Source organism: Ictidomys tridecemlineatus, chromosome 7 (genome assembly GCF_052094955.1).
Source record: "Ictidomys tridecemlineatus isolate mIctTri1 chromosome 7, mIctTri1.hap1, whole genome shotgun sequence".
In the NCBI taxonomy this organism is placed as follows: domain Eukaryota; kingdom Metazoa; phylum Chordata; class Mammalia; order Rodentia; family Sciuridae; genus Ictidomys; species Ictidomys tridecemlineatus.
This window is the reverse complement of record NC_135483.1, coordinates 35,679,244-36,726,038: the sequence shown is the minus strand read 5'-3', so window position 1 is coordinate 36,726,038 and position 1,046,795 is coordinate 35,679,244. Positions and strand designations below refer to the sequence as shown.

Below are 1,046,795 nucleotides of genomic sequence, written 5' to 3'. Positions count from 1 at the left end.
ATGCCTTGAAAAGTTTCCAGGTACCCCTATAGGTTCCAAAATCACACTCTAAGAATCACTCATCTGCCAGGCATGGTGGTGCATGCTTGTAATCCAGTGACTCAGGGTGCTGAGGCAGGAATATGGCAAGTTTGAGGCCAGCCTGGGTCACTCAACAAGATCCTGTCTCAAAATAAATAAATTAATTAATAAATAATAATAATAATAAAGGCTGGGGATTTAGCTCAGTGGTAGAAAGCCCTGAGTTCAATCCCCAGCACTGAAAAGAAAAGACAGAAAAGAGAGAGAGAGAATCACTGATGTACACTAACTTTCTATAAATATCATAACTAAGATCCATGGATGAAAACATGGCCCTTGCCCTCTAAGAATTCTGCTTATTTGAAAATAAAGAATATCCATAAAGAGTAAAAAAAATGATTCAATCTGTATATAATAAATGAGCAACTAGTTCTATCTTCAGAAAATTTCTATAAGAGTGCAACAAAACAAAAATGCCTTCCATTTTATAAAATCTACCCTCTTATACATCAGTTTTAAGAAGGTAAAAAGTTTCTGTTATATACAAAGTTCCAGAACAAGCTGAAGAGGTCTCAAAACACAGCAATGACTGGTTAAAATACTGACTGTGAGGACAGAGAAAACAAAAAGAATAAATACTAAAAATCTGGTAAATTCCATCCGTTGAAGCCCTTTCCTCACTAAGCTTTAGTTACATTAATAGAAGGAACTTTACAAACTACTCTGTGCTTTCATAATTTCTTTTTATATTTTTGCTTTTCCAATTTTGTTTTATTCCTGTCTTTATCCTCTATGAATAATTTCTAATTTGTCTTGTCTGAACTAAGCAAAGAAAAAAAGAAGACAAGAAAAAGAAAGCCAGGGAAATAAGAATATTCTCGATATATAGGTAATGGTGGCAGCCATTAGTGTTCCTGGGAGACAGGGCAATGAGACCTAGAGCAGAAGGAAGAAAAAAATAATAAATTAAAGAGATATCATGTTCTTAAGTGAGAAGATTCAATTTTTTAATGTTTCAAATTATCTTTAATTTAATCTACAAATTTAGTGTAAAGCAATTTTTTGAAAATCTCAAAAGGACTTTATAGGGAATTTAACAAATTAATTCTCAAGTTCAATAAAGAGAATATACATTAAAAGAGCCAATAAGTTTTTTAAAAAAAGAATAATGAGGAGAGACTTGTCTGGGAAGATAACAAAATATAAAACTATGCAAATTAAAATACTAGAGCATTAATTTAAAAATAGATACAATTATATGTATATGTGTGTAGTCATATATATATATATGACTACACACATATACATATATATATCATAATCATGAGCCAGAACTAGAACTATTTTTATATGAAAATGTTGTTTATGATAAAGTGACATTTTACATCACAGAGGAAATAATAGATTGCTCAATAAATTGTGATGAGACAATTGACCATCTATTTGGAAAAAAATAAAATAAAGCTAGATCTCTATTTCTATGTTTCTGCATTGGTTACTTTCTTTGTCTTGCAAGCAGTTGCAGACCTAGCACACATGGTCTTTCTCAGTGAAGGACACATTTAACTAGAAGACCTGAGAGACCCAGAATAAGCTCAGCACTTTTTTTTTCTTTTTTCCTGTCTCTGTTCTGACCTTCAGAATCAATACCATCCTAATTCAACTTACTCAACCTAAATGGCTGCTGAAGTTCCAAGCTTTAAATCTGTCCATCACACTGTCCTAATAGTGAAAGCTCTATCTTTCAATAGCTCCCAGAAAAGAATGAAGAACCTGCTCTTCCTCAGCCCCTAAAAATTCCCTTTTTTTTTTTTTTTTTGAACTAGGGATCAACACAGGGCTTCGTATATGCAAGACTAACAACCTCCCTCATTGTCATTGGCTAAACAGTGCAATGATTTGTTTTAGATCTGAACCAACGATTGGCACATCTGAATAAATCAATGTGAAAAGACAGATGGGAAGCCCCATTTGGTCTAGAAGAGCAGAACCCTCCCTTAGATGTATGGTTGTTGTCAATTTCCATTATGATACCCGAAAAGAGAGAAATGCCAGTTACACAAAAGAAAGAAGAAACAGTCCCGATGTACCCTATATCGTGTATCATGCATAAGAATAAATTCCAGATGCATTACAGATTTGAACAATTAGTAACAGACAAAGGTCTCCACCTTCGTAATCACTAACACCCTAAGTGTGGGCTGCACATAATAACTTCCTTCTAAAGAGTGTGGTATTAAAGGAAGTGAGAGGAGAGTGACTACCACAAACTCACCTGCCTCAGTCAGGTAATCAAGGTTAACAGGAACTGAGAGAAGTCATATTGATATTATTTGCCTGTAATATGATGAGAGAGGGGATACTTCACCTCTGTGGTCTTCCTCCCACAGACTCAAAACTCCAATTCATTATGAGAAAACTCATAATTAGGGATATGCTACAAAACATCAGACCAATACTCCTCAAAGCTGTCAAGATAATTATAAAAAAAAAAAAAAAAAAAAAACAAGAAAACCTTGAGAAAGGTAAGATACAAGAGACCAGAGAGGGTAAGGTAACATGAGGACTAAATGCAGTGGGGTGTCCCAAATATATCAGGAGTCCAGGAACAGGACATTATGTAAGAACGAAGGTAACTAGGGTAAAGTAGGTGTTTAGCTAATAACAATGTCAATATTGGTTCATTAATTTTGACAAATGTATAGTGATAGTGTAAAATGTTAATAATGAGATTAGGTTTGGAGTATTTTGTAACTTTATTATCTTTGCAACTTTTTTTGATCCAAAACTGTTCTAAAATTGAGTTTATTTTAAAAATATTTTAACAAGTTAACAAGATCTCATATATAAAAGTTTTATTGGAAAAAAATGTTTTATTAGAAAGGATAGCAGAATATCCTTATAATCATGAGACAGAACACCTGGTAAGCAAAAAATAAAACTCAGAAAGTAGAAAGGAAAAGAAAACAGGAAAAAAGGAAAGGAAAAAAATTTCATAAGAATTGAAAATTTCTGTAGGAGAAAAGATAATAACCTAAGTTAATAGATAATCAACAGAATGAAGTAAAAGTATTTTAAACATATATAATAAATTAAGGATATATATCTAGAATACATAAAGACATAAACTAGAAAAAAAGTCTCAACAAATGGACACTAATCTAAATTAACAAATGCACATAAGAAATACAAATGAACACTAAACATGAAAAGATGCTCAGTGCCACCAATAGTCAGGAAAATACAAATGAAGGATACAACGTTGTTTTCAAATCACCATAATCATCATGAGGAGGAAGTAGGGGGGAGAAGAAGAGAAGTAGAGGGAGTATATCATTGAAAATGAGAGTGACTTCAGTTTATTTATTTGAAAAATCAAGACTGAAAAATATATAACTGCTGCAAGACTTTAGAAAGCCCATGAAAGACTAGTTGTAAAATATGCTGCAAATCTTAATACAGAATTTAGTGAAGTAGAATAAAAACTATTGTTACCTTTATCTAAGAAAATACCTTAAACAAGCTTCTTTTTTAAAAAAAAATTAGTTGTAGTTGGACACAATACCTTAATTTTATTTATTTAGTTTTATGTGGTGCTGAGGATCGAACCCAGCACCTCACACGTGCTAGGCAAGTGCTTCACTGCTAAGCCACAATCCCCAGCCCCTTGAACAAGCTTCTTTGATTGAGAAGGTGGCACCTAGAGGTTTGCTCTATAGTGAGGTCATATGTGAACAGACAAAGAGAGCTGGAGTCAGCTGTACTATATATAAGTTCCAAATGTCTTTAGACCCTAGGAAGAGATTTAACAAAGCACTAAAATAGAAAGAGTAGAATTAACTGGCATCCTATTGAAATGTATTCAAGGAGACACTAAATGACCTTATGGCTAAACATATTTTTAGACTTGTGTTATATTTTATCTTTTCTTAAAAAGTAAGTGCTGATAATCAAGAGCTAGTTTGTATTTATTCTAAGTTTGGAAAATGGTTATTTTTACAGGAAAATAAAAACAGTATTCCAGGAAGGTATAGGCTATAAGCCTTAGTTGGAAAAAGCCTTTCTTTTGGCGTACAGCCATATCCAAGCTCAGCCATTTACCTGGGGGCACCAAATTCTAGGCACTGTGCCTGGGAGGAAATAAATAGCCTCATATGTTTCAGCTTATAAAGCCATGGTGAGCATCAAATAAGGATAGGGTTAATTTAAACTCATCCCACAAATATAAGAATATTAGCAGAAAAGAATATTCCTTCAAGCTTCACTGAGGCAATATAAACATTACTAAAATAAAATACTAATACTTGTAGGGAAATCACTTCAAGGCATAGGTATAGGCAATGATTTTCTGAACAGGACTCCAGCAGCGCAGGAAATAATAGCAAGAATTGACAACTAGGATCATATTGAATTTAAAACCTTTTATATAACAAAGGAAATCATTAACAGAGTGAAGAGACAGCCTACAGAATGGGAGATAATCTTTGCCATCTATTCATCTCACAGAGGATGTCCTCTGAACATTTAAAGAACCCAAGCAAGGTGCAGTGGAGCACACCTCTCGTCCCAACTGCTCAGAAGGCTGAGGCAGGAGGATTATAAAGTCAAGACTAATCCCCGGGCAACTCAGCAAAACCCTATCTCAAAATTTAAAAGATAAAATAAAATAAAGGGCTGGGGTAAAGTTTAGTGGTAGAGAATCCAAAGTACCAAAAGAAAGAAAAAAAGAATTAATTGTGATTAAAGTAGGTATTGTAGCACGCTTGTAATTCCAGTGGCTTAGGAGGCTAAGGCAGGAGGATGGTGAGTTCAAAGCCAGCCTCAACAACTTAGTGAGGCCCTAAGCAACTCAATGAGACCCTGTGTCTAAATGAAATACAGAAAAAGGCATGGGGGTATGGCTCCATGGTTAAGCACCCCTGGATTCAATCCCCAGTTAAAAAAAAAAAAAAAGTAAGTATTATACAGAATAACCTAGAATATTTTTTAAATGATTTGTGTTGAGACACAATTTATACATAATAATAAAGTTTACCTTAATTTTCCTATATAATTTTGAAAATGTATGCAGTTACACAACCATCACCACAAGCATGTTATATAATGTGATCCAAAAGTTTTCTTGTCTGCTTTGCAGTCAAGCAACCCATCCCCATTTCTGGCCTCATTCAAACCTTGATCTGCTTTTTGTCACCACAGATTAGCTATTCCTATTCTAGTATTTCAAATAAATGAAGTCATGGAATAAAATTAAAAAACAACAAAAATATAAGTAATCCAATTAACAATCGGGCAAAAGAGTTGAACAGACACAGACACTTTTCAAAAGAAATACAAATAGCCAATAAATATATTAAAAAATGTTCAAAATCTTTAGCACAGATAATTAGATTAAAAAGAAAGTTCTGATGTTTATAATAGGAATTCACTAATACATGAAATCATATTCCTTGAAACTAGACATAATTTTTAAAAATTTGAGTATTTTGCGGGGGCTGGGGTTGTAGCTCAGCAGTAGAGTGTTCACCTAGCACATGCGAGATTCTGGGTTCCATCCTCAGCACCACAAAAATAAATAAATAAATAAAATATTGTGTCCAACTACAACTAAAAAAAATGTTTTTTTTTTAAATTGAGTATTTTACTATAATTATCTCTAGTATTATTACAAATTATGTATACATTGGGAGGTTTTTTCCCTTAAGAAGGAAATTCCAGGCATACTCTGGCCAAAAAGCAAAAGGGGTCAATCAATCATGGACTAACCTTAAAACTGTGAACCAAAATAAACTTTTTCTCTTTATAAGTTGAGTATCTCAAGTATTTGTTATGGTGATGAAGAGCTGACTAACACAATTTTCTAAGAGCTATCATAAAATGTCTACTTGTTTTTTATTAGAAAAGTATGGTCTTCTGTTGTGGTCTGAATATTTATGTCCACTCAAAATTCAAAAGTTGAAATCTTAGACAAACTCTAGATAGAGCAGAGGGGTGGAGGGGAAGGGAGGGGGCAGGGGGTTAGAAATGATGATGGAATATGATGGACATCATTATCCAAAGTACACGTGTGAAGACACAAATTGGTGTGAATATACTTTGTATACAACCAGAGATATTTGCTCTATATGTGTAATATGAATTGTCATGCATTCTGCTGTCATATATAAATTAAGATAAAGATAAAAGATAAAAGAAGATAGCATTAGGGGCTGGGGTTGTGGTCCAGTAGCAGAGTACTTGCCTAACATGTATGAGGCACTGGGTTCAATTCTCAGCACCACATATAAATAAATAAAAATAAAATAACGTTCCTTCAACAACTAAAAAAAAAGAAGATAGCATTAACAAGTATACATTCAAAACACAATTGTTTTAAACACTTGATTGAACTTTGAACTTTTAATTAAATCTTGGCATTTTAAAATGTTATATGCAATTTTTTGTTACTAAAGTCTTTGTAATCATCATTTTAATTGTTGTGCAGTGCTTTGTAATAATGCATCTGTTCTGTTTTAAAAATTTATTTTGTATCTAATTTTTCACTGTTGTATATAAAGTTATAATGTATGATATGTTCAGAATTCATTTTGTTTTTCATATTATTTTCTGGGATAAATGCCCATAAACAAAATTACTGGGTCAAATAGCATGGTAGTTTAAAGTTTTTGATATATTACCATCAAGAATTGATTTCCAAGAGATGTTTTTATATACTCATTTAGAAATATAAACTATTAAAGTAATTTTATAGAATCTTTTGAAACAATGCATATAGGATTTGAACTAGCAATCCCATTCCTAAGAATCTTTGTTTTTTCCTTCTAGGAATCTTTCCAACAAAAATAATTACACATAGACATAAGTATGGATGTGCAAAAGTTTTGTTTTAGCCCTGTTGGAACTGGGAAAAAATTGGAAATAATTTCAAGGAAAATGGACAAATAAATTGTTATTGCTATGTAAAGCTATAGAAAATATAAAGCTGTTAAGAATGAAATGGCCTTTTATTGACATGGAAAGTCTTTTAAAGAGGTAATTGAAGGGAAAAAAGATCATAGATGAACAATCAGAATGATTTCATTTATAAAAAGTGGGGCTGGGGATGTAGATCAGTGATGAAGTGTGTCCTTAGTGTGAGCAACACCCTAGGTAAAAGTAAATAAATGTCTGAAGATGCATTTTAAAATCAATAGGCATTATTCTCTAGTGGCTGGGACTACTAGATGCCCCACAAAATCCATTTTTTCCTTTTGAGTTTTAGCTAGCCACATTTCCCAGCCTCCCTTTCAGTTAGAATTGGCCATGTGACTGAATTTTGGCCAATAAAGTACAAGCCAAAGTGTTGGGGGCAATTCCTGGGAATCTTCTGTAAGAAACAGCTGGTACGTTTTGTTGGCTGGTTCTCAGTAGTTTAAAACAGCAATTGTTTATTTCATGGATCTGTGGGGCAGCTGGGGCAGCTGTGTTCTGTGTGTTCACCCTGAAGCCTAGGCTGACCGGGCAGCTGCTGCTCTCTGGGAATCTTTAATGGTGACAGCAGAGGGCCAGGAGGACAAACAGAACTGTGGAAGTTTCTGAAGGCCAAACTTTCTGAAGCCAGAGCACTGAAGCACTGTTGGAACTGAAACACTGTTACTTCTGCCTGCAGCTGCTGACCAAGCCAAGTCACACCACCAAGCCCAAGGGCCAAAGACGGGGAAGTATATTCTGTTCACGAGACCATGGCCAGGATGTGAACTTGGGGGTGTGGACGGGGAGTAGAACAATTAGGGTCTATAATACACACTTTATCTAAAGATATTGAGTTAATTGTCCAAGATCCTGAAATTCAAGACCTAAATCTATTGGCTCCAAGGCCCATGTTGTTTTATTCTTACTGCTATATATGTTTGTATTTTATTCTATTTTAATTTCTGGCACAGTAGGATAAATTATTCATCGTTATTGAACATTTTCATTTCTTTCTTTGGTATTATGGTATGTCTATTATTGCAATGGACTTTAGGATCATTTTTGTCAAATTCCCCAAAATAAATCGTGTAAGAAAACGAACTTATACAAAAATTATGAAAACAAACTGAAAGAAAACAAGTTAATCTGGGAAGTGATGACATCTTTATAATGGCTACTTTTCCCTAAAAGGAATATGATGTGTCTATCACTATCAATTTGATCTGTGTAAGCCTATCCTGCTAAAATTATTCACCATCTTTTTTAACCTTCTCAGTACTGAATCATTTTTTCTATAAAAATTAATAATGTCACTTTCAACATTTATAATTCTTATTTCTGTTTTCTGCCTTTTTATGTCAGACTAAATCTCCAGAAGAAAGTTATTGAAGGTTTTCTTGCCAAAAGATTTTGAGATGACAGTTTAAAAGAGTTTTTTAAGCTAGGTGTGCTAGTGAATGTCTGTAATCCCAGCCACCCGGGGGAAGCTGAGGCAGGGGGATTTCAAGTTCAAGACCACTCTAGACAATATAGTGAGACCACCACCATCCATCTTAAATAAAGAACAGGTAAAAAAGATTTTGTCCTTCTTTCATACTTTTAAACTTTTTTTGGGTGGTGTTTGGATTTGAACCCAGGGCCACCTGCATGCTAGGCAATCATTTTATCATTAAGAGTGTACACACCTAACTCCCTTCTTTTATTGAACCCAGGGTGCTTTACTACTGAGCTGTACCTCCAGAGATTTTTACAATCAGTTTTCTTTTCTTTTGTTTTTCTTTTTTCAGCTGTGCTGGGATTGAATGCAGGACCAGGACTTTACCCATGCCAGGCAAGTGCTCCACCACTAAGTCACATCCCCAGCCCCTCCCCAACCCTTTTTATTTTTATTGTGAGACAGGGTCTCAGTAAGTTTACTGGCCTTGAACTTGTGATCCTCCTGCCTCAGCCTCCTGTGTCACTAGGATTACAAGCATGCATTACTACACTCAGATTACACTTTTTAATGAGTTTTTTTCCATAGGTATATTAATATTGAATTTACCAGATATCAATCAGCCATCATTAGGTAGTCATTAAGGGATTTTTCTTATTATTATCCTTAATCTATCCTTATAACTTTCCTAATATTGAAACACTTTTATAATACTGGGACATATATACTTAGTTTAGATTATTGTTTTAGTTGTAGTTAGAATTGATCTAACATTTGTTTAAGATTTTCAAATCTGTATTCCTAGATATCAGTTGGTATATTCCAAAGCTTTAACATATAGAAAAGATTGTTTTGAATGCTAACTACACGGCTTGTGAAAATAAAGTCCTCCTTATAATTTTCACAAATTCCCAGGGAGATTTACATTCCCAAGGTCTCTTCAAACATCAAGTTCATGCTTGTGTTCAACTGTAGCAACTGATGAATGAAACCAATATACTGTTTCTTGCTCCTTCTTTTCAGGACAGTTAACCCAAGAGCAGAACTCAAAGCTTTTCATAGATTTCCACAAAAATGCATTCATATATGGTATGTGTATGTAGTAGAAATTAACTAAAATGGAAATAATATAAAATTCCAAATTAGATTTATCTGTCCTAAAAGTTCTTTAACAATTTTTGGATCATTCATCTCCTGTCTCATTGCTTAGACCTTGTATTTCTTTTATTTCCTTGGTCAATTCCTCCTCAACCAGATAGAACAAAAATTTCCTACTTTCTTATGCAAAGTAATTTAGTTCTCTCCAGTTCATACACTAAACTCAGGCTTTGGTGTTTAAATACCTAGCATCAAGGTGCTCAGAGAAAAAAGAAAAAAAACTTTTGATGTGTGTTGGTCAGATTTGCTGCAGTAGCAAACAACTCTACATCTCTACAGCATCTATAAACAAGTGTTTGTTTCTCACAGTGCTTGTCAGTGCTGCATCTCTGTCATATGTTTCTTTCTGGGAACCAGGCTGAAAGAACATGCCATTCTGGTTGCAGAAGGAATAGCAAAGGAGTGGGCAGTAACACAAACTGCTTCTCAAAACCTCTGTGCAGAACTGACACATTGTCACTTTCTCTCATCTTCCCTTGATCCAAGTCACAGGGCTAAACCCCCAAATGAGGCAGGAGTAAATACATCATCTACCCTTTTTTAGGCTTGCTGTAAGGTATCAAACCAGGGCCTTGTTCTGGACTGAACTAGCTGGAACCCATCAATTCTTTTATAGAGAAGGAAAGAGCTGGAAACATGGACACAATTTGTTTTGACATAATAAGAGTTCCTCTCCTTATAATTAATTGTAAACAGCAACTCTACTGCCTCCCTTTTACTATGTTCATGATTAAGATGGGTGCATAGTAGGGTTTGGGGGATAATGAGTTTTAGTGTGGGAGGGTGCCTATCTATAGAGAAATTCTATATAGAGAATTCTAGCTCTGTAGAGAAATTCTCCAATATGCACCTCTACCCTACCTCTCTACCCTAACCTCCACCATTCTGACATATCCCTGAGAGGTAGGACAGGTCTATACATTTTGCAAAGGATCATCAAGTGACTTTTTAAAAATATTTTTTATTAATTGTTGATGAAATTTTTTATTTTTATTTATTTATTTGTATGTGGTGCTGAGAACCAAACCCAGTGCCTCAAACATGCCAAGCAAGTGCACTATCAAGATCCACAGCCACAGCACCCCATCAAGTGATTTTGATATGACCCACTCTTAATCCTTTTGAGAACCCCCTGGATAATGACTTCTGGAGGGGTGCTCTTATTAGATTTTGCTCACACCATTCCTGGCACTTTAAACACAACTAGTACTTCAATTCATCAGGCTGTTACAGGCACATAAAGGACAATGATAGGCAATAACATCTCAGATATTTGGTCAGGACTGTCTATTTGCAAACAGAATGGGTTTTTTCATACTGCAAAGGTTGCAGAGATTTGCTGCTTTAAGTAAACAAATTGTTGGTGGAATTTTTCTGGGAATATATATTTAAAGCACTCAATATAGATGCACTCAAGTTCTGCATTGAAAGTGTTGGCTCAAGCAGTTGGGTGTCTAACTGGGTTGGATAAGGCAAATCAGAATCCAATACAGGGCCTCGTTAGGGAAGTGGAGATGCCAAAAATCCCTTGGCATGCATACAAGAGGGAAATTAAAGACTCCCTGAGATAGGAATGCTGGAATAGATCCATTGCAAGTGTCCTGCTTACACACCCGTAACTGTTGCCCCAAGAAGGATTGGAATGATTCTTCCTTCTCCAAGGCTTGGAGATCTGCTATGCTAAGAGAAATTCCAATGCGGGGGTGGGGGGAGGAAGGAAGGAAAGAGAGAGAAAGGTTGGCCAGACTCAGGATATAGCTCATTGGTCTAACACTTGCTTAGCAAGGCCCTGGGTCCAATCCCTTCGCTGCAAACTTCACTATTTTCTGAATGTTGGAAATTGCTGATAGACGGATCTTCAAATGTGCTTCCTAGTTTCAATTTGTATAGGGAAATCTTGGAGTTCTCAACGTTAGATAATCTGTCTCATCAATCAGAGGCAAGTGTATAATAAAAGGCTGGAAGAATAGATAATCAGAGTAATCTTACTCTCAGAGATCTCTGGCTGTGCTATTTGAACAAAGGCTTTCCTCTAAAGCCTTACTTGATTTGTGGTACCAAAATATCGTAGGTAGTTTGAATAAAGTTCTGACTTAAGGCCAAACTATTGTTTATTCATCCAATTTTTTAGAGCTGTATGCACAAATATAGAGTATCTTGTCTAAACAGGAGAATAGGTACCATGTTATAACAGCAAAAGTTCACTCTCTATTATTCTTCAATATTTCTAAAGGCAATTTAATAGGAAAACTGTGTCCTAGGATGAGATAAATAATTAAGGCTTTTTGGAAATTTTAGATACTGGCTCTGAGCTAATAGTAATTCCTGGCACAGGTAAATCCACCAAGATCTGTCATTCAGAGTAAGGATTTACATGAGTCAGGTAAAATAAATAGTTTAATTCATTTGAATTTTAAATCCATTCATTCTTGGACTTTTTTTTCCCAAGTTTTGTGTTGAATAAATTGTTCTTAACAACTGAGAAAAGTCCCCCGAATTTAAGTAAGGACTATTGTGCTAGGGAAAAGATCCTTCTCCCCAGTAAAAGAGTAAATCAAAGGCAAAGCTGTGTCCCTGAATTTCAGATTTTGATGCCATTATTAGTGACCTACCAAACAGATGTTTTTACTTGCTAAATAAAATACTTTTTTCAATTTTAAAATGATAAAGCAACCATGGGCTTCTATGGGCTTCAAGAAGACTAAACTCTTCCCTAGTACATGCAAGTGAATATTAGGCTAAATCTAAATTTAAATAAGTAAGTCCATCTCCTTGCACTCATTGGTTAGGAATGGAGGTATGAGGCCATTCTAGCCAATGAGATGAGAAGATGGCCCATTAAGGAGCAGGAAATATCCTGACAGTACTGAAGGATGACAGGGTGACTATTGCTTTTGTGATCAGATGGGGATTCTAATTGCAGCTGCACAGTAGTCCCCCTCTATTTGCAGTTTTGGTGACCCATGGTCAACAATACAATAACATATTTTGAGAGAAAGACCACATTCACATGACTTACAGTATATTGTTACAGTTATTCTGTATTTTATTATCATTATTAACTCTTACTATACCTAATTTATAAACCAAAATTTATCATAGGAAAAAAAGTGAGTTTACCATTTACAGCAAACAATACTGTCCACAATTTTAGGCATCCACTGAAGGGGTCTTGAGACATATTCCCCATGGATGAGGGGAGTCTACTGTATTGGGACAAAATATAGCAGCCTTAATTGTTATTTACAGCTACGGAGTTAGGATACTTTTTTTTTCTTTTGTACTCTTTAGTAGTTGTTTTCTTTAACATAGGGTCTCACTAGTGGCCTCAAATGACTGGGTTCAAGTGATCCTTCTGCCTTTTGTTGTTTTGTTCACAGTGCTTGGGACTGAGCGACACTACCAGGCCCCCTTTCTACTTTGTAATAAGCAGAGTACACTAGAAGCACTTTGCTTTCACAGGACAAAAACAGATAATGGTTGGAGCCAAGCATCCCAGTGGCTGGAGATGTCAGTTTGTTTCTTCTGCATTCCTGGACTTTCTCAGTTCTTATTCTTTTTTTTTCTTTTTTTAAAAATTCTAATTTGTTATATATGACAGCAGAATGCATCACAATTCATATTACACACATAGAGCACAATTTTTCATATCTCTGGTTGTATACAAAGTATATTCACACCATTCATGTCTTCATACATGTACTTTGGATAATGATGTCCATCTCATTCCACCATCATTTCTAACCCCATGCCCCCTCCCTTCTCCTTCTACCCCTTTACCTTATCTAGAGTTCATCTATTCTTCCCATGTTCTCTCTCCCTCTCTCACCATGAATCAGCCTCCTTATATCAAAGAAAATATTCAGCATTTGGTTTTGGGGATTGGCTAACTTCACTTAGCATTATCTTCTCCAATGCCATCCATTTACCGACAAATACCATGATTTTATTCCCTTTCATTGCTGAGTCATATTCCACTGTATATATTTACCACATTTTCTTTATCCATTCATCTACTGAAAGGCATTTAGGTTGCATTTAGACATTTAGACAATTTAGCTATTGTGAATTGTGCTGCAATAGACATTGATGTGGCTGTGCCCTGTAGTATGCTGTTTTTTAAGTCCTTTGGGTATAGACCGAGGAGAAGGATAGCTAGGTCAACTGGTGGTTTCATTCCCAGTTTTCCAAGGAATCTCCATACTGCTTTCCATATTGGCTGCACCATTTTGCAGTCCCATTAGCAATGTATGAGTATGCCTTTTCCCCCACATTCTCGCCAACACTTAATTGTTGTTTGTATGCCTAATAGCTGCCATTCTGACAGGAGTGAGATGAAACCTTAGAGTGGTTTTGATTTGCATTTCTCTAATTGCTAGAGGTAAAGAACATTTTTTCATGTATTTGTTGATTGATTGTATATCATCTTCTGAGAAGTATCTGATCAGGTCCTTGGCCCATTTATTTATTAGGTTATTTGTTATTTATTTATTTTTTGATGTTTAGCATTTTGAGTTCTTTATATACCCTAAAGATTAATGCTCTATCTGATGTGTGAGAGGTAAAAATTTGCTCCCAAGATGTAGGCTCTCTATTCACCTCACTGATTGTTTCTTTTGCTGAGAAAAAACTTTTTAGATTGAATCCATCCCATTTATTTATTCTTGATTTTAATTCTTGCAATATAGAAGTCTTATTAAGGAACTTGGGGCCTAATCTGACCAGATGGAGATTACTGCCTACTTTTTTCTCAATTGGATGCAGGGTTTCTGGTCTAATTCCTAGGTCCTTGATCCAGTTTGAGTTGAGTTTTGTGCATGGTGAGAGATAGGGGCTTAATTTTATTTTGTTGCATATGGATTTCCAGTTTTCCCAGCACCATTTTTTGAAGAGGCTATCTTTTTTCCAATGTGTGTTTTTGGCACTTTGTCTAATATAAGATAATTATAATTTTGTGGGTTAGTCTCCAAAACACTAGAAAAATCAGGGATAACAGGAACATATCTCAAATCATAAACACTATCTATGCTAAGCCCCTGGCCAATATCTTTCTAAATGGAGAAAAACTGAAGGCATTCCCTCTGAAAACTGGAACAAAACAGGGATGCCCTCTTTTACAATTTCAATTTAACATAGTTCTTGAAACACTGGCCAGAGCAATTAGACAGATGAAAGAAATTAAAAGGATACGGATAGGAAAAGAAGAACTCAAATTAGCATTATTTGCTGACATTATAATTCTATACCTAGAAGACCCAAAAAGTTCCACCAGAAAACTTCTAGAACTAGCAAATGAATTCAACTAAGTATCAGGATATAAAATCAACACCCATAAATCAAAGGCATTTCTGTATATCAGTGACAATTCCTCTGAAAGGGAAATGAGGAAACGCATTTCCCTTTCAGAGGAATTGAAACTAAAACACTCAGGGTCACTCCAGGCGAACTGGGCTGCACAAAATAATTACCCAAGAGACAGAGATACCTTTTTCTTTGGATCCTCTGAACTTAGGGGTCTGCACGTGCTGAACCCTTTTACTGAGGAAAAGCCATTCAAATGAGGCAAGGGTCAGTTTTCAGGGGGTTGATTCTAGCTTTGTGATATCTGCTAACAGCAGGTTGACTGACAGCTAGGAAGGCCACACCCAAAGGCAGAGCAAAAGAAGGGGACACACAAAGGGAGTTTCCATGGAACATTCTATCCCAAACAGGGCAAGGGGTAGGATTACAAAAGAATAGGTGAGTGTACCTCAACCCCAGGGGTATGACTACTCAGAAGACTCGCCTTGCTATCAGAGTGGAAAAGACCAAGTCACGAGTCATGGCACTACCATGTCAGACTACAGTGATCATTCAGATCCCTGTGGTGTATCAGGGCTGGAAGGCATGGTGACTCAATGTGGCTCCCAACAGAAAACTACTCCATTTACAAAAGCCTCAAAAAAAAAAAAAAAGAAATACTTGGAATCAACAAAAGAGGTGAAAGACCTATACAATGAAAACTACAGAATCCTAAGGAAAAAAATCAAAGAAGACCTTAGAAGATGGAGAGATTTACCTTGCTCTTAGATAGGCAGAATTAATATTATCAAAATGACCATACTACCAAAAGCACTATACAGATTTAATGCAATTCCAATCAAAATCCCAATGGCATTCCACATAAAAATAGAAAAAGCAGTCATAAAATTCATCTGGAAAAAATAAAAGGCCCAGAATAGCTAAAGTAATGCTTAGCAAGAAGAGTGAAGAGGTGGCATCGCTATACCAGACCTTAAACTATACTACAGAGCAATAGTAACAAAAACAGCATGATATTGGCATCAGTTCCTATTCTTTGTGAGATCCAATTCTTTAGTTTCTGTTTTACTTCTGTGGCTAAGACCCCTGGTAAGTTTCCTTTTTTGTGTAAGCTACTTAGAATTCATTTCCATTACTTTTAAGAACCCTAATAGATATTCTTTCCTATACAAAAAAAAAAAAGTTTTTCTTTCACAGGGGTTTTGTTTTGCCTCCAGATTTGTAATATGTTTATGAATTTGATTTTTATGTGCTTACTTCATGTTGCTACATGTCAATACTCTTTTCTACCACAACTTCCCAATCGTTAATACTTTTTCTACTACAACTTCCTAATCTCTTAGAGTCACAGGCCATCTTCAAGATATTTTTTAGACAGGACACAAAGATGATCTGATTCTGAGATTTTTTAATATCTGATGATGTCAGTCTTTGACATCACACATAAGTGCAGCATTCTCACCCTCAGGTTTCTGTGGATATTGGTATTGTACAGAAGCCCAAGGGCAGTCTGATATATTTCCACTGAAAACAGACATTTTTCAGTGTTGACATACTTGGAATTTTTCTCATGTATTTTGTTATTTTCTCTCCTCCAATTTTTTTTTTTTTTTACCCTCAAAGTTCTACAACATTAGCCTGGACTCTTGTAGTTGCTGTTGAGAGAAAATCAACTTAAATTCGTAATATTGGTCAAAGTACAATTGTAGTCAAAAGAATTTACTCAAGCCTGTTTAATCCTACAAATACTTACTGAAGAGTATTAACTTAATAACAGATGATTGGAAGACGTGTGGTGGGAGGCTGGACTTTCAGGAATAACTCCTGGAGCCACATCTAAATCTGCCCTAACAAAGATGCTACTGCCACCAGTACTGTACTAACTTAGAGACCATGGTGCCTCTGTCATCGGCAAGAAAGCTGCTCAATGAGAAGTGGCTGCTATCATTGAGGGTTGCACAGAGCTAGGGACTGACTAGTTAGTCATCAGAGCTTCTGACTTAGCTGCTGCAAAAGTACCAAAATGCCTTTGAGGCTCTGCTGCCAGGTAGCCACCCTGTATAGCCCATAAATCCCTTCCAAATCTTATTCAGATGCATCTATTTGGTGGATGCTACCTCACACGTAGAAATCCTCACTGAAGGCATATGGGTATCATAGACTTTAGTTTTCCAGTCTCTGGTGCAAAGGAAGTCATGTTAAGAAGAACTGGAGTGATACTGAATAAGCCAACTTGCAATATCTGTTGTTCTAATTAAGAGAGTAAAAGGAATTTACTGACTCCAGTACCTGGGAAGTCCAAGGAATAAAACTGGCTCTAGACATAAGTGAAACCAGAAGTTTAGACCCCATCACCAGCATTCTTTCTTTCTTCTTATTTCTCAGTTCTGATTTTATTTATTCAACTAACATTTATTGAGCACGTGCTGTGTGCCAGACACTGTTTTAAATGCCAGGATTCTACCATGAACAAAACATACATAAATCTTTGCCCCCTTGGTGCTTACTTTCCTCTGCATTAGCTTTGTTCTCTGATAGATTCACTGAAAATAGTAGCAAAAATAGCTCCCAGGAGCTGCAGGCTTATAGGCTATTTATTGCTTGAGCTATCATAAGGCGAACTAACTTTCCTCCCCCAGAATCCATAAAAATTCCACACAATAAAAAGATTCTAATTGGTTTTATTATGAGATGCACCCAAGACCAATCAGTATTGAAGTGCATATGCCATATGCCCACCAGATGTTTAAGAGATGGCTCTCAAACAGAAGAAGGGGTGCTGAAATCACAAAGACAGAGTTGATGTCTATTACATTCCATTCTGTTCCAAACTACACACACACACACACACACACACACACACACACACACACACACACACACACAACTCATCCATATTGTCATACATTCATTTTTAAAAAGTGTTTGTTCCTATTACAATATAAACTTCTCTTTCACAAACAAAAACACCATCTCTTCCTCCCCAGAAGAATAAAGTCTAGGGGTTGGGGATGTGGCTCAAGTGGTAGCACACTTGTCTAGCATACATGAGGCACTGGGTTCATCACATAAAAGTAAAATAAAGATATTGTGTCCACCTAAAACTAAAAAATAAATATTTTAAAAAAGAAAAAAGCCCAAAACTTTCCCAGCCACCATTTTATGTCCTAAAATCCAGAATATTAGGTCCGGATATTACTTCTTATCAGCTAACAACTAATGGAGAAATAAGAAACATAACTATGTCAAACGTGTTATGTATTTCAATATATGAAATAAAACAGAAAACTACAGCAAAAACCCATGCTTAAAAATGAGAAACCAACTGCTAGTGGCCACCACTCTATAGCATGTTATGTATGTTGATAAAAGGAAGATCAAGGACCCTGTCCTCACAGCAGAGTTCTTTTGTACTGTCAGCTCTATGCTAGTAGCCAAAGGGAGATCTGGCCAGCCCTAATTTTTTAGCCTAAATCCCCATCTCAGTGGATCTTTTCTCTTTGCCATGGTCTTTGATGCTCTGTCAAATCTCCCAGCCCTTATTTTAACTGTCTTTCTCTCAGCTTCCGACCCTGATGTGACCCAACACCCAAGAACCAATAATCTTTCTCTAGTTTGCCTTTAACAGTGGAATCATTCTTAACTATGTATTTCAGAAAAGTGACAGCTGGAGATATGTGGGTGAAGCCCAAGGCCCAAGCTTTTAACCTTCTGCCATCTTATTGCTTGTCCCAGACTTTACTCTCATTAACTTTAGCTTCAGGATCAAGTAGAGAACACTCTTCTTAGACTTCTCCAAATGCGCATGATTAGCTGACTCTCAGGTATTTTAGATTGGTGATTAGAGGCAGACACAGCTCCCTGGCAGTTATATGCCATTCCCTTTCTGCTTACTATTTAGGAAAAATAAAGCCTTCACTTAAAAAAAAAAGTGTTTCATACTATACAAATTTATTCGCTTAGTGTATACAGTTCACTGTCTTTTTAGTGTATTCATATAGGTGTGTATCCATCACCATAATCAATTTTAAAATACTTTCATTACTTCAAAGAAACCTGTTCCCATCAGTACTCATCTTTCTTCTCATCCCTTCCAGACCCTGGCAATTCCTCATCTATTTTCTGTCTCAATAGATTTGTCTATTCTGGACATTTAATACAAATGAAATTATATAGTGTGGGGACCTTTGAGATTGATTTCTTGCAATTAGCTTAGTGTTTTCAAGGTTCATCTATGTTGTAGGATGTATAAGAATTTCATCACATTTTATTGCTAAATAATATGCCATTTTAGGCTATACTACAATTTCTTTATCCATTTATCAGTTAAAGGACAGATATTTGGTTGTTTTTTGTTCTTAACTATTATGAGTAATTTTGCTATAAACATTCATGTACAATTATTTATGTGGACATATGTTTTCACTTCTTTAGGAGTACTTAGGTGTGAAATTGCTGAAATATATGCTAAACTATGTTTAACTGTTTAGTGATGGCTGTGTTTTTCTTGACATTATTAAAAATATAAAAAAGTCATTAACTTACTCCAATATCCTGATATATTCTTCAAGCCATTAAAGCACTTGATCATAGGAGGCATATGATCATATTTCCAAAATACAAGCAACTTTAATTTTTAAATTTAATTTGTGGTTAAATTTTATGATTTACCCCATAACCTTTAATGTTCAATTCTCAGGTGGGAACAGAGGAATCCTTATTACCACTTACCATACCTCAACTCAGCCAATCCTTCCTGTCAAGGCCTGACATTTACTACATTCCATTTCAAGTTACTAATATTTTATTAGTAGCAAATGAACCAAAGGTCAGGCTTCATACAATGTGTCAAATGATCCACACCAATACTAGGCATGACACAAGAAGTTACTGAAAGAAAAAAAATACATCTATTAAATGAAAAAGAAACAACTGTCCAATACAGCATTATATTCAATCTCAAAATATTCATCTATCTCTTTATCAATTTTCTATGTCCTTTAAAATGTTTCTTGAGTTTGCCTTATACATCATTTATTCAGTTTTCTGAAAGATTGAGAATATAATCTGCCTCTACTTTGGGGTTCTATGTAGTTTTTACAAAATGACTTATGTATTTAAAATGTTTCTCATAAGTCTATTTTGCCTTATATTATGCTAGGATAAGGATCCTGACTTCAGAGATATCATTGTCTAGTAGAAGTGGAAGCAAACAGAAAATGACTATCAATTGATGTGATTAAAGTCAACTCAGGTGCTTGAAGTGCACATCACAGGCATCCAACCAAGGAGTGGAGGATTCAGAGTTTTCCTAAAGGCGACTTCCTTATTGTTCTAGAGGTTACTGTAGCCACAGTGGTACAGATGGAGAGGAACTCAATTATGCAAGTGTGGCAGGGTGTGTGACCTTTACATGCCTAACTTCTTCTTGTGATTGAGGTAGAAGTTCAGCGGGAACTTCTTGGAGATTTTTCTCTGCCTAGAAAGTGATGTCCATGTGGCTAAAGATGCCTTATCCCTAACAGTGGTTCAGATGTCACATTGTCAAAGAGTCTTTCCTTGGACTTTATCCAAGGAAGCAACACCCCAGGGCTGAGGATATAGCTCAGTGGTAGAGCACTTACCTAGCATATAAGAAGCCTGAGTTCAATCCCCAGAATTGCAAAAACAAACAAATGATTAGCAAACAACACACACACACACACACACACACACTCACATACCTCTCTTTCCCCTCCACCTCTAATGTAATTCCCATGAAAGCAAGGACTTCATCTATCTTGTTGATCTCCATATTGCAGACATCACACACAAGAGATAACAACTCCTAACAGTTTAGTGGATAACTGTTGCATTAAAACCATTCTTGGGCTGGGGTTGTGGCTCAGTGGTAGATCCCTTGCCTAGCATGTATGAGTCACTGGGTTTGATTCTCAGCACTGCATATAAATAAGTAAAATAAAGGTCCATTGACAACTAAAAAAATAAATAAAAATAAGGGGCTGGGGTGGTGACTCAGCTGTAGAGCACTCGCCTAGCATGTGTGAAGTGCTGGGTTTGATCCTCAGCACCACATAAAAATAAATAAATAAGGGGCTGGGGTTGTGGCTCAGTGACAGAGTGCTTGCCTCATGCATGTGAGGCACTGGGTTCGATCCTCAACACCACATAAAAATAAATAAACAAAATAAAGATATTATGTCCAAGTATAACTGAAAAATATTTTTAAAATAAATAAATAAATAAATGTAATAAAGGTATTGTGTCCAACTACAACTAAAAAAAAGATATATTAAAAATAAATGAATACCAAAAAAACCCCAAATAGTCCCATCTTCAAGTAACGTGCAGAAGTGCACCAGGTCCAGGCAGCTGGGGAGAAAGGCTCTTTTGATGAGGTCATAGTTGAAGGGACTGAAGACACAGAATCAGAGGGCTCCTCAGACATGGCCTTTATCTGGGCCCCTTGTCTTCTGTGTTACTATTACTCTACTGGTCTGAAGTGTGTTCATTCCTTCTTTAATTAAATCAGCAATTAACACCGGGGAGTATGAAATTCGATTTTAGTCAGAGGCTGTCTTCTCAAGTCCCATGGAAGAAGCCATCAGCAGAACAAAGCAACATGGGATAAAAGATGAGGAAGGGGAAAGGGAAGGGAGGAGGAAGATGAGAAGAGACCAAGAAGGACAAGGGGAGGAGGAGCAGGAGGAACAGGAGGAGGATAAGCAGGAAGAAGGCAGAGCCAAGAGATGGAAAGACAAAAGAATCATGGGTAGCATCCAGCTAAAGTCTTCGACTTTGTGACCATGTAAACCAAGGAGTTGCCTTTGGAGCTAAGCTAATTTATGTTGTTTTTTCTGGACTTTCAACTGGAAGTGTCCTGAAACAGTTAATGACATATCTACTAATCAATCCATCTCTACACCAACCTAATAATATGTTCTTTAGGGACACAGTTCACAAATTCACTTTTCTAATTTTTTTATCCTCATTTTTAGAAGTTCTCATCCTTTCCTTGAGATTTTATAAGAGCCAGAGGGTGGAAAAAACTCTGCAGGGGTAATTCTCACAGTTTATTTTTGTTGTGTTTCTGTCCAATCTCTTTGCATGTTTATGTTAGATACTACTGTGGGTCTCATGTTATCCACAGCATCTTAAAAGGGATTATTAGCATAGCTGTGGCTTTCTCCCTTTAAAATAAACCCCATCTTACTTGGAATTTGTATTCCTCAAGGGACTGTCTTTTTCCAGATACACATAATACTAAATATTTTAATCAACTATGTGATCAAAAATATTTTCCATTTTACTTCTTTTATTTGTTTAATGGATTCATGTTACCCATTCTTTTTAGCAGAGAATTAGTTTGGGATAAAGGTTCAGCTTTTATATTCCAGAATATGAGAAAATAATTTCTTGTTTCTGGGACATATAAAATGCTCGTCTGTGCATTGTTTGGTGTAATCATGTATAGCTCAAGAAGAGATTCTAAATTGTTCAAGAATAGATTTTAAATTACACACATGAATATTAAATTAAATTAATTGTTCTTGGGTTGTCTCTGTCACAGTTAAGGGGTTCAGTTTAGGGTTCATCTTGAGCAAGTTATATAGATCATTTCAGGATTCTTACATGATTTCAATTCTTTTTTCTCATTCTCCAATGTGGTGTCTGTGTCTTTGAATCCCCATGGCATCAAGCTAGGGGAGTGGTTCCTGCCTTCACCACAAACTCTGAGAAGCAGACACTGGTTCACAAGAACCAGGCATTAAGCTCTTCCTGCTGGTCTCTGGCTAAAACTTGGTTTGTTTTTTCTTCTATTGCTCATTTCCCTTCCCAGGTTTGCACACCTTCTGGTTCTTACCCTCTTTCTGGGGTCCCATCTCCAACTGTCTCTATTTCATACCTAATCCTAACTTCCTTGCTAATGCACATTCTGGCTTATTATTTCACAGATCCCTGACTTGTTTTTATTCCTTCTGAGTCTTGCATCCAGCCATTTTCACAGTTCTGTGCTGATTCATCAAATCTTCTTAGAGATAGTCAAGTGGGAAAGCTTAGAGAATCAGAAACCAAGAGTGAGACACAAACTACCAAAACCACTTCGAGAAGAAAAGAAAATCTGAACAGAAGTATGACAAGTGAAGAGACTGAATTAATGATTTTTAAAACATCCACAAAGAGAAATGTAGGTCCAGATGTCTTCACCATCAAATTCTACCAAATATTCAATGAAGAATTAGTGTTAATTTTTCACAAAATCTCCGCAAAAAAAATAAGAGGAGGGAATACTTCCCAATGCATTCTATGAGGTCTGATTTACCTTGATAGCAAGACGAGAAAAATACATCCCAATGAAACAAAAATATAAACAATACCTTTTATTGTGTTTGTGGTCCTGAGGATTGAACCCAGGGCCTTGTGCATGCAAGGCAAACACTCTACCAGCTGAGCTATATTCCCAGCCCTAAACAATACCTCTTATGAATATGGTTGTAAATGGACAAGAAAAAGGAAATAAAGGCACCCATATTGAAAAGGAAGAAGCAAAACTAATTTGAAGATGACATGATCTTGTATATAGAAAAATCCTTAGGAATTCATATAAAAACTACTATAACCAGGGAATGAATTCAGCAAGGCTGCAGGATAACAGATTAATATACAAAAAATACAAAAATAAAAAATATATTTGCAAAATTATATATATTTCATGTTCATGAATCAGATGATTTAACACTATTAATATTTTAATACTCTCCAAAATGATCTGTGAATTCAATGTGATTTCAATGTCCATCTCAGGTACCTTGTTGTAAAAATTGACAAGCTGATTCTAAAATTCATATGGAATTGTAAGGGACCCAGAATAGACAAAATAATTTTTAAAAAGGAGAAAAATTTCAAACTTACTACAAAGCAACAGTAATCAAGACAATGTGGTACTGGCACAGAGATAGGCATACAATTCAGTGGAATAAAATTGAGAACCAAAAAATAAACACATATATCTATAGTCAACTGATTTTCAACAAGGTGTGAAGACCATTAAATGGGGAAAGAGTCAATTTTTCAACAAATGGTGCTGGGATAACTGGAAAGCCAAATGCAAAAAATAACCCTCACCTTATATCAGATAAAAATTAAATCAAAATTGGCCAAAGACATAAAAAATAATAACAAAAACTATAAAATCTTGGAAAAAAAACAGAGCTATATCTTCATTACTTGATTTTATTTTTAAATTGTTTTTGAGGTGGTAGGGATCAAACCCAGGGCCTTGCATGTACTAGGCAAGTGCTCTACCCTTGAACTGCACCCCAGCTACTCTTCATTGCTTTAGATTCAGCCATAGTCTCTTATATATGACATAGATTTGATATAGATATGATAAGGATATTTAGATATCCTTAAAGTTTAAAATGAGGGCTGGAGTTGTGGCTCAGTGGTGGAGTACTTGCTGGGCATGTGAGGCCCTGGGTTTGATCCTTAGCACAATCAATCAATAAAGTCCTATGTAAAGAACTCTTACAAAATAAAGACAGTTCAATTTTAAAATAAGCACATGACTGAATAAACACTGATTCAAAAAAGAGATTCTAACAAAAAGGAAAGTAAACACATGGAAAGATGCTCAACATCACTAATCATAAGGGAGAAGAAAATCAAAGCCACAATGAGATCCACTTCATACTTACAAGAATGGTTAGAATCAAAAAGTCAGATAACAGTAAGTGTTCAGGGTATAAAAAATTATAACTCTGAACACTATTAGTGGGAATGTGAAATGGTGTCACCACTTTGGAAAACTGTCTTGGAGTGCCCCAAATTATGAAACTTAAAATTACCATATGACCCAGAAATTCCTCTCCTAGGTATATACTCAAAAGAAATGAAGACATAGACACTATACTCAAGTGTTTATAGCAGCATTACTCATAAAAGCCAAAAGATGGAAACAACCGAAATGTCTATCAACTAATGAATGGATCAACACAATGCAGTATATCCAAGAAATAGAATATTATTGGACCAGAAAAAAGGAACAAATACTGATAACAGTGTTACAACATAGATAAAACTTGAAAACATTATGCTAAGTGAAAGAAACCAGTCACAAAAGACCACATACTATGTTATTCTATTTATATGAATGTTCAGAAGAGAGAATCTCTTTGTGCATGTATATATGTATAAATATTTAATATATACATACATATTTAAAAGTATAATAGTCATTGTTTAGGGCAAGGTAGAAGGAGTATCTAAGGTAAGAGAGAGAATAGCTAAAGAATAGGGAACTTCTTGGGGTGATGAAAATGTTTAATGAGGGGCAGAGTTGTGGCTCAGCGGTAGCACACTTGCCTGGCATGTGTGAGGCACTGGGTTCGATTCTCAGCACTACATATAAATAAATAAAATAAAGTCTATCAACAACTAAAAATATATTTTAAAAAAAGAAAATGTTTTAATGATGATGGTGGAAATGATTACACATACTTGTAAATGTACTGAACACCACTCAATTATATACTTTAAAAGGTGAATTGTATGTCATATGAATTATATTTCAATAAAGCTGTTATTGCTTGCAATAATCAAATCCACCCAAGGACTGTATTTGATAACTTCTCAAAACATTAAAAAGCTTTGTACGTCTAGTACTGATTTCTGAAGGTTGAGCTTCGTGGATCTGTTTATTTTGCAATTAATGAAGGTTAAAGGAACATTCTCAAAAATTGTTACCTGGGAGCTCAGAATTTCTAATTATGACTCTAAACACAAGTACAGCACCTGTCATGTCTTTCAAAGGAAGATTTATTTGCCTTATTAACAAATCAAGAGTACTAAGTTTCTATCAAGGAGAGCAGAATAAAGAAAAAAGATTTAATGTTTTATTTGCTCATTGTTTAAAGAAGTATGCTAGTGAATAATAGATAGGTTTAAACTTCTTGAAGAGTAAGTAGCTTTTGAAGTTCTTAAAAAAGGAATGATGCATTAAAGTCTATTTAAAAATTCTAAGAGTGACATTAATGACCACAAGTAGAAGCCAAAAGAGTATCTCAAGTTAAAATTAATTATGAGGCCAACTACTGGCTGTAAGCAATGAAAATATATACAGAGTTATTGAGTTAGGGATAAAAGGAAAAGACAAATATAAATCCTGAGGATGGAGCTGTAACAATACCTGGACAGGAGGATGATGACAGAATCAATTAAAAGGCAAAACTAGAGGAAAAGGAAGGAGAGGAAAAGTATGTCTGAAATGTTTAACTGGGTGCTGGAAAATAGAACAATTTTTATGAAGTCTTTTTTAAAATTAATTTTCCTACATATTTATCAATGACTGAGTGTGTACATAAACAACACATTTTTTCATCATGTAATGAGAAAAATAACTATAACAACTTTAAATAATAATTTAAAGTAATAAAGTAGGTCTGATGGTTTTTAAAAATGTTTCCTTGTATCTGTTTTCTATGTTTAGCAAAGAAAGATTGAAAATTGGGATCCTAGACTCAACCATGATTTGCTCAATCTGAAGGAATAGTGGAGAGGGTAGAGTATCTAACAGGGAGCTCTCTACACATTAATGGAAACACAAATGAAAAACAGGATTACTGGATCTTCTCATTTAGAGGAAAGCCAACTTGGTCTCTGGAAGAAGAAGTAAAGCTTGACTAATCTATAAAAGTTCTTTCAGAAGGAAAATACATTTCTGGAGAAAGAGGAAATCATGAATGCATTTTATTCTTGAATAAGTCTTTGACAATTTTTCACACCAATAACTATTTCTTAATTAAGTTACCCTACAAATCAGGCAGAGAGTTTTATTATGGATAAAGAATTAATGTCCAAGTAGTAGGGCAGGCATATTATTAAGTGTAGAAGTGCAAATTGTGTTATTTCTCAACAAATCAATCCTAGGTCAATCTAATTTAATGGTTTATTGTGTTTTGGAAAAGAGAGAGCACAGTAAAATCTCTAAATTTGAAAACAATACTAAATTTTTACAAGAAGTGCTATGCCAAAATGACAGGGATAAACTATGCAAAGCAAAAATGGCAGAAGAATTTTGGCCTAAGTTAACAAACACATTAGTGGGAAAGCTATCCAAGTTCTAGTTTTAAATGGATCTGATTGCTAAGTCACAGCGGAGCATAGAAATCTAGGCGTCATTGAGGCTGTTCTCAAAAAAGAAAAAATATTCTGGTATGATGTCAAAGTTCAAAAGGTCAGAACAAGGTTATTAGAGATAAAACCATTGACATTGTTGGTTGTTCTATCCATCAGCAGCACTGCTGCCATGACTACTCTCAGAACATTCGGTTCTGAGACCCAGAGCATAATTAGAAGGAGCTGGCCGTTCAGGGCATGCTTGTCTACCTTATGCATCAGAGTCATGCAAAATGAACATGCTTATCCATACAGGCAGAACGTGGGTTGACTGCATCATACAGACAGAATGTGGGTTGACTGTATCATTGTTAAGAACACAAATGATATTTGTTGGGCTCTGCTAGGCACCAAAAAAAAAAAAAAAAATGGAATTCCTGACTCAGAGATTTCCTGAGAAGCTACACTGGGAAAGGCACTCTAAAGGATGCCAGGGGGGATACACAGATAAGTAGGGCAGGGTCCCTGCCTGCAGGCACTATAAGTCTACACAGGGAAATAAGACAATTGCGGTATGTGGGAGAAGACATACTACATGAAAGGTATGACCATGTGTGTTCAGAGGAAAGGGACACTGACTCTATCATTCATTCATATGCATATGTATGTATACATAACATTAATTTTATTTTTAATATGAAATAGGAGTGAGAGATGGTAGGTTACAAAATATTTTCAGAAAGAAATATGCTCATGAAGCTGAGAAAGAGGAACTAAGGACAAGGAAACTACAAACACAGAAATCTGGATACCAGGCTAAGAACAAGCTCTCTGGTGGGAGCAGAAACAGCAGCAAGAAAGGGCAGAGAAGATGCTGACCAGGGAATGGGAGTCTGGGCTCCTGACAATGCAGAAATTGAAGGACCCTGAAGATCCACCAAGTCCACTTTCTTTTCTAGAGGAACCAGGAAGCAGTACTCACTGAAGTCTGAGTTTCATTCTTTTCACTTAAGTTTTGGTCCAATTGAAACACAAATCACCCAGGGAGAAGAAACACTATGTTTAATTATCTCACAATGACTTACATTTCTTGGGATATTATATCTTCCAGAGGTCTCCTTCAAGAGAGAAAGGCACTTCTGTGGATCACCTTGCAAACCAGACTCCACTCACCCACACACCTTGCTCAGTTTCCTGCCAATCATATCTGACAAATTGGTTGGCTGAGATAGAGAAATTCAAAAGGACCAAACTGAAGAAGTCAGAAACGCAAGGGAAAAGTCCACTGCTTTCAAAAGGAGCGGCCAGACAGGAGAAGCAACAGGTAATCATACCAAGGCACGCATCACGGACTGTGCACTCCACAAACATGGCCTTCTTACTGTGTTTCTTTTAGTTGTTTAACTTTTAAGATGCGAAGAGTTTGGACCAAGTTTAATGACTGCGCGGTCCCTTTCACATCAAAGACTCAAGAACCGCCAACAATGAAGGTCACACCTACCTCTCCCATTTGCCTGTCTGGCTGGCAGGAAAAGAAAAGAACTTAAGGAAGCTGATTGAAGGACGGTAAAATCAGAGTAAAATCCAGGCTGGTCCAAGGTGTCCTGCAGGCTGTAAAATGGGATGTAAAATGCAGTTTAATCAGAGTGCCATTTTGTTGTTTTTATTCAAATGATTTCAATTATAGGAATATACAATTATTTATATGCAAATAATGTTTTAAAACCTGGAAGGGGGCCAGACAGACAGACAGACACAGAGAGAATGGCAACACCTTGATATAAGTTTGTATATATCATTATAGCTCTTTCTGCTTTATAAATAAAGAAATAGTGATGATGAACTTGAAACTTTTGAACAGAGCAGAATTAAAGAGATGATTTTAAGGAGGTAACAGAGAGGATTTTGTGAACCAGGTTCAAAGTCCATGGACTTACTTCACTGTGTGACTTAACTAATTATTTTAAATGCTGGTTTCATCATCTGAAAGAATGATGAAACAAGAGATTTGCCCAAGAGATTTGTTGCAGAGATTGAACTGGATAGTTTAAATGAAAGTTCCTGCCTGTCTCAGTAAGGTTCACTGGTCTTTCTTTCCACTCAGCCTTGTGGTCATACTCAGCGCCATGGCTGGGTGTTCCATTAGTCCTAGTCTGACTGGGGAATGGGCAATCCACAGACCCTGAAGACAAAGGAAGGTCATTAGGAGAAGCAAGTACAGCTTGCTAGGGAACAAACAGAGGGAAGATGTATAAAAAATAAAATTTAGTTTAATGCCAAAAAGGGAAACTGTGGGACTCGGGGGTGCTGTATTTTTTTTTTCCTTTCTTAATAAAGGAAACTAACAAACACTGGTTTCAAGGGTGTTTAGGTATAACAGGGCTAAATCACTTATTGCCAGGATTTTAATAATAAAATCCAAACACAAGGACTATCAAGTCCATTTTCCAACATTTAAACCAAGTTAGATTCAAAACCATCCGTGGTTCAGCCAATGAGGGAAAACATTTTTACACTGTCTGACCTGGGATTCTAGCAAATAATCTTCTGCTATGTAAATTCATAGGCCTCTTTAATACCTTTGTAGTCTAGGTTTGCACCAATTGTTTCTTGCCAGGAAAAAAAATGGGTTTTTCATTTGAAGATGGCTCAATGCCAGACTGAATAGGGCTTTTTAGAGGCATTGGAACTCTCAGATGTCACCAGCCACAGCCAATGCAATTTCAGCTTATGCGATTTTAGTTAATGCAATCATTTAAAGAAATGAAAGCAGAAATGAGAATGCTGCTCTCAGAGGGGCTGCAAAATCCATTGAAATGTCATCTACTGAAGAAGGAGTCAGGTGACCTATGTTAAGACTCTTGGCTCTATTAATAAACTAAAGTGGGATGTAATTGGATGAAGTGACAGATGTCTAACATTTTTTATTCTTATGTACACAAAACAGGTTCAGACCAGCCTAGGAGAGATGCAGGCACTCACCACCCTATGGATTGGCCAATTTAGTCTGAGGCAAGGAGACACTCCCAAACATACCAGACTCCTTGGAAGTATGTTAAGTGGTATTGATGATGGCCAGCACTGCCAGGGATGTCAGATGTATTTAAAGTGAGCAGAACCCAATCCCACCACCTTCTGGGTGGGAACGCAGTTGATTTCAAGATAGGATTCTTTTTTCATAGTGTGTGCAGAAGGTCCCCAGTTGAAGATTTCATCTGACATAGAGGACATCCAGATAATAAGGATGCTGGAATTGCAGTTCTTTCTTCATGAAAATAGTGAGAATGGGATTGTTACTAAAGTTAGCAACATTTGGCTTCTTTCCTTTATTTTCTTGTTTAATTTTTTTGGGGGGGCGGGGAGTACAACCTTGAAATGAGGGCAGACTCACAGCTAGGTTCCCTGGGTCTGAACACTGGCTCTCCCATTTGCCACATGGATGAAGATGAGCAAGTTGCTTAAACTCCCCGTGCCTATGTGTGTGTGTGCATATGTGTGTGCACATTCATATACATGCAGGCACTCACCACCCTGTAATCTAAAACTATATATATATAATTATTGCCAGGAATTTGTTAACAAAATCCAAACACAAGGGCTACCAAGTCCACTTGCCAACATTTAAACATATATATATGAATGGGTTTTTGTGTACATACACACACACACATATATAAACACTACATAAATATAAACAGAAGCACCTACCTCAAATATTTACTATGAGAAATTCATATTCATATATATATATATATATATATATATATATATATATATACACACACACACTCTTTAGAGCCGGATTTGTATGTGGTAAGTAATAAAAAAGTTAGCTATTATATTTATTTGTGGATAATTAGAGCAAGAATACATATCTGCTATAAAACAATCAGCATACAAACTTTTTTTTTTTTGGTATTTGGGAAGGAACCCAGGGGTACTTAATGGTACTTAAGTACTTAACCACTGAGCCACATCCCATGGCCTTATTTTTAGTTTTATTTTATTGGAGACAGAGCCTCCAGTAAAACCTCAAGTTGCTGAAGTTGGCCTTGAGCTTCCAATCCTCTTGTCTCAGCCTCCTGAGCCACTGAGATTATAGGTGTGCTTCACCATACCTGGCTCATACTGTTTTTTTTTTTTTTTTGTACCAGGTATTGACCCAGAGGTGCTTAACCACTGGGCCACATCTTCAGCTTTTTTAAAAAATATTTTATTTTGAGGCAGGGTCTCACTGAATTGCTGAAGCTGGCTTTGAACTTGCAATCCTCCTGCCTTAGCCTCCTAAGCTGCTGGGATGGCTCAAACATTTTTAAAGCAAAATCAATCCATCACCATGCAGAATCCCACTACCTAAGGCAACAGAAACATTGCGAGAAGAAGTACAAGATGGTAGTGATAGAAATAATCATTTTCTTATGTAACATTTAGTCTTTCTTTTCTTATTAATTTTGTTGTGGGTGACAAAAGAAGGCTGTTTCCCAGCCTCCTTTTTCAAATAAGAAGGGTCCTGTGACTAATTTATGGCAATAAGATGAAAATGCAAGATTTGGTTGGAGCTTTTAGGAGAGCTTCTTATAAAGAAGACCGAGTTAACTTAATTTTATACCATCTCATCACCAACCATTTCTCTTTCCTGTTATCTAAAACATAGAAGTGATGTCTGAAGTTCCAGTGACCATCCTGTAAAACTGAGGATAACAGGCGTACCATGAGGATGGTGGAAAAGAAACTAGAAAGAGACTGGGTGCTTGAGGACATTATGGAGCATCCATACTAGCCATGAACTGCTGTCTTCTAGACCTCTCATTTAGTGTGAGAAAAATCCTCCTAGTTAAAGCTATATAATAGCTATTTAGAACTTCTATTTCATATAGCTAAATCCCTGAGTGCTTCCATAGTCTCTGACTTGTACTGAATCTTCTGTTTCTTGAATCTCATGGTTTCCTCTTCCTTAGTGGATTCTCTTGATAGAGTATGTCATAAGTAACTTCATAAGAGAAGTACATAACAGGCAAACTTTTGGAGATTTGTGATTTTAGGTAAAATACTGGCTTAGCTACTACATCAAATTAATAGGGGTTTAAATAAGACAGAAATTTATATCTGTCACGTAACACTCAGCATAAGCACTCAAGGCTTATATGGTGAACTTCGTCTTGTTCTCTTATTACTACTTCCATCCTCAATAAGCAGCTTTTTGTGGTCCGTGTTGGCTGCTTTGATTCCTTCTATGACACCTATATTTCAGTCAGAAGGAAGGAAAGAGGAGCAAGTCCCTTTCTATGGGGCATGTCCCAAAGGTTGCTTATATCACTTTGGCTTTTGTGTCATCTGTCAAAACCTAATTAGGAGGGCACACCAGGCTTCAAGGAATAAAGAGAAACATAGTCTATTTTCTTATTTGAATGGTGATGTTTCTGGTTTTAATATCTAGGTGGAATATAATTTCCCCTCTGAATTTGAAAACATTGTTCCACCGGTGTCTGCCTTGTAGCGCCATCCCTGTTCCCTTCATAACTTCAAACAAGAAGGTCTTATATTTAAAAATGTGGCTTTTTCACCAAGGTGGTATCAAAGTAAATAAGGAAGCTCCTACCACTCCCAAAGTTGAAGTCAAAGCCCCAGGCTCTGAAGGCCAAGAAGGCAGTGTCCACAGCCGTAAAGATAAGATCTGTATGTCACTCACCTTCAGGTGGCCCAAGACACTGTGTTGCTCTTGATATAGTGCAGATAGCTTTATAAGAGCACCCCCAAGAGAAACAAGCTTGACCATTCTGCCATCATTAAGTTTCCCTTGACCATTGCATTGCTATGAAGAAGACAGAAGACAACACATGTGTGTTCATTGTGGATGTCAAGGCAAACAAGCATCAGATCAAACAGGTTCAGAAGAAGCTTTATGACACTGGTGTGGCCAAGGTCAACACCCTGAGTCAGGTCTCATAGATAGAAGAAGACACATGTTCAACTGGCTACTAGTTATGATGCTTTGGATGTGGCCTACAAAATTGTGATCATCTAAACTGAGTCTAGCTGGTTAACTCTAAATATATATTTTTTTCACCATTAAAAAAAAATATGTGGAACATTTTGGAAATTTTTGAGTAGTATCTATTAAGGCTGAATAAATGTATACTTTATAACACAAAAATCCCTCTCTTAGCTATATATGCAACAGACAGGCATAAATATGTCCCATTCAAAGTTAAGTTCATAGCAAAACTATTCAGAGCAGAGTCAAAATGAAAATGCCTAAATGCCCATTAACAATAGAGTGGCATGTGTAGATGCCAAGTAGAACTGGCCTGGGAGTAGGCAATGGAACATCCACATGGGAGTATCTGAAACACAGAAGACTACTGGGGAGTATCTGAAACACAAAAGACTACTGGGGTTGTGGCTCAGTGGTAGAGTGCTTGCCTACTATGTGTGAGGCACTGGGTTCGATTCTAAGCAATGCATATAAATAAACAAAATAAAGTCCATTGACAACTTAAAAAATATTTTTAAAAATACTCTGGGGAGAAAAATGCCAATAGAGTAGATAAATAAATAGCAAAATGGAATCACACTGGGATTACAGGCATTCTCCACCATGCCTTCTATACAGGGTCTCTAAAATTTCTGACTCCCCATGTCTTGGATAAGCCTGCCCCATATGGAAAACAAGTTCTCCAGCGTCCCTAGCTTTACATCCTACTAAGCAGAAATCTAGCAAAAATAAATAAATAAAATAAAAAGAGAGATAGCCTTTGCCAATAGCTCTGATAGAAAAGTCTGGAAAAGACTCTGGTTGACCCAGGTTGAGTCAAAGTTAGTTTCATCCTTTAACCAACTGATGCAGCCAGGGAGGACAATTATGTTCTCACTCCTTGAGGCTAGAGGAGATGAGCGCATTGCCACACAAGTCACATGAAATGAACTTGCCACAGGTAAGAGGGCTCTAGTATCCAAACTAGAGAGGTCCTCTATAACACATAAGGAACGTTTCTTGAGAATCCAAACATTTTTGGACAGTGATTATTTAAACATCACTACTGCCATGCCATATACTTATATCTTTCATTTGGGTAGCATTTCACATCAAAGAGTTTTGAAATGAATGTCCTTATTTGATCCTTACAACAAAAAATGTGAAAAAAATTCTTTTCATAGATGAATAATCAGACCTGTGAGGTGAATAACTTGCTCAAGGTGTCATAGCTACCAAGTGGGCTATTTTGAAGCTGGTTGATCTTGCATCAGAGCTTGTTTTCTTTCTCCCATACTGCTCAGTTTCCCAACATAAGCAATCCAAATAAGTCTTTCTGTGCCATATTAGTTTTGTTAATTTTTAATCACTAGCCATTGCTCAGGGGTACTTCTCAATAAAAGTAAACCACAGTGGCTTTAAATTTTTAACAAGCCAGTGCCATTGGCTGTAGAGTATCATTCTAAACATCAAAGTCCATCTTCATGTTACTTTAGATGACAGTGGAGTATCAGAGCCCACTGTACCTCTGTTACTGCTCTGCAGTGACCATCACTTGGATTTCCAGCTAGCTTTTCTAAAAGGTCTGGAGCCTCCCACAGGACAACACATAGCGCTGCCCCAGACAGTTTCTCCCTCCTAGCCACACAGTCCTCTAGCCTGGAATGCCCAGAGCCTCTGCAAACTATGTGCAGGTCCCTGTGCCTACGGGCTGTGTCGCTGCCTGCCCTCCGTGGCTGCTGCTCCCTGCTCTATCTATATCCTAAAGATTTTAGACCATGGTGCTCAGATTTCTCAGGCATGATGCTAATGGTGCAGAAATTCCAAAATTTGTGAAGTTCTCAAAGCGCCTACTGTTGAAAGAGTGTCTATGTGTAGTTTCTGAATTCCATCTACTTGGAATCTGAAAACTAAGCATTCATTATTTGGGGTCAGAAGCAGCCTTACATCATCAACAACAAACACTCACTGTGAGCCTGTTATGTCTAGAGCTGTGGGCAGCTACCTACATGGTATAATTGGGTCTTCTCTAGAATTTTGTCTCACCCTGTGGCTGTTTAATGCATTCTAAACGGTTATGTGCCCACCCCATCCAGGTGAAAATGAGTCAATAAAAATTGACCCATTTTTTTCCCCCAGAACTGGGGACTGAACCCAGGAGCACTTTTCTACTGAACGACATCCCTAGATGTTTTTATTGTTGTTTTCAGAGACAAGGTCTTGTTAAGTTGCCCAGACTGGTCTCCAACTTGTGATCCTCCTACCTCAACCTCCTGAGTTGCTGAGATAACAGCTTTTGACAAGGTGCTTCCCCTCATGGTAGTGAAACATGGGATTGCCAAATTCGGTGGGGGGGGGGATTGCTAAATTTTGCAGAGAGAGAGGTAGCTGGAGTCACAAGGATTCCTCAGGAGGGTGAAGTGTTACAGTAGGAAGACTATGAGGGGGCCAGGAATATTGGAAAAAAAATTATAGAGTGTGTACTATGTGTCAGACTTTGTACACACATTAACTGTGGCAGGTCAGGTTCCCCGGGAAACAGACTGAATGTAGGAGGTTTATTGGGAAGTGATCTCAGCCAACACCTGAGAGGAATGAAGGAAGCAGAATTGGGCCAAGGAAGCAGTGAGAATGCAGTTCAATCTGGGGCCTCGACCAATCCTTGTACATAGGTGGGAAGGTCCTTCAGAGTTGTCCTAATTAGAAGCAAGGGGTGGCCTTTTTGCCCTGCCCACACAGTTGGAGTCCAACTGCCACTGGGAAAGGGGCATAATTTGGGTGACTGACTTTCTTCAGCTGAAGGCGATTTCTGGAAGACGCTGAGCTGTGGACTGTCAGTGTTCACATTTCTCCATAGCAATGTTCCTGGTAGTCAGGGAGGGAGAAGAAGAGGGGATTGTTTCTGAAAGGGTGATCTGGGCAGCCCACCACAGCGTCGATGATATTGTTATTTATTCATGTTATTCACATGAAGAGCCTATGAAGTAATCACTACAATTGCCATAATCACCACTTTAAAATGAGGAAACTGAGATTCAAAGAGGTGTCTAACCTGTCTACGTTCACCCATCCAGTATCTGAACTCAGGTCAGACTGACTAAAAAATCCATACGCTTACTACTATACCACACTGCCTCATAAAGGAAGCAAAAGGAGAAGTAGGAAAGGGATGGAGAAATACTAGGCAAAGCCTCACCTCCTTCACAATTTTGTCAGAAATGGATTAGCAGATGCTCACAGCAAACTGGTGAGACAGTCTCTGGAGTCACCCTGACTGGCATCAACTCTCAGCTTTGCTGCTTACCCACCCTCAGGCAAGTATTTAACTTCTCTGTACCTCAGTTTCCTCTTTTGTAAAATAGAGATAATAGTTGTATGTGCCCCTGATTATTATAAAGTTTAAATGAAAGAACAGAGCTGAAAATGTAACTCTGTGGTAAAGTGCTTCCATATCACATGCAGGGTCCTGGGTTCGATGCTCAGCCCCAGGAGGAAAACAAGGAAAGGAAGAAGGGAAGGATAAACACAGAGTGTGCTCCTGCTAGGGCCCAGTGCTATGCCAGGCCTGTAAATAAATACATGGTAGATGTTAGCTATGATTGTTATATGCTCACTCGTAGTAACTCTTTTGGCAGTGCAGTGCAGGATATACTATCTCCAAAGTTCTGTTGAGCCTTGCCTACTATTTTCATAGAACGATGCCTCTCTCTGGGCACCATACACAATCTCATCACCAGAGGTGACTCTATGGACCTGGTGAATTCAGCTTTTAGATGGTCATGGTAACTCCAGAAATCCACCAAGTGCCAACTACAACTAAGCCTTCAATGCATAATCCCCCGAGGCACAATAAATAGAACTGTTAGAACAGCTTATTGTTTGCCAAACAAAATGCCTTTTATCAAAGTTTGCTTTTGAGAAAGTTTTGAATGGAGGATGGAGGATAAGTCTCAAAGCTTCAGTCCAGTTTTGTAATCCAAATCCCAGCCCCTGGGGAGAGGAATCATTAACTTTATTGCTGCCATTTCACCACCACTTCCTCCGGATAGTAAGCTCAGGGAGCTAAGCCCTCAGCATATTTCTTAGGTATGTGGCCTGTGTTACATTATCACGTACTGCCCCTGGAGCTGCTAAGTGATTCAAAGTAAATTTTGTCTTCAGCACAGTTCTGCCCACATGTAGCCAAATGAGAGTAGGACCCAGGAATTGAAATCAACCAGCCTTTTAAATAATATTTTTAAGAAGAAAACTATTTAACCAAGGGTAATGGGTTAAATAGCACCCTCTCCAAAGGTATAATCACCTGTAATGCGACCTTATGTGGAAACAGTCTTTGTAGATGTAATTACATTAGGGATCTCAAGAGGAGATCATCCTGAACAATCAGTAAGGGCCTTAAATCCAATGGCAGGTATCCTTGTAAGAGAAAGGCAGAGGAAGAATTGAGACATGCTGAGAAGAAGGCCTTGTGAAAACAGAGGGAGAGATTGGAATTGTGTAGCCACAACTAAGAAATGCCTGGAGCCGTCAGAAGCTGGAAGTTCCAAGGGAGGATTCTCTCATAGGGAATTCAAAATTAGTGTGGCTCAGCTGATACATTTATTTCAGATTTCTGGCTCCAGAACTATAAAAGAATAAAATTCTCTTGTTTTAATCTATCACCTTTGCTACATATTTGTTATAATAGCCACAAGAAACACAAGCATTGTCCAACCGAAATGTATCATCCTATTTACTGTTTCCTCTGTTAGCCACAAGTATATCTATACTGTCCATCAAGATGTTTTGGGCTGTGGTTGTGGGTCAGTGGTAGAGTGCTTGCCTAGTATGTGGGAGGCATTGGGTTCAATTCTCAGCACCACATTAAAATAAAGGTATTGTGTCCATCTACAACTAAAACATTTTTTAAATGGTTTATTTTTTAATATATCCAGTAAATTAAAAATGCAAGTTGTAAATAATCTGATACAATTTTGGCTGGTCAGGGGTACCAGGGATTAAAGTCAGGGGCACTTGACCACTGAGCCATATCCCCAGCCCTATTTTGTATCTTATTTAGAGACAGGATCTCACTGAGTTGCTTCTGCTGAGGCTGGCTTTAAACTTATGATCCTCCTGTCTCAGACTCCTGAGCTGCTGGGATAACAATTTCATGCCACTGCACTTCGCAATAATTTAATTTTTGTTTTAGAATAATATATGACAAACATTCACTGTTCAATAGCATGTGCTTGACATATTTTTCTGAATAAAAAATTAGAAGTCTTTATAAAGTCTTTATAGCCAAACATATACCAGTAGATAGGCCCTGGAGGCTATCCTCTTACGTAGACGTGAATTGGCCACATCTGGAATTGGGCCATCTCCCTCAATGACGTAGAAATATTCAACTCTTTTCTCATCAATAGACCCTGAACAGAGATCAAAAACTGAAATGAAGCCAAGCAGAAATATTCTTCTATCATTGAAGATATTCAGATGTGTTGGGTTCTGTGGCAAGCCAGGAAGAGTATCCTTGTCTCAAGTTGGAGCTCCAACTCTGCTCCAACTGCTTGTCACAGAGGATTCAGGCTGAATGATACCAAATCTCCTGATTTTTCAAGAAACTGGAAATTTAGAGTTTTATATGAAATCACCTGTTTTTTTTTTCTTCGATGCAAACATCTAATTCAAGTTTTCAGGCCAAATAAAAGACAGAAGATTTCCATGTGTGAATTAGACCTTAAAAAATAGAGGCTTTTCATTCTTTTCAAAGGTTAAAATACATCTAGGCTTCAGAACATAATGCTTGGGCTCTTCAGTTGAAAGAGATATGGAAAAATTCCTCTCATTCTTTGCTGATGAGCCTACAGCCTTGAAAACAAGATACAGCTACTTTTGTAATCAAGTTATTCTGCCACATGAAGTCTGTAAAATAAATTGTCCTGCTAAGCAAGCACTGTTGCAAGCATACAGTTAAATGCTCAACGAATGGCAGCTGTCATCATAGTTATGATGGGTATGGATTTCCTCCTCCTCTTTTGGATACTCTTACAGTAGGAGTGGGGGTCAGATAATGTGGTACCCAGAAACAAGGAAAGCCTTCAATCCTCAGGTCAGCACAGTAGCAGCTGCTCATTGACCAAGCCTTCAGGGCCTGCTTAAAGGTGAAGAGCCTGTTCTCTCCATTACCCTCAGAGCCAAGCACAGTCATAGGGGACTTCTACTCTTGTACCAGAGGTAATAGTTCTTAGTGTTGAGTTTGCAGCCCCCCCTCCCAGCATTGCTGCTCCCATCCCCGTCAAATGTCCAGTCCATTCTGGTACACATCAGGAGAGCAATCGGTAGTCCACTTATCCCCATTCAGCCTCCCCCACCATTTGGACCTCAAGGAGCCCAAGCTTTGGAGGGTTAGGTGAGGAAAAGTCTTTTAATTCTTCCTGGGTATGAAACCAGGACCGTCACCAAGGCTCATCTGGCTACTTGGAGAAGTGGGTCAAAGACCAAGATGATTCTAGATATTTCTCTCATTGTTTTCATGTTTTCTTATTTTAAGAAATAAAAATTAATCTCTCAATGCTTCTAGATATAACAGTATCCTTGTCAGGAGAAATGCCCTTAGATTCAGACTTTGGAGTCTGCATGAATCTGAATCAGTGGTCTCTGGCTGCCATTAACAAAGCTAGCAAGCCAGGTCACGCCCAGGACTGCCAACAGTAGACCACAGCCTCAGGGACAGACAAAGAGGCTTCCTATTGAGAATGAAACCACAACCCTCTCACCACACTGGGGCTCCAAAAAGCCTCAGCCTCCTGGATTTTAGGCCAGGATGTATATGGCTTTGGGCAGGGACAATGACTTGCTCCTACTAGGAGTCAGTAAAGTTTGTCACTTAATCTTAAGCTGTATAACTATAAAAAAGCCTCAGTCTTCCAGTTCAGCTGTTTCAAAATGTGACCAACGGCACCCCTGTCTGTTGCAGGGCACTCTGCAGGTCAAAAGAGAACCATCTGTATTTTTAAATGTGGGTAATAAGCTTGTAAATTTGCATTTTGGAAAGATAGAAATGCCCTTGAATAAACTCCTCACAGAGTAGATAAGGGAATTTTTATTCTGCCTGGAACAAAAAGATCCTGGATATTCTGTTAAAACTAACATAGCCTTGTACTGTTATCTAAGAATTTGTTACACATTTCATAAACTTTGTTAGATAGAATGACTCTGACTAGATAGATAACTATGATTTGAAATTTTGACATTTATTTCAAAAGGTTTTAAAACAACATGAACTGCAATGTATTACAAGTAGAAGTTCAAAGTCAACAGATCTTTTAAGGTTTATATTGCAGGGATGTAGCTCAGTGGCAGAGCATTTGCCTATCATGCAGGAAGTTTGATCCCTAGCACTGAAAAAAAAGGGGGTTTGTATAGGCTATGTACTGCCCATGCTGTTCATAATTAAACACAACAGGGCATTTTAATAACAGTATTAGGTCAACATTTAAGTACAATTATAATTTTATCAACCATGAGTCTGGAATGCAAAGTAACAGGCAGGTTGACTTTCTCCCTATTGTCTTTGTTCTACCTCAGGAGACTAGGTAGACAATTTGTCTACTTTCAAATTCTAGAGCTTAAGATGTTAGAACATTGCCTTCAACTGATGGTTTAGATTTTCATTCTTCAGCTCACCTTTTAAAATTATACTATTCTGTTAATGAACTCAGTCATCCAATGTTTATAAAAGGTTTTTAGGTAACAAAACCTAAAATTTTTCATCACATATTCATGTAGTCAAATGGATGCAATTTGGGTCATTCCATAAATATAAACACTCTAAAATAAAATGGTTGCATCAAATTTAAATGTGTCTAAAATAACATCAGTGTCACAATGAGCCAGGGACAATGTCACCCACCTGTAATCCCAGCAACTGGAGAGGCTGAAGCAGGAAGATCATAAGTTCAAAGCCAGCCTCAGCAACTTAGACCCCAAGCAACTCAGTGAGACCCTGCTTCAAAATAAAATATATTTAAAAAGACTATGGATATGGCTCAGTGGGTAAGCACCCCTGGATTCAATCCCTGGCACTGCCCCCCCCAAAAAAACCCACAATTGGTTGTCATTATATATCATGCACTAAGAACAAAAACCCAAACCTGAACAATCTTTATTGTTATTTGAAATTTTACTTTTTTATTTTTTATTGTGATATTTTCACAGAATTTTGTACTATTAAGGTCTTTCATTTCTTATTTAAAATCATTTATTAATCACTCTGTCATACTTCTCTACAACAGAAATATTGATATAAATTGAATTGATAAATTTTGTCTTAATTTCTGTGACTACAATTCTCTTGGTATTAAAATTATTCTGATTTGACTTATCATTATAATTATTATTAGAACATAATAATAATTGCAATATTTGATTAAAGATCACTAAACATAAAAAGTTACTTTTCATAGAAATGTGCCTCAATGACACTCACCAGAGACTGCCCCTTCTGACCAGTGGACTACTGCAGGAAATGATATCCAACCCGGACCACCCATACCAGCCCACTCCAGATCCAGGCTTTCAGTAGGCCTGGCAGATACCACCAGAGCCTAGCCTTTGGCCCCTTCCTACCAGCAGCCTACCACGGGAGAAGTCAAGCCCAGCAGCCCAGATCCACCCACTCTAATTTATGCAGATCCCAGATCCAGGAAGCAGTAGCATTCACTGAGGGACACCAGCAGGGTCTGGAAGCCCAACATCAAGGTGAGGTACAGACAATCTGCATGGATACTACAAGAATTTGGGTGGAAACTGTAATATCTCAGATCCACACTGCAAGAAAGGAAGACATATAGACAACATGAAAATACAAGGGAGGAAAGTGCCCCAAACAAACCAGGACACTACAATAACAGAACCCATGGACAGCAAAGTTGATGAAATGTCAGAGAAGGAGTTCAGAAGGTTCATAATTAAAATGATCTGTGAATTAAAGAATGACCTAAATGAGCAAATACAAGCAAAAATTGATCATTCCAACAATGATGTCATATGGTTGGAATCATAGATTGAAGGCTTTTTCAATGGACTTCTTTCACTTAGCAGTATTCATTTAAAGTTTTTGTCTTTTTTGTTGTTCTAGCACTAATCAAGATCCCCTGGTCTGGGTGTGCCACAATTTATTTATCCACTCACATTTGCTCTAAGAGAGCAAAGACAGCAGTAAAAGATTAATTCAAGAGAGAGATAGAGACTCTGAAAAAAAAGTCAAAAATCCTTGAAATGAAGGATACAATAAATCAAATAAAAAACTCAATAGAAAGCATAACCAACAGACTAGATCACTTGGAAGAAAGAAGGTCAGATAATGAAGACAAAGTATACAATCTGGAAAATAAAGTTGATCACACAGTGAAGAAAGTTAGAAACCATGAACAGAACATCCAAGAATTATGGGACAGCATCAAAAGACCAAATCTAAGAGTCATTGGGATAGAGGAAGGCACAGAGTTTCAAACCAAAGGAATGCAGAATCTCTTCAATGAGATAATATCAAGAAAATTTCCCAAGCATGAAGAACAAATTGGAAAGCCAAAACAAGAGAACACCAAATGTACAAAATTACAACAGATCTCCACCAAGGCACATTATACTGAAAATACTAGCATACAGAATAAGGATAGAATCTTAAAAGCTGCAACAGAGAGGAATCCAGACATATATAGGGGGAGAACAATTCGTATCTCAGCAGATTTTTCAACCTAGACCCTCAAAGCGTGGGACAACATACACCAAGCTCTGAAAGAAAATGGATGTCAACCAAGAATCTTATACCCAGCAAAACTAAGCTTTAGATTTGATGATGAAATTAAAACCTTCCATGATAAACAAAAGTTAAAAGAATTTACAGCTAGAAAACCTGCACTACAGAACATCCTCAGCAAAATATCCCAAGAAGAGGAAATGAAAAACAATGATGAAAATCAGCAGAAGGAGGGAATACACTAAAGAAAAATTTAATCAGAGAGGAAACCAAGTCACATTAAACACCAAAAAGAAGCAAAATACCAAAAAAATAAATAAAATAAACAAAAATGGCTGGGAATACAAATAATGTCTCAATAATAACCTGAATGTTAATGGCTGAAACTCATCAATCAAAAGACATAGACTAGCAGACTGGATTTTAAAAAAAGACCCAACAATATCCTGCCTCCAAGAGACTCATCTCATAGAAAAAAAACATTCACAGACTGAAAATGAAGGGTTGGGAAAAATCATACCACTCACATGGACTGCGGAAGCAAACAGGGGTTTCCACTCTCATATCAAATAAAGTAGACTTCAAACTGAAGTCAATCAAAAAGGATAAAGACAGACACTACACTACATAATGTGCAAGGGAACCATACACCAACAAAACTTAACAATTATACATATATACATCCCAAACAATGGCGCAGCTATGTTCATCTTCTCAAGTTCAAGAGTCAAATAGACCACAGCACAATAATTCTGGGTGACTTTAAGACACCTCTTTCATCACTAGATAGATCCTCCAAACAAAAGCTGAACAAAGAAACTATAGAAGTCAATAACACAATCAATAACTTAGACTTAACTGACATATATAGAATATTTCATCCTTCAATGAGAGAATATACTTTCTTCTCAGCAGCACATGGATCCTTCTCTAAAATAGACCATATACTATGCCACAAACCAACTCTTAGCAAATGTAAAAAAGTAAAGATAAAGACACTACCCTGCATTCTATCAGACCATATTGGAATGAAATTAGAAATCAATGATAAAATAAAAAATAAAATCCACTCCAACACCTGGAGACTAAATACTATGCTACTGAATGAACAATGGGTTACAGAAGACATCAAGGGGGAGATTAAAAAAATGTTTCGAGGTGAATGAGAACACAGATACAACATATCGAAATCTCTCCAACACTATGAAAGCAGTTTTAAGAGGAAAGTTCATTGCATGGAGTTCATTCCTTAAAAGAAGAAAAAGTCAACAAATAAATAACTTAACACTACATCTCAAAGCCCTAGAAAAAGAAGAACAAATCAACACCCAAAGCAGCAGAAGACAGGAAATAATTAAAGCCGAAATCAATGAAACTGCAACAAAAGAAACAATTTTAAAAATTGACAGAACAAAAAGTTGCTTCTTTGAAAAAAAAAATAAAATTGACAAACTCTTAGCCATGCTAGTGAACAGAAGGAGAGAAAAAACTCAAATCACTAACATACATGATGAAAAAGGAAATATCACAACATACAGAAATAAAGAAGATAATCAGAAATTATTTTTAAAACTTGTACTCCAATAAAATAGAAAATATCAAAGGCTTCAACAAATTTCTAGAGTCATATGATTTGCCCAAATTAAATCAGGGTGATATACACAATTTAAACAGATCAATTTCAAGAGAAAAAAATAGCAGATGCCATCAAAAATCTACCAACCAAGAAAAGCCCAGGACCAGATGGATACACAGCCCAGTTCTACGAGACCTTTAAAGAAGAACTAATACTAATACTCTCCAATTTATTTCAGAAAATAGAAAAAGAGGCAGCACTTCCAAACTCATTCTATGAGGCCAATATCACCCAGATTCCAAAATCAGGCAAAGACACATTGAAAAAAAACAAACAAACAACAACAACAACAAAAAAAAAACGAAAAACAACAACAAAAAAACCAACTTCAGACCAATCCAAAAAAAAAAAACAATGCCAAATGTTTTCTTTGATATATGGAGGCTAATTCATAGTGGGATAGGGAGTAGGAGCATGGGAGGAATAGATGAACTCTAGATAGGGCAGAGGCGTTGGAGGAGAAGGGAGGGGGCATGGAGTTATTAATGATGGTGAAATATGATGATCATTATTATCCAAAGTACAGGTATGAAGACATGAATTGGTATGAATATACTATATATACTAAACCAGAGATATGAAAAATTGTGCTCTATATGTGTAATAAGAATTGTAATACATTCCACTGTCATATATAAATATATATAGAATTTTAAAAGTGTCTCAATGAAATTAGTAAAATTTTTCTTCAATTAGTTCATGTATCCATGAATTAATATGATTTATATTTAGAGTAAGACAGCATTTTATATCACCTCTCTTTCTTGCCTGTTTAATAAATGTAAACACTAAAAAATCACATTATAAATCAGATAGGGACAGAAGTAATTTTGTTATTGCAATGTTAATTAGGTCTACAATTCCTTCTAAATTTGAAAAATCATATGTCATCAAAAATGATGTTTAATGATATAGCAGATCCTAACTGGATTAGACTTTCCTCAGATGTGTGAAAGTGTAGAATTGGAAATTTCCTACTTTACAAAATAGTTTGTTAGTCACAAGAATCAATTTCTCCATTTCTGAATTATCTACCAAAAAGACTTTACCAAGGTTCATTAAATTACCATTTGTTATACTTGTTACCCTTTCACTTACAGGCATCGTATTTTGTCCTTTGCATTTTAAACAAGATTAGGAAAACTCTGTCAATATTAACTTCATTACACTTCAGACAATTCATTTTTTCAGTAAAATAGTCTTAATCAACATATGATCTAAATATACTTCTGTCAAACTTGGTGCTAAATATAATGCATATCAAGTTATGTCAAATATCTGCCAAATAAATTAAGGAGTTAATCCTCTTTGTCAATCCAATCAGCCATTTTTACTTTCACAAAAAGCCTGATTCTGTTTTCCACTTTAAATTAGCAAATTAATTCATGTTTCAAAAACATTATGAAAAACCACTGTAAATTGTCTTCAGGAAAGTACCACATGTGATTTCCTCCTAAAGATCAAATTGATATGATTTAATTAATACAGCATTTAATTAATTATAGCATGTTATTCAAACATGATAATCAAAACAATAAACCAACTTGCTGTCTTTTATTACTTAACTTGTAAAAATGTAACATGATGTGTTACTTTATTTTTAGATTATTTGTGAAGTGTGTAATTCCATAAAAGGCATAGTATTACTTTGGTAAATTTGTTTAAACTCTGGTATTCATTTTCTGGGAAAAAAATATGCATCAAAAATAAAAGTCAAACTCCATTAAGAGAATAAAAAAAGAGAGAGAAAATTGTATCTGAAAAAGGACTTGCATCCAAAATATAAAAAAGAACTCTAAAACTCAATAATAAGAAAACAAACAATCCTATTTAAAAGAGGACTAGATTTGAAAAGATCTCACTTCACCAAAGAAATAAATGAAAATATACTCAACATCATGTGTCATTAGGGAACTGCAATTTAAAACAACAGTGGGAAACCAATACACCCTTATTTGAATGGCTAAAATGCAAGACACCAAAAACCGTGGTACAGGTGCTATGAGGATGTGGCTCTTGAGGAACTGAAGCTCATTGCTGGAAGGAATGCAAAATGGTACCACTAGTCTAGAAGTCAATTTGGCAGTTTCTTACAAAAGCAAACATACTCTTAAGCATACAATTGAGCAGATTTGTTCCTTGGTATTTACAGTAATGGCTTGAAAAATTATGTATTACATATAAATATTCATAGCAGCTTCACTCATAATTACTAAAACTTGGACATGATGAAGATGTCATTCGATAGGTGAGTGGATAAATAAATTATGGCACACCCAGACCAGGGGATCTTGATTAATGCTAAAAAGAACAACAAAAGACAAAAACCTTAAATGCATACTGCTAAATGAAAGAAGTCTATTGCAAAAGGCTTCAAGCTATGATTCCAATTATATGATATTTTGGTAAAGGTAACTATGGAGACAGTAAAAATATAAATTGTTGCAGCCTTACCTGGGAAAAGTGAAGGATGAGTAGATGGAGTGAAAAGAATTTTTAAGGCAGTGAAATTATCATTAATTATTAAATTTTATGTGATGATATACATCCACTGGTATGGTGGATACACATCATCATACATTTGTCAAAACCTAAAACATGTACAATGAAAGAAGCAAATTCCAATGTAAACTGTGGGTTTCAGTTAATAATAACATGTCAATATTGGCTTGTCAGTTTTAACAAATGTATAATATGAATGAATGAAAAAAAACTGAGGGGGAGTGTGTATGGAAACTTTTTTTTTTTTGGTCTTTCTGGGGGTTGAACCCAGGTCCTCATGCATGCTCAGCAAGCATTCTACCACTGAGCCACATCCCCAACCTTGAGATCCATTTTTTACTCAAATTTTCTATGAACACAAAATTGCTCTAAAATAGTCTATTACAAAACTATAGATGTCTTAGTAGGAACTATTTGGTTAAAGCTGTATATTGTTTGCATTGGTTGCTGTTGGAGGCTCTTTATGAATTATGGGCTTGTTTGAGCCACCATAAGGCAGGGGGGTTGCTTTTCTGAGAACTCTTGGTATGTGAATCCACCAGTAGCAGATTGCTCAGTTAAAAGCTTACACACTACCTTAGATCATAGCCCTAGTTCAAACATAGCCCCTGGAGGTGGGTATTACCTCCCTAGCCACAAACAACTTGTTTTTCCCATCTTTATCCTGTTTTCCTCAAGAAGCCAGCCATAATGAAAACTTTTGATGTTATTTCCCTTCAAATACAGAATTGGGGCCTTTTTCCTTGTTCAGTTCCAATTCCCATTGGGGTTGGAAGACCGACCAGGCCCCTGTTTGTAAAACTATTTTCAGCCTATTGTCTTTTATTCTTTATTGATTATTTTCAGACCTTTTATTTTCCCAGCCAGTTCACACCTCCAAGCAGGAATTAGCTCTCAGGGTGCTGATAATCCTGGCAGATTGCTGTTATTATTTGTCTCCCCTTTAACAGTGAGGTACTGGAAACCTTCAGGTCTACAGGGTTGAAACTGTACTGCTTCATATTTATCTGCTAGATGGGTAGACACAATAACAACATGAAAAAAAAAAACAAGAGAAAAATTGCCCCAAACAAACCAAGATGCTCCAATAATAGAATCCATTGACACCACAGTGGAAAAACTGTCAGAGAAGGAGTTTAGAATGTACCTAGTTAAACTGATCTGCAAGGTAAAGGATGATATAAGGAGTAAAATCTGAGAGAAAATTCAGGAGATGAAAGATCACTTCAAAAAGAGAGAGAGATCAATGGAAGTGTAACTGATGTGATTCTGCAGTCTGTATATGGGGTAAAAATGGGAGTTCATAACCCACTTGAATCAAAGTGTGAAATATGATATAACAAGAACTATGTAATGTTATGAACAACCAACAATAAAAAAAAATAAAAAAAATTTTTTAAAAAGAAATAATAATGAAATTCATAGAAAAAAAGAGAGAGAGATTATGAACAGAAATCCTCAAAATAAAGTAATTTATAAACCAAATTAAAAATGCAATAGGAAGCATGACCAACAGACTAGATCACTTGGAAGACAGAGTTTTAGGCAATGAAGACAAAATACATAATCTTGAAAATAAATTGACTGTGGAGAAAAGATGTTAAAAGACCATGAACAGAACTTCCATGAAATATGGGATAACATGTAAAGACCAATTTAAGATTTATCAGGATAGATGAAGGCACAGAGATACAAACCAAAGGAGTGCATAATCTTTTCAATGAAATAATATCAGAACATTTCCCAAACCTAAAGAATGAAATGGAAAAATCAAACACAGGAGGCTTATAGGACCCCAAATATACAAAATTACAATAGACCCACACCAACGCACATTATTATGAAAATGCCTAGCATACAGAATAAGGATAAATTTTCAAAAGCTGCCAGAGAAAAATGTTAGATTACATTTAGAAGGAAACCAACTCAGATCTCAGCTGATTTCTAAACTCAGGCCCTCAAAGCTGGGAGGTCTTGGAATAATATATACCAAGCTCTGAAAGAAAATGGATGCCAACCAAGAATACTATACCCAGCAAAATTAAGCTTCAGATTTGAAGATGAAATAAAAACCTTTCATGATAAACAAAAGTTAAAAGATTGATATCTAGAAAGCCTGCACTACATTTAATCTTCTGCAAAATATTCCATGAAGATTAAATGAAGGGGCTGGGGTTGTGGCTCAGTGGTAGAGTGCTCACCTAGCACGTTTGAAGCACTGGGTTTGATCCTTAGCACCACATAAAAATAAACTAAAGGTATTGTGTTCACCTACAAATATATATATTCAAATACAGAATTTGGGCCTTTTTTGGTCTTACTGGGGGTTGAACCCAGGTCCTCATGCATGCTCAGCAAGCATTCTACCACTGAGCCACATCCCCAACCTTGGGATCCATTTTAAAGATTAAATGAAAGCTAACAGTGAAAACCAGCAAAGGGAGAACTACACTAAAGGAATAGTCTATCAAAGGAGAAACTAATTTATCTAATTTATCACAAGGCTGCCAGTACCTCACCAGGGTAATTTTCCTGTTCAGGAGGAGATAAGCCACTGAGAAAATAAAGTCTGAAATAATTGGTGAAGAAATAAAAGACAAAGTCAGAAAAAATAGTTTTAAATGCAGAGCACCTCATAGGTCCAGTCCACACAGAAATCGGAGCTGAACAACTAGAAAATGGCTCTGGTGGTTTTATTTAAGGAAGTACATCAAAGGCAGGGATAAGGTTTCAGGAATGAAGTCTTGCTTCATGAAGTCTTGCAGTCAACAGGTTGAGTGGCATCTTGATAGACTATGCCCTTCTCTGAGAGGCTGTGTGGCTACAGTAGGTCACCCATCTCTGGTGTTCTGTGGGACCTGTTAGAAATGAATAGGACTCACATGGATCTGGGTGATCTTACTAGTGGGATTGCCACTGAAAATTCCAAAATGCCAGATTTCCCTATTCAATGAGCTTCCATGCTTATTTCCACATATAGTCCACAGATGGCTCTGACACTAATTCAAGTTAAAAACCAGAAATAAACCAAAAAGATTGGCAATACAAATCAGACCTCAATAATAACTTTGCATGTAAATGCCTAAACTCATCAGTCAAAAAACATAGATAGGCAGATTGGTTTAAAAAACAAGACCCAACAATGTGCTGTTTCCAAGAGACTCACCTCATAGGCAAAGACATCCACATACTGAAGGTGTAAGGATGGGAAAATACATATCACTCACATGAATCTCGTAAACAAGCAGGGGTTTCTATCTTCATATCTGAAAAAAATAAACTTTAAGCCCAAGTTAATCAGAAGGGACAAAGAAAGATATTTCATAATACTTATGGAAATTATACACCAACAAGACATAACAATCATAAATATTTATGCCTCAAACAATGGAACATCCATATTCATCAAACTCTTCCCAACTTCAAGAATCAAGTAGACCACAATACAATAATACTGGGTGAGTTTAACACACCTCTTTCACCAATGGACAGATACTCCAAACCAAAACCAAAAAAAAAAAAAAAACTATAGAACTAAATAATACAGGGGCCGGGGTTGTGGCTCAGTGGGCAGAGTGCTTGCCTAGCATGCATGAGGCACTGAATTCGATCCCCAGCACCACATAAAAAATACACAAATAAAATAAAGGTATTGGTCCATCTACAACTAAAATATAAAGAATAAAAAAAGAACTAAATAATACAATCAATAATTTAGACTTAACAGACATATATGGAGTATTTCATCCATCAATGATGAATACACTTTCTTCTTAGCAGAACATGGATCCTTCTCTAAAATAGACCATATGTTATGTCCCAAAGCAATCTTAGCAAATGAAAAAACAAAGAGATAATACCTTGCATTCTATCAGACCATAATAGAATGAAATTAGAAATCAACAATAAAAGAACAGAAGTTACACTAACACTTGGAGACTAAATAATGTGCTGTCGAATGACCAATGGATAGCAGAAGAAATCAGGGATGATATAAAAAATATGTAAAAGTAAATGAGCATATTGACACAGCATATCAAAATCTCTGGAATACTATGAAGGGAGTTTAAGAGGAAAGTTCATTGCATTGAGCTCATTCATTAAAAGGATAAAAAAATCACCAAATATCTCTACTTTGCATCTCAAAGTCCTACAAAAAGAAGAATAAATCAACATCAAAATCAGTAGAAGACAGGAAACAATTAAAATCAGAGCTGAAATTGGAACAAAAGTAACACTTCAAAAAATTGACAAAACAAAGACTGGATTTGTGGTTCTGTGGTAGAGCACTCACTGAGCATGTGTGAGGCCCTGGGTTTGATCCTCAGCAACACATAAAAATAAATATTAAAATAAAGGTATTGTGTACAACTAAAAAAGTAAATATTTCTTTTAATTTGACAAAAAGTTAGTTCTTTGAAAAAATAAATAAAATTGATAAACTCTTAGCCAAGCTAACAAAAAGAAAGAAAGAGAAAATTCACATTAGTAAAATTCATGATGAAAAAGGAAATATCATTGGGCATGGTGACGCATGCTTATAATCCCAGAGGCTCTGGAGCCTAAGGCACAAGGATCATGAGTTCAAAGCAAGCCTCAACAACTTATTGAGGTCCTAAGCAACTTGGTGAGACTCTGTCTCTAAACAAAATATTTTTAAAAAGGCTAGCGATGTGGCTCAGCAATTAAGCACCTCAGGGTTCAATCCTCAGTACCAAAAGAAGAAGAAGAAGAAGGAGGAGGAGGAGGAGGAGGAAGAGGAGGAGACATCAAAATTGGCACTACTGAAATACACTGAAATACAGATGATGATCAGAAACTATTTCGAAAGTTTATACTCCAATAAAATGGAAAATTTTGAAAACATCAACAAATTTCTAGACATACGACCTACCCAAACTGAATCATGAGGACATACACCATTCACACATAGCAATTTCAAGCAATGAAATAGAAGATTCCATCAAGTCTACCAATCAAGAAAAGCCCAGGACCAGACAGATTGTCTGCTGAGTTCTACAAGACCTTCAAAGAAGAATTAACACCAATATTCCTCAAATTATTCCATTAAATAGAAAAAGAGGGTCCCCTTCCAAACTCATTCTATGAAGCTACTATCATCCTGATGCCAAAACCAGACAAAGACATATCAAGGAAAAAATTTTAGACCAATATCGTTGATGAACACAGATGCAAAACCTCTCAATAAAATTCTGGCAAATAGCATACAAAAACATCGTAAAAATACAGTGCACCACAATCAAATGGGGTTCATCCTAGGGATGCAAGGTTGGTTCAATATACAGAAACCAATAAACATAATTCATCACATCAATTGACTTAAAAGACAAGAATAATATAATTATCTCAATAGATGTAGAAAAAGCATTTGAAAAAATACAGCACCCCTTTATGTCCAAAACACTAGAAAAACTAGGGATAGTAGAAACATTTCTCAACATTGTAAAAGCTATTTATTCTAAACCCAAGACCAACATCATTCTAAACTAAAGCATTGCCTCTAAAAATTGGAACAAGACAAGAATGTCCTCTTTCACCACTTTTTTATTTTTGCATTACAATTCTTAATCACCACTTTTATTCAACATTCTTCTTGGAACTCTAGCCATAGCAATTAGACAAAAGAAAGAAATTAAAGGGATATGAATAGGAAAAGAAGAATTCAAACTGTCCCTGTTTGCCAATGACATGATTCTATATTTAGAAGACCCAAAAAATTCTACCAGAAAACTTCTAGAACTCATAAATGAACTCAGCAAAGTAGCAGGATATAAAATGAACACCCACAAATCAAATGCATTCCTATACATCAGTAATGAATCTACTGAAAAATAAATTAGAAAAACTACCCCATTCATAATAGCTTCCCAAAAAATGGGGGGGGGGAATCCAAGATGGCAGGCCAGAGGGAGGCAGCATTCGGTGGCACTAGGTGACCTGTGATTCAAGTAGTGGGAATACGGCTTCTCTGCCAATGATATTCTTGTCCCCTGGGCAGGAAGCACCATGCCCATCCAGGGCTCCAGGCCTCAGAATTAGAGTAAGTCTCTCAACTTCTTGCCCCCGCAGGACTACCAAATGCCAGAGCAGGACCATCAACCCCTGGGCAGAATTTCGGCCACCCACCCGAGCAGAAATCCCTGATGCCACTTCCACAAGAAACACCTGGCAGCCTCCCAGATGCAGGAATTCCAGCCACCTCTCCCATGTGGACCCCCATCTACCAATGTGGGCCTCCCCCAGTCACCACCATCTTGGGACTCAGCAGCAGCAGAGATAATCCCCTACTGAAGTAGCCCACCTGTACTCAAGAACTTCACACAGGCTCTGAAGCCAGCCAACAGCCACACACTGCATGCCACAGAGCTCATCTCTGAACTCATTGTCCAACAATAGCTCAACTCCCCCCACCCAACCCAACACCCCACCACTAAATGCAGGTGCCTCCATCTTGGGTCACCTTCATCGCCATCTTCAGTGAGGAGCAACTTTAAGCTTGGAACTCTGGCTGGCTGGGTAACAAGTTTCTAACTCCCCCTCACCCCAGCAGCTGCTACCATGGCATAGTGATACCCTGGTTACCTTCACCCCATTCTAAGGGGGGAGATACCAGCTAACAACAGATGACTCCACCTATTGGATGAGAAGCAGGAAAGATACGGATCTCCAACCAAAACAATCCCTGTGTCTTCCTTCAAGATTTTTTTTCCCCTCTCCCTCTCTATTCTTTCTCCAGCCCTCACATCCTCAATATATGTGAAACCCAGTACTTTGCATGAATTAGGAATTTTTGGGTTGTCTGAATACTATATTAAAGCTATGTTGTATATTCTTTTTATTTTTTTCCTCTTTTTCCCCACCAATTTCTACTATTTTAACAGTTTTTATATTTTTCTTAATATATATGTGTGTGTTTGTTTTATGTCCTCTACTGTCTTCCCACTTACTTGTCTAACCAAAATTACTTCCTCTCCCATCTCCTGCCACTAACCTTCCTCTTTAGATTTCTCTTTACACTTTCTAAGATATAACAACTCTATATCCTCACCCTACTTTCTTCAGCATATCATCCTAGTCCTCAGCCCCAGTTCTTTGTCCACCATCACAAACTGTAAGAGCAATATTCTGTGAGCGATATTCTGTGAGCGATATTCCTGCTCCCACACAGGAAGCACCATGCCCGTCCAGGGCTCCAGGCCTCAGTGTCAGAGTAGGTCTCCCAACGACTTGCCCACGCAGGACTACCAGGTGCCCAAGCGGGACCATCAACCCCTGCGCAGAACTTTCAACCACCCACCCAAGCAGAAATCACTGATGCCACTCCCACACAGGACACCTTGCAGCTTCCCTATGAAAACTACGGAAAGCTAAAGAAAGAAATTAAAGAAGACCTTAGAAGATGGAAAGATCTCCCTTGCTCTTGGATAGGCAGAATTAATATTGTCAAAATGACCATACTACCAAAGGCACTATACAGATTTAATGCAATTTCAATCAAACATCCAATGACATTCCTCATAGAAATAGAAAAGCTGTCATAAAATTCATCCAGAAAAATAAGAGACCCAGAATACTAAAATAATCCTTAGCAAGAAGAGTGAAGCAGGTGGCATAACAATAACAGAACTTGAACTTAAACTTATTACTACAGAGCAATAGTAACAAAAACAGCATGGAACTGGCACCAAAATAGTCTTGTAGACCAGTGGTACAGAATAGAGGACACAGAGACTAACCCACATAATTACAGTTATCTTATATGAGACAAAGGTGCCAAAAACATACATTGGAGAAAAGATAACCTCATCAACAAATGGTGCTGGGAAAACTGAAAATCCATAGGCAACAAAATGAAATTAAATCCCTCTCACCATGCATAAAACTCAACTCAAAGTGGATCAATGTCCTAGGAATTAAACCAGAGACCCTGCGTCTAATAGAAGAAAAAGTAGACCCAAATCTCCATCATGTTGAATTAGGCCCCTACTTCCTTAATAAGAATCCTATAGCACAAGAATTAAAATAAAAAAATAATAAATGGGATGGATTCAAAATAAAATGCTTCTTCTCAGCAAAAGAAACAATCAGTGAGGTGAATAGAGGGCCTACAGCTTGGGACCAAATTTTTACCACTTGCATATCAGATAGAGGGTATATAAAGAACTCAAAAAACTAAACACCAAAAAAACAAATAACCCAACCAATAAGTGAGCCAAGGAACTGAATAGACACTTCTCAGAAGATGATATGCAGTCAATCAACAAATATATGAAAAAACGTTCAACATTTCTAGCAAATAGAGAAATGCAAATAAAAACTACTCTAAGATTTTATCTCACTCCAGTCAAAATGGCAGCTATTAAGAATACAAACAACAATAAGTGTTGGTGAGGATGTGGGGAAAAAGGCACACTCATACATTGCTGGTGGGACTGCAAAATGGCGCAACCAATCTGGAAATCAGAATGGAGTTTCCTTTAAAAACTGGGAATGGAACCACAATTTAACCCAGCTATCCCACTCCTCAGTCTATACCCAAAGGACTTAAAAACAGCACACTACAGGGATACAGCCACATCAATGTTTATAGCAGCACATTTCACAATAGCTAGACTATGGAACCAACTTAGATGCCCTTTAGGTGAATGAATTTTTTAAAAAGTGGCATATATACACAATGGAATATTACTCAGCAATGAAAGGGATAAAAATCATAGCATTTGCAGCTAAATGTATGGAATTGGAGAAGATAATGCTAAGTAAAGTTAGCCAATCCCAAAAAACCAAACGCTGAACGTTTTCTCTGATATAAGAAGGCTGATTCATAGTGGGGGTGGGGGTATGGGAGGAATAGATAAAGTAAAAGGGTAGGAGGGGAATGGAGGAAGCATGGGGTTAGAAATGATGGTGGAATGAGATGGACATCTTTACCCAAAGTACATTATGAAGACACGAATGGTGTGACTATACTATGTATACAACCAGAGAGATGAAAAATTGTGTTCTATATATGTAATATGAATTGTGATGCATCTGCTGTCACATGTAACAAATTAGAATGAAAAATTTAAAAACAAATTGGGAATCAATCTAACAAAAGAGGTGAAAGACCTCTACAATGAAAACTACAGAACACCAAAGAAAGAAATTGAAGAAGACCTTAGAAGATGGAAAGACCTCCCATGTTCTTGGATAGGCAGAATTAACATTGTCAAAATGGCCATACTATCAAAAGTGCTACTAATCAGATTTAATGCAATTCCTATTAAAACCCCAATGACATTCTTCATAGAAATAGAAAAAGAAAGCATAAAATTCATTTGGAAAAATAAGAGACCCAGAATAGCCAAAGCAATCCTTAGCAAGAAAAATTAGACAAATCAGGATGCTACAGTGATGCAGTCACATCCATGTTTACAGCAGCTCAATTCACAATAGCTAAACTGGGGAACCAACCTAGATGCCCTTCAACAGATGAATGGATAAATAAAATGTGATCTATATACACAAATGGATTATTATTCAGTCTTAAATTAAGAAATGAAATTATGGTATTTGCAGGTAAATGGATGAAGTTGGAGAATACTATGCTAAAAGAAATAAGCCAATCTCCAAAAACCAAAGGTCAAATGTTTTCTCTGATATGTGGATGCTGATCCATAATGCAGGGGTGGGGGTGGGAGTAGGGGGAAGAATGGAGGAATTAGGATTAGACAAAGGGAATGAAGGGAAGGGAGGGGGAATGGGAATAGAAAATATAGTGGAATGAATCTGATATTATTATTGTATATGGATATAATTACACAACCAATGAAATTGTATATCATGTAAAACCAGAAGAATGAGAAGTTATACTCCATATATGTATTATATGTTAAATACATTTTACTGGGGCTGGGGTTGTAGCTCAGCGGTAGAGTGCTCACCTCACACATGTGAGGTACTAGGTTCAATCCTTAGAACCACATAAAAATAAATAAATAAAATAAAGGTATTGTGTCCAACTACAACTAAAAAAGTTACTAAAAAGAACATTTTAAAAATACATTTTACTATTATGTATAATTAATAAGAACAAATAAAAATATTTAATAAATTAAATTTATTTTCTTTGGACTTTAATTTACAAGAGGGTTTACCCCTTGCATTTAAATTTCTCCACAAGAATTTGATGATAAAAAAGGATTTTTTAAAAGTCTATTAATTTATAAATGTCAAACTTCACTAATTTTGTTTAAACACATGATCTAAAATTTCCTGTAAATTAATGGAAGAAAAATATATGAATTACTAAAAATTCATGAATCCAAGGACTAGCACATTATTACTATTTCCTTTTTTTTTCTTTTTCTTTTTTAGTACTGGGGATTGATCCCAGGCCTTGGTATATTCTAGAAAGTGCTCTGCCACTGAGCTATATCCCCACCTCCTTTTTAAAAATATTTTTAGTTGCAGATGCACACAATACCTTAATTTTATATATTTATTTTTATGCGGTGCTGAGGATCAAACCCAGTGCCTCACACGCACGTGCTAGGCAAGCACTCTACCACTGAGCCATAGCCACAGCCCTATCCTCACCCCTTTTTCAATTTTATTTTGAGACAGAGTCTTACCGTGTTTGCTAAGGCTAGCCTTGAACTTGTGATCCTCCTGTCTCAGCCTCTCAGGTATCTGGGATTGTAGGCAAGCATCACCACACTGGGCTGCATGTTATTTTTTATTAATTGGAAAAAGAAAAAATGTCACATTTGATAAATAAAGATGAATTTGAGCTGAGGGTGGTGAATCATATCTGTAATCCTAGCAATTTGAAAGATTGAGGCAGGAGAATAGCAAGTTTTACCCCAGCCTCAACAACATAGCAAGATCGTGTCTCAAAATTTTAAAATGTTTTAAAAATTTTAAAGGGCTTTGGATGTAGCTTAGTGGTCCAGTGTTGTGGTCTAAATATGAGGTATCCCCCAAAGGCTCATGTATGAGACACTGCAAGAGGGTTTAGAGGTGAAATGATTGAGTTATAAGAACCTTAACTGAATCAGTGAATTAATCCCCTGCTGGGAACTAAGTGAGTGGTAACTAAAAGCAGGTTGGCTAGAGGAGGTCGGAGTTTATATTTTATTATGGTGAAGAGAGCTCTCTCTGCTTCCTAGTTCCACATCCTCAGCTGCTTTCCTCTGCCTCTTCTGCCACAATGTTCTGCCTTACTTCACACCCCAAGGAATGGAGTCAGCCATATATGGAGTGAGAACTCTAAAACTATGAGTCCCCAAATAAACTTTTCCTCTAATTTCTCTTGTCAGGTCTTTTGGTCACAGCAACAACAAAAAAAAAACTGACTACAACATACAGCATGCCTGGGTTCAATGCCCAGTACTACAATAAATAAATAAATAGGCACTATTTCATACCAATGCCCTCTTTGTTTATTCACACTATTTAATATTTTTTAATTTTTATATTTAAAATCTGGAATGCTTCACAAATATACCTGTCATTCTTGTGCAGAGGTTATGCTAATCCTCTCTGTATCATTTCAGTCTTACAGTATGTGCTGCTAACATGAATACTAATACATGTTTAATAGCAACCTTATCTAGAGGAATAATGAGGAGAGAGAGTGCTCAAAAAGGAAAGGGAAGGGAAGGTGTTAAGTAAAAACTGCCATTACTTCTACCACCACACTCTACCAAATATACCAATACTTACCAAGATACTTATTTCTAATGCTGGTTTCATGCTCAGAACTAAAGGTTTGTAGGCACTTGTAGGTATCCATCATTACAGGAACCTTCCCTGTGGCATCCTGGAGGATTTCATACCCAAGGCCAATATGATTTGGAATGGCTGACGCAGTCTACCCTTACACAAAACTCCAGTTGGAAGACCACTGGCATAGAAAACTTTTTAAAAATACATATTTATGTCCCTCTTATCCTCCACTGTTCTCCTTCCATAGCTAGAGGGGAGAAGGCAATCCAGATCCATATTTTTTAAAAGTCCTCCAAGACGGGTACAATGTTATTTGCCTCTAGTCCTAAATACTCTGAAAGCTAAAGCAGGAGGATCATTTGAGTCCAGGAGTTTGAGGATAGTCTGGGGACAAAGAGACCCGTGTCTAAAACAAACAAAAGTCTCCAGGTGATTCTGAGGATTAACCATTCAGTTTGAAAATCACCAAACAATTCACATTCATTGAGTTTTGATGGGGGTTCAGACTTTAATACCCGCTACATTACTTATGGATTAAATTGGTACTTCAGAACACAACATCTTATAAAAATGGCACACCTAAACTCTTTAAATCACTCTCTTGCAATAAAACATTTGCAAGGAAATCCTAAAAATCTTCTCTATTATTAATGTCTAAATATCAATTTAAGATTGATAAAGAAGAGAATTTATCTGAATACACTGAAACATCTAAAGAAACCCAATGTCAGGAATGAATACTGCCTGGTCTTAGAAGGTACTGGATCCAAGCCTTTCTCTGTCTTGGTTTGGCTTTCTCCTTGGGCCCACTCTATTCTTTCTATAAAGATAATGGAGCTGCTCAATTCTTGAGGCAAAACATGGCAATTCCCCTGACCATGAGTGGTAACATTTCTTCCACTTGAGAGTCTAGCTCAGTGCTGGGCATGGTGGTCTAGGCCTGTAATCCCAGCAACTCGGGAGGCGGAAGTAGAAGGATCTCAAGTTAAAAACCAGCCTTAGCAACTTAGTGAGGCCCTAAGCAATTCAGCAAGACTCTGTCTCAAAATAGAAAATTAAAAAGGCTGGAGATATGGTTCAGTGATTAAGCACCCCTGGGTTCAGTCCCCAGTACAAAAAAAAAAAAAAAAAAGTCATTTTCTTTTTTTTAAATTTTGATTTGTTCTTTTTAGTTATACATGAGAGTAGAATCTATTTTTTAGATATATATACAAACATGGAGTATATCTTATTCTAATTAGGATCCCAGTCTTGAGGATGTGCATGATGTTGAGAGTCATTGTGGTGTAGTCCTCAGAGAAATGTCCTAGTCCTTTACTCAGATTCCTAAAGAAGGAACACTGAATGGCCCATTTGGAGTTAAAACTCATGCCCTAGTTTTATCAACTGAAGTCACAAGGGAAGAGTCACAAATAAATAAGGTAGCCAAGGACAACTTCTGCATATAGGGAGGTGGATGGGGAAGGAGTCAAGGAAGCAGTTTAAGGGGGTCTTTCTGAACAGAGCAGGAGTTATGCTGAGGAGACAATTTCAGACTTTTTAAGAAATTGCAAATATAAAGAATTCACAGATCCCCCAAGTGTTAGTGTGTTACATGATCACAGCTTTATTTATTGAAATTAGGGAAGTAATATTCATATAATCACATTATCATTACAGACTTTATTCAAAGTTTGCCAACTGTCCCACCATTTCTCTTTTCTGGTCCAAATTGCAATGGACTAAATGCTCATGTCCCTCACAAAATTCATATGTTGAAATACTAATCCCTGAGGCCATGGGCCTTTGGGAGGTGATCAAGTCACTGTATGATTCCACAGCTCCATGTCTCTCCTACACTAAACTTATCCCAGTTGCACCTTCCCATCTATCTGTGTAGTTATTTGGTTAATTTTCTACCCCATTAAAACATAAGCTTCACCAGAGCAATAACTACTTCAGTTTGGTCACCTCACTTTAAAAATGATGATGCCTGGGCTGAGGTTGTGGCTCAGTGGTAGAGTGCTTGACTAGCACTTATGAGGCACTGGGTTCGATCCTCAGCACCACACAAAAATAAATGAATAAATAAAAGGTATTGTGTCTGTCTACAACTAAAAATACATATATTAAAAAAAGTGATGCCTGTCACATATTATGTGTTCAATGAACATTTATTGATTAAACAAATTAATTCTTTCAAAAAATTTGTGATGCTTGGAACCATTGTTTAAAAAATTACTTGTAAAAGTATGAAGAAGGGGGCTGGGGTTGTGGCTCAGTGGTAGAGTGCTCGCCTAGCACATGTGAGGCCCTGGGTTTGATCCTCAGCACCACATAAAAAAATAAATAATAAAAAAGTATTTTTAAAAAAGTGTGAATAATACTGCAATACGATCTGTGTGGTTGGGTATGGCTTTGTAAAAAACATTAAATAAATCTCAGTTGAAGTACCCTATTAACAATTAGCCATGTGTTAGACAAATCACCTATAACTCAGTTGGAACTAGTCACATTATTATGAAGAATGGCCTTAGGGACTTTAACAAACTTCTCTTAATATACCAGAGTGTGGCCTTACTAAGGTTATAAAACTCATTGGGTAATTAACTGAACCAAGATGAGGCCTGCTCCCCTGCTCCCCCACAGATGTGCACTGATTTCAAGAGGGCACAGTTCATGTTAAAAGGTGAGTAAAAGAGGCTTTAGAGCAAGAACTTACCAGTAGCCAGTAATGCTGAAGCCAAGTTTTTTCCCTCTTTCAAAAGAGTGAAGATGGCATGCTCTTGTGGAGCACATGCTTAGTATGCATAAAGTTCTGGATGTGATACCCAACACCACCACTTCCCCAAAAGAGAAGGTGACATCTTCAACATTTGCAGTGCTTCTTTGGATTTTATGTTTTATACTTTTATTTATTACAAATGTAATGAATTTATTTGTGACAATCAAAAAATGGAAGAAAAATTAAAATTTTCTTCCTTTGGGAAAATGGTTCAACAGACTATATGCATCTACACCATAAAATACCACTCAGAAATCAAATGAAACAAACTATTGAAACATACAACTCAGATGGATTTCAAGGTAAATATACTGAGCGAAGAAAAAGACTGAGGCAAGAGGATTGAGAGTTTAAAGCCAGCCTCAGCAAAAGTGAGGAGCTAAGCAACTCAGTGAGACCCTGTCTCTAAATAAAATGCAAAATAGGGCTGGGGATGTGGCTCGGTGGCCAAGTGCCCCTGAGTTCAATCCCTGGTACAAAAAAAAAAAAGACAATATCAAAAGGTTACATTTTGTATGATTCTATTTATATAACTTTGGACAAAATTATGAAGATGGAGAACAGATTAGCAATTTCCAGAGGTTGGTAGTGAGGAGGGGGAGGGCCTGGAAGGCCTGACCCTGAAGAGGTAGTGTAAGGGTTCTTTGTGGTAGAATAGTTCTGTGTCTTACTTGTGGTGGTCATGTGAATCCATATGTGATAAAATTGTATGGAACTGTACACACATACACACACACACACACAACTAGATATAAACCTGGAAAAATCTGAATAAGATCTGTGAATTGTACCAGTGTCAATTTCCTAATTTTCACATTGGCCTATAGTTAAGTAAGATTTTACTGTTAAGGGAAGCTGAGTGAAGTGTACATGAAAACTCTCTGCTACTTTTGCAATTTCCTGTGAATCTATAATTACTTCAATATAAAGTTTTTTAAAAAGCAATACAGGGGATTTCTAGTAAAATGATAGATTCAATGTACATGATTACTTTCCTTTCTTTTGAAATCTCAATAAAAGGAGTAGAGAAATAAAAGTATTACGAACCTAGAAGAACACACTTATTTATAACTGGTTTCTCTGAACTACAGTAGAGATGACTTCAGGGCAAGGAACAGTCAGCAGGAAGAGTCTTGTTCTGAACAAGGACACTAAGAACACCATAGTATGTAAGCCTGAATGAATTACCACAAAGACAAGCTGCTAGGGGGATCATGGCTCAGGAGGCTTCTGCTGCCTCCTGACGGCAGATACAGCCTTTAATGGGGCAGGAGAATTGAGTGCCTGGGGAGAACCAGAGTGAAGTCTGAGCTATTGGGAAAAAGCAAGCAGACAGCACAGGAGCGGATGAAGCCAGGTCCCCAGCGCCTTCAGTGTTTGAGGCTTACTCTGTGAACTAGCAGGTAAAGTTCCCTGATTTATAGGGTAAAGGTTAGGCTACCCAGCCCTAGTCTAACACAGTGGTTTTCAAATTTTTTTGAAGCAGGAACATTTCCTCTTAAGTGAAAGTGTAAAGAACCAAAACAAAGTGGAGTTGCTCTGGTAGAAGAAGCAAGAGGTGGGTATTCAAGACCCAAGCTGGGTCTCAATGCCGCTAGGCCTCCTTAGGGCCCCCACCCATAAAAGCAAAAAAGGAATTCACAAATGCAGTGACAATTTTCTCTAGTTTTGAGAAGTTAGGTTTGAGCCCCAATTTTTTTAAAAGCATATATATATAAAATATACTTTTTTAAGAAATTGTCAATCGACCTTTATTTTATTTACCTATATGCGGTGCTGAGAATCAAACCCAGTGCCTCACACATGCTAGGCAATTGCTCTACCACTGAGACACAATCCCAGCTCTGGACCCCAGTTTTTAAGTATGCAAATTAACTGGAATGTCTCAAGAATCCACTAGATGGAATCTGAAAAAGGAAACTTTGAATTAGTACACCAGTAATAGTTTTCCTTCTGCTTCCTAGGCAGTCCCCCACGGCCCCTGTAATTGAGCTAGTTAAACCTTTTCCTCAGGCCAAACAGTCAAACTTGAGCCAGGTGGGCTTAACCATATGAACTAATTTTAAGTTTACTGTCCAAGATGAAAGAGTACACCAGCATCTTCTGCTCATCCAAAGTTCTAGAATTCAGCCCTCATCCCCTCCTGCTTACAAACACAGAGACTAGGCCAGCTCAGTATAACTTAAAACAGAGCGACCCTGCAGCCCTCGCTGACAAATTACATCAAAACAAGCCAAAGCGAATGCAACTGTCTTTACCAGTTTCATAAAGGAATTGCCTGGGAACCATTCCTTTTCAGACCTAATTATAAAGTCAGTTTTGAATTACAGAACAAGATGGTATGAAAGCCAGTGTTCAAAAGCAGAACAAACAAACACGCAAAGATAAAATGCAGAGGACTTTTGCCCGACAGTTGCTGCCAGCGACAGCAGAAATGGCTCTCTTTCAGCCAACTCTGGGGTGCCCTGGAAAACTTCATACCTCTCTGGGGAGACAGTTCCCAGAACACCTTCTCCTCCTCTCCTTTACAAAGTTCTCCTATAATAAATAAATAAACTACATTTCCCAGAATCCTCTTTACTTGGGCCTTAGGATATATTTTAAACTACTCTATAATTGTCAAAAAAAAATGTAGAAATGTTTAAATGTGACAACTGTTGACATAGAGTTGACTCAGCTCATTTCAAATCTCCTCTTATCACCAGTGCCATTGGGCATGTTTTTAAAGATAAAAATACCAAACTGTTAGGATCAGCAAAGCATAACAGAACAAGAGTGTAAGGCTTTTTACACTTAACTGTTATGTATCATACTTCATTTAGATCAGTAGCCCTTAAACCTTAGCATGTGTCAGAATCATCTGAAAATCATGTTAGAACACAGACTACAGGATTCCACCTCCACATTCTCTGATTCAGCAGGTGTGGAGGGAGTCCCAAGAATGTGTGTTTAATAGGTTCCCCGATGTCCACGCTGCTGGTCCCTGGATCACACTTGAAGAGCCACCCAGGGAGTAAGGGTACAGCTCAGTGGTCGAGCAGATGCTTAGTGTTCATGAGGCCCTGGGTTCAATCCCCACACCAATCAACCAACCAACCAAAAATTACTGCAGGAGATGATATGTGTGGCCTATTCCAAACCTGGGGCGTGGGGTGGGGAATCCAGCACACAGTGATTTCTATAAGCTTTGTACTAACAGTAAGTGGAGAAATAAAGACCCTAGCTTTTCTAGTGTTAGGAAGGGTAAAAAGAAAAGCAATGAGTTCAGGAAAACTAGAAACTGGCATTGTCTGGTCCAACACTTTCATTTTTCCAGTGAGAAAATTTAAGGCTTAGAGAGAATCAATTTGTGCAAAGCTCTCAGTGAGTCCATGACTTTTCAGGGCCAACTACTCAGATGTCACAACTGCCACACCAGTGCTCTTGCCACAACTGGAGTAAAATGGGACTTGGGTTTGGCAAGGCAGGAGGAAGCTCCCATGATACTAATTCATTCATATTTCTCCACTGGCTGCTACCTTTTTGTTTTCACTGCATTGTTTGGGTTTAATTCTTCTTCCCAAATCCCCAGTCCAGGAATTTCTCCTCTCTCCTTTTAAGCATCTTCATAGCCTAAGAAAGGGAGTCAAAATCGGGCAGCCTAATAGCCACACCAGCCTTTAGTTACGATTTTTAGGGATAAAATAATGAATGTAGTACCATTTATTTACTCTTCTCTCTACCTTGTCTATGTGACATCAAGTAACAATAGAAACTTAGGAAATACCAACCAGACCCTATGTGTCAATCTGCTTCTCTGTTATTATAAGGACACTGGACTTAAGAAAAATTGTTTAGGCATACCAGTCACTCCCACCAGCCACCAGGAGTCACATAAATATGAGTTTCCACTGGAATTTTCTAATTCACAAACCTACCCTCTTCTACCACAGGCCTTGGTACAACACATAATTCAACAACTAGAGTCCTCAAAGAAGAAAAGAAAACACCTATAAAACTAGTCTTTTTGTAATTCCAGAGAAGAAAACCCTTTTAGGAGGTTAGGCCGGGGTTCACAACCATTCATTATCTGAAAGCATAGACATACAGATAAAACATTATTTTGGTAAAGATACATCTTCTGAACACCACGAAGCTTGGCATTGTGTTTGCCCTTGAATTGAAGAATGATTCCATTTTATTGTCTCAGCCTTGAGCAGGGTTATCAATGCCAGCAACTAAGATACCTAATTTGAAAGATAGCCATGCTGTCTGACTCACAAATGCCTTTGATTCAATTTAAAGACTCTGTTGAAAGCACACAGGTTTATACACTGTTGCACAAGTGAAAAAAAATCTGACTTCCTAACAGTTCTTAAATGTGCCAACTAGGGCACTGGGGATGTAACTCCATGGGAGAGGCCACCATGAACATATATGTCTGGATTTGATCCCCAGCACCAAAGGAAAAAAAAAAAAGTGCCAGTTAAGAACTCCTGCAGGTCAGTCTGCCAGGGTTGGGGCAGCAACCACAGCCACAAGAGGAGCCTTTTACAGCTGGGCACCATCACATAGTGCAGCTGTTGGCCAAAGAAAGTGCTGGCAGCCCTGGGAGAAACAGAGACTTAATTCACTTACAGGAACTTTCCTGAAAGAGTCTTTTAAAAAGCGTTTAAGGCAGACCAGGTGCACTTATTTTCTTTTTAACTCTTATTGCTTTGTCAAATATTCCCATTTATGACTCTTATGTTCTTTATGTGCAACATTAACCATCCTTTGTTGCCCTATAAATTATAATGAGAACTATAAAACATAATTAATTGATAGGGTAGATTCCTTTAGATGGATAGCATCCAAATATCTATACTATAGCACTCTCAACATATACAGAGCAAGGTTTGAGATGCAGGTTGCTTGGAATTTTGTTAAAAGTTTTGTAAGTTATGCAGACTTTTTTTTTTTTTTTGAGACAGGGTCTCAGTATGTTGTCCAAGCTGGCCTTGAATTTCTGGACTCTCACCTTCTGCTTCAGCCTGCCTAGTAGCTGGGATGACAGTTATGCACCACTCTGTCCAACTTAACATTTTAAAAAAAATAAAGCCTTCTCTCTCTCTCTGTGTGTGTGTGTGTGTGTGTGTGTGTGTGTGTGTGTGAGAGAGAGAGAGAGAGAGAGAGAGAGAGAGAGAGAGAGAGAGCGCTGAGATACGAACAGTAGTAAAAGAAGGTCTATTTGATTCAGTCTGTCATGCTGTTAAAAGACTCTCAGCTGTGGACTGGGGCTGTAACTCAGTGGTAAAGCACTTGCCTTGCATGTGTGAAGCACTAGGCTCTATCCCGAGCACCACATAAAAATAAATAGAGTTGTGTTCATCTACAACTAAAAAAAATAAAAAGGCTCTCAGCCGTCAACTCCTTCTATTATAAATAAACAGGAGGTGGGAAGAATGGGATCCAGAGGAAAAAGAGACTGCATAAAGGTGAAACTTCACAATGTGAAAGACTGGGGATTGGACTCAAGTTATCATTTACGTGAAAATAGCCAACAGCCTGAAGAATTGTTGAAAATACTCTGTGGGCTTCCACAAGAGTTTGAAAGTACTCAGGCCCCAAACACTTCTAGTCCTAGCATAACAAAGGACCTGCCTATACTAGTAAAAATTAGTGTGGGCCAGCACATCCTGAAAGGTAAATATTTGGATCAGGCAGCTGTTTGCATAATGGGATTTTAAGTGTGACAAACGCCCACTCCATCCCCTCAAAATGGCTATGCTACAGAACTGGGACCCAGATGCCAGCAATTCAATAATTAGGAAACATTTCCACCCCAGTCAGAAATTTGAGCATAATCCTTGACTCCTCTTGCCTTCTCTGACCCCATTCTACCAATCACACATTCCTCCTACAGAGCTCATTTTATCTTCATTCCCTCTGACAGGACAATAGTTCAGATCACCATGGATTCCTGCCAGGATGACTGCAGTGGCCCCCTGATTTATCTCTGGGTTTCCAGTCTGTTTGTCACAGTGCAACTTTGACAAACTTGATCTTTCTTAGATGTAAGCCTGATTATGGCAGTCTTAGTTTAAAACAATTAGCTGAAGATGGGCATGATGATGGGCACCCATAGTAGTCCCTGCACTGGGTAGGCCGAGGTGGGAGCATCTCTTGAGCCCAGGAGTTAGAAACCAGCCTGGGAAACATAGCCCAAAATCCTGCCTCAAAAAATATGTATATAAATAAAACCATCAGCCAACTCTTCCTGGCCTCTGGATGAGGCTGAGATTCCTTAATGGGTTGACAAGGCCCTCATGGTCTGGTCATTTCTCACAATTCCAGGTCCCTCTCTTGCTCTGTTTCCCCATGGGCACACATCTTTTCTGTGTTAGACAGTTTTGCACTACTGTAACAAATTCCTATCATAAATCAACTTAAAAAGAGGAAAGGTTTATTTGGAATCATGGATTTAAAGGTTTTATTCAATGGTTGGTTGATCCTGTTGTTTCGGGACTGTGGGTAAGGCAGCACACCATGGCAGCAAACATGAGGAAGAACAAGCTGCTCACCTCAGGGCAGCTGGGAAGCAAAAGAGAGAGAAAGAGAAGAAACTAGGATCTCCATATCCCCTTAACGTTATGTCCCCATATGACCAGAAGACTTTCACCACCTCAAGTAGTATCAAGTTGAGGACCAAGGCTTCAACACATGGCTTTAATATCTAGGGTATATTACAGATCCAAACTATAGCTGTCCCTCATTCTTTTTTAAATAATTTTTTAAATTTATTTTTTTAGTCGTAGTTGGACACAATACCTTTATTTTATTTATTTATTTTTATGTGGTGCTGAGGATGGAACCCAGGGCCTTGGACATGCTAGGCAAGAGCTCTCCTGCTGAGCCACAACCCCAGCCCCTGTCCCTCATCCTTGCTTCCAGACCTTTGTACCCATTATTTCCTCTGCTTAGAACACTCCCTCTTCTTTTCCTTAAAGACTGAAAAACCCCCTTTTCTTCCCTGGTACCAAGAATCAAACCCAGGGGCATTTACCACTGAGACACAGCCTTTTCTTTTGAGACAGAGTCTCACTAAGTTCCTAAGGCTGTCCTCAAATTTGTGATCTTCCTTCCTCAGTCTCCTGAGCCACTGGGATTATAGGTGTATACCACCATACCTGGCTCATTTATTTTTATTTCAGCACTTTCTTACTATGTAAATTTTATTCATTTGAATATTATACTATGTATTTCATGACTGCCAGAACTATTCACTTGTTCTCTACTATATTTCTAAGACCTAGTACAATGCCTATCACATAACAGTCACTCAATAAATATCTCTTGACTAAATGAGCAAATAATTTCCAGGAAATGTTTTATCTTCTATTACCATACCAGTGTTGGTAATTCACAGTTAAGTGTGATTTTTCTCACTAAAGCAGTCTGAGAATATGTTTGAGACAATTCAAGAAAATAGCTACCAAAACTTAGTTTCATCCCTGAGGCTAGCACAATGGAAGGTTTGTTCCATTGCATGGATAGCACCATGAGGTACCAGCACTTGGCCCAGTGGCTTTACTCAGGGCTGGCCCAATGGTGGTGCTTTGTCCCCAGGCCTGTACCATGGAGAAGCTGAAAGGTCAAGGCAAGGGATGTTGGACAGACTTTTCCCCCTGGCCAATCTGACAGAACTTATCTAGACACACATATCTATGACCTGTTTCTTACTTATCACAGACTTTCCTATGAATTCCTCTCCAAGAAGAACATATATTTCCCTTTTTGAATATAATCAGTATAAAGAAAGGATAATAAGTAAAATTAGCTTGTTTAACTACTGCCCCCACTCAAACACTCAGTGATGTTTCTGGGCAAGGCAAAAAAATCATCTTCTTTCAATTCCACGGTCAGAGGCAATCTGCAAGGCCGTGCCATGAACTCTCGAGGTTTGTCCTCCGGATTCTTTCTTTGGTGAACCAGTTCTATATCATGGCTCTTACTTTTAGGTTCGAGCAGCATGCAAATCAATACTAAATCAATATAACTGCTCTGACCTCATAAACAAGGCCCACATTTTTCAATCTATAGTATATTTTCCTTTGAATATCTCACCAAAAGCTCCGACTCAACAAATCCAAATTGACTTTTAATCTTGCCTCCATTCAAAAAAAAAAAAAAAACTGAATCACATCTGTGATATCCTTACTTTTGCCAGCTGCAAAACTATATTCCTCCTGGTGATATACTAGGACATATACTGTCACCTCCTCAATGTGGCCCACTAGAACTGTTCAATTCAAAATTGCAACTCCATCTGGTGCTGGAGCTCAGTGGTACAGTGCTTAGCTAGCATGTACAAGGCCCTGGGTCCAACACCTACCACCAAAAATAAATAAATAAGAATTTTTGACCAGCACTGTGGATATGTGCCTATATCCCTAACTACTTTGGAGGCCAAGAGGCTGAGGCAGGAAAGTCAGAAGTTCAAGGCCAGCCTGGACAACATAGTGAGACTGTCTCCAAAACAACGAAAACTGCAATGGCTTCAGCATTCTTGATTTCCCCCCTTCGACTGCCCTGCTTTCTAACATGCTACATACTTTATTTATCTATTTATTATTTATCAGACTCTCCTCGACTCCTATTAGAAAGTAAGCACCGAGGAAAACAGGAATTTGTGTCTGTTTTGATCCACTGGTGTTATCCTGGTGCCCAGAATAGTGCCTGACATACATAGTAGGCACTCAATAAATATCTGTTGAATGAATTCATTCACTCCACAAGTATATAGAATACATAATATAATTTCAAATACCTCACTCCTCTAACTAGAACTTAAGCTCCCTGAAGTGGTCAGCTTGGTCTGCTCTGTTCACTGATGTATCCCCAGAATCTAGAATGGTATCAGGTATCATAGACGTTCTGCAAAAGTCTGTTGAATAAATGGATCAAAATGTGACTATTTTTTTTCACTGTAGATGGACACAATACCTTTATTTTATTGATTTATTTTTATGTGGTGCTGAGGTTGAACCTAGGGCCTCACATGTACTAGGCAAGTGCTATACCACTGAGCTACAACCCCAGCCCAAATGTGAGTATCTTTTAGTACCAAGTTCTAAGGTAGGTGCTTAAGGATTCTAGGATAATTTAAATATCTAGATATAATGCAATGGGATGAAATACCTATACAGGTAGGAATGCCATAGTAACCCAGGGTGGCATGTACTAAAGTCAATCTTTCACACCTGGGTCTTGAAGACAAAGTGAATACTCATCTGCTCTATATGTCTGGCAAAGGGTCTCAAAGGGATAAGGGCAATGTTTCTCAAAAATTATTTGCCTATGATCCCCCCAAAGAATCTTGCTAAATTAGATTGTGATTTGCTGGGCTTGAGGTGAGCCCTAATATTTTACATTTCTAACAAGGTCCCAGTTGACACTGAGCCTGCTAATCCTCAAACCATACATCAAATAACGTCACTCAGTTCAGCACCCATTCTTTTTACTAATTTCAAAAAAAATTTTTTTAGTTGTAGGTGGATACAATACCTTTTTATTTTATTTACATGGTGCTGAGGATCGAACTCAGGGCCTCACACATGTAAGATAAGTGCTCTTCCACTGAGCCCCAGCCCCAGCCCCCAGCACCCATTCTTTCTTAGTTCTTTTACTAGACTCCAGTCTTTTCCATGTATCTGACACTCCCTCCCTGAGTACTCAGAGAAAAGTAATCCCATCCCCAGCTCCAAAGCCAATTCGTACAAGCTGTTCTTCTGACTGATGCAAAACGGGAATAGGAACTACCGACTATGTCTATGTTTCAAGGCAAGTTTTCTTTTTCCTTTCTGGTGTCCTTGAACAAAGAAGCATGTGGCTTGGCCACTAGAGGCAACCATTCTAGAACATGAGGAGCATCAATCTCAGGAGGAAACCAATGCCAAGGGCGTCGAGGGGCAAGAAGGAGAGAATGTGGCTTGATGACAGCACTCAGCCGCTGATTGTGCTGAATCTGGAACCTACTCTACCCCGGTCTCTTAGGGAGGTGAAATAATAAACATCCTTGCTGTTAAAGCAGATTTGAGATCAAGACTTCTCTTATTTGCAGCAGAAATCGTCCTAATGTGACACTTGGCTGTGGAACAAATATTTATTGAATATCTTCCATGTTCCATGCACTAATCTAAGTAAACAAGACAGACCTAATTCCCTAACCTCACAAAATTTATAGCCTAGAAGATAAATTAATTGGACAGAGTCCAAATTTCTGAAATGAACAAAACTTTATTTTTTTATTATTTATTTCCTGGGTTAGGGGCTACTTCCCCCTTTCTGGGTTCGCCCTGAAATGGTTCCTATGAATCCTCTCTGGCCTGGTATAACCACCTTCATCCTAAGTCAGAGCTTTGTCTCCTCACACTTGAAAAGTGCAGCAGGACTCAACAGTACTCTCTTGAACCCAATCTACTGTCGATGTACTAGTACCCTATCAAGCTTTCTAAAGCATTGAATTCAAGAGACAAAAGTCTCCAGGCATCTCCATTGCATACTGCAGTGGTTTTCAAACTTGTCTTATTAAAACATAAAACCATTACTTCCGAGGCTAAACAATGATTTTGTACAACATTATGATATATAAAATAGATAAAGTAGTGTGCCACAGAGTAGGGAGAGTCAGTCAGCATCTTCCCTGCCCTCCCTGTCCCACCTCCACTTCACTCCTCCGAATCATACCATCCCTAGTGAGTCACGGAGTCAATTGGCATCTTTATTTCACACGGTTGCACATCACTGGCTTTGTCAGAGAATAGAATCAAATCCTTCTTCTTGTCATCTATTACCTATTTAATTATCTGCCTTCATTTTTTTTTTTTTGTACCAGAGATTGAACTCGGGACCACTTGACCACTGAGCTACATCCCTAGACCTATTTTGTATTTTATTTAGAGACAGGGTCTCACTGAGTTGCTTAGTGCCTTGCTGTTGCTGAGGCTGGCTTTGAACCTGTGATCCTCTTGCCTCAGCCTCCCAAGCCACTGGGATTACAGGCATGTGCCACCGTGCCCAGCTGTGCTCCTATTCTTGATCAGTCTCCCAACCGTGTCCAAACATACACATTCACCCTAAAGGCTTTACTCTCTTTGTTGCATCAGGTATGTTGTGTGTAAACCTGCAAAACTGACTCACCTTTCCCAGAAATCTGACAATGCAAGCCACATGTTCCTAGCACCCACGGATCAGAAATTATCAATGGCTCCCAGTCCATGGTGCTTTTCTCCTGTGACTGGTAGCTCCATACTCCCTATCCATGCATCACATCAACTACTGCCATTCCAGTGGTGCTCAAAAAGAAATGTCTTCTGATCCCCAGTACAGCCCACATCCCAGCATTCTAACAATTCACATTATTACTTAATTATAAAACAGACTGGTGTCTGTATACTCAGAGCATAAATAAGGGTAAGGTCTATATTTTCTCTTTCTTTCCCTCTCACTTCCTAGCTCAGTTCTAGATATTTAGCAGGTTTTAAATAAGTGCTTACAACATGAATGAATGTTAAGATAAATATTGATTTGTTTCTTCTAAAGCATGCTTATTATGAGTCAAGGCAGCATATCAAAACATGAGGCAGCATTGTAGTCTAAAGAACTGCATCAGGAATCAAGAAACCTGGACTCCTCTGCTCAGGATCACTGCTAATTAACCATAAGGCTATTTTTTCCTCTGTGCTTCAGTTGTCCTCATTTATAAGAAGGAACTTGATAATATTATTCCTAAGGGTCAGTTTTAGGGTTATTCTTTGAGATTGTTGGAGGAAGAAGCATTCAGATTACCAGGTTGCCTATGGGAGTGGATTCTTCTTCCATGTTCTTGGCTGTACTCCGGGTGCCTGAGCTTCCAACTATGGCCACATGCCCGTCCCGTGGAGAATTGGAAGAGCATCTCCTGATATGGAGCGAGACTGTCTGTGTGAACTCATGTCACTTTACCCCTATTCAACAGACTCTGTCCATGGGGCAGTGTTTCATGGCAAACTCTGTCAGGAAAGAAAGATAAGGTGCTAGCCCTTGAGTCCAAGGCCTTTGACTGTGGACACTTTTTTAAAAATGGAAAAAGGGAGAAAAAAAAAAAAAAAAAGCCCTTGCTTTGTTTTACAAGTCTCCTTTGAGCAAAGCTGATGATGTTAGAATTATAAACTGTTAGACCTGGAAGACAGGATGGAAAATGCTGTGGGGTTGTTTAGGAGCACCTCATGGGTCAAGGTGCCAAGACTCTGTTGTCATGCAGCCCTAAGACTGAATTCCTAATTTGCCTTGTCCCAGTTCACAAAACTTCTTTGCAAGGTACTTAAATTAATAATAGTTACTGTCCATCGACTACTTTATTCTGTGCCAAGGGCATGATATGTTGATTAGTCTCCCACCCGTGTCCAAACATCCATATTAACCCTCAAGGCTTTATTCACATTTACTCTTCACAAGAACCCTGGAAGGTAGAAGTTACTGAGATTCTAAGACAGTAACTTTTCCATAGCCATTCAACTTGTAAGAGGGAAACCGAGCTGCAAAGCCAGGGCTGAGGCTCTCTACTGCCTCTCCTATTCAACCTCTCTTGAATCTTTGTGTCCTCCTCAGTACAATGGCCAAAATATCTTCCTTAGAATATGGTAGGGAAATTTAAATTTTTCTATCTGTAAACTTACCTAGAACATAGCAATTGCTCAATAAATATTAGATAGTAATTAAGTTTACACATGGAAAACTAAAGTCCACAGAGCTAGGTCAAAAGGAGACCTGTTAGACAAAAGCTGATTTTCTAATCAGGTGTGTACTTTTATATATATATATAACAAATAAATATATTAGTCATATATGCCCATTATGCTTTATTATATTTGTTTATTTTTATGTGGTGCTAAAGATCAAACCCAGTAACTCATACATGCTGGGCAAGTGCTCTGCCGCTGAGCTATAGCCCCAGACCACTTTTTTTGTATTTTTTAATTGTAAAATTTTTAATTACCAAAAGTACAAAATGTAGAGGGAAAATACAAAATTACCCAAATCCCATCTCTCTCTCTCTCTCTCTCACACACACACACACACACACACACACACACTCACACACACACACACACACACACACACACACACACACATACACACACACATTCCCACCCCCACTTCAGCTATATTTTGTTATAATCAACAAATACAAATCATGTAATGGGGTAGGGTATACTCAACGGTACAACGTTTGCCTTGCACGCATAAGGTCTTGGGTTCAATCCCCAACACCACACCCACAAGAACTATGTTTAAAGTATACAGCACAATGTTTTGATATATGTATACATTGCACATGTTTTTGCTGTATTTTCTTATGCTGTTTTCCCATTTGCTTTTTACATTATTATTGTTTTATATTCTGTTTTTCTTTCTTTTCTTCAGTTGTAGATAGACAAAATACCTTTATTTATTTATTTTTTTATTGTGGTACTGAGGATCAAACCCACTGCCTCACATGTCCTAGGCAAGTGCTGTACCACTGAGCTACAACTCCAGCCCCTATTCTGTTTTTCTAACTTAATATTATCGTACATATTTTGAATGGCATGAGTAATAAGAATGCTATCTTACATACTATTCAGGACTGTCATCTTTTATTACAAATAGATGAGCCATTCTGGAATATTTTTCTCTTGACCACAGTGATGAAAAGTTTGGGCCCCATGTGAGACAGAACAAAAATAGAATCTTCAGCTCCACTGTTTTATTACCAGGTGACTTTAGGAAAGTCTCTTGACTCTGTAAGCCTTTGTTTATTTATTTTTTAAAATGAGGATAATGATTCCTACATCGTGGGATTATTGTGAGGATTAAGTGAGATAATACATATAAAGCCCTTATGTTTTTCTTATTTGCTGTAAGCTTTTATTAATAGCTGTTCTCAACTACAAACTTCTCCCTCCCATCCAAATAGCATTACTTCACATTTTCAGTTAATCAATGGCTTCACAGAAATGTGCTCAGGGATTACATTGGTTTAAGAGAGTGAGAGGAGAAAGGGGAGAGATGAAGAGAAACAGCTCAGGAGCAGGAGGCCCTGCCAGGCTCTCTGGCTGCATGGCATGCCTGTCTCAGCCCTGGTCTGGCAAATGCAGGACCAGCAGGGCTTCCCAGGCTGAAATTCCATTCCCAGGTAGCTCACAGGGCAGATCTGCTCACTGCTGGGATGTGTGGGCCGTGCCCACCTGCTTCCTGGGGCAGCCTCATTCCAAGGCTAGCTCCCTTGGGATGAGAGAAGCCACTGCGGCCGGCTGCAGCTGGGGAGGGCAGGGCAGTTTTCTGTGTCCTGGGAGAGCTTCTCAGTTGTCTGAAATCCTCCGCCTTTCAAAGAGGGCTGATCCCTACAGAAATGTGAAACTGCTGTGAGTCAAATAAATCATTAATAGGCAAGCTGGGAAAGAATGGGCAGTAGAGAGGACAAAGGGTCAACCCCAGCCCTTCTCAAAAGCATTGACTTCACATGTACTCTCTGTTGCCTTTCTGCATTCGCCCAGCAACTCCCGAGGTGCCTTTTGTTGTCCCAGGAAGGCTCAGTAGCATTCCACACAGTTGAGTGCTCCCTGGTTCTGGATAACACTATTCTCTGCTTCCATGACACCATTACCTCCTGGGCCTTTTCCTACTCCTCTGGATATTCCATCTCACTCTCCTAGGCCTGCCATTTCTCCTCGACTTGACCTCTAAACATCAAAGTTCCTTAGGGACCAGCTTTAAGTCTTGCCCTCTCTTTGAACTCTCCTTCTCCCTAGGCAACCTCATCCATTTCCATGATTTGAAATATCATCTATTCTTACTTTTTATCTCCAACTGAGACTTTTCTTCTGAACACCAGAATATCATGGATTTAAAATCTCTGCTTAGTTGTCTCAAAAATCTTTTGTAATTTAACATGCCAAAATTCTAGATCTTGCTGGGCATAGTGGTATATACCTATAATCCCAGTAACTTGGGAGGCTGAGGCAGGAGGATCGAAAGTTCAAAGTAATCAATTTACTAAGCAACTCAGCAAGACTCTGTCTCTAGATAAAATATAAAAAAGGGGTGGGGATGTAGCTCAGGGGTTAAGTGTCCCTGAGTTCAATCCTCAGTACCAAACCAAACAAAAAAACCCTCTAGATCTTTACACCCCAATACATACTCCCCCAAATCATTCCTATCAGTGAATCACAGTGACTCCCATCTGCGCAGGGATTTGTGCATATCTGAGGCCAGGAGTCATCTTTGATTCCTTCTCCTCCATCCCCACCCAACTGACCACACCTCCCCTCTAAATGTTACATCCCCCGTAATATTGCTCGCATCTTCCCACTGTCACCAGCCTGGTGACATCTAAGCCCCCTTTGGATGGTTAGTGAGCTGATCTCCCTGAGCTCTCCTCATGGAAATCAGAGATATTTTAAAACACTGTAAATGGGATCATGTCATTATCCTACACAAAAACACTTGAATGGCTCCCCATTGCATTTAATAACAGCTAATGTTAAACTCTGCAAAGAACCCCAGGAATTGTCTCAAATATATCCTTAAAACTCTGCAATTACCATCCTATTTTATCGATAAGGAAACTAAGGCTTGGAGAGATTAAACAATTTGCCCAAATTGACAGAACCAGGATAGGTAAAGTTATAATTTGAACTCATTCTTACCCTAAAACCCAGAGCTCTTCAATCTCTCCTATCCTGCCTTTTCCCGTAAGATGAAATCCAAGCAGCCTTAAAGACTCCGGGTGACCTGGCCTCCACCTCACCATCTCCTTTGTCATCTCTGTTGTTCATTGTGTCCCAGACATGCTGATCTTCTTTCTGTGACTCCAATACTCCTTCCTGTTCCAGAGCCTTTGCATATAAGTTTCCCTCTAACACTTTTCCTAAGTGTGTGGCCCAAGTCCTCCCTTAAGACTCAGCTTAAATGTCAATTTGTCACCAAGAAAATTTTTTATAACTCCTTATGTAAATTTTTTAATGATATTATGCTTTCTCAATTCATCCTGTTCTTTACTTTCTAGCACTTACCAAAATTAATTATACATATATAATTATTTAATGTTTCCTTCTCCTATAAATATAAGGTCCATGAGAGTAGAGACCATAACTACTTTATTTATTACTATACTCCTGAGCTTAGCATAGTAGTAGATGCTTAATTAATAATAGCTAAGTGGTAGTAAGATGTCTGCTTAGCATATTTAATCCCTGCCAGCACCAAAGTTCAAACCAACAAGCAAATCCACTAGCTAAATAAATAAGTATAACAGAGAAAAACAAGGTAAATCAAATATCTAATAACTCACTCTGGTATACCCTCTGTTTTCCATAGCTATTAAAATTATGTTTACTACGACTTTATATTAACCTGGAATGACTAGGCTATGACATTAGATGCATAATTGCTTTAATTATATATGCCTGAATATAAAGCAATTTTAACTATTATGCAATCCCAAATAATCCTAATAATTTTTTTTTTTTTTTTTTTTTTTTTTTTTTAGTTTGCAGTGCTGGTGATTGAACCCAGGGCTTTGCACATGCTAGGCAAGTGCCCTACCACTGAGCCACATACCTGGCCCTTTTTATTTAATTATCTATGTATCTATCTATCTATTTATTTATTTATTTATTTTGGTGGTACTAGGGATTGCATCTAGGGCCTCTTGCATGCCAGGCAAGCACCTTACTATTGAGCTATATCTCCAGCCCTTTTTCTTAATTTTGTTTTGAGATAGGGTCTCACTAAGCTGCAGAAGTTGGTCTTCAACTTTTCATCCTCCTCCCTCATCCTCCTGACTAGCTAGGATTACAGGCATGTTGTGCCTTGGTGTCCAGCTTTAGTGAAAATTTTAAATCAATTGGATTTTTAGGGGCAGGTGACAGAAAACTAGAATATATAATCTTTTATCAACTAAAAGGAAATGTTTAACTACCTTCTTGTAACACTTAATCTATTTATTTAGTTTTAAATACTAGACAAAAATCTTATGTAGAGAAAAGGTGTTTTTTAATTGCTTTTTTCTACTCTCACATTTCATGAAAATTGCACATTTTGATATCAGTGTCTTCCCTCATCTTTAAGGATATGTAATCTACTAATTTTGTAAGCCACCTCATCTTCATTTCAGTTTAAAGTAGCTGAGGTATAGTACCTTTTTTCTTAAAATAGTTTTTGGTACAGAATATTTAAAACATAAGTAGAAGTACATGTAAGTCTCAATTATTATCAATTATTCATTCTCCTCTTTAGCAAATCCCAGACATCATATTATTTTGTCCAAAATTATTTCAGTATATCCCTAAAACAAAGGTCCTTTTTAACTATCATACCATTATAGCATCCCCAAAATGAACAATTCCTTCACATTATCAAATGTTCGAAGTGTTCAAATTTTTCCAATTATTTCATAAAGGTGCTTAAGTTAGGATCTAGACAAGGTTCATACTTTGCTTTTGGTTGATAATTTTTTAAATTCTATTTTAATATTTGTACCCTTTCCTCTGGCTCTTTTTTTTTTTTCTCATCCATGCAATTCATTTGTTGAGTGACCCTTTGGGTTTCCCATATCTGGAATTTTGTTGATTGCATTCATTAGTGTCATGTCACATAACAGGTTTCTCAGGTTCCCTTCATCTCCTGGGAACTAATAGCTAGTTCTAGAGGCGTTAATCTCATTCACATCCTATTTGTTGGACAGCAAGAATATTTCATAGGTAATTTGAGGACTTTCCTCAAGGGGCAGGCAATAGTTGGTTGTTTTCCCTCTTGTGACATTATGGCTATCAGTCATCATTACCTAGAGTCATTATTTCAAGAGAAGTGCAAAATTGTGATTCTTTCTTTCTTTCTTTCTTTCTTTCTTTCTTTCTTTCTTTCTTTCTTTCTTTCTTCCCTCCCTCCCTCCCTCCCCCCCTCCTTTCTTTCTTTCTTTCTCTCTCTCTCTCTCTCTCTCTCTCTCTCTCTCTCTCTCTCTCTCTCTTTCTTTCTTTCTTTCTTTCTTCTGGAGATTGAAGCCAGGACCTTGTACATGCTAAGTACATGCTCTATCACTGAGCACCACCTACAGCCCCATTTATTACCTGGAATACTTGGAGAAACTTTAAGTCATTATTTTTTTATTGGGGTCTGAACCAAGGGGGTACTTTGCCACTGAGCTACATTCCAGTATTTTTTTGAGACAGGGCCTCACTAAGTTGCCAAGGCTGGTCTTGAACTTGCAAACCTCCTGCCTCAACTGCCTGAGCCTCTGGTATTATAGGAGTGCACCACAATGCCTAGCTGTCGGCAACTTTTGATTTACCCCAAAGGTACAATCTTCTGGAAAGACAGGATAAACGTTTGATACTTTATCTCTATTTAATAGTTGTCAGAATAGTTTGTTCCCTAATATCTACCAACAGTGACCTTGTGTGTGTGTGTGTGTGTGTGTGTGTGTGTGTGTGAGAGAGAGAGAGAGAGAGAGAGAGAGAGAGAGAGAGAGAGAGAGAGAAAGAGAGAAAGAGAGAGAAACTTATTTTTGTTTTTGTTTTATTTTATTTGTGACATGGTACTTTCTTATTTTATATGGGCTCCTATCCCTGAAATTTTTTTTTTAAATTACTGTATAACTATTTTTTTAATAGTGTTGATCTTTGGGTTTTTTTAAATTTTAATATTTATTTTTTAGTTATTGGTAGACACAACATCTTTGTTTGTATGTGGTGCTGAGAATTGAACCCGGGCCGCACGCAGGCCAGACGAGCGCGCTATCGCTTGAGCCACATCCCCAGCCCCCTGTCCCTGAAATTTTATTGTAAACTACAAACAATAAATAGTAAACTACTAGGACAGCTAACCTTTCTTGTCAATAGATAACTATATTTATTGATAAATGTTGAATTTTAGATAGAATTCACATACCATACAATTTGCCAATTTGAAGTTTACAATTCAATGTTTTCAATATATTCACAGACGTGTGCAACATTACCAGTCCATTTTAGAACTTTTTTTATCATTTCATAAAGAAATCCCTGTATCTTTCAACTATCACCTCTCTGTCTTTGTATTCCCTTCCTCAGCCCTAAACAACAAACTAATCTGCTTTTCCTGCTCTAAACTGTTATACAAATGTAATCATTATTAGTGATCCTTGTGATTGGCCGGTTTCTTTTTCTTTTCTTTTTTTTTTCTTTCTTTCTTTTTTTTTTTTTTTTGGTACCAGAGATTGAACTCAGGGGCACTTAATCACTGAGCCACATCCCTAGCCCTTTTTATATTTTATTTAGAGACAGGGTCTCACTGAGTTGCTGGGACTGGCTTTGAACTTGCAATCCTCCTGCCTCAGCCTCCCAAGCCACTGGGATTACAGGCATGTGCCATTTAGTATATTTTCAAGGTTCATCCATGCTATAGTATGGGTATAAGTACTTCTTTCCTTTCTGTGGCCAAATAATATCCCACTGTATGGAATATGCAGCATGTTGTTCATTCATTCACTAGTTGGATGGGCATTTGGGTTGTTTCTGCTTTGGGGCTACTATGAATAAAGCAACTATAAATTTTCATGTGCAAGTTTCTAGGTGGATATATGCTTATATTCTGCTTGGGTATATACCTATATTTAACAACTTGAGGAACTCTCAGGCTGTTTTCCAAAGCAGGTACACCATTTAATTTTCCCATTAGCAGTATATGAGGTTTCACATCTTCACCAACACTTGTTTTCTGACTTTTGATTCTAGCCATTCTAGTGGGTGGGAAGTGGTATCTCACTGTAGTTTTGATTTATTAGTACTATCCTGACTAATGATTCTAAGCACATTTTATGTACTTATTGGTCATTTGTATATTTCCTTTGCTCATTTTTAGTTATTTGTCTTTCTGTTATTGACTTATAGGATACTTGACTTTTAACCATTGCCATTGTATTTGGAATATTCATTAATATAGCCATTTATGCTTTTATAAGTCATCTTTTATAAACGTAAATATAAACAGCACTTAAAATTGTGTAGTCATAGGGTCAGGAAAGAATTATTGACTCCATAGTAAGTTTTTCACTAACTTTTGAAGATTCTAGCAGATGATCTTAATAAACATGGAAAACTAACATTGACTGAAGTTTTTGCGAAGCTAACATGTCTTTCCCAAGCAATATATTGTTATTCAAAAGAAAGTAAGGAGAAAGAGCCTTCTATAGTATGTTTAAACACGGTAGACTTTGTAAGGACTTGAAATTATAGTGACTCTGACTTTTCTGAGAAACACTTTAGGAAAACCCTATTTTTTATTGAATATGTGTAGTTCATAATTGACTTCTATGATTTAAAAGAAAGCTCTATACTTACTCATGTAGCCCACATCATGGGCTGATTAATTGTTAGTCTCTCTGAGTTGCTTCCAGGTGGTGTGAAATTGCAGTATTAAATGATACCACACTAGAAGTGTTTAGCACTATCTGTGAGAGTATCCTTCAATGTCGACTCCAGAAACAAGTCTTTCTACCAAAAGCCATTTCAGATGTCTCTCCCATGTTCCAGATCCCAAGAGAAAACTGCCTGGGCAGAGAGATTGCAACTACAGGACAGCATGTGTATACAGTCCACTGGAAGGGACACAATGGCCAGCCTTTATACTCAGCAAGAAGAAAGAGCTGAAATATCACAGAGCTCCTGGTAAGGCCCGCATGCATCCAGGTAGGTCAGTCAGCAGTGTTTCGGAGGAAGCACTCACTGGAAAAGATTATCACTGGTCTTTTTTGAGGAAGAACTAGCGACTGCAGTCAGATGTCAATTTATTGATTGATTGATTAGTTGGTTGGTTGCCTATAATCTTGTAACCTAGCCCTCTTTACAAAGAGTGGGTTTGGTCATTGTTATCTTTTTGTCTTCCTGAAGTTCAAAGTTTAAACAGCTTTTTAGATATAGGTAAATCACAACTAATTGTTAAGTCAAGATTCTGCTCTTGGAATGATCAATAAAACATCAGTAGCCTCCCTTACAGAATTCCTAAGGCAGCTACAGGGGTGTGTTATTCATAGAAAAAAAAACGGGGGTGGGGAGGGTACTAGGGGTTGAACTCAGGGGCACTCAACCACTGAGCCACATCCCCAGCTCTATTTTTGTATTTTTATTTAGAGACAGGGTCTCACTGAGTTGCTAAGTGCCTCATCATTGCCGAGGCTGGCTTTGAACTCATGATCCTCCTGACTCAGCCTTCCCAAGCTTCTGGGATTACAGGCATGCACCGCCATGCCTGGCTAGAAAATATTCTTAAATGAAATATACCAAAACAGTAATTTCAGCATATTTGGAGTAATGGTCTTATAAGAGTTTTTCTTTTTTTTTTTTTTTTTGAAGGAAAAGATAATTTTTTATTGGTTTCATTTTTAATTTTAAAATCAGGTAACACTTCATTCCATAAAACAGATTTAGTTTTCCTATGAGCCAAGCACTCATCAAAAATAATTTGATGAGTTAACATCAGAGTATTTATTTTGCTTACACAAAATAAGGACAAGGGAACTTCACTATTTCACCAGTTGAGAATGGCTGTTCTCCCTCCAATCCAGATTTCTCTTGGAGAACCAAATGTGTCAGCTTGGTTTGATTGACTCCATGTTGTTGTTGTTGTTGTTGTTGTTATTGATTTTCCCCTGGAATATTGTCTCTGTTGAAAAACTGGCTTCACAAAGAAGGTGGAGGCAGGAAAATTTCAGAATCCAAAGCTTAAAAGTAAGTCTTGGGCCTGGGGTTATTTTCTGTCTCTGGGAGGGATCACCGGGTGTCCGAGGCCTGGGGACAGAGGCAAAGTCCCCAGCTGCTCATCCAGGAGATGTCACTCTCAGTAGTGCCTGGTGTCCTGACCTATGCTCACCCAGGATGATGGTGGGTAAGGAGCAGCAGGTCACAGGGGCCCCCTGACCCTCTGGGAGACAGAGCTCTCCCTGGGCAGACCCTGGGGCTGAGGATTAGGGGCCAGGGGAGAATCAACCACTGTCCCCACCTGTGGTCCCTGAGGTCCTGGGGCAGGGATGCAGGAGGCAGCCAGTGTCACAAGACGTCCCTGTCCCCAGCCAGGTCGGGTGCCTGGCTAAGCGAGGAGAAAGATGGTGTCGCTCCTCAGGGCCTGGCCCCTGAGTCTGGTCTCACTTCCTCCCCAGCACCGACTGGAAGGGGAGGAAGTGACACCCAGGGGAAGGCTGGGAAGTGAGGCCACCGTCACATTCAAGTTCGGGGTGCAACAGCCCAGTCTGTCCCCCAACAGGCCCCATACTCAGCTCCCCTTCATGGGCCATGTCCCTCTGAGAGTCACACCCTGCCCTTTATAGGCACAAGGACCCAGAAGTTTCAGGGACACATCCATGTTTAGGCCATTAGATCCGGAAGTGCCTAAGCGTCCATGTTTAGGCCCCCAGATCTGGAAGTTCCTCAGACATCCAAGTTTAGGCCCCGGATCCAGAACTGGAAGTTCCAAAGGTGCACATCCATGTTTAGGTGCCCGGAACCGGAAGTTCCTCGGGCACACATCCATATTTAGGCCGTAGCATCCGGAAGTGCCTCAGGTGCAAGTCCATGTTTAGGCTCTAGGATCCGGAAGTTCCTCGGGTGTCCATGTTCAGGCCCCCGGATCCGGAAGTTCCTCGGGTACTCGTCCATGTTTAAGCCCCCGGGTCCGGAAGTTTCTCAGGCGTCCATGTTTAGGCCCCAGGATCCAGAAGTTCCTCGGGTGCACATCCATATTTAGGCCCCCAGATCTGGAAGTTCCTTAGGTGCACGTTCATCTTTGGGCCCTTGGTTCCAGAAGTTCCTCGGTCCTCCATGTTTAGGCCATAGCATCTAGAAGTTCCTAAGGTGCATGTCCATGTTTAGGCCCCCGGATCCGGAAATTCCTTAGTTGCACGTCCATGTTGAGACTCTAGGATCCGGAAGTTCTTCAGACATTCATGTTTAGGGCCCCGGATCCGGAAGTTCTTCAGGTGCGTGTCCATCTTTGGGCCCTCAGATCCGGAAGTGCCTAAGCATCCATGTTTAGGCCGCTGCATCCTGAAGTTCCTCAGGCCCACGTCCATGTTTAAGCCCCTGGATCCGGAAGTGCTTCAGGTGTCCATGTTTAGGCCCCCCGGATCCGGAAGTTCCTCAGGCATCCATGTTTAGGCTCTAAGATCCAGAATTTCCTCAGGCACATGTCCATGTTTAAGCTCCCAGATCTGGAAGTCTTTAGGCATCCATGTTTAGACTCCCAGATCCGGAAGTTTCTCAGGTGCAGGCCCATGTTTAAGCCCCAGAATCCGGAATTTCCTTAGGCATCCATGTTTAGGACCCAGGATCCAGAATGCCTCAGGCATCCATGTTTAGGCCCTCAGATCCTTATAAGAGTTTTATCCTACTTTTTCCTATTTCCAAACTGTATTTAATGAGCATATATTTTTAACTGAAAACTAATAAGCAAAAAATAAATAACAAAGCTTGATCCTAAATGATTCATATTTATTACAGCTTATAGTAATGTTTTTTGTTCTTGAAAGATTGATTTAAAAATTGTTCCCCGACTAAAAAGATGGCTTAGAGGAAAACATTAACAAAGAATTTGCCCAACTTTATATTCGTTGAGGTTTTAGAAAGTTGAGCCCTTTTTTTGCCCCTCCTGAGTTACAAAGAAACTGAAAGATAGACATTAAGGGTCAGACAAATGGAAACCAATGGTAAGGCCTGCATGCATCAAGGCAAGGCCAGCCAGCAGTGTTTCAGAGGGAACACTCAAAACTTTAATTTGATTACTAAAAGGGCTGGATTGGAGAATGTGGCTTCAGATCTGGCACCATGGTGGACTTACACTTTGCCCCTAAACTAAACTTACTTGCCTAGTCACAGAAAATGGTGAAAAACCAAAGTCTTTCCTCACAAAAAGGAATGTGTCCCACTAGAATTACGATTTGGAGAACAGATCAGAAAATGTGCTCTCTGAAGGTAGAGCCTAAAGGGAAGTGAAGTCTCAAAGAGCTGAGCCAAGCATGCCCAGTTCTTATTCCCAAACACAAATCTGAAACAGAGAGGTCAGGAATGTTCCCTTAAGGAAAGTCTTTTCAGATTAATGAGACCAGGTGAAAAGGAGAATCCTAACTCACTTGTAACAATAATATATGGTTAAAAACTCCAGTCAGATAGTCAGGACTATGCAATCCTAAAAAAATTAGTTTCAACTTTTTTTTTTTAAAACAAAATTGATTTAAAATTTTGGGTGTCAAATAACTTTGCCAAAATAATCATGAAACTGAGGCATCTCTTACATTGTGAAAAAACAAACAAGAGCAAGCTCTCTTTTTTAAATGCACAATAATATATTCATTTGATGTGTGCTTCTTTCATATTCAACATATATTAAAAATGCCTTGTAAATCAAATTTAAAAATCAGAAAAACAGTGTCATGCCCCATAGCATTCTCTATCCTGTCCCTAAATACAACTTAGCTAGAAACAGAAAAATAAAAATCTCTCTCAAAGAGAGTAGGGAAGCTGTTGTTTGTTTTTAAAAGTTAATCCAGTGTGTAAAGCTGGTAAGGAAAGCCCATCCTCTTAGCTGGAGTTGCGTAATCTTCAAAGAAGAGTCCCTGGAGAGCCATAACCAGAAATGTTGATCCAACACCCACACTTGCTGTGCAAGGTTCTTGGCCTTCTTCCAGACTCCTTGGGACAAAGTATCCACATGCGCCTGAGTGCCGCCAGGAGATGCCAGGTACAGAGATTTTTCACATAGGTACTTTAGGGTTCAAGCCTCTTGCACCGCATTTGCCTACTCAGGCATTAAACTAAATGCCTCTCCACACCACATGTGACTGAACCTGAGGGAAGGAATCTTCCACATCACACATAAATGAATATCTCTGCTCAGGAGCAAACAGAAATCCAGGATTGAGAACACAGTCTTCAAGGCAATGAGTGCCAGCAGCCGCGGCTGAGAGACCTGGGTCTCTCTTTACTCTCAGTTCTTGAGCCTCCAAATTATTATCTCAGAAATGAAGAGGCTGGATGTATCAGACTGGAACTACTTTGAAATTCTGTTTCTTCAGTTTCTTTCTAGCCAAACATTCTTATGGTAATTAAGGTGAAAAATACTTCTGTGAGGATTACTCAGTTAAAGACAATTTTTTTAAAAAAAACTACAAGTTAGGCTGGTGTGCAACACACACACACACACACACACACGCATGCACACACACACTCACATACACCATTCACAAAGGGGCTTGGAATTATTTCAGTTGTTCCTACAGGCCCAAATTGCTCAACTTTGGGTTTCACGTTGCTGCTATTGACATGTTAATTGTACCAGGTTATTTTTTGTCCTTTCAAACTGTCCTCATCTCTCTTTAAGCAGAATGGATTTCTAAACATGGGTCCTCCAAACAGGATGGTGGAGCCAGCACCATATGCTTGGGGGCATTTAGGAGCTGAATGAGCTGATTCGCTGAATATGTGCCTGAAAGATGGATGTGACACAAGGACAATAGATAGTGGTTGATTGAAGGAAACATTCCTGAAAAATTGAAGACAAATACATCTTTCATTAAGTAGAATCACATTTTGTGTGTTATAGGACGATCCCTTATTTAGGGCTACATTTTAAAAAGAACACTGGATTTAAGTCCGAATTTATTTTTGCCGCTTACTGTGTAACTTTGGACAAAGTCTTTAAACCTTCTCTTTGAGCTTTAGTTTCCCCTCTGAAAACTGGAGGAAAAAACCACCCACCTCAAAGGGAAGTGTGGTTGTGAGAACCAACTGAGAGACTGCAGAAGTGACTGCCTACTACCAAGTACACTCCATGTTGCTGCAGTATTATTTTATCATTTGAGCCATCTCTTCAAAATGCAAATAACACTGTGTGTTTTAAAAATCCGAGCCTTTGTAAGTTGTCCTTAGGTAGGACATATTTGTCACCCTCACTTACAAGGCAAACCTGCAAGAACATCTCCATTTCCCACGGACCATGGACACATCCAGTTGTCTCTCCATGTGGTTCTCCTCTGCCCCCCCCCCAGATATGGTTATCTAATAATTCCTTTTCTAGTGTGAGAAATCAGGAATCGAAGGGTCATTTTCCATACACTCCTACTTTTGGAGAAGTTTTCCAGAAACCATGAAAGGTAGAAGAAAACTATTCCTGCTTTGAAGACCTCCACCAGCAGAGTCCCCACGTTCTTATGCTGCGGACGCTGAAGAAGCCTTGCCCGGCTGTCTCAGCTGCACTCTTGCTGTGGCAGCAGCCTGCCAAAGCTGGAGAAGGCCAGCTTCCTCCAGATGAAGGCAGTTCTCAAACCCCCAGCTGCTGTCTTCAAGCTGGACATGCAGTGCAGGATGCAAAAATATAAAAAGGAAAATGGGAAGCAAGCACCATGTCCAGAGTCAGTCTCCACGACAGAGACTCGGTTTCCCTTTTGGTAACTTAAGTACAATTGTTCCCTCTGTCTCCCCTGGTTATTAGGAGAACCATCTGACTATGAGTGGCAATGAAGCATGATCCAAATATTTTTTTTAACTATTGTGCATTCAGCAAATATTGAGATTACTGTTCTAGGCTCTGGGGACATAACATAAAACCATCAGACTAAGATCTCTGCCCTTTGTGCAGCCTCCTAGGTAATTGTAATAATAAATTCAATTTAGAATTAGTAATAGGTGGGAAATAAACAGGACACTATAACTTTAATACACAACAGATGGAGAGAGGAGTGGTTCTAGGTTAGCTGGGCCTCTCTGAGGATAGGGATTTCCTCAGCAATTGGAAAGAGCCAGCCATAAGCAGACCTGGGAGAGGAGCGTTTGGGGCTGAGAAAGGACCCACAGTGCAGGCCCTGAGATGGGCATGAGCTCGATGCAACCGTGGACTAGCTGGATGTCCATTGCGGCTGGAACATGGTAAGCAAATGGAAGAGAGAGAGAAATGAAAACAGAAAATTGATGAAAGCCAGGGCACCAAAGCCATAGTAAGGATTATTCCAAAGACATTCTGAAATGCACACATTCCTGTTTAATTTCCTCAACATACAATAGGCATTTAATAAATATTTGGTCTATAAATTTCTTACAGACATAACACCTTAGATAAATCTATTTAACAGTCATCTATTTGACCAGGGCTCTGAGCCACTGGCAGATGGACCAGCATAGTCTTTGGTGTTCCTGTTGTTCTAATTAGTTATACATGATGGTAGAATGCACTTTGACACATCATACATAAATGGAGTTTAACTTCTCATTCTTCTGGTTGTATATGATATAGAATTATCTTGGTCATGTAATCATATATGCACATAGTGTAATAATGTCTGATTTATTTACACCACAATTTCTTTATCCATTCATCTGGTGAAGGGCACCTAGGTTGGTTCCATAGTTTAGCTATTGTGAATTGAGCTGGTATAAAAATTGATATGGCTACATCATAGTAGTATGTTGATTTTAAGTCCTTTGGGTATAAAACAAGGAGTAGGATAACTAGGTCAAATGGTGGTTCCATTCCAAGTTTTCTGAGAAATCTCCATACTGCTTTCCAGAGTGGTTGTACCAATTTGCAGTCCCACCAGCAATATAGGAGTGTAACTTTTTCCCACATCCTCTCCGACATTTTTTGTTGCTTGTATTCTTGATGATTGTCATTCTGACTGGAGTGAGATGAACTCTCAGTGTAATTTTAGCTTGCATTTCTCTAATTGCTAGAGATGTTGAACATTTTGTCCTGTACTTGTTGACCAATCATATTTCTTCCTCTGTAAAGTATCCGTTCAGTTCCTTAGCCTATTTATTGATTGGGTTATTTGTTTTGGGGGTGTTAAGTTTTTTGAGTTCTTTATAAGTCCTGGAGTTTAATGCTCTATCTGAAGTGCAGGTGATAAATATTTTCTCCCATTCTGTAGGCTCTCTCTTCACGTTCTAGTTTGTTTCCCTTTCAGTAAAGAAGCTTTTTTAATATTTATTTTTTAGTTGAACACAATATCTTTTTTATTTATTTTTATGTGGTGCTGAGGATCGAACCCAGGGCCTCACACATGCTAGGCGAGCACTCTACCGCTGAGCCACAACCCCAGCCCTAAAGAAGCTTTTTAGTTTGAATCCATCCCATTTACTTATTACTGATTTTACTTCTTGTGCTTTAGGAATCTTAATAAGGAAGTTCCTGAGCTGACATGGTGGAGATTTGGGCCTACATTTTCTTCTACTAGGCACAGAGTCTCTGATATAATTCCTAAGTCCTTGATCCACTTTGAGCTGAGTTGATAGGGTGAGAGATAGGGCTTTAATTTCATTTTGCTGCATATGGATTTCCAGTTTCCCCAGCACCATTTGTTGAAGAGGCTACCTTTTCCAATGTATGCTTTTGGCACTTTTTTCTATTATTAGATAACTGAATTTATGTGGGTTTGTCTCTGTGTCTTCTAATCTGTACTGTTGGTCTATGTGTACTATGGTCTATGTGTCTGTGTTTTGATGCCAATACCATGCCATTTTTGTTACTATAGCTCTGTAGTATAATTTAAGGTCTGTTATTGTGATGCCTCCTGATCCACTTTTCTTGCTAAGGATTACTTTGGCCTATTCTGGCTCTCCTTATTTTTCCAGATGAATTTCATGACTGCTCTATTTCTATGAGGAATGTCATTGGGACTTTAGTAGGAACTGCATTAAATCTGTATAGTGCTTTCGGTGGTATGGCCATTTTGACAATGCTGATTCAGTCTTTTTAAAAGGACAAGAATACAGATTGCATTCCAGACAACAGAATCCACAGGGAGGCTTCTCATCTGTTATGGACTGAATTTTTGTATCCTCTCAAAATTTGTATCTTGAAATCTTTACCCTCAAAGTGATGGTAGTAGGAGGTAGAGCCCTTGAGAGGTGATTAGGTCCTGAGCGTAGGGCCCTTATGAATGGGATTAGTGCCCTTTCATGAGGGATCCAAGAGCACTCCTTTGTCCCTTTTATCATGTGAGGACATATCAGGAAGTAAGCTCCCTCGAGACACTGAAGAGGCCAGTCCCTTAATCTTGCTTCCAGGCTCCCACAACTGTGAGAAAGTAAATTTCTATTGTTTAAATGCTATCTAGTCTATGGTATTCTCTCAGAAACTTCTCCTATCCTGTTATAGATTACAGACCCCACCAAACCCCTGCCAAGCACCAGGTAGTGCCCTTTTTTTCTGGTTTTAAGTATTTAGAAAGTGTTCCTGGGGAGTGTGGTGAGGGAAGAATAGCAACTCAAAGCCCATGCCCGCTTCTTTCTAGCTAAACAACCTCAAGCAAGTGAATTACCTACTAATAACTAAAGTAAATGTTTACTTAGTGTTCTCAAGAATTCAGATATATTAACTCCTTTACTCTTCCAGAGGGGATATGAATAGTGCCTACTTCATAACCAATACACAAAAAATGTTTGTTTCCTCCCCCTTTTTCTCTGAAGACTAAAATACCTGCCTTCAAAAGTACTAGAATAGATCAAATATATAAAGTTGCTTAGTCAATAGTAAATGACCAACATATGAAAGCTATAATGATAACGATGTTAGGAAGTTTCCCCCGGGGAAGCCAAGCCCTAGTGTATCTGAAGGGTAAAAACTTACTTGTGATACCAAAGCCAACTAGTTGGGGTACATTTTGCTGCTTACACCCTAGAAGCTAATTAAGAATCTGGCATATAATTTGTATAATAAGAATGCACATATTTCCTGTCGGCTGAGAGAGACCCAGAGCTGCATTAAAAGGTAGCTATTCTACCTCAGGACAGCTTCATATTCACAATACTTATGCTAACAGAAGAAAAAATACTAATTTAATACTTAATACGAACAATAGAAGAAAAAAGTCTGAATCCTTGTTTTAGGTGGCATTCTCTAGTGTTCAAATCTGTGGCTCAGCAGGGATGCTAAGAATCATAATGTGAAGAGAAGTGACACGGCCCCTCTGTCAGCCATGTCTAGATCAGCTGCAGAGGAGGAGGCCATAGCAAGGTCCCAGCCAAGCAGAAGAAAGGGTCAGGGGAACTGGCTCATACAGATGGGCCCATAACATGACAATAAGCTATAGTAATGAGGCAAGGAAACAGAGAGTGTTCCTAAGCCAAGATTTCTCAAGCAAATCTGCCATTGCATCTGTGTAAGAACCCTATATTTTCCCTTGACAGGTACAATATACAACAGGCCCAGAGGGCAGAGTTGAAGAATCTCAAACATCTCCCCTACTATCACTGGTCCCTTGGAAGAGGGATCTTTTGAGTTTAATAGCTATATCTCTAAAGACCTCTGGGAAATAATGCCACGATTTGACTTTAGAGGGGTAACACATCCATCCATTAGCACCTACTAATAGATGAGGGTGCATTGCCTCAGCAGATAAGCCAGCTCTTCCCTTAGGAAACTGAGAGTAGAGTTCAGAGATAGGACACAGAAAAATCTTTGTCAGTTCTTATATAGTCCCCCACCCACCACCAAAAATCTGAGGGATAAAAAAAAATAAAATTAGAACAATGGTTGCCTGTGGGTATTGACTGGGAAGGCACATGAGGAAATTCCCCCAGTGGTAGAAATGTATTATTGTAATGGGTGAAAGTTACATGGGTGACATATCCATTTATGAAACTTGTACAGCTGAGAGCTGTGCATGCCAGTGTATGTAAATTTCACCCTTAAAAACTATAAGAAGGACTGGGGTTGTGGCTCAGTGGTAGAGTGCTTGTGAGACACTCGGTTCAATCCTCAGCACCACATAAAGAAAGTAAACTAATAAAATAAAGTTTAAAAAAAAACTGTAAGATAAATAATGGAATTGGGGGGTTGGAGAATAGAGGTGGCAATAATAAAGAAATGGCAGTTACTTTGTATATGTTTAGAGTTTTCAGTAATAAAAAGCTGTGAAAATCTTTGTTAGGAACATTCTCTGCTATTTCTTTCTCAGGTAGGATGAGGCACCAGGAAGGTGCCTTGTGGAATGAGTCCCACACAGTCAAGGGCAGAGTGTGGAACAGACTAAAATGCCTAAGGGAGGGGAGGCCTGAGTCTCCTGCACATTTCTTGTCCAATTTAATGCTGTGTGTTACTTTTTTTTTTCTTCTATATTGAATCATTTCCCACTGAATTTTCTAACTGTAAAAGCAAGCTAATGCTTTTGTGTATTTACACAGACCACTATCTTAATACTTACAAGCATTCTAAGAGGAGGAGAATTAGAAGGTAAAAACTTTGTTTAAATGTATCCCAGGCCAGTCCTACCCATACCCAGTGAGAGACTTCAGAGGAGAGAGACCCACAAACCCAAACTAAAATTGCTTAAGAAACTTCCACATGAAGATTGTTGTATTCCCAGAAATGATTCTCATCAAACAAAAAAAAAAAATTGGGGGTGGGGGTAGGTTAGTGAATAGCCTTCATATGTAGATAGATTTCTCCACCAGGGGCTGGGGTTGTCAGAACAAGGCCTGCAAACTCATGGAAATTAGCAGTAATGAGACATAAACAGTCAAACCTCAAAATAACATCTCTGGCCTTTAGAATCAACACAGCTCTCCTGTCAGCCTGCACCTGGCCCGTCCGGCTGAGTCTGGGAGCCAGTGGGGTTTTAGGCCCCTTTTAACAGCTGCCAAGAGCACATTACTCATGGCCGGGATGTTGGCCTTTTATGTTGCCACAAGTGGCCCAGCCGTTGTTTGGGCCTGGTGGAGTCCATTGATGGTTTTTTTCTCAGGCCTGGGGCTTTGCTCTCTGATTTTTCCAGAAGCTTCAGTTTGTCCAAATGTTACCCATGTTCACTGAGAAAGCCCCCCAGGCTCCTGTGCTGGCCTATAGCCATGCTCACTGCCTGGCCACATCCTCTGGTCCCCAGAGAGGCAGGGCAAGAGGCTGAAGTTAGAACAGCAGAGGGTTACAACTTCACCCTGGGAAACAGTGATCTGCCTCGTCAGTGCCTGGCTGCCCAACATAATAGACTAGCTGGGAGGCGCCAGTTGAACATGAAAATTGCCCATTTAGGTCAACTTGTGAAACTGCAAAAAAAAAAAAAAAAAAAAGCCTAATTGTAACAGCTGCGTTTGAAATACACACTGGAAATAGTTTGGTGGGTTCTTTGGTTGATTGGTTGGTTAGTCAAGCAAGTGAATGGGAGGGTGTATCAAGTTTTATAACTCCCTGTATCTGTTTGATAAGGTCCTTTCTGAGTTCCCAAGCTGTAGTTGGATTCGGGATTAAATTCTACTGGGGTCATTAGAATCTCATGAAAACATCATATTTTACTGTAATTATTTGGTTGCCCTCTATTTTCCCTTTTGGACTTTAAGTTCTTTAAGGGCTTGTTCACTGATTGTCTTGAGGACCTAGCCCCCCAAAAAAGCCCTCAAATAAATTTTTCCTGAATGAATGAATACATTGAAACTTTTTTTTTTTTTTGGTACGGAGGATTGAACTACGGGGCGCTCAACCACTGAGCCACATACCCAGTCCTATTTTGTATTTTATTTAGAGACACCTCACCATTGCTGAGGCTAGCTTTGAACTTGCGATCCTCCTGCCTCAGGATCCCAAGCCGTTGGGATTAATCTTCAAGTAGCTACAGCCTATGAGCTGGAGGCTTTTCATACTGTGCTGAATGCTGCCATCTGGGTATCCAGAGCCTGTTCCCAACTGCCCTTCCTTTCCCTTTCTCCTTCTCACTAGGGAGGCTAGAAAGCTCCCTTGCAGCTAGGTATACAGATGACATTATTCTGGTCAATAAGGTATAAAAGGGAGCCTGGGGTACTTCTGGAAAAGATTTTTTGTTTGTTTGATTTTTGTTTCTTGATTTTTTTTTAAAAAAATTATTTTCAGACAAAATAACTTCTGGTTGTTACCCTTTCTCCTTTCTAAATGTAGACTGTAATGTCCTCTTGCAACCAATGCTGACAAGTAGAAGGGGGAAAATGTAATGCCTAAGACTTGTAGATCAGAAACACAAAAATAGCCCGATTCCTGCTTCTCTGAGTCACTGAATTTCTCCTGGAGCCAATTACCTCTAGCCTTCTTCTTAAGTAGGATAATATAAATATCTGCAATCTTTCAGTCACAATAAGTGTCTTGTTCTATCTTCTATTACCTGCATTCAAATACTTTATAACTGGTTCTTTTCTTACATCCACATTAGATAGTACAGAGACTGTGTTTATTCAACTTGTTATTCCCAAGCACCTAACTCAGAACCTGGGTACATAGTAAGAACTCAATAATTGTTGAATGAATGAACAAACAAATCAGCAAATGAATAAAAAGGGATTCAGAAGTTCATTTATTAAGCTTTTATTATATGCAAGGCACTGCTTATTGCTGACCGAGGGCTGTTGTTAGAGTTTATTATTTAGTTGAATATTTTAGAACTATTGTATGTATAAGGCATTGGTTACAAACTACTATAATTCTTGGTTCTTGCTCTTTGATTTATATAAATTATGGTTTATCAAAGTGAATGCTATTTGCTTATTTTCTTAATATACACATATTCATTCTTGAAGATTGAAGAAAAATAACTGTTCTATGTTCCTTTATTATGTTTATTAGCGGAACCCTTTCTATGAAATATGGAAACTATTTTTCTTCTTTGAAATTAGCTAAAATTGGTTCCACTGAGGATTGTCAAACTCTGGCTGCTTGCTGACATCATTTCATTTGGAGTACTAGGATATATACCATCCATGGGTTTTCAAAATGTTTGATGTTTGGAACTTTTAAATTAGAAAAAAATGTGGAGCCTTGATCAAATGGAAAAGTTTTAAATATATCTAATGCAAATTGTAATGAAGCAAAATTTATACTAGCTTACAGTCAATGACCCATGTTAAAAGAAGGTCTGAAATAACAAAAAGAACAGCAATAATGCAAATATTATGTTAATAAGTCTGGGGATCAAGTTTGTGGGAATTATAATAAAATTTCTTTTTTCCTTTCGTGCTGTTCTTCATCAAGGCCCAAGTGAAACAAGAGTAATAAATTTTCCATCAACAGGTGGCAACACTTGTATTTTTTTTTTTTTTAGAATGAAGCTTGATTGCATTTCAGAACAAATGCACTGATAGCTGGCAAAGATGAATATGATATATTTTTAAAGAAACCAGATCTAGAAATAACGTTCTCATACAAACGTAAAAGAGAACTATGACAGAGAGATCATAAAAACAAACAACCAAACAGACCTAAAACCTAGCAGTACTTGTAAAAATGGCCTGAGAAGTCCCTGGGCATGTCCTTAAGCACAAATAAATGGTTCTGCCTAGGCTGGAACAAGCAGACGCTCACAGAGGAACATGCATGGTTCTACAGCCTGAGGTCTGTGCCCAAGGTAGAATATTCTATAGCTATTAATAAGTTTTGAAGCCTGGGATACCAGCCCAGTCATGGAAATATGTACATGGAATAAAGTTAAAAAAGCAAACATAAAACTATGTGTACACACAGATTATAGCTTTGCAAAAACGTGTGAGTGTGCGTGTGTGTTTGTGTATGTGTGTGTTTATATGTTGACAGTGATGGGAGAGATTTGGAAGCATGTCAATTGTTTTATGTTGAGCCAGACAGGTTTTTTTTCCTCTTGTGGAAGTTGTTTACATTCATGATACAAGAAAAAAGAAACACGTTAGCACCAGAACCATCCCTGGTACTCTGAAATAGGTGTCAGATCTTCTTAAGGAGACTCATAAAGGTCTGAAGGCCCAGACAGTCCATATCAAAAAAGCAAGGGGGCTGGGGATGTGGCTCAAGCGGTAGCGCGCTCGCCTGGCATGCGTGCGGCCTGGGTTCGATCCTCAGCAACACATACCAACAAAGATGTTGTGTCCGCCGAGAACTAAAAAATAAATATTAAAAAATTCTCTCTCTTTCTCCTCTCTCACTCTCTCTTTAAAAAAAAAAAAAAAAAAGCAAGGAAGAGCTGGGGTTGTGGCTCAGTGGTAGAGCACTTACCTCAGACATGTGGGCACTGGGTTCCATCCTCAGCACCACATAAAATAAATAAAGGTATTGTGTCCGGTAAAAAAAAAAGTATTAAAATTAAAAAGTAGGGCTCTTCACCTTTTTTCGGCCATTGTGGTGCGAGCACCGAATCCGGTCCCTCACCATGTCTTCTCACAAGACTTTCAGGATCAAGCGATTTTTGGCCAAGAAACAAAAGCAAAATCGTCCCATTCCCCAGTGGATTCGAATGAAAACTGGTAATAAAATCAGGTACAATTCCAAGAGGAGACACTGGAGGAGAACCAAGCTGGGTCTATAAGGAATGACGTGAAATGGCGCACATATTTATCAAAGCTATGATCATTTTGTCCCATCCACCTGAAAATGTCTGCCCTATCTGGATAGTGTCACAGAAGCTGTAGTACTGGTTTGAGTTGGTTTGCTAATAAATATGTGAAACATTTGAAAAAATAAAAAAATAAAAAAAAAAATAAAAATAAAAAGTAGGGAAGGAGTCAGACATGGTGGCACACTTCAGTAATCCCAGTGACTCGGGAGGCTGAGACAGGAGGATCTCAAGTTCGAGGATAGCCTCAGCCATTCAGCAAGGCCCTAAACAACTTAGCAAGACACTGTCTCAAAATAAAATATAATAAAAAGGACCATGGATAAGGCTTAGTGGTAAAGTGCCCCCTGGGTTTAATCCCCAGTACTGGAGAAAAAAAAAATGGCAGAAAAGCCTGAGGACAAGGATTCCATTTTGCTTCTGAAGACTTTGTGGAAACTATCCTTTCCCCCAACAGGCCTCCTGCTCTTAATTCTTCAGATTGCAGTTTGGGCAGCAGAGAGAACCCTTGTCTGTTTAATAAGTTTGTGAACAAAGGCTGATTGCTTCCCTTGTAAATAAACAAACATTATCTGCTTCTGTTTCTCTGCTAAATTGAGTTTCTGCTTACCCCAACTGTTATATAAAGACTTTATATACACAGGAAAAAGAAATGACAAGGTTGTGTAAGCAGGCCGCCCTGGGTAGAGTGGTGAAGTCAGAACAGTTTCTTTCTGGAAGATCTTTTCTTCTCCTTTATGCAAACTTCTCCCTTATTAAGAGACCCAGATGCCTTGTTAAGCTATTACTTTCATCTTGCAACCTATTAAAGGACCAACAGATTTCTTTACAGTATCCTTTAAATTGAGAGAGAGAGAGAGAGAGAGAGAGAGAGAGAGAGAGAGAGAGAGAGAGATAAGGGGTATAAACCAAGGAATGAAATGAATCACTGTAGACCCACGTTTGGGCATGGAAGTAAGGTTTATACCTGGGAATGACAATGCTAAGTCATACCACGTAGGCAACAAAATTTGTAAAAAAGCCAGAACTGAGAAAAAATAGTTGAATTTCTTGACTTAAGGATAGATAAAACTAAAAGGGAGAATGTCAGGATTAGAAGTTAAGTCTGCAGAGAGCAGTAGATGCAAGGAGAGGTTGGGGAGTTCAGAGGATCATGGATAAACCCAGCTCTCTTTTCCCACCCGAGAGTGAAGTCTGGGCACTGTGCCCATGAGATGCCTCAGGATTGTTGCTGGTTTGTGACGCAGTTTGGCACCAATCAGAAGGAAAAGGACAAAATCCTCTGATTTTAACATGATGGAGGACAAAGGAGGAAAGTAGGAGAGAAACTATCATTCAAAGCTACGTTGCCCCTGGGAAGATGTCCTGCCATACAAATGGTGTACCTTCTCCAGGTTACCCACAACAAGGTTCAGTTGCCTGGACAGAGCAGATACAGTGCCCACCTATTCTCTAAAGCCACCCATCAGTCTCTAGGTGACTGTGCTGTCTCTATGCAGTGGATGGTCATAACTCTGCTGACAATCAATCCCTAAGACAAGTTTTTATTTTTCTTTGGGATCAATAATCCTAATTTTTCTGCCAGGCTTAGTAATAAGAGACATTTTTCTTTCAATTAAAACTATAAAATAAGGCATCCAGACTTGAGAGCATCACAAGGCAGGAAAAGGCAGTTACTGAAAATCTAACGAGAATTACATGGATTTGCATGAATTACATGCAAAAAAATATATTTTTTTCATTAGATTATGGTGCAGATTGGCTGCAGAACTGCGGTGAAACTGTTTTATGTACTGTACGCCTTGCTCACTCATTTTACTGAGGGACTCAAGTTTGAGGAACTAATGATACAAAATCCTTTGCACTTTATGGTATAGAAGGGCAGCCCCATAGGCTCCAATGTCAAAAATATAAACTCATCCAAATGCCTCTAATTTTAAAGATGTTTTTCAGCCCCTCTTTCCATCTGAAATTTGTATTGTTATTGGCCCAAATACTACTTTTTGATTGCCCTTGCAGCTTGCGGAAATGCAGTCACTGAAGCACTCTGTTTAATCTTTGAATCAGCTCAGTAAAATGGAATTACCATCCCTGGAAAACTGCAGTTTAGTTTCAAGGGAACTTGCTGCAGCTGCAACAATAAGATGGAAATGTGACTGGTTTAGAGGAGGCAAGGATTAAAGGTATGGTATTAAAAGAGCCTTGCCTGTCCCAGTGAGTAGAATGATCACATAAATCACTGGCTAACCCTGGCTCTGCTTAGCTTGTATTAAAGCATGTAGCGTCATAGCCTCCCCTAATCAGCATTTGTCATCTCAAGCATCAGGATGGAAGACACAGATGCCAAAGAAAGGCCAGAAGAAGAACAGAGGATGAGGAGGAAGTGAATACTTTTGGTGACAGTGACTACTATTTTGATAGGAACCAGAATGTCTGCAATATTCCAAGAACCATGTATAAGGGTGAGAGCTGTTGGAAAAGTGCCTTCCAACTTCAAAATGTGCCTGACCATGTTGATAAGTGGAGGGAGAGCAGCTGGAGCTTTGCAGGCTGCTTGTGTTTCCTTTCTTGATATTTATTCCTAGATCACATTTGCAGCTGCTTTTATCTGCTCTTTAGAAGTTCTTGTATTTGAGGAATCATTTATTGTAATATAAAAACCCACTTGCTGACATGGAAATGTAATTTATTAGCCAGCTAGAGAACCGGTTGTCTGTTAAGGCATACATATGGAATCTGGAACTTTTCACTCTACCCAAGATGCCATTTAGAGAGACTCAAGTTTATCACATCCTATGTTGCCCTGGCCTAAGATGTTGAAAATTATGCTGTCTTCAAGAGAAAGCAAATTGTGTGTGTGTGTGTGTGTGTGTGTGTGTGTGTGTGTGTGTGTGTACATCCCAGTAATATAGATGGGAAAATTTTTTCAATAAGAATCAAAACTCTGAAAGAATGACCAGCAGAGCAGACACAGTGGCATATGCCTATAATCCCAGCAACTCCAGAGGCTGAGGCAAGAGGATTGCAAGTTCAAAGCCAGCCTCAGAAATTTAGTGAGACTGTCTCAAAATAAAAAATAAAAAGGACTAGGGATGTGGCTCAGTGTTTAAGAACCCTGGGTTCAATCCCTGGAGCCAAAAGGAGGAGGGGGGGGGAGAGGAGGAAAAAAACAATATACAAATAGAGTTGTAAGAATAAGACTGTAGAGAAATAAAGCATAGCCCCTTCTTATTAAGGTGGGGCCAACATTCTGAAATTTGGGGCAATAAAGGAGGAAGTTAGGGAAAGGCAGAGGTGAATCCATGAGGAAACTAACTCCAGAATACTCAAGGGAGGTGTCTTAGGACACAGCAAGCCTAGGTATAGTTCAGTACCACCGGTCTAAACCAGCAGGCAAGGCAAGGTGCCCAGAGGTTCAGGCAGCAGTGGTGAGTGGTATGTGTGTGACTCCCAGAGAAGTCAGGGAACTAGAATATAGACCAGGATATGTAAAGGCCACAGGCAAACAATGAAGTTCATGGTGTGTCCCACAATATCCAGAGCCAGGACTCTAGACTGAGTAAGAGGATATTGAGCTGGAATTAAGAATGTAGATTGGCCCAAATCTGAGAGAACAAGAGTGAGGATGCTTCCATTTAGAGCTACATTAGGCTCATGCTCAAACTGTGAATATACTACCATACAGGCAATGTAGCTTCATTCCAAATTACACTGAAGGCCAGGGCAGAGGTCACCTGTCTCTTTCCTGTCATGGTTGAGATTGGATCAGGTGTGTGTCATTTAGTGGACATGTTATTTCTCTATGCAACAGCTCTTCCTCTGGGAATGACTTCTCTGTGATTCACTGTGGTTTGGGTATAGCCCAACCAGAGCACAAGGGTTAAAAATGTGACAGTCTGGACAATCAGATTACTTTGTTCCCCCACTGTCACAGTGATTTAACCACAGACAGCATATTGTTCAAGCTGAACTAATGCTTCTATGGAAGGTCTTCTTCTAAATAAACTGGAATTTATTTAGTGTTTTCAACTAACTTCTGTTATGGTTTAGATATCCCCAAAAGCTCATGCATGAGACAATGCAAGAAGGCTTAGAAATGAAATGATGGGGTTATGAGAGCCTTAACCCAATCAGTGAGTAAATCCACTGTTAGGGGTTAACTGAGTGCTAACTGAAGGCAGCTAGGGTGCGGCTGGAGGAGGTGGGTTCTTGGAGGTATGCCTTTGGAGTTTATATTTTGTCCTTGTTGAGCAGAGTTCTGTCTCTGCTTCCTGATAATGTCCTGAGCTGCTTTCCTCCGATATACCCTTCTGCCATGATGTTCTCACACCCAGAGGAATGGAGCTGGCCATCTATAGACTGAGACCTCTGAAACCATGGGTCCCCAAATTTCCTCCTTTATGTTGTTCTTGTCAGGTCTTTTGGTCACAGCGAAAAAGTTGACTAAAACAACTTCTCTACACACCTAAGATACATTATTCATTTAATCCTTATGTAATTTGATAATGTAATCCTATTATCATCTTCCCTTTATAGAAAATGGAACTGAAACAAAGACACAGTAACTCGTCCACAATCACAAGGCTAAGTGATAGAAACAGACTGTATAACTAGTCTGGTCCCATGGCCCCTGCGACTTGCCTGCAAGGAAAGACACACTAGTCTGCTCTGGGATTATAAGGCTATAAAGAAAACATCAACTGAAAATACAAGTGGCCATAGCCCCAGGCCATGGGGTGGGAGTTGTCTGCTGTAAAAGAGAATGAGGTTACGTGTTATGAAAAGAGAGAAAGAGACCTCACAGTATGGTTTGAGATCCTGAATCTATGTGTGCCTGAAGCTATTTGACCATGGACTTTAATTTGCATGGACCATTATCTCCCTTTATTGCTTAAATTAGTTAGAGTTGGGTTTTCTCACCTGAAAAAAATAAAATCCTGACTCATACAGGCTTGTCTGTAAGATACTTCAGTATGTACTGGGGGAACGGGGGAAGATGAGAGCAAAAGAAATTACTCAGAGTGTGGTAAGCACAGGTTGGCGTCCGATGACATCCATGTGATTGCTGTGGCATTCCATGGCTCCAATTGTCCTTAAGTTGCCATTGTGCCTTGCATCAGTGAGGGTCTGTAAACATACTGACTGTCTCTCCACAGATACACTCCACCAGCCCTTGGAGGGAAGCCTAAAGTTAAAGCAATACAGGGCTATCATTTCACCGGGAGAAAATATTTGATCTGCCTTATCAATGCCCAGGTTTATAGCACACTGCAAATAACTCACGGAATACTGGTTGAACAGCAGAAGGCCACACCTGTGAAAATCAAGATAACTGCAATACTCACACTTTGAAATACCCCTCATGCCTCCTCTTAAAGGTTGGGGGATTGGTTAATTAGCTTGACCTCAAGAATAGCAGGATAGAGTTAACACTTGTTCTATCTTTGACAAGCTTAAAGTGTCCTTTTTGGGTTCCTGGGATGAAGAGTAGAGGACTTTGGTGTGGGCTGGCCTTGGGATTAATACTAGCAAAGATTTTAGGACAATCTCTGGCACTTAGTAAATGTGCATTAACTAAATACCATTCTGCAGTTATTTTTTCTGTTTTCCAAAGATTCTGCAATACTGGTATTACTTTCCTAATTTAAAAAATTATATTCATGACCTTCCCAAGAGGAAGCACAAACTCTTTACTTGTAAATAGACCTCCACAACACTACTTTATGGACCAGAAGGCAGTTTCTAAACTAAGTGATAGATTCTGTGGTGAAATGAATGAGGAAGTATGAGATTAATGAGGCAGTTTCTAAACTGAGTGATAGATTCTGCGGTGAAGTGAATGAGGAAGTGAGGAACACTGAGAGAAACTCCTGGAAAAAGAAAATCTAGTCAATATTGTCACACATACTCAAGTGCTATAGCCGGAAAAGATTTTTAATTCAAAGGTCAAAAGTTGGAACTGGGTGTGGTGAGGCAGGAGGATCACTTGAGCCCACAACTTCCCCAGCCTGGGCAACAGAGTGAGACACCTGTCTCAAAAAAAAAAATCAAATATCAAAATTTGAGAAACTGAAGCAAATGGATGGATACTCAGTGTCAATACTGCTGATAAATAATAGTGGTGTAATTAAAAGATCAAGTTGGTACAATGAAATTGTGCCAGCCTCTTCCAGTGTGTTATAAACCAATTTGAATTACTTATCACCATTTTCTTCCTAATTGATTGAAATAGCTCAAAGAGCAGCAAGTGCTTGGTCAGGGAGATCCTTTAGAGATTTGTAGCCAAAGGGAAAGTGAGAAATCTAATAGGGGACAGAAAGACTGGAATAAATGGATATCTCAACTATAGGACTTTTCAAAGCCTGGGATGATTAAGGTACACTTTGGTTCTCCATAAAGGACCTATTACATAACCTTTCTCAAACTTCTTTGACAATGAAAATTTTTTCCCCCTGAAAAGTTATTAAAATCTTGACATGTTCTCAATACTATCTAGGAAATAGTGTCGTAGATCCCTAGCATCCCTGCCAGGGCTCACATTTTATTCTGTAAATTCTAATAATATTCCTGCTAGCTGAGACCTAGAGTGACAATCCTTCACCCAACTCTCTCAACTCCCAGGGTTCTGCTGCTGGAACCTCCAGGTTCCTGTACCCTCAGCCTGTGAGGGAGAAATCAGAAGCTGTAGCTGCCACCCAGGCTCCCAATCTCCATTCCCTGCACTGCCGATTTGAATCTCTCCCCCAACCGCCCCGTGTGTAGCTAAAAAGTATGTGTTCAGCTGTTTACTTTCCCTGTTCCATGCAGTGTGTTACTGAATAATACAGTTCACAAGTAAACCCAGCTTTTCTGCTGCAAGGTCTGAATTAAAAAGATTACAACCCTCTATCATTCCAGTTTAAACAGAAACCACCACTTATGTAGCTTTAAAAAAAAAATGGAAACAATGATTCTCTGTCCTCTCAGAAATGCAAGCAAAATTGTAGAATTAAGACGTTTACATGGATTTTGCTGTTTCTGACGGCCCTAAATTGCCTCATTTAGAAAGGTAGAAAATAAAATGCCTGTGTTTCTTAAATTTCCAGGAACTGAACCTGGCAGCTGGTATTCACTGTTGTCTTCTAGAATTTGTAGCAGAAAAATTACAACCAAAGTGGTGTCAATTTGCTCTATTTATCTTGGGAATTAACTTTAAAGCTTAATTGTCAGGGACAGTGACCTCTATACTCATGAAAATCCCCAGGGAATTAGAATAGCAGACTACTTGAGTGGAATGTGAATGTCATCCGGGGGTGAACAGGCCTGCACAGAGCCCGAAGGAAAACGCTTGGCCCAAGAAGGATGCAGCTGACCCTACAAGCTTCTGTACTTCATTTCTCAACACTCAGATCAAGTTCTTAACCCACTGCTTCTGTCTGACCCATGTTTCTACCCCTGAGTTGGTCCCAGAATTGCCTACTGATGTGTCTGGAGACAAGGTGTCCTTGAAATAAGCTGAGCTGGGTTCTAACTATTGACCCCATTCAGCTCTCAAAGGCCTCTGAGAATATATGGCGTGGCTGGGAGATGGATTGAAGAAGTTCTGCTTGTTTAGGAAGGCCCCTAGGCAAGGTTTTGTCTGAAAACTTCCCTTTAATCTGGCAGAATTTGGAACAAATGTTTGGCTGAAACCATATACTATCAAATTAATAGAACAATTGTAGGATAGAGAACAATAAGTCAGGAAACAAAAATGCAAGCATACAGCTCATAAAGTCTACTTTATGGAAGTAGTACAATGCTGAAAAAGTACACGTTGTACTCCATGGAACAACTACCCCTATCCCCACCCTGCCTGCCCCAACTTAATTCATTTTGCACGTATTTAACTTTTAAAAAGGAGGAGGAAGAGGAGGAGGAAGAAGAAAAAGTCATTGAGCAAATAATGTCCAGGCCTCTGCTGTGGTCAGTGGTAAACCCAGACACTCAAGAGATAACATCATTGTTGTAATGAGGTAACTGAACAGCCACTGGAAAGCTCTGGCTTTTCATAACAGCCTATTATAAGGACAAAAACTTTGCTGACTGGCCCCGCCCTAAATCATTGCCTTGTAGGAGAGGAGCCCTGTCAGAATAAAAACAATCAAGCTGAACTAGATTGCTCTCTTGTATGCACAACAATGTTTTCCTGGATCTGTTTGTGCAAGTTAACAGCCAGGAAACTTAAGTATTCTTTCTTTCTGCTCTAAAAAATGGAGGTCATTAATTGATTTGGTCTTGACTAACAAATGATCCCTCTTGCTCTGGGAATGTTGTTCTTTTTGATCAAAACAAAATTTCTGGAGGGACTTTAATGGAAAGATGAGGGAGGTGGAGACTTGCACTTAGAAAAGCAGTTTATTTAAGTCAATCCTGGAGAGCAGATGGATTGTCAGGTATTAAAACCAAATCAAACCAATGAGGGATTCTTGATTTGATCTAAACAGGCCTCTGGGGTAGTTCACTTGTGTTAGTGATAACGATTAACAGGGGTAGTAGAAGAATTATTTGGGGAATTATGTGGAGTTTATCCTCTCAAATTGGGAACAAGTGAAAGCCAATGAAGGGAAAAATCAGAGAGAAAATATAATCAGTAGGAAAACTTTTGTGTTTTGGCATGTGAGAAAAAGAACAAAGCAGGGGATAGTGCTTGCTGTTTCCCAAGATTGGCCTATTAATTTTTCCTGAGCAATATTTTGAGTTAATAGTCCTTAAACAGCCAATTGAAGGATCCACAAAGACTAATTATCCAGGAAATTCTTTTACAATAGCTGGATTTACAATACAATAGGAGGGATTGATACTGAACTTTTAAAGCAGTTGGATAGAAACAGATAAACCATGGGTTTTTTTTTTTTAATATATCAGAGGAAGATGGTTTAAAAGGTGTATAAGAAAATAATCTGGCAGTAAAGGCACTTGGCCTGCAGTGGTTCTCCCCAAATTTAATCTATAAGCAAATCTCTAAGGGACCTATCTTGTTAAAGTACAGATTCTCATTCAGTAGAACTGAGTGCACTTCTAACCAGCTGCAATGTGCTAGTCTGAAAGGGTAAGCCCTGGAGGACAACGGAGACTGGAGTTCCAGTACTCAGAGGTTCTTGATATAGAATAATACTTTGCAGATCAAGTCAACATCTTTTCCTGGAGCCAAATGTCACCTTCAATCTAGATGAGATTGTGAGTCATAATAGAAAACCCTCACCTAAAATTAGGAGTACCAGGTTTTTGCTGTGGAACAATCAGCCAGCTTGATAAAATTACTTTCCTCCTAGAGCTGGGTTTGTGGCTCAGTGGTAGAGCACTTGCCTAGCATTGTGAGGCACTGTATATAAATAAATAAAATAAGGGTCCATTGACAACTTAAAAAAAATTTTTTTAAACTACTTTCCTCCTGAGCCTCTGTGGCCAAAGAAAATGAGAGAACTGGATGTATTTCTAAAATACTTTCACATTCCATGATCCTAAATCCTCTAACCCCGGCACATTGAATAAAGTTGGACTAACTTAGGAGGCCTTTTCTAATTCTGAAGGTTACTAGGCACTGTATTGTAAAGAATCAGCATGTGCATTTTACATCCTTTGGTGTGTTTGCCATAAAACATACATGTCTTTCCTATATTTCAATTGTATACATTATTATTTAGACATGTAATTACACCCTAAAAGGGGGAAATACATTTGTATGTGAGAGGTTGATAAAAGAAAATGCTATTGTATACAGACTGAAAAACATTATACTTTATTTTTAAAATATTGTAAGCACTGGTATAAACAAGTCATAGCTTACAGATGTGTGTATATTGCATAAACTGTGCACATTTACTATTCGGAGAGGAAAAAAACTGGGTTTTAAAAATTGTTTGGACGGTATGTTCTTTTCCTTTTTAGTGGGGTGGGGAGCCAAAAGAATTGAATTACAGGGTAGAATATAAAATACCTCCTTTAAGGAAATAAATGTGTAATAAGAACTATCTAGCCAGTTCTCTCAGGCATGAGAATCCCCTGAGGTTCATGTAAATGTGTACAAGTATGTCCTCAGTGTCACTCCAGATGTTTTTGCAGAGAAAGAATCCTTTTCTCCACACACTGGCATCAACACCCTGTATGGAACCTCTGTATTAAGACTTGCCCCCAAGCCAACAGCATCCTGAAGATGATTCCAGGTGAGACTGGGGAGCAACAGGTCCTTCCCACCTGCTCTGTCTACACCTGGAAGATCATGTTACTAAGTATCCTCCTAAGCTTGGAGGGGAGAACAGAGCCTGCAAGTATTAACACAGGATAAGGCTCAAAAGCAAAGTTAACCCAACAAGCAGAGAGGTCAGGCCAGAATAACTTTAAATGGTAATTAAGTCTCTCCACACTTATCTTTGGAGATTGTCCTTGGGCTCTAGCTGAGCAGGGCCTTCCCCTCTGTGTGTGAGGTCTACTTGCAGTTTTAACTCTGCCGCTCCAGGGAACCTGAGCTGCACAATTTTTTTTTTCCTACAGTTTTTGGCTACAGAGCCTGTAAAAAAGCTATTCTTGGCTTTTGCAGTTGCCCCCATGTAAAGTCTCCTTCACATGGCAACAGTGCCAAGAAGAATCCAGAGCTTTATTATAGGAGCTTTTCCACTAGTGATGTACTATTTCTTTTCTTACCCCATCTTCTAAGGAAAAAATGAAGTGCTCCTGCAAAAGACCCAATCACTCAATCCACCTGACACCCAGGACACATCCCACAAAAAGAATGCTGCTTTGTGGTACATGTGGCCTTTCCCAACAATCCACAGCAACATCTTTCCAGCCCAGGCTCTTAATACCTCTTCTCTACAAAACTGACCTATCTTCTTTGTTCATGCCTCCCCACTCTAACCAGAGGTTGCATAAGTACAGCGAAGAGTAAACCAGAAAGGAGCAACTGCTCAGTTGTTCCAAAATAGAATCCACTGATGCATATAAATGCTTGAAGCTCATAAAAGCAGCAAATAGTGCAGTCAAAACTATCTAGAACCAATGGCAGTGATTATAATGCCAACACATATATGAAGAACCAAGCACAGGGTTAGGCACAGAGGTGCACACTTATAATCCTAGCGACTTTAGAGGCTGAAGCAGGAGGATCACACTTTGAAGCCAGACTCAGAAACTTAGCAAAAGCCATCTTAAAATAAAAAACAAAGAGGGCTGGAGATGCAGCTCCATGGTAAAGTGTCACAGGACTCAATCCCCAGTAAAACAAAACAAAACAAAACAAATCTGAGCCCCAGGCCTAGACAACCTATAGCCAAGACTACTGGTTGTCCCCCAGTATTCATTCTCCTCTTCTTTAGTAATAGAAGTGTGATTGTGGGGTGGGGGGAGGGTTGGGTACCAGGAATTGAACTCAGGAGCATTTGACCACTGAGCCCCATCCTCAGCCCTATTTCATATTTTATTTTAGGGTTTCAATAAGTTCTTTGCACCTCACCATTGCTGAGACTAGCCTTGAACTCACAATCCTCCTGTCTCAGCCTCCTGAGCCGCTCGGATTACAGGCGTGAGCAACCCCACCAGGCCAGAAGTATGAATTTTAATTGGGCATATGCCTGCAAAAGACTACATTTCCCATTCTCCCTTGCAGCTGGATATGCTTAGTGACTAGGTTCTGTCTGGTTTCTGGAAAGTCTTTGGAAACAGTGGAGGTTTGCCCTTTCACATTGGTGCTGACCAGGGTGCAGCCACATTGGACCATAAGGTAGAAGCCATGTCTTGAGCTTGGTAAAATGACATGATAGAAGAAGCCCAAGGACCTGGTAATAAAGAAGTTATCCACCATGTGGTCTAAATTTATATGAGAGAGAAATCAACTTCTCTGTTGTTTAAAATCATGATTTGTTTTAGATTTTTATAATACAGTTCAATTGTTTTCTGATATACTTTCTTCCTTAAGGTCTCATATGTCAATGACATCTCAAAATTCATTGCATTATTCTTTCATTAGAGAGTTAACAGCTACAAAATAATGGCTGTGAAGCCTTAAAAAAATCTATTCCAGGGCTGGGGATGTGGCTCAAGAGGTAGCGCGCTCGCCTGGCATGCGTGCGGCCCGGGTTCGATCCTCAGCACCACATACCAACAAAGATGTTGTGTCCGCCGATAACTAAAAAAAAAATAAATATTAAAAATAAAAAAAAATCTATTCCATCTAGATTTGCTCTGTGTATTCTCTAATTGCAATAAAAAGTACAATAAAACAATTCACAATAGAGTATACTCCTACTTTCCAGTAAACAATGCACATATAGACATTTTCCCTCGACAAAAGTCATCATCAAAGCAGATGACTTTTTCTTTAATATTTTTTGCAGTCACTTAATTTGTATACTCTTGATAACTAGATACTAAGTGCTAGGTCAAATTTTGTTCCCTTTCTTCTCTTCAAGTCCTTGCCAGGGTGGAAGAAATAGTTTTGGGCTGACAAGGTCAGTTCATGTTAATGGGTAAGAAAGAATCATAACTACTAAGAGCATAGGTATGTATCCATGTCATTAATACTCAGAATATCCATAATTTGCAATTTGCAGATTCAGAAACAGAGATTTCAACAAATTGCATGACTTGCCTAAATTAAGCTATTAACAAAGGACCTTGGACCCAGATTTTCTGATTTTTTTTTTTTTTGAACCAGGGATTGAACCCAGGAGTACTTAATCACATCCCATCCCTTTTTGTTTTTTGAGACAGGATCTCACTAGGTTACTTAGGACCTTGCTAAGTTCTGAGGCTGGCTTTGAACTTATGATCCTTTTGCCTCAGCCTCCTGAGTCACTGGGATTAGAGGTGTGTGCCAACTGCACCCAGCTGGTTTTCTGATTTATACTGTATTATAATTACCTACTTACTTGTACATCTCCCTACTAAACAGTTAACTCCTTATTCACTGTTATATTCCTAGCACTTACCACAGGGCCTACCATACCAAATCCTCAATAAATACATGTCAAATGAACTAACAAGACTAAAATTCCACTCTGCCATTGCTTCCTTACTCTGAAAATGCTCCTAATATATTCCAGGTCACTCCCAGGCCATATGGGCCTGTCGAGATAATGTGGTCAAGGATGAGACAGAGGGGACTAGTGAACACACCCATATGACACAGTCCTGTACTCCTCTGTGCTCTCCTGGGCCTGGGTGGGCCCACCACATAGGGCATTTGGATGTGTGCCTCATGGCCTGGGAAAGAACTTGCACTTTGTGTACTTTTCCAAGGAAAGGAAAAGGCAACCATAGCCTAACACATGTTAGAAACACTGCAGGCCCATATTCTGACATCATAGCATCCGCCCAGTCAAATTCCTGGAGTTGAGCCTGTTTGCCAAGCCTGGATTAGGAAGGTTATAAGGAGAAAGGATGTGGACAGAGGAGTTAGGTGACTATAAAGAGGGGTACCTGGCTAACAGGCACAATGTGAGCAGGCATTATGATACAGTGCATGGGGTAAGAGAGGAGTGAGCCTCTCAACCTCCATGTCCCCAGATCTACGGAAATTATCTGTGTCTGGGGCTCAATTGACAGAGCTCATCCCTTCTTATAAGATCTGGATTCTCTGAACATTGAATTTAGCTGGTCCTGTTCCACATTCTACCAAGGAACTATAAGAATGGAGCCAATCTAGCCGTCCTCACTTCCTTGACTCCTCTCTCCATCAGGGTGCCAGAGGGAGAAGTGTTTGTTTTTTCCCTATTGCTCCTTACTGAGTCAGGAGGTGAGAACAGGCTTGATTGAACTATGGTCACCAATCAGAAGGAATCTAAGCTAAATTATCACCTGGCATAATGTGAAATAACATTATTATAACACGCTGCCTTCCAATTGGAAAGCCAAAAGTTAAGCCTGAGCTGGCATTCCCTTTCCAATAAATGAGCTGGCTTAAACACTGACTTTCTCTCCTTGACTTGTAAAAATGACCTAAAAATGTAAGAAAGAGTTCAATAAATGTTTTAAAGATTAATGTTAAGTACAAATACTTTAACAGTTTAACAAAACCAAGGGGAAACCAACCTTAAAATCCCATCTTCCTTGCTCTCACCCCATCCCAATTTCAAGATTTAAGTTCAGGGTTTCAAATAATAATACAATTGCCCAGTACATGGTACATAGTAGACACTCAAAAATATTTGTTAAAAAGGAATTACATGTACCTTATGAGTTGGCACCTCACAGACCTTTTAAGAGTTTGCTGACTTGGACTGAATTCAAGAATAGCGTATAATCCTCTCGGGGAATATTCACAGGAAAATAGCTACAAGGATATACATTTCCCTTTGTTAAAACTTGTATCTGAATTCAAATATTAGCCTTGGCATTTCCTAAGTGCTGGTTGCTTTGAATGTTACTATGTCAAACCATCTGCACTGGGAAGCAAAAGACTTGAGAAATATGAGCACCAGTTGTAAAGAGATTATCATGTTCCTGACCATTATACATTTTATATTTTGAAAATCCCCTAAGAAAATGTCATTTTAAAATAGCAAGTCTTTGTCAAAGTGGAGATGACTACTTGTGTACAATTTATGACTGTGGTCAGTATGTGCATTTTCAATGGCTTCCCTGAACTGACTCACTAAAATAAAACATTTTAAAATATGAAAATAGACTGATTATCAAAAACTTCTAGTTAAACTCATTTTTGAGGGACTGGATAGTCTGTGAAGTGAAGTGCTTTCTACTACTCTTGCTGCTCACAACCAAAAAAAATCTCTGAGGAATTAAATAGTCTAGTGGAAGTGGTTCTTTGACTGGTGCCAACAGAAGTTTAAGTCAAGGTTCTAGAGAGAAAGTGCAAAGTGAAATCTTAAGGGAGGTTGATTTGGTGGTATTTGTAGTTGCGGGGGCAGTAATACTGTTTTGTACTGCCTAGAGAAAGGTAAAGGACTTGATTCAACCTTTTTCTATATTCTAATTTGTTATATATAACAGGAGAATGCATTACAATTCATATTACACATATAGAGGCACAATTTTTCCTATCTCCGGTTGTATGCAAAGTTATTTACACCATTCGTGTCTTCAATAGATGTACTTAAGGTAATGATGTCCATCTCATTCCACCATCTTTTCTACCCCCATTCCCCCTCCTTTCCCTTCCCACCCCTTTGCCCTACCTAGAGGTCATTTAATCCTCCCATGATCCCCCTCCCAAACTCTACTATGAATCAACCTCCTTATATCAGAGAAAATATTGGCCTTTGGTTTGGGGGGATTGGCTAACTTCACTTAGTATTATATTCTCCAACTCCATCCATTTACCTGCAAATGCCATGATTTTACTATCTTTTTATTACTGAGTAATATTCCATTTTTGTGTGTGTGTGTGTGAGTGTGTGTGTGTGTATCACATTTTCTTTATACATTCATCTACTGAAGGGCATCTAGGTTGATTCAATCTTAAGGTGAGAAATTGGCAGATGGAGGATCACCTGACTGCTGGGAGCTAGGCAGTTTGAGGCAGCAAAATGCAGGATGAAGCTGGTGGAAGCCAGTGTGTGCAGAGTAGGAGAGTGCAGTGTTTGTATCATTTTCAGAAGTCCCATGCCCAGCCTTAGGGTAACTCAGGGCACAGAGGCTCCCAGTCCTGGTGAATACACCATGCTGAGGGTGATGACAGTCCTTCACTCCCTCCACAGTGCTACACACTCTGACCCAATGCTGGAAGAGTAGGCAGGCTGTGGGCAGTGTGAGTCAAGGTGTGTATGGATGTGAATGCAGCCAACACCGAGAATCCCTAGAATGTGATGAAAATGAGAGAATAAAATCAACTTGGAGAAGGAGGGGAGGTGAATATTCCTAAAGCTTAGATACTGTAAAATGAAATGGATGCTCCTGTTTGTTCAGTCTGTGACAAGGATACTTCATAAAATCAGACCAAATCTGGTATTAGATTACAATAATAATTTAAAACAACAACTGGCTGTGAAAAGGAAGACACACTGCTTTGTCTCTGGTGTTTTTTTGCCCTACACTATCAATCCAGACTTTTTGTGGGAAGGGTTGCCCAGTTCCCCTGGGTATCCTCAGTAGGTTTCCCAGGACTAGGGAGGTGCCTCTGGAACCTCAGATGAAAGGGTGAATGAATGGGGCTGAGGCTGTAGCTCAGTGGCAGAGCACTTGCCTAGCATGTGTGAGGCATTGGGTTCCATCCTTAGCACCGCATAAAAATAAACAAAGGCATTCTGTTCATCTACAAGTATAAAAATTTTAGTTTAAAAAATTTTAAAAATTGAAGGAATGAGTGTATAGGTGAATGAATGAATGAATGAATGAACGACCTGCCCTAGGCGAAAAGTTTTAGCTTTCATTCTCCTCAGGAAAGGAAAAAGAGAAGCAGAGGCAGAGGCAGAAGCAGGACAGGGAGAACCTGAAAGATGAATGGGGTGACCTTGATTATTCCCAATGTCAATTTAATCTAGGTCAATATTCTCAAACTTTATCGTGCATCAGAATCACCTGGAAGGCTTGTTCAAACAGCTTGCTGGGGCCACTCCCAGTTTCTGACTCAGTAGGTGGGGCCAGATGATTTGCATTTCTAACAAGTTCCAGCCGGTGCTGCTGGACCACACTTTGAGAACCGCAGTTCTACAGGGTAACTCTCAAGGGATTCTCATATCCCAGAGAAAAGGAATTTTGTAGCGAGAATTGGAAACTTCATGACGATTCTTCAGCTCTGCATTCTTAAAACAACTCCGAGACAAGAGCAAAGTGGCACATTCGAGCCAGCTCACTGCCGCATAAGGATTGCAGCTTGATGGAAATCAAGATTTCCGTTCTAATTTTCCCATCGTTAAAGCGTTAGCAAGCACGTTTTTACACACACGTACGCACGAAAACTTGATTTTAAAAAACCTCAAGTTTACAGATTCTAGTTTTTTCTGAGGATGACCTTTTCAGAACATGAAAACCCAGCCAATCCCTCTGAGCAGGTGGGGAAGCCCCGGAGGAACTCTCTCGGCAGAGTCTCTTCTTGGGATGCACCTGAATTTTGCCTTTCGCTGCCTGATATTCTTCCTCGTGGACTCTGACCAGTTTGGTTAGAAAAGTACCATGAACTCAAGCAGCTGTCCTTTGACGCCAGGGCATAGGAGTTGACTTTGTTCTTTGGCGAGGAAAACAGCAGATCTGTCTCCATGCGGGCAATGGAAGGCGAAAAGTGCACCACGCTGCCATTTACCCTTAGATCGAGCGCCTGCAGCCTCTGTGTAGCGCGGGCCTTGAAAGTGAAGCGGACCCACCCCAGCACGTGCAAGAGCCAGTCTGCTATTCCGCAATCTCCAGCCCCAGAGGCCTGTCTGGACTCTGGCGGCTGGGAGGCGCTGACCCGCTCTCACCCTCTAGGACCGCGGCAGCACCTCAATTCTAGCGAGAAACTGGCAGGTCACCAAGTGGTCTTGAGTCTGCTCTGGGCTTTGCTGCTGCCCTAGTCAAAGGCCCCACTTAGAAAACCCAAACCTGGACTGGACACCGGTCCCAGGCAGGACCCCAGGCTTGGCCACGTAACTTTGCTTGCAAACCTGTGTTCTCCCTCCCCACGGAAAGTTCCCATTCCCAGGTCACTTGGTGTTCCGCAAGCTGGTAGCCAGAAGGGCACCCGCTGTGGTCTCCAGTGGAGTGAGGCTGAGCGAGGCACCTGGAGAGCGCCCCTGGGCCCAACGCGCTCTCTTCCACTCTCCCTAGTGCCAAGAATCTATGGATAAGGCCCAACCTTGGGCGCCGGGGGCTGGCCAGCTGGATCAGATTCTGGGAGTGGCTGGGCCGGGGGACTGGACTGGAGTGAGGTGCTGTACTCGGGTCCCCCAGCCGCCATAAGACGCACCGCACCGCGCACACTCTCCTACACCTCGAGACACGCCTCTTCCAGCTCTCAGACTTCAGGAGAACAGATACCCAGGAATCCAGGCCCCACCAAGTTTCAAATGCTTGGGTAAATTTTGAGGGGTAGGTCACAGTGAGTGAGACAACCTTTCTCAATGAGGTCCCTGAAAACCCCATTTGCATCTCCTGCTGGTTACAAAGTCCGTGACCTTGGCATTTGAGCTGAGGAGCATCCCACCATCTTGAGAAATCTTGGTGTTGGGATTAGAACGAGTGTCTTTTCTCTGCCCTAGGGAATTCAGGGTCATTGGTCCTAAAACCCATCTTAGAAACCCTCTAGAAGAAATGTCGTTGGGGGAGGAGGGACACTGAGTAGGGTCCCACAAAGGGTCCAGAGGTGGGGGTAAAATGGCTTATTGGCTCTGACGACAGATCCAGACCCTCTTCCCAAAACGTCTGCTACTGCACACTGCTCCTCTGCAGCAAAGGGGCTCAGGTCAGGTGATAAGAATCAAGTAGGGCTGGCCTCCACGCACTTACATCCAGTAGTCCACGCCGCGAAGTGCTCGGCCTGCGCCTCCAGGGGGCGCTGCGGCCCTTCCCGCTAGCTGCTGGAGCAGCCAGGAACTGCGCTTTCTCATTTCTCTCTAGAGCGCGGACTCCGACCAGCGTAGGATGAAATTAGTAGTCTTTTTGTCCCCACCTCCTCACCTTCAATTCTGAATCGAATGCAAATAATCCTCTCCTGAACACCCCGAGCCTCTCACTACTCCAGGACTGAAGTGCACCTCCTCGCAGCAAGGCTTGGGTTCCCAACTCCTCCAGTCCCCCTCCCCGCCAAAAAATGTAAGCAGTGCGGGAAGTTCAAATGCAAAAGGTCCCGGTCTCGTAGAGACTGAGGGAGGCTGGGGAAAAAGGAAGCAGTCCTCCGAGGTAGTGGAAGCTAGGATCCCAGAGGGGAAAAAGGTAAATGTTTCATCATTGTTTTTTTCGTGAGTGTAAAAGTTTTAGGATGTCCACAGCGCGCGTCAAGGAGAAGGCTCCGAAGGGAAGTTTGTCTGACACCTGCTCGCCGCACAACTGGTAGAGCCTCCTGGGTGGGCCGTGGGGGAAGGGGCCTGAGCAGCTTGCCGCCTCCTCCTCCTTCTCCTCCTCCTCCTCCACCATCTCCTCCTCCGCATTTCCTCTCCCAGATCTTCGTCGCTGCCTCCGGGGACGTAAACCTGCTACTTTTGGGGTTCGGGCAGCCATTGCTCGAGCGCCCCTTGTCAGTTTGTTGGCCATTTCTCTGGATGCGTCCTTGGTGTCGAAAGCCCAGAGCCGTGAGGACAGCAGATGACCAAGTCGGAGGAAATTTCAGAGTGAACCGGCAGCTCAACTCCGGAGGGCTCAGGGAGAGTAGGACAGCTCCGGAGAGGCTCAAACCTGAGGGCGCAGCTGGGCCGCTGCAGACACCGGAATTTTCCTCTCTGCACACTCAGCCCCCACAACTCGCTCGTGGGCCGGGTGGCCTAGTTTCCGCGCCAGGCGCTGTTGCCAGGGGAACCTGGTGGGTGAGCTGCATGTAGTTGGGCCCCCCGCAGTGCGTGCAGCGTAAACGCCGGCTTGGCCAAGGGGTTTGCAGGGTGAGAACACGGAGAAACTTAAGGGCCAGTCCCGGGTGCGCGCGGAGATGGCCTGGGGAAACCAGAGTACGGCCTCGAGCGGCAGTCGGCCTCCGGGTCTCTCCCCGCTCCCGGTGCGCACCTGCCCATCGCGGCAACGAAGCCTGGAGGCTGCTGAGACGCTGCCCGGGCCACGCGGCTTGCCCCCCAAAAGTCGGATCTCGCCAATTCTTCTCTACTTTTCCAGAGATCTACAGCGCGCAGGCCAACTTGCCCAGATTCCATTTTGGAACTTTGGAGGCTGGGGTGGGCGAGGTAAACACATTTATGAGGGGGGAAAAACAGAAAAACATGCTCAGGAGGTTTGTGGAAAGTAGTCGCAGCTCGTGGGTGGTGGGAAATTCTGTCTACCTCGAGGTTCCGCACCCAACGTACACACACACAGGGCAGGAAAGGTGTGAAGCCCGCTGCTGGGGATTTGCCTCCACTTTGGTGAAAAGGAAATACGAAGCGTAGTAACGCTCTTCAGGTCACCACCCCATGAGTGTATGTCCTGGGGGGGTCTGAAAGTAGAGAAAGTTCCTTCCAAATCTCCCAAATTGAGAAAAGCTGCGGAAGGAATGAGGCGGTTGGAGAAAGGGGACCGCAGGCTTCCCCGCAGCTGAGGCTCAGGATTGAACACTGAAATGAAAGCACTCCTATGGAACTCTAGGGAAAACATTTTTTTAAACCCCCTGAACTCTCAGTCATTCGGCTATTTCCATGTTGTTCCTCAAATTTACTTTGAAGCATTTAAGGATATTAAGCACTCGGGTCTTCATTCCAGGCTCACTTTTTAATCTTTGGGAATCTAAAACTGGAAAGAAACGGGGGAAAGATCTGTTATTCCTAAATTATGTTTTACCAAAGGAACGAAAAATTCAATCTACCTTGGCGTAAATGAAATAGAGTTTTATCTTAATAAAATAATGTAGCTTCTGCCTGGCTGCCCGGTCACTGTTTAAACCTTTTGACTTTTTCAGCCCTATGTTTATATTTGTCCACTTCCCCCTTGCGTTTGAGATTATTTTAAATGAGTTTTGGGGAAACTCCTCCAAAACTGTCTTTTGGCGGAACACTTGAATTATACATCCTCTTAGAAGATCTACGCTCCTTAAAGCGCCGGCTTGCCTGGGCTAACGCAAATCCCCTCTGGCGACTCGTCTGGGACGAAGGACGATTCATTTAGTGTTGCTCAGGCATATCTCATCTGAAAAGAAGCTGCTTAAAATGGGTGTGTGTCATTTCCCTTCTGTCACTCGGTCACCCTATTCCATTGTGGCTGAAGTGTGTTCTACATTTACACTCAACGCAAAACTGAACTTTTAGAAGAACTTGAAAAATGTATCACAGCACTTCAAATTCGATTAATTTTCCTGGTGACTGAACAATGAACTAAATTTTTTGCTGAGGATGAAGCTAGTATATGTTTTGAGACGCTAGGACAGTATTTCCTTAATTTAAAAAAAGTGAGTGTTCTTCACCCATTTCAGATGAATTCTTTTTATTGTTTGCCAGTGGGTTGCAGATGCCCAACCCTTTAACTAAGTTGGTGAACTACTTATAAAATGTACATTAGTTGATTAAAGCTTAGATATTAGAAATTTCTCCTGGAACGTTCCACATGTCTTTGCAGTAATTACGAAATATGTCACCTCTATAAACAAACTTCGTTTTGAAAAGAGCAGGCGAAAGTATACTACACGTATAGGCATAATCAACCAAAAGTATGTACGAAACCATTTTAAATTGGGAGAAGAGTGATATGTACTGGAGAGTATAATCTAGAACTGACTTTATCCTTTGAAGAGGATGGCTGTGTTAAATGTGTTAAGAAGTGAAAATTAGCCAAAGTAAAACTACAAAAGTCTTCTGCGCACAATCTTTGAAAAGCAGAGAACCAGTTGTTCAGTTTCTAACACTATGGGGAAAAGTGGCAGCAAGAAGGAAGGGGGTGGGCGTTGTCTTTGCGTGTGAGTTTTGAATTGAGTCACCTTGGGCTGTCTCTATAACAGTGAAACCTCAAGCAAACCTGTGCCTTTAAGACTCAGTTGCTATCCAAACACAAGTAAACAGAGTGGACCATTAGCGGGCGCCGGGCGCGGAGGCGGAGCCAGGGTGTAGTGGGCCCGGCTCGGCGGCGGCGGCGGTGGCGGCGGGACGCCCGCCTGAAGGGGAGGCGGGGCCGCTACTAAAGCCCACGACTCGCGGCCCCAGGCAGCCTGGGGAGGGACGCGGGCGGGGACGGAGCTCCGCGCGCTCGCTGCTGGACGGTGATGGCCCTGCGAGGCTGCGGGCTCCGACTTCACCCGGAGTCGGCGGCGAGAGGCTCGCGGAGGCGCGTGGCTCTGGGTGAACGCTGAGCGTCTGCCCCAGTACTCCCAGTCTTTACACGTTCCGCGTCCACACACTGACGAAAACAAGGATCCGCTCTCGCTTTCGCTCCTCGCGAAGCTCCAGATCATGTCGGCTGCCTCGGGGACTCTGCACCGAAGAAGTTTGCCCGGCGTGGACCCAATGACCTTTCCAAGCTGTGCGCCTAGTTGCCTGGACGTGGTCTGAGCAGCGCTGCCCAGGCAGACCTTTCTGCCAGAGGTGAGTGTCCACTCTGGGAACGAGCTGTAGCCTCCCTAAGGAAAGAAAACTTAGGGGAGAGGGGGCGCTCACATTCTTGGTCTGGCGAGCTATAAATTCAGATATGTGAAAGGAACTGGTAAGAATGCAATCACAGGGCATTGTGTTTCTCACTTCCTTGGATCCCCAGCACGAGCAGCCCAGCTAACACCCAACCGTACACACATTGTACTATTTTTAAGTTTTCTTTTTTTGGGGGGGAGCATTTAACCCAATAATTCAGCAAGATTTTTTATAAAAGTTGATAGACATAGACTGAGATCAAGCCCATGATGTTTGTGCCCCTGTCCTAGAAAGCCCGGGACGACCTGTCGTAGGGTGGCTTCAGCAACTCAGCGCGGAAGGGCCAGAACACACGGTGCCAGCCCAGCTACTGACACTGAAGGCGCGTTTCAACAGGGGAATAGTTCAGCCCTAGGAAATTCTCCACCCTTGTATTGGCCTTCTGGTCCACCCCACTCCACCCCCCCCCCCCCGCCGCCCCAACACACACCCTCCTGTCGTGGCCGAGAGGGCAGAGAGCAAACTCCCGAGGGCTCTAAGTGCTTGGATTTGCTAGAACTGAAAAAGGAGTTGGGGTTTGTAGGAAGGAGGAGGGAGAAAAAGGTGTTTGTGGAGCGAGCGAAGGATCTGTATCCCTACCTGTTAGCAGAGAACAAAAGAAGGCTGGCGTTTTCCCGAAATGAAACGACGGCGCAGAAAGCTACTTTCTCTACTAAACAAACTGCAGTCCTGAGCAGAACAAGAAAATTACGCAGGGGGAGCGAGGGAGCAGAGAGAAACAGAACCCAGATTATGCGGAAGGCATCTTAATTTAATTAACTCCTTTGGAAGGCAGAGGCGCTGTGAAGGGGCAGGAACTTCGCAGCCGTTTTTCCCCCTCTCTTTTATTCACCTGATCCAGTCTGGCTTTTTCTTTCTTTCTTTCTTTTTCAACGATCTTAGATTGCTTTAGACTACAGATCTCTGATTTATATATAATTCTATTGTGATTTGGACTGAAAATCAGTGAAACTATCCATCCTCAGTCTTTTCTCTCAGATAACAACACACAAGTTTTAGCAGATGATTCTTGATATTATTTTTAGATAACTGGTGTAGTAAAACCTTTACCAAAGAATGAGACTCCTTATCAAATTACCAATGTCAGTTTTTTTTGCAATATTTGGAAAGTTTCACTGAACTGAAATTAGTATGTATACATCTCCCTTGTTGACAGCTAGTAAACTATATTTTATAAAACTCCTATACATGCCTGGAAATTCCTATGAAGAAGACGTAAAAGAAAAGTAGCCTACGCTCCACTGGTCTATGTATGCCTTTTCATGGTTTAACTTTCTCTCCTTGCAAAATGAAAAGTAATCAATAGTCCAAAAGGGGATGGTGGTAAAATGACAGCAAAGAAGGATGATCACGGTTGTTGCCTGAAACTGAATGTGGGATCTACATGGCTGAGCTCTAGACAAATCGAAAGTACATTAGACCTCTGCATTGGCTTAAAATATCATTTGACATACATTTCCAGCAACTCAACAGGAGTGTGCAAATCTAAACTCCCTGATTATTTATGGTAACAGTGTTTAGTGGATACTTAGGGTTGTTGTTTGTAAAACGATTTCATAGAAGGCATCAATGGTTTGCTCTTCCTCTGTGAAGAAACTATCTGCCCTACAAATTAAAACCAAGGTACACTGTGAAGTAGCACTTTTGTGCCAACACAAAGCTGAATTTTAATAATGTCATTGATTTCTGTATTACAAACTGTTGAGAAAAGGAAAGGAAGATGGCACTCCTTTTTTTCTGTCAGCAGAATTAACAGTGTAACCTTTATGGCAAAGTTTACTTTGTGTACTTAGAATTTAAAAAAAAAAAATCACAGATCCTAATAGTCCTTCAGTTAACAACATCCCCCTTCTGCCCCCACATCACAGTAGTAGGAGTTGTGCTCTGCCTCCTCTATTTATTTCTAAGAAATCTAGTCTGGGAATACACCCAAATAATAATTTTGGTTTCCTCTCCATAGGGGAGAGACTGCTATTCAACACTAGGGGGAAAGTATTTTGAATCTCTGGAAAATCCTCATTACCCAGGGAGAAGGAAATAAAGGTGAAATTTATTTTTAATGGAAAGGAAAATTATCAGATAGATTACCAGAGATGCTAGTAGAATCCCTTTTTCCTAATTCCCTGGGAGAAGATTTGAGGTTTGCTCCTGATCAAAAGTGAATAGTGATTTGTGGTGGGAAAGTTTATTACTAATGGGGGTTTACGGTTTCGGTTGAATGGTTCGACTGAGACCCTCTGACTGTTATACACCTCTCATTAACTTTTAGCCTGAACTCCCAGACCACATACCACCAGGCAGAAGCCATTCATTAATAAATCTCTGTCTCTGAGCTGTTCCAAACAGAGGAGGAAGGTGTGGGCCCCACGAGGGCAGCCAGATTCAGCTTTTGCCAGAGCGCTGTGTCTTTAGCACAGCTCCCAAAGTCTGCCCTCAGATGGAATCACAGGCACCACTTCACCACACATTGCAGAAAAAAATTCAGGCGCAGAAAGGAGTGGATGGGCAGGGAGTGCAGGACATGCTCTCCCACCTTCCTGCTGGGTTCAAACTCCCAGAGCGGCAGTTGTTGGTAGACCGGTCAGCCTAGCCCTCCCGGGGAAGCCCTTAGCCCTAAGTCCCGCATCTGGTAGGCCGCCCTCCAAAGGAAGGCCCAGATCCACGGGCCTGGGAGAACCGACTTTTTAAAGGGGGTTGGCACTGGGAGACGGTGGGCCCGCCGCGAAAGCGGTGAGGTGTTCCAGGATGCCCGAGTCTGAAATTAGAGCCCGAGGACACAGAGCTGGGACCTCCTTGCTTAGGCCCAGGCGCAGACCCCGATCTGGCCTTCCTGGTGTCAGGAGCGCCGCCGCACACACCTCCTGGCCCGCAGGGCCGCTCAGTACTCAGCCTACTGCGGTTCCCCTGCAGCTCCTTCCCTTTGCCTCCTTAGGGAGCCCTCTCCTTTCCTCCGCTCTCTAGAGGCCTCCCCGGTGTAGGGGCTGCTCCTCGTGCCAGACCAGGAAGCGGCTCGGGCCTCCCGAGAGCTTGGTGCTCTGTCTGGGAAAAGGGGTTCCGGCCTCGGGGACGTCCTCCGCCCCACCCCACCCCCGGGAGGCTGCACCATCTGGAAGGGATCTTGGTGGGGGGTGGGAGGGGAAGCAACCCCTGGGAAGGAGGAGGGGGTGATTCCAGGCCGAACCAGCCCCTGAGGTGTCACTTTTCTTTCCTGCTGCCCGTCACTACTGATAAATGGGACTGAGGCAGAGAAGGAAAAAGAAAACCTCCGAGGTCAGCGCGGGGCGAAGCCGAGCCCTTCGAGGGCCCTCTGGTTCAGGAGGACTGCGCGCGCCCCCTCTGCCCTCTCACACGCCCGGCGTGGTCAGGGGAAGCGGGAAAGGCGCCGGGCGCCGGGCGCTGCAAAAGGAGTAGTTTTCACCGGGGCTGAACCAGGCCCTCGAGCCCGGGGTCGGACCTACAACCCGTCGTTCCCCAGGGACCTTGGAGGCGCCTCGGCGACAACGGCTCTGTCCCGGCCGCAGACGTCGGCGTCTCAGCGGTCGCGGTTGACTGAGCTTCGCCTGACTGGGTGAGGGTGGGTGGGCAAGCCTAGGGACCTACCTTTCTTTCTCCACGGACCGAGTCTTCTGCTCTGTGCGTGCCAGGAATTCGTTCTTCCCGCGGGCGCCCCGCTGACCCGAGGAACACTTACTATCCCGGAGTCCAGGACTCTGTGCACTCGCTGGCAAGGCGATATGCTGTCCCTTCACGGCTCCTTTTGGGGGGGGGGTGGTCTTAGACGTGGGAAAGGAACTTGGAAAATGTGGTAACCCGCTCGGGAACCAAAGGGTCCAGGGAACTGGCTTGGATGATAGTCACGATCTCTTCCTCTCTCCCCTTGCCATTTTTAGGGCTTTCTCCGCGAGCTCTGGTTTCCCTGCGTTTTCCCCGAGCCCCACGCCCACCCATCTCTGAGTCCTGGAAGAAAGGGGCGGCTCCCTCCGCCCCCCAGCATCCAGGAAAATGGGGAGCAAGGCCCTGCCGGCGCCCATCCCGCTCCACCCATCGCTGCAGCTCACCAATTACTCCTTCCTGCAGGCCGTGAACACCTTCCCTGCCGCGGTGGACCACCTGCAGGGCCTGTATGGTCTCAGCGCTGTGCAAACCATGCACATGAACCACTGGACCCTGGGGTACCCCAACGTTCATGAGATCACCCGCTCAACCATCACCGAGATGGCGGCGGCGCAGGGTCTGGTGGATGCTCGCTTCCCCTTCCCGGCTCTGCCCTTTACCACTCACCTATTCCACCCCAAGCAGGGGGCCATTGCCCACGTCCTCCCAGCCCTGCACAAGGACCGGCCGCGTTTTGACTTTGCCAACTTGGCTGTGGCCGCCACACAGGAGGATCCCCCTAAAATAGGAGATCTAACCAAGCTGAGCCCGGGGCTGGGTAGCCCTATCTCGGGCCTCAGTAAATTGACTCCGGACAGAAAGCCCTCTCGAGGGAGGTTGCCCTCCAAAACGAAAAAAGAGTTTATCTGCAAGTTTTGTGGCAGACACTTTACCAAATCCTACAATTTGCTCATCCACGAGAGGACCCACACGGATGAGAGGCCATACACGTGTGACATCTGCCACAAGGCCTTCCGGAGGCAAGATCACCTGCGGGATCATAGGTGAGGTGGAGAAAGAGGTTGGCTGGGAGAGGGAAGGTGAATTTGTCCAGGATATAGAGTCCTAATAGACATTCCAAATGTCACTAAAGTACCCTCTGATCTAGATTATACTCTTAAAGACCCTCCCTAACTGGCTTCAGCTGATCCCCAAGGGTTACCGTTTCACCCAGCAGTTCCCTGCTGCATTCTGATTTGGGTTAATGGCCTTTCCCAATCCTTGGTCAGGAAAAATCTGGTGGGTTGGCCTTAGAATCTTATTTCCATCTCAGTCAGTTTCCGTGGGGAGTAGGGGGCCTCAGAGTCTTCCCACGATGGTGCCTGTGCGGTTACGAGAAATGTGTTCTGGCCATCTCTACCGGGTCCCCTTCCTCCCTTTTTCTCTCTCCTCCCCAGAACCTGCAATGAGGACCCTTCTAAGTTGCATTTACCAGGGTCATGAGGTCATGGACCTTAGAACTTAGAAACAGCTCCCAATCCCCGCCTTAAACTCGGCATTAACAAATAACAATTGAAGAAATACCTGTAACCTGTAACAGTGTTTTCACTGGTTAAAAACATTCCGGGTGGTGTGGGTGGAAGTATCTTCTTCGGAATCTACCTGCTATTTGCAGAGGTGAGACTTCTGTACCCATCCTCTGAAGCTGTTAAGGGATTCGCTGAGATCAGTTCTCCACAATTCGGCCTTGCCTTAAATCCTGATTTGGCCAATTTAAATCCCACAGAAAACCGTGAAGGCCAAGAAGGGTTGGTTCCTCCCGTTTTAAGCTCCAGAATACGCCACTCTGGCGATCAAATGTAGATAAAGCCTGAAGGCCCGGTGAATGTTTTGAAGAGTCTGTTAGTTGAGGTTAACCATAAACAGAATTACACAGAAAAAAAATCTAAAAACATAAATAACAAAAATTCTGTTTCTTTGGTCCTTCCACAACTTCCTTTGAGTAATTTTCAAAAGAAACTCCCTCCTCATGGGGGTAATCCATTTCAATGAAACCTTATATTGATTTTCAGGTATATCCATTCCAAAGAAAAGCCCTTCAAATGTCAGGAGTGTGGGAAAGGATTTTGTCAGTCTAGAACTCTAGCAGTTCACAAAACCTTACATATGCAGGTAAGTTTGTTTTCTTGCTTAAAAACAGTGACTGGTTCGTTTTACCATTATTGCTTTACAAAACGTGTTCAATGTCAGGTTCTGTCTCTTAAAGACCCCTCTTTAGATTAGTTCTCTAGGTGAGGAAAGCAGCACTTTTTATTTATTTCTTTATTTTAGTTATAGATGGACACAATATCTTTATTTTGTTGGTTTATTTTTATGTGGTGCTGAGGATCGAACCCAGTGCCTCACATGTGCAAGGCAAGTGCTCGGGCACTGAGCCACAACCTCAGTCCCAGCACTTTTTATTTTTAAATGCATAAATTAATCTTACTTAACATAAAGCATTTTTTCCTGTTTTTCTTAATGAACAGGCTGCTCTGTTTATAGTAAATCCTAATTTTAGAATTATTTTTTTTCATCCGATATGCCCTGTGTTTAAAGCTTTCGTGTTTGGGAGGAAATAAAGGTAATTTTGATAATGGAGGCATGGTGAAATCCCATACGCTCTCTTTCCCAGGGGCCTCATAATTTGTAGCTTTCAGAACATTGAGGAATAGTTTAATTTTCCAGCAAAGAGGAGCCTTATTACCCGGGAGAATGTCGTTCCTTAAGAAAGGATTAGGGTTTTTCCTTCCCCCTTTTCCTGCCTGTGACATGGTGGTGAAATGTGAAGAGCTGGAAATCGCAAAGCCCACCGCAGTGGCTGTGGCCCGGGGTCTGCCTCCGCAGTTATCAGTGTAATCTGCCTCCGTGTGTGCCTGCACGTGTGTTTTCATGATTGGAGGATTAGGAGAGCAGATTTGTTCCTGCAAGTCCCTTCTTTTGTTGTTGTGCGCTTGTTATGTTAAGGCTTGTGATACCGATAAGACAGAAACTATTGAGAAGGGTGCAGTGGTGGTGTGAAGGATTAATCCTTTGCTTGCTTCACATCTGAACAGGAATCTCCACACAAATGTCCCACATGTGGAAGAACCTTTAATCAGAGAAGTAATCTGAAAACTCACCTTCTCACCCATACAGACATCAAGCCCTACAGCTGCGAGCAGTGCGGCAAAGTGTTCAGGCGAAACTGTGATCTGCGGCGGCACAGCCTGACTCACACCCCGCGGCAGGACTTCTAGAGAAGCCCAGGATCTGTCCCGTGCCGCCGCTGCTCCCATCCCCAGACACCTCTCCACGCCTCCCACCCGAGGGTCCCACCCCCAACCCTTCACTGACCCCAGCTCTTCCCTTGCCGCAGCCGCACCTGCAGCTCCAGGGAGTTAACTGTGCTTCGGGAGGACTGAGAACTATAGAAAGCCACACACTACACCCTTTCACAAAGAGCATACGCTAGTTTCTTGTAGATATTCACAGCTCATTTTAGAGCTCTGTACATAATGTCGTGGGTCTTTGTTTTGTTGTTTTGTTTGTTTTTGTATCTTGTTGGATGAACTTAGATGTGGAAAATGGAGGCCAAAATTATCTTTAAAGACTTTGTATTTTCAAAATAAAAAATTTTCTTGTTTGTTTCAACACTCCTGCGAAAGTGTCCTGGTATTCAACTTGTTTTTCCTCTAGATTACATTGTAATATGGAAAGGTATTCTTTATTCCCAGGTTTTAAAACTAGGGCTTCTCACAATTTTCTTACTGAAACTTCAGCCCTTCTCTTTTTGTACAGTGACATTTTAAAATTGGACAATTGTGTTCTCTTTGTTTTTCAAAAATATTAAAATGGATATCTCTGAGGTTTTACTCCCTTTTGTTTATTCCAATTCCTTATGTACCACCCTTTCAGATTTGAGCAATGTATCAATCTTACTAATAACATGACCTTCAGTAGCTGTCCTGTTTGAAAGCCCAGATTGGGGAGAAGCATAGCAAGAGAAGAGGGAGCTTCTTACCACTTTATTTTCTGGAGTCCTTGACCTGTTGTCAGAGTTTATGATGGGCAACTTCTCTTACCATTAGACTTTGAACGCTATGATTTATCACTCTAAACAGAGACTTTATCCTGCCATCAGGGTAGAAGTCTGCAGGAAGAAACAGCCTCAAGAGGACAGGGAAGAGCAGGAGGAAGGAGAAACTACTGAGCTGTGTTTGCACATAATATTTCTGTCCAAGGGTGGAGATCATTTCTGCTAGGAGGTTAGGATTTCTTCACAAAGCAAAGTGAGTTAGGTCATTAATGAGGTTTCCATCACTGGTTGGCTTTCTGTCCCTGGGAAAATCTCAGAAGTGCAGGTCAAACCATGTAGAGAGCTTGTGATGAATATGTTATCACTTTCTGAGGCATCTCAACCTTTCCAGAATGTTTCCTAGAGAAAAATGACATTAGTATAATGACAACTTTGAAGTATAGTGTAGGATTTGGGTGGAAGGCTTGAAAAGGAGATAAATACTAGTGTGCAAAAAATGGAAGAAGGAAAATGACTGAATTTAAAGAGGGTAGGTACATCAGAAGAACCTGTGGCCCAGTAGATTCTCATGAACTGTTGTTAATCCTGAACAATGGGGTGATTATCAATTCTCAGATTTTTTAAAAAAATTATATATTTGTATGGAGATGGCATGTTTCACCTTAGGGTAATACCAGGCAACATTTCCTGTGTTTGTATCTTAGAATCCTCTGGAAAGGTAGGCAGGGTTTTTTTTTTTTTTTTTTTTTTTTTTTTTTTTTAGGACTAGATTCAAAATTTCTCACCAGTGCCTTGTTCAATACAACTTGCTAGCAGGTTTCAAAAAATATTTCAGTCTGACTATTTACCCTGTTTTCAGAGGAGCTAGATAGAAGTCACTTCTCCACCTTGCCAGAGAGCAATTCTTTCCAGCAAAATGTCTACTTATCTAATTCACACACAAATGCATTCCCCACCATAAGATGAGGCCAAAGCCTTTACTAAGGAGAAAGGGCAGGGATAGAACATGGAGGGCATGTGTCATTTGTTTTCTTTTGTTTGTATAGAATTAACTCAGTGACCTCCCTATCCCTACTCTCTCAAGATCCTGCATGTCTTGGCACAGAAGATTTGAATACTTCAGGGCAGGGTTACACATTGACTGTCCCTAGAGTCCCCCTAATCCTGCAGGCTTTTTCTATGTAGTCTTGTAGCCCCACTCACCCCTACTGACTACAAGAGTCACGGTTCCACTGCACTGGGTTCAGTCGAATTATCACAGAATGACCCTTGCTCACTATCAAATCTCAAGCATAATCTTGAGGTCCCAGCCATTGGGATACAAGAGAGGATGACCAGAATACCGTCCCTCTCCATTTGTTTTACTTGAAAAAAATGCAGAATTGAAAGAGGATGGGCAGAGGAGAAAGTGAAAAAAGTAGTTCTTCCCACACACATACTGTTTCAAAAGTTATATTTAATTTACTTAGAATTAGTCCTTTATTAATTTCATACATGATTTTTGTGGACTTTTCATGTGCCAGATTCCACTGATTCTCATTATGAGTTTCTGGCTTGCCACATCTAGTGATACATTTTTAGGATCTTGACTTCTTGGACAATTTAAAAATTACTCTAGGGCTTAATTTAACATCACTTTTCAACCTTAACACTTAAATTCAGTATCCATCTAGGTTTAGAAAGGATCTAGCATCTGTCTGAGTAGACTCCACACATTCTTTATGGATTCCTCTCAGAATTCTAAGTTTTATTTTATTCTTCTTTAGGATGTCCAAATATATGGGAAATTAATCTTGTGTGAGACAAACTCATGAGACTAATAGGGAAAAGTGATCTGCTAGAGCTTTTTGGTTCAGAGGAGTCCTTATTTAAGTTTTAGATTAGCCTGTGCTTTCCTTACACCCTCTACCAAAATCAACTTAAGAATCAATACTCCTAGCAAGAAACCAGAAGCAGGAAGTATCACAAGTCATAACCACAGTGCTAAAAAACTTCATGAACAATAGTTAAGAATTGCTCTTTAGGGGCTGGGGTTGTAGACCAGGGATCAAGTGCCTGCCTAGCATGTGTGAGGCACTGGATTCGATCCTTAGCATCACATAAAAATCAACAAACAAAATAAAGGTATTGTGTCCCATCTACAACTAAAAAAACAAAAAGAATTGCCCTTAAGCTGCAACTGTAATCTCATCATCTGTGTGTGAGCCTTTGGAACTGATTTCTAAAATTGAATTACATTATAATAAATTGTTAATACAAAATTATGGATGTGGGAGATGCTCTTGAATGCTTTGCTGCTGATCTTGACATATAGGTCATTGTAGTACTAGTGCTTTATAATTATAGTAATTAAAATTGCTATGTTGCGCAGGTAACACCTCTTACAGGAGGAAACCTTTCTAAAATTTGACTCTGGAGTAACTAAATATTTTTAAAAAATAAAGAAAGCTAAAATTATAAAGAGGCCCAACTAGAACTAGTGATGAAATCCAGAGAGAGTTACTGGGAATGTCTTCTGTTCGCTTTTCAGATGTTAGCATAGACATTTGGACCTCTTCACTTACTATGTTCAATTAGATACCCATTCCCCAACTTTGATTTTCGAGGGGGAGCCTTTAGGAAACATTATTTATTAAAGATTGTTGATTTGACAAACTAGACTAATTTAGATTAAACACTGTGTAGCATATTTTAGTATGAGAAACAATGTGTAGCATATTTTAGTATGAGAAAAGCATTGGCATAATGGACTGGCTTTCTTTTTACCAAAATAACTTTAATGTTATTACTATAAGGAATGAGAAAATATTGATGAGACCTAACAGGTCTCTGCAAAAACAGGAATGGCTTTTGTATTTTGGTGGATTATCTGGGTTAACCCTTATCAATGTGTTATATTGAGACTGTATTTCCCCGATTTTTCCTCCTAAAATGTAACTTGCCACTGATAATCACCTCTGCTGACAGCAATGAGCAAAAAAAGGGAGTGGAGATTCAGAGTAACTTAACTTTGATGATCCAAGATATTTCAAGTTCATTCCTGTTTCCTTCTTTCTTTTTTAGCTTATTGTTTCTCCCCCTACACAAATTACTTTATTACTAAGCCATGTAACTTCTTTTCTTGAAGAAGAGGAGAGATGGGAACCAGACAAAAACTGATGGTGAAATATTGTAAATAATCTATGTAGTACACAAGAGGAAAATTGTTCAATAAATTGTAATGATATATTTGTTAGGATGCTTCCTACTGTAAGAAACAGAAAACTCACCTACAATAGACTTAAACAACCAGGGGGTTATCTTGTCATATAACAAGAAGCCCCAAGGTAGGGTCTAGGGACTGGAAATTTAATGGAGTAACAAGATCATCTGGGGCCGTGTTCTTTCCACTTCCCTGTTTTTCCATTTTCAGTGCACAGGCCAGCCTCCCTTCATGGCCACAAGATGGCTACACCAGCTCCACTGTTTCCTCCTCACTCACATTCCATGGGTGGTGGGGGTGGATGATTTCAATCAAGAGCGAAGAATCTCTTCCACAAATCCAACCTGTACACTCGTCCTTTTATCTTATTGGCCAGAAGTAAGCCATTTGCCTTTCTTTGGCCAATCACCGATGAGGGGAATGAATTATACCACTATTGGCTAAGACTAAATAAACATCACCTTCCAAGTGCAGAAATGGAGTCAGCCTTCCCTGAGGTCCATGACTACCTGAAAAAGCCTGAGTTGTACTAATAGGAAAGATAGGACAATAAACTGTGGGTTTTTTGTTTTTGTTTTTTAGGGGTGTGGTGGGGGTGGGCCAGGGATAGCAACAGGGACTGAACCCTGAAGCACTTAACCCCTGAACCACATCTCCAGCCCTATTTTGGATTTTATTAGAGATAGGGTCTCACTGAGTTTCGTAGCACCTTGCTCCTGCTGAGGCTGGCGTTGAATTTGTGAGTCTCCTGCCTCAGCCTCCCCATCTGTTGGGATTACAGCTTGATTATTGTTAATACTAGGCAGATGTTAAAATATTGTTTCTGTTAAAAACATTATATTAGGAGATGCTAATGTTAGATTGGGATATTTAATGACATATACAGAATTATTTCAACTATATAAAACAAACAGAACCTTCCAAACACTAAGCAAAAACAAAGGCTAACAGAAAATATGTCAAAGTTTTAACAGCAGCCATTCCGTATTTGACAAACTAAGGATACACTTCCCTTTTCCTTTTCTTATTTTTTAACTTTCCACAACTAGCACTTATGCTCTTTTTTAAAGGAAAAATGCAATACTTATTATTTTAAAAATCCAAAATGAAGCCTTAATTTGATCAATATATTTACTTTTTCATCTTGATTTATTATCTCCAGCAGTCTTTGCTAGTCTTTTTTCATAGACCTACTTAAATCCTAACCAGGCTTCTGAACCATTCCTTAATCCAGTTACATCTTTACTTTCTAGGTTCCCTTTCTTTCTTCCTGGATTTACATTGAGAACTCTGGTTCCCATCTCTCCTCTTCTCTAGATTTCTTTACCCTGGTTCCTTTTCTTTCCCTTAAGAGCTTCAGTAATTCTGGCCTCTTGGTGCTCAAGGTGTCAGCATTAGAATTACCCAAGTTCTCATTTCTGGGCCTCCCTACCTAATCCAGTGGGTGAATTGGAATTTCTTGTGATAAAGACTAAAGACTCTATTTTAAACAAACACTTCAGGTAGTTCTTATGTATATTAAGGGAGAACTTCTGAGTTAGCCTTTGACACCATCCTTCCCTTTATCTTATCCATCAGCCATTTATGACCTGCTTACCATAATAAAAATAAAGCAAATCTCAACCTACTTTACTTATTTACTCACTGTCCTTGAAGTTGTCAACTTTTCCTCTGCTTTGATTCTTACAGCTTTTCCAGAGTCTCTCCCATCTATCTACGTGTCTATTGTTGCTGTCCAAATTTCAATTTTTCTTCATAGACATTTTGGCTTTGATATTTTAATTTTTAGTTCTTCTTCACTCTCTTAGTTCATTCACTAACTTAGAGGTAGAAGAGGAAACACAATGTAATAGTTGGTTAAAAATTTGGAGAAAAATCAAAGGGTAAATACAATTTTCAATTAGTTAATTGAACTATTGTTGGGGCTGGGGTTGTCTCTCCGTGTTGAGCACTTGCCTGGAACACGTGAGGCCCTGGGTTTGATCCTCAGCAGCACATAAAAATAAATAAATAAAAAATAAAGATATTGTGTCTATCTACAACTGAAAAAAAATAAAAATAAAAAATATAGTTACCAAATTGTTTCTTAATCAGCTTCCATATAAAAACATTCATTTGCTGTGATAATGCTTTATGTATTGAGGTGTGAGGATATGTTGGGTATAAGATCAGAGTTAATCTGAAGTGCTTTTTAGATTTTTAAAATATTAATATCACTCTAAAATTTCGGAGCAGGAGGCCATTTTATGATACAGCCAGGGACATGAAGTCAGAAGATGGATTTAATTTGTTTTAAGCTCTGGAACTGTTTATGGACAAGACGTTTAACCTCTCTAAGACTCAGTTTCTCATCTATAAAATAAGAATTTATACTACACAGTTTATAATGCCCTCTCTGACTTGGAAGACTTATGGTTATCATTAAGGAACACTAAGTACATTCTGTTGTTGCTATTGTTGTTTTCAGTGCTGGGGATTGAACCTAGGGCCCTTTGCATGCTAGGCAAGTACTCTCTCACAGAGCTACATCCCCAGCCTACATAAGAACATTTTTAGAAAATTACTATTGACTTCACAAAATCTAGAAAATAACAAGAAATCATATCACTTCTGTCCCATAAAATTGTTTAGTTCAATAAAAGCAAATATGATCTCTAATTGAAACTGTCATATCATTTGTTTTCTCAAAACCATTGAGTTTTTAGAGACTCTACAGAAGACTGTTGATTGAAAGTAATATTTTTACACTGAAAAGTAAATGTATATATTTTTCCAGTTATGGAAACAATCATGTTTATTGTAAAAAAAAAAAAAGTTAAATGGCACAGAAGTGTATAAAATAAGCCTCCTATCTTCCCTTTCCATTAATCCTCCCAATTTTTCATTCCCCAGAAGTAGCCACTATGAACATTTTGGTGTATCTTCCCAGATGTTTTGCTGTGTATATGCAAGTGTATGTACTTACACACACACACACATACACACACACACACACACACACACACACACACACACACACACGGGATCATACTGTTTTGCAACTTCCTTCTCTCTCTTCCTATCAGTATACACAGAACTGCCTCTAATGTAATGGGAGGAAAATAATAAACCTAAAGATTAATTAGAATTTAATGTGGAGAAATAGTAAAATCATTCTGTTATTAAAATTATTTACAAAACGCCATCCTTAACTGACAACTTTTAGTCCTTATCTTCAAGAAGGCAGCTGAGAAAGTGCCAGAGGGGTTTTGAGCATTCTTCAAGGTGTGTCATATTATGGTTCACATCAGTGCACATTGATATACCTCCCTGGCAAGTACTGAAAGATACAGTTCTTAAATCCTCTGGTGACCCATTATCCATGGATCATTGACAAGATAGAATGTAATAGCTCCTGTCTTTTTACCAAGATAAACTTCACAGTGAAACTGGACTGATCATGCCCTGCATCTTTTATCCAAATAAGAAAATTAATCTAGAAAAAAGAAACTACTTTAAGTAGATAAGAAAAATACTCTTATATACTTTATTGTATTTTAATTTTTAAAATTGTATTTTAATTTTTATTGAATAAGGAACCAGTAGTAATTGCAGAGACTAAGAAAGTTTCCCATAACCTACCTTCCAAACAGATCATCTAAAATACAGGGCTAAACAGATTGCACAAGATCTAGTATTTGGATCATAATGTAAAACTAATACACATGTTGCCTACTTAAGGACAGAACTAAAGCAGTAGTTTAATTGGTATTATGATCAGAACTTAACTTTTACCATTATCTTACGTTAAAAAGTCAGTGCTTCTAAGTTCTAAAAATTATTTCATTTGGGAACTGGGTCATAAAGAGAAGGGCTCTCAAAGGGATTTATTAAAAGGTCTCTGCAATATTTACCACGTGGCATTATGTTTTTGCAACACCACATATTGACAGTGCTATGTTGTAAATATTATAATGTGATGACAAGACATTGTCATGCTTTTATGTGGTTCTGATTTAGGTCCATCTGAAATATCCTTATTTTTGTTAATCTTCTTGACTTCCAAAAATATTTTGCTTCGTTTCTGTATAGAGAGAGAAAAAGTGAGAAATAGAAAGATTGACACTCTTGTCAGTTAGATTAACACTTCATTTCCTAACCCTATCAAAAGAAAAAAAGAATTAATTTGACCCGTCTTTTATAGGCAAGTGAATTAGACATTGTGAAGTTGAAGACACATATCCCTCCAACTCATTGAGTCCACTAGAAAAACTCAAATACATCTGAAGAAAGAGACATAGATAAGAATGTTTTTTGAAATACTGTTTTTTTGCATTATAATTCTTTCTTTCTTCCTTCCTTTCTTTCTTCCTTCCTTCCTTTCTTTCTTTCTTTCTTTCTTTCTTTTTCCATGAGCTCTCTTATTATTATTAATGGAGCAAACCTCAAAGAATATAGAGTACCACTAACAGGGCAGTGGGTAAATAAATCATGAATATTCACATAGTGGAATATCCTATAGTAGTTAAATGATTAGATGAATACTACATGTATTAAGCATATAATGTATGAGGAAAAAAGCAAGTTGTGGAACGACAAGTCTTTATCATTCATGTACTTTGAAACATGCAGTTTATGTAAACACAGTGAACATATAAAATATTCTTGGAAATAATAAACACCAAAGTCTGGATAGTAGTTATCTTTGTGGAGAAAGAGGGAAGGTATTAGCAACTAGCAGTGAAGGGTTTACAATTGTATTTATGATGTTTTATTTCTTAAAAAGATATTTGAAACAAATACAGAAATTAAGATGATGAAACAGAATGATGAATGTATGGGGGCTTATTATATTAATCTCTGTACTTTACTATGTGCTTGAAATTTTTCAAAATAAACATTTTCCCCCAGTGCTGGGGATTGAGCCCAGAGCCTCACACATGCTAGGCAAGTGCTCTACCACTAAACTATATATCCCCAGCCCATAAACATTTTTTATCCCAAAATATTACATTAGAACTGAAAGGGACTTTCGGAAATGTCTAGAATTGGACATTAAGGGAGCAGCTTACTGAGTATTGTGCTCGGGATGCACTGTTGCATCAGACAAAAGATCTCTATATCTTTGGAACTTACATTCTACTGTTCTACGGAAAGAGACCAAATACAAGTAAAAGAGTATCACTAAGAGATATACAGAGGATTTCATTTCACTTGAGTTTGAGAAAACTGAGGAGCAAAAAAGTTAAGTGATTTCCCTGAGATCCAAGCTAGTTCTAGAACGTTCCCTTTCCTCTCTGCCTTTCCATATTTTTCCTTGGTCACTCTCTAACTTAATGTTATTCTAATTACTGAAGTATTAGGCAAAAGCATTGATACTGTCACACTTATTTTGTTGCCATCTCTATTTACATTATAGGCACAAGATACACATTTAGCAAATGCCAAAAACATATCCAAATAGTCTAAAAATTATTGGAATATTGTGAACATGACATTACATTTACACAACCTTTTTATTAGGTAGGTCAGCATTATTGTCATTTCATGAGTGAAGAAAGAGGTGAATGGGGGAGTAGCTGTAGGGTGGAGTAAATTGCCTAAAGCTTTGTAGGTAAGAAGAGTGACAGGTTCTGGATCAGAATTCAGAACTCTGATTAATCTAATGCAAAATCTTAAGTATCTTTCTTTTTGATCTTCCCTTTCGGGTTAGCATGTCTCACTTCCACACAATCCTGTAAAGCCAACACCATTCTTTTGAAAATTATAATGGCTCTTAACACTAATGTCTTGTCAAATAAACTGAGTATTTTTTCACTTCCAAGGTTGTAAATTCATTGGTAAAAATATTTAATCTAAACATATTTAAATGTGCAAACTCTTCTGTCCAGATGATCTCAGGGTGTGTTCTGGGAAATCATTTCCTGGACTGTAACTGTTCTATTCAGAGCTTTGAAGACAGATTTCAGGTGAGCTTTTACCCACAGTTGGCAAATAAAAGGAGTAGAAGAACAAAATTATTATGGTGGCCTAGTCAACTTAGATGGTGTTATGACATCCATTCTCCTTAAAAAAAAAAAAAAGCAACATACAGAGGCTGGGGTTGTGGCTAAGTGGGAGAAAGCTCACCTAGCACGTGTGAAGCCCTGGGTTCCATCCTCAGCACCACATAAAAATAAATAAATAAAATAAAGGTATTGTGTCCAATTAGAAATAAAAAATAAAATATTTTTTTAAAATTGTAAGATTCATAAAGTTTCTATCAAAGTAATTATCTTCATCTCTATTAAAGTAATTGTTTTAATAATATTATAACTTATGGTGATTGTTACAGCTTCTTCTTTCTGAGTTCATTAAAAAAGAATTGGTCACTTATAGAAATGAAGTCCTTATGGGGACAACTTACTCTTGGCAGAATATATCCAACATCAGAAGGTAGTGTGGTCTAACACTATCTCTACCCAGGAATCCATCAGCAGGGTTTACCCTTATGTACCCACAAACTACCCTACAAAGCTAATTATAGGTTTATGTTGTAAGGACTCAGCATTGACGGGTACAAGAACACTCTAGAATTGCTTATTATCTTCATTTTCCAATGAATTCCTTCTTTCCTTGGCTGATGTGTGAAGCTAGCCTTCTAAGGACTTCTTCAGTGTCCTTATTAAGAACATCTGTAAAGAGCATCAGAATGAAGTGTTGAATTTCACCCATTTGGATTTCATTAAAGTGTCTATAGTTGTCAAGCATTTAGAAAGTCAAGACTCTAAGAGTTCGAGGTTTGACCCAAAGGAAATTGGTCCTCATTTTAAGGCTAAGCAGGAGGCATAACTGAGCCAAAGATTTTTAGAGAATAGATTTAAAAAATTATTCCTTTCTGATATATGCTCCTAAAAAATGAAAGCTTAGTCATAGTTTCTAATAGTTTTCCTTCTTGCTGAAACAAAGGATGGGTTTATTGCAGAGGTTCTTAACCCAGAGTTCATGGACCTTCGTGGGTCCATAGGCTGACTTTAGAGAGTCCATAAACTCTGTAAAACTGTAAGCAAACTGTCACATGCATATATACATGTGGATTTTTTCCTGTTGGGGAGACGAAGCTGTAGTTTTTCTCAGATTTTTCAGAGACATCTTGATCCAAAAAAGATTAAAGATGCGTTGTTTTATTTAATTATTTATATTATTATATATTTAAAAGTTTTCAAATATCTGAATAAGCAGAGTTTTAAATCTCTCTTTTTATTGAGAGTACACAATATACACAAATGTATATATAAAATGTTAAATGCCAGTAAGCTATACTTATTTTTAAACATTAACAAGTGATCACAATTTTGGTAATTTGTGTAATCTCAATTATGGCTAAATTTACATACAAACATTCTAATCTAATCTAATAAGGCTTAACAAAAAGCATAGCTGCTTATTGGTAATAAATAACATAAACAGATTAATTTGGTTGAAAAGTGAAAATATGCTGTTTTGGTGGTACAAAGTAGTAAAAAACAAAGGAGCTTAAAATTTTCCATTACATTTAGTAATAATAATAAGTTTTCTATTTGTTTGGTTAATGAATTATACTCTAATTAGCAGTGGCATGAATTAATTTATACTGTGACTATAATCCACTGAGTAAAAACAGTAGTTTCATTTGGGAAAGAACAATAAGTGAAACAAATTTTGATGTGAAAAAGTCATTAGATATTTTTAAGTTTGTAACATTCAAAATGAATACCAAATAAGCTGATCATCATTACACTAATTCTAGTTGCATTTATAACTTGGGACATTTGGTAAGATTTAAGAAGTCATATTTTAAATTCAAATCCAAAATTTCTTCTCTGTGTGATTTTTTAAAAAATTTATTTTTTAGTTGTAGTTGGACACAAGGTATTGTACCTTTTTTTTTTAATGTATTTTTATGTGCTGAGGATGGAACCCAGGGCCTCACACGTGGTAGGCAAGCACTCTACCACTGAGCACAACCCTAGTCCCTCTATTTGTGATTTTTTTAAAATTATTTTTTAGTTGTAATTGGACCCAAGACTTTTTATTTATTTATTTATATATATATATATATATTTATTTATTTATTTATTTGTGGTGCTGAGGATTGAACCCAGGGCTTCGCACATGCTAGGCAAGTGCTCTATCAGTGAGCCACAACCCCAGCCCCTCTGTGTGAGTTTTTAGAAAGTGTTTTTTACTGGATCCTATAATTACATTTCTTTCTAAAAATAGATTATTTAGTATACATTGAACTAATGATGTAACATTTTTTTTTAGTGTGGTTTTCCTGGTGATTCATTCAGTTTAGACTGGAATCAAAACAATGCCGAAGCACAACATTAATCTTTGATTAATAGGCTATGGGCTGCTTGTCTTTGTTTTGTAGCCCAGTCTTATATACAGGTTATTTTTCCCCTTGAGCTAAACTTCAGACATCAGTCTACTTGTTTTATCTTTACTTCATGTGCAGCAAGCCTTCCTTGGCCACCTTCTTGAATTACCTATCCTCTCAGAGAGTTCTTTAGCTTATTATATGTGAACCTGGCTTGTTTCCAAATTAACTTGGCTGGTCTCTTAATCTTTCCCATCCTCTCTCAAAAGCCCTGATCCATCCTGTTGATATTCACCAAATTCAGTTTCCAGACTTCACACTACCCCCACATACACATACATACTCTATGTTACTAACTTTTATTCTTTTATGTTCTTTTTCAGGTGCCTTTATTATCCTGAAACTGCCTTTTTTTCTTTAAAATTTTTTTTCTTTCCAATATTTCTAAATATCATATTTAAATTTAAACATTAGTGAAACATGGACTCTTGAAGAGTTGCTAATTATTTTTACAATTAAGGCTTTTTCTGTTCTTTGGCATTGAGTTCCTCTGACTATTTACATAGGTGTTAAGAGTCAGTAAAAGTCTTGGTATATAAATTATATCTCAATGAAGCTACTATTAAAAAACAGGAAAGAAAACAGTGAAACAGAAAAAAAAATAATACAGTAAAGGAATTTACATGAAAGAATTTGTCCCTATTTACTTATCATTATTATTATTGTTCTTACATGCATCATTCAGATTTACAAATTCTCTGAAGCCTTCCAATAAACTAGTAATTTAACTCTGTTGCTCATGATTCTAGAATTATTTATCCAAATAAAATGATGTGAAAGCGTTTAGCACAATGGTTGGCATATAATAGCTGTGCAACCAACGTTAAAAAACAAAAATAAAGGGACTGGAGTCATGGCTCAGCGGTAGAGCGCTCGCCTAGCACATCCGAGGCCCTGGGTGCGATCCTCAGCACCACAGGAAAATAAAATAAATAAAATAAAGGTTTTGTGTTCAACTACTACTAAAAAATAATAAAATATTTTAAAAAAACAAGAATAAAGTAGATTGATGGAATCAAGTGATATATATGGCTTAAAAACATAAATAATTCAGACTTTGCCTAAAATACGAGCTAATAGAAGTTCTTAAAATGTCTTATATTTTGATGTTAGAAATAATATATGATGTTACACAAATAAAAAGCTTGGAAAACGTCAGATTAAAATTCAATTTAGTTCTTTTTAGTTCTTTTCGGGGGAATAAATTGGTTTTGTGGAGTAGTATGATTCCTGATCATCTTTCTTCTTTTAATGGGGTTCTCACAATTCAGGTGACCAAGGAGCTTTTTATTTTTAAGATTTTTTAAAACTTTTTGGTGGTGCTGGGGATTCAACCCAGGGCCTGTGCATGTAGGTCAAGCATTCTATCAACTGACCTATATTCCCAGCCCACTAAGGAGCTTTTAATCCCACATGATTCTTCCTTTTGGAAATAGAAACTCTTAAATTTTCTACTAAAGATATGCAATAGTGAATATGTAGTGTTTCATTGCTCAGGAGGTGTTTTGTTTTTTTCTCCATTTCCATCTCACCTCCCTCTCAGGTCTTTGCAACCGATGATTAAGGAAACATTACTTACCAAAGAAAGTGAGGTACAGAGCTGATGGTCATTAGCTTGCTAGTCATGACAGCTGGCATATTTTTAAAGTTGTGATCTTAATTATGCTTCAAGAATAGCAATGTCTCTTGATTGGAAAGAACTTCAGAAATGTCTTTGTCCATCCTTCACACAGCATTATCAGCAAGGAAGGCATTTAACTATTTTGAGGAACTCAAGGTACCACTATATGTTAGAAAAGTCTTGCAAGACTCAAAAACGCATCTCATTGAAACTTCCAATTATCCAATTATCAGTTCCAAGTCTGCTTCCTGCTTTTTTTAGGCCATAAATTTACAGGAAGGGAAGGAGAATTCCTTTCCTATAAACAGATGATATATTTGCATTGAACTTTGTAAAATGTTTAGAATTGTTAGAGAATGGTGTCTCCATAAGATCAGGTCCTAGGGGGGGGGACTGCTCCTTCTGTCTTAGATTCTAAACTAGGAAGCTTTCATCTTCCACTGAATTTATCAAATTTTCAGTCTTCCTGGGAGATCTGCCAGAAATTACCAACACATCAACATAAGCACACCTTATGGGAGGAGAGGGAAGGAATTAGAAGCTTATAATTTTATTTCCTCCTTTGGTGGTGTGTTAGGAAGGAGGATTAACTGGTTTGAGCTGAAGGCTTACTGTGTATCAATCTCTTAAATCCCTGGCCTAGATTAACTGAATGATCTTAGTGTTGAGCACACAGGTTGTCAAGAGGACTTGTATCACACTGATTTACCTAATAATTAATCTGATTGCAACCTCCTCCACCTCTAATGAGGAGGTTCCATTGTCCTCCTCTTGCAAGTTCTGACATGCTATGTTCCCATCTTGACACAAAAGGGCCTAAATTACCTGATAGTATCTCAACCTGCCAAAGGCCACAGCTTCTCTGTTAAAAAAAAAAAAAAATGAGTACAGATCACGCAGCAGGACTCTTAGCATCTACACCTGGCTGGCTGGCTGGCCCTGGTTTGGCACATTCTCATCTATTTATTCATCCAAATAATAACTTCAAAAAAAGTAAGAAAAAAAATGAGTCACCCTGGTACCAAGCCTGAGATAATGTATATCAGCTTTGATCACATGTTCTGAGGTTGGGAAAATGAATTATTATAAATTGAGTGTCATCCTCAGCTCTTCCCTGGAAACACTTTTCTTAAATGTTGCTTTTGATCATATTTTAAAGATGTAATTAAGGATTCCTTTTTCCTAGTCATGTTTTCTCTCTTGAGCTAAACCTTATGGAAACAATCCAATGGAATTACCAGCTATGGTTGCACTCACAGGAGCTCTTGGTAATGATTAAGGATGCCTGGACAAAAGAATAAGGAATAGGTGTTTGTCCAGTGCATGTGTCAACAGCGGGGAGGTGTACTTTTTATCTTCCTACACACTGGCGTCCTATGAGGAACCCAGGGCATATCTTCAACCAAGAAATTCTTCTGATTTATAGCAATTTTTCCAAAACTTCTCATTCATTTAATATTGCATATTACCATGTGTTAGATACCATATGAACCTGAGAGACAAATGAGGAAAAGGAAAACATGAAAACAGGAATAAATAAATAAATATGTCATGATCCAGGTATGTGTATGTTTCCAAGGAAATATATAGAGGGTTCTCTTGTCAGTGAGGGAGGAAGGAAAAGACTAAGGAGACTTTGCTGGAGGAGGTGACTGTTATATCAGTAGTAAGAGAGCATTCAAATGACTTTCTCCAGTGGGAGCATGCTATCCTTATAATGAGCAGATAGTAATGGCAAATAGCAGGTTTTTTTAAAAAAAAAATTCATAAGTCTTCTTAGCTACTTTGAGAAAAAAATATTTTGTCATTGAATACATCTGAAACTTCACAATGTACATTAATTAATGACTAACATCATTAGTCTGGTAGTAAAGAAATCTAATTAACAAAGAATAGCCCAGAATTTCTCATACTTCTTTGATCACAACTCATTTCTATTATTGAGAGGAGACCCACTGCCATACTGACAGGTGATATTAAAATCCTTAACCTAAAGAGGGCAATTCCCCATTTAAAAAAAAAAAAAAAAAAACAGATGCTGGAGCTAATGAAATAAATTTTACATAAATTCTAATACATTTTAGATTTTCCATGTTTCACAGGTAGCGATCACCATTAAAACGGCTAATGGAAATGGCTTTTATTTAATTAATTTATTTACAGTTCTAGGTATCAAACCCAAAGCCTTGTGCATGCGCAGGCAAGCACCTATCACTGAGTCACACATGCAGCCTTCTTTTTAATATTTATTTTTTAGTTGTAGTTGGACACAATACCTTTATTTTATTTATTTATTTTTATATGGTGCCGAGGATGGAACCCAGGGCCTCGAACATGCTAGGCAAGCGCTCTATCACTAAGCCACAACCCCAGCCCCACATGCAGCCTTTTTGAATGGGCAAAATAGGTCAGGACTTGAAGTCTGTTGCTTAATAAATTTCTGTACCTAGTTTTCAAAAAACCTGCATAGGATCCTCACCTTAGAGGTGAAAGGATTGAAGCCCCAGGGCAGAATATGTCTCTGCATTCCTTGAAACAAATGTGAAGAAAAAAAAATTAAAGAACTGCCATTATGAATTGTACTAAAGCCATGATCAAAAGTCTCTATACTTTGAAATACCTAATCATATTAGAGGATTAAAAACACATGAGTGAACACAACCAATAATTTATTCATTTCTATATGTACTTACAGCTTTTGATTTTCCTAGTAAATATCATGGGCTTTTTTCTTGATTATACTAACAAAGTCTTTCTTTTACCTTCAGTTTGGTAGATTCCTTTTGCTATAATGTCTTGTTGTACTTAGACTATTGTCAGTTTTTGGCTTTTCCAAACCCCCAGTTTTTACAGTGACTTTTGCATAGAAGACCTAAGGGTCATAAAAGAGTAAGAGTTCATATAAAGTATATTATCTTTTCTAGGAATACTGAAGTGTATAACTCATATATGAATGTTGGGTTCATTCTGGGTTTTAATAAGTCTCTCCTGTTGAGGCTATAGAATGACTCTCTCTGAAGAAAGTATAGAGAGAAGGGCAGGAAGGGACAAGTTCTCAGGTAATAGAATCTTGGAAGGTAGGTCTTGGACTTGAGAAGCAATCCTGACTTCCTCTGGGATGCTCTTTGATTAGACTTTCAGGTAGGTAGATTCTTTGAGGGTGCTCCCATGTGGTATGGGAAAGATGGCTTCTCCCAGTGATAGGTAGGAAGACGCTACCACTATAGGAGGTCCCAAACTAAAATGACGAGCTTTCAAGTTATCTGTCTTTATGTTGCTCTATGTGTTCATTCTTATTTGCCTATGTCCAAACCTTCAATTATTGATTATCATTATACTTTACCTTGACTTTGGTTTCAGTTGTGTGCTACAAACTTCAGGTGATAATTTGGGGTCCATGTTTGGGTCAAAGAAGAGATAGTGACACTCAAGTTGAATGTAATATGTGAAGCTAGCAATCTGTCTTTAGGTTATATACCCAAAGGAAGAGAAAGCACTTCCTGATAAAGATATCTGCATGCCCATGTTCATTATAGCATTATTCACAATGGCTAAGATATGGAAGCAACCTAGATTTCCATCAATGGGCTAATGGATATAATATGGAATATGTATTCCATTGCTATCACATTATATGTGTGTGTGCCTGTGTGTATTTAGGTGTGTAAATATATATAAAACTTCAAAACGGGAGGAGATTCTGCCATTTGCCACAATATTGATAGACTTAAAATAAGCCAGACACAAAAATAAAATATTGCAAATATCGCATGAATCTTAAAAAAACCCCAAAATCAGAAGGTCAAATATATAGAGGTAAAGAACAACATTGGGGTTATCAAATTTGGGGAGAAATGAAATGAGAAAATTTAGTTCAAAGGAAAGAAAGTAACATGTATAGAGTATACAAGTTGAAAGATCTAATTTATAACATGGGAACTATAGTTAATAATAGTGTTTTACATTCAGGATTTTTGCTAAATGAATAAACTATAGCTATTCATGCAACATAGGGAAAAATAGTTAACTGAGATGATGAGTATGTTAATGGTTACTATAGTAACCAAGTATCTGACAACATGTTGTATAATGTTAAATATACACAAAAACCTATTTTTTAAATAGTCATATGGAGTTAAGGATAATAACCAATTATGTATGCTATGAAAGGAATTTTACATGTTATCTCATCTAATTTTCAGAGTTAGGTTCAATTAATTTTGTTTTGCAGATGAGGAAACTGAGACTCAGAGAAATCAAATATCTGCATATTTTCCATAGTTATTGGGAGATGGAATTTTAACCTAGGTTTTCTCTGACTCCAGAGGCTGAACATACTATAGTCAAGTTATTTTACTTTTCAGAACTTAAGTTTTTCTATTTGAAAACATCTATCTCCTGAAGTTACTGGATTCTAGGGATAGGAAGATACAAGGAAATAATGTATATAAAGTCCCTGGGATGCTAAAGGTATAACTTAGTGGTAGAGGTGTGCTTAACATGCTTGGGGTTCTGGGTTCAATCTCCAGCATGAGGAGAAGCAGAACCCTGGGCCATTGACTAGAAGATAATAGCTATCCCCCAAATGGTGCTGGTATTTAAGTTTTCCTTCTGCCTTTATGGCCCTTCCTCCTTAATGCTATTCAAAGGTTCTGCTTTCTGTGATGATTTGTTAAATTGGTATTTCCTAAATTTGTTCTTTAACTCACCTTGACTTCATCTAAACCCAGGATTTTGACAGCAGTTTTACATTTGTGACTTCAAAATCTCAACGTTCAGTCCAGATCACTGCTGAACTCCAGAGCTAGCTCTCTATTCATCTGTATGTCCACTTGGATATTTCACACACCACCCTCAACACACCAAACTCAACATGTTCAAAATGAATAATGTTCCAACTCTAGCTTCTCTCTCAGTAAGTAGTTCATTGAATCCCCAGAGACCTAAGCCAGAAGCCTGGGAATCTCTTCTCTGTCATTCATCCCTCACACTCAATTAGTCATCAAATTCTCTAAGTCTTCCCTTTTATTATCTCTTGTATCAGTTCCTCCCTTTCTCCCTGTCCTCTCTCAATTTCATTTCTACAGCCACTATCTCTACCCAAATTCAAATTCTCATCACTTCTCTCAGGCATTTCAGCAATAGTCTCCCAACTGGTTTTCCTACAATCTACTTAACCCTCTCACCTGTTCTCAATATTACTGTCAAAGTGATATTGGTAAAAAGCAAATCATATCAGGATAGGGTTGTGGCTCAACGGTACATCGTGCACCTAGCACGCGCAAGGCCCTGGGTTCGATCCTCAGCACCACATAAAATAAATAAATAAACAAAGGTATTGTGTACAACTAAAAAATAAATATTAAAAAAGCAAATCATATCATGCATTTCCCACTTAAAATCTTGTATGAATTTTCCATAGCTTTTAGGATAGCTTTCAAATTTAGAATCCAAAGCCCTTCAAGACTTAGTTCCCTTCTGGCTTTTTTAAGCTGTATTTACCACTACTTAACTTTTTCATGTCTTTGCTTTAAAGGATTACTTGAATTTCTCCTAAGAAAGCTATTTCTAGCCTTGGACCTTTCTGCATGTCCTTCCGTGCCTACACACATTGCCCAAATACCCTTTTTAGCTCTTTCCTTAAAGCTCAGTTCAAGGGCCATTCCTCTGGACAGCTTCTTCCTGATCCTGACTCTAGTGTTTCTCCTTAATGTTCCCATGATACCCACATATTGCTATGTAACTTTTCATACTATTCATTTCTCTCACTACTTTGTGAAATGGACACCAAAATTTATTCTATATAGTGTCCCCAGTACCTAATGCCTAGCTCATAATAGATGCTGACTGCTGGTTAAATCAAGAAGTGTATTCAGGAATAGTGTTACTCTACCCTCTTGGCTATGCCATGTGTCAACCTAAGATGCTAAAGGAAAAACAGGGCTTTGAGTTAAGATGGCACCATTCATTGCTGGAGACTCCTCTTCCCGGGTCTTTTCTTCTCCACTTAGGGCCAAGTGCCACCACTTATCCTTGGAGCATTAGCACAATCACTTAAGACACTCTTCATGGAACTAACAACTAAGGTTTAGAGTACTCCATATGGCACCTGGAGATATAAGTGTATTGGGGCCTACCAAGTGAATACACATCCTGCCCTCTACAGACCTGAACTTCAGTGTTCTATCATAAACTGAACTAAGGCTAAGGTCTAAAGGGCTCCTTTTTTATTATTAATTTTTACCAATGTAATAATTCTATTACATTAATGGATCTCTTCACTTTAGTTCTCATTACTCGTTTTTTTTGCAGACTTCTTTGAATGTTTTCTCCTATTTAAGCTATTTCCCCTCTTTCTCCAAAGAGAGGTAACAAAGGTTAAAAGGAAGAAAAGCAAAACAATGATCCAAAAGTGAATTGAAAATTTTAAGAAAACTTCTTTGTTAGGGGGAGAGTATTAACTGGAAAAGACCTTAAGAATCATAAAGAATATTCAATAATTTTATTGTAGAAAAGGGAAAGAAAAGGTTTGTGACTTGTCTAAAACCACTTAAATAAATTGAGAGTAAGAGTTGTATTTTGGTCCTAATTCCCCCAAGTTTCAGTCCTTGCAATCTCTTTTTCTTTGTAGACACTCTCATGGTCCATGCAAGCTCTGGTAATCAGTAAAAGTTTCATTATTGTATCTAAAGTATATTATATACAACATTTAAAAAACACAAATGTTAACAAACTATCCAGAGCAGAAAGAGGCCACATAGGTTGACACTCTGAGCTCTGATGTGGCTCGCTATATTTCGATCCTGGGAGAGTATCAATGGTTGCCCAAGGATCCTAGGCTCCTGGACACCACAATTCTCAGGCTGGACAGCGCTACCGTTCCTTTAGGGCTTTTCTACAGGGAACGAATTGATGCCTAGAGAGAGCTGGCCGCCTGGGTTTTTGCCGGAGTCCAGCGACCTTTACGGGGGCAGGACAGATGGACTGAGCCCACAGCCTGATGCACAGTTCCAGGAGATTTTCACCAGCTCTGACCCCTGCCCTCAGGTGCTGGAAGCGCCTAGCACGACTTTTTTAAGAGGCAGCCTCGCTCTGTCTTTGAACTTGCAGGCCAATGGAAGGTCTTGTTTTACAACCAATGTAACAGAGGTCCTTCGATTTGACCAACGCTGGGAAACTTCTTGTGAGGATTCTTTTGAAAACGTGTTCTACATTTATTCAGCCTCTCTTGTACACCAGAAAGTGTGTTTTGGTTAAAAAAAAAAAGTAGGTAAAAAGGTGAAATTAGCCCTTGTATTGGGGAGAACTTATTTCCATATAAACTAAGAAGAAATAATTAGGTTAGAAGCACTCAAATAGATCAAAGGCAAACAGATGAGAGGGAAGAGAGTACAAGCCGGTTAAGAGGGAGAGGATTGGAGAAGGTAGAGGCATAAAAGAGAGGGGAGGAGGTTGGAGAAAATAAAGGGATAGGGAGAAGACCTAGTGGCAATGGGGAGAGAAGAAGAGAGATCCAAGGCGGTAGCTGGAAGATGGACAAAGAGAGATGGAAGAGACCTGGGTGCGGGGCGGTGGCCAGGGATATCGAAAGACGAGGGAGAGGCCTCTTGTGCTCTTAAGACTTTTCCTCATCTGCCAGTGTCCACTGAAAGTTTCACAAGCCCCCAAACACTCCAGGAAAGCCCCTCAGTCTCGTCTTGTGTAGGCCAGCCTCATGACTACCCCAGTCTCCACAGCCCCGGAGACCCGTCGGCGCGCACATTTCCCGCTCCCCAGCCCTTGCCCAGTCCCGAGACCCCACGGACTTAGCGCCAGAGCCTGACGCAGTCGGCCTTCCTTCAAAGCTTCGCAGGTGCTTGGCTTGCTTCCTTCAAGCAAAGCGGGAGCGTCCCTCCGAACGCCCACGCGAGTATCTGGCGTCCGCCACGCGTGTGTCCTGCCCTAGACTCCGTGGAGAAAACGAGGCACCTGCGACGACAGTGGGCAGGCCCCAGATCTTGGAGAGACGCTGCAAGCCTGCGGACTTGCCAGGCGGGAGAGAGGACCCAGGAACAGGTTTTCTTCACAGTCGGTTAACATTTATTTGAGCTCCTTCTGTTCTACTCATTGTAAGCACTCTGGGGGATTCAGTGCGCTCACAGTGACCCCGGGGAGACCGCGGAGAGTAGAGATAAGACGAAGTCAATACTAGGGGCTGCTCGTGCAGTCTACGGGAAGCCCGCGGCCGGGCGGGAGCCGTGCGCCCAGCTCGGCCCTAGCGGCAGGCTCGGGACAGTGGACGCGCTTAGCCCAGGACAGGGTCACTGAACTGGGGCCAGCCCGATGGCCAGCACCAGCGGACACACCGCGGAGCCACCTTGGTGAAGGCAGAAGCGACCCTGGCGACGGGCTTGACACTGGTGGAACAATTGAGGCCATTCCGAAGCTACTTCATCCTGAACCCAGGGCCACGACGCCGGGAGGAGTGGTGGGATAATTGGGGCGCCGGCGTGACTTTAGGGTCCCTGAACGCCCTCCACGTGAAATCGGGCCGCTGGGCGCGTCGTTGGGCGCTTGCTTGCTGCCCTGAAGGGACGGTGCCGTGGCTGCTCGCGTTCGCGCAGCCCTGGGGCCCGAGACAGTGGCCACCAGGTTTCTGGGAGGCCAGGAGGGCAGCGTCTCCGCTCATAGTGGAGTACTGGGCGAGCGCTCTTCCGGGAGCCCCCGGGACTGGCGCCGTCTGGGCCCAGCCAGGAATGGCGCCATCGAACCGGCAGGAGGCGCTGCGTGGACGAATTAAGAAAGAAGAAAAAGGCTGGGGTAGGTACGTAGCTCAGTGGGAGAGTACTTGCCTTAAATGCATGGGACTCTGGGTTGAATTCCCAGTTCCCAAATTAATTAATTAAGTCGTTTAGGGGAGGTGGTTTCGTATCCTGTCATAAGACATTTACTACTCCTAGCCCAGTGACCGGATTCAGACCTTAAGGCCATTGGTGTCTTCTCTACCCCCTTTCTCCTCTTAAAAACAGGGGAGTGAGTTGGAATGAAATATTAGCAAAAGATTGAAAAGTAGAAAATCTGAAAAGTTCAGACTTGCTGGCCTAGTGTTTAAAAAGGAAGTTGTAAGGCATAAATTTTAATTCTTGACCGTCTGTGTAGGACTCTCCTATTAATGTCATTTGTTAAGGAACCTAAGGCTATTCATCAATACTGTTTTATAAGAGACTCATTCGTAAGAATTGGTTCTAATCATTTTATTGAAATAAAGGTTTATTCTTATAGGAAGTAGGTTTATTATTATAGGAAGGAGGCAAGTAATCCAAATGTTAATTAAAATTCCAAGCCAAGTGAGGTGGCATTTGCCTGTAATCCCAGTTACTTGGAAGGCCAAGGCAAGTGGATGACAAGTTAGAGGCCAACCTGGGCAATTTAGCAAGAACTATCTCAATTTATTTTTATTTTTTTTTTAAATCTGGGAAGGTGGCTCAGTGGTAGAGCACTTGTTCATGCCAAAGGCCCAGGGTTCAATCCCCAGTACTCCTCCCACCCAAACACACACAGAAATTCCAATATATTTATTATAATACTGTGTTTATGATGACCTTTATCAGATCATACTACCAAAATTATGGTTTGTAGATCCAAAGTCATATATGTAATTAATGAATCCACCATCATTAGAGCAATCATGCAAAAATAAAATATGAATATATTGTTACTACTTGATGTAGCTTCTTGAAAAGTCGCAGGAAATCCCTGAACCCATTGTTCATATGGCCAATTTAAACTCTTGAAAACTGTATAAATGGTGTGGCTATGAGGGGAATAAATGGAGCAGCCTCAGTCTTATGTGGTTTCAGCCTGAGAAAGATGGGCCTACTGGTAGAAGTTGGCACTCCTGGACTTTGGTTTTGGAAAGTAACTTATGTCATATTGAAAAATTATTTAGCAATGATTATAAATGACTCAAATTTATGGAATATAAAGATCTTTTATTCTCAGTTAATATTTAGTTAAATATATATAATAGATTGTGTATATATGTCTCTATATATACATATATGTGTGTATGTATGTAGCTGTATGTGTATATGTATATATATTTAAAAGCTAATTTCCCAACATAGCTTCTATTTCAAAGATTTTCTTTTGTTTTATGAAACACTATTTTAGGATCTTAGGACATTAAACTTAAAATCTGCATAAAGTTTTTGGGAAATGAATAGTTTATATGTTTTGTATGCATATTAATACTTACTTGGCTAGGCAGACCTTCCTAGTTTTGCTAAAATACAGTGCTTTAACCAGATTTGCAAGTTTCTGATAGTGGACTTCTACCTCTTTGAACTGTTTAATCCCAAAAAGTATAAAGTAAAACCTGGTTAAACAGTTCTTTTTATTTGGTAAGGATTGTTAGGTAGGTAATTTAGATTGCCTGTTTTATTGAGTAAAATTCAACAGGAAGCTAAAGATACCAATCACATTACATTTGTGTGGCAGTATCCATGTATTTTATGGATTTCTCACAGGAAACCTTCTGAAATGTGTACTTTTAGGTTTGTGTTATAGGCAGGGAAAATGAGGCTTAAAGTAGTGGCCTCAAGTTAATATAGCCAGTTTGTGACAGAGTGAGGACTCAAACTCCAAATAGGGGTGGACATTTCTTTCATATGTTTTTACCTTTTAAGTGGCACACTTTAAACATGTGTTTTAAACTTCCTACTCAACTTTTTAAAATATTACTCATTGTAGGTTATTAGATGTCAATTTTACTTTAGTAAAGACAAAATGAAGATATGAGTAAAATGTAGCAAAAATTTGGATTAAAATAATTGAGTTAATCAACGTTTAAATTCCCTCTACATTAAGTAGGCATAATTTTGCAATATCCCTTTTTATTTTTATGTTTTGTTGGCTTTATAAAATTAGAGTACTTAGGGCTGGGGCTGGGGCTGGGGCTCAGTGGCAGAACTCTTGCCTAGCACCTGTGAGGTACTAGATTCAATCCTTAGCCCCATATAAAATAGACAAAATAAAGGCATGCTGTCCATCTACAACTACAAATTTTTTAAAAAATTAAGAGTACTATTTTTTGTTTAGTATTTGAATACATATCTCAATGTGCTGCCAATTCCATGATTACAGAGAATGTTTATAGATCTCATTAATAGATACAGTATCAATACCTTACATGTGCTTACTTACTGGATATAATAATTATGTGATAATAAATTATGCTAGGGGCTGGAGATGTGGCTCAAGCGGTAGTGCGCTCGCCTGGCATGCGTGAGGCCCGGGTTCGATCCTCAGCACCACATACAAACAACCATGTTGTGTCCGCCAAAAACTAAAAAATAAACATTAAAAATAAATAAATAAATAAATAATGCTTAATTATCATGTATATTTATCACTCCTCTCTTTGGAAATTCTACTCGTTCCTCAAAACCTGATTCCAAAGCCATATCCTCTGTGAGGTTCTTTTCTAATCTCTTCCACCACTACATTTTCATGATGCATTTTGTATTTCTCATTTAGAGCACTTACTATATTCCAATCGTGTAACCGTTGTTTGTGCACATATTTTATGTTGCCTTCCAGACTGTAAGCTTCTTGTGGGCAGAGGCACCTTATCTAATGCAATGTCTTACATTGTATATTCCTTTAATGTTAACTAAATGAATAAAACTCAAACTGGATAAAATTAAAACATGTCCTGTCCAATATGAATTCATATAAGATAAAGCTTATATGAAAGTTTATAAGCAGATATAATTTTACCCCATTAAAATACACACTCAATATTGGTCAGAATAATTTTATCTTGGGTTAGACTAAAATTTTTTTGCTCCATGATATAAAATCAAATTTAGTATTATACTTACTGCAATTTTTAACATGAACCATTTATCTAGAGCAAAAGTTACAGGGCTTTTCAATATAACCCATCATGACTAATAGACATCATTTACAAATTACACACTACTTCTTTAGACTATAAAAGCAAAAATGTATGCTATAACAAGACCATTAGTATATATTTTTGGAGATCAAGAATTGATTAGTAGTTGGTGTTAATACATTAATTTTTTTCTTGATGTCTAGAAAAATTAGCATTTAATGGCAGTATTTTAAAAATTCAAGTCAGAAGCAACTTCTTTTCACCCCAGAAAACAATTTGAAGCAAAATGAAAAACTTAGCCTCATTTATTCTGCTTCCAAAGTTTACCAACTTTGGTAATGATTTGGTCTCAGTGGAATATTCTTACTTTTCTTACCATAATTTTTATCTACTACCAGAAGTATACCAGTGATAGATAGATTTTATTAGCTGAAATAAATTCCACATTCCTGTGGAATGATCACTATACATGGGCTCCTATAATATTTAATAATATGTTTGGGGATCTTTAATTCTTACATTTAATTCACTTAATTCTGCTATGCAATTTGAGTAAGCACCAACTAGTAATGTCTTTATTTTCAAATTGTACAGAAGGCTGGGCATGATAATACTCGCCGGTAATTCCAACGAATTGGGAGTCTGAGGCAAGAGGATTGCCAGTTGAAGTTCAGCGTCAGCAATTTAGCAAGACCCTGTCTCAAAATAAAAAATAAAAAGGGCTGGAGATGTTGCTCATTGGTTAAGCACCCCTGGCGTCAATCACCATTACTGCCTCCCCCCACCCCCCACAAAAAATTCTGTTTTCTTTAAAAGGGAAATAAATCGGCACAGCTCAAAATTTAAAGTATATTTAAAAGGCAATCCTAGAATGTCTTTTTTGGTTAATTTAACTAAATGAAAGCAAATTTACAAGTTTTACTTAAACTCTAAAATGCAATATATTTTGGCCAGGTGACTTGAAGTAAATACTATGCAAAGGTGACTTACTGGGTACTGAAATACCAGTCAAAAACAGACAGCTTTCTTTTTTTACCCTGTTCATTTCGTCTGGACAGCTGCTTATGTTTAACCTTCATTTACTGCTTCAAGAGTCATATTTACACTTCTTCAGCAACACTTTATCCATATGTTCCTTGGCCTTATACATTATATAAGCTCTTTTAGGGCATTTTCCTAATCTTCTCATTAAGAAAATGTCACACTCACCCCAAATAACCCTATAGAAGATGTCAGATGATATCACCACTAAAATAACCCTGTAGAAAATGTCATCTGATATCACTTATGGGCTTCCTTTCATTTTTACCAGTAATGGTCTTTGCCAAGTTGTTTTTCCAATTTAAAAGCTAGGATGTTTCCTTTCTTTAATTAATAGAAAAGAATTTCTTCTAAAAATACTTCACATTTTACTTGATATCAGACCAAGAATTTAGCTTCCTGAAGAGAATAAAAATGTAAAGAATTTTTCTTTCTGATAATAAATGATCTTATCTAAAACAAATGATCATTAATATGGTTAATAAATTCATATGGGAATGTTATGCTCTAAGACTAGGTAGAAAATATCATGATGTTGGTACGTGGCTTACACATCTACCATCCCAGCTACTTGGGAGGCTGAGGCAGATGTATCCAATAACCTATTCAGGGACACCTAGGCTGGTTCCATAACTTGCCTTTTGTACATTGTGCTTCTATAAATATTGGTATGCATGTATTGCCATACTATGCTGATTTTACTTCTTTTTTTATTTTTAGGATTTTTTTATTGGTTATTCAAAACATTACAAGGATTGCAGAATCACATCAGTTACACATCCACATTTTTACATAATGCCATAATAGTAACTGTTGTATTCTGCTAACTTTCCTATCCTCTACTATCCCCTCTCCCCTCCCCTCCCATCTTCTCTCTCTACCCCATCTACTGTAATTTATTTCTTTCCTTATTTTTTCCCATTCCCCTCACAACCTCTTATATGTAATTTTGTATAACAATGAGGGTCTCCTTCCATTTCCATGCAATTTCCCTTTTCTCTCCCTTTCCCTCCCACCTCATGACTCTGTTTAATGTTAATCTTTTCCTCCTGCTCTTCCTCCCTGCTCTGTTCTTAGTTGCTCTCATTATATCAAAGAAGACATTTGGCATTTGTTTTTTAGGGATTGGCTAGCTTCACTTACCATAATCTGCTCTAATGCCATCCATTTCCCTGCAAATTCCATGATTTTGTCATTTCTTAGTGCTGCGTAGTACTCCATTGTGTATAAATGCCACATTTTTTAATCCATTCATCTATTGAGGGGCATCGGGGTTGGTTCCACAGTCTAGCTATTGTGAATTGTGCTGCTGTGAACATCAATGTGGCAGTATCCCTGTAGTACGCTCTTTTAAGGTCTTCAGGGAATAGTCCGAGAAGGGCAATAGCTGGGTCAAATGGTGGTTCCATTCCCAGCTTTCCCAGGAATCTTCATACTGCTTTCCATATTGGCTGAACCAATTTGCAGTCCTACCAGCAATGTACAAGAGTACCCTTTTCCCCACATCCTCACCAGCACTTGTTGTTGTTTGACTTCATAATGGCTGCCAATCTTACTGGAGTGAGATGGTATCTTAGGGTGGTTTTGATTTGCATTTCTCTAACTGCTAGAGATGGTGAGCATTTTTTCATGTACTTGTTGATTGATTGTATGTCCTCCTCTGAGAAGTGTCTGTTCAGGTCTTTGGCCCATTTGTTGATTGGGTTATTTGTTTTCTTATTGTTTAATTTTTTGAGTTCTTTGTATACTCTGGATATTAGGGCTCTATCTGAAGTGTGAGGAGTAAAAATTTGTTCCCATGATGTAGGCTCCCTGTTTACCTCTCTTATTGTTTCTCTTGCTGAGAAAAAACTTTTTAGTTTAAGTAAGTCCCATTTGTTGATTCTTGTTATTAACTCTTGTGCTATGGGTGTCCTATTAAGGAATTTGGAGCCCGACCCCACAATATGGAGATCGGAGCCAACTTTTTCTTCTATCAGACGCATAGTCTCTGATTTGATATCAAGGTCCTTGATCCATTTTGAGTTGACTTTTGTGCATGGCGAGAGGAGGGGATTCAGTTTCATTTTGTTGCATATGGATTTCCAGTTTTCCCAGCACCATTTGTTGAAGATGCTATCCTTCCTCCATTGCATGCTTTTAGCCACTTTATGGAATATAAGATAGTTGTAATTTTGTGGATTGGTTTCTGTGTCCTCTGTTCTATACCATTGGTCTACCCGCCTGTTTTGGTACCAGTACCATGCTGTTTTTGTTACTATTGCTTTGTAGTACAGTTTGAAATCTGGTATTGCTACACCTCCTGATTCACACTTCCTGCTTAGAATTGCTTTTGCTATTCTGGGTCTTTTATTTTTCCATATGAATTTCATGATTGCTTTATCTATTTCTACAAGAAATGCTGTTAGGATTTTGATTGGCATTGCATTGAACCTATAGAGAACTTTTGGTAATATCGCCATTTTGATGATGTTAGTTCTGCCTATCCATGAACAGGGTATATTTTTCCATCTTCTAAGATCTTCTTCTATTTCTCTCTTTAGGGTTCTGTAGTTTTCATTGTATAAATCTTCCACCTCTTTTGTTAGGTTGATTCCAAGTATTTTATTTTTTTTGAGGATATTGTGAATGGGGTGGTTTTCCTCATTTCCAGTCCAGAAGATTTGTCACTGATATACAGGAATGCCTTAGATTTATGTGTGTTGATTTTATATCCTGCCACTTTGCTGAATTCATTTATTAGCTCTAGTAGTTTCTTTGTAGACCCTTTTGTGTCTTCTAGGTATAGGATCATATCATCCGCAAATAGTGATAATTTAAGTTCTTCTTTTCCTATCTTAATGCCTTTAATTTCTTTTGTCTGTCTAATTGCTCTGGCCAGTATTTCGAGAACTATATTGAACAGAAGCGGTGAGAGAGGGCATCCCTGTCTTGTTCCAGATTTTAGAGGGAATGCCTTCAGTTTTTTTCCATTTAGAATGATGCTAGCCTGAGGCTTTGCATATATAGCTTTTACAATTTTGAGGTAAATTCCTGTTATCCCCAGTTTTTCTAACGTTTTGAACATAAAGGGATGCTGTACTTTGTCGAATGCTTTTTCTGTGTCTATCGAGGTGATCATATGGTTCTTATCTTTAAGTCTATTGATGTGGTGAATAATGTTTATTGATTTCCATATATTGAACCAGACTTGCATCCCAGGGATGAAGCCTACTTGATCATGGTGCACGATCTTTTTGATATGTTTTTGTATACGATTTGCCAGAATTTTATTGAGGATTTTTGCATCTAAATTCATTAGGGATATTGGTCTGTAGGTTTCTTTCTTTGAGGTGTCCTTATCTAGTTTGGGAATCAGGGTGATATTGGCCTCATAGAATGAATTTGGAAGTTCTCCCTCTTTTTCTATCTCCTGAACTAGATTATGGAGTATTGGTATTAGTTCTTCTTTAAAGTTCTTGTAAAACTCTGCTGTATATCCATCCGGTCCTGGGCTTTTCTTGGTTGGTAGTCTTTTGATGGCTTCTTCTATTTCCTCACTTGATATTGGTCTGTTTAGGTTGTTTATATCTTCCTGACTCAATCTGGGTAGTTCATATGTCTCAAGGAATTTATCGATGCCATCACTATCTTCTATTTTGTTAGAGTATAGGGTTTCAAAATAATTTCTAATTATCTTCTGTATTTCTGAATTGTCTGTTGTGATATTGCCTTTTTCATCCCGTAAGCTAGTAATTTGGGTTCTTTCTCTTCTTCTCTTTGTTAGTGTGGCTAGTGGTCTATCAATCTTATTTATTTTTTCAAAGAACCAACTTTTAGTTTTGTCAATTTTTTTGATTGTTTCTTTTGTTTCAATTTCATTGATTTCAGCTCTAATTTTAATTATTTCTTGCCTTCTACTGTATTTGCTGCTGATTTGTTCTTTTTTTTTTTCTAAGGCTTCGAGGTGTAGTATGAGGTCATTTATTTGTTGGCTTTTCCTTCTTTTAAGGAATGAACTCCATGAAATGAATTTTCCTCTTAGTACTGCTTTCATAGTGTCCCAAAGATTTCAATATGTTGTGTCTGAGTTTTCAATTACCTCTAAGAATTTTTTAATTTCCTCTTTGATGTCTTCTGTAACCCTTTGTTCATTCAGTAGCATATTGTTTAATCTCCACGTGATGTCGGATTTTTCCTTTCTCATTTTATTATTGATTTCCAATTTCATTCCATTATGATCAGATAAAATGCATAGTAGTATCTCAACTCCTTTGTAATTGCTAAGATTTGCCCTGTGACATAATATATGGTCTATTTTTGAGAAGGATCCATGTGCTGTTGAGAAGAAAGTGTATCCGCTTGATGTTGGGTGGTATATTCTGTATATATCGATTAAGTCTAAATTATTAATTGTATTATTGAGCTCTGTGGTTTCTTTATTCAACTTTTGTTTGGAAGATCTGTCCAGTGGTGAGAGAGGTGTGTTAAAATCTCCCATGATTATTGTATTGTGGTCTATTAGACTCTTGAACTTGAGAAGAGTTTGTTTGATGAACTTAGCTGCACCACTGTTTGGGGCATATATATTAATGATCTTCAAGTCTTGTCAGTGTATGGTTCCCTTGAGCAGTATGTAGTGTCCTTGTTTATCCCTTTTGATTAACTTTGGCTTGAAGTCTATTTTATTTGATACAAATATGGACACCCCTGCTTGCTTCCGGAGTCCATATGAGTGATATGATTTTTCCCAACCTTTCACCTTCAGTCTGTGTATGTCTTTTCCTATCAGATGAGTCTCCTGTAGGCAGCATATTGTTGGATCTTTTTTTTAATCCATTCTACTAGCCTATGTCTTTTGATTGGTGCATTTAAGCCATTAACATTTAGGGTTACTATTGAGATATGGTTTGTATTTCCAGCCATATTTGGTTATGTATGTTACTTAACATGATTTGTTTTTCCTCTGTGCTTAGTTTTTCCTTTACTGTACTACCTCTGGCTGTTGGTTTTCATTGTTATTTTCCATTTCCACTTCCTGTAGTGTTTTGCCAAGGATGTTTTGAAGAGCTGGTCTTCTAACTGAAAATTCTTTTTTAACTTTTGTTTATCATGGAAGATTTTTATTTCATCTTCAATCCTGAAGCTTAATTTCGCTGGATACATGATTCTTGGTTTGAACCCTTTTTCTTTCAGCATTTGAAATATGTTGTTCCAGGATCTTCTAGCTTTCAGAGTCTGTGTTGAAAGATCAGCAGTTATCCTGATTGGTTTACCCCTAAATGTAATCTGCTTCCTCTGTCTTGTGGCTTTTAAGATTCTCTCCTTATTCTGTATGTTGGGCATCTTCATTATTATGTGTCTTGGTGTGGATCTCTTATGATTTTGTACATTCGGTGTCCTGTAGGCTTCTAGTATTTGGATTTCTTTTTCATTCTTTAAGTCTGGGAAGTTTTCTAGTATTATTTCATTGAATAGATTGCTCATTCCCTTAGTTTGGACCTCTGTACCCTCTTGTATCCCAATAACTCTTAGGTTTGGTTTCTTGATGTTATCCCATAATTCTTGGATGTTCTGCTCATGATTTCTTAACATTCTCGCTGAGCTGTCTATGTTCTTTTCAAGTTGAAAAACTTTGTCTTCGTTGTCTGAAGTTCTATCTTCTAAGTGTTTTACTCTGCTGGTAATACTCTCATTTGAGTTTTTAATTTGGTTTATTGTTTCCTGCATTTCCAGGATTTCTGTTTGTTTGTTTTTTATATCCTCTATCTCCCTATAGAGTTGACCTTTTGCTTCTTGGATTTGTTTATGTAATTCATTGTCAAAGTGATTTTTCATTGTCTGAATTTGCTGTATAATGTCTTCCTTGAGACTCCAGATCATCTGAAGCATGTATATCCTGAACTCTTTGTCTGACATTCCATCAGCTGCAGATATTACCTCTTCTAATGTTGAATTGACCTGTATTGTTTGTAGTCCTTTCTTTCGTTGTCTTTTCATACTGCTCATGATTCTTTCTAGCTTTGTGAAACTGTTGTGCTAATGTTTTTCCCCTTATATATTAGTATTGTTCTTGTATAGCTCCAAAATCCCTCTTTTGCGGAGAAAGACAATGTTAACAGTTCCCAATATCAACAGTACATTATCTAAGCACAAGTTTTCATTATTAATACATTTATAGTTGGATTCTAAGACTATAGATATTGGTTTTAATTATTACTTAAGAATATATTCATTAGTTTCATAAAAGGCATACCATATCTGGTGGCATATAGAAAACTTAATTTCAGATGAAGGATGTTATACTTAGAGGGAAAGGAGTGAGGGAATGAGGTTAAACTAACTTAGCACCTTTGGAGAACTCTAACCACTAGACTAGTAATTTATGGAAGAATGTATAGACTCAACCTCCTATCTATTTAGATAGTTACCCTATGTATAGATAGCAAAAGTTAGGAGATTGAAAGTGGGATCGAGAGACTACGAATGAAAAAAGAAAAGAAAAATAAATAATAAGCAAGAAAAGAGAAATAAGAGAAGGAAAAGGAAAGTAAGATAGAAATCAAGAAAAAAATGGGGGGAAGGTGGGGTATATGCAATTCCTCTATATTATATTACTTTGGTAATTTGGTTGTTCATGCACAGTTCTTGGTTTCACATACGCTGACGTTGTGGAAGAGAGAGAAGAAAAGAGAGAAAGAGAGGAAAAAAAAAAGTCTCTCAGAACACTGTTTTCCTTGCTTCCAGTAGGTGGCGTTGTCTATTCCTAGCTTGAGCCTCTGTATTCAGGGTAGTGGGTATAGCCAGTGTGAAAGGAAATGAGCTTCCACCTTTATCTTCCCTAATCTAGTCTCTGAGGTAGAAACCAGGTGTCTGTACATTTGTTGTTTTGCGTTGATAGCTACAACCCCCAAAAGCTTGTGGGAAATATTTTGAGTTATGGCAGCTAAGGGTGGGGGAGTTGGACACCGGGTACCTGGATCAGCAGAACCGTGCTGGTAGCCACACCCCTTTTGATGGGTTTTAAGGGTTGATGGGCTTCCTCCGGACTAGCACTTTGGGCGGGGCGGACTTCCTCCTCTGGTCTGGCTGGGCGCCTGGCGTCTTTCCTCCTCCCGATTTTACTTCTTTTGATATATACCAAGGAATGGGAATTTTCAGTCCCATCACAACATGTTAAGTCTACTTTTTCTCCCACATCCTTGTTCTAACTGGAGTGCATTTCCTTAATTGTTAAGGATGTTCAACTTTTTTTTTCAGATATTTGATGATCATTTGCATTTCTTCTTTTGAGAAATGTCTGTTCAGTTCATTTGCCTATTTATTTATTTATTTACTGTGTGTGTGTGTGTGTGTGTGTGTGTGTGTGTGTGTGTGTGTGGTGGTGGGGATTGAACCCATGGCCTTGTGCATGCAAGTCAGGCGCTCTACCAACTAAGTTAAATCCCTAGCCCTTGTTTTTAGTTTTTGAGTTCTTTATACATTCTGGACATTAATCTCCTATAGGAAGAGTTTCAGGCAGAAGATTTTCCCCTATTCTGTAGGCTCTCTCTTAATGTTCATAACTATTTTCTTTGCTGTGCAGAGGATTGTTAATTTGAAGCCATCCCACTTACTGATTCTTGGTTTTATTTCTTGGACTTTAGGAAGCTTATGAAAGAAGTCAGTACCTGCACCAATATATTGGAGTGTTGACCCTATGTTTCTTTTAGAAGTTGTAGTGTTTCTTCTAATTTTTAGGTCTTTGATCCACCTTAAGTTGATTTTTGTGCACAGTGAGGGATAGGAATCTAGTTTCATTTCTCTACATATGGATATCCAATTTTCCCAGCACCATTTGTTGAAAAGGATATTTTTTCTCTAGTGTATGTTTTTGGTACCTTTGGCAAGGACCACATAGATAGTTGTATTTATGTGGCTTTGTCTCTGTGTCTTAATGTCTGTTTGGATTCCAATACCAAGCAGTTTTATAACTGGAGCTTTGAAGTATAATCTGACATAAGATATTGTGATGACTGCAGCATCAGTCTTATTGCACAGAATTGCTTGGCTATTCTGGTTATGCCATTTGTTGGTAAATAGATGGAACTAGAGAACATCATGCTGAGTAAAATAAGTCAAGACTCGGGAAGTTAAGAGCTGAATCTTTCTTTTACATGTAGAAGCTAGAGAGAAATGAGGTATTTAAAAAGCAGGGAGGAATCTTATGAAAATAGAAAACAGTGGAGTAGAAGAAGGGGAATGACGGGAAAGATGAGGAATGAAAAAGAGGAAGATTAGTAGAATTAAATTAACCAAATTACATCCAGTGCATGTATGAACATATCACAATGAATTCCACTTTTATATATAACTATAATGCATCAATTAAAAAATAAGTAAATACAAGCAAAACCCAAACCAAACCAAGCCAAAAAACAACACCACAAAAACAAAACAAAAACATAAGAAAGAACAGAATGGACTTTACCTCTTTTGTGATAATTTGCTTATTACTGGTTTTCTGTTTCAGAAATTTAAGGGATTGACAAGGCTTAGAAAATGATTTTATGGACAAAGCAACGTGTTATTTTTGACTTCTTGATTCCTGAAGGTACTTGAATATACTTACTGGGGAAAAGCATTGTCAGTAAGTTTTCAAATTGCTTTGTCTAGACTTGGTTACTGGTAGGTAGTGGTTAATTAGTGAAGTTGGAGTTAGCACTTTTGCATTGAAAACTAATTAGAATGTACTAATGCTCTAATTCCCTTTCAACCATTCAGTATCAAAACAGGATCAAGGTTTTCATCTGTAAAACAGGCATAAACCTATTTAGCACCTTTGAGGAATATTTAAAATTTTAAGAGACAACAGATAAATTCTATTATAAAAACTTAAATGTATTACAACTGTATATATTATTAGATCACTTATATCTTTAAAGTTACTTAGTGATTTACAAATGTATGATCTGAATGGATCTCATTCTTCTCTGATTTGTTTGTGGCTCAAGAAGTGCTAAATTTTACCAGAATTCATTACTCCTTTCAATGTAGGTCTAATTGACAACAAGAAAAAAAGTCCATCAAAAACAATTTCCTCTTTGCACAAAATGAGATTGTTTCATCTAGGGCTGTTTTACCCAGTGGCATAGCCCTATGGTCTTATGTTCTGACATTTTTGTGTCTGAAAAGTCATTTTCAGTTAGTTTACACTTCCGGAAACAGTGTAAATGAAACATTGCCTGAAAAACCATATATCCAGTGCAAGGGTTAAAGGAGTTTTCAGTATAACTTCTTATGACTAATAGCATTCTCTTACCAAATTACACACCACCTCCTGTCCAGACTACAACTCATTATGCCAACTTTGATAGCTGTGAGATATTGACAGCTCCATGTTAAACTAAATTACAGTTTTCACATTTCAACTTACAACTCCTACTTTGGACACCCTTATTGCCTAAATTACTAATTTTGGCACTTAACCACAGACATGTATTTTTAACATTTGTTTTATACTTTGATCCTATTGAGACTGTAATGCTCTTGAGGTCAGGTTCTATGTATCATTTTTTTTATTGCCTTATAACTCCTGAGTATAGTTTTGGCACATGCTATACACTTAGTGAAGGATTCTTCAAATAAACATCACATATTTTTGTCAAGTGTTTAGCGAGTCACTTTTCTAGAAATTTGAAGAATTGAAATACATGGTTTCTGCCCCCTGTGATATATGCAGTCTAGTCAGAAGACAATTATACCAAAGTCCACATCATTTACTAGATTCATAATCCCTTAGTGTAATTCTGAGATCCAATAATTGCCTGAAAACATCATCATCATCATTATTATTATTTAGGTAATGTATTTGGCAGTAAAATCTAACCCGAGATTAACTAGTATGACAGAAAACTTGACTTGAGCTGGTATGAAGCTATTTATATTTTTTATTATTCCACTTAAAAAAGAATGTTCATATGTTTCACTGAAAAATGTTTCTTTTGATTATGTTTTTCTGTTTTACATAGTATATGTGTTATATTATCTTTTTTAAAAAACATTTATTTTTAGTTGTAGGTAGACACAATACCTTTATTTCATTTTTTATGTGGTGCTGAGGATTAAATCCTATGCCTCAAGCATGCCAAGAGAGGGCTCTACCACTGAGCCACAATCTCAGCCCCCTATAAAAGCCAAAAAAAAATCTGAATTCCAAAATACATCTGATATCAAGGATTAGCATAACATATCAGAAGTTAAACGATAACAATTTAACTAGCAACCAATATAGCAATAGTAGAAATATCTAAAATATGTACTTTGAAAATTGCCAAATTTGGGGTCATGATATCTCTGTTGGATGTCCCTGAATGTACCCAGTCTTAGATCCTAAGACCAGAGGTAGATGAGGTGGGAGTATTTTCCTGACTGAACAGGCACAAGAAGAGCCAGAGTGTCAGTACAAAACAAGTCCTTTAGAGAGCAGTAGGTGTCAAAATCAGGGAAACCAAGTTGAGACATCAAGAGGTTAGAGATGACTCAAAAAGGAACCAGAGAGAAACTGAATAAGAAAAAGGAATTAATGATAAGGTCCTGGATGGTTGCCCCAAACAAACTTGCCTTGGTGGGTACGGTCAATGGCTCTGATTTAAAGTCTAAAGTTGGAATGGACTGGTATGGACAGTTGGTACTAGAACCTTAGATCTGGAAGGGACCTTTAAAAGATCACTTACTGCTTATCCCCCTCCCTGTTTTACAAATGAGTAACTTGAAATTCAATAATCATTTTTCCAACCTGTAATTAGTGATAGAAACATCACAAATTAAGGTTCCATGTTGCCTCTTGTTGCCTATCTGTTGTTCTTTCTACTACTGCAAGAAAATAATATTTTAGCTTGCCATGGTCAGGAATGACTTTTCAGAGAATATGAGATTTGAATTGAATGACTGTAGTAATTTGCAAAAATGTAGTGCCCCATCAATGTTTGAATACATTTGTTCTGTATATTTCCTCATTTTTAAAGTAGCTTGATGCCAAGGACAGTCTTGTTATAATCCCCAGATCACCCAGGCAGTATTTTGCACATAGTCTGACTGTACAAATTACTAAATCTCTCTCAGATCTTATTTCTGTTTTTAAAGAGGGTAGGGTCAGGTGACCTTTAAACTTTATTATTCTGTGGCTTAGATTCATTTCTCTATTTTCCAGGACAAAATAATTGTCATGAACACTCACTGATTTTAATTATTTAACTATTAGAAAAGTATGGGGTCATATGAATTTAAATTTTCCATAGAATGTATCTCTTTCGGTAGAGATATATGACTCTATATCAAATATAGATACATATATTTTCATAAGATGAAAATACAAAATAAATTAATAGCAATAGTACATTCAACATTAATAATTTAACACTTACTGTTTGAATGCAAAACATTGAATGTGTCCTCTGCCTTTAGGTTGTTTAGGAGTTAGTACAAGTTTAAATAGTTAAAAAAGTAAGTAAACACAATAACCTGTGGAGCTCAGATATGTTTAGCTGGATTGTATCAGCTTCTAAAATGTGTATGATTGGATGGATTTTCAGTCTTTTGTCGGGATGTTTAAATTACTTAGTATTTCATGATCTAAATTTTTTAAGATTCTTTTTAGATGGACACAATATCTTTATTTATTTATCTATCTATCTATCTATCTATCTATCTATCTATTTATTTATTCATTTAATGTTGTGCTGAGGATCAAACCCAGTACATCATGTGTGCGAGGAAAGTACTGTACTCCTGAGCTATAACCAACCTCAGCTTCTCATAATCTAAATATTTTGATACCATGCATTCCTTGATTCATATGTAAGTAGCTTACCATTATTTTTTTATTTTTTTATTTAGTTGTAGATGGACACAATACCTTTGTTTTCTTTATTTTATGTGATGCTGAGGATCAAACCCAGTGCTTCACATGTGCTAGGCAAGCACTCTACCACTGAGCCACAACCCTAGCCCTGATAGCTTACCATTATTGAAGAAAACTTTTAACCTTAAAATTGATTCAGAGTATAATGTTTCTGATTAACATTCACTAGGGATAATATAACTATACCCTAATCCCCATCTTCTGAGTCCCAACCATGTCAGAACAAAATCATATTAATCTTACTTTATGTTGTCTTAACTAATGCTAAAAATATTTGGTTGCAACTACATAGCCTTTTGATTGACTGGTGAACATTTTAATATAGAAGATCTAAATGAAGATAACATTTTTGGAAAGAAAGACATTGCTGGTGCTTGACTACTTGTTCTGTAAGATATTTATTTAGTCTTGTCAGTTAACTTAAATTAGAATGTTTGAAGTTGCCAGTCTGTGACAGTTTTGTAAAATGTTTGGTTAAAAAAAATGTTTTGTGAAAATTTCTTGTAGGTACTTTCCTAAACAAGGAGACTTTTTCAGACTTTTGACTGTAACCCATAATCTGAAATAAATTGTACATTATGACCCAATACACATATACAGGTAACTGAGACAAAACTTTCATGAAACAATATTGACCTTACTATGTGTGATGCACATGGGTTTTAAAATTCTGTTTTAATTTATTTTAGTCTTTTAAGATCATTGGTCAGAAACCACTAAACTGATTCATAACTCTCAAAAGGGTCATAACCTGAAGTTTGAAAAGCTTGAGCTAAACTCTGTTTTGAGGGCTTTGCTATGTGTTATTTACCTTCTATTCCCCAGTTCCTAGATCTGTGCTCGGCTCCCATATGGTATTCAAATATTTGTTGAATGTTTTAATTGTCCTTAAGCTAGCTTCAGAAATGTTTTATAAGTGAGGTTTATCTATAAAGGCTGCATGAAACTACTGAAAGAGACTGGAAGAAAATTAGTAGTAATTAGAAGGTGAAACATATGAGAAATAATAGTCACCACACACTAAATCATAGTAACAGTGTGTTTCCCCATGAGTTACAGAATTGAATGCTGACATATCTTTTCTTGGAGGCTACTGTCTTTTTTTTTAGTTAGATTTTTTAAATTTTTTATTTTTAGGTGGACACAATATCTTTATTTTATTTTTATGTGGTGCTAAGGATCAAACCCAGTGCCCCACGCATGCCAGGCAAGCGTGTTACCACTTGAGCCACATCTCCAGCCCCAGAGGCTACTGTCTTAAAGTCAGAAGGAATATACTGACTTTACAGAATGAATTTATTCTTTTAATATTTTTATCTTGCAACCCTCACAACACAACTATATAGTGACTTTTGCCTAACTGCTTTTAAATGTCCATAGTGTGTGAAGATTTCCTTTGATTAGTCATTATATTTTCTAAAAAATAGTATCTACATCTTGTATACTTTGATTTATTCTTTAAACAATATTCTGAGCCAAATACTATCTGTGTATAAGTTATATTTTCTTTTTTGTTTTTAAATAACATGTTTTTTCTCATATTGTTTGCTTCATTTATAGCTTAAGTATGGTAATTAATAATCTAAACTTTCCATTCAAACCTCTTAATAGCTTTTTGTGGAGATATTGATGAATATTTTGACATCTTATAAAAATCTATTAGAATGGGAATTTCTGGAAAGATTGTCAGGCATTCTTCTCTAGTTATTTAGCTGTTAACCTTATTTATTTATTTATTTTGATAACAGTTATTTGTATAATAAGATTTCTCTTTAGCCAGAAAAATGAGGTTAATTCAATAAAATTTGTGGGGATTTGATTCTTTCAAATAAAAAATGCATAATTTATTATCATGAGAGTTGAGCAGAGTTAAATATTTAAAATAATTCTCACAGCTATTACTTTGCACTCAATGACATATACTATTTTACATTTTTTTTTTTAGAGAGAGATGAGAGAGAGAGAGAGAGAGAGAATTTTTAAATATTTATTTATTTTAATTCTCGGCGGACACAACATCTTTGTTGGTATGTGGTGCTGAGGATCGAACCTGGGCCGCACGCATGCCAGGCGAGCGCGCTACCGCTTGAGCCACATCCCCAGCCCACTATTTTACATTTCTAATATTTGTTTTCTTCTCATATACTAAGTTCTTCAATGGAATCTTTTCTTCCTTTACATTTCCAATTTTTCCTTTCTTATTTTTGCTTTTTTAAAATTTTTATATCACACACATAATTTTTAAAAAATGTTTTAAAAGTTTTCAATAGACTTTTATATTATTTATTTATTTATATGCAGTGCTGAGAATTGAACCCATTGCCTCACACATGCTAGGCAAGTGCTCTGCAACTGAGCCACAGCCCCCACACACATGATTCTTACGCTTCATAAAATATAGAAACTCATTGAATCTTTGCTAATTAAATTTTTAAGCTATTTCCTAGGATCACTGTCATCTAGTAGATAAGGAATTGGAGTTGGAAGATATAAAACTAAGTCTATAACTGTCCTCCTCTTTTTTTTTTACTGTCAGTGATTTTAATTTCTCCTTCCATTTTTAATCTCTAATTTACATTGGGCTAACATTTTCTTTTGTTTTTGTCTAGTTTATGGCATAATGTGAAAATATAATTGGAAGAATTATATTTTCTGAAAATTTAAAAGAACTCTACATATTGAAATGTCTAGTGAGGCTCTTCATGTAAGGTTGTGGTGATTAAATGAGATGATATATATATGTACAAAATGCCCAGTGTAGTGCTTGACAGATTGAGTATGTAGCAATGGTGACTAGTATTATTTAATTTGCATATGTGTTTATAAATTTCATTCATTTTATATTTCACATTTTAAAGTTTAATATAGTTTTATAAGAATAATTATTTTGTAAATCTATTTTTCATACTTCTTAGTTTCTGTGGTTCTCTCTCTCTTCTTCCTTTTTTTTTTTTTTTTACAGTCTGGGGATTAAACCCAGGGTTTTCCACTGTGGTTCTTTTAAATAGAAATGTCTTCTCCCAAAATCTGGTCTACTATTTTATTTCTTATACCTATTTTCTATTTTATAAGTTTTTGCATATAAAATTGTTAAGATTTATAACTGAAAAGTTGAAAATATATAAAAATTTCAGAGTAATATAATTTAACAGTTATTATTATGTTATTGAATATTTTGAATTCCATATTTTTAGTTATGACAATTTGGGTCATTCAGCATTTAATCATGTAACAAAAGGGTATTTAGTTTTTTGAATACTATCAGTTGCTTTGAATTGTACAATTTTGACTAAATTCTCCTATTTCAGATAAATAAAATTTACATTGCCTTTTTTATAAGTAACAAATACTGCATACACAGGGGAAATTTTACCCTGTTGAAGACAAAAAAAATACAACAATAGTGTAACAGTTTGTAACCCATAAAAGAAATTATGTTTGTGCTTATTTATAATATTAACAGGGTTTCCTTCAATTTTTTTCCTCAAACTATTATTTGTTTTGTTGTTTTTCCCACCAAATCACCATTATAGTGATTGGAGTCTTCTTACTTTAAACATTAACAATAATGCATAGTTTTGTAATTCAGAATTATATAAATGGAAGTTAGTATTCAAATAGTTTAATTATTCCTCAAGAGGAGAAATTGTGGGCTGGGGTTGTAGTGCAGTGGTAAAGAGCACTTGCCTAGCAAGTGGGTGAGGCACTGGGTTCAATTCTTAGCACTGCATATAAATAAATAACATAAAGCTCCATTGCCAACTAAAAAAAATACTAAAAAAAAAAAAGAGGAGAAATTGTGTTAATATGTGTATATGATTTAACTAACATTCTTTTTTCCCCTTTTTAGGCACTTTTATCAAAATGTTAGCAGAGGAATAGAAAAATATTTGCAGTTTTTATTTCACTTAGTGAATGAATCAGGAACTGTTTGTGCACAATAATCCAACGTCAGCTCAGCTTTTTTGGCTGTGTTTTCATATGGGCAAGAAATTTTGCTTCCAATTCTTGCACATTATTTTTTTTATTGGTTGTTGGATTTCCTAGTCAGCACCACTTTAGCTTAATTCTTTTTGGTCATTAATCTGTTCGTTTGGGAGGGCTTAAGTAATTAAAGAGAGTTTTGGAAAGGTGTGTGTGTGAGAGAGAGAAAGTGGGGGCAAGGGAGATACTTTGTTGGAACATCTACAAAAGTCATAAAAATGCTTGTCCTAACCCTCCATATGCAGATGGTGTCAGAAAATATACAATCCTATTTTAAGATATTCTATTGATTTTTAAGTCAAATAAAATTCCTTATTCTCTATAGTACCTGACTTGTAGGAGGTTTTATGGAATCCATTTACAGAAAGAAAAAAAAAAGTTTTCTGGTAGATTGAAGCTTGCAGGCTACAATTCTTGGAGGCCTAGAAATCTGGGGCTTAATTTGGAGTTAACTTGTGTTTTCACCTACATATTTGCTGACTTCTTTAAAATGTGCTAATTTTTCATCTGCTTTTTAAATTTCCTTTGGTATAATTACATCATCTTTTTAGCTAGGAGAATTTCTGTTTACTCCTGAAGTCTATCACTAATGAAGATCTTTACTGAGTGTGTTTGTTTCCTTGATACAGGTTAGCACTTGGTTTTTAGTTTGCTCTGATTCATTATCAGAATTTTACTGACTGTACTACATTAGTCCTTTATTTTTTGTGTGACAATGTCCTAAAAGTTCCCATTCATCTAGGTACTGCTAAAAACTATAAGACTCACCAAACCAAACCAACCTCTTCCTGGTTCCTGAGAATCTGTTTTTTTCCCCATGACTTTATTTCATCTATTTTATTATTATTTTTTTGTATGTTTGTGATGCTGAGGATTGAAACCAGTGCCCCACATATGCTAAGTAAATGCTCTACCACTGAGCCACAACTCCAGCCCTTGGTTCCTGAAAATCTTGACTCTTCACATTTAGTTTCCCTTTTATTTCATTCCTCCACTATTACTATATTCAAAAATTACTTGGAAAAACAATTATTTGAAGTCTGATAGTTTTTTCCTCTAGAGATTTTTGCCTATTAATTCCTGTGTTCAAAAAACCTTTGGTATAGAGAGGTAAAGTTCCAAAAGGAAATGAAAACTTGAAATATCCAATGAATCAAAACTGTTTTGGCAGCCAAGCAATAGGTTAAAAAATAAAATTCACTTTGGGACTACAGTAATTTCTTTGGCATTCTCTTAAATTGACTACCAAGAAATCTTCTTCCATTTTTTTGATTATATGTTAACCTAATTTAACCCTGCTTTTCTCTACAAAGTTTTGTTTCTCCTGTAAAAAGAAGTCACATACCATATGTTACCATGTATATGAATAATTGAATCTGATTCTCCCTTTCAGCATAAATTAATGTTGGCCTCTTGAATGTGGAAGAAAGGAATTCCAAGTCCATTGTTGAAGAGGCTTGGGCTGGCTAGATGAAGCATCCAGGAAGGGCATAGGGCTACAAGAAGAATGATGGGTTATAGTTTGTTGTTATACTTCTTTGCTCTTTGAATTCCTTCAAAAAGCTCATTTTTCTAAGAACAATGGACTTTACTCTATTTTATTCTGGATCTCCTTTCTCTCCATTTTTTTTCCACTGGATCCATTTCTGCTGTAATTTTCCTTTGAGGTTGGCATTCTCAGGTTTTTATCCTTCATTCTCTTCTTACCCTGCATTCTCTCAATTTCCCATCATTTCCATTCTTGCTATGTAGATCTTTTCTATTTTCATGTCTTTAAACATCGCCTTGAAGTATATCTGGGCCCAACCTTTGCTCTAAATCAAGGGGTACATATCAAGTTGCCAGTGGAGGTATCCAGCAGCACCACATAATTTGTATCAATACTAAACCTAAACCAACTTCCTCCCAAACCTATATTTCCTCCTATATTCCTCATTTCAATATGTGGCACTTGGTTAACAAGCTGGAAATGTTGGAATCACCTCAGTTCTTCTTTTTGGATTCCACTAGGTAATGATGGAATCCAAAAATGGAAAAAGGTCATGTTTTTCCTAACATTTCTCAAACCTGCCCCTTCCACATCAATAGAAGTATGGTTTCCAGAGTTCAACAAAGTAATCCATCTAAAACACAAACAGGAATATGAACAAATGACAACATGAACAGATCATGCCCAATTTAAAAAGATTTAGTAATTCCCTCATCATCTACAGGATAAAAACTAGAAGAATCCATGATCTAGACCCTGACTACCTTTCCAACACTTATTTTTTCTGAACAGTAATTTTGGCAATATGGGCTACTTGTAATTCCCAGAATTTACTGTGCTGTTTTCTCACTTACACATGCCTTCACTCATGTTCTTCCTTGCCTACAATTTATTCTTTTACTGCCTCTTTCTTGCTTGGCTAACTACTGTTCATCTTTCAAGACTCTACGTGGATAACCTTACTTCTAGGGAATCTTTCTGTGATTTTGTCTCCTTTGATTTTCCATCGCAGGCTTTGCGTAACTATCATAGCACTTCTTTGTTATCTATGGCAAATGTTCAGTAGAAAAAAAGCTCTTTGAGGGCAGGAGCCAAATTATATTTGGCTTTGTGACAAAAAGTATTGTAAAAATATCTGTTGAACTGAACTTTTCTCAGCTTTGTATTAAAAAAAAAGTCCTTTGTGCTATGAAGAATATGACAAAAGGGAAAACTATACTAAATACAAAAACACATTATGGGTTTTTTCCTTTTTTTTTCTTTTTTGAACCAAGGATTGAACCCAGGAGCACTGAGCCACATCCCAACCCCTTTTTTAATTTTTAATTTTCTTATAGTTGGACACAATACCTGTATTTTATTTGTTTATTTTTATGTGGTGCTGGGGATGTTACCCAGTGCTTTGCACGTGCTAGGCAAGTGCTCTACCACTGAGCCACAACCCCAGCACCCCACCCCCCCAGCCCTTTTTTATTTTTATTTTGAGACTAAGTTGCTTAGGGCCTTGCTAAATTGCTGAGGCTGGCTAGAACTTGTGACCCTCTTTTCTTAGCCTCCTGAGCTGCTGGGATTATAAGCATGTACTAGCATACCCTGCTACATTATAAGTTTCTGATAGCTTTATTAATAGAAGTCAACTGATCCAATAATTTGAAATTTTAACTTTTTTCCTATCCTGAATCCCTTCATGATGAGGGAATGAGCCATGGCATTACATCCTGAGAAGTCTGGATCAAGGGAATTTTTTTTCCTTTGTGTAACTGTCTGACTTGGACAGTTTTTGACATTACTTATAAATTCTCAGATCATTTTAGAAATGATAAGCTCTATGAAGCAGTTGTATTTTCCTGTGTATGCTGACAAAAGAAAAAAAATACAGCTGATTCCAGCTCCAGAACAATCTCAGTGTGTAGACATTTCCCAAAAGCCTTTGTCAGGAGATATGTTGGAATGCTCTGATGGTCCCTGTTCTTGGGAAGATAGAAATAGAAAAAGTTGTTGGCATCCAGCCAGTTATTACATTTCTACAGTCCATGATGTTTAATGTCTAAGAGAATTTTTAAAAGACAACAGATTTTTTTTTCAGCACTGGAGATTTAACCCAGGGGCACTCTTTCACTGAGCTACACTCCTAGCCCTTTTAATTTTTTTAAATTTTGAGACAGGATCTTGCTAAATTGCTGAGCTGCACTTGAACTTGCTATCCTCCTGCATTAGCCTCTCCAGTAGCTGGGATTACAGGGATGCACCACAGTGCCCAGCTAAAACACAACAGAATTCAGACACACTTAAGGAGGCATATTAATGTTAATATCTACTTTCATCCATCCTCATAGAACTTGACTCAGTTTTCATTTATTTCTGGGGGAAGAATTTCCCTAGAATTTATGGGAAGTAAGCATGTTAAAATAGTCACGAGTTCACATACATTTTGAAGGGTACACATGCACTTGGCAATTTATTTACAAAAAGGGCATTATTGTATAGCTTATGTGAGTTAAAACATTTCTGCATTGCTAACTTCTGCTTAATTGTTGACTTAATGCTCTTTTTTCAGCTCAAAGGAACATAGTAAAGTCATCTATCTCATCAATTTATCATAATAGATGGAGAAATAATAACCTTTTAATATATGGTTATAATTCATTTATGACAGGCTAATGATTACATTGGTTATTATCTAATGCCATATTTAACTAATCTAAACTAATGCTATCCAATACAACTTTGTGATGAAGTTAATGTTCTATGTCTGTGTTATCCAGTACGGTAGCTAATTGTTACATGTGGCTGTTGGCTAATAGCTACAAATAATTAGTGTGCCTGAGGAACCAAAATAGTAATTTTATTTCTTTTTAATTAGTTAAAATAAAATCTAAATAGCCATAGGTGGCTATTGATGACTGTGTTGGGCAGTGTAGATCTAGCCTATCCAATTTCATCATTAAATTTTAAAAATCTGTTATGTAAAGCACTGGAGTATATGTAAATATTATCCATAATCATCTGACCCATAATCCATAATGATGTTTATATGTCTTGCTGTTAGGGAGATGCAAATTTTTGTATGAAAAACATCTTTATGGTCTGAAAAGTTCAATATCCTTGATATTTTTAAGAGAACTGGGCCTTTTAAAAAAATATGCCACAGGGGTTGGGGCACAGTGCTTGCCTAGCATGTGCAAGTCCTTGGTTCAACTCTTAGTACTGTAAAAAAAAAAATTGTTCTCAGGAATCTATAAGTTAGGTACAAAAAAGACAATGCATGGTGCTAATCCTGCGTTAATAATTTTAATATAAATTAACTGAAACCTTTTGTAGGATGCTTTTATTATCTTTGCTGAGAACTCTAAGACTTAATGTTTCTTGAAAACTGAGAACCAGAAATTTTACATAGTATTTGACATTATAAGGAAGTAATCAAACAATTTTTATTAAATCAAAGTCTGTGTACTAGGGTTAAGAATGGAGGGAATTACTAAAAAGAAGTTAAAACAAAAAGGTACATGAAAGAATGAAGTACACTTAACTAATTTGATTCCTTGCACATGCCAGGCAAGCACTCTACTCCTGAATCATGCCTCTAGAACATGTGCACATGTTTTTAACTAGAGATCGATATTAATAAAGTGAGGAGAAGAGAAATAAAATTTGGAAGATAATGCTATCTGAAGTGGGGGAGATGAAATTAATGGATAACTCAAAGAGTCCAAAATAAATTGAAAGTGTGGTCTGGTCTAACAGCACTTACTGCTACTGTTAAAATGGAATTAAAATTGCCTTCATCAACCATTCTTTATTTCACCTGGTTCTTCATCATCCTATTTTGTTTCCAACTAAGTATATTATATGTTTGCTGTGTTTCTTGTTGTGCCTAAAAAGAAATTTTTGTGTGAAAAACCACTATCATCCTTATTTGTAGAATCCTCCAAAAGAATTAACAGTAGTTAATAAAGAGCATAATTAAAGAGAATTTTTCACCACCCATAGGGATGGTTCCATCAGTCTGAAACTAAGTTAGCTATTAAAATTTTAATCATATTAAAATTGTAGTGGTGGACAGGCAGGTCTGATTTAGATTTTCAAGAGGATCAGTCAAATAAAATGTACAAAGACATTCTTGGCATAGCTAGAAGCATGAAATGCCAAAAAATTTCATGAGAAAAAGACAACCTGTTTTCTCAGGGTTTCTAGTCCAGCTGGGGGAAATTCAAGAAAGGAGATTCTTAACTTTGAATATTATTCTTAGTTCATAGAAGAGAAACAAAGACCAGAGGTTAGGTAACAGAAAGCAGAGGGGTAAATGGGGAATTGCTACCTGTTTTTCTTTGTTTGATAGAAGAGAAAGATAAAGCGAGTGCTTTAGTGGGCGCATGCACTCACTCAGGTGTACCATGTGAGCCTCTGGGTTCGGGTCAAAGAAATAAGTTCTGAAGGCTGATTTGTTCTCCTACCAATTTTTAAAAAGTTTAATGAAAAGAGAAGTTCTGTAACTTGCTTAAGTCACACAGATAATTCATGGATGAGTTGTATTTTAAATCCACATCTGCCTGATTCTAAAACCTTTCTTTGGTTTTTATGATCTCCCTTTCTATTCTTCAGCTCTACTAATCCTTTCTATTCTTCTTATCTTCTTTCCTTTGGTAGCAGCCCCACCACCACCACCTTTTTGTAGTCATAGACATACAGTATGTCTTTATTTTATTTGTTTATTTTTATGTGTTGCTAGGGATGGAACCCAGTTCCTCACATGGGCTAGGCAAGCAGCACTCTGCTACAGAGCTACAGCCCCAGCTCTGGTTTTCCCTTAGTTTTAATTCTTCCATGTCTTTACCACTTTTCTTTACTACCTCTTGAAATATTTTTTTCTATTAAATCACAGTCTTGTTTTTCTTCTATTTAAAAACTATAAGTGCCATCAAAAGATGATTGTACTTTTAGATTAAAGGTTTACTTGTGTATAATCCCCCTTTAAGAATTTAATCTAAAGAAATCATCAGAAATGTATGCAAAATATATACATGAGGAATAAAATCCAAGTATGATTGGTAGTATTAAAAAATCAGACAAATTTAAATTCCAAAACGGTATGGTGAAAACATAGATTAAATAATCCTAAATAGATATTACAAAGTTAAGATAATGAACACTTAATGATATAGAAAAAATTTTATTATTAATTAATTTAAAAACATATTTATTACAAAATTATTCATATAAAAAATTAAAGTGGAAATAGTTAATTGAAAGAAAAATAAATGAAAAGAACATCGCTGCCAGGTACAGTGGCCCACGCCTGTAATCCCAGAAGCTCGGGAAGCTGAGGCAAGAGGATCTGCCCCAGCTTTAGCAACCTAACAAGGCCCTAAGCAACTTAGTGAGACTCTGTCTCTAAATAAAATATAAAAATGGGATAGGGGCTGCTCAGTGGTTAAGCACCTCTGCATTCAATCCCCAGTATAAATAAATAGATAAACAAATAAATAAAATCACCAATTTCTTCAAATCCCTCTGGACACTATATGACAGTAAGTGAAATAAACAAAAAAGCATCTTAACAAAATAGTATATAAATAATTTAATAGTACGTTCAATATAACTTAAGTTTATTAAAAATATATATTTAGGCAAAGACTGGAAATACATATACTAAAATATTAGTAGTTGTTACCTTAGGACAATGGGTGAATTTAACTTTTTGATTTCTAACTTTTTGTTTCATCCTTTCTCAATGAACATTTATCAGGTTTAAAATAAAAATCAAACCAAATATTTTGTGTATTTTATTAAACTTTATTATAATTTTCTAGGAAAAAGTATCAATCAAAAAGTCAAGAAAAAAATTTTTTTTGCCCTTTAATCTGGAAAGACTATAATCAGAGAGTGGAAAGTATAGGGATTATTTATGATTCAGTACCAGACATTAATTATGATTCTTAATCAGTATAACCATATTAATTATTTTTTTGGCATGATCTCGGTCCTAGGTGAATGGTATAAAAGAATCACAAATGTGTAAATGTCCTGGCATTTAGAGTACACAGGAGAATGTAGAAAACATTAAACAAACTGAATGAATAAAATAACCAATGCATCTCCAAAACGGAGATCCTTTCTAGTTGCACTGGCCAAAGAACTTGCCAAGGAGGAAGGCTTTCATTTGGACTTCAAAAGATACAGATGATTTAAATCAGCATTGTCAAACTCGTTGGTCTTAAAATCTTTTATAACACTCTTCAATTATTGAGATCACCAAAGAGCTTTTGCTTATATGGGTTGTATCCACCTGTATTTACCTATTAGAAATTAAAGCTGAGAAAAATTTTAAATATTTAGTTTACTTAAAATAAACCGCATGTTAATATGGGGTAGGGAGTATATCTCAGTGGTAGAGTGTTTACTCAGAATGTGCAAGGCCCTGGATTTGATCATTTAAAAAGAAAAGGAAATAAATATGTTAAGTAATCAATGTTATTTTATAGTTTATATTTATTATTATAATATATAAGTTGTATAAATAAACATATAATGTATGTGTTTTTACATTTAAAAAAAATATATATTTTTTTAGTTGTTGATGGATCTTTGTTTCATTTATTTGTATGTGTTGCTGAGAATCGAACCCAGTGCCTCACAGGGCAAGTGCGCAACCACTGAGCCACAACCGCAGCCCTACATTTACATTTTTGTAGGTGTTCCACTTCTGGGGCCACAGGACAAAATGGGTTAATATGTGGTTTGTTGAAGTCAGCTAGATTCCTATATCTGCATCTGTTGTATCATAAGTCACATGGCCTTTAGAAAACACCACAGACACTTGTAAGAGAATGAGAGTAAAAACAGGATGGTTGTAGTACCATGAACATAGTGTTGATATTGTGGGCCCCTTGAGAACCATTTTGAGAACCACTGAGTAACAACAGTCTGAGTGCAAAAATAGGAGCCTGGCATAATCTCAGAAGTGGGAGAGCAGAGGGATCAAAGTGAGAATAGACTGGTAGGTGTGAACGATTTTTGTGTAGGGAGGTGGAAGAGAGATGATAGAAATGTAGGTGAGGGAATCATATTATGCCATTTAAAGAAATACTGTATTCTTATTTATGACTATCTTCTCTGATCTCTGCTTGGGGCTTCAGAAAGCTTCAGGGCAGGAAAGATAGAAGAGAAACTCCTACTTTGTCCCAGGTTTGGTCGGTAGCTGTAAGTATTCTTACTAATTTGTTGATTATTTTATTAACTCAATTTATTAGTATTTAGTACATTCCAAGAGTATGAACTAGTGATACAAAGATGATAAAGATATAATCTCTACCTTACAGGAAACTTCAAGTAAGTGGGAGATTTGGATATTTAAAACATAATATGTTCCTTAATCTGGAAGAACAGAGGAGAGGGTTATTGATTATGACTGTGGGTGTGTTGGACCATTTGTGGTTTGGACAAAGAATCTTTAAATGAAGCCCCAAAAGCCAGCAATCAGTGACAACTGACCCTGGTGAGAAATCCTTTATGTAAATAAACAGATATGGTACTAGAAAAGCCTATGTTGAATATGGTATATCTGAGGAGATGGCCAGCTAGTACCATGGAATAGTTTCTTGAGTAAATGTTCTATTTGAAACTAAAAATATAGCTTCTTTCCCTCAAAGTTGTATAACATCTTTCCACTGCTGGGCCTGGAGTTAGCATCAGTTATGTTAATTAGACCTATTTTCATTACTTGAATCACTTTTTTAGGTCTTTGTTTTCCTCTGGGGACTCAGTAACTAATGAAGGAGAAGAGGTAATTTAGATAATTACAAGAGTTCTAAATTAAGTACTGAGAACATCTTTACTGGCCCAAATATTTATGATTAAGTAAGTAAAAAGAGAACCTGTCTGCCAGCACCACCTGCAGGGGAGGAGGAAGTCTGCAACAGGATTCAACACCTCTGTCAGAATAGCTTTAACATTCTTTTATTGAGCATCTACTAAGCAAAGAGCTTATTTTAGCAGCTGAGGAGAAAACAAAGATCAACAAGAGACTAATTACCCATGTTTTAAGGACAGTATTAGAACTTGGAGACATTTGTGATGATTAAAGTAGCTTGGAGGGAACTACTTCAGTTTAAGAGAATCTAGCTGCTTCTGTGCAAAATCACCACTTTGTTGCCTTTTTATACCCTCCACAGACAGAAGCTAAGGGCAAAGGGATTTCACAGTTTTAAGTAAGAAATAATGACGTCTGTTTCTGAGGCTTCAAGTCTGTTGAGTTTGTAACTCATGAGAAAAGCCTGTGTTGAACGCTGTTTTACGTGGACCACTTAGGGATATTCTTTCCTAACTTAAGGCTATAAAGACGACTGCCTTATGAATTGGCATTCTGCTGGTCATAAGAGAGATCATATGAAGGAAGACACATGGATTATTATAAGTCTAAAGCTCTTATTTGAAATAAAGGATATACTAGTAAGATCTTTTTTCCTTTCCTTATTAAATCATGATCCAAAAAACAGGAAGAATGAGATTTCCCTTAGTTCCTACGCTTTTACAGTTTTGCAAACAAGTATGAAATATTCCATTGATTTCTAGAATTTAAAAGTAAAGCAGCATGAATCAGATGTACAAGAAGCAAGATAAAGAAAATGAGCATTTATTACAATACCCTCAGAGTGAAGAAAGACACCTGCTGGGTGAGTGATCAAGAACATGAATAAAATTGATCTGCTGGATGGATTTCAGTGTTTTTCTTTATCTAAATTTGGAGTCTTGCTATATATATTGGCAGGATTTTGAGGGGGAGAAGCCCAGTCAGCTATCACCCCTATCATCCTTCTCATAATCCCAGAAAAATACTCACATGAATTTGGATGGTCATATTTTGCTGTTCTCAATCTTTTTCACTAGACATTTAGACTGCCTATTGCAGATTATACCATGAATCAACACTCCCAATTATGCTGCTTTCCCAAATCACACAAGTTACAAAAACAATGATAAAGTCTGGTAAGTAAAATAAGGCACTACTAGAGGTAAAGGAATCTTAGATATCAGGTAGTCCATTATTCCTCAAAATGTGATCCCAAATCTGCGAAATAATAATTTGCTCATTATAAATGTATACTATTGGGATCTATATCAAAACCAGTCAACTTCAAACTCTAAGGGTGAAATTCAAAAATCTGCATTTTTAGCAAGCTCCTTAAATCGATATGTGCATTAAGTTTTGGAAACCATTCATCTAATCAAATTCTTTAATATGACAGGTGAGGAAATAATATGAGAGAAGTCTAGTGGTTTGATCAAAGTGGCATAACTTGTTAGAAACTGGACTCAGATGCAAATGTTGACCACCAGGCAAAGTTTTTCAACTACAAATAGTTTATTTTATGTGTAAATTCCCAATAGTCCTCAATGAAAGGGAATTTATTTGTGTTCTTTGTTCCTTGACATTCCCTAAAAATTTAATACTAATAATTTATCATTAATTGGTTCCCAGTACTTTGCTAAGTGAGCAATGGCTTTCAAATTTAGGGACTATTAACTATAGGAGTTTTTGGACAAAGGTATTTTGTTATCTTGTTACCATATCACTCCTCTACACAATATGACATTTAATAAGAACATATACTCATTTTTTCTCAAATCACAAGAGACAATAATAAAAAGCAAATTGAAAACCCCGCTACTAGTGTTAAACAAGAATACCCCACCCTCTATAACAACATACCATATGGTATTTCACTACCTTGTTCAGTATTTAACCTAACAATTTATTGCTAGGCGTCTTGGCAGCAAGCTGTGCAAGATGAAGTGGAATCTGATTGAGGTGAGTTAATTAATGTGGTGGCAGCTTGGAATGTTGTCCAGCTGCCAGTGAGAATTATGTTTGTTTGCCTTTGGCCCAAGTGTGAAATGGCTGGCTGTTGATTTCAGAAGTGTGAGTGTACATTTTTATATCTCACACGAATGAATACATTTTTTGTATCCTACACATTTGGGGAAATGCTAAAATTTATTGGGTAATGTTATTTACCACTTGTGTGGCAGAAGGAGAAAGGTGGAATTTTGCCCCAGAGGTTGACTTTGCATATGTAGAAAAAGCAAAAGCAGGTGGCATATAAATCCATGAGCAGGTAAATAAGCCATCTGAAATTAGCTCATCTAGTTCAATGTTTTAAAGAATAACTTTAAAAAAGAGGGAAGTAAAATTTTTGACCCAGGAAAAAAAATAAATCATAATGATGAAAGGATTCTGAAAGTAAGAAACACGGTTTTAAACAGCTCTTGAAAGGAATGATTTTAGATTTATTATTGACTTAATTTTACAATTTTTATTTTTTCCACCAAACACAAACTCCTACTGAAGACATCATCTCACTGTGCAATCTTCTTATTCTATCCAAAACTGAGGACAGCAAGTGCTGTGATGTGTTTTTGATGTTAAAGGTACTATGTGATTTTGACAGGTTTTTAGTAATACATGCAGGGAGTTCTCCAATGCAAGCAATCAGTAACTGACACTAAATTAACCAAGTCAAAGTACCATTTGAAGGATGTCAGACATTGTTTTAATATTTTTTTTGTATGTAGTATTCTAGTCATATAAAATACCTTGATAAATGTTTACTTTAGTTGATTAAGAAAATGGGTATTTAGATAATATAATGTGTGAATACATTTCTTTTAGTCTATTGCTTTGAAAAAATTTAAATACTCTAAAACAAAAAGAAATCATGTCAGTAGCATAAGAGGTCCTTTTGTTTTTCTTCTTTTTTATGTAAATTTTAAAATTTATATATGACAGCAGAATGCATTACAATTCTTATTACACATATAGAGCACAATTTTTCATATCTCTGGTTGTATACATAGTATAGTCACACGAATTTGTGTCTTCATATATGTATTTTGGATAGTAATGATCATCACATTCCACCATAATTAATTATCCCATGCCTCCTCCCCTCCCCTCCAATCCCTCTGCCCTATCTAGAGTTTGTCTATTCCTCCCATGCTCCCAATCCCTATCCCATTATGAATTAGCCTCCTTATATCAAAGAAAACATTCAGCATTTGGTTTTGGGGGGTTGGCTAACTTCACTTAGCATTATCTTTTCTAACTCCGTCCATTTACCTGCAAATGCCATGATTTTATTCTCTTTTATTGCTGAGTAATATTCACTTGTGTATATATGCCACATTTTTTTTATTCATTCATCTATTGAAGGGCATCTAGGTTGGTTCCACAGTTTAGCTATTGTGAATTGTGCTGCTATAAACATTGATGTGGCTGTGTCCCTGTAGTATGCAATTTTTAAGTCCTTTGGATATAGACTGAGGAGAGGGTCAGTTGGGTCAAATGGTGGTTCCATTTCCAATTTTCCAAGAAATCTCCATACTGCTTTCCATATAGGCTGCACCAATTTGCAGTCCCATCAGCAGTGTATGAGTGTACCTTTCCCCCCACATCCTCGCCAACACTTATTGTTGTTTGTATGCATAATAGCTGCCATTCTGACTGGAGTGAGATGAAATCTTAGAGTGTTTTTTTTTTAGAGAGAGAGAGAGAGAGAATTTTTAATATTTATTTTTTAGTTTTTGGCAGACACACCATCTTTGTATGTGGTACTGAGGATTGAACCCCGGGCCACATGCATGCCAGGCGAGCGCGATACCGCTTGAGCCACATCCCCAGCCCTTCGAGTGGTTTTAATTTGCATTTCTCTAATTGCTAGTGATGATGAATTTTTTTTATGTATTTGTTAATTGATTGTACATCATCTTCTGAGAAGTGTCTATTCAGGTCCTTGGCCCATTTATTGATTGGGTTATTTGGTTTTTTTTTTTTTTTTTGGTGTTCAGCTTTTTGAGTTCTCTATATATCCTAGTGATTAGTGCTCTACCTGATGAGTGAGGAGTAAAGATTTGATCCCAAGATGTAGGCTCTCTATTTACCTCACAGATTATTTTTTTTGCTGAGAAGAAACTTTTTAGTTTGAGTCCATCCTATTTATTGATCCTTGATTTTAATTCTTGTACCATAGGAGTCTTATTAAGGAAGTTGGGGCCTAATCCCACATGATGGAGATTTGGGCCTACTTTTTCTTCTAATTGACACAGTGTTTCTGGTTTAATTCCTAGATCCTTGATCCATTTTGAGTTGAGTTTTGTGCAAGGTGAGAGAGAAAGGATTAATTTCATTTTGTTGCATATGATTTCCAGTTTTCCCAGTACCATTTGTTGAAGAGGCTATATTTTCTCCAATGCATGTTCTTGGCACCTTTGTCTAATATAGATAATTGTAGTTTTGTGGGTTAGTCTCTGTGTCCTCTATTCTGTACCACTGGTCTACCAGTCTATTTTGGTGCCAGTACATACTGTTTTTGTTACTATTGCTCTGTAGCATAGTTTAAGATCTGGTATAATGATGCCACCTGCTTCACTCTTCCTAAGAGCTCCATTTTTGATGTTATAAAATTTCCTTAAATTTTGATTCAAATATAATTATTCAAAACTATACAAACAATAATACATTTTGGAAAGGATGTGAAGAAAAAAGAACACTTTTATACTATTGGTGGGAGTGTAAACCACTGTGGAAATTAATATGGAGGTTTCTCAAAAGACTAAACATGGAACTACCATATGACTCAACTATATCACTCCTTGGGATTTATCCTAAAGAACTGAAGTCAATACTATATAGTGATTTATGCATATGCATGTTTATAGCAGCACAATTCATCATAGCCAAACCATGGTACCAGCCCATGTATCTATCAGCAGATGAATGGATAAAGAAAATGTGTATCATGGTGTTTTATTCAGCTATAAATAAAAATAAAATTATGTCATTTGCAGGAAAATGGACCATTAATTATGTTAAGCAAAATAAGCCAAACTCAAGAATTGAGAAGTTGTTTTTCCTCAGATATGGAAGCTAGAGAGGAAAAAGGAAAAGAAAGGTGGGGTGTGATTACATGAAAAGCAAAAGGAGATCAGTAGAATAGAGGAAATTAACCAGTGGGTGGGAGAAGGGCAGAAAGTGCTGTGGAGGGATATTGGCCACATTATATTGTTATATTGTGTGCATGTGTGAATATGTTTCAACAAATCCCACCATTATGTACAACTATATTGTACCAATAAAAATGTGGAGAAAAGATGACTTATTTAAAAAAATCTTTTACTCAAATATGTGAGAGGCACTTTGAGGTCTGGACTTCATTTTGTTGAAAGATGAAAAAAGGTAATGTTTTGGTCACAGGCTAAGTGATAGAAAATAATGTCTTCTAATATCTCAAGGCATCTGATATATTATTATTTATAATGCATTTTCTGTTAAACATTATTAGTAATAAGTTAATATTGTATACAAAGCTTACAATTAGCCCTGATTATTTTATTATTTTCCTATGACAATTTCACATAAGACTAAGACATTTAGTGCCTACCTTTCTCATATACAACAAAAAGAGAAAAAAACCCTGGTAAATATTATTGTACTCTGCACGTTGCAGTGTTGACCTTTCAGACCAAAGTAAGCCCCGGGGTTGTTTAAGATTATATTACTGTCAGAGAGAAGAATAAAACAAACACTTTAATCTGATGTACACCTTATGAGTATCTCATAAGGTCAGATTTATCACAGAAAGCTGCATGAGGGTGAACTTCTATAACATTGTAATGGTAAAATATTTTTAATTTAATTTGACATTATTAGGTTTCCCTTAAAATTTTCTGATGTTTATAGTTTGCTTATAAGAATGTAATGACTATGAAAGATACTCTTAAAATGAAGTTACCCTAAATTTGATTACTGCTGTCACATAAACTTTATAAGAATAATGAGTTAGATACTTTTGATAAAATGCTAAGCTTAAAAATGTTTTATTTTGTTTTAGAAAAATCATTACCATTTAATGAACACTAATATTAATGAGTGGGTCCTCAATCTTTCATCCTAATTCCAACATTAGGAGATTAAAATGACATTGCATTATAAGTTTTCAAAATATATGGAAACTGTGCACCTTCCACATACCTTCCCTGGACAATTTACATTAATGTAAGTTGGTACAAGTTTAAATAAAATGAATTCTATGGCATAATAAGTTTTTTTTTTTAATTTCTTTTTTTTAGGGGTAGGTGGACACAACACAATGCCTTTTTATTTTTTTATGTGGTGCTGAGGATGGAACCCAGGTTAAACCCGTGCTAGGCGAGCGCTCTACCGCTGAGCTACAATCCCAGCCCCATAATTTTTTAAATGGTAGTGGGAATTGAACCCAGGGGCACTTTACCTTACCACTGAGATATTTTGAGACAAGGCTGAGGCTGGACTTAAAATTTGAGATCCCCCTGCTTCAGGCTCCTGAGTTGCTGGAATTATAGGATTGCACCACTGTGCCTGGCCATAAAAAAAGTATTTCATAAGAAGCTTTTATAACTATTGTTCTGCCTTCACTTTGCACAGGCTCAAAAATTCTGTAATTAGTAATATTTGAGTTATCATTAATGAAATGATGTATTTTAAAAAATTCTTATAGTGATATTATTTTAGATCTTATTTTAGTAAGCATTAATGATTTGAATGCTGCTTCATTTTCCCATATGCGTTTTTGTCAGATATAATTGGATTAATGCAGAAATAAAATCATGGATTTATAGAACTTTGGACCTTAAAGAGAGTTAACATTTCCCAGTCTGGAAAATTCAAGGTGAGTAAACAAAAAGTCTAGAGATTCTAAATGACTTGCTGAGATCATGAAACAAATCAAGGTTAAAGTCAAGCTTGGGATCCAGATTTGTATGTCCAGTGAGATTCTGATCTGTATTACATAATGTTAAACAATTATAACACTCTTCATCTTAATATGGTAACATGTGAAAAATTGCATTGTATTGTATATACACTTTATTTTTTAAAACTACATGTTATCTTTTAAGACTATAGGAAAATCGTGAAGAGGGTTCTCATATACTCATTCCCAATCTCCTGTATATTATTATTATTATTATTATTATTATTATTGCAGTAATAGGGATTGACCCAGGAGCATGCTACCACTGAGCTATTTCCTTGGTTCTTTCTATTTTGAGACAGGGTTTGCTAAACTGCTGAGGTGGGTCTTGAACTTGCAATCCTCCTGCTTCCACCTCCTGAGTTGTTGGGATTGGAAGCATGTGTCATTGTGCCCTGCTCCCCTATTATTAACATCATCCATGAATATGGTCTATTTATACCGATCAATGAATCAATATTGAGTTATCATGAAGTTTGTGCTTTGTTGATTCTCTTGCTTTGTGCTTATTTTCCTTTTTCTGTTCCAGGATCCCATCCAATAGAGTATATTACATCTAGTTTTCCTGTTTCCTTATGCTTCTGATGGCTTTGTAGGGGTGCGGGCAGTGTCAGGGATTAAACTCAGGGGCACTCAACACTGAGCCACATCCCCAGACCTGTTTTGTATTCTGTTTAGAGTCAGGGTCTCACTGAGTTGCTTAGTGCCTCACTGTTGCTGAGGCTGGCTTTGAAGTTGTTATCCTGCCTCGGCCTCTAGAGCCACTGGGATTACAGGTGTGTGCCATGACGCCCGGCCTCTTGGCTCCTTTCTCAGTTTTTATTTTTACTGACCTGTTCAGCTGTTCTATAGAATGTATATCACTGGGGGTTGTCTGATGTTTTTCTCATGATTTAGATTGGTTATGAGGAAGTTTCTAGAGGAAGACCACGAATGTAAATTGCCATTTTTATAATATCACATCATATCAAAAGTACATACTATCAAAGTGACTTACCACTGTTAATGTTGACCTTCATTCCTGAGAATGTCAGGTTTTGCCACTGTAAAGTCACTCCCTCCCCTTTTTACTTTTTCATACTCTTTAGAAGAAGTAAGGAGGGAGGAGTTGTGCTTCAACTCTTTGAGGGTGGAATATGTACATAAATTATTTGAAGTTATGTGTGGTTACTGGGGGTTAAACTCAGGAGCAATTGACCACTGAGCCACATCCCCGTCCTATTTTGTATTTTATTTAGAGACAGGGTTTCACAGAGTTGCTTATACCTCGCTTTTGCTGAGGCTGGCTTTTGAACTTGCCATCCTTCTGCCTCAGCCTACTGGACTGCTGGAATTACAGGAATGCACCACCCTGCCTGGCGGCTTCCTTTTTTATACCACATTTTCTTTGAAAATTTTTTTCTTTTCACATTTTAAAAAATGGGTGCATTATAGTTATATATACTGATGGGATTTGTTGTTACATATTTTTATATGCATACAAATAGAAAATATAATTTGGCAAACATTATTCCCTAGCATATAGGTCAGCTTTTAAATTTATATCTTCAATCCATTTTTTATACCTTTATTTTATTTATTTATTTTTATGAGGTGCTGAGGATTGAACCCAGGACCTCATATGTGCTAGGCAAGTGCTCTACCGCTGAACCACAACTTCAGCTTCAATCCATTTTTAAACTAATTTTTGTATATGGTGTGAGATAGGGTTTGATTTTTTTTGCATATGGATATCCAATTTCTTCAGTAATATTTATTGAAGAGATTGTTCTTTTCCCTTTTAGTGGTCTTGACATGCTTGTTAAAAATCAACTGGAGGCTGGGGTTGTAGTTCAGTGGTACAGCACTTGCTTAGCAGGTGTGAGGCACTGGGTTCAAACCTCAGCACCACATACAAATAAATAAATAAAAAAAAATCAGTTGACCATAGGGTTGTGTTTTTTCTCATATGTGGAAACTAGAGAAGAAAAAGGAAAAGAATGGGGGGTGGATGGAGGGGTCATATCATGAAAATCAAAGGGAGATTAGTAGAACAGAGGAAAGGACGGGGGAGGAGGGGTAGGTAAGTGCTGGGGAATAATACCTCCCAAACTATTTTTCTTTTGTGCATATATAAATATGTAACAACAAATCTCATCATTATGAACAACTGTAATGCACCAATAAAAAAAGTCAATTGACTACAGATGTGAGGTTTTATTTATGGGCTCTCTCAATTTTATTCCATTGGACTACAAGTCTATCCTTATGCCAATATCACATTGTTTTTATTACAACAGCTCTATATAAGTTTTGAAAACAGGAAGTGAGAAACTTCTAACCTCTTTCTTTTTCAAAATTGTTTTGGTCATATGGGATATCTTGAGACTTCACAGGAATTTTAGGATGTGTTTTTCCATTTCTCCAAAAATTACCTTTGGGATTTTGATAAATATTATATTTAATCTGTGTATAGTTTTGGGTTGTATTGTCATCTTAACATCTTACAGAGATGCAGTTGTTGTATTTTCTTGATAAGTTGGTCTTTATATCACTATATAATATCCTTTTTTTGACTCTCGAAACTGTTGTTGACTTAAGATCTATTTTGTCTTAGTACAGGCAACCAGCTTTCCTATGGTTACAATTTTCATAAATGTCTTTTTCCATCTTTTCACTCTCAACCTATCTGTGCCTATGGAACTTTAAAGTGAGTTTCTTGTATATATATTTTTAAAAATTCATTCTGACCATTTCTGTCTTTTGTGAATTTCATCCACTTACATTTAAGGTAGTTACTGATATATATGAACTTACTTCACCAACTTGCTGTTTGATTACTATGTTTTAGATTTTTTCATTCCTTAATTATTTTAATACTTCGTTATTTGTGTTATTTATTATACCTTTGATACCTTTTCATTTCTTTTGTGTATACTTTTTATTTTATTGTCTTAGTGTTTACTCTGGGGAATTACAATTAACATCTCATATCTATAACATTCTAATTTGAATTGATACCATCTTAGCTTCAATAGCACAAAACTACTTTCATACAGTTGTTTCCCCAATTCATATTGTTGCAAATTATATCTTTATATATTATTGTCCCTTAACAGAGTTATAATTACCGTCTTATGAATTTGTCTTTTTAAAACATACAAAACCAAAAGTTTCCAAACTTAAAACACACAAATACACAACAACATGATCTACCTTTACTTCTGCTGACATTCTTTATTTCTTCATATGGCTTTGAGTTATTTTCTGGTTTTCTTTCACTGCAGGTTGAAGGGGTCCCCTTTGGCATTTCTTATAGGGTTGGTCTTCTAGCATTGAACTCCCTCAGCTTTCATATATCTGGGAATGTTTTAATGTCTCCTTCATTTTTGAAGGATAGTTTTGCTAAAAAATGTTAGTTGATCCCTTCCCTTTTTAAAAAAATTGATTTTTTTATTTTGGAAAAAATTTATATCATCTTTCTGGCTTCTAGGTTTTCTGATGAGAAATATACTGTTAGTCTTATTGAAGGATCATGTATTGATCACTTCCCCCTTGCTGCTTTCCAGAATCTCTTTGCTTTTCAATAGTTTTATTATAATGTGTTCTGATGTGAATCTCTTATGAGTATATTCTACTTATAGTTTGTTGAGCTTTTTTTTTAACACATAGATTCATGTCTTTCATTATATTTGGGGACTTGTCAACCATTGATTTCTTCAAATATTCTTTCTGCCTCTTCCTCTCTTTATCTGTTCCTCCATAATTATGATAGACTTAATGGTGTCCCAAAGATCCCTTTGGCTGTTATTTTTCCATTCTATCTTCTTTCTGATCCCAGACTGGACAATTTCAATTGTCTTATCTTCAAGTGCTGATCTTTCTTCTGCTTACTAAAATCTGTTCCCTATAGTGAAAATTTAATTTCAGCTATTGTACACTTCAGCTCCAGAATATTTTTAAAAGGATTTTTGTCTTTATTGATATCCTCTATTTGATCATACATTGTTCTGCTTTTCTTTAGTTATTTGCCTAGGTTTTCTTTTGCTGAGTATATTTAAGATAGTTGACTTAAGCCTGGGCTTACATGGCCATGGTTTCTGTCACTTTTTTTCCTCCCTGAAAATGGGCCATACTTGTGATTTTTTTCTTTTTGTCAAAACTGGAATATTTTGAATATTATAAATTAGTGCTGGAAATTGGAATCACCCCTTCCACACAGGATTTACTACTATTGCTGAGGGTTACTCTTATCTTTCTAGCAATGTTCTCAAATTGTTTTCTCAAGGATTATATTCTTTGTGCATATGGTTATATAAGGCTCTGTTGTATTATCTCAGTGATCAGCCAGTGACCTGACAGAGATCTCCTTAAATGCTTGTAGCTAAAAGGGTGGAGGGAGAGCCCACCAAAAAATTCTCCTTGTTTTTTTCAGATTGGCTCTGAACTGAGGCATTTTTTTTTTTTAAATGCTTAGACTGGTCACCTACAGTTCTGCCTTATACTATATCTCCTGTTTGTACTAACACTAAAGATCATTCAGAGATGTAAGCTTAGGGTCCTTTTCTGAGCATGCAAAGATCTTGGACATATGTGTTTTATGTATCAGCAACTATCTTTTATTGCTAAATAATATTCCATTAGATATACCAAATTTTATTTATCCATTCATGAATTGATGGACACTTGAACTATTTCTATGTTTGGGTTCTTATGAATTATGCTGCTATGATATTGTGAACTCTTTCTAGGCTAGTGTGTATATTATATGTATTTATACATACATCTAATGCTGTATGTATTTCAATCCCATTATATAAACAGGTTTATGGAAATATAGCTGATGTACAATTGTACATATTTAAAGTTTATAATTTTTTTAAAATTAAATTTAATTTTATTAGCTACACATGACATTACAATGATCTTGGCAATTCATACATTTGAATCATTGGGGTATAATTTCTCATTTTTCTAATTGTACAGATTGCAGAATCACACTGGTCATAGGCACCTATATACATATAGCAATCATAATGTCTATTCTATTCTGCTGCCCTTCCTATCCCCCTTACTCCTCCCCTCCCCTCCCTTCTCTCTATCCAATCTAATGTGACACACTTTTTTCTTTTTTTCATCACAACATCATACATGTATTCTGTATAACGATGAGGTTCTCCATCCATCTTCCGTGCAACTCCCCTTCTCCCTCTTTTGCCCTCTCACCTCTCTTCCTTATTTAGTGGTAATCATCTTCTCATGCTCTTCCTCCCTATCCCATTTTGAGTCACCCCCCCTTATATCAGAGAAGACATTCAGCATTTGTTTTTTAGGGATTGGCTAACTTCACTTAGCATAATCTGCTCTAATGCCATCTATTTTCCTGCAAATGCCATGATCTTGTTATTTTCTAGTGCTGAGTAATGTTCTATTATGTATAAATGCCACTTTTTTAATCCATTCATCTATTGAAGGGCATCTAGGTTGGTTTCACATTCTAGCTATTGTTAAAGTTTATAATTTGATATCACCATTAATATGTTTTTTTCATAATCCTCAAGTTTCCTTCTGCACCTTTGTAATTCTATGCAATCCTACAACCTAGCTTCTACTCATAATATAATATGAGGCATGGTACTCAAAGGCTAAGTTCTTTCATTGATAAAATTCACAGTACATATTAAGTACTAAATGAATGGTATTATTAAAACTTGTTAGGAGAGAATAGTGGTATCAAGATTATTTATGACATGACAATGTTTAGTGATTCATAGGATGCCTAGAATATTTGTTATGGTAAAGTTTTCTGAACATGATGCTGTATCTGGGAGGTGCATCAGTATATTAGTTACCTACTCACGTAAGAAATCAACCCATAGTCCACTAGGTTAAGACAATATTTAGTATCTTATAGTTTCTGCTGAGATTTAGGAATTTAGGGGCATTGTTCCTGGGGGTGGGAAAGGAGGTTCTGGCTCAGAGTCTTTCATGAGGTTGTGGTCCAGATGTCAGCAAGAGATGTAGCCATCTTAAGGTTGACTGTGGACAGAAAGCCCAAGTTCATTCCTTACTATTGGCAAGAAGCCTCAGTTTTGTCATGATGGGGACTTTTCCATGGCATTTAGCTTCACCAAGAGTGAATAATCCAAGTGAAAAAACAAAATTGAAGCCACAATACCTTTTATGTTCTAATTTCAGAAGTCACATTTTATCATTTTTGCCACACTGTACTTTTTAGAAGTGAGTCTGTAAATACAACCCACCATCAAAGGGAGGAAGAATTTGGCTCCATCTTCTGAAGGGGTTACTATTAATGAATTTGTGGACACATTTTAAAACCATTATAACCAACAAGGCAACTCATGCAGAAAAAGGTTATGAAGATGTTTCTGTCAGGCATGGTGACCCATACGTGTTATCCCAGCGGCTCGGGAGGCTGAGGCAGGAGGATGAGAATTCGAAAGCCAGCCTCACAAAAGCAAGGTGCTAAGCAACTCAGTGAGAACCTGCCTCTAAATACAATACAAAATAGGGATGGGGATGTGGTTCAGTGACTGAGTGCCCCTAAATTCAATCCCTTACCAAAACAAACAAACCCCCCAGATGTTTCTATTGTTGCTGCCTTAGGAAAGAAAAGTATTCAGCCCTTGTCTCCTTGAGCAGGTGGTTGGATCCAGGTTTCCCATAATTTATATATTTGGGGGTGGGTACCAGGGATGAATTTAGGGGCATTCAACCACTGAGCCACATCTCTAGTCCTATTTTGTATATTAGAAACAGGGTCTCACTGAGTTGCTTGGTGCCTCGCAGTTGCTGGGGCTGTCTTTGAACTACTGCCTCAAGTTCAAGCCGCTGGGATTACAGGCGTGCACCAGGACACCTGGCCCAGATTTCCCATATTTTATCACAGTAAATTTATTTCTCCATTTCCTTCCTAATATACTGGGTCCATCCTAAGTAAAGAAATGTTTGGGGCTGGGGTTGTGGCTCAGTGGTAGATCGCTTGCCTAGCACGTGTGAGGCACTGGGTTTGATCTCCAGCACCATATAAAAAAACTAAATAAACAAAAATAAAGGTATTGTGCCCATCTACAACTAAAAGTTAAAAAAAAATGGTTCAAGGGCTAGGGATGTAGTTCAGTGTTTGAGCACTTGACTAGCATGTGTGAAGCTCTGGTCTTACAGAAAACAAAACACCACAAAAAAGAAAAATATTTCAACTAATTTTCAAATCCTGATCTCATGGAGATATATGTTGAATTTCCATGTAAAAGAGTTCTCATTGGGTTTCTGTCATAAGTCTTGGTCAATCAAGATAGCATCTTAACACATCTTCTTATGCTTAGGCTTAATATTCATGCTATATGCAGACTATCTCTCCTGCCAATCTGACTTAGTGTATTAGTTTCCTATGGCTGCTGTAACAAATTACTACTAACTAGACAGGTTAAACAAAATAAGTTTATTCTTGTACAATTCTGTAGGTCAGATGTTCAAAGTTAAGGTGTCAGCAGTGTTGTAATCCCTCTAGGCTCTAGAAGAGAATTTATTTTTGCCTATTCCAGCTTCTGATGGCTCTTAGCATTCCCTGACTTTTTTTAACTGTATCACTACGGTCTCCACCTCCATGGTTCCAGTGTTACCTCATTTGTCCTTATTACCTGCCTTTACTTCATCTTATAAGGACACTTGTCATTGGATTTAGGGTTTACCTGGAAAGTCCAAGCAATATGTTCATATCAGTTATATATTTTTATATAATTTGCAAAAGTAAAATATTCTAGATTTATTTTTCTTAAATGGGGATTCACAGATTATAAGTTTCAGGCCCCCCAAAACTTGGACTTCACTCCTATATCTGAAGTAGGAATCTAATTTTAGTATTTTCCTAAATAGACAATAATTGGTTCAATAAGAGTTATTCAATTATGGAAACCCTCTCCCATTGATTTGTAAGGCTATTTCTGTCCTTGTGGCACAAGGCTGGGGAGGTGGTGAAGCAGGAGGATCTAAGCTACCTCAACAACTTAAGGAGGCCCTGCTGCAAATAAAAAAATAAAGAAGGGCTAGGGATATGGCTCAATGGTTGAGCATCCCTGGGTTTAATCCCTGGTATTAAAAAAAAAAGTCATAAATGGGAGGTTTACTTCTGTTTTTTTTTTAATTCTTTTTTTGAGGGAGAGTACGAGGGATTGCACTCAAGGGTACTCAACAATTGAGCCACATCCCTATTTTGTATTTTTAAATTTTGTACAGGATCTTGCTAAGTTGCTTAGGGCTTTGCTAAATTGCTGAGGCTGACTTTGAACTCTTAATCCTCCTGTGTCAGCCTCAGCTCTTTACTCAGTCCCTTTGGTGTATTTATCTATCCTCCAATTAATTTTGGTCTAATGGAAGTTTGTAGGACTGTGTTTGTCCTCTGATAGAGTCTTAAATTAGACCATTCCACTGGTGATATCATCAACTCTATTATAATGAGACTTACAAACAGGAAGTTAACTACTTTTTCTTGAAAAGCTTAAGTCAGTGGGAAAAATACCTTGATTTTTTGTTGGGCAGAAGTTGGACTCTACCTACCTTTTCCAGTCTCTGTTCCTGGAGAATCAAACTACTTCTTTAATAGAAGGTAATAGTAAAATATTATCTGTAGCTAACAATTCCTCTCTTACATCCTATTTCTCTTACAGTTCTACATGATTTTTTCAATGCCTCACAGCACTTTGTACATTTTCACTTAATCATAATATTTTAATTAGTTATTTATATCTGTGATTTCAATTAAGATGAACTCCTTCCATGTTGGCATGCCTAAGTGCCTAGCATGGTATATGCCACATGGTTGGCATCCAAAGAATGCCTGAGGTTGGGGATGTACCAAGATGGTAAAACACTTCCCCAGCATGTGTAAAGATCTGGGTTCAATCCCTAGTACCACTACCACCACCATCACACACACACACACACACACACACACACACACACACACACACAAAGGCTTTGAGTTAATGAGTAAATTCAGAACATCAAACTAACACTTAAATAACTTCAACCAATTATGATTATTAATTTCCTACCAAATGTACTTCACTGTACCAAATTTTCATAGTGAAAAATGCCTATATAACATGACCAGATACTTGTATCCTAAGAATGTTTATATGCTTTAACTGTTTAGGAAGCTAATTATTAAGTGTTTTGTGGCTACTTAATGTATATGACCGAATCTAGACAACCTTGTTGAGGTATTGATGCTAGTAATTAATTTCTTTTTTCCATCTCAAAGGAGGGAAATGCTGTAATCTCAGGGGCTTGGGAGGCTAAGGCAGGAGAATTTCAAGTTCAAAGCCAGTCTTGGCAACTTAGGCCCTAAGCAACTTAGTGAGATCCTATCTCCAAATTAAAAAAAAAAAAAAAAAAAAAAAGGTGGGGTGGGAAGTGGGGGAAATGTTACTTGAAATCAGAAAACTTGGGTTGATTGGCTGTGGCCACTGATAATGCAAAATTACCATTTTGCATCTGAGTTTCATGTTCTCATGTTTTGTTATAAATGTAACAAAGAATAACATGTAAAAAGTATTCAATAAGTAATTCAATGACTGTCTAGGTAAGTGTATTTTAAAGTTTAATCAAACTTCAATCATTTCATGAGTAAATCAAGTTATAATTTTAGTGTTCCTAAAATAACAAAGTTGAATTAAGTTCAGTTCATCTCTATTATTTAAAATAATTCCTTCTGCTATGAAATGTCTCAATAACTTAAACAGTAGCTGATTTCTCAATTATGTAAAATCCTCCAGATATTACCAATTATCAGTTTGTATTCCACTAGAAAATGATTCGTAGACTAACTCCTTGTTTTTGTCATTGGTATTTCCTCAGTCCTGGAGTTCTCTGCATCCTATTAATTCAGCTTGGTGATAAAGGAAAGAGGCTATCATATGGAAGGCTTTTTATGAGCCAGGCCTGTGCTTATATCACTTCTGTCCACATTTAGATGGTCAGGATGCAGTTACTTAATAACACCTATAAGAAAGGCTGAAGAATAATCTAGCCATCTACATAGGAGGAAATGGAAACAGATTTATGAATAATTGTTAAAGTCAATCATGGCCATGATCTTTTAATTACCACGTAATATGCAAGGTGCCCATATCCCATACATGTACTACTCATAGAAGAAAACTGAAGGAGTCTTTCTCTACCTGTTCCACTCACCGTTTAAGTATTTAAAAACTTCACCTAAAGATTTCCAGTTTCTGGTCTGGCATATAAGGAGTTTAGAAATTGTCTCTTCATCCTAATGTAAGAGATGGCAGGAATGTTGGAATTATCAGACCAGGAATTTAAGAAAACCTATTAATATGCTAAATGCTTTAATGGAAAGGTGAACAACACGTAAAATCAGCTGGATAATATAAGCAGAGAAATGGACATTGTATGAAAGAAGAAAAAAGAAATGCGAAAACACTGTAGCAGAAATGAAGAAACTGAGTTAATAATAACTCTCCAAAACAGAAAACATTAGGTCCAGAAGGGCTCAGTGGATAATAATACCACACATTTAAGGAATAAATTATATTGATTCTCTACAATCTCTTACAGAAGTTAGAAGATCTTACTGAATCAATCTCTTACTGAACTTTCTAACTCATCCTATGAAGCCAGCATAACTGTTAATACCAAAACCAGATAAAGACAGTATAAGAAAACTACAAACCAATATCTCTCAGGAGAATAGATTCAAGAGTCCTCAATAAAATATTAACAAATTAAATTAAGTAATGTAAAAAAAATTATACACGAAGGCCTGTTATGCTCTGGGTTGTACATGTCCCCTGAAGGCCATGTGTTGAAGGTTTGGTCACTAGTCTGTAGGAGGTGGTGGAATCTTTAAAAGGTGGAGCCTAGTGAAAAGAAGTTAGGTCACTGGAGATGTACCTTTGATGGGGATATTAGTCCCTTCCTTTTTCTCTTTTTTTTGCTTCCCTGTTCCTAATAGATAAACAGCTTTGATTGACCACATGCACCCAGACATGATGTTCTACCTTGCCCCAACCCAGAACAACAGATCCAAGTGACCATGGACTGAAACTATTAGCCAAAATAAATCTTTCCTCCTTTTGATTATTTTAGGCATCTTGTCAGTGACAACTAAGATAGGACTGAGATTTAACCCAGGTATGCAAATCTAGTTCATTGTACAAAAATCAAATAATGTACTCCATCACATCAACATGCTAGAGAAGAAAAATTACAGATCATATTGATAGATGCGGAAAAAGCATGTTACAAAATCAAACTGACATTCATGAAAAGGTCTTAGTAAGCTAGCAATAGTTTGGAATGTCCTCAATTTGCTAAAGTTATGTCTAAAAATCCTACAACTGATAATGTATTTAATGGTGAGAAACTTCACAGTTTTCTCCTAAGATCAAAGCCTGCCTCTGTAGAACTATTCGTTAATCAACTTCCCTCAAAGTCTTCTAGAGGAGACTTAAAAATATTTGTGGGGACAAAAGTTGTATAATAAAAAGACAACTGTGGGACATTTGGAAAAGATTGCCCACTTGACTATTAAAAAAAATAACAAGCAGTGAAACATGCTAGTAAGGAATTATATTTATCTTTACTGTTCACAGAAAAAGATGCAGGCTGAAACTACTTTTTTTTTTTGTGGTGCTGGGGCTTGAACCCTGAAATTACTAAATTTTGATACTTAAGAGCAAACAAACAGCACCCAGATGATTTTCCTAAGCCAGTAATTTGGCAATATTTTGTTAGCTCCAAGAGAAAAAATGGCATACTAGAACAAAAAATGTCTAACATTCTATTATTTAGTTTAAAAATGTCAAGTCTTGTATCTCCTGCTATGTATCTTAATTATCTGGTTAATTTATCCTAATACAGTGTTTTTATTTATTAGACTACCACAAAATAAAAGTAGGTCCTTTTCTGTTTCTCTAGAAAAATGACAAGACGCGGATATCCTAGTGTAGACTACCCAGAGCTCCACAATTAGAGGGAGGAGTCATTTTCTTTATATTAAAACCTCTTAGTCATGGCTTCAACCTGTTTGCTTTTCAAGTGAAGCAGATAACTAAGAAATTACTTTATTTGCCTAATTTACCAAATTTTTATAATACTCAAATTGTTGGAGTTATTCATCGAGGTTTTTATGAGGAAGCAGCTGCTCTGAATTAGCAATCGGCTGCTATTCCTTTTCTTTTTGCATGAAACTTATTTTCCTTAATAAAAGTCGAAACACCTTGGCATTCTTATTTATGCCTTTTTGCTCCTGAAGTCACTAAAATTCTTTCAAGAAATCAATTTTTGAATTTCAGTAAAGTGCTTTAGGCAAGGGTAGGTATTAAATAACTTTACAAGAAATGTCTATTTTCAAAGTTCAGTGGTAGGTGTTTTCTTCAGAGGTTGCTAAAAATAAGCTGATAAAAAAATTATTATTCCTATAAGGTCCTATTATTCCTATAAGGTCAGTGTTCCTTGACTTTGATAGCTTGCAAGCTGCTACAAGGAACGGTCTATTTCATACATTCATAATAGCCTAGCAAAAACCAATACTGATCTTCAAATTTCAGAATTCATTCCCAACAACTATTTTCACGTTGTCTCTAGCATTCTGCCTTCCTTCATTTTGATATTCCAGCAGCTTTTTTGAAGTTTCATATCAGATTGTAATCTTACGGTTCCCCCAAATCGTGCACCTGCTTCGTGAAAGTAAAACAACAAAACAAAAAAACAAAACACTCGAGCCTGTTTAATCTTAATGCTCCTTCCAAAAGTGTACATCCTAATCCTTTCAATTTTTTTCTACATCCATCCTCTTTCCGTCAACTAAACTTCGGGCCTCAATTTAAATTTTTCCCGCTACCTCGCTCCTCCTACCTGCGGCCTGGCTCACTGCGTCGGTTTCCCCAGAGAAACAATTATATATATATTTTCCGGGTCTGAAGTACTAGGACCATCTCCCCGCAGTCACGGACCTATGGACCCTAGCGTTGGCCCATCTAAGATTGACCTCCACTTCGGGAACAGCCCTGGGTGTAGCGATCCCACACCCTCAACCACCAACTCTCGGGAGCGCCACTTCCGGATCTCGGGTGTCTCCACTTTACCGGTCCGCCCCTTGCCCTAGGCACTTCCTAGAGCTTTGTCCTGACAACTATTAGGGTTGGTGCCGAGGTGCAAGCTAGCCGTTTTTAAGAGTTCTTCAAGAAGACCCATTAGCTTCAAAGACCTGAGAAATCTAGAGGGGCTGCTGAGTGGGAGAAGAGGCGGCAGAGACGTACTGTTTTGAGCACGGAGTGAGGCACACCCGGAAGTGGCGCTGTACCAGAGCCGCGACGCCGCCGGGGGCGCATGCCAGGTACCGCGGGGTAGAGGAGACGCCACAGCACTCTGGCGTGATTTTCTCCAGAGGGTGGGGTGCTGTGGCCGCGGTGGTGGGAGTGGGAGCGGGCCTGGCTCTCGTTCTGGTTCAATGTTGGAAGATCCGGCTGGGTTCCGGGAGGCGAGGGCCTTGCGGGGTGGCGGGGCTGGTGAAGGGCTGCAGCAGCTTAAGGGAGCTTACTTCTCCTCCTCTCACTCCAGGGGACTCACTGTCTTCTCTCCCACTCCTCACCAGGCCAGGTGAGGCGAATTGTAGTAGTGGAGAAGTAGTGGTCGTAGCTGGGAGTCCGCTTGAATATTCTCTGCTGTGGTAGTTGGCGAGCTGCTGCTTTTCGGCCTTTCCAGTCCTTCCTGAGAAATGCTTCTGGAGAAACCTCGCTGCACCGCTGATTCAGTTCTAACGTTTCTGTGTTAACCCTTTTCAGAGTCTGACTTTGACCCTAACCTTAAAAGATGTTGGAGTCATATGTAACTCCAATTTTAATGAGCTATGTGAATCGCTATATCAAGAATTTAAAACCTTCGGATTTACAGCTTTCACTATGGGGTGGAGACGTGGTTCTCAGCAAGCTCGAGTTAAAGTTAGATGTGCTAGAACAGGTAAGCTGTGTAGCTGTCATTGACTATAAACATTTTCAACTTTTTTTTTTTTTTGGCATAATCTGTTTTCTGTGCTTTGCCTTTATGCTGTAAAAAAATGTACTTTTCCTGCTAACGTATTTTGGGCTTCCCTGAAACTAGATACTTTATTTTACATATATATTTTAATGGTTTCTTTTAGTAAGGGTTTATAACAGTAGTATTCCCCAAAGTTGTTTCAATTGATAGGAAAATGTTTTCGTTGTTCTTGTCAGAATTGTTCAAACTGTTAATTCTTAAGTGTTAGGACACTGGAGATGTACCCTCGATGGGGAGGGGATAATGTACATTTCAAAATTATGTCTGAAGCTGCAAAATATTACTTTCTTGTTTTCCTTTTTGGACAGTGGAAGAGTGAAAGACAGTAAGATTAGATCTTGAGAAAGGTTCTTTCAGTAGGAAATGTGACATTACCCATGGTATCCTCACAGAACTCAGTAGACACAGATTGAGAATGGCAGTAAAATTGAAAGTCTCTTTACTAAGCCATTTCTTTTTAGTTTCTTTTAATGTGAGAATGATCTGAAGTAAACGACATAGTTCACATTTATTAGTTCATTTAGTACACTTAATAGTAACGTATTCCAAGCAGTTGTTACTTTTGAGGATACAAAGTATCTGTGGAAGCTAAAGAATCAGAGACCTGCTGCCTTTTAGGTGATGAGGGAATACTTAATCTGATGGTGATGATTATCAATTTTTCTCTTCCTCCACCTGCTCCATTATTGAATAATCTAGAATTAACACTAAGAAACTCTTGGCTTCTTTTTTTCCCTCAGATTAATTGGGTGTCTTAATTTTTTTGTTTTATTTTTCTTAATAAGCACAAATCTCAGTTTTTATTATATACACCTGTATGGCAAAAGCTTTTTTGCGTTCCTTTGTATTCAGTATTCATACTCCTAAAAGAGATGACTGATAATCTGATATCTGTCAAATAGATGTTTCATTCATTCTTTATGTATATGTGTGTATATGTATATATACAGATATATATCTATTTTTTAGTTGTAGATGGACACAATACCTTTCTTTTGTTTTATTTGTTTTTATGTGGTGCTGAGGATTGAACCCAGTGCTTCACCATGTGCCAGGCAAGCACTCTACCATGGAGCTACAATCCCAGCCCTTGTTCATTATTATTAAGTGTCAAATATATTGGAATCATTTGTGTCTGGCTTTTTTTTTTTCATTGAACATTATAGGTGAGATTAATTTATATTGTTGGATGAACAGTAGTTCTTCATATTGCCCTATTGTATTACTTTAAAAAAAATTCTTTTTTGTAGTTGTAAATGGACAGAATGCCTTTATTTTATTTATTTATTTCTGTGTGGTACTGAGGATCAAACCCAGAGCCTCACACAACCTAGGTAAGCACTCTGCCACTGAGCTATAGCTCAACCCTGTATTCTTTTTTTTTTCTATATATTTTTAAATTGTAGATGGACGAAATACCTTTATTTTATTTACTTATTTTTTATGTGGTGCTGAGGATTGAACCTAGTGCCTCACATGTGCTAGGCAAGCACTCTACCACCGAGCTACAGCCCCAGTTCTGACCTATAGTATTCTGTTGCATAAAGAGTCCATGGTTTACTTTCCTATTCAGAGAACATCCTTGTACATGTATTTTGATGGATGCAAGTATTAATTTTCTGTAGATGTATACTTAAGAAGTAAGCATGTGTTTAATATATACTGCCAAATAATTTTGCAAAGTGGTTTTTATCAATTTACAGTCTCACAGTGTATGAAAATTCCAGTTATTTTACATTTGTTATTTTAATTTTAGCCTTCCTGATGGGTATGTAGTGATATCTCATGTAATTTTTATTTGTATTTCCTTAATGACTAATGATGAGAATGGTTTCTTTTCACATACTTACTGGTCATTTGGATATCCTCTTTTGTAAATTCTCTTTAAGTTTTTTTGCAGTACTGGGGATTGAATCTAGGGTTGCTCTGCCACTGAGCTATATCTGTAGCTTTTTTTTTTTTTTTTTTTGAGACAGGGTCTTGCTAAATTCTGAGGATGGCCTGGAACTTGTAGATCTCCTGCCTCAGCCTCCTGGATAGATGGGATTATGGGTGTGCGCTACTGTGCTTAGCAAGATTTTTGCCTCTTTTTTTTTTTTTTTAAACGGGTTTTCTGTCTTTGCATCTCTCCAGGAGTTACTTTTGTGGGGTGGGTGAATGGTAGAGGTAGGGGGATGAAACCATGGCCTTAACCATGGAGCTATACCTAAATCTCTAGGAATTTTTCTAATATTTGGAAGATGAGTTCTTTGCCAGATACATATTTTCATGCTTTTCAGTATCTTCTCTTGGTTTGTGGCTTATCTTTTTACTCTCTTACAGTTATCTTGATGAATAGAAGTTCATAATTTTATTGAAATCCACTATCTTTTTCTATATAGTTAGGATCTTTCATGTCTTATGAAATTTTTGTCTTTCTAATTTGTCTAACACTTTTTAAATTTGTTCTTCTTAGATATATGTGACAGTAAAGTGTATTTTGATATATGTTCATAGAGTATAACATTATAATTAGGATCCCATTTTTGTGGTTGTACATAATGTGGAGTTTCACTAGTAGTGTATTCATATATAAACATAGAAAAGTTATGTTTGATTCATTTTACTGTCTTTCCTATTCCCATCCTCCCTTCCTTTCCTTCATTCCCCTTTGTCTAATCCACTTAACTTCTGTTCCCTCCCTCCCCCAACTTAGTGTGTGTTAGCGTCTGCATATCAGAGAGAACATTTAGTCTTTGTTTTTTTTTGGGGGGATTGGCTTGTTTCACTTAGCATGATAGTCTCCAGATCCATCCATTTACCCCAAGAAGTTATAGTCATTCTTTTTTATGGCTGGTAATACTCCAATGTGACCTGCTTTTTATTAGATTCTTTGGGAATGACAATCATGTTATCTGAAGATAATGACAGTTTTATTTCATTATAAAATAAAATAACATTTTATTTATTTACCTTGTACCTTTTTTTTTTTTCATTATTGAATTGGCTAGGGCCTCTTACAATGTAGAGTAGACATAGTGAGAATAGGTTTTTTTTTTTTTGTTCCCAACTTTAATGGGAACTAAATATTATGTCATTGTATTAGTTGTGAACACCCTTTATTGGGATAAGGAAATTCTCTTCTGTTTCTACTTTCCAATAAATTTTTAGAATGTTTAATGAATGTTGAATTATGTAAAATATTATATTTAATGATTTCATATTTGATTTTTATTTTGTTAATGTTATAAATTACATTGAGTTTTTAATTAAACTAATCTTGCATTCCTAGAATAAACCTTAGTTGTTATGGTCCCCTTTTTCCATATTGTTGGATTTTGTTTAGTTTCATTGCATCTGTGTTTGTGATAATGGCTTAACATTTTTCTTTTTTGTGATGTGGTTACCACATTTTGATTATCAGATAGTTTGGCTTCATTAGATTATTTATGAAGCATTTCTTATTCTCATAATCTCTAGAAAATAAGATTGGTATCGTTAGTTTTTTCCTTTTGTTTATTTTTACATTATATATAACAAAACTTACCATCTTAACCATTTTAAGTGTACAGTTCTGTGTCATTAATTACATTCAGATTTTTGTGAAACCATAACTGCCATCCAAATCTAGAACTTTCTCATTTTCTTAAACTTGAAATTCTGTACCCATTAAGCAATTAACTTCTATCTTTATATCTTCCCAGCCTGTTGGAACCACCATTCCATTTGTCTCTATGAATGTGACTACTCTGGATACTTTATATAAGTGGAATTGTTCAATATTTGTCCTTTTGTGAATGGCTTATTTTACTCACATTGTCTTCAAAACTCATCTGTACTATAGAAATATGTCAGCATTTCCTTCATTATTAAGGCTAGATAATATTTATGTGTGTATGTATGCATATAACACATTTTGTTCATCTATTTATCCATCCATGAATACTTGGATTGTTTCTACTTTTTGGCTATTATGATAATGCTGCTATAAGTGTAAAAACACCTTGTGAAAATACCTTTTAAACATAAGTGTAAAAATACCTCGTTGAGATCCTACTTTCAAGTCATTTGGGTATGTACCAAGAAGTGGAATTACTAGATTGTATAGTAATTCTTTTTTTTAATTTTAATTTTTTATTTATATACGACAGCGGAATGCATTATGATACTTATTATGTATATACAGTACAATTTTTCATATCTCTGGTTGTATACATAGTATATTCACATCAATTCATGTCTTCTTATCAGTACTTTGGATAATAATGATCATCACATTCCACCATCATTAATAACCCCATGCCCCCTCCCTTCCCCTCCAACCCCTCTGCCTATAGTTATTCTACATTTAATTTTTTTGAGGAACTGCAATATTGTTTTCCACAGTGATTGCACCATTATAAATCCCTCTGAGGAATGTGTAGGATTCCAGTTGCTCCATATCCTTGTCAACACTTTTTTCTTTTTTTTTAATTATAGCTATTCTAATGGGTGCAAAATGGTATATAGTTTTAATTTGTATTTCGTTTATGAACAGTGTTGCTGAGAGCACCTGCTCATATACTTAGTATTTATTTCTTCTTCTTCATCTTTTTTTTTTTTGTACTGAGGATTGAACCTATGGGCACTATATCCCCAATCCTCTAATTTTTTTATTTTGAGACAGGGTCTCACTAAGTTGCTGAGGCTAGCCTCAGACTTAGATTCTCCTGCCTTAGCCTAGTGAGCTACTGGGATCACAGGCATGTGCCATCGTGCATGGCTCTTATTGGCTATTTTTGTATCATCTTTGGAGAAATGTCTGTTTAAGTTCCTTGCCCAGTTTTGAGTCAGGTTTTTAAAAAATTATTGTTATTTTTGTTGGGATGCAGGAGTTCTTTATTTATTGTGGCTGTCAATCTCTTATCAAATACATGATTAGCAAATACTTTTTCCTATTTTTTTTATAGTAGATGAACACAATACCTTTATTTTATTTTTATGTGGTGCTAAGGACAGAACCCAGTGCTTGTATGTGCTAGGCAAGCCCTCTACCAACTGAGTATAACCCAGCCCACTTTTGCCTATTCTTTGGGTTGCCTTTTACTGTTGATAGTATCCTTTGATGCATAAAAGTTTTAATTTTTGATGATGTCCACTTTTTTTTTTCTATTGTTGTCTGGGTTTTTCATGTCATACCTAAGAAATCATTTGCCAAATTACTCATAAAGTTCTTGTTGTTTTTTCTCCTTTTTTTGGTGGTATTGGGAATTGAACCCAGGGCCTTGTGCATGTAAGGTAATTAAAACAAATTTTTTTAGTTGTTGATGGACCTTTATTTTATTTATTTATTTGTGGTGCTGGGAATTGAACCCAGTGCCTCACACATGCTAGGCAAGCACTGTATCACTGAGCCACATCCCCAGCCCCTGCTTCTTAGTTTTTTAAGTGTAGGAAAAATTATCTGTGAAGTTATTTGTGTCGTGTTGGAAAGTTGTAAATTATTGATTTAATTTCCTTAATAAGATATAGGACTGTTTTTCAGAGAATTTCTCCATTTCCTTATTATTTTTTATGTGGTGCTGAGGCTCGAACCCAGTGCTTCGCACATGCTGTGCGAGCGCTCTACCGCTCAGCCCCAGCCCCAGCCCAAATATTGCTCTCTTTACAGAAAACATTTGCTTACTCCTGCCCTAAATCATCCTATTTAAATATATAAAGTTTTTTTTGTTATTTATTTTAAAATTGTTTTAAAAACAACATACCTGTGGAATCCATAATGATGTCTTTTTACATTCCTCATTTGATAATTTGTATTTTCTTCATCAATATTGCTAGGAACTCATCAGTAAATATTATTAATTTTAAAATTATTAATTATCAAAATATTAATATTTTCAAAGGATTAACTTTTGGTTTTGGTTTTGATTAACTTTTTGTTTTGTCATTTTTTTCTCATTTCTTTCCACTTTGTGATTTACTATTTTCTAGCTTCTTGAGAATCTAAGAAAACTTAACGTCATTGTTTTTTTTAAGCCTTTTTTTACTCAAATATATACATCTAATGTTATGAATTTCTTTTTAACCAAATATTTATCTCTGTCACACAGAAATTTGTATCTTTCTAGTTAACAGCTATACATTTTTATTATTTTTATGTTGATTTCTTTGATCAGTGGGTTATTCAGAAATATATTGCTTAATTTCCAAACATTTGGAAATTTGCTAATCAACTTTCTGTCATTGATTTCTAATTTAATTCACCTGTGATCAGCACAGTCTATGATTCCAATCCATTAAAATATATGACTCAGTGTATGGTCTGTTTTTGCAAATGTTCCATGTACCATTGGCAAAAGGTGTGTATTCTACAGTTGTTGCTATAGTGTTCTAGAAGTGAGTGATCTGTTGTTTCTAATTCATGTTAGTTCTTCAAATCTTAAACATCCTTATGGGTTTGTTTCCATTGTCTACTTTTTCTGTCAGTTACTGAGAGACGTATGTTAATGTTCCCAACTGTGTGGATTTGTCAGCTTATCTCTTAGGTTTGTCAGTTTTCATTTTATATATCTTAAAATTATGGTAAGTACATAACAAGTTTTAATATTTTGATATCTAATTGTTGAATATACTTTAAAAAAATTTCCTGAAATGTGTTCCTTTTTCACCCTGGTTATTCTTCTTGTCTTAAAGTCTTTAATTATATACTTTATAAAATTATTTTAGTTGTTTACACTAAAGATTACAAAATGCATATTTGCTTTATTAGATGTCTTTAGTACTTTCACCATTTCCTGAATAATTTTACAACAATTTAACTGTAAATACTGTCCCTTTCCCTCTGCCTTTAATATTGTGGTTCTCTTTTTTGCTTGTTTTGGGTTTACTTCATTTTTCTTCTTAAGGTGGAAGGTTAGTTATTGATTTGAGATACATTTTTCTTCTGTTATAGCCATTAACAACTATACATTTCTTTAGGTGCATCTAATGAATGTTTATATATTGTGTTTTTATTTCTATTCAGTTCAGATGTTTTCTCATTTTCTTTGAGATGAATAGGTATTTTTTGCAGTTGTTGATTGCAGTTATAAGTCTGTAGATGTCAAGTGTATTTTGTTGATGTTTTTCAGGTTTTCTATGAACTTGCTGATTTTTTGTCTGTTCCATTATTGTGAGATATTAAACTCTTCATCCAATATTATTAGCTCTTTCTCCTTTGAGTTTTGTTTGAGTTTGCTTTATGTATTTTGGAGCTTGGTTTTTTTGTAAGTTTTATGTTATTCATTAATTGACCATTTTATATTTTATTTATTTTGTATCTTATTTTTATAGAGATAAAATTGTCATTACATTTTAGTGTTTTTTCCTGAGATAACTAAAGTTGTAATGTTTATTTTTTCTGTATGTTTTTATTGGTACATTATAATTATACATAATGGGATTTGTTTTATATATATAAATTTTTTTTTTTTAAAGAGAGAGAATTTTTTAATATTTGTTTTTCAGTTTTCGGGGGACACAACATCTTTATTTTATTTGCGGATGGAACCCAGCGCCCCCCGCATGCCAGGCGAGCATGCTACTGCTTGAGCCACATACCCAGCCTGTTATATTTTCTTACATGCACAGAATATAACAATATAATTTGGTCAAGATCATTTCCCCATATTTTACCCCTTTGTCCCCTCCTACCTCTTCTTGGTTCCTTTCCTCTGCTCTGTTGATCTCCCTTTGATATTCATGAGACTCACCCTTACTCCATCTTTTTTTTCCCTTTTTCCACTCTAGCTTCCACATATAAAAGAAAGCATACAACCCTTGACTTTCTGATTTTGATTTATTTTGCTTAAGATATTGTTCTCAAATTCCATCCATTTCCTGCAAATGACATAATTTCATAAAGAATTATGGCTGAATAAAACTCTGTTATGTATATTTACATGACATTTTCTTTATCCATTCATCTGTTGATGGACACCTAAATGGGTTTCATATTTTAGCTATTCTGAATTATGCTGCTGTGAACCTGGGTATGCATGTATCTCTACAGTATGCTAATTCTTTAGTATAAATATCAGGAGTAATATAGGAGTTGGGTCACATAGTTGTTCTATTCCTAGTCTTTAAGGAACCTCTGAAGTGATTTCTGTAGTGGTTATGCTAATTTACAATCCCACTAACTGTGTAAAAGTGTACTTTTTTCTCTACATCCTCGCCAGCATTTATTATTGTTTGTTTTGCTGATGGCTGCCATTGTAACTAGAGTGAGATGAGGTATTGTCTTCATTTGCATTTTCCTAATTGCTAGGAGTTGCATAGTTTCTGGTTACTTCCATTTTTAGTTGTCTTTTGTGCATGGTGAGATAAGACTCTTCTCTCATTTTTCTTTGTATGGAGAACCTGTTTTCTCAGCACCAATTTTTAAAAAAAGGCTGTCTTTTCTCCAATATATATCTTTTGGCACCTTGGTCAAGGATCTAATATCTGTGTGGTGGGTTTGTCTTTAAGTCTTCTTTTCCATTGGTCTACATGTCCATTTTGATCCAGTATGGTGGTTGTTTCTGTTACTATAGCTCTGTAGTATAATTTGAGATCAGGTGTTGCAATGCCTCAGCATTGATTTTTTTTTTTTTTTTTTTTTTTGCTGTAGAGTTTTTGGCTCTTCTGGATCTTTTATTCTGTAAGTGAATTTTAGAACTGTTTTTTTCTAGTTCTGGTGAAGAAGTCATTGGTGTTTTGATCCCCATCAAAATTGAATTTGTATATTTCTTTTGGCAATATGACCATTTTAACAATAACAGTTCTGCCTACCATGATCATAGGAGGTTTTTCCATTTTCCTGTGTCGTCTTTGATTTCTTTTTTCAGTGCCTTATAATTTTCATTGTAGAGATGTTTCACTTCTTTGGTTAGATTTATTCCTAGAGAATATTTTTTAGATGATATTGTGAATGGAATTGTTTTTCTGATTTCTTTTTCAGCAGATTCGTTACTAATGTATAGGAAAGGTATTGATTATTGTTTGTTGTTTTTGTAACCTGCTACTTTATTGAATTATTTTTATTCTAGCAGTCTTCTGATGGAGCTTTTTGTATCTTCTGAGTATAGGATCATGTTATCTGCAAACAGTGATAATTTGACTTCTTCCTTTCTTTCTTTTTTTTTTTGGTACCAGGGATAATAAGTGTTGAATTTTAGTTAGATCTCCACCATGGGCTATATGGTTTAAAATTCCATGTCTAACATGTGTATTAATATTTGTTAGTAGCTAAACTGATGAGTAACATTATTATGGCACCAAGTTCTTGAGTTTAATTTGGGTATCTTTTAACTTCTCCCTGAGAAAATGAAATTTGTGCCTATAGACTGCAATTCTGGTAGCCATTTTGCAAATGTATCAGAGTTGCATAAGTCAAAGGGTGGTGGAGATGGAAATAAAATCCACTCATTTTCCAATGAAACACATAGCCAGTATAAATGTAATCAATAATCATAAGGGTAATATAAAGGCAATATTATTAGTGGTTAAGAGAAAGAATTTTAGCGTCATATGTCTCAGTTTTCAGTTCTGGCTTTTCTTGTTTCATTTGGGGAAGTTACTGGACCCTTCATGCCTCAGATTCTTCTTCATAAAATAGGCTGATAGTATTTACATTTTGTTGTTCTTAGGATTAAATGGTTATATGCAGGTAAGGTGCTTAGAATGGTGCCTCTTCCATCGTAAGTGCTTAGTAAATACTTTCTTTGTTGCAGACACTGATTAGTATATAATTTGTGCTAGCTAAATAATGCTTGACATAATTACTGCATGTTTAAACTTAATATAATAATAAGTAGTTAAAAGTTGTGACATTCCATCCGAAAGAACAGTGACAACACTTCATTAGAAATAGTAGTGACAATAAATTTTTAGTAATCTGGCCTTAGAGTCTCTAGTTTAAGACATAAATTAGACCCACACTTTTGTAATAATATTAGTAGTAATAATAATAATAATGATATTTAGCATCTTTGTAATGATTTCTGTATGAGGAAGACCAGTGTTCTAAGCACTTTATAAAATGAATTGATTCAATCTTCAAAAGATTATAATTATTCAAATTTTACAGATAATGAAAGGAGCCACAGATACATGAAACAATTTACCTAGTGTAATTGGGTACTAAGTGGCAGAGATTGGATTTAAGTCCATGTCTGCTGGCTGTAGAGTTATTAGTTGTAAAGCACTTTACCATTCTGCCTGTATTTAGCTCTATTTGGTATTTTGCTAAACCAAGTAGGTGCGGAGGGGATAAGATTAATAATTTTTTATTAACTGTTGCACATAGTTGTAATAGCTATAAAAATGTGATAGAAATATAGTCTTTTTTCCTTTGTTGACTTGTAACAAAAGTTTTGTCCAGAGTGGAACAAAGTAGTATAAAGTGATTATGATGAAGATTTATGCTATCATATCTAAGTTTTGTCAAGTAATAATAGAAAGCAATCAGAAAAATGTGAAATTTATGACCAAATAGTACTGAGGTAAACTCTTCAATTAGGCAGAGTACATAGGTTGTTTTTGTAGTTGGTCAGTTTTTATTTAGTCAGGTCATTCTCCTTTCTCCGCTTCAGTCCCCCTTTCAACTTGCCCCGCAGATACCTTTTGAGGACATATTTTAGAAATTTAAGACAACTGCAGTTTTCTCAAGTAGTGTTGCTGTCTAGGGCTTTGATCCATTTTTATGACTGCTACCACTACCACATGTGAACCTTTATCATAGACCATATATTGTATGTCATTTTCATTCATCAGAGTAGCAAACTGAAGCCTAGAGAGTTTAAGTAACTTATTAAATGTAAGTTGCATAATAAGTTTTTGTGGTTTATCATATAGTTTAATAAGTTATTTAATTTTGCTTTGTGATAAACAGTGATGAATGAAATATTTTGAATTGGAAATTTTATTTTTAAGAAAGGAATTTGGATACAAGGATAAAAAATATTAAGTGCTTACTAACTTTAATGTTTTGTGTTTTAAGGAACTGAAATTACCCTTCACTTTTTTAAGTGGACATATTCATGAATTGAGAATTCATGTACCATGGACAAAATTGGGTTCAGAACCAGTGGTAATAACCATCAATACAATGGAATGCATATTGAAACTTAAAGATGGAATACAGGTAAGAAATTATCAAACCTAGTTGTTGAATGTGAACTAATTTTAATACTTATTATATCTGACATTTCTATAACTTTTAGAACTCACTGTCACATGAATAAATATAACTGTATATACTTTGTTTACATACCTTTTAAAGTAATAATTATTTAAATAAGGGTGTTCTGAAATTTGGACAAAACATTAAAAGGATATTTTCATACAAATTTTGCTTTATTGATCATAACCTTAATAGGAGTAAATATATATTGCTTATTACCTGTATTTACAATGGAAGAGAGGCCTGATTAAATCAGTCTAATTTTTAGATTAAGATTTTTGAGTTTTTGTGAAGGACCAGTGTGAATCTTTATTTACAAATCTTCTAAATCAATTTCTCAGGCTAATTTTTAAAAAAAATATTTATTTTTTAGTTTTTTAGGTGGACACAATATGTCTATTTTATTTTTATGTGGTGCTGAGAATTGAACCCAGGGCCTCATGCATGCTAGGTGAGCATGCTACCACTTGAGCCACATCCCCAGCCCTATCAGGCTAATTTTTGAGAAAATGAAAATATATTTACCGTAAAGGCAAATTTCATTATTATTTTTGTATCAGAAACTGGTTTTTATCAGACATTTATTTCTTCTCTGACTCATCGTACATTTCTTCTTTATTTTTATTTTTTTAGTTATTGATTGACCTTTATTTTTTTACTTACATGTGGTGCTGAGGATTGAAATACCCAGAGCCTCACCCATGCTAGGCAAGCACTCTAACAATAGACCTATAATCCTAGCCCTCATCATTTCTTATTGATGGTTTTTGCAAAGGTATAATCAGGTTTTTTTTTTTTGTTGTTGTTGTTGCTGTCTGCTATTTAAAAAAAAATTTTAAATTCTGATTTGTTATATCTGACAGCAGGATGCAATTCAATTCATATTACACAAATAGAGCACAATTTTTCATGTCTTTGGTTGTACACACTAGAGTCACACCAGTTTTATGTACTTAGAGTAATGATGTCTGTCTGTCTCATTCCATCATCTTTCCTACCCCAGTAACCCTTCTCTTCTACTTACTCCTCTTTTAGGGAAGTTTGTTTATTCCTCCCATGCTGACCCCCCCAATCCCCCTCCCCCCAATCCCCATTATGAATCAGCATCCTTATGTCAGAGAAAACATTCTGCATTTGGTTTTTGGGGATTGGCTTACTTCACTTAGCATAATATTCTCCAACTCCATCCATTTACCTGCAAATGCCATGATTTTATTCACTTTTAATGCTGAGTAATATTCGATTGTGTATATATACTACATTTTCTTTATCCATTCATCTGCTGAAGGGTATCTAGGTTGGTTCCATAATTTAGCTATTGTGAATTGTGCTGCAATAAGCATTGATGTGGCTATGTCCCTGTATTATGGTGTTTTTAAGTCCTTTGGGTATAAACCAAGGAGTAGGATGGCTGGTTAAATGGTGGTTCCATTCCCAGTTTTCCAAGGAATCTTCATACTGCTCTCCATATTGGCTGTACCAATTTGCAGTTCCACCAGCAATGTATGAGAGGAGTATGTGCCAAAACTTTTCCTATTCAGGAAGCCCAACAGGTCAGGACAGCAGCATTCTGTGAAGTATGTTTCACTTTCATCTTGTAGTAGTGTGTCATTATTATTATTTTTTTTTTACTTTTTTCTTGCATATTTAACATTTACTTTTTAGTTTTAAGTGAATTGATAAGTTATTTATTTATTTTGGTGCTGGGAATCGAATTCAGGGTCTTGTGAGGGCTAGGCAAGCACTTTGCCACTAAGGTATATTCCCAGTCCCTATAAATATTATTAAAATGACTGTTTTTCATGAGAACCGTAAGGTAGTTTTAGCAAAACCTAAGTATAACTTTAATTTCTGTGAAATTTGACTTATTTATGAGTTATTAAAGTTATTTCTTATTTTAAGAAGATTCTTTTTTTTTAAACATATTTTTAGTTGTAGATGGACACAATACCTTTATTTATTCATCTTTTTGTGGTGCTGAGTATTGAACCCAGTGCCTCACTTGTGCTAGGCAGGTGCTCTATGACTGAGCCACAACCCCAGCCCCTTAAGTAGATTCTTTAAATTAATTGTTATATCAATTCATTAGGCTCAGATCTTTTTTTTCATTAATGAAATATTTGATTTTAAACGTGCATTATCCAATTTAACTTAAATAAGGTGGTTCTTGAAAATAAATAGACCAATGTTATATTCTCATGAAAACTTTCTTTGTGAACTTTAATTATTTGAGAGGTTGATTTGAGAAACCTGTAGATAGTTATATTGTAGTAAGTTTTATTTTACATTTATGTTTGGTAATACTGAAATAGTTCTTAATCATCTGTTATTAGATTTTTTTTTTTTTTAAAGTCTGGACTTGGTTATACCACCCATGTTGTGCCCTGTATTAAAAGGTGGAAAGGAAAAAACCCAGTCATTAAGTATTTTTTTCAATGGAAAGGTGGAAGTTTCAAGTCCAGATGTCCCATAAGAAACACATTTAAAATAGACAAATTACAACTAATTATAGAGGCTACAGAAAAAGATTTGTAACACATGACTTAGTGCAACTTAGAACTAATATTTGATATTGGACCATGCAGATGGCTACTGAAGGAATGATCAGATTTCCTGCTTGCATGGTATTTGAAACTTGAATTTTGTGATGTGTGGAATAAAAGGTCAAATGTCATGAATGTAAACCACTTTCAAAACAAGTGTTTTTTACAGATGTTTGAAATTTTGCTGTAGAAAGGATTTTTGAAAATTGCATTTGACATTTGGACAAATTATTTAAAAGTGTATACCCCTGGAGAGTAATACTTGGGTTTATCCTAGTAATTGGAATTAAATTTTGAGTAGAAACATTATAAAACTTAAAGTATTTTAATTTTAGGTTTTAAGCTTTGATAGGTATAGTATGTAATTAAGTTAAAATTCTGCATGTACTAGTAGAATGGAATGGCTCCATATTTAAATTATTTGAAGTTTAATTGTGTTGTACCATCATACCAAAGAAAAGACTAGAGCTGGGGCTCAGCAGTAGCACACTTGCCTGGCATGTGTGAGGCACTGGATTTAATTGTCAGCACCACATATGAATAAATTAAAAAAAATAAAGGTTTATAAACAACTAAAAAAAAAGAATAAAAGAAAAGTCTTTCCTAAATAAAAGTGGGGTGACATGGTAGGTTAAAAGAAGGGGGCTTTTATTTTGATATATATAGTGCATTGCTCTTATCTATAATCACCCTACTGAGAAAATAGCACACCAGACCTTTTTTCTACTAGTTATAATTAAGCATCTATCAACTTTTCCCCACTCTCCCACACACACACCTCTCTGGTAAAAAAAAAAAAAAAAAAAAAATTTAATGACATATTTTCATTTCATTCATTTTTCCTTGTTATATGTTGAAATCTGTTGCAAATTTGTATATACATCTCATTTTGGACTAGTTTATGACAAATGCACAATACACACATATGGGTAACAGCTACTATACTGAGTAGCATGGTCACAGATTAGATTGACCTTGTAAGTCATTGTGAGGTTTAAAATATATAGAGTAAGAATGTAGTAGATGGTTTTTAAAAAGTGAATAATAAAATACAAATTATCTACTGTTAAAAAAAGGGGGGGGGCTTTTAAAATCACAGGTATTCAAGTATCTGAATATGGAAAAATGTTAACTTTAATGTATGGGAATGTATTAAAATGATTAAAAGATGGAAATATGAAGTTTATTTCAGATTTTAGAAGAATACAGCATCATTAAATGCTTTTAAAAATAATATACATATATTTTTAGTTGTAGACTGATACAATACCTTTTTGTATGTTTATTTATGTGGTGCTAAGGATCAAACCCAGTGACTCACATGTGTAAGTACTCTTCCACTGAGCTACCTCCCCAGCCCATCATTAAATGCTTTGATAAAAGGACATAACAATTTTTTATGTTCAATCTGATTCTGCCAACATTTGTTGATTGCCTAACCTGCTGTGAATTGCAAAGCATGGCTAAGATATTTGTAGAATCTCAGCAAAGGACACTAAGACAAAGAGATTTATAATGTTTCAGTGTGACTGTAGTGGTCATGGTTATAATGTACTCAACATTTCTTTGAAATCCATTTTAATTACAGAGATTTTTGAAAGAGAGTGACCCAGATTCTTTCGGGTAAAATAAAGGCACTTTGATGTTCACTTAGAATGATTTTTAATAATTTTAAACTAAATAAAATACTTGTTAAAGATTTGATGTTTACTTTGAGAGAGTCCTTCTATGTCATTGTCCCTACCTTTAGGTCTTGTTGATTTGTGACTTGTGATCTGTTTTTTTTTTCTATTTTGGATTTCAGATACAGTTTGATTCATGACAAACTGTATCATTACATATCCATCCTTATATAATCAAATACTTGCGAATCTATCATATAACTTGAGCTAAAACATTACCAAGAACTTACATTTAATTATGTTTTCCTCTCCTTATTTGTATTCTTGCTTGTTCATCCTTAGTGAACCTCATCTGCAAAATAGCACAAGACTTTGTACACAGTTTTTAAAATTTTGTGATGAGTGTTCATTCTTCGCTTAGTGTATTAAGTATTGGAAAAAATACCTCTGCAATCTAAAGAGAGTGGTGAATTTGTTTTTAAAGTGCTTATTTATTCTGGTTTTTATAACATCTGGAAAGTAAATTTTGAAAAACTTTTAACCTAATGAATGCAACCACTCATTAAGTTGTTTATATAAGTAATACTTATGAATAAACTTTAAAAATGTTTTTAACCTAAACCAAAACTTTAAAGTACTGAGTTAAAAAACTGAGCTTTCTGTTAATGTTCTAATCTTGGTTAGTATTTGAAACAAGAGGGCAAATTTTACATATCCTTGTGTCTTTAGGTGCTGTGGAAATCCTTTATTGGGATTCAGAGGAATTGCTTTAAATGTATAGATGATTTTGAGGGGAACTGACATCTTTACTAAGTTGTTTTCCATTCTGTGAACACAGTGTGCCTCTCCAATTATTTAGATTGTTCTTGATTTCTTTAGTTAGGAATTTGTGTTTTCAGCCTACAATTCTTTTAAATGTTTTATTAGATTTATATCTTTTTTCTTTGGAGCATTTATGAATATTGTGAATTTAATTTTATTTTCTGTTTATTTTCATATATAAATTCAGCATTTATATATAAATAAAGTTGCAGTTTTATATGTATAATTTTTGTGCTTTGATCTTATATCCTGTGATGTTGCTTACATTATTAATTCCAGTAGTGTTTTGGTTGATTTCTTTGGGATTTCCTAAATGGGCAATAACATTATCTACAAGTAGAGACAGTTTAGTTAGTTTTCAATTCATATGCCCTCCCACCCCCCACTTTTTGTTTTTTTGGTCCTAGGGCTTGAACTCAGGGGCGCTTAATCATGGAGCTAGATCCCAGCCCTTTTACATTTACATTTTGAGATGGAGTCTTCCTAAGTTGCCTAGGGCCTCACTAAATTGCTGAACTGAACTTGTGATTCTCCTGCCTCTGCCTCCTGAACCTCTGGGATTACAGGTGTGATCCTACCCTTGTTGAATTGATGAGTGTTTTCACAGAAGCCATTATTAAGTAAGCACTTCAGTACTGGTCATTAGTAACATCATGTTTGCACAATCCAGTATACACTGTTCATTTATTTTTAAATTCTCATTGCCCTTCAATATTTAGTGCTCTGATCTCTTTCTCAAAATTTCACTTTCTTGGTTCTTCTTAATCACTTCCTCTACTTGTTTGGCTCCTTTTCTCTCAGCTTTTCTTAATCATTTTCTATTATCTATCCCAAATTTAAATTGAAATTTTTTTTGGTTTCATTATTTTAGTCATATTTTACTCTCCTTGGCTATTATTTCCAGTACTCTTAGTTATTATTTTGTCTTCTATGTTCTTTATTCTCAAAATACTATTTTAGGGTTCAGTCTTTTTTTCCCCCCAGCACTAATAGCTAAATGAACTTCACCTGTATGTCTTATAAAATGTCCTAAATGGAATTCATATTAAAGTTAAATCCTTTTTGGTCCTTTATATATTTCCTTTTTCATTGAACACTTCTACTGTGAACATTCAATCCAAATCAGAAACCCAGAAGTCATCCTTAACTTAATGAGCCTCATATCCAATTATTCATCAGACTCTGGTTTCTACTGCTATCTTATCTTTGAAAGTATCTGTTTCAGCCTTCATACACGTTTTCAAAAAGTATCTGTTTCAGCCTTCCAAACAAGTTTTCAAACTGCCTGCAGGAATATTCCTAAATGTGAATTATTTCCTCAAGTCTATTTTCTTTCTCGTCCAATGATTTTCTTCTCTCTTATAGTGAACTTTTGTGCGACTCATAAGAGACTTTAATATTTATTGTATTCCAGTGTTCTCTGAAGTCCTTCAGGGTCTTCCTCATGTTTTCCATTTTTTATGCTGGGTTAAAACTATTTCATAATACTAAACATGATTTACTTTTTAAAAATTCTCATTCTCTCATGTATGTACTATGGACTTTTTCAGAGACTACTTGATATATATCATTGGAACAGAATGAAAGCAGAAGGAGATATGAGAATCTAGCTGTCCTCTACTAATCCAGAGCTAAAAAACAATGTAAAATAATGCCATTCTTTTTACTAATTTTGTTTTGGAAAATACAGCTATTTTCCACAACCTGCAAATTTAAAAATTTATAGTTTATTTTGAAATTTTCATAATATGTGATATTTTTATTTTAAAAGAAATAATAAAATATGTATACAAGCTGTGAATGTAGCTCAGTGGCAGAGCACTTGTCTAGCATGCAAGAGGACTTGGGTTCACCAGCATGAAAAAAAAAAAGGACCTAAATATGTATACAAACTTAAATATACTTCAAACATGTTTTCTCTTTATCTCTAATAAGGTACATAAGGCTAGTAAAAGTCATACATATAAATCATCTTTGGGATTCTCAGTAATTTTAAAAGAGATAGAAATATTTGAGGACCACTGGCCTACTTGTTAGGGAATCACTGAAGTATTTTAAACAGGTAAGCAACTTGTTGCATTTCTTATTTAGGAAGTTAACTGGTTTTTTACCATGGAGGAAAGGATTGGAGGAGGAGAATTTAGAGTATTAATTAAATTCATTTTGTCACATTCTAAGAGAATGTCCTAGGTTTCCACATTCTAGGATAGGAACCAGATAGATCTGTCATTCCCTGTATCCATAGAGAGCTGTGGATAGATTCTAGAGTAAGAGTGTAGAAGTTCTAGGATGACTTTTGGGATTTTGGTTTAGGACTATTGGTGTGGTTTACTGGATTATGGTACTCTTAATTTAGATTTTTTTTTTTCTTTTTCGAGGTGCTGTTGATGGGACCCAGTGCCTCATGCATGCTGTTCAAATGCTTTACCATTGAGCCAAACCACCAGCCCTAATTTAGATTTTGAAGAGTTTAAAAACTTGTCAAGCTCATATGCTCACATAGTAATTAGAATCTAACTGAAGTAGTATAATAAAGTAGGCATTATACATTGTGAATAACTTACATACAAAATTATCACTCTAATACTATTTTCCTGTTTTTGAAGGAAAAATTGGAAAGTTAAATCCATTCAGTACACATATGTTGAGTTGATAGCTCTGTACTAAATGCTGTGGATATAGTAGTTAATGGGACAGACGAGCACTTTTCTTTCCTTGAAGTTTTTAAGGAAAAATTCACATATTACATGTGGTTTTTGAATTAATTTTAGCATGAAGTATTGTTGGTAGTCTCAAAATAATTGGAAACTAAATTGTTTTGTTTTAGGTTTAACTTCTTTTTGAGGTGAAATAATTGGGGTTGTTAAACAATATTACTGAAATGGAAATAAAAAGCCAACAGCCACAAACAGCTAACCTGTAGATGGATGAAAACATAAGTAAATGTATTTCAGACTGTGTTGAATGCCTTTAGAGTTAAGGAACAGAGGAAAATCATGGTTTCCTGAACTTTTACCTGTGTCTAGAGCCTAGAAATAGTAGGAGGAAAAAAAAATGTATTTAGTTAGCTATTGGGAAGATAACATAAAGATATAGTTCTTTAAAAAATATACATATTGAGGGGATGGGGTTGTGGCCCAGCGGTAGATCCTGAGTACCACATAAAAATAAATAAGTGAAATAACAGTGTTGTGTCCAACTACAACTAAAAAATAAATATTACAAAAATATATAAATATTTTTTATATAAATATTTTTATACATAAATATTTTTTATATATAAATATATAAAAATATTTTTCTAGTGTCTTTTATGAAGTTTATGGCATATGAACACCAAACCTGGTATAAAGTGGTTCAATAAATTTTTTTAACTTATTGAGGAATAGCTGTTGTTTGCCATAATTGGAAGTATGTGGAGTTTTATTATATTATATTTTTTTATTATATTTTTACCTTTTTTGGGCTGAAAGGTATATTTTTATTCACTTATGGTTCTTCTGAGGAGGAAGAAACATTTGGATTGATACAAGGGGAGCTTTAGTTTTATGAGGGACTTTGTAAGAATGAAAATATGGGTTGTAGAAGAAATGACAGTGCAACCTTAATTATAGTGTTTAGTGCTTGGTCTCCAGAATTTATATGTCTCAAGTCTGCATACAGAAAAATATTCTATTTTGAAACTTTACAGTTTGCTTGTAATCACCAAGTTTTCCCTTCCTTGCTGGTTACTATAATAAGGAACTGAGATTACAGGTTTTGTTTTCCTTTTAGTTTTGGTGGTGCTGGGGATTGAACCCATGGCTTTGTGAATACTAGGCAAATTTTCTAACACTGAGCTATATCCTTAGCCCACACCTTCCATTTTTTTGTTTGTGTTTGATTCACAAACACACATGCAACAGTTCTCTGATTTTAGTTTTGATGATTGGGAGTTGTTGATTTTCCTTGAACTAGTTCATTTTGCCATCGCCGCCTTTTAGAAACTCAAAATATTTAGTATTTAGAAACTATACTGAGCATATCTGAACTGAGTTTTCTATGGACAGATTATTGTTGGGTTTTACTAGTCCGAAAATTTCTGCCTTTTCTGCCTGTTAATCGAAGTATTTAGATTTCATTTCATATACATATACATATATATTCATATTTATTTATTTTTTTGGTACCAGGGATTGAACCCAGGGTCACTTAGCCACTGAGCTACAACCCCAAACCTTTTATTTTGTTTTGTTTTGAGACAGGGTCTTGCTAAGTCCTTAGGGCCTCGCTAAATTGCTGAGTTTGATCTAGAAATTTCAATCCTCCTGCCTCAGCCTCCCGAATCACTGGGATTGCAAGTGTGTGCCACTGCACCTGGCATTATTTCATATAATTTTTATTATGGATACATTCACGCCCAATGCCTTTTATTTGTTATATCTTTGTTCTATCAGATTTTTTTTTCTCTTTTCCTGTCTGTTCTTGGATTGAGCATGTAGTCATCCTCCTTCTGTTGTGATTTAGCTTTTTGTTATTTCAGTCATCGGAAGCCTGGCATGGTCTGAATATATTAAATGGAAAGTTCCAGAAGTAAACAGTTCACAAATTCTAAATTGCATGCTGTTTTAGATAGTGTGATGAAATCTGAAGTGTGAATAATTTCTTTGTATAGAATATTCGCACTGTATACCCTACCTGCCCCTTGGTCATTTGGTAGCAGTTTTGGTTGTAAGATAGAATTTTGCAGTATCACAGTGCTTGTGTTCAAATAAATGTTATTTTACTTAATAATGAACTAAAGTGCAGGAGTAGTGATACAGGCAATTTTTTTGGTATATAGTTTTGGTATATAATTGTTTTTATTAGTTTTGGATCATCTTTCTATGCCCTAATTTATAAATTGAACTATCATAAATATGTATATATAGGAAAACAAATAGAGTTTAATTCTATTATCAGTTTCAGCCTTACATTGAACATTTTATAATGTATCCTCCATACCTAAGGAGTAACTGCTGTATTTTAGTATTCCATTTTGCCCTTATTATTAGTTTTTAAACTGTCATACCTTTTTATTTTTGCTGATTACTCTAGGGCCGACAACATGCACGTGTAATTATCACCATCTACTTTCAATATTATGTCACTTCATAGAAAACATTATACCTTAGTATGTTTATAAGAGTATGCTTCTCTTTAACCTCAACCATCATTTGTGATAACATTGTCATAACTCTTTATGTGGTACAATATTTTATTTTTATTTTTATTTTTTTAAAGAGAAAGAAAGAGAGAGAAGATATTTTAATATTTATTTTTCAGTTTTCTGTGGATACAACATCTTTATTTTATTTTTATGTGGTGCTGAGGATCAAACCCAGCGCCCCGCGCATGCCAGGCGAGTGCGTTACCGCTTGAGCCACATCCCCAGCCCTGGTACAGTATTTTAGTATTGCTTTGAAGCCTATTGATTTTTAAGAAATTGAAATAATAAAAGATATTTTATTTACCTACATAGTTATTTTCTGTGCTCTTCCTTTATGTGTTTCAAAGACTTTGGTCCATCAGCATTTTACTTCAGCTTGACCTTCCTTTAATATTTTTTCATAGTCTGTTTGATCTTGCTACAAAATCTTTTATCTAAAAGAATTTGTAAATGCTTAAAGAATTTGCTACTTACTTTGCTCAAAGATTCTGATTTCAGAATTTAACTTTTGGGGTAGGTCTCTGTTTTTCTGCTCATGTGCAAGGGCTTTTCTAATAGCAGCTTTTTTTTTTTACTTTGTATTCAAGAAAATAGCAAGGACTGGAATGAGAAAGATCTGAATGCTTAAGGAATCTATAAATGTTATTCTTACTGATAGTATTATAATATATAATTTAACATTTCTAACTTTAGTTTAAAACTTTAAAGTCTCAGTTGTCTTCAGTAGTACTATTGAGAAAATTCTGTGCCTTACTGAAAATTTATCTGAAATGCATTATTTTTTATTTAAACACTATTTATTCCTTGAGTTTCTCTTTCTCTCTTTTTCCTTTTTCTGCTGCTGGGAATGGAACCCAGGGCCTGGTCCATGCTGGGCAGGTGCTCTATTACTGAGGTATGTCCCCAGCTCCTTGGTTTCTCTTTTTTTGAAATTAGACATCATTAGAAGGTGTTTGCGTTTCCACCCCCCCACAATCCTATCTTTTCCCCATGTTACTTTTTTTTTTCTTTTTAAAAAATTGGTTCTTTTTAGTTTAGGATTCATTTTGACATAAAAACATGGAATATAATTAAAAACATGAATGCTTCATTTATTTGCATGTCATCCTTGCTCAGGGGCCATGCTAATCTTCTCTGTATTGTTCCAAGTATAGTATATGTGCTGCTGAATTGAGCACTCCCATGTTGCTTTTAGATCATCATCATATTGGCCTGATTTTGACCTTTACTTTTGCATAGGTTTAGAATATGTAGTTTCATATTATGCAGCAGTTGCATATATTCTTTCTTTCCAAAAATGTTTATCTTTTCTTTTCCTTATACCTCTGAAATTGTCTTTTGGCCTATTTTAGTTTTAAACAGACACTTCCTTTCTTTTAGTAAATCGTCATTCTTAATAGAACTTAGGGGATAAAATAAGAAATATCTTTGAAAACTTTAGAGCACATGTACTTTTAGGGAGATAATTAATATGAGGCAGCTCTGGGTTCAAGCCCCAGCCCCACAAAAAGAAAAAAAAAGAATTATTAATATAGTGGAAAAAAGTATTAAAAATTTCATCATTCTTTTTTCACAAATCTATTTTTAAAACAATTTTGGATTATCTTAAAATATGTGGTGTATCATATCCTGTAGTAAATTATTAATGCTCTACAATACCAAGGTGTCTTCTGTCCAGTCAGTTAAATATGCTGAAGTCTTTTTTTTAAATAAGCTCCTTCATTTATTGCCAAATTATTTATTTATTTATTTTTTAGTTATAGGTGGACACAATGTCTTTATTTTTATATTTATGTGGTGCTGAAGATCGAACCCAGTGCCTCACGCATGCTAGGCAAGCTCTCTACCTCTCAGCCACAATCCCAGCAGTAGATCTAATTGCATACACTGCTGGCCACATTTTACCTAAACTAGGAAATTTTGTAAGGAAATGACATTCTTGGTTGTTTCATGAGGAGCAAGAGAGTATTTTCAGAAATCAACTAAGTGATTCTCATGAAAAAACTTTCTTTTGCCATGAAATGTACTTTGCAGACATATTTGTACTTAGGTTGTAATTAAATTACAACCTAAATAAGAAAGAAACTATAGTGTGTTTGGGGTTAAAAATTATCTTGATAGTTTAAATATTTTTTTTTTTAGTTTTAGGTGGACACAATATCTTTATATTTATGTGGTGCTGAGGATCGAACCCAGTGCCTCATGCATGCTAGGTGAGCACCCTACCATTGAGCCCCAATCACGGCCCTAATGTTCATTTTTGAGCATACTACAATTTCAGGTTTATTAATTTTATTTAAGCAAATAGTTCTTTTTTTAAAAATACCTTTATTTATTCGTTTGTGGTGCTGAGGATCGAACTTAGGCTCTTGCACGTGCTAGGCGAGCTCTATATTGCTGAGCCCCAGCCCCAAATAGTTCTTTTGAATACTAACTGTGTAGTTTGTAGGGAAACTTTATTAACTGTCTATGTGTGTGTGTTTTAACTCTTGTGAAACAGGGTTAATCTACCCCTTTTTGCGGCTCATAACTTTTTAAAATAAAAAAATCTTGTTCTTTCTTTTGCTTTAACATGTTTGTCATCCCATGTATACCAGATTTATTGGACTGCAGTAGTTTTAGTGCATTTGGCTGGAATGTTTATTATGACATCACTGTAATCTATATGTAGTATGTGATTTCAGATGGTTTTCAGTGTTAAATATTTTCATAATTATGCTAGTTTTGGCAGTTCACTTGAAACTTTTTCGCATCTCTTTAATGAACATGTTTTACTTCTGGGCTTTTGAGGTGACCACATGTTTCAAAAATTAATGGTGTGCTTTTAATATTAACATTGTGCAGAAATGTATTACTATGGACATTTTTACTAATTTGAAGTGAAAGTAATTACAGTAAAGTTTTATTCATGGTAGTAGTCTTTTAAAGACTACAACATCTCCCTAAATAACAGAAGATGTCATTTTGAGAATTGAATTGTGAAGCTGTTTTGTGGAATGCAAAACTGTGATATTAGTTTTACATTAACTTAAAAATAAGAACATGACTTTATTAGAAAATTTTCTTTGTTTTTGATAACAACTATTTAAAAAATATTTATCTTTTTAGTTGTAGTTGGATACAATACCTTTATTTTATTTATTTATTTTAATGCTGTACTAAGGATCGAACCCAGGGCCTTGCATGTGCTAGGTGAGCGCTATACCTCTGAGCCACAATCCCAGCCCTTGATATCAATTGTTTTACTTTTGTTTGTATGAAGCTTCAAACAAAAATTTTCCTGAATGTATTCCTAGCACTGAAGCTATGTTTTTTTGTAAAAGAGTCATCATTTACTATTGTATATTTCTCCTAGTGTGGTATTGAATAATAATTTTTATTTTCTAAAGGATATTTTCTCTCATGGTTCTCATTTGCCTCTAGTACCCTATTATATTGGTAAATTTAATGATTTCTTTTCTTTTTGTTTGCTCTTATAATTTTTCCTTAAACATATAAAATAGAAAACCTCATTGCCATTATTGTAAATATTTAAAATATATTATCATTTTAAAAAATTTCTATTTGTTCTTTTCAGTTATACATGACAGTAGAATGTATTTTGACATATTATACATATATGGAGTATATCTTTTCTTTCTTATGGTTGTACATGATGTGAAGCTACACCGGTCGTGTATTCATATACGAACATAGCAAAATAATACGTTGTTATTAATGAGTTGGTGATGTACAGTGCACCATCATTTACCCTTTTGTTGGTATTTTTGCTCTCCATCTCTACATCTTTCCTTCAAGTTAAAATGTACTCTTTAAAAAATTTTTAATTTGTACATTATAGTTATACATATACACACTCATATATTCATGGAATAATGTTTATTCCATTACAATCTCCAGTACTTTCACTTTCCCTCCCTTTTTTCATTCTGCTGCTTACCTTCTTTGACACTATTGGTCTTTCTTCTATTTATTTATTGTTCTTTTATTTATTTTTTTTGGTACCAGATTAAAGCCAGGAGTACTTTACCACTGAGCTATATCCCCAGCCCTTTTTGTTTTTTATTTTGAGACAGAGTTTCACTAAGTTGCTCAGGACCTTGCTGAGTTTCTGAGGCTGGCTTTGAACTTGTGATCCTTTTGCCTCAGCCTCCTAAGTTGCTGAAATGTAGAAGTGTGCCACTGTGCCCAGCTATATATTGAATTGGTGTTTTGTAGATATACAAAAAGGTGGAGTTCACTGTGGTATATTCATATGTGTACATAATTTTCTGTTTCATTCTATATTTCCTCCCTTTTCCTGTTCTCCCCAACTTCCTCCTTCTTACCCTCTATTTCCTTCTCCTTCCCTTGAATCCCTTTCCTCTACTCAAATGATACAATATTTTCTTCATATTACCACCCTATTTTCTTTCTAATGCTGAGTTCTTGAAAGAGCAATCTGTGCTTGTTAGTTCAACTTCTCAGTTACTCTTTGAGCTGCTCATTCACTAATTCCCTGCATTCCCAGGATGAAACTGACATGATCATGTTGTATAATCTCTTAATGTGCTCTTTTTATAAAAAAAATATTTTTGTAGCTGCAGATGGACACAATACCTTTGTTTTATTTGTTTATTTTTATGTGGTTCCCAGGATTGAACCCAGTATCTCATGCATGCTAGGCAAGTGCTCTGCCACTGAGCCACAACCCCTTTAATGTGCTCTTGAATTTGAGTTTCAGATACTTTATTTATTTATTTTACCTCTGCCTCAGGATTTATTAGTACAAACAGCACAGGAGAATACCAGTCCCCTGTGGATAGGGGCCCAGGGGTCGCACCAGTCTTTCAGTCCTCACATTCATAGACAGAGACTCTTATTAGGGATCCTTTGCAGGGACCTGGGCACCCTTGGAAGCTGGAGCTGGAGCTGATACTGGAGCTGGAGTTGCACCCTGTGTCTTGTTTTGGGCTTGAGCTTTGGTCTTTGGTAGGCAGAGCGTATGACCCCTGTCATGACCACGTGGGCATGAGCAGCCTTTTCGAGCTTGAGGTGGGCAAGGAAGGCAAGGTGATCAAGCTTGTGGCTTGGCATCTTGGGCTTAACGTCCTTGAGCTTTACCAGGGCCTTGATGCCTTGGCATGTGCACTCATGGTCTTGGCATTGTTTGTGCTTTTTTAGCTCCTTCTTGTGCTTCTTGGGAAAATGCGTATTTCTCAGGAACTTGGGGTCTGTCCCCTCAAAAAATTCATATCTTTGTGCTCAGGGTTTCTTGATGCTATTTTTGCGTCATTTTTAGGACTAGTTGTACATGGTATGGTTCTTGGACTTGGCCATGTCTGCACTGTAAGCTGCTGCTTCTGGAGCAGTTGAGACTAGAAGAGTGAGAATTTATGTACTTTATTTATCAAGGATATTGGATTATAGAATGTGTGTGTGTGTGTGTTTGTGTGTGTGTGTGTGTGTGTGTGTGAGTGGCGATGGACAAAAGGTGCGACTTATGTAGTCGAGGGGGAGAAATAAAGAATGTCCACACGATTCTGCCCTTTTCAATGCTTTATTTACTCAAATTACTCAATACAATTTCACTCTATAGGTTTTTAATCAAGAAAAATGACAATCCTTAATGCTAGGCACTGCAATAGACATAATCAATTTTCAGGAAACAATTCTAGGCTAATTAACTCACAGCAAATAATTGTAGATTAATTAATTCTAAGCACTGCAAACACACTTAATCATGACAGGCTAATGACAGACATTCCCTCTGCATGCTAAGTTCAAGTTTTAGATCAAAAATCTAAAGCCTTAGGCTTTATGTCTGGCAGATGCACACTCACTTAGACTGCAGTGATCAGATCAGGAACCAAGGCAGGCTTCTCCTGGAGTGGAGCTGTTGGCAGGCTGAGGAGTGGGTTGTAAGGAGAAGATGTGGCTCTTACCACAGTCAAGTTGAGGCTGTATAGTTTGAGAACCATGAGGAAGATGTAGAAGATTAGCAAACAATGAAAAGTATTGGGATGTCAGTCCAGGTTCTCATCAGGCTCTCAGACTTGTGTGCATTTGTGTCAGATGGCTGAATGTCTGTTCATTTGCTCTATTATTTAAACTAAATTTTGGGGCTTTTAACCCCTCTTTCAATCCTTATCAGCTACCATGAGATTTCTCAGTGACATCATTTACTCTGGGGTTAAAACATCTGGTCTGGTAGTCCCAGCACTGATCTTTTCACCTTTCCCTCTTATCAGGAGCCTTTCCCTCTTATTGGGCGAGGACACCTGTCAGAGGCTTCACTCTGAGTTTATCAGGGTGGGTTTAAACAGTGACTTGTTTGTGCTGGAGGGCCATACTGGAGGGCTCTTTTAGTTAAACCTGCCTGGTGAGACTGCAGGTTTCAAACTGGAGTTTTTAAAATGGAGTTGCTTAGGCTCAGGCCCAGGGCCATCCTCACAGTGTGTGTTTCTCCTTATCAGGTTTTAACAGGTAATACTGGCTTAATAGAACAAATTTGGAAGGTATCTTCCATTTCTATTTATGGGATTGTTTAAGGAGCATTGGTACTAGTTCTTTAGAAGTGGTAAATTTTGGGCTGGGGCTGTATGTAGCTCAGTGGCAGAGCGCTTGCCTTGCATGTGTGAGACACTGGGTTTCCTCCTCAGTACTACATAAAAATAAATAAAGATATTGTGTCAATCTACAGCTAAAAAAATATTTTAAAAAAAGTGGTAAAATTCAGCAGTGTATCTGTCTGGTTCTGGTCTTTTCTTTTTTGACAGCCTTTTTATTGCTGCTTTAATCTTATTGCTTATCATTGATGTATTTAGATATTTTTTAATATCCCATTGGTTTCATTTGGTAATCATATGTATCTAGAAATTTGTTCATTTCTTCTAGATATTCTGATTTGTTGGTAGTTTTCAAAATATTTTTTAGTCAGCATATGTTGTAATGTCTCCTTTTCCACCTCTATTTATTTGGGTCTTTTATCTCTTTTCATTAGTTTGGCTAAGAGTTTGTTGATATAGTTTATCTTTTCAGAGAACTATCTTTCTTTCATTGATCCTTTGTATTATTCTTTTAGTCTCCATTTTATTTATTTATACCTTGACCTTATTTCTTCCCATCTGTTGATTTTGGGTTTATTTTATTTATTTATTTTTCTTGAGACCTTGAGATACATCATTAGCTTATATATTTGAGATCTCTGTTTTTAAATATAGGTATTTATTGCTACAAAATTCTTTTAGTACCACTTTTACTGTGTCCCCTAGATTCTGGTATGTCATGTTACTATTTTCATTTGATTTTAGGAATTTTTAAATTTCCTCCCTGATTTCTTCAGTGACCTAAGGGTTCATTCAGAAGGGTATTTTTCAATCTCTAGGTGTCTATATAATTTCTATCTTTTTCCTTGCTGTTGATTTCTAGTTTCATCCCATTATGATTTGTTAAGATGCAAAAAATTATTTATTTTTTTATATTTAAAACTTGCTTTGTGGCTTCATAGATGATCTGTCATGGAAAAAGTTCCAGGTGCTGATGAAAAAAAATCTGTGTATTCTGCAGTGTTGCATGAAATAGTCTGTAGATTTCTGTTAAGTCTGTTTGATCTGTAGTATAATTTCATTCTGATGTTTCTTTGTTGGATTTTTGGTCCGAATGGTCCAAATGGAGTTTTGGTCTATCTGTTGATGAAAGGGAGGTATTGAAGTCACCTACTCATATTGTATTGAGCCCTAACTCTCCTTTTATGTCCAGCAGTGTTTGTTTCATACAATTAAACACTCCAATAATTGGCCCACATGTATTTACTATCTTCTTGCTGGATTGTTTCTTTTATCAACATAGGTAGTGATCCTTTTGTTTTTACTGAATGATTTTGGCTTAAAGTCTCTTTTGTTGGATATAAGTATAGCTATTCCTGCTTGTTTTGGGATTCTGCTTGCTTGGAGTATTGTTTTCCATCCTTTAATTTTTAGCCTGTGTATATAGTGTATACTTTTTCACTGAGATGAGTTTCTTACAGGCAGCCTATTGTTGGGTCTTATCTTTTTTATGTTTGTTTTTTGGGTACCAGGGATTGAAGTCAGGGATACTTGCCCACTGATCCCCAGCCCTATTTTTTATTTTATTTAGAGACAGGGTTTGAGTTGCTTAGTACCTCATAGTTGCTGAGCCTGGATTTGAACTTGCAATCCTCCTGCCTCAGCCTTCTGAGTTGCTGGGGTTACAGGCATTGGCCACTATGCCTGGCACTTTTTCATTTTAGAGGTTGATGTTTTACTGCTTTTTTTTTCCCCCCAGTTCTAATTTGCTTATCTACTCTTCTAGTTCGATTTTTTTTCCCCTTACGTTCTTATGTTTGTGTTTATGTCTTTTCCTCTTCTGGGTGTGAGTTTCCCTTAGGTATTCAGTAATGCTGATTTAGTGGTCATGAATCCCCTTAGTTTTATACTTGTCTTAGAAGGTCTTTATTTTCATTTGGTTTTGAAGGATAACTTTGCTGGAATAATAATTTAGGTTGGTTTTTTTTTTTTTTTTAGGACTTGAAATATATCTATCATTCACTGCCCTTTTGGCCTTTAGAATTTGGGTCAAGAGATTTGCTGTGCCAGTGGATTTGCTTTTAATGTGACTTGGTGTATCTTGCAGTTTTTAATGTTTTTTTTTTTTTTTTTTTTTTGTGTGTGTGTAATTTTGGCAATTTAACTCTATCTAATGTGTCTCGGAGAGGTTCTTTCCTGGTCTTCCTTATTTGGTGTTCTAAATGTGTCCTATGCTATATGTCCAGGTCTTTCCCAAGCTGTGAGAATTTTTCTGGTATTTCATGAATACCCTTTCTGTGCTTTCATTCTGCAGTAGCTCCTTTGTGTATTCCAATTATTTGTATGTTTGGTCTCTTGATGGTATCTCAGAATTCTTATATATTTTCTTCTTTTTTTTTCTTTACTGCTGTCTGAATTGATAAATTATCAGTCTTGTTAAGACCTGCTAGTCCTTCTTGCACTTAATGTAATCTATTAATGAAGCTTTCAGTTGAGTTTTTTTTAAATTGGAGCATTATAGTTATGCATATTAGTTGTGTTCATCTTGAGAAAGTCATGCATGCATGGAATTTGATTTAGTTCATGATCTCTCCTTTCCTCCCTGCCCTATCCTCTCACCTCATTCTTCTTCCTCAACTCTACTAGACTTCCTTTTGCTTATCTGTTTATTTAATTTTTTTTAAAAAATATTTTGTTAGCTGTAGTTGGACACAATACCTTTATTTTATTTATTTATTTTTATATGGTGCTGAGGATTGAACCAGGGTCTTGCACGTGCTGGGCGATCACGATCACTCTACCCCTGAGCTACAACCCTAGCCCCTTCTTTAATTTAAAAGAAAATATTTTTAGTTATAGATGGACATGATGTCTTTATTTATTATTTTAAGAGGTGCAGAGAATCAAACCCAGTGCCTCATACATGCTAGGCAAGTGCTCTACCACTGAGCCACAACCCCAGCCCTTATCTCCTTATTTTTGATTGGTTCTTTATAATTATACTTAAAGGTAAAATTCCCTTGCATAAATTATATATGCACATAACATGATTTTAAAATATTTTATTCTTCATTGCCTCCCTTTTCCTGTCCTTCCACTCTGCTTCCCAATATCCTTATCCACTATTGACCTTCCCCATATCTTTTTAAAAAAATACCTTTATTTGTTTCATTTTTATGTGGTGCTGAGGATCAAATCCAGTGCCTCGCACATGCTAGGCAAGTGCTCTACCGCTGAGCCACAACCCCAGCCTCATTTCCCTATATCTTTATGATATCTTTCCCTTCTCCTTTTTCTAGCTTCCACATATGAGAGAAAATATTCAACTTTTGAGTCTGCCATCTTTCACTTAGCATGATGTTCTCCATTTCCATCCATTTACCAGCAAATGCTGTAATTTCATCCTTCTTTATGTCTAACTAGAACTCTACTGTATATACCACAATTTCTTTTTAACACACACACATATGTACTTTTAAAATTTTGTATTTTTTAGAGCATTATAATTATACGTAGTATTTGCATTCATTTGGACAAAATAATACATGCAAAAAAATTGATTTTTGATCCCCATATCCCCCTCCTTATTCCCCACTGTGTTCTCTCCTTTCTTTTATTGATCTTCCTTTAACTTCTTTATTCATTTATTTTTGATTGGTATTTTCTACACACAGGTGAAACTCTTTTCGGTACATTTTTATATGTATGTAACAAGCTATTATTCTATATATCTACTCCTTTACCTTCTTTCCTCCTTCCTTCTTGTTCTCCTTCTATTACTCTATTTATTTTATATCTTTATGATACTTAGTCCCCTTTCTTGCCACCTTCTTTACCTTATTTTGCTCTAACTTCCACATATGAAAGAAAACATTTTGCTTTGGAGTTTCTGAATCTGGCTTATTTTACTTGCCATGATTTTCTATATTTTCATCTGTTTACTAGCAAATGCCATTATTTCATTCTTATTTATGGTTGAATAAAACTTCATTGTGTATATATACCATGATTATTGATACATTCTTCTGTTGATGGGCATCTGGGTTGATTCTGTAATTTGACTATTGTGAATTGTACTTCTATAAACATTGAAGTGGCAATGTCAGTATAGTATGCTGATTTTAGTTCTTTTGGATAAATACCAAAGAGTGATAGTGTAATAGCTGAGTCATATCCCTAGAATAAAACCCATTTGATTATGTTGTATTATCTTCTGAATATCTTTTGGAATGCACTTTGCTAGTATTTTATTGAGGATTTTTGCATGTGTGCTCATCAGGGATTGCTGTTTGAATTATTTGATATTGGTCTGTTTAGGTTTTCTGTATCTTGATTCAGTTTGGTCAGGTCATATGTGTCTAGAATTTTGTCAGTGCTTCTAGATTTTTGCTATTCATTAGAGTATAAATTTTCAAAATAGTTTATAATGATCCCATGCATTTCAGAAGAGTCTGTGATGATATGTCCTTTTTCATCTCTAATTTTATTGATTTGGGTATTCTTTCCCTTTCTTTTGGTTAGAATGGCTATGGATTTATTAATTTTATTTATCCTTTTGAAGAACCAACTCTTTTTAGTGTTGGTCCAGTGTATTGTCTTTTTTTAATTCTCAATTTCATTAATTTAATCTCTGATCTTTATTATTTCCTGTGTTCTGCTGTCTAAGGCCTTGAGGTAGAGCATAGATTTATTTTACTTTTTTGAGATCTCTCTCTTATTTTATGTTTTTGGTACCAGGGATTGAGCCTAAGGGCTCTTAACCACTGAATCACATCCCCAGCCCTTTTATTTATTTATTTTTTTGAGACATAGTCTCGCTAAGTTGTTTAGGGTCTTGCTAAATTGCTGAGGCTTGCTTTAAACTTGTGATCCTTCTTCCTCACCCTCCCAAGCTGTTGGGATTATAGGCATGTGCCACTGTGCCCAGCTTCATATATTTTTTTTTAAATAAAAAAATTTTTTTAGTTGTTGATAATCCTTTATTTTACGTGGTGCTGAGAATCGAACCCAGTGCCTCACACATGCCAGGCAAGTGCACTACTACTGAGCCATAGACCCATCCCAGCTACATATTTTTAATGTAGGCAGTTAGTGCTATAAACTTTCCTCTTTGTACTGCTTTCATACTGTCCCAGAAATTTTGATATATTTTTGTTTTTGTTTCTAAGAATCTTTTTCTTCTCTCACTTTTACTTTGATCCATTCTTCATTTAAAAGGGTATTTAAGGCTGGGCTTATGACTCAGTGGTGGAGCATTTACCTAGCACGTGTGGAGCACTGGGTTCAATCCTCAGCACCACATAAAGATAAATAAATAAAGGTATTGTGTCCATCTACAACTAATACACACACACACACACACACACACACACACATATATTAAAAGGATATTTAATCTCCATTTATTTGTGTTTCTTGCTATTGATTTCTAGTTTCATTCCCTTTTCTGAAATGATACATGAGCTTTTATCATTTTTTTATATTTGCTTACTGTTATATGTGACACTGAATGAGGTATGTTTTGTAGAATTTTCCATGAGCTACTGAGAAGAAGGTAAGTTCAGGTGTTTTGGGGTGAAATACTCTGTAGATGTCTGTTAGGTTCATTTGATTCATAGATTATTTAGGTTGGATATATCTTTATTGATTTTGTGCTTTGATGACCTGTCTATTGATCATAAGAGTGTGTTGAAATCTCCCAGTATTATTATATTGGGGTCTATCTTGGGTTTATTGTCAGGATATTTTTAAAACGTAGTTGGGTACACTTGACTTTTGGGACGTGTATATTAGCTACTGTTAATTCTTATTGTTGGATTGTTCCCTTTGCCTGAATGTAATGACCCTCTTTGGCTCTTCTAATTTTTGCTTGAAATCAACTTTGACAGATAAGAGAATGGTCATTCTGGCCTGTTTTCAGAATCTGTTAGCATGGACTATTGTTTTTCATCCTTTTACCTTTAGCCTGTGAGTGTCCTTAGTTATGAGATGAGTCTCTTACAATTATCATGTGGTTGGATTTAAAAATTTTTTTTCTGCTAATCTGTGTCTTTTAATTGGGCAGTTGGAAACCTTTATATTCAGTATTATTATGGTTATGTTATTGGGTTCATTGTCATTTTTTATTCAATTCTGCTGTGGTTTTCATTTAGATGATTTGCCTTCTATTGATTTTCATTTATTTGGGAGTTTTAATTTTGTGATCTTTTATGTGTAGTTTATCTTTGAGTATTCTTTGTAGTGCTGGTTTGTCCTGTATTCATTTAATTTATTCTTGTCATGGAAGCTTTTTACTGCTCTATCAAATATGAGGGAGAGCTTTGCTGGGAATAGTAATCCCTGTTAGCAATTGTTTGTTTTTTAAATCTTGAAAAAATCTTGTTCCATGCCCTCTTTAATATTAGTGTCTGAATAGGGAAGTCTGAAATGAGCCAATTGTTTGCCTCTAAATGGGACCTGATTTTTTCTCTCTTGCAGCTTTTAATCTTATTTTCTATGTTGGACATTTTGATTATGATGTGTCTTGGAGAACTTTTCTTCTGGTTAGGTCTATATGGAGTCCTGTATGCCTCCTGTATGGACATGTCTCTCTCTTTTATAATATAGGGAAAGTTTTCTGTAACTATTTCATTGAAAATGTTCTTAATGATTTTAGGTTGTGTCGCCATTTTCTCTTCTATCTGACTGATTCTCCTGTTTGGTCTTTCAAAGTTGTCTGAATTATTGTATATTTTGATCATATTTTATTATTTTTTCCATTGTTGCATTCTGTATATTCAAATTCATGTATCCTGTCTTCAAGTCCCGAGGTTATATCTTCAAGCGTTGAAGTTCTATTTTCTGTGCAGTTCAATCTGTTAGTAATGCTTTCAAGTGAAATTTTTTTTGATACTGGGGATTGAATTCATGGGCACTCAACCACTGGGTCATATCCCCAGCCCTCTTTTGTAGGGTCTCACTGAGTTGCTTAGAACCTCACTGTTGTTGAGGCTGGCTTTTGAACTCGTGATCCTCCTGCCTCAGCCACCCAAGCTGCTGGTCTTTATAGGTGTGCATCACCATGCCCAGCTGATTATACAGGTTTTAGAGCTTAAAAATAAGAATAATATATCTAATGTATAATATCCATGTACTGTATATATCGATCATAATTTTTCCTTAGACTTGAATGCAGTTGATGTGTTTCTTTTTCCTTTCTTTAAAATAAAAATAGGATGACCATGAAAGCTCTGGTTCTAATTCTACCAATCGTAGTGCTACTGAGAACACAAAATCATCAGTAAAACCCCGAAAAATTCAGCAGGCTGCTCCTACAGATCCTGATTTACCACCAGGTAACTACTTCTAGAACATTTTGGAGCCAGAATTCTACAAGTGGGTTTCATTCAGATTTTGGTTTGTTTTTTTCAACAAGTTGTTATTTAAATTTCTTTCTTACAGCCTCTAGTAATGAAGATTCATGGTCTTTTTTTCCCTCTTGTGCATTGGTAACAAAAAAGACTGGATTATTCTGAATTTCTGGAAACTCTAAAATTTACTAATAACAGAATTTTATAACTGGAAAGAGCTTGTATATTATCACTTTTATTTTCTGATATTTTTATTTATGTATGTAATAGCTCTTTAGAACCATATTAGAATTCAGACTGATATAATTGTGACCATTGGCCTATTTTTTATATAGTGCTGACTATTGAACCCAGTGCTTCATGTATGGTAGGTGAGCACTCTATCACTGAGCTACAACTGCAGCCTCCATTGGCCTATTTTTACTTGCATAAAACAGAATATAAAACATCCTATTTTTAGTGACATAAGACAGAATTGTATTCTGCCTGAATTACTTGAGGTAGTTTTGGGTTAGCGTGTCTTTTTTTTTTTTTTTTTGGTACTAGGCATTATACTCAGAGGCACTCAACCACTGAGCTACATCCTCAGCCCTGTTTTGTATTTTATTTAGAGACAGGGTCTCACCGGGTTGCTTAGCGCCTTGCCATTGTTGAAGCTGGCTTTGAATTCTCTGTCCTCCTGCCTCAGCCTCCCGAGCTGCTGGGATTATAGGTGTGCACCACTACACCTGGCAGCATGTGCTTTTCTACTTTACTGAATAGGAAGACACATAGTCTTTTTATACTGACATAAATCACAAGAAGTTACTTTAAGAAGTAACCGAATCTATTGGCCAATTACTGGGAGTCCGAGCAGCTAAACTGAATACTGCCAAGGGCTGTATTAAGAGTCTAGTTGGATAAATGGTAAATCATTTAAAGGTTAAACTCAAATGGTTATTTGAAGATTCATTTCTTGCAACCTTATCCTGCTCGAGAATCATATTTTTTTTCATGGTAGAGATAAATGTCTGGGTCAAGGTTATTTCTTCTGGGATCTGTGGTTACAGTTTTGGAATTTGAGCATTTATATTCAGCCAGAGATGATTTTTGAGTGAAGTTTTGGTATTGTCAGTAGATAGGCACTGGTTTTACTACTTTGCTGGGTAGGTGGCTTTCCAAAAGAAAAAGAAGTATATAACATATCCATGCAAACTCTAGCTTTGTTATCTAGAGCTGTCTTTTTCAGACTACGAATCTTGACCCATTAGTGAATTGCTAAAACAGTTTAGTGGATCATGTTAGTCATTTAAAAAAAAATATGGTGTAGAATAGAAGACACCATAGCATATTGGCATGTGGTAATAGTAATATTTCAAAAAACTTGTATCTGTGCACGTGCTTGTGCTGAGATATTATGTGTAATATTTTTTACTGGGAGAAAATCAAAAGAATTTGAATCTGATTTGATATTTAAGTTAATGATGCATTTAGTTTGAGATCTTCAATGACTACTAATAACGGTCTTGAATCATGTGCTTAGGATATTCTGTAAGATATGCTGACAATTTTCATTTAGAGAGTTTAATGATGATGTTTCATTTAGTTATTTATTCATGCTTTTCTTTGTATTCTCTGCACTTTATTTTTATTTTTTGTAGTGTTGGAGATTGAAGTCAGGACCTTGTGCATGAATGCTAGGCAAGAGCACTAAAACTGAATGATATCCCTGCCTCAGTTCTGTGTACTTTATCTCAGTATAAAGTAACCATGTCTAAAATAGAGAGCTGGATTGTTCAGTTTTCCATGTGTTGAGTTATATAGTTTTTGGCTTTTATTGAAGAACATTGTAAGATGCAGAAATTTGTGGATTGCTTCTTCATTTTCTTAAAATGGCTTTAAAGGGTATTGTCCTTTAATTTTTCAGAGTCTTTTAATTAACTAGTATTTTTTAAAAATTATTAAACAGTTACTTCCTTTTCTTTTCCTGATAGGATACTCAGAAATGAATTTGTGTTCTCTTGTGTAGCTTCTTTTTCTTTTTTTGTCATCTAATTTTCTTTCCTTTTCTTTACTCTTTTGGTCAGAAGATGTATATATATATGGGTTGTGGCTCAACGGTAACTCGCTTCCCTAGCATGTGGGAGGCGCTGGGTTCTATCTTCAGTACCACATAAAAATAAATAAATAAAATAAAGGTATTGTGTCTAACTACAACTAAAAAAAATTTTTTTTAAAAAAGATGTATGTATGTGTATAAATGTAGATATGTTATAACTCATTTAGTTGGAAACGTTTAAAATATAATTAAACTGAAAATCATGTGCCTATTTGGTCAGAAGTTAAAATTTAGTCATTTTTGATATACGTCATATAACAGAGGGGTTTGCAAACACATTTATTTGGTAAAGGGCCACTTGCAGGCTGTCTGTTTTCTATCACAACAACTATTCCACACTAATGATATGCTGTGGAACCAGCCATGGATGATTAATAAATTTATGACTATGGCTGTTTTCCAGTAAAACTTTCTTTATAAAACTTGATGTCACAGATCTTGTTTTGTTGGCCCCTGACTAAATAAATATAACATCTGATTTATAATAAGCATTTACATGTTTTTGAATTGTATAAAATCACACAGTACTTTTCTTAGGCTTAGATAATTTGATTCATAGAGTCACTGAAATTGGAATAAGAAGATAGTTCAGATTTTCTGGTCTAGAGCAATCAGTCCTTTTTAGGTCATGGATCTTTGAAAATCTTTTGAAAAAATTGTGCACATTCACATACACACATTTAAAATTGACATAACTTTAGGTTATTCATTGTTGGGAGTTGCCCCGGCTCCAAAGACTAACTTCCCCATCCCCAAGAAGAGCCGTCCAATGGTGAGCCCTGCTGGCTCACATGATCCTGCCATCCAGTGGTGAACCCTGCTGGCTCACATGATCCTTACCCACCAATTAGAACGCACCTCAAGCCAACTGCCAAAAATCCGTTAAATTGTTAAACTGTTTCAACTGTCAAACACCCCCCCCCACCCCCGGCTCTATAAATATGCAGAGTTACCTCAATAAACAGGCATTTTTCTCCGACGGCAAGCCTTGATCGTTCTTTCATTCATATACCTGCCGAAGCCAATCCATAAGTTTAAATGTCTTTGCATTTTGCGAAAGAGCAAATAGAAACTGATATTTTGGTATCCATGAAGAGACATCATTTAATTAAAAGTCACATATTGCAGAAAATATTAAATATGAAATAGAGAAAAGTGTGTGTGAGTAAATGTGCTTAAGTCCTTACCATATTGGGCTTGGTTTTCTTCCTCCCTTCCTCCCACCCTCCCTCCATTCCTTCCCTTTTAAAATACATTGCCAGAGTTTGAACTTAGGGCCTCATGCAAATGATTTAAAAAAAAAGCAGAACTTATTTCATATTTTCTTTTTTTTAATGCTTTAACATTTCAGTGCTTTCACTGTTTAACATTGTGCATTAAAGTGTTCTGGTCAGACTCATTTTTTATATTTAAAAATTACACAGATTGTGTAAGTTAGGGAAATATTAACTGGTGGACAAGTTAGTTTTTGAATTTCAGTGACTTAACACAACAAACATATTTTTAAAAAACATACAAATACAAAGACAGTCTCCTACCAGAAATTCAGACTATTTTGGTTTCAGCATGTTTTCAAGAGGAGAGTCTGGAGAAGACCTAACTATTTCTTAATATTTCCAGGTTGGAAATGATACATAATCTTCTCATATTTTATTGAGGCAAATTATTTGCATGGATATTATTTGTATCTTAGAAATTATATCTTAGTAACAAATCCACATTCTGGAATGAAAGGCACAAATTCATCTTTGGTGTTTTAGGCAAGTGCACTAAAACTGAATGATATCCTTGTATAGATGTATAGATGTACTTTCTCATTAACGTATCATCCATTTTAAAATCTGCTTCAAACTATTTTCCTGTTAATAACTATAAAGCTATCTGATGTTTATATTTTATTCGTAATAGCAAATATGATATGAAGAGTCTTTATTTCATTCTAATTATGAATTTAAAAATATTTGTTGAGGGCAGGTGGTTCAGTTCCCTAAAATAAATTGTTTGGGCAATAAGAATATTGTAGAGCAGCTCACTCAAGGCCACCTTTTCTCTGAAAGAATTAACTGTTTAGTGTAGGAGACCTTGTAAGCTCAAAGGAAAAAGAGTTCTAATGAAGCACAAGTAATATTTTATCTTGGACACTAAATGGAAACAGTACTTATGTCCAGGTTTGTGTGGTATCCAAAACAACATAAAAGAAAGAGGCATGAAAAATTGAAGATGAAAGGATGAGAAATGACATAACAAACAAACAATACCCAAAATAAACTTGCAGTTTTAGGGCGAAAATGAAGGAAAATAAAAGTGAAAGAAAAAAACCATTGAGATAACTAATAGAGATAAAATAATAACAAAAGATATAGTTCTTCAAAAATTTTAGAGTGATTCTATGCACGTAACAATGTAGACTTGAAATGTGGTTTATTAAGCTGGAAAAGAAATCCCAAAGTTGGATCTTTTTTTTTTTCTTAGTTACACATGACAGCAGAATCCATTTTGATATAAATATACAAGCATGGAATATATCTTATTCTAGTTTAGAGTGCGATTATGGTTGAACATGATGGTGGAATTCAACAAACTGTGTTGTTTTCATATAGGTACATGGAAAATTATGTCAGATTAATGTCACTGTCATTCCTTTGTTTATCCTGCCCCCTTCCACCATTCCCCATTCTGTAATTTACTCTACTTCTGTTCTCCTCAACCTCCCTCTGCCCCACCTTATTGTGCGTTAGCTTTCATATAGCAGAGTAAACATTGGACCTTTGGTTTTTTGGGACTGACTTCCTTCACTTAGCATGATAGTCTCTAAATCCAGCCATTTGCTGGCAGATGTTATATAGTCATTCTACTTTATGATTGAGTAATACTCCTTTCTGTGTATATACCAAATTTTCTTTATCCATTCATCTATTGAAGGGCACATAGGTTGGTTCCATAGCTAATGCTATTATGAATTGAGTTGCTATTGTGTTAATTTTATAGCATATGATAACTGGTGTGTTAATAACTCTTAATAGTTTTCATATAGGAAAAACCTTGGGCCTAACTTGTATTACATTTCTTTCCTGTTTGCATCCAGTGGAAATAAATGAAGGAGGTGTTTTTTGCAAACATGTTATAATTGAATAGATAATAAGCTTTTTCCTAGGAGGCTTTAGTGTAGATATTGTTAATATCATCTGCTGACAGAAGAAGTTCATTCAGTTTTGTCCAGTAAAGTTCTGTTTTAAAGAATGCAAAGGTGTATTTTTTTCTTGAAAAAGCTAAAATTTTAGTTATCTTTTAAATATTTTTTATAGTATAATGTGCACTTTAGTAAAATGAAGAGTTTTTATTTTTCTTCCCTGTCTTTTAAAATACTGTTTATATTCAATTAGTTTTATTTATATTTTCAGTTAAGTTCCTCAATAATATGTTTGTTTATGTACTTTTTATATGGGAAATATGAGAATTTTAGATTATTCCACAATAGCATGAAATTAAAAGAAAACTTTTGAAAATTCTAAGTAGCCTATGGAGAAAAAGAGTGTTCATTAATTACTTTCATTGTTTTGCGTTAGTTTTTAAAAATTATTATATCTATTTCTGTATTTTCCTATTCTCATTGTTTTGGTTCAGTCCCTTTCTTTCCATACATTACTTTTTCTTTTATCTTCACTGTATTCTTTAACTTTTTTTTTTTTTTTAAATATCTTTATAGTTGTAGATGGACACAATGCCTTTATTTTATTGTATGTGGTGCTGGGGATTGAACCCAGTGCCTCATGCATGCTAGGCAAGTACTCTACCACTGAGCCACAACCCCGGCCCTTTTAACTTTTTTTTTTTATGTTTTCTTTTTCACTTCTTCATTCCTCTACCTGTTTCATTATTGCATGTTATTAAGTGAATATAGTTAAATTCATCAGGATGATCATGTTTCACTTTTTTTCCCTTAGGCATAACTTTTGGATATTTTTATGGCTAAAGAGGGAAGAGGATGATTGTTGTTCATTCAAAAAGAAGCTCATCTTTTAATTTATTGTGTGTGTGTGTGTGTGTGTGTGTATCAAATATATCTATCTGATCAATATATGTTTAGGCTTAAGTATATTCTAGAGCACTTTTGGAAATTTTTGATTATCTTGAAGCCTTTTTAAAAAAATATTTATTTCATTGTAGATGGACACAATACTTTATTTTATTTTTATGTAGTGCTGAGGTTTTAACCCAGTACGTCGTACAGGCTAGGCAAGTGCTTTACCACTGAGCTATAACCCCAGCCCTGAAGCTTCTTTTTAACTATTACTTGCTGCATTCTTCTGCTTATCTTAAAAGAGCTATTAAATAATGATATAATTTTTAATAACTGTCATTTATTTAGTATTATTATGTTTTATAAGTAAGCATGTAGTAGGTATTGAAAATACAGCTGTAAAGAAGATAGATACTGTTTTCATACATACAATATAGCACCTTATAATAACATTGCTGCATTTTAAATATGTATACATGTTTATAAAATGGGCAGAAACCAGATAAAATATTTCTATAGTATAATCATTATATGGGGTTTAGCATTATATTTTAACAAAGATTAGGTGTCTGTGGTTTCTCTTAGTGCATGTATGCTTCATTATAGAACTTCTTGGTATAAGTTTTTGTTGAGTTGAATATGCTCCTTATTAACTGTTCACTTGAGCAAGTTTTTAACCTATGTGAACTTTTGATTCTTCTTTCTTAAATAATACCCACTTTTCACATCTGTTAAGTCTAACAGCAATTTAAGAATTAATTATTCATTGGTAGATTTGTGGCTAATTGGACCCTTTTTTTTCTACTTTATAGGGTATGTGCAAAGTCTGATTAGACGAGTTGTAAATAATGTAAACATTGTTATAAATAATCTCATACTAAAATATGTTGAAGATGATATTGTTCTTTCAGTCAATATCACTTCTGCAGAATGCTATACAGTGGGTGAATTATGGGATCGTGCATTTATGGATATTTCTGGTGAGTAAATGTCAAGAACATAGTATATTTTTTCCATAAATAAAGCAGTTGCCTTCATTTTTTAAAACCTTTTATTGCACAAGTTGGCTTTTGGGTGAATCTATTAAAAGCTTTTTGCCTCCAGTGTGTGTGGGGGGAATGTACATTTACAAATGTAGCGTATAATTATAGGAGGTTAATAAAATCTGAGATTAAGAACAAGTAGACTTGATTTTGAAGGTTCTTAATTTTTATTTCTTCTTACTTCATAATGCTTATTTCAAATGTGGTGCATAATATTTTGTAGGTCATGGGTTGAAACGATAAAAATTAAATATTTGCTTTGAATTTTTAATATTTTTGAAGAGGAAAAGGCAGCATGTTGCTTTCACAAAGCCTGCTAATGACAAACTAATATATCTGATTTATCTGTTTTAGGCTTATGTATAATCTACAGCACATTTGGAAAATTTTGATTATCTTAAAGCCTCTTTTTAACTATTAGTTGCTGCATTTTTCTGCGTATCTTAAAAGAGCTATTAAATAATGATACTTTTTTTGCTGGTTTTTACTTTTAAAAAATTGACTCTAATTTGTTATATACGACAGCAGAATGCATTACAATGCATAGTACACAAATAGAGAACAATTTTTCATATCTCTGATTGTACACAGAGTTACACCATTTGTGTCTTCACACATGTACTTAGAGTAATGATGTAATGAATAATAAAAAATTATTAATAAAATTAATAAAAAATTTTATTTTTTTAATTATTATTTTAAAAAATATTTATTTCTTAGTTTTCAGTGGACACAACATCTTTGTTTGTGGTGTTGAGGATCCAACTCGGGCCGCACGCATGTCAGGCGAGCGCGCTACCGCTTAAGCAACATTCCCAGCACCAATACGATTTAAAAAAAACATTTATTTAGTACTGTTTACTTCTGTTCTACAGGGTAGGTAGGCACTGTATTAAGTATCGAAAATGTAGCTGTGAAGAAAATATAAAATGTTTAGGTTTGTTGGGATAGGTATTATTAGTTATAATATATGCTTTATGGAATTGGATTTTTGAGTATCAAATCTATTGTAAGCACCTTTTGAAAATGTTACTTGAGATGGTGTGGTGTTTTTTTTTTTTTTTTTTCAGTTGCTAGCACTAACTGAGTTTGTATATGACCTTGGGTAAGTTTCTATATAACCTTGGGTGAACTATTCTCTGAGTTTCTTCATTTTTATATAGGAACACAATAGAACTTTCCTAATAGGTTTATATAGGATGGATTCCAACTAAAAAGCTTCTTCTCAACAAAAGAAACAATCAGGTGAATAGAGAGCCTACAGCTTGGGAGAAAATTTTTCCCACTTGCACATCAGAGCACTAGTATCTAGGGTATATAAAGAACTCAAAAAGCTAAACACCAAAAAAACAAATAACCCAATCAATAAATGGGCCAAGAAACTGAACAGACACTTTTCAGAAGATGATATAGACTCAATCAACAAATAAATGAAAAAAATGTTCAATATCTCTAACCATTAGAGAAATGCAAATCAAAACTACTCTTAAGATTTCATGTCACTCCAGTCAGAATGGTAGTTGTTAAGTAAACAAACAATAAGTGTTGGTGACCATGTGAGGGAAAAGACACACTCATACATTGCTGGTGGGACTGCAGATTGGTGCAGCCAATCTGAAAAGCAGTATGGAGATTCTTTGGAAAACATGGAATGGACCCAGCTATCTCACTCTTTGGTTTATACCCAGATGACTTAAAAACAGCATACTACAGGGACACAGCCACATCAGTGTTTATAGCAGCACAATTCACAATAGCTAAACTGTGGAACCAACCTAGATGCCCATCAGTAATGAATGGATATGGGAACTTTTGTGTATATATACAATGGAACATTACTCAGCATTAAAAGAGAATAAAATCATGACATTTGCAGGTAAATGGTTGGAGTTGGAGAATATCATGCTAAGTGAAGTAAGCCAGTACCAAAAAGCCAAATGCCAAATGTGTTCTTTGATATAAGAATGCTGATAAATAATGGGGATGGGGGCGGAGCAAGGGAGGAATAGATAACTTTAGATAGGGCAAACGGAAGGGAGGGAATGGGAGGGATTATGGGGGTAGGAAAAATGGTGGAATGAGTTAGACATCATTACTCTAAGTACATGAATGAAGTCACAAATGGTGTGATTGTACTTTGTGAACAAACAGAAACATGAAAAATTGTGCCCTGTATGTATAATATAAATTAAATTGCATTCTGTTGTTACATATAACAAATTAGAATAAATAAAAAATGATGTCTTTCATTAATGAGTGCTTGTTAAATGCTAATCCTATTGTTGTCTTTTACATTAATTTAAACATAAGTTTAAATAGCCACCGCTATTGACTATCATTGAACAATGTGGGTTTAAAGTAGCAGTGGCTTTTTAGTGGCTATACAAATACTAAAAAATGCTATTGTTTAGAAGTTTATTTCAGATTTGGGTTTTCAAGATGTTATTATCTTATTGTAGGAAAGAACTATGGTGAATATTTTTCTACTTTTTGTCTTCAGTTTTGGATACTTGTCATGCAATCTACTTAGGGGGCAATCTACTTAGGCCTCAGATTCTTTATACACATATTTTTTCCTATTTAATGTAATTGTTGGAATATTTAAATGATATAAAACATGAGAAATTCTTTTCATAGGATATGACATGCATTAAATGTTTCATGAATATTATTTTGCTGTATTTATTATTTTAATTGCTACTTGTACTAATAATTAATAGTTGCCCTTTTCCTCTAATTTTCATTTGTAATTAAAGTGTTTTTCTTTTCTTTGTAGCAACTGATCTGGTGCTAAGAAAGGTTATCAATTTTTCTGACTGTACAGTTTGTCTTGATAAACGAAATGCCAGTGGTAAAATAGAATTTTACCAGGACCCTTTACTGTACAAATGTTCCTTCAGAACTCGTCTACATTTTACATATGATAACCTAAATTCCAAGATGCCATCTGTTATTAAAGTAAGTGTCTCTTTTTCTGTAATTAAATAAACAAGTCTCTTTTGTTTATTGGCTCTTGTGCATGCTTACATGCACAAAGGAAAGACAAGAAAAAATTAATCTCATGAATATATATGGCATTCATTTTTATAAAGTTTTTTGTGTATTCATAATTTTTATATTTACAATTTTTTGTATGTGTTTAATATATTAGAAATATTTGGGGACAATCTTCTTGTTTTATATTGTTATAATTTCCATTTTTAAGTTTAGCTATTTATTAATGTTTCTCCTCAAGTTGATAGAAGAGATCTTATGAAAAAATAGCATGATCTGGATATAGCATGGTGGATCTGGGCATTAGGTGTATCCATAGGACACTAATTAAAAAAAATAGGAAACTGTAAATGGATTGAAGAAGTATCAGTGGGAAGGGGGGCGGGAATGAAGGGATGAGGGGGAATTACTAGGGACTGAATTCTAGTGATGTGTTCCACGTTTTTGTGATAATATCAGGGTTTGTCCTGGTGTTGTATATAACTAAGAAGAATTAAAAGAAAACAAAAACAAAACATGAGATTGGGGGTTCAGTTTTCAATACCACACAGAGAAATGTATACTCATAGTGGTCGAAATATCAGGAATCTATATTTTAATTCTTATAATTTCTTCAGCATGATTAGTTAACAATAGTTATTTTCTCTTTTTCTTAGATAATCTTATAAGGCTTTATATTGCTAACTTTAGTGTTCGTTGGTTTCAGAAGTTTTATGTTTTGATCCATGATTTCAATATATAATTAAAATTTTACAGTTTGGGAGTTTTTCAAAACATGTCTTTTGATTAACATGAAAATTTGTTGGTCTTTAAGTTAGCGGTATATATTTTCAAAGTGGTATATAAGTATAAATTCCGTCATATTTTGTTTCTTAATTGTTTTATGAATATCGTCCTGCTGCCTATTTTTCTCGGACGAATTCACACAATAACTTTGAGCTTATTAACTAAGTTTCAATGTGGGATACATTTTTATTATTGAATTACTTGCCTCTGATTACCATAATTCTGTGATAGGAAGACTGGCCCTAACTCTGAATAATAATAGTATTTCCTGCTTTTGTGTGCCTATATAAATATTGATTTTTACATAATTTATTAAAACATATTTTCATTATGTAGCTTTACCATACTTTTTATCTCTAAATAAAATCTGTTTGTTTTTCAGCCATCTTTATGTTACTTTTATCTTCTACCATGGTTTTTTCAAAACTATTATTTTTTCCTTCTATTTTTGAATTTGTTTCTTTGGCAAATATAGGTATGAAAAAATGTTAACTAAGCTTACTTTTTTTAGCCTTGGATGTTTTACTAATCTAGAGAATGAGAAGGAATGAGAAGGTACATTTAAAATATTTTGAAAGCAGGTAATGGGTGAGATCCAGCCCAGAATGCCCACACCAGCCCACCTGGGACCCAGGCTCTCAGAAGGCCTGGTTCACCCCTCCACTGGCAGGCCAGTTACCCGCCAGAGCCTAGCCTCTGGCGCAGGACTGTCTTTTCCAACCAGCAGACTACCACTGGAGGTTAAGCCTGTTGTCCCAGATCCACCCACAACAACTTGCATAGGAACTAGATCCAGGATGCAGTAGCATCCATTGAGGAACACCAGCAGGGTCCAGAAGCCCAACATCAAGGTGAGGTACAGACAATTTGCATGGGTACTATAAGAATATAGGGAACAAACTATTATATCTCAGATCCATATTGCAAGAAAGGAAGACACATAGACAACGTGAAAAAACAAAGGAGGAAAGTACCCCAAATACTATAATAACAGAATCCATGGGCAGTGAAGTTGATGAAATGTCAGAGAAGGAGTTCAGAAGGTTCATAATTAAAATGGTCTCTGAATTACAGAATGACCTAAATGAGCAAATACAGGCAAAATTTGATCACTCCAACAATGAGATAAGAGAGTAAATACAGGTAGCAAAAGATTACTTCAAGAGAGAGATAGAGACTCTGAAACAACAACAACAACAACAAACACAACCAGTCAGAAATCCTTGAAATGAAGGATACAATAAATTAAATAGAAAACTCAGTAGAAAGCATAACCAATAGACTAGATCACTTGGAAGAAAGAATGTCAGATAATGAAGACAAAGTATACAACCTGGAAAATAAAGTGGATCACACAGTGAAGATAGTTAGAAACTATGAACAGAATATCCAAGAATTATGGGACAGTTATGGGACAGCATCAAAAGACCAAATCTAAGAGTTATCAGGATAGAGGAAGGTTCAGAGTTTCAAACCAAAGGAATGCACATTCTATTCAATGAGATAATATCAGAAAATTTCCCAAGCAAGAAGAACAAATTGGAAAAACAAATACAAGAGGCTTACAGAACACCAAATGTACAAAATTACAACAGATCTACACCAAGTCACATTATAAAAAAAACGCCTAGCATACTGAATAAGGATAGAATCTTAAAAGCCGCAAGAGAGAAGAATTGGATCACATAGGGGGGCAACCTATTCGTATCTCAGCAGATTTTTCAACCCAGACTCTCAAAGCCAGGAGATCGTGGAACAACATATACCATGCCCTCAAATAGAATGGATGGCAAGCAAGAATCTTATATCCAGCAAAACTAAGCTTTAGATTTGGTGATGAAATAAAAACCTATGATAAACAAAAGTTAAAAGAATTTATAACTAGAAAGCCTTCACTACAGAACATCTTCAGCAAAATATTTCAAGAAGCGGAAATGAAACACAATGATGAAAATCAGCAGAGGGAGGGATTACACTAAAGGAAAATCTAAGAGGAGAAACCAAGTCATGTTAAATACCAAAAATAAACAAAAATGTCTGGGAATACAAATCATGTCTCAATAATAACCCTGAATGTTAATGGCCAAAACTCACCAATCAAAAGACAGTACAGCAGATTGGATTAAAAAAAAAAAAGCCCCAACAATATGCTGCCTCCAAGAAACTCATCTCATAGAAAAAGGAATCCACAGACTGAAGGTGAAGGGTTGGGAAAAATCATACCACTCACATGGACTGTGGAAGCAAGCAAGGGTTTCCATCCTCATATCAAATAAAGTAGACTTCAAACTAAAGTCAATCAAAAAGGATAAAAAAGGAGGATAGTACATACTGCTCAATGTAATCATACACCAACAAAAATTAACAATTATAAATATATATTCCCCAAACAATGGAGCATCTATGTTCATCAAACAATCTTTTCTCAAATTCAAGAGTCAAATAGATCACAACACAATAATTTTGGGTGACTTTAACACACCTCTTTCATCACTAGATACATCTTCCAAACAAAAGCTGAACAAAGAAACTGTAGAACTCAATAATACAATCAATAATTTAGACTTAACTGACATATATACAATGAAAACTACAGAACCCTAAAGAAAGAAATCAAAGAAGACCTTAGAAGATGGAAAGATCTGCTTTGTTCTTGGATAGGCAGAATTAATATTACCAAAATGATCATACTAGCAAAAACATTATACAAATTTAATGCAATTCTGATCAAAATTCCAATGACATTCCTCACAGAAAAAGAAAAAGCAATCATGAAAATCTTCTGGAAAAATAAGAGACCCAGAAAAGCTAAAGCAGGAAGAGTGAAACAGGTGACATCAGTACATCAGACCTTAAACTATAATACAGACCAATAGTAACAAAAACAACATGGTATTGGCACCAAAACAGACTGGTGGTAGACTAGTGGTACAGATTAGAGGACACAGAACCTAACCCACAAAATTACATTTTTCTTTTATTAGACAAAGGTTCCAAGAACATGCATTGGAGAAAAGATAGCCTCTTTAAAAAATGGGCTGGGAAAACTGTAAATCCATATGCAACAAAACGAATTTAAACCCCCATCTCTCACCATGCATGAAACTCTACTCGAAATGGATCAAGAATTTAGGAATACAACCAGAGACCCTGTGTCTAATAGAAGAAAAAGTAGGCACTAATCTCTATCATGTGGGATTAGGCCCCAACTTCCTTAGTAAGACTCCTGTGGCAAAAGAAGTAAAATCAAGAATCAATAAATGGGATGCACTCAAACTCAAAAGTTTCTCAGCAAAAGAAGCAATGTGTGAGGTGAATAAAAAGCCTTCATCTTGGGATCAAATCTTTACCCCTCACACATCAGATAGAGCACTAATCACTAGGGTATATGAAGTGGTGAGTTCAAAAAGCTAAACACCAAGAAAACAAATAACCCAATCAATAAGTGGGCTAAGGACCTGAAGATGTACTTCTCAGAAGATGATATACAGTCAACAAAAATATGAAAAAATGTTCGTCACCTCTAGCAATTAGAGAAATGCAAATCAAAACCATTCTAAGATTTCATCTCACTCCAGTCAGAATGACAGCTATTATGAAGACAAACAACAATAAGTGTTGACAAGGATGTGGGGAAAAAGGTACGCTTATACTCTGCTGGTGGGATGCAAATTGGTGCAGCCTATATGGAAAGCAGTATGGAGGTTTCTTGGAAAACTGAATGGAATCACCATTTGACCCAGCTATCTGTCTCCTGGGTCTATACCCAAAGGACTTAAAAACAGCATACTACAGGGACACAGCCACATCAATGTTTATAGCAGCACAATTAATAATTACTAAACTGTAGAAGCAACCTAGATGCTCTTCAGTAGAAGAATGGATTAAAAAATGTGGCATATATACACAGTGGAATATTACTTAGCCATAAAAGAGAATAATATAATGGCATTTGCAGGTAAATGGATGGAGGAGAAACCAAGTCATGTTAAATACCAAAAATAAATAAAAATGTCTGGGAATACAAATCATGTCTCAATAATAACCCTGAATGTTAATGGCCTAACAACCTGGAAAATAAAGTGGATCACACAGTGAAGATAGTTAGAAACCATGGGCCTTGAGCTATAAAAATATGATCATTAAATTTATAATTTAATCTGATATATATTTTTTTTTACAGATTATGCCTTTCATGTTATATTTCTAAAGATTTCTTTGTTCCAACATAATTTTATTAGTTATCGACATTTTGTTCTAGTACTTTTATTTTTAAATCAATAAATTTTTGTGTTATTGAAAAAAAGTAGGTAATGGATGTTTGGAAATTTTCTTATATGAAATAATCTTATTGATCATTGGTGCAAATTTAATTGTATATTCTAGGATGTAGATAAATTGGAGCAAAGTAAAAATTGTGAACTTCAGGAAGAACTTTCTGTAGATATATATCATTGTGTGTTCTCAAAGTTGATTTGCATAACATTTCACTGTGAAATGTACATTAGTATAAATAAGCTTTCTGCAATGTGGTTTTTGATTCTGGTAATCACCACATATAGGGTATCACTGTATTATGTGCAAGTGAAATACATTTAAAAATTTTTTATTAGTACTTTAGTATAATATTTGCAATTTTTGATTAGACCTATGATTCTTTCAATTCTAGTTGTAGAAAATATATGTTAAAGAGATGTAGTTAATTCATTAATCACCTCAAAGACAGGGTAATTTCCAAATATTTGCAGATATCTTAATTTTTTTTAAAATATGCTTAAGTAGTTTTTGATTATATTGGTTCATATTTTTGGGTAGGTGTTTATAATTTTCCATATTTTGTGTGAAACATGACATAGAGACCTATATTTATGAGAAACAGATCATATGGGTACGTAATTTATTTATCATTTTCTCTACTTTCTAAAATTTACTTTGTAACTATTCAGAGGCATAGAAAGTCTGCAGATAAATAGTTGGCCACATCTCTGATTAATTTCTTAAGATAAATTCCTATATTTGTAAATATATTTAGAAAAATTTTAGCTGGGCACGGTGGTGCACGCCTGTAATCACAGTGGCTCAGGAGGCTGAGGTAGGAAGGTGGTGAGTTCAAAGCCAGTGTCAGCAAGTCAGTGAGACCCTGAATCTAAATAAAATACAAAATAGGGCTGGGGATTTGGCTCAGTGATTGAATGCCCCTGAGTTCAATCCCTGATACCACCCCCCAAATTTAAGACCTGTAATCGGGATTGTAGAATTATTTCTAGAGAGGTTTAATCAGGTTATGCTTTGATGAACATTAAGGGGAGTGCTTGTATGATACTCTTGTTAGCCTTATTTGTGATCATACTTTTTATTTTTTAAAACATTGCTAACCTATTGAGCAAAAAATAACACAAGTATATTGATGTTTTTTAGTGAGTTGGAATTTTGAAGGTCATTCTTTGTTCATATTTCTAATGAGGATTCATCTTGATGATTTCTAAAGAACTTTTAATGTATGTGTGAAGGATAAATTCTTTGTTCATTGATTTTGCTAAAATTGCTCATCACTGGTTCTGTTGGTAGAACACATTATTTATAAAAGGTTGTTACAGAAATCTCAACTAAGAAAAGCTTAGCAAGGTTACATAACTCCTTTTACTGCTTCTTTTCCCCACATTCAAAAAAAAAATCTCTTCATGGTTTATTCAGCATATTAGTTTTAGGTCAGTTTGAAGAGACCTTTCCTTTATATGAAATACAGTATTTTATACCCCTTCTCCCATATATATCATTCTCTCCTTCTTACTAATATAATTATTTTGGGCCTTGAGCTATAAAAATATGATTACCATTAATTACTTGTTTTTCATAGACACTCAAATACTAGTTAGTCAAAATAAGCCTAAGAAACTTGACTTCATGACTTAATTGATTTTCTTTCATGTTTATGTAACTGCAGGAAACCATTATACTGAAGCAGTGTTTATATTCCATTATGTTTCTTTAAGAATTTCGAATGTTATATATCCTTCTTCTTAGTAATTAATTCAATTTCTTATAATTGATTTATGTTACAAATTTTATGTCATATTTAAATATATTTAAAATTTGAAGAACTTTATAACATATTTCACTTGATTTTCTATATTTGACAGTAAAATTTTATTGTTTCCATACATAAATAGTTATTATTCTTTTATTACTTATTCTCAAACATATTACATATTCTCAAACATATGGTTTGAGAATGCATATGTGTTCTTTTTGGTTAATAAAATTGGGATAAGTGATTACTGTTTTACTAAAATGACATCATGAAATTTTCATTGTTGGTTTTGACAGAAATCTCCCACTTACCCCCATGGGGGAGAATAAGTATTATACTGTAGGTATTTGGTTACTTTTTTTTATGGAATAGTTATGTGTAAATCTAATGAAAATATATATCCTGTTTATTCTATTTGTATTTGCATTGTTAATCCATTTTTATCTGAAGTTTGCTAATCATTATAGCAAAAATTTACTTAATCTGTAAGCTTTAGAGTAAATATTATTTTGGCTTAATTTTTAGAAATTTGGTACATCAGTGTTTCTCAAATGATCTTGCATTTTAATACCTTTGAAATTTATTCTCTCATTTTAAAAGGTATTCCCATTAAATATGCTTTTGTTGCCTTTTGTTTTTCAAAATACAGATTCATACCTTAGTAGAAAGTCTGAAACTTTCTATCACAGATCAGCAGTTGCCTATGTTTATTCGTATAATGCAGCTTGGGATTGCTCTTTACTATGGAGAAATAGGCAATTTTAAAGATGGTGAAACAGAGGATTCTGCTTGTCACAATAAAGATATGTTAGGAAACATTACAGGTAAATACCGCAAAATTGAATATAGAATTGTCATTCTTAGAAAATGTTTTCCTCACTGGTAAAACGTTAAAAAACACAATAGTTTGAGTTATATATTCCATTGTGTGTGTGTGTGTGTGTGTGTGTGTGTGTATTTCTGCATAGTAAAAAAATAGTGTTGAGAATGTTTACTTATAAGTATATTTAAAGTGGTACAACTTAAAATTTCCTAGTAAAAAAATATTGGTATTTTTCTGCAAAGGCTAACTTAGTCATTTATTTAGTGGAGTTTTGTAATGTAGTTAGTGAAATGTATACTTCATTGAAGGATATTAAGTGTATCAAGTCAAGTCAGTTCATTCCAGTTTTATGAAATTCTATATGGAAAGCAGTGTGGTTTGTAGTGTAGGAAAATATATGTGCAATGTGAGATAAAATAGATGTGTTCTCTTCCCTTAAAATCTTAATGCCAAATGAATAGTTAAGTTTGATGAGATATAGTGGCAGAATGATAAACAGGTGTGAATGATCTGAAGTAGAAGGATGATGAAAGGAATGATTAATTTTAACTTGCTTTTGGATCTATGATTTAAATTTAAATCAATAATTAAAGGAAATAGAACCTTAAGAGCATTTAAAATTTAGGACAAATAATCCAATTTTAAAGTAGACAAATAAATATTTTTCCAAGGACCATAGATGGCCAACAGACACATACTAAAAAAAGATACTAAACATCATTGCCCATGAGAGGAGTGTTAATTAAAACCACATTGAGATGCCACTTTACAGCTACTAGGGTGAATGTAATAAAAAAGACATAACAACAAGTGTTGAAGATGTAGAGAAACTGAAACCTATATATGTTGTTTGTGGGAATGTAAAATAGGATATATGTTTCAGTAAACAATCTGGCAATTCTTTCAAAAGTTGAACATAGTTATCATATCCACTCCTTGGTATTACCAAGAGATTTCATAAATGCACAGCTATAAACTTGTATGTGAATATTCATGGCAGCATTATTCATAACAACTACAATCTGGAAACAACTCAAATATGCATCACTTGATGAATGGATAAACACATTATGGTATATACCTACACTACAGCCATACAAAGGAATTTAATACTGATTTGTACTTCAATATGAATGAACTCTGAAAACTTTAAGTAAAATTAGCCAGTCAAAAAGGAACATAGATTGTATGGTTCCAGTTAAATGAAATGTCTAGGGCTGGGGATGTGGCTCAAGCGGTATCGTGCTCGCCTGGCATGCGTGCGGCCCGGGTTCGATCCTCAGCACCATATATCAACAAAGATGTTGTGTCCGCCGAGAACTAAAAAATAAATATTAAAAAAAATTCTCTCTCTCTCTCTCTCTCTCTCTCTCTCTCTCTCTCCTCTCTCTCTCTTTAAAAATAAAATAAAATAAAATAAATTTCTTTAAATAAATAAATAAATAAATGAAATATCTACAACAGGCAGTTCTATAGAGGCAGTTCTATACAAAATAGCTTTAGTAACTAGGGGCTGAGAGGAGGAGAGAATAATTCCAAGTAGGTGGATTTCTTTTGGGGGTGATGAAAATATTTTGAAATTAATGGTGATAGTATATAATTTTGTTACCATTCTAAAAATTACTGAATTATGTACTTTTTTAAAAAGTATATTTTTTTAGTTGTTGATGGCCCTTTATTTTATTTATATATATGTGGTGCTGGGAATTGAACCCAGGGCTTCACACATGCTAGGCAAGTGCTATTCCACTGAGCCCCAACCCCAGCCCCAAATTATATACTTTTAAAGGGTAAATTTTACAGTATTTAAATATTAAGTCATTAAAAATTTTTACCTGGAAAGAAGTAAAAGAGCAATAACTACTAAGTTACTTTAAATAAATACCCCTTTATTTCACAGTGAATTCCTGTTAGTGAAGTTTCTGTTAGACAATGAACCCCTGAGACTGGAACATTGTCTAACACCTGGAACAAAACCCAGCATATAGAAGGTGCTTTATTCATATTTTTTTTCCTAGCATGACAAATTTCAAATATACAGAAAAACTGAGTTATTGTTTAGTGGACACTTACGTACTCACTATCTAGCTTCCACCATTTGTTTTTATTACATTTGCTACCACAGAGGTCTTAATATCCCTCTTTTTAAATACAACCAATAGTTTTACTGCCTTTCAAAGTAAGTTACAGCTAGTGCACTTAACCCCAAGACTTTATTGACTATTGTCAACCAGAGTTTGTTTATTAATGGGTCTTTGTATTATTTGGAAGGTTAAACTTATAATGTGAATGTGTAAATCTTAAGTATACTATTCACCGATTTTTAAAAAAATTTATAGTTGTAGATGGACAGCATGCCTTCATTTTATTTGTGTATATTTTTACGTGGTGCTAAGGATCGAACCAGGTGCCTCCCATGTGCAAGGCAAGCACTCTGCCACTGAGCTACAGCCCCAGTCCTATTCATTGAGTTTTGAGAAATACATATATCTGTGTTTTGCAAAACACTCACTAAGATATAGATCCTTAACATTTCAAAGAGTTCCTTATGTTCCTTTCCAATCATCGCCCCTATACCTGACTGCCTCTACTCAGGAAACTACTGTTTTAATTTTTTTTAACATTATAAATTAGTTGATTGATTCTAGGATTTCATATAAATGGAATCATACAGTATATTCTTTTTTGTGAAAGACTTTTGTTATATTCTTAGCCCATTTGCACCAGGGCTTTGTATGGCTGGAATTAAATTATACATGCTTCAATATGAACATACTCTGAAAGCATAAGTGAAAATAGCCAGTCACTATTAATGGTAGGTAGCAGAAAGACCAAAGAAAGTTCCTCAAGACAATGTGTGAAACATACGATTTATTAGGGAAAGCGTGCAAGAGATTAGTGACTGCTTCAAGAAGAGTTCAGGGGTGGTAGGCTGAACAGATAGCACCTCCACCTCTCAAGATGCTTCACCAAGCAGTACCTTTGTTCCCTGGTGGCTGGTTGTATGAGTGACAAGTTTCCTTTCCTCAGTGCCCTGAGTTATGCACTCATTTTGTCTCAGAGAGGGGTTTCATAGGGCTGCAGAGGCAGTGACATCATCAGGATTAGTGTGCTTACATAACCAACATCATAAGAAGGAATTATTCTTATATGCAACAAAATAGCTTTCTTTAGTTAACAATAACTTGCCCTAATTCCTAGGGTGCACAAGAGAAAGCTGGATTTTCCTTTTCAGGCTTGTTTTCACTGTTCCCTTTATTTGGCTTTTTTTTTTTTAAATTTATTTTTTATTTTTTTTAATTTTTTTAACACAGAGGGGGCAGTCGGGCATTTAGGGAGTTGTTATTTTCTTGTTCTCCTTTTTATTTAGGGATGATACAGCTTTTTTTTTTTTTTTGTAAGCATAATGTTTTTGGAATTTTTCTGGGTGTTGCATGTATTGGTCATTTCCCCCCTTCTTATTACAAGAAACATTGTCTGAATAAACCATCTAACTATACCACAGTTTCTTTTCCCCACCCCATTTTCCTGTTGATTAACAGAGGTTTTATAGTTTTGAATTGTTTCTAGGTTTTGGCTACTGTAAATTAGGTTTCCAGGAACTTTCTTGCAAAAGTTTCATGTAGAGTTGTGCTGTTCTTTCTTTTTGGTAAATACCTAAGAGTTAGAATTATATGTTTTAGGTTTTTAAAAAACTACCTGGATTAGACACATTTCTATCACTACTAATAATACCTAGATAATCAACTTATAAAGGGAAAAGGTATATTTTGGCTCATACTTTTGAAGCTTTTATTCCTTGATGGACTGATCCCATTTGCTTTGGGCTTGTCATAAAGCAGCACATCCTGATGGGAGCAAGTGTTGAAGCAAAATGGCTCACTTGGTGGACAAGAAGCAAAAGAGAAAGGAAGGGATGAGGTCCCACTATCCCCTTGCAAGGCATACATTCAGTTACCCAAAATCTTTCTACCAGACCCTACCTACTAAAGATTCCTCCACTTCCCAATAGTGCCTCTCAGGATAGCTATCCTTTAACAACATGTGGATCTCTGAGGGACACTTACCTAAACCATAGCACTACCTCACCTTTTTTCCAAAGTAGTTGTACCATTTTACATTCCTGTCAACAATGAGTGTTTCTAGTTGCTTTCTATCTTTATAACATATGGTGTGGTCATCATATTTTTCCTTTTTGCCATTCTGATCTGTGTGTTGTGGTATCTCATGGTTTTAATTGCTATATTTTTCATAAGTAAATAATTTGAATTTTTTCATGTTCGTGTTGACCTTTAATAAATCTACCTTTGTGAAATGTATGTTAAATAAATTTAAGAACTTTTAAAAACTATTTTTGGGCTTCTTTAGTGGTTTGTAAGAGTTCTTTGTTTATTCTGAATTCAAATTATTTTCTTTGACAGTTTGTGATTTGCGTAATAATATTTTTTTCCCTCATAGTGGGGATCAAACCCAAGGCCTTTCACACACTAGACAAGTACTTCAGTGCTGAGGCATGTCCCCAGCTCATTGCCCCTTCATTTATTAGTAGGTATCTCTTGAATAGAAGTTTTAAATTTTGATAAAATGTAATTTTCAAATTTCTTTTATAATTTGCTTTTTGTGACCTAAGAAAATGACTAGGTTTTTCTTGTTTATTAAGAGAGAAAGAAAGCAACTCCACTGTTTGATTTCAGTGACATTTGAATTAGTTTTCTTGTATTTTTTAAAGCATGGACCCTTAACCTTTTTTCGGGGTGTGTGCCAGGGATTCCTTTGACATTTTGGTAAAACCTGTGAACTTTTTGTCAGAAAGTTTTAAGCATCTTCATTATGATGTTCCTTAGGATTATATCTTTATGTTACTTGTAGTTGCAGGTTTTATATCTGCGGGTTTACAGTTTATATGTGTAAAAATTTTGGCCATTATGTCTTCAAAAAGTTTTTATTTCCTGGTCTATTTTTTTAGGGACTCCATTTCTATGTATGTTATTGTGCTTAATGTTTGAGAGTTGCTATTTATGTTCTTTTATCCATTTTATTTTTCTGTTTCATTTTGGATAGTTTCTATTTCAATTAAAATTTACTAATCTTTGTTGTCTAATCTGTTGGTCACATCTAGTATATATTTTATATATATGAAATTTTTATAAATGTATAAACATACATATATTTTATTTTTATCTTTAGAAGTTCAATTTGGGTTTCATTTTATACTTCATGTCTCTCCCCTTAACATGTTTACACTTTCTTGAACATATGCATTTATTTGTATAGTTGTTTTAATATTTCTGTTTGCTTATGCTATGATCTTTGTGAATTCTAGATACATTTCTGTTGATTGACATTCCCCTCATTATGGAATATATTTTCCTTCTTTTTCGCTTCTCTAGCATTTTTCTTTTTTTGGGGTACTAGAGATTGCATTCAGGAGCTCTCTATTTCTGAGTGCTTTGGGTGTATCCCTAGCCCTTTAAAATTTGAATTTTTTTTTGAGACAGGGTTTACTAAGTTTCCCAGGCTTGGCTAGAACTTCTGATTCTCCTTCTGCTTCAACCTCCTGAGTAGCTTGTATTACAGGCATGAGCCACCATGCCTGGCTTTTTTTTTTTTTTTTTGGTGAGTCAGGGTCTTGCTAGTTGTCCAGGTTCATTTTAAACTCTTGGACTGAAGTGATCCTCCTGCCTCATTTACCTGAATAGCTGGGACTGTGGGCACTTACCAGTCTGTACCTAACTCCCCAATAATTTTTAATTGGATGTCAGACATTGTAAATTTTGCCTTGTTGGGTGCTGGATTTTTTTTGTTCCAACAATTATTTCAGTTCCCTGGAAACAGTTAAAGTCTTTAAGGCTTGTTTGTAGGTTTGTTAGATGGGATCAGAATAGTCATTTGCTTAGACCCATTTTTTTTGTTTGTTTTAGTTGTAGATGGACACAATATCTTTATTTTATTTATTTATTTTATGTGATGCTGAGGAACGAACCCAGGGCCTCACACATGTGAGGCGAGCACTCCACCGCTGAGCCCTAACTCCAGCCCCTGCTTATGCCCATTTTATTCTCATTACTAAGATAGTAACTCTTCTACTTGATGAATTAAGAGCACTTGCCTAGCATGTGTGAGGCACTGAAATTCTCAGCACTGCATATAAATAAATTTTAACAAAAGGTCCATCAACAACTAAAAAAGTATTCAACAAACAAACCTGAGTCAGTGATTACCACTTTAGTTTTAATGGTTAGACAAGAGGGGTCTAGAGACCAGTTCTGTATACCCAAACTGGTCATTGTTTTCCCGTGCTGAAGTGACGTGATTTCTTATTTTATAACTGATAATCAGTTTAAAATTGATGATTTCCAATTTGACATTTTACTAGGAATAAATTAATGAGTGGTTGGAATCTATATCTTTAGTCTGCCAATTCATGACTGATAGAATTTCTTTTCTGAAATTTTTTTAGAATAGGAAAAGTATGAATATATCTTATCCACTAATAAGAGTCACCAACATCATTATTTTTCTTAACTGCCTATAAAGTTACTTCTTTGTAACATTTAGTTTTATTCTTTTGGATAATTTTTGTTTTGGTGGATATGTTTTGTCTAGAAATACTTGTCATTTTTCTCAGTTGGATGCATTAGGAAATGAGGAACTTGGATCATTCTGGTATTAGGTTTCAGTCTTTCAACACATTATTCTTATTTTTGAGAAGCAAGTGTTTGTGGATGGGACTTTAAGTTATCTTATTCTTTTATTTATTAAAAACACTTAAAATTATGTGTAGTTGATAAAGTGTTATCCACATTACATTAACCCTAACTTATAAAGACTGACACAATACAACATAAAACCTTGAGAGTGACATTGTTTTCAAATGATAATATTAATGCATGATTTTAAAATGAGATTTAGATTTCTTTTTTAAAATTGTTTTCTTAATTTATTTAAATCAGCTTTATTTTGATTCCTAGGTGCTGAAGATGAAACAAGAATAGATATGCAGTATCCTGCTCAGTACAAAGGCCAAGAGTTGTATTCACAACAAGATGAAGAGCAGCCACAGGGATGGGTATCCTGGGCTTGGTCATTTGTACCTGCAATTGTGAGTTATGATGATGGTGAGGAAGACTATACTGGGAATGATTCTACATTAACCATACATCAGCAGAAAGTACAGACTTTGAAGGATCCTATTGTTTCTGTAGGATTTTACTGCACAAAAGCAACTGTGACTTTCAAAGTAGGTGTATTTTCTTTTGCTGCTAATATCTCCTTTCAACTTTAATGCTTAAATTTTTATTGCTAGTAAGATTCTTGATTAACAAAATGTTGTTTTGTACTCAGTAGACATAATAAAACAATTTTTTTTTTTACTGTTTTTCAATTGGGGTATTATAGTAACACGTAAAAGTAGAATTCATTTTGATATATATACATGTAGCATAATTTGGCCAATTACAATCCATAGTGCCTCCCTCCCCTTTCCCATCCCTCTAGCATATACCTTGATCCCCTTCCTCTATCTATCTCATTGTGATCCCTTCTATTTTCATGGGATACTCCTTTTTAATAATTTCTCATTTCTCTCCAGTTTCCACATATCTGAGAAAATATTTGACATGCTAAGTGAAATAAGCCAGATGCAGAAACCTTCTACGTCTGGCTTATTTCACGTAGCATGTTGTTCTCCATTTCTGTCATTGACTAGCAAATGTTATAATTTCATTCTTCTTTATGGCTGAGTAAAACTCCATTATGTGTATACACCAAATTTTCTTATCCATTTTTCTGTTAATAGGCAACAAGCCTGGTTCCTTAACTTTAGTATTGTGAATTATGCTGTATAAACATTGATTTGTATGTGTCACTATCGTGTACTGACTTTCTTTCTTTTAAACAGATACCCAGGGTGGGAGAGTGAGAGATATGCTTGTTCCATTCTTGGTCTTTTGAGAAATCTCCATATTGTTTTCCAGAGTGGTTGTGCCAATTTGCAGTTCCACCAACAATGTGTGAGGGTACCTTTTTCCCCCACATCCTCATCAGCATGTATTATTATTTGTATTCTTGATGATTGTCATTCTAACTGGAGTGAGATGAAATCTCAATGTAGTTTGCAGCATACCTTCGTGGATATGTTGGAGTGGTGACCTGATGTTTTCTTCTAGTAGATATGCTGTTCCCAGTTTAATTCCTAGTTCTCTGATCCTTTCTGAGTTGACTTTTTTTTACAGGGTGAGAGCATATGTTTTTCTAGAATATGTTTTTGGCACCTTTGTCAAGGATCGGATGATTGTATGTATGTGGATTTGTCTGTGTCTTGTATTCCATTTGTCTTTGGGTCTGTTTTAAAGCCAAGACCATGCAGTTTTTGATAATATAGCTCTGTAGTAGTATAATTTGAGGTCCACTAGTACTGTGATGCCTGCAGCATTGCTCTTCTTGCTTAGGATTGCTTTGGTTATTCTGGGTCTCAATTGTTTTTTTTTTTTTTTTTTAAAATTTTTTGGTGGTAGATGGACTTTTCTTTTATAATTTATTTATATGTGGTGCTGAGTATTTAACCCAGTACCTCACACATGCTAAGCAAGCACTCTACCACTGAGCTACAACTCCAGCCCTTGGGTCTCTATTCTTCCAAGTGAAATTTAGGACTATTTTTTTCTAGTCCTGTGAAGAATGTCATTGGTATTTTAATGAAGATTGCTTTAATTCTGTAGAATGCTTTTGGTAATATGGCCATTTTTACAGTATTAATTCTATCTATCAAAAAATGTGGTAGATCTTTCCATCTTCTGAGATCTTTATTTAGTCTTTAAATTTCTTATTCTATAACTTTTATTATCATGATCTTTCACTTCATTGATTAGATTAATTACCAAGTATTTTATTCTGTTTGAGGCTTGATAAATGGAATTATTTTCCTTATTTCTTCTCAACTTATTAGTGGAGTATAAGAAAGTTATTCATTTCTGTATGTTGCTCTTGTATCCTGCTACTTTGATGAATTTGTTTTTCAGCTCTAAAAGTCTTTGATTTTTGGGGGGTTTTCTAAGTATAGGATTCATGTTACCAGCAAGTAGAGGTACTTTGCTGATTTAGTTTTCTATTTGTATCCCTTTAATTTTTTTTCTTGCCTGATTGCTTTGGTGAGAGTTTTTATGAACTGTGTTGAATAGGAGTGATGAGGGTGGATATCCTTACCTTGTTCTTAATTTTAGAGGAAACACTTTGACTTTTTCTCCATTGTATATGATGTCATCTTTATGTTTATCATATATATCCTTTATGATATTAGATAAGTTCGTTCTATCCTTACTGTCCTCAGTGTTTTTAATATGAATGAGTGCATTATTTTGTTGGAAGAATTTTCTGCCTGTTTTGAAATGATCATGTGATGTTTATCCTTAACTCTCTATGTAGTGAATTTTCTTTGTTGGAAGACTTAAAATTAGTCTTGTTGCTTGATATTTGTTTGTTTAGATTTCCATATCATCTTAGTTCAGTTTTGGTAGGTCATATGTGTCTCGAAATTTTGTCAACATTATCTAGATTTTCCATTTTATTATAAGTTTTGAAAAATAGTTGCTAATGATCCTGGATTTCAGAAATATCTGTGGTGATGTCTTATTTTGCACCTCTAATGTTGATTTTTTTTTTCCTTTGATTGGTTTGGCTAAGGGATTTAACAATCTTGTTTATCTTTTCAGAGAAGCAACTCTGTTGTATTGATCATTTGTATCTTTTTTATTATCAATTTTGACTTTGACAATTGTTCTGTCTTCTACTGATTTAGGAATTAGTTCTTGCTTTTCTAGCATGATGAGATTTAACATTAGAATATTTATTTGCTATCTTTAAGTTTTATGTAGACACTCAATACTATAAACTTTCTTCTTAGAACTGCTTTTATACAATCCTCGAGATTTTAATATATTGTTTCTCTTTTCTCACTTGTTTGAGAACATTTTCTCCCTCTATTTTTTTGTGACCCATTCCTTGATCAAAAACATATTATGCAATCTCCACATGTTAAATTGATTTTTTTTTGTTATTAATTTTTCATTTCATTCTATTATAGTCTAATAAGATGCAAGAAATTAACTTGTTATTTTATATGTATTTCATAAGAGTTTTTGTGTGTCCTAAAACATGATCTGTGTTTGAGAATGTTTCATGTTCAACTGAGAAGTGATTTCAGTTGTTGCTATAGATGTCTGTTTGATCCATTTGATTAGTAGTATTTTTTTTTTTTTAAATTTCTGAAGAATCTTTACTTAGTTTGTCTGCATGATCTATCTTTTGGTGAGAGTGGTCAATTGAGATTACACACCATTTTTGTATTAGGGGTCTCTGTGAGCCTTTTGTCAAGTGGAGCTTATTTTATGTAATTATTAGCATTGATATTTGGGACATAAATATTTAAAATCTTTATATCTTGTTGGATAGTTCCCTTAACCAGTATAAACTGATCGTTTTTGTCTCTCTTGATTAATTTTGGCTTGAAGTCTATGTTGTCAGGTATGAGAGTAGCTACTCCTGCTTGCTTTCAGTCTCTGTTTGCATGAAATATCTTTTTCTAATTTGTTTACCTTTAGCCTGTGAATGTCTTTGCCTGTAGATAAGTCTCTTATAAACAACATATGTTTGGGTCATGTTTTTAAATCTACTGTGCCAGTTCATTTCTTTTACTTGGAGAGTTGAGACCATTTACATTCAGTGTTATAGAGAGATGGTTTTTATTTAATTTCTTCTGCATGTAATATTTCACTAAGTATTTTCTGTTGAGCTGGCTTAGAAGTTATGAATTTGTTTAGTTTCTGCTTATCTAGGGAGGTTTATATTTCATCTTTAATTCTAAAGGATAATTTTGCTGAATATAGCAACCTTGGTGGCAACCATTATCAGTCAATCATTGGTATATATTTTCTAGGGCCTCCTGGATTTTAGAGTCTGAACTGAGAGGTTAGCAGAAAGTCTAATTGAATCATCTCTGAATATTACCCATGTTGTTTCTCCTGTGGCTTTTAGAATTCTATCCTTCTGTATCTGTATATAGGCGTTTTAATTACATTTTGTCTTAAGGTATTTTTTGATCTTGTCTATTTGGATTTCTAAATACCTCTTTGATTTGGATTTTCATATCATCCACAAAGTTTAGAAAATTTTCTGATAGTATGTCACCGAAAAGTTTCTGTATTCCTTTACTTTATATTTTGTTGCCTTTTTCTAAGCCAGTGATTGTAGATTATCTCAGTTGTTTTCAATATTCTGATCATGGTCTGTTAACATATTTTCTTTCTTGATGACTATTTTCAAGATTATATGCCTTCTCTTTGAGGCCTGAAAATGGGTCTTCTGTGTGGTCTAATCTGTGGATGGTGCTTTCAAGTGAAGTTTTAATTTGATTGAGTCTTTCATTTCTAGGATTTATGTTTGGTTGTTTTTCAGAGTCTCTCTTTTTATTGAAATGTTCTTTCATTTCCTGAATTTTCTCGTTTGTTTTTTAAATATTCTTTTAGTTTATTGATCATTTTAAGTATCAACTTTCTGAACTCCTCATTTGAAATTTCCTCCATCATAGTGTCAGTGGGGTCAGTTGTTGAATTCTTGTGAGCTACTTGGGGTGATTTATTTCTTTGCACTTTGATATCATTAGTATTTCTACCCATCTGTTGGGATGATTATTCTACTTTTATAGAAGAAACTTTTTGGTGAGTGCTTTCTCTTTACTAAGTGTCCTAGTCTGAGTGAATCTAAGTGTCAGTATTCCTACTCAGTGTGCTCCTGCTGCTGAATTCAGTATCAAGCTCCACTGTGAGAGACAGATAGTAATCTCTATTATCTGCAATTACTTCAGAATGAAGCCTTATGCTAATTAGCTTTAAAAAGAAGTTTTTTTTTTAAGAGAGAGAGAGAGAGAATTTTTTTTAATATTTATTTTTTTAGTTTTCTATTGGTGATAAGAGTTACAAAGAAAAACCAGGGAAGAAGAATAGAAAAGAAAGAGGATTATGTAACTTAAAATTGAATGATCAGGAAAGGTTTTTATTGTGAAAGGGATATTGAAGCAAGGATTTATAATGATCATGAATTTGTAGAGGCACCAGTCATTGTGGTTGTGCTTTTCTCTGGTCATATTCCACTACTTGAGTAAAGGTGAATGAATGATGAAGGTAAGGTAGAGGACAAGATCTTTGTAGGAGTGGAGGTAAAGAAACTGAGAGATCAGACTTTAAGATCACCCTCTCCGTGAATATTGAAATCACCAGGAATCATGACAATGATAAAGTAATGTGAGAGAGAATCCAAACCAAAATCTTCATAGAATAAATAGAATGACTTGGAAATTGCTTTGACTGCAACAAGGAAGGGTGGAGAGTCATACCACTTGTTTAATATTTTTGCTGTATGTTTTAAAATGCTGCTGTTAGTAACACTGTGTTACATATGTTTTAGCAGGTGTATATATATGTTAAGAATTTCTCCAGGTAGAGTCTTTCTGTTTGAATGAACCAGTCTTCCTTCTTTCCAACAAGCCTACCTGACTTTCTTCCTTCCAATTGAATCCAGGGGCACTTAAACCACTGAGCCACATCCTCCTACCTTTTTATTTTATTTTATTTTGGGGGACAGGGTCTCACTGCATTGCTTAGGGCCTCACTAAGTTGCCAAGGCTGGCCTTGAATTTGTGATCCTCCTGCCTTAGCCTCTTAAGTTCCTGGGATTATAGGCCTATGCTGCTTTGTCTGGCTCCTCTTTAATTCCGCCCCCCCCCCTTTCTTTGTTTACCATGTACTTTTTTTTTTTTTTTAAATAGAGAGTGAGGGGGGGGAGGGAGAGAGAGAGAGAGAGAGAGAAAGAGAGAGAGAGAGAGAGAGAGAGAGAGAGAATTTTTAATATTTATTTTTTAGTTCTCGGCAGACACAACATCTTTGTTGGTATGTGGTGCTGAGGATCGTACCTGGGCCGCACGCATGCCAGCTGAGCGCGCTACCGCTTGAGCCACATCCCCAGCCCCTACCATGTACTTTTAAAATCTTCTTTCTTGCTGCTTCTCTTTGGTCTGACTTTAAAATATTGGCATATGGGACTTGGTCTTTAGCCTTATTGTATATGGTTCTTAAAGTGGTATAATTTGATCATATGTAGTTGCTGACAGAGTACCAGATTTTTGCCTCCAGTCTTTACTTTGAGCTTTAGAATTTAGTTCCCTATTTTGTATTATTTTTGAACTATTTTGTCATCACTTGCATATCTAATAGTCATTAATTCCAGTCAAAAACAGAACACTTATAATGAATTGCAACATTATTCACTCACTTGCTTAGACTTCAGCAATTATATCTTTTTTTCTTCTACCACATCCAGTTCATCAGCGTATTCTGCCATCTGTATTTCTAGATTACATCCATTTCTGATAAACTTTAATGCTACTTGTAGACCTGAAGTTTTAACAGTTTTTGGTTTTAGGAGTCCAGCATGATTTATTTTTAATATGAGTTCGCTAGGGAAGTCCAGATCTTTAAGTGCAATCTTTTCTGGAGGGTTTTGCCTGTTTACTGTTAAATTTGAAATTATTCCGGTATATTTCTATTATTGAAAATAATTTTTTTCAGCTGAGTCAGAATCAGCTTTTATATACAAAACTTTTATGGATTTTTTTGGGCAGTATTCGTTATTAAATATATCTTTTTTAAAATTTTAAAATATTTGTTTCTCAAAGATTTCTTTAAGGAAAATATATAGATATTTTGAAGGAAAACATTAGAATTCATGGATCAGCTTGGATTTGAAGAATGTATGGAATTAATTTGTGGTACATATTTTGGTCAGAAAATAAGGTCATGTTTCTGCATTAGCATTTTGAACAGTTGATATCAGTCCAACAAAAATCATGCCAAATTAAATGTAGCATTTTTCTAATAATGTTTAAAATTGTTCTTGTAATGTTTGAGTCCTTTTAATCAATTAATTGCTTTTTTTCTCTGCAGTAATTGTAGACAGCTGAAGGGTGATCAAGTTTAAAAAATTCAATTTTATTTAAGCGTTTTAACTTACAGAATTGTACTTTAAAATAGCATTGAATATACCAGTAGTAGGAATATCCAGGAATTAAGGACTTACTTGAAAAATATAGTAAATAAAAACTTTCTTATAAAAATGAGAATAATTAATTGGTTTTCAATAAATGTAGTTAGACTTAAAATTGTAATCTTTTAATTAAATAAGTTTTATTTACTTAAATAGTTTTTTTAAAATATGATCTTTGACTTTGTGTTTAAATTTGAAGAATACTATGTAATCCTTTTAATGGGAATAATGGTAACTAAAAATCTTCTTCAAACCTAGGCAGTATCTTAATTTTTTAAAAATTGATTTTTTATTTTGTAGTTCTAGATATGGAAAAGTTGCAAAAAAGGGACAGAGTTCACTTACATTGCTTACCCATTTTCTCCTATTGTTGTGCCATCTTAGGCTATCACAGTGTATTTGTCAAAACTAAGACGCCAAAGTTGTTGCATGACTATTAAATTGCAGACTTTAACTGAGTTTTATAATGTTCTTTTTTCCATACCATGATTATACTGGTATACCACATTCTATTTAGAGAAAAATTTTAAAAATGACTTAAATGATCTAATTTTGATAATATAGGTCATACTTTTTTTTTTAATGTTTTTTTTTTTTAAGAGAGAGTGAGAGAGGAGAGAGAGAATTTTTAATGTTTATTTTTTAGTTCTCAGCGGACACAACATCTTTGTTGGTATGTGGTGCTGAGGATTGAACCCGGGCCGCACACATGCCAGGCGAGCGCGCTACCGCTTGAGCCACATCACCAGCCCCTAGGTCATACTTTTGTAAACCAATTTTTTGCTTTTGTCAGCATTTCATTTAGTTCTTGTTATCTACGAGGCCACTCAAAAAGTATTTGTTGAATAACTGAATGAGTCTATGAGATATAGTATGAGACTGATAGATAGTACCAGGATTCTACCTTCCTCATGGGAACCAGAAAGTTTTGTTGACTTATTTGTTTCTTCATAGCTTTCTTTCTTCTTTTTATAGCTTTCTTTCTTCTTTTTAAAAAAATTACAAATAGTGTGAAAATTTAGAAATGATTGAAATTAAACATGGCTGAATATATTAGTGAAAATAAATGAATTACGTTTATAATATGCAAATTTTGGCAGAATATATGAATTGTTTTATAAGTGAGACTGTTATTTCTCATAGCTTTAACTTTTTAAAGCAGTATTAAGAAAGAGTTTTAAAAAAATGGTAAATAAGTTTAGACTAGTATACTTAATTTTAATTCCATGAGTAATGTGTTACAGCTGTTTTTGCAGCACCTGTTTTCCTGCTTAATAATTAAGTTTCCTGAATCTAAAATTGGCCATGTTTTCATCAGGTCATCATTAATGACAGCATATTACCATTAAATACTTGTTTTGATTTACTTAATATTCTTATTTTTTAGCTCACTGAAATGCAAGCTGAGAGTAGTTACTATAGCCCACAGAAAGTAAAATCTAAGGAAGTATTGTGTTGGGAACAAGAAGGAACTACCATTGAGGTAATCTCTCAATACTGAATATATTTAAAAAAAATATTTGTTTTTAAAGTTAATATTTACAGTTAACAAGTTAATGATAGTTAATAATAGTAGTATATTTAAAATATCATACTTAGTTGTATATTTCTGTTTTAGTATTCATTAGTATTGGTTGGAATAATTATTTCTTTTGTTTTCTAGATTTCTTTTTTGTAGTTGTAGATGGACAGAATGCCTTTATTTTATTTGTGTGTTTTTATGTGGTGCTGAGGATCAAACCCAGTGCCTCATGCATACTAGGCAAGTGTTCTGTTACTGAGATACAGCCCCAGCCCAGAATAATTATTTCTTTAACAAAGACTTTAATATGCAACATGAATTTATTCCTTCATTTAGTTTATTTCTTTGTTTATCTTATATGTATGTGTGGATATGTATGTGCATATTATCAGTCATGAAGTATAAATCATTGATGATACAGAGGATTGAGAGTACAGGAAAAACATAACATAAATGTTTCTACTTTCATACAGTTTATGATCTAAGGAGAATACATTTGGGTGTCTAAAGATGTCTAGCTAATTTAGAAATTTTATGAAGAAAGCATGTAATATTTTCATTGAATGTGTTTTTTAATTCTAATGTTTCCCTTCCTCTTATAGGCCCTTATGATGGGAGATCCTTTCTTTGACTGCCAGATTGGGTTTGTAGGCTGCAGAGCCATGTGTCTTAAAGGAATTATGGGTGTTAAGGATTTTGAAGAAAATATGAATAGAAGTGAAACTGTAAGTTAAAATTTTCTTTTCTCCATCCTTTTTTGAATTTGATGCAGGGACAATGAAGTTCTTAACCTTATAAAATTTGCTAGACTGCATATATCATTGGCTTGAGATATATTTTCCTGTACATTTCCCCTGCAAGAAATTATAGAACACAGGGGAATTAAAAAAGTTGGTAGCACTTAACACCTGGATATGAGTTCTAAAAATTTCCAATTCATAAATATTTCTTCTTTCTTTTTGTGGCAGCTACTTAGAGTTCCTATTTGGTTTGTAAAAATGTTCTTTGCCAAAAATAGGCGATGAAAGTGGAGACAGCATTCCTTATCTTATTCCTCAAATATTAATAATACTGAATGGATGTTATAAAGTTAAGGTTTTATTTTCTTTAACAGTTTAATGATTTTTTCCACTTGTTTAGAAATTTTACATTTGTTTTCAGGAAGCCAGTTTCTTCATTTGTGGTGAAAATTTAAGCACAAAAGGTTTGACATACCTTACAAATTCATTGTTTGATTATCGAAGCCCAGAAAATAATGGCACTCGTGCAGAATTTATCTTGGATGCAGCTCATCATAAGGTCAGACAGTATATTTGAGCCAAATTCTGTGTTGTTGATTGGGTGGACACTCTGTGTGAATACTTGTGTTTGCCATATTTCTTCTCAGATAATATCTTCTGAATGCAAATTCATTTACTGAAGCATTTAGAATGTTTTTGCCCAGCCTCTACATCTAGATAGGCTTAAGGAATGCACAGAGATGTTTAGTTTTATGTAATAATAACCATAGTTTATTTGTCTATGTACTGCTGAAATAGTCCTGGAGGAAATGTATAGAATTTTCTTTATTAATTTTTGTTACCTCTAGCATGTGAGGTTGATGAGAAGAAATGAATTTCCCTTTTCACTATGTATACATTTTAGTACTATGTAAGAGTATGTGAAAATGTTTGTGGAATATTAATTTATAAAATAAATTTTAAAGTTCAAAAAAGTTACCTGAAGATTAACATAATAAATAATTTATATTTTTTTTCATTAAGATTTATTTTTGGCAGGGATTATGGCTCAGTGGTAGAGCACTTGCCTAGCATGTGTGAAGTACTGACTTTGAGCCTCTGCACCACATAAAATAAATAAATAAATAAATAAATAAAATAAAGGTGTTTTGTTTATCTCCAACTAAAAAAATTTTTAAAAAAAGATTTATTTTCATAGTTAATAGTAAAGAATTTAATGTTGACATGCACAATTAATATTCATTTAGAATATTTTAGTATGTCTTTAGTCTTTAAAATGTTTTAAGACCCATTTGAGAGTATATATTATTAGGCAGTTTTGTGATAGTGATAAAGGTCAAGAATATAATATCTATTCCATTATAGGTACTCAGTAACTAGAAATTGTTGATAAAGTGGCCAAAATATCTGTAGAATTATGAAAGTCCTTTTGTGTGGTCTGCAGTAGAGAAAACATTATCTTTCTCAGAAGTGAATTCTTTGGGTACCAATCTGTTCTTTTGTTTAGATAATCATTTGAGTTAATATAATCTATGTAAGGATATATATCTGACTATCAGGTTTTAAACTCAACTTTCTTCTATACAATGTATGTTTGCATTGCTTTGTTTGCAGGAGACATATACTGAGATAGCTGGAATGCAAAGGTTTGGGGCTTTTTACATGGATTACCTGTACACAATGGAGAGCACCAGTGGCAAAGGTATTAGCTTCTTTTCTTTATGTTTGCTTTTCTTTGGGCAATAGAAACAAAATTGGGCAATAGAAACAAAGGCATCTTTAGAGTCAATTGGCATTTAACTGGTTGTATTCTGTTACTATATTTATATTCTGTTACTTTAGGGAATGGTTTAATTTTAATGTTATGCTAGAATTTTCTTGGAATCTTGGCATTTTGTCCTTTTTTTTTCTACAGCTGATTGAAAAGACATATTACTGATGGTTCTCATATATGTACTAAATATTAAAAATTTAAGCATTAGATTTTATATTGCATTAACTTGTCCAAAAGAAACAATTTATTTTCTGAACTGAATTAATTTTGAAGATTATATAGGTATTTTTATTAAAAAGAGGATTTGTTTCAAAGCAAAAAAAGTAGAAACAAATTATTCCCGTTGAAAAACCCATAAGTTTATCATTTTGTTATGTAATTATTATTTTGCTATAGGAAGTCAATGATGATTTAAAATATTTCACCATTTGATATTTTATGTGCTCATATGATGTGCTTATTATGACTTTGGTCTTTTTTATATTGAAAAATAGGGTCTCTTTTTATTTTTTCACATTATTGTATTAAAATTATCTGTTTGTGTTAAGTTATTGTATCTTAGCCTTTTAACTAAGATCCAGCATAATATATGTTAGATGATAGGTACTGTGGATAAATAGATCAAAATGTTTCTTAAGAAGCCAACAAGTAGTGCAGAATTAGGCATTTAAATTAATGGTCATTATATTATTTGTTAAGAATAGTCATATAAATAGATACGAGCGGTCCAAGTAAGAAATTGACAGCTTTTGTTTGAGGGATTGAAGACCACACCACAGAGTTGATCTTGATGTAAATTTTATCTAATGAGGAGAGACGATAGAGTAGTAATTTTCTGCTTTCTCCTTTTTGTAATGTTTTCTGAATGTTGTTTTCATCAGTCAGTCCCTGGATTCGTTTTTTTACCCCTGAACTTTCTGTTGAAGAAATCTCATTCTTTTCTTGCATTGAAGTGCTTTATGTTGTTGATGCACATATCTGAATTTCTAGTATAGACTTCTTAAAGGTTCAGAATTAAATATCTAGTGTATCCTTGATATTTTCACTTTTGTGTCTCACAAATATCTCAAAACTGAGTACGCAAAAAATTGAATTGTTGACATCCCCATGACCACCTACTACCTGTATTCCTTCTTTATTTTCAGTCACCTTTTTTTGGAAAATTTTACCATTATCTTTTAGTTGCTCAAACCAGAACTTTGGTTATAATCATGATTTCTTTTTCAGCATTAAAGCCATTGTCTTTTATTGGGGGGGGGAGTGTAATTTTTCATCTCTGAAATCTGTCTTGAATCATCCTTTTTGTGTGTGTGTGTGTGTGTGTGTGGGGGGGGTGTACCCAGGATTGTGCTCAGAAGCACTTGACCACTGAGCCACATTCCCAGCCCTATTTTGTATTTTATTTAGAGACAGGGTCTCACTGAATTGCTTAGTGCCTTGCTTTTGCTGAGTTTAGCTTTGAACTCGCTGAGATTATAGGTGTGCACCACTGTGCCTGGCAACATCTCTTTATTTTGCAGCTGAACTTTTTTTTTTTTTTAAAGAAAATAACAAAATTCCACTGTTCACTTGTGATTATCAATGTACTTTAAATATGTGTTCATATTTCTTTACTCAGTAATCTTTTTATTTTTTATTTCCTTGCTTTTATGTAGCTATGTTTAAATGTTCATATTTCTTATTGTGAATCTGTATTCACTTATGTGTGGATGATGATGCTTATAATTTATTGGATTTAAATGCAGAGTTCTAAGTGTCTTACATGTGTTAGTTTATTTAATTCCCATAACCATTTATGGGAGATCTGAATAGTGTTATTTATACCTAACTTCTATGCATCAATATTAATTATGCATATCTTCTGTGAGTCAATGTTAATTATGCATGTCAGAAATATGTGTCAGATGAACTTTGTATGTTTTAATTGACACGTAAGTCTATGTATGGATTTTGTATTTGTATTACATAGTCACCTTAAAAAATTCATGCCTACTGAGTCATCTTAATAAGTATATAAATAATACATTTAATTTTGTTCATGCTACTGACACTAAATATTAACTGTACTCCCTTATATATTTTTGTAAAGTTATTAGAAGGTACATATACAGACTTTTTGTATTTTATTAGGTCTTTCTAGATTCTAAAATTTTATTAATGCTGGAAAGTCTCTTATTTTCCTCTTCGTTTGAATAAACAAAACGGCTTAAGATTTAAAAAATATTTTATATTGTCACATGTAATAATGGGTTTGTATATTATTTTTTATACGTTAATTTATTTATATATTTTTTGTGGGGCTGAGGATTGAACCCAGTGCCTTGCATGTGCTAGATGAGTGTTCTACCGCTGAGCCACAACCCTGGCCCCTATATATTCCTATATATTTTTTATATATTATTTCTAATATATATTAGAATTTGTATATTCTAATAAGAATTTGTATTAGATAATAAAAAATGTCTGTTGCTAGAACCAAGATTTCTTTAGAAAAGCTTTTGTTCCTCTTCAGTATATGGGCGATGAAGGATCTAGGGATATAGTACTGTATCATAGAGCAAAGTCATAATAGTTTTATTCTGACATATTTCAAAGCAGGTAACAATGTTCATTTTGATGGTCATTAGGTAACCCTCAAAGTCCTTGTGCACATATATTTTTAAACTAATTTTCTATGAAACTTGAAGATAAATTGTAGTAAAGTGAAATTTCCTTCAAAGTTTCTCTAGATAAAAAACAATGGATCTAAGATCTTTAGGTTTTACAGAACATTTTCTAAGATTGACCGTTTTGATTTTGTAGTGCTTGTAGCATTAGATAACAGGAATCTGTACAGACATAAAGATAAATAACGTGGGCTCTCTGTATCTAGCTAATGAGAATTGCTTTGTAGGCATTTAGTTATTAGAAGCTAAAAAGATAAAAGTGAGATATTAAAATATATACTTGGTATATCTAATTGATGCTTAAAATACTAATGTAAAATTAAACTTCTTATAGGTTCTGCAAATCAACAAGACTTTTCTACTGGGAAAAATGAAGATTTGGGAACAGTTCAAGAGAAGTCTACTAAAACCCTTGTTGTAGGTCCCCTTGATTTTCGCTTGGATAGCAGTGCAGTACATAGGATTTTGAAAATGATTGTTTGCGCCTTGGAACATGAATATGAACCATATAGCAGGCTAAAACCAGGTTTGTTTTTGGCTTAATTCTGAATCTGTTTTAGTTGATCTGAATGATTATATACTCCATTTTGTCCTGTTTGCTAACTTTCCATCTTTACTACATTTTTTGTCTGTCAGCAAGGACTTTTATGTATTCTGTCAGTTTAGAGAATGAACTTATGTGTGCAAGTTCTAGGAGAGGTAAAAATTGGAATTCATTTGCATTAGTACTTAATTTGCCAGTATTTAATTGTCATTTTCTTTTGAGTGTGTACTTGTTAATTATGACCTTTTTTCCCCCACACTAATGGATTCTAAGAACCAGATATGAAGATGTCCTCTAAAAATACATATTTAACATTGAAGAAAGTGTTGGTACTACTAGTAGAAAGAGATTTTTTTGTATTACTAATTTTTTTTGAACATGGTACAAATGTATAGTTATCAGTTTCATAAAAAGACGAATTCTTTGTTAATGGAATAAAGGTCTTGAGTAGAGTAGAACAGAATATCATAATGAAGGAATCTAGAATAGTAGTTAAGAATTTTGCCTATGGAGTTAGACTGACTTGAAATCTGAACCCTACTTCTTATTGATCTTAGAAAATTTAATTAATGTTTCTGGTCTTCCATTTCTTTATCTCTGTACTGTGTTCAGTTACTATGATAGAGGAGACTAATTGTCTTTCCAATATCTATTTTTCTTTTATTTTTATAATAGAAATTTCTGAAATGGAAATAAAGATTTTACATTCCAGGTATACTCATTTGACCACGTTCTGGCTACTACAATTGGAAATGAACTTCATATGTTTGGATTTTTGGGTTCTGACTTTAAATGGGAAAGAGCATACCCTTTTTCCTTCTCCCTTTCTTTCTTTGGAAAATAAATATAATGGCAGGAATTGGAGCTGCCATCCTACACTCTGAGCTGAAAGCTGCAGGGCTAAGGATGACAGAGCAGCAAGGTAAAAAGAACCTAGGTCCTCAGTACTGTGGTATCACCATGTCCTTTAGACTCTAGTTGTTGAGTAAAAAGAAATAAGCTTGTGTTTTTTTGTTGAAACTTCTATTTTAATTTTTACACAGCTACCTTACTGTTATACTAAATAATGAAAAATAATTGGATGTAGGTCCAAATATTTTTGTGAGCACTAAATGTGATAGTGCGTGTAAAAGCACTTAGCATAGTGCCTAGTGCAGGGTGTTTGACATGTTCATGCCTTTGTGGATTGTACCTTACCTGAATACCTATATTATACCAGACTTTATTCTGTGTACTAGGATAGTGTGGCAGATAAGATATATGAAATCTCTGCTCTTATATCCTTATGGATTGGACAGAGTAGACAAGTAAACCTATTATTTTGAACATTGGTAAGAGTTTTGAGAATAAAATAAAAGAAGTAGGAAAGAGAGCTAAAGATAGGAGGAGAGGAAAGCTGTTTATCTAAACAAGAAAGTCATTTCTGAAGTGTTTATATATGAACTGACCCATGACTGTGTAAGGGAGTGAGACTTGCAGTTTCCTGAGAAAAGAGAGTTTAAGTAAACTTTAAGATAGGGACATCTTAGCTTCTTATAAAAGGAGAAAAGCAGACTGCATAGATGGAGCATAATAAATACTGGTAATTCAGAGAGGTAGACATCACTCTGTTAGGTCTTGGGGTCAAAGGAATTTGGATTTTATTCTACAAATGTCTATTCAGTCTACAGCTGAGTATTAAAAGGTGCCCTTGAATTTTATTCTAAATGTGATGAAAATCATTGGAAGGTCTTGAGTAAGGAAGATATTAACTTACTACTTTAATAGTAATTACCAAAGTTAATCTATTAGAACAAATAATCCAATTAAAATTGGGCAAAAGACATGAACAAATAAATATTTTAGTGAGTGAAGAAAAAATTGTAATGGCAAATAAGCACATGAGGAGGTGTTCAGCATCATCAGTCAATGAAGAAATGCTACTTAAAACTACAATGAGATTGCAGATTGTTAATTAAAACTTTATATCTATTAGAATGGGTAAAATAAAAAGAGTGGCTGAATGGCTAAAATAAAAGTAGACACAATACCTTTATTTTATTTATTTTTATGTGGTGCTGAGGATTGAACCCAGGGCCTCACATATGCTAGGCAAGTGCTCCACCAATCATTAACTTAAAAAAAAAAAAAAGGATCTTCCTAGTTTTATTTGTACTCGTGTGTGTGTGTGTGTGTGTGTGTGTTGTGTGTGTGTGTGTTTGTGTGTTTGTGTGTGTGTGTGTGTGTGTGTGTATGTATGTGAAAGAATGTGTGTGTATTGTGTACAATATTATCAGCCATGTAGGTTTGTCCCTGACCACATTCAGAAAGAACAATTCCAACACTATAAAGGTCTCATCTCTCTATCTTGGCCCTCTCTATTCTGTTATCCCTAACCCCTAAAACTATTAATGTGTTCCATTTCTGAAATTTTATTGTTTCATAAGTATTATGTAAGTGGAATCAGTTAGTATATAAATCTCTGGGATTGATTTATTTTGCTAAGCAAAATTCTCTGGAGATTTATCTAAACTGTTGCATGTATCAGCAGTGATTTCTTTGTATTCCTGAGTAGTGTTACATTGTATGTATTTACTAAAGTTTGTAAAATCATTGAAGGATATTTGGAATGAGTCTGTTCTTGGGCTATTACAAATACAGCTGCTGGAGTAATTATGCACCTGTTTTTGTGAGAACATCAGATTTCATTTCTTTGGGATAAATGCCTACCTCTGTAATTTATAGGTCATATGGTAGTTGTATATTTAATTTTTTGAAAGAAATTACCACATTCTTTTTAGGAGCAGCTGTACCATTTTACTTTTCCATCAGTAAAGAATGAATGATTCAGTTTCTTTACATCTTTTCACTATTTGGTATTGTCACTCTTTTTATTTTAGCCATTCTGATAGATATGTAGTTTTAATTAACAATCTGCAATCTCATTGTAGTTTTAAGTAGCATTTCTTCATTGATTGATGATGTTGAACACCTCCTCGTGTGCTTATTTGCCATTACAATTTTTCTTTTTTACTTACTAAAATATCTGTTCATGTCTTTTGTCCATTTTTAATTGGATTAGTAGTTTGAAAACATTGATCATTTTACATGTAAATTTGATCTATTTTGAATTCATTTTTTTTTCAGAAGGAGTATGTTTTAGGTAAATAATTTATTTATTTGCTCTTGGATTTCTAGTTGCTCTAGCAAGCACCATTTGTTCTTATGGTGATCTTTCTTCTATTCGATTGGTTATGCACCAAAGTAAAAAATCAGAACAGGCAGTGTTTGTCTTTCTGTATCTGGCTTATGATATATATGTGTATATATATATATATATATATATGTACATGTATGTATGTGTATGTGTGTGTGTGTGTATGTGTGTGTGTGTGTGTGTGTATATATATATATATATATATATATAATTTCCCCCGAATCTTTTTTAGTTGTAGATAGACATAATAACTTTATTTTATTTATTTAATGTGGTGCTGAGGATTGAACCCAGTGCCTTTCACATGCTAGGCAAGGGCTTTACCATTGAGCTACAGCCCTAGCCCCTGGCTTATGATATTTTAACACATGTATACAGCATGTACTTATACAATTAGGGTTATTTTAGTATTTCCCTCTCCTTATCATTTCTTTATGTATAAAGACTTCAAACTCATTTCTTCTAGATCATCATTAAATACATAATAGGTTATTGTAAATTATAGCCATCCCTCTGTGTGTGGAACATCAGAACTTATTCCTTGTATCTGTGTTTTTGTACCTGCTGTCTAACTTTGCTTTATCCACCCTCTCCTCCACACTTCCCAGCCTCTACTAATAACTCTTTTATTTTTATCTTAGAACTAGTGATATAGAGTAGTTAGATCAGTGTTGGCTTACCATTACAGTATTTAATTTTAATCAAAACATGTTGTTAAAACATTTAAAACTCTTATTATTGGTTATAAATGTACAGAAAAGTGAAAAATTTAAAAGGAATAGTAAAGAATTATAAAAATAAACTTTAAAGTTTGTGGGAAAAATTTAATGAGTTGTGTTGACTAGTGTTTGTCTTCTGGTATAACTTACAATATGAAATATATTTCATAAGCCTTGATAAATTGTCATAACTCCTTTCTAAGTTTGGATAAGATTCTGTCATTTTGTCCTATATACTTTTAGTTCTTTAAAACCTGTGAGAGTTTATGTCTTCCTTTAATGAGAATGAGTGATATTCCTTGTGTCACTTTTTCTGGGACATCCTCAGTCTTTTTATCACCTTGTTATGTCATAAGTTTGTTTTCACTAAGTTCTCTTGAGTCTTTAGAAAAGGTGCAGTGTTGATACTTCAAAGTTACCTCTTTCTTCCATTTCTCCATTTATGTTCAATTAGAATTTTACTTCCAGTGTTACCAATTTTTGTTCTCTGCACTTTTATCTTTCTCTGTTTGGATTATTCATTTTTGTAAAATGTCATGTAGGTTTATCAGTGGCACATGAGGCAACCAACTACTTGCTTTGCCATCTTAGCCTGAGTTCAGTAGCAGATGTACTGTAACCACTGTCTAAGCCTGACACAATTGAGAGAAATGATGTGATTGTTTTTTGATCATGATGCTCATCTATTATTTACCTATGTAATTGCTCAGTTAATATAAATTGGCAATTGATATTTGAACCATAAGTGTGATATGTCATCATAGATTCTTTCACAGAATCAAATATAACAGATTCTTTCACAGCAACTAAGCAAAGTGAGAGCTTACTGTACATTTGTATACATATGTTTTTGAGTGCATACATATTAAAATTTAAGTTATTAGCACTTCTGCTGAATTCCTTTTTTTTCTTAGCTTTTTACTGAAGTATATATACTTATTGGAAAGTATATAAAATTTAAGGATAGAGCACTGTGAAATTTTTATACTAATCACATCTATTTAAGTAATTGGTCAGAAAATTGGTCAGGAAATAAAAGCTTAGCATCTGTTCAAAAATCTTCTTGTTACCAAATATTCTGTTTTAAAGAATAACCACTATTCTTATTTACTTACATCATAAATTTAGTTATGTTTATTTTGAATTCATAAATGGAATTACACAATATGTGCTCTTTTGTCTCTGGGCTAACCCACATTATGTTTATGAGATTTGTTGTGTAAGTTTCTGTTGGGTATTATAATTTATTTATTCACATTAATGCCAAATGCCAATGTCTCGGCTTGGCACAGAATCATGAGCCACCACACAGCTTTGTAGGTTCAAACAGCAATTCTTTATTCCGGATCTCACACAGCCTCCACACAGGTTCTGGAACTCAGGCAGCAGGCACGCCCTATTCCCAGCAGGAATAATCTTCAACCTCCAACTTCCCTAAAACTCCTATTGTCATGCCCTAAACCCAAGGACAGGGATACTTCCTGCATGATACACCCTAATCCTGGATCCACCCTGGTCATTGAGCAGGGTCACCTTTCTCAAACACACAAGCAAGGTGACAGCAAATTTCCAAGGCAAGTCCATTTAACATGGGGTACACTGGCAAGGATTACGATGCGTCATTCCTAATTGGTAATGGCTCTCAGCAAATGTTGATGAGTATTTGGTTAGTTTTTAGTTCTGGCTATTTTTATAGTGAAGCTACAATCATTGTAGTACATGTTATTTGGTAAATATATGTATACATTGCTATTGAGCTACTAAAAGTGAAATCACTAGGTCAAATGATTGCATATATCACTTTTAGTACAGATTTCCAAACTGTGTTCTTAAGTGGTTGAACCACTTTACACTCTTACCAGCTCAATGTGGGACTTTCACTGTCACTTGTCAAATTATGACTTGTTGCCAGTTTTCATATAGGTATGAGCAGAATTTTTTTTTATACTTTAAATGGTTAAAAATAAATTTAATTCTGATTTACTTGAAAATTATATTAAACTTAATTTTGGGTATCCTTAAATAAAATTTTATTGGAGTATAGCCATGTTCCTTTGGTTCTTGTATTGTCCACAGCTGCTTTTGTGCTATAATGACAGATTTGAGTAAATGTGACAAACATATGGCTCAGAACTAAAATACGTTCTGTATGACTCCTCACAAAAAAAGTTTGCTGACTTTTGCTTTACAGGCTTGGCAACACTTAGTATTCTCTCTTTTTCATTTTAGCCTCTCTGGATGGTTGTGTAGTTCTCTCACATTGTGACTTTATTTGCAGTCCTCTGATGCCAAATTATGTTCTCTAGCTTTTGTTGTAAACTTTATCTATTTTTATATATGACTTTTTGCTTATCAAGCCTTGTTTTGCCCTTTTATCTATGAATTCATTCATTCTTTTTTTTTTAAAATATTTTTAATTGTAGCTGGACACAATATCTTTATTTTTATTTGGTGCTGAGGATTGAACCCGGTTCCTCACACGTGCAAATTTTCAATTGTTTAAGAAAATTAGTTATTTAAAAATATTCTTCAATAAAGTTCCATTTTTCATTTTAGAAATTAAGGATGAAAATGAAACAATACTGAATCCTGAAGAAGTGGCTTCTTTGGAGGAATATATTCCTACTCGACATACAAGTGTAACTCTCCTCAAATGTACCTGTACAATTTTCATGGCTGAGTTCAACTTGCTGGATTGTTTGCTTCCTCTCATTATAGGAGGAAAGGTATAATAGGAGTTTACTTTTTTGCCCTTGTGTATGTATATGTGTGATTATTAAATAAAATAATATCTGCTTATATCTTTATCTATGATGGAGTAAAAGCAATGTAACTGTGATTGATAATTCTTAGAAAGTGATTTTATACCCGGCTGCAATGGGGCAGGCACTTTGGTGATCCCAGTGACTCAGGAGGCTGAGGCAGGAGGATTGCAAATTCCAGTGAAACTTAGCAATTTAGCAAGGCCCTAAGCAACTTAGATCATGTCTCAAATAAAGGGTGTGTGTGGGGGGCTGAGGATGTGATTCTGTGGTTAAGCATCCCTTGGTTCATTCCCTGGTTAAAAAAAAGGAAAGAGTAACTTATGGCAGAAGTGACTATGAGGCAATAGTTTCATTTCGTGTATTTGCTCTATCTATATATTCTGCTAAATGAGTATTGCATTTGGAGAGAATTTCAATGGAGAAAATTAAAATGTCACTATTTCCTATTATTTCAATTTTTTTTATCTTCCAACTTTTGAAAGATAGACTTTATTTAAAATATTTTTTTTGTAGTTGTAGATGGACAGAATGCCTTTATTTGTTTTATTTTCATGTGGTGCTGAGGATCAAACCCAGTGCCTCATTCATGCTAGGCAAGCGTTCTGCCACCACTGAGCTCCGGCTCCAGCTGTAGACTTCAGTTTTTTTTTTTTTTAAAGAGAGAGAAAGAGAGAGAAAGAGAGAGAGAGAATATGAATATGAATCTTTTAAAAAATATTTGTCAGTTTTTGGTGGACACAACATATTTTCTGTGGTGCTGAGGATCGAACCCAGCACCCCGTGCATGCCAGGCTAGCGCGTTATTGCTTGAGCCACACCCCCAGCCCTAGACTTCATTTTTTAGAGTAGTTTAGGATCACATCAAAATTTAGTGGAAGGTACAGACATTTCCCATATACTTTCTGCCCATACATTTGGATGGCCTCCCTCATGATCAAAGTTCTCCACAGGAGTGGTAAATTTATTATAATTGTTGAACTTCTCTCAGAACATAATTATCACCCAAAGTCCCAAGTTGACATTAGGGTTTACTTTTGTTGTTTATGTTCTATGGGTTTTGACAACTATATAATGCATTTGTCTCCCCTAATGGTATCACATTGAGTAGTTTCACGAACCTAAAAATCTACTCCTGTTCATCCTTCACTCACCCTCATCACTGATAATCACTGATCTTTTTCCTTGTTTTTTTTTTTTTTTTCCAGAATGCTGTATAGTTAGAATACCAGTTAGAATGCCTTATAGTAGAGTCTTAAAATATGTGGACTTTCAGATTCTCTTTTTTCACCCTGCGCAATTAGATATCTTCTATGTCTTTTCATGATTTTAAAGCTCATTTCTATTTTTAAAAACCTTTTTTTTTTTTTTAGTTTTTGATGAATCTTTATTTTATTTATTTATTTATATGTGGTGCTGAGAATCAAACCCAGTACCTCACACCTGCTAGGCAAGTGTTAAAGCTCATTTCTTTTTGGTGGAAGTAATATTCCATTGTTTAGATTTATCACAGTTTATTTGTCCACTTATCTACTGAAAGATACCCTAATTGCTTCCAAGTTTTGACAGTTATTAATACAGCTGTTATTAAGCATGTCTGTGCAAGTTTTTGTGTACTCAAAAAATTTTAACTCAAAGTGGCAGTTTCTGGATTGTATAGTAGGAGTGTGTTCAGTTTTTAAAGGAACTGCTGAACTGTCTCTTGATGTGATGGTATGATTTTGCATTTTCATTAGCAGTGAATGAGCATTCCCATTTCTCTATTTCCCTGTCAAAATTTGGTGTTGTAAATTTCCTGGTATTTTATCATTCTAATAGGTGCAGAATTATAATGTTGTTATAATTTGCATTTCCCTGATGACATATGATATGGAACATTTTTTCATATGTTTTTTTTGTATACCTTCTTTGGTGAGGTGTCTCTTTAAATCTGTTGCATATTTAATAGGGTGTGTTTTCTTAATATTAACATGTAAGAGTTTCCTGTATATTTTGGTAAGAGTCCTTTACAAACATGTCATTTGCAAATATTTACCCCAAGTCTGTGGCTTATCTTATTCTCCTGAATATCTTCACAGGTCAGAAAATTTTAATTTTAGTTAGGTTCAGTTTACTAATTTTCCATTTTATAGAATATGTTTTTAGTGTCATATCTAGAAGTTATCACTATACCCAAGGTAATCAGTTTGTGTCTTTTAAGGAATTGGCACATTTTATGTAGATTTTAAATTGGTAGGCATAGAGTTGTGTATAGTATTTCTTTGTTAACCTTTTAAATGTTCATGGTTTTTAATGACGTATCGATTTCAATTCTGGCATTAAGAACTCATTTGTTTATTTTGGTACAAGGGATTGAACCTGGGGTGCTTTACTACTCAGCTATATCCCCAATCCTTTTTTCATTTTGAGACAGGGTCTTGCTAAGTTGCTGAGGCTTCCTCAAACTGTGATTGTCCTGTTTTTGCTTCTCAAGTTGCTGGAATTACAGGCACAAGCTTCTGATATTAATAAATGATGTCCTCTTTGTTTTTTTCTTAGTCTGCCTAAAGGCTTGTCAATTTTTATTGATCTTTTTAGAAAAGAAACCAGCTTTTGATTTCATTAATTTTCTCTTTTCAATTTCATTGGTTTCTGTTCTTTTATTTTTTATGCTTGCTTTGGATTTAATTTCTTCTTTTGGTTCTAGTTTCCTAAAATGAAAGTGTAGGTGACTGATTTTATATTTTCTTCTTTTCTAATATATGCATTCAATGCTATAGATTTCCTTCTAAGGAATGCTTTTACTATATCCCATAAATATTGATAATTTGTTTTCATTTTCATTTAATTCAAGTTGTTTTTTCAAAAATTTTTCTTGTGATTTTTTGACCCATGTGTTACTTAATCTCCAAGTACTTTAAGATTTTCCAGTTATGTTTTTGTTATTGTTTAATTCTATTGAATTTTGAAAGCAGATATTTTATGATATCTCTTCTTTTGAATTTGTTAAGTGCCTGAAATTGTAGCTCAGCTGTAGAGCACTTACTTTGCACAAAGTATATCCCAAACTTTTTTTTTTTGTTATTTTCATATAACACTGGTGTCAAAATAAATAATTACAGAAATAGTGTTAGAAGTGATTAGGATATCAGAAGACTGGGGATTAGTTCAGTGGTAGAGTACTTGTCTTAATCTAGGTTCAATCCCCAGTAGTACATATAGAAAAACAATGGAGGTTATTATATATTGATCTTTAAGTAACTTCAGTAACTTGAAAGGAAAAGAGAAAAATGTAAAAGTTTTCATAAGACAATCCATAAAACAAATGAAATTAAAAATTTGGAATTGGAATGTATAAGGGGGGCATAGGTAAGAAGAAAAGGGGTAGAAATATGTACCTTTTCAATACCAATCAAAAGAAAATAGCCTATTTTAATACCAAAAAGGTAATTTTTGAAGTAAGAAATATTATCAGAAATAGAGTCACTTCGTGTTGATTAAAGTGTCAGTTCAAAGGACGATTAGCATAGTGCATTCCCACAGATGTTATGTTGAGTGAGAGATGTACCTGTGATTCTAATTTTCTTAAGTTCAAGAAGGAACTAAACTATGGTGTTTAAAGTGAGAATATTGGCTCCCTCAGGAGTGTATTCAGTATTGCTACAAAACAGACATTGGAAACGTTTCAAGGTGCTTCAAATGGATGGTAATTATAGGTGTAAGAATTTATTGAGTTCAATGGTCCAGATTTCTATGCTTTACTCTTTTTTTTCAGTAATCAAAAATACTAAAATAAAGCAATTACTAAATAAGTGTTGGTTTTACAATTATCAAAAATTAATAAACAATCTGGATTGTATGTTCAGTTTATTCAATTTTAGGCATATTCTCAATAATGACTTATTTGTTTTTGGATTGGTGTCATGTATTGTCATGTAGCATTTAGCATCTTCAGCCGCAGCCTGTTAAATGGAAATGTTACTATGACAGTGAAAGCCAGACAAAACAAAAAAGGAAAATACTATTGTCATATATTTTCAGATTCTCTTGGGTAGAAGGTCATGGCATTCCTCATTGAGCACCATGTGGAAGATATTTTAAGGCAGTTAGTTTTACTATAGGAAGAGATTACTTACTAATTAGGGCACATTTTCTGGATATCTTGAAACTTACACATATTTATTTAGATGCTTTAGATGGTTCTGTAACACTGAGACCACCAGGCCTTCCTCAAGATTCCTATGACTTTATGTGCTGTTAATATAAATATTGTTAGTATGATTGGGATCAGATATTTTTTCCTTTCTGCATACTTTCTTATTGTGAATGTCTTTTACACTGTATGATATAGTCCTTTATTTTCTGTAGTCATCTAAAAGGGAAAGAAAACAAAAGATTGCTAGTTCTTGGATATTTAGACAAATTTTTAGAATGATTATGCTTAATTTAAGAAAGTGTTTTCATCATTCTGAAGCATGTAGTACATACTGTGAAGTTGATTGAAAAAATAAAAAGCTTTAGCTAAAATGTAATGAACCTTTAGAAAAAATATGCATTCTTTAAAATATGGGGCATACTTAAAGTAGATATTCATATTTAGTTATAGCAAGAGAATTCTATACAAAGGCATCATTTCTAGATTGACATACTATAACTACAAAATGTGCAAGTCTGAAGCTTGTATAGAAGGAATTGTATATCAGTTGACTGCTCTACTCCTAAAATATAAAGTGAATACTCTTATTTTCCAGAACTCAAGTAATTTCATGAATACTACAAACTTCCAGTCTCTTCGTCCTTTGCCATCCATTCAAATACTGGTGGATAAAATCAATCTGGAACATTCTGTCCCAATGTATGCTGAGCATTTGGTGCATGTGGTCAGCAGCCTTACTCAGCCTTCTGATAATCTGCTTCATTATTGCTATGTTCACTGCTATCTTAAGGTATGAAAAATGAATTTTCTTGTTTATTATTATGTGTTTCACTTGGGGAATGTCAAATAAGTTTCTTTTTTTCCTGGAGTTATAATTTTATAGAACTAGTAGTGCATAAAGTAAAATGAAAATAAAATCTAAGATAGATTTATTCATTGTTACAAAATAATTCAGTAAAATAAAAAGAATTTTTTAAGCTATTTGGAATTAGTTGTCTGATGCTTGCTTACTATAATTTTTGAAGATTTTATATATTGATAATTATTTTTATATGCAGTTTAATATGGGTGCTTTAAAAGACTTAAGATTTCTTTGAAGGGAACATTTATTTATGTTCGGCATAAGGTTTCATAAATATAGTTTCACATGCTAGGTTTTTGGCCACTTTTTTTTAGTTGAAATGATGTTAATTCTTGATGCAAAGAGGCAAATTTTTTTTATTATTACAAATGTAGTTAAGTAAAGTGATTTTTGGAAGCTGTGACCAGCCCAGCTCAGTTTTTTTCTTTTAAATAAGTAATGTATTGCAGTACAAATATGTACACTGAAAAATAATAAATTCAAATGTTGAATGATAAATATTTTTAGAAGTAAATACAGATATATATTCCTAAGTAGACTTATCATCTGCCTAATCAAATTTTTTTTATCAATAAAAGGAAACCCTACAATGTCCAATTCAAGTATAAGTACGATAAAAACACTATAAATTCCATGAAAAATACCAAAAGATTGAAGAACTTCATGAAAAACATCTCTGGCCAATGGTTTATAGTGTTTTAAAATTCTTATATATTTTATATTAGTCAAATAAAAAGGAATCAATTTAAAAATGATAGTTTTACATCACCTGTAGATTAAATAAGATGTTAAAATACAACTATTTTCTAACCACATATAGCAGATGGACATGTGTTTTAGATGACCTTGAAAAAAAATCCATTTTCAAGAGACGGGTCTCCTTTGATGGAGGATCATCACATAACATTGCAAAGGGATTTGAACATAGGGATGTGTGATTCATTGTGGGCTGTTATTATGATGATCTGTCCTAGTGTCTCATGTCATTCAAAAAGTAGCAGAAGATAGTTTTGAATCTGGATATCTAGAGCATATTATCCTTGAGCTTTTAAATTCATTCCCATGTTGATATAATCTGAATATTAGAATAATGTTGAGAGTACATGTCTTTTTTCTTTAAGCCGGTTTAGTTTTTGGCATTTCACTATATTTTCTAACATATTCTGCTTATGTTCAGTTTTTGAATGTCTTTCCATATTGCAGACATTCTGCATTAATAAACAAAGTATTTCATTATCCTCTAGGAAAATGGTCACCAAGGTTTTGATCACCAATATGGTCACCATCCATACTGACATGAAAATTAATGGAATAGTTGTTCATCATTTCTATTTGTTAATGTGTTAAAGCTCACTTGAATTTCCAGTGTAATGTAAAAGTTATAGTCTAGTCTGTGAGCAATTATGTTTCAAGAAAGGGACTTTTGCTACATGTACCTTCCAGTTGTCTTTTCTATTGTGGTTAGTTTAACTACAGCTATAATGGATAAGTTTAATGTTTTAGGAGAAGTAAGTTATTGAGCAGAATAGGAATTGGTATAACATAGGCAAGAAAACCATTTATTGATATTTGGAATATTGAATACTTTATGAAATAAAACCTCAAGTCCTGCTTGTCTTAAATATTTTGTTTCATTTTTTAGCCTGGTGTGGTGCCGCTCAGCTGTAGTCCCAGTGGCTTGGGAGGCTGAGACAGGAGAATCCCAGCTTTCAAAGCCAGCCTCAGCAACTTCGAGGCACTAAGCAACTCAGTGAGATCCCATCTCTAAATAAAATACAAAATAGGGCTAGGAATGTGGCTCAGTGGTCGAGTATCCCTGAGTTCAATCCCTGATCCCTCCCCAAATTTTTTTGTTTCATTTTTTTATACTTATGTGACCTAGTACATTTTAATACTTTCAGGAATTGCTAGAGAGCTGTTGTTTATTTGACTATTTCAAATTGACTCAAAATACTATTTTGTTAATAAGTATAAAGCAGTGTATATTTCTTGTAATTTCAGTGACCTTTGAGGAAGTTTTCAAAATTTTATATTTAGTGTTTTAGTGTTATAATAATAGAGGATTTGTGTGTGTTCTATGTTTGGCCTATTTTGTAATATTCCATTAAAAACAGACAAATGCTTGAATTTTAATTTTCTATACTTTGTTTTTATTGTACTAGCTATGTGATGAATTTTTTTTACTTCCATTCATTTATTGAATTTATTAATTGGGAGAGTTGGCATGAATTTGTAGAAAATATAAAGATAAAACTCTTATTTTCATTGACAGTGAATGGGTTCATCACATACTACATGCTACATACTTTGAAAAATGTATACATTGTGGAAAGGCTTAATCTGGCTAACACATGCATTACCTTTTTTTGTGGTAAAAACACAATCTCTCATTAATTTTTCAAAGTTCAGAATTTCTAACCTACCTATCATCATTATATTATACAACAGAGCTCATGAACTTTCCTCTCATTTAACTGAAGTTTCATATCCTTTTAACCAACATCTTCCCAAATCCTTCTTATCAGAAACAAAACTTGCCTGTACCTTACAAGTTCATTTTATTTATCTTGTAAATCCATGCTTTATGTATGGCATTGAGTAACTAAGAACTTTCAAGGCATCTCATATTTGAAATGTACAAAATTATGTGAATTTACCCTAAGTTCTTAAATAATATATAAGTTTAAGGCTTTGTTATGCATAAGGATCAAGTACAACAGATGCTTTAAGAGAGATCAAGTAGGTTTGTTAAGATAGAATCAGAACACCTAGGGATTTGGGAGGAAATGGTGCTTTCATATACAAGTGATTGATAGGCAAGTAATTTTGCAAATTACTTTAGTAAGATCTAATGAATTTGAAAGTAGTTCTATGCTAATATTCATTTGTTTCAATTTTCAATGTATACTCCATAGCAAGAGTGAAGCAAGCTTCGTTTAAAGGATCAGAGAGTAAATATTATAAGCTTTGTAGGCTAGTAGGCAAAATTAAGGATTATGGTAGGTACTTAAAAGAACAAGAAGAAAAACATTTCCAAAGTTTCAAGTTGACATAACTTGAAATGTAATAATTGAATATTCTTTTGTAATACAGGTTTAAAAAATTTTTAAATTCTAATTAGTTATACATAACAGTAGAATGATTTTTGACACATTGTACACAGATGAAGCATAACTTCTCATTCCTTTGGCTGTCCATGGTTCTGAGTCACACCAGTAGTATAATCATACATGTATATAGGGTAAAAATGTCTGTCTGGTTCTGTCATCCTTCCTATCCCCACTGCCCTACCCCTCTCCTCACTCCCCTCTGCACAATTCAAAGTTAATTTGTCTCCCTCTCTCCCCCACCCTTTTTGGATCAGCATCTGTTTATTAGAGAAAACATTCAGCCTTTGTTTTTTTGGGAATTGGCTTATTTCACTTAGCATGATATTCTCCAGCTCCATCCATTTACCTGCAAATGCCATAATTTCATTCTTCCTTATGGCTGAGCAATATTTCATTACGTGTATATGTATCACATTTTCTTTATCCATTCATCTGTTGAAGGGTGAATCTACTTGGTTCCATAGTTTAGCTGTTGTGAACTGAGTTCCTTATAAACATTGATGTGATTGCATCAATGTAGTATACTGATTTTAAGTCCTTTGGGTATATGCTGATAAGTGGGATAACTGGGTCAAATGGTGGTTCCATTCCAAGTTTTCTGAGACATCTCCATACTGCTTTCCAGAGTGGTTGTACCAATTTGCATGCCCACCAGCAAATATGAGAATGTACCTTTTTCTGCACATACTCATTAACACTTACTATTGCTTGTATTCTTGATAATTGCCATTCTGATTGGAGTGAGACGAAATCTTAGAGTAGTTTTGATTTGCATTTCTTTAATTGCTGGAGATAATGAACACTTTTTTCATGCTTCTTGAAAGGTTATATTTCTTCTTCTGTGAACTTTTCGGTTCCCTAGCCCATTTATTGATAAGGTTTTTTTTTTTTCAAGTTTTTTGAGTTCTTTATATATCCTGGAAATTATTGCTGTATCTGATATGCATGTAGTAAAGATTTTTTTCCATTCTGTAGGCTTTCTCATAATGTTATTGATTTTTTTTTTCTGAGAAGAAGCTTTTTAGTTTGAATCCATCCCATTTATTTATTCTTGATTTTACTTCTTGTGCTTTAGGAGTCTTGTTAAGGAAGTCAGGTCCTAAGCCAGCATGGTAAAGATTTGGGCCTATGTTTTCTTGTATTAGGTTCAGGGTCTCAGTGTCTTAAGTCTTTGATCCACTTTGAGTTGATTTTTGTGCAGGATGAGAATGTTTTAGTTTCATTTTGTTAAATATGGATTTCCAGTTTCCCAGCACCATTTGTTGAATAGGCTATTTTTCCTCTAATATGTTTTTGGCGCCTTTGTCTACCCTGAGATAACCATATTTATGTGCATTTGTTTCTGTGTCTTGTATTTTGTACCATTGGTCTGCATGTCTATTTTGATACCAACACCTTGCCATTTTTGTTATTATTGCTCTGTAGTATCGTTTGAGATCTGCTATTATGATATATCCTGTTTCACTTCTCTTGCTAAGAATTGCTTTGGCTATTTTGGGTCTCTTATTTTTCTAAATGAATTTTGTAACTGATTTTTTTTAGTTCTATGAACAATGTCATTGGGTTTGCATATGAATTTGCATTAAATCTGTATAACAGTTTTGGTAGTATGGCCATTTTGACAATATTAATTCTGCCTATTTAAGAGCATGTGAGATCTTTCTATCTTCTAAGATCTTCTTCAATTTCTTTCTTTTTTTTTATTGGTTGTTCAAAACATTACAAAGCTCATGACATATCATCTTCCATACATTTGATTCAAGTGGGTTATGAACTCCCATTTTTTACCCCAAATACAAGTTGCAGAATCACATCGGTTACACATCCACATTTTTACATAGTAGTTTTCATTGTACAGGTCTTTTACCTCTTTTGTAAGATTGATTCTCAAGTATTTTATTTTGGGGGGCTACTATGAATAGGTGGTTTTTCTAATTTCTCTAACAGTGGATCCATCACTTGTATATAGAAATGCATTTCATTTATGAGTATTTTTTAAAATTATTTTTTCCCACCTGATTATTTATTTATTTATTTTTGTATGTGGTGCTGAGGATCAAACCCAGGGTCTCACACATGCGAGGCGATTGCTCTACCGTTGAGCCACAACCCCAGCCCCTCATTTATGGGTATTGATTTTATATATTGCTACTTTGCTGAATTCATTTATAAAAATTTACTCTATTGTCATGTATATCTAAAAAGAACAAATAAAAAATTTAAAATATATAGTTGTCATGTTACCAAACAATTCCATTCCTAGATATTATATGCCAAAGAGAAATAAAATCCTAGATATGAATGCACATACCTAAATAATACAAACAGTTCAAATGGACAGATAAAATGTAGTACATCCATACAATGGACTATTACAGTTCCAAGTTTTCTAAGGAATCTTCTTAATGCTTCTAGAGTGGTTGCACCAATTTGCAGTCCCACCAGCACTGCATGAGTTAACCTTTTCCCCGACATCCTCATCTACATTTATTATTACTTGAATTCTTGATAATTGTCATTCTGACTGGAGTGAGATGAAATCTTAGTATAGTTTTAATTTGTATTTCTGTAATTGCTAGAGATGATGAACATTTTTTCATGTTTATGGATTGATTTTATTTCTTCCTCTGTGAAGTGTCTGTTCAGTTCCTTTGCCCATTTATTAATTGAGTTATTATTATTTTTTGGTGTTAATTTTTTTTAAGTTTTTAAAAAATATATCCTGGAGATTAATGCTTTGAGGTACAGATAGCAAAGATATTCTCCTATTCTCTAGGATCTTTGTTTACATTCTTGATTGTTTCCTTTACTGTGAAGAGTAAAGGATCGAACCCAGGGTCTCGCACGTGTTGTCATTTGTTTTATTGATTCTTGATTTTTTTTCTTGTGCTTTAGGAGTTTTTTTGAGGAAGTCGATTCCTAAACTAATATCATGCAGAATTGGGCCTGTATTTTTTTCTCATAGGCACGGGGTCTGTGTTCTAATGCTGAAGTCCTTGATCCACGTTGAGTTGAGTTTTGTGCAGGGGGAGAAGTGTTCAGTTTCATTCTACTACATATGGATTTCTAGTTTTCCCAGCACTATTTGTTGAAGAGGCTATTTTTCTCCAATATGTTTATGGTACCTTTGTCTAATATGAGATAACTGTAACCAAAGACACATCAAGGAAAGAAAAGTTCAGACCAACATCCCTGATTCTCATGGAAGCAAAATTATTAATCAAATACTGGCAAATCCTCTACAAAAACATATTAAAAAGATAGTGCACCATGATTATGTGCAGTTCATCCTAAGGATGAAAGGTTGATTTTAGTATGTGGAGATAAATGAATGTAATTCATCACATCAATAAACTTTGAGAGAAGAATCACATGATAAATCTCAATATATTCAGAAAAACCACTTGACAAAATTCAGCATCCATTCATGCTCTAGACTAGTGTTTGTAGGAACATACCTCAACATTGTAAAAGCAATATATGGTAACCCAAGGCCAACATCATTGTAAATTGAGAAAAATCAAAGCATTCCCTCTCAAAACAGGAACAACAAAGGGCTGCCCTTTCACCTCTTTTTTTTTTTTCAAACATAGTTTTTGAAACCTTACCCAGAGCAATTAGACAAAAGAAAGAAATTAAAGGCTTATGAATAGACAAGAAGAGCTCAAACTATCCATATTTGCCATATGACATGATTCCTTATTTAGAACATGTAAAAATCTCTACCAAAAAGCTTCTACAACTCAAACTAATTCAGCAAAATAGCAGGTTATAAAATTAACACATGTAAGTTAACTGCATTCCTATACATCTGTGGTGAATAAACTGAAACGGGAATTAGAAGAACTATCTCATTCACAATAGCCTTAAAAAATATAAAATATTAGTGATCAGTCTGACAAAAGAGGTGCAAGACCTCTATAATGAAAACTATAGAACACTAAAGAAAGAAATTGAAGAAGGCCTTAAAGGAAGGAAACATCTCCTATGCTCTTGGATAGGCAGAATTAATATTGTCAAAATGGCCATACTATCAAAACTGTTATACAGATTTAAGGCCATTTCTATTAAAATCCAGTCACATTCTTCATAGAAATAGAATAAGCACTCATGAAATTCATTTGGATAAATGAGAGGCCCAGAATAGCCAAAGTAATTCTTAGAGAAATGAAGTGGTAGACATCATAATACCAGACCTCAAGTTATACTATAGAACTATAGTAACAAAAATGGCATGGTATTACTACTAAAACAGACATGGACACCAGTGGAACTTAACAGAAGACATGAGACAAACCCACATAAATATAGTTATCTCATACTTTTAATTATTTTTTCTTTTTAATATTACAATGTTATACATTTAATTTTTCTTCTTGAAGTTATTTTATTGGTATTTCTAAGTTTAGTTTCTTGTATTTGAGGTGTTATTTTAAGAACAATTGTTATTAAAATGTTAAAATATCAATGATATATTTTTATATTTTGCTAAGTGAGTTTTTTTTGTTGTAATTATGTGGCATTCTATTTATCTTTTAATTTAATACAATGTTTAACTCATTTAGTTTTTTTTTTAATTTTATTTTTTTTTAACATTCAATTTTGTCTTTAGGTAAAACTTATATTGGTTGTTAACTTTCTTTGCTTGATAGCATTTTTACTACTTCAAATAATTAGTTTTTAGAATTCTGCACTTTAATTGCTGTCTGAATCTGTGAACTTTAGTTCACAGTGGGCTTGTTTTCCTTTTCCCATATGAGCTATTTATAACTTTAGTCAAAGGTTATTGACAAGTTATTAGATTATGTAAGTCCTTCCAATGTATCTAAATGCTGTACTTTGAGAGAGAGAGTTGAAGATTTATTTAATAATATTTTGCCATAGTGGATTATAGGAAGCACAATATCACTATTGTAAATATAATCATTTGAGAGTATATAGAAGGTAATTTCATTGTCAAATATAATCATTTGAGAGTATATAGAAGGTAATTTCATTGTCCAGCAGTCCTCTTTTCATTATAATTTTTATCTGTTTGAATATTTTCTTAAGAGCATCTCAGAACAACACATAAGAATAACAATTTTTTAAAAATTAATAGAATAATTTAGTTTCCCCAGAGTCCCTTGCAATTCTGCAAATAACCAGCAGGGGATCTCCTCTACATCAAATTTCATCTGAATACTGTTAACGATGGTGTCTATAATTATACTGTGGGGGCTTAAAGAAAAACTGGTGACTTTGAGAGAGTTACTAGTTTAGCATAGTTGTTATGGGATACAGTATTACCTTTGTTCAGCTTTATTCATAACTCTAGAAATATTTGGAGGTTAGACTTTTTTATTTTTTGTAACCGCGGATTAAACCCATGGATGCTTTATCACTAAGCTACATCCTCCAGTTTTTATTTTTTATTCTGAGACAGTGTCTTGCTAAGTTGCTAAGGCTGACCTCAAACTTGGAATCCTTCTCCTCAGCCTCCTGAATAGACAATGTTTTAATAATTTTGCTTTGTGTTGTCATATACGTGTAAATTTCAGAACCTTTTAAATATTGGGCCTTTTGGAGGAAATGCCAAAATTATACAGTTCCCAGCATAGTAGTTTGAAAACGTTGCGCTGAAAAGGTGTTCAAAATGAATGAATATGAAATAGTTTAATTTTTTTTTTTTTTTTTTTTTTTTTTAGTTTTTTTTTTTTTTTTATTGATTGTTCAAAACATTACAGAGCTCAAGACATATCATCTTTCATACATTCGACTCAATTGAGATTGTAAAGCAATCATTTAGTATTAGAAACATGTTTTTAAAATAATTGTTGCCAGTTGGTAAGAGTAGGAGCTCTAGGAATTAATATATACCACTATGAATTTTTCTTGATAGTATTTAGATGGGTATGTCCATTAGAAAGCAGTTTTTTTCTGATAATGTAATTCTTTCTGATGTCTTATTTTCTAAACTCTGTTTTTTGGTTATTGAAAACTAATTTTAGAAGAATGAATTTTGACACTGTGAATTTGATAAATGTTAGGGGCATAATAGGTTTTTGAAACCATTTGAAAGTAGGTAAATTTTTAAAAATATTTTTATTATTATGATGCTGGAGAGCAAATCCAAGGGCTTCCCTTATGGTAGGGAAGTGCTCTCTACCACTGAGCTATACCTCCTGCCCTCTTTTTAAGAAATTGACCATTGTTGTATGCTAACTGAATAAATTTGTTTTTTTTTTCTGAAAGAGAGAGTGAGAGACAGAGTGGGGAGAGAGAGAGAGAGAGAGAGAGAGAGAGAGAGAGAGAGAGAGAGAGAGAGAGAGAGAGAGAGAATTTTTAATATTTATTTTTTAGTTTTCGGCGGACACAACATCTTTGTATGTGGTGCTGAGAATCGAATCCCGGGCCGCACGCATGCCAGGCGAGCGCGCTACCTCTTGAGCCACATCCTCAGCCCCTGAATAAATTTGTTTTTGAAAATTGGTTATGAGGAAATTCTAAATATGTTTTAATGTATTTGGTATAAATGTTAAAGTGGCTTAATATCCATGAAGTCATTATAAATCCAAGAATAAATATAATGACTGAAGATAAATATTGAGGTTAATTTGCTTTTGCATTTTATTGGTAAACAATAACCCTTTATTTTGCAGTGCTGTCAGTTGGCCTTTCCATTTGACATGTTTCTATTATGAGAAATTCAGTGTCCAGGAATTTCAGGCATTGCTCTTGAGATTTTTAAAAATTGTGATCTCCTTTTAAGTGTGTATCTAATATAAAGATTAATTTATGTCATGAACCAAATTTCCTGGAGTATAAACCTCAAATTTACTATCATTTTTATAGAATAAAGGAGAAAGAAGTAATATTTTAGGATATTTTTGGATATACTTGTTGTGTGTGCATAATCCAAGTTGAAGGCAAAAGACACTTTAAACATTGTTCTTGTAGTTACTACTCTTTTTGTCAGATAATACTAATTTATAATTTATAATATGGAACATGCAGTCAGCCTTTTATAGAAAAAGATGTATATTTCAGTGGATCACAGAACAACACATAAAGAATACATATAGAAATAAAATATGAAGCCTAAATATTAGTCCAAAAGATGGTGATCTTTTAGGGATATCAGTGAAATATATCTTGCAGTTTTCAGTTTTCTTTTATCAACAAAAGAAAATGTTGATAATTTGGGAAATAGAGAAAGAGATTGAAGCATATTATACAGGAAATTGAAACTGACATTTTATCCTGTGCATATTAAAACTTGGTGAACATTTGGATCTTTTCTTTTTTCCAGATATTTGGTTTTCAGGCAGGACTGACATCTTTGGATGTTAGTGGATCTTACTGCTTACCTGTACCAATTATTCCCTCCTTCAGCACTGCTCTTTATGGTAAATTTCTGAAATTCCCCACTTGCTGGTAAGCACTGTATGTTAAAATGTGTTTTATGTTAATTTTCATTTTATAATTTTAGGGAGGAAAAAGAAAATATTTCTGTCTTACGTCCATATGTTAGTACTATCAACTATATTATAGTGTAAATGTCTAAATGTGTTTGTTTATCGTGTCTTTTCTGTAAATAGTAATTGTTGATCTATCATTGAAGTTTAAGAACGTGTTGTAGCTTCAGATTGTAATAGAAACTGCAAGAGCAAGTGTACACCCCCTTTTAAAAGTTTTAGAAAAGAGGTGCTTTTAATATGAAGGCCTGAGTATTCATGTATTAAATAATTTCAAATGTATTCATAGCCACTGAGCAAAGCATATGCATTACATATAAAGTTATAATATGTTTGTCATTATAGCTACATTTTGGAAGAAACTGATTTTTAGTTCTTATTTTTATTCAGTGTGGGTTGCTTTAGTTGGAGGTCATTTTTACTTAAATTGAAAGAGATTTATAGAAAAGTCATATTTTCTAGTAATATTGTCTAGTCATATCACTTTAGTTAAAAATAATGCTTTTAATATATTAAAGAAATTAAAGTATTTTTGCACTTGAAAATGTGAAATATTTCATTTGTTTGTAAAGTATATTGTTGCTTTCTCATCCTAATTAGCAATCTTATTATCTTTTAAAGTGTTTTTTTTTTTAGTTGTTGATAGACCTTTATTTTATTTATTTACATGCTGTACTGAGAATTGAACCCAGTGCCTCACTCATGGCAGGCAAGTGTGCTACTGCTGAGCCCTAGCCCCAGTAACCTTATTTTTACAGAGTATTTTGTTGATTTTTTAAATTATTATTAAAAGAAAGAAAATAGGTATTTTTTAAAATCTAAAATGCTTTAAATTCTTTAATAGTATTTAACTTTTGAATTAGTAAGGTAAATGTTCACATTCTAATGAAAGTTGCCTATTGATCCAGGTAATTAAAAAAAGAAGTTGTTCTATAGTCTTGGTATGAATTCCTTTATAAAATTGTTCCGCTTTAATGTTGTTATTCTTATTCTTGGTAAAGTTCATTTTGCCTTTATTTATTCATACTCCTCATATATCCTTTATTACGTTTTATAGTGATAGATAGTATATTTATTTCTATGTATATAACATGTTGTATTTCAGCCACATTTTATATTCTAATGTATTAAGAAAGAGTACAGATTTGTCACAGTTGATGTGTGAGTACCAATTTTAATAATCATTTCTGAAAATGGTTATCTCAATTATGTGCTAATATATTTATCAATTACAGGACCAAAATAATTTTTTTGTATACAGTGCTGTTTATTACACCCTAGTTTCCAGAATGAATTGTAACCTTTACATGAAAAGAATTGAGTATTTAAATATGTTCATTTTAAGGATATCTAAGGTTTATATAAAGTCAAATGTTAAAGAAAATATGGTGTAGGTACACAATGGAATGTTACTCACCCTTAAAGACGAATGAAATTATGGCATTTGCAAGTAAATGGATGGGCCTTGTTTTTGAAAATGATAAGTGAAATAAGCCAATACCTTGCAAAGCCAGAGGCTGAATGTTTTCTCTGAAGTGGATGCCAAACCATAATGTAGGGGGATAGACAAGAATGAAGGAACTTTGGATTGGGCAGAGAGGAATGAGGGGAGTGGAGAGGGTGTGGGAAGTACATTGGTGTGCCATGGGTGTTACCACGTATACATGTATGACTACAGTACCCGTGTGATTCTGCACCATGTACAGCCGGACGAGTGAGAAATTGTGCTCCATTTGTGCACAGTGTGTCAAAATGCATTCTATTCTTATGTCATGTATAACTAATTATAAATTTAAAAAAATTTAGCTGTGACTTAAAATGTCTGTGCCTATCTAAAAATATTCCAGTAAATACTGAAGACATAGATCACAGAGTGTTAAGTTTTATTTGGGTGTGTTCTGTTGTTTTTCTAGACATGACCTCTTCTATGTTATTTCAGTGAGTTTTCTTTTGCCTTATTTTACAGAAGTATATTGCTTTTAAATAGTTTGTTGAAATTAATTTTCTTAAATAAAAAAATTATCTTCAACATAACTTTAGCAAGTGTAAATTGAAAGTAATACATACAAAATTCAATCAATTGAGATGCTGCTTACTAAGAGCAATTTATTTATTTCATATTTTTAATTTTTTAATTTGTTCTTTTTAGTTATACATGACTAATAGAATGTATTTTGCCATACAGAATGAATGTATTTTGATATATCATACATATATAGAGTATAACTTCCCATTGTTTTGATTGTATACTATGTGGAGTTACACTGGTTGTGTCTTCATATATAAACAGAGGAGAGTTATGTCTGATTCATTCTACTGTCTTTCCCATTCCCATCTCCCCTCCTTTGTTCCCCTTCCCCCTGTCCCAATTAAATGAACTTTCATGCCTTCCTCCACTCTCTCCACCTCTTGTACGTCAGCATCTGCCTATCAGAGAGACTGTTTGGTATTTGGGTTTTGGGGATTGGTTTATTTCACTTAGCATGATATCCTCCAGTTCCATCCATTTACTGGCAAATGCCATAATTTCATTCTTCTTTATGGCTGAGTAGCATTCATTTGTGTATATGTACCACATTTTCTTTATCTATTCATCTATTGAATGACACCTAGATTGGTTCCATAATTGTGAATTGAGCTGCTATGAACATTGATGTGGCTGCATCACTATAATATGCTGATTTTAAGGCCTTTGGGTATATGCCAAGGAGTTGGATAACTCCATCAAATGGTGGTTCCATTCCAAGTTTTGTAAGGAATCTCCAAACTGCTTTCCAGAGTGGTTGCACCGATTTGTAGTCCCACCAGCAGTGTATGAATGTACCTTTTTCTCCACATCCTTACCAACATTTATTGTTACTTGAATTCTTGATAATTGCCATTCTGACTGGCGTGAGAGAATCTCAGTGTAGTTTTAGTTGAACAACTTTTCATATTTGTTGACCATTCGTATTTTTTCTTGAAGTCCCTGTTTAGTTCCTTTGCCCCTTATTGATTAGGTTATTTGGTTTATTGTTTTTAAGTTTTTTGAATTCTCTATATATCGTGGAGATTAATGCTTTGTCTGAGGTATAGGTGGCAAAGATTTTCTCCCATTCTCTAGCATCTCTGTTTACATTCTTGATTGTTTCCTTTGCTTGGTTTTAGTTTGTTGCCATCCCATTTATTGATTCTTTATTTTACTTCTTGTGCTTTGGGAGTCTTGTTGAGGAATGTAGTTCCTAAGATGACACTATGGAGATTTGGGCCTACATTTTCTTCTAGTAGGTGCAGGGTCTTCATTTTAGTGCCTAGGTCCTTGATTCACATTGAATTGAGTTTTGTGTAGGGTGAGAGACATAGTCTAATTTCATTTTGTTCATGTGGATTTCTAGTTTTCCCAGCACCATTTATTGAAAAGGCTATATTTTCTCCAGTATAGGTTCATGGTGCCTGTGTCTACTATGAGAGAACATTATTTATGTGGGTTTGTCCCAGTGCAGTGTCTTCTATTCTGTACTGTTGGTCTTCATGCTTGTTTATTTATTTATTTTGGTGCCAATACCTTGCCATTTTTGTAATTTAAGATCTGATATTGTAAAGTCTTCTGTTTCACTGTTCTTGCTCACAATTGATTTGGCTATTCTGGGCCTCTTATTTTTTCCAATGTATTTAATGACTGCTTTTTCTATTTCTGTGAAGAACATCATCAGAATCTTGATAGGAATTTCATTAAATCTGTGTAGTGCTTTTGGTTGTATGGCCATTTTGACAGTATTAATTCTGTCTATCCAAGAGCATGGGAGATCTTTCCATCTTCTAAGGTCTTTGTCAGTTTCCTTCTTTAGTATTTTGTAGTTTTCATTGTTCAGGTCTTTCCCTTCTTTTGTTAGATTGATTCCAGAACATTTTATTTTATTTTTTTTTTAGGCTACTGTGAATGGGATAGTTTTCCTGATTTCAGTTTATTCATCACTGATGCATGGGAATGCAGTTGATTTACGTGTGTTGATGATACTTTGCTGAATTCATTTATTAGTTCTTGAAGTTTCCTGATGGAGATTTTTGTGTCTTCTAAATATAGAATAATGAGAAGTAGGGATAGTTTGAGTTTTTTTCTTTTCCTATTTATATCCCTTTAATTTCTTACTTTTGTCTAAAAAATTGCTCTGACTAGAGTTTCAAGGATGGGTTTGAATGAAAGTGGTGAAAGAGTCATGTTTCAGTTCTTGGTGGGAATGCTTTCAATCTTTCTCCAATTAGAATAATGTTGGCCTTGGTTTTAGCATAGGTAGTTTGTACAGTGTTGAGGTACATTCCTACTATCCCTAGCTTTGCTAGTAGTGTTCTTTCACTTCTTACTTGTGTCTCTGTTTTCACTCCTTTTACTGTCTTTTATTTTGCAGATTATGTGTATTTTAAATTATTTTTCTGACATTTCTTCCTCTGTGGGTTAGATGGATTCTATTACCGGAGTAACTAGGATTGTGTGAGGCAATCTGTTGTGTTGCTTTTTCATTATTTTGTGTGTCCTTCCATGTAATATTATAGATAGAGGCAGTAGAATTTCTACCCGTTGGACTTATAGTGTCTCTGAATGTTTCTTACTATGATGTCTATAATTTTAATTATCACAGTAAACAGAAAGGATATCTCAGCTTTTGTCTACATTAAAAACAACAAGTTTGCAAAAGGAATTATAATTTCAAATGGTAGGCAGGGAAAAAAACAGTGATATTGGATGTGATGATAATGAGGGAGGAGGAGTGAATATAGGAGTAAAAAGGAAGAGTGAAAGAGAGAACAATAGAAATTGGCTGTTTTTGGAGTAAGAGAGAGAAAAAAATCAAGGGATAAAGAAAACTATATATGAAGAAAATTTTTTTAAAGTTAAAAATAAATGTAAAAGTAAAGGAATGCAAAAGAAAACTAGAATATTACTAATCTAACACCCTAGACTTCAAAAAACTGATCTTCGAAAAATAAGTGGCTTCAAAAATCATAGAAATGAGAAAAAAATATGGGTATGTATAAGGTTTGGAAAATTTTGTGATTTTTTTTCATTCTTCTTTATGCCCGAGTAATATTCCATTGTGTATATAGAGCACATTTTCTTTATCCATTCATCTGTTGAAAGGCATCTAGATTGGTTCCATAGCTTACTTATTGTGAATAGAGATCTTGTAAATATTGATGAAGTTGTGTTGCTGAACTATGTTGATTTTAAGTCTTTTGGGTATACACCAAGGAGTGGGATAACTGGGTCAAATGGTGATTTCATTACCAGTTTTCTAAGGAATCTCTATAATCTCTTTATTTCCATAGTGGTTGTACCAATTTGCAATCCCACCAGCAATGTATGACAGTACCTTTTTCCCCACATCCTCCACAACATTTTTTGTTACGTGAATTCTTGATAATTGCCATTATGACTAGAGCGAGCTGGAATCTAAGTGTAGTTTTAATTTGCATTTCTCTAAGTTCTAGAAATGTTGAATTTTTTTAAATATTTGTTGACCATTCATATTTCTTCTGTGAAGTCCCTGTTTAGTTTCTTTACCCATTTAATGATTGAGTTATTGGTTTTTTGTTTTTAAGTTTTTCGAGTTCTCTATATATCCTAGAGATTTGTGCTCTATCTGAAGTGTAAGTGGCAAAGATTTTCTCCCATTCGCTAGGATCTCTGTTTACATTCTTGAATGTTTCCTTTACTGTTGAAGAAGCTTTTCAGTTTGTTTTCATCCCTTTTATTGATTCTTGATTTTATTTCTTGTGCTTTCGGAATCTTGTTGAGATAGTTGGTTCCTAAGGTGACATGATGGAGAATTGGGACTGCATTTTCTTCTAATAGGTGCGGGAGCTCTGTTCAAATGCCTGGGACCTTGATCCACCTTGAGTGATGGGGGCTAAATTTCCTTGTAGTACATATGCATTTCCAGTTTTCTCAGCACTATTGTTGAAGAGGCTATCTTTTCTCCAGTGTAGAGTTTTGGTCCCTTTGTCTAAGATGAGATAAGTGTATTTATGTGAGTTTGTCTCTGTGTTTTCTATTCTATTCCATTGGACCACATGTCTGTTTTAGTGCCAATGCTATGCTGTTCTGTTAGTAGAGATTTGTAGTATAATTTAAGGTATGATATTGTGATGCTTCCTGTTTCCCTTTTCTCACTAAGGATTGCTTTGGCAATTCTTCTTTGTTGAGAGCCACGGCCAGGTCAGGATGGTGCCTGGCAGGCACAAATCACAAGCCACTTGAAGATTCAAGCAGGAACGAACTTTATTTTTAGAACTCATGGGCACCCTGCCCACACGAACTCTCCAGGAACTCCCCAGAGCTCCACCTGAACTTTGGGAACTTTGGAGCACTCAACTGGAACTCAACCAGGAACTCCACCCACTCAAACTCTCTAGGAACTCCTTGAGAGCCCAACCAGAACTCAACCAACCCATGCGATCTCTATAGGAACTCCGGAATAGTGGGCACCAGAGGCAGCAGGACCTCGCTCCTTGTGGCAAAATGCCAGGCACCATCTTGACCTGGCTGTGGCTCTCAACATTTGTCCCTTCTTTTTAATGTGGGCTTTAAGCTCACTTCATCTGATAGGATAGAAACCCCTGTTTTTAACAAGATATATGTGAATGACATTTTTTTTTCCTATTCTTTATTCTGGATATCTTTGCCTATGAGGTGAGTCTCTTGGAGACAGCACATTTTGGGGTCTTATTTTTTTTATCTAATCTGCTAGTCTATGTCTTGATTGATGAGCTTAGGCCATTTATAGTCATTGCTGTTATTGAGTGATGACCTTTGTTCTACCCCCTTTTTTTCATTTCTAGTTTTTAATTTGTATTAATTTCTCCTTAGATTGATTATTGTAGTGTAGTTCCTCCTTCTGTTAGTTTTTATTTATTTTTAATTTCTTCTTCATGAAATATTTTATTGAGTAATGTTTGTAGTGCAGGCTTTTTAGTTGTGAATTCTGTTAACTTTTTTTTATGATGAGAGGTTTTTACTTCTTCAAATATGGAGGTTTATTTTGCTGGATATACTGTTCTTGGTTGACATCCATTTTCTTTCAGAGCTTGGTATATATTATTCCAAGACTTCCTAGCTTTAATTAGCATCTGGGTGACAAATCATCTGCAATCAATTGTTTTCTCTCTAAATGTGACCTGTCATTTTTCTCTAGGCACCTTTAAAATTCTATTCTTTTTCTGTATGTTAGGCATTTTCATAATAACGTGCCTTGATGTGGGTCTGATGTATTTTGTATGTTTTGAATCCTTTATATCTTCTGTATTTTATCTTGCATTCATTTTTAAGGTTTGGGAAGTTTTATTTTATTACCGTTCTATGTATTTTATTTTATTTGATGAATTTATTCTTACCCTGGATTTGTATCAAGGTGACAAGTTTTACCTTAATTACAACCGAGGTCTCAAATATCTTTTTTGTTTGTAGTGGAAATAATGATTTTATTACAAGAATGTGTGTGTGTGTGTGTGTGTATTTATGTATATATGTGTTTTTTCCCTTCAAGGGTTCCAAAAGAAATGGTTGTAGGCTTTATTTTGGTTTAGAATATTCTTCCTAAAAATTATGTCATTCAATTTTCTGTGAATTTGTCTTGACTGAATGATCCTTATTAATTATACTTTATGTGTTAAAATTTTATAGAAATAATGCCTTCTAAGTCATCTTTGCATGAAAAGTATTCCAGAACTAAATTTAACATTTGGTTTCAAATATGATTTTTTTCTTTTTTTATTGAATTATTTATTTAGTCTAATTTGTTATACAGGATGGCAGAATGTAATTTATTTCATTTTACACACATAGAGCACAATTTCAAGTCACTGATGTACACAAAGTATTTTCACACCATTCAAGTCTTATTCATGTACTTAGGATAATGATGTCTAATTCATTCCATCATCATTCTTACCTCACTGCCCCTCCCTTCCCCTGCCTCCTCTTTGCCCTATCTAAAGTTCTACCATTCCTCCCATGCTCCCCCCCCATCACCATTATGAGTCAGCATCCTCATATATCAAATAAAACATTTGGCCTTTGGTTTTTGGGGATTGGCTTACTTCACTTAGCATTATATTGTCCAGCTCCATCCATTTACCTGCAAATGCCATGATTTTATTCTCTTTTAATGCTGAATAATGTTCCATTGTGTATATATACCAAAATTTCCCTATCCATTCATCTACTGAAGGGTATCTAGGTTAGTTCCACAATTTAGCTATTGTGAATTATGCTGTTATTAACATTGATATGACTGTGTCCCTGTAATATGTTGTTTTTAAGTCCTTTGGATATAAGCCCAGGAGTGGGATACGTGGGTCAAATGGTGGTTTCATTCCAGGTTTTTCAAGGAATCTTCATGCAGCTTTCCAGATTGCTGCACCAATGTGCAGTCCTAGCAGCAATGTATGAATGTTCTTTTTCCCCCACATCCTTGTTAATGCTTATTGTTGTTTGTGTTCTTGATAGTTGCCATTCTGGCATTTCTCTAATAGCTGGAAATGTTGATCATTTTTTGTATGTTTGTTGATTGATGTATATCCTTTTTTGAGAAGTGTCATTTCAGTTTCCTTGGCCCATTTATTAATTGGGTGTTTTTTTTTGGGGGGGGTGTTAAAGTTTTTGAGTGCTTTATATATCCTAGAGATTAGTGCTCTATCTAATGTGCTTGTGGTAAAGATTTGCTCCCATTCTGTAGGCTCTCTATGCACCTCACTGATTGTTTCTTTTGCTGAGAAGAAGCTTTTTAGTTTGAATCCATCCCATTTATTGATTCTTGGTTTTAATTCTTGCACTATAGGAATCTTATTAAGGAAGTTGGGGCCTAATCTGACATGATGGAGATTTGGGCCTACTTTTACTTCTATTAGGCGCAAGGTCTCCATTTAATTCCTAGGTGCTTGATCCACTTTGAGTTGAATTTTGTGCATATTGAGAGAGAGAGTTTTAATTTCATTTTGTTACATGTGGATTGCAAGTTTTCCCAGTACTATTTGTTGAAGAGGCTATCTTTTCTCCAATATATATTTTTGATTACTTTGTCTAATGTGAGATACTGTATTTATATGGGTTAATCTCTGTGTCCTCCATTGGTCTACAGGTCTATTTTGATGCCAGTACCATGCTGTTTTTGTTACTCTTGCTCTGTAGTAGAGTTTAAGGTCTGGAATAGTAATGCTACCAGCTTCACTCTTCTTGCTAAGGATTGCTTTTGCTATTGTGGGTTGCTTATTCAAGATGAATTTCCTGATTGCCTTTTCTATTTCTATGAGGAATTATATTGGGAGTTTGATTGGAATTGTATTGGATCTGTGTAGTGCTTTTGGTAGTATAGTCATTTTGACAATATTAATTCTGCATATCCAAGAACAGTGGAGATATTTCTATCTTCTAAGGTCTACTTTAATTTCTTTCTTTAGCATGTTGTAGTTTTCATTTTAGAGGTCTTTTACCTCTTAAGTTTATTTCCCAGTATTTAATTTTTTTGAGGCTATTGTAAATGGGGTGGTTTTTCCTTTTTTTTCTCTCTGAGGATTTGTTATTCATCTACAGAATTGCCTTTGATTTATGGGTGTTGATTTTATATGCAGCTACTTTGCTGAATTTATATATTACTTCTAGGAGATTTCTGGTAGAGTGTTTTGCCTCTTCTAGTAAGACTGGAACAAGACAGGGATGCCCTCATTCACCACTTCTATTTAGCATAGTTCTTTAAACTCAATCAGACAGACAAAAGAAATAATGGGGATACAGATAGGAAAAGAAGAACTCAAATGTGTTTTTGTCAGGTATTCTATTTATGTTTTTCTTAATACCAAATTTTAAAGTCAATAGTTATACTGGTTTGAGGCTTATATTAGTTACTTTCAATATTTTGCCACATTGTAGCTATTAATATTATAATCTTTTGTATTAGTAGTGTTTTTTAATTATTTAGAATACTGATGTGTACCATTGGTGGAAAAATCTCCCCTAGAAAATCTGACAAATCCTAATATATGATAATGGTCCTACCAATTTTTTTCACCATGTTTTGCGTCTCATTTGCTAATATATTTAAATAAATGACTAATTGAAAAGTATATACTTATGTAATTTTAAAAAGAAAATTTATGTATATAGAATTAAAAAGGATATTAAAAGCATAAATATAGATAATTAGCACCTATCTTTATCAGGCAGATTTTTCCCTTTAATTTTTTCTAGTGAGGGTTCAAAGAATACTTGATATATAAAGAAGCAAGGGGGTGTTCATGCATTGAGAACTCAGAGTCTCCTTTGATTTTTATTTTAGCAAATTTGATGTTTTCTACATGTAATTTTCTAAGTTGTGTGTGAAATTGAATAGGAAGTTAGTATCCATTTTTAGTTCATTTGTTTAAACTTTCAAACTTTGTAAAATTTTTAGTTCAGTGGAACCTCAATGAGAATTTAGAACCCAAGAATGTTTAGGTTATTCCCTAAAAGTTTGATTTTTGAATACTTGTATCTCTTTCTATGAAACTGTTGTTTGCTATTTATCAGGGTTCGGTTTTGTCTGTGTGCAGCAGTGGTATTATGTTATCCTGTGACAACATTCTATTCTAGTGACAGTGTCTTTTAAAGTCTGTTTCATTAGTTTTAGGGAACAAAAATTTAACAGTATATTAAAAAATCTCAGTATTATTTATTAAAGGAAAAGTGGTTATTAATGGCTTAAATTTAACTTTTTTTTTTTTTTAGAAAAATCACTGCCTTTAAACTTTATTGGTGATTTAATCTCCTTTAAAATATTGACTTGAAATTTAGGAACACATAATCATAGGAGTTTCCCATATTCACAAGATCGTACAATGTATAGTTATGGAAGAAATTCTTAAGGGTAGCTTCCTAATATTCTTGTATAGCATTTGTAGTTAACTGAGTTTTCCTTGCATATAGGGAATTATTTGAATGTTACAATCAACTTTTGTAATAAATAGATATTATTTTTTTTGGATGTATAATTGGGTGATTAGAAAAATTGATATGATTGATCTAGAGAAAGTCACTTGTTCCAGATAGGTTTTTTAAAAATATTTTTAAAAAATATCATGCACTTTTGTTTTATTTTGTGGTGCTGATAATCGAACGCAGTGCTTCATACATGCTAAGCAAGCCAGTTTACCAGTAAGCTACAACCCCAGTTCCCATTTAGCTTTTAATTAGTGATAGAGCCATTAGTAGTAAGTTGGTAACTATTACCAACTTATTTAAAAATTTAGTTTATTTTTAGTGCATATTAATTATGCAGAATAATAGGTTTCATTCTGGTATATTTATATATGCATACAACACACTTTGGTCATATGCACCCCTCATAACTCTCCCTTACTCCCGTTCTATACCCTTTCCTTGATTCTTTCTATTAGTCTCCCTTCTACTTTCATGTTGTCTTTTTAATTTTATTTTTCTAGATTCCAAAAATGAGAGAAAACTCATGAGATACTTTTCTGCATTTGGCTTCTTTTGTTTAAAATGATGATATACAGTTCCATGTGTTTTACTGCCGATGATAGGATTTCCTTCTTCTTTGTGATTGGATAATACACCATTGTATGTCTGTTAGTATATTTTTTTTTTTGTGCATACCACATTTTCTTCTATTCATCCATTGGTGTTCACCTACTCTGATCCTGTGTCTTGGTTGTCGTGAATTGTGCCATGATAACCATGGAGATGCAATTATCTCTGTTGTATTCTTTTGGGTATGGTATAGTTAGTTCAACTTTTAGTCATTTGTGGTACCTTTATACTGATTTCCATAGTGACTATTCTAATTAACATTCTTACCAACAGTGTGTCCATATTCCTTCCCCCCCATATCTTATTGTCATCTTTTGTATTCTTGATGATAGACATTGATGGAATCTCATTGTGTTCTCAGATGGCTAAAGATGTTTTATATCTTTTCAGATAATTATTGGCCTTTTGAAGTTCTCCTTTGAGAAGTGTATTCAATTTGTTTTCCCATTTATTCATTGGGTTGTTTTGTGTTAATTTTTTTTTAATATTCTGATATTAATTCACGGTCAAATGAGTAGCACAGATTTTCTCCCATTCTGTTGACTGTTTCTGAACTCTGTTAATTGTTTCCTTTGCTGTGCAATCTCATTTTTTGATTCTTGCTATTATTTCTCAGTTATTGGAGTCACATTCAGGAAACTGTTGCTTGTATCTTGTATCTTGAAGTGTTTCTCCAGTGGGTTTTTTTTTCAGCTTGAAAGTTTCAGGTTTTACTTTTATATCTTTGATCAATTTTGAGTTGATATTATACAGGGAAGAGATAGGAATATAACTATGTAAGTGTCTTATACATATGGATATCCAGTTCTTCCACCATCACTTGTTATAAAGACTGTCTTTTCTCCATTGTCTGTTTTCTGTAACTTTTTCAAGAATTAGATGGCTGCAGCTGCATGGTTTTACTTCTCTGCCTTCTATTTCATCAGTGTATGTGTCAGTATTTATGCTAGTGATATGTTGTTTTTGTTATTATGGCTCTTCAACATACTTTGAAATTGGGTAGAGTGATACCTGTTTCATTGCTCTTTGCTCAGTATTGTTTGGCTGATTTAAATCTATGCTTCCATAGTGTGTTATATGCCTTTTTTTTCTAGTTCTTTGAAGAATGTCAGTGGTATTTTGATGGTGACTGCATTGGATCTGTGTATGTTTTTGATAGCATGATTATTTTATCAATATTAGTTCTGCTAATCATGAATATGAGAAGGCTTTCCATCTTCTTGTGTCTTCTTAAATTTTGTTCTTTAGTGTTCTGTAATTTTTATTGTAGTGGTCTTTCACTTTAGTTAGTTGTATTCCTAGGCATTTTATTTTATTTCGTTGATGCAATTTTGAATTAAATAGCAGAGTCTTGATAATAATTTTGACTCTGTTCTTTGTTATTATTTATGACTTAAAACATATTGCTGCTTTTGTATAAGAATCTGTTAATACTTAATATTTTTTAAGTTTCAACTGACTAATGAGTGTTTTATTGTATAAAATATGTTTGGTTTGTTTTTGGTGCCAGATATGTCAAAACTAATATTTTGGAAGTGGTAAAGGCTATTAAATAATCAGAGTGTATAATTCCTTCTATAAAAAATACAGCAATAAACAAAAAAATTGTCTATGAAGGTATATGTGTGTGTGTGTGTGTGTGTGTGTGTATGTACATATACACATACATATATATTAAGGGAATATGACCTAGTCAGACATATCCAATGGGTGAATAACCAAGGTATGTGTAATAATTATTTAGGCTATTGACAAGTGGAAAAATATAGTGAAAGACTGGCTAAAAGGTGAGAAACTGAAAAATGAGGAGGTAGGTAGGAGTTTTTGGTGCATCTAGACATCTAAGCAGGTATATACTATGGAGAGTATCACAGAATATTTTAAAGATTTTAATCTATCTGGAAAAAACAGTGAGAAGCAAAATATTTTAGTAAGGGAAGGACATAGAGTTTTCCAAAACCAAGTCATACACCTGGCTGCTGGTGTATGAATTAACCACTGCTTATGGAGAACTTATGTATAAATTTTTGGAGGAACAAGGAAGAAAATGCACATACCATTGTCTTAATCATATTGGCTTTCCAAAGCCTATATTGTTATAGAAATATATTTCATGATGTATAGTGAGAAGAAAAAAGGTTACAGAATATATTATGTAAAATTTTACTACTTATGTAAGGTCCCGAAGTTTACTAATTTTTTTTTGTGGATGGTTTTATGTGAATGGTAGGTAGTATCTGATTTATGTAGTATAATGGTTTGAGATCATGGACCTCAAAACTAGATTAAAATCATATCCCCTCCATTTACTAGCCTTGCAAACTAAGGAAGGTATCTCTCTTTGCCTTAGTTTTCTCATTTGTAAAAGGGCAGAATTTCTATTTCCTATTTTAGCATTATTTTGAGGATCAAATAAGTCAATAAATATTAGCTACTTTGAGCAGTATGTCTCACTGATTTTTATGGATTTGTGACCTAGTCAGAAAAATTAGCCATTGTCTGCATGCTAACTGATATTCACATTTCCCCCCCAACTTTTGAAAGTAAACATACATTACAATATTTATGGAATTAATAGATTGAGAACAATTTTATTTGACCAAATGTCAAAAAAAGAAAGAATGTTTTTAATCGTATGAATTAATATAGTAGCTATAACCAATGCATACCTTTTGAAACTTCTGGGAGACATGTGAAGAAAATTAGCAACAGACTCTGAAAATATTTACATACTATGAAATAAATCATAATATGTTTGTGCAATGAAATATAACTCATTGATAAAAAAATGAACTGCTGGCATACAACAATTGTGTATCTTGAGTGAAAGTGAAAAACACTTGACACAAAAGAAATATAAACATTGGTCTATGATTCTATTTATGTGAATGTATCTGACAGAATTTTTGTATGTATACTATGTGAAGAACTCTAATAGTTTAATTAGAAAAAAAACTCCAATTATAAAAGAACTAAAGATCTCAACCAACAGTTAATAAAAGGAAGATATACTAAACTCGTGAAAAAGTACCTGAGTCATAAGGGAAGTGCAAGTTAAAATCACAGTGAAAATGATCATAACAACTTTACTCGGAATAGTCCCAATAGTTCCAAAGTGGAAGTAACCTTTGAGATAAAAGAAATCATAGTATGTTTATATAATGAAATACAACTCATTGATTTAAAAAAAAAAAGAACTGCTGGCATACACCAATTGTGTATCTTGAGTGAAAAACACTGGCCACAAAAGAAACAAACAGTGGTTTATGATTCTATTTGTGTGAATTTCTACAAGAGTCAAAATTAATCTATGGTGAAAAAATGTGATACATTTTCTTCTGATAGAGGAAGGAGGATTATTTGGTAAGTATACAAGGGAACTTCCTGAATAGATGACAATTTCTGTATCTCAGTGGTGTGTGATTTATAACGTAGGTCTGAGTATTTGTCAAAATGCAACCATTTATATGATACAGGTTTTTATATTGTACTGTTTATAAATTTTACCTAACAAAAAGTGGACTTCAAACTTGCAGTCTTGTTTGCTTTCTTCAATGGTATGAGTTGGCAACTGGTAATATGAGTTTCCAATTCTTAAAGCATGTTCTGTTTTTCTTGGCTTGACTAAATAAGTAGATTTGTTTAGGATAATTGAACCTTGTGTCTCATCCATGGAGAAGGAATACAAATATGTTTAAGAAGGGATTACAGATACTTTGCACAGTATTAGAAATTGGAGATTTTAGAAGGAACTCATAAGTTTCTAATGTATAGGTACATGTTACATGTATACCTTTTTTGTTTACATTGTAGCCATTTTGTTTTTATTTAGCATCAGTACTTTGTTGAGTTTAGACCTTCTAGAATGCTGTTGTGCCCCACTGTTGTTCCTAAGACATAGAATTTCTAATAGGAAACTTTTCATTGTTGGGGGTATAATGAACTTTATGTAGTGGAATTTTTGTTTCTTTTTTTAAGGATCTTTTCTTTCTTGCTGTCTTTCTCTCTTTTTTATTTTTTTCCACAATGGGGGATTGAACTCGGGGGCACTAAACCACTTAGTCACATCCCAGCCCTATTATATTTTATTTAGAGACAGGGTCTCACTGAGTTGCTTAGCACATTGCTTTTGCTTAGGTTGGTTTTGAACTTGTAATCCTCCTGACTCACTGCCCAAGTGGCTGGGATTGCAGGCATGTGCCACCATATCCTGCACAAGGATCCTTTCTTTAAATGAAAAAATTAAAAATATATATTTTTAGTTGTAAATTGCCGCAGTCCCGCTGGGCAAATAACCAGGAAGTGACAAGAAACTTGAAGGTTGAAGCGGGAACTACTTTATTGCAAGTGAACTCAGCGGGAACTGAGCAAGAACTCAAAGTAGCGGGCACCCAAGGTTGCAGGAGCTACTTCTCTACCGGACAGCAGAGGTATATATATACCTAACTAATTACACATAGCTTGACTCAATTAACATCATCTAGATACAGCAGTCAGCCACTAAAGAATCCTCATCATCTTAATGGCTCGCTGGCATTGCTTCACAAACCACTCCTCCTGGCAAACTGCCAGGCACCATCTTGACTTGATTTGCATCCCTAACAGTAAACAGTTCTCAGGATCAAACCCAGTGCCTCACATGTGCTTGGCAAGTACTATACCACTGAGCTATACCCCCAGCCCCTCTTTAAATGAAATTTACCCTGGAACTTATTTAGTAAAAAGTTCATGGTAACAGTGGTCAGGTGGAGTTGGGGAGATGTGCAGCTCAGTATCGTGCATTTGTTTTTGGTACAGCACATATTTTAATGAAGAATGATATCTTTTGTTACATAATACATGTTAAGTTCTCCATGAATATACATTTGCTGTTCAGTAGTATTACCATGTGGAAGAGTCTAATGCTAAGTACTTGCTTAATAAATGTGGATTTAAATTGAGTATTCTTCCTTTGGAATCATTATGTTTGAGAGTGTTAAAAATCTTAGAAACTAATACATAGTTCTAGTACATTTATAATTATTTCATTTTTCAAAAAACAACTTTGTTGAGGCAATATTGACCTGCTTTAAGAATACAGTTGAATGAATTTTAGTTAATTTACCAAAATGGGATTCATCACCCAAAATCCCATCACCCAGTTAGGTTCTTTTTTTTTTTTTTTTACACTTTTAGTGTTTGTTCCCATTCAAGCTTAAGGAAACTCCAGACTTACTTGCTATGTTATACACTTATCCTAGGTATTTTTTATAACTGGAATATATGATATGTGGTCTTTTGTTTCAGGGTTCCTCCATGTTGTAATGTATATTATACTTTATTCCTTTTTATTGTTAAATAGGATTTTGTTGTATGGATAGAGCACATTTTTTCCCCCATTCACCAGATGATGGATATTTAGGTTGTTTTTAGCTTTATAACTATTACCATAAATAATTGTTAAGATAATGTTATAAGATATAAAATAATAAAACTGTGGTGGTTTTGTGTCGACTTCCATTTTCATTTTCTTCGGTGGACACCAACTGTGGAATATTGAGTAATATAGTAAATTCACATTTTTAAGTGTTTTATGTTTTAAGAAACTTTGAATAAGTTTTGGCTAATGTCTCCATTTTATATTCTTTGCAACAATGGATAAAGCTTCCTGTTTTTCCAGGCTTGTCAACTCTTGTTATTCTCTTTTTATTATCTATTTCAGTGGATGTGAAATAGTATCTCGTAATGGTTTTGTAAGAATTCATTTTTGTTTGCTTAGTACATAATAAGACTGTGTATTTTATGTATTAGAATAACAAGACTTTTTAATATTTTCCTTTAGTAGTGGGCAATCTTTACTTCCAATTTTCTCTTCTCATCTGGTATCTAACATTTGAATTCATATATTTATTTCAGAAATTTGAAAAACAGTGAAATATTTTTATATTCTCAACAGGATGTGATTTGTATAAAAATCTGTATAAAACAGTAATTTGAAGTGCTAAAATCATTGTAATAAAAATATAATAGCTAATATCAAACTTATGTGATTATACTGCCGAACAGTAGTAATATCACATATGCATTTAAAATAAAACCACAGCAGAGCTATTTGTTTTCATGTGGAAAGATCTTGGTGATTTCTGAAATATGTAGCTTAGTCATAAAAGCAGATTGTGTACATATACATATTCCCATTAAATTTATAAGTGTTACATTCAAATGCATGAAATTAAGGTCTCTGTGTTTACACTTAATTCATAAAAAGTGGTTATCTGTGGGGAGTAAAGTGGGAATAAAGAATATCTTTAACTTTTCATTTTACTTGCCAGTTAATTTTTCTACACTTTTAAAACTTTTTCCATTGATTATGATATGTTATATAAGTAGTCATTATGCAAAGAAATATACAAGTCTTTGGATTTTGAAATGTACTCATAAGTTGTATGTGCATTTTATTTTGGAAACAGTGAACTAATATTATTTTACCATTCAGGATATGAGTAATAATACAAATACATTTTTTGGGGGGGACCAATCTGTATGTTAAAGCTTTGCATTTGGAGATTCTACATAACTCTTCAGATCTAGCTGTTACTGAGAGTATTCTTTCAATTGCTATGTGGTGTTTTGATTTTAAGAGAATGGATGTCTGTTCCTCAAGTGTACTTATGGTCAAAATTTTATGGTGTTCCTGTGAACCTGAATGGATTGCATCCAGTAGTAAGAACCTTACTTACATTTTTTCTATTTAAAGTCTGGAAGGAAGAATTTTCTTTATAGGAATGACAGATTGGTCTAGAAATTTCATCAGCTCTGTATTACAGTTTGTCAGCAAGTAGTATAATAAGAATCTATTAAAGTATTTCTTTCTTAGGGCATATTCATTTTCAGTGTTTGCTACTATACAATCAAGACCTACTTGTTTCTATTTCCTTCAATTTATCCTGGAGTTTGTCCAAGTCGAGTTTTAATGAGTTGTTTATCTCACTAGTTACACTAAAATTTATTTTCCCTTAGAGAGTAATATCTCAATTGATAGCTTTAAAACTTATTCTGTTAAGTGAACACATGTTCAGAGTAAGACTTCTGGGTATGAGAAATAGTTATTTGTTGAATATATTAACTGTTAAAAGAGAGCTTTAGTAATATCAAAACAATTGAATCCAGAATTTCTTAGTTTTAATACGAATTTTTATTGTGAGGTTTTATTTTAAATGAAGTTTAATAAATGTATAGTGGCATGAATTATAAAGAAAATCACACAATTTATTGAGTTTTCATTGACATTTTAAGGATTCCCCCAAATAAATTAACAAAGTTATAGAAGTTATCTTTTTATAAATTTCTGGAGCCAAAATGATGTTGTGCAATGATTTGGGTAATAGATATATAGGTGTTTGTTATTTTCCATACTTGTTAATCAACTGGATATATTTTCAAACTTTCAAAACTAAAAGACAAAAAGTACTTTTAATTGATATTGTTATACTAACAGATACATTGTGCAAGTTACCATTTATTGCCAAATCACTTAAAATTCATTTATTTTATCTTAAGTCTTACCAGGGTATTTAACAGAAGTATAATAAATATGCTTTTATTTGTGGTTATTTATAGTTGAAAAATGGAACCATGAAAACAAGGTAATTGTGCATGTATGACATAATTACCTTGTTTATTATGAGATTTATACTTATGTATAAACTGTTATTTTCTTTTATGTTAATTCTGAATGAGAGAATTCTATGTTACCCTTAGGCATTATTAAATTTTAAAATAATTCTTTTGAATGTGCATATGGTTAAGTTTTTATTCAGACCTGTGTTATTCACTTGGGAATCATTTTATGTGACATATGATGGCTTGAAAAGGTTATGGTTCCATATACAGTAGTCAAATTTATTATGAAAAAGTAAAGACCTACTTGTAAAAATAATCCCATCTATAATTTTGTCTTAATTATTGCTATAGTTAAAAGAACATGGCTCTTGGTATACCATTGAACCTCCTAAATGACTGAGTATCTGGAAATAGAGTTCTTAGGTTAGTCATACATTTTATATCTTAGCAGGTGTTCCAAATGTTGGTTGTTTTTAAATAGTATCAATAACAATAAAGTGTGTGTTTGTTTACATTTTTGGTCAGGTATTTGAATACAAATTTGAGAATGTAATAGAATCAATGTCCATTTTTAAAGTCTTAGAAAAAGGATAATAAGAAAGTTAAAAACAAGATTTAGAAAATATCCCAAATGTCAGAAAAGCAAAAGAACACAATAATGATATTAAATTCAAATATGTGAATTAGGTCCAAGTTGTTGCTATCTCTTTGTGATCTGTACTATTTTGACGTGAAGAATCTTGTATATAGTGCATATTTTTCTCTGGTCCTCTCATTTTTATGCTTTGGGTTTTATGGTGAAATGTGATCTGAGCTCCAAAGGCTACGTTTACTTGGAGTCATATGTTGTAATTAAATATTTGAAAGTTGTATGGACAAGGTAGTGGCTGCCTCAATTTGCAATTAAATATTTAAGTTTTCTGACATGACAATTAAAAAGACACAGGCATTTCCATTTAATTTTTATTTTTTAAATTGTTGTTGCTGTTTTAAGTGAGAGAAGGCAGTGGTATCTTGTACTAATAATGTTCATAGGCACAGAGAGCTCTGAATACCACATGGAGCCTTTTGGTTTTAATTGAGTAAACATTTACATTAGGTAATAGTCATCATTTTGACCATTTTAAAGGGTACATTTCAGTGTTTTTTTTTTTTTTTTTTTTAGCGTATTCAGGGTGTTGCTCAGTTATTCCCCCTTTCTAATTCTGGAATAATTTCAAAACTTCTAAAAAAGAAACCCTGTGTCTGTGTTTCTGGACATTTTATACAATAGAGTCATAATATATGACTTTTTTTTCTTTTTTCAGTTTTTTATTTATATATGACAGTAAAATCCATTACAATTCTTATTACACATATAGAGCACAATTTTTCATATCTCTGGTTGTATACAAAGTATATTCACACCAATTCATGTCTTTATACATGTACTTTGATAATAATGATCATCATTATTTCCATTCTCATACCAAATAAAGTAGATGTCAAGCCAAAGTTAATCAAAGGGGATAAAGAAGGACACTACATACTGTTCAAGGGAACCATACACCAACAAGACTATATAATTATATTTCCCAAACATTCATTAAACAAACTCTTCTCAAGTTCAAGAGTCAAATAGACCACAACACAATACTTTTGGGTGACCTTAACACACCTCTTTCATCACTAGATAGACCTTCCAAACAAAAGCTGAACAAAGAAACTGTAGAACTCAGTAATACAATCAATAACTTAGACTTAACTGACATATATGGAATATTTCATCCTTCAATGAGAGAATATGTTTTCTTGTCAGTAGCACATGGGTCCTTCTCTAAAATAGACTGTATGGCATTTTCTCTTTGGCTTATTTTAGCATATATGCTATAATATGAATGAACCTTGAAAATTTTCTTCATGTTGTAGCATGTATCAATAAGTATTTGATTCCCGTTTGTGTCCCAGTAATATTCCATTGTGTGGACACAATGTTTTGTTTATCTCTTCATCAGTTGGTATTTGCTTGGTTTGTTTTAAGTTTTTGGCCATTAAGAATATTGCTATAGGGGCTGGGGATGTGGCTCAAGCGATAGCGCGCTTGCCTCGCATGCGTGCAGCCTGGGTTCGATCCTCAGCACTACATACCAACAAAGATGTTGTATCCGCCGAGAACTAAAAAATAAATATTAAAAAAATTCTCTCTCTCTCTCTCTCTCTCTCTCTCTCTCTCTCTCTCTCTCCCTCTCTCTCCGCTCTCTCTCTCTGTTTAAAAAAAAAAAAGAATATTGCTGTAAGCTCTATTCACAGTAGCTAAGCTATGGAACCAATCTAGGTACCCTTCAACAGATGAATAGGTAAAGAAAATGTGATATGTAAACACAATGGAATATTACTCAGCCATAAAAAGAATGATGTTATGACTGTTGCTGGTAAATACATGGAGATTATCATGCTGTGTGAAATCACCCAGTCCCTCAAAATCAAAGGCCAAATATTCTCTATGATATATGGATGCCAGCATATAATAGGGTCGGTCAAATGACATTTTGTAAGTGTGTCAAGACCAGTCTGTGAGGAAAAAATAGTCTTTTCAACAAATTGTTTTATAAAAACAACATATACAAAAGAATAAAATTGGACCAAGACCTCAAATCATATATGAAAATTAACAACAGATCAAAGACAACCAAAACAATGGGATCCTAATTAGAATAAGTTATATTCCATGTGTGATGTGTCAAAAACACTCTACTGTCATGTAAATATAAAAACAACAAATAAAAAATAAATTCTAAAAATGGATCAAAGAGTTAAAAATATGTAGTTTGGAGAAATTAAAAAAGGTATAAATTCTCATTATTTTAGAATAGAATATTTCTTAAATATGACACCCACAACAAAAGCAATAAAAGAAAAATCATAAAATTAGTTTTCCTCAGAATTTAAAATGTTTCTTATTATGGGACATTATCAAGAAAGTAAAAAGGCAACATATGTGATGTGAAAATATATTTGCAAATCACAACTGAAAAAATTCTGGCTTTCAGGATATGTAAATAATTTTCATAACTCAACAATAAAAATTCACATAAAAAGCTCAATTTTAAAAAAATGAACATAGGACTTGAATAGACATTTTTCCAAAAAAGGATAGACAGATAGCCAACAGAACAAACAAAAAGCAATTTAGCATCATTAGTTATTAGTGTAATGAAACTTAAAAGCACAAAATACCATTTCCCACCCAGAAGAATGGCCATTACCAAAACACAGAAAATAACAAATGTTGGCAAGGATGAATAAAAATAAGGTTATAAACAACAGTGCAATTGTGGTGTAAAACAATATGGCATTTTATCAAAAAATTAAATGTTGCCAAGCATTGTGGTACACACGTGTAATTCCAGCAGCTTGGGAGGCTGGGACAGGGCAATTGAGAGTTCAGACCCAGCCTCGTCAACTTAACCAGGCCATAAGCAACTTGATCCAGAGGTCTCAAATATAAAAAATAAACTGGAGATGTCATTCAGTATTTAAGCACCTTTGGGTTTAATCCCCAGTACTAAAAACAAATAAATAATTAAACACTGTGTTACCATATGATCTAGCAATTATATTGGTAAGTATATACCCAAGAGAACTAAAATACATAAAAAACTATAAATGTGAATAGCAGTATTATTTTTAAGTGCTGGGAATTAAACCCCAGGGCCTTGTGTATGCTAGCCAAGTACTCTACCACTAAGCTACATCCCCAGTTCCCTTGTCCCCATCCTCCCCAATTTATTTTTTTCATTTTAAGATTGGGTTTCATTAAATGGCCCATACTGTCCTCAAACTTGCAAATTTCCGGAGTAGATGGGATTATAGGCATGTGCAACCGTGCCAGGTATAGTAGCAATATTTTTTTTTGTTGTTTTTAGATATACATAACAGTAGAGTGTATTTTGACATATTATACATACATGCAATATAAGTTATTCTAATTTGAATTCCATAATGTGGAGTTTCACTTGAAGATTTTTTTAAATCTCATAGATCTCCAGAAGATAGATTAAATTCTGAGATGTTAAAAAGACATACATGTTTAATATTTTATCAGTCACTTTGTTTTCATCTCTACTGTTTCCTGTTTAATTCCTTTGGCCATTGTCTTTTATTTTTTTCTAAAGAATTTATCACGGGGGCAGGGACTGGAGCTGTGGCTTAGCTGTGGAACACTCACCTAGCATGTGGGAGGCCCTGGGCTCCATCCTCAGCACCAAATAAATTAAAAATAAATAAATAAATAGATAGATAGATAGATAGATAGATAGCTCTCTCTATATATAAAAGATTTATTACGAGTTTTTGCTGAAATGATGAATATTCATTCTTCAGGATTCAGCTGAAGTGTAAAACTTGCAGTTCCCTCCACACAATCCTTCTTTATTTCAAATAGTATATCTTTCCGAATAGTTCACAAAGACCTCTATATAACTTTGTTTTAGCATTAATTATGTTGAATTGTAATTCTTGGTTTACTTGTCTAACAGTAACTGTATTTTTTTAGTGTAAAGATGGTGTCTGTCTCCTCAGATCTTAGCAAAGGCTGTTTGTATCAATTCAGTTTTACATGTTAACTATGTTGGATTTTTTGCTTAGTCATCTGTAATAGGTTGAGTAAGTGTTTCTATGTTTATGTTTCAAACTGACAAGTGAAATTTAGAAAAGTTATATTACTTTTTTTTAATAAAAACATTAAAAAGGTAAGTCAGAAATAGAAGTTAGACTTTTAAAAATTTCATATCATATTCTATTACCTTAAATGAAAATCTTTGAGTAGATTTGGAGATAAGAGAATTCAAAATATAAATTTGAGAATTTGAATCCTATGTAGTGAGGCTTAGATGGACTCTCAGTTTAATGGCTATATAAGGCCTATTTATGTGCTTCTTTGGATAGAGGCCATAGGAAAGCAGCCAAATTAATTAGTTAATTATTGAACTTTTGTAGCCGTGCTAGTGTCCTGCAAACTTGCCAAGTTCACTTCTACCTCATGGCCTTTGCACAATCTCTTCTATCTGCTTGAAACATAGATAATCATTTAGCTATTTCTTACCTCCTTCATGACTGCTTTAGTTTCAGTTGAGTAAGGTCCATCCTTATAATAACATCTACCTACTGCATGTGAAATTGCTTACCCTGTAGCAGTCTCATTCTATTTGTTATTCTCTACTTTTTATTTTTGTTAGTATTCTTTCTTATAACCTTTTCATACCTTTATTTAATGATTGTGTATTGATTTTTGTCTTCCCTCTCTACTGGAATGTGTGCTCCCTGAGGACAGCTGTTTTGATTTTTATTTCTTTCATATTTTAAAATGACTAAAATATTTTCTAAGTAACTAGAATATTAATAAATATTTGCTGGTTTCATACATTTTCTATAGAATCAATTCAACATTATGGTATACAACAGCTAGGCTTAATCTAAGACTAATAGTTAAAATAACATTGAGAACGTTACATGTCATTTATTTATGAACCTAGAAAGTGTGAAGTAAAAACTAAGTTTGACTTTGAAGGATATTGCACCATGGCTACTGTAGAAGTAGATAAATAAGGAGTCTATAGACTTAAAAAAATAACTGAAATTAAAGCATGCTTAGTAGTGATAAAGGTAACCAACCGACCTGGCCCTCTTCTCCTAGTATCCCAACTCTATAAGATACTGCTTGAAATCCCCTTATATTCTAGTATAGGTAAATTATGCACATAAATTGACTGTAGTATACTATACTGGATGAGTAAGGGAAATTATAGAGATGTCCTGATTTCTCTGCATACTTTATTTGAACGTTCATTGAATTTTTCTTTATCTTTTTTGTAGTTCATTCAGTAAGTTTACTGGAATAGTGATTATCTGGAATTCACATTTTTATGACATATTGTACACTTTGATATAAGTCTGTATTTTAGTCAAAATATTGTTTGTTAGACATTTCTGTATATTATTTCTATTCTATTTGTTTTGCACTTTACTCCAGCAACACAGATTATGTGTATTTTAGATTGTCCTCTTCTGCCACATACTTCAGTATCCTTTTCTGAAATCATTTTATAATTTTTCAAAAATTTCATTTTGTGTAAATTTCTGAATTTTATCTACCATGTTTGTGATTCTATTCTGAGTCGTGTTTTCTTTGTTTAATTTCAAAATATTGGGGAATTTTTATAGATACTTTAATGTTTTTAGTTTAAATCCACTCTGTATGATTTTAAGCCTTCTAATTTTATTGAGACTTGTTTTTTGGCCTAGAATATAATATGTATTGGTTAATCTCCTTTATTGGGAGGGGGAGTTCTAAAAACCTCAGTTAGGTCAAATTGATTGATGGTGTTTTTGTTTTTTAAAAAGTCTTTACTAACTTTCTATTGTATCTGTTGCTGTGAGTATAGTGTTGAAATCTTCAATTTTTAAATTTGTTTCTCTTCCCAGTTATATTAAAATTGATATATTTGGTAGGTCTTTAATCCTGTAAAACTAATTGACCCTTTTATCATTACAAACAATCCCTATTTATCCCTAGTAATGCTCTTTTATGTGCTTTGTCTGATATTACTATGTAAATATTTTTAATTTGATGTACATGGTATAGTTTTTCCTCCATCCCTCTATTCCCCTTTCCATCATTGTACCCCTTTTTTAGATTCTACTTTCTTATATTTAAAGTAGGTTTCTTATTGGTGGGATAGAGTTGGGACTTTGCTTTTTTTTAATGCATTCTGATAATCTCTTAAATGTCTTGACATTTAATATAATGTATATTTTTGGATTTATGTCTATCTTGCTGTTTGTTTTCTGATGGTCTCATCTTTTGTTTCTTATTTTTAATTTATTTTGATTGATTCCATTTCATTTCTACTATTCCATTCTTATGATTCCATTTATCTCTACTATTGTCTTTATTCATTCGCCTTTTGTTTTATGGCTTAATTGTTTTAGGGTTTAAAATTTATATCTTATCAAAGTCTTCTTCCAATAATATACCACATCAAACATCATATAAGAACCTCATTGCAGTGTACTTAATTTCCTTTCTCTTGTTCTTTGATCTATTCGTGCCATAGTTCTGCTTTTAAAGAAGGTATAAGCTTAACATGTTACTCTTTTTTTTTTTTTTGCTTTTAACAATGAGTTCTTCCATTTCTTCAGAAGATACTGAGAAAGATTATTTTATTTTTTCGTTAAAATATTAATTTGCAGGCTGGGGTTGTGGCTCAGTGGCAGAGTGCTTGTCTCGCACATATAAGGCACTAGATTTGATCCTTAGTACCACATAAAAGTAGATGTCTAAAGTAGAGGTATTGTGTCCATCTACAATTAAAAAATATTTTAAAAACTTCATTTGCATATCTGCATGGGCTGTCTATAGTCTAGCGAGGAGGTCCATGGAATAGGGTAGAGGAGAGTGTGGCTGCACAGTCGCTATTCAAAAACTCCAGAGACTAACCAGAAGCAGGTCTGTTTTTATTGTGCAGATACTACACACACACACACACACACACACACACACACACACACACTCTCTCTCTCTCTCTCTCTCTCTCTCTCTCTCTCTCTCTCTCTCACTAACTCTCAGACAGTAGCTAAGCAGAATACAGGCAGCCACCAATGCAGTTTCTGCTACTGTCCTTGAAGCAACCAATCCAGGAGTGGGCCAGGGAGCAAGCATAGGGACTGCAACACATGGCCTCATGCTCAGGGCTGTGCTTAGGCTCACTTGTCTAGCACAAGGGGAGTGGCCTGCCACTCAGATGCCCTTAAGGTATGCCATATATGCAGTACTCCATGCACTTGTCCCCATACTTATTTATCATACTTATCATACATCACATTTCTTTGTGTAACTTCACAGAGATTTCCTTCTGGTATCACACTTGTTTAGCCTGAAGAATTTACTTTATTTATTTATTTATTTGCAGGGCAGGTATGCTGATGAGGACTTGTTGTCAGTTTTTGATAATAAGAAGACTTTATGTTGCCTACATCTTTTGAAAGCTCTTTCCTCTGAAGTTTGAATTTTAGGTTGAAAGTTTTTCTTTTTCCTTTCATCATTTCAGTAATTTTACTCCTTTGTCTTTTCTTGTACATAATTTCTATGAAGTCTGCTTTTCTTTTTTTTCCCTTCCTCCTTCCCACTCTCCTTTCCTTTGTTTCTTCCACATAAATAAATCATGTGCTTTATACTGAGCTACATCCGTATCTCTTTGTGTGTGATGTGTTTTTCTGTTTTTAGGGTTTTTGTCTTTAACATGTGTTTAAAGCAATTTGATTATAATGTGCTTTGGTATGTTTTTACATCTATTTGCGAATTGTTGAACTTCTTCCATCTTTGAATTTTTAGTTTTCTAGATTAAAAGATTTTTTTTGACATTGTTTCCTTAAATAAATTTTCTGTTCCTGCTCTTCTACTTTTTCTAAGTGTTCAGTTACTAACTGAATTACTAATTGCTTAATGTTTCACAGTTCATTAAGGCTTTTAAAAGTTATTATTTTTTCTTCTCTGGTCTTTATTTTCTGGAAACTTTCTAGGAAACTTATAAAATGTACCTCAGAATTGTTTGCTTGCGGTGAAGGAGGAGGGAGAGCATTTATTCCTACATATTCCAGGTTCTGTTAACATGAATCCAAAGTAGTTTCTAACCTTGTCTCAAAATGTATCACCTTAGGCAACTTCAGCCAGAGTCTGCACTGAATTCGTGTCCATAGTGGTTAGAATAAGAGTTGGGGAGTGAGGCTTTTAAAGTGATATATGAGAGATGTTAAATACTATCTCTGTGTGGATATGGATTTGGAAGATGATAAACACAGGTTTGTGAGATAGGGGAGAGAGTGAGGTGCCTAAATCTACTGTAATTTCATCTTAGTATATAGCTTATATGAGTCAGCCTAAACTATCATAAATAAATGTGAAAATATGATAGTTTATCATAATACTAAATGGAAAAATTGAAATTTAATTCCATGTGATCTGATCAAGAGCCCTATATCCTATGCTTCATATCACAAATATTTATGAAGTATTTACTTTATACCAAGCTCACTATTTGCCAGTATTATGGAAAAATAACATTTTTGAATTTAGTGGGGTAGAGAGGGGGAACATGGGAGGAATAGATAAATTCTAGATAGGGCAGAGGGGTGGGAGGAAAAAGGAGGACCAGGGGATTAGCAAGGATGGTGGAATGTGATAGACATCATCACCCAAAGAACATGTATGGAGAAGACACAAATTGGTGTCAATGTACTTTATATACAACCAGAGGTATGAAAAATTGTGCTGTATACATGTAATAAGAATTGTAATGCATTCCACTGTCATTTATTTTTAAAAAATCTATAAAAAAACATTATGATAGTTTAATTTATCCTGATAGTTTTTGCATCTGAAAAATGATATGATAGATGCTCATATGGTTATTATGACAGAATTCTATGGGTTAATAGACATAAGAGTTTTTTAAAATGTAGATTTGCTAGTAATTTGTATGTGTTAACTTGTATTATTTCATTTTTTTTGATGATTAACTTGATCTAAGAACTATAATTTCTTCAGCAAAACTTTTGTGTTTATGGATATTATTCTAGTTTATATTTTCATTCATTATTCTGAGAATTTCTGAAATAAACTAATTTAAATTATTATCAGAATTGCATATCTATTTGATTTAATTCCATTTAAAAATATTGTGAATGTATACCCTTTTTCCGCTGCAATTTAATTCATTTAACATGTTGTTTATTAATGCTACCTATTGTTATTTTTCTGTTTTCTTTTGCAGGACCAAAAGATCTCAAATTGTTATGACTGAAGGTATATTTGAACTTCCAAATCTCACAATTCAAGCTACAAGAGCACAGACACTTCTGCTGCAAGCAATATATCAAAGTTGGTCTCATATTGGAAATGTTAGCTCTTCAGCAGTGAATGAAATTTTGATGAATGAAGTCTTTCAAAATATAGGTAAGAAAATAGTTTTCTTGAAAAATAAATGGGAAATTTGTAGCAGAGGTGAGTAATAATTTGTCATTTAAATTCATATGTTATCATGTTTAACTTCTGTCATTTCTGTTGAAATTGTGTATTTATAGCTTATGTTTAATAATATAACTTATGCCATAAACCTTCAATTTTGTTCTCTGATACAAATTTTTGGATATGCTTTATACTTTTAAGATAATATTTTTCTACTAATACACAATTTTAAAATTTATTTTAATCCATTAATTTATGTTTTTAAATTGATACAGGTATTGAACCCAGGGTTGCTTACCACTGAGCCCTTTCTCCACTCTTTTTATTTTTTATTTTGCGACAGGGTCTTGTTTAAGGCCTTGTTAATTGCTTTGGCTGGCCTCAAATTTGGAATCCTCTAAGTCTGGAATCCTCCTGAGCTGCTGGGATTACAGGCTTATGCTACTCTGCCCTGCAAGTTTTAATTTTTTTAAATTGGGACATCATGAATGTATATCCTTACAGGATACAATGAAAAGGATATTTTTAAAACTTTTTTTAAAGTTGTTTATAGACCTGTATTTTATTTATATGTGGTGCTGAGAATCAAACCCAGTGTCTCCCACATGCCAGGCAAGTGCACTACTACTTTACCACAGCCCTGGCCCCCTAAACATTTTGATATATGTTTGTAATATGTAATGATTAAATCTAGTCTTTAACATGCTGATAAATGCTACATGTCTGTGGTGAGACATTTTAATGTACTCTTCCAACGCATTCTGAATGTTATTATTAGCTGTAGTCACTATGCTAGTCAATAGGTCTCAAAAAATTATTTCTTGTAATTAAAAATTTTTTACCTTTTGACAACATCTCCACAATTCCCTTTCTTCTTTAACCTTACTACCCAGATTTGTGCATTCACAATCATATTGTCTATAAGTCTGACTTTTTAAAATTCCACTTATAAGTAAAATCATATGATACTTGTCTTTCTGTGTCAGGCTTATTTAACTTAGCATAATGTCTTCTAGATTCATTCATCTTGTTGCAAATAATAGCATTTTCCTTTGTTTTTGAGATAGAATAATATTCTTTTACACATATACACACAAACACGCAAACACAGTTTTATTTATCCATTGATGGATACTTTGGTTCATTGCATATCTTGGTAATTGTATATAATTGCTTCAGTGAGCAGGAACATGCAGATCTTTCTTTGATTTTATTTCCTTTGGATATAACCAGAAGTAAGATTATTGGATCATATCATATTTCAATTATTAGATTTTTGAGGAACCTCCATATCTTTTTCCAAAATGAGTTTATTTATTTTTATTCCTACAAAGTGTGTATGTACCAGGTGTTCTCTTTTCTTTACTTCCTTGTCAATCTTTCATTTTTTTTAATTATAACAATTTTATCAGCTCTGTGGTAAAATCTCATTATGGATTCACTGTGTATTTTTCTAGTGTTTAATGAGTTTCAGCACTTTTTTTTATGTACTTGTGCAGCATTTTAGTCTTTTTAGAAGTGTTTGTTCAGGCCCTTTCTGTGTTTTTTCATTGGTTTATTTATTGCTATTGAGTTGTTACCTGTGGGCTTATCATACATGGCTTTCATTGTATTATATGTTTCTATAATATTTTGATAGTTATATTCATGACAGGGTGTTGAATTTTGTCAGATGCTTTTTCTATATCTGTTGAGATGGCCATGTATGTAGTTTTTTGTTCATTTTATTAATAGGTATTTTGGGAAAATCTAATGTAATTGAACTAGTGACCTTAGGCAGAAGATCTTGTGATACTGAAGAAAGAGTAAGGCAGATCCAGTATCAGAGTGCAGTTTTGAGTGACTTACTGAATATGTATGTCAAGGGGAGCAGCAAGAGTGCTATTTCCCTACAACCTGGGTAAGAGGGATAAGACTTAGATAAGGTGAGGTAAGAGTGGCTTTCATTCAAACCAGAGTGTGTATCTGGTTTATCTCAAGTAACTTTGAAGATACCAGGTACATTGCCGACAGTGACTTTACTAGTTTCTGTTTGTAAAGCTCCACATATCACTGTGTTTGATTTATTTATAGTGGGCTGGGAAACTATGGTTACTCAGAGACAGTCATAGTGGTGACAATTCAAGATGGCTGTAGTCAGGTCAAGCTGGATTCCTATACTGCGCTTATATTTATTGACCCACTTTGAGCCATCAACAGTGGAATCCCAGGGGTAAATGGATCTCATTTAATTATATTTAATAATTTTTTAATGTTATTGAATTTGATTGAATTTTTGCATCGAATTTCGAAGGATTTTTGTATCTATGTTATACTTGTTCGTCTTTGATATTCGGGTAATGCTAGTCTCATAAATGAGTTTGAAAGAAAACACTCTTCAATTTTTGGAATAGTTTGAGAAATATTGCTTTTAGTTCCTGCTGATGGTGTTTTCTGATTCTATGTTTTGTGGTATCAGTTATAATAACTATCTCCTCATTCATTTATTATTTATTTGCATATGGTCTCTTTTTTTCTGAGTCTAGTAAAAAGTTGGAGTATTCTGTTTATCTGTTCAGTACACCAATGCTTAGTTTTTTTTAATTAAAATTTTTTTTCCTAGTCTCTATTTCATTTATTTCTGCTCTGATCTTTTTTTTTCTGTTTATAATTTTGGGTTGAATTTGTTCCTCTTTTTCTCGTTTCTTGAAGTGTAACATTAAATTATTATTTGAAATCTATCTTTTTTTTTTTAGGATAGACATTTATTTTCCTCATGGAACTGTTTTTTCTGCATTCCATAGATTTAATATGTTGTATTTCCAGTTTCACTTCTCTGACATTTGTTCTGTGTAATTAAAACCTCTGATTTTTGGTACATGTATATACTTACATTTTTACATCTTCTTAGATAATTAAGCCCTTTATCATTATATAATGACTTGTTTTGTCTACTTTTATAGGTTTTCTCTTAGTCTGTTTTGTTTGATATGAATATAGCTACCTCTTTCTATTAGTATGGGCTATGTTTTCTATTAGTATGGGCTATGTTTTTCCATCTCTTATTGTGTTAGTCAGCTTTTTATCACCGTGTCCAAAATATATGAAAAGAACAACTTAGAGGAGGAAATTTTATAGTTCCCTTATTGTTTCATAGGTTCAGTGCATGGTTGGCTGACTCCATTGCTCTGAGCTTGGAGTGACGCCAAACTTCATGGTGGAAGAAAGCTTCTTAGTTCCGGGCATCTGGGAAGCAGAGGGAAAAAGGGAGAGGGATGAAGCCAAGGACAACATATAGTCTATAAGAGCATTTCTCCAGGGACCCACCTCCTCTACTCATGACCCGCCTGCCTGCATTAACCATCCAGTAATCCATTCAAATTATTCATAGAATGGATTAATCTACTGATTAGGCTATGACTTTTGTAATCTACTTATTTTACCTCTGAAAAATTCTTTTATTGTCTAACTTGAGCTTTTTGGGGATACCTTAATTCCAAATCATAATACTTATACAATTGGAGTTTTGTACTTTCATATGTTTGAAGTTATTATGTAGCACTTTTCATGTCATTTTTAAAGAACTCCCTTTACTAATTCCTTTAAGACAGTTCTTTTGGTGATAAAAACCACTCAGCTTTTGTTTATCTGATAAAGTGGTATTGTCCTCTCACTTCTGAGAGCATGTTTGCCAAATAAAGTGTTCTCATTTGGCAGGCTTTTTCTTCAATACTTTGTATATGTCATCCTACTTTATCCTGATCTTCAAGATTTCTGGTGAGAGATGTACTGATAAATACCTTGGAAATCACTTGTATGTAATTTGTTTCTTATCACTTGCTATTTTTCAGAATAATTTCCCTTTCTTTGTTTTTTTTTTTTTTGACAATTAGAGTATGATATGTCTTGGTAAATTGATTTCAGGTTGAATTTTGTTGAAAATATCTGAAATTCATGTGACTGAATGTTGGCATCTTTCATTGAATTTGTGAATTTTTCAATAATAAATATGCATTTTAGCTCATTTTCATTCTTTTCTCCTTCTATAAATTTGTATTATGCACATGTTAATTCTCTTAATAGTGATCCATAATGAGTTTTTTTTTTGTTCTTTTTCATTATTGTTTTCCTTTTGCTGTTCTGGATAGTTTCAAATGTTATGTCTCTGAACTCAGTGATTCTATTTTCTGCTGATGGACTCTGCTCTTAAAGTGTTCAATGGAATTTTAAGTTCACTTATAGTATTCTTTTATATTTTGTTTTAAGACATGGTCTCACTAAGTTGCTTAGGGCCTTGTTACGTTGCTGAAGTTGGCCTCCAACTTGTGATCCTCCTGCCTCAGCCTCTTGAGCCACTGGGGCTACAGGTGTGCACTACCATGCCTGGCAGTTTGTAGTATTCTTTTTCTGTATGAATGAAATTTTTAAAAGCTATTTGTTTCTTTCTTAGACTTCTTGAGTTATTCATGTCTTTTCCTCCAAATTTCTTTTAATTTTCTGTTTATACTTTCTTATGGTTCTTTGAACATCTTTATGATGATTATTCTGAATTATTTTTCAGTCATTTATCAGATCTCTATTTCTGTAGGGCTCATTATTGGAGCTTTATTAGTTAGTTTATTTCTTCCTATACTCTTTTTTTTTCTGTCTTTGGGTTTGATCTCAGGGCCTTGTATATGCTAGGCACCTGTTCTGCCTTCTAACTATGCTTTCATTCTATTAGTTTCTTTTAGTGGTTTCATAAAAATTTATAATATTTGTGTATATATACATTGTGTTTGAGCATATGCCCTTTGCAGCCTTTGCAGCTTTTCTTTGGTGGGGGTGGATAAACCTTCAGGGTTCATTTAGCCTGGTATTCTGGATGGGCCAGTTGGTAATGATAAGAGGCCGACAGATTTTGCTGTAAAGTTCTCTAATTGAGCTGGGTTTTTGGCTATTCTTTGAGGTCAGAAGGGGCTGCTAGCTATGCTTGTTAATTCAGTGAGGTCACTGGCGGGGCTCCCTGATGAAGCAGTGCTGCGATTAGATTCTTTCTGTTTGGGTAAGGATGTAGGCTGTATCTCCTGTCATGGCAGTTCTACTGTTGAGAATGTGTAGTTGGGCAGGTCTATAGGGTGGCCTTTGATTCTGGGTGGGGTCACTGGCTGACTAACAAGTTGAGTGGTATCACTTCTCTGTTGATATGTGGACTTGCCTCCACTCTGAGAAGGCCTATACTGAACCCTTGAGCTTTCAGGGCAAGCTAGCTAGGAATCAAATATGGAAGACCTGTTTACCATTCCTCCTAGAGGACAAGGCTATTGTTTGCTGCTGGTCAGGCATCTCTGCTGGCTGGAATGGGGAGCTACCACCAAGATCTCTGCACTAGTTCTGTGAACCTCATCCCTCTTCTCTATTTTTAGCCTATCCTTGTTGGTCTAACTGTATCAGTACCTCCAGTGTTTCCTATGGAAGAAAGAAGTAGGCCTGTGAATATGTCCATCTTAGCTTACTCTTTTACTGCAGAAACTATGAGCCTGAGGGAATCCCCTTTGTGGTACTGTGGCAGCTTCAGGGAGGGGGCAATACAAAGTGGAATCATTCCAATTACCTTAATATCATGACATTTCTCAGTTCTCTGGTCCATGTGGGTGTCTCAGCCTCACTCACTATTTCTGGAATAATCATAGAAGTATATCTGTCTTGGGGTTGGAGCTGTAGCTCAGTATTAGAGCATTTGCTTCCTAGGTGTCAGGCTCTAGGATTGATCCTTAGCATCACATAAAAAGAAAGAAAGAAAGATATTGTGTCCATCTACAACTAAAAAATATTTTAAAAAATTACATCTGTCTACTGATGATTTCTATTTGGATTTGTATGAGGAGGACTGTAGGGTATCATATGGCAAGAGATTAGAGCATACTTGTTTATTCTGTAGTCTCTCTCTTCTTTTGTGGCTTCTGGTATTCAATCATGGGGCTCCACCCCAATGACATTATCAAATCCCAGTCATTTCCTAAAGACTTCACCTCTGCATTACACAATTGGATTAAGTTTCCATTCTCTTAAAAAACTTCTTTTTTCTTTTCAAGTGGTAATGCTTTGAAATTTATTATTAGCAATCAGAAACTAATGCAATCTTGGTGCCAGATACTGGCATTCCAAGAGCCTATTCTGCCTTAGACATTGTTGTGTGTACACTGCCTGCAATGGATTCCAGTATCTAAGTCTAGTTGGACCAGCAATTTGAATTTGTTTATCCATTAATAAATACACATAATCTGAATTTCAGTGGTCTCTATATTGATACACACATGTTTGTTCCTTACCTTTCTGGTTTTGGTTCTTAATTCCAATGTATATCTTCATTTATTTTATCATTTTTACATATACATGACAGTATAGTATTTTTTGACATACTGTACTTACATACATGGATTTTAACTTATTCTAATTCAGATCCTATTCTTGCAGTTGTACACGATATAGAGTTTTACTGGTTATGTATTCATATATGGACATAGGAAAGTTATGTCCCATTCATTCTACTGTCTTACCTATTCCCTTCCCCCTTCTATTCCCTTCATTTACCTTTGTGTAATACAATGAACTTTCCTCGCCCCCATTATCCTCTCTGATATGTGGATGCTGACATACAAATCAGAGAGGACATTTGGCTTTTGTTTTTTTGGAATTAGTTTATTTCACTTTGTCTTCAGTTCCATCCATTTACCCGAAAAATACCATAATTGATTGTGTCCTTTGCTTTGAAGAAGCTTTTTAGTTTGATACTATCTTATTTATTGGTTCTTGATTTTGCTTCTTGTGGTTTAGTTTTTTTGAGGAAATTGGTTCCAAAGATGACATGATGGAGAATTGTTCTGCATTTTCCTTTAGTAGGCACTAGGTCTCTGGTCTCTCTTCTGATGCCTAGGTCTTTGATCCACTTTGATTTGTGTTTTGTGCAGGTTGAGAGATAGGGGCCAATTTCATATACTACATGTGGATTTCTAGTTTTCCAAGTACCATTTGTTGAAGAGGCTATCTTTTCTCCAATGTAGGTTCAAGGTGCCTTTGTCTAGAATGAGATAACTGTATTTATGTGAGTTTGTCCCTATGCCTTCAATTCTGTTCTATTGGTCTTCATGCCTTGGTAATGAAACAAGGTTTGGGTTTCTGTTTGTGCCAATACCATGCCGTTTTTATTACTATAGTCCTGTAGTATTATTTATGTTCTAGTTTTGTGATGAATCCTGCTTCACTTTTCTTGCTAAGTATTCCTTTGGCTATTCTGGGCCTCTTGTTTTTAATACTGAATTTTGTGACTGCTCTTTGTTTTTCTTTGAAGAACATCATTGGCTATTTAATAGGAATTTCATGAAATCTGTATAATGCTTTACGTAGTATGGCCATTATTAGAATGTTAATCCTGCCTATCAAGAACACATGTGATCTTTCCATCTTCTGAGGTCTTCTTCAATTTTTTTTTAGTATTCTTTAATTTTCATCGTAAATGTATTTCACCTCTTGTTTTAAATTGATTCACAAATATTTTATATATTTTTGAGGCTATTGTGAATGGATTAGTTTTCCTGATTTCTTTGTCAGCTGATTCATCATTGGTAAATATAAACATAACTGATTTATTGGTATTAATTTTACTTTACTACTTTGCTGAATTCATTTATGAGTTCTAGAAGTTTTCTGGTAGATTTTCTTGGGGTCTTCTAATTAAAGAATTATGTCACAGAAAACAGGAATAGTTTGAGTTTTTTTTATCCTATTCATATCCCTGTAATTTCTTTCTGCCTAATTGCTCTGCCTTAGGTTTCAAGGACTATGTTGAACAGTAAAAAAAAAAAAGGGGGGGGGGCAAAAGGGTAGAATTACAACAAACATGTGGGTGTAATTCAACCCCATCAGGTGATGCCCACTCCTAGAGCTGCACCTTTCTTATCCAATGGAGGTAAAGTCCACTTGCATTGCAGGGTGCAATACCAGTCCAGTACCTCTTTACTTAGGACTTAAAGGTGTGTGCATAGCTCCTGTTCAGGGCGGTTCCTGACAACATACCATATCTGAATCCATTTTGTATTGCTATAGTAAAATACATGAGTAATTTTGGGTAAATTATAATGTGAAGAGATTTATTTGGTTCACATTTCTGTTTGTTGGTGCATGCAAACAGCATGGCTTTTTTGAGGACTTTTCAAGATTTTACAATATGATAGAGAAGTGAAAATGAAAGGAATGTGTACAGAGACCTTATGGACCAATTAAGCTTTAATTGAGTACTTACTCCATGTTGAGAGTGGCATTAATCCTTTGTAAGAACAGTGCCTCCATAACATAGTTACATTCCATTAGATTCAGCCTCTAAAAGGGTATACCTTCTCAACACCACTGCACTGGGGACCAATACTCAAGCATGTGAAACAGGAGGAACCATGGTCAAACCACCTCCAAACCAAAACTTCTCAGTACTTAACCTTCCTTTGTATTGCTGGATAGTGTTCCATCATATATGTATTCTACATTTTTTTCATTATTTGATATATGTTTGGATTGTTTCTACTTTTGACTGTATGATTATAGTTACTATATACATTTAACTACAAGATTTTGTGTGAACATATAATTTCTCTTGGGTATCTACCTAGGAGTTGAATTACCAGGTGAGGAAGTAGATCTCTGTTTATCCTTTTGAGGAATTATTATACTTTCTAAGGCATCTTCACTGTTGTGCATTCCTCATTACAGTATATGTTGGTTCTAATTTCTCCAGGTCTGTGGCCATATTGTTGTATTTTTTTGGTATTGGCCATTGTTGCTGTGAAGTGGTATCATTTTGGTCATCTTCCTCATGGGTAATGATGTTGTGTTTTGTTTCATGTATTTATTGGCTATTTATATCTTATCCATTCAGAAAGGGTAATCCTACCCATTTGCCCTTTTTTTGGATAGAATGTTCCATGGATTAGCTCCCCCCCCTAATACAACCTGGGTTCCAGGTGTGCTCCCTCTCTTTCTTGGCTGCCCTGCCTCCTTTGTGGAAGTTGGGTCAGAGGGGCCTTCACGGAACCCCCAAAACTTGTTTTTTAATTTTATTGGCTTCTTCATTTCTTTTGTTTTGAATTTTAAGATTTCCTTATTTTAGATAGAAGTGCTTTACCAGAATGTTTTTTAAGCATTTTCTGCAGTTATATGGGTTATCTTTCAGTTTTCTTTTTGTTTTTTCTTTTCTCTCTTTTTTTTTTTTTGTTGTTGTTGGTACCAGGTATTGAACCAAGTAACACTTAACTTCTGAGCCATATCCCCATCCCTGTTTTGGGGCAGAGTCTCACTAAATTGCTTAGGGTTTTGCTAAGTTGCTGAGTCTGGCTTTGAACTTGCCATCCTCCTGCCTCAGCCCTTTGAATTGCAAGGATTAAAGGTTTGCATCACTGTGGCTGGCATCTTTTCATTTTTTTTTTTTTGATGGTGATCTTTTTGTGTGTGTGTTTTTTTTATTTTCCCCATCTCAAGTACATTTTTATATTGATCCATAAAAGTTCATTTTATATTGATCTATCTAAAGAATTGATTTATTTGTTACTTGGTATCATCGTGAATTTTAGCCATTTAATATTCTCTCTCTCTCTCTCTCTCTCTCATATATATTCTTATTCAGCTTGATTATTAGGGCCAACAGTGTCAGTGATACTAGCCTTCTAGACTAATTTCTTTTTTTCTATTTGCTCTAGAGTTTTTCTGTCAGAAACATGTGTATGTATTACTTGTACTGCCAACAAAATAATAGTATCCTGTCAGGACAAAGATGTTAATGACATTCATTATTTCCAGAAAAAAACATTTATAATTGAGTTGGTATTTTACCATTTTATTAATGATAAGGTGGATTTTGAAGTCAACTTTTTTTTTTTTTTTTTTTAATACCGAGGATTGAACCCAGGGGTGCTTAACCACTAAACCACATATCCAGCTGTTTTTTTAAAAAATATTTTTTATATTTTATTTAGAGACAGGGTGTTGCTGAGTTGCTAAGTGCCTTGCTAATATTCTCAGGCTGCCTTTGAATTCCTACCTCAACCTCCCAAGTTGCTGCATATAGGCGTGCCACACTGCACCAGGCTTGAAGTCAACTTTTATTGGTTACTACTAACAGTTAAAAAAACCAAAAAAACAACAACAAAAAAAACATAGAACAGAATTAAATATGGTAAGCAGAAACGTAAAGTGTCTGTAAATACTAAGCCTGAACTATAAAACATCTCAATGAAATAAATATTTCATCCAGAAGAAATGAAAAATAAAAATGAAAACCAACATAGGGATGGATCTCACTAAAAGAAAAGCTAGATAAAGGAGAGTCAAATCTAAATGAACTATTAGGAATAAATAAAAATGGCAGAAAATAAAAATCATCTCTCTGTAATAGCATTGAATATAAATATCATTAAATGTCTAATCAAAAGACAATCTATAGATTGGATTCAAAATCAAGACCCTACCTTTGTTTACAAGACAGTCATAGGCAAAGAAATCCACAGACTGAAGGTAAATGAATGGAAAACAGATATACCATGGAAATGGAAACCAAAAGTAAGTGGGGTAACTACTCTCATATCAGACAAAGTAGACTTAAAGCCTAAATTAATCATAGGAGACAAGGTTACTTTATACTTGTGTAAGGAATCATCCAACAACAAGATATAATGATTATAAGTATTTATACCCTAAGCAGTGGTTCATATATAACAACCCATTTTCAATATAAAGAATCAAATAGACTACAATGGCATAGTATTGATGATTTCAGCTAGGCCCTCACCATTAGATAGGTTATTAGATAATTAAAGCCTCTTTAGAACTAAAAGGTACTAGTAATCAAATGGACCTAATAGACATCTACTAAATATTTCACTCACCCATGACTGAATTTACATTCTTCTCAACAGCACATGGATGTTTTTTGAAAGAGACCATATTTTAGAGCATAAAACTTATTTTAACAAATACTTAAAAACAGAGATAACTCCTAACATCCAATCAATCATAATGGAATAAAATTTGAAATCACGGGCTGGGATTATAGTTCTGTGGTAGAGTGCCTGCCTGGCACATGTAAGGCACTGGGTTCGATCCTCGGCCCCACGTGAAAGCGAATAAAAATAAAACAAAGGTGTTGTGTACATCTATAAAAAATTATAAATCAAAAACAACATTAAAAACAAACTATTTATATACAACAAATCATTATTTATACCCTCAGTATAAAGAATACACTTTTGAATGAGGAATGGGTCACAGAGAATATCAGGGAAAAAGTAAAATAGAATTTTTAGAAACAACTGAGAACAGAGAAAATATATCAAAATCTCTGAGTCAGCATGAAAGCAATTCTAAGAGGAAATTATATAGCAGGGCATTCCTCCTTAAAAACACAAAGAAGGATCCCAAATAATGTCACATTACACTTCAGTGCCCCAGAAGAACAGCAAACTAATTCCAAAATTAGCAGAAGACAGGAAACTTATGATTAGAGGAGAAATTAATTAAATCAATAATAAAATAGTACAACGGATCAATGAAAAGAGTCATTTCTTTGAAAAGATAAACAAGATTGCTAATCTCCCAGGCATTATTCTTTTTTTCTTCAGTATTTTATTTATTTATTCATTCATTCATTCATTCATTCATTTATTTGTGGTGCTGAGAATTGAACCCAGTGCCTCACACACGTGAGGCAACTGCTCTACTGCTGAGCCACAATCTCAGCCCTCTCCCAGGCATTCTAACCAAAAGAAAGATAATAATCAAATTATCAAAATTAGCCATGAAAAGAAGAAATCACCACAGATACTCTGAAGTTCAGAGGATCATTAGACACTAATTTTGAACAATTCATACTTCAATAAATTAGAAATCTTAGAAGAGATTTACAAATTTGTAGACACATATGACCTACCTAAATAGAAACATGAGTATCTCGAAAACATATACAGACCAATATCAAGCAATGAAATTGAAGCAACAATTGAAAGCTTTCCAATAGAGAAAAGCCCAGAAACAGAAGGATTCCTAGCAGAGTTATATGCCAGACCTATAAAGTTGAAAAATCATTGCTATTCCTCTAGGATTATTCCACGAAATAGGAAAGGATGGAACACTCCCAAATTTCATCTTGTAAAGCCATTATATCACCCTGCTACCCAAACTATCTAGATAGAGACAGATCAAGAACACTGCGGACCAATAGCCCTGTTGAACACAGATTCAGAAATTCTTATGAAATTATTGGCAAACCCATTATGAAGTTAGTGTACCATGACCAAGTGGGTTTCATCCCAGGGATGCAAGATTGCTTCAACATATACAAATCAACGTACTTCACCACTTACTTAGAATTAAGGCTGAGAATTACATGATTATGTCAATAGGTGCAAAAAAGAGTGTTTGACAAAGTCTAGTATCCATTCATGTTTAAAATACTGGACAAGCTAGGGATAGTAGGCACTTACTCCAACATTGTTAAGGCTATGTATGACAAACCCCAGGTGAACTTCTTACTGAATGGAGAAAAATTAAAAGCATTTCCTCAAAAAACAGGAATAAGAAAAGGATGTTCACTCTAACTAGTCCTATTTGACTTATTCCTTGAAACTTTCGTGAAGTCTACAGGCAAGAGAAGGAAACTAAAGGGATACAAATAATAAAATCAGTCAAATTATTATTTTTTAAAGGATATTTATTTTGTAGTTTTTTTCAGCTGGACACAATATGTTTATTTTATTTTTATGTGGTGTTGAGGATCGAATCCAGCACCCTGTGCATGCTCTGTGAGCGTGCTACTGCTTGAGCCACATCACCAGCTCCCAAATTATTCTTGTTTGCTGATGACATGATCATGTATTTAGAAGATCCCCTCAAAAAATCTTCATCAGAAGACTTTTAGAGTTAACATCTGTATATATTAAATTAATTGTTTTCTTATATTTTCATAATGGATCTTTGGAGAATGAAATCAGGGAACTCTATTCCATTCACAATATCCTCAAAAAAAACCAAAACAAAAAGCAAAACCAAAAAACCCCCCCAAAACTTAGAGCTAAATCTAATCAAGGAGGTGTGAAACATCTCTAGTATAAAAACTATAGAACACTGAAGAAAGAAATTAAACAAGACCTCAGATGCTGGAATTCTACCCATCCATGCTCTTGAATAGGCATAACTAATATTATCAAAATAGCAATTTTTATCAACATTTCATTGATATTTTTCACAGAACTAGTAAAACAGTCCTAAATTTTATTTGGAAGAATAAGACCCAGAATAGCCAAAGCATTCCTAATTAAGAAGAGCAATGCTGGAAACATCAGAGTATCTGTTCTCAGATTTTACTACAGAGCTATATAGTTACAAAGACAGCATGGTACTGGCATCAAAACAGACGTAAAGACCAATGGACTAATAGACACAGAGACAAATCCACATTGATAATAGTCATCTGATACTTGACAGAAGTGCCAAAAATATACATTGGAGAAAAGATAGCCTTTGTAACAAATGGTGCTCGGAAAACTGAATGTCTGTATATGGAGAAATGAAGGTAGATCTGAATCTTGCCCCCTGTACAAAAGTCAACTCAGAGTGGATCAAAGATCAAGGAAGTAAACTAAAAACTTTGTAATTGCTAGAAGAAAACTCTCAGCACAGCAGTATATTGACATGGGCATCAATTTCCTTAATGAGATTTCTAAAGCATAGAATGAAACCAAGGACTAGTAAGTGGGACAGGATCATACTAAAAGGCTCTGCAAGGCAAAGGGAATATTTAATAGCATGAAGAGAGTGCCTTAGAGAATGGGAGAAGGTCTTTGCCTTTTGCTCCTCAGACAAGGGATTAATATCCAGAATACATAGCTCAAAAAACTTAATACCAAAAACAAGCAAACAAAACCAAATGACCCAATTTATAAATGAGTGAAAGAATTGAAGAGACTTCTCTCAAAAGAAATATAAACATAGAACAAATATATGAAAAAATGTTCAACATTTATGGCAATCATGGAAATGCAAATCAAAACTATCCTGAGATTTTATGTCCTATCAGAATGGTAATTTTCATGAATACAAATAATAATAAATGTTGGTGAGGATATGGGGAAAAGGATCACTCATATATTATGGGTGGTATTGCAAATTAGTATCACTACACTGGAAAGCAGTATGGAACTTATTCAAGAGTCTAGGAATGGAGCCACCATATGACCTAGGTATCATATCCATTATATTTATCCAGAAAAACTAAAATCAGCAAACTATAGTAATACAGCTGCATCAATGTTTATAGCAGTACAGTTGACAATAACCAAGCTATAGAACCAGCCCTGATGCCTGTCAACAGATAAATGGATAATGAAAATGTGGTATATATTGGGCTGGGGATGTGGCTCAAGTGGTAACGCGCTCGCCTGGCATGTGCGGGGTGCTGGGTTCGAGTCTCAGCACCACATAAAAATAAAATAAAATATTGTGTCCACCGAAAACTGAAAAATATCAAAGAATTCTCTCTCTCTCTCTCTCTCTCTCTCTCTCTCTCTCTCTCTAAAAAAGAAAATGTGGTATATATATGGACACTGTAAAGTATTACTCAGCCATAAAGAAGAATGAAATAATGGAATTTGCCAGTAAATGCAAGGAAGTAGAGAACACTATTCTAAGTGAAATAAGCCAGACTCATAAAATTAAGGGTTGAATGTTTTCTCTCATATGCAGAAGCTAGAGCAAAATACGGAAAAAGGGGTGTAGGAATCCCATGAAAACAGAAGAGAGGTCATTGTAATAGAGGAAAGGTGATGGGGAGGGAGGAGTGATGGAACAAAGAAGCAATGGTGAAATGAAAATGACCAAATTATCCTGTGTATATTTATGAATATCACAGTGAATTTTACCTTTATGTATATCTGTAAAGCACTGAATAAAAAGAAAGCCATGCATAAATAGAAGGAAAGCCAGAAGAGTGGAGGGGAGGGAAAAGGGAAGTACTAGGGAACTAATTGGAGCAACTGATATTCTGTGTTTACATGTTTATGCCAAAATATTATGTATAAGTATAATGCACTAAGAAAACAATATAATTCTGTACTTTTTTTTTAAGTATTTGAGTTTTGGAAACTAAGAGGTCATGAAAAATATCTGCGAAAAAAAAGAATAAAATTTTTATTAGTCCAAAAGAATTTGTTTAAATAATTAAGGACATGATGTTCAAATTTTACCTTCTTTCAAGCTAGAAGTTGCAGTATTGCTATCTATGCCTGTTTAGATGATATAGTAATGGGAAGGCACAGGGTTATTGTGAAATACATGTACCTTTACAGCATGAATATGAATACTATTCATCCTCCAATCTTGGTATCCATGAAAATATAGTTGTTGATTTGTTGATCATTAACACATAATACAGTGAAGAATGACCACTGTGAAATTGTGAAGTAATACAAATTTCTCACTCAAAGGAAGTGAATCAGCTTGATAGTTTTTTCCCATGTCTTCTATTTACAGTTTTATACAGAGAATATTAAGCACAGAAAAATAATTTTTCCTTCTTTGTTTTATAGCTACAAAATCATTTCACTATTTTCTTGATTAGTTGCCATGTTTACAAAATAGCTATTTTCCCTAATTTTTCTTTTTAATAACAGAAGGTGTTGAACAGATCTTTGTCTATACATCAAACTCATACTTTGTTTGATTTCCTTGGGTCTTTGCACGTGCAACAACTTTGTATCTCAGGGTCTTCTCTTTCTAAATATTGTACTAAAAATGTTGTTACAGAAATGTGACACCAGTTTTAATTTCAAGCATCAAAAGTACAAAATGCCTCCAGGTAGGAGTTTTTTCTTTGATAAACTTTATTAAATATGTCACAAGATAAGTAATATTGTTGTTGGCAGGTTATTTTATCCTCTTTTACAGATGGGGAAATTTATGCTCAGAACAATTTAGTGTTTGTCTTAAATATCAGAATCAGTTATGAATTTCTTCTATTTTATGCATGAATTAATCTAAGAGACTTGAAGAGAACATTTGTATGAATGTTGAGTTATATGCTCTGTAAATGTATAGTCATGATATTTTTCAGCTCTTGCAAAAGTTAAAATTAAATGTATATTAAATTTACAAACAAAAATTTAATGTTTAAGTTTCAGTTAATTTTCTCATCTGTAAAATGGTAATATCTTTATAGTTGCTGAGAGTTGTTATGAGTGCCAAATACAGTGTTATTGGGTGAGCTGATTTGTTCTTATGTAAGATGTAAAAACTTGACAGGAATCATCCATGTGGAAGATATTTATATATACAAGTGGTTCTAGGATCTGATTTTCTTAAGAGACTGAGATGACTCCTGTCAGACAGGTGGTTCAGAGTTTTAGCTGAGAGAATGAGAGGACAAAGTAATTTCAAAGGGTAAGGTAAGAAAGTAATTAGGATAGTAAGTAGTGATGTTGATGCATGCTTGTTAAAAATTAAGCTAAAATTTATATCCAGTTGTTTGAATTTAGCAAAGAAAGTCTACATTGGTGCCTGTTTAACATACCTGTTTACAAGAGTTCACACTAGGTTCACAGAAACCTATGATGAAGTATATATTCTGAGTTCTCCATAGGGATTCCAAAGTGGGGAATGAATCAGTAGACCTTAAAAGGATGGGATAACAGTAATATGAAACCTTGTCCTTTCTTCTACTTTTCACATACTTTACAGTGTTTGCTAATCATTTTCCTGTAGTGAGTTGCACAGGGACTGGATATAATAAAACTTACTTGAATGTCTGAGTTGGCTCACCTATTTAAGGTTGATATTTCTTATGCAAAAATTTCATTGGCTTTTTACCAGTAATATTGTTGTTGGCAGGTTATTTTATCCTGTTTTACAGATGGGGAAATTTATGCTCAGAACAATTTAGTGTTTTTCTTAAATATCATCCCACTGCTATTCACTGACTAAGTGGTTTTTGAAGACAGGCCTTTGTTATTTGCTGTTTGAAACAACTTCCCTAGGTAAGAGGCCAGAAAAAGTGTAAGATAGTTACTATTTGGTTCTCCATTAGAATTTATTTAATGAAAATTTAGCAAATATTGGAAGTTTAATTAAAATAATAGAGAAATTATAAAGGATGAAGGAGAGATTTAAAGTTTGAACTAAATTTTTAATATTGGATTATTGAACTATGCAATTTTGTCTTGCATTTCTGATAGTATTCAAATCATGAAAATTCTTTTCGTCATTTTTCCAGCAGATAAAATACAAAGTCGAATGTGATTTGTTCTATAAAAAAGGGCTTGCTACCACTTTTTCCATAGTCAGTTCATCATTTTGTTGACAATCTCATTTCATTAATCTGATACTTGTAGGGAAATAACTTACGGATTTAAGAAGGTGTATAAAAGTGATAAAATGGACATTTGAATCCTTATTTAAATGATATCTTAATGTTAAAATAAAAATCCACTTTCCTGAAAGTAACTGTAAAACTATTCTATGCAGGATTTCATTTGGGATACCTTAATGGTTGAATAATAAATTTTACCTCATAAAAATGAAATTCAATAATACAGTAGCCTTCTCAGCTCAGTAGCATCTGGTCTATTCTCATGAGAGCCAATATTTTCCAACTCATTAGGATCATGTCGTTCTGTATGTCGTCAACATTAACTTAGCCAAGCTACCTTAACTTACATAACTGCCAAACTATTAAATAGGTCTCTTGTGGAGTGAAGTCAAATATTCCCTTTACTTTACTTGTGCCTTAGAAGACAGGAAGAAAATGTACATACTGTAACATTTAAACATCTGGTCTGAAACCACATCAGTGTAACTCCAAGCAAAGTTACAGATTTGGTATTCTTCCCAGGTGTGCATATAAAAGGGATTTTGGAGTTGTTGAATAGTTCTTTAACCACTTACAAAAAAGACTGAGGTATAGTGATATGTTTTTTCTCTTCCTCTGTTTCAAAACTACTTTTTTCCCTAACATCTGAACATACCTCTAATATGTTGTAAGATATATATTTTTCATGTGTAATGAAATTTTCTTTCCTGATAGAGGCATTGACTCTGAATTTATCTTTGTTTAAAAATAACAGTGAATTGAGTTAGACTTGCATCAAGAACTACTAGTAATGCTTTTTTTATATATTGAAATTTAGGTTAAAAGACTACTTTTTTGTAAATCTTGTGAATTTTTAAGTTTGCTTATGTGAAATATTTCACAATGTGAATATTTATTATTGAGAGCTCATTTGTAGAATAGGTGATCATTACTAAGAAATTAAAAATTTATGTAAGTCTTAACTACTCATTGACAATGTTTATAAGGTATGCTTAATTTTCTCCTGCATTCTGTCTTAAACATTGGATAATGTTTGTAAATTAATTTTTCTAATGATAACTTTGGAATAAGAATGAGTATTTTGGTATTACTTCACATAAGAATGCATCAATGATATAATTGAAAAATACTTTTAAATAGTAGAAAATGCCCTATACAATCCATGTGTACCAAATAGATTTGAGATAAACTGTCATAAATTTATGAGTACAAATATTTCACTGAACTTTAACAAGTAAGCAGAATATATCTTCTGTATGCTACCTTTAGTATGACTTGTCAGTCTTAAAATATTTTATAAACAACATAATGAAAATGTATTTTAACAAGTTAATTTTGATAATTATGTGATATTAATGGAGAAATGCTTTACATTTATTTATATAAAAATTACAACTTTTTATTGCTTTTTCTTTTGAAGCAGACTTTATTGTATTGAGTCATAACTTAAAATTTACTTTTTATTTGTATTATACTTTAAAAATATGTACCATGTTCAGTCCTTGGAGCACACAGCTAAGAAGAAATAGACATGGTTATAATCAGGGATGTAGAATCTTTGGTGTCAGCTATTACAAGAGCAAATATGACTTTACAAAATGGACAGGGGTAATTATATCCAATAAAGAAAGAGACTTGGTTTCGTAGAACTGCTAACAAGCTACAACAGTCCAAGTGTAACAATTTATTGTCTCACAGTTTCAGAGGTTAGAAGCTGGAGACATGTTAGTAGCAGTCCATCCAGTGGAGGAGAACCTTTTCTTATCTTTTCTTACCTTTTGGTGGCTCTGGATCCTTGGCTTTCCTTAGCTTGCAGGTGCATCACCAGTGTCTGCTTCTGTCACCGTATGACATTATCCCTTGTGTGTTTATCTGTTCTTTTTATAAGAATAGCAGATATATTTGATTAGAGTTTCTAAATGTTTTCTTCCTGTAGTGAAGAAAATCCGAGAAGGGTGAGCATAGGTCCTTTTCTTTTTGTTTGCCATCAGAAAACTAGATAAGAGGGGCTTTTGGCAGTCAAATCTACTCACATGTGAATACAGTCTTGAAGGTGTTTACCTTTTATTTGTTTTGACTTGGACAGACAGACAGAAACACACAACTGGCTGGATTCTTGCTTACTGCTTGCATATCTTCTAATCTTCCACATGTTCAGTGCTATCACAACAATAGAGAGAGGACAGGGAGAGGACGTACTTTGCCAAGAATAGAAGTCCCTTTCAACTTGCCCTTGTCCTGAAGTGTTTCCAGGAGTCTTTCTTGTTAGATTTAGATGAGCGAGATAAAAGAAGGGAGAGTTAGCTATAGCTATGGCTTGTCTGGCAGCAAAATTGGAAAAACTTTTACTCTGTGTAGAACATGTTACAGAACCTGTGTACAGCACCCACCCTGTAGTCCTGTGACTCCTTTTCTAGGGAGCAGAGGCTGGCTACCACTGTTACTAAGGGAATTAGATATCCACCATTAGTCAGCAGATGCAGAAAGGACTAGCCTTGTCACTTAAACTATAACTTTAGAGATATCCTTATATTATATGTTTAGAAAATGTATACATGAAAACTGAGCTTTCCCTGTCAATATACAATATTATGTGATTATTCATTCAATGCCATATATTAACTATCAGTACAGACCTCATTATTTGGAGAAACATAATGCTGAAAAACAAACTTCAGTGGTCCAGTTTTCATAAAGTTTTAAAAAACGTGTCTCTCCAGTTACTTATTACTGCTTTTCCCTTGTTTAACTAATTAAAATTATATAGCCACAATTGTCATTTTGTAAAATACTCAAGTGTTTGCATTTTCTTATTTCCTTTAGAGAGCTTTAATTGTCTTGGTAACCATGTTGGTAGGGTCAGGTAGAAGAGAATAATAATTTATTTGGGTACCATTTCTTTCTTTCTTTTTTAGCCTAGGTGCTCCGATTAGAATCTTCAGGACAATTTTGCATGGAAATGATGGGAGTGGATATCTTTGTTTTGTTCCTGATCTTAGAGGAAATTCACATGTCCTTTCTCCATTAGGGGTGTCTGTTTTTTTTTTGGCGGGGGGTGGGGTGTGATGGGGATTGAACTCAGGGGCACTCAACCACAGAGCCACATCTCCAGCCCAATTTTGTATTTTATTTAGAGACAGGGTCTCGCTAAGTTGGCTTGGTGACTTGTGATACTTCTGCTTTACCCTCCAGAGCCACTTGGATTACAGGCATGTGCCACTGTGCCTGGTTGATGTGTTGTTTATTGCAGGAATTAAAAAAAAATTTTTTTAAGTTTTTGATGGACCTCTATTAATTTTTATGTGGTGCTAAGGATTGAACCCAGTGCCTCACACATGCTAGGCATGTGTTCTACCACTGAGCCACAACCCTAACCCCTGCAGGATTTTTTTGTACTTGTCTTTTTTTCAGGTTGAGGAATTGCCCTTCTATTACTAATTTGTTGTGTTGTACATTTTCAACTGACTTTCTTGACTCTACACATACTTCCTTGTGGTTCTTTACTCACACTGATATCAATGACCCAGACACAAATAAAATGAAATCACTTTCTTGCTAAAATTCTTTTTTTTTTTTTGAAGTGGGGTACCAGGGATTCAACTCAGGGGCACACCCACTTGACCACATCCCTAATCTTTATGCCTGTTGTTAACATATTATTGGTTAGCCTCCCAGCAATCCATTCTTATTTTCTTCTGTCAATAGACCCTGGTTTGCTTTTAGAAAATTTCTTTCTTTGTTCTGTGAAACAGTCATCCAATTTTGGTGGAATTTACTTCTGACTCTATTTCAGCCATGGTACTTGATTGACTTTAGTAATTTAAAACTTTCACCCCTTTTCTTTCCCTCTCTTTTGATTGGTTGAGAGACCTAATTGAGACCAATGAAGTGTGAAACTATATTGCATAGACAAATCAGAATAACCTTTCTTTAACTGCTAGAGAAATAGGCTGTTTTTCCTGGCAAATGTATTATGAACCTAAGAAGTCTGCAACTGTTGGTCATTTTGTAATGATTGTCTTATAACCAGGAAGGTGGAAAATCTGAGGGAAAAGACACGTATAGAGTAAAACAGAGCTGAAGAGTCTCAGAGAAATGGAGTTACAAAGCTGATGACATTGTGAATCTCAGAATGCACCTAGTCTTGAAGTTACCTGTATCTTTATGTTGTCATGTGTTTTAAAGCTGATTTAAGGCAATACTTTTCTCTTTTCCTTCTGACTACTGCTACTATTTCTTTTTTTACATCATAAAGAATCTTAAGTGATACAGCTTGTCATGGGCTCTTAGCATAAAACTAAAAGCACCTTAATGAATCTTTTCTAACCAATGTCTATAGCTCCATTTTCAGGACCACCCGTATATCTCTCTTCCCCTACATATCCTGTCTTTATGTCTTGACCACACCATAAAGTTTGTAGGCTAAGTAATGCCTTCATAAGTCTGTTTTCATGTATTTTCTATCTTATTCTTTCTTTAGAAGTAGTCTTAATAGGTATACTCTAGAAATCATTTTCTTATTCAAGGATGGCCCAATTAGTAATTGTTGTATTCTGCTACCTTTCCTATCCCGTACTATCCCCCCTCTCCTCCCCTCCCTTCTTCTCTCTCTACCCCATCTACTGTAATTCATTACTCTCCTTGTTTATTTTCCCATTCCCCTCACAACCTCTTATATGTAATTTTGTATAGCAATGAGGGTCTCCCTTCATTTCCATGCAATTTCCCTTTTCTCTCCCTTTCCCTCCCATCTCTGTTAAATGTTAGTCTTTTTTTCCTGCTCTTCCTCCTTGCTCTGTTCATAGTTGCTCTCATTATATCAAAGAAGACATTTGGTATTTGTTTTTTAGGGATTGACTAGCTTCACTAAGCATAATCTGCTCTAGTGCCATCCATTTCCCTGCAAATTCTATGATTTTGTCATTTTTTATTGCTGCATAGTACTCCATTGTGTAAAGATGCCACATTTTTTTTATCCATTCATCTATTGAAGGGCATCTGGGTTGGTTCCACAGTCTAGCTATTGTGAATTGTGCTGCTATAAACATCGATATGGCAGCATCCCTGTAGCATGCTCTTTTAAGGTCTTCAGGGAATAGTCCGAGAAGGGCAATAGCAGGGTCAAATGGTGGTTCCATTCCCAGCTTTCCCAGGAATCTCCAAACTGCTTTCCAAATTGGCCGCACCAATTTGCAGTCCCACCAGCAATGTACAAGAGTACCCTTTTCTCCACATCCTCACCAGCACTTGTTGTTGTTTGACTTCATTGTGGCTGCCAATCTTACTGGAGTGAGATGGTATCTTAGGGTGGTTTTGATTTGCATTTCTCTGACTGCTAGAGATGGTGAGCATTTTTTCATGTACTTGTTGATTGATTGTATGTCCTCCTCTGAGAAGTGTCTGTTCAGGTCCTTGGCCCATTTGTTGATTGGGTTATTTGTTATCTTATTGTCTAATTTTTTGAGTTCTTTGTATACTCTGGATATTAGGGCTCTATCTGAAGTGTGAGGAGTAAAAATTTGTTCCCAGGATGTAGGCTCCCTATTTACCTCTCTTATTGTTTCTCTTGCTGAGAAAAAACTTTTTAGTTTAAGTAAGTCCCATTTGTTGATTCTTGTTATTAACTCTTGTGCTATGGGTGTCCTATTAAGGAATTTGGAGCCCGACCCCACAATATGTAGATCGGAGCCAACTTTTTCTTCTATCAGATGCAGAGTCTCTGATTTGATATCAAGCTCCTTGATCCATTTAGAGTTAACTTTTGTGCATGGCGAGAGGAAGGGATTCAATTTCATTTTGTGGATGTATAACCGACGTGATTCTGCAATCTGCATTTGGGGTAAAATTGGGAGTTCATAACCCACTTCAATCTAATGTATGAAATATGATATGTCAAGAGCTTTGTAATGTTGTGAACAACCAATAAAAAAAAAATGGAAAAAAAAAAGGGATGGCCTGTTTGCTCCTTTGTGATATTATTGTGAATGATGTGTCAACTCAGTCCAGCAGACATTTAGTATCTACTAAGTGACATGTTTGGACTTTGTTTTCAAAGGTCTTTTCAATCTGGTTGGGAAATATAATGTGTATCTTTTGATTATACATATTCTTTCTCTTTATTATGGTAACTTTCATTCTGTGGTTTTCTGACAAAATTAAGTGGCTGTAAGAGATCATATTGTTAGAACACTTAGGAACTTTCAGTTATTACTACTTGATGGTAATATTTGACTTAAAAATTTATTGCAAATACTCAGTTAAAATGAATTTAATCATTGGTTTCAGTTTTCAAATAATATTTATCTAGATTTTAATGTCAGAAGCAAAGCATGAAAATTATAATTTGCTAGTAATTAAAAATAGCTTCAGGGGCTGGGATTGTGGTTCAGAGGTAGAGCTCTCGTCTAGCACATGTAAGGCCCTGAGTTCGATCCTCAGCACCACATAAAAAATAAATAACAAAATAAAGGTATTGTGTACAACTAAAAAGTAAATATTAAAAAAAAGCTTCATTCTAAGTTGGAGAAGTGGCACTGGCCTGCATGATGTGTAGTTATGGGGAATGCTGAGGCAAAAGAATTGTGAGTTGGAGACCTACTCCTTCCCTCCCGCCCTCCCCCCCCATAAATAAATAAATAAAAATAAAAAAGCTTCATTATGTTTTATTGTACTTTAATTGACTATCAAGAGAACACATTAAAAGATCATGTGACCATTAGATTAATATTTGTACATTAGAAAACAAAACTAATCAGTAAAGTGGCTAACAGTTTCTTCCCTAACTTGGCCAGCATTTTAGATCTTTTTTTCAGAAATAATCACTTTTTAGTTATTCTTCTTTTCTCTGAAAATTTACTTGATACTCCACACCCACCTCATTCAACTCTACAGCTGGAACCACTTGATCTCTGCCTGTTTTTTTTCAGCCAAGCTTGAGGCTCTGGGACCAATCCTATTATAAACCTGGGGATAATTTAAGGAATGTACATTCAATATTCAGGTGACTTAGGAGCATCTACTTAACTTTGCAGTTAATCCTTTTGTGACTCTGTGCTTAGCCTAATAGATTATACTTCTACTTGAGTTGACCAGGCTTCCATCCTTTACTGACATTTCAGTTGCTGCATACCTGTTTTTTTCTGCTAGGCCACATCCCGTGTTTAGCATCCTAGATCATTAAACACTAATGTCACAAATTTCCTTTCTATACTCTCATAAATTCTTTAGGTTTTTCCTTAATTACAGCCCTCTGAATGTTGTAGTTCCCACTAAATATTACCAGACCTATTTGAAGTCATCTATTTACTGATTACCCATTTTACCTTTTTAAAGGTTATTAATTTTATTACATTTGTGTCATCTTTTTCTTGTAATATCATTCTCAAGATCAAAGGATGGCAAATCTGGCTTAGTACTTGCTCTTTTAAGTACTTGCAATTTTAAGTAAAATTATATTGGAACACAATCATGCTTATTCCTTTAAATATTGTCTGTGGCTACCCTTGTCCTTTGTTACAGGTGAGTAGTTTTGACAGAGTCTATATGACCCCAAAATAGGAAGCATTCATTATGGCCATTTACCAGAAAAATGTTGTTCACTATATATCATTTATATAGCCTTGTGCTGGTACCTATTTTAAATATTTCATTTGTAGTGATTTTATGAAAAACTAGTATATTTATTCCTGTGATTTCTGTGTAATTTTTCAATTTATTCAATCAAATATTAGGTATAAGATGTCTTATACTCGAATCTTCACTGTTAACTTGTTTTTATTTTTACCAATATTTTGTTAAGGTATCTTATCCAAAATACATAGAGTTAAGTGATTATGATAACCGATTTTTTCCCTTTAAGTTGTATTACCTGTGGTAAATCAGTCACCAAATATTGCTAAATTTATGTTGCATCTACTTTTACTACATATCCATTTTTCTCCAGTTTTACTTCTACACCTCACTAGAATAACACTATTATTTCTTTTTGCCCTCAAGTCTGTTGGCCAGAATGAGCTTTGAAAAATAGTTAATGATCATACTATTACCCTTCACTGACTTCCTACTAATTGTAGGATAAAATATGGCTATTAGCTTTTCATCTTCTCAAAAGTACTATGGTTCTTTTTGTCATGGGTTTTCCTCAGTGCTCTTGTCACTCAGTTTCATCAGTTTTTATCTACTTATTCTTCAGAGCCCAATTCAAATGTCATTTCCTTAGGGGAGCTTTCTTTAAAGAATACATTCTATAAGGGCAGGTATCATATCTCATTTATTCTTCTGCTTTATCTTCAGCAACTAGTATTTACTTTGAAAGCTGTTTGTCTGCTCTTATGGTGGACTTTTAGAATATAAATGGTTTACAGATTCTCAAGAAGGACTCATAGGAGTTAATATAATACTTAAGGTTAAGATTTATTGTACCAATTTAGCAAGGATTCCTAGTTGTGGTCACAAGGAGAAAAAACACTGAAGAGTCTGGAGAAATTGGTGCATGTGGTTCCTTATGTTGACTGTCTCCTATGTAGTTGTATTTGAGTTTGTTCCTTTTTTCAACAACAAAAATACAGGTATCTGTGCAGTGTTTGTGCCCAGGGAAGTTCACTTGATGCCCAAAGTTTTTACTAGGGATGGTCATATAAGCAACTTTTGCCTAGCAAGTACACAAATTCCAGACTCCAGAAGGAAAGCAGATATTCAGTATAAACTATATTTTTATTTTTTATTTATTTTTATTTTTTTTTTGTGGTGCTGGGGATTGAACTCAGGGCCATGTGAAGGCAAGGCAAGTACTCTATCAACTGAGCTATGTCCCCAGCCCTTAAAATTGTTTTTGTATAAAAAAGGGGCTGGGGTTCTGGCTCAGTGATACAGTGCTCACCTAGCATGTGTGAGGCCCTGGGTTCGATTCTCAGCACCACATATAAATAAATAAAATAAAGGTAAAAAAAAAAAAAGCCTTGGCACAGTAGACCAGTTTTTATCAGTTAGATAATGGAGACAAGCCCAGTTTTAAGATATCTAGTTTTCCAAGATCAGCTTCCAAGTAGAATTTCTAAATATTGCAGTCTTAGGGGTGCTGTGTTAAGTGTTGTTTGTATATTTCCTTTAACAGTGTTTCCTAATGGTATTTACTTTGTATTCCATTTAGGGCGATGAGTATTTTTCTGGGTACATTTCTACAATGAATGAAATTCTATTGAAATTCTATTCATAACCCAAGAAAAAATAATAAGTATTAAGTAGGCAAATCCTAATTTGTGTTTTCAACCTCCTTAGCAAAAATGTGAATCCCTGGCGAACCATATCATGTGCCATATTTACTCTTGTTTCCTAGGTATAGGCTATATCAATTAGTTTTCTGTTCTTCAAATACACTAACGTCACATTGTTTTAGGGCTTTTTTTCTGTTGTTCTCTTTGCCTATCAGTTCTTTCTTTCTGTTTTTAAACCTTATCCCTACTTAGCTTTTAAGTTGCAATGTAGATATCTTCAGTTTTACCTCCCTTTCTTATTTCTCTTAACTCTTAGGTTAGCTATACCTGGGATCACTTTTCAGTTGTATTTGGATTGTTTTTTCTTATTTGAAGGAATGTATTCTCATGCTTGTAACTAATGTGAATGAATGAATGAGTGAGTAATTTGAGTTAAGGAGGAAAAGGGAGTGCCAGAGGAAAAGGAGAGAAAGATACTAAAATTTGTTTGGTAGTTTTTAGAATTATATACTGAACATCAGAATTTTGCTGTCCAGTGTTTTAACCACTGGTTATGTTTGACTTTTTTTTTTTCTACCTATATGTTGTAAGAATCAATTGAGAAATAAATATAAAATACTTACTGGGTTCAGATGCTTTTTTAAAAAACAAAAGAATATGAACTAATTTAGTTCATTTTTACATTTTACAATTAAATGATGACATTTTAGGAATATTTGAGTGTGTAAAAATGTTAATTTTGACTATTTTACTACATTGTGTGGTTACTGCATAATTTTAATTATATATGCGACTATTTTATAGTTTAGCTATATAGAATTTGCTCAGAAAGTGAAGCAATGATGTTTTACCTTATTGTGTGGCATTAAGAGTTTAAATTTTGCCTGTTACTATGAAAAATGTAACTGAAAATGGTATATTACTTTTTCTTTCACATTGTACAGAAACTAATATGGGGGTAAAACTGACACAAAGTTTGCCATTTACTCCTTTAATTTAATTAAATGTTAAAAACCATTATAAGGTATAACTGGGAAGTTTATTATATTCTAGTAATTCATGTTTATCCCACCAAAACATTTATAATAATAGTAATTATAATTGCTTACACATGATTACTGTGTACCTGATACTGTTCTAAGTACCTTGTATCTATTAACATTCAATTTTAAAATGGCCCTGTTGTTACCATTAGAGCTGTTTTTAGTGATCATACTTCCTTATTGAGTAACGTGGACCAAAGGAAAATGAGAAAGAATTCTTTTTGAAGGGATTTACAGGAAGCCGTTTCTATGCTTAACAATATTAGATGGTGGATTAGATAGGGAGAATGGAGTTTTCAACAAATTCTATTGTGTGTTCTTCGTGATAAAAGGTGTACCATTGACATCTGATAAGAGGTAAAATATGTAACAGCTTAATTTTTGACAACCACAATGATGTGGCTAGAAGTAGTTGATAATGAATGGAGAGGGGGTGGGGTCTAGTGATTAAAGTTTTGTCTTCAGTTTCATAAGAGTTGACAGGGCTGTGGTAGATGGCAATGGCCTATGCAATATAGCTTTCTTTACCACAATATAAACTGGTTTATATTATTGGTCACTTATCTGCCATACAGTGGCAACCTCTGCATCAGAACATCTTTCTTTACTTTTTGCCCTATCTGTGATGGTGTGCATGTTGCCATGACTGATACAGTGATGGATCCAGGCATCATTGTTATCAGTCTAGGTGATGCAGCAGTGCAGGTTTAGTTAGCACTTGGTTCTAGTTGTTCTCATCAAAAATGTACCCTTGCTGTAGTATCAGCATGGGTAATATGGATATTTGATCAGCTATGGTTTTTTTTTTTTTCCTGTAGTTTGTGGCTCCTAATCTTTGGTTTTTAATCTGCTACTTTTTAGTTTTCCAAGTGGCAATACAAACAGCTTGGCCTATGGAAACAACTCAAGGGTCAGTCATTCATCATATGATTCATCAGGACTTGACAATGGCCTAAAATTCTGTATACTGCATTGTCCCCACTGAATGTCTGGACCTGGCGTTGAGATGCTACAGTAGTAGAGACACTATTAGGTTTCAGTTTAGTCAGAACATCAGCAAATTAGACCCTGGCAGTTTGGGAAACTCCCTATATATTACAGGTCCCATATGCTTTACTTTGAGTAGTGTTGCAAAAGTTAAAGCTTTTCTACAAGGGGTGTGTCTTAGTGCATTTTGTGCTGTTATAATAGAATACCACTGACTGTGTAATTTATAATGAAGAGACACTTACTGGTTCATGGTTCTGGAGGCATATGTTTTGCTAAAACATGAACAGGTTTGAACAGGTTTGTTCAACAGTTGAACAGGTTTGTTCAACTCCATTGTCTCTCTACTGCTCTTCACTATGAATGGTACTTTTATGTCTTTCAAATATCAAGACACTTTCAAATGATCAAGATTTGTTATTGCTGGGACAATATAGAAGAATGAAATTGTAGACAATTACTGTAGTTGTAGGTGAGAAGTACCAAAAAGGACACCATCCTTTATCTGTTTGCAGATTTTTTATAGCATAAATCAGGACCCTAGGGTTTCCATTCCAACCCCACTTTTACCTTTTGCTTTTTGTGGTACCTTAGGCTTGTTGCTTAGATTCTTAAAATTTAGTTTCTTCATAGGAAAATATGGGTATAATAAAATTTTCATGGTTTGATATATTACATTCATCAGCAGTGCCTGACTTGGTATTTGATGGTTTAATAGCCATAATCAAATCCCTCCTGGATTATTTCATGATTTTATGAAAGGTAATAGTTGTCTAACCCTATAAAAAAGAGAAATGAATGAAAACTAGAAGGAATTTGGTTGATATAATGAAGAAAACGAATATTTTAAAAACTAAAGTGGAACATGATGACAGTGATTATTGAATGGTGTTGCATTCTTTATTTCCTAATACCCTTTTACCTACAGAAAGCATTATGTATTTTTGTAATACCTAGTAATATATTTATCATGGGCTGTCATCTGGTTATTTAAATGTCTCTAATTTTCTTTGAATGAACAATGTGGGTGTTCAGGGGTACTCAACCAAAGAGCCACATCCCCAGCCCTATTTTGTATTTTATTTAGAGAAAGGGTCTCAATTGAGTTGCTTAGCACCTTACTTTTGCTGAGACTGGCTTTGAACTTGTGATCCTCCTGCCTCAGCATCCTGAGCCACTAGGATTACAGGCATGTGCCACTGTGCCTGGCCATATCCTTGTTTTTTATTTTTTTAATCAATTTTTAGTGTTGAGGATGATCTTTATGTAATTATTAAATATTTTTTATTGTTGTATAAATCACTGATGGTATTGGAAATGATTTTCAGTAGTGTGTAGGACACTTTTTAAAAATTAAATTTATTTATTTTACTGTGTACTAGGAAAAAAATATATTTTGCACATTATTTTAGGTATTATTGATTAAGAAAACAGTGGAATAAAAGTTTCATCTTTAAATATTCTTAAATATCTTAAAATTCTTTCTTTAAATATTTTTAAAGAGAAATATTAATAATGATATTAATTATTGAATACCCCCTATCTGCTGGCACTTTTCTAAGTGCTTGATATTTATTGAGTCATTTAGTCCTCAAAAGTTTTGAGAAGAAATCACTTTATTCCTCTATGTACATTATGTATGTATGAGATACTGGAACACAAAGTTATTAACAGTCTTCTCCTTGGTAATGGATCTAGTAAGTGCCAGAGCTGGAGTAGTCCACATGCTTAGACAGTGGCTAACCACTTACCTACTATGCAGTACTGCTGCTGCTTTACTTTATTGAGTAAGTAATATTATAAATGGAACATTGATAAGGTAGTAATAATAAAGTTGGTATAGAAATATGTGAAGTTTGTAAAAAGGCTAGATTATAGGAGCTGGGATTGTGGCTCAGTGGTTGAGCGCTTGCCTAGCATGTGTGAGGCACTGGGTTCGATTCTCAGCACTGTATGTAAATAAATGAACAAAATAAAGGTCCATCAATGTCCAAATATATATATATATTTAAAAATGCTACATTATAAAATACTTTTAATCTTTGAGAAATATATTTTCATGTATACAAGTTTGAAATTGAAAAGATGCATTACAAAATGTGGCAAGTTTATTTTAAATATTAAATGAAGTAGCTTTTTATTACATCTTTGACATATGAAAGAATACTTTTTTAAAAAAAAATCAGTATAGTGAGGTAGAGTGAATTTTTTTTAACTACTTCTCCACCTGCTTCTATGAAAAGGAAGTATTCATAGTTTATAACTTGGGAAAGCTAGTGTTTTAGGTCATTCACAACTGTGTTACAAATTGTTTGATATTTTAGTTTTAGGATTTAACTTTCTAACAAAAGTCATGTGACATGAGCGGTTAGTTGCAGTGAGAGCTCTCTTAGGAATATGCTTAATAGAAAGGAAGACTTTGGGTCTGTGAGGTTGTGTGGGCTTGAATGTGATTTTTATTTGATATATGAGCTGTGACATAACTATTGCATGACTGAGATGTGCTTGTAAGTGCTCTACTATGCAGATGGTTTTTTTTTTTTCTGAAACAAAGCCAGAAATAAAATCTTGAATGTGTTCATTTATTGGGAAAAGAATACTTCATAGAAACATGTGGAAACATTTCTAAATTTTTTTTCATTAAATGAGTGATTTACTTTCTAAACATTTTTATGATTGTTCAAGTTAATGTGTCATTTACTTCATATTTTCCACGTTTAGTGAGATGTGGGAAGGCTTATAGTACTGAGATATTTGGAAACAACTTGATCAGTTTTAGGAATGCACATTTTAAACTTAGATAAACATTAATAATTAGGATTAGGTATATATTTTATTGTTAACCAATCATTATGGTATCCATACTTAGTTAAACATTATGGTGGGATTTGATGGGACATGTATGGAGTGGTTATTTCCTTCGCTCATTTTAAAATTATGAAAACATAGGACAATATTAAAGGAAATCATAAAAGAAAAAACACAAATATAACATGACTGTTTTTAATTTTCCTGTTCTCTTCTAACCCATGTCCTTATATATAAATTTTACGTTTTTTTATTTCTTGTGTATATGCCATTTTATGTTATGTTTTCCTTTCATAATATTGTTTTAAAATTTCTCTTTTTAGCAGTCACGTAACACTCCTATAGTCCTTCCCTTTGTAAAAAGCATATGAAGAAAACAATTTCAGATTTTAAATCTTTCTCAAGTTCTTTTTTTGTTTCCTTTTTAAGTTATAAAATAAAATTCATATAGTCTTTAAATATTATTACTAGATTTTTTAAATCTATAGAGATAGAATTTCAAAGAAGTGCTCCCCAAAGTCACTCCAAAGCAACATACAAGTAGGCTCTTTTCATATTAAATTATGTGCCTGCTTCTTTTTTAAAAATTAAATTATTTATTTATTCTAATTTGTTATATATGACGGCAGAAGGCAATTCATTTTATATTACACGTATAGAGCACAATTTTTCAAGTCACTGGTTGTATACAAAGTATTTTCACAGCATTTGTGGCTTCATACTTGTACTTAGGGTAATGATGTGTAACTCATTCCACTGTCTTTTCTTACTGTAGCTCCCTCTTTTCTGACACAGAGAAATGATATATAATGCTATACATATTGCCTCCTCACTCAGCTTTAGCGCTCCATATTTGGTAGTTTAAATCTATAAAACTCACACATGTAGAACTCTTTTTTTTTTGCTTTGTGGCCCCTTCTACCTGGTTTTTTATCTTTGACCTTGAGAGGGAGTAATCTATGTGGTTTGAGCTACTCTCCCCATTGATGGATAACTGCTTTATTGATCTTTCTAGCTTAGAACTTTCCCTTGAAACTGATAAAATTCAGTTTCAAGGGTATTTAAAACATACTATATTAAAATGAAACTAAACTCATTCTCTAATCACTATTCACCCATTATCTTATGTAAAAAACCTGGAATTATCTTTAACTTACCTTCTCTTGTCAATATCTTGTAGGTCATCATATTCTGGTGTTTCTTCTTCCTAAATCTTCCTGGCTTTGGGACTCTACTTTGTGCTACCATGCCTTTATTTCTAATGGAACAGTTGTAATATTTTCCCACATCATCTCTCAATCCTCTCTTGTTCTTTTGTAATTTATTATCTCCACTGCAACCTCAGTGGTCTTTCTAAATTGGAATTCTGATTATGTCCTTTGGTGGTTTTCCCATTTTTCTTCATTATAAAATTGAAGCTTGTTTCCATGTCAGTACATGCCTTTTTCTCGGACTTGTTGCTGGAAACTCTTCCTCTAGACCCTTTATTTAGCAGTTCTGAACTACTAAATTACACTTGATCTTAGCCAAAAGGCCGAGAAGCGATGAACTACTAAATTACCTGTAATAGCCCAAATACCTAGTCTCTAATACCTCCTTGGTGATGCACATGTCATTGCATCTGTTGGGAACACTTTTCCTACCCTCATACCCATTTCTGCTTGTTTAACTTCTTTTTCTTTAAGATCTAGCTGAAGTTTCAAATCCTTCAGTCTGATTTAGATATCCTTTTATACTCCCAGAGAATGCTATCTAACATGATATGCCAAGTATATAGTATATGCCATTAAAATATTTCAATTCAAATTATTACTATTCTACGGAGTGTTTTTCTTGGGTGGGTGGAATTCATTGACACTTGGAATTCAGGTAGTTTATATTTATTACATAAAATATTTTGCTTCATGCATGTTAATATTTTTAAAGTTATTTTCCTGCTAAAATTTCAAATAGTAGTAATGTTGGCTCAAAGATAGGGACACTTTATGATTCTTGGGCATTGTTAATATTAATCTTTATCAAAACATATGTTAAGTGATTTTTACAAACCAACACTGTTGGTACTAATATTATTTTCTGTTTAAATAAACTTTTTTATAAAAAATCTGATCTTGATACTAATATTTATTAATTTTTGTATTGAGTGAATATTTATGGACAGTATGGCATACTAGTCCTCTAGAAAGCACTGGGAATACATACAGTAATATTATTCTCTCCCTGATTCTGTTCTGGGAGCTCTGAATAATAATATCCATAATATAATTCATATATGGTTATTATACTAATGGAGCTGCCTTTTAGATCCAAAGACAAATCAATGTTATCTTTTAAAAAAATTTTTCTTTTACTTTTAGGTGGAAACAATGTCTTTATTTTTATTCACTTATTTTTACATGATGCTTAGGATTGAACCCAGTGCCTTACCTAGGAAAACACTCTACCCCTGAGCTACAACCCCAGCCCCAAAGACAAATCAGTGTTATCTTTAATCTGTTAATGTCACAAGTTTAAAATGTTTTGTTATTGATAGAGTGGCATATTTACTTGAACATTTTCCATATCAACATTTTAGTTTTGCTTTTGTCTTTTAGAATAGAGGAATGCTATTTTGATTAGAATCAGATTTTAATAAGAAGCAATAAAAATGCATTTTTTGGTTTGAATAAAGTTTTCTCTTTGGAGTAAGTTGAACTATTAGTATTTGAAGCAATAAAAATGTGTTTTTTTTGTTAGAAAATACAATTAGTAGATTGCTGAATAAAGTTTTCTTTTTGGAGTAAGTTGAACTATTAGTATTTGAAGCAATAAATATGTTTTTTTTTTTGTTAGAAAATATAATTAGTAGATTGCTGAATAGAGTTTTCTTTTTGGAGTAAGTTGAACTATTAGTATTTACAATATTATTTACTTGGGTTTATTTTTTTTTACTTAACTCTTGTTCTGTATGTTTATATTTCACTATTAAAATATAACTAGATGGATGTATTTTTTATATCCACATAAGAACTCTTTGTACTATTGGTGGTACCGTTACACAGTTCCTTACTATAGTAAGTAAATATATTACCTCAATCCTTAATCAGTCTACCATTGCCACTGATGATCCAATGCTGAAGTTGTAACACTATGCCGCTGACCTAGACTCGGGGGGCTTATTTTATTTTATTTTTTGATGCATTGCTGTAGGCAATTTTAAGGGTGTGGAACTAAGCCATTTTCTCCTTGGACTCATTTCCACTTTTATTTCCTATGGGAGGCTTATCCTTCCTTTAAAATACTTGGATTTTAAAATTGTTCACCTATTCTGTGATTAGTGGGTAGAGGAGTAATGTTGCTTACTCCATTTTAAGTTACTGAATTAAAAAAGTGGCATTTCTTAACTGTTGGTGTTAAACAATTCTCATAATTAAAATTTTATAATTTTAAAAGTGCTTTTGTGGTAGACACTTTACTCTTTTCGTGTGTATGTTTTTCATGGAATAGTTTTATTTTATGCTTATATATTAGGAATGCCTGGCCTTATTTTAGTCTCAGGAGGTTGTAATTGAGAACTGACAGATTATATGAAGTTGAAAAGAAATTTATTGAGTTGTAAAAACTAGTGCTTCATTTTTCCTTGATAACTAATATGTTATTTTTGAGGAAGTATATTACAAAGTTCAAAATGAATAATCCTTAAAATTGCCTAGTGGCTTTCAATTTTAACACTAATAACCACCTCTTCAAAACAAATTGAATTTTATTCACTAAGAAGAATGAAGTTTTTTTTTTTTAAAACATGTGAATGTTTAAACATGTTGGTCATAGTTATTCAACCTCACAGATAAAATATATATAAATTTTGTGAAAATGATATGGTTTTAAACTGTCATTTTAATTTTTTCATCAACAAATTTATAGAATAACTTATTTTTGCCAGGTATATTATAAAGTGGAGTTATTAGTGTAAAGCTGGTATAGATTGAAGGAGCTGAATTTTTAATACGAAATTGACATATAAACACATAATTATACTAGTATTGCTGGAAGTTCAGAAGGAAGCCACAAGAAAAGAGCCTATGATTATATTCAGAGGTTTCTTTGAAGAGTTAATATTTTGTGGTTGTACATGTGTGTGAGACAGTGACTGTCTCTCATAAGATGATTGATATAAAGTAAATACTCTTTGTAATGTTAAAAATGGCCATTTTAATTAGTAGATATAAGGAGTATTTTTTTGAAAGGGAAACTGTACAGAATAGGTTCCCTAGGAAGCAGACTCTGAGATGGAGTTGAATTGTAAAGTATTTATTAGGAAGTAACAACAGTGGAAAAAAGAAAAAAAAATCATAGAAGCATGATTATTCAGAAGAGTGGTCACATTGAGAAGCCTATTTGCTAAAGTCTCTGTCAATCCAACAGTGAGAAAAGTTTTTTGGGGGGTTCTGCATTGGTAGAATGTATAGACCCTTCTACTACATTACTTTGATACTGCCTGTTGGCTTCTCCTCTTGGAGAGGCAAACTCTATAGAACCTAAGAGCAAGAAGCTGTCAGCCAGTCATACTCCTAGTAGCAGGCAATATGTTCTTTGTTGAAGGGATTACATTCATGTTGCTGCTACAGAAATGAGAGTTGAGAGTGGACTTTGGCAAGAAATGCATCTTCTATGCATTCATTCACTCTTTTAGTAAATACTTTTGGACACTTACTATGTGCTAGGGATGGTACTAGAGATGGTTGATGTGAATAAAAGAGTTACGTCCGTGTGCTCATATAGAGCAAAGGTATGGAGGAAGAGTGTTCCAAGCAAAAGAAAAATCAGTTATAAAGGACCTTTTATGGAAAAGAGCTCAGCATAAAAGAGCAACACAAGAAGGGCACTTTGGATGGAGAGTTGTGGGGAGAGAAAGAGAGTTTGGCAGGAGCCATATTCTGGAGCACTGGAAGCCATATTTAGAACTTTAGGTTTCATTCTTATTGGGAGTTGGGAATGGGTCCTTGGAAGGTTTTAACCAAAGTAATAATACAATTTTACCTAATGGTCTAGAAAGTTGAGTCCTCCTTACCAGTTTTCATATTTAATTTATCATAATGCTAGTTTGTCTTGACTTCTGACTTTGGATATAGTCTGCGTTCATTGGAGAATTCATTTATGTCATTGAAAACAATATGATATCCACAGAAACCATGTGTTATGGGTTGGTTGTGAAGTCCACCTTCCTGTAACACCCCCCCCCCCAAAGCTCCTATGTTAATGCAGGAATGTTCAAGAGCAAAATGATCAGATCATGAGAGCTATAATCTAATCAGTCCTTCCTACTTTGAATGAACTGGGTAATAACTGTAGAAGATGGGGCATAGCTGGAGGAGGTGGTTTCACTGGAAGTGTGTGCTAAAAGGGTTCATCTTCTCTTTGCCCCTTCCCTTTTCTCTCTGCTTCTTGGTTGCCATGAGGTGAGTTCCTTTCTTCTGTCGAATCTCTTCTCTCATAATATTCTGCTTCATCTTTGGCCCAGAGCTATGGAGTCGGCTCACCCTGGACTGAAACCCTGCAATGATGAGCTCAAAATAAAGTTGTTCTTCTCAAAGTTGTTCTTGTTAGGGATTTTGGTCACAGAGACAAAGAACTGACTAACACAACATGTATGTCAATTCCATTGTCAGACTTTATTTGACCGATTTACTTTATTTCTATAGTAACTCCTTTATCAGTTCTATTAATTTTTAGTAGTTATTCTTTACCCAATTAGAAGAGTCATATTAATTTTTAACTTATAGTACTTTATATTTTTTTTTGCCCCATTCTTAGCTCTGAAAAAATGGAAGTAAACATTTGTATAGGAATTTTATTTAGGCATTTGAAACTATTCATGTGAATGTGTTGAGAACATTTAAGGTTTAACTAGTTCCACAGCAGATCCATGCAGCTCTCTGGTGTAGTACAGCATGAAATTTTAAGACCCCAGATGTCCTACAATGAGTGGGGTGGAGTTTTTCCCCTGCTTCCACTACCTGGGGTCAGAAATTTTTCCTTTCCCATAGAAAATTTTTGAATTCTATCCCACCATAATATTGACTTATCTAATTGAGAATAATTTTAGTTATCTTGACTTATTTAAACGTGTATTGTTTCTTGGAAATTAGTTTACAGCTTTAAGAAGTGTCTTCTTAGTGCCCATGTATGAAACTCAGCCTCATTATTTATCAACCATGTGATTTAGTCAGATCTCTCTAATGCTTTAGCATTTGGTTTTCTCCTCTATAAAATGGGAACACCAGTAGTTACTTAGTACATAGGCCCATAGTGGGAAGTAATGTGAAATAATATAGAATGCCTGGTGTATTGTGACTTTTCTATAAATGGCAATTGCTGGTGTTTTTATTATTTTTTAATTTTTGTGTTTTGAGACAGGGTCTTACTTAGTTCAGCTTAAGGTAGTTTTTAACTCCTATGCTCAAGTGGTTCTCCTACTTTAGTTTTCCGAGTAGCGGGGACTATAGGCGTGTACCACTGTACATAGTTTTGCTGCTACTTTTAATATTGTTTTTATTTTTTAGCAGAATAGTCACTTTAGTTTCATTTCTGACATTCTTGAATTTGTTTGTGAAAATGCTTTTCATCATATCTAAGGGCTTAGTATCACTTTTCTAATAGAGACATGCCAATTAGATTTATTGTTTGTGTCTTCATATTTACCTTTAATTACTTACAGGTAATCATTCTTTTTTTATTTAATTATTTTGTAGTTGTAGATGCACAGCATGCCTTTATTTTATTTGTTTATTTTTATGTGGTGCTAAGGATCAAACTCAGTGCCTCCCACATACAAGGCAAGTGCTTTGCCACTGAATTACAGCCTCTTTTTTTTTTTTTTTTTATTTTTTGAACTGGGAATTGACTCTTGGTCTCCCAAGCCTGAGATTATAGGCACCATACCCAGCCAAGATAAGCATTCGAAATCTAACAAAAAATGAATATTTCCTCATGGGCTGTGTGTGGTGAAATTCTGTCCAATATTTATTATTACAAGAATAAAACAATACACTTTAATATTGGTTGTGCACACTATTCATTTAATGTACAAAACTAATTATTATTTCAAAAGTTTAAAGATTAGATAAAGATAGTTAATAAAAATATTAACCAAGTACTCAGGTAACCTTATGAAGGTCTTTGTAATTTGCGGAGCACACCTATAATCCCAGAAACTCAGGAGACTGAGGCAGGAAGATTGTGAGTAGCCTTAGCAACTTAGCTAGGCACTTAGCAACTCAGTCAGACCCTGTCTCAAAATAAAATATAAAAAATGGGTTAGGAATGTGGCTCAGTGGTTAAGTATCCCTGGGTTCAATACCTGGTACACACATACAAACACACAATGTTCTTAAACATTTAAATAACAATAAGACATTTTAGAGATTAGGTTAAATCTTTATTCATATTATTAATAGAATTGTTTAATTTACTAGCATTAATAAAACTTTAAAAGGCTGTATTTATTTTCTAGTTATTTAATTTTGCCACAAGTCTCTCAATATAAGGTCATTTAGGAATTAAAAAAAAATTTTAAGTTGCTGATAGATGTTTTATTTATAGGCAGTGCCAAGAATTGAACTTAGTGCCTCATGCATGCTAGGCAAGTGCTCCACAACTGAATCACAACCCCAGCCCTCATTCAGGAACTTTTCCCAACTCGTGAGACTGAATTAAATGCAAATAACAGAATTTTTGTGAGTAATAATATCTAAGAAATTAATATATGAATCACTTATGGCAAAAATATGGAGAATATTAAAGGAAGAAAGTGCTAGAGAAAAATGAGGTGTTTAGAGCACATCCTATTTTTTAAATATTTTTTTTTTTAGTTGTTGATGGACCTTTATTTTATTCATTTATTTGTATGTGGTGCTGAGAATCGAACCCAGAGACTCACACATGTAAGGCAAGTGCTCTACCACTGAGCCACATCCCCAGCCCCATCCTATAATTCTTATTTCTTACAATTATAGGCTTACAAGAATGTGTTACAACCACTTTGTACATATTTTTAATTAGTCAATTATTGTAGGTGGAAAATGTAATAATTTGCTAGAAACATCAGTATCAACAATGCTAGACAAAAAGCATCTTATTTCCCCCATCATCTTCAGTTGGAATTGAGCATCTGTTATCTGTTACATTACTTATGGAAGAAGTAATGTAACCTAGAAATAAGATACCGGCTTTTAGGAGGTGAGAACTTCTTTGTGAACTATACTGTCATATTAAAATCAATTCTTCAAATGTTTAGTAAAGGCTACTTTTCAGTGAGCTTCTGTATTTTACTCTTATATTCCAGAAATTTATTTCATGATGATATTTTGCTTTTATCACAGCTTGAGTAATATGCAATATTTTTAAGATGGTAGAAAGTAGTAAAAATCTTTTTTATTCTATGTGTCTGCCATATTTATTAATTTACCCAAATTTTTCAGAATGTTGGATAAGTTTGGAAGAGAGAAATGCAAAATCCTGAATTTTCATCCTCACATATTTTGGAGGCCAGTTTCTATTTTAATCAATAATTCAAAAGACTACATACATATTATACATAAAATTGGAAGGATTTCTTATAAGTTTCAACATGTACAGTCTGAACTACTGCAAAATATATTTCCTTTTAACTGAGTAATGCATTATATCAAATCCACACTAAACAAATGAAACTAAAATACCTTTCAATATAATTTATATACAAAGAAATATTGCCATGTGAAATGTTTTCTTTGTGTTATTTTATTTTTCCTTTAAATAAGTGCATGGAATATTTGGTATAAATTCTTTCATAAGATAGAACAATTAGAATCACATACTGTGAAGCTGGGGGATAACTCAGTGATTGAGTATGTGCTAGCATGTACAAGGCCCTATGTTCAGTCCTTAGCACCAAAATGTCAACAACCATATACTGTGAAACAGGGTGATATGGAAATAAGACACGCATTTTTTTTCAATAATAGAAGACAATGATAACCACTTACTGATTTCATCAAAAATAGGTGAAAAAGTAGTATTTACTACAGGTAGGTGCAGAGATTGTGTAGTATCCAAATTGTGTAGTATCCAAATAAGTCACATTGGACACATTTTAATAATGCAAGAACTGGTTCATTTTAATTAACTGTGGTCTTATATGTTGTGTATCCCTCTTGAGGCAAATCACTATTGCATTTACTGGCAGATGCTTCAAAACATTACTGTTTCTCACCCACTTTCATTGGCTGAATCTCATTCTGAAATCTTAATGACATAGATATGAAACTGAATTGGTATTACTCCATAGCTTTTTAATGGTGTTTGCTGAAGTATAGGACAGATGAATTAGAAAGATATGTTTCTAGCTATACTCAGCAATAAACATCATCTTTTCATGTTCACTCTATAAAATAGCCTGAATTTTTAAAAGAAGGCAGTGCAAAATGGAAAGGAAAGAGGCTCTGCTTATGTAATGTGTTCAATATTCTGAATCTCTTACGATTTCATAGGACTGTCTTAGATAGATATAGGGTAGTCTAAAAATTTCCATTTGTATAACCACATTTTAGCTTGTAGAGTAAATGAGTTACTTGATGTTCAGTGTTTGCATTTATATGTTTTACATATGAGGTAAACCCTAAAAGCTCATGTGTGAGACAATGCAAGAAAGTTTAGATGTGAAATGATGGGGTTTTGAGACTATTAACCTAACCAGTGCATTAATCCCTTGATAGGGACTAACTGTGTTGTTTCTTTAGGCAGGTAGAGTGTGGCTGAAGGAGGTGGATCATTGGGTATGTGCCTTTGGGGTTTATATTTTGTCCATGTTGATGGAAGTTCTAGCTTTCATGACTTTTGTTTCTATCTCCTTAACTGCTTTCTTTCATCATAGTCTTTCACCATAATGTTCTGCCTTACCTTGGGTTCCAAGGAAGAGAATTGGCCATCTGTGAACTGAGACAGTGAGTTCCTAAATAAACTTTTCCTCCACTAATTGTTATTGTCAAATCTTTTGGTCATAGCAGTGAAAAAACTCAATAAAATATTGATTAGAAACTTCAAAAACCACTATGAAAATAGAAAAGTATATAATTTTAAAGTTCTGTCAATATTTCAGTGTTTTGTCAATTTAAGGGTAATAATTGAAGCTTTTTGTGACAATGGAAGAGCAAGTGACCAAGAGAATATGGTAGAGGAAAAGAAAAATTTCAGTAAAAATGAAAATAGTCCTTAAAAACACATTGTCAGTGAGGAAATGAGATGTGAATAGGGAAATATTTAATAAAAAATCCTGACCTGAGATAGGAAATTTAGCTTAATGGTAGAGGGCTCATCGAGGATGTGTGAGGTCCTGAGTGTGTTCCTTGGAACCACAGCAAAGAAAAACAACAAAAAAGTCATGAGTCAAACAGAAAAAAGTCACACAAGTTTTTTGGACAGTAGGCCATGCCATAGGGATATGGAATTATTAGGGGAAGCATTTTCTTTTTCCAACTGACTACAGTGTTCAGTTTTGGGTGATCATATTTTTAGTTAGCAATGCCAAACTCCTTACATGATGTCTGGTCAGTAAGCACAAAATAAATACGGCCGCTAGTTCTTCTGTTTCATTTTTTATGTCTCTCACCTCTCATCCCCATAGGCTTTTCTCCTACCAAACTTCTGTAACAGTTTCTGTAGACAGTCCTATCTTGTTCCTCAGATTAGGGAGTCATGCTTTCTTATTGCCTGGAGTACTCTGAGTAATTCTATCATCACTCCATTATCTGGTTTACTTTATTTTAGTCCTTGGGCATTAGATTTCTAGATGAGGCTAGGGTGCCCTTTTTATATAATTTTAAAATACCTTATACCTCCCTTATAGAATTTGTCATGTTATTATGTTGTTTTATTTAATTATCAATTTCTCTAAGTTAGTGTAAGGTAGGTTTTGTAGGAAAAGATAATATCTGGTCAGTAAGTACAAAATAAAATATGTTTTGAAGTAATAGATTCTGGTTCTAAGTTTTGGTGTTATATTACTTCTGAGTTCAGCCTAGTGGGGACAGGGGAGAACAAGTCGCCATGAGGCAAGGTTAGGTAGGTGAAAGATGATATTTAAACTTGGTTTTGAAGGATGAGTTAATCTGTATCTAGTGGTTGGTAAAAATAGACTCCATTTTGGCAAGAGCTTTTTCTCCTGTATTTTGTCACTATTTTTAGTTGAATAAAAAAGTTGAAGGATGTTAGACTATAATAAAATTTATGTTGGTAAAATAAAAATTTCATAAAAAATTAATTTCATATGAATAGTTTAAAATTTTTTGATGATTCATAGTAATGCTGATAGTTATTAGCTAGTTTATCTTTTTTCATTTCATAGTAAAAACATGAAAACATTTTAAGACATTAACTGGGTATTTTGAAAATAAATAACATTATATATAAAACACATAATATACTATTTTGGTAGTTTTTGCTCTAGAATAATTTATTCTACTCAATGATCAGAGTATATTTTACATATTCTGTGTTCTCTGGTAAGGATCATTCAATTACACCTCTTTCTGCTCCAAAGAATAATTCTGAGGAAGGAAGGCATTTTTTTGGTTTTGCTAAATAACATGAGAAAAAATTTCCAACTTTGATCTGTATAAGAATTACTTGGGAGTATATGCTAAAACAGGCTCTCACAGTCTTGTTTTATAGATGAGATCCATCCTAGGTGATTTTTCTACTAATGATTGACTCTTGCTCTCCTAGCAATTCAGGGGTAGAACTGATGTTTTATATAAACCTGAAGTTCTTCTGAACGATTATATACATTCCATCATGCATTTTGAGTATGCTTAATTTATTTATTTGAACATACGGTTTTATATATGAATTGATAAAATCAGTCAAATTACTTTGTACTTACCCTCTTTGTTACCCACCTTTGCAGATATGCTATGTAATAAACATTTTTGTTTATAGTTGATGGGAGAATAATTATCAACAATATTAGTATAAATGTCAGAAATGATCAGCAGTGTGAATAATAATTATCCTTAATAATTGGCATTTATTTTTACACACTTTGATATTTATGATAATCCACCAGAGCTAACAATTTTAGCAAACTGTTTTGTTTTTTAAGATTAGTTAAAAGATTTTATAAAAAAGTAATATATTTCCCTAACTGACTTTGTAAGAGAATGACTTTTTAAATTTTGTTTATTTTTTGATTATATTTTACTTATAAAAGATACAGAGCTTAAACATTGACTTTGCTTTTTATCTTAAGTTTTTTGGTGAGATTGTATGCATATTCTAGAATAATACCATTTATGGTTATTAGTCTAGCATATTATTACAAATATAATTACCTCTTCTTAAAAGCAGCATACAGGGGCTGGGATTATGGCTATGTGGGAGAGTGCTCACCTAGCCCGTGTGAGGCCCTGGGTTCGATCCTCAGCACTACATAAAAATAAATAAAATAAAGGTATGTGTCCAACTATAACTTAAAAATAAATATTAAAAAAAGCAGCATACAGTTCCATAGTATACAGTACCATTATTTATTTAGCTATTCTCTTGATAAACATTTAGTGTATTTCCACTTTTTGTTACTACTCATATTTCCTTTATCAAAATTATAACATTTCATATAACTTTATAATAAATGTGGGTTGTGTGATATGGTAATTATTAGAAAATGTGTAGAATGAAATAAAAATAATTCCTAAATCTGTCACTAAAACACAATAATGTGATAAAGTGAAACTTCTTTTTCTATTTGTTTATTTGTTCCTTTTGGATTTTATTACATCAATTTGTTATAAGCTGCTAAAATTTATTTTTACTTCATAAGACTTTGTGATTTCAAATTCATAATTTATAGGCATTTTTTCTTTAAGTCTTTAAAGTTTTAAATGCAGATTTGTTTTTCCTACTTTGTTTTCTTAGAGCAACTGAAACCTTGGTAGAATTTATAATACCTTCTAGAAAGTACAATGTGAAAAGGGAAAGAAAAAATAGATCTGAAGTAAGACTGAGAAAGTTTGAGTTCCAGATAAGACTTCTACCTGGTTAGTGATGGCATTTTGGTTAAGTTAACTTCACCTTTCACAATCTCAGTTTTCTTATTTCTCAATGTGGTTTATAATGTGGGTTATAGTAACTTTGTATTTTAAAGAGTCAGTTGTTATTTACAATTGAAGGAAAAGGAGCAAAGGTACTAAATGCTCTGTTATACATGATTTTGTTCTTACTTAGAACAAGAAATAATTTCAAAGTTTACCAAACTCAGTACCCTCTTGCAGTCATTCCTGAGCATCATCCTCATAAGCAGTTCTTATTTAGATTTCTCTTATCATAGATTAGTTTTTTTCTATTTTTGAAATTCATGTAAGTGGAACAATACAATATGTACTCTCTTGTACCTAATTTCTTTCACAAGAATGTGTGATTTGTCAAAGTTGTCTGAATATAATACTGATTGATGCTGTTTAATAGTATGTTATTTTATATGAGCCAACTTTAAAATATGTAGGCTCCATTGATAACAAATAAATTGTAAGTAAGGAACCAATTTGTATGGTCCCACTTCACCTTTCTTTAAGAGTAGGATAATTATATTGGGGGGTGTGTGTGTGTGTGTGTGTGTGTGTGTGTGTGTTGTTAATGGATATATAAGTTGTGGGTAAATAGATTAATTGTTTTGTTTCGAAGAATGGAGAAGTATACATGTAAAACAGCTATCATTTGTTACTTTTGGGGAAACACAAGGTATGGATGAGATGGAGAATGGAGTATTTGAGACTCGTTTCTTTACCCTATTTTAAAATGCCATGTAATTATGGGAGTTTTGCCTTTTATATTTTGTGTTATATTTTGGGGTTGGGAGAAGATATCCCTTCACTAAATAAATAAAACCTTAAATTCTTTTCCCCCCTCACATGTTCTGCTCCTTATTATCCTGAAAATTCTTTCTAATTGAATGGGGAAATGTAGCCTTTAACTCTTAGTATGGTAAGAATTGCTCTTAGCCTTCCATAACCAAGATTATTATGCCCATTGTGATTTTGTGTGTGTGCTTGTCTGTGTTTGTAGTAGCTGGCTGTTAATGTCTATTATAACTAACCCTGTTAACCTGTCCCTGCTTTCAAATCAATTTTTAATGAGGTCTTTTAGAACTCCTGGTAATTATTTACTAATTGTAGTAGTTTTAAGCAATTGAGATGAGATCCACATAAGTAAATGAAAAAACTTTTCAATATTTGGGAATTAATATTTAAACTCCTCACAGAAAGAGATCCTTTTTGGACAAACCTCTAATACCTTGTATTACAAAACCTAAACAGAATTGGTTTGGGGAATAAGTGTACTTTCTATGGAATCAGTGATGCCAATGTTGAAAAAATAAAATGCCCTTGCTATCCCTTATCATTGTGATTACAATCAAACCTGTGTAAATAAATATTATCAATAAGTAACAGAATTGCAGAATTAAAATAATGAATCATTAACAGGTTAATTGTTAGCCAAAAATAGAATTTTTTTAAAATTTATTTTTTAGTTGTAGTTGGACACAATACCTTCATTTTATTGATTTATTTTTATGTGGTTCTGAGAATCGAACCCAGGGCCTCACACGTGCTAGGCTAGTGCTCTACCACTGAGCCACAACCCCAGCCCCCCAAAATAGAATTTTTTAATGGTTTTATTGTTATGGGGAGCTAGCTAGCTTCAAAAATAGCCATCAGGCTTCCCAGTATCTATTCCTTTCTGCAGGCCCTTCTGCTGTCTGGGATGGCTTTTGATCAGTAGATTGCTAGTAAAATTGCTAGTTTTTGACTTCTAAAGCTAGATTTTAAGACACCTTGCAAGTTTTGCTGGGATCACTTTGATGATGTGCTCTGGGAGGATCCAGCAACCATGTATGAAGTCCTTGTCTCTGCTACCACATTGGTGTGAGGAAGCCAGAACTAACCATATAGAAAGGCTAACATTGGGAAGGAGAGATAGATGCCTACCCTGTCCTCAGCTGTTCCAGTCATTCCACATGTGAGTTACATAATCATCTTTGCTATCTAACTCAGTTTATACTTCAGATGATTCTAGGTACAACCTACATCTGATGGCAGATTCATGAGGGAGACCCAAAGAAGAACCACCTAGATAAGTACAGAAAATCCATGAACTGTTAAGAGAGATAAAAATAGGTTGTTATAAGTCACCAAGTTCCACAGTGATAAATAACTGGAACATTAAAATTGTTCTAAATGTATTTTATTGTAGAAATTAAGGAACAAGATATTCTCTTGATCTTTACCATGACATTTTTCTAGATGACAGTATTTTTAGCCAAAGAACCATTATATGAATGTTTGAGGCAGTGTCACAGTTGAAGTTCTGAGGTTAAGAATCTGGTCAGATCTAACCTGAAATATTTAAAACTATCAGGAAGCTTAAAGATCTTTGAATCACATCTGAGGGACATATCTGTAATGTAGAATTCAGGTTGAATTTAAGTATTTCCTATTTATGAGTGTTAGACAAAACCATAAAAAAGATCTGAGATAGTTACTTTAAAGAAATTTAATTCAATAATTATAAACCTTTCAGTCTTTTCTCTTTATTTACTTTCTCTTGTTCTCCTTTACATGATATTTTGTGACCCAGTTAAAGTAGTACTTAATAAAGTTAGGTTTCATGTAGAAAGATGAGATTTGTATTAGACTAACATAATTTTAAAGTACCTTTGTATATTCCAGATATGAGAAAACATGAATTTCCTGATGTCAGAGACTGCTGTTTCTTGATTACCAACTCTTTGACCTCAAGTTCACTGAAGATTAGTATATTAGGCATAATACATTGAAGCTCATTTTCTAAGTTATCTTTCATGTTTTGTCAACTTCCAGGTGGACTCAGTATTTTGAGGGGAAATGTAATTAAAGTAGTCCTAATTATCAACTCCCTGAAGTGATTACCAGGTATTTTAAGGAATATTAATAAGATCACATTAAATTGGATTGGAGGCTTTCACATGATTATAAAATGACCATGTGCTTATATTTTCATGTATTTCCCTAGCTGTTTTTCGGCTAATGTACCATTATATCATATTTTAGAGCCAAAAATTTTTATAGTTTTTATAATTCAATGTAGTCTGTGATTCTACATAGTTAATTGTTGTCTAGTATATAATTTTTGGCTAAACTAGCTTGCATTGAGATGTTCACATTAAGTGTATATAAATATCACATTGAATTATAAATATCATACAGTATAATATAGATCTGGTTAAGAGTTTCAAGATATAGTAATTTTGATTTGTAAATATTACAGCCAAGACATGTGATTGTGACAGCATCCAAAAGCTAAACACAAATTCGAAAAATTCGATGTTTTGCAGTTAGTTTATATATAAAACATATTGTGTTTTTAAAACTTGAAAACAAACTTTACTTTTCTCCAGCTATTCTAACAAAAAGTTAATATAAGTAGGCATTACTTTAAAAATGACACAATCCTCTAGTCATTTGGTAATACTAGTATAATCATAAATTTCCCATCCATGCTTCTTCCAAAAATACTAACCCATATTGTTCTCCCTGGACCTGTTGTGGGGATGACTAATCCAAATGCTGAGGTTTCCCTTTATGTGTTTGATGGAACACTTGGCTTGCTGGGCTACAGCTGTGTGTTTATGTGCAGTGCACACCTGCAGGGGCCTGACAAATAGCTGTAGTATGCAGCGGATTCAAAATTACCCTGGCAGTGCTGCAAATAAGGAAGTTTCTGTTTTGAAGTCCATATGTTTGTGTGCTTGAGATGCCAGCTGGTGTATTTATGTTGCATGCACAGATGTAAAACTGCCAGATGATTTTATACCAAATAAAGTCTAATCTTTTTATACGTACTTTCTGTCAAAGTTATGAAGTGGTATGAATGTTCTCATGACCAAGGTCTTTTAAAATAAAAGCTGCTATTAAAAATATGAACTCATGATTAGGGAAGAGGATAGTGACATAGATGTTATTTCTTACCTGTTTTTATTGTGTGTACAAATGTTTTGCTGTATTATTACATAAATAGCTTTCTTTATCATCACAAATGATATATATCCTCTTTTGTGGCTAGAGTTCGTTCTGTATTGGATACAATTTATGAATACTGAAATGTGAAAGTCAAGTTTATATAGCTACTTAGCTTGAAGGCTTTGGCTTTTCTATTTTTTAAAGTATTCTTATTTTTAGAAAATTGAAATGATGGTGCATTTTTGGTAGTCTCACCAATGTATTTACATTTTTCTGAAAGAGATTCTAGTATTTATAAATACCAGGAATAATATTTTTTAAATCTATGGAATATTTAAGACCAACATAAAAATCATGGAAAATTCATATAGTCAAAATAACCTTTGAAAAAGCAATTTTTTCCTTTTAACATATCCTCTCTAACTAAATGAACAAATCTATTTAGCGTATTCACCCTAAACACAAAATTATGACAGTAGGAAAATTGATCCTTTAATTAATATTTGCAAGTTAGATACTTCATGTCTGCTACTTGACAGGAGATTTAGATTTGAAAATCTTTTTGATTTGTGTTTGGTAGTCATTTTCCCTAAGAACTACATTAACCTACCAGCTAATTTTAATTTTTTCAGTACCAAGTTGGTTTCTAATATTAACAGGCATATTTCAATTGAGTCATTTAAAAAAGCATTATCTTTTAATATATTTTAAATATGTATACAAATTAAGAATTTTTAGGTATTGCATAATGAGAATTAGTGCTCTGAATAGTTAGTTGTTTTTGATGTACTTATAATTTTTGTGGTATTTACCTTATATTTTATCCATAGTGATTTATTAGTATTTACAAGTAGAGAGAAGGAATTCCAGTATTTATCCAAGATCATATTCATTTTATATTAGAAAAATTAAATGATAGCATAAAATATGTTGTCCTATAATGTCCTATCCAGTTTTGCATTTGAAACACATTTGTGTTTCACATACTTAGACCTAAATATATAATAATTGCCTCTTTTTCTCATATTGATGTAAATTATAATTTTGTTCTGACTTCATACTTATAGGACTCTTTTATTACACTTCCTTATGTTATATTTTAGTAATGTTTTATACAGTTTTGTAATTATTATTTTTATTGATAACATCAAACTTGTAAATATTTTTAAAAGACTTTATTTGAATAGCATTTTAGTAGGCATGATTCCTTTTTCTTCTTTAGTCGTGTATTTTTTTAATCATAAAAGCGATGTATATTTGCCAATATTTTTGACATAATTTTTACTTGAACTCTTACTATCTTTGGATTTCAGCAAATGTGGTAAGAGTCTGAGCTTTTAGCATTTTCTGTAGCCTTAAAGGTGTGAATTTTGACTGATTCAGGCTTCTCAATTCGTGTCGACAGTTTGATTTTGAATAGGTTTGTATAATGAGACAGAAAAATGGACTAGAAACCACATCTCTTAAGGGATAGAATGTTTCTGACAGAATGTATAGTTTGTCATACAACAAAGGCACATCAAGTAACCAGAAAATTGCAAAACAGGACAGAAAGGGAGTGTAGTTAAATGAATTCAGTGAGGATACACCAAACCCAAGTCTTGTTCCTTGTGGTGTGTGACATTAGTTTCTTGGAGATTTAGTTAAATTTTTCTACCAGATAAAGGGAATATTAACTCCAGTTTAATATTGGTGTGAGTACTAAGGTCATGGACAAAAAGTTCTTCTAGGGTCAGAGTTTGGAGCATGCAGTATATATTCAGTGAATGTTGACTGTTTCTTTACATCAGTAGATTTAACAGTTTTCCATAGTTCATTACATAGGAAATAAGAGATAAGTTAACTTAGAAAAAGATGGAAACAGGGAAGCTTAATTTTTGCCTTATGTTATTTCCTAAAGATTATTTTAATGAAAGGACCAAACTTTAAATTTTTACAGCTAAAAGAACCTTTTATTACTCATTTGAGAGATTACGTTCCATATATTGCTTGGTTATTTAGTGCCAAGGCCAACTGTCTTTAGTAGGGTATCACTTCAAACACTACTGCCGCCACTGCAGGTTGCAAGCACATGATTGAAGGCTTCTAGTTCTCAGCTCATGCCCAGATGTCTTTCAATAACTATAGCCAGTAATTTCTTCAAATTGCTCACTTTATCAGCAGCACATGTCATCAATCCTGAAGTGGTTGCTCAAGTCAGACTGCAGAATCTTTAGCTTACAGACGCAGCTGCAAACAGGTGAACAGGCAGAAAGTAATTTCTGCAGCTTGGTGGCTGTCAGACGAAAGACAGACAATCTGTGTTTAAAACAGATTGCAGGCCCTGTATGAGCCAGACAAAAGGGATTTCACCAACTGCAAATAATTCCAAGGTTAACATATTTTCCTTTCTGCCATTAGGCGATTTGTTAAAATTGGAAACAATGAACATTATAAATCTACACAGAAACTGGAGACAAGATGAAAGAGAAAATCAGATCACCAAATAGGTTTACATTTGTCTTTCCAAAGAAGTACAACTGGCATTCATATAAGCTATTTTCTCACAAATTAAGCCAGGTTATAAAACAATTCTTTGGAAGTTATAAGATTATAAATGTTTCAAGTTGCATTAAGAATTACTGATATTAAAAACAAATTTGAATAGTCAGCACAGTTTTTATGGCAAATGTTTTGACTGTAAGAGTTAATAATTAATTTGTAGATGTTGGAGTTTGCTTTTGTCAAATATTATTTAGTGTTTCTCTTGAAACTTTATTAATGTAGATTTTAAAAGTAGCATATTTCATTTCAGATATATCATAATTTGTAGCACATGAGAATCTACTATGGTTACACAATGAAAAATCTTATAATGAAATAAGAAATTTCCAGAATCTTTGTATTTAAAAAAACTTATCCTCCCATTTTTTTTCATGGAGTTGTTGGAAGATGACATTGAAAGATAACTGAATCTTTCTGTAAAACAGTTATATTTTAGAAGATTGTTCCATAATAGCAGTAAGAATATTCATTTGTCAGTAAATCTCAAAATTGAAAAACAGTGCTATGAGAACCTGAATCAGCTGAGTGTTACTTGTCACTGTTAGGCCAAATATGTGCTTATTCACTAAACAAAACCTGATAAAGGACCATATTACATTAGCCTTATGAGTATATCATTAATAGAGTACTCAAGAGGTACATGCGCATGTGTACATATATTTCAATATTTAAAATATATGTACTCATGCATGTTCATGTATATGTATGTGTTGTATAAGAAGTACATAAGTAGTCCTGTTATTATCTACCAGAGTGCATGTTTGTGATACAGACAGCTATAAGTGAACATGACTATTGTCTCATTTTCTTAATGCTTTTCTTTCTTGTTTCCCAATTTCATATTGTAATTATTTTTAATCTTTATGACATAGTGTTTAAAAATGTAGTCTTCAGTGTGAAATCTTATTCAAGTCCAGTTCAGTTATATTGTGTGACTTGGGATAATTTGCCTAACCTCTCAAATCCTCAGTTTTTCAGTACTGATAGAACTATTATGTCATGGTGTTGTATTTTATTTTGAAAAGATCATATCATATAAAGTATTTTGCCTGGTGTACTTACTTAACAAGATTCAGTAAAGGTTAGCCATTTTCTGCTTGAATTTGAATATTTTTGTGGTGTTTCTTCTTTCTTTCTAAGCATTTGTTACTGTGATTTAAGCACCATAAGAACTCAGTAACTAAGCAGAATGAACTTATAATTGGTTTTGTAAATTTTATAGTCCACTTTGTGGAGTTTGTTTCATAATAAGCAATCATTCCTTGATAAATATCTTGACTTTGGAAATGAGAACAAATGTGATTTTTTTTCAAGCATAGACAAAACTATATGTGTATTTTAATTTCTCTTATTTCAGCTTACCTAATAATAAGAAATTATATTTCAGATACACGTGACTTTTTTTTTTTTTGTACTGATGATTGAACCCATGGGTGTTTAACCACTGAGCCACATCTCCAGCTCTTTTAATTTTTCTATTTTGAGACAGAGTCTCACTGTGTTGCTTAGGGCCTCACTACATTGCTGAGGCCTTCTTTGAACTTGTGATTCTCCTGCCTTAGCCTCCTGAATCACTGTGTGTCACCACAAATGACTGCAAATATCCTCCCCCCCACACACATTTTTTTTCCAGTGCTCATGCAAAAGTTTTAACTATTGATCCACATCTCCATCCCCTTCAATTGACTTTTAATGTCAGATTATTTTATAGATACATTCCTCTTGTCTCCAGACTGTCCTGTCATTATTTCTCTTTATTTTTACACCCACAGTCAGTGGGTTCAAGAGCACAGACTTGACTGTTTTGCAGGTGTCTCATTACAGCCATAGAGTTGAAAACGTGTAACAGAGAGTTTATATCTCTTAAACCAAAAATTTCTATATACACCTTTACAAAAAAAAAAAAAAGATAGAAAAACATGTTTTTTGGCCCCTACTTTTAGATTATGATCTTGGATGATCATGACTTTGCACATGTCTAGATTTTGTGTTCTTGATGTAATCCATTGGTCAATTAGCTAGATTTTTGCTTGTTGTTTCATTACTTGCTTAATGAATTTTGAGCTATTGAAGGCAGATATTGTATTTTATATTTCTTTGAATTCTTCTATACCTACTATAGTTAACTTTGCCTGGATAGATATAAGTTATTATTTGTTACTTGATACTAGCTATAGGCCTTAGATTATCTTATGAGGGTACCTACAAGGGACTTTGCAAGTATGGAGCTTTTGTCTTTCATGTACACACACACACACACACACACGTTTTGAATAATCTCATTCCTTTTTAATACATTATAATAGATGTTATAACATTTTAGTAATTGCCAAGTTGTCATTTCATAATTATGAGAAATCTCCTAATGGTTTTTCTATTTCTGTAATTCCCTTTAATTTTCACTGGCCTAACTTATTTTTTAGATCTATCTGACATACAAAACAGCATACAACATTTTACCACCTTTTAAAATTTTGCCTTCATTTCTGTTTGAGGGAGTTTTGGCAATGGCTGGGTTATCAGTATGTTGAAAATATATTGGGGTTGTGGCAGATGTGAGGTTAATATAATTTTAATAATAGTTTCCCTTATGTCCAGGCCCTTTCATGGGTCAACATGAGCTTAGCCTTTGTTGCTGATGTGGTTACACTAATATTTAAATTATAGTTGCTCACGAGAGAAAACAGACACAAAATATATCACATGAACTTATCTTTCTTATTTCTCTAAATGAAATTTTCACCTAGTTTTCTTCTATAGCTGCACAAATTTCAAGGGTTATATAGCAGCATTTGTATTCCAAATAAACTCGATACATATAAATGTATATATATTTATTAAGAAAGTAAGATCACCATCATTAATTTTTTTTTTGACTTTTTAAATTGAATAAGTTATTTAGGACAGGGGAAAAAAAAAAGTCAGGCAGGTTGCTGAAGGCAGTCCAAATGACTGATCAGAGAGTCTTTATATGCATCGGTAATGTGTTGTGCAATATAAGCTGAAATATATTCCACAAGGGAGGAAAACGGAATAGGTTACATACACTGTTCCTAAGTGCAATGAATATAAAACTCCATTACTCACTTTAGGCAGGTGCTTTTTATTTGAGGCTTTAAAGAAATATAAAACTGCTAGTGAAATGATTGGTTTGTACAGACACGACTTAGCTTCCAGTGGTTTGACCAGATAAAGAGGCGAAAAACATATTCTTGTAAACATTTTAGTAATGGTTTTTGGCTTGGTGATTAATAGACTATTGTTGTAATAACTGTCACTGTAATGTGTAGCCCATGAAATTTTTGACTTGATTATGAAAAATTATTTTTGTTGACACAGGGAAATTATTATAATTTTTCTTTGTTAATGATAAGGAAATGCCAGTTTCCAAAATCTCTTTTCAAGATTTGGAAATAATTTTGAAGGACTTCCTAAATAATATTTCTTTGTAGTTTTAAACTTTTGTTTTCTAAAATTATACTTTATATCTATATGCTTAGAAATAGTTTGGAATGTGTGCTAACCCTCTTTTGGATAGCTCTGCTGTTGGTTAAGGAACACCATGAAGCATTAAAAAATGTATTAGGCTATAAAGATTTGCAATGGTTCCACCTACATGTAGAAGTCCATCCTTTATTTTTCTCTGGTACAACCTGTGGAAAGAAGAAGCACCTCCTTATTGTTTAAACATACAACATTCTTTCACAAATGAATTTTCATGAAAATGAATGAAAAGGGCTCGCCTGGCATGCGTGGGGCCCTGGGTTCGATACTCAGCACCACATAAAAATAAAATAAAGATGTTGTATCCACCGAAAACTAAAAAATAAATATTAAAAACTAACTCTCTCTCTCTCTCTCAAAATATGAATGAAAAGGGAAATTGAAATGATAATAAATGGGTATATTTTACATTTTGTTCTAGGCTTTAAATACTTGAACCAGTAGGTTTTCTTTTTAAACCTGTGATTGGTTTTTCCTCCCTCCCTCTCTCCCTCTCTCAAGTTAGTCCTTCTCCCCTACCCCCCTGCATCTCTCTGTCTCTGTCTCGTGTGTGTGTATAAGGTTTAAATTCATACAACATATAATCAACCATTTTAAAGTGTAAAATTCAAGTGTGCAATTGGGCATGCCTGGAATCCTTGCAACTTGGGAGGCCAAGGCAGGAGGATGTAAGTTCAAGGCCTGTCTTGGCAATTTAGTGAGGCTTTGTCTCAAAAAGACAAAGGGCTGGGATGTGGCTCAGTGGTATAGTGTCCCTGGGTTTCAGGGACAAGACAAAAAAAAAAAAAAAGTCTACTATGTTGTGTTTTGGTATTTCATGTATTCATAGTGGTGTGCACATACCAGCTCTTAATTTTGAAACCTTTTACCATTACATAAAAATACCCATACCTTTTAAGTAATTGAATCCCTGTTTTCTTTCATTATTTGGAATCCTCTAAACTACTGTATGTCTCTGTGGATTTCCCTATTCTGAATATATCATATTGAAGGGATTTTATAGTATATGACTTTTGCTCTTAGTGTAATTTTCTGGAAATCTTTACAAGTTGCATTTATTAGTAGTTCATTTTATTGTTGTATAGTATTCCACGGTGTGGCTATAGCACAGCTATTTTTAAATCATTTATCTGTTGAAGGTTGCGTGTGTTCTACTTTGGGGCTGCTATTAATAAAACTGCTTTAAACATTTCTTTACAAGTTTTTATGTAAGCGCAGTATTTCATTTCTCTGAGATTAATGCCCGTGAGAGCAGTTGCTGAGCTGTATGGTAGTAACACTTTTTAGAGAAACTGTCAAACTGTTTTCCTGAGTGGCCCCACCATTTTGTATTACAATCAACAGTGTATGACTTGACAATTTATTCATATATGCACTAGCACTTGATTTTGTTATTGCCTTTTTATTTTTATTTTTAGTTTGTCTTAGTTATATATAACATTAGGAGTCATTTTGACATAGTTTTAAAAGCATAAAGTATAATTTGCTATTGTCATTACTACTGTTTATTTTAAACATTGTGATACATTTGTAGCAATCATCTCCTTGTTGTAGTAATCTGAATTTCCCTGATGGCAGTATCAATGGTATATTTAATTTTTTATGTGTACTTACTATCTGAATATTTCCTCAGTGAAATATTATTCATATAGGGTGTCCATTTCAATATGATACTGTGTTTTTACTGTAAGGTTTTGAGGGATCTTTTTTAAAAAATTTATTTATACTAATTTGTTATACATGACAGAATGCTTTTCAATTCATAGTACACATATAGAGCACAATTTTTCATGTCTCTAGTTGTATACAAAGTAGAGACACACCATTCGTGTCTTCATGCATGTACTTGGGGTAATGATGTGCATCTCATTCCACCATCTTTCTTACCCTCATGCCTCCTTCCTTCCCCTCCCTTTGCCCTATCTAAAGTTCCTCCATTCCTCACCATGTACCACCTACCATCCCCATTATGGATAAGTATCCACATATCAGAGAAAACATTCAGCATTTGTGTTTGTGTTTTGGGGATTCATTTACATCACTTAGCATAATACTCTGCATCTACATTCGTTTACCTGCAAATGCCATGATTTTATTCTCTTTTATTGCTGAGTAATATTCCTTTGTATATATATAAATACCACGTTTTCTTTATCCATTCATCTACTAAAGGGTATCTAGATTAGTTCCACAATTTAGCTATTGTAAATTGTACTGCTATAAAAATTGATGTGGCTGCGTCCCTGTAGTATGCTGTTTTGGGTATAAACCCAGGAGTGGGGTAGCTGGGTCAAATGGTGATTCCATTCCCAGTTTTCCAAGGAATCTCTATACTGCTTTCCATAGTGGTTGCACCAATGTGTAGTCCCACCAGCAATGTATGAGTGTGCCTTTCTCCCCACATCCTTGCCAACACTGATTATTATTTGTATTCTTAATAATTGCCATTCTGACTGGAGTATTTTTGATTTGCATTTCTCTAATTGCTAGACATGTTGAACATTTTTTCATATATTTTTTGATTGATTGTATATCTTCTTCTGACAAGTGTCTGTTCATTTACTTGGCCAACTTATTGATTGGGTTATTTCTTTTTTTGGTATCAAGATCTTTGATTTCTATATATATCTTAGAGATTAGTGCTCTATCTGATGTGCATGTGGTAAAAATCTGCTCCCAAGCTGTAGGCCCTCTGTTCACTTCACTGATTCTTTCTTTTGCTGCGAAGAAGATTTCGAGTTTGAATCTATCCATTTATTGATTCTTCATTTTATTTCTTGTGCTATAGGAGTCTTATTAAGGAAGTCAGGCACTAAATCTGACATGATGGAGATTTGGGCCTATTTTTACTTCCATTAGGCGCAAGGTCCCTGGTTTAATTTCTAAGTCCTTGATCCACTTTGAGTTGAGTTTTGTGCATGGGGAGATATAGGGGATTAATTTCATGTTGCTTCGTATGGATTTCCAGTTTTCCCAGCCTCATTTGTTAAAGAGACTATCATTTCTCCAATATGTGTTTTTCGTTACTTTGTCTAATATGAGATAACTGTATTTATGTGGGTTAGTCTCAGTGTCCTCTATTCTGTACCATTGGTCTACAAGTCTATTTTGGTGCTAATACCATGCTGTTTTTGTCACTATTGCTCTGCAGTATAGTTTAAGGTCATGGTATAGTGATGCCAGCTGCTTCACTGTTCTTACTAAGGATTGCTTTGGCTATTCTGGGTCTCTTATTTTTTTCAGATGAATTTCATGACTGTCTTTCTATTTCTATGAGGAATGTCATTGGGAGTTTGATTGGAATTGCATTGAATCTGTATAGTGCTTTTCGTAGTATAGTCATTTTGACAATATTAATTCTGCCTATCCAAGAACAAGGTAGATCTTTCCATCTTCTAAGGTCTTCTTTAGTTTCTTTCTTAAACATTCTGTAGTTTTCACCGTACAGGTCTTTTAACCTTTTTTGTTAAGTTGATTCCCAAGTATTGTATTTAATTTTTTTTCTTGAGGCTCTTGTAAATGGGGTGATTTTCATAGTTTCTCTTTCAGAGGATTTGTCATTAATGTTCAGAGAAGCCTTTGATTTATGGGTGTTGATTTTGTATCTTGCTACTTTGCTGAATTTATTTATTAGTTCTAGAAGTTTTATGGTAGAATTTTTTGGATCCTCTATGTACAAAATTATGTCATTGCAAATAGTGATAGTATGAGTTCTTCTTTTCCTATCCTTAACTCTTTAATTTCTTTTGTCTGTATAATTGCTCTGGCTAAAGTTTGAAGAACTGTGTTAAACAGAAGTGGTGAAACAGTCCATCCCTGTCTTGTTCCATGGTCAATTTTTCTCCATTTAGAATGATGTTGGCCTTGGGCTTAGCATAGATTGCTTTTACTATGTTGAGAAATGTTCCTGTTATCCCTAGTTTTTCTAGTGTTTTGAACATGAAGGGGTGCTATATTTTTTGAATTTTTTCTCTGCATCTATTGAGTTGATCATAGGATTCTTATCTTTAAGTCTGTTGATGTGATGAATTGCATTTATTGATTTCCATATGTTGAACCAACCTTGCATTCCTGGGATGAATCCCACTTGATCATGGTGCACTATCTTTGATATATTTTTATATTCAATTTGCCAGAATTATATTGAGAATTTTTGCATCTATGTTTTATTAGAGATATTGGTCTGAAGTTTTCTTTCTTTGATGTGTCTTTGTATGTTTTTTGCAGTTAGGGTGATATTGGCCTCATAAAATGAGTTTTGAAGTGTTCCCTCTTTCTATTTCATGAAATAATTTGAGGAATATTAGATTAGTTGTTCTTGGAAGATTTTGTAGAACTGAACTATGTATCCATCTGGTCCTGGGCTTTTCTCTGTTGGTAGGCTTTTGATGGACTCTTTTATTTCATTGTTTGAAATCGATCTGTTTAATTTGTGTACATCACCCTGATTTGGTTTGCGCAAATCATATGACTCTAGAAATTTGTCAATGCCTTTCATATTTTCTATTTTATTGGAATACAAAATTATTCAAAAATTATTTCTTATTTTCTTCTGTATTACTGTAGTGTCCATCATCATATTTCCTTTTTCATTACAGATCTAATATAAGTTTTCTCTCTCCTTTTCATTGTTAGCATGGCAAAGGGTTTATCAATTTTATTTATTTTTTCAAAGATCCAACTGTTTGTGTTGTCATTTTTGCAGTTGTTTCTTTTGTTTGTACGTCACTGATTTCAGCTCTCATTTATTTCCTGTATTCTACTTTTTGTGTTGATTTGTTCTTTTTCTAGGGCTTTGAGATGTAATATTAGATTATTTATTTGTTGACATTACTTTAAGGAATAAACATCATGCAATGAATTTTCCTTTTAGTATTGTCTTCATAGTGTCCCAGAGATTTTGGTATGTTGTATCAGTGTTGTCTTTTACCTATAAGAATTTTAAAATCTCCTCTTTGATGTTTTTTGCAAAACATTGGTCATTTAATAGCATATCATTTAGTATCCAGGTGTTGGAGTAGCTTCTGTTTTTATTTTATTATTGATTTCTAATTTTATTCCATTATGACTTGATGGAATTCAGAATAGAGTCTGTATTTTTTTGTATTTGCTAAGAGTTGCTTTGTGGCATAATATATGGTCTATTTTTGAGAAAGATCCATGTGCTGCTGTGAAGAAAGTGTTCTCTTGTTGAAGGATGAAATATTCTATACACATCTTTTAAGTCTAAGTTATTGATTCTGTTATTGAGTTCTTTAGTTTTTTTGTTTAGCTTCTGGAAGATCTATCCATTGGAGAAAGAGATGTGTTAAAGTTACCCAGAATTATTGTGTTGTGGTCTATTTGACTCTGAAACTTGAAAAGAGTTCGGTTTGATGAATGTAGATGCTTCATTGTTTGGGGCATATATATTTATAATTGTTATTTCTTGTTGATGTATGTGGTTCTCTTGAGCAGTATGTAATGTCCTGCTTTATCCCTTTTTATTAACTTTAGCTTGAAGCTACTTTATTTGATATGAAGACAGAAATCCCTGCTTGTTTCTGCAGTCAATGTGAATGGTATATTTTTTCCCAACCTTTAACCTTCAGTCTGTGGACATCTTTTCCTAAAAGATTGAGTCTCTTGAAGGCAGCATATTTGTTGGGTCTTTTTTTTTTTTTTTTTAAGTCCAATCTGTCAGTCTATGTCTTTTGATTGGTGAATTTAGGCCATTAATATTTATAATTATAATTGAGTCATGATTTGTATTCCCGGTCCTTTTGTTTAGTTTTGGTATTTAACTTGACTTTGTTTCTCCTTTGATTAGTTTTTCCTTTAGTGTAATACCTTCCTTTGCTGATTTTCATTCTTGTTTACTTCCTCCTCATGGAATATTTTGCCAAGGATGTTCTGTAGTAAAGGCTTTCTTGTAAATTCTTTTAACTTTTGTTTATCATGGAAGGTTTTTATTTCATCATCAAATGTAAAGCCTAATTTTGCTGGATGTAAGATTCTTGTTTACCAACCATTTTCTTTCATAGCTTTATATATGTTGTTCTAAGATCATCTAGCTGTCAGGGTGTGGGTTGAAAAATCTGCAGATATCCTAACTGATTTCTCCATATATGTAATATGATTCCTTTCTCTTGTTGGTTTTAAAATTATCTCCTTATTCTTTATGCTTAGTATTTTCCTTATTATGTGCCTTGGAGCAGATCTGTTGTGATTTTGTACATTTGATGTCCTGCAATCCTCTTGTATTTGAATTTCCAATTCATTCTTCATGTTTGGAAAATTTTCTGATATTATTTCATTGAAGAGATTGAGTATTCCTTCGGTTTGTAACTCTGTGCCTTCCTATATCCCAATAATTCTTAAATTTGATCTTTTTATGTTAATTTGATAATTCTTGAATGTTCTGCTAATGGTTTCTTACTACCTTCACTGTGTTCAACATTCTTTTTCAAGATTATACATTTTGTCTTTTTTGTTTTCGGTCCTGTCTTCCATGTGATCTAATCTGTTAATGGTGTTTTCTATTGAGTTTTTAATTTGGTTTATTGTTTTTTTTTATTTCAAGGATTCCTGTTTGTTTTTTTTGTTTCAAAACCTCTCTTTATTGAATTAATCTTTTGCTTCTTATATTTGCTTATGTAGCTCTTTGTTGAAATGATCTTTTGCTACCTGTATTTGCTCTCTAATATCATCCCTTAATTTGCAAAACATTTTAATTATATACATCCTGAATTCCTTCTTTGGGCATGGGTTCTAATAATGTTGTATCTTTGTATTTTTGAGGAACTATCTTCCATTGTTTTTTTGTGTTGTTCATGTGTCTTACCTTCTAGCACTGTTGATCCAAGGCATTACAGTCTTTATCCTATAGGCTTTCAGTGTCTCTGTTAATATTCTTCTCCTTTAAGTGGGAGAACAATATTAACAGATCCCAATACAAACAATATACAGATAACTGCTATGAAGACATTTACACTTTTTTTTTTTTACAATATACAGAATTGGTGAGTTCAATTATTATGTATAATATAAGCAGTAGGTTTACATAAGTGTGTACAGTTTCTGATGGTGGACAAAGAACTGGGGGTGAGGTGTAGGATGAGATGTTAAGGGGGTCTAAATTGAGTATATAGAGTTATTAGGTCTTAGGGCCATGAAAATGGAATCTAAGGAAGTTGGTTCATAGCAGGAAAAGAGAGAGAATGTAATTTTGGGGAGACAAGTGGGAAGACAATAGAGAGAGTGTAGAAAACAAACACAAATATTAAGAAACATTAAAAATGTAAAAGGAGGAGATAAAAGAATATACAGTACCACTGTAATATACTATTAAGACGTCCCAGTCCTCAGTAGCCTAATTCATGAAAAGTACTTGGTTTCACAAATCTTGGGGATGTGAGGGATGGAGAAGAGAGAGAGAAGAGAAAAACGTTTGATATGAGTGTCTGGTCTTATCTCCTTATATTGCCTATAGACCTTATGATTTCTGGTTTCTAATTCAGTCTCTAAACTGTATCTTACTTCCTTCCTCTTGTTCTACTTCCCAGTGAGGAACCTTTCTCTCTGGTGGTCTTGTGGGCTAAGCTCTGGGGGCTGCATACTTGTTGCGGAGAGCTGTTTTGTATTGGGCAGTTCAGGATCAGGTTTTGCCAGCTACCCACCGTCCACAGAGCCAGAAGCACTGTGCTGGGTTAGCGGCTGCCAGGGATAAGGGGAAGTTGGGGAATTTCGGTATCTTGACATTACTTCTAAGTTTCAGCCTGTGTCCCAAGCTAGGAGTTGCCCCAAGTAAAATTGGTGACAAAGGTGTTGCAAGATGGAAGCAGCTGTTTTCACTGATGAGGTATAGGGTTGGGTGGCATTTGGCCGCATGTTCAGAGATGCTGCTCTGCAACATGCAGTGTGGTGGCTGATGGCTATCTCCAGAACCTGTCACGTGTACTAAGTTGCAGGCTATTGCATGTAGGGGACTATGTCAGTGGTTGCAGTGCCCCAAGATTGAGGTGACCCGGAAAGCCCCACATTGGTAGATAGGGGTCCACATAGAAGCAGTGGATGGAGGTCTGGTGTGTGGGTGTGCTGAGTGAGAGCAGCAGCCGGAATTCCCGGGCAGGTGGGTAGCCAGAGTTCTGTGTGGGTGCTAATGCAGATGGTCCTGCTCAGGCACCCAGAATCCTGTGTGGGTGAGTGGCCAGTCTTCCTGGGCTGATGTTGAGGCTTCAAGACCTGCATGGAAACAGTGACAGTGATTCCTGAGGGAAGCAGCTGTCAGAGGTTCTATAATAACTCTCAGAGAAACAGTATACCCACTACTTGAATCCCAGTTCACAGAATGACACAGAATTCAGCTTCTCTCTAGCCCACCATCTTGGGCTCTGAGGGCTCTTTATACATTGTAGATACTAGTCCTTTGTTGGACATATGGATTCCAGTTTTTTTTTTTTATGTTAGTAGCTTTCTTTCTCATTGTCTTAACACAATTTTACAAGGTATTTTTAGAAAGGAATAGTTTTATAATATTTTGAAGCCAAATATTTTCCTTTGATGAATTCTTCTTTAATAGTTTATTAATAGTTAAGAACTCTGCTTAGCTCTAGATCTCAAAGATTCTCTGTCCTTTTTCTTAGCTAGATTGGTGGTCATTTTTTGTGTGTGGATGTCCACATGTTCCATTACTATTTCTTTATTTTCATTCATCTATCTATCTATCTATCTATCTATCTATCTATCTATCTATCTATCTATCTATCTATCTATCTATCTATCTATCTGTTTATTTTTATGTGGTGCTGAGGATTTAACCCAGAGCCTTGCATGTGTGAGGCGAGCGCTCTACTGGTGAGCCATAACCCCAGCCCCCACCACTATTTCTTGAACAGGTTTTCTTTCTCATTGAATTTCATTTTTTCACATGTGTCAAAAATTATCTGTCAGATCTAGGTGTGTCCAGGTTTTTGTCCTCTATTCTGTTCTTTTGATATATGTACTTTTCCTGACTAATACTACACCATCTTGATTACTGTGAGTATATAGTATGTTTTGAAATTGGGTGGACTGATTGATTTGACTGCCTTCTCTTTTGGAATTATCTTTAGCTCCTCTAGTTCCCTTGACTTTAAATATTTTTGAATAATTTTGTCTATAAACAAAAGTCCACTATTTGAGTCTTCCAGCCATGCATAATATATGTCTCTCCATTTATGTAGATCATCTTTGATTTCTTTCATCATCATTTCTTAAGGTTTTTATTTTTTTTCAGCATATAAATAGTGTATAGTTTTGGGTATTTTTTTCCTAAGTATTTTTTAAGTATTTGCTTCTTTTCAGTGATTGTAAATGATACTGGATTTTTAATTTTAGTATCTATATACATATACTATTGCTATTATACAATGATTTGTCTATTTTTATTTCATATGCTCTTATGAAACATATCCATTCCTTCAAGGAGGTTTTTGTTTTTGTTACTTTTAGATTCCTTGGAATTTATACAGAGTTTTGTCAAATGTAGAGAGGGACAGTCCCCCCACCCCATTTCATCTGTGCATTTTTCTCTTACTACATTGTCTAGAACATCTGACATTATTGTGAATAATGGTAGTGAGAGTTGAAATCTTTGACCTTGTCCCAGATATTACATGAATGCTTTCAGCCTATTAAAGAAGTTTTACCTGGTTTGTTGATGGTTTTTCACATGCTGAGGAAATTCTAGTTTATTCCTGTTTCCCTATTTTTTTTTTCTTAAATCACTAATGGACATTGAATTTTTTAAAATGCTTGTTCTGCACCAGTTTATCACAATGTGTTTTTCCGTTTCTTTAGCCTGTTTCTGTAGTGGATTGTATTGATTTATTTTTTTCCAGTATTGAAACAGCTGTTTCTTCTTGAGATGAACATACACCAATATTATTGTTCAATTACACTTTCTAATACTTTGTTTTTATGTATATTTTTATGAGGAATATTTGTATATAATTTCTTATTATTTTCAGTGTCATTGTCTGTTTTAGTATTAAAGTGATTCTAGCTTTATAAAATCATATGGGAAACATTTCCTCCTTTTCTGTATCCAGAAAGATATCACATAGAAGGAATATTAATTCCTTAAGATTTGGTAGATTTTTTTTCCATGTAGAACTGGAGATTTACTTTTTGGTTTTGTTTTTCTTCTTGGTGTATATAGCAGTCATATTTTCCATTTGTGTTTATAATGTGTTTTTCCTTACCACTCTTTTGATTCTGCAGGGTCTTTATGATATCTCATTTCATTCCTTATGTTTTTAACTTATGGCTTCTTTTTCTTTTTGTTTATCAATTTTATCAATTATTTTTAAAAGAAAAAGTTTGAAATGTGAATTTCATTGACTTCGGCTGTCTTTTTTACTATTCCCATTCAGTGCTTGCTTTGGGTTCATTTTTCTCTTCTTTTCCTAGGTTTTTGAGGTGAGAACATAGAGGTTTTAATTTGAGACCTTTTTTTAAAATGTGTACATTTTAATGTATAAGTTTCTTTTTCCACACAACTTTAGTTGTGTCCCACACATTTTGACACATTATATTTTCCATATTATGGAATTGTATTAAAATGTCCATCAATGGATAAAGAAAATGTGATATGTGCACACATACACATACACAATGGAAACTATTTAATGTCAGAATAGAAGAAAGTTATCTTATTTATGACAACATGAATGAAACTGGAGAATAATAGTAAGTGAAATAAGCCAATCACAGAAAGACAGATACTATATGATCTCATTTGCACGTGGAATCAACAAAAGTTGAACCCATCAGATGTAGAATAAAAAGATGATTCCTGAAGGCTGGGATTGTTGTCCTGGGACTAGATCTTTGTTGGTCAGAGTATAGAAAGTTTCAGTTAGATAGGAGAAATAAATTAGGAGATGAATTGTACAATGTGGTGACTATGATTAATATGTTAAAACATATTTTTGAAAATTGCGCAGAGTAGATTTTATGTGTTCTCAATACAAAAAAATAGGTATGTGAAATAATGAATGATAATTTAGTCATTACACAAGATAAATATATTTAGAAGCAACACACACATATATGATAAATGTATAATTCTCTTCAGTAAAATACATTTAAAATATTTAAAGCAGTAAAAGTATTCTTTTAGATAAAATTTATATAACAGAAAATTTACCATGAAGCCATTTTGAGTTATGAAATTTAGAGGCCTTTAGTACATTCATAATGTTGTACCACAGTCATCATTATCTAATTTCAAAACCTTTTTGTTATCCTCAAAAGAAGTTCCATGCCCATTTAAAAAGTACCCCTCTAGTAACTAGTCTCTTCAGTGTGTCCTTGGATTTACTTACCTATTCTGAATATTATTTCTTTTTTTCTTAATTTCTGTAGTTGTAGATAGAGTGCCTTTATTTTATTTGTTTATTTTTTGTGCTGCTGAGGATCAAACTCAGTGTCTCTTGAATACTAGGCAGTCGCTTAGCTGCTGAGCTACAGCCCTAGCCCTGAATATAATTTCTTCTAAATGGAATTCTGCAATATGTGACTATCTGACTTCTGACTTCTTTCACTTAATCTAATTTTTTAAGGTTCATCCTTGTTGTGGTATGCTTCAGTACTTCATTTTTTTCTTCATATTTTAATGAGATACCATAGTATGATTATGACTTTTTTTTATTCATTGATTAGTTAGAAATGAGAAATAAGTTCAAGTTAGTGAAAGTTTGAGTTGTTTTTAGGTATTAGCTATTAACAATAATGTTTTTTTGAACATTTTTACAACCTTTTGTGTAGACATACATTTTCAGATTTCTTGGGTGTTAAAGTTGAATACATGCAATTGTATGGTCCTATAGCATATGTTTTTAGCTTTATGATTAATTGTCAAATTGTTTTCCATAGCAACTCTGCTAAATTTCATTCCCAGTCCTAATGTATGAATATTCCAATTTCTCCATGTCTTTACCAACAGTTAGTTTCTCTTTATCTTTCATATTATTGCTACCCTAGATAGTATTAAGTGGTATGGTACTGTGGTCCCCTTTTTGTTGATTAATACTTGTATAATATGCTTTTTTCCCATCCGTTTTTTTCATCTCACCTATATTACTATGTTTGAAAATAGTTTTATTCAGTCATCACATCTTGATTTTTAGCTGGTTTGTTTAAGCCAATTTTAATTAATTAAAGTATTAATATAGTAGGCCTCAAGTCTTCCATTGTACTTGTTTACTGTTTGGTCTAGGTTTTTTTTTTTTTTGTTTGTTTATTTGGTTGTTTTGGTTTTTCTTGACTTGCTGTGGGTTGTTTGAAAAATATCATTTTGGTTTTCTTGTAGTGATTTTGAGTGTATTTCCTCAAGCTTTTTTAGAGATTGTTTTTAGGTATTAAATTTCACATATTTAATATTATTATTATTCCAGTTCAGGTAAAGTCTAGAAGTCCTACTTCCCTTTATGTGCCTCTAACTCCTTTGAATAAAATTGTTTTAAATATTTACAATATGCAATTTGAGAAATAAATCTGTGTGTGTGTGTGTGTGTGTGTTACTTTGTGTTAAACAGTTTTAGAGAACTCGAAAGAAGGATAGTTTATTATAGTTACCTTAGTTTTGATCATCATATCCTTTTTTCTTTCCTAATTTTAGAACATTAATTACTTAATCCTTATCTTTTTTTTTTTTTGTCGAACTAATTTTAGCTCTTAGGGTAGGTTTACTGGTGACAAGCTTCTTTAATTTTCCTTCATTTGAGAATTGTTACTTTTCTCTTTTGAACTTGCAGGGTATTTTCTATTTTGGGGGGGTCACCCTTTTTTTAGCAGTTGAAAAACTATCATGCCACTTTTTCCTAAGCTCCATGGTTTCTAATAAAACATCTGCTGTCATTTAAATTGTTTCTTTTTCTTAACTTGTTATTTTTCTTTTGCTCTTTTCAACATTTTTTTCCTTTACATTTTAAGTTTATGATGTCTTTGAATTTCTTCATTTATTCTTTTTCAGTTCAGCTCTGTTTCATAATCCTTAGGATTTAGATTTTTTTCCAAATATGGAAGAGTTTTAGTCTTCATTTATTTATTTTTTAAGGTAATTTTTTATTTGCAGGCAGACACAATACTTTTATTTTATTTTATTTTTATGTAGTGCCAAGGATTGAGACCAGTGTCTCACACATGCCAGGCAAGTGCTCTACCACTCAGCCCCAGCCCCAGCTTAGAATTTTGTTTTTTTAGGTCAAGGTTTCTCAGTATTTTTTTTAATGATTTATTTTTAAACAAATGACAGCAGAATGCATTACAATTGTTATTACACATATAGAGCACAATTTTTCATATCTCTGGTTATATATAAAGTACATTCAGACCAATTTGTGTCTTTATACATGTACTTTGGATAATGATGTCCATCACATACCACCATCATTGCTAACCTCCTGCCCCCTCCCTTCCTCTCTCATCCCTGTACCCTATGTAGCAATCCTCTATTTCTCTCATGTTCTTCCTCCCTACCCCACTATGAATCAGCTTCCTTATATCAGAGACAACATTCAGCATTTGGTTTTTTGGGATTGACTAACTTCATTTAGCATTATCTTCTCTTACTCCATCCATTTACCTGAAAATGCCATGATTTTCTTCTCTTTTATTGCTTAATAATATTCACTTGTGTATAAGTCACTTTTTTAATCCATTTATATATTGAAGGACATCTAGGCTGATTCCACAGTTTAACTATTATGAATTGTGCTGCAATAAACATTGATGTGGTTGTGTCCCTGTAGTATGCTGTTTTTAAGTTCTTTGTATATATAGACTGAGGAGAAGGATAGCTGGGTCAAATGATCGTTTCATTCCCAGTTTTCTACGGAATCTTCATACAGCTTTCCACATTGGCTGTACCAATTTGCAGTCCCACCAGCAGTGTATGAGTGTGCCTTTTCCCCCACAACATCACCAACACTTATTGTTGTTGGTCTACATAATAGCTGCCATTCTGACTGGAGTGATGACATGATCACTGGAGTGGTTTGATTTGCATTTCTCTAATTGCTAGTGATGATGAACATTTTTTTCATATATTTGTTGATTGATTGTATATCCTCTTCTGACAAGTGTCTGTTCAGTTCCTTGGCCATTTTATTGGTTGGGTTATTTGTTTTATTGTTGCTTAGTGTTTTGAGTTCTTTATATATCCTAGAAACAGAGTGCTCTATCTGATGTGTGAGGGGTAAAGATTTGATCCCAAGATGTAGGCTCCCTATTCACCTCACAGATTGTTTCTTTTGCTGAGAAGAAACTTTTTAGTTTGAATTCATCCCGTTTATTGATTCTTGATTTTAATTCCTTTGCAAAAGGAGTCTTATTGAGGAAGTTGGGACCTAATCCCACATGATGAAGATTAGGCCCTAATCTCCATCATGTGGGATTAGGCCCCAACTTCCTTCCTTTTTCTTCTATCAGACGCAGGGTCTCTGGTTTTATTCCTAGGTGTTTGATCCATTTTGAGTTAAGTTTTGTGCATAGTGAAAGATAGGGGCTTAATTTCATTTTGTTGCATATGGATTTCCAGTTTTTCCAGCACTATTTGTTGAAAGAGGCTACCTTTTTTTCCAATGCATGTTTTTGGCACCTTTGTTTATATAAGATAATTGTAATTTGTAATTGTAATTTGTGAGTTAGTCTCTATTCTGTTCCATTGGTCTACCAGTCTGTTTTGGTGCCATTACCATGCTGTTTTTGTTACTATTACTTTGTATTATAGTTTAAGGTCTGGTATAGTGACACCACCTGCTTAAATCTTCTTGCTAAGGATTGCTTTAGCTATTCTGGATGTCTTATTTTTCGAGATGAATTTCATGACTGCTTTTTCTATTTCTATGTAGAATGCCATTGGGATTTTGATTGGAATTGCATTAAGTTTTGATAGTGCTTTTGGTAGTATGGTCATTTTGACAATATTAATTCTGTCTATCCAAGAACAAGGGAGATATTTCTATCTTCTAAGGTCTTTGTAAATTTCTTTCTTTAGCATGCTGTAGTTTTCATTGTAGAGGTCTTTTACCTCTTACGTTTATTCTCATGTATTTTTTTTGGTGTTGTTTCTTTTAGGCTATTATAAATGGGGTACTTTTAATCATTTCCCTTTCGGAGTATTTGTCACTGATACACAGAAATGTCTTTGATTTATGGGTGTTGATTTTTATATCCTGCTATTTTGCTGAATTCATTTACTAGTTCTAGAAGTTTTCTGGTGGAGCTTTTAGGGTCTTCTAGATATAGAATCATGTCATTAGAAAATAGTGCCAATTTGAATTCTTCTTTTCCTAGTGTATCCCTTTAATTTCTTTCATCTGTCCAATTGCTCTGGCCAGTGTTTTAAGAACTATATTAATCAGAAGTGGTGAAAGAGGGCATCCCTGTCTTCTTCCAGTGTTTAGAGGGAATGCTTTAAATTTTTCTTGATTTAGAATGATTTTGGTCTGGGGTTTTGCATAGATAGCCTTTATGATATTGAGATATGTTGCTGTTATCCCTAATTTTTCTAGTGTTTTGAACATAAAGTGTGCTGTATTTTGTCAAATGCTTTTTCTGCATCTATTGAGATGATCATATGATTCTTTAAGTCTATTGATGTGATGAATTACATATTTGATTTCTATATGTTGAACCAGCCTTGCATCCCTGGGATGAATCCCAGTTGATCATGGTGCATGATCTTTTTGATATGTTTTGGTATTCAATTTGCCAGAATTTGATTGAGAATTTTTGCATCATTTTTGTTCATTAGAGATATTGGTCTGAAGTTTTCTTTTTTTGATATGTCTGTGCCTGGTTTTGGAATCAGAGTGATATTGGCCTCATTTCCTGAAGTAAATTGAAGAGTTTGGAATTGATTCTTCTTTAAAGGTCTTGTAGAACTCAGCTGTGTATCCATCTGATCCTGGGCTTTGTTGGTAGGCTTCTGATGGCATTTTCTATTTTGTTGCTTGAAATCGATCTGTTTAAATTGTGTATATAATCCTGATTCAATTTGGACAAATCATGCGACTCTAGAAATTTGTTGATGCCTTTGATATTTTTTATTTTATTGGTGTACAAGTTTTCAAAATAATTTCTAATTATTTTCTATATTTCTATAATTTCTGTTGTGATATTTCCTTTTTCATCACGTATGTTATAAAATGGTCAATGACCATGTTAGCATGGTCAAGGATTTGTCAATTTGATTTATTTTTTCAAAGAACCAACTTTTTGTTTCATAATTTTTTTTCAATTGTTTCTTTTATTTCAATTTCATTGATTTCAGTTCTAAATTTTTATTATTTCCTACCTTCTGCTGCTTTTGGTGTTCATTTGTTGTTCTTTTTGTTGGGCTTTAAGATGTAATGTTAGGTCATTTATTTGTTGACTTTTTCATCTTTTAAGGAATGAACTCCTTGCAGTTAACTTTCTTCTAAGTACTACTTTCACATTGTCCCAGAGATTTTGATATGTTGTGTTTGTGTTCTCATTTCCCTTTAAGAATTTTAAAATCTTCTCCTTGATGTATTCTACAACCCATTGTTCATTCAGTAGTATATTATTTAGTGTCTGGGTGTTGGAGTAATTTTTATTTTTTATTTTGTCATTGATTTTTATTTTCATTCCATTATGACCTGGTAAAATGCAGGGTAGTATCTCTACTTTTTTGCATTTGCTCAGAGTTGCTTTGTGGTATAATATATGGTCTGTTTTAGGGAAGGATCCATGTGCTGCTGAGAGAAAAGTGTATTATCTTGTTGAAGGATGAAATATTCTATATATGTCAGTTAACATTATTACTTGTATTATTGAGATCTGTAGTTTCTTTATTCAACTTTTGTTTGTAATGTCTATCCAGTAGTAATAGAGGTGTGTTGAAGTCATCCAACATTATTGTGTTGTGGTCAGTTTGACTCTTAAGCTTGAGAAGAAATTATTTGATGAACATAGCAGCTCCATTGTTTGGGGCATATATATTTATGAATGTTATGTCTTGTTGATGTATGATTCCCTTGAGCAGTGTGTAAAGTCTATCTTTATCCCTTTCAATTAACTTTGGCTTGAGGTCTACTTTATTTGATATGAGGTTGGAAACCCCTGCTTGCTTCCGCAGTCCATGTAAGTTTTATGATTTTCCCCAACCTTTCACTTCCAGTCCCTGTATGTCTTTTCTTATCAGATGCGTCTCCTGGAGGCAGCATATTGTTGGGTCTTTTTTTTTTTTTTTAAATCCAATCTGCTAGCCTATGTCTTTTGATATTCAGGGTTTTTATTGAGACATGGTTTGTATTCCCAACCATATTTATTTAGTTTTGTTATTTAACTTGACTTTATATTCTTCTTTTATTAGTTTTTCCTTTAGGGTACTATCTCCCCCTGTTGATTTTCATTGTTGTCTTTTGTTTCCTCTTCATGCAATAGTTTTCCAAGGATGTTTTGTAGTGCTAGATTTTTAGCTATAAATTCTTTTAACTTTTGTTTATCCTGAAAGGTTTTTATTTCATCATGAAATCTAAAGCTTAATTTTGCTGGATGCGAGATTTTTGGTTGGCTTTGATTGTCGGGAGCCAGGTGTCTTGCTCCAATGCTGAGCAGGAGCCCTGCACAAGGTCACCGAGCTGGTGATTTCTGCAGAGAGCAGCTGTATAGGGGTCCTCTAACTTTCAAAGGTGCAGTATTCTGACTAGGTGAGACCTGTATCAAGGAGCGACACAGCTGGCCTGCCATCTTCCTTCTCAGCCTTTATTTTTTTGAAATATGTCTATGTTCCCAACCAGACCTGTGCTGTTGTTTGGGGAGTGGAGTGAAGCCATAGTTTTTGCTGTGGTATTTGGCTAGACTAGTACAGTTGTGTCTAAAACTTTTCTGTATTGTTAGTATGTCCTTTTTGGTTCTTTAGCTAGGGAGAGCAAGCTTTCGTTGGGAATTTTTGTGTCTGTGCCTATTTGCTTTTCTGAGTTGCTGTTTATTTTCAACTTAAATTCTAGGATATATGAAGCAGAAACAAAACCATGACTTATAATGTTATTCCTTTGGTTCAGAAGTCCCTAACTTTATTATTTCTTCTCTTAACCTTTTAGAGTTAATAGGCTGAATAATAATTGTATGCATTTGTCATATTTTGCTCATCTCTTCATGGATACTTGGTTTGTTTTCTTTTTTGCTATCCTGAATAATTCTGCTTTGAATATGAGTATATAAATGTCTCTTTGAGGTCCTGCTTTCAGTTGTTTTGGTATCTATGCACTAGTGTAATTGCTAGATCAATGGAAGTCTGATTATTAATTTTTTTGAGTTCTATCTTTTGGTAGTTTTATTCTTAATTGAATTTTTTTTCTTAGAGACTGCTATTTTACATTTCTCGCAAATATGCCAAGGGTTCCATAGTTACTTCATATTTTTGACAACAGCATTTGTTATCCTTGTGTTTTAAAAATAGTAGGCTTCCTCATGGATTTCAGGTGGTATCCCATTTTAGTTTTGATTGGCATCTTCCTAGTGATTAGTGATGCCTAGTATATTTTTATGCACTTATTGACCGTATGTATGTTTTCCTTCTAAATGTATTTTTTGAACTCCTTTACCACGTTTTGAAGTGGGTTGTTTGTTGTTGCACATTAGGAATTCTGTATGCAGTCTGGATTCTGATCTCTTAGTGGATAAATGATTTGACTCTTCTCTCTTCACTTTTCTTCCATGTATTTTCCCCATATTCTTAACATCCTCTTTTGGGCATTTTTCTTAACATCAAGTAGTATATTTATGTATAATAATAAAAATTATTATTTGGTACTAGGGATTAAACCCAGGGCCTTGTTCACATTAGGCAAGTGCCCTACCAGTGAGCTGTAGCTCCAACAGTGTAATTATTGTTTTAATGATGACCTCTTTTTCTGGAATTGTGAATTTTATGTGAGAAGAGCCTGAATTGTTTTTGTTTTCCCCAAGCCTCCTGGCTGAGTTTGTTATATAGTGAGTTAACAGTAAATATTCAATGAAAAAGTTAGTAGTGAAAGACATCTGAGTCAAAGTTAGTTCTATACAGATGAATTATTCATACCTGGTAATGGTTAGGTTTATATAAAACTTGTATCTCTACGAAGTTGAGTGAGTCAAGGTTCATTATTACCCTATTTAGTAAGAAATAGTCCAGAGTAGTATGGAGTAGGCCTTTGATTTTATTGGTAATTGGAGTGGTGGTAGTGACAACATTGAATCTTAGTGGTAAGTAATCAGAGTTCTTAGAGTAAAAGAATAGTTTGTTGGAATTTAGTATTCATGGGGTGGGAAATTAGCATTGTAGGATGACAATTTTACCCAGTGGAATAATTGAGAGTGCCTTGTGGCAAATGTGAATCAAATTAAGGAAAGAAGAATGATATTGTCCTATGTTGAATGAATACATGTATTTGTTTTTATTCTGGTGTGCCCTTTACCAACACTTTCTAAACAGATATGCCCACATGGGTGATTGCACACATGTGTACAAGATTTCCTTAATTTTCAAGATAGTTTTGTCTCTCATTTTGATTTATATTATCCTTTTTAAAAGTCATTTAGCATCCTTATCTATGTAAAAATAATTTTTTAAAATGTTTGTATCTTATTTTTCCCCATTATGTTTCTAGTAATCAGATATAAACCAGATTCTATGCTTCATAATAACAATTTAAAGGATCTCTTTTTATTTTTGCCTCAATATCTACATTTATTTTTAATTTTTAAAAATTTAATGTGTAAGAGTGATGGTTTCCTCATTCCCTCTTCCTTTTTACTATCAAAATATGTTGTTTAATGTAATATTCCTTTTTCATAATAATCCTTCTTAAGCTATTTCTACCAGTGGTTATTACTGAGAACCTAGTTGCATGTATTTCACTTCCCTATGTGTTATAAAATTACCTAACTAAGGAACTAGGCACTTTGTTTTTTCTGAGGTCTTCATTGTTGCATCTCATGCCATATTCTATATGTGGGGATAATGCTAAATGATCATAATTAGCCTGAGGTATTTATTATAACAGCAAGAACTTTCATACATAATAAAAATATTTTAATATTATATCATTTTGTGATTGTTATTATAAGCAAGTATTAGCATATTATATTAGCATATTAGATTATATATATATTATAAGCAATTATTAGCATTCTTCACCTGGCATATAATTCTTGATGGTGGGGAATGATATGAAATAATTGGAATGTTTTCCTTGCCATATCAGTTTATAAACAGATTTATAATAATTCCTTTATAATTGAATCTCTTTCATCACTGACTTTACCTATTTCCTATTTTTTATACTATGTGTTCAAAAACATAATGATTTATTAATTTAACTAGTATAAATTTTCTTTGGTATGCTGAAGGTATATGATAATATTTCTATCTGAAACACCGCTTTTCTTTTTCATGTCCCATCACTGGGTTTCAAACTCAGAGTGTCCATGCTAAACTTATCTTGTACCCCTAAGACACATCCCCAACCGCACATCATTACTTCTTAATATTAGTGAATTGACCTTCAAAGATTATATTGTTTTTTGTAATAGTAATAGCAATGATGAATATAGTAACTGACAGTTGTTGAGCACTTAACATGCAGATGCATTGTTCATTTTAGTTAATGCTCATGATGACTTTTAAGGCAGCTAGTGATTCACAGCAGTTTTATAGACAAGAAAAACAAACAGAATAAGTAAATTTGGGGAATTCATTCATTATCTGTGCATAGCCTGCATTGTTTTACATTAAAATAAGAATGAAAGAAAGAAAAAACCTTACTGCTTCTGTATCTGTTATGGATGATATATTGGGGGACTATAAAATTCACTTATAAACTCTGGGAAGCACATAGCATGACTTTTAGAAAGAAAAAAAAAGCAAGAAATAGTAAATTTAAAAAAGAAATGAAAAATGATAAAAAATCAGACAGTTTTGCTTTGGCTAGCTATCCTCATGTGCTATGACTATCTTAATAACTAATGAATGGACTTGGGTTTAATCAATACAAGGAGGTAGGCTCAAGAAAGGAGGAATTGAAAGTGATCTATTTCTGTAAGCTTATGATTTCAAAGGCAGACTGTTTTAAAAATCTTTTCCACTACTAAATTAATAAAGAATGTTCTTTGTCTTGGCCTTGATTGGGAACGGGGAGGGTACTTTCCTGGAGAATTTGTAACCACATTCCTGTCTACACTCAGGTTTTAATTTCCTGCATGATCCGGGGACCATCAAGCCACGAAGTTAAAATATGATCCTGGGTGGCCTGGTTACATCTCTAGGTACCCAGTAGTAAATAAAAATATTTGCTGTGGTATGTATACCCTCAACTCTGGCAATGTGCTTGAAAAATAGTGTTGTGAAATGTAAACTCAAAATTAAAAATTACAAAGTACTTGAGGAAATAATCTACTAATAGTAAAGTTAGAGTGAGCAGAAACCCCCGATAGCCAAATTAAACTCCTAGAATGTCAGAAAATGTAATCCTTGGAATTAGCATATGAAATGACTTTGTTTAGAATGATGAGAGAAGTAAAATATGAGAGGTACAAGATAACAAAAAAGACTAGAGAATTAATGTCTTTGGAAGATCAGAAGTTATTGAATTGGATTAAACAGCAAATTAAATACATATGATGACACTATTAGTGAACTTGAAGGAAAATACCCAAAATGCAGTGCTGTAAAATAGCAATTATAGGTAAAAAATTTGAATATTAGAGTGAGGGATATTCTGTATTCTAAACTCTCAGAAGGAGAAAAGAGAAAAGAAGCAATATTTAGAGACCCTTTTTTCTAATGAAACTTCACACACAATGCAAATCTTCAAATTTAAGAATTGCCAATTTTAAGGAGGAAAAATAAACCTAAACCCTTAAGGAGACTTGTTTTGATGAAACCCTGGGGTGCTCTAGAGACAGCTAGAGGGAAAAGAAAGTAATGACATGATTTGCTAACTTTTATTTTATTTTCCCCATTTTCTACATTTGGTAATGAAAATGTCAAGAATCAGGGTATTATTTGTACTTGAATATATATTTGAGGTATTGTGGTAGACTATCAGAAATCCTCTTATTTAAGATACATGCAGTATAATGATTCTTTCCTTTTCAGCCAAAGCATGTTCTTGAATCTTCTTGTCAGACTGTATCTAGAAAGTGTAATTTCTCAGTGTTTTGACCAGGCTTTGCCACTTTTCAAATAAAGACATTTGTTTTCTGGTTTCTTTTCTTTCTTTTTTAAAAAAATATTTAGTTTTTAGGTATAGATGGACACAACACAATGTCTTTGTTTTTATGTGGTTCTGAGGATTGAACCCTGGTCCCACCTGTGCTAGGCTAGCGCTCTACTTCTGAGCTATAATCCCAGCCCCTATTTTCTGGTTTCTTATACCCAGAAATGTTCACATTCCCATTCATTGAATCATAATGTGATATGGAACAAAAGTAGGTTAATTGTTTTTCTTAATTTTTAAAATGACCATGTAGGTTCATTGTACAATTTAGAGCAATGTATGTAGATTTTCCTTATACTCCTTTTTCAACTCATGCATAGCTTCTCCATTTCAACATCCCCATGAGAGTAGTACATTTATTTTATTGATCAACCTACGTTGACACATCATAATTACCTAAGTTTTTAGTGTATATTGAGATTCATTCTTAGTGTTGTACATTCTGTGAGTTTGGACAGATTAATAATGATTTATATCCATCATTAGAGTATATAGGGTATTTTCATAACCCTAAACATCTAGTGTGCTCTGCATATTTAACCTCCTCTCACTCCCCAACCTTGGCAGTCACTGATCCTTTTACAAAGCATCTCCATAGTTTGCCTTTTTTAGAATGTCATATATTTAGAATCATAGACTATATACATCCTTTCAGGTTGGCTTTTTTAAAAGATTGGCAATATGGACTTAGGTTTCCTTTATACCTTTTCATGTATTGATAGTTCATTTCTTTTTATTCCTAGTAGTTCATTATCTGGATCCAATACAGTTTACCCATTCACATTGCTGAGGAATACCTTTGTTCCTTGCATGTTTGGTAGTTATGAATAAAGCTGCCATAAATTATCTGTGTGCAGGTTTTTATGTGGACATAAGTTTCAATTCCTTTGGGTACATACTAAAGAGCATAATTGCTGGATTCTTTGGGTACATATGAAGAGCACAGTTGCTGGATCATATGGTGAGAGATATTTAATTTTGTAAAAAACTTCCAAATCTCTTTCACAATGGCTGTACCATTTTGTATTCCCATCAGTGGTGAATGAAAGTTTTATTGCTGTCTGAATAAATCTTTAGTTAGCATTATATATGATTGATAGAAGGTTGTGTATAGATTTTTAGGTTGTGAGTTACTTTCTTGTAGAGTTTAAAAAGCAGTGTTTTCTTCTTGCTTTTAACATTACTATTGAGTTTGATGCCACTTTAATTGTTTAGCTTTTGTATGTTTTTATGTCTAGAATTTGGTTGTTTTATAGTTGTTATTTCAGAAACTTTAAGGAGCTTTTTAATACTGATGTAAATGTATTAAGAATTTATATATGTATGTTTAAAATTTGTTTTGGATACATAGTAGGCTCTTTTAATTTTGAATTCCTTGACTTTGGGCAATATTCTTGAACTATTTCTATGATTGTATTCTCCATTTATTTTCTAGAACCTTTGTTTTTCAGATATTAAATTGCTTATGCTGATTACACATATTGTTATTTCTCATTTTCAATCTTTTTGGATTTTTTTTATTTATGGGAAATTTTCTCAATTTTATTTCTCAGTCTTTTTTTAATTTTAGGGGAATTAAAATCATGTTTTTAATTTTAAGAGTTTCTTTTTATTGTTTGAAACATCTAATTCTTTTTTCACTATCTTCTTTATTCTCAAGGGATAGATATTTTTATTATTATTATTTGAACTTTTTACTTATTTAACAAACACCATTGTTTGCTGCAAATTCAATTTCTCTATGTGTGTTTTTAAAAAATATCTCTTCCTGTTACAATAGTAATTTGCATATAATATTTTATGGTTCTTCATATTGTAGAAAGGAGTACTAAATAATTAGATTCTCTGTGTGAGCTTAGAGCTTGTTGAATGGCTGGTGTCATTCAACAAGGAGAATTGGATGCACCTTATTTAGGGGGCACGAATCAGTTATCAATGTCTTTGGTTCCTCTTTCTTGGACTACTGTCCAGAATTTTTAAAATCTCCCTCCTGCAGGTTATAAGGTTGTCACTTTGAGTTCTAGCAGAGTAAAAGAAGAGATCTCATTATTTGGTTAGTATATTCTATATAGATTTGTTGCTCAATTTTAGCAAGCATCACTTTCTTTGGTTCTATCTCATATTCCTTGAGTCCCTTGTTCAACCACTCCAGCCTTTTAGTCTTTTTCCAAGAAGAATATGATGTAGTTGTTTGACTACATGGATAAAGGGAAAGCATATTGCATGGAAGGGACCTGTGGTCATTAGATGGGCTTTCACTCACTCCTTATCTTTGTAACCTCATCTGCCTGCTTGCATTCTGTCTTTTTTCTTTAATTCTTATTTATCCACGTCTTATTACAGATCTACTTAATTCTTAGTTCAATTACTCATAGACACTTTTATTTGTTTTGCTAAGATTACTTATTACTAGTTCATAAAATGTCTATCAAAATATTGGGACAGGTTTTGCCTTATCAAGAGCTGCTCATTCTACTTTTGTGTTTGTATTTTCATTTGTTGGTTTAGGGCTCTAAAAAATTTCTTAATGATCTTTTGGTGGAATTTAAGGAGTGAACAGAGGTTTGGCTCCTTAATTTTTGATTTTTACAGTGATAGATCGTTTTTATTAGTTTATCTCTTAATTTTAATTTGCAGGAATAATCATAACTTAATTACTTAACAATGGAGGCTTTACACTGAGGGGGAAAGGTTTCTGTGAGGCTAGAAGATATGGTAGGCCAGACAGTTGGTTTGAAGAGAATTAGGGTTAATGGAGCACTGCAGGCCTAAGAATGTGTTAAGAATTGTACTTTTTCAGAAAAGTACTGGAAGGAGAAAAAACAGCAATGCATTATTTTGTGTTAAGGATTGTATTGTATTTAAGTTTGCAGTTTGCATTTTTTAGTATTATAAATCTTTGTAATTATTTTAAATTTATTTATAGTATATTGTAAAATTGCATTTCAGTTGTAGTTCTTTTGGGATTCTCTCTTTCTCTAGTGGACTTTGACAACAGCCTTAGTGTAAATATATAGGGTAGGTTCTAAGGGTCTTACTTCCCCCCTTTGTAAGGCTTTTTTCAATTATTATTGTTTCTAGGCTCATATATAGCCTAGAGATGTTTGTAGGCTAATATATATGTATAGTTATCTGTACATTCTACCAAATATTTTATCCATTTTCTGAACTAAGTTTTATATAACATTCAACTGAGTTCTCTAAGTTAAATATATCAAACAGTAACTACAGTTATTTTGGCCTTGGCAATTAACAATGATAAACAGTGACTTGCTTTAAGCTATCAATTACAAAGTAGGCAAGTAATCCTGTTCCTATCTCAAGCCACATTTATTTATCTTCAGAAATTTGGCTCTTTTTGTTTTACCGTGTTACTTCCTTATTAGAAGGTTATCCTTCACAAATTTCCTAGAGTATTATTCTTGTTGAACAGAATTGTTGGACAGAGGTAAGACTCAGCCTACTCTTACCTTTCTCATGCTTATATTTAGGGCATTTTCCAGTTTCACTTTGATAATGAAGTTGAAGGAAAGCAAGATTATTTTTTCTAGACTACTTCTTCAATATGTAAAACTACTTGAAGGGAATTAAAATTTTTATTCTTTTTTTAAAAATGGGCCTATGGCACTCAAAGCAAATTTCTTTAGAAACAAAGACTTTCTTAAAGAGAAATGATACAATAATGTGTTTTATTATAAACACAACTTTAAAAATATCTGAGAAATGTAATGATTATAACAATGTAGAGCTGACTTCTTTTAAATTTTTTTTTATTATTAGACATGACAGTTCAGTGTATTTTGAGACATCATACATAAATGGAGTGTAACTTCCCCATTGTATGGTTGTGTATGATGTACACAGGTCATGTAATCATGTATGCACATAGGGTAATAATGTCAGATTCATTCTACTATCATTCCTACCCCCATACTTCCTCCCCTCCCTTTACTCCCCTCTGTCTAGTCCACATTACTTTTGTTCTTCCCGAAGTTATTGTGAATTGGCATCCACCTACCAGAGAAAATATTCAGTGTTCAATTCTTTGAGATTGGCTTATTTTGTTTAACATAATAGTCTCCAGTTCTGTCCATTTACCAGCATATGCAATAATTTCATTCTTCTTTAAGGTGGTGTAATATTCCATTGTGTATATATACCATAGTTTCTTTATCCATTCATCTGATGAAGAGCACCTAGGTTGGTTCCATTATTGTGAATTAAGCTGTTATAAACATTGATGTGCCTGTGTCACTGTAGTATGCTGATTTTAAGTCCTTTGTGTATAAACCTAGGAGTGCAATGACTGGGTCAAATAGTTGTTCCATTCCAAGTTTCCTTAGGAATCTTCATATTGGTTTCCATAGTGATTGCACCAACTTGCAGTTCTATCAGCAATGTATGAATATACCTTTTCTCCCATATCCTTGCCAATATTTATTGTTGCTTGTATTCTTAATAATTGCCATTCTGGAGGGAGATGGAATCTCAGTGCTATTTTGATTTGCCTTTCTATAATTGCTAAAGATGTTGAACATTTTTTTCATGTATCTGTCAAGAAATTTATTTCTTCTTCTGTGAAGTGTCTATTCAGTTCCTTTGCCCATTTATTGATTATGTTATTTGTTTTTTTTGTGTTAAGTTTTTTTAGTTCTTTTTTTTTTAAAGAGAGAGTGAGAGAGGGGAGGGAGGAAGGGAGGGAGGGAGGGAGGGAGAGAGAGAGAGAGAGAGAGAGAGAGAGAGAATTTTCAATATTTCTTTTTTCTTGGTGGACACAACATCTTTGTTGGTATGTGGTGCTGAGGATTGAACCCAGGCCGCACGCATGCCAGGCAAGCACGCTACCGCTTGAGCCACATCCCCAGCCCTTTTTTAGTTCTTTGTATATCCTGGACATTAATGCTCTACCTGGGGATCAGGTGTAAAAGATCTCCCATTCTGTAGGCTCTCTCTTCATGTTACTTATTATTTCCTTTGCTGTGAAGAAGCTGTTTAGTTTGATTCTATCACATTTATTGATTCTTGATTTTACTTCTGTGCTATAGGAATCTTGTTAAGGAAGTCACTTTCTAAACTGACTTGGTGGAGATTTGGGTGTACTTTTTCTTCTTGTAGGCTCAGGTCTCTGTTCTAATGCCTACATCTTTGATCTACTTTGAGTTGATTTTTTTTCATGGTGAGAGATAGGGGTTTATTTTCATTTTGCTACATATGGATTTCCAGTTTTCCCAACACCATTTGTTGAAGAGGCTATTTTCTCAAATTTATGTTTTTGGTGCCTTTGTCTGGAATGAGATAACTGTTTTCATTTTGGGTTTGTCTCTGTCTTCTATTCTGTAACATTGGTCTTAGTATCTGTTTTGGTGCCAATACCATTGCTATTTTTTGTTACTATGGCTATATAGTATAATTTAAGGTCTGGTCTTGTGATTTCCTCCTGCTTCACTTTTCTTGTGAAGGATTGCTTTGGCTATTTTGGGTCTCTTCTTTTTCCAAATGAATTTAATGATTGCTTTTTTCTCATTCTATGAAGAATGTCATTGGGTTTTTAATAGGAATTGCATCAAATCTATATAACACTTTTGGTAGAATGGCCATTTTGATAATGTTAATTCTGCCTGTCCAAGAACATGGGAAATCTTTCCATCTTATAAGGTCTTCTTCAGTTTTTTTCTTTAGTGTCCTATAGTTTTCATTGTACAGATCTTTCACCTCTTTGTTATATTGATTCCCAAATATTTTGGGGTTTTTTTTTGAGGCTCTTGTGAATGGGGTAGTTTTTAAAATATTTTTTCTTTCAGGGGATTCATCACTGTTGTATAGAAACACATTCGATTTATGGGTGTTGATTTTATATCATACTACTTTTGCTGAATTCATTTATTATTTCTAGAAAATTTCTGGTGAAATTTTTTCTTCTAAATATAGAATCATGTCATCACAAATAGTGATACTTTGAGTTCTTTTTTTTCTATTTTTATCCCTTTAATTTCTTTCTTCTAATTGCTCTCACTAGATTTTCAAGGATGATGTTGTGTAAAAGTGGTGAAAGAGGGGCTTGGCTTGTGGTTCAGTGATACATTGCTTGCCTGGCATGTGTGAGGCACTGGGTTTGATCCTCAGCACCACATAAAAATAAAAAAAAAATTAAAGTAAAGATATTGTGTCCATCTTTAAAAAAAGTGGTGAAAGAAGTCATCCTTGTGTTATTCTAGTTTTTAGAAGGAATTCTTTCAATTTGTCTTTATTTAGAATGATATTGGTCTTGAGTTTAACATAGATAGGTTTTACAATGTTGAGGTATAGTCTTACTATCCCTAGTTTTTCTAGTGATTTGAACATGAAGTAGGGCTGTATTTTGTCAAATTCTTTCTCTGAATCTGTTGAGATGATCATATGATTCTTTTCTTTAAGTCTATTGATGTGATGAATTACATTTATTTATTTCCATATGTAGAACTAACCTTGCATTCCTGGGATGAATCCCACTTGATTGTTGTGCACTATCTTTTTTTTATATGTTTTTGTATGTGATTTTCCAGAATTCTGTTAAGAATTTTTGCATCCATACTCAATGATTTTCACTTACTAAATGGTTTGCAAATGGTTGAGAATCTTCACAGTGTTAGTCTAAACCAACATGCCTTGCATACAGGTATACAGATTCTCATCAGAGGAGCTATCAGGCTACTTCTTTTAATAGTATGCACATAGCCTTCATGAGATGTTAACAAAGACCTCTCATTCATGATTTAAAGTAGAATCCTAAGGTTTGTAAACTGTGAAAGCACTAGTATCATAAAATCACTAAAAAAGATTTGTTATATCCATATTCTTTTGCACACACTTAAAACTAGTTGAATTCTTTGGTTGTGAACATTGTTAGTAACTCTTTATAGAATCTTTTGGTAGCTTCCTGATTGTCTTATAGATTTCCTATATTTTTGAAAAAAATCTGTAAATTGAGAGTCTGTGAGCCTTGAATGAGGTGAAGATATTATTCAGATCTGTATCCTTTAATCCTTAGCATAGTGATTAGAGCATCCTCTGATTATAACTCCCTGCATTCACAATAGAAGTAAATATGTAGGGTAGCTCAGCATCCTTTCTTACAAGAGCAAATGTGAACTATGCCTTGACACTTTATGACTCAAGTCTTTGGCAAAATCGCAAAATCTATATTTCTCTAAGCCTTCATTCATATATATATTTAATAGCTACCTATGGGTGTGTGTGTGTGTGTGTGTGTGAGAGAGAGAGAGAGAGAGAGAGAGAGAGAGAGAGAGAGAGAGAGAGAGAGAGAGAGAGAGCATACTGCATGGCACTCAAGGCTAGATGTCATAACTAGTACTACTATGAGTATTATTGCATTATTTAATTTTTTGAGATATTACATTTTTCAAGTTATGATTTCAAGACTGGTAAAAATGCTTAAATACTCAGCATTTTAGATACCATTTTATATATTTCATAGAATCATTGAATTCTGTGATAGATCTCCATTCAGTATTCCTTCTTTGATGATAGGTACTACTTTACATAGAACACTGGCCTAGACTATTGGAAACTAGCTACCAGTTGATGCACAAATATATTATTACCAAATGAAAATTAGCCAATTAATTAGAATTAGAATTAGTATGTGAGAAGCTGTGTTTTCAAGACTAGCTGATAACCATTTGCAAATCATTTAGTATGTGTGTTAAATCATATATTCCAGGGCTACTTCTCAGGAATACGCTGTCATCATCTCTTGGAGAGTTTATGGGTCTTTCTGAGTACATTTAAGTTTGAAATCAAAGTTTTTTAGAATAATTTTAATATATCAGAGAAAGTTTATGTTTTTAATTGTTCCTGTATAGTCAAAGAATCCTCAAATATGATGGTTAGTATTGTATATTAAGTCAAAATGTAGAATGGGGAAGAAAAGATAATTATGTTCTTGGGTGTTTGTGAAAATAGGCAAAAGTTTTCTGTGATAAATTAGACCTTGTTAAACAGCTTTGCCGTTTTTCTTACTAACTATAGTACTTTAGGCAAAAATTTAAAAACTCCTCTAATCCATTGTATCAGTTTCTGTAAAATGAGGATGATAATATGCATATTATCATTTTATCATATTCCTTTTCTGAGAATTGAATGAGTTTGTATGCGTAACACATAGTAAGACTTGAGGGAATGTTAATTGTTTAGAGGTCATCATCATTCTCCTCATTTTAGTGTTTGTTAGTATGGTCAGAATAATGTTCTATATGTTTGTCTGCCTGTATAATTGTCACCTATCTTTTATGACCAAAATGATGTTCTTTCTTTCAAAAGTTTTCTTACTGTTGTTTTATTTTTAAATAATGGTAATTATTATCTTCACTTGAACAGCACTCAATAAAGATGTTAATATCTACCTTTTTGGTTACCTGGTAAAAATGTCTTTGCTTCCATTCTGCTTATAAAGTTGTTGCATTTTAACCTAAGAACTTTTCTGACCTGTTTTGTTTCTGTCTCACACTGCATCTGCCCAAGACATTTTATTTACCGCAGTAGTTTCCTGTGTAGGTGCTCCTGCCAAAATGAAACTCAATTTATAAGTTAAATTTTTTTAAAAAGAAAAATCATATTGCATATTTTAAAGCCAAATATTATTTTTTAAATGTTTCTTGTTTTTTAAGTAAATATTTGTACATTTTCTTTTTCTCATCCTCGACTTATCAAGAGCTGACTGCATAAGTAGAGTTATGAGAGTTCAGCCCATTTATTTAAAACTGCATCTTTTCACCTTTTAAACATTGAACTCTGAAACCTAACACAAACACTGTAAGAACATCTGAGGTAGATAATTAAAGTATAATTAAGTTTAAATGCCTTGGTGAAGGAGTATAAAAATTATTTAAATTCAATCGGCTAGTACATTTGCAGTTTTCTTTTATTAGGTGTGAAATCTAAGAATCCCCTGCCAACTCTTGAGGGCTCAATCCAGAATGTTGAATTGAAGTACTGCAGCACATCATTGGTCAAATGTGCCTCTGGGACCATGGGATCAATAAAAATTTGTGCCAAAGCCCCAGGTATGTGCAGCTGGACCGTGTAAAACTTTATTGCCTGTATAGGAGAATTGGCCTTGCATTTTACAAGGAGCGTTATTGAAACAAGAATTTACTCATTGTTCCTATGAATCAAAGGTTTTAATTTTTTAAAATAATCTTTACTGAAAAATTTTAATAGTGCCAGGATGACACTTCTTGACTTTTACCAAATTAATTTTTATTTAAGGAGAAAATACTTCTGTAGTTTAAGAATGTTTATGAGGGAGAAAACTTGAAGGAATATTTGCTTAAACTTTGTTTGGGAATTAGGACTTATATGTGACAAACATTAAATTAAAATGTTGCTCTGGTAGGATTAAACACAAAACTAGTTGTCTTTAAATTTAGACTAATAATTGACTTTGGCTTTCACCCAATGTTTCGTTTCATAATTTACTTTTTAAATTATGCATAATTATTTTAGCACAAACTAAATTTCAAGATAAGTTTGTTATGGTAAAGATTTTATTAATTTTGTAAAAGATGATGCGTTCATGTTGTTTTCTTTTACAAAATGTTCTGAACTTATTCTGTATTCATTACAAAGAGTTAAAAATGCTTTTATCAGACCACTTCCTTATAACTAATTATAGCTAAAGTTACCAAATATAATTGATATTTTGGTATAAAACATTATCAAGTTACTGCTATATTTTACTCAATACGATTTGTTGTTGGCTCTTGTTTTTTCAAGATTTATTATTTTTCAATAAATATTTCAATAAATATTTCTATTCAGGTGACAGTGGAAAAGAGAAGTTGATTCCCTTACTTCAGGGTCCTTCTGACACTAAAGACCTTCATAGCACCAAGTGGCTCAATGAGAGTAGAAAGCCAGAATCTCTCTTAGCTCCAGATTTGATAGCCTTCACAGTCCAAGTTCCACAATATATGGACTACTGCCATAATTCTGGTAAGTACAAATCTGTCATTACTCCCTCATTTTGCATTTCCTTTTCCAGAAAGGCTTTTAAAAAATGTGCTTTTTAAAAGAAGTAATTTGTGTTCATTGGGATGGTCTCTGCGATTGTGCTTTTCCAAAATTTAGATGAAGTATTTTTGTATTATTATTTTTTTTAGAGGGGGGGAGGGGGGAGAGAGAGAAATTTTTAATATTTATTTTTCAGTTTTCGGTGGGCACAACATCTTTATTTTATTTTTATGTGGTGCTGAGGATTGAACCCAGCGCCCCGCGCATGCCAGGTGAGCACGTTACTGCTTGAGCCACATCCCCAGCTCATTTTTGTATAATTTTTGATAATTGAAATGTGTTTATAACTGAGAAAATTTAGCTTTATGTATATCTCTTAACCTCAGGTTCATATTTATAGAAAAACACAGTCTATCAGATGTTATGATATCATTTCTTAGAGTTAGATTTTTTTCCTAGTGGTACTTTATCTAGAATAAATTTCATTTTATTCAACTCTTATTAGCATAGCCATCCCTCTTGTGTTGACAAGTGATATCAGAAAGATCAATAAAGACTAGGAAAGAAAGAAGGTATGATAGGTAGAGACCTACATCAACCTTGAGCTCAGTTCGCCAGTATGTGGTTAGTAAAGCAAAGTTAGTCAGTCATTGATGCTAGAAATAGGAAATATTGCTATAGAGGTTTCTTATTAGGGTAAAGGGTGTGAGTTTTTCTTTAGAATTAGTTGGCCAGTGAATGGTTTCAAATAGTTGCTTAAGGGTATATTTCCATTAACATATTCAACAAGTACTGCTACTTATACAGAGCATGTTAAACATTACTAAGTTCAAAGTAGAAAGTATAAAACGATTTGTAACTAAGTAGACAATGAATCTTGAAGGCAGATACTAAAGCATTGCAGTAATGCACATATTCAGGAATATAAAAAATATTGAGAAGGTAAATTTTGTTGCAGTATCACTTGTAGCTGAATGGCATCCACATTAGGAAGTGGAAAGCAGTATTTGGAAAGCCAGTCTGAGAATGTCCTATTGAGAATGATATGGAATTTTAAGGAAACAATGTTGTTAGGATGAGGCCAAAACACATACCACTACTGTGCTATGGATAGAAGATTTTACCTATCTTCATGACATAGATTGGTAAATATTTTATGAAAAGGCCATATAGCTAATATTTGGGCTTTTTTTTTTTATACTTTATAGTCTCTTATCTCAACTGTTAAGTTCTGTTGAAGTGGCACAAAAATAACTATTGACAGAAATGAATGGATATGATTATGTTCCAAGGTAATGCTATTTACAAAAAACAGAAAATGAATTGCATTTGGCTAATGTGGCTTGCCTCCCCTCATTCTGGGGAGAAGAGATTGGTGCTTAAATATACTGCTTTTGATAATGTATATTTAATCATGTTTCTTAAATATGCAGTTTGCTAAATTTCTTTATATAATTATCCACATAGTAGTTTTTAGTAGGTTTTGGGTTTAGGTTACCAAATTATTAAGAGATGCATCAAAATGACCAGACCATAAATTTTTAAGTTTTATATCTGAGAATGTACGAATCTTATTTGAATTTGCCATACTCTTGAGTTGGGCTAGGGTTTGTATTTTTTTTCTTTATAAACAGAATAAATAATGAGTTCAGCATATTTAAATGTGTTTCTTCTTACAATATTCATATTATTGTTTGCAATTTCAGTGCATTCCTAGGTTCACAAAAGTTGTATTTTCATTTTTTTACTTTTTATGTGGTTCTAAAAATACACTGGTATAAGAAAAGTATCTGTGATATTGAGGGTAAAGTTACATAATTTGTCTTGCTGGTAAGGAAATTCACCTAGTCTTCAATATTAGTGTTGGTTTGGTGATGCTTATGAATTATTGTGTAAAATTATAATGTAATTATTTATATGGTGCTTAGAAAATATTACTTTGAGTATGTTTTAATCCTAAATTATAAAGTGCTTATACTTAAGCTACGTTAAAATATTTTATTTAGGGCAGTCTTAAATTTAAATTTTCCATCCACCTTGGAACTACCACACATATTCGTAGCTTAGGTATTTATGATATGGTTTAGAGAGCTCATAGTATTTTCTTAAAGCCAGTTTTAATATGAACTTGATTAATCTTATGCCATGCAACAAGATTTAAATTATAGAGGAGTGGGGTGTGGGGGGAGGGAGGGAGAATGAATGTGTGTGCACACTTTTGTGTATCTTTGTGTGTATGGCTGATGTTATAGGCAAATCATAAATAAGTCTCAAATAAAGAAGTAATTTATTAATAGTCTGTCGAGATTTTATGAAATATTAGTCTCTTAGCAAGCACTTTCATATAATTTTTTCCCCGTCTTTTGCCTATGCTCACAAACATACACACATATATTGATATTTATTTTCCCTATTTAGTTTTTCTTACTTGTTATCATAGTCTACTGTAATATACTGCACTATACATTACTATACAGTTTGTCTTGTTGCCTTTTTCCTGTGCTGTCAGAATTTTATTTTGGTGCTGGAATTTCCATCTTCTTCTTTTTAATCTCTGCTGTATTTCTGATGCTTAGAATATTATTCAGCAGAGAGTAGTCTCAGAGTGAATAAATGAGCAAGTAAGCAAGGATTATATTTGTTTTTCTTTCATTTTTGTGACTGTAACATCTTATGGAATGAGACAAAAAGGGAGTCTTCCTTGATTTTTAATTTTAAAGGAGCTGGGCACCATAGTGCAGGTCTGTAATCCTAGCTACTACTGATGCTGAAGGGAGGATCACAAGTTTCAGGCCAGCCTTATCATCTTAGCTATACCAGGTCTCAAAAAAGACTGAGGATATAGCATTTTTGGTTCAATTCCTAGTACTGCTGCCTTCTGCCACCAGTGGTGCACAGCCCCACCCCCACCCCCTGCCACTAAAGGGCTGAATAGTTAAACCCTTCTAGATCAAGAATTAAGGGAAGCATAGGTTACCCTTGCTGGCTTTTCAAAAGCAGATAGATGTCAAGGTGACATGTTAATGAACTTTTCCCCAGGGGTTTGTAGAATTTAATGATCATACTGATTATCTTCTGAGGATCGAGGATACTGACATGACATGTGGAAGACAGCAGGCAATTTGTGCATGTATGTTCCCACACAGAAGCGGAGGAGATTATAACTGGGGACCAGTAAATGTTGTGATGTTATATAGAAGTGAATTTTCAGGGGAGCTGTCAGGCAGACTTTGGGGATTTCAGATTGTGTGGGAATGGACAGCTTTATTGATGGGAATTTGGAAAGAATATGATAGAAAATTCATGAATTTTAGTTGAATTTAATATAAAATACTTTTATAATTTAAAAATAACTTTTGTGTAAATTATTTATTTACAAAACAAGGTTGTGTTAAGCCTATCAAATATTTGTGTTTTATTGAGCAAGAAATAGAGGTATAGAAGTTAAATGACTTATCCATGTGCCTAGCAAGTGAGATTAGAACTTGAAGCTTCAGATTATAACATTTTCTCACTTCTTAGGCTATTTAACATTTTGTCTATTAACCTTAGGATCCACATTACTAAACATTGAACCCCCTAGTCTTAAAAAGTTTTTACCTTTGAGGAGTTTCTTTCTAACTTTACAATAAGCACTGTCAGAATAGCCACACTCTAATGATATCACAACATTGCTTTGTCCTTGAAGTATTAGCAACTCCCTTTGTACTTGTCCCTCTTTCCCCCTTGATTGCCTTCTGCACTTGACTGACTGGTTATAGTTAAGGAGCAGCAGGCTCCAGTGGGACTGTGCCAACCCAATTCATGTTTATTCTTCTGGAGGTTCATTTAATGACACTAACATTTCTTACTTTTGTATAGATATTAGAAGTCAAATAGTGAAGTAAATGCCTTTCTCCTTCATAGGTGGAACACTTGTTGACTATAATTGATTTATATAAAATATTTCAAATAAGTTCTGAACATTTTTCTTCCCTTTTACATACAGTCTTTTGCTTCTTCTTCATGTGCTGTATTTTATGATTTATACCATGTTCTTTTTGCCAAAAAGTATTTGTTAATTATGGCATTAATGTATAAATAAAATTTAGAGTGTCTACTGTTTAGGAATATAAAATTATTAGGAAGCACTATCATCTTAGAATCAAAAGAACTTAGAAGCAATTATTTCAGTTGCTTAGGCAGTGTTAGAGACTCCCTATCTTTCTTTGCTCCAAATCACATTTTTTAATGTCTTGGTGGTGATTATGCTTTTATATATCCTGTTTTTTTTCTGCCTTTGATTCTTACAACTATCCTTTCCCTTTTTATATCTGTTTAATGCCAGCTCAATCTTAACATATACCTCTTCAAGGAAGAGTTCCCTCAAAATCCTGTTATCTTTTCCCCTCCTGTCCAATTTGATTAAGTATCTCTGCTAACGTTCTTTTATAGTTCACTGTACTTTTCTTTCATAGCTCTTATGACAGGATATATTATACAGTCTGTACCATTTGATAGTGAGTTCCAGAGTGAGTTTTGGTTGCTTATCATTTTATCTGCAGGGCCTCTTAAAATTGCCCGACATATAAGAAATGCTTGAGAGATCATTTGCTGAATGAATGAATAACTGAATGAACATTTATGACAGAGGATCAAGGGATAAATTATTAGATAGATAAATAATAATTTCTTTTTTTTTTGATACCAAGGACTGAACTCAGGGGCGCTTAAACACTGAGCCACATACCCAGCGTTTTTAAATATTTTATTTAGAGGCAGGCAGCATTGCTTAGGGCTTTGCTGAAGTTGGGTTTGAACTCATGATTCTTCTGTCTCATCTTCCCCAGCTACTGGGATTACAGGCATGCACCACTCTGCCCTGTATAAATTCTTGATACATGTTAGCTTCCCCCACCCCCATAGGTCTTCCTCCTTGTTCTTCTGCATGTAACCACCATTGGAGAAATTACCCACTAGTATCTTTCTCTGTTAATAATTCTAATTACTATAAGGATATTTGTTCACTGGACTATAATTTCCATTTCTTGGTCTTCTTTTATTTTTACTGATGATATGAAATAATATATCAGCCTTAAATATAGTTGATAAATCTCATCTCTCTAGTTCTTTTTCCCCTCCTTGTTTCATTCTCTTCAGTCACTAGCATTTACTCCTATACCCAAACCTTAGTCTATCTTGGCCTCCATGTGTTAGGAAACAGTTCTCCAGTTGGAAGATAAGTCCTTGTTTACCTCTTCAGCCAAGGAAGGCATGCTTAACTGCCCATCATAAAACATTTGGCTCCTCAACACAGGGTTCATATATTCTGTAATTCACCATATCGATTTGGACACATCTTTGTGCTGTCATGTATGTAGAACTTTGGGGCAAAGATGTTGATAGAAATATGTTGATCCTGGTGTTGCTTCCTGTGATAATGTAAATAAAGTCCTCAGTCTTTGACTGAGGAGTCATGTCTTCTACAGCATTCATGAAATTGTGGTTGGGTAAAATTTTAAGCCCCTTACAATTCTAAACACCAAAAACAGTGTTGCTTTTGGTTCTTCTTTCATTATTTTCCCCCCAAAGGGTTTCTTTTTTGTTCCTTAAATATAGGACATCTTGTTTCCCTAAGATTATGTATTGATCCTCTTCTTTTTTTAGGATGGTCTAATCAGCACTTATGCTTTTAGCAACCAACTATAAATTTATCTCTTTCCATTTATTTTTCTTTTGAGATCCAAACTCCCAAATTTCAGCCACTTTTTAGCTGTTTTCATAAAGATATTTGAACGATGACTAACTCATTTCAAAATAAACTCAGTATAATTTTTCTTCCCTATTTTCTACTCCATTATTCACCATTTAATTTATAATCGCACTGTTTACCTTTTAATGTGGTCAGTTTAGCCCTAGCTCAATTCTTCTTTCTTTCTGTCTTTAATACAATTGATGTTCCACTGGAGTTTTTCTTTTGTTTGTTTTGTTTTTTGCTTTGCAACTTTAAATAGTCTAGGCTAAATGTCATAAATTGACTTCAATCATTTCCCATAGATATACTGATCACCATTCTGATTATTTCCACTATATGTTTGAAAATGTCTCTATTAAAATAATACTCCAAAATTTAACACAGTCTTCTATGTAACACAAAGTATAGTGTAACCTCTTAGATTTGTATAGAAGACTTCAGATTAGTTGCTGTTTGTTTTGAACTCATGTGTTACTAGAAAGCATAAGGTGTTTTTTGTTTTGTTTTGAACTCATGCGTTATTAGAAAGGTCTTTTTTTACGTGAACTACTTTAGTGCATCTTTTTATATTTTATATGTCTACATTCGCTTATGAATGTATATAAAGATTTTTATACTAATCCTATGAAATTTGACCTAATTTATTTTGTTTACCCATTAAAAACAAAGACATACTTAAAAATATTTGGTTGACTAGTTACTTGTAAAAGTGACAAGTTAATTTTTTCTTTTAATCCGTAGAACTCAAAAGTATAATTTTCTTAATAAGATTAGAAAAAACAGAACTAGTTGATTATGATGCTATTTTAAAATAATGTAAAACAAATGCTTTTCTTAAAATATTATTGAAAACGAATGACAACTTAAGCCAATCTTCTTATTCCTCAAAAGTGCTCAAAAGATAAGGGCTAGAGTCGTGGCTTAATAGTAGAGCGCTTGCCTAGCATGTGTGAGGCCCTGGGTTTGATCCTCATCACCATATATAAATAAATAAAAAGGATCCATTGACAACTAAAAAAATATATATATTTTTTAAAAATGTGCCATCAATTCTCAAAGTATACTGTTTTCAACTTTATTGTGTTGTTATAAATAAAAAATAATTTGATGTTAGTCACCAAACATAGGGAACTTTTAGTCATTTAGTGAAAGGGAAAGTTATAATCTAGTCTCAAGAAATTCAGTTAAATTGGTTAGTAGTTCTCTTTCTTGATTAAAACTACGATCAAAGGGCTGGGATTGTGGCTCAGTGGCAGAGCGCTTGCCTTGAACATGTGAGGCACTGGGTTCAATCCTCAGTACCACATAAAAATAAATAAAATAAAGATATTGTGTTCATGTATAATTAAAAAATATTTTAAAAAAACTATGATCAAACACATACCATTAAATGTTGGTTGGTTAGAATATTAATTGCTACAGAGATTTTAAAATGCAAACAGCATTTTGCATTGCAAATTTCAGTTTATAGGAAATGCCTGTTTGTTTCAAAAAATTCTCATGATGTAGAATTAAATGGATTGCTTTGGAAGTTTTGTTTTTAGTAGTTTTGACAGAATCTATGAGTAAGAATGCTTATATCTTGTAGCAATTAAAGACAATTCACATTTGTGGTTTGGGCATAAATGTGTAAAAATTATACCCATCTATCTTATTACATTTCCTCTCCCTTCCCTGAGGATTTTACTATGTACTTTATCTGTAATTGTTGCCAGTTTTCTATCATGTTCCCATTGGGCTTCTGGTGCAAAAAATCTTATCCTCTTGATGACAGAGCTTGCCTGAATGATTTCATGCTCCTAGCATTTTTGTTCATGGGAATTAGGGGCAAAATGTAACTACAGCTGAACAGAGGGTCTATTTTTGTAATTTTGGAGTTTGGACTCTGTTATTGGAACTAAATGAAGAGATGCAGGTGTTCTCCAGTCCAAGCCCTTTGGGAGTTTTGATGGTAGATGCTTGAAAAGAAAATGCATGTGTTTCTAGAGTCAAACAGCAGCTGTGAGACAAGGATTTATGTTTTTCTCAGAACTTTGAGATTTCAAAATGTTACATTTAATCACAAGCACGGAAAGGGGAGCAAATGTTAAAGATGTTACGCATAAAAGTAAGTTTACTGATCTCTTTACCATATGAACTAGTTGTGGGAATATATGAACAAAGTGATTTCTAGGCATAATATAAATAATTTCTAAAGGATTATAATGGTTACCAGGATATAGCATTTTGAGATTGCTGCATTTATAGCTCAGGACTATTATTGTACTAATTACTTATTAAAAATCTGTTTGTTTTTTTCATTTAGAGACACACATGTACATGTTTGCACATATATACACACATCATGAATGTTTTGGTGAAATATCTGTCAAGCATTTTGATTATAACTTTTTTTGGTAGAAAGTTTAACAAATTATTATGAAAGCAGCACAATATTTTCAAATATAAGAAATGAAAGTTTCTATCTATAATATTAATTAAGGGACTTTGTATTTAAAACAGATATGTATTTAAATGTATATATTAAAGCCAATGCATGTTAAAAATATATTTTTTTCTTTTGGCAGTCATGGAGCTACTTTGTGTTTTAGTTGATTGTCAAATTCTTTGTTTAAAGTCTACTTTTTCAGTATTTCTTTGCTATTCTCATACTTTATTGTGCATATTTAGTATAATTATTCATTATTTTTGCACTCATTGATCCAGCAAAAACTTTATTTAAAGTTTTTCATCTGTAGAAATATAATGATGCCTTAGAGTCTCTACTGTAAAGTAATTGTGAATATATTGAAGACATAGAAATAAATAACCATGGCAGAATGAGTGAATGAATGGTTTGTATTCTGGGTTTGCCTTCATTTATTGTAAACTATTTTATTTTCAGGAAGTCAACCTTTTTGACTTTTTGATTTTTTTCCATCTGTGGAAAATGGATATTCTTATCCTAGTAGATAGGATTGTTGTGAAGATTGAGTTAAATACTGTATTTTTAAAAATTTTATTTATTTATTTATTTATTAGTTGTACATGGACACAATGTATTTATTTTATTTGTGTATTTTTATGTGGCTCCGGGGATGGAAATCAGTACCTTATGCATGCTAGGCAAGCGTTCTGTCCACTGAGCCACAACCTAGGCTCTAAATACTGTATTCTTAAGTACAGTAAAACATAGTGCAAAATTTTAGTATTATTCTGTCTGAAATAGTACCCTAATCACTTAATGTTTTTATCCAAGTGTCTTCCTTCCTTGTTCTCTATATTCCAACATATCCTGATCCAGTTTACATTTTCTTAAAGTTATTTTGATAAATCAGTGGGTATGTATTTCTGAATATAAGTAGAAATTGCTTCAACTACTTTCAGAATCCTCCTTCCACACTGAAATGTCTCCTGGAAGCCATGATTCCAGGAGTTAGCAACAGTTTCAATAGCAAACAGGAAATTACTTTACTTGTTCCTTTGAATGATCCTGGATTCTGGAAGGAAGCCAGAGAAAGAAACCCTTTGAGTCTTGTGGGTGACCACTTGTTTCCTTCATTTACAGCACAAAGTCAAAATTTTGGCAGGTTTTTTTTTTTTAGAAACTGTTTGCATAGTAAAAGTAAAATAGTATTAAAAGTAAATAAGTAGTAGCTTCATTAGTAAATAGTAAATTGTATAGAAGAAATATTTAGGTTGAAAATGGGCTATAAGTAAATTTAACTATAAATGTGTTATATTTTATATTTTATCTAAAGTATATTTTATATGGATCAAAAAGTTATTATTACCTCACTTTATATTTTAGAAACTGATATAAGTCTATTAGGTAACTGTTAGTTTTGTAAGTCCTAGCTTATGTGTTTAAGGTTCAGTAAAACTAACTTTGTGATCCTGTCCAAATTTTATAGTTGGTTCTTTTGTGGCTTTCATACAAAATCTGGGGATGAAATTGTCTTTGCTCTCTGCCCCTTCTCCTAGTGTTCTTTCCCCTATTGAGGAAGCCCTATTCCACAGGCAGCTTTTGTACCCCTTTTAGTTGAAACAATACACACTGGAACCATTCTTTACACCATTGTTGTAAAATAAGTAACAGGAGTTAGTTGTTCATATATGGTAATATGGGGGGGGTTGTTTGTTTTACTTTCACTTCCTTCTGACATTTGGCCTTCTTTCTCCTCATCCTTCCTCCTCCCCCTCCTCCCTATCTCCCCTTTCCTCTCCTTCTAAATTTTGCCATGACACTTTGATGATATCACACTGCAGACAGTTGTAACTGTTTATGGGATTCCTTCCCCTTGAGACTGGGAGTTTCTGAGGACAAAAGCCATGACTAGAACATGATAAGTTTTCAGCAAATATAGAGTGGTCCAAAGAATGTATTTTATTTTATTGCCATTTGAACATAGCCTGTTGTCTATAGTTTATATATAGGTCTTTAGTTTTTATCATTTTACTTCTAAATTAGGGGAAAAATTAGTGTGGCTTTAGTGTGTTAAGGAACAATTTTTGGGGCTGGGGATGTGGCTCAAGCGGTAGTGCGCTCGCCTGGCATGTGCGGGGTGCTGGGTTCGATCCTCAGCACCACATAAAAAAAGTGAAATAAAGATGTTGTGTCCACCGAAAACTAAACAAATGAATAAATATTAAAAATTTTTTAAAAAAGGAACAATTTTTTAAAAGGTAAACTCATGGCACTTGTAAAGCTATAAAATGGAAAAGTGTTAAAAGCTTTATTTAACTCATTGTTAATGAATGAACTAGGTAGATATTATAGGCAGATCACAGGGAGGAAAAAATAGGCATTTATAAATCATACTAAAATAAACTTGGAAATGGGAAAACTGGTTTCTTCCAAGAGTAAAGAAGGGAGGTCAACTGCACTTTTACCTGACAGAATTTATTTGGGTCAAGAATCAGCATTCTTGGGGGAAAAAAAAAAAAGAAGAATCAGCATTCTGTAGTGATACTTGCTTTCCAATGATCATAGCAGTGTAGTTCAAGTAGCCAAATTATGGAACCAGAGTAGGTGTCTCTCATCAGATTAATCAATAAAGAAAATGTGGTATAAACACAATGAAGTTACATTCAGCCAACACTCATTTGTTGGTGAATGGTTGAAACTAGAGAAGATCATGCTAAGTGAAATAAGCTAGACACAGTCAGGGGTTGAATGTTTTCTCTCATATGTGGAATCTAGAGAGATATACAAATTTTCTTTAAAAAGTAGACCTCATAAAAATGGGTGAAAAGTAGAGTAGGGGAAGGGATTAAAGGGGAGAGAGGAGGGAAAGGGGAGGAACTATGGAATGAAATTGACCAAATTATTCTATGTGGTTGTATGAATATATCACAATGAATTTCACTTTTATGTATAATTATAATGCACCAATTAAAACAAATAAAAGGACATACAGCAGAGTGGAAGAAAGGGATCATGAGGACAGTGGTGGGGGAATACTGAGGAGTGAATGGAACACATTATTCTATGCATTTATGAATATGTCACAGTGATTATATATAGTATACTGTATTAATGAAAACATTAAAAATTTAAGATAATTATGAAAAATAAAAAATTTGTATTGCTGTCCATAAGCTGCAACCTACTGTTGTATAAAATAGCTCAAAGGCTGTTGAAAAGTGTAGAATCCTAAAGCATCCGACTCAGACAACCCAAAAGGGTATGCTGTAAACAATGCAGAGCTTTAAACTGGAGCAGAACTTATTTCCTACAATCACACTAAATTCCAGGTGGTTAGGCTGTTTTAAGCTGGGGTAGTTCCAGGCAGGTCTGAGGTAATGTTGTGAAGCCACAGTTTAGGGCATGCAGGGAAAAATAAAGAGAAATAATACCACCGGCAGATGGCAGTGATGAAGTAAGAGTTTCCTCATTTTCAAAGGAACAATTAATTGTAGAATAATTCTGGTATAGATCTTAATTTGAGTTGGGCTTTTGAAATCTTGTCATACTGAGTTTCCTTCAGCCAGTCCTTTTGTCAGTATTTTAACTTGGCAGAATAAGGTTTTTTGGTTTTGTTTTTGCTTTTGGTTAAGTAAATAAAAAAATGTTCAAGCCTATTTTTTTGTTAAGTAAATATTGTGTTTAAATTATTAGAGTGCTTTGAGAAAGGAATTCATACAGCAAATATTTGAATACCTATTGTATGTTTGGCACCGCTTAAGCATTAAGGATTTCTCTCTCCCCCTCCAATACCCATGAGAGAGAGGGGTTCCCAAACTTCCTAGAGCTAACATTCTGTTATGACATTTAAAATATAGTAGTTATCTTGTATTTTTCTTGTGATAATTAAAAGTGAAGTATTATCTAAATTATCTGAAGCCTTTCCTTGAATGTAAAAAGGTGTAAATTCTAGTTTCTCCTTAGATTAAATTTCTGCTTTCATTTCACTTAAAATATGGAAATCTGAAATGTTGTGGAAATCTCTGCAAGGGTACAGTAGACAAAGTTTGGAAAACTCTGTTATAGACAAACAATAAAATAACAAAAATACAAATACACTATTGGAAAATAACCAAAACAGTGAAAAAATTTCAAACTGTTAGAAGTCAATGAAATGGACAATAATAAGGAATGAAATTGACAGATATTTAATAAATGATAAAATCGAAGATTGTGAAATCTGTATGATAAACAATTTCATAAAACTGTGATAGGAGTATGAATTGATATAGTCTCCACAAATCAATTTAGCAAAATTTTTGATTCTAATAGCTCTTACAATTTGAATGCATTTTATATAGAAGCAAAGATATTTTTAGAATTAAAATCCAAGACTAATTCAAAAAATTCTTTCTTTTTTCTTTTTTTTGTTAAACCCATGATGAATTTGAATTACCTATGACCCATGATTTGTGATGGTTCAACACTTTATGGTGGTACAAAGTGATATGCATTTATTAGAAACCATACTTTTATTTTGAACTTTGGTCTTTGCTTGCAATAATGATTCAGAGGATATGGTTCTCTTTCTTGGAATGCTGTCTTGTGATGATGGGCAGCAACGGTCAGCTGCAGCTCTCAGTAAGAAATGTGATTGATCACCAGGGTAAACCACAGATTCTCTCTAGTTGTACTTCGTTGCTAAGCTGTAATGTTCAACTTGTGATGAGTTAGTGGGATGTCACTTCATTATAAATTGAAGAGCATCTGTAAACTTGTAATGGAAAATGATAGGAATTAATATTCTAGAAATAATAACCTTAAAAGAAGACTTAAAAACGCGTAAACTTGAATAATTTCTAAATTTGTTCTACTTCAAGTAAAAATAGTTTTAGGAGACTGTGGTAATATGAAGATATTTTATGGAGACACTCAAAAGTATTCATCAACATTTTAGCACATCAGATACTGACAGTGCTTATCTTTTTTATCTTTATTTCCAGCCATTTCCTTCCTTTTTGCTTGACGTATAATTCATGATTATTAGCTTGGATTAGGATTAGTTTTGGATTCAGGTTGAGAAAGAAAACATTTATTTGAGCTAACTGGATGAGAGTTGACACTAAGAAGAAAGTAAAAAATTTTAAGAGGACTCATTTCTGTAGATGAGTGTGAGACTATCTGAAACAACAAATTAGTAAAAGGCAAATAAAGCTTAGAGAATAATCTTTGAGGCAAGATAAGTGTGACATGTCCCAAACCCTCTGACAGGGTGATAAACAACCACTAAATAAAGAAGAAAGGAGAAATAAATAAAACTATCAATAATTGGGTAAAAGCATTTTAAAAATCAGTTTGTCTTATTAATTGCTAGTTATCCTTGAAATAAGATTTTGTTGTTATTGCTAATTCTGTGTAGAAGAATATTGAGGGGGAGAGACTGTCAAGATCATTTCTAGTCCAGAAGAAAAGAATAAAGGACACATTTTACAGATGGTCAGCTGTTGCTATCAGAGTTAAGCAGTTGAAGTAAGACTATAACTCTTCCAGTCTGGTGTTCTTTTTCACTATGTATATTAAAAGGTCATTTGCAGGTGATCAGATAGTTGTCTTTAATACATATTTACTTATAACAAAAGGATGAGCACAGTCTTTTTACCTCTTCTTAAATAACGTTATAATTCATTGTGTGAGACATACAGGTAAGCAGATACTTAAAAGGTAGTTAATAACATGTGTTTACATTGAAGTCTTTGTGACTTAGAAAAGGATTCCTGGAATATGTCATGGCCAAGATGAGCCTTCCATTATGAACTGGATGAGAAACACTTGGTCAGACCTGGGGAAACCAAACAGCTCCTGTGTAAGCAGAGCTTAGAGTAAGTAGAAACAATGGTAAGAGTTCAGACTGTTGAGATAAATAAGCCCCCTTTGGTTATAAGAGGCTCTGAAAGTCATTTTAAAGGGTTTGGACTGAGTGCTAAAGGGAAAAATCAAAAGGCTTTATCATATTTACACTTTTGAAACAAACTTAAGCAGCAAGTATAGAGGAGAGAGAGTAAAAAGGTAAATGTTGCAATGAAAAAAATGGCAATGCTAATGGAAAGAATTATACATGTTTTGAATAGAAATGTGGTGGAAATAACTAAATGGTGACCAAGGGAAATGGCATAATAGGGAAAGCAAGCACCTACTAACTGGTTTAGGGAAGCTAGGTAGACAGAAGAGTATCTTTCAGTAAGACAATAAATAAAAGAATGAGAACCAGGATTTATTTAGAATAGTAGAAACAGCTATTTTAACTTTTTTGTTTTTTTCCTGTTATAATAGAATTCCATAGCCTGGGTAAATTATAAACAATGGGGGTTTACTTGGCTCATTGTTTAAGAGGCTGGCAAGTCTTAAAACAAGTGGGTGCATCTGGGAAGGGCCTTCTTGCTACTTCATAACATGGTGGAAGGCGTCACAGGGTGGGAGAAAACAGGTATACATGAGAGAAAACTGAAGTGAACTCATTTTGTTTATCAGGCATTAATCTATTTATGAGGGCAGAGCCCTCTTACAGGTCCTATTTCTCAATATTATTACTGTGGCAATTAAGGTTTGTTCCTTCCTTCCTTTTTATTTTTATTTTTTTTGAGTTGTGTATGGATAACTATTTTATTTTTAGACTATTATTTCATTTGTTAATTTTTGTGTGGTGTGAGGATCAAATCCAGTGCCTTACATGTGCTAGGCAAGCACTCTGCCACTGAGCTACAGCCCCAGCCCCCTTTTTATTTTTTGCTTTTGAGGCAGAGTCTCACTAATTTGCTGAGGCTGGTCTTCAACATTCCCCTGCCTCAGACTTCTGAGTCACTGGGATTGCAGTTTTGTGCTACCACGCAAGTGACAATTAAATTTCAACATAAAGTTTTCAAGGGGACATTCAAACCTTAGTAATAGCAACATTAGTATTTTTCTAGTTCTTTCTTTGTGCCAGATATTGTGCTAAGCAATTATAATAGAACCCAAGAGCCTGACTCTAGAACTTATATTCTTTTGCATTGCACCAAGGAGCACAGGTTGTATAGAAATTCATACCTTAGTAATACATTATTTCAGTTTTATTGAACTTGATTTAGTTTTATTTATTGGTTGCCAGCTGCATGGAAGACACTGCTAGAGGTTGGTACAAAAAGGTATTTAATATAGGGCCCTGATCAAACTCGACTTATATTATGAAAACGGAAGAGATTAATTTGAATGGAGGAAAGGAAGATGAATGATCTTGGGAAAGGTCTGTCAAAGATGAATTGATATTTAAATCTTACATAATCAAAAAGTTGCACATGAACTAGAAATTCTTATTTTGTGTTAAAATACTTTCAGTTTTCTTATTTTGTTTTAAATGGTAATTATTATTAGTTAAGATCGTATTTTTATAAAATTATAAACTGTATAATTGCTGCTGAAAAGTGCTTGGTACATATTTATGGTAAGATAGTGTTAAAGGGAAAAATTAAAACATGTTTAACTCTTAAAATATTTTCGTATTTTCACGTAAGTGTAGTTAGAATATCTTTTCTGGATATTTCAATATATTTCAAACTTCTTTTCTGAAGTTTTTCAATGTTAAAATTATTGAAAATATAAAATATTTGAAATACTTATTGCTGCTTTTGTTTTCTAAGACAAATTTTTAAAATTAAAAAATAATATTGGGATTATTAGATTATATTTATTTTTGTTGTTTGGCTTGAAGTTAATTATTAAATAGAGCTTGATTTTTAGTCTTAGAAAAATAAATGTATGAGTGATTAGAGCTTTTTTTTTTTTTTTTTAAACTGTACTGGTTGTTAAAGCATTGCCTAAGTAAACCTCAGTGAGCTTGTGAAAGGGATGACTTAACACAACTGTTGATGCATTTGGAGTGAAACATCTTTATCAAGTTAATACAAGAAGCAGTCATGCCCTGCTTGAATTACTCATTCAAAATAGCTGAACAGCAGCCTGCATGTGGATTTTGAAATCCTGGGAAATAAGATGCCTGCATGCATCCAAATGTTGAAAGCCTTCACTCCTTACATGTGGGAAATGTTGAGCTCTCTTGTCATCTACTAGATTTTTGGCCTTCAGGGAAACATGATCAATTTAATTGCTGACCAGCTTTGTCCATTACTTTTAATGATTATAGCCTCTGAAGTAAGTCTCTGAAGTTTGTAGCTTAAAAGATCATGTTTAGATATTAGACACTTAGGATGTATGAGATTAAACACACAGACCTAGATGTTTCACTTGTTTATTACATACACTCACATCACTAAAAATATAAAATTATTTAGATGTAATCATAGAGTCAACTTGTTAATTTTAAATGAAATCTGAAATGTGTTTGTGGGTCAAATAATATCTTCCATAGACTGCAGTTCTGTGGAATATTTGGCTCTTATAGCCCTTTGTGTGTGTGCAAACTTTGGCAATTTTTCTAAAGCACAGGCTTTAGAAAAGACTTATTGAATTCCAGCTACTTACAAATGCCCAAAACAACTATTTGTGCTTTTTGTTTATTTTCATTTTATTATCTTTATGATAGGAGATTCAAAGAGAATTTTTAGAAATATGAAGTGATACAGCATAGCTAAGAAAAATTTATGTTATAGGAAGGAAGAAATGCATCTTATGTTTTAAGGTTGTTACTCTTGAATTGCAATTCTGGAACTGAGTCTTTGTTTAAATCACTTGATCTCACTTTTATCATTTCTTAGTCTATTAAATTGTTGCAATACCAAACACTGAATATTGTTGGGTAGATTGTCTATTGCATAATGCTAATCTTCTATGAAATAAACCAAATGAATTTGTTTATTGTTATTGCTATTTTTTGGAATGACTTTCTGAAAGATGGAAATAAATTTGCTATTCTCACAAAAATTGGTTTATGATAATATTGATCAGAATGAAGGAAGATATGTGGCTGCAGGTGGCAACATTGGTAGTGTTTGGCCAGTAGTTTTTTTTCCCCTCTTAAATTTATGTGTTTAAAGTGTTTTATTAAAAATGAGATTGATAATCACATTTATTTTTATTTTTGATTCATACATAATTATACCCGTTTATAGGGTACATTGTGTTATATTCATATATTTATACATTTAATAACTATCAAGTTAGAGTAATTAGCATATTACTTCAAACATTTATCATTTGTTAGCAGTGATAATGTTTATAATCCTCTTTTCTAGATATTGTGTGAAATATTTAACACATTAGTATTTGCCATAGTCAACCTAGAATAGAACAGTACAATGTATTTTTCTCTATCTTATTATAACTTTGTATGTGTTGACTAACCTCCCTGCATGCCCCCTGACTGTTTGCCCTCCCCCAAATCTGGTAATCACTTTTCTGTTTTCTTATTTCTAGTAGATCATTTATTTTTTATTTTTTTAGATTCTACAAGTGAGTGAGATCAAGGGGTATTTGCTTTTGTTTTGTTTTACTTGGCTCATTTCACTTAACATCCTGCACATTCATCCATGATGTCGCAAATGAGAGGATTTTATTTTTTATGGCTGAAGAGTATTTCATTCTGTCTCTATCTGCTCATCTATTGATGTAGCTTAGGTTGATTATAAATTTAGATGAGTTAAGCTAAGATTTTATAGATATATATAATAACTAATCCTTGGAAAACAGTTATGGAGATTTATCAAAAGTTAACATCACAAATATAATTTTTAGTTTATATAATAGCTTTATGTGTACATTAATACTATGCTAGAAATAGTCTGCATGGTAGAAAGGTAGTGAAAGAAGTATATTTTGAAATGTGTTAATAAAGTGGCAAGTAGTGGATTTTTTTTTATCAGAAGAGCTGTTCTAAATTTGAAAGAATATTCAAGATCAAATGGCCATATGTAATGTTTAGATAAAAGGGTCAGAATGCCATGTACATGCCTATAGTCTCAGCTACTTGGGAGACTGGGGTAGGAGGATTGAAAGTTTGAGGCTAGCCTGGGCTATTTATTGAGGCCATGTCTCAAAATTAAGAAATTAGGCATGTGGGTCAGTGGCATAGCACCTGCCGAGTCCAGCAAAAACAAAAACAAAAACAGAACATGTAAATATGTGTATAATTTAAATATTTATTAATATTAAAAATGGGCTTGGAGTTCATTCACTTCTCTTTTTTGTGAGTCTCTTCATTCTGTAGCCAGATATTACTTTGAGTAGGTATCATTTTGGTACAAGGAAAAGGATTTGAACAACATTTATAGTTTAGTAGCCATAAATTTTTAAAAAATATTTTTTAGTTATCAATGGACCTTTATTTTATTTATTTATAAGCTATGCTGAGAATCCAACCCAGTGCCTCACACATGCTAGGCAAATGCTCTACCACCGAGCCACAACCCCAGCCCCAGTAGCAATAAATTTTTAATAAATTTTTGAAGTTTATAATTAAGAATAATATCTATGTAATTAATGATAGCATTACTATCATTACTAGTATTACTAGCATTATACAAGATGACATTTTTTCCTCTAGTATATGAAATGAAAACCTGTGCTGAATGTTGATTAAAATCAAAATTTTTTTGTATAGTTAAGGCTTTGTTTTTAAAGCTAAACAAAAGTTTATCTGCAAATAGTGTCAAAGCATATTAACATATATGCTAGAAAGGTGACTGCAATTGTCTGAATGTGTCCCCCCAAATTCTCATTAACTGCCATTGTGATAATATTATAAGGTAACAGTCTTAAGGGATGATTAAGTCATGAGGGACAGTCCTCAAGAATGGGATTCAAGACCTTATAAAGTAGGATTGCCATTTTCCCCTGTAACCTTTAGGAACAAAGTTCAGTGTGCCATCTTGGAGACAGAGACTGGGCTGTTACCAGATTTAAACCTGTGTACATTTTGATCTTGGATGTCTTTCTTCCAGAGCTGTGAGAAATAAGTTTCTATTATTTTTAGATATTCAGTTTCAATTTTTTTAATAGCAGCATGAAGGAATTATAGCAATGATAAACAGTAATTTCAGTAGTACTTTTTTATGTGTCTATACAGGGAGGATGATCTTTGTAAATCAATTTCTTATAATCATGGGAAATACATTTTTAAACCAAACTGCAAGTGAGACTAAGTGCTAAAAATTATAAAATTAATAATAATAATAATTTTTATGGGGTTTATTTGTGTTTATTGACCTGAAATTCTAATGAACAGTTAATCTGGATTTTCTTTTATATCTTTATATCTTTTGAAAACACACTGGAAAGATTTGATTTGACAATTATTTCCTTTTAGGCACCCTTTTCTGTGTTGTATATTGGACCTATGCACTTGTTTCCATCAGTTACTGGAACTTCATTTTTTTTTCTTTTAATGCCAACCCTGTAACCTTAACCTAAAGTATTGACCCTCATATCCATGTTTGTGACACTAATTTTTGGAAAATTAGGAAAAATTTTCAGCTATTATTAAAATAAGAGTTTTTTAAAAATATTGTATGGATTAACTGGGTCTAAGGCTTTAAATGACAGATATCTTTACTTACCTATGTATTAGTCAAGGTTCTCTAGAGGAACAGAATCAAAAGGGAATATAATTTTGTTGAAATCATCCTGTGAACATTCCTAATGTAATAAATTATTAAAGGCATAATTTAGTGCATTATTTTGTTCTTGATAATCATTTCCAGTATTTTCAGATGCTTAGCAGTAAACAATTAATTAAAAAATTTATAATGCTAGCTTTATAAGCAACAAGTGGCTAGCTTTTCATAGAATTACAGTGAGTGTCTTTTTTATGTCCTAATTAACACATTTTTGTCTCTTAGGAAAGTTCTAAGATGTTGTATAGATATGTCTTATTTGGGTAGTAAAATCCTTGCCATTAAGATTTTGTTAAAAATACCTTTAAATTTTTCTATTTTTATAAATTCTGGTAGGTCTTAATGCATCAGCTTTACACTCAAAGTTATCATTTCTTCAGTTTCATTGATCTAGAATGATTTGGGAGAAAGAGTTTGGATTTTGGAATCAAGGCAAACTTGTTTCAAATGCCAATCTGCTTTAACTGTCTGTGTGACTTCCTGCAACCTCCCCAAGGCTCATTTTCACATATACAAAATTTATAAAACAATGGTACTCCTTTATAAGATTTGTTTTTCATTTTCAAGATAATGAATGTAAAGATTCAACACAGAGATAAGGAAAAACTGCAAGCTGCTCACAAAATTTGACCTCTACTTTGAAAACTGGGAATCCATAAATATTAGAATGAGATTTATCCCCTCTCTCTCACTCTGTACAAAACTCTAGGTAGATCAAAGACGTAGTAATTATACCAGAAAACTTGCACCTGCTATTAGAAAATGTGGCCCAACACTCCAACATATCGGCTCAGGAATTGACTTTGTTAACAAGACTCCTAAAGTGCAAGAAGTAAAATTTAAAAATCAATAAATTGGGTAGTATCAAATTATAAAGTTTCTTCACAGCTAAAGAAATAATGCTTGCCACCTGCTCCTTGGGGCATTAATTTCCAGGATATACAAAGAACTCAAAAAAACTTTAACACCAAAAAACCAAATAACTCAATCATTAAATGGGCATAGAAACTAAACCCAGTTTACCATTCATATTTATATTATGAATATAAACATGAATGTTTACCATTCATATTTCTTCCTCACAGAATAAATGACAATTATCAAGAATATAAGCAACAATAAATATTGGTGTGGATGTGGGGAAAAGTGTACACTCATACATTTTTGGTGGTGCCTGCAAATTGTCGCAGCCACTATGGAAAGCAGTATGGAGATTCCTCAGAAAACTTGGAATGGAACCAATTTGACCCAGCTACTCCACTCCTCAATTTATACCCAAAGGACTTAAAAACAGCATAATATAGTAACACAGTCACATCAATGTTTATAGCAGCTCAATTCACAATAGCTAAGCTATGGAGTCAACCTAGGTGACCTTCACCAGAGGAATGGATAAAGAAAATGTGGTTTATCACTCAAACACACACACACACACACACACACACACACACACACACACACACACACTCTCTCTCTCTCTAGAGGATTACGTAGCCATAAAGAAGAATGAGTTTATGACATTTGCTAGTAAATGGGTATATCTGGAGGCTATCATGTTAAATGAAATGATCTATCTCCCCAAATCAAAGATCAGATAGTTCCCTGATATGTGTAAGTTACCTCACAATAACAGGGTGTTGGATTAGAATTCAGTGGATTGGACAAAGGGGAATGAAGGAAAGGGAGAAGTGATGGGAAAACGGAAGACAGTGGATTGAATTTGACATAACTTTCCTATGTATGTATATGAATATACCATAGTGAACCTCACCATCATGTACATCCACAAGAAATTAATTAAAAAGAAAGAAAACTGGATAAATGTTGGATCAGTAGAGAGAAAGGTATAGGGGATGTAGGAGGGGAGGGGAAGAAGAGGTTTGGAGAACTGAATTAGAATAAGAATGTATTCCATGCTTGTATAATTATGTCAAAATGGATTCTACTATTATGTACAACTAAAAAGAACCAATAAAAAATTAGCACCTCTGCTTTGCAAAAATGTTTGTAATGGTAAAGAATACAGCATTTGGAGTTAGCCGGATGTGAGTTTGAATCCGTATGCTGCTCAGTCCAAAGGAAATTATTCTGTCAGTGTTTTTACTTTCTTCATTAAAAAAAGAAAAAGAAAAAAACAAAGATTGCTTAAGGTTTTGTGGGGCTTAAGTAAAATTGTATGTATAAAGTAGTTAGAACAGTTTTTGAGCAAATATTTCTTGTTCCCACAAGTTTTATTTTTTTCACCAGAAGAATGATTCCACATTTAATGTGAATTTATATTTTAGTTGTTCATTGTTCTACTGTTATAAATTTATAGTTTTTTCTTTTTAAAAACAAATTTGTAATTAACAAAATTTAAATAATTTTCCTTGCTAGTATCCAGTTGTTGAGAGAATGAGAATGAATATCTTAGGAGGCTCTCTCCAGCATATTGGTTAGTATCCCTCGTGTAGGGGGCTTTCTTATCTCTAGTTTGCAAACAGTACCTAGACTGCTCTGTTTCTTGTATTTCTTTTGAATAGCACACATTAAGCATGAATTTTCTCTTTGATGACAAGAAAGTCACTTATTCTAAATAATTTTATGACTTTTAAAAGATATTTTTGTATGTTTAAAAATATATTTGTCAGAAAACTTTGTAAATAAACAATATGCAACAATAATATTGTAATGTCTGGTATATTGGTTTTGCTTTCTTTTATATACTCAACAAATGATTCTCTGAATCTGCTTAAGACATTTATTAACTCAGTGTGTAGTAGCTTCAAGTTTTTGCTGTATCTCAAATGAGTTTTTTTTTTAAATATGTATATTTTTTAGTTGTAGTTGGACACAATACCTTTATTTCACTTATTTATTTTCATATGGTGCTAAGGATCAAATCCAGGGTCTCACACTTGCAAGTCAATTACTGTACCTCTGAGCCACAACCCCCAGCCCTCAAATGAATTTTTGACCAGCTTAATATGTGCCCTTATTATATTTTTAGGTTTCCAGATCTTTACTGCTTTGTCCTTTTCTGCCTAGGTGTTTTTGTTCAGAATGTCTTTTGGTAAGTATGATACATTTTTCTGTGTCCTCTTTATCAGTTTTCTGTTTTCTTCACTTACATATTAAAGACAGACTGACTCTATAACTCTTATGGAAATCGGTTCAAACCTCAGCTCTATGACTTATTGTGTGTGTTTCCTATCTTCTCTGTACCTCAAATAGTCTTATCTGGGAGATTAGAATATTGGTACATAATAACTTGCCCCTCATGGACTTACGGAAAGAGTCACATAATTTAATATATAGATGTTTTTCTTTTTGTAAACCAAGCCTATGCACATAACAAAAATTTTAGCTTTCACTGAGTGCTCCCTAGTGTCAGGCACCGTTTTTAGGTACTCTTTTATCCTCACAACTGTCCTATGAAACAAAAAGTTACCCTACCTTTTTAAAAGAAGTTGAATGTAGAAATTGTCGATGTTTCATTATAGGTGTTCATGTAGAGTAGAACTTGAGTTTAAAGTGTTTTGATTTTATCAAAGTAAATAAATATAAATTTGTGTTTTATGTTTAAATAAAATTTTTAGAGTACAGATGTATTCTTTCTTGTGATTTCATCACATTAACTGACACTCCCTCCTCCATAAAGTGTACCAGTACTCATAGTGTCAAATAAAATGGTTTCTACTGTGATTGTGTCTCTCTGTAAATATGTACTTCAGCTGTTTGCAGGGGACCTCAGTTTCAGAAAGCAGGGTTATCCAGATATTCCTCTGCACCAAACCTGCAGTCATTCCAGCTGTTGAAAATACTGTATTTTCTGCTTATTTCTTGACTTCTTTGGCTATGGCTCCAGACTCCCCAGTCTGATTACTTTTTTTTTTTTCAGATAAGCACATTAGTTTTTTGATGCTAAATACCTAAGTAACATGATAAAACCGTTTGTCTTGGTTGTTTAAAAGCAGTGAAGGAGAAGTTGATAAGACATCATTTTTGTAAAAGTGATGCTGGGACCCAAGAACACTTCTAAGGTGTACAGACCCTCTGATTCATAGTGCTTTAACTTTAACTTTCTCTCTTGTGATACCTCCATTAAAAAAATTCAGTGGCCTTTAGAATGAATAATGCTTTGAATATTTAAAGGCAGTTGTATCCTAAGCTCAGTGAATCACAAAGTTAAATTCCAGGAGTAACAAGATTTTGAAGCAGCTTTAGAATCCTTGTGCACAGCCCCACATAAAGAGAAGCTTTAGAGTATGTTTCTCGTTACTCTATAGCACTGATTATGGCTTGGCTTGGAAAGAAATTTATTTATCTATTTTCTTTATACAGTAAAAGGTAGTATTATTAACCCAGTCAATCCAGTCATTAACTTAGGGAATGTTTTACATTTTTCTTCTCCTTTTCCAATTTTCTGGAGTAGCTAGGCAACAAATTCTTAGTCTTTTCTATAAAACTTTTCTGTGAGACATATATGGTCTTGCCAATCTTTTAAAAATATTCTTTAATGTCTCCCTTGTTGATTTTTGGAAAAAGCTCAGACTTCTTAGCAGGACAACTCTATCCTTATGTAGTGGGCATTTTCCTGGGTGTACCATCCCCCCACTATGTGGACTATTCTAAATTTTGTGATCATACCATTCTCCCTTACCACTTTCATTAATACATATGATTTTTACACTGTAGAAAGCTCCATGTTTTTTTTTATTTTTTTCTTTCCATTATATTCAACTCAAGCCTACATCCATTGAAAATTAACTCATTGAATTCACTTACCAAAACAGGTTAAGTGTCTTTCACATTTGCTTGTCTGCATTCTGTAGCTACTATTGAATATATTTATTAAAATATTTATCAACTAAGATAATTTATTTTTTAATTGTCTCCCATTAAATTATGAGCAGCTCAAGTTCAGGGACTATTTCTTATTTATCTCTGAAAATCTGATATTCACTCTTAGGTATATGGATGTTCTGTTAGAAATTTGTTGAGTTAATAAATGACTTAAAATAAAAACAATAATTTTTATAATAGTTACATGGTAAACATGTCTTTAATTAAAGATATTAAACATGTCTTTAATCAAACATAAGAAAATGGACTAATATCTAAGCTTCTATCCATTTGACATTTGTCAGATATCTTTCTTTTAGTTGTTTACTACATTGGTGTTCCTGTTTGGTCTTGTCTATTTTATTAGCACTAGTGATTTGTGAAAAAATACCTTCTTCTCATCATTCCTACACATAAAAGAATTTATATATTTTCATTTGCGAATGAATATTTATGTATACGTGTACATTGCCTATGTATATAGTTATAGCATCACTTTTAAATTAGTGGCATCTATACACAATGAAGTACTATGCAGCAATAAAAAATGACAAAATCATAGAATTTGCAGGGAAATGGATGGCACTAGAGCAGATTATGCTTAGTGAAGCTAGTCAATCCCTAAAAAACAAATACCAAATGTCTTCTTTGATATAATGAGAGCAACTATGAACAGAGCAAGGAGGAAGAGCAGGAAAAAAAGACTAACATTTAACAGAGTCATGAGATGGGAGGGAAAGGGAGAGAAAAGGGAAATTGCATGGAAATGAAGGGAGACCCTCATTGCTATACAAAATTACATATAAGAGGTTGTGAGGGGAATGGGAAAATAAACAAGGAGAGTAATGAATTACAGTAGATGGGGTAGAGAGAGAAGAAGGGAGGGGAGGGGAGGGGAGGGGGGATAGTAGGGGATAGGAAAGGTAGCAGAATACAACAATTACTAATTGGGCATTATGTAAAATTGTGGATGTATAACCGATGTGATTCTGCAATCTGCATTTGGGGTAAAATTGGGAGTTCATAACCCACTTCAATCTAATGTATGAAATATGATATGTCAAGAGCTTTGTAATGTTGTGAACAACCAATTAAAAAAATAAAAAATTAAAAAAAAAAAGAAGTTGAAAAGTTTAAAAAAAAAAAAAGAAATATACATTGAACTGCAAGAATGGGATCCTAATTAGAATGCCATACTCCATGTATGTATAATATGTCAAGATACACTCTACTGTCATGTATACCTAAAAATAACAAATAATAAATAAGTAAAATTGTACAAAAAAAATAAATTCTTAATTGTTTGTTCTGTGAATAATATTTACATTTTGCTTTATCAGATGACTAGAAATGTGAAACTTCTCATATTCCCCATATTTGGCACATTTGCTTTTTTAAATATGAAATGGCTTCATTGATGTAATTTAAGAATATCTCATTTGAACCAGTCCTTGAAGTCAATTACATGTTTGAAAACAGGGATCTGTCTTTTATCCCATGAGAGACCATGGAATTATGAGGATAGGATACATTTATCAGTTATGGTATTTTTCCCTGAGAGTAAGATGCCAAGAATCTGAGTAAGCAGATCACAAATATATTTCTATTTGAATATTGTGTAGTCTCTATAGAGAGGCGGGGGAGAGAGAGAGAGAGAGAGAGAGAGAGAGCGCACACGAGTGGGCAGGAACATCACATCTCTAGTAGTGGGATCTTAGTTATGTTCATTTTAATGATACTACTTACTATGCTTTTTTTGTGTTTTTGCTTATAAATAACCTAGTTCAACCAGAGCCCTAACCATATGCAAGGTACTAATGTTCAGATTTATTTAGTGAACAAATTGAGGTAGTTTTCTGTGCCATTGGTGGAACAAATTAAACTTTCACTGGTTGATTGCTTACACATACAGAGTTTAGTGTGGGAGGATCATCAGCCAGTTTCTCTTATTGGCAGCAGAAAACTCTGCAGCTGAGTTTTCCCATGGAAGAGGTATTTTATTTGAAATCCCAGAACATTAGTTAAAAAAAAATATTCATTAGTAAAAAAAAAAAATGGGTAATAGTAAATTACTGAAAAGTCATTAAAGCAAAGCAAGTATGTTATTAATTGACAATTTATTGATTTCATCTTCAGAGCCAGTTTAAAGAAAAGGCAGGAAGAGTTAGTTTTCAAGCTATGCTTTGAATGCTGTGTGAGGTCTGTTGGAGCTTTTTTGATAGATTGTAATTAATTAACTCAAGTATTAGTACATGAGTAAAAATACACTCTCTTTTGAATCTATCAAAGATGTAGCAATTTGACTTTGGGCCTGGAAAATATTGAAGGGCACCCCAAAATTCACCTGTTATTTTTAATCTTTTGGTAAAATGCAGCAGTAATTTGTGTATTTATTCAGTGTACACATTTCTGTATGTTTCACTTCAGAGAAAATGGCATTATGTTTTAAATTTCCTTTTTATTTGCAGTTTAAAATCTTCAACTTTTCAGTTAGTTTGATCTCTTTAAACAGTGTTAGAAATTATCATCCTCAGACTTTATAGCCTCTAAAGTTACATAATTTTACTGACATAAATTAAAGCAAAGAAGGACTTTCAAACTTTGCATCTTACTTTAAGTGTTCCTTAAGAAAGGGATGTTTTTAGTTTATTATGAATAATAAAGCAAAATTCCATAGCTGGAACTTTTAATTTTTCCTTTGAAAGCCCTTAATGTTGAGATCCAGAGTCTCTTTTGGTTTGTTTCTATGTATATTTTCATTTTATTATTCTTGTTAATTTTGAAAATTACTATAAGCTATTTCAGTATTAATTTTGCTATTTCATTATTACTTTTACAGCATTCCTTATTTAAGAATATTTGAAGTTAGGAATTGTACAATTAATGATATCTTACTATTGCTGATAAGTTGAGGTAGTTCTACGTTAGCTGGTATGTGTTAGCTTCTGTTGGTCATCTAGTGGCACTATAACTTCAGACTACTTTAATTTAAATTGTCTTCTTGTAAATTTTTTGCAGTCCATTAGTAGTATGGATTCAGACTCCAAATCTATGTGAAAAATAACTTTAGGTTTTAATACTTATGGTTTTAATTCCCATGGTTTTTTTTCTAGCTATTGTAAAGCTTAAGTCATATAAATTAACTTTTGATTTGGTGGTTTTATTTCTTATTTCCTATGTAATGGCAGCTTTAATGTGTCATCTTTATGCAGGACTGCTATAGTTAGAATTTGGCTTATTCCCCAAAGGCCTATGCATTAAGTGCTTGGTTGCCACACTGGCACTATTGGGAGATGTGGAACATTTAAAGAGGTGGTTTCTACTGGAAGGAAATTAGGTCACTGGGTGCATGACCTTGAAGAGAATTTTAGGACCTTAACATCCCCCACACCCCACACCTTTGCTTCTTGGCTGCCATGAGGTGAGTAACCTCCTTCCACAGACACCATACCATGATATTCTTTGTGGCCATAGGTCCATTGCAACATGGTCAAGCATCCATGGACTGAAACCTCTGAAACCATGAGCCAAAATAAACCCTTACTTCTTACAACTTAATTTTCTCAGGTCTTTTGTAATAGTGACAGAAAGCTAACACAGGAATTTCAAATGAGCCTGCCTTTTAAGACGTATTTCTTTTCTTTTAATGATTATACCAAGTTTTATAATTAATAAAATTTTAGATTTAAAAAGATACAACAGCAATGATATAACCAACAAGGAATGGCTCGAGTATAGGAAATGCTACATAACCTTGGGTTACTTCTTAGATGGCAGAGAATGACCTTTGTAGGATCATTTGTGTTTGTGTTTGTGGCTAAAGGTGGTAATAATTTTATATGTGTATTTATGAATGGAGCACAGCAAGAAAATAAAAGTACAATTTAAATTTGAGGATTATTCATGATCACTTTTCATATTAGTCTAATGTGAAAAAATGATTATAGAGCTGGGACTGTAGCTCAGTGGTAGAGCACATGCTTTGCATGTGCGAGGCACTGGGTTCAATCCTTAGCAACACATAAAAATAAATAAAGATACTGTGTGTTCATCTACAACTAAAAAAATTTAAAAAATGGTTATAGTTTTTCAATTTAATTTTAATATCATAATTCTTCTTTTAGACTCTTTTTTACTGAGCTTCAAAGTATAAATACTTATTTAAATGTTCAATTGGGAACTTAATATGAATGCAATCTAGTGTCTGTCAAATATTTGAGGTCTTTACTGGAGGTGGGAAGCATAAACATGCAAAGGTTTCGATATTTCTAGATCAGTATTTTGGTACCTTATTCTATTTGGTTTTATTGCCAACATTTACATAGGAATTTGGAGAAATTAGAACAGCTTCATAGCACAGTAAAATAATTCTCATTAGTGTGGAGGAGGAAACAAGGAAAACTAACAGTAATGGCTTTTGAACATATTTGTCTTAATATCTTCATAGTTCTCTTCAATATATATTATCTCCTTCACCAAATGCTAATTCACAAAGGTTATGATAATGACCTATACAAATAATTTTTATCAGAAAAGTATAGGACAGAATCAGAGCATGAATTGCTTTCCTTTTGGAAACTAGTTCCAGATAGTGAGAGTCTGATCTGTTCTCATATCAGTTTCCTGGACAATTATTTAGTTTGGGACCCTTGCCTTTCCTACCCTTTACCCTTCCCACCCTTACCCCCTATACACCATTTTTTTTTGATGGGAATAATTTAGACCTGAAAAGGTAGTCATCTTTCTAGGTCCTGATAACAGTTCCTTGGAAGCCATTTGTCTGGTTCATGTTACCCAATAAATTGTTAATGAATTATTTAATGAGGGAGATTTCTGGCAACTAACTCCACATCCCAGAGTACAATATAGAGTTTTAAGGATTCACTGTGATTTTTGTCTATTTTGACAGTCTGGAAATAGTTTAAATTCTCTGTAAAATCTTCCTTAGACAATCTGTAGCATGGTTAACCAGAGAGTATAAACATATCTAAGAACTGACCATTTTACTTTAAAGTTACTAACTTAGAAGATAGTTATCCAGCCTGGCTAAATACTTGTCACAAGGGAGCCAATACTTTCATTGACTGTGATCAATGCAGAGGGTAGGATTCACAGGTATGGATAGTTCATATTATATAGGTTGATGTATTTAACAGGCACATATTTGCTCATGTGTACACAACAAAGTAGCCTTTTTGCTTTGCTTTTTTCCCCATTCATATTCACCCTGACTTGCTTAAATTCATGACTAAAAAAGGAGAGATGAAATTTTTGACTTAATAATCTCTTTAGAGAGCAAGGGATAGAAGAGAAGAAACTAACAGCAATTAAACATTTACTATTATCAGACACCATACATGGTACTTTTTCTTACATCTTTTTAACCTAGAAAAATTCTTTCTTCATTTTGACATTGAGAAAACAGGCTTAGATTCAGATATTGCAAAATGATTTATTAACCATTTCAAAGATCCATAGCTAATAAGTGGCAGAACCAGGAATTGAAATAGTTAAGTACATGTCCCCAAAGCTTTGTATTATATCATGCTGTCTCAATTCAAGTATCTAAGTGATTGAAAATGGGAGTAATAGTTTAGTTAGGTAGGCTACCAGGTATCTGATTGCTGCACTTACTTCCCTGCATCATTTGTTTTGGTGGGAATAATTTAGACCTGAAAAGGTAGTCATCTTTGAAGCTCTAAATAATCAGCTTGTGTTTGATTAAATTTGATTGTGCTCTGATGCAAAGTTTTGCATTTATTTGACTTGCAACCTGCTTTATAGAGCTAGTGATTTATTGAATATCTTGGAAGCAAGTCCTTGACAGGCAATATTTTAAGGTAAAATTGCTGTGTGAGGATTTTGTTAACCTGACATTTTGTGGTTTCGCCTCATAAAACTGGCAAAGGACTCCCAGTGTGGAATGTTAATGGGGTGAAGTAATGAATGCAGGCTGGGATATAAGCAACCAGACATGAGCAATCCTATAGTTCATACTCTATGATTCTGGGGGAGGTCTTTGTAGACAGTAGCTTTACTAAAAGATAAAAGCAGTAGGAATCCTTTTTAACTTAGGAGTTGATCAGACTCTTTGTTTGAAATTTAGGCTTAGAAGTGAAGCAGTGGTATGCACATTGGAAAGTACTCAAAGTTGTGCAATATCATGATAATTTTCATTTTTTCAAACTGTTGAATTATTATCAACTTTGTATTTTCTCTAATCAAATGTTAGCATTTTAAATAAGCTTAATTTTGTACAGTTGTTTGTATCAATCTGCTAAACAGACAAATAGTTTAATTTTGATGTTAGTTGTGCAGATTTTATTCCACTGGAGCAAAGCAATATATGAAATTTCTTTCCTTTTCCTTTTGCTTTAAAACTTTGCAGATTCTAATGTTTCCATCAAGGATTCCCTCAAAGCAGCTCTGCTTTTTTTCTCTCTGATATATTTGATGAAATACACTGTAGGATTCTGTTTGAAAAAAGAAAAAGGATTCTACTTCTAAGAAATTTTGAATGCCACAAATTCAGCTACTATTTGGTTTTAGTTTTAAAATTTATTTCCTAAGATTTTGTGATCATGTATTTCAAATGATAATAACACAAAGAATTTCTATGAAGTTTATATTTTCAAGAAGAAAACTGATTATTTATAGACTGGGGGGAATTTTAAGACTTCTTACTAAAATGTAAGCATTTTTGTAGGATCACCTCTAGTTGTAGAGATTATAATTTCCAAAACAATTATTATATTTTCATATTTTGCCTTTAATTAGACTTGTTTTCCCTCCACTAAATAAACTATTTAAGATATCTTTTAGATAAAAATCTGAAACAATTTTAATAATCATCCTCATTGTCCTAAACATGCAAGCTAGAATGTGTTCTTACTATCAAATGTCTAATAACTTTTTTTTTAAAGAGAGAGAGTTTTTTTTTAATATTTATTTTTTAGTTTTCGGCAGGCACAACATATTTGTTTGTATGTGGTGCTGAGGATCGAACCCAGGCTGCACGCATGCCAGGTGAGCGCGCTACCGCTTGAGCCAGGTCCCCAGCCCTCTAATAACATTTTTGAATCTACACTTTCCTTTACTACTAGTCCACTTAGTTAGCAGGTGGTAAAATAGCTATCTTTGAGATACTCTTAAAAATATCCCTTGCTTTTTATTCCCACTTACCCTACTTTAGATTCTTAACTTTAATCATAGACTTCTTAGGATAGCTGTAATAGTCTCTTGCTAATTTTGCCTTCTTTTGGTCATTCTGTGTAAATTGGCCTGTTGATTTTGATTACTTGAACCCATTTAATAACTCCTATTGTCTAGCAGATAAAGTCCAAATGTTTCACCCTTTGCAGCTGCTCATATATTATCTTAGTAAAACAAACCAATTTCGCTTTGTTTTTCATAGTGTTAACATCTAAACTAAAATATATTGACACTTCAGTCTGTTTCTCAAATGGAGTTTTATAAAACTTATCACTAAAAGCAACCTTAATAGAGTAATTCTATCTATATGTATATGGCCCATTCTAAAATTTTTCTCATTCAACATATGTCTAGCATCTCAAGGGCAGTTATGATTTAGATGTCTTCACAATGTTTTCTATGATTGACCCGGACCTAGTGAAGATATTTTTATTAGTTCCTCTTAGAAAAAAGATCACTTTTGATAGAAAACAGGCATATCAATTTTCCATTGTCAACCAGTTTCCTAGTTGTATCTTTATACAAATGCCTAGGAATTCTTCTAATACTTTTAATATATCTATATCTACATTCCAAATACTAAAATTACGTTTTCCTTTCAGTGTCCATAGAATTTTTTTTTTGGCGAAGGTGGGGGGTGGCTACTGGGGATTGAACCCATAGGCACTTTATCACCAAGCTACATTCCCAGCCCTTTTTTAATTTTTTTTTTTTAATTTTAACACAGGGTCTTACTAAGTTGCCTATGGCCTCATTTCATTGCTGAGACTGGCCTCGAACTTTCGATCCTCCTGCCTCAGGCTTCCCAACCCCACTGGGATTATAGGTTTATGCTACTGTACCTGGCAGGGTCCTTAGAATCTTGAAAAAAACAATCTTTTCTTTCTTCAGTTTTTTTCCCATATTAAATTATCTATTTGTTTCCGTCGGATATGTTTTGGAGGTCATTCTTCTGTGCTCCCATAATTGTATCTTAATGATTGATTTGCTTATTTATCTTTGCAACTACTTTATTGAAACAAAACATAAATATATCTTATTTATCACTTTTTCTTCTCAGCTGCTATATACTGGGTTCTTTTTTATACTGTGCATCAAGAATAATAATTATATACCATATTTAGTAGATTTGAAAATATTCATGTAAATAATTTTCTGTGTTTTATGGTTTCGATAACTATATTTGAAAAGACTGCACAATCTCTAGCATATAGAGCAGTTACTCAGTGTATATCGAATGAATAAGTTTGTCTTATACTAGTCCCCACTTTTCCATGGTTTCACTTTCTGTGGTTTCAGTTACCTGTGGTCAACTGCAGTCCAAAAATATTAAATCGAAAATTTCAGAAATAAACTATTCATAAGCTTTAAATTGCATACTGTTTTGAGTAGCAAGATGAATTGTGACATCCTACTCTGAACATGAATCATCCATTTGTCCAGTGTATTCATGTTCTTTATAATACCCACCCATTATTCCTTTAGAATCCATCTTGGTTACCATATGGACTATCAAAATATTGCACTGTTTTTTTCCAGTAACCCCTCCCTCCCTTCCCCCCTTCCTACATGAAGCAATGATGGTCCTAATGTGTGAGACCAGTGACGCTGACAATTTGTATCTTTCAGAAAGGACTTCATTTAAGTGAGAATGTGAACGTTCTGAACTCATGTAAAGAAAAAAAATGTTGAGGTTACTAAACTGAATCTTACATCTATGAAATTGGTTAGAAGGAAAAAGCAATTCTTCTTATTTTGCTTTTTTGTCTCAAATTTCAAAATGGCTACAAAACATGATAAATGCTTTGTCATTTACCTCACTTTATCTTATCATGTAGGCATTGTATCATATCAAACAAGAAGGGTGAGTATAGTACCATAAGATATTTTGCAAAAGAGCCATAAACACCACATTCACATAACTTTTATTGCAGTATATTGTTTTAGTTGTTTATTTCATTGTTAATCCTTATTAATCTCTACTATGCCTGATTTTTGGATTAAACCTTATCATAGTTGTGTTTGTGTAAAAATATATAGGGTTTGGTACTACAAGAGGTTTCACATATTCTCTGAGGATCTTGGAATATACCCCTATAGATAAATGGGGGTGTGGATTACTGCAATTACATCTTATATGTGACTATACATTTTGTTTCCCAAGTAGCTTTGGGAGAGGTTAAAAAAATTTTTTTATATGTGTTTTTCTAATTACTGAGTAAATACATATTTGAAAAACTTAAATAATTTAGAGAAAGGCCAAATTTCTTTTTACATTTTATTTAAAGCAGGTTCAATTATAAAAGTAATTTTTGTCAAAATTGGAAAACTACAGTTTGAGGCAAATGAAGATAATACTTAAAAGAGTTGAAAAGGAGTTTGTAAAATTAAAAATTTTCTCATGGAATAAATTCTGATTAATCACATTTAGATATTTTGATACAATTGAACTTTTCTGTAAATAAATACCTATGGCTTTACTTTTTCCAATGGTCAGAATTCTGTGGTCACAAAGAGAAGAAAATATAGAATAAAACTAAATTCATAGCAATATATTGAAACTTAAGATTTGTAGAAAGAAGACTGAATGAATGGACAGTACAAATTCATCAGGGATGGGGATGTAGCTCAGTCATTTGCCCAGCATGTGTGAGACTCTGAACTCAGTCTCAACATTGACAAAAACAAAACAAACCGAGAAAAACCCATCTATTTCATATTGGTTAATTTTTGAAAAATATATGGGGAGACTGATTTCATCAGCAGCCAGATTTAAAATGAAATACTGTAGTACCTGGAAAGTATTTTCAAGTCCTTCTCCCATACTAATTATTAAATTTCATATATTTATCTATCTCTTACAAGTATATTTTTTATCACACCTAATTTTTTATCATATAACATTTCTGAAATTAGATTGCATCTTAAAATAAATGACTTTCTTTTTGTTGTTTATATTGGCCTTAGATGATGTTTAGTTTTTTTAGAGGAAATTTGTGTTTGCTTCTGCCAGTCATCTCAGACACTACCAAACTGAGACCACTTTGAATTATGTTATTTGTTAGATGACTTTTAAACATTTGTGGTAGTGTGAATTTAGACTGCCATAATTGGGTACTGGGTTGTGGTTAATTTCTGTGAAGAAATTTATTCCACAGCCCTTCATAGTATAAAGATTAATTGTTGAGTTTTCTTACTTCTATTAAGTTCAAGGCCTGCCCCCCTTTTTTACCCATTCTTATTTCTTTGTAGAGGTTTTTTTTAAAAAAAGTGTGTCATAATAGATATATCTTAGAATAGAAGTAATACAACATTGCAGTCAACATAAATGGGTAAAATGGCATTCGTATTCAATGAGTCAGCCCAATTTGGTTTGAATTCTAAAGTTCATCATTACTGAAAGTGTATTATTAAAGAATAGTGATTTTATTTCTGACTAGAATCCTGGAATTTGAACTAGGATAGTATGTAACTTAATATATTGACCATATCCATAGCTATAAAAAGTAGTATCTTTTGAAATATTTGAAATAGCTCATACTTCCCACATTAGTTTCTGTTTATTATGTTTACTAATTTTTAAAATTATTAATGAATTACTTTTCTTAGTTTTTAAGAAGCATTACCTTAAATGTAAGAAACTTCTGTTAATTTAATTTATGCTTATGCCAGATTTTTTCCTATCTAAGATAATAACATTTTTCTTTGATTCATTGTTATTAGATCAAATTAGGCCATGTGCCTCCCCTTAACCCAGTAATATATTGCAATGAAATGGCATACAGTGATTAGCTTTCATTTTGTTCTTTTACAACTATTCAAAGGAATAGAATTTCCATGAATAGCTATGACCCTATGTGAGAGTATTCCTGGAAAAAAAAAAAAAGATTCTGTTCAGAGGGGAGAAGGGAGTGCTTGCTGGAGAGAAATGGGATCTTCTGCAGTATTTAATACTTATGTAAATCTGTTCAGCCTGCCTCCACACCTTAACAAATGACCATTCTCCAGGCTTTATTAAAAGTTCTTATTTGGTCTGGATATTTTAATTGTTTTATAATATGGTGTAAAATCAGTAGTGAATCTTTCTATTTTGGTTTTGTTGGTCTGAATACATGTTGAGCTTCACAAACCATGAATTAAGAAGGAGTTGATATAATGTGTTTCTTAAATATTGATAACTTTTATGTATTTTCTAATAGTGCTAAATATGGTGGCAAGGAAAGTTCAAAAATTTCGTTTATTTCAAATTTCCTCCAGTTAATTTTATAGAGTCATATTGGCAATTTTAGATTAGGAGCTAGACAGTTTTATATAGAATCTTACATTGTATTATTTCCATAAAATAATTGGTAAACAAAATTCTTATGCATCAGTGACACCATAAAATAAGATAAAAATTCTTGCCTAGGACTTCAAGGTAGTAGAAAAAGAATCATTAACCCTGTAAAGCAGGTAGCCAAATAAATAAAAAAATTTTCTTTATGGTACACTCAAGATTAATTAAAATATAAGGCAGAAGCAAGAGGATAGAGATTGGGCAATCAATATATTTAGGATACTCTATAAGCCAGTTGGGAAGACCACAATACTTGAATCCTGTGGCATGAAGAGTTGATATATTTTGGTCTTTTTTTTCTTCTCACTGCCACTTGCAGATAACTTACCATTTATGGTTAACACGTTTTATTCCTTCTACCTATAAAGTTTTCACTATACTCATTTGTATGTTATTTTATGTTTGATTTTTTTGTTGTTGTTTTTTTTTGTGGTGCTGGAGATTAAACCTAGTGCCTCCTGTATGCAAGGCAAAAGCTGTACCACTGAACTACATCCCCAGCACTGTTATATGTGGAAATTTTTAGTCTGTGGAAGTTGTGGTGTTGCTGCTATTGGAGTGTTGTGTAGGGGGTGCTGTTTCAGATGTATGGTTTGCAAAGATTTTCTCCCATTTCATGAATTGCCTCTTAACTTTTTTTGCTTATTTCTATTGCTGTTCACAAGCTTTTTGATTCCATGACATCCCATTTGTGTATTTTTGGCATTTGTTGCTAGTGCTTTAGGTTGTAGGATATAAATCAACATATTAAAAACCAGCTGCATTTCTGTATACAAATAATGAACTATCTGAAAAGGAGATTAAGAAAAAGTGCCATTTATAGTAGTAAGAACAGCAAAAAAATAATAAGTATAAATTTAACCTAGGGGTTGGAAGGAGGCCTGTATACTGAAAACTAAAAATTACTTCTAAAAGAGTTTAAAAAATAAGAATAATCTGCTCTAGTGCCATCCATTTCCCTGCAAATTCTATGATTTTGTCATTTTTTATTGCTGCATAGTATTCCATTGTGTATAGATGCCACATTTTTTTTTTATCCATTCATCTATTGAAGGGCATCTGGGTTGGTTCCACAGTCTAGCTATTGTGAATTGTGCTGCTGTGAACATCGATATGGCAGCATCCCTGTAGCATGCTCTTTTAAGGTCTTCAAGATTATGCTTAGTGAACCTAGTCAATCCCTAAAAAACAAATACCAAATGTCTTCTTTGATATAATGAGAACAACTATGAACAGAGCAAGGAGGAAGAAAAGACTAACATTTAACAGAGTCATGAGATGGGAGGGAAAGGGAGAGAAAAGGGAAATTGCATGGAAATGAAGGGAGACCCTCATTGCTATACAAAATTACATATAAGAGGTTGTGAGGGGAATGGGAAAATAAACAAGGAGAGTAATGAAATACAGTAGATGGGGTAGAGAGAGAAGAAGGGAGGGGAGGGGAGGGGGGATAGTAGGGGATAGGAAAGGTAGCAGAATACAACAATTACTAATAGGGCATTATGTAAAATTGTGGATGTGTAACCGACGTGATTCTGCAATCTGCATTTGGGGTAAAATTGGGAGTTCATAACCCACTTCAATCTAATGTATGAAATATGATATGTCAAGAGCTTTGTAATGTTGTGAACAACCAATAAAAAAAATAAAAAATTAAAAAAAAGAGTTTAAAAAATAAACTCAAATAAATGAAAATAAATGTGTTCATGGATAAATTTTTTTAAAAAAATTATAATAATTTAAACATCTTAATTGGCCTTATTTTTTATTATAGAATTGAGGAACATTTTATTCCATAAAGTAGAATGAGTGTTCAATGAACTTTAGGAGAACAAATTGGTCATTAATTTTCTTGTAAGGTGTGGACAGAGAGGTGCAATAATAGAAAAACAACTTGATTACTTAATGTCGGATTACTTCAGGATATCAGTTTTTTTACATTCAAAAAAATTAATAAAGTTTGGTCAGATTCATTCCAGCATTTTTATCTGTCCCTCCAAATCTCCCTCTCAATCCCCTTCCTCTACTCCACTAATCTCTCTTCTATTTTCCTGGGATTTGTCCCACTCTCCCCCACCCCCTGCTATTTTGCTGTAGTATATGAGAGAAAACATGTGACCCTTGACTATTTGAATCTGGCTGATTTTACTTTTTATGATGTTCTCCATCCATTTACCAACAAATGCTTCAATTTCATTCCTTCTTTATGCCTGAGTAGAACTCTATTATGAATGCTGTATTTTCTTTATCTGTCTGTTGATGGGCACCTTCTTTGGTCAGGATACCATTTTTTAAATTTCACAATTAAGGCAGCAGTATCTTAATTGTCAATGAAATTGAAACTTGCTCATTTTGGAATTTTGACTAGTGTATCTGTAATCCTGTTTTCTGGGAAAATCACATTAGCAGATTAGTTTCATCTTGGTAGTATGCAACTTTAGCACAAATGACCCATTTTGATTTTTAGCCTGGATAGTTGGGCCTGCAAGCATTAGCTCAGCCTAAAACAAGATCCTGTGGTGTATTCTTTAATAGGAGAATTAATAATGTAAAAATGTAGATACTACTGAAAGTGAGCTATCCCTATGAAAATTCCTGTAATTTTTAATAGAAACTAAAAAAAAATCATTATGTTTCCATGGAACCACAGAAAACCTTAAGATCAAATATAATAAGACCTTAAATATAAGACCTTAAAAGACAAATGCTCTTAAGCAGAAAGAACAAAGTTGGCAGTTTTATACTTTCTGATTTCAAAGATTATAAAGCAATTGTATGGGCACAAAAACAGGCACACTGACTAGTAGAATAAGATGGAAACGTCAGAGGAAATCTTTACATTTATGGCCAATTGATTTGACCATACATGATTTGACTAAATGTGCCAAGAGAGTACACTGGAAAAAGGACAGTCCCTTCCATATATTATGTTGGGAAGACTGGTTATTCATGTGCAGAAGAATGAAATTGGATCTTATTTAATACTGTATTTAAAAAGTCAACTCAAAATTGTAAAATTACTAAGGGGGGGGGGAAGAAACAATGAAAAAGGTCTCTATGCATTAATCTAGACAAAGTGTATCCTTTTATGTAATTTGTGTGTTTTAGAATTTTTCCTACTATATAGTAGAATTGAAACTGCCAAGTGATAGGGTAAGTGTATCTTTCACCTCATTAGATGTTGCCACATTCCTCTCAAATAGCAATATGCTATCACATTTCCTTTTGCAGATCAGTAGACTCCTCGTCCATACTTGGTATTAGACATTAATTTCTGCTCATTTAAAATTTAAATTATTGCTGGTTTGCTTTGTCTTTTTTTTTTTTTAAGCTTACTAGTGAGTTTCTTTGGAGAGCAAGCTGTGCCCTGCTCAGAGATATTCTATGTGATATAAAAGAACAGTTTTTAGGCTTAGCCTCACCCTGAGTTACTCCATTTTATAGAACAGCAATTTACTATAAGCTACTCCATTTTGAGTTCAAGTGTCACAGAATGACCTGGTAACTTTTCTAGGTAAATACATAACTCCTAGATGTTAGACTACAGAACTTAATGAAAAGAATAACCCTAAGCTTTATAGCACAATTAAAAGGTATAAAGAAGTAAATAAATAAATCATGCTAGCAAAAAGTGATCCCCTGTGAACTTATCAAATTAAATGATAAGAATATGGAAGCATGAGTTTATCAAACTCCTGTTAGGAAAACTGGACCACTGAGCTTATCAAACACATCAGATCATCAAATTATACATCACCTCACCTCAAAAGAGAAGCACCTTATATGGTGATATGACAGCATATACTGATCCATAATCTTATCAGACCACTCAGTGAATGTATTATGAAGAGCTCCTTGGGGCGGCAGCTTAGCTCAGGTTAGTCTCCCTACTTTATATGGCCCACTTTCAGAACTGTCTGTAACCCCAACCCAAGTTCTTCATCCTGAAGAAGTACTTCTACTGTTTCATAATCTTATATGCAACAACTGTCTTATATTTGTGTCAGCAGTCTGCTTTTGCTTTCAGTCCTGCATCTTCAAACCCCTAAATATTTTATAGAATATGATATAATTTGGTACTGTTCATTTCAGCAAATTTAGATTGACTGAATGAGTGTTTTTACCTACACTACACAATTGTCATTTTATTGTTGTAATCTGTTGGTTTGATAGTGGTGAAACTTGAACCACAACATTTATTAGGTTCCTGCCATGAGATTTCTTTAGTTGCTGCAAAGATCAACTTTATGGTCTTATTTTTTTTAAGTTGCTAACAAAATAAACTCTTATTTCTAAACCATGTTTTGTATCACATTTCTGATTATAGATGAAATCAAAATTGCTAAATAAGACAATCATGAAAATTAACTTTTAAGATGACTTGCAAAATTAAGTTTTTTTCTTACAGTGCTAAACACCATGGGCATAAATTAAATGATGCTGTTTCCCCTATGGAACCATTAAAACAACTCTGTATTCTACAAGTTAAATAAGGTGATTTTGATGAGAGAATTTGGCTTGTCATTAACATTTTAGTCCATATCATTTAATCTTCATGAAATAAAGTACATCGTATATTACTTATCCATTACTTATATTAAGGAACCTTGTAACAAATGCCTTTATTTTTATATATTTATAGATTTTTTTTCATGAACATTCACTACCTATGCTTTTTTCCATAATTCTAAAGATAAAAGTTTAATAAATATTTTATATAAATATTAATATATATGTTTTTAAGTGCACATGAAGTTGAATTAAAGGGGCTTTCTTTTGGCATGAAAATATTCTGCCATATGTCTATATTTGAATGTTATCTTGAGAAACCTTGAAACACCAATGGATACTAATTTTTCATACTTGAAATACATTACTTTTTGCCTGCAGAAAAGGAGAATAGAAGTTTATTTTGGGGATTCAAGACTCTTATATTTGAAAATATCAAGACTTTTCCCCCTTTACCTTACCATTCAGACTAATAGTTCCTTGTAAGTGCAATTCAGTATTTCCTGTAAATATACCGAGCACAAAATGTAGAACCTACAATGGAAAAAACTAAATTGCAGAACAATATGTATTAGATTACTAGAAGTACCAGATAAAGTACAGGCTGGGTAAATATGTGTTTCAGATGAGCTACAAACAATATTTCAGGCATGTTTATATTTTAAAATAGTTGATATTTACCTTAAATTGGGTTTTGCAGAGTATCTTGTATTTTTATTTGCTATCTAGCAACCCAAATATAATTCAATTTTTTAAAAACCATAATTTGAGATACATAGTTTTCTGTCTCCATTAAAATGAAACAGAATTTTAATGATGTTATTTTCTGTGATTTTATGGGGAAAAGGGAGTATTTAGAATGCTTTATGTTTTATATGGAATTAATTTATTAAAACATACACTTTTAAAAAATATTTATTTTTTAGGTGTTGAAGGACACAACATAATGCATTTATTTTTATGTGGTGCTGAGGATTGAACCCGGGTCCCGCCCATGCTAGGGGAGAGCTCTACCACTGAGCCACAATCCCTGCCCCTAAAAACATACACTTTTAAAAATGCTTTAGCGGGAATGGATTGTGGCTCAGCACTAGAGCGCTCTCCTAGCACATGCCGAGGCCCTGGATTTGATCCTCAGCACCACATTAAAAAAATAAGTAAATAAAATAAAGGTATTGTCTCCAACTACAACTAAAATTTTTTTTTTAAATATATGAATGGTTCAAAAATGCTTAAGCCATTCATTTAACAGTTTTTGTTGCAGTGGTAAAGATCTAGTAGATTGCAAAAGTTATCTGAATATTTGATAACTCAGAGTTTATGAGTGGTATGATCATATAATTACATGAGTTAAAAAATGTCACAGTAGAAAGATTCTTAGATGTTATCAGATTATATAATTTGAATTTATTTATTTTTATTTATTGCAATGCCAAGGCCTTGTGTATGCCAGCCATTAAGCTCCATCTCCTGGCCTACAGAAAGAGTTCTTTAAGAAGTGAAGTTTGAGTTTAGATGTGAAGGATTTAGTGTTGTGTTAACAGGTGATAAAGGTGGCTTTTCAGAAAGAATGAAGGGTGAGGAGTAATATGTTGAGGATGATGATTAGAAGGAGAAACAAGAACACCAGGGAAAGCTGGAGAGAATGGTTAAGTGCAGCACCCTGCAGAAACTTAAACTACAAGGAGGAGTCAGATGCATCTATGGAGCCAAAGGAAGTGATTCTGAAGATGTTAATAGAATCAGACTGTGTTTTGAAAATATCATTTTGGCTGCAATATGGAGAACTGGTGTTATGGGAAAGTTTTTTTAAAGTAAAATTTGACAGACAAGGAGAGAGAATATGATTGTAGTTGAGAGAAAACTTGGAGTTTGATCTTAGAGAAGTTGGGAATGGCAAGGAGGAGACAAACTTTACAATTATTTAAGAGGCAAACATTCTCAGAAGTTACTGATAATGTTGATAAATGGTAGGCAACAAAAGTACAATATATAAAATCTGCATTTCTGATATGTTTGTAGATACAATTAAAGAAAAATAAACTAATGAAATACCTTAAGAATTTATATATACAAAGACAGATTAGCAATTAAAATTAAATCATTTGAAAAGTTTCTTAAAGTGCTTATACTGAGCTAACCAGGAGATTATAATATGAAACTCTATCTTAAGTTAGCTTGAAATTAATTTTCTTTATTTAGCACTTCTGTTCATATTAATAAATTTGTAATTTAAGTAAGTTTTATATCATAAACAATTTCAGTACTCTTAGGGTGAAAAAAGAACTATGATAATGGTACATATATAAAAGGGACATTCTCTTCTCAACTTTTCCAAAGGAGACTTTACCTACCTTTAATAATTTACTGAGAATAATAGATTCTTGTTTTGAAACTGTTATAAAATAAGGACCTGCCATTTAATCAATATCAAAACATATCCATAGTTTTATTTATTCCATTGTGCAGTATACAGAGTTTTTAGAATAAAACTATAGATTTTTCCTAATTTTTCATTCAGTTAATCAACCACTTCAAGTTATTCATCTTTTCCCACACAAATTCTGAAGAGATAATTCCGTTCTTCAAAACCTTCCATGAAACATCATTGCCTGCAAGAGTTAATTTTAAAGACAACTTTAAAATTATTATTAATGCAAAATAATTGTACATAATAGTGGGATTCATTGTCATATATTCAGACATACATATAATAATAAAATTTCACTTTCCAGTTTCTCCCCTTATAATTCCCCTTCTCCATCTTCCTAATGGATTCCCTTTACCCTGCTGGTTTCCCTTCTATCTTAATGAGATTCCTACCCCCCTTTTCTTTCTAGCTTTTACATATGTGTGAAAATGCCATTTGACTTGTGAGTCTTTCATATTTCACTTAAAGTGTGTTTCTTCAGTTCCATTCATTTTTCTGCAACTGACTTAATTTTGTACTTCATGGCTGAATAAAACTCCAATGTGTATATACATTATCTTTTGAGTACATTAATCTGTTGATGGGCATGTAGATGCTTGTTCTCTAACTTGTCTCTTATGAGTTGTGCTCCTATAAAGGTGGGAATGCATGCTATCTATATAGTATGTTAACTTTAGACTTTTGTGTAAATACCAAGGAGTGATTTAGTTGCATCATATGGTAGTTTCATTCCTAGTCTTTCTAGGAACCACCATACTGATTTCCTTAGTGGTTGTACTAATTTACATTGCCACAACCAGTAGTTCTTTCAAATTATCTTCCAAATTTTCTAAGAGGATTAGTCTACCAATTAGGCTACAGCTCTCATAATCTAATCATTTTACCTCTGAATATTCCTGGTTTGTTTTGTCACCTTTTGGGGGGCACCTTATGTCCATTTTGTAACATTGGAATGTAAGTTTTCACAATAGTCCATAATGACACTCTCAATTTTAGTGATGTTTATTGTGACTATGTATATTATAGGTTTTTTTATTTAATTATTTTTTTAAACTTATATATGACAACAGAATATCTCCTTTTTTACCTCTAAGTTCACTTTGGACTTTTTTTTTTTTTTAAGATCTCACATTCTTGTTTACCCTTTCAAAGAAATTATTTGTTTCATTGATCCTTTGTACTTTTTATTCTCTATTTTATCAATTTTGGCTCTGATCTTAATATTATCTCCTTCCTTCTACTGGTTTTGACTTTGATTGTTGTTGCTTGTAAGATATTAAGATGCATCATCAGGCTATTTGGGATATTTTGATTTTTTTAATTTTAAATGTAGGCACTCAGAGAAACTTTCCTTTTAGAACTTCCTTTGTCCTAATATTTTCATTCATTGTATGTCTGTTCTCATTTGATTCTGAGAATTTAAAAAATTTACCCCTACTCCATATTTAAAAGTGTATTCAGTCTCCATATTTATATATTTTCTTGCTATTGATTTCTAATTTCATTTCATTATGATCAGATGAAATGCAAGGAATTCTATTAACATTTTTGTATTTGCTAACACTTGCTGTCTATCCAAAATTATGTTCTATTTTGGTGAAAGTTCCAAGAGCATCTCAGAAAACAATGTGTTCTCCTGTTGTTGGATGAAATATTCTATAGATATCTATTAAGTCCATTTGATTTACAGTATATTTTAAATGTGAAATATCTTTGCTAATTTTGTATCTGGATGATTTGTTGGTGAGAGAGATGTATTGAAACAACTAAGCGTTATTGTATTCAGCTCTGACTGAGTCTTTATGATAGAGCTTGATTTACTTAATTAGGCACATTGATGTTTTTGGCATAAATATTTATTTTCATTTAACCTCTTCTTGGATTATTTCCTTGTCGGCAGTGAGCTTCTTTATCTTCTAATCTTGGCTTAAAGTCTGATTATACATGAGGATACCTATTCCTGATTACCTTAAATTTCTGTTAGCATGAAATATTATTTTCCATCTTTTTACTTTTAACCGGTGGATATTTATACCTATGAGTTGTGTTTCTTGCAGGCAACATATATTTATTTGGGTGTTTGGTTTTTTATCCAATCTATCAGACTATGTATTTTATAGGTTTTTTTATTTAATTATTTTTTTAAACTTATATATGACAACAGAATGTATTGCATTTCTTATCACACATATAGAGCACAATTTTTCATATCTCTGGTTGTATACAAAGTGTATTCACAGCAATTCGAGGCTTCATACATGTTCTTTGGATAATAATGTCCATCACAATTCACCATTATTTCTAACCCTATAACCCCTTCCTTCCCCCTCCTACCCCTCTCCCTTATCTAGAGTTCGTCTATTCCTCCCATGCTCCCCCTCCCTACCCCACTAATATCAGAGAAAACATTCAGCATTTTGTTTTTGAGATTGGCTAACTTCAGTTAGCATTATCTTGTCTAACTCTACCCATTTACCTGCAAATGCCATGATTTTATTCTCTTTTATTGCTGAGTAATATTCCATTATGTATATATGCCACTTTTTTTAATCCATTCATCTTTTAGGTTGGTTCCACAGTTTAGCTATTGTGAATTGTGCTGCAATAAACATTGATGTGGCTGTGTCCCTGTAGTATGCTGTTTTTAAGTACTATGGGTATAGACTGAGGAGGGAGATAGCTGGGTCAAATGGTGGTTCCATTCCCAGTTTTCCAAGGAATCTCCATACTGATTTCCAGATTAGCTGCACCAATGTACAATCCCACCAGCAGTGTATAAGTGTACCTTTCCCCCCACATCCTCTCCAACACTTATTGTTGTTTATCTTCATAATAGCTACCATTCTGACTGAAGTGAGATGAAATCTTAGAGTGGTTTTAATTTGCATTTCTCTAATTGCTACAATGAAGAACATTTTTTCATATATTTGTTATTGATTGTATTTCTTCTTCTGCCAATGTCTGTTTAGTTCCTTGGCCCATTTATTGGTTGATTTAGTTATATTTTTGGTGCTTAGCTTTTTGAGTTTCTTATATACCCTAGAAATTAGTGCTCTATCTAATGAGTGAGGGGTAAAGATTTGCTTCCAAGATGTAGGCTCTCTATTCACCTCACAGATTGTTTCTTTTGCTGAGAAGAAACTGATTTTTTTCCTAGGTCCTTGATCCATTTTGATTTGAGTTTTGTGCTTGGCGAGAGATAGAGGTTTAATTTCATTTTGTTCCATTTGCATTTCCAGTTTTCCCAGCACCATTTGTTGAAGAGGCTATCTTTTCTCCAATGCTTGTTCTTGGCACCTTTGTCTAATATAAGATAATTATAATTTTCCTGGGTTAGTTTCTGTGTCCTTTATTCTGTACCATTGGTCTACCACCATTCTGTTTTGGTGCCAATACCATGCTATTTTTGTTATTATTCCTCTGTAGTATAGTTTTAGGTCTGGTGTAGTAATGCCACCTGCTTCACTGTTCCTGCTAAGAATTGCTTTAGCTATTCTTGGTCTCTTATTTTCCCAGATGAATTTCATGACGGCCTTTTCTATTTCTATTGGGAATTTGATTGGAATTGCGTTAAATCTGTATAATGCTTTTGGTAGTATGGTCATTTTGATAATATTAATTCTGCCTATCCAAGAGCAAGGGGTAGATTTTTCCATATTCTAAAGTCATCTTTGACTTTTTTCTTTAGGGTTCTGTAATTTTCATTATATAGATCTTTCACCTCTTTCATTTAGTTGATTCCTAAGTATTATATTTTTTGAGGATATTTTAAATGGGGTAGTTTTCCTCATTTCTCTTTCAGAGTATTTGTCACTGATATTCAGAAATGCATTTGATTTATGGGTGTTGATTTTGTATCCTGCTACTTTGCTGAATTCATTTACTAGTTCTAGAAGTTTCTGGTGGAAATTTTAGGGTCTTTTAGGTATAGAATCATGTAATCAGCAAATAGTGCCAATTTGACGACTTCTTTTCCTATATGTATCCCTTTAATTTGTTTTGTCTAAGTGCTCTGGCCAGTGTTTTAAGAACTATGTTAAACAGAAGTGATGAAAGAGGGCATCCCTGTCTTGATCCAGTTTTTAGAGGGAATGTTTTCAGTTTTTCTCCATTTAAAATGATGTTGGCCTGGGGTTTAGCATAGATAGCCTTTTTGATGTTGATGTATATTCCTGTTATCCCTAATTTTTCTACTGTTTTGAACATGAAAGGGTGCTATATTTTATCAAATACTTTTTTTGCATCTGTTGAGATGATCATATGATTCTTATCTTTTGTCTATTGATGTGATGAATTACATATCTGATCTCTATATGTTGAACCAGCCTTGCATCCCTGGGATGAATCCCAGTTGATCATGGTGCATGATCTTTTTGATATGTTTTTGTATTCGATTTGTCAGAATTTGATTGAGAATTTTTGCATGTATGTTCATTAGAGAGATTGGTCTGAAGTTTTTTTTCTTTGATGTGTCTTTGCCTGGTTTTGGAATCAGGGTGATATTGGCCTCATAGAATGAGTTTGGAAGTGCTGCCTCTTTTTGTATTCCCTGAAATAAATTGAAGAGTATGGTCAACTGGGTGGTAAATACAGGTAGGTATGATGTAGCCTGTTGAAGTAGGTCACTGGGGACATGCCCTTTGCCTATAGCTTGTCCCTGACTTCTCTCACTCTCTGTTTGCTTCCCTGCTGCTATAAGCTGGGCAGCCTTCCTCTTTCACATCCTTCCACCATGATATATGCCTCCTGTCAGGCCTAGCACAATGGAGTCAGCTGAACATAGGCTGAGACCTCTGAAACTGTGAACCCAAATAAACATTTATGCCTCTAAGTTATTACTGTGAGGGATTTTGTCATAGTGACCAATAGCTAACATACCCATTGAGTATGGGTCTTCAAAAAACTGGCATATGATAGTTTGGCAAACATATCTTATGAATCCTATTATGGTGGAAGTGTTTTGTTACTCTCTGCAAGTGATAGATAACTATGTAATGGAGTTATCAAATGTCTTAATATCCAGATGGGAAAAGAGGCATACTATATTATAAATTCTTGTGGTTATGAATGTGCTCTTGGGAGTGTGTATATACAGGTCGTTCTTAGGAGTATGTTCGTGTTCTTAGACGAGCTCAGTTAAGGTTAATTCTCTTTGATGTGATACTTTAATCCATCAAACTTTTAATATCTGAGATGCATTATGTTTTTTCTGCCCTCTGCCTATAGAATTATTACATTCTAACATACTTCTATAGAAAGTAAAGTGGTTGCTCCTAAAATGGATCCACCTCTATAATTTAAAATTTCTGATGTCTGTTACCCCAACAGATTGTAGCAGTTTTCCACTTAAATAATTTTTCCCCAAAATAGAATTACATATAATTTCAATTGTTTAGATACCAGTACTCCTGTTAATGGTAGCAGGTAGATATTACCTAAAAACAGGCTAAGTGAGTTAGGTTTATCAATTTTAAAAGTAGGTTTACCTTAGCTCTAGAATAAAGTGCTCATTTCAGGAGATTCATTGTAGTATAGTAGATAGACTTTTTTTCAACACACACATACACAGACACGCAGACAAGTTTATTTTTTGAAGAGCTCCATTAATTTTTTCACAGTCACTTTCTTATGTAATACAGGGATTTCTTAGTTAGTAAGTAGCTTCACAGAGTTTATTTTAAGAAATGAGAATTAATAAAAATGAAGCAGATTTTAAAAGTTGAAAGAAAAAAATGCCTGTGACCAAAAAAACTTGAACTTTTTTATAACAGGTAAAAAAGAATGACTTCTAGCCAGGTGTGATGGCACTTTCCTGTAATCCCAGCTGCTTGGAAGGCTGATGCAGGAGAATTGCAAGTTCAAAGCCAACTTCAGCAAAAGCAAAGGGCTAAGCAATTCTGTGAGACTCTGTCTCTAAATAAAATACAAAATAGGGCTGGGGATGTGGCTCAGTGGTTGAGTGTCCCTGAGTTCAATCCCCAGTACCACCCAAAAGAAAAAAATGACTTCTTATGTGGTTGAAATATAAAGACTTTTTAAAAAGAAATTCCAAAGGCCAAATTCTAAAAATTGTGGACATTATATAATAGTATAATTGCCGCAGTCTGGCTGGGCACAAATCAGGAGCCACTGAAGCAGGAACAAACTTTATTTTTGAACTGCAAGAAAAAACCTCACACAGGCTCCTGGAGAATTCTCCGAAAGCCACGGGGCTCCTGCAGGAACCCCCAGCCGGAAATATCTCTCCAGGAAATCCCTCCTCCTGCACTTCCCCAACCAATGGGAACTCTCGGGGAATCCTTGGAAATCCCCATGAGAACTCCAAAATAGCGAGAGAACTCAAAACTAGTGGCAGGGGCAGATATTAATGCCTCCCCTGTCAATCAATACTGTTGGCAAAATGCCCAGGGGCCATACAGACTGGCTGTGGCTCTCAGCATATAATTTTAGCAATTTTCTTCTTGATTTTAAGTTCTAATGAATTTACTTAAAAGCCAAAAAACAATACAAAAACAAAATCTGTTTTTGATGGTTATATGTACATCAGTCCTGAGAGGTAACTGATAAAAGTTAAAAAGCAGTTGTACTGATTGTATTTTAGGAGAACTCCATAACAGAAGCTTATGTAATAAAACATTTAATATGTGAAGTTAGTAGAAACAACTTCAATATTGTAATCTTTTGACATTTTGAAGCAGTGTATAATGAGGGGCTAAGGGATTATTAATATCAGGCTAAGTGAGTTTGATTTATCAATTTTAAAAGCAGGCATACTTTAGCTATAGAGTGAAGTGCTCATTTGAAGGAGATATATTTGTAGTATTAAAGATAGACTTTTTCAACACACACATACACACACAGATGAAAAAAAACAAAACTGAATGCCCAGTATTTGTTTGGACATTTATTGAGTGTTAAGTATTTAAGATAGCACTTAGCCATTTTTCAATCTCAACATTTCATTTATTTGACTTATATCTCTCTTCCCGCCACCTTATTTTTTCAGTGACTGAATATATGTCTAAATAAGACCTGTATTACATATCCTTCATGATGGCTTTTTACTGATCTGTAGCAGTAAAAACAGTTAAGAAAACTAAGATAAAGTCCTTAGTTTTAAGAGTATACTATTATTGTGTAAAATTATCTGTGAGTTTTGTCACTATTTTCCATTGTAAAGTACTTCATTTTTGTAATATTATATAAATGTTTCCACAATTAAATATGATTGATGTCTAAAAAGAGCAGATCCATGACTAAAAATATAATCTGCTATATCACCCTTATTTCTGTGAGGAAATAGATTTAAATCACTTCAACTCGTTATTTTTGTTTACTGATTTTTACAATATGTAGTAACTACCCACAGTATATATTGGAGGAATAAAAATAGCAACACAGTTTGCATTCTGAGATTTGGATAGTTTGGAGAAACATTTAGTAGAGAACTGAGTTTTTACTTTAAATAGTTGAAAATGGTTGGGCATGGTGGCAAATGCTTATAATCCCAGTGGCTGAGTAGGTAGTGAGGGATGCTGAGGCAGGAGAATTACAAGTTCAAAGACAGCCTCAGCAATTTAGCAAGGCCCTAGGTCATTTAGTGAGACCTTGTCTCAAAAGAAAAATAAAAAGGGGTGGGGATGTGGCTCAATGGTTAAGTGCCTCTGGGTTCAATCCCTGGTATATATTTTAAAAAGTTAATAATGTATAGCTTTTGTGGAGAATCATTATTATTACCTTGCTACTTCAGACCCTTTTTATCTTCAAATTCTTTGGTTTCTAAACAATAGAGAACAGTTGTTTCAGGATACAAATAAATGAGAATTGAAGTTCTCTATTGCATCAGATTCCTGTGAATGGTTTTAGTATCTCACAGATGTTTGTAGGAACTGGAATATATTTTTTTTTTATCCTCAGCTGCATAAAAATTTGCCTATATTCAGAAAGCATATTGAAATTGGATTTTTAAGTGGGAATTCCCTATTTGAGTTTAGGTTATCTTTTGAGTTTTCTCAGCAGGGTTAAATCTTAGTTAGAAAATTGTACTGCTTATTTGTGGAAATGTCTTTTTGGTTGTTTCTCTCCAGAATTAAGCATTTTAAGGTATTAAGAATGTTTAATTCAGGCAAGAGGATTTATCTTTTTAGGAAGAAATTCAACTCTGATTTCAGTAATGCTCATAGTGGATTTTTAAGCTAGGTGGAGAATAGGAAAAAATAGAAGTAAAGGAGAAATGTTTAGCTATGGATGAAAGGAAATTGGAAAGTAATCAGAGGAAGAGTATTATCTGATATTCTTACAGAGCATAACTTCCTGAAGGAGGCAATGAACTTCTATGACTGTTGCATTTTGGAGTCCGTTATTTTCCGCATGTTAGGGGAAAATGCTAAGAACCCTACCAGAGTATTTGAAGTCTAATTGATGTCTTTGTTTCCAAATTTGCTGTTATATTCTTTACATACCAGAGTAATTTCTTCCCTTCTAATATAAATCAACTTATTCTCATATTAAAGTCTTTTCTTTTCATATTGCATATAAAATTTCCAGTTTCTTTTCTTAAAAATTTCTTAACTCTCTGAACTTGTCTATGACTGACCCTGTCTTACCTGGATATATTATAACAAATATGTTCCTGACAGGTCTGCTGTTCTAAATGTGCCTTCTGTTTTCAATGGTATTTTAATGCTTTGTATTTTGTTAACTACATACCAACATACATGTTTCTTTTATAGACAGGTCTTTATGATGACCCAATAGTTAGAGGTACCCAGTCATGTTTTTCCTGTTATTACTTTGTTCTCTTGTGTCCCTGTCTCTTCTTTTGTCTGCTATGTCATTGAGGCTTAGAATAGTTTTTGGTGCTTAATACTTCCAGAGTAAAGGAATTAACAACTGGTCTAGGTTAGGGATAGTATCTAGTGTATCTGGTTTGGGTCATACTGTTGATAATTTTCAGAAACTTTGTTTTACACAGTAATTTTTTATATTATGAAAATTATTAACAATGGAAAAGAAGTTTTTAAGTTTGAAAAACTGTGTTGAAATCTTAACTTCCAGGTATAATTTGGATTTGGTCATTAAACCTCTGTGATTATGGTTCATGGTTCATGGTTCTTTTTCTTTTCGTAGGATTTTCCTGAGACAAATATTATATGCTTAGGAGTCTTTCATGAAACATTGTGAATTAAGTTCTTCCTTTTCCTCTTGAAGAAAAAAATAAAAGTACTGAACAAACATCCTTATCATTTTAAGGATGAAATAATTTAAAATGAATTTTAGTGTAAAGTTATAATTTTAGTAGGTATACTAATGAAAATATTTAGGAATCTCTAGTATTGGTTTTAATTGTTTTTTGAATTGCAGGCTGGTAGACTTAGTAATTTCTTTAACTTTTTTATTCCATTTGTTCTTCCATTTCTGTATCACTTCATTTCCTATCATACATCACATTCATCTAGTTTCCTTTTGATTCATTCTTTATGCAATTTGAAATCTAGTTTCTCTCTTGCTTTTTGAAAATTTTAAGAAAATGTAATTACTGTAAAAGAAACACACATGCACACATAGATACATATGCACATATATTCATCTCTAGGCTTTGGGTCACTGTGAAAGAATAAAGCTTAAAATTTTTTTCTATTTTAATTTTTTTCTGTGTAAACACTATATTCAGTCATATGGATCAACTTTTGAATATAATTTTGCAGTTTTCTGCATCTATATTTTTACACATTTTATTAAACTGCTCAGAATTTCCTTTCTGCCTTCTCACCTATTCAAACCTACGTATTAAAAAATATTCATTTAAAATGTGCCTTTCCCTCATGACTTTTCCAACCTGTTGTTAACCAATGTGTTTATATATTTATCTTACACTAGCTATTGTTTGTAACTATTCATATTTTACTATTTCTAATATTTATTTTGTTTTCTTTAACCAACAGTAATTGGTAATTTTTGCTTTTTTACTGTTTTATGGTTTTAATACTTAAACATTTTTTAGGGTAATAAACTGTTGTTTCAGTCTTGATTCCAATTTCCTTGAGGTATGTTTCCATGATCTGTGTTAGCATTTTTATTCATATTTTGGTAGAATTAAAGTTTTTGCCTTTTGCTTTTAATGCCCATTAAAAACAACCATTAATTTGACTCCCAAAAGAAATATTTTATGAGTGACACCATTTGCTGTGAGGTGTAGCCATATTACTTAAATTTGAATCCCAGCTTTATCATTTAATAGTTATATTAGGAAATTCATTCAGTATTTCTGTTCCTCAGTTTCCTTATCTGTAATGGAGAATATGATAATACCTTTTAGGGTAGTGTGCTGATTAGGTGAGAAATAGGTATAAAATGCTTTATACCACATTTTTGGACACAGTTACCATGTAGTAAGTACTGGTGATCCTCATCAAGCTCAACAGCATTATTTTAATGCACAATAAAAAGAGGTGTTGGTGCTTGTGTGACCTTGTACAACTTCATTATGAACTTTTGTAAAACTCATCTTCTACAATGGTAGAATGAGGATTATTCATTCCAGTGGTTACTCTATATTTTCCTATGAATTGCTGTTTTTCTGGAGCCAGACCTATACCTGCCTCTCTCTCTCCCTCCTTTTCATTTCTTCAGAACCTTCAGAACCCAAATTTTGGGAAATTACTAATATGTTTATCTAAATGTCTATTCAAAAGATGAGTAAGTATGCAGAATTGATAAACGTGTTAATCTGGAAACAGAATTTGGTAGTGTTAGTATGGTTTTCATAATACTAGATATAATTATTATCACTTGTCCCACATAAGAATTTGATAAAGAAGTCTTGATTTGTGCTTGATGAAAGTTCATTCATTGACTGTAAATTTGTGATTTCATTTGACAGTAGTATAAAGGCAGTTATTTATAGAGTTATAAATACTCTGACCATATGACAAGAATGTTGATGTAAACCAAATATTAGAGGATTATAAATTATTTTCTATAGCCAGTATTACAACTTTGAAAACTGAATGTTTTTTCCCTTTTTCTCTTGAACTAGAGAATGTTAGAGTTGGTATCCACCCTGAGGGTTGGAGAATCTCATTTTAGGCCACATCTGATAGCAACTCTGGTCTACCCAACTGGTTATGAGATGATATTAGCACCACCTTGTGGTGCTTCCTAAATCTTGCCATTATTATAGAGGTGCTGGTAAGGAAGATGGAAAAAGTAGGAGGACCTAAATCTACAATTGTCATTAGAAAGTATATGCAAATTTTGATCATTGAACACTTTTTAGTGTTGAATTTGTAAAATTTCCGTGATATTTTAAATTATTGACTCTTATGATAATAATTTATTTAAATGTTTCAGATTCTTGGGCATATATACCATGATAGCTTTTAAAGTGTAGGAATAATATTTCATACCACTCTTGTAGATATTATCCTGTTTTTCTTTAAATTATGTATATTATTAAAAGATGAGTATTTCATTTTAAAATTATTTTGGAAATTAATATTGATAAATATTAATTGTGTAGTTACTGAATTCTTATGAATTGCTCTTGTAACATAACATGTAAGTTGATTTTTAAAAACATAATTCTTTGCCAATAAGATTAAATACACTTTAATTTTTGGACAAAAAGAGTCATAAAATAAAATCGATTTTAAAAGCAACATTTTCATTAATGTTAGAATATTAATTTTCTTCCAGGGTTCTGGGTTATACTTCTATATTTTTAACAGGTGTTACCTCAATATTATTCTCCTTTAGAAAACATGTAGAATTTTCTAATTTGTCTTAAAGAAAAAATATATAATATGTATGATTTCTAAAAAAAAATCACGTTTTAAATGTGGATGAATATAAAGGATAGGAAGAACAAATGCTGTAGGTATTGTAATGGAAGACATTTTATATTTTCAACAGTAAACAATAATACTAGATATGAGTCCTCCATGTAATTTAAAAAATGCATGAATTATCTTTTTAAAAGAAATTTAAACCTCTAGTGTTTATTATATCAGTCAGTCTTGATATTTGTAATAAAATTAAAGAACAATTTGAATGTAAACTTAAACTATAGAGGTAGTCTAAATCAGTACATGCTCAGTTTAACCATAGAAGTTATGCAATAAAAATTGTGCCCATTTTAATTGAAAAGTATGGCCAGTATATTAGGAATCAGTACATTACCAAAACCTTGATTTACTAAACTACAAATGGGAGCCACATTTTTTTTCTTTCAAAAACACGGTATTGTAGATGTGAAAATATTAATAACTAAGAATTTATGGACTTTCTAATTTCTGTAATTATTTATTATTGTAAGCAAAAACAACTGAAATGGGAGCAGACCTCAGAGGATCAGTAAGCTATCTTTATTAGGCAGTGGTGGAATGGCACATTTTCAGGGGAGAAATGGCAACTGGTTACAAGAGGGGTCTATTGTTTATAGGTTTTAATGAGAATTATTCATAGCAGAATGTTTAGTATGACTCTCATTAGAGACTTGGGCAATCAGGAAACTAGTTGTGCAGGTTCAGAGTCTAAATCAGGAAAATAGTTGTACAAGTTTGAAACCTATTGTTACTGAGATGAAAGTCCAGAATCCAGAACCCATTCTTTGCCTTCTCCACCCAAGACTTATGTTGCTGGAAAAGGATAAATGTCCAGAGCCAATGTTTGACTTCTTTCTCCCTGGAGTTGCTATTCCATATCCATTAATTATTATTATAATAATTATTTAGGTACCAGGGATTGAACCCAGGGGTGCTTAACCACTGAGTCACACCCCAACCCTTTTAATATATTTATTTATTTTTATTTAGAGACAAGTTCTGACCATATTGCTTAGGGCCTTGCTAAGTTTCTGAGGCTGGCTTTTTGAACTTGTCATCCTTCTGCCTCAGCCTCTTGAGCTCTTGAGATTACAGGCATGCATCACCACATATGGCTTATTTCTAATTATACATTTTTCATGGACTTTTGCTATATTGCATATGATCTCCTAGAAAGTATAAAAGGTTATGTAGATAATTTGTTACATAATTTGCAAAATTGAGAATAGTTGCATCACTGACAGAAGGAAGGGGATTACAGTGAGAGCCAATTTTGATAAGCAAGTTGAGTTTTTATCCCCTTTCAAAAGGTTTTTCTGGACAGGTTATGTATACCTTACTCTGAAGGATACTGGTCTTGATTTCTGGAAGGTGTTTATTAGTGTATCATTGTCTGCATCACAATGGGAAATTATTGTCTTTTGAGGAAAATCAGTACTCTAAATTCTTTTATTCTGTGTTCTGCTATATCAAGGCAATAATGCTTATACTTACGGGCTTTGTGGAGACAATGTTGGGTTGAATTGCTAGGTATAGGAATCTTAAACAAGTTACCATTTCTCACTAATTCTCAGTTTTCACGTTTATAAAATGAAATTGTTAATACCTATCTTATAATAATCAGCACCAGTAAGTAATGGCTATTTCATGGTATCACCAGAAAAGAATTTCAGAATTATCTTTCCAGAGTTTTATTAGAAGGTTCAGTAGACAGTTAGCTATATTATTGAGGAATTGGTAGGCATTTAGTTTCTCAAAGTACCTCGAATAAAAATGTGTATATTTCTTTTTGTAGGATTTGACAATTTATTTTTAATGAAAGGTCAGGTCATAAATATTTTATGCTTTTGTATTCTTTGTTGCAACTATTCAGCTCAGCTGTTATAGCTGGACAGCAGCCATAAAGAAGAAGTAAATAAATGAGTGTTGCTACATTCCAATAAAACTTTATTTATAGACATTCAGTTGAATTTCATGTGATTTAAACTAGTCTTACAGTTATTCTTTTGCTTTGTTTCTATTTAAAATATAAAAGTCATTCTTCATTTGCAATCAGATGGCATACCGATTATGCACAGTACAGTCTGTTGATTCCTTTCTTACAGTAAAAGATGTGGAAGCAAGATAGCAAACAAGGTATCAGAACATTAGGGACAACATCTCACATATATGAGTTATAGTAGAATTGTACTTCTGATTCCACTATAAACACTCTGATTTTGATTAAGAAAACTTTTAGAGAAAAATATCACCCATAATTTTCATCTTGACTCCACAGGTTATTAGATTAGTCCTTCTCACCAATGGGTGACTGATGTATAAAATTATTCATATCTATCTTGGTGGAGACTAGTACTTCTCCTTCTGTCAACTCATAGAGACATAAATAAATGTATGTAGGGAGGTGTGCTATTTGGTATGGTTCCCTTTGGATGAATGGATGGATTGATGGACGGTTTTCATTTCCTGGATATGCTTAGCAGAGCATTGCCTTCCTTCCCTGACATTTCCCAGAAATTACTATGTATATTGGATAAATGTAGAAGTCAGCATCCTCAAGGACCTCCTACATTAAGTCCCTTTTGATTAAAATATACCCTTCTATATTTCCTATCTTTCTTTTTTTTCTTTTATGGTGCTGCATTATAGTTGTATGTATTGGTGGGATATGGTATTATATATTTGTACATTCAACAATAGAACAATATAGTTTGGCCAATATCCTTCCTCAGTTCCTCCACTCCCTTACCACTTCTTTTGTCTATTCTCCTAATCTCCCTTTGCTTTTCATGCGATCATACCCACCCAGCATGTTTTCCTGGAAAGTATTCTTCTTTTTTTTTTTTTTTTTGCTTCTTTTTAGTTATATGTGACAGTAGAATCCATTTTATCATAATTCAACAAACATGGAATATGTCTTCTTATTATTTAGACCCCAGTACCTTTCCTTCCCTTTTCCTCTTCCCATTTTTTGCTCCCTTCCCTTTACTGATCTTTCTGCCATTTACCCATAGTTACTTATTTTTTTTAAAAAATTAATTTCTTATGGAGCTTCCACATATCAGAGAAAACATTTGACTTTTGGTTTTGGGGGATTGACTTATTTTCTGTGAGCATGATAGCCTCCAGATCCATCCATTTACTGGCACATGTCATAAAATCATTCTTCTTTGTGCCTGTGTAACACTCTAGTGTGCGTGTGTGACATTTTCTTTATCCATTCATCTGTTGAAGGGTACCTAGATTGGCCCCATAATTTAGCTGTTGTGAATTATGCTGGTATAAACATTGATGTGGCTATGTTACTGTAGTATGCTGATTTTAACTCCTTTGGAGACATACTGAGGAGTGGGATAAATGGGTCACATGGTAGATTCCTTCCTATTACCTCTCATTTTAATACTACTCGGTCTTCATTTCCTGAATGTGCTTAGTGGAACATTGCCTCCCTTCCCTACCACTGCGTCTTTTTATGTCTTTCTCTTAGAAGGAAGATTGTTTCATAAGATTGATTACTTTAGATAAATAATTCAGCAAATTTTGATGCTGTTACATGACCCCTCTAGTTATAGGAAAAGTCAAGCCAGAAGTTTATTCTTGGGTCTTCATGTAATTTCATCACATTAACAAATATTTCAGGGAAGTAGATTTAGAAGCAGTTATCTCTCAATATGTATTATGTGAAACTTTATAACCAGAGTAGTCACAAAACAATAATAATATAGTAAAAATATTAGTACAATTAGATCTCTGCTAACATTTATAAACAACATCATCATCAGTGTAAACTTTAGTGCTGGGGTTTATAATTTGTTTAAAATATACATCATTGGAGGACAATAAGTGTGATCAGTTTCATCAAAATTAAAAATATTAAACAGTGTGTAACGTTTTTCATCATTCTCCACCCCACCTTTTTAAAAACAGAGTAAAATGTCTTTCTTGTGCAAAAGCAATGCACTTCTGTGAGTTTTTCATTCAGTCTTTTCCTTAAAATCATCACATATTGCAAAAGATTTCTCTTTAATTGTGAGAAAGCTGATAACTTCAATATGAGCTGAGAAAAACTGTATCTGATTCAACACAACAGGACCTTTGGGTTATAGACTGTTCTCATTGCTCTATATACTCATCACAATCAAGCAAAGTTGCTTTAAAGCAATATGAATAATAGTTGGGTGTAGTGGTACACACTGGTAATCTCAGCAACTGAGACTGAGGTAGTGTGATAGTAATTTTGAAGCCAGACAGGGCAATTTAGTGAGGCCTTGTTTTAAAAAGAACTAGTGGTGTAGCTCATTGGTTAAAACTCCCCTTCATTCAATTCTTAGTTACCTCTCAGCCCTGTGAAAAAAAATACAAATTACAGTATAGCAGAGTGTTTAAATTGAGGCTTTGAGCTTAAAATAAGTAGATATTGAATTATACATTAAACTAGAAAAAATATCAATTTTTTGAAAAAAAAATGTTCATTATAGCAAACATCTAATGCTTGCTGTGTAGCATTAGAGTAGGAAGATAATGTTAATAGAGATGAAACTAAAAGAAGGCATGAGAGCTATAAAATGGCTTCCAGTAAAAATTGAGAGAAAAGGTGGCTGGTGTTGTGGCACATACCTGAGATAATAGCTACTTGCTAGGATTTCAGGTTCCAGGCCAGCTTGTTCAACATAATGATATTGTGTCTCAAAAATAGTAAATCTGTGGGGGTGGCTGGGGGAGTGGCAAAGCATACATAAGGATATGCACCAGAGCTATAGATTTATAATATGTATTTTAGTAAGATCCTCCAGGTGAGTCCTTGTGTACATTTAAGTTTGAAAAGTACCATCCTAAACTACCATTTCTGATTTTATTTTCTCTTTAGATCCTCCACCATTCTTAACTTCCCCACCTACTTTAAACCCACTTCATGAATGATGACTTTGTTTCCTGTAACTCTGAAAAGACTGAGAAAGACACCTTCACACAACCAGTTACTTCTCTTTCTATATCTGTTGCTGTACTTTGCCTTCCTGTTACTATAGAAGAACTAACCATGTTTCTCTCTAAAGCTTGTTTACTCTATTCCATCTCTTCCAGGATATTACCCCAGTCATCAGTACTTATACTTTTAGGGCATCCAAGCTTCCCTCTTTGCTGGATCATGTAAATATTCTGTATTTTCTCTCTTATGTCAAAAAAGAAACAAAAACTTTCCTTGGAACTCATTTTCTTCTCACCAGCTACCACATTTCTTTACCCTCTTTGCATATTGCCTTCTCAAAATATTGTCTATACTCTCTGTCTCCATTTCTTCTTCTGTTTCTAAACTCACTTATACCAGTTTTTGCTCCCCCTATCCCACTGAAACGCCTTTGTCCAAGTTACCAGGTACTTAATAATTCAATTGGCAGTTCTCAATCCTTATTTTATACAACTGGCAGCCATTTTGACAAAGTTGATCACTGTCTTCTTTGAAACAATTGCTTCCACATGCTGCTTCTCTTGAATTTCCTTCTACTTTCCTGAATGCTTGTCTGGAATATCCTAGAAACCTGAAAGCCCCAAAATCAAGCTGATGGAAGCATTGGTGTCTATTGAGGACTGCTGTCTGCTTCCAAGTTGGCATCTTGTTGGTGCATCTTCTGTAGAGGAAGAAATGATGAATCCTCACATGCCAGAAGAGAATGCTTCCTTCAACCTTTAGCTATTTTATAAGGAGCTGTTGCATTTGTATGGATGGAGAGCCCTCTTGAGTCATTCACTTTTCAGAAGACTCTACTTCTTAATACCACTACAGTAGGGATTAGGAGTTTTGGAGAGGATATATGCAAACTATAACATTGCATATATCTGTGGAAGCAACTGCACAAGTTAAGTTAAAAGACATCAGCCTATTGTTTTCATTTTTGTAATTCCTCCTAATTTCCTTTATGACTTAGATTATTTTTTAATTCTACAAGTCACTTGAAAATTTGTATTACACGATCCTTTCGTTTTTTGAATGAAGATACAATTATCGCTAAGTGCTAGTTTAGAAATCTATAGCTGCAATATGAAATAGAAATGTGATGCAACCCCATGTGTACTTTTTAAAAAGTAATTTTATATATTTATTGTATGCAACGTGTTATTTTGAAATGTGTACATTGTTTATTGCTTTTTATTGACATGTATTACTTTTTTATTTATGTCTTTAGTTGTTTATTTATTGACTTATTTATATGCAGTGCTGAGAATTGAATCCAGTGCCTCACACATGCTAGGCAAGTGTTCTACCACTGAATCATAACCCAAGCCCCATACCTTTTTTTATATATAGCACAAATTGATTATCTACTCATCTGTTGATGACTGGTTAGTTTCCAGATCTTGGCTGTTATAATTAACAACAAACATTTATGTGAGTGTCTTATATAGGTAGTTGTTTTGTTGTTATACATGTCATTTTCTTGTTTTCCATGGGTTATTCAAAATGTTCCCACCTTTTGTATTTAACAAATAGTACTAGGGAATATGAACATGTGTATGAATATATTTGAGTACTGGTTTCGGTTCTTTTTGATATATATCTAGGAGTGGACTTTCTGGGCTGTATGTTAATTCAATATTTAACTTTTTGAGGCATCACCAAAGTGTTTTTCACAGTAGCTGAACCATTTCTATTCCTATCAGCAGAGTGTGTGGATTCCTGTTTTTCCACATGCTCACCAACACTTACTTCTTACATTCTTTGTGATTGTTTTTTTTTAAGCTATCTTAATGGGTATGAAATTCTAAATCATGGTTTTGATTTGCATTTCTGTAAGGATTAATAATAATGAGTAGTTTTTATATGGCTCTTGTCCATTTGTTTTTCTGTTGCTCTTTCCTCCCTTTGTTAAATACTTGAGGGAGATCCTTTGAAAATTTCTTCAGTTGTCTGAACATCTTGGTTCTCTTTCCTGTGAACTTGAACTATTCTGGTTTCCTAAAACTCAACTGTCTTCTCAGCATGGAGATATCTCTAGGCTTCGGATAGGTTCTTCTCTTGTACCATGTCCTAGAAATTCTCCCAAAGTTACAGTAAGATGTGACAGTTTTGGGGCTCACTTATTTTGTTTTTCATATATTAGGGTCTCACAGTCTTTTTGGGCCACATTTTCAGAATTTTTCATAACGTATGTGATATGATATAAAACATTATTTCCCAATATTTTGGTTGTTTGATATGGGAGAGTTAATATGGTTCTGTTATTCTGTCTTGACCTGCTACAGACTCTTTTATCTTTAAAATGGAGAAAATTAAGGCCCAGAGTGTGCCAAATTCAGGTAACCCTGTTTTTAAGTTCTGGTGAATTCATTTTATCTTTTTCGTGTACCATTACCACCTTAGAGTTTATATTTTTATGCTTTGACACTCTATTGGCTTGAAGTAGACAGAGTCTAGGTAAGTGTGTATAGGAGATAATCAGTTGGTTTTCTTTGTGAGGAGTTGTGGACATTGATTATTATTCACTTGGGAGCAGGGACTTTCTAATGAAAGTTGAATCTATACTATGACTAGTGTCAAAAACTAAAAACATTTCAACAAAGAAAATCATACATTTCAAAAGAAATGGACTGAGTAATACTTTATTTTAGTGTGCTGCATTTCCTCTTATTTGCAATAGAAATATTTGTTCTTTCTAGGAATGTTAGAAGACTTTGTGAGAGACATTTGTTTCGAAAAAAAATTAATGTGCTTTTGATTAGGAAAGATTTAAAAACCCTCATGAAGGAATCTTAACAACAATAAATGTTCAGAAAGGAATAATTTACATAAGAGCAAGTTCTTGTTTTTAATGAATGTACAGTGACATAATTAGAAGTGGACACCATGTCTCCAGTTTGCTCTTAAATGGCATCTCAAAAGAGATACCCATCATGTTTATCATGGAACTATTTATAATAGCTGAGTTGTGGAGTCAGCCTAAATGCCCATAAACTCATAAATAGATAAGGAAAATGTGGTATATATACACAATGGAATAGCACTTAGTCATAGAGAAGGACTAAATTATATCATTTGGAGGAAAATGGATGCAAATGAAGATGATTATGTTAACCAGAATAAGCTACTTTCAGACAAGTATTACATTTTTCCCTTGTAAAATCTGACTGGGGGGCGGGTGGGGGGAGAAAAAAGAGAGATGGCATGAAAGTAGAAAAAGGCCTATTGAAGAAGCAATGAGGGTCAGAGAGATCAGTAGAAAGGTGTGGATTTAATCAAAGCATATTAAGTGCATTATGGAAATGCCATAAAGAGAGCCATTAATTTGCGCAATTAATAAGTGCTTATAATTAAAATGCAAATACCCTACATATCTATTATTAATTATTTCCACTTTTCCCACTTGCCAGGCCTTGTGGCCACTAAGTCTCTTTTGTTCTCTGTGCTTTAACCTGTTCTGCCATTTTATGTAGGTACAATAATACATTACGTATTGTTTGGTGACTGGTTTATTTTATTTAGTATAAAGTTTGCAGGGTTTATCCATTTTATAGCATGAGAAGTCAGTAGTTCATTTTTTTTGGAATGTGTAATATTCCAGTTTATGGATCTGGCATATTTTTGCAGCCATCAATTTATGAATATCTGTATTGTTTTTGCTATTATAAATTATGTTTATGAAAATTTAATTACAACAATTTTGGTAGACACTGCTTTTCATTCTCTTTGGTTTGTACCTAAGAAAGCATTTACTCGGTCATATTGTAAGTTTTTTTTTAAATTTTGAGGGAATGCCATACTATTTTTCCAATGTGATTGCTCAATTTTACTTTACTAACAGTGCTGTGTAAGGGTTTGAATTCCTGTGTCCTTACTAACACTAATTTAGTATCATTTTCTTTCAGCTATCTGACTTCTAAATTGATTCAAGCTTATTTCTTTTCATGAGGAATTATGAGAATTTCAACATATTGTTTGTTTAGGTGCTGTACTTCTTTGTAGTATACAAGGACTTGCTGTGAATATTGACCCAATCTTATACACATGGCTCATCTATCAACCTCAGAAGCGAACAAGTAGACATATGCCACAGGTGAGTGATCTCTTTATCTTTAACTCTTAACGAGCAAATTGTTTCTGCAATTATTTAGTATAGTTATATAGTTATATATGTCTTTTCATTAGTTCTCCTTTTATGGATGTGCTGGAATATTTAATTTTTTTGCCTTGCTCTACCTCTTTCAAACAATTCTGTTTCTTAATTTTATTCATAACAATTTCAGCTCTACAAAGAATTTCTTTGAATATTGAAGGAGCTTTCTGTACAATTGCTTATAAAACAGATTAATAAGAAAAATTTAGGCAGCCTGTTTCATGGCCCAAATTTCCCTCATAGTATCTAGCTGTTTGTTCATACCGAACATTGCTCAGTAAATATTAGGTTCTTTTAATGTGTTACTTTTTCCTCTTCCTCTTTAGATTTTTTAAACAAATATTCATTGAATGCTTAATATTGGAAATAGGATTGTTTGTACAAAACAATAGGATTGTTTTGTTTAAAAGGATACAAATTACATAGCAAGAAATAGGTAATTTTAATTTCAAGAATACTTAAATTTTTTGTATCAGCATACTTAAATGTAATTCTGGTAATTGATTTTATTATTCGTGTTTTAAAGTTGAAGACACTGATGTTTATTGAGCTTTACTTACCTACAGTCACTTGGTTATTAAATGACAGAACTGACAATTTTTGAGGCCATATTTATACTATAGTGTACTTTATATTGACATTATTTTAATTTTGTATCGTTGTGTTTGAAGTAGTTTTGTATCCCCCCCTCACCTACCCTCCCTGGGATAATTAGTACTCATTGGTAGAAGAAAAATACATGATTTCATAATTATGTAATAATTAAAACATTTACTGAAACATACAATCCAAGGAGTATCTCTCTTTTCCTTCCTTCCTTCCTTCCTTCCCTCCCTCCTTCCCTCCTTCCCTCCTTCCCTTTCTTTCTGCTAGGGATTAAACCCAGGCCTTTGCTCAAGCTAAGCACATGCTATCTTGCTGACCTACATCACTGGTCCTCAAGGAGCATCTTTTAAGAGTATTTTTTCTTCATAATATCCCAATTCATTTGAAGTTTCTGCCGTCCTCATTCATGTATCATTCTTTCTTAAAGTATTTACGGAATATTAGACTTTGTAGTAGGCACTGAATCTACAGAAATAGAAGTTATTGTTGAGAGTATTACTTCTCCAGGAGTATTTATGGCATTTGACAATATTAAGGAATATAGAAAAATCATATTTACTATTTGCTATATAGATACATGTCCAAGATTATAAAAAAAGGAGAAATGATTTTCCACAAACTGAGAACATGTGAATAGGAGGAATTAAAAAATAAGGTTAGCATCATAGTAGTAAATCATAGAGAGAAGGTTATTTCAGACTGAACTATTAGAGCAAAGACAAAGAAACTGCAAATCATGGCAAGGAGGAGTTAGTTTTATTTCTGAACTGAAATAAACTGTTCTTGTGGAGACTGATACAAAGGAGAACCAATTCCTAAAGAATTTTATTTATAATGCTATTTATTTGAGATTTTATCCTAAAATCTAAAAAGATATATTGAAAGCTGATATAAACATTTTGATTTTAGAAAGTTTACTCTTACAGAATATAGACAATCTAAATCTATAATAGAGTAGTGAGACAAGTGGCAGGAATCATTGTAGAATAGTTTTCATTGTAAATCCTTGGTTAGTTTTTTTTTTTTTCTTTTCTTTTTTTGGTAGTTGTTGTTGGTGGTGATTATTTTTTAAGTGATACAGTTATTTCTAGCATAACATAGATATCCTCTAAAATGAATTTGAATGTTCTGGCAGCTTATTTAAGTAAATTAGACATTCATTTAATTGAAAGTTAAGCATATTCAAGGGCTTTTGTTTTTCCTTTCCATTTTATTATATATTTTTTTACTTTTAAAATTTAAATTTAAATTCTGTGTTTAAAATAATATCTTTGTTTAAAGAAAGCTAGTACATATCCATTATCCTTCTCACTCAGGGTTGCAAATAATATTGGAATAAAGATCTTCATATCCAAAACTTTGCATTCTTCTTTATTAAAAAGTATATTTTGGGGTTATGGCTCAGTGGTAGAGTGCTCACCTCACATGTGCAAGGCCCTGAATTCGATCCTCAGTACCACATATAAATAAATAAAATAAAGTTTAAAAAAAAAGTATATTTTTAGGTACTGGGGTTGTGGCTCAGTGGTAAAGTGCTTGCCTGACATGTGTGAGGCACCAGGTTCGATCCTCAGCACCACATAAAAAAATAAACAATAAAGGTATTGTGTCTATCTACATCTAAAAATATTTTTTAAAGTATATTTTTAGAAGTGTAATTAGTAGTTGTATGCACATAGTTTGGCATTTTAAAGCTTACTTTAAGTTAGTTATAGTGCCAGATTGCTTTCAGTATTACTCTTTTATCATAGTTCAGCAATAACCAAAAAGTTATTTCTAAAAATACTATTATAATTTTAATTTTTTTCATGTACGGTTGGGACAATAGTGTATTAAACAAGTTCCCTTCGCCCATCTCTATAATTTTTCAGCTGTTGACCATTCTTCTTTACTTTTAAATTCTCTTGGGTAAAAAGATTGCCAATATGCAATATTGGTAGAAATGTACAGAATGATTAGTTCAGTTGTGAGTGAAAATAAATACATTTGGGCAATATCTAATACCAATGAAAATGGACATTCCGTATAACCTCCAAATTCTACCTCTTTATATAGGTATGCTCTTAGACATTCATGTAAAGCTTTAGGAACCATCTACAAGACATCATTGCATATTCATAGTGTAAAGCTGGAAATAACCTAAATGCCTGTGAAGAAGTAGGGATAAAGCATGTCCTGTTCACATGACTTATTTACTAACACCTAATATTTCTTGGTATAATGTCTCAAAATTATGCTTAATGCAAAAGGAATTTCTCAAGGATATATGCAGTTTGAGAGCACTTGTATGTATTTTCCAAAATGAGCTTAATAAATATGTGTGTGAGTGTATAGTTAAAAATAAATGTTAAAAACTAATTTGAAGGACTTGTACAAATAACATAATAATGATTAAAATATGGGAGGAATGGGTAATATGATAAAATGTTAATAGCCATTGTTAATGCAGTAAAATAGGAATGTGGATATTATCTGATTCTTTTTTTTTAATTAAACAGAATTTATTTCCAAGATCTTCAAAGATTATTACAAACACTAAGTATCCTTCTAAAAGTATCCCAAATTAAATCAAAGGCACATCATCAAAGTCAAACCCTTGTGACATGAAGAATTCTTTTAGGTCATAATATTTTCACATTACTTTGTTTTCAATCATTTGCAATGTTCTGTATGTAGGTCTTACTTTAAACATTTTTTTAAAGGCATGAAATAATGTAGTATCTTTTTAAAAGTGCAACCACAACTATAAAGTAAAAGAACTTAAAAAGAGATCAAATCTGCTTCATACATAAAATGGGACAACTTAATATATATCATAACATGAATCTTTCTAAACAACACCTCTTGTGTTAAATAAAACAATCTTCTTATTTAGAAAAAATCAAGGCATCATTCGATTAGTAAAGTCTATTCTTCCCCCACAATTTTATACTTTCTTGTCTTCATTTACTAATTGTAAATTTATGATAGAAAAAATTTTATTATAGTATAAAAATCTTAGGAACAACAAATTACAAATACTCCATATTTTTTAAATAAACAAAAGTATTTTCCTCCCTAAAATGTAAACATCCAGTTAATAAAACATACATGATATTCTAGGTATAGCAACACCAGTAATTCACTTATTAAAGAGGTGTATTTTGGTATATTTGGTGGTGAGGTTTTTATCTTAATACAAACACTTCTTCAGGAGAACCAAGCCATTATTACTTAAAACAATTCTATTTCTTCACTCAGTTCCTTATTTGAGTAGAAAATCATTAATTTCTGTAGAATTTTGGCTGTAAGATCAGGACACTGGAAAGGTCTGAAATATCTCAGTCATTTGGCTAAAGAAAAGTGTTTTCTTGAGACTTGGAGTCAGTCATTCATTACTTTGTGCTCGAAGGCATTTCTCAACAAACTTCTTCCAAGTCTTCAGAATAAAATGCAGGATCTGGGCTGGAACTCCAACCAGCAGAACATCCTTACAGGCATTCTGCATGCAGTACTGCTGAAGCTCTTCCGCAGCCTGAGAGACCTTGATCCTCTCCGGAAGACATGGTGGCGACGGCGCTCCGAGGGCGGCTGAGCCAGGCTGGGCTGAGCCGCTGGCCCCATATCTGGTTCTTTATAAGCCTCTTTTGATAATAATAAATTATAGGGGGCTGCGGTTGTGGCTCAGCAGTAGAGTGCTTGTCCAGTATGTGCAGGGCCCTGGGTTCAATCCTCAGCACCACATAAAAATAAATAAATAAAATAAAGGTATTATGTCCAACCACAACCAAAAAAATATTTTTTTAAAAAAAAATAAATTACAAAAATGGGAAGTCTGAAAAGCTTTAGGTAGTACATTGATGGGGAAAGGATAGGACAGATATGGGGCCAGTATCCAACAGAAATTTTGAGGAATCTGCTGTATCATTCCAAGTGAAGCAATAGAAAGTAACTAAATATAAATATTGCTTCTTTTGATATTTTTGACTGGTATAACCATATTCCAGAACAGTAGAAGGAAACACTTGTCTAACTACTTTTCCTGTATCATGTTCTTATATTAGCAGTCATTCAGTATTGAATGAGTATTCAATATTGAGGCTTTGTTGGATACCATTATAGGTATTTTATATACAGCCATTTACAAGACATACAAGAGCATTACTCTCAAGTGTTTTTGATTTTCATGTAAGTAAAAAAACACTCAAAATTTCAGTCACCCAAAGACATTTTGGTATTGTTGTTGGGTATCACCACTACCATGGCTTTCATTAATCTTTCAGCTGCAGTGCTTGAGTTCCATGTCACACTACATAATACATAAATTTTCTAATTTAATCCTGAACTTGATTATAATTTCCTATAGTGCTTGCTTATACTCTAGGAATGTAAATGATGGACAGAATTTAAGGGATTATGAAGTCACTATTGGAACATAAAGTAATTTTCTAGTAAACATGCCCGCCCCCCTATTTTATAGATGAGGACTTGTAAATGATTGAAATTTGTGATGTGCTGAATATGTCTCACATAGGTCTTAAAAGCTGTTTCCTGTTTATATTTGTTTTAAGTATTGTTTGACTAAAGTCTCAGTAAAGCTGCAATTTAAAATATTAAATATATTATTAAATATAATACAATATTAAATATGTTATTATATTTAAATATATAAATAATCATTTATTTTCCTATTTTCAAATTTCTTATCATTATGCCAATCCATTTAGCAACTTATAATTTGCCATTCTCCCTCATTTCTATGGGGAATGGCAAATTATCTTACATCTCATATGTACCTGTAAACTTTATTCTTTGCGATGTTGAGAATAACACTAGACTCACTGCATCATGACCAATGCCTGTCAGATGCAGCTGTATTTCAAGCTCTGATATAGCCATCCTACAGTTATCATTTGTTGTTTCCTAAGTTGCAAATTTTTTTCTATTATGGCTGAAACCTAACATTTGATGATTGTTTTCCACCCAGTTCCACATTGATCTTTGATCTTACAGAAAACTGAAAAATGCCCCCGCTTTTGCCAAAAATATGACAAAATTATTTGGGGAGTCATCAGCAATAACACCAGACTTTATTTCAATAACCAAAGATGAAACAGCTGCTTTATTGTCCAGCTCAGCACTCATGCATTCAACATACAATCATAATGTTTTCCAGCTTTGTGTAACTGTAGATATTTTTCTTTGCTTTCTAAATATGCTATGGTTATCCTTTGTCAGATAATATTATATATACACATATATAGATATATTTCTTAGTGTGTCTTAAAAATAGGACTGTTCATATAAACATAAATAATTATTTTATAAATTGTGTTCCAAAACTATCATTTTACAATAACATTCCATTTGTTTGGAGTTGTAATTTCCCAAGGAAATTTGATTTTACCATTTTTTGATTTTGATTTTACCATTCCATATTAGCATCATATTTCTTATTACTGCTTATTTTAACTGAGTACTTGCAATCTCTTATGGTTTTCACATAGAATTAATAACCATGATTTGAAAATATTAAAATATTAAAATATTAAATATTAAATATTAAATTAAATGGAAAATTCTAGAAATAAAAATGCTGAAGTTTAAATATCTTATGTGTCGTAATTATTATGTTTTTATTATCTATTATTCATAGTTTAAAATTAAACTTTATTATAATTTTATGTATAGGAATAAATAGTACAGTTGTTCCTCAAATATACATGAGGGATTGACTTCAGGATTACCCCCCATACCAAAATCTTCCTTTATATAAAATGACGTAATATTTGCATATAACCTTCACACATTCTTTTGTATACTTTATATCATCGATGGATTATTTATAGTACCTAAAAAATGTAAATGATTGTAAATATGTTTTGTTTAGTAATATGATATTAAAAAGAGGTGTGTTACATGATCAGTAGAGATTGTTTTTTTCTGTAAATATTTTTGACCCATGTTTGGTTGAACCTATACATGTAGAACCCATGGATATGGAGAGCCAAGGTTTGGGACTAGGGTCAGTGTCATACATTCACTGGGAATCTTGGAATATATTCCCTGAGGATGGAGGCGCCTGCTATATAAGAAACAAAGAAGGAGGTGAAGGAAACAAGGGGAAAATTATTTAAAATATTTTATTAAGTTGTCAGCCCCATATTGTAAAGGATTGTCCTCAAGGATGTAGTGTTTAGCCTTCCCTTCTTAAGAAAGGCAATAATACCCCCATCCCCATTTTTGCTCTTTCAGCAACCTGTGGTAGCTGTTCCTCTTGTTATGCCAATTAGCAGAAGGAAGGAGGATGAACTGTCTGTTGGAAGTGCACCCATGGCAAAACAGCAGTCATATCAGGCCTCTGAATATGCCAGCAGCCCTATAAAAACAAAAACAATAACAGGTATGTGTCAAGAACTTTAAAGGGTCTTTGGTTTTACTGTGCTTCTAAACTTAACAAGTTAGCCCACCTGGATTTTATGGATGCTGGCTGAAGTAATGACACTCTAGGGATGAAGAGAATGGACTTTGTTATGTACATTAGCAAAAATCCCAGTAGTAGCATTGTTTTCTCTTAGTGTTCTAAACCCAGTTCCTACAGGGCCAGGTTATACCTATATATGGTGGTTTATGTTACTGGAGAGGAATCTTAAATTTAAGGAGCTGAACATTTTATAATGATAGAAAGCATGCATGCCCTTTCCTCAGATGGGAAAAGAGGTTGAATAGTTCTTGAGTAAATAAGGTTGGAATATAAATCCCGCGATATGCTTAAACCTTTTTGAGGATTTGTGCAGGCTAGAAAATGATGTTGCTAAAGCAGGGCATGTACAACTACTGATATATTGCCTGGTTTGACCTCTGATTGATAGGTTTTCCTTTACTAAGGAATAAATATTTCTAAATTAGAAAAGACTTTCTGATTATTAGAGACATAAACAGTATTTGGAAGTGGATGATGAGGATTTATTTACTGATTCCCTTAAGCAAAATGATCAAAAAGGCAAAGATGGATCTTTTTTTTTGGCGAGGGGGATGACTTATTACCAGAGACTCTGTACTATTAGGTCTTCATCTTTTCATGTTGGCTAAACTTTCTCTTACTGTACATAGTTTCTTGGCATAACAGTGTATGTTGACTGTAGTACCTCTGAACTCCCAAGCTTAATCATTTGTGATAAAAGAGAAATAGATTTTGTTCTTTGTCTATTGAAAATGTACCCAAGGAAAATTTTGCTGTCTTGAATCATGTGCCTTTGTTGAACAGTGAATAAGGCCAAAAAGATGAGGTACTGTGATTGACCCAGTGTCATCCCAGGCTTGGTCATGTATCCTTTAGTACAGGGGCATGAGATATAATACCAGAAAATAAGAGGATAGCAGAAATTAGATATTTTAGTTTCTATATACTAATTTTTCCTTTTCCAATTAGTCACAGAATAGTTAAAACATAATTATGAAACATTTGGACTCAATAACATTCACATATTTTTGATAGGAAGAAGATAAATGAATTATGAACATATTATACACATGAACTATGGAAGGTGGAAGCAATCTAGATAAGATATGAGATCTTTAAGACAAATTGTGCTAGGGATGGAACATAGGGCCTTGTTAATCAAGCTCTTTACCACTGAGCTACACTCCAAGAACTTTTGTTTTGTTTTAACCTACAGTTTATTCATTTGGGGAAAAGGAATTAGGATGTGTTTTTTTTTCCTCAAATTTATTTAAAAAAAAATAAAGGACAGCAGAATGCATTACAATTCTTGTTACATGTATACAGCCCAATTTTTCATATCTCTGGTTGTACATAAAGTATGTTGACACCAATTCGTGTCTTTATACATGACTTTGGATGATGATGTCTATCACATTCCATCATCCTTGCTAATCCCCTGCCCCCTCCTTTTCCCTCCCACCTCTCTCCCTATCTAGAATTCATTAGGATGTGTTTTTGTTGTATGCAGTTTGAACATTTCAGTTCTGATTTGCACAATTTGTTAATTTTCAGTGTTATCAGTTTCATTATAAAGAAATTTTCCCAGAAATTCATTAATTTGAGTTATAACATGTGATTTGAATCATTATGTTAATTAATTGTACAGTTTCTTGAATACATTGTGATGTTAATAAGTGCCTTATAAGATTTTCAGGTATGGATTTTTTGGGATATAAGTATGCTATTTTAGTTTTATATGATCCGTCAAGAATTCAGAAAAAATTCAACCAAGTTGCTTTGTGTGTAGTCTTTTCACTCTGTTTTAGCAGTCAGAACAAGATTATAGCTTCCAGATGAAATTTTGAATTTCACATAGTGATGACATATATTTTCCTGGTTGGCTCAGCATGAGATGCAATTTCATATGCCATGTCACGTCGACTTGCAGCATCCAAAAAGCCATTATTTCCCAGGGGCTTTCAAGAGTGATAGTATCAAATGTAGTTTGTATTTTGATGAAAAGTCTTGGACATTATTGTAGTTCTATGGCATATTGCTTAAAGCTGTAAATATTATGTAATCTTCAGAAATTTAAAAATTCTATGTAAATGTCACTTTCTCTTCCAATTATTTACATGTATCTTACCAAATGAAATCACCAAAAATTATAATCAGTATAAATTATATATTAAGAAGCAATAAGGTATGGTAGATATATCAGTACACTAGGGTCTGAAAACTTAACATTTTTGTTCTAATTAGCTATACATGACAGTAGAATGCACTTTGATTTATCATACATAGATTAAGTATAGTTTCTCATACTTCTGGTTGTACATGATGTAGAATCCAAGTGGCCATATAGTTATATATGTACATATGGTAATAATGTTTACTATCCTTCCTAGTTCTATATCCTCTCTTCTGAAACTTGATTTTTGACCCCATACATATCAATCTAACTCACACAACTCTATTTTCTTCATTTATAAAATGGTCATATATATACTCAGCAATATCTTACTGTGTTTTATAAGATATACGCAAAATAATATATGTGGAAGTTCATTATAAAACACAACTCATAACATCAAGATCACATTTTTAGTGTTTGAATTTTAAAAGGAAATCTGTAAACTTCAAGCATAGTGAAACATTTTTATCTAATAGCCCTTGAGGAGTGATTTTATTCTTTCTTTTCTCTTTTGGATCTTCTGCAAAAATCCAGTGTATCAATGCATGCGTAAAAAATGACATTTATTTCACATTGATGTTCTTCCTTCTCTTTAATTTAAAAAAGAGAATAGAAATAAGCAACTAGTATAACAAACCAGGTGAGTTACACACACAAAAAAACTAAAGTGTCTCCTATGTATTTTCTGACAGATCTCTGCTTAATATCTTTCGAGCTGCTGAAGCCTAACGGATCTTGTTACCTCTGTCTTCTTATATATCTGTAACTACACCTCTCTTTCACCACCAGTCACCATGTTGATTCAAGGCCTAACCCCAGGATTCCCCTTCCTAGCATCTCTGTTCCTGTGCATTGTCTTTCAAAATTATATGTTGGATCTCTTTATTTGTCTGTATGCTGCAGTCCTAGTCAGAACCACACTATTTCTTGTAGAGAATAGTACTAAGGTATCTTACTGATGTCATACCATGTTCTTTAATCCTCTGTACTCAGTTACCACTTCATTGTTTAGTTGGTGGCAAGAGACATCTTATTCCAGATTCAAATTAGATCATGTCACTAATGCTTAAAACATGTTAGTTGCTTCTTATTGTTCTTAATATAAAATCCAAATTGCTTACTGTCTCTTGAAGAGTTAGCCCTGATACAACCTCTATCCCGTTATTCTGTTCCATCTTGTATCATTTTTCTTACACTGATCCTCTCTCCTTGTGGACCACATCATGCTTTTTCTGCCTGGGACTTTTTGCTCTTCTCATAGCTATGGACTTTTCATACTCCAGGTCTCAGTTTAAGTGTTACCTTTTCAGTAAAGAAACCTTCAATACTCATTTTTTCCAAAATAGGTCTATTCCTCTCCCCCAGGATTCCCAGCCTTATTACCTCTTTCCTTGTCCTCATAAATCTTAACATCTTTTCCATTTATTTGGGCTTTTTTTCCCCATGTCCTCTAGAATGTATGTCACAGGCCTTATGTAACTTGCTCTCTTTTTTGTTTGCAGACTCTAACAACTGTTCCTGGCATTGAGCAAGTATGTCATAAGTAGTTATTATAAGAATGAGCAAAAATTTTTTCTCTCTTGATATTTTTATTTAAGCCCAGACAAATCACATTGTTTAATCAGCTTCACTCCCTCTCCTTTTATTGATTTTAACTGATTTCCTATCACTTTTAATCTTTTTCTCAGATTTTCCATGGATACTTATTGAACTTTCAGAAGAATTTAGCAGCTTTTTGTATGTTTTTATTGGTATATATTCCTACTAATTTAGAAATTTAAACATAGTTAAAAATGCTGAATTATGATAAGAATAGTTCCAGTTTAGCCCAAGATATTAAGGTAATTTTTTTCTGTAGTCAAGCAATCAAATATAATCTTCAGTTTTTGAAGAATTCTCATTTATCTGCTATGTGCTTTGGAAAACTGCAAGTAACACATGATATAACTTCTGTGTGATGAAATTTCAGTTATAAATGGAAAGAGAAATGTGCCCTGAAATGTGTATTTTTGGAACTGAGGAACATTTAAGGAAAGAAACTTTTACTACAGACCTTAGGAACTGAAAAAGATTTCATTGTGTAGGTGCAACCTTAAGGAATGGGAAAGGAGAGCAAGTACAGAATGAAAATGACCATTTTTTTTTCACCTTTCCCATTCCTTCTCCCACTCCTCAATCTCTTTTCTGTATTCCACTGTTCTCCCTTCTATTTTAATGAGATTCTGTTTTAAAATTTCTTATTTCTCTCTAGCATAAAAGAGAAGACATTTGATCCTCAGCTTTCTGAGCCTGGCTTATTTCACTTAGCATGATATTCTCCATTTCCATCTATTTAGTAGCAAATGATTTATAACTTTATTCTGCTTTATGGCAGAGTAAAACTTCATTAAGTACATACACTATATTTTCTGTATCAGTTAGTCTATTTATCTATTTTCTTTATCCATTTGAAACTCAATTGCACACCTTTTTTAAATCAAACAATAGTTTTGATTTTTATCAAAATCAAACTATTACTTACACCTTAAATGTCCTTTCCTCTTAGAAATGTTAACTGATATTGCAAAATTAGGTTTGGTTCTTCCTCTATAATCTGACAAAATTCAAAGAATTATGTATAACATATGATTCTTCATGGTATAATATTAAATAAAAATAGCAGCTAAACAGAATGAGGAACACCTATGCTGGTTCCATAACTTGGCTTTAATGAACATTGATGTGCTATGTAACTATATGCTGATTTTAGTTCTGTTGGATAACTACCACGGAGTAGGATAGCTGGGTCATAGCTCAACTAACATGTTTTAACATGTTTGAAGTCCCACCAGCGATGCATGAGTACACCCCCCTGCACACACACATCCTTGCCAGCATTTTTCCTTAACTGTATTTGCAACTGATTATTTTGAAAATCTTGAATTTTAAGAACACAACTGTTTGGTATTGAATATTAGTGTTTGGTTCCATTGGTATATTCATATTAATATAATATTAAAGTTAACCATTTAATCACTAACAATCAAGCCTTCAAAATGAGAACAGAAATTTTTGACATGGTGATTTTGAAAAATTGTTATCAGATTTGAGTGCTACCTAAAGAGATAAAGGAATATTTTTGTATTAATCATTCATTGAAATTTAGAGGCAAAAATATTGTTACTTAATTCTGTGTTCTTGACTTTATGTGTGTGTTTTTTTAGTCTAATTCAACTAGGGGCATATTAATAAATATGTACAAAAATATTATTTTTCACTGTAAGAATAAGAACAGTTGGGCATAAATGAGAGTGTATTGTCAAAATCCAGCCACTAACTACTATCACTTATTGCTATACATTATCACTCTACATAGCTGCTATTTTTCTTTAATATTATACCACTAAGAATTATATGTTATACATAATTCTTTGAATTTCATCAGATAATGAAGAAAGGACCAAATCTAATTTTGCAAAATCAGTTAACATTTCTAAGAGGAAAGGACATTTAAGGTGGAAGTAGTAGTTTGATTTTTAATAAAAATCAAAACCTTTTATTTATTAAAAACGGTGTACAATTGAGTTTCAGATTGTGTAACCTTTGCATCTTTCTTATCCATAATCATTTGTTACGTTTTCATGATTATTCTATACATTTTATTGTTGTCTTAACATTACAACATTTAAACTGAAAAGTATTCCTCATTCTTTATATGAAATACAAACACAATTATTTTGTATTTTGTATTTTTATTTTTGGTACCCATCAGGAAACTGACCCTTAGGTTTAATTGCTTTTCAAAAATCATTTAGGAAACTGTAAAGGTAAAAAACAAACTCATGTTTACTTCAACTGTAGTATATTTTTCAGGGTATAAAAATAAAAGAAGAATAATCAAATTAGATGGATCATTTCTATGGAATAATTGTTTATATTAATTTAACCAACAAAATTTGGGTCTCAAAATTATTTATTACTAAAAACAAAAAAGAAATCTAATAAATATGTTTGATATCAGACTGCCATATTAAATGTAGGTTTTATATATCTCCAATGGGAATAAATAAATGTGATGTTTTCTGAAGTATTTATGGTACTACTGTGACCCTTAGTAGAAATATGGTACATATATTTGAACTAGAAGTATTTGAACGAGAAGTCAATTATACAGAAATTTAATAATATGAGAGGTAGTATAGAATAATAGTCAAAAGAATAGACTCTGGGGCCATCCTACCTAGAGACATATCCTTGTTTTGCCACCTACCAGCCAGGTCACTTTGAATATGTTAATTATCTTCTCTGTGACCTGCTTACTGCACATCTAATCCATTAGTAAATCCTGTTGGTTGTATGTTTAAAATGGATATAGAATATCATTGTTTGTAATCTCCATTGATTTTCCTGTTTCAGCACTTGATCCATGTGATCAATTTTCTAAACATCTGTCAGAACAATTATTTCAAAATATATCTTCAGTAATGCCATGGCAATATTCAGAACCCATTATTATATCTCATCTTCTCAATGTGAAGACCAGACTCCTTACCATGGCATATATAAGCCCAAGGTGATCTGGTACCTATAAGTAACTTTAATCTCATCTCCTACTTTTCTTAACTTTACTCAACTTGTTCAAGCCATCCTTGCTTCTTTCCCATTGCTTAACAATCCCAGGAGTACTCCTAACTCTGGACTTTGGCATTTTTGTTGCAGCTGCCCAGATATATTGCTATATGAATCTCATCAAGCTGTTTTTCTATAACAAATATTTCTTTGAATTTCTGTTACACACAGTGCCACAGTTTTTAGGGATTATAAGAATGATAGTAGTTTAAATCTATTATAAATGCACATATGTGAACCAAGTTGGGAGAAGGGGGCAAGTGTAAGTGGATGTGGTAACCACGTCATTCTCATGGTGGTGATATGGTAGCACTTATTTTGGAGAGGTAGATCAGTTTAGTAAGTGTGGAAAATGAAACTATGAGTTATTTATTCTATGCTACTTTAAAGTAATAAAATAATATACATAAATTGTTTGTATTAACATAAGATATATAAGTATACATGAATTTGTTCAGATAACAACTAGTAGTAATTTATATATCATTATAAATTATTAAATTGTTTAATTTATCTAATTTTACATTGTAAAAATTGTTGAAATTCTGTAATTTATTTGGTGAGCAGATTTTTAATAAGAGTAAAACATAGGGCTGGGGATGTGGCTCAAGTGGTAGCGCGCTCACCTGGCATGCCTGCGGCCGGGGTTCAATCCTCAGCACCACATATAAACAAAAGATGTTGTGTCTGCCGAAAAAAGTAAATATTAAAAAAAGAGTAAAATATAACATTTGATTTTACTACAAATGAAAATCACTTTGAGACAGACATTATTACCGTATATACATGTATGATTATGTTACTAGAATGACTTTGCACCATGTATAGCCAGAGGAATGAGAAGTTGTGCTCCATTGGTGTACAAGATGTCAAAATAAAATAGTTTAATTCTACTGTAAAATAAATAAATAAATTTTAAAAATCTCTATCATATTGCTTCTATAGATAAGGTTTTGTTATGTGAAAATTTCACATGTGGGAAGGTCCGTTTTCTTTTAGTTTTGGATGAATCAAGTGATTTATGGAAAAACATATATTGAAGTATTATTTTTGTACTGAGAAATGAATAAATTTAGTTACAACTTAATGAATTTCACAAATGCATACCTCTATGTAGTCAATAAATAGAACATTACATCATTACTCAAGTCCACCTTCCATTTACCAATACCTTGAATATTATGAAAAACATTAATTCTATAAGATAAAATGATCAAACAAGACTTTTATAATCTCATATAGAAGTGATATTTTAAGCAAGGAAATAGTCTTGAAATACTTTCTTTATAGTTTTGTGAAATTAAAAGTTATACATCTGTCAAATAATTAATCATTTTTATCCTTAGAATCCCGACCCTTATCAGTTCCTGTGAAAGCCATGTTTAATATATCTGAGGGCTGTAGAAGTCCTGAAGAAAGAATGAAAGAATTTATTGGAATAGTATGGAGTGCAGTGAAGAGTCTCACACTACAGGTAAAATAAAACTTATGATATGACTCTAGTTTCTATAATAGTATTTTTAATTTTTTACATTATTAACATTGGTAAAAATTGTCACACAAGTAACACTATGTAAACTACCTCATTTCCACAGTTTAGTTGAAAACTGTTGGTACTTTACTTTAGTATCAACAAAATTATATGAAACATATGCTGTATAAAAATTTACACATTTTGAGATTCTTCTTTAAAATTTTTTGTTCATTCTAGTTTTTGTTTCTTTTAAATATTGTTAAAGATTTTAAAGCTCAGTGCAAAATCACACTTAGTATAACTGAGATAGATTATTAATTGGAATTAAATTAACCTAAAAGTGTTATCTAATTGCTTTCCTTACCTAATTATAAATTTAAATATGAAAATTATTATAATTATTTCTTTATTTTATTGTTACTAAATTTTCTTATTGTTTTTGCTTTGAAATGTGTATCATCTTTTTAAAATTATCCTCCTTCCAGATGATAGTTAAACTGGTGAAAGTATATTTAACTAAATGATTGTCTGATCTCATAGGAATTAGATAAAAGTAATTGAACAGTTGCAAATTACAGGTTTTATATAGAATCTTTCCTCTGTATACAATATGGAAGACCAATACCAGGGATATCTTTATGAAATTTTATGTGTAACAAACAATAATATACTAAATATTAGGGTTTTTTAGTTCTACCTAAGATGCAAAAAGTTAAAGAAGAAAATTTTTCCCACCTTAGCAATGAGAGCAAACTATAAGACCTAAAAAGTTATAGTAATTTTCAGCCCTAAAAGCTGACATTTCCAATTTACATGTGACAAGCAAGCCCTAATTTAAGAATCTCAGAAAACACATACATATCTCAATAAATACATGAAAAGAGAACTTTATTTCTACAGAAAAGGTGTTCTTTTAGCTGGAGAGAAGTAATAACAGATAAAAATCTTGGTTTTACAGGAAGCAATGAAATATTCCAAAAATAGTAAACGTGTTGGACAGTAACTATTGAGGAAAAAAATACACTTGGCTCTTAGTTTCTTTTCCCTTTACTTCCAATTAAATACAGCATTCAAACAACATGTGACTCTTAATCAAAATAAAAGAGCTTTAGCAAAAAACTTCATTACTTAAAAGGAATTTCAGTCATTTACTAAGAGTACTTTGTCTGTGCTATACTCACACCAATCCTAAACATGTGAAATTATCTCTGCCAACACACGAGTAAGCTTTGTAGTGTATTCTTCCCTAGGTTAGCTTCTAGGAGAAAATAAACGGATGGCAAACTTAATAGTAATTTTTTGAAAAGTCTGAGTCCCCATCTAAGCCATACCCAGATTGTTGACCTGCAGAATAATAAATGCATATTGTTTTTATCTGCCATATTTGTGGTGATTTGTTATACAGCACAGAAAGCTAATGCACAGAGATACAAACACATTTTTTAGCATAGCAGTAATATAGTCAGATTAATTGCTACATTTAAATTCACCTGTAACTAATGCTTTTTATATATCTCCATTTGTAAAATAACAGTGAGAGTGTGTATTTTAAATATTGATACAAGAGCTAGTAACCTGGGTTAGACAGTTCTTTACAGCCTCTCTTTTTCTGAACAGACTGCTCATGAGAAAATTGAAAGAATAGTACTCTGTCTGAGTAAAGGTTCCTTGTCATTTCTTCACAGTAGTGTTGTTCTGACTCTTTGTTTTGTAGGAATATTCCTTCACAAGCATCAGCTAAGTCTCACCAGTCTCACACCACATGCAGTCTTTTATTGTTAATTATATCTTAATAACTCCTTGTGTTGACTCAAATCTCCTTCTCCCCAGCAACATCCATTAGTGTAGTCATGACAACATATAGGAAAGATCTACATAAGTGTGAAAACATTAGTTTCATTTACATTGTGATTATAGAAGCCGGAAATACATAATACTCTAAGATGGTGCTGAACACATATAGTCAATGTTAGTCTTTCTATAAAACACTGTCTCCTTATCATCTCTTTCATTGTAAATCACTCAGCCTCCACTCCCATACCCATAATTATCCCTTCAAGGTAGATCTCCTATGCTTCGGGTAGCTTAATAACATAAAAAAATGTAGTTTTTCTTTTGCTAACATCTTTATTGCCAGTGGAAACCCATTACTGATGAAAATGAGAATACTTCATGGCAGTTCTACCAGTCAAATATTCTTTCTCAATTTGATCAAACTCAATCTGTATTCTTAGCTTGCTCCAGTCTGTACTTATAAGAAAGTAAACCTTGCCTATTTATCTCTCCACAATGCCTCCCAGAATCTTATGTGCTTCTTCTATAGGTGCTTTGGATATTTTGTATGTGTTAAATTGCCAATAAAATAAGTAGTTTTTATTTCTGATCCATATTTCACAACATCTTTTTATATATTATTTTAGTAATTCTCTACTAAAAGTAATCTGTGATGTATTTAGTATTCAAGACAATTTAAATATTGAATTAATGAGTTTGTAATTCTAAACATGAGTAACTTAGAGCACATCTTTCTACTGTAACGATGTAACAGTGAGCTTATCTGATCATAGTACAATTTGAAATTGTAAATTATGGCTTGACACAAATAATATTTCATGACAGAAAGGAATAATTCAAATATTATTGGATCACTCCCTGGTGCTTTTCCTTATAACTCAGGCGTTTTCTAGCACATTAAGCTTGATGTGTGTAAGATTCGTAGTATTTTTTGCTAAATTGGGACTTACAAATTCTAGTAGGAAAAACATACTTTGCCTCTTTCCAGAGACTTTTTTGATGATCCAATACACTTTCATAGAAAACTTTTCTCTTTAATTTTGGTTTTTAAACATATATAAATTGCTTTCTTTTGATTTTAATATGTAGCTTTTACTTCTAAGTTGCATGTCTTCTTTTTTCTTCTGTACAGTTTTCCTGCTCTGTTCTAGTAGAAGTGTTTTGAAAGAAAAATACTGGAAAACAAATTTAGCCTACATTCATTTGTATACCCACACATACACAATGTATTTATATATTTGAAACTTACATATGTGAAGTTTTACTATGATGGGACTATACAGATATTTTGGATCTTATGTGTCTTTCAAATTAATTACTTGTACACTTCTCAGTGGTAGCCCTGAGGAGGTAGAATGTAATATGAGAAATTGCTAGAAAGTAGTATGCTGCTAAATATAATCTTGGCTTTCTGAAGTTCTGTATGTCCTTTGTGATAATTATTAGAGTTATAAAATATTCCTGTTAGGGGCTGGGGATGTGGCTCAAGAGGTAGCACGCTTGCCTGGCATGCATGCGGCCCGGGTTCGATCCTCAGCACCACATACAAACAAAGATGTTGTGTCCGCCAAAAGCTAAAAAATAAATATTAAAAAAAATAAAAAATAAAATATTCCTGTTAAAATAGAAGTACCCAAGAATAATGAACATGTTAATCTTTTAACACTCTAGTATAAACTTATTATTTAAAAAAGCAATTTGATTAATAATCCATGTAGTCTTTCTCTCCATTTATTATTCCTTTCATTAATTTGTATATTCAGCTCCTACTTTCTGTTATGTGTCTTATTATATGTTCAGGAGACAAAATAAACATAATAGTTCTTATGGTCTAGCAGGAAAAAGGCCATGTGCCCAGATATGAAATATCATGGGTGGAGCACATGATATTTTTTTATTTAAAATAATTTTTAATTAAATTATTTATTTATAATTTTAAAATTAGATTATTTATCCTAATTTGTTACACATAATGGCAGAATGCAATTCATTTCATACTACACATATAGAGCACAACTTTTCAAGTTACTGACTGTACACAAAGAATTTTAACACCATTCGTGTCTTCATACATGTACTTAGGGTAATGATGTCTAAATCACTCCACCATCGTTCTTACTCCCTTGCCTCCTCCCTTCCCCTCCCTCCCTTTTGCCCTATCTAAAATTCCTCCATTCCTCCCATGTTCCCCACTATCACCATTATGAGTCAGCATTCTCATATCAAAGGAAACATTTGGCCTTTGGTTTTGGGGGATTGGCTTTCTTCAGTTAGCATTATATTCTCCAACTTTATCCATTTAGCTGCAAATGCCATGAATTTATTCTCTTTTAATGCTGAGTAATGTTCCATGATGTATATATACCAAAATTTCCCTATCCATTCATCTGCTGAAGGGCATCTAGGTTGGTTCCACAATTAAACTATTGTGAATTGTGCTGCTATAAACATTGATGTGGCTATGTCCCTGTAGTATGCTGTTTTTAAGTCCTTTGGGTATAGACCAAGGAGTGGGATATCTGGGTCAAATGGAGGTTCCATTTCAAGTTTCCAAGGAATCTCCATACTGCTTTCCAGATTGGCTGCACCAATTTGCAGTCCCACCAGCAATGTATGAGTGTGTCTTTTTTCCTACATCCTTGCCAACACTTATTTTTGTTTGTATTCTTGTTAGCTGCCATTCTGATTGGAATGAGATGAAATCTTAGAGTAGTTTTAATTTGCATTTCTCTAATTACAAGAAATGTTGAACATTTTTTTCATATGTTTATTGGTTGATTGTATATCCTTTTCTGAGAAGTGTCTATTCAGTTCCTTGGCCCATTTATTGATTGGGTTATTTGGTTTTTTTTTTTTTTTTGGTGTTAAGGTTTTTGAGTGCTTTATAAATCCTAGTGATTACGTGCTCTATGTGATGTGCTTGTGGTAAAGGTTTGCTTCCATTCAGTAGGCTCTCTATTCACCTCACTGATTGTTTCTTTGGCTGAAAAGAAGCTTTTTAGTTTGAATTCATCCCATTTATTGATTTTTGGTTTTATGTTTTGCGCTATAGGAGGCTTATTAATAATTTTGGGACCTAATCCGACATGATAGAGATTTTGCCTACTTTTTCTTCCATTAGGAGCAAGGTCTTTGGTTTAATTCCTAGGTCCTTGATCCACTTTGAGTTGAGTTTTGGGCATGGTGAGAGACACAGGTTTATTTTCATTTCGTTACTTTTGCATGTCCAGTTTTCCCAGCACCATTTGTTGAAGAGGCTATCTTTTCTCCAGTATCGCTTTTGGCGCCTTTGTCTACTATAAGCTGATAACTGTAGTTATGTGGGCTAGACTCTGTGTCCTCTATTCTGTACCATTGGTGTACAGTTCTATTTTGGTGCCAATACCAGCTGTTTTAAGGTCTGGAATAGTGATGCCACTAGCTTTACTCCTCTTCTTGCTAAGTATTGCTTTGGCTATTCTGGGTCTCTTATTTTTCGACTTGAATTTTCTGATTGCTTTTTCTATTTATATATGGAATGTCATTGGAATTTTGATTGGGATTGCATTGAATCTGTATAGTGCTTTTGGTAGTATGGTCATTTTGATAATATTAATTCTGCCTATCCAAGAACAAGGTAGATCTTTCCATTTTGTAAGACCTTTTTAAATTTCTTTCTTTAGCGTGTTGTAATTTTCATTGTAGAGGTCTTTCACATCTTTCGTTAAATTTATTCACAATATACTGTTTTCTTGGAGAAAAAAGAGATAAAGTAGATTCTGATTAAATACTTAAAATCTAGACTCAAACATTCTTGAGTTTTTGGAAAAAAATGTCCATTTTCCAAGATGTTTTGTGAACCAAAAGGTAAAACAGAAAAACATGAAGTTGTCATCAGATAAAACAATATCATATCTTAAAGTCATCAAAGGATTATTCTTTCAGTTGGAAGTTTGAACAAGTGAACGTGTTTGGGATCAGAGTTCATTTGGGGGCCAAAGTTGGTAATTACTAAGAATATTCCCTTCCACTAAAGATAGAAAAACTTGTATAAAGATATTAGCAATATTTGCTATAAACTGTTTTTAAGAGAGAAGATGGAACTTTCATACTTAATTATAATGGATTATTTTGTAATAATACATGTGGTCTTAAGATAGTCTTTTTTATGTGAATTTTGTTTGGGGGGCTTTTAACAATAGATTGTCATGAATTCATTCTTTGCAATTATTCTCTATCTGCTCATCAGCAAAAATCCTATCTATTAAACTCAAAAGGTTACATAGTTATTCTACATACCTATAATAAGCAGTGACATGAAGTTGATAAAATTAAAATGTTCTGGCCTTGAATTCACAAAGAAAGAAGAATATTTTATTTCTTCTTGCCAAGTTCAGTTTTTATTTTTTTTAAATGTTTGTTTCATTTTTTGGTCATATACATTGAAGTTTATGTCGTTTCCTTACTATTCTGTAGCCGTTTCTGGGTTTTTAGCGTTTATTTGTTCATTTGTTTTGGATATTTAGTAGTCTCCAATCTACCTTGATCTCTTCCTAGTAATTCTGTTATTCTTTTAGGGGACTACTTCCCATATTTTGTGTTATTCTGATTCGAGTGTCAGAGTAACTCAAGCAAAGCACCATAACCAGTTAAGATTGGCCAAATGAATTCTCTCTCCTAGGAAATTTCTTCTGGAGCCTGACCAGTAATGAAGTAATCATGTTGCTTGCCTGAATTATTTTCAGCATCAAATAGGAGTAGATATTTCAGGCCAGACAGATGAACTGTTAGTCATATTAATTATAAAAGCAAGTTTTTTTAAACATTTAATGCTGGCAGTTTTGTAGAGACTTACATTCTTATTTATAATCATTGAACAAGTAACAGCCATTGTGTGGTAATTTGTTAGAAGGGGGAAGTCTGGAATTGAAATGTAGGAAATTTTTCGTGTCTTCCCTTGACAGATTTTTATGGGAAAAGTTTTTTTTTTTAATCATAAACTGATTTATAATAATCACTCTGGAAAGTAAGATAACAAAGGTTCATTTTGAGGATTTTTAAATGTAGACATCAGATGACTATATTTAGATTTCTTACCCAAAATATTTTCATAATACATTGAAACATTTTCAACTAGGATACATGATTTGGGTTAGTTTTATATACTTGTTGTAGTATAAATGTAATACTGCTTATTTTGGAAGCTCCCACAAACATTGATGATCAACAGCATTTTTAAAAAAGTATGTTTAGCAGTAGATGGACACAGTACCTTTATTTGTTTGTTTCTTTGTTTATTTATTTATTTTTATGTGATGCTGAGGATTGAACCCAGTGCCTCACATGTGCTAGGCAAGTGCTTTGCTACTGAGCCATAACCCCAGCCCATCAATAGCATTTTTAAATGCACTTTGAACATCTTTTGTAAATCCATGAAGGCCAGGATATTGAATATGACAAATAATAGGTGCTTAGTGTTTGTTTATTTACTATATTTACTTTGAAAATGTTTAGGTGATATTTATCACATTAAATATTTATAGCAATGCCATGATATCCTGAAATTATAGATGAGGAAATGAAGTCAGAGAGATTTGTGAAAGGTTCTGCATCTGGAGTTTTTGAACACATCTGACTGACAAGTCAGTGTAATTAACTACCTTATTAGACCTTGCTTCTATAGAATGAAATTATGAACAACATGCATGAAGCAATTATTTTAATATCTGATGATTTTAATAATCATGTTCACTTATTAACAATTATTTTTTTGAATATTTAGTACAGGCTACGTACCTGAACAATTACTAATACTATAGAGAGAACAAAATAGGCTAGTAATTTGACTACCTAGAACTTACTTTCTAATGAGAAATTTTGTAAGGAAATTAATACTGAAAACTCTTATTTTAATCTCTTTGAGAACTGCAATATGTCTTTTGTTTCTGTATATCTGACTTTCACCCTAGTTCATGATAGATATTAAAAAAATCTTTGAATAAAAGAAAAATATGAATGAACTACAAACTCTGATGTTTATTTTTCTCATTTGAAATTATTCCTTGATGTATGAAATACATTTATATAGACAATATCTTATTCTCTAGAAATTTTATAAAATATAATTGCAACTAAAATTTCAGGTTTTATATAAAAAGCAATATCTTATTTGGGAATAGAAAACAGTAATGTTATTTACAAGGGTGGAAATATGATACAGCATAAGCAACATTTACAAATGAAGTATTTTTTCATGATGGCCAGTGACTAATTAAGATTTTCTGATTACTGGTTCACAATGTTTCTCAGTGGTAGAGTGCTCAGCATTCAAGAGACCCTAGGTTCAATTCGAAGTACCAGAAAAAAAAGAAAAAAGAAAAGTAAGAAAAAGAAAACTTTTTGTAATTTGAAATTACAAATTTGTAATTGAAACTTATCCTCTGCTTTTTAAAATTGGTTTGCAACCCAATTATAGAGCACATAAATCAGGGAGGGAAAAAAAGAAAAAGCTGGTTTCCAAACTTCACATATAGGGTGGAGGAGAAACACAATGACATAGGTCTTTTCAACTGGTACATAAACTTTAAACTTTAAGTCAAGGTCTTTTAGTAAAGTAAAAATACCAAATAGTTTTTACTTTATTACTTTATCCTCAGTATGTGATACTTCAGATATGTAGCCCTTGACCTAATAGGAATCAAAATAGAGGTGATTCTACTTCAAAAATTTGTAATAATCCCTTCACTTTAACACATGAATGTGTTCAATATTGGCAAAAGAGCACGTTGCTACCAAAACTGAAACAAGATCCTTGAAACAGAAAGGATGTTGCCATGGAAAAATGAAGTAACACTCAGTGCAGCTGTGATGCATTAATGAATAGGATATTTTTTTAAAAGATCATTTGTGTTTGGTGTGGCTCAGAGGGTCCCAACCAGATGGTTTCCATGAACATGATCTGACCCCCGGCTTGAGGACTTCTTACTGGCAGATTACTTCATTTTCTTTCCCTTGGATTGTCAGATCCTTACATTAATGTAAAATTTACTGCTGCAGATTTATATTCAGTACCATAAATCACTCAAGATTTTACATTAAAACTACAATTTAGACATACAGTTTAACAGTTATTTTAAAAGTGTAAAAAGATTTATATGATAACTTCAGTATATATCATAGATGTAACTTTATAATAATTTTGAACAATTTGGATTATATCTGTTTTGATTCTTACCATGAAAGGAATCCTGACAACATATATTGTATTTAGAATGTTTATCATTTAGAGTCTTTGCTTAGCTCACGCCAGCATGCTATTGATTTTATTTATATAGTTCAGATTATTTAAATTTGATGGAAAAAATTGAATTTTGATTTAGTGGAATTTATAATGTTTATGGTTTTCAAAAATTTGGCTAATTAAAATTTGTTTCTACAGACACAGATGTGTATGTTTGTAAATTATAGCAAAATAAACCAATGACCTCAAGTTGTTCAGAGCATTTTCAACATAGCATCAGTATCTATATGAATTGTTAAATATTTTATGCTTAATATTTTGACTTCTTAATAGAAATTAATAGAATAGAAAATATGCAATTTGTATGACATTTTAAACCACACAATTTAACATTAATGAAGTATGTTAAAACATTTAAAAACATAATTATATCTAAGATAATACAGACATATCATAATGAATAAAATATGTTGTGATCTTAAACAAATCAACTACTTAATACACATACTTATATCTTCAAAGCTGCAAGATAAAATTCTAGAATTAAAATAATGAGCTTATATGAACCAATACATTTAGTTTTGTAAAATTTTATGTGTCTTTTTCTTCACTGAATTCATTAGTTTATCTTTGGCCATATATGTGAAGTAAGCACAAATAGGTTTGCTTATTTATGGGCTGTAAAATTGTTTATCATATCAAGGAATTCTAAACCTGTTACATGTAATTATATTCTCACTAAGGAATCTGTTAACCCATAGAAAGGGAATATTACTCTATCTTTAGTTATATTTTATAAAATAGTGTCTTTGAAACTTAGAGTATCCAAGCATTTATCAAGCAACAGTATTTCTTATCATAATTTAAGTATCACATTTGAATGCCAAATAGTTTCTGAAGTCAGTGTTATAGTTTGTATTGCTTAACAAATAATGAAAATATGCTAGGCTAGTGGGGCAATTTAATAAAATTTGAGCAACTATTGCTTTGTAAGAGCTAAGACTAGTAGATTTTAATCTGTTGCTTCTGAATTAGGAACTCAAACTCATTTTTTGATTTGTGCTTGCACAGTCTTAATGGCCTCTAAGGGTTGGAAAGGGAGCATAAAAATTTCATATAAAATCACAATTGAAGTAATAATTTAAGAATGAACTAATCAAGAAAGTGATTTTCAAGTCGTCTTCTATAGACTTATATATCCACTTTATATGATAAATATGATATACTATGTATACATATATACTTGAATCTGTGTATATGAAAATATGTGGTATATTTGTATTCTTTTTAAAAAAATCTATTTATTTATTTATTTTATGTGGTGCTGACGATTGAACCCAGTGCCTTGCAACGTGCCAGATGAGCACTCTACCACTGAGCCACAGTCCATCCCCTATAACTGTGTTCTTTAATGATTGTCTAGAGCTATTAGTTGAATGTTTTAAACATTTTTTCTTATAGTTACTAAACTGTAAGAAAAGTAAAAGTGTTAGGGCCCAATTCATATAGAAATAGTTTTTATTTTCTATCTGTTTGGTGTTAACAGAATGTAATGAACTACAAGAGAAAGAGAATTTTCTCACCTTTTTTGCCAGAACATTTATGTAACTGAATCATGTTTCTTGGAAAGAATTGTAGAAGGGCAGTTTTATTTTCATGTCATTTACTGGGTGCTTTTGATCAAGTTTATAGCATGAAAATAATAGCCTTTCAAGTGTTGAGTAAAATATAACTCATAGAGACATGTAGGACACATTTAATTTTTGGTTTGCCTATTTATTCTGATAGCGATATTAGGTTTTCAAGGAATGTTTGGTGTGATACAAATATTTTAATTCTGCTTTGCTTTTCTAGCTTGAAGTTCAGTCTTGTTGTGTCTTCATTCCAAATGATAGCCTGCCTTCCCCAAGTACAATTGTATCTGGTGATATTCCTGGAAGTGTAAGAAGTTGGTACCATGGACAAACCAGCATGCCAGGAACACTTGTCCTCTGTTTGCCTCAAATTAAGATTATCAGTGCTGGTCACAAATATATGGAACCTCTTCAGGAAATTCCATTTGTTATCCCACGACCTATTCTGGAAGAAGGTATGTTAAAAAAAATAATCTTCCCAGGATTAACATTTTTTTACTGATATTTTTAGGTTTCTTTTACTTCATCAGTATATATGTAAGTCAGGCTTCTTGTTGAAAGATTTTCTTGACTGATGTCTTTTATTGACATTAATACCTTTTAGTCATAGTCAGATATTTATACATAAAATTGAATTGTCTATTAAAGTACCTGTGCAGTATAATGTAATTGTTAAATTTAACTTGAAGAAAGTTGTGTTTTTTGTGTTTGCTGAACTAAGAATTATAAGGATTGACCTTAATCAAAGCCACTTGAGTTATGAGTTAATATATTATAAATGAGTAGTGAAATTAATATTTATATCAAGCATAATATAATTTTAAACTAATCATTTACAAAGTAGATGATTGTGCAGTGATTGGAACCATGGTTCTTTTCTCAGTACATTCTTGATTTTTTTTACATTGTAGTGTTTTGTGTTGAAAATATATACCCTTTTGAACTTTGACATATTCATTTCAAACAAAATGTGAACCTTAGAAAGTTTTGAGTCACAAAGTAAATAATGTGACTCTATATTTTAATAACAAGGCTCAAATTTTTGACAGTGCTAAATGGGTCAACACCTTGTTCATATTATTAGGGTGTAAATATATGAATCCTGATGTCATTCAAATTATTGTAGGTATTATCTCACTGAAGAGTAGACAGCCTGTGCAATTATTGACTCCAACTTTGTTGGTAATTTCTCTTTCCTTTCTGAAATTTTCATTAAAATCCATTTTCTCATAAGAAATAATAAGGATTTACTGCTACATATTAGTGTTGGTCCTTTACAATGTGAATATCATTATCATAGAATTCTAATGATTAAAGACAACTTTTTTTTCTTTGTGTGTAGTCCTTGGCTTGATAGAAGGATCCTTTCTCTAATATCTTTGATATACTTCATTCTTTTCTATTTTCTTTTGGATTTTAGGAATTCTATATTACAACAGCTGTTGTATAGAGTATCTAGGTTATATTCATCTTTCGAAGTGAGTTGTAGAATGCTCCCTATTTTTTTTCAAACTCTGCAACTTTTGTAAGATTAAAATAACTGTCCCTGGATTTTTATTAAAATACAACCATAGACATGGAACAGATTTTTAAAATATAATGTAGATGTCATAGAATTATTCTTATTACAGAAATTAGGTATATTTCTAGTTAGGGGGGAGTGTTGGGTAATATGGTGACTCTTATGATTAAGCTTTTGAGAAATTGCCAGTGTTGACCAACTTGTCTGTACCATTTTACAATTACTGTGATTATACATTAGGGTTCTAATTTGTCCATATCTTTGTCACCATTTGTAATTATCTCTTTTGTTGCTTTAGTTCTAGCCATCCTAAGTTCTGTGAAGTAGTATCACATGGTTTTGATTTGTATCTTCTTAGTGACTAGTGATTTTGATCATCTTTTTATGTGCTTATTGGTCATTTGTATATCGTTTTATTGAAGTATTTTTTTTTCTGTTCAAGTTTTGTCCATTTTGAAGATGTGTTATTTGGCTTTTTAAAGCTGTAATAGTTTTTTTTTTTTTTTGTCTGGATACTAGACTACTTTGAGGTATATAATTTGCAGTTATTTTCTCCCTTTCTGTGGGCTGTCATTTTAGTTTCTCACTGATTTTTTAAGTGTTATTTTTAGTTTTTTTAGTTTCTCACAGATTTTCTTTCTTTTTTTAAGTGTTTTTTTTAATATTTATGTTTTAGTCGGAAACAATATCTTTATTTATTTATTATTATGTGGTGCTGCGGATTGAACCCAGGGCCTTGCACATGGTAGGCGAGTGCCCTCCGCTGAGCCACAACCCCAGCCCTGATTTTCTTTTTAATATATTTTAATTGCACTTTTTTGTGGTTTATCTGAAAGTATTCCTTCACTGTTATTACTTTTTTGATTTTGGAAATTAATATCCTTTCAAAAAGGGAACTGCAATACTGGGAATATTAGTATACTTTTTAAAAATATTTATTTTTTATTTGTACACAATACATTCATTTTGTTTATTTACTTTTATGTGGTGCTGAGGATTGAACCCAGGGCCTCGAATGTGCTAGGTGAGTGCTCTACCACTGAGCCATAACCCCAGCCCCCTAGTATACATTTTTAATTTGTTAAATTAAGTTATCAGTATTATATTATAATATCGTTGTTTAGTTTCACACATATACACACACACAGATAAAACTGGTTCAGGGGTTAGAAAACTTTTTCAGTAAAGAATCATTAGGTAAATAAATTTTTCATTTTTTAGTTTCTTTTGCAACTGTTCAAAATTTGTGGTAAAGAAGCAGCTATAAACAATACCTCGATGAATCTGCATGATGGTGTTCCAGTAAAACTTTTTTGACAAAATCTGATGGTTGATTGGATTTCATCATAGGCTATTATTTGATGACCCCTATGCTAGGTACATAGTATTCGTTTCTTTTCAAAGCCATTTCCTCTTTCTAGTTCAGATATTTTAATTTTTGCTACAGGTACTTCCTTTAGAATCCATTTATATGGTGGTCTGATGTTAGCATAGTTTTAAATTTGTTTGTTTGAGACTCTTTGTTTGAGTCTAATATTTCAGAAAGAAAAATGTGTAGCACTTAGTGTATACTTTCAATGATTTTCATAACGTAAACCCATACATGGTACCAGCACCTGAATCAAGATCAAGAATAGCCCGAGCTCTGAGGTAATCTCTAGCCTTTTCCAGTCAGTTTTTCCTCAAACATAAATAATGTTTTGAAGTATAAAACCATGAATTAGTTTTCCTACTTTGAAACTTTATAGTACATTATTATTTATTGAATTTAAGATTTTCTATGATTAACAGGGTTTTCATTTTGATTCTTTAAGAAAAATCTCCTTATGACTATTTTCAGCTTTATTTTATTCATATACACATGAGCAAAAGTTGTTATGATCTACTGAGTCTTGCCTGCTGTGCCTAGTATTACTTATGTTTTCCTTATATATTTTTTTATTTTCTTGGTTATTTTCACTGGAAATTTTGCTATAGGATCTTTTTGAAGAAATGCTTGATAGATTCCTTTTGTGGATGTGTGAATTTACTTTTGCTATGTTAAACCATTACAAGGTCAGAATCACTTGAAACTAAATTCTTGGTTAGAGATTTCTGTACACCTACATAATAAAAATTCAAGCTACAGCCTTTTATAAATTATGGCTAAATTGTGGTTGTGATTATAATTTTTCCTTTATTCAAAGTTAAAATTGCTGGTAGTCATATAGAGAGCAGAAAAATAGGATAATCTTTTTTTCATTTATGATATCATTAACATTATAACTGTTTGTCCACTAGCTTTATGTTCCATTAGTTTCAGAACTACAAATCAGAGTTAGTTGTGAATAAGGATGCTTAATTTAACACCCTCTCAGTGGCTCAGTCATTTACTTTGTTTACCTCAGTCTCTGACCTTAAAAATCCTTTTTAGGGAGATTCATTAATGAACTTCCAAGAGACATAGTGTGTAAAATAAACTATATAAATTTCAACCATAATATGTAATATATAAATAAAATTATATACTCATCACTTTTGTGTTTTACTGAAAAGATCATCTAGAGCACTGTGTCTACTATGTTGCTATAAATAGAAACCCTTAGTGATTACTTTTAAATGATGTTATGAGAATATTTTGCCTCCTTTTGTCTAATGAATTTTATAAAGGATTGATTTGAACTCCCCACCATTGTTTATCTTTTCACCAGTCATTTAAAATCCTCATTATTCCTACAAATTATTCCTTTGTGTGAAGGGCTATACCTTGACCTTTTCATGTGATAAATTACTTTATTTTCATCTTGTTCTTCAAATACCTTATGAATGGCTTAAGAACTACAGAAGTTTGTATCTTTAGAGCTTAATTTTATTATATTCTCTTTTTCTTTTAGAACCAAGTTAGATAACAACTTAGTTTATTTTGAACTTAAAAAAAATCACATACCAGATGCATAGGACTAGAATCAAGTAGACACTTAGAGAGTCTATTTTTCATGCTCCTTAGGAGAATATAGGATGACTGTATAAGCAAAAATGAAACATAAAGTAAAACAACTTTTTAGCTATATGGTTATTTTCATTGGCCAACCTACCCTGAGGAAAAGAGATTATTTCAAAACATTCAAGTCCTCTTTAGGACTTAAAAATTATAAATACTAACTTGTTATGAATGACCATAAATTTATTTTTCCTCATTTTCAAGGATGTTTATAAAATTTGAGCATATAATCCTTTAACATATATATATGTAAATTTATTTATTATTTATTGTTATATCTGTGCATAGATGGTAAAAAGATGTATATATTCCCTTTTTATTAGTTTTCAGGTGGTCCTGCTTTCAGTATAACTCTTGCATTCTCTTTCAAATGTTCTTTGAATATTGGAACCTGTTAAGGGACTAATGGCATGTAGCATATTGTTCCTTTATAGCCTGCATGTTATGTTCTCAGTTACTTGCTCTTTATTTGTGCTTTATCCACATTACAAAAATTTGTGATGTCTTATTTGCTGGTATATTGTTTCTTATTCACATGTTTCTTTTGATTTTTAATGCTTTCCCCCCTCATTGTAATTTTCCTGGTTTCAGAATATAGATAAATATTTTCAGTAATCCATGTATGACCAGATGTGAAATGTCTAAATCCCCCACCCTTTTCTAGTCTGCCACTTTGATACTATTATTTTATCTCCATCTTTTTGTTGTTGTTATTCAGCAAATGTTTTATAATAAGTTCAAGGGACAGGTGGAAGGGTGGGATAAGATAGAAAAACTGCAGTCATGGAAATTAATTAGATATTGCAGCTAGCTATTAAAATGATCTAGAATAAAATATGGGTGTCAGATCCAGTATAGTGGTAACTGGGAAATAAATTTGGGTAGAACAAAGAAATATTTAAGAGGTTTGCAGATTAGTGTCCAAACTTGGTGACTGGAGTAGTTATAAGTAGTGAAGGAGAAGAAAATATGAAGAGTATCTCAGGGATTCTTAGCTTGAGTAACTGTGTTATTTAGTTAATATTATGATTAGTAATAAAAGAAGAGCATCAGTTTTGGTGTATAAGGTGGAATGGTGTACATTATGTAATACTTGGGGAACATTTAGGTAAATTGATCTGATGAGTTGCTACTATGCAGATCCAGAGCTGGAAAGAGGGTCTTGTTACAAATACAGAATGATAGCAAGGAAAATATGAAAAAAAAATGAGAGCAACATCCCTTATATGATGACAAATTAAATATGATCCACTTATAACAAAGGTATGTTAGTCAGCCTTTTCATTGCTGCAACAAAAAGTACCTTACAAGAATAACTTGAAGAAGAAAAAGTTTATTTGGGGCTAACGGTTTCAGTGGTCTCAGTTCATAGATGGCCAATTCCATTGCTCTGGGCCCAAGATGAGGCAGCAAATCATGATGAAAGGACCCATCAAAGGAAAGCTACTCAGCTCATGGCAGGACAGGGTTAGCTGGAGAAAGGGATGGGATTGGAGAGGGATGGCGGGAGGGAGGGAGGGAGAGGGACTGATATCAAAGGTAACAACTCTCATAATCTAATCATTTTATCTCTGAATATTCTTGTGTTAATAGGAACTTTTGAGGGACATCTCATAACCACACCATAACAAGGGAAAGCACTAACATTTATGGGATGAAAAGGAAAGAAATGTGTGTTGGAGACAACAAATAAAAGGTCAAGTAGGGGAAGACCCACAAAGCAATAGTCTTAAGGAAGACAAAGGATTAGATCTTTTGTAAATGTGGCAATGATGCTCAGTAAGATGAGGACTAAAAAGTATCAAGAGAACTTGACAATTTTAGGTCACTAATTTTTCTTATTGCAATACTTTTAGAATGATGATATTAATGCAAATCATATGATGGTAGCTTGAGGATGAATAGAAAATGAAGAACTGATACAGGCAATCTTTAATTTTTAACGTTGATTATATAAGACAGCCAGAGGAGCAAGGAAGGAACTTAGGTACACATAAGTCTTAATATTCTGTAGTTGTAAGCAATAGAAATGAAGTTTATCATACTTAAGCAAAAATGGACTTGAAAATGACTCTTTTGTGTTCAACTATAGGAAACAACTTTGTTCATTAAAAATTTCAGTATCAATCCCCTCTTGACTCATATTTTTGAATAGCATATGGTTAAACTTTTACTCCTTCCTTTTTTTTTTTGTTTGCTTCATACTTCCTGAGAAATTATTTTGGTCTTTATTTTGGGCTTTGCTGGATAATCATTTTGGAGTTCTAAATGCTATTAAAATTGTAGTTCTTTGAAATCAGTATTTTAGAAACATGATGAAATGGACCACAAAGAATAATTTTCTACGTAACTGAGGTTGTGTATTTCTAATCTTTCATTTGGGTGGAAATATTTTGGTATATGATGTTTATTTGTTTGACATAAGTAGAAAATGGATCACAAAATTTAATTATTTAAAAAATTAATCAAGATTATCATTGTGAATCTACCCAGAAAAAATAAATAAATGCAACCTTTTTATTGCTGCCTTAAAGCTTTCTCAATATTTTGAGACAAGTTAAACAGACATGAATTTTATTCCAATAGTTCACTGCAACTCAGTGTTACCCTGACTCTAAATAAAATACAAATTTGGGGTGGGGATGGGGCTCAGTGTTCAAGTACTCCTGAGTTCAGTCTCCTGTACCAAAAAAAAAAAAAAATTGAGACACATAAAAACATAACATAGAGTAGGTTTGCTAAAGATGTTCTCCTATAGGAAACCTGTGGTACTGGTGGACTTTGTATGAAATGAATTTTAAAATGGGAATTAGTCTCCTAGATATTTTTGTTCTTTTGAACCCTTACTTAGCATCTGTGCTATAAGAGATCTCTTTCTCTTTTCTCTTCCTTTTTAATCTCCTGATCAAAGAAATTTCAATATTCTTTTCTCTTTTCCATGCAGAGTAATTTACTTTTGATGTCTGAAAATGATATCCCTTTCATGGCTTACTGTCAGTCTTGGGGTAAATAAATGTATTTTAACAAGACCAGCAAGAGTTAGCCCTGCCCAGCCCCTGAGCAGTAGTTCCTGACACTCTCCTGTTGCATGCTATTGCCCAACTGCAGCTCTTGTACACTTTTCTGTGTTCTTTGGACTAACATAGAACTGTTCTGCCACAGGGCTTTATCACACTACAAACATGGCTACCTCCTTTCTAATTTCTTCTTTAAGCTTCCTTCTCATACTTCAGGCTGCAAAGTGTCTCTCATTTATTAGGTTCCACAATTCTGTATTCTCATTGTACCCTACTTATCACTGTGCATCCCTTATCGTATGTTAAAATTGTTTTTGTTCAACATCTAATTATATTACTATGGTGAAGAGACAGAAAACTTTATCTATCTTGTTCATTGCTCTGTTCCCATCATCTACCATAGCACCTGGCACAGAATAGCTCACTGTATACTTGTAGTCCACATCAAGTTTTAAAGCTGTCCATAGTAAATATGTTTGGGTGTCTGAATGGAGAATGGGAGAGTAAAAAAGTAAATAAATAAATAAACTTAGTTAGTTTTAAGGTCAATACATATTTGAAAAAGAATTCCTGATAATTAAGAACTTTTAGAAAATGAAAGAAATGCATAACAGAAATGATTAATAAGATGAACCAGAAGAGTAATCATTATAGATTTAATGCTCTTTATATACTTAACATGGACTTCTAAAGTTAAAATAAGGGACTGTTTGTTGAAATGTGTCATCTGATTTAAATTGCATGGAAAGAGAGAAAATCTCTACTATAGCCAGATCCAATCTGTTAGAGTGTTTGGGTCAAAATCAACATCCTGAGTTTCATTAGGGAGCACTTGCAGCTAGCCTTGCAGATGTAATTTGCCATATCCAGCCAACACCTCTAAGCAGATGGGTTTCTATACTGTGCCTAGAAGAGGTTTGTTTTTTCTTCTTTGAAAGAGTTGCCTGCGACTTTAATAAAATATTTTGACAGAAATAGAATATTAAGATCATTTATAAATTAAACTTTACCGTTTTTGGATTTACTAAGTTTCAATAGAAACTGATGTGAAAGTGTTTCAGCATCTATTAAAAAAATAAGGCTATTTTTATGTAATTCTTGTTCACAGGAGTGAAATATATGTACATATATAATTGAAATATATATAATATATAATTGAAATGTATATATTTGAAGTGTGTGTGTGTGTGTGTGTGTGTGTGTGTGTGTGTGTGTGTGTGTGTAGTTCCACTTTAGGTTGTTTCTTTCAATTATAGTGTCATAATCTCAAGTTTCACTTGTTTTGAAAGCTGGTGATATACTTTCACAATTTTTTTTCCAGTTTCAGTTTCTTTGACTTTAATTCTTAAACTGTTTATGTAAATAGAATTCCTTGGGCAGAAGAGGAAGCTTAGAAATGAACTCCAATTGTATTGTTATAATGAGGATATTTTCGTACAAATGTCTTGGAAACCATCATGTGTATATTACAAAATAAAATTAAGCTTTTAAACTACCTAAGTATAGTTGAGAGAATTGCCACATACAGTATTCTTGGTAGCACACATTTAGCTAGTTCTACAATTTATTTATCTAAATAAATTATCACATCTTTGTCACCCCAAATTTATAGTTCACTTTATGTCTCATTCTAGGCGGTATACATTTTTTGACTTTAAAGAAATGTATGATAGCATATTTTCACCATTGTGGTATTATACATACGATTTTTAAGGTAGTGAAAATACTCTGTGCTCCATTTATTCATCCCTCTGCCTCTTTTTCCATCCCAGTCCCTTATACTTAATTATTTTATTTCTTTTATTTGACTCCAAAGGTTGACCTTTTCTATATGTCATATGGTTGGAATCATGTAGGATATACCCTTTTCACATGGACTTCTTTGAATTAGTTGTATACTAATTGTTGTATACTTAAGAATTTGTGTTTTATGTGGCTTAACAGCTCTTTTAGTGTTAAGCTCTTTTAATGATTTATAATCCATTTAGTGTTTAGATGTACATAAGGTTATATATCTGTTCACCTACTGAGAGACTTCTTGGTTGGTTCTAAGTTACAGCAATTCTAAATAAAACATTGGTAAACATCCATATGTAGTTTTTTTGTGTGTGTGTGAAGTAAGTTTCCACCTACGATGAACAAGAGTGCAATTGCTGTATCATATGCCAAGAGTGTGTTCAGTTTTGTAAGAAATCATCAAACTGTCTTCAGAGCACCTGTATATGACCTGAATAGATTTTCATGCATGTGTGAGTTTGTTGAGATGAACCAAGCTACAGAGCTAAAAAAAAAAAAAAAAAAAAAATGTAGTTGTACACTTTTACATTCTCAGTGCTGATCAATGTGAGTTCCTGTCATTCCACATCATCTGCAGCATTTGGTATTGTCAGTGTTTTGGGCTTTCTAATAGGTACATAATAGTGTGTCATTGTTTTAATTTGTGTTTCCCTAATGACATATGATGTGAAATTACTCAGATAAGCATCTTTTGACATGCTTATTTGCCGTCCATAAACCTTCTTTGGTGAAGTGTCTGTTAAGGTCTTTGGCCCATTTTTAATAGGGTTGTTTGTTTTCCTTTTGAGTTCTATGTTGGTATATTTTATGTAATAGTCTTTTATCAGAGATCTTTTGCAAATAGTTTCTCCTAGTTGGTGACTTGTCTTTTTATTCTCTTGACAATGTCTTTTGCATAGCAGAGATTTTTAAGTTTTGTCAAATCCAACTTATTAGTCCTTTGATCCTGTGCCTTTGGTGTCATATTGTCACACCCAGTATTATCTGAACACTCCTATTATCTTCAAGGTGGTTATATAGTTTTACATTTTATTTTACATTTGATTGTGATCCATGTTGAGTAATTTTTGTAAAGAGCGTAAGTGGGTAGTTTTTTCCTAATGAATTATTTGGTTTACATGACCTTAAAACCTTAAAAGTGTGTGTGTGTGTGTGTGTGTGTGTGTGTGTGTGTGTGTTTGGTGCCAGGGATTGAACTGAGCCACATTCCCAACCATTTTATTTCTTTATTTTATAATTTTTTTTAGTTATAGATGGACACAATATCTTTATTTATTTAATTTTATGTAGTGTTCAGTATCAAACCCAGGGCCTCACACTTGCAAGGCAGGTGCTCTACCGCTGAGCTAAGGCTCCAGTCCCTTTTTATTTTTATTCTGAGGCAGAATCTTACTAGGTTGCTTCCAGTTTTGCTAAGTTTCTGAGACTGGCTTTGAAACTGAACTCGTCCTGCCTCAGCCTCACTAGCCGCTTGTATTACAGGAATGAGCTACAATGCCCAGCAAATGTGTTTTTTTTTAATGAATATAAAGTCAATATGTTTTTATTAAGGGATATTTGGACAGTGAGAAACATACAGAAGAAAAAAAACTCTTGTGGTGATCACTATTTTTTTGCTTTTATTTCTTCCCAGTGTTTTTTTTCAATACTTTATAATTAATTCATAGTCCCACATACATACATAATACTCATTATGTAAAGTAATATGTATTATATACAATTTTCAAGTACTGATTGAAAAATAAATCTAGCCTTGTCTTTTTTGAGTATTTTATATAAAGTTAGCATTTTAAAAAATCATTTTCATCTTAAAGTAAGAGGATTGTTAAAAAACTGTTAATAATTCTTTCATATTTTTTAGTGAATGTGGACTTTCACCATTTTATTTTATTTGTTTATTTTTATGTGGTGCCAGGAATCATGCTAGGCAAGCACTGCACCACTGAGCCACAACCCTGGCCCTTTTACCATTTTTTAAATCATATTTTCCCAGGTTACATGGGAGGAAGATTGTTAAGTTATCCTAAAGTAGGGGTTCAATGACCTGAACGCCAAAGAAGAACATTGGACGTAGTATGAAATGGGTAGAGTGTGCCAGAGAAAGGGTGGGATATATTATAGAAGGACATGATGGCAGCTCTGGTAACTTTATGGAAGTTGTGCTAAAACTCGGAATCTGGCCTTGGCTGTTTCCTTCTCTATTACCAATTAATTAATTAATTAATTAATTAATTAATTAATGCTTTTGAAAAGTAAATACTTTGTTAATTAAATTTTACATTTATTAAAGAATAATTTACATATAATATCGATACATTATAAGTGTACAGCTGGGTGATTTTAATTAAGACATGCAACCACAATCACTATATAAATTTAGCCTATTTCTATCACCCTAAAAGTTCTTTTCTTCTCATTTGTATTTATTCTTTGGTTCTACCTCCGAACCTAGGCAACCACTGATCTAATTTATGTCCACATAAAGTTGCCTTTTCTGGACATTTTAATATACTAGGAAAATTCCAAACAACTTATAGTCTTTTCAATCTGGCTTTGTTCGACTAAGGTAATATTTTTGAAGGTTTCCCACAATGTGTCATGTGTTAGTAGTGTATTCCTTTTTATTGTTGAGGAATATTCCATTGTTTACTTCTATCATATTTTCTTCCTTAGTTTACAATTCGATACACACTTTTATTGTTGCCAGTTTTTGTCTATTGTGAATAATGCTGTTATATATACTTGTGCATGTATTTGTATGGGTGAATGTTATAATTGATCTTTGAAGGGAAATAACTAGGCAGTGTGGTAAATTTATGTTGAGTATTTCAGGAAACTGCCAAACTGCTTTCCAGATGGTTTTATGCATCATCAATGTGTTAGGGTCATTCCATGTTTCCTTGTCAACACTTGGTATCCTAGTGGTATCTCATTATGGGTTCAACTTGTGTATTTGTAATGAGTAATATTTATTTATTTACTTACTTACTATTAATGTATGTTTAGAAAAACGTCTATGCAAATCATTTGTCTATTTTTGAGTTGTTTTATTTTCAAGTTGTAAGAATTCTTCAGATTCTATATACAAGTCTTTTCAGATTTATGATTTACTTTCAAGGCTGCAGCTTATCTTCTCATTTTCTTAATGGTTACTTTTGAAACATAAAAGTTTTAAATGTGATAATATCTAGTTTATAAATTTTCTTTTATGAATTATTTTTGTTTTCAGAGTTTTAGCTCTACGTTAAATCTGTTTAGGATCTACTTTGAGGTAATTTTTTATATGGTATGAGGTAAGGGCCTAAGTTAATTTTATTGCATTTGGATATTCAGTTATCACATTATTATTTTTTCTAACAACAATACTTTTCCACATTGAATTATCTTGGCACCTTTGTTCAAAATCAGTTCACCATAAATACAACTTTTTCTCATATTGTTATTTTTACATTGATTTATATGCTTATCCTAGTGTCAAGATCATGCTGTAAATTTTTAAATTAGATCATAAATATAATCAAATTTTCTTTTTTGAAATTATTTTGCATATTTTTAGTTAATTTATTTAAACTAGGTATATATGACAGAAGAATGCATTTTGATGCATTGTACACAATTATAGCACAACTTTTCATTTCTCTGGTTGTACACAACATAATGTCACACCATACTTGCAATCAAACATGTTCCTAGGGTAGTGATGTCCATCTAATTCCACCATCTTTCCTGACCCATGCCTCCTCCTATTTTGCTTATTCTTTATCCTCTGTAGTTTTATAAAATGTTATCATCCACTTACCAATTTTCAAAGAAAAATTTTGTAGGCATTTTTAGCAATTTCATTTATTTTGTAGTTCATTATGGAAATACACCCTGTTTTCTCAACATTATTGAATCTTTGGATTTTGAATTTAGAAGAATAGAATGTTTCTTTGTTTACTTTGTCTTCACCGATATTTTATAGATTTCAGTGTACAAATCTTGAACTTTCTTTATTTAGTTTTTTTCCCCATATATTTTATTTATTTGATGCTAATCTGATGAAATTATTTTCTTGTGATCTTTCTTTTTATTCTTCATTCCTAATGCATACAAATACTGAGTTGATATATGTATATATTTTTTTGTATCCTGAATCATGATAAACTTATTTATTAGTAGTAATTATTTTTATTTTGAATTCTTTGGGATTTTCTATATTCTGTATCATGCCACATGTAATTAAAGACAGTCTTACTTCTTTCTTTGCCATCTGAATGGTATGAAATTTGTTTTGATTTTACCTTAATACATTTGTTAGAATCTCTTGTGTAGCATTGCATGAACCCAGTGAGAATAGATAAGCTTTTCATGTTTCCACTTCTAGAGGGAAGGCATTCAGTCTTTCAGCATTAAGTATGCTGTTAGCTTTGAGTGTTAGTTTTTCATTATTACATATACCTGAGATAATAAACTTACAAAGAGTGCAGATTTTACAAAGAGTAAAGATTTATTTTTGTCTTACAGTTTTGGAGGTTACAGTCCAAGAATAAGTGGCCCTATTTTTCTGAGCCTATGGTAAGGCTCCATGTTATGGTAGAAGCACTTACTGGGACCAGCCTGGGCAACTTAGCAAGACCCTGTCTCTTTTGATTAAAAATAATAAGAAGAATAAATTTTAAAAAACCCTCCAAGCTATACTACTATGGATTTTTTACAAATGTCCTTCATCAGGTTGAGAATGGTTCATTCTATTCATAGTTTGTTGAGACTTTTTACTGGGTTTTACTTATTTCTGGGTTTTGCCAGATGCTTTAATGAAGCTATTGGTAATTAAGTAGTTCTTGTACTTATGCTTTTAATATTGAATATTACATTAACCAATTTTATATGACTTATTAAATAGTTAATTAATGTAATTTTGTATTTGTGGGATATATTCTATTTGGTAATAGTGTGTAATCCTCTTTATATGCTGCTGAATATTTGCCCATTTTTTTTCCCCAGGGAGTTTTGTATCTCTGTTGATAGAAGGATTATAATTTTCTTATATAGTCTTGCCTGGTTTTAAATCAAGGTAATAATATTAGCCTCAAAGTATGAGTTAGAAATTTTGTTTTCTATTTTTGGAATAATGTAGGAAATAATGACAGTATTTCCTTAAATGTTTGATACAGTTTACTGGTGAGGCTATGTAGAATTGACAGGCTTTTTTGTTTTGTTTTATTTGCTTATTTGTCTTGGTGGACAGTCTATAGATTAGTAATCCAATTTGTTTACCTGTTATAGATCTATTCAGATTTTCTGTTTCTTCTTAATTCTTGGTTGATATTTTTATTCTTCTCTGTGATGGCCTTAATGAGTTTTTTCTGCACATTTTAACAATTATTTTGAAAGGATATTAAAATCAGCAAGTATTATTTTTTAGACTTTTTAAAAATGAAAAATTTTGCTTCATAAATATGAGTCTCTGTTGGTAGTTTTATATGAACTAAAATTATTATCTCTCCCTAAAATATTGACCCTGTCATTATGAAATATCCTTCTTTGTCTCTAGTGTTTCTTGTCTTAAATCTCTTTTTAGTTACTCTAGCTTCCTTTTGGTAATTTGTGTAATGGCATATATTTTTCTTTCCTTTTAGTTAAAATCTAATTTTGATTTTGTGTGAAAGTTTTTTTCCCTTTTAGAGACTTTTTAGCTAGGTCTTGCTTTTTATGTAGTTTGACAACATCTGGTTTTTAAATTGGTTATGTAGAATATTTCTATTTTATGAAATGTTAATATTTTGGAATATAGATGGTAATTAATTGCTATTTGTAGACCATTTATCTTGCCTATTTTCTTTCTCTTTTTTTACTCCCTTCTTTGTTTGAAATCTGTATTTTGATTTATCATTTTCACTGTTGTACACCTGAATTTAAAACATTCTACCTTAAATAAATTCCAACTTAATTCTAGTCAATTATAGAATATTTGTGCTGATATATATTTAGTCTTTCCCTCTTTCTGTTAACACATGCATGACATCTACACGTATCATAATACAGTGTTAGAGTTATTGCTCTGTATTATCAACTGCCTGTGAAATAGTTAAGAAATGAGAAATGACATATTAACTTAGTATTTTGAATAACCTACATATTTGTCATATCCAGAGCTCTTTTCTTCCCTTTCCTGTGCATTAAATCATGACTTGAAGAACAAGTTATTTCTTTCTAAGGCAGATCATCGAATGATTATGATGCATCTAAGTGTTACTTATCCAACTTGGGCTCAGTTGAGCTGCTTAGTTGTGTATATTAATGTTATTAATCAATTTGAGGACTTTACAATATTTCTGCTATTTCTCAATTCTCTTTATTTGGGACTTTCATTACATATATGTGGGCATACTTGATAGTGTCCCTCTAGATTCTGAGGTTATATTAACTGTATCATAATACAGTGTTTCGTAATATCTTTCAATTAAATAATTTCTGACAACCTGTCTTCAAGTTCATTTTTTTAATGCTATCATGAATCTGCTACCTTGCATCTTTTGTAAAGTTTTCATTTTAATCATGATACTATTCTACTCTAGAAGACAATTGGGTCTTTCTTAATTTTTCCTTATAATATTCTTCATTTTTCAATTTGTTGTTGTTGTACCCTCCTTTAATTGTATTTATTATTTGTTTCCTTAGTTTTTGCAATGCTAGAATTGAACCCAAGCCTCATGCCTAGTAGGCAAACACACTACCACTGAGCTACATTCCCAGCCCATCATTCGTTAATTTCTAAATTATTTTTCCATAGTCTCATGGAACATATATATGAGCTGCTTTTTGTTTGTTTTTTGTTATCACTGTTGTTGTTTTTTTGTTCTATATCAAGTACAGGTAGATACTCAAAGATGATTTTTATTGCCTACAGATTTTTTCTGCCATATATCTCATATTCCCTTTTCTTTATACCCCTTCAGTATTTTTTAATTCATATGTGTAGGTATATACATAAACTCTACCTTCTGTTGGTTTCTCTAAATATATTGTGGTTTTGTTTGTTTGTTTGTTTATTTCTTCATTTAGGAACTTCCATTTGCTAAATCTGACATATATTTCTTTTTGTTTGTGTGACCAATGATGCTTCTGGGAGTTTTGTGTTTATTCTCAGCTTTATTTTAAATGTTGGCTTTTTTGGTGTTACCCTGTGACTTCTTATCTTAGTGGTTATCCAAAACTTAACAGAGTTTTCTCCCAGATTACAAGTAGTCAGACTTTTGTCTTGTACTTGATGGATATGTATGTATGTATGTTGTGCATTTGGGATTCTGGCAATATTCAGATGTGCCTGCTATTTTTATTTTTTATTATTATTTTTTAATTTATATATGACAGAATGCATTTACAATTCTTATTACACATATAGAGATAATTTTTCATATCTCTGGTTGTATACAAGGTATATTCATACCAATTAATGTCTTTATACACATACTTTGGATAATAATGACCATCACATTCTACCATCATTTCTAATCCCATGCTCCGCCTTCCCCTCCAACCCTTCTGCCCTATCTAGAGTTCATCTATTCCTCCCATACTTCCTCTCCCTACCCCACTATAAATCAGCCTCCTTGTATCAGAGAAAGCATTTGGATTTTTGGAATTGACTAACTTCATTTAGCATTATCTTCTCTAACTCCATTCATTTACCTGCAATTGCCATGATTTTATTCTCTTTTATTGCTGAATAATATTCCATTGTGTGTATATGCCACATTTTTTTTTATCCATACATCTATTGAACTGGTTCTACAGTTTAGTTATTGGGATTTGTGCTCCTATAAACATTAATGTGGCTGTGTCCCTATAGTATGCTGTTTTTAAGTCCTTTGGGTAGAAACCAAGGACAGGGATAGCTAGGTCAAATAGTGGTTCCATTCCCAATTTTCCAAGAAATCTCCATACTGCTTTCTATATTGACTTCACCAATTTGCAGTCCCACCAGCAGTGTATCTGTGTACCTATAACCCAATCAATAAATGAGCCAAGGATCTGAACAGATAATTCTCAGAAAATGATATACATTCAGTCAACAAATGTTCATCATCGCTAACAATTAGAGAAATGCAAATCAAAACCATTTCTAAGATTTTATCTTACTCCAGTCAGAATGGCAGCTATTATGAATACTAACAATAATAAGTGTTGGCAGAGACTCATTCTTAATACCTTAAATTCATCAATTTTTAAATCATAAGTACTTCCCAGATTTGTGTTTTTTCATTTTGTCAATTATGTCCACCTTTACAGTTTATTCTTCGGAAATAAGGTTTTTTAAAACCTCACTTGCAATAATGTTCTTATAAGAATAAACATGTAAAGGTACTTTATAGTTACCTAGTGATTTTCATATTTAGCTTGAAAATGGTTGCATTTCATCATATCCTTGATTGGCCATGTTAAAAGTCAAGTCAGAGTAAGACAAATCCACAGAGATATATTCATCTGACACTTGACAAAGGTGCCAGAAACATACATTGGAAAAAAGATAACCATTTTAACCAATGATGGTGGATAAACTGGATGTCCATGTGTAGAAGAATACCCTGTCTTTCACCCTATACAAAAGTCAATTCAAAGTGGACCGAAGACCTAGATATTAGACCTGTAACTCTGCAAATGCTAGAAGGAAACATAGGCTCAATACTCTAGCACTTTGGCCCAGGTATCAAATTTCTTAAAAAGACCCCTAAAGCACCAGAAATAAAATCAAGAATCAGTAAGTGGGACAGCATCAAAGTAAACAGCTACTGCACAGCAAAGGAAACAATTAAAGACTTGAAGAGAAAGCCTGAAGAATTTGAGAAGGTCTTTGTCACCTGCTCCTCGGTAATGGTTTTAATATGTGGAATATAAAAAGAACTCAGAAAAACTTAACACCAAAAAACCAAATAACTCAATTAATAAACGGGCAAAATAACTAAAAAGAAACTTCTGAACAGAATACAAATGGGCAACAAATATATGAGAAATGTTCAACATTCCTAGCAAGCAGGGAAATACAAAGCAAAACTACATTGAGATTTCAACTCATTACAGTTAGAATGGCCCTGTCTCAAGAAAATAATAATAATAAAATTAAAATCCTAGTCGTAGGGACCACCCCACCAACCAGCAGACCTAGCTGGAGCCAGGCTTAGGCATATAACCTCCATGTCAACCCATATAGGAGCCTGGGCTAAGATTGGGGCCAGGACCATCCCACTGACAGGCAGACACACGCCAAAGCCCAGGCTCAGGCTCCAGCCAGAACCCAGGACTGCCCCACTGACCTATAGACCCATGGCTAATCCCCTAGTATGTCCCTCTGAAACTGCACAGGAGCCTAGGTCAAGGTTAGGTCCAGGATGGCCCTGCTGACCAGCAGACCCATGCCAAAGCCCAAGCCCAGCCCACCTCCATCTTGGGACACTTGTAGCCATTGTCTTAGCCCTCCCAACACAGTAGTTGTGACCTTGGGACAACAGATAGGGCCTGGAGGCAGCTGTATCTCCAAACAGGTAACCCACTCTTTCAACCCCATCTCTCAAAGTGTTTGTAGCCATCTTTGGACACCCTCATTGCTGTCTTGAGTTACCTCTGCTATTACTACCACCACCTTTAGTTGCAGTAGCATTTATCTTTGGATACTGGGGCCTAGAACTTCAACACCAAAGTGAGGTACAGGTAATATGCAGGAGATTATAGGGTAAAAACTGTAATACCTCAGATCCACACTGCAAGAAAGGGAGACATATAGAAAACATAGAAAACAAGGGAGGAAAGTGTCCCAAACAAACCAAGATGCTACACTAATAGAATGCATAGACAATGCAGTGGATGAAATGTCAGAGAAGAAGTTCAGATAGTACATAATTAATATGATCTACGAATTAAAGAAGGACCTAATTGAACAAATACAGGCAAAAATTGATCACTCCAACAAGGAGTTAAGAGAGCAAATACAGGCAACCATCAATCACACCAACAAAGAGATAAAGGAGCAAATACAGGTAGCAAAAGATTACTTCAAGAAAGAGATTCTGAAAGAAAAAAAGAAGAAGAAACAATCAGAAATCCTTGAAATGAATGAAACAATAAAAAAATAAAAACTCCATAGAAAGCATCACCAATAGACTAGATCACTTGGAAGACAGAATGTCAGATAATGTAGACAAAATATACAATATTGAAAATAAAGTTGACCACACAGTGAATATAGTAAGAATCAATGAATAGAACATCCAAGAATTAAGGGATAGTATCAAAAGGCCAAATCTAAGATTTACTGGGATTAGAAGAAGGCACAGAGATTCAAACCAAAGGAATGCACAATCTCTTCAATGAAATAATATCAGAAAATTTCCCAAACATGAAGAATGAATTAAAAATTAAAATACAGCTTGCTAATAGGACACCAAATGTACAAAATTACAACAGATCTACACCAAGGCACATTATAATGAAAATGCCTAGCCTATAGAATAAGGATAGATCTTAAAGGCCACAAGAGAGAGGAATCAGATTACACATAAGGGAAGATCAATTCATATCTCAGCAGATTTTTCAACCCAGACCCTCAAATCTAAGAGATCCTGGAACAACATATAACAAACTCTGAAAGAAAATGGCTGCTAACCCAATATCTTATATCCAGCAAAACTAACCTTCAGATTTGATGAAGAAATAAAAACCTTTCATGATAAATGAAAGTTGAAAGAATTTACAGTGAGAAAGCCTGTGCTACAGAGCATTGTCAGCAAAATTTTCCAGGAGAAGGAAATATTCCAAGAGAAGGGAGGAATTACACTAAAGGAAAGGCCAATCAAAGGAGAAACCAAGTCAAGTTAAAAACCAAAATGTTTGAGAATATAAATCATGTCTCAATAATAACCCTGAATGTGAATGGCCTAAACTCATCAATTAAGAGGCATAGACTGACAGATCAGATTAAACAAAACAAAACAAAAAGACCTAACAATATGCTGCCTTCAAGAGACTCATCTCATAGGAAAAGACACCCAAAGACTGAAGATGAAAGGGTGGGAAAAAAATGTACCACTCATGTGGACCACATAAATAGGCAGGGGTTTTCATCCTCATATCTGATAAAGTAGACTCCAAACCAAAGCTAGTGAAAAGGGATAAAGAAGAATATTTCATACTGCTTAAGGGATTCATACAACAAGACAACTGTAATAAATATGCCCCAAACAATATGGCATCTATGTATATCAAAGAAACCCTTCCCAACTAAAAGAACCAAATAAACAACAACATAATAATGTTGGGTGACTTTTACACCTCTGTCACCACTGGGTACATCTTCCAAACGAAAACTAAACAAACTATAGAACTCAATAATACAATTAGTGCGTTAGACTTAACAGATATATTTAGAATATTCCATCCATCAATAAGTGAATACACTTCCTTCTCAGTAGCACATGTATTCTTCTCCATGATAGACCATATGTTATGCCACAAAGCAAGTCTTAGCAATTACCAAAAAATAGAGATACTATCCTGCATTCTCTCTGACCATAATGGAATGAAATTAGAATGAATGATAAAGTAAAAAATAAAAGCTACTCAAACACCTGGATATTAAATAATATGCTATTGAATGATATATGGATAACAGAAGACATCAGGATGAAGATAAAAAAGAAATTCTTAGAGGAAAATGAGAACTCCAGTACAACTTATCAAAATCTATGGGACACTATGAAGGCAAAGCTAAGTGGAAAGTTCATTGCGTGGAGTTCATTGATTAAAAGAAGAAAAAATCAACAAATAAATGACCTGGGAAAAGAGGAAGAAACCCAAAGTATCAGAAAACAGGAGATTGAAACAAAAGAATTTTTTGTTAAATGACAAAACAAAAAGCTGGTTCTTTGAAAAAAATAAATAAAATTGACAAACCATTAGTCACCCTAACAAAAAGAAGGACAGAAAAAAACTCAAATTACTAAAATCCATGGTGAAAAAGGAAATATCGTGACAAACACTATTGAAATACAGAAGACAATTATAAACTACTGAGAAAATTTATACTCCAGTAAAATAGAAAACCTGACAATTTTCTAGAGGCATATGATCAAATCAAATTGAGTCAAGAAGACATATACAATTTAAACAGATCAATTTCAATCAAGGAAATAGAAGATACCATCAAAAGCCTATCAACCAAGAAAAGTCCAAACCACACAGATTCACAGATGAATTTTACAAGACCTAATAAGAAGAATTAATACCAATACTCCTCAAATTATTCCATGAAATAGAAAAGGAGGGAATCCTACCAAACTCATTCTATGGAGCTAGTATCATCCTGATACCAAAACCAGGCAGAGATGCATCAAGGAAGGAAAATTGTAGACCAATATCCCTGATGAACATTGATGCAAAAATTCATTGCATACAAAAACAATTCAAAGATTCTTATTTTACACTTTTATGAAGTACATTTGAGCAGAACATATTGAATGTTCATCCTGATGAGAATCTACCTGTGGAACCTGTTATCCCAGTGTATCTAATGAACATTTAGATTGCTTAAGTATATATTTACAGTATGATCCTTGTAGTAATTCACTTGGTATTTTTTCTTCAATGAATAAAGAATGTAAAATTATAAGAACCGTGTGATTCCCTGATCTTACTTCTGTCCTAGCACAACTATCAACTGTGAAAAATATTAATAATAGAAAGAACTGTGACAAATATTAATAATACTTATTGGAATGGCAGGATAAAATATATTACTCTTTAAAATAACATATATTCTAAATTATAGTGATTACTGAGTACCTCTATAATTAGATATAAATGTTCTCAATTTATTTTCAAATAATTAAATTATTTAAATAATTGAATTACTTAAAAAGATGCTATTACCCTGTATAATGTTAAGTGCTGTCAGAATTGTAGTCCAAAATACAAGTGACAGGAATATCTGACATCACAAAAATAAATGTTTATAAATATTTCTTATACTGAATTTTTAAAAATTATTTTACAGAGTAACTTATTGTAGATATAATAAAAACTAAGATGTTTTATATGAATAATTTATATTAATGAAATAATTTTATATAAATTAGGAAAAGAATATAAAAGAAGAAAAGGAATTTTGCTTTTAATACTGACATTTGAGTGTTAGTTTTATTATTAAGAGCATTTTATTTAAAAGGAACTTTTAATACTTTTGAATCATCCAGGGAATAATGAAATGTTTACTGAGTATTAGTAGGAGAGATAATTAAGTTGGTCTATAATAGAACCCAGATACCTCTATTTTAAGTAAATATCCCACACAATTCTGATACTGGTTGTCCAAAAGACTATAGTAGATTGTTTACTGTTTCTTCTTTCATTCCCTAGAAAAGTCTATGGTCATTTTTAGTCCCTCCAAAAATTACTGTATTCACATAATTTATGCCATTTTCTATGATTTTTTTTAAAAGTGTGGTGCATACACCTCTGTTACACAGAACAGCCTACTAGAGCACAGTACAGATGCATACATCTCCAACTGTTACACAATACACTCTCCACTGTTCATTTATTGTTTATGATATGCATAATTGTTGCTATAGAAGTATATTCCTAAACAGATAACTTAAAGCTTTTAACTTATTTAGCACTTTTGATCTGGATCTATTTGCTTTTTATGATACAGTGTTAAATTTTTTATATTTCAAATATAAATAGTAGAACTTTTATTATCAAGTGACAGTTAACTGTATTTTTTAATGTGTGTGCCTCCCTATTTCCTTTAACAGGTGATGCTTTTCCATGGACCATCAACTTGCATCATTTCAGCATATATACCCTTATTGGAAAACAAGCGACACTTAGCTTAGTGGAACCTATGGGTTGTACCTCTACTCTAGCTGTCACATCTCAAAAACTACTTGCTACAGGACCTGATGCCAGACATTCATTTGTTGTCTGTCTTCATGTTGACCTGGAATCCCTGGAGATAAAATGCTCTAATCCTCAGGTTGGTATTTTTCAATTATAAAAAGAGTGTTAAAGTAATGTTTTAAAAACAATTATCACCAATTTTTTTTGAAGGGTTTCTCTTCACTTATACCCCCCCTTTTTAAAAATTGGTTCATCAAGATCAGCATGGTTAGATTAAGAAATTGCTTTGAAGCTCTCTCAAATTTTGTATTTTAAACTCTTCTGAAAATGTAATAATGGCAGCATAAATGCACCTTTTAGCTGATCAAATAAAATCAATTCCAGATGTAATTGTTTTGATACAATAACCAATTTTAATTATTTTAATGTTGCCAGCATTCTTAGTTGTTCCTTTTCAGTTTTTTTATTAGAGCAGTATAATTTTAAAAGTAACTAAATAAATAGATAACTGAGTGTACAAAAATTTTGAAAATACAGTGAGCCAGCTTTATCTAATTGGCATTCATAGAAGAGTGTATCCAACAATAGTGGAAGACACTTTTTTTTAGGTCTCTGAATGATCTTATATTTAAAAGAATCACAATCATATAGAAGTGTGTTTTCTTACTACAGTCATAAACCAGTTAGAAAAACTTTAAGTATCAGGATATTGAACAGTATACTTCCAAATAATTCAAGGGGCTAAGATAAAATCACTTGGAAATTAGAAAATGTTTGGATTAAATGATAGTTAAACGGGAAATGCTGTTCAAACATTGTTTAGAAAGAAACAAAACTTTAATTATTAGGAAGAATGATCTTTCCTCAGCTACTTAAAATTCAGCTTCAGAAGGTTCAAAACAAGAATGAGATAAACTCAAAGCAAGTAAATGAAAGAAGATAATGAAGAAATGAACAGAGTTGAATAGAGCCACTGAAAAAACAAATAAGAGGGAGAGAAAATTAAATCCATAAACTGTTACCTTTAAAAAGATAACAAAACTGACAATCCCCTACATAGACTGAAAGAGACTGAGAGATTACAAATCACCAATATTTGTAATGAAAGGGAGTTAACCCCATAGATCTTACAGATATTAAAATTATCATAAGAAAAATAAATAACTATATATCAAAAAATAAAACCACTTAGTTTCAGTGAAGTTTTCCCTGAGAAAGAACTATACCAAAATTGTTGTAAGATGAAACAGTGAAATTGAATAGCCTGTATCTTTTCAAGAAATTAAATGTAATGCCAAAACGTTTTGCATTAAGAAAAGTCAGGGGTCTGGGGTTGTGGTTCAGCAGTAGAGTGCTCGCCCAGCATGTGCAAGGCCCTGGGTTCGATCCTCAGCACCACATAAAAATAAATAAATAAAATAAAGATATATATATATTTAAAAAAAGAAAAATCTGGCCAACATGGGTAATGTCTATCAAATATTAATGGGAAAAAAATAACAAAAATTTTTGTACAATTATTTCCTCAGAAATGATGAAGGGTCTCTGCCCTTCTGTTTATATGAAACCAGAATAACCTTAATACATCTAAAGAAAGGACTTTTAAAAAGAAGAAAATATGATATCAGTATCCTTCTTAAATTCTCAATGAATATTGCTAAATAAAATATAATTGTATAAAGAGGAACATAACAATCAAGTATGATTTAATGTTAAGAATGCGAGACTGGGGGCTGAGATTGTGGCTCAGCGTAGAACGCTCACCCAGTACATACTAGGCCCTGGGTTTGATCCTCAGCACCACATAAAAATAAAATAAAGATATTGTGTCCAACTACAACCTAAAAAAAAAAAAAAGAAAGCAAGTCTGGTTTAACATTAAAAATTATTCAATATTATTTTTTCCATGTTAACAAAATGAAGAAAGTCACGTGATTATCTCAATAGATGCAGTGAAATAACCTGTGAAACTTAATATCCATTTGTGATTTAAAAAAACTGTCAGCATATTACACACAACAGATAAGTTTCCCAAAATTATAAAGGACATATGTGCAAGACCAGAAATCAGGATATTAATGTTAGATTTATGATTCTTATCTGTAGTCCCAGCTACTCAGGAGGCTGAAGCAGGAGAATGGTGAAGTCAAGCCTAGCCTGGGTGATATACCAAGTTTTTGTCATACACACCTAACATACCAAGATTGTTTCCCTCTGAGGTCAGGAAAAAGCTGAGCATTTCTACTTTCAACGTTATATATTATATAACACTAGCAGCCTTTCCAGTAACCCAAGCAAAATAAATATGGGCAAAGTAGTGTACTAGTTTTAGTCTTTTACATGTGCATGCACGCGTGTGTACACACACACACACACACACACACACACAACACACACACACACAGAGTTTTACTAGCACCATTTGTTGAAGAACTTGTTCTTTCTCCAGTATTTTTCTTGACACTTTTGTTGAAAGTAGCTTGGTTGTAAACATGTAAATTAAATTCTGAATATTCTTTTCTGTTCCATTTGACTGTCTCAGTTTTTATGCAAATACCATGTTTTCTTAGTTACTATGGCTTCACAGTCAGATATTGTGATGCTTACAGCTTTTTCCTCCCACTTAAATCTTCTCTCTCCCTTAAGAATATATTTCTGTAACTTTTTCTTAGGTTCCTGTCTAATGACATCTTTTTCCTCAGTGAATATAGATTAGAGGAAAAAAGTGTATGTCAATTTTTTTCTTTTTTAGATTTAAAGTAAGATTTTTTTTTAAATGAACACATGAAAACTTAAAATTCTAAACATTTGTGTACCTTGTGATTGTTGATACATGTATATATTGTGAAATGTTTAAATCAGATTAAATACATCTAACTCTTTACATGTTTGTTATTTATTTATTATGAAAATATTCAAAATATTTTCCTCTACTTTTTTGAAATACAAACTACATTATCATTCTATATGGTCACCCTGCCATATGTTAGCATATCAGAACTTTTTACTCCCTAACTATATCTTTGTGCCACCTACCCATTCTCCCAGCAGCTCAGGAGGCTGAAGCAGGATATTGCAAGTTCAAAGCCAGCCTCAGCAGCTTAGCAAGGTGCCAAGCAACTCAGTGATACCCTGTTTCCCAAGTCTCTTGGAATCATGACTGCAGCAACTTCTAAGTGCCTGTGCAGCTGAGCAGAGTGAAACAACTTCCTAGGCCCCCCTGTGCAAGCAGGATTCCCCAGAGTTCTATCCTGTTCCCATAGTCCTGTTATCATTTAGTCCTTCACCTATAAAATTCCTTTCCCAAGTAATTTTTGCTTTTTCAATCTTGAGTCTGAGATGAGTGTGGTCCTGTCAAGCCATCTTTCCTATTTGTTTCTGGGTAAAATGCACACATCTCTTCAGTGACTACAATATCCTTCCTTAGCCTTGGTTTTACTTGCACTTTTCTGGCCCAAATCCAAGTTATTCAAATATTTCTGCTTTGCTTTCTGCTCTGGATTATTGCAGAAAACTTGGCTGAAAGCTGCCAGCAATATCCATGCTACCCTCTGAATTCTGTGTTGCTGTGAAATTTTGCTTGCTAGATTTAGTCCTTCACCTATAAATTTAGCCTCACAATTTCAGGACATGAGCAAAATGAAGATGACTTTTTTGCAGTAATGTCCCATGTATGGCCCCTAGTCTAGAGTCTTCCTTCTCTGAAATATGAGATCAATCTTCACTACCCATAGTCCTGTTGTCATCCTGGTTTACTGAGCTCTCACCAGAATTGCCCATTAATCTGTACTTAACAATGTCCTAAAACTTTTCCAACTTGCATTTCTCAACGTTTCAAAATTCTTCCCACAAACCAGCTCCAAAGTTTTCTGAACCATGTGGTCAGGTTAGTCCCATCCATGACCCCACTTGTGGGTACCAGTTTCTGTTTTCATCATCTTTTGTGTTGGTGTGTCCTAATGACGTAACAACAATTTAGAGGAGGAAAAGTTTATTTTGACTCCTGGTCAGTGGAGTCCACAATTGTGGGCATGAAGTGAAAGAAAACATCATGGCATAATGGCATGGTGAGAGAATCAGCTCAGAACATGTCAGCTACTCTGAGGGAGAGAACTTTGCTCTGCTCTCCAGGGATAAAATATGCCCCATAGGCATGCTTTCAGTGAGCTACTTCCTTCAGCCCCACCCTGACTGCTTGTAGTTACCACTCAGTTAATCTATTAGTTCATTCTTCCACTGATTAGGTTACATCTCATAATCCATTCATTTCATCTCTGAACTTTCTTGCATTGTGTCACACATGAGTTTTGGAAGGATACCTTATATGTGTTCATCAAATATATTGACTTGTAGCTTTTTTTTTTAAGTCTTTGCCTGATTTTGATATAATAGTTGGGCTGACTTCATAGAAAGAGTTTGGAAGACTCTGTTATAATATTTTGGGACAATATGAGAAGAATTTGTGTTCTTCCTTGAATGTTGAGAAGAAGCCATCTGATCCTGTGCTTTTTTTTGGTGGAAGACATTACTGAATCAATTTCTTAGTCTACTGAGATTTTCTATTTCTTCATGATTAACTTTTGATAAGGTCCAGGAATTTGTTCATCACTTTTAGGTTATCAAGTTTATTAGCACATGATTGTTTATAATAATCTCTGATGATCCTTTGTATTTATGTGGTGTCAGTTATAATGTCTCCCTTTTGTCTCTGTTATTCTTTATTTGAATCGTCCCTTAATACTTCTGGGTAAGAAAGGTACTGTTAAGTTTGAAGAAATAACTCTTTGTTTTGTTGACCCTTTGTATTATTTTTAAGTCTATTTCACTCGTTTCTGCTCAGATCTTTAATATTTATTTCTTAATTTATTATTATTTAATATTTATTCTTTAATGTTTATTTTTTATTTCTTTAAGATCAAATTTAGTTTGTTTGAGATCTTCATGCTTTTTTGATATAAGCATTGATTGCTATGAGTTTTTTTCTTTCCCTTTTGTCACTGCATTACCTGTTTCCCATAGGATTCAGTATGTTGTGTTTTCATTTTCATTTGTTTAAAGGAATATTTTGATTTCCTTCTTGATTTGTTCATTTCTTCATTTTTTTTGAAGAGTAAGTTATCTAATTTCCATTTTTTTTAGTTGCCAAAGTTTTTGTTATTGATTTCTAGTTTTATTACAGTCAGAAATATATACAATGTGATTTTTCAAAATTTGTCAAAACTTATCTTGTGATCCGTCCTATATGTAGCTAAGAATGTGTATTCTGTAATATTGACTCTTCTGTAGATATCTGTTCCATTTGTCTAGGGTACAATTTAACTCTGCTATTGGTTTTTTAGTCTGGGTGGTTCATTGCTTCAAGTGGGATGTTGAAGTTCCCCTTTTTTATGCCATTTTTAAATGTCTTTTTTCATGTTTTTATGGGGTTTTTTTTTGGTTTTTTATGCCCTTCTTTACTTTTTTTTACAGATTTTGATTTTATATATTTCATATCTGATACAACTATTCCTGCTTTCTTTTAGATTCCACCTTTTGCGTGAAACAGCTTATTCCATTTTTTCCTTTGATCTATGCATTTCCTTAGATGGGAAGTGAATTTCTTGTAAGCAGTGTATAGTTGGGTCTTGTTTTTGTTTTGTTTTGTTTTGTGTTATTTTTCATTCAGTCACTGTATGTATTTTCACTGGAGAATTTAATTCATTTACAATTGAGAAAATTATTGATTATAAGTTCCTATGACAACCCATTTTATACCTTGCATTTTAGTTTATGTAGTGTTTTTCTTTTTTTCCTCTTACGGTTTACCTTGTGGTTAAATGACTTATCTGATAATGAGTTTTGATTCTTTCTCATTATTTTTGGTTTGCCTATGGTACATTTTTGCCCCTGAGGTTTACAAAAAAAATACATTGATTATAATAAGCTATTTCAAAATTATTGCAACGTCATATCTATCATGAAGAAAAACTATAAAAGAAAAATATACTAATAATAACACAAAACTTGAACTCTATTCTTTGGTACATTTTGGATTTTTGATGTCCCACTTTACATTTTTCTGTATTACCTTTCTCTTAATATAGTATATTAATTGCTTTGCATTTCATCTTTATATTAAAGAAACAAATGTTTTATATACCATGTTTATAATATTAGAGCATTCTGACTTTGTATAGTTACTTTTACCAGTGGTTTTATACCTTTTGATGTTTTGTTCTTGCACATTAATGTCTCTTCTAAGTTTGAAGAACTAACTCCCTTTAGCATTTTTTGTAGGACCAGTCTGGTGGAGGTATATTCCCTCAAGTTTGTTTTTGTTTAGTTTGGTTTTGGTGGTTGTTTGTCTGGAAATGTTTAACTCCTATTAATTTCTAAAGATACCTTCGCTTGATATACAGTATTCTTGTTTGGCAGGATTTTTTCTTTCAGTGCTACGAAAAAATCTCAGCCCATACTCACCTGGTCTTTAATATTTCTGCTGAGAAGTCTGTTGTCAGGTGAATTGGGACACAAGAGTGTCTATTCTCTTGATGCCTCTAGGATTTTCTCTTTATTGTTCAAGTCTGAGAACTTGACTATACTATGTCTTTAGGGTAGTCTTGGTTGAGTTAAATCTGACCAGTGGACTTTGAAGGAACTTTTACTGTTCCTTCCCATAGGTTTCAGAATTTTTCTATTTTCTCTGAATAAGCTTTTTACCTCTTTGACAGTCTAAAGTTCCTCTTGAGCCCTTTTACCCATCATTATTTATTTTCTCCCTTCCAGTGATATATTTTTAAATATCGTGTCTTTGAATTTCCTAATCACTCGTTGTTTAATGTATTCTTATATTTATGCCTTCTATCATGTTTTTAGTTACACTTACTGTACTTTTAAATTTCAGTTTAATTTTTTAAAATAGCATCCATTTTTCTCTTGCACTACTGAATCAATTTTCAGTCTTCTGAAGTTTGTTAAGTATTCTTTTTTTGTTTTTGAAAATTGTACACTTTATTTTTTATTTATTCTAATTTGACATATAGGACAGCAGAATGCATTTAAATTCATAGTACACATATAGAGCACAATTTTTCATGTCTGGTTATACACAAAGTACATACATGTACTTAGGATAATGATGTCCATCTCATTCCACTGTCAATCCTACCTCCCCTGTTCCCTCTCTCCCCCTCCTTCCACTTTGCCCTGTCTAAAGTTTTCTCTCATGATCCACAGAACCCCATCCCCATCATGAATCGGCATCCTCATATCAGAGAAAACATTCAGCATTTAGTTTGGGGGGATTGGCTTACTTCACTTAGCATAATATTCTCCAGCTCCATCCATATTACTGTAAATGCCATAATTTTATTCTCTTTTAATGCTGAGTAATATTCCATTGTGTATATATACAACAGTTTCTTTATCCATTCATCTACTGAAGGGCATCTAGGTTGGTTCCACAATTTAGCTATTGTGAATTGTGCTATTATAAACATTGATGTGGCAGCATCACTATAGTATGCTGTTTTTTAAGTCCATTGGGTATAAACCCAGGAGTGGGATGGCTGGGTCAAATGGTGGTTCCATTCTAAGTTTTCCAAGGATTCTCCATACTGCTTTTCAGATTGGCTACACCAATATGCGGTCCCATCAACAATGTATGAGCATGCCTTTTTTCCCCACCTTCTTGCCAACACTTATGTTGTTTGTATTCTTTTTTAAATTAAATTATTTATTTATTCTAATTTGTTATATATGACAGCAGAATGCAATTCATTTCATATTACACATATAGAGCACAATTTTTCAAGTCACTGGCTGTATACAAAGGATTTTCCTACCATTCCTTCTTCATAAATGTACTTAGGGTACATTGTCTAACTCATTCCACCCTCTTTCCTATCCCCATTCTCCCTCCCTTCCTCTCCCTCCCCTTTGTCCTATCTAAAGTTCCTCCATTCCTCCCATGCTCCTCCATTGCCATTATGAGTCAGCATCCTCATATCAAAGAAAACATTTGGCCTTTGGTTTTGTGCGATTGGCTTTCTTCACTTAACATTATATTCTCTAACTCCATCCATTTACCTGAAAATGCCATGAATTTATTGTCTTTTAATGCTGAGTAATCTTCCATTGTTTATATATACCAAAGTTTCCCTATTCATTCATCAACTGAAGGACATCTGGGTTGGTTCCACAATTTAGCTATTGTAAATTGTGCTAGTATAAACATCGATGTGGCTGTGTCTCTATAGAATGCTGTTTTTAAGTCCTTTAGGTGTAAGCCAAGGAGTGGGATAGCTGTGTCAAATAGTGGTTCCATTCCAAGTTTTCCAAGGATTCTCCATACTGCTTTCCAGATTGGCTGCACCAATTTGCAGTCCTACCAGCAATGTATGAACATGCTTTTTCCCACACATTCTTGATAACACTTATTGTTGTTTGTATTCTTGATAGCTGCCATTCTGACTGGAGTGAGATGAAATCTTAGAGTAGTTTTGATTTGTGTTTCTCTAATTGCTAGAGATGTTGAACATTTTACATATATTTGTTGATTTATTGTATTTCATCATCTGAGAAGTGTCTGTTCAGTTCTATGACCCATTTATTGATTGGTTATTTGTGGTTTTGGTGTTAAGATTTTTGAATTCTTTATATAGCCTAGAGATTAGTGTTCTATCTGATGTGCACATGGTAAATATTTGCTCCCAAAATGTTGGCTCTCTATTCACCTCACTGATTGTTTCTTTTGCTGAGAAGAAACTGTTAAATTTGATCCATCCCATTTCTTGATTTTATTTCTTGTTCTATAAGAGTTTTGTTAAGGAAGTTGAGGCCTAATCCAACATGATGAAGATTTTGGCCTACCTTTTCTTCTAATAGGCACAGGACCTCTGGTTTTATTCTTAGGTCCTAGATCCACTTTGAGTTGAGTTTTGTGCATGGTGAGAGATAGGGGCTTAATTTCATCTTGCTGCATATGGATTTCTAGTTCTTCCAGCACCATTTGTTGAAGAGGCTATCTTTTCTCCAATATAATTTTTCAGCGTCTTTGTCTTATATGAGATATCTGTATTTATGTGGGTTTGTCTCTGTATCCTCTGTTCTTGAAGTCTGTGTTGTTGCTAATACCATGCCTTTTTTTGTTACTATTGCTCTATAGTATAGTTTAAGGTCTGGAATAGTGATACCACCTGCTTCACTCTTCTTGCTTAGGATTGCTTTGACTATTCTAGGTCTCTTATTTTTCTTTTCTTTTTTTTATTTTTTATTTATTGTTCAAAACATTACAGAGCTCAAGACATATCATCTTTCATACATTCGACTCAATTGGGTTTTGAACTCCCCAAATACATAATACAGACTCACTTCTGTTACATACTCAAATTTTTACATAATGGCATATTAGTGGCTGTTGTATTCTGCTACCTTTCCTATCCCCTACTATCCCCCCTCCCCTCCCCTCCCCTCCCATCTTCCCTCTCTACCTCCTCTGCTGTTGTTCAATTCTCTCCCCTTTTTTTCCCCCCACCCCCTTGCCCCTCATAACCTCTTATAATTTTGTGTATCACTGAAGGTCTCCTACCATTTCCATATGTTTTCCCTTCTCTCTTCCTTTCTCTCCCCCCATTTGTCTTAGTTTACTGTTAGTCTTTTCCTCATGCTCTTCCTTCCTGTTCAATTCTTAGTGGCTCTCTTTATATCAAAGAAGACATTTGACATTTGTTTTTTAGGGCTTGGCTAGCTTCACTTAGCATAATCTGCTCTAATGCCATCCATTTACCTGCAAATTCTATGATTTTGTCGTTTCTTAGTGCTGCATAATACTCCATTGTGTATAGCTGCCACAATTTTTTTATCCACTCATCTATTGAAGGGCATCTAGGTTGGTTCCACAGTCTAGCTATTGTGAATTGTGTTGCTATAATCATTGATGTGGCCGTATCCGTATAGTGTGCTCTTTTAAGGTCCTCAGGGAATAGTCCAAGAAGGGCAATAGCTGGGTCAAATGGTGGATCCATTCCCAGCTTTCCCAGGAATCTCCATACTGCTTTCCAAATTGGCCTCACCATTATGCAGTCCCACCAGCAGTGAACAAGTGTGCCCTTTTCCCCACATCCTCGCCAACACTTATTGTTGTTTGACTTCATAATGGCTGCCAATCTTACAGGAGTGAAATGGTATCTTAGGGTGGTTTTGATTTGCATTTCTCTGATTGCTAGAGATGGTGAGCATTTTCTCATGTGCTTGTGGATTGATTGTATGTCCTCCTCTGAGAAGTGTCTGTTCAGGTCCTTGGCCCATTTGTTGATTGGATTATTTGTTATCTTATTGTTTAATTTTTTGAGTTCTTTGTACATTCTGGATATTAGGGCTCTATCTGAGGTGTGAGGGGTAAAAATTTGTTCCCAGGATGTAGGCTCTCTATTTACCTCTTTTACTGTTTCTCTTGCTGAGAAAAAACTTTTTAGTTTAAGTAGGTCCCATTTGTTTATTCTTGTCATTAACTCTTGGGCTACGGGCGTTCTATTAAGGAATTTGGAGCCCGACCCCACAATATGTAGATCGTAGCCAACTTTTCCTTCTATCAGACGCAGTGTCTCTGTTTTTATATCTAGCTCCTTGATCCATTTTGAGTTAACTTTTGTGGCTGGCGAGAGAAAGGGATTCAATTTCATTTTGTTGCATATGGATTTCCAATTTTCCCAGCACCATTTGTTGAAGATGCTATCCTTCCTCCATTGCATGTTTTTAGCCCCTTTATCAAATATAAGATAGTTGTAACTTTGTGGATTAGTCTCTGTGTCCTCTATTCTGTACCATTGGTCCACCTGCCTGTTTTGGTACCAGTACCATGCTGTTTTTGTTACTATTGCTTTGTAGTACAGTTTGAGCTCTGGTATCGCTATACCTCCAGATTCACACTTCCTGCTTAGAATTGCTTTTGCTATTCTGGGTCTTTTGTTTTTCCATATGAATTTCATGATTGCTTTATCTATTTCTACAAGAAATGTCTTTGGGATTCTGATTGGCATCGCATTAAACCTGTAGAGAACTTTGGGTAATATCGCCATTTTGATGATGTTAGTTCTGCCTATCCATGAACAGGGTACATTTTTCCATCTTCTGAGATCTTCTTCTATCTCTCTCTTTAAGGTTCTGTAGTTTTCATTGTATAAATCTTTCACCTCTTTTGTTAGGTTGATTCCCAAGTATCTTATTTTCTTTGAGGATATTGTGAATGGAGTGGTTTTCCTTATTTCCATTTCAGAGGTTTTGTTGCTGATATACAGGAATGCCTTTGATTTGTGCGTGTTGATTTTATAACCTGCCACTTTGCTGAATTCATTTATTAACTCTAGCAGCTTCTTTGTAGATCCTTTTGGGTCTGTTAAGTAAATTATCATGTCATCTGCAAATAGCGATAATTTAATTTCTTCTTTTCCTATTTTTATGCCTTTAATTTCTTTTGTCTGTCTAATTGCTCTGGCTAGTACTTCGAGAACTAAATTGAATAGAAGTGGTGATAGAGGACATCCCTGTCTTGTTCCAGATTTTAGAGGGAATGCCTTCAGTTTTTCTCCGTTTAGGATGATGCTAGCCTGAGGTTTAGCATATATAGCTTTTACAATGTTGAGGTAAGTCCCTGATATCCCTAGTTTTTCTAATGTTTTGAACATAAAGGGATGTTGTATTTTGTCAAATGCTTTTTCTGCGTCTATCGAGATGATCATATGGTTCTTGTCTTTAAGCCTATTGATGTGGTGAATAGCATGTATTGATTTCCGTATATTGAACCAGCCTTGCATCCCAGGGATGAATCCTACTTGATCATGGTGCACAAGTTTTCTGATATGTTTTTGTATTCGATTCGCCAGAATTTTATTGAGAATTTTTGCATCCAAGTTCATTAGAGATATTGGTCTGTAGTTTTCTTTCTTTGAAGTGTCTTTGTCTGGTTTTGGGATCAGGGTGATGTTGGCCTCATAGAATGAATTTGGAAGAGCTCCTTCTTTTTCTATTTCTTCAAATAGTTTGAAAAGTATTGGTATTAGTTCTTCTTTGAAGGTTTTGTAGAACTCCGCTGTATACCCATCAGGTCCAGGGCTTTTCTTGGTTGGTAGTCTTTTGATGGCTTCTTCTATTTCTTCCTTTGTTATTGGTCTGTTTAAATTGTGTGTGTCTTCCTGTCTCAATCTGGGCAAATCATATGCCTTAAGAAATTTATCGATATCCTCGCTATCTTCTATTTTATTAGAATATAGGGTTTCAAAATACTTTCTAATTATCTTCTGTATTTCTGTAGTGTCTGTTGTGATATTGCCTTTTTCATCCCGTATATTAGTAATTTGAGTTCTCTCTCTTCTTCTTTTTGTTAGCATAGCTAAGGGCTTGTCTATCTTATTTATTTTTTCAAAGAACCAACTTTTAGTTTTATCAATTTTTTCAATGGTTTTTTTGTTTCAATTTCGTTTATTTCTGCTCTAATTTTAATTATTTCTTGTCTTCTACTACAATTGCTGTTGTTTTGTTCTTCCTTTTCTAGGTTTTTGAGGTGTAGTGTGAGTTCATTTATTTGTTGGTTTTTTCTTTTTTTGATGAAAGAACTCCAGGATATGAATTTCCCTCTTAAAACTGCTTTCATTGTGTCCCATAGATTCCGGTATGTTGTGTCTGTATTATCATTTGACTCTAAGAATTTTTTTATCTCTTCCTTTATGTCTTCTGTAACCCATTGATCATTCAATAACATATTGTTCATTTTCCATGTGGTGTAGGATTTTTCCTTCCTTTTTTTATCATTGATTTCCAATTTCATTCCATTATGGTCAGATATGGTGCATGGTATTACCTCTACACTTTTATATTTACTAAGATTTGCCTTATGGCATAATATATGGTCTATTTTTGAGTAGGATCCCTGTGCTGCTGAGAAGAACGTGTATCCACTTGATGATGGTTGGTATATTCTATATATGTCAGTTAGGTCTAGGTTATTGATTGTGCTGTTGAGTTCTATAGTTTCTTTATTCAGTTTTTGTCTAGAGGATCTGTCTAATGGCGAGAGCGGTGTGTTGAAGTCACCCGTAATTATTGTGTTATGGTCTATTTGACTCTTGAACTTGAGGAGCGTTTGTTTTATGTAGATTGCAGCTCCATTGTTTGGTGCATACAAATTGATAATTGTTATGTCTTGTTGGTGGATGGTCCCTTTTAACAGTATATAGTGTCCTTCTTTATCCTTCTTAATTAACTTAGGTTTGAAGTTGATTTTATTTGATATGAGTATGGCCACTCCTGCTTGCTTCCGAGGGCCATGTGAGTGGTATGATTTTTCCCAACCTTTTACCTTCAGCCTGTGTATGTCTTTTCCTATCATATGAGTCTCCTGAAGGCAGCATATTGTTGGATTTGTTTTTTTGATCCAGGTTGCTAGCCTATGTCTCTTGATTGGTGAGTTTAGGCCATTAACATTTAAAGTTACAATTGAGATATGATTTGTACTTCCAGTCATGCTTCTTTATTTATTTATTTTAGTTTGGCTAGTTTTACTTTTTTGGTTATTTTCCTCCTCCTTTACTGAGATACCTCTTGTTGTTAGTTTTGGGCACTATTTTTCAATTCCTCTTCTTGTAGTATATTGCTCAGAATGCTTTGCAGTGCTGGTTTTCTTGCTGCAAATTCTTTTAGCTTTTGTTTATCGTGAAAGATTTTAATTTCGTTGTCAAATCTGAAGCTCAATTTTGCTGGATACAGTATTCTTGGTTGAAATCCATTATTTTTCAGCGTTTGAAATACATTGTTCCAGGATCTTCTCGCTTTCAAAGTCTGTGCTGAGAAATCAGTCGTTAACCTAATTGGTTTACCCCTGAATGTAATCTGTCTCTTTTCTCTGGTAGCTTTTAATATTCTCTCCTTGTCCTGTATGTTGGCTATCTTCATAATTATGTGTCTTGGAGTTGGTCTATTATAGTTTTGAATGTTTGGGGTCCTGTAGGCTTCCAGGATTTGGCAGTCCATTCCATCTTTCATCTCTGGGAAGTTTTCTACAATTATTTCATTTAATATGCTGTCCATTCCTTTGGTTTGAATCTCTGTGCCTTCTTCTATCCCGATGACTCTCAAATTTGGTTTTTTAATGACATCCCATATCTCTTGAATAGATTGCTCATGGGATTTAAGCATCTTTTCTGTGTTGACTATACTCTTTTCAAGTTGATAAACCTTGTCTTCATTATCTGATGTTCTGACTTCTACTTGATCAAGTCTATTTGTAATATTCTCGTTTGAGTTTTTAATTTGGTTTATAGTTTCCTGCAATTCTAGGATTATAGTTTGATTCTTTTTTAAGATCTCTATCTCCTGGTAGAGCTCGTTCTTTGCCATTTGAATTTGTTTGTTTAATTCATTTTCAAAATATATTTTTATTGCTTGGACTTGCTGTCTCATGTCTTCTCTAATATTCCTTTCCATTTGAGTTAGGTATGCCTTGAGTTCTTTCCCTATCCCTGCTTCTGATGTTTCTATGTCCTCTTGTAGAATTAAGTTGTCTTGCATTGTTTGTACTCCTTTTTTCCCTTGTTTTCTCATGTTGTCCCCGTTGCTTTCCAGCTCTATTTGATTGTCGTGTTTCTACTCTCTTCTATAGATTTATTTTGGTTCTGTATTACTCTGATGCCTCTCCTTAGTGTTGTTAAACTATGCCTGCTGACACTGTGAAGGAAGATCCGAAGTCCAAGCTCCAGTGATGACACTACTTTGCTATGACCGGCCCCAGTTCCTTGCCTGGGTGTCCTGATGAGGTGGTGTGACTGGACTGTCTCTGTTTGATTTCAGCTCCCAGTCGCGGCAGGCAGGCGGTCTCTAGCCGCCCAGTATCACAGGCCGCGGGCGGGTGATCGGTCACCTGCGGCCAGGTGTTCTCCTACCGCCCAGCTATGCGGGCAGTGGGTGAACTGTCGCCGGCGGGCCTGCAATTTCCAGCTGCCCAGTCTCGAGGGCCTTGCCTCTAGCCTCCTGGTTTCTCCTGCTAGCCTTCTGTAGCCGCAGGGCAGGCCGCACGAATCTGCGGGCCTGGATCTCCGGGGTCCCACAGTTGGCAATTGGGATCCCAGGCACTCTGTCCTTTGGATTTTTCCTGCTTGCCCCACCCCCAGCTCTAGCTAGACAGGATTCCTTTTGGCTGCAGATGGGTAAGGGGGGTTGCAGGTCAGGTGCCTCTAGTTCCCCCCTAGTCTTTATGCAGGCTCACTCTGATTCTCCCTCCCCCAGCAAGCCTAGGAGAGATTTTATGCGAGTTCCCGATGTATGGGGGATGGGCTGAGTGCCACACACCTGTTTTGTTGTTGATCTGTCAGAGAATGGCGGTGGATATTTCAGCTGTTCAAGATGCTGACTGCTGATTCCCTTGGTGGAGTGTCAGCTGTGGGGGATGGGACTATACTGCTTCCTTCCCAGTCTAAACTCCTGTACTCAGCCCGGGGGTCAGTGTGGGCTTGGCTGGCGGGATTCCACCTGATCCCAGCCGAGCCTCTCCCTGCTTGCTAATTAATCGCTTCCCTGGGGCGCCACGCCTTCTGTAGCCGCAGGGCAGGCCACAGGAATCAGTGGGCCTGGATCTCCAGGGTCCCACAGTTGGCAATTGGGATCCCAGGCACTCTGTCCTTTGGATTTTTCCTGCTTGCCCCTCCCCAGCGCTAGCTAGACAGGTTTCTTTTTGGCTGCAGATGGGGAGGGGGGGTTGCAGGTCAGGTGCCTCTAGTTCCCCCCTAGTCTTTATGCAGGCTCACTCTGATTCTCCCTCCCCCAGCAAGCCTAGGAGAGATTTTATGTGAGTTCCCGATGTATGGGGGATGGGCTGAGTGCCACACACCTGTTTTGTTGTTGAGATCTGTCGGAGAATGGCGGTGGATATTTCAGCTGTTCAAGATGCTGACTGCTGATTCCCTTGGTGGAGTGTCCGCTGTGGGGGATCGGTCTCTTATTTTTCCAGATGAATTTCATGACTACTTTTTCTATGAGAAATGCCATTGGAATTTTGATTGGAATTGCATTAAATCTGTATAGTGCTTTGGGTAGTATGGTCTTTTTTTCAATTTTTTTTTAATCTTTATGTTTTTAGTTTTTGGTGGTTACAACATCTTTATTTTCATGTAGTGCTGAGGATCGAACCCAGCACCCCCCACATGCCAGGCAAGCTATTACCACTTGAGCCACGTCCCCAGCCCCAGTATGGTCTTTTTAGCAATATTAATTTTGCCTATCCAAGAACAAGGGAGATCTTTGCATCTTCTAATGTCCTCTTTAATTTATTTCTTTCATGTGCTATAATTTTCATTGTAGAGTTCTTTCACCTGTTTCATTAAGTTGATTCCAAGTCTTTTTTTTTTTTTTAGTCTATTGTAAATGGAGTAGTTTTCCTACTTTCTTTTAGAGTATTTGTCACTGATATACAGAAATGCCTTTGATTTATGGGTGTTGATTTTATATCCTGTTACTTTCCTGGATTCATTTATTAGTTCTAGAGGTTTTCTGGTGGAATTTTTTGGATCTTCTAGTTATAGAATCATGTCATCAGCAAATAGTGCTAATTTGAGTTCTTCTTTTTCAGTCTGTATCCCTTTAATCTTTTTCATCTATCTAATTGTTCAGGCTAGTGTTTCAAGAACTAAGTTAAATAGAAGTGTTGAATGAGGGCATCCCTGTCTTGTTCTAGGTTTTAGAGGGAATACTTTCAATTTCTCTTCTTTTAGAATGATGTTGGACTGGGGCTTAGCCTAGATACCTTTTACAATGTTTTATGTGTTACCCATAGTTTTTCTCATGTTCTGAACATGAATGTGTGATGTATTGTGCATCTATTGAGATGATCATATATGATTTTTATCAGTCTATTGATGTGATGCATTACATTTGTTGATTTCCATATTTTGAACCCACCTTGCATCCCTGGGATGAACCCCACTTGATTGTGGTGCAGTATCTTTATTTTTGTATTTGACTTGCCAGAATTTTATTGAGAATTTTTGCATCTATATTCATAAAGAGATATTGGTCTGAAGTTTTCTTTCTCTAATGTGTCTTTGTCTGGTTTTGGAATCAGGGTGATATTGGCCTCATAGAATGAATTTAGAAGTGTTCCTTCTTTTTCTATTTCATAAAATAATTTGTAGAGTATTGGTATTAGTTTCTTCTTTAAAGGTCTTGTAGAACTCACCTGTGTATGCATCCAGTCCTGGGCTTTTCTTGGTTGGCTGGTTTCTGATGGTGTTTCTATTTTATTGCTTGAAATTTATCTGTTTAAATTTTGTATATCATCCTGATTCAGTTTGGGCAAATCATATGACTGTAGAAATTTGTCAGTGCCTTCAATATTTTCTATTTATTGGAGAACAAATTTTCAGAATAATTTCTAATTATCTTCTGTATTTCATAGTGTCCATCATGATATTTCCTTTTTCATCACAGATTGAATAATTTATGTTTTCTCTCTCCTTCTCTTTGTTAGCATGGCTATGGTTTATTGATTTTATTTATTTTTTCAAAGAATCGACTTTTTGTGTTGTCACTTTTAAAAATTGTTTCTTTTGTTTCTATTTCATTGATTTCAGCTTTGATTTTAATTATTTCATGTTTTAAATTCTCTGAGATTTCAATGAGAGTTGAACTTTTTTTTTTTTTTTGTTAAACATTACTATTTGGTCAGTTTTTTGTACCTTAGTTTTATTGGCAAAACAAAGTTCTTGATGCATGTGTGAAAACATCTCAGCATTGATGGATTACATACATACCTTAGTCTTTATAATTTGACTTTATACATGTGTTTCCAGAAATTCTAAGCAGACTGCTTGTTTTTCTCAGAGGCTGTAGTCACTACTACTATTTTGTCACTAAATGGTGCTTTAAGTTCAGTTTTCTGAGTCTCCTTTTGATGACTTGTGCTATTTTAGCTCTAGGCTATGATCGAAACCCAATTTTTCCAAAATTTGTCATTGGTGTGTTGTTCACCATAAACTGAGGATTTACCTAAAAAGAGTAGTCCATCCTACAAGCCTCTGGCAGGGGCCACTGGAAAGGCCCGTTCATCTCATCCATAGTTATTGGCCTATAATCAGGTACCACGGAATTCTGCTTGGCTCTTAGCAGTCTCACACTGGGCCCACCTGAGGTTCCAATGTCATTCCTGGGACACTAATGCTTCAATCTCTTGTCATACCTTGAGCCCACATCTCATGGAGTCCAGTGTAGCACTAGGTATAACCAAGGCCTGCATTGTTATGGGTTGTCTACTTCTGAGATTGCTCATGGCCCAAGAGCACTGCAATTAGGTTAGATAATGCTGGCCAGAATAGAAGACCAATAGACTAGGGCTGCATGTCTCTGGTGACAACATGACTGTTTCATAGGCCCTGTCTGCAGACAGATTACCACTGTAGAATCTTACTAATTTGGGGTTATTACAGATAATGCTGCTGTGAATATTTGTGTACATATGTCTTTCTGTGGATGTAGGCTTTCACTTATGAGTGGAAATACTCAAAATTAGAATTTCTGACTCTTATAAATAGTTTTTCAAAACTATCAAATTGTGGTGTTTTTACACTCTCCCCAGTTAAGAAGGAAAGTTTCAGATGCTCTTAATCCTCATCAATATGTGGAATGATTAGGCTTTTTAATTTTAGAATTTAATTTAATTCTATAGGTGGACAGTGGTAATTCATTGTGGATCTCATTGGCATAGTTTTTCAAGACAATTTGAAAAATGAGAGTTGAACATTTATTTTGTTAAACATTTACTTTTTGAAGAAAATCTGAGTTAGTAACTTTCTTTTTTGAAAGTAGAAATATGTTTAAGGTTTATATCATTGTTTGCTTGGCACTTTAAACAACGTTTTTGACATTCATACTCAATTTTTTAATAATCACAGTCAAAGAAATTAGAAATTGTGACAATAAAAGTATCATTTCTCTTAAGTAAATAAACCTCTGCTCTTTAAAGTATGTATAACTTTTTTCCTTTGCTTTATATTCTCCTTATTAGTCACTTCTCTTATTTAAAAAAATCAAAATAACCTTTTTGAAAAATGTGGTTTGCAACAAAATTGTTTCATTGTACGAAGAAACTTATTCATCATTCAAAGGAAGAAAAAAATTTGAACTAAAAGTTTTCTCTGAGAAGTGTTTTATTGGATCTTTAGCCATTTACATTATTTTAAAACAAAAACAGTTATAACCTGAGATTGGAGACTTCATTACACAAAAAGCAAGGGAAAACTGTATCCCCAAGTACTGTTTTATGTCAAATAAGGATTGACAACAGTGTTTTTATGCATCTGTTCTGCCCACATAAGAAGACAGCTTCATCATCTGGATGTGTTCTAAGGCTGAAACTTCTTATAAATATAAGAATTTCACATTTTTTTTAAGATGGCAAGCAGAATATGGTATCCAGCTGTGGATTTGCTTATATATTGTGTTTGCATTTTTCCCTGAACTTGTTTTATACAGTATATGGCAATATGTTGTTATATAAATTCCATGATTAATGCTTATTTATGAAATCTTGTGCATATATCTTAGAGTGTAGCCAAACAATGTGCAAGTTAAACAGTTGTTTTCTCTGAATATTGTAATGACATATCTCACTGGAGTAGTGGGTTGGCTCTTCATCTATAGAAAACTCCATATGTAACATTTTGTGTTTTTTTAAATTTTATATCATTCTTTTATAATTAATTTTGCCAAGCAGAAATCCTACTTTCAGTGTCACATCTCAGAAAAAGAGAATATTTATGGGCTCGGGATGTGGCTCAAGCAGTAATGCGTTGCCTGGCATGTGCCAGGCACTGGGTTCAATCCTTAGCACCTCATAAAAAATAAAATAAAGATGTTGTGTCCACCAAAAACTGAAAAATAAATATTAAAAGATTCTCTCTCTCTCTCTCTCTCTCTTCTCTCTTCTCTCTTCTCTCTTCTCTCTTCTCTCTCTCTCTCTCTCTCTCTCTTTAAAAAAAAAGAAAATTTAGACAAATTCTTTAGAAATAAGGATGGTAGTTATTTTCTAGTAATTATTTCATTTTGATTCTGTTCTCTGTTTAAGAGACATCTGAATTTGTTCTACCTTTTATATATATGTTAAATCTACTTTTCCTAGTAAGTTATTAGGGTTTTAATCCACAGAAATGATGAGTTGATTATAAGACATTACAATATGAGTATGAGGCAAAAAGCAAGAGGTAAATAATGGTAAATATTTGTTTTGTAGATTGTTTCCTTGGACTAGTTAATTTTCTCATAGTTAACATTTTATAACTAGAAGTTGAAAACTTGTTTTCTTTGCTTTTTTAATTTTTATTTTTATTTTTTGCTTAGGTCCAGCTCTTCTGTGAGTTAATTGATACCATGAAGAATGTTTGGAATAAGATTCAGAGGAGAGGCAATCTTAGTTCATTTTCAGCCTACTCAGATACCGTGGTAGGGCCTGTCCCTAGTTCTCCAGTTCGAAGCAGTGTAGGCACAGCTCCTCCAGATGCTAGCACATGCAGCCCATCTGCTGATATTGGAACTACTACTGAGGTAAGTGTTTTTAAAAAATTCTGTTACCAAATGAAGGGTAATATAACATAGAGTTCCATATCATGGTTGGGAGTGAAGGTGATCTCATCACTATGGAAGCTGACAGATTCAGAAGGCTCTTGAGGAACTGTTGTAACAGTAACTGTGTGTTATGTTCCATTTTGGTCCAAGTATTTTTATCACTTTCAGTAGGCTGTGGGCTAATTCAGGACTATGCAACTATGAAATTGGAAGAAGCTGAGACAATGAAAGCATGTTTCCTTAAGACTATGGAAACTTAGAAGTTGAGTGGAAAAGAGGGTCATATTCTCACTTTCCCCATTTGTGTGCTTCCAGACCTTTCTTTGACTAAGGTGTTACTGTTTTCTTTAGTTTTATGGTTTTTAACCCTATCATGTGCAGTGTTCTCACTTTCTTCCCTTCAATCATAAAATTCTTTCTTTTTATTTTTAACACCCTAACTTTACCAAACATGCTGATACCCCTCTTATATGACAAATATTTTATAATGGAACTTCATTATCCTAAATTGAAAATAAAAGTGTCATAACATGAAATGAAAATTAAAAGTGATAAAACCTATATACACATAGTTTAAAATGTACAATATATAAATACATAAAGGTTAGTAATGTGTATTTCAGTATACAAATGCTTTGGTGTGACTTATTAGAATACCCAGTGGAATAGTCAGATACACATAATGATTGTGAATAGGATGGTTACAAATAGACTTTTGCAAGTCTATTTTAAATACCATAACTAGTATTGCTGTTGGTGGTGTATTTTCTGAAATAGTGACAAACTTGACAAAGTTCTGAACAAAGCGTAGTTCAGTCTTTTATATCAGTATTTGCGTTTCTGCAACTCTTAATATTAAAGTCATATAAAGTAGAAAACATATTGTGTTCAGATTGAAAACAGATTTTATGCACACATATTCATGAATCAGATTTTGCCTATGTGATTTATGTGTGAGACTGGCTTCATTTTGCAAGATTAACTGTTTTATTCACAACAGAACCTCTTACATCTCTATAACTCCTATCCCTGAAATTCCAGCAATGACCCAAAAACATCCTCATTCACTTCCAGAACACCTCCTACACTGCTGAACTTCCCCACTGAGAAATACTGTCTTATAGTAGATGGAGGTAGAAGTTAGATGCATAAAGACATCGATTCCTCTGGAAACAAATCTAAATATAGAGTAGATGAACAGTGAAGTAAATGGAGTGTTAAAGTTTTTTTTCTCTTACAAATCAGTAATAGCAAACAAAATCAGAAGGGCAAATTTTACCTGCTATGCAGCTTTTAAATACTTTCAATAGATGCAGGTAACCCCTTACACAAACAACTTCTCCCTTCTGCTCATTGAGAATTGTAAAAAGCATTGACCCAAGTGAAAACAAACTTACTTCCTTCCTTCCTTCCTTCCTTCCTTCCTTCCTTCCTTCCTTCCTTCCTTCCTTCCTTCCTTCCTTCTTTCCTCTTCCAAATGAGGTATTCCTAGAAAGTCTAGATATTATGAGTCCTTATGAAGGTAATGGAGCTTATCTGTTCTAGAGTAAAAGCAGTGGATTCATTCTTGGAGATTCTTAATGTTATTTATTAATACACAAAATATTGGAGAAGTTATGCTGTAAAGAAAACTGGTGCCAGGCATCCTGGCACAAATCATCAACTTAACAAGTCTCTGTCTCAAAATAAAATGTGAAAAAAGATAGGGCATGTAATCCCAGCTGCTCCAGTGCCTGAGACAGGAGGATCATGAGTTCAGAGTCAGCCTCAGCAAAAGCGAGTTGCTAAGCAACTCAGTGAAACCATGTCTCTAAATAAAACAAGAAATAGGGCTGGGGATGTGGCTCAGTGATTGAGTGCCCCTGAGTTTAATCCCTGGTACCCCCACCCACCCACCGCCACCAAAAAAAGAAAAGGGATAGGATATAGCTCAGTGGCAGTGTGCTTGTCTAGTATACTCAGGGCCCTGGAATCAATCCCCAGTACTGCATTCAGTGTAACTTAATTGAATCCAGCAATTTCAAAATGTGTTTAGACTCTTTTTCATAGTCTATGTATTAACAGTATACAAATACATTTAATAAAATTCTTTGGAGTATTCAAAGAAGTAATAAAGTGCTAGTTACAATTTATTGTTACTTCTTTGTAACAAGTAAAGAAAGAAGTATAGTTTTTTTTAAATAAACTATAGTTACAGCTGAAATTGGTAGAATCTTAGAGATATTTCAATAGTAGAATGGTAAGTTTTCCATTAAACAAGTTTTTTTTTCTTTTGCTAATGACTGTGTTCATAGAGATGAATAGAACTTTCTATTTGGGAAGTACTTGTTTAAGAGATATTTTTAAGGAATCTTCATGCTGCTTTCCAGATTGGTTGCACCAATTTGCAGTTCCACCAACAATGTACCAATGTGCCTTTCCCCCCACATCCTTGCCAAAATTTATTGTCATCTGTATTCTTGAAAACTACCATTCTGTCTGGAGTGAGATGAAATTTTAGAGTAGTTTTGATTTGCATTTCTCTAATTACTAGAGATGCTGAACATTTTTTCATATATTTGTTGATCAATTGCATGTCTTCTTCTGAGAAGTGTCTGTTCAGTTCCCTGACCCGTTTATTGATTAGGTTGTTTTTTTTTTTTTTTTTTTTTTTGCTGTTAACATTTTTTGAGTTCTTTTTATATCCTAAAGATTAGTGCATGTGGCAAAAATTTGCTCCCAAAATGTAGGCTCTCTCTCTTCACCTCATTTGATTGTTTTTGTTTGTTTGTTTGTTTTCTGAGAAGAAGCTTTTTAGTTTGAGGTCCATCTAATGTATTAATTCTTGATTTTATCTCTTGTGCTTTGGGATTCTTGTTAAGGAAGTCAGGGCCTAATCCAATGTGATGAATATTTGGGCCTATGTTTTCCTCTATTAGGCACGGGGTCTCTGCACTAATTCCTATGTCCTTGATCCACTTTGAGTTGAGTTTTGTGCATGATGAGAGATAGGGGTTTAGTTTCATTTTGCTTCATATGGTTTTACCAGCACTGTTTGTTGAAGAGTCTATCTTTTCTCCAATGTATATTTTTGGTGCCTTTGTCTAATATGAGATAAGTGTATTTATGTGGGTTTGTCTCTGTTTCCTCTATTTTGAACCATGAGTCTACAAGTCTGTTTTGGTGTCAATACCATGCCGTTTTTGTTACCATAGGTTTGTAGTATAGTTTAAGGTCTAGTATAGTGATGCCTTCTGCTTCACTCTTATTGCTAAGGATTGCTTTGGCTATTCTGGGTCTCTCATTTTTCCAAATGAATTTCATGATTGCCTTTTCTATTTCTATAAGGAATGACAGTGGGATTTTAATTGGAATCTCATTGAATCTGTATAATGCTTTGGGTAGTATAGCCATTTTGGCGATATTAATTTTGCCTAACAGCATGGGAGATTTTTTTCCATCTTCTAAGGTCTTCTTCAATTTCTATCTTTAGTGGTCTGTAGTTTTCATTGTAGAGGTCTTTCAACTCTTTTGTTAAGTTGATTCCCAAGTATTTTATTTTATTTTATTTTTTTGAGGCTATTGTGAATTGGGGTAGTTTTCCTAATTTCTCTTTCAGAGGATTGGAATGGAACCACCATTTGTCCCAGCTATCTCACTACTCAGTCCAGACCCAAATCAGCATACTGTAGTAAAGCAGCCACATCAATGTTTTCAGCAGCTCAACTCATAATAGCTAAACTGTGGAAGCAACCTATATGCCCTTCAATAGATGAATGGATAGAGAAGCGGTAGTATATGTACACAATGGAATATTACTCAGCATTAAAAGAGAATAAAATTATGACACTTGCAGGTAAATGGATGGATTTGGAGAATATCATGCTAAGCAAAGTAAACCAATCCCAAAACACCAAAGGTCTAATGTTCTCTGTGATAACTGGATGCTGTTCCTTAAAGGGAGAGGGCATGGGAAAAATACAGGAACTTTGATTGGGCAAAGGGGAGAGAGGGGTTGGGAGAGGGCATGGGGGCAGGAAAGATGGTGAAATGAGATGGACATCATTACCCTAGGTATATGTATGCATGCATATATGATATGATGCTACATCATGTACAACCAGAGAAATGAAAAGTAATGCTGCAATTGTATATAGTGAATACAAATTCTGTCTGCTGTCATATATTCCTAATTAAAATAAATTAGTTAATAAAAAAAGATTTTTTTAAAAAAACTGTAGGTACAGGGGAGACAGGAATTGTTATTGCTATTGATCATACATACACATAGGGACTGCTGTTCATTCAGGGTATAGTGTGAATGGTATACATAGTGGACAACTTATACAGAAGACACAGGGGCCAAAATGTGAGATATAGTACAAATAAATATTCTAGATTTATAGAGGAATGATTGTCAAATTGTTTTATGAGATTTATAGATATTTTATACAGGAGATAACATTTGAAATGGATTCTTTTAAAATGGATGGGACATTGGTAATAAATTTTATTTTAGTAGGTTTACAATGCAACAGACTAGAAGAATAGTATCTTCATTTGCCAATGTGAGGTAATTAAGACAAAAGGGGGCAAAGATGGGGATTTTCTCAATACTTAAATTAATTCTAGGATGGGGAAGTAGCTCAGTAGCAGAACACTTGCCTAACATGTTAAGGTCCTGGATTCTTTTCCCAGTACTACAAAACAAACATAAAAAACAAATTAATTCTTATTTTAATAAAGTCATTGCATGACTGTAAATTCACTTGAAATTAGAATGTTGAAATTTTTTTCTCATTGGATCACAAAGATAAATGATGAAAATGTTCTTAGTGGATTTGTTAGTTTTGTTCTTGTTATCAAATAAATCTGCTTTGTTTAACAAAGAACCGAAAATGAAACAATACAATCATTTATAAATTAATGCTCAAGCAAAACCATGTAAACTAGACAAAATGGTGCATGCCGTAATCTCAGTGGCTGGGGAGGCTGAGGCAGGAGGATTGCAAGTTCAAAGATAAACAAAATCATGTGAGATAGCTCATAGAACATAACAGGAAGTTGTGGGAATAGGTATAGATAAAGAAGTAGCAAACATTTCCAAAATGTATCTGTCTCCTTATGACAAGAAAAGACGTGGGCGATTACTATTATTACAATATAGATTTGAAACATGTAGTCACGGAGAAGCATGTTCCCTAAGAAATATCTTAAATAATTTATCTTGGTTTTTTTTTCCCTAAGAGAAAGGAAGATTTTTATGCAGATGATCATGATAAAAATCAATGCTAAGGCTTTGTTTTAACTTTACTTTATAAGCTAAGAAGGAGATGTTTGTCTTTTGAACAATTAATGTTTTAATTTTTTTGTCTTCCTCTCAAGAAAATATTTATGTGGAGATTAAATTAACTATGTTTGCATCTGAGTTTAAATTTACCTCTATGAGAGTTAGTTAGTAAAGGGTGACATCAAAAAATATAACAATTGGTTTCCATAGGATATATGAGTGCTTTATCTATGACTCCACCTGTGCTTCTTTAATTCTCTCAGAATTCAAAATTTGTGCCTAAACTTTCATTTCTTTTTCTTTAATTTATAGTGCTGTTAAAAACTGTTTATTGATCTTTATAATTTTTATTTTATTTTGGATTCCAACATGGTAGGTTACATTATTGCTAATCTGTAAAAAATTATTACCATGTACATGTTACAAAAAAGATGTTTTATGGTTTTGATAAATTTGCCTTTATATTTAAATGTTACCTGCTAAGCAGAAATAAAATGCTCTTTTGTTGGAGAAGCCATATTATGATATGAGACTATATAGGACCTAGGCTATGGGGAGAGTATATAAACATATTTTGTTTGAATCCTTTCAAAAGCCTTTATGCTTCTTTGAACATAGCATTCATGGACAATTCTAGGATTCCTTTGCTCTTGTTGGTCATCATTGTTGTGGTACTCTTTTGATTATAAGAATTTTTTTTGATACTGTAATATAAACGGAATTATCTATACATAGATTTAAATATACAGTGTGTATTTTGTGGTTAATTATAGCAGTACTGTAATTACTAACTAACTGAGATTACATCATCTTAATGGAAATAAGTCAAACTCAGAAGGTTAAGGATCATATGTTTTCTCTCAAAGGCAGAAGCTAGAAAGGAAAAAGGAAAACAAAACTGGGGGTGGATCTCCTAATAAATCAAAGGAAAATAAGTAGAGGAGAGAGATCAAAAGGAGGGAGGTGGGAAAGGAGGAGGGAAATGCTGGGGAGTGATACTGGCAAAATTATATTGTTATGTTTTTGAGCCTGTTCAAATATGTAACAAATCCCATGAATATGTGTAATTATAATACACCAATATAAAATGTGGGAACAAAAAGAATTTACCTGTTCTCGGGGGCAAATGGAAAAATTGTGTCAAGGAGATTTGTATTAGCCTTCTATTTTGGAACATTTAGTAATCCAAGCACTTTATATGCATTATCTCTTTTAATTCTCAAACCAGTGTTGAATTTGTGACTATAGAGGTTAAGTGATTTGCTCAAAGTCATGAAATTACTAAGTGGCAAAACTGAAACTAAAACTTCTACATTCTGATTCCAAAGTCTCAAATGTGTTTTTATCATATGAAGTTTACAACTTGATCCAGTGGTTAATCTTCCTTTTTTTAGTAAGTTGTTGTTCACCAAATGTAGATGCGTTCTTTATCCTGCTTAGTACATGAGGTTTTGTGGGATGTTTTCCATCAATTCTAGAACATTCTTAGCTAGTATCATTTGAGGCAATACATCTCCCATATTCTCTATTTCCTTTCTTCTTCTATTTCTGGAACTTCTCGTTTTCTTTTTCTGTGTCTTTAACACCCACCAGCCACTACCATCACCTTTTTGCTGTTCCATTATCTCTCTGAGTTTTTCTCTTCAAGTTGTTTGCTTTAATCTCCTTTAATCTTTTTCTTTTTCTGAATTTACTCATTCTCCCTCCAAATGTTTGTAATTGTCACAATGGGCAAATGTGTGACATATGCATTCGAGGGGAGAGATAAAGAATGTCCACACGCTTTTGCCCTTTTCAATGTTTTATTCACTCAAATCACTCAATACAATTTAACTCTATAGGTTCTTAATCAAGAAAATGACAATCCTTAGTGCTGGGCACTATAATAGACATCATCAATTCAAAGCAAACAATTTTAAGTTAACTCTGAACACTGCAAACACTTTTAATCATGACGGGCTCATGACAGACATTCCCTCCACATACTAAGCCTAAGTTTTAAGTCTAGGCCTTAAGCCCAGCAGATGCACACTTACACAGACCACAGCCATCAGGTCAGGAACTGATAGAGACTTCTCCTGGTGTAGAGTTGATGGCTGGCTGAAGAGATTTCACCTTCTCACCAGGCTCAAGAGGCTGCTGTAGAGTTTGAGAGCCATGAGATGATGCAGAGGATCAGGCAGATGATGAGAAGAGTTGGGATATCAGTCCAGGTCCTCATCAGGCTCTCTGGCATGTGTGCATCAGTACTGGCTGGCTAAATGTCTGTTCATTTGCTCCCTTATTCATACCAAATTTTGGGGCTTCTGCTCGCCCTTTTGGTCCCTATCAACTGTTACCAGGTTTCTTAGTGAAAACTCACATCTTAAGAGTCGGGACCTGTGGTCTGTAGTTTCTGCCCTGATATTACCCTTCTAGCTCTTATTAGGGTTATGATAAATGACATGTGACTTCAAGTGACTTCTCTATGACTCTTATCAGGGTGGTGGAAAGTGACTTGTTTTATCAGGTTATGCCTGATGACATATTGGAGGGCTCTGTGGATTGCCTTGTGAGACTGCAGGTTTATTTTAAAATAGAATTGCTTAGGCTAGGACCTAAGGCCATCCTTGTAGTAACCCACTTGGTTTCAGCCAGTGGTTGATACAGTTAGGAGATTAGATGGTGCATTGGTGCTATTTACCTCTTGTACTAACTGGGTCCTCCAAGAGTATAGGTTCTACTAGGGAAATTCTCCTCTGCGGCCTCAGTTATTACTGAGCTTAGGTGATACTCTTTCTTCCTCTTTCCTATCTAGGCCTGAAGATGGTTTGGGTTTCTATTTTTCTTTCTAGTTTCTGGATCCTTCAACATCACTCCCTTAACCTGTCCATCCATTTGTCAGCAGTTACTTTACTAAACCCTCTTTATATGACCAATACCTGTTGAATTCTGTGAACTCTTTGGTCCTTAATAAATATACTTACTTGTATTTTATATTTTCATATTGTCCTGATATATCTCTTCATTCTTTTATTTCTTGACACTTTTTTTTTTTTTTGGTAACATACCAGGGAATGAATCTGAGGGTGCTTAACCACTGAGCCACACATCCTTATCTCTCCTTATTTTTTTTTAATTTTTTTTATTTTGAGACAGGTTCTCTCCAAGTCACTTAGGAACTTAATAAGTTGCTGAGGCTGGCTTTGAATTTGCAATCGTCCTGCCTCAGCCTCCTGAGCTGCTGGGATTATAGGCATTTATTTTATGACCTTTAAAAATGTTTATTTTATATTCCTTTCAGATTTTTTGCTTTATTTCAGCTATTGGAGACTCTGAGTCTTTGTTAGAAATCTGCTGACTCTCTCATATGCTTTATTTTATCACAGGAATTATCATTTTTTTTTTATTATGAGCTCATCTCCAACAGTTTAATTTTTCTATGGGACTTCTGTGAACCTTATACCATGGAATTATCCCTACAGTACAATTTTACTTTTGCTTTTGCAAAGGCCCTCCAGATTTACAAAACGAAGGCCAGTTTTTAGGTTCTGTTATCAATAAAGGCTTGCCTTATTGATAAAGGATGTCCCACACTACAAGTAATACACTCTGTGATTTTAGTAATTTAAGAATGGCATCATATCTCTACTTTCATCTTGCTCTGTGCATATGGAAGTCATCCATGACACTGCTTTAGGCTGATGAAGCCTATTGTCTCATACCTCTTTTGCCAAAAAGGCAGCTCTTTTGGCTCTGGGCTGTATGCAAAGGACTTTCTTGTTCTAGGACATATATGCAGCCCCTGAATGAGCCTCAGAATGCCAGGCTCAACCTTATCTAAGCTTGCCACTTCTACTTTATACCATAGACTCAACACCCTCTTGTCACCCTAGTGACATTTCTGACACCTTAGGATTTATCTCTAAATTTTATTTCAAGTTTGGCTATGGTATTCATTGGAAAAAGGATGAGACTCTCAAATTGGGAAATTTTAAAGAGTTAAATAAAAGGTGTTAACTGGGAGGAGAAACCCCAGAATATGGTATAATACTAACTAGTTAATATTGAAAGAACACTGATAGGCTTAAATGGCAACAGGAAGCAATTATGAGAATGGGAAATAAATACCCTTACTCTATTCTCTTCTCTCCTTCCTATTTCCTTCCATATTCCCCTTTGACTGGAACCAGTTAAAAACCAGAGGAAAAGGCAGTGCATCTCTATTGTTCATATAGATTAGCCTTTTAAATCATAGAGGATGGTGGCACATGCAGAGCAGATTTAGAGGGCCAAAGAAAATATACATGACAATTCCATGTATTTAAACAAAATAGCATGGTGTTTTATTCAGAATTTTTACATTTTTATAGAATAAACAAGAAGTGTTCATTTCAGTTTAGTCTCAATGTTAAATTTTTTTGACATTCAATGTCAGTCTTTGAATCGCTTTGCCTTATACAATGTTATATTAGATCTCAAAACAATTGATTAACTTTTTTGATGATTTGGGGGGGGCGGGTAGGACTAGGGATTTTAACCTCAAGGAACTTTACCACTAAAATACATCCCAACCCTTTTTAAATTTTTTAATGTGTTGCTGAGGATCCCACCCAGCGCCTAGCACATGATAGAGGAGCGCTGTACTACTGAGCCACAATCCCAGCCCTGCCCCAGCCCTTTTTGTTGTTTTTGTTAGACAGGGTCTTATCATGTTGCTGAAGCTGACCTTGAATTTGTGAGCCTCCTGCCTTCTAAGCTATTGGAATTATAAGCATGTGCCACTGTGTCTGGACTTTTTTTTTTTGTACTAGAGATTGAACTCATAGGAGGAGTACCACTGGCTACATCCTTTTTTACTTTTTGATTTTTAAAAAAATTTTGATACATCATCTTGCTAAGTTTCCTGGTCCTCGCTAAATTGCTGAGGCTGGCCTTATACTTGGGATATTACTACTTCAGCTTCCCAAATTGCTGGGTTTACGGGTGTATACCACCTCAGGCTGGTGATATTTTTATAACTGTGAAATACATATGACTGAAAATATCCCATTATAATAACAGTTCAGTGGCATTAAGTACATTCACAGTGTTGTGTAACCATAACTACTCTGCATCTCCAGAACTTTTCCATCATTCCTCCCAGAAGTTCTCTACTCGTCAAAGAACAGTTTCTCAGCCCCTTCTTTCCTTATCTCTGGTAACCTCTGTTCTTCTTTGTGTTTCTATGAATTTGCCATTTCGAGTTACTTCATATAAGAGGAACCATATAGTGGTTCCTTTTCGTCCAGTGTAATGTTTTTAAGATTTCACCATGTTGTAGTATGTATCAGAATTTCATCCATTAAGAAATTATACCCCATTTGATTCAAATATATGATATGTCAAGATCATTGTACTGTCATGTGTAACTAATATTAAAAAATGCAAAAAAAGAATTTTATCCATTATATATATTAGTTTTATATATATTATAAATGTAGTGTGAAATGTATTATTATTATATACATTATAAATGTTATATATCATTATATATATTATATATATTCTAATTAGTTACACATGACAGTGGAATGCACTTTGACATATCATACATAAATGGTTCTTCTGGTTGCACATGATATACAGTCACACTAGTCATGTAATCCTATATGCACGTAGGGTAATAATGTCCAATTCATTCTACTATCCTTCCTACCCTCAGACCCCCTCCCCTCCCTTCACTTCCCTCTGCCTAATGCAAACTAACTCTCTTCTTCCCTAGCCAACCCCCTTATTGTGAATTTGCATCTGCATATCAGAGAAAACATTCAACTTTTAGTTTGTGAAGATTGGCTTATTTCGCTTAGCATGATATTCTCCAGCTTCATCCATTTACCAGCAAATGCCATCATTTCATTCTTCTTTAAGGCTTAGTAATATTCTATTGTGTTTATATACCACATTTCTTTATCCATTCATCTCTTGAAGGATATCTAGGCTGGTTCCATAGTTTGGCTTTTGTGAATTGAGCTGCTATAAACATTGATATGGTGTCATTGTAGTATGCTGATTTTATGTCATTTAGGTATAAACTGAGGAGTGGGATAGCTGGGCTAAATGGTGGTTCCATTTTAAGTTTCCTGAGGAATCTCCATACCACTTTCTATAATGGTTGCACAAATTTGCAGTTCTACCAGCAATGTATGAGTATACCTTTTTCCTCACATTCTCACCAGCATTTATTGTTGCTTATATTCTTTATAATTGCCATTCTTTATAATTGAAAAGTAGGCCCAAATCTTCACCATGTTGGTTTAGGATCTGACTTTCTTAACAAGACCCCTAAAACATAAGAAGTAAAATCAAGAATCGATAAATGGGATAGATTCAAACTAACAGGCTTCCTCTCCACAAAAGAAATAATCAATGACATGAAGAGAGAGCCTACAGAATGGGAAAAAATCTTTACCATATTGCCTCACATAGAGCATTAATCTCCAGGATATATAATGAACTCAAAAACAAATAACCTAATAAATAAATGGGCTAAGGAACTGAACAACATTTCACAGAAGAAGAAATATAGTTGATCAACAAATGTATGAAAACATGTTCAACATCTCTACCAATTTAAAGAAATGCAAATCAAAACTACTCTAAGAATTTCATTCATTTTATGACTGATTAACACTCCCGTGTATATAGCATTTTTAGTTTAACCCTTTGTCTCTTGACGAATAGGTAGGTTGTTTCCACATTTGGATTTGAACACTGTGGTACACGGGTTGATTAGTTTTAGTGAAATCATTTTGACTTCTGCATTTTATTTGACTTGTGTCTAACAAACTGTTTTAAAACTAATAGTCTTCAGTTTTTTTTTAACCTAATGATAATTGAGATGTGGAAAAAATAGTAGGGAGAAAATTTTTTAAAAAGTGTTCTTCTAAGTTAGAAAATCAGTATTGAATAAAGTATATTTTAGGTGTCTTTAGGTGCTTTATTTACACCAGTTTTTCTGACTTAGAAGGGCATTTTTCTGTCATCTTCATATGGTTTGCTTATTACTAACATGGATGGTTTAAAATTATAGTAGCACTTATTATATGTGCTGAACACAACAAATGCGTTCAAGTGTATTTCAAAATTTTGGCATAAAATGTGGATACCAAAAGGGAAAATTAGAGTAGTGTGTTTAGTTTCCATAGTAACTTCAAATAAACAAAAAAAATAGTACATTAGTAATTTAATTTCTCAAAGGGGTGTTTCTTTTCTCCTGGCAAGAACTAAATGCTATCTGCTACTTTTCTACTTGATGTTAGACTCTCACTTATCTCAGCCCTAAGAATTGGCTTTCTCTTAATGCAAATCAAAACCACCCTAAGATACCATCTCACTCCAGTAAGATTGGCAGCCATTATGAAGTCCAACAACAAGTGCTGGAGAGGTTGTGGGGAAAAGGGCACTCTTGTTCATTGCTGGTGGGACTGCAAATTGATGCAGCCAATTTGGTAAGCAGTATGGAGATTTCTTGGAAAGCTTGGAATGGAACCACCATTTGACCCAGCTATTCCCCTTCTCGGTCTATTCCCTAAAGACCTAATAAGAGCATGCTACGGGGACACTGCTACATCGATGTTCATAGCAGCACAATTCACGATAGCAAGATTGTGGAACCAACCTAGATGCCCTTCAATAGATGAATGGATAAAAAAAAAATGTGGCATTTATACACAATGGAGTATTACTCTGCATTAAAAAATGAAAAAATCATAGAATTTGGAGGGAAATGGATGGCACTAGAGCAGATTATGCTAAGTGAAACTAGCCAATCCTTAGAAAACAAATGCCAAATGACTTCTTTGATATAAGGGGAGTAACTAAGGACAGGGTAGGGACGAAGAGCTTGAGAAGAAGATTAACATTAAACAGGGATGAGAGGTGGGAGGGAAAGGGAGAGAGAAGGGAAATTGCATGGAAATGGAAGGTGATCCTCAGGGTTATACAAAATTACATATAAGAGGAAATGAGAGGTAAGAGAAGAATAATACAAGTGGAAGAAATGATTTACAGTAGAGTGGGTAGAGAGAGAAGAGGGGAGGGGAGGGGAGGGGAAGGGAGGAGAGAGGAGGGGAGGGGAGGGGGGATAGTAGAGAATAGGATAGACAGCAGAATACATCAGACACTAGAATGGCAATATGTAAATAAATGGAAGTGTAACTGATGTGATACAGCAATCTGTATACGGGGTAAAAATGGGAGTTCATAACCCACTTGAATCAAACTGTGAAATATGATATATTAAGAACTATGTAATGTTTTGAACGACCAACAATAAAAAATAAAAATAAATAAATAAATAAATAAAAAAGAATTGGCTTTCTCAGATTTTGGTAATTTTACAGAGTTTGACATGTGAGCAAAGATCTTTCTCTTAATCTGTCAGTTTACAACTGTATTGTCAGAAGAGATTGTCTGAAAATCTTTTAGATCAGCATTTTCACTTTATGTTCTAGAACATGGAAATAATGAATTGAAGGTACCCAAGGTACAGAGTGGGCCAATTTAGATTAGCACAATTCTAAATTGATGGAATCCATGGTAGAGACTGTGGAATTTGACAACTTGGGATTTTATCTCTGCAATTCAAGATCACATTATTTAACCTTAGCTATATTGTCTATAAAATAGGGGTAATATTGATACTTCTTTCAACATGTTAATTCAACCATTTTCTGAATTTATATTTCTCTAGTACCTTGTGAATACAATATATTTCTTTGTTGATTTTTGTTTTTTAATTTAATTAGGATTTTGCTTCCCTTTGTTATGGGCTAGCTCATTTAGTACTAGGTTTATTCTTCAGTATTTGATATTTGTATTCAGTGGATACTTGATTTGTCTCCTTTGTTTATGTGAATAATTATCTTGATGAACTGAGCTTGCATATATGAAACAAACACAATCTTGGTTGTTATATGTTTTCCTTTTGGTATATTGCTGAAATGTTTGCTAATTGTTTAGGATTTGGGTACCTGTAGTCATGAATGACACTGGCCTTTGACTTTTGTGTCATATAATAGCTTAGTCATATATTGGTATAAAGATCATAATGTCTTCAAAAAATAAGTTGGAAGTTTCCCTTCTTGTTCTATTCTCTTACAAGAGTATACTTTTTATGTAAAAACTCTCATGATCACTATATATTCCCATGATAATCAATAAAATCGCTTTGATTGAAGAGGTTTATTATAACACGTAACTCATATGTGTTATAATAAATAAAGGGTCTTAGTTTAAGTCTTGTTTAGAAATTTTAACTTATAAGATGATGAGAATACATAGAGAATGAAATATTTCAGACTACATGGACAATGGACACTTTATGAAGGGAACACAGGAAAGTGTCTTGATCCTGTTCCCAGTCCCAATTCGGCTATATTCCTAGAAACTGAATTTTATATTATTCATTGAAAAGTAATGCTCAATGAAAAAAATTGAATTGCATTCCAGGGCCTTATGTCAAAACTAGTGAGCATATTTATTATAGATACTAACCATATATAATATATTGTTTTTACAAGTATGACTTTTATATTCCAATTTGCATTTTTTGTCTTAATTTTTTTTATTGTGGGAAAACAAACATGTATTAGTCTGTTACTGTAAATAATACCTGAAACCGCCAACTTGTAAAGAGAAAAAGTTTATTTTGGCCCAGTTTTGGGGGTTTCAGTGTATGATTGGCCTATTTTTCTTCTGCTGTAGGCTCAGAGTCAAACTGCTCACCACATGGCTAGAAATAAGAAAGCAGAAGAGGAAGAGGCTAGGGTCCCAATATTCAGTCACCCCAAATAACTGAAATACCTCCCTTGAGGCCCCACCTCTTCAAGTTCCCAGTACTTCACCTCCCAGTAGCACCAAGCTGGGGACTAAGCCTTTATTTAACACATAGGCTTTGGGGAGGGGTGTATATTCCAGATCCAAACTGTAACAATGCACAACATAACATTTACCATTTCAACATTTTTTATAAAATTCTGTGCCATTAAATACATTTACATTATTGTACATCCATCCACTTTCATAATATTTTCATTGCTCCCCATTGAAATTCTGTATCTATTAATCAGCAAGTTGAAATCTAAATATTAAATTTTCTGATACATAAACACAGATGTTTTTCCATTTATTTCTATCATCTTTAATTTCTTTTATGAACATTTTGTAATTTTCAGTGTACAAACATTTCCCTTTTTTGGTTAGATTTATTTCTGAGTATTTTATTCTTCTAGATGTGATTATGACTAGAATTTTTTTTTATTCACTAATAGTGCATGGAAACAATAGAATATTGTGTTTTGTTTTGGTGTCCTGGAACTTTGCTGAGTTTATTAGTTCTGAAAATTTGTTAGTTTTGTTGAGCTCTTAGATAAGTTTTCTACATATAAGATAATGTAATCTTTCATAAGATATAATTTTACTTTTTCCTTTCCAATTTGGATGCCTTTTTCTTCTTTTTGTTGCCTAATTGTCCTAATGAGAACTTCTAGTGTAGGTTGGATATATTTTCCAATTCATTTAAAACTATTAGGCAATAATTGTAAAGATGAACATAATTTTCTCTCTTGATAATTATCATTATTGGGAAAGGAAACTTCAGCTTTATTTTGGCCTAATCAAATTTTATGCAAATAGCAAAAGACATATTAACAAATGAGCCCATTTTATTTTCATATTAGTTTTATTTTATGCTATCTTTCATCTGAAATAAGCTTTAAGGTAAACATTATAGATTACTAAGATGGGAACATTTCCTTTGGCTCAAAAGTAAAGGTGTCAAATCATGGTTATATTATCTCAATTCTATACTAGATTTGGTATATTAACTTTCTACCTCTGTTTATCACCTATTCTCTTTATTGTCAAAGGGTAACCTCCATTTATTTTAAACTCTGTACAGGGTAGGTTCTAAGCATATTGTTCTGTAGAATATATATGTTAAATGATTTTACAATATCAACTAATATAACGATTAACATAAATTTAGTTTATCATGGCACATGATATAGAGAAATATTTGTTCAGTAAGCCACTACAAATATTTTATATGAATATAACTATATACAAGTTTATATTTTTAGTTTGTTTTTATCATTTTAAACCTAATTATATTTTTTATCAGATCAGGTATCTTAATTTCCTTAGAGTCTAATTTCACTGTTTATTATTTTCTTAACTCTTGGTTATAGAAGATTTTTTCCATATGTCTTATAAATTTTGTGTTGGGTGCTCTTCATCATAGTTCTCATCAGAACTTTATTAGGTTCTTACATAGTGGTTGAATGTCTGTTCCTCAACAAAGTCAAATGTATTTACTTCTGTGCTATCGGTAGCTTTACACCCCTTTACTGTTTATTTCATTACTAGAAGGTTTGTGAAACATCAGGCAGTATGAAATCAAGCCCATCAGCCTATATGGATCCCAAAGTTGAGTTTAAAAATTCTCAGGGGTAACATTTGCTCCCTACTTATATTAAGATAGATTCTGCCATTTTCTTGGGTTTATTCTGTTTTTTTTTTTAATTTCTTAAATTTGACACTTATTAATGTTACACCTTTTTTTAAAAAACAAAGTTAGTAAAAGACATAATCTTTTATCCTTAGAAGAATTTATAATATTTCTAGTGAGGTATGAATATGTGTTATACATATAATAAAAAAGGTGAACTGGGAAATTTAGCCCATAACTAACTGAGTTGCTTTCTAGAGACAATTCTGAATTCTAAAGTGATAGAAAAAAATCTTGTTAATCAAATAGATATTTATGCCATTTTAACAGTTGTCATGGATCCAAAGACCAAATTTTACCAGTATGCCACTGTCCTCAGCTAGGTGAAGTTATCAAAAAGTTTGTTTGGGGGATAGATGATATATAGCTTGGAGGTCAAGTGATTGCATATCATGCATGAGGACCTGGGTTCAGTTCCCAGTACCCCAAGAAAAATTTGCGTTGAGATAGGTATTTGGTAAAGAAAAACACTATATAGATTACATTCGTTAAAAATTTTTATATGTATCTTTACTGACAGAACAGCTCAACAATAGAAATATCATTAAAGCACTAACATTTTCATGATTCTTTTTTATGACAAGTATTTTTTTCTTATTTGAGTCAGAACTATTATTTTAAAATTCTCCTGAATATGGAGGTCTTACTAAAAATGATTCTAGTTTTGAAAACTACATTCTAAAATCTGTGTTAAGTAGAAGTATTTATTTACATGATCCCTAGATAATTTATAATTTATAATTTAAACTGAGTAATTTTTTTCATGCTGACATGTTGATAATGAGCACTGTACTATCCTGCATTTTAGTTTGGGTGGAGGTACAGTAGGAAATATGAGTGGAAGACTAAAGTACTGAGTTTAAAAGCAGTTAATCATTTTTCCAACCCTTGCATTGAAATAGTGAGAGAAAGGTAGTGGAGACCTCAGCAGGCCACTTGTTACTGTTGACTTAAGTACAAACAGTGGTGGAAATGTTTAGCCCTTTGGGAGATTTTGTGATTGAATAAGAATGCTGGAGTTATTTTGATAAGAGTAAGTAGCAATGTGGCCAAAACATATGATCATTCCTGAGCTCTGAAGCAGGCCAAGGATGAATGGCTGAAGTGTTTGTTCTTCCAGATGAATCAAGATAAATCCACCTAGGAAAATAAATTCAATATTTTGGTCAATTTGCAACAAAATGATTAAAAAAAATTGAACTGTTTATTTTAGAACTTGGCCCAAGGAGGTGTTGGAAAAAAGTTTAGCATCTCCATTTCTGGCTCCATCTTCACTATAGATTTGGAAACAGAGCAGAAAATTAATGCAAAAACATGTTTAACAACGCCATACCAAAAGTTATAAATCCAAAATGGAAATTGAAACTGCATGAGGAAGTATAAAAAGTATTTTTCTCAAGAGTATTTACTAAATTTGAAGCCACAGTTTTCTTAGCATTCTTACCAAGTGTACACAGTAATGTTGAAAATTAAGGTGTGCAGTTTTCTATCCTGCAAGTATGATGTTCTTCTCAATGTTGGGAGGATTTAATTTATGCATGCTTCAGCTCTAAAAACCTATCCATAAAGAAAGGCATACTGATCACATTATGTTGTCTTTTATTTAATTTGACTTTGTTAAACAACAACAACAAAAGCATTATTTCCCAGAATTTGTGCTTTTAATTAGATGTTGCTACATACGTAGCCACCCAAAAATCTGATTTTTTTAAATAGCTTCTCAAGTTCTAGAAATTTCAATTGTAGCAGAGTAGGACTACTTATTTTAAAAAAGTGTTTATATGAAACCCTCACAAACTGCAGGTTGTTCTCTTTGTTTGGTAGAATTGGGTCAAGGAGTGACAATGCTGTCTTCAAGTCAGGTTTAACCATAATTTTGTGTCACAGTCAGTCCCAAGGCTCTAATGCTTTGTTGTGCTTGGTGCCAAAGGATTTGTACAGTAAACACTTAATGTCATTCTGTGAAAGTCTTCCCCATTTGGTCTTGACTCCATCTGAGGATTTTGGAAAATTGAATTTTCTTCTGATTGAAAGATGTTGTAAAGCACTGAGGTCAGAGTAAAATCTTGATACAAGAATAAAACATACCCTTTTCTGGATGGTGTCTTTGTGGTAACGAGCACAAGTTTTGTTTGATTTTGTATGAGATTTTATTTTACTTTCTTTCTTTAAGATGTCAGGTTGATGACTTAAGAGATAAGTGACTTCTGGTCTGACAAACTATTGATAAAAATAGTATAATTACTATATTGATTTCTCTGAAAAATTTTTAATGTATTTTTTAGTTGTAGGTGGACACAATGCCTTTATTTTATTGTGGTGCTGAGGATCAAACCCAGGGCCCTGAACTTGTTAGGCGAGCGCTTCTAACTCTGAGCTACAACCCCAGCCCCGATTTCTCTAAAATTTTAGGATTTTTTTTGTTATGCTATCTTAGCATAGGAAATGGATGTTTTGTTTGAGACATTCAGAGCAACAGTGAACTATTAGAGATTAAGAATATAAATACCAAACAGAACTGCATCTGAAGTTGGATGACAAAATGAGAAGTAGGCATATCAAATTGCATAAGAATGTGAGTATCCGTTTTCTTTAGAATTGGTTCTGCTTGGTGCTGATAATTATAGCTGCCAGTTATAAAATGTCTGTTATTTGTAAATATATCATTCACATTCATGTTTGCATTTAATGTTTTTTATTTTTTTAAATTTTAATTTTTTATATATGACATCAGAATACATTACAATTCATATTACATATATAGAGCACAATTTTTCGTATCTCTGGTTATACACAAAGTAGAGTCACATCCTTCATGTCTTCATACATGTACTTAGGGTAATGATGACCATTGCATTCCACCATCTTTCCTACCCCCTGTGGGAGTGGAGGGGGCTCCCTTCCACTCCCTCCCCCTTTGCCCTTTGCCCTATCTAGAGTTCATTTAATCCTTCCATCCTCACCTCCCCCCCCGCAGCATATTATGAATCACCATCCTTAAATCAGAGAAATTATTCGGCATTTAGTTTTTGGGGATTGGATAATTACACTTTGCATTGTATTCTCCAGCTCCATCCATTTACCTACAAATGCCATGATTTTATTCTCTTCTAATTCAGAGTAATATTCCATTGTGTATATATACCACATTTTTTTTTTATTCATTCATCTATGGAAGGGCATCTAGAGTTGGTTGCACAATTTAGGTATTGTGAATTGTGCTGCTATAAACATTGATGTGGCTGTGTCCCTGTAGTATGCTGTTTTTAGGTCTTTTGGGTATAGACCAAGGAGTGGGATAGCTGGGTCAAATGGTGGTTCCATTCCAAGTTTTCCAAGAACTCTCCATACTGCTTTCCAGATTGGCTGCACCAATTTGCAGTCCCATCAGCAATATATGAATGTGTTTTTTTCCCTTCATCCTTGCCAACACTTATTGTTGTTTGTATTCTTGATAGCTGCCATTCTGACTGGAGTGAGATGAAATCTTAGTTTTGATTTGCATTTCTCTAATTACTAGAGATGTTGAAAATTTGTTGATTGATTATATATCATTTTCTGACAAGTGTCTGTTCAGTTCCTTAGCCCATTTATTGATTGGTTATTTGTATTTTTTGTGTTAAGATTTTTGAATTCTTTATATATTCTAGAAATTAGTGCTCTATCTGACTTGCATGTGGTAAGAATTTGTTCTCAATTAGTAGGTTCTCTATTCACCTCACTGATTCTTTCTTTTGCTGAGAAGAAGCTTTTTAGTTTGAGTCCATCCCATTTATTGATTCTTGATATTAATTCTTGCACTATAGGATTCTTATTATGGAAGTTGAGGCCTAATCCAGCATCATGGAGATCTGGGCCTACTTTTTGTTCTAATAGATGCAGTATCTCTAGTTTAATTCCTAGGTGTTTGATCCTCTTTGAGTTTTGCACATGGTGAGAGATAGGAGTTTAATTTCATTTTATTGCATATGGATTTCCAATTTTCCCAGCACCATTTGTTGAAGAGGCTATCTTTTCTCCAAAGTATGTTTTTGGCACCTTTGTCAAATATATGGTAACTATAATTATGTGGGTTAGTCTCTTTGTCCTCTATTCTGTATCATTGGTCTGCCAGTCTGTTTTGGTGCCAATACCATGCTGTTTTTGTTACTATTGCTCTGTAGATAGTTTAATGTCTGCTATAGTAATGCCACCTGCTTCCCTCTTCCTGCTAAGGATTTCTTTAGCTATTCTGGGTCTCTTATTTTTCCACATGAATCTCATGACTGCTTTTTCTATTTCTATATAGAATGTCATTGGGATTATGATTGGGATTGCATTGAATCTGTATAGTGCTTTTTGGTAGTATGACCATTTTGATAATATTAATTCTGCCTATCCAAGAACAAGGGAGGTCTTTCCATCCTCTAAGGTCTTCTTTAGTTTCTTTCTTTAGTGTTCTGTAGCTTTCATTGCAGAGGTCTTTCACCTCTTTTGTTAAGTTGATTCCCAAGTATTTAATTAATGTATTTATTTATGATGCTATTGTAAATGGGGGTAGTTTTCCTTGTTTACAGTTCTTATCTTTAAATCTATTGATCTGATGGATTATATTTATTGATTTCCATATGTTGAGCCAACCTTACATTCCTGGAATGAACACATATATTTTTGATATGTTTTTGTATTCAATTTACCAGAATTTTATTAATAATTTTTGCATCTATATTCATTAAAGATATTGGTCTGAAGTTTTCTCTTTTTTTTGCTGTGTCTTTGCCTGGTTTTGGAATCTGGCTGATGTTAGCCTCATAGAATGAATTTGGAAGTCCTCCCTCTTTTTCTATTTCTTGAAATAAATTGAAAAGTATTGATATTAGTTATTCTTTAAAGGTCTTGTAGAACTCAGCTGTGTATCCATCCAGCCCTGGGCTTTTCTTGGTTGGTAGGCTTTTGATGGCTTCTTCTATTTCGTTGCTTGAAATTGATCTGTTTAAATTGTGCATATCATCCTGATTCAGTTTGGTCAAAACATATGACTCTAGAAATTTGTCAATGCCTTTGATATTTTCTATTTTATTGGAGTACAAGTTTTCAAAATAATTTCTCATTATCTTCTGTATTTCTGTAGTGTCTATTGTGATATTTCCTTTTTTATCACGTATGTTAGTAATTTGAGTTTTCTCTCTCCTTCTCTTTATTAGCATGGCTAAGGGTCTGTTGATTTTATTTATTTTTTCAAAGAACCAACTTTTTATTTTGAGATGTAATGTTAAGTCATTTATTTGTTGACTTTTTCTTCTTTTAAGGAATGAACTCCGTGCATTGAACTTTTCTCTTAGAACTGCTTTCATAGTGTCCCAGAGATTTTGATATGTTGTATCTGTGTTCTCATTCACCTCTAAATTTTTTTTAATCTCCTCCTTGATGTCTTCTGTAATCCCTTGTTCATTCAGCAGCATATTATTTCGTCTCCAGCTGTTGGAGTGGACTTTATTTCTTATTTTATTGTTGATTTCTAATTTCATTCCATTATGATCTGACAGAATGCAGAGAATTAATTCTTTTTTATATTTGCTGAGGGTTTCTTTTTGGCATAATATATATGTTCTATTTTAGAGATGGGTCCATGTGCTGCTGAGAAGAAAGTGTATTCACTCATTGAAGGATGAAATATTCTATGTAAGTCAGTTTAGTCTAAGTTATTGATTGTATTATTGAGTTCTACAGTTTCTTTGTTCAGCTTTTGTTTGGAAGATCTATCTAGTGGTGAAAGAGCTGTGTTAAAGTCACCCAAAATTATTGTGTTTTGGTCTGTTTGACTCTTGAACTTGGAAGAGTTTTTTTGATGAATGTAGATGCTTCATTGTTTGGGGAATATATATTTATAATTGTTAAGTCTTGTTGTTATATGGTTCCCTTGAGCAGTATGTAGTGTCCTTCTTTATCTCTTTTGATTAACTTTAGCTTGAAGTCTACTTTATTTGATATGCGGATAGAAACCCCTGCTTGCTTCTGCAGTCCATGTGAGTGGAATGATTTTTCCCAGTCTTTAACTTCAATCTGGGGATGTCTTTTCCTATAAGATTAGTCTCTTGGAGGCAGCATATTGTTGGGTCTTTTTTTTTTTAATCCAATTTGCTAATCTATGTCTTTTGTGTTTTTTAAATATTTTATTTTTTATAGTTGGACACAATATCTTTATTTTATTTATTCTTTCAATGTGGTGCTAGGGATCGAACCCAGTGCCTCGAATGTGCTAGGCAAATACTCTGCAGCTGAGCTAAAACCCAGCCCCTAGTATATGTCTTTTGACTGGTGAGTTTAGGCCATTAACATTCAGGGTTATTATTGAGACATGATTTGTGTTCCCATCCATTTTTATTTATTTTTGTAGCTCACTTTGATGTTGGGCTTCTTGACGTTGCTGGTGTCCCCAAATGTGTGCCACTTTAACTAAAGTTGGTGGCAGCAATAGCCAAGGTAACTCTTGATAATAGTGGAAGTGCCCCAAGATGGATGGAATGTCTTATAGAGATGGGCCTGAAAGGTGGGCCTTACACTGTCTTTTGAAAGTCTGCTCTCAGATTCAGCTTCTTCCAGCCCTGTCTGTGGTCAAAAGGTAGGGGCTACTGCGTGAGGAAGGTTATGATGATGTCTGTAGTGTCCCAAGATGGAAGTGGGTTAAGTTTGGGTTCCAAGGTGGGGTTAGTCGTGGCAAACCCAAACTTGCCCTGGGCCTGGGGTCCCACATATGCCTGAGTGGGCAGAGCTGGGCTGAGCCTGAGCTCCCGCAATGGTCTGCTGGTCAGAAGAGGGCGTCTGGTGCCAGAGCCTGAGTTCTAGTGGGTGTCTGCCCATGGCAGGATGGACCCTGCATTTAATCTTAACTGTAAGAGATTTTGTGTCATTGTAAAAACCATTTTACAAAGGAGGTGATGGACTCTGAGAAATTGAATTTTTGGTCTAAAATTACACAGCTTGTTTCTGAAGTTCTTAACCTAATAAATTATATTGCCTGCCAAACTAAATTTAATAAAGTATATATAACTAAAATTTAAATACATAAACATGTATGTATTTTAAATAGGCAATAAGCAGGTTATATGTGATTAGTTCTCAGAGTATATGGGTTTGGGCTTCCAAATTTTATTTGAAGTTTCAAGTGAATAGCAAAGTTTGGGATTTCAAAACTTGAAAAACTGTATAGCTAATCCTAAAAGAACAAAACATATCAGTTTGTGATCACTGCCTCTAGCGCCATCTTTTTCTTCATTTGAAACTGAAGTTATTCAACTCCAGTTTAACTTTAAATTAAAAAGGGTTTTCTACCCCACCCTGTGAGCTTCTAAGAGCTGCTGAAAAGACCAAAAAGAAATCAATCAGCCTTCAGTGGCAAGTTTGTAAGCACCCAACTTAGAACCTGATATATATGCAATATTAAGAATATATGTATTGAATTGAAAAAGCTCATGCTTTATTCTTCTATATTTTAATCATTTAAAACATTTCAAAAATCTGTTGTCCAATCTACTAATTTTAGTGTCTCCTCATACTAAAATATGTAATATATGATGAATGTTTTGTTGTTTCTTAGACTGTGCTAATGACTTTGTTATGATGGTTCTGGATTCATTCATAAATACTCTGCATAAGAGGTCAATAGATTTTCACTGTAAAGGGTGAAATAGTAAGCATTCTAGGCTTTATGGATCATGTTATCTTTGTAGCAACTTCTGAGCTCTGCTCTAAAGCAACCATGTAAATAAATGAATAGATGTGTCTGTGATCTAATAAAACGTCATTCTCCAAAACAGCTGGATTTTGCCAGTGTCTCTTTAGATGTCCAGTTTGTATATACCAATGTGAAATGTAAAGTAGAAAATGTTAATATTGAACATGAGGTACTAATATTTATGTTTGCTTCTTTTACAGAGGTTTGTATGGTCAGCGAACTAGTAGATAGATCTCAGTGCTTCCATAGACCTTTGCTCTCTCTAAGAAAATAATTGTTGATATGATCCTAACTACTTCTGGATCTTATATATCTTTAAAGAAAACTGGAACATCGTGCCTATATATTGTAACTATAAAAACAAGTACTTTATATGCTTAACATTATTAGCCTTAATATTTATATGATTACCATTAGCATGATGTAGAAGAGTTACAAATAATAATGTAAAATTATAAATTTTGTTTGTAGTTATTTTTGTTACAGAATTTTTTGTTTGTTTGTTTTTCTTTACCTCAGGGAGATTCTATTCAGGCAGGTGATGATTCACCATTCTCAGATTCTGTTACCTTGGAACAAACTACTAGTAACATTGGTGGATCGAATGGACGGGTTAGTCTCTGGATGCAGTGGGTACTCCCCAAAATTACAATAAAGCTCTTTGCCCCAGATCCTGAAAACAAAGGCACAGGTATAGGATTGTTTTTCTTCTCTATTAAAAGCATCAATTATGAAGAACTTTTTTTAAGTAGAATTAAATTTTATTATTATCATTTATAATTAAGTAAACATTAGGTATAATTTAAGTGATTTCTATTATTAATTTTACAATTATGTCAATATTTAAGGTTTATGTGCATATATTCTCTTTGACTGTGTAATACCTACATTTTGCTTGTTAATATTAAAATTTATCCTAACTGCCATGAGGCCGTTTTACCATTGGTCATATTGATGCATTATATCATTATTTATATGTATTACAAATATCATTAACTGGTCTCAGATTTAGCACTTCAAATATTAATTGGAATTTCTCCTGTCTTGAGATAGATGTCTTATCTTAATTGTAAGGCCTGTGTTAATATTAATTTTGCATATATATTGAAACTTGGGTAGTCTCAGTGTCTCTGTAGATGTCCAGTTTGCATATACCAATGTTAAATGTAAAGTAGAAAATGTTAATATTGAACATGAGGTACTGGTATTTATGTTTGCTTCTTTTACAGAGGTTTGTATGGTCAGTGAACTAGAAGATCTCAGTGCTTCCATAGACGTGCAGGATGTATATACCAAAGTGAAATGTAAAATAGAGAGTTTCAATATTGATCACTATAGAAGCAGGTAAATGATAATTAATATAGGAAAACTGTATTTTCTTTGAACAAAGTCACTTTAAGAATTTTTCTTAGTTTGACTTGTTATTTTTTAAAATTACTATACATGTTCCCATTAAGGGTTCTTAACAGATAAGCTGATTTTACTTAGTACTCATTCATTTATGTGCTGTAATAAGACTTTGTTTTGTAAGCTAACCCATCTGTTCATAAATATTCTCATAGCCATATTATATGAAATAACCTGATTATACTAAGAATCTCACACAGTTTTATTAAGTGTGTTATATATTTTCTGAGATGCCTGGAATACTTTGATGACTCTGGTTTTTTGCTGTATTCTTTTATTCATTCTGTATATAATCTGCCCTGAGATGGAGCAATTACTCATGTCTGTTTTGAAGACATCTTATATTGCAAACCATTCATATACATGTGGTAGATATTTCTAAAATCATACTGTTCCTTCCCTAATAAATTTTCATGTAAAGTTAGATTATATGCAAATATGATTTCTTTGGAATACTAAATAATGATGACAAAAAAGTTAATTTCTACTTAGTTGCCACAAAGCTGTAAAAACAGTTTTGTCATTAGATTTTCCCAAATATTAATGCAAATCCTTTTTGTATTTCTGGCTTTACAACTCAACTCTAAATTTTTATTTTTTTTAAGAAATAGAATTCATATCACATAAAACTCACAAATGCTTTTCTAAAATATTTTAAATAACATTATATTTTCTGTTAATAGTATTTTCTTTTAGAAAAGTACATTAATAGTATTTTCTTTTAGAAAAGTACATTAAAGTCCATTTATTTCAGAATTCAGAATATGGATTCATTCAACAATTTTTTTATGTTTGCCTGCAGGAACATGTTTTTCTGTACGTGTATTGATCCACTGCATATCCTAATAACAGTCTTTTGTTTAAAGTTTCTAATTCTTCATTGAAAGCATTTGAATTCTTACCTGTTATTATATATATCATTTTGCTTATATCATTATCAAATCTGTCACAACTGAAAAATTGTAAAATATTTCACTGGTTATATATTAGAACCTGTTATAATATTATCCTATTAAATAATATGAAAATTATTTTTATCACATTAACAATAAATCATTAATTGGCTTTTGATGTTTAATTATTTTCTCTTCAGTGATATATATCTATATTAAAATGATCTTCAAAAATTATATTTCAGTGTAATTTTTGAGCAATATAATTTCTTAATGAACAATTATTATAGTTTATCTGATTTATAGTCATAGTTAAGTGTATATAAATTTTATATATTTAGGTAATTTATTTATTCTTTAAATCCATATGTTTATTGAGTGTGTGTTATGTACCAAGCTCTATGCTAAGGACTGAGGATATTCTACTTGATAGAAATAGACATAGATTTCTCCCTTGTGGACCATATGTACTCTTGTGGATGAGATTCGAATTCATAATCAACCAAACAAATGAATAATTTACTGTTAAAGAATAAATACAGAATTATCATGATGTGATGCTAATTTGTAAATGGTTTTATTGAATGCATTGTTATATTCATAGAGTCAACTTAGTGTAGTATTGTTTACTTTTGAACTTTTGAAATAGTTATATGTGCTCAATTTTTTAACTCAGAAAAATTGAAGAGAACAGATAAGGTGAACTTATGTTTTCCAGGCAAGGGGAAGGTTGGCAGTCAGGACATTTTGAAGGAATATTTCTACAATGCAAAGAAAAATCTGTGGTGAGACTCATTTAGTAATTATAATTTTTGAAAACATTTTAAATTGTTTATTTTTGTTTCATGCAATAGGACTAATGGTTACAAGAATTAAAGCTCAGAGTATATTCTTTTTGACATGTTCCTCCAAAATTACCTCATAAATTTAAAACTATTTATTCTTTTAATCTGCTCATGTTTTGTAATCTTCTTCTTTTATAGCAATTTAGTAAATTTATCAAAAACACAAAGGTAGGATTCCTATTAATATTTAACTTAAATGAACTATTACATTGACTTTTAGAAGCTTTTCCCTTCGGAAGTGAGTTCATACTGGATTGACTTTTACTGTAAACTTAAAGAAGTAATTGTGGACTAAAAGCAATTATTTTTTGTTTACTTCCATTAACAATACTTTTGCAGAAGATGGTCCGGACAGAGTCCCTACCTAACTGTGGCTCAAACCTAAACTTATGCAAACTTGAGCAGAATTAAAATCTTTACAGATTTTTTTTTTGCTTATGGCTTTTATTGCTTTTTGTCTTTCAACCTACTTTGCTCCTGTCCATCACTTCAAGCCTTGGGGAAGAGTGTTGGTCTTTGGGGCAATGTGGAGGTGTCTTCCTTTCCTGTACTGACAAGCTGAACAGACGCACCTTGTTGGTTCGACCCGTCAGCAAGCAGGACCCTTTCAGTAATTGCTCTGGCTTCTTTCCTTCTGTAAGAAATCATTTTAAAATTTTGATACAGAACTGCCCTTAACAGGAACCCAGAGAAGGAATTGAACTATCCATAAAGTCAACTCTTGATTTTCATTTTTCTCTGTATCATTCACTTTGTTAAATGAACTACAAAGTGTTTTCAAATTATAGATTGGATTTCCACTGTAATCTTTTTCTGAATCAATTATAAATGCTTTTGTCATTCTGGGTTTGTGAAGACAAACTATTTTTACTATCAACCATAAGAAAATCAAAGTCAGATGTTAAATATAATGCTTTCAAATTGTGTACTTATGGAATGATCAAGAGTTGACCAATACTGCTTTGTCATTCCTTTTGTGACTTTGCTGAGATTTCTTTTTTTTTTTATGCCATTGTTTTCTTTTCACTGCTACTTCAAATTACCTAATTTGATGCCCTCTTGAATCTGGAAAAATCTGTGTTCTCATTGACTGAGTAGAAGATGAATGATAGAGTACATACCAGTAACTTTAGGAGTTTAAAACCTTCGTTGTCTACCAGTACAACACATGTGCATATGTTCTCAAACTAATTATTTTAAGTGATATTCTTAAAATGAATAAAATGCATGAAATTTTTAAATATTAGGAGCAGATTTTCAAAACAGTGTATTCTTTTAAGAATTTATTTAATCACTACAAACATTACTAGGTAATTTCTCAGCACATGTGAACTATTTATTTCCTTTTTCCCAAGCTTATTTGAGATTTAAGTCATATATTTTTAACATTATAAAAAATATATAAATAATTTTATTTATATACTTAATGTTTAACAGTTTATTTCCATAATAAAACATATTTTCTGGTTGATTTTGAATTTTCTACCAATCCCTATAATACTAGAAAAAGATGCCTCTGAAATCTGGCTTTCACGTCAGTGGAAGTTCTATTTAGATTTATTTTTCTCTTTGAATGTTCATTAGTGTCAATGAGAAAGAGTTTTACTAATTTTAAATGTATTCAGAAAAAAAATTGAAGATTCCTTTTAAAATTGATCATTTTCTCTGAATTTCTAATGATAAAGCCCCCTTTATTAGACTTTCTTTAATTGTCAGTGTTTTCTAACTTTTCATCTTAAATTGTATTAAATATTATTATTGTATGAAAGGTAATACTTCTATTCTTCCAATTTCAGCTATGTATTTTTTCTATTAAGGAGTTAAATGTGCATTATTTTAACAAAGAACCTTTTCCACATCAATCTTAAACTTATTAAGACTGCTTATATTCAATAGGTTTAAAATATTTTTCCAAATCAAAATATTCATGCACTGAAATACCTTTTTATTCAAGATTGTAATATTACTATGGGTAAAGATTTATTGTGAGTTAAATTATTTAGATTAGTAATGACTACTATCCTTCTCCCTAGAATGCAGTTAGACACCTAGAATAAATGTGTTGCTATGGCCACTGAGGCTACACTACAGCCCTCATCATCTGTTGTTCCTGCTGGCCAGCAACATGATGACTGATCAAACTACTAGTATTCTTTCTTACTTTACTGTGCTCCTTTTTCATTTTGAGTGTAGAGAGCAAAAGAGTGGAAAATCATGGAGTAGAAACAGAAAGTTGGAAACAATGGAAAATGTTCTGAGGGACAGACAGGTTATTTCAGGGGGGAAAAGGAATATATTTCACAATCCCTGAAGGATTAATTTTCAAGTTTGTTTTAATGACCAAATAATTAACTGGAGTACAAAAAGAGAATACATACAAAGATCAATGTTTCCTCACTTAATTGTAAAGTTTAGATTAAAAGCAAAATTTATAGTAATAGCATAACTGCATTCTTTTTTCCTCTCATGATATTATTTGGTTTATAGGTATCAACATGAGAGGAATAGAGTAGAAAAAAGGGAGGTTTAGGAATGATGGGATGACATGGACACAGAAATATCTTGGCTTTGTTGCTTCTCGCTTTTTTCTATTTTTCAAAACATATTCTCTTTCTCCCCTCCCCATTTTAGTTCCTCTCTTAATATCACAAATAAAACAACTTTCTCAGGTGTTTGGAAGTTGTGTGAAATATACTAATTCTCAAGATTTATGTTGCATAATTTGCAAGATAGGAGTCTGTGAACAATTCATTGGTTCAGGAAACAAACAAAAAACTAAGAGGATTCCTGATTTCAGGCCAGTCACTCTGTTAGTCATGGAAGCTTTTACCCCATCTGTAGAATTGATCACTTACATGTTTATGAAGAGCTGTAGGGTCTTACAAAAAAGGCCAAAATACTAAGGTCATTTTCTTCTATCAAACACTTTCCTTTTTTTTTTTTAATGAAGTGTATTGTGGTTTCCTTTTTCTGAAACAGACAACTACAAAACTTCTAGATGGTTCACATCAGCAGCATGGATTTCTCTCTCTGACATACACAAAAGCTGTAACAAAAAATGTTCGCCACAAGTTAACATCAAGAAATGAACGAAGAAGTTTTCATAAGTTATCTGAAGGTTTAATGGATGGTTCCCCTCATTTTCTTCATGAAATTCTTCTTTCAGCCCAAGCCTTTGATGTTGTCCTTTGTTTTCCTTTACTTAATGCCATCACAAGTATATTTCAAGCAAAACTACCAAGGTCCCAAAAAGAGAAAAGAAAATCTCCTGGTCAGCCCATGAGGACCCATACGCTGACTTCACGCAGTTTGCCTTTGATTTATATCAATTCAAGTGTAATCAGAATTTTTGTTCCAAAAACGGAAGAAATGAAGTCAACTATTGAAGGTATTGTGTTCTGATTTTTTTTTGAATTTACATATTTTTATTCTAGAGACATTAGTTTTCTGTGTTTTGTTTCAACATGGGCAGCTGGTTATACTTTACAGTTTGGTGTATTTTAGAAAGAGTAAATATATTATAGTCATTCTATAGCTCTATCTTTTGAAGTTATATCAGAATACTGATTAAGTATCTGCCTCCATTAATTACTAAAGTAAGAAATATGAGATTTTTTTTTTTCCTCCAGGGCTGCTATACACTTTCTGGTCATTTGTTATGTGAAATTCAAATCTTGAGTTTTATACATCTAAGTTAACTAAAATTTTGCTTAAAAACAAGATAATTTTTCTAATAATGATGAGATGTATAAAAATTCTTATTTAAATATCTATTTGATTACTGAGAATGGGAAAAATATTAGTCAATGTGTAAGGTCCCTCTGGCTTTGTGAAGCTTCTCAGTGTCATGAAATTACTGCCTTAAACTAAAGTGAATTGATAATCCCACTGTCTCCATCCACAAGAGTATTTTAAAGCATTTAGTTTCCTTTTTGCTATTTTTTAAAAAATGGAGAACTTGAAGGATTTTGAGAATCATTTTAGCACAATGCTTAGTGGTATGAACGTTGAAGTTATACAGAATTGAGTTCAAATCTCAACTTTACCAGTTATAATTTTGACGGTCTTGAGCAAAACTATTATCCTCATTAGTAAAATAGTGATAGTAGTATGTAACTTGATAGTAAATTGTATTAATAAGCTTACTTTAAAATGATGAAAACATGAGCCGGTAAGTATAGTACTAATCCCATAGTATGTTCTCAATAAATCGGAGTGTTTTCATCAGAAGGTTGTCTTCCTTTTTAAAAAATAGAAATGTAGAAGAATTTCACAACCACATTTACCTCATTGGCCACACTCAAGGTTCAGATAACAATCTTTTTTATACCTTGGTGGCAGTATGATGTCTCTGTTCTTTCTTGAAGCTTTAACAAAACAGACTGGATAATTTATATATAATAGAAATTTACTTTTCATAGTTCTGAAAGTGTGGAAGTTTGGAAGTCCGGAAGTCCCAAATCAAAATGCCATCCAATTCAGTGTCTGGTGAGGGCTACTCTATTTCTCCAGAAGGTCCCTTATTGCTGGGTCCTCATGTGGCAGAAATTTAGAGGCAAAATGGGAAAAATACAACAAAGCCCCTTTTTTTGAGGATGGAGCCCTCAAGACCTAATTAGTTCCAAAATTCTCACTACTACTATCCCTGTCCTCGTCTTTCTCTTCCTCCTCCCCCTTCCTCTTCCTCCTCCAAAATAAGTTTATGATATTGGATTTTATAGAAAAAAGAATAATTAAAAGTAACTGAAATACAAAAATAAGAATAAGCACACATACACAAACATCTCAAAATCAAAAGAAATATACCTATTTCAAAAAGTTTTTAAACTCAAAGAAATATTTTATATACACACTCGGCTTATCCACAGATTTTTATGCCATTATCATAAACTGAGAAAAATTTAAAAATTAAAATGTAATAGAATAAGTTAGATTATAAGGCCCTGTTTCTTAATGCCTTCATCTTTTACATAATTTTTTAATTTACAACATCTGAATTTTGGAGAGACACATACATTTCAAATCATAGTATATATCCAGCTAATGTGAATATGAGAGAGAAGTGAGAATGGATATTTGAGAGATAGGCACTAGTCTATGCCCCATAAAAATAATAGAAGTCATTTTTATTTTTCTCTTGTAGTTATTAGGTGGAGGAGGAAGACTGTGAATGGTCAGTGATTTGATGAACAACAAAGAGAAATCCCTGGCTTCATACTTTTTCTTCTCAGAATCTAATTGTGTCTCTTTTTCTGTCTACCATGGACAGATGATCTTAATTAGTGAAGGTATCCTGACTAATATTATCAATAATTAAAATTTATTAAAAAATGATTCTTTGCAATTACAAATATGTGCAGAAGTTTTTAGTCTTTAATTATCTGAATTCTAAAGTAAAATTCAATATATCACACTTATAAATTCTTAATACATACTAGTTCCTACTTTTTATATCTATTTTTTTCTTAAACTGGTTATTTTGTCTTAAAACTGGTTACTTTGAGATGTGAAATTACTCTTCTCTGAATTTGCTGTATTGTCAAAGTATTACACAGTTACTTTCATATGTTCAGATAGTTAGTAAAAACATATGAATGGCAAAGAATGAAGAGTCTTTATTGTGCAGTTTCAAGTGATGAAAGAGACAACCTGCTAGCCAGGAAAGTAAATATTGCATGTTCATTGCAGAGGTGATGACGTTTGTGCTTTTTCCTTGTGGTTACCTTTTATTATATGAATATATAATGAATATTTAGAGAATGTAGTTTGAAGTTAGAGGTTTAAAAAAAGAAAAATATACATTTTTTTTTACACACAATAATTCTTTCAGGACCACAGTTTACAAGTTAGAATAACATTTCCTTGTAACCATAGAAGAGACATGGACATAAAAGTTTGCTGAGGTTATCAAGTCATTTTTTGATTTTGCAGCTGAAAATTTGAGCAAAATTAACCATGGAAACAGAAGTAAATATGACTTTAAGTAGAAAATTTATCATTATTTTGATAAAAGATTCTAGGATAGTCCATTAATTAAAAAACTAGAGCATCAGGTTGCAGTATGTGTAGGTATTTTTCATTAAACTAAAATTATAGAAATTTTATATTTAGAGAAAAAAATTATCTCTATTATAAAAATCCTAAATATAATATTTGCAATGATTGACAGTATTGTTATTATTTAGTACTGGGGATTGAACCCAGGAGTATTTAGCCACTGAGCCACACACCTAGCCTTTTTTATTTTTTATTTAGAGACAGGATCTCCCTAAGTTGCTTAAGGCCTTGCTAATTTGCTGAGGCTGGCTTGGAACCTATGATCCTTGTGCTCAAGCTTCCCAAATCACTGGAGTACAGGCATTTGCCACAATGCCCAGATGAGGTTATTACTTTTTATAAATGTCTCTCTGGTTGATATAAAACATTCATTTTCCTAGTTTGAGTTAGTTCTTACATTTTGTTTACAATCAGATGTTAGTAAGTTTTTAGATCTCTGAAAATTTCTCACAGTTTATATTTTTTGTTCTCCATTCCATAGTTGTATAAATTTCAGGTGAACATAAATAACTGGTAAGCTCAAAATTTTATTCAAACAAGAAAAAAATATATTGGGGTAAGGGTTTGTTATAAGAAAGACAACGAAACACTATCAAAGAAACAGAAAATAGTGAGAGGCATAGAGACAGAAAAGGAAGTAAGGCAACATACTAATTGTATTACTTTTTTTATAAAAATAAAAATGTTCATGATTTACAAGTGATCCTCAATTTTATGATTTGTTTGATTTCTGAATAATAATTTCATGCTAATTGACTCTAAATTGAATCCTTTTTCCCATAGTATGTCTTGCAATGTTTTAATTTATATTTTCTCTCCTTTTTATTCTTTTTTTGTTCTGGGGATTAAATGAAGGGCCTCACACATGCTACGCACATAGTCTGCCACTGTTCTACCCTACCTCCATAGAGTAGTTCTACTCTACCTCCATAGGATTTCTTTCCTAGAAACTCTTTTCACACTACAAATTACCAATATTGTTCACAAACATACGTGTTGAAATATAAACCAAATGCATATGCTTCATTATCCATTTATTTAATTTTAAAACTGGGCCAAGAATACAAAACAGTAAGTTGATTTTTCTGCATGACCCAGCCTGGCTGAGATTTTTAATATATGGTTCCAGTTGTATTTTTACTGGTAAATCTTCCTGAATTAGATATGGCTATTCTTCAATGTGGACATTTCATCTATATCCAAAATTTGCTCAGTTTCTTAAGATATTTTATATAGTTGATGTGATGTACTGAATAATTCTTTAAAATCTTCAGTGTTTTATAGTAGAGGAGACATTTTCACAATAAACTGCTCTTTTGCTTCAGTTAGATCTTCATTGTGGAGCTCATGTAAATGAGCTTATTGTGCAAGATACCTACATGACCAACTTGTCAGTATTTGTCACCACTCTGACATGGTCATCTTTAGAAGGAACTTATTTATAATGATTAATGTTACCTCCTTCAGAGGCAGAGTTTACCTGTAAATAACTATAAAAAGTCTTGGCCATTGATTTGTAAACCATTTTTCCCCTCTGTTTTTTTTTAATGTGTGTGTGTGTTTGTGTGTGTTAAAATATACATAAGATAAAATGTATGTTAACCATTATTAAGTGAATAATTTCATCATATTAATTACATTTACATTTTGGGCAACCATTACCACTATCCATTTCCAAAATGTTTTTACCACCACAAGATGAAGGTCTGTACTCATTAAGCATTAACTTCCTAAGTCCCTGATAACCTCTAATCTATTTTCTGTTTCTGTGGTTTTGCCAAATCGAGAGATTTAAAGAAATGGAATCATATATTTTTCTTTTTAAAATCTACCTTGTTTTCATAATGTTTTCAGGCTTCACCTAATTTGTAACATATATGAGAATGTCATTTCTTTTGTGCTTACATCATATTGTTTTGTATGGATATATATCACATTTTGTTTATCCATCCATCTGTTGAACACTTGGCTCATTTCTACCTTTTCGTTGGCTAATTGGAGTAATTCTGCTATAAACACTGACATTCAAGTGTCTATGGGAATCCTTGTTTTCAGTTCTTGTAAGCTTATACCCAAGAGAGGAATTTTTGGATCATATGATAATTTTATGTTTAAAATCTATATTTTTGAGGAACCACCAATCTGTGTGCCAGTTTAAATACAGCAGAATTCATTCTATTCTCTGACATGTGAGTGTCAGCAGGAAAAGCATGGAACCCCAATCCTAGCCGTTGTGGTAGTAGCCCCTCTAAGCTGGGCATTTCATGGTGAAGCAGAGGTCAGAAGTTCATAGTTTAACTCCAGTTTTATTTTTCTGTCATACTTATCCAAGGCTTATTGAAACAGGTTATGTACTTCATTGTTATAATTGTGTATATGTCTGAAGAAATAGGAATATAAGTAAAGGAAAGAAACCAACTTTATTTTCTCTATGTATTTTTTGTTTTATTTGTTTTTTGTTTTTTACTTTCTATGTTCTAATCATTAACTAATACTACATATCACATAATTTTTATTTTTGTTGGTTTTAAATTTTCATTGGACTGGTATAACTAGTGAAATTATAAATTAATTGTAATTGCAAAAATAATTCTGGATTTTGGCCTTGTTATTTTTAAACTTTTTTTTTTTATTTCCCCCCACACTTTTTTTTTTTCTTGGTGTCAGTTGTGGTGAAGTTTTTATTGTATAATTCCAGGGTTCCAATGCCTAAGTAGTTCCTAATGTCACCTTAAATAAGACCATATGAGATGGGGGATGTGGATATCTTTAGAATATGTAATCTCTCACATTTTTTATGTAATTTTAGATAAATCCTTTGCTATAGGAATATTTTTGTCATATTTACAACATTTAAGTATTGGTACTTTTTATAGTTTGCATACCTATTGAATAAATTTCTAGAAAAAGGAAAGATCAAAAGGTACATGCCTTTAAATTGCTAAGAGATATCACATCTTTTCACCATTAATAATAATACCTTTATGTGTATTGAGCCTTTTTTCTAGCATATGTATTGTAAATATCTTTACCTTTTGGTTTGTGTCCTCTGTGTGTGCATCTCTATGTGTATTTGTACACATATACATGTATTTACACTTATACCTATGTCCATATTTAGCTGAAATGCTATAAATGGTCATAGGCTTGTCCTGAAAATAGAAACATAAAAATGCTTGCCAAATATTGAAATATTTGTATATATTGTTCATTTTTTGATACTTTATCTCTTTGCATTGCTACTCTTAATTCATATGCACATATTTCATCCATGAAAATGGAAATGGAAATTTTTTCATTTATGTAAAATTGATAGGCTATTCACTACTTTTAACCATTTCAAATTATAGAAAAAAAATTTTTTTAGAAAAGGCCCTGTGTGCTGTCATTCATGCTTGTAATCCCAGTGTCTCAGAAGACTGAGGCAGGAGGATGGCAAGTTGGGGTCAGCCTGAGCAATTTAGTGAGACTCTTTAACATAAAAACTAAAAAGGGCTGTGGATGTGTCTCAGTGGAAGGGATTGCCTGGCATGTGTAGGATCCTGGGATCAACTCCTAATAATGAAAAAAAAATTATTTTTAAATATATTCTATTTGGTGAATTGGATATTTCCATTTAACACATTTTTAGACTATAATGTAACTGTAGAAGTCATGAAAGAAGACGCAGTTCCATTAGAATAAATATCATTAGTTAAATGATTAATAAAATAGAATCAAGAGAATATTATTCATTTTATTATAGAAATGTTTTGAAAGGAAGTTTGAATAATATTTTTATCAAATTAAAGAAATTGAGAATGTATGTATAAATTGTCATAACATGTGATAGTATAACTAAACATTACTGCACCATACTTTCCACAGACATTTTATTATAACAATACCACAGAGTAATCTGTGTTTATACTGATGAATAACCTGGGCCAGAGATGATTTATAAACTAATTTTTCCTTTAAAATGCATAATGTTCATTAGATTGCACATTTATTCAATCTTCTGTCTTAACTGCTAACATGGCACTAACTAATTGAAACTTTTTGTTAATGACTTTCTGTAGGGCTATCATAATAGTTATGGCTTTATAAAGCTATGGAATTATGCAGTGACAATTTCAAATACTCTTAACTTTAGATGTTTATTATATTTAATATTTATATTGAGAATCTTAAAAAAAAAGTTAAAATCTCCAAACACTTTCATTTCATGTTTGACTTTAAGAAGAGTAGTCATGGGGCTGGGGTTGTGGCTCAGTGGTAGAATACTTCCCTAGCATGTGTGAGGCACTGGGTTCAATTCTCAGCACCTCATATAAATAAATAAAATAAAGGTCCATTTACAACTAAAAAATATTTTTTAAAAAAGAGTACTTATAAACAGTAGTCTTACATTATCTGCAATTGCATGAAAATTCAGTTTTTTATCTAAACTTTTTTAAAAACTTTTTTATTTAGTTGTAGGTGAACGCAATACCTTTATTTTATTTATTTTATTTTTATGTGGTACTGAGGATCGAACTCAGTACCTCACATGTGCTAGGCATGTGCTCTATCACTGAACTACAACTTTATCTAAACTTTTGATTACTGATGCAAGCTCAGGATTTCATAGTTGTTTATATTCTATTTGTTTGCTACACACTTTTAACATCTGTGCATCGGCATGCATACACATACATGCACATACACTCTTGTCTCCCAAAAGGATAAAATCTTTTAGATTTAGAACTATTGGTATGTTAATATAAAACTTTTAAATTATATTTGAAATTTAATTAATGATGAAAATATATTTAACATTATAATAATTTAGAGAAGTGATATTGAAAATCTGGTTTCAACCTCAATATTGTTTGCATTATGTGCAATTATTATCAAGATTCTAGATCTACAGGTGTTTCACTTCCAGCTTAAACTTTTTATTTTAGAATAGATGACTGTGTTTTGGATCTAGTATGTCTTCTATGGTGACAAGTTCCTCATTAGGCTCAGTTTTTTAAAATGCAGTTAAAGAAAGAAGATGTTTGTTTTCACGTTGAAAATGCCTTAAGAGAAAACATTTCTTCAAATGGCCCAACTGTTGAATGCAAGTTAAATAAACCAAAAAAGGGAAGCTTGTTTTTCTTATTTTCTAGCTATAAAGTAGCTGAAAAAATGACTCAAGGCGTTGTCTTGAATAAGAACATTTTTAATTTTTGTTTATATATCAATGATGTATTTTGATAAACTGAATATTTTAATAAAATCATAGTTTAATCTTATTTATGAATAATATCCATTGAATACCTTTACACACTTACACCCATACATAGGTGTGTGCCTATGTGTGTGTACCTGCAGGTGTGTGTTTGTGTATATATGTGTGTGTGTATAAAATAACTTCATAATATAATTTACTGAGAACACTTTTGGCTCTAACAGAAACAGAATTTTGTTCTTGGATCTGGCTTTGTATGTAACACCAAGTACGTCATTTTTCTTCCATATGTACCTCATTTACTGCAGTGTTTCTGTTACAATTCAGACTTCATGTGGTAAGTAGTATCTGTAGCCTGGAAGAACAGTTAGCAAGTACACTAATTGCACTTTTGAGGAATGGTCTATTCTCCAGGATTACTATTTATTGATTTAATTGTTGCCTGCTGCTTAATCAGAAGTTTTTACCCACATGGAACTATTTGATAAGCTTGGCATAAAATGCAAGATCTGTGAAATGTAAACAATGTTCATTATATGAGGACCTATAATCAAGACAGACTTGGAGACATTTGAAAAAACTGCAGCTGCATAAGAAGTAGTTTTGTTTGATCTTTCTTTGCATTGGACATTGAAAAATATTATCGTGACTGTAGCATCCACATGCTAATATTTATGATGATAGTTCATCTCTTTTTCTTCCTTTTGCTATCCTTCCACCTCCTAACCTTTCTACTGTTTTACTTACTTCCATTTCCTTCATTGTCATCTTATTCTGACTCTGTATTTTCCTTGCTGAATATCTTTCTTCTTATTTTTTCTGATTTTCTTAATTTCAACTTTCTTTTTTTGGACTAATGTAATTCAGACCTTACCAAGTGTACTGTCGAAGCAGCTGGAAATAATCTCCTTGCTTTTGCATTCCTTGGGCACCACAGTTTGGGAAATATGGATTCTATGCTTTTGTAAGGCATGTTCTGTTCAGAATATTCCTGAAGTCTTGCAGCCATTCCTTTTTTATTCTGTTTGCAGCAGATGATAGTTCCTTCCAAGAAATTATAAGTTTCAATAAATTTTTGCTTCTAAAACTTAAAATTTATATAATATTAACAAATTTAAATAATGTTTAAACCTACTGCAGTGAAGTTGTCTGTTGGAAAATAGTTAAATTTAATGACTAAGTCCATCAAGAACCCCTATCCATCCCAGATAGTCCTTAGAGAACTCATTGAATCCAGTGAGAAAAGTGTTGAATTTCATGAGATGAGATGAAATGATATTTTTTATTCAGTACAAAGAATTAGAATTCATGTATCCATTTACTTTTTTATATTTCTGAGATTAGGAGATTGAAGTTTTAAACGGGTGTGATATTACTATTTCTCAAACACTTGCACAGTAGAAATCATTCAAATTAAAATAATTTATGCCTAACATAGCAAGTTGAAACGTTGTCTCATGTTAAATAGCTAGTTGCTTTTTTTCATCTTCAATATTACAACCATCATAGTTCTCTTGGATTTTCTGACTTTTTAGAGTATGAGGTGCTATACTATATGTGTGTGAGAGTGCATTTTGTATTTAATTTTAATTACTAATTGTGTAAATTAAAATGTGTTTGAGAGTGTGTTACTTCATTGATATCTTTTATCTTTTAATAGGTCTGTAGACAATAATAGAGTGTTAAAAACCTAGGACTCAAAATCTATTGGGAGAAAGATGGAGATTGTGATATTAGATAAACCTATGACTTCAGTATTACTTAATATTATTATGTATTTAATGTTGGGGTAGAGTTGCTTGTTTTTTCATTGTTATTTCATGTATTTTATTCAAAGTGGGATCTGAAAAAAATAGTTAAGAAAAGCATCAAATATTTTTAGAATCAACATTATTTTTTACTTTTCCTTTTCTTTTTCTATTGATCTTGCCTTCATGTTTCTGTATTCCATTTCCTCAAACATTTCTCCTTGTGTATAGTTATGCACAGACTCACAGTGTATTTGTCCATTTCTTGCAGTCAATCAAGCAGCAAAGGAAGACACAGTGGTTTTGAAGATTGGTTCTGTTGCCATGGCTCCCCAGGCTGACAATCCCCTTGGCCGATCTGTCCTCAGGAAAGATATTTACCAGTAAGTTTATTCTGCAACAGTTTCTGCAAAGTTCAGTGATCAATAAAACTTGCTAAGTGTGGCCTGCCTGTAGAAATACTTTTCATTCAGGATCTTTTGATATTTAAAACCAGGTTTTTCTGATTTTCTTCAGTTGTGGGTTTTTAAATTCATTCAGACAAATCAAGTATTTATGTGAAGTGTTGATGAATAACAGAATGTAAGTACCAAGTCATCATAAAGCTAAAGAAGTATAGCTTGGAAAATTCTAGCAGACTTCAAATTTGACCAAATCTCTATTCACATAAGAAAACGACATCCTCTCTAGAACCACTGCATCCTACTGTAGTCAAATTGTATCAAAGTGTAACATTTTCCTAACTTAAATGTAAGCTATTATTTGAAATGTAGTTCTGTGTATGTCATATGGATCAAAGCTGTACAGTAAAGAAAACTTCTAAGGAGAAATTTCACAGTAAACTCTGTGAAAATGCCATGCTCTGGACTTTGTCAATGAGAATTTGCAAACCACACCAAGCATATATAGACAACTAAACTGGTGAACATATGTAATCAACATGATAAAAATAATATATGATTCATACTGAAGTTGGCACTGCTGCAGACATAAACAGTTACACATAATACCAAGTGAGAAAAGTCACAGAAATACAGATGAACAAGTATCTTATTCTTCCTGCTGGTCTGTTTTTCAGATGTTGGGTCTGACTTTTTAAAAATGTAAATTCCTACTGTTCTCCAGTAAATGTTCCTAGGAAAAGATTCTAATTTTGTTAATACATTTACCACCCACATGGTAACATTCAGTTTTACTTTAAAAGAAGAATTGTATTTCTAAAGTTTCTCTTGATATCGGAGTTGAATATTTCCTTTGACTTTTATGTCTTTTCCTTGTGCTAATTTTTTCTTCATAGCTTATAGTATTCATGTCTTAAATGAGTTTTTATATAGTTATGCTTATATAAAATCTAAGTATGTCAGAACTGAAGGAAACCTTAGGAATTATCTGATCCATCTTCATTAGTATTTTATAGATTAGGAAACTGTGTATCCAAAAAATTTGTCTCTAGTTAACTGGTGATAGAGCCAAGTTTTATAACTATTGTTAACTCCTTTAGAGTTGAAGGAGAGAATTATAGTAGAACATAAATTCGGGGTGCAAATTCTTTAATCGTCTAAGGTTTAGAAATTCTGTCCAGTGGTTTTTTCGGGTTTTTTTGTTTGTTTGTTTGTTCGTTTGTTTGTTTCACACTTCAGGCAGGAATAAATTGAGCTCAGAGTCCAGCTTTACTTTTCAGGTTTTTTTTTTTTATTGTTGTTTTGTTTTGTTTTTGTTCCAGGGGTGCTTAACCACATTCCAGCCCTTTTTTGATGTTTGTGACAGAGTCTCATTAAGTTGCCTAGGGCCTTGCTAAGTTGCTGATGCTGGCTTTGAACTTGAGATCCTCCTGCTTCAGCCTCCCTAGCCACTGGGATTACAGATGTGTACCACCACACCCAGCCAGCTCTACTTTTTATGGAAGAAATGTGTTTTTTATTAAAAAATCCCATTACTATTAACAAAGTGAAACACTTTCAAGCTCTCACATGACTTTTTATCCTTACTTGTTTGAAATTCTGTTTGTATTTTGTGAGATGATTCCTTTACATTTTCTTTCTGTCTCTCTGACACTTCTTTTCTATTTTCCTACTGGTCTTCCTAAACAGTCCGTTTAATGTTAATGTCTCTCAGAACTTCCATTTATCCCATCTTGCCCATTTCTTCTTGGATGAGTCCTTCTGCTCTCCTGGCTGAGAAGAAATTGAATTCTAAACATGTATACTAACTCTGAAATGCTGCTGTAGTCCCTAGTTAGAATGTCAAACATAAAATTCTGGGTATTGTATGCCATACTCAATAGTTTTCCCTTGAAAGTTCACATTCCAAAGTCTTTTTCTAAATAACTAATCTTTAGCCCAGTGTGGTAGTACATGCCTATAATGGGAGGCTGAGCCAGGAGGATCTCAAGTTCAAAGCCAGACTCAGCAATATCAAGGCACTAAGCAACTCAGGGAAACCCTATCTCTAAAGAAGAGCCAAAATAGGGCTAGGGTGCTTGAGTGCCCCCCCTAAAAAAATAATAACTAAAGTATAGAAAGTATTCACATAGGAGTTCATGAAAACATTTCAAGATCTCATTGAAATACTGTAGCAACATGAAAGGAGGGTTAGAGCATGATGCCACAAACCTATAATCCTTGTGTCTTGGATTAAGACAGGAGAATCGCAAGGTCGAGGACAGTTTCAACCACTTAGCAGGACTCTGTCTCAAAATTTAAAAAAAAAAAAAGTGGTGTGAGGATGTAGCTTAGTTGTAAAGTCCTCCTAGGTTCAATTCCTAGTATAAAAAAAAAGCAAAACTAGAAACCTCAGTGGAATGAAGTAATCAGAGTAGAAGTATCTTGGATTATACAGGTGTGCAAACACCAAAAGACCTGCATCCTAAGACTGCTCTTATGGTATTTATTAACAATGAAATCGTGATAGACCGATGTAAAAGTCTATATATTGTATGAAGTATTTAGAATGGACAGATCCATGAATACAGAAAGTAGATAAATTTGGAGGTCTAGACACTTCTTTAAACTATGACAAAGTGACAGTAATCAAGGTACATGATACTGGCATAAGGATAGACATTTAGATCAGTGAATTTATTTAATTGGGAGATTAGAAATAAACCATCACATTAATTTTTTTGTGTGTTTTATAAAGGTACCAAGATAATTCACTGGTGAACAATATTCATTTCAATTAATTGTTCCTATAGTACTGAATATCACTTTTATGGAAGAAATGTGTTTTATATTAAAACACCTTCTCCATCATAACTAGAAATTAATTCAAGCATTAGAGATCTTTGATCATATCCAGAAATTAACTTAGGCATTAGATGTAAGAGCCATCATCCTAATGCTTATAGAACAACTAGGTGTAAATGTTTGTTATCTTGATTAGAGAATGGCTTCTTAAACATGACATCCAAAGCAGAAGTCACAAAGGAAAAACTAAAGAAGACTTTATCAAAATTCCAAACTTTTATGTGGCTTTTCCATTTTCACTGTCAAGAAAGTAAAAATGTAAAGAATGGGTGAAAATATTTACAAATAATATATCTGTTAAGAGGCTCCTGTCATAATGAACTCTTAAAACTCACTGATTAAAAAAGAAACCAATTTTAAAATGGTCAAAGCATTTGAATAGATGTAGATGAAAATGTAAATATGACTAATAAGCACATATTGAGATGTTCAACACTACTAGTCATTAGAGGAAATGCCAAATCAAAACCACAACAGTCAGGTTGGCAGTAATCAAAAAGACAACAAATGTGGAGAAGTTAAAACTATAGGGGATATAAGAAAAACCCAAACTGTTTTTTTTCTACCTTCACACATTCAGGATTATACCCAATACAACATTTCTCTCTCTCTCTCTCTCTCTCTCTCTCTCTCTCTCTCTCTCTCTCTCTCTCTCTCTCTCTCTCTCTCTCTCGGGATTGAACTCAGAGACACTCAACCACTGAACCACATCCCCAGCCCTATTTTGTATTTTATTTAGACACAGTCTCACTGAATTGCTAAGCACCTCACCATTGCTGAGGCTGGCTTTGAACTTGAGATCCTCCTGGCTCAGCCTCCCAAGCCACTGGGATTATAGATGTATGCCACCACGCCCATTTTCAATGCAACATTTATGGCATTAGGTTCCTGTGATATTATGAAAAATATCTTTGGTAATTGTCCCCATTTCCTGATCCATAGCTCCTAAAACCCTTGAAATCTCCAGAGTGATAAAATTACCTTTTGAATATTAGCAAGATGACTGGTGGCTGGGGAACAACTGGTCACAAGAAGGGTATAATCAAGAGTTGAGATTTTAATTCTCCCTCCCCTGCCAGGGAGAGGAGAAGGGCTGAAAGTTGACATCAATGACCATTGTTGTAATCAATTATGTTTATGTAATGAAGCCTCAGTAAAATCCTCAAAAGAAAGAGTTTGGGTGAGCTTTTGGATTTCTGAGCACAAGAGTACCTGGAGAGTGGTGATATACCTATACAAGCCCTTCCAACATACTTTTCCCTATGCATCTCTTCCATCTGGCTGTTATCCTTATCCTTTGTGATAATCCCTTATAATAAACAGGTATTTCTCTCAGTTCTATGAGCAGCTTTAGTAAATTAATAAAACCTGAGGAGAACAGGATATAGCAACCCTGGTTTATAGGCATTACATAAGAAGCACAGATCATAACCTGAAGCTTTTCAATTGGAATCTAAAAAGAAGAGGAACAGTCTTGTGTGATTAATGCTAACCTGTGGGATCTGATGTTATCGCCAGGGAGATACTTTCAGAATTGAGTTAAATTATGCCATAACATGACTTAACCTTGGAATCATTGTGCAAAGTGAAAAATGATTTAAAAAACCACTTAGAGTCCATTTAGATAAAATGTCCAGAGTAAATAAATCCATAGAAATTGAAAGTAGGATCGCACTTTCTAGAAGTTGAAAGGGAGAGGAGAGTGACTACTAATGGGCATCAGATTTCTTTTGGGGGTGAGGAAGATGTTCTGGAATTAGATATTAGTAATATAATGAGCTGTACATAGCAAGAGCACAGTGAGAATATAAAAAATCCACCTTAAATGGTTCAATTTTGTGGAATATCAGTTATATCTCAATAAAGCTCATTTTAGAAAAATGTCATAGATTGATATCATCAAGTGGTCCAATGGCATTAATTGCAGAGATGGAATTTTGCTTCCTAGACAGGTGAAGATGGAGTGTTCTTTTCAACTCTCCTAGTATTTGACTCTCTGTGTATAGGTAGAGGGATTCTGTTGCGGAAGGAGAAACCAGGGGGCATTTATCAATCATGTGGGCAAGAGTAACAAATTTGCATCTTGAAGAGGTTCAGACATACAACTAGTCCTTCACAGTATATTTTCTGAGAGGGAGTGCTGACAAAAAGAAATGAAATTTCTCTAAGTTTTATATTCCTTAAAGAGAAAGCCACACTCAAGACATACTGTCCAGTACAGTAGCCACTAGCCATATGGGGGCTATTCTGCCTTATTAAAATGTGGCTAGTCAAAATTAAGGTGTTTTTTAAGCATAAAATATACAGCAAAATTTGAAAATGTATGAGAAAAACTAAAATACCTCAGTATTCTATATATTCACTGTTAATTGCAATAATAGTATTATAGGTATATTGAGTCAAATACCCTTTAACAACTTTTTGCATTTAATTTTTTTTTCTCTGTTGGCATTTGAAAATTTTGATTTTATAGATTACTCACATTTGCAATTTGTTTTATATTTCCATTGAATGGGGCCACAATATAGGAAGATGCCTACATAAACACTAGCTAAGTCTTGTCCTTGAGATATCTGAAATCAACCTGAATTGAATACACCTAAAGTTGACAATCCATCTCAGTTCCTGATTGGATAAAATCTATCCACTGTTTATCTAATCTGCTTGGCAGGAAAGGTATGCCTTCCTGGGTGGTAATGGGACAAATAATGATGACTTTAGTGTCCTTAATGTTTCTTGGAGGGGGGAGTGTACCATGGATTGAACTCAGAGGAAGTTAACCATTAAGCCACATCCCCAGCCCTATTTTGTGTTTTATTTAGAGATGGGGTCTTTCTGAGTTGCTTATCGCCCGGCTTTTGCTGAGGCTTGCTTTGAACTCGAGATCCTCTTGCCTCAGCCTCCGGAGTTGCTGAGATTACAAGCGTACACCACTGCACCCAGCTCTTAATGTTTTTTTTTTTTTATAAATGGTATTTGATACATGTTTTTAAAAATTGTAAGATATCCAAGAAGCAGGAAAAATTATTCATTATCAGGAAACAAATTAGCTAAAAGAAAAAAAACAATTGGTGACTTAGAAATTGGAATTAGTAGACAGGCATTTGAAATAATTGGTAGCATTATTTTAAAGAAAAAATGTCAAAAATAGCGAATTTTAGAAATATAAACTCTATCTTCTAAATTATCCTAAAACTAAAAAAAATTCAGTATCTGAAATGTAAGGACTCAGTTGGGAGGCTTAACTGCAGATGGACAAAGCAGAAGATAAAAGGAGTCAACTTGGAGATAGATGAATATAAATTATCCAAACTGGAGCACTGAGTAGAACAAGGAATGGAAAAGAAGGAAAGGAAAAAGGAAACAGAACAAACTGAAGGACATACCAGGCGCTGTCAAAAGATATAACTTGTATAATGAGTACAAGAAATAGAAGAAAGTTTGGAAAAAAAAGAAATAAAGAGATAAGTTTTGAGATTTCCAAAATTAAATCACCAATTAGTGATGCAAGAAGCCCATTACTGTATGTTCAATCCAAGCAAACCAAGTGCAAAGAAAATTGCAGCTGGGCATGCCGTGGCCAATTACTGAACATTAGAGACTCCTCCCTGATCAGCTATGGGAGGAGGCTGAGGGAAGAAAGGGAGGAGGCTGAGGGAAGAAAGGGAGGATGCAACCTCTTCTGCCTCCCCCAAAGGAAAATTCGAGGCCTAAGGCAATACTCCCTTGAGAGAGAAGTTTTTATCTTTAAGAAATGTTGAAATTTTGATTACTTAAAAAAAAAAAGAGAAATCTGAAACAGAAATTAAAAAAAGATTTTCTAACTTTGAAGGAACAGTAGTAACACTGGAATAACTGAAGACCTTAAATTTGAAGAAGAGAAAATTCCTAGGTAACATGATTACCTTCATTAAATATGTGGCCTATCATGTGTTATAGGGAGTAGTTTCATGCCTTTTAAAGCTGAGAACAGACCTAGGATCAATAAATCAGCAGATTTAACAATGACACTATTTATAGTTTAATAGAATGAAGATCTTTCAAAATGTGAAAGTCTAATAATGCCTGGAGCTATTTATTATTTGTTCATTCAACAATTATTTATTGGGAGTCTTATTTCCATCAGGCTCACTTCTAGATATTAGGCAAACATTATTGAACATAGTCTAATGAGGGAGCAAGACAATTGAAAATTAACAAACAAGTTACATTATGTATTAGAATGTAGTATGTGTTTTGTAGGGAACAAAGCAGGTAAGGGGAAAAGGAGTGGGTAGTTACAGGTTTCAGCGTGGCTCAGAGGACACCTTACTGAGAAAGCACAGGATCTGGGAGCAAGAATGTATGTACGAATCTAGTGGTGTGAATGTATAAAATAAAGCAGTGTGTGCTAGGGAAGTTTCATAGGCTGTGAGGGAAAAAAAATATGGAGGAATCATAGGCTGTTGTGAGGACTTTGGCTATTTGAGAAAGTTTTGATTGTGATGGGAAAACCATCCACACACACAAGAGATTTTAATTAATGTTTCTTGTTATTTACTGAATATCTGCTTGCAGAAATAAATGACGGGGTCATCAACAGGTACTAAAGATACACATTTTTTGAAGAAAGGTTATATATTTTTTAAAAAGTCACAGTTCAGAAGAATAAATGGTATTCAACTCTAAACTAGACTTGTTAAGGATATTTTTGCTACTTGAGTTAACTGAATGTGTGATATGAAATTTGTTTTATTATTGAGAAGTGATTTCCTCATCAAATAGTAAATCCTCAGAGAGTTTGAGCACAGAAGAAATATGATCCAGTTTGTATTTAGGCAGATTACTCAAGCTGACATGTGAAGAATAATATGCTGGGGCAATGAAGGCCAGGGGTTTGTGCTAGTGCGATAATCCTTGCCGAAGACTATGACAGTTTGGCCCAAGGTGGTGACTGTGGAGATGATGAGAAATGGTCAGATTCTGGAGATAGTTTAGTGATAGAACCAAGAGAATTTGCAGATGAAACACACATGGAGTTTAAGACAAGAAGGGTAATTCACTTGTGTGACTTAAACAACTGGAATGACAAAATTAACTGAGGGAAGGAAAATTGTAGGATGATTTGGTTTGGGGGTTGGGCAAGTGGAAATGACTATATCAGGAGGTAGTGAGCTCTCTATTTTTGAGGCACCAGATGCTTATCAATCACATAGAAAGCCTAAAGGGGGTTATGATTTCTGTTGGATAAAATCAGTGCTTCTTAAACTTAATGTGAATACAAGTCACCTTGGAATCTTGTTAAAATGCAGATTTTGTGGGGCTGGGATTGTGGCTCAGTGGTAGAGCACTCGCCTAGCACGCGCGGGACCCGGGTTTGATCCTCAGCACCACATAAAAATAAAGCATTGTGTTGTGTCCATCTACACCTAAAAAATAATTTTAAAAAATGCAGATTTTGACTTAGGAAATCTCAGGATGAGGCCTGAAATTCTACATTTCTAACAAGCCCCCTGGGTAATAGGGATGATACTAATACTGGGTGGTACTGTTACATGCTGTTTGGGGGACTACATTTATGTAGAAAGCCAAAGATTAGACCAATTATTTCCAAACATTTTAAATAGAGAGGTGTTTTAAAAATGCATTTTTAACTAATGCCAAACAATTTTTAATAATAAATGTGGAACATTCCATAATAAAAATTGAGTTTCCTACATTCTAGGCTTTCTCACTCCTGAACAAGTTTACCCTTTAGTGAATTCCTTTTAACGTCATAGTTTCCATACATTTCCATTTGATAGTGGTTGTTTACTTTGGAATCCATGACCGAAGAAATGTAAAATAATAAAATACTTTTATTAGCTTACCTAATACCTTGTGTTCATGTGTATATTATTACTCAAAAAAATCTGATCGATCCACTAGAAAACAACAAGACATATGTAACATGTTATTTATTTAGTCTTCATGCATTGTTTTGTCCGGGTGTATGTTGTTTTCGGCTATTCCCCTAGTCTACTAATCTACCTAGTTTACAATTGCCAGCTTCTGGATGTGGTCATCTGTATCCTTTTAATTCAAACTGAGATTCTCTTATTCTGTGATATGTTCATCCATTTCTTCTCTTACACCATAATTATTTAGACAATCTGGCCTGATAGTTTTCCTTTTATTTTATACAACTGTTTCTCCTGAGAAATTGTTCACTTTCTTTCCTCAAGCAAAAAGAGAAAGATGGAGAAAGACTATACTGGCAGATTTTCCAAAATTACCTTTGCTAAAAGTGTTCTTTCTTAGGCTAATTTAAGGAAATTAATAGAGATTATGAACAAGAAAAATTAAAGTGCTTAAGTATATTTGTACTTTAAGCATATTAAAAATTTAATAAATTTGGTTACGGTTCTCATCTAAATGATTTACATATAATTTTTAGACAGTTTACATTATATAGTATCCAGTATATTATCATCTCTAGCTCTAGTATTAATCATTGTTTCAGTTGAATAATAGAAACATATTTCAGTGAAAGCTTTAAGCCATTTTATGCTGTAACTGTTACAGGAAAATTACACTGGATTTATAATATTTATACTACCTATTCCCTTTTTTTTTTCCCGTATTGGGAATTGAACCCAGGGATGCTCTACCTCTGAGCCACATCCCCAGACCTTTTTGTTAAATCTTTTTTTTAATTTATAGATGGACACAATATCTTTATTTTGTTTATTTATGTTTCTGTGGTTCTGGCAGTCGAACCCAGTGCCTCACACATGCAAGGCAAGCGCTCTACCACTGAGCTACAACCCAGCCCCTTCCCAGAACTTTTTTATTTTGAAACAGGGGCTCCTTAAGTTGCCACTCTGGCCTCAAATTGCAATCCTCCTGCCCCAGTCTCTCGATTCACAAAAACTACAGGCATGTGTCACTGCTCCTAGCTTCCTGTCTTTTTTTTTCCTGAAAACCTCATTGCCTAGAAGTTGAAATTATTCTAGCTAATGTATACTTTGTTACAAGTTGAATTGCAAAACCCAAGTGATTCACAATTCAACACTACTGTATGAATTCAAATATTTTAGGAGTTTGAACTTTAATATACCCTCTGAAACATTATTTGATCATTTCAACTGTATGTTCAACACCTGTCATAATGCTTAATTTTTTACAACAGAAAATCCCTGTCTTTTAACTCAACACGCACCTTTCTCCCTGATCTGACCTCATCCTGTATTTCAAATCTTACCATTTCCTTAAAGTGGTAAATATTTTGTTTAAATAAGTTAAATATTTTGTTTAGCTCAGGTATACTCCTTTTGTGACTCTAGTTTATGTATACATTTTCAACTTTCCTAAAGTATAGCTTTCTTCCAGTTCAACTTTTCAGGACTTTTTGTCTTGACAAACCTTACATTGATGGAGTTATAGGTCTTAAAATGTTTTTTTTCTTTAAAGTTCAACATTTTGTTTATTTTGTTTTATTGTACTGTGGATTGAATCCAGGGGTATTTTACCACTGAGCTATATCCTAGCCTTTTTTATTTTTTATTTTGGGATAAGGTCTCACTAAGTTGCCAAGGTTGGCCTTGAACTTTCTATACTCTTGCCACCATGGCTAATTAACAGTATTTGTACTTTAAAAAATTCTTAAGAATCACATCTGTCCTTGAGTGCCTTATTTAAACCTTTGGTAAAATCCTTTATAGTCATTTTACTTAGAAGTAGTGTCCCTTTCAGCCTGGTGTGGTGGCACGTTCCTATAATGTTCATATTCCTTAGTCCTTGGAAGCACTTAAACATATAAACCATTTTAAAAGGATTTTCATCAGAATATGCTTAATATAGCATTAAATCAACAACAACAACAAAAACAGCTCCCTAGCTAATGATTTTGTCATCAATATTTTTCTCATATTTTTTATGTGCTTTGCAGTGAATCATGATGTAAGTATTAACATAGATTTATCTGATTAATTAAGTCAGTGTATTTTTGGTTCTTATTTCATTAGAGATATTTTTAAATCATTATAAAACAAATATTTATGAATCTCTTCTCTTTTCCTTAGCATAGATTGCTTATTATTCTATTTGTATCTCAAAATGACAAAAGGAGATACATTAACTCTTAATTTTGTTAATTTATTTCCTCATAGTCCTTGAGTATTTATATCCACAAATTAGCTTTATAGTTTATATTGAAGATAATGTTAACTTTAATATTTAATTTATATTATTTGTTCACATGTATTTTTCATATTCCAAAATTATATTAAAGTTGAATGAATATATTACGAATGTTTCTAATAACTCCTATATAATTAAGAACTATCAAGTTCAAGCTACATATCTGAAAATAACTGTTAAAGAATTAGATAAATTTGGAAGACATTTAAGATTAGACATTTATTCCCTACATCATTGCACTTTCATGTTGTTTAGAAGTTCACAAAAGTTTTTAATTTTAAAAATAAACTAATGATTATAAAAAATATGGGAAATGATATGAAATTATTTATTAAAAATTGTAAATACTAAAACATGTTTTCCTTTTGTAGTATTTTTTAATTAGAAGCTTAACTTTCATCTTTTACTTAAGAAAGCTATATCTTTCTTGTAATTGGACATTTGCAAACTCCTGGGTGCAGTTTTGTTCATGCCATAAATATTTGTGGGTCTTCTGATGTTTCTTCTGGGATTTTATCTGTGACTAATTTATTCCATAGCTCTTTAAAAATTTGTCAATCATTAGATTTTTCATTCATTTCTTTTTTGCAGACATTTTCTAATCCTTTTTATTGTGTTCGGTACTTAATAGACTTGTATCTGGTATTGGGTTTCAGTTTTCTCCCTTAGACAATTTCATTCTCTTAAAAAATTTCTACATACATTATATGAAAAACCCTTGGTGATTTTGGCAATCTTATTAAAAATATCTTTCATAAGTGAGGCTTCCAAAAGGTGTACCCTATTCTGTGGCAGTTTAATCCTTGCATTTCACTTTTAAAATGTTATAAAAGGTTGTGAAATAATTAATTCACTTGTCACCCTTAGAAGACTTTCTATGGTAGAATTCTTCCAGAAATACATACGGAATTTGTTTTCCAGTTGCTTGTTGATTTTTTATGAACAACTTTGCAACAGTGGTTGTCCTCTCTCTTTCTTTCTGTGAACTTCATGTGACACCACTAATCAAAGAATGAGTGGAAAAACAGGCCTTTTGAGAAACAAACTTGTAACTTTCATTGCAAAAATTTACTTCATGACCTGTAGCATAAATATTTAAAGCAAATTTTAAAAATACATGTTTCCTAAATGGAAGCTTTACTATTTTATCAAAGTTAGCAAAGGTTTTTTTAATAAACTACTATAAAATATGTCTTTTTATTTACTTTGTGGTATACTCAATTTACTGAGAATTTTAAAAACATGCTTTACTGAAAATCTGGAATCAACTATTTTGTTCAAGGTGATATAATTAATACACTTTGATGAACCGTGAGGCAATCCAGGATACATTTGTGGGAGTTGTTTGATTCACATCTTCATTTCTTCTGTTGTATATAATCTCAGCAAATTTTATAATGCTCAGTCTGAAGCTTCAAAGGTTTAATGTTCTCAGTATGAAGTAACATTAGATTGATAAGACCAGTGAAATTCATGATTAAGTTTAACTTGGGCTGGGGTTGTGGTTTAGTGGTATAGCGCTTTCCTATCACATGCGTTGGCACTGGGTTTGATCCTCAGCACCACATATAAATAAAAATAAAAAGGTATTGTGTCTAGGGGCTAGGGTTGTGGCTCAGTGGTTGAGTGCTTACCTGGCATTGCAAGGTGCTGGGTTCAATCCTCAGCACCACATAAAAATAAATAAATTAAATAAACGTATGATGTCCAACTACAATTAAAAAAAAATTTTAAAAAGATTTAAGTCAGTTTTACTGCACATATACTTCAGTATTTGAGAATTGAAGCACAATAGAAATTCACAGTCAAGACTAACATTCTTTCATAGATTAATATAACACCATTAACAATAATGTATGTATAATTCAACAAATTATGTTTACTTAGAAATAAGAAAAGCGTTTTTTTCTGGAAGTGTTAATAATAATCTTTCTTTATTCCTGATGAATGTAGCTCAAGTTATGACTCTTTTTTGTTTTGTTTTTATGGTTTCTCCTAAAATCTGGCTTATCATCTACTTTAACACTGAGCTGTAGTTTCCAGATACAAGGTTAAGATTAAATTCTACAAATCCCCACAAAATTATGTTCTACTCCCTTCTCCCAACCTTGAATTTCTTCCTAATACTCTTTATGTAAAAATGTTCTCAAAATAACCATTGTGTTGGCTTTTGGCAAGGTATATTTCATATCTAGTAATGTTATGATCCCAATCCTCTAATATTTAGTGCTAGTTTTAAATAACCCCCTTTTAGCAAGTCACAGATATTGGAGGAGTAGATATTTAGCATAGCTTGCCTAAAAGCTTTGTTTGAAAATGGTATTGGCATAGTTTTAGTCTTTGCAATATTCCTCAACTGATCTACTTGTAGGCTTTGGATTTACACTTGGCCGTCACCAAACTAACTGAGTCTTTTGTGGCTTCCTGTAGCAGTATGTAAGTTTCCTTGAATATGGTTCTGTTTGCTGCCAAAAGCTACCTCAATAACAGTGTTGAAAATGACTATAAGTTCTACTGTCATAAATTGTGGAATGTTTTAAAAATGTATTTTACCCTTTTTATTAATTTTTTATACTTTTCTCTAGACATTCATATTGTAAAGAAGCTAGAGAATGATAGAATGTTTGGGTTCACATCAGTTTTTTATAGAAAATCTATCTTCTACTTTTTACAAATACATTTGGGCTCTATAAAGTACAGTGGACATGTAATATCTTATTCTATCAATTCCTGATTGTGCACCTTCATTATTGAGATACCAACATTATCATATGAATTTATTATCTAAAGACAAACTCTAGACAGGGTAGGGTAGATGGGTGGGAGGGGAAGAGAGAGTGCATGGGGTTAGAAATAATGATGGAATGTGATGGACATTATTATCCAAAGTACATGTATGAAGACATGAATTGCTGTGAATATACAACCAGAGATATGAAAAATTGTGCTCTATATGTGTAATAAGAATTGTAATGCATTCTGCTGTCATATAAATTTTTAAAAATTAATTTAAAAACATTTAGGCATAAAGACAAGTGAGAGGAAGGCATAGTTTATCTTTAAAATACATCTTAAAAGATAAGAAATGAAAATTTTTAAATTTTTCAGAGTATCTGGAGTATAGTTGTTGTTTAACTGCTGGCATATAAAACAACTCTTTAAAAAACACTAAAACATTGTGCTGCTCTCTGAGTGTCTGATGTAAAAGAGGAACTACATTTCCCCCACTAATAATAATGATTGAATATTATACTTAAGGGTACCTTGTATGTTTATGCCTAAAAAATTATTTATTTTTTAAAAATAAAAATTAGTTATTCATATAGTGTAAGTTACTAATCACCCTAAAAGGATTAAATAGAATGTATGCATAGATGATGGGTGAGTGGATAGATCAATAGATATTTATATTTATTTGTTTTATTTGAATTCTAAACTTCTTAAAGATCAAATAGAGAGTTTATAAATGTAAGGTATAGGGTAAGATTTGGTAGTTCCATTTTGAGAAAGTTCCAATTTACTCTTTTTTGACTAGTATCCATTTTCATTTAATACCTCTTATCCCCACCACCAGTATAGTAACTAATTAGAAAGAAATTTATAAAGCAAGCATCTATACATATATTGAATATATATGATTAATAATAAATTACCTATATACATTATATAAAATTACCTGATAACAAATAGTAAAGTAAAATGCTGCTACTAAAAATATTGTAGTTTTTGCATGGAAGCAGTTAATTATTTTCTAAAACCCTATGTTAAACAATAGCTCCTAAACAGACCTACTTAACTTAATCTCACATTTTATTCTGTGCCCACAGAGGTTATCATCCTACAATAAACACTACAATTTACCTGTTTTACACTTTGTAAAGACTTACCTGTTTTACACACTGTAAAAAATCTGTTTGGAGACCTTGTATCATTTGTGTTGAAGACAGGCAGTTCCTTAATCTGAAACACTTTTCTTACCCCATAATTTCTCACTTTGATCTTGAAGCAAAAACAGATACCAGAAGAGTATCCCACATTCACAGAGGTGATGAAAATAGGACTCTGATTATAAAAATATTTCAGTATTGTCAGCAAATTTTTTTCTGGCTTGCACTTTTTTCATTTTGTTTCCTTTTTTTTTTTAGTTATATATATAGGAAAATGTATTAGTCATTTGTATATAGTTTGATGAATTTATACATATGTATGCAGCCACATTATCACAACCTAGAAACACAGAAACCTTCATACCCATCCCAGCCAGTAGTATGCCAAAGATAACTACTATTCTGATTTTTGCAAGGATAGGTAAAATTTTATGTAACTAAATGTCTATATCAATTTTTTAGGTTATGAAAACTTGTTTTCTTTAAACTTTACTTGATCATGTCTTATTATCTATCAATTTTCATTCACTACTCATGGTGTTTTTTATGTAAATCTCTGAATGTGATATGAGGAGGATAAAAACCTCCATTCATTAAATTTCTAGAGTAAACCTAAATGGGGTTATATCATAAAATTTTAAACAGTTTCTATTCATTTTATTTATTGCCACATTTGCTCAGGGGAAATGTTATCTACATATGTATGTGGTATTGATATATTATAGAATACATAGCTTCTCTGAAGGAACCCATGATTTGTACTATAGTATTCTATTTTCCTGTAATTGAATTGACTGTCATCCAGGTATGGGTTTGATAAACTGACACAACAGTGAAAAGAATCTCTGTCCCATGTCAGCTTATCAAACACACAATGGACCACTTATCTTTTTCATTCCTAGTCATTTAAATTCTGTATAGCATTCCCGAAGCTTGTGTTCAGTGAAACACAACCTCAGTATTTCCAGGTGATTTTAAAGAACACCTGATAAAACTGAGGTATAGTACCACTAAACTTGAAGAATTTTCCAAAAGCTAGCAAAAGAATTGACATGCCTTAGGGTAGAAAACTAGTGTCATTTGTTCAGTTAGGTAACAAAAGAGATATTAATGAAATATACAGCAATATCGTGTCATTCTGGTAAATAGTGTCAAATTATGCTATTAATTTAGGTATGCTGTAAAATTAAACAGTAAAATCAAATGTCTTAATTTTTTATCATAGCTCATATTATAACAAGTATTCCACTGGAAAAGTTATTCTTTTATCTGAATCTATTTTTTCCAACTTTATTCATTTATTTTATTTGAATATGAGTTCTCAAAAAATTAGCAGCCTTTTTTTGAACAGTGCACCAGAATCACATCCAGGTTAAAATATGATTATGTGTGAAAGATATTTTAAAATATTTTTTCTAGTGCCATAAGCTTGTGCAAGAGAAAAGCTGATTTATAAGGTGACATAGGTTAAAATATGTTAACAATACTGCTTAACTGCATTTACATTTATCTATAATAAAATAGTTCAATCTATAACATTATTGGTGAATTTACCTGATATTTTATCATACACAGTGTGAAAACCTATTTTTCCAGATTCATGTTCTATACTTTTTTGATCCTTTGAAGAAGAAATTACATTATGCAGTTACAGTACCTCATCAGTGGGGCTCCACTTCAGTGCTGCAAATGGAAATGTAGTACAATAGTGCTGAACAGAAGTTGCTCTCCTTTTTAGAGAAGATTGCATTATCTGAGAGCTTTCTTAACAAGGGACTACTTTTAAATGTGTCTGGTCACCTCAAAGGATATGTAGAACATTTCCTGCCAGTAGGATTAGAGGAAGGAAGCACCAAGCCCAAGTGTTTGATGTGTGATGTACTGTAATTCTTTTCATGTGTTTGGTGGCTTTTATATGATGATCAGTGTTCTGCTACCAATTGGGACCCTGGTGTGGTCCAGGTTATTAAAGTACAACCTTCCTTAATGTGTAAGGTTATTAACTATACCTAGCAGCATTATTGTAATTAAGGTCACTGTTTTCTTTTGAATAACCACCTCTCATTTTCATTAAAATATTTATTTCTCAAAATTGGGTAATCATCCTAGTAACTGTGATTCTCATGAAAGAGATGATTGAATGTTGGGGACTGCCAATACTAACATTACTGGAGACACATGCTCTTTAAGTTTCCTCACTTTACCATGCAGACCTGTTTTTTTAATCAGCGTTTTCTCCCCACAGTCTCCTATGAGCATATTATGTTCAAGATGGAAACTAGGTTTACAGTGTGGTTGTCCTGGGTGTGTGAATCTTACATGCAATAAGCATCAACTAATCTCTAGAAGCAATATTATATTCCTTCAATGAAACACCATTTGATAATTACACATGCTCTGTTATATTCTCAGATCACATATTCAGAAGCAGTAAATTGCTAAACTGTTATGAACTTAAACTTTTTTTAAACATATGAGCAACAATGGCTGATTGTATAGAATAGCAAATACTAAATACTCAGCTATAAAGCATTGTTTAATATAATAATGGAATATCTGAAAAAATTCTAAGCAGTCATCTTTAAAGATGATGTGTGTGCTGATTTATTGGAATGAAATAACATTTAGATATTTGGTAAGTGAATAAAAATGGTTTTAAAAACTGTGTATAGCATGATCTCATCTATTCACATATTTCTATGAAAATGAAAAATAGACTTAATGGTTTCACAACAAATTATCAAAGGTAGTTTCCTATGATACTACATCTGTGAGCATTTGTTTTTCTTTTTCATTTATGGATATTTTCTAATTTTTAAGAGACTCTTTTTAATCTTTTTTAAAAGTAAAAAGAAATGATAGTTTTATATCTATTGCATCTTTAAGTCTTTAGCTATTATTTAAGTTTTTAAAATATTATTCAGTTAAAATATATGAAAATAGATCCTTTATTCTTTCCTACTCATTTTTTCTTAACCCTCTGTATTTGCTTTAGGAACATTTAAACTTTACTTTTTGTATGATGTCATTAGCTCATCCATTAGTTGTTTACAGTTTGGTAATTCTAAAGGAGTATGTGCTCTAACCTGAGGTAGGTAGGTGTGTGTGTGTGTGTGTGTGTGTGTGTGTGTGTGTGTTAATTTTTGTTATTTGAAGAACCATTTTATCTTTTCCTTGCATATGAGTATCCAGATGTTTTTGGAATTTGTATTTTGTCTTCCTTTCAGTACCAGTGCTGAATATATCATTACTATAATAATTTGGATAAGACTGCAGGCATGCACCAACTACCAAAAGTTTCTACCTACAAGAAAATAAGTTGTCATTCTTCCATATATAATGAACATGCTTTATTATGTCATTTATTTGTTACTTTCAAATAACTTACGAGTGCTTACTATTTGCAAAGTGTTTGCTGTATGTAAAGCTACATAGATAAATATATTAATAGTCTTTACTTTGATAGAACATAGCTTAATTATCTTTATCATTGAATGATTTTTTTAAGCATAATTTAACTAGGCAAAGAAATATATGGCATATTTAAATTATAGACATGTTCTTTAGATTTTTTTTTCTAGTTTTTTTTTAATGATCATCATTTATAATTTATTGCATTTTGGGACATTATATACAAATTGTGAAAAATTGATATGAGAGATATGAAAAATTGTGCTGTATATGTGTAATAAGAATTGTAATGCAAAAAAAAATTCTACATGGTGCACCACTCCAAAGCTCTTTAGATTTTTAAGAACTTTTGTCTACAATGTAGCATCTGCATTATTTTATTTCAAAGGAAGATATTTACCAGTTTTGTATGTTAATTTATAGTCACCATAGTTTTATGAATTTTTCAGACCATAGTTAATGATATTAATGTATTTTTTAAAGTATTTAATTTTTTTTTTAGATATTGATGGACCTTTATTTTATTCATTTATTTATGTGGTGTTGGGAATCGAACCCAATGCCTCACACATGCTAGACAAGTGCTCTACCACTAAGCCACAACCCCAGCCCCTGATATTAATATTTAAGATCCAAATGATCATGATTTTATTCTATACTTAATATATTCAAAGTTAAAAATTTTAAAACAGAATCAGGGTGAGGGGTTATTCATGGTGGAACACTTGCCTTGCTTGTGTGAGGCCCTTATTTCAATCCCCAGCACCACAAAAAAAGAAAAGAAAAAAAAACAGCTGAGATTTTTCACATTAAATTTTAAACAGTTTCGTGACCCTTATTTCTTTGTTTAGGTTTTGGTGCAGGGGTTTGTACCTACAGCCTTGCACATGCCAATCACATACTCCACTTCTGAACTGCACTTATGCCCATCAACTGACCTTTTAAAAAAATAGATCAAGACACTTCTCAGAAGAAGAAATACAATTGATCAACAAATATATGAAAAAATGTTCAACATCTCTAGTAATTAGAGAAATGCAAGTCAAAACTCTTGTAAAATTTTATCTCACTCCAGTCAGAATGGCAGTTATCAAGAATGCAAGCAACAATAAATGTTAGCTTGGATGTGGGGAAAAAGGCACACTCATGCATTGCTGGTGGGACTGCAAATTGATGCAACCAATCTGGAAAGCAGTATGGAGATTCCTTAGAAAACCTAGAATGGAACCACCATTAGACCCAGCTATCCCACTCGATGGTCTATACCCTAAAGACTTAAAAACAGCATACTACAGTAACACAACCACTTCAATGTTTATAGTAGCAGAATTCATAATTGCTAAACTGTGGAAGCAACCTAGATGCCCTTCAATAGATGAATGGATAAAGAAACTGTGGTACATATCCACAATGGAATATTACTCAGTATTAAAAGAGAATAAAATTGTGGCATTTGTAAGTAAATGGATGGAGTTGGAGAATATCATGCTAAGTGAAGTAAGCCAATATCAAACAGAAGTTGAAACAACAGAAGTCGAATGTTTTCTCTGATAAGTGGATACTAATCCATATGGGGACGGGAGGTACATGGGATAAGTGAACTAACTTTGGATAAGGCAAAGGGGAGAGTGAGAAGGGGCAAAGGGTATCCCTTGATTTTACTGTTCATTTCAAAGTTACTCTTGCACTTACTTCTTGATTTTTGCCTTTTCTAATTCATTCATTTTTTCTTTGTGACATGTCTGCCTTCCTTAGGTTTACCTAATTTCTTTTTTTCTATTTCCATTACTTTGTTATTTCATTTAGTTTTATTGTTTCTTAATAATAAAAGAAAAATTGTGTCTACAAAAATAAACTAGATTCAATAATTTTCTGAAATTTCTTCTGGATTATTTGCAACATAGAAGTACAACATGTATAAATGAAAATGTGGTTGTATTGAATAAGAATTATGTATATTTTAATATGAATAATTTTATTAGTACAAAGTATGAATAACAAGCTCAGTATTTAGCAAAGGAAGTATTGATACATAATTGAACAAAAATGATACAATGAATAAATACTTTTAGAGAAATCACTGATAGAAAATATATCTACAGTACGTACAGCAATCCACGCTCTTTTTGGAACTATATTTTTCTTCTTTGAGGCACCCTAAAACAGAAAAGGACATCTTTATTTCTATAAACAGTTACTTTTTAAGGATTATTTTACACTGCTAGTGAAAAGAAATGAGAATTAAAATTCATCAACTGCTAAATTTGGGAGTGTTTTTAAAAGTAGCATCTTTTTAACTCAGTTTGATCTTATTTCTTTTCAGTTAATTAACCTTAGTTCAGTTCATTAACCTTAGTTCATTTTGAATATTTTTGTGCCCCCACACACAATAATTGTGAACAATATCCTTTTTTACCATTTTCATGTCTAAAGTTTAGTGATAAAATATCTCTATTTTTTTTGCCACTTTTGTGTTGTTTTCTGAACTAAGTTTTTAATTGGAAGAATATGTAGGTAAAATAATATACCATGTTATATAACGTAGATTCTTTCATATTCCTTTGGAGAAATACAAAAGCTTTTATTTTTGTATTTCTTTTGTAATACAAATTTTAAAACTATCTAATTGTTCTCTGGAGTTTTACTGTAGTTTGGAGTCCCTATTTTGAAAAATTGAATTTTAATATTTTAACTGTCTTTGCTGGTCAGTATTTTCTGTTACAGGGCTGTTTTTTCTAAAATGTAGGGTCATTGTATAGAAGCACAAATACTACAGATTAAATATTTATTCTTTTTATAAAAACTTCCAAGTTTATGCTGTTTTATGGCTTACATGTTGCTTCAGATAGCCTTACAACTTTTATGTTTTAATTATACCTTAGAAAAACTCCAAGGCTAATGTATTTACAAACTAAACTATGCAGTAGAATTACTTATTTGATTTTTAAAATTACACCTGAGAAAAATATACTTGTATCAATTAAATCTTATGTAAAAATTTATTAACAGAATAGATAGTATAACTTAGTTTGTTCAAATAGTTCATATTTCAATCACTGAAATCAATACCATGTAGCTTATGGTATGGTACTGAATCTGTTCTTTGGATGTACTCTTACCAATAAGGATATTACATTTATTATTGTCATATTTTCATAATTCTTGCCATGTTAAGACATAATGGCTAAAGTAAATTTAAAAAGGTTTTCATTCTTTAGGGAATAGTGAGGAGAAATTGCATTCTGATTTTCCCGGAAGAAAAAGATACATCTTCATATTAGGAATATGGAATAATAATGTTTCACTTCCTGAGTACATGGTGATTGATTTTCACCTTCATTAATTCCTGGATGCATGGATAGGACATTTTATCTGAAGTTCTTATCTATATTAGTATATGATGTTAAACTTCCAATTTTAAATTTGATTATTGCTGGAAATCTGAATACTGTTCAATCCCAAATTTATTGGAGGCTTTTTTGGGGAGGGTACAGAGATTGAACTCAGGGACAGTCAATCACTGAGCCACATCCCCAGCCCTCTTTTGTATTATATTTAGAGACAGGGTCTCACTGAGTTGCTTAGCACCTCACTGTTGCTGAGGCTGGCTTTGAACTTGCAATCTGCCTGCCTCAGCCTCCCAAGATCCTGTGATTGCAGGTGTACGACACCATGTACAGCTAACAGAGGTTTTATTTAGTTTTTTTTTTGTAGGATTAAGATTCTATAGAGAAAGGTTTTCAAAAGAAGCAAATCTTTTGTCAAACCTTAGAAAGTAACTAATATGACCCTCAAATAGTAAGTACACTTACTATTAATGTCTTCAGAATAATATCAGTAGTATCTTTAATGATATCACATTGCTGTTTTCAATCAGTGTCCTAATTCATATCCATGTAATCAATCACATCTTAATCATAGATGTAGATAAGGGAAGTTTGAGAGAAGTCTTTTGGGGGTATAATTGCAAAACTCAGTGAAAGAGTTGGAATTAAATAATACCTTGAAGAGTATGTTGAATTTTAGCAAATATGCCAGGTAGAGAGGATGCAGGAGGCATTTAGAGGCAGAAACAAGCCTGGTACATTTTGAGAGATTTGATTTTTATATCAGATAATTTTTTTAAATAGGGGCTTAATGAGAAAAAGGTGGAGAAAATTGATTGAGATTTAATTCTGGATTCTTTGAACTTCTTGTCATGGAATTTGTGTTTTATTCTTTAAGGAAACTCTGAGTGTTTGTAATCAGGTTTGCATTATTTTCAGAGGATTAAATAGAGTGCTGAGCACATGCTAGCTACTTTAAGAGCACAGATTCTGGTACTAGGCTGTGTGGATTTGTGTTGCAGCGTTTTCATTCACTAGCCAAGAGACTGGCCCACTTAAGAAGCTAAATTTCCTCTTTCAAGCATAGATCTTAATAATTCCTACCTCATAGGTAGTATATTAATATTTCCTGCTCTCATAAGATATGAGAATTACACAAATTGATGCATATAACATTGACAGCTTCTCTGGCACATAGTATTCAGAAATATAACCGAATACCTATTTGTATTTTCTGTTGTAATTATACTGATTGAATTTTTGTAAATAGTTGGTTAATATAACTCTAGTATTTTGATTGAATCAGTGAAAGAATTCTGCTCTTAATGGTTGCTTAAACAAAATTAAATAAGTAACATATCATTGGCAGAACCAAGAAATTATAGTTTCTTATGTATACAAAACACACAGAGAGAGATTGAGATTGATATTGAGATTGGGATTACCCCCCTTCCCAGGATGTTTAGAGCAGTTAAAAATTACCAGAAAATTTTCAACTTGTAGTTTCAAGCCCTGCCTAATAGCAGGCCATGTCACATTAATAGCTAAAATTTACAAAGCATATGTTTCCTCTTTTAATTTTCACCATAGCCCTCAGCATTACTTAATACCATTTTTTCACATTTTTGTTGTGAAAACATCCAAGATCAGGATTTTCTAGGATCCCACTGCACCATAACTCCATTAATTTTACTGAAACAACTATATTAGAATAATATAGAGAATAAAGAAATGTGTTTTCTATACCTATCATACCTCTTTTCTGTGATTTGCCTTTTTAACTGCCTTATGCAGACCCCTGAATTCAGTATTCATACATTTTTACTGGCATTTAATATTTCCTTGTATAAATATGCCAGGTTATCATTCCTTCTGTTAATAGACATTTAAAATTTTTAATTTTTTGTAACACATAGAGTGTAAAATGAATCAACTTCACAGATTCTTTGTATACATATATAATAGTTTTTCTAGGACATGCTTTCTATTTGAATTTCTGTGGTAGTAAAAAATTTTATATCTGCCCTAATACAGTACCATTAGCCACATTTGGTTAAACTTTGATTCATTTAACTAAAGAGCTAAAGTTTTAATACTTCATTTAATATTAACTAACCTAATTTTAAATGCATACAACTAGTGGCTATTCTATTGGAGAAAACACATTTAAGGGCATGAATCTAAGATTTTAATTGCTAGATTGTAGGTTATATATCACTTCAAGTCTGCTAAATATCACCACATTATTGTTGAAAAAAAAGGGTAGTATCAGACTTACATTCCCAATAGCTGAGTATGAGAGGTTTGTTGTTCTACATCCTTGCCAAATGCTTTGCATTAATACAGTTGTTTAGGTACTGCATGCTTAGGATCTTCTTGGACCTAGATATGAGTGAATGATGTTGAGGGAAAAATACTTTCCCTGTACAACTGGAAGTGATACTTCAGTGTTGCGGTGCCTGAGTATGAATATGTGCCCTCTGATATAAGGGTGCCATGCCCTTCAATCTACATCTAGATATATATCTATCTGTATGGAAAATATGCCAATTTTCAGATCAAGTGTTAGACTCTGTACTTGTTGCTAATTAGAAGAGTCTGATACCTTTTCTTTTTATTCTCATAATTTTTATGATATTTATATTTGTAACATAATAAGAGATTTTCATGAATGCTTGGTGCATTTTTTTAGAACTAATGCTTTCTTTCACATATAAACATAGAATTGCTTACTGATTATTGTACATGCATTTGAAAATCTTGACTTTAGATTCCCATGCCTCTTGACCAATTTTGCAATATTTGTTGGCTTGAAATAATTCTATAGATTATAAACTATGGCGACATTATTTTCAAAGGAATTGTTTTGCTATATACAAATCTAAAGGGTTTTTTGTCCTCCCCAATTTTCTTGTTTTAAATTGATTCTCATCTGTACTCTTGTATGTATTGTCTTTATTAACTATAACTTGAAGTCTCATGTTTTTTCCACCAACTACATATCACACAAATGCATTTTAATAAAGAATCATTATTTATTTAATTTTGAAAACTAGGTCTCATTGGTATGTATAGAAGTAGGTGAGAAAAGGGGACAGAATTTGTAGTCATAAGGTTGGCTTCCAGTTTTGACTATGCTATTTTCCATCTTCTTACATAAAGAATCTGTAAATGGAATGTACCTTTGGCACCCTGTGGATGATGAATGAGCACTTTGCAAATCATTAAATTATCAGCCAATATACAGTCTTAGTGTAGTAGTAGTAGTAGTAGTATTAGTAGTAGTGGTAGTGGTAGTAGTGCTATCATTTATATGCATTTGTTTTTTGCATTACAAAGTTCTTTATAGTAGAACTTTGAACTACATGGAATGAAAGAATGTAGTTAAACAGAAAAAAATTAAATGACAAAAATAAAAGCATATGAATAAAAATGAATTTTATAAGAGATAAGGGAGATATCTTTTTTTTGAAGAGAGAGAGAATTTTTTAATACTTATTTTTCAGTTTTCGGTGGACACAACATCTTTATTATATTTTTTATGTGGTGCTGAGGATCGAACCCAGTGCCCCGCGAATGCCAGGCGAGCATGTTACCACTTGAGCCACATCCCCAGCCCCAAGGGAGATATCTTTTTAAAATTTCTATTAAAGATTTTCCAAGCAGTCTGAAAGTAGGACTAATTTACATACAACCCATTGATTCACTTGTAATTTTCTTTTTATAAAGATTTTATATTTTTTAGAAGTTTAGAAAATTAAGAACCTGCCTTTCCTGTCTATTCCAAGCACTTTGAATACTTCTGTCTTTATGTCATTAAATATTCTTTTAAAACCTCATTTTCAAATACTGCTATTCTTGCTAGCTATCATTAGCTGAGGTAATAAGAAAAGAGCCAGTTCTGAATTCTGACTTGAATTAAGATCTCTGAAAAGATGCCCTCTATTAAACATAGTTTTCGTACTGGGAGATGCTGGGTAATGATTAGTTGGCAGTAAAAGAGTGTTAAAAACACTAGGAGAATTTTACAGAAATTTTCAAATAGTGTAACTCATCTTGGATTTGGAAATAGAGTCTGTGAATGACCAAAACCAGTTATTTTGAGTAAATGTTTAAAAAAAAAAAAAGATATGACAAAAATACCTGAATCAGAAAGCGTGCTAACGCATTTGGAATAAAGTGTTAGTGATTCATGTTTATAAAATAAAAGTTCATTTGCAGCCATGGCATGTTTTATAGAAGAGTCTTAAAACAGGAGTGTGTTGAGGACATGTTATAAGAAACATTAGAGCAAGTAGGAGGTCTGACTGACCCAAATAAGGACACATTATAAATTCAATGTGTTTATTTTATTACCATCCATGGAAACCTAAAGAAAAAGAACATCAATTTACAGTTAGCCTTTCAAAATCACCTTTCATGGGCATTACAGAAAACTTCATTGTTAAGTAAGAGCATTCTGAGTCTAGTATATATGAAGTAAACATTTATGCAAAGTACTTGCACATTTTGGTAATATATGAGGATTTCTTGTAAATACACCTGTAACATTATAACATTCTCAAAAAGCCTTCTGATGCCTTGTTGTCAATGAATTATTTTATTAGTTCATTCAAAGTTATGCAAATAAGATATATTCATTCTAAATCTTAATATTTGAATGCTAATGAATAGTATTTAAGAATTACACTATTAGTATAATAAGAGATTTCTTAATCTTGTGAAAATGCATAATATGTCTGTGGTTTTTATTATGCTAATTAAAAATTAAAAGACTAGAATTATAGTTTTAACAAAGCTGTTGGTAATTCTGTTTCTGATAAATCTGACTTTTCCAGGTAGCTTTTGTTGTTGCTATTGATTTAATGTAAAGTTTAGCCATCTCTTCCATATCCTGTATGTTGGCTATTGTTGGCATAAATGGAATTTTGCAATTTGTGCTGTCATTTCATCTAATTTTGATGAGCTTATTTTTTGAACTATCATAGAATTAGAATTCTAATTCATCATCTTAGCTGTACTTATCAATTTTGTCATCTGGAAACCTGATGGCCCATTTATGAAATTCATTAAATTATAAAAACATTTAATTAAGCCATACATATCCTCTGTCATGTTACTAGAGATCTGACCTCATATAGATATTGTTTGGCTCTGGTATTAATCAGCTTTAAATCCATCACAGAAGGGATGCTCCTCTAAACAGTTTAGTGAAGGAGGAAGAACAAGTATGAATTTCTGTTTATACATAAACTACCTTTAGATTTTACTGGTTATTTTCCTGCTTATTCAGATAGCAGAGAGAAAATGTTCTAAGTCAAAGAGATATGGTGCTCCAGGTCATCAAGTTATCAATGTGGATTTTTAGGATTTATAGGGATGCTAGTTAAGAGTAAAAGGAAAGAAGGTATATTTCTGAGCTCCAGTCCGGGCCTGCTAAATCAGACTCTGTAGAGCTGGGAGCATAACATTTTTAACAAGCTCCTCAGGTGATTCTTCTGCAATCTTAAGACTAGGTTCCTGCCCTGGGTCACTGTTCAAGGAATACAACTTTGGTTTTAGTCAGATAGTCAATCATATTATTCCCTATCCTATTTATTTTCAAGATTACGATAAATTATGGAGGCTTGATGATAAATATGTACACATTTAATTTAATCAAGACACATTCCTATTTTCTGGCTTGTTTAACATTTTGTAGATCTCAATTGAGCTATAAATGAATGAATTTTACTTCTTTACAGTGAATTCCCAAGATATGCCTATTCAGCAATGAGCAGTAAATGGTTCAACATGAGCTGTTCCTTATGTAAACATACAAAAGGCTTAACCCAGACTAAATCAATTTAAAAAGGAAAACATTAAAGCTATGTTTCCTGTTATACACTTAAAGTCTTCTTTGGTTCCTATGATTACATTATTGACCAACTATTGCAGACTTAGTTTATCCTCCCACACCACCTGCTGAATGGTTCAAATGGTATGGGAGAAGAGTTTCGGAAGGGCAAAGTAATTACAATTATAACTCCTACATTTTAGCCAATAAAGCAGCTTTTTGTGTTAAGAGGAAGGAAGTTATGGGCATCTTGATTCACCTTCTTTCCTGATTTGAATTGCTAAAAGGTTTTATAGGCTGTAATAAGAAGAGAGAGCAAAGTTCAAAGCTTAAAAGTATGAAAATTTGAAATTTAAAAATTGCTGGTTTTGACTGCAGATATTTCTAGGAAAAATTTAATTAGGATGTTAAACAATAATTTAAGGCATTTTAAGATAAGTTTTTCTTTTTAAGGCAAACATTGCTAACATTAGGCATCCTAGTCCTCCCTCCCTCACAGTTCTTTTCCTCTGATTAATTCCCTACTAAAATATCATTTTATTAGAATTCTTTAATGATTCTGCAATTGTTTTTTGTGCTATGACAATCTAATACACTAAATCAAAGCTCTCTTGAAAAAAATTTACTTCAATTTTGGTATTTGCAATCAGATAGTTTTTCATTCCCACCATTCCTTTACTTAGGGAAAAAAGCATTTAAAAGTTGTAAAGTTATAAGACAATTTCTGATCATTAGAAAATAAAAATATTTTTGAATCTTCTATTAACATAATTTTACTTATACCTTTTTAAAAATTCTAATGTACCATAAAAATGAAATATTTCTTTCAGAAGACATCTAGCTGTATGCCCACATGAAAACATTACAGTGAAACCCATTAATTTGAACAATTACTATGAATTAAAATTAAATAAAAAGATATCTTGTTGTAATAGTGCTTAATAAAATTTAATGCATAGCATTTGAAAATATTTTTAGTATATTAATTTAGTATTGGAAAATAAAACTGTTTTGAATATTCTATGTAATAATAACTGTTCTCAGTTTTACTTGTACATAAAACAAAACAAGGGCATAGCTTATACTTTAAAGATTTAAAATTAGTGACTATTTCAAGTTGAAAACAAATCCTTAATTGTTTTCCAAAAAATGAAGTAAATCAGTGTCTTGCTAGTATATATCAAACTATAATGAATTGAAAATAAATCATGAGGATCATGTATTAAGAAAGAAAAGTTGGATTTTAATTATCTAATTCTGAAAAAAAACTATTCTACATTTATTTTTATTAGGGGAAAAATCAAACCAAACTTATAAAATGTGTATAACTCTTTGTAATCTAAATAGTAACAAAACCTAACAAGCAAAATGGCTTATGTTTTTAAATTTATGAGATAAATTTAAATTTTACATAATGGGCAGCTGCAGAGGAAATATTGATATTTCCTGATTTTGATATCTCAAGAGGCTAAGAAATTATTGAAGAAAGGATGCTTTTTTAAAGATGCAAGTATATTTCTAATTGGCCCAAATCTTCCACAGTAAACTTTTACTTGGCCTGGAAAGTAAAGGGTTTACTACATACTAACCAGCATGCTATTATAATCTTTTTAGGCTAATGAAATAAATCCAATTAGAAAATGTGGGTAAAATTTATTGAGTTTGGCTTATTAAATTCAGGGTCAGTGGTTGCTCTGCTCTGCTTTTTTATGTTTTGCCAAATACTAAAATGCACTTCATTCAGCTGCGTCCCTCTTCCTATCACTTTCTAGTCATTTCACTGTTATTTAATATTGTATTCAGAGACTGAGAATCCAAAAAGGATGATTGTGTCCTAATGCTTATTGAAGTTTTTATGATGTGAAAATTTATATATTATATTTTATATATTATCTCACTTAATTTTCATAATTAAGATGGAAACCCAAGTTTCTGTTTGCTCTGAACTACTGTACTGTACTACTACATAATTTCTGTATCTTGTTTGGTAGGAGTGAAATGGCCCATTTGCAAGGCAACTCCAACTTTTGGGCCACCTTTCTTCATTCCCAAAGGTTGGGCCTGTTAAGGTCTCCTAAACATTGTAGAGTTTCTTGAACTCTAAGGATGGGTTTTTCTTTGGCTTGAAGTCCCCATTGCCTTTCATTACTTCTTCCTCTGCAGCTGTCCATGCTACCCATTCAGAGTCTTTTCAAGGTTTTGGGATGAGCTACTCTCATGCCTTTGAATTTGTTGATTCCCCTACCTGAGATACTTTATTCAAATACAGTTTATTTGTGAAATGAGAAGATAGAGTTTTTCAGAAATCCTTTAAACTTTGTGTGTCTCCTTCTTGGCCTTCCCTAGTTTGGGTCAGGTTTTCTAATTGCATTCTCTATTCAACCTTGTAAACTGTTGTCTGCTTTATAGCTGCTTCTTCCCACTAGACTGTAAACTTTGTGAGGGTAAGGACCCTAGTGTCCCTAAGGCCTATCACAAAACTTTAAAGAGAGTGCTCAGTAACTTTGCATTCAAAAATAAAATGCAAATTAGCTCATTCCAGGAAGAACCCTTGAGGAAGATAATTTAGATAGTCCTCACTAAACCAACAATAGGACAAACAGTACTCTGTTACTTTCCACCACTTACTATATTACCAGCAGTTTTGTTCTGTCAGGGTTTTAAAATAGTGTGGTTTCATAGAGAAAAAGAACTGTATGAAACAAAGAAATGTAATATGTGATGGAAGAAATGAGTAGATAACCTTTATATTAATCCCACAGTGAAAAAGGAAGAAATATCTTCCAGGGACAGTGATGATCAGGAGAGATATTTTCCACAATAAGTTACAAAATCTTTGTCTCTATAAATCTTCTCAGTATCATTCTATTATCTATAGCATCATAGTTATGTTTCCTTTTTTATTGCAAATAGTTTATTTAGCCTTTTTATCTCTTTTCCCCCCTCAGTGCTGGAAATTTGTCTATTTTTAGTTTTGTTCATGATCTCTTTTTTATTTCGTTAATTTCTACTTTTATTTCCTCCCCTCTTTTTTTTAGCTTATGTTGCCTTTTTTATATTTATCTTACTAATTTTAAGTCTTTCTACTTTCCTAAACAAGTATTTTAGATGATAAATCTTCTTCAAAGTGCCCCTGTAACTGTATCTCATCACCTTTATTGCATAACATTTTGTTATTTATTATTTAATTTTCATTATTATTTTTGACCAATAAGTGATGAATTTGAAAATGTTTTTAAATTTTCAAACAAAAAAAAACTTTTCACTTTTTTCTTACATTCTAATTTTTACTTTATTTGGAAGTTATCCATGTTTATTATTTTAGAGGTTTTTATAGCTATTTTAGCATGTATCAAAGTTAACAAAAATTGGGCTGGGGATGTGGCTCAAGCGGTAGCGCGCTCGCCTTGCATGCATGCGGCCCGGGTTCGATCCTCAGCACCACATACCAACAAAGATGTTGTGTCTGCCGAGAACTAAAAAATAAATATTAAAAATTCTCTCTCTCTCTCTCTCTCTCTCTCTCTCTCTCTCTCTCTCTCTCTCTCTCTCTCTCTCTCCCCTCTCTCACTCTCTCTTTAAAAAAAAAAAAAGTTAACAAAAATCTAAAATTAAATCAGTATCTTTTCCCTTCTCCACAACTATACAACCTTAAAAGACTACTTAACATGATCCCCTAATTTGTATATTATTATTGTTCAGTGTCTTATTTTTGCCCTTTCTTCCTTCAGTTTACACATTAATATTATTGATTTAAAGATGATATTTATTTAGATTTATCCATATATTTGCCAGTTTCTTCCTTATCATTACTTCTTAGGATTTATTGAGTTATCTGGATCTGAGATTTGGCATTTTTCAACAATTGTGCATTCTCTAACAGTATTTCTTCAAATAATGCCTCCATCCCATTCTCTATTATTTCCCAAAAACTCCAATCAGGAACTTTTTAGACTTTATTGCTCTCTCCTATATATACTTTGAACCTAGCTACAACATTTCTTTGTCTCTTTGAATTGTATTGTAACTGTCTTTGAATCTTTGTTTCAACTTGCTATCACTTCTTTTGGGTTCAATCTGTTTTGAATTTTAAATTGTAGTAATTCTGTTCTTTGTGGATCTACATAGTTCTAACAAGCCTTATTCCTGCCTTATTTTCTTTATTTTTCTTTATTTTTTTTTTTTGGTATAGGGATTGAACTCAGGGGCACTCAACCACTGAACCCACCCCTGGTCCTATTTTGTATTTTATGTAGAGACAGGATCTCACTGAGTTGCTTAGCAGCTCACTAAGTTGTGAAAGCTGGCTTTGAACTCTTGGTCCTCCTGTCTCAGCCTTCCCCAGCCTGTCCCAAGCCTCTGGGATTTACAGGTGTGAGTCACCGCAACCAGCTCCTTACTTATTTTGAGGATGCTTTTTTACTTTTTAAATAATTGTTTCATATTTTATATATGCCAGTACACTACAGGTTTTTTTGAAGTTTTTGAGGATATATCTTCTGTACCCTATTGCTACTGTGTGTCACTCAGGGTCCCTTATTATCATGTGTGACTTGTGAATTTTGTATGTGAATGTCTCATTTTACTTGAAACCTAAATTGGGAAAATTATTTGAGTTGAAATTCAATTTATCCAAAGAAAATTTGCTTTTACCTTTGCCTTTGTGTTTGGCAGCACTATCTACTTGAGATAAGCCTCTCCAAACTAAAATCATTTTCATACCATATTTCAGACTCAACCCCAAGTGCTGACTATCACCTTTCCTAACAAAATATCAAAGTTCTTAGAGTAGTAAATGATTAGCATCAGAAAGTATTTTGAGTAAATTTGTAACTCTGCTGTCTTTGAACCTCTGAATTTTGTTTACTCTTTGTTAAGGTGGATATAACAAAATGTGAAAGCATCTCTGTAACTGAAATCATGTATGTGAAAGCACATAACAAAAGGGTATTGTGTTGGGAAATATAAGAAATTATTATAGGATAAATGATTGCAAGTGATAAATTTTTGATGTCACAGTATGTTAATTTTCTATTAACTATCTAATAAATGTGGATAACAGTTTATTAATCAGTAATACAAAAAAGTTTTGTGGTACTATTTAGTAAATAAAATAAATGTAGATGTTTATTACATCTGTTACTTTTTTCCATTTGCTTTACAGAAGAGCCTTGAACTTAGGAATTCTTAGAGATCCTGGATCTGAAATTGAAGATAGACAATACCAAATAGACCTGCAGTCCATCAATATTGGTACTGCACAGTGGGACCAACTAAAACCAGAGAAGGAAAGTGGAACAGGAGGGGTGCTTACAGAGAGTGAAAGGAATTCTCAAAATCCAGCCCTTGAGTGGAATATGGCCAGCAGGTACGAAATGATTGAGAAATGATATTGCCAGTAGGGTTAGTGATCTTTAGCATGCCCAACCTAAGTGTTTGGTAGTGCTTCTGCTTTTCTTTACAAACAAAATAAATATTGTAATTTAGCTGATGATTTTGCTGGGAAACCTGCTAATTTTACCACTGTTACATTGTTACAAATTAGAGTTGTTTGTTTATTTGTTTGTTTAACCTTGCTATTTGTTGAAAAGATTCACTTTATTCTATTCACATTATTTCTTGAAATCCATTTGAGTTTAGGGTCAATTCTTTTATTTTTTAGCCTCTTCTTTCTACTTAAAATAATAAAAGGAAAATAGTAACAAATGCTTTATAACGCCATGTTCAAGTTAGAGAAGAAGGAACAGCAATAATTCTTAGCTCTGGGTTTTTTCCATTGTCTTTAACTAAAAGCTATATTCACAGAGAACATTTTTTAAACAATTAGTCCTGAATGTAAGCTATTAAGATATGTAGAGAGCCACTGCCATCTTACCCAGGCTGTTCATGGTCCTTATTAGAGAGATAGGTAAGATTATTTGCTAGAAAGAAGATACTAGGCATTAAAACTTAACTTTATATTGTAATACAATTTATTATATTGTAATAAAGTTAATTTTTCATGAGTTCTCTTATAAGATTAGATTTCTTGGGGCTGGGGTTGTAGCTCGGTGGTAAAGCATTTACCTAGCATGTGGGAGGCACAGGGTTTGATCCTCAGTATCACATAAAAATAAATAAATAAGATAAAGGTATTGTATCCATCTACAACTTAAAAAAAAAGATTAGATTTCTTTAAATCATCTTGTGTAGTCTTTACCATACTCCTTTTACAATGATGATTGCTTTAGTTCTATTCCTTTAATACAAAAACTATATTTTTCTCCATGTCATAATAATAATAATAATGGTATTCATAAGGGGTTATATAATATTTATCACTTTACCTTGTTTAACTTAATTTTTACAATAAAGTTGTAAAAAATTTTTTTCCCTAAGTATACATGAAGAAACTGAAGCACAAAACATCATACTGGTCACATAATAGAAAATAAAGATTTGAGTGAATCAATGAAAATTTGAATGGTTGGATGATTAACTGACATGACAAGTCAGGTTACTGAGTATAAATGTTTCTGAGAGATATTTATTCAGATGAAGACAGGAAATTTTAGATCTAATAGAGCCCAGTTCTGATGCATAATCTCAACAAAAGAATAAACAGGGCCTTAATATAATTCTGTTTGTTTTTGAATAGGTATTTTAGGTAAAATTCAAAAGATACAAAGTAAAGAATAATTTACTCCCTCCCCTGACCAGTATCAAATAGTAGTCTTTTTTAATGATTTTCATTCTCTTTTTCTGAGTATATTATGCAATTTTTTTCTTTGATTATGATGTGTTTCTGTGTGTTATGTTGGGAACAAGAGAATAAAAATTAAGCATAGAGAATTATTAAATTCTAAAACTTATAGATGTCCTCTTCCCAAATCTTAATTTTCCAAAGCTGAAAAGATTCAATCAGATAGCAGAGCACTATGAGGATTATAATAAGTAATTTTTTTTAGGAATAAAATATTACCCAATTGGGGAAGAAGCTGGGAAGTAAGGATCTAAAAGAGGGACTTAGAGGATCAGAGAAAAGTGACAACAAAAGCCTCTCGAAGTGCTTGATCTGGGTAAAATCATTGCAGCTTTCAACAGAACCTGGGAAACTAGGTGCATCTGGCTGTTAGAGTGGGACCATGAGGAGACTGATAGAGAGATTAGTGGGAAGTAGTGGCCTCTGCATCTGGGTTTGGGCCTGAAGTTAAGTCAGGAGGAAGACATGATTACAGAGCCAAGGAAAGTGAGGATAAGCTAGTATCTTCCAACACCTCTGCATTGGCCTTTCACTGCATTTAAACCTTGGTGATCTTCATAGAACATTAGTTACTACTGTTTCCTTACACCTTCCACACCTTGTGCAGATTTCTCTTGACAAACTTAAAACTCTGAGCCATCCTTCACAAGTTGTTATACAACAAAAGCACTACAGAATACTAAGTTTAATGATAATCCTTGGCTTGTTCGGTGTCAGTTATAGAACTAAGTCTAGAACCCTGGTTTCCTTACTCAGTTTCCTTATTTGCTTAGGCTTTGCCCCCACAGGTTTATGCTACAGTTCATTCTTAGCTAATCTTTTCTTTAAAAAAGGTTTTCCAAATCATGGCATTTGCAGGAAAATGAATGGAGTTAGAGAAGATAATGCTAAGTGAAGTTAGCCAATCCCAAAAAACTAAATGCCGAGTGTTTTCTCTGAAATAAGGAAGCTGATTCATAGTGGGATAGGGAGGGGGGAGCATGGGAGGAATAGACAAACTCTAGATAGGGCAGAGGGGTAGGAAGGAAAAGGAGGGGGCATGGGGTAATTAATGATGGTTGAATGTGACGATCATTATTATACAAAGTACATGTATGAGGACACGAAAATTTCCTTTTAACAACTATTTTTCTATTTCTTCCTATTACTGATTATGTTTATATCCTTAGAAATTTTATCTTTTAAACTTTATTATCAGAGAAATATATGTTCATTTAAATATTTTGATACAAATGTTTAAAATTCATGTGATATTCTGTGGACTGTTCCCCCTAACAGATTTCTTTTAAGATTGTTGTTTCTATGTTTGCTTATCAAGCAGAATTTGAATATGACAGATTCCCCCAATCATTCCTATATGTCATAGTCACCATAACATTAAATGTGGGTAACTGTTGCTAAGTGTTGACATTAAAATCCCAGAACCACATGTTACTACTAACCTTATTTCTGAGAGATTGTGAATATTTGGTGTGTCTTTAGATCTCTTTAGTTTTTGAAAGTGTTATCCGCTCAAAAATGTTCACACCTGACAGAAGCCTTTGTATATTTTGATTTGTAATTAAACAAATATGAGATTTTTCCAGAATTGCACCTGAAATCCTAAATGGAATGTGCAATGAAAGCAGTTTTCTTTGTTTTAAATCTTTAACCTGAAAACCATCCCTTTTCTTATATTAATTTGCTAGTTTATCAAGCCTAACACTTAATGAAATTATAGAACTTAGTCTGATTCTCATATTTTATAGACTAATGCTTAGAATGGCCTAAACATTATAAAATTTTATAATGTTTTACTTAAACCTTTCCATGACTTTCCATGAAAGAATGAGATCCCCTTCCTGTTTAAAGTACCTAGGGACTAACAGTGAAGGAAAAAGTAACCCTGATAACAGCAAAAAGAAGCAAACAGTTTTTACTTTCAGCAACCAGCAGATATCTGCTTCCTTCCATCTTGATTGAAGGTGTTCTGTTGCAATCTGAAAAATGTCAGAGCAGTAAATGGAAAGAGATCCTGTCCTGTCTAGTCTCATTCTTCCTTATATCTTTGCATAGTGACTGACAGACTGTAGGTACTCAAAAAATAAGAAAAAAATCTTTATATCAAATATAATTATAGTAATATACTGAACCATAAAATTTTTAAAAACCCTTCAATTATTTTTAATACTTTTAAAATTTTGTTTTAATTTTTTGTTTAGTTGTCAATGGATCTTTATTTTATTTATTTATATGTAGTGTTGAGAATCAAACCCAGTGCCTCACACATACTAGGCAAGTACCCTCAACCCCAGCCCATTCTTCACTTATTGTGAAATCTTTCAGCTCTGGCATGGTAATCCTTATAGAGACACATAGATGCCTGAGTCATTAAAACTCAATTAACCAAATCCTCAAATAACTAATTTCTCTCCTGCAACATTTTGTTTTTAATAGAAGTAGCCAAAGAAAATAATATCAAGAGTGTACCTAAAAGCATATGTACAACAAATATCTATTATTACTTATAATTTTATGAGTTTCCCTGGTACATCAATATATGTTAGTAAAAGCCTTATCATGAAATAAAAGAAATCTCTTGATCCTCCATATCTTGGCAGATTTCTATTTTTTTCCAAGGTACAACATATAATATTCTCTTCTTAACAAATTTTAGCACTTCCTCTAGTCTCTCCCTCCTCAGTGAAGCTTATATTGAAGGTTTTCTTTATCAGTTCTATCAAGTAAAATTAGATGCAGGAGTTTCTAGCTATGATATAAACAACTGGAGGGAATAACCAGAGGTATTATTCATTAGACATCTCAGTAAAATTGAGTTATGTTAATATTTCAATTCAGGCATGCTCATAAAACTATCATATAGAGGTTGTAATAAATCTAGCACTTGTTATCATCACAGTTACATTAACCATAGTTTTTATTTATTATTTGTTAGGGTTTTGTCCTGTTTTTGAGGATGAATTTTTAGAGTTGGTGTTTTATGGTTTTGGTGGTTTGTTATTTTTGTTTTGTTTTGGCATATTTTTTGGAATATTTATTTTTAATTTTATTTGATTTTGCCAAACTAAATTTATATTGGCATTTTATTTAAATATATTTTAAAATAATTCTCATTACAACCTATAGTCATTATACCATTGTTCATAAGATGTTTTGTATGTGCAGAACCTTAAGGTAAAAGATTAGATCATTTACTGAGTGTTCCCATACCATCCTTATTATATTTTTTATATTTTATGATTATTTTGCTTAGTTATCTTTCCTGTTAAATTGAGCTCCATGAGAATCAGCACTATGAATCCATTTTTGCCATTTCTCCCATCACTAGCAAAGACCCTGGCATCATAGTGAATACTCAAGTTCATGTTTCTCAATTTCAGAGAAAGATAAATTCTATGAAAATAATATATTGGTATAATGTGACAAAAGTGACTGGGAAATTTCCTTAGATTGGGGCTCAGGGAAGGCCTCTTTTAATACCTGAGTGAAAAGAATGAGCTATACATGCAAATTCCCCTGCAGTATTTCTACCTTAGATGTTCCAGGCAGAGCAAAGATCCTTGAGTAGGAACAACTTAGTACATTTATGGATCATGCTTGGCAAGGATGAAAAAAGCAATAGAAGTCACATTTTAGGGAGAGAAGAGCTAAATTACAAATGGAGTGGTCAAAGGGAGTTTGACATTTATTTTAATTGCATTAGAAAGTCTTTGGATAGAGTTCCTCTTGAAAAAATACTTAAGTAGGCTTAAACACGTAAGTAAATATTTCATGTTCAAAGTTACTATACAATTCAAATTATTTATCCTTGTGACTCTCATTAATCTCAAAATAAGAGGAATCTTTAGGAAAAGGTTTATGTAACAAAAAGGTTTTCAGATACCTGAGAGTTTAAAATAAACGTTTGTGAATATTACTGTTTTTCATATTTAAAAATAATCCTTTGTAATTCATTGATTATCAGTGGTAATCATCACAAGACTTAAGTATCTTCTGCTTTACTACCTTCTCTTTGGAGCTCAGCTCTAATACCATGGCAGGAAATTAATTTGTTTAAGCATTGGCCTGCACAAGTAGGCCATCAACATTTTTCATTCTATTGTTTTAGTAGAATACTTTGGAAAACTTTGATACCATTTTTCCTACTTCATAATATGCAATATTTGAAGTATCATTAAATTTCTTTGTTATTTTTGCACACAGACACACCAAATGTGTGGTAGTTGGGCAGAATTTTAGAGTACCTTGAGCCCAGGAAAAATGGCCAGTCTTTCTGAATATGTTTTCATCACTGCATGTGGCATACACCTGTAGCATTCTTGCTTAATAATAGTTTTGGAAAACAATACTTTCCTTTGCTTACAAAATACACCTTCCAAAACTTAACTGAAAAGCTTTTGTTAACACAGGACTGTTTTCCTGTTATTTGATTAGAACCTATGAGAGTCAATGTTTTGTTAATTTTTAACAAGAGTTTTGTTTCTGTGGATACAATCCTCTATATTAGATGATAGCTACAAATAAATGTGTCTTTTTTGTTGTTGTTTCTGTGGACAATATAAATCATTGTTTTATTAGAGTGCATCAGAGAAATATTTCTTCCACAACTTTCCTAACCCCATGTGCCATAGCATACTGTAGGTAAACTTTTTTCTATATAGGTGAGTTTAACCTTATGTTATCATAGTTGATAAACTGTTTCATGGACCCATGAATAATTGTGTTTTTCTCAATCTATGGATTCTTACATTTCATCATTTATAAAAAAGCTTTTAGCCTTTGTTCCTTTTTCTTTTTCTGTTCTCTCATTTTGTAATGCTAATTAAATATGAAAGACTTCTCTCCTTCTCTCTTAATTTTTTAAATTATTAAATTATTTAAAACTAATATAATTATTATGTGATAATTAAAAAGAAAAAACAAAAAGAATTCTTTATAGTATATTCCTGAAGTATTAATAGTTCTATTTAGTTTACACTTTCTTAAGCTATATCTAAAATGCCATTTATCTCAACTAATATGCATTTTAATTTTAATGGCAACAATTTTCATTTCTGCAAATTATATTTAGTTATTTTTGTAGCATTTTTCTTTTTACTTCATTCCTTATTTAAAATTTTAAACAAGTATATTTTATTATCCATATAAACTAATTTTCTTATCAAAAGTTCTTGGCAGTACATTTGAAAATGAGATCTAATTCTTTTGCTAATAAAATAATCTGTGATTAGAAGCTTATCTTAAGTGGTCTTTGTCCTTGAGAATTCTGTTTTCATTGAGGACATGATTTTTTTTAATAAATTTTTTTTGAGAGAGAGCGAGAGAATTTTAATATTTATTTTTTAGTTTTCAGCAGACACATCTTTGTTTGTATGTGGTGCTGAGCATTGAACCCGGGCCGCACACATGCCAGGCGAGCACACTACCGCTTGAGCCACATTCCCAGCCCAGGACATGATTTTTTTAAAAAATATATTTTTGGTTCTAGATGGGCACAATACCTTCATTTTATTTATTTATTTCTACGTGGTGCTGAGGATTGAACCCGGTGCCTCATACTTGCAAGACATGTGCTATGCCACTGAGCCACAATCCCAGCCTAGGACATGTTTTTGTAAAGAGATTTTGGTCTATTTGGGACAGATGCTATAGCATTATTAATGATCTGATGCCCCTTTCATGTAAATAACTCTAAAAGAGTATTCCAGGATCATACAGGTAATGTAAATTAAAACTACTCAACACACATGGGGAATTTCCCATTTTTTATTTTCCAGGAAGATGGATGGTTTTTTTGTTTTTGTTTATGTATTTTATATAAATAATTTTTGGTTGTTGTGTTATGTTTTGTTTTTCAACAAGTTCTCTTAGCAAAACAGGCAAATTCCCTTGCTCCTTTTTCAGATAGGTTAATTAATATTTTCTTAGCTCTTCAGGTACCCAAGATCTAGTTCATTTCAAAACTCTTGCCTTGTCTCAAAATAGCTATTAAAATGTATTTACTTGGTTTACTGAGAGTGCTGAGGTCCTCCACAAACAACCTCATTAATACTTTAGGTTTTAGTTCTTTCTTTTAAATTTTGAACTGTAATATTTTAGAATTTAACTTTTTGTTTCTAATACTAATGACTTGATTTAAATTTTATTCTATAATCATATGTCTCATGTTTTTTTACTGATTTAATTCATCACACAACAATAAAAAATATGTGATGTGGACAAGTACTTTTTGTTTCCATCAGTACTTTAGTTAACATTTGTTTTTATTTGGTTCCCTGCCATCTTTTCCATTTTAAGGTATTTTTAATCCATCATATATTTTAGCACTCCCCTATGAGAGCACATCAGATGTTACATGTTTCTCACATTGGTCATTTTATGGAATTTGAGCTATTAGTCTATAATTATAGTGTCTCTCAGGATCTAAACCCTTCCTCTGTAGTCACATATTTTAATACTTCTTCCTGTTACTCTCTACTTACTAGATCTCTTAATTCTTTAAAATTGACTTTCTTGAAATTTAATACTTATGTGTCACAGAACCAGATGATCCAATTTACTTTTTTGGCAGACATCACATAAAGCTCTGCCTGTTGCACATTTAACAAAAGATGTTAGTACTCTCTAGGCTCCTCTGATTTGGCGGGGGGGGAGATATGCGTAAACTTGGATTTTATCTACGTTTTTTTCATGAGATAACATGTCAATTATTTGATTTCAACTTTATCACTTTATAATATAAGGAAATGATAAGAAACTTTTATAAAGAATATTATATTAATATGGTTCAAAGGAAATTTTAAGGTATGTCTTTCAATAAAACATAAACATAGTATATTATTTCAGAATGAAAATTAAGGATATAAATAAATGGTCTTGAAGGTAACAGCATGATACTTGGTTTCTCAGTTTCATCTTCTACCATGCAATCAGTGCTTCCTTTGAAAGTCTTAGAAATTTTCAATGCTAAGTAGAAATATTGTGCTATATAACTGATCACAGGTAAGAATGTGTGTTGTCTGACATCAGCTTGCCCTCCAAGCCAGTTCTGGAACCTTTGTTCCTATTGGATAACTTTAGTCTAGAACTTCATTTTCTCATTGGTGATGTGGGTCTAATACTGATTTTTACTTTATATGCAGAGTTGTTTTGAGAAAACATTTGGTTTTAGACACAAAAGCCATTAAATGGACTTTAAAGGCTGCAGTAATTCATTCAGTAAGATGGTTCTTAGAGCTTAACAAAAGGAGTCAAAGATTAAGAGGATGTGCTCATGAGTCTATGAGATTGGAAAAGATGGCAGTTGTCAAATGGAAGGTCAGAAATATTAAAAAAAGGAAATCAAAAATTATTTCAGCTGGGAGCAGTGGCACATGCCTCTAATCCCAGTGGCTCAGGAGGCTGAGACTGGAGGATTGTGAGTTCAGAGTCAACCTCAGCAACTTAGACTGTGTCTCTAAATAAAATATTAAAAAGTGTTAGGCATGTGTCTCAGTGGTTAAGTGCCCCTAGGTTCAATTCCTGGTTTTAAAAAAATTCCAAAACAGTAAAATTATTTGATGATAACAATGATATGCATCTATTTGTAAGAAAAATGGTCTTAAGATGATACTAATGTGAAATGCCTTAATTATTTATATCTGATTTTTTTCAGTGAAGATTTTTCCTATCTTTCATAGGTCTTTGTGGTATTGCAGTTAAGAAACTGTGTCTATAAAATATGCAGTATTCTCAGAATAGTAATATAATTTTGTCATCTATTTTCATAGTTTAAAATCTTAATGAAAATTATCCTTGAAAAAAGTGAAATAATAATTTTTTACTTTATCTTTTAGCATAAGGCGACATCAAGAAAGGAGAGCAATTTTGACCCCCATTTTGACTGACTTTTCTGTACGAATAACTGGAGCACCTGCCATAATTTTCACCAAAATAAGTTCTCCAGAAAATCTCCATACAGAGGTAGGACATAATATAGATGTCATTTTAGTCTAAATAATAAAGCAATTCCTCTTGATATGTTTTGAATTTTCAAGTTTCATCCCATGTGACATCAAACTAGCTTATTAATAATAAGATTTATCATAGATAATATTTACTAAGCACTTCCTAATGCTATACAGTTATTGCTTTCCTTGTAATAACTCACTTAATCCTCATGATAATGTAGTTGATAATCTACTCCTACCTGCATTTTATAGATGAGGAAACTGAGGTTTTAAGAGGGTGTCCAATTTGCAAAATTTCACAAGAAGTAGAAAGTATAACAAGGTATGAACTCAGTTGGTCTAGCTCTAACTTGTATACTATTAACTTCTCTAGCATCTTTCTAACACATCTATATACTAAGAATTACATATTATTTTGTCAGTATACAAATGTATTAGAAAGATGCTGTAGAATACTCCACAGTACACTGCATTGCTAAGCTAGGATTTTTGGTATGTTAGGTGTATTAAATGTATTTTAGGTTCCATTCTCAGCACTGCACACAAGTAAATAAAATAAAGGTCCATCAACTAAAAATACATATAAAAAAAGATTTACACATTGTATTCACATTTTAGAATTATTTCAATTTCCTGATTATATTTGGCTCACAAAAAAAATGAAATAAAAGGATTGGTATTATAGCTCAATGGTACAGTGCTTTCCTAACAAGTGTGAGGCCCTGGGTGTGATCCCCAGCATCATAGAAGCTAGGTAGTTAGATATTAGGTAGGTATATAGATATTATAATCACTTTTAATTCTTCAGTGTTTTTTTCCCTGAAAATACTCTTTACTTGAATTCTAAAGTATTCTCATCATGAAATTCAGAAACAAAAGAATGTATCAAACTGTAAATAAAATACCATTGCATGTTAATTAACTTATCTTCTAACTTGAAGGCATTATTAGAAAGTTTCTCATTCCCAAGTGAAACAGGCACAAAGTTGAAGAGCAGAAAACCTAGTTCTAGTCCAAGCTCAGCTTCATGTTAAAAGATGTCATCTGCAACTATTCATTTAAATTCCCAGTTCCTTAGTTTCCTCATACATATCTTAATTGCCTCATGTACAACTGTTTTAAAGCTCAAACTGATCAGAAGATGATAGTTATAAAAGAAGTAAAAACAGAACTTATTTTTATGGTGTTAGCTAATGATTCTACCATTGCATTTATACCATTTAACCTGCAATTACAGGATGCTTATTTTCACAGGATGATATTCTACTAATAGAACTAACATATTTTTAGGACAATGTTTCATCTTTCTGGGAAATGTTACAATGACAATTAAAAAAGAAAAAGAAAACCTCTGAGCCAATGTACTTTTTTTCATTATGACTAAAATAAGAATTCCAAGTATAATGAGAGAATACAGGAAATTTGTGGAGAAAAAGTTTGTTTAACCAAAAAAAAAAAAAGGATAATCATGTCAGATATGCTATTCTTTATAGCTTTATTAAAAACTATTCTAAGCTTTCCAGTTTGTATTTGGACAGCCATAGTGTCCTTTCAAATCCATGCCTTTGGATGATGCTAACAAGGAGAAGGCATGTTGGACATTCCCAAGCATTTAACGTTGTCCACATGGACTTCATGACAGGAAACAGGACTTTTGCTTAACTATTAATTGAAGCTTCTGGATGTCTTTTTTGTTGTTTTCCTAATAGGTTTTTCAGTGATAAATGTTCAAGTTATACAGAACAGCAACATTAAATAATGGATGGGTAACTAATGCTGCCAAGAGTTTAACAGTTGTAAGAAGTAAAATTAATTAGTCTAGCTATCCTTGGCTTCAGCACCATATGCTATTACAAACATTTCAAATTCTCTTGTGGAGAATACTTACACCATAGTGTTTGCTTAAAATTGCCTACCTAGAGTTGCCTATTTATATCTGTCTGCTCCCTTAGATTATAACCTCCACATGAGCAAGTTGTCCTTTAAGAACAACCTTATTTTTTGTGATAATCCTAGTATTCTACTATAGTGACTAGTTCTTAGAAGAATTTCAGTAAATACTTGTTGATTTGAAATGATATACAAGATCCTGCTTTAGAACTACGTTGTTTCTTATATATTAAAACAATGATAGAAGTTTTGAAGTATGAACAAGTCAAATGGGTATGAAAAGGTGAAAAATTCTTTTTAATGACCCAGGCCTGGCATATAGTAAGCCTATATAAATGATTTTAAAATTAATCCATTAAACTATGGCAAGTGACTACTCATCATTTTTGCTTTTCTCATTAACATATGAACTTAAGTCCCATTAGACTTAGAAAGTAGTAATAGTCAAATAAGCATAAAAATGATGAATTATTATCTGAAGCCTATCTTATTTCTTTATCTGTATTCAACCTTTGTTCCCTGCCCTCTCCTTCAGGAGATTTTAGTATGTGGCCATTCCTTGGAAGTGAATATAACCACAAACCTGGACTTCTTCCTAAGTGTGGCTCAAGTTCAACTCTTACATCAGTTAATCGTAGCAAATATGACTGGTCTGGAACCATCAAAAAAGGCCACAGAGGTAACTATTACCTGATTTTAATTAGAGTTACTGCATTTGTGCCAACTTTACAATAGAACAGCTATAATTAAACTAGATGTTTTCTGCTAATTATTCTGCATTTAACTTTATTCACAATATGATCATAAAACATTCTGGATTGATGTTCTCTAGTTTTGAAATTTGTTTAGTCTCTTTTCCTCTTATTTGTCATGCAACTTTACAAAATTGCTGTACAATGACCTCAGAAAAACATGATTTTATTACCCTGCTGAATTTTCTAAAGTGTGTTGTGAGAAACCTAGTGTAGCTTTCATTGACTCAGATACATTACAGGGATAGGGCTTCTTTTGGAAGTGAACTTTGTAAGAGTACTGTGGGAATATCCTCAATAAATAACTGGTAAGTCATTTATTTCTCATACTCAGTGAAGAAAGGACACAATGATAGAAGTTGAATGCCTGCCTAGAATTTTAATTTTGATCTGGTCTTCTTTGGAAGTCTATTATTACCACAAAGCATGTCAGCATAAAACAGAACAATGCTTGTTAGATGCTTCTCGAAGTATTTTCTTTGCTTTTTCTTTTGTGTTTCTTTCATCATATCTGTACTTAGAATAAATCTTCTATAAAATTCCAGGAAAACAAACTGTGAAAAAAGGTATTTCTTTTATTCTTACCATGAGTCACAGAGAAGGCTAATTTCTGTTTATTAAGAATGAAAGAGGGCTAGGGTTGTGGCTCAATGGCAGAGTTCTTGCCTCATACATGTGAAGCACTGGGTTTGATCCTCAGCACCTCATAAAAAAAAAATAAACAAACAAAATAAAGATATTGTGTCCAAATATTAAAAAAAAAAAAAAAGAATGAAAGAAACCAGGCTGGGTTGTGGCTCAGTGGTGGAACACTCTCCTAGTGTATGTGAGGCACTGGGTTCAATTTCAAGGCACCACATATAAATAAATTAATTAAAGTTCCATCTACAACTGGGAAAAAAAGAAAAAGAATGAAAGAAACCAGGCATGGTGGTACACACCTGTAATTCCAGCAGCTCAGGAGGCTGAGGTAGAAGGATTGCAAATTCAAATCTAGTCTTGCCAACTTAGTGAGGCCTTAAGCAATTTAGCAAGACATTGTCTCAAAAATAGAAAAAAGCTAGGAGTGTAACTCTGTGGCTAAGTGCCCCTGGATTAAAAAAATTAAAAAAAAAAAAAGTAAATGTAGGGAAGTAGGGAAGGAAATAGTGTTTAATGAGAGCCACTTGGTGCTAGGCAGTGTGACCAAGCATTGTCATGTAAGTTAACACATATATTTTCAAGCATCAAGAGAGATGATCTACCTAAAATCATTATCCATAGCTAAAATACTGATGATCTAAGGATTGAATTAAGTCAGTTCTCTTCTTATTCTGCTACAGATCGTGTACCTAACTACACCTTTTTCTCTTGGTGTTATTTATTTTTAAAAAGCTATTTAAGTATGATAAACTTTTGTAAATGGAGAGTCTCTAACTCAATCATCTTTTACCACCTATGATTTATGTTTATTTGTTGTCTTTTTAAGGACTGTAAAGCTGTATATTCTCCAAAATATTAGAGAAAATATTCCAGTATACTTTAGATAATCCATAAAAATATAATTATGTGACATGAAATAAGCAACTTTTAAAAATTCTCCCATGAATTTTCAATGAAGTCCATTAAGCAAGTTGGGTTAGAAAATAATATTTGTTATTCCTTTATTATTTGTGCCAGTTTTATGAATCTTTTATATCAAAAGAAATCTAACTTACAGATTACTTATTTGTTTTAGGAATTAATAACTTTTTACCTGCACACTTCTACTGCCTATCCCTAGGATCAAATTTCATTAAATAAAAGAACACTCAGAATAATTAATACCCTTCCCTGAACACTGAGTCATCCTTCACAGTTTCATAAACTAGCGAAGCATTGTTACTTGCAGCTTTTAAAATGCAGTGGCACTTTGTTCCTTTTTAAATATCATGTTAAAAGTATAGATTATATATTTTAAAACAGTAAGTATTATGTGTGGTCACTATAATTGTAAAGAAAGGGGCAGAGTATACTGAGAGTGGATAATTTGGCACTATCCCTAGCCCTGGAGTGATACATTTGTGGGCATTTCAGTATTTTAGAAAAGAATTTCGGTGAATTTTCTATTTTGAGAGGTTATTAATATTTCAGACAAATCTTTGGCAATGTTTCATTTGAAATATTTGAATCCATAAATTATTAGCAGAACTCATATCTGATAGTCTAAGGATATAAAGACATTTTAGTTACATAGAATAATTGTTTATAATCAGTTGAAATGTATTTTGAAAGAGCTAGGTGATTACCTTTACAATACTATATTTTTAAACTCTTTAAAATTTTAAACTTGACCAAGTTAATGGAAAAATGCAAGAAGGAATATGTGTTTGTTAAAAAGACATATCCTGGGGCCTGGGGATGTGGCTCAAACGGTAATGCACTTGCCTGGCATGTGTGGGGCGCTGGGTTCGATCCTCGGCACCACATAAAATAAAATAAAGATGTTGTGTCTGCTGAAAACTGAAAAATAAATATTAAAAAAATTCTCTCTCTCTCTCTCTCTCTCTCTCTCTCTCTCTCTCTCTCTCTCTTTCTCTCTCTCTCCTCTTTCTCTATCTAAAAAAAAAAAAAGACATATACTAAGGGGCTGGGGTTTTGGCTCAGTGGTAGAGTGCTCACCTAGCACACATGAGGCATTGGGTTCAAACCTCAGCACCAAATAAAAATGAATTAAAGATATTATGTCCACTTACAACTAAAAAATAAATATTTTAAAAAAGACATATTCTGAAATTAGGTATAGCTACTATTTCATAAGAATAATAAATTTTAAAAAGTAAATATATAAAAACAAAAAAATATAAATAAATAAAATAAATATTTAGGGCTTTTTTAACTATAGTTCTATGTTTCTGAATACTAAAATTTTTAACGTATGTCACTACTATATTTGCTTTTAATAAAACTTATAGTATAATTTATTGTAAATATAATGGATTATTAATGAGAATATCATTTATCAGCACTATAAAGGATCCTGAGAATTATAGACCAGTTAATGATCTAAGCTTACCATCTGATACTATATTGATGCAGTAGTATGGAACGTATTTCAGTAAGAAGTTATACATATTTAGTATATTGCTATTAGACCACTAGAGTGATAACAAGGAATATAGAGTAGTTTGTGTAAAGTGCTAAATATCCCACTTTGGAAGCTTAACATTATAAGAATTCAGGGAAGAGAGAGAAGGCATTAGGCCGGTTTATCAGTGACCTAACTTCATGGAGAAATTGAAACTGACTAGGTAGAGAAGAGAAGCCTATGTATTTACTCAATAAGTATTCAGTTCTTATGTATGAAAGATAGAGTATGTCACTAGGGTGATAGCAATTAAAATAGTAAAGTATCTTTTCTCATTTTCTAGTGCTTATTTATTTGGTAGGGAAGATAGACAGTAAACAAATGGAGATTAGATCAGAATATACACAAAAACAACTACTCATTTATGCAAAAATTAGTTTAAATTCTGTAACTGATTGGATCATTCTTATAAGCTTAAATAAACTCATGAGATTAAAGATTGAATGTTGGGGAAGAGAAGCAGTAGAGGAATAGACATTACATTTGGTGTTAATAAAAAGTGGTTAAGGTATAGAGAAATAATGTGGAAAAAGACATGGAAATTGTAAACATTAGGATTTTTGATAGGATATTGAAAAAGTCCACTTTCTTAGGTGAAGGAACTGTGTTGAGAAATAATGGAAGATATACTACAAAGTAAATATTTTATTGTGGGCAGTTGGGAACCAAAGTTCAAAGACTTAAATGAATGGGGTAACATAGTAGAAGTGGTATTTATTTGTTATGCTAGTCTCTTGGCAAAAGATTGAAGTGGCATTCAAGAAACTGTATGTGTTCATAAGGAAAAAAGACTATAGAACAATATCTCTGGAGAATATGGATGCAGAATCATTAACAAAATACTATCAAACTAAATCCAGCAATATATAATATATAAATAGAATTATACACCATGACTAGGTGGGATTTACCTAGTAATCCAAGGTTGGCTTTACATCTAAAACTCAATTAATGTAAAAAAAGTATCAATACAATAAAAAGCAAAATTATACAATCATTTTAATAAGGGTAAAAAAGCATTTGATAAAATCTAGTATCCTTTCTTAATAAAAACATTTAACTAAGAATAGAAAGGAACATCCTCAACTTGATAAATGGTATCTGTAAGAAAGCTATTTAATGATAGCTATAGAATGCATGCTTTCTCCCTGAAACTAAGAAAGAAATAAGTATGCTTCTGTGATCACTCCTGTTCAGCATTAAACTAGAAGTTCTAGCAAGGGCAAATAAAAGGGAAAAAAATTGGAAAGGAAGAGTAAAACTATTTATATTTACAAATGAAATGGTCTTGTGTATAGAAAACCCTAAGAAATAACTAAAAAACATTTACAACAAATATGTGAGCTCAGCAGGGTTATAAGAAAAAAAGATTAGTATATAGAAATACTTCTATACGCTTAAAACATAATTAAAAATGAAATGATTATATTTATAATACCATCAAAAAATAAAATACTTTGAAATACATTTAACAAAAGAAATGCAAAATTTACAATCTGAAAATTGCAAAATATTATTGAGAGAAAGATTTGGGTTTATTCTTTGTTTGTTTGGTGCTGGGCTTCATGCCTGCTAGGCAAGTACTCTACCACTGAGCTATATTCTCAATCTGAGGAAACAGTTTTAAAGATCTAGATAAATAAAAAGACATTTGTGGACCACAAGGCTTACTTTAAGTTAATAACATGACAATACTCCACAAATTGATCTCCAACCCAGCAAAATACTGCTCAGAATCCCAGCTAATCTCTGTAGAAATTAACAAGTTGATTCTAAAATTCATAATGAAATTAGAGAGGTCCAAACAGTCTGGAAAAAGAAGGTCTCACACTTCTTGATGTTAAAACTAATGACAAAGCTATGGTAATCAAGATAGTGTGTAGAAATATAGATCATTGGACTGGAATTCAGAGTCCAGGAACTAACTTGACTAACATCTACAGTTAATTCATTTTTGACAAGGTACATGTAGCCTATACCTCTCAATGGCTGAATAGTCATTTCAGCAAGTGGTACCAGGGCACCTAGATATTCACATGTAAAAGAAAGAAGGAAGATGCCTAATTCATAGCATATCTAACTCAAAATTGATCAAAGACCTAAATATAAAGGCTAAAACTATAAAGTTCTTAGAATAAAATATGATCTTGGATTAAGCAATGACTTTTTAGATAGGAAACTAAAAGCACAAGGAATGCACCACCTCTGTTAAAAGAATAGGTAAATTGGACTTCATAAAAATTTTAGACTTATGTGGCTCAAAGGACATTACCAGGAAAGTGAAAAGACAGCCCTCAGAATGAGAGAAAATACTTTCAAATCATTTATCTGATAAGGGATTTCTACCTATGATTTATAAAGAAGTCTAATGACTCAATAATAAAAAGGTAAATAACCCAACTTAAAAAATGATATAAAGGATCTGAATAAACATTTCTCCAAAGATAGTGTAGAAATGACCAATAAGTCCATGAAATTTTTTCAATATTATTAGCCATCTAAGGAGATACAAATTAAAATCACAAGGAAACACCATTTTACACTCACTAAGATGCTATGTTCAAGAAGTCAAATAATAAATTTTGGAAAGAATGTGAGGAATTAGAACCCTTTAACATTAAACCAGATTGTGGCCCACTGTTACAGTGATACTTGGGGTACCTCTGCAAAATTCTGAACATTAAGTAGATCAGAGTTGGAAAACTCCTACACCCAAAGTATATTCTCTGAATAGAATTTTGCTATATATTCTTAAAACATGCCACACACACACACATGAATTTATAAATTGGGCTACATAGCTATCCAACTGGTATCTAGAGTACATAATATGTATCATTTCTTATTCATAACAGGCACATACACTTAGAGAAATCAGATCAGTAATGGGGAGGTTTGAAGAAGGTCTATTGTGAAAATAAGGGTTATAACATCTCATTTGCCATTTCATCTTAGCTACATGTCATAAAACTCAAAAATAGATAGAAATTTCTTTCTTATGTAGCAGTCTTAAATCAGTGGTCTAAGGTTGGTTGGTGACTGCTCCCAAAGATGTAGGATCCTCTCCTCTTGTTACTTAGTAATTTCTAAGGTGTCTGTCTTCATTAGTCCAAGATTACTTACTATGTGTATGTTGTAATCAGCCACTTAGAGCAAAGGTGAAATTAAATGGGTAGTAGTGAGCACACTGCTCCCTGTAAGGACAGGCCTTTAAATTGCTTGCATCTTTTATATTCGTATTCCAATGGTCACACCAAGCTTTGTCTTATGGTTACCCCCAACTGCACATGAAGACAAGAAATGTAGTCTTTTTACATGTGCCCTACTAACCATTATTTTACTGCTGTGTGCCCTGCCCAGCTTGAAATTGTTTTACTGTGGAAGAAGGAGATAATTGGTGTTTGGGGTTCACAGATTTCAGTGTTACCTGAAAAGAAAAGCCATAATATTCCTCAGAAAGCAGCTTTGCATCTTTCACAACACTTTGACCGTATTTCCAAATACAGCCTAAAGTTTTCTACCACTTAATATAACAGAAATAAAGTTAGCTTGAAAATTATTTACTGCTAAGTAAGGACACTGCCTTTTCCCATTGTTTCTCCCTCTCTCCATCAAATGGCAGAACTATCCTTTGGGTATTCAACATTCTCCCATTTCATGTGATTTTGACAGGGCTTCATATTTATAGGGTAGTCATGTGACAAATACTTAGCCAATTGTACTTCAACTTTCAGACTTGGTTATTGATTGAAATGGTCACAGGACTCAGGCAAGGGCAGTGTTTCATACGAAGACACTATGAAGAAAAAACTCTTTCCCATGGATAAATGTTTAGATATTGCAGTACTGAAAATGTCATTTTTTTAATATTTATTTATTAGTTCTCGGGGGACACAACATCTTTGTTTGTATGTGGTGCTGAGGATTGAACCGGGGCCGCATGCATGCCAGGCGAGCACGCTACCATTTGAGCCACAACCCCAGCCCCCTGAAAATGTCATTGACTGTGCCCTGTTCCTCTGCTTTAACCTTGTCATGGGAAAACAACCTATTCTGTATTAAAAAAAAAAAAACACTAGAAAAGAGGAGACAAATACACATAATAAGCAAAGCAAAGATATTGACCTAGGATCTTGATGACCTCATCTGATTCCCTTGACACAGTTGTGGTCAATGAAGTATTCAGTGAATTTCTGGGAAACTTTTTTACTTCCTCCTCCTCCTCCTCTTCCTTGGAATAACAATGATGGGAATTACTGGCCACTTGTGACCATGTGTTGACAAACAGGACAAAAGCCATACAGTGAGATAGCAATGAAAAATTATACTGATGTACAAGTGACATAATAGTACTATCACATCAGCCATCACTTTAGATTATATAAGAAAAATCATCATAAATTATTAAGCAAGCCACTAATATTTGGCTTTCTATATAAGGCCAAACACAATCTTCTCTGATACAGGTATTGTTGCAGTATTCTAAATCTGAGGTGATAAAACCTTGGGAAAATACTGAGCACCCAAAGGAATTGCTGCTGAGTAAATGCTTACTGTATGAATTAATAAACAGATTGCTTAGTTCATGGGAATTCCTATTTGTCTTCCTAAAAATAGAAAAGATAAAGTCTATGCAACATATACTCCAAAAGAATTTGAAGAAATTGATGACTAACTATATAGTTGTTGGACAGGTTTGGTACATATCGTGGAAGGCTGTGATTAGTAGACTGAAAATGTTTTATTTAAATAAAGAGGCAATCAAGAGATTTTTGATGTTTGTTTTGCTAGAGAATGACTTAGTTATGCTTTAAAAGCTCAGATCCGTTTTAGGCTGAACTCACACATTGATAGTAGTCCTCTGTAAGACTGTGGTCTTCAAACATAAAATCATATGTACATTTTCCCCCACTTAATATAAATGAGGACCTACTATCTGATTATTTCAGTAAAGAATTCAAATATTATTTCATGTAGTATAACCCATTGTTTCCAGAAGCTGCAATTATTCTATCTTATTTTTCTTAAACACTTTCAAAATGGGCTAAATAAAAGGGTGAGAAGGTTGAGATCGCCCTGGGTTATGTTAATTTGACTGCAGTAATTATTGTTATTCCTGAATAGCAAGTAATCATCTTATTAAGCCTACTTACAGAGGTGGTGTGCATAAGGAGTAACACATGCTCATTTTCAAATCAATGTCTTAGAATAAATAAAACTGAAGCAAAATATAAACCATATTTTCAGGGGCAAAGAATAGAACCACATCATTGAAGATCTGATGTGGGAGTCCTTTGATTACATATCCTGGAGAAGAAAGTAGACAACTCATAGCTAATTGAGCACTGCTTTCTTTGCCTTCTCTCTTCCTCCTCCTCCTCCTCCTCCACTTAACCACTTGGTTTTAGGCACTTCCTTAGCTCTCCCTTTCCTTCAGTCCCCACTGTTAGTTCACTTGATAGCCTGTCCCTTGCATGTCTGGTACCTTTTACTATTCTCTTTGATAGGTAAAAAATCTGTTTTCTATGAAAAATCTCATTTACCAAAAAAAAAAATTCTTTTTGCGTAGCTTTTACAAAATATACAATTCTTATGCCATGTTCTTTTAACATTTCTAAAATAATGAATATTTCTATCTAAAGATTTGTGTCCCTAGACTTTCTGCTACTGTTTATTATACTTGGCTTCTCTACACTTATCTAAAGTGTAAAGAACTACATGAACACAATATTTATCTGCCTATGAAGCATGATAAAGTTGTATTTTAAAAAAATTTCAGTTTGGCTTGTCAGAGCAGGTGAAAGTCCCTTTGGTTCAGCCACTTCTTCGTGCTCCCTAGGCCTTGCTCTCAAGGCTACTCTCTCACCTTGTCCTTCCACAGTCCTATGCCATCTACTTCTCTTCAGTTTCTTTTTCTTCCAGTCCATGCTAAGGGCAAAGTCTTCTTTCTGACCATCAATTCTGAATCTGTAATAATTGCTTCTTCATCACCAATTTTTCTCTTAATTTCCAATGCTGTATTTTAATGCCATGTTCTTGTGTCACAAAAATTATTGTTTATAAGAAGAAAAGCCCTGAGAAAATAGCTAATAACTGATTCATTGTTATTCTTTCTGAATAAAAATAAGATAAATGAGTGGCTCTTCAAAATAACTAAGGATCCATGGTTTGCTTGGTTTCCTCTCTGATAGTTTGTATTTTTTCTAACAGGCAATTTCTGTTTTTTTTCTTACTATTATGTAAAAGAATTGACTTGTTAAAACACTAACATCAGAATCATGGAAATGTATATAATTCTGCTCTGATATTTCATACCTTTTTAGATTTCTTATTTCAAGAATTTTGGCTTATCCTCAAAGATTTTCCACAGCATATGACTAAAAATCCTCCCAGAGTATAGACATATGTAAAATAAACACCAAGCCTAAGTCCAATAATCTTCCTCTTAAACTTTTATTGAAGAGTCATAGACTTCAGAAAATAGGCCATAGCAAAGGAACTAAATAGACATTTCTTAAAAGAAATACAAATGCTCAACAAATATATGAAAAAATGTTCAACATCCCTAGCCATTAGAGAAATACAAATTAAACTACACTGAGATTCCGTCTCATTCCAGCAGAGTGGCAATTATCAAAAATACTAATAACAAGAAGTGTTGGTGAGGATGAGGGGAAACTCATACTTTTTGGTGGGACTACACATTGGTAAAACCACTCCAGAAAGCAATATGGAGATTTCTCAAAAAACTAGCAATGGAACCACCATTTTACCCATTTATCTAACCCATTCCCAAGGATTTAAAATCAGCATACTACAGTGACACAGCCACGTTAATGTTTATAGCAGCACAATTCACAATAATTAAGCTATGGAGTCAATTTAGGTGCCCTTCAACAGATGAATGGAAAAAGAAAATATGTTTATATACACAATATTTTGTAGCCATAAAAAAGAATGAGTTTATGACATTTGCTAGTAAATGAATATATCTGTAGACTATTATGCTAAGTGAAATAAGCCAATCCCAAGAAACTTTGGTTAAAGGAATGTTTTTTCCAATATGTGGAAGCTAATCCACAGTAAGTGGCAGAGGGGGGCGGGCAGTGTTTAAAAAAAGAACTTGAGTGGAGAATGGAGAATGAAGGGAGGCGGAATGGGAAAAGGAAAGAATGAAATGAAGCTGACACAACAATCCTGTATACATATATGAATATAGCACAGTGGATCTCACTGTTATGTACATCTCTAAGAAATTAACTTTAAAAAAAAAGCTATGGTTAAATGGCAGAAAGATCTAGAGGAAAGGGAGCTCGAGATGAGGGAGGGAAAGGGGTTGGGGAATTACTGGGGACTCTATTGGAACAAGATATAGTCCATGCTTTTATAATTATGTCAAAATTAATTCTGCTGTCATCTAAAAGAACTAAGTATAACTAAAGAGAACCACCCACAAAAAAGGAAAACATGCCATAGGTGGCCCCCCACATTTTTTTCTAAAGATTGACCCATTTATTAGTGTACCTTTGAAAAATACATAAGCACACAGGGGTGGCGGAAATATTTGGTGGTTGTAATGGTTGCCCAACTATGTACATTTGTAAAAGCTCATCTAGCTGTACTTTTTTAAGTGGTGAATTTTATTATTTACAAATATACTTCATTAAACCTAGCTTTCGGGAACTACTCAGTAGCATGGCTTCAGAAGACACAAAACCTCACTGGCTATTATGATTTCTATCAATGTCAGAGTAGCTACTCAAAGTCTGTAAAGATGAAAAGTCCTTATAGAGTTCTCACTGTGTGTAAGACAGTGGTCTGTTTTGCATAACTCCTTTAATCTTTATAATCATCCTCTGAATTGGGGGCTGTTTTTCAGATTGTACAGATATGGAAACTAAATTTCCTAAAAGTTTTATAACTTGCCTCAGTTAGATACTAATAACTGTCAAAGCTAGGGTTGCATTCTCTATCTGCCTCTAGCTCCATGTCAGTCTTGTCTCTTTCTGTCTCTCAAACACACACACACACACACACACACACACACACACACACACACACACACTCATACGCCATTGAGAATGTATTGAGTAGAAGCATTGTTAGACGTAGTTCACTGACTTAGCATATGAAATGGGTATTTACAGCATGAGTTATAAAAATTACAAAGCTGCAGAATGGTATTTACTGCACTTTGGTCTCCTCCTCTTTTTTTGTTGTTGTTGTTTGTTTGAATGAGGTCTCACTGTGTTGCCCAGGCTGGGCTCAAGTGATCCTTCTGTCTCAACCTTCTGAGTAGCTGAGACTACAGATGTGTGCCATGGTGCCCAGGTTGCACCTGTTCTTATACTTTTGACCATCTCAGCATTTCCTTTATGTGCCTGCACATAAAAAATGTTAGAATGGACTACTTTCTTCTAAAAGTTTCAAGAGGCATTTATTTATTTGCTTATTGGTTTTATTTCTAAATATGGAAAGACAAGCATGTTGAAATGTCTGTAGAAGGATTAAATTGAAAGAGAGATTGAGATATATTGGAATGAGAAGGACAAACTGATAGTATAATATTATTAAAATAGTGAGAGAATAGTATTCACCTAAAAATGGTAGAGGGGTTGACAGTGGGGTGCAGAATACTTTCAGTATGACAGAATGGAAGAGAAATGATCAGATATAAACGATTCATGAGTTTGGTTAAGAGAGAGTTGAGAGGATGCCCATTGATGATATTTTTTCTATCTCTGTGAAATAGAATATAAGATAATCTATCTATAAAGGAATGCCTCCAGGAATTGTGCCTATCTCACTGCAATAATCCAGAGGGTGGAGCATCATGTTCCAGATAACCCCACCAACTGCTTTTTTTCCCCTCTTTTTTCCTTTTCTTTATTTATTATGACCTTAATGGTACATGAACATTTATACATTCTCATATTTTTTTTATTTGTTCACTTCAAGCACTTTTGAAGCCAGTTATTTTTCATGGATCAATTTTTCGAGGACTAGGATATTCGATTAGTATATTTCAGTTTTGTATTCTTTTATTTTTAATTTTTAAATTTTTTTGCATTTTACATATTTTTTTCTTTCTTCCTGTTTCCCTTGATTCTGTCTCATTTCTTCTGCTAACAACCAATCTCTCTTGTTCTGTTTCACCCTACCTTTTTAACTTCTATCTTCTCTCCTCCCCCTTCATAATCATATCCAGACACATCTGTTCTCTCCCTGTCCACCATTTGAAATTTGTAAATCCTTTTGCAAAGTTACTGTTTCTGTTGTAGGCAATAACTGATCATATCACTTACATTTATTGTGATAATATTGTAGATGTCATAGAAAATTTGGTTTAATGCTGTATATTGTTTACATTGGTGGTGGTTATTATTTATTTCCTCCTATACAGTAATGTATGAAAACCTTCAGGGACACTATAAGTCCTCAGGCTAGAAACTCTACTGCCTCAGATCCATACTGTTAGATGGTAGACACACAAACAACATGAAAGAGCAAGGGAACAAATTGCCCCAAACAAACCAAGATACTACAATAACAGAATCCATCAATGCCGTAGTGGAAGAAATGTTAGAGAAGGATTTTAGAATGTACATAGTTAAAGTGATCTGTGAAGTAAAGGATGGTATACAGAGTGAAATCAGAGAAAATATAGGAAGTGAAAGTTCACTTTCATAAAGAGAGATTCTAAAAAATAAAAATGAGCAAATCCTCGAAATGAAATAATCAATAAACCAAATTAAAAATTCAATTGAAAGCATCACCAACACACTAAACCACTTGGAAAACAGAGTTTCAGGCAATGAACACAAAATATATAATCTTGAAAACAAAGTTGACAGTGGAGAAAAGATGTTAAAAGACCATGAACAGAACTTCCAAGAAATATAGGAATAACCTTAAAAGGCCAAATTTAAGATTTATTGGGAAAGAGAAAGGCTCAGAGACACAAGTGAAAGAAATGCACAATCTTTTCAATGAAATAATATTAGAAAGTTTACCAAACCTAAAGAATGAAATGGATAATCAAATATGGGAGGCTTACAGGACCCCCAAAACAAAAAATTATGACAGACTAATACCAACGCACATTATTATGATAATACCTAACATACAGAATAGTGATAGATTTTTTTTTCCTGTTTTTTTTTTTTTTTTTTTTTGGTACCATGTATTGAACTCAGGGGCACTCAATCACTGAGCCACATCCCCAGCTCTATTTTGTATTTTATTTAGAGACAGGGTCTTACTGAGTTTCTTTTTAGCACCTTAGTTTTGCTGAGGCTGGCTTTGAACTCATGATCCTCCTGCCTTAGCCTTGTGAGCCACTGGGATTACAGATGTGCACCACTATGCCCAGGCTTAATAGAATTTTAAAGACTGCCAAAGAAAAACTATTGGTAACATTTAGAGGGAAACCATTCCAGATCTTAGCTGATCTCTCAATCCAGACCCTCAAAACTAGGAGGCTTGGAACTTTATATATCAAACTGAAAGAAAATAAATGCCAGCCAAGAATACTATACCCATCTTCAGAATAATGATAAAATAAAAACTTTCTATAATATTACAGAAGTTACAAAGCCTGCACTATATAGATACTCACTCAAGAAGTTATTTCATGAAGAAGAAATGAAAAATAAAAAATGAAAACCAGGAAAGGGAAGAATTACACTAAAAGAACAGTGAATCAATGGAGAAACTAATTCAAATCAAAAACCAGAAATAAGTCAAATTGATGGAATAAAATCATATATCAAAAATAACATTAATGGCCTAAACTCATCAATCATAAAACATAGACTGACATATTGTATTAAATATAAAGACCCCCCCCAAAAAAAATACAAGACTCAACAATATGCTGTCTCCAAGAGACTCACCTCAAAGGCAAAGACACCCACATACTGAAGGTGAAAGAATGGGAAAAAATATGTCATTCACATGAATCTTGTAAACAAGCAGAGGCTTCTCTCCTCAGATAAAGTAGACTTTGAGCCAACTTAATCAGAGGGGCAAAGAAGGACATTTCATACTGCTAAAGAGAAATATATATCAACAAGACATAACATTGTAAATATTTATGCCCCAAACAATGGAGCATCTATGTATATTAAAAAAAAATCCTTCTCAATTTCAAGAATCAAATAGACCACAACACAATAATACTGGATAACTTTAACACACCTCTCTCACCACTGAGAACCTCCAAACAAAAACTAAATAAATAAGCTATATTCCTGGCACAGTGGCTTTAAATCCTATGACTTTAATACCATGACTCTGGAGGCTGAGGCAGATGGATTGATAGTTCAAAGCTAGCCTCAGCAACAGTGAGGAGCTCAGCAATTCAGTGAGACCTTGTCTCTAAATAAATGCAAAATAGGGCTGGGGATATTGCTCAGGAATTGAGTTCCCCTGAGTTCAAATCCCCAGTACCAAACAAACAAAAAAAAAAAGCTATAGAACTAAAAAATACAGTTAATAATTTAGACTTAACAGACATATATACAGTATTTCCTCCATCCATTACTGAATACACTTTCTTCTTAGCAGCACATGGATCCTTCTCTAAAATAGACCATATCTTAGGCCAAAAAACAACTCTTAGCAATACAAAAAAAAATGTAGGGATAATATCTTGTATCCTATCAGATCATAATGCAATGAAATTAGAATTGATAAAATACAAAACAAAAGCTACTATAATACCTGGAGACTAAATAATACACTATTGAATGACAAATGAATAGCAGAAGAAATCAAGATGAAATTTTAAAAAAAAATTAGAGGTAAATGAGAATAGTAATATAACATATCAAAATCTCTGGGGCATGATGAAGGCAGTGCTAAAAGGAAAATTCATTATTACATTGATCTTTTTCATTAAAAGAATAAAAAGCCAACAAGTAAATAATGTAACCTCACATCTCAAAACCTTAGAAAAAGAAGAACAAATCAACATCCAAAGCAGTAACAATAAACAACAATAAATGTTGGCAAGGATATGGGAAAAATGGTACATTCATACATTGCTGATAGGACTGAAAATTGGTAAAACCACTCTGGGAAGCACTGTGGAGATTCCTCAGAAAAATAGAAATGGAACCACTATTTCACCCAGTTATCCCACTCCTCAGTATATATATCCTAAAGCATTAAAGACAGCATACTACAATGACACAACCACATCAATGTTTAGAGCAGCACAATTCACAGTAGCTATGCTATGGAACTATTCTAATTGCCTTTCAACAGATGAAAAGATAAAGAAAATGTGATATATAGAGACAGCCATAAAGAAGAATGAGTTTATGACATTTCCCAATAAATGGTTGGATCTAGAGACTACCATGCTAAGTGAAATAAGCCAATCCCCAAAACCTGAGGCTGAATGTTCTCTCCTGATATGTGGATACTAACATATAACAAGGGTGGGGAGGGAAAGAATGGAAGTTCATTGGATTACATGAAGGAGAAAGAAGGGAAGGAAGGGAGGACTGGAATAGGAAAGACAGTAGAGTGAATCTAACCTAAATTTCCTATGTACATAAATAAATACACCACAATGAATCTCCACACCATGTACAACCACAAGACTTGAATCCTAATTAGAATAAGATATACTCCATGTTTGTAAAAATATGTCATAATATACTCTACTGTCATGTATAACTAAAAAGAACAAATAAAAAATTAAAAAAGATTAAGAGGGGGAAAAAAGAGTGATAACAGACTTCTTATTAAAAATGCCAGCCAAGAGACAATACATAGAGCAACATCTGTAAAGTACAGAAAAACAAATGTAATTTTACATCCACATGAAACTAAAGCAACAAAAAGACACTTTTATTATATATAAAAGCTGGAAGAATTCCTTATAGTGTAGCCGAACTGAACTGTAAGAAGTGAAGGAAAGAAGGGAAATATAGTAGATGCAAGCAGGCCTCTGTACAAAAGAAAGCAGAATAGTGGGGTTGGTTATTGAAAAGGACTTCCCCTTCTCCTGCAATTTTTAAATCACTTCCAAAGGTATTTGGCTGTCTGAAGCTAAAATAGTAACAATGTATTTGGCAGTTTATAACCTGACAATTTTGGAGGTAAAATGTGTATGTAGTTCAAAAGCCAAAATGTACAGTACACATGCATAGTGGTGTACTGTTATTTGGAGGAATATGATTAGTTAAATTTTAAAATTTTTCAGCACAGATACCACACATGTACACCAAAAAAAAAAATAAAAAATAAAAAAATAGAAAAAGCTTAGGATTTGTCAAATTCAGGTGGATAAATTTAGGAGTTAATAATTGCAACTGTTCTATATAAGAAATAATTCCTCATATATTGGCTCTATTTTAATCCTAAATATTTGGTTGATTATATGTACACACATAATATTAATTTCGAATAGTAAAATCTAGAATTATTTTTTTACACGTAACTTACTTTGGGTGTAGCTGGGTATAACTCCTATAAGGAACAAGAGGACAATATGAGCTTGTACTACAGCATGTATCACATTGAAAGATGTATAAACAACTTTTTTACCCTCACTTGTGCTAGGCTTTATTGTTTCAAGGAAGCAAAGTGTGTAAACAATACAATTCCCAGCTCAGAAAGCATTGTTAAACTGAAGAAAAATGTGTTGACCATTCTTCTCTGCCCTCCCTTTTAATGTATACAAACTTCATACCCCACTCTGGCAGCTTACCATGATCTCTCCTCTTTTGGTGAGTGAGAGAGAGAGTGTGTGTTTTCCTGATATTGTGTTTCCTGAAAAATGTTCCTTTTTTGGTAAGTTACACTTTGTTCTCCATTGTGATAAATATTAACTATAACGTTACAGCTCAGTGGAGAGCTACACATTGCTCTGTCTGCTCCACACTCCAGCCAGCTGGAAAGGATAAAAGGAGGGATGATCTATTTCTTCCATATATTTGGTGGTTTTGTTAGCATATTTCTTATGTGATAGTAACATCAGAAAACCCAGAGTAATTGTACAGTGAGGAAGTGTGCTGACTCTTGAAACTTGCATTTCAGAGGTAGGGGGAATTCAGAGTTGTGTCAATCAAATACAACTTCTTTTCTCTTAACTTTCTCCTCTGTTCTCTTTTCCTTTGTATGTCGATTTTATCCTTAGACTGCTTTCTTCATGGTTGCTCTGTGGCTATAACAGCTCCTAGCTCTGTGATTGCTTCATAGTATCCAGAGTTGTTTTCTAAAGCTATCTTGTAGGAATGGGGAAGTTTCTTCCCCGAAATTTCTTCCATGAATTATTAGTCCAAATTGTGTCTTATGCCTGTTCTGACCCAAGCCCTATGATTGCAGCCCTGCCATATCTGACTGGTTTAGGACTGATTTGTTGACTCAGTCACAGGAAAAGAAGATTCCCCTTAGATCATTTTTTCCTCTGGATCCTGGAGTTGGGGTTAAGGGATAACTTTTCCTGAGGCACTAAGGTAAAATAGGGAGTGTTATGAAAAATTAGATTTCTCTCAGGATGGGGAAAAGTAGAATTATGGTAAATAAGTAGTCTGTAATGCCTACTTCATTTGTTTTGTCTTTTTTTTTTTAATGTGATTTTTAAGGTCAGTAGAGAGTAATTAAAAAAATAAGTTTTAGCATTTAGTGCCTGCTCTGGCACTTGGCCAGGTTCCTTAATTCCTACACTAAGCCTCAGTTTCCTTGTAGGAATTTTGTACGAATGAAAAACAATGTAAGTATGAGACTTAAGTGATAGGAAGTACTCAAAAGTAGTTGTTATAATCTTTTTTTGTTTTGCTTTTAAAATTACAAACAGTGACATAGAAGTGCCCTTTTTTTTCCTTCTGAGACTTATGTCATCCCTAGATTATTATTAAAACTAGTGGACAAGAAAATGTTCATTAGAGAATCTAAGTGGTAAATATAGAGGTGTTTACCATAAAATTTTTTCATAAAATTTTTTTGAAAATTTTCTTTATAACATTAACAAAAAATGAATTTACAAGAATGATAATGTTATAGTAAAAACACCAAAGGTGACTCTCACAAACTGGAAGCAAAAATTCTTCCTGAAAGCATTAATAAGTTTAACCCAAAAGACATTTCAGGTGAATTTCTAGAATGATACTGCCTTATTGTTTCTCAAGCATACTATTTCTTTAGGGGAAATGCATTGCCTACAATTCTGGGTTTACTGCCTTAAAATTGCTTATTGACTATTTTTTATGAACAACTTGAAAGGATAATGAGGCATATGTGAGGTATTCCTAAAAAATACCTGGAAGTACCACTCAAAAATAAAGGATTTGAGGAAAAGTTATTCACAGAGGAGGGAATCAGAAGAGCAACCTTTATTAAATTCCTGTTATACGTGTGCCAGAGGATCTGTGATTACAAGGATAAATAAAGTATCTTTCCAAACTTAAGTGTGCTGAAACCTTAGATCAGAAGCCATCTCTTCAGTAAATTTTTACTGAAGTACATGTGTCCAAGGGCATATTGGAGAAACACTTGATAATTCTCATGATCTTCCAATCATCTTTTAGGTAGTTATCAAAGACTTTCCAAAACATGCATTGGAGAAAAGATAGCCTCTTCAACAAATGGTGCTGGGAAAACTGGAAATCCATATGCAACAAAATGAAATTAAACCCCTATCTCTCACCATGCACAAAACTCAGCTCAAAGTGGATCAAGGACCTAGGAATTAAACCAGAAACTCTGCATCTAATAGAAGAAAAAGTAGGCCCTAATCATCATCATGTGGGATTAGGCCCCAACTTCCTTAATAAGACTCCTATAGCGCAAAAATTAAAACTAAGAATCAATAAATGGTATGGACTCAAACTAAAAAGTTTCTTCTCAGCAAAACATGAGATTAGTTTTCATGTTGTTTTTCTACTATCCTCACTAAAATTTGATAAGAAACCTAGACTCCACCTCCAAAAACTGAATACCTTTCCCTCAAAAGCTTTCTTCAAGGTGGTTACACCTACCAAGAAAGGGATGCAACAATTATTCACCTCTTCCAACTGTGTTTTTTACTGTCACCTTCTAGGAGTTACACTTTGGCATTCTTCTAAACAGAGAAAAGCCAGTCTTTATAGTGACGTGATTTATTATGGTTTTGGAACAAGGTGTCCCCCCAAAAGTTCCTGTTAATGCAGGAATATTCAGAGATGAAATTACTGGATTATGAGAGCTGTAACCTAATCAGTCCATCCTAGTTTGAATGCACTCACTAGTTGGTAACTATGGGCAGGGGGAGGTATGACTAGAGGAGGATCACTGAGAGTGTGCCCTCAAAGAGGGTACATCTTCCTTGTAGCCCCTTCTCCTACCAACTGCTTCCTGACTCCTCCAAGAGCCAGGCACTTTTCCTCTGCTAGGCCCTTCCTCCATGAAATTAAACCCTGTGCTGCCTCACTTTGGGTCCAGGGTAATGGAGTCAGCCATCTGTGGGCTGAGACCTCTGAGACCATGAGCCCCAAATAAACTTTACCTCCTCTCACTTATTCTCAGTAGGTATTTAGGTCATAGCCATGAACCAGCTTTCAGGATTAAGATTGGGTGTCTCCATCACTGTCTGACCTCTCCTACAAACAGTCCCCACTGCTTACTCTGCTTCAGCTACAATGGCCTCCTTGTTCACTGAGCATACATGTGTGATTGTTGCCATAGCCTTTGCAAGGATGCTTTCCTCAAGTTTTTACTCAGTCTCCTCCTCGTGAAGCCTATTATGACAATCCTGTTTAAAAATCACAACCCTTTCTCAGAATTCTTCATCTGCTTTATCCTGCTCTTGTCTTGCTCATACCACTTATGATCTAATGACATTCTATAAAATTTACTTATCTATTGCTTCTCTCCACCTGCTCCAAATATAGGTTTCACAAAGACAGTTTTTAAATTTTGTTTTGTTTTTTCACTGTAACACCCATAGTTCTTAAATTACTGGGTACAGAGTAAGAGTTAAATGCCAATTTGCTAAATGAATAAATGATGAACATATTTAATGAATATCAATAAGCAAAGAATTTAATTTCATTGAGAAGGCAATACTATGTTGCTTCTCACAGCAGCTGATTAATATAAGCATTATGTAATAAAACTATACTTACAGGTGATAGAAGTGGAAGATACTTCTAGCAATTACTAAGGGTATGCTTTGGTAAATTTAACTTGTCTAGACAATCCACAATGTGGGAGTACAGGGTATAGGGATTAGAAAAGGTCACCAGTGGGTCATATCTGTAGTTGATGGCCAGTATGATTTGGGCTAATGCTCTGGCAAATCCAGTTCTATTGGGTCAAAGAACTATTTCTCTCTTAATGTAGTAAGAACATTTCCCCCTATAAAACAACCCATTCCATACAACGGAAACAATTTTAGGTCTTTGTAAGTTAGGTAGTTTTTAGCACTGTATTGTTTAGTTTGTAAAAAAAAAAAAAAATTGATTTAGAATGAGTTTGTGGTCTGATGATGTTTAGAAAAGTGCCAAAGTGTAACTCCTAGAAGATGCCAGTAAAAATCATAGGTGGAAGAGGTGAATAATGGTTGCAACATTTTCCTGGTAGATGTAAACAGGCCTAAAAATCCATCATTACCATTTGTGAAATATGCTCCTAAGAATAAAGTCAACTTGTTTTCTGTGAACTCCATTAAACATCAAAATAAAATATCTCCTAATTGAGTCACTGTCCCACTGTGTTTACATTGTTACAGAAGCCTTGTTTCATCATTTTGTCTTATTGCCAAAAGCATCAGTAATATTTTCCCACTTTTAGTGACCTTTTTTCCCTTTGAAAACCTTGAACATAACAGGTTTTCCATTGTGATTTTTACTTTGATGTCAAGCACATTTCTGTTAAAAAACAAGTTCTTATAAGCTGTTTTAAAACCTCAGTTTCTAAAGTACCTCTTTTAAATAAAATCTAAAGACCAATATAACGTGAGAAAAGCACATTTGATAAAAAATAAGAAAAAGTTTTTTGAGTACAATATAATAATCAGGACAATACAATAAATTGTATTTCTAAACCAATATAGCATATGCAAAAGATTTAGGATTCAAAGAAAGTACATTAAAATATGTTTAATTCTCCTTAATTTAGAACTTAGAAGTGTTGACTGTATAATTATTTTTTTTCTCTTTAAGAATTTAACCTTTATTTTATTTATTTGTTTTTATGTGGTGCTAAGGCTCAAACCCTGGGCCTCACCTATGCTAGGCAAGCACTCTACTACTGAGCTACAACCTCAGCCCTGAATGTGTAATTCTTGACTCCTGTTGTAAATGAAATATGCCCCAATAAGTGATAAAATGTGTGTTTTTGCAGTATGCCTTCAACTGTGCTTAGAGAAAGGAAAGCACCAATGGTTGATGGAATCTGGAACCATCTCCAGTTCTTGGGAAAATATAGATCTGTAAGGGTCCGGCGAAGCGTTGGAGGAAGAGACCACGCAAGAGACTGGCTTCATGCAATTGGCAGGAGGGAGTTTATTGAACCAGCATGCTGGGGCTCAAGGCTCACTCAGGAAGGGAGAGCAGCCCAGAGCCCAGAGCAGAGGTCAAGCAGAGCTTAAGTACACTTTTGGGGGAGGGCTGGGGGCTTTGCATACATCAGAACAAATCATCATGAGGCGCGGGAAAATTGAACAACAACTCTGAGACATGATTAGTACATTCATTGGCGGGAACAGGCTGGACGGGGGTGATTGGTCACTTCTAAGCAGGGTACACATTCAAACTGATTGGTTTTTAGGGCCTCAAGGACTACGTGACATACTACACAGAATCCCAGGTTATTAGACAACCAGTGGAAACAGTGGGGATATTTACTGGGCAGTTCCAGTATTGTCCTAACAGCTACTGGGATTACAGGTTCTGGGGGTAGCAGAGGAATTTTAACAATACCTGGTCTTTTACTCTTTAACTCAGGCTTTGCAGTTTGGAAACTTTACAATGCCCGGTCTTTTACACTTTAACTCAGGCTTTACAGCTTAGAATCAGCTTGGAAGTTTTACCTTTACAGATCTAGGGCAGAGTGAAAAATGGACAGAGTAGAAAGTCAATTATTGGCAACTGATTGGAGCAATGGAAGTAGGTGGCAAAAGAGAGAAATGTATTCTGCTTTTCTTAAGTCCTTGAATTTAATCCTTTCATGGGGAAGGAGATATCTCCCTCTTCAAATAGAGGCATTGTGTTGGAACATCCATTTTAACTGAGGAAGACTGTATGTACAGACACACTTGGAGAAGAAGATTCCTTGTTCCATGGAAATTCAGTCATCCATGAGCACAAGGTACTCTATCCACAACAGTTCTACTTTAGCCATAGTTTGCAACTTGTCTAAAAAAGAATTTTTTAAATATTATTTTAGTAGTCAGTGTGCCTTTACTTTATTTATTTTTATGTGGTGCTGAGAATTAAACCCAGTGCGTCACACATGCTAAACAAGCACTCTACCCCTGAGCTACAACCCCAGCTCTATAAAATAATTTTTTTAAAGTTCAGAGGTATTTAAGTCAGCTTTTTTGCTGCTGTGACCAAAAAACCTGAAAAGAACAATTTTAGAGGAGGAAAACTTTATTTGGTGCTCACCATTTTAGAGGTCTCTGTCCATGGATGGCTGACTTGATTGCAGTAGGCTGAGGTAAAGCAGAACATTGTGGCAAAAGGTATGGAGGAGGAAAGCAGCTTAGACATGGCAAATAAGAGGCAAAGACAGCTCTTGGGACAAAATATATTCCCCAAAGGCATGCCCCCAGTGATTTACCTCCTCCAGCCACTTGCCTACAGTTAACCCCAGTTAATCCATTCAAGTGGATTAGTAGACAAGTGAAGTTAAGGTTCATTGTTTTACCTCTAAACTTTCTTGCATTGTCTCACACTTGAGGTTTTGGGCAACACCTCATGTGTAAACCATAACAAGAGGGAAAGAAAGACAAATGAACCGTTTTTCTTTTTTTATTAGCTGGAGATTAACAAAATTTTAAAATTGTGGAAAGGATCTGAGCAGATATTTTTCAAAAGAAGATATAAAAATAGCAGATAAATACTTGGAAAAAGCTCAGTGTAATTAGCTATCAGGAAAATGCAAATCAGCAGACTGTGAGATTCCACCTCATACCTACTAGTATGCTTTGATCATAAACACAGGTAATAAGTATCAATGAGAAGGTGAAGACACTAGAAACTTTGCATCCTTAATGAGAATGTGAAAAGATGCAGCTATTGTGGAAAACAGTATGGACTGCAGGTCCTCAAAAGATTATGCATACAGTATCATATAACCCAGGACTCCTAAATACATAACCAAGAGAAAGGAAAACACATGCCCACACAATAACTTGTAATATAAAAATTTATACTAGCATTATTCCTAACAGGTTAAAAAAAAAAGGGAAGTAACCTTTGTCTAGCACTGAATGAACAGGTACATAAAATGTAACATATCCACATGACAGAGTATTACTTGTCCATAAAAAAGAAAAAAGTGAGCCAGGTGTAGTGTGCACTCCTGTAATCCCAGCTATTCGGAATGTTGAAGCAGGAGGATGACAAGTTTGAGGCCTGTTTAAAAATAAAAAGCTTTTTTTAAAGGGTGGGGAGCTGGGGATATAGCTCATGGCTAGTGCCTCTGAGTTCAATCCCCAGCATTGCAAAAAAGAAAAGAAAGGAATAAAGTTCATGTTTATGTTACAACATGAATGAACCCTGCAAACTTGTACAAAAAGAAGGAAGCTAGTCAATAAATATTATATACTTCCATTTATTTGAACTGTCCAGAGTAAGAGAATTCATAGAGGCAAATATATTAATGGTTACCTGGTCTCACAGGAGTGGGAGAGCTGAATTAGCAGGTGAAGTGACTGCTAATGGGTATGGGATTTCTTCATTATCTGTATACACTAAATAGATGAATTATATATTATGTGAATTATTATCTCAATAAAATATTATTTTAAAATATCAAGAGTAATAAGTGTTGACAAGGATGCAGAGCAAAGGGAACTCTTGTACATTGTTGGTGGGAATATAAATTAGGACAGCCATTATGGAAAACGGCATGGAGATTCTTGAAAAAAACTAAAAATATAACTACTATTTGATTGAGTAATCTCTCTTCTGGGTCTATACTCAAAGGAAGTGAAATCTTACTCATATCAAAGAGATATCTTCATGCCCATGTTCTTTGTGGCATTATTCACAATAGCCAAAGGTACAAAATCAATGTAAGTATCCATCAGCAGATGAATGGGTAAAGAAAATGTGTTATATATAGACAGTGGAATATTACTCAGTCTTAAAGGTGGAGAGTCTTGTCTTCTGTGACACATGGATGAATCTGGAGGACATTATGCTGACTGAAACGAGCCAGGTACAGAAGGACTAATACCAAAGTCTCTCATATATTAAGAAGCTAAAAATGTTGAACTTACAGAAGGAGTAGAATGAGTTACCAGATGGTGGAAGCCAGGAAGGAAACAGGAAATTGTTGATTAAAAGATAGCAAGCTTTAGATAGATAGGGAGATAGAGAGGAAGGTATGTTTTAAGATCCATTGCACAACTATATTTAATAATAATGAATGTTTGCAAAAAATAACCAAGAATAGATTTTAGATGTCTCACTAAAAAAATTATAGATAATTTAGGTAATGGATATGTTAATCAACTTGGCTTAATCATTCTACATTGTATATATGTACCAAAACATCATACCATACCACATAAATGTATATATAATTGTGACTTGTTAATCAAAAATAATATTGAAAATTCTATCAATGAGTGATTAATTGGAAGGAAGCATGAGCTTTGTTGTCCTCAAATGCCACACACAAACACATGCATGACGTGTCATCCATGGTAGCCTTGCTCTGTTTTACATATTACACATCTTCCCTCCCCTCCCATCCCTCAACCACTACCCCATGACCCTGTAAGATTTTCTTTGAAAGAAGGGATACTGTAGCAAAAAAGTAGTTTGAAATTTTCTGGAAACAATGATCTCCAGAGCCTCTTCCAACTCTAACAAACCATGATTCTAATGCATTGAAATGACAATTTGAATTTGGCCTAGATTACTCCATTTTAACTCCATATCAACAAAAGGAAAGCCATGAACAAAGACAGGTGTGACTTAGTGGAAACTGTGGAACTCAGCCAGCCTTTAGCTCCCAAGTGCAGTGCTTTATCTCCAAGCTCTCCTTCCTGTTCTTGAATACAATGATTTGCTAAAATAAAGCCACCTGGTCCCAGCACCTTGCAAATGGATTTTTCCTTTCAGCATTTCAAAATGTATTCATGTATTTGTGAAGGCTGTCTTTGGAAACCATCTGTCTGAAATCTACAGCAATATGAAAACCCCTGTGGCTCCCTTAGATATTATAGTGGTATTTGTTGCTTCACTACTGTACTCTCTCCTATTCCCTTTTCCTTTTTTTCCCCCCTTCATTCACTTGTAAAGCATCAGTGCCCAGCAGTAGGTATGTAGTAGTAAATAACATTACTTAGTCCCTGTAGTCACTTATCTTGCCATTTAATAAAGAGTCATACACATGGGGCTGGGGATGTGGCTCAAGCGGTAGCGCCTGGCATGCGTGCAGCCTGGGTTCGATCCTCAGCACCACATACAAAGATGTTGTGTCCGCCAATAACTAAAAAATAAATATTAAAAAAATTCTCTCTCTCTAAAAAAAAAAAGAGTCATACATTAGTAACAACAAAGAGTTTAAAGTTCATTGAGTTGTAAGAAGAGCTGTGAAGAGAAAAATAATAAGGTTTTGGGAGACAGTCTCTGTAAGTTGTGATTTTAAAATGAATTCTGAAGTAATATTGCAAATATTCAAATTCCAACTCTACTGTTTACTGGCTGTGTGACTTTGAGCAAGTTATTTAATATTTCTGGGCCTCGGTTTCTTTATCTCAAAATGGGGATAATAATGCGCCTAGTTTATATAGAGTTGTTCTGAGGATTAAGTGAGTTGATGTGTGTGATACATATAAAGCAGTGCCTGACCCATTTTAAGCATCCCATGAGTGTTATCTATGCAATATGATTTTGTTGCTTAACAGATGATCAGGGAATCAACTATTTAGAATATCATCATTACCATTTTAATCACCTAATTACCATCATCATCAACATCTGCAGACATCTATCATATATTTTGTGTGCAGAGTTTTCGAAAATGGATGTGGGATGTGTCTGGACTTAAGAATTCTATGATCTAACTAAGAGACAAAGCATAAGGATTAAAATAAAACTGTAATAGAAAGTAGCATATGCTAAATGGCAGAGATAGTGCCCTACATAAGTGTAAGAAACAGTTGCTATGGGCTGATCAAGGAAGTACTTCACAGAAGAAGTGAACCTTTCAGAGGAAGGGCCCTCCAGTCTGCGAGAACAGGAGGAGGATGTGAAGACCAGAAGGTGTGAAGAAAAGAAAGAGAAGAAACTCATTGGAGAAGGATGAATTAAAGAGGAAGCCCAGAAAACTGGTTAGATTATTCAATAGGTAGTGATCTGTCATGACCAGATTCTGAACTGGAGTAATCAAATAAATTTTCTCTCATTTACCTGAGACCTGCTGCTTTATAAATTGCCTAATTCCATGTTCCCATGATTGTCTTAACTAGTAATACTACCTACAATTTCCTATCTATACATTTTCATCACATTTATTTTATCAAACAATGTTTTCTGATGATTTGCTTAAAAAAGTTCTTATAGTTCTTCATTGTCCTTAACAGTGTTTTTCACACAATAGAGTGTTAAGAATTCTGAGACTTTGATCTCACCCTCAGGTAAGATGCTTCTGGCCTGGGGCTGGAGAATCTGTTTTAACAAGGGCCCTTTGTGATGCTGACTGAGGTGCCCAAGAAGCCTTGTTTTGAGGAAGACCTGGCTAGAGTCTGGCTTTGTCCTGTCTTTCCAACCTCATCTTTCATTATTCCCATTAATATAGTCTTTGTTTGAGCCAGATGAAACATTTTCCTTTCCTGTTTCTTACTCATTCTCTAAAATGTTTTTGATTTTATCTTCTCTTTGATGTGTGTGTGTGTGATTCCCTTTGTCCTTAATGCCATTTCAATGAGTCCAAATTTTACTTTCTTTCAGTCCCAGTTCTGATGTGTTCAGAAGGCATCTTTATTAAATGAATGTGTCTCTCTACCCTGGAAATCAGGCTCTAGGTTTAACTGATTCTTATATTTACTTATGACTATATATCTGATATGTATCTTGCAAATGATTTAGTTTGTTTCTTCCTTTCCTAATTCATTCATTCATTAGTTATTGAGAGTCTTTGTACAGTGGAAAGGACCAGTGAGAATACAAAGGAAACACCAAGGATTATTAATGAAATGAAGGACTGACCATAAGATACCATGGGGGTATATTTAATATTTGCATCTTTTGAGAAGAAAAAACAAAGTAGAGAGGTGTTATTTTATAATGGTTTGCTGATGTTATAGATATGTCGTTTATGTCTCATTCAACTGAGTTTTCTGGGGATCGTGGCAAGAATGCAAGTCTTAACTCTATTTCTCTGATCTCCAAGTATTTGCCTAGAATGAGTTATAGGTTCAACTCCAGAAAACTAATCATAACCCTTCATTGATTGGTTCTTGGCTAATTAGAAGTTTGTTTTGTTGGAGAAACTCGGAAGGCAGCATAATTGAATTGGGTAGAATAGTAAGTGTTCTTTCCTTATGTAAAGATCACTGTGGAGATTTAGAGTTCTTAGCAAAACAGACGAAGTTTGGACTAATTGTAAAAGTGTTACCACTATTGGCCGGTGACAAATCCTTGCTTCCCCATTGTTGAAGAATAACACCAAAGAAGCACACCGAGGCAAGGTCAGAGTAGAAATTAGAAGTTTATTAAAGGAAAGCAGAAAAAGACTTCTCCCGGAGGAAGAAGGGGACCCAAGAGGTGGAATCAGTGGAAGTGCGGTTGTTTCCCCTTTTTATAGTTTTGGTGATGGAATGTGGGTTGAAAGGCCCGAGGGGTGGGACACAGGTGGGCCAAACAAGTAATCTGGGCAGGAAGGACTTCATTATCACTTCTTGGGATGGGCTATCTCCAAATCTGTTGGGGGCTGTTTTCTGGGTTCCATTAACATTTCTTTGGGGTAGACTTTGGCCTAGGGCCTTTCTGGGACTTCATTAATATTCCATGACTTGTCCTGTGTTTCCCAGAATCATTGTCAGCATGGCCTCCATTTTAGATTTCACTCGATATGATATTAGACCCGATTTACCTAACTACACTGACTACCTAACTTTAAATCTGGCTTCAAAAGCATTGACATGGGACATGGATAGATTGGAAATCTCCTGCAAAAACCTCAGAAGTCATCTTTCTCCATTCTTATAGCTACTCAGACAAAAACACTCAAATCATTTCTTACTCCTGTTGTTCATAATACCCAACATCTAATCCATCAACACATTTGGTATATGAGTTATATAATTTTTGTTATTTTTCCCTACAATATAAATTCCATGAAGGTATGACCTGTGTTTCTGCTATAATCCCCAGCCAGCCCCTAGAATATAGATGCTCAGTAATAATTTGTTGAATGAACAGTGTGAAATAAAATTTCATTCCACATTTGACTAATTTTGAAGCTTCTTCAAGAAGCTCAGGAAATATTCCATTCCAATAAAATTAGAGCTGAAACCCAACTACTCAATATTATTTGGTAATGTTATTAATCAAATAATGTTACTTTAAAATGACGTAATTTTAAAAACAAAATATTTCTAACTAATTTGAAGAAATACCAGTAATTTTTAAAGGCAAAGAGCTCTCCATTTTAATGGTACTGATTTGGAAATACTATTGTGAATGTGATCTGAATTTAGTCTTAACAACAAGAGATGTTCTGATGAGTAATGATATACAAGGTATTGTTAAAAATGTGTCTTCTAATTCATCATTTTTTGAGAAAGTTTTCTCAGGAATGTCTAGACTTAGTTACTGCTTCAATGTTTATGAGATGATATTTGATATCTGGGAGGAATAAATCTAATTTTTTCTGACTTTTAAGCTCTTATTCAAGGAGTCCCACATGACCAGAAATATCCAAACTTAAAGTATATATTGGGTTACCTTCCTGAGTCTACAGAAGGTAGCTTTCTAAGAATAGTAAGGTTCCTAGAACATATCATAATATGAAAATTTACTGATAATATTGGGCTAACTGAACAGAGCTATTGTTAGAAATTTTTAACTGATTTAGATGATACTTCAAATTTCCAAGGATTGAAGGAAGAGGTTGATATGATCAGTACTTATGTGGAAGATCATTTTGGTATAGTGATGATTTTCATGGAGTAACAAACAAAAAAATCTCTCTAAGGAAAAGGAAGAATTGTCTGAAGGGCATAAAGAGATATTTCTAACACTTTGATTAATTTGCATTCCAATTTCTTTGCATCATTACTTTTTAAGGTATTGGTAATATATGACAGAAAGAATCAAGATGTGACTTTAGGGCCATTTGGATTTGATCTGCTGTCATCAAATTAAAGAGTAACCAGTAAAGTTTGCAAATGATCCTTTGTTCTGTAAAATAGATTTCAAATGAAATCAATAGAGAATCCTGAGATCTGGGCTTACTTTGAAGAGAATGTAGAGTTAACTGAGCCAAGTTCATTTAGCAAATAGAATATTTTGTAATGAAAATCATCTCAATAATTTTCTTAAACAACTATAGTCTATTTGGCAATGAAAATCAGCTACTAGATAAAGTTAATTATAGATAGGCTTGATTGTTTTCATCATTGTTCAACTTGTACTTAATATTGGAGAAACTTTTGTATTAAAAGCATCCTCTTCTTGCTTCATTTCCATAAACCCTATATAATTTTTCTAAAGAACTGAAGCAAGAAAAGAGGATATAGGGGACATAGTAATCAAATAAGGGGTTTTAAATTTATCTTATGAATAGATATTTCTACAAAAACTGTAGTTTTCTTATCAGAAAATTAAGTTCATAGTTGCAAGACAGAAGCCCTCTGGAAGAGTTAATAAGCAAAGTCTACTTCTACCTTGCTGCAGAAAATTAAATGCAACCTTCTCTATGACTCTTATAGAGAATACATAGGCTCAGGAAACTTTCATCTGCTTCTGGGTTAGGGCTGATTCAATCTTAAAGCAAGTTTATGAGAGTGGCTGATGTGATACAGTTGTTTCTAGTAAAATCGGACTAGCTTTAAGGAGCCAATCTAAGTCAGTTTCTGAGTAAAATTCTATGAGAAACAGACTCCAACTCAGACACAATTGTAAACCCTGATATAATGAGGACTTGCAGCTGATTTAATCCTATTGAAACTCTTTAAGCAGCCATGGGACAAAATGGTTTCCACATTGACATCAATGGAACGGGACCTTAGGTTTCATCAGTTTGAAGAGTAGTTACCTTGTACATACAGTAGCCACTTTTTAAGAATTAACATTGTGGCTATTTCTAAACCAGGTTATTGTTTCTGATACAGAGGCATCTGTTTTAATTAAGGTTCCCAGAATGTGTCAAGTTTTGTTTTAAAAAAACTGAATTTATTACAAGTAGTAAACAAATTAGATCTGTGCTCCTTGAACACAAAATGACCAACTTATTCCTGTTTATTATATATGCAGGAGACATATAACAAAAAGGAAAGACAATCAGAACTATTTCTGAATTAAGACCCTATATACAATGTTTTACCTGGATTTTTTTTATTTCCATGAATATAGAAACCCCTGCAAATAAGCTTATGCTATGAAATCATATAAGTATAAAGGGACAAACAGACACAAAAGTCTTAACTATCAATACTACAGATGAAATCTCAGTAGGTGGGATTTGAATTTACCTTTGCCTGTGTGGGTAGGATGTTGCATATAGTTTTTCTCTTTTTGTCTATGATTAAAACAGTCACTGATAATGATCTAAATATTATAGTTAGTCTTGATCTCTCTTCAAAATTTACAAGTTAAATTAGAACTGTAGGCCACAGGCTGCAGTAAAACACAAGGTTGACTGAAGTATCGCCATGCTTCTTTTATTACAGTTTGCACTGGTCTTGAAATATGAATATTTGAACTGATACTTAGTAGGCAGTAGTGGGCCTCAGACTATTACTTCAAAGAGCCGGAAAAGTAACTTCATGAAAGGAAAAACTTGAAACTATAATACTCTTTACCGTTCTATCTGTTAAGCAATGATGGGTATCATTAGTTCTGCTCTTTCCCATAATCACTGCAGTATTGTGAAAACTTTTTTTTTGGTCATCCAACTGGGAACAGTTATACTATGTGGGATCTTATATAACATTTGGTTTAAGAAAATAAAACATAAAAAGCTGTTGTTTTGTAGCACTCAGTATTGGTACTACCAAAGTTCATACAAGCTTTTACAGATTTGGTTTTTAAATAAAAAATGACAATGGTGACACTGAAGGAGATGTTTAAAATGAAGCCAACGTACCCTTTTTTAATACATTTTTATTTAATATACTAAGATAAATTTCGGCTCCCATATCACTGAGTTGAAATGGTAATTCATCCATAGAATTATACAGGTTTATGATTTATAATACTGATGCTATTGAAAATTTGAGACTTAAAAATGTATTATTGTTTTTTGATTAAATTACACTATTTACATAAACCTTCCAGTGTAGATGCCATTAAAGGCATGTGACAACCTTTCTCGATCCCACCACACCATACCATCCTACACAAACTTCTGAGATACAACAATAAGTATGTTTGCAAATGTTTAAACAACAAGGCACATAATTTTTTCAAGTTTGTGTAACTTCTTTGTAATTCCAGTATGTGAAGCCATTAAAATACTGTGACTGATTTTTTTTTCTTTAAACTGTATTAGATTTTGTAAGACAGATACAATGTTTACTTGTTTGGAAATACTACTACATTTCAGCAAGGGTAGTAAAATTAGGATATGTCACAGTGGTATTTCTTTAACTTCCCCCACAGGTAGTTTGTTTTTTCATGCTAACATCTATGGGACACTTATTTTATTTTAGATGTGATTGTCACTTTCATTCTGTGGTTTTACACTTAATTTTTTTTACAATTTATAAGATGTGAAAAATTATAATTGGAAAAAGATATTGATCAAGATTAAAGTATAATTCTTACCCACTGGAAGTATTTCTCCAGAATTTCTGTTATATAACCATAATTGTGATAAGCAGGTGGAAAAATCTGTGGGTATATATATGTTTAGTATACTAAGTCTTTTAAAAAAAGAGAGAAATTTGAAAAAATAGTATGAAGTAAAACACTGGAGTAGAGGCAGAATCTCCTTCCATTGTTGGCCATCAAAACAGAACTATTTTGGTCCTTGTTAATTCTCAAGAGGTTGTTTTCCACACATTTTTCTTGAAAAATTTAAACATCCATTTATTTTCAGCATTTTTTAATATAGCTGAATTTTGATTGTGCTCTTAAAAAATGCTGATCTGACCCAACAAGAGGTTTCAATCAAGTTTATCTTTCTTTCTCTACTCCAAAATGCTACTGAAGAACATCTAATTAATGTAATTGGAATGGTATCATTGCATTCTTTGGTACTGACCCATTATTCGAGTGTGATTTTATTCACTACTTCTAAGACATTATGGGTCTTAACCAGACTCCAGGGTGAGCTAGTAAACTTACCTATCTCAGTACATGAAAAAGAGGAATTAGTTACAGTTCCCTAGCTACTAGTACAGCTTTCAGCACCTTCTCCATGGTGGCTTGTGTCTGTACCATATATAGCTATGAAAGGATGGGAAAATGCACTGAAATGATCTAAGAAGTAAACTATGAACTTGACATGTTTTCCTGCCTATTGAAAACCCTCTCTTATTGAAACCCATTGATAGTGAAATTGTAGAATTCCACCAATTTAAGTACCATCTGGTTGTGCTCAAGGCTTTAAAGCTGTTATCTCCACATAAAATTTCAGAGTCCTCTACTTTTTCTTCACCAAACTATCCATTTTTAAGCCACAAATATTTTTCCAGCTCTTTCAGATTTTATCTAAAAGTATATTTTAACAGTATTTAAAAAGTTCTTAAACAATAACAATTTATCTTGATGGATGGCATGCTGTGTTTTTTCATTTTATTTTAATTAGCCATTGTGGAACCAAATTCCCCCTTTGTTTTAATCTTTTGAATATTGTTTAATTATTGTTATCATGCCAGATATCTTAAAGGTTATTTTACCAATACAGTTTCATTTAACATAACCCATATGGAATCAATAGCCTAGTTTCCTAAAGTGAATGCTTGGAAAATCTTACATTCATATGTTAAGAGTACACATCCTTTCCTCATTAGTTGGAAAGTACAGGGATTTTGGCACAGGTTCTGTGTGGAAGCATTGTGCAGCTTTTATATGGATTTTGTTTTTAGCCTTTGATGACACTGTTTAGAATAGGAAGTATCTAATAAGTAAAGCATTTTGTCTCAAGTGCTGCCAGTGTGTTTAATATATGCCTGGAGGTCTGAAACATTATCTTCTTCACTACAGTAATATGCATTTAATTCTCTGAAAGCAGAAGGTCGAACTTTTAAAAGGGACGCAAAGTACATTTTCAAACAGAATAATTCAAAACATATGGAAGAAGGGAGCAGAGTAATGTACAGTTGGTTTTTATGGTTTAATCATGATCATGTTAATGCACACCAGTAGCTAATTAAAGAAAACTTTTATTGTTCATTTTGAAAAAGTTAGGTAAAGAGCAGGAGAGCTGATTTAACAGTGCTGCCCAGAGATACACACCACACTCACCCACAGCAAGCAGATCATGCTATTTTTGACAACTTATTTGTCTCCTTAGGCAATAATAAAGCAAAAGTTTTTTTCAGAGTAATTGCATTGTGAACTTTTCATTTTCCTCAGAGGAATGGTAAATTTGATGCTCAAGTTTAGGGGCCAGCACACATAACTAATTGTAAAACATTTTTCAATAGTGGGCTAGGTACTCCTCAATATTATAGATAAGTAGTCTACAGTGGACTGGTAACAAACTGGTCGATGTCTCAAAATCCTCAGCTTGTTTCAGTGCTACAAATAATTTGGAAGCTTAGGAAAATGGAAGGACATGGGTTTTAACCCAGTTTTAAGAATTTAGTTTTCTGGTACTGGGAAAGTTAGACCTTTTTTGCCCTTCCTTCCAATGAGAGGGTCTTTCATCTCTGTATCACTGGTTCAGATTCCCTTCTACTTGGGAGTGACTAAAATTAGTTACCATCTGACTTCTGTTCAATAACCTGTATGACCCAAGCTGATAGCTGCCATCCTGCCCTGCTGATTATTTATATCTCAGGATCATACCACTTGGCACATGTAGGAGCCTAATGTTGCAGTCTCAACACGTAATAATGCTGGACACTAAATTTCTTTAAAACTTCCCCTACAGGGGGTTTGGTTTTTTATGCTAACATCTATTGGAAACTTAATTCATTTTAAAGCAGGAGAGACTAAATTTTAAATATAAATATAAGTTAGAAGAAAAGTCTCTATACAGAAAAACATCTAGTAACATTATAGTCAATTGTGGTTGACTTTCCTGAGAGAATAAAATTAATTTATGAATCTTGAATTCCTGATTTGAACTGAACCTAAAGTATTTTTTGGTTCAACTATATACAGATATTTAGTTTGTAATGTTTCAAAATATGTGCAGTAAATTCTAGATGACTCAAGTGCTTGATTTTATTACTTTTTCACATGTTATTTGAGAATTTCTAGTTGACAGTGGATTTGGACATATATTTGAAATTCTTATAATAGGATAACAAAGCTTTAAAATTGAGCTGTTGTCTCAAAAACCAGTGACTTTATTTTTACTTTACTGAATTTTATAATTAAAACTGTTTATTCATATATTAAGTCAGCCTGTAATTATTAAGCTTTTCTGTGTGAAAAAAAGTGTGGTGTGTTCCGAGGATGCTAACATGGTGTTTCCACATACCACAGCCTCACCTTGGACCTCCACCTAATCTCTCCACGCCTCATTTCCTCAGCTTTAAAATGGGGATAACAATACTCTCAAAGGATTATAACAGTAAAGAAGATGTATGTATCTTGCTATAAACATACTTAGTAGCATCTTTTTTATCTTCAGTTGCTTACAATCTCTGAGACAGAATACACTGTGAAAAGTGCTATAAAAAGTTGTTTTACTAGGCAGAAGTAGGAAAGACTAGTAGCACCTGGAAGGTGCCTGTTAAAGTCCCAATATGAGAATGAGGACATAGCAGAGACTAAGAGGATAGCCTGAAGTATGTTCAGCCCACAAAGTAGAGGGTACAGAGCAGGAAAGACCCCTACATCTGGGACAGACCTTATAAAGTATAGTATTGGGGAAATCTTCATCCATATATACTTATATCTTAACAATCAACTCTAGTTTGATGGGAAGTATTTTTTTATTAATTTATTTTATTTTTTAAAATCTTTTTGATAGCAGGAGATTGAGCCCAGGCAGAGCTTAGCCACTAAGCCACATCCCCAGCCCTTTTTATATTTTTTATTTAGAGACAGGGTCTCGCTAAGTTACTTAGGGCTTCACTTAGTTGCTGAGACTGGTTTTGAACACGCAATCATCCTGCCTTAGCCCCCTGAGCTTCTGGGATTATAGTATGTGCCACCAAGTATTTTTTCATTTAATATTATATCAGAAACAAACATCCCATCAGATATTTATATATCTTTTCCAATGTTCCAGGCACTGCCCTGCTCCTTAGTGATCCATGGAATGACTTGGCCCATTCTTTCAGCAGTTTTTCACCTAGTAGAAGACATAAACATGATAGCTACCTGGTACTGGGTATTTACTGCATGCCAGCACTGTGCTGGCCTTTTTTTTTTTTTTTACGCACACTGCCTTGTCAAATTCTCATAATAACACTATGAGGAATTGCTATTTCTCATTTTTAGATATGAGTATGTAGCTTTAGAAAGGTTTGTAGGTTTCCCAAAGTCATCTTGGGCTTGATCTCCAGGTCTAACTCCAAAGCCTATACATAGTCATGCATCACCTGATGGTGGGACAAACATGCTTTTAGGTGATTTCCTAATCATATGAACATTGTAAAGTGTTCTTACACAAACCTAGATGATCTATCTATCGAGCCTACTCCACACTTAGGCGCGCGCGCGCGCGTGTGTGTGTGTGGGGGGGGGGGGTGTGTATATCTTGTTATCTTTGGGCCATGATGTATAAAACAACATGAGATTAAAACTCAAGCACAAGAAAAAACAATGCAATCAAGAAGAGAGATATAGGGTGAGAAGCGGCTGCAGCGCCGAAAAGAGGCAGAAGGCAGATAACGAGAAGCCCCTGGGTGGGCACCATGGCCGGGATCACCACCGTCGAGGCTGTGAAGCACAAGATCCAGGTTCTGCAGCAGCAATTGGATGATGCCGAGGAGAGGGCTGAGCACCTCGAGCGGGAAGTTGAGGGAGAAAAGCGGGCCGGGAACAGGCTGAGGCTGAGGTAGCCTCCTTGAACCAAAGGATCCAACTGGTTGAAGAGGAGCTGGACCCTGCTCAGGAGCGCCTTGCTACTGCCCTGCAAAAGCTGGGGGAAGCAGAAAAAGCTGCTGATGAGAGTGAGAGAGATATGAAGGTTATTGAAAACCGGGCCCGAAAAGATGGAACTCCAGGAAATCCAACTCAAAGAAGCTAAGCACATTGCAGAAGCAGCAGATAGGAAGTATCAAGAGGTGGCTCATAAGTTAGTGATTATTGAAGGTGACTTGGAAGGCACAGAGGAACGAGCTGAGCTGGCAGAGTCCTGTTGCCTAGAGATGGATGAGCAGATCGGACTGGTGGACCAGAACATGAAGTGTCTGAATGCTGCTGAAGAAAAGTACTCTCAAAAAGAAGACAAATATGAGGAAGAAATAAAGATTCTCATTGATAAACTCAAGGAGGCAGAGACCCGCGCTGAGTTTGCCAAGAGATCAGTAGCCAAACTGGAAAAGACAATTGATGATTTGGTAGATAAGCTGAAATGCACCAAAGAGGAGCACCTCTGTACATAAAAGATGCTGGACCAGACTCTGACCTGAATGTAGAGCTCCCCAGTCCCGCCCTGCTGCTGCTCCTCCCTCTGACCCTGACTCCACCTGAGGCCAGCCAGTCCAAAGCTGACCTTGAAACTGAGGGCTGATCTTTAACTGGAAGGCTGCTTTCTCCTTTCAACGCCTCCTGGACCCCCTACCCCCTTGTCTTTTTCACCAAACTGTCTCTGCTTCTTCCCAGAGATTCCAGCTGGGCTAGAGGCTGAGCACCTTTGGGAACAGCATTTAAGGGAATGTGAGCACAACGCAAAGTGTCTTTAAAAGCATATTGTGATGTACACACTTTGTAATTACTTTTTTTGTTGTTATAGTAACCATTTGTAAAACATTCCAAATAATTTCAGAGCTCTGAAGCAGCAATCTAATTCCCTTCTCACTTTTGGAAGGTAACTTTCAAGCCTAATCCCTATTGCCCTCTCCATAGAGGAGGAAAAGAGGAATGGGCCTGCCTTACTGAGAGCCAAACAGAGCCCAGGGAAAGACTCTAATATGGCAAACCTCATTGCTCTGTGCAAAGTACTAGCCAAAACAAAAAGGTGATTCCAAGAGGAGTTAGCCAAAAAACAAAAACCTTGCTATTCAGGTTTTGTTTTATTTTTAGCTTTAAGGTATCTTTAGATAACTGTATTCTTATTTTTTACTTTTTTTCATCAGAAATGACCAAATTAACATGGTGAGACCTCTGAGACTTTTTGTTTTTCTGGTGCTGGGGATTGAACCCAGGGCCTCATGCTTGTTCGGCAAATGCTCTAATACTGAGCCATATTCTCAGCCCTGAGACCAAATTTTTCTCCCATCTCTACCTACTTCCCAGGTGTTCACAGAATGGATCATGGGCCCCTTAATCTTGCGTGACCACTTAATTGCTCTCCTGCTTGCTTGAAAATAAAAAAAGAAAGAAAGAAAGAAAATTATGTTTTGGCCACTGATTTAGCCATATGAACTCATCTCGTCACCCTTTTCTGGGTCTGAAGCTGCTGTATCTAAAAGTGCCATCTCATTGTGCTTTGTATCAGTCAGTGCTGGAGAATCTTGAATAGCTTATGTACACAACTTTTTAAATTTTATATTATTTTGAAACTGCATCTTTGGGGTGGGGTACCTGTCACCTGGTCTGGCTGTGAGAGTCCTGCAGTCTGGGCTGGCAGTGTGCTAATATTTCAAAGTTTCTTTCCCAGCCCAATCCCCACTTTTTTAGGTGAGGTTTCATGAGCTCTGTTAGGTGTACGTTCTGCAGCTTATTGGCTTAAAATGTATTCTCCTTTGTTGTGGTCTCTTTGGGGCCAGTTGGGAGAAAGACAAACAATAGTGCAACTGTTTTGATACTGAATATTGACAAGTGTCTTTTTGAAATAAAGAACCAGTCCCTCCAAAAAAAAAAAAGAAGAAGAAGAAGAAGAAGAGGAGAGATATAGGACGCTGCTGTAGGTTTAACATGGCATGCTGGTTTATAGTAAATTTTTATTTCCACATTTTTTATTGGTGCATTATAGTTGTACATATTGATGGGATTTATTGTTACATATTTGTACAGGCACATAATATAACAGTATAATTTGTCCAATATCACTCTCCCATCCTTCCCCACCTCTTCCTCCCATCTCTTGGTCTCCTTCTTCCATTGATCTCTCTTTGAGTTTTAAGAGCTCTAACCCCACCTTTGTTTTACTTTTTATTCTCTAGCTTCCTCATACAAGAGAACACATAGTACTCTTAACCTTCTGAGTTTCAGTTATTTCACTTAACATGATAGTAACTTTTATAAGTCAAAATATATACAAAAATAATGATTAAAAAGTATAGTATAGTAAAGATACAACCAGTAATTTCTTATCAACTATATTCTGTATGCAATTATATGTATTATATTTTTTTGGAACTGAGGATTGAACCCAGGGCCTCACACATGATATTCCAGCACTCTATTATTAAACTTCATACCCAGACTTTTTATTTTGAGGCAGGGTCTTACTAAGTTGCTCAACTGGCCTCAGTTTCGTGATTCTCCTGCCTCAGCTGCCAAAATAGCTGATATCCTGTATTTTTCTATGACTGTCAGTGCAGTAGTTTTATTTACACCAGCATCACCACAAACACATGGGTAATGCATTGCTCTCATGACATTAGGATTACAGAGAAACCAGGCAATAGGAATTTCTCAGCTTTATTGTAATCTCATGGGACCACCATAGTATATGCATTCATCATTGACCAAAATGTTATATGGTCCTATACTATATTCATGTAACCCTGTCTGATATTAACACCACAGAACATTTTAGTAGAATATACCCATCCTCACTCATAATGGAAGTATGAGTGAAGTACTAATTTCATTAAGAGAACAAAGAGTAAAGAAATAATTCTCAGACAAATTTTGTTAATTTTTATGGACAAGCAAATTTTTGCTAGCTATGGCAAACTCCAGGCAGGAGTACAGCAGAGTAGAATGATTTAAAAGAACATGGTGTCTTCCAAGAGCCGGGGGCAAGTTGTTTTGTTTCAGATAGCATATTTTTTTCACAAAATGTCTTCCTTAACAACTATGAAATCAATTAATATTATTTGAAAAGTTTTAATAACTATTGTATCATTCTCTTTAATTGTTTATTAGTCCTTGAATATTTCCACAATCAGTGCTTGACAAGCAACTTACAATAACTTGTAGCATGGGCAAATTATACTCTTTTTTCCTAACCAGATTAAGGAAGAGTCTAAAAACTGATAAGTAATATCCAGTACTTTGGGAGATAATTTTCTATTGCTAATAGTAATGTAAATTAGTGGAGTCTTTATGGAAAGATAATAGATCTGTTAAACAGTAACTTTAACATTATTCATGTCATTTACATAGTAATTCCATTTCTGGGAGCCTGTTGTAAAGAAATACAACTACATGTTTGTCATAGATGTTTGTTGGCAAAAATTAGAAACTTGAATATCAATTATATGGAAATGCTTGAACAAATTATTCCTAACACTAAATAAGATATTATGCAGCCTTTTAAAAGCTCTATTTATGCAGAGTATAATAGCATGTTAAAAAGTAGGCTGAAAATTTGTCTCTACAGTATGATCATAACCACAGAGTAGTGTAGATGGAGGGAATCTATGCAAATGAGGAAAAAAGATTACAAGAAGTATGCTCCATAATATCATTGGTTATATTTGCTGACAAAATATGAGTAAGAGGATTTTACTTTTTCTCTTATTCTTCTGGATTTTCTATAGTTACATTGATAATTCTATTTTATTTCAAAGAAAAAGTAAATGAAAAATCTAGTTGCTAAATAGATGGTTGGAAGACATACAAAAGAGGAAGAGAAGTCATGCTGCCAATGTGATCATAACCTCTGCTGCCACCAAGTTGTTCCTGGTTTTCTTCTTCAGATTCATGAGTGGACAATTTGGGGAACTAATAACCTTTATTGCACAAAGGAAAAATCTACCCTGAGAGGCTTTAATTACTTATTATACAAAGAAAAATAAACATCTTTTTAAATAGTGTGCATTAATTTTATTTACTTTTCTTTGTCTTTCATAATTTAGGATTACTGATTTTCTTCTCCATTCCTCACTGTGCAAAAACCTATAAATCACTTTTATAACAAAGGTAAAGAACATAATATAATCTATGTCTACATAAAATATCATCTCAACCAACATTAAATATGATTTGGAAACAATGTATTACTTGGAAAATCATTATAAAGAATACTAAAATCATTATTTGAAGAGGTGTTTTTAAAAATATCTGCTAGATTGTATTAAACCTAAATAAGATAATCTGGTACTTAAAAGTTTATTTCAAAGAAGGGAATGCACATTTAATGCTTTTTCTCAAGTATTTCCTTAGCATTCTATGGTGAATTTCTTTTTGAGAAGGCACCTACCTACCTACTTTGTTTTTATGATTACTGTTTCATTAGACTTAATTTTAAGTTCCTTTTTAAACATCCTTGTTTGTATAACATTGTTTATATAATAACACTTGACATGCACAGGTTTGAAATATATTCTTTTTTCTTACAGATCTCCAAACAAGAACAGAAAAAAATGGATACATTTGATGGAGGCATGGCTGAAACCTCATCTCGGTACAGTGGTGCTCAGGACAGTGGAATTGGCAGTGACAGTGTTAAAATCAGAATAGTGCAAATAGAGCAGCACAGTGGTGCTAGTCAGCACCGCATTGCCCGTCCCTCACGCCAGTCATCAATTGTAAAAAATCTAAATTTTATTCCTTTTGATGTATTTATTACAGCAAGTAGAATCTCACTAATGACCTATTCCTGTACAGCCTTGCCCAAATCAAAATCACAAGAACAGAAGGAAGATGAAAAAACAGGCAAGAGTTCATTAAATCTTTCAGAAGTTGATTCAGATGTTGCTAAGCCCAACCAGGCATGTATTTCCATGGTGACAGCAGAAGATCTCTTAAGCAGTAGCACTTCTTTAACTTCAGGAAAAAAAATAGGGGTTCTCTCTCTTGAAAGTCTTCATGCATCCACGAGATCATCTGCAAGACAAGCACTTGGCATAACTATTGTCCGGCAGCCTGGTCGAAGAGGAACTGGTGACTTACAACTAGAACCATTTTTGTACTTTATTGTGTCCCAGCCTTCCTTGCTTCTGAGTTGTCACCACAGAAAGCAGCGAGTGGAAATATCCATTTTTGATGCTGTGCTTAAAGGGGTAGCCTCTGATTACAAATGTACAGGTAAGAGCCTTCAAATTACTAGAGATTAAATAATTACTACTATATTAAAAATTTTATTCCTGTAGTTTCAAGACTGATCAAACAGAAAACAGCTGGCAGAGCAGACAGCCTTCTTTTCTCGACAGAATATATAAAGTGCATGTCCCACAGCTGAATCGTATTTAAATTTGAAATTTACCAAGGCTTAGCCTTAACATTCTTGCTGTGCCTATGAATGTTCACTTTTTCTTAGGAGGTGAATGAAAAGGAGAGTCGTTCTTGGCTATAGAGATGCTCAACAATTTTTCCAGTGTGGGAGAGGCTTATCTTTTTTTTGTATTAATGGCCCAAAGGTATACTGTCCATGTTAATGCAGCTGTATAGATGAAGAAGGAAAATACTTTAACACACGAAGGCTGTCATTTGGATGTTCTTTTTGATCTTATCATCTCACTACACCATCACAAAATTAAATATTATGGAGAAAGTTTATTAATAAAGTAAGTTGATTTGTTTATACATTTACAACAAAAATATTTGTTAATGCTGTTCCCTGTGATTCCATTCAGACTTATTTTATAACCAGAGGGCATCCTGTATCATGACTATGGAACTTCTGAAGTTCGTTGAAACTAGGAAAGTGAGCAAATATTCAGATTTAAGATATATGAACTCTGAGGTAACTAGGTTTGTTGGAAATGAGCTTGAGTGAGGCAGAATGAGAGGGCTTTTTCCTGAGTTAATGTAGAATTGGAAATTTGGAGGCAAAGTCTAGAAGGTAGCTAGGTCACCCAAGACCTAGTATTTGAAGAGAACCCTAGAAAGCACAGGTGTAGTTCAGGCATTGTGTTGCTGTAGGTGGTCTTAGTCTCATGTAGCAGATGGATACTAGCAGTGAGGCATTTGGAGAATTAATCTGATCTGAAGGCAGGCTGATTTGCTCTGGGCATTTAGAATGTCCATTTTATACAGCAGGACCCTGGAGAGTAGACAGCAGGTGTAGGGATCAAGACAGCCCAAGGAAGTAGGATTGAAAGAACCCTAGTTTCTTGCCAATGCTTAATTCAAGTCCCCTGCTTTACCAAAGGGGTAACTGGCCAGTTGCTAAGGAAAGAGTGACCTAGAGTTACTCCTTAGGCTGCTTAATAGACCTCTCTCCAGTGATATGCTAGGCTAGGGCTGGCTGCTCATACTGGCTTAAAAGACCTGATTGTTGAAAAAAAGTTTCAGGAACTTTGGAAGGCAATTAATTGTTAAGTCATTAGTAGCTTAAATCAGCCATGATAGGAGTATTTACACTATCAATATGAACAATTAATCTGCTCTCATATGCCAATACATTTGTTAAATATTTGTCAGCATTACTGCTTCCCTTCTTCAAATACACTTGTCATTTCCTTGGTGCCTACAATACAATAAATAGGTATTTCAGAAGTAGTGGAGATGAGGATGATCCTGGAGTGGTATAACATGTTATATGGCTCAAGGACTCATGCCTACATATCTAGTACCTGTTTGAAGGTCTGCTTGACATTGGTGAAAACTGGGTCCAGGATTATGAACATAAATCTTCATTTCTAGCTCTTCATTAAATTCATTTAGTTGCAGTCAATTTGTAGGCAGGTGGCTTCTGTGGTCCTGGAAGAGATAAGTAGAATAGGGGAAAGGACTGATATGAACAGCTATGACTCTTCCAGACTAGTATTTGTAGGGATACACAGATCCCGGAAGACTTGTTTTGTTTACTTCAAGCCCAACCGTAATATACTTTGTGTATATCCTCTGCCTTTGAAAATAATCACTGAGCTGAGGCAAGCAAAGGTCCACTATAACAGAAGAAAGCTACCATTGATATATTTGTTTCCATTTTCCTGAATTGTAGGAGTTGGTCTGCTTTAATCCATTTTATTAACATACTCCTAAATCATAAGTTTATATATTCTATCTAAATCTGTATACAGCAAATTTATGAGGTCTCATTCCAAAGATAATCATTTGAATTATATCTTCATAAGTTAAAAATAATAAAGTATTTTGCTAGGGAGTGGAGGACTCTGTGTGTAAGTGAACATAGAACCCAATTTCAGCAGATGAAGCTAGAATGAAAATCATGAGCTAGGGTTAGTATGGAATATATGTGTGGGAGGAAAAAGTCTTTCTTGCCTTAAAGGGGCTTCCACTACATGATATCCTTGTGGATATTCCTTATATAAAAGTCATCTACCTTGACACTTACATGATCTAAATGCAGTAATTCTGAACTCACTCATAACAAAGAGTTATCAATGCACATAATCATGTTTCTTAAAATTGAACTTAATGATCTGGCAAAATTGATCAGAAAGCTAAAAAAGTAAAAATACAGTGGTTATAAAAAGATGTAACTAGCATTTATTTAGTACTGACTCTGCCAGGCACTGTACTAAGTGCTTTATATGCATTATTTTGTTTCATTCTAAAAACAACTCTTTGAGGAAAGTAATATTTCATATTGCATATGAGGAAACTAACTAAAAGGGGAATTAAGTTATTGCCCAAGGCCACAGACCTAGCAATAAACAGAGATATAATTCAAACCCAGGATTTGTTGAACTTCTGAGCCTGGACTCTCAAACTCTAGAATCTCTGAAGTGAAGAACAAGATATGAATCCATGGATTTCTCAGACTCCATTGGCCTACTCCAGACCATGCAAATGCTTCCCTAAGTTGTAACTGGAAAATTTGTACAAAGTTAAATGCAAACATAATGTGACTACATGGTCCCACCTGTCTTACTAGTGTCACACAACTGGGTTCAAATTCTAACTCTGTCATAAGATGTTTACCTATCTCATAGAGCAGTTGTGAAAATGAAGGATTTTTTTTTAATAACTCTAAAGTACATAGAATTGAGTACTTTAGTAGTGTGTAGAAGGCCCTCACAAATGTTTGCTATTTCTGATTTAGTTGTTCTTATTACGTAGTATAAAGATTACTACTAAACTAGAAAGTAGAAAAACCAAGATTTTATTATTAGTCCTACCTTTAATTGGCACAGTGATCTTATCCAGGTAGTTGACTTCTTTGGGTTTCTGTTTACTTATCTGTAAAATGTGATGATTATAAAAGTTCTAAAGTTCTATCATGCTGTAATTTGGAATTTCTCTCTCCACCATTACCTTTCCAAAAATATTTTAACTATACTGCTTTAACCTCAGGGAGTTGAATAAGTCACTACCATATCTGGTTAAATTTTTTTTACTTGTTTTAAAGATAAAATCTTTCCTTGAAACTTTCAGGAGAATACTGATTGGTTTCTTCACAGTTATAAATGCATAAATGTTATTAAATGTCAATGAAATGATTTTTCAAAAACCAATCTGGGAAATTTCTGATCTATTGGTCCACATGCATGAACCCATTAAAGTCCCATTATCAATTTGATTATCCAAAAAGACTTTGTGCGCTCCATGTGGTGGTATGTACCTATAATCCCAGCAACTTGGGAGTCTGAGGCAGGAGGATCACAGGTTCAAAGCCAGCCTCAGCATCTCAGTGAGGCTCTAGGCAACTCAGCAAGACCCTGTCTCTCTATATAAAAAAGGGCTGGGATGTGGCTCAGTGATTAAGCACTCCTAGGTTTAATCCCCAGTACCAAAAAAGAAAAGGACTTTGTGTGGCACTTTTCCCTCATCCATAAAAGCCCCATTCCATATCCAGTAATCTTTGGAAGTCCTGAGATAACTAAATTGGTTAAAAGAAAGAGAGAAATATGTGTGGCTATAATGTTAAGGGTCTTGGTGGGGAGGGGAGGGGAGGGAAGAGTGAGGCAGAAGTGCCTAGCTCTGTTTCTGATTCTGATGTCCAGCAGTTCTCAGTGTCTTTTAATTGGAGGGCAAAAGAGTGCCATTGTGAAGCTCACCTTTTAAGAATAGTCAAGAAGTTGTTTAAGGTACCATGAGTTAAAGATGGAAGAAGAAAGATGTTATGTCTTTCTACAGTGTTCTACTTTCACTCTGAATATTAATCTTTTTCTAAAAGGTAATGAGTAACAGCCAGGCAATAGCAATTTTGTATATGTATGTGTGTGTATGTATATATATATATTCTCTCTCACACACACATATGCATCTCAATAATTGATTCTTTTCAATAATTTGGACACACATGATGTCGTTGTGAAAATGCTGTTTAGGTTCTTTGTTTCTGTTTTTTAAATTTGTTTTATGAGCTCAAAACTATTTGATTGCAAAGTAATTTTAGAAAATGTGGCTTGTAATTGTTGATTTCTCTGACAGAAAATAAAAATGAAAAACATTGGAAATTGATTTCTGAAAGTTCAAAATTTTATTAGAACAGAAATATATACTTGAAAACTATAGTTCTTATGTAAATACAAATGAACATATGTCAAAGATTTTTTTAACTCATTAATAACTCATTAATTTTATTCATTTATTTGCAAGAATGTTACAAAGGAATTTATGCACAGAAGACCTGATCATCTCAGAGATTTTTATTCTAGAATTCATTAGGTCCTAAAAATGATAAGAGTTACTTGATCATTGACATTCCCTACTGCTAAAGTATGGCTCTGGGTGATTCTAGTAAGATGGAATTATTTTGGCATTAAATTACGAAGGCTTAATTTTGTTTGACATTTAGGAGACAGTAATAAAAACTCTGAAAGCAAATACTAAAAATCTTTTAAGCATTGTTAGAATATGGTATAATATCTCAAGATGACCCCAAGAAATTAAGTTAGTTTTTGAAATCACATTTTTTCCTCCTGTCTTATGTAATCAACTTAACTCATTACCTTATAATGAACCTCTTAGCCCTTGCTTTCAGGTCTACATTCAGGTAATCTTTGGGAATCATCTTTTATGCATTCAGTTAGCACACCTGCCTTTTATCAAACGTGCAAGATACTGAGAAACCAGTAATAAATAAAACCTTCTGCCTTTAGATACCTCACGTCATTTAATAATTATAATTGATAGAAGTTTAGCAGAATATAGATCTTCATAAAATGGAGTGCTGTGAAATACTTTAGATGAATTAAGTAAGAACTGTAACTTATTCTGTGAAGGAAATTTAGAAAAGCTGCTATCGGGGCTGGGATTGTGGCTCCGCGATAGAGCGCTCGCCTAGCACCAGTGGGACCTGGGTTTGATCCTCAGCACCACATAAAAATTAAGGCATTGAGTTGGGTCCATCTACACCTAAAAAATAAATATTTTTTAAAAATTTTATTTTAAAAAAAAGAAAATCTGTTATCAGTTGTATGGGATGGTTTAAGGAAAGCTGCTTAGTTACAGAGGACTGATATTTAATGAATTTTTTATTAGTAGTAGATTCAGCTCTAGGTGCATTGCAGGATTTCTTAAATATTCTATTTAGTTTATGTACTTTTCAACTATATTTCTTTGTAATATAGTCTAATGGTTGCTCCAGGGGTTACACTATAGATGCAGAATCTTTTATAATCAACTTAGAGGTGGTATTTTAATCACTTCAAGGAAAGTGTAGAAGCCTGACAATCTTATAGGTTCCTTTATTATCTCCCATTTATTATCTCTTTTTTTGCCAGGATCGGAGAGGTAAGGAGGTTGGTGGGTGGGGCTACCAGAGATTGAACTCTGGGCATTCAGCCATTGAGCCACATCCCCAGCCCTATTTTGTACTTATTATTTAGAGACAGGATCTCACTGAGTTGCTTGGGGTCCCACTTTTGCTAAGTCGGGTTTTGAACTCACAATCCTCACAATCCTCTTTCCTCAGCCTCCTAAGCCACTGGAGTTACAGGCATGTGCCACTGTGCCTGGCTCCCATTTATGTTCTAATTACCCTATGTATTACATCAACATACGTTGAAAGTCCTACCAAATAAGAGCTTGATCTTTGCCTCAGTAATTCTACTTCTTTCTTTTTTTTTTTTTTTTAAGGAGAAAAATGTAGTCTCTTATGTTCCTGATATTTACCATGTCCATTGCTCTTCCTTCATTCCTAAAGTTCCAAGTTTTCCTCTGGTACATTTTCCTTTGGCATCAAGAACTTCCTTTTGCAATTGTTTTTCAGCAGGACTTCTGAGTTATTTGTTTGTTTGTTTTGTGTTCTGGGTTCTCTGAGCTTCTTGACTCTGTATATTAGTGTTTTGTTTTTATTAAATTTGGAGACTTCTTGGCCATTGTTTTCAGCTTTTTTTTTTTTTTACATCACTCTCTTTTTCTTCTACTTCTGGGACTCCAATGTTAATTTTAATATTGTCCTTACTGATCTCTAATCTCATTCCCCCTGCCCCATTCTTCAGATTAGATGATATTTATTGATTTTTCAGCTCTAAAATTATATAGATGATTTTTATTGATTTTTCAGCTCTAAAATTATATATATATATATATACATATATATATTTATTTATTTATTGTAGCCGCTGTCTCTCTGTTGAAAACTTCTAGATTTCCAGTCATTTTAGGTGTGTTTACATTTACCTTGTGAAGTACAATTCCAATAGCTGCTTAAAGTCTTATTTGCCTGTTTCACTGCCACCATTGTACAGCCATCACTGTCTACACACACACATACACACACAATTATTCTCGGCAAAACAAGGAGAATAAGTAGCAGCATTTTCCTCACACCCTTTTGAAACTACAGGGACCTAATGTCTAGAGAGGATTTCTGTCGGGATTTGGTCATTACTGTGTACCACAACTTAGACCTTACTCTTAAGTCAGAGTTATAACAGAAAACAGCAAAAGCAAAACAAAGTAAACAGGAAACTCACTACTCTATGGATCATATCCACAAATTAAACTCCCTTTCCCAATTTGTGTTATTCTTACTCACTTTTCAGAGCTCTCAAATATTTATTGGGTTTTTTATATTTTTTGGTAGGCCTTTTGCTTATAAGCAGCGTGGGAGTTCAGCAATAGTGAATTTATTCCATTATGATTGACATCAAGAATTCTGCAGTTTTAAAATAATATTTTCTAATCCATTATCCAGGACCTGGTTTTCAAGAAACTTAATACAGGATTTCCTTCAAAAGTGATACATGTATATCTTTACATCTGTGAACACAGTTCAGTTAAATATATTATAAATGAATAATTACTGCTTTTAGGAAGTTGTCAGCATTAACTTGATTTTGCTCATGTCACCACTAAGCAAAGAACATACCCAAATACTCAAAGGGTGGCAATGGTATTCTTCCTATATGCATTCCTAAGGGTTTTCCTTTCTTATATTATAAAATCAATTTATAGGAGGAAATGTGGTGTGAAATTGCCTTTCTTGTTAACCTACTTTCCCCAGCACATGTGACTGTTATATATATGATTTATGTATAATTAAATTTTGTGTATATTATATATAATACATATTAAAACCTAAATCCTATGAGTTCTACCCAGAATAGCTGATAAATGTAGTCTATAACTACATCTACTTTATAATGCTGAAGTGAAATAAAATAAAAATTTCTTATTTCAGAAGTATTATTAGTAAAGTATAATTCCCAATCTGCATAATTTACTGATTCTAAGTTATGCTAACTATATCTTTAAGTATTTACAGCATAATATTTTCTTTCCTTAAATTAAAAACTGGCAGATTATTTAAACACTAAATTATCAGCTTAAATGTCTTTCTTTTTAACTATTAATTATGATCTACTTCAAATGACTTTATACCTAGTCCAAGTAAATAAAATAATATGTCTATAAGTTAAGAGGTCTTTAAAAATATTAAAATAGTATGGCAATAGTCTTTTCCATGCCCTTTCCACCTAGAGCAGCCTCTAGCAGAAATGAGATCTTCTGCCAGTACCTTTATGTGTACCAGCTGTATTATTGGCAATTCTCATTTAAATAAAGATGTATGTAGTTGTTTTTAACATAATCATATTAGTTGTGTTTATAAATATTTAAAAATTGGTATTTGTTTTGTTTAAGGTAATGGAGTCCAGATTTGAAATTGCCTCATAACTTAACTATGTAGCCCAAGGCAGCCTCAGAATGTCATTTTTCTTCTTATTTATGTAGGGCTTTTTTGTTTGTTTTTGAAGAAATGACTGTGCCATTTGATCAGTTGAAAGTTTCAACCTTTTTTCTGAAGGAACTTAACTTACCACCATACTTCTTGGTATACAGTCAGTCCAGTGTCTTATGATTCGTTGATGTGTGCTAAAACCTAACAAATAATCCAGTTGAAAATGATAACTCATCTTGCAACTTCTTTATCTGATTATAACTATGAAAACATCAGCTAGATTAAAATGCAAAAGTTAAAGTTTATTAGATTGTATCATAATGAAAAAGCAGACAATATTTCTTTGTTGGAGAATGACATCCAAGATATAATATCTCTAGTATTTTCTCCATTTTAAAATTTCATAAATGTTGCAGATATAATGTTATGTCCATTTAAGAGACAGACATGAAATGGAGTCCAAGAAGACTCTAGATTTGGAGATAATCAGTCTTGAGTTCTAATCCCAGCTCTGCTATTTACAACTGTATGACCTTGGATAAGTTATTTTAGTTTCTAATCCTTGGTTTGGTTCCCTTATATGTAATGTGGGAGTAATAGTTGTAGCAACCTCCTAGCATTGTTTTAAGAATTAATTGGTGTGTGAAGCTCTTGGTTAAGTGTACTACACAGGGCTCAATGAATATTAATATTATTATTGTTGTATTTTAATTGGTTATATATATTTAAGCCTATTTCAAAATACCAATTGTACTTAACTGAAAAATTAACATCATTTCAGTATATTTATAACTATTGTATAATGTGAAATTTCTCAGTTTTAGAAATTGACAGTTTTAGCTTTTATGAATAGGACTGCAAAAAAATGTGCCAAAGACATTTGAATAAACTAATAGTTTAAAAAAACCATAAGCTAGCTTTTTACACCTCATAAATCATATCTTGATTTCATTCAGTTATTATGACTCAAATTACCTGTCTCTTTAGAATTAAAAGTTTTGTTAATGTCCCTGGAAAGGCTTAGAATTAACCTGTGACTTTAACGTTATAATGATCACAACTTGACATTTATCTGAAAATTTAGCTGCTAGAAACATTTGTTGTTGGAAAATAATGTGAGATTGAAATTCTTACTTTGACAGGCATCTGCAAGTAAGTAGATCTCTTAAATGAGAGGCACTCTAGTACCTCATTCAGGGAGAAGGTTAAATAAGAAATGGCCCTGTCATCTGGGGGGATTAATGTTATATGGAGAAAGATATTGGAAGGACATTAGAAACCCTGACTTTTCTTTTTGGTTCAGATGCAGATGTATTTCTTACTGCTTTAGTTTCCTTATCTTTCAAATGGGTATAATAATATCTGGTCTTTGTACTGGAATGGTTTAATCTGAGTTCCAAATGAGATAATATTTCCAAAATGTTTTGTAAATGTAAAGCATTATTCAGCTGTAAGTTGAGACTTCTGTTATTTAATAATATTTAATATAATAATATTTAATATTATATAACGTATTATTGTATGATGTTATTAATATAATATTTAATAATAGCAGAAGAGAGAAATTAATAGACTCTCATTTTTTAACATGATTAATATCCTGGCCTTTGTGATACCTATTTTAATCATCAGAATTTACTTAAAATGAATGAAAAAAATGGGGAGAATCATTTAAAGACACTGACTTGGCTTTATATATTTTTTTATTTTTACTTGTTTTTGGTAATGAGGACTGAACCACCAAGGACACATTACCACTGAACTAAATCTCTAGTCCTTTTTATTTTTTATTTTGAGATAGGATCTTGCTAAATTGCTGAGGCTGGCCTCAAATTTATGATTCTCCTGGCTTCACCCTCCCAAGTCACTGGGATTGTAGAGGTACACTACCATGCCTGGCTCTGAATTGACTTTACTCATACAGAATTCAGACTTTGCTTAGAGTAGACAAGAGGTTGATGGTTAGAATTAAGTTCAACTTCCTTTCATAGTTAAAGGTGGGTGTACTTTCAGCCACTTTGCCTAGCCAGGACTAAGCATAGTCATGGCTTCTGACTAAGTTCCCTTGGAAGCTTTGACAATAATAACTTTTTAGATAGAGCCAAACAGATCTAGAATGATAGGTCTTATAAAGTGCTTTCCTTTAAATTTTCTACAAGTTCTTTTAAGAAACACCTTTGGGGGCTTGGGTTGTGGCTCAGTGGTAAAGCACTTGCCTAGCATGTGTGAGGCACTAGATTCAATTCTCAGCACCACATATAAGTAAATAAAATAAAGGTCCATTGACAACTAGAAAGAAAGAAAGAAGGAAGGAAGGAAGGAAGGAAGGAAGGAAGGAAGGAAGGAAGGAAGGAAGGAAGGAAGGAAGGAAGGAAGGAAGACATAAAAGGACATAAAAGGATTAAACTAAACAGAAACTAAAGAACATGTTACTACATGTCTTTTCAGGATAACACTTTATTTTAATTGAACTGAATTTAACATGAAAACAACCAAATAGGAACATGATCAAGAATATCACAGAAGAGGACAAAATAAAAGGAATTTCTTGAATTCATATTTCACACAGTATTCACTAGCATCATTAAGTAGAAAGAATATGCTTAGGGCTGGGGCTGTAGCTCAGTGGTAGAGTGCTTGCCTAGCATGTGTGAAGCACTGGGTTTGATCCTCAGCACCACATAAAAATAAATAAATAAAATAAAGATATTGTGTCCATCTACAACTAAATATATTTTTTAAAAGGAATGAATATGCTTATAAAAAAGGAAGGAAGGAGAAAGAGAGAGGGAGGGAAGTAGGAAAGAAAGAAGAAAATTTGACCAAAAACAATTTAAATTTTAAGAACCTTAAAATATTTACATTCTTTTACCCTATAATTCTGCTTCAGAAATTATAGGAAGATAAATTTAAATTGCTTTAATATAAAAATACTTAATCCCAGCTTTCCTTATGACAGTGAAAAACAAGATATAATCAAATGCCTAACAATACACCCTGGTACATCCTCTGTATTATATAGGCATTAAAATTATGTTTACCACAACTTTATAATATCATGAGATAGGGAAGCCTTGGTTCTAAACAATTAAGAGCCAATGTACACTGATGATCAAATATCCCAGCAGCCACTATAATCTCCTCTGTTCTTGTGTGTCTTAGACCAGGTGTTTTAAGCCAGGAAATCTCTTGTCCTTTCTCATAACATCTTACCAGCTGCAGAGAAGGTGAAAAAGAGCAGAGCATAGGAAATAATGCTATGAAGTTAGCCAGAAGTCTGGATATCCAGAAAGAGATGATGCTCAGGTATATTTAGAACAGTTTAGAATTGTTTTCTTAGACAATTCTGCTTCCATGAATTGAGGTGTTATGGTGTTTTTTGGATCTAGGATTCTTAATAATATAAGGTATCATAGGGACCTCATGGACATTTACCTCTGTGGCTAGTTTTGTTTGTTTGTTTGTTTGGTTGGTTTTGTTTTTTTAAAAAAAGGGTAACTGTCAGGCCACTATGAACAGGAGCTGAGCCTGTATCCTTAGCCTTGAGCAGTGGAGGTGTGGAATTGGCTTCTGCTCGCAGCGGGAAAGCAAGTGGACCTCACCTTAGTTTGACAAGGAATTACAGTTCTGGGAATGGGTGTCACCCAATGGGATGGAGCTACACCCCTCTAAAACCCAATCCCTTGCTTCATTTGGGTGGAACTCTCTCGAGTGTTTTCCCCTCAATAAATAAGCATGCTCTCTCTCTCTCTCTCTTATGCCTGCCTCTCTTCCCTCCCTTGTGGAAGCTGGGGCAGAGGAGCTGTCATTAAATCCCAAGAAAAAGGTACTTTCTGTGTCTGTGTGATTTTTAGTGCCAGCCCAGTTCACCTGGAGTGACCCTGACTGATTTAGTCACATGTTGCAGCAGGTAACCATTAAACTATGAAGCATAAAAGAAATAAATAAAAAATAAATAAAACTTACAGCTTATAGCTTTGCCTTTCACATGTCCAGGGATTGAGAGTTACTATTCTGGTAGTGGGTTCATTTATTGCAGGGGGTTGTACTTTCAACCACTAAGCCTAGCCAAGACCAAGCCAGTCACGGTTTCTGACTAATTCACTTGGAAGCTTTAACAACATTAATTTCATAGATAGAGGCAAACAGATCTAGAATGATAGGTCTTACAAAATGCTTTCCTTTAAATTTTCTGCAAGTTCTTTTAAGAAACTTCGTCTGTTTTGATCTGGATATAAAAGGATTAAACTAAAAGACCATCTCCAAACATCGTTTTTAAGAATTGAGAGAAAGGAAAGCAAGAAATCTTGAAGTGCTGACCTATTGTCCTGATACCTTTTTAGATATTTTCTTCCACTCTGTACAGCCTGTGAAACTGAATTCCTTCCACACTCACTATGTTCACTTGAAAATCACTGTCAAGTCTAATTCCAGAGTCTTCTTTGTATAAAGGTTGATATACTCAGATACTACTCTCATGTCTAGTTTAGAAAATAGAAAACAGACTATTTTGGCTTGTAGATTATTTACTTCCTTGATTTACATATAGGCCATATACTTCTAAGGGAAAGGAGGTAAGGATATAATTTTGGTAATCATCAGAACCAAAGTGGAATGAAATATCTTCTCAGTCTGAAGTACTAACAGGGAGGTCAAATATGTTGACTATTATTTAAAACCTTAGTAATTAATATTTTTTAAATTAAGTACAAAATTTTTAAGAATAAAAATTTAGTTTTAAATTTTTAAGACTAAAATGGCATACTTTATAATAATCAAACCTTTTTTAAAATTTTTTACCTTTTCTATTATTTTTCTCTTATTTTAGATGGGAAATAAAAGAAAAAAAAAAGAACTTTTTAAACTCTGAAGAGTATACACTTGAATGACATACCTTACATACACACACACTCATTTTGTTTAGAGTTTGGATAGAAGAAACAAAATGGTGACTCTTTGTTGAATTCCTACCAAGACAAGTCCCACACAAACACTTTGTATACATTATATAATATAGAATTCTCAACAGTCTCCTAATTTAGTTTACTATCCCCCACTTTGGGAACAAACTGGGGCTCCATGAAACTGAATTTACCCAGTAAAAGGGATCAGCTCTTACACACAAATCTGACTACTCCCAAGTCCCTGTTCTTTTCATTACCCCATACTTTTTTCCATGTTAAAACTTTCACATGTAGGAAAGCACTGTGAAAGTTAAGTTGTGCTCAATGAGTCCTGGATCATTAACAAATTATTTCTCAAATCTCTTTTATAGGACAGTATCATATCACCTTCCAGTAATTACTCAAGATCTCAATGCTATATCACAAATGTTACAGCAGTGTACCTCAGACCAAAGAGAAATAGTCACCCCAAGCAGGTGTAGGCAACACCTTGGTTCTGTGGCAGCATGGGACAGGCCTAGTCCCATTAGCTATGATGGACTCCAATACACTTATAATCTGTATAACAGTTCATTGAAGACTTCACCATCAAAAGTGAATAAAAATGTGTATATCTGTTATTTCTTTCAGAAAAATTACAGTAGAGCTTCTGGGCTTTCTAGAAGTGATAAAATTGAGACAGAAGTAAATCTTGAAGCTATTTGCAATGCTATGTCACATAAGCATTTGTTTTATTGCACATCTGAGGAATTTGTGATGTTTTTATTATGTGCTACCATCAGAAAATCCAGTCAGTGCAAAGCAATATGGCATCAAAGCAAAATTTACTGAATTTTGAATCTATGATAATAATAGTTTGGCAAAAACAATTTAAATTATATGTCATTAGTAGTGCTGACAGCATTAGTAAGATTGGGAAGTAAAACATGGTATTATTTCATGAGTTGACAATATTAGACAAGACCCTACAAGCAGAAACAAGATCAGATTCATACATTGGAAGGCCAATGCCAGTAATAGGGTGACAGGCTATTGTTTGCTTAAGAAAACGTGGTTAAGCTGGTTGTGGTGGCATGCTCCATGTAGTCCCAGCTACTCAGGAGGCAGAAGCAGGAGGATAGCTTGAGGATTTCCTCAATAATACTTCATATTTAGGTTAGCATTCATTTCCACAGAAATATAAACAATAGGAGTATCATAAGGAAATTGAGTCAAGGGAACCAAAATATTATTGTGGCTATAGTTACTTGCATCTCCCATGCAAAAATGTTTGCCTGGAACTGCCAGAGAAAATACCTATTGGACTGACTGATTTTTCTGCCATTTCTCAACCAATTCCTTTGCAGAGGCGCTATTAAGTCAAGAGAAAGAACAAAGAGACGCAGACTATCAATTCCACAGTAAGCCTATGATTGATGAAAGTCACCATGTAGAGAAGAGGGGAGAGTAAGGAGGGAAATGATGTTCATTTAGAATTCCATTTCAGTCCTTTCTATAAAGGGTATTGTACTTTGAAATGATGTTTATGGCACTAGCTTTTTAAATTCGAAGTTCTTTATGTATAGTATAAAAAGTAAAAAAAAAGAATCATATCTATGACGGGTATTTCTTAGAAGTATTCAGGATAAAAGTAATGTAACATCATTTTATATTCAGTGTTACATCAGTTTTAGGGGGAGGTTAAGAATAATTTTAGGGATTGAACCCAGGGCCTTGTATGAGTTAGGCGAACACTCTTAACACTGAGCTAAACCTTTATCATTCTCATAATGAGGAAACTACCACTGAAATCTGCAGGAAAAAAACATTTTTTTAGTAACTTAGTAAAAGCTTAACTTTTTTATGAAAAAAAAAGTATATATATGGCAGGATATATAGTGGAATATAGCAGCATAATAATAAAGCTTAAAAAATGGTCCCATTCTTCTGTTTTATGTGAGTTTGGGAAGCAATTTTTTTGACATGTAGAAAATTAAAAGAACATAATTGAGTTCATTTTCAAAGCTTTGTTTTGAGTTGGCTAAGCTGAATTATGTTGTATTTAATATGTTCCAATGGTAAACAAATATATACTTAACTCTACAAATGTCTGCCGAGGGTTAAAAATAATAGCTCACAGCATTTTGTTGTTGTTAATTTTTTTTTAAGTTTACAGCATTTTAAAAGACAGTTTTATCAGATTTAGTGGAATTTGTCCCATACAGTTCAGTGAAATGAGATTTTTTTAAAGAAAAGTAAAGTCATCTATGAATATAGGGAATCCAATCTTGATCAAGTTCCTATGAAATCCAATACTCTGATTAATCTGGAAACTGAACTGAGGTTCTCAGTTTTCTCTTTAGATCTTCTTTGTAACATGATTTTCTTGTGGGGTGGGGGTGAGGTCAACGTAAAGGAAATGTTACAACTTGGTCCACAATAGTGTTTTTTAAAAGTGAGTTCTAACTTATCTCGAACAAAGTTCTTTATAGTATAAAAAGCAAAAAAAAAATATATATATATATATATATATATGAATTGTATCTATGATGGATATTTCTTAGAAGTATCCAGTATAAAAGTGTAAATGTGCCCATCCAACATTAGGCACAGTTTATTCTTCTTTGAGAGCTTCTCCCTCTTGAATAAATTAACTGTTTCTGAAGTATAAAGAAGTTGGAAGGAGCTTCCAGTATGAAACACTAGTCTTTGTCATTTTGCTTGTATTATATTTACAAGCTCATTTAATCTTAGTTGAACTGGTGCTTTCCCAGGTATATGGACCCCAAGAAATGTGAACATGACTCATTTTCTTGTCCTGAAGATATATTTAAGGGGAAGTTAAATTGAGGAGGGCCCAAAAAATCTAGAAGTCATCTTCTTTAGCATCTGATCATAGGGACTAAATGGTGACTTTGGAACTTGGAACTTGAGCAGTTTCTCTAGGATTCAAACATACTCTTGTGCTAGTCCTGCTTTAACTAATTGCCAAGACTATAGGCAGATATAAGGAGAGATTTGAACCAAAGCCAGGAGAGGAGATACTGGTTCTATCATATTCATCAGCAATGCTACCTATATTTTTTCTGGGTGATTCTAACTTAAATTATTCTGTTCTGCCAACCTTATAAATTCAGACATACTTTTAAAAAAGCAGTTGTCCTAATATTTCATAGGAAATAGTCATTAAAATTTTGGTTTTCTTGGCTAGATTTCATAGACTTTTATAGTCTTAATCCTGATTCTGCTCCCACTAGTATCATTTGGTTTATCTCTTATTAACTCTTTCCCCCTGTAAGTGCCCCAAGGTAGACTTTTAGGTGGAACACCACATGGCTTGGCCCTCTAAGGTCTACTATAGGAAAGGCACCTGCACACAATGTACCTCACTGGCCTGGAAAACTCACTCACATAATCAGAAGTTGGCATTCCCCAGTTTATACCTTGATGAGAGAAGGACATAAAATACCTGTTGAAGTGTGTTTTTCTTTTTCTCTTTCTTTTAATTTTTATAAATTGATTGTAAAGAATCCTATTTTGTCTTTAGTCCTGAATAACTTATAAGGTCTATATATCAAAATATGGTTAGGATCATCCATACATCTTTAAAAAAGAAGTACCTATGTATACATTTATATATATATAGGCTTTTTATATTAAAATTTACTAACCCTACTGTCCTACTTATTTTTTAATCACAAAATACTTTGAAGGTCTTCTATATCAGTGCATGAGATTCTATTCTCTTTATCAGCAGCATAGTATTCTGTGTAGTATTCATAGATTAGTCCTATTTTGATTTACCATTTCTCTATAGATGGATATTTAATTTTATTTTCCCCAGATTTTTAATATTCCAATGATGCTACAGTCAACTTCTTTGGACATTAATCTATGATTCTCAAGTATTTTTAAGTTATATTTCTATAGATAAACTTTCTGATGCCAAGGGCATGAATATTTTGAATTTTGATGAGCAGTCATTCTCAACCAATTCCCCTGATCATACAGAAATATTGCATGTGCATTCTTATCTACCTTACATGGAGGATCTATTTCTCCTCCTTTGCCCTCTACACAATGGGATATCAGCATTAAACTTTTTATCAAATCTCATGAATGAAAACTTGAGTTTATCATTTTAATTTGTAAATCCCCATTTAAGAGTGAGGCTAAACAGATTTTTCCTGTTTTTTCACAAATTAGTACTCTCCAGAAGGATTAGTAAAAGAAAAAATGAAAACTTTTAAAAAGCTTCAAAAAGCTAGTTATATATTTGAATTTATGAATTTATCCATATATATGTGTATATATGTGTGTATATATGTGTGTGTGTATATATATGTGTTGTATATATGTGTGTGTATGTATATATATGTGTGTGTGTATATATGCGTGTATATATATATGTATGTGTATGTGTGTGTGTGTATATACACACACACACACACACACAGACCACACACACACCACACACACACACACACTGAGGATGAGCCTCTTAGCCTCCTGAACCACTGGGATTCTAGGTGTGCACCACTGCACCTGGCTAAAATTAGTATCTTTTAATGTTTCAATTTCTAAATGTTTATATGCCATTTTTAATTACTTATTCCCTACTCCACAGATTTTTCTATTGGTGTTTATATGGATTATGTAAACTCTAAATATTAGTGATATCTCCTTCTTGTCACTGTCACTTATGTTGCAATTTTATCTTTTTTTTTGGTTATTTGACTTTTTACTTCATTCATTTTATCCTTTGACAAAAGTTTTGTATGCCATATACTTACTGTACACCAGTCTTTTGTTTTCTAGTTTGGGCATCCTATTGTTGATGATGTAGAATATAACAGTTAATGTACTTACATTTCCATAGTGTATATTGTCCTGCTACTTGGAATCCTTATCCCTAGAAAAGTGTAGAAAACAGATTGTGGGGTTTTTTTTTTAAATTTTTTTAGATGTTGATAGATCTTTATTTTATTTATTTGTGGTACTGAGAATCGAATCCAGTGCCTCACACATATCAGGCAAAAGTGCCACCACTGAGCCACATTCCCAGCCCTGGGGTTATTTTTTTTATATTTTTATTTTTTAATATTTAGTTTTTAGTTTTAGGTGGACATAATATCTTTATTTTACATTTATGTGGTTCTGAGGATCGAACCCAGTGCCTTGTGCATGCTAGGCGAGCATCCTACCACTGAGCCACAACCCCTGCCCTGTTTTTTTTTTAAATGCAATAAGTATAACAATTTTTTTAATTCTGTATACTTTGGAATATGTATTTCTTATTATTTGTTCTACTTAAGTTTGACTTTCCAGTTTTTTATACATCTTATTAACCTACCTCAGCTTAATTTATGTCTGTTCATTATTTATTATTTATATCACATCTATGTTTTCTCAATCAGATAACTTTCTTTCTCAAATGTTTTCTCTTCAATGTGAAAAATTATGTCTCCTCATATAGATCTTGCAAACACCACTTACTTTTGATGACATCTAGATAGGAGAGACCTTAGGAATAGATTCTCAGGTTCTGGTAGGTTTACATAGCTCATACAGGGTATAGATCCTATAGCAACAGATTTCTATTATCCATTCACCAGAATTGACCACTGTATTTAAAAGAGAGAATAGTATAGTCTTACTATGTAATGGGTCTACTCATTGTTTTAAATTCACTGATCATATAAAAAAGGGAAGAATGCACTAGCTGACTGTTTGATCTTTACCACATAGATCTAACGTCACAATCAATTGCTTTCAGTATTTCCTTTGAAATCACATAAAGGTTTGTATGTGCCAAATTTCATAAGGATCACATGAGAAGGTCAAGAAATACAAATTCCAAGGCAGAATTTATATGCCCAGTTCACATATGACAGTAATACTATATAACCATATGTTCAATATAATACACTATATGTAAATGCTATTCTTGAAAGCAATCCAATCAATAAAAGCTAAAATAAATAACACTTTAGTAACACATTTCAAATAGACTGAAAATGGAAAAGTTGGGCTCTATGGCAAGAACATCCCTATAAAATTGACATTCAGAGGCCATTAAAACACAGAGAGTAAAACAATCTTGAAACTAAAGAAAAACTGTGAATATTTAGAAGTTTTTTAAAAGCCTACTACACTGTATGCCAAGATACAGCAGTCGTTTTTATTTAAAGAGCTATTTCAATAAAAGCTGTGGATTTCCAAGCATTAAAAAGCAAATTAAGTTTGCTATCACCAATAGCCAAAATATACTTTTAAGATACATAATATTAACCAGAAAAAAGTAAAAAACATGCATAACATTAAACAAAGTCAAAACAAACAAACAAAAAAAAACCCAAGCTTTAGTCTAATTGGAACTAGTAAAAGATTGACCAATTTTTATCATTAGAAAAGGTTATGGGAAAGCTACTGAAGTTAACTTCAAAAGCCTTGTAGTAAAAAGTGATTGTAATGTCAGTAAAACTCTAAAACAGATCAAATAACCCTTAAGTAGTACTAATCCATTGCATCTTTGAACATGTATATGCATTTTTTTTAAGCTGACAAGGTTGCCTTTTTTCTTTGTTTCCAACATCATGTTCTTTTAAAAATCTAACTATTAAACTGTTAGGAGTCAGCAGAGTACAGAAACAGAGTACAGAAACTTAGCTTCACTCAAAGATGATATAAGATTTGGAATGTGTTTTTCTCTTTGGCCTTGTCCTGGAAAATGAGATTTCATCATCCCATCTTGTACAGACTACAGACATAGTTGATCTTGTTCAGTACAAGTACTTGTAGACTGTAATGTACAAATAAAGGAAACAGTGAAAGATACATGTAGCTATTTAACCATTTTTTCATCTGTTTATCAACTCAAACTCATACCCCATAATGAGATGTCTGTAATGTAATTGATGTTTTCAATTTTATTGTTGTCCCTCTAGATCCTGGGAAAACACTGCCTGAAGCCCTTGATTACAACACTGTGTGGCTGCAGACAGTGCCTGGAGAAATAGACAGCAAAAGTGGTATTCCACCTTCCCTTGTAATGCTGCAAATTAAAGACTTTCTTAATGGACCAGGTAAGAAACTCATAATTCAAAAGGGTCTACATTTCTTTCCATGTGTCTATATGAACGTGCATATAGATCTGTTAGTGATTTTGACATTCCCTGCCAAAAATGAGTAGTTGATTTGTTTTCCAGAAGTATATGTCTTTGAGGCTGTACATTCTACAGATCAAAAAGTCTGACAATTTTTTTTGATTAAGGAATAATTGGCTGGAAGCTAAAGACTGATATTTTGTTTTTACTGTTGCTGTTAATTAATTGTGTAATCTTAAACAATTGCTATAGTCTTTTTGTGCCTTGGTATTATTACCTGTAATATAAAGAGAATAAAATGAATGGAAGGATGGATGGGATATATGATATACATAACCAAGATAGCATGTATATAGATCAATTAGTTGTGTACACTTACTTTAGATGTTTAACAGAGTACTTGAAACATAGCACTCAGTTCTAGACAGCTAAAGATATCAAAGTGTGCTTTACATACCCATAAAGACTCAGGAATGAGTACTGTAGTTATTCCTATTTTCTGAATAAGACTAAGAAAAGTGAAGTAAAATGCTGGTGATAGAAGAGCCATTCAGAAGCCTAGGTCTTTGTGACTCCAAACACTAGTTCTGAGCATCTATCCCACACTAATTTTAACATAATTAGAGATATTTCTTCTCTTTCTCCTCATCCTTCTTTGTCTTGCTCTTTTTCTTATACCTTCATCTTATGTTCCTCTTCCTCTTCTATTAGTATTCTCCTCAGTGTGGCATGAGCTATTTATTAACATAAATTCCTGTTTTTTTCATTTTGCTTTCATTGTGCTTATAGTACTTCAGAATATGTTAGCCATCAAAGGAACATTAGTTTTTTCATTAGGAATTTCAAACAATGATGTTACATTCTCTTAAGACTCCAGCCACAGCTTTGAAGGCATGGATTTTGATGAAGAAAAATATCCACTTGTGGTCCTTGTTGAGTGTCTGTCGATGTACTAACTACACAGATGAAGAAGGCAGTTAGTCATGATGTCTGGACTACAGAGCCTGAAATCACCTGCACTGATCCTTTCACTTCTACTTAAGCACATATCTCCAGTGCTAATATAAAGAACTTTTTCATGATAAATATCTAAACATGGTTTTAAAAGAATAGAAGGAAAGTGAGAAACTGATTAAGGCAGTCAAGAGTGTCTTCAGAGTTTTGGAAGAAGCCTTTGGTTTGACGTAGTAGTAGATGGATTGGAGGAATGGTTCCTAGCACTCAGTTAAGTATGAAGTGTGAAGTACCACATTTCATTGAATCTGAACCATCATTAATTTTAAGAAAAAACATTTTATGTATCACCAAGGAGAAAGAAAAAAAAATCTGCCATTGAAACTGATTCAGTTTTTCTTTGTCAGTTGGAGGACATTTTCTGATTTCAGAGATGTTCACGTGTGAAAGACTGAACAGGTTTAGTGTAAGAACAACACATCATTAGATCATGGAGGAAAGACAGAGAAACTTGGATTACTTCTTATTTTTCAGTTTTCATTTGCTTTTAAGCAGTCTTTCACTCAATTTGGCTAAGAAGTTCACTTGTAGTTTACATTTTATTGATTTGTTTGTAAAAGGAATGGAATCTGCAAGTTTCCATATGGTAGGTAGCACCATATTTTCAAATGAGGCCAAATAAATTGAATTTTAAGAAAAATGCATATATGTACATTTTAATTTTAGCATTTAATTTGACTGTGTAGCAGAAATGTGATTTTTAAAGTAAATTGTACTTTTCTGTTACTTAGGATACTTTTTACAGCTGGGAATTAGATATACACCATACTTTATTTCATGTCCTTTTAATAATGATGATAATATATTTGGAGATTCAAATGTTTAAGTTATTGAATTGAAATAGTTATTTTACAGCAGTCATCTCAAACTTGAATCTGCATTTGAAACATCTCTGAGGAATTTGTTAAAATGGAAATGGTGATTTAATGACTCTAGAAGGTAGATTGAAAGTCTGTGTTTCTTTTTTTTTGAGAGAGAGAATTTAATATTTATTTTTTAGTATTTGGTGGACACAACATCTTTGTTTGTATGTGGTGCTGAGGATTGAACCCGGGCTGCACGCGTGCCAGGCCAGCGCGCTACCGCTTGAGCCACATCCCCAGCCCCAAAAGTCTGTGTTTCTAACAAGCTCCCAGATGAAGTGAATGCTATTGGTCTGGGGACTATTCTTTTTGTAGCAAGATTTTATGTGACTTTTATTAAAATTATTTTTTAAAATCTCAAACACACACACACACACACAAAATACATTTTCCCAAGAGCATCAGTCACAGTTTCTGAACACCAAAGTCCAGAAATTTGGGGATACAGAAAAGGAGAATGAAACAAAGAAAGAAGAGTTGTTTTTTAAAATGGTACTTTTATTGTCAAAAATCAAACATAATGTACAGTGAGTGATTTAAGTTCTTCTAAGTCTAAAACATTTTAACTAAAAGTGCTTTTATTTTCTTTGTATTTAAGGAAAGATTAATTGGAAAGATAGATCAGCTGTTTGGGTTCTCTTCTAAAACACTAACCTAACATCCTTCAGCTCCAAAATTTACTATCTTAGACAAAAATTTTCTTACTGTAAATAATTTGTCAGAGCAGATAAGTAGGTGTTATTCCACAGAATGCACTCTCTCACTATATAGTGAGAATGCTACTCTGTTTTAATTTAGAAATCAAAAATCTATAGCAAATAGTAAGGTAAATTTGCATAACAAGACACATTAAAACATTTTGCCAAATCAGTATATCATTTTTATGTTTTCCAGATTTTAAGCAAGAGAAATATGATTTATGCTGAGACTATGAGAACAAATGTCAGCTTTATAATACTCGCCGATACTGTCCCCTTCCCTTGGAAATTTTTTAAAAATCACATATAATAATAAAGGAATTACATGTAATTTTTATGTAAAATTGTCATTTAGTGTTAGCCTTAGGAATATTTTCTACCATTTGATTTTTAATCTGTATGTATATTTATTTAAGTATCATTCCCAGATAATGTCTTACTGCTAAAGTAGTATAGTTTCATTTAATCTTTCTTACTTTTGAATTTAGGTTTACTATAACCTAAATAGCAATAAAAGTGATTACTCTGAAAGTTATAGGAAATACTGATTATAACTGCATCATCCTACATTTTCTTCAAAAAAGTGTAAGCAGTTCTGGAAATCAGCCTTTCAGTTTTATTTTTTAAGGATTAATTTCTCTAAACAAGTGATACAAATTCTGTTCTCTACCATTTGTGTTTGGAAACATATTTCAGAGCTTGTGAGTATTCCTTTATTTCCTTTGTTCATGTAATATTATCTTAGGCAAATAAATGGTAGGTCCCAACATCTATATCAAAAACTCCTTCAAAGCTCCCCAACCCCCACTTCTTTCCTTCAGAGGCAACAATTGTACCTATTAGCAAGGTCAGTGGCTTGGAGAAACCTGGAAAACAGCAGCTACCAGAAACCCACTAGAATAATATCTCCAGCAGGTGATAGATTAGTTGGAACAAATTGGAACCTTTGCAGTTCAGAAATCCTGGTTTCTTTCAAGCTGTTTTTAAAATGTCGTCATTTTAATACACAATCTAAGCCCTGCGGAACAGTCCACAGCAGGTTAATTTGAATCATATGATGTGTCACTGCCCTCAGCTGACATGAGCTCTATTCCATGTGTGAAGCCATAATAAATCCATTCCCAACCGAGGAAAATTCCCCGTGAGAAGGTGAACTAATCCAGGCCTCACACTGGCATGCTAACCCTCCATAATTGAAAGCAGGGCCACCTGTTCCCAGCACAGTTAGCATACAGAGAAAAAATTAGTGTTAGATCAGATACTTCTTTTATTGAAAAGTCATTCATACTCTTGTAAATTCAAATTCAGCTGCGAAGTGTTTGGTATGACATCATACAGAAATGTAGGAATGTGCCCACTTGATCCCAGTTTAAAATTTTTGTTAACCATAGGATTTTTTAACTTTGAAATGAGATTTTTTTTTTAATTTAATGAGAGCTGACGTGAGAAAAAGAACTGGTAAGGTGCAGATTTTTCTAATTAACTCAGGGTCATTTACAAAAACATTTCAGCTCCTTGGTTTGTTGTTGGTGGTGGTAGTGGTGGTGTTTTTCATAGTTCTTTGGCACAGAAAATTTTGAGCCACTGTCATTGTAACCATAAAATGACATTGAAATGACAACATGGAACAGAAGTACCGAATTGGGACCAACATTCTAAGTCATTTCTGTTTCATTATAAATTCAATGACCCATTTATCATATAATTTAATTACATGGGTTTATCAAATACAAAGTTATAAATGCAATTTCACATTTTTTTTAGTTTAATATACAAAGTGTCTGTAGTTGAAATGCATTTTTCTCTTAATACAATTACTTTTATTTAGTCTTATCCTGTTTAATTTATTCATTGAATTACCTGTGTATTTTTTCTAATTTTATTTTATATTTGGATTTGTTTTATCTTTAGTTGTATTTGGTTTTTGTTTTACATTCTGTTTGTCTTTAATTGGTTATAATCCTATTTTGAATATTCTTTACTTACATTTCATTGGTTAATTTATTGTTTTGTAGGTTATGTTTTTAATTTTCATTTTAAAAAATTCCTGAACTCCCTAAACTATTACATTTCCACCAACCTCTTTTATTTTAAAAAAACCTTCTTAAATACAGAAATACATCTTTCATATAGATTTCTTTATCTGAATATAAAGTGGAAGTTTTATGTTGTTTATCCCTAAATGTGTATTTTTTAAATTCTTTTGCTTTTCTTGGTGAACTCTGTTTTTATGTTCTGTTCTTACTAAATTCATTACTCAATGGGGATTAACTTAGATGTATCTTAAAAGTGACTGATTCAGGGGGATTAAGATACCTGAAAAAAAGGTGAGCTAAATAGTCTCCTGACGTTTTCTGGGGAAGAAAATGAAGAACAAAAGTGATTTTTTTAAAGGCAGGAAGATTCAAAGTGAAAGAAAAGGTCATAAGCTAATTTTAATTAACTTATTTCTCTTACTGTTGCCCTGATATTTAATCCTTTGCCTCTTTCTCGTTCCAGAATGAGGACTAAGGCCTATACTTTAATCACTGGAGTCCTGTCTCTAGGTTAATTCAGTTTTATAGCCATACTATCCAGCTATCTTCTACATTTAAGAAATGTAAAGTAGTTAATAAAGCCATAAGAACCTTGGCTTGTATTTCCTGAATTGTAATTGCTTCCAGTTTTGAGCATTATATCATCATAGTTCATTTTCCCCATGATTTATCAAGACAAAACAGCAAACTAGATGTTAGGATGTCAAATGGGGAATGGATCAATAATTTAGAATACAAAAGATCCTTTCATTATTTTGACTTTAGTTTTTCAACTATAACTTGTATTTTGGAAGAACTGAGAAAAATTGATGCTTTTATTTTAAGAGAGAAAGAGAATTTTTTAATATTTATTTTTCAGCAGACACAACATTTCTTTATTTGTATGTGGTGCTGAGGATTGAACCCAGCGCCCTGCGCATGCCAGGCGAGCACGCTACCGCTTGAGCCACATCCCCAGCCCAAAAAATAGATGCTTTTAAACAAAATGATTTTATAAATAAACTTTTTTATTTTATTCAGAAAACAACCTGATTTTAATATCAAATTTTCTATGATAGAATCAATAAGTCATGTTAATTACTTTCCCTCATTATAAAATGAAGAAACTTAAATCTTTCTAGGTCTAGCTGACTGTGGTACCTCTGGGGTACCATACCTCTCTGCTACTTGGCTTAGGTGGGACCTTAGAAGTTGCAGACATGGGTCATAAGGATGGCAAAGTAGATAAAGGGCCAGCACCAGGTCTCACAGAGTGAAGTGAGGTGAGTAACAAAGTTTTAGATTTATTTATTTCTTCCTTGAGCCTAATTATGTCAGTATTCTTTCTTCTACAGAAGAGAATGAGGGTGATTAGGGAATCCCTTTTTAGGAACTGGAGTAAACTTAGGTTAAAAAGAAAAAAATAATCTGAGTTCTTCTAACTTCTGCTTGTTTCAGCTCTTTTCTCCCTAACTCACTAACCCTCTTCCTTCCCAAGGACACAGTCCTGAACCTTCTGTTCTTATCTGTACAACAGCCTCAGCCATCCCTTTTATGCTAACAACTTCCAAAGGCCTAGCTTTTGTTTTGACTTACATCACATGCCAAGGCTGTTTCTCCATCTGCCTAGTAGGTATATTTTGTTAATGATGTGTTAATTCACAGCAAATTAATTTTTCTCTCCTCTCCATCCCTTAGTGTCCAGCCTTCTTTAAAACTGACAGCAGCATCATTTCAATTGTGTCTTCTGACAATTGTACTGTCATTTTTCTCTTTATCCCAAGTCCTTTTGGTTTTTCCTTTGATATGGTCTTCTATTATGCTTACTACCTCCCAGGTGTAGGCACATGTCCTGATTACTCCATAGTCCAACTTCAGAGTCTCCTTTTACTTCATAATTCCTTCTCCTCCATCCTCGATAGATTAGCATCTCCTATCAAACTTATATGAATCTTGACCACCCACTTCTTTCAGTTTATCTAGTCAAAAACTTCTTACCCACTCCCTTAGTACCCCTTTCCTCCTCTGTATTTCCTACATATAAATTGGCATTTGGTTTAATCTAATTTGAGGGGTTTTTGTTTGTTTGTTTTGTGGGGGTTGAGGTACCAGGGATTGAACTCAGGCACTCTACTACTGAGCCACATTTGTGTGTGTGTGTGTGTGTGTGTGTGTGTTGTAGATGGAGACAATATCTTATTTTTATGTGGTGCTGAGGGTCAAACCCAGTGCCTTACACTTACAAGGCAAGCACTCTACCACTGAGCCACATCCCCAGCCCTATTTTGTATTTTATTTAGAGACAGGGTCTCACTGAGTTGCTTAGCGCCTCACTTTTGCTGAGACTGGCTTTGAACTCCTGATCCTCCTGCCTCAGCCTTCTGAGCCACTGGAATTATAGGCATGTACCACTACACCTGGCTCAGGTTTGTTTTTTTAAGCAACACTGTTTTGTATGAGATTTTGCTTTATTCCATCAGGAACTGTATAATGTCTGAAGGTTTCTATTTTTGTGATATTAACAGCCATTGGTTCTCAGTGCCTGAATTCGTTAAAGGCTATAAATAGTAATATTCTATTTTTAGCATTCCTTTTTTATATATTAGCTGCCATATTTTCTAAGGAAAAATATTTCCTCACTATTTAGCTACTCAGTACTATTGTTCATAAGAAAAGGCAGGATAAAGGCTTAATTCTTACACTTTTTTACATTTTCCAAAAATAAGTATATTTTGTAGCATATCCCAATGATGGCTAATTAATTTATATTGTTTGGTATTAAACTCATTATTTTTAATGATGCTCAGATTGTCTCATCTCTTGCAGGGGGATCCTCTGTAAGTTGGCATCTCTGTCTTTAATCCTGTTGGTCCCTTAGTCTGAATCTTTGCTCCCTTTTTCTCTGCCTATCCTAATTCTGTGCTCTTAGGTTTAGCCTAAGTTGCATTTCCTTCAGTAATCTTTTCTCTTTCATTTCCATTCACTCCAGCCTCTCTTTAATCTCTCATTGTTTTGTTGAGCAGGTTGTTAATATCATTTTCATTAAACGTAGCTCAAAACAACATTTGTCTCTTTCCAAAAGTTGTAATTATTGTCTTTAAAGATGAGTATATGCCACCATTCAGAATAGCAAAACAAAGACATAGACACCAAAAAAGTTTCCAAATTACTGGAGCATGGAATGTATTTAGCATTTTATGGTTATTAGATAAAGGAGAGAAGCTTATCCAAGTCCAGTTCAATACATTCATTTTAGAAAACCAGTACATTTACTCTATAATCATATCTTTTATATTGTAGTTTTTTTAGGAGAATAATGAAGTAAAAAAGTCAGTGCTTGATCATGAAAATGTTGCCTAAGTAATACTTCTAATACTAATGATACCCAGATCCCAGTATTAAGCACCATAAACTACTTGCCATCTGAATCAGATATCTGAGCCTCCTCACAGGACATTATATACAGTTCCACTTGGTATTAATTAAAACACTCAGGTTTGCTGCCACTGAGGTCTTTACATATCACCCCTTCAACACAAACATGTTTATCTCATTGTCTTGAAAACTTTCTAGTTAAATATTCGGACTCCATCATGAATACCTTTATTGTGATACAGTAACAAAACTATGAATTTGAATGAGTAAAAAAAATGTACTATGATCTAGTAATATAAATGTTTTTCATTAAAGTTATTATAAACTACCGAGTCAAGCTAGATTATAGATTTGTTCTATGCTTTATATTTGCCTCTCTAAGGTGGGGAATAAGAGCAGCACCATTCTTGTATCTATCTGTACATAGCCACCGACATGTGCACTGAATGCTTTCATAGTAAGCCATACTTTTCTCTAAAAAAATAAATAAATAAATTGTCTCTTGCAAATAAAATTCCAAAGGAAGAAACATTTAACAAAGAAGTTTTCTTTTATAAATGTTATGATTTAGGTATAAGAAACCATATTGAACCCATCAGGTTTTTGGTAATAGATTTCATAATACATCATAAATGTAAGTAATATGATGACTAATGGGTCAAGTAAAGTTGGAACATTTTAAATGAGAAAATAGCTGGAACAGTTTTCAGGAAACTTTTCCAGTTGATGTTTGGTCCCCCACAAGGTGTGCATTAACATAAACTTAGGGGAATCACGTCTGGGCCTTGAATTCCCTCTCTGATTTCATTATTGCAATATGATTCTTTTCCTCTCACTATTAAGTCACCTTCTTATTTTATGGGAGCATAAAATAACTGTAATTTATTGGTATTTGTCTAATCTCCTTTTAACTCCATAGTCATTCCATTATTCTATTTCCTGGTAGCTGTTTGGAAAGTTTTGAAGGGCAATTAGAAAATAATTGACAGACATGATTTTACTTGGTAATTTAAAGATACAGAATATGTCCCCAAACTGGTGAGAAATTAGATCTGGCAGAGAAGTAGATGACTCAGCTGGGAGATTCTCTATTACTGAATATTCTCAAAATCTAAACTTTGAAACAAATCCATTTATTAAAGTTCAATGAGGATTATGAAAAAAATTGAAATTTTTAAACTCAAGGATCTGATAATAATTGGAATGAAACTCACATTAACAATCTATGCCTGGTTCCTTATAAAACATTATTCTACGTAACTGTGTGTCTGTTGAAAAAAATTGTTAGCCTGTTTCTTTAATGTTTTTAACTTAATGATTAGGTTACTATATTTCATCAATTTTTTAAAATTATTACTACATTATAGTTATACATAATAGTGGGGTTCATTCCATCCCAGTTCCTCCTCTTTCTCTCTCCTCCTCCTTCCCTGTCTTCCTCTTCCTCTGGTCTTCCTTTTACTTATTTTTTTAATTGGTGCTTTATTGGTATACATAAAGGCAGAAGTCACTGTGGTATATTTATATATGTACATAGTATAATGGTCAATTTCATCCCACAGTTCTTCTCTTTTCCTGTCCCTGCTTCCCCCTCCTCAATCTCCTTCTCCTACTCCACTGATTTCCCTTCTAGTTTCATGATAATTCCCCCATACCTCTTTGGTTTTACTAATTTTGCTCTACCTTCCACATATGAGAGAAAACATTTGACCCTTCAGTTTTGCTTCATTAATTTTAAAATTGCTTGATTTTTATTTTTATGTTTAAAAATGCCAAATTTTTGTTGCATAATATTCCCATTTCTAAAAGTAATCTTTCTTTCATTATGAGGCTGAAAAATATTTACAATGAAGGCACTAATTCATTCTGTACCTGACTACTTCTAGGAGGTGAAAATGTGTTGACACTAGGGTACTACAATTATCAATATGAATTTGCTGAATTACCAAGTGTGACATTGACTTCATGATTTCAATTAAAGGATACACCTTGTATATTTTATAAATCAACAAAGGTGCTATTTCATTTGTGGTATTTCTCACTCTTGTGTGTGGTTCCTGTCTTTCAATGGGTACTTTAGAAAGGAAGCCCTTCTAGTACAATATAGCCTCTTTTCAACTCTGCTTTTCCCATTCTTGGCCTAGAGTCCTGTCTAACGTGCCCAGTCCTTTTGACTGGCTCAGTACTCTCACTATAGAGGAGGCCTGAAGGACTCTGACCTACTGGAGGGCCTTGTACAGAGGTTATACTATACACAGGCATACATAAAAGATGTGAAAAGTTTAATTATCTAAATGTTTTAAGTAATAATTTCATTTCTTATTAAAAATTAACATCTTAGGCCACATATAGCTATACTGGATTTTTGACTTTCTAAAAACTTTCATCATTTACTGCCACATGATCGAGAAATTTTATTTGTAATCCCAAATTTAAGATCATTCAAAGATTAAATAAAGGTTTGATGCATATAGAACAGTTTTGGCATGACCCCACAGAAAAGATAAATCAAGTCACTAAAGTGCCTGAAGAAGTAAGTAACCCTTCTACTCCATCACTGGTCTGAGAAAGGGTCACTCAGATACCAGCACCACAGAAGGTTAACATTACATTTCACTGTTCAAATTCATGAAACAAAACAAATGTTTAATAAACATTTTTCCTGAGTTGCTTGGATAACAGGTGTATGCCACCATGCCCAGAACAGATATCTTTATTTATGTTGAATTTTCCAGTTCATGGACATGTTTTATGTATGGTACGTCTGTTCATTATGTTAATTTTGTTATTTATTTCTTAGTATTTAGTTGGATGCAGGACTTTGTTTATGCAAAGTATTCATTCTATTGTTGAGGTATCCCCACCCCCTAATTGTTTTTTTGTCAATGTTGTAGTTTTTTATATACAGATTCTTTCCTTCCTTCCTTCCTTTCTCCTTTCCTTTCTTCCTTCCTTCTTCCCTCCATTCCTTCCTATCTCCCTCCCTCCCTTCCTTCCTTCCTTCCTTTCTTCCTTTCTTTCTTTTTGTGCTGGGGATTTAATGCAGGCATACGTAATTGGTAGCCACATACCCAACCTTTTGTATTTTTATTTTGATACAGGGTCTCACTAAGTTGCTGAAGCTGGCCTTCAACTTGATATTTTCATGTCCTAGCCTCTAGAGTTGCTGGGTTTATATGTGTATGCCATTGCACTGGCTAACCAACAGATTCTTTGCATTTTATCACATTTACATTTAAATATTCCTTTTATTTAGAGCTATTATAAATGCTAGATTTTAAGTTTTTTACTCCATCTGCTCATTGTTAGTATATAGAAATTCAGTGGGTTTTGTGTGCTGGTGTTAAAACTTTAGCAGAGTCCCTCATTAGCTTCTACCAAATTTTTTGTAGATTCCTATTGAGTTTTTTTACATGTAAAATGATGTCATCTGCAAATAAGCATTGTTTTATTTCTTCCTTTCCTGTATATATGCTTTTTATTTCTTTTTGCTGCCTTATTTCACTGGCTGTGATTTTCAGTATTATATTCAATATGAGCAATGGGAATGGAACTCCTTGCCTTCTTTTTGATCATAGGGGAAGGCATTCAATTTTTCATAATCATGATGTTAGTTGTAGTTTTGTCATATGTGACCTCTTTCAGGTTAAGGAAGTACTCCTGTATTCATAGTTTGTCAAGAGTTCTTATAATGAATGAGTGGATATTGAATTTTACAAGTATCTTTTTCTGTATCAACAGATATCTCCTCTCTCCCTTAAGCTATTAATATCATTACACTGGTTCAACCAATCTTGTAGTCCCAAGAAAAACCTTGCTTGGCTCCGATATATTATTAGTTTTATATCTTTCTGTATTTGATTTCCTCAGTATTTTAAGGATTTTTATATCTTTGTTCATGCGGGATATTTGTGTATAGTTTTCTTATATTATCTTACATTTGCTATCAGTAATGATAGTCTCATAAAATGATTAGAAAAATATTCTCTTCTGTTCAGGGGCCTGAAAATAATAAGAAAGAAGAAAAAAACTGGAGAATTCCTGTAGTTTCTCTAAGCAGTAAGAGTTCCTTTCACAGTCTTTGAAGTCAAAAGTAAACATTTTCCCTTCATAGTTCCTCTATATGCACATAGTGCCCACCTCAGGATTTTGAGCCACCATTGATCCAGACTAGGGGTGAGGGGAGGATAAATGATAAATACCATTTTGGTGGTATTTGGAAATCTATTCTTCCCCAGTCTACCTGTTACCCTTTACTTTTTCTCAAATAGTTGCTCTATGTAGAATTTATGGCTGTATTCTCTCCAGTGGAGGCCCAGGTTTCCATCTTTATTGGATCCAGAGTGGATTCAACTGGGTTCTATACTCAAGGTCTCTCAGAATGTCAAAATCAGTATGTCATTTGGACTAGGCACTAATCTCAAGCTCTGGACAGAATCTGTTTTGAAATTCATTCTGATTCATTGTATAATCCAGTTCCTTATGGTTGTAGGACTGAAGTTCCCAATTCCTTGTTAGCTATTGTCCAGAAATTGCCCTCAGCTCACCCATTTCATCTCATGTGACCCTCAGCATCTTCACAACAATTACATATCATGTATCCCTTCTCATATTTTACCTTTCTCTGATTTCCCCCCTCACCTCCTTCATGTACCTTTTAAAGGTTCACATAATTAGATCAAGCCTACCAGATAATCTCCATATCTGACCTGGGTCTTTAATCACAACCATAACCTCCCCCTCATTGCACAGCAGTACATAGATTAGTGTTTGATTCAATAATCAAGGGGACAGGAATATTGTAAAGGAGGTGCCTGATTAGAATTCTGCCTACCTAGAACCACATTAGAATGTTCTGGAGTGCTTCAATACAAAATGACCAAATGTGATTTGAGCTGAGTTTAAGGTTAAGAATTGAGGGAAAATATTTGCATTTAAGTTCTTCTTAACTGATGGGACAGATCATCTCCTATAAAGATACTTGTGCAGGTGCTATAGTGCTCTGAGGGGGCAGGGGCACTTAACCTAACTTTGTGGATTAACTTCTTGGAGAAAATGCTGAGGTTATCTTGAAGATTAATAGTTAGGCAAAAAAAAAAAAAAAGCAGGGGGGAGCAGGGGAGTACATTAAATACATGAGTAAAGACCTAGTGATGTGACATAGTTTGGGTTGGGGGAAGTAGGTTTTATAAATTCTAATACTTCTGGAACTTTTTAAAGGGGGAGTCAGGTAATAACTGCCAATAAAGGCAAAACCTTTTCTCTCTTCCTAAGAAAGTTGGTCTTTTATTTTCTAGATGAAGAGGAACCAGTAAAGAGTTTAAATAGGAGTGAACCAATCAGGATCACATTGAAAATAAATCATTTGGAAGTGACTCTGGAGACTGAACTAAAGGGAATGGGTTTAGACAGAAAAACTATTTAGGAGGCTTTGTAATAGCTGAACAAAGAGAGGCCTAGAGGAGGAAAATAAGAGTAGCTGGAATGCTAAAGACAGGAGATTATATTCAAGCAGTGTTTTGGAAATAAAATTGACAGAACTTATTCAGTGATTGGACTGGGACTAGGGAAAGAGAAAGTGAAATGAAGAATCAAAAAGTCAGATTTCTGACCTGGATCATATGGTGGATTGTGCACCCCTTAGCTAAAACAAAGGGAAAATAGCGTGTCTAAAGGTAGTTAATAGATAAATTGATCTGATGAGTCCTTGAGAGTTCAGTAGAAAGGGAAAACAGGCCTTTGTATTTGTTTGGTTTTTTTTTTCCCCCTTCATTTCATTATTAAACATTCATTTAATTACAATAGAACAAACTATTTTAGGAACTCAGAATACTAAGATGTAGCACAGCCTCTAATGTTCAAGAGCTCACATTTCACTGAACCATTACAGACACTTAGGCAGATAACTATGACAATAATATAAATAAGTGCCCAGTGATAGAAAAAAATGCACAGGATATTCTGAAAGCAGTGATGAGTGCACCTCACTCAGCAACAGGGATCAAGAAAGATTTCCTGGAAGTGACTCAAGGGCTGAGTCTAGGAAGACAAATTGGGCAGGAGTTGAGGGTCCACGCTGAGCTAATAGTTAGCAACTCCTATGTATACTGTCCTGTGTATGCTATGCCAGTCTGAAGTCAGGGAAATACTATGATTTAGGTGGATATTTGGGCAACTTCAAATCACTAAGTTGTTTCTTTGGCTACAAGATGAGCACCTAGGTTTAAGTTTTCATGTTATGAATTCAGGAAAAGCACCCAGCTTCAGGTCCATAACAGCTGAATCTTCTTTCTATTTTAGGTTAATTTGGGTTTTCTGTTGTTGCTATCATCTTCTAACATTGTTCTCTGTTTTTCATAGAAGGCAAGATGTATGACATTCTCTGTCTTCATGATACTTAAAGTCTTGTGTTTTATAATAAAAACAGAAAAACCAGTCATGGTAGCACACATTTGTAATCCCAGCAACTCAGAAGGCTGAGGCAGGAGGATTGTGAGTTCAAAGCCAGCCTCAGCAAAAGCAAAGTACTAAACAACTCAGTGAGACCCCCATCTCTAAATAAAATGAAAAATAGGGCTGGGGATGTCACTCAGTAGTTGAGTGCCTCTGAGTTCAATCCCCAGTATCCCCCCCCCCAGATAAATAAAAATAATAAAAGCAGGAGTAAAAGTGGTATAAGGTGAAATAAGAAAATGAAAAAAAATAATAAGGCCAGTTTGTTTTAATGTCAGACAACTAAGTGACAAGGACAGTGTCTGGTATATGTTACCTGTGAAATGCACTATAGATTTTAAGAAATCGACCTATATAAACTTGGGTAAGAGATTTCAACTCTTATCAATGTAGAATGTAGGAAAAGTTGCAGGAACTTTTGTGGTTTGCAGCAGGTGACAGAAGAGAAACAAATATTTTCTGCATTAACTTAATTAGAGAATGGTAAGGAAGGCTGCTTCAGTCAGTTAGTTGGATCAGTGTTGATTACTATCAGTGTTTGTGTCAAACATTTTTCTGGGAATAAAGGGAAGACCTTTTTCTTTGGGAAAAAGAATGCCAGTTTCAGGTAAGTAACTAAAGGGAAAGCCTGCTTCAGCTTGCATTGGGGTATGAGAGCAAAGATGGAATGGAGGGACTTGGTATAGGTGTACGTCCCCGGCTGTAGCAGGAATAGACAATCAGGAATATAGGCATAAGTGGTCAAAGGAGAATGTTCCTATTTAGCTAACTACATGGAAAAAAAATAGGTGATGAATAAAAGAAATATAACATTCTGGCATCATAATGGGTATTTAATAAGAGAACTTCAGTAATTTTCATGTCTTTTTCACTTCTATAGCAGACATCAACTTGGATATATCAAAGCCTTTGAAAGCAAACCTGAGTTTTACCAAACTGGATCAGATGAACCATTTTTTAAAGAAGATAAAAAGTGCACATGGCTTTGCACATAGCAAAGAGACCTCTACTCTTTCAGACCCTACACTGAATAAAGATGAGCTTCCAGTCTCCAAATGTTACCATGGAAAGTTGTCTAAACCTAAAGTACATGCTAATGGAGTGCAGAAGTTTTCATTTCAAGAAAACATGTGGAGAGCCATTTCCTGTTTTCAAAAAATTTCTGTCCATACTACTCAGATTGTGTTCTCCATGGAAACTGTCCCCCATCCTAATAAACCATGCCTGTTGGCATCTCTATCAAATCTTAATGGAAGCCTTAGTGTCAAAGCAGCACAAAAAGTACCTGGTAAGTCACAGAAAATGGGAGTGGGGGAGGGAGAGAGAGAAAGCAAGCAAAATGGTTTGTTAACATCTGAAAAATGCATCATTTTGAAGATTTTTGTTATGTAGAAGTTAAAAGTTTTAAAGGCCATTAGAGAAGGGAACATTTCTGGTTTGTGACCTTATTGCAGAGATAGTTTTATAACAAATCCTTGGAGCCTAGGTATTTTAATGCCCTAAACTAAACTAAACTGTTCTATCCACCTCTTTAGGCACATTCCTACAGATGTTTTAAAACTGTTCATTCCTATTTTCTTTTCACCTAAAATAGCTATGGTGGGACAACAGAGCATCAAGTTTTGTGAACCACTAGAAAAGTGGTTCTCAAAGCATGATCTCGGAACCATCAGCATCTCCCAGGACTTTCTTGGGAATGCATATTCTCAGACCCTGCCCCCGACCTATCAAATCAGCCACTCTGGGAATGGAGCCCAGTAGTCTATCTCAATAAACCCTACAGGTGATTCTGATGTGCTGTATTAAGTCACTGGTAACAATTTATTTAATAAAGAAAAATTGCTGTGGTGGCAGATATGCTACACAAAGTGTAATCGAAACCAAGGTTCTGCTTTGCAGGAATGCTGCAGAGGCATTTTATCAGACTGCAACACCTGGCAAGGAAAGGCTGTGTTTCTGTGCCCAGCTGAGCACAGAGGCCTGGACCCTGAAAAATGAATGTCATTGAGGGGTGGAGAGGTGAGAAGTTAACTGGCAGTGACATCTACATTTTTCTCTTCTGTTACCATGACTAAGTTATTATGTGCTTTTTCACACTGAATCAGAAAGGGTGGGCAGAAGGAATGTGAGGAAAGGAAGAGAAAATGCAACTCACAGGTGGGAAATAACAGTTTTCAATCATAGAAACTGCTACTGTAAAAGTTCAGGGCCCAGTGCCAGAAATTTTGTTCTGAAAGTAAAAGTAGGGAGAGGAAACTATCCTTTTTTCCACTTTAATATTTAGGGATGAAAAAATGAGGGCTATGAGATAGTACAGGGGATAAAATAAATCCTTAAATTATGTGCAGTTTAGTTGCTTACAAAAAGTAATTAAGTGGCAGCTAGAGTCTCTTCCATAAAGCCAGTTTGGGCACAGTAGTTTAAAAGATAAAGAAAAAAAAAATGTTTTACAGTTGAGAAGTATGAATTTTAGTCCAAAACAGGGATGATTTATTTCTTTCTCACCAGAAATATTTGTGACCAAGCCAGCTAAAAGCTCCCTATTTTTTTTATTGTCTTTAAAGTTAGAAATGAAAAATGTTAGGTTCATGGGACATGAAAGACTATGAAACACTGGACGCTACAATGTCCAATTTATCCACAAATAAATTGTGACCCAGACAACACTGGACCCATTCCCATGCTTTTCCAGTCTTACCTTAATCATAGTGGGAAAAGGTTAGAACTCAAACAGAGTAGAAGAATTTAAACATACTTTATTCCATTCTAAGTCCTTTTTGGTTTTCATTCTCATGGCTTTTAAGTTTGTTTGCTACTCATATTTTAACTACTCTTAATGGTATCTATCCTTGGTAAACATTAGTCTCTAAAATATAATTAAAATCTTTCTCTCACTGAGCCATAATCTATTTTTGTAACTTGTTTTTCTCCCCTTTGTACTAGAATAACTACATAGCCCTTCTCCTCTTACAATTATGTTCTTAAATCTAGTTAAACACAGAAATAGAAACTATGGCTTTGACCAGGACATATTTTATACAACCCTATTGAGTAATATCCAGCAAACATTCTACAATAATTATTTGTGTCAAATTAAATAAAAGTTGAAGTTAGCCATTTAATAGTAAAAATTTTAATTTGAGACCATAACACCAAAATCTAATTCTTTTCCATTTCAACCTTATGTGACAGAATACTCAAACAAGAAAATAGCGTAGTTAGCAAAATAAATAAAATAATTTAGTGAAATAAGATTGTATTGAGTTCTAGATATTGCTTAAGGCTGATTTCTAGGAAAATTATAATTAAGAGATTACTACACATTTTTTAAAAATTAATTTTGTTTATTTTTAAATAAAATAATTTAATATTTGAACAACAATTTTATTGTGCAGTTGAATATCTTCAAATTTCATGCTTTGCAGTTTGTATGAAATGTAAGCAAACATATTTATATTTTTAAGGTATAGTATCGCTAAGTGGTAAAATGTATCCAACACACACACACATGCACACACACAAATCTCCTACCAGTAGTCATATTTCTTTTTGTAGTTTTCAAGTGACGTCGTTCTGTATTCAACCAAAATTTTTTATAGTATATCTTTGAGCTCAGTGGGGTTAATGTTGGATTTTTATAGTTTGAATCTAATACAGAAATACTTAACTGTGTCTTTGATTTTACAGTTTATATAACTATTGTGACCATCTGCAGCAGCTGCACTTTTCAAATTATTTGCTGAACCCAATTGAGCACAGTGACAAAAGTAGTCATCTCAGATGTGCTATTAAACAGAGAAAGAAAAAGGAGCATTGCCTTGGTACAGTATGGCCATCTGCTGTACAGATGTTATTGTATAGAATGACTTAAGATAAAATAATTGTAGAAAATTTTAATTAAAACCTCAACAATTTGCACTTGTTTATTCAAATCTGCATAGCTCCCCAATGAGACAACACACTTGGGGTTTCTTTGGTTCTCACTCACTTTCTCTTTGATCCTTTTTGATGTGCTGACTTTAATAAACACAGTCAAAAACACTGTGCAAAAACATCATGGAAAAAACTACAAAGGAACAATTATAGCAGCAGAAACTAATCCCTAACTTACGCAAGCTATTTTTAGTGAAATATTTTTTTAACACTCTTTATGTGACAATGTTATATAAACAAGGAAAAATGGTCTTTTCCAGATGAATTTTAATTTAGGAGCTGAAATAGATTTGTAATGCTAGAGGAATCTTATGTGCTAAGTAATATTTAGAGAAACGCCACTGGGAATGTGTTGTAGGCATGTACCCTCACTCGTCAGAGGTACAAAAAATATTTGAGTTTGCCTATGAATATATTTTTTAATCATTGAAGCTGTCATAAGCTTATGAGAAATATATGGGAAAGGGGGATAATAAAAGCATGAAATGAGAAAGTTAAATGTTTTCCCGGAAACATTGTCAATACATTTAAATAAGCTGAAATGCATTCTTTCATGTTCATTTACTCAATTTTAAAACTTAATATTTAAAAGTTATTCACTAAAGTGGTTAAAGGAATTACTGTTTTCATCGTATGAAACAAAATGAAAGGGTTAAATATTTTCCACTTTACAAGGAAAATCTACCAGTTCTTCTTAACCTCTTATACTGTTTTGCAATCCTAAACTATGGATATTTCAAGGGACTTTTTTTTCCCACTGCACAGATGCTATTTAGCAGTGACTTATAATAACCAAACTCATATTTCTGCTAGAATACTCATATTCCCCCAACTGTCTTTGGTAAAGTGTCCCTGAAGTTCTGATTTTAGTAGGTCATATTAAAAGTTGGTGCATAATGCAGAAAATCCTGATTGTATTATCACTAACAATGAATGTCCTTTAAAAATTATATTTTATAGGGCTGGGGTTGTGGCTCAGCGGTAGAGCACTCGCCCAGCACGTGCGAGGCCCTGGGTTTGATCCTCAGCACCACATAAAAATAAATAAAAATAAAGGTATTGTGTACAACTAAAAAATAAATATTTAAAAAATATATTTTATATTCTGAAATATTTTAAGGCAGATAATATTCATCCCATTCCATAGTTCATTCTTTTAGTAACCCCTTCCTGCCACATGAACAAACAACACAATCTTTTTTTCCAGTTGAAGTATATCATTTTGGAGAAACCATAGTGTATCATTACAAATTGTGAACTGGCTATGCTATAGGCAGATGGGGAGTGAGCTGCACACTTTAGCTCCCCTAGTCAAAATAAATTATGGTGCTATTAGGGCAATGATCTTTAGATTTCAGCAAACAAAAGTACACAATTGAGAACTGTGAAATCGTGGTACTTGAGATTACCTTGTTCTTGCCCATTAAGAGCACTGGTATTAGCAACCCCCACATAGACAAGGAAGAGGAAAATAGGTGAACAAGTTAGATGGCACAAAGGGGAAAAAGCCTACATGAGGCCAATTTGATTGATATTTTAGTCAGAATTGGGAAAAGGCTGGGACCTCTGTGTCCAGAGAAATGCTGAGAACTTTTCACCCAGGCAGAAAGCAGTGAGTTGAACTCCTTCTAGTCAAAGAATTATGGTTTAAGTAACTGACTACCTCCACTGCTGTCATCCAGATGTATTTATCTTTGTGTATAAATAGGAGGAGAGAAAGAAAGCATAGCCACATTATTTTTCATGTATACAAAAATGTCTCTTCTCATGTTCACTGAATTCAGGACCAGTAAAATATCAAGAACCTAAAATTTCTTTTCGTGTACTGAAAAGTGAAACTCCATCCTTAATTGATACAAAGCGGAGCTCCAGCTTTTCATTCTGTTAACTGGTTCTCCTGAGGAAAAATCTCTTAAGGCATAATCATAGCCTTTGGATACTGCAGTATTTCAGGTCAGCCTAAAGGGAAATAAAACATTAAATTAGATATGACTACCTAAAATTATATATTGCAATAATAAGTCATTTATAACACCCCAAAGACCCTTGTTACTTCTAGAAAGAAATAGCATTCCTTTTCAGTGCCTACGCAATAGGAAATGAATTCTTTGACAGTGAAAGCCATAGGACAAACTTAACTTTTAAGCAACTACTGAGGATTGAAGTGGAAGTACAGCTTGTAGACAGCTATACAAATCACTAATGAACCTTAATGAATATTGGGTGTGTGTTTCAGGGTCCTGTCATTTTTGACACCGTGTCCCAAGTAGCCTAAATCCAACACTCAAGGAAAGGTGGAGACCTCATTGGGTCTGTAACATCTGGGATTTTATTTGTCATTTTGGCATACCCTGCAAGCGCAAAAGAAAGAGTAAAAGGGGATTATCTTGACAACGAAATGAGTTACTGAATCTTGTGATAATGAAAAGCAGAAGAATTCTAATGCCTTTCTGTAGTCCCTGAGGTAGAGGTTCGTTTATAGTTTTGTAGAAGTAAAATGTAGGCAGGCACAACAGATGGCCTAGAGTCGGTGAAACATGACACTCCCTCCTCCTAGGACTGAGTGCCACTATTAATCCTGGTCAGATTCCCTCCTATTACTTTATAACAAGTTTCAAAGTTGCTACTGATGAACTGGCATGTACCTATTTTTTTTTTTTTACCCTTAAATTACCTGGAGTTTACTGAGTTTTTTTCAATGGTCATATTTTTCTGTACATTCTGATAAACCACTGAGGCATTAAAAAAAAAAGTAGAAGGAGATTCTAGACATTGAATAGGAAATAAATAGAACAGTGAAATTAGTATAACTTTTTCTCTCAAAATAATGTCCTATATTATTTTTCTAGTATGTAAAATAAAATCCACAAATGTATATAAGCACTGCTGTAATTCTTCTGTCTTCTTAGGCATCACATATAGTGGAGAAGAATCTCAATATACAAGTTTTATTCTTGCTGTAACTGTTAACAATATATGAGTACATAGACTTTGGGGCAGTAATAAGCAATATTAAAATACTACTACCTTGGGGGGGATTTGTTTTCATACCCTCAAAAAAGAGATTAAAATTATGAGTATTTGGTTTTTTAAAAAGCTAGTAGATTTTTGTTATTTGGGCAGATGATACAGTTATTCTTTTGTTTAAGCAAATTATTTTTGTGCAGCCTTTTATGTCAATCTTAAGACATGTTTTTCTTCTGTGGTAGCAAGCTTATACATTTCTTAAAATGTCTGTTAAGTGATTATTGTTCTTTGATGCAGTTTTTGTTTTAGTGCTTGTGTCTATTATATCTATTTTGGATTCCTGCAGGAAGTTCTTAAATAGTCAGGATAGTAATTCCAAAGCTATAGAAGGTAACCCCTGAGTTGAATCTCTGATGTTTTAATTTCAAGGTTTCATGAAAATGAATACTTTCTATTAAGCAGCAAGCTTGGGCTATCAGAGCGATCTCCTGTGGTGGTGTGGGGAACATGATGTACCTGCCCAGCCTTTCTACAGGGAGATGAGCTCACTGCACAGAGATAACCATCTCTGACTTTTTCTTCTGATTCATCGCTGACCTGAACTCCATTTGAACCTTGTTAGACAAAAAACAAGCAGAATTCCTGGCCCAAACTATAAAATATAATTAAGCCCTTTTGAAATGATGTGTAAAAGAACATTGCTATACCCCCACTTATAACCACTAGTACCACCACAACCAATAAAGTTAAATCAAGCACTGCCTGTAATGGATTAAAATAATAAATGTTCCTGGATTTCAGTGTTTGAAGTACTTGAAGAAAACAGGCTCCCAGCAGCCCGGGTAGCTGAATGTAGGAGAGACGTTTATTAATGACGAGTTCAAGGATTTGGCCTGTTTAAGATCATTACTTTCTGTTTACGTGTGTTACACATCTCTTGTATTTTTACACAGCCCACATGTGTCTACACACAATAATGAAAAGCTTTTTTTCAACAAAAGAATTGTTAATTGTATAAATATGGTTCTCTTGGGGAGTATGAAATCTTCATAAGACTCTGCTCCCTTCTAATGAGTAATGCAGTGCAGTTATTATAATGTTCCATGTAAATCCACCCTCAAATCTTCCCCCTGCCTAAATTAGCCTATTTCTTGCTATCAATTTCAGTTACCAAATTACAAATTCTTTGCTAGAAAACTGTTGGCCTCAGGTCATATATATTTTAGAATCACATCCCATAACATTGACCCTTGTGTGTCCTGTATCTGATAGGGTGAAAAAAAATCAGTGTTTTTATTTTTTTCTCCAACTTTTAACTCAAGAATTTTAAAGAACAATGCATTTCTCTAGATTTTGATGCATTTGTATAAAAACAAGTAATATAAATTTTATATACAGACATATTAAAACAATGTTCTTGGACAGTAGAATAAAATGCCTATGAGAAAACAAAAGTGTTATCAATTAACATGAGACTATCTCACGGTGTACAATGTCTTTGGAGAAGCTTCAGCAATAATAATTAAGAACTAGAGACCTTTATCTTGATAGCCTCATCTTTGCATCCTAATGATAGCACCTATTAGTTAGTATTCAGTGAAATGAACACATATTGTTAGAGCCCCAACCCAGGACTGTGGAAAGAGACGGTTAGAAGTAAATCTGTATCTATCACTCTGCTGCATTTGTGGCAGCATTTAGTTTTGCCTGTGGTCACAGCAAATTGCCCTCTTATCCACAGAAGCCAGTAGGCTATTTGCTAAGAAAGTTGCTGGCAAAGCAACCCTGGCAGTAATGAGTGACTGAAAAAACAACTGAGATGTTCTTTTATACCCTAGCTGGTCCCCTGGACCTGTGGCTAAATTGACATAGCACAGCAAGACTGTGCAAGAGAGCTGCAGACAGGAACAAACATTTATTTACAACCCTGTTACCACTTGGTAAATGAAACTACTAAGAGCTAACTAAGAGTCATAGTTTTTATAGAGCAACATAGTACTTGAAGGAGGCTGACAGTCTGCATCCCGGCCCTGCTACTTACTGGCTAGTAGATTGTGGCAGAAACAACTGTGTAACTCATCTCCCAGATGAAGGCAGGATTGATTCATAGGGCTGTTCAGAGTATTAGATGACATAATCTGTGCAGAGAATCCTACATATTGGTTGGCACAAATTAAGTGTTTAGTAAATACTGGCCTTTATCTTCTTTCCCTTCCCTCAACAGAGTCACAACACTTGAATGCTAAAGTCGTAGAAAAGTAAATTTTTTAGCTAAAACTTATCTTAAAGGCAATACTTTTCTTTATCAAGAGCACTTTCTATCCTTTTCTTCCATAGACCTTATAGTCTAAACGCATTGAATTTAGGATAGCCAACTGTACCAATCTGATACGATTGTAGCTAAAGATAAAAATATTTATTCATTCCACAGTCCAGTGTCCGACAGACTCATGATTTCAATGCTCTTCAAGATACTAAAATTATCTCATGGGCCACCTAAGTGTCAAGGAGCTAAAGCCCACTGGGCTAGTGTTAATTGCCTTGTTGAGTGAAGCAGAGAGAGTAAGCATTTGTCCAAGGATCATTGGGGTCGGGGCGCGTATCATGGATTGAACCCGGGGTTGCTCTACACTGAGCTATATCCCCAGCCCTTTCTATTTTTTATTTTGAGACAGGGTTTTGCTGAGTTTCCCTGGCTTGTCTCCAACTTGCCATCCTCCTGCCTCAATCTCCTGAGTAGCTGGGATTACAGTTGTGAACCATCATGCCCAGGCTGTCCAGGGTTATTCTAAAATAAAGTGAACTTCTAATTTCTGGTATTTCTATTATATCCATGTTTTTAAAACTGGGTTATGTAGATCAAGATCATTTTCTAAGCCATTGTAGTAAATTACTTAGCAAATCATTTTGCTTTCAACATTAGATTTATATCAATTCTATCCATATCACTGACCAAGAAAGTTTGATTTAGTAGCAGTTTTTTCATGTAATTAAATTAACCAGCTACTGCATTTATCTCAGAGCTTTTCAAATATGTATTTACTGTTATTTTCTCTGTAAGAAGGTTGTTATAAGCTCTCCAATATGCAGTTAGATATGCGACTGCATTTTTTAAAAACATAACTGCATGGTCCAATCAAGTTCTGTTTTTCTGATAAACTGACAAGAGTATAAAAACAGTGAGCATGGTGGCATTTTGGAGGGGAATAAAGAGGCAAAGCATAAGCTCCATCACCCTTTGGTATTTTTAGTTTTCTAGGGTTCTAGAGTTTTAAATGTTTTCACAGAAAGTACCTTTCCTAGACAGGGGCCAAATACAACTAGGCAACTCAGTAGACATTTCACAGGTAGAAATTTTCCTGTTCTTTATATGAAAGAAAAAATTCCTCTTCTGCCTTCTAGTTATTTTTCCATTTTCTTACATCTAAAAGATGAGGCCTGGATTAGACTAGGAATACCAGCTTTTACTAAATAGTGAGGACTGGGTAAAAGTACCTAAGGACACTGGAAGTCCTGCCTAGGATAAGTCATTAAATACTTTGAAAAAGAGACACTAGTAAGTGGGCCACCCAATTTGGCTGTCATTTTATGACTTTTAAGTTACTTTGTTGGAGAGCACTGGCTTCCCTTATAGCTCACATCAGACTCCATTGAACCATGTTCTGTTATGTTTTGTTCCATATATCAATTATATCCTGTATTTTAGTTTGCTATATTAACAGATACAATATATTTGTATAAGCTTATTACAAAATTGAATATTATCAGATCAACTTAAGCATTCTGATTGGGGTGCTGGAGGTTTTTCGTGGTTACAACACCCAAGTGTCATTTTTGTGTCTTCAGAGTGTTTATTTGAATGAACTAGAAATTGAAAGATTTTATTTTTGAAGGATTGGTCACATCTTTATGGATCATAGTTAACAAAAAAAATTTTTTTTCTCCTCTTTGAGGCATCTCTATGCAAATCAGCTTCTGGATGTTTCTAACACATGCTTGCTGATTTTCTAGTAGCCTAAGATTGCTTCCAGCTGGATAAAAAAAAATACCTGGATAGGCTTTGCTAGCACATGTTGTCACTGAGTACTCTTTCTAATGATATACAGAAGCTTGATTTAGATTGCATTTTGCTCAGTCAGCATGTAGAAAATAAGAGCCTTACTTAGAGAGTCTAGTGTGTACTGATGATGTGGGGCTGGCAGCATTTTGTAAATATTTTCCAAAACAAATGGTTTGCATTTATTAGTCTTCTAAAGGAGTATTTTAAAGGTCATGAAACTATTTGTTCCTTGAACTAGATTTTTATACTCAATGAAAAATATGTCAGTATGCAAACAAAGCAAGATTCTATTTATCACACTAGTTGTTTCTGAAGTTACTTCTCAATGTTGCTACACCTCATTTACTTTAATTAAATATATGCCATTAGTTTTCTAAAACTGAAATTAAAAATATAAACACAGATTTTTGAAAGAGGTCAGTGGAAAAATCTAGCAGAAAACCATTCTGCTGAATGGAAGGAGGTAGAGAGAAGAGGTTATGTCCTTGGTCAAGATGACCTGATCACACAGTTGCTGAATACAACATTGGATCCTGGGACAGGAAAAAAAAAAAGACTTTAGAGGAGAAACTCATGCAAATCAGAGTTTTACAAATTAGTAGTATTGTATTAGTGTTAAATTACTGGCTTTTGAGAAAGAAATACACTCTAGTTTGATGTGAGATGTTAAGGGAAGCTTGGTAAAAACCTAAAATTTATTTCAGAATTTGAAGTTTTAAAAAATGACTGGATTCATAATCAAATAAGTATAAAAGCTTTCAAAGGGTAAGTGATAATTTTACATCTTAAACTTTTGCATCATGTCTTTTTTTTATTTTTCCTTCCTCTTTCTAATTTTTGGAAATTTAGAGGGAACAATTAAAAGTAAAGAAAACGTCAAGAATAGCACTTCAAATGCCTGTGTACCTGCAGCCAGAACAAATATAAACATTTTATCAGAAAGAACCTTACAAAATTATTCAGCCTTTTTCCATGTTCTATTGGTAAGATAGCCTTATAACTTTTATTTGTGATTTTTTTTTTTTTTTTGGTCCAACAACACATTACTCCAACTGGGAAGAACAACACATGCCTTAACTCAAGTTCTCTTGCCATTTATACCAAATTTTAAATGTGCAAGTATACAGTGAACTCTTGAGTATTGTCTGTGGCCCCAAGTTTATGTGTGCAGTAAAATAAGGTTTATTTTATCCTAAGGAAGATATTTAGTTATGTTTCCTAATGAAAAAAGCAAAAAGGAAGAGCTGATGTCCCACAGGCCAGCTTTCAAAGTGGGAGAAAGGAAAAAGGAGAATTAATAACCCTGTCATGAGTCCCAGAGATTATTTTTATGATAAAAGTATAAAGTTGGTCTTCCATCCATAAATGACCCTTTGTGAAATTTATAACCACTTTGTTATTCATTGATCACCACAGTCTCTTACTACTGATCACTTATACCAAGATTAAAACCACTTGAATATCTTTTCCTATTACTATGTTGTAGCCTTTTTGAAGTGTAGCAGGAAATATTCAAAAAAGAGGTAAGACAGTGTTTTAAACTGAAAAGCTTATCCTTGCAGATAACCTGTTTGTGGTGCTACAGATATTCAGGTACCCTCCTTGAGGAGCAGTCCTAGTAGGTGAGTGTGTAGTTAAGTGTAGCAGGCAGGGACAACACATGGGGATGAGTTGAATTTATCTAGTAGGCTCAAAATTGAACCCTGCCTTATTTCCTTGTAGGTATATGGCACATGGGAAAAGAAAGGGGACAAAAGGAACCAGGCAGGGCAGTTTATATCCGTAGGCCATAGATCTTCTTGATGTCTTTGGGCAGTACCAATTTTCTGTTTCCTCCTGGCATTATTAGTATGTTAAATACTAATACTCAGTTCTGTCAGTGTGTTTAAACAAGCCTGTGATAGTGCAAATAGGCCTGAGCTTCAAGACTAAATGATTAGAAAATGTTAGCGTGAGGGTGGTTATTGGGGGGGGGGAAATAAAAGGGATCAGAAAGAAAAAAGGAACAGCAACTCAATTAAATTGAATAAAAGAATTGATAGCACATAAAGTGAAATTTTAAAAGGTTCAAATTAATAGAATTTATATGGAAGCAATGAAATGTTCATTTTCTGGAGCAGTTCTCATGTACTCAGCAATCAGTATTTTTATCTTCTGTGTGTGTGAGCACACGGCACACGTGTGTACTAGGTATTGAACTCAGAGACACTCTGCCACTAAACTATATCCCTAGTTCTTTTAATTTTGTTTTTTTGACATAAGGCCTTCCCAAGTTGGTGAGGCTGGCTTTAAACTTGCAATACTCTTGCCTCAGCCTCCCAAGTCATTGAAATTATAGGTGTATGCCACTATACCCAGTCAACCATCAGTATTGTAAATGTTCTTTGTTTTCCCCCTGGTTCTTACTGAGATCTCAGAACTTGAGAGAGAATCTGATGCAAAAGAAAATTGTAAATTATTTACTTTTTCTTTATATACCCAAGGTATTATATAATCTGTGAATTTTGTTTCAATAATTAATATATGCATGCATAATATTAAGCTGAAGGTGATGCAGAATGTCCAGTTGTCTTATACACAGAAGCATAGAGTAGCACTTGTTTAAGAAAATAGGTCTGGTTGTGGACACTCCACCAAAAAAAAAAAAAATTATCTTTAAAGCCATGAGAATAGAGAAGTACACTGAAATAGATTAGGGAGAGAAGAATAGCAGGCTAAGGATTACCTTGAAAATCCCATTGGTGGGGCTGGAGTTGTGGCTCAGGGATAGCAAGCCCAAGGCACTGGGTTTGATTCTCAGCACCACATACAAATAAATAAAGATCCATCAACAACTAAAAAGCATATTTTAAAAAAGAAAAAATAAAAGAAAATCCCATTGGTTAGAAAATGTCCATCAGTTGGGATGCTTAGGGTGGCAAGTGAAGAAAAATAACCAAAAGTGAGTTAAATAGTATCATGAAAGAGAAAAGTGCCAATCTAGTGCTGCCCTCAGGTACCACAGCAATCGTTAGGTTTCCTCCTTCCACATTACCCAGCCTCAGTTTTGGGCTCCAGTTATTGGTACCATCTAGTACCTCCAGTATCGTCCATTAAGAAGCAAGAAAGGTCATTTTCCCCAAAGTAGCAGTATACCTCATTGTAGGATTTCATGCTTATCTCTGAACCAAACCAAACTCCAGTGAATATCAAACATGAAATTCTATAAAATGTGACAAGTTCCCAGTCTGGAACATAGCAGTACCTGGGTCAATGCCTGACACAATACACAATTACAAGGTCCCTATCTCAGGCATACTGTGCATCCTCCTGCCCTTCTCAGGACTCAGATGAGTCTGGCTCACTTTCTTCTTGTTGTTTCAGACTTCCACAGATTGACCAACCATTGGCTTCCTAATTCTGTCACATTTTCCTGAGATTTCAGTTTCTACTTGCATAGTTAGAACATTAAGTGCCCCCCAAAGGTCCATGTGTTAACAACTTGCTCCCCAGCCTGGCATTGTTGGGGGGTGCTGTGAATCTTTAGGAGTCGGGGCCTTATCAGAAGTCATTGGGGGCATGCCCTCAGAGGAAATTTTGAAACTCAAGTCTCTTGCTTTTTCTCTTTGCTTCTTGATCATGAGGTGTTCCCACAATGATGTGCCACCTCACCATCTGCCCAAAACAATGGGGCTAATCAGTCATGGACTGGAACCTCCAAAACTGTGATCCAAAATAACCTTTTTCTCTTTATAAGTTACTTATCTCAGATATTTCATCATAGGAATATGAAGCTAACATGCTACCTTTATGTTTTCTCTCCTGATAATTTCAGCCATCCCATTATCTCTGCCCAAAGTAAATAAAAATAAGATTCATTTAAAGACAGGGAAATGTTCATGGGTTTAGCAGTTCACACAGTGACACAAAAACTTTCACCATTTCGTATTTGTTTTTGTAATAATTCAAGTCTGAAGATTTTTTTCATTCTTGCTTTAATGTCATCAGTAAATACTTATACTTGCATAATTTGAGGGAGTTAAGAAGAGCTCCTTTCATCAACCTACTTAAATTCCTTTTTGAGAAAAGATACAAAACTTTCAGAGTATATAAAAGGCATGATGACACAAATTTTAGCATTCCAGTACTAGAATTCTCTAGACAAAACCTAAGAAACTGGATATACAATATCAGTATTTTGAAGTAGTCTCTACACAGTAGAAACGTAGTAAGATATAGTGTGTATTATGTTATGTCTGCATAGGTAAGATTTTTTTTCATATGCTTACAAATATTATTGTATCAATGAAAGCTGCTGTAGAGCGAGATAAGATAATCTCACTCACCTGTGTGCATCAGAAAAAATGTTGTTGAGCTCACTCTTAAAGAAACTTCCAGAGATAAATATCAGCTCTCTCTGTTAATTGTCTTTTCTTTGATAGATAATTACTATTCCATAAACTTGCCCTTTATTACTGGTGATTGAGCTCAGGGCTTCATGCATATCAAGTAAGCACTCTACCACTTAGCTGCATCCCCAGCCCTTTTTTAAAAAAATTTTATAGGTACATTACAATTATATATAATAGTGAGATTTATTATGCCATATTTGTGTGCACATAATTTTTTTTAGAGAGAGAGAATTTTTTTAAATGTTTTCAGTGGACACAACATCTTTATTTTATGTGATGCTGAGGATCGAACCCAGGGCCCTGCGGATGCCAGGCAAGTGCGTTACTGCTTGAGCCATATCCCCAGCCCGTATGCACATAATTTGATAAATTTCATTCCCCACTTCCTTTTTTTCCCTCACCTCCCCCCATCCACTTGCTCTATTCTGCTGATATACCTCCTACTACTATATTATTTTTTCAGTTAGTACTATATATATATATATATATATATATATATATATATATGTATATATATATGAACACACATATATCTCTACAGGATAAAAATTGTGGTATATTCATATATCACATAGCATAATTTGGTATATTTCATTTCCCTGTACTTCCTTGTACCTTCCTCTATTCTGTTGATGTCCCTTCTATTTTTGTGAGATCACCTTTTTTTAAAAATTCCTTCTCGCTCTTGCTCTCGCTTTCTTGCTCTTTATCTTGCTCTCTCGCTCTCTTGCTTGCTCTTTCTCACTTTCACATACAAGAGAAAACATTTGACCCTTGACCTTCTGAGATAGACTGATTTAACTTAGCATCATGTTCTCTAGTTTCATCTATTTTTCTGCAAATGACACAATTTCATCTTCTTCAGGGCTGAGTAAAACTTTATTGTGTATTTTCTTTATCCATTCGTGTATTGTCCAGCACCTGGGCTCGTTCCTTAACTTGGCTATTATGAATTGTGCTTCTGTGAACAGTATGCATGTATTGCTGTAGTATGCTGATTTTAGTTCTTTCTAACAAATAAATACCAAAAGCAAGATAGCTGGGTCATATAGTGGCTCCATTCCTGGTCAAAATTTTGAGGGTTCTCCATACTACTTTCCAAAGTGATTATACTAATTTGCAATCCCAACAACAATATATGAGGTATCTTTTCCCCAACATTCTTGCCAGCATTTATTGTTATTTGTATTCCTGATGACTGCCATTCTAACTGGAATGAGATGAAATCTGAGTGTAGTTTTAATTTGCATTTCCCTGATTGCTAAGGATGTGGAACACTTTTTTACATGTTTTTTGGCCGTTTATATTCTTTTGAGAAATATTTGTTTAGTTCATGCCCATTTTGATTTATTTTTTTTCAGTGTTAACTTTTTTGAGTTCTTTATATATTCTAGATATTAATCTTCTGTCAGAAGAGTAAGCTTATACTTCCCTGGACCCCATGATACTGTTAATTGCCAGTGAATCCAAGGCCTCAAGCATGCTAGGTATACATTTCCACTAAACTATAACATCAGCCCTTTTTATTTTATTTTTGAGACAGGGCCTTCCAAAGTTACTCAGGCTGACCTTTAATTCACAGTCCTCCTGCCTCAACCTTTTGAGTAGCTGGGATTACTGACTGGTGTGAAGCACCATGCTTAAGTCTGTTTTTATAATCCTGTTACAACAATTTCTGGATGATGAATTGACGTGTTTCATTTAGCAGATATTTACTGTTGAGAAGTCAGGAAATGTAATGCAGTTTTCAGGAAGTTATGACTTAAGTTATGAACCCTATCGATAAAGATGGTTTTGATTCTTGAGTATTTTTTAACCTATTTCTATTTCTCTTGTTTTCTGATTTTTTCCTTTAGTCTAAGTGAAATGTAACTTTGAATAAAGATAATCGGGTGAAGAAATGAAAGTGTCAGTAGCACAGTAGATTTTTTTCAAAATTTAAGAGATTGATTTCCACAGTAGTTTTTGAACAGAAGTCTTCAAGCTGACACTTTTGTGGGTATGATGCCTTCTGTGCAGAACTAAAAGTTGTGTATCTCATTTCCACAGTAGGAACATACAACATTCATGAAGTTTTCAAATGTCCATGGAATTGAAAAGTCAGTGTGAATACTAGGAACTGTGTATGCTGTGGGCATAAGGTGTTTTTTTAATCTTTCATCTTTTTTTAAGGATCAAATAGCATTAGAAAAATAAGCCCTGTGCATTACACACTTGGTCTGGTGAAATTCAATATTCACAATGACAATTTAGAATATAAGCTCCTTGGAAGGAAAGTGAACTCACCACTCTAAGTTTGCATCTAAATATCTTAAAAGTGTACTCTTAGTTTTATGAAAAGGTTTTGATCCTTACTCCTACTTTAAGTTCAAAAGAAAACCTACATTTTGAAGTGTATTCCTTTTCTGGGTGTATTTACTTTGAACTACAGCATTTAGTTTTTCTCATAAATCTAATCTGCCACTATCTGTTTTTAAGACTTTGTAAACTTCAAGTGGTTATGATGTGTGAAGTTTGGGTTAAACTAAATTTTTTAGAAAACACATGTTATATATTTTGATTGTTTTGAATTTTAGCATAGGACAGTCAAAAACTTGAGTACCTAGCAAAATAATATATTGTACTCTGGTGCTGTAAGAAATCACAGAAAATTGCCCTTTCCCATCATTTTAATGATAGACAAATGAAGCAGCTGTTCTTATTCTTAGCATAGCTGTTTGAAAAACTTGCACAGTTTAATGAAAATGTCTCTACTCATAAAATTTAAAATACTCACTTGTGGAAAAATCATAATGTTTTGGCAAATATTGCTTTGTTAAGAATGTGAATGAGGTATACCTGCTTCATAACTTGAATTCTATTTAAATGGCATGAAACTGTGGTTGGAAAGCCAACTGAAAAAGAAGATTCTGACAGTGGGTGAATTAACACTCTTTAAAAATATACAGTCCTTTCCCGAACTCTTGTTGAGGGTTCGAGGAAGAATTATGTACCTCTTTCCATTTTCTTTTTTTCTTTTTTCTTTTTTAGGCATAATTCTTGGATCGTCATTTCTACTCAGCATAAATGATTTTCTCCTTAAAACAAGTCTCAGAGAAAGAAGTCGGATTCTCATAGGACCATTTTGTGCTACCACTAATCTAGAAGCTAAGTGGTGTAAACACAGTGGCAATCTAGGGCCAGAACAGTCCATACCAAAAATATCCATCGATTTAAGAGGTGGTCTGCTACAGGTCAGTAGGAATTGACCCTTTTTTTCCCCATAAATTTTTAGATGCCTTTGTTTTTTTGAACTATTTCACTAAATTTTAAGCCTTTGTGGGTGAGAAAAGGGTATTATCAGATTGCTATCTTATAAAATTTTTGGCAATTTTATTGAGGTATAACCACATGCCATATAATTTACCTATTCAAGGAGTGCAATTCAGTGGTTTCTTAGTATCATCTCAGAGTTGTGCGATCATTACCATGGCCAATTGTAGAACATTTTTTTTTTTACCACTTATTCTTCAGTTGAGAGGGACATTTGGGATCTTTCTACTTGGGGCTGTTAAAAATAATGCTGATATTACATTTGCATTCAACATTTTGTCTGCTGGGGATGTGGCTCAAGCGGTAGCGCGCTCACCTGGAATGCGTGCAGGCCAGGTTCGATCCTCAGCACCACATACAAACAAAGATGTTGTGTCCACTGAAAACTAAAAAATAAATATTAAAAAAAATTTAAAAAAAACATTTTGTGTAGACTTGTGTTTTCATTTATCTTGGGTATATAATTAGGAGTAGAATTTTGGGGTGAAACTTTTTAAAATATAAATACTTTTATAACTGCAAAGTAGTTGAACCATTCCTGGTGACAGATTTCTTATATATTATGATTGCTGATTACTAATACTTGCTGTAAGTCACATTGCAACTTCTTATGCATTTGCCTTATATACCACAATGTGTGGGTACCTATCTTATTTCTTGGTAATATTTGAATAGATGTTAATCTGATCTTTATGTGATTCAATACCCTCTAAAATTGCCTGAATCCAAAAAGCTTACAAAATTCAAATACTAGAAGGTTGAAATGGCTGATTTGTCAGTAATGGAGGCATATTAAACATAAATTTCTTGATTTCATCTGAAAATTGTATTGCTTCAAGTTTCACCAGTTTTGCTGACTCAGAGTAATATTTGGGAGACCCCAGTAGCTTATTGCTTTATGTTACTTTGGAGATTTTCAGTGTCTATTGTAAATCTTCAGGTATTTAGCGAGAAGCATACAGTTTTGTAGTGCTTTCTAGAGAATAATATAACATTATTAACTTTTTTCCAAGGCAGCAAAATAACTACACATTAAAAACAGAAATAAGAGCAAAATCAAGGTATATCATAACTACATTCTAGTCAGTGCCTGTTTTTAACAGCATAGATACAGGTCATGGTGTTCTTTTCTCCACCTTGACTTTTCACTCATCTCTATTTCTTTTTGATGAGAACTAAAGTAGACAGTGTTGTATCTCTTACTTCCATTTCAGAGATGCCTCAATTCCAAAGAACAGAACCTAAGTGTAGTATTTAAAACTTACCCACAAGGTATAAGGCTATTATTTTCTATCTTTGTATGCTCTTTTGTCTTTTCTGTGTTGACCAGGGGTCTCTTAGAATTAATAGTTATATTGACTTTACCCAGTATATTCAGAGAAATTTTAACATTAAGGAAATTTTAAATTCTCTGATGTAATCACTATGACTAGTATTCTGTCACAGAATATTATTATTATTCAAAAGCAGAAAAAGAAAATTTCATCTTCTCCATTACATGGAAACTCTCTTTGTCCCTTTGTTCTGAAACTCTTCTGTAGCTCCTGGCAGTATAGTCTCAGGAAGGAGCTATGGAATCCCATATATTAGCATATTGTTACTACATAAAGAAGTTGGATAGCCTTCCAAGTTCAAGACCACTGAGCAGGTTCCTTCTCTCTTTTTTCTCTGAAGTATAAAAGAGCAAAGAAATGAGCCCCACAATCAGAATTGTTTATTTAATCTCATGACAAAATCCAGGAAGCTATTCCACAAGGTTATTATTACTATTTTATTAGCACTTTGGCCTAGAGGATCTTCATTGCCTTCTCTTGTACTATAATAAGCTTTCTTTGCCCTAATGGATAAATGAGTTTATAAACATTACTTCACATTAATATAATTTCATCATTGATCTAACATTTAAGATGTGTTACTCACACAATAGATGATATAATTGATTTTGTTGTTATATTTACTTAATAGAATCTCATTCTATAAGTTAACTATTTCTTAGAAATTAGTTTATTGTTAATAACTATAAAATGAAAATAATTTCTGTCTTGCATTAGTTTAAATATGATTGCACCTAATTGCCCTTAAGAATTCTTTGTATTTAAAGTCAGCACAATTTTTCATGTCACTTTAAAGGTCTTCTGGGGTCAAGAACATTTGAATTGTTTAGTCCTCCTTCATGAATTACTCAATGGATATCTTAAAGAGGAGAGAAATGTTGAAGTGCTAGTTTCTGAACCAGTACCTCAGATGCCATCTCCTGTGGAAAAAACTCAGGCCTTTAAAAGTGAACACAGTTCAGATGACCTGCGAACGGGTCACTTTCAGTACATTCAAGATGCTGGTAAGTAGGTATGAGAGTATGTGTGCATGTGTGGGTGTTTGAATTCGTACTTACTATATTACAACACATCAATCACTTGTACAGGGCATTCATACTTACAGTACAATAATAATGCATTCTCATTCAGTCTTTCAAGGGAATTCTTGATTTCTTTCTATCCCAAAACATATAAAAATTATCAGATGGTTTCTTTTTATTCTTTTCTCTTGATCTTAAAACCTTCTTCTCATTCTAAGAAACCATCATGTCCCTTTTAAAAGCATACAGTGTATTATATTTTCATTTGACAGAACCTTTGAAACTCCCTGGTGTCTATGAAGTCTTGTTTTATAATGAAACAGAAGATAGCCCAGGAATGATGTTGTGGAGGTATCCAGAACCCAGAGTACTCACCCTTGTACGAATAACTCCTGTACCTTTCAACACCACAGAGGATCCAGATATTAGCACAGCAGACCTGGGTGATGTGCTACAGGTATGTAGAAACTATTCATTTTAAAATAAAATGTAGGAAAGTGTTGATCATTCATTAAGAATGATTTGCAGCATACTTATGCCTTATGTTCAGTAATATCATAAAGAAATACACATGCTTATACTGTGCACATACACCTAATGTACAATAGAAATTTTAAATTAAGGGAATGATGTAATTCAGATTCAAAATACATGAGAATTTCAAGAGTTCCTAATCCTTCTCTTCATTCTGATGTATGTAAGATTACAGGGTCTTACTGTAAGGGGACAAGCAGGTGTCATTTAATTCATCACACATTTAATAGCTGCTGTGTTTAGATTCCTTAGAGTTTCTAGAACTTCTCCCTGGAATAAAATATGCCCACATATGGCCAAAATTCAATAACTTTAATTTTCATTTCCAGAGCTGAAAATGGTCTTGGGACTTAAAGTAGGCTGATTTTTCCTAATAAGAAAAATTATCTAAACGGTGATCATATTCCCTATGGTTTTGAAATGCTTATTGCTTGTTAGTTCTCTTGAGTTTAATGTGAATGTCAGTGTGGATATATTATATTATTATTCTACTTGCTAATATTCTACTGATCTGAATTTCTCTAAAATATGTTTCACCCTTAGTCTTCCATCTCTTACTGGATCTCAAATCCATCCATTCAAACCCTGGGAGTAATTTCTGATTTCTCTCTTTCCATAACTCTACACATCTAACCATCAACAAGTCATATCAGTTCCACTTCCAAGACCTTTCCTTATTCCACCTAATTACTTTCTGGTTAGTCTGTGTGCACTTCCATTCTTTACTATTTGTAGTGCATTTACAAATATCAGCTTGAGTGATGTTTTTAAATGTAGGTCATGATGGGAGGGGAGGGGAAGGGGGGAAAGGAAGGGCAGCCCAATAAAATAGACATTATTATTGCTGTATGTATATAGGTGACTGTATGACCAATGTGATTCTGCAACCTGTACAATCAGAAAAATGAGAAATTGTATCCCATTTGATTCAAATGTATGAATTGTCAAGACCATTGTAGTGTCATGTGTAACTAATAATAAATGAATAAATAAATAAATGTAGGTCATATCACGTCACAATTTAAGACCTTCTGGAAGCTTCCTCTAATAATTTGAATAGAATTGCAGTCTTACTCTCTAAGTGGAAGTCAGGTCAGTCTCCTCTTTCTCACTGCCCACCAGCCATCCTGGCCTTCTTTTTCTCCTTGAGCATATAATCTTAGTCCTTTCTCTTGCCATTGCCTCACCTTTGAACATAACCACTCTCAACCTTTGTTAATCAGATACTAGCTCAAATGTCATATCTTAGTTAGCCCACTTACCTCTACTTAATTCTGTATCTTATTACCTTGCTTTACTTTCTTCATGGCTTTTAGAGCTGTTCAAAATTATCTTATGCAGCCAGTAGCTCAGGAGACTGAAGCAGGAGGATCACAAGTTCAAAGCCAGCCTCAGCAACAGCAAGGTGCTCAGTGAGACCCTGTCTCACAATTAAAATACAAAATAAGACTGGGGATGTAGCTCAGTGGTTGAGTGTCCCTGAGTTCAATTCCTGGTACCCCCTCCAAAAAAATTATCTTATGCATTTATTTGTTTATTTGCTTATATATTCATCTTTTTTCTATCATTACAGAATAAGCCACTTATGTTTCTTAATCACATATCTCTAATACTTAAAAGTTCTCACCAATATTTTTTTAAATGACTGCTCTGTACTTAACAAATTAGAGTAATGATACAAATCAGAAAAATCCAAAATACAAATTAATATAGGTATTCTTGCATTCTTAATTAATCTTATTAAATTCTTAATTATAATGTTTAGTCAGATCAGATGTTCATCTTTTTAATCAATAACAATGAAGCACGCCCTCATATTGTCAAGTGAACTCAAATATGCAAAACAATCTAGACTACTAAGATGACAACAGTCTCCTCTCTGATTCTTAATTTATCAAATTTGTTGTTTTCCTATCAAAATCATATGTTCGTGGTTTTATTTGCCAAATGAAATAGCAGTATCTGTGAGTTTTCCTCTCTTACTAGACTTTTTAAACACAGAATACCTATAGATTTTCAATCAAGATGAAAATATTGATGTATAAAAGTTTCAGCAGCATGTAAAAGCTTCTTTTCAGCTGACTTTTAGGTTCAGATTTATGGCTAAATATTAATGCATTTATTAGTAAAAGTTAATAACTAATTATTAGCAGTATTATGATGTCAGTTCTATTAAATTGGTTATCTAAAGTATATAAGTATATCTGTGGACCAACTAGAATAGTCCAGACCTGGGGTAGTCCAAAGGCCCAGGTAGCAAACTTGGCATACAAGAAAAGAAAGCACTACATGAAAGAAACCTGGAAGGTCTCAGCAGATTGCCATATTTCATAGTTTGTTGAAGAAATCAGGAACCAAGATGGGACAGATTTCAAAGACAAGAATACTGGGCAAGGAAGGGAGCAAGACAGGGTTATAGCTTTTAAAAATTGAAAGAGCCTGATCCAGAATCAACAACTTGGATGAAGCAATACAGTAGAACAGGCAAGGTTGACCTGACACCATGCTGATGAGCTCCTTGTACAGTCCCCATATTCTCCTGACTAGGAGCAGAGTTTGTCTTGGGTCTTAGAATGAGTCTCATCAATGGAAACAACCATGAGGTGCAATTTTAGAATCATGCAAACTATTTTATTTTGTTGGTGCTTCTGTTGAGAACAGAATATATAGCATAAATCACAGGTTTGATTCAATTCAACAACTTTTTTTCTTAGGCACATACAGTACCATACCCTGGAATTACTCTTGAGAATCAAGAGACAGATGAACTATTGTTCATGTAAAAGCTCAGTCTAGCAGGAAAGTTGCTGTAGTTGTTTAGTATAGAAGAGTCTCCTTGTTGCAGCTTTCAAGGTGGATCTGTTTATTATTGGAATCATTTTCCTACTACATGTGATTATTGAAGTCTAAACAGGAGGCACAGCTATAATATCTGGAATTACAGAGAGCTCATGAAAGGAATGCCCTTTGTCAATGTGGTGTAGTGCAAATAACATGAAGTTTCATCTCCTAGCTTTTTTTTTTTTTACTGATTCAATAACTTAAGGCAAACTCTATTAGAGCTCCATTTCCACTAGTGTTAAAGTTATCTACCTTTCACAATTATTTGAGGAGATTATATCAAATGGAATATTATAACTAATGCTCTTAACTAAATGCCTTAGCTTTAATAAATGGTGAGCTTTAATAAATGTTTATTTTCTTCTCTCTGCTCCTTTTTTTATACACAAATGTCTGTATCACTAAAAGAGATTCCTAACTAGAATTTCAACCTTCAATCGCTCTTCCTTCTAATCTATCCTGCTGAGGTCTTATAGGAACAGATGAATTTTATAATTCCCTGAAGAATTATCAGTGTATCCCCCTGCTACACTGCTCTTGACAGCCCTCCATAGCCACTGCCTCCACCACCACTCCACTAGCTTTGCTTTGCAGCTTCTTAGATGTGATCTCTGCTGAAATTCAGCTGGCCCATTTGGCATTCCCCAAACCAACCTGTAACATCTCACTTCCTCTTCCTTTGAATCCCTTCTTTCTCTGCCAATTGAAATCTTGTCTACACTTTAAGAATGACTAACAAGCTGTCAGTTTCATGAACACCTTCCTAGACAACACGCCTAAACCTGATGCCATTAAATCTGAAACCCTAGAGCACTCAATGTCATGATTTTTATGCTATTTATCACTCTATTCCTTGCTCTTTTTTTTTTCTTTTGGTACTGGGGATTGAAGCCAGGGACACTGTACCACTGAACTACATATCCAACTCTTGTTATTTTTTATTTTGAGAAAAGGTCTTATTACATTGCCCAGGCTGGCCTTAAACTTGCAATTCTCCTACCTCAGTCTATCAAGTAGACATGCACCACTGTGCCTCATTTATTCCTCAGTTTTTCTCTTATTTGCCTATATCTTGTCTCCCTCCTAGAGTTAATGTCTCTAAGGGAAGGGATCATATCTGATTTGTTATTGTTTTCCTTAGGGTATCTTGTACAGTTATGCTCAATAAAATATATTGAATAGAAAAATGAATACATGAATGTCTGTGTTCCTATTTCATATTATTTAAAAGTATTATTTATCACTATTTTATGGAACTAATGAATGCATTTTGGTTTTCCAAACTGAACTATGTCAGGATGCAGTGTGCTTGCTATTCATCAGTGGTATCATCTGCCATAAACATGCAGCCTAATGTTATTATGCTACCCAGGCTGTTGGTGAGATCATTGAATATTCTGCCAAGTCTACTTGTTCCCTAAACAGAGGCTAGTTCTTATATATGGAGATAAATTAATCTCCTTGGCCTCAGTCCTAAAAGCAGAATTGAGTTTGAATGACTTTTTCCTTCAGGACCATTAGTTCATTTAAAAATGGACCTTAAAGAGTTCAGTTATACTACAGAAGTCTCAGATTTGTCTATTTATATTCTATCATTCATGATTGTTGGTTGTATTTATAAACAACCCCCCATATTATGGAATTTATTTTGTAATTACAATGAAAAATATGGGAAACATGTTCCAAATAAAAACCCTGAAATTAATGTTCATGGAAAACAAAAGGAGCTTATTTTGTGATAAATTTATAATTTTGTCATATAATTTTATGTTTTATCAATATGTTTAGATGTCAATAAAATTAGAATCTGTAAGGTAAAATAAAAGTATAAAGTGATACCACTACCCTAAAAAGGAGGATTGTGTGGTTTAAATGAACCTAAGTGTAAGAAGTTTCTGGCACTATGTCTGGCACATACTGGGTTTTTTTCTTTCTCCATCCTGCCATGTATTCTGTTTATTGAGTATTCCATTTGGAAGTATCCATGTTGCAAAATTAAAAATTTTAATCCATCCTTTGTAGGAAAATTGACAATGGATATTTTAATTCTTATATAGATCTGTTATGTGCTTGTTCTTATTCCCCTTTGGGTCCACTGTCACATACCAAATGAAGATATCTAAATGTTTAGTGTAATGTATAAATAAAAATAACAATGTAAACAAGAAGGACACAATATTAAAGAAACAAGAATAAATTCTGAAACTTGAGAATTCCTTTTTTAGTTGAAAAAGTACTATGAAATTTTATATATTTAGTATCAAATTTACTTTTTCATAATTAATTCAGTTTATCCTTAAGATGTCAGAATTCCCCAAACTGAGTGACTTCTATATAAAATATTCAAACTTCAATGCAGAGTTCTTCTATATAAAAATTTTGACTAGAGTCCTTAAAAGAAATCTTCTTAAGAGTAACAAGAAAAGACAAACGCAAGCTTTTTCCCATGTTTATTTCTGGCAGAAAAGGAGAACAGTAAGCCAAAGAACTCACCACACTTGTGCCCAGTTCACTTTTTTTCCCCCTAACTCAGAAGTCAGGAAAATTAGATTTTAAAGTAACACTAGTATGATTGTAAAATTCAAAGTAAAATCACATTGGAAGAACAATGAACAAAAAATTTTTATTCTTCCAGGTGGGCATTATCCCCATTTTACAAGTGGGGGAAACTCAGGATAAGAGAAGTTAATTATCTGCCTTGAATCTTAAAATTATAAGTGTGGTAACAGGAATTTCATCCCTAACCTTTCTGACTCTAAAACATATGTGTTTCTGACTCTAAAATCAATATTCTTTCCCCTTTGTGTAGATGAGTGAGATGATAATATTGTAGAGGATATACTAGGGCTACCCATTGGGAAATGTGGAAAAAAATAAAAATAAAATTATCTTTTACTATAAACTATTGAATCATTAAATGATTATCCCCACCATATGCAAAGTTACTTTAAATCAATAAAAGGACTACCAAAGAGGCAAGACAGGCTGGGAACTAGGACATCTAAAGAAAGAATGTTTCCTTCAGAAGGAGGACTGGTGTACTAGAGGCCTGGAGTGGTCACATAAACATTTATTAGCAGAGGCCTTCCTGGCAGCATCCAAAGAAATGGTGCCCAAATGTCTGTTCACCTGGTAGCTAAATCCTCTTTATGCAGCTGTCAAGTCTTTGTGTCTAACATTCAAATCATGTAACCACCTAAACAACCTTCTAACAGTTTGGCTGTCAGTAAGGTCCATCTACAGAGAGAGGATCATACAGTGGTTGAGCCAGCATCAGATTCCAGGCTGCTTGGCAGTTAGTCATCTCATGGTAAATTAATAACCTGGCATTTGGTTCATGCAATAGTCTCTAGTGAACTTTGTTAGCATGAATCAGCATCCCTAAGTCTAGTCAGTGCTAGAACACCACTGAAATTTTCTGAGGCTGCAAGACTAACAGCTAGATCTTGAATCATGGTGAATCTATCACATTAAATGCCCTCTTGTGACTACCTGCCTTCTAGCAGGCTAGCCTTTCCCAAATGACATCTCAGTTATTCAGTGTGTCAAAGATCTTTCCAAAGAGACTTCTACTTTCACTACCTTTAAGAGTTATGAGGAGTAGAGATGATGTTTATAAAGCTTCTAGTGTGTTGCCTTACATTCCTAGAGGCTCAGTGAATCATTGTGACAGACAGCGATAGCTGTTATGATTATTATCATCAGTATCATCATCCTATCAATTGAACAAAGAATCTGGATCCTGCTGTGTTAGACCAAGAAATCCCTAATTTCTAAGAGGAACATTTTTTTATATTTATGGTTCATTAGTGCCATTATAATTTTGAGGATTTCTGGCTCTGTATATGATTAATAAGTGGAATACTTTGACAGAAAATGACTGCTCTAAGAGACACCTTCCCTCAGCAGTTGTGGCCTCTGCGATAGTATTGTCAGTTGTAGTCTTCTAGATTGCAAGTAACCAGAAATCTCAATGAAGCTAATGTAAGCAAAGAAGAGGGAGTTCATTATCAAGATACAATGGGGAGTCCTTGAGGCCAAGGGCAAGGTACAGCTGGGATTCTGAAATGGAAGACAGGGATCCAGGGGAGTATTCAACCACTATCACTTTTTTCATGTTTGTTTTATTCTTCCTTTTCAACAGACAGGCTTTTCCCCCTCATTTCTTAGGCCAACTGATAAGTTCCCTATAGCTCCCAAAGTCCTAAAGTCACATTGATAAGTCCAACCTCTGCTGGCAAATGCGCATTCCTACTAACCCAGTTTTGGGAGTGGTACTCTTGGCCCAGTCAAGCATGGTCATAGGAGACAGTGACATTTTACCAACACTGTGAGCTTTGCAGAAACCCACCCCCAATGGATCTGTTCTCTGGCACAGATCTCTTACAGCTCTGGATAGGCCAAACTCATAGTCATTACTAACCGTACACCACCAGCCATTGCTTTCCACTCTGATTCTGAAGGTCTAAATGATATGTGCTTCTATTCTCAGAGGGATCCCATCCCCTGGATGGTGTATAGTTTTGAAGAAAGGATTACCAGTGACAAAGGGTTTTCTAGAAGGACTGCTTCAGTAAAAACATGGACTCCTTTTTGCCATGGTTTTTTCCAGCTTTTCTATTTGCAAAGTTGTTTCTGATTGTACATCAAAGGCTGTCTGCATCTGGAGAAAAGCTTTATATACCATGTTTTAAATCTTCTCATTGTCCTCCCAAAATCTAAGTCACACAAGGTTCATAAGATACACATGAGATTTCTTGTCCCCAGTATGGTTAAAATCAATGCCACTCTTGGGGCTAGGATTGTGGCTCAGCGGTAGAGCACTTGCCTCGCATGTCCGAGGCCCTGGGCTTGATCCTCAGCACCACATAAAAATAAATAAATAAAATGAGGGCACTGTGTCCAACTACAACTTGAAAAAAAAATCAATGCCACTCTTGCTAGTGTTTCCTTTTTAATGGACAGCTTCATAGACTCCATAAATATACTCCCTAGTTCTGATGAGGTATGAGAATTTTGCATATAATTTTCTGTTTAAAAATTTGATTTTACAATGAGATATTTTAATGTCTGTAGTATGATGGTGATTCCATTGTTTTTAGTTTCTGATAATGTGTAATCTTCTGTTTATCCACAGACTGAACTAAAGCTTCATTAAATCTTATTGTTGTGCGGATTTTTTTCATTTTCAAAATTAAGTGGACAATGTTCCAGGTCAGACAGTTGTACTTGATGTTATTTAGTAAATTAGAAACTGGACTTTTACTGCTTAAACTTTACAAGCTTCCTATACTTCTAAAGCACATGGACCTGATAGGCAAAGGTTACAATGTTAGCATATGGTGACACTACAGAAAGAGAATCCTTCTGAGAGTTATTTGCAATGTAATGTGAATTGCCTCTTCCACACACAGCTTAAAAAGAATAAAAGGAAATATTCTTGAGTGTTTCTTTTCAGCTGTGTTGGTTGGTTTGCTTATAGCTGCACATATGTTCCCAGAATCCTGAGCTTTTTATTTTATAAGCACCTCCTGCCCACTGGCAGCTGTACTAATGTGTCCCAGAAGGCCTTGCTCCTATCCATCATCTTTAGGAGGGGTACTCAAAGCCAGATATGAGATTCATTGTTGTTGAAATGCAGAAAAGAAGAAAAAGTCTGGGGGGCATTGGGGAAAACAAGAGGCCAAGCCAGACTCTTAGGAAATAAAGAAAAGGAAAAGATCCTGTGTACTCAGTGGATAACAATTATAAATGCTTTTGAATGATGGGTAATGGTGCTGGATCAACTACTAAGTGTTTTATATCCAGAAGCCAAAGAGGGAAAATCTAAAATAGAGTATTCCCTGAATACATTTTTAATCATTCTGTCTTCATAGTGTTGTTAAAAATATGAAGAAAGGATCTAGGAATACATTTTAAAGAACACTGCCTGAGAATTTTGAGGTTAACTCAGTAAATACAGATGAAAGACCTTCAGGTAGATGCCATGAGAGAGACATAAAGGTAGAGAGGGTTCTAGCTCTGGTCCCAAGGTGCTTATAGTCAGCAACCTCAAAAAATAAGACGAGACATAGCCTGAGATGTGCCATGGAAAAGACGCAGAGAATGGACCTCTTTAGACAAAGAGTTTACAGCTGATGGGAGATATCAGGATAAGGCTTCACAGAAGAGATGGCTGTGGAGGGGATCCTTGAAGGATTAGTAGGATTCCAAAAAATAAAATAGAGAAAAGGATATGAAAAAATTTCAATATAAGGGGCTGGGATTGTGGCTCAGAGGTAGAGCGCTCGCCTAGCATGCAAGAGGTACTGGGTTCGATCCTCAGCACCACATTAAGTAAAATAAAGACATTCTATCCACCTATAGCTAAAAAAATGAAATAATTGAAAAAAAGAAAAAAAATCAATATGAACAAAATTTTAAAGCTGAATAGAGAAGGCAGAATACAACATTTTTGGGATTTGGCAAATAGTCTGATTTGACTAGTCCAGGTTAGACAAGCATGGGATTAGTAGGAGAGTGATAAGACACAATTTATTTATTTATTTATTTGATATTTATTTTTTAGTTGTAGTTGGATACAATATCTTTAATGTATTTATTTTCATGTGATGCTGAGGATCGAATCCAGGGCCTCGCCCATGCTAGGCGAGCTCTCTACTGCTAAGCCACAACCCCAGCCCCAGACACAGTTTATTAATCTGTCATTTCTATGAAAAGAAAGGAGAAGGTAACTAGTTCATTGAGTACTGAGTGTATATATGTCTCTTGTATCTTTACTGTAACCCTATGGAGTAGGTACTGTTATTTCCACATCAGAGCTTGTAGTGGGGTGAAACTACCGCTCAAACCTGGGTTAGTATGAATCCTTAAGTCCTTCTATGTTGTGCTGCCTTGACTAACTACCTTTAGAGTATGGAGTTTATTTTTCATTTGATCAGCCTTGACAAATCATTGGAAGTCCAGGATTTGGGATAAAATTTAATCTAGTGACCTGATAGTGGTAGAATGGAACAAGGAGATACCAAAAATGAGAATGGCAGGAGTCTCAGAGATGACAAAGGCTTTAAACTGAAGGGAGTAATTGGGATGGAGAAAAAGAAATGATTTCAGGACATGTGTAGAGAAAGATTGGATGCTCTTGACATCTAATATGATCATTTAAGGAGAGAGTAAGAGGAGTCAAAAAATGAATAAGAGATTTAAGCTCAAAAAGAAATATGGTAAGAACATTTATACAATTTTGGAGATAAGGAATGCCTGATATGCTAAGCTCTGTTCCCTTTGTGAGGCACTTTACACAAATTCTAAGCCTGAAACCAGTCCTACAATGAAATATTGTTGTCCATTTATTAGAGACAAGGAAGCTGAGAGGATCTGCAACATTAAATGAGTTGCCCTAGACCCTTCTCCCAGGAAAGAGCATGAAAGTGCATGAGGCTTAACACCCAATTTCAGGAAGTTTATAGATTCTTATCAGCTCAGTATGACTCATTGGTGAAGAATCCCAATAACACCAGAAACACTACTAATCAATTAGGATTCAGTTCAGAATGAAAGGCAAAAATTACAAAATACCAGTAAGTTAAACAGAATAGAAGTCCATTTCCTCTCAGGATGGATCAGGACTGCTTTGTAGAGATCAGGATGGATCTCTACAAAGCTTTGAGGGTGCAGGCATCTCTGACTTCATGCTGCTCTGCTGTCTTCAGCATTTGGTTTTTCTTCATGGTCCAAGATGACTGCACAAACTTCAACTGGCTTGTCCCTACTCCAACCATAGGAAAAGGAAAGAACCAAAAAAAAAAAGCACATCTCCTCTTTTAAAGATATTTCTTGGAACCCACACCCTGTACTGCTGTGTTGCCAACATCCCAGAGTCCAGAATTGTGTCACATGGTAACACCTAGTTGAAAGGGAAATTGGGCTCATTTTCTGAGGAGGAAGGAAAGAAGAGATGTTGGGAGACAGTATTCCCTGCTGGCAGCATAGTCTTAACCCCTGAGGAGGGCTCTGCTGTGCTGTCCGGCCCTGCAACCTGCTTCTCCTCCTGCCTGATTGTGAGTGTACAGTGCAGTGAGAAAATTAACTTTGAAAGGTCTGCTGAGGCAGAATTTGTAGTCAAAACTTAAGACACAAATGTTATTTTTGAAATAAAAAAATAAATAGTTTGAAATGCTCACATTCCTCACCCTTCAAAAAAGTAAGAGGTGGGGAAGGAATCTGTCAGTAAGATGTGCTTTTAAAGTAAATGGAAAACATTTGCAAACTGGAAGAATACTGAAGTCATTTTTGTCCTGTCACTTTATTTGGTGGTAGAAATTTTATTAGCCTATTTCTCCTTTCCCATTAAATACTCTTGCATCTAAAAGTGGACAGGGTATTTCTTTCTGGAAACAAAGAACTATGCTTAGCAATGAGAGTGTGTTTGATGTTTATTGCTCAGTTTTAAAAATGTTTGAGATGTAAAAAGATAAAATGAAATAATAAATATGAATGATGTTCTATGATCATCTTTTTATGAATTAGTCTCTGCCAAATAGAAATATTTCCCACTGAGATTCACAGTAAAAAAAAAATCATTGTTCACTAAGTGTAGATTTTTCATTGTTTAAGAGAACAACAAACAGAAGAGAAGAAGAATGGACAAAGAGGCAATATAGCCCAGCTCTTAGTAGCACAGTTTCTGGAGCTAAAGTTTCTGGCTCCAAACTCAAGGTTAGCTGGTGACCTCAGGCAAGTTACATAACTTCTCTATTCTTTATCTTTCTCATCAGTAAATTAGGGATAATAATAGTTCATACTTCATTTAATTGTTGGGAGGAATGGCTTCTGGATGTAAAGAGCACTTAGTGTCTAGCACTTAGTAGAAGCCCTACAAATGTTAATGATTACTACTCTCTGTTAAGGACTTGCCATAGCTAGATGCCAGTTTGCCTCATACTCTGCCCTAAATTTTGAATGTTAGAATAGAGTTGAGCTGTGATTACAAACTACAAATTCTATTTACCTGTTTTCTTTTATAAAGACATTGATCTGGAAAAAAGATTCTAATTTGATTACATGTTTTGTAATGTTTTATAGCAATATCTTTAAACATTAAGGTTAAGGACCTTGGCTCCCTTATACTATTAGCTCCCTTTTTAGTAGCTTTGTTGAGACACAACTCATATAGTTTTCCCATTTTAAAGGGTTTGGTAGTTTTTATTATTTCATTGAGTTATGCTGTCACCACCAGAATCAATTTTAGAACATTTTCCTCACTTCAAAAAGAAACCTACTACCCTTTAGTTATCACTCTCCAATCTCCCCATCCTCTAGCCATATGCAACCACAAATTTACTTTGTTTCTATGTATCTGCTTTATTCTGGACTTCTCATGTAAATGGCCTTTTTGTGGTTAGCATCTGTCAGCGTGTTTCACAGTTTATCCATGTTGTGTCATGGATCAATATTTATTTTTGTTGTCCAATAATAATTCCATTGTATAGGTATACCAATTATAACTATCCACTCATCAATTGAGGGGCATTTGGGTATTTTCATTTTTTGAATCCTGTTCTCCTTATTTAGACTCTCTTCTGTACTACAAACTTCAGGGGAAGACCAAAAGATAATGATGATTAATAATGTTTACAAGGTGTCTTTACATGCATACATTTTCTCAAAAAACTTAAAATTTAAGTTTCATGAAACAAATACATTATCAATGGTTATGCAGCAGACTATAGCAAGTGTTATAATCAAAGTGCAGAGAAGGAAGTTAATATGGTAGGATATGAGCTTGGGAAAAAAGTTTTAAAGTGAGACATTTGAATTTTTCATAATTTCATTCTGTGAGGGTAGTGATTAAAATGGTTATTAAACTAAGCAGCAACCATGGCCAATTACACAGGAAAGGATGAATTAAAGGATACTATAGGTTGGATGCATGGAGACCTGTTCAGAGCACATTGCAATTACTCAAAAATAATAAGAATGATAGTTGGAAGAGGAAGGAGGAAATTTATTCTGGAGGCAGAATAAACAGATTTCAATGCCTGGACCTAGCCAGTAATGAGAGAGGAAAATTAAAAATGACACTTTTGGTCTATTCTAAGTGACTAAATGGATAAAACACCACCATTAATGGGGAATGGAAATGTTAGGGGAAAAAATGGAGCAGTCAGGAGTGTGGAAGAGATAATAAGTTCTGCATTGAACTTTTATAATTTAAGGTTTTAGAGGAATAATCACAGTAGAAATGTCTATTAGAAGTTTGGAAATCTGGGCTGACAATTATGGGCAGAGAAGAGTCAGAGTTATTTAAGAAATAGTTTTGGGAGACAGACTCATAGATGTAGAAAGTGAAGCCATCCAAATAAAATATAAGTCATACAGGGAGTAAAGAGTTCAAAGATGAGAGAGAAAGCTTACTGCATCCATCCAGTAAATAAGTAGTAGATTAGGAATTATGGTGGGTTGAAGAGTGTCCTCCCCAAATTCATCTCTACCTGAAAGCTTCAAGTATGACTTTAAATGGAAATGCAGTTTTTGCAGCTATAATTAAGTTATGATGGGGTCATACTGGATTAGGGCAGGCTGTAGTCCAATGACTAGTATCCTTGTAAGACAAGGTAAATTTAGACAGAGACACAAACGCACAAGAGGGAAAGAGACCATGTGCAGACAAAGGCAAAGATTAGAACAATGCACCTGCAATCCAAGGAACACTAAGGATTGCTGGGAGACACCAGAAACCAGGAAGAAGCAGAGAAGGATTCTTTTTTAAGAGCCTTCAGAAGGATGATGGCCCTGCTTCACCCTTATTTTATATTCCTGATTTCCAGAATTGTGAGAGAATAAATTTCTGTTGTTTAAGTCACCTAGTGTGATAATTTCCTATGGAAGCCCTAGAAAACTAATATAGGAATCAACAAAGGAATGGTGAGAGAGAAAGGGATAGGCAACTACAGTGCTAGGGATGTGAAAAGTTTCAAGCATAGTAAAAAGTTCAGTAAGTTTGGGGTGCACAGGAGCATCATGTCTGCAGAAGTAATATATTGTGGACCAGGGGTGGGGGGGAGCAAGCTGTGAATTTGACATCTTTGAGGTCACTGTTGACTTAGAGAGTATTAGTCACCAGGCACCATGATAGAGCCTTTCCCTTATAAGAGTCCATCTCCTTCTTGTATTCTGTGCTCAGGAACAGTGTCTTGAGCAGTTGTTTGACATTCTCAATAGATTCTTAAGCTGCTCAAGAGTAGAGGCTCTATCCTTTATTTATCAATGTTTGTATGTTGTCTAGAAGACTGGAAATCAGGAGTTGCTTGGTATTTGTAAAACAGGCTGAAGGGTGGAGGGAAAAAGTTAGGAATTAGAAGAGATGTTATAAATTTTGTTTACATTTGATTCTAGGACATAGAGGGGTTGGTTGGTAGGAGGGCCTATAAGTAGAGAGTTAAGTGAGAAGATTCATTCCTTAGAGATAGAAGAAATGAGAGGTAAGATGTGGTTTAGGGGAAAAAAAATCTTGGGTTGTCATGGCCTCTATGAGGGTTTAGGCTAAAACCATGTGGTATTGCATAGTGACCAACAAAGCTTGACAAGTCATATAAGTACAAAACACAGACTTGTTACCCTAAGGTTTTAGGACTGAAAGAGGTAGTTTTTTACTTGTTTTTATTTGTTTGCCCCCATTTACTGTCAGATATTATACTAATAGCTTTACATAATTATCTCACTTAATTCTCATGATACAAAAAGGTATACTTTACACACACTGTTATTATTCTTGTTTGACAGATAAGGAAGCTAAGACTCAGGTTGAAGAGCTTTCCTAAGAAATTTATTCTCTCACAATTCTGGAAATCAGGAATATGAAATTAGGGTGAAGTAGGACCATCATCATGGGTAAATAGCAAAGCCAGTGTTCCATCTTGGGCATTCTGATTACTGAATCTACCTTTTAACTACAGGGATAGGTTGATGAACAATTCTATCTTATTGAATTTGAGGTGCTTCAGGGCATCATTTTGAAGATGTCTTTCCTGAAACACACCTTCACATATGATCAATGGTTCTCAAATCTTGCCAGTCCTTAGTTTGTCCCAAAGCAGCAGCTTCCCCCTTCCCCAATCACAAAAGTTTTTTGAAATTCCCCATTTTCCCCCCACCCAAATTCTGCATTGTACTCTACAATGTATTTTATTAATTTTTATAATTATAAAATAATATTCTGATTTCTAGTTTATTTCCTGTACTGTTAGTTATTGATGATGTCCTTGCATTTTTTAAAATTGATCTAAACCAAAAGCATATGTTGGACAGTTTTCTGTATCTTGGTATCACACTATTTTGAAAGAGCAGACTTAATAAATAAATACAAAACTGTAGATGGCAACCATTTTTTTCACTGCTTCATTAGCTACATGGTGGCTAGTCACTGGGTCGAGATACTCGGAATGCTGCCAAAGCAACTAAATCATACTTTGATTTAGTTTACTTTGACTATTATTGAAAGGCATTCTGGTAAGTGTGTTTTCTTGTGAAAAACTATTCCAGTCCAATATCATAAATTGGTCTGGAATAATTGCTTATCTTATGTACAATACACAATATAGCCTCTTTTAATTATTTAAGAAATATTCATCAAAGGTCATTTTTAAAGTGAAGAAAGATGAGTGATATGGTTGTTCTACTGAGTCTCTCTCTCTCTCTCTCTCTCTCTCTCTCTCTCTCTCTCTCTGTGTGTGTGTGTGTGTGTGTGTGTGTGCGTGTGTATGTATAACTAAAATTCTCAGAGGACTTGTTATCACCACGACTCTCAGCACAGCTCAAACTTCATTTTATTGCAGCAATGTCAATCTTAAACTTAAATATAAACAATGATTTCATTAATCTTATTTTTTTACTCTTTATTGTGACAACTCTTTTTTCTTTAATGAATAAAAGTCATTTCAACTCTGAATTTCAAACACTGTATTAATATCAGTATCTTTTTATCTAAATCATGGTATATCTGAATAAAATAGCAAACTTTTAAAGTTATTTTCTATTTCATTAATAAAGTATCTAAAAAGATACAAATTACTGAATTTTTTCTCTTTTTTACAACTTTGAAGCACATTAAGAAAATTTTAAGATAAATGATGATGTAAACTACTTAGTGATTCTTGTAGTATATTTTAGTATACTCAGAATAAAAAAAGGTCTTGAAAAATCTTTACCACAATTCATCCTATTGTAGGTGTGACTCCTATACACACAGCTCTACATTCTTTCTAAGCATTTCCTTGAACTCTCTAAAATTTATATACTATGTTGAAAATCTTCACTAGGTACTTGCCATTCCACGTAAAAATACCCTTATAAACTATCATATTAACATAATCAACATAGACCAATAAAATAAACAAAACATTAATGTTGGTATTATCATATAGTTTTAAGTTACAGAACCTATCAAGCATTTATTCAGTATGTATTTTGAGTGTATTAAAATGTATCATTTAACAGATCTACTAGTAATAGCATTTTTGTTTGTTTTAACTCATGAACTCTCTTTTTTCTTTTTGAAGAAAAGAAATTCAATATTAATTGGGCCTTTTCTAAGGTTTATAAATATAGCTTCATCACAATGATTTCATTCTAATGTGATTCATAAAGTAGTCTTGAGGAAAATTTCAAATAAGTTTTAAAATTTTCCTTCTTTGATATGCATCTTTACTATACTATTCCTAATATAGACTTCTATTATTCAATTGATTTAAGTTGAAAAAATTTTTGATAATTGTCCTTGAAAAGAATTTTAAGTTTCTAGCATAAAGAATTTCAAATATATAGTAAATGAAAGTAGAAAGATTAGTATAATCTGTATATAATCTCTCACCCATCTTGGAAATTATCAATATCCAGTTGACCTTATTACATTTAATGCCCATATGTGCATGTGTGTATGCATGCGTATGTGTGTGTGCATGTGTGTGTGTTTCACTGGGGATTGAACCCAGGGCTTCACACATGCTAGGCAAGTGCTCTACCACTGAGCTATGCCCACTGTCCTTTCTTTTTTATTTTTTGTTTTGAGACAGGGTCTCATTAAGTTGCCCAGGCTGGTCTTAAATATGGGATTCTCCGGCATCAAACTCTCATATAACTGGAAATATAGGCAGATGACTTCATATCTGGCTTCTTCACCAGTTTTTGTTAATGATGTTATTATTTTGTAAAGGAAGTTTCAGATATCATTTCACTTTTTTGTCAGAGCCTACAAAATTAACAATGATTCCTTATTTTTTTTTAATTTTTTATTTTTTTTATTGGTTGTTCACAACATTACAAAGCTCTTGACATATCATATTTCATACATTAGATTGAAGTGGGTTATGAACTCCCAATTTTACCCCAAATGCAGATTGCAGAATCACGTCGGTTGCACATCCACAATTTTACATAATGCCCAATTAGTAATTGTTGTATTCTGCTACCTTTCCTATCCCCTACTATCCCCCCTCCCCTCCCCTCCCATCTTCTCTCTCTACCCCATCTACTGTAATTCATTACTCTCCTTGTTTATTTTCCCATTCCCCTCACAACCTCTTATATGTAATTTTGTATAGCAGTGAGGGTCTCCCTTCATTTCCATGCAATTTCCCTTTTCTCTCCCTTTCCTTCCCATCTCATGACTCTGTTAAATGTTAGTCTTTTCTTCCTGCTCTTCTTCCTTGCTCTGTTCATAGTTGCTCTCATTATATCAAAGAAGACATTTGGTATTTGTTTTTTAGGGATTGACTAGCTTCACTAAGCATAATCTGCTCTAGTGCCATCCATTTCCCTGCAAATTCTATGATTTTGTCATTTTTTATTGCTGCATAGTACTCCATTGTGTATAGATGCCACATTTTTTTATCCATTCATCTATTGAAGGGCATCTGGGTTGGTTCCACAGTCTAGCTATTGTGAATTGTGCTGCTGTGAACATCAATATGGCAGCATCCCTGTAGCATGCTCTTTTAAGGTCTTCAGGGAATAGTCCGAGAAGGGCAATAGCAGGGTCAAATGGTGGTTCCATTCCCAGCTTTCCCAGGAATCTCCAAACTGCTTTCCAAATTGGCCACACCAATTTGCAGTCCCACCAGCAACGTACAAGAGTACCCTTATCTCCACATCCTCGCCAGCACTTGTTGTTGTTTGACTTCATAGTGGCTGCCAATCTTACTGGAGTGAGATGGTATCTTAGGGTGGTTTTGATTTGCATTTCTCTGACTGCTAGAGATGGTGAGCATTTTTTCATGTACTTGTTGATTGATTGTATGTCCTCCTCTGAGAAGTGTCTGTTCAGATCCTTGGCCCATTTGTTGATTGGGTTATTTGTTATCTTATTGTCTAATTTTTTGAGTTCTTTGTATACTCTGGATATTAGGGCTCTATCTGAAGTGTGAGGAGTAAAAATTTGTTCCCAGGATGTAGGCTCCCTATTTACCTCTCTTATTGTTTCTCTTGCTGAGAAAAAACTTTTTAGTTTAAGTAAGTCCCATTTGTTGATTCTTGTTATTAACTCTTGTGCTATGGGTGTCCTATTAAGGAATTTGGAGCCCGACCCCACAATATGTAGATCGGAGCCAACTTTTTCTTCTATCAGACGCAGAGTCTCTGATTTGATATCAAGCTCCTTGATCCATTTAGAGTTAACTTTTGTGCATGGCGAGAGGAAGGGATTCAGTTTCATTTTTTTGCATATGGATTTCCAGTTTTCCCAACACCATTTGTTGAAGATGCTATCCTTCCTCCATTGCATGCTTTTAGCCCCTTTATCAAATATAAGATAGTTGTAACTTTGTGGATTAGTCTCTGTGTCCTCTATTCTATACCATTGGTCCACTCGCCTGTTTTGGTACCATTACCATGCTGTTTTTGTCACTATTGCTCTGTAATATAGTTTGAAATCTGGTATCGCTATACCGCCTGATTCACACTTCCTGCTTAAAATTGCTTTTGCTATTCTGGGTCTTTTATTTTTCCATATGAATTTCATGATTGCTTTATCTATTTCTACAAGAAATGCCATTGGGATTTTGATTGGCCTTGCATTAAACCTATAGAGAACTTTTGGTAATATCGCCATTTTGATAATGTTAGTTCTGCCTATCCATGAACAGGGTATATCTTTCCATCTTCTAAGATCTTCTACTTCTCTTTTTAGGGTTCTGTAGTTTTCATTGTATAAATCTTTCACCTCTTTTGTTAGGTTGATTCCCAAGTATTTTATTTTTTTTGGAGGATATTGTGAATGGAGTGTTTTTCCTCATTTCTGTTTCAGAAGTTTTGTCGCTGATATACAGAAATGCCTTTGATTTATGCGTGTTGATTTTATATCCTGCCACTTTGCTGAATTCATTTATTAGTTCTAGTAGTTTCTTTGTAGACCCTTTTGGGTCTTCTAAGTATAGAATCATGTCATCTGCAAATAGTGATAATTTAAGTTCTTCTTTTCCTATTTTTATGCCTTTAATTTCTTTTGTCTGTCTAATTGCTCTGGCCAGTGTTTCGAGAACTATATTGAATAGAAGTGGTGATAGAGGGCATCCCTGTCTTGTTCCAGATTTTAGAGGGAATGCCTTCAACTTTTGTCCATTCAGAATGATGCTAGCCTGAGGCTTAGCATAGATAGCTTTTACAATGTCAAGGTACATTCCTGTTATCCCTAGTTTTTCAAGTGTTTTGAACATAAAGGGATGCTGTACTTTGTCGAATGCTTTCTCTGCGTCTATTGAGATGATCATATGGTTCTTATCTTTAAGTCTGTTGATGTGGTGAATAACACTTATTGATTTCTGTATATTGAACCAGCCTTGCATACCAGGGATGAATCCTACTTGATCATGGTGCACAATTTTTTTGATGTGTTTTTGTATTCGATTCGCCAGAATTTTATTGAGGATTTTTGCATCTAGGTTCATTAGAGATATTGGTCTGTAGTTTTCTTTCTTTGAGGTGTCTTTGTCTGGTTTCGGAATCAGGGTGATGTTGGCCTCATAGAATGAATTTGGAAGAGCTCCCTCTTTTTCTATTTCCTGAAATAACTTGAAAAGTATTGGTATTAATTCTTCTTTAAAGGTTTTGTAAAACTCTGCTGTATACCCATCCGGTCCTGGGCTTTTCTTGGTTGGTAGTCTTTTGATGGCTTCTTCATTTTCATCCATTGATATTGGTCTGTTCAAATTGTGTGTATCCTCCTGACTCAGTCTGGGCAAATCATATGACTTAAGAAATTTATCGATGTCTTCACTATCTTCTATTTTATTGGAATATAGGTTTTCAAAATAATTTCTAATTGTCTTCTGTATTTCTGTAGCATCTGTTGTGATATTGCCTTTTTCTTCCCGTATGTTAGTAATTTGAGTTATCTCTCTTCTTCTCTTTGTTAGCATGGCTAAAGGTCTGTCGATCTTATTTATTTTTTCAAAGAACCAACTTTTAGTTTTGTTAACTTTTTCAATAGTTTCTTTTGTTTCAATTTCATTAATTTCCGCTCTGATTTTGATTATTTCTTGCCTTCTGCTACATTTCCTGTTGTTTTGCTCTTCCTTTTCTAGGGCTTTGAGATGAAGTGTGAGCTCATTTATTTGTTGTTTTTTTCTTTTTTTGAGGAATGACCACCAGGCGATGAATTTTCCTCCTAAAACTGCTTTCATTGTGTCCCATAGATTCCGATATGTTGTGTCTGTATTTTCATTTATCTCTGAGAATTTTTTGATTTCCTCCTTTATGTCTTCTGTAACCCATTGATCATTCAGTAACATATTGTTCATTTTCCATGTGATGTAGGATTTTTCCTTCCTTCTTTTATGATTGATTTCCAGTTTCATTCCATTATGATCAGATAAAATGCATGGTATTATCTCCACCCCTTTATATTTACTGAGGGTTGCCCTGTGGCATAATATATGGTCTATTTTTGAGAAGGATCCATGTGCTGCTGAGAAAAAAGTATATCCATTTGATGATGGTTGATATATTCTATATATGTCAGTTAAGTCTAGGTTATTGATTGTGGTATTGAGTTCTATAGTTTCCTTATTCAACTTTTGTTTGGAGGATCTGACCAATGGTGAGAGAGGTGTGTTGAAGTCACCCATAATTATTGTGTTGTGGTCTATTTGATTCTTGAACTTGAGGAGAATTTGTTTTATGAATGTCGCAGCGCCATTATTTGGTACATAAATATTGATAATTGTTATGTCTTGTTGGTGAATGGTTCCTTTTAACAGTATATAATGTCCTTCTTTATCCTTTTTGATTAACTTAGTCTTGAAGTCGATTTTATTCGATATGAGGATGGCCACCCCTGCTTGCTTAGGAGGACCGTGTGCGTGGTATATTTTTTCCCATCCTTTCACCTTCAGCCTGTGTATGTCTTTTCCAATCAGATGTGTCTCCTGGAGGCAGCATATTGTTGGATTTGTTTTTTTAATCCATGATATCAGCCTATGTCGCTTTATTGGAGAGTTTAAGCCATTAACATTCAGAGTTACTATTGATATATGGTTTGTACTTCTATCCATGTTTGATTATTTATCCTTTTTTTAAAAAAAATTTAGTTTGTTTCTCCATGATTATTTTTCCCCTCGCCCTCTGTCTTTACCGAGGCACTTCCCTCTGATGGTTTTGGTTATTGTTTTTCATTTCTTCCTCGTGTAGTGTTTTGCTCAAAATGCTTTGCAATGCTGGTTTTCTGGCTGCAAATTCTTTTAACTTTTGTTTATCATGAAAGATTTTTATTTCGTTGTCATACCTGAAGCTTAATTTTGCTGGATACAGAATTCTTGGTTGGCATCCATTGTCTTTCAGTGTTTTAAATACATTGTTCCATGACCTTCTTGCTTTCAGTGTCTGTGATAAAAAATCCGTTGTTAACCTTATTGGTTTACCCCTGAATGTAATCTGTCTCCTTTCTCTTGTAGCTTTTAATATTTCCTCTTTGTTCTGTATATTGGATATCTTCATAACAATGTGTCTTGGCGTTGGTCTACTGTGAGTTTGTGTGCTCGGTGTCCTGTATGCATCTTCAATTTGTATATCTGTTTCCTTTTTTATTTCTGGAAAGTTTTCTGTAATTATTTCATTCAGCAGGTTACTCATTCCCTTGGTTTGAATCTCTGTACCTTCTTCTATCCCGATGACTCATAAGTTTGGCTTTTTTATGTTATCCCATAACTCTTGGATGTTTTTCTCGTGATTTTTTACCAGCCTTTCTGAGTTGGCTAGACTCTTTTCAAGATGAAATATTTTGTCTTCATTATCTGACGTTCTGGCTTCTACTTGCTCCACTCTGTTAGTGATACTCTCAATTGAGTTTTTAATTTGGTTTATAGTTTCCTTCATTTCTAAGATTATGGTTTGATTCTTTTTTATAATCTCTATCTCCTGATAAAGGTGCTTAACTTCTTCTTTTATCTGTTTTTGTAATACATTCTCAATGTGTTCTTTCGCTGCTTGAATTTGCTGTCTCGTATCCTCTTTAAGGTTTCATTCCATCTGTCTAAGGTGTTCCTTGAGTTCTTTATATGACCATTTTTCTGATGACTCTAGGTCCTCCTGAATATTTAGGCTGTCCTGCATTGTTTGTACTCCTTTTCTTCCTTGTTTTTTGAAGCTGCTTATGTTACTTCTTGTTCTGTTTGACTCTGAGTTACTGTTTACTCCTATAAATTTATTTGATGCTTGGGAGGAAAGGTATTAGAAGGGAAGGGGAAAAGTCACTAAAGAGAATGAGAGTAAGCAGGTAGAATTCAAGGAAGGGGGGATAAGATAATTGAAAAGAAATGAAAAGACAAAAGAAGAAAAAAATAGGAAATAAAAAAGGAAAAATAATTTTTTTAAAATAATAAAAAAAATTAAAATTAAAATTGGAAGAAAAAAATTTAAAAAAAATTGTAAAAAAAATTTAAAAAACAAGAAAGAAAATTGAAAATGAAAGAAAACCTCAAATCAAAATTAAAAAAAAAAACTAATAAATGCAGTCTTAGAGTTTGATTAACTTCTCTTCCAGTAGGTGGCGCTGTGACCACCAGGCCAAGTTTCTCCTATCAATACGCGGAAACCAATCACTGTGCAGCAGCTCCTCCTCCCAGACTGGGCGAGTCTCCAATCCTGGGTGCCTAGGGCGTCCTCTTGTGTCTAGTCACTTCCCCACTTTTCCTCTAGCCAGGCCCCTCTCACAGGTGCCGCTCACCACAATACTGGGTACATGCCAGGTCTGCTGCTCCCAGGAGCCCTGTTGTCATGAATGACTGGGCACACTCTTCCAGTTTGCCATTCCCTCAGACCCTAAGTTTGTAGAGCTTGGGGCTGAGAATCCTCAGCGAATTTTACTGCCCCTCCGGTAGCCACACCCCCGGTAGCTGGTGCAAGAGACCTCAGCTGTCAGCACTGGTGGGAGCAGTGGTCCCACGCCACCTCTAATTCCCTTGGTCTGGCTACCGTGCTCACGGGAGAGCTGGGAGGGGCCCTTACAGGAGAGTTGAGATTGGCCCTTAAGGTTTCCCTGATGTGTGGAGAGGGAAGGCTAGGGAATTACACACCTGTAGCCGCGGGTTTCAATGAAGTTATCTCCTCCACCGAAGTCTGATGACGTCAGTTGTCTGCCATGGTGGTATCTCTTGCAAATGGCGACAGTTCGTTTCCCTTTGCTGGGTGACCAATGCAACGGGTGGGTCCTTACTGTCTCTCCCAAGCCCCGTTTCAAACCTGTGGCCACTACCTATGAAGGCTCGGTTGGCATTTACCTCCGTAGGATCAGAAGGGCTGACCAGTTGTTTCAGCCGGATGGATTAGTGCTGAGTCATAGCTGTTTGTCTGCGGGAAGCAGGCGAACGGGAGCTTGAATTCAGCCGATCCAGGTTCAGTGTGTGTTCTGAGAGGCCCAGACTGCTCGTCCCAGATCCACGTCAGCTCAGCGTTGCCTAGTGATCCTGAGAAAACAGAATTAGGCTGTTTACGACTCCCTATGCCTGCACAGCTGAAGAGGTCAGAGACTTGATCTCTCTGCGCCCGCCGCCATGTTGGAATCCTGATTCCTTATTTTTTAAAAAATATTTTTTAGTGTTGATGGACCTTTATTTTATTCATTTATTTATATGTGGTGCTGAGAATTGAATCCAGAGCCTCATACATGTGAGGCAAGCACCTGCCACTGAGCCACAACCCAGCCCCTAACAATGATTCTTTATTATCACATAAAATTTAGTGCAATTTAGTTCTCCCTTCATCCCAAAACTGTGTCATTAGAGGTAGTTGTTTGAGTCAGGATCCCACTGAGGTTCACGTGATATGTTTATCAAGACTCTTTTATGCTATAATGGTCTCCTCTCTACCCCCACCATGCCATTTATTTGCTGAAATAATTGAATCATTTGGCCTGGAAAATTTTCCTTATTTTGAATTGTGGGTTCTTTGTCTCTTCATAATATTTTTAAACATGTTCCTCTATCTACCATATTTTCTGTAACATGATAGTTGTTATTATGTTTGAGTTGAATTTTTTAAAAGATACTTCTCAGGGATCGTTTTGCATTACAGCAGAAGCACATATGACTGCTTATGTCACTTTTAACAATGCTAAAATTGGTCAGGTGTTTTCCATCTGACCCATCATTTTAGAGTCCCCACCAACCTTTTAACCAGTGGTTTTAGTACCCAGTGATGTATACCATGGTTTGTCAGGAATTTGCCCAAACCCCCCAAAATTAACTTCATTGTATTTTTCATTAAAAGAGGTAACCTGTGTTTATTGAGCAATTTCTGTACGTCAGAAATTATGATTGACAATTTACCTAGTTATTTTTTTGCCTTATTCTCCCCCAAATCTTATGCATTCCATACATTATTGCAGTTTGGTAGGTAAGGAAACTACAATAAAGAAATTAATTTTCTCAGTGGTCCCAGTTATATAGGTTTGAGAAGTTGTTTTGTGAAAAGTTAACCTAGAAAACATTCATTGAGAAATGGATAAAGTAAAACTATAACCAGACTGAATGAGAATTCAACATGAATAGCATTTGTACTTTTTCTAGTAAAATGATGCTAATGTCATATAAGCTTAGTACTTCTACTGTCCCAAAGCAATTTCAGTGTTAAATGTCCCTTTAATGAGGCTTACAATGTTCCATGATAGTTCATTTTTATGGAAAGTCATGATGTTCACCAAATATCATTTTTATAAAATGAAAAACTTCATTATAAAACATTTTCTTCAAGTGTTTAGACATCATTTATTTTCATGATTTGGAGTTTATCTTGTCCAGAACAGCAAGTTGATGTCTATATGACCTCCCAAAATCCTTTTCAGCCCTGAAGTTCTCACACTAATGAATTCAAACAGAAGAGGATTATTGGGCCAGAACTCAGAGTGTCTTCAGAGCCAGAATGTAGGAAAAGTTACAAAATACAGATGTCTGTCAGGGATGGGATCCAAAGAGAAAGCATGCCAAAATTTAGAAATAGATATGTTGTTATACAAAAAAAAAAAAGTCTTGAATTTGACTTTTAGCCAAAAAAATTTTTTTTCTCTTAAATACTCAAACTATTAAGTGAGGTTCTAGTCCTGTGGTTGAGGATAAATAGTTGGGGGAGGGGGGGAAGTTTGTTACATTCAAGTGAATACAGACCAGCACTGAGTTCCTCAGACCTGTGCCAATTCTACCTTGTAGAGAATCTATAATCCTATATTCTTTTATCAGGAGTAAAATCATTCTGCTGCTCTTTAGTTTTCACATGTCAAGAATTATAAATAGAACTTAAACCTTTAAAATATTGTATAATTATTTAAGACATGACAAAATATTTATATTTGTAACAATAAAAGTAAACTATTTTTGTTTTACTAGTGAGGGGGAAAGTCTCTAAAATTAATGCCATCTTTAATTGCATGCTAAACTTTTAAGAATTGGTTATATTAGGGAAAATTTTTTCCTTTTGGTTCTTTTTGCCTTTTTTGTTTGTTTGTTTGTTTGTTTGTTTGTTTGTTTTTGGTTTTTTGGTACCAGGGATTGAACTTGGTGGCGCTCTGCCACTGAGCCACATCCCCAGCCCTATTTTGTACTGTATTTAGAGACAGGGTCTCACTAAATTACTTAGTGCCTTGCTTTTTGCCGAGGCTGGCTTTGGACTCTTGATCCTCCTGTCTCAGCCTCCCAAACAGCTAGGGTTACAGGCATGCACCACCACACCCACTCTTTTTACTTTTTTAAGAGCAACTTATTCCAAGAGTATTTTTCCCCCTTTCGTTGGCAGGACCAGGTGAAGGGAATGAAAGAGGGTAACAATCAAGGAAGTTCCTGATTATTCTGTGGAAATATAAGAATTAATCTGTGTATCCTCTGGTTGTTGACAGGGTTGTTGTCATCCTTATCCATATTATTTATCAATTTTTTATTTTACACTTTTATTGTTTTCATTTCCATGAATCTTACAAGAAAACTACCTGCAAAAAGTCTGTTTTATACCCCTAGATAGAAAACTAGATGTGTGTAGCTTTTATTTTAACATATGATGTTATGAATTTAACTAAATTGTCTAAAACGCCTTCCTAAAACTCATCTTTTCCACATTACATTCTTTTTACATGATGATCCATTTAATAGGACATAGGTCACCACCAAATAATGGTGGTCAGTACAGCCAGAAATTCTATCTGCAAATTCATGAAGAAATAGCTAGTCATTCCCGTCCAGGAAGTTTGCCTCCTCTTAGATTTTCTAAGAGATGATTTTGCAATACTTAGAGAATTATCCATATGTATGAGAGCATTCTTTGTTCCCTTAGCTACCTGAAACCCGAAAACAAACTAAGAGAACAAGCTGTGGTTTGGTATGTTCAGTTAGTTTGTAAGCAGATATGTTTTCTGTCACTGTATGGCTACTCTTTTGGTAGGTCAAGGAAGTTTAAGGTTAAAAGTAATTCACACTAAACTACTATAAGTCATTATTTCAGTCAAATGTAACATGACAGACAATAGGAAAAGAATCATGACAATATCAAAGACATTCATGTCTTTATAATGCAATATATCATATATGTGCCTGACTACTTTTTTTTTCCTTTGGCATTCCACTTTGGGGCTACAGTATTAAGGTGGTCACTGATAAATATGATTTTTTAAAAAAAAAAAAACTGTACACTTTGCTCGTATGTACTTTATCATATTTGAAAAAGTATTTTTCAAAATTTCATATGGCTTTATATGTTATGAACAAAATTTAATATACACAATAATAACAAAAAACCCAACATTTTTTCATTTGGGGGTTTACATTGAAGTACATCTTATCCATTTTTTTTTAGTTGTAGATGGACACCATACCTTTATTTTTTTGTGGTACTGAGGATCAAATGCAGTGCCTCACACGTGCAAGGCAAGCGTTCTACCACTGAGCCACAACCCCAGTCCCCATCTTATCCATTTTTAAAGAGAGTACATAATGGTTTGCACCAATTACATTATCATTTTGGTCTTTTTGTTTTTGTGTATGGTTTTATTTTTTGCTGTGTTGAAGGTTGAACTCAGGGCTTTGTGAGTACTAAGCAATTGCTCTGGTGTTGAGCTACATCCCCAGCCCACATTGTCATCTTTTGTCAATTATTTTTATGGATGTTTTAAATTAACAACTCAATATATTCTGTATTCATTCATGATGAAATATTTCTAAGGTAGGAAAGGCCTTAAGTTGATCCCTAAAAAGATCAAATGCATCTTATATATGTGTGAATTTATGTTATTTTTACATATTCATTTCTTCACTTTTCATCCAGAAAGTTTTCCATAATATCCTCAATTTCTCATCTGACTAGGAATATTGCCCTCCCTTTGAACACTCATCACTGATTTACATTTACTTTGGGCTTCTTTTTTATTAATTTTTTATTTATATATGACAGCAGAATGCACTACAATTCTTATTACACATATACAGCACAATTTTTCAAAACTCTAGTTGTATATAAAGTATATTCACACCAATTTGTATCTTCATACATGTACTTTGGATAATAATGTCCATCACATTCCACCATCATTTCTAACCCCATGCCCCCTTCTTTACCCTCCCACCTCTCGGCCGTATCTAGACTCTGTCCATTCTTCCCATACTCCCCCTCCCTACCCCACTATGAGTCAGCCTCCTCAGAGAAAGCATTTGGTATTTGGTTTTTTGGGATTGACTAACTTCACTTAGCATTATCTTCTCTAACTCCATCCATTTACCTGCAAATGCCATGATTTCATTCTCTTTTAATGCTGAGTAAAATTCTATTCTATGCCACATTTTTTTTTATCCATTCATCTACTGAAGGACATTTAGGTTGGTTCCACAATTTAACTATTGTGAATTGTGCTGCTATAAACATTGATGTTGCTGTGTCCCTATAGTATACTGTTTTTAAGTCCTTTGGTATAGACTAAGGAGAGGGATAGCTGGGTCAAATGGTGGTTCCATTCCCAATTTTCTGAGAAATCTCCATACTGCTTTCCATATTGGCTGCACCAATTTGCAGTCCCACCAGCAGTGTATGGGTGTAACTTTTTCCCCACATCCTCGCCAACATTTATTGTTGGTATTCATAATAGCTACCATTCTGACTTTAGGCTTCTTCAAAACAGACTTTGTATGGTATTTACCTTTGATTTCTAGCACCTAACATTTACTTGGTAGGTGTTGATCATGACTAAGTGGAAGCTTAAGATGAAATAAAATAAAGTTAGCTTAATGTATTAATACTGTCTCCTAAAACATCATGGTTAAAGTAAAACTACACTATTCTCCTTACTTTATGTATCTTCTTTATAGTCTGGACTTTATATGCTGTTATCATTAGTTGTTTGGTGCCTCTGAAGCCTATTAAATGAGTAGAATAATGACAAAGAAAACTATGCAGTATTTCTGATAAGAAGTTAAGACATAGTCTCTGAGAATTGTTCTCATTCTGCACAGGGTACAGTTGATGAGAGGCAGATAATTATGGAGATCCACAGACTGGAGCTCCGTGTGTACAGATATGCCCAGATAATAAAATAGTGTTACTAAGTACTGTAAGCACCATGTATGTCTATTATGGAAATTCAGAAGAACTTTTAATTTGGATGAATAAGAAAGGGTTGTGCTAGGCATGATGGCACACACCTATAATCCCAGCAGCTTGGGGGAGGATAGAGTTCAAAGCCAGCCTCAGCAATGGCGAGGAACTAAGCTAATCAATAAGACTGTCTCTAAAAAAAAAAAAATACAAAATAGGGATAGGGATGTAGCTCAGTGGTTGAGTACCCCTGAGTTCAATCCCAGTAGCCCCGCCCCGCAAAAAAGAAAGGGTTATTTGGGTGGTTTGTTTTTCTGAGAGGTAGTGTTGAGTAGGTTTGAAAGATAATATGAGATTTCAAGAAACACTGATGGAAACAAGTTGATGATGGCAAAGGCATATGTAGTATTAAAATAGAAGAGTCGTCTGGGGAAAGAGGGCCAGGTTTGGGACTTGATTCTATAGAAAATTGCACATAATTCCACTTTGACATTCTAAGATTTATTTTCCTATGATACTTTCCCAGAATACCAGAGGCCAAACAAGGTTACTGTTTTTAAAACTACACTATTCTGCTCCTTACTCAGAAGTTGATTATACAGGCCCCCCTGTTTTTTCTTGCATACTTTTTCTTTCTCCTTCTTTCTGTTATATGTCTACTAATAATTTTTCTTCCCATTAGTACCTCCATCAGAGTTAAAATCTCATGAGTCTGTCTTGCATACTTACCAGCAGCTCTGTAGAAGATCTAGTAAAAAGAAAGAGCATTAATATGGACTTATGAGATTATGATCTCTGCCCCTGATAAATAGTTAAATCACATTGATTTAGACTATCAGACTAAAAAGATTCATATGTATCAGAAAAGTATAGAATAAGTACATTTCTGGGAAAAGCATATTTTAAAAAATATAGATGCCCTTCAGTGGATGAATAGATTTTTTAAAAAGTGGCATATATACACAATGGAATTTTACTCAGCATTAAAAGAGAATAAAATCATGGCATTTGCAGGTAAATGGATGGCATTGGAGAAGATAATGCTAAGTGAAGTTAGCCAAACCCAAAAAACCAAATGCCGAATGTTTTCTCTGATATAAGGAGGCTGACTCATAGTGGGGTAGGGAGGGGGAGCATGGGAGGAATAGATGAATTCTAGATAGGGAAGAGGGGTAGGAGGGAAAGGGAGGGGGCAGGGGATTAGCAAGGACGGTGGAATGTGATGGACATCATTATCCAAAATACATGTATGAAGACTCGAATTAGGAGTCAACATACTTAATATACAAACAGAGATATAAAGTTGTGGTATATATGTGTAATAAGAATTGTAATGCAAACAAAAAACGTACATGTATAAAGTCATGAATTGTCATGAACATACTCTATATACAAAGATATGAAAAATTGTACTCTATATGTGTAATAAGAATTTTAATGCATTCCGCTGTCATGTGTTTAAAAAATAAAGTCAATAAAACTAAAAAAAAAAAAAATACCCTTAAAATCAGTGCTGGCAACTCCAGGTCCTTGACTATTTATTTACTACTACTTTATAAGTTCTATGAAGTCAAGAATTATGTGTGTCTATCTTGCTGACCATTATATTCTTATGTTGTCTTTACCATGGGAATATTTAATAAATATTTTATAAGTAATTAAGTATGATCAATAGACTAAAACACATTCGTTTTTTACGTAAAAATTTTTTATTTATATATGACAGTAGAACACATTACACTTATTACATATAGAGAGCACAATTTTTCATATCTCTGGTTGTATACATAGTATATTCACATCTATTTGTGTCTTTGGATAGTAATGATTATCACATTCCACTATCATTAATTACCCTATGCCCCCTCTCTTAAAGCACATTCTTATACATTTATGTGTGTATGATATGTGATACACATACAAATATCTATTCAATAAAGTATAATTGAAAAGTCACACATTTACAAGTTAACAAGTTATTTATAGATTTTTAAAGTATATCATGTACATTTAACTGCGTTTGATATAAATGAGTAAAATACCTAAATAGTTGGGATGAAACCAATGCACAGTATGAATTTAGGGTTTACAGTCTCGTTAAAATAAACCCTGACATAGTAAAGTTGTCCTGTTCTGAGTCAGAAAGTCTTGATATATTTTTATTATTTATCTTTAAAGAAAAATATAATCTTGAAGGATGTCATATGACACACCTGCATTTACTTGAAACCTGGTAGCTTGATCAATTGATAAGATAACTGGGTCATATGTTAAGTTTTTTTAAAAACCAACCCAAACATAGATCCTAATAAAAGAATGTTACACATTTCCTTTTAAAGGCTGAGAAGTATTTCTCAGGGCTCTTAAATTACCATATTCTGATACCAAGGGAAAATAAAATCTGGAGTTAGAGGCTTGTTTGTACTTAGAGGGTTTTCCGGACAGGAAGGCAGTCTTGATGCAATGTAGTAAGCCACAATACCAGTGGGGCATTACAGGTGAAAAATCTGCAGCTGTACCCTTCACCACAATGTATTCCAACTGTACACTGAAATATTTCCTGTACAGAAATAGAGTTTGGTTAACTTTGTTTCCCAAGAGCAGATCACATTAAAATGTTATAAAATCATGATTTCCTGCGTTTGAATACTTGTGGTTTCTCAACTGGTTCCAATGTTATAAGGGTTTTTTGTTTTGTTTTGTTTTGTTTTTGGTGTGACCTTCTATTAGATGAAGATGTATAGAAGCTTTTATTTTCCTAATTCAAAATCAACTAATTTGCAGATGAATATAAAAAGAAATATAAGCAGAAACACTGGAGACTGCAAACATATCTCATTTGATCTCAAACATTTGATCTCATTATTAAATGTTAGACTTTTACAATGAAGTAGAAACAAAAATTAGGTTCTATGATCAGAATGTTATTTTTGATTATTAAGTACTGGAAAATATCTTCACTCAGTTTCCAGACAGATTCTCATTATACAGAATAAATGGAAACTATCTGTCTCCTGTTGTTAAATGTAAATAACTGATTTGAAAGTTTTAAAAGCTTTGTTTGTTTAAAAGGACATTTAAACCCTAATACATTTGTAACTAAAAACCCTAATTATTGCATAAACTGTTTTTTTAAGGTTATGGCCTATGTATCGCTCTTTACTCATCCCTATTTGTACATATTTGCCCCATCTCTTTCATTCATTAGAAATGTCTATTTCATGCTCAGATCTTACTTTCTATTTTTCAGCTATTTACTTACTCTCCTCCATCATCAATTAAAAACTCTTTCACCTATCTACTTCTCTAACATTGTTAGAACTCCATTAGGGAATATATTTGGTCTTACTACCACCTTGACATTATTAAAGTACAATATACATACTTTTACTTTGCTAGTAAAATAAAATATAACTTTATGGTCAAAATAGTGTTTCACAATTACTTTAAAAGCTTACCTACTAGAAGCTTTACATTACAAAAATTACACATACCCCAGCCCCTGGGGGATATGTCAAAAACAATTAGAGGAAATTAATTGATTTTAAAATTTCTTGAGGCAGTAGAAAACAGCTGGGGTAAACAATAGTCTAACCAGAAAGTTTAAAAGGAAAAGCTGGGTAATGAGATGTTCATAAGGGCTTTGAAAAGCTCTAATCCATTTCTGAAAAATTAGATGGATATGTTCATTCACAAGACTATGTAAATATTCAGGGCTCTGTGCATGCTCAAGAAAGTCCTGAAAATGGCCTACACTCTATCTTTAGTCTGTCCTTAAGACTGTTCAGGCAGGAAATGAAGTCTAAGGCAGAGTTGAATATATGCCCAAATATATTCAAAGGGTCCTATAGCAAATAATTGGAGGCTTTTTAGTTTCAGGTCTTTAAGGAGGTCTCTGTCTAAACATTAAGTGACCACTAAGCTCATGAAGTAAAGACTTCACTGGCTGTACAACCTATTTGTCAGTTTTGCATGACTATAACAAATACCTAAGGTGGAACACTTATGAAGAAAAGAGATTTATTTAGTTCATCATTTTGTAGTTTCAAGGGCATGGCACTAGCGTTGGCTCAGTTCAGATTAAGGGCCTCTCATCTGCATCACATCATGGTGGATGGTAATGGAAGGAGCATGCATGGGAGCAGGAGATCCCATCTCAATATGGAAGAGACCAGGCTCAGGCATTTATAAAATTTGTCTTGAGAAAACTAACTAGTGTACCACAAGGGAGAATTTAATCCCTTTTGAGGGCATGCCCCCAGTGACCTAAGGATCTACCCCTAGGCCTAACCCCCCAAAGATGTACCAATTCCTACATTGCCACAGTGGAGACCAAGCTCCTATTATGTGACCCTTCACAGGGACAAACAACATCAATATCATAGCAACAATAAATATCAGATCTTACAAAATTAGTTCATAAATATCAACAAACAACAACTAAACCAAATGGCAATGATGATAAACCCTAGGAAAGGATCAAAATCTGATTTTTATGATTTTCATTGTTTATAAACAAGTTATAAACAAGTTTATATTAAGCATAGTTAATATCATAAAATTTTACATAATTTAAAATATCAAATTTCCAACAAAAACAATTTATGAGTGATACAAAGAAACAAGGAAATGTGGCCCATGTAGAGAAATAAAACAAGCAATAGAAACTGTTCCTGAGGAAGCCCGGATGTTTGACTTGCTAAACAAACATTTTAAATCAGCTATGTTAAATGTGTTCAAAGAACTAAAGAAAGCTTTCTGTAGGGGGATATTGGAATGTGGTCTGACCAAATAGAGACTATCAGTATAGAGAAGTACAAGCTCAATATCCCTTATCCAAAATGTTTTGGATGTCAGGCTTTTAAAAAATATATATTTACATACATGTAATGAGAAGTGTACAATATCTTTCATAATTTTGTGCATCATGATGTTACATGTGGAATTTTCCACAGTAGGTCAGCACTCAAAAAGTTTTATATTTTAGAGCATTTTGGATTTTCAGGTTAAGTATGCCTAACCTATAATAATTTTTAAAAACAAGTAGAAATTCCAGAGTTGAAAAGCATAATAACCAAAATAGAAATTCACTTGGAAACTAAACAGGAGATTTGAGCAGACAAAAGAAAAAATCAGAAAATGGGTCACTTGAAATTATTCTGAAGAACAAAAAGAAAAAAGAATGAAGAGAAATGAACAGAGTATCAGAGACCTGTGGTATACCATTAAGTGTACCAATATATGCATAACTGGAGTTCCAGAAGAAGAGAGAATGGGAGAATAAAGAATATTTGAACAAATATTGACTGAACACTTTCATCTAAATTTAATGAGACACAAAACTAAGAAACCCAGTGACCTCCAAATAGAATAAACACACCTAGACAAAGAAACTTGAAAGCAATAATAAAGAAGTAATTCATTACATATAAGGGAGAGCAATGAAATTTACAGCTGATTTCTCCTCAAAAACCATAGAGGCCAGAAGACAATGAGATGACACAAGTGCTGAAAGACAAATACTTTTAATGAGGAAAAAGCTTTCCAGTTTAAAGTAACTATGAATCACTTGAGATAAATATCAAAAATCAAAATGTAGTCTATATAATTTGCTTTCTAAGAATCCACTTTAAAGAAATCAAAACTGGAAATTATAAATAACACACCTGCATCTATTTTCTTTAATCTAGAGGTAATTGAAGAACAGTATTTACAGCCAAAGACATGTAGCTTACTAAATGTATAACTCTTAGCAGATTACCTAACTTGTCTGAGCCACAGTTAACCTACCTGAAAGTGGAAATAATATTTTCCTAAGATAATATATAAGAAAAATCTTTGTAAAGTGTAAAGGGCTGTTCAAAAGATAGTGTCTTCTCCTTTTCCAGCTGCCATGATTGTTGCTATTGTTGTTACTCCTAGAAGTGCAGACAGTGGTGGAAGCTGTGCTTTCCTCTGTTATAATCACCTATTGACTTGGCATTCTGCAAAATCTAGAAATATGGGAGGAATTATGAAGGTACTAACCTCTCCTGCAGCCAAACTTCAATAACTGAGTCCAGAAAGGAAAGCCTGCCTTCATATTCATAAACTCTACATGGGCAGCTAACTTGTGTGGTCATAAGACCAAGGAAGGGCGAATGAAGCAGACTGAAAGAATGAAGCAGTTGTTAGATCTCTCCTCTTTATCTATCGTCTCTTTATTATGGACATGTCAACAAGAAAGATACTTTCTCTGTATCATTTTCCTAGGTGGTTTAGTGGGATTGAATGGGAAGGAGATAATCACCTCACTTCAGCAGCCCCTGCATAAAGAAATTAGAGCTGTTCATCCATGAGGACAGATGGCCAGTTGTAACCCTGCTAATAGTCTTGGCAGTACTACTAAGTAATAAAAACAAATTAAGTGCCAAAATATCCTTTGTACCAGAAATATTTTCAAGCGGCCAACACACATGCAAATCCTCCCAAATTAGCCATCAAATGGAAACAAATTGTGGAATAACATTTTAAATGCAAAAATAGATGTGCTCTTACCAACTGGCAGATATACAACCTAAAATATATTCATATGCAAAGACCACATATGCTTAGAGTACAGTTTATTATGTATGGCTGGCTAATTTTTTAGGCCCTGTCAAATAATGGATAGGAAAACAAAATGTAATAAAAAAATATATAATCTTGACAGTCATTTGAAATGTACCATGTGTTACATGTGGAATGTTTTCCAGTGAAACCAATTTACTTGTTCCCACTTCCCATGACTCAGTACTAGATATTCAGGCTTTTTAAACTATTTTTTGGCAACCAAACTTTCTTGGAATAGTCATCTTTCCTTCAAGTTATTCAGTACAGGCATTAGTAATAAATCCTCAGTTATAGATATGTAACTAAAGATCATTCCTATCATCTCTTTCAAACCTAAAAGCACATAATAAAGTTATTTTAAATAGATCACACAAAATAGAGCCCAGAATTTTCTTTGAGAAAAATTAATTGCTACCATATGAAGCTGTAAGCATAATATGACCACATTAGATTTTTAGTTTAATTATGTCACTACTAACCTAGAGATTAGCTGAGCAATGTCAACTTGTAACAGAAAGACAAAAGAAAATTAGGGCACTAAACATTTGTTAACAATGAATGTGACAGCAAAATAACTTGGGCGAATGAACAAGTAAATATATAAAAGACCTTTTTTAGAATAAAGTAAGGTGACATTGTTATCTTTTCAGCAACCATCTTAATTCATTCATTATTATTTTTTTTTTTGGAGGGGTGGGAGCACTGCTGGGGACTGAACCCAGGGCCTCCTCCATTCAGTGCAAGTGTTCTACCCTCAAACTACACCCTCAGCTCATATTGATTGATTTAAAAGGTATTTATTAAGCATATACTATATACTAGACCTTGTACTATGAATTTGTTGGAGAAATAGTTCTTTAAGGTACTGGTCTGAGAACACATGGCATTGAAGCCAGGCTTAAAGAAGTAGCAGTAGGCTACTTCTGCCCCTCCACACCACTGCCCCTCCACCTCATAAATCAGAATGCAGTTCCAACACTTCCTACTTTCCTATTCAGCACCCAAACTATAAAATGTGACCCTTCTTATTTAGATACTTATTTGAATGCCTTTCTTTCCCAGTCTTACCAACCTCCCTCCTCTTCTACCTTCCATACCCTTCCATGGAGCCCTCTGGAACACCTACTCTAAGGTTATTGAGCTCCCTAAACCCCAGCCTCCTCTTCTTCAAGCATTTCTTCTGCTTTTAGTACCTTAAATAAAATTGTGTGTCTCCTGTGACCCTATTCACAGCAATATGAAGTGTGGGAGCTGTTTATTTTCTCATATCCCTTTTCTTTAACACATAAAGGTGTTTTCTCTGCTCACTGGTGCCACTTTGCCTTGACTCTCTACCCTACTGTCAAATCCCTGTTTCTTTATGACTTGTCCTGCCTAATCATACCATCCTCACCCTTCTAGTTGTTGCTTTCCACTGTGACTTTTAGAACACTGGTTCTCATTCTTTAAAGTCCTTGACCCACAGCTTCCATCCTTCATCTCACTGCCAGCAGTATCCATGTTGTGACCCAGCCCAAACCCTGCCTTGCTCTCATCTCTCAATGATCTCCTTCATTCCTACTCACTCCCACATGCAAACCCTGAATCTTGTCATCATCTAGTGTTTTTCTGCATCATCCATCACAGTCTGTCATAGCCAACTGCCTGCTTACTCAACAATTTCCACTATAGTTGTTCTTTAAACTATATGTAAACCTATGTATCGTTCCCTGATTTCTCCCTATCCATTAACTTGCTGTTTTCATATCATCTTTTAATGAGCTTATATTCTTAACTCATCATATAAAACATTGTCCTGCAAATAAATACCCTAAACTCAATGTCTGTCCTTTCCATTGTGCCCCACTGACAAGAGGCAAAGGCTGGATGATCCCATCCTCTAGCTGTGTATCAGCACAGTTAACTCCCTCTGACTATTCTCCAGAATAGCCAACTTCTTACTCAGTGTTTCCATTAGAAAGGCTGATTGGTGCCTCCAACTCAGCTTGTCCAAAGATGAACTCATCTTTACCCCACATATACCACAAACCTACTCCCTAGAGAAACAAATCAGACTTTTACCCATTTCAGAAATGATATCAGTGTCCACATCATTGCTCATGCCTGCAATTTGGGAGGCATCCTTGATAATTCCCTCTCACTTCTCATATCTGATCAATCAACTAGACTTACTAATTTTATATCCCAAGAATCTTCAGTGCCACCAGCCATACTCTAAGCTATTACCATTTCTAGCTCAGAGCTCCTAATTGGTCTTATTGCATCCATACTTAACCTTTTTCAAATCCATTCTCTATAATATTCTGAATCTTTGAAAAATGTAAATTTAACTATATCACCTCTTTATTTAAAACCCTTAAAGGCATACAATAGACCTAAAGATTTAAAGTCCTCCTTAATTATACTTTTTAAAATGTAAGTTTTATTACCCTCATTTTACAAATAAGAGAAGTGTGGCTTAGGTCATTAAATAGGTTGCCCAAAGTCATAGAGCAGTGATTTAAGTGGCAGACCAGAATGTTATCTCTTGTAGAATACCAGTGAGATTTGTTGGTTTTTTTTTTAATTTTAGATGGAAAAATAAGGTAATGTGAATATTATCACCTATATTATTTAATTTTATAAATTTATGGCACTCTCTCTCATATATATATTTGAATGGATGATTGAATAAAATTACCTTTAAAATGCTTGTGATACTTGTTTTTAGCATTTGTTTTTAAATGCCGAAGATAGTATATATTCTTATGATGGGATAAAAAAGGGTAACTGTGTGACTTGTAAATGTACTTTCAGGTATAAATTTGTTTTTAATAGGGATTTCATTTGGAGCAAATTTTTTAATACCTTTTATTAACCAATGAAAATAGGGTGCAAAAAGGAAAATTCCTGACAAACACTAACATGTATTGGGATATATTTCTGTACTAGTTTTCTATTGTTTTCTGAAATTTCAGAGTTGTCCAACTGTAGTGTATAACCATAGGGTCAGCCTTATACAAGTTGTAAACTAAATAAAGTTTTTCTTTAGCTTTCCTGCACATTTTTGAGCCCCCACAGTTCCTCCTTCCCCCAACTTGTGTTGGTACTGTCCATGTTCATTGGCTTCCCATAACACTTTCCACTGTGAACTTTCCTATGTCATAGACTAATTCCACCACCATCAGAAGTTAATAGTACTTTTTCCTTAAGGTCCTACTCTGCTTTACAGTATGACCGCAACTTTTCACTAGCTATTGTATATATTAATTCTAATATAAAACTTCTGGAGTCAATGCCAGGGTCAAACTCTTTTTTCCTCTGTAATCTGTCCACAAAAGGATTATGTTGAACATTCCATTCCATTATCAGTATTACAGAAAAATCATTAGTTATTAGTTACTTTTTCTAAACTCATTTACTACTTCTACTGAGATTATTTTTTTTAAATATTTTTTTAGTTGTTGATAGACCTTTATTTTATTTAAGTATTTATATGTGGTGCTGAGAATTGAACCCAGTGCCTCACACATGCCAGGTAAGTGCACTACCTCTGAGCCACAGCCACAGCCCCACCACTGAGATTTCTTATATTGCCAATTAGAGGTTCATATCTCACTTCCCCCATCTCTTCCATCCTTGGTTAGAAGTCTCTTAAAACAAAGAGCAGGATCACTAGAAACCTAAAGAAAAGTTAAGCAATGAAATTTTTTACATTATAATTATAGTATGTGTAGAAGGCTAGTTTGACAGGCATGCAGCAGAAAATCATATGGAACCTAGGTTTATAATATTTCCAAACATTTGAGTTTGAGGTTTGTTTTTTTCAGACAACCTATTGTTAGGAAAAAATAAGAAGACTCTTATGGCTCACCTGATTTTAGTTACAACATAACATAAAGCTTCCTTCAGGAGAATTCTTCAAGCATGAGGAAGATAAATAATAGATAATATTTCTTAAGGTCTTTAATTTTTGCAAAAATTACTGTGTAAAGTAATTTTTCTAACCTGGCAGTTTTAATTTTGCAAAAACTCTTATGTACAGTAAATATGTACAAAACACACAAGATATATAATATATATATTTATAGAGAGTAGGTCTATTAATATCCTTTTTTAGAGAGATAGGAACTGATGTTAGAAAAATTAATTTGCTCAAGAACTTATAAATGGAGATAGGATTTGAATCCCAGTAAGTCTGACTGCAAAGTTCATGTTTTTACTTTTGTACTTTGTAGAGATTCTTTAATGTGCCAAAAATGGGCTGAGTTTGTATATATTCATTTATGAATTATTCATTCAGCAACTCTTTTTGAACAGTTGTATGTGCTATCCCATGTGCTATAAAAATCCAAAGTTTAGCCAAATGGAAATCATTCCCTCAAGGAATGTATCTACCAGGGAAGATACCTTGTATAGAATTAAGTGTAATTTGAGGTATATAGTGATAAGAACTATGAAACAGATTCCTATTTTTAAATTTTGGCATTGAGAAAGGGGAGAGTTTTTCCATCTGGAGAGGTAAAAACGCCCAGAGAAAGGTAGCATCTATCTTTCTCACATTAGACAGTGAGAAAATAGAGTGTACAGGGATTTTAGATTGAGAGAGAATATAGGAACAATTACCCAGAGAGAGAAAGAGAAAATTATGCCATGGATAGCAAGAAGGAGAATTTCAAGAAATGATAGCTAAACACAGAATACTATGAGTATGTTACTTATCAAAATCCAAAACATGTGCATTTATTTTACTGATAGTCTCTTACATATATTTGTTTTGTTCTCCCTTCTTCCATCTAACATCTCTTCATATATGAATGCTCACTCACTTTTTAAAGAAAACTAACTTCATTGTAGGCGGAAGTAAATATATTGCCACTGAAAGATTAAGTATCAAGAGGACCTGAGGATATATCTCTGTAGTGGAGCACTTGCCTAGCATGCATGAGGTTCTGGGTTTGATACCTGGCACTACCAGGGTAGGAGGGGGCAATTCGGTTTTTTAGGACAAAAGGGTTAAGGAAAAATCTGTTCACTCAGGAAACTTTTTTGAGATATTATGTTTTCCAAACTGTGCTAAGTGCTCACAACAGATTTTAAAGTAATATGGCCTTTTTACCCTCCAGAGTCTCAGAGTCTAGTAAAAGAGACAAACATGTAAGTCAGGAATTGTAGAGTATAAGGAGCTCTATGATAGAATGGACTAGGAATAGAGATGACACAAGAGGCAGTGATCAGCTCAGGATAGTCATTAGGGAATGCTTCTAAAAGGAAGCATATGTGAGACAAGTGTCTGTCTATCTGTTTCTCCCTCTCTTTTTTTAGTTGTAGATGGACACAGTACTTTGTTTTAATTATTTATTTTTATGTGGTGCTAAGGATCAAACCCAGTGCCATACACATGTTAGGCAAGTACTCTACCCCTAAGCTATAAACCCAGCCCCTCTCTCTATTTTTAAGATAAACAGATCAAACACCATGTTTTTGTTTTAAAATTAATATTTTTAAATATAGTAATATATACTGGGTATCTTTTGTGTTTGTATATAGAGATATTCCTTACTCATTTTAATGGTTGTATAGAAGTCCACTTTGTAGATCTAAAACTAACCCCCATTGATATTTGAGTTGTTTCCAATTTTCTAATACACACAAAGTTATATTTACTCCTGTGTATATAAATAAGTACAATCACACAAGATACATAATATGTGTATTTATATATATATATGCATACACACACTTTTGCATTGGAATCTATAAAACAGATTCTTAGAAATATACTTCCTAGATAAAAATATAAGCATTTAATAGGTATTGCTAAATTGCCCTCCAAAAATACTGTGTAGGAGAATTTTCCCACACCTGTACAAAAATTGAAACTATTAGTCCTTAAACTGCCAAATTAATAAATAAAAATATTACACTATTATTTTCATTGGTATTTTTGATTATTAATTGAGTCCCTTTTCATGTCTACTGACTGTTATATTTCTTCTGTAAACTAATTGCTGTTAGGGTCTGGGGTTTTTACCTTGTGCAAGCTATTAAGTTATCTTGTTAATATTTCATGTATGCTAGCAGAAAACAGACGACTCTTGGGTCAGAAAAAAAGATCTTTATTGCTTTTGGCACAGTAAACAGCATGATCATCATATTTGCACTGGTTCCTTCTTGCTCCCCAAGTCCCACAAGTTGATGCAGAAGGGTCCAAGGGGGATGCTATGTATACAATAGATATTTGGTACAGTTAAGGACCACCGAGCTTAGGAGGTGCATTTCTCTCTTCTGTATGCTTGCTTATCCCTTTGTCATTGATTTATAAGAGCTCTCTGCCATTGGAACAAATATTCCTTGATCTGTCATTGAATATTTCCTCTTATCCCAGGAAGCTTTTTTAAATTTTATTTTAATCAATCATAGTTTTTCTCCATTCATTCATTTCATTGCATGCATAGAAATACTGCCCAATTACAAAAGAAAAAACAGAAACAAAACAACAACAAAAACACTAACAGATATTTTTCCCTCTATGCTTTCATTTTTTTAGCCTTTACCATTGTCATCTTTTTGGAATTTACTTTTGTGTAAAGAATGATATAGGGACTATTTTGTTTTCACCAAATGACTAGACAGTTTCTAAACCACATTTTCCATCTGTCCCCAGCTTATTTGAAAGAACATCTTCATTACATACTAATATTTCATCTGTACTTACCTTTTCATTCTATTCTTTTATTTTATTCATATGTTGCTACTCCAGCCTTATCTTTTAATTTTCATGGCTTTAGAGTACACTTAACACCTTGTAGGACTTGTCACCATTATTTTGCTTTTATTCAGAAAAATTTGTCTATTTTTTGTGGGTCTTTTAAAAATAAAAAAACAGTAAGATAACTATGAAAAAAACTCTAAACACCATTGTCTTTAACAAATTTATTCTCCTTTCAAAGTCTTAATATCATAACTTCCATGAATGTTTAATTTGCATTTCAACATATACAAAAGCTTAGTTCCTATTTATAACTTGTAAAATTTTCTTTACTCTGACATAGGTTCCTTGTAGTCTGGAATACTGGGATGAACTCCAGAAGGTTTTTGTTGCATTTCGAGAATTTAGTTTGTCTGAAAGCAAAGTTTGTGAACTGCAGTTGCCAGACATCAATCTTGTGAATGACCAGAAGAAACTGGTATCCTCAGATCTTTGGAGAATTGTCTTGAATAGCAGCCAAAATGGAGTTGATGACCAAAGGTAACTCAACAAAAGACAAGAGCATTAGTGGAATTAGGCTGGGAAACAGTCTCCAAATTATCTTTTCTTTCTTTTTTTTTTTTTTTGCTTTTTTGTTTTTTTTATTGTTGGTTGTTCAAAACATTACATCTTTCTTGATATATCATATTTCACAGTTTGATTCAAAAGGGTTACTTGGTTGTATCTCAACTGCTTAGCACCTGCCTGAACTACAGATAAGGACCAGGAGGAAGAAAGATAAAGTCTGATGTTTCACAGTCTGTACTAAAAATCCTGTTTAACTAATAATACAGCCCTGTGAACCCTTCCTAAGAATTTATTCCTTAAATATAAGGAAAAATATACATAAAAGCAAACTAAAAAAAATAAATCCAGTCATCCTGAAGCCAAAAATACAGAGAAAAAGAGCCACATATACCTCAATAGACTTTTAGTGGCATAGTAATCATTATGTATAAAGATAACCCTGGGCATTAAAAGGAAGGTTTAAGTAAATTGGATTCTGTCCTAAAACGTAAATTTTGGAAATATTTCCATCTGGAATGGTTTTAAGAACTTTAAAAGACAGACCTGCAGACATTAGGAAAGCTTGACTAACCAAGTTCAGAAAGCTAAAGTTTTGACTTTTTGTATAAAGTCAATTTGACCAAAGTGAATCTCAAGAGCTATAGAATTCAAGTATTCTGTATCATTGTCCCTGGAACTTCCTCATTCCTAATAGACATCTGGTAGATAGGGATTGGATTATACCCATTTCCGTTTTTTGCCTATATAACACATGGACTGACTTAAGGTAGAGAAAATGGTTTCAGCAACCTATTCTACAGCATCTCTTCTAATTTACACACCCTACCAAACTTTTCTGCTCATGCTTTCATAAAAGACAAAAAAGTAAACTACAATATTGGAACAGTTTTCTTAAATAATATAGTATTGTGTGTACAGCAAGACTGTTCATTGCTTTCAGTGTCCTACCTTCCAATTTTGCAGTTGGGTTGGATTTAACATTATTTTATTCCTTTTGTACAATTTGTTTCCCCCCACACAACATTCTGACTCTAATGTAGAGAAAAATATTCACCATTCCAATACTCTGCAAATCAATTATTTTCTCTTTTGCCCATATGTACACACATGTTATAATCATAGCACATCATTTTGTATTAATTCCTACTTTATATTATAAATAATTGAAAATGCTTTTTCTTTTTAAAGTGTTTATTTTTATTAATTATATGTTAATTGAAGAACATTTGGAAAGTAGATAACACCTTCTATAATCATACCACACCAGAGTAACCTCTTAACATTTCACTCTGTAACCTGAGTCTTTTTTGTTGATTATAACTTTGTATGTTTATGATAGTGATGTGCTTTATACTCTATATATTCTATTTCAAGGTCATCTGAGCTCCTTAAAAGTCATTATCTTCCTAGTATGTTACCTAGTAATACACAATTGGTGAAAATATATTAGAGAAGTAGGATCTTGATTTTTACCCAAAGTATTGCAGCAATAAAAATAATTATTTTTATTATTTTTTTATGGAATTAGCAGACAGATAGACTGCTTTTTCTAAATATGAATTACCTCATCAGAATTGAGGAAATCTGAGAGAAAGTAGAGCTATAGATAATTACATTGATTTTCAAACTCTGTGTTACATTAATAGTATCAAGTTAGAAATAATTTCTTGATTTTAATTATGGAAGAATGCATTTTTCATCACTGAAAGAACCATTTTGGACAAGGTTAATTCCTCTGAATCTGAAACACTCATAACAATTAGTTTTGTGGTAAGCTTAGCTCTATTGAAATATGGAACCTTTAGGAGACAGAAATTTATACAGACAACCACATCCAGGATGCTTTTCACCAAGATTTTGACTTTTTGATCACATATCTTTTGTCCTTGCCCAGGATTTTGGATTTTTTCTAATATTTCACAATTTACCTTACTTTTTTTTTTCCAGTTCTGGGAATGGAGCCCAGGGCTTTATACTCAATAGGCAAGTGATCCACCTCTGAACCACATCCCCAGCCCTTCAGTTGATCTCACTTTAAATTGTTTGAGGTTAATCTATTCTCAGGTAAAAATTGACATTGGAGAAATTGAATTAGAAGAGTTAGTTTAAAAAGCAACATAATAAAATACTCTGAAGATATTTTTTAAAAGGGATAAAAAATGTCATCTAATTTCTAGAAAGAAAATATCAAGGGACTAAGTTATAGTAGCTCAGTGGTAGAAGGAATTCTTTAAATACACAAGATCCTGGGTTTAGTTCTCATCACCAAAAATCAAAAACAAAAGCAAAAATTGCATGCAGACAGAAGCTTTTTTAGTTACCTTCAGTATGTTCTGTCACATGAAAATTCTAAATGTATACCAAAACTTGGCACTTTATGATTAGAGATTGTCTTATCATAAGTAATATTTCCCATGGCTTGAGAAAGATATGCATCAGACTATTGGATGTACTGGAAAATGCTCATAAAAAATAAGTTACAATGAATTTCTTTTTTATAAAAAAAAAAAAGAGCCTCTTGCCTATGATTGAGATGACATTCCAACAGCCCAACAGTATAGATCTGCAGCCACAATGATACTAGCCTCAGTGTATGTATGTAAATAGAGGTAAGTATAACAGAATTCCAAACTCGAAGACCTGGGCTTAAGTTCTGACTCCATCACAAACACAGTATTTGACCTTGAGAAACAGATTGCTAAGCTGAGAATTTGAAGAATAAATAGGTGCTACAACGAGTTCAAAGTAAGACAGGGAACCTCCAGTACAAAGGGCTGAAGACAAAGAGTCAATCATTCCATTCCACTATCTTTAACTAATGGTTTGCTTAACTGTACTAAACAAGGAGTTGATAATGATTCTGGTTCTTTGGAGGTAGTATTTGCAGTATAGTCAATGTTGTGCTTCAGTCTTAGTTTCCACAATACTATAGATCTCTAGGAACCCACCCATTCTATTTCCTATACACTAGACTAGGGCAAGAGACATAAACTCTGGAACCCTTCTGAGGCTATCCATTTTAATTATTTATCTTTATTTCTATCATGGATGTCTTTGGTCATACTTAATGCCTGTTGTAGAACCTCAATAAGCCCCCTTTACCAGTCAGTCCCTGTCAGGATGGCAGCTCAAACTGACTCTTTTTACGAGTATGGAGAGGTCAGGGGATGGCACAGTACCTTGTGACTAGGAACCCTGGGAAACTACCCCACTTTAGGCCTAAAAGAGCCCAAGTGAAAGAGCTCTTACCCAAAATTCTCAGAGTGGGTATTTGTAGCTACTTTTGGTAAAAAGACAGCCATGTACAGAGATCTGGCTGAAAAGGAGCCAGGAAAATGTACACACTTACTTCACTGCCTTCTTGCCTTCTAATCTGTGGGTACATTCCACTGATTAACCCTATGGACAAGCAAGAGGACAAAATAGCTTGTTGATGCAGTGCAGAAAGGTCCTTCCCAAGGACAGAGAAGAATGTGGAGAAGGGTAGAAAATAGATCTAGATAGCAAACAGAAGATGCCCAGCAAGTACACATGGACTTAATTGCAATTTACAGTTTCTTACCTAGTGACTAACTCTGGGAAAAATAGAAGGGAGAAGGAGTCACGATCCTCCTGTCAGACTTTGAGCCATGCTGCCCAGTTCCCTGGGATTCCTATCAGGTGTCTTCTGATGAATCAGAACATCCTTTGTTTCCCCCTTTACGTTCACTTCCAAATAACCAATTTCAGAAGTACTTATTTTGGCTGCTTAACATCAACAAATTATAGATATACACCAGATATAACAGTATTAACCACAAATTTTTATGTATATATCCAGTTATACTTGATTATAAGTTGCTTGATGATAATGTTACACTCTGTTGATCTGTCTTTGGCATTTCATTGCCTGTATTGCCTGTATTGCATGGCTATCTTCCCACAACTTTAAAACATGTGAGCAGATGCCTTATAAGGACTTTCTATCACCACCCCAAAAATGCTGATTGATGAGAGTCATCTTGGAAAGAGAAATGACTTAAGGTGTGTGGTTCTTCCCTTATATGATGAAAATTGAACATCTTGTAAGTTTTTTGAAGTGCTTTCATCTTTGGATGTGACAAAAAGCAGGAAACGAGTTCAGTAGCATTAAGCTCATTTACATGTACACTTTCTTCTTTCCCCTCCTACCCTCTTAAGATCCCATAAAAGAAGTCACTGTCCACTTATCTCCCATAATCATTGAGACAGTGACCCACATCTTTTGTATGGGAGGAGGAACTGGTTTCATTTCTAAAAGCTCTGACCCTCACAAATACAGGCAATGGAAGAATCAGAGGGAGATCAATGATTGCTAAGTCCCTAAGTTTCTCTTTCCACCTTCTATGAGGAAATGACTGTGGCCTCCAGGTGCTTCCCCTCTATTCGGCTACTCAAATCTTCTTTTATATTCACCAAAATTTGGGGGGGGCAACTTTTCTATTTTAAACAAAATTTGAATGTTGTAAGCCATTTAGACATAAATCTTGACATTTGGAATTGCTTTAGACACCTATGTCTCTAGTCATACAATAATATATTCCAGGATATATCCAGAAAAGTTTTATTCTTTCTTAGGGCTAAACATGAATTTCTGCCTTTCTTCCTTGGCAGTTTTTTCCCCAAGTATACTCTTAAGGCCCTTGAATATTTCCTTTTAGTTAATGACCTAAGTCTATGCAGGAATCCTGCAGGGGTTTGGTTCTTTGCCACATAGTCTTTGATACACATTCCCTGAAGTACTTGGTGTCCCTCAGGTCTCATTTAAAGTTCTAGGCTGATAATACTAAGAATGTCTCTGTATCACATTGCTTATTCTAAGAATCTTGGGAGATATCTCTACATCTTGTGTGTGCATTCTCTCTACTTCTCTCTAGCTAAATTTAAAGGAACTCTTTACCTGAGGACCCATTTGAAGTTGATTTTCAAACTACAGAATACAATCCATTAGTGGGTTATGAGAGAATTTAGCAGATTGCAAATGAAATTTTTTAATAAAAAGGATAAAATAGAAAAAAAAGACATATGATTCCACTTACATGTGGTCCTGAGTAGTCCATTTTATAGAGACTGAATGTAAAAATAGTGGTTGCTAGGGCTGGAGAGCAGGGAGAATGGGGAGTGATTGTTTAAGGGGGTATAGAGTTTCAGTTTGGGAAAATAAAATGTTCTAGAGATGGGTGATGATGATGGTTTCACAAAAATTAATGTGCTTAATGCCACTAACCACATACTTTAAAATGGTTCAAATGATAAAGTTTATGATACAGTAACAATATAAAATATCAGTATGTGTCATCTTTTTGGAAAACTCCCCTCCCATTTTACATGTGTTTACAGTGTTTCAATAAAGGTGTATTTTTTATGTTGGGTAGGGTTAAGACATTTGAGAAACTACAACTGTAAGGACCAGAGGGCATGTGTTATGGCAAGCACACACTTGCTCCAATGTCTTGTCATCTGTTTGTGACTCTCCCAGGATGAATATAGAGCAGTGTTAATACAGTGAGCAGGAGAATGTTTATGTGAACCATTGTTGAGAGGCAGTGCCCATTGAGATAATTTTCAACAGTTATCTAGTATTGTACCTTATTTGGACAGCAAGGAGCAGGATTTTTTTTTCCTATTATGCTAAGTAGTACACATTGTCTCATTTAATACTCAAAAAGTAAGTCTAGTTACTATACTCATTTTACAAATGGGAAAACTAACATTTAGCCCAATGAAATAACCTACCCAACATTAAGTACAGTACAAGTGATCGCAGGGCATGTATTTTGACACAGGTTCTCTCACCCTCGTCATTCTTTGTTGAACCTGTATGCTCTATTATGCTATATAGTAAAACCTAACGCCACAGGAGGATCCAGAAAGCAGCTCAGGTCTTCATCAGTTGTGTCACACCCCTGCTGTGTTGTAGGGGTTCATCTCAGATGGCACACAGGGGTGAATCTTTAGGGGATATGCCTGGGTCCTCACAGTGCCATTAAGGTAGATTCAATCTACATCTAAATGTAGGCCACCAGCATAGCTGATAAGGTGCCCTTGAGCTAAAATGAAGTTATATGTGGATAAAACTCCCAGCATTCAGAATGTTTCATTGCTGTAAAAAAAAAAATTGATTTTGCACTGAACTTAACAATGGTTGAACAAACTCCTGGATCTTGAGCTCTATTACTAGAGGTCTTGCTTCTAGGAGCCATTTCCCACCATGTTAGAAGTCTTTGGCCTGAAATTGACCTGTTTTGGAAATCTTTTTGGAAAAAGGAAAGGGTTGGAATATAAATACCATAGGTTGAAATTTTTTGACTTTTTAAAACTTTCTTCTCTATTCTGCCTATTGTATATCTTATTAATGTACACTTATGAGAGTTCAGAGTCCACTGTACCTAATGCAAAAATTATAAAAATTTAGCTACTATAAGTTTCTAGAAGGTCATAACTCATATTTATGACTATTTAGTTCTTTTTCACTGAGATCTTTTCAATTCTTATGTAAAAGGTAAGCAGATAACATTTTAGCATGTAGTGGTAATCAAATTTATAGTATCAGAAACTTACAAATGAACTGATTCAAAGTACAGTTACGTTCACTTTATATATTCCATGTTAATTTTATGTTTAAGAAATGTTTAATTTTGATATGTCTTAAGCCTAAATTTCTGAAATAGATTAACCTAGTAACCATTTTAGTCAGAATTTCAAGATCAAAGAGAGTATTGCTGATCACATGAGTATGATTTTATGATTTAGGAGTTACTATGTATACTTTAAAAATTTCTTTCTAATATACTGACTATGTGTTTAATCTAGAAAAAAAGTGAAGAATTAAACAGTTTGTTTTAAAGAAGATTATGGCAGACACTCATGATGTTTTCACAACCTTTTCTAATATGTTATAATATCTGCTGATCTCTACAGATTAAAAAAATAAACTTGGAAAATGTTGGGGTGCAAAAAATCGTAGTTGGCAAGAAAAATGCTACAGATAAACACCTCAAATTGTGCACTAAATGTTTTAAAACTGATCTGTAGAACTCTTGCCTCTATTTTTAATAATATTTTGACTAACTTTGTACCCTATTTTTTACAACATCTTTAGAATAAGGGAAAGAGCTCAAATGTGTGAACAACTAATATAGTTTACTGTTTTTGAATAAATAAAAATTAATTTTACCTTGCCAAGGAAATCTTTTATTTGAAATTCCATAAAGTCCTAGAAATGTATTTAAATTAAATAGTGTGCTCATTTATAGATATTTTAAGAATGTCTTAGCTGCATTTTTGTGTATAGTATTTAGTGAGTAACATATTGCTCCAGAGTTTGTATTTTCTTTGTATGCAATGGAGATTTACTAGCATTGCAATAAACACCACCATATAACTAAAAACACTTTGAGGTTAAACAATTCAGTAAACACATTGGAATGCTTCTAGCTTTCATTTTCACCAACCTTTTTCAAAACCCATCTGAAGATTCACACCTCAGAGAATCCATTGTGATTCATCCTATGCCATTTCAAGTTCCTCTTAGGTATCCACTCTGTCAGCACTTTGACTTTCCCATTTCCAGATGATGTTTTATAATGTTTGCAAACATCTATGAATTGGGTATCACCAGTTAGATTATGAATTCTTTGAAAAATCAAGAATGTATCTGACATAGTTCTCTCAAATATACTATAAATCACAGTGATGTTCTCTAGGCTCCTCATGGATTTGTAAGTCAGAACTATAGAGCAAATTCAATTGGAAAGGCAGGAATGGAGATCAGGAAAGGGGCAGCATCTATTTATTGATCCACAATTAACAGTATGCATCTTATTCTCCTCCTTCACTCTAATCCTCAGTTCTCATACTCCCTCTAGCACTAATGCAGTCTGTTCATGCTTCCCATGCACATACCAGGAGCTATCCTCTTGTGGATGCCTTCAATACTCATGTAGTCATATCTACTTGTACGAAATAATGTCAAGAGAATGAGCAAGTGAAGAGAGGACCCATGCAATATTGTCCATGGGATCCTCATTCTTTGGACATGGTCATAACTTTTTTTGTTATCTAGTATAATATTCACTGGGTGTTCAATAAAGAGTACTGACTGACTCATGGGAATCTGAAGAAGTAGAGCAAAAGTGAAACATTCATGGTGGCACTGATAATACTGAGGGTTTTTTTTAAACAAGTTTTTTTAGTTGTAGATTGGCACAGTGCTTTTATTTTAGTTATTTATTTTAATGTGGTGCTGAGGATCAAACCCAGTGCCTCACACATGCTAGGCAAGTGCTGTACCACTGAGCCACAATCCCAGCCCAATAGATTTTGGAGAAGCAGAGTCATGCTTTGAATTGTGTTGGTCTTAAACTAATATGAGAACAAATTGTCCATAATTTTTATAAATGTGTGGAGAATAAAATTAGATTGGAGCTAGGTCATTATGACCTGAAGGAATCCTTTGACAATATTCTCCCAACAATCCACATACGATAAGTCAACATGAACTTAATTATTTTTTAAACTAATTTATGTGAGTATATACAGAAGATTTGATGATAACATCTTGACTAGAATTTTTTGGTCCCACTTTAGGAATTCATATAGGAAAAACATATTTATATGATATTAGAAAATCTGTTATCAAACTTTTCCTATTACTTATTTCCTATAGCTCTGCAAGTGAATCTGGTTCTCAAAGCACTTGTGATCAGCTTGTAACTCCAACAGCCCTGGCCGCCTGTACCAGAGTTGACTCCTGTTTTACCCCATGGTTTGTACCATCTCTTTGCATGTCCTTCCAGTTTGCTCACCTGGAGTTCCATCTCTGTCATCATCTTGATCAACTAGGCACAGGTACTTTTTCCTTTAACATCAGGACAACATTCACTTAATTCTCACCTCTGAAGTGCTGTTAAGATACAGTTCATCAATTTTGACCCAGCTGACTTATTTCCAGGAAGTATGAAGTGAGTACTGGCAGTTATTCTGAAGTTGCTCTGGTACAAAATGTATACCCCTTACTTTTAAACCAGCTTATACACCTGTAAGTTATCAATGGTATTGAGCTGACACACATTTTGGCAGGCTTCCTAAGAGAATTTTCAAGAAATTTTTTTAAACAGCAGGTTTTAATATTAATTTAACATTAATAATTAATTTAATTATGATCTTTTTGACAGAAACACATCTGGTTTTGTTCTGTATCCTGAGCTATCGCATTAGTGGCAAATAAATTCCAACAGCACTTGATACTGCTTGAGTACCTTCTACAAATGGTGAACCCATTCTTAATTTAGTCTAAAGGAGTCACATTTCTATAAGTTTAGAAGGAAGATGATTTCCCCACATACCAAAAGTGGCTATTATAAACTTTCTAATGTTACTTGGATAATCATTTCTAAAGCATTATATTCTGTACCAAATCTTTTTTAGTTAATACATTTTGATTTACATGTCAGTTAAAACATTTTGATTCCTGACATGTAATGGAAGAAGAGGGAGGAAATCAGATTAAAACCAAACATAGCTGCTGTTAAGCATCTTGCCTTTTCAGCAAAACTAAAGTTGAACCTGCTTCTGCTTTTTCTAACTGTGAGTCTTGTTTTTATTTTTGTTTTTGAGATCTGTTTGGTAGATACAGAAATGTATATAGTTTCCTCCTCTGTTTTATTCGTTGTTCTCTGCATTCAGATTTTTTGTCTGTGTTAGTGAAAGTAACCTTTAGACAATATACATTAAGAGACCTAATTGAACAAAACAATTTTATTTTCAAATATGAAACAAAATTCAAAGATTTTAATATCTTCAAGAGAATGTTTGAATTTATTAAATACTAAATTCATAACCAAAAAGTGGGTGATTTTTACATCATTTCTTTATTTGTATAACTATTGACTTATCTTAATTCCTGGCTTTTTTGTTTCTTTCTCAACAGCTTCACCACAATACCTACAGCCATTCATTTCTGATAAAAATGTACCATCTGAACTAGAATATATGATTGTTTCCTTCAGAGAACCACACATGTATTTTCGACAATGGAATAATGGTTCTATCTGCCAGGAGATCCGGTTCTCAGCTCAAGCAGACTGTAAACTTCTAGAATACAGAAATGTTACAATGCAAAGTGTAGTAAAGCCTTTCAGCATCTTTGGACAAATTGCAGTTTCCAGTGATGCAGTGGGAAAGCTGCTTGACTGCACCTTGACAGTGGACTCCATATTTATAAACTTTGGACAGCATGTAGTTCATTCTCTAAACACTGCAGTACAAGCTTGGCAACAGGTATGCACATTCCAGAACAGTTTACAGTTTGGCTACATATGATCTTTTATTAGGTACTGTATGTTATCACTTCTAATTATAAGATAAACACAAAAATGTGAGAGAGTGAGGAATTTGATGTGCACCATAATATTTGGAGCCTTCTCTGTTTGGGCAAAATGATACATTTTTGTTGTTGTTTTGTTTTGTTTTTTTAACTTTCAAGAATATGAATTCTTTACACACACATCAGGGATTGTGCCCACATTTTTATGACGAATGTCCCACATCTGTGTGGAAATTAACATATTCCCAGAAATTTTCTCCAAGTACTCTGTGCCCTTATTTTGCTAAAGCTTCAACTTAGCCATGTACCCAAAATGAAAGAACCACCTTTGTGAGCCTTCCTTATCATAGTGTTCCAGCTTCTTAAACAAAAGACAAGTGAGATGGCATCTGTGAGCACAGTACAGTTCTAGTCTTTTCCTCTACTATCTTTCTGGCTTATTGACTCACTAAATAAATCACTGGATAATGGATTTTGGGGACCCCTCAGAGACTCTTGGTTACTTCATTAATTTATTTATATCTATAATAAGAAATTATCCATATCAAATAGGGACAAAGTATATGTCTTTGCTAAATGACATATTTAAAATGGGAAACTTGTTCATGTCTAACTAGCATGGAAGTAATTTCACAGAATGTTTAGCTGATAATATGTTCAGCAATTTAACAACAAATCATTTCTGCTTTCACAGATATATTGTATCTCCATCATGTTTGGTTGCTATGTAAAGTGAGACATTTCCCACATTTTATGTATGTTACAAACACTTGTGTGGAGCTGGCTCCCCAGAAGGAATGGTCCTTCCTCCTACCTTCTCTCTTGAAGGAACAGAGGCACTAAAGGGTGAGGGAAGGGGCTTTAGTTCTCTAACTCAAAAATTTTTATGGGAGTAAGTAAAAAGAATTGGGGAGGTGGATTTTTAGGGCAGTAAGAATTTTCATGAAAATAAATTTTATGAAAAATAATTTTTAAAAAGAATTTTTAGTCCTATAACTTCAGAATTTTTATGACAATTTAATTTTCTGGAAATAAAATTTAATGTTTTTCTTTATATGCATGAAGACCTATACAAGACTAAGGAATTAATTACCTAACGTGGTACTAAAATAGCAAAGGAAAAGAAGATAACACATCTGTTTTATATTTTAAAAATCTTTTTTAAGGGCATTCCATGGTTTTCTTGTTGCAAAGGACATGCGTAAAATAAGAGCTAGTGTGATCTAAATCTTTGCAGCTGGTTCAAATAGCAATGTGAAAAAAACCTCCATGGCTCCAATTCCTGTTATTTTGTCATATTTTGAACAATGCATTTAATAAAAAACAAACCTAGAAAATATAAAAGAATCATTGATACAGCATTTAAACCCAGGATATTTTTGTCTTGGTATCAGAGCCATTATAGGAGGACTCATGTGTAGCAACTACTGCAAAATGGCTTTCAGAAATATCAGTTTCCTTCCAGGGAATATTCTCATAGACACAGCTATACATATAAATAAAATATGGTGCATAAATATTTAAATGTTTTAAACCACATCAGAGTGTGAATGACTGACTGGCTAACACAGTGCCTTGAAGGAATATTCTGAATTTTTTTGAGGAATTGTATATTTGATTAAGTAGAGCCATATGTCACGTAGCATATTGCTGACAGGTACATTCTATGAATAGTTGGTTCTGATTTATACAGGGATTTGGCAATGTTAACATGAGCCACAAGAGGATATACTTCTGTAATTGTTGCTGTAATTTTCTTGTTTCCTCCCATGTCAAGGGTACTTACCACCAAGTTTTAATGTGGTATGCTTCTAACCCTGTGTATTCTAAAGTAAATATGAAAGTGCACTACTTTGAAATTATAGAATGTTTGACATTGAAATGGGCTGATGGAGGTTTATTAAGTTCATTTTTTCTAAGATGGTCTCAATGTGGTTTACCCTCTTTGTAGGGAAGTTTAATTTCCAAAATTTGGGTTTTATTATGTATATAGTGTTCACAGATAGTGCAATTATTGCCAAAGAGAAAAAATGAATTTAATAAGTAGGAAAAGTGATTTGAGTCCTCCACAATACTTTTTATCAGATTCATATCAGAGACTAGTCATTTTTACCCAGTATAGATGGACCAGAGAGTTAAAGAATGAAACAGTTTGGCCTTTTACCTTTAGGTCATGAATTCAAGATTAACAGAAACCTTCTTTAATGTTTGATTTCTCAGACTGTAGGTCTTTCTTCCTTTCTTCCTTCTTTCCTTCCTTCCTTTTTTTCTTTCTTTTTTTCTTTGTCTTATACATGATGACTGTTTAGTGAAACTGAATTAAATGACTCAAAATGCCATTGTGAGTTTGCTTTATATTTCTGTCACATTCCCAGATTTGAACAAAATAGCATTTGAAGGGAATACTCAAAAATCAAGATTATATTCATATATCTTCCTTTATACAAAACAGTATCTCTGCTTAATTTCAAATGCCTATACAATATGCCATGAAACTTAAATATGAATAAGTCAACTTTTAACTATAAACCCTAGTGAACATTCTCAAGCTCAGCATATATTACAGCAAATGTGAATGAGCTCTTTTATAATACAGAATTTAAAACATTCCAAGACATGCTTAAACTTATTGTAGTTATAATGAACTCCACAGATGAAGGAGCAGTAAAGAAATAGTTCCCTGAGGACTTTGAGTATTCTTTAGAAAAATGTAAACAACCCCCTTGTGTTCTTTAATTTACATTTTTTCCTAAAACCCTCATCATTTATTAAAGGTCAGTTTTTAAAGATGAGGGAAGTAATACAATTTTTTTCTACTCAAGCTCCATCTGGTAACTTAACCTCTGTGTTGAGATTGATCCCAATTCATTATGAAAACTGAATTCTAATCTCAGGATGTGTAACTAAGTGAGAGATTGGAATCATATCCCTTCCTTCATGTTTGTACTCTTGGATGGAAAGGAGAGAAAAATGTTTATAAGGAGAGCAGTTTATGTTGATTATATAATACTAAATGGAAAAATCTCATCAAAACTAATTATACACTATGATTCCAGTTTGATTAGAGGTTTGTAGATAAATATATAAGATCAGATCAGATAGGATAGATTAGAACAGTAACCAGAATATTCAGAAGAGAAAAAAATTCCTTGAAGAAAATTCACCAAAATGTTAATAAACGCCTTATTGCTGATTGCAAAATTAAAGGGTTTTTTAAATTCATACTTTTTTGTCTTCTGATATGCTGAACATATAATTTAAAATTTTTATATTTCCTAAGTGTCAATTGAGTACTTATGTATTAGACATTATGCTGGGTACTAGCATTGAAGTTGTAAATAATACACATAGGGTTCCAGCTCTTATACAGCATAGTCTAATTATGGAGACAATATTGAGCCCAGGATGGTGCAAATTAACAAGTGCTCTGAAAGGTGAATTAGAGTGCCATGTAGGTATAAAATAGAGAAACCTGGTCTGGTCAGGGGAGGATCTCAGAAGGCTCCTCTGAGGAAGTGACCTTTCAAGATAAACCTAAAAATTAGAAGCAAGTTAGTCAGGCAAGAGATAGGGGCAAAGAGATCCCAGCCGAGAGAAGGCAGTGAGGCAGAAAGCAGTTTGATATGTTGGATAAATTGAGAGGAGACCAGGGTAGTTTTGGGAAAATGGAAAAAAGACTGGTAGAGTTGGGGTGTCCTGAACAAGCATCATCAGCAAATGGGAAGTAGTTCAAGTTACAGACAGAGAGCCATGGGCAGGGCCCATGAGTGAGACTGGATGTCTAAAACCTGGTGGCAGGCAAGTTTTGAAATCATAGCTAATGAACAAGAGCTACAATAGAGAACATTATGGTAGAAACAGGTTGCTTAAAAGTACTTTGGACTCAGCCAGATTCTTTTTGTCACTAATGTGACTTTCAAGCAGGTTTGGTGAAAATAGATGGATGATAGCTTAGAAGTCCTCAAGGGCCACCAGAAGAATAAGGCTTATTGGGGCCTCTTCTCCAGCTGCAGGAACAGTGCCCTGCCACCTACTTCAGGGACAATATGCATATCTAGGTGTGGATTCTGTTTCCCAAAATGACTGTTCCTTGAAGGAAGTTCTAGGTATGGTCTCCAACTTTGCTGGTTCCAGATACATTCATCCTTGGCTTCACACCACCCTGTTGCATAAATCACTGTGCTTCTGAATTCCAACCCCTTTGACTCTTCCTCTTCTCAGTAAAGTGGTGAAGGGTGAAGCATGGCATTGTGGTGTTCATTAGAGCCACAGCCAGGAAATAGAGAGAAGCCAATTGGAGAAGCATCCGTTGCATAGTATCTCCCATCATCAGCAAATTGATAAGCTAATTATGATTTTTTCCTTACATTTTCAATTTACTTAACTATACCATTAGTTTACCAAAATATTTCCTGTTTTTTAAACCATACCCTAACCAGAATGATGAAAGTATAATCACAGAAGTCCTCTATCACTGTGCCAGTGTTTTGCTGTAAAAGCAGCTGATGAAGCCCCCATTTAGGCGAAAAAGAGGTGTCAACACAGGAACATTTATTACTAATTTGCTGAAACTTAGCAGATTAGTGAAGAATATTAACTGATGAATATTACCTGAGGTACTGGAAACTATTTTTTCAACTAACATTATTTCTCTTGAAAACTACAATTTGGCTAAAACTGACTCTGGAGTTGATCTGTTTTGTGTGTTCAGCCTCTTAACAATAGGGAGAAAGTTATGGTTTTCTTTATGTCTCTCCCTGAACAGATTTACACACATATCCACCCTCCCGCTTCAGGGATCTGGGGATGTATTACCTAAATGATCCTTACTTTCTGTAGGGTACAAACTGTGGCTTTGCTAATTGGTCTTGATTGTTGAGTTTAGAAGGCTGGGGACATGGTAATTCTAGCCGCTAGTATACTTCTCAGAAACGTGCACTCCCCAGTCCAGCACTCTTTGTAGCATGTTAATACATTTTGAGAAATGTTAAAAGGGATTGTTCTTTTACTCTTCTGTGTGTATGATTTATTTTGTAGGAATATAAATCAAAACACATTCTTGGAACATTTATGATCTCTTTAAGATTTTTGTGTGTGTGCTTATCCTGGAAGTATAGAATATTTTGTATACCAGAGCTAATGACAACAGATCCTTAGGGTTTCTGTGTTATAACAATGGCCACTGGGCAGACAGCTGCCAAACATCTTGCAATTAATCTGATACACGTTGGCTTTCATATTCTTTTTCTTTCAGAACAAATGCCCTGAGGTAGAGGAGTTGGTCTTCAGCCATTTTGTGATCTGTAATGACACACAGGAGACACTGCGGTTTGGCCAGGTGGATACTGACGAAAATATTCTGCTGGCGAGTCTCCACAGTCACCAGTACAGCTGGCGCTCTCACAAATCCCCACAGGTATTTGAGAAACAGCCTTAAAACACAGCAATTGTTAAGGCTGAAGATTCATTTATTTTGCATTTGTGTGCCTGTGTCTAGCTATTTCCTTATTTAAATCTCCCAAAGAACCACACAGGTTATCTACATCTGATGGAAACCCAGAATGTTTAGAGGTAGGGCCTAGTATATCCTAGTACAGGCTTCTCCTGGAATGGAGCATTGTCCTGTTGAGCAAGGGTACTGATGGGGCAGCAGGGTTGTAGTGGTTAAAAGATGGGACTGTAGAGCCAAAGCATGTGGGTCTGCATCCTGGCTCTGCAGAACCTTGCTCTGTTTTCTCTGCTTCATTTACTTATACGTAGAATGGAAATAAAAAACAATACCTGTTCCAGAGTGTTGTGAGGACTAAATAGCTAATACGTAAAGCACTAGACTAGTGTTTGGTATACGGTAAGCATTTTATGTTGAGCACTATCATTCATTCATTTATTCAGATTTTTTCTGTGTGCTTACTCTATACCAGGCACATGCTAGGCACTGGGTATACAAAGACATGGAAGTCACAGTCTGTGCTCTCTAAGCACAGCTCAAAATCTGTATGCGGTGAGCACAATGACAAACTGCCCAAGGGAGCACCAAGAAGAGACATATCAAAGGATGCCTATTTTCCAATAGTATAATTCCATTTTCCTGTCACTTTAGATGGGAATAATTAGAGACGTGCCCTACAGGGATAATACAAGGATGAATTAAATATAAAGTTGTGGTCTTAAATGAGTAAAAGAAATCCTAAGAAGTACTCTGAAGAATAATGTATTTCTAAAACTCTGAGTAATAACTGTCTGCTTATGATTAAAAGAAAGTCATTAGATTAGAGAACAAGTTTCCCATCTGGTCTATAGGCCAGCTTCAGAATATGTTATACCCTCAGGCTACGGTCTTTATTTTTCCCCCAGTAGCTAGATTCTGATTTCTTGTTTCATTCATCAGATTGCCACACTGTTATAAAATTTAGAGAAGTAGATACACGGTAATATTTCTTATTTAAATATATTTAATTCAAATTGATCTGACAGGACATTAAAAGTATATAAATCTTTTTTAACAAAAGTTCTTGCAAGAATGTGTCACAAAATATGATAGTGCACTCATATTTTCAGGGTGGTCACATGCCTTTTTTTTTTTTTCTAATTTTTCTTCTTGAGAAATGTCCATGTTAGAGAGTTTTTAAGTTGTTTGCCTCTTGGAACATAGCTAAAGGACATCGTGTTTATTTCAAAATTAAGCTTCTTTTTGTTATTTTTTCCCTATTGATTGCAAAAGTGAAAGAACACAGTTGGGGGGAAAAAAATCCACACATCTATAATCCCCTATTACACTTCCTGTATAGCCTTTTAGATCTAATAAAGATTTCCATGGTAATTGCATTCCCAGCAATTAACTATTGTTAGTAGCAGGAAAGAAGCCTCTGAGGAGCTGCAGTAATGTGTGACTGTACACCATACCTATAGCCACTTTGCCCGTGTACACACAGCTAACTGCAGGCCTCAGCCAACAGAAACCAAAGCAGAAGAAACTTAACCTTGCTCATGGCCATTTGAAGATGCATAACTAGCATTGCCCTCCATGACCCTCAAGATTCCCTGGACACTGGATCCAGGATGGAAAGGATGATCATAAGAACAGCTGACTTGGGATTGTGGAGACATACAGTTTCTGGGTAGGGAGAGGTCAGTGGGCAAAAAAAATGAACAATCACTGTCAGCCACTATATCTTTCATATTTATGCCCTTTTCCACATTTTCAAGACTTTTGTATTTATTGCTGGTTTTCACAATATTCCTGTTGTTTGTATTATTTATTACACATATTTTTAGACAAGAAGACATATCTCTTGTTTCTCCATATACCTGGTGTCATTTCCACAGCATTGTCTCATTCCCCTGGGTTTGGACAGCATGATTCATGTGTTAGCAAATCTTAAGGTTTAAGATAAGGGCTGAGCAATCTGATAGAATAGACTATGCAAGTCTAAAGCTAGACTGAAACAAGATTCTTAGTCCAAGTAAATATTTAACTGTATTACCAAAACTGCATTACTTGCAAAGTCTTAGTTGTATTACCAAAAACAATAAGAACCTTTTTTTAAATACATTTTTTAGATGTTGATGGACCTTTATTTATTCATTTATTTATATGTTGTGCTGAGAAATGAACTTAGTACCTCACACTTGCTAAGCAAGCACTCTATCGCTGAGCCACAACCCCAGCCCAACAATAAGAACCTTTCAATGACAAATAGGAAACATAGACGGTATCAGTTAAACTTTTGTTTTTCTTTTGAAGTTGTAACTGCATACTCCATATTCAAATTTTTGAGATGTGCTTCAGTCACTATAATTCTCTTTCAGTTAAAATTAAATTTACAGAAAACTACTAACTGTGTGTGCTGAAGTAAGTGTATTTTAAGAACCTCTGAAGCCAGCAGTCTTAATAGGCCCAGAGGGTCTTCATGGAATTCCTTACATTCACAGTTGCAATTTCTGCTTGTTCTAATGAGAGGTTATATCTGAGGATCAGAAAAACTAGCCACTTAGCTTCAAACTGCACCTGGAGCTAGTCAGAGATGCACAAGTGAGCAAAATGTTCCTTTTTCCAGACTTCTAGTCATATCCTGCATTGCCCAGCAAGCTTGGTTTTAGGAACATTTGTGTCTGAATGTTTATGCTGCCTTGGGTGTTAGTCAATTCATAGTCTCAGGGAGAATTTCTAAAGTTCATAGAACTTAACTCCACTAAACAATGTAGCTTATATTGCAGAGATCAAGAAAGTGGCAATGACACCTGGAAAGGTTTCAAAGAGGTCAAAATATCTTAGAACCACACAGGAGGTTGCTAACAACATTAAGTCCCAGTAGGGTGGGAAGAAACATGGACACAACCAATTCCAGAAACCCGAAGCTGAGAAACCTTTTAGAATTGAGAAGTCATAAACTCTCCTTATAGTTTCTAACACATGCTTTGAGGCAGAGTTACTTAAAATGCTGGATATCCCACAACAATTTCTTGCCTAAATAAACAAAGGAAGAACAAAACTATTTCCTAGGGAATAATTGACCATGTTCAGCTGCACAGAATCATAGATGCCACCACAAAGGGCCCTTAAACATCCCAGTTCAGTAGACTTCAGATCAGGTTGAATGAAAACAACCAGGCAAAGGTTTGTCCTCAAAGAAGTGCTTTGCGTTGTGCAGAGCTGAACTTAAGCACTGAAGTGTGAGTTTATGGAATCTCTTCCCACAATATGAGCAGTGTATGCATCAGAGTTGAGGGAAGCTTTGCTTAATTTAGCCAAACTGGATACAATGGCACCTTCACCAACTAGTAGGGTCTGTGTATAGGCTGCTACAATTAGCCTTTTCTGGCTGATAGAGAAAACTGTTGGTTGACAAAACTGTGGGGGATAGGAATGTCTCTGCTTTGTGTGTAAGGATTTACATATGCTTTTTGTCCTCAAATATACATGCTTTCTGAATTATGCACATATTTTCCAGAATTGCAGAATTCCAGTTACCAATGACTTAATTTTAGTAATTAAATCATCCAATAGGTGGAAATAGGCTCTAGCTACATCTATAGAAAGTAATAAAAATATTTCTCCAAAATTAATATTAAAAAGCAGCTTTATAAGTTGATGAAAACAGCAAATTTAAAAATGCAAATGTAACAAGGTAAGAATTAATTTTGATGAGCAGCAGAGCATCTTAGGAAAATACTTTAAACAGACATAATAAGAGAAATATAAATCCTACATTGCTTTAAGCAGAGATTGGCAAGCATTTTCTTTAGACAGCCAGAAAGTGAATATTTTAAGTTTAAAAGTCTTAAAGTCTCCATCACAGAGCTACTCAACTCTGCAAGCACCCACAGGGTGATGCATAAATGAATGAATGTGGCTGTGTTCCAATGGAAGTTGGTTGTGGACAAAGTCAATTTTTAATTTCATATTATTTTCATACATTATGAAATCTTTTGATTTTTTTTTCAGCCCTTAAAAATGTAAAAACTGGGGCTGGGGTTATAGCTTAGTGGTAGAGCACGAGCCTGGCATGTGTGAGGCACTGGATTCGATCCTCAGCACCATATAAAAATAAATAAATAAGATGGAGGTATGTGTCCATCTACAGCCCCCCCCCAAATTTTTTTAAATGTAAAAACCATTCTTGGCACACATGCCACCAAATTTGTTCCAAGTATGTCAATCTTTGTTTTCAGGCCTCTCAGTTGATAAAATTCAATAGATGAAAGATTTGATTTAAAGTTGTTTTCATTCTGACCTAAATGCTATTCCTCACTTAAAAGTTTGGTAATGTTTCAGAAACTGAGACAGATAATAGTTTAAATCTCTTAATATATATGTATATGTGTGTGTATGTTAATATAAACATAAAATATTTTAATATTTTTCATATTAACTGTAAAATATTTTTGTGTTTTATCTGTTCTGGGTCTAATCAGCAGATAAACAGAAAGCTCTCTTTGTTTTTTTGAATGTAAAAATATTTTAAAGTGACATCTATCTAAAAAAGAAAAGCAACAGGTTTTGAGTATAGGCCTATCTTATGGTGATTTCAGCCACTTGGCAATTTTATTAACTAGACTGCAATTTATGTTCAGTTACCACTTTTTCCAAATCCATTCATGTAATGCATGTATGCACATGAATCTGAAGAAAGAGATAAATTGTTGTCACCATCACAATTTAAAAACTTTTAAAAAGTAGACTAAAGGATGAGGAAAGTCTGTGTTAGCAGAACTGATACATTTTTCAAGCATTCTCATGTGCCTATATACCTGTTAGTTTGTTTGAAAAGGGCCAATGAGTTGACACATACTGAATATGCAAAAGGACTTGGTACTTCCTTTTTAGAAAGCAATTATGTGAGAAGTTTCGGAGATTTAAAAATGATTATAGATTTTAACCCGGTCAGTCTCCTACTAGTAATCTATCCTCAGACAATCATGCTAAATGAAATAAACCAGCTTCAAAAAAACCATAGAACACATCTTTTCGCTGATATGTGGAAGCTAACCCACAATATAGGGTAGAAGGGAAGAATAGATATTCTGTAGATTAGACAAAGGGGAATGAAGGGAAGGGTAGGGGGATAGGAAAAGGAAAGAGAATGTAATGAATTTGAAATTATTTTCTATATACTTATATGAATACACCACATTGAATCCCTCTATCATGTACATCCATAAGAATGAGGTCCTAACTGGAATAAGATATATTCCATGCTGGTACAATTATATAAAAATGAATTCTGCTGTCATGTATAACTAAAAAAGCAATAAATAAGAAATAAAAAGATAAAATTCAATCTAATTCATTTATTTACAAAAAAGTTTATCACAATTTTTTATAGTAGAAAAATTTTAAATACCAAAATATCCACTCTTAAGGAAATAAGTAAAATCTATAAAGTCTATAAAGTGATCTATTATGGGACCTTTCAATTTCTAGAAAGGGGAAACAAAGCCCTATCATATAAATCAAAAAAGCAGACTATAAAATTCTGTATATACAATTTGATCTTCACAACGTAAAAGCAAATGCACAAATTCACAATAGCTAGACTATGGAACCAACCTAGGTGTCCCTCAATAGATGAATGGATAAAGAAAATGTGGTATATATATACTCAATGGAATATTCAGCTTTAAAGAAGAGTGAAATTATGGCATTTGCCAGTAAATGGTTGGAGTTGGAGAATATCATGCTAAGCGAAATAGGCCAATCCCACAAAACCAAAGGCACAATGTTTTCTTTAACATGCGGATGCTAATTCACAATGGGGGGGGGACATTTGGGAAGAATAGCATTACCTTAGATTAGGTAGAGGGAAGTGATGGGAGAGGAGGGGAGGGGATGTGGGAATAGGAAAGATAGTAGAAGGAAATAGACATTGTTACTATATGTATATATGTGACTACATGACCAATCTGATTCTGCAACATGTACACTCAGAAAAATGAGAAATTATATCCCATCTATGTATGATATATCAAAGTACATAAGTGCATTCTACTGTCATGTATAACTAATTAAGACAAATTTAAAAAAAAACAGCAAATGCACAGAAAAATACTGGAAAGAGATGTTAGAACATTATCCATGGTTTCCTCTGTATGGTGGATTAAGGTGATATTTTTCAATTTTATAACATTTTCAACATTTTAATAATGAGTGTACACAAATTATTAAATCAAAAAAATGTTAAAACCCCTAAAAAAATTACACACAGTTGGGTGCAGTGGCATACACTTATAATCCGAGCAGTTAAGGAGGCTGAGGCACTAAGCCAGCCCCAGCAACTTAGTGAGGCCCTAAGCAACTCACAAGACCCTTTCTCTAAATAAAATATAAAAAAGGGCTGGGGATGTTGCTCAGTGGTTAAGTGCCCCTGGATTCAATCCCTGGTACCCCCCCCCCAAAAAAAATACAAACTAAAAGACAAGAATTTGAGATGTTAACAAAAAATAATGGCAAGTATAATGATACATCAATAATGGTTATTTTTATTATTTCTAATATGAATGGTTGCAGCAGTTTTTCTCAGTTACATTGTTTTTTAAAAAAAAATTTTGTAGTTGAAAGACAGACATACTGCCTTTATTTTGTTTGTTTACTTTTATGTGGTGCTGAGGATTGAACCCAGAGCCTCACACTGCTAGGCAAGTGCTCTACCACTGAGCTACAACACTAGCCCCTAAGTTTCTTTCTTAATTACAGTTTTGCCTACTGCAAGTAATTTTCCTAAATACTTTGATTATTATTCTTCCCTGTCAGAAAATCTTCACAGGCTTCCTCACAAATATTAGGTAATATCTTGATCTCTGGTGTCCAGAGCCTAGCTCAGTCTCCTCACAGGCCTTCCTGTGATTTCTCTCTAGCAGCATTTTAAAGCTTACTTCCCTCCCATTCATTTCTAAATTAGTAAATTTTAGTTTATTATGATCCATTATGTGAATTAAGTGTGTATTCTTCTAAGTAATGTACTGCCTATTGAGGGAGCCAGAAAAGTCATTATCAACATGATCAGTGTCTATTGGGATATCAGTGCAGCAGTTCAGGAGAGGGAGAAATGCTGGGTGGTTAATTAAAACACTAGCCATAGGAGGGGAAAAAAACAGAATCAGGAAGTAAAATCATTTACATCTCGACTCAGACAAAGTCTTACTTGGAATATAAGAATGCTCCCAAATATGACAAGAGGATGAGAATCGGTCAATGCTTCCTATAAGAAAGGATACTGGTATTAAATTTAATGTTTAAATAAAAGGTAGATAGGCCACTGAAGTGAGAGCAGAGGTGTGGTATTCCAGATAAATGAACCAACAGTGTGAAAGTGACTGAGGCATGGAACAACATGGTATGGTAGGAGAACCTGCAGTGTACAGGACGTGCGTGGGACTGCAAGATGGGGAAAAGGCAAAGGTGAGCCACACTAGGCAGTTTTAATGCCAACTTGAGGCCATGATAGTCTGTATACCCAGAGAGATCTAACTAGCCTTCCACAGAGGTGGGGTTTAAAGGATGAGTACAAATTGGCCCAGTGGACAACAGTGGAGCCAGCACACCAAGCAGAACCAGTGTGTATGTATGTCTATCAATATAGACATACATACACAAAAACACACACAAAGACAGACAATATGTCACATAGTTAAAGAAATTCAGGATTTCTTCAGTGTAACTGAAGCATCAAAACATGTCATGCCATGCTGAAGAAATATATACTGCTATCCTGGCTCTTAGGGCAGTAGTTACACTGGATTTCTTCAGTGTAACTGAAGCATCAAAACATGTCATGCCATGCTGAAGAAATATATACTGCTATCCTGGCTCTTAGGGCAGTAGTGGTGGGAAGCCCTGATTTTGTAGGTTTTGCCTTTTCATGATGAAATAATCCCATCATAGCTGATTTCAAGCTACCGATTGTTTAAAACCAGCTTACAGAATTCCTGAATAGTTAATGATTGGTTTTCTCAAGCAAGTAAAAGCCAAATCCAACACACCACTGTTCATAGGAGTTGGGTTCTGAAAAGTCTGGCAGTCCATTTTGAGGTGGTATCCTTCTATGTGATGGGCAAGAGGAAGGTCAGGATCACAATTGCATTTCGGGAAGATGCTTCTGGTATAGGAGGAAGAGGGTCTAGAGGACACTGAGAACACAGAGTAGATTGAGCACTGCTGCATAGTCATAGGAGGGAGAGAAATGAGAGTGTCTGAATTAAGACAAAGAAGGAGACATATATTGGTGTAAATGCCTAAGAAAAAGTTTTTTATGAATAATAGCCATAAATTCTATCTGAGGGCTCTGAGTACTAAAAAAAGAGGAGTCAGATTGTGGAAGAGAGCCCAAATGTGGAGCAAGTTGCCTGCAGAGTGTATTCCCCATTTTTTGTACCTTTTTACCTTTTTGGCAAGTATAGTCATGACAGTGTAGGGTGGCATATCATCTTCATGGCCTATGGTGCTAGGGGGAAAGTCCAGGCAACCAAGGCTGCTACTGCCTTGGTTGCCTGGACTTTCAAGTAAAGAAAAGTAAAGAAAAAATCCTGAAAGGAGAAAGTCATCAAATGAGAACATGATGTCTAAATGTGGCCCAGCTCCTTGGCTATGAGATGAGGGTGATTTGCACTCAGGGCTCAAAGATCTGAACTCATTTGAGCTGCCACTCACCCAGGTGTGAGAATTTTCCATCTGAATCTAAGTAAATTAATTACCTCATAAATCAAAAACATTAGAGCTCTTTGAAGCAGTCACAAGAGAATCCAGAATCTCGACAACCTAAAATTTATAGTATTTATGATATGACTCTGAATTACTTAATGGATTAAAGTCAGAAGAAAAAATGTTACTCAATTTCAAAGAAAAGATAATTAATGAATGCTAACCCCAAGATGTTTCAGGTGTTGACATTATCAGACATGTCGTTTAAAGCAGGTATGAAATGTGAAGGAATATTTTTTTTATATATGACAGCAGAATGCATTATAATTCTCATTACATATATAGAGCACAATTTTTCATATCTCTGGTTTTATACAAAGTATATTCACACCAATTCATGTCTTCATACCTGAACTTTGGATAATAATGATCAACGTGAAGGAATTTTATAGGTGTAATTAATGTCCTAAATTAGTTGACTTTTAGTTAATCAAAAGGGAGATAATCCTGAATGGACCTAAGGTATTCAGATAAAAGCCTTAAAAAGAGGGATTGGAACTGTATTATGATAAGAGAGACATATACTTCTGCTGACCCTGAAGAAGTAAAATGCCCTGTTTTGATGGCCTTTGAAGAGGGACATGGGGCAGGGAGCTGTGGAAAGCCTCCAGAACCTGAAAGTGTCTACCAGCACCAGCCAGTATGAAGTTGAGATTCTCTTCATATAGCTCCAAGGAATGAATTCTGCCAACAACTGGAACAAGCTTATAAGTCGATTCTTCCTGGTTCCAGCATGAAGATAAGAATGCAGCCCAAATGACATCTCATTTTCAATCTTATGAGACTTTGAATTGAGGACCCAGCTCAAGCCATGCCTATACCTCTGACCCACAGACACTGTGAGAAACTAAATGTGTGTTGGTTTAAGCTACTAAATTTGTGGTGATTTGTCACTCAGTAATAGAAATATAACATGTCGGAAGGAAAAAGTTAGTGAACTTGAAAATGTCAATAGAAATTCTCCAGTCTAAAGAAAAAAGAGAAAAATGATTCAAACAGAACAAATAGAACCCCACGGATCTCTGGAAAAATGTCAAAATGTTTAAGATATGAGAAGTAGCAATTCAGAATGAAAAAGGGAAAAAATGAGGCAAAATATTAAATAATCCCAGAAAACTTTTTAAATTTTATGAAAGGTAGAAACTTGTAGACCAAAGAAGTTCTGGAAAAGCTGGGTGCACACCCATAATCCTGGCCATTTGGGAGGCTGAGATAGGGGAATGGTGAGCTCGAGGCAAGCCTGGGCAATATAAGCAAGACCTCATCTCAAAAAAATAAAAAATAAATCAGAAAAACTCCAGAGAGGGTCAATTCAAAGAAATTCATATCCAGGTCCATCATAATGAAACTGCTAGAAACTAGATGAAGAGAAGATTTTGAAAGCAGCCAGAGAAAATGACACTAGCTAAGGAAACCACAAATCATATTGCTGTGGACTTCTCTCAATAAGAAATGAAAAGAATATAAAATAACATCTTTAAGATGCTGAGAAAAGGTTTAGATTGGCAGAAGTGTGTTTGGAAGTTATTTGGGAGGTTAAAATAACGAGGCTTTGATTATTAGTTACGGAAGAAGAGGGTCTGGTTTGACTCTGAGGCTTCAATATTAGATGACAAGTTGGTAATATTGCTGTTTACCAAGGCAGGGAATTGAAGAGTGTTTTAAAAACAGAGAATGATACATGTTATGAGCACACAATAGAATAATCTTAAAACCATTTTTGAAGCCATAAATACTTGCATTTCATTCCAAGTTGTGTGAGATTGGACAGGTTCTTAATTTCTTGGAGCTTCAGTTTTCTCTTCTGCAAAATTAAGAGATTATTGTCAAGATTCCGTGAAAACCATTTATGAGGTATGCAGTAAAGAACCCCACTCTATATAAACCAACTTTGCTTTTTTCCCTTTTCTCTATCTAGACATCCAAATAGATGTGGAAAATAAATTAAACGTAAGAGTCTGGAGCTCAAAAAAAATAGTCTGGCCTGGAGATATAAACTTAGCCAGTCATCAGTGCCTAGGCAGCAGTAGGATTAGGTAGACTGTACCAAAAGAAGAGGCCCCTGTTAGTTATCTGGTGCTTCAGAACAATCTACAAATTGTTATGCTACAAATGTAGCTCCAGAGGCTCCAGTTCATCAAAGAAGATAGTATACATATAGCATTTGCTGATCCATAGAAATTCTAAAATCCAAGCAGATAAATGTTGGAATTTTCTTGTTTAGTACTTAATATTACTCCTTCTAGGGAATAATTCTTTGTGGCTTATGGCTTTCGGCTCTAGGGTTTAGCCTCTTTTCATTTCCCATGAAAAGTAGCCTTTCCTTATACCTCGTAGTTTTCTCAACCTGCTTTTCACTGGCAGAATTTTGAAGGTTCAAAGACCTCTTCATTTTGTATTTTTATCAATATGATTCTAGGTTTACTATATTAGACAAAATCATATCCATAGATCTCTTCAAGATAAGCTTTTCTCTACACTGTAAGATTCTGCCGACACTTCTGTGGGACATTACCTGTGACTATCTGAGAACCCCCAGGCATAAGGTTAGATCTCTCTATGGTCATAACATTCTTTTATAAGAACATTCTTTGTCTTATCTCTAGACCCAACTATCCTGATCACATCCTAGATTTCATTCTAAATTGCCTGGAAACCATTTCTTGATTTTAGTATCCTTTGCCATGTAATAAAGCTGTGCTTTTTATTTAAGTCTTTCATTTAGCTTGTATCTCCCCTCTCTGAATTTAATATAATCATCGGGTAGAAAGAAGCCACAAGGCACATCAGCTCCACCAAAGAAATTTCCTTAGCTAGATCATATAGTTTATTAGGCACTTTTTCTATTTTCCAATTTACTGCAGGTGATAAGTTGCTAAACTTTCTGCCACTACAGAGGGAGGACTCCCTTTCCACCCATTTCCAATAGTGTTTTCTTTACTTCTTACTGCAGCCTCCTTTTAGGCCATCAGTTTTCTAATAATAATCTCTTTGAAGCCTATTCACTAAATAGTCTCTTCAGTTTTTTTCTCATTTTCCTTCCCTGAAGCTTTTCCTACATTGTAGATCTTTGTTTTAATAGTACCCCATTTATGGGCTGGGATTGTGGCTCAGCAGTAGAGTGCTTGCCTAGCACGTGTGAGGCCCTGGGTTCGATCCTCAGCACCACATAAAAATAAAATAAAGATATTGTGTCCAACTACAACTAAAAAAATATATTTAAAAAATAGTACCCCATTTACAGATACCACAGTCTGTATTAGTCACCTATTATTGTGTATAACAAATCACCCCAAAACTTGAGTAGCTAAATCAATAAATATTTATACCTCAAAGTTGTGTTAGTCAGGAATTTTAGGAGTTGTGCACTGAGTGGTTCCAGCCCAGAGTCTCTGGTAGAGTTGCATTAAAGACTTCAGATAGACTTGCAGTCATCTGAAGACTTGACTTGCCTGGAACATCCACTTCCAAAATAGCATACTCACATGACTCTTGGTAGGAGGCCTCAGCTCCTCACTGCAAGGATCTCTACATAGAGTTGCTTGATTTTTCTTGTGATGTGGCAGCTGGCTTCCTCCAGATCAAGTGATCCATGGTCTCATATGAACAAGGCAGAAGCCTCATTGTCTCTTATGTCTCAGCCTTAGAAGTCATTCTCTATCATTTTCAGTGTCCTAGTGATGTAGGTTAGGCCTCCTCCATATGGAGTGCACTAAAAGAGACATGGGCAAAGATCATTGGAGCTATTTGGGAGATAAGACTACATAAAGAACAATAGTAGAATTTGGAGGTTAGGCTGAGGGATGGGGAGTGTTGAGAGAGAGAATAAGAGTATGAGGAAAATGGAGATAGTAAGAAAACCAGCACATACTGGTTTTTTAAAAGTATAGAAAGGAAAATGGCTAATAGGATAGAATTATCAGTGTTGTTAGATGCCACAAGGAGATTGAGTAATGTAAAAACTGAAAAGAGGAGACTTTTGTATTTGACAATTGAGACATCATTGAGCTTAAGGAAAGCTCTTTCAGTGGAGAGAGCGAGGTAGAAACCAGATTAAGGTTGAGAAATGAATGGGAAGTGAGAAAGTGGACAGGAAACTTTAGTTGGATATTAGTTGTAGAATGCTACAGAGCCAAAGTTGGGGGGTGGCATTACATGGAAGAAATTTAGGCATGTTCATGTGAGAACAAATAAATAGCAAAGAAATTGATGATGCAGAACAGAAAAAAAAAATGGTTAATGGCATAAGGCCGTACAAGGGGAGAAGAGGAAAGAGTTCAGTCCACAGAAAGAAGGATTAATCTTGGCTAGGAAGCAGTTCATACCACATATCTATTGCTGCTTAATAAGCCACCCAAAACTCAGTGGCTTAAAACCCATTTATCAGTTTATAAGACTGTTGGCTAGAAATCCTGGTGCACTAAAGGTTCTTTTGCTGGTCTATCCTGGACTTATTCAGGAGGCTACAGTCAGGTGGTAGGTCAGTTAGGGCTGCATGGTGTAAGATGGCCTGGGCGTCATACTTGGTAGTTGACAAGCTGTTGGCCAGGTGCCTTGGTTCTTCTCCAAGAACCTCTTGAGCAAGCTAGCCCAGCATCTTCACTCGGTAAAATTATCCCAGGAGAACAAGAATAGAATAGCCTCTCGCACCTAGGCTCAGAACTCACATGTTGACATTCTGCCACTTTCTGTTGGACAGAGCAAGTCACAGGTTAGGCCAGATCCACAGAATAGAGCTAGATCCTCAGAGATGCCAAAGAAGATCTGTGGCCACTGACAATTTACCACAAGAGACTCCTCTTACTCTGAGACAGGAGGAGAAAAAAATGAGGATGGTGTGAATGTAAATGAGGTTGTTGTGGGTGTTTGCTGAGAATGCAAGGGGAAAAAAGGAGCAGGCTTTAATAAAACAGTGTTTCTACAAAATCTATTCCTGTATCTTGCTTACAATAAGCACTCAATGTTCACTGAATAGATAAATGTTGTGCTTTCTTGTACCTTTTCTAATATTTCTCAAGAACATAGACTTAAAATTTTAATTATTTTAACTAAGAAAATTACAAACACTCTTTTTTGCATCATATAGTATGTACATATGTACACAAAAAGAGGCACTAACTTCAACATGGATACCTCTGTATCCTCTCAATGCACTTGGACTCTTCTGAGAACAGCTCCTGGTGCTCTCTGTGGCCTCTAGCAAAATCTTATAAAATAGGAAAATGCTACAGATTGCTATTAGCAATTTACTTCAGATGGTACCAGCTTTCAGCCCCACATGCATGTCCAACTGCTCACACTTTTGTTTAAATCTTTTGTGTTTATTTGATCCGAATTCGTATTTTTTATCATAAATGAACAGTATATAATAACTAAATATTACGCATTTAAAGTAGATGTCATTGCAAACTAAATTTGCCACATATTGTCTTTTTCCCTACTCATGGAAATCATTTCCCAGAAGTCTACAGTATCACCCTTGTTGTATAGGGCACAGCTGTCTGCAACTAGCAATTCCATTTGGGGAGGAAGGATTTTATGCCTTTGCTCCCCAGTGGCAGTAACAAGCTTCTTTTTCTTTGTGCTGACATTAAGATAGCTAAAATCAACAGTGAGGTAAACACTTCTTGGGACCATCTGGCAAGGATTTTAATCCAAAATATTCTGTAAACACTGACTCCATTTGAGTACCCGGAACTACCGTCCATTCGCCATCAGTTGCATTTTTATTTCAGTTTTAAGCAGTAATCAAAACAGCAGAAAAAGAAGACTGTAGACTCAGTTCCTTTGCTTTTCTCAAAGTATTTTTAGTTTCATGAGGGATTCCAGGAAATTCACTTTCTCTAAGGGAGCTTACAGTGCCTTCTGAAGTTATCAGTAGAAGTAAATGGGGCCCTCACAGTTTAGGTCATTAAGTGTATAATGCACAGAGCATATTTGGAATTTCTTCATTTTCTATTGGGAGACACATTTGTTCTACTTAAATTAGAGGCAGAAGTTTGATGTTGAGTTTTCTTTTTCTGTAGATTTTAAAGTTTCTTTATAAAAATTGTTTGCAGTATGACCTGTTTTAAATCTTTTTAAGTCTTTCACAAGAAATAACAAAGATGGGATTGTGATAGGGTGCTTTATCCAGGGCTGATTTCTGGAGTTTTTTACAAACCTGCTTGAAAGTGGAGGACTGGGGATTATTTCAGTTAAGAAGCACCCAGAGGAATGACTGCTGGTGCTGCTAATGGTCTCCATGTCCCTCCCATGGCAATAAATTTTAGATATTGAAATATAGCTTTGGAGAAAACATACTGGAGATTCCTTAAGCTTTTTACAAGACACTCAAAACCTTTTCACAAGCCAGTGCTCTGCAAATGTGAATTTTTGATGTCTAAACATAAAGATTCTTCACCGAACTAATTTTAAATGTGAATTTTAATACGGAGTGCTTGGAGAAAGGAAATGCAACTGCACCATTAAAATATGGTATTTTGCCATTTTTAAATAATGGGAAATACTGATTAAGAATATTGTAAAGATTTCAGCATAACTAATGTGGTTGTCTTTAATCATACTTACCACCATGAGTTTTAGCAAAAGCATTAACTGAAAGACAATGGCATTCCTATTACACAGTGGCATTTTTTAATTATTTCCATGCTTTTTAATTATTTCCAGAATATTGAGGAACTTATTATTTAAAGGTCAGAATAATGCCCAAGACATGGCCAAGCCCAGTGAATGTCAGACGCATGGAATGTTGGATGACTTCATAGTTATGAAATTATTTCATTTCTCATGATAATTCCTGACTTGCCAAGTTAGTGAATTTTAAGAACTCTGAGAGCAGATTTTAAGATAAATGTGAAATAATCCATACTTTTGGAGTCAGGGACTTCAGGCATTAGTTCATGTTTGACTTGCTTGACTTACACTTGGGGATAAAATGAGTTTAGGACAAGGTCTTCGATACCACATTCCCTCACTGGGAAAGAAAACCAACTTGCACAACTTTGGCTGGCTCATGTTTCTTGTTATACAGGCACTAAGAAGCAGCGGTTGCCATGAAATACTTTACTTAACCTTTACAAAAATGTTTTCTTAGTATGGCAGGGCAGTTTAGTTAAGTGAAAATAAATAACTAAGAATTTTGGATTTCTTTTATATCCATCTGTTGACTTCTTTTTTCTCTAATTAAAAATTAGTGATAACGATTATAATTGTCTAAATTGCCTAATGACTAAAAAAAAATTTAAATCACATAAAACCACTTGATCTTTTCTTAGGATATGTGTTGGCATGTCTTCTAAATTAAACTAAGATTTGATGAACAATGAAAGTTACATTTGAGAACAATTTAAAAGAAAATTTAATGAAAACTTGGGGGTCAGTTTCTTGTTGTTTTTACTTACATTTAGTCAAAATTGAGTTTCAAACAAACAAAACCTGACCACTTGACTCACAGAATGCTTCTCCAAGTCCAAGTGCTTCTGCAGTTGCTTATCTTGTCGGCTTCCATTTTGCAGCTCACCTAAATTAGTTGTATTGTTTCCATCCAACGTACTCTAAACTCTTCCTCTAAAGAAGTGGAAGATGACCAAATTGACTATCATTCTGTCAAAAGAGTGTGTTTACACTGCACCAGAATCTCCTGGCTGCTAATACATCCATATAAAAACAAAAAGAAAGTTTTTATTTGTAATATTTATTCGTTTAAAAATGTCAGTTATCTTTTTCTGTATACATACATATCAATGTTTTTTGAAAGTTCACTTTTCAACCCAGTGTGGTAATATCAAAGATAAATAAACCATCACACAATCTGAACTTGAGGCAGCCATTAATATCACTGCTGTTGTTTTTCAATCACCATTTAACTGTAGAGATGTTGCTGGGGCTGCTGTGAGCCAATCATCAGCCGGCAGCTGGAAGTTTGCTGGGGCCCCTTTGGCTGTGGCTCTCAACATCTCCCCCTCTCTGTTTAAACAACAAGCATGTGGCTTAGGGACCGTGCCTGCCTTAGGTTGTCCAATACTACATATGGTCCTTACCAGTTATCGGATGAGCTGACCTCAGGGCGTCAGCCTCCTGTCTTAGGTTGGTACCATTGTAATTGGATCTTACCCGTCATTGACTACCGGTCCAGTATACAGCAACACCTGTGGAGAGGTACTGGGGGGGGGTGAGGTTCTTTGCCTCACCTCTGTTGGCCCCCAAATTTTAGCTGAACAATCATGACAAGCAGAAGGGAGGAAAATACACCAAGCCAATTGACGGCTCCTTTTGGAAAAATTGTACCACCGATGACATCATCAGCAAAAATACCCCAACACTACCACAGATAGTTCACAATGCATACAGGTGAGTTCACAATGCATACAAGTGATACATAGTCCAGGCAAGTTCTGCAAGCAGTTCAGTGATGGCTATTGCAGAAGCTGTAGATTGGTTTTATCTTTGTCTTCACCGGCACTGGGATGAAGATAGGAATTCTGGCAATAATGGCTAAAGAAAAAATTATGTAGCATTCCAGAAGGCACTAAAGAAAACAATTTTCTTAACAATTTACATTGTCTTCACTGACACTGGGATGAAGATAGGAATTCTGGCAATAATGGCTAAAGAAAAAATTATGTAACATTCCAGAAGGCACTAAAAGAAAACAATTTTCTTAACAATTTACATTTTCTTGAAGAGAATTATTAAATATAATGAAAAGGAAAGGTGAAAGTAAACAAACAGATCTGTTAACCTCCTTTTTTGTTCACATTTTTTTTTTCTATTTCACGTACACCACTTTATTCTGAATATGGATCACAGATAACACGACTCACAAAACACACCAGTAGACATTAAAAACTAAGGCCATTCTGTGAGTTATTTTTAAAACTTGGTGTTTTTCACATAAGGAAAACCCACACTTCTTAGAAACATGAAAATAATAAATATGTATGATGTTGAAATGACCTCTTTAAAACAAGACTGTCTATCATTTCATACTTTTGCTGTGCACATTTATAATTTATGATGGAAATATTCAGAATGGTATGGATAAGATATTACAAGTATTCTCAATATATGAGACCACTTGCTCATTTAATCTTTCTGCAAAAAAAAAAATTGTTAAGCAAATCACTTCCTGCTAGTTGAGATCATTTAAATTTAGATGATTTTTAAGAAAGAATGCCCCACCAAACATCTCATTGTTTTGTAGATAAGTATAAAACAAAAGTGCCATTACTCTTTACCCTACTCTTTTTTTTTAACTCATTTTCTCTAAGTATGTAAACTTTAGCCAGAGACCGAACAAAAAGCCCATAAACAAATTATTGAACTTAGAGTTTTGCTTACAGTTATTTATGAAAAATAATGCTTAAAATATTCTAATGGATTGATTACAGATATACTGAGACATAGATTAATCCTTAATGTTTGCTAGAAATGTGTGACATTTGACACCCTCACTTGCCCATGTAAATTCAGTGACAGTTAAGCTAGATGATGAAATGACAATGCAGTATTTTAAAGTTTTGAGAATATAGATACAGTATATGAATAACATTATTTCAAGCAGCCAAAGGATACCGTTTTCATTGCTTTAATTGTCTTTCATACTTCAGTCCTGGTGTTGATTGGTGATTGATGTTCCAGGGGAAATAGCAGTTACTGACCTAAGAGTTCCCTGCCTCTTTGCATTTCTTTCTTTACTACTCCCTCAGGCAGGGCCTATCCCTAGCCCTCCCTTCTCTGTATCCCTACCAGTCTACACACAGGCCTTTTTGTTGTGTTATTCTTTTTAGATATGCATGACAGTAGAGTGTCTTTCGATATATTATACATACATAGAACAAGGATAATCTGTTCCAATTAGGATACCATTATTGTGGTTGTACATGATATGGAGTTACATTGGTTGTGTATTCATATATAAGGATAGGAAAATTGTGTCCAATTCATTGTACTGTCTTTTCTGTTCTGATTCCTCCTCCCTTCTCGCCATTCCCCTTTGTCTAATCCAGTAAACTAATCTTCCCCTCCCTTGTTGTGGGTTAGCATCCACATATCAGAGATAACAGTCTGTCTTTGGTTTGAGGGGACTGGATTATTTCACTTAGCAAGCTGTGGAACCAACCAAGGTGCCCTACAACAGATGAACTGATAAAGAAAATGTGGTATATATACACAATAGAATATTACTCAGCCATAAAGAAGAATGAAATTATGGCATTTGCTGGTAAATGGATAAAACTGGAGAATATCATGTTAAGTGAAATAAGCTAGTCACATAGGCCTCTTGACTGACCATGAGTAAGATTTGATCTTCTAGAACAATGAATTTTGTTCTATTTTGACTTTGTCATTTCTAGGATCAATATTCAGTGGCTCCACCTGGATTATGATCAAAACTATTAGAGGAAAGGAAGCTGATAAATTTTTAATATAAAGTTAATTTTCCAAATTATATTGGCAAGAAGTAAAACCAGAAGTTGTTTTCACAATTAGTTTGAAGCCATAGCTTATCACTTTTATGAACTGTCTTTGTTTTTTTAATACAGTTGATATGCTTTGGAGACCTTAATTTTGTACAGAAAGAACCACTCTATCCCTCGTAGCCACATGGCAAGTTAGGTTGTTGCCTACTTTGGTTTATCAGAAATAACAGTACTGTCATCTTTCATTCCATTTCAACCTTTTTTCATGTTACTTGTTTGGAGTATAATCTGTCCTCTGGTCAGCCTTTTAACTTCCCCAGAACACCTGGATTCCTATAACTTTTTTTTTTTTAACACTCTAATTTTGCAGTATACTCTTGTTGTTTACTATATGTTTCTTCCACTATATTGAAAGGATTTTTAACCCAAATAAAATGTTTCATTCTTTTCTGTATCCACCATTCATTACACAGTTAATTGGCTTATGGTAAATATTTAGTAGCTCTAGATCCTTAAAAATACTGGCTAAATTGAAAAAGAAATTCTGGGTGTGGGGGGGGAATCTCACATCATCACATTAAACTACTCTAAGAATCTTGTGATTATATAATAAAGTAATTTAGCAAACCAGACCCTGTGCTAAGAACTACGGAGGCTCTGGAGATAAAATAAGGATTCAGTCACCCTCTTAGCAAAGTGCCAAGAGTGCAAATGACTTTGACTAGGACACATAGAGAACTTCATTCAAGAGACTGAATATAGGGTTTTAAAATAGAAATGTATAATTTCTTACTCAAAATGCAAGCTCTATATGCTATTATATTTTTTTATTTTAACATTAATTTTATCTGAAAACAATAATTAAATCCAGTCTAAAATTTGGAAATTACACAAAACACATGAAAAAAGGAAACTCAAAGGGCTGAGGTTGTGGCTTAGTGGTAGAGTGCTCACCCAGCATAGTGAGGCACTGGGTTAGATCCTAAGCACCACATAAAAATGAAATAAAGAGATTGTGTCCACCTACAACTAAAAAAAAATTTTTTTTAAATATATAACTCCACAACCCATACACACACACACACACACCAAACTTGTTGTTGTTCTTTCTGGATATACATGACAGTGCATATCTTTTTGTAGTTTTTCCAGTTAATCTACTGTTAACAGAGTGTTAGCATTTTTTTTTTCATGCTGTGAATTTTTTCAGTAGTTTGAGAGGACTACATTGTAAGTATGATTAAGAATAGAAGCTGTAAGTTAGTACATGTTGAAATCCCATATTTGTCCCTCCCCAGCACTGCAACCCTGAAGATGTCACTCAGCCTCTGTATACCTTAGCTTTTTTTAATCTCTAAAAGTGAAAAAAAGGGCTGGGGATGTGGATCAAGTGGTAACGCACTCACCTGGCACACGTGAGGCACTGGATTCTATCCTCAGCACCACATAAAAAGAATAAAATAAAGATGTTGTGTCCACCTAAAACTAAAAATTAAATATTTTTTTAAAAAGTGGAAAAAAAGTACCTACCCTACAAAATTGTTATAAAGAATAATAAAATAGTGTATAAAAAGCACTTAGCCAAGCACATAGAAAGTTTTAATAAATGATAGATGTTGTTATTTTTACTGTATTTTTAATCAATTTTTAGTGCTACCAAATAATATCTTCTGGAATAAGCACACATCTAAATAAATCTTTACACATATTTATATTATCACCTGGGGATAAATTCTTTCTTAGAATTGATGTCTTATGAAACTAAGATTTTTCATGTAAGTATTACCCTCCCATTGCAATTTTTATTCCAGTCTTTTGTATGTTAACCTTTTTAAAGAGGTTGCTTCAAGCTGCTTGGATAGTATTTGTGGCCTTCAGTGAATTCAATCTGGAGGAGAAACTTACACATATTCATATTTCTTTGGAAAGCAAACAGCCCAGCACTTGCATCATGATAGTGTCTGTCACTTCCTGCAAATTTGCTTTGGAAAGACTTTCATATTTAACTTGCTTTCTTTTTTCCTTTCTTCTACCAAAATAAACCATAACAAAGAATCCAAGCAATTCTGTTTTATTTATTTTTACCTAATCTTTATTTTAGATGGCAGATAGTGTTCTATAAATATGAATGGATATATGTTGGGTCCAAAGAGTTTTAGTATTGAGTCATGATGACATTAAGCATGAGCCATCATCTAGAAATTTTTCTACTCGGTTCTTAGCATTATTTCAGATACGCTTAATGTCCTGAAATCCAACTGCCTTTGAAAAAGCCACAATGAGCAACATATTTCAATTTACACTAACTTAGCAGTGTGAAATATACTATCAGTTCCACTTAGACTCATTCATTTGAAATAAGCAATTTAACTTTAATCTGTTTAATTTGCTTTCCAGATAATATTGTGCATAAAAATTTTAAAATATATTTAAATTTAATTTTCACTCATGAAGGTCATCTGTTTTATTATTTGGGGTATACTTGATATCTTAATATCAACATTATAATATCTGAGTTGTGGATCTGAGGGATCACATTGACTTGTGGTTTCATTTAATATCCATGCAGAACATATAAACTTTTCTAAATATTTTAATTTAATGCTCACTTTATGATATTTTTATATATAAATGTCACCATTAAAATTTTTGGATGCTTACTTTTGGCTATGTTAATTAAGCTTTGTTCATTTATTTATTTAATTATACTGAGTTCCCAGTGTGCATTAGACTCATAAAGTGATGAGTTTTAAAGTCTAACAAATGCTTGGTACCTAAGTTTTAATGTATTAATATAGACAACATTTCCAGATATTTGTATATTATAATATATAAATAAATGAAGGTATACTCAATAGCTTATTTCCCCTTGGATTTCATGATAATTTTTATAATCCCTAAAATTTCTATGATGAACACAATGAAACAGGAAATTTTTTGAAGTTATTTTGATTTTCAGTTTCTCTACATATCACTTGGGGTAAAAAACCAGAAAATGCAAAAGAATACCACAAAGAAGTCCGAAGACAAAATTTTAATTTGCTGTTATTGAGGTACAAAAAGTCTCGATAACAGTTTTTAAATGAATAATGAAATACATAAATTCATGGAAAATATTTGGTACTTTTATCATTTGTATTTCAAAATGTAATATAAAACTTTTGCCTAATCTTGCTCTTTCTCTTTTTTGGTGTACTCTATTTTCCGAGGTTTTATCTTATTTTTATTTTTTTTCTGAATATTGATTCAGAAATTCCTCTTTTGGACATCACTGTGTGTGTTCCTCCCTGATGACTACTTCTAAGTTTTAGCTTGTACAGGGGGAAAAAAAGAAGAACTGAAAGCTATATATGCTCCTATCTGAGGTCTTCAGTAGTAAAATTATGAATATAGTCTAAATGCCAGTGTAATTCTGGGGGGTCTGCTAAAAAACAGAAAACATAGGGTCCCCATTGGGACCTCACAACAATTGTGGCCTGTGGCTTCTGTTTCACACACACACACACACACACACACACACAGTGGAAAATATTACATACTAGCTAAATGGACCAAAAAGAATGAAAAAACTAGATTTTTTGGAAAGGTGGTGGAGGAAGTGCATCTTTAAGGGAAATAAAAGAGGTAAAAGAAGGCGAGAGCCAGGATTCCCTGCATTCCCTGTGCTCTGGCCCGGTCAGCATGCTTCGGAAACGAAAGGACTGTGCTTGGGAAACCACACTGAGACTGATTCACCTTCACCTGTGCACAGCGCCATCTGACCCAAGGAGGAAGCAGGCGAGCAGCAGAACATGAACGGAAGAGAGGATTATTTGGTCACCAAGGAAGAGATTGATCTTATGGGAGGACTCTCAGGGCTGGGCTTCAACATCGTGGGTGGGACAGATCAGCAGCATGTCTCTAAAGACAGTGGCATCTACCTCAGCCTCATCAAAGAGAACAGGGCTGCGGCCCTGTGTTGAGAGCCACAGCCAAAGGGGCCCCAGCAAACTTCCAGCTGCCAGCAAACTTCCAGCTGCCAGCAAACTTCCAGCTGCCGGCTGATGATCCAGCTGCCAGCAAACTTCCAGCTGCCACAATTTGCCCTTGTTCATTAATGTCTCTGGCATCTAAAGCCTGTTTTACTGCAGCTGCCATGACTTGCTCTTGTTCATTAATGTCTCTACATAATTTAATATATGTGTTTAAATCTTCCTGTTTCCATGGTCTAATGATATCTCTGCACCAACGATTTGCTTGGTCATAAGCCAGTTGTTTTATTAATGGCATTGCTTGTTCTGTATTCCCAAAAACTCTGGTAGCTGTTTGAATAAGCCTATCTACAAATTCAGCGTAAGGTTCATTAGCTCCTTGTATTATCTTAGATAATTGACCTTGTACACCTCCATGTCCTTGTAAAATCTTCTATGCCTTAACTGCATCTACAGCAATTTGTGAATATACACCAGGATCATATGCATTTTGTTGCTGCCAATCCTCATAAGGTCCCTTTCCTAACAACATATCTAAATTTCTCTGAGGATAACCAGCTGCTGCATTTCGACTAGCCATCTCCTTGCAAAATTCCTCATTGGCAACCTTCCATAACAGGTATTGTCCTCCATTTAGCACAGCTTTACACATATTAGCCCAATCTGCTGGCGTCATGCTTAAGTTGGTAATGGATTCGACCAAGCTTACAGTGAAGGGTGCTTGAGGACCATAGGTTGTTACAGCCTCTTGTAGCTCCTTCACTGATTTGAAATTTAAACCCTGGTAAATTCGCTGCCCTCCTACCTCAAATATAGGGCATACTTGAGATCCTGTCTCAGGATCCCAACTATCAACTGCAGGGGTTGGGAGTCTCCTAGCATATGGAGGTGGTGCTGTTGATTGGACACTTATGCCCTCTGGTGATAGAATGCTGTTAGTAGCAGTCTCCTGTAGAGGTGATGCTGTTGGTTGGACACTTTCGCTCTCTGATAGAAAGGTGTTATTAGCAGTCTCCTGTTGTAACTTTTCCCCTGATGGCTTTTTCTGCTCTAAACTTCCTTCCTCTGTCTCACTAACTCGGAAGACCTTCTCTTGTACTTGAATCTTTTCCTCTTTCTGACTAACTTAAGAGACCTTCTCTTTTACTTGAATCAATATGTCTTCTCCTTCCTCTACCTTTGTCTGAACTGAAGGCTTTGGACTAAGCAAACCAGATACATTCGTCCACAATGGCAATGTGCCAACTGGCAGAGTCCCTGGGTTGTTCTTTTCTTTTCTTTTTAATTCTTCACCATGATGGTTCCATTGTGATATATCTAACAACTCCTCCTTAAAAAGCCATGGGCTACATTTTTATATTATATCAACATATGCCCTGACTGCTCTTGATTTTACTGGGAAACCTCCTTGCTCTAACAATTTACTTAACACTCTTTCGGTTTGTTTTTTACTAATTGCTGATCCCGTATTTCTACTATAATACAACCCAGCAAGATGATGCCAAACAAAACCAAGACAGAATGCAATAAAAATGGAACCACACAAAATCATTATATCAGCCTTTCTATCCTCCTGACATATGCATCCGTCCTTTCTCCCTATCTGTTCCTCAGACGCAAATAGTTTTTCCTCAAATGTGAGCAGTTTTTCTTCCCTCTCACTCACCTCCGGGGACAGGCAAGTTAAAACAAAAATGAAGCAAAACAAAAGAGTAAACTTAGAATGGCTACCCATCCTCTCGCCCTGCCCTCAGGGGCGAGCAGTTTACTTACCCTCAGTCGCTCCCCGTGCGAGCCACCAAATGCCGCAGTCTGGCTGGGCACAATTCAGGAGCCACTTGTCAAAAGAAACTAACTTTATTTTTAGAACTACAAACGCCAAACAAAACAGCTCCTCAGGGAAAAAACCCTCAGAGCCCAACTGCCACCACCGGCTTCCACAAGCCTCTCACCCCCACACAAACCTCACACCTCCCACAATCCTCCTCTCTTGAGGCCGATTGGCTGGGTTGCGTGGGCAGAGCCAAAGAAGTCCCCCAATGAGCAGCTCCGTGGAGGAGCCAATCAGCTAGATGTTGCTGGGGCCGCTGTGAGCCAATCATCAGCCGGCAGCTGGAAGTTTGCTGGCAGCTGGAAGTTTGCTGGGGCCCCTTTGGCTGTGGCTCTCAACAGCCCTGGATGGGCGGCTCCTGGAGGGTGGGTGATAGATCCTCTGGGTACATGGTCAAGACCTAAAGAACCTGCTGCAACGGGATGTGGTAGCCCTGTGTGGTAATGCAGGCTATGCTGTGTCATTGAGAGTGCAGCACAGGTTACAGGTGCAGAATGGACCTATAGGATGTGGAGCAGAAGGGGAGGCAGGTGGTATTCCCATAGCTATGGTGCTGCTGACAGTGTTTCTCTTACCATGGTGGCAGCCTGGGCCTTAGTGAGATACCAGCAACACCGTTGAAAGGCTTGCTGTCTTCTAGTGCTCCCAGTGAACTTACATTTCTTTTCTCCTCCTCCCCTGCTGTTGTCGCATATCTTTCCCTCTCTGCATAGCCAACACATGATTTAAAATGACTGATTCCCACCCAGAACCATGCTATTCAGAATCCCCAAGTCTTCATATTCTAATGGGAGAAAGCTGAAGAAAAGACTTGCTTAGAACAAATGAGGAATTAAATATTTTACTAGGACTGCTAATAGAAATTCAGCTACCACCCAAAGAGGGAACAGTTCAGTCTTCCTGTCATCATGGGTGATACCTTTTCATTAGCTAGCGTGCATTGAAAGCTAGCTGTATGACATGAGAGAAAGAAAAGATTTTTCTTTTTTAATAATCTTCCTTGGGAAGTACTTGTGGCCTTTATTTAATTTCTAAATACATTTTTGGTGCCTATATTGGACACAAGAGACTAAGAAGAGCTCTTTTTTTAAAAAAGCAAATACATATATAATACACATACATATGCATATATGACAGTATAATATTGATGCTTTATGGAAAATTAAAGAGGTGAGAAAACTAAAAAAAAATAAAATAAAAAGTGAGAGAAAATTTCCAAGTTGATAAGAGAACATAAAAACTTCTCAGTATCTAGGCAAGAGGAAAAAGCCTATTGCCTTCCCCTTCCCCACACTGCTATCATCCTACTTGTGTAATTTTTCTTCTTCCACATACCGCAGTTACTCTTCTGGTAGTACATTGTTCACTAAACTGAAGGCTTCGGTGACTGCCCTCGAATTCCTGAATTACCAGCCAGATCTACCTATCTGACCCTATCTCCCACTCTTTTTTCCCACATCTCCATTTATCCATCCAATTAAGGCTATTGAATTTGCCCTAAGCATGGTTTCTTCTTTTCATTTTCATATTGTCTCTTTGGCCTAGGAGCCCGCTGTCATCTTTGTGGGTTGAAATCCTACCCAAGGTGAGCCCCAGCTAATGATGAAGCTTTCTCAGTCATAAAACCCTGAAGCAGGCCCTCCCTCTTCTGGACTACTCTAGGGCTATGCTCCTCTCCCGCTGCTTCCTGTTTATTATTTGCCTTGTCTTATTTTCCCTATAAGATCAAAAGTGCCTTGTGAGACAAAGAACGCATCTCTTCCTTCTTATTTTCCCTGTAGGGCCTAGCATAGTATCTTCCATTCAGTACCTACAAAGTAAAAATATATTGGATGAATGGGGAGGGGGGATCTCATTAAAATCAAATGGTCCAACACAAATTTAACATTTTTGTACCTGATTTTACATTTCCCTCTGTATAGAAATGAAATTAGATACATGAGTATTTGTTATTAAATGGAGATTTTTTTAGTACTGTAGCAGTAAAAGTGAGTCAGTGGGTCTAGCAAGAATACCACCTCCCACCCTGACTTGATGTCTGTGAGTATCTGAGCACTGCCATCCAGTGCCCAAACCCAGGACCACAGGCTCCCAAGCATGGGGTTAATTACACCCTGAGAAGGAGGAATGTACTACTCCTGAGCGTCCTCAATTTCTTTGTGCAGATTTCTCTCTTAAGAATGTAATTCCTTTCCTAGTAAGTTATATACATCAAATTACTACTGAATATTTAAGTATTTTTTTAACAAATGACCAAACTTCACATATATTCAATTGATGATACATATGAGAAGAAGTATTATAAAAGTTTTTCTACCACTTAACTTTTCTTTGTGAACTAAATCCAAATGGATCAAAAGTTTATAATTCTATAAAAAAAATAATCTACTCCCACATTATGAGAACAAATAGCTGCCAGGCAAAAACCTGACAGCATACTCCTTGGTGACATTCAGTTATTAAAAGCTGGGTACACAGAGAAAGCAGCTATCTTACATTGAGCTCACATACAATTGTGAACAGTCCTCAATTAAAATTACATAGTGTATATTAAAGCTATCTCTAGAGCCTATGGAATGTTCAGGAAAAATATAGCTGAACTTGACCTTAAGTACCTTGCCTCATTATTTTTTTGTCGTTTCCAGCTACTAGTCTCTCCAAAGAAAACAACTTTCTTGTTTCTTTTAGTTTTGTATGTGCCCTGAGCTTTATTCCCAATTGCTGCTATAAAAAAACTGACCCAGTTCCAAATACTGCTATTGTTTTTCTTTTTCTTCCCTGTAACTTATATTTAAACATCAAAGATATTCTAGTACTTTTATGTTGGAAAGAGTATGTAAGACCCTATTTCCCCATGAAGGTATTTGCTGTCTAGGTTTTTAGTTTATTTTTTTTCCTCCTTCTTCTTCTTCTTAGCTATTAGCCTTCCTTTTTAGAAGTCATCTCACCGGTAGGCTTTTGATTTCATAGAATCACTGGCAGTTGTGTGGAGAAAGAACCAGAGTGGGGCCATATATTAAAGATAGGGTAATAAGTTATGTTTTTTAAAATACTTTGTTCATGGTAGGACCCCACCTTACTTATCCATAAAAACGCATGTTGAATGATCAATGATACTGGGTGACTTAAAAACAGATAGAACATTGTTATTTTCATATAAATGTGTCCTAAAGAAGTACTAATAATTATTATTACTTTGGAATGCCCACATAAACTGATTTCCTTAGCTGTATTTAATGGGTCAAAATAGGAAAATTAAATAACTACAGAAGAAATCCAGATAGTACCAAAAGTGGCAAAATATATGAATAAGTTAAAATATGAATCAAGAGAGTCAGTTTGTAAAAGTTACAGTAAATAAATACTGCAAAAAAATAGAACAAAGATTTTTCTCTGACATCAAAATACTGAAGGTATTTCTAACTTGATATTGTGATCTCATAAGGAGAGTATATTAAATGAACAAAATCTTCAAATTGCTATTTTGTTCTTTATCAAAATAAAAAAATAAGGAATGGTAATTTAGGATAAAAAATAATGCCATGCACCTGCTCTAGGCCCACTGGACTGGCTCCTCTGGTTCTGTGCCCCTTCAGTAGCAGCAGACACAGCAGAAGAACTGGGACCAACCAGAGTCTCCACAAACATCTTACCATTCCATTTCAACATCCTATCTCCTTGGGTATCCTCTATTATATACCCATCTCAGATTACTACAGGCATATTCCATGTCACAGCAGAAAGGGGATGTTTCCAGAAGACAGATAGCAGGACCATAAGAAATGACATTCCAAGACGTCAAAGTTATTTGATCAGAGAAATGACAGCCTTGAAAGGCTTGTGATCTCCTCCAAACTTGGCATAGAAAGATCTGGCAGGCCTTGGCAGACTTGCTGAGGAAAAGACTTCCTATTGGCTTGAATGTCCCTGTGGCCTCTACCCACTGTTAACACCCTGACCCTGATATATCCTTTGTGTACGAAACCCATACTCTTCTGTGAGATTAGAGGAAAAAAATAAGTTTACCCTCAAGTGCCTAAATAATAATAATAATAATAATAATAATAATAATAAAATGCCACAAACCAAACTTAGCTTTTATTACTACCTAACTATAAGAAGGAATAAACTGCTGGACAATAGTGGTAAATACCCAACCTATAATCCCAGTGACATGGGAGTCTGAGTTCAAGTTCAAGGCCAACCAAACAACGTAGTGAGACCCTGTCTCAAAATAAAAAATAATAACAAATATAAAGGACTTGGGATGTAGCTCTATAGCAAAGTGTCCCTGGGTTCAATGCCCAGTACCAAAAAAAAAACAAAAAAACAAAAACAAACTATCAGTTAAGACAAGGCTCTTTGATCTCATATTTAAACCTTCTTGTCCTCCAAAATGAATGAAATGGGTCTTTTCTCAGATATTCAACAGGCCTTTTACCATGTGATAGGACCATTATTTTTAAGAAGGTTTAAAATGTGATCTGGAAAACTACATTGACTCTATGTGGCATATTTTCTATTCTTAGCCTGGTGGAATAAGCTGGAAATGGATGAATAATGCAGGTTAGAAAGAAAACAGATGCTAGATATTAGAAATAGAAAGGGTTTCCAGCAATGAGACATTCATTTTAGGACTAGATTTTTGTTGGCACATTTGGCATTGTGATGATTATTGCTTTTCTCTCCAGCTGTTGCACATCTGTATTGAAGGTTGGGGCAATTGGCGTTGGTCAGAACCCTTCAGTGTGGACCACGCTGGGACGTTTATTAGAACAATTCAGTACAAGGGTCGAACTGCATCACTCATAATCAAGGTTCAGCAACTCAATGGAGTGCAAAAACAGGTAAGTTCTTTGTATTCATGTCCTAGACATCTCGTATATTTGATGTAGTAGAGATGAAACTTAAAATAAATGTAAATAATTTATAATGAAAATATCACAGTGGTTAGGCCTACTACAACCGTGCATATGGGCACCTAATAAATGCTCGTTGATGAGCATGATGATGATGATGATGATGGTATCAAACCCCTTATCCCACATCTTTTACAAGAGCTGCTAACGAGCAGTAAAATTTACTGATTTTAGTTTCACCTCTTCTCCCTGTCACCACCTACCTTCTGGTGAAGGTGCTAATGAGCTGTGAAATAGCCAAAGGCCTTTACTGAAATGGAAGTGAAGCAAGGGGTGGTGGTGACCCTAGATAATCCACCAGTGGATAACCAGGAGTTGGTTCTGCAGCATGTAAGAAGCTGTGTGAAAGTGTTGTGATATTGTCCCGTGACAGAGTAAGCCTGGGTCTCCAGCAAGCTTTTCTCTTGGAGAAGTTAATATTAACTGCAGTAAAAATTCACTGCAGCCTAACTCTTGGCATATAAAACCTCAGCTCTCAGCACATATTTTAACGTATTTTATAAAACTTCCTTTTGGCTGTTTTTGAAGTTCTAAGACTGTGAAGGGAAAAAAGTATCTGACACTTTTTTTGTGTTCTTAAGATGTGAAAATGTGGTTTCTAAAAGATGTTTTTCAAGCTTGGAGCATATGACAAGAGTAGAAAGGAAAAAAAAAGGAAGTATTAAAATCTGAAAACTGGCTTCACCACACACATAATAACTGGATTTGTCATAAGAGTTTTCACATATACATCTGCATCTGGATTCTAGCAGTCAAGCCAGAGCGTATGTGAACTAGGACATGATAGAAACAGTACCGGGCCCCGTCGGGCCCTGGAAAGGGGAGCTCCTCTTATCAAGCAGCAGGAGTTCTGCTGCTGCCCTGTGCCAAAAACAAGCAGGAAGCAACTGGCGAGAGAGGAATAGTAGGCCCCGAACCATGTTTATTCTTGGTCTGCACCTAATCAGAGAGAGGGCTTCATATTCCCATTAGTATGAGCAACAGAAATGAAAAGAGAACTATAGCAGAGGAGTCCAGAGAAGAAGTGTGGAAGACTCTTCTCGATTAGATATCATTCCTCAAAGTATGTATTGGTCACCTACTGTTCTTAAGATGTGAAACAGAGTAAAGTGGAAGACACCAAGTATGTGACACAATCTTTGCTCTAAAATTGCAAATGTATGTAAATCTAGCCATGTATAGAATTGAGAGTAAGCAGAGGTTTTCTAAGAATATAACTTAAGCTAGAACTTGGGAAATATTAGAATTTAGATTAAGAAAGAACATCCCAAGCAGATGATATATCATAAAAAAATGACACAAAGATGGGATAAATGAATCTTATGGATCTTGTTGAAGGATTCATGGGAGACCAAGCTACTAGTGTGAGCTTTGAGCTAGTTGAAAGAGCTGGAAGTGCCCCTGACTGCCATCAGTCCTAGAGTCCTCTTACTTGGTGTTCACTCAGTAAAGACCTGCTCAACAAATACAACTGGGGTTCAGATTCTGCCACTCGTGCTCTTTTGGAAATGCCTCATCTACCTTCTCATTTACCAGCATCACTAGCATGTCTGAGAAATGATCACTTAGCCTCTGTTTGAAGAATTCAGAAGAGAGTCCATCTCCTCATCCACAGCCCTTTGTTGATTTCTACCAACTGTTAGAAAGTTCTTCCCAAATTTTACCAAAACCTTTCACCATTCCACAAGCTTTTAGCATTGTTCAGAACTGTGAGGTGTATACAGCCAAGACACAACACCTTGTAATAAGGATAACTCACCTTTCCTCTATATTCAGGTCTTTCAAACTGTGAAGGGGGCTAGCATGTTTTCTTTGTCTCTAGGCCCAGGCTTCTCTCTCTCTCAGCTGCGCATAAGAATCCCTGGAGGATTTATCAAAACACAGATCTAATGTGATTCTGCAATCTGTATTTGGGTTAAAAATGGGAGTTCATAATCCTCTTGAATCTAATGTGTGAAATATGATATGTCAAAAGCTTTTTTGTAATGTTTTGAACAACCAATAAAAATTAAAAAAAAAAAAAAAAAAAACACAGATTGCTGGATCCCTCCCCCAGAGTTTCAGATCCAGTAGATCTTAGGAGTGGCCTGATCATCTGTATTTCTAACATGTTCCCAGTGATGGCGGATTCTGCTGATCCAGGGACCACAGTTTCTTCAGTTCTTCTCCATGTGATTGCTAGAACATTTACTAATTAGTGAAATGGTGCCAATAAATGGTTTTAATGTTATATCCTAGCAATTAAGATCCTAGGTAACCCATCTGTATCCCCTTGCTGACTGTGTGATCTTAAGGAAATCATTTCACCTTTTTTGAAGCAGTTTCTTTATCTATAAAATAAGGATAGTAATTGTGGCTTCCTTAGGAAGTTAGTGTGAGCATTAAATGAGTTTATGTATACAGAGTACTTACAATGTGCCCAACTCACTCATAGTCTAGTTAACTTCAATTAAAATTATTATAATGAAATATATTCTCAGGCCTGAGTAACTCTAGTTGGACTTTTTGGTGTTAACCTACAGTAGCACTTCATTCTTGCATAGATCTGTATTTTCAAGGAATCATATTAAGTTTCAGGGATAAATTAATATGATGTTTCTACACAGATATTACACAATGCAACAGTACATCAAATGTCAAAGTAGTTGGTCAATTAAAAAACACATTTCTAAAAACTTCTCACAAAATTTTACCTCTCTCCTTCTCCTTCTTCCTTCTCATTCACACACACACAAGCAAAAATTTTAAATGTCTTTTCCAATTGGATTTAATTTTTATTGTCAGGGTAGTTTAGCATCCAGATTAGGTCTAGTTAAAGTACATGAGAGACATAGGATTTCCTCAGATGGAGAGATGAGGGAGGAAGGAAGGAATCAAGCTTCAGAAGAGCTCCGTGGATATTTGCCTCCCTCACATCTTGGCTTCTTTCCTTCTGTTCCACCTGGGCCTGGAAATTTACAATAAACTGCAGCTGCCTAATTACCAAGACTCATTTAGTGAGGTGAGTGCATGTACCTTAACCACATTAATATGCCCCTGGATAATGGAGAGTTGGCTAAAGCTCTTCTTAACATTGATGTTTTGTTATCTGTACTCTGCCTTTCCTATAGTCCTCTCATTTCCCACAACTGAATCAAAATTGACCACATATAAAATTTCCCAGGACCTTTATACATTATATGACTACTCATGTACACATTGCTTCTGTGTTTCCCAGGCCTTCATTGAATAAACCTTCACCACTCTAAAAGCCCAAATGTATGTATATTTGCATCTTTATACACATACTTTTAATCATGGGTAAGATATCATTTTCCAGTGCATCTGGTACTCTGGAGTTATTCTTTAATATCACTATTCTTGGCACTGATCTAATAAGAGTTCTGAAACCTGCTAAGTAAAATCATATGTGGAAATCTTCAATGCTCATCTTTGTGGCTTTGGTTAAAACAGGGGAATTAGTGTGAAAGCTGGAAATGTGTATTAAAGAGAAACCCTACATTAAAAAAAAAGTAAGTGGCTGTCTTCAACTGATAAATTAATCTTGAAATTCTAACCATAATTTTCAAAATAAAGGCATTATAAGTTGGCCACTTTGAAGAAGAGCAGACAGAGCTCTCCTGAACCCACAACCATGAAAGAGCACCACTCAGAGGAGTGGCCATTTTGGATTGTTCTTTATCCCAGTAGTCTTCCCTCCCTGGCCACTTGTAAAGATATTCTTTTTATCAAATCTGAAAGCCTATTTAACAGGCTTTTTAGTTGAAAATGAAACTATAAAAACCCACCAAGAGGATCTTTGTCTTTAAACAAAGTGAGTCCCAGATGCTTGCAGATATTCCGTGGTTTCTGTGAGAGACAGCAAAATTCTCTTCTAAATCTCCTGGGGTCCAAAGGTTGTAAGGCAAGAGTGGTGCACACATGTTGCCAGGATTAGCATATCAAGAATAAAAACAGAGTTAAATAATGCCTCCAAGTTTTCAAATGCTTACTTAAAGTTAGGTGTTGTTATGGCATCACAAGACTTTTTCATGAGTGTCTAGTAATCCCTAGCATATGCTAAAGAAAAGCTTGCCTGCTAATTTAGGGCTCATAGACTTTTAGTTTATTATTTTGAAAACATAGTTTTAAAAGATATAATGGCTCTCATGTCTATGGGAAGTATAACAGTAAAATGTAGCTTGGTTGTAAACATGTGCTCCTAAAGAAAATGCAAATGAATGGATAGTTAGAAAATAAGTATTGAAGAAAATACTGAATACCAGTATTTAAATGGCACAAGGTAGAACAAAAATGACATTTCATTTTTGATCTATCAATCTAGTAGGTTTCCTTTGGATAAATAATAGTTCCTTCAAAAATAATCATATTTGTGTAAACAATAGCTCATTTAAAATGATGGTCACAGAACTCTTGATGACATGGGAAAAATATCAACTAATTATGTTTATAAAATATGCTTTTTCCAATAACCCAGTCAATAAATGGGCAAAGGAACTGAATAGACACTTTACAGAAGAAGAAATATGAATAATCAACACGTATATGAAAAAATATTTAACATCTCTAGAAATTAGAGAAATGCAAATTTAAACTACTCTGAGATTTCATCTCACTCCAGTCAGAATGGCAATTGTCAAAAAATAAGTAACAATAAATGCTGGGGAGTATGTCGGGGAAAAGGTACACTCATACATTGCTGATAGGACTGCAAATTGATGCAACTACTCTGAAAAGCAGTATGGAGAGTCCTCAGAAAACTTGGAATGGAATCACTATTTGACCCAGTCATCCCATTCCTTGGTATATACCCAAAGAACTTTAAATCAGCATACTACAGTGATGCAGTCATATCAATGTTTATAGCAGCTCAATTCACAATTGCTAAGCTATGGAATCAGCCTAGGTGCCCTTCAAGTTGAATAGATAAAGAAAATGTATGTATACACAATGGAGTGTTACTCAGCCATAGAAATGAATGACTTTATGACATTTGCTGGTAAATGGATGGCTCTATAGTCTGTCATTCTAAGAGAAATAAGCCAGTTCCCCAAACACAAAGTTTGACTGTTTTCTCTGATATGTGGATGCTAACATACAACAAAGGCCGGAGGGGAAGAATAGAAGTTCAGTGAACTAGACAAGAGGAATGCAGGGAAGGGAGGGGAGATAGGAACAGGAAAGACAGTAGAATGAGTATGGCATAACTTTCCTATGAATATACCAGCCGTGTAACTCCACATCATGTACAACCACAAGAATAGGAAGTTATATTCCATGTATGTATAATATGTCAAAATATACCCTACTGTCATGTATTTCTAAAAAGAAACAATTTTAAAAAATATTTTTTACAAAGAGTTTCTGTTGCTCTGCATCTTTTTGGATTGCAGTCATTCTAAAAGTATGTACAGACAAAATTTTATCTTGTGTTGAGTTGCAATTCTCTGATAGCAAATAATGTTGAACATTTTTATATGATTATTTGTTACCTGTTTTTCTTTTTTAGTGAAAAGGCTCAGATTTTTTTTCCACTTAGAAAAAAAGGCTAGGTGGTTACTTATTATTGAATTTTAAGAGTTCTTTGTGTATTCTGAATACAAGTTATTTGCAATATATTTGTTTTCCAAATGTTTTATTTTAAAAAAGATGTAATAAACTCATAAAATTTGAACAGATATATGCTTTTTAATCTTCATAGCAAGTTAATGAGGTAGATCCTATTATTATTATTCCTATTTTGTACATTTTGTTTCACATCATAAGAAGGAAGAAGACGGGTTTGGTATTGGTGACTTCAGCACCTCAGTACTGTATCTGCTTCTCTGCCATCCTCTGATGTGCCTTTCTGATCTCAAGATGTACATCCTCTTATAATATCTTCCATAACAGAAAAGAAGGACTTTCTCTTCTCAAATTGTCTCCCTTCTTTCAAAGAGTAAAATCTTCTCCAAGCCTTTGCCATCTTTCCTTTTCATATTACTAGCCAAAACACATTTACCACTAAGGTAATCATTGGTTAAGAGAGAATGGATTTACCAGGATTAGTTTTTACCCATTTCAGTACAGCCTCCAAAGTTCAAGGGAGATATCCACCTCCCCTGAGTGCTTGACTATCTTTTGATACCTAGACCAAATCAGTTTTTAACAGCAGGAGTAGAGAAGGACCAGCTATGGAAAGGGAACCAATAACATCTGCCACATTTGTGTTATGGTGATCAGCCTTTACCCTCTTTCCTTGGGAATCTAAATTTTCTTATGAATAGGTATTAATTTTATGAGTGACAGACTATCAGAGTGATCTTCAACACAGATTCTAGGCCAGATTTTCTGGGTACCAACTTGCAAGTTATTCAACATCTCTGTGCCTGTGGTTTTTCTACTTGTTAAGATGAAGAGACATAATAGCACCTACTTTATAAGGTTGCTGTGAGAATAGAATAAATGCTTTCTATTTAAGGTTCTCCAGAAAAACAGAACCAATATAGCATGTGCAGTGTGGGGTGGAATGATTAATTATCTCATGGCCCACATGATTACAGAGATAGAAAAGTCAAAAGATCTGCAGACAGTACGCTGGAGAGCTGATAGGTCATTTTCCAGTCTAAGACTGAAAGCCTGAGAACCAGCAGAGCCAGTGACAAAAGTGCTAGTCCAAAAGCTAGCAATTTCAAGACCCAAGAAAAGCCAATGTGACAGTTCAAGGTCAAAGGCCAAAAAAGACCAGTGTCCCGACTCAAGTAGTACGAAAGAATGAGTTCCTTCTCTATAAGCATTTTTTGTTTGTTAGGTCTTCAGTTGACTGGGTGATGTTCTCACATTGGGAGGGCAATCTGTTTTATTCAGTTTACCAATTCAAAGGTAAATGTCATCTACAAACATCCCCACAGACACACTGAGAATAATGTTTGATTAAATATATAACCCAGTTGTGTGAGGCACTGGGTTCCATCCTTACCACCACATAAAAATAAATAAAGGTCCATCTACAACTTAAAAATATTTAAAAAAATAAAAATATAGCCCAGTTGACACATTAAAGTTAATTATAACATGCTTAGACCTTTTAGTTTACTATATGTATTAGTTATTATTTTATAATCTATAAAAATATTAAAAATATGAAATGTAGTTTGTGAACTAGTTCTGTTTGTATAACCATGATGAATACTTATTACAGAAGTATTTGCTTTCTAAAATTAAATTAAAATTAAAACATAAGAGTAAATTTTCCAATCTTTTCAATTTTAACCAATTTAAGAAACATTTCTTAATATCCATTATGAATATACTCTTGTCCAGATAAAAAATTAGGTCTGAGAATTTAATGGGTAATTCTATGTGTTTTATAAAGTTACATACTTCTACAATGTAGAAAAAACTAAATAAAGTAAAATATAATGGGGTATCTCAGTCAAAGATCATTTGTAGTAATGTATTCAGATATCTCTTCTTGGATAAGAGTATAATAAACTGTAAGAAATCAGCTTCAAAGAATAGATAGACCACAATTTTCCATTCAGTTACCAGAGCTAATGCTTACTTTCAACTCCCATTTTTTTCAACTTATACATTATTTGATGAGATTAATCACCACCTTCTAATCTAACTTGAAATTATTTTTTTATCATCCAAACTAATATTATATCATGGCTTCAGCAAACCTACTTTCTCCTGATTCACCTCTACCCTTCCTCACCCCTTTTCATCTGGCCCCTTCTCTGACTTCTCACCCTGAGTCTGTCCCTACAATATCAATTTCTGGAGTTGAGCTTGCACCCTCTCCTTCATGTGAACTATCCTCTGTCAATGCATATTTGCACAGCTTTTCTTTCACAAATATTTGTCTCTGGTTTCATCTTCTCTCTGGTCAGTATTTCTGGGTGGGCACTGGACCCTATCTATGAGTCTCTCCTTTAAGTATTGACAGCTCAACATGACAGAACAAAATTCTTTCCTTTAAGTCTCTTTTCTTTCTTATATTAAACTAATTATTTCATTTGTTTTTCATTAACATCAACATATCCATGTAAATGATTACATGTAATGAAATCTGAATTCATGAAGCCTTCTATATTTTTAAATTGTTTTTTAGATTATCATCTGTGGAAGACAGATCATCTGTAGTTATTTGTCTCAAAGCATAGAACTAAAAGTCGTTCAGCATTATATTGGACAAGATGGACAAGCTGTAGTCCGAGAACATTTTGACTGCCTCACAGCCAAACAAAAATTGCCTTCGTACATATTAGAAAACAGTGAACTGACAGAATTGTGTGTGAAGGCCAAAGGAGATGAAGACTGGTCAAGAGACGTGTGCCTAGAATCCAAAGCCTCTGAGTATAGCATTGTCATCCAGGTATGAGAGAGAGAATATGAGATCCAGGGATAAGAATCTAAAATAAAGCAGCTTTAAAATTGAAATGTTCTTTATGGAAAGACTTGGCCCCATCGATCCACTGTGCATTTGCTTTATGCCATGATGAAGCCTGTTTTTGCATAGTTGTTTTTGTTTTTGGTGGCTTTTTATCTAACTTGAAATTATTTTTTATCATCCAAACTGATATTATATCTGTGTCTTATTTTGATTAATGAATAAGCAGTTAAATATTTAATAGAATCCTCTGCTATCTCATGTGCAGGTGCCATCTTCAAACAGTTCCATTATTTATGTCTGGTGTACAGTTTTGACTTTAGAACCCAACTCTCAAGTGCAACAACGAATGGTGAGTGCTTTCCCAATCCTAAAATATGGTATATGACTCTGACCTTTCCTGTTCTGAAATAAATTAAGGTCACAGTGACCCAGGGAAGAGATTTATTACAAGTTTGTTTCAGCATCAAACAGCTGGAATACTGCAACAAAGCAAATATGAAAGTTGTTCTGTCCTTTTATTTTTATAGATTGTGTTCAGCCCTCTTTTTATCATGAGAAGTCATCTTCCAGACCCCATTATCATACATTTGGAGAAAAGGAGTCTGGGATTGAATGAAACACAGATTATTCCAGGAAGAGGGCAGGAAAAACCACTGCAAAACATAGAACCTGATCTTGTACATCACCTAACATTTCAAGCAAGGTATTAGCAAAATACATTTTTTTATATTCCTAAGAGAAATTCAGTAGAAAATTAACCTTGTACTGTTGGGGGCTGGAGGAGCATGAATGGCATTTTTATCTTAGGAGAATGTTATTTTAAATTACCTTGCCTAGTATTCTCTTATTCTCCTCTATAGTTTTAGATAAAATTCATCCTTTCTCATCAAGATTAGAAATAAGAGTTTTGTTTTTTGGGTGTCTCCCCTGCCCTTCTCCCCCTTTCGTCCTCTCTTCCACTCTCTCCCTCTTCTCACCCTCTTCTCTGCCCTCTTTTTTTCCTTCCATATGATTGCCCACTCTCCCATTCTCAGTGTATTATTCTATGTGTATTATTCCTTTAGAATAAAAATGTTACTACTCAAAACAAGAGAAAGAAAGAGCCAATCAGGAGAGGTCATCAGAAAATATAATTTAGTTTAAATTTAACTGACACATGATTTCTGTAGTGGAAGAAGGCATGACTTGAGATCTCACCCAAGCAGGGTCAAGTGAGAAGGAAAGGCCAAGGCCCAAATCATCCAAAAACTATCATACTTTCCTAAATCACTGAAAATGAACTCAATCTCACTTAAAAGTATGATTCATAGTACATTTTTAGGGTTTTTTTAATAAATTGTAGACCACTTAGAAATCTAACACTTTTTTTTTCCATTTTCTAGAGAAGAATATGACCCTTCAGATTGTGCTGTCCCCATCTCAACAGCCCTAATTAAACAAATAGCCACTAAGATACACCCTGGAGGTACAGTTAATCAGATCCTTGATGAATTCTATGGGCCAGAAAAATCTCTCGAACCCACATGGCCCTATATTAAGAAGGATTCTGACAGGTAATAGGCTTCAGCTATCTTTTTCTATACACACTTATATATTAAGAAATGACTGTTCACAAAAATATTAAGATCTCATAAATAGTATGAAAAAGGTATTTGCATGTATTGGTGAGATTCTGATCTTTTGTCATCTAGTAAGTACATTTATAGATATATATTTTTTTACTCATAATGTACAACATAATTGCATGAAAAGTTGCTTTTCCTGCTTGCAAATTCAGCATTGAATGACTGATGTGAAGAGGTACCCTATAGGAGCATTGTGTGTCTGGAATCCTTAAACGTATTTCATGAATACTGAAGTCATCATATTTCATTGAGTCTCTTGGTTGTGGTATTTGGAACAGGAATGAACAGCTGAGTCAGTGGGATAGCCCAATGCGAGTGAAGCTGTCGATCTGGAAGCCATATGTTAGAACTTTGCTGATAGAACTTCTGCCCTGGGCCCTGCTTATCAATCAGTCCAAGTGGGACCTCTGGCTGTTTGAAGGAGAGAAGATTGTTCTACAGGTTCCTGCTAGCAAAACTATTATTCCTCCTAATTTTCAGGTACTATAAGTTTTGAAACTAACATAATTCTTCTCTCTGAACAACTAGATTTTATTCTGAGGTTGCATTTATGATTTAACAGAATGAATCCATTGTGGAAAACTGTCCTCACAGATATATACATAAGGAGTCTGGAATGTTCTTTGATATTCAAAGATTTTTCAGATGTCTTTCCCCCCCCCATCAGCATATTCATGGTTGAGTTATCATTAAATTTGGATAACTTGTACTAATTACATACTCATTTCTATTGTGTGCGGGATATTTGACAAGTATTAAGATTGATCTCTCAGTGTGTTAAGGATACAGAGTTGTACTATATGCTAACCCATCCCCTTGATAATCTTTGCAGTTCTTAAATTCTGTGAATTCTGTGAGGTATGGAGGATTTCTGAACTACATTTTTGTCAGGCTCCTTTTCCTTTATATGTCCATAATTGTATGTCCATAATTATGAAGGATTATCCAGTTATTAATTACAACAACATGGAATTATTAGTGACACAGGGAGAAAAACCTAATCACAAGATAAAAATTTCAGAAGATTTTGTATTCTAATTTATAAACTAACTTTATAAGGATAGATAATTTCAAGTAGACATAAATCTGAGAAAATAAAGTAACTCTTAAATAAAATATTTTCCTAATAGAGAACAATTTCAGAGTCCTTTTTCTTTTTCTTTTCTTTTTTTTCATTCCAGTCCATAAACATCTTTATTCAATTGCATTTTTCATTTTTTTAGTAATCAAATACTGTTACCTTATAGAATTGGAATGTTGACCTGTATGGACTCATTATTACATGTTATTCTCTTGTCAAGTGAGATGAAACCTTCAGTCTTTAAGACTTGGTATTTATAGGGTAGTCACATCTCAAGTTTGTTTTTTTCCTCCTGTCCATAAATATGAATTTCATTGTGAATCAAAATTAACATTAGGAACAAAGATAAAATGTATGTTGCCATTATAAAACGAGTGGAATGATATTTGGTTGCTTTAATGGACCTATTATATCATATGAGAAAAGATCCTGGGGATTGAGATTTAAAAACATACCAAAGTTAAGAAAAATTACTTTATAATTAAGGCATTATTTTTCCAGGAAGCTTTTCAGATTGGAATATATTGGGCAAATACAAACACTGTGCACAAGTCAGTAGCAATTAAACTAGTCCATAACCTGACATCTCCAAAGTGGAAAGATGGAGGTAATGGTGAAGTCGTGACATTGGACGAAGAAGGGTTTATTGATGCTGAAATAAGACTTGGTGCTTTCCCAGGACATCAGAAGGTAAGGTCAGAGTTGATTTGGCTCAAATCAAATGTGACATCCCCTTAAGCTATTTAATATAAACCTACCTTTTCTTTTTAACCCCTTTTTGGTATCACATATTCTAAATAATACATAGCAGTAAAATACTTTATTTCTTAATTTCTTAGACTTCTGTTTTACAATATATTTTTCCTTTACCAATGATAAAAGTTGTGTCACATAATTTATTCAATAACTGCTCTATTTCAGAACACTCATCAGTCACTTGATTTATATATAGTATGTGAAGGGGAATGAACTTATTCCAAAATATCTACAAATTGTACTTGGCCTCCTTTTTTAGACCAGGAAGTAAAGTTGCTAACATTCTAAGCATTGAGTGAAAGAACTAAGCTTCCTACAGCAGAAGTTATATTCCTGCAAAGGGCATCCTGAGCAAAATGATGTGAACCAATTCTGTTTTCCCCATAGAACCAATGTTTTAAGAGGGAATTCCTATAACAGTTTTCAACTGACGGACTTCAACAGTTCTTCAACAGTTGACTAGTGCCCATGTTTTTAGAGAATGTACATACACACACACACACACACACACACACACACACACACACACACAAACAAAAATATTTAAGTAGTTATTTAGATAAATACAAATGGTGTGTGCTTTTCAGCATAAATCTAAAGTCTATGAAAACTAATTAGATGAATAATATAGCAACTAATCACATTAAATTGTATGTATGAAGGAATAATATCTAGTGTGACATGTGTAAGTCTCTTGCTGTTCTTAAAATTATCTTCATTATTTTAGCTATCCCAAATGAGAAGGGGTACTTTATCAGAATAGTAGAATTCAGGATGACCTTTCTTTGGGAAGAAGTTGTTTTGAGCATCTTTGAAGAGTCTTTTAAGAAAAATTAGGGTTATTTGGTCATTTTTTTAAAAACAAATTTCCCTAAAACAAGAAATTGGTCTTTCTTCAGTGTTCAAGGCTGGTATCCATTTCCTCAAGGTTGTCTGGGCAACATATGTTTATGTTCTGCCTGCCTGCCAAAGTGCTGTAACATGGGTGTAAATGGCAAAGAGCTGTAAGCATGAATCACCCAAAGTTGAATAGTTGTAAGTTGAGAACTGCCATCAAAACCTGGAAAAAAATGTTACACAATATAGGCAAACACCCAATACCTCTAGCACCTCACAAAGTAGCCACAGCAAGTGCTAAATAAATACTTGCAAATGAATGAATGAATGAACTAACTATTGGAATATATAGTGATGTTCAATTATTCTTAGTAATAACTCTCAAACATTTCAGTCTCAGGATTCCTTTATATGCTTAAAGATTGTTGGGGACCCCCGCAAAGATCTTTTGTTTTTATGGGTTCTATCAGATTTTACCAGATTGTAAATTAAGAGAAATTTTTTAAACACAAGAATTTAAACATATTCCATTAGCCATCAGAGTTGTGACATGGTATATCATAATAGCCTCAGGGAAATTCTACCTTATGCTCATGAGGAAAGTAAAGTGAAAAGAAAAATATAATGTCAATATTATTATAAATTAGTTTTGAACTTAATACCCCTTTCTGGAGATCTTCCATATGAGCTCTAGCCACCCTCTGAGGACTGCTGCTCTGAGATTGCCACTTACTGGACAGCTACTCTTAGGCAGGTATCCCTCCAAGCATCAGTTCCACATGGGATGCAGGAGTGCAAGGAGACAATGCACATATTGGTGAGGAGCAGCACTGCAGAGCCAGACCATGTAGGTTCCAGCCCAGCCAGACCTTGACAAATGCTGAACCTCTGCATCTCACTTTCGTCTTCTGTAAAATGGGGATAATAGAAATCACCCTATATAGTTACTATACATAAGAATTTGTGAATTAATATTCATAACTTACTTAAAACAGGTGGGGTGCATGATATAGCAATACATGAAGGTCAGTCGTATTGTTTCCTTCGTCTTCATTGTCACTTTTAAAGTCACTTCATTGTCACTTTTAAAGGCACTCTGTGAGGTCACTGCTGTGGTACTTGTGAGAAGGGTTGCTGAATTGAATCCTATTGAGTAAGATGAGTAGGAATTTGTTTATGTATAAGTGTTTTATAAATATTGTATGAGGTAATCTGTGAAATAATCTGAAAACAAATCTCTTGTCTACACCCACCGTACAACAGTAGCACAAGTAACTGGCTTGCTAAAGTCTTTGCTGTCAACGCTGGCCTTGTATTGGCCAGGGCATTTTGGAGACTAAAAGGGATGCTATTAAGTACTCTGGAAAAAGGTAAACTGGTACAATCGTGGGCAAAGCAATAGATAAATAACCTTTAAAGAATAATCATATGCCTTATAATTAATTGCCCTTTCCTCGATTATCTTACAGTTGTGTCAGTTCTGCATTTCTTCTATGGTACAGCAAGGTATACAGATTATTCAGATTGAAGACAAGACTACAGTAATCAATAACACACCATATCAGATATTTTATAAACCACAGTTATCTGTCTCCAAACCCCATTCTGGAAAAGAGGTAAGCAATTCATAACATAATGGTTTTGTCTATGTTTTGATGAATTAACAACAAATAGGATCAACTTTTTATAGCCTAGGGCAAAGAAGGCTAGCACTGAATATAGGTAAAGAGAAATCCACTTATTTTGCTATAATTAAAGCCATGGATGCTGTGTAATTAATGAGCAGAAATCCAACAAAACAACAGATCTTGACACTGCTGGATTAGTTCTGCCTGCACTCCATCTGCTCAGAGGCTCCAGCATGGTCCTCTCACAGGTTCAATGAACCCCCACTAGTAAAGCAGTGGGCCTGAGGATCGGCTCTGAGTTGCATAAAAAAAAATTTTTTTAAAGAATAAAAACACATCTGCCCCACAGGCTGCAGCAGCTGAGGAACTAGTTTGAGTTGCTGGTGTGGACGGAGGGCAAGGACCTAACTGAGCCACAGATCTGGGGCAGTGAGCTTTGTGTTCACACAGAAAGTGAATGTGAAAATGTACCAGCTTGTTAATGTTAACATCTCAATGGCAAAACACATAGAAAATACATCTGGGAATGTTGAGAAGAGTTTTTGACTTGGCTCTTTGTTCAATGAAAAAGAAAGTAAGGAGAGATTTAAAAAAAAAAAAAAAACTTAGAGTACACCAAGTAGTATGCAGCTATTTTATGTTAATGAAACTATCATATAAAAAAGCATTATCTTTCTTTACCTTTGTTTGCAGTTATTATTACCCCTTACTTTCTATTCCTAAAAATTGTATTAGAAGGATCGATTAGGATAAAATATTACACTTTTTTTTTAGTTGACAGTGTATTGTGGTATTTACAAAAAGTGGAACAATAGAGTTTCATCCTAGTTCATTAATAAAAATAAATAGGTGGCCAGAAGTACCCAGTTATTGTCCAGTTAGGAAGAGAGGTCAAGGGGCTGGGGTTGTGGCTCAGTGGTAGAGCGCTCGCCTGGCACATGCAGGACCGTAGGTTCAATCCTCAGCACCACATAAAAATAAATGAATAAAATAAAGGTATTGTGTCCAACTACAACTAAAAAAATAAATATTAAGAAAAAAGAATAGAGGTCAACAACATTTGCTTTGACAAGAGAATTAGTCTTCATCTAGGTAATTGTCCTACTTCTCACTCTAGGGCTTCCCAAGACTTTGGGCCAGATGACATTTCCTCATTTTTTTTTAAAATACTTTTAGTTGTAGATGGACACAATGCTTTTATTTTATTTATTTTTATGTGGTGCTGAGGATTGAACCCAGTGCCTCACACATGCTAGACAAGTGCTCTACCACTGAACCACAGCCCCAGCCTGCATTTCCTCAACTTTAAAATGGGCATCATTTTGCATTCCTTGTAGATTTTATGAGGATTAAATAAATTAATGTAAAGAAAAGGGATAGGTGCTCAGTAAATGACTGTAGCCAGCAGCATCTGCAGCATCAACATCACCCAGGACTCCCCATTTGCCTTGGCTTCCTAGAAGAAGAGAAAGACTCAATTTGCCCCTATAGCTGAGAAGTGTCCTCTTTTCCAACAATGACTCTGCTTCAGACAGCTCTAGGATTTTTCAAGAGGCATGGTAATCCCTGGTCTCTTAGAGAGTGTGGAACAGTGGGAAAACCCAGACTGGAAGCAGGAAACTTGGCTTCTGGCAGGGCTGTGTCACTTCCTGGCTTTGTGCTATTGGACAGATAAGTCATCAGCTCAATCAAAAGCAGCTTCCTACTGGATACAGTGGCTTACACTTGTAATCCCAGTGGCTGAGGAGGCTCAAGCAGAAGAATTGTAAATTCAAAGCCAATCTCAGCAATTTAACAAGGCCCTAAGCAACTTAGCAAGACCCCATCTCAAAATAAAATGGCTGGGGATTTGGTTAAGCATCCCTGGATTCAATCCCCATTACCAAAACAAAACAAAACAAAAACAAACAGCTTCCTCAGCTGTGAAATAGGAAATTCAAATATATTATTTATTATAGTATTTATTATATATTATTGAAATATATTATTATCCCTTGAGGTCCTTTTTAAGTCTAAAATTCAGCAACTCTAATGCCAGAAACAGTGTAAAATTCAGAGTTTGCTCCTCCCTCAGGATGAGCACTACATAAAATTTGTCTTCTGAACTCCCAGTTTCCTGTTCTGAATGTTATTCAGATCTGTTTTCCTAATATCTGCCACCACACCACACCATTTCAGTGTAGCCATACCTATCTGTCCAAGGGGACTCCCTCCCTAGCACATGACATTTCTACGCCAGTATCATGGGGATTTTTGCAATACCTGGGAGAAAGAACTATGCATCATCTTTTTAAATCACCCCAACTCTATCATGTGCAGCAAAGCAAACCCTGCTTCCACTGCTTTCACTGTTTCATTAGGGCTTTCTTGTGCTGATATTCCCACATTGCCAACTTGAATACACGGTTATGGTTTCTTAGAAGCTATGCTTTTAAAACTTAACATGGCTGCATTGTTGTAGTAAGTGTGCCCTCTCTGTATTGTCTTTTTCCAGTATTTTCACGTTCCGGACAGTGCTACTTTCAGCATTTGCCAAGGTGGAGAGCAGCCGGCTATAAAATCCAGCTCCCTTCCTTGCTGGGATTTAATGCCTGACGTTGGGCCATCAGTGTTGGACACATCCTTGCTTCAGAAACAGATTTTGCTGGGCTTTTCTCCTGCCACAGGTGCCGACAGCTCACAGTGTTGGAGCCTGCCAGCTCTAGTTAAACAAGAGTTTCCCCGACAGAGTGTGGCAGTGCCCCTTGGGAATTCTAGGGAAAATGGATTCTGTACCAGGTATTTTACATATATGTGAATGCCCTTCTTTGCCTGTCAGTGTCACTGTTCCTGGAGATGCTAAGAGAATAGGTGCAATGCTCCATATATATAAGACTAAATTTTATCTTTAATGACTTCTAGACATCATATATGTTGCTCAAATGTTGTGATCATATAATGGGTTGTCCCAGTGTAATGCTTATGAGACGTTTTAGGGGGTGTATGCATCTTATATGGAGGAAATGATATTATTTGTACAATGGATAGTAGCAATATGTTGTAATGAAAAAGATTACCCTCTTTTAGGAGTTCTTAGCCTCTGTAAAATGGTGAGAAATTAAGGCTAAAATATAAAAAAATCAAGTTGGAAAAGCTTTTTCTTTTCTAATATTGTAATTTTACTTCTAAATAGAATTTTTCACAAAAGTTGATCTAGAGAGAGAACTTAGATTAACACAAGCCACAGAAGACTCTCTGCTGTGGTTGTTCCTGCACGCAAGTTGCTCCAATTACTGATTACCAATTATGCAAATAACAGGACAGAATCAAGGCAGAGACATGTAATGCTTTCTTCATACTAGACTTCTATTTTGTGGTTGTTTTGCATGCAATCCATCCTTTCTACAGCTGTCAGGAATAACTTATTTATGGTATATGTAACAGCTCAAAAGAAAACATATTGTGACCTTATGGGAGGTACCTTATGCTCATGATTATGAATTTATAGAGTTTTGGACTTCAGCCATCCTAACTTTTTTGATATATACAAAGATTTAATAGTAATATTTTAAAAGATAACAGCTTAACTGGAGTTGTCCATACTGGTAAGGCCCTATTCCACACCCACATCCTTTTTTCCATCACAATGTTCACAAACATACCTGAGTTTACAAATATTTTCAGCCTTAACCCTGCAAAGAGGGGTTACTCTAATTTATATATGGTTATGGATAATATTAAGCATGTTGAATTTAAGGAAGTATTTTTGAAAGGTATGCAACCTTCTGTCTATAAAACAAATCTTATTTTTACAGTAAAAGACAAAATTTGAAGCAAAACTTCATTTGTAAATGAAGCTTAAATTCTAAGAATTATAGTATAAATTAATCTTATATATAAATATTAAATCTAAATAGTTAAAAAGGACTATACTTTAACCTGGCCCCTAACTCTCATAGCTATCAAAAGAAAACTATCTTGAGATTGGTTTTTCTAGTTCTTTCAAAATTAGTCTAAGAAAAGATCTTTCCTGTTTATCTAAGAACTTCACTCTGAAAAGGAATGTACTTTCTGCTCATCTCACCATCTCCTCATCTCTTTCCCTCCCTCACTCTGTAGTACATATTTGATGGTATATCTTTCACCAAATGCTAATGCACAGTTCACTTTGGCATCTTAAACTAATATAATCTTTGGGAAGTACTCACATTGGCAAATAGAATAGATGGCAAACAGGAAATTGTTTAATGTGCTATTAACCCATTTTAATCAGCATAAACAAAGAACTACATTCAGCAAATTAACTAATTTCTGTGATTAATTCTAACAGTGTATGTAATTCAGACTTCAGAGAGAATCTTTTTCCTGATTTGATATAAAATATCATTTGGTAGGCTGTAGTACAATAGGAGAGTTTCTCTCTTTAAAACAGAGGGCAACCTGTGCTCAGGCAGCTGTTTTTCTAACTCCTATCAATACACCTTTGCTCCTGGTGGTCAAAATGTAGATCCTGTAAAGTCTGACCATCTTGTAAAAATTGACAACAAACATTGTAAGTTTGCCTGCTGTTAGAACGGAAATGGACAGGCATCCACATTCTGAAGTAGTCCTTAAAGTAGATCAGCTCTTCCTTTACCAGAATTCACTGAGCATTGTTGGAGAAGACGGTACCTTGTCTGAGAAGTTTAAGGTACATATGCATAGAGGACAAAAGAGCCGGGGACAAGGTAAGCACAGAGTTAGCTATAGTTCTCGCTGAGTGGTAGAGTTAGGGTTTTTAATCTTTTAAATAATTTCTCACATTTTTTGGATATCTTATAATAAATATGTTACCTTTTAAAAATCAGTAAATATACAGTTCATGTATGACAGCTATTAAATGAAGGGATGGCTTCATTGTTCTGGAAAAATCTCCCCAAGGTATAAAAGAGAAGGCATTTTAGAGTTTGGAATATTGCTAATCCAAGTAAACATGACCAGGAGAGAAAACTTGCACTTTTTTCTAAACCATCTTTGTCATTTGATTTGATTCTGTTTTAGGGCTATAGCACTGACGTATCAAGAACACTTTGGAGTGACTTATTTAACCCTCTCAGAAGACCCTAGTCCTCGAGTCATTCTCCACAACAGATGCCCAGTAGCAGTGCTTATAAAGGAAAACATTAAAGGTATATTTTATAGAACAGACTTTAAAGAATAAAATTTTCTTTCAGGAGGTTTATTTTTCTTTTATTTAGTAGTACATTTATTCTTTAAAGAATGTTTAAATAAAAGTATTGCAAACTTCTTAAGAAATTTATTTTACAACATTATGTTTAATATCCCTAAGTCTTTATCATTCATATCTAAGTCTGCATATGCCTTTTTTTTTATTTCAGACATCCCAAAATTTGAGGTTTATTGTAGAAAAATTCCTTCTGAGAGTTCAGTTCATCATGAGCTCTATCATCAGATTTCCAGTTATCCAGACTGCAAGACCAAAGACTTACTTCCTAGCCTTTGTTTGAGAGTAGAGTTGCCAGATGAAATAACTACTGAGTGGAGTGATGCTGTTGACATCAACAGTCAGGGGACGCAGGTCAGTAAGCTATGTGTTCCTCCCAGACCCAAGGGAAACTTTCCCTTTCTGAGTCCTTATTGGTTCTTTATTTTAAATGCAGTTTTCTAAATGCTAAACTTGTCTCTATGTAAGGGTACTTGTGTATCCATTTTTATATCCCCACAGACTTAAATTCTTCAATACAAATATGTATCTGTAAGGTTTACTATGCAACTATTTACCAGGGGGAGCACCTAGAAAAAATCAAGTCATCTTGAATCTACCACAGGTCAAAAATGAGGCACAATTATTAGACTTCTTTATTTAGAAGTAAATTCATTATCCAGATTTTAGGATGATCAAAATACCAACCTAAATTAATTCCCTTTTTTGAAAATTTACCTATTTAAAAACATACATTTTTCATACTAGTAAAACTCTACAAATATAAGTATAGTTTTTAAAAACCTGAGTGGGTAAGATGTCCTGATTTGTTTGTCTTACTCTGAATGTTAATGGTATTTTTGTTGAAAATAGCACATGAATTTGTTTCTTCCTTTTCTGCTGAACTTGAAACCTACTGTTTGTTAAGTGTGCAATTCAGTGCCATTAAACACATTTACCATGTTGTACAAGCATCATCACTGTCTATTTCTAAAACTTTTTCATCATTTCAATCAAACTCTGTGCCCATTCAATAGTAACTCCTCATGCCTCCTTCCCCAACTCCTAGAACCTCTATTCTTCTTTCTTGTCTCTATGAATTTGCCTGCTGTAAGTACCTCATAAATAAGGGGAATCATAAACTATTTGTCCTTCTGTATGTGGTTTATTTCCCTTAACTTGTTTTCTTAAAAGCTCATTCATATTTTAGCATGTACAAGAACTTCATTCCTTTTTATTACTGAATAATTTTGCATTATACTTTTTTAAAGTTCTTTCACATTTATTTTAGTTCATTTGGTCTTATGAAGTAGATCCTCCTGTAATGCTTATAAAACACATATTAAAGTTGTAATTATATTTATAGTAATAATGGTTATTATTTAATAATCACATACTCTGTTACAAGCATCGTGCTAATAAGCACTTTTGCTGTTATCTAAACTTTACAGCAGCCATAATGTTAGGTCTTGTTGCAGAAATAGAAAATAAGACCTCTAAAAACAGCACATTCTAATTCCCATTCCTTCAAGATGAGGACCTGGGATTTTATCCAGATCTCCTGGCTCCAAAGTCCATGCTCTGAAACACTGTGCCACATGTGCTACTTCTTTACTTGGAATTCCTTAATTCCTCTTGCCCAGCCCTGAAGACACATTCTTTCTCATCTCTTAAGATTCTCCCAAAGCCTTGGTGCAGTCTCCTTCCTCACCCTCTGGACCCCTCTATATTCTCCTATAACATCTATAGCATTTAGTTGCACTTCTATCTTTTTTTTAATATTTATTTTTTGTTTGTTTGTTTTAGGTGGACACAGTGTCTTTTATTTTATTTTTATGTGGTGCTGAGGATAAGTGCCTCACATGTGCTAGGCAAACACTCTACCACTGAGCCACAACCCCAGCCCTGCACTTATTTCTTTAAATGATTTCCTACTGCATCAAGATTCCTGGCAGTTAGGTGCATACTTTATTCTTTCCTAGACCACAGTAGAGTATCTGACAACACAGGAATATCTTAATAAAAATTAATGAAATAAATGAATGTCTGAATGAATGAACTGAATAAGAAAATGAGATTGGATGAAGGAGGCCAAAAGAGTCCCAGGTATGACCTGGGAAAACTCCAACTGCAAGTATAGAGCAGCAAAAGAAAGGAGGGAAAGGAGACAAGTGGCAGGAAGAGAACCTGGGTGGAGTGACAGGAAGTGTCCAGAGGAGAACTGTGACAGGATGGAAAATCCCTGAAGGATGCCAAGCAACATAATGATAAGAAATTGTAAGTTCAGGAGTAAGTAGAAGCAAGGGAGTTAGAAGAGCAGGTGAGTGTTGTTCTCTCAAGGAGCGTGGCCATAAGAAAATGAGATCAGTGGGGAGGAAATGCTACATACTGTGGGAGACAAGCCCAGCAAGCAGAGTGGAAAATATGAGCAAAATATGCCCAGAGACATAAGTCCAAGGCACAGGCAAAGTAGTTGAGCTTGAATAGAAAGACCACTTGTTTCTCCAATGGGGCAAAGGGGTGAGAATGAGCACAGGTGTAGGTAGAAACATGTGGAGGGATGAGGCCAGGAAATTAGTTGAATTGGTTCTCAGTGCCTCAAGTTTATTTGTGAAGTGTGGAGTGAATGATCTGCCAAGAGAGGGAAAGAAGAAGGGGTCTGGGGAGAGCAGTAGCCGTGGAAACAGATGAAGGATCTGGCCAAAGATAGACAAAAGAATGAATGAGCAGCTGGCAGGACTGCACTCACCCTGGACACCTGCACTTGTAGCAGCCAGGGGTGTGCTTTCCGTCAGCCGTGCTTATTTGACGAACGTCGAAAATCTGTGGAGTCCCTGCAGCCCCTGGAGATGTGCCCAGTTTTGTTAATTTACAAAATGAACACTGTAAGCTTCTCAAGGGTTCCTAAATTCCCCATCATTGGTTTGAAGAGTTTTGAAATCTTGCTTATATGTGTCTCAGGAATTCTTTACAATAGGCATATGCCTGCCAAACTATTTTGGGGACTCCTATTCACTCTAAAGTTCCTCACACTTTTTTTTTTTGAAGGGATACTTCAAAGCTCAGGGGAGGCACTCCTTCCAACACCTTGATCATTCGTGGTCAGAGGACCCAGCAAAGTCTCAGGTTCCCATTAATCTTTTAGGAGCTGTATGCCATATGTCCTACAGACCATGGTGCACTTCCTCCTCTGGAGAAAGACATGTTTCAGACCCTCACCAACATTCTTTCTGTAATACCCCAGGCATATAAATCACTAGGGAGAGAGGTAACTCTGTCCCTGATGAAAGAGCAGTTTTTGGGATGGGTGGGTTTGTCTTCTAGGAGCCTCCCCTCAGCCCTTGATCTGAGAGAAGGGATATGAGTTTCAAAGCTGGCCTAAACAAGCACAATTAAAACACCAAAAGATCTCCATTATGCCTCAAGGAAAAAAACTGCATTGGGTTTTTTTTTTTAGTCCTACATAGGTCCCTGGGCTCAGTTTTGTAAATAAGACAATCTCATATAATTTTAAATGCAGTATATGAAAGAATATACACAAAAAGGTTTATAATTTCACAAACAAGCATTCTTATATCAAGAGTTATCAAAGAAGAGCTCATAACAGGCAGGCCACAAAATCTAGATTATAAAGTTGGTATGGGCTTTCGGGAGTTGTGTCCTTGGATCTCACACCTGGTTAGAAGACATCTCGTGGATGTTCAGCCAGAGGCCCAAAAGTAACAACTGATTACCATGTGACAGCAGGTGGTAGCCTGACTTAGGAAGAGAAACCTCTAGGTTCTTGACAAATAAAAGCATAAGAAATAAATTTATACTGATCATTTGTACAGATCCTATCAGCAAAATAGGTTAAATCCTGTCATAGTGCATGCAATTTCAATTTCTAATAGAAACATTATTTTTGACAAAAGTTAGGAAACATTACTTTGAAAAACCAAAACAAGGTACAAAAAAAGCAATAGAAGTTTCCACTTAACAAAAATATTGTAAAGCTAGCTTCATTCATTCAATCAACAAATAGTTACTGAGATTCTAATATGAGCCAGGCATTAAATTTGGTACTGGGACTACACAAAATGCACTGAACAAAAACAGAACACAGCTCTTGCCCCAGGGAATTTATGTGTGGAAAAGGTAAATAATAAGCAACTAATCACATGGAGAGTTGTATTATCATAAACTCTGATGGGAGCAATGAAGGAAGGGAATAAATGTGCTATAAGACAACGCAACAGGCCAGTTTGAGAAGCCAGGGAATGTCTCTGGGTGAGGGACTTTTCATCTATGCCTTCAAGGATATGCAGGCATGAACTTCTGAAAAGTATTTTATGTGCCACTGAAGAATGAGCAAAGTAGAATGCTCAGTCTGAAAACCACCTCCCTTCCAAATTATCCCTTTGCAGGTGAATTTCCTTGATCCTAAAAGGATCAAGTGAATTCTCATGATCTTTAGCTCTTAAGGGAAGTATTTAGTGGGGTCAGAGTCACTGCTAGTCTTAAATTGTTTATGTTTGAGAGGGGAAATGTCAGAGAGTGACAGTTTGTGTTTATATGGTTCTCTGCCATTCAAGTGCTCTCCCACACAGTCCGTATTCTTTCATTTGTTCAAAAAATTTTATTGAGGGTCTATCAAGTACCAAACCCTTTGCTTTAAATAAGGCATTATCCCTACCTTTAAGGTCTTAACTAAATACATCCTGTAAAGGACAATAATGTTTATGTTTATTTACTGATGAGAGGTTTGAGGTTTAAAGAATAATCAGCAAGGTAACTTATAGCTGAGCAGGATCAGGCTGACACCTGGCTCTGCTCATGGATCTCCCAAAGCTGTTTCTTTTCTACATCAAACTGAGGTCACCACTGGCCGTCCTCTCTAGTCCTGCTGATTGAAGATACTGCTGCCTGAAAGCTCATCAAAGCACAGGTTAGAGAACACTTTCTAATTACCCCTTTACCTAGTGCAAGAGTGCCTGCATGACATTTTAGAAGGTCCCATTGTCATAGTCATGGCTTCGTCCAGTGTTAGCTATAAGAAACTTTCTTCCTAATCCAACTGAAAACTCCCTCAATAACATCGACTCATTCATCCTTGTTTTGCCCTCTAGGGTTGTTTCAGTACAGCCACACTGTAATTTTTTGAGGGAGGCTTCAAAATCTTAAGTGTTCCCTTATCCAGGCCAAACATTTCTGGTTCCTTGAGTCACTCCTTTAGGAAATGTGATTTCCAGACCCATCACCAGTTACCCTTGTCTGAACACACCAGTGTGTTATGTTCCCGCTTAAAAATCTGGCAGCCGGAATTACATGCAGTATTCCAAATGTGGTCTAACCAGCTATTACCTCCCTGTGCTTCCATTAATAAAGTAGAAGATTGACTTCACTTTTTATTAACAAGTTCAGACTGTTTGTTATTATTGAACTTGTGGTCAACCACATCCCCCAAGTCTTTATCGTATGACTTGCTATATAGTTGACTTTTTGAACTCAATGACAGGACTTTACATTTATCCCCAATAAATTAAGTCTTGTTGCTATTGGCCTAGTCCAGCTTTTTTAAATTACCGTTAAAAAAAATCGAGATGCTGTCATCTAACATATTAGGTATCCATGGTAGCTTTATGTCAACTATAGATGTGGTGAGCAAGCATTCTCCATGTTCATCCAAGTCATCAGTAAATACGTTGAGCAGGACAAGTCCAAAGCCTACAGTATACTGTAGAGGATCACTGGAGACTTCCCTCCAGTCAGCCAGTAACATGCCAAACTACATCATCTAGCCCACAGTTTTTAGAAAATACACCTAAAAGTACTTTTAAACTATAATGTGTAGTATCTTATTTGTAAGAATGTCCTGAGGTATTTTGCTAAGTTCTTTGATGAACCAGAACTCAAAAGTGTGATCAGCCATCAAGTAAACATCACACAGAGGTGAACCGAGGCACAGATGCTTAAAGTAACAGGTGGTAATTTTCAAAGATACATCTACCTCCATCCAGGGATTTGTATATAGAAAAAATAAAAGGTTGTCAATCCAAGTGAGGTTCTGATTTAGAAAATCTGTAGTGAAGGTATTTTGATTTCTTTCTTACTTCTCTCACCTCCCTTTACCAACCCCCACATCCAGGCCGGAACAGAGAACAGCAAGTTGGCACCCATTTCTGAAAGCCTGCCTAGTCCCCGGGCCTAGAGTCTTTTGTGTGCTTATAGTTTGTTCTGGCTGAGTCACAACTGCTCCACAGATTATCCAGAATGGGGTTCCTCTAAAATGTTTTTCAAAAAGTATACAGAGAAAAAAAATTATATCCAGAATATATACTTTTTTCTTTTCATCCTTATCTAACATTTTCAACTTTAATCATCTTAGAAATTCATCTCCTTTCTTTTCCTTTCTGGAAGATATAATTCATCTCATAGGTCTAGCTACTATCTATCACCTATCACTCCCAGACCTACATATATTATAAAATCTCCCTCATATCCCTCCTAAACTCCAAATCTGTGTCCTCCTAAACTGCATATCTGTGTTTCAGCTACCCACTGATCTTCAAGTACCTCACACCAATGTGTCTAAAACCAAGATGATCATTTCCCAGATCACAAGCCAGTACAAAAGCCTTAAGTAATATTGATATAAACTAGTACTGAATTGCTGTTTTTTCTCAAGAACTCTAAAAGTATTTGCATTAGTCCCTGTTACATCCCTTTAAAGTTTGATGCTATCTGAAACTCCTAGAGGTTATTTTTGCACAGTGTAACTCAACCTGGGATTCAAACCCAGGATGGCCTGGCTTCTAAACCTGGCTTCTCCCCACTATATCCCAGTGCCTTCCTTTTTCTTCCTTCCTTCACACATCCAGTCACTCAGACATGTCTCTGGAATTGGTACCTTTTCTCTTTTCAGGCCTTTGGTTTATCTCAGATTTTAGGAATAGCAGCTTAAAGCATGTCTCTACCCTTAAGTCAGTGTTCATAACTGCTACCAATGAGATTCCTAAAACATGAAGTCCAGCTCAGAGAAGGCTCTCCAGTCTTCCAGACCACTTAAAACAGACGACATGTCAATTACTTGGCATACGTGGAAATCTCTAGTTCCTTTTCTTCAAAGACTAAGAAGTCAAGCAGTCTTGCATATCATGGTTTGCCTAGTTGCAAACATAGTTTGCCTAGTTGCAAACATGGTTTGCCTCTTACAAACTACTTCCATGGACATGTAAGTAGTAGAGTTTTAATTTACTCCTTCACAAAATAAGAGGTAGAGTTTGGGTTTTGTCGTTATTGTTTGTTTTTAATGAAAAAAAGTTTTAGCTAAAACTCAACTAAACAAGAAAAATGCCTAGTTATCTTCAGATCATTTTAGACAAATCAATTCATGGCACATGTATTATGCCACTAAAGCTTGAAGGTGCAAAAGCAGGAGAGGAAATGATCATCTTTTATCATTTTTAAGACTAAATAGAATTCCACGAGGGGAGGAAATGATCTTTACAAAACCAGGTGGATGAACAATTTTGGTTGTGGAAAGGTAGCTAGAAAAGGCTAGAGGTAAGAGAGAGAGATGGCTAAACTCTCAGACTTTCTAAGAAAGGAAGTAAAACTTTGAGGTGGGGCAGAATGAGTCAAGTGGAAGCAAAGGAAAGAAGCCCAGTGAGATGTACCAATCATAGGAATTGGAGCCCAGTTGAAGAGAGAATTCATGAAAACTGAAGATTTTAATAACCAGGATAACTATTGTTTAAGTTTAACTTGGCTGAGAGTTTTATAACTCCCTTTTGATTATCCCTATATCTTCACATATAGCCTATTGGGGGGGAAAATGCCAGCAAGGTGGAAAATAGACTTTTAAAAATATTTTCCATATTCCATATTCCCTTTATTTTCTATCTCTGCATAACTTTTTTACTTAGTAAAATTAAATTTTACTAAGTAAAAAATTAAGTTGGTATAATTTTTTATTGTCTTAGATATAAATTTTTAAAAATCATTTTAAAAATGATTTTTAAAATTTTAACTGAGTACATAGTAAAGCACAAGTTTTATTTAAGTGTATCTTCTTTGTGGTTATATTGGAAGATGATGTGCTAAGAGGAAGGCAGGACCTAGGCCTTGAATGATATTCTTATACCCACATTAAGTAAGAGAGAGCTTTACTGATCAGAGTTCTTTAACACAGATTCAAATAGCAAAGCTCAGAGACTCCCCAGGTCTGTTTTGTGGTTAAGGCAGCAAGTATGTTAGTATATATTGCCTAGAGCCTTCCCTGCCCCATATACTAGTATCGAAAAATGATGAAAGTAAATATGACTGCATGGTTCAGGACTGGCTAGGTTGCTTCATGATAATGAAAAACAACAACAACAACAAATCCTCTTGACCATTATTCATTTAGTTCATTCTTTTCCCACATACAGAACAAACAAATATCTGTTCTTCCAAGATTATAGGTAGTCACTATATCACACTTAAAGTCCAGTACTTCTGAGAGATGTTCAGTCTAGATATGATTCTTTTTGATCTACAGACATCTGAACTGATCTGCCCTGCCCTTCTGTTTCATAGGAAGGAAAACAGTAATAACGTCTCCAATTTGAAACCAGGAAGAATGAGACATATGTAAGCCTCTTGCCAATAGCAATTCTGAAATTTTTCCAGGTACATTTCTGAGTAGGGTTTATACCCTGGAAGCAAGAAACCTTCTTTGACAGCCCTTATTTCTACTCTTTTTAAAAAAATATATTTTTTAAATATTTTAAAATGGGCCATGTGAAGCTTGTCTTCAGCTCACATAATCAGTCTCTATCAATCTAGGTTCATGAGTGTATTGGACCATAGTAATCTCTCACAAACTCAGTATACTCCTTACCTATTAATTTTTGAGAATTCTGTATTCTAGTTACCATATCTCTTGTCCTTTCTAAAACTTGATTCTTTGCTGTCTTGCTTCCTTACCTCTTTATGAATTTAAGAGAGCTTCTATGGAAAAAATTATACCCTTAATCTGATTCCATTTGTCAGTTTAACATTAAAATTTTTAGCAGTGAGTGTGATGTTTGTGATGAGTCCTAATGCCTTCATGTTCAAGGGATTTCTGATTTTATTTGTTGTGTTTGGGGTTTTCCCTTCATCTGTTTGAGCTAGTATGACAAAATACCATAGACTGCATAGCTTATAAACAACAAAATTTTTTCTCAATGTTCTGGAAGCCCAAGATCAAGGTACATACAGATTGATGAGGTATCTGATGAGGCTTCACTTCTGGTTCATAGATAGCCATCTTCTCACTGTAACCTCACAATAGTAGAAGGGAGAGGCTTTCATGGGTCCCCTTTATAAGGGCACTGATCCCTGCCTAATAGTGTCATCTGTGGGGAGATTAGGATTTCCATTTATGAATATAGAAGGAACACATTCAGACCATAGCAGGTTTAAAACCTTACTAACTTTGCAAGGCCTAGAATTTCTGACTCTCTCTATTCTCTTTCATTTCTGTTTGCAACCTGGCCATTTCTGTCCTGAGCTCATCTCTTTGTGATTACATTGCTGGAAGCCAACAGCAGTGAACTATGAACCTCATCTTCTAGAGCTACAAATTTATTAGGTTTATGATCCACCTCTCAAGTAGCCTCAGGCAACTGCTTTACCTAGATGCTTGGACATTTCAAAATGAATCCTTATTTTTGTAGCTTTCAAATGTCTAATTTTAATGCCTGACCACTAATCCAGGGCACAATATTTTTGGTTTTTGCTAGAACCCTATTTCTATTTACAAGTATCTACATTAGTATATAAACTAGGTCATATTGCCTGTTATAATCCTGGGTTTACTTCTTGTCATGCTACATGCCAGTATCTGTCATAAAGGGGCTCTGTTCTACATGGTCACTCAGGGATCCAGGTTGATAAAGACTCCATCATCTTGCATCTGCAACATTGTAACAAGTCAACCCAAAACCTACTGGCTTAAAAAGAAAAAAAATGATTCTGGCAGTTGACTGAGTTTCCTGCAGGGTGAGCCTGTGATCACACATGTAGCTGTATTTAGAAGGGGAGTTGCAGGGCTTAGGGGACAACCGCAGCTGCAAACTCTGGGCAGCTTTCTCACCACATGGTCTTTCCTCCATGAAGAGACTAGACCAGTTTCCTTACATGGCATCAGGAAGGCAGATTCCCGTAAACAGGCTTTTTCAAGCTTTCCTTTTGTTGATGTCATGTTAGCCAAAGAAAGTCAGAGCCAAACCCAGTGTCGGTATAGGAAGGGGCTACACAAGGGCATAGATTCTGGGATGTACAACTCATTGATTATGTAACAGTCTACCACAACTATCAGAGCAGGATTCTGCAGGCATTTTTTTTTTCAACTGGACAGTACTTTAAGCTTTGCAGGCCATATAGTCTCTATTGCAACTTCTTGGCTCTTTTATTAAATAGAAGCAGTATATAAACAAATTGAGCATAGTTCTGTCCAGTGAAACTCTATTTTCAGTAATAGGTAGTGGCCTCTCACTGATCTTTATTCAGTCTTTGCAGCAGCAGGAGACAGATCGTTCTACGCACAATGCTACCTTTAGCACAATGGCCAAACTAGTCACATGGCCAAACCAAACAGCAAGTGCAGGGAGTACAATTCAGCTTTGTGGCTTTAAGAGGAGGGAACTGGACATGGGTGGCCACTAGAAGTCATACCTCAGGAACCACCTTCAGAGATATCCAGTCAAATCATCCAAGGACCAGGCATTGGTATAAGCACTGAAGAAAAGGGACAAAAAACCATTGCTTTTGTGGAACACATATAATCAGTGCCTAAGAGGGGGAAGCACCACAGGCACCTCTGCCCTGGAGCTGGCAGTTCTCATCTCCTTATCTATGCACTTGGCTTTTTTGCCACCTAGGCTGTGAGCAACCTGAGCATATGACTTTTCTGGTAACTGATTCTTTGTGGGTACTGTTTAGGTGTTTGTCAGGGAATAAGTGAAATGATTGAATAACCAAACCATCAGACCAAAGCAAAGAGTTCCTTTACATTTCCGGAGTCAGGGTACGTATGCCTAATTTCTCTTAGGTACCTAGTTTCCTAATCACTACAGCTGCACTATGCAAAGGCTTCAAGTTGTGAGTTGTTGCTCCACATGGGAAAGGAGACAAGGAGAGAAGCCATGGATTCAAGTTTTGTTTCATCCATTCTCATTGTGGGGACAAGGAACACCAGCAAAATCTCTCTCCAGAGTCCAGGTTTTTGGCCAGAAGAAAGAAGTACCTTAAAAGCTTAAGCTAATTTGCTTGCTTTTGAATCTCTCTAGCAGTTAACGGAATTCATCAACTTGCCTTGTCTTTATTATCTTAGAACAGTTAACATGTTCTCATTTCATAAACCTGAAGATGACTCTAAACGCCTGAAGATGATGTTAAAAAGGATGACTATATAATTAGGAATGTTTCTCAAAGAGTATCCATTTTGTTTTAGATTCATGAGCTGAGCCATTTTAATTTCAAATTTTATCATAGTCAAGTTCATTTCTTACCTAGAACAAATAGAGGAAATTCAGGATACAGAATATTTTAAAACAGGTATTTTTGGAAAACAATGCATTTGGAAAATCTGTCTGTGGAGAATACAGATACAACAAATTGACTCATTTTGCTGTAAGAAGTTTATAATGTAGTGATTGAGTCAGGTACACAAAATAAGTAACTAATATTCAAACAATAAAATTCATGATCAAGTAGAAATATGGTTTACGTGCTTTTAGACTTAGGTACAGGTGTCAAACTGAGGAAGGGAATAGAAAGATTAAAGAAGTGCTTCATGGAATAGAAATTCTTTATACTGCATGTGAAAGATACACAGGACTTGTATGGGAGAAAGCATATTCTAGGCACCAGGAATGATGAATGGCAGACAAGGTTTACGTTAGAACAGTAGCCTGGCAGAGCTGGAAGATCTGATAACACCTGTAGGGGAGGAATAAAAGGAAGAGGCAGAAATGACATCCAGGATGCTGAATATGGGCAGGATTTCTGAGGGAGGAACCAGTCAAGAAAGAAGAAAGAAGCCCAGTCACCCTGAAGTTGCTTCCAAACATCACACTCACTGCTAAAAATTTTAATGTTAAACTGACAAATGGAATCAGATTAAGGGTATAATTTTTCCATAGACACTCTCTTAAATTCATAAAGGAAGCAAGATAGCAAAGAATCATGTCTTAGGACAAGAGATAATGGTAACTAGAATCCAGAATTCTCAAGAATGAAATAGGTAAAGATCATACTAAGTTTCTGCTTCCAAGTATAAGTCTGTGGTCTTGTGTATACTCTCTCCAGTATTGCTTCATGTGTGCAGAATTAGAATAGGTTCATTACTTGTCAAGCAAGCACTAGCTTTTTTCCTTCATCCAGGAATTGTCAGTCTTTCTTCCTTTATTTGCTGTCCTAACATTCATAAATGGCCTAGTTTTGAGCTAAATTGGTATTGCAAATCTTCAGAACCAACATTCCCAAGCACAAAGAAGTTCTTGCCCCAACCCTCAGGTAATCCTGGCTGTGAACATGATGTTCTTGGAGTTGTTTTTCACATAGTTCTGTTCTGTTTTCAAATATTTATCCATTTAGGCAACATTGGTATTTAATGCTGAAAGGACATCAGTTCTGCTGGCCTGGTACCTGGCTTCTGAGATAGAACTTTTTTTTAGGTCCACCTTCTCATGATAGAAAAATTCATTTTGACTCTAAACAAATTGGCTTATCTAAAATTCTTTCTACAAGTTATTTGAGTACTTCAGGGGGCGGGGTTATGAATTGTCTTGTTGGTGTCTTAGGGGATGCTGTTTGTGCCCAGCGAGGAAGGGCACTCACTAGTGTAGTAGTAAGTGAACACTCACGTGCCTGAAAATGTTTTGCACATTGCATTTCAAGTCCAGAGTCTCAGGGTTTTTTCCAAAGAGATTCATATGTATTCACAAAGCTGGCCCCATGGCTGCACTCCAGCTCATACAGGGTTCTTTGCCAAATCCAACAAAGCAGAGAATGAAGACACTCGTGCCCCATCATCCGTCATTTTTTTTTCTGTGATCCTTACAGCTGGATATTGAAAAATCTGGAATTGATTTTTGTTTTCATTTCAAGTCAGCTGAATTGCCTGTACACATGAATATAAAGAAATATAACCAGGAAGTGTTTGTGGTATTGAATCAGAACTTGAGACATTTGAAGTCAGCCATTTCAGTAGTGTTCTTACTTCTTTTTAAACAGATTCTGAATATTCTTTTTTGCAGGTTGTGTTCCTCACTGGCTTTGGCTATGTGTATGTGGATGTTTTCCATCAGTGTGGCACAGTCTTCATCACTGTGGCCCCAGAAGGAAAAGCAGGATCTATTTTAACCAACACCAACAGGTAGGCCTCATAATTTTCCTAGTAATAGAACAGTAAGCTTTCCCTTTATAAAGTTGTAAACCTGTTATTTAACCATTCCTTCTCATCCCCATATACTCTGAAAACTTTGGATTAATTTTTGCGTAATCTATAAGTTAGAGATAGTAATTAGCACTCAGTCTCTATAATAGGTAGCAATATCATTCTTGGGTCCTCCTTCCAGTTAGTATAACAAACTAATTTACAAACTGAGACATGTGTCTCAGAATTATACCATTATTGTTAGTGTGAAATATAAGTGAATGTTTCTGTGTTCACATGACAGCTTAGTAATCAGCCTTAGCAAGTAGAGCTACATCAAATGTAAATATACCACAAATTAAAATAAAAAAAATAGTTATAAGGTTCAATATTGGCCTCTTCTAGTTGTTTTTTTTAATATTTATTTTTAGTTGGACACAATACCTTTAATTTCATTTGTTTATTTTTATTGGTACTGAGGATCAAACCCAGGGGCTCGAACGTGCTAGGTGAGTGCTCTACCACTGAGCCACAACCCCAGCCCCCTCTTCTAGTTTTTTAACCATTAGAGTAAAGGTATGTTTGTAAAGTAATATATTCAAGAGTTATTTCAATTTGTTTCTTTTTTCTCTTTCAATGTGTTTAGGATATCCATTTAAAACACACACAAGTAAATAAATAAATAAATATACCTCTTAGAGCCACAGTTTTGACCTGAGTGTTGCCATCAGGTTTTAAAAACATGAAATAGGCAAAGGATTGATATACTAATTTAAAAGAACTCAAGCGAGGTATGGTGGCACATGCCTGTAATCCCAGGGGCTCCGGAGGCTGAGGCAGGAGAATCGTGAGTTTAAAGCTCGCATCAGCAACTTAGCAAGGCCCTTAGTAACTTAGCAAGACCCTGTCTGTAAATAAAAAAAAAATTTTAAAGGGTGTGGGGGAGGCCTGAGAATGTGCTTACTGGTTGAGCACCCCTTGGTTTGATTCCAAGCCATATAATATCCCAAAAATTTTAAAAATAAGTCAAACTCATATACTTCAAGAGGAATAATACAAAGATAACCCTTCTTTCAAAAACTTAATTAAAGGCCAAAGATATGAGCAGAAAATCTAAATCTGAGAGGAGGAAATACAAGTAATCAAAGGAATAGAAGCTTAAATAAGATATTATTTATCAAATTAACAATGGTGATCCAATGAAAATCCATAAGCCTGGAGGAAATGTAAATTGGTGTCATTTCCTGGAAAGCACTTTAGCAATATATATTGAGTTTTAAAATGCCTTTATCTTAAAAATTGCACTTTTAAGTGTTAAGGATATAAAGAAGTGGGGAAAGATAAACAGAGAGTTGTTTATTATATTGCTAAATATAATGGCAAAATATTCAGGGTACAAATGCCCATCAGTAGGGAAATAGATGATACATAAATGTACCAAAAGTGGTACATCACAAAAAATAAGTGTTATAGAATTTTAATGAACTAGATAATGCTTTACTTTTGGTTACATATAATATATATATATAATATAATCAAAATATATATTATAATATATATATAATATAACCAAAAGTAAAGCAGGCTAAACATAATATTAAAGATATAAATATCCTGGTTATGTGTTATCTTTACATATAGACACACATACATATATTATGTATATACACATATTTTCATATTTTTATATAGATATATAAAATAAAATTGAAATAAGACTGAAAGAAAAAGAAATAATCAAAATTGTTAATGTATGTGGGGTTGTAAGTTATTTAATAAATTCTGTATTTTAATTTTCTGTAATAGCATTTATTTATTTTATCATCATAAAATTAATTTAAATTAGAAGGTAAAGTAATAACGTTAACTTGCACAGTTTCATTTAAAGCCATTTTTTATAAAAAAAGTTCTACACTTCTCATGATGGCTAAGAACTCATTAGTTTGGATGCTGCTGATTTGAATTTATAGTATTTCAAACAATATTAGAATGTTTATTTGCCCAAAAGTGTTTTTAAAAAGAATTTTTAATTGTATAGCCCACATTTCAAACCTACACAGCAGTTTTAGAGACATTTTATTTACAGCATAAATATTAATAACAATAACTACAACCTATATATTTGGAGGTAGAAATAAAAACAGTCCAATTAACTACTTACACTTACTTGATTAATTTATTCAATAAATATTTTTAAGTGCCTTCTGGATGACAGTTGCTGTTCTAGGGTTAAGGATCATCAATTAATAAAAAGACCAAAACCCCTGCATTTGAGATTATATTCTCATAGGTTTAGAATGGGGAGATACAGAAAATAAATATAACTTGTTTGTAGGTGAATAGGCCCTACCTGTCTATAGTATTTTATTACCTCCTAGTTAGTACATTTAAATTACTAATCTACCAAATGGATTAATCCACTGATGGTGTCAAAGCCCTAAGGATCCAATCATTGCCTAAAAGTTCCATTTTATAGTATTTCAAACAATATTATAATGTTTATTTGCCCAAAAGTGTTTGCCATACTGGGGACCAATTTGGGGGCAAGATTCCAGATCCAAGCCATAATATCCAGGATGTCTCGAAACTTTTTGGTCTGAACAGCTGGTAGTATTATGTGGTTACCATTGACTAAGATGGGAAAGACTGTATGTAGGTTGAGGGATAAGATCAGGAATTTGATTACGGATAGGGCAAGTTGAATATCATTCAGCCATCTAAACCACTATATGGATAGGCTATTAAATATACAGGATTGGAGTTTCAGGAGGAGCTCTTGGCAGCAGCATATGAGTGGTATTTCAAGTCATGAGATTAGTCATAAACTCCCCAAGGAGGTCAGCAGAGGTGGGGAAGAGAAGAGGATTGTGAGCTGAGCGCCATCACTTTAAAAGAACTGGGAAAAGATTTGCACAGCTGACTAAGGGGGAGTAAATAGAGGAGAAGATCTGAGAAAATATATGCAAAGAAAGTGTGTCTAGGAGGAGGGAGTTACCAACAATGTCAGAAACCATTAGCAACTTGCATAAGCACACAACTGAAAGTCTATCATTTGCTTTAGCTAAATGGAGGTCACTGGAGGCCTTGACTAGAGTTGTTCTGTCCCACTGGTGGGGACAAAAGCCTACCTGTAGCAAGCTTTAGAGAGAAAGAAAGGAGAGGAATAGGAAAGAATGCATATAGGAAACACTTTGGAGTCTTTGTATAAAAGGGGTCATAAAAGTGAGTGGTAGAGGTGTTTTCTAAGAGAAGAGAAATAACCACATACTGATAAGCTTCTATTATCTAGGGAAAAGATGTTGTAAGACAGGGCTGTGTCACTGGAGTGATGGTCTTGAACAAGTGAGTGCAGAGGGTCATGCTGCACTTGGAGGGCCCTCCAGAAGAAGCACAAATGGTTCCCTTCCAGAAAGCAAGCAGGGGAAGGGCGCTGGCAGGGGCAGTTAGAGGTAGGCTTCTTGTTGAACTTTCTTCTGCTAGCCTTGCATTTTCAACTTAAAGGGTCTTAGTTATTTTATTTATCTTTGTGCCTGGTGATCATCATGACAGAGAATTAGTGCACAAAAACTAGAGGGAATTGGGAGGAAAATCTGGTGTTGATAAGGGAAACACACACAGAAACATGACAGGAACTTGTAATAATCCCATTGGGAACATTTCCCAATACTGTTCGACTGTGGCTGGCTCTGTCCAGACACGATGTACTGAAAGTTGAGTTCTTGTTTGTTTCTTATGAGAATCTGATGTCCCATCAGGAGTTGTTTAATAAGGCACTATCATTTAAAAAGAAACATGAAAGAAAGAAAAGGGGACTAATGTCCTTTATTCTTTCTCCTCTAGAACTCTGGAGAAGACCATTACCTTTAGAATGTTCATCACCCAGTTGAGCCTGGCAGTGTCGGATGACCTCACCCACCACAGAGCATCATCTGAACTCCTGAGGCTCACACTGGACAATGTTTTTCTGCACATGGCCCCTGTGGCTGGCATTCTTCCGGGGGAGGAGCCTGCTGCCGCTCTCTTTCAGCTTCACTGTGTGGAGGTGTATTGTGGGGATCTGCAGTTGGACAACCAGCTCTATAACAAGTCCAACTTCCACTTTGCTGTCTTGATCTGCCAGGGAGAAAAAACAGAACCTACTCAGTGTTCCAAAGGGCAGAGTCTCCTTGCCTCCAGCAGAGATCTGGAAGAATACAAGGAGAACTGCTTTATCAAGCTCCGTGTCACCTTAACTGAGGGCAAGAGTGTCCCACTGGATGTCAACGAGTTCAGCTTTGAATTGAAACCTGCCCGATTATATGTGGAAGACACATTTGTATACTACATCAAAACCTTGTTTGATACTTACCTTCCTCACAGCAGGCTGGCTGGTCACCCTCCACAGCTCTCTGGGGGAAAGCAGGTGCTACCTCTGCAGGTGAGACAACACGCCAGGGCTTTGGTGAATCCAGTGAAGTTACGGAGACTGGTGATCCAGCCAGTGAATCTGCTTGTCAGCATCCATGCATCTCTCAAGCTGTACATAGCCTCTGACCACACTCCACTCTCCTTCTCCGTGTTTGAAAGAGGACCCATCTTCACCACTGCGAGACAGCTTGTGCATGCCCTGGCAATGCACTATGCTGCTGGTGCCCTCTTTAGAGCAGGTAAGGACACAGCAGATGAGGGTCTGTGATGACAATGACATGCTCTGGGGTAGTGGTTGAGCAATCAGTGAGAGGTGGAACATGTGGGCAGTTAAATATGCATCCAAACCTAGACTCTGCTGCTTTTAGATGTAAGGCTTTGGGCAAGTTATTGAACCTCCCCAAGTCTCAGTGTCCTCATCTATGTAGTGGGTTATAAGATTTTTGTGAAGACCACATAAAAGTATGTAAAGTACCCAACATTTGGCTTGGCACTTAATGAACACTCAAGCAATAATGGCTGTAATATTTTTGCTATTATATGATGTAGAATTTAATTCAATTTAGCAAACACTTTTTAGCAACATGTAGTCACAAGACCCTTTTTAGCATGTTAATGCAGCCAGGAAAACTAGCCCAGGCCCTCTGCTCCTGGGCCTAAAAGAAATCCAGTACTCAGAGATTAGTTTTCTTCATTTCTATTCATGAATACCTGGAGGTGAGAAATTCAGAGGATTTCTGTGCTAAGATGCACAAAGAGCCCCCTGCCTGCCCTGTGCCATGCTGCCTGTCTAGACGGATTGCAAAGAGAAGGCTGTCAGTGTCTCAGCCCCTCTATAGACCCAACTCCAAAAAGGAAGAATGGCCATTGCTCATCCTGACCACCCTCTAGTGCCAGGCAGGTGGCCTCCTGTAAGCCAGAGGTTGCTGTTTCTCAGGGGCTCAGTGAGAGAGGTAAGGCTTCCCTTTTCAGTCTGGCTGGAAAAGTCTGCAAGGAGTGGTTTGATATGTGTACAAAAATCTTATATGGGCAGTACTGTTCACCAAAGATTGAGTGTTGGGAACCATGTGGTGTCAGAGTACTTTATAGTACTCAGCATCAAAGCCTGTGTTCCTGAGCCAAGTTCACTCTAAAGTAGTTTATTTGGTAGTCTGGCTCCTCATGGCCCCAGGAATTCAAGCTGAGCACCATCCCAGGTCGGCATCATCAGCCTTCTCCAGGAAAGAACATAGAAGTCTAACTTTCTGAAAGTGACAAAGGAGAGAACATCTCTCCTACCCTCTTTGTGACCATGTACTTGGTTAATGCATTCCCATAGAAGAATCAGATTGTAGCAATAAAAGGCCCATGTTATCACTGGTGAGATGCCAGTAACCAGCCATGTTGGTAAGATTACATTTTCCTGCAATGAAAGTCCTAGAGTTAAGAGAGCTATCCAGACTCCTTTATAAAAGAAAACGACAAGATCAGGGAGAGGGCCCTGCCAGACCTGTTGTTTTGAGAGCTTGCACAACAATGAAGAAAATATTTTCCTCTTGCTAAGAAGTCATTTAAAAATAAGCAGTTAACATTTCAAATTTAATAGATGGATATATTTACAAACCATTCCAGAAACATACCCTTTCAGGCAACTTTTCTTTTAACATGAGAAGCAGACATGTAGGTTACTGAGCTCTGATCTGAGGCCAGGGGAGGAGTAAGACTCTGTGTGGTCACTGGGTATGCCAAGGTGCGGGAAGCACCCATCTGTTAATGAGCTGGAGGAGAAACCCCACCTGTGGCCCCAAGTAACCATGGCCCCTGCAGCTTGTGTGCTAAAACTGATCTCTTCGTTTTGTTTTTAATGAGGTTTCACAAGAACATTCTGTTTGTAGTTTCTGTAATCCACTAAAAATCCTTTTGCTGTCCCAATCTCACTGTATACCAAGACAAGAAATTCTAATACAGAGAGCCAAGTTTTTAGAGCCTGTTGGAAACTCTGTCACTAAAAATCTATGGTCAATTGAGGATTATCTGAAAGCAAGCAGTGATCCAAGGAGTAGGATATGGACAGATGGCCAGAGGTGCCAAGCCTCTGGCCAGGTAGAGAAGTCTTAAAGAAATTGGGCCAGCAGGACGAGGGCTGGCCTGGGAGCGAGCACATTGCATCTCACTTGGGTCAGCTTCCATCCACTGGACTAGAGGAGAAGGTTCCTGGCCACAGTGGTAAAAAACACCCTGACCTCATTTCTAGGGAAGTTTGTGGATCATTTGAAGAGTTTTTAAAAATAAGTAAATGGTAATTTGAAATGAGTAACCCTATTTGAAAGAAAGAATGTGGGCTTGAGAATTTCCTGAGGTCCCTGTCTACCTCCAAGTCTCAATTTCATGGGAAGCCAGACAGACTACCTTTGCCAACCAAATTTCCAAACAACTAAGCAAAAGATAAGCTGGGCCCTCTGTATCTGCACATTCTGCATCTTCAGATTCAACCAACTACCAATCAAAAGTATTTGAAAAAAGAATTGTATTTGTACTGAACATGTATATACTTTTTCCCATCAGTATTTCCTATAAAATATGGCATGACTCTTTGACATAGCTTTTACATTTATTATTAGGCCTAATAAGTAATCTAGATTAAAGTTTAAAATCAGATTTAAAATTAAAATCAGATTTTAAAATCTGATTTAAAGTTTACAGGATAATGTGTACAGGTTACATGTGAATATTATGCCATTTTATATAAGAAACTTGAACATCTTGTTATCTTTGGGGGACCTAAAACCAACCCTTTATGGATACCAAGGGACAACAATGTTTGCTTTTGGATGAAAATAATTAAAAGGAATATCCTTTTCTGGCCAAAGCAGTTTCCTGCACTTTTCTGGCCAAAGCAGTTACTACTGAGATGTACCTCTGGTCCACAAATAGCCTTCCACCACTCATACCTTCCAGTTACTCTCAGACCTGTTAATTAACTGAGGATCTGTCACAATGCTGTCCTCCAAAGGCTCACTGTTGAGGGAGAGTGCTCCCACGTGGCTCTTTAATCCCACACTCTTCCCACAAAAGGGGCCCAGCACCAGCCTGGGGGGCTGGCAATGTGTTCCTGGAGGAAGTTGCCTTTCAGATTCCGCCTCCCCTTGGCCCTTGGCCCACTCCTGCCCCTGTAGTTCTCTGGGATCAGAGTCCCGCATCCCCACCCCAGGCAGAAGGGGAAGGTAAGTCTCTGCCAGACCTGCACCACAGCCTCATTCCCACGAGGCAGCCATGGCCAGGCTGAGCTTAAGTAGGTAACAGGATCCAAAACTACCCCCTGGGACATCAACTGGGAACACTTACTAACTTAATCAGTATGTCCCTGTTGCTGATGTTTACACAACCAAAGCTGGGGTTGAAGGGGAGATGTTTGTCTGCCTCTAACCCTGCTCTGAAGGGAAGCACTCAACTTGGTAGGATTGGGAAAGATTAAAAATAACTCCTCTATCCTTGTCAAAAGTTTGTGTCCCCTTTACAGCACCCCATTTAGCATCTGGCCTCTCCCCCTGCCCTGTGCAGTTCAGGAGGAACTGCCCCGCCTGGGAGCACCTGCAGCCCAGAGCGCAGGCCGGCTAGAGGGAGCCCCCTGCACATGGATCCCTTTTACGGGAGTCCAGGAGGCTCAGGCAAGGAAGTCATATTAAAGCCATTTGTGAGGCTGCCAGAGGATCACTTTGATTTATAAAGTATGAAAGTTCACCATTTATGAATTCTCAGTGAATGAGTTATTTCCCATATTTTGCTCCAAAGAAGCTTATTACACTCTCAATTCTAGTGTGAAAAATGAATTGCTGGGAAAATGGGCCACTTTTTCACAAATGTTGAAAGTGCGGTAGTCGAGGTTTCAGTAACCCTTTCCTTTGGTCTGTTGCAGGCTGGGTGGTGGGGTCTCTGGAGATCCTTGGCAGCCCAGCGAGCTTGGTGAGGAGCGTGGGGAATGGGATCGCTGACTTCTTCAGACTTCCATATGAGGGACTGACCCGAGGCCCAGGAGCCTTCGTGAGCGGAGTTTCCCGAGGGACAACATCATTCGTAAAGCACATTTCCAAAGGTAGCTCTCAGTTCCTTATGATAATGCCTTTATCTCATTCCTTCCTTATCCTACTTTTGTGAAGACCACGTTGAAGGTGTAAATGTGCTCACATCGCCTCTAGCTTGTTTGGTTTGTTAGCTTGCAGTGAAATGCTGGATTTGTAACAAAGCTCATATATAATGTCTTAGGTTTTAAACAGATCACTGCTTGCCTGCAGTGTGTGAAAATGTTTCAGAAACTTCAGAATCTTAAACCTCCCTTTGGGAAAACAAGGATTGGCTCAACTGTTATTCCGTGTGATGAATGCAGATATATTAAAGGTGTTCAGGATTTCTGCTAAACATCAGAAATCCTACACTGTGTTGCCTCATCATGTTTTTTTTAAAAATGTAGATACAGTTGTCATAACTTTCTTAAGGTTATGGATGCATTTTGACATGGAAGCCGATTTGGAGGTGAAGCAGCCAACTTTTCTCCAGCATGATACGTAAACAGTGCCATCTTGTGGCCCAAGTAGTTTCCGGGCACACAGGCTAGACTGCTGACCATAAAGAAGAGAGTGTTTTCGTTTCATCCGTGAGTTTGCTTGATGATATTTTGGTCAGGTTGGCAGTGGCTCGGGAACTAACAAGAGCCATCTGAGTTCCCTTTTCTTCTCAGCAGGAGGCAGAGAAAACAGGGCAAAGACCTTCTTCCCCATAAAAGACATTTTACTGTACACAGTGCCACAACCCTGTCATGAGTGGGCAGGTTGGGGAAGTCTCTAGAAGGCCTCAAAAGAAGATTTGAACTTGAAATATGAGAATCCAAATCCATTGAGGGCGGGGGTCCGAGGTAGTGGGTAAGAAAACAGCAAGAGCAATAAAAACAAGTTCCTTGGACAGTGAAGAGGACCACTGCCCGACCCAGGATCTTTGGGAGGCCTGGGAACAGAGCTGCCCTCACCAGATGAGCCTGGTGGGGTGGGGGAGTTCTTCTGACACTGTGATCTCTGTTGCTCTAATTATAAAATATGACAACCAACACCTGATAAATTGACCTTCTGCGATAATTGAGGCAAACTTACTCACTAAATGTCTTTTTACTCTTTTTCTCCTGCAGAATCTGTTTGGTTTGTTGGTGTATGTGTGTTTTTTTTCAGATCACTAGAAAAAATGTGGCTGCAAAATGACATCTGCCATGTCTTCTCCAGACTAGAAGCCTGTCCTAAAGTTAGTTAGTTGAGATACATGCACATTTGCTAGAGGGGTTAGGACTGTTTGAGCAAGAGGCTGAAGTCGCCATTCTTAGAACAACCAGAGTGAAGCTCCCTTCACTGCTCTCACTTGTTTTGGGTTAATATTTGGGATATTAAAATTGCCTGCATTCTCTGTGGCACAGTAATTATTTACTCAGAATGTCAAATGATAAACTATAGTGTTTCCTTTTATTAAGACTGAAGTAATGAGGAGGAGATAAATTGCATTCCTAAATGAAAATATTTCTTTATAATCTATCTAAAATACAGCAACATAACCTTAACCTTTAACATCAGAGCAGGCAAATTTTAGCCTTCAAAATGGAGCTTCATCGGGGACTTCAGAACCGCTTTGCCAAGTCTTGACAATCAGGTGATAGGATGGATCTCAAACTCTAGCCTGTCTTACTCAACCCCCTTGAAGAGTGCCGTCATCCTCCTGGGCAGATGTTAATCCTTACCTCGTTTTCTTAAAACTCATACTTCACATGGCCCAGAAAGGAAGCAGTGTCACTCCCCATTGGGCATGTCCAGGAAGGACACAAATGCTGCCACTGCCCCTCTCACTCCCAGCAGACCTCCAGGGCCTCCGCTCTGGAATCCAGTATGCATGTGACAAAGAGGACAACCCTGTGCTCTTGTGCCCTCAGGTACCCTCACATCCATCACCAACCTGGCTACCAGCCTGGCCCGGAACATGGACCGGCTCTCGCTGGATGAGGAGCACTACAACCGGCAGGAGGAGTGGCGGCGGCAACTGCCTGAGAGCCTGGGCGAGGGGCTGCGACAGGGCCTGTCCCGGCTGGGCATCAGCCTGCTCGGTAAGGGCTGGGCCACTCCCATCCAGTGCCGTTCTCCATGGTTGGCTGCTTTGCCTCCTCCCTGGGGATGGCTGTGAAGTTCACCTCCTTTCTGTAGCTAAAGCTGAGGCTCAGAAAGGACAATACCCTTGTCCTGGTGCCCACAGTGCCTCTGTGTTCATGTAGAACAGAACCCCATTTTCAGAGCCATCACATGGTCATGATAGGCCTTCCCAAGACCTGCCTGGCAGGGATGTTGGCCCACACAGACCCCTGTGTTCTGCGTTCCTTTGCTTCTGGTAGGAAATGTAGCTTGGGCTTCCATGTGGTGCTCCAAAGCAAAAAGTTAATTGTGTGGGATGCCCCTGAGCACAGTGGCGTCCACACAACACAGCAACATATCATCCTTTGCTCTTCACAGTAACAGACAGCCCTTCTGAAGCACTCACTGCTCCTATAGCAAATACCATGTGCGGGCGCCTGCTTTTGTTTGAACAGCGCTTGCACAGTCTACACGTGTCATGTGAACTTTGGCGAGGAGCCTGCTTTTCCTCTTATTTATTTATTCATTTATTTATTTTTGAGATCTGCCTGACTCAGAGCAATTATTGTTTTTCAAGCAGTCAGATGGTATAGTTAGAGGTGAAAATTGCTATGGATGTTTCAAAACATTACAAATGTTTGAAAATAAGTTGCTTTGGAAAATCTATAAAAAGGAAGCTGTAGAGCTGAAAGTTTGCATTGAAGGATTTTCAAGGGTATATTTTGTTTATTTGCTTACAAAAGAATTTAAAACTGTATAGCTTGGCAACCTGCCACCCACATGTCTGAGGGAGTGCGGGCTCTCAGAGATCAAAGTGACCAAGACAGTGCAGAGCACTGGGTGGGAAAGAGGAGCTTGAAAGCTCCATCCTTCCCCTGGTCTTCAGTTTTCTCTGCAGCCCCCCCCCACCACTGTATGCAGCCAGCCCAGGCTGAGGGAGGAAGTAGTAAAAAGTTACAAGTACAGGCTAAGTCACTAGAAATTGTTTAAGTAATAACAGTACATGGTATAGGACACTGTCACTTGATAATGCAAGGAAACAGGGAAGCTAGTAACTTACAACAAGGGACAGGCTGGGTAAAGGACAATCTTCTTGCTTGACTCAGCAACCCAGAGGATGTGGGTCTCCCTTAGGGAAGTTGGTCTGATAAGTGTGGACCACAGCCCTCAGGACTCTGGGCCCCAGGCTTCAGTGTCCAAGTCCTTTCTTCTTGACCTCAGCTAAGTTCTTAACCTCTAATCCTGGGTTTCTGCTTTATAAACTAGGGCTGGTAATGCCATCGCTGAGAGTAACCACAGGCACAGGGTCCATGCTGGACAGACAGCACCTGTTTGTGTTGTGTTATGGTTTCAAAGAGTATCCCAGCAAAGAGGCCATTTGAGTAATGGCAAGAGCATTCTTGCTTTCATTTAGTCCAATGGATTAAGTTGCTAAAACTAGAGGAATGAACCATGATGTTTTCTTAGGGCTTCAAGGTCACTATTTTGGGACTTGGGGTCCTTTTTATGCTAAGAATTCTAGGCTTTAGTGCCCTCTACCCTGGACACAAGAGCTTCCTTCCCCTAGCCAAGCTCTTCCGAGAGTTTTCAAATGATCAGGAAGAAGAGGTCTGGTCTGGCCATTGCATGGCTGTCTCCAGCGTGTTCCTGATTCACCTTTAGCCTAAGGATTCTACTCTCTTCCGCACCCAATGAAGCCCCAGTCACTATCTAAAAGTGTGTCTGGAAATAGAGATCAGCTAGTTGAGGACCCCCAAGCTTGTCTTACTAAGGTCACTTTGGACCTGGCTCTCACTGACAGGGTAGAGCTCACAAAACCCTGATCTTTGCTGTGGTCATTGTGTCTCCTATGACTTTATCCATGCTGCTGGGGATATGGCTGTGAGATTATGCTGTCTTTTCTCATTTCTGGTAATTTCCAGAAACCTGTGAGTTCTGGGGCTGACATAAACTCCCATACTAGCCTGCCCCAGCCCTTGGGAGCTCTGATCCCAGCCTAGCACACACCCTACTGCCATTTCTGGGCTCCTCAGAGTTCATTGTGGGTGTCTCTAGCTTGACCAAAGCAACTTTCTTTCCTCCTCGAAGAGTTCTGTCTGTGTATCTCAGGACCTCTGGCTCATCTCCAAATGCCTAGTCTGAGAACTATCAGTGTGAGAGGAAGGACAGGAAAGGAACAGGAACAACCAAGACTCTGTATATGAAAAATATAGATTTGTCACCATTCCATTCATCCCCAGAAATGGTGTTTAAAATAGCTAGATAGGATTAAATGCCTAATTGAAGTTAGAGCTATCCTGATATAGTAGTTTGAAACTCCTAGTAGGGAAATTGAAATTCTAGTTGTTCATTTCCTTCCTTTGTAATACAGAAACTTTAAGGACCCAGTTAATTTTAAAAAAATATACTTAAAGTACATTTTATGGTTGACAGGCATGAACGAAGTCAGGTGACCGCCCAGATCAAACCCTCCAACAAGGACAAGAACCTGGACTTATCTGCCACCCCACCTTCCCCTGAAGGGCTCTGGGCTTGAAAACAGTCAGGATACAGGGAAACTTAACAATCAAATGTTCCAGGATAGGTGAAACATGGCTTCCACTAATGAATCTGGGTTTGGGGGATTTCTTGACTCTGCTTTTTCTGGTGATGCTGTGGAAGGTTGTGAGTCACCTGAAATCAAAGGAAATCTCCAGATGTCATGACCAGCCACGTGGACCAACCCCAGTAAGAAGTATCTTCCAGCTGTCTGAGAGAGGTCGCCGGGGCTCTGTGTCCCTTGAACAGGTTAGGGCTACCATGAAAGGGAAATGGGAGAAGACTGTAAATGAAGTAACCACTTACCCCCAACCCAATTTATTAATATGACAATATTTCCAAAAGCAACGGCTTTTGAGAGAACTCTGTTGTAGCCTGTAGGATTGGCATCAGCCTTTCCCACATTTACCAAATCTGTTTCCCCAAATATCTCCACTTGACCCTCTGCCCTGGAGCCTGCACTGTGGAAGGCTGGCAGCTCTACGTCTTCATTCCACTTCGTGTTCCTTCCCAGACCTGTTCCTTCTACAAACACCAAAGGCCAGGCCAGGCCACACCAGGCTGCTGCCTGATAGATCCATCATGATGCTGGATCCCCACAACCATACCCCTCCATCTCCTAGACACTCTTAGGGGCTCCTCTCAAAATCCCAACAAAACAGGCCTCTCCCAGGTGGAGCTGGAGTTTCCCTCCAGTGAGCAAGGAGGAGCTATGTGTAGCCACCAGAATCTCTCCTCAGCAGTCAGGTTGACAGATTGGAATTTCAGGGTGACAGACCAAAGTTTGCATATCTCTTCTATCAAAAACTACTGCCCTGGAGTTGGGATGTTTTCCATGCTATGGTGGGTCTCCTGTGTCTGGTGAGTTGTGGATGGAGTGGTGTCCCAATTTAGGCCTGTACCTCTGCTATTGTGACAAAAAAGTACCCAGCATAAGATTACACTGTGTGATAAGGCTGGCACCAAAATAGATCAGTGACTGAGCATCCTTGCCTGATGCTGCGAACAGTCACAGAGGAAGTAAAGGAGAGTCTCATAGTTTCCTTGCTTCTTAAAGAAGGGCCTCCTACAGCCAAGGTGCCCAAGAAGCCCCCACTCCCCCTGCAGCCCAGCCCAGCTCTCAGAGTCCCCGGCACCCCACCTAGGAGCATCCTTCTCTCCTCACCCTTGCATCACATCACAGTCCTCTCCATGTGGCCCCCACCCGTGGGCCTGTTGCCAACAGACAAGTCTTGAGATCAGTTTCCATTACTTAAAGCCTTAGAGTTTAAGTACATGATAGTAAATAATTTACCAGTTGTAGGAATTAGATGGATTAGACTTAATAAGAGGGCCTCAGCCCTGAGAGAAGTGGCCTCCCTCAAGGCAGGCTTGCAGAGGCCTGGAGTGGCTGCTAGTTTCTCTTGGTCTCTCTGTTCTCCAGCTCATCAGCACAGAGTGAGAGACTAAATAGAGAGACAGTAGCACCTGGTGACCAGTGAGGTGTCAGTGTGTGTGATGGGTGGCTTTTCTCCCATCTCTGATGCTGAGCTGAGGACATGCAGTCTTATGACTCTTTCTCCAACTCCTGTTTGCACCCTGTGTCGATGACCAGAGCTGGTCAGGGCTCCAGGTTCCTTGCATAGGTTAGGGCTAACGCATGAAAGGGAATGACTGTAAATGAGGGAACCATCTGTCCCCAACCCAATTTGTTTATTTATGTATTCTTTGATACTAGGGATTGAACCCAAGAATACTTAAGCCCTAAGCCACATCCCCAACCCTTTTTATTTTTTTATTTTGAGACAGGGCCTTGCTAAGTTGCTGAGGCTGACTTGGAGCCTGCGATCCTCCTGCCTCAGCCTCAGCCTCCTGAGCCACTGGAATTATAGGTGTGCACCATCATCCCTGGGTATCCCCCAACCCAATTTTAATACTCCTAATGAAAGCCACACTTGAGAAAAGACATTTCTACCAGGAATCTGGCACTAATTTAATCTATTGGTATTTTTGTAATAATTTTCCCATTTTTGTATTCTTAAGCACAACCTTTCAGAGAAATCAGATAATGAAACGATGAAACCTGCGTTCTTTAATCTGATGCTGCGCACTTTACCTGACATGGAATGATTTGAGGAGAAGACCCAAAGTCCCTGCCTCTCCATTCCAGGGCTGGTGGTCTCTATCCCCGACCTGTGTGGCCACTGACCCTTGATCTTACAGGTAGAGAGCGGAGCATCTGATTCCTCAGCTCCGACAAAGTGAGGGACACTCAGCCCTGAGATCCAGGGTGGCCTGGGCCAACCAGTAGCAGCTAGCTCCTGTCACCTCCTGACATGTCTTTAGAGGGTTATGGTGGCATAGTTTAGGGTGGGAAACAGACCTATCACTTCAGTTAATTCTTAGTCTGTCAGTTCAGAATTTTAAATGACCCTTTCAAGACCTAAAGGACTGGAGCCCATGAACTGAATTCAGATCCTTAACCTTTGACCTGGAGAAACCAGCCTTTTGTTCAGTGAAATATTGCTTGAAATTAGCAGGTCACTAACTGGGGTCTAGAAATCTCTACTTATAAGAGATTCTGAATTGTTGACATTTGGAGTGATTGGATTTGAAATATGTAAAATTTCTACCAGGGGTGTGGGGGTTTTCATTAACCCTACCAGGTTTAAGTTGAAAACAGGAAATTCTATCAAGAACTCTAAAAAAATTTTTACTTCTGAGTTCGAGAACCCGCCTCTTCATCCTGAAAAAAGTCAGGACTCCTGAGGCCTTTCCTAGACTGGTCATTGTTCCCATGGAGCAAGAAGACACATCCAGACGAGTGGCCGAGGGATGTCTTTCATTTGTAACAACCTTTAAGCTCAGTAAAGGAAATGGTGGCCCTGTCATAAAGCAGTTGGAGCAAATTAGTGAAGCAGGGTTTTGGTAGCTATTCTGAAGTGAAAAGTAAGTAGCCAAACCTCAGTTGAAGTAAGAGAGAAAGAAGTTTTTCCAAGATTGACAGAGAGGAGAGAGCCTGTTTTATAAACAGGATAAGTGAAAATTTTGGTGGTTAAGAGCAGACTGTGACTCACACTCCTTGGATTCAAATCCAGGCCTAACCATTTAACAGCTGTGTGACCTTGGGAAAACTCCTTAACCTCTCTGTGCCACAGTGTCCTCTTCTGGAAAATTAGGTAAACAATGCTGATTCATGGAATTTTAGGATTAAATGATCTCATATAGGTGAAGCTCAAGCACTCAAGACAGGTTAGCTATAAGGAGAGACCATGATCATACCAATGGTTACTTTTATTAAATAATCATTAAATCATAATATTGATGATACTGCATTATTGATAAGTGATCATCATTATTAAAAGTGGAGGCACAGAATGAGGCTGGCCCTTTTTTCTTGCCCCACTCTTTTTTTTTTTTGGAGGCGGGTACCAGAGATTGAACTCAGGGGCACTCAACCACTGAGTCGTATCCCCAGCCCTATTTTGTATTTTTTATTTAGAGACAGGATCTTTCTGTGGCTGAGGCTGGCTTTGAACTCATGATCCTCCTATCTCAGCCTCCAGAGCTGCTGGGATGTGCCCCACTGCACCCAGCTTTGCCCCACTCTTGATTGAGTGGAAGTTTACTAGGCTATGCAGGCTTTCTGTCCTGCTGAGGAATTGTTAGCTCTTCTTTTTTTTTTTTTTTTTTTTTTTGCTGGGTGAAGAGGTTTAATGTGTAACAGTAGGCCAACTGGGGAGGACAAGACCCCCAAGACCCCAGCCCTTCTCCCATGACGTCCCGGGACCTGAGTGCCTGGGCCAGTCCTATGCCTGCCCCAGCCCTGAGGCTCCCTGGTCCCATGAATCATGGGAAAGAAGCTGGATGGCTGGGGGCTCGGCCCCCAGAGTTCTTGTTGGCTCTTGTTAACGTGTGTTGTCTTATTTGGGGGAACACATAGGTAGCACTTGGAAATAATCTGCTGTGGTTGATCCTGACACTGTGGACCAAACCCAGTCTGCACATTGTGTTTCAATGAAGATGAAAAATGTCTAATGTAAACAGCCCAAAGTATACTCACATAATTGGTAAATAAATGTAAAGAACTTTATATTGAGGGTGGGGATTCATTTTCAATCCAAATAAAACTACATGCCAGACTGAGCTTTTCATTTTCTGAGGATTTTAAGCCTCTATACTTACTGGGGGCTTTTGTTATTTCAGGTGCAATTGCTGGTATAGTCGATCAGCCGATGCAGAACTTCCAGAAAACATCCGAGGCTCAGGCTTCAGCCGGACACAAGGCCAAGGGTGTTATCTCTGGTGTGGGGAAAGGTATCATGGGGGTGTTCACGAAGCCCATTGGAGGAGCTGCTGAGCTCGTGTCACAGACCGGCTACGGTAAGAGACTTACTGATGAGTTTGCATCATGGCACCCAGGTTCCCTGAGGTCCTCTGTCCCTTCACATGGGAAAAGAGAGAAAAGTAAAATAGACAAATAGTAGCGGCCTTTCTTGCCTCCCTGTGCTTATTGACACAAAGTAGGATTACACTACTGAAAAAGAAAAGAAAATTATAGACCCAGAACACCAATTGGTAATTTCCATTAGCAATTTCAGAGGAGATTCTTTGATCCTGTGTCTCCGAATCTTTTTTACAGTACACTTAATAAAAAGGATTCTAATGAAAAATAACCAGTTAGAGGTCGAGAGCAATATGGAGAACACACTGCAATGGAGAAAAGAATGACCACTGTTTCCCCAGTGAGGAATCTGGAAGGAAAGGCAGGATATTAGGCAGGAAAAAATCTAAGAGCCAGTGCCGGGCGTGGGGAACCTGCACAGAGCCGGGCTGGGCGGGTCTTTGGGTTGGGGTGGCTCTCTCACCTGCAGACGCCATCCTGCTGCTTCCAGACAGGCCGGTCCCTGGCACGTGGAACTGGACTCTGCAGTGAGAGCCCTTTCCCAGGCGGACAGCAGGGGCCCTGCAGCCTATGACACTACTTGTACCTGGAAAGGCCACGCCAGGGCCTCTCCCCACACACGCCTCTCCTTCTGTGCTGATTTTACAGGATCTCAGCAGAGCACCTGAAAGTGACTTTTAGTAAACATGTGACTGGAATTACATTTTTACCTAAGATTGCTGTCATCATTCTGGTCACGAAGCAGGGCCATCCAGCAATGTCTCAGACCACATGAAGGCCAGACACCTAGCACTTGCCTGCCTCTGGCCCTCAATCCCTGGGTCTCACTGTACTTGGGCACCCTGTACTCAGGAGGTCTGACCCGAGGCAGCCCCATCAGGGCATAAAACTAGTATCTAAAAGGGAGAGAGTGGGACAGAGGCCCCAGGGAGGCAGCCAGGAGAGCCTCTGAGACCACACAGGCACGAGCAGTGCCCTCTTGGCTCCAGCCCTCCCTCTCCACTTCCCTCCCTCCCCCTCTCCCTCCCTCCCTCTCTCTCTCTCTCTCTCTCTCTCTCTCTTTCTCTCTCTCTCTCTCTTGAACGACACACTCGCTCCTCACAGGAAAGCTGACAATAAGAATCGCTGCAACTTGAAAGTAGAAAAAGTCAAACTCTCCCTTATCAAATGCTTAGGCCTTATATGTTAGGGTTTTTTTTTTTTTTAAAGTCTTCCTTTTGCTGCAGATTCCTGTGAAGTAAAGTCAACTCGTACTTCATAAATTCTTTTGGTTTTGAAAATGCTGTTGTCTCTTCCCATGTTTCCCAGGGCTCAGCCTTATGTAAGAGCATCTCGGAGTAGGCTTCACATGGCCTCTTGGTTTCCATCACTCTTGTAAAACTTTTATTACCACACTGAAGGTTTTACAAACCACTAACTCTTAGTCTAATGACTATGCCTCGTTTATAAATATTTACAAGCCCTCAGAAAGCACACATGCTGTACCATCTTTGGTTCTGGAGAGCCTCTTTGGAAGCTTGTGTGGCTGCTGCTGGGTACCCTCATTTGGTGCTGGCACCAGGGAGAGCATGTAATAAACCAGAGGCCCCAAGAGCGCTCATAAATGTATATGGAATCGTGTTTAACAGCTGGATTAAGTCACTTAGCATTTAAATGCTGTATCTAGGCAAACCATGTGCCTTCATATGCATCTATGTGTGTGTTGCGTTTTTATTTCACCAGCCATAGCACAGATACAGAAGTATTATAATAGGCAAGGAGGTCAACTAGAAATCTTGACTTTTTTAACACAAATCGTAAATGACATGTCTGTCAGCTGTTGTTCATGAGGAGCTTCTCTCAGGAGTGTTATGCTTCCTCTAAGTGCTAGTCCTTGCTTGGACTGTAGCATAGTTGCATTCAGTTTGTAGCTAATGTAAGACTGCCAGGGTTAAGGACACTGTAATGTCTAATGGTTATCGATACACTTGCTTCTCAAGATGTGACATCATTTTGGATCTGTAACATTTTATGGATGGTTCTAAGCAGATGACATCACTGCAGCATGGAAGTGTTTTCCAGAAATCAGCCAGTACACTCCCTTGCTTCTCTCCCCACAGGTATTTTACACGGAGCTGGACTTTCTCAGCTTCCCAAACAGCGCTATCAGCCAAGTGATCTACATGCTGACCAGGCTCCAAACAGCCATGTCAAATATGTCTGGTAACTTATTGAAACACTTGCTCAATTTTACATCCCCATTGTATGTTAATAGCTCCTGGCTTGCTCCCAAGCTAATGGGCCATGCTCCAGGGGAGTCCAAGAGGAGCAGTCATTCTGGGCACTGGCCTCTTGGGCAGTAGTAGCAGAGCATCCTAGAGGACCGGGGAAAAGCTGCTGTTTCCAGGTTTGAGGCTGGTGGCAAAATTCTGTTCCACCCTGACCACTCAGGGAGAGGGCAGACATTGGCAGAAAAGCCAGGACCAGTGAGAAGGCCTGAGATTACCTGAGGAACCCACACTCTAATTAGGAGGTATCAGTTTTAATGGAGAGAAGCAGCACAACAGAGCCATGGGAAATCTTTGTTCCCAGGAGGAGCCGGACCTGACAATTAGCATTTCAAGCTAAAGTGAATAATCAGATTGGTGAGGGCACTTTGCCCTTGGGGAGATTTGTGTAGGATTGTCCCAAGTCTTTGGTAAACAGTGAGCACTGACAAGTGACTGCCTTTCCCAAGCCATCTCTGGGCCTCACACACTTTCTTTTAAACAGGAAAATGCTCCAGTCTCTGGGCAGACCAGAAGTCCACATGGCCTTGGATGTGGTTCTCGTGAGAGGTTCAGGCCAGGAACATGAAGGGTGCCTGCTGCTGACCTCAGAAGTACTCTTCGTAGTGAGCATCAGCGAGGACACGCAGCAACAGGCCTTCCCCATCACAGAGATAGACTGCACACAGGACAGCAAGCAAAGCAGCCTGCTCACTGTACAGCTCAAGCAGCCGAGAATGGCCTGTGATGTGGAGGTACACTTCAGAAAATGGGAGATGGGCTCACTACTGGGCAGGTTGAGACACAGGCCAGTCACTGGTGCCCAGGCATTTATGTGTCTCAGGAGGGGCGGCCGGAGACCTGGAGAGCTGTGAGACAGAACGGATTGTGAAGGTGGTGGGGAGTGGGGTTTACTGGAAGACCCCACCAGTATGCATGCGAGCCCTTCCCAGGAGGCCTGGGGTGAAGCACCAAACGAATAGAACAAGGCCCTTCCTGCTCCATTGTCAGAGGGCTCAAGTGCCTCATGCCAGGACAGGACAGTGCAGTATGGTGGGACTCCAAAATGAGTGGGATGGCCTAGGAAAGGTGAGGAACACAGCGGCAATTCCTGGCAGCTACCCACAAAGGAAGCCCCAGTCTACACACAGCCTGCGAGCAGCTCCAGCAGGCCTGTGGGTACAGGAAGAACTGATGCAAAAGTGAGGGAACCAAGATGAGGGCAGGGCCCCCTTCAAGCTGATGCAACCAAAGGTTCCTCCCTCAACTCCCTCCACAACATCCAACCCCAGAGATTTATTTTATAAATAGATCTCTTTCCTACCCACTGCTTTAATTCTCAAGAATAAGAACAATTTCCTGTCCTGTAAGTAACACAGGTTTGGGGATGGTGCAGCTTCCTGGTCCCACAGTTCCTGGGACACATAGGGTGATATGGAATAGATGCTCAGGTGGGGCATCCTGAGAGTCAGGGCTGAGGTGAGCCCCAACCAGTGGCTGCAGCCTCCTGAAGTCCAGCTTAGCGCAAGCAGATGCACCTACTGGAAAATTGCTCTGCATCTCTGCCTCCCAGAGATGGCCTAATCCACAGCCCTAACTGTTGACCCAAGAAATGAATCTTTTTCCATATGGCAAGATGGGGTGATCAGTGGCAAGCTGTAGCTTACTGGTCCTAACTGAGGACTGAGTGGCCTCAGCAAAGACAGCAAGCCTTGCTGATTGCTTTTTTTCATTATTTTCTTCCTGATGTGGGAGCCTGCCTCCCTCACACCACTGTTTGGGTAAAAATTATCTGAGAAGATGGAAAGCAGCCAACCACAACAACTCTTAGGATTTCTCTAGTTTCTTGGATCATAATCAGTCAGGCTTTACGCTGGGGCTTGGCACCAGGGCTATACTGCTGCTTTGAGTTGATGACTTTCTGGGAATAAACAGAGGTCAGATGTCCAGGCTGACTTTATTAACATTTGCCAAAAATCTTCTGATCCAGTTGACAATAAAGCAGCAGTGATCTGGCTACAGGATTTGGCAGAGGATAGTATCATTATCTTCAAGTCCTTAGTCCTTAACAAGAAACCTCCAAGACCCTAATATCTGTGACCATCTTTTTTCCTTCGCTGGCCTAGGAAAAGCTGAAGGCCTTAAACGACTGAGACTGGAGATTCATCTTTTGCCGTTAAACTGTCTTCAGTTGTGATCCTTCTCCTTTGCATTTCTGTTTGTGAAGGATACTGAGAGGACTCATTGTATCTGGAGAGAAACAGACCTGTTCCCCCAGGGGTTATGGAGATGATAGCAGGAGTCAGTACCCTTAGCAGGTGCCAAGGCTGAGACCATGGAATCACCGAGTTAGAGGTGGAAGCACTGGGGCTCGGAGATCATGCTCAATACTGGCTTTCCCTCAGAGTGCAGGAATAAAAGAGGATTGGGATTCAGGGATGGCTAAGAGAAGACAGGTAAAGAGGAGACCAGGAGTGTTGCACAACAGCCATTAGACATGCAGAGCTCTCAAAAGCAGCACCTGGCAGTGGGCAGAGGGTGGATATCCAGTGTGCCCCATCTCCACATCCTGCTTTCTTCATATCTACTCCACCTTACGTCCCCACCTCAACTCCTAAGAGACTACCCCCTTAATCCTGTGTCCATACCCTAGCCTCCCCCACTCACCCCAGAGAAAACCCAACTGCAGAGTACTTTAATCTTAGTCCTTCATTAAAAGGACTGTAAATCAAGGTATTTTCCACAGGGGAGAAAAGGGGCTTTGGGGTGCTGCTTTGACACACCCCACTCCTGTCAGTGCCTCTCAACATAATGCAGGTATAGAGCATGGTTAGGAAGCCTACCTGCTGTCTTGCAGTGAAAATCAAGAGCAGTATTTCAAGCTGTTCATATAAAACAGCTTTTCTGGTTTATTGCTTTTGCCTTAGAGGCTAGGAATCATAGCTCCTTTGAATTTTGGAAGGAATTAATTTGTAGATGACATCATTCAGTATATTCAAATATGGCAGGATTCAGATATTTTAAAATCAGCATTTGCTTTTCTTGGTTAAATGCAGCCATTTTTAGGGGTAATAATTGCTTAATATGCCTGGCACGTTATTGAAATCCCTTATGAGAGGCTCAAAATGAGTCAGAAGGTCAATTTATTCCTTGGCCAGGTTCCTTTCACAACATGCGTTTTCCTGTGCTGCTGTTCAGGAGGAGCAATTAAGACTTTTTTGTGTATTCAAAGCTTTCCAGCTGAATTCTGGCCCCATCAAATGATATCATCGGAGCTCTGGCTTTTGCCTGGTGGTGCACAGCTTTCATCTGTCAGTGAATCTTTGGGAGCCTTTCTTTTTTCTCAAGCATGAAACTAAGACAAACTCTAGGATGTCCTTATTCCTCTGGCAGGCCCCTTGACTCTCTTTGCCATCTCCCTGGCTTTCTGCAGCTTTTAAGACATTTTCAGCTGCGCTGTTTCTGGGTCCTATACAGAAATATAAAATTATTTACCACTACTTTGAGAACCAAAAAAGCCCTCATTAAACTGCTTATAATTCTTCCAGTGTGGTCTTGCCAACATTCAGTAGGTAAAAACCACTACAAGGTCAGTAGCTACTTAATTCTCAGATCAGTGGCTTGCACTGCAAACTTCCCACTGTGCTTGATCAGCACACTAGATAGCTGTTGCAGCTCCAACTGCCTTTGATGGGCACTTTCTCAGAATAGCTCACATAAGAAGTCAGCATATCTCAGTTCTCCTCTTCAGTTCCACTGAAGATGAGCCAGACTTTTATGAACCGTAAATGTACTTTGCATCCTCCCTCTTTTCCATAAAAATTTCCCCTTCCTCTGCCCAGCTTTTCTGTTTTCTCTGGCTTTAAACCATAGTATTTATAAAAACAGAAAACGTTACAGTTCAAAAGGTATTTGTTTTTTTAATGCTCTGCCCAGAGCCACTGGTTTGAACGAGGTCCTCTTCTCCACTTTCTGTCAAACTGAAGAGGTTTTATCTTAAGAGGTTCAGGGAGCCCAGTTAACAGAGCTTTTATTTTGGGATGCTGCGTTTAATGTTGATTAAATTTAAGCACAGGGGGGAGAGAGACATTTTTTCTTCTTTGTTCCTGGGCTGCTTGTTAAAGAGCAATGACAGATGTTTTAATACTTAATGGGTAAAATGTTATCAAATCATCAACTTCAAACACGGGAACTTTATGCAACACCAGATGTTTTATTCAAAGAGTTTCTCTTAATATTCGAACACAGAGCTTTTGTTATATTGCTGAAACAGTGTTATTGCCACATCTCAGGCAAAATAAAAGGAAACAATGCTTTGGATAAAATGGCTTTATTAGATGACCTAAAAGGCATCAAGGAAAAAGAATAATTTTGTTGTGGAAGTCTCATTATAAGACCTGACAACTAATGAATCTTTATTCTTGAACACAGGTAGACGGAATCCGAGAGAGACTGTCAGAGCAACAATACAACAGACTTGTGGACTATATCACAAAGACGTCTTGTCACCTGGCCCCCAGCTGCTCTTCTGTTCAAACACCATCCCCTGTGGTGGCTGTGGAACCTCCCCTTTCCACTGTTAAAACATACCATTATTTGGTGGACCCACATTTTGGTCAGGTCTTCATTAGTAAATTTACCATGGTGAAGAATAAAGCCCTAAGGAAAGGGTTCCCTTGAATCCCTTCTAAGATGATGATTCTTGCTTGTGCAGTTTACTTTTTAAACAAAGAACCTAGAGGTTAGCCAAGAGATACGGAGTCAATGATTAGCTCCAACATTCATTGTGGACAAAAGACCAACACTTTTCGGTGGTTCAGGTATATAGTAACTTCTAAAATTATCTTAGTATCTTTCTCCCTAAAAACAAATTAGATACTTTAAGATGGAGTTTAAAAAAAAAAAAAAAAGAAGAGTAAGAAGGCCGTTTGCTAAAATTTTCACAATAATTTGGACCTGTTAATGCTCTGCTCTACAGAAAAATACATGGTTAGGCCTTAGAATGCAGAGCCAGAATTAAAACTTCATCCCTAATTCCATCTGTTTTGGGGGACTGAGATACCACCTCTGCCCAATACCCCTTTTTTGCAAAGGTTGATTCTTTAAATGAAATGAACTTAGAACTCTGTTGGTTAACTTGTTAAATTTACTTAACTACAGCAACATTCTTTTAGTGAAAGCTACTACGTGTATTCCCTCCAAAGTCTGCATTTTACTGAAATTCACAAAACAGTCTATGACTCTGGGTACATTTTAGAAAAATGTTCTTCCAATTTGTGTTTTAAATAGACAAGCTAAAAATCATTTGTGTCTGCCAATGACAGACCTGAAGTACTCAGGTGAGTTTCTTTAGTTCCACAAATAACATGTTAGGAACTCCTGGAAGGGGAGCCAAGAACACAACATTAATACTAGCAATGACATCAGTCCAGATAGTTTATTTTTCTGATTTGATAAAGCATGAAGATATTGCTAAATATTATTTTGCATCTCAGATTGGGTTTGACTCAGGGTCTAGAGTTACCAGATAAGTATCTTTCTCATGGTCTAATTAATTAAATTTGTCTTATTATTTTCAAACTTGGGCCTATAACTTATTGCCTACAATTGTGAAATGCTAAGAAAATGCAATTTTAAAGCCAACTGATCTTTGACTGAACTCTCACAGAGGTGTAGGCACAAGTCACCACACCACTATATCACTGTTAAAGGAAAGCAAGACTGTTAATGGACAATTCAGGTTGTATATGAAAAACGGCTCCTCAGTTTGTTATATATACTTGTTTAGGAAAGTGACAGTTTTGTCAATCCCAAGAGTAACTATTTTTAAGAATGTAAATATGTACTAATTCTTGTATGTTTTATGGTAATTTTGCATACTGCTAAGAACTGTTATGTAAAGTTGTTTAAAATAAAAGGTGTCCTTGAATTTCAGGCCATATATAAACATCTATTTTTAACCAGGAGTTTTTAAGATGAAATTTTTCATTAATACCATCTGAGTTTGGTACAGGTTACATCACTGGGATTCAATTTTGCATGAGTTAAAAAGGGTAAAAGACAGTTTTTGTTATCTTCAAGTGATAATTCATCACTAAACTAGCTTTGGATAAAATAAATAAATCAAAGTGCTCTATAGTATCATTTTGATCACAACAAAAGGAAGTTATAAGAATTCTTTAATATTTATTTTTTAGTTGTAGAACTAAAAAATATCTTTATTTTATTTTTATGTGGTGCCGAGGATCAAACCCAGGGCCTCGCACATGCTAGGCGAGTGCTCTACCACTGAGCCATAACCTCGGCCCCCACACAGATTTTATTGGACGAACTTTCACTGTCCTTTAAGAGTCCACAATACAGAAATTTTCTATGGACTCCTGGAGACCCTTTCAAGGCCAGGACCAGGTAACTGCACCTGGCAGTATCTTAGTGAAACAGAAAAAACATCAGGGCAATTAAAGATGTACAAAAACAGGGCAGGGGTTATAGCTCGGCCTCATACATGTGAGGCACTGGGTTCGATCCGCAGCACCACACAAAAATATTGTGTCCACCTTAAAAAAAATAAATCTCTAAAAAAATGTATAAAACAATGAAAATACTGAAATCAAATTATCTTCATAAGGTCCATAAACAGTGCTAAAAGTTTCCAACCAATTACGATGCTTTTGGGCCCCAAATTATCAATAAGAATTGAGCAAAACATTGTATACAGTATTTGTTAATTGTTTATTTACCAAGAAAAACTATTTCTTAGCCCACATATTCATGTTTAATAGTTCAGGAGCATAAGTCAGTACAAACTTCTAAGGACCTCAATCCAAAGAAATTCTGTGGAGAGAGAGAAAATAGTTAAGTTAATAATAAACATTGTCTCTACTACTCACTACCTCACAACCTTTTGAGATTAACTGAGGTCTACTCCTTATTAGTAGACCCTACATTTTCACTGCTCACCTTCAACCCCAGGAGAAACCTCAGGCTGCCTAAGCTCTTATGTTCATTCTCCTACCAAGCTGCTTGACCACCCTAACTAGCTAGCCTTTTTCCATTTTGCACAAAACATATCTTACACTTACTTCTTGCTTTCATTTAACAAATTCTGCTTTCTTCCCCCTGCCAAGACCAACCTCTCCCCCATTCCCTCTCATATCTACACCTGTTGTTATAAAAGAACTCATTTGTTCCAAATTGTTTGTTTCCAAATCATCATTGTTCTTACTGGTTTTTAGAACAATCACCTTAGGAAAAGAGGTAAAAAAAAATAATAATAATCTGACAAATATAAAAATTAGCCTAATATCATCTAATTATGAGATACATGCCCACTGTGGAAAATTTGAAAATTTCAAAGTTAAAACAGCAATGTTAAGAATTAGACTATTAATATTTTTGTGGTTCTTTTTCCCTGTGCAAGTCTCACAATAGCTCATCCCTACACATCTTAGTACATTTATCTGCATTTCTAGAATTAAGTAATATAAGGCAAAAATCGCTCATAATATAAATTACATTTAACAATACCATTTAACACTATCATAGTATAAATTACATTTAACATTATACATCCTTTCAGATCAATTTAGTAAATGATCTTTCATCAGCACACCATTCAATTCACTTTTAGATGTAGAACCTTAATTCACACAAGAGATATAAGGACCTCATGGATATGACAGACCAAATCAGAATCTACTCCCAAAAAACTAGCATATCAACTGTGGACACTCTAACATAAACTATAAAAGGTATCTATCTAGCCAGGCTCAATGGCACATGCCTGTAACCCCAGCAATTTGGGAAGCTAAGGCAGGAGGATTACAAGGATTCCAGGCTTCTGTAATTTACCAGCACGTGTCAGGCAGTGGGATGGATCCTCAGCACCACATAAAAATAAATAAAATGAAGATACTGTGTCCATTCACAACTAAAAAAAAGTATATGTGTATGTATGAATATATGCTGGCTAGAATAGAACATCCCTGGGTTCAATTCTCAGTTCTTAAATAACAAGAACAAAGGCAAAAACACCATTGTTTTTTGAAAAGTCACTTCTTTCTAAAGAAATGATTTTCCTAATGCCAACCTATCAGTTAATGACAAAATATGTGAAATGATTTTGAACATAAAAAGGAACTTCCTATGTCAGATGTAAGATGATACTGGACTATAAAACTTCCTATGTAAGATGATATTGGACTATAAAACTCCAGACCACACCCCTCCTACCCCTCATAAAACATATGTAGGCTTGCAATAACTCTAGAAACCAGTTAAGCTGCAGCAACCAAATGAACACCTAACCAAGAAGAAAACCCCTCAAAATAGGAAATTTTGTGACATTTTTGCTTGACCTTGCCCCAACCCCTCTTCAGGTAGTGCAGTGTTATATGAAGGAAACCACCCAATTCCTGGCTCCTCCATGGGATTAAAGGTGAAGAATACAACTTGCTTATTACAACATGCTGGCTCATCTGGGTTTCTGTCTTGCCTGATTTGGAGCATTGATGGGAATAGTGGTAGTCAGAATATCAGGTTGGAAACAAATGAAAGCAATGGTGGATGCCTTGGCATGAGAGCTGCAGACAAACTGAAGCCAAGAAATTATAAGAGGCAGAGAATAACTAGGGTTCCAAGAGGAAGCAGGACTGAAACTTTTTAGGAAAATTAAGAATAACTGGGCTGGGGATGTGGCTCGAGCGGTAGTGTGCTCACCCGGCATGCATGGGGCGCTGGGTTCGATCCTCAGCACCACATAAAAATAAAGATGTTGTGTCCTCCGAAAACTAATAAATAAATATTAAAAATTCTCTCTCTTAAAAAAAAAGAATAATTATGAATATTCAGAAACTGTAACAAAAAATGAATGTAGATACATTCTCAGGAAAAGAGGATTCTGAAGGCTGTATGCCAGGGGATGATTAGTGAAAGTTTTCTCCCATATGCAGTCAAAATCTGCAGAGTGAGAGATAGCTGTTTTGTTCAAATGCCCAAATTGCCACAAAAGATTACAAAGCACACAAACAGAGAAATATGGCCCAAGAAACAATATCTCCAAGAACAAGCCACAAAGAAACACTGACTTCTGACTAAAAACTTAAAAACAATTATCTTAGTATGTTCATTGAGTTTGAAGAACAAGAACAGATAACCAAGAAAAAAAATACTTCAATACTTAAGATGGACAAAAAAAAAAAAAAAGAGAATTATAGGCCAATTGCACTAATATTGATGCAAAAATCCCTGATGAAACACAAGTAAACCACTCAATAGCACATTGAAAGGATTACACATGAGGGCCAAGAGGTTTATTCCCAAAATGCAAGGTATGGTCAAACAAATTCATAAATGTGAAACATCATAGTAACAGAACAAAAGATTTTTTTTTTAAATTACATGAGTATCTCAATAGATGCAGAAAAAAGTCTGATAAAATCCAGAACCTTGTAATGATAAAAACAATAAACTAGGTACATAAATAATGTACGCTAAAATATGTGTCCTTTATAAGCTATTCAATATAATATGTACTGAAATCCTAATCAGAAAAATTAGACAACAAAAAGAAAAGACATCCAAAAATTGAAAGAAGAAAATTATCCCTGAAAGTAACAAGACCTTGTCTATAGAAAAGTAAGGATTCCACACAAAAAATAAACTCATTAGAATAAACAAAATCAGTAAAGTTGCTGAATATAATAATCAGTTGTTTTTCTACACTAACAATGAACATTTTAAAGAAAACAGTCCCATTTACAATAGCATCAAAAAGAATAAAACAGGAATAAACTTTACCAAAAACATAAAAGACAAACTAAAAATATAAATAAAACAATTCCATATTCACGGAGTGCAAAACTTTGTAAAGATGTCCATACTAAAAAAAAAAAAAAAAAAAAAAAAAGGATTACAGTTCAGTTCTAACCAACGCAATCTACAGATTTAATGCAATCCCAATCAAAATGCCAACAGCATTTTTGGCAGAAATAGAAAAAGCCTTCCAGACTCTCAAAGTACTCTAAATAACTAAAACAATCTTGGGGAGGAGGGGGGGAGGAATTCACATTTCCTCATTTCAAAATGAACTACAAAGCTATAGTAATGAAAACAGTGTAGTACTGACATGAAGACAGGCATACAGAGCAATGGAATATAACAGAGAGCCCAGAAACAAATCCTTGAATATGTAGACAACTGATTTTCTACAAGTATGCCAAGACCATTCATTGGGAGAAGACAATCTTAACAGGACATCCACATGCTAAACAAGTTATATATTTACACCATATACAAAGATTAACTCAAAATAGATAAAAGAGGGCTGAGAGGTAGCAAGGTCATGGGTTCAATTCCTTTAAAAAAAAAATCAAAGCACTAAAACAATAAAATGCTTAGAAAAAAAGATGAACTGGACATCAAAATTTAAAACCTCTGCAAAGGATGCAATCCTCAGAGTGAAAAGGTAACTTGTGAAATAGGAGAAAATATATACAAATCAATCATATCTAATAAGGAGTTATATCCAGAATGATATAACTGATATAATGAGCCCCCACTACTCAACCAAAAAAACAACCAAATTCAAATATGAATTTAAAAATGTGGAATTTTTACAACCTCCAATATACCCAACAAGGATAAACAAATGACCGATAAGAACATGAAATGATGTTCAACACTGAAAATCATTAGGAAATGTATATCAAAACCACTGAGATCTCACCCACATTAGGAAAGTTACTACCAAAAAATAAAAGAGTAGGGCTAGGGTTGTGGCTCAGTGGTTGAGCGCTTGCCTCGCACACGTGAGGCACTGGGTTCGATCCTCAGCATCACATAAAAATAAATAAAAACAAAGCTATTGTGTCCCTGTATAACTAAAAAAAATATTTTAAAAAATAAAAGAGTAACAAGTGTTGGTATGGATGTGGAGAAATTGGAACATTTGTGCACTGCTGGTGAGAATGTAAAATGTGGATAATAGTATGGCAATTTCTTAAAAACTTAACAAAATCATCATGATTCAGAAATTCCATTTCTGAGTACATACCCAAAAGAACTGAAAGAAGGACCCTGAAGAGATACTTCTAACACCTATGTTTGTAGTAGTTATTCACAACAACCAAAAGTTGAAAGCAACCCTAGTGTCTACTGATAAATGGATAAACAAAATGTATATAAAAACAATGGAACATTTTTCAGCCTTATAAAGTATACATCCTACACACAAATAAACACCAAGAATATTATGCTAAATAAAATAAGCCAGTCACAAAAGATATCTACTTATATGAATATCTAAAGTGGTCAGATTCTTAGAAAGTAAAGTAGTGGTTGCCAAGGCCTCAGGGCAGAAGATGGGAAGTTGCTTAATGGACAGACAGAATCAATTTTACAAAAAAAGAGTTCTGGAAACTCCTTGCACAATAATGTGAATGTACAGTAATTAAATATTACTGAACTATACAATTACAAATGATTGATGGCAAATTTTATTTGCATTTTACCATAGTTCAAATGTTTTTGAAAAAGAGACTTCAAAAAATGGCATTACCTTTATATTCCAAAATTACTTCACACTCTGGAAGATTCCAGCCCGCCTCATCTCCTCAAAATCTTTCATGGAATCATAATTTCTGTAGAAATCTGCATATGCCTTCTTTCTTGGTTCAGCCACACCAAACTAAAAAGTTAACATACTGTCAATGTATTATTTGGATTATTAGTAATATCTAAAGTAAATTACAATATCATTTGTATTCACTTTTACCCATTATGTCCTACAAAGAATTGAAAATTTGGGACTTCATGGGATTTGAACCCTACAATTATAAGATAAGGAATAGGAGAGGTGACCCAGATGCAAGGAATGAGGAAGTAGTTTCATGAAAACTAAACAGCAAAAAAGGACCCGCCTTCCTAGACTGTACCTTTCCCTGGGCAAGTTATGTATGTATGATTTATATGTGTGTTTGGTGAGAAACAAGTGCAGAATGGTAAGAGCCAGAGGATGATAGCAGCCAAAATGCTAAAAGATGTCTGACAAAAGATAAACAGTCTTCTCTCCAGCAAGCCTAAATATCGCCATAATATTTGTTACATGCTGAGACGTGCAACAATTTTCTAGTTCAGTTAAAGCCACATTATGAATTTCAAAGGAGTCTAAAATTGATTTGGTAACCATCAGCCTCTAATAAAAGGCACAGGAAACTTTCTAGATGATTTATACTTCAACAACACATATGCTTTTGAAAGTAGAAAGGAGACTATTAGAGATGAGGAAGGGAAATGGGAAAAAGTAGGATAAGGGAAGTAGTAGGGAGGTGGGTTTTACCTATACTAATATGCCACAAGGAATAATATTCTGTATAATTAATATGTACTGATAAAAAACATAAACTCTTAAGAGTGAGAATTGGCTTATTGGCTTACTTTAAAATGAAGGAATGAACCCAAGATGATGCCCACTGATCACTTTGAGAAAAAGAAAGCTTTAGTGCTGCTATAACTGCAGCAAAAGGATTAGAGGGAGGGGTCTTCATTTTGTTGTTGTAATTTTGTAGTTTCTATATATAAAAGGGGAGAAACAAAGAAAAAAATAAATGAAGATTCAAGAGAGCAATGTAGACCTAATCAAGGTCTAGAAGAAGCACTAACTGGAGTTAGGGGGCTGGAGCAGGATTCAAAACTATGGCAAAAATTTTATTCTCCACAAAACACTGCTTAGTGTATTTCAATGTGTGGGTTACAATCCAAATTCAAATCTAAGCCTGCATATAAAAACCAGGAAAAAATTCAAGTATCATTCCACATCAGTGAAATACTACAGAAATGCAAATGAAGTCTACTGGGGCCCATCACTATACATGGTATTTAATTTTATGCATAAGCTTGACAGGGCTAAGGGATATGAAATACAGATGAAAAACATTATTGCTAGATGTATCTGTAAGGGTATCTTGGGAAGAGATTGGACTAAAAAAGATCCAACCTCATCAACGTGGCAGGCATCGTCCAATACACTGAAGGCCTAAATAGAACAAAAGTAAGAGTAAATTAGCTAACCCATCCATCTTCTTTTGCCTTCGACATCAGAGCTCCTGGCCTTCAGACTCTAGGACTTAGGCCACTTGCCCGAAAGGCATTTGTACTTGGGACTGGGAGGTATACCATTAGCTCCCCTACTTCTCAGTCCTTTAGACTTGGACTGGATTACATTATCAACTTTCCTGGATCTCCAACTTGTAGATGGCAGCTTGTGGGTCCTTTCAGCCTAATTCTTAAGCCAATTCTCACAATAATCTCTTCATACACACTCACACCCCCTACTGATTCTGTTTCTCTGGAGAGTCCTAGCATACTATACAAGGCAACCACAATTTGTTAAAGAAGAATTATTTTTCATTAAAATTTTTTTGAAATACTAAGGCAGAGAAAAAGTAATAATAAGCTGTTAGTAAACCCAAGAAATTAAAGAAAATATTATAACCTCATCTAAATTATTTTGTCTGTTATATTTCAAATGGGAAGTTTCTTTTAACTCTGAAAAATCTGGACTTAAGAAATGAAATTTATCAATTTAGATCCTCCAGGTCATGAGTAACTTTAATAAAGTTATAAAATAATACATACCTGAGGTCTTATATGTTACATCAATACAAGAAGATTTAGAACCAGCCTAATTTATGATAGCAATTAGTAAACCTTGGGGAAATACCACTTTGATGTAAATGCTGTTCATTTATCTCTTAAAATCTAACTCATATCCATAAATTAAGCTTTAGAGCAGAACTAACTTATCCAAAAATTAACTGCTGGATAACAATCCATGTAACACACAGAAAAGTTGACTGAAAATGCAAACATATTCCAAAACCTGTAAAATGAAAAACATCAAGTCTTCAAAAGCACTAGGCACTAATGGGGAGGGGAAAATGAAGGCTATTACAGCAAATAAGACAACCAAAGATCCTATCTTATTCTTTAGTTCCTCAATGTTTTGGAGACCTTCCTTCTAAACAAACCCCACTAGTTAACTATATACAAATGAAATGCTTCATTATGAAGCACTTCTGACTTTTCATCACAGTAGACAGACTATGAGTGTGGCAAGAGCCCAGCTCTTCAGAGAAAAGGTAGAAAATATAATTTAACATAAAATACTGTGTTTGGTATGAAATGAGTAAGAACCCAGGAGAGTACAACCAACCTCAAGAGGAAAAGGGTACACATTGCTCCACAAAAGGAAGCATCTGAGAAGGCCTTGAAAGACAAACTGGAATTTGCCAATGAGATAAAAAATATTCCTAGCATGTTCATAACCATGGAAGAAAGCAGCAAATAGGTCTAAAGGCTCCAAGTGGAATGTACTAAAAGTGATTGGGAATGACAATGGAAAGGCAGAAAGGGTAAAACAGCAAAGATATTAGAATCAAAAGTAGGTTTTAGTTTTAGCCTCTGGATGAGTTTATTTCATGGTATCTACCATCCATCAAGAGTACTTGAAACCAATTTAGAAAACGGGAATATTAAAGAGTACAGCACACACAATTTTGCTGCAAACTGTTCCAGTTATATGTACTACAAACAAATTTTCTACCTGTATGTATGTGTTCAATAAATCAAAATGCAAAAATACATGTATTTTTATTGGAGGTTGAAAGTTTTAAAACTCACTAAACATTAGGGGCTACCAGTTAGAAGTAACAAGACTCTATACATAAAGAAGTTATAAAGATCAGAACTTTTATCATAACTCTGATGACAAAGCCAAATAAGTCCCCCATCTTTCTTACTCATATATCTATACCTTTTTCTAACATTTATTTCTAATATTTCTAACTTTATTTTGTATCCACTATATGCCAAGCAACAGGGATCTCAAGGGCCAAGCAAAGGATTTGCTTTTGGGGCTTGTCTCCTCAAAGCATGCCAAAGCAAGAATCCACTTAATGTTTTTGTTCAGTTTTTCCCTTCCTCTTTGTTCTTCAAGTTTTGCCTAACTTTCAAGGCTCAAATTCCACTTCTTTGAATAAAGAATGGCACATAAGGGCTGGGGTTATGGCTCAATTGTAGAGCACTTGCCTAACACATATGAGGCACTAGGTTCAATCCTCAGCACCACATAAAAAAATAAATAAGTAAAAAAGAATGGCACATGATATCCTCCCCCTAAAACCACATTCTTTCACTTATGACCTATCTTGCAACAGCTTCTAAAATTTTTTTTTAACCTCTCCATAACTCTTCAGTTCTTAAGGACAGAGGCATTAGTCGTATTATTTTTTTGGATTCTCCAATGCACCTGAAACTCCATGTTACATACGATTGTACTGAATTTCAGATACTGGCTCCTATTCAATAGATACTTTTAAGGAACTATTTGTGTGTAAGGCTCCTGACACTGGGGTGCCAAGTAAAAGTAAATAAATGACAGACCTGGCCTCAATAAGGCTCAGAGCCTAGTAAAGATTACAGACACTAAGCCAGGCACGGTGGTGCAAGCCTGTAATCCCAGAGGCTCAGGAGGCTGAGACAGGAGGATCACAAATTCAAAGCCAGCCTCAGCAATGAGGTACTAAACAACTCAGTGAGACCCTGTCTCTAAATAAAATACAAACAAAATAGGGTTGAGGATGTGGCTCAGTGGTTAAGTGCCCCTGAGTTCAATCCCCAGTACCCCCCCCAAAATTACAGACACTAAACAAAAAATGATAAGTGGGAGGAATTACAAAAGCTCTGAATTCTCTCACAGACTATTTAATGATAAATATGTATTATCATAAACATTTTTATAAAAAGGCATTATAGGCTTGGATTGTGGCTCAGTGGCAGGGCATTTGCCTCGCATGCATGAGGCACTGAGTTGGATATTTATGGCTGTTATATTTATGTTATAAATATAACATATAGCCTTTGATAAAAACACAAGGTTTAATGTTAAAATCCACCAAGCACAGCATTAAAATGTTACTGTGACAATTCTTCAAGGTGTCAAACAGAATTACTGCCTTTACTGCCCCTATGTACACTTACCCTCTTTAAGGGTGGGACTGTGTGCTCCCAAAATTCATGTGTTGAAATCCTGAGCGGCAACACCTCAGAATATAACCTATTTGGAAATTAGGACTTTAATGTGGTAAAAACAAGGTCTAAATTAGGGTAAGTCCTAACCCAATGATTGTTGTCTTTTTAAAAGGAAATCTATCCAGTCATGTGCCAATACAGACAACAATGTGAAGACTGAAAGAGAACAGAGCCATTTAATATGGCAAGAAGAAAGGCCTCAGAACACATCAACCTTTCCCACAGATTTCTGATCTTCAGAACCATGAAAAAATAAACTTCTGTTGTTTAAGTAACTATGTCTGTGATTCTTTGTCATGGCAATACTGGCAAGAACACAGCTGCATCTAAAGATGAAGGACAAACCATCTGGAGATTAGGAGGTAGTTCCTGTCATAATGAGGTAAATGTAGGGAAGGCAAGAGAGCAAGCACCGTAAAGAGGAGTTCATTTTTCAAAGAGTCTTGAAATTTTACACAAAACAAAAAACAAATATACATACCTTATAGAGAGCTGCAACCCCCAGGGCAACCGTGAATGCTCCAACAATATGAAACCGCAGACGCTTGGCCAGAAGACCCCGCATCTGAGGTTTCGCCAAAGTGCCGGAAGCCATGGCAGTTACTGTCCTTCATAGATAAAATAAGATAACAAAATCAACAACAACAAAAAATCTTTATAGAACAGAGTAAGAGATCTAAAGAACTCTCATGCATGATACATTTTAGTCCTTAGACAAAGGTCAACGGTGGACTGACTCCACCCACAAAGCCCAATAGGACGTTGGGTGACCCAGCCTGCAGAACAGTCCAGATACCCCAAATAAACGTGGTCATTGCGGCACAACCAGAGACCCTGAGCAAAAAGTACGACTAAATATCTCTCCCAACCACAAAGACATGCAGAAGCTCTAGTGGTAATTACACGTGCAAATACTCCTAACAGCATTTAAATTTTTTTTTTCGAGACAATTCCATGAAACAGTGAGGTGGGTGTTCTGCAATAACACCGTAAGCCTCTAAAACGCAGACGGGATCGCAGCGGCTGCCTCGAGGGCCCGCGCTCCCCCCGCAGCCCAGACACCTGGGGGTAGGGGGTCCTTAAAGGCCGCACGGTGACCTTCCTCAGCGGCCCAACTCTAACCTCAAACCAGGCTACCCAGCAAACAGCGGCCCACCCCCTACGTCGACCCCCAGCCACACGACCGGCTGGGAAGAACCCCCAGCCCCTTTAACGAGTGAAACCCTGGGCCCCATAGGTCAAATGACCTAAACAAGGTCACGCTGACGGGAGGAAAACGCAGCGGGACCCGGGCCCGGCCGACCCACTCCGAAGCCCGCAGGCTTCCTGAGGACCCCCCGCCAAGCCCGCTCCCACGGAGCCGCCCGGTTCCAGCCCCGCTGCCCGCCGCCCTCCTAAGCCCACGACAGGGGCGTGCAAGAGGCGACGTGGGAGAAAAGTCCGGGGCTTCACCGCGGCTAAGGCTCGGAGTCACGACTCAACTCCCAGGCCGACAAAGAGCGAGAGGCGGCAGTCTTGAGAACCGCAATGCGAGTCTCGAACAGTACCCGAACGCACCTCCACACCAGCGTCCTTCCCGGTAGATAGAGAAATGGACGGTTTTCCCGCAGTGCGCAGGTGCAGAAGGAGACTGCGCCAAGAGGCCGCAGCGACGGGAACCTAAAGAGTCCAAAAGTCTTTCGGTGAGCCTCCTGGCGTTTACTACGGAAATCCTTGCGCTTAGGATCTTTACTATGCGACCTTGAAGCAAAGGATTTGACCTCCTGAGACAGTTTCCCTAGTAAGCTTAAAATGGCAATCTTATTCATATAGTTATTATAGACTTATGAAGGAATACAAAGATATTTAATATGTGAAAAAAAATTAATGTACCCTATAAATGCAGTACTAATTATCCCGGGCTAAACGATTGCTTAAGCATGTGCAAACCAAAGCTTTATGACTTTATGTGATTGAGCGCTTGGTTTGGGTAAAGGGTGAAAGAGATAACTTCCAGTAGCTCACAGCCTAACATATAAGACAGACACAAACAGATTAATACCAATCCCCCCACAGTGAGAACGAACACCCATCTACCACAGAAGCAATTTTGGAGAGTTGACAAAGCTGAGCAAGTTTTAATGAGAGGGGCATTTATGTTGGACTATTAGTAAAAAACGAGTGTTTTCTAAGGCAGGCAACTAGAAGCTCCTGGAAAGTGGTGTAGAAGAGGCAGGTACTTGTGCTGGCTTAGTTATTATTGAAATGACCTGTATTTGAAAGGCATGATTTAAGTCAACTGAGCAAGCACTGTGGAAGATAAACTGGCACAGAAAAGTCACATGATACTGACTCAACATATTTTGGTTATGTACCTATTATGCTCAGCTGTGTTATACAGGAGGACAGGTACAAGGTGGCCCATTGTTATAGAGTCTTTGTCCTCAAATTATTAACAGACACTAGGGAGTAAAAACTTCCAGCTACACACAGAAAGGTGATTATTAAGAGTCAGAAGTGGGTTTGAGCCTCAGCAACATTTTTCAGACACCTCATCAAGAGTCTACAGGTAGACTGCTTACTATTTTCAGTTCTGTCACTCCTTAAGTTCTTTTCCCCCGGGCCTGTTCCTACCTAATTTCTGAGAAATCTATAAAACCTTAGAGTTAACACAAAATCATTTACTTATGATAACTACCTTGAACACTTTTTATTAGCCCACCAATAAATAGATTAAGCAAAGAGAAATATAATAATGTTTTAATAAACCTATTATGTAGGAGTCTTCCCAGCATTATCAATTGATCACATAACAGAGACTGCATGAACCTAAAGGATCATAAGTATAAGCTCAAAATGACAAGTTCAGTCCTCAACAGATTCAGGGAAGCCATTTATTGTTCTTCGTGGGTGCCTTGGGGACTCATTTTCTGGATACAAAAAGGGCCATTGGCTACAGAGGGAATTTTGTTTTTTAGGGTGCAATTAGGGTGGTTTCATTCAGATAGTCAGGGACTAGTTATGAAGGTTAAAACTTGTAACTCAGGAGGGCAGCTATGAAAGGCAGAAACTCACTGTTACTTGGAGAGATAGGAGTTCAGATTGTGAAGGATGGGTATTTTTTTCTGGAATGTATTGTCTCCCAGAGTTTCAATATTTGTCTCCTTCCTTCAGGGCCATTGGTCAGTATTTACAGGGTGTCTTTTTAGGACTAATTTGCAATGGGGGAAAGTCAAAGTCCTAACATTCAGTATTTGCCTCCTTCCCTCAGGGCCCACTGTTACCAGGAAAGGATTTACTGGAAGGTTAATACTTGGCTACTTTCCCCTCCTTCCTCCCAAGCAGTCTCTCTGCTTTTCCTTGGGAGTTGCTTTGTAGGGTTACTATTTTCCATTATTCTTCATTCCAGACTCTGAAAGGATAAAGGAATTGGAGCGCCAGATCTGGGGATCTGGCTGCTTCAAGCTGAGAAGCAGCAAAGTTGGGGGAATCTCTCCTTTCAGTGTTCTGGAATAGAACATGGAGACCCCAGTGGGAGAGGACCTTGAGGCCATCTTAAGAGGAGTTTCCCTTTGTGATCTCAGTGAGTCAGACAGTGAGCAGTAAAATGACATCCATCCATGTATTATTAAGAAATCGTTCCTATATAAAATTAATAATAGGCAGAGGAAAGACTATTGTAAGTACAGTTATTATAAGGTGAAGAGTAATTGATTTGCTGTTACCAAGAAAATAATTTCAGCAGGTAATACAGTTGGGACTCTATTGTCCTTAGTGGGGGCCATGTGCCCTACTCAGATTTAGGGTATACTCTCCACGATTCCGAGAGTGTAGGTTCTTCAGAGCATAGCAAGCATGATTAACTATGGAATCATAGTTTCCTGGTGTTTTAATCTTCTTCATCCTGCTCAACAAATTATGCAAAATAAGAACAGAAATAAAATCAACAGTATAGTTATATCTAGTAATCCAGTTACATGTGTAGAAAAGTATTTAAAAGGGTTCAGAGAAGAAATTCCTTCAGCTAAACTCCTCTAACTTCTTCATTATTTAAAGTCAGCCATTTTTGTCTCTGTTTCCAGTCTGGTGTGGCTGTTTATGAAGTTAAAGACAAAATGCAGAAAACACAGAAAAGAAAAGAGATTTAAGTTGTGGGTTTCGTCAATGAATGTCCCTTGAAGCCAAAGATCTTAAATAGGTCTAATGCTTGAGAAGGAGAGAGATGAAGGAGGATTGAATATAATAAATTTAATTTGTCTCTGAGGGCTGTTAAGAAAAGTTGAAAGGAGGCCTGAGAAAGGGACAGTAGGAATTTCAGGTGTGACTCTCAGCAACTTCCTCAGGAATGGCAGGAAAGTAGGTAATGTGAAGTCAGGTGGGACCTGTGGGAATGGAGTGATAAGATGCATTAGCAGGAATGAGTTTTATATTGCATAGGTGGACCTAGGAGGGGAGGCCTACTAATTTGACTGCAGTGGAAGTGGTTAAAATGACTTTGAAGGGACCTGCCCACTTTTCTTGGGAAGGGGAAAGGTAAACTAAATCTCCTTCAGTAATAGGAGGGAGGGCTCCTGAAGATTGGGGCTGGGGAAGATGGGTGTGGGCATACTTCCAGAGGGTAGCTCTGAGGTGAGCCTAGAGGGGTTTCAGGGCTTCTGGAAGAAAGCTAGGTGATTGAGGTGGGTCGCCCTAAGAGAAGTTCAAAGGGGCTTATCCTAGGGGCTTCTTGGGCAATGCTCCCATCTGGAGGAAAGCCAAAGGGAGGAGCCTAATCCAATCCAAGTGGTTTAGGTTTCCTTCAGGCAAACGTATTTGTCCTTTCAACTTTTCCTGAGTACTGTGGATGATAGGGAATGTGGAAGTTCCATTTTATATTTAAAATTTTAGCCAATTCTTGGGTAATGGAGGAAGTAAACTCTGAATCCAAAGCATGGAATTATTTCCCAAGAAAGTTAAGGTTGCTACAGTGGAAGCCCTCTTATTGCTGGTTGGAAAGGCTTCAACCCATCCAGTAAAGGGGTCTACCAAAACCAGGAGATATTTGGTCTTTCTTAAGGGTGGCATGTGTGTGAAGTCAAGTTGCCAGTCCATGACTGGAAGAACTCCTCTATCTTGGTGAGTGGGAAATGAAGGTGGTCTCACATTGCTGTTGGGGTTAGCCTTGAGACAGGTTGTACATGATTGGGAAATTTGCTGGAGATATTGTAAGTCTGAAGGAGACAGGTTTAGTGACTTCTTTAGGAATATTTGGAGAGAACGAGTGTTTGGATGGAATAAATTATGGAGATAAGACAAGAGGGCCTTGTTTTATCAGGGGGAAGCTGGAGTTTTGTAGGCATGGAATATAAAACTATTTGGGCATGGTAACTAGACTGAGCAATTTTCTTAGTAAGCCTGTCTGCTTCCTGGTTCTCTAAGGAAAAGTAATTTTTATCTGTCTGACTCCCTTTGCAGTGTAAGATTGCTACCTAACGGGGTCAAAGTGCAGCTTCAAGCAAATCTTTTATGTAGCTAGCATTAAGAATTGGGGTTCTGCTTGGCATGGTGGTGCACGCCTGTAATCCCAGCAGCTCAGGAGGCTGAGGCAGGAGGATTTGTGAGTTCAAAGCTAGGCTCAGCAATGGTGAAGCACTAAGCAACTCAGAACCTGTCTCTAAATAAAATACAAAATAGGGCTGGGGATGTGGCTCAGTGATTGAGTGCCCCTGAGTTTACTTCCCAGTATCAAAAAAAAAAGAAAAAGAATTAGGGGTTCTTTCTGAGTTAGGAAGTCCCTCTCTCTCCAGATTAAGATGTTAGAATGAATAATATTGTATGTGTATTTGGAATCAGTAAAAATATTGACTGATTTATCCCTGGCTAATGATAAAGCTTGGATGAGGGCCACTAACTCAGCCTGCTGGGATGTGGTGCCTGGAGGTAAGGGAGATAACTCTAATATCTGAGTGAGAATGAAAAGGAAATCTGTTGTAGCTTTTCCTTGAATTATACCATAACGTGCAAGGTAAAGGGACTGTTTCTGGGAGCTTCCATCTATGAACCAGTTGGAGAGTCAGGTAAATGTTGATCCATTATTTGAGAAAATGGACTTATCAAAAAGTTCAGAATGTCAGGACAGAAGTGAGACATTATAGGTAAAAATAAATAATGACTGAAAAGATCCTGGAGGGAGTGTGTAGTAAGTACAATAATGGGTTGATAACAATGAAAATTTTCTCGCCTCGGGGATTGGGAGAACTGCGGTTGCTAAAACTTCAAGGCATTGGGGCCAGCCTTGATAAACTAAGTCTACTTATTTAGATAATAATGCAAAGGGTGCAGGGTATCTTCAGCCTTTTAGTAAGGAACTCCCAAGGCTTGTTCATTTTCTGAATGTAGTGACAGGAAAAAAGGCTTGTTGGGGTTTGGTAATATAGAGTTGAGAATTTGAGAAGAGAATTCTGTAGACTAGAAATGATAGAGGAAAAAAAACAGGGATATGGAAGAAGATCTGACAGGTTTCCTTTGGAAGCTTCATAGAGGAATTTGGCTACAAGGGAGAATTTTGGTATCCAGATGCAAAAATAGTTAAAAAGGCCTTAGAGGGACAGCATGTCTCTTTTGGTGGTGAGTAGGGAATGTTTTTTTAAAGCCTGGAGTCTCTCTGAGGTTATGGTGCAGGAGGCGAGGGTTAATAGGATCCTAAATATTGTATCTCAGGGGAGCAGAGCTGGGCCTTAGATTGAGAAACCCGGTACTCCCAGAAGGCCAGGTAGTTAAGCAGAATGCTAGAGTGACATGTGGAATATTCTAGTGAAGGGCTGCAGAGCAGAAGTTCATCTACATACTGTATTAGGTAGCTAGGGGACAAACTTAGGTGGCCAGATCTCATTGGAGAGCCTGGCCAAAGTAATGGAGGCTATCTTGGAAACCCTGGGGGAATACAGTCCAGGTGAATTGATGAAAAGTAGTTAATGTTTGAGTCTGTCCAGGTAAAGGCAAAAAGTGGGTGTGAAGCAGGATGGAAGGAAATGGTAAAGGTGGCATCTTTCAGGTCTAATACTGAGAAATGTGTGGAGGCTGAGACAGGAGGATCACAAGTTCAAAGCTAGCCTCAGCAATGGCAAGGTGCTAAGCAATTCAGTGAGACCCTGTCTCTAAATAAAATACAAAACAGGGCTGGGGATGTGGCTCAGTGGTCAAGTACTCCTGAGTTTATTCCCCCGCTCCCCCAAAAAACTGAGAAATGTGTGGTGGAGACTGGGATATGAGATAAAAGGCTGTAGGGATTGGACACTACAGGGTATGTGGGAACAATTTTCTCATTGATTTTTCTGAAGTCCTAGCTGGAATTGACCCTTGGATTTTGTACTCCAAGAATGGGTGAGTTATGAGGAGAGTGGGTTGGTATGAGGTGTTTGGCCTGTAATAAATGGGAGATAAGGGGTTTTAAACCTTTCAGAGTTAAGGGGATTAAAGGATATTGGGGGAGGATTACATAATAGCTGGGGTCTGTCAGTTGGATATGAACCAGGGGATGGTGTCTTACTATTTTAGGTTGAAAGTATTCCAGACTGTGGGTTAATCCCAGCAAGTAAAGGGCATTTAGAAGGCTTATGGGGTGCATAGACCAGGTCCAGGCCAGAATGTACTAAAAAGATGTGGTGGACTCTAAAGAGGGAATGATAATGGAGGCTTTTAATTTGTGAAGGAGATCTCGACCCAATAGGGAGAACTGTAAAGGAATGGGATAATGAAGGGTATCCAAATATGCAAAAAATGGGGGGGAGTATTTGCAGTGTGTATCTAGGGGTTCCTGAGACTCCCATAATTGGGATATTTGATTTAAAAGTATATCCATGCCATTTATTCAAGAGCGAAAGGCTTGCCCCACAATAGACCTCAAATGAGACTTCATGGCCATTCACCATTACTGTGACCCACGGCTCCCCGGACGTGCCATCTGAAGTGGCAGGGGCAATAGAGCCCAGGCCCTGTCATTCCAACAGCACAGTGAATGGGACTTGGGAATTGGGTGGCTGTACCTGGGGGAGGGGAATCCCTGGGGGGCCTCAGGTTAGGGCAGGCTCTTGCCCAGTGTCCATTTGCCCACATCATAGGGTTGGTTATGGGTGGTGTACTCATCAAAAGTCTACCGGAGGTAGGAAGAAAAAAGAGGAGGAGGAAACAAAAAGAAGGACAAGAAAATACAATTTCAATTTAAAGTTCTGCTTCCTTTTTCAGTTCTGTCACTCCTTAAGTTCTTCTCCCCAGCCTATTCCTGCCAGATTTCTGAGAAATCTATAAATCTTAGTTACCACAAAATCATTCACTTATGGTAATTACCTTGAACACTATTAATTAGCCCATCAATAAATAGATTAAGCGAAGTGAGATATGATAATGGAACAAACCTATTATTTAGGAGTCTTCCCAGCATTGCCTGTTGTCACATAATGGAGACTGCATAGACAAAAGATCATAAGGATCACCAGGACTGTGTCATTCCTACATATATCCCCACACTGTTTCCTTTAAAAGAGGAGCTGGGAAACCCCAAAATCTGTCTCTCTTTTTTTAGACAGCCTGCATTCTCCCTTGAATATGTATCTGCTTTCCTATATAAATCTTTGTCTGTGCCTCTGATGGGCATGTGCTGAAATTGTTTTCCTTCCTGTACCCCAAGGACCCCATTTGTCCTGCATCAAGTTAACTGCCTCTCTGGGAACTCCTTGGAACTTCTCCTGTGACATCTTATCTCTGGTGACATATCCATGTAAAAATGTTTACATGGTATTTGTCCAAGTGTTCATTTGTTCTCACTCGATTTCCATCTCCGTTAACCAGAGAATGAGCAGTGTATCTGAGCATTCACTGGGATTTCTGTGTGTGTGAAAACCATCAGCGAAAACTTCAGAGAAGACATGGAAGGAATGGAAGCAGAACTGAGTCTCAGACCAATGGAGAGATCTGGAAAAGTGGATAATTAATGAAAGGCAATATTATTTGGAAGAATGTGGCCAAGACAGAACTCAGGGCACAGAGACTGGCCTGGATGGAGCACAGCGGTTGGTTAGAAGCAGTGGTTGAGTAGGGAAATGCAAGGCTGATCACAGTAGATCCATACTGAGTGACCAAAGTTGACACTTAAATAGAAATTGATTGGTGGAGGGGGTGAGCAGAGGGAGATGGTATCTGTGAATTCTGTTCATGATTTAGGTTTAAGTCCCAGATCACCACCTTCTAACTAGCAAATGTCTTCACCCTTCAAAGTTGGCTTTCTCCTTTCTTTTTTTTTTAATATTTATTTTTTAGTTGTAGATGGACACAATACCTTTATTTTATTTTTAAAATTTTTTTTAGTTGCAGTTGGTACAATATCTTTATTTATTTATTTGTTTTTATGTGGTGCTGAGGATTGAACCCAGTACCTCACACATGCAAGGCAAGTGCTCTACCGCTGAGCTACAGTCCCAGCCCCTTTATTTATTTTTATATGGTGCTGGGATCGAACCCAGGGCTTCACACATGATAGGCGAACGCTCTTCCACTGAGCCACAACCCCAGCCCCTGCTTTCTCCTTTCTGCTTTTCCTCATATTTTTGGTTATGGTGCAGATTCATTGAGATAATGTATGTATAGTGCTTGGCAAGTAGATGCTCTAAATTTGTATTTCTCACTCTGTTCTTTTAACCTCTCTGCTTTCCTTCTTTCCTTCTTCTAGTAGTAGTAGAGCCTGGTTGTTTTTCCAGAAATCAACCCTTCCAACCATGTGATTCTACAAGGGGCAAATCATATTCCAGTTGGGCAGGTGACCCAAGAATGGTCAAACAATGTCCCACATCCCCTTGAGCACAGAACCCTAGCCAGACCAACGAAACTTCTGTTGAAAGGAATGGGGGGAAAGATCTCCTTTGAGGGGAAAGCAGTTTGTAATGGGATGGAGTAGAGGTCCTGTGCATGCTTGAGAGTGTGAGGCCAGAGAGTATCCTGTTCCTATAATGTTCCAGGGACTCTTTTGCGGGTGGAGGGGGGATGACATTGGAGCCCACAGTCACGAGGCTTACATTACCACAGGCAAAACAGACAATAACAAAAATAGATCAGATGGAGATATGAGCAAAGGAAAAAATTAAGTAAGGATAAAGATAGTGTGTGTAAAGAAATATCTTTGGACATAGGAAGGTTGAGAAAGACTTTGGCACTCTGACTTGAGGCCATGCTCTATCTACATTATAGTAAAAAATGGCTCAGTAGAAGGATTGGGCTTGTTCTGCACGGCCCCAGGGAATAAACTGGGATGGCTAGGTGAGAGATACAGGGAGATTTTCACTAAATATTCACAATAGCAGAAATCAGTTCCCTTCAAGGTGATCCTCGACCAGAGATGCATCTAGTTGGGGAAGATAAGACTTCCTTAATTGGTAAGGAGTCAGTGCTACAGTCTTGCTTCCTTTGTCCACTTGCACCCTGGCCTTGAAAATCACCAGGTCAACCTGTTACCTTGAATGTTATTTGAAAGGTACCCTTTGGGAGTTTAGGTATTAGAGAAACTTCTGTGCTGGATTCTCCATTACCACCTGCTCTTGAGGTACCTCTGAGAAGACCTGGCATCGTCTGTACAGCGGCCACTCATAGTATGGTGTGTACAGACTACAATGCCAGGAGCCCAAGAAAGGAAATTGACCAAAGTCTTTAAGAAACTCTTAAAGAGTGGGAAACTTTCAAGCCTTTCAACCATCTTATATATTTTTGATATCATATCAGTGACAGGAGCAATAAATACTTTTGTGGATTAAGAGAATGTGAGGAGCTCAGAAGTTAAAATGTGGCGGCAGCAACAACAAAACTCTGTGAAGTAAAATGGCAGCAGTTACAGTATTTAACAAATCTCCAAGGTTGATCTACTAACTCTCTTATATATGATTTATTTTTACTTTTGAATTTAACAAATAATAAAAGGTTGCTGAGTTGGAAGTTAGATCACAGAGTGAAAGAGATGAGGGAAGGAATTTTCTATTTACCACTCACTGTCACCAAGAAAATCTAAGGTTTCAGAGATGTGGCCACATAATGTAACTATGCTGCATGCCCACTGATCAATACATAAGAAATTGTCCGCAAGGTTCAATAGGAAAACCTACCGCACCCTGAAAGGCATATTCAAGATTTCCCTGAGCTGGATCTGAGGACCCAGCTGAGGACATGGACCGTCACAAAACTTGGGACTGGGATACTTTTTAAATCTGACTGCATTCAACATAAGAATCCGAGAGAATTTTTAGTTGGTAAACAACTAAATTTTTTGTAGGTAAAACAACACTGTGGATCTTCTCAGTGACTCTATTATTGACAAAGCAAAGTCAGTGAGTATTCATCTGCAATGATCTCCTGCTTTGGGTACTGACAACGATTCAATATTGTTTCAAGTAACTTGAGGTATGCTGGCTCTGTGTGTCCCCCAGAAATGTAGTTGTGCCAGAGAGATCCTTCGCCTGTTGCTGATGCTGTCTGGCATGGCCTGGGAAGGCAAGGAAGGTCATAGTGCAGTTGGAAGGAACTGAACTGGTCTAGTGCTGAAAGATCATCAGCTGCAACATGGTCCCACATATAAATGGAATTCACTGCTTTAGACAAACATTGAGGAAATCTAGCTGTTTTCCCTAAGGTAGTTATCACCCTAAGTGAGATAGAGAGATGGTAAAAGTTCCAAAGAAGTTCTTCACTATCAAAACTTTGCATTTAAAATCTTAAATTAGCAGGTCACATTCGTGCACTGGTAATTCCAGTAACTCACGAGGCTGAGGCAGGAGGATCAAAAGTTAGAGGCCAGCCCCCAAAACTTCTTGAGACCCTGTCTCAAAATTTAAAAAATAAAAAATAAAAAGGGGATAGAGATATAGCTCAGTGGTAAAGCACTGGATTTGATCCTCAGTACCCCAAGGAAAAAAAATCCTTCCATGTTAGAACAGTATTGTGTAATATAAACATAAATCTAGCCATATGGGTAATGTAAAATTCTCGAGCAGCCACATTAAAAAGTGAGAGGAGACAAGTGAAATTAATGTTAATATATTTAACCCAATAAAGCTATAGTTATTGGTTTTTCTTCTTCTTCTCCCTTTTTTTTTTTTGTTTGTTTGTGGTGGGGTTCCAACCCAGGGCTTTCCTCATGCTAGGTAAGCACTCTACTACTGAGCTACATCTCCAGCCACAAGCCAAAGTATTGTTGTTTTAATATGTAACAATAAAAAATTATCAGATATTTTACCTTATTTTTTCATACTAAGTCTTTGAAATCTGGGGTGTATTTTTCACTTATAGTGAGGGTCAATTTATACAAAGTACACTTCAAGTTCTAAAAGCCACATGTGACTAAAACATAGAACATTTTAGTCATAGGAAAATGTTCATGAGCCATTGCTCAATGAAAAGGCAGGATGCAGAGCAATGCAGCGGGATCTAGTTTTGTAACATGGATTCATATACATCTGGATTTATATGCAGAAAACAATACTAAAAAGATATACACCAAGAACTTGTATTGTGGATTATTTCTATATTTCAATTTTGTACTTTTATTTGTTCAAAATTTGATCATGTCTTTTATGGTCAGGAAAAAAAACAAATAGTAAATGTGTGATTTTTAAAAGGTGAGGTATGGGGGCTGGGGTTATGGCTCAGCGGTAGAGCGTTCACCTCACATGTGCACGGCCCTGAGTTTGATCCTCAGCACCACATATAAATAAAAAAATAAACTTAAAAAATATTTTTTTTTAAAAAGGTGAGGTATGCTAGTTTTCTATTGTCACTATAACAAATTTACCACAGATTTATTGGCTACAAACAATGTAAATAGTTCAGACATCTGTAGTTCCAATGTCTCACACAGGTCTCCTGGATTAAGCTCAATGTGTCATCAGGGTTGTTGTGTTCCTTCTGGACTCTCTAGTGGAGAATCCGTTTCCTTGCCTTTTATTGTTTCTCATAACAAAGAAATAATCCTTGTTTTAGTCACTTTCTCTTACTACAGTGAAATACCTGAGGCATTGGCCTTTATGAAGAAAAGGGGTTTAGCCAGGCACGGTGCCCCATGCCTGTAACCCAGCAACTCTGGAGGCTGAGGCAGGAAGATTGCAGGCTTGAGGCCAACCTCAGCAATTTAGCAAGACCCTGTTTCAAAATGGAGAATGAAAAGGGTTGGGGATGTGACTCAGTGGTTAAGTGCCTCTGGGTTGAATTTCTAGTACCAAACACAAACAAGCATTCACTCAGTCTTGGTGAGGGTCCCCTTGGTTGAGTCACAGGGTTGATGAAATCATGGTAGGAGCACAAGTGACAGGAGAGAGATCAAAGGAGGAGAGAACAAGCCAGGGATGGATTCAAGGGTAAGTCTCACTCTTTCATAACAACGCTCTTAGGAGAACTATCCAGGGTCCTCTGAGAACTACATCAATCCCTTTGAGTGCGGCGCCTCCAGTGTCCTTCTGCTAGGACCTACTTCTCAAAAGTTCCATTACTTCTTTTTTTTTTTTTTAAAAATATGTTTTACTTATACATGGACACAATATTTTTATTTTGTTTATTCATTTTTATGTGGTGCTGAGGATTGAACCCAGTGCCTTACATGTACGAGGAAAGTGCTCTGCCACTGAGCCCCAGCCCCAGCCCCAATCCATGACTTCTTAACACTGCCCCACTGGGGACCAAACTTCTCACATATGAACCATGGGGACAAAGCACATCCAAATCATAGCCGACTCCTTGACCTTTGAAACCAGCTCTGTCCCTTCCCACTCTCTGACTCTCCTTTTGCCCTTCCTCTCCTTGGGGCCCACGTGGAAAATTAAAGATGATCTCCCTATTTGAACATCAGCTAGTGAGCAGCCTTACTACTCCATGAAGCCTTATTCCCCTTTGACACATACTATGACCTTATCCTGGGAAGACCAAGTAGAAGTTCTTGGAGTGTTGTCCTTTTGCGTACTATAAGAGGTGTGGCCATGGTTAGGGCCGTATGATAAAGATTTCTATTCTTGGGCTGGGGATGTAGCTCAAGCGGTAGCGCGCTCGCCTGGCATGCGTGCGGCCCAGGTTCAATCCTCAGCACCACATACCAACAAAGATGTTGTGTCCGCCGAGAACTAAAAAAAAATAAATATTAAAAATTCTCTTTCTCTCTCTCTCTCTCTCTCTCTCTCTCTCTCTCTCTCTCTCTCTCTCTCTCTCTCTCTCTCCTCTCTCACTCTCTCTTTTAAAAAAAAAAAAGATTTCTATTCTCCTTTCAGGAGTACAGTAGGTTCATATTTCCCTGTTCCCTTTAAGATCAGTAGCAGAAGCTTCACAAACCCCGTGGCTCGCCATGTTCACTTTGCCCTGCCTTTGTTAGGATGGACGTATTGACTGTGACATTACATCACAGAGTGTGAGAAACTAAGCTGAGCAAAATGCTTCTACTAACCTGTGCTGGCCAGGGACGGTGGGCGGGAGGGTTCTACCCACGTGTTATTCCATGAGGTTCTAGGGTTGTTTGGTTCTTGTTATGGCTTTAATCTTAAATGTCCCCGAAGGCCATGTATTAAAGAACTTGATGGCCAGCCTGTGGCACTAGTGGGAGATGCTGGAGCCTTTAGGAGGTGGGACCTAGTGGGAAGGAACTTAGGTCACTGCGAGCATTTGCCTTTCAATGGAATTGTGACCTCAGCCCTTTCCTCCCTCTGTCTTTTGCTTCCTGGCTGTTGTGAGGTGAGTAGTTCCTTCTGCCTCAGGTTCTCTGCCAGGATGTTCTGCCTCACCCGAGGCCCACAAGCAACAAGATCGAGTGACCATGCACTGAAACCTCTGTAACCATTGGCCAAAATAAATCTTTCCAACTCTTTCTTCCTTTTAAGGTGATTTTCTCAGATACTTTGTCACAGCAATGGAGGGCTAATGCAGTCCTAGAGACAGACTCAGCTCATCCTGACTGGCATGGAAGTTTAAAAAAAAAAAAAAGGATGCAAGTGTGTAAATGCTGAGACAAAAAGGAATGAGAAAAGAACATGAGGACAGGAAGGTGGCACTGGAAATAAGCTTTGTTGATCATCACAACATCTTCCAAGTTGAAAATAAAAGGCCTTTCAGGATGGTGGCATCCCTAAGCCCAGCCTTACCCTCCAGAGAAATTCTGAGGAAGCCCTGAATTTTGAAATAGAAAATATTTTGCTTAATAGTCCTCCCTCTGCTGGCCCAAGGAACTCTGGATGTTTGGGCTTCTTTGGAAGTTGAGTACCTGAGGCATCAGCCCAAGGCTTCTGGTGGAGAACTGTATTTGAAGAAACCCTGACTGCCCCGAAGCTTGTGGAGTGGCCACCTCCAAGAGCTAAGCTGCTATTTCATTGTATTTGTAAGCCCTCTTTATCACCTAGTAGTTTGCAAAACATATTCACATATGTCTTCAATTTGTCCAATGATTCCATGAGATAGGCTGAGACTGCTGTTTTTAGATAAAAGAACTGAGGGTCATAGTGGTTCAAAGGAAAAAAAAAGCAGAACTGGAACTAGAACCTAGAGTGTGAGATGCCAATAATGACCTTCCACACTATGGCTAAGAACACCTCAAGAAAAACATATTTACCTCAGTGTACAACACTCATCAACCTATAATAATTCATTGAGCCCCTACTGTGTTCTCTGTGGTTGTCCCTAATAGCTGAGAGGATCACCCAAGCATCCACTGAGAACACTCCCCCAAATCAGTGGATTATTTCATAGCTTTCAGTTTCTTTTAGTTAGATAGACATATCCTCCTACGTCCTGCTCAGAAAATCTAAGAGGTTATTTATTCAGACTAATAGTGATGATATCTGGTACTCCCTTGGGCATATCAAAGCCAGTAGTAATTAAAACGGTTTCCCCAGAATAAAGTTGACATCAATCACAGAAACCATACTCAGAGATGTCCTGGACTGATAGAGGCCTTTATGAAATAAAGCCATTAAATGAGAGTCTTGTTAAACACAGTTGCATTAAGAATACAGAGAGAGCAAAAGAATCAAAGTTTACTATAGGGGGAAAAAATCAAGAGAAGGGGGAAATACCATGCATTAACTTCCAAGAGGACACAGCAAAGCCAAAAGATATAAATCGTCTATGACACAACACTTAATGACTTTTTAATTGATTTGGGAAAAAGGATCTGTTGGTAGATACTTCAAAATCCCACTTTGAACTCACATTTATTTTAATTTATGGACACAGTGAACTAATTGGATCCAATAAACATGATATCCTTAGTTTCCAGATGCTCTGCTGGGTAGGCAGTCACTGTGTACAAGCAGGACACAATCAGAGGAACCCAGGTTGCCCTGACAGTGCACATTTACAATCTGGAGCCCCAAGCAAACCTTTTGAGTCAGATCACCATGCCCATCAATACCTGAAAAATGAGTAGATTTGACCCCTATTGTATACACTTTCCTTCACATTGATCTTAAGCCTTCTTTGGATTATAAATTACAGAATATGAAGGATGAACCATTCTATATGTGATGTTTTACACTTCATGTTCAAGACATTAAACCAAACTCTCTTACTATAATTCAAAAAACATTTACTGAGACTCTACTGTGTTCCTGGATCTGTGCCTGTCATTATGGGACAAGGTAAGGAACTTTATAACCCAGCCCCTTAGCTCTAGTACCTGGAAATTCTGCTACAGAGTAAAGAAATTTAATTTTAGTTCAGGACTAAAATTAGTCAATTAATTTAGGCAGAAGGTTTGGAATAGGAAATAAGTGTGAGATGACTAAATCATCAACCAATATTTAACACTAGAGATAAATGAGAAAAAGATAAATTTCTTGCTTTTGTGGAATTTATGATCTTACATTGTTTACTCTGTTTAGCATGAGAGTAAACAAATAAATACATCCTATAACTTCCAACAGTGGTAAATTCTGTGAAGAAATGAAGGAAAGTGGTGAAGCCCTTTTGGAGGGGGGTCTCCACTTCTCTTAGCAGAGTTCCTACTGATGTGAGGAAGTGAGACTGTAAAGATCTGGCATGAGATTGCTGGGGGTGTTTTTTTTTTCCAGAAATAGCAAAAAGAGTAATGATACTGGATCCATGTTGAATGGGGGAGAGATCTAACCTGGCCTGGAAGACCTCACTTGAGGGAGATATAGGAGGATTGGGCAGCTAGGGAAAAATGGTGAGTGAGGTGGTTGGGGATAGGCCAGAACAAAGGAGCTTGGAGAGGGTCTTCTGATGAAGTCAATTTCCTGTTTGACAAAAGTGCTCATGGACACAAGTGGGGACCCAATCAGACAGACACTTCCATATTCATGTTCCTAAATGGAGGATCCAATAGAAAACCTAAAATAGACACATGGACAGAGGGGGCACCCAATCAATAATAGTCTACAAGGAAGGAGACAAGCAAAGGAGGAAATTCCAGAGATCATGAAAAGAATGGGCCAGATTCCACTCTAAAAAAAAAAAGAAATAAAATAAAGTACAAGGAATTAAAAACCCGTTATGGTGTAGCGCTGTGTGAAACAATGCAAGAAAGTTAAGAGATAAAATCTTTGGGTTATGGGCATTTTAACCTAATTGGTGTATATATCCTCTGATAGGAGGATTACTAATTCCCACCAGATTCCCAGCTCATGGCCCCTTCCTTCAGAGAAGTCTATCTCTGTTGCTTTTGCAATAAACCCACTTCTTGCTTGTGATCCTGCTTTTTAAGTCTTTGCTGAATGGAGACAATGAATCCAGTAACCCTAGGTGGTAACACACTCAGATGTGATATAAAATGAAATTGGCTCCTCAAGCTAAATAGATGGGAAGTGCCTTTCAATAGATTGGTTAAATTTCCATCACCTTGTGGCATGATGGCTGAGAAGTAGAGAAAAGGAAAGAAAATTGGAGTTACCTTTTCTACGTGTCTACAGGGCTTGTGTTTGAGATCTCCTATAAAACAAGCAATGTTGTACTGTTTTAGAGCAATTTTTGGTTTTGTTTTAGTCAGTTTTTTTTTCTGCTGTGACCAAAAGACCTGAAAAAGAACAATTAGAGGAGAAAAAGTTTATTTGTGGGCTTACATTTTTAGAAATATCAGTCCATAGATGGCTGACTCCATATTTTGGGGCCCCAAGGTGAGGCAGAACATGATGGCAGTGGAAAGTGACAGGATATTGGATCAGGAAGGAGAGACAGACAGACAGCTCTCCAGGGACAAAATATATACCCCAAAGTCATGCCCCCAGAGACTCACTTCCTCCAACCATATCCTACCTGCCTATAGCTACCACTAAGTTAATCCCTATCAGAGGATTAATAACCCCAAGATTTTATCTCTTAACTTTCTTGCATACTTTCACACAGAGCTACACCATAACAGATTTTTAATTCCTTGTAATTTGTTTTATTTCATTTTTTTAGAGTGGAAAGTTGAAGCTTTATTAAATGACAGCAGAAAAGACTTCTCCCCAGAGGAAGAAGGGGAACCAAGAGGTGGAATCCGTGGAAGGGGGAGGTCTTCCCTCTTTTATAGTTAAGGTCTTCTCTCAGCTTTCCCTCATTCCTGTCACATTTCTGTCCTTAGTTTTGTTATCTTGAAGTGATGGAATATACATGGGGAAGGTCCAAAAGGTGGAGGACAGGTGGGCTGAAGGAGTAATTTGGGCAGGGACAGCTGCTTCATTAACATTTCCTTGGGATGGGCTCTGGGCCTTGGGGACATTTTCACTTCCCCTTTTCCTGGACTCCATTCCCAATATGGCCTTCATTCTGGATTTTACTTGATATTAGACCTGATTTATCTAACTACACTAACTTCCTATCTTTAAATCTGGCTTCATTTCCCCCTCTAATTTTGGGAACTCCTTACTGCTGTAAGGAAAGGGGACGATGACCGTTCTGGCTTCTTCGAGCTGAAAGAGTGTGGTGTTGAGCAAGCAGTTTTGGAGTCCCCCTTTTAAAAAATCAGGTCTATCGAGTGGTCCATGAAAGAAATCCGATTGAGAAGTAACAGGCTGGAGAGCCATTTGAGTGATGGGTGGTCTCAGTGTAGATCTTGGTGGGAACCTCCAACTTGTTACCACTGTTTAACCAGTTACGAGTCCTTGCTTCCCCATGCTGGAGTATAACACCAGGGAAGCACACCGAGGCAAGTTTAGAGTGGAAAGTAAAAGCTTTATTAAAGGACAGTAGAAAAGGCTTCTCCCTGGAGGAAGAAGGGGCCTAAGAGGCGGAATCCCTAATTCCTTGTACTTTAAAAACTCCTTCTTTGAATAATGATAAAAGGGGAGTGAGAAATCCTGTCTTCACACCACTTTCTGAAGGCAATGCCAGTGGTCTAGCATCTTTTAAAAATCCCTTGAAAGCCTTGAAATCCAACTATCAATTCACAGGAAATACAAGGGACAGAGGAACATGTTAAACACCACCACAGAGGTATAGTCAGCAGAATCTGGACTCTGAAATACTGTACAGGACACCCTGTTTCTCCCGAAATAAATAAATACATCAATTTCGAGAAATAAAGAAAGAGAGTGAGAATTGCAGGGAAAACCTATAGATTAAAATAGACTACAGGCATATGCCAAGAATCACATGGTAGTACCTTTTTGGATTCTGATTCAAACACATTGTACAAAGGAAAGACAAGAAAATTCATACAAACTGATTGGAATACCAATTGGCTATTTGATGATATTAAGGTATTATTGCTAAATCTCTTTTCAGGAATGGTAATGACATTATGGTTTAGGAATACTGGCTTAAATATTTATAAGTCAAATGACATTATGATGATTATTTGCTTCAAAATAATTTCCACTCTGGCAGGTAGGCTGATGGACAGGAATCAGGGGATACTGATAATGGGAGAATAAAATTGGGGGTCATGAACTTTTTCTATAAAGAACCCAATAACAACTGGACCAAGGTTCCTGTTGTCACTATTTAACCCTGCCATTACAATTTGAAAGCACTCACAAGCAAAATATAAAGAAATGAGTGTGAATGTTGAAGGATATGGTTACCTACCTGTCCTCCTGCCCCCCCCCAATAATCCCTCCACCAAAACTCCCATGACCTGGCCCTGCCCTCTGGCCACCAAAAGTAACTGATTTCTCCTATGACCTGGCTCTGCTAGGGTTGTGTGTAAAGCCCAGAACCTTTTGGTGGCCAGCAGCCATTTTACCCCTGAAAATGAGTCATGTCAGGTGTTTGACCGATTGACCCCATCACTGAATAAAGAGGAGCTTGCTGATCCAAGGACTGCTCCCCACCTCCATTATTTGTGCACCACAGCCAGTCAGATACGTTATAGTAAAACTGTATTTACAAAAACAGGTGGTGGGGCTGGACTTGGCCTTTGGTCTATAATTTGCTTACACCTGTAAAATGATCATTATTGTAGCTGGATCCTGGGTGTAGGGGAGTTCACTGCATTATTCTGTTTACTGTTACATGTGTAGAAACACCTGTTTTTCATAATAAATATGTAAAACAATTGAATTGTTTAGCATTATCTGTAAACTTCAGACCACCCCTCATGATTCTTGACATTATTCTTTTTTATAAGTAGTTCTTTTGTGTTTGCAGTGCTGGGGTAAAATCCACTGAGCTGTGCCCCCAGCCCAGGGTACGGGCTTTTAAATGCCAAACTCCCCAGTGAGATCCCTGAGCAACCACATTAATTTTCTTTTGGCTTCCCCATTTGTTTGCTATTAGGTTGAGGTGAGTTATAAGTATATTTCAGTTTCGATGTTTTTTCTTTATTTTATTGTATTTTCACTTTTGAAGGATATGATTACCTACCTGCCCCTCCTGTCATTTCTTTCTTTTTTTTTTTTAGAGAGAGAGAGGATATTTTAATATTTATTTTTCAGTTTTCTGTAGACACATCATCTTTATTTTTATTTTATGTGGTGCTGAGGATCGAACCCAGCGCCTGGCACATGCCAGGCGAGCACGTTACCGCCTGAGCCACATTCCCAGCACCTGTCATTTCTTTTAAGCCATTCCATTTTAATGAAGAATCAGCTCACACCTAGCATTTCTTTAAATAACTTAAATACAAAAACTCTACTTGATCTCAGTCTAAGGTGCTCATTCTACAAATGTTTACTGGGGCTACTATCAGCATGACTTGGTGATAGTTTGAGAGCAAAGATGATCACAGTTCAGTCTCAAACCCTGAGAAGTTCCCAGAGTCCTACAGACCCCTTCTTTCTCATCTTTCCTCCAAGCTTCCCATCTCTTAAATATAACAAGCTGTTCTTATTGGTAGAATTAGGCTCATGGTGTCAGTTACTTGTGCTTTTCCCTCTGCCTTCCGGAGGCTGACTCAGAACAAGTGAAGATGGGTGCAGCCCCAGGAGAGAATCTTAGGCTGCTTACAGCCTAAACTAGGCTTCCAACCTTCGAATGTTTGCTATTATTATTATTATTATTTAAAGAGAGAGAGAGAATTTTTTAATATTTATTTTTTAGTTTTCGGTGGACACAACATCTTTATTTTATTTGTATGTGGTGCTGAGGATGGAACCCAGCGCCCTGCACATGCCAGGCGAGCGTGCTACCGCTTGAGCCACATCCCCAGACCCTGCACTACTTATTATTTATGTAACATTTTTCTTTAAATTGGTCTGCCTTTCAAAATATCAAAGGTACCATCAAAATTTTGAGGGCAGGAGAGATGGCACATACCTGTAATCCCAGTGGCTTGAGAGGCTGAGGCAGGAGAATCGCAAGTTCAAAGCCAGCCTCAGCAAAAAGCAAGGCACTAAGCAACTCAATGAGACCCTGTCTCTAAATAGAATACGAAATAGGACTGGGGATGTGGCTCTCTTGTGGACTGCCCTGAATTCAATCCCTGATACCAAAAAAAAAAAAAAAAAAAAAAAATTTGAGATGCTAACATGGGCTTTTCTATTGTTGCATTTTCCAGTGAATTAAATCTTACAATACATGAGTGATACATGAGCCAAAGATTTTGATTTATATTTTTAAGGAAAGAGAAAAATTTAGATAATCAACAATTAAGTCCACCAGGAAACAGTATTATAGTTCCCTACTCACAGGGAAATACAATTAGGTGGGGAGAAAATCAAGGAGGAGGTGGCTGAAGGGATGCATCGAGGTGGCAGAGAGGGGGCTCAGGCCAACTCTAGCAGGTGCTGGAGAGGAATGCTTCTTAAACTTCAATGTCACAAAGATTCTGACCCAGTCTAGGGGTGAAGCCTGAGGTCTGTGTTTCTAATGAATCCAGGTGATGCTGGGATTTTCCGTCTCAGAGGAGCAGCCATATTGTTCCCTCAGCTACAATATTTTCCATACATTGTTCGAAGTGAGGTTTCCTCCTCTCTGCTCCTCATTCAGTACTTACTCTATCACTCACTTTCATTCTCAAGAAATTTTTTGCAATCTCTAATGAACTGATGACCTTCATTTTTCTGAGTTTATAACTTTAGCCTTAAAAACTAATTTTTAGGAGTTTGGAGGGAGAGCAGCTAAGCACACATGCTTAATCCACAATATTGAATTACCAGTCTTAAAGTATAGTTTAGAAATCTTAAAATTTCCAGTGTTCTTCCTTCCTGCAGATGCAGGTTCCCATCTGGGATCATTTCTATTCAGCCTTAAGAACTTCCTTAATATTTCCTGCAGTGCAAATCTAGTGCCAAAAAGTCTCTTAGCTTTTGCTTGTCTGAAAATGTCTATATTTAGCCACAGTTTTTCTAGTTTTCGAAACTTTTTTACTTTTAAAGTTTAAGCTTACAGGAAAATTCAAGAGTGGCCTTAAACTTCTTTAATGGGTAACATTCAATTGTTAACACTTTTCCACACTTATTTAATTTTGATTCTTTATGGATGTATATACATGTAGACACAGGCATACTTGTGTGTGCACACACACATTTTTTTAAAAAATTTATTTATTTTATTCATTTTAGTTGTTGATGAACCTTTATTTTTTATTTTCATGTGGTGCTGAGAATTGAACCCAGTGCCTTACACATTAGAGGCAAGTGCTGTACCACTGAGCCACAACCCCAGCACACCCACACCCCACCCCCAACATTTTTGAACCTTTTGAAAGTTGTAGGTAGAATGAACCAGATTCAGGGAATTCACATTGACATAATATTATCATCTAATTCACAGACTCCATGAAAATTTCACAGATTCCCCTGGTCAATGTTCTTTTTTTTTTCCTTCCAGCTTTATTACGGTTTAATTGACAAATTAAAATTACATACAACTGTAAAGTATTTTTTAAAAGTTTAATTCATTTTTATAATTACAGAAAAACATAAAACTGCATATATTATTGGTGTAATATGTGATGTTTTGTGACATTTTTATATATCTATTAATTGATAAATGATTAAATAAACTAATTAACAAAACCATCACCTAATATACATATCACATTTTTTGTGGTAAAAATGTTCATCACCAGGCTGTACAAAAAAAAAAAAGTTTCCAGAACTTTCCTACCATCTAAAGGAAACTGTATTATTGGACTTAAATATCCGCTTTTTCTCCTCCCCTACTCCCTTGTAAACACCAATCTACTCCTACTTCTATGAGTTTCTACTTTTTTAGATACTGTCTATGTGGAAGATCATGTGGTATTTGTCTTTCCAGGCCTGGCTTATTTTACTTAGCATACTATCCTCTATTTCATCCATATTGTTGAAAATGACAGGCTTTCTTCCTTTTAAAGCTGAATAGTATTTCATTGTGTGTGCATGTGTGTATCACATTTTCTTTATCTATTCATCCAATGGACATTTAAGTTGATTCCATATTTTGGCTATTGTGCATAATGCAGCAGTGAATGTATGGTGCAGATATCTCTTTGTCATACTATTTAATTTCCTTTATAAACAGACTCAGAAGTGGAATTGCTAGATCATGTGATAGTTCTACTTTTAATTTTTTTGAACCTCCATAATGTTTTCCATAATGACTATGCTACCATAATGTTCTTTTAAGTCTAGGATCTAATCCAGGTTCACACATCACATTTAGTTACCATGTCTAATTTCTTTCAATCTGGATGAATTCTTCTTTTTGTGTTTCATGAGCTTGACATTTATGAATAATATATGTCAATTACTTTGTAAGATATCCTTCAGTTTGGATTTATCTCATATATCAAGATGTGGAGGTTTATTTTTGGTGTGTGTGTGTGTGTGTGTGTGTGTGTGTGAAGGGTGTTTGGGGACAACAATTATGTTATGTTCTTCTTGGTGCATGATATCAAAAAGTACACAGTGTTAATTGTTCTCATTTCTTGGTTAACATGGTATGTGTCCCTGGATAACTAAAACAATCTTGAAGAAGGACAAAGTTGAAGGATTCATATCTCCTGATTGCAAATTTTACTACAAAGCTACAATAATCAAAATAGTATGGTATTGGAATGAAGACAGACATACAGAGCAATGGAATAGAATATAGAGCCCAGAAATAAATCCCTGCAAATATGTTCAAATGATTTTCAACAAGGGCATCAAGACCATCATATGGAAAAAATGAATATTATTTACAAATAATGTCTGGAAAACTGGATGCCCACATACAAAATATTGAAGCTGGATTATATTCTCCCCCCAAAAAGCAAACAAAAAGACCCCTCAAAACAGATCAAACACTTAAGCATAAGATCAAAAACTATAAACATCCTAGAAGAAAATCTTTATGATGTTGTATTCAGCAATAATTTCTTGGACATGACACCAAGGCACAGGCAAAATAAAGAAAAAATAGAGAAATTAGATTATACCAAAACTTAGCACTTTTATGCATCAATGGACATAATCAATAGAATGAAAGGCAAGGCATGGAAAGAAAAAATATTTGCAAATCACATATCTGGGAAGGGGTTAATATCAATAATGTATAAATAATTCCTACAACTTAACAATAACAGAAAACAACACAATTAAAACCAACTGAAGAATTCAAATAGACATTTTTTTTTATCCAAGAAGATGTATAAAAGACTGATAAGCTCACAAAAAGATGTTCAACATTACAAACCATTAGGGAAATGCAAATGAAAACCACAGTGAGATACTTATTTACACCCAAAAGGATGGTATTATAAAACAAAACAAAAAGCAGAAAGTAGGGGCTGGGGATTTGACTCAAGCGGTAGCACGCTCGCCTGGCATGCATGTGGCCCTGGTACCATCCTCAGCACCACATACAAACAAAGATGTTGTGTCCACTGAAAACTAAAAAAAATAAATGAATATTAAAATTTAAAAAAAAAGCAGAAAGTAACACGTCATGAAGGATGTAGAGAAACTTGAACCCTGTGCCCTGCTGGTGGGAATATAAATGGTACAGCCATTAGGAAAGTGTTATGGAAGTTTCTCAAAGAATTAAAAGAGCATTGTTATGTGATTCAGAAATTATACTTATGTATACACCCCAAAGAAATGAAAATAGAGACTTGAAGATACATTTGTCTACCTATTTTCATAGCTGCATTATTCATGATAGTCAAAAGATGACAGCAGTGGCTGGGGATGTGGCCCAAGCGGTAACGTGCTCGCCTGGCATGCGCGGGGCACTGGGTTCGATCTTCAGCACCACATAAAATAAAATAAAATAAAGATGTTGTGTCCACCGAAAACTGAAAAATAAATATTAAAAATTATCTCTCTCTCTCTTCTGTCTCTCTAAAAAAAAAGATGACAGCAATCCAAGTTTCCATTAATAGATAAATAAAATATGTTTCAGCCTTAAAAAAAGAACATTCTGCCACCTACCACAATATGAATGAACCTGGAGGACATTATGCTAAATGAAATAAGCCAGTCACAAAAGACAAATACCGTATGATTCTACCCATACGAGGTACTGAAATTAGTAAAATTCATAAAGATGAAAAGTAGAATGGTAGCTGCTTCCAGGAGCTGGAAGAAAAGGGAATGGGGAATTATTTATAATGAGTACAGAGTTTCAGTTTGGAAAGAAGAAAAAGTGTTAGAGAGAGATGGTAGTGATGATTGCATGATGTGGGTGTATTTAATGCCCCTGAACACACACTGAAATAATTAAAATTTCAAATTTATATTATGTAGATTTACCACCACAACAAAAAAATGGCACGTGCCTTGTTTCTCCATTGTAAATAAATGTCTTTAACTTATGAATAATTAGTAAGTAGCTCGTAATGAGATAATTTGAAACTATAAACAGTAAATTGACACCAATAATTCCAATTCCAACCTAATCCCTCACAATTTATTCTTACATGACTCTTTACCATATTTGTAACTAACTTCTAGAACAGTGAGGCTGCTATGCTATTTTGTCAGTCTTCTTTTATATAATCAGTCTCCTAACTATGTAGGGCAGCTCCTGAACTCTGCCTCTGCAAACCATGCCAGCCAAATCCCTGACTCTGGCCCCATCAGTTATGGCAACTGAGTTTCAGACTGACAAAGAATAAGATTCACCTGGTATGTGTGGGGTGCTGGGTTTGATCCTCAGCACCACATAATAGATAGATAGATAAATGAATAAATAAACAAACAAACAAACAAGATAAAGGTATTGTGTCAAACTACAACTAAAAAAGATAAAAAATAAAAGATGAAGGTGAAGTGAAGGTCTTTAATTTGATGGATATTTTTACTGAATATAAAATTCCAGGTTGAAAAAAATTTTTTTCTTTCATCACTTTAAAGTCACTCCATTCTAGCTTCCATTGTTTCTGATAAAAAATAAGCAATTGTTCTTATTGTTGTACTTTTAAATGTAATATGTGGTTTTTCTCTGGATGTTGGGTGTTTTTAAGATTTTTCTTTTTTCTTTTCCTTTGCCGCTTAGCAATGGACTGTGATGTACCTACATGTGGTCTTCATACAATTTATTGGTTTCGATTCTCTGAATTTCTTGGATTGTAGGTGGATATCTTTCATAAAATCTTGAAAAATTAAGCCCGCTATTGTAGCTTCAAATACTTATTCTAGCCAGGTGAGGAGGCACATGCCTGTAATACCAGCAGCTCAGGAAGCTGAGGTAGCAGGATTCCAAGTTCAAAGCCAGCCTCAGCAAAAGCTAGGCACTAAGTACCTCAGTGACATCTTGTGTCTAAATAAAATACAAAATAGGGCTGGGGATGTGGTTCAGTGGTTGAGTGCCCCTGGATTCAATCCCTGATTACCCCCCAATACTTCTACTCCATTCTTTCTCCATTAAACAAATTAGATCATTTTATATTGACCCACCAGTCTCTAGAACTCCATCCTAATTTTTCTCCTTTTACCTTATTTTCATGCTTTTATTTGGATAATTTTGATTAGCCTGCCTTTGAGTTTACTACTCTTTCTTCTGGTGTGTTCATCTTTAATTGTACACTATATTTTTCCATTTTAGAATTTTCATTTGACTCTTTTTTTAAAGCTTCCTTTTCTTTGTTGTGATTTGTTTATCTCTTTAGCCATTTGTTCAATCTTTTAAATAGTTTAGTGACTCAAAACAATATTTATTTTTTTACAGTATCTTTGGGTCAGGAATCTGATGTTACTTAGCTATGTTATGGGATAATTCTGAGTCAAGCTCTCTCACGAGACTGTAGTCAGTCTGCCAGCTAAGGCTGTGGTCTCATATGGAGGTTTAAAGGGGAATATTTTTAAAATTTTGAAACATATTTATAATTTTAAAGATTTTCATTATTAATCCCCAAATATAGGTCATCTATGAATCTTTTCAATTGACCATTTTTTCCTCTTAATTTTATATAATTTATCTCATGTTACTTCACATGTCCAGAAACTTAAAAAAAAAATGTGGTTGTCAGAGAAATTCTGTATTTTGTTACCTTCCTCTTAAGAGTGTTGAGGGGTTTTGTTTGTTTTTTCCTGAAACAAATAAATTACTGTTGAATTAATTTTATTTAGCTAAGGCTTATTTTAGGCTCTTAGAATGGATCTATTGAAGGGTTGCCTTAATTCTAGAACGTAGACCTTGTACACATGGAATGATTCTTACTCCCAGGGCGTGACCGTTTCAAAGTCTCAATAAGGTATCTCCACTCTGAGCAGATCAGAACTCCAACATCTTCACAGTGCTGCTGTACAAATTCTAAAATCTTGGGTTAGCTTTCAGCTCCTCCAGCTATTGTTTTCTGATATGACTTGCAGAATCTTTTCTAAAACATATGTAGCCTAGGATTTGGCCAAGTGCCAAAAGATACCTTCATGCAGTTTACTGACACTCCTTCCTATCTGTATATCCTGTCCTACAATTTCTAGGCACCTTTGCAACTTCAAACCTTAATCTATTTATCTGCTCCAATTTCCTTCAAGTGATTTGGAAAATGTCCCCAAGATGAATGTAAAGTTCTGATTTTTAGAGCTAAAAGAGTAGACTTTAAATGCTCTCACCACAAAGAATGATAAGCATGTGATATGATGGGTATATTAATTAGTCCAATTCGATCATTCTACAATATATATACATTTATCAAAATATCATATTGAATCAGTAAACATGCATAATTATGTGTCAATTCAAAATAAAATTGATTACCAAGAAAAAATAAATTTCCCATTTTAAACTTCTTTTCTCTCAAGGATTGTGGTCATGCACTATGTACCATTCAATGCCTAAAAAGTTTCTTTGATTATTTTGTTCAGTTTAACAAATATTTACTGTAGGAGGGGAGGTCTGCTACTAGTTATTCCTTCATGTCCAGCACCAGAAGTCCCCAAATATTCCTTAAATTCTTATACACTAAGCTCATTTTTATAGAGAGAGTAATAAAGGTATTCAAAGCTATGTCCAATAATTTCCACTTCAAGTTCTTTATATGATAGGAAATACATGTAAATATTATTTTTGTGCTTCCTATAATTTTAGTGATCTTATTGTGCACTGAAGATACAGAAAAAATAATCTGTAAATTCGTAACATCAAAGATAAAACATCAAGAATCTAAGTAGTACCCAAGTACCATTCAGCTTTTGGAATATGTGGTAAATTTAGTAACCCATTTTCCTTTGACTACTAGCTCTAAGACTGCGTGAAACTAGCAGCTACTAAGCCCTAAAAATTCTTAAGGTAAAAGAAGGAATGTACATACTGAATTAGAGACACTTTACATTTTGTATGAAGCTAGATAATTGCAACCCAGTTGTAGTTTCTGCCTCTTCACTTTGCTCTCCAAGAAGTTGATCCTCAATTGTGACAGAGAAAATGCTGTTTGCCAAACTCTATTTCATTTTTCTTATCCTAGTTATCCTGCATTTCTACATTTCCCCTTCTTCCAAGCAATTATGTTAGGGACATGTAACTGAATTCTGGCCAATAGGATATGAGTGCAAATGAGATATATGATTTCTGACCTCTCCATAAAATGCTACCTTACCCCTTACACCTCGCACACTTGCCTCAGTCTCTCTCCTCCTTTCACATGATCCTGGAGGTCATGGTGTTAAGATGGCCACCTACCAAGATGTAAGGAGCCTATAACCCTAAGTAACTGCTTGAGGGAGAGCCACAAAGGAAAGCTGACTTACTAAGGCTGTAATAAGAAAACAAGCAAATAAACAGAAGCTTTGTGATTTTAAGTCAGTTAGATTTCAGAGTTTATTACAATAGTATAACCTGGCCTATCTTGACGATCTTAGCACTTGATAAGACTATATTTAAAGATAAAGAGGAAGCTACATAGCATTCACATCATCATCAACTGTGAACAATATCATAGTATATGCATTAACATTAGGTGTCAAAGTTCACACACACGCAGGTACCCACATACCCATTTAAGTAGCTGTTAAATCTGCTTTTTTTGAATTGGTTGTTCAAAACCTTACAAAGCTCTTGACATATCATATTTCATGCATTAGCTTCAAGTGAGTTATGAACTCCCATTTTTACCCCAAATACAGATTGCAGAATCACATAGGTTACACATCCACATTTTTACATAATGCCATACTAGTAACTGTTGTATTCTGCTACCTTTCCTATTCTCTACTATCCCCCCTTGTTAAATCTGTTATTAAAGTCAATCTTGTAGTTTATTCAAAATAATTTTCAGATTTAAAAGACTGAATTACTTACTCCATACTTTGAGGATTCAAGAGGCTAAATCAATTCTTATATATAAAAATACATCCATGAACATTGTATTATCAAATAGTATTTTTAATTTTTTTAAGTGTTTTAATTAGTTATACTGACAATAGAAAGCATTTATGTACTTTGATCATACATAGATGGGATATAATTTCTCATTTTTCTGAGTGTACATGTTGCAGAATCATATTGGTCATGTAGTCACATATATACATACAGTAATAATGTCTGTTTCATTCCACTATCTTTCTTATCCCCAAATCCCCTTCTTTACCCTCCCATCACTTCCTCTACCTAATCTAAGGTAACACTATTCTTCCCTAGTGCCCCCCACCTTTGTGAATTAGCATCCACATATCAGAGAAAACATTCAGCCTTTGGTTTAGTGGGATTGGCTTATTTCGCTTAGCATGATATTCTCCAATTCCAACCATTTACTGGCAAATGCCACAACTTTACTCTTCTTTAAAGCTGAGTAGTATTCCATTGAGTATATACACCACATTTTCTTTATCTATTCATCTATTGAGGGACACCTAGGTTGGTTTCATAATCTAGCTATTGTGAATTGAGCTGCTATAAACATTGATGTGGCTGCGTCACTATAGTATGCTGATTTTAAGTCCTTTGGGTATAAACTAAGGAGTGGGATAGCTGGCTCAAATGGTGGTTCCATTCACAATTTTCTGAGGAACCTCCATACTGCTTTCCATAGTGGTTGCACCAATTTGCAGTCCCAGCAGCAATATACCATATCCTCATATGGCCAATAGGATATGAGTGCAAATGAGATACGACTTGATGATTGCCATTCTGATAGGAGTGAGATGAAATCTTAGAGTAGTTTTGATTTGCATTTCTCTAATTGCTAGAGATGATGAACACTTTTTCATATATTTGTTGATCAGTTGTATTTCTTTTTCTGTGAAGTGTCTGTTCAGTTCTTTAGCCCATTTATTGACTGGGTTATTTGGGTTTTTTTTTTTTTTTGGTGTTAAGTTTTTTGAGGTCTTTATATATCCTAGAGATTGATGCTTTATTGGAGCTGCTTGTGGTAAAGATTTTCTCCCAATCTGTAGGCTCTCTTCTCATTAATTGTTTCATTTGCTGGGAAATTTTCTGCTATTATATCATTGAAAAGATTATGCATTCCTTTGGTTTAGAAACCTTCAACTACTCCTTCATCTAGTTCAATAACTCTTAAACTTGGTCTTTTCATGTTATCCCATAATTCCTGGATGTTCTCTTCATGGTTTCTTACCATCTTCTTCACATGTTCAACTCTATTTTCAAGATTATTTATTTTGTCTTCAGTATAGGTCCCACCTGGAGTCCCCAGAGAGAGGCTCCTGTGGTGGTAAACCCGCTGGCACCCAGACCCCAGGCCCTGGCTGGTGTCCCAAAATGGATGCAGCCAAGTACAACCAAACCTGGAGTCTCCTTGGAAGCAGTCCTCTAGGCTGTGGTAGCGCAGTAGTGGCGGTGGTGGCTGGCAGCAGGCAGTGGGTCAGCAGTAGTGGCGGCTGCAGCAGCGCAGTAAGTGCAGCTGTGGGGCAGTGTCACCACGCAGCCAATCCAGGGTAAGCAGCGCAGTATCGGCTTCAGTCACATCCAGGGCAGTGGTTTCTTCTGGGGCAGCAGCACCCAGAAAGAAGACCTCTAGGTGATCTCAGGCTGGCAGCAGCAGAATCAGAGGCAGCAAAAAAGACAGTAGGTACAGCAGGCAGTTGGTTGACAGGACACTTCCAGTTCAGCAGCAGTGACCGCAGAGGTAGTGTGGGAATTTGTTTCAGAGATAACTGAGGTCGTGCCCAGGGAAGAGACCTCCAGGCAGCTCTGAAAGAAGACCTCCAAGCAACCTCAGGCTGACAGCAGTGGAATCAGAGGCAGCAATGACAGTAGTGGTGCAGGCAGCTCAAATAGTATTTTAATAGAGAAAAAAAAAACCAAAGTTTTCAGAGTCAGTGTGCCTTTAGGCCAAGTACTCAGGTCTAAAACCAAAGCCAAGCATCACATTTTAGAAAAGTCAAAGGCTTCTAAAGAGATTGTTCTACCTACCTACCTACCTCCCACAAAGGTATGAGATCTGAATTTAGTACTTAGTAAACTATTCAATTTATAGGAAATACGCAATGTTAATCATTGATGTCAAAATGAGAAGATTAATTTGCTTTATGTGAGACTCAGATTTTAACATCCCTCACACCTCATTTTGGTGCCATTGGCCTCCAAAATGATGCCAATTTGAGTAGGTCTTTCATGGATTGAAGAGGAATTAATGATGCAAGCCATCATTTTTTAATGATACAAGCTGTAGCAGCATAACCATGGACAAATTACTTAACCTCTTTGTGCACCGTTATATCATATGCAAAATAATAATGTTTTTATTTGTTGCTGTGAGGAATACATGAAGCAGCTTTGAACATGAAAATGTATTAATACCTGAGCAGGGTGGCACATGCCTGTAATCCCTGAGACTAGGGAAGCTGAGGCAGGAGGATCACAAGTTCCAGGCCAGCCTCAGCAACTTAGTGAGAGGCTGTCGCAAAATAAAAAATGAAAGGGCTGGAGATGTTGGCTCTGTGACAGAGCACTTCTGGATTCAGTCCCTGATTTCAGGAAAAAATTGCTTAATAAATGTCAACAATCATCATCACTACAGTAGGGACTTTTAGATGTTATTAGTTCTGATCATAACTTTGCCATTCATTTTGCACAAGAGTGTGAGAAAGAATATAAGCAACACATTTTATCATTTGGGGCCTTCCTTTGTATTCCCTCTAGTAAAATAGGAATATGGATACCAGTGGCATAATGTTAAGCCCCTGATGACTGTGACAAGTGTTTTAGAAGTAGAAGCCAGAGAATACATTTCTGAATTACATTTCTCTATTTTTCATAAACAAACTTTCATTTAAATGTTAGAAAATTTGGAGCATGCCATGTTGAAAAATATATTTTTTTGAAATTTTGAGGAAAAACAATTTTAAGGAAGCCACAGGCAGGTTTTTTTTTTTCTTGTATTTTAAAAAATTGTTGTTTTGGAACCAACTTGTCATTCCTTTGTGTTTGCGCACACACACACACACACACATCAGAGAAAACACGGGGCTATATTAACAAATGCTGCCAATCAGAACTCAGGGCAAATGTATTATAAATTATCTTTTCACTAGCTAATCCTGGATCTCCAGGTTCTTGGAAGTGTGATGGAATCACATCCATCAGGAGGTCTCCAGGGACACATAAAGCTTTCAAATACATGAGGATTTGGACAATATGAGAACCTGGAAAAATAGAGCTTTTAAATTGGCAGTGTAAATCGCTAAATCTACAGCACAGATTCACAAAACATCCTTTCCATCTTCCCCTGTTTTATAGATAGCCAATGAATGTAGCCAAGTTAGCCAACTCAACAAGAGTGCTATCCCACCTCAGTGAATTTGGAGTTTTAAAAGTAGTTTGTCTTTTTCTCGTTCTCACTCATCTAGAGTTGGAGAAATCTAAGAGCCAGAAACTGAATTGTAATCTCATGATCTACAAAGTACAGTGCTTACAGAACACCCTACTATTCTTTCAAAGATTTAAAACCTGCTAAAAGCATGGTCTCGACATGCTGCTCAGAAATACTAAATGGACATTTACTAATAGCATCACAAGATGGCCTACAGATAAACTAATCTAAGAAATAACCCAAAATAGATGGTACCATATAGATCTCTGTAAGCTTGGAAGCCAAATTAACACAAGTAATTTTAGGTTTATTCAATTTCAAGTAAAATGTCATGTATGCACCATCACACTAACCAAAATCTATTAAAAATTGGGTCACATATAAAACTTCCTCAAGCAGATAGGAACTTAGTGGGCTCCATAGGGTTCTCAGGCAAGCCAAGAACCTATGGAACTGGAGTTTGTCCCATAAATTAATACTGCTTAGTATCGTCATAAGAAATTTACAAAGCCTGTAGAATTGCCTGTTTTTAAAAGCTAGAATGTTGCTTAAGCATTACTTGGAATTTTTAGAAATCATAAAATGGCCTGGTTTTACTTTATCATTTTGCTTGAAAATAAACTTAATTAAAAGAAAGTAGATTTTAAGGGTTGGGGTTGTGGCTAGTGGTAGAGCGCTTGCCTAGCATGTGTGAGGCCCTGGGTTTGATCCTCAGCACCACATATGAATAAACAAAGTTAAAAATCCATTGGCAACTAAAAAATATTAAAAAAAAATAAAGTAGATTTTAAAAGTTCTGTTGCATTGGAAGTTTTGAGTTTTACGATTAATAGTATTGGCATCAGGTTCTGGGATTGTGGCTCAGTGGTAGAGCTCCCGCCTAGCATGTGCAAGGCCCTGGGTTCGATCCTCAGCACCATATAAAAATAAACAATTAAAATAAAGGTATTGTGTCCAGCTACAACTAAAAAATAAATATGTTTTAAAAAATAGTATTGTCAACAGATAACAGTGTAAACAGTCCTCCTTAAATGCATTTTAATTAAATGCATTTAGAGTTTCATGTAAGATACATTTGCTGTGTTCAATATGGTGCTAAACTTGAGTGGAAAAACAGCAGACATTTTTCCAAGCAGAAGTCATGAGATTGCTAAAATCTTCAGCCTCCACAACAGTATTAATTAGTGTATTTCACCAACCAAAGTTGTAAGATTTGTAAATGAAATTCTAGAAGGGGCATCAAGCTAGAACAGGATATGGGAGCCAAATGGAAAACATGAACCAATAAAAGAAAAAAGCTAAACTAGCTAGAAGTCTAAGTTTAGTCTTTGAAGTCAGTTCAAGTCCTGCATGCTTTAATTCTGATGTAATCTTAAGATGGTGGGTACAAACAAGAACTCAGAAAACAGCTTTTGTAACTTTTGGACCAATTGCACATGAATCAGTTTGTTGATGGCTATAATGATTACACAGTGGTCTTTACTGAATTATATCTGAATTAAAATAGTCATTCTCCCTAGGTTGAAATAAAATAATGAACACTTACCAACAAGAATAGCCATCCTTCAAACACATACACCCCCACACACATCTATAAAATATCTCACCCAGTATATTACTTTTTGTTGATACATCAAATTATTTGTCTTAGCAGCAGTAATGCATTGCACGCAAGCACATTCTTCCTGTATGACAATGTGTTTGTTCCTTGTTTGTTCTGTCATTTGTCTCATTTCACATTCTAGTTAACGAGATGATTGCTTTTCTGTGTACAAGAATATTTTTCTGAGAAGAGATAATTCTCTCGATTTGAAAAAAATTTATTTCTGGCAGGATGGGAATTTCAAACACATATGGCATAAAAGGGCCGTGCCCATAATAGTCTTAATAGACAAAAAAATTCTTCAATTAAAAGCACAATCTGTTAAGAGTATTCTTTTTTATCAACAAGCCTTAAAAATGAATAGTATACAAAATGAAAAATGCATTGATTATATCGATAACACTCCATTTAAAATCAACTGATGAAATAAGTATATCGCTGTTATAAAATGGTTTTTTCATACTAGCGAATTTATTGTTAAGAAATTGAAGTTATTTTCTTCTTTTGATGATAAGTGGAAAATTTTAGTAAATAAGCTTTATTTGAACTTAAAAAGAAGGGAACAAAAAGACAAAACGTTTCACCCGAAATACTATACTCTCAGTATATTTACCATGGGGATTTGATAGGTAAATTATTTCTTCTTTGTAGAATATATGTGAAAATAATAAGTACATAAGAGAATCTGACTAAGAACTACAATTGTACAGGAACTGAATATGCCATGTATAATGCAAAGTAGGCCAATGAGAACTATTTTGTTTAACAGTTGAAAATCATGCACAACAATAAGAACAAAACAACCATTGTCATGATTTCCTGGGAGGTAATGATAAAATTCCAGCCTCATTAAATTATTGAGTTATCTAATAAAATATGCAAACAAAAAGTGCATCACTAAGTACTGTAGCAGCGGTACATGCCAAGAAAACACTATGGCAAGACAAAAGGCAAGATGATAACTTGGGTGGGGGAGGAAAGGGTCAGGGTCAGTTTCAAGAAGATGATGTTTGGATTGGGCCTTTGAAAAACGGTAAGAGTTCTCTGAAAAATGAAGCGAGAAGGGATTTCCAGGCGATAGAATAGGTATGAAACTGTCCTGGCCCATTGTGAGTTGTAGGTAATTTGTTAGAGAACAGTGGTTCTTAAAGAATGTTCTGTAGACCCCTTTTCATAAGGGGTTTCAAGGTCCAAACTATTTTCACAATAACACTAGGGCATTATTTGACTTTTTCACTAGTGACATTTGTACTAATGAAACTAATGCAATGGTGTGTAAAAGTGCTGGCTGGCTCCCTTATTTGTATCAAGGAATGGTGTCAAAATGATTGTATTCTTACTGTCCCACATTTGCATACAGAAGAACAAAAAGAGAGACGCCATTGGCATTTTGATGGAAATAGCACTGAATGTGTAGAACATTTTAGATAGTATAGACATTTTACTGATGTCAATTTTTTTCTATCCATGAATGTGGGTATCTTGTTATTTATTCGTGTCTTCTCCAATTTCTTTAATCAATGTTTGTAGTTTTCATGTGTATGTTTTTCACCTCCTTAGCTAAGTTTAGTTCTAAGTATTTTATTCTTTTTAATGTATTGTAAATGGAATTTTGTCTTGATTTTTTTATGGACAGGTTGTTGTCATTGTAGAGAAGTACAACTGGTTTTTATGTGTTCATGTGCATCCTGCAACTTTGTTGAATTCATTTATTAGCTCTATTTTTTTTGTGTGTAATAGTTAGGGTTTCTACATAGAAGATCATTTTATCTGCAAAAAGAGATGATTTAACTTCTTTCTTTCCTCTTTAAAAGTTTTTATTTCTTTTTCTTGCCCATTGCTCTGGTTAGAACTTCTAGTACTATGCTGAATAAAAGTGACAAGAGTCAACATCTTTGTTTTACTCCTGATCTTAAAGGAAAAGCTTTCAATTTTTCATTATTGAATATGATGTTAGCTGTAGGTTTATTGGGAGATTTTTATTATGTTGAAGTACATTCTTCCTAAACCTATGTTCTTTTTGGCAGGGCGGAGGCAGGTACTGGGTATTGAACTCAGGGGCACTTGACCACTGAGCCACCTCCCCTGTCTTATTTTGTATTTTATTTAGAGACAGGGTCTCACTGAGTTGCCAAGCACCTCACTTTTTTTTTTTTTAAAGAGAGAGTGAGAGAGGAGAGAGAGAGAATTTTTAATATTTATTTTTTAGTTCTCGGCGGACACAACATCTTTGTTGGTATGTGGTGCTGAGGATCGAACCCGGGTCGCACGCATGCCAGGCGAGCACGCTACCACTTGAGCCACATCCCCAGCCAGCACCTCACTTTTGTTGAGGCTGGCTTTGAACTCACAATCCTGCCTCAGCCTCCCAAGCCGCTGGGATTACCCAGCAAACCTATGTTTTTTTTTTTTTCAATCATGAAAGGGTGTTGAATTTTGTCAATGTTTTTCTGAATCTACTGAAATTATCATGTGATATTTTATTATTAATTTTATTACTTTGGCATTTCATGTTTGTTTGTTTTGGTACTGAGGATTTAATTTAGGAGTGCTTAACCACTGAGCCAGATCCCCAGCCCTTTTAAATATTTTATTTAGAGACAGGGTCTCACTGAGTTGCTTGGGCCTTACTGAGGCTGGGCCTGAACTCATAATCCTCCTGTGTCAGTCTCCCAAACCAATGAGATTACAGGCTTCCACCACTGCACCCAGCTTATGTTTATTGATTAATGAATATTGAACTATCCTTGCATCATAGGGATAAATTCCACTTGAATACACTGTATGATATTTATTATGTGCTGTTTAATTTGGTTTTTCAGTGGTTTGTTGAGGATTTTTGTATCTATTTTTATCAGGATATTGGTGTATGATTTTCTTTTTTTGTGTGTGGTATTTTCATCTTTGGTATCAGGGTAATGGTGGCCTCAGAAAATGAGTTTGGAAGTGTTCTCTACTTTTTGGGCTTTTGGGAAAAGTTAGAGAAGAAATAGAATTAGTCCTTTTTTAAGCACTTTGATAGAATTTACCAGTGAAGCCATAGATTCTGATGTTTTTTGTTTATTGGTTGTTTTTATGTGTGTGTGTGGGGGTGGTAACTTATTTTTTGATTTCTTGCTTGATATTGGTATATTCAGGTTTTACATTTCTTCATTATTCCATCTTGTGATGTTGCATGTTTCTAGGAATTTATCAATTTCTTCTAGGTTATTCCATTTGTTAACAGTATAATTTTTCTTAGTAGTCTCTTGCAATCCTTTTTATTTCTATGGCATCAATTATAATGTTTCCTAAAACTCATATGGAACCATCGTTGATCCAGAATAGTCAAAGTGATCTTGAGAAGGAAGAACAAATCTGGAAGCATCATGCTTCTTGACGTCAAAATATATTACAAAGCTACAGTAATTAGAATGTATAATACTGTCAGAAACCAGAACAATGAAGTAGAACAGAAAAACTAGATATAAATCCACACATATATAGTCAATTGATCTTCAACCAGAGTGCTTAGAACAATGAGAATAGTTTTTTCACCAAAGGATGTTGGGGAATCTGAATATCCATGAACAAAAGAAGGAAATTGCACCCCTACCTTATGTCATACACCTAGAAATCAACTCAAAATAGATTAAAGATTTAAATATAAGAACTAAAATTGTAATATTTCAAGATAAAACATTCAGGAATATCTTTTTCACATTGTTTTTTTGCCAATTATTTTTTGGGGTATGACACCCAAAGCACAGACAACAAAAGCAAAATAGATAAGTAAATTAATCTGATTTACTGATATATATATCCAATCAAGTTATGTGGATAGTTACTGCCCATTGAATCCCTATAAGTGGATTAATGCACTGATTAGGTTCTCATAACCCAATCATTTCACTGCTGAACTTTCTTGCATTGCCTTACACATGAGCTTTTGAAGGACACCTCATGTCTAAACTACAACAAGAACCTAATACAATGGGGCTACCTCAAACTAAAAAGTTTCTGTATAGTAACAGAAGAAAAAAAAAAACAAAAGAATGTGTCAGCTTTCTCTGTGACAAAATACCAAAGATAAAGAACTTAAGGGGAGGAAAGATTTATTTTGGCTTATGGTTTCAGAAGTTTCAGTCCATGGCTAGATGGCTTGTCATTTTGGCCTGGAAGAAGGTAGAACATCATGGTGGGGAAAATATGGTAGAGTAAATCTGCTCACCTCAGGGAAGCTGGGAAGCAGAGAAGGAGAGGGGGTGGGCAAGGTTTCCAATATCCTCTTCAAGGGCATGACCCTGATACTCTAACATTCTTCCAGGAGTCTCCTACTCCTAAAGATTCCTCCACCTCCCAATACTACCATCATCCCAATAGGACCAAGTTTTTAATCCCTGGCCTTTGGGGAGACATTTAAGACCCAAACCTCAACAAGAATGAAAATGCAACCTATATACAGCACCAAAAGCACATGCAAGAAAAGCAAAATAGATAAGTAGGTGCAATAGTCAATCTGAATCACCAACTTGATTGGATCAAGAGGCTTCGGAGTATGTCAGTGAGGGTAATGGGAGAACATATTTGCAAACCATACACTGATGAGAGGCTAATATCCATGATATATATGAAACTCCTACAACCCAAATAGGGGAAAAATGATTTAAAAATGGGCAAAATGTTTAATTGGGCTTTTTGCCAAAGAAAGCACACAAATAACAAAGAGGTATATGAAAATGTGCTCATCGTCAGAGAGATGCACATCAAAACCATAGTGATATATCAGCTTATACCTGAGAAAAATTATGATTTTTCAAAAGATAAAATATGTTGCCAAGGTTGTGGAGAAACCAGAAATTTGTGTACTGTTGGTGGGAATGTATAATGGTGCAGTCATTATACAAAATAATATGGAATATCCCCAAAACACTAAACATAGAATTATCTGATCCAGCAATCCCACTTCTGGGTATATATTCAAAAGCATTGAAATTAGGGCTGGAGTTGTGGCTCAGTGGTAGAGCACTCTCCTAGCATGTGTGAGGTCCTGGGTTCAATCCTCAGCACCACATATTAATAAATAAAAATAAAATAAAAGATCCATTGGTAGCTAAAAAATATTTTTTTAAAAAAGAATTGAAATCAGGGTCTTGAAGAGATACTTACATGTTCATTGCTTCATTATTTACAACAACCAAGATATGGAAACAACCCAAATGTCCACCCAAAGATGAACGGATAAAGAAATGTGACAGATTTATGCAATGGAATTGTTATGGTTTCGTTGTGAAGTGTCCCCCCAAAGCTCATGTGTGAGACAAGGCAAGAAGATTTAGAGGAGAAATGGTTGGGTTATGAGAGCATTAATAAGGCAACCTATTAAAATTAATCCCCTGAGAGGGTTTAACTGAGTGGTAACTGAAGGTGGGTAGGGAGTGGCTGGAGGAGGTGGGCATTGGGGGCATGACTTTGGGGTATATATTTTGTATTTGGCAAGTGAAGGCTCTTCTTCCTGATCATCATCATGTGAGCCACTTCCCTCTAACACACACTTCCACCATGATTCCATCTCAATCCCCAAGGCATGGAGCTGGCAGTCTATGGACTGAGACCCCCTGAAACCATGAGCCCCCCAAATATACTTTTCCTACTCTAAAAATTATGCTTGTCATATCTTTTAGTCAAAGCAGTGGAAAAGCTGATTAAAATAGGAATATTCTTCATCCTTCAAAAAGAAGGATATTCTGCCATTTGTAACAACATGGATTAATCTCGAGTTTATTATTCTAAGGGAAATAAGCAAATTATAGAAGGACAAAGACTGTATGATCTTACTTCTATAAGGTATCCAAAATTGTCAAACTCATAGGAGCAGAAAATAGAATGGTGGTTGCTAGGGGTTAGGAACAGGGGGAAATATAGAATTGTTGTTCAGTGGGTACAAAGTTTCAGTTATGGTCATGAATAGGTTCTAAGGATTTGTTGTACAACATAGAGTGTATAGTTAACAATACTGTATTGTATATTTAAATTTTTGTTTAATTTTTAATTAAATTTTTGATCTCATAAAACAAACAAACAAACAAACCCCAAACAAAGGCAAGGAACCTTCTGAGTTATTGAAGGTGAGTTATAGGTTTTTAATTATTTTTTATTTATATATTTTTTGGTACTGGGGATTGAACTCAGGGCCACTCGACCACTGAACCACATCCCCAACTCTATTTTGTATATTATCTAGAGACAGGGTCTCACTGGGTTTCTTAGCACCTCGCCATTGTTGAGACTGGCTTTGAACTCGTGATCCTCCTGTTTTCAGCCTCCCAAGCTGCTGGGACTATGATTTTTAATTTTTTTTTGATTGATGTCTTTTTTTTAGATTATTCCCTTCTATTCCTAATTTGCTGAAAATTTTTATTATGAATAGGTGCTGGATTTTTTCAAAGCTTCTTCATTGAAATGATCATATGGCTGCAGTCATTTATTAATATAATAATGTACATAAAGCGATTTGGGGTTGTTAAATATGCATCCAATTTGCTGCTAAACTTCTTGGATGTTCATTAGAGTTTTACTTTGATCTGGGGATGTTTTTGTTCATTATTTCTTCAAATATTTTTTATGGCACCTCCATCTTCTTTTGTTCTAACTCCTTTTAAGCATATATTGTATATTTAATGGTATCCATGGTTCTCTGAGGCTTTGTTATTTTATTTTCATCATTCTTTTCTTTCTATCCTTTGGACTGGCTAATATCTATTAATCTAACTTTAAGTTCATTGATTTTTTTTCCTTTGCCAGTTCAGATATTGGATTCCTATAGTAATTTTTTCATTTCAGTTATTATGCTTTTCACCTCCAGAATTTAATTTTTTATTGATACTCTTCTGTTTTTTAATATCTTGTTTATTAATTTACTTTTATATGGTACTGAGGATGGAACCCAGTGCCTCACACATGCAAGGCAAGTGCTCTACCGCTGAGCTATAGCCCCAGTCCCTTGATACACTTCTTTAATGAGAGTATTGTTATCATACTTTTCTTTATATAAATATAGTTTCCTTTAGTTAAATATACTTATTATAACAAATTTGAAGTCTTTATCTGCAAATTCTAACAAGTAAACCCTCCTCAGACACATTCTATTGATCGCTTTTCTTTCTGTGTATAGTCAAACTTTTCTATTTATTTGCATGTATTATCGTTTTTAAGATTGAACATTTCAGGTAACATAGTACATCTGGATTCTGATTCACTCCCCAACGCTCCTCCATATTGGGGGTTGTGGCAGTGGGGTTTTTAGTTGTTTATCAACCTGACTGAACTAATTCTACAGTCTGTCTCCTGTACACTGTATAGTTATTTATGACTCTGCTCATTTTTAAAAATATTTAATTTTTAGTTGTAATTGAACATAATATCTTTATTTATTTTTAGGTGGTGCTGAGGATCAAACCCAGGGCCTCACACGTGCTAGGTGAGTACTCTACCGCTGAGCCACAACTCCAGCCCTCTGCCCATCTTTTAAAAATATTTTTTAACTGTTGATGGACCTTTATTTTATTTGCATGTGGTGCTGAGAATTGAACCTAGTGCCTCACACATGCTAGGCAAGCACGTTACCATTGAGCCACAAACCCAGCCCCACCCTGCCCACTTTTAAATCTTGTTTTATGTTTAAGCCTTACCACCTAGGGGTTACTGCTGGATCATCACAGCTTGGTGGTCAGTCAAGGATTGGTCAGAAGTTACACTTAAGCCCCATGAGCTGGAGCTTCTGGGTTGGTGAACAAATGGAGGTGTTCACCTCAGCTCCATGCCCTTTCCCACATTCCTTGCCTTTTGAAACCCTTCCATTTAGCTTCCTAAATTGTTTCCTTTATAACAAACCATAAAACTAAAAGAAATGTTTCTTTAATTTTGGTGAACTGTTGTAGCAAATAATTACACATGAAAATTGAGTTGTGGGAACTTCTGATTTAGTCAGTTGGTCAAAGCACAGGAGATCGAGTGACCTGACACTTGCAATTGACATCTGAAATGGGGAAAGTCTTATGGGACTAAGTCCTTAACCTGTGGAGTCTGAACTAATTCTGGGTAGTTAGTGTCCAAATTGAATTAAATTCACTTGGTTTTTGCAGAGAACTGGAGATTTTTTTTTTATAGAAAACCTACATGTTTGATGTCAAAATTTTTGAAGTAGAAGAAACAGATCTTTCCTAGATTTGGTATGAGGAGTGGGACTTGCTAGAATGGTTCTGGCTTACAGAAACAAGTGTTTGGGGAACAAGTAGGATAAAAAGTAGGGGATGATGAACCTTTGATCCCTGAGTGTCTATGTGGATATACGTGGTATTATGGTTCGGATGTGGTTTGTCCCTCAAGGTTTATGTGTTAGAAACTTGGTACCTAGTGCAGCAACATGGAAAGGTGGTATGAACCTTCAGGAGTTAGAGCCTTTGGGAGGTTATTAAGATCAGATATGGTCAGCAGGGTAGAGCTCTCATGATGAAGAGACCAGAAAACATATGTGCATGTTTCCCTTCATTTGGACATGAAACCCTGTACCACATCAGGATTCTGCCAGCAAGAAGGGCATCATCAGATGTGGTTCCTCAATCTTGGGCCTTCTGAACCATGAACCAGTTTCATTAAAACTTGCCTGGCCTGTGATATTATTGTGTTATTGGCAACGGAAAATGAACAAATACAGAAAATTGGTACCCAGAAGTGGAACTGTTGCTAATAATGAGAATCTGAAAATGTGGAAGTGGCTTTGGAGTTGAAGTATCGGCGGAGGCTGGAAGAGTTTGGAGGAGCAGGCCAGGAAAAGCCTAGCATTCTGCCAAGTGGAAGGTTACACGTGATTCTGGTGAGCAGTCATGAGATGAGGAAATTAGAGAACTCGTCTCCAGTAGAAAGGAGGATTTAATTGGAAATTGGAGGGAAGGACATTGTTATGAGGTAGCAAAGAAGTTCACTATATTGAGTCCATATCCAAAGTCTTTGTTGGAGGTACAATTTTTAAAGTGACAGACTGGCTTATTTTATGGAATTAATTTCAAAACAACAAAACATTCAGGTTAAGGTATGGGTATTATTGACCAGGTTTAGTCAGATTTACAGTGAGACTTAGGAGCAAAAAGAAGCAGAGTGAAGAAGTCTGGAAAATTTGCAACCTGGCTGGGGAAGGAGGGAGAAAAATACATGTAAGGATGTGATTGATTAATCACTTGTTTAAGAGATTTACATGAAAAAAAAAGTTGCTTTGCATCTCAGAAATCTTTGAGGTCAACCCTTTCATCATAGGTCCAGAGACCTTTAGGGAAGAACTGTTTCAAAGAACCCTGAAACAGTCTTCTTGGCCTCATTTCAGAATTTGTTTCCCTGCATCCAGCCTGCAAAGCTCTCCCTGGCTATAGCTGTGGTTTAAGTAGGCCAGCTGCAGCTCATGCTGGCATCAGCCTGTGATGACCACATCATGACTTTGCAGGAGTGCAGAATTCAAGAGTTAGAGGGTCATGGCTTCCACCAAAATTTCAAAGTTAATAGAAGTAATAGTTTTATCAAACATTTTGTATAATATTACAAAGGTTTCCACCTTTCTTATTGTAATTATATGCTTTGTTTATGTCCACAAACTGACTGCTTGATCAATGCCATATATTTTAGGTTTCTGTTACAGAAGCACATAAAAATGCATAAGAATAAAGTGACTCAAAGATTAGGAGGCTGGAGTTGTGGCTCAAACATAGATTGCTTGCCTAGCATGTGTGAGGCACTGGGTTTGATCCTCAGCACCACATAAAAATAAAGGTATTGTAACCACTAAAAGTAAATATTAAAGAAAAGATTAAAATTTGTTTCTCTGTCCAGAGTGAGGCAGCTGTCCTTGAGGCCATTCAGAGACTTAGGTTCCATAATTCTTCAGATGTTCCATCTTTATGGTGGAGCTTGCTAGCCAGCACAACTGTGATCCCACAGGAAGAGAGAAAAGAGAAATGGTTGGAAAGCATTTTCATTCTTAAGACTTGAATGGATATTGCACACTATGTTCACATCCCCTTGGCTTAATGGTCAGGTGGCCATACCTACCTGTGAGGTAGCCTGAGAAAGGATAGTTTACTCCAGTGAGGTGGTCATGAGCATAGCTAATGGTGGGATTCCATTATGTGCCATCTTTTATTTTAGAAATTGAAGTTGGACACAATATTTTTATTTTTTTATGTGGTGCTGAGGATTGAACCCAGTGCCTCACATGTTCGAGGCAGGCACTCTACCACTGAGCCCCAGCCCCAGCCTCATTATGTGTCATCTTGAAGAAAAGGAAAACAATAAAACACTATGTCCCTGAAATACCCATTTCTGTTCCCAAGAACTAAGCCTAGTTAAGGGAATAATAAGAGCAGGCCTGGCTAGAATGTCCAGATAAATTCTATCTTTAGAGATACTACTAGCTCTTTCTTTCTCATGTGTATTACAACTAGGGCAATGGGGTTATTTGTAGGAACCGCTTTCTTGCATGCATGTCAGGACAGCTGTTCCTGGGAACTCTGGTCATACAAGGAACAAAGCAAACAAATGATTTCACTGCTTCTGTGGCCTAATTTATAAAGTTCTTCTCCCTGTGGTAACTGAGGACACTCTGGAGATAATAAGTGCTACTTGTCCAGTTGGTCACTACTGGACCAAGATACCAGGAGGGATGAAGGCACTGTTTTCTGGCAAAGCACCAGAGGGACAGTGGTGCTGTCTGTCCATCCTGTTGTCACTGGACCTCCCTGTAAGCATTTTCCAATCAACCTTTTTTCTTGCACACCATCTCCTGATGTTTTCTTTAGTCTCTGAGCACCTATCCTTTTTCTCTAATACAACTGGGCTGTGGTCTGACACAGTACTAAGAGGAATCAAAGTGGGATGTTGGGAACAGCAGCCTGTAATGTAATGGGGCAAAGGGGGAGATCACACTTCACTTCATCATGTACTGTTGAATGTTTTCCCCAGGTGCGTATACTAGCTTTATAGTAATAATAATAAGGAAGACGTTGCTAACATAGTAACTATTTTCAGATCAGGAATTTTAGTCACATACCCTAAGTATCTGACTCTAGAAAGGGAAAGAACACAGATTTTCCATTTTTCTTTTCATCTTTTGATCCAAGGTCCTAAATCAAAATACAAAAGTAATTTCTCATTGAGGAAGAGACCAGGGCCTTAAATTTAATTAATTTATTTATTTATGGTGTTGAGATCGAACCCACTGCCTCACCCATGCTCCACAAGTGCTCTACCTCTGAGCTACAACCCCAGCATAGTAATTTGTGTTTTTAAAACTTAGGACTCTTCTGAAAATGAACTGTGTTTTCTTTAAGAGACCTCATAAAATTAAGAAGCATCAAATACAAAAATAGAGCACAATAAAAATTTATTTAGTTAGTTGTACACACCCAATTCAGATTTAAGGGCGCTTTTAAGATTACTTAAAACACAGTATATGCTACATTAAACTTGAATATGGAATTTAAGTTTTATTAATTCAACAAACATTGGCTGGGAATCTCTATTAGGCATTATGCTTTCAGTGATTACATTAAAAAGCAGAAAATATTCAAGTAGATGTAAGATAGACACTCACTAAAACAAATCAGTCATTGGTGATTAAAAAGTACTGTTGGTAGGTGTTATGGAGGCAGCAGGTATGACACTTTAAGAAATATATATATATGCCCTGAAACTAGAATTTAAAAGTTTTATTATAATCAGAGATTTCAAAAAACAAAAATAAAACCTTCAGAAGGCTAAAGCAGTGCTTCTCAAATAAGGCTGATTTGACAAAATACCTAAAGAAATTTGAGTTACCACAACTGGGGAAGTGTTATCAGCATAAGTGTGTAGGGGCCGGGGACACTGTCACAATGCACAGGACAGCCCTCTACAACAAATAATGATAATCATGCTGAGGTCCATAAACCTGAACCTAAAGGGCCTTAAATATGCATCATGCTAAGTAAAGGACTTCTAGTTGAGCAATAGCAGGTTTTACCAATCATCTCAATGAAGGATGCAGACAGGGGAATCATGTTTGCATCTTAGAAAGATTACACTGAGGACAGGGGGAAGGTGGCCAGGCAGGAAATGTCAAAACATTGAGAAGAAGAGCCTGTGGAACCACAGTTGATGATACTTCCTGCACACTAATATAAGGAAATTCCCTCTAATGATAAAAACTAGGATAAGCTCATGCTCTGAAGACACTTTGAGGGCTTTGGACTGTCATGTAAGGAGGTCAGTCATCACAACCATCCTCACAAGAAAAAGGGCTAAACAATCTGAATCATCAATTCTCCTTGCATCCATCAAAAAATTTTGGTAATAAGGCAACCTGCTGCCCCGAAAACCAGAGAGACAGAAAGCTCATCAGGAGCAGAAGCCTGCAGCTAGAACCAGCCTCAGTAGGAACAGTGAGGCTGTAACTGATGAATTGCTCAAGGCTTACTGCAGACTAGCTTGAGAGTTAAAAAAAAAAAAAAAAAAAAGTCTCAAGGGTCCAGAATTAGGGGAGCCCCCAAATTCCCTTGAGTTTTATCTCTAGAAGTTTTACCATGTTTTCCCGAGAAAACCAGAGAAAAATCTCCTCTTGCTTCTGGTAGGAGAGGACTAGAGTCATCATTTTGAAATCTACCCCGAGTGTGCTGTTCTTTACAAGGCCTACCCTCTAGGAGACAATTTGACAAGACCCCAACAGAGGAGGGTTTTATCAAAGCCCAAACAAACTGGGAAGGGGAAATACCCAACTCAGGCTCATGAAACACTGAGATCTAATCATGGGGCTACAATATGTTCCTCCACCACCACATTAACAGGGACCAATTTCAAGAATGTCAAGGCTGAGGCACTATTTAGTCTTCAGGAAAACCCAAACACAACAGGGAAACAAGACACAAGGGCAAAGAGGAAATTTCAAGCTCTAACAACACAGTAAGTTCATATCATTGGCCAGCTGAACATGAACCTCACACTAAAGGCTAATCCACCCCAGTTCCTTTCACCTAATACATCATGTCTCACTTTCAACAGAAAATGACAAGGCATGTGAAGAGGCAAAATGCAGTCTGAAGAGAGCAAGCACCAGAGCCAGACTCAGCTATGGCAGAGGTATTGACATTCTGAGTAGGAAATCTAAAATGACTATGATTAATATGGTAAGAGTTCTGATTTTTTTTCAAAAAGTGGACAATATGCAAGAACAGATGAGTACTGTAGCACAGAGAATTCCAAGGAAAAAAAACTCACAGAAATGCTAGAAATAAAAAAGCACACACTATGACATAAATGAAGAATGCCTTTGATGAACTCATCAATAGACTGAATTCACTTGAGGAAAGAATCATGAGCTTTAGGAGCTCAACAGAAGCTTCCAAAACTGATATGATAAGAGAAAGATGAATTAAAAAGAAAAGAATATTTAAGAACTGTGGCACAATAACAAAAGGTGTCAATGCTTGTCATGGAAATACTGAAGGAAAAGAAAACAAACAAGAACTATTAGAAGTAATAACGACAAAATTTCCCAGCATCAATGATAGACAACAAAACAGATCCAGGATGTTCAAAGAATACCACGCTGGATAAATGCCCCCAAATCTATACCTATTTGTGTAATATTCAAACTTAAGAAAATCAAAGACAAAGAGAAAATCTTGATAGAAGCCAGAAGGAAAGGAATGGGGCAGCTCAACCCACACAGTAGAAAAGATCATAATTACATTTGACTTTTCTTCAGAAACCATGCAGATAAGAGAGTGGAGTGAAATATTTTCAGTGTTGAAAGAAAAAAAAAAACACTGATCCAGAATTCTTTGTCCTATGAAGTTATCTTTAAAAAGGAAGCCTTTCTAAGGCAAAGAAAAATTGAAGGAATTTGTCTCAAGTACACCTATCTTACAAGAAAATATGAAAAGTCATTCTTCAGAGAAAAGAAAAATCATATATGTCAGAAACTCAGATCTACATAAAGAAGATTAATAGAGAAGGAATATGAAGGTAAATAATAAATTTTATTTTTCTTATTCCCAATTGTTCTAACAGATAAAAATTTGCTCAAAATAACCGCAAAACGTATTCAGTGATTATAGTTTATTGGAAAGTGTGATAAAGGAGGATTGGTAATACTCTGTTATAGGTACTTGTACTACCTAGAAATACTATAGTGTTTATTTTATTTATTTATTTATTTATTTTTGCAGAGGGATAAAGGTTGATACTGAAGACTGACCCCTGGGGTGCTCTATCACTAACCTACATTCTTTGAACAGTTAAAATTTTTTACTCCACACTCTCTTGCTTGCATGGTTTCTGAAGAGAAGTCAAATGTAATTCTTATCTTTGTTCCTCTGTAGATTAAGTTGCCCTACCCCTTTCTTCTTGGCTTTTTTCAAATTTTTCTTTTTTAAAATTTGCCTTTTCTATGTTTTATTTTGAGACAGGGTATCACTAAATTGCCCAGACTGGACTTGAATTTGGGATCCTTCTGCTTTAGCCTCCTGAGTTGCTGGAATTACAGGCATGTACCACCATGCCTGGTGCTTTTAACATTCTTTGAAAGAGGGCTTTTATTAGTTGTAATGTGTATTGCACACTTTGGGACAACCAGTGAGAAAATTTTTAAAAGAAGTCTAATTGATATGGTAAGAGAGAAAAATGGACCACATAAAATGCTCTATTAACCAGGTATGGTGGCACACACCTGTAATCTCAGCAACTCAGGAGGCTGAGGCAGGAGGATCACAACTTCAAAGCCAGCCTCAACAATTTAGAGACGATGTGTCTCTAAATAAAATATTTTTTAAAAAGGATTGGGGATGTGGCTGGTTAGGTGCCTCTGGGTTCAATTCCCAGAAACAAAAAACAAAAATAAAACAAACAAAAAAACAGAGAAGGTAGGATAAGAGTGGGAGAGGAAAAACAGGGGTGGGAGAAATAGAGAGAGAGAGATTGAGAAAAGAAAAGATGGATTAAGAAGGTTAACAAATGGAAAATAGTCACAAAATAGGCTTTCTAGGGTTTAGGGGTGCTGTGGGAGCATAGGAAACTTCAGAGTTCCTAAACCCCCTGCTTTAGAAGAAAGATGATCTTTAAAGTATATCTACTGATACTCTCCCCACTTAAAATATTTAACTCCTTGGAGAATTTGGAATGGTACTTACAACTTTGAAAATATCTTCCAAGATTGTGTAGAACTGGAAGTCCATTGTTCACAATCTGGTCATTTAGTCACAGTCCTTGGAGCAACTGAGTCATAAGGTCCATAAACCACCCTCCCAGGTAATTTCTTTACCCACTTTCCCTTCCTTCCAGGAACAAGTAAAGTCTGGATCCTCTGAGTAAAAAATGCAGCTTCAGTAAGTAAGAGGGCTTTTACCTTTTGAAGTACTTTTCTTGCTGCCCTATCAGTTTATCTCAAAGAGTCCTCTGTGGAATACTGCATCAGAATCACCTGGGACATCTGGTAAAAACTGAGTCCTGCCCAAGCACTACTGAAGCAGATTCTCAGGAAGTGGCCCCAGGAACCTGAATTGCGAGTCAGGGTCACATGTCAATCGTAGGCACATTAAAGTGTGAGAACCACTGCTTTAATGATAGCTTCTTTATAAAGGAAAGAGGGAAGACTCTTTGGTTTATATTTTGGGCCAGTTTATTGCTAGGAATATTCATGTTCCCTGATCACTTGCCGAATGTATCTGCTAATTAAATATAGTAAAGGAATCAAGGAATATTTGTTAAAATATTAACTGAGGAGAAAAACATTACATACTCTTAAGGATTGTGATAAGAAAAACATTTTGATTCTTTTAACCTTGATAGTAGTAATTTTGTTGTAAGGTTTCTGAGAATTTTACATTCTTGTATGTCATGTGTACAGAATAACTGTAATTTTACAAGTATAAAAGCAAAACAAGCTAAATTTTATGTGAATATTAGACTTGCTCTATGGCAGACCATCAAGACTTGAGCTTCTCGTGTCAGTTAACTTTGACATAAAAAATTCCTGCAAGACAAAAATAAAGTCATGAAAACATAAGCATTTATAGAAAACATAAATTTAAAATGATATTATGGAAAATATAAATCCAGAACAGAGACAACAAAACCTATACAGAATTGTCACAGGATCAAGAAAGTGGTGTCCTAAGGAGTGGGGGAAACAGTGGGTAGGGTAAATAATAATAGGAAAAAAAAATGAACAGGCTAAAAACATTAGGCCTGCTCATCAACCCCTCCCAAGAACCAGAAAAAGTAAGAATTTTAAAAAACCAAAAAGTTAATCTGCAGGACAAAAGGTAAAAATGAAGGGGACTTTAATTTAACTGGCTTCTTCAACTATCTGGCCAATGGGTCACACATGTACTACATTTTGCCATTGGACTACTTTGTAAAGGCCTTGTTAAACCTCAACATTAGTGCCCAGTCAAAACCATGTAAGGCTGGTTATGGTGGTGGACACTGTTATCTCAATTACCTGGGATGTTAATCAGGAGAATGGCAAATTCAAGGCCAGCTTGAGCAACTTAGGGAGATCCTGTCTTAAAATAGCAACAACAACAACAACAAAAGGGCTGGGGATATAGCCTAGTGGTGGAGTGCCTCTGGGCTCAAAACAAAAACATGGCAAAACAAAAACAAAACAATGACAGATAATCTGTATATCAATATTTTTTTATGGGAGAAAGGCCCTGTCTTTACTTTCAGTTCCTTCTTATATTCCCATTTTGGGAAAACTGTGCTATATCCCATTCTTCCATCCATGTTCTCTGTGGAAGAGAGGATGGATAAGTACTAAAGAGGAACCATCAATCATCCCTCTCAAAGGCATTACTTCTCAGGAGAGACAATGCCATTCAAAAGGAGGACAAGATGTTCCGACCCCTTGATTTGTCAGTGGGGCGCGGATGTGTAGATGTGTGTGGTGTGTGTGCGTGTGGTTTATGTGTGCACAGCTGCACACATATATATGAGTGTGTGCTAAAGGGACATGGTGGGAATGACCATCTCTCAGACTAGGACTCACCTTGCACCTATCAGCAACAGGATGCAAACGCTGACATCAATGCTGTCCCTCTGGAAAAGAGGTCAAGTTGTAGGAATAAATACCTTAGTCTTTCCTCCTCAGCAAGGAGAGAAAACACAGAGACAGAACACACCAGGACACACTCGCATCCCTAACTTGGGATTCAGGGAAGTGGGGGTTCTGAATGGCCTCCATGTTCTGAATGGCCAATTGAGAGGCAGAAAGGAGGACTGAAGACGGACTAGCCCTGGAAACTCACTCAGGAGGCTGATGGTAGACCAAGTCTTCTTCAAAGACATGACTGAACCAGAAGGCCTAAATAAATTACTTAGTGATGATGTACCTGTGCAAAATGAGCGAAATAAAAAGTAATTGCTGAAATCCTCTAAAATTAATCTGTGATAGGAAATAGCAAAATAATCTTGTAAATAAAGAGAAAAACTTACCTGCAAGCATCTTTCTTTCCAGTTCCTCTTGGATTTTAAGAAGAACTCTTTCCTGTTCTAAGGCTTCTATATACTTTGAGTAGCACCAGGTTGGCTGGAAAAATGATTTTCAAAGTTAATTCTAGAAATTTTTGCCTGAGGAAGGAAACTGGAGGTAAAATGACTTATATTATTGAGGGTAAAATGACTTATATCCTTTCATTTAAACTTTTTATTGAAGTATAACACATACGAAGATAAGTATGCGAAAGTATGCATATCAGAAGTTTAAGGGGTATAAATTTCACAAGCTGAATTTGCTTAGTAAACATTTTGGGCATCACAAATTATTATCAATCTATCTTACTCCTTTTCTTAGAATGTTTATGATACAGTAAGGGCATTCTAAAGATTTTTGCCTAAATCTGTAAATTTCCTGGATGAGTGGGGAGGGGGAGGATATGAGGATGATGATAATATTGCCCAGTGAATCAGTGTCACAAAAGTTTTATAGATATCTTGACAGTTAAATCTTTACATATTAGGTGCTTATAAAAGATCCAAGATTTTGGGGGTGGGAGAATCAGAGGACAATTTTTGCAATTGGATTAATTACAATTTCAATGTGCAAAAGCTAGCTGAAAAATGCATATACCAGGCACCCACCCACATTTGCAAAATGGCAGTGTTATTATTATTTTACAAGTTGCTAGAGTAATTCAACATGGATACTTTAAATAGCTATAATATCTATGATCTACATTTATATTTATAAAATGACTTTGGTTTCCAAAGGGTATTTCTTCTTTCTTTCTTTCAGTATTGAAAGAATAAAAATTGGAAAAAAAAATCAAACCCATGAGCATTCTACCTCTGAATTATATCTCTAGCCCTTTTTATTTTGAGAGAGGGTTTTACTAAATTGCTTAGGCTGGCCTTAAACTTGTAATTCTCCTGCTTCAGCTTCCCAAACCATTGGGATTACAGGAGTATATCACCACTTCCGTTTCAAAAGCTTTTCCATTTCCTACAAATATCTTGAGCATTCTGTTAGGACACTATCATCTCATTTCTCTCTTTTTACAGATAAGAAAGCAGACTCAAAGAAGATTATGTGCTGAGTTTCAGTCAATGAGGTAATGTTGAATTATAAGGGAGAATAAAAATTAGAAACCTGGTCATCTACATCAGCATTTCCCTCCCTCCCTCCCTCCCTCCCTCCCTCCCTTCCTTCCTTCCTTCCTTCCTTCCTTCCTTCCGTAGCAGATTGAACTCTAGGGCACTCAACCACTGAGCCACATCCCCAGCCCTTTTTTTATTTTATTTAGAGACAGGGTCTCACTGAGTTGCTTAGGGGCCTCGCTAAATTGCTGAAGCTGGCTATGAACTTGTGATCCTCCTGCCCCAGCCTCCCTAGCTGCTGGGATTACAGGCGTGTGCCACGGAACCCTGCCATTTACCCCTTTTCTTTTTACACTCTGTTTTTGAAGTTTAATACTAATAATTTACTAATATATTTCTGAATGTATTTTTAGGTATTGTACACTTTTAGATATTTCTCTTTCAGCACATGGTTGCATAAAATTGAATATTTCTGTTCTCAAAGTAAAGCGTTTCAGTCTATTAGTTCAACCAGATAACTGAAGTTACGTGACATTCCTGAGCTAAAATGATTGTTTCTTGAGTCAGTATTATCCTAAGATGCAAACACTTTCAATATAAAATAATAAAAAATGCACATAAACTCATGAAATTTGGGGAGAAGTGATATTAATGTGCTAATTATAAAAATAAACAAAAAAGTTGTGAATGTATTAGTCAATGGCCAATTTAATGACCACTTCAAGAAATTAGAAAACTGAAACAAAGCATTAACATTCTTCTGTCATCTCTTAACACAAGAATATAACAACATATATGTACATATAGTTTTTTTCTCTCTCTTATTCTCTTTTCCAGTAAAATGGTCATTGCAACTTAAATCTTACTCATGTGTATCAAGAAGTTATCTTCCTTGATTACATGTCCAGAATCAGCTTAAAAGTACTGTTCAACTCTAAAAACTCAAGGACGTTCCCTTCCAATCATTCCTAGTGTTATAACTTTAGCCCCACTTTCAAACACACCCCAGCACTGTCCAGTTTGGGAGCCACCACCCAGTCCTCTGGAGAGGAAGTGAGACCTGTGCTCTTTTGCTGCTTACCTGCCGGCCATATGCTTGCAGGCCTTGGAGGGGTTCAGTGACTAAGGCGCTTTTGGTAGCAGACCCTGTAGTACTTCCATATTGTTTGATTCCAAGCTGTAATCATATTAAATTAAATTATTCCAGAAAAGGGATAATGCTATACTAATACGAATTTGAAGTGAAGAAGTTGTAATACCATGTGAAAAAATATTTCATGGTGAATGCTACAACTGAGTTTTCATCAAGTCATTTTGATCTTAATTTTCTTTTTATACTAATATAAAATATTTAAAAACAAATGAGATAATGAAGTGGAATATAAAATCTATTCCCAAATTCTAGCATCTAAGAGAAACCATTGTAACATTTTCAAGAACATCCATGCAGACTTCTCACTAAAGAAAATGCATAAAAATACAAATATAATCTATAATCTTAATGTTTATGTTTTGTTGCTTGAATTTTATGCAATTCCAGCCACTGGGCCTGGGCAGGGGGGTAGTCACAGGTAGTGACTACTGATAGTCATACCAAACAGCAGAGTTTCCTTTTGCTTAACTTTGCTCTCATTTCCAATTTGATCTTATGCTTCACTGTCATGCCAGAGCGCCCTAATAATGGATTAACTATTCTGTCTTTAATATACACCATGTTTCCTTCAACTTATGGTCTCCAGACTTCTTAGTATAGTTGAGCTCATCACATGCTTATCATCAATGTTTTTATTTTATTACTAATGAGAAGTGTTTCTTTATTTGTTCTTTTTAGTTATACATGTTATACATATATAAAAAATATGTGTTGACATAATTTTAAAAGTATGAAATATATGTTGTTCTAATTCAGTTCCCAGTACCTCCCCTTCCCTTTCCTCTCCTCTACCGATCTTTCTGTCATTTACTCATAGTTATTTTTTTAATTAATTTCTTGTAGATGTACACAATGGTGAGATTCACTTAGTATATTTATATACATATATTCCCATCCCTTCCCTTTCCTTCATTCCCTTTTGTCTACTCCACTGAACTTCTATACCTTCCTCCCACTCCCACCCCCCGCTTATTGTAGATTAGCTTCCACATATCAGAGAAAACATGCAATCTTTTATTTGGGGGATTGGCTTATTTCACTTCTCCCAAACTACCCATTTACTAGCAAATGTCATAAAGTCATTCTTCTTTATGGCTGAGTAATATTCCATAGCGTATATATACCACATTTTCTTTATCCATTCATCTATTGAAGGATACCAAGATTGGTTCCATACCTTAGCTATTGTGGATTGAGCTGCTACAAATATTTTTGTGGCTGTATCAATATATCATGCTGATTTTAACTCCTTTGGATATAATATTTCAAGGAGTGGAATAACTGGGTCAAATGGTTCCATTCCTAGCTTTTTGAGTACTCTCTGTACTGCTTTCCAGAGAGACTGCACCAATTTGCAATCTGACCAGCAATGCATGAGTGTACATTTTCCCCCCACATCCTTGCCAACATTTGTTGTTAACATGTATTCTTGATCACTGCCATTCTGACTGGAGTGAGATGAAGTCACAGTGTAGTTTAAATTTGCATTTCTCTAATTCCTAGAGATGTATAACATTTTTTTATTTGTTGACAGTTTGGATTTCTTAATCTGAGAACTGTCTATTTAGTTCATTTGCCCATTTATTGATTGGGTTATTTGCTTTTTTGATGTTAAGTTTTTTGAGTTCTTTGTATATCTTGAATATTAATGTCCTATCTTAGGAAGAGGTTGCAAAGATTTTCTCCCATTCTATAGCTCTCTCTTGATGCTCTTGATTATTTCCTCTGTCATGAAGAAGCTTTATAATTTGATGCCATCTCATTTTTTTTGAGACGACAGAACATGTCTTTTAATTGCAAACATCATCCAGAACAATGTTTGCTAAACACTATGTTTGCCAAAAACAGCAGGTAATTATGGAAAAGAACTAAAGTATCGATCCTAAATTTTAATTTGAATCTCCAAATTTCACATAATGTTCCACTACATTTCAGTTTTAGTGATACACGACAGTAGAATGTATTTTGACATTATACATACATACATTCCCATTCTTGTGGTTATACATGATGTGGAGTTACAACCAGTTGTGTATTCATATGAGTTGTGTCTTATTCATTCTACAGTCTTTCCTATTCACATCCCCTTTGTCTAATCCAATAAATTTTTATTCTTCCCTCCCTTATTGTATGCTAGCATCTGTGTATAGAGAGAATATTTGGCTTTTAGTTTGGGGGGATTGATTTATTTCACTTAGCATGATAGTCTCTAGTTCCATTATTTACTGGCAAACACCATAACTGCATTCATTTTTATAGCTGAGTAATAATCCATTGTGTATAAATACCACATTTTCTTTATCCACTCATTTGTTGAAGGGCATCATCCCATGTAGGGTTTTTATTAAAATTTTTTTTTAGTTATACATGAACACAATATCTTTATTTTGTTTATTTATTTTTACGTGGTACTGAGGATCAAACCCAGTGCCTCACATTTGCCAAGCAAGTGTGCTACCACTGAGCCACAGCCACAGCCCTCTTCACCCAAATTTCTAATAAGAGTATTTACCTTTTTTTCTGATTTGCTTTTACAACTTACATCATAACTTTTATTTCCCGATTTTTTCTTGTAATGTTATTTTTTGCCATTTGAAAGTTTAAAATTTTTATTTAGTGAAGCTACGTGCTCTTTTGTTAATAAATTTGACACTGTTCATTTTAAGTATTTGATATTAAACTAAATGAAAGTTATTTTCATGAGATTCTTTTTCTCTTATCATAACTTTCTTTAGATTACCCAGTTCCGTTTAACTACTTAAAATTAAAGATATGTTTGATATTATTATTTTTGTAATAAAAAAGGAAAATTATTGCTACATTTGTTTTTGAGATAGAGTCTCCCTATGTTGCTCAGGCTGGTCTTGGATTCCCGACCTCAAGCCATCCTTCCACCACAGTCTTCAAAGCAGCTGGGACTGAGGTGCACACCACCATGCCAGACCCGCTGCTACAGTATCATCGTGACTAACATTTACTTTATGACATGTGCTATGTTCCACATGTTTTTCAATGGTATTCTGTGATGTAAAGTATATTACACACTTTATTTTACATACACCACATAGAATTCCTGATTTATTCAATAAACAATGATTATTAATGATAAAGCAACATGCTGGCTGCAGGTAATTGTGCTTATGAAATATGGATGAAGAGTCAGATGAGCTCTTCTCTCTCTCTCTCTCTCTCTCTCTCTCTCTCTCTCTCTCTCTCTCTCTCTTTGTACTGGGGATTGAACACTAAGTTACATCCCCAGCCCTTTTTACTTTTTTAAATTTTGAGACAGGGTCTTGCTAAGTTGCTGAGGGTGGCCTTGAACTTGTGATTCTTTCTTTAAGGATCTCTATCCATCAAAGATGGCAGATGCAGAAACTTACAGGACAATAAAAAGCATGCTTTATGAGAGCGGGGAACATTACTGCAGCAGATGTAAGCTGTTTGCATAGCTAGGAGAGTTAAGGAAGACTTCACATAGAAGAGGCAATATTTGAAATGAATCTTGGGGAATTCAAAAGTAAATCTGAAACCTCTGAACAAAGACTTAAAAGCCACTAAAATCTGTATTCCATAACTTATCTCTATATTTCCTCAGTGAAAATTCTTCTACAAATTCACACATACCACATACCTCTTCAAGTACGATTCAATCCCAAAGAAGTCTTGTCTTACCTTTCCCAATTTTTCGTCATCTGTGCTTGAGGATTTTATTTTCTTATTATATTCTTGTCTTCTCTCTAACACACTCATAATTTTTTCATCAGTTAAATTCTTCCTAAACTCACAGAATTGTGGCCAAAATTTAAACAGAACCCCAAAAATTGTCATCTGTGTAAAAAACCAAAGTATGTCTCAGATTACAATTTTATATAAATGCATCAATTTAAACTCTAATTCACCATAATAATGGATTAACTATTCTGTCTTTAATATGCACCATGTTTCCTTCAACTTATTGTCTCCAGACTTCTTAGTACAGTTTAGCTCAGCACATGCTTATCATCAATGTTTTTTTTATTACCAATGAGAATTCTTTCTTTAAAAAAAATACACACACACACACACACACACACCAAATACACTTAAAAGTCACTTTATTCTTATGTTTCCCTAACCAATTGATTGTATTAATAAAGAATCCATTAGGTCTTTTTAAATAAGAAATTTATGTTTTCTTTTAAAACATATATTAGTTGATCTGCTACACACTGCTGTTCTACACAAGTATTCCAAGTATTCAGTTCATCAAGGGAAACTCCCCCACCCCCTTTTCTTTCTTTTAGAGAAAGGAAATACCATTTTGCCTCTGGAAAAGCTCTTAAACAAAGCTGCAGATCTAAGAATAAATCTTGAGTAACTTTTAAATGATATAATCTTTCTTTTATGTGAGAGCAAGAAAAGTAACATTTAGAAAGCAGAATGGTATCCTAGACAAATGCTTTCTATAAGGACACTTTACATTAAGTGATTAATTGTGATATTTACAGAGATAAGAATAGTTGCTCTAATTCCCATGCCAAGTTTTTCCATTAGTTCCAGAGGCATACATTACTTCCAAGAAGGTAGGACTTGACACATCAAATCAAGCCCAACATCGTATGGCTAGGAATGGCCTTTACCTAATGCCCTAAGAAAAATGAACCTCCCATTAGGCACCAAGCCAACTCTTAAGGGAAAAGAAGTTTTTTTTTTTTTTTTTTTACAAAGTAAATACTTCATGGTCAACAGAGTCCTGAATCGGCATATTTCATTGCTCCACTTTTCCATACATGAATGTGATTCATAATTATAAAATCATTCACCCTTTTTAAAGGACAGTTTTGTGACTGAATTCCATAGACTCCTGGGAATGTGATTATAAAATCTGGAGATATTTTATTTGATGAAATTCATGCTTTGAAGAAAATTTCATTTATATTTATCTGCCACTCATTTAATTAGGTAATCCCCTTGTCAATATACTGGTATCACAGTAGCTATATGAACTTTAATTTAATTACTCCTTCTTTTCTGTTCACCAATTTTTGTGCCTACTTCTCCATTCTCTCTCCAAAATCTTAATCATTCCCATCTCTCAAATGTATGTATCTCCATGTAGAAGGCTCTCTAGTAAGTTCACCCAATTAGGACATAATGTTTTACTAGAAGTCATAAAAGCTCTATATTTCCAAAAGATGCAATTAAGATTTTAGGTTAATGCCTATAATTAATAAATGGAATCTGTACCTCCAGAAGGCTAAAAGAAAACCAAATTGTGGGGTAAAGAAAATAATAACTACAGAACTACTCTGCTCAATGCTAGTAGATGAGCAATGGTTTTAGTATGAGTCAAAGGATGAGTGAAAACTTGGCTGATGATGAAATTTTCCAGCCACTGGGCATGGGCAGGAGGGATCATCACAGGTACACTGATGGCCATGCTAAACAGCAGAGTCTTATTTACTACTCAGTCCTTTTGCTCCACTCTGCTGTCATTTCCAATATGATCTTATTCTTCACTGTCATGCCAGATCTCGTCTCACATCGTTCATTCATAAAGTCAAAAAATGTGCCAAGCATTTGGTCCACAAAGGTAAGAAAGAAACATTCCTTGTCCTCAAAAGGCTTACAGCCTAATGGGAAAGTCAGACATGAGGATAGTCACTTGTAGTTTAGTGTGATAAGGGCTCTGACAGGGACAGATACAGGAAGAGAAGAGGATCCAGCACAACACTCAGGAGAGAAGACAGCAAGAGCCATTTCAGGAAGACCAGGGGAGAGGTGGCAGGAAGCGGTAAGAGATGGAGCCAGGCAAGTATGAAGGATGTGGACTTCTTTCTGAGGGCAGTGGAGAGAACAACGGAAACATTTTAAGCAGAGAAGTGACATGATCAGACATATTTTAGAAAGATCGCTCTGTTTGCAGATTGAGTTGAAAGGACTGGAGAGAGCCCAGAGGCAGGGGGTTTTGGTAATTTGATGTGAGACTTGTTACATTTCTGAAGTGTGGTACAGTTTAAGAAAATACAGGTAGAGTGACCGCTGACAAGGAGACAAATGGACACATCTGAGGAAGGGATTAGCTGAGGGAGTAACAAAATGAAGGAGAGGGAAGACATGAAGATGGCAACCAGATACTAGCTGTATACCTGGGTAGGGGTAGGTGGTATGCCATTCTCTGAGCTTCCTTGGGAACAACAGAAGGAATAACAGATTCAGAGGGATGTGGCCCCCAAATAAAGATCCTGTATTTTCAGAGGCTTCAAACTCTATATTTAAGCTATTGCTAGGACTCCATTTTAGGACATCAGATAGAAGTCACAGGCCAGAGGTCACCAATAAAGCTCACTGGCTGCAATTCCTGAAGAGTGTGCCAGAACCAGCCAGCGTCCCTAGCTCCAGGTCTCTAACGCCAGGCTCAAGGTCTTTGAAACAGACTGGCAAGTCCTGTCTGGGGTTGTCAGTACCCCGAGGCGAGGCCAAGCTTTCTCTAAGACCTCTTCATTAACAGATGCTCTGATTCTGGCACCCTGTTTTCTCTATTTCTCTCTAGCACATCCTCAATCATGCCTCTATATTTTTGCCTGTTTAAATGCATATTTTGGATTGTGAGTCCACTTTCAATCCCTTAGAGGACTTAGAACACAGCTGGCTTACAAATGAAAGTTAAGGAATAATGGCCTTTTTCCATGCTCAAGGGCAATCACACTCTAAATCTCTGTTTCATATCACTTAATTCATGACATGGCCTTCCCTATTACCCCTATTATAATTTATTTTTCTTAATCATTTTTTAAGAACAACATCACTAAAAGGCTTTTCAAAATGCAAATAAATTATGTTCACCAAGTCAATGTTTTCTATTATTTATCTTAAAAAGAAGTAACTTGAGCAGGTTAACAGACATGATTTTCCTTTCATGAGTTTGTGTACTTTATGTTGGTTGAATACTTAAATCTCCTCTCACTTATTTTATGAGCTATGTGAATATTCCAATCTTTAAAAATATACAAATCTTGGGACACACATATTTTACACATTTTTGAGGTAGCAGATATTTTAAAAAGAAATATGAATGGTGGGAAAGGAAGGAGGAATTAGCTGGAGTTTTTTTAGTAAATTAGAAATAAAAATGGTAACTACGGAAAGTCAAAGCGTATTATTTAGTTTTATTTGCTATATCTTATCACCAACAAAATAGCACGTGACTTACTATTTTCTTATATTTAAATGGCCTGACAAACTAATTTAAACTAAATTTTAAAATCCCAGTACTCAGAGGATTGAAATCTTGCCAAATATGAATAATGTAAAGGCTTTAAAAGAATTACTTGATTGTCAAAGTATGTTTTAAATATTTTTTTTAGTTTTCAATGGACCTTTATTTTATTTATTTATATGCAGTGCTGAGAATCAAACCCAGTGCCTTGCACATGCTAGGCAAGTGCTCTACCACTGAGCCACAACCCCAGCCCTGTTAATGTATTTTAAAATATGCTTAGCCACATGCCCTGATCTCTTACCTGTGCCTCTCTAAATATATATGGTCCTAACTCCTTCCTGTGTTCAATGATCTTCTGGGCTTGCTCTACTGGAATGTCAATTTGCAAAGCTGGTGGAATGTAAGAATTAATGAAGCAGTTGATGATAGTTGTGATCTTTTTCTGGATGATAGTCTCATCACAATGGGAATGGCACAAGTCCTAAACAAGGAGGAGGAAAGGAAAGACAAAATAATATGTGATTAATGCATTACTAGAACACTTTCGTAGACCTATGTCTGCAAGGTATTTCATTTTAACTTCAGGTTAAGAGGGCACCAGAACATGTCAAGGCTATCATAAAGAAAGAAAGAAAGAAAGAAAGAAAGAAAGAAAGAAAGAAAGAAAGAAAGAAAGAAAGAAAGAAAGAAAGAAAGAAAGAAAGAAAGAAACAAATAAATAAACAAACAAACATAGCTTTTCTTTCTGTTGGATTTGAAGAACCTAAAACTAATACATGCACCTTATATGGGTACAGATTTCATTTAATACAAATCACTTGTTTCTCTAGGCAAAGAAACAGCTTTAATGCCTGCTTTGACTCATTTAATGACTATATATTGAGAGCCTGCTACCTGCCAGACACAGAGCTGAGACTCCAGACACAGCCTATGCCCTTGGAGGGTTCAATCTCTACTGGAGAAATGTGAAAACATGTTACTTAAATTCAGGATAGCTAGTTATGGTATGTTATGGTAGAGGTATATAGAAGATCCATGCAGCATATCAAGAATGGGCATCTAACTCAGGCTACAGGTAGATGCAATAGCTTTCCCTGCCAGGGTGCTTTTTCACCAAATTGACTTGGGCTTAAAAAGGCTAGTGAAGAAAGTGGGCCTGCTGGTGGTGAGAAGGAATGGCATTCTATATTGTTTAGTATGTATATTGTTCCAATTATCCCATCATAATGTCCTCTTCATAAAAAACATAAAAGTAATGCCATCTCTTAAACTGACCCAGTTTTTAAGTCACAAATAGAGAGATATTCTTTTTCTTAATAAAGAGATAACTTAGTCTGAATTATAGCATTTTCCAGCCACAGACATTAGCTGAAATGTTTCCTTCTAGTAAGTTCTCCAGGACTCCAAGAAAGACATCCATCCTACCTACTTCCATAACATCCTGGGCTTCCCTTGCTATTGCCCTAATGACACACTTGTTATTGCCTTATCTACCATCATCTGAACCTCTATTTACATCATGAGTTTGGAGAGAGAAGATTATTTTGATCATGGTTGAATCCTCAGGATATATAACCTGGCCCCAGGTAGGGGCTCAATAAGCTATTTTTAATTTATTTTTCTGCTACTAGAATTAATTTAGTGGGGGTTCTACCACTGAGCTGCATCCCCAGTCCTTGTAATTTTTTTTATTTTTAGACAGGGTCTCACTAAGTTGCTTAGGGCTTCACTAAATTGCCAAGGTTGGCCTTGAACTTGCGCTCCTCCTGAGTTGCAGGGATTATAGGTGTGCGCCACTACGTCCGGCCAGACATTGTTTTCTAAATCAGTTGAAAACAAACAAGTTTGGAAACTTCTAATTCTAAGTCAGAAATTACCTAATATTTATTAAGTGTCCAGTACCTATCAGTCATTGTATTAGCTGTCTTATACATAATATGAAAGAAAAATTCTTGTATCAGTCATGTAAAATTTATGTATGGTTTGGCAAAAGTTATGTGTGAAAAAGCTTAATATAAAACATTATATTGTAATAATGGTTAGCATTTCTATTTAATTTAGCATCACCTTAGAAAAAACATATTTAAATGGCATTTGTTACATTATGGAATGCATTATTTGCCATTACTAGTGGGCTTGTCATATAGAAGAATTTTTTGGTTAGCCCTGATTTTTTTCCTAATTGTCCCACCCTGTCATACCACTAGCCTAGTTAACTGTCATCTATTATGGAAGTCTTGTTAAGTATGTTTCCTTCTAGTAAGTTCTCCAAGACTCCAAGAGAGACGTCCATCCTGCCTACTTCCATAGCATCCTGGGCTTCCTCTGCTGCTGTTGCCAAAATGATAGGCTTATTATTGCTTTGTCTGCCATCGTCTGAACCTCTCTTGCATGAGTTTGAAGAGAGATTATTTTGATCATGGTTGAACCCTCAGGATATATAACCTGGCCCCTGGTAGGGGTTCAATAAATATTTGTTAGATGAAAATGTCTTTCTAATCTTTTCTGTATACACACACACACACACACACACACACACACACACACACACACTCATTTTAGATCAAATCATACTGTTTTCTAGTAGCTACTTTAGAATAAATCAATGATATAAACATGTTTTTCCATCATTGATGATTCTCCCACAGCATGATTTTTACTGGCACAAAGTATTCTGTCGTGGAGATGTTTCATAATTGTAACCAGTGTCCTCTTGTTGTACATCTGGTTCTTTCTGATTTTTTCATGATACAGAATAACATCTGATTAAGCTTATTCCAGCCAGCTCTTTAAATATTACCATAATCACTACTAGGAGACAGTGTTACTTTGAGGTTAAGAACTTAGGCTTTCCCATTGGAATGACTTGTTTCAAATTCCTGCTCTATGATTTAACTAGCTGGTGATGTTGGGAGTTTAACTTTTTGTGTGTGTGCTTTAGTTTTCTCATCTGTAAAATGGTGAAAATATCCTTGAACTCATAGGATACTTGTGAAGAATAAATTCATTATTACATGAAAAACATTAAGACAATATCTGCCAGACAATAAATGTTTAGCAGAGTAAGCCACATAAGATGAGCTCAGTGAAGGCTTTGCACAGTGGAGCCCCTTCCATCTGGCAAGTTCCCTCAAGACCCAGTACAAGGGCCACCACTCCTGCCGAGATCTCCCTGCCCCACCACCCCAGCATTACCTCTGTGCTGCACCTATACCTACTCAGACCCTGGCAACACACTGCGCTCCCTTTCCAGACACAAATGAGATGCTTCTCAGAGGAATGGATTTATTCCCATAGCGTGATTTCTAATTTTATAGTGTATTTTAAAATATAGCCACCAAGTACTCTTAAGTCCTTCATGCCATACTGCAGAAAAGATACTAAAATGGAGACTAAGGGCAGCCAAACACTAAGAGTGGCTTCTATGAGTCCAGGTTCTTTTCTAATACTTTTTTTTTTATAAGGTTTACCTCATTCTTCTTGTCCCAACAGTCTTGGGCTTATTCATGTTCATATTCACTTTAAGATAATTCTGCCCACCCTGCTCAAAAATTGCCTGTGTGGAAAGCAAACTCTACCTCCTGTCTAATTCTCAAAAATTTTATTTGATATGATTGTTGGGAAACATTTTGAAAAAACTTCTCAATTTTTTTTTCTGTTACAACCTAAACTGAGAATAGTACAAAACCAGAAAAAGGTAGAAAAAAGTTTCATGGTATGTTGGAGAAAGCATGAATTTTATTGAACAAATATTATGCAACTGTATTAGTGTTGCATGATACAAACTTACATTATAGACCAACTGAAAACACTGTACTCTTGAATTCTATTCAATTTTTATTCCCCACTCTTACAATGAGATAAAATAGGCTGATTACAAGAAAATAAGCCTACACCCCTGGGAGCATTTAAACAGAGGCTGGATACCTCTTAAGTATTTTTAGACAACATTTCTCTGTTCAAGTCTAGACAATATAATATATGATTCCATTAAACACTTTAATCTGCAAATAAACTATCTGTGTGTCTAACCCCTTATTCTCTTATTTATTTTGTTAAGAATTTGGCCTTTCTTTCTAATAGAAAAACCTTTCTCATCTGTGGTTTATCTATAAAGCGATATCTCTGATTACAATTGTTATAAATTTAGTTGGGAGGAATTCTTATAAAGGGGTATTGGCTATATGGATATCTTAAGGGAAAAATGTGTATGGCACACATATACACACACACACATATGTAAGATAGAAAAATTCAGTTAAAACTCTCTTCAGGAAGGTACTCATTGTATAATACATGCTAATGCCTTAAAAAAACCTATTACTACCATTTTAGGACTCACTCTTCATGATATAATAGTAAGTGTATCTAGACAATGAGTAATAAGCACCTCAGTATTTAAAATTGGGATGAAGAAGATGGCAAAATTGAGATCTTATACAAATCTTGTCTAGAGAGTTATAGTTAGGAATTTGATATGTTAATGCATTTCCTCTTCAAAAAGAAGTGGTTTTCCTCAGCTTCCAATACGATACCTTATATTTTTGTACTTCTTGCCAAAAGAGCACCCCGTTTTCTAGTAAATCTCCCTTTAGAGCCACAAAACGTTGGAACTGTCTTGCAATAACTGGATTCAACAATGCTTTACGAAAAGCAATAATATCACTCCATGAAGATATCCATTTACTCTCCACTGGCTGTGCAAAACAGAATACAGAAAATTAACTGTGCTCTAAAAAGTAGAAAAGTCACCAAGTAGGCTAAATTACTGATTTTTATCTCCTTTAATTTTGGCTGTTGAAATTCATGTCATGTATACCATAGAACTGGACAACTCCCCTCCCCCGCTCTCTTGTCTCCTTTATATTTTTATGGCATCATGTTTTTTAAAGGTAGAGGGAAAAGGAAATGACTAGTTGACTTAGAACACATGGCTACATAGAGAATGTTAAAACACTGCAACTTGGCAACCCTGCCTGTCGGGGGGTGGTAAGAGTTCGGCACTCAAACACAACATGATAATCTTAATGTCATGATTAGATATTACTCCGTTATTTATTTTACTATTACATAGTTTTCCTGCCTTTTAAAAAGTAAAAGCTGTGTAACACTTAAGAGTTTCTAATTTTTTAAAGATATCAATTGAACTTCACTATAATTATATCCTGAAAGCTCATGGTTTTAGGCAGAACATCTTCATATTATTTTAATAATAAATTATGACTAATAATCAATAATTATAAAAACAAGTAGTAAGTAACTTTTTTAAAATAATAAAGTTTCTCTGCTGAGGATTTGCATCATGCAACATGAAATCCAGAGGCACCCATGGAGCATTTTTAACCTACATGTATTTTATATCTTCACAATTTTGAAATATAACATGTCTCCTCCTTTTACTTTGATTATTTAAAATCACATATTCAATTCCCTTTACTCTCTCAGATTAAAAAACATAAGAAATGGGTTTTATTGAATTTGATGAATAGATTTTAATTTTATTGAAGTTCCCCAGAGTTGATGATAGTGTACAACCATACAAGAAAGCATCATTTCCAAGGCACCATTTTAGATGGACTTACAAATTATATTAATGATTAAATTTCAAGAAAAATATTTATCACTGACAAGGCACAAAATTAATTCCTTGGGGAAAAAATCATATGTGACCATCAATACAAATGTTTAAGTGCCATGGGAATACAAAGATAAGAATAACTGGGGCTGGGGATGTGGCTCAAGCGGTAGCGCGCTCGCCTGGCATGCGTGCGGCCGGGGTTCGATCCTCAGCACCACATACAAAGATGTTGTGTCCACCGATAACTAAAAAATAAATACTAAAGTTCTCTCTCTCTCTCTTTAAAAAAAAAAAAAGAAGAACTAATTCTGCATGGAAAAGTGAAGCCTTTAGAGAGCAGGGCTTGAAGATGACATCTGAGTTAGAACTGAGGGGTGAACACATTTCCAGGCAGTCTGGATGGGTGGTGGTGCCATTAACCCAGATAAAGTGCATAGATGTCTATCACTGCTTTAGTGAGGCACATGCCATGGTCTCTGGACAAAAACTTAAGTCCCTTACCATCTGGTCCATATTAAAATTATAGCCCCATAAATAGAAACAACTATGGATTAGACTGGGATGTTTATTTAAAACCCACTCAACAAATACTGTTTTAAGACCTGCTTCTTAAGATACTAAAACTTAGTAATTTAACTAAAACCCATAATTTAACTAAATAGAAAATAATATAATATATAAGGCACAATAACATAAAATATAAGCTCATTCTACTTAGTATTCCAACTAAAAACAGAAAAAAAATCAAACATTTTAAAAAATTATTTCCGTTCAAGAGGAAATCCAGGAAAGAGCATCCTAACAGACACATGCACTCCTCTAACATTTGAATAAATTTTTATCTTTGTTGGTTTGCAGGGGGTCACCTGGGCCTAGTGTGGCCTTCTATCATGACCTGTAGAAGAATAAATACACATAAACTTGTAGGCTCAAAGGGATGACTATGTTCATGATGCTTATAAGACGCAAAATGGGCAATTACTAATAAGGTATCATTAGAGTGGGTTTAATAATCACTGAAATGATAGTATCTTAATTCTTTTAAAGCTAAACTTATTCTAAATAAAGGGGATAATGTAAAATGTCTAAACTTGCTGATCCCATTGTATACTATTCTTTTTGTATAATCTACTCTCAAAAATAAACAAACTACCATATGCTAGAAACAATAGCTTGTCTCAATAAATCCATCACAATCAGAATATATGTATATATACATATATGTGTGTGTGTATGTACACACACATATATATATGTGTACATATATGTATATATGTATGTGTTTTATATATACATATATATGTATGTATATGTTCATATATAAATACACACACAAACACAGAGTATGTGTGTGGGGACCAAACCCAGGGCCTTGTGCAAAAACAAAACAAAATAAAACATCATAGTTAAAGGACACACTGGTCAAGGAATTCTTAAGAAGAGAGCTCTAGCAGAGTCATACTTGTGCCAAAATTCCATCTGCTAAGTAAGAACAGTTACCAGCAATCGGTTGGTGGTTCAGAAAGCAGTGTCTTTGATGAAGGTTTTTGAACATGAAGAGGAAGGAAAAATAATAATTTAGAAGGAGTGGAACTTAGAAGAGGAGGAATATAATGATCACTTGCCTTCCAGATCCCGATTTTCCTTTCATGCTTCTGTAGTAAAAGCTCATCTGCTATGTCTTTCATCTGTACCTAAAAACAAAACCAACGATTTTATCCCCCTTATTCAGAATGTCCAGCTTTGAGAATGAGGCAAAGGTCAGGTTGGATAAGAGATGGAGTCATTCAGGCAGAAGAGGATCAATTAGAAATAAAAGCCCTGTAGTCAGGTTTCTAGGTGAGCCACTCATTCTCAGAACAGTTTCCTTATCTGCAAAATAGAGATTACACCCAACCACAATCCCCTAAATGCAGGATTATTTTATTTTGGCTCACATAAAAACTGAGTTTGGAGCGAAAATTTTAGCTCCTCAGATTTTTGTGCTATTTCCATGTACTTTTCAACAATTAATTTTAGAAGAGTCCCAAATTTACTCCTAACACAGAGAAAAATACAGTAGATCCCTTCGGCCCTCCCTATCCATTGGTTACTCATCCGTGGATTCAACCAACCTCAGATTGAAAATATTCAGAAAAAAATTACGTATGTACTGAATAAGCATAGACTTTTTCCTTTTTATTCCCCACAATACAGTATGACAACTATTTACCAAGTATTTATGTTACCTTAGAATGTTTTAAAAGTAATTAGTAGTGAATTAAAATCTATTGGAGGATTGGGTCATATACAAATGCTACATCATTTTATATGAGGGACTTGAGCATCAGCAGATTTTTGGTATCTAAGGGAGTCCTAGAAATAGTACTTCATGGATACTAAGAGACAACTGTGTTTCTTGGGGTTATTGTCTCTATATAATATTTTCCCTTTCTGGGAATTGCTCCTGTCAAATCTGTGCTCTTTCTCCCTACCTTCCTACCCATAGCAGATAGATCCAAGAGTAGATCTAGAGAAACAAGGACTAGGACCAGTTGGGCTAAACTGTTTGAACCCCAAGGCCTTGTGCATGCTAAGTAAGTACTCTGCCACTGAGCTACATCCTCAGGCCCAAGTCTTTTTAATAGCCACACTTTGGAGAAAAGATCTGAGAACTCTTGTGGATTCCTGGGGCTGTCCTCTCCTACATCTTTTCTGAAGGGTGGGTGTTAACTCTTTCCCTAAGTTGTGAGATGCACCAGCACCATTTGATAATAAATTCTCAGCCCTCCTTTCTGTCTTTGGCTTAAGGTTGCCAGAATCAGTTTATTTTGCTGACCACCCAAAGAATGCTAAGTCAGGAAATGACTACAAGTTACGATAAAATTACTGTGGTAAACATAATGAGAAAATGTGGTAAATAATATTAGTTACCCAAATGTGCTTTTTCTTGGCTTTGTTTAGTGAATTGGAGTTTCCCCGAAGAAAAGGGAACAAGGAGATTTGAGTTTTCCCAAAGTTTATTTCCAGGAACTTTTTGCCTGAAACAAATTGGCTCTTTTTCTCTATACTATAAATTTTGTGCTCCCAGATGTACTGCTTTTTCCCTAAGTTGCTCTGCTCGAAAGTCTACAGACATTTTCAGATAAGTAGACCTCAAAGTGTTTAATAAATTGAATACAATACAGAGAAAAGCTTTTTCAGGTTCTTCCTGATCAGTATTAATGCCATATGTCTTTTAGTCCAAAATTACATGTTTTCCAACCCTTCTATTATTTTTGTAAAGATCAGTCTTGCCTGCTTTTAGGAATGCTAATGACGTTTTAAGTGATCAAAGTAATACTTGGTCATATAAAATAAAAATAAAACAAAGCAAAAAAAAGCTCCACTTTATAAAGTAAAAATCCTTCTTACTCCTCAAACCCATTCCCAGAGGCAGGTCCTTTTAGACTTTTTTCATAAGCATAAGCAAAAAGATAGGCAGTGTGTTAGCTTTGCATTGCTGTGACCAAGTGCCTGATGAGAAGAACTTAGAGGTGGGAGAGTTTATTTGGAGCTCACTCTTTCAGAGGTTTCAGTCCACAAATGGCTGACTCCTTTCCTCTGGGCCCAAGGTGAGGCCAAACATGGTGCGGGGAGGGCATGGCAGAGGGAAGCTGCTCAGCTCAAGGCAGCCAGAAGCAGAGAGGAGGAGGAAGGGGCCGCAGGGAAGATGCACCCTTCCAGGGCATGCCTCCGGTGACCCACCTCCTCCAGGCAAGCCCCACTGGCCTACAGTTAGTCCATTCAAACTAGAATGGACTGATTCAGTTACAGTTCTTGTAATCCAATCATTTCACCTCCAACATTCCTGCATTAACAGAGGAGCTTTGGGGGACACCTCAGATCCAAATCATAATAGGTAGCTAGAAGGTTGAATGGAAAGATAAGTATACAGACAGACAGATATGTATATATACAGATATAGAGATGGAAGAAGATATAATAGAATTATTCTCCATATATTTCTCTGCTTGTTTCAATCAATAAATAACATTTCACATCAATACATGTAGAAATCTCAAGTTTATATTTTCATCTCATTTTTATAATCTTATTTTATATGGAAATCCGAATAGTTTTCCATAGTGTGAAATTATTGTAACTCAACTATTTTCCCATATGGTATTACAGTGATGTCTATATATCCTTGCCCATTTGTGTGAGGACTTAATAGTATTAAAAATAGCAACTATAGGGCTGTGGGTTGTGGATCAGCAATAGAGCACTCGCCTAGCACATGTAAGGCACTGGGTTTGAGCCTCAGCACCACATAAAAATAAGTAAATAAAATAAAGATATTGTGTTCATCTACAACTAAAAATATTTTTTAAAAGCAACTATATTAATAGGTAACATTTGATGTTTGTTGTATGATCAGCCCCGTGCTAAGAAACTAACCATATTAATTTCATTTCATTTTCACAAATACCTTATGAAGCAATTACTATTATTAGTTCTATTTAAAAAGATGTTTTTGGTAGTTGTAGATGGACAGAATATTTTTATTTTATTTATTTTTATGTGGTGCTGAGGATCAAACACAGTGCCTCATGCATGCTAGGCAAGCACTCTGCCAGTGAACTACAGCCCCAGCCCCTGTTAGTTCCATTTTTCAAATGAGAAAACTAAATTTGTGAAACTTAAAAGTGGTACAATTAATATGTGGCAGTATTGAGAATAAAATCTTGGAAGTCTGACTCCAGACTTTGAACCACACAAGTACAGTGGCTGGTTCAGCAGGTAAGCATGTGAGGTTTTGACAGGCACTGTCAATTGCTACTCAAATAATATACAAATTTCATACCTTAATCTTTTGACGGGCTGCAAACTGCTCACTTGCAAGGAACAATGGCAACCACACATTTTCTAGCCTGTTTAGGACATGCTTCTGAATTTCAATTAGAATAGACGCATCAAGCTGCTCATGGAGAATCTTCCCCCAGCCACCACTTAAATGCATTATCTAAGAAAATAAAAAATGAAACAGTAACTACAAACTTGTGCTTTGTCAAATAACGCTAAGATTCATTCATTCATTCATTCACTCCAAACTATTGCAGTAAACTTTATAGGTACCTCAAATTTTTCCAAGTTTTTGTTTTCTGGCTATAATGTATAAAGGAATGACAGACAACTCCCTTAATGTCAACAAAGAATGGTTGTTTGTATGGTAGTTGTTCAAGAAGTATGATTTTGCTTACTATAAAATAAAATGTGAAGAACACAGGGGTAGTTTCTTTTTCCAGTGCTGGGGGATTGGACCCCGGGTTTTCTACATACTAGGCAAGCACTGTACCACTAAGCCCCATCCCCAGCCCCAGGGGTGGGATTTTTATTCTGTATTATCACAAGCACAGGCATCAGTATCTTCAATTATGAAATGAGAGCATTCATCTGTTAGCTTTCTAAGTTCTCTTCTAAGCTGAATATTCTATGAATTTGTGATTCTAGTCAAATCGAGCCATTTCTTTTTTGAAAAAGGAAAATGAAGCATTAATTATTTTAGAAGTAGCCTTGACTCAGACATTATAAATACTCCATTACCAACAAACTTTGAATGGGGACAGCAGGATGACAACAGTGGTAGTTATATAGGGCTGTTTTAACAAGTCTCAGAAGAAAGTAGGCAATAGGAAGTAGAAAAATGCCATATTTGACAGATAATAGTGTTGCATAAGTGGCACCGATCAAAAACAATTACTCTGTGGCCCCAATCTTCCTGTAGCATAATTATTGGCCTCAACAACCCACTAATGGCTATTTCCTGCTATAAATTATTCTATTCTCTACCTGTTTCTGTCTACATACTGCTCAAAATTTCTGGATTGCTGACTGGAACATTCATCCTCTTTATTTAGTTCTCCTTTGATTAGTCATGTTAGTAAATGATTAATAAATTACTAATATTGTTTTATAAAGAGAAATCCTTCTTAGTCCTTTTTTAATAATAAATAATAATATAATCAAATAATAAACAATCAAATAATAATATCGTTCTTACATTAAAAAAAGAAAAGATTACCTTGCTAATAAATAACTGAAATTATGACTGGCGTGATCTTTATAAAAATATGATTTAGACAGCCTCAAGTATAAAATAAGTAATTAAAAATGTAAGGATGAGGTTGGGGTTGTGGCTCAGTGGTAGAATCACTTGCCTAGCATGTGTGAGGTACTGGGTTTGATTCTCAGCACCACATAAAAATAAATAAATAAAATAAAGATATTGTGTCAATCTTAACTAAAAATACTTATAAAACAAAACAAAAAATGTTATGATGAAATGAAGCAGAGTCACTGGAAAAATTCTGAGGCAAGCACCAGGATTTGCTATGATAGCCATGAGGTCATATGTGCTATGGAAGGTTCACACAGTAGCATCAGATACCATGAACCCTCACGCGATATAGCACAAACCAAATAGAAAACAAATGTTTTCCATCTACTTATTTCATAGTTGTGCTTATTGAGATACCCAAGCACTTTTGCTAATATGTCCCAGATTTGTATCTCAGGGAACTAACAGCAAGACAGTTTTGTCAAAGCTGCTTAATTTTAGAATTTCTTCTCTCTTTTACTCCCAAAGACTTGTTTCTTCCATCCCCACCAAAGCTACAGCTTCTTAGTTTGGATTACTCTATTCATGAGTGTCTGTTCATTTTTCTTTAATTCAATAAATTTAACATTAATCTGAATTTGTATCTTATAAATGTGCACCATTAGGACAGACATCCTTTTAAGCTTCTAAAATACATAATCATATGGTATATATTTGATCTTTAGGTAGTGATGAAGAAATAACAAATTTCAAACTAAATAAATTATAATACCTAACTTTTTATATTTTAAAGGCATAAAAATTGAGACATGGGTCCAAAGAAATACTTTTTATTAAGGTATTTGTTTTTAATGTATATAGATTTTGCCTCCCTTTGATTTATATCACTGAGCACTTATACCCATTGCTGAATCCCAACCCGAGGTGTGTGTTTGCTCTAAGTCTAATAACGCTATTGTTATTAATGAGTTGTGACTAAAATCTATAGGACTTTGGTATAACAAAATCGTCAAACCTATGTTCTTAATCATTGAAAATAGTTTCTGGGGACACTGTAAACAGAATTTTCAAAGATCAGTTATGATTGGAATAATAACAATTAAGAGGAAAGAGAGATTAGTTTAATGGTTGACGATGGCTGTCTTCCTGAATGTTGAGAGATGCAGGGAATTTGTCTATCTTGTTCTCCCTTTTGTCCCGAGCACCCAGCACAGTCTGGCATATCAAAGGCATTCATATTTGGTGAATGAATGAATGAATGAGAAATTCAAGTACAATAGGTATAAAGCTGTAATTGTATCCCTAATTTTCTGAGCAATGTTCTTAATATAGACCTACATGAATTAAAGTTCTTTTCAACCTGTAATTTACTTTTAGTAACATATTCTTGTAGTATGCAATACTTGAATGAATTTTAAAAGCATTAATGTATAGAATTGTAAATACCTAAATAAATGAGATACCAAAAGTGTTTAGCATATGCCATAAAAGCAAAACAAAAGGAAAAAAAGACTGTCAGGTTGTTGGCAAAAAGAAATAAATGACTGTTTTTCATACTTGAAATAAAAAACAGATTTACATGCTGATACCTGGTTTTGCTGATATGGAGTAGCTGGGCTGTTGGGTCCAAAGAAATACTTTTTATTAAGGTATTTCTTTTTAATGTATACAGATTTTGTCTCCCTTTGATTTAGATCACTGTAAGTTATTCTTCGGAACTGCTCAATGTCTATCCAGCACATAAGATCCATGCTAAAATGAAAACAAAGAAAAATAGAGCCTTTCTTGTTTATTTCTCTAAATTCTACTAAACACTAAACAAGTTGCTGTTTTGACAGATTCAGAAAGCGGCTGTCTTGACTAATGAGCACAATGGGCTACACCTATGGAACTGATGAGCACACTGTCACCTCTTGCCTTCCTATGCAGTTATCTTGACTATTATAATCCTAATCCTGGCTAAACAAATGAGTGATGAAAAGGAATACTGGGACCAGAAAAAATACCGCTCATCAATAGTGATGGGGTCTTCCATGAATGATGGAATAGGATCATCAATTTCAAATTTGGAGAATTGTCTGTATACGACATGTCCATTTGACAGAAGGCCAAATTTAGAAAACTTCACCCACAATGAAGGGCAACTCTATAGAGTGAAATTTGGCACCCAGTTCTAACCAGTTTCTATTAACTTGAGAGAAAACAATACGATCAATATTTCATTTTATTACAGGTAAATGTTATAAGTTTCCAAGATTCTGTACAAAACCACAATGTTTCCTTTATATATTATATAGTTGTGCTTATTGAGATACCCAAGCACTTTTGCTAATAAGTCCCAGATTTGTATCTCAGGGAACTAACAGCAAGACAGTTTTGTCAAAGCTGCTTAATTTTAGAATTTCTTCTCTCTTTTACTCCCAAAGACTTGTTTTTTCCATCCCCATTATTTCCATTAATAAATTGTAAAATATTCTAGTAATTTAAATAGCTAGCTGGGCATGGTGGCACACACCCATAATCCCAGGAGTTTGGGAGGCTGAGGCAGGAGGATCACAAGTTCAAAGCTAGCCTCAGCAATTTAGTAAGACATTAAGCAACTTAGTGAAACCCTGTCTCAAAATAAAAAATAAAATGGCTGGCATGTGGCTCAGTGGTTAAGCACCCCTGGGTTCAATCCCTGATATCAAAATAAACAAGAAACTTAGTGAAATGTAAAAATGTAAAAGAAATACTTTCCAGAAATTATAATTGAAGTACTTGTCTAGAGAAATGCAAAATAAACAGCAGAAAAGAAAAAGTAGAAGGTACTAGTGGTGTTTTAAGTTAGGCAATGCTGAAAGTATAAATATTGTGTAATCACTTAAAATAACATTTTGGAGTTTGCTACAATAAAATGCATTCCAACAAAAAAGTAATCCATACAAATTTCAGATGATTATGCTTAACAGTGACATGGGTAAAAATCTAACACTATTATAATATGTTGAATCAAAACCAGTGGCTAAGAAAAAATGATGTGTTAAGTAAGGAATACATTAAAAAATGGTTCTGGTTCCTCACCTTGAAGAATGAGCCTCAAGAAACTGACGAAAATGTTCAAACTCCAGTTTGTTGTTCAGCAGATCATTAAAACGAAAATGCTTGTATTCTTCAGGAACATTATTCCAATATTCTGTTTCTTTATAGACATTAGAGAGTGATAAAACACTAGTTCCAGTTTCACCAGTGGTGCCCTAATGACATAATACTTTGCATAAATATCTCTTAAATGCAACAAACTATTGGCAATTTTCATTGGAGAAATTGAAAGAAAAATCAACAATTAAGCCGAGGCTTTTTAATAGTGGTAGAAGTAGATAAAGAATCTAGGTGATTAAGATTCTTATTCTGTTCTTTTTTACTCCATTCTTTTCTTAATATGAATATTCAGTAAACATTCACTATATACAAAGCACTTATTTTTAAAATATTAATTTTATTATACTTTCTTAGTATAGAAGTAATGTCTTTTGGAGTAAAAAGAAAAAAACCACCAATAGTAATAACATTAGAGATAGCCACCATTAATATGCTTTTGTATCATTCCAGTCTTTTTTGTATATTACATGTAGTTTATTAAAAATGAAGGTTGTGGGCTGGGGATACAGCTCAATTGGTAGAGTGCTTGCCTTGCATGCACTAGGCCCTGGGCTCAATCCTCAGCACCACAAACAAATAAACAAAAATGAAGGTTGTAATTTGGTTCTTTTTCTAAACAATAAATCATGAACATAAAACACTCTTCTATAACACAATTTTTAAAAGTTACAAAGCAATAAAAGATACTTGTCTAATAGTGTGTCCTTCTAATGTAATCACCTTCCTATACATATTTACCTAAAATTACATTTTTAGGTAATTTTAAGACATCTGATGTTTTGTGGATAGTTTACAAGCTATAAAGTGCAAAGAGACAGGCTTATTCTTCAAAAATTCCTTCTTCATATAATTCCTTACATAATTAATTTATCTTTATATGTGCTATTGAAAGTGTTTGACCATGAGATAAATTACTAATATTTAAAGAATTAACTTTCTTTCTGTAGAAGGATTATGGAAAGTGTTAACAATTTTTAGTTCATGAAGTTTAAAATAAAACTTTAAAATGTGACAACTTTATGGATTTTTATGTATACTTCACAAGATAGTAATCAGTATTCTGGGTCCCTTATTTTTCCAACTGAATTTCATGATTGCATGTCCTAGTTCTATGAAGAATGACATTGGGATTTTAATAGGAATTGCATTAAATCTGTATATGCTTTAGGTAAATTTGACAATTCTGCCTATCTAAGAGCATGGGAGGTCTTTTCATCTTCTAAGGTTTGATTCCTAAGTTGTTTTTTCTTTTTCTTTTCTTTTTTTTTTTTTTTTTTGAGGCTATTGTGAATGGGGCAGTTTTCCTAATTTCTCTTTCAGTAGATTCACCCTGATATATAGGAACAAATCTAATTTATTTGTGTTAATTTTATATCCTGCTACTTTGTTTAATTCATTTATGAGTTCTAGAAGTTTTCTGGTGGAAATTTGGGGGGCCATATATGCAGTGGCACTTACTAATTGTTTAATCTGAGCCTCTTTTTCTTAGAACTCTACAATGTCAAAACAGTCCTTTGTTCTTAGTTTATATGTGTAAAATTTTATTTAAGAGAACTGGGGACATTTTATTTCTTTCATAAAAAACAAAGGACTAGAGGCAACCATGAGAAAATGTTTACAAAAACCACTTCTGGCTGTTGGGAACAACAGGTGTTTATTTTGGTTTGAGGGGTGTTTTATTTGTTGTTTGTTTGTTCTGTTTTCTTAGTACATAAAAAAGTACTTGGGGCTCTACTGGTTACAGCAAATTATCACCTATATGAAACAAGTCTCCAGAAGGATTTGTGAGTGTATTTTCTGTCCTAAGAGAAGCACTTTAAGGAAAAAGTTATCAAGTATCATAACTGAATGCAGAGCTGAATAAAAATGTTAGATAAAATGTTTAGATAAAAATGTTTGAAAATACTCTGAACATGAAAGATGCCAAACTGGGAATCTTCCTACAAACAAATATGAAAATTTGTTAAAAACAATTTTTCATCTTTGAGAGTTGGGGTGGAGGGACTTAAACAACCACAGAGGAATGCTTTATTAGAAAGCCAATAAAGAAATTTAACACACAGAGGCAGTTGACACATATATATAAACTGTACAGTTATTCTTCAGATAATTTTGATTTTTTATTGTTTCAGTATTCTCATCTCCATTATTGATTTCCGTTGCTTAATCTCAAGAAATAAAATTTTTCAGCATAGAAAAATAATAAACAGTAATGTCTCAAATAGAGAATTTCTAATTTACTAAAGCAACTATTATAAAGTTTACATTTTAAAATGACAATTGTTTTTGTAAAACTTTATTGTATAAGAATAAAAATTGTAGGTAGATTCAGAGAAGAAAGTGAAAAATCACCACTCAAAACTATTGTTAACATTTTGGTGAATATCTTTCCAGACATCTCCTTTTGCATGTATGCATGTAGAAATGCATATATGATTTTTACATCAATAGGATCAGCCCATACCATTGTTTTTGATCCATACATTTTTATATTATAGTATGTCCTTGACCTTTTCTAGGTCAATTAAGTGTCATTTCTATGTAGATGCACACATTTAAATTTATGATTGTGTGGATCTATCATGGTTTATTTAGCCAATGCAAAAGTTGCATATTTATAAGTCAAAATAACACTTTAATACCCTAGTCAATTCTATGACATTTTTAACCAATTTCCCCAATTCCTTTTCATATTTTTCTTTGTTGTTTGTCTATTGCTGTCACACTACCATTTCTTAAGTCAAGCAAATACAAAAAAATAACCAATATATTTCAAAGTACTGAAATGTGGCTTAAAAGCTCAAGTTTCCAGTCTTAGCTAAGTCAAACAAATGGCTTGTCTCCCTATTCTACTTTATCTGCTTTGTTTTTCTGGCTCTTTTGTTAAATATAATGTGATACCAGTAAAATGCAATGTGCTAGGCAAAAAAAAAAAAAAAAAAAAAACAGCAGGAAAATGATGTGGCCTGTCCTCATTTTATAAGTACATGATCTCCTCAATGTAAGATCTAGCCACCAACATATAAAGTAACCCTCTCAAGGATAAAAGGCTAGTTTTTCTCTGTAGAGAGTTATCTTACCTCATCTTTCTTGTGAAGGGTCTCTTTATGCAAAGCCCGTAGCTTTCGGAAGCATGAAGAGTCTAGCTGCCGAGTTTCTTCCACCAGTTCCACCTAAAAAAATAATAATTATGAAGCTTGTAACATCAACAGAATGTACATTATGAAAGAGTGTGGAGCACAATGCTCAATTTCCAAAAACAGTGAGCTAAAAAACAAGCATGAGTGCCAACAAAGCAAGTTATTTTGGAGGCAAAAGTGGAAGATTAACATAGTTAAAAATATTAACTACAGCAAAATCACACTTCACATGCATGCAATAAAAACTGCAGACATTTTTATGTAATGATATAAGGCTGCTGATGATCATGCCTCCTTTTTGAACATCCCATGTAGACTAACAAACAATGTAAATATGTTGGTCACATTTCGAGTTTATATTCAATGTAACAGGATAATAGTCACGAAGGCAGACACTGCTAGCTTTAGGAACCAAATAATTCACAAGAGAACAAGAAATGACTAGACTCCATATTGTTATTAGTCTGGGTGCAAAGGCTTCATGGTTGTTGCAAAAGATAAGACAATCATTAAATTAATTTTCATAGCAGGTCTCAGTATTCAGAGCATGATTCTATGTAGTCAGGAGAACAAAATCACTGTGTCTCTATTGCAGGGAAAACCTGGTTTGGTTAACTACTTCCTAGAGAACTTTCTGAATTTAATAGCAAGCTTGGGTAGTCTGCTTGAGTATCCTTTTTAGGAAAGAGTCTACATAATAAGAGTCATCTGGGCTTTTAGAGAAGTTCTCTGGACTAAATTTAAGAAAGTTTCTGGGACTAAGAAAGAGATTCATTTTTTCCATATATTAAAAATAGGATGTAGGGCTGGGGCTGTAGCTCAGTGGCAGAGTGCTTGCCTAGCACATGTGAGGCACTGGGTTTGATCCTCAGAACCACATAAAAACAAACAAATAAAATAAAGGCATTTTGTCCATCTACAACTACAAATATATAAATAAATAAAAACCAGTATGTAATTTGTCCTGTATCATTGCTAATGTCGAAGATTTGGGGTTTGGGGAAGTTAGTTATATTCCAAATCTTTTTTACCACTGCAGGATATCCTATACAATACCCTTCCTCTACCCAATAGAGTACAGATTTTAAAAATTGATTAGAGAGAACTTTTTTAGATTTTATAATCTTCTAATTTTCCTAGTTAGTATATATATTTCTGTAGTAGAAATGATGTTATGCTAATTTTTCAGAGAAAAATCAGAAGTGAAAAAGAGAGAAATCAGGAGTGAAAAATCTATTTTCGTTGTTGAATTTAGTAAATCTCAAGCTTGTCCAGTATAGTTCCATTCAAGGTGCTTTGGTATTAATTTTACCATCATCACCTAACTTACCCCTCCTGATTGAAGACATGACTATCTAACAAGTTGCTGAGTGAATATGAATAAAGAATAGCAGTAAAAAGCAGAGTTCCACCTTAAATCACCTCAAGCATACAGTGCATGCATTAACTTAACATAAGAATATCTAAGCATGGTTTTAATTTGTGATTCAAAATAAATATTTAAAGAAAATTCCTCCACTCACCAATAAGAATAATGAAAATGTTCAAGTACCAAAAATTAAAATAATCTTTTTTTGGAATTAAAAAAAAGTGTGTTGAAATTTTTATCTAACAAAACACTCTGACCTAAATATCTGGGGATGCTTTAAAATAGAAGCACTGAAGTCAAAGGACCTGCTTTTCACAATACTAGGAAACATTTATACTTTCCATGGGTATAATATTCATATAACTCATCGAGCATTAAATGAAACAGGCTTTTTCCCTTAATCAGAATTAAGGCCACTGCTGAGACATGACAAGATGGGACAAAGCTAGTATGTTACCATGAATCTTTTGCTGCTTCACAGAAAATCAGAACTCAAATTTCTCTCTTCTGACATATTTGTACAGGGAACAAAAAAAATGATAGAGATTTTAGTATTTTTGTTAGGAGACAAGAGGGAAATGGCACAAAATTAAGTTAATAAAATATTTTCCCTGCCCAACTTTGGAACCACACAAATCTTAACTCTAAATCTGGGGCCCATGTGAGTTCTTTTTTTCAGTTTTTCTCTTGTGAGTTAGCCATGTTGCTTATCATTAGTTGTGTAGTAAAATGGAAAGGTTCACACCTTTATCAGAGCCACAATACCTCTCTGTAAGTAGCTTGGTCTGACCTCATCATCTTGGTCCAGGGCTCCAGAAGGAGGAGGAGGATGTACTCTTCTGCTGTGTCAAAGAGGTCTTCAAATGGTGGTTGTATTTTCTTGTAAATGTCTCTCTTCTTTTCCTGCTGGAGTCCAATGTCAAGAGTGGCCGATGGAGCAACATATGTGGCAAAAATATACTAAGGGAGGATGGGAAGGAATGAGAGGATATTGGGAGAAACCACAGTGGTTAGCATCCTCAGCAAAGGCGTTTAAAAAGCAGCAAGAGAAGGCAAACAAGCTCAAGTGAGTCTTTCCCTGAAAGGGAAAGACTACTTAAGACTACTAAAGACAAAGCAATGTGTTACCCAAAGAATTTGGGTTTTCTTTTCTTTTTCTATTTTTTCATTTGTGGTTAGCAATTTGCCAATTTCTCTTAGCTGAAAAAATTCTGAAGATGTACTAGGTACTATAATGATTGATTCAAGGTTATAAGACTCCTTTTTTTCCTTTATATTCACAACATTTTCTACTTTCCACAGTTATTTGAAATGCCTCCCTCTGCTCTTTTGCTGGTGGAACTAGACATCAAACCAGGGCCTTGTGTATGCAAGGCAGACATTCTGTCCCAGCTCCAAATTGCTTGTTTGGAAACAAGAGGCAAGAATACAGAGGACTGAAATTTTGACTATTATTAGTCTTCTACTCTAGATACCAAACAGACCTCTTGCCCTCCCTGAGCTACAGAGTTTTATGAGTCTTCTAATTATCCCTTTTGTCATAAAATATCTTCATGTGATGTCCTACGTTCTGGAGGAGGTATAGGAAGGGGATATGAGTAAATGGGAAGATATACAAAGAACTTTTAACCAACCTGCCATAGACATCTATTCTGTTCTACCCATTGGTCTTGTCTATCAATAATATTTATATCTGAGAAGAAATCTGATAATATTTTATTTGTAAAATTTTTTATGTACTAGATATGCCATATCCTGAACATCAGGTTTAAAAATAGAGTGTCTAAGAATGTCTATTTGGGGCTGGGGTTGTTGCTCAGTGGTAGAGTGCTTGCCTAGCATGTTTAAGGCACTGGGTTCAATTCTCAGCACCACATATAAATAAATAAATAAGAAAAGTTCATGAACAACTAAAAAAATATTTTTAAAAAGGTTATTACAATGTCTAGACTCAACTCAGAAAAATCACATATATTTGAGTGTGTGTGTGTTAGCAGGGATTGAACCCAGGAGTGTTCTGCCTCTAAGCAACATCCCAAACCCTTTTATATTATTTTGCCCAAGCTCCCCTTGAGCTTGTAATCCTCTTGTGTCAACCTTCCAAGTAGCTGGGATTACAGGTGTGTGCAACTGAGCTCGAATTTTAAAAATCTTTAAAAAGTTTTAAAGAGTCCACACTAATAACACAAGCATTTACTGAGTATCTACTATGTTTTAGACACTTGCCTAGGTGTTATGTATGCAAAGGTTAATGAATAAGGGCCAGTGCCTGCCCTGAAAGAGCCCACTTGTTAGTGACATGAAGATGAAAAATCACTGTGGAATACAGTATGATAAACGCTACAACAGAGCTACATATTACAAGTGAGATCTCCAGTGACTGCCTATACAATCTTTTATGCTTATCTTCCATGAATTGCCTTTCAAACTTTATACTCAAATACCAAATTTTCTGTAATTTCCTTTAATCTTGCAGGTCCACCATTCCATATCATTATACATATTGCTCCATCAATCTTGAATATTGAGCCTATTGTACATTTTGCCTGCTTGATAAATTCCAGTTTTTAAAAAATTAAAAACTTACATGGATTTCTCCTCCTCTAGGAAGCTTTTTCTTTCCTCCTAAGACCATATGTTCTATGTCCACCACACTATACTGCAATGAAGTACTTATGTGTCCTCTCTTCTGGGCTCAGATGCTTGAGGGAAAAGACTATAACTTATTCATCTGTGAATCTCCAATTGTTCTTGGCAGAATAGATCCCATAAACCACTATTGAATTGCACCAAATCCATAGAGAAGACACACAATACTAAAAGAGGTCAAATGAAGTGAGGTTCAAGTAAAAAAAGGGTTAAAGGTGCTGGTTAAAGGGCAACTGAAATGATCTACAATAAAATAGGAAAGCAAATAAAACTGTGGAACCAATCTGGATGCCCTTCAATAGATGAATGGATAAAAAAAACTGTGGTATGTATACACAATGGACTATTACTCAGCATTAAAAGAGAATAAAATTATGGCATTTGCAGGTAAATGGATGGAGTTGGAGAATATCATGCAAAGCAAAGTAAGTCAATCCCATAAAACCAAAAACCGAATGTTCTCTCTGATAAGTGGATGTTGATCCATCATGGGGCGAGAGGGGCATGGGAAAAAAATGGAGGAACTTTGATTGGACAAACAGGAGTGAGTGGGAAAGGGTCATGGGGGCAGGAAAGATGGTGGAATGAGATGAACATCATTCTCTAGGTACATGTATGACTGCACATATGATACGATGCAACATGGTGTACAACCAGAGAAATGAAAAGTTGTGCTGCAATTGTGTACAATGAATAAAAATGCATTCTGCTGTCATATATACCTAATTATACTAAATAAATTAATTAAAATAAACAAATAAGTACACAGAAGTAGATGGTTAGGTGGAGGTGGCTGAGGAACAAAGCACCAAGCAACACAAGAACACGAAAAAAACACCCATCAGGCACTGACGGAACCGCCTGTCAATCAGCCGGGTCCCCAGGCCAATCCTGGATCTTAGCCAGCTCCCACCACCACTACCACCAACAACAACAACTCCAGTAGGCCAAGGGACTCTAAGCCCAATAAGGATTCCAGTCCCATGGAGCCTCCAGCGCTTCTACTTAGACCCATTCTGTCAGTCTAAGAGTTCTGCCTGGGAGCAAAATCTCAATAAAGCCTCGTTCAGTGGCCTTTTAAAATCTGCCTCCTTTTGGTCGCTGCTGCCTGACCTTACATTGATTTTCTGGATCCAATGGTAGCTCTTGTTCTAATTTTTCAGGAATTTCTATGCTGTTTTCCATAATGACTGTGCCATTTACATTTGTAACAGTGTTTTAGTGTTATCATTAATCCATATTCACCAATACTTATTATCTTTTGATTTTTGATAATCACTTTGATAATAATTTATGTCACTGCCATACAATATGCTGCAGTACTCCAGGTTTTAAATCCTGTGTTTTATTTTTCTTTGTGAAATTCACTTGTAATTCCTTTTTTCTATTTCTGTGCATGTTTAAATTCTGATAATTTTTATTAGTATATCCTTAAATTCATTTAGTGTTTCTCATCTTTGTCAAATAAATTGATAAATCAATAAAAAATAAACTAGCAAAGTACATAAAGTAAAAATCAGAATATCAAGGAGCTAGAAGTTATAAGGTAGAGGAATGGAGGGCTGTTAAAAGGGAGCACTGTACAATTCAACATGTGACAAGCACTCAACAAACCTTTGCTAAGTGGTTGAATGATAGCTTAATGACTCAAAGCAAAACTGTGATCCAAAAGGAGAATTTCAGAGTTCAAATACTTAGAGCTGAGTAGTTGCAAATGACAATGTATGGCCATCTCTATAGTAAACTGAAGAGAAATAAAGTTAAGAGACATTGGAGATGGATAAGCAGGATCTAGGTCATTAGTGCAGATGTTGAAGAGCTTCAAGATGATAAAAGAGAAAGGAAATTTCAGTCATTTATTGAAATTTTCTAGGAATATAAAGAATACTTAAGGTCTTTAAATAACATTAATGAGGTTTGCGAGAGGGAAAATTAACAGTTTTCAAAATTTTTAAAGTGGTTAAAAGATGAGGCTTGAACAGTAGAAGAGAAGAGCTCTTCTACTTGAGTGCTGTGAAATACAGGGAAGAGACGCTAAGAGCCATTCTAGAAGTTCTGCTTAGTTAAGTAATCTACGGTTTCCGTAACTTTGAAAACCAGAAACCTCCTTTCCTAGAAATAGTTGGGTACAGTAGCCCAAAGTGAACCATACTCTTACTGAACAATTTTATAATATTTAAAGTTAAAGTTGTTTCATACACACACACACAACACATACACATTTCATATAGAAATATTTCTTTTTCTAATTTTGGGAGGGTTTTAGGAGACTGACTTACAAAATTGACTAGTCCTTACTTTATTATAAACCTAACAAGATAAGATTGTAACAGATTAAAATCTATTCTTAAATATGTCCTAAGTTGTTAAGTTTTTGAAAGTGCATAAATTAAACTAAAAAGTCCAAATTACCAAGTAACAACATTTAAAAATGTCTCTTGGGCTAAAAGAGTAGCTCAGTACCAGAAGTGCTTGCTAGTATGTATGAGGCCCCAGGCTCAATCCCCAGCACTAGAAAAAAAAAAAAAAAATATATATATATATATATATATATATATATATATATATAATTTGCTCCATTAATTCCAAAGTCATCTCAAAGGAAATTCAATAACCCAGGTCACTAATTAAAATTCAGAAGTCAGGTTAAATTTGAACAGGAATATTCTCTAAATGGCAAAATAAAACAACATCTTTGTCTTTGGGTCAGCTACATTCAAAGCTATAATTTTAAAAGATTTGACATGCTGCATATAAATTTATTTAATTGAAGTCAAAATAACTCATTTGATTTAAAAAAAATTGGGAGCATTGAAGAGAGCAAAATTGTGCAGATGTGGAAATGGTGACTAGGATAAGTGACAGAAATGATGACTGCTAGCTTCTGGTGGAACCCAAATCTATTCCCTTCTCTTTTGTTCTCCATATTGCCTTCACTCCTGTTTTATGTCCACCACCTACTGCTACCATGAGGCCCATGAGAGTCTATGTGCAGTATATACATATCCTGTTATGACCCTACCTTTGTGGACACTGTGTACCAAGTTGCCATACGCAGTTGTGTCCAGTTGCCTGGGCTTTTTTACTTTCTGGAATTTTGCTTTATGATTTTCTTTTTCTTTTTTCTTTTCTTTTTTTTATTTGTTTTTATTAGTTATACATTACAGGATGCATTTATAAACTTTGATATATCATACATAGATGGGGTATAATTTCACATTTTTCTGAGTGTACATGTTGTAGAATCATATTGGTCATGCAAGCAAAATATATACATAAAGTAAAAAAAAAAAAAAAGTCTGTTTCATTCTACTATCCTTCCTGTATCCCCAAATCCCCTCCTCTCTCCTCCCTTCACTTCCCTCTACCAAATCTAAAGTAATTTTTTTCTTTTTTCTTTTTTTTTTAAGAGAGTGAGAGAGGAAGAGAGAGAGAGAGAGAGAATTTTAATATTTATTTTTTAGTTATTGGCAGACACAACATCTTTGTTTTGTACGTGGTGCTGAGGATCGAACCTGGGTCGCATGCATGCCAGGCAAGCACGCTACCGCTTGAGCCACATCCCCAGCCCTAAAGTAATTTTTTTCTTCTCTAGTGCCCCCACCCTTTATTGTGAATTAGCTTCCACATATCAAACATTTGGCCTTTGGTTTTTTGGGATTGGCTTATTTTGCTTAGCATGATATTCTCCAACTCCATCCATTTACCAGCATATGGCATAATTTCATTCTTCTTTAAAGCTGAGTAATATTTCACTGAATATATATACCACATTTTTTATCCATTCATTTTTTTAAAAATTTTAATTTGCTAAATATGACAACAGAATGCATTAAAATTCATATTACACATATAGAGCACATTTTTTCGTATCTCTGGTTGTACACAAAGTAGAGTCACATCCTTCGTGTCTTTATACATGTACTTTGGGTAATGATGACCATTGCATTCCAACACCGTCTTTCCTATCCCTATTCCTCTCTCTTCCCCTCCCTCCCCTCTTCTCCTTTGCCCTATCTAGAGTTCATTTAATCCTCCCCCGCCCCCACTTTATGATTTTTTTTTAGTTGTAGTTGGACACAATACCTTTATTTTATTTATTTTTATGTGGTGCTGAGGATCGAACCCAGCACCTCGCATCTCCTAGGTGAGCGCTCTATCCCTGAGCCACAACCCCAGCACACTTTATGATTTTCTTAAGAACGAGTTTCTCTTTACCACTTACCACACTAGTTGCACAATTTCCTATCTCTGATCACACTCTTCTTCCTTTTCGATCTGATCTCCCACTGAGTTTTTTTTTTTTTTGCCTTCAGCACAATCCACAGCTTCTTTCTGTCCTCTAAATAAACCACACATCACCTAACTTCTCTTACTTACATGCAATCAGAACTGAAGACTGTCAATTATTTCAGTGACACTCACATGAATACCTCTAATTCCTCCCCACTGTGACAGAGACTCAATTAGGGCCTCACCTAACCATTCATTAATTTTTCCAACTCTATCCTCAAGGTCCCAGTAAAAACTATGACAAATTGGTTCCATTGTAGAGACTTAAAGAAGCAAAACAAAAAACCTCAGCTGAGATTGCAAAGCTTGCTGCTTTTTGCTTATTTTGGACCAATTCCATTTCCACTTTCTAAATGTTGCCATCTTCCTCAAAGCCCTCAATTTTACTTTTATGCTTTGTCATATTCATAATCTTTATCTCCCACTTCACTTAAAAAAGAAAACACTACTATGAATGCCCTAACTTTTCCTCTCAAGATCTCTCCTCTAAGTCTGTGTGTTTTTCTTGTGTCTCAAAGGAAGATTCGTTTCCAAGCCTGAACCATTCACATATGCTCTGACTACATTCCTCCGGAACTTCCAACAGGGTAGCAGGGATTATTTCCTTAGTGCTTTGCTCTCTTAACCTTTCTACTGCTTCCATTTCCTTCCTTATGCCACAAAGTTGTTCAAGTGAAATGACTCTCCCATTCTTAAATATTTCCTTACTTTTGAGGTTTTGCCCTCAAATTATTACCACTACCTCTCTTCTTTAAAAATGTTCACACTTCTGTAATCTACTGCAATCTGCCTTTCATGCCAGTCAAACTGATCTCCAAGATCACTATCAATCACATAATCTCAGTTCAATAATCTGCCTCCTTAATCTCCATCCTATTTGAGTCCATAGTTGCTTTGACACTGCTGATTATCTCTGTTCTTCTTGACTGAGTTCTCTGACACTTTCTCTTGACCCTACTATTTCCACTTCTTCTTGGGCTCCTTTGCGGACTCCTTCTCCTCTATCCCCATTAAAAGAAGGCACTCCCTAAAGTTCCACACTCTACTTTCTTCTCAGTTCATGTTTATACAGTTCACATTCTCTTGTGCCAGGCCTCTCCCAAAGGACTCAAGCTTCCTCAAACCCCTAAGTCTAGCTTGGCTATCCCTCCTTCGTGCTCCCATGGACCCTGTACTTTTTTTTTTAGTTGTTGATGGACCTTTATTTAATTTATTTATATGCAGTGCTGAGAATCGAACCCAGTGCCTTGCACATGCTAGGCAAGCACTCTATCCCTGAGCTACAATCCCAGCCTGACCTCATACTTTTAAAGTGAAGCTTTATAAAGACAGAATCATAACCCTAAATGTAGAATGAATGAGTGAATGAGTGAATAATGTCACCCATTCCCAAAGATTTAACAGTCAACTGTATGTGGAAAAAACCCAAATATATATATAGCTTTGGACCTGATATTTTCCCCTGAATTCGAAACCTTTACTTCTAGCTGCCTTCTTATAATAGCTTCCTCAACATCCTATAGACCCTCAATGACTCAGGAGTATAACAAACCACTTTCCTAACCTCCCAAGCCTTCCTCTTGTGTTTCCAGTTTTCATTAATAACATACCATCACAGCACAATCTGACTCTCCCTCACATTTCCTTCCTTTCTCCTCAAAGTTGAGGCCTATAAATTTAATCTCAACAAAGAAACAAAGAGAAACTACCAGGAACAAGTATAAAACTAGGAGACGGAAATAAGCAGCACAGTATCGAGAACACCACACAACCAGGTTTTGTTCCCAAGCTGCTGTCTGCTCCTGTCCTTCCTGACCACCTCTCAATGTGCTCCATTCAGCCACAGGGGCTGTGCATAGTATTTGGCTGTGCGATCCATAGACTCAAGGAGTTATAATTAGGATAGTCATGTGTCCTCAATATGGTCTAAGCCTACTGCGTGGGCATATTAGTAACTGTTCCACTTTCACTATCAAAAGCATCTGGATTTAGATAATAAATTCTATGGTTTGCCTATATTTAACTGCCACCACTTATATAAAATTATGAAGTTTCTCTAAAACAAGGCTCCTAGAAATTCTTGACACACACTGAAAGCTGACAATATAGGATAGAAAGGCAGAGGGTAGCCCTCACTAAGAAACATTTAGATATTTGTCTAATTTCCAATCATATGAACTGAATAGCTGTTCTCAAAAGCCAGAATCTAAAGTGAGGAATTTGGGTTGGAAGCTTCACAGACTCCCTGGTTAAAAATAAATGCTCTCCCACTTTGTTTACTTATTTATGTAGCTTCTTCACAGTCAGTGTATGAGAACATTGTTCAAGATAAAGTAATTTCTGGGGCTGGGGATGTGGCTCAAGCGGTAGCGCGCTCGCCTGGCATGCGTGCGGCCCGGGTTCGATCCTCAGCACCACATACCAACAAAGATGTTGTGTCCGCCGAGAAGTAAAAAATAAATATTAAAAATTCTCTCTCTCTCTCTCCCCTCTCTCACTCTCTCTTTAAAAAAAAAAAAAAGATAAAGTAATTTCTTTCTTTTCAAGTGTCAATCTCCACTATGGTAACCAGCAAAATCCTTACATCCTTAACTTCCCCAATTCTTAACCCATGTTGTAAAATTACAGGAACTAGAGGTGTTAGAAAGGGGCTTGAAGGTGTTAGAAAGGTGTTAGAAATGTGGCATCCCACATTTACATTACACACATTTACAGTTTTGTGTTCAGGCTCTCTGCATTCCTCTTTACCTCCCCCAGTAGGGACAAAGGTGGTTAAGTAGGTAAGGAGGAGAAAACAGAATTCCATTGCCAGTCCTTTAGAGCACACAGTAAATTTATAGTACATTCAGTTATGTATGGCATTAAAATATGAATATATTTTTCTAACAACCAAGGGAAAAACCTGTAAGTGAATAATTGACTACATGTAACAAATTCAAGAGATGAACATATTGTGTTTATTATGTAACAAAATTTAAAAGCTAAAATCTTCATAAATATGAAAATCATTTTTGCCTATGTAAACTAACTTTATGGTGAAATATTTCAATTCGATCCCTGATACCCAAATAGTACAGTCTAATTAAGGGTTAAAAACATTGTTTCAATATCCTGGGTATTTGTTGCTTTATTGCCCACCCAGCTCTTCCTCTCTAGCCACAGAGAAATAACAATGTAGCTCATGTTGGAGACAAAAAAAAAAAAAATGAAATAACGACAACAACAACGGAAAAAAAAAGCTCCCTTCATGTTCCACTTGGCCCCTCTGATTCCCAGTAAAGCAGATTCACTCATACACAGCTGTGGCGGACATGATTCCAATTTAAACATTAACCTCCGATGCATTAACAGCCCAGCAGGAAAGTTTTTGAGAAAGGATACAAGCACTGCCTGTCTGTGATCAGACTGCCTGGCACTGCATACAACACGGCTCTGAACTCCATCTCTCCTGGAGACACTCAAAGGTTATGTAATCAGGAAACGCAGAACGGGCGGCCTGCCCTGCACCTCTCTACACCTGTGCCTGTGACTCGCTTTCTTGGCAACTGCATCAAATAGGGGGAAAGAAAAGCAAGGCTTCTCCCTAAAAAAAAAAAAAAAAAAAAAAACAAAAAAACAAAAAAAACTTTTACAGTCTTGAAGTTCTGGAAGTTCATTTTCTGGTTTTAGCTAAACTCTTAAGATTAGCTGATGGCTAACAAGAATAGTAAAAGACAAAGATGACAGCAGGAAGAGTTGAAATGGAGAGGGGAAAAAAAAGAATGGAGAAACAAATTGGAAGAAATGAGAATGAGAAATGAAGACCAAAAATAATAAAAATGGGGTGGGACAGAAAAACAACACTGTTCCAATAAATATTTTCTTTCTAAAGGGAACTAAATGGAGAATATTATTTATTTTTAATACATATTAGTTTGTTGGCATTATAGGGAAAAATTTTTCTAATTTTGCCTCCATAAGGAAATCTCAGATGCTTCATTAATTAGAGACAATATCCTATTTATACTACTTCATTATACGACGCAGATGGATCAAACAAATTAAAATATAACATATGCCAACTTTTATTTTTTCCAAACCTATGATATTTTGCATGCAAGACTGTAGCATTACCAATTAACTTTTCAGAATCATTTTGAAAGTGTATGTTACTGAGCATCTTCTTGGGTGGAAGTGGATCTCAATAGCTTTCAAACATTAAAATGCATCACAGGCTTATTTTTACCATGTTAATGAATGTTTTCTTATTGCATCATGAAGTTTAAACAAACAAACTTCAGAAATGGGAATTATGGACTTACTGGACATATTCTTATTTTAAAAATTACCTTTATTTTATTTAGTTTCTTATGTGGTGCTGAGGATTGAACCCAGTGCCTCATGCATGCTAGGTGAGTGCTCTATCACTAAGCCACAACCCCAGCCCTATATTCTCATTTTTAACAATGCCAAAGAGGGAGAGAAAAAAAGGGAAAAAGAATTTTCCACTACTGTCTGTGTTATTTAGATTTCTCTTTGTAGCAAAGACTAAATGATGACAGCTATGGGTTAAGATTCTAATTATCATGCTGTAGACACATGCTGTAGAAGCACCCAGCAAAGTATTCTCCTTGTGCCAAAGGTGAGCACAGTCTTGGGAAGGCATCTTTTCCATAAGTAGGGGCCATTTGATGAGCTGCAGCTTGACACTCATCTGTGTTCCAATGAAAACAAGAACAATTTCTGTGTCCTTAAAAGGCAAAGTCAAGAATAATACCAAATGTTGTAGCACATGTGTTGATTTGTTATGTTACATTTCAGCTGTTAGTTATGTTAATGGAACAGTTTCACATACTTCCTTTTGATGTATTTATTTTAATGATCATGTGTATGTCTTTCTAATGATTGCCTGGTAACACTGATTGCATGATGTTTTGCTGTCACCACCAGGCCAGGATTGGAAGTAAGAAAGAGAAATGTAAAACTTTGGAACTCTATGACTTAAAATGAGCTCTTCAGTATGCTGAGGATGTATCAGATTCTGTGTGAGACCTTGATACTGGCTTACAGGACATCAAGAAGATCTTATTACCAGATTAACTAAAATTGGGGATAAAGTAGATTTTCTTTTGTATGTTGCCACCACAAAGACATTATAAATGTATGAGGTGATAGATATCTGATTGTCCTGATTAATTCATTGCATAAGGTATATATCAAATCATCACATTGTATCCATACATATGTAAAATTATTATATGCTAATTTAAAAATAAATAGTAGATTTTCAACAATATTAAAGTATTTCAGAGATTAGGAGAAAACATTTTTGCTCCAGCATTCTGCATCATTAGCAAGTTGATTTTTTCTTGGACTCATTACTTAACTATAATGATAAACAGCAGCAGAAGGCATTTTAATATGCATCTTTCACATTCTTCTAGTAATTTCTAAAGATTCCTACCAAGAGTATATATGAAATATCAAGCTGTGTGCCATTGCTATTCCTTCTACTTATGGGTAGAAAGCACCGGAGATCCGCCTGATAGACTGATGGGGTAGGATCAATGAAGATCCATCAGCCCCCAAGGAAGAAGAAATAGATATCTCACAAAACCCATGACATTACTTTATATACTCTAAAGGAAAATCAAATCAAAACAAAAAACGGAGAATCCATTGGCTACAGAAATACAGAAAGCTTTTTCATCAGCTCCTTCCTCAAGTTCATTGTGAACAAACTATAAGACCTAATAATTCTAGAACAAAGATGATGTGCCACCAAAGGTGGCACAAGCAAGGACATGAGCAGTCTCTAAAAGATGGAAGAAAATTCTGAAGGTGGAGGGTTAGGGTCTACAGTCCTAACATGAAGAAGCTCAAAAACAGAGAGGAACAGAGTGATACTTCTCTTGTCGTTACCTCTCTCCCTCCATCTTATGATGATTTGTAAATTTTCTGGAATTTTGTGAGTTAGTTGTTAAACTCAGTTTCAAAGTTAAATTACAGTTACAATTTAAGAAGTTATATTAAAAACAAAGACAATGAATATAAGGAATATTCAAAACTCACTGCTTCCTATGATTCTGTTTTACTGTTATCCATGCTCTTGAAGTTATTTACTCTGTTGTATCTTAAGGTGAAGAGACTATATAATGGTGTGCTCCTTTCCAAGTCTCCTAACCCTGCATCTGGTGACATGTTGGGGTCTGAAATCACCCATGTTGTAAAGTATTTACACCCAGAGATCAGCAAATACTACAAATCAGGACAGCTCCTGATAGTTGGTTGTTAAACATTTACCATCATACCACTGATTAAAAGGCAAATATATTTCTTTTCCTATAATGACCACTAAAGAGAAGTAAAGTAGGGAAAAGGCAAATGACATCAGTTAATTCTAATATTTACTGGAGGAAAGCTACGTCCCACAATAAACCAATTCACACCACAATGTGCCAATTTATAACAGTTTACTTCCATACTCCACTTAACTGACATCCATTTTTAAAAATACTGATATAGTTAAACCCCTTTTAATAGTTAAGAGTCAGGCTCTGAACCACAAAAGGAGGGCCAGTATGCTTTCTTTAAATCTGTCTGATTATATTCTGAACAGTCTTTATTTAGAAAAGGGTAAAGCTAAGCTTCAAAAGTTAATTTCAGTCTGATAAGTGAGTCAGAAGAGGTTAAGAATGTAATAGGGAAAAACTTGTTAACTTGTCCTCTTGAGAAAGTACAAGGAGCAGCTTTGAAGAAGAAACATGAAAGCAGTCAGAGAAATACAGTTGGTTCTAATGGGTCTGGATTCAGTCTCTGAACCCCAAAGAGACCTGAATCACTTCACAGATAATCTTAAGCACAATAGAGCAGATGTCCACTGTAACAACAAGCAAAAAACAGACAGATGTACTTAAAGGCAAATAGCAGAGTAATGTGGGACCATCTCAACTCTATCTTTGGAATTTATATAAAACAATCAGATGAAACTATGTTCCAAGATGCTAAAGGCAAAAAATAGTCCTTAGAGGTGTTTATAAAAGGAATATAAATGCCCTGATACAGGATACTTGCAGAAATCACAAAATGTTTTCTTCAGTAAAAAAAGAAAAAGAATAAAAAAAGTCTGTTTTCATAACCATTCACAGCTCTAGTGGGCACAGAACATTATCTGAGTTCATATGAGGCAGAAAAAGAAAATAATGAGCAAGTTCAAGCAATCCAAACTTTTTTTTCTGCAAAAGGAGGAAAAAATGATGATTTTTAATGACTTCTCATATCCCACTAGGAGCTCAAAAACATTACCGAGGAGCGATGCCGAAAGGGAATAAATTACAGATGGAGCTCTCCACAAATGGATTTCCATGTGAAGAACTTAAGTTTTTCAATTAGGAAGCTTAAAGATGGGATAGGGATTGCAACATCCTGATACTGAAAGGCAGACTACTGCGGAGATCAACACAAGATGGAATTGCACACAAAAAGATAACGTGATGACAATTGAACTGAGAATTCCTGGCAATTGCTCAGACCCTACTAAGAAGTCAAAGCAAAAGAACTTTTAAAAAAAATGCCAATAAGATAAAAGAATAAAACGAACTTGAATCATTTTGGACAGAATGAAAAATCAGCAGGGGAAAATAGAACGTGTTAAGTAAAGCCAAAAACAAACCATAAACTCAAGGGACACAATAGACTAGGTTTTTAAGGCCAGTTTGGGCCATTGCTCAAGACATTTTAAGCAAAATTGATTTAAGTACACGATGGAATAAAATAGACAAGCACACACATAAAAGAATTTCTACTAAGCAGTCTAAGGCAACCTAAGGAATAAATATTTTTTTTAAATCTTATCAACATTTATTTTTTAAAAATTCTTTATCAAAAGCATGACATGTATTTAAACTAATATAATTATTTAATCCCTAATAATCATTAGTGATATCTTAAAAAAATCAATGAACAAGAAATAATTCAATGAGAAATTCATGATTATATTAACATTTTTGGTTTAAAAAAACATCTCACTGAGATGCTAATCCATGCTAACAAAGCACACAAGACCAATAGAAGAAACCAGAGGATCAAGTGATTGCAATGAGAAAATCTACCATCAATCATGCTGGGTGTTGACAGTAACTGGCACACTACCTTGAAGAACAAACAGGTTTACAGGTAGCTGGTTACCTGAAGTCAGAAGAGGGGGAGTTAACCGTGTGATCACTATGGTTGTTCTCTCTATCCAGAACTAAACTGTAACCAGGTACTCACATGAGTAGGCATCTCAGCTTGGTGCTTTCAGAGCACAGTTACGGTTGGCCTCTGTCACACTTTCCTTTCTGGGGTGCTGCTGGTTAGCCAACTCCTCTTCTTGACAGGAACATTCTTTCTTTAAATGTACTGATGTTTTCGTTACAAATCTTAAAGACCCATGAAGCCATTCTGTGTCTATCTGTTCTAAATTGTTATACATTGATTTCATCGTATATGTTTCAAAAAGCAACTTTGGTGAGGTAAGAGGGGTCAGGAAGATTTCACTGTTGCTCCTGTGAGGTTTATTAAGATCTCTTTCTTAAGAACAAATTTGGACTATTAACACAGTATTTCTGTAAGGATGGAATATGGATGGATAATAGATGAAGTTGGGTGATGGTTTATGAGGGCTCCTTAAACTATTTTTACACAAAGATGTTTTAAAAAAATAAAAACATCTGGCTAGTGTTCATATCCAAATAATCAATGATTAACTCTAATTTGATTTATAACATGTTGCTGAATATAAACATGTCCATGAGTTCATTCATTTATTCAATAATTAATAGAGCACTTTTCATAAGCTACCTGCAAGGCAGTCAAGCAGACAGTCTTAATGGACTCATAGGTCTAATGAAGAAAAATATTAAGGGTGAAATCTGACATATTATGTTCATAAAGGTACTAAGATGAAAGATTAAACAAGATGATAAACTGAGAAAAAAATTTTTTTGTAGAGACAGTGAATAATAAGAAAGCCACAACTTAGAAAATGATAGTGGAAGGCCTGGAGTCAGAACTCTAATTCTTCCACATTCAACAATTATGAAATGAATGGCCTTAAGAAGCATTCAGATTCTCTGAATCTCAGTTCTTCATCTATAGAATGGGGGTAATATTAATATCTACCTCTTAGTATTGTCAAGAATTAAATAAAAGTATCCACATAAATTTATTAGCACAGAACCTAACAGATAATAAACCTTAAATAAATGTTGTGTATGATAATAATTACAGAAATAATTACAGATCCTTTTCTGGTCCACAGTCCTATAGTGTTCAGAATCTTCTGACAGGATGCAAGTCGCTGGTATGTTATAAACATCAGGAACAGGAACAGGAATGAATGGGTAACTGTAAGCCAGAAAGCTGGCTGCTGTGAGTGTTCTTCCTGAATCCACTTCACTAGCAAACACAACAAAACAGGCTGCGAGGCAGAACCCTGCTGATTCTGTGCTCAGTGATTCATAGTGCTCAGGAATCCAAGCCTGACTGCTACTTGGGACACCATCTCTCTGGTAACAAAAACAAATAAGGTAACAAAGCTTAAATAGTAATTGCACAGCACTCAAGAAACAATGTAATGAGGAAGACACTGAAGTTTACCATGAAGCTATAAAAAGGTTCATGACTTTCCACACTCTATCGCCATCCAACTGCACCCCTCACCCATGCCCATTCATCTTTTAGGAAATACAGCTTGATTCTTAAAGCTGTCGCTGAGTGAAGAAATAATGAGCTCTGTAGTGCACCTGAAAATACACCAGTGCCTAGAAAAGGAGCACTTAGCTCATAGCACTTTAATGAAAATGTCAGGACCACCCTGAAGTATTTAAAACCTGTAAAAGCTAAGGTAGGAGAGGAGTTAAACAATTAAAGCAATAGATAACAATGAGCAAAGCAAAAAAAGCTTATTATCAGATACAAATCTTCAACACCACCCCTCTTATGCCACAATTTTTTTTTCAAATGAATCTATGAACACTCAAGGTTTTAGTTTCCTATAGTTAGCTCACATGTCACTAGAAAATATTGACAAGACAATGCAAATTTTATAGGAAAAGGGCTGCATGGTCTTTGTCTTTCTTGATCTTTCTAGGACTCTGTGGAAAAGTAGGCAACAAAAAGCACATTCTCCAGCCTTGATAGAAAGAGCTCTGGGGACAACAACTGTGTGTTGTTCACCAGCATGTTCCCAGCTCAGATCAGAGTCTAGCATAAAGTAGATATTTGATAAATGTTTATAAAAAATATCAATATACATTTTTAGGCTAAGCAAGTGAGTACTTGGAATTGCTGGTATAGCTGCTATCTGGTTTATGTTAATTTCCTATTTCTGCAGTAATAGAAACAGGAGCAGGAGCAAAGGGGACAAATGCGTTGACATACTTGGAGAACCCTCAAGCAGGACCACACTGAGTAACCTAACAGGAACATCATTTGAATCCACACTATATTGGAGATCACACAAAAGGAAACTGGATGATCTGAGGTTAGAAAGGATGAGGACAGCAGTAAATAATTGCTGAGTGAATACATGAAAGAATTCTGCATTATTATCCCATTTCATCTTCTGACTTTCTAAAAACACAATTGCCTTATATAGGTTTGATCTTTATTGGCTTAGGTTTTGTATTTCCTTTTTCTCTTGTGAACTGTTGAAAGCACACAACTGTTGACAGTATATAAACCCTGGAGCTTGAACTGACTTATTTAATGGGAACCCATCAAGCCACTTCTTTGTAGGAATGTGTGTAAATAGAAACAAGAGTCTCTAACCAGACCATTGGGACAGAGAGTATTTTCAAGCTGACAAATCCCTGGGTAGATGTCAGGGGTGTGACTTTCAAATGTCAAAGTTTCATCTAGCTATAGTTGGAAATACTGGCAAAATTTCAAAATTAGTCTGTAGTTGTTAATATGAATAAGAGAGTATAAATTTTTTAGTTGTTTGAGATGTCATCAAAAGAAAGATTTATTTTGTGTTACTTCACAAGGCATAAATAAGACCAAGAGAGCAGCATTTAGTTCAAAAAATGAGAAAAAAGGAAACAAATTTCCTCACTTCCATAGGTATTTGAAAACAGGTGGATGGCTTTTAAAATAAAATAGCCAACTGTTATCTGTTAGTAGAGGAAAAACTTATTCCATGTTCCACTAAAGATGCTGCTGTCTGTTTTTGTTGTCATTTCAAACATGATTGGAATATTTTAGTGAATTCTCTCTCCTTAGAGAATGAGCTCTTAAACTCGGGAATTTTGTCCTGATGACCTTCAGATCCACAAGGCATTACTTGGTAGTCTCTCATTGAATGTTAATAGGTAATCAACTAAATATTGTGAAAGAGATTCTTAAAAGGTTGTGATTCTATGCAGTATACTTTTATCTAAGTTGTATTCTGAAACTCAGAGTAAGTACTAGTATTGTTTGAATGAACAGCTATTGATAAGGGAGCTGTAGTTCTTCCATCCTATTTTCTGTAATTACTTCCAATTTTCTTTCTTCCCTATCACCCAGGTAATTGAAAGAATCATAACAACAATATTTATTTATTTATCCCATAGAGTGCTCTATACCACAAAACACTTTCACCTACACCATCTTATGAAATCCTTACAGAAGTCCTATGAGGTGGACGCAAGAACATTCATAGAGGAGGAGAGTTTCACACTGAAGCAGGGCTCTCTACCTCCAGATTGAGCAAAGTTTTGTCCTTAGCAATGTTAACATGTCAGAAATCTAATTTCCTTTTAGCTATACAAAATGAGAATAAAAAATATCTCATATGCTTACTATGGGTTTCACAAAAAATGAAATGTAGAAAATATATACTTTGAAATTGAATATAAGATAAATTACATTTTAATTTACACAAGGAATACGTATTTTCCAGTTCACTTTGTGCATAACCCTTCAAGGACCTTGGCAAATGTGGGGTCTCAGTGTAATATTTTTACCTCATGAGGGTCTGCCCAAGGCCTTGTCTCAGGTAACCTGTGGCTCTTGGTTTACCATGGCAGTCCCATTGTCTGTACATGCTTATACATTCCTTAATTCTGGCCCCTGGTGGCTTCCCTTGCCATCTCAGCCATACATTTAGAAAATTATAAATTTTATTGAGTATTTCTGTAAATTTTACAGAGGAACAGTTTTCAAGTAATCCAGGCTGCCAAAATATTAGAAAAAGAGATCTCTGGAAAAAGCAGTTGCATGTTTTCTTACTTAACATCCATAGTGAGAATCAGAAAAGCAAGTGACTTTAAACTTACCAAACCTAGGAGGCAAAAAAAGAAGTTTGCTTGTTTTTGCCTGGATTCTACATTAAAAAAAAAAAAGAAAAAATCTCCCAAGAATGTGTTACTGTGCATTTCCCCTCATGCGAGTTTGGTTTTCAAATTTACACACTGATGCACGGTAAGAAAGCAGCATTAAAAATGTGCCTAGATGAAGAACCATAGATAAAAATTCCACTAAAGAGCTCATAACTCAAAATTACAAAACACGCAAGGAAAGAATCCACCATGTCAGCAGAACTAATAAACAGCAGAATTAGTTCTTCCAAGAAACTACAAATCATAGAATTATTGAATACTGTGGGAGCCAGACTCCAAGTTGGCCCCCATGAACATAGTGTCTCCTGGTATCCAAACCCTTTTATGATCTCTCCCCAAGCATGGGCATGTGTGGCCTGCTTCTAACCAACAGATTACAGCAGAGGTGATGGTGCTGTATGTGATCACGTGTACACCATTGTATTCCATAAGATGGCAATGCCTGTCTTACTAAGGAACTCTCCTGCTTGCTGTCGTAGAGAAACGAGCTGCCATGTTGTGTGCTGCTACATGGGGAAAGCCACATGGCACAGGGCTAAGGGTGGCCTCTAGGCTCATGGCCAGCCAGAAACAGAGGCCCTCAGTCTGGCAGCTTGCCAGGAACTGGATGTTGCTAACAATCATGTGAACACGGAGGCAGATTTTCCCTTTCCATGTGGAAAAAAGCAGTCTAACTTTGATTACAGTCTTACAGAGGACCAGCAAAGCTGTATCCAGCATCCTGACCTACATAAACTGTGAGACAATAAATGTGTGTTGTTCTAAGCCATGAAATTTGTAATAATACTGCTACAGAGGAATAAATAACGAACACAGCTACCAACTCTAAAAATTGATTAAAATAATTGAAGACATTAAAAAAAAAGAATATGAGAAAAAAGACAAAAGAAAAAAACACCAGAAATATTTGTAAAACATGAATATAATATTTATTAATTAAAAAAATATAATTCCTAAAATGATTTAACTCAATAGGTAGGTTGAATAGTCAAATGAAATTTGCTGAAGAAATAATAAACAAACTGGAAAACAGATCAAAGGAAATTAATCGATTTCAATTTAAAATATAAAACACATTAAAATATGGGAAAACTTGAAAGGGAAGTTAAGAAAGATAAGATATATTCTAATCACCAACACCTGATCAGACTGGGAATACTAAAACCCAGAAAATAGAGAAGTAGAAAGACAGAAATAAATAATAGCTGAGGATTTTCCACAACTGCTGGAAAGTTGACTGATTCTTCAAATTCTAGAAGCAAATAAAACCCAAGAAAGATAGCTGTAGTACACACATGGAAGTAGAATACAGAACACCAAATTCAACATGTAAAAGCAGAGCCAGGTGCAGTGGCCCAGGCCTGCAGTTCTGGCTACTCCAGAGGCTCAGGGGAAAATTTAAAATTTAAAATTATTTGAGCCCATGACTTTGAGGCCAGTCTGGCAGCCTGTACAGCAGAGCAAGAACCTGTCTAAAAAGAAGCAGAAAAGACAAAAGAAGCCAAGCACAGTGGTGCGCATACATCTGTAATCCGAGAGTCTAAGGAGGCCGAGGCAGGAGGATCTTGAGTTCAAAGCCAGCCTCAGCATAAGCAAGGAGCTAAGCAACTCAGTGAGACCCTGTCTTTATTTTTATTTTTATTTTTTTTTGGTGGTGCTGGGGATTGAACCCAGGGCCTTGTGCATGCAAGGCAAGCACTCTACCAACTGAGCCATATCCCCAGCCCCAAGACCCTGTCTTTAAATAAAATACAAAATAGGGATTGAGATGTGACTCAGTGGTTGAGTGCCCCTGAGCGCAATTCCCAGTACTCCCACCCCCAGAAAAAGAAAAGGTTATGAAAGCAAACAGTGAGGAAAAGCATCTTAAAAGAAGCAACAGTAAACTCTTCAATAATGGCAACTGAAGCAGAAGACAGAAGAAAAACATCTTCCAGGTGCTGAGAGGAAACTGTCAGCCTACAATTCTAGATCCAGCTAAATCGTGAATCAGAATAAAATTCACATTCTCAGACAAATGAAACCTGAGGTATTTTTTTTACTACTAACGTACTCTAATGAAAAAACTACTCAAGGGTAGTCTTCAGAAAGTAAGCCTAAAGGAAGGAGTGTGATGTGAAAAGGAGTGGCCGCAAAAAATAACATTTGTGAATAAATTGGATACAAGCACTGACAGCACTAAAAAAAATGACGACTGCTTAGAGGGCATAAAACAAAATTAATAGAAAACATGTACATGGGCCTGGGATGTAGGTCAGGGGCAGAGCACTTGCCTAGCACAGATAAGAACCTGTGTCTAAACCCCAGCAATGCAAAAAAAAAAAAAAAAAAAAAGAATATAGGCTGTGGTCGTGGCTCAGTAGTAGAGTGCTTGCCTAGCATGTGTGAGACACTGGGTTCAATTCTCAGCACTGCATTTAAATAAAAAAAAAATAGAACATAATATATATATTACAAAAATTATATTTAAAATGAGCAATGAGCAAGGTATGGTAGAATAAAAGTTCTAAGATCCTAAATCATTTGAAATGACGATTAAGATATTTTTAGAAGTCTAACAATTAGACAAATTGTAATTTCAGTATCTGTGTTAAAATTGGAAGGGTAAAAGCAGAAATGGAACATGCAATTTCAAAATCAATAAAGAAAAATAGAATGTAAAATATTATTAATGCCCACACTTTGCAAAACACAAAGCCAAGGCTTATTAAAATTAACTTGACAAAATTTACCCAGCCAGCAACTAGCAGAATGTGACTTAAATTCATGTCTTTAAACTCCAAGTTCTGTGATTTTTTTTTCCTTCTATGTCATATAACTCTGACCTAGGTGATTCTTTAAAATAACACTAGATAACCCTGATATCTAGGCAAAAATTCCATACTACTATAGAATATCTTTATTTAAATAGCTTGTGGAAAAGTGTAATTTATTTATCTAGCAATCCTCTTATACACTCTTACCTGCCTTTTTACTCACTGCCTCCTGCATTTTTTTTTTTTTTTTTTTTTTGTGGGTGGGCAGAGGTTCCAGGGATTGAACTCAGGGAACCACTCAGCCACATCCCCAGCCCTAATTTTATTTAGAGACAGAGCTCACTGAGTTGCTTAGCACCTCCCCATTGCTGAAGCTGGCTTTTGATCCTCCTGTCTTAGCCTCCCGAGCCGCTGGGATAAGCGTATGCCACTGCACCTGGCTCATAAAATCCTTCTTCTGGACTCTAAGTTTTACTGTTCCTTCTCTCTTCCTCCTTCTCATTTCGTATTTTTTTACACTTTTTGTGTGTCAGTGTGTATACATATTTACAAACACATGTAATATGAATGTATCATGTTTACCATTTTTAAAAAACCTCAATGTGTATGCTATGGAGAATGGTAGATAATAAATGCATAATTTTTGTTAGGATAGCTTGAAAGACTCATAAAGATGTAAGAAGTTAGAAAAAGCAGTGGTACCCAGGTCTGTTTTTTTTTTTTTTTTCAATCGTCATGCTCTCTCACTGAAGCAAGCATGCACATTCAAAAGGTCTAGTATCTAGTTTTCAAATCTTCGAAGTTGTAGATGGTTCCCTGACAAGCCTTTCCAGTGTCAGAGATTTTATCTCTAAACAAAGAAGTGATTCCCTTTCTCCTTTGATTGGTTTACAGTTGTGCACTATGTTCTCTTGAAGGCATGCAATGAAAACTTCAGGGTATGCCCAACACAGTAGTTCAAACATTTGGACTTTTTAGTCATACTAAATCACTGTTACTATCCCTCCCCATCTAGTCTGTCTACAGATATTTCTATAATATTTCATGGGACAATAAAACTTCAGGATAAGTATACAGAAAATCATGTAAGTTCTTTGGAATCCACTCTTGCTCTCCTGGCATACAATTTGGCAGATGTAAGAAAACTATATAAATCAAGTCACAGCAACTTGAACATAGTGCCATCTAGTTACATTCTGCTAGTAGTAGCATTACTAGTCCAAAGATCCATATTGTAAATATATCCTTGAAGGAAACTATACAATATTTCCATTGTAAAGAAATGGGTGATATTTCCAACTGTGAAACAAACCTACAGGATTATGGCATTATAGTCAATTTCTCTATCAGGAGGCACAGAAACATTGGATAATGAAAACCTACACCAATTTGGACAACTGTTTCTCCTTCAAAAAATAAAATAAAACAAAGTAGCCATAGATGCAAGGAGAAAATACATCAAAAACTCACATGAATTTGCTCCTTTTATTTCTCCCTGTTTATTGCTAAAACCAAACGTCTCATTTGTTCCCTTTCTCCCCACAACTTGGCTTTAACTCCCAAAAAGAGAGCATGGGGGAAAAACTCAGAGGCCCTGATAATCTCAAAACAGAATAATCCATCTCTGAATAATCTAAACTGTCTGTGTCCTGTTTTATAATCATTTGTAACTAATTGAATACCACTACTAAGAATTAATAAGTATACCAAGCTTAGGAATTTCCTTCTTTACAAATGCATGGAAATCTGGTTATCATTAACCACCCCACCCAACTGCCCCCCTCCCCTGGCGGGGGGGGGGGAACTCCTGCTTCATTAAGCAGCTGAAGATTTTTGGAGGAGTACTCTTTGTAGAAGTGAAAACATAATAAAAATAACTGATGGTACTACAGCAGACAGGGGCCATGGGTTAGCGGGAGGAGGATAAACAGTGAATTACAGGTAAAGGATTAACAAGTAGAACAGTCAACTGTGTGGTCTCAGAAAATGGAACTGGTAAAAGAGAGATTAATTTCATGATTTCAAGGAGACATCTGGGCTATGTAGAAGCTGAAGCCCTGATTTTCACAGTAAAAAGTACAAAGCTCTGTCCCTGATTTACAAAGCAGAGTCATTCATGCCAGAGTCAGGGTGGCGGAAGAAACAACAGACATCGAGCAGTGCTATCTGATGTCCTGAATAAGATTATGAAATGATAAATAAAATGATGAAGCTGGTTTCCTCAGTAGTGTTTGGGGGGAGGTATTCTGGAATGGGCTATTCTGGGTTATAAGAATCACTTAAGTGATCAACAGATATAGAAGTGATGAGCAGTTTTCCAGGCTTAGAGACCTCTCTTCATAAAAAGATCAGAAGAGCCCAAGGATAAAAAAACCAAAAAGATAAGTCAGCTTGAGTCATAATTCTGTTCCCTTTCCTGCCTCCCCTCACCCAAAGAAGCCATTTTCTCTGAACCCCTTTCCAGAATCTTCTGTTCTTCCTTCTCTGTGAGACTTCAGGGTGGTCTTGAAACCACCCTGTGAATGTGTGCCTCACAGGGTGTGTAGCACAGAAGCCCAGGAGGCTGAGGGGCCTGGCGCAGCCAGCAGTGGAGGTATGAAGGAGGCTCAGAGAACACTGGTCAGGACTCCTGGTCACTCCAGTGACTCATTACAAGTCTTCTCTCAGGGTTTTCTTTTAAATCTCCCATAGTCAAAACAAAAAGGTATAAGTTAGAGGGGAGAAAAAAAGGATGAGATGTTCTTTATTGGAAGAACAAGTAGTTGGCAGCAAAGGGAAAACAGAACAAAACAAATAAAATAGATAAAACTGAAAACCCACAAATCAGATTACAAGACAATATTCTGCTGACATTTAAATAAAGTAATCCCCTGGCTACAATTTAACTGCTGCCTTTTTGCCTGTAATCCCAGATTTCTCTTGTTTGAGGCTGGACACAATTTTTATTTCTCTGTGTACTTAGAGCTTCACATGGACCCAGCATTATTTACTACTTACTTGTGCTTGCTTGCATACTTTAAAAGGCTGAAGTGTTTCTTGGTAGAAAAGCTGATGATAAGCTTGTAGGTCAAACCAAAAGTACACACAGTTCTTCCACAACTGCAGATGGAAAAAGAACATAAACAAGGATCAACCAATTATTAAAGCTCTACAAAGCTCTAATTTCAAATACAAATCACTGGTTAGTTCCTTGCTGTTACCATAAATCAGGTTCAATATATGATAGTTTTAATCATTTATCACAAACTGGCAATATGCAAAATATTTATTGGTATTGTCATTGGGACATTATATTTTTTTGCATGTATGCCTCTCACGTAATTAGTCATTAAAATAGTAAGTGTTCTAGTTAAAGAGTAACCACATGCTTCTGGCATGCAACCAAAATCTGAAGGCATTTTGATAGGAGCAAATGTATATTATAGCAGAACCAAACATTATTCTAATAATTGAGCCAGTGAAATAATTTTGCCTTTACTCATTGTAATTTGTAGAATTATTAAAAATTAAAGGATTGAGGGCTGGGGCTGTAGCTCAGTGGTAGAGCGCTTGCCTAGCATGTGTGACTCCCTGGTTCAATACTCAGCACCACATAAAAATAAATAAAATAAAGGTTCATCGACAACTAAAAATTTTTTTTAAAAAAAAAATTAAAGGATAGAAATCCACTTTAAAATATATTACACTGAGATGAAATTATTTGAGAATAAACCAGTGTTAGTAATGCAAGCCAATCTTGGTCTATCTGTATTTTACTTCTCTTTGTAATCTTAGTAGAGTAGTAAACCAAAGAGAATTATAATTGAGATGTTTAAATGTTTACTAAATATAAAATATTGACTTTCTTACCAGAGATGGGAATTTTACCATCAAATATATTTACTTGAACACTGAATTGTTTTAATTCCATTTATTTTTAAATGGAGCAAAATTATAAAATTTTAAATAATTCTTTTTACCTTGTTTCCTGAATCCTCACAGAATTTAGTAAAGAAAAATCCAGCTCTGTTTTCTACATACAAAGATTGCAATAAATTTTCCATGTCGTATCCTCCTAGGGCATCAATATTTGCTATGGTTTTAACCTAGATAACAAAACAGAAATCTATCATCCTCCCAAAAGCATTGTAATGTTTAATAGCATCGTACAAGTGGGTTTCCTAAGTTCTGCCAGCCTGTCATTTTCCCACTGTACTATGTTATTTTGTTTTGAACTATACACGTCATTAATGCAGTCTGTTTGCAGATGACTGTTAGAAGATTCATTTATGGAGCCAACTATAGCAGCAAAATTCATTCTTTTATAAGCCAATCTGATTTCAAACTCGATATCTTAAGTGACTTCCCAACCTCAATTGTTCACATTTTTCAGGCACAGTGATGGCATTTGAGAAGTCTTCCAAATCTCTGTTGGTGGCCTCTTCTCTCCTACTTATTTACTGTTATTTTAGCCTTGAGGTGCTGCTATTATAGCTACAAGAGGATATAAAAAGAACTATCTTCAAGGCCTCTCAGTGCTGCTCATTATCTGTCCTTAGGGAGTCCCTCTTTGGACAGTGCCACCCCGCATAGGTCATGGCCTACAGAGTGTAAAAGGCAATATAAGTTCTCATAAAACTCTGCTGTTTATGGCTTCTCTGCCAACAATGCTAGCAACACTAATGCCATCCTTGAAACATGGAGAGCTATTTCTCCAAACACAAGAGTGACTCCAGAATATGAGAGGGCATATGCTATTTGCATGAACTCTGTTATTTGTTCTGTGGAACTCAGATTTCTTTATAATCTTAAGTGGAGTGTGAAAAAATTTGGGATTTAATTAAGGCTCTTGCTCTCTATTGTATTGTCTCTCTACCTTTTTAACTGCCTGCCAAACAAATTCCAAGATAAGAATTTGATGTTTTATGATGTTTAACTATTAGCATTCCAAACTAAAAAAATAATTACTTTAGTAGGAAAAACAATCCTAATAAGAAAAAAGGAGAACTATTTGCTAAAAATAGAATAAAGTTACACAAAATTACAGCTAAGTGTTGAGACTATATTGGGGCTTCTGAGGTTTCTACTTAAAGTATAATACTTATGAAATCTTCATCTAGAACAGGTGCATTAAATCCATGTTATAAAGGTAGCTGTACTCTGGGAATACTCTGCCTTTTAAAATTTTTATATTTCCATGGGGGCTGAGGTTGTGGCTCAGCAGTAGAGCGTTTGCCTAGAAGGAGCAAGGCCCTGGGTTCAATCCTCAGCTCCACATAAAGAAAATAAATAAATAAAATAAAGGTATTGTGTTCAACTACAACTAAAAAATAAATATTAAAAAAATTTTTTATATTTCCAAAACCTAACTTCAAATATTATTTAATCAACACTTAAGAATTTAAAAATACTAAAGGGTGCTATTTTGTGTCTGAGGTGTCATCATACCCAAACCAGAACAAATAGTTCTTATAATAAGTGAAACATGAAACTTACTTACAAAAGGAAACATAGAGGACAGGAGAATTTTTATGTGAAAATCCTTTGTCAAGGAAAAAATAAAATGTGTTGCTTAGTAGAGAAAAATATGGTAAATCAATAAAAAAATTTTCTAACATCAAGGGATACAGACCAATGAGAGAGAGAGAAGATTATCTAGTCCTCAAAATACGTACCTTAGGTTCTTCTGTATAAGCAAATCTTGTATCCAGCTGGGGCTTCAGACATTCAGAAATGTCAGTAAAAGATGTTAAACGAATAACTTTGCTGCTTTCTGATATGTGCATTGACCTAAATTATTGGGATCAGAACCAATTGATCAACAAATTTTGTGCGCAATTGGTATATATGGCACCAAAGAACTTCCTCAAAATGATAGAGAATCTGTGAAAAAGATATAACTAACATCATACTTAATAGTGAAAGGTTGAATGCTTTTCCCTAAAATTGGGAACAAGGCAAGGATGTCTGTTGTTCTGCTTCTATTGAGCACTGTACTGGAGGGTTTAGCTAAGGCAATTAGAGAAGAAAAATAAATAAAAGTATCCTGATTGAAAGAAAAAAATTAAAACTATATTGATTTTCAGATAATATGCAAAATCCATTAAAAATATACTGGAATAAGTTCAATAAGGTCACAGGATACAAGATGAATATACAAAAATATAAATAAACAAATTGTATTCTGTAGACTAGCAATGAAAAATCCAAAAATGAAATTAAGAAAACATTTCCAGGGGCTGGGGTTGTGGCTCAGTGGTAGAGAGTTTGCCTAGCATGTGTGAGGCCCTGGGTTTGATCCTCAGCACCACATGAAGATAGATAAATAAAATTAAAGGTTAAAGGTACTATTATCCATCTACAACTACAAAAAATATTTTAAAAAGAAAAAGAAAACATTTCCATTTGCAACAGCCTCAAAGAAAGAAAACCCCCAAAAAATATTTAGGAACAACTTTAACAGAAACATTCTCTCCTAAATGTAGTGACTTTAACTATTACTCTGACTCACTCAAATCATTATACCCAAAATTTTTTTAAAGCCGCATTCTTTTTTTAATATTTATTTTTTAGGTGTATATATATCCAAATTTTTAAAAAGGGTAATCTATGGAATATTACACAGCAATTAAAGAAACATGCTGTAGATACTGGCAACAACTTGGATAGATCTCAAGGAAATTAAGAGTAAAAAAAAATCAATCTCAAAGGTTGCATTCTTCATAATCCCATTTATATAACATTCTTGAAGTGACAAAATTATAGAGTTAGAGAACAGCTTAGTGGTTGTCAGTGGCTGGAGGAAGGGGAAGGAAGGCAAGTGGTTGTAAGTATTAAATGGTAGTCCAAGAGATCCTTGTGATGGAACTGTTTTGTATCTAAAGTGGTGACAGTCACATGAAAATGCACCTGAGTTAAATTGTACAGAACTAAACACACACACACACACACACACACACACACACACACACACACTAAATGCATATAAAACTGATGAAATTTGATAAGGTAGCTGGGTTATATAAATATCAATTTCCTGGATCTGATATTGTACTCTAAATACACAAGATGATACCACTGGGGGATATTGAGTGAAGCATGTATGGGCTTTATATAATTCCACACAACTAAATGTGAATCACAGTTACTTCAAAATAAAAAGTTAAAAGTAGAGTGCTCTATAATAATTGGTTCATCTTCACCTTTGAAATATTCTTCTACCTGCTATCATTTGGTTTTTGTCTCTTGGAATTTACCTTACAAAAATTTTTTCAATAACTCTGTCATTCACAAATAAAAATGTATACTCTCTGGCATTAACTTGACTACTTTGCATTTAACATTCTTTTAAAATTCTTCCTTCCCTTGGTTTCTATGATCACCCTTTTTTATATGTTCATTTCACATCTCTCAGACTTTTTTGGCCCTCTATTCTGATTCTGTATTCTCTGTTTTATTGTAAAATTTGATAACTTAGTTCTTCTCCTTCTATTATACTCTTTCACTCTTGTGATCATCCCTCCATGCCCACACTTCAACTGCTTCATAAAGTATAATGCTTCCCAAATCTATTTATAGTTGATCTCTTCCCTGGACTCCAGACCTATATTTTGGACAAGTATCCCAATCTGTATCTTAATGTAGTTTTAATATTTTTTTAAAGAGAGAGAGAGAGAATTTTTTAATATTTACTTTTTAGATTTCGGCGGACACATCTTTGTTGGTATGTGGTGCTAAGGATCAAACCCGGGCCGCACGCATGCCAGGCGAGCATGCTACCGCTTGAGTCACATCCCCAGCCCCTGTAGTTTTAATTTTTTATGGAGATATACTTTATACTTTCAACACAAAATTTATGTTGGCAAGGATGTGGAAAAATAAGAACCCAACATGGTTTTATCTCATTCTTCAAAAGAACCCTATGCTCTACATTAATTCATTCAACAAATACTAGAACACATACTATGTGTCAGATACTGTACTCAACACCAGAGCATTCACCTAGGCAGTGACCCTAACTAAACTCATCTGCCTCCTCTAACCCTGTTTTTTCTCTTTCTGAACAGAAATTCACAGAAGTTAATGTAAAAATATTTTTTTAATATATGAAAAAAGCTCAAATTCAGTAAAAGTAATAAATGCAATTTCAAAAACCTATCTGAATATAAAAGGTAACATATACGTGTTTGTAATGGTATGGTAAAAAAGGCACTCTCATGCATGCCTTGGGGAATATAAACAAACTGTAACAATACTTCAGAAAGACAACTTGGTAATATCTATAAAAATTTTAAAAGTATGTGAACTTTGACCCAATTCTACTTATAGGAATTTATCCTATAGATATACATTTATATGTGAAATATAGCAAATGTACAAGAATATCCATTGTCATGTTGTCTGCAACAGCAAAAAATATTGAAAATAATGCCTTGTCCTTCAATAGAATATAAACACAATGTTTTATAAAATGAATGATAGTCAGACATAAGAGGAAACAAGATGATAAGAACAAGAAACAAAATAGATAATGGCACATCTATTGCTATAGTACATTTACTGCTATTTAAAAACTTCTAAGATTCATTAATAGAAAAAAATAAACAAATTACAGTATAAGTGTAGAGCATGCCATTTTTTTTTCAGTGCTTTGTATAAAACCGAGAGCCTCATAGTCTACCCCTGAACTCCACCACTGTCCCTACTATTTTTGAACTATGTGTATATTTGCATGTTTAAAAAACAATTTAATTTTAATAAGTGACTCAACAAATATCCACTTGATTTCTAGTACACAGAGAATAATCTCAAATTCTTTAATGTGACAGATAAGAAATTCCACATTCTGAACCTCATTTATCTTTTTAGCCTCTCTCCTGCTGTTTCATGTAATATATCCTAGTCATAACAATGTAGTTTCCAAAATTCCTATTTTCTGTGAAACACATGCCTATATATACATTTTCACTTGTTTCATCACCTGAAAAATGCCTTCATGGATATGCAATAAAAATCAACTAATCTAATGCAAGCAAAGTATCAACAACATAAAAACTGCCTGGTACAGTGGCACATGCCTGTAATCCCGGTGGCTCAGGCAGCTGAGGCAGGGGGTTTGAAAATTCAAAGCCATCCTCAGCAAATTAAAAAGGGCTGGGGATGTGGCTCAGTGATTAAGTGCCCCTAGGTTCAATCCCTGGTACAAAACAAAACAAATAAATAAAAAACCTCATTAATTGCTACTTTTGGAAATGATAAACAAGGTGATTTGACCAACTCTCACTCTGAGGACACTAGAAAAGCTGAATAAAATATAAAAATAAAACTGTTTAAAGGCATCTGAGAGCCAAAACCCAGAGGATAAAAACTCACAGAGGTGATTTTGTCATTGGAGAATACTTTTTCCTGAGGATTTGCTGATAATTAAGAGCATCTAATCAACTTAGTAACATGTCTGACAGAGTTCAGAGCACTGATAAGCCTTATGTACATTTTATTGGGAATTTGAAGGGTTATATCCTAGTAGCAAGGGTATACCAGAGGTAAACTAATACTATTATACTAGAGCTAAATTATGCTGCAGAATAATTTTGAGACATTTTTTGTCTCAGAAAAAATGCCATAATTGGATTAAGATAATGCTTAGATTACTATTGCCTGAGTAATCTGGTAAAAACAAGGAGAAAAAAAACCGACTTCTGGAAAATATAATGTGATATCTAAGTCTCAAACAAATCCTCAGATAAATTTTCAAATAAAAGGTATAGCATAAAATAAACAAAAATATGACATAAAAGCAGGCAAGTCAACAAGAATAAAAAAAAAACAACTAAAAATAGAACAATAGAAAAAGTCACAGGAGTTCCAGATATTAAAATACCAGACACAGACTTGAAACAAACTATGATTCAGGAAATAAAATAGAAGACTTAGAATTTCAGCAGAGAACTTGAAAAATATCAAATATGGCATAAAATAACTATAAAAGAATAAAAGAAAAATTATAAAAATAAAAAATAAAATAACTGAAATTAGGAGCGCAAAAGATTTAGACACCATTAAAGAGAGAAACAATGAACTGGAAGATAAATATCTGGAATAAAGTAGGATGAGACAATAGGATAGTATAGAGGCTTTAGAGGATAGATTGAAAAGGTCTAACATACATTTAATCAGAATCCCAGCATAAAAGGAGAGAAAGAGTGGGATAGAAGTAATATGAGAAGAGGTTATAGGTGAGAATTTTCCAAAACTACTGATTAAAGGCTTCAAAGCCACAGGTTTAATTACCCAGAATTGGCTACATAAAAGAAAATCCATACCTAAATACATCAGAGCAAATTGGCAAAATAATAATAATAAATAAACTGCAATAATAATAGCTCAGTGGTAGAGTGCTTTCCTAGCATATGTTCAATCCTCAGCACTATGTAAAAATACATAAATAAATAAATTAAATGAAGGTCCCGTGAAACTAAAAAAAAATTTTTTTTAAATACCAATAATCCCATTGGAAGTAAAGAACAAAAAAAGGTAAGTATGTTAACAAGCCTAAATTGATAAAATAATATGCTATATTAAGCGATGACAATATTGGAAAGTCTTATGAGTTCTTAAATTTGAGAAATATAAATTATTGAATAGGATAGAAAGCAATCTTCTCTGGGAAGTCCTTATTGTACAGCTCATGACAGGTCAAAGATTGGAGGTACCATCTATTAAAAAATTACTAACATATGGAATTACACTATTAATTTAGAATCTGTATATTAAGTATAAGCTTTTAATACTTATCAACTGAAATATAAGAACCCACATAAAATTAATGTACTAGTTTTCTACTTAATTTTTAAATTCTTCAAAATCTTACCATTGTATGAAAGCACTTGACACACAAAATTTCACCTACCCTTTCTCAATCCCGTCATCCTTTGAAGAAACTAGATACAAAGATTCATTCTTCAAAGGCTTCTGAGTTGCTGTTTTCACTCTAGGTAATTTCTTGGCAGATTTAGGAAGTTGTAATAAACTGAAGTCCTCTTTCTAAAAGTGGTAAGATAATGAACAAAATCAAAAAGTGAGCTAAATGGAAAAAAATAGAGAATAAAACATCATTCTGCACACAGACCTCAAATTTCTTTTGATCACTAGAGGACTTTTCTTTCACTGTACCCCCTTACCATGTTTCTTACTAAAATGGAAATTTTCTCCTTCCCCAATTCCCAGTTTTATGCAACCTGCAGAGTGAAATGCCATTACAAGTTAGATTTAAGGAAAGAAAAGAAGAGCCAAAAAATTGTATGTCCTGACTCTACTGCTGTGAAAGCAGAGTCTGCTGGAGGAAGCTGGAGGAAGAACTTGACACTTAAAAACTGTCTATGAAGATGACGACACACACGGAAGAATATGGATGATGTTAAAAGAAATAATCAATATAAAAGTAGAAATGCATTAAAATGAAAAATTCATAAGATGCCTATGAGAAAACAAATAATAGTTACATAGAAGGAGATAATATCAGAATGATTTGTCTCCTATTTCCAAATTTATAGTAGTTTTATTGTTTTTATATTTGTGATATTTTATTATCCAGAACTATAAAGTGTATATATCCTCTACCATACCTAACAACTACTAATAATTTTTAAGGATTCTACAAGCAAAATTATTTGCCTAAGTATGTTCTACATATAGATTCCTAGATATCAGGGCTCCTAGTCTCCTTTAGTAATCCAGAACACAGCATGACATTAATCAAACACTCAATAAAAGAAAGGCCCCCATAGGAAGTTGAGCTTAAGTAAGAGTGGTCCACTTTATGCTTTAGATATAGCCCTTGCTGCTCTGCCACTGCAACTTATTTTTAAAATGGACAAGTAGCTTTCTCTTTCTCTCTCCAGTTCCTCCCTAATCTCTCCCCTTCCCTAATCTATGGGGAAATAGGACTACCTTTCTTCCCCAGTTTAGGCAGATTTATCTGTCCTTGAGTACACACTCCCCACAGGAAGGAAGTAATCCAGACTTTGGGGAGGGCAATTAACAAGTAAATTACCACTCCAACAGAGAACACGTGGAAAGTAGCTTTTGAATCATCTCTTTAAAGCCCCCTGTTCCTGCTGATGGGCAGAATCACAGTGTTTAGGATGGGAGTCCCCTGTGTTCCTCCCTTGCTAGCAAAGCAAAAAACCTTTTTTTCTTTTTCCCTTTGTTACTGTGCCTTTGTTACTAGATTAGCAATGGGGACAAAGACCAAGCTTTCAATGATACTTACAGTTAAACATAGAAAAGTAATCGAATTTATAGAAAAAGAAAATAGAAGTGTGGTTTCCAGGAGGGGAGGGAGAGTAGGGGGCATTGTCTCCAATGGGTGTGCCGCCAGACTTGCAAGATGCAAAGTCTGACACTCTGTTCCACAAAAGTGGACAGCCACGACACAAGTATTAACTGTACGCTTAAACATAGCAGAGATGATGTCATGCCATGTGCTTTTTACCATACACATGCACACACAAAATTATAGTGTATCATACAGAGAGAAACCCAAGTTAGAGTTTTTGAGCTTGCTGGCTTGGGTGGGAGCTAGAACAGGGATAGGGGTGGGCGGGGATGGGAGCACCGACAAGAGAGCAAATAGAATTGAGGAAGAAGGTAGAGGAAGAAACTGTACCATGACTCTGATGGCGGTTATACATTGTACACTTTTGTCAAGGTTCACAGAACTATACACTGAAAAGGGCATCTTTTATTGTATAGGAATGATATCTTAATTTTTGAATGGGAAAAAAAAATGGCACTGAGTGCTTTCTACCAAGGAGAGAGTGTGAGATCAGAAAGCACTGTCCAGCTACAAAATATCCAGGACAACAGATGGTGCTAATTCTCTGGAAGCCAAAGGCAACAGAGGAGAATCCATGTTTCTACCACTTTTTCACACAAGCTAATCTCTCTCCCTTCCTTTGGCAGTGTTCACTTATTCAAGGTCCTTTTCTTAACCACATCTTATTTTCTTTCCCCAGTACCTCTCCATTTGAAGTTGTTGTTTATGCAAATGTTTGTATGCTCTCAGTGATATGTTCCCTGAAGTCTGCCTCCAAGAAGTGTGCTCACCTAATAACTGGGTTGCTGAGTCACATGGGCGAACCAGGAGGAGTAATCAGTGGAGTGGCATACAGTATAGCCACAATATGCAAAGGAAGCCAGGAAGAAGTAAAAACAATGATGAGCAAATACTTGTGCACTAAAGACACACTAACTCCCAGTGTGGTCCCCCCACTGCAGCCTCATGAGAGGCAGCCATTTAGAAATGAAAGCCTTGGGCCCACCCCAGAGCTACTGAACCCTGATCTCTGTTGAAGACCAGGAATCTGTTTGAACAAGGTCTTTGGTGATGCTTAGCGTGCCAAAGCTTGAGAACTAATAGCCAGTAGCTGTGCTTCCCATACAAATCACCTGGGAATCTTTTAAAAAGGCAGGTTCTAAAACATGGCCCTAGTATTCAAGGAGGGTTGAGAACCCTCCAAAGCAACTCCCTGTTTTTTCAGTGACCCTGATCTATTCCAGATCAATTAAATCAGAATTTCTGAAAGTAGGATTCAGGCATTGGTATGTTTTAAAATTTCTCCATGGACAGAAGAATTGTAATGTCTCTCTAGCTCTAAAACACTATTTGTAGAAGTAAAACATTCAAAACCTCATTATACATCTTCCTGCCTTTAAAAATAAAATATCCTGAATATAAAGAAGAGGCTGTGTATAGTCAATGGCAGTCAACAATCTGCAATATCTTTAAAGCCAACTAAGATTAATTAGGCTTCTTATTATTGAAATGAAGGTACAGTTATTGCTTCTCTGTGCCAAAATACAAAGGACTATTTATTTATTCTATTTAAAGTCAGTTAATTTTTCTTCTCTTTTCAGATTCTCTCCTTATCTTCTATATATGCAGGTAGACCCAATACTTTTATTTTTATGTGATGTTGAGGATTGAACTCAGTGCCTCACACGTGCTAAGCACTCTACCACTGAGTCATAGCCCCAGCCCTCCCTTGATCTTTTTATGCTGGCTTATTCTTCCTCAGATGATGGAAACTCACTTCCTGTAATTCTGCTGTTGCAACTTCCCATTCATTCTTTCAATTTACTAACCAGTAATTACATATCAGGCCCTGTTTTCCGGCACTAAGGACAAACAGGTAACAAAGAAAAATCCCTTATATTCTATAGGAGGTAAAACACAGTAAACAAACAGATCACATGCTCTTAAGCACAAAAAAGGAAAATAAGCAGGGTGAAGGGCACACACAGAGCTAGATGGATGTGTATGGTATTCTACATAAGTGCGCATACAGAAGAGTCAAGGATTAAGTGATATTTGAGCAGACATCTAAAGGAGATGGGGGAGGCCACGTGGACATCCGGAGGACAAGTGCTTCAAGCAAAGAGAACAGAAGGTGCAAAGCCTGAGGTTTTTATATGATGTATCAAAGAGGAAAAAAAGGGGGGGACCAGTGTGGTTAGGATAGAGTAAGTTGGAGAAGAGGGTAGGAAACAGGGTCATTAGGACGGCAGGGGCCTGTATAGCTACACAAAGAATGGATTTTATTCTGAATGGGAGAGGAAGCCAATGGAGAGTTTGAGCATATGAGTGACATAATCATACATTTTAAAACCATCACTTTTGCTGCTTTGTAGGCTACAGATTGTAGATTTTTCCATTTCCTAACTGTGGCAGCATGTCCATTGGGACCCACCAGCACTCCGATAAAGCATGTGATAAAACCAATAGGAGGATCAGTGTACAACACTCAAGCATGGATATTTAACTGAAACCAAAGAATAGACTGGACACCCTACCTGGACCTCAGTTATATGCGGAATGCAAGATTTAGGTCTTAATGGCAAGAGGGTTGCCATTTGTGGAAAAGGATCAATATCTTTCCTTGGTTTCTCTTGACGGAGGTGCCAGAATTTCAGTTCAGCTGTAGCGTGTTTTGTTGAGGGTGAATGAGTAACACAAAATCTTGGTGCCCTGTTTATTGGAAAAACAAATTTAAGATTAGAGATATTAAGATTAAATTAGACAATAAGCCTCAAAAACAAAAGCCTACAAATAATCTTCAATCAACAATCAATCTTAGTATATCCCTTTTCTAATAACTTCTATTCTTCTGCTCCCTAGTCTTAAAAAATATTTTTCTAATGTCAACTGCCTGTGATTCTATTTGCTCATATAAAAAAGCAATTGTGCAAGAAAATATCATAAAATAATCTAAGTTATTATCTGATTGATAAGAAAAAGAAACATATATTGAAGGAAGATTTAAATAACATATTTTCTAGTAAAATAAAAAAAGTACTGTGATAATTTTAAAGCAGTTTAGTATTTATAGTACCAATAAAAAATTGGTAGAATGGTGAATTAACATTTTTAGACATTATAAACATTTTTTTGTAATGCTCAGATATGCTACTAAAGTGGGTTATGATTCAAGTTATCTATTTGCAAGTCTTAAATTTGAAGATAGTAATTAATTTTACAACAATTTATATAATTGAAAGACCAATTCTACTGCAAGAAACTTAGGAAGAAGAATGTCTGGCACAATGTCAAGGCCACACTTAATTGGTTGGATATCCTGGTACTCAGTCTGTGGGTTAACTATTGTACACGAGGTTAACTCCAGCTGTCAAGGCCTGTGGCTAATTGGTTCTTGGACCAGGTTTCCCCCCAGATGCCACAGCCCAAGGACTAATTTTTATTCCATATTACAGGACCTGGCAGAAAATTACTTCCCTTTATGACAGGAAGAAGGTAGATATCTTCTCAGTGAGAACAAAGCAAGAGTGGAGGAGAATCCACAGTCCAAAAGTAGCTTAGAATCAGGAAGCATCCCATGTAATCTCTACGGTCATGGTCATTCTATCCTACATTTCAGAAGCTTTATTTAGCACACTTGGAGATATCCAAAATTACTTCCTTTCACTTGTGAATCAGTAAGTGGGCACATCCAGAAATGCCTTATCAAATACATCACACATCTGATGGCCAGGAAATGTAGGTGCCTCAATTTTATGATTAATATCATTAAAGTATCTTGATTTGACTCCATAAATCCTTACTGCCTTTACCATTATAATTTTACACTCATTTCATTCACATAACATTAGTCTTTGATTAGCCATTATGTGAATTCATCCAATAATATGGGCCATTTCGCAGTGAGTCCGAAACTAGTACTGTACTATTTTTGATGCTGCCATTGTATAAGTTCTTGTGTATATTTGTACACACCTTAATTCTCAAGTTCTTGTGAGTGGGAGAAATCTATTTACAGTGTATGTATGTGTGTATGAGTACTACTCAGAAATACAAAACAACAAACTCTTGATACATACAACTTAGATATATCTCAAGACAATTGCATGAGTTTTTAAAAGCTAATGGCAAAAGATTACATATAATTTTATTTACTAGTGGTTTCCAGGAGTTAGGGATAAGGGGAGAGAGAGAGGGTGTGGGGTGGTTATAAGAGGGCACTACAAAGAAAGCTTGTGATATCCTAACTGTTCTGTATCTTGATTGTGCTGGCACATGCATAGATATACAAAGTGATAAAGGAACTAAATACACACACAAATGAGTACATGTAGAACTGGTAATATGTAGAAAAGATGGACATATCCTATCAATATTAATCTCTTCACTGTGATATTGCACTATAATTATGCAAGATGTTACCATTGGGATAAACTGAATAAAATTTCCATGTGAATATTCAATTATCTCACAACAAAAAATCTACAATTATCTCAAAACAAAAAGTGTAATTAATAAAGGAAAGCCTCCCCGTAGAGGTAATGTTTTATTAAGTTGGATCGTGTGTGCACATGTACCCACTATAGTATAATTTATACTTTTCTGTATGTCTTAAAATATCAAAGAATAAATTTTCTGACGAAAAGAACAGAACATTAAATATAGAAAAGTACAAAGAATGTACATAATCTATAATACTTAGGTGGGAGATGATGTCAGAGAAGTGGACAAGGAACAAATCATGATTACCTGATTTACTTTTTTTTTTTTTTTTTTTTTGGTACCTGGGATTGAACTCAGGGGCACTCAATCACTGAGTCACATCCTCGGCCCTATTTTGTATTTTATTTAGAGACAAGATCTCACTGCACCTCACCATTACTGAGGCTGGCTTTGAACTCGCGATTCTCCTGTCTTAGCCTCCAGAGCCGCTGGCCTGTGCCACCACGCCCCTCCTGATTTGCTAATTTTTAAAAATATCTGAATTTTTCTTTGGGAAAATCAGTGAGATTTAAAGCAAAGAAATTACACAATCAGATCCAACAGTTACAGTGGACACCATGCTGATCCTCAAAAAGCACACATTTTAATCTATACCGTGTCTGTTCGCTTTTCCTTGCTACCAGTCCTTTGAGTCTCAAGTGAAATGTGCCCTCTTTTCTGTGCTAAGCAGGGACCACGTGGTGTGCATTCACCATATTTCCTATTATTTAATTTCACCTGTCCATTCCTCTCACGGGACCATGACCCCTACCTAGTTGAACAGGTTTTATCCTTTATCCTTGGCAAGCACTTGGCCTAAAGGAAATGCTCAAAAAATGTTCATTGAGATGATAAAACTGTAACATTAGTTCTATGTATACACACACACACACACACACACACACACACCAATATTATGGGATACTGATCATAAAAGAGTAAAGTGTAGAAGGATGTGCTCACAAAGTTAAAAGAAAACTTAAGTCCAATCTCATTATGGATTTAGTCACCCAAATATTCCAATTACTTAAAAGTTAAGTATTTTTAAGAGGGTTAAAGATTAATAATGTTATTTTAAATTTCCATGAATTATAGGCCAATCTGACAAAGCCATAACTCATAAAATAGCCTAAGAAAAGTGAAAGTAAAAAACTTCAATTCACATTATTTTTCTTACCAATACAGAAGTAAAGGTTTTAAAACCTCAGACTGAATATTTTTTAAATGTTCTTCAGTCCAGTGAGATCCATCTAACAGTTTAAATTTTGATAAGATTTCTGCAGAAAGGTAGCAATCTCCGCTGCTCACTAGATAGCATTTTTTCATCTTCTCAAGATGTCTGAAATAAAACACATACCTACATATACACACATATTGACACAATATTCTATTAACCAAATGTGTTTCAGACAAATAATGGATGATCTCAAAACCAATATAGAAATACCACACATTTTTTTATGGTGATACAAATATTTCTCACAGTTATGGGAATAACAGAAGGGCATCTGTGGGAGGCTGAATGGTTTTGCAAAGCTGTCCACATCCTGATACTCAGAATTTGTTAATTTATTACCTTACTTGGGGTAAAAGAGGCTTTACAGATGTATTTAGATGAGGACTTTAAAGAGATTATTTTGGATTATCAGGGTAGTCCCAATGTAATGACAAGAGTCCTTTAAAAGAGGGAAGAAGGAGAGACAGTCATAAAGATGTGAGGACAAATAGAGAGGTCAGGGACAAGATGCCATGCTGATGGTTTTGAAGATGGAGGAAGAGGCCACAAACTCAGGAATGGAGGTGGCCTATATAAATTAGAAAAGGCAAAGAAATGGATCTCCCCTCCCCCACCCAGAGCCTTCGGACCTCCAGAACTATAAGAGAATAAGTAAAATTTAGTTGCTTTAGGTCACAAAATATAGGTATTTTTTTGTGGCAATAATTGAAACAGTATTAATCCTGAAAAACCTATGTAGGTTACTTGCATGTAACTTCCCTGAGAGGTCTTGAAAAGTGGTAATGACCTTCACTCCATAATCAGTCAGGTCACACTCCATAACCAATTACGGTGCCCCAGCTCTTACAACTATAAGTTCTTTAATCATTAAAATAACTAGAATAATCCTATCACTCAGCATATACTCAGTCGAATCTTAATAGGAATTGCAATCTACTGTAGATAATCTGCTTCAGAGAAGATCAGGAAACTACAGTCAAGATAAGGACTTTCCTAAAATAGTGTCCTCTTAAAATTCTCAGACTTCCGGTAACCTACAATATATGGAGCTAACCTGAACCCCATTAGATCTCCAGGAAGCTTTCCAGTGGAGAGACTCATTCAGATATCCAGCTACTTGGAATCAGAGCTAAGTTTCATGCAATCTGTTAACCAAGGAGTTTTTACTAGGAACAGGCCCTTACACTGGCATGAATAGATCTACTATGCAAGTGTGCTTAAACAACTGATAAGTGTTTTGTCTAAAACATTTAACATCATTGGAATGTTATAAAAACTTAAGTAGAAAATTTTAGAGTAGTTCTACAATTTATGGGATGAAACATTATGCAAACCCAAATCATTTCTATATTAGTACCTGAAAGCTATGAAAACAGAAAATTTGTGAAATCAAAATGTAGTATTATTATAAAAGAAATTTTATCATTATTCATTCCTCTAGAAGCGTAAGCTACATTTTTATGTTTATTTCAGTCTTTCTACTTGTCTTAAATAACCCAAATATTCTAGAATTTGTTTTTGAAACTATTGAAAAATAAAAAATAGAAATACCTTTGATGTCTTCCAGGGTCCTTTAGAACTTTCAACCTTTCAATATCCATCCATAGCCACAAATACTTTTCCCCTAATGTGCCCTTCATAAATTTCTTAAATCTTTCAAACTCCTTTCTATTGCCAATGTCATAAGTTCTGTGAGACATACACCAGTCAGCCCTGCTCTCGGGTCCAGTGCTCTCACTCGTTGAACTTAAACTTGTTTTTTCTAATAATATCTCTTCTGACTTTTTTTCCTTTTCAGTTTGAACTGGTTCAGCTGAAACATTCTTGCCAAAGAAAGGATAAAAACAATCAGGAAACGACACTTGATCTACTTTGTCGAAATCTATATAGTCTGGACTTTCTGTGAGAGGCTGGCCAGTAATTTGCTGAGTGGCTGCTCTTAAAACAGAGTATATAAACAAGTTTAAAAATTCTTCACACGTGGAGAAGTGCAATGTCAACTTTTCATTAGCTGAATCCCGTTGCTTCTCAAGGTATACTCTCAGAAGAGCATGAGAGGGAGTATCTTTTAGAGATACAGACCCTTCCTCCTCTTCTTCAAATTCAGTGATTTTAGAGAGGCTTTTTTTGGTCCTGGGGTGAACTCCATCATCAAAGATAAAACTCTCTGTATTAAATGATAAAGTGTGGTTAAGTTAGATATGAGACAAAATTGATATTGTTACACAGATGTTATAGAGCCTGCGTGGCAAATGACTTTATAACAGGAATGAGCACATGGACCAGTATTTTCAGAAGGATTCTGAAGCCACATTTGGAACCAGTAGGGGAAAAAACTGCCAACAGTTGCCTTCCTTGTCTTCCTTGAACATGGCAAGGGAGGCAGATGGACTAAATTTTTGATACTCCTAACACAGAGAATATTCAAAAAGACATTGTATGCTTTTAAAATTTAATATTTCGGACTGATATAGAATGACAAACAAAGACCAAATCTATTAGAAAAGTAGAGAAATCTATATTAAATAATTATATGTGCATGTTGTGTAATAAAGGAAAATTAGCTGTCATAGATGATGAGACCACAGATGATCAGACAAGAACTGGAATCATTAATTCTTTTAAATTCACTGTTTTAGAAAAAAGATTCAAATTCTAACATTCTTACAACCTATCATTAAAGTTACAAAAGAACAAGGCACTTATGAAGGCTTACAAATGGATTATTTTTACATTCTTTCTAAAGACATGGTATTTAGCTCCCATTTTTCTCTCAGAAATTAGTGAATATCAGATGACAGCACTGTATTTCACATGGTCAGTATAGCCACAGACCAGGTGACGGTTGTCATCTGTACCCACCCTTGATGAATATTTCCTTAGTTACTAGATTTCAAATCGAAATACACTAGAAATATTTCACTTTAATTTTTATTGAAAAAAATACCTATATACACTGCATTTTCCTACCCAATATCATAGACTTTGTGAAACTTCCAGGAGTTTCTGGGCTCAATCCCACAGAGTGGAAGGAAGCATATGATGCAGACATCTCTGCTCACCATCCTCCTGTGGACCTTGTTTTTCATATTTACTATCTATACTTTCCAATATTATACTTTAGCATTTTGAAGAAATAGCAAGAGACCCATAAATCCAATATTAAGGAGGTTATGTTCCTCTTTACCTAGACCTAGATTCAATTCTAGAGTATCCAGATTTATCTTCTCCTAAAGTTGCACATACCTTTCAGAAGGTTTAGAGTTAATACACCCTTACAGTTAGTAACTGTTTAAGTGAATTCCTGAACTCTTTTCCTGAATCACATCTAGATTTTTTCCTCTAATAATAATATAGCTAATAACTTCCATTTCTAGAAGTTTCCTTTTTTTTATAGTTGTTTTTGTGGAACGTTTGTCTCACCCACAAAAGCACCTATAAAAGCAGTAGAAATTTATTTGCTTTTCGAGGGGAAAAAATTGTCTGAACTTAAAAAACAGAAGAGAAATTCAATTTCTATAAATGACTTCACTTTTAAGAAGATAGAACTATTGTACCCACTTTATTGCAAAGGCTTAATAATAAGAACTTATGAACTGTGATAGGAAATAAAGACAAATATTTATCAATTGTAGATTAGATGCCAAGCACAGGGCACGCATTTTCTATACATTTAGCACGTATCATTAGTCTAATCTTATAGATGAGAAAAACAAGAAGTGGAATAAAATCATAAAAAATTCACACAACAAATAAGTATTAGAGTTGGGTTCTTTTAAACCCTCCCCTTTCACCATCCCAACTTGCTTCTCAAGAAGCAAGAGGAAGTGAAGAAGAGGCATGGGTGGTGTGGATAATGTTTTCTCTTCAGTCACAAGTTCTATAAGACTAGAACAAACAACAAACAAAGAGAAGCTCTGAGTCAATCTTGTCCTTTTCTGCTTACCAGTAATGGGTGAAATCGCTGGAGATTCAATTGTGCTGTGGGTTATACAACAGGGTAATGAAAAGGTACATACAGTTTCCTGACTTTGTTTTGCTAGTGTAAACCAATCTTTTGTTTGAGTGAAGGAAGCCTAGAAAAAATTTAACATAAGATTAACAGTAATCCTCCAATTGCCAACCTGGACAAATCATTAAATAATATTCAATTTGTGAAGTACAATATGTAATGGAAAAATTATTCTATGAAAAAAAGAAAAATTATACTAAAATGCATTAAGCAAGAGAATAACTTCAATCCATATATATTTTTTCATATCACATAATCAAAGGGAAAAAATGAGCACAATACCATCAAATTCTCCTCCACACTTACTCTCAGGCTATTGCTGACTAAAGCTGGACATGAAACCCTCCTTTCTGGATTTACTACATCCTTTGATGTATCTTTTGCTACCTTTTCTCATTTACAACCTTTCCAATTATTTCATGCTCTCGATTCTGCCTGACCTGGCTCAATGTTTTTATCAGCTCCTCCTCAATGTGATAGACCTCTACTCTTAGCACCACTGGCAACCTCTCCAAACTTAGTTGCCCCCTTTGCCTAAAACTCCATTTTTACAACTTTTCTTGGATTGGATGCTTCCTGCAGACTGATTGATTCCTGACTCCAACTGCTCCTTGGTCAGTTCTTCCTTTACTTTGTGTATCCCAAGCCAGCTGGCCCAATTCCCAAGCTGATTTGTAACTTCTAGAACCCCAGCCCATAAGAAACTCCTATCCCAGCTTTCCTGGGAAAATTCCTCTGGCTGCCTCTCTCTCAGAAATGTCATCTCCTATTTTTTTTTCCTAGATAATCTAAGTTGTTTAACAGGAACAGAGAAGGGAGTGTCCTACATTCCTCTCATTTCTCCTTTCCCCAATTGTCAGCTGGTGGGCACTTAGCCTAGCACTCAGAGAAGAGGCAGGGCTCCAATGAAAGACAGTGTCCCCTGTCTATTATACAGAATTAGCAGGACAAGTCAGGCCACACAATGGGACTAAAGCAAGAGAGAAAATGGAGAAGTGCCTCTCTGCATAGCCATTACCCTGTCTTGGGAGGAAGGCTCCTTGTGCATGAAAGCTTTGAAAGACTAAGAAGTCACCTTTGTTCCCTCTTTTCTTTAAAACCAGGTCATTTAATATTAATTATATGTTGCTCAATATTTACTTATAGAGCTACTATGCTTCTAAGCAGTATCTTAAGTACACAGAGGAGGCCAAAAATTGAGGCTCAAGACATTGAGGAAGAATAATATCCCAATGTCCCTGCTATTTCAACTGCATAAAAAGGACAGGGGAGAAAGAAATCATCACTTGGTCATCAGTCAATTATTCCACTTGGCACTTTTAAAGAGGGGCCAATTGTGTTTAGATGGTGTAACTAAAGGCTCAAAGAAATATTACCAATTATCATGAAGATTAATTCATATTTATAGTCATTTAAATAATTTAAGAGTCAAAAATTATGAATCCTCAAAGTTCAAAGGCTATGAAAAATTATGTAATGTAGTTAAAATATTCATCAAGTGAACAGAAATGAGTTTTTTTAATCTCAGAAAACAGCAAAAGTAAGCTAGCTTGGATTTTTACTTCCTATATTTGATTAATTTCACATAAAAGGAGTCAGGACTTAGTCTCCTGGATTGATCTTCCCTTTGCAAGTTTATTGGCCTCAACTATCAGTCCATATTTTATGACATTTCTGTAATATATAAATTAAGAAAAAAAATGCTTAAAATAAGTATAAGAGAGAAGAAAAATATGCCTTTAGTACATCACTAAGCATTATCAAGTAGAAATAATGGAACTGGTATAATTTTAAACATTCTTAATAAAGATTACTGATAGAAATGCCCCAATGATATAATTAACTAGAAGATACACATGGGGGAAAAAAGTTCAAATACCATTAGTCTATCCATTCCAACACAGACAAAAAAGAGGTTTCCTTTTATCTGACATCTTTAATCAATAGGAAGTGCCTGTCTAAAAAAAAAAAAACTGTATTGAAAAGAATTTGGAGTCAAGTCCTAGCTCAGCAGAAAAAGTGCCACAATTGATTAGCAATGTCTGTCCTGAATGAGCACTAAGAAAGCAACAGCACATGGAGCACATATTTGTCATTCCTGATTTTGTATAGAATTGTTTATCAGAAGCATATTCCCTGAAATAAGATCTGATTAAAATTAGAGACTAAATGCTGCTATGATCCAAAAGGACATTTGATTCTAGGTTCTATCTCTTCCAATGCATTCATACAGTTCCACATGTCTACAATCACGGAGGATAAATTTTTATCTCATAGCAGTTAAAAAATAATGCATTTTACTACTAAGGAATTATAGCAGTACAGGGGTGAGAAGATCCAATTCATCATCTTTTTGTGCAAAAGTTAACTGAATCCAAATAACAATTTTGGAAAGAACAATTAAATCAGGGGTAATGCATGTTATGCTTGCTTCCTGGGTGACACCGAGATGTTCTTTAGTCTTGCTTTTGTTACTTTAGATGTGAAAGGATACCTTAATCTAACTGTATTTTAAGTGAAAGAATAAATAGAAAATGAGTACACATAAATCCCCAAGAACTATTGTTAAGTATGCTTTAAATGGGGTTACATTTTTTTTTTTGGTGGGAGGGGTAGGGGTGGCTAGGGGTACTGGAGATTGAACCCAGGAGCACTTTACCACTGAGATATAACCCAGTCTTTTATTTTTTATTTTGAGATAGTATAAATGACATATATACCTATGAAACAAAAAGTTTCATTGAAGTTCTATCATAAAAAATTACTAATACTTTTACCTCGCCAAGAGAAATGTAGAACTTTTTCAGAACCAGTAGATCGTCTTCTTCATCCTGAGGAGGCGGCGGAGTAGGCAGTTTTCTCATGATCCAAGGAGAAGTATCTGCACCAAGTGTGAAAGTCATACCTGACTGGCTCCATCTTACTTGCGAGACTAACTTGGCTAACCTGAAATGCAGAAATCATGAATTTTGAAATAAGTTTCAAATATGGTAGAATTCAGGAAAAAGAAACCCCTAAAATTTCATTTTATGTATTCTCTCCTTGTAGCTCTACAGGATGATTCTCTTAAGCTCTGCTAAAACCAATGGCTTATTTATCAAACCACTCATTACTTAATATTTTTCTATTCTAATTTATTTTATTTTAAAAATAGTTGTTCTAAGCAAAAGTCAAATTTTAGTAGAATTTCAGAATGCTTAGGTATTTACAGTTTAAAAGTCAGGGAACATAAAGGAAAATCTTGGCCCTGTATTGATATGCTATCTTTTATTTATTTATTTATTTATTTATTTATTTATTTATTTATTTATTTATTTATTTATTTCCAGGGATTAAACTCAGGGGTACTCAACCACTGAGCCACATCCCCAGTTCAATTTTGTATTTTTATTTAGATAGGCCCTCACTGATTTGCTTAGTGCCTCACTTTTTGCTGAGACTGGCTTTGAACTCATGATCCTCCTATCTCAGCCTCCCGAGCTGCTGGGATTATAGGCGTTCGCCACTATGCCTGGCTGACATGCTATCTTTTTAATGTCACACTAACATTCATTTGTAAGCACCCACACATAAATACCATTATCACCATAGATAATTTTTAAAGTATAATGATCAAAGAAGTATAATTGAAGTACATTGGTTAAGTGATGTTTCTGTGAAATCTCTTTGGAAAAGTTAAGCAATTTTTGTCAGTGGTCTCTCACTCTTAATTCTATAGCACGTGGATCCAACTCCATTGGAGTCAAAGGCATACCATTTTACTAAGAAATCACAGAAAAAATGACTTTAGTTGAAAAAGTAGGCATTTAAAAATAGGTATACTAACAATAATAGATATATGAAACTCTAATACCTGTATTCAAAGTAGCAATCACTTTCTAGAAATGCTGGAAGTCTTTGTTTTTTGATCCACTTAATACCTTGTTCACGATTGAGACACTATTAGGAGAAAGTGAAAAAACGGTGTCAAAGAAAGTCACCTTTTAGGACAACTGAGGCCTAATCATGAGAGCAATACTGATCTCCTGCTGTCACTAGGTACTCCACTCCTATCTCTCTGTACAAGAGAGAGCAATGACCCTGAGCCACAAATGTGAGGCAACTTCTTGCGTATAGTACCTCTTTCATTCTCTCAAAAACCCTGTATCAACTATTATCTCCATTTTATAAATTAACTAGTTGAATCCAGGAAAGTTAAGTAACTTATTGGAGGAGGAGGAAGAGGAAAGAGAAAAAAAGAAAAGCCAGTCAATTTTAATATTTCTACTATCATAAAATAGGTTACGATAATCATAAACAAATCTAGGCCTGGTGGCATACACCTGTAATCCCAGTGACCTGGCCAAGGCAGGAGAATCTCAAGTTCAAGTTCAAGGCGTCAGTAATTTAGCGAGACTTTATCTCAAAATAATATAAAAAAGGGTAGGGATATAGCCAGTGGCGGAGTGCCCGCTGGGTTCAATCCCCAGTACTACTACTAATACTAATACTAATACTAATAATAGTAGTAGTAGTAGCAATCATCATCATCAGAAACAGAAAAAGAACCACCAAGGAAACAATAAAGGCCACTGTAGTGTAAAAATTTTTTTGTTAAATATTAAACACTCCCAGGTACTTTCCTAGAGATAACCAAGGCTGTATTGTGGTGCCACAGTGCAGGATTCTGTGGGTGCCCACATACACACCCAACTCAGGAGATGTTTCCACAGAGCATGTCCTGCACTCTCTGACCTAAAGCATGACTAGCTAGGTTGTGGAAGGGAAGAGGGGACAAGTTTATATATTAGACCACAGGATGCAATCTGAGGGATAAAAGGAGGAAGGCTGGAGGAGCAGCTAGGTCCTGACTGTGAATAGTCTTAATTAACATTAAAGAATTTAGATTTTACCTTGAGGTTGTGAAGGCAATACAAAATTACTGAGGAGTTTTTAAGCTGTAATTCATCCTGAAAAACCTACTCACTATTGATTTTAATTTTTCTTTATTCACTTTTTTCACAATTCTAAAGAATGTCAGTACTTCAACAAATGCCACCAAAAAGTAAAACCACCAATAAAACACACATCTCAGTGACATATTCGTGTCTGCATTTGTGTGGCTTTAATGGACCATTTGCTACAACCTAGTCTTGCTGTGACAGTAGCATTAGATGTCAACACAGACCATTACTAACTCCATGAGGAAAGTGATTGACCACGGTAGTGCTACTGGCATCTGATAAGCCGATGTTCATGAGAATGCACATGTGCTCAATCAACATTGCTGACATTTGGCACAAAGTCATTAGGCTCTCATGAATGGAAAACTTGGCATACAATGATCTCCTCCTGTTCAGCAAAAACATCCACTTGGTTTCATCAAACACTATCTTCTGGGCAACAAAAGAATAGAAGAAAACTATGGAAACAGCCAGCACCTGAATAGTATAGCACCTTACTGCCTGCCTGCCTTGTGGCTTCCAGTGAGATCTAAAAGAAATTTGGATCTTGCAGTTAGGAAGACTCCAAAGATGCTACAAACTGACAACCCTTCAGGATGCTGAAGTCTTCATAAGCAATACATTCAGTGGGTTAAAAAAAAAATGCCAAGTCAGGGCTATGGCACAGGCCTCTAATCCCAGTGGCTCCGGAGGCTGATACAGGAGGATTGCAAGTTCAGAGCCAGCTTCAGTCACACAAGGCGCTTAGCAATTCAGCGAGACCCTGTCTCTAAATAAAATACAAAATAGGGCTGGGGATGTAGCTCAATGGTCGAGTGCCCCTGAGTTCAGTTCCCCTCAAAAATGCCAGACTGTGTATAAAGAGCAATATAAACCCTTTAGGAATTCTATAAGGTTGTCAGATTAGTTAGTTCATCCAAAACCAAACTGCCTAATGATTAACTAAAAAATTGTTTACCTGCATATTTCCGCCTTTTACAAAATACGGGCATCTATTTGACCCAAAAAGAAAAGTTTGAAAAAATAAAATTGATTTTTATAACCATCCTGGTAGATGTCAAGTGACATCTGGTAGTTTGGATTACATTTTCTCTATGACTAAAGATTGTTGAATATCTTTTCATGTGCTCATTGGACCTTTATATCTTCTTTAAAGAAATGTCCATTCAAATTCTAGTCGGACTTTTAAATTGTCTTTTTAAATCTCCCTTCTTATTGTTAGGTTCTAAGAGTCCTTTATAAAATCTACATACAAGTTTTCATAAAATATGTAATCTGGAAATATTTTCTCCAGTTGTATAGGTTGTCTTTATTGGTAGTCTTTTTTAGAGCATATTTTTTTTTTTTAAGTTTTTGAGTGGGTGGTACTGGAGATTGAACCCAGGACCTTGCACATTCTACACAAGTGCTCTACCACTGAGCTACATCCCCAGCCCTTTTAATTTTTTTTTTTATTTGAGACAGGATTTCACTAAGTTGCCCAGGTTAACCTTAAACTTGCAATACTCCTTCCTCAGTCTCCTGAATAGCTGAGATTACAGCTGTGTGCCACCACACCTAGCTAAAAATTTTAAAATTTGATGAAGTCCAATTGATTTATTTTTTTCTTTTGTCACTTGTACTTTCCCCATCATATCTAAAAAAACAAACAATGCTTTATCCAAGATAATAAAGATTTATACCCATGTTATCTTCTAAAACATGATAAAAATTATCTTTTTTTATTCTTGCATTGCTGAATTCAATTTGCCTACCTTTTTTAAGGATTTTTGTGTCCACATTCATGAGAGATATTTGTCTGTCATTTTTTGTTTGTTTTGTGGTAGTGGGTATTGAACCCAGAGTTGCACTACCACTAACGTAAATGCCTGGCTCTTTTTATTCTGATACAGCTTCTCCCTAAATTGCCGATTCTGGCTTCAATCTTGTGATCCTCCTGCCTTGGCCTCCCAAGTTACTAGGACTAAAGGCAAGTACCACCATACCCAGTTGTTTGTGGGTTTTTTTTCTTTTCCTTGAATTTTCTTTAGTGATAGCATCAGAATAATGTTAGCCTCATAAAATTGAAATGGAAATTGATCTCTCCTTTTTTTGGAAATTGTCATTAATTTGGTATTATCTTATTCACTACAACACTCATTACTAAATGTCTGATAGAATTTATCAGTGCAGCTGCTAGGCCTGAAGTTTCTTTTGGGGAAGATTTCTTTTTATTTATTTATTTTTTATTGGTTATTCAAAACATTACAAAGATTGCAGAATCACATCGGTTGCACATCCACATTTTTACATAATGCCATAATAGTAACTGTTGTATTCTGCTACCTTTCCTATCCTCTACTATCCCCCCTCCCCTCCCCTCCCATCTTCTCTCTCTACCCCATCTACTGTAATTCATTTCTCTCCTTATTTTTTTTTCTTGGAGAAGAATTCTAACTGCAGATCCAATTCATTTAACACAGGGCTACTCAGATAATATGTTTTAAAAATGTTCTTATTAGTGCATTGTAGTTATATGTAATATTGAGATTCATTTTGACTTAATCATACACGTGTGGAATATGTGCTCTATTTTAGTCCTAGTACTTCCTTTTTCCCTCCCCTTCTCCCTTCTCCTTATTCTCTTTCCTTTACTGATCTTCCTTCAATTTATTTGTTGTTCTTTAATTGGTGCTTTATAGACATGTATAAAATCAGAAATCATTGTAGTATATTCACATAGCATAATTTAGCCAATTTCATTCTGCAGTTCCTCCCTTTTCCAGTCCTGCTCCTTCCTCCTCCTCTTTTATTCAGATTATCTTCATCCCCTTGAGTGAGCATTCATAATGTGTCTTTTGAAGAATATAGCCATTTAATTTAAATGACTGAGTTTGTGTAAAGTTGTTTGTCAAATTCTCTTATTTTTCTTTGAACATCTATAAGATTTGTAATGATATCCTTTCTTTCATTTCTGATAGTAGTCATTTATCTTTTGTCTTTTCATTTTTTATCATCTAGCTAAATGATTATCAATTTCATTGATTTGTTTCCCAAAGAAGAAGAATTCATTTTCATTTGATTTTCTCTCTTTAATTTAATTGATTTTCTCTGTTCAATGTAATTGATTTTGTTCTTTACTTTGGATTTGATTTTATTTCACTAGTATCTTATAGTGGAAGGTGGATCATGATTTGAGTTTAGTATTTTCTATTATAAATACTTGATGCTATAAATTTCTTTCAGCAGACTAATTTAGCTGCATCCTTCAAATTGTGATATGCTGGATTTTGATTTTCACTCAATTCAACACAGTTTCTTATTTCCCTTGAGATGTTTTGTTTAATTACTTAAATATTTGTGGAGATTTTCCAGATATTTTTTGTTATTAATTTATAGCTTAATTCTGGGTTAGAGAACATATTTTGCATGCTTTCAAATCTTTTAAGTTGAAATTTGTTTCGAGGCCCAGAATATGGTCCATTTTGGAAAATAGTACAAGTGTACTTTAAAAAAAATGTGTACCTGCTACTATAGGGTAAAATTTTCATAAATATTAACTACATTGTCTTGATTGCCAGTGTCATACAGAACTTCATGTCCTTACAGATCTCCTAGATTACTGAGAGAGCAGAGTTTTCATCTCCTACTGTAACTATGGACTTGTCTGGTTCCTCTTTCAGTTCTGTCAGCTCCTGTACAATATATTCTGAAGTCCTCTTGTAAGGTGGATACATATTGTGGATTGCCAAGCTTTCTTTGTGAACTGACCCCTTTATCATTATGGAACATTCCTCTTTTTCTTTTTTTTTAATAATTGATTTTTTAATGTAGATGAACACAATACATTTTTATTTACTTATATATTTTCATGTGGTGCTGAGGATTGAACCCAGTGCCTTACATGTGTGAGGCAAGTGCTCTACCACTGAGCTACAGCCCCAGCCCCACACGCCTCTTCTTCCATAGCGAGATTCCTTGTTCTGAAATCTACTTTGTCTAGTATTAATATAACCACACTCGCTTTCTTTTAATTAGTAATTTTATGGTATACCTTTTCTATCCTTTTTTTTCTTCTAATCTAGTTATGTCTTATATTTAAGGTTGATTTCTTGTAGACAAAAACTAGCTGTTTTTCTTTTTTATCCCATTTGACTCTGACTCTTTTTTTAAAATTGTTTATTAATTTATTTTTTACATGGTGCTCAGGCTCAAACCCAGTGCCTCACACTGTGAGGCAAGTGCTGTATGACTGAGGTACAGGCCCAGCCCCTGACTCTGACTTTTAATTACGGTGCTTTGGCCACTTAAATTTCATGTAATTACTGATGTTTATTATTTCTTCACTAGTAATTATTGTTGCTAATAAATATCATAGGCACATCAAGTAAAAAATCTTTTTTAACAAACAACTGATAACATTTAGACTTTAGGGGTAGGGGTTGTGGCTCAGTGGTAGAGCACTTGCCTAGCACATATGAGGCACTGGGTTCAATCCTCAGCACAACATAAAAATAAAATAAAGGTATTGTGTTCACCTCCAACTAAAAAATATGTATTTTAAAAAATTTAGACTTTATTTCCTCGTTTTGGCTTCAAAACAATGCCTTAATGTAGGTATTAATAGTAGCATTTAATTTGATATAAGTTAATAGGAAAGATAGAATATATATCTCAATTTAGTAACTGAAGAATTAAAAAACTTTAAGGCTGGAATAGAGCTATGTCTGAAGTGTTAGACCTATTTTAGCCTAGTTCTGTCAGATAAAAATAGTATTGTTAAACATTCATTATTATTGTCATTTGATCCACAGAACAAACCTAAGCACTAGGCAGTGAAAGCATGACAGATGATGAAAATGAGGTTCTTCAAAGTGAGTTGTTGAAGGACACAGACCTGGTAAATGAACAACCCATGTCAGAACCCAGCATTTTGACCTCATGCTAAGAAGAGAAAAACTAGAGGCAGTTAATAGAATTTAAGACCCGGGAGGTCAAAGCCACCTGCAGCAACTTGAGGATCAAAAGTTTTAACTACTAATTGCTTAATGGTATTGGTTTAAAACCCAAGTGAAGTAAATTCTCCATATAAGCTCACATTTCCTACAAAGCAACTAATCTACATAGTAAAGAATATACATTTATATTGCCACAAAATAATCTGATAATTTAAGTATTCCAAGTAAATCATGTTAACCTTCTTAGTTGATAAACAGCAACAAAGTTGCTAAATTGACCATTAGCTATGCCCAGATGATATAGTGCATAACAAATACTATGTGTATGTACAACAATAAATACAGTTAGATTTCAGAAAGGGAGGTCTAAAGAGCTATAATTTATTCCCACCAAACACTTTCTCTTTCAAGATATAAACTCAGATATGCTTTCTTACCATAATATTATAGTTGATATTAATAGTCTCATCTTCACTGGGGACACTCATGTGAATGGGTTTAACGTCATTCTTTCCTTTCCTTACTACATCATAGATGGGATTTCGAGGTTGCTGACTTTGTAGAATTTTTTTCAGTTGCTTTTCCAGAAGTTGTGGAGCATCGTTAATCACTTCAAAAACTCCAAAGTCCACATTAAATCTTATTGCCTCTGAAAATGTCTGCAATATAAATGTGTGGAAAATTTTTTAAAAAAATTTAAACCCAGAAACTGTCTTGGTGTTTATACATATGCGTGTGCACTTAGTTTTGTGTTCTTAATCATCTCCTTCTCCCATTAGGAGCTTGGAAATCCCTTGGCTAGAGATGAGGGGATCCACCAAGTCCTTCCTTACCAGTAACTTGAGATAAGTGACAGGGTATGATGTGGTAGAAGTTCCCTTTGTATAAACATTTTATTTTTGTTATTCTTTGAAACTAAAGAAAAATGAAGCAATCTCATTCTCTAAGAAGGGGGTGGATTCGCAGGGAAGAATGAGTAAAGGAAGAAGAAATAAGGCTCCCATTATCTCCTTTATCCCCAGGAGCCATGAAAGCTAACAATCTCCTATTTCTAAAAGAGAAAATTAAGGACAATATGTTCTTCATTAAAATTATTTCAACACCATTCCTCTCGCTGTAACCAAAAAAAAAAAAAGTGAAAGAAAATAACACTGTTGAGCTTTTCTCAATAACTACTAAATGCTGACAGCTTTTATTTAAAGTTAGCCAGTTAATATACAATAGTCATGAGTCTTTGAAAGCCAACTTGACAATAAATAGCTCTATGACTTTGGGTAAATCATTAAACATCTTGAGTTCTTTATTTCCATAAAAAGTGAATTGGTGCATTAGTCAAGTCTTGTCCCATTTTGCTCTCTAAATCCAGAGACGGGTCCCTTGTTCATGATATTCATTTATTTTAGGGTACCTTCAATAATCTGACTACTCATTTTTTTCTAGTTCCGAGTATCCACAGAATATGCAGTTAGCCAAATAGTAGAAAACATTAAACTCTTCCCCATGGATCAGTAAGTGTCCTAAGTACAGCATTAATTCTTACAAGTTTTACTAAGGAATTGCAGGATACACTAGTTATACCTTAATAAATGACAAAATGTCCCTGGAAAATTGGAACTAGAAAAATATATGTATATGTGTATGTGTTTACATTTGTATAGAGATGTAAAATAATATCATGTTTCTAAAGTCTGACTGTCTTCCCTTCTAAGGAATTTAAAGTTCATGAACAGGGCTGGGGTTGTGGCTCAGTGGTAGAGCACTTGCCTGGCATGTGTGAGGCACTGGGTTCGATCCTTAGCACCACATAAAAATACATAAAATAAAGGTACTGTGTTCATCTACCACTAAAAAAAAAAAAAAGAATTAAATGTTTAAAAAATAAATGAAGTACATGATAAACAAACAGAGCTCAAGAAGATTATTGGTCCACGGTCCAAAAAGCCTCAAAGCCAAGCCTTACCTTCAAAATGACAAGCCTGGCTCAATGAATAAGTATGAATAAATTGTGTATTAGAATGTGTATAAGAATGTGTATAAGAATGCATTAATAAGTATATATATTTTATTGGTTGCCTAGCATCTTTCAAATATGGAGATTCAAACAGGCACCACTTACCTGAATGTGAAATATTATTCCTGAATTATGCTATTAATTGAAGAGATAAAAGAGTGCTGATATCATAGACTGGATTTATCTAGCTAGAGAAGGAAATGAATTAAACTCAGTAGTAAAGGGACATCACAGATCATCGGGATGAGAGAAATGGAAGAGGAAATGTGAAAGACCTGGAAAAGATTTTTTCCTAGGTCTGAGTATCCACAGAATAAGTGAATCAGCTTGACCTTTGTTGTTTTCCTTTCTTTTTTCTGCTTTCTACCCTCAGACCTGGTAGCAGAACACAAAGCTATGATGGTTTAAAGTACAGAATGCCAACTAGTCAGATCAATAGATAAAGAAAAAAATTCTACTAATCAAGTAAAAAAAAATGCTCAAGTAAAAAGCATTAGAGGGACTGTGGCACTCTGAGCCCCTCAGTAACCAATCTTACTTAGCAGTACTAAATAGTTAAGGTACAGTGGCAGAAATAACAGGGAAGATAAAAATCTACTGTTCACTGGCCATCTACCCTGTGCAGGTATGTGATGGACACCTTAACAGCACTCCAAGTCCTTCCACATTCCTGAGATAGGTCTTTACAGAAAACTAATCTCAAGATGGCTAAGTGATATGATAACCCATAGATTCAGACCCACGAAGTGATAGCTCAGTGCTTTGGAAATAAGCCTGTCTGGTTCCAAAGAACCTTCTTTACTGCATTGCTTCACAGACAATAAAACTAACATGTACTGACCACTTTTTCAACGCCAGGCACTGTGCTAAGTAATAACCCTAGATAGTTAAGAGGATTCTCAGTGTTTGGATTCCAAAGCCTATGCCTCCCTTTACTTTGGGATTACTAGTAAAGGCACAGAAGCATGAAGCAACATGGTGGGTGTGGGTGACTTGAAGCAGTTCAACACAGTTGGAAAAGAACTAGAATAGCGAGAGGTAGAAAAGTTTAAGGAATAGAGGAAAGAGACCTGAGGCACATAAGGTAGAAAGGACCAGATCATAAAAGTCTTTGCATGCTATTTTAAGAAGTAAAGCCATTTTTTTGATCCTCTGGGAAAGAAGGAGGCATGACTAAATCCTAAGTAGGGCAGTAACACAGTTACTAATGGTTTGTGTTTTAGTAAGTTTTCTGAGGTAGCAATCTGGAGGATGTACTGTCTCCTTGCCAGCTCATGAGCCAGGAAGCTAGACTGCTTCCACCAGATGACAGAGTGACTGTTGTAACAACTAGGTTTAGGGTAATAATTGTTAACTCTCCAATACAAAGCAAAACTATGGCTGAGAAAGGTTAAATGACCCCTTCATGGTGTATCAGCAAGTTCTATAAGTTCTACAGAACTCTGGATTGATAATTATGAAACAGATTTAACCAAGGGAATTTTAATTAGGCCTTAGGGTGAGTGCTGCAGACCAGCTCACTCAGGATCTATTCCAAACTCCTGAAATGCTAGGCCTGGGAAACTAAAAACTATATTTGCAGGACTTCATGTAAGTACGGATTCATGTGTGATTCAGGTTTTACTACTTATATGCTCTTAAGGTTTGGATATGAGATGTTCTAAGTTGTTCTTGGTATTTGGGTCACAGTGATGAAAAGCTAACAAAAAAATAAATTGGTACTAAGAAGGGGGGCGTTGTTGCTATGACTAAATTGGCCAGGTGGTTCAGAAGTCTTTGGAAATGTTTTTGTGGGAGGAGTTTGAAAAAGTTCAGAGATGCAGGCTGGAGAAGCCTGAGAATGTTGGAATGGTGGAGCATGATGGGCGATTCTAGTGGAGCTCAGAAGACCAAAATGTACATAGGAATGTAGATAATAAAAATTGTGTTCATGACATTTCAGAAAACAAGGGTTATATTGGGAATTGAACTAAAGGCTGTTTGTGTTACATTCTGGCAAAGAAGTTGACCTACATTTTTTCCCATGTCCTGAGACTTTCTGTGAGGTTTAATCTAAAGGTGATGGGCAATTAATATGGTTGGGAAAATTTCAAGGCAGCACAGCATTTAGGCAGTGGCATGAATAATGATGGATTCATTTAGCCAGGTTTACTGGGACCAGAAAACAGAAGGATTTTTAAAACTTGCAGTTTGGCCAAAAGTGCAGGTAAAAGTGGGGCCAAGGATGGTGTGCTTGTTAAAGAGATTACAGCCACTAAAGAGATGCTAAATACTTTGCATAGGAACAATGGAAAAAATGCCTTGAGGGCATCCTTGGCCATACACATCACAGGTTCAAGGGTATTAAAGTAAAATAAGACCTCGGGAGCATCCTGCTTGCACAGGGGGACCTAGGAAGTTGTTTCACTATGCTCAGCCACTCAGAGGCAGCTGCAGTTATGATCCCAGGGGCCCAATTACCACTCAAGCTGGCAGCAGACCTTAGCATTGTCCATGTGGTGCTAGTTCTTCAGGAATGCAGAATACTGGAGTTACAGGTCATGGAGGCTTCCACTGAGATTTGGAGGGAAGGCCTGGGAGGCTAGGCAAAGTGTAGCAGGGTTGAAATCCCTATGGGCTGCCCTTGAGAGGGCAGTACATGAAGTTGTGAAGGTGAAACTTAAGTGAGAATGGAGACCTCAGGATTAAGAGGTGCCAGTAATGTAGACTGTCTGCTGAGAAAAACTGTGGCTACAGAGAAAGCCAAGCTAAACAGAGAGGCCATGAGTGCTGAAGCCAGAAAGGCTGAAGAGACAGGGCTGCTCAAGCCCTTTGGAGACCACATCTCTTTACCATGTGCACCAGACACCAGATGGGGAGCTACTTTTTTTGCCCAGCTGGGTTTCAGTCTTGGTTTGATCCCATCCCTTTTTTGTATGCTCCTATTCCTCTCCTTTGGAAAGGACATGTTCACTCTGTGCCATTGTATACTGGATATATGTCACTTGCTTTTGATTTTTATAGTGGCTCATAGCCAAGAGTTTGCCTTGAGTCTCAGATGAGACTTTGGATTTGGACTTTTAAGTAATGCTGGAACTATTGCCTATGGGGACTCTTGGAGTTGTTCTAAAGGTATTTTGCAATGTGAGGGGGCCAGGGGTGGAGTATTATGGTTTGGATATGAGGTGTCCCCAAAGGCTCCAGTGTTAATGTGGGAATATTTAGAAGTGAAATTGGATTGAGGGCTGTAACTAAATCAGTCCATCCTAGTTTGAATGGACTCTGGGTGGTAACTGTAGGCAGATGGAGCATGTCTGGAGGAGGTGGATCACTAGTGGCATGCCTGGAAGGGTGCTTCTTTTCTGTGATCCCTCCCCGCTCCTCTCTGCTTCCTGCCTGCCTTGAGCTGAGCAGCTTTTTCTGCCGTGCCTCCTCCCATGATGTGCAGCCTCAGCTTGGGTTTGGAGGAAAAGAGTCAGCCATTTATGAACTGAAACCACTGAAACAGTGAGCTCCAAATAAACTTTCCCACCTCTAAGTTGTTCTCATCGAGTACTTACTTGGTCACAGTATGGGGAAGCTAACTAACACATATGGGCCCACAAAAATATCTGAATACTGAACCTAGGTAAGTGGTGAAAGAGGAGAGGTATATATCCATTCTTAGAGAGAAAAACTAAAGCATGTAGTTTTTTTGGTTTTTTTTTTTTTTTTGGCAAATGCAAAAGGGAAATATGTCCAAAAGGACAATATTAGAATTTTATGTCTGGTTTAGTTATTGATCTTTAAAAAAGATTTGACTAATCCAGAAACTATCCAGAGAAGAAAAAGCAGAATGATTAAATGGGAGAAATGTTGGGCAAACTACTTTGCCTTTCTGAAACATCATAAAAGGGGAGAAGGGACTTCAAATGGATAATCCCCAGGTGCCTTCCACTTCTAATACTCTGTCAGTCCAAGATGACTGTCCATGATAAAAAGATTCTGTATCTTCTCTTCTCTAGCAGTATCACCCAACTCCACCGTTCTTTTAATTCATTCGTTTATTCAATAAGTATTTATTGAATCCTTGTTAAATAAAATATGATGGATGATATATTGCTATATTGAAGAAACCAATACAGAGCATCCTCCACAAAACTCTAAAATGACATGGTTTATACCTCAGAGCACACACAGTCTAACAGAGGAAGATGAGTAAATACACTAGATAAAGACCACTCTCCAAGCCAGCATGTAAGGTGAAATCATATTTAGTCAAAATTACCCCCTTGAAATCTTTGAAAGCACCCATAAAATATAATGTTACCTTAAACACTGTTCTCAAATTGATCGGTTTTCCTCTGTTCAGTTAAGAGCAAGATAAGGTGGAATGTTTGGGTTTAAAACTCATGTTGTGCAAAAATGTTATATTTAACACTAGAATTGCCCTTGGCAGGAGATTATACTATCAAGAGGAAGGAAGAACGAGACCCATGAGGGAATGGCAGATTCTCCTCTTCCATCTCACATCCTCTCCAGGACACACATTCATAAATTGGTACAACAATCAAGCTTATTCTCAATCTTTAAATCATCCATGCTGCCTCTGCTAAGCATGAACATTTCAGTTTGCACAGCAATGCATTATAATGCAATACCACTTTAAAACACAGAAAGCACAACTGAAGCAATACAGAGTGGTGTGGTGGCACATAAGAATTCATTTAGCTATCTTTTGTAAACTAAGGAAGAGGTGTGGAGAAAGTGGGATGTTAGAATTGGGTCCTGAAGAAAGAACGGACATTCCTTAGTAGACGAGAGGGAAGGAAATTCAGCAAGAGGAGGAGCCAGTGCATCCAAATACAGGAACACAAAACAACAGGCACCTCTTGTGAACCGCAAGCAGGTGACATTGTGGAAGTTTAGTATGTGAGGGGAGAACACCAGGAGAGAAGCCTGGAGAGGAAGACAGGGGACTAGCTCATCAAGAAGCTGCACTGTGGTTCTTTGAGAGAGGTCCCTTGACCAGCAGCATCAGCATCACCTAGGAAATGTAAGAAATGCAAATTCTGGGGCTTCTCCCTAAAACTGGAGACTGGGATGGGGCTCAGCATTCTTAGCTTTAAGAAGCTCTTGGGTAATTCTAATGCACACCCAGTCTTAAAAACCATTGCTTTAGAATGACAAGGCACTACTGAGGAGTTTTTAGCTGAACAGAGGCAGATTTCATGTTAAGACAAACTCCAAAGCCAACTATCTGTTCCCTCATGCTGTCACCTGTACTCGCCTACGTGAGGGTGCCTGCTGTCTATATTCTGTACACAGGAGAAAGAACTCTGCTTCATTATCACTCAAATTCTTATTTCTGCTTAAAAAGAATCTCTCCCATGTATCATGTCCTTTGTTTTTACCATTTCCAAGCGTGTCTACAAAGCTCCCAAAGTTAGTTAAGTATGAGACCATAAAAGATACTCAGGTTAGGGGGGATAGAAATGAATGATATGGGAAACATTTTCCCAAAAAACTGACTAGGCTGATTAAGAACACTCAGTTTTTAATCATATGACAGGAAAAATCTTCAGTTTGAACCTCAAACTCAATCCTCCACAAGCTGTTACAGACTGCCCTTTTCCTTACTTAATTTTCTTATTTCAAGAGTATCATTTTCCAAATGTTCTAAAATGAATTGACCTGAAGGTGGTGAAAGCTAACTTTGTAGTACTAGTCATCCATGTGCGAAAAATATTTTCACAGAAAAAGCAAGTGCATGAAAATATTTTTACCACAATAAATTGCTGGTTCCACATTTCTTTGAAAAGAAGAGGGGGGAAAAAAAACCTGTGAATAATTAGCAATGTGCTTAAACTGCCAGCCCTGCACCACTGAAACTTACCGGGTGCCAAATTATTTAGCTGAACAGTATTTAAATTAAAAACTAATGACTAGGTTAATTTAATACATGTTCATCTCTGCTCCAACTCTGTCTCTACTAATTGAGCTCCAAAGCTATATTTTAAACATGCATCCTAGTCAGTGAATAAAAAACATCTGACTACTTGAATATAACAAGTCAGTTCCCAATCACAACTTATTTTAATCTAAATTTTATTGTCATTTTAGATGTTTAGCTATAAACTGTTTACTGGAGATTCACCAATCAGATGAATGGAATAATGTGTCACATAAGACGTACAGAAAATATGCTTAGTTAATAAAGTGATTTACGTTAGGTAACGTGAGTGTTTTATGTTGGAACTACAAGGTTTATCAAAACACCCACAGGTATAAACACTAAACTAAGCAATTATCAAAGCTCTATCAACACCTTGAAAAAATAATCTCTGAGCATTTAAATTCTGGCAAGGGGATACCCAAGCCCTCTACCCCCTTACAGACTACTCAATCTCCAAATCTATATTTTCTGTTTCTCTATGTCCCCCTCAACTAACAATCCATCTAGCATATAACTCCTCCATAAAGCTGCAAGAAATTATAATAGTTTACAGATAAAAAAAAAGTGTAGAGAATCAGTCCAAAAAAAGAAGTTATGGTACAATTCCAAAAGCTCATAGCTAAGCATGGTCTGGCAAACACATGACATACCTTGCAAAGAGGGTATAGACCAGGCCACCCCTTCAGCTTCTGCAAACCATAAATGTCACAAACATTCGAAACCACCCACAGAGGACCAACCTAAATCTATGTGGGCTCGTCAACTCAATCCCACAACAGTCACTGAGCATAAAACACACAAAACAAAACCAAAAGGAAAAAATGTTTTCACACTATAGCACAGAAGAAAACTTAATAAGCAAACACTTGTCCATAAAGAGTTGACAGCAGGAAAAAAAAAAAAAAAAAAAACAACCTCCCAGACACCAAATGAAAACAATATCTGAATGTGAACTTGGCACAAGAACAAACAGAATGAAGTTATGAAAGCTAGGATTTGGAAAGTGCCATAATCATTTATAACAGCGGCAACTGTCCTGGATTCCCCTCATCAAAAAATAACATGGAGGCAGGCTACCAGCCATTGATTTCTGGATCTTACAATGTGGTCCCAAGGGTGCAATGTTGTAATGGAAAGAAATAGTATAGGAGCCAGAAAGCCTGATTCCTAGGTCCATTCTTGGCAAAATCTAGCTATGGGACTTTGGGCTTGTTAATACAGATGTAGAAGAACTCTTAGAAATCTAGATGACTGAACGGCCCCATAATATGTATCTACACTCTCAGGCTTAATTCTGTAGTAGTTTTGGGTGGGAGGTGGGGATGGAGACCAGGGAGGCAGGAGTAATCCTTTACTTGTTTATTTCAAGGATCTTATATAAAAGATGAGGAAATAAAAACAGAATCATCTTCAAGAAGTTTTGGGAGACACAATAAAAAGACCTATATCTTTGTCCCCAAGAAATTTACAATGTAGCTCCTGAGATAAAATGAGCAGAGAAGAAATTGATCAAAATTCTTTGGTTGTGTAAGTTCAGTCTTCCACGATAGATAGATAGATAGATAGATAAACAGATAGATACTCTCCCCTATGCAATATTCTATAAGATGACTTCCTGACTTCCATGTAAATACCTCTAATCACATGGAGTTTACTCCTACATAAGACATCCCTATTTCATTGTTTGAAAATAAACCTGAAAATTAGATTTCCTCATAAATGAGGCCTTGGTCATATCCTTTAGTGTCACAGAATATGTTAATCCCTCTTCCTCAATCAGATCTTCAAATATTTGATATGTCTACTCCATCCCACCCCAACCACCCAGTCCTAAGCCAGGTTAAACATGCACACTTCTTTCAATCCTTCCTCATCTGACACAGTTTCCAGAGTGTTCATGGGCTAGGTCTCCCTGAGTCTGGTTTGGCAGAGCAGCCCTTAACATATGGCACCAAGAATGGAACACAATATTCCAAATGTGGTCTCACGATTCAACCTTATTATGAGTGCCTTCTATGCTCCCAGACTAATGTTTTTCTTGATCTTGACTATACTTCTATTAATGTATTCCAAAAATATATTAGTTTTGTTTATTTTAGTTCATTTCATACTATATACCAGAATAAAAATGAGACCAGAGTCTGTTATTCAAATGATCATTTTATTTCTCTGTTGCCAGTTCTGTAGACATCATAATGCAGCAGAATCAAAAGGTTTTGAGCCATGTGGTCCTAGATGGACCCTTGTCATTTACAAGCTGAGTGACCTTAAACTGGAAAAACACTGATTCTCTTGCAACTTTTCACACAAGTCTCTGATAAATATAATTTTAAAAGGCAAAGTTGATGACAGATTTGTGTGGCATACAAGATTATTCTCCAGATTGGCAATGATCTGCCAATCCAATCAAAGTGGTTGCCTGTTAGGTTTCAGGAATGGAAGAAGAGATTATCTGATTAGCGAAAAGAAAGAAAAGAGAAGCACTAATCCTTAATATACATTACCTCACTTCTTTTTTTAAAAAAATATTTTTTAAGATGGACACAATATCTTTATTTATTTTATTCATTTTTATGTGGTGCTGAGGATTGAACCCAATGCCTCCACTCTACCACTGAGCTATAACCCCAACTCCACATTCCCTCACTTCTTAATAATCTTATAAAAGGCAAGTATATTGTTTTTACAGATAAATAAGTAAAGGAATTTAGTGATGTTTCTAAGATCACACCAGTAATGAGTAGAAAGACCACACTCAAACACACTTTGGTCTCACTCCTGTCACTAACAATTACATGGTGAGAATGGAGCATAAGAAAATATATGGCCAAGGTGGGTTAGAGGAGCAGAAAACAGTGTGCAGAGTGGCATCAGTAATACACACTAGAGCAGAGCCAGAAAGATTGAGCCAAATTATCATGGGTCTTGAATTCCATACTAAAGAATGTCGAGTTCAATCTGGTTATAGTTAGTGAACCAGTTCAAATATTTGAAAACTAATTTCACAGATAATGATAAGGACTTTGGGGACAAATAAAGCAATATAAGTGGTGTGTGTGTTGGGGATATTATTTTAGAGTTGGTAGGGAAGGCTTTCTGAACAGAAGTGATTTAAGTCAGGGAGAAAGTGATATAGTACCTTAGGGAAGAGTGTTCCAGGCTGAAAGACCCTGAAAGTATTTGGCATATTCATATTTGAGATACATGGAGAAGGCTACTTAAGCTCAAAAAGAATTATCCAAGGAAAAAGGATAGGAAATAAAGCTCAAAAGATGGCAAGGACCAAATCATACTGGATTCTGGATTTTACTCGTAGTTAATGAGAAGCCTCTAAAACAGGGTTTTGAGCAGATCAGGAAGTAACATCATTCAATTTATTATTTTTAAAACACTTTATTGAAATCCTAACTCACTGAATTTATGATTCCTTAAAATATACCAGTTCAAAACGATCCTAAAAAAGAGATTAGTTTGGCACACTGATTCTCAGTAAACCCATGCTGGCTTCTAATTCTTAGCTAAGTGCTTATAAACTAAACATCACTAATCTGGTCTAGAATTTTGCCAGGCACTTGGTTTAAGAATCTATCACTCCTTCTCCTCCCTATCCCCAAATTCTTTTTGCAACTGTGTGACATTTTCCCTTCTCTTGTCTTGTGATGTGAAGAATGGGTAATTGACAGGTTGACCGTGTGATATTACCTATGGTGCAAAAGAAGGTATGGGGGAGGGGGCAGTAAAAACAGGGGATTTGGAAATAGAAAAGAGGCCAGCCTGAAACACATGAAGGTTTCAAATTTATGAATGTCTACTGGGGAGGGATGAAAAACATGACTACACAGAGTTCAACAGAAATCACACTCTATTATTTCACCCAAAGCCTGGAAGAAAACATACAAAAATGGTAATGTTTATTTTGACTGAATGGCAGGATTATGGTTGAATTTTTCTCACATTTTTGACAAAATTTCTATATTATTGTTACATTACTTGTATAATTTTAAATAGATTTTTTTTAAAAAAAGAAAGTTAAGCAGGGGAATTTATTTTCTGGAGCAAGAAAAAGTTGGGAAAATCCCAAATCTTGAAACTTAAATGTTCAGAAACTAAAGTTAGACTTACAGAAATTTTTCTATTTAAAATTCTATAAAAAATACAAAATTTGTTATATATTTAGAGACCTTGATCACATGTATTCTAATATGTAAAATTATATGCATTAAAAATATATAATTTTATAGAGGATGGAGAAACAGTGGAGATTGAAGAGCACAAAGGAAAGTTTATTCATTCTAAAAGAACGAAATTCTTGCAATTTTGTGACACTATTGGATCTTTTTAAGTAATGTATAACAAGATGATGAAAGGTAGACTATCAAATCCTGAAGTGCCACTCAAGTCTTGTTCCTGGAAAGAGAGAAGGTACCCTGGTGTCTTTAACTCTTACATATGGTTCTAGAGATCCAGCTGAACCAAGTGCAGGAGAGAACACAGATTATTTGGGTGGGAAAAATCACAAAACAGCCATGGATGTATAAATAGATACATACCCAAATACAAGAACTAATCTCAGCAATAAAGTACTAGATAGGACTGAATAGTACATTCTCCTCAAAAGATACTCTCAGTGGTTTGATTTAAGAGATTTAACATTTTATGGTCCACTCCCTTTAAAATTATTTTGAACTTCTTTATATTCCAAATTTTCCCTGGTAAAAGTTTAAATGAAAAAAGTATTCATGCTTTTTATAATGTATAAGGAAAACCTTTCTTTTTCTTTTAACTGCTATTCCACACAATAATATTAAACTTTCTATGAACCTTCATTTTGTTTCCCAAACCACTTCTAACTTTACTTTATTGGTCACTGCTAAGAATGAAACTCTAATAACCAGCACCCACCTATGTTACACCAAGAGTATCCCAAGTCTGATTTACAATGGATAGAAAACACTTGTTCTCTTGTATGTAAATTCTACTTTCATATCTGACCACAAGGATGAAAATAATTGCCTGGAGTAAAACATTTGAGTTTCTTGAGTTTTTGATATTCTGTCCTTATCATCTCTGTTCAAAGCCTAACATAATGCCAAATACAACGGTCGTATTTTATACAGAATACTCTTTGATGCTTAGGAGAACTCCAGCTTTCTTCAATAAGAATAATTTCTAAATATGACTCAAACCCAAATGGTTAACTCTATAAAGATAATTCAGTGATTACAATATTTTCCTTTGATAATATATTCAATAGAACATAATAATGTACTCACTGGCAGGCTTAGGAATTCATTAAAGTAGTCCACAAGGAAGCCATCTGTTGCCAAAAAGTCTTCCTTCAAAAACATAAGAAAACAATATTCTGATTATGTGAAGATGTTTTAAAACATGCCCATATTATTCTCTAATTCTGCTATCAATTTATTTTTATACAGATCTTCAGATCTTTTTTAGTCAGTCAACAGTGAATCCTCACCCCAAACATAACACAGTGCTACAGTCTCTGGAAGGCAGGAATAACAAAAACAGAATGGAACATACAAGACTTTGCTGCTGTACTAAGCTCAAAACAGAATGCATGAAAAAAGTAGTGCAATGCTTAAAAGAATAGACAAATACAAAATAATTCCACCACCCAGGACATTTCCCACAGACTTATTAAAATCCATATAGTTCATAAAAATAAAGCAGTCAATAAAGTCCAAAGCAGTGTTTGGGGTTAAAAGGCAATCGAGAAGGTACATTTCTTAAATTTCTCAGTAGAAGCACTAAACGAAGTGAAGAAAATGTTCTCTGTCTGCCTCTCAGAGATATGGCTTTTGTAATTTGGGTTCTGCTTCATTTTTTTTTTCAATTTAAAAAATTTTTTTTATTCTGCTTCCTTTTTGCATGAGGAAACTCTGACAATGCACATGTTCTCAGCATAAGGATTGTATACATTTTTCCATTACTATCTCATCCACCAACATAGCCACTTTTAAAACTGGTAAAATTGAAATGCCACCGCCAAGAACAAAATTTCTCTTCCAAATCATAAAATACCTTATTTTATAAGTCATTGTTTCCTTTGTGTCAAAAGCACATCATGGCACACTCTGTTGAACAGTACATGTGTTTATTTTGTTATCCATAATTATATTTTAATTTTGCAAATCTAACATGAAAATTGACAATATAACACAATGCTATTATTTTCAGATGACTAATGACTTTCCTTTTATATAATGCTGGCCAATTTTTTTTTAAAAAATTACTGCAGTGTAGTGTGATCCAGATGATTACAATGGTATATTTACAACTACTTTGGAAAACAGGTGTTCATGGTAATTTCTTTAAGTAAACTCTAGTATTAGAAGAGAGTTATGAACAATCACAGGACTTATGAGGGAATTTATTAGAAATTTCAACTGGTTAAAACAACAACAAACCAAAGAGTTAATAAATATAACACATTCAAAGTGGTGCCTTAGTAGTATATGCAAATAAGTTCTGATTGATAAAGGTCTAATAAAGCAGAACAAGACAAGTATTATTTGGGGGGAAGCTATAAGGCTAATAACTTTTACCTTTCAAAGTTACCTTAATTTCCTAGGACTATATTTAGTTAAGTAGCTTGTTTCTGCTTACTCTTATGAGAAAACATCTGAATTCAATAAGTGTTTTTAGTATCTCCAAGGTAAATGGTGTTGTGTTAGAAAAAGAGTAGGCAAATTTTGCAGTACTAGGCCACATGATCAAAAATCCAGAGATGGAAGGATGTGTACTTTAAATTAACAACAGTAGTGGAGTATATTCCCTTGTTAGTTTTTCTCAATTATGCACTTTATTTTTAATTTTTAGCTGTACTATAGAATACATATTTCATAAAGCCTGGGGGACCTAATATTGCCAGGATTTTGACTAGCCACATTGCTAGAATTTCTAGACAATCCTTGGCTTCAATATTTACTTCCAGATGCCTCATACTTCTAAAAGACTCTAACTCAATGAACTATATGATGAGGCACCCATTTTGTTGTTGTTATTTTTTTTTCTTAATGTATTTTAGACATAAAAACTTTCATGAAATAAGAGTACAAATAAATTACTAGGAAATGAAATGAAGCACTTACATTGCAATCCCAATTTTTATTGCCTAATTCAATAGTTATAAACATATTTTGCCAAATGCCACCAAGATTCTAAACAGTCGTGATTTCTGAGCTCATCTTGCCACAGATGGCCAAGAGTTCTTAGGTGGCACTAGTAGCCCTGCTCTAACCCCACGGAGATTCAGCATTTCCTGGCAGTCACAGCCTTCAGTTTGTACTTACAGGCAACCGTAGAAATGTTAGCTGTTATTCAAATTCATAAAAATCTATATTTCTTTTCTGAATTTGTAACTTAACATCTATTGATACTAAACACCGGCAGATCTGTTGATATGGGGCAGTTTGGCCATAGGAAATCAGCGCAGACTGCTTGATCCCCCACAGCACTTCAGTGGGAAGGCCTGTACTTCTCTAAATACATTAGCACATTTCCCACTGCAGTTACCAGTTCAATGAGTTCAAATGTCCTGTCACATCAGCAGGTAGTCTCGCAAACCAATGAAGAGCTGATAAATCTTCTTCTCCCAAAGTCTTTAAATTACCAAAGAAAGAAAGAAAGCCTTGATCGGAAGCAGCAGCAGCTCAGTTATTCTCTATTATTTTCTTTTTTTCTATGAACCAGTTACTAATTTTTTAAAATTTTTCATTGTTTTAATTAGTTATACATGACAGTAGAATGCATTTATATACTTTGCATTTATATATTTTATATATATGTAAATGGTATATAATTTCTCACTTTTCTGAGTATACATATTGTAGAATCACATTGGTCATATAGTCACATACCTACATAGAGTAATAATGTCTGTTTCATTCTACTATCTTTCTTATCCCCTATTTCCCTGCCTTCCCCTCCTTTCACTTCCCTCTACCTAATCTAAGGTAATACTATTCTTTTTTTTATTTTTGCATTACAATTCTTTATGTACATATATACCACAATTTTTGTATCTCTGTTTGTATATAAAGTATGTTGACACCCAATTCAAGTCTTCATACATGTACTTTGTATAATGATGTTCATCACATTTTTCACATTTCTTAATGAATTAATAAACATTTCTTAATGAATTAATTAAGAATTCCTTAAAGAATTCATTTCTTAATTCTTCCTACTTGGGCTTGATAGCTTCCAAATAAACATTAGACTGGTGATGTTTAAAGGTACAATCAAGAAGAAACTACATTGCAATCAATTCCTCCATTACATCATCCCATGAACCTGACTGCTGAATTTGCAACACAGATTTTCTGCTGAATGATGCAATGGAAGGTAGGAACACTTCTTCAGAACTGAATACACTCTTGGAACCTATTTTTTTCATGTATTCCAGGTGTGCCGTCTGTGGAAATGAAGTCAACTTTTCCATTTTTAGTCCAAACTTCTCAAATTTCTTACTGAAAGTTGGCTAGGTAAAATAGTTTATGCATGCTTGCTAAATATGGTAGATTAAAAATTTTGGCTTATTTTCTATACCCTCAAATCAAATGAATTACAATTTTTTCACCACTCTAAAAGATGTTTAAGGTATACAAAGATCTTATAAACTGTTTCCTCAGAGGTAAAGATGTTATCTAGTAGAAAGAATCAGAGGAGACTCAAGTGGAGAAAATGGCATTTGAAATATACTTTAAATAACTTTAAATTCCATATTTTTTTAAAGAAAGCATGCCTTTAAATTTTTTTAATATCTTTATTTTTTATTTTTATGTGGTGCTGAGAATTGAACCCAGTGCCTCACGAATGCCAGGCGAGCCACATCCCCATTTGAGCTACATCCCCAGCCCTAAATTCTATATTTAGAAATATAAATATAAGAGGCAATGAAGAGCACAGAGTGAAATTACATAAATAAAGAAGAAAGGCCAGAAAGTAAAACATAAGGTAGTTTTTTCTGGGGAATAGAGGCAAGAATCAAACTGGAAAGGAGCTTGAAGGAATTTTATAGAATTATGGTAATGCTCTATATATTGATTGGAGTTTGGATTACACAGGTATATACATTTGACAAAATTCATCAAATGATCCAAAATTTTTGCATGTCAGAGTGTATAAATTTTACATCAACAAAAAAATCAAACTATTATTGAAGTACAGTTCGTGATATTCACACTGAGGTGTTTTGAGGTGAAGCATACCAATCACTGTAACTTATTTTAAAAATAAGTTAGGTTGAAGGATTGCTGGCAGGACAGAAAAAAGGACATAAAATGTATATGTTGCAAAATAATAATTGTGAAATCCTGATAAGTCTATCAGCGTTCATTACACAATTCTTTTTTTGGCGGGGAGGGGAGGTTCTGAAGATTGAACTCAACCACTGAGCCACAGTCCCAGTTCTATTTTTTGTACTTTATTTAAAGATAGGGTCTCGCTTTGTTGCTTAGTGCCTCACTATTGCTGAGGCTGGCTTTGAACTTGTGATCCTCCTGCCTCAGCCTCCTGAGCCACTGGGATTACATGTGCGCCACCACATCCAGTTATACAATTATTTTAATTTTCTTATATGTTCCAAAGAAGATGATATATTCTTGGTGGGAATATACTTTGTATATTTGTTGATTAATCAACAAGTATATGAAAAAATTTCATCATCACTAGCAATTGGAGAAATACAAATCAAAACTACTCTAAGATTTCATCTCACTCCAGTCAGAATGGCAGCTATTAAGAATATAAACAATAATTGTTGGCGAGGATGTGGGGAAAAGGTACATTCATACACTGCTGGTGGGACTGCAAATTGATGCAACCAATATGGAAAGCAGTATGGAGATTCCTTGGAAAACTTGGAATGGAACCACCATTTGACCCAGCGTATCCCTCTCTTCCTGGTCTATACCCAAAGGACTTAAAAACAGAATACTACAGGGACACAGCCACATCAATATTTATAGCAGCACAATTCACAATAGCTAAACTGTGGAGCCAACCTAGATGCCCTTCAGTAGATGAATGGATAAAAAAAATGTGGCATATATACACACTGGAATATTACTCAGCAATAAAAGAGAACAAAATCATGGCATTTGCAGGTAAATGGATGGCGTCGGAGAAGATAATGCTAAGTGAAGTTAGCTAATTCCAAAAAAACAAATGCTGAATATTTTCTCTGATATAAGAAGGCTGATTCATAGTGGGGTAGGGAGGGGGAGCTTGGGAGGAATAGATGAATTCTATATAGGGCAGAGGGGTGGGAGGGAAAGAGAGCGGGTAGGGGATTAGAAATGATGGTGGAATGTGATGAACATCATTATCCAAAGTACACGTATGAAGACATGAATTGGTAGGAATATACTTTGTATAAAACCAGAGATATAAAAAATTTTTGCTCTATATGTGTAATATGAATTGTAATGCATACCACTGTCATATGTAAATTTAAAAAATTATTAAAAATTTATCATAATAGAATGCTGTGGGTGGTAGTTATATATAAGGAAACAAAACCAAATTTCTTTGCACTTTATGGACAGCCATCTTAACTTCCTGTGTACTAAATGACATCCTAAATTACTGTCATTACCTTTAGAATAAATTCCTGGTTATCTGATCATCTTTGGACCACTACTCTGGGATGCTATCCACAAAAGATAGACCCCTGAGACCTCTGTTTCACCCTCTTCTCCATAATCAGTCAAATGTGCTTTCCTAACCCTCCTTAACCACACTAACCTACGGGTCAGTCTCCCATAGGTTACATACTTCATTTAATACAAAGAGCCCACTGTCCCAATCTTTTCTGCATAATCCATTCATCATATGGCTTGTGATGAGTGCGATTTGGCTCCTGCTCATCTGCCCAACTTTACCACATACTAACATGCTCCAGTCTCAGCAATTTTCATAGTTCAGTACTTTGACACATTCTGATTATTTTGTCTGGAGAGTTTTGTTCTCCCCTGCTCACTGCCTACCCTTTTTCTTTCCACAAGGTCTGGAATAGTGGTAATCTGTGTTTTCCCTATAAAATCATTTATCGCTTCATTCTATAATTATCTGTGTGCATGTCTCACCTACTGGAACTTGTGAACTTCCAGAAGAAAAAGTCTGTTTCTTACTCATTTTTAAAATTCCCAAATGCCCTTAGATAGTAATACTTAAAACATTCCTGTTGAATAAATGTTCAAATAATCACACTGAGGATATGAAACCTGAAAAGACCAACAACTTAACAAAGAATTTAAGAAAACAATACTAATAAAATAATGAGATGTTGTCAGAAGAGAAAGCAAGGTAAATAAAGAATGCAAGGTGGGGGCATGTGTGAGGCACTGGGTTCAATTCTCAGCACCACATATAAATAAATAAAATAAAGTCCGTTGACGACTGAAAAAGAAAGAAACTGCAAAATTTATAGATTATAAGTATGAATATATAATATATAAGGTAGTATATCTCTGGAAAACAAATGATTGAATCTAATGAATAGTTCTATGCTTTGGGGATGAAGAGGCCATGTTAAGGATGAAATATTTTACAGGCATCCGTGACAATATTGTACTGTTAGATCCACTGATTGATTGAGACAATATAGTATGAAAAAACAATACTATCTATATAGGAGCACAGAACCAAAAAAGCACTATTTGAATGAAATTTTAGAAGTTTATTTGTCTCACAAAATCATAGGCAGTTCAGGGCAGGCACATGGCTGCCAAATATCATAAATATTAGAGTTAAAAAAATTTAGCTTCCAACATGTGGTACCTATACACAATGGAATATTACTCAGCCATAAAAAAGAATGAAATGACGGCATTTTTTGGTAAATGAATGGAACTGGAGACTACCACACTAAGTGAAATGAGCCAAAAAACAAAGAAACAACGGCCAAATGTTCTTCTCTCCGATATGCGGACGCTGACTCACAATGGTGGGAGGGGGGGGGTTCACCATACTGAACAGGGTGGAGTGGGTGGAAGGGAAGGGGAGATGGTAATGGGAAAGACAGTAGAATAAATTGGACATAAGTTTCCTATGCTCATATATGAATTCATGACCAATGTAACTCCACATCATGTACAACACAAAAGTGGGAATTTATACTCCATGTATGTATGTCAAAATACATTCTACTGTCACGTATAACTAAAAAGAACAAATTAAAAAATTCTTTTTTGAAAAAAGAAAATAATTCAGTTTCCAATTGTGGCTCATCTAGTTACTAGCTATGTGACCTGGGATTGGTTATCTGATCTCCGTAAACATCAATTTTCCAGAAGTAGGACACAACACTTCTGTGTACATTCTACTGACCAGAATTTAGTTACATAACCACATCTGGCTGCAGAGGAAGCTAGAAAATGTAACCTTTATTCTGGAGAGTGAAGAGTCTAGTACCTATTATGAAAAATGAAAAAAAAATGGGGTTGAGGAGCTACAAATCTCTGCCCCACTCTCTGACTAAAATTAGACAGTTAATGGATGAGAACAACCCTTTCACACTTCAGAAAAACAAAGGTAAATGTATGTTCAAGGCAGGGTAGTTAATTAATCGTATAGGATGCTTCATTGAGCATGTGAGCTTAAGGATCTAGTCACAAACTGGTCTCAATGGAAAGCTGCCCTGAGCTCCAAGGCAGTCTGGATGATGTTAGGTTGGAAAGGTTTCATGGAGGAGATGAGCTAGGCCTGGAAGAATGTGCAAGATTGTGAAATGATTGAGAAAGGGCAACTGAGACCAAACTCAACAGCAAAGGCGGGAGCCAAGCAGGGTAGTTTGGCTGGACCAGAAGGCATGTGGAAGTACTTTACAAACCCCAAACAGGATGAATGTCATCTTTATCACAAGAGAAATATTGGGAGGTAAGGTTAAAGAAGGTTAAACAGTTATAGAAAAGTTTGAATGCAAAAGGCATTTGACATTCTGGCTCCCCCAGTTATTAAACGTGTAGCCAAAGTTCACCTCTGTGAACTTCAACTTCCTCATCTGTGAAATGTGGGTCATAATAAGCAGATAATAAGGTTGTGTAACATGGTAATTTTTTTTTTTTTAAAGAGCTAAGAGCAATCTGGTAGCTAGGGTCAGAGGATGGAAGAAAAGAAAAATCTAAAGGTAGAGCAAAGCAGTAGCTGGTCACCAGTACAGTTCATGAACAGGAGTTTGCATTTTATGCTTTAGACAAAGAAAAACTGGAGTTGGCAGAGGGACTATTGAAGACAGGGATATCAGTTAGGACCACTGCCAAGGTCCAGGCCAGGGATAAAGGCCTGAAATAAGACAGTAGCCGTCAGGATGGAAAAAAAAAGATCTAGCTATGAAAGAAACTTGGTAAATGATTACAGGCAGGGGAAGAAGAAAGGCTCTGGTTTGAGTGACTGAATGACCAGGACCCTCATTAACCAAAATAAGAAAAAGAGAAGGAAGAAGAATTGGGAATCAGGAAGAGAGATAAAAGTTCTGTTGAGGTGATGTAGGGACATCCAGATGATGCCCAATAGCACTGGCTATATAGAAGTGGCATCAAAAGACGTATCTAGGCTAGAGCTGTGTAGACTTGAAAGTGCCAAAAAAAGGAGCTCAAGAAGCAAAAAAGGTGCTCACGCAGAGAAATCCTGAAGAAGCTAGAAAGAAGGAATAAATGAAAGATTAAAGAACTTTAAAGACAGTGGTGTTAAAGAAGCCAAGGGGGTGGGCTAATAGAGTCTTCAAGCTGTGCAAACTGGGTCAAATGCCTGAAATAGCGAACTGCTCAAACATCAAGGGGTATGTTACTGAGTGCTCTTCAGAGAGCATGTGCTGGAATCCTAGAAGAAAGGATCAGCTGGCTCCAGAAATGTTCACCTCCTACTGGAACAAAGAGCAGTTCAGGCTTAAGGCCTGAAGAAGCTTTAAAAATTTTCCCCACTAAACAGAACTCTGCCAACATGGCCAGAAGATGGGAGGAATATCTGACCAACTCTGTGTACCTCTACCTTGGTGTATGTGTAGGGTGGGGGTGGGGTTCCTCTGCCTCTCTCCCTTTCTCTGTCTCAGCAGCAAAGATCTGTGAAGGTCAAAATGGAAGCTGCCAACCCAGGAAGACAGCCCTCCCTCCTCTCTAGTTCTTATCCCTCTAGGACTGCAATCATTCATGCTTGTTGAATAAAAAGCCAAAAGCAAATATGATAATCAGCCAACAAGAGAAATAAGTGCTGGAGGACATAAGCAAATAATAGAAGTGGTTAGAGCTCTTGGATTCAGAGTCAGACCTTAGTAAGAATTAGACTTTGCTATTTCCTAGCCGTGTGTAATTTGGGGCAAGTCCCTTAAATATTCAATAGGAAATACAGACAAACTCATACTGAAGATAGCATGTGTCTAAATGATGATGTGTATTATTTGGCAAAATACTTATTATTACTCAACTTCTCCAGAAGTCTGAACTAAGAACAATACCTAAAAAATTTGAAAAGGAATTATAAATTAATCACTATCAGTCAATGCTACTTACTAATGTTTACTGCAACCAGGAACTGTGCGTCACATCACAACAAAACCATGGAAATAAACCCTACCTCTCATGGAGACGCTAAAGAGTTCAGAGAAATTAAGTGAGATCACTTATGTGAAAGAACTTTAATAATGATCAAAATTCATCAGACAAATTAATTGGCTCCTTCTAAAGAATATAAAAAGGTCTTATACCCAGTTTTCACCATTGTTACTAAATCAAAGCTTCTACTAGGAAAAAAGGAAAAGCACACAGCTTTCATCTATGATACAATATCTCATACTGGGGAAAAAAAAGCAAAAATAAATAGGCCCTTTAAAATTTACTTACAAATTCTTCTTCTGTAATATCTGGTGGCTCTGAAACAAGATAAAATATTACATTATCTCACTCAAATCTGATTTCCTCTTAGAGTAAATGAAATAATCGGAGACAGCGCCCAGCCCTACTTTATACATGGGTAAGCTCTGTAAAATTTTGGCCCTCTGTTCATTCTCTGCACATGGATTGAATTTTAAGTTGGAATTCAAGGTGGAAGTGGGGAGGCCAGGCCTCTGGAATCCAGCTTGGTCACTAATTCACTGTGACCCTGGAGTTAACCTTCCTCCACGGAGGCCTCCGTTACTCCAGCTGCAAAATGGAGAGTTAAGCAAGATAAAGCAACTCGGTGCCAATGTAAACGGGGGAGGAGGTGAATTTCCTAATAAAAGCAATGCGAGGGCGGTGAAGCCAGATTTCCGACCGTCAGGAAGAGGGGACGCCCGGGCGAGCAGTAACCTCCTGCGCCCTGCGCGAGGCGCGGTCCGGGCTCCGCGTCCGGCCCCGGGGCGAGCCGCGCACCTACCCGCGGTGAGCCGCTTCTTCGGCATGCCGCCGCCCGCGCCCGGGGCCCGCGCGAGCCGTCAGGGCCCGCTGCAAGGTGCCCGCTCCCGCCAGAGCCGTCGGCCGGGGAGCGACGCTGGGCTGCGCGCGTGTCCCCGCCGCGCCCGGTTGCTATGGCGCGAGACAATGCGGCCGCCGCACGCCGCGCTCCCCCGGCTCCTGCCTCTGGGCAGCCCCCCGGGAGCGGGCCCTGGAGAGCTGTCGCCCTTAAAAGACCCTTGGAACCGGCGGGTTGCCGTGGAGACCCGGGCTCAGGCCGGGGCTCGCTTAGCAGGACCCCGCCCGCCCCGTCCAGGGAACTCCGAAGTCCCCGACTAACGACAGGCCGGCTGGCCCCGGGGTGCGGACGCACAAGGACTCCAGGCCGGCTGGTCCTGAACCAAGGACGACGAAGGCCTCTTGATGGAGCAGAAGGCGTTCAGCATACACCATATGTAGAAAAAGTTAAATACCCACCGACTTTGGGAACCAGATCCTTCCCCGCACCTTTTCTCCAGTTAGGGATGCTGCACTTTCAAGTTTTCTAAGTTTTAAAAATTACCCAAGGAAGGCTGGGGCTATAGCTCAGTTGGTAGAGTGCTGGCTTTGCATGCACAAGGCCCTGGGTTCAGTCTCAGCACCAAATATATATAACAACTATACACAGCAATGTATCCAATGCAAATGTCCAAAAAGAAACACATCTTCCACATCATCTTCAAAGTCATCTTCTAACAAAAACCTAATGACTGCTACATGGTACCTTCACCTACCAGTTGGTTTCTCAAACCAGAAACCTAGGAGTTTCCCCCCTAAATTTTTCCTTCCAAACCCCATATTCAGTCAAGCATTGGGTCCTGCCAATTCTAAAAGTGTTTCTGCAATCTAGAATCTCCTTTCCATTTTCACTAGCAACCACAGCCTTAGTGCAGGCTCCCATCTGGACTATTGTAGAAACTTCCTCACTTGTTTCCCTTCCAGCCTTTGCTTCCAGTGGAGTTCCCCTTAAATCCATTCTCCATGCTGAAAGCAATATCATCTATCTAAATACCAATCTGACTTACTTAAAACCTTCAGTGGCTCCACATTTGCTTTTCAGTGTGGAGGACACTCAAGGTTGGGCAGGGGCCAGCAGGTATGTAAATGCTTAAGCAAGGAGTTAGACAATTGGTGCTCACATTCCAAGGAAGCATAACACCTGCCCAGTTATATTTATTGCTTTTTCAATATGACATAGGAAAAGACAAAAGTAAAATAAACTATTGTCTCAGCCAGACAAAATCAGAGGGTGAGATGAAATCAAGAGGGAGTAGAAGAGAACAGAGGTAAGAAGAGGTGTGAGGAGAAAAATTACAGGTCCTAAACAGGAGAGTTTGAACAGAGAAATGTCCTGGTTTTACTTTAATGTGAAAGGATGGTCCTGGGTGCTGTCTAGAGGATGTAGACAGCACAAGTAGAGGCAGGTAAGAGTGGATAGAGGCTCAGAGCAGGCAACACAGGTTTAGCAGTCCCTCTGCCAACTCCAGGTTTTCTTTGTCTAAAGCATAAAATGCACACATTTTTCAAGGGGAGCTCAGAGAATATCTGAGCAGTTGAATGGGGGAAAGGAAGAGAGTAGTTGAGAATGACTCCAAGGTTTTCAGCCTGAACAGCCAGAAGGCCAGAGCAGCCATCGACTGAGGGAGGGAATGCTATGACAGACCTTGTTGAGAGGAGTTTAAGTCTATTGGCCATCCAAATGAAGATTTTGAGTTTGCAATTGACACTGGAACTCAGAATTTGATGGCACATAAATGGACTTTGTAGGAGTTTGCCTATAGACTTCCTGTTTCTGCCACAAAAGAATACTTTTGGCTTTTTCTTTACCAGGTGAAATTTTCTTGTTCCTCAAGACTCAGCTTGGGAGTCATCTCCTTTAGTGTTCTCTCATTGGCTTCTCTTCTTGCTCCTCTGAACTTGGTGCAAACCCCATTTTATAACTATATTGATATTAAAATCACTGCAAGAAGAAGGTGCATCCCCAGCCCCTAGTATCACTGCCACTGAGTATGATTCTGGGGGTGAAGAGAGATTCATCTTATTTTTACTCTCCTCCTCTCTGCACCACACCCACTACTAAATACCACCACTCAGTAGGTACTTGTTGAAATGAACATCTTCTCGATTTCCTCTCCATGGCATTATACACTATGCTCTGTTCACAGATGAGCTTTTTTTTTCTCCTGTCTCAGGTAGCCATAATGATAAGTCAATAATCTGTTTTAACATTAACAGCAGCTAATGCATTACTTTCTCAGTAAGAGCACCTAACAAGAGCCTGATTAGTGCTGTTCTCAATTTACAATTT

General features: G+C 35.1%; 6 protein-coding genes, 3 non-coding genes and 1 pseudogene across 23 annotated transcripts; 4 read left to right on the top strand and 6 right to left on the bottom strand.

Annotated features, from left to right (window-relative positions):
- Window positions 1-58,324: 58,324 nt before the first annotated feature.
- LOC120883773 (U6 spliceosomal RNA) lies at window positions 58,325-58,431 on the bottom strand. The gene has a single exon (XR_005725971.1). It is a non-coding gene; the product is annotated as a U6 spliceosomal RNA (small nuclear RNA).
- A 37,983-nt stretch (window positions 58,432-96,414) lies between these two features.
- Window positions 96,415-96,693, top strand: LOC101971642 (large ribosomal subunit protein eL39). The gene has a single exon (XM_005316307.5). It carries the CDS (start codon window positions 96,472-96,474, stop codon window positions 96,625-96,627), a length of 156 nt encoding a protein of 51 aa, XP_005316364.1. The 5' UTR covers window positions 96,415-96,471; the 3' UTR covers window positions 96,628-96,693.
- A 20,944-nt stretch (window positions 96,694-117,637) lies between these two features.
- LOC144365447 (uncharacterized) lies at window positions 117,638-122,892 on the bottom strand. Its single transcript, XM_078016881.1, has 2 exons — window positions 122,738-122,892; window positions 117,638-118,745 (listed from the first exon to the last, which is right to left on the bottom strand). Exons 1-2 carry the CDS (start codon window positions 122,890-122,892, stop codon window positions 118,205-118,207), a joined length of 696 nt encoding a protein of 231 aa, XP_077873007.1. The 3' UTR covers window positions 117,638-118,204.
- Osr2 (odd-skipped related transciption factor 2) lies at window positions 122,850-126,113 on the top strand. Of its 2 annotated transcripts, none has more exons than XM_005316306.3 (3): window positions 122,850-123,505; window positions 124,514-124,613; window positions 125,619-126,113. In XM_005316306.3, the coding sequence occupies exons 1-3, from the start codon at window positions 122,850-122,852 to the stop codon at window positions 125,691-125,693; spliced, it is 831 nt and encodes a 276-aa protein (XP_005316363.1). In that variant the 3' UTR covers window positions 125,694-126,113. The 2 variants fall into 2 exon arrangements, with proteins under 2 accessions (XP_005316363.1, XP_005316362.1); XM_005316305.5 differs by having other exon boundaries at window positions 125,537-126,113.
- Window positions 126,114-197,877: 71,764 nt separating this feature from the next.
- Vps13b (vacuolar protein sorting 13 homolog B) lies at window positions 197,878-875,647 on the top strand. Of its 11 annotated transcripts, none has more exons than XM_078016869.1 (63): window positions 197,893-198,126; window positions 198,575-198,749; window positions 209,806-209,949; window positions 233,904-234,024; window positions 240,971-241,138; window positions 243,978-244,159; window positions 251,662-251,836; window positions 258,807-259,075; window positions 267,317-267,412; window positions 268,054-268,176; window positions 268,613-268,750; window positions 269,806-269,893; window positions 272,966-273,157; window positions 279,647-279,816; window positions 284,583-284,777; window positions 295,251-295,375; window positions 324,385-324,566; window positions 410,222-410,356; window positions 411,114-411,287; window positions 475,100-475,209; window positions 482,110-482,257; window positions 490,448-490,575; window positions 501,443-501,677; window positions 524,329-524,549; window positions 544,769-544,972; window positions 567,391-567,453; window positions 570,026-570,197; window positions 570,736-570,850; window positions 573,146-573,287; window positions 575,631-576,039; window positions 585,925-586,036; window positions 618,683-618,886; window positions 628,096-628,222; window positions 630,635-630,778; window positions 672,101-672,788; window positions 692,573-692,710; window positions 708,030-708,437; window positions 725,531-725,733; window positions 727,943-728,150; window positions 728,441-728,625; window positions 771,221-771,417; window positions 780,131-780,312; window positions 781,394-781,743; window positions 787,044-787,205; window positions 816,904-817,059; window positions 825,227-825,490; window positions 825,774-825,857; window positions 826,036-826,211; window positions 826,891-827,061; window positions 827,412-827,613; window positions 828,716-828,904; window positions 831,277-831,423; window positions 833,930-834,213; window positions 836,455-836,582; window positions 836,793-836,992; window positions 849,886-850,004; window positions 853,845-854,650; window positions 858,307-858,483; window positions 860,353-860,523; window positions 867,269-867,445; window positions 869,567-869,669; window positions 870,219-870,468; window positions 874,145-875,647. In XM_078016869.1, exons 2-63 carry the CDS (start codon window positions 198,603-198,605, stop codon window positions 874,391-874,393), a joined length of 12,132 nt encoding a protein of 4,043 aa, XP_077872995.1. In that variant the 5' UTR covers window positions 197,893-198,126; window positions 198,575-198,602; the 3' UTR covers window positions 874,394-875,647. The 11 variants fall into 11 exon arrangements, 9 of the variants coding, with proteins under 9 accessions (XP_077873004.1, XP_077873003.1, XP_077872995.1 ...); XM_078016872.1 differs by lacking the exon at window positions 573,146-573,287 and adding an exon at window positions 572,525-572,591 and having other exon boundaries at window positions 197,894-198,126; XM_078016870.1 differs by lacking the exon at window positions 197,893-198,126 and adding an exon at window positions 198,141-198,389.
- Window positions 221,235-221,341, bottom strand: LOC120883876 (U6 spliceosomal RNA). The gene has a single exon (XR_005726055.1). It is a non-coding gene; the product is annotated as a U6 spliceosomal RNA (small nuclear RNA).
- Window positions 667,173-669,121, top strand: LOC101955526 (uncharacterized; annotated as a pseudogene).
- A 774-nt stretch (window positions 875,648-876,421) lies between the features above and the next one.
- On the bottom strand, window positions 876,422-887,510 carry Cox6c (cytochrome c oxidase subunit 6C). 4 transcript variants are annotated; one of them, XM_005316301.5, is made up of 4 exons: window positions 887,360-887,508; window positions 886,284-886,410; window positions 881,271-881,399; window positions 876,422-876,547 (listed from the first exon to the last, which is right to left on the bottom strand). In XM_005316301.5, exons 2-3 carry the CDS (start codon window positions 886,395-886,397, stop codon window positions 881,286-881,288), a joined length of 228 nt encoding a protein of 75 aa, XP_005316358.1. In that variant the 5' UTR covers window positions 886,398-886,410; window positions 887,360-887,508; the 3' UTR covers window positions 876,422-876,547; window positions 881,271-881,285. The 4 variants fall into 4 exon arrangements, with proteins under 4 accessions (XP_005316358.1, XP_005316359.1, XP_077873005.1 ...); XM_005316302.5 differs by having other exon boundaries at window positions 887,255-887,394; XM_078016879.1 differs by lacking the exon at window positions 876,422-876,547 and adding an exon at window positions 882,708-882,746 and having other exon boundaries at window positions 881,334-882,282; window positions 887,360-887,510.
- A 44,805-nt stretch (window positions 887,511-932,315) lies between these two features.
- Window positions 932,316-1,044,599, bottom strand: Rgs22 (regulator of G protein signaling 22). Its single transcript, XM_078016868.1, has 27 exons — window positions 1,044,432-1,044,599; window positions 1,043,918-1,043,946; window positions 1,034,330-1,034,392; window positions 1,021,569-1,021,790; window positions 1,015,105-1,015,190; window positions 1,014,029-1,014,197; window positions 1,011,186-1,011,315; window positions 1,008,791-1,009,406; window positions 1,007,180-1,007,341; window positions 1,004,058-1,004,232; window positions 1,000,114-1,000,247; window positions 994,880-994,994; window positions 993,185-993,310; window positions 992,223-992,324; window positions 967,949-968,143; window positions 965,755-965,847; window positions 962,597-962,769; window positions 961,123-961,285; window positions 958,280-958,438; window positions 955,080-955,148; window positions 952,412-952,573; window positions 948,178-948,357; window positions 944,348-944,503; window positions 940,604-940,699; window positions 938,422-938,515; window positions 937,976-938,318; window positions 932,316-936,955 (listed from the first exon to the last, which is right to left on the bottom strand). The coding sequence occupies exons 1-26, from the start codon at window positions 1,044,454-1,044,456 to the stop codon at window positions 938,074-938,076; spliced, it is 3,939 nt and encodes a 1,312-aa protein (XP_077872994.1). The 5' UTR covers window positions 1,044,457-1,044,599; the 3' UTR covers window positions 932,316-936,955; window positions 937,976-938,073.
- Window positions 988,119-988,191, bottom strand: Trnaa-ugc (transfer RNA alanine (anticodon UGC)). Its single transcript has one exon. It is a non-coding gene; the product is annotated as a tRNA-Ala (tRNA).
- Window positions 1,044,600-1,046,795: the final 2,196 nt, after the last annotated feature.

Coding starts and splice junctions, on each gene's coding strand:
- LOC101971642 (XM_005316307.5), top strand. CDS start 96,472: ATGTCTTCTCACAAGACTTTCAGGATCAAGCGATTTTTGGCCAAGAAA.
- Osr2 (XM_005316305.5), top strand. CDS start 122,850: ATGGGGAGCAAGGCCCTGCCGGCGCCCATCCCGCTCCACCCATCGCTG. Junction 123,506..124,513: donor GATCACCTGCGGGATCATAG/GTGAGGTGGAGA, acceptor ATTGATTTTCAG/GTATATCCATTCCAAAGAAA. Junction 124,614..125,536: donor ACAAAACCTTACATATGCAG/GTAAGTTTGTTT, acceptor ACATCTGAACAG/GAATCTCCACACAAATGTCC.
- LOC144365447 (XM_078016881.1), bottom strand. CDS start 122,892: ATGGGTGGAGCGGGATGGGCGCCGGCAGGGCCTTGCTCCCCATTTTCC. Junction 118,746..122,737: donor CAGAGCTCGCGGAGAAAGCC/CTAAAAATGGCA, acceptor GTGGACACTCAC/CTCTGGCAGAAAGGTCTGCC.
- Vps13b (XM_078016869.1), top strand. CDS start 198,603: ATGTTGGAGTCATATGTAACTCCAATTTTAATGAGCTATGTGAATCGC. Junction 576,040..585,924: donor AATGAAGTCAACTATTGAAG/GTATTGTGTTCT, acceptor CATTTCTTGCAG/TCAATCAAGCAGCAAAGGAA. Junction 781,744..787,043: donor CAGTACAAGCTTGGCAACAG/GTATGCACATTC, acceptor TTTTTCTTTCAG/AACAAATGCCCTGAGGTAGA.
- Cox6c (XM_078016879.1), bottom strand. CDS start 886,397: ATGGCTTCCGGCACTTTGGCGAAACCTCAGATGCGGGGTCTTCTGGCC. Junction 882,747..886,283: donor GGGTTGCAGCTCTCTATAAG/GTATGTATATTT, acceptor TGTTCTATTTAG/GCCTTCAGTGTATTGGACGA. Junction 882,283..882,707: donor ATGCCTGCCACGTTGATGAG/GTTGGATCTTTT, acceptor TTTTATATATAG/AAACTACAAAATTACAACAA.
- Rgs22 (XM_078016868.1), bottom strand. CDS start 1,044,456: ATGCCGAAGAAGCGGCTCACCGCGG. Junction 1,004,233..1,007,179: donor AAACCTTTACTTCTGTATTG/GTAAGAAAAATA, acceptor TCCAATAAACAG/GGCACCAAGATTTTGTGTTA. Junction 962,770..965,754: donor CCCTTCACAAGAAAGATGAG/GTAAGATAACTC, acceptor TTATGTCATTAG/GGCACCACTGGTGAAACTGG.